This window comes from Ictidomys tridecemlineatus, chromosome 8 (assembly GCF_052094955.1).
Source record: "Ictidomys tridecemlineatus isolate mIctTri1 chromosome 8, mIctTri1.hap1, whole genome shotgun sequence".
NCBI classification, from domain to species: Eukaryota; Metazoa; Chordata; class Mammalia; order Rodentia; family Sciuridae; genus Ictidomys; species Ictidomys tridecemlineatus.
Genome location: NC_135484.1, coordinates 90,768,896 through 91,616,303, shown reverse-complemented (window position 1 = coordinate 91,616,303; position 847,408 = coordinate 90,768,896). Strand labels below are relative to the sequence as shown.

Here is an 847,408-nt window from a genome sequence, read left to right as displayed (position 1 = left end):
AGGTTACCCAGATTAGACTGTCTGTAAAATGACTTGTTGATTAAACTCTGTAGTATATTTAATATGGTATATTGACACAATGGTCAGTGACAATTTTTTTTCTCTTATGCTATTTTTGCAGAAAAGGCATCTAAATGGCGTTATCATTAAATTCTTAAAGTCAAAAAAGATGATTTAATCCTGTTACATAGAATAAATGTAAGACACAATCTAACATCAAGCACTTAATAAATTTTTGCAATTGGATCAGTAACTTATTACAAGCTTAGCATTTTACTTTCCATCTATTTAGTTGATCACTTTTCCAAAATAATACTCCTGTGAACACTTTCAATATTACTTTTTGTTAATATTCTCAATTGATCTCAAGTGGATTTTTAGACATCTGCAAAACATACAGATCATTGTTTGTATAGTTGAACCAAAATATTTTGTCCTCCAAGAATGTTTTGTATAACTATAGACTGAGTAGACTGGAGCATTAAGTTACAGCTTCTGTAAAATCTCATTGTAGCTCAACAGAAGAATGACCAAGGTACAGCTTGTGAAGGCTAAAACTAATTGCTCCATTATATGTTCTCTAGTCTTTTTCACTTCACAAACATTTAAAAATATATACTTAAATCTGCTTTATAATTATAAGTTCCCATAACAGAGTGTCCTATCCAGAAAACAGCATTATTATTTTGGCTTTCAACATACTTAAGCATTTTTATTTTGCTGAGTTTTCTTTCTTCTCTGTTTACTTTCTGTTGCAAACATGTTTAATGGGTAATTACCATTTCAGCTTTTTTATCTTAATTGCTACACATTTAGAGACATGTGTCATTAAAGCTTTAGCAGATAAGACATTCATTCAAACAATATTTACATTTTACTTGCTTGTAAATAGCTTTATTAAAATGACATTCTTATTAATTCAAGCACCAACTTTCTTGAGAACTGCACAATAATTTACAACAAAGCCTTATCCTATTGGCTTAGATATTGAAAACTTGTATATTTTATAAGAATTGAGTAACAACTTACATTTTAGCACCAAAACATAATAGAAATTCAAAGAATATAATATTATCAATGGTATATGCTATATTATTTTCTCCCAAGTCTCCATGGGTATATGAAATTCAATTAGAAAACAGTTGATATTATGAATTACAAAATCTACATTTTAGCTACTAGTACATATACACATACAATTTTGAATTTATGAGTCAAACTTTAATTGACAAATAAAATTTTATATACTTAGAATGTACAACATGGTTCTTCAATATATGTATATGTTTTGGAACCAAGATAATTAACATACACATTATCTCACATATTTATAATTTTTTAAATCTACTGGACAAAATTCAAGTATATTTTATTTACTATAGTCGCCATGCTATATGATGGGTCTTGATTTTATTTATACAGTCTAGCTAAAATATGGTCTCCTTTGACCAAACTTTATCCTTGGATAAACCTGGGGGACATTGTACTAAGTGAAATAAATTTCACACAAAAATATAAATACTGAATGGTGTCATTTATACATGGAATCTAAAAAGGGTAAATTCATAGAATCATACAGCTGAATCTCACTTTTCTGTAGTTAACAGTTTTAAGCTCAAGAGATGTGATCGTTTCCATCCACGGAGAAAATGCCAACTTTTGAAAATAGACTTTGCCACCTTGAGTGCTTCACTTGTAAGGACAACAGTGTTTAAATTCAGACAGGAGAAAATTTTTATTATAGGTAGTCTTCTTCACCCTTTCTATACTACTGTTAGAGTCTGTAAACAAGTCAGGATGACACCTGGTATTTTGCCAGAGAAATGTTAGAGTCTGTAAACAAGTCTAGATGGTGCCTGGCAAAATGCCAGAGGGAGTGGTTTGTGAAGTAACAAAAGTGAGCCATTAAGTGTGGAGATTCCTTATTGGTTGACTGCTGTATCTAGTTTATGTTAATTAAGATAAGCTGTGTGGAATGTATAAATAGCTCTGTTGTCCTACAATAAATGGCTCCCACTCCTGCTGTATCAACGTACACAAGTTATTCGTCACCCCCGGGGTTATTTTGCTGCAGCCGGACTGCAGCATACTACTGTTATACTTCATAGACATTAATTTTAGGGTTTAAATTGCTGATTGGGTAAGAGCTGCATTACTATTTAGCACTGATCATATTTTTTAAGCAAATAGGAATAACCAGTGTTTACAAAACATGGCCACATATACAATCCTCTTTAATGCTGGGGAGAAAAGGAGTAAGTGTGGTTAATATTAGGTGTGTATGTGCATGTATGTTTATTCCTAATAGTTTTCATTTCAGTTGATATGTAGAAAGAAAGCTTGTGCTTTAAGCCATTATTCATTATCATGTATTCCACACATGGAAACAAGCAAAACATACACTAAAGCAGTTTTTATTAGGAAGATAAATTCCTATCAGAATTTATTTTTTAAAGTGTTAAGCATAGAAGTCTTTAATACAGGGTGTGCTAAATTAGCAATGATTCATCACGGCAATGCATTCATAGGACAATGACAACAATATCAATGGGAGTAACTACTTTATATCTGCTTATTGTAATTAAAGTAGAAAGTCATAGCAACCAAAATACAGAAGGTATATGTAATCTATATTGTGAGAATTTCTACAGATGAATAGCGATAATTACCTAAATAAGGTAAAGGAAAATTCATTTGCTGCTATTAAAATTTTTTGTTTATTTCTGAAGTAAACTTTAGTTTATAATAGAAAACAAAATAATAAAGCCCTTTTCTTTTAAAATAAACATATTTTTTAAGTTTGTTTTCTAGCTTTAGTCCCTAAGACTAAAATTTTGAAGGGAGCCCAGATTAAATCAAACTTTACTATTTTCTAAGTCCAGTGAATGAACACTACATGCAAACAGAATTGTATTAAGGGTGTGTGTATTAATACTATTTTGAAAAAAAATCAAACTTTACTATTTTCTAAGTCCAGTGAATGAACACTACATGCAAACAGAATTGTATTAAGGGCATGTGTATTAATACTATTTTGAAAAAAAAAAGATTTCAAAGAGAAATATAGCATTAAAAATGTGTGAAAATGATGCTATTTGTGGAAGATCTAATTATAATACTAGAAACTAAAAAATATAACAAATTGCAATATTCAGCTCTACAGAAGTAATTATAGAAAAATTTTTCTAATTATCTACTTTTGCCTCCATAAACAGACTATATAATCAAGTCCACACTTTGGATAGATTCCTTTATGTAGTATAGACTTTAATGTTACAAATTGTAATGAAATATAACCCTTAAAATGGGAAAATGTTTTCATTAGGTTAAATTCCTTACTTTTATGTCCCCATTTCTTACAGATTCACATATTTAAAAAAAAGAATACACATCTTCTTTATACTTTCTTTTTTATCTTTAAATTTTCAGAAAATGAGTTCATAAACATATAAATTAAAAATGCATTTTTTCTTGTAAATTTTACTCTAAATGGACAAATAATAATTTAATTGTGCACACTATAGAGTCATCTGTTTCTTATTAAAAGAAAGATGATGCATGTATCTTTAACACAATGTATGTTATATTAGTGCAAATATATATCCCCCAGATAAAATGTGCACAGCACTAGTATAAATATGTAGCCTATTTCTGAACTTTCCACACCAGTGGTTAGCAAATGCTTTCTATAAAGGGCCAGATAGTAAATACTTTAGGTTTTATAAGCAAGGAGGACATATGTCCCATGACCATGAAGAGCAGCAGCCAGCCACAAATAGGAATGAATGAATGTTGTGATATTTGTGAGAGGCACAAAATAGGAAAAGGTCTGGATTTTCTCCTATGAAATAGAATTTGCTAAATCATATTTCCTTAACTCTAAAAACTAAACTTTTAAAATTACTGAATCAACTAAATACTTACTAAATGTTATAAGTTTTACTGTGTTCTGCTGGAATTACAATTTTATGTATACTCTTTCTATTTATTTTGGAAATAGATTGCTAAATTGCTAACAGGCCCAGAACAAAATTAATCAGAAAATAAGAAATTCATAAAATAGAAAAAAGAAAATTATTTTTGTGCTTCACAAAGAAAATTGATTAATAATTGGATTATTTGTATACTTAATTAAAGTACATTTATTCTTTGGTTTAAAAAAAATCAATTCCAATGACACCTTCAAGGAAGTCTTTCCCATTAGTCTTCAAAAGACAATTTCTCAGTTAAGTAATGTCGGTTGCTGTGAGTACCAAACCTCTTTAATCACAGTGGTAGCACAACAAAACTTTTGTCTTTTTTCATTTATTTGTGGTTTCCTCACTCAACACAATGGAGGTACTGTTGTTTTTAGGTATCTCTCTTCCAAAAAAAAAATGGAGGAGAAAAGAGCAGTTTGATCTATAAAAAAAAAAAAAAATAGAAAAGGTTGTATAAGATACTTTTATAGATCAAACTGCTAGGTTAAAGCTTCTATCCTTTTCTTTTGGTCTAAACTCATTCACATGGTCTTATCTATATGCAATATAATTAAGCTATGTTTAAGGTGGAAAGAAGAACATATAGTAGGTTCATTAATAAAAGGCCAAGTTTTCTAGCTGAAAAAATTCTATAAAAATATAGATTAGAATGTGTTTTTATATAGCACTGCCTAATGTATCTATAGTATGAATTTTATTATGAGATAATATAGAAAGTAGAATATACTGTCAGAGACATGAACTTTATCATAGTTTAACTGTACTTGCTTTTTGTTCTATTTTGTTTATGTGAAATTCCTTTGAACACTTTAGTGTGTTCTTTAAAAGTAAGGCATTGAAAATAAATAAAAATTTCTTATTTTTATTATAATTTAAAGATTAAAATATTCAGGATGTAATGGTTAAAATATTTATGATTATTTGTAATTATTATTTCTGTTATATACTCAGTTTTCTTTAAATGTAACTTCTTTTACTTCAGAAATTTTTATTTGCAATCATTTATTTTTAATTAAAATTTATATTTTTCTTAAATTTTTCAAATAGTTGTAAAGATAATACATGAAGGTCCTATCTGTCTTGAAACTGGTTTGAACCTTGTTATTTTTTATAACACATTGTCACAATTAAAGGACCAAAATCACCACATTATTATAAACCAAAATTCATACTTTATTTTTATTTTATTGTTTTTAAGGTGATGTTCTTACTTTTTCAAGAAAAATACTCTGTTGAATGACATGATGACTTTATTTTGCTCCCAGATATTATACTACTTTTAGTAGTCATATTTCCTTAGTCTCCTTTTGATATTTAAAAATCACCTAGATTTTGTTGGTTTTCTTGTGCATGACAGTTTTGATGAATACAGATCAAGAAGTTTTTAGAATGTTTCACAATTGGGTTTCTTTGTTGATTTTTCTGTTGAGTAGAATGAGGTAATACATCTTGGGGAGGAGGATTACAAATATAAAATGTCATTTTTCACATTTCATATCAAAATTGTTATTAAAATGACTTATCAATGCTGATATTAAACTTGATGACTTGATTGAGTAATGATTGTCAGATTTCTCAATATAAATTTATTCTTCCCTCTATGAGCTCCTCTTTCCACATTCTACTATTTTGGAGGGCAATCACTATTGTGCTGCTTGAGCTTAAAGGATAGAGAATTAGGTTCCACCTCCTTTTATATAAAATGTTTGCATAGATTTTTTGAATATTCTATATAGAAGACATTCCATTCCTCCCCATTTACCTATTCAATCATTTATTTTTAATCACTATGACCTCATATATATTAATTTTGCATTTGGGTGATAACATTATTTCTTTTTTTTAAATTTTGTTGCTGAAATTAATATAACTTTAGTCAGTGGCCTTCAGTTAGTTCCTTTGTCTCTGACATTCTCTCTCTCTTTCTCTCTCTCTCTCTCTCTCTCTCTCTCTCTCTCTCTCTCCTCTATCTCTCTCTCTTTAACACCTCCCTATCTTCTAGTTTTACAGGAGTGTCCATGATCCAATGATCATCTCCAAATCTCATGCCTACACCTGGAGCTAGCTAGATCTCTGAGGAATGGAGAATAAAATGAGTATTGAAGACCTCAGTGCTAGGAAAATTTTATCTTTAAAATGAAAACTGATTTTTATTTACTTAGACCATTCCCTATATATCTTTTAGAATGTATAATCAATAAACATACATTTACATTTTATATACCCAAATATGATAAAAATATTCCCTATTATGTGAATATCACATAGAAATTACAATTAAACCATAAGTATTAGTTTTGGCAGGCAACATGGTATTTTTATCATACACCTCAGTAATTTATATTTAATTCAATGAGGTAAATATATTTTTATTTCAATTCAACATCTAAGAAAACTATAACTTAGTTTAACTGCATGCTAAACATATGAAGAGGATTGTATAATCTTCAATTTTTGATAAGTAGTTTTAATAAAATAATGTTCAAAATAAATAGGTTTAACATTTAAAAATGTCTAAATCAATTTAGTTGAAAAGTTTTCAAGTTTCATGGCCTGGGATAAAGATACTAACATTGAAGGAAATATTCAGTGAGTTACTTTCTATATACTATCTTGTAGAATAGTTTATAAATAGGTTTTTAAAAGGCAAAATAAGAATTTTTAGATTTTTGAAAATAATGAAATACTTTCAATGAAAGTAAAGAGTTAAAAATCAAATCTGATAGTAAATAAAAAATATCCATGATTGGGTTAGCATATGCAGTGGTTAGGATAAGTGTCTCCCAAATTCTCATATATTAAATGCTTGGGCCCTAGGTTGGTGCAATGGAAAGACAGGTGAGACCTAGTAGGAGCCCTTCTTGTGGATTTAAGCATGTCCTTGAAGGAGATAATGTACCCCAGCCACATCTTCTTCCAGTTCCTCTTCAAGTCCAAGTCATGAGGTGAACAATCTTCCCTCTGCCACACTGGTGCTCATGATGTGCTGTCATGTGCTGTCTTGCTACAGGCCCAAAAGCAGTGAGGCCAATTGATTATGGACTGAAAATCACAAAGGGAGGCTGCAAACCTTTTTTCTTTGCAACTTGATTATCTCAGGTAATAGTTATAATAACAGGAAGCTGAATAACAAAGTGTATCAAACTAACTATGGCTACATTCAAAGATTTAAATGATTAGTTTAGGGGGAAAAAAAGAAAAGCTCTCCAGTTCCATTTGCTAATAGGGGAAATATTTCAAGGAAAATAAGATAGACTATAATAGACTTCAGTTTTCATTGTATTATTTAGTTTCTTTGATGGCCTTTCTAAAAGAAAAAAAAAATAAGAAACTCAGCTGTTTTTATGGATGTATAAAGAAGCTTATTTCACTCTAGTTTCTGCCTAATGGATAATTGGTTGGTCATTTTAGGAACTATCTTTAAGAAAATGAAGGACTAATAATGTTGTTGGGAGACTGAAATGAGTTCAGAATAGAGATAGAAATGCTTTTTAAAGTTATTTATATTTGCTTTTTCTTCTCCCTTGGTGTTCATTACCTTTAAATGGAGCTATGTATTGGCAGAAGTAATTACCTGGTTGGTCAATGCAGATGGCTGATTTCTTAAAGGGCTGTGAGGCATATTCATTAGTATGTTTCACATCTTGTAACTTGAAAAATAATGAAAATTATGTGAAGTTTTAATAAGGCAAGTAGGTTACAATTATAATTCTTAAAATTTCCCAAGTACATTAATCTATTTAGGGGAATTAACTAAGACTAAATTCATTAGAAAGGAATGTCATATATTATTGTCAGAACCCATTTATTTCACCTTATTTGAAACTAACTCTTACTAGAACTAATATGCAGACACATCTTGGAGTTTGTAGGCATTCAAAGTCTGCGTGGACATTAACTACTTTGTCTTATGCTTCAGAGTATAGAATGGAATAGATGATTCAGATTATTGGGAAGGAAATCAAATGTTAGGATATAGAAAATAAAAATTAATGAGATAAAAATAATGGTGAATCAATAGCATTTTTATGTATGTCACTAAGGGCAAAATGTTCTTTGTAAGCCACAGTTATTAAATGCTATTTAGTAATGAATCCACGGGAACAGGGACATTTGGATCTATCCATGAGTTTTATACATGTTATGGAGCCAGGATGATGAATCACATGTCTTTCTGTAAATTTCACAAATTAATACTATGTGGAAGAAAAAAAATGGAAATATCAATTAACTATATTGTCTTAGTATTTTCTTTGGCCCAGTTCTCTGTTTCAGGTTTTCCATTATTATTGCATCCTGAACTTATTTTGATAAATCTGACTTTCCATATTTCAACACTTAGATTGTTAATTTCCTGAGTTAAAAAGCATAACCTAAACTAACAGTAAATTGACTCTTATAAATAATGACAAGCAGTTTTCTTATTAATTTACATCAAGAGAAGAAAAATTGACACTGACATATGATACAAATTATTCACAAATGATATGAATAGATATATTACCTCTATTGTTAAAAGTTATCTAAAATAGTGACAATAACTTAGGCAGGAGGAAAAATGTATAATGTTCAGCTAAATAGGAATGATCATACTAAACTACATTGGAAATGCTGCTTTTATCACCAACAAAATGAAAATGAAACACAAATAAAAGCACAAATGGTTTTACAGTTAAAAAAAATGAAAAGGCAAATGGAAATTCAACTATAGAACATTAAGTTAAGTGGAGGGAGAAAAAAGAGTAAAAATTAAAAACATATATGAAAGTGAATGAATTTCTTATTAAAACTTAAATGTATTTATTCGGTCATTTATATTATGCATCAAACTTATAAGAAAATAAGTCACAATTACATACCCAGTTAATTACAACAGTAAAAATAGGTATTGAAAACTAAATATATCTATTTTTGTGCCTATATTAATATGTAGTAAAGCAACTCTAACATATATTTTATATTTAAATATTCTAGAGAATAAAAAAATTGCAGAAATTAAATATTCAAATATTCTTCTGGAGAATTCTGTTGACTACATTTACTTAATATATTAAGCTCTAATTTCTTTGTAAAATGCATATCCTCTTCTGCCTGGAGACATAAAATATTGGTCTTCAAATAGTTGTAAGTTGCAAAATAGGAAACTTTGGAAAAGAAATATGAAATTTTAGCTTTAATTTTTCTATTAATATTTATATATTTAAAATAATGTAAATGTTGATGGCTGGATATCACTTTTAAACTCAACTTTTAGATAAAGCAGAGAACACTTAAATATACTTACATTAATATAATTGAATGTAATAAAGTCAGATAATGATAATATAAATGCAAAGTATAGGTGGTAGAATATGGTAGGTAGATGAATTGGTGGAGAGGTAGGTAGAATAGTAAAATCACCTATATTTTTAATTTAATAAAATTCAAGATAAATTATATATATTTTATTAAAAAATAAAATTTAATGCATTAAGTTAATGTGATTGACAGAATTAAATTAATATTTAATTTAATGATATTATTAAATTAATAATAATCAACAATACGAAGTATTGAGAGAAAGTTGAGGAAAGGTGGTTTCAGTGATAAGTGAGAAAAGATATATCTTTCACATTGAACAGCCAACAAATAACATACGTAATTGTATCACAAATTTCAAGATGGATATATAAGCAAATTAAAGAAGTAACAGAGGAAATGAAACAAGGAACTATGTAAAATATTTCTTCTCAAGAAGTAAAATCAAGAATCAATAAATGGGATGGTATCCAACTAAAAATCTTCTTCACTGCAAAGGATACGATCAAGAATATGGACAGAGAGCCTAAAGAATGGGAGAAAGTCTGTAGTTCTCTATCTTAGGTGCTGGTGATACATCTTAATCTCCAGGATATATAAAGAACTCAAAAAACTTAACAACAGAAAACCAAATAGCCAATCAATAAATGGGCAAAGGAACTGAACAGACACTTCACAGAACAAGTATGATTGGTGAACAGATATATGAAAAAATATTCGACATCTCTAGCAATTAGAGAAATGCAAATTAAAACTACACTGGAATTTCCATCTCACTTTACTCAGAATGACAATTATGAAAAAAACAAATAACAGTAAATGTTGGTGAGGATGTGGGGGAAAAGGTACACTCAAACATTACTGGTGGGAATGCAAATTGGTGAAACCACTCTGGAAAGCAGTATGGAGATTTCTCAGAAAACTTAGAATAGAACCACATGTGATGCAGTTATTCCACTCCTTGGTCTATACCCAAAGGACTTAAAATCAGCATATTACAGTGATGCAGCCACATCAATGTTTATAATATCTCAATTCACAATAGCCAACCTACAGAACCAACCTAGGTGTCCTTAAGCAGATGAATAGATAAAGAAATGTGGTGTATATACACAATGGATTATTATTACTCAGTCATAAATAAGAATGAAATTATGGCATTTACTGGTAAATGGATGCAACTGGAAAATATCATGCTAAGTGAAAATAAGCCAGTTCCCCCAAACCAAAGGCCAAATATTTTCTCTGACATGTGGATGCTAATACACAACAAAGGAAGATGAGGAGGGGAAGAAGATTAGAATACACACTGGGGAATGAAGGAAAGTTGAGGAGATAAAATAGGAACAAGCAATATAGAATTAATCAGACATAACTTTTCTAACCTTGAATTGTAATATCCAGCCAGAGTAACTCTGCATCATGTATAACAACAAGTATAGGATCCTACTTAGAATGTTATATTTCATGTATTTATAATATGCAAAATACATTCTACTGCCATATATATCTATAAAGAACAAATTAAAAACAGTTTTTTTCTGTCAGACTTGAAGATAAGATCTGGTTTGGGAATATGTTTTTTTTAGAAGCTCTTTTGATTTTATTTCAATGTACACATTAGTTTAAGGTATCTGAGGACCTCCCAAGTGCTAATATATTAATTAATCTCACCTTTTTCTCCAAACTTTTTTATTGGTGCATATAATCACACGTAATAGTGGGATATTATGTGATATTCATATATGCACATAACATAATTTGATTGATATCACTCATCAGAACCTTTCCTTTTCCTCCCTACCTACCTTCCCCTGAACTCCTTGTCCTACTGTACTAATTTCCCTCTATTATTTATTATTTTAATATTATTATTTTAATTAGTTTGTTATAAATATGTGAGATTCAAAACATTCTTTAATTTCTGACGTGTTGTAATTGTTTTAATAACATTTATGAAAATGTTCTGTTATACAATATTGTAAGTAGATAGGTATTAACAAGGTTAGCTTTTGAAATTCATAAAAATGACTGGTATGTTTTTCTGTAATATGTTCAACCATTCTTATAATATTTTATAAAAACTATTCAATCAGAAAAAAGAAAGAAGTTTCATCATTACAACAAACTCATTTCACTATCATTTAGGGTTAATTTATAGCCAATGCCTCTACTTGAATAAGTAGACATTTTTCTGTAATAATGGTTTATTAGAAAGTAATGAATAGTATACCAGCAAAAATAAGGGATTTAACAAGAGATAAAGAATAAATATAGGAAAATGAACTCCTTTGGGAAAATATTAAAAACCAAAGAATGGTGAAATATCCTTATCAATCACTAACAAATTTAATACATATCATATATATAATAAATATATATAAGAAATAAAAATATATATCTATATTTGTTACCTATCTCCGGGAGAGCCTACAGGTGGCATTTTTATTCAATTCACTCATGAATACAATAGGTAAATGCCATGAAAGTGATAGTATGATTTCCACCTTATTAAAAAAAAAAACTGCTTTCTTTAACCATAAAAAAATGGTGCTTTTGTACATCTTGTGCTGTTATTTTAGATACAAGGGATTTTCCCAATAAAGTTCTCTGAAATTGCCCATTTCTGAGTTTATATGTATCTAGGTCAAACAAGAGCTTATTTTTTTTTTTTTGGCTTTCTTTTTCTTCTTCTTCTCCTTTTTTTATCTTAACATATCATACATTTTAATCAAATGGGGTATAATTTCTCATTTTTCCAAGTGTACAGGTTGCAGAATCACATTGGTTACACAGCCACATATATACATATCTAGGTCAAACAAGATGGACCACAATTACACAGTGTTTATATGTTTACATCTACCCACTTCTGTAATTCCACAAAAACTTCCTGACACAAGTAATATTCTTGTCTACATTTTAAAAGTGGAACATAAATGGATAGAGGTTATATATAGCTTTCTATTTCTCTCATCTGATAAGTCACAGTAATATAACTCAAATTTAAGTAATCTACTGTAGGAATTCTCATTTCTTATGTCATAAACTTTAATGGGATCTCTTATTCAATGAAATCACCCTATATATTTCTGTAATTCATGTGTCCATAGAGTGATTCCTTTGGTTGTCAAATATCATGCATTTTCCCTCTCATGTCTTCTGGTTTCATCTTCCTGTAAACATGCTAGCTGTTACAGGTATCTTGAATCTATAAAATGTTAATTAAGGATACCTATCAAACATCAACCCCAAGCAGCTGCAGTAGGAATTCCAGAACCAAACATTCTTGGTGAATTCCTATCATAACAAATCAGCAATACCTGAGTCATCTACCTGCCCAGGTATGTACAACAGCCTGACCTTGCTTGAAGAAAATCTGAAAGCACATGAAATCAACGAGAAATCTTAGATTCAAGTTGGAGATAGAGGAGGTGAAAAGTGGTGTGTTTTTTTAAAGTGAGCTCAAGAAAATGCCAAAAAAATGCTATACTTAAAGACCTATCACTTTCATTGGGCTACTATTATGGTTCTAATATTTCTAGCATGATTTCAGATCGAAAGTGTGCCCATTATATATGATATCCAATGATTTTTTATATAAAAAGTATTATTGACTCATAAGAAAGAACAAATGCTCTTGACACTAAGACCAGAAAGAAATACAGCTAGAGGGGCCTCCTATAAAGAACAAGAGTAAATTTTCTAAGATATTCATGCATATATTAAAAGAAGATTTTTATTAATTTTTATTAAAGATACCTTCAATATAATCTGTTTTCATACACACCAAAATTCAAGCCAGGGAAAATAATTCTGTAGGAATTAAACACATTTTTAAAAATTTAACTATGTTTAGGAATGTATCATGGGATATCTGAGGAATAAGAGGATTCCAACCCTCCCTATAAGTTACTTTCCCACACCTCAGTTTAACTTTTGATAAATATTGATTAGAAAAATGTTTTAGATTATACTCACCAATACATACTGTGGGAGCTGGTGCTTGGCCTTTTTATTGAAGACAGCAATCACCAGGACACAAGCTTTAGCAAACAACAGTGTTTACACAAATAATTAAAATAAGTTCACAGAACTTTGTTTGGAACTTTAAGGTCACATAATTTTGAGAGACTTATTGTCAATGCAAAAACTCATTGCCTAAAAAGTTAAACACACAACACAGATTTTATTCACAGCCATCACAATAGAGGAGAAAGAATAGACACCCATAAGAGACAGTTTTAAAGAACTGAGTTGGGAGAACTCATAGGCCATATGTGTTTGCTATTTGGCTCTACTCCAGAGAAAGATAACTTTACTCAATCTTCAAGATGGGAATCAGCTTTACAACTGGGATCCAGATGCTTACTAGTGTTAACCTCTTATTGAAAAGGTACTATTTTTATTAATGATTTCAAAGAGATGGGACACAGGTACCTTAGGAAGGTAGTTTTGGTGTATAAAACTGATAAGAGGATTTTAAAAAGATTAATGCTTTTTGAGGGCAGAGAAAAGCTTTTAAAAATATGGATTCTAAAGTAAATGCTCTCCAATAGGAAGGGGAGACACCTCTGTATTTAGGCCATTTAGATTGCTTAAAGTGGTTGTCTGAGAAGGTCATGGACCAAGGGCAGGAGAAAACATCCCTAAAGTATGGTGAAGCTGTAGGAAACTTTAAGGTTGTCTTGTGACAGATGAGATATTAGGAAGATTCATACAATCCTTTAGTTTTCAACTTTCACAAGAAAATAACCAGGTATTCATTCACATTCTTAAGATGATAATCTTCTGGTTTTCTAGTGAAGTCTGAGAAACATGGGTGGCATAGGAAAATCCATCCTCATTCCTACACCCAGTCTTGTCTTCTCAAATAAATCTCTGAGATATCTGATACCAGTTTTCCTAAATCAAACTGAATTCTACAGTCTTATCAGCTCATATTTCTAAAATAATGAATAAATAAGTCTTATTAAATCTTAGTTATTTTAGGCTTTACTTGCTTTCTACCCCTTCTGGCTATTTCTCACATTGTCTATTGAAGCAGTCCTAACTAATAAGGATAGAAATTTATGGTCTCAGACATAAAAAGGGTCTGAGAAGATATCAATAAGTAAGGTATTTATCTGCTTTTTTTTTAATTGTTGGTCGTTCAAAACATTACACAGTTCTTAATACATCATCTTTCACAGTTTGATTCAAGTGGGTTATGAACTCCCAACTTTACCCCGTATACAAATTGCTGTATCACATCAGTTACCCTTCCATTGATTGACATATTGCTTTTCTAGTGTCTGATGTATTCTGCTGTCAGTCCTATTCTCTACTATCCCCCCTCCCCTCCCCTCCCCTCCCCTTTTCTCTCTCTACCCCTTCTACTGTAAATCATTTCTTCCATTTGTATTATCTTGTCTTACCCCTCCTTTCCTCTTATATATCATTCTCACTCCCTTTCCCTCCCACCTCTCATCCCTGTTTAATGTAAATCTTCTTCTCAAGCTCTTCGTCCTTATCCTGTCCTTGTTTACTCCCCTTATATCAAAGGGGTCATTTGGTATTTGTTTTTTAACGATTGACTAGCTTCACTTAGCATAATCTGCTCTAATGCCATCCATTTCCCTCCAAATTCTATGATTTTGTCATTCCTTAATGCAGAGTAATACTCCATTGTGTATAAATGCCACATTTTTTTCATCCATTCATCTATTGAAGGGCATCTAGGTTGGTTCCACAATCTTGCTATCGTGAATTGTGCTGCTATGAACATCGATGCAGCAGTGTCCCTATAGCATGCTCTTTTTAAGTCTTTAGGGAATAGACCGAGAAGGGGAATAGCTGGGTCAAATGGTGGTTCCATTCCCAGCTTTCCAAGAAATCTCCATACTGCTTTCCAAATTGGCTGCACCAATTTGCATTCCCACCAGCAATGAACAAGAGTGCCCTTTTCTCCGTATCCTCTCCAGCACTTATTGTTGTTTGACTTCCTAATGGCTGCCAATCTTACTGGAGTGAGATGGTATCTTAGGGTAGTTTTGATTTGCATTTCTCTGACTGCTAGCGATGGTGAGCATTTCTTCATGTACTTATTGATTGATTGTATGTCCTCCTCTGAGAAGTGTCTATTCAGGTCCTTGGCCCATTTATTGATTGGGTTATTTGTTATCTTATTGTCTAATTTTTTGAGTTCTTTGTATATTCTGGTTATTAGGGCTCTATCTGAAGTGTGTGGATTAAAGATTTGTTCCCAGGATGTAGGCTCCCTATTTATCTCTCTTATTGTTTCTTTTGCTGAGAAAAAACTTTTTAGTTTGAGTAAGTCCCATTTGTTGATTCTAGTTGTTAACTCTTGCGCTATGGGTGTCCTATTGAGGAATTTGGGGCCCAATCCCACAGTATGTAGATCGTAGCCAACTTTTTCTTCTATCAGATGCCATGTCTCTGATTTAATATCAAGCTCCTTGATCCATTTTGAGTTAACTTTTGTGCATGGCGAGAGATAGGGATTCAGATTCATTTTGATGCAAATGGATTTCCAGTTTTCCCAGCACCATTTGTTGAAGATGCTATCCTTCCTCCATTGCATGCTTTTAGCCCCTTTATCAAATATAAGGTAGTTGTAGTTTTGTGGATTGGTTACTGTATCCTCTATTCTGTACCATTGGTCCACCCGCCTGTTTTGATACCAGTACCATGCTGATTTTGTTACGATTGCTCTGTAGTATAGTTTGAAGTCTGGTATCGCTATACCACCTGATTCACACTTCCTGCTTAGCATTGTTTTTGCTATTCTGGGTCTTTTATTATTCCATATGAATTTCATGATTCTTTTATCTATTTCTACAAGAAATGCCATTGGGATTTTGATTGGTATTGCATTGAACTTATAGAGAACTTTTGGTAATATCACCATTTTGATGATGTTAGTTCTGCCTATCCATGAGCAGGGTATATTTCTCCATCTTCTAAGGTCTTCTTCTATGTCTTTCTTTAGGGTTCTGTAATTTTCATTATATAAATCTTTCACCTCTCTTGTTAGGTTGATTCCCAAGTATTTTATTTTTGGGGGGGATATTGTGAATGGAGTAGTTGTCCTCATTTCTGTTTCAGAGGATTTGTCGCTGATATACAGGAACGCCTTTGATTTATACGTGTTGATCTTATATCCTGCCACTTTGCTGAATTCATTTATTAGCTCTAGTAGCTTCTTTGTAGACCCTTTTGGGTCTGCTAGGTATAGGATCATATCATCTGCAAATAGTGATAATTTAAGTTCTTCTTTTCCTATTTTTATGCCTTTAATTTCTTTCGTCTGTCTAATTGCTCTGGCCAGTGTTTCAAGGACTATGTTGAACAGAAGTGATGAGAGAGGGCATCCCTGTCTTGTACCAGATCTTAGAGGGAATGCCTTCAATTTTTCTCCATTCAGAATGATGCTAGCCTGTGGCTTATCATAGATTGCTTTTACAATGTTGAGGTATGTTCCGGTTATCCCTAATTTTTCTAGAGTTTTGAACATAAAGGGATGCTGAACTTTGTCGAATGCTTTTTCTGCATCTATCGAGATGATCATATGGTTCCTATTTTTAAGTCTATTGATGTGGTGAATAACATTTATTGATTTCCGTATATTGAACCAGCCTTGCATCCCAGGGATAAATCCTACTTGATCATGGTGTATAATTTTTTTGATATGTATTTGAATCCGATTTGCCAGAATTTTATTGAGGATTTTTGTGTCAAGGTTCATTAGAGATATTGGTCTGTAGTTTTCTTTCTTTGAAGTGTCTTTGTCTGGTTTCGGAATCAGGGTGATGTTGGCCTCGTAGAATGAATTTGGAAGTTCTCCCTCTTTTTCTATTTCCTGAAATAGCTTGAAAAGTATTGGTGTTAGTTCCTCTTTAAAGGTTTTGTAAAACTCTGCTGTATACCCATCCGGTCCTGGGCTTTTCTTAGTTGGTAATCTTTTGATGGTTTCTTCTATTTCCTCTATTGTTATTGGTCTGTTTAGGTTGTCTATATCCTCCTGACTCAATCTGGGCAGATCATAAGACTTAAGGAATTTATCTATGCCTTCACTATCTTCTATTTTATTGGAGTATAAGGATTCAAAATAATTTCTGATTATCTTCTGTATTTCTGAAGTGTCTGTTGTGATATTGCCTTTTTCATCCCGTATGTTAGTAATTTGAGTTCTCTCTCTTCTTCTCTTCGTTAGCCTGGCTAAGGGCCTGTCGATTTTATTTATTTTTTCAAAGAACCAACTTTTGGTTTTGTCAATTTTTTCAATTGTTTCTTTTGTTTCAATTTCATTAATTTCAGCTCTGATTTTAATTATTTCTTGCCTTCTACTTCTTTTGCTGTTGTTTTGCTCTTCTTTTTCTAGGATTTTGAGATGAAGTAAGAGATCATTTATTTGTTGGTTTTTTCTTTTTTTGAGGAATGAATTCCAAGCGATGAATTTTCCTCTTAGAACTGCTTTCAATGTGTCTCATAGATTCCGATATGTTGTGTCTGTTTTTTCATTTAACTCTAGGAAGTTTTTAATTTCCTCCTTGATGTCTTCTAAAACCCATTGATCATTCAGCATCCTATTGTTCATTCTCCACGTGATGCTTGATGATTCCTTCCTTCTTTTATCATTGATTTTCAGTTTTATTCCATTATGATCAGATAAGATGCATGGTATTATCTCTACCCCTTTATATTGTCTAAGAGTTGCCCTGTGACATAATATGTGGTCTATTTTTGAGAAGGTTCCATGTGCTGCTGAGAAAAAGGTATAACTACTTGATGTTGGGTGGTATAGTCTATATATGTCAATTAAGTCTAGGTTGTTAATTGTGTTATTGAGTTCTATAGTTTCCTTATTTAACTTTTGTTTGTAAGATCTGTCCAGTGGTGAGAGAGGTGTGTTGAAGTCTCCTATGATTATTGTATGGTGATCTATTAGACTCTTGAACTTGAGAAGAGTTTGCTTGATGAACACAGTTGCACCATTATTTGGGGCATATATATTTATGATTGTTATGTCGTGTTGGTGTATGGTTCCCTTGAGCAGTATGAAGTGTCCTTCTTTATCCCTTTTAATTAACTTTGGCTTGAAATCTATTTTATTAGATATGAGTATGGACACTCCTGCTTGTTTCCGCAGTCCATATGAGTGGTATGATTTTTCCCAACCTTTCACCTTCAGTCTATGAATATCTTTTCCTATCATATGCGTCTCCTGTAGGCAGCATATTGTTGGGTCTTCTTTTGTGATCCATTCTACTAGCCTGTGTCTCTTAATTGGTGAGTTTAAGCCATTAACATTTAGGGTTATTTTTGAGATCTGGTTTGTTCTTCTAGCCATATTTGTTTATTGATGTTACTAAACCTGATTTGTTATTCTCTTTGACTACTTTCCCCCCTTTACTGTCCTACCTCCCATTGTTGGTTTTCAATGTTATTGTCCATTTCTTCTTCCTGTAATGTTTTGCAAAGGATTTTTTGAAGAGATGGTTTTCTAGCTGCGAATTCTTTTAACTTTTGTTTATCGTGGAAGGTTTTAATTTCATCTTCTATCCTGAAGCTTAATTTCGCCGGATACACGATTCTTGGTTGGAACCCATTTTCTTTCAGTGTTTGAAATATGTTATTCCAGGATCTTCTAGCTTTCAGAGTCTGTGTTGAGAGATCAGCTGTTATCCTGATTGGTTTGCCCCTAAATGTAATCTGCTTTCTTTCTCTTGCAGCTTTTAAAATTCTCTCCTTATTCTGTATGTTGGACATCTTCATTATAATGTGTCTAGGTGTGGATCTCTTATGATTTTGCACATTCGGCATCCTGTAGGCTTCTAGGATTTGGGATTCTGTCTCATTCTTCAAGTCTGGGAAGTTTTCTCGTATTATTTCACTGAATAGACTGTTTATTCCTTTGGTATGGAGCTCTGTGCCTTCTTGTATCCCAATGACTCTTAAATTTGGTCTTTTGATATTGTCCCATAATTCTTGGATGTTCTGCTCATGGTTTCTTAGCAGAGTTGTTGAGCTGTCTATGTTCTTTTCCAGTTGAAATACTTTGTCTTCATTGTCTGATGTTCTCTCTTCTAAGTTATACACTCTGCTGGTAGTATTCTCAATTGAGTTTTTAATTGGTTTATTGTTTCCTGCATTTCTAGGATTTCTATTTGTTTGTTTTTTATTACCTCTATCTCCCTGTGAAATTGATATTTTACTTCCTAGATTTGTTTGTCAATGTGATCTTTCATTGTCTGATTTTGCTGTCTCATGTCTTCCTTGAGACTCCAGATCATCTGAAGCATATATATCCTGAACTCTTTATCTGACATTCCATCTGTTGCAGCTATTACCTCTTCGAAAGTTGAGTTGACCTGCATTGCTTGTGGTCCTTTCTTTCCTTGTCTTTTCATGCTGCTCACATTTCTTTCTGCTTGGTGAAACTGTTGTGATTATGAGTTTTTCCCCCTAATTATTTATATTGCTCTTGTATAGTTGAAAAATCTCCCTTGCAGGGCGGGTAGTGGCTGTGCTCCTTCTCTAGTTGGGGTGATCTCAATACTGCGCTGGCAGGCTGCTAGGCCTGCTCTGCCGGTTGTTCGCAGGTCTGCCCACCCTGTGGGAGCGGGTGGCGGCTCTGCTCTGCCCCCCCCTCCAATTGTGGTGATATGACTATCACTCCCTCGGGTCGTTGGGCCTGATCCGGATGCGGGCGGCTGCTCTGCTCTGCCCCCCTACTCCAAATGGAGTGGCATATCTACCATGCTGGCAGGCCTCTAGGCCTGTTCCGTTGGTGGGTCTCAGGTCTGCCTGACTCTGGCAGTAAGGGGAGTTGGGTGTCGAGAGTCCTTTGGTCCTTGCGGTCACGCCCACAGAGAGATTTTGAAGTTTCCCAGTTGTTCGCCAGGTGTGCGGGGCTATTAGCAGAGCCCGGAGGCATAGCCATGTACGGGGCCATGCGGGAACCCTTCTAGGTGAGTCGGGCCACCGGGAGCCACGTGAAGAGCGGGGTAGCTGTGTCTGCGTGGTTAAGATCCGAGCGGGTGGTTTGGCTGTTCGCCGATTGAGAGCAGGGCCTCCCGGGAGAGCCGATATGGCGGAGGCATCTGCCGGTTTGGGCTGCCACTCCGCTCTGGGCCGCCGCCACTTTCAGAAGCTGCTGGTGGTTGTGGGATTGGACTTCTGCGCCCGCCGGAGGGGCCACCTGTAGAGCCGGGAAGCTGTGACCGCGTGGTAGGGACCGGGTGGGTGATTCGGCTGCTCCCAGAGCGAGCACTAGGCCTCCCAGGGGGAGCCCGGATGGCGGAGGCCGAATTCCGGTTCGGACGGGGCGGGCCAAGCCGCTCTGGGTGTCCGCCGCTTGCAAAAACGGCTGCTGTTAACAGAAGATGATTTCTGCACCCGCCGCAGGGCCACCTGTCTAGCCGGGTAGCTGTGGCCGCGTAGTTAGGGACCGGGTGCGTGATGCGGCTGCTCCCAGAGCGAGCCCTAGGCCTCCCAGGGGGAGCCCGGATGGCGGAGGCCGAATTCCGGTTCGGACGGGGCGGGCCAAGCCACTCCGGGTGTCTGCCGCTTGCAAAAACGGCTGCTGTTTACAGAAGATGATTTCTGCACCCGCTGCGGGTCCACCTGTCTAGTCGGGTAGCTGTGGCCGCGTGGTTAGGAACCGGGCGGGTGATGCGGCTCCTCCCAGAGCGAGAGCTAAACTTTCCCAGTGGGGCCGCTTGCGGGAGCGGCTGATGTCTGTGGGACTAGATTTCTGTGCCCGCGTGGCTGTCCAAGATCCACTTCTCTGGGACAAACTGTCATTTCCAATAAACCTACCAGTTCACGGCAGCTCTCTTCTTCAGGGAATTATGCTAGAAGTTCCTCCGTAGGTAGGCTGCGGCTGTTCCGATGGGTCTTTCTTATCCGGTTAAAGTGGAGACGTTAGAATCGCTGCTTCCTCGCCGGCTGCCATGTTGGATCCCCCAGCAGTGGAGTTTTTTGATACTCAGTCTTTATAGACCGTTCTGGATGGATTTCCCTTCTTTGCTGAGTTTCAAAGCTTCCAAGGTCTTGGCAGCTGGGAATGAAAGAGGGAAGGAGCGCGGGGCTGGAGCGCTGCCCGAGCGTGTGCCCACTGGGATGGCCTCCAGAGGGACTTGGGGGTCTCTTTATCTGCTTTTTGATTTTTCAAATTTGACACTTTAATTTAAAATTTCAGGCAAATCTTGGTTTTTAAATTATATTATATCTGTGTTAATATACATTCTCTCTTATAGTACAATGAACACAAATCTGTAGAGGGGAAACTTGGCAGGCCAAGATGATGCCTTGATCACTATTGCAACTTTCCCTAAGCCTTATATTCACCCTCTAAGGCACGGTGTTCTAGGTGGAGCACTTCAGGGACATATACAAGGTCACTGCATACTATTGACTTAATTGGCTTACTATGCAGAGAATATGTGAAATTACTCCTGCTAACTTTATACTCATTGACAAGTCTTTTCTCTTGCTCCCTTTTATCCTCTTTAATCTATGGGAATCATGTATTATAAATTTCACAGTAGCCAGAATAGAGGATTTCGAATGTTGTACCAGAATGAAATGATGAATGTTTAAAATATTGGTATGCTAATTATGCTGGGGAAAAAAAAAGAAAAGCTCACAGAATCATCTACAAAAAACAGCATCCAGGGGCTGGAGTTGTGGCTTGGTGGTATAGCACTTGTCTGTCATGTGTGAGGTCCTGGGTTCAATCCTCAGCACCACATGTAAGTAAATAAATAAAAGATCCATTTACAGCTAAAAAATATATTTTAAAAAACCAACAAACTATCCACCTAACTTTCAAATACTTGATCAAAGATGATATAAGATAGTTTCTTCCCTGTTCTTTTCATCAAAGGTAGATATTTCTAAATTTCTTGCTGTTTATAATTTCCACAGAAGTCAGTTGTATATATGTGCATATTTTTCATGGAAAAAATATAGGATTACAAAAAGAAAATCCATTATTGCTGCAGTCCAGCTGCAGTAAAATAACCGGGGGTGACGAGCAACTTGTGTACATTGATACACCAGGAGTAGGAGCCTTTATTATAGGACAACAGAGGTATTTATACATTCCACACAGCTTATCTTAATTAACATAAAATAGATACAGCAGTCAACCAATAATGAATCTCCACACTTAATGGCTTGCTGCAGTTATTTCACAAACCACTCCCTCTGGCAAAATGCCAGGCGCCATCCTGACTTGTTTACAGACTCTAACACATTATAGTATCCCTGCCACTGACACATATTAATCCTCAAAAATATTTGTTAAATTAATAAAAAATTAATAGTGACTAAATACACACTAATAACATGGCATTGTGTCTGCAAAATATCGAAAATTATTTTTAGTCCAGTTTTAGGCAAATAATTAACACAATTCTAAAATTCCAAGATATATAATGAGTATTAAAAATATTGCCAGAAATAGAATTTGTGATTGATTTTTAAAGTATCTTTTTTAGTTGTAGATGGACATAATACCTTTATTTAATTTATTTATTTACATGTGCTGCTGCTGATTAACCCAATGCCTCATACATGCTAGGCTAGTGCTCTATCACTGAGTCACAATCCCAGCTCTATTTTTGATTGATTTTTAAAAATTTCAAACTGTGTTTCACTTGACTGACAACAGTAAGTTGCATTGAAGTGATACATATATGTGATTTTAGAGCTTTCATTCCGAAGTGTAGATGGAATTTACATAAAATTTGTTTGACTCAGTGAGCTGTAAACTATGTTTGACAATCAAATTATTAAGCATACCTCATTTGAATATAACCAATAATATTACACTCATGATTTTTTTTTAAATTCTGAGTTTCTGGGTAAACAAAAAAACATTCTACATATTTTATTGTTTAAATAGTTTTAGGTTTAGAGCCATGATGAACAGAAAGTACTGAGCATTCCCATGTGTCCTCTGTCCTCTGCCCTCACACACATAATACCCCCCATGAACACCACCATCGTCTAAGCATTGCATTTGTTCTAATTGATAAATCTACATTAATACATACAACATTTTTTTTTTTTGGATTTACACTATTGCGGATTGAACACAATGGTGTTCCACTAGTGCACTATATTCCACTCAGCTTAAAAAATACATATACTTCAAAAAAAGGTTTCCTTTTCCACATTTAATATCAGCTTCTTGATGATTATTACTTCACTCATATGTCTTAAATTGCTTGCATCATAAGCCACGTCAAACTGTGATGCATTTCTCCCAGAGAAGTCATACTTTAGGAATGATTCACTGATGAAAAAGCAATCCGGATAATAACAGTTCTGCTTCATACATAGTAATCTCAAGTGTTTTATAATTTCTTTATTCTGTGATTTAAAATACTTCATATTCTGTATTCTTTTGAAATGTGTCCTAAACCCTGAAAGTTGTTGATTCTATGGAAGTGAATTATAAAAACTGTGAACTTATGCCTTGGAAGCTGAGAAGCAAATACCTCATACCTTAGACAAAGGGGTTGAATAGGCAGGAAGGAAGGGTCTACCTTATGTGTCTAGATAGAAAGTTTGCCATTTAATCTTAATGTCTACATGTAGACTCTACCACAGAGCCCAGAAGCTAGGCCTAGAAGCAGCTGACTGTCTGCTGACTTGATTCCCTGGGCAATTGAGCCCTCAGGGAGCCACTGGGCCTGTTTGTCCTGGTCAAGAGTCCATGTGTGCTGAGAATGCACATTGTCTAATCACATGATGGAGAGAATAAGTTAAGAAAGCAGATGAAAACGAATGCACAAATAAATCAGAGGGCCTTTCTTATGAATTGAAAATGTTCTCATAATTGGGATACATTTTGTTGACTAAAAATATTTGCATGGCAGCATATAAGCTCTTGATTGGTCAATGATGATTGATTATTTTAGTCTTAAAGAATAAATCATAGGATCTGCTTATGTAGCATTCGTGTTTTGGAAAGCAGCAACTTTTAAATGAAAACACACAAAGTCAGATAAGTATCAATTCCTCTTTGCCTTTCATGTTTACCAAACTTTTAGAACTGGTGATGGGCCTTGTAAACTCCTATTTTTTTTACAACATACAGAATAATATGTCACATGTTTTAGTCTTAAATATCTTCTTTTCCTTCCATCTTTTTCCATGTTCATTTCTATAAGGACCTAATCAATAAATGTCATGATACTGGCTATTTGGGGATATTCATAGATACAATTTAATGGCATTAGTACAAAATAACAAGATTAACTACTTTTCTTTGTTTTTAAATTTTTTTAGTTCAATTAATTCAATTGCAGTGGAAAAATAGGGCTAGGGACCTATTGTTGATGACAGGACATTTCCAAAACAGCACATAAGCTTGGATTAATATCAATTCATTTTATTCTTGTTACCACCCAGGACCCTCATATTAATGAATCATTAATAAAATAATCTAAGTGTTCTAATTAAACGTTACTTCTGTCATTGTTCAAATATGAACATTGTTATTAGAATTGATAAGATGAATTTAGTGAAATTATGTAAGTTTTTAAAGCTATGAGCTACTTAAATGTTAGAAATTATCTCTGATTGTACTGTTAGCAAATTTGAACCTATTTCCAGGTCATGAACAATTGGTAATAACAAGATTACTCTTGGTAATTATACACTTGCAGATTTTCTAATAGTCTATCAGGTGGAATAACAATATGGAAACCCATTTTCCTATAATGCTTAGTCTCAGAAATGAATACTTTTACTGTATAATGAAGCAGGAGTTTATTAGGCATGCCATCAGACTTGAAAGGAAAAGTACAACAGACCTATTTCATGGTACAGTAGACTTTATATCAGAGAGCACTTCAGAAAGGAGATATTAGATTTACAGAAATAATCTCGTTTCAGTTTTTAGTCAAAATTACAACACATTCAAAAGACTGAGTACAAATTGATTCAAGCTTGAATTCATCAGGGAAGCTATCTAAATTGGTTAGATTTTATGCTTTCAAATCAGTTCCTTTCTTAGGAGACACTTGCTAATCATACACTAATCTCACTGCAGTGAAAGTATTTATTTATTCACAAATAGTTACACATGCACTTTGAAGGTACTAATGAGATACTGTGCATACAACAATTGGGAGATGAGCTATAAAATATCTGCTTAACTGTGGACGAATATCAAATGGGACTGGTCATTCAATTGTGATAAGTCATGTTTAGTGTGGAGAATTTGTATTCCTAAAAGGACAGAGAAGAGAAAGTTCATGCTCTATTTCCTAATCCTACGACTAAACAGTTTATGAAAATGGTCTTTTAAGGAGGAAAATGTCAATATATTTTTAAAAGTTTGATGTCTACTCTTATTTCATAAATCCTAACCATCTATGACTGTTGGATCAGAAAGAAAGAGGGAAGAAACATAATTAATTAGAGAAAAAGAAAGCTACATACACTCAAAAAGAGGTAAAGAAATTTGTGTGGAAAATTCAGTTGAAATTTTTAATTTCTAGATTGATCTAAAGTCTTCCAGCAAGTAATTTATAAAATCAGTATTAAAGTAAATGTTTCCATTCAAGGACAGGATGTTTCTTCTGAGTATGTGAACACAATAAAATAATTATATGCCAAGGTCTCGGCTTGGCACCAGAATCACGAGGCACTCACAGCTTTGTAGGTTCAAACAGCAATTCTTTATTCCAGCTCTCACACCGCCTCCACACAGGTCCAGGGGCAAACGCGTTCTGCCGTCTCCCGCACAATTCACCTACTCCACGAGGCTATCTCCAAATCCCCTTTTAATCTCACGAGAACTCAACGGGAACAAGCAGCAGGAACACCCTAATCTCAGCAATAATCTTCAACCGCCAACTTCCCTAAAACCCATTATCTTAAACTGGCAACGCCTTAAACTCAAGGAGCCGGTTACTTCCTCAAACCTGATCAGCTCTAAACCCGGATCCGCCTTGGTCCTTGAGCAAGGTCACCTTATTAAAGCATGCATGCAATGTCCCATCGAATGTCCTCTAAGCAGCATGGGGTACGCTTGGCAAGGAAATTTCGATGCGTCATTCCTACTTGGTAATGGCCCTCAGCAATTATATACCTTTAGGCCATGAAAATTAGATTTTAGGACAGAAATTATAGCAAAAAAACCCTTTCATATTTAATGAGATACATGCTAGATATAACGCAAACATGATAAACCCACTATCAACTGTTGGCTGTCTGGTTTTAGAAATGATAGACTATGAAGAAAAAAAAATGTACTTTAGAATGTGTGAAATTGTACTGCAGCCTGAAATCAATGAGTGTATCAGTCAGGGTCCAGAGAATGGATAGAATCACATCCATAATTTGAACAAGGAAAACAGAACCCTCAAATAGCTTTCACATACTCTGGCAAGCATAGAAAGGCAACCTGAGAAGAGAGTAGAACTTGAAAGGACTTTGTGTACTACTGTAATATGTGATCAATAAAAGTGCTAAAAACATGTACTGATGAAAAGAAGAGTCTTTACAACAAGTAGTGCTGAGAAAATTAGGCATACACATGCAGAAGAATGAAACTAGATATATACATTTCACCAGTTACAAAAATCAACTCTAACTGGATTCAAGACTTAAATGTAAGTCCTGGAATTTTGAAAGTACTGAGTAAAAACATGGAATGCTTTAGGACACTGGAATGACAAGGATTCTTTTTGGATAAATCTCCAAAAGTACATGAAAAAAATAAAATTAAATTAAATAAATGGGATTACATTAAAAATTTTAAAGTGTATATATTTATTTATTTATCTGCTCAGGAAAATAAGTAAATAGATAAATAAAATTAGCATCACAATGAAGAGGCAACCTATAGAATTGGGGAATATATTTGCAAAGTACACATTTGACAAGGGGTCAATATACCCGTCGCACTCCCCAAAACTCAATAGCCAATAAAACAAACAACACAAATAACTCAATTTAAAAATGGAAAATAGACATAACTAGACATTTCTTATAAGAAGACATAAAAGTGTCAGACAGGTACATGAAAAAAATGTTCAACATCTCTAATTACCAAGAATATGCAAATCAAACCACTGGGAGCTATCACCTCACCCTACTAGGAATGGATACTATCAAAAAGAATGAAGATAAATAAATATAACATCTGCTGGTAAAAGGTGTGGAAAAAAGTAAAGCCTTGCACGTTGTTGATGAGAATGTAAATTAGCATGGGATCCTTCCAAAAATTAAAAAGGAACTATCCATGTGATTCAGCAACCTCACTTCTGGGTATAAGCCAAAGGAGATATAGTCATTCTTCTGAAGAGATATCTGCACTCCCATGTTTATTGTAGCACTATTAACAATGGACAAGCAATGGGAAATGGAATGAAATTCTGTAATATGTGACAACTTGGATGAAACCACATTAAATAAGATAAGCTTGACAGACTAGTACTGGCTGATCTTACCCATATGTGGAACCTAAAAAAATGATCACTTACAGGCTGAAAAGAGAATGACAAGGATTGTAGGACAGGAGGAGGGATTGGGAACTAAATTACAGTTAGTAGCAAGAAGTTCTGGCATGTTATTGCATAATGATGTTGCTATGGATAACATTTATGTACTATATATCTTGATATATAACAAAAGTTATATATCAAGATATATAATAAAAGTTATAACAAAAGATATTGAATGTTTTCAACATGAGGAAATGATTGATGATTAAGGAGACAGATATGCAGATATGTTTAACCTGATTTAAACAATATACAATATATAGATATACCAAGAGATATACCATATGGTGCACCATTTATGTATGTGTATGTGAGTGTGTGTGTGTGTGTGTGTGTGTGTGTAAAATTTAAATTCTCCAGTTAAATGTATTCCTATAAACTCACACAATTAAGCTGCCAAAGGTCTCTTTCAAAACAAGACATCACGTACAGGGAGAAAATGCTGAGCATAAAATAGAAATTGAGAAGAATAGGGAAAATAGAAGTAAGATTTGAGAAACAAACAAAACTGGGGTGTGAGAACAAATCTGAGACTTCAGCTGGCAAGTCACCATCTACTGAAACAATAATCAAATAATAAACTAAACCATGAACAGGGACCTGTGAATAGAAAAGAGCTACCCTGAACTGTGTCTCTTTTTAAATACCAGAAAGGCTATTAATGTATGAAAATGAGCAAAATAAAACAGCACATTTCACTTAAATAAAAAATTATTAAAACACAAAGAATTAGGAACACAAATGTATCCTTATAGACAGTGAAAATGTCTAAATGAACACAAATAACAGAAACCACTAAATCTCATTTAAATTGAAAATATCACAAATTGATATTTAAAAATTAAATGTATCAAACTTTACTAGGTCTACCCTGAATGCACTCAGAAGACTGATCCCCATGACTGTGAGAATGGCTGGGAGCAGCAGTTCAGTGCTGGTGTGCAGTACAGAGTATCCTGCCATATATTACATACTGCTAGCCCAGGACAAGACCAAAATTCAAATTATGAAGTGCATTTTCTTCTGAATGCACATAGTTTTTTAGTATTTTTCCCCCCCTTGGGCATAGGTGGACCAAACCCAGGGCCTTCCACATGCTAGGCAAGCATTCTACCACTGATCTATATTCCCAGCCCAGCTTTGTACTATTTTAAAGTCAAAATATCAAAAGTCAGACCAATGTAAATTATTGACTGCCAGAAATTCTGGATTTGAATTGGCAGTTCCAGAAAAGAATGTAATTTTTCCATATACTTTAAAAACACATTTTTAAAAGACATGCAACTAAACTCTGGTGTCAGGAAATAAGCATTTCAATAAAAATATTGGAAAAGCAATTAATTATTTTTTCTATATAATTCATTTGAGTTACTTTTGTGGAAAGTGAGGGGGGAAAAGAACAGTTAGTGTAAAAAATAAATGATTGGGTCAGGAAGATTTGGGTGATTCAAAAGGAAATAAAATGCTAATACCTCCAGAGTACTTCCCCCTCTAACAACCAGTTGCCAAGGTTACCTGGCTCCAGGGAATTATTCCTCCCAGCAAGGAGTTGTTAATGAATGCCTTCTGAGTGTCTCCCTTCCTGCCTGTATACCTGGATAGCTCCTTTCCTGCCTTTTGGTTAATCTACCTTTTGATCACTTGGGCAAGGTAAGAAGAGGAGAGGGCAAGAGAAGAAAGGAAACTTAAGATCTATAAAAGGGGCAGGACACTCCCATTCCCTGGGACACTAGCTTTGGATCCCCTCCTCTGAAGAAGAGTTCCTCTTCTCTCTTTCTCCCTCTGTTTGAAAAATAAAACTTTTTGCTCTTGCCTTAGTGTTTCTCAAGCATTCAGTCTTCAACACCAGGGGAAAAGGACCTGTGAAGCCAGATTTAAAGTTAGGTAGTCAGTGTAGTTAGGTAAATCGGGTCTAATATCTAGTAAGATACAAAATGGAGGCCATGTTGAGAATGAATTCCGGGAAAAGCTGAACAAATCTTGGAATGTTAAGGAAGTCCAGGTAACCAGGACAACTCCTGGAATGTTAATGTCCCCAAGGCCCAGAGCCCATCCCAAAAAAGTGTTAATGAACGAGAGCTCCCAGCAAACTTGAAGATGCTGACTCAAAAGTCCTTCCTGCCCAGATTACTTCTTTGGCCCACCTGTGTCCCACCCTTTAGGCCTTCCCACCTACATTCCATCACTGAAAGAACTATAAAAAGGGGAACACATTTGCCCTACAATGGATTCCATCTCTTGGGTCCCCTTCTTCCTCCAGGAGAAGTCTTTTCTGCTGTCCTTTAATAAAGCTTCTACTTTCCACTCTGATCTTGCCTTGGCATGCTTCTCTGGAGTTATTCTTCAACATTGGGGAAGCAAGGACTCGTCACTGGTCAACAGTGGTAACACCTGGATCCCAATTTTCAACACTGGTATCATTTCTGGTGTCAAAAAGGAGGGGTTTGTATTGCCATTGGGCATATAGAGATCTTCAACTATATCTGGTAAAGTTCTTTTGTTCACCTGGTGGTTGTTATAAAGGCATGTTACTTTGTTCACCTAATAAGATCTTGTTAAAACATAGATTAATTTTATGTGATTTTATGCATTTCATCAATCAAAAATGAAAATACAATACTAGATTTTTTTCTAAAAATTGGAGATGTACAATTTTCTTTGAGACTGGAATTTCCTGATCCCATGGCAAGTATTGTCTCTGATCTCTGTAATTATTCATTTCTTCAGCATCTATAATTAGACCAACATGGAAATCTCAGGTTCATCATGGATATAGCAACACAAAATTGTGTTTTCACTTGCATTGCAACTCCTAAATAATTTTTCTGAGTGAATTTCATACAACCTTTTTCTCGGTGCTTTATGAACTTATCTGCTTCTACTCAAGGTCCTTGTGAGAACTTGGAGAAACCATAAGGTAAAACATTATTAAATAAAAACTCCTCTGGGTCATTGTTTTAAAAAACTTAAAAATCTTATAAAAGATATATTGTTAAATTTCTTTTCAGGTTAAATTGCAACAAGAGACTTCCACTTCCCACATAGGAACAGAATTTATAACAACATTCCCAACAGTGAGACAGTGGGCACAAAACGGTAGCATAGCAATAGCACCCATGGCAAAGACAGATCATAGAAATGAACAGTGCAAAGAAAGAAGCTGCTCTGTGGGACAGAGGAATTCTTTAGAGAGGGTTTTAAGTTAGAAAGTTTGAAGGAATATAATTGAATACAGTGCCAGGTAAATTCAGGCCTCTGTTTTTGGTAGACTGACATACGACGATTGCACGCAGAAAAAGCAGAATAAATGTTCAGACAAACTTACTATAAGAACTAAGGCGTATTAGCTAATAGTTTAAGTAATTTCCACAGATGAAGACCTTGAGGAGATATTAAAAATCACTTGGTATAAGCAAGAAGTCACTCTATATAATTACACTAAAAATCACTGCCTAAAAAATATATATAATTTTCATTTCATGTTGTGTTTCTCACGCTATCTTCTTGTTATATTAAGTATATTTGTAGGAGGAATTAAAGTTGAGAACATGAGTTCTTAGTCACTGTTTTGAACATTTCAGAAGGTTTCAGACTATGTTTATATCCAACCAGGAATTTGAGGGCATGTATTAAAAATCAAGGACTTAATATTTATCTACTCACTTGTACAATACAGTGATACTAGGATGTAGTAAAACACTGCCCACATGGATTCACATTTATTAAATGTTTTTAGAGTCACGAACAACTTATTATAAAACTTTTCACCTTCAATTTATTAAGGATTGTTTAGAAGATGGAAATCATAAATAAACATCTATGGTTCTTTTACTTATATCAATTAACATCTTTTTACATAGTTCTAGATAATTTATGTGCTGACATAGGCACATGTTTACTCAAACTTTTTAATAGAAAAAAGGAGAAATAAACATTAACAATCTCTGAAGAAATTCTACAATTAAGAGCTTACAATGAATTTCCTAAATATTGTGTTACTATTTGTCTTAGTTCAAAAGGCTGCTATGATATCAGGTATATACAACCCTAGTTGCTGAATTTTTGATATATTTCTAAAAATACATGGAAAAGTAAATGTGTCTTTTTCACAGTCTAATATTTCTATGGAGATTATAAGAACTCTTAGAGAGTTATTAACACATTAGAGCTAAACTCCAGTGAATTGAAAACCATTTATTTGAAAGAAAGTTCATTTCATAGGCCTCAAATATATAAATGTCTGATTATTTACCTGGTAGACAACTATAGTAAAATCCTACACCTCGAGTTTTACAGCTTTTGGACATACACTTGTCAGTGTCTGCTGCAGTTTTTATCTGATAGAAAAGAAAATTAAACACAAAAATAGTAAATCAAGCAAGATTTGAGGAAACAGAACATACTTTATAATCTAGATGATGGCTACATAATTTAACTGTAAGAGAATTGTAACATCACATTTTATTTTTGCTGGACAGTTTTAAAGGTGAGAATGATAGGTCGTAACTATTATTTATACAAATTAAATTCTCCAAGGAAAAATGTCTATAAAATTCAAGTAAATTCGGAAATATATTTCCTCATTCTTTTATTGTGGCATTTTAAAAGCTCCATTTTATTGGTATTTAATATTAGTAAAAAAAATGACTGAAATCAAATATGTTTGTCTGATGTTTCTATCTTTAGAAAATACCAAATTATAAGGTGTCCCATACAGATTAAATAAGAGGTAATATGGACAATATAAGACAAAATTACATTTAGAACTGGTTTATTTTTATAATTATTGGAATATGTAATGAGTCAGATAAAATTCCTAAAATTTAATAGTTATGGATGTTATACTATACATTTGTTATAATATGGTTAATTTTTAGTAACTTTTCCATCATCACGTTCAGCATTAAAAATATTTTTGTGTTTTCTCATTCACAATAAATAAAATATGCAAAATAGCTCAAGTGGAATCTTCATTTACATGCAAATTAAAAAACTTAAAACTTCTTATATAAAGACTTATGTAGATATTCAGAATAATAAAGGCCAAATCAATTTTATGTCATAGAAAGTAATTTTCTTTTTATACTTCTTAATAATAGTAATATGTTGGCATTAAATTAGTAAATAATTGTATTGAATTTATAATGTTGAAATATCATTTAAATTGCTTTAATATATATATTTTCTGCTTTTGAGACAGATTTATTTTTTTGTTTTGCATTAGTGGGGATCACACCCATGTGTGCTACGGAATTGTTCAACCACTGAGCCACCTTCCCAGACTTCAGGCAGATTTTTGAACAAATATTATCACAATTTTAGAGATGGAATTCCTTGGAGTTAGACAGTTAAACATATTATGGTTACATGTGTATAATACAATAAAATTTGTATTCAAATTTTGTTTTGTCTGATTCCAAAGTGGAAATTATTCTCTACATGGTTAGAGTGAATTACTAATCTATGTGTGTTCTCCCTCTCTCACACACAGTGTTCTGGGTAAAAAGCATGCTGAGAACCTCTGTATTAGGGACTTGGGAAGCAGTGAGAAACATGTAGGGAGAATAAGAGGTATTGAATACACCTATGTAAGCAACTATTCCTTTAAATTAACTACCAGAAATGGGTTTCCCCTTCTAAGTTAACAACTCTCAGATATTCAGAGAACTCTTTGGAGCTCATCTCCAAACCAGGTAGAAAACCAGACTGAGAATCATGAGTCTTAGAGAGAAGTACTGTAGTCTACACTAAACTGAGGTAGACCCAGGGATGAGAGACCAGTGAGGATGTGGCTTATTTTATCCCCCTCTAAACAGAACAGTGCCAAACATGGGAGCAGGGTAGTTTCATATACAAATCTTCTGGGGCTCCCTGCAAAGTACATTATTCATGAAAGTCTATGCATGAATAAACCTATTAGTAATCAAAAATTATCACAGTAATTTGTGTAGTTTTGCTTTCTTTACAAAGACATTTTCACATAAGGTACAAAAGTACATTGTTATGTGTTATATATGAAGTGTCGCTCAAGCGCTTATGTGTCAGACAATGAAAGAATCTTCAGAGGTGAAATTATTGGGTTATGAAAGACTTTAATCAGTACATTGATCCACTGATGTGGATTAACTGGTTTCCAACTGTAAGGAGGTAGGGTGTGGCTGGAGGAGGTAGATCACTAGAGCCTAGAGCGTGGCTTTGGGGGTTTACATTTTGTCCCTGGTAAGCACAGCACTGCACACTACTCCCTCCCGGCCACACCTCCTCCTTTCTGATTGTCATCCTGCTTTCCTTCTCTATGCTCTTCTACCATGATGTTATGCCTCAGTTTGGGCCCAGAACAATGGAGTCAGTTGTGTATGAAATGAGACCTCTGTAACCTCAAATAAACTTTTTCTCCTCTATGTGTTCTTGTCAAGTTTTTTTGACCACAACAACGAAAATGCTGACAAAAACATACATGTTTTTAGTCAAGGTATACATTCATAAGATAACTGTTTGAATTATGGTCTTATTCTGTCAGCATTATATAAAGGGACAAAAACAATAAAATACTCAAATCCATGCCATTGTTTGCATTAATATTTTGACTCCACAAGCTAAACTAGCCAGGCACAAAAGCAACTGCTCTAGGTTTAAAATGGCATTGCGTGGTATAAAGAAAAAAAAAATGTAGTAACAGCTAAAATAAATATGTAAATAAATTGTTTAGTTAGATACATAAAGGAAAATTTTTTTTGAAAAAATCAAACAGAAGTACAACTTCTAAACTTTCCCAATTCTTCTCAAACTCATTAAAACAAAAATTATTATCAAAATTCTATTATGGAAAGGCATGTTGAACATATACAAAAGCCTTCTCATTGTATTATTTTCTGAATTAATGTCAGATAATTGAGCATTTTACAACCATAATTTACCAAAAATTACAACAATCATTGTAATTTCATTTCTTTTATTCCACCTTAAATTAAGGTTTCTATGCAAGTTTGGAAAAACTGTGTTTGTTGATAGACAATAATAAGAGAACAACTTAAAATTATAAAATAAAAATGCTTTGAGATAATTTTAATGTTCCTGGAAAAATGAATGTTTCTCTCTCAGGTGATTCTGATTGTCATACTTTCTGTCATAATTAAATTAGCCTACTTAATATTCACAGATTAAAAAACTCAAAAAATTATGCCATCAAACTTCCTGTAAAAAATGCACTTTTAATAATTTCTAGTTAATCGGGAAAGTGGCATTATTGAATCATAATTGATTTTCTCTTTTCTATTTTATTCAGTCTAATTTTGTCTTATGTGGTATGTTACTGTAAGATGGTTCCTTAATTTAATTTGTTGACTTTAAACAAACTATTCTATTCCAGCAATCCCACACACTTATTTGCCAGCATGTACTTAATGTTTACAGTCAGATTTGGAATTTCATTTCAAACTGTTAATTCATCATTTATGGTAAACAGTTTCCAAAAGTAAAACATTAAGTCAGTACAGAAGCACTACTGTAGAAATGAATTTGTAAAACATTTATTTCTTAAGCCAGTTTTCTTAGTCCATTCCTGATGAAGCTCAACTGCTAAAGTTATAAAACACAAAAACAAAATAGAAAAAGCAGAAACAAAATGAGATTGCCAAGAATAAAAATGTATTTTAAGTCATGCTTTGAAACAAGTCAGAGGTCAAGTGTGACTGATATCTGACATTTTAATCAATCTAAGCTATTGAAGGTCTTTATACATATATGAATGAAATTCCAATGTACAGTGAATAAAAATTCCAAAGCCGTGTTCATGCTGGTTTTATAATGTGTACAAAGCAGAATAATTGGTAGAGGTCATAAATAAATGAGAAGGGAATTTGAGGTACTTTTAGGCAGTGTAAGTAAAAACTAATTGCAAGGAAAATTAGTGTATTTGATGACTAAATTAGCAGAATGGCATCCATTCAATTTATCTGAGATTAAGAAGTTTAGTTTTTTTGAGAAATGCATTTTATTTAATAGCAACATTCAGAGATATGATGTTCAATACACATGTGGTTTTCAAATAATTGAAAGATAGATATTGCAAAAAGACCTGAATATTTCATTTTATTTAATTTACACTGATTAAATGTAAACTTAAAAACTATTTTAGTTATTTGAAAACTTTTAAGTGTGTTTAGACAATTTGATCTGAATAAATCTGCATTTTTAAGCTAAATTTATGGACTATAAGTATAGATTCAAAGAAAAATTAACATCAAAATTAAGATTTCCTGTAAATATAAATTATATCAGATTTTAAAGACTAGGTTAGAAAAGTATACATTATTTTAGTAATATTTAATATTGATTACATATAATAATGCTTATATATTAAGTTAAAATATGCTATTAATATCCATTGCAATTAATTATTTTTAATGCAGTTGCTGAAACATTAGAATTGTATGTATGGCTCACATTATATTTCTATTGGTTAGTATTGAGAAAGAATAGAAATCTATAGATGACACCAGGCGTGGTGGCACACATCTGTAATCCTATTGACTAGGGAAGCTGAGGCAGGTTATAACAAGTTTGAGACTAGCCTCAACAGATTAGTGAGACTCTAAACAACTTATCAATATCCCAACTCAAAATAAATAATAATAATAAAAAAGAGGGGTTGTAATGTGACTCAGTGTTTAAGCATCCCTGGGTTTAGTCTCCAGTACCCTCCGCTCCCCCCAAAAAAGAAAGAATACAGATGATTGGATTTGAATTAGGACTATATTTCAGGACAATTTTTTTCCTTATCTCCATACTTATCTCTACCCAACTCATCCCTGCTTCCTTTCTTCCTCAATAAGCACTCATGTTTCTTCAAAGATCTCAATTGACATTATTTTTCAGTTTTCAATTAGAGTCAAGCAATACTGTATTCCGTAAAATAGATAATGTTTCCTAGAGCATTGTTTTGATGTGGGAGCAAAACCAGAAGAAAGCCATAGGAAGGTAAATGTCTTTAAGTGTTGTCAAGATATGTGTGTGTATTTTGCAGGGCTGGGGTTGTGGCTCAGCAGTAGAGCACTGGTCTTGCATGTGCGAGGCGGATCCTCAGCAAGACATACAAATAAATAAATAAAATAAAGGTGTCTAACTACAACTAAAAAGTAAGTATCTTTTTTTAAAAAAAAGATGTGTGTGTATTTTTAACCCTATCATGAACTAACTAGAAATCACAAATTTAATAGTTTTCACAAATGGACACAGTAGTGATTCAAAGAAGAATGGGAATGAGAGAACATTGGGGTAGGAGCTCATCTGTCCAAAAATTGTTCTACAGTGTTGTTTGCAAATCCGTGTTCCCTCCAAGAAAGTGGAGAGAGGAGATCAACACACTAATCATTTAGAGCAGGAGGAGGGAAAGAGCTGTCCACAAACAGATTTATAAGACAAGGCCCAGAGATACAGATTGTCATCAGAGCAGTACTGCAGCTCTTGGGATAATCTGGCTGATCATGAACACAGTATGGATGATCTAGAAAGATCAAAGAAAAGCTAAAAACAACAACATACTTGGTTTTCTGTCCTTGTAGGAATTTCACCAGCATTGCCCTTAATTTGACTTTTTACGACAATATTTATTTCATCAATAATAATTTCTCATTCAATTCTATTCTTTTCAGATAAAGATGACTCTCTAAAAGTTTGCTAAAAGTGCCCAGCTTTTACAACTTCATAGCTCAAGACTGGCTTCTATGACTTACTTTTTAATACTACATGTGATCATTTAGTATTGTCTCAAAATACAGGAGCTTATTATGGATAGCTCAAATTAACTGTGGAGCTGCATGAAATGTAGTTTTTTGAAGTAGTAAAGAATTTTTTTAGGTCAGTATTTCTAAAAAAATACTCAAGAAAAAAAAATTTTAACCAAAATGGGCAAATTCTTATTAATTTAAATAAGTAAAGCAAAGCTATTATCTAAGTCCCTTGATGTTTAATAATTTCACTAAAAATTCAATGGGCTATATCAGGATGAATGACATATTCCAATATTTCAAGAACACTAAATTTTGTACTTTTTATTTTCACTGATGTCTTAGTTTCACTGACTTTATTTGAATTTTACAAACAACCTCGCTCCTTCACCCATTTTTAAAAGTCTATCTAATCAGTGGTGCCTAAAGAGAAAAGGGAAACATCCTGCATTAAAATCTCAACAGGTAGCAAGGATCTCACTGGAACCATTTCTCAAGGTAGGTCACACTGTTAGGATCTCAAGTCCTTCCTCTTTGCAGCAAAGTATAATATTGTGATTTCAATATTAGCTTCAATAAGACAATTATACATGTCTATTAGGTAAATTCATTGTGCTAAAATGATAATGTAAATAATTTACATGCTCACTGTGTCAGGTACTGAAATGAACTTTTACAGGATCTCAGTGACCCGTTATAATAAGCCTTTTAGAAGAATGACTGTAATTTTTACTTTAAAGGTGACAAAAGTAAGCTTAGGATAAATAACTAAACTGAGACAACAAAATTGAGACATTTGGAGACTATAAACTCCAAATCTCTGTTTCCAAACTCACACCCTTATGTGTTATGTTATTATGATTATTGAAATAAATATTATGGATATTTTTATAATAAGTATATAATAAACATTTTCATTTCTCATACAAATATTTCTCACAAAAATATAAACTTCTTAGTATTACCTACTTTTATTTAAATAAATATTTTCTTTTATCCTACTCTCTGTTCACTGAAAAAAAAAAAACTGTGAGGAAAAACTAATTCATCACGTAACTGTCACTTAAAGGGAATTCTTTAAAGAATACATTTTTAAGCTGGGCATGGTGGTGCATGTCCATAATCCCAGAAGCTCTGGAGGCTGAGAAAGCAGGATAGCACATTCAAAGCCAGCCTCAGCAAAAATTGAGGCACTAAGCAGCTCAGTGAGACTGTGTCTCTAAATCAAATACAAAGTAGGGCTGTCGAAGTGGTTCAGTGGTCAAGTACCCCCAAATCCAGTCGCCAGTACCAAAATTAAATAAAATAAAAAATAATATATTTCTATATTATTTTCTCTACCTTGGATTGGTAATATGATGTTAAAATTCAGATTATTTAGTTTTGTTTTAAAAATAAACTTAGTTGAATTTTAATTTATATTTTCCTATTCTTCTTAAGATTACTGGGTAGCAATTTCAAGAAACTTGAAGTTCTGGGAATATAAGGGTTCTTCTGCCAAGAACTGCTGAAAAATCTTTACTCCAATATTTGACATTTTATGCTCTTCTGAATGTATTCTAATGCATGGTCACGGTACAAAATGACTATCATTAGTGCTGTCACAGGCCATGGCTATGGGAACACCATGACTAATGCTAAGCTATCAGCACTGTCAGTGCAAGGTGTATTCTCATAATTTCTCAAACTGACCATGGAACCAATTTCCACTGATCCCTAAGTCATAAAACTTTACAATTACCCTGAGTTCATTAATAATGTATTACAGTTCTCATTCTCAATCAGAGTTTAATCAGACCCATGTCTCACAGGAAAGTTGACAAGTAAGCCACAAAATTATCCATATAAATGTCAAGATTTATTTTCCTAACATAAATGATCTAACCTAGTCAAGCATAGTTAATAATAAAATCGATCTTTCTGAGATTACCATTCACCTGATTGTCATGCCCATTTTAGCCTTACATCTCAACCTCTCTAATGATGGAGGTTATGGATATGGTCTCCATAAATAAACCAATTTATAAGAGTCATGTCCATTTTTTATTAAAAATAAGAAATCATGAATATATATACAATAATGCTTATTATTTCCTTGCAATATGCACAGAACCAAATGGTTCAAAATAATTCATGCCAATGAAATAAATGTAAAGAAAAATATATTAAAATAGTAATTTTATTTTATAGATATCTCAGACTGTCATCTTAACAAAAATCATAACAATTTGGACCACACGTATAGTATCTGAATACTTCCAAATAGGGAATTATGTATTAGAATGCTTTTTAAAAGGTATTACTCATGAAATAAGCATAATCTTGCTTCATAATTACATTTTGTATAAATTTTTACATAGAAGTTTATTTAATAATGAAGTGTATTTTTAATAAAATTTCTGAGTTCATGCAGATGTTTTCTGTCATTGTTATATCACCATGTACTTATATTTTGATTTATCTCTTTGTGATTGCTGCTGTTTAGATACTACTATGTTGCCCAGGTTGGTATTGAACTACTGAATTCAAGTAATTGGGACTAAAAATTCATACTACATGCCTGGTTATGAATTTATTGTGGATGTATGTTTTCATTATAATATGACTGAAAAATACTTGATTTTCTTCACTATAAATATGCAAATTCATAAGCTTTTGAAAGGTAACACATTACATAACTAATTACACAAACATTTATCAATTTAAGAAAATGCATGAAAGAGTGTTGTTTATTTGTTTTGGAACATTCATAGAAGACAAATAAACTGATAAAAGAAACAAATGCTGATGAAATTTCAGGAACAACATATTGATAGGAGAAAAATACTAGACTAACTTTCAGGGCTGTTTGAAGAATGTTTTTTCTGTCAATTTTTATCTGCCATCTGTCTTAATAAAAACATTGTTGAGAGTAGCTTCCCTTCTGGGCAGAAACAAAGTTGTTGACATCATTCTGACAGCTCCATTTAGCAGAGAATACAATTGGATTCATATATTGAATTTATATGCACTTTTAAATTCACAGAACTTTTTGTGGATGAGGAAACTTTTCTGATATTTCTTAGAAGCAGAAATACAATTTTCTATAATTCACAGAATCAATAATGTATATTTATCAGTATAAATTAAAAATTAAAAAAACAAGTATATTTATTTCTATTTCAATTGACTTATTCTATCTGGGCTGTACAGTGTATAGTTTACATCTGTTAAAGTTAACTTGATAATACAAAAAAATCTGTAGGTAATCTTCAATATCAGGACTCTTCATACAACTGTGAAGAAGCTGTGATACATTGAGTAAAATATACTTATTTTGTTTCCTAGATAAATTAACTTTCTATTTATTTGCTTTAACAATAGCAGATTAAATACAATAAATGTCTGATACTAGAAATATTATTTTGTTTAATAACCACTTCTTATTCAACTGTGATTTTTAGTCATTGATTTATTTTATTTTCTCAACTTAAGAATACTTTATTTATTCTTATTTATTTCCTTTCCTCTGGTCATGGAAGATTATTTAATTATATATATGTGTATATATATATATATATATATATATATATATATATATATATATATTTAATTATATATGTATGTTTGTGTATACATATATATCACACAAAAAAATTATTATTTTTGTTCAATCTTATTTTAATGCTTTCTTTTAGGAATTTTATATCAATCTTCTTCCATAATTTAATAATTCCTTTCATGTTTGTGTAATATATGCTATTAGATTCAACACTTCTAGTATTAATATAATTTATAATTTCATTTTTAATTTGTTGGTTCTATGTAATACTCTAAGCTACCCCTCAAATGTAAATGGTTAATATATACTAGAAATCTTCTATAAAAGGCTATGTACTATTAGAAATATCATTTTTGTCAAATAAAGGATGCTCATAAGAAGAATATTTTTATTTCTGAATCTTGCTTCATCATTGGTAAAGATAAGTTTTAATATCTCTTGGTTATTACAAATGACCTTCAAACTATCAATAGTAGCAAGATAAATGTTTCCACAGTTTTATGGTAATCTTCTTTTCAGAATCAAAGGGTTCTCTAACATAGCTTGCTGAGTTAAAATTAACCTCTGAAAAGAGATACTTTCTTACTGTAAGGCAATTCTATTGGTTATTAAATTGCCATTAGTTGCTTGGCACAGCAGTGCACCCCTGTAATCCCAGAGTCTTGAGAGGTGGAGACAGGAGGTGGTGAGTTCAAAACCAGATTTCCCTGAGTTTAATCCCCAGTACCAAAAAGAAAAAAAATTGCCATTAGTTTAATATGAATACATATAAACTGATAAAAATGTTAGCATTGAGTTTTGCACAAATACTGGGAAAAAGTCAATTGCAGTTATTAAATGCAGGCTATACTTAGAATTGACCCTACTTTCTTTAGGCTGGAAATAATTTTAACTCAGATCACTAGGGGAATATGGGCTGGCTCCACAAACAGTATACACTGGTCGATGAAAGAAAAACAGAGTGGAATTTTTTGTTGTCTTTTTAAAAAAATAAACAAGATCATTTCCCAAAACTATTTGTCTAAGCATTTCCTTCACAGTAGTGTGGTCTATTGTCTAATACACAGCCTGATACTAAGACAGGAATTAAATCACCCATAGGCAGATAGGATATGGGCCTCAGAGAAGGAAGCATCTTATTGTAGTCCCTGACAGCTTCAATCAAGATGGCTCCTCCTTAGCTACCCTTAGCAATAAAAAATGTATAAAATGTACTCCTACTCCAAGCACTTCCTCTCACTAACACAAATGCCAAATATTATAGTTGGGCCTGTCCTCTTAATAATCTAAATAAGGGATTAAACTTGTGTACTTCTAATTGGCCTATTAAACCCAGTGCTTGAAGAGTTTGATTGGCTCAGGCTGGTATCCCTCATTTACATAGACTCCACAAATCAATTGCACTGGACCATTTGAAATGCCTCTAAAAGCCTCAGACAAAGAACAACCAGTGGTAGCCTCCCCTGGAAGCCCTCCTGTAGTTTGAAAGCCTTCTTCTGTTTCAAATAAATATTGCTTCTCTGTCTTCTCCTTGTCCATGGATCTCATTCTTTGAATTCATGAGTCAAAGAACCCATCTGATATCATGCACCTTGCAACAGTAATACACAAAACTGAAAATTTTATGCACAGGAAGGAAAAAGTCTTCAGAGTAAAGAGATAACCTGCCTAATGAGAGAAATAATTGTCAGATAGATATCTGACAGAAGGTGACAGAATATATATCCAGAATGTATAAAGAACTCAAAAATGTAATAAAAGAACTGAGTTAAATGGATATTTCTATGAAGAAGAAATACTAATGACTAATAAGCATGTGAAAAAAAATCTCAAAGTTATTGACCATCAGGGAAATGCAAATCAAAATTACAAGAAGATATCATCTCAATCCATTTAGCATGGATATTATCAACCAATCAATCAATTAATTATTCTGCATAGGATGAAGAGAAAAGGAAATCATATTATAGTGTTTATGGGAATGTAAGTTTGTCTTTTTCCAACATGAAGAAGAGTACAGAGATTTCTTAGAAAATAGTTAAAATGCAATCTATGTGTTAACCCTTCTGTTCAAACTTCCCTTTCTGATAATCAGCTACTGGTTGATGATGCCCTTTGGAAGACTCCCAAATTTGAAAAAGGAAGCCAGCTAGAGGCATAAGAGAGAGGTGCTACTCTCTCCCTCACTTAAGGTGCAGGTGTTACATAGTCCTCTACAGGACAGCAAAACCTAGGAATTTTCCCTTGCTAAAATTTACATTTATCCATACTCACCACAGCTACAAATATTGTATTTCTTCATCTTCGACAACTGAGAGTTTCCACCTACCCCTTCCATTTTTTAATCTTAAAATTCCTTCATTTCTCTTTCCTTGGGCTCTTAAATCATTGCCTGGATCAGAACCTGTATACTTATTTTTTATTTTTGTATGAAATGTTCAGATATGTGTCAAACATTTTTTTGACTGGTTATCTCTGTAGCAGGAATAAAAGGAACTCTCTACTGAGGTTAGAACTTTATTTTTATGTTATTTTTATTTTTTAAATATGTTTCTTTTATTTATTTATATGCGGTGCTGAGGATGGAACCCAGGGCCTCACATGTGCTAAGCAAGTGCTCTACTTCTGAGCCACAATCCCAGCCCAGGACTTTATTTTTAAATAGATCACTCTAAATTAGCTTTTTGTTTTAATGTTTCCATTTTTTTCCTTCTGATTTTGTCTTTGTCTTCTATAATACATATGAAAATTTACCAGTGAGGTAAAAATGTATCTGAATGCTAAGAGCCACAGCCAAGTAATATGATGCATGGCACTTTTGGTTGTAAGGTGACGCCAGGTAGCCATTGAGATGATATGATTATGTTAAGATTTGCATTCATATGGATATTGGACTCCTGCTGTTCACCTCGGCAGCTACAAGACTCCTGGAGAGTTCCCATTGGTTGGGGAAATACAGCAGGAGGGAATTCAGGGGGAGGAACTGGTTCTGGGGTTCCGGTACAACACCACCTTGTGTGTGGACGTGTACCGGGTTTTGGCGGCATTTTAAAAAATAAACTTTGTTTCTGCTTGAGTGGCTCGTGATTCTGTGCCCAGCCAGACTGTGGCATCTGAAGACATATGTTTCTTCCTGGTTTTGGATGTAACTTTTAAAGATTAGTATTTTTAATATTCATATATTCTTTGAGCCCCCGGGTATCCAAGCTGATAAGGAGTTTAGTTCCTTGCTTTTGACTGTTATAACTTTAGTGACTGTCTCTCCCTGAACTCCACAGTCTCCTTTGTAGCAGGGAAAGAACAATCTCCTAAGAATAAAGCAGAGAATAGTGGAAACCATAACAAAACAACAAAACTAAAAACTTTTTTTTTCTTAAAAGATAAAATTAGCAAAGTCTTAATGCAATAGAAGTCTCTAGGCTGTATGAATTAAGAGTCCCTTGTTGTCAAAAGCTTGTGACTACAAAAGGAAAGTAGAATGTAACCTCTAATAGAATTGGATAAACTCTTTTGCCTTGCTGTACTTACTTACTTATGTGTAAAAGTAAAAGCCCTGCTGTGCTCAGGGTTTCAGACTTTGGGAATCATCACTCTGGGCTGTGGAGCTAGAAAGAAAATGTTGCTTCCAGATCTCTGTGTCCTGACCCATATTTCTTGCTACAATATAAAATGCTCATAGCTACTATCATATTTAGTATAGAAAGAAAGATAGAAAGAATGAAAGAAATGAAGAAAGAAATAAAGAGAGAGGAAAAAAAGGAAAGGAAAGAAGAGAGGAAAGGACTAAGGAAAAAAAAGCACAATACCCTGAAAAAATTTCCTCTGAGATTAGGAAAATGGCAAAATACCAATTTCACCATGCCTATTCAGGAGTATTGGGAATTTGAGGCAGAATTATCAGGCAAGCAAATGAAATAAAACTCATCCAAATCAGAAAGAATGTGAACTTGTATCTGTTGGAAGAGGAAAATGTCATATATGTAGAAAACTCTAAAATCTCTAATAAAAGAAGCCAGTGGAAATGATGAGCTAATTGAGTAAATTTGCAGGATACAAGATCAACATAAAAAATCATGTTTTAAAAATATTTGTTTATCTTATTTAATAAAGGGTGTCTATTTTTAAAAATCAGAGGTGTTTCTATACAGCAAGAACAAACTATCCAAAAAGAAATTAAAGACATAGCTTCTCTAGCACAAAAGAAAGGGAGAGGAGGAAAAGAGGAAGAGAGGGAAGGAAAAAAGGAAGAAAGCAGACACCATTCCAGGTCTGGGGTGTAGCTCAGTTCTAGAACACATCTTTCCCATGGCCTGGGTTAGTTTACCCGTGTGTGTACACTCATACACACACACGCACACAGGCATGCACATATGCGCACACACTCCATTTACAATGAAAATGCAGGAATAAAATATACAGGAAAAAAAATTGATCAAGAAGGTTAAAAAAGCCAGGAGCTGTCATTCCAGTGGCTTGATGGGCTGAGGCAGGGGGATTGAAATTTCAAAGCCATCCTCAGCAATTTAGTAAGGCTTGGAGAGCAGTGATTTGGATCATGGTCTCTGATTGCATCATGGCTGCCCTTTTCCTGGGAACTTCTGTAGCAAAGGTGCAGGTCAACATGGCACAACTGCCATGGTGATATCTACCCAAGGAAGCTCCATACAAAGGCACAGAGCTATATTAGAACCTCAAGCTCAGGCATCAACTCCTGAGGATACAGAATTCTAAGCATAACAAGATAACCCTAATGTCTTGCCAGTCCTGAATCCTTTAGATTGCCTGCTTTGCTAAAACTTTCCCACAAATACTCTTTTGATGAAATCTAAATAATAAATTGTGCTGTACTAGCTCTGAGTCATTCATCCTCCATCAGGGGATGATGTCCCATCTGGCACTAGCTTTTTCTCTGTGTGTCTGTTTTTTCTTTACTCAATGCCCCATCACCCCTCCTCAGCATCTGAATTAACAACTATAACAAAAAATAATTGAAAAATAGATCTCATGTTAAAAAAAAAAAAAAAAGAAATGAGGGAGCCCAACGGAAAGAGGCAGCAGCGACAAAGCTGATGCTCTGTACTTTGTAAAGGTAACTTGTTTCTCTGATTCCTGTTTGTTAAATATCACCATTCACTATGCCACACACAGAATTTCACAATTTAGTTCAACCTACTGCCTCAGTCTGGCTGGGCACAAATCACGAGCCACTCAAGCAGGAACAAACTTTATTTACGAACTCACATGAATGCCACCCACACGCCCTTCCAGGTACACCACACACCAACTGGAACTCCCTCCTCTGGCACTTCCCCAACCAACCGAACTCTCCAGGAATCCCCGCAAGAACTCCAAAGTAGCAGGGCCAAGGAGGATCTCAGGGATCTAATATACAATTGAATACACAGCTTAACATAACCATCATCATCTCAGTGGCTCCCTGGTGTCACTTCTCAACCACTAGGTTCTGGCAAAAATGTCATGCATCATTCCAACTTGGCTCTCAGCAACCTACATCTTAAATTTCACTAAATCCTATGTTTATATTCACCACACTGATTATGGTTTCCCAGTCTTATCAAATCATTTTTCAGCTCAACCTTTCCAGTGAGGCTTTGCAAGACTTCTAAGTGCATTAACCCTTTGCCTTCCTCTAATTTATTTTCTTCTGTCTGTATATTGAGGATCATAATCTAATGCATGACTTTATAATTACCTTTGATGATAGATGTTCAACTTATGAAAGGATTATATCATAATACATAGGAGTCTCAGAAATACCTGAGTTCAATTCTAGGCCATTGTCTTCGGGAATTTGCATAAATCTTGAGTATTAGCTGCCTTATGTAAAAAAAATGGAGAAACTAATAATTATTTCCAGTTTATAGGAGGGTAAAATAGACTTTTTATATAACACTGAATGTGTTGAAGTAGAGCTATGAGTAGTGATAATGCATTTGTTGCTGATATTATTGAAAATTGATAATTAAAGCATACTATGTGCTTAAAACTAAATCCTTCATTAATAAATTATCTTTACAAAACTTTTATAAAGTAGGCAATAGAACCAGACCTATATTCAATTAAGTGGATGAAAATACAGTTCTTATGAAGGTAATTTCTTAGTCCCCATCCATAAGGCTAATGTTTTCTTATTTATTAAATATGTTATTTAATTTAAATTTCATAGCTCCAGTTTGTGGGGATATAATCTCACAAAAATTTCCTGTTTATAAAATATCTACAAGGCTTAATCTGCCACAAATACATCTGGAATATATTGATAAAATAAACTATTTAAATTCATGCAATTTAAAAGTATGTCAATTTAAAATACTTAAAATATCTATAAAAGAACCATAACCTGAGCAAACAAAACATGGTCAATGATTGGTAAAGCTGATATTTCCAAAAAAGTTTTAGAATTCAGCTGTACTATAAAAACAGAAACCAGAATCATATCCAAATATTTCATATTTTTCTCTTAAGTTTAACTATAAAGCAAGTTTTAGAATTTGTTTTTCTGAAAACAGTACATAATAAAGACCTGTACATGAAGTAATTAATCCATATGCCCATATTCCATTGGATAGGTCAGAAAAACTCAATTTTTATGTAGGTCATATATTTTATATTCACCATAAGTATTCATTCATTCATTCATTCATTCATTCATTCAGCAGATAGATGTTTAACACCATTCACTGACTGCAGTCAGGCAGTCATTTACTCAGCTCTTCAGATGCTAAGAACAAGACAACCATGGTTGCTACTTTCTCAAAATCATATTTCTACGGTCCACCTAAGTTACCTTGCTGTGTTTTCCTAGAATTTTGCAAAATATTTCTTTGTTTAGAAACAAATTTGCTTTTAATGATTAAAAATAAACTGCTATATCAAACAAAGCATGATTTTCCAGAAAGTTTTTCCTGTAAAACACCATATTGTTTCTGTGTGATGTTAACACAAGCTTGTATTTTCGCTTTTGTTTTTAGTCTCAACATTTAAAAAGCATCCTCACAAATCCCAGCCAGTGTTCTGTCATTTCTCAAAATGTTCTACATATTGTGAGGCTGCACTCTTTTGTAAAATGCAAATAAAAGCAGATAGGAAAATATTCCGAAGAAGATGCACTACATAAGTATGTTTTCCTTTTTCAATACAGTAGTCAGGAATATATAAATGGGTAGAATTGCCTCTGTTTAGAGAAATAAAGGAATATATTGGAGTCAGTAAATGCATTTTCTTTGAGTAAAAGGGTTATCACACAGATATTTGTAACTTTAGAGATGTCATTGCTATAGCCTCGGGGTTTTAAAAGGAATTTCTATGCTTTGAAATGAAGCCAGCTGAGATTCTGTCTCACTTAATGTGAAAAAGAATGACTTATAAATGAAGATTTAAAGTACTTGAGTAAGCTTTGAGCTAGTCAAGCTGAAACTAAACTCCCATCAGGCCTAGCAAAGTTCTCACTGCCTAAATGTTTTCTGGTTGTGGAGGATAAATGACAACATGGGCCAGCAGTAAATTGGCTTATCTTTTCAACAAGAGGGATAAGATAAATGAAATCTAAGTGTCAGAAAACAAATATAACTTGCATTTAGGGTTCAAATTAGGGTTCAAATATTTTTTTTATAATGTAGTAATTAGACGATGGAAGAATAGACATTATATGGTATTTATAAGGTTACAAAGTTTTGTTTGGCTTTGATCAAAATTTATCTCACCCCTTAAGGTCAAGAATAATGGAATATTATTTATATTTCTATCGAGTTTTCCCTTCTTACTTTTTAACTGAAAGAAAAACTAACGAGAAAAATTCATACGCACAAAAGAAAAAATTCAAATCTATAATAATGGTTTAAAAAGTCTTGCTATTTTATTCATACCTTCAATTAATAGACAAAGTTACATATATTGCTTGGTCTTTGCAGAAATATCATTCAGCTAAACCAATTAAGACTGGCTTAGGCTCACCTTTTTGTTGTGTTCTCAACAGGAAACCCTAATTATTAGTCAATTAAAATACCAGTTATAAACATATTTACTGAAAACTAGATGTGAGAAAAAAATGTGCATTCACCAAATTCAAACACCCTTATTATAATCAACGGTTACAAATTATAGATGATATGGTATGTTATAAACAGACAATAAAGTGTTTTCAATTGAACAAATACCCATAAGTAAGATACTCCTTAACTTACAATGGGGTTATCGTAAGTTGAAAATTTATTAGTAAAATATGCAGCTAATAAACCTATCCCACCAAACAACTCAGTTTAGCAACACAAGGTACTCAATTGTCCTCTCTGGAAGTTCTGGCTTGCTGCATTGCCTCATATTAATCGAGAAACACATACTGAACCACATATTGATAGCTTGAAAAAGACCAAATTCAAAAAGCCAGTATAGTTTCTAATGAGTACACATCACTTTTACACCATCATCATTAGTCTAACCATTGCAAGTCAAGGACTGGATGTATAATAGAGAATATAATTTTCTTAAAAAGCATTCTATTCTCAATAGGTTTTTGCCATTTGTATTTCTGAATAAGACAGAAATTGTCACCAAGATTATATGTTAAGAATGGGGATGTAGTTTCATGGTAAAATGTATACTTAACATGTTCAGAGTCCTAGATTTCATCCCCAGAACCAAGAAGAAAAAAGAAAAATATGTTGAAATCAATTCCATGCTTTAATAAATAGCATAGACTAAGAAATCATATTATGTAATATATAGGAATGATTTCTATAGTTGTTTCAAATACAGTAAAAGATATTAATAAGAAAATCATAACATGCTAAAATTAAATGATACATAAATAGTATAGTCATGGGCTTAAAAGACAGTTGTTACACTGCAAAATAAAGAATTATACCTGAAGACAGTGAGTGATTCAATTGACATGAGAAATTCTGAAATTAACTATGAGATTATACGTGTTTTGGCAGGTTCTTAAATACGTTGGATGGTTGGGGAATATAGTAGTTTTTCCATTAAGTGGATGGAATGGACAAATAATTATTCAAAGGAAATGGATCCTTATTTTGGATAATGTAACATTGTTGCATATCAAAATATCTCTGAGCTGCTATCAATCAGAAGGTTTGCTATTTCCCATTACAACATATCATTATTGAGAAAAGAAGAAATAACATATATGTTTAAGAACAAAACTGAAACAAATTGAGAAATACTTCAAGAACAAAAGACAGACTGGCAAAGAAAGATGCAATGATGATTATCCCATTTTCTACTGTAATACTTGTTTACATAAACAACTGGGTTTAATAATTATTTTTTTAATATTTATTTTTTAATTGTAGTTGGAAAAAATACCGTTATTTTATTTATTTATTTTTGTGTAGTGCTGAGGATTCAACCCAGGGCCTTGCATGTGCTAGGTGAGTGCTCTATGGACCATCTCCTATTCCATATAGAGCTAATATATTAGATTTAATTATAACTATGTTATGTTTACAATGACCAGATATGCAGGATATATAAGAAAAAAGTAACATTATCACTTCATATGTTTAATAAAAGCATTTTAATAAAAGACATTTCTAGTCATCAGAAATGACTCAAATAATATTAAAACTAACATGAAAAAGAGATAAATAATATTAGATATTATGGCATGCATTTGCATATCAGATAAAGCTCTGGGTCAATAATTTGTCCTTATTGTATCTTTATTATGTGAATAAAGAACAATGATGCAAGCATTTGTCTGAAAAAATTCTGACTTAATTACAAATTATTCTAATGAAAAACACAAAGAAATATATAAAGCATTCTATGATATACACAAATTTTAAAATGTCATGTTCTAAACATTCAAAATAAAATCATAGAATCTGTGTCACATATTGATACCCTTGAGGTCTGCCTCAAATAATATGATTCCAATATTTGCATAGTGAATGCTTCCAATACAAAGAGGTTTGTTAAAACTGCAAAAAGTGATAAGAGAGCCACAAAATCACATTGGGTTGTGGTCAAAACAAAAAAGAAAATAAACTTTACTACAGTGCTTGAAAGGTTATTTGATTTATTCCTTGTTTGCTTTAAGATATAAGGAAATTTGCCAAATGATTTGCCCAGGGTCTCCATCCTTGTTCAGGGACAAAGCTGGAAATTCATTGTTGTCCTTATCTATTCTGTGAAATCAAAGGAATCTTAAAACACCTGAAGGCTGAAAAGGAGGAGGTGTTAATTGGTCTTGTTTTTAATCACTCCAGGAACACAATTAGAAAAGTGGAATAAAAGCAGGAAATTAGGAGGACACAGATATTACTCCAAATATGAGTAGATTTTTAATGACCAAACATAAAATGAGATACCTTTGAAAGTATTAAAATTATTTCTCACTGGAGTTATTCTGGCTTAATAGTGATAAACATTAGTCATAGTGCTACAGTTGGGATTCAAGGAACATTGGGACAGTTAGACTAAATGAAATTTTATTCTTAAAAGTCTTAGAGGTAATAAGCAATAGTCTTCTAAAGCACAATGGGGTGACTATTTTTCATAACATATTATATATTTTGTGCATAACTATAAGAGAGAACCTCTAAAGTTTCAAACACAAAGTAATAATAGGAGACAGAAATGTTAATTACCTGATTTACCTAGAAAATATTCTATACATATAAAAATTTCAGTATATCTCAAGTATACATAGTTATTATATGTTAATGAAGCATTTAACAAATACATTTAAAGAGATGAAAAAGTTAACTAGCCTATTTGTTCAGTAGAAATTACATATGTATATCAAATTATCACATTATATCCCATAAATATACTCAAACTAAAAATTAATAAAATATTTTAAAAATCAGTAATTAAAAGCATGTGCTCAATAGGATAAAATTTAGAGAAGTGACAAATATTCACTGACCCCTCACTTTAAAAACTGTGTTCTCTATAATTTGGGAAACTGATCGAATAAGTCTTAGTGTAGGCCTTGAAGTTTGAGACAAAATAACGGTAAAAACACTTTTGTTAGCTGAGTGTGGTGGTGCATAACTGTAATCCCAGCAGCTTGGGTTGAGACAGGAGGATCTCAAGTTCAAAGTCAGTCTCTGCAACCTAGTGAAGATGTAAGAACCTAGCAATAAAAAATAAAAAAGAGCTGAGTATATGGCTCAGTGGTTAAGTGCCTCTAGGTTTACTTCCTGGTACAAAAACAAACAAACAAAACAAAAAAACCCCAAGGCCAAAAAAAGACATTTTTTAAATATTTTAAATGTGATACAGAGCTATTACAAATTAGAAACCAATAAACCATTATGTGCCTGATAACATGTTCTAAACCTAGGAAGTGACAATTAAGTAAATGAATGGCAGATGAAATGTGATGTCTACAAAAATAATGAAGGAAGAGAGCATATTGTCCCTCCACATCACTTAATTCTCTATTATGAATATTCCAACAGGTCAATTCATTTTCATCATTCCATCTAAAAGTTGAGAATACATACGATGTTGAGAAATGTAGGAACATCTAAATCTGAAACAATAAATGTCCACAGATAAGTTATAGCATTTATTTATGGTGTTCTGTGTGACTTTCCTATGCTTTCTGATGTCTTGGTTTGTGAGCTGATGACTGTGATCTTAAGTATACTGTCTTGATCAAAGTGCAGAGCACCTTGTGTGCTTTCTGGTTTGGAGACACAGCTTATCTTGACCTTGCTGTCCACAGGAGTCCCTCTTTGGGCAATGGCCTAGTTTGTCACTATATAGTAATTCCTGGTTACCCACTTGGCATTTATGTTCAGTTTTCTGATTAGAGCCTTGTGTTGACATTTCCCCAGACAATGCTCTAGGTTACTCATTAGCATCAGTGCTCTCTAACCATGGTCTAATGTAAATTCTCCAAGTCTCCCAGTCCTGCTGTGGTATTCTAGTGAACTTGAAGCAACTTATTAAAGGAGCAATTGTTCTATCTAAAATTTTACTGCAAACCATTATTTGAATACATACTGTTTCCTCATTGAAGTAAAATATTTTCTTTAAAACAGGAAAAGAAAAATAAGTTATATTTCATTATGCTTATAAAATTAAATGGCATTATGATGCACAGAAAAAAAAACTCCCTTTAAAACATTGCAATATAATTAAAATTAATTTAAATTGCACTAGAAGATTTTTGGAGACATTCAATTTCTTTAATATATTTTTAATAACTTTATATAAATATATAACTTCCATTTGACCAATTTAAAAGTGAGTTGACTTGTATTAATATGAATTTGTGTCTCTTTGAGGCATACTATTCATTCTCAACACAGTATTATACACTATCATCATGTCATCATATTTATTCTATGCTGATTTACAATATGACAGCCCATACTCTAAAATCTATTAGCAATTTAAATATAGTGAGAAAATGTTAGAAAAAACAAGTATTCCTTTCATTTCTCTTCAACAAAGGATGACATTGCCCTTTTCACTCTTTAATGTAGTTATAAAAATACTCAAGTATTAATAATGCATATTTCATTTCCTTTATTTAAATTTCCTCTAAGGTCCCAATTTGTGTACAAGTCATAATGATAAATAAAGTAACTTTGAAACTTTGAAAATGAATTTTGAAGAAAGTTTAACAGTTTAAGCTTGATTAATTTCATATAGATGAATGAAAACTTAATATGCTAAATTTAAAAATTATGATTGCTGGAAAATTGACGACTTTCAAATAAAGTATATTTTAATAAAATTATAATGACTAAAGTCTATTTATTTCCAGATTACTAAAATATATTTTGCTTTAAACATGCTACTAATTATATACATCTAAGTTGCTACATTAGAATCTGATATTTTAAATATGATTTAATTTATAAATAAATTTTTAAACTACACAATTGCATTTTTACTATAAACTGAATTGAATACAGCAAAAAAGAATGTAGAATCTCAAAAATTGAAGGACACATGAGAAAATATTTTAAAAATAATCTATTACTCCAACAAATCATGAATTGGTTATATACAACATTCACAAAAGGGCCATCAGGTTTTTCTGCTTTTATATCTCTCTATTCATGACGTTTTTATAATACAGTATTTAAGTTAGAGAATCTCCAAAAACAATGTTGGGTAATAATAATATTAATTTTAAATTTTCACTATATAAAATGGAGTCTATAATTTTGGTGGTTATAATGTCATTATATGGAACATACATGTAAATTATTTTTGTCATTCTGAAAACCTACTTACATTTTGTTTCTTAAAAATGCTTTCTGATTCTTTTTTCACTTATTGTTTACATAATTATTTCTTTGACCATACATTTAGGAAATTTAAGACTGCCTATTAATAAAACTTTTAATAGATAGAGATATCGATAGTCTATATTTCTTATTATTTTGTTTGTAGGAGGTAGTCACATTTTATGTAGCAATCTTGCCTTTGAAACTTGATCTGAACTTGGGTGGGAAATCACTATCAACACTATGTAAAGGACTATAAGAGGAAGGGTGTTTTTTGCCTCCCTGCTCTGTTTGATTCTGTCTGAGGTCTAGGCTCTTTCCTGGTCTCCAGAATCTGGGGAGACTCAGAGAAAATGTCATGGGTGTATGAGTCCACTTTGAGGAGACACCATGAACCTAAAACTGGAGGTTAATTGTCAGGTTATTAGAAGAACAGGAAAACTATTGTGTTTTTAAAGATTAATTAAAGAGCAAAAGTATTTGCTCATACCTAAGAGAAAAGCAATTACCTTTACAAGCTAAGAAAACAAAACAAAACAAGAAAGATTCAAACGTTGATTCCCAGGTGACTTTGGTAAAGCAGAGTGAAGGTGATAATAGCATCAAAGGTGTTAGATATTAAAGATGACACAACAGAACAGTCAGAACATCCTGATCTGGAGCAATCACAAAAAAGTGACTGCCTACTTAGTAAATTCTGGAATGAACTTTTGATCAGAGGAAAATTAACCAAAAATTATGTCCTTATCCAGTGTGTGTGTGTGTGTGTGTGTGTGTGTGTGTGAGAGAGAGAGAGAGAGAGAGAGAGAGAGAGAGAGAGAGAGAGAGAGAGAGAGGGAGAAAGAGAGAGAGACAGAAGGATGCTGAAAATTTTTGGACCTAAAAATAATATGATCTGAAAACCTATAAGTTTGGTCAATTTTTTTTCTAATACAACTTCCTTTATATATATATATATATATATATATATATATATATATATATATATATATATATATATATATATATAAAACATATTTTTCCAGCTCTTCCTGTGTCTTTTTCTTATTAGGTTTATCTTTATTTGTAGCTTGTGCAAACTTTTCTAATTTCATGTAACGAGACATTACCACTCAACTTGTTTTAGTTTTCTGTTCATATAGTGTCTATTAAATAAAAATGAAATGTGTTTTAAATACATAACCATATTTGCTTCTCAAATTCTTTGTTCAGTTGTATAATAACTGTTTTACACAATAGACAACTATAGGAATTTTGTGTTTGGAATTGGGGGTCTACAAATTTCGTGATTGTGATATGCTTGGTGACTAGGAAGATTCTGTGCAAAGACACAGAATGCCTGGCTGCTAGGAGATTCGTAGTTATGGGGAAACTCCTGTGCAAAATCATGGGGTGCCTGGCTGCCATAGCATTGTCCTTCATAAGTTTACTCTGTTTCCTAGACCTAGGATGCCCAGCCTCTTCCCTCTGAGGTAATAAGACAACTATGTAGGCACTATCTGGTCTCAATAGTGATGCCCCTGGACGATGGGAGCCCCATGTTTGTTCTTACCTGGACCTTATCTCAGTTAGCTAGGACTCAGGGTTAAAGAAGTACTAATTAGAATGTAGTTTTGGTAACTGGAGATATGTGTTCTTTGAGTTAATAACCTCCCAGGCAGGGAGGAGCGACCACTTCACTTCTGCACTTCTTCTTCACCATTTCAGTTCATTCATCTCTGCTCCTCCTGTCTGTCTGCGTGCACTTTTTGTGTCTCTGTCTGTTCTTTGTGGGCCTCCTCACAGGCGTTCTTCCATAGGTGTTTCTTTACAGACAACTGATGTTCAAGGTATTACATCAGCTTGCAAAACACATATCTAAGTGAATAGTAAAGATAACATTTGAAACCAATATTCTGTTATTTTTGTCCTCCTGTTGAATAGATGCTGATATAATTACAAAGTGTCATTCCTTATATTTGACGCTTCAGACATTTTATGCTCACTATGTGTTGTATGTTATGCCTATTTCTTTCCATCGTCCTTACCAAACTGGGATATAAAATGTGAAGAATCTTTAATGTCACCCTCTATTATATAAATATGTTTCTACAGAGGACAAAGTTAGCATTTTCAACTACTAAGACATAAAATTGTCTCACTGAGATATAATTTTTTTAAATGTCAACACTTAAATGTAGAATTCTCCAGTCTTCCAGAAGCCTCAAGCTGACTTATTCAGCTTTGATTTTAGCCTATGTGCCCATCCTAGGATACAACTGACTGGCTCTTGAAGGCAAAAGAATAAATGAATTAGCTTTTTAAATCTAAGCAATTGGCTTTCATTGGGAAACAACAGCTACTGAGGTAACCAAGATAGTTTGAGAAAATATTTCTAGGAACAGTGACAGCAAATACTACATAACTTTATAATATATAACATTTCTAGAGTAGATACCTGAATGATAACTGAATAATTCAGGGCATGTTTATTTTCCTATGGGTTTTAAAAAATTAATTATGGCAAGTTATGCTTTTTAATAAGATGTTTTCATATATTAACATTTAATGTAACTATTCATTGGGCCATTATTTTATTTTTTACATACTACTTGGTTGTTGTACAGATTATAATTTATATCCTTCATGGTTCATGGGTCAATTATAGTTAATAAAATATTTCAAGAAGATATTTAGGAAAATATTGACATTGTAAACATCTGTATTTTGTTACAAGCTGTGCAGATAATGTAAGAATACTTATTTTTTAAGAAATTGAGAAAAATAAGGAAAAAAGAGGACAGTATATTGTTTTTAATAGAAATTTAACATTTTTAATGCCAGTCTTTCTTTACTGCCTATCTCAGCATTGATCTGGGGTAATTTTTTTTTGCTTGAAGATTTTTTTAGCTCTTCTTATAATATGGGTCTGCTAGAAACAAATGCTTGTAGTTTATCTAAAGATATTGTATTATTCCTTTTTTGTTTAAATGTATTTATTTTGTACAGAATTCAAGGTTGACTTATTGTTTTCCAGTTGTGTATACTTTAAGATGTGTCTCATTCCTATGATTTTGACTTCTGTAGTTTATTGTGAGAAGTCAGCCATTAACTTAATTTTTGTTTCCATATATGTAATATTGCAATTGACTCCTGCTGCTATTAAGAGACTTTGGCTTGGAACGGTTTTTATTATTCCTCAGCATGGGTTCATTTGTATTCATGCTACTTAATATTTGAGAAGAATGTATCTGCCAATTTTTTTGTGTCATTAAATTTGGAAAATCCCAAGTTTTTTATTTTCAAAAAAAAAAAAAAAAAACTTCAGTGCTGATCATGAAATTCATTTGGAAAAATAAAAGCTCCAGAATAGCCAAAGTAATCCTCAGAGAGAAAAGTGAAGCAGGAAGCATCATAATACAAGACTTTAAATCATACTATAGAGCTATAGTAGCAAAAATGGCATGGTATGTGCACAAAAATAGACATGAAGACTAATGATACAGAATAAAAGACACAGAGACAAACCCATAAAAATACAGTTATCTCATACTAAACAAAGGCATCATAAATATACATTGGAGAAAAGATAGCCTCTTCAACAAATGGTTCTGGGAAAACTGGAAATCCATATGTAACAATATGAGATGATAACCCTTTTTCTCATCCTGTACAAGTCTCAACTCAAAGTGGCTCAAGAGCTAGGCATTAGACCAGAGACCTTGCAGCATTTACAAGAAAAAGGAGGCCCAAGTCTCCATGATATCAGCTTAAGAACTGAATTCCTCAACAAGACTCCTAAAGCACAAGAAGTAAAATCAAGAATCAATAAATGCGGTGGTATCAAACAAAATAGTTTCTTCAGAGCAAAGGAAACAATCAAGAACATAAGAGACAGAGAGTACACAATGGAAAAAAAATTAACCACCTGCACTTCAGAGACAAAATTAATCTCCAGGATATATAAAGAACTAAAAAAACTTAACACCAAAAAAAAAAAAAAATCAATGAGTGGGCAAAGGAACTGAACAGACACTTCACAGAAGAAGAAATACGAATGGTCAACAAACATATGAAAAAATGTTAAACATCACTAGCAATTAGAGAAATAAAAATTAAAACTACACTGAGATTTCCTCTCACTCTAGTCAGAATGACAATTATCAAGAATACAGTAAAAATAACTGTTGACAAGGTTGTAGGGAAAAACGTACACTCATACATTTTTGTTGGGACTGGAAATTGGTGCAACCACTCTGGAAAGTAATATGGAGATTCCTTAGAAAACTTGTAATGGCACCACCACTTGACCCAGTTATCCCACTCCTTGGGATATACCCAAAGGACTTAAAATCAGCATGCTGTATCGACATGACCACATCAATGTTCACAACAGCTTGATTCACAATAGCTAAGCTATGGATCCAACTTAGGTTTCCTTCAACAGATGAATAGATAAAGAAAAGGGGGATAATATACACAATAGAATATTACTCAGTCATAAAGAAGAATAAAATTATGTCATTTGCCAGTAAATGGATGGAATTGGAGACTATCATGTTAAGTGAAATAAACCAATTCCAAAAAAAAAAAAAGGCCAAATTTTCTCTATGATATGTGCATGGTGACTCACAATTCAGGGGTGTGTGGAGGTTCACTTGATTGGACAAGGTGGAGTAGGGAGAAGGAAGCGGGGATGGAAATGAGGACTAAATAAATAGGACATAATTTTCTTCTGTTCAGATATGTAGACACCACCAGTGTAACTCCACATCATGTGGAACCACAAAAATGGTAAGTTATACTCCATGTATATATATGTCAAATACATTCTACTGTAATGTGTAACTGAAAAGAATAGATAAAAAATTTTTTAAATTTTTTTCAGGGCTGGGGATATGGCTCAAGCGGTAGCATGCTCGCCTGGCATGCGTGCAGCCTGGGTTCGATCCTCAGCACCACATACAAATAAAGATGTTGTGTCTGCCGAAAAATAAATATTAAAAAATAAATATTAAAAAATTCTCTCTCTCTCTCTTTAAAAAAAATTTTTTTCACTGCTAAAAATGGAATCCAGGGCCTTGTGATTGCTAGGGCAAATAATTATTCATATATATTATTTATATATGTTTATATATATTTATGTATATATAATTATATATAATAATTATATATTATGTAATGTTACATATAAAATATATTAGTATGTGTATATATATATGTATAGGTGTGTGTGTATATGTGTGTGTGTGTGTGTGTATATTTGTCCCATTCTTCATCTTTCCATCATTAAAATTAGAAATATGTTGAATGTGGGATAACTTCTATCAATATGTCTTCAGATTCATTTTCTGTGCACTTTTCCATGTATGTTCAGTTGTTAAGTTCAACCAATGATTTTTTTCTAATTTCCAAATTTGTGTTTGTAGTTCTATGGCTTATTAGACTTATTAGCTGCTGGGATTTCCTATCTCTGCTGTGTTTTATAACATGTACATATGAAGGAATGCTCATAAATAAATATGCTCATAAATAAATACATATATTTAAAATCTTTGAGGATAGTTATAATAGTCACTTCCAATACCTTGTCTGTTAGTTTCAACAAGTAGTTTAGTTTAGGTGCACAACTGTGCTGAATTCTTTTCAATGAATGTATGCTACATTGTCAGGCAATATTGGATTATATTGTATTCATTATAAATGTGAATTATGGAAATTCTAAATTTTGTTATTTTTCTCTAAGTGTTGTATTTATTTATTTATTTATTATAAAAACATTTATTTTTTCTTAATTGTAGTTGGACACAATACCTTTATTTATTTATTTATATGTGGTGCTGAGACTCAAACACAGGGCCTCACAAGTGCCAAGTGACCACTTTACCACTGATCCATAACCTCAGCCCTCTAAGGGTTATTTTTAAACTAATTATTTCTGGGTGTTCACTTACAAATTCCTTTTTCTTGGGTGGCACCTCTGACATCAACTCATATTTTTGCCATTACTTGAATTGTGTTGAGTCCCTTTAGCATGTTATGTGGGTTAAGAAGAATATGTGGGTGACTTGAGTTTTGAGATCGCCTCTTTGACATTTTCTCTTTGAATATTCCCCCATTCTCTTAAAAAATCTTCATTTACTTCCTCACTTCACTTTATTGACTTCTTACATCAAACATATGTTGTTCCCTGTCACAACTATGTGAGAGGATCTTACAGTACTAAAAATGAATCTAAAATCCAAAGACAATAAGTTACTGATTTATTTCCCATTTAATTTCCCCATCTCAGAAAGTCTCTGCAAAAGAGTCTTCCTACATCTGTTCACCTTCCTTACCTTCAGACAGTTGCTTTGTGTATTGTCTATATTTTAATATTATTTTTAAGGAGGATTGTTTATTCCATTATTACTGTAAGTGAAACATTTATTCCCTTTCAATTTGGTGCATTATCCCAAATAAACTCAGGCATTTCTTCTTACCTAAAGCTCTCAAATAGTTCACTTTAAAAGAAATAAACTTCTAAATTTTGTGTTTGGAATTTAAGCTATAGTAAATTCATAGCATCCATATTGCACAATACTTCCCAAAGCAGTTGAGTCATCTTCTGTGAGGAAGATCCCTACAATAAAATTTTCCTGGGCTGGGGATGTGGCTCAAGCGGTAGCGCATGCGTGCGGCCTGGCTCGATCCTCAGCACCACATACAAAAAAACAAAGATGTTGTGTCTGCCGATAACTAAAAATAAATATTAAAAAAATTTTTCTCTCTCTTTAAAAACAAAAAACAAACTTTCCTTTAAAACCAAGACTTTCTACTCTCTTTTGCCTGTCATAACACCTGAAAAGTTCTATTCTCTTTTCACTCCATTGCTATTGTTAACTCAGTCACTATCATTTAATAATTGGTAAATAAGTTCTGTTATTTGCCAAATTCGGGGTAAAAAAAAAATCAACAAAGATTTAAGCCCTGAATTCTGTTGTTTGAATTTAACTTGGCAAACATTTATTCAGGCAAACAAAGTAAAAATCAGTTGTAAAATTGCTGTCAAGCAAGGTAAAATGATTACTTCTGCTTTGAGGTGAGAGGTAAAGTTTCATAGATGATAATGTCACTTTCATTGGGTTTTCAATTATTACTAGGTATTACTATGTTACTATGCAATATTATTAAACATACTATATAGGTACTCATATGTACAGATCATGATTGCGGTAAAGCACTGTCTTAACAAAAATGATGCTACATACATAAAAATATTTTTTCCTGTTGTTTTAAACTTATTTATCTCTACTGTTCTTTCCCATTCTTTTTGTAAGAAAACAAAATTATTTAGCATCTTACTGTTCAAACATTTTGAAAGATGTTTATCTTTTCCAAAAATAGTTGTCTTCTAATATGTCCAGCATATTGAGGTTTACAGAAAGGATTTCAAAGTGGTTTTACAGCTACAGAATGAATATGGGAAGTGAAAATTGTTCACAAAGATCATCTACTGCTTTCAAAAAGTAGTTATAGGGACCTGAACCACATCAATGTGAGAACTGAAACATCAGATTGTTTTGGGAATGTATAGCACATGTCATTGAATGCACTAATTGTCAGTGAAATGATGTACATGTAGGAAATATTAATCAAATGAGACTTCAAAATTTCATTATTGTGTAATTACTTTAGATAGAAAAAAATTGTTGAGTGTGGTGTATGTAATATAAATCATAGAGTATATCAATTAGAAAAACCAAGTAGACAACAAAATACTAACTGGATTTCTGCTTTTATTTTTGATAATTTTAATTTTCCTCTTTATGCCTTGCCTTAATTTTTTAGGAGCACCTCAATTTATGTTAGTTTTTTTTTTTTGTTGTTGTTGTTGTTTTTCCCTCAAAAGCACTGAGAAAACCACCTTGCAATCTGTGGAAAATGTGTCTTTATTAACTCTCATTATCCTTTTTTTCTTGTTCAAAATTATTTTCTCAAAAAACATTCTAAATAATTTGCATACATTTCATATCTTAATTTTGAACTCACTGCTAAAATGGTTTCCTTATCTACTGTGGCAACTTAAACTACTCTATTGCCCCAATATTAACTATATTTTCTTATCCCAGAAAGCATTACTTACTTCCAAACTAAAGCTTATTCATTACAGTACCCATGGTGTGTTTTCAGTTTTACTTCATAGGTGAAATTACTCAGCCTCAGCATTTTAGCATCTTGTCAAAGGTAGACCTTTGACAACAGGTTTTGTGACAACTACATTAGCTTGCTTTCCTTTGCAACATGCCTCCTCTAAGGTTGAATATTTGATTTTTTGACAAATATTTGACATTTTAGTTTTTCTGCTGCCACATAATAATAATCCTGAACCTTACTGAGTATGCAAAATGACAACCTAATCAGATGAGCTATTTTGCTATATTCATTCTTTGAAATACAGTCAATCAAATATAATCTTTGAAACTATTCTTACGACAGATATTCAAAGTTATCTAGGGAGAAGAAATATCACCTGACTCACTGTAATTATGACCTGCTTTAATAATAAATAAATCATACCCAAAGAAAAAGTTCAATACATGAAATTTACATCTTGCAATTTTCAATTAGAGACTATGGCTCAAATTCTTATTAATCTTCAGGGAATATTTAAAGAATCTGAGGATTTAAAAAATAAAAACAGAAAGATTATATTTTGCCTTTTAAAAAGATTCTGAATAGGAAATAGGTCTATGTAAGTCAGTACCGTGAGTTCCCAATAATTAAATTGAGTTATTAGGTGAAAAACCAATCTAACATTTACAACTAAAAAAGTTAAAACTGAGAACGTCTTCCAAAAAATGCTGAATGGCCCATAAAACTAAGTAACGTTATAAATATAATTCAATGAATAGCAAAAAAATATATTTTTAATTCAAATATACTTACACCAAGTTAATGTCCAGTAATTCAGTTAAATTATTGTAAATTAAAGAGAAGTTTTTGTTAATAATGTAACCAGTGCAATTTCTAGATAAAAATATATAACAGTATTTATGATTAATTTACTTAAACCTCTACTAGCATCAGTGGATATGATATCACTCTATGAATTTTGTAATACGAAACAAAAGCAAGCTCAATGAAGCAACTATTTTTTACTATTTGCAGATAGCAAAATGTTTAGCAGTAAGTAGTCATTTGTATAACAAATGTTGTCCTTTACAAAGCATTTGTGCTATATATTTTTAGTTTTGCTTCATCTATGCTATGCAAATATAATCATTATACAAGTTTGCTGACATGTTCAGGATGTTTATACACCTTTCAAGTTGGTGAAAATAAATTTTGATAGCATGCAATATTAATATGAAAATGCTGGGAAAATTGTTCAGCTAATACAATGATCATAGTAGAGATTTTACAGAACCTCAGTTTTTCTGTTGTAAATCTCCTATTAGTTGTGCTCATAAGCAGAAATATGAGGTATGAAGTGTTCCATCTTTAGAAAATGGCTCTTTTCTTTAAGGATTGGAATGGTAATACTGTTTGGCTAAACAGTATTTGTAGAATCAAAGAACAAAATACAATCTTGGTTACATCTAAATCTTTTGTTTTGCCACTTTCGAATTCAGAAAACGTAATAGATTCTTTCTGTGAATAACAAAATGGGAACCTGAAAATCTATCTTGGTGTGTACAGCTATACATTTAACTTTCATTATTATACAGAATATTGAGTTTTTAAACAAAGATGAAATTTTACAGATTTATTACTGGAAAAATTACTGATGGAATGTAGTCTTATGCTTTTGACCAATGGTAGGATTCAACTTCATCTTCTGCAATATAAGGAGCTTTTCAGAGAGAAAACCTATAATTTCTTCACAGTGTCTATTTACTAGTCTTTCACATAACATGTTCTAGCTGTTCTCTTAAGCAAAATTAGGAACCACATATATAGATTTATCTTAAAGTATTTTAAAAAAGCCATGCACTTTCAAATTGGGCTGTAGCACATTTCATAGACATTTCATAGCAGAATTTTTACATTTTGGGACAAGGAGTTGTTTATTTGGAAGTTTCTTTAACTTTTTGTTTTTTCTTCACATCATGTAGTTTTTTTTTTTTTTTTTTTTAACTCTTCCTCAAAACTTTGTATAATTGAATGAAAAGAAAAGAAAAAAAAAAGGAAGAAAAAGTTGTTCAAGTTGTTTGCCCTACTGGGAGCTACAGGGTAGACAAGACAATTTGCCACTTTCGTTTCATTTCTTTCTGACAAGTTTATTACTGGAAATGGCTGGAGGCCAGCAGCATCCATGTTACGTGATTGGTAATACAGAAGAAATACTAAAATTTTTCTGTTCTGAAAGTCAGACTCCCCTGTGCAGGTGTGATTGAAAAAACTCTATCAGTGGAAGCTGGGCTATGTTTTTGGTTTTCAGTTGAAAGAGTCTAAAGAATCTGGGAAAATTCTTACTCTGCTACACTTGTAGTATTCTTACTCTTCACTTGCAGTATTTCCACTTATAAAATGAGAATAGTAAAACATATATGATCCAAATATTCAGATCAAAAATGTGTGCGTATAATGTACATAAAACAAGGAACCTAGAAACATTAAAAGCAGGTTTACTATTATCAAAACAGATATTCTATATATTCCCATTTTGCCAATTTTTCTAGAAAGTTAAAAAATAAAGGCATTGAATGAAAAAATACAAGAAATCACTCAATGTAAGTAACCCTTATGAAAGGAAGCAAAATAAACTATATTTATTTGACTCAAAATGAAATTCAGGCATTCTCCTTCTGGAAACTTTGGAAATCTTTTTTTGTTTGTTTGTTTTCTTGTCCCTAATGTGATGTTTCTGAGCCGTTGAAAGGATCATATGAAAAGCCTCTAGAGCTTTGCCTGTGTCATAGAAAACGTCACTGATTATGGAGTTGGTATACGCTATTTCTTCAAAGATATTAATATTAATTTAGTAGATGAGATTGTCAGTGGTGGGCTATTTCTTGGCTATAAAGCTCCTCTTCTGTTTAGTCACATAGCTCTCTGCACTCTGCACTCCCTCTTCAAATGATTCCATCCATAGTAATAGCTTCACAACTAACTCCAAGTTGATGCCTCCCTAAAATAGAGCACTAGCCCTGATGCTCCTGTATAGTTTAGTCTATATCAAAACATCTTCACAATATTGCTAACACACTATTTTTTCTGCTACTCCAACTTGAGCTTCCCTTATCTATTCCTGAAGTACACTTTATTTGGATGCTTACCTTTTGGCACCTTTATGTGTGCTCTTCCATGGATTCACATGCTGTACAGCCCTCAGATTACTAAAATATCAAGAAATTTGAGACTATAATTCTTATTCCTAAATTTGGACAATTAATTTCCATATTAAAAAACAAAAATAATTTTATACAAAACTTGTCACATACCTTTATAAGAATATTAAGATCTCAAAATCCCCAGACCATAACTACTTGTCCAAATTCACCACTGTTTTTCAGTTTTAATTTAGCAATAGCAGAGAGCATTTTTCTTTCTGTGATTGAATTCATGTCCCCACTTCCTTCCTAAAATTGTCTCTTATGTCTGCTTTACTTCATTAATTGATCTATCTGCTCTTGTCTAATAAGGCTTAAATCAGATTTATTAAGTGTTTTGTCACATGCCTTCAATAAAAATACTGTGAAAAGACTAGAGAAATGTGAAAATCCATATATCACACATTCTCTTTTCCTTAAATTATATTCATACTCAGTCATACTCTAATACTAATCCTAATTAGAAATAACATTTAACATTCTTTGATTTTATTATTTTAATTTTAAATTTAAATTAAATGTGTTTAACAGATATATGGAATCAATAAAATTACATATATTAATGGATTGTCATGTGATGTTTTAATACATGTATGCATTGTGTAAAGTTTAAATTAGGTTAAAACCATCTATCTCCTCAAACATCTATTTCTTTATAGTGAAAAATTCAAAATTCTTAGTTTTTTTAACTACGAAGTACGTTATTATTATAGCCACTCTATATCTACTCTAAAAGCAGACTGACATACAAACCACTGTTAATCCACTAAGAGCTATATTCAACATGATCTTTTATAAAAAAAATATGTATTCATCCATAGTGTTTCCTTAAAAGTAAAATTAAAACATATAAAGTGTAGGATATCATATGACAAAGTGTGTAGTTCTAGCACTTGAACCCAAGTGTTTCCAACTTCCAAGATTTACTTTCTAACATTGTATTTATTACACACTCTCTTCCTGGGATAACTATGTCTGCCTATCTCTTCCTCTTCTATTTCCTGCTAAATGTTTGAATAGTGGCTTGATCTGTACAAATAAAAACAATATATCACAGTAAACAGTCACCTTGTGGAAATCACATCCAGAGTGGTCTATTCTCAATCTGTATTTAAATAAAATACTTACAAATATACATAAAACTAATACATACTTTAAAATACAGTAAATAACAAGAATACTAGTTCATAATGTGCCAAACATTCACATAGTCATTATGATTGTATCACTAAACCTTCATCATCTACCCAATAACAGCAAACACAAAAAGTCAACATTCTTGACTTCTAAATAGACCTTCCACTCCATATGGAATTGTGTAATGTGAGTCACAGATGCATGATTCATGGAAGATGAGTATTTTTTTTTTTCCCTTGAGCTGTCTTGGGTCTACAAGGAAGGGAGAAGGGAATGAGAATCCAAGAAAGTTTCAAGCGGATATGCTTTATGGAGCAGGACCCATCCTAGCACAAGGGCAGCTCCAGCTATCTGAAGCAAGATACAGGAATATGGCAGCCCAGGAGGAACTGGCCATGCTACTCATTCCCCACCAAGGATGATTCTGCCGTAATCCTTGTGGTGGTAGGAAAAAAAAATTGGAAAATAATCAGGAATGCAAATAAATTTAATACCAATCATATGAAAAGAAAACAAGAGATATCTAAATTTACTTCTAAGAGTATATTTTATATATCTATATCAGGCAGAAGGGAATTATGACTGAAATGGTTTGAAAAAGAAGGTAAATTTACACTTTTGCAACTCTATGTATTATTCTGAAATTCATTTCTATAGCAGATTATTTCTTGCAACTGTGTCTCTTTGTTCTCTCTCTCAGTGATTTAGGAGCTTATGTGTGCATTTCATCTCCTTACCAGAATTCAGGTTTTCTCTTCTTTCAGAAAATTGTAAAAAAAATCTTGTTCCTTGATGTAAGATTTGGCCATTAGAGTTGCTTTAGCCAGTTATATGTGGGTAGAGAGATATGAATCATTTTCAGAAACACTTAACTGCTACATTGACACTCTCTGATATTCACTTCTTCAGCTCAATGGCAGCAATAAGCCCCTGAGATTGTAGGTTGTTCTTATATGATTACTTAGCCTAATCCAAATGATCCACAGGCCAAAACACTTTTGTGAAAGCTGCTTTTTATAACTGGAGCTTTTTCCCACACCATCGCAAATTAGACAAAGTGCTTTCTAAGCTATTTGTGCACTATCATTTCCATAATTAAAAGAGGTATAGGGCAAAAGTGTGTAGATGGTCATATTTGCTGTCCTTAATATTAAGGGCAGAGGAGAAAAGCTAGGCATTGCAGGGCAATATGATCAGCAAATGCTGAGTGCTATGGCTTTTCACTCTCCAATTATGTAAAGAGAGCAATTTACAGACTGTTTTACATTACCCAAAATATCTGTCCCTCTGATCAGTCAAATGAACAGGAATTTCCATGGATGAGTCCTTCTTCACATGACTCACAGGAGGACATAAAAGGCATTAAAGAGAAACTAGTCAGATTATTTGAACACCAAATTACTATACAATTAATATATATATAAGAGAGTTCAAAAGCAAGAGCATCATAATATATTCTCACATTTCTAGAAAAGAAATGTATTGAGAGATTTCAAAGGAAGTCTCTCACACAAAACAAACATTATAATGTTGCAGGCACTGAGATATGCACTTGGGATACTGCTGTGAATAAGCAAAATGGGATCTGTTTTATCATGTGGGGAAAAAAATCTGGGGTGGGGAGATTAGAGGGGATGTATTGAATTATTTAAGAGGCTGAAGGAGATAAAATAATGACATAAAAAAGAACACAAAACATGAATAAAGCAATTACAGACAATAATATCTACAAAGACATAATAGAACTGATAGTGTGAGGAAGAATAGGGAAGGATTGTGATAGTGATACAGACTAACATTGAGATAAATCTTTCAACTAGGAGAAACCTCTAACAGATTTGAATGGTTTGAAGAATTTAGTGTTTTAAAATTTTGTTCTCTATGGTGAGCTATGAGTGGCTGCAGTAGAGGCAAAGGAAATTTTCTAGTGCAAATGAAGTTTTTGGAAGCTAAAATAAAATGTGTGACATGGCATGGGAGATAGGAACTCCGCTCACTTTTGACAATGATGGTAGTCATATGCTCAGTACCTCTTGAGGCTTCATTTAGAAAATTTAGACAAATTATAAACCCTGTCCCCTACACACAAGGGATTATTAACATGGATATGTTCCCTACACAGAATATGGGCCCTTTCAGTGTTGTGTGTATTACACAGACTGACTTTATCTCCATCTCTGTACTTATGATCACTGTGAGTTGTGTCATCTGAGTGCTCAATAATCAGCATATATACAGTGGTTAGCTCAATTTGATATTTTGTATTTTATTCTGGCAGTTTTAAAGCCACAAGAGAGTTTTAAGCTTGGAAAGATACATTTTAATAGCACAGATAAATCTAGATTTTAATGGACTACTCTGGCTGCTTTGGGATAAATGGATTAATAGAAGGCAAAAATTATAATAGGGTGACCAGCTGGAAGTCTGTTGTAAAGATTACAAATAATTAAGTTTCCCAGGTGTTTTAAGGAACAAAGAAACAACTGATAATTCTATGCTCTACCAAGTTGTCATTGAGATAAAATTAATAGACTATATTCTAAGATATTAAATATTTAAGTTTAATGAATAAATTTAAAGTGTTAAATAAAAATTCTCTTGTAAAAAATAGTTTTATCTTAAAACACAGCCAGAAAAAAAATGGGGACAAAATAAGGGAAGAAAGAATTATGAATTAAGTAAGCAAATTATCAATAACCAATTTTTTATATTTTCAATTATTGTTTATAGGAAAAACAAATTATTTAATATTTTTGTAAAGTTGAATTATATAATTAAGTAACTGTTTTTCCAAGACTTGATAAGCTGTAACAGGTGGACTCTACCATTCCCCCAAAAACCTTGGAAATAGTAGCATGCTTGCAAATTCTATTATCTGTGCTGAACACTGAGTTATTTCCAATGAAAGTCATCACCTTGTACCAAAACACAAGGAGCTACCAATTCTAAACTTTAACACAAGGAGGAATAATAATATAACTAGTGCTTATACTATCCCCCAAACCAATAATCATATATCACTTTGAGTCTAGTTAAACCTGAATCATTGCCAGATGTCCACACATTGATGTTCATTGTTCATGCAGACATCCATCCCATTCTCCTGCAACTCCTCTCACTCAACCTATCATGCTCACACACTTGCAGGGTGCTCCATTGGATCTCCTTCACACTGGTAAGTATTCATTTTCTCAATTTCTTAGCCTTTTATATTTGCCTTTTTGCCTTGAATCAGTTTTTGTCAACCCTAGATTTGTATTGCAAATACTCATGGATATTAAAGACAGACAAAAATCAAACTCTGCCCCATATTTAGGTCAGAAACCCTAGCAGTGGGCCCCAAATATTAGCATTTTTAAGCTCCCCAAGTATAAAAATATGTTTCCATAAAAACAAAGCTTACAGGAAAGCTCCCAGGAAACCACAAATGACCTTCCTGTCACTGTGATAAGTTTGCATTTTCTAGATTATTTTTTGTAAATAAATTCATATAATGTGTACTTCTTTGGCTGGTTTCTATCACTTAGCATAATCGTTTTTAGAATCATTCATATTGTTGTGTACATCTACTTTATTTATCCTACTCATAAATACTTGGATGGTTTCCAGTTTGGAGCTATTAAAAATAAAGGTGCTATAAAAATTGATGTAAAATAAAGATACACATATATACGGGGCAAGAGAGGGAGAGTGAGAGAAAACTAATTTTCTTGAGAGAGCATGTTTGCTCTGTAGTCTTCTAAAGTTGCCTCTAAAGCCTTCTTTTACGCATCACATGACAGGGACCAGAGGCTGAGTAAATGCCCTCATGATTCATTATAAAGTTTCCAGATATTTCTCCTCTTTTCTTTCAAAGGGAAAAATAAAATTCTTTGAGGTACATATTGCTTCTCTATTCCACTGTGCCTCAAACTGTAATGTGAACTGTATGAGGTTTTCTTTAAAATGCAGTGCAGACACACAGATTCAGTAGGTCTAAAACCGAGTAAGGATTCTGCAGTAAAAACCCAAGGCCTTCAGTGCTGTTGATCTACAGAACATATCTGAGAAGCACAAATCAATTTTATCCTCTCTTCCACCGGCTCCCTGTTCACTTTCCTGTTCTTTTGTTAGAATTTAGCTCTGGTTTAAGTCTTTCTTCTTTCCTTATCTCCTCTCATTAATTCCCATGATAGCACATATCACTGTTAACATTCTAACATTCTTTCCTCCCAACTCCTCAATGCTTGCACCTTATATCTCTATTTCAAATATTTGATCTTCCAACATTCTGCATCGTCCTGTGCCCCCAAATCCTTATAGTTCCCTTCATATTTTAATGTTCACTTCCCTAATTCTATGAATTCATGAAGATACTGATACTTTCCTTTCCAAGATTTTCTCAGAAGCTTCACACTTGGCATTATTGGCAAAGAGCAGAATAAGGCACGAATACTATTCTTCCTTATATCTGCAGTGAGCAGCTAGTCCAACAAGTACTGAATATTCTGGTTCATGTGACTCTAGTCAGCAGTCATAATACCAGTACATATTGAATGTGACTGACAGAACATATAGACCCACTAAGGGAACAGTTTTTTCTGTTCAAAGGTAGGGATATAACTTGTATTTCCGAAAACAAACAAACAAACAAACAAAAAACAAAAAATAGAGAAAGGGTTAGGAAGCTTTGTATTTTATTTCCATTGAGGTCAAATTAAGCTGTCTATTACTTAAATTTCTAGACTTGTTATAAAACCCTAATTCTGGTACCAGGATAATTATCACTAAGTTTTCTTGTGTAGCTTTATGAATTCTTGTATTTTATGACTCCTTTAATAGAATTTGAGAAAAAAAGAATTCAGTGTTATCAAGCTATGATTTTAAGGTAGAAATTAAAATTACCTTAGGGATAGATTTAGGAGGTGAGTGCTTAGAGAATGTGTACACATAAATGATCCACCTTTGGAATACATTCACCTCCTCAGGATCTAATCAACAGGGATTTCTTTTTATTGTGTTCTACCATTTTTCATTTATGAATATAAAATAAATTTCTGCAGTGATTGGAGTTTTAAAGCTATTAATGTTGTTGTTATTGTATCTCAAATCCACTGACTAAAGATCAAAGCAAAATACAATTTACTTAGGTTATTTTCACTTGCTGCAAAGTCTCAGCTTTATTGATTTCTAATTATTAGTCACCTGGTTGTTCTATATAGCTAATTTATTTTTGTTTACAACCTCAAAATATAAATAAAAACACTAAAATCAAATATTAAAGAAAACAGTTTTCACAGCATTCATTTTGCCTAATATTCATAAAATTACTTAAATCACCACAAATATCCTTAAAGTTAAAAGTAATCCCTGCACCTCAGTTTTTAATTATGTGTAAAATAAGCTTTCATATAATGCTAAAACTGTGTATATATATACCACATTTTCTTTATCCATTCATCTACTGAAGGGCATCCATGTTGGTTCCATAGTTTAGCTATTGTGAATTGTGCTGCTATTGAACATTGATGTGTCTGTGTCCCTGTAGTATGCTGTTTTTAAGTCCTTTGGGTATAGACTGAGGCATGGAATAGATGGGTCAAATGGTGATTCCATTCTTAATGTTCCAAGGAACCTCCATACTGCTTTTCATATTGGCTGCACCAATTTGCAGTCCCACCAGCAATGTATGATGGTGCCTATTTCCCCATATCCTCACCAACAATTGTTGTTGTTTGTATTCTTCATAGCTGCCATTCTGACTAGAATGAGATGAAATGTTAGAGTAGTCTTGATTTGCATTTCTCTAAATGCTAGAGATGGTGAACATTTTGTCATATATTTGTTGATTGCTTGTATATCCTCTTCTGAGAAATATCTGTTCAGTTCTTTGATCCATTTATAGATTGAGTTATTTTGTGTGTGTGTGTGTGTGTGTTTAGCTTTTTGAGTTCTTTCTATACCCCCAGAGATTAGTGCTTTATCTGATGTGCAAGTGGTGGAAAAAGAAAATGTGAGGTATATTCACAATGTAATATTATTCAGCAATAAAAGAGAATAAAATCATGGCATATGCAGGTAAACAGCACTTGCTATAAACATGGATGTGGCTGTGTCCCTGGATTTGGAGAATATAATGCTAAGTGAAGTTAGCCAATCCCCCCAAAAAACAAATGCTGAATATTTTCTCTGATATAAGGAGGCTGATTCATAGTGGAGTTGGGAAGGGGAACATGGGAAGATTAGGTGAACTCTAGATAGGACGAAGGAGAGGAAAGAGAAGGGAGGGAGTAAGGGGTAAAAACAATGGTGGAATGAGATGGACATCATCAATACCCTAAGTATATGTTTGAAGACATAAATGGTGTGAATATACTTTGTATACAACCAGAGATATGAAAAATTGTGCTCTATATGTGTAATATGAATCGTAATGCATTCTGTTGTCTTATATAACAAATTAGAATAAAACATTTCAAAAAACTGTTTTTAAAGCTATTTCATATTCAAAAATAAATAGGTTACAGATATTAAAATATCAAAATACAAGAAAGAGGAGAAAAAATCCCAGAAAGGATGACTTAACAAGAAAAAAGATTAAATAAAGCACAGTATAAAATGAACAAGAATGTGTCTTCAAGAAAAACAAGTAATTCAAATTCCTCCAGAGTAACTTGGATTTACAAGATACATAAGAGGGATTCCAAGAACACCTTTTTTTTTTTTTTTTCGCCTGATTATCATGTTTCCAGTTCAGGAGGTGTCTTCTAGTTGGGGACCTAATTAGTCTTGGACAAGATTTATGAATTATTTGCATTGGATTGGTAGATATAATAAGATGACAGTCTTAAAGGAACTATTCATGAGAAAATCCGATGAATTAGACTTGGTAAGTGACCCATATTAAGGGATTTGCAGTCTTATGTCCCTGAAGCAAATAACTATCGTATTTTTGCTTGAAATCATTACTATTTATTGTTAGGAAAGAAATATAGGTTTGGTGCTTATATTATTTAATAAGTATGTCATAATTATGTTATATCCAAGTTATATTTTTGAATACATAATTTGAAATTATAAAATGAGAACTACATTTGCAGGACTTACAACCAAGAAGAATGAATATAAATAAAATTAAATTTAGGTCAGGCTTTTGCAAACTAAATTTATTTTCCCTAATTTTGTTCTTTAACCTTGAGTAAATCATCTGAAATTTTAAGCAACAGTTTTAGAAATAATAAAAATTGAATAATAACACTTTTCTTGCCTTTAGTGAGCAATAACGCAATAAAGTATTCACCCATCCGTTCAATCATTCAACACAATTTGAATATGTATTGTATTATAGACATTATGGGCACATAGTAGAATAAAGACATAACTATTGATTCACTGACATTCCTAAAAATTTGAATGCAAATACAAATGGTTATTTTATGAGTACTTACAACAATATCATGTCTATTTTAGTTAAATAAAATGGTTACATAAATCAAAGAAAACTTCAAAGCAATTGTGCTTTGAAATTCAGAGACTTCTTGGCTAAGTTCCAGGTAAAAACCTTTTCTTCAACTGGAAGAAAAATAGTTATACAAACATTAATAAAAACTGCACATCTAATTGTACATGATTAGCATCACACGATATGTGCGATTGCATACCATGAATCAAAATGCATTCAGCTGTCATATAGGCCTAATTAAAATAAACAAATAAAATTAAAAAAAAAGATTGTACATATAAAAGTTATATCTCCTGGGAAATAATATTTAAGAAAATATTATTTTCTTTAAAAGATCTTTTAAAGTAAGTTACAAAAACAATTAAGGCAATTATTCTGTAATTTTATTCTGCAAAAATAATTACGTTGTATTTTGTTTTGTTAAATTTGGGTTCTGCTGATTTTAACAGAGCCTATTAGACAATAGAGAAAGAAACTTCACAACACCATAAATGAGAAAAGTTGCAATTAAATACAATTAATTGAATTAATTTAGACATATAGATATATTAGGACATTTTATTTTCCAACCAAGAAAACATGTAATTAAATGTTCTTCCAAAGAGTTTGACCTTCTAAGACAAGTTATGATATGATTACTGCTCAAACCTGTGGAATAATTGAAGTTGAGAAACAACACAGGAGCAGATTGACAAAGCAGAATTGGTGAAATATTTATTACTTTAATGCCTTAGAAAAAGTTCAAATAGATGACTGTCTTGGCTCTCTTAATTTTTATTTGCTTATTTTACAGACACAAATATACATAAAGTAATGTGGTGAAGGGAAAAAAGTTTCTCACAATTTTTGGTCAAGAATTTTCCTAAATTCAAACTGGTGAAAGTAATTATTTTATTGAAAATATCTTAATGTTAAATTTAACATCTGAAGCAAAGGCAAACATATAGATCATCTACATATGCAAACAAATAATTTCATGATTGAACTAGTTACAGATAGATATTTCTTTTGTTACAATAAGAAAAATTGTAGATCTTTATTTCCAAATGGATGAATTTGATGCATTAAAAATCTATGGTATACTAAAAAAATGTGATTTGGACTCAATCATCTTTAGATATTTGTAGAAACTGATCATTGCACATATTTGGTTTATAATTCATAAATTATAATTTATATATTGAATGTGATCTGTCCAATTGGGACAAAAAGAGAAACTGATTTTATATTTTAATTGTACTTAGGCCACATTATGTCTGATGAATAGTACAAATATCACTTCCCTTGACTTTATCATTTTGCATAGAAATAGTGACACATTAATAGCTAAATGTAAAAGTTTTCTTTCCAAAAACAACACTGTTTTTTCATTGGAACCACACAAACTTGTACATCTCTGGAAAACAGCAATGACCGAGAACTTAATTGTTCCTGTAAATGCTCTGTGAAGTGTTTGAATAGGTGTAATTTATTTACTTAGAAATTACCCACACAGATGCTCTCACCCATCACACACCTCCTTTGTATTCAACTATGATTTAATGTTTTCTTGTACAAAAGTAGTCCAAGCCAATTAAAAAGCAAATAAATAGTCACAGTGGAGGGTAAATTGCCTTCTCTGCCTTCATGAAGCATGTGTGCACCAGTAAGATAAGATATTGTCAATCTGTTAAAATCTCAGGGAATCCATCCTCCTTCATCACTAGTAGCAGAAAAGCTTTTACACTTTGAAAAACCATGGACAGTCATTTATCTAAGTTGTGGCAAAAACCTAAAGGGGAGGAAGGCCATAGTATTTCTTGCAATACATTAATCTTGACTTTAAAATAATGGAGAATGTTCCAAAGGTTCACTGCTTAAACATTTTGTTTGGGACTTAATTCAACCTTACTTTTCACTTTCATGTATTAGAAACAGAATAATATATTATGTTTCCAAACATGAAGTAAAGCCAATAGCATTAGAGTTGTCAGTGTAGCAAATGCATGCATGTAGTCTCAGTGAAAACATTTGCTGATGTGCCTATTTCAAGTGAATTCATGCTATCACTTCCTTGTTACTCCTCAACCCCACTTGTTTAGAATTTTTGTTTCCATTGTATGGAACCATGATCAGTATCATGAGATATTAATGACATAGAATGATAGAAACATTAATTAAACAGTTTCATGTCAATGTTAGCAATGCATTTTTAAGAATATATGTATAATATTTGCATATTGAATTGTTTAATATTATAGAATAATACTTTTGTAATAAAAATTTGACTATATTTTTATGTTACTGATGACTTTTAAAAGTCTCACTCCTCCCTACTCCCTTATTGCCCAGGTCTTCCATAGCTAAAAATGAATTCCAGGTCTTCCTTATTATGGCACAGGTGTGAACTTCAAACCATGCAAACACCTTCCCATATATAGGAATCCTCATTCTGGCCCAACTCCCTAATGTAAATAGAGCAAGTCAGTCTCTGAGTTTTGATCAGCTAAGGAATGCCCTCCTCTTCCCAGAGAAGCCCATTATATAAACAATAAAACTTTTTTTGTAACTTCTTGGTACATGTACATTCTTCCTCTGAGCATCTTAACCAAATATGCATGATTTTACCTTGTATGTGCAGTTAAGTCTACAATAGAATTATAATTTAAATTTGCTTAAGAAGTGGCTGGTAGGATTATAAAGTGTTGATTCCTAGATCTGCTTCAACTTTTTGAATTGAAAGAATCTAATGAGACACCAAGAAGTAAAACATTTTTGCAAGCTTTGCTACTTACACCAGATTTTGCAAAACAAGATTTTACTCTGTTCCTTTGGGAAATGCATTTATTCTTTCATCTAAAGAACTGCTTTGCCTTATGAATTATTCTTTCACTCAGTGGCTGAAAACATTATGTCTTTATTGGCAACTAGACTCTGGCACAGGTTGTGCTCCATTTACTTCTATCTTAAGAGTAATGAAGTAAAACTTGGTAGATATTAATAACAATAATAAACAAAAAATATCATCATGGTCTCTAGTGTCAATGTTTAATAGTTTTGACAAATTTCTGGTTTATAGCCAGAGTTAGATATGGATCCCAATAGGCTGCTTGAATTTTTCATCACATCTAACTCTTTCATGTATGCAGTTTCCAAATGCCAGTTAATGGACAGGAACCTAGCTAACCACATCAGCATCACATGGGGAAGAAGTAATATCAACATACAAATATTTTCAGCCTACTCAACAGTTAAATCTGGTGGAGGTCCTACAAATAATAATTTTTTTTGAAGAATTTCTTCAAAATTCCTATGCAGACAAATAATGAAATACTAGTAAAACATGTATTCCTGACCTCAGAACAGGTTAGAGCATGATAGCTGCTATATGCAATGCCAAGTTATATTTCCATCTGGGTAGCCCAGAAAGTAAAAAACTGCTACTATCCAAAAAGCCTGGGGAAGTTGGTGCTCAGTAATAAATGGATGGGATCTCTCAACCAATACCTCTCAGCTAATGGGGGGTAACATGCTGAAAGCTGTTGTCCTGAGGCTTTTTGAGTTGAGTATGACTTGTGATCTATCACTATGGAGGACCCAGTTGTAATGCTATTAGCAATCACGTGGTCTGGTAAATTGACAGAAAAGAGAACACTTTGCTAGGGAAAGTCTGACATATTAGGAATTGTCCTTGAATTCTATTTTACATTAGCATTCCTAATTCTAGAATCATTCAAAATAGGTAGATGTCTTTGTATATAAAAATGTGAAAAACAGATCAAGGACCTAGGAATTAGACTAGGAATTTGCACCTAATAGAAGAAAAAGTAGGCCCAAAACTTTATCATGTCTGATTAGATCCTTACTTCTTTGCCCAGACTCTTAAAGCTAAAGAAATAAAAATCAAGAATTAATAAACGGGATGGATTCAAACTGAAAAGCTTCTTCTCGGCAAAGAAAATTATCAATAATATGAGAGAGAACCTTCAGAGTGGGAGAACATCTTTATTACATGCACATCAGATAGAGCACTAATTTCCAGGATATATAAAGAACTCAAAAAACTTAACACCAAAGAAAACAAATTACCCAATCGACAAGACTAAGGAACTGAAAAGACACTTCTCAGAAGAGCATATATAATCAACAAATATATGAAAAAATGTTCAACATCTCTAGTAATTAGTGAAATGAAAATCAAAACTACTCTAAGTTTTCATATTACTCTTGGCAATTATCAAGAATACAAGCAACAAACCCCAAAATCCAAAGATTGAATGTTTTCTCCGATAAGTGGATGCTGAAGCATAATGAGGAGGGGGCAATGGGAGGATCTGAGAAACTTTGGAAGGGCAAAGGAAGGAAGGAAAGGAAAAGGAGGGTTATGGGGGTAGAAAATATGCTGGAATGAAATGGACATTATTACCCTAGGTATATGTATTATGGCACAAATGATGTAACTCTACTTCGTGTACAAGCAGAGAAATGAAAAATTATGCTCCATCTGTGTACTATGAATTGAAATGCATTCTGCTCTCATGTACAACTTAGTAGAACAAATAAATAAATAGATTTACAAAAGAAGAATACAAGCAACAATAAATGTTGGCAAGGATGCAGGTAAAAGTTACACTCATACATTGCTACTGGCACTGCAAATTAATGCAATCACTTTGGAAAGCAGTATGGAGATTCCATAGAAAACTTGTAATGGAACCACCATTTGACCCAGCTATCCGACTCCTCAGTCTGTACCCAAAGGTCTTAAAATCAACATACTTCAATGTTGCAGCCACATCAATGTTTATAGCTGCTCAACTCACAATAGCTAAACTATGGAATCAGCCTAGGTTCTCTTCAATAGATAAATTGAGAAAGAAATTGTAGTATATATACACAATGGGCTATTACTCATCACTAAAAGAGAAATTATGGCATTTGCAGGTAAATGGATGAAGTTAGAGAATATCATGCTAAGCAAAGTAAGACAATCCCAAAAAACCAAAGGTAAGGGGGGAAGGGGAGAGGGCAAGGGGGTAGGAAAGATGGTGGAATGAGTAGGACATCAGTACCCTAGGTACATACATGTATGATTGCCCAAGTGGTGTGACTCTACATGGTGTACAAAACAGAGAAATAAAAAGTTGTGCTCTCTTTGTGTATAATGAAACAAAATGCATTCTTCTGTCATGTATAACTAGTTAGAAAAAAATACATTAAATTCTAAATCATCAAAGTAAAAAATGTGAAAAATATATGCAACATAGTTCTACTTGAATCACTTTCCTTGGGGTGATATTATCAGTAATCTAATACATTTTTACAAAACATCCTTGAGGCTACACAAGTATTTAGATAGTATACTGAAATGAAAGAATATTTTAATTCGCTCAAATAGTAAGTATATCCATATATATGTAGATATATGATGATAATATAAAAATAATTATCACAAAATAAGAATGAATATGTCATAAATATATACCCTTAATCAACATAAAAGTATTTTCTTTTGTGCATTTTAGAGAAAAGGAACTAATCTCTAAAGCATCTATTAAAATTTTAACATAACAAAAAAATACAATTAATAAACTACAGAAGAGATCAGACAGTCAATAAAGTAAACATTTGCAATATTTTCAATCTGTAATTATAAATTGAAGGCACTAAATGATTTAAGCATTTTCCATCTGAAATTCTGCACTGTTGGGACTAATTATTTAATAACATGATTAATGGCATGTCTTATATAATTATTTATAAATTAGGCATCACATTTGTACACTAGTTGTTAGTGAGGTAAATCTTTAATCAACACATTAAGTTTACTTGTATTCAGTGAGGCACATACAGTCATAAATAAATAGGTTGCCTAGTTCAAGGAAATAATAACCTTAAAAATTAATGAGAATCCTGAGAAATCAATTCTATATTCAGAATTCTGCTGCATGTTTCATATGTGGATATGAAACAGGCACACATGTATGTGTATGTGCATGTATACATATATATAATTATAACAATTGTAGTATATAATGATATATTTTATTTCTTCACAAATAACTCATGAAGGGTAGGAGTAAATTAATTAGAAAAAAGTAGATATTAGGTAAAATTTAAAAAGTTAAAGTATGTAAATTTTATATAAAAGTATATAAAACAATTAGCATCTACATTGTAACAGAGGAAAACTGTGCTTGCCATTTCCCTTGGATACAGACATTTTCTTTGCAATCTGGGTCATAAGGAAGTCTGCTTTTAGCTCTGGAAGGAGGTAACTATCTCTGTATTTTGAGACTATAGGCAAACCTACCCTTTATCCATTTATAACAGTGCTTGCATTTCTAACACTGTTCATTCAATAAACATTCTTCAAAATACAGTACAGAAAAGATTTTTTTTTCAATGTTTCTGGTTTCAAGACATTCAGTTAACTCAATAATCTATGAAAAATTATTATCCAACAATATACTGAGAGTATATATTTTACTTAGTAACATAAATGTTAAGGCTGACCATGTAAAATTTCTTTATAAATATTGATATGTATATAATATATCAAGCATAATTTCCTTAGAATGGAAAGGGAACATATGTATGGGAAAACCCAATTGAGTTTAATTGCAGACATTAATAATTTCACCTTGAGGAAAATTTTGCTAAGGAAATAATAATAAGTATGGAAGGGCCAAATGCTTGTAATTCCAGCGCTACAGAAGCTGATTCAGAGTTGCAGGTTGAAAGAACTTAGCATGATTCTTTCTCATCAGCGTGAGGTGAGGGAAGGGAGAGAAAAGGGCTGAGAATGTAGCTCAGTCTTACATTGAGTGCCTAGTATTAATGAGCACTTTGGTTCCATCTCCAGTACCACACATACACAAAAGAAGATATTAACGACCAAAAAAAAAAAAAATTAAAGTTGTGTTTTTGGCTTTTCTTAATGAAATAAGAAAGCTAAGCATCTAAGAATAAAGCTAATTTCTACAAAGCATAAACACACAAAATGAAATGTTTTACATCATGCATTGAACATCAATTTAGTATACTTTTCATGAAGTATATGATAGAATGACAGTGCTCCCCTCAGTATGTTTCCTTTGTTTTCAACCATATGATCTCTCCAACAGTTGACATTTACTCAGTCCTTAGGCTAACTTCTCAGATGTTAAATATGTGTGGAATTATGTGTGTGCCAAATATCTTCTCAATAGTTTAAAAATAAACTGCTCTCTCAGGACTTCCTCTATTCCTACTTACATAAAGCAAAATTACAGACATGGAAGACAGGGAGTTTTAGCCACGAAAATAATAGTAATAACTGAAGCGATGTCAGATCCCAAGATGGAACAAATTGTCTTTCTGAATATCTTTTATAAAATTTATCCTAATTAGTTATATAGGACAGTAGAATGCATTTGGACACATCATATATAAATGGAGTATAACTTCTCATTCTTCTGGTTGCACAGAATGTAGACTCACACAGGTCATTAGTCATATATGCACATAGGGTAATAGTGTTTGATTCATTCTACTATCCTTTCTACCCTCTATCCCCATCTCTTCCTTACACTCCCCTTTACTCAGTCCAAACTACTTTTATTCTTCCCTAGCTCCCCCTTCTTATTGTAAATTAGCATTGCATATCAGAGAAGACATTTAGCCTTTGGTTTGGGTGGATTGGCTTTTTTCGCTTAGTATAATATTTTTCAGCTCCATCCATTTACAAGCAAATGTCATAATTTCATTCTTCTTTAAATCTGTGTAATATTCCATTGTATATTATATCACATTTTCTTTATCCATTTATCTATTGAAGGGAACCTAGGTTGCTTCCATAGTTTAGTTATTGTAAATTGAGTAGATATAAATATTGATGGGGCTGCATAACTTGTAGTATGCTGATTTTAAGTCCTTTGGGTACAAACTGAGGAGTGGCATAACTGGGTCAAATGGTGGCTCTATTACAAGTTTTCTAAGTAATCTCCACATTGCTTCCCAGAGTGATTGCACCAATCTGTATTCCCAGCAGCAATGTATAAGTATACCTTTTCCCCACATCCTCGCCAACATTTATTGTTGCTTGTATTTTCAATGATTGTCATTTTGACTGCAGTGAGATGAAATCTTAAGGTAGTTTTGATTTGCATTTCTCTCATTGCTAGAGATGTTGAATATTTTCTGAACGTCTTTTGTGGAGTAGATCTGGTCTGCCAGTAAGAACCTCCACCTGTCAAATTATTAAGAGATACACAATTATCTCTTCTGAATCATATATTTTGGGGACTGAATTTTATAAATGTTTAATCTTTATACTACCCAATTAAGAGGGATAAAAGATAATAAATTATATCCTGTCCAAAGAATAATATAAAATTAATACAAATAGGTAAGTAGAAGAGATCATTGTGTTAATAAGTTACATTTGGGAAATTGTGAATAGACATTTTATTGTATTTCTAACATATTTTGAAAATAGCTTTAAACAACAGTTAAGCAATGTTTTTGAAGTTAGAAAACAATTGAATGTAATTTAAAAATCCTGATTATTTGAAAGTACCTGAGTTTTAAAATGTACCATCAAAAATGGTTTATCATACCTGGTAAAAAGTTGTTTAAACTAAAAGTAATTTTAATTGAAAAGAATAAAATACATGGAGAAGAATAAGTTTGTCCTTCAGTATATAAAAGAGAAATAAAAATTATTTTTTATTTAAATATATACATTTCAGTTTTACAACATGATGTTCAGATATGCATATATATAGTGAAATTATAATATAGTCATTCTTACTAACATACCATTTTTTTACATAGCTAAGTGGGAGGGGGAGGGTACATAATATTATTTGGAACTGATATAGTACTTTGTGATAAGTAATAAATATTCAAAGTAAGAAAGGAAGGGAAAGAATCAATTTAATATCATTATTGAGTTATGTATTGGGAAGGGCAATTTATTTATTTTCAATTAAAAAAATTATTAGTTGCTCATGGAACTTTATTTTATTTACTTATTTATATGTAATACTGAGAATCGAACCCAGTGACTCGAACACACTAGACAAGCACTCTACCATTAAGCCACAACCCAGCATGGCAAGGGCAATTTAGACTGAATTTAGACAGATATTATAAAGAATTAAAGAACAGCTCTTCGGACATCATGACAATAACAGAGTTGAGAAAAATGAAAAAATTTTGGAGAAATTTATGATCATATTAGTGATATGAGATTTGTGAGTCTAGAAACTGGCATCTCTGTTTTCCAGGTTAGAGATACTTTAGTTTGGAAATTTTTCTGTTCTACAAAAGTTGAAAGGTTTATGTAGTCACATAGTAATTTGAATTTATATATATCTGTTACCTTATATTTTGGAAAATGGATTTGGAAATAATAGAGGAATTATAGGAAATTATAATAGGAAATAATAGAAAGAAATCTATCATTTCAACTATAAGCAAAATGCTTGAGATGTTTTAGTATTTGGAATATAATTGTTAGATGAGCTAAAAAAAAATCAGGTGGCATTCTTTTTTAATCTTAAAACATTTAATCCTATATTTTCCCTAAGTTTTCCTCAACTAAAAAGTTAACTTTTCAAAAGACAAATACATTTTTAAAAATTGTTTCTTTTTTTCAATGCAAATATAAAAGAATCAGTTGTTTTCATTCTGCCTTTTACTAATTTATCAATATATCAATCTTGTTTGCCTAAGACATGTTTGAAATTGATATAGGAGAACTGTGGCTTAAATACTATACCATTATAGTTTTATGATTATGGATATAGAATTGTTTACTAAATAAGTCTTAGGTACACATACAGGCATTTATTTTTAATTCGCTTATAAATTGTATAGCCTTATCAGATGGCATTTCAGTTAACATTAAAATGACAAATCCCATTTTTTTCTTAATTTAGAATTAGAAACCGTCTGTTTAATTTGGCATGATGGCATAAATTGTTATTTGTGATTTTGTTTGATCAGGTATTTTAATACTAAATATTAACTGTGATTTTATTTTATTATACAGAGCTCTCTGAGATGCTTGCTGGAAAACAAATCCATAAATGCAATTTTTTCTATATTTCTCAGTTACAACAAATTGGTTTAACTACTTGGATATTGTGGACCAGAAACACATCTTCAAAAACTTGTTTTTAGCTGGTCATGGTGTCACATGCCTGTAATCCTAGCAACTTGGGAGGCTAAGGCAGGAGGATTGCAAGTTCAAAGCCAGCCTCAGCAACAGTGAGGTGCTAAGCAACTCATTGAGACCCTGTCTCTGCATAGAATACAAAATAGGGCTGGAGATGTGGCTCAGTGGTCAAGTGCCCCTAGGTTCAATCCTTAATACCCTCCCCACCAAAAAAAAAAATAAAAAAGAAAACCTTGTTTTTAAAATTTCATAATATATGGTCCTTAGCAAATGTATTTTGAATATTTATGTGTAAATTTCATAGACAAATTCACTTTCATGTCAGAAATATATATATATATATATATATATATAGGTATTCTAAATGATTCATGAATAATCAAAATTAGAAGACATAAATAAAAATCAAAGTACCCGCCCTTATGGCCTTCACCTTAACTAATAAGTGAAAGGTATTATACAATGAAGATTATGTACCTTTGTTACTAGAAGTTTTTGACCATTAATATATTCTTTATGAATAAAATGTTAGCCATAGGTAAATGTGTATAGACACATATAAAATATTAGGCAATATACAGGTTTTTTTGAAATATAATTAAGTCAGAATGAACATCCTTGAAATTAGAAATTTTGAAGCAGAGTTAAGTAAGTGTAGGTACCATTTTTAACTGAAGTAAATCATTATCATGGCACAGACAAAATGAAAACTTTCACTCTTTCTCCGTTTAAAAATGAGCATTGTAAAAATGCTATTTTATAGCAAAGTATTTCATTCTATATTGTAATTACTTATTTCTAACTATTTCTAATAGAAATATTTGAACTACTTTGAAAAAACTAGTAAAATCTACTCTTCTGATACATCAAACACAAAATACGTAAGCATTTAATATTTATGATACATAAACAAGATATCAGGTGATGAATCACTTTACTATAAAGAAAACATGGCAAACATAATTGAAGGCAAATAGAAAAATAATTTTCTAACATATATGATGAGTAATATGCACTCTACATAGACACACATGTATCAAAGACTACACAATCCTCAGTGTGTTACTAGACAAAAATTACAAAATTATAAATTATTTCATTCTTAATTAATTTAATAAACTTTCAAAGTAATGGGTATATGCCATAAATATTTCATTCATAATTAATTCAATAAAATTTTCAAAGTTACAGGTATATGTTATGAATTGTGTATAATTCAGAAAACATTGGTGAAAAAGACCAAAAAAGTTTTCTGATATCTTTGTTTAGAGAATTAATAGTCCAAGTGAGAAGATAAATGTTAAGCAAATGATCCCCTAAATATGTAAGTAGAAAAAATATAGTCAAAACAAAAAACATATCTAGTTCCAAGAGATGCTATAATAATAAAATTTATTACAATTAATTTATCTAAGAAAGTAAAGATTCATTTATAATGCATTATAGTAAATCAATAAGGCACAGAGTTGAAGAATAGGTAGGGAAAACAAATTCAATCAGTAAGACCAAAATGTTAAAATGTCCATACTGGAGACTGTGTTAAGACTTACCAGTTAATATTAAGGCAATAGAAAGACATTGGTGCATTTAAGCCAGGGATGGAGTGGAGATTCCATGAAAATATCAGATTTGTGTTTTGGAAAAACCTGTCTTCAGTGTACAAAACAAAACACAAACCAACAAACTGAAGACAAGAAAAAACTAAAGGAAATAGGAAGCTACCAAATTGGCTCAGGTGAGTGATAATGGTAGATTGATATAAGAAGGTGGAAAGAATGGGAAGAATTGTTGGTAGAATGAGGGAAAAAAAATCCCTTAAATTAGGGAATATATCTGTTTTTACTAATAGTAATAGAAATTCAAGTTAAAATATTAAAGCATAATTTCAAATTAGTCAACATAATTTCAAATTAGTTGAATGGTATTTATAACTTCATCATTAAATATCACAATCTCCATATATCTACAGCTTTTTTGGGAAGACTTGCATTTCCTAAAAATGTAATCCTGAAGATAAAATAAGATGTTTATAAAAACCTTATGATTGATATATAATATTTTTTAAAGTATTAAAATATTTTAAAAGGATATAATTGATTTTAAACTGAAAGAATAAATGCATTCCTCCCAAATACACTTGCTAAGTACAGTCTAAAACCCTAGGCATTTTTTATTAAAAAAAAAAAAAAACAAGAAAACTAGAAAGTAGAGAGAAGCAATACCAGGTAAGAGCTTTGGGGTCTCAGGATCAATTAATTGGTGAGTTATGTGGGATTTTTTTCTGCCTTATATGTACCCTAGGTAAAGGTGCTAGAGAAGTTATCCATCTTAAAACACCAACAACAGCAGGCAAAACAGCATAAAAGAAGCCATCTGTCTTTAGCCAAATACCAGGAAAACAGTAACCTATCAAGACAGAAAATAACTGATCTACTGTAGCTAAACCTTATGGAAAAAGATGCAGACCCACTCCCTTCCTGGTCATTAAATATTAAGTAAAAAACTAGATTTGCACCTAGTCCAGGTGAAAATTAGGCACTGCTCTTAACTCTTAGCTCTAGAAATATCATCAGAGGCTTACTGGAAAGCCTACTCTCCCATTTCTACATGTACCAGGAAATGTCAAAGGATGCTATAAAAGCATTCTAGATCTTCACTTCCTCCTGTGAGTGGTGAGGCCAAGTCACTTTCCTAACCAGTAAAGTTCCAGAGGATGCCAGCTGAAAGAGAAGATTTTAAAAATATCCAAAGTTTCATAACCCTGAATCTCTAGGATATAATTGAAAATCGTTGTAAATACAATGTTAAATATCAATAGCAAGATGATGAAGATATTGAAATGAACAGAAAACAATTTTAAAATTGTCATCAAATGATTCAATAAACCACTAGGAACATGTTGAAAACAAATGAAAGTCTCATAAAAAAAAGATATTTAGAAAAATTTTAATTTCAGAATTTTAAATATAATAATTATTTAAAACTAAATGAGTGGGCTTAATAGGAGAATGAAAGTTATAAAAAAAAGAATCAGTGAATTTGGAAATAAAATAATAGAAATTGCCCAAGCTAAATAGTAGAGAAAAAATATACTGAAAAAATTATGAATTGAACCTTAGGACCCTATGGAACTATAACTATAGGGACTATAATTACTATAACCTCTGGAACCTATGGGAGCATAGCTTCTTTGCCATCAGAGTCCCAGAGGAAAGGAAAAAGAGGGTGGAATCAGAAAAGTATTTGAAGAAAAAAAATGACAGAGAATTTCTTAAGTTTTCAAAAGATGAACTTACAGGTTTAAGAGGCTGAGTATGTACCCTATTTGATAATTCTAAATAAATCTATGCCAAAATACATCACAGACAAGCTTTAGTAAACTAAAAGAAAATGTTTTTAAAAATAATGAGCAAAAACCACCTAACCTATATGGGTTAAACAAATTAATTTACAGCAACTTTATAATCAGAAGTTTTTGGACTCCAAAATGAAGTGGTACAAGTAGTTACACAAAACACCTATTAACCCCAAATCCTGTGTTTAGCAATCCGCAATCCATTGTCTTATTTGGTTATTCTTTGCTTATATATGACCTAATGCCAGGTCATTTGTACAGAATATGAATTTATTTGACCTTAGTTCTGAAAACTGGGAAGTCTAAGGTAGGGATTGCCATCTGATCAGCAGCTGGTGAGGGTTTTTTGCTACCTCATAACATGGTGGAGACATCGTGTAGTAAAACAGAGCAAGTGTGCTAGCATGGGTATCTCTTCCTTTCCTTACAAAGTCATCCTGTGTGTATCCTACCTGTGAGACCTCACCTAATTTTAAGAATATTCCAAAGGCCCTATTTTAAAATAATATGAATATAAAACTGGAGACTGTTTCCTAAACATGAATTTTAAAAGGGCACATTGAAGTTACAGCATCCATGTTTCAGAATAGAGAATAAATGAAGATATTTTGCACTGAACAAAATTAAGTTAAATTTCAATCAGCAAATTTCCTTTATAATATTTTGAAAATTCTTGAAACAGAAAGAAAATGATAAAAGATGGAATCTCAAAACATCAAGAAGACAAAACAATAGAAAGAAAAATGTATTTTCTCTTTAGTTTCTTAATTATGTTTGAAGAAAGAGGTATAAAATTATCTAATGGAATCTCAGTGTACATAGAGCAAATATTTGAGACATTATGAGTAGGGGACATAGAGTGACTTTAAAGAAATTAAGACTTCTGTACTTCATTCAAAGAAGTAAAATATTTCAGTAGATCTTCATAGAGACAGAATAGTTTTGTACTCGATTCTGTGGGTGGTTACAGTAATCTATGCATGATAAACAGTAAAAAGCTATATATACATATTGTTCTAATATGAATTTCCTGATTTTGTTATATTATTATATGTGGATGTAATCACTGGGAAAATTGGATGATACGTTAATAGACTCACCATGTGATATTTTCCATCTTCTAGTTATCCTATAATTTATTGAAATTTAAAAGTTGAATAAAGGGTACTTTGAGGGAGCTCAAGCTTGGCTCAAGATATTCCACATTCTAGATCAAGCATAAAATATGTTGACTATTTCAAAATGTTGCCAAGATTTAGGGTACATTTCGTGACTTCCTTTCCAAAATTGTGGGGCTAGAAGATAATAGGTCATTTTAAGTGTCAAAACACTTTAAAAACAAAACATGTTGATTTTGAATTTTGAATTTTGAATCTACCTTTTGTGACTAAAGCAAATAAAGCCATTTCAGCCATCACTTTTGACAATTGTGTGATCTTCTTATAAAATTAAACATACATCCAAAAAGAAATTCTATTCCTACATAATTATTCAAGAAGGGAAAAACATGTTTGCCAAAACAAACTTTTTGTTTAATGGTTACTTTTTGATAATATACCCAAAATTTATTTAAGAGTTCATTAATAGTAGAATAGATTAAATACTTTGACATACTCATACAGTGGAATACCATGTGGCATGAAGTATAGCATACTATTAAATTAATCTGAAATTCTAGAATAAACAAATGTAATATATTGAAAAGAACTTCAAAGCAGTGGTCATCTTTGGGTGTATGTAGGGCATTCATACATAAAGAGAACAAAGGGAAATTTCTGGGATACCTATAATGTGCTATATGCTTACAGGGATTTCTGTTTCTGGCGATACAAATTTATCATGATTCAATAATATTCCACATAACAAGAAACTAGTCCAAATTATTTTATTCAAATGAAAAAAAAATATTAACTGTACAGAATTAAAACCTACTATTGCAATTTGCATATAAACATTTTTAGCACCAGGGAATTAAAAAAAGATGATGAAAAACTCAGACCGAGATGTAAAAAAAAGATTATTCATTTCATTTTCTCAAGTTGGATTCACTATCCTACAAAACAATGTCTCCCATAGTTTCCTCTGTCAACTTCACTAGAGAGTTGCTGTGCTTCAATCGCATCCTGTGGATTCATCTAATACTATTTCCTTTTATGCTATCTGTCTTTACTACTACACAGCATACTCCTTCAGGCCTGAGAATATGCTTCATTCATCTTTTGCCCTATTGCTAATGTTTGGCACAGAATTTGTCTGAAACTAGCAGTTGGTAAAGGATCAGCAAAGTAATTCGAAACCAAACAATAATTAGGAAGAAAATTCACCTATCTTTTTCTAATAGTGTTCAATAGTGAGTTCCTCCATATTGGGTTAAAGTGGGGTTAATAGATTGAAATGTCCACATCACCCATCTCATATAAATGACTAAAACTTTCTAAGTCAAGTGATTTTTGAATAATGTCGAAAAGCTTAAGATCTATCTGAAGGAGAGCATATGCCCCTCAATACTGCTCCATTTTTATCTTGTTAGGAATATGAATTAAACATTTCAGAGCTTCAGATTTTCAAGAAAAGAGCCATGTCAGCTTTTTCCTAACATTGCCTCCAATTTTACATATAGGCTAAATATCTGAGTTATGTATGTATCAACCAATTTTTAGATTGTGTTCTGAGAGACACAAGTTTGTGATCTTTGCTGTGAAAAATCTTGATCTCAAGTAAAGAGAAGTAAGATAGCAACCATATTAGAAAGTGAATTAGGCGATTCATTTGAGTATTATTTCTTTATTCATAAAATCAGAAAATTTGAGAAACATAGTTACATTACAACTGGGTAGAAAATATTTGAGCAGAGATATGTATAAACTTATTAGAAATAGTTAAACAATCATTTTTAAATATCTTTCATCTTGGCTTTTAATTCAAGTAACCCAAAGCATTTAAAGGATTCTTCATTAGAAACAGTACAGAAATATAAAGCAAAATTTTTGTATCACTCTTACTTTTTCCTGTCACCATGTTCATAATTCATTTATTTAAGATTAAACAGTACATGATTTTAATTTGCCCAAAAAATGCAAGTAATTAATTGAAGTACATCTACTTATAATCACAAAAGGACAAAATTCCTTTAACCCTTAGTTTATTCACCTTTTGAAACACACGCAAACACACAGAAGTGTGTATGCACACTATTCTTTACCTTAGTACTTTGAACTATCTCCTATATGATTACATAGGTGGCAAAAAATAATACTCTATAAAATAAATTTCCATACATTGTACTCACTGAATATCTAGTGTTATATTGCCAATCCTAATTTGATAGTTTTAGACCCTTGTAGTTTCTGAAACTGAAACAAAAAAGTTGAAGAAGGTATATTAGTTTTCATTTTGCAGTTTTAATAAATGCTATTTTTATTTTTATGCTACTATTGTGTGAGAAATTACATGTAAATTCTTTGTATTTTTCTGTAAACTGGTTCATGAAATTACATATTGAATCTTAATAAATTCATTGGATGAAGTGGTTTATTAAAAGTCTGTACCTTTAGACACTTGTGTCTGAAAGTCATTAAGTAAGAGTTGGTTACAGTGCATATTGCACTGCTATATTTTAATTCATGTATCAAAGACTGCAAAAACATAAAAAAATAATGTGAAGGAAATAAATGCCTAAGTAATATAAGTGACAATAATGTATTGAACAATGCTTAAAAGAAGATTTCATAGACTATATAACATGGCAATGTATTCAAGTTGCTGGAAACTAAAATTTAACAAGTGAGTTACAACTACCAGTAAGCTGTGTACCCTTGGTAAAATACTTGGTACTCAATAATGCACAGTTTGATCCTGAGATATTCATCATTGCTTGCTATTCACATATTTTCTAAATTTAACCAGTGGGAATTATTCTTTATAGGAAACCACCTCTGATTTCTTAACCAGTATCAGGAGAAAATTAGTAATTTATAAACAACAAAATTAGTAATTTATAAACAATTAGTAATTTATAAACAATTTGCATGTATTGCACAAAATAATATAAAACCAGATTCACATATTACATTTAACAAATGTCTTTATTTGGGATTGTATTGCTTTTAATATTTTCCATAATTCTATATCTTTATTTCTTAAAATTATAATAATTTTAAATTCAAGTTCATCTTTTATTATTGTTATAGTTCATATTTTATTATTGTTCCCAACCTAATTATCTCAAATGTTATAGGAAGAAATTTTTGACTACTCTATGCTAATATCCATATGAACTATTCTTAAGTAGATATGATCATATCTATTTAAATATACAACATAAGTTTTATATTGTTGAGTTAAACATACAACATAAATTACAACTTGAGAATGAAGTACTTTCTGAAATTTATTTGCAATATAAAGCTTTCTATAAGCAATTTTTGGATTATCAATAGGAAGAACACATTTTCAAGGCAAAACAGCAAGATCCTCTCATGAGACAGAAAATTACTAAGAAAAAAAAAACCATAAATAAAAATAATAATGGTCAAATTAATATTAATTATTTTGCATTTAGGAATAATATTATTTCTAGAGAATTATAAGAAGGAAAATAAGAAATGTTAGCAGGATATGAATAAATAATGGAAATATGCTCATTATTTTTTCTCATTCCTCTCCAATATAAAATCTATACTAATTGTTCTCTAAGCCCCAGACAAAATGAAAAATGCATTTTTTACATTCTCTTAAATTAATCCTTACAATGATACTTTCAAACAATGAAACAATTATTTTAATTTTTTCTTTGTGAATAAATTCTGATATTTTGCTAAGAAATTATTTTTTTAGGCAAATTTCCCCCCAGGCAGTGTTATTATTTGTTTATTTTTCTATCCATTAGTCTAATTACATATTATTACACTTTGTCCAGTCTTATATTTCTTTCCTTTATTCTTAATCTGGTTTTCTGTGAGTTTGTCTAAATTGTATAACATTTAAAGGAAACATATTTGGATTATTGTATCCTTTCTACCATTTGTGAAGTTCTATTTATCAATTCAAATTTTACCTTATTTATTTTCTGATACAGATGTTTCTCCATTTTTTACAATTTTTCAAAATAAGTATAGAAACTTATTTTCTTGTATCCTAAAATGATGGAGATATTTTAGGCTGCAAAGTTTTCTGGTGACCACTTACAGTTTATCCCATGAGTTTTAGGTTATGTTTGCTTTGCTATAAGGGTTACATAGCAGTATGTTTCTTAGTTTTCAAATTGCAATTATTATCTGAATGTAAAACTATGCATTCTCCGTTTGAGGGGTACATGATTAAACATACATACACATGTGTTTGTATAAATACTGAAATAAATATATTAACTAACCAAAAATGTTCCTTATACTTATTTATTAATCAGAATATTTCACTTATATGGAAGATATTTACATTTTTTAATTTTTTAAAAAATAACTTATTGTTACATTTATAAACTTAAATATTCATTTCAGAGTTTTTTGGAATATACAGATTTGCCATTATTATATATTCTTCTTATGTTTTTTCTTATCAGAATATAATGTCCCACTTTATCTACTTGAGGTCTTCATTTTAAATCCAACCTTACCTCAATATTAATGTTATCACCCTCTCTTGGCACATTATTTTCAACTTTCGTTTATTTCATTTAAAAACATATTTCTCTTACTCAGCAAAGAGATGGCCACATGCATATTATCTGTTATTTTATGGAAAAATAAAATATACACATTATTGCGTACAGTTATATCTGGTTTCACTCTGTTTTATACTATTTTACATTTGTTATTTACTTTGTGATTCTTTCTTCTTCCTATTTTATATTTTTGTGAGATTTTTCAAGCTCAATTTATTCTCTTTTTCCTTTGTTATTTAAAGAATTTTAAAATTCTTTTCAATTCAATATAAAACCATATATATCTGACCCTTTATGTGGAATCCACTTATTTTCCAACAAGGTATCTATGATTAAATACTTCTATATTAGTAGAATGAATATTTTTAAATAAGTCACCCTTATACATATAAAATATGTGGTTTTGTTATGTTAATCCCAGAGTATCTAAAACTTTTTTATTTATATTTGTCTTTAATCAGGAATACTTATATTAGTCAAAAATCAACTTATATCACTCTCAAGTCATCTGTCATTTTAAAAGAACCCATTTTCCACCATATTTCCTCTGCTCTCATGTGATTCATTGTGATTTAATTACAGGGCTGTAGCCTTACAGGAAACTCAGCAGAATGAAGGCCCTTCTTCAAATCCTCCTTCTTGTGATCAAGTCAGAAAGATTTCAGATATGTTGCTCCAAGTAAGGGGCATTAGTCTATTGAAGGGATAGGAAAAAGGAAAGAGGAAATAGGGACACTCTCAAGGGACAGAAAGTGTCTGTCCTCTCAAAAAGAAGAGGGAACATATGCCTCTCCAGCACTCCAGTTTTATCAGGGGCTCCAGGGAAGTTTCCATAGAGTTTTGTGTGGGTCTACCTCTTGATTTTTGACTAATAGCAGGATGACATCAGACTTCCAAGTCCCCACTGCCATGATAGCTCTAGGTCATTTTGACCCATGAGGACTGATTCTAATTTGGATTCTTAACCATAAATTCTTACAGATTTTCTGGTTACGAGGAATTATTAATATCTGCCCAACTTCCAGAATCTGGTCTGTGAAAAAGGGTCACAAATGTCTCTCCCTTCAGAGTAACCTGTGTTCCTTTTTATCAACATTATTTCATGCCTGCATTTCTCCTGCAGATAACAGGTAATTTACTGAAGAATGTGACATATTCTGTTGACACAAACCAGGCAAGGACACAGAGTGAATTGCTCCTTAGAAAAGAAAGCATGTCAGATCCGCACAGTATAAAGTATTCACTTAATGAATTTTGGGAACATGATCTGGGGATATTTTTTTGTGATCTATCAATTTGTAGATTTTTTCTTTTGTAGTTTTCATATTGCTTTCTATAGTATTTTTCTTTCTTTTATCTGACATAATAGTTTTCCAGTGAATTTATTTTACCTTTTGCCTAACATATTTCAAAAAATTAAATATATAGATTTAATTTTTTAACTTTACTCTTATGATTTATAAAATTTTTATTCATCATTATAAATTTGTCATTATAAATTCTATCCTTTTGTATTCTCAAGTATTTTACTGTTCTCCTTTTGATTAAGTAATTGCTAAATTCATGTATTTTCATTATTTCTTGCTTAATAAATGGTATATTCAGATACTTGAATTTTCTTCCAAATTTAGCTTTGGTATTGTTTAGACCAATCCAGTTGCTAACTCTTACTAGAGGGTAGAGAGTGGATCCCAGAGCCTGAACTAATACATACAGATGAGACTTTTGATTCAAGACACAATACTACCAAAAAAAAAAAAAAAAAAAGAAAGAAAGAAAGAAAGAAAAAAAGAAACACTTCTTTGTATAAATTGTTATTATTAATACTCAAAAAACTATTGATATATATGTGTGCCTCAATACAATTTGGTTCTATGATTATATGAGATAATATATTATTATGACCTAATAACAAAATGACACTGAAAAAATGAATGTGTGTATAGGAAAAGTAAAATACCAGAATCACATATAGACATTTAATAAAATCTTTTAAACATCAACAAAAGTAATAACTTTGTAACTGTATACAAAACTGAATCAGATATTAGCCTGCAGAATTATTAGAGAGTGCTTTTAGCATTACCAGATGTAAAAGGGAATAAAAGGACAGGTGATTGGGAAGAGGGCCAATTTCCATTCTGGTACCATCCCAGGAAACAATTCGGTTCATCCTGTAGGGAGCTTTGAAAAGGAAATGATTCTTTAGAGTAGTGCAGGGCTGGTAAAGTGGGTGTGACCCACAACTGGATTCAGGCTGCCTCAAGGAATGAATGTGAGATTATTGTGACAAATCCATTCCTAAAGAGAATTGGTTACAGAGGGTTATCTACCTCCACCACTTCTAGTAGCTAGAAAAATAAGTTCTTGGTCCACTACAAATTGTAATAATTTGTTGATTAGACAGTAATGTTTTAAGTATGTTTCAATCTAACATGCTATTATTTTGTTCCATAAATTCCCATTTAATTTTATTTAAGTTTTATTTTAGATTAGGTAGGTATTTTGAGTCAACATGTAATGCATTTATTTTTCTCATGGAAAACATTGAACAGAGTCTCATAGTTATTAATCTATTATAGGAAGTCTATTTTTTTTTATAGAAAACATTTCTAATGTTAAATTGTAGATGTTTATACCATTAGTTAGATCATGAAGCATTTTTGTCATAATTTTATTCATATTCTATAATTGTGTTTGATCTTAATCTTTGATGAGAAAAATACTTATGACCAACATTGTCATATATATCTCTCCAGGAATCCAGGAGAGAGGAAATTAATGTTTTAAGAACTGAAATTGAGTTTGTTTCCTTTTACTACATAGCTTTACCTAGCCTGAGTTCTTCAGGAATTATGTGTCACTTTTTCATTCTTTGTATACCTAGATTATGAAAAGAATTATGCTTCTCCCTTAATCTGCTGTTCAGGCCCAAACACTCAGTGTCTTATAATGTGAATGTGTCTGAAAATAGGGAAGTTAAACATCAATTAAATTAAAATAAACTTTAGGGGTCCCTAATCCAATTCAACTCCTGCCCTTATAAGAAGAAGAAATTTACACAAATATAGGCATTTCCTAGTCACAAATTACATGTTTTAAACAGCAGAAATTTATTATCCCTAGCAAATTCAAACATCTACTAAAATGAACAGCATACTTAAGTCTTTTTGGACACTACTTCTGCATTAATATTGCAACATAGAGTGAGACATGAAAATATTCTAGAAGTAAATAAGACCTAAAATTAAAAAGTAGTTTATATTTTAGTTAATTATAAGGTTTTCATCAAAATATTATAAATTCTTGCATGGCTTTAGATTTCATATGACATATGTTCTCTTGCTTTCATATGACATATTCTCTTTTTTCTCTGTCATTTTCTTAATGATCTTTTATCTCAGTTTTTTTTCCATTGTTGAAAGTGGAATGATAAATTCTCCTACAATTTTTTTTAATCTGACAATTTTTTGACAACCAATTAATAATATTACTTTATCTGACAACTCCCAGAAATTCTCCATGTTTATCAGTTTAATGAGAAAGTTTATCCTCCTCTTTAGTACTTTAAAAACATATTAATCACTTAACTGTTTCAGTCCATGAACATGAGATGTCTTTCATTCATTTGTGATTTTTTTAATCAAAGATTTGTACTTTTCAGTGTATAAGTCTTTTACTTCCATAGTTTAGTTTATCACAAAATATTTTATTCTTTTCATGCTAATTTAATTGAAATTTTCTTATTTTCCTTTACAAATAGTTTGTTACAATATATTGACATAGCTGATTTTCACATGCTCAATTTGCATCCTCCCATTGTATGTTTTTATTTTTTTTGTTCATTGCTTCACACAGTTCTTGAGAGTCTTTAGGATTTCTAATATATAATGTCATGTGCAAAAAAATAAACTTGTTGATTTACTTCTTCCCTTCTGAGTTGGATGCCTTATTTCTTTTTCTTGCCCAATTGTTCCACATAAAACATCCAATATCATGTTGAATAGAATTGGTTAGACTGGTCATCTTTTTCTAGTTTGACATTTGAGGAAAAGCTCTCAGTTGTCTTTATCTATGAGTAAAAAACAAAACAAAACAAAACAAAAAAACAGGAATGTTAGTGATTACGTTTTATATATGACTTTTAGTGTGTTGTGGTACATTACTTCTATACCTAGCTTTTGAGAATTTTTGTCATGAAGAGAGTTGAGTTCTGTTAAATGGCTTTCTGTAGCCATTGAGATTATCGTATAACTTTTACTCAGTTTGTTGCTGTATATGTTCATAGTAGTCTCTATCTATTTATTTCTGTAATATCTGTTTCAATGCCTCCTTTTTCATTTCTGTTTCTATTTCTTAGACTCTTTTCTCACTTTTCCTTAGTCTAATGGTTCATTAGTCTTGTTTAACATCTCTCCCACCCCCCAAAAAGCCCACTTAGTTTCTTTGATTTTACTTATTATTTTCTTTTCACTACTTTTTATGTGAAAATCTATTTTTTTTTTAATTTTTCTTCTTTCTGCTAATTTTAGCCTTCATTCTTATTTTTCTGACTTCTTGAGATATGAAGTTAAATTGTTTAAGATCTCTTTTCTGAGGAAGATAGTTGGGATATGTGCTGATAATGTACAAGAAAAAAGTCAAGAAGTGCTGGGATTTAGAGTAGACAGCTACCAATATCCTTGACAGAGAACTTTCTTCAGAGTGGTAGGGAGAAATCAAAACTACAGTGTTAATGAATTCATAGTCACAGAGTTTAAAAGGTATTCTTTAAAATGATTTTGAGCATAAAGAATGTTAAATAAATGGTAACTTGAATAGGAGGTAAGGATAAAGAAAAGAATATATAAAAATTTATTTTTTTTTGTATAAGCATTTGGACTTCGCATTTAGTCCTGTTTTTGCCATAACCCATGTTTTAGAATGTTGTGGTTTTGTTTTCACTTTTCTTGAGATCTTCTCAAATTTCTCTCTCACTTCTTTATTCAATAGTTTCTAATTTCTTCTTTGACATATTTTTTGGTAAAGAGTGTAGTGCTTAATTTCCACATTTTTATGAATTTTCTTTTTTGTTACTCATTTCTAATTTCATTCCATCATTGAAATAAAAGATACTTGGTATATTTTTAATCTTTTTACATTTCTTTATACTTGTTTTGCAACCTGCATGTGATCTATCCTGGGGCATGTTTCACATGTATCCTGCTTCTTTTGGGTGGAATGTTTGGTGTATGTCTGTTAGGTCCACTTAATCTATACTTTTGTTCAAATCTGTTGTTGGTTTTCAGTTTCAGTGTTTTATCCATTGTTGAAATTGGAGGGTTAAATTCTCCTACTATTTTTTTCATCTTATTCTTCCTTCATCTGTGAATGTTTGCTTTCTACATGTAGGTGTTCTGATGTTGGGTAAATATAGGTTATGTATCATGTATCTTCCTCATGAATTGGTCTTTACAATAGTTTTCTTTTCTCAATTTTCAGCCTTTTATTTAAAGCTTCTGATATAAATATAAGCACTCACACTCTTGAGTACTACTTGCATGAAAAAATGTTTTCTGTTCCTTTACTTACATTCTGTGTTTTTTATTCTTCTGTGAATACTATGTATTTGAATTCTTAAAATAGTCATTCAGCTAATTTTTTGTCTTTTGACTGGAGAGCTTAATCAAATTATGTTTAAAATAGTTATTTGCATTTTATTGATAATATAAAATTATTTAAAGCAAAATTCTTTTCCTAGCCCTGATGATATATGCTACCATTTTGTAAGAAACCCCATGGGGAAGGGCCACATGTAAGACCTGAGAATAGTCTCTAAAAGCAGAAAGTTCTGGAGCTATTAGGTACCAATACAATGTGGACCTAAGACCTACAACCAAAAGAATTTATATTGTGCCAATCAATAGGTAAACTTTGAAGAATACCATCAGCCTCAGATGTCGCTGCCTCTCCAGATAACACCTTGTTTGATGCCTTGTGAGACCTGAGCAGAGAAGACAACTAAGTCAATCCAATACTTCTAATTATAGAAATTATGATATAATAAGGTTGTGTTGTTTTAACTTGAAAGAATTATAGTATCTTATTAAACAGGAATAGGAAACTCATACAATATCAATGGCATATTGTGTATGATTTTTATTTAGTGTGGGTTTAGTCACTCAAAATGTTTTGTTTTCCTCATGAATGCATAATAACAACTTTCAAATGTTATTATTGTTTAGTCTAGATATGCTCTATTTATGTAATTTATTGATCTCTCTAGATGAAAGTTATGAAAATTCATTACCAGTTGACATAAATATTGAGAATTCATATCACATTACATAAATAGAAAGGTAGGTGGAGCTCACAATTGGGGATTCTGTAGCATAAACATTTTTAAGAAACAAATTTCTGTTTATATCTTTGCATGACAAATTTCTCATATGTCACTCATCAGAAATTAATTGTGTCATATATTGGTGCTTTTTCAATCAATATATAGATACTTAGTAATTATGTGGTATATACTTGGCTCACCAGTGGCAAGACAGAGGTGCTAGTGTTTTGTTACAATTGAAGAAGTTTGTATGCTCAATAGCAGTAAAGTTGAAATAAACAAGATAGAATTTTGGACAGATTGAAGCTTAGCAAAGATGAATAATAACATTTGCTTTGAAGTATTAAATTGTTGATTATAGAGAATTTAAAATATCTGAAATGGTAAGTTTTGTGAAAAGAAAGGAAATTTGTTGACAGCAAATGCAATATGAGGTATAATATAGAATGGTTGCTCAAAAGCATAGGTTTTAAATTGGATTAATGAAAAGAAAGTGATAGTGCAAACTTTATGCCCCAGATATCATGGAGAATGAATATAGATTTTAGTGTCTACTTTTGCATTTACATGGAACTATGTGCATCTAAATGGGATTCAGAAAAGAATGATTAAATTGAAGAGGAATCTAGGAAAAGTATTAAATGACAAAAGACTAAGAAATATGAAAAAGTTATATGTACTAAAATAGGATGTACATATTTATTTTGGTGTTGTATATTGAGTTCTTTATATATTCTGTATATTTATCCCTTGTAGGAAGAGTATCTGGCAAAGATTTACTGCCACTTTCTAGATCCTCTCTTCACACTCTTGTTTCCTTTGCTGTGCAGAAAATTTTTAATTTGATGCCATCCCACTTACTGATTCTTGTTTTTATTCATTCAGCTTTAAGCATCTTGATAAGGACTGCAGTGCCTGTGTGAATATGTTAGATTCTTGATCCTATGTTTTCTTCTAGAAGTTGCTAAGTTTCTGGACTAATTCTTAGGTCTTAGATCCACTTTGAGTTGAATTTTGTGTACAATGACAGAGATCAAGTTTTATTCTTCTAGTTATGAAACTATGTTATTTTGAAGGGTCTTTCTCCTCTTTCTCTTATGTTCCTCTTCTTCATTTTTCCCCCATATTTGTCATTTATTGGCAAGGATGTTATAGGAGAATAAACAAGACTATTAATAATTAATGACTTTACTTCACTGAGAAATCAGTTTAAGTTACCTAGGATTGTTCACTCATTTTGCTAAATGACCCTCTGTGCCTTCTTTGAGGACAGAAACTGTCATATTGTGAGCTACCATATTCCATACAGCAAGGAGCTGAGGGGACTTTTAGTCAACAACCAGGAAAGAATTGATGCCCTTAGTTTGTCATTCTGCAAGAAACTTCTGCTAACAAAGTAAGGAAATTTTTGCTTTAAATGTCACAAGAGTCCCTGTCAATATTTAATCCAAGTAAGAAATAAGTAGAAAAGACTGTTGAGCTGTGCCTGGACTTCTTACCCCTAAAAAGTGTGAGACAATATATGTATGTGCTGTTTTCATACATTAAGCATGTGGTAATATTGTTATTCAGGAATAAATTATAAATCTAATGTTTCAAATACCATATGACATTGTTTACTTTTTTAACTGAGTATTTTTAACTATAACTCCTAATGACCACTGAAAAATGGCTAATTTTCCTTTTTCATTCTGAAGAAAAGTTTTTTTCTTTGTAAAATCTATGCTCAATACTACCATGCTTCTTTAAAATGAGTTATGTTATTTTGATTTATAATATTGGCCTTCTTTAAGCATTTGCTATATGTATATTGAAAAACGACAAGGACGAGTATCATTTCATTTTTGTATAAAATTTGATAAGCAGATGGAAATGCATATCTTTGGATGTTTAAAGCACAGTATATTTACATAAACTTGTCTAAAGTGTCAGTGATGTAACCTGTTGTGCTCTGATTTTTAATTATGGCAGTTAAAGTGATGGGATTATTGTGGCCTTTCCTTTACCACACAAATGACCCTTATTATTATCACCTGAGACCTTTAAAGTACATCCATTTGTTTTGCAGCTAGCTCATCAGAATGATTGCCTAAAGAAATCTCCTTTGTTGTTAGGGTCTGTAAACAAGTGAAGATGGCGCCTGGCATTTTGCCAGAGGGAGTGGTTTGTGAAGTAACACCAGCAAGCCATAAGTGTGGAGATTCCTTATTGGTTGACTGCTGTATCTAGTTTATGTTTATTAAGATAAGCTGTGTGAAATGTATATATACCCCTCCTGTCCTACAATAAATGGCTCCTACTCCTGCTGTATCAGTCTACACAAGTTGCTCGCCACCCCCCAGTTAGTTTGCCCAGCCAGCCGGACTGTGGCACTTTGTTGATATTAACTGAACTGTGTCCACTCAGCTGGTGTCTGCATAGATTTCTTTATAGTATTATAAGCTAATGGGCAACAGGGATTATTTCAGATATTTCTTCCAAACCTGACAGTGCCAAGTCCTGTACACATACATCTGAATAAATATTTTTATGATTATACGAATAATCGCTAAATAATCTATTATTGTCATTAAGCCAAAAGCATTTTATTTTTAAAAACAAATTTTAAAAATCATGTAACAAAAGTGATAGAAAAAAGCTTTAAAATAATGAATAACTGTTGCCAAATTTTTAAAAAGAGAGAAATCAGTAAAGGTAGAATGAAAAAAAATGTGAGAGGAAAGAAGGAATGATATAGTGAAAATAGGGAAGCTAAGAAAATATATCTCAATAATTTTATCTTCTACAATTAAATTATTGGTTTATTACTGCTAAAACCAAACCATCTGTGAAAAAATTTCTATTTAGACATTTAATGATATATAAAGAGTATTTTTAATGATGTGTTTAATAATTCTAAAGATCACACAATTGCTTCTGTTATTGGATGATTTTTAAAATATATCTTTTAAACTCGAATAGCTACATGAAAAGGAGAAATGAGAAGAGGAGGAGTAGTTGAAATGTTTAGGATAATTTTTGAGTAGTCCTTGACTAAGTACTATTTAATCATATCCATTAAGCATACTCAGTGCTGGATAACTAGAGCAGATTATTTTATCCAATTGAAATATTAAAAATGGACATCACAGTTTCAGATGTGCAGTCATGATACATAATTCTACTGGAAAGTAAAATAGTAATTTTCAAGGTGATTTCTTTTCAAATTCAAATGAGACAGGACACCCAACAAAAATTAATAGTTATAAGAAATTAAAAAGGTTCCATTACCAAAGGCACAATATTAGTTTTAATATTATTTTAAGACTAGGAAAATGAAAGGGCCAAGAGTTAATTGACAAATGGGTTTATAAATCAAAATAAGCTTGTATCATACATCTTGAAATGTAGACAATAGAGCACAGGTGCACTAGATTTTCTCAGTATATAAGTTGTTATAATAAGAAAATAGACTGAGAATTTAAAATCATTTTGCATCCTTAGAATTACAGAAAAATAGAATGTTTTGTAGAGAAAAGGTGTCTTTATTTCAGGCCAGTTTCTATCAGTGTTTCCACTGACAGTTCAGAATTGCTTACACTTTATCTAGATTAAGCCTTAACATAACTCTTTCATCAAAGCAACTACCCTGACATGTTGGTGACTGATTCTAAGGGAATTAGATGAAAAGAAGATAAAGGCAGGGCTGCCAGGCCCATACCAACAGCTTCACCACCCAACATGTACCATTATTTCCTTTTAAATCTTTCAAATTTGACATTGAACAGGAGGTTTTACCAAATAAAACACGAAGCAATTGCCATTACTGAGCATGCCAAATGGATCTGTAGAATTTTTTCCTGACTCACTTCTTTCCAAAGAAGAATTTGAAGATTAAATGGGTCTTAGAAGCATTTTAGGAAATGCACAATTATTTTTAATTTAGAATCACTCTACCTTTAAAATTCCAACATTAAGTTACTTGACTAAATCAGTCTTCTCGTTCTGACATTGCCATTTAACTACTCTTCATTTCAAATGCTTTGACTTCATTTACTCCTTTAGAACATTAATTTCTTAATAGTTCTCTATCAGCCCCTAATAAATGAAAATATTTTTTATATTTGGAAAGTACTAACTTACCTAACAGGTCTTATAGACTGTGCCTGGTATTGGAATATTAATAACCAGAAACTTACAGTATCTGTGTTTAAATACTACAATAAATGTTGACTAATTATTGAATATTTTAATCTTATTTATTATCTGAAATCAAGTTCATAACATTTTATTGTCTCCAAGATAATATGCATATCTGTACCTATGATTGTCACTATTATTATTTCAAGACCTTCCCTAGTTATTTGAAATTATGATAAACTATTGCCTACACAGTCACAGAAATCCATATTAAATATATATTTAATTATAAGCAAAGTTTCATTAAGTTTTTGAGATTAGAGAAGCTATTGATATTGACAGCATAATAAATTATTAGAAATAATATTTTTATCTAAATAAAACTTAGATTTCCTAAACCAGTCTGTGTTAGAATAAATGCATGAAACATTGTACACTAATGTGCAATTGAAAAACATAATATTGTTTTGAGAAATAAATTCAGAGGTTTTCTTTTTTTTAACTTCTTCAATGCCTTTTTGTCTACAGTTCAAATCTTTAGGCCTTTTTTCTAAATTTTCCAGCTTTTACAGATGAGGGTCACAAATGAGTTGTCTGAGGATGTTCTAGACATAGCAATAGGGAAAGAACTCTTGCTATGTCATACTATCTAATGTTTCTTCTCCCTTGTGTTTGCATTTGATAGGGCAATAGCATTTTAGATTAATTCTTGTACATCATATCTTTTATGAGTTGGAAAGGGACATTCTTTTGACTGAGGGAAGTCAGGTGGCCTATGGATAGTAATTTTTGAACACACAACCAGGGGACTCTTGTTTGCAGTCCCCTCTAAACCCTAATGATTAAATCTTCCCAGAGTTTTTTTCCAGGAAAAAATATACTTTACCTTAGCATCTGATTCTGTAGGTCCTTAATTTTGACCTCTCTCAGCCCTGTGAATTCACTTAAAAAACCCTTCATCTGCTCACGGATCGCTTATGCTATAGTTTGTCATTGCAGATGTCCTAGCTTTGTCAAAGACAATGGTGTGTCTCTAACTTATCCTCATAGCTTTGGAGAAGAGATATAAATGTCCTTACTTCACAATCTTGAAACCAACAGTTGGAAATGAGAATAAGAAGCAGTGCCAAAAATGTTAATTTGAATTTGATTGATTGGAGAGTGGAAATGAATGACAGTGAGGAGTTTAGAATGTCTCCTGCCACTCTCAGTGTTTGTGACAGCATTTTTCACTTTTTAACAGTTTGGCATTGTCACCCACTACCACATTACATTCAGTGACACAAGCTCTTGGCCATGTCTTCTCAATATCCTTTGTTGATGCCTCTGACACCCTAATTGTCAATATTTACTTAGCTATCTGCTGCCCATGTTAAATAAACATGTTGATAAAGTTTTTATTCTCCTTGGTTTGAACTGTCATGCAGTTGGTTCAAATTAATGTTATATCCCCCAAACCGTCTGATATACTTAAGATTTACATAATTATATGCTCTATCTTTATGAATAGATACATAAATTTGAAGCCATATGTCTCTATATTTCTCATATTTTCCCCCAAGATGACCTGTTTTGTAGGTCATTTCCTAATTCCTGCCATTTGAGAACTCAATTTCTCATCTCATTTACTCTATCTTATCTCCCTGCCTCCTGTCTTTCCTAATGTCACTTCTTTACTGAGCAATTTTTTAAAATCCCAATTTTATATGTATCATCTGTTTAAGACATATTTATGGTTTGTCATAAATTTCAATTCATATTTCATAGTCTTTAGAGTGTTATATAAAACTTTTATTTTTTATACTTTATTTTTATTATCAGACTTTTAAATGGTGCATCATAATTATACATAATTGTGGGATTCATTGTGATATGGCCACTACCATTCCCCAGTATTTCCCTTTTATCTTCACTGCTCCCTTCCCCTGCCTATTCCCTTCCCTCTAATAATCTCCCTTTGCTTTTCATGATATCCTCTCCTTCATGTTTCTTTTCCTTTTTCATCTTTAGCTTCCACATATGAAAAAAACCCAGATGATCCCAAAGCAACTCTAAGCCAAAAATGCAATCCTGGAGGTATCACAATATCTGACTTCAAATTATACTATGCATGTATAGTAACAAAAACTGCATGGTACCGGAAAAAATCATACAGAGACGAATGGTGCCAAACAGAAGACACAGAGACAAACTTTCATAGATATATATATAATCTTCTAATCCTCAACCCAGGTACTAAAAACATATCGGAGAAAAGACAACCTTTTAACTAATGGTGCTAAAAAAATGGTTTGCATATGTAGAAGAATGAGACTACAGCCTTATCGCTCACCTGCATAAAACTCAACTTAAACTGGATCAAATTCTGAGGAATTATTTTCTTTTTAATTTCAGTACAGAATATGCAGTTAATTACTGCTTAACCTTTGTATCATCTTTCATTATTCCCCGACACATTGGTTAATATAAGACTGAAAATATTATTTTACTTTCTAACTGTATCCTTCACTTTATTTTTCTGTGCTACATTATGTTTCTTTCTATATTATATTATTATTGTTCATCTTTTGAATTCAATCCAAATATCATTCACTTGAGGAAGATTTCCCTGAGGTCCCCTGCCTGTTTTGAATCACTTTGATAGACCCTGTTTTAGCCCAGTACATTGTCATTTCTTGGATGATGACACTCACTGTTTTGAAAAATTATGTATTTTTTAACTTTGTCTATTTCTCTCAATTGTATTTACTGAATCTTTAATGTTGTATTTACGAACAATTTTATATTCACAGAGCTATTTTTAACATGTTGCCAATATTCGATTAGAATTTTTTTTAATTTATTTTTTTATTTTGTTATATATGACAGCAGAATGCAATTCAATTCGTATACACAAATAGAGCACAATTTGTCATGTCTCTGGTTGTACCCAAAGTAGAGTCACAACATTCGTGTTTTCATACATGTATTTAGGGTAATGATGTCCATTTAATTCCACTGTATTTCCTACCCCCTCTCTTCACTTCCCTCCCCTTTGCCCTACCTAAAGTTCATCTATTCCTCCCATGCTCTCCATCCCCACCCCCATTATTTGATGACAAATTTTTAAAGGAAAAAAAAGAGAGAAAGATGTAGATTTTGAATTATCGGTTCTCTTTCCTTTTACCAAATATTAAAAGGTTTTTCCTTTAAGATGCTATTTTATTTATCTCTCAGGGATGCTATGACACTGATAAACTGCCTGTGAAAGCATTTAAAAAATAGAGCTATACATATTCACACACAAAAAAATTAATGAAATCATCTCCTGAGAAGCAGTATGGACTGATGAAAAGTTTAAAATAGAAGTGTAGAAATAAAACCTTACTCTCCTGTTTATGCTGGAATGTGCTTGCCAAAAAAAATTAAGTCACATTCTGAAATCGAGATGATTTCTTTATAAACTGAAATACTTCTAGGAACCTGGCCTTCTACAATGCTCTATGTTAACCTCAAGTGATCTCATATATGCAAAAGATTTGTTAAACAGCAAAGTACTCTACAAATATTAGGCATCATTCTTGGTTAAACTTTTAAACATCTCACACAAGCAAACCATTGCAAGGAATGTAAAATCAAAGAAGGAAACAATATTTTATAATGGAAAGAACATGAAATTCAAACTTCAACAAGCTTGGTCAGTTACTATGTTTGACCACAACACGTACTATTAAAAAATTTTGAATTTTAATATTTTCATGTATAAATGAAAATAATAACACCAGTGCTTTCCAATTCTGACTGTTGTATGTGGCAAATTAGCTAAACCATGGGATGGTTTTTGAAAGCAACAAATTTCAGTGTGGATAAATTATATCCTGTTATTTTCTTGAGATTAAAATATCAAAAAATTGGGATGTGAAAAATGTAGAGGAAAATCTCTTGTAATTAACAGTTCAAATGTTTAGTTTTCCAATGAAAATGTAATTGTGGGGTTGGGGTTGTGGCTCAGTGGTGGAGCGCTTGCCTCGAATGTGAGGGGCCCTGGATTTGATCCTCAGCACCACATAAAAAAATAAACAAATAAAAGATATTGTGTCCACATACAACTAAAAAATATTTAAAAAAAAAAAGAAAATGTAATTGTAAATTGGCTTCAGTCATCAGCTTAAGCCTGTGATTGTAGATCTCTTCCAATATTTCAGTGTTGAAGGCAAATAATACATTACACCAAAGATAAGAATCTAGTGGTTCAAATTCTTCAATTAATTAATTCAGACTACTATTTTATGACTGCTTCATGAGGTCCATATGAATACTGTATATTTTCATTTCTTAGGTAGTCCTACTGTCAAGAAATAGTAGGTGATCATTTTTCTTAGATTTTTTTTATATGTGTACTTAGGTGCTCTATTTCTTAAGACTAAAAATTCAAATAACATACCTCTTCCTGAATGTAAGATAGCACCTGGAAATGTTTTATTTTAAAGACAATCTGTCATTTTTGCCTTGTCCACTGAAACTCTTATTATCCCTTTTCTCTTTATTGCAATGTGGCTTTTGTGTGTGTGTGTGTGTGTGTGTGTGTGTGTGTGTTATGTGTGTGTTTCCAACCAAACATATATTTTGTTTCATTCTTTATGTGCTCTAGTTTTTCCAAAACATATGTTTTCATTGCCATATCTCAAATCTGAATTTCAAGATCTCCTTTTGTAACTCTGGGGTCTTCCATTATTTGAGTGCTTTCTAAAGTGTTTATTTTTAGCTGCTTTTTTAAATCACATCTTTCTGGTTTTATTCCATCCTATGTATTTTAAAATTTATTTCTTCACAAATCTGAATCTCTATTATTTTGCAAAAGGCATATAGTTTGTAGACTTTAAGAAATGTTTATACAATTTATGTATTTCTATAAAAGAGAGCAAAAGAAAGCTGAGTTACCTTTCTTTCCATAATATTAAATTTCAGAATGGAATTGAACACTGAATTAAAATTACCAAAATTTTTATTCAAAAATAAAACAAATCAAATTCAATTTTACTACTTTATCATTCTAAAATTGAAACTATCTTTGCTAACTGTTAAGGAGGACTGCTAGAAGACAGTTTGTTCTAAGAGGTATTGATAGAGTATTCTCCATTGGGTATGTAAAATAAAGATAGGCAAAAACAACACATTGACCACAGTTCACTTGATTCCATTTGTAATACTGTGAGCTAAGAATAACTTTTACATTTTTAAATGTCTGAAGAAAAAAATAAGGAAACAATTCTGACATATGAAAATAAAAATTCAAATGTCATATTTGATAAGTTGAGTAGCTATGGCAGATAACATATGACCCTCAAAGGTTAAAGTACCTATTATCTGACACTTGGAGGAAAAACTTCACTGGACCCTTATCCCAAGTGTTCCTGAGCCTAAAGGAAGCCAGCCTACATTCCTCAGGTTGCAGACAAAAGTCCTTTCTTGTTGTGATTTGGAACTGGAAAGTTTTCCAAAAGTTCATGAGTTGAGTTTGGTCTCCAATGCTTCAATGTCCAGAGCTGGGGCTTCTAGGACATAACTGGATCAGGAAAGTGCTAATTTTATTAGTGGATTAATCCATTTGATAATTTAATAATTTGAATCATCTACTGGAAGGTTTTAGAAACTCTAGATAGGCAGGGCATGGCTGGAGAAAGAAGCATACTGGGGAATCTTATCTGTGACTCATTCATAGCTCTCTTTCTCTTTCTTTTCCACTGTGACCTTCTACCATGATCTTCTGCCTCACATCAGGCCTGGAGTAATGAGGCTAACTGACTATGAATTGAATTCTGTGAAATTGTGTGTCAAAATTGACTTGTCTTTTTCTGAGTTGTTTGTTTCATGTATTTTGTTGGACTAAAACACTCCTGATTCTAGCTTAATTCTGTCAGAAGAAATCACCAAGGAAAGTAGAAGTATTACAGTATTAGCTGAAATCTTTAAGCTGTGATTTGTTTAAAAAAAAATCTAAGGAAAGAAGAATATACATTCTACAGTTATAATTACTATATTTTGTAAGATTTCAGTTATTGAAAAATGCTATTTGTTCTATGATGAGACATGTGGTGTACATTGGTGACTGTTTCAGATGCACTTGAAAAGAACATGCATGTCACATACATAAAATTAGGTCAAAGAATGTTGACTATATTGTGTAGGCTTCCTATACTCTTGCTGATTCTCAGTCAGCTTGGACTATTGATTACTGAGAGAAGAATGTTGAACTCTACAACTAAATTTCTACCTTTGTCAACTTGTCTTTTTACTAGTATTCCATTTTTATTTGATGCCTTCCATTTTTTATGTCTTTTTTCCTATTCTCTTGGCTTCTTACTATTTTATGAAATATTGCTTTCTCATTTTCTCTCCCCCCACCACAGAAAGATTTAAAAAGTATTACTAAACTGTATAATTTAAAAATTCTTTTAGTAAATATTTATTAAATTTCCAGGGTACATTTATTTTAGTAAACTTGTATTTTAAATTGCCATAATATAGTAACACAAGTTGTTTACCTTTACCACAGTCTGTTCTGGACACTAGCAGTTTCATGTAAGGATGCCAGCAAAGTTGGCCACTTCTAAGTGCTATGAGGGAAGATCCACTTTGTGACTCACAGGATTTTGTGGTTTCCGGGCAATCTTTGCCATTCCTTGGCTTGTAGATGCATCACCAAAACCTCTGTCTTAATCCTCACATGATATTTTGCTTGTGTGTGTGTGTTTGTGTGTGCATCTGAATTTCCCCCATACAATATAAATACTTGACATACAAATTCTAACATTAAATTCTAACATAAATCGGAACTTTTACTGCATTATAGTGGCTAATGAAAGGACAAAACCTTAATCCTATTTATCTAATACCTGATTTAATGTTGATAATTTTACCAAATATTAATTTTATGTATATTTATCTTTCAAATGATTATTATATTATCTCACTTAGCTTTACCAATATTTATAATTTTCTATTCTTTTGCTTAGCACATTCTCATACATTTAGCCAAAATTATCTCTACTTTGTAAAAAGAACATGTTGTAAATTTTTATTATAGCATATCAGTTTGTGATGAATTCAGAGAGCATATTTAATTCATGTTTATTTTTGAAGATGATATTTTCTAGGAAATAGAGAATATATGTGGAACTGGAATAGAATTCCAGTTTGTAGTAATTATATTGGGATACTTTGAAGATATGCTTCTTCTATAGTTTCCATTTTGTTTAAAATGAAAAGTTAGCTGCATTTCTTATTTTGCTCATCAGATGTTTTATATTATCCTTTTCTTAAACTTCTGGTTGCCTATGAGAGCAATATTTTAAAAAAATAATTGTCAGCTACTATATTTAATCATAATGGAAGGAAAGTTTTCTCATAAATATCATGAACAAGGTCACAACACATGCTTTCAACTAAACTACTCAATATTATACAAATTCTTTTGCTAGAGAAATTAGACAAGAAAAGGAAAGTAAAGCATCCTGCATGGAAATGGAAATTGAAACTATCACTGTTAGACTATTCAAAGGAATATACATAACTTATAGGTTTATGCATAATCTATCCACCAAAAATCAATCTTTCTGTATATATATATATATATATATAGTTTTAAAAAGTCATAAACTCAATTAGGTCACATTCACCAAACCTTAAAAAAATAACAATTGTATGTCAATATTCAAATAAATAGATGTTTATGGTATGCAGTGCTGATAATCGAATCCACGGCTTCATACATGCTAGGCAAGTGCTGTACCACCATGCCACAACTAAATATATATTAATGAAGACATGGATGGTGTGACTCTACTTTGTGCACAACCAGAGACATGAAAACTTTTGTCCCACATGTGTAATATGAATTAAAATGCATTCTGCTTCTGTATATAGCAAATTAGAATAAATAAATATTTTTTAAAAAGTCAAATAAATAAAGTTGGATCCTTACCTCACACAAAATACACCAAATGTATTAAATTAATTAGGATTAAATGCCTAATTATAAAAGCTGAAAAGTCTAAAAATGTAGAAGAAAATCTATAAGCATATCTTCATGATATTGGTTTAGGCAAGTAATTCTTATCTATGAAATCATAGTAAAAAAGGTACAGAAAGCTATATTGAATACATTTTGTGCTTTAAGGGACACCATTAGGAAAATGTAAACATAACATAGCAATTGTTAGAAACTATTTTCAAACACATTTTATGAGACCATTATTCAGAATATCTAATGAATTCATAACATTCAATAAAAACTTAAATGGCTCAATTGACAGACTGGCAAAGTATTTAAAAAGTTTTTTTTTTTCAAAATTGTAAAAATAGCTAATCAGCTCACAAAAATTTTGATGTCATCCCTCATTAGAGAAATACAAATCAAAACAATGGAATACCACTTCAAAACCCCTATAATGACTATAAAGATAGATAATAAGTATTGTTGTTAAATCCACTTTGGAAAAGGCTTGGCAATTCCACACAATGTTAAATACAGAGTTATCATATAGCATACCAATGTTAACCCAAAATATATTCCCAAGAAAAATGAAAACTTATCAACTCCCAAATATATACATAAATGTTCATAGCCCAAATGTTAATCAATTGATGAATGGATAAGCAGATATATAGGTTCATACAGCAGAATATTATTCAAGAATAAGAAATACTTTGTGTATATATATATACACACACACACACACACACACACACACACACACTACAGGGTGAATGGACTTGGGTATATTTTTCTGAGTGAAAAAACATACAAAAATGTATGTATGGATTTTATTTATATGAAATAGTAAAAATAGAAAATTTCAGAGCAAAATAGATTAATGGTTTCCAAGAGTTAAGAGAAAGAAAACACAAAATTTATGAAATTATCCTAGAGTTAAACAGTGGCAAGGGTGGGACATTTTCCATTCCCTTAAATAAATTTTCTGTAAAAAGTTGTACATTTGAATGAATGTTGTGGTATGTGAATTATGCCTGAAGAAACACATTTATAAAATATTTCACTATTTAAATTTTTTGACTATATTTCTGTGAAATTTTCAGGGTACTAAATGGATACAAAAATACATGGATTAAAATAGAAAAATATAAATTGCTATTTATTATCTGTAGCATTTTCACAATTTATAGGACTTTTTGAAATTGACAGATTGTTTACATATTTGGGACAAATTTTCATCTTTCCAAATATCACTTTATTATTGTGACTTTTAGGATTCTAAATGTTTTTATTTTATATCTTTTTTTAAAACATTTTACATAATCCAATCTATACTATATATTTCCCAACTGTTAAAATTTTTGAGCTTCATTCTCTATTATTTATGAATTTTCAAAACTATCTTTTCACTATGATTTGGCTATTTTCAATATTTGGCCATTTTTAATATTTTTACTCTATTCTTTTACATTTTAAGAGATCTTATCACCTTATTCATTTTCTTTCTTTAAGCTACTTTAGTCACTTTTAAAAGAAATTTCTAATGTTATACAAGACAATAGAATGTATATTGACACATCATATATAAATGGAGCATAAATTCTCATTCTGTTTGTACATGTTGCAGAATTACACTGGTCATGAAACATATATGCACATAGGGTAATAATGTCCAATTCATTACTCTCATTCTCCCTTCTCTCCCTTCACTCCCCTCTAATCCAAAGTACCTCTATTATTCCCTAGTCCAACACCCTTCTTGTGAATTAGCATCTGTATATCAGAGGAAACATTTGGGCTTTGGTTCTTTGGAATTGGCTTATTTCACTTAGCAAGATATTCTCTAGTTCCATCCATTTTCTGGCAAATGCCATAATTTCATTCTTCTTTGAGGCTGAGTAATAATAAAAAACAGCATGATATTGGCACCAAAACAGATACATAGATAAATATTACAGAATTGAAGACACAGAGACAAACCCACATAAATACAGTTGTCTCATACAAAACAAATGTACCAAAAACATACATTGAAGAAAAGACTGCCTCTTTAACAAATGGTGCTGGGAAAAATGGAAATATGTATGTATAAAAATGAAATTAACCCTTATCTCTCATCATGCACAAAAATCACCTTAAAGTGAATCAAGGACTTAGGCATTAGAACAGAGGCCCAGTGCCAAATAGAAGGAAAAGTAGGCCCAAATCTTCACTATGTCAGCTTAGGAACTTACGTCCTTAACAAGACTCCTAAAGCACAAGAAATAACTTAAGAATTAATAAAGAGAATAAAACTAAAAAGCTTCTTCACAGCAAAGGAAATAATCAATAACGTGAAGAGAGAGCCTACAGAATAGGAGAAAATCTTTACTACATGCACCTCAGACAGAATATTAATCTCCAGGATATAGAAAGAACTCTAAAAACTGAAAAACAAAACAAAACAAACAAAAAAGACAAATAACTCAATCAATAAATGGGCTAAGGAACTGTACAGACACTTCTCAGAATAATAAATACCATCGATGAACAAATAAATGAAAAAATGTTCAACATCTCTACCAGTTAGAGAAATGGAAATCAAAATTAGTCTAAGAGTTCATCTCACTCCAGTCAGCATAGCAATTATCAAGAATACAAGCAACAATAAATGTTGGCAAGGATGGGAGAAAAATAGTACAGTCTTACATTGATGGCAGGGACTGCAAATTGGTGCAACCACTTTGGAAAGCAGTATGGAGATTCCTCAGAAAATGTGGAATGGAACCACTATGTGATCCAGTTATCTCACGCCTGGGTTTATATCCAAAGTACTTAAAATCAGCATACACTAATGATGCAGCCACAACCAGGTTTATAGTAGCTCAATTCAAATAGCTAAACTATGAAACCAACCTAGGTGCCCTTCAACAGATGAATGGATAAAGAAATTATGGTATACATATACAATGGAATATTATTCTATTTCTTATAGCTTTTCAAAATCTTGTCATTGATTCTTTACAAAGAGAGAACACAGTTCTTTAAAAGTCTAGCTAAAACATCTGGAGCCCCAGGATCAGTTGCTCTCCTCCATTTTATCTACTAGTTTTCATTCAAATCATCTCTTCTCCTCGCACATATACTTATATCTGAATCTATTACTGACATTGTGTTTTTAAAATACTTGGTTAAAGAATGTAAGTCATGAGATGAAGTTGTCTTCCCTCAAATATCATATTTTTTAATTCTATCAGGACTGTAAGTACATTATCAATCTATAATCTAATTTAAAGAACAAAATGATTTATCCCCGCCTGGCCTTAATTAATTACCTTTGTCTCTATGGGTCTCTATAACAGAATACATAGGTTAGAGGGCTTTAAACAGTAGTAATTTATTTCTTCAGTCCTGAAGACCATGATCAAGGCACCATTAATTTCAAAAATCTTGCATTCCAGATGCCTAGTTTTTACTATAAACTTACCTGGCAGAAAAATGCAAGGAATTTGTCCAGGGATTATTTTATAAGGGCCTTGTTCAGATTCCTGAGGGCTCCATTCTTATAGCCTTATTTCTTCTCAAAAGCCCCACCCACTTGCAATTTCCATTACCCTGGAGGGCTGGGATACAACATTCAGACCATAATACCATATAAATTCATGCATGTGTCCAAGTCACTTCTCCTCTTACTTTGTGGCCCCTCTGAGTTTCCCCTGGTGTGGAGAAGGGATTTTTACGAGGCAGCCTACTTTATCTCATTCTAGAGTGCGAATTCTGCTCACCACCTTCATCCACACTTTTGATGTTATTAGAATTCAATTTTAGAGAAAATATTTAAAAGATTGGTAATACTTAAAGTGGATGTTATCTGTATTTTAATCCTTTTTTTTTTTGTGTGTGTGTGTGTGTGAATTATTGCCGTTTATCTTTCCCACGTTTTAAAAAACATGAAGGGAATTGTTTATCTTTGTGAGTTGTTCTAAGAAGATGAAATCTAAAAGAAATCAAGTTGTGTTACTGAAAAGTGAACTCATCTGAAGGAAGTGTTAGTTTGCATGTATAGGAACATGTTATGCTATAGTTTGGTTTTTAACATAACAAACGGTACCTCTGAGGAAGTACATACTGATCGAAACTCTTTTTAAAAATATCTTCCTGTTATTTTATGTTGTGCATTCTCGTAGTTTATTCAACTACACACTTTCTGATTGGTACTTCAAAGAATCTTTTGTCTTTACTAATATTACTAAACTAACATTCATACATATGTTATACATTAAAGTGTTTCTGCAATCCAGGGAAAAATATTTTGGGGAAATTTGTGTATAAATTTACTATTATATTTTACAACTAATCTGTTGACATACATTGAAGAAATATATTCTAGTTTAACTAATTCATTATCTTATGTTGAAGTCAGATTATAGAGAATCACCAAGCAAGTATACTATTTAGTACATTAGAGAATATGCAATGTCTACATAAAGCATACTTAAACTTCACAGGCAGGGGTTCTGTGTTTGGGACTGGGGTCCCTGGTAAACTTGGTGATTTGGCATGCTTGGTGGCTAGGAAGTTTCTGTGCAAACATACAAAAATGCCTGGCTTCTGGGAAACTTCCCTGTATAAGACACGGGATGCCTGGCCACTGTAGCAATGTTCTTTACAAGGAAGCTCTGTGTTAAGAGTTTTATCACTTTCAACCTTGATCCTAGGCAGTAACTCCTGGGAACAAAGGAACTTGCTTGCTAGATAACTACAATATCCCACCAAGCTCTGGTGCTCCTGGATCTGCTCACTTAACAGTAACTTTAGACAATGGCCTTTCTTGAGAGTTGCATAAACCTCCTGACTTTGCATATTTTAACTGAAATGTAATTGCAGAATAAGCAACTTTACTGATACTCTAAAAAAATAATGTAGTTACAGTACTAATGACCTAATGTAACCTATTGGTATAAACAAATGTGGCTGTGTGGAAAAGAAACCACTTTCCTGCATCTGCACCTTGTCTCTGTCTCCCTTTATTATTTTCCATTACATTCACATAAACAGTTTCACATATAAAACAACAAATATGATAGGTTAATTAGTGAAACTAATATGTCAAATGAATTAGATTTTATCATTAAAATGTTTAGAAACATAAATCTATACATTTATTATATTCCATTTCCATATACTTACATTTCAATAGAAAAATGTCAGAAATAAACAGAAAATACAGTATACATTTTGTTTTATTTACTATTCTGTTTTCCAGAGACAGTCATGTAAAGAAATCACTACAAGACCTGCCTTGTAGTTATGGCTGCTTTATACAGATATTTAAAAAATATATTTTAATTGTTAAAAAATGAAACATGGCAATGTATTGACTTTTTTAAAGGCAAAATTTGACCTTAAGACAAAAGTAATTCCATATATACTGACCCCATTTAACTATAGTATTCAAGGTTATGTACTATAGTATTAAACAAATTATTTCACACTATAATCTTTGCAAATTTTGAGTATATTTGCTTTTGTATTTCTGATTCTTGTTAAAGTTTTAGGACTCTTTCACTGAATGAATACATCATGTAGTATAAGAAACTTTCTTTGTTACTTTCCATAATGAGAAGATATTAAATAGAATATGCTATGTCCTAATTCTGGATTAAAAAGTTCAGATAATGTGCTTTGTCTTGAATGGTATGTAATAAAATAGAAGAAAAAAGCAGACATCTTTTCAGTGTAATCTTCTAAAAATGGAAAACTTCCTTTTAACCTGTAAGAACTATTTTTGTAATAAGGTAATAATGGTATTATAAAATAATTATAAAGACATTTTGCTATTATGAGTGACTCAATTTAGATAACAGTTAAATGAGTCAATTACCAAAGAACCCCACTGTGAAAGTTTAGATTTTTATAGGTTTTACAATACACAGTCACACATATGCAAAATTGAGAAACATATTCAGTTGGACATAGAGAAAAATAATATTCTTGAAATGAAAGATGCATGAAACATTTAAACATATACAGAACTGGGGGGAAGCTAGTGTGAAAATAAAGTGACATTTTCAAGCTGAATATGTTAAATAAATTTTTTCTTGGACAAAAAAGGGACTTATCTTTAAGATGGCAATTATAAAGAAAGCATTGACAAATATTCTAGAAATGCTAACCTCCTACAATTCTAGATAGCAATCTAAATTTCTAAAAAGGTTTTTCAAGCCCTGCAATGATAGGTCACTATAATAAACCGGAATCTGTCAATTCAAAAAGTAAAACAACTTACAACCAAATTTATTTTTACAGAAATACCAAAATGTTGATATGAAAAGAATGGTTTATAATACTATTAAAATTTAAATAGTTTTAATGCTATTAAAATTTAAGTATTAGGACTGGGGATGTGGCTCAAGTGGTGGCGCGCTCGCCTGGCACGTGTGCGGCCCGGGTTCCATCCTCAGGACCACAGACAAACAAAGATGTTGTGTCTGCTGAAAATAAATATTTAAAAAATTATCTTTCTCTCTCTCTCTCTCTCAAAAAAAATTAAGTATTAAAAGTAGATTCCTTCCCCTTATTTAAACACCATGAAATTAGTGAATACCCGAGGAAATGCAGTGAAATTTTAATACATGAGGCAAATTCTTTGGTTTTTTGGAAATGGAGTTACTACTAAAGCATAAGAGCAACATAAATCTGCAAAATAATTAGCATGTTAAATTAAGGAGAAGATTATTTATAAAATATTTCTTATTTTCAGTCATATGACAAACTTTGAACATCCAATAATGGTAAAGAACTTTAAGACACAATGAGATTCGCCAATTAAAACTTTCACCATATTATTTCTAATACTTCCCGTAGTTTAATTGGCAAATCTCTCTCTTGTGAAACTTTCAAATATTTGTCTCCTCAGGATAACTCCCACAGACAATGAATAATTTACTCATAATTCTAATTAAAAAATGAATAGGAGCCCCACAGCCTGTGGGGTTATAAAACAGTGTCATTAATCATCTGTAATTTAGACTTATGGTCTCAAACAGCTTTTAGCAACTTCAGGAAAATACAGATTCAGCTATCCAGACCAAACAAGTTATAAGGCTCCTACCTGTAATCCTAGCAACTCAGGAGACTAAGGCAAGAGGATCACACATTTGAGGAGAGCCTTAGCAAGATCCTGTCTTAAAAGTAAAATAATAAAACAAAACAGAATGGGGATGTTCTAAAAGGAACTTGATGTTATATTCAGGTAACCAATTCACAAAGAGGAGAAAATGAAGCAAAGAAAGAAAGAAAATCCTGCAAATCACAATACTAGTCAAAGACTACTGACAGAATCATTTCATCTCCTTCACAAATGTACTGTCTATTCTACAGGAATGTTAAAGCTGAAATATTCCATCACATTAGGTTCAAATATTTTCCTTTAACATTTTATGAATGACTGCAAGTACATTAGAGGTTGAGATGAAAATTATCCATACAAATTTTGATGTGTGTTATTATAAAATTATTTTATTTCACTTCTTAATAGCTTTAAAAGAAGTACTATATACCATAAACATTGTGAGTTAACAGAATTGTATCAATTAACAAAATGATAGTAAAATATTAGAAAGGTATATGATGACATAAACTTGCAAAACTCAGTTTAGTTTCCTGAACTTTTGGCATTAATCTTTATGAAGAGAAAATGGCAAGTAAACTTTTAATGAAGAATTTTATTCTCATATAAACACCAACATTCATGGAACTTTTAAAATATCACAATTAATTTGAGAATCTACTTTTATAAAACTTGCATTTTGGATTAAAATAGTAGATAATCAGTCTGTTAACTCATAGAAGGAAATTAAATTGTACAAGACCTTTGCCCAACTTGTAAAAATTAAAATATAGTACTTTGGCAATCCTGTTTGAAAGTTAACTGATAACAGAAAATAGGCTGACAGAGAAAAAATGTTGACATAAAAATAATTTGCTCAATGAAATTTTGAATTCACAACACAATTTCTTTATTTTTAAATAAAAATACATGATATTTATTTTTTAAAATTTAAAAATATTCAAATTTATTTCCTTATATTTAAATTTTAGTGCTAGGTATTGAGCTAGTGATTTCTACATATTTTAAAACATTTATTATTTCATATCTCTAATATTTCCATCAGATTTTCAAGTAGAGAACAAGAAGGAGCTATAGTTGAGCAATTCATAGGTAAAGTAAATTTTCATTATTTATTTTTACCTATTATTGATTGAGTGTAGTGACAATGTTTTAGGAAAATATAAGTAACTATTTTGTATCTCTGAGTTTTGTCAGTGGCTAGCCCTTTATTGTGAATGACTAATTTTACATTGTCAATTTTGAAGATCAGATCATATCTGAAACACTATTTTCAATTTTAGTCTATAAAAACTTGTTTCCGAAAAATTCAGAGAACATTTACATGAAACAGTGATCCTAGGTTCATTTTAAAACCATGCAAAATAACACTTATTGATATTGATAAAGAACTTAGATAAGAAAATGATGAAGTCTTGATCACTGCTTTGAAAACTTTGACAACACAGCATATAAGAATTTCCAGGGCATAAAAGAATATACCATGTTCAAGGGATCAAATATATGTTGCATGGTTTTAGAAAGCAATTTAATCTGAAAACTTAGAAATCACAAGAAAATTTTAGTGTTTTATATATAGAATATTAATTTTAATTGAACCTTTTCTTATTAGAATATGTAGTTTTTTAGTTTTTTTTTTTAAAAAGTTAATGCAGAAGAATGCAATTAGTTTGCCAGAATTCTGGAAGAAGATCTTATCAAGCTAGCTTAATAATTAGAAGAGATAACCTAATCTCATTTAAAATAACTATGGCTTTCATAGTCTCTCTGTTTGTTATATTACAGAAAATATTAAACTTCAGTGGATTTTTCACATCTTTAGTTCTTTGGAAACATGCTTCCTAAAATGATGTTTTTAGAGCATGTTCTATAGAACTGCACAGAATTTAGCAGGAGTGACTAAGACAGGGATCATTTTTGAGCGCTTTACTGTAAATCTATTAACTTCACTGAAATATAAATTAAAAATAGAATGTAAATCAAAGTAGAAACATTAAACCAGTGTAATAAAAAATACTATGTATTACTGAATTCCAATAATATTTCCTGGGCATCTAATGTTGATTTTACATTTATTTTTTAAAAAAATATCCTCTGCAAAATAACCCTCACATGAAAACCTATTGCAAGCAAATATTATATAAAGAAGTCAATGATTGTAGTATACAGAATATGTTGTATCTTCACAAGGGAATTTAAATAACTTAGTTATCATTTTTCTATTTATGTTATTAGAAAAAAACATTAATGTATAGTGCTGAAGATTTAATATTGGCAAATAATATCATATTCAGTTTAATTTTCAATGATAAATGTACATATGTATCTTACATACTCATATGTAACTATTTTTTAAAAAATTGTTTTATTATACTTCTGAATTAATTTTCTTGAAAATGAATTTATAGTATTTTAAAATTAACTTGTTTAATAAAGCCAAGTATTAGAGATATACTGTACTTACATTGATAGAATAAAAAAAATTTACAAATTTCATACAATTCTTAACTGTACCACTGAACAGTTAAAATTTACACAAACCATTTTTTTTAAGAGAGAGTGAGAGAGGAGAGAGAGAGAGAGAGAGAGAGAGAGAGAGAGAGAGAGAGAGAGAGAATTTTTTTAATATTTATTTTTTAGTTCTCGGCGGACACAACATCTTTGTTGGTATGTGGTGCTGAGGATTGAACCCGGGCCGCACGCATGCCAGGCGAGCGCGCTACCGCTTGAGCCACATCCCCAGCCAACATAAACCATTTTTTTCTTAAGGAAATACTGTTTATTTTGGTTTTGTTTTGGTACCAGGGACAGAACCAAGTAGTGCTTAACCACTGAGTCGCATACTCAGCCCTTTTTTGTATTTTATTTAGAGACAGGGTTTCTCTGAGTTGCCAGGTCTTGTTTTGAACTAGTAAATCTCCTCTCTCAGCCTCCTGAAGTGCTGGGATTACAGCATGCACCACTATGCTTGGCCATACACTCTGACTTTAAGGAGATTGGATTTTAAGGAAATAGGACACATTTACTCACATGATAAAAATTAATACAAAATGTTAAACAGAAAAGGCTATTTTTTAAGTTAGCATTTTTATTGCTGTGACCAAACAACCAACACAGAGAGGACAACTTACAGGAAGAAAAATTTATTTGAGACCCTTGGTTTCAGAGATCTCGTCCATACCCAGCCAACTCCACTGCTCTGGGCCTAAGGTGTGTATGGCAGCATATCATGGGGGAAGAGTCTGGTTGAGGAAAGCAGCTCAGCTCATGGGAGGGTCAGGAAAACAGAGAGAAAGCAAGAGACAAAGAGGTGGCAGAAAGCCAACCCTTTCAGGTAGACTCCAGGGACCCATCTCCTTCAACTATGACCCACCTGCCTGAAGTCAACAGCGAATCAGCCCAAACTATATTAAACTAATTAGGTTAGAGTTATTGTAATCTCATCCTTTTACCCTCTGTATATTCCTGCATTAACAAGAGCTTTTGGGAGATACTTCACATACAAACCATAATATCTATAACTCACCCACAAAACATGTATGGTAAATGAGTATCTATTTACACAAAATATAAAAATAACTTTGCACAGAATATAATGACTGTGATGGACAACATAATTTTACATGACATGCTCCATAGAAAAATTATATAGTTATGGATATGGCTTAGTAGATCTTACATTTTCCAACATTGTCCATAAATATCTCCCAACTTTTTCTATTATGATAAACCTAAGACAAACTATGTTTATGGTGCTAGAAGTAACATTTACAAAATAATTTTAATTTCTCTGTCAAACTTAGCAACAAAATGGCTACCATTTTTTTAATAATTTCAAGAATTTAGAATTCTTTGTCACCAGAATATAATCCCTCACATTTGCCTAACTTAGAGTGAAGCACTAAATATGAAAACACAGAAATTTTCATAAAAATACTACAAATTTGCATCTTGATAATATAAAGATTATATTATCTTCAATGCATGTCACATTTGACTCAGCAAAGAAATATATCTTGATAAATTTAAAGAGTTCACAAATTAATGAATGTAAATGATATTACAACTTAAAACTATTATTTCTTAAACTGGTATTTTTGTTCATGAATGTAAATACAAATGAGCAGCTTCTCTGTAACTTAGACCTCACAGAGTTTCCTTAATTTCACATGCTAAATTATAAATTTTTAAATAAAAGTAGGCTTTTTCAATTTTAATAAGTGACATTGAGATATCTGAAATGAGTACTATAGAGAAGAAGAATATAATTTTATGCTAAAAATGATAAAATCAAAAAAGAAAAGGTACAAACAAATTTTAAGGTAAGATAACATAAGGCATTTAATTTGAGCATACAGAGATTGAAGCACTGATAATAAATTCAATTAGAAGAGGGTATTAGGCATTTATAAAGAGTAGTATATCAGTCATAGGTGATGTTCTAAGACTATTGTATCAACTACAGACATTATAAAATATGTATGATATAGAAGGTAAATAATGAAGAAAGAGCAAAGATATTTGAACAGAACATACAGTAACATAGTACAAAGAAGAAGAGTTAGTAAAAGTCTTGAAATTAATGGACATCTCAGAATAAAAGTAACAAAGAAATGGATAAAAATGAATAATGAAAAGAGAGCATGGTGCATGCTTATAAGTTACTAGGAAATGAATGGTTGGGAAAGGATGTCTCACTGGTTTTACATATAAGGAGTAAATATAAATGAACAGGATGGTGATCCTTAAATGTAATACCATATATGAAGATAAAGACTTTGATAGACTTGAATATAGTCTATGAATTATCATATAGCATCAATAATTTACACAGATGTGTCAAAGTCATCCTTATGACTAATTGAGCATCCTTATTTAATAAAATCAACAAACTTAACTGAGTCACATAGTAAATGGACCCAAGACATTACTTCTGTAAAACTTATTGGCATATCCGTAAAGTGTATGGCTTATTAATTTGGAATTGTTATTTGTTATCATATGTTTTTTTTCTATTTGAGTTATCAATTGATGAATAAAAAGTGCATATACTTAAGGCATTTCCTCATTTCTTTAACTTTTATAATTAGTAAAAATTGGATATATTTCAGATTAAATTGTTACAAATATTTTGTTAGTTCCTTCACATTTCTCATTTATATTTATAACAAATTTTCTCAAATCTAATTTTTAAATGTTAGGAAATAGAACTAACATCAGTTTTTCCCACATATTTGCAAATACTTGACCATGAATTGAATAATTATGTCTTAACTTCTAACTATAATGCCATGTGTTCTTATTTATAGTATGCTACTATTCTCAACTGGCTTTAATAACTTCACATTGCTGTTCTTATGTTTCAAAAAAATTCATTCAATTATATTAAGTTTGTGGGATATGCTATACTTTCTTAAACCCAATTTTTCTTAGATATTTACTTTGAATTGTAATTATAAATTCTATGTTGAGTTATTGAAATTATCAAAGAATTCTCTCAGGATTCTGTTTAAAATTTCAGCATGTTAAATTTTTTTTTGAAAGAAAGTTCAGATTTTATAGTAGTGAAATAATTATTTGGTAATATAAAGTTGTTCTTCATTCATATATTTCTTCATTATATTCTTTAAAAACCTTTGTGTTTATTTAATTTGGTAGATACATTTCTAATTTATGCTTCCCTTTTTTATGTCATAAAATTTAAAATCATTATAAATGTGCCCCATGTTATTTTAATTTCTAATGGTTTGGTATTCATTATATTCTGTTTTATACTCTTCATATTCTTGAAACAAGTATGTCATAGAAGAAAATAGAAAGATTTGGGTTAAATTACAGTTTGCATTTTCTGCCACAGCCGAAGGCTAATATAAAAGTTATTTAAGCAATAGCTGTACTAATTTCTCATCTTTGTCCCATTATAACCTTGTCCCATTTTATGCTGAAGTAAAATGTATCTATTATTAGGTTACAAGCAATTACTACTTTGAATCATTGCTTTGAAGTGCCCTAGACAACAGTGATAGGGCCCTTGGGAATTCCTTTGTGGAAAGAAACTGATTGAAAACTGCCCATTTGATGGTGACCCTTGTTATGAGGGAGAAATCTGTGCTTTCAATGGAATTTTTAAGTTCAATAGCCTTGAGCTCAAACACCAGCTGCCCAGAGAGAGAAGCCTCAATTAAGCTGTTTTGCTTACAACTTTGTTTTGTTTATCTTGAAGACTTCTTACAGTAAGTCTTTTTGATGTTTAAACCTAATAATAATAAACATGCAGAGACCGCTCCTGGTCAGTCTCCATCCTATCAGGAGTTTGGGGGATCCACTGAGTCACACTTTCTCTAATTTGTTCCTCTTTATCTTTTCTTGGAGCCTCTCACCACCCTATTAAGAAAATTGAATAAAGTCACACCAGGAGTGACACTACTTAAGCTAATTAATGTCTCTGCAGAATGGGAATATCATTGGCAAATGAGTAATTTTACTAAAGTAGGTCCACAGTGTTTTCATTCACTGTGTTACCCTTTGGATGTAATTGGAAATGATTTTAGCATAGTAAGTCATAAATGATTTAGAATAAGTCAATCAAATAAGAAGACATATGGCTGTGGTTGTAGGTTAGTGGCAGAGCATTTGCTTAGCTGCACAAGGCTCTAGATTTGATCCCCAGCATCACAATCAATAAAAAGACAAAAATTATCATGATTCAAACAAATAAGCAACAATAAACCTGAGAGCATGCATTGGAATTCTGATTTTAAACTTAAAAATTCAACAAAGTCAAATAACTGTAGTCATTATAAATAAGAATTGGTTCAAAGGAAAATAAATAACATGGGTTTTTGAAACCAAATTAGTAAAGAATAAGAAAAATAATACTAAATGCTGCTAAAAGTTTGGTCATCTAGTCTCTTCAATTGAACAGATGTAGGAGACTTCTGGAAAGCAACTGGGCATTATCACAATCAAAACCTAAATAAGCTCATCATCTCTGATTTATCATTAAAATTCTCCCATTTTTAGGAAATCTGTCATTACAATTTATCTTTTTTTTCATGAATAGAGAGACATGTAGAGCAACTAAAGCATCAACATTCTTCAGTCTTCATTTTTAAAGTGCATGTATCAATGTTATCCAGATATTTTTCAAGTACCATGTACCAGTGTTATCTTTACTTGAAAAAACTTAAATCATACAAGCAGACTTAAACACATTTATATTTAACATAATAATGATATTGTCTACAAATCTTACATTATTTTAGAAACTTGAAAAACTATGAGAAAACATGAACTATCAATATAACATCACTTATAAACTATTAAGCACTTAATGCCCAATAAAAAATCTTTTCTATTTAGAGTTGCAGCTATAATAATTGGCTTAGTTTCATAAAATCATCAGTCATATGGAAAACATTCTGTACTTTAACTTTCCTTCTTTATGTAGAATATTTCAATCTCACAAAGAACCAGTCATTACCTATGAAACTAGAAATTATATCAGGAGAACAAGGAGATATATTGAAGTCTGGATAATAGAGTGCAACGACTCTGTGGCATCATGTACAACTGTTGAACTGAGGTTTCTGTGCATAGGTTTCACATATAGTGTGATCAGTATCACATATTCAGGGACATCTTTTGTAGTTACACTACCAGCTTTGAAATATTAGTGTCATAGCAGCATCCAATTTTAGAAAACTAAGCTGAGAGACATTTAATTAAAGTCTATTTTATCACTTGTGCTACAATTTTGAAACTCGATCAAGGATGTACACAAATTATACTAACTACTTGTAAAATCAGCACTACAAAGTATCCAATTTTTTCCTTGGCTGTTTCCAATATACCTTGCTTCAGTTTCAAAGATGTTATAAAGACTATACATGAGTTTAAGGCTTTGTTACATATCTAGCCAATTGTTTTGTAATTTTTGTATTTTCTTAAGACAATAACACTGTATTTTTGGTACAGTTACTGAAGGAAAAATAATTGTCTCAAGCAATGGATTTTTAGCCTGGACTAGCTTATTGTTACCTGTTTTCTACTTCTTAAGGCATCTTATCAGTTTTAATATAAAAGCTTATCCAAAAGTTACATAGAAAGTAAGAATTTTAAAGTACAACTACCAGCATTGTTATGTACTTATATCTAAAATGATAACCAATAACTTAGTATTTTTAAATGTCATATTGAATTACTACATCCAATTTTTTGGGGGGGATCAGGATTAAGTTATCAAATTATAAATCATCTCACACTTTATCTCCATTTGTGTATTTGTCTCCTACAGTTATTGTAATAGAATCATAGGTATGATATCAGTTTTCTTTCTGGCATTATAGGTGGGTAATTAAGTAGATACTCTGCCTTACATATTGACAACTTCTAACATACAAAGTGGTTATTAGGGATGTTTTGGATAACTTAATGTTGATTAACTCCCTTCCTGAAATTTTACTTTTGAGAGTATTTTACTTAAAGAATATTCAGGGGCAGAATTGAATAATGATTTTTAACTATAAAAATATATGCAGGTTTTTGGCAACTAATGTGATGAAAATATGAGAGGCAACAATTAATATGAAAAGTTACAAGACTCCTTCCCCTTGATATGAGATTCCTAGGTAAAAACTTACCCTGGAAGCATACCAGAGATATGGTGGGATACGCTGTACTAATCAGGGTAGACTGGGTGCTTTCTTATGGCACTTGGATTGCTGGATGCTGCATATCTGTAATAAAGTCAACTAGTATAGCTCATCACTGTGGGAATGACCCTTGCACAGTGATTAATCACAGGAGTGAAAGATACAGAATAAAATGACAATAGAGATGCAATTGTGAAATTAAAGGTACTTTGAACATGAGATGATAGAATTTCATTGAGACTAAGAATCAATTATAGTTCACAAGTATAGCTATTTACCATAAAACATGAATTTTCATGAAAAAAATTGACATCTTCTAGAAGATTCTATCTCAGACCAGTGTCTTTTCCTAGGTCAGAGTGAACAATATTAAATAAAATAAAATATCATAATTTATTTGGGGCTGGGGATGTGGCTCAAGTGGTAGCACGCTTGCCTGGCATGCGTGCGGCCCGGGTTCGTTCCTCAGCACCACATACAAACAAAGATGTTGTGTCTGCCAAAAGCTAAAAAATAAATATTAAAATATTCTCTCTCTCTCTCTTTCTCTCTCTCTCTCACTCTCTCTTTAAAAAAAATAATTTGGGCATTTTTACCAAATGAGTGTTAATTAATCTTGCAAACCTTTAAATTTTGGCAAACTCTCATACATTTGAATAATATTAAGTCCACCCAATATAGCTTATTCCTAAATAATCAAATTTTATTTCTATTCAAAATACATTGAAGCAAATAATCTATATTTTGATATTTCCACAAAGTGAACCTGCCTTAAACAACTGTAACAGAATCCACTATTATACTATAAAGTGCTGAGCAAATTTAAATAGGGTATATTAACAGTGCACAATATAGAGTTTCATGTTGAAGTTGAAATAGCAGGAATCCAACCAGATTAAACTTTAAAAACATTTTAAATGTTATTTATATATTTTCTTTGTAATTTAGAATGATATCATATTTATTCTCTGCACATACATAAACTATTCACTAATCAATTTACAAATAAAATTCATATAATTTGTTGGAATTTTTAAGTTTTGTATTTAAATAAAATGTAATACATTTTATTAAGTTAAGAAGCCAAATAAAATAGATTGGGGAAATATCAAAGAATAGACACTAATGTAACAGTTTCTAGAATTCCTTTTAGATTTTTTCATGTCAAGTATTGAAACAGCACATAAATTGTTTCCCAATATATTCTAAGAAAAACTTGTGTTAGTATGTAATTTTAAAAGCATAAAGAGGGAAAGAAAAAAATATAATAAGAAAATAATAGTATGGCCAGAGTGATAGACATTTTTCCAGAATGAAATAATTCAAATTTTTTTTGTGAAATTTTTAGTTCTAGTTTAGTTCTAGTCAAGGTATATTTGGTATCCAAGTTGCCAGTTAATAAGTTAAATGAAAGCATCTCCTCATACATTTAAACCTGAGTAAAAAATATTAAAAATTATTTAGTACTAAATAAAAAAAAATTAACTATCCATGGTCAACCATTGAACAAGTCCATTGAGAGTTTTTTTTTCTACAGTTGAGGGAAAAGTTTAGCTATGATGACTAGATTTACTCATTTACATGGAAAACATATTAATAATGAGTATGCTCATAAAGAAGAATTGTAAATTTTATTCTTTACAAGTTTATTTTTGCCTTTGACATTCATTTACAATTAAAGATACTTGAAATCAATTTAAATTACTTTTTTTGCTTTTACTGTCCTTATACATAAAAATTATTCTTCACATTTTTTCTAGGATTAATTTTATTTTCATAATTTAAATATTTACTTAGTATATCTTCATTCCCAAAAAATAGAATATTTTTCTTCTTAATTGATGTCTTTTTACATTAAATGCTTTCATGTAAAATCATATCCAAATTTACATTCCAGATACTTTTCAATTTTTTTCATAGTTATGAAAACTAATCATAGTAGAACATTAATAAAATATGTGCACACATATCAATTTTATTGGAGTCACTAAAGAAGGCATATCAATTATTATTATTTACCATGTTCCTTGATCCACATTAACCTAACTCTAGAAATTTCTTTCATTCTGTTCTCAGTTCAATCAGATAATAATTAAGTTGACTGGAAAGATATTAATGCAACTATAACACATCCTATAAAATTTAATGGAGAAGCAATAATCATAATATATAAATATTTATGAATAGAATATTAGCATTAGAAATAGCTATATTTATCAAAAATGAAAAAAAGCAGGTTTGTGTTGTAAACAAAATGAAAGTAGATCATCCACCCAAAATGTATGTTTAAATAAGACTCATGATACTATTAATTTTGTTCAGGTAAAGCATTTTAAATATAATACTGTGGTAATTGGAGGAATAGAATCTAAAAATCTTTGTATCCTAAACCTCAGCACATATAAATATCCATGTATATATACAGCAAAGGGGAATTAAGGCTGATGTTGGAGTTTAATTTTGAATCAGCTGGCTTTAAAATAGCATTCTTGAGAGTTTTATTAAATACCCACTGGCTCCTCATGTAAATTTTATGAAATATCCATAGATCCATTATCTATTTTTAATTAGGTCTTTTGTGTTTTTGTTTTGGATTGCTATATAACGTGTCTAGTTCCTTATGTATTCAGGATACCAACCACTTGTCCAAAGAATAGTTTGCAAATATTTTCTCCCATTCTGTAGAATGTCTCTGAAGTTTGTTGATTGATTCTTTTGCTCTAAGTTTTGGGTTTGATATAACCCAATTTTTTCTCTGTTTCCTTTTGTTTCCTTTGGGTTTTGGTATCTTATCCAAAAATTCCTTGCATATTTTAATATCAGAAAGCATTTTGCGTAAATTTTATTCTAGTGATTTCATAGTTTCACAGATCATATTTACATCTTTGTTCCACTAGAGATAGGGGTCTTGAATAGGGGTCTTCTCTGTGTAGATAACCAATTTTCCTAGCACCATTTATTGACAGGCCTTTCATTCTCCAGTGTATGTCATTAGCACTTTTGTGAGAAGTAGGTTAGTGGTAGTTGTGTGAGTTTACTTCTAGGCTATCTATTCCATTCCATTGGTCTGTGAGATTATTTTTAATGCCAATATCATATATTTTGAGTGCTACAAATGACCAACAGATATATGAAAAATAGTCAACATCAGTAATCATTAGAAAAAAAGGCAAATGAAAACTAGAGGGTTACACACCTGCCGTCGCTGGTTTCAATGAAGTTATCTCCTCCACTGCATTCTAGTGACATCAGTTCTCTGCCATGTTGGTATCCCATGCGAATGGCAGCAGTTCATTCCCTTTGCCAGGTGAAAAGCAACGAGTGGGTCCTGACCGGCCCTCCCAAGCCCCATCTCAATCCTGTGGCCACTGCCTATGAAGGCATGGTTGGTATTAACCTCTGCAGGATCAGGTGGGACCAGTACCTACAAGCTGTTTCAGCGGGATCCTTTAGCACTGAGCTAGAGCGGTTTGTCTGCGAGACGCAGGCAAACGGGAGCCTGAATTCAGCCGCTATGGCTCGGTGTGTGTTCTGAGAGGAGCAGGCTATTCGCCCCAGATCCACGTTAGCTCATCAATGCCTAGTGATCCTGAGCAAACAGCATTTAGACAGTTTAAGACTCCCTATGCCCCTGCAGCTGAAGAGGTCAGAGACTGGATACCTCCATGACCACCACCACTATTTGCGGATGACATGATTCTATACCTAGAAGACCCAAAATGGTCTACAAAGAAACTACTAGAACTAATAAATGAATTCAGCAAAGTGGCAGGATATAAAATCAACACGCATAAATCAAAGGCATTCCTGTATATCAGTGACAAAACTTCTGAAATGGAAATGAGGAAAAACACCCCATTTACAATATCCTCCAAAAAAATAAAATACTTGGGAATCAACCTAACAAAAGAGGTGAAAGATTTATACAATGAAAACTACAGAACCCTAAATAGAGAAATAGAAGAAGATCTTAGAAGATGGAAAAATACACCCTGTTCATGGATAGGCAGAACTAACATCATCAAAATGGCGATATTACCAAAAGTTCTTTATAGGTTCAATGCAATACCAATCAAAACCCCAATGACATTTCTTGTAGAAATAGATAAAGCAATCATAAAATTCATATGGAAAAAAAGACCCAGAATAGCAAAAGCAACTCTAAGGAGGAAGTGTGAATCAGGCGGTATAGCGATAAGAGATTTCAAACTATAAAACAGAGCAATAGTAACAAAAACAGCATGGTACTGGTACCAAACAGATGGGTGGACCAATGGTACAGAATAGAGGACACAGAGACTAATCCACAAAGTTACAACTATCTTATATTTGATAAAGGGGCTAAAAGCATGCAATGGAGGAAGGATAGTATCTTCAACAAATGGTGCTGGGTAAACTGGAAATCCATATGCAACAAAACAAAACTGAATCCCCTCCTCTCACCATGCACAAGATTAACTCAAAATGGATCAAAGAGCTTGATATCAAATCAGAAACTCTGTGCCTGATACAAGAAAAAGTTGGCTCCGATCTACATATTGTGGGGTTGGGCTCCAAATTTCTTAACAGGACACCCATAGCACAAGAGTTAATAACAAGAATCAACAAATGGGACTTACTTAAACTAAAAAGTTTTTGCTCAGCAAGAGAAATAATAAGAGAGGTAAATAGGGAGCCTACATCCTGGGAACAAATTTTTACTCCTCACACTTCAGATAGAGCCCTAATAGCCAGAGTATACAAAGTACTCAAAAAATTAAACAATAAGAAAACAAATAACCCAATCAACAAATGGGCAAGGACCTGAACAGACACTTCTCAGAGGAGGACATACAATCAATCAACAAGTACATGAAAAAATGCTCACCATCTCTAGCATTCAGAGAAACGCAAATCAAAACCACCCTAAGATACCATCTCACTCCAGTAAGATTGGCAGCCATTATGAAGTCAAACAACAACAAGTGCTGGCAAGGATGTGGGGAAAAGGGTACACTTGTACATTGCTGGTGGAACTGCAAATTGGTGTGGCCAATTTGGAAAGCAGTATGAAGATTTCTTGGAAAGCTGGGAATGGAACCACCATTTGACCCAGCTATTGCCCTTCTTGGACTATTCCCTAAAGACCTTAAAAGAGCGTACTATAGGGACACTGCTACAACAATGTTCACAGCAGCACAATTCAAAATAGCTAGACTGTGGAACCAACCTAGATGCCCTTCAATAGATGAATGGATAAAAAAATGTGGCATTTATACATAATGGAGTATTACTCTGCACTAAAGAAGACAAAATCATGGAATTTGCAGGGAAATGGATGGCACTAGAGCAGATTATGCTAAGTGAAGCTAGCCAATTTCTAAAAAAAAACCATGCCAAATGTCATCTTTGATATAAGGAGAGCAACTAAGAACAGAATAGAGAGGAAGAGCATGAGAAGAAGATCACCACTAAACAGGGACGAGAGGGGGGAGGGAAAGAGAGAGAGAAGGGAAATTGCATGGTAAAGGAAGGAGACCCTCATTGTTATACAAAATTACATATAAGAGGAAGTGAGGGAAAAGGGGGAAAAACAAGAGAGAAATGAATTACAGTAGATGGTGTAGGGAGAGAAGATGGGAGGGGAGGGGAATGGAGGGGAGGCAACGGGAGGGGAGGGGGGATAGTAGAGGATAGGAAAGGCAGCAGAATACAACATACATGGCAGTAGGTAAAAAAGTGGATGTGTAACCGATGTGAATCTGCAATATGTATATAGGGTAAAAATGGGAGTTCATAATCTGCTTCAATCAAATGTATGAAATATGATATGTCAAGAACTTTGTAATGTTTTGAACAACTAATAATAAAAAAATTTAAAAAAATAGAAAACTAGAATGAGATATCAATTTACTCCAGTAACATTGACTATTATCAAAAAGACAAAAGAAAACAAGTGTTAGCAAGGATATAGAGAAAAAAATGGAATCTTTGCACAGTATTGATATAAGTGTAAATCATTACGTGTATTATGTAAAAAAGTATAAAACTTCTTTAAAAAATTAAAAATAGAATTACCATATGATTCAACAATTTTGCTTCTGGTTATATACCCCCCAAAATGAAGTCAGTAGATTGAAGAGATATGCCATCTCATGTTTGTAGCAGTGCAATTGAAAATGGACAAGCCAAGTGTCCATCAAATAGTAAATAGATAAAGAAAATATGGTACATTCACATAATTAAATAATATCCAGTCATAAAAATGATGAATGATTCTTATTTTCATTCCTGTGGATAGATCTGAGATAAACATGCTAACTGAAATAAGTGAGTCACAGAAAGTATTACATGATTTCACTCATGTGGGATATGAAAATTATGATCTCATAAAAGTTGAGAGTTCCCTGGTGATTTCCAAAGTTTGAGGAAGTAATGGGGAGGGAGAGATGGTCAAAGCTTGATTAATGGGTGTTAAATTACACTTAAGATATGAATAAAAATTTCTGGTATGCTATTGCACAGTAGCTTGATTATAAATAACAATAATGTACTGTATGTTTCGAATAGCTAGAAGAAAGGTTTTTGAAGATTTGTCCTAAATAGAAATGATATATGTTTGCGGAGATAAAGATATCTATCCTGATTTAAACATTACATAATGCATACTTATATAAAAACAACACATGGTACTTCATAAATAAAATTTTGTTTCTATGTATGAATCAAAATAAATTTAAATTTGCAATATAAAAAGATATATTATTCTGGACTTTCTAGGCAGTGCCAATGTAATTAGAAGGGGCCACCAAAAAGTGCAAGTGGAAGGCAGAGAAGAGGTCAAAGTGATGTGATGTGAGAACTTGAATCACTACTACCGGTGAAAAGATAAAGGGAGAGGGCCATGAGACCAGGAATAAAGGCTGCTTTTTAGGAGCTTGAGAAGCCAAGCTAATGCATTATTTGTTAGGGGCTCCAGAAGGAATGCAAGCCTCCCCTCATATTGATTCTTCTATTGAGGCCCATGCAGTCTTCTAAGCTACAGAACTGCAAAGTAAGGAATTTGTATTGTTTCAAACCATTAAGTCTTGCATAATGTGTATCAGGAATTCTGGTAAACTAACATAGGGTCTCATATAGCAGTTTTAAAATGTTCACAGTAATATATTTTTGATTCAGATCAACTTGTCCTCTATAAATCACACTGGTATGCTGTTAATTATTTTGGAAAGATCATTTCATAATAATTTTCAGTTGAACAATTTATTCCTATGTGTCATTTGCTCCTCAACTCTGTGTGTGTGAGGGGGAGACCACATGAACAGCCACAGACTATGAATCACTCTGTTAAACAGACTTCTCAGAATCATTGTTTCTCAGCATTTCCTTATAGTAGCAATTTAACATTAGAAAAAAATATTGTCCCACTAAAGCATAGAGCTGAATGAAATAAAGCAAAATCAGCACAAATAAAATTCATAAATTATGTCTCAGTTATCAGACTCTTTCTCTTATGTTAAATAAGCTTAAAGTGACATGTGCATATACTAAAAATGATGTAATGCCTACTTATCCTGTTTATGTACCTTCTTGGATCACAGTTGGTTAGTTATCATTATATAATGTTTGTAAAGTGCTCAGAAGTTAAAATTGCTCCCTTGGTGCTGAGTAACATCATCATACCTGAACAAACCCATTGATGAAAAGCATATATGAATATTTACCACTGAAGGAAGCAAAAGAAAAGAAAAAGGGAAATAAAAGAATGAAAGTGCAAAGTCAAAGCAAGTTGTAGGCCAATGTAGATAGCATAAAAGCCCTCTCCACTCTCAGTTCAGACTCTTTTGGCCAGAGAAGATAGGCAGGTAGTGAGGTGGTAGATCACAAAGCCAGGTATACTGGCAAACACAGCAGAAGCAGCCACAATTCCTCTAGCTAGCTAAAGGGAGTTTGTGGCCAAACATTGCAACTTTGCATCTTGAGGTTTTAATATGAAGACACTTTACTACTTTCGTGGATAGTACTAATGACTAGTTATCACTCTAGTGTCTTCCAGTTATAATGATCACATTTATTTGAGGGCAGTAAGGAAAATGATAGTGAATATAACTCTGAATATGATCACAGCTCTTCACAGGATATCTATATGCAGATGGTTAGTGTTATTGGTATCAATGTTTGCTGGGTGATATTTAGTGTTTCTGAAGCTTTTCATTAAAATACTAATGAAGGGAATATAGGATGAGATGAAATCTTAGAGTAGTTTTGATTTGCATTTCTCTAATTACTAGAGACGTTGAACATTTTTTCATATATTTGTTGATGGATTGTATATCTTCTTCTGAGAAGTGTCTGTTCAGCTCCTTAGGCCATTAATTAATTGGGTTGTTTGTTATTTTGGTGTTAAGTTATTTGAGCTTTTTATACACCCTGGTGATTAGTACTCTATCTGTTATGTGTGTGGCAAAAATTTGCTCCCCAAATGTAGTCTCTCTCTTCAACTCATTCATTGATGGTTTCTTTTGCTGAGAAGAAGCTTTTCAGTTTGATTCCACCCCATCTATTGATTCTTGATTTTATTTCTTTTGTTTTAGAAGTCTTGTTAATGAAGTATACAAACAACAATAAGTGTTGGTGAGGATGTGGAGGAAAAGCCACACTCACACATTCCTGTTGGGATTGAAAATTGGTGCAATCAGCATACTACAGTGACACAGCCACTTCACTGTTTATAGCTGAACAATTAATAATTGCTACATGTGGAAGCAAGCTATATGTCCTACAATAGATGAGTGGATAAAGAAACTGTGGTATATATACACAATGGAAGATTACTAAGCATTAATAAAGAATAAAATTATGACATTTGTAGGTAATTGGAGGGAAATGAAGAATATCATGCTATGTGAAGTAAGCTAATCCCCAAAAGCAAAGGATGAATGTTATCTCTGATAAGTGGATGCTGATCCATAATAGGTGGGGCATGGGAAAAATGGAGGAACTGTGATAGGGCAAAGGGGACAGAGAGGAAGGAAGGGGAATAGGGGCAGGAGAGATGGTGAAATGAGATGGACATCATTACCCTAGGTACATGTATAACAGCACATGTGGTGCAACACTACATTATGTATAATCAGAGAAATAAAAGGATATGCTGCAATTGTGTACAATGAATCAAAATGCATTCTTGTGTAATATACACCTAACTAGAATAAATTAAAAAATTAATTTAAACAAAAAGAAAATGGGAAATTAGTCCTTAGGATTATATATATATTATACATGAGGGATCTCACTGCAATAATCACAACAAGGAGAGAAAAGATGAACACAAAAGGAGATGAATCATGATATACTGAAAATACTGGCCTTTGTCATATGAATTATATTTGTTCTCCAAGTCCACAATACAACATTCTTGGGCCCCTTCATTCACAGTCTCTTTTCTAAAATAATATTTGTACATAAAATATCTATATAAATATATGCTTATTTCCATATTAATATAGAATATATTTAATTTACTTTATATTAATTATATATTTTCATCATTTTAAAAATTATTATTACATTTTTTCTTTGGTTTTTAAAATAATCTGAATTTTAAAAATTTCATGGACCTATTAAAATTATCATGATTATTAGAACCTGTGTCTGCTGTGTATTGTTTATAACTATTTGATAACATCAACAATTCTGTGTGCATTCAGGTCTCCCCAATGCTATATTTTTAATAAATCAAAAGAATTCTGGGCTGGGCATGATGGTACAGGACTATGATCCTAGTGGCTCTTTAAACTGAGGAAGGAGGATCACAAATTCAAAGCCAGCCTCAGCAAAAGCAAGGCACTAAGCAACTCAGTGAGACCTTGTCTCCAAATAAAACACAAAATAGGGCTGAGGATATGACTCAATGATTTGGTGCCCCTGAATTCAGTCCCCAGTACACCCCATCCAAAGGAAACAATGATGGTAAAAACATAGGCAAGCTGAATACTAAAATTTAAAATACAAATAGACTCAACAAAATTTTTTTTGTGTAAGTATTAATATCCCTCTTAAAGCTGTTAAATCTCTCTTCCTCTTTTTTCCAAAGTGTTCAAATGTATGTTTGCAATGAAAATATTCTAAAATCTGCATGATTCATATCTGAATTAAGTGAGTCAGCATTAGAAATGATTACAGTAGTAATGCCAAATAGTGTATAATGATATATGTAGGTACAGAATATGACTCATACAAAAATTTCAGAAACTTAACCTGCATCCTAAAAGGTTTGAATGAGGAACTGAAGAGTGGAATAGCAATTCATATGCTGGTTGTGAAATAATAGAACTGATAGGAATGACTTGGAAAGATGAAGCTAATTCAGTTTCTTGTTTCTGTTCTAAGATAAAGCAATATGCTGAATTTTTTATCCAGACCAAAAATATTTCTTTAAAATGTTCTACAATTTTGACTTCTTACTATGTTGGCCTTTCTTTGGAGTAGAATGATCACATGGAGTTCTGTTAAATGTGTAATTTTATGGTTTAAAAAAATAATCTTTATCTGCTAGAAAAATTTTAAAATGTGATAAGAATACCAAACATGTAAATTATCATTTAACCTAATGAATATGTTTTTTTTTGTGGCCAAAAATAACCCCCTAAGACACACAAAATGGAATGGGTATTTTAAGCCAGAGTAACATCCGCTCCTGCAAACAGATAAATTACTATTATTTGATTTTCAGCCTTTTACAGGTTTTTTTCCCCCCAAGCATCTTAGGAAAATATGCTCATATATCACCTGTGTAAAATAGAAACAATTTATGTTCTTTCAACTGTGAACACCAATCACACACAGACATTTGCAAATTTACATGAGATGGAAAACAATTTCAAGGCAATCAACTAAACCACAATAAAAATTATACATGCATCACAGCATTGTGAGAGAGATAAAACTGTGATTGACAAATGAAAATCAGGTTTTACATAACTCTCACTGACCAGTGCTGGTACCATGAACAACAGACAGTTATCTCTAGGCAAACGTCTCTGCAGACTGATTTGTGAGCTTGGCTATCAGTAGGGCAGGTTTGTGTCCAGAGATGCCACGTTATGAAAAACAGCTCTGACCTTGTGAAAATACAAGTCACTTACATGATGCTTTGTGTCATTTGAGAACTGTTAACTAGAAATAATTTGTTTTGTTTCAGTAGTTGATTTAAGGATAACAGAAATAATATTTTGTACAATATCCTTTAAAGCTTAAAAGATTTCCAAAATATCTACTGCTTTTGAAATCTATTGTGAGGTAAGTTGAAAATAATTAGAAAAATATCTATAATTACACTTCCTAGGATTATGCCCCTTAACAATTATTATTTTTTCCTATAGATTTTCTATTCTGAATGTTCAGTATTTAGTGTATGTGTGTGCAATCTTTTACAGACTTTGAAAGTTTCATTCTCTATAAAACTTTATACCAAAAATTATTACATATAATTTTTTTCTGAAATTTTAAAAAAATGTAAATTCAGCAAAACAGGAACAAAAATTGTTAAGCAAGTTCCACTTAACAATTTTTACAATGAAACTGTACATATATATATATATATAATTTACAATGAAAAAAATATATATATATATATTCTAAGAGAAAGCAGTAGGTTGACGTTTTTATCCAGACCAAAAATATTTCATTAGAATTATCTATAATTTTGACTTCTTACAATGTCAGCCTTTCTTTGAAGTAGAATGATGAAATGCAGTTCTGTTAATGTGTATAAATGTATACAAACTATATACATATAGTATAGTTGTATTAAATGTGCCTAAACTGTGTGTATATATATATATTTTGCGAAATTTTATGAAAATGCACATTATTTTAGAAATCCATGTTCTTATTCTTTTTAGAGAACCCAATAAATGCCCAACACATCTACAGAAGACAATATTCTAAAGACTTTTTATATGTACTTATTTAATTATCACAAGTACTATAGGAGTTATTCTATTTTTACTGCATTTTACATGAATTTCAAATAAATATAAGGTTCACATAGCAAATAACTAGGGAATTCATTATTATACGTACACAGTTCCTAGTCTAGTTTAATGTCTCTTGTTTGCAATCCTGAAAATCACGTATGAGAAATTTGTCAAATCCTCACAGAAATACTTTTGTAAGAGATAGACAGACATTAATGTGTCTTTAAGGGAAAAAAATAAAAACAACATAGGGTCAAAGAAGAAAGACGGAAACATGAAATCATGGGATGTGGGTAATGATATAAGATTTTTTTCTTCTATGAGTCTGAAGGAATTTGGAAATAAGAATAAATTTTATATATGATAGTGAGTGCTTTCCAACATTTCCATGCTTTCACTCAATTGTTCCACGACTATTTATTGATCACCTGCTTTATGCCAACCATTGTTTCAGAAGCTTAGGACATATCATAGAACCACAAAAGATAAATAAAAAACAAAACAATTTGCCCTATTTATTTCACTAGTTGGGAAGAGAGATTAGTCAATAGCATAGTATATAAAGAACTTATAATATTGCAAAAATAATTATAGATGGTACACTAAGGTAAAAATTTGACATCCTCATTGTCTATGTCCAACACAAGTAACAGAAGGCTAACAGAGTCCCTGTCATAGCATACCAGTGGGCAAACCAAACTGAGATACTTGGGATAATCCTATCTACCTCAGAGAGTAAGTTGTTCAATTAAGATTATGTTAGAAGAATAGTTTATCTTTCTTTTGAATGATTAAAATGAACTTTCTTTGAGTTCACTGAAATTCTTTACTTTATGAGATAGAAACTGTACCACCACCATCCTCCCCCACCAAAAAAAAAAAAAAACTTTGCAAGATAGATTGCTTAGGTCTATTGTCTAAATAAAAATAAATTCTTGTCATAATGAGTTCTAAACAGTTTGAAACGTATTCTTTAAGTAGAAGATCTCTGAAACTTTGTCAATTCAATGGCCATTCAATGTAATAGTTTAGAACAAATCAACCCAACCAACAAAGAAAAAATTACTTTCTTTTTTTGTATTATCCTATTGCTGAAGTCTTATATTTCCAGTGAAATATGAGTTGCAAAATAGCATATGAAAAAACTATAATCACGTATCTAAAAGGGCACACCAAAATATTCAGTCATATTTATTTCATGTTGTTTTAAATTCAAAATATTGACATGTTTTTATAATATTCAAGTTTATGCAATATAATTTTAAATAGTGATATCTGATATCTCTGTTGTTTGGTTTTTGTTTCTTTTCCTAGCCACCCTTCATCCTATCTCTTTCATTCAGGTTAAAAGCTGGCTTTGTGCTCCTTTGAAAAACAGAAAATTTGAGGCAGGAGCTTAAGAATAAATTAGCTGCATTTTATTTTATTTTACATTTTGTGGTACTGGTATTGAACTCAGGGGTACACTATCACTGAGCTACATATCTATCTACACACTTTTAAAATTTTTGAGACTGGATCTCACTAAGTTGTCCAGGCTAGCCTCAAATTTGTAATTTCCCTTCCTGAATCTCCTCAGTTACTGGGATTGCAGATGCTTGTCTAGAAATTAACTTCAAATAAGTTTATAACCCTATGGGAAGTATTTTGCCATTGAAGTCTTTGTATCCTGAGGATGAAGAATGGAGATTCCTTTTGGAACAAGGAAGTAAAGTAGGAGGATTTTTCTGACTCTGGAGAATACATCCAAAATCAAAGAATTAAGGGTCAGCAATGACCCATGTTCAATCCCTTAAAAATAGTCTGGAGAGTTGGTACATGTTTAATCAGTCAGTGTGGATTTCAACATTTTCAAATTTTTCTTTTAGGTATGGATTCCTAATGGTACTCTATACAATATTAAAATTGGTTTGATTGTATTCTCTAAAAAGATGATAGGAAAATGGTCATTTGTTTCATCTCATATTTCATTTTATTTCTATGAACAGTCAATATTTAACATGAAAGAAAATTTTTGTTAACTATAATTATATAGGTAATGCCTCTGATTGTTCATATTTTAATGTGACATTACTCTAAGTTTTATATAGTGTCAGTATTTAGTTTGAATTCAACATTAAAATATTTCATATCATTAAAGATCCTTCTTTAATATTAAGGATTTTTAATTTTGCTGATAAACTTCTATATACTGTTGGAAATCATTATATGTGCTTTTTCCCTCTATTTGAGCTACTGGTGAGATGCAGTAATTGAATCACTTTTATAGCTCTGTCATTAAACTCTCAGTTATTCAGCTGGATATCTCTTACAAAAATCAATTCTTTAAGAACAATGAAAATCGATTCATAACACAGCAGCCGGCAATTTTCATTAGTCCTAAATTATGGTCTTATTTTTGTAGTTAAATGGGACTATGCAATGGTCTTCAATATTGTTTGAAAATTAAAAATAAATCTAGTAATCACGTGATCATACTATTCTATTGCCATACTACCTGCTTTATTCCCCCGTCTTTAAGAAGAATTCATTGACAATGCTATAGCTGTGTCTACCAAAAACAAATTGAGAAATTCTGGGGTAGTCAAACATTAGAACATCATCCTTTACTAGATACATTGAAGACAGCAGATTAAGTATGTTGCTATCTTCCCTGGCACTTTGCTGAGAGCAACCAAGCAATTCTTCATTTCACTTGTGAGCATACCACATCCATGTATCACAAAGGTACTGTGCAAAAGCCTCTGTTATTCATGCTCATCAAGCATAGAGATCAACTTTTTAAGATATTAGAAGGAAAATACTGCTTTCTACAGAACAGTATCCTGTCTTTGTGTCAAAAATCACAGTGAAACGATAAATCATGCAACACGAATTCATCCAAACACAAACTTCTGGAATAAAAAATCGTGAATCTCAGAGACTAGATTCAAGTAACATTGACAAGCCAATCATCCACCTTGCATGCAGAAGAGAGGACATTATTCCAACCTTCAGTGCACAATGAATACTTTGATAAATCCTATTTTGAAATGTAATAGGATGCATTATTTCCCAAATAAATTTTTAAAATATCTTTATTTTGTTTATTTATTTTTACGCAGTGCTGAGGACCGAACCCAGTGCCTCACGTGTTCAAGGCAATAGCTCTGCCCCTGAACCACAATCCCAGCCCCCAAATAGATGCTATATATAAGCTAATAAAAGAAAACATGTTATCCTACTAGGATAATTTTGTTATTTTTTTCTGTCAGTTTGTCATAATTTTGTTCATCCAGCTTGCTATTATTTCCCAACTGAATGTCACTGGACACTGAAATATTTTAAAAATAAGTCAAAGTGTCTGAATCATGACTAACCAAACTTATTTCACTTGTCATGAAGATACACCATACTTAAGAGATATAGTAGATTCTCTGGCTACTCAAGCACAAATAAGACTTGATATTCTCATTGTTTTCAATTTTTTAAAAATTACCTTCTATTATTCATAGTATCAAATCAAGAAAATATATTTTTGTATATGCAAACATATACACATACTGTTTTAAATGTGTCTACCATTGAGATTATTTTATTCACCTATTTATTCAACAAATATTCATATAACTCTTAACTTTTAGTCATTCTACCAATATTTTGAGCATCTGCCTAGGACCCAGGACTAAGCATCATTTCAGTAGCTGATGTTACAATAGTGAGGAAAGACACTTTTTCTTCTCTTATGGTACTTAAAGCTCAGTGTGGAAAGGGAAAACAAATACACAAATACTTCTGGATATACTGAGAAGTGCTGTAAAAGCAACTGAGGCATCAAGGGAATAGTCAGGAAAGGACATTTTGATGATGGTGGTGTTATTTCTTAATAGCTCTATCACAAATCATTTATCTGAATACATTGAGGAAACACCTAAACAAAGTAAAGGAGTAATCATTTCAAGTGCTTTTTGTTTAGAGATGCAGTGGCAGATCTTGCTGGGATCATGGAGAAATGGGCCAGCAGGTTTTCTCATGGAGTCAACAAGGTAGCAGCACAGTAGTAAGGGCACTGAGGTAGAGGTCCATGCCATGCTTCCTAGAACTTCTGTTGACTTTAACTACCTGTGTATTGCATTTTAAATAGACATGTTTGAAAAATAAATTCTGGCAGTTCTGTGGAGAGTAGCAGCAGTAGATCAAGTTGTAGGCACTGTTTGGGGGACTGTGAAGCAGAATACAGTACAGTATTGAACAGATATGCCTTCTTTTCATTGAGTATACTCTCTAGTGTAGAACAATCAAATAATCAAAAGGTGAAAATAAATAAATGGAAAGAATATAGAAGGGAGTGACAAATACAAGTATGGGAATGAGAGTGAAGGTAGAAGATGATAATTCTGTGTACTTCAACAAGAATCTAAAATAGAATTACATTACATCTGGGACCATAATACCCAAAATTAGACAACCATTGAGATACCATAAGGAAGAGAAGCCAGTAAGAGGATCAATATGTGAATTATGCTTATGTAAAAATTAAAAGAAGGCTTGTGTTTGGGGGAGTTAGGAGGCAATAAACTTTATATAAACTGGAACATCAGAGGCAAGATGCTATTAGACCTTAGAGGCCACAGTGGAGATGTTTGAATTCAGTGTAGGTAAGCAAGTTTCCCTGCTGCAGAAGCAATATAATCTGACTTACCTACTTAGAAGATTAACTCTTTTTGTAAATTTTATTTTGAAGTAAAGAGCTTACATTCTCGCTATTTTGTAAACCTATTTCATTAGTCCAGGATGGGGATGTGGTGGGTTATATTTGATGGTAGCTTAAAAGATAAAAAGAGTGAATAAATTTGGGGGCTATATTTTGACATCAGAGAGAACAGAACTGGGGTGGTGGGGATGCAGGTATCAAACATGTCCCCTCAATATTTAGTTTGAATGACTTTGATCAGGACACTTGTTAATTAAGATGTGGAAAGCAGAGATTTAGCACATGGAGATGGTGCTTCAGAAACATTATTTCTCCTTTTTGTGTCATAAGTTAGAGATGTAAATAGATAACAATAGTTACCTCATATGGACAGGCAAGCATGTAGATTTTCTAATCTAATTGAGTTTAAAGGAACATGCAAAGTCAACCTTGATTGAGACACCTTCTTGTTATTATTGTATCCACTTTTCTATCAATTTTTCTAATTTTTATATATAGTCTAAAATATTTCCATAACCAAATTTTATGTCTAAAACCATAAATGGAGGTGAAGAATCTGATTATGGAATGAGGATTGGAACTTGAGTGAAGCTTGTTTGATTAGAATACATTCTACCCGATATGGATTCTAATATAATACCAAAGTCCTTAGCTTAAGCTTGAAAGCACTCCATCAAAATGTCCACTTCACAATGACCTCTCCCTCCCAGAAATTAAAGAAATTCTTCTCTAAGAAGAAAGTAAGTTTACCCCATCACCTGCGTAGAACCTATTTTTAAAACTTCTAATATTTAGTTCATACCAAAAGGAGCAAAGCACTTAATATATTAAAAACCAATCAAGATCTTAATCATTAAATTAGCCTAAAATTTAAATATAAACCAAACTGAGCCATGGAAACCACTGCATGACAATCTGTTTAGGATAGTAACTATTCTTTCAGTGCTATGTACATGGGGATAGAGATATGAATTCATTCTGTTCAAGAAAGTTAAACAAACCTAATACATGGAGAATCATCTGAACTATATCTTGAATAGATAAATGAATTTTAAAAGATGAGAGAAGCTGAGAAATGGTCAGCCAGATAACAAAAATAATGCACAGGTAAAACTAAGGATACAGGAATCAGAGTAACTGGAGAAGAGAGTGAAACATTTAAGTAAGTAGATGGTAAAAGAAAGAGTCACAGAAAGAACTTGGATTTTAAAATAATGAATGAGTAATATGATGATGTTAGGGGTTTTAAAAAGGAAAACTTTGTTATTTTATTTACAATACAAGGTTGTAGAGGAGAGGACAAAACATAAAAATTTGAAAGAAATGTCTCAAAAAAGAAATGATGAACAAGATTAAAGAGGACAGGAAGGGACTGTGAGAAATTTCAAACTAGAGTTATCACCCCTAGTGATTAAGTGCATGCATTGGGTGAAGGCAAATCAAGAGTCAGAGATGATGCCTGGGTTCTTCCTTTATGTGGCTGAATGAACTTTGGATTTGTTCCACTGAAGAAGGAAAGTCAACCTGGTGAGGGAGCAGTGCTATTGTAGGAAGTGCTCAATATTTGGTAATCTGGGTGGATATGACTGGTAAGCAGGTGGAAATATACTCTTTCAAATAAACACAATATTATAGTTTACCTCAGAGAATTCGAGAGTCATCAGTGTATTCAAAAAATGGCAAAGTGAGAAATTATTCTATAATATTGAATTTTTGTATTCTCACAGAGTGTTAGTAAATTATTCATAATTTCCCCCAGAAAATTAGGACTTATCAGCAAGACATCAGCCCCAACAGATTGGGAACATTGACAAATGAAGTAATGAACAACAGCAAAGTTTGTTATTTTAATGTTCTACCAAAAGTCAACAAGACACTTTTAACACAAATTTATTTTTAACTCTGCAAAAGAATTTGATATTTTTCATAAAATCATTTTTAAACCTGCTGGTAACACATAGAGTGCCACAGACAGCAAAGGACAACATGTGAGGAAGATTTTATAAACAATTCTACTTTTGCATCTTTGTTCTACTTATTACTTGACTCTCTGTACCCTGAACTCATCAAAACATTAAAAAATATTCAATAAACAATAATTTGCCCACCATTTAGATTCTGTTCATTATGTAATTATTCTTCTCTTTTGAATGCAGGGACATGATATAAAGAAAATAGAGAAAGTTTCACATTTATTTTTAATATCAACCAAGCTTGCGTTTGTGGCTCAATTAAATGTTTTATTGATTAATTTATCTACAAATGGGTATTTACATAATCTCCTTATGTCAGGCACTGTTGTAGGCACTATTGTAGACACTGGGGAGAGGGTAGTAATTGGATAGAAAAAGTTCCCGCTGTGGGAGGACATATAGCCCCAAATATACCACATATACTTGCAGGTAGAGACTAATGCATGGAAGTGACACTAACCAACTAAGAATTGGAGGGTTAGAGGAGGAAGCACTTATGGACCATGGTTAGGGACCACATCTCTGATAGGTAACTATTGAGCAGGGGTTTGAACAATATTGAACCAAGTAGCCAGATGAAGATGGGTTAGTGCCCCTCAAACAAAGAAAGATGCACACACAAAATCTGCAGGCAGGAAGTTGTCTGTTTAAGAAGAGAAAATCTGTATGCTTCCAGTACACAGCACAAAGAGAAAGGAAGAGGAGAGAAATAGTAAGAACACTGTAGTTGATAAAGTATGTACAACTTTATAGACTTTAGCAAACCTTGTATTTGAGGGAAGAACAAATACTACAGAGTGCCATGTATAAAAAGTAATGATAGCTGAAAAGAAAAGGCAGTGATATGCATTACTGAACAATAAGCTTCCAAATCATCACAGCACAAACACAGGCAGAGGACTGAATTCTAAACTTTTAGAGTGCTTTAGAATTGACAAATTGCATTTGCATGCATAATCTCATGTTGTCCCTCGTGATAGCTTTGCAGGGATACTGTTTCAATCTGGGGCCTTCTGGAACAGAGTGTTTGTTTGGAATGATTACGTGGGAATTTTCCCATTGGATTCCTGTTTATCTCTTCTTCCTTTAGGGGTTTTAAATAATGAGAGAATAGGGAAAAGGTTGCATAGTGTTAGAATTATCTCCCTGCTTATGCATGTAGACATAATATCTGGTATAATTGATTCTGTTTAATGATCCCATTTAATAATTTCATTTAAGATCAAGAGGATAATTTTCAAATAATATAAAATACAGGAAGGCTGCAGTTACTAAGCTCACTAGAGAATAGTCATGCATTGTAAAACCAATTGGCACGATTTCAAATGTGAAAAATTAGAAGGCGAAGGCAGACTTTGTAAGTATGTGGCGAAGTAAAATTAAGAAAAATAATAAGTTACAGAAGAAAATGCATGAAAGGAAGCATGCATAAAAAGATAATATGCATTAAAATGTTTATGAACTCCAACTGACAGTTGTAAACATGGAAAATCATTGTAGCATGAAGAGTAAAGATATTGTAGATTTTGATAATTTTTTAATATATTTCAATGAGGTTTTGAAATTACTCTAGGAAAATATTAGATATGCATTTTTAAAGCAAATATTTTGTAATTCTAGGTGACAATAGTATCTATTAAGCCCCTAAACTTGGCTTCTACCATGTTCTACTAACTTACCTATAAAGTCACAACACATACACACACACACACACACACACACACACAGCAATAAAAACACACAGAATTACTGAAAACTATGCCAGTCAATGTGCAAATAGAAAGAAAGAAACAATTCTAGGTAATTCTAAGAGTGAATATAAATGGAGAATTATTTTTATGTATATTAGAGGGATCAAAAATAAAAATGGAAGCCAAGATAATCAAAGACAATAATGTCAAGAGTAGTTACTAAATAATGGGAACACAAAAGGAAGAGCCAAAGTTATCAGAATTTTGAACTATAGAGTTCTCCTATAGACTGAATACTCAAATCTCCAAGGAGAGGTTTTGTGGGGTATGTTGCTGGTACCTTACAGACATCCATACTATCTAATTCCAGATTCTAAGTGGAAACAAACTGATGTCTAAAAGTTTATCTCTTCTTCACAGATTCACACAATTTCAAAACTACTATCACAAAAAAGAAAAGTACAAAAGACTGGCTTTTTATCTGGAAAGTAATGAGAAAAAACTCCTATTGGTATAACATTGAAGGGATTTTTGATGGAACAGGATAATTAGAGATCTACTTTAATTACAGCAATAGAAAGCTTGTGAACATTTTACGTGTTACTTTCTCATAGGGTACTGGTTAGTCATGTATTACTATTTAACTTAAATTTTAATTATTTAAATTTAAATGAAGTTAAACATTTAGTTTTTACATTTGGGTAGTACCATTTTAAATGCTTAATAGCTTTATGTTGCTAAATGGCTACTGAATTGTACAATGAAGATATAGAACACTTTGATCAAGGCAGAAAGACCAATTGAATAGAGATGTTCTGGAAAATCATTTTAAGAAATAACGAGAAATATTCTTAAAGATTTATGTATAAGGAGATTTAGCTTATTCACATATATTAAGAAAACGTGTAAAAATTCACCAATATTTTATTGCTCCAATGAATTATTTACATTTATAACAAATATGAACAAAGTAAGTCTATGATTTAGGATAAAAATCTACCATACCAGAAAATATTCCCACAATAGTATGATAAAGATGTGTAGTGATTGTGATTGATCCCAATTTTAGACAAACAAACTGGGCTTATATTCACATTTTATATAATTTTAATGTATAATAATAATTCTCTAAATATCCAGTATTTTTCCTTTAAAAATGTTTTAGTCCTGATACGTAGGTATTTATACTCAAGCTATTTTACAGTTAGAAATATACCCCTTTTGAAACAAAATGGCATACCTATGTATGAGATACACATAAAGAGAACAGAAATTGTAAAATTATTAAAGGTCATATTTTGAGATACAGGGTTGTATCCAAGGGACAGTGGTGCTGAGAGAAACCATACACTATCTCCCAATTTGAAAACCAGCTATAGCTCTGCAGAGCCTTTCAGCTGATGACACAGCAACAGAGTCAGGGTTCTTTACAAATATTTCTAAGTAAAATATCATCTTATTTTTATAATAATTTAAATGCAATACTATATAGCCAGATTTCCTCTGCCAGTGTAGTAATCTGTTAGGTTTACATGTAAAATATTGTGATTTTTAATGTACATTTTAAATAGATGTAATAAAATGCGCATGTTCTTAAATTAGAGATAATAGCAAAGAAATTATATTTAAATTAACTTTGGGGGTTTATAATTCTATTTTTATGCTCTACATGGACAGTAATTTATTTCTGAGGTTTGTCTTAAATTAGTAAAAAGTGTTTATTGAAGTAGAGTCTGTGTTTTCTACACCTGTCTATATGGCTAGCATTAATAATATATAATTATTTATATATGTATACACAATTTATAGTGTCTATGTAAATAACATAACATTAAATATTAATTTACATAATTATATAACCAATACCACAAAGATAATGTTAGATATACTACCACTACACATAAATAATATAGATTATATTATTTTTGACAAGAATCATTTTAAAAATAAACATTATTGTGAATTTTGAAATACTATTATATTAGAAATACTGTTTATTCATTTGATGAAAGTGACTTTTCATGAAAGAATGTATTAAATGCAAATCAATACAGGATGCCTAAAATATAATAAAATATATGATAGGACCTAAACTTATAAAATTCAGTAAAATAGAAGATAACCAAGAATTTTAAAGTGATAATATTATTGGTACTCAATAGTACGTTTAGTACCTTGTATATAAATAATACAAAACCACAGTTTCCTAAACTATAATACTTTATTTAAGTTTTTAATACTGACATGTATATCAATTACAAGTTCCAAATATTATTTTTGAGGATATATTTTCAGTGTCTTATTCCCTGAAATAATGCATATTTTTGACATGTAAAAAATCAAAATCAGGGCTGGGGTTGTAGCTCACTGGAAGCGTCCTTGCCTAGCATGTGTGAGATACTGGGTTCAATCCTGAGCATCTCAGAAAAATAAATAAACTAAATGTATTGTGTCTATCTCAACTAAAAAAATCAAAATAATGCTCTAATCTATCATGCAACACCACCGTGTATCTCAAAATTAATGCAATCTTAATTTGAATAAAACCCACATTTAAATGAGAATTGTTGGATCATGTTAATCAATTAATCAACCAATCAACCTAGAATTACTAAGCAAATGAGCCTCAACAATACTGTTTAAAACTTATGGTCCGTTTACTAGGACCAGGTGAACAAGGCAATCAAAATGTTTTAATAGTGCATCCAATTAGGGGAAATAAAAGAATACCAAATGATCTGGTGACCACCTTGAGCAATATATTGTTCTCTTGGGAAGTAAATGAATTTTATGGGATTTTTAGTTAGAAACCAAATTACATATATCATTTTGAAAATATCACTTTATTTATAGATTGTTTATACATGTATAAGTTTAGACCATAAAAATGTTAAACAATAATACAAATCTAATGTCTATTTCATTCCATGATGATAAAGTATTATGCATCATAATACTCTTCAAAAAATTGGATCTTAAAATATTGGAAATTGTGTTATCATTTTATTAAAGCATTAAATATTAAAATATTAGCCAGGTGTGGTGATACATGCCTACAATTCTAGCTTCTCTAGAGTTTAAGGAAGGAGACTTCAAGTTCAAGCAAGGCCAGCATCAGCAATGTAGAGAGAACCTATCTCAAAGTAGAAAAATAAAGGGGGCTGAGGAAGTAGTTTAGTGGTAGAGTACCCCTGGATTTAATTCTCAGTCTCTCACTCTCTCTCTCTCTCTCCTCCCTCACATACACACACACACATCATCATCATCATCATCATCATCACCATCAATAAAATGAAATAAATAAACCTACTTTACCAATTTCCTAGCATTTTTGAATATCAGTAAATATTAACCATACTTTTTTTTTACTTGCTCACATTCAGTAAAGATTAAAGTAGATTTGAAGCTAGGAGATATGATAGACAGTAGCAAAGGAGTGGAACACTTTACATTAGGGTACTACCAGCAGGCATTATAAGGAGGTGGCTGGATGGACATTTGACTGGTGAGCATGGAAGCAATGGAGAGAATGATATAGGCTGGAAGAATAATTAATACAAACAGTTTTTATAATCATGGAGAGCATCAATAGCAGGTGTCAAAATAACCCTGAAGCTGTAACAGTGAGCCAAAGATGGGACATGTGGTGTTTTGGGGGCTCTAGTAAAACAAGTCCATATGCCATGCTAAGGAAAGTTTGGTGCCAGTAGGTTAAAAATATTATGTGATTTAAATGCTAAAAATACCGTGACAGACAGTAGGAGAATGATTACCAGGGACAGTGAGGAGGAATGGGTAGTTTTAATTTAAAGGGGAAAGTATTTCAGTTTGTGACCATAATAATATTCTGATGACTAATAGAGGTTATTGTTATAAAACAATATGAGTGCACTTATTGCTAATGAATTATGTACTTTAAAACAGGTTTGATGATAAATTGTATGATATGTTAATATTATACATGCATGTACACACATAGTTTTTAAGTGGTCATACCTTTGAGAAGTTTATAGATACCATCACATTCTTTGTAAAAAAAAAGAAACCTTAAATTTTTCATGTAAGACTGATAACAAGATGAAGATATCTGCTTTGCCAATTCTAACATCATACTGGAGGTGTCTAATTAGTGGAATACATAGGAATCATAAATTTGTGGTTAGATACTTTTACTTTATTATGAAACAGTACAGTAGGTGTAATTGCTGAATTAAAGGCTCAGAAAGTGCATAGTATGGGTTTGGCAGAGATCTGTGATACATATATACATCATCAAAAGGTCTTAAGGGAGTGTACCTAAAATAATCAACCATATAATTTAAAGTCATAAGGAGAAATTAAAAGAAAGGAATATTGGCAGATTGTTAGAAAATGTAGGGAGAGTCAAAAGAGAATATTTGTGTAATGACCACTTGAGTAATAAAAGGTAGAATGCATTGCAGAATACTTGAAGTTTAAACATCTGTTCTAATAACACCATAAAGCAATCTCAATTAAATGATCAAGTTTAAAAGCGTGAGTCACAGTTCTTGGTTTTACTTTACACTCATGCAATGTTCTCCTAGATTAATTACATTGTGTTTCTGTAGTTTGTTCCATAACTGGACAGATTTTAAACCCAAAATAGAAAAAAATAGAAATAATTGATGAATAACACATTATTCAGTATCATCTATGTGGGCTCAGGGACCATCTAGTAAGATAAATATGTTAATGCAATTAATCATGTTTTCTTTCAAAGGACTAATTTCACCCAATATTATGTTTTAATTCTTCATTTTAAATTTAACATAGAATTCTAATCCCCATTCCATAAAAGTTTTTGAGATAGCAAATATACTATTTTGATTAAATGAGATTTTCAACAATGCAAAGTTTATTTTCCTGCTTGCATGTCCTAGACTCTGGTTTTGAGCAAGGAGCCTTTTTCAAACAATGGAGGGTTACTCTCACTTTTCACTCATTCTAGAGTTACAACGTTGACACATAATTATGTTACTTTGAGTCACATATTTTTAGAGAGTAAGGGCTGAGATTTAACTAGACTATGTTTTTTGGACATGTAGAAAATTTTAAAATTTGCATTGTACTATGTATGTCTCGGCTACTATCAGTTAGGAAAATGTACTTATAGATTGTATAGACAAAAACCTTTACTTTTAACTAGATGATGTTTTACTCATACTGGAAATGTTTGAGGGTAACAAAAAATATATTTTATAAGTAAAAAAATAAATCTAATAAAAATTACATATACGTGTATGCTCTCTTTACACAAACACACATACATTAAATACACATACATACATATACACATATTAAACGAATGTTTAAAATATTCAGAGAGTAAAAATTGTCAAATAAGACAAAACTAGGAAATAAAAATAGAAACAGCTTATTTTAATAAAGTCCAATAGTTACAACAGTTAAATTCTAAAATGGGCATTTATAAAGTACATCCCATTCTTGTGACGTTTTCTTAAAGAGGAGGATTATGGGAATGACCCTTCACCTGATTACGAAGTATTTTCTTATGCTAACAGGGAAAATAATCATGTAAACTCAAGTCCATTAAAGTCTACTAGTATCATAGATTTCACTCTTAAATTCTGCTTTGACAATGAATACAGAAATGGATGAACAGCATAGGATGAATTTATTATAAACCTGTGAAGACATTCTTGGTGCAATCCTTTTTCCTGCAAATCTACTTCATAAATAGATATGTAATAAAATATTAGATAATATATTTTAAGTGAAATAAACCCTTCTTTGAAAGACCTAAGTTATAGAATACATTCGATTACTTCCAATGTTTATTTATAGGAAAACCTGGAACTAGTCTTTTAATTTAAAGATAAAAGTTGCCTTGTATGCATGAGGCCCTGGGTTCAATCCTCAGCGCCACATTAAAAAAATAAATAAAAATAAAGATATTGTGTCTATCTACAATTAAAAATAAATATATAAAAAATAAAGATAAAGGTACTTTCAAATCAAGAACCATGATAAAATGTAAGTGGAACAGTTAGTTTCAAAGTACTAGGGTTAAAAGAAATAAAAATTCTGGAAAGCTGTAAAACTCATATAACAATTATTAAATCCAATGCATATTTCAATGTAGACAATGCTCAGATTTCTAAAGAGATATTTTTAAGCAATCAAATTTATGCTATATATGCATCTTTTGAGCTATCAAAAGTAGAGTATGGATATAATATACAAAAAGAACATGTCTACTCTCATCAAATTACCAAAAACCACAAAAAGTAAGATTTGTTTTTTCATAATTAAGGGAATAAAGTTAAAAGAACAAATTTTATGTGAACTGGGGGAAACATAACAGCTTTCTATTTGTATATTTTCTTTTGAAGTTTTTCCACTTATAAAATTACATTTTTATTTAGTTTTTAAGTGTAATGTACTACCTATATGCTGGTCAATATACATAATTCTAAAGGCAAAACTCAAGGAAATTTTATATTCTTTACAAGTATTTCATAAGATTATATTGACATGTAATATATAATATGATAATGCTAAAATATTCTATATAATTACTTGACAGGTCTTTAACAGTTTGTAAATTTTTTTGAATATAGTATGTAATACATGGCTACAATTTTCAAGTATTATATATGAATTTTTACAATAAGAACTAAAATAAAAATTTATTGTGTAAGCAACAGTAACAGTAATTTACTTGTGGATGGATTTTATAATAAATATATAAGGCTAATAATTGACACTCATAGGTAACAATGAAAGATTATGCAATTTGGGCAAAGTTATATATAGTCCTTTTTTATTATATCAAAAGAAAAATATAATGATAAGTTGCTCAAAGAAATACTGTCAAAAAACCTTGCATCACATAAAACAATGTAGCAGAGCTAAAATTCCTACAAATTTTTCATTCATCTTAACTTAAAATACAGGACCAGGCTATTAAAATGAGAAAAAGCTACTATTTTATGTGCATGTACTGTTACAGAATACACACACACACACACACACACACAGATATTAGAATAAGAACATTTTATAACATTATCAATTCATTTTCTCAATGACATTTGTGAAAACTAACATATGGTAATTGCCTTATGTTACTGACATGTCTAGATAATGGACTCTCAGAAGTGATAACTTTATTTTCTTATTTAAACCTTTTAATTATTTTAATTACTTTCCAGAATTTGAAAATTTCTGGGGAAAAATCCATAATTTGCTCTATAATATTCAAGATAATCTCCCCAGGATGTATGTTTGTTTTGTTTCCAATACTGGGATTGAACACAGGGTCCCACTGATGCTGGACACTGCTCTGCTATTTTGCTAGTAGTTTTAGATTTATTGAACAGTTGTAAAGATGGTCCACTTAGTTCCCACACCACACCCAGTTTTTCCTATTATTAATTGCTTATGTTAGTGTATTAAATTTGTCACAACTAATGAATTCATAATGATATGATATTAATTAAAGATCATATGTTATGCAGTTTTAGTTAGACTTTGTCTGATATCAATTTTTCATTCCCAGATCCCATCTAGGATACTACATCACCTTATTGCCAAATAAGTTCACAGTCTAAGGCAAAGGGAAGTAGAATTCAATGGGGATGCAAACCCATAACATCTTCCCTCCATAATGTTCTGGTCATTATTACACTACCTCTTTCTCTACATATATGCCTATTCTGGATATTTCATATAAATGGAATCATGCTATACATGGTATTTACAACTTGTTTTTTTGACTTCACAAAAACTTTCCAAAATCCATCCTTATTGTAGTATGTGTCAATACAGTTAAGCCCCTCTGTTGAGTTTTTTCAATTATTAAACTTTATACCTATGAAATTACTAAAGTGGTTTTTTTAAGAACGTATCTCTTAATGATATTCTCTATTTGATTAAAAAAATTGTCCTCATGCCTTACTGTAATTATTTAGCTGAAGTTTCTTTTAGTTCTTTTTCTGTTTTGTTTTATTTTGTTTCTGGGGATTGAACAGAGGAGTGCTTAACCACTGAGCCACATACCCAGCGGCTTGTTATGTTTTCAATTTTGAGACAGGGTCTCACTAAGCTACTTAGGTCCTCCCAAGTTGCCGAGGCTTGCTTTGAACTTGCTATCCTCCTTCCTTTGCCTCTGGATTTTCTGGGATTATAGGTGTTTCCTATAGCACCTGGTAGTTTTCTTTACTTCTTTGAACATAATCATAATACCACCTTTGAAGTCTTTGTTAGTTAATCCACCATCTGGTACCCTTCAAAAGCATTTTCTGTTGTTCTTTCCCCACCCCCTAGTATTGGGGAGATTGAGGCCAGGAATGGTCTACTACTGAGCTGCATCCCTCCAGTCTTTTTAAAATTTTCATTTATTTGCTTTTTTTGGGGGGAGGGATTTAATTTTGAGACAGGATCTTGGTAAATTGCCGAGACTGGCCTCAAATATACAAGTCTCCTGGCTCAGCCTCCTGAATTGCTGGAATTATGGGTGTGTGCCACCGTTTCCTGCTAAAAGAATTTTTATTATTCACTTTTCTTCCCAAGTATGGATCACATTTTCCTGTTTCTTTATATGTGTATACTTTTTGTTACAAACTGGACATTTTAGATACTGTATTGCAGCACTTTTTAGAACACATTCTACCCCTCCACCAGGTGGTGGTTATTATTATTGTTTGCTTCATCTCCTTCACAGATTACTCGTGGGAGCAAGCCAGCCCAGAGCCTTCTTAAACTCTGAAGCCAACAGTGATCCTCCTAGCAGAGCCTCTTTGAGCTGTTGCTTGCTTGATTCTATTATATGTCTTGCTCCTGTGTTGTGTTGCTGATTTAGTGCATCTAGTGGCTATTTTTCCTTGGTTGGTTTGCTTGTGGGGTAGCCCCTGAGCTTTTGATTTATTCCTTTCTGGATGGAACCTCCACTCTACAAAAGAGCTAGGAAATGGGCAATCAAGGTCCTGTTTTTCTTTCCCTGCTGTCTCTGGAAGAACTTCCTTCTTAAAACTAGGGCCCTGTATGTATTGTTTGTTTCTATCTCTGAGAATTGATGTAGACTTTTGAGTTCTCCATTGAAAATCAACATTATTTCTAGAGCATTTAGAGAGATTTTTCCAATTTGAGTAAGCTTAACATTTGAAAGTTTTAACATCCTCTTTCTATCAATCATTATACTAGCAACTGGAAATGCCAAGATGAATGAGAAACAGTATCTGAGTTCAAAGCACTGATAATTTAATAGATAATTATAAAATCAAATAAAATATATACTCTATTTGGTCAGTTAGTGGATACAGATATGTAAAAAAAGTTGGTATAATATGGAGATGCTATTGACATTGATATTCTGAAGCAAACCAAGAACAAGTCCATCCATAATTTGGAGTTCTAAGAGTTTAAGAATATGTTGCATGTCTGGAGAATATAATGCCTGAAAATTCATATACATAGATACTATGTATATTGGATAGAAATTTATGTAGGCAACCAAATGTAATAAATAAAATAATGCAGAAATTTTGAGTATTATATATTAAAATTACGAAAATTAGTCTGATAGGAGCAATATTAGGAGTAAATGCAGGATATTTTAAGGTATGTTAAAGCCTATCTTGGTACACTCAACTCAAATTGTCATAGAAACCAATATGCATCAGCTAGAATTGCAAAGAGATATTCAGAATATGAATTTGAGCCAGACCTACTCCCTTAAAGTATTGGTGGAGAATTTCATCTGGTGTTATTAAGAGGATGTCAAGATGTCATTCTTTAACATGGAAAATAGCATAACTGATTTACATTGTTCAAATTTCTCTTAAATATGCAGAGAAATTGTCATACAAAATCGTACTGTGACTGAGTCACATTTAATCTGCTGGAAGTAAATTGAAATAAATGGAATATATATGACACTCTGAAGAGTGGAATGCATAAATGTGCAAAGAAAATATGTGGTTAAACTGTATAATAAGACTTCATGAGGGAAGAATCCATAATAAAAGTGTTTGGTATGAAGGTTTGGCAATTTGTCTACTATAATTATTCCATATATCATATTTATTTTTATATACTTCATAGTGCCAGAAACCTAGTTGCCAGCTATAGGAGGAAACTGAACTATGACTTAAAAGATATAGGTTCCAATTCCAGCTTTCTCATAGCAATTTTTGTCACATAAGACAAGTCCCTAATCTTCAGGTTTTGAATTTCAATATTTTAAAATGGCAAAATTGTATCAATCTGTTGATTTACATTTTATGTTACTTAGCTAAATTTTACTTGATGTTTGAATCATGTGTATACCTAGTAATTGATAAAGCAATATACATACCAAATTGTTTTATTAAGTATTATCATAATTATTATTAGTAATTTTTAGTATGAGCTACATCAGCATTTCTTACAAATTATTAATGAACCTTTAAAGAGAAAACTTCTTGAGTTTCCTAATATTACCAAAATTCTATGATGTTACTTAAAAAGCATATGAAGACATTTCTAACACTTATATAACCACTAACTAAAATTACATGTTAAATAACAAACAAATGAAACCAAAAGATAATAGAATTATTTTAGCAGACAATGGTTTGTGACTACTAAATATGATTAAAACACCCTTATGGTACCAATTTCAGTAACATATTTTCTTTTAAATTTAACAAAAACTTTCACAAACTTTGACAAACCATGAAAGGTTCTAAGAATTTCACTATTTTTCTCAAAGCTAATTATTGTGGAATTTTCCTAACAGAGCTAGTTGAAATAGCTTTTGATTTCTTCCTGACATAAGCTGAACATTTTTATATTAAATCTCTGTTTTTTATGACTGATACAATTAATTTACCTCTTTTTCTGCTAAAGTGAGTATTCATAAAAGGAAATTCAAATAAATGTATTCAAATTGAATAAGTTTGGTAGAAGATAAATGTTCTGAAGATTCAATTATGTTTATTCTCCCTTTTTTTCTGGGTCTCTCTCCAGGTCTCTCTCTAGATGTCTCTCTCTCTCTCTCTCTCTCTCTCTCTCTCTCTCTCTCTCTCACACACACACACACACACACACTTCAAATTTTCAACTAACTGTATGGATAAAGATGATAAAATAAATAAAAATGATAAAATTGTTTAAAAATTATAAAAATGGTAAAAATTAAAGTGTTAAAAACAAAAATTTTAAATAGAATTGACATAATAAAAAATTCAGTAAGCCTGAATAATATATTTATTCCCAGGAGATAGCATACTTCTTTCTGAGGAAAAAAAAATAAATAAAAACTAGATTTGTGTAATAAGAAGTTTTACACTTCTTTCACCACCACTATTTGCAAGTGCTCAGATATGACTAATGGTATATTATTATTGTTTTTCCACTAGGTTGGTATTGCTAACATTTTGTTGAGGACTTTCGTGTTTATACTCATGAGACACATGGTGTACAGTTTCATTTCCTTGCAGTCGGTTTGTTAAATTTTGTTTTCAAGGTAAATCTGGTCTCATATAATGACCTTGGAAGTGACTCTTCAATTTTTGGAGTGTTAAACATACTAAAATTAATATTTACATGTTGGCAAAATTTACCAGCTGAAGTTAATATCTTTCCAGATTATCTAAGTATGAGGTTCAGTTCTAGATGTGGTACTTTTCTTCCTTTAAAAAATAGAAACTTGACACCAAATTCACATCTTCACACATGTATTTTGTATAATGATGACCGTTTCCTTCTACCATCCTAGCTAAATTTTGGTATAAAGGTGTATTAAGAATTGTATGCAAAAAAAATAAGAGAGCTCATGTATAATGACATAATTTGGCATGAACATATTTTATATACTGAGTTATGAAAAATTGTTGATAATTATGAATGTAATGCACTCCACTATTGTCATGTATGTAAGAAATAAATAAATAAAAGAAATAAAATGTTTTTAAAAAACTAAAACAAATAATTAGGAACTTATATTTATAAGGCCTGATAATCAATATTTTATCTGATACATTAAGTTTGGTTGTGTTTTTATTTTAAATAATCCCAAAATATTTTTCAGTTTTCATCATGATTTCTTCTTTTAGGTATTGGCCATTTATTTATATGTCATTTAATTTCAACTCTTTCCTGTTACTAAGTTTAGCTTACTGTAGCATAATTGGAGAATTACTTTGTATGACACCAATACTGTAAAATTTATGGAGTCTTATTTCTGGTATATGTTTGGGAAGAATGTGTGTGCTACTTTGAGAGAGTTGCACTGTTCCATAGAAATGTGTTTGTTAAAATTTAATGGGTTTGGGGCTGGGGATGTGGCTCAAGCGGTAGCGTGCTCGCCTGGCGTGCGTGCGGCCCAGGTTCGATCCTCAGCACCACATACAAACAAAGATGTTGTGTCTGCCGATAAAATAAATAAATATTAAAAAAATTCTCTCTCTCTCCCTCTCTCACTCTCTCTTTAAAAAAAAATTAATGGGTTAAATTTGTTGATGTAGTTGACCTGAGCTTAGTTGTTCCACTGTTTAATAGAATGTATTGAAGAGTCCAAATGCAATTGTTGATTTATCTATTTCTCCCATTATTCCTATAAGTTTTTCCTTTATATATTTATGGGCACTATTGTTAAGTGAAGGTTTCTAATTCTAGTATCTTTCTGATCTATTTATTTTATTTGCAAAATGTCCTTTTTAAATAAAACATTTTTGTTTTTTAAGAATTGTTTTGTCTGAGATTAATATAGACACTCTTATAGTTGCTGTTTGCATGGTTAAATTTTCACTTTTAATCGTATATGGTTTGAGGCTAAATTGCATCATTTCTCAAAATCATATAGTTGAAACTTGGTGATTATATATCATCTGAAATTCTGTACTCTTTGACTGAATCATTTGTCTTTTTACATTTAATGTTCTTATTGATGTGATTTGATTTATATCTGCCATTTTTTTGTTTTTCACTTCTTTATGTTTCCTGTCTTTTTTATCCCTCTGCTCTAGCTTATGACCTTTTATCATTAACTCAGGTGACCAGCAATTCTATTCTCTGCAACTGGGTTGCAAGAAGCTCTATTCCAGACAGAGAAAATAGAGATTTTTCTGGTGTGGGCATATGCTAAGTAACTCACACCACCAAAATTCAAATCTTTCTCCAGATAAATGTTTGGTTTTTGTTTTATTTTCTTTTGCCATTTTGTTAACTCTTATCCATTTGACTATGAATCTTGGCTAGGGAACCCTAATATTCATTCAATCTCAAAATTAAATTAGCGTATATATCATTCCTTTAAAACCTAGTAATAATATTGTGCTAATTTTTGTTTATATAACTCTTATAGTCAAGAAACTCATACTGCTTCCGAATTGATTTTCCAAAGTTATCTCTTCTGTGATGTGTTTCATACCCTAATTCTATTGAAATGCCAATAAATCACCATTTCTCTCTTTATATTTTTAGACATGTTGCATATAATTAAAATTAACATTATAGTTACATTATTTTAGTAACAAATATTTGGAGGTAGCATATAATAAAATAGTGAAAATTATATCTATGGCCATTCTATTATTTAATGTCTGACTCTAATATATTCCTTTGTCATCAGACTGAGCATTGCTAGCAGTTTTTTATGTTTATGACACAGGTAGAATTATATTAGAAAATTTAAAAAGGGGCCACTAAAGGTTAGATGCAACTCTACCACAGCAACTCCAAGACAAATAAGTAAAAAGGAAAAATTAACAAATGAAATTCTCTGACCTTGTTAATTTGGTAGAGAAAATTCAATGCTATTGCAATCTAATCTGATACTTTTCTTTAAATATTGACAAACATGTGGTCAACTTTAATTTACACATGCTTTGAAAAATAGAAATAAAATGAGCAACTAAAACCCAGGTATTGGTGGATTGTGCATATTTCATTCACAGGTAAAGTCACATGTCAGTCACATACATGTAACTTGTATGAAACAAATTTCATGCAATTTTGAGAGTATAGGAGGCAGTCTCCTCAGTTTACTTTGGTTACTATCATGTCTATCCATTAACATCCATGTCCACTTGCCAAATGCTTCCCTGAACTAAATTTTGAGGATGAATGAGAAAAATCTGTTTTCTATTTTTTTTATAAACTTCAATTTACTAATGTTTAGAATTTCTAAAGCCAAAAATTTGTTGATTCAATGCCACCTTCACGTGCAATAAATCACTGTCATTGTAGGATGTTTTAATATTTATGGTGAGATATATTTAGGTTCAATGCATTATGTTTGTTTGTTTCTAGTATTTGTTTTTATTTTGTAATCTTAAGAATACTGATGGGCTCTGTGTGTGCGCGTGTGTGTGTGCACACGCATGTGCATGCGTGCATATGTGAATATCTAGAAGAAGTAAATTATGTAGAATATATTTAATAATACAACTTATTTTTGAGTTCTAAAAATATGTTTTAGATAATATTTAATCTCTTTTTCTTGATGTACCAAAATACTTGAAGCTAGGTACTTATAAAGAAAAATAGTTTATCTAACTCATGGTTTTGGAAATTCAGGAGCCTAGAGCCAACATTTTTTGACCCTGGTAAGATTCCCCATGGTTGGCTCAAAACATGACAATGAAGTGCACAAGTATATGACTGCATGTAGATGAGACCAGGAGCATGGGTAGGCTCACTCAATAAAAAACCTATTATAAGAGCTGATTGAGGTCCCATTAGAAATACTCCAATCCCTTCCAAGGACAGTGTCTCCAGTGATCTACTCACCTTTCACTAAAACTTACCTCTTAAGTGCTCTACCTTCTAGCATATGACCTCTTCTATGAAACTCTCAAACCACATCCAAATCAGAATAGGTAATTCTACCTTTAACATAGCTAAAACGATGGTCCCCAAATATACTTTTTCCATTTTGTATTTGATAAAATATCTATTATTTATTTCTACTACATCAGAGATGAAGAGAATGCATAAATCATATGATGGAAGACACATAAAGTGATTTTTCTTTTTTAACCTCTTGGCTACAATTCTTGGATTGTTACTGTCTCATAGTAATGATGACAATAAATATTGAATATTTACTATGGGTCAGGTGTGTCCTAAAAAATGTGAACATATTTTTCAATGATTGCTCAGAGTAAAATTATATTGTAATTATAGTACTGTTTTCAGTTTGTAGATGATACAACAGAGGTACAGAGAGTGTAAATGACCTTCATAGCCTATTTAGTACATATGGAATTGTGTAGGGTATGATATTCAAACATCAGGAAGATAAGATAGAACTGAAGTAGAATTCAGGGGTAGTGTTCTTGTGTAGCACAAATGAGGTCTTGGTTTCAATACATAGCATTGGGGAGAAAAAGATAAGCTGAATAGATTTGTTGAATGAAAAAATAAGGGAATATTTTTATTTTGTGACATTATTCTAGCATTCATGTCTTCTGGTGTACCACAGAATGAAACCGAAACAATCAATAGGATTTCATTTCAGATTGATTTCAGCTTAATTTTGCATCCACTATTATCATTATATTTATAAAGGTGCAATTGCTTAACAGAAACTTTGTGGGCACTAGAAAATTGGTCCAACCAGTAGGAGTATTTTGTTTTTCTCCACTTTCCCACCCAAAATATGTCCTTTTTTATCTTATTTTCTTTCCTGAATATACCTGATATAAGAGATATTTACTGTGGTATTCTGGCATGCATATTAGAAATACACACTCATATAACCCTTAATCAAAAAGTTTTAAAACATTAAAGGACAAAAGCAGGTACTCCACTTTCCATCCATCATCTGAAAGATATTATTTCAGTTTCCTTTTTATTTTATTCACAAGGACACACTGACTGTGTTTTTGTGACAGCATCTTTTCAAATACATTTCTCAAGTTATAAACATAAAGCCAAATGAAAAGCCAAGAATAAATTCTGGAATGAAGAGAGCTAAAGACCTCCTCTATTTCTCCTATTGTTATTTCAATGCCAGGTCTCATGAAAGAACAATATCAAGTGATGAAGTCGAAAATAAACAAAAAATTCATAGGGTAATTTTGATTTAAAAATATGTATTCAGAAGCAGATTCATTATTCTTATAACTGGAGCTTGTGAGTAGGCTCAAGTTGAAGGCAAATAAATAAGCACTATCAAACTCTCCATATATCAAAAAGAGGAAGGCTATGTACTAGCAGATGCTTCTGGAATGACTGCCCCCTGTCTCTGTCTCTCTTACATATTTGAGATTGAATTCTTCAAATGATGAGCAACTTATTCCTGAGATTATTTGTAATTTTAAGTAGTGCAATATTGTAAAAAATATTCAGATGGTATAATCAGTCAATGTTTATTAAGTTTGATCCCAATGATTTTTAGTAATTTTTGCCATCTCTCAATAATATTAAAAAGCACCTTAAGAAGATAAAATCAGTTGAAATGGCATACATTTTAAGATCACTTTTATTTGTATTCTCAAATATCAGAAAAATTTGCCATAGACTTAATTCTAAGCTACAATTTACTGGACCAAGTATCAATAACTGAGACAACGATTGGGTTTTTTTGTTTGTTTTGTTTTGTTTTTTAATTTGGATTATTTTGAAAGTAAATGGAAAAGCTAAATTCTTGTGCATCTCACCAAATCCATTAATTAGCTGAGTTATTAGGTATTTTTCATTAGGGTCAGTGAAAAAAAATCCTATTTTGACTGAAAAGCAATTGATATGCATGTGGTAATTCAGAACTTGATTCTCTGCCTCCCTAATGCATATAGCATTGTGTGAATGAGAGTTTTACTTCCATCAGCATTTAATATCAGCTTCATGGTTTATATACACTGATTATGAAAGTTTGGTTTATAGTGTCTAGTCTCTACTGGTAATATAAAATTTATCTTATCATATTTAATATTAAAATCTTTGCACAGTGTCCCATACCCAGACAATTACAATGTACTTAAATTATAATTTAAACTCCCTACACCAAATCTGTGGGGGTGTGCTAAAAGTAGCTTTTATGAACTTCATCAAATAATTGAAAGTGTTTTTGAAAATAATATTTTCTTATTTTCTAAGGATAAAAAATAATAGATTATTTATAAAAAGCTCCATAGGGATAATTAATTATGCTAAAGTGCCTATTATAGTTTGATATCTAACTCTTATAATATAGCCTTAAAAACAATTTCTATCAGTATAATAAGAATACTTAACAACAACAATAATAGAAACCACAGATGCAATTATTGCCTTTTATTCTATCAATCAGGAGCATGATTCCTATTTCTTTCATACATGAAAACATTTAAACATAAAAATATTGAAGGTACTGTGTCCCCCTTCCCCTGGCTAAATTCACTTTTCTTAACTAAGCAAAAGCCGAAGAATATTTGTTTTTTATTTTCATCTCCCTTTTCTCTCTTTGATGGTGAACTGCCATACAGAAGATCGCTTCTTACTTTTTGTATTTCAATCCCATAATCATCTAAGAATATATTAAAGACTGATGCTGTTAAATAAGAGGGTTATTTAAATGCACCTGTTGCTCCAACCTTTGGGGAACTTGAGAGGTGCACAATCAGATTACACCAGAGCTAGTTGTGGCCATTTTCTATTTCATGGGAGATACTGTCTTTGCAAGGTTAATTCAGAGTATCTTGAACTCTTCCGATTTCAAAGTAAAGAGTAGCAGAGTATATAACCTTCAGAGACCTCCCATCTCTCTTACTGCTGTCTTATCATTCTTTCTCTCTCTTATCACTCCAAACATGCAGTCACATTGCAGGTTCTTGAACATACAACATTCTCATTCGTCTCAGGACCTGTACTGTATGTGTCTGTACCCTCTAACCTCCAGTTCTGTATTTTCTTACTTACTTACTTCATAATATCTCAATGGCAACCAATGAGGAATCTCTTTATAATCCCATGTCTGAAAAGATGCCTATCTATCCCCCAGTCCTCTTCCTCTGCCTTATTTTCTCAACAGCACATTTTCATTGTAACTTACAACACTTCTATTATTTTCTTCACTGTTTGTCTCTCCAATATCAGGAACTTATCATCTTCAGTTACATTTCTAGTGCAAAGACCATTGCCTAGTACAGGATAAGCACAGAATAATTATTTGAAGTGAGAATGAAATAGAAGAGGAAATGCATCCTCCTTCAATCATGTCCTTAAACCTTCCAATCTAATTACAAGATACCATCAGATATGGAATACACAGAAGGCTAGAATGAATTGCATATGCTTTTTCTTGATACCTAATTTTGTCTAGAATCATTTTGAACTATTTTACCCATAGTCTATTTATCATTTTTAAAATGTCTATGCAGTCACTAACATTTTGATACATGAGAAAGAAAATATTTTGCAATAATAGAATAAAAATTGACCAATTCATTTTTATGTTTTAAACAAAATTAAGGAACTTCTTGGTGATTATTACATTGAAAATAAGTTTTTATGTATTGCAAAGTTTATAAAAAGTATCAAGTACCACACATTTATCATTCTAGATTGCATACAATTTTCCCTATCATTTGATCTGTTATAAAAAAGAAAGTAAAAGACCAGAAGGGGGGTGGAAAACACTAGTGTTGTGTTTTTTTTTAAGCTGGTTTAGGCAGTTCAATTTTAATACCCCCCAGAGAGCTCTCAGACATTTATGTTATACAATAGCTTGCATTATTAAGTCATATATAGTTTATTTTATGTTGCAATTGCCATAACTGTTACAGTAACATTTGGATAATAGACAATATCACTGAAAATATATCAATGCATTTTTTTAGTGAATTAATCTATATCCCATTCCTAAGACTTGGTTATTGAAGCATGATAAATAAAGTCATAACAATGATATGTCATCAAATATTATTACAGACTTTCCATAGAAGGGTGGTGAGGTACATGGAATTGACCTTGTAGAGAGAGAATTTAGTGCAAGAGGAATGCCATTTGTCATATTGTCCCACAGTGGAATGATAGAGCCATTGGGGATAGTTTAGTGTTCTGCAGTGTATACAGATTTAGCATAACTACAGCTACTGGTTGTATTGTGTATAAAGCAATAAAAAAGAGTTAACTATGATAGCAATCAAATGATATAGAAGTAAAGTAATCTAGAATTAAAAATACTGTATAAAATATGATTCGTATTCAATTGTAAATGACATCTCTCAATAGTTTATGAGGAGGTCTTCGAATTACGGTAATACATACCCAGGGCACAAATAAACTTTTGTATTTGTGGGAATATGCAGGAAGAAAAACATTAGACTGTAATTTTATATTCAAGCTTTTCTATACACAAAAAGTGTGTTCTCATGCCATTAAAGTGTTTAGTATTGAAACTGGTGCATGCATGTTGATGCTTTCTATGGGGCATTCATGTGTTACAGCATATATTGTTAAGCTCTGTAAACAAGTCAAAATAACACGTGGTATTTTGCCAAGGGAATGTTAGAGTTCGTAAACAAGTCTGGATGGTGCCTGGCAAAATGGCAGAGGGAGTGGTTTGAGAAGTAACAAAAGCGAGCCATTAAGTGTGGAGATTCCTTATTGGTTGACTGATGTATCTAGTTTATGCTAATTAAGATAAGCTGTGCAAAATGTATAAATAGCTCTGTTGTCCTACAATAAACGGCTCCCTCTCCTGCTGTATCAACGTACACAGTTATTCATCACCCCCCGACAATATATAAGTTATACAAAGGGAAGAGCAGCCTGTTCTATGAAAGGGAAGCTGCCAGTGTCTGCAGACTTCTTTGTGTGCCTGCAATGGTCTGCAGTACTTCCAAATACTATCATGTCTTTCATCATTGAGCAAACAAAAGCATTTAATACAGGGCATCAACCAAATAATTTAAGGATATATTCAAGATTTAATAAATTTTCCTATATACAATTGATATTAGTAAAAAATAGGATGAAATGAACAATAAGAAACCAGTTAGAAAACAGAGGCAAAAATAATAGAATTGTTTTAAGAATGTTATCCTCTAAAAGTCAGAATCAAAATAATTTGAAATACGGATATTTATCCATTATCTCTAGTGATATCATGACCTTTATAGTGTACTTTTCAATGTTAATGACTGGTTGCATAAATCCATGGAAATGGGTAGAACATTAAAAAAGTAAAAATCTTGAACATGAAGATAAACAATCCCAGATTTTCAGCAGGGTATAAAACAATGCAACTTGATTCATTTTTATACAATTTCATAAAATGATGCTACACTTGGAATATTATCTTCAATTTTTTAGTAGCAAATCATCCAACTTCACAAACTATTCGAGAAACATCTAGTTTTCTTGTTTCACAAAAATAGTTAAAATACTAATAGAAGAATGAAAACACATTAAAACTCTGTTACATGCAAACACTGGTAATATGAATGCACAGAAAATAATGGTAAACATTTACAAACCACCCCAGACATTTGACATACCACCTATAATCTCAGCGCCTCAAGAGGCTGAGGTAGGAGGATCACAAGTTCAAGGCAAACATCAGCAATTTAGTGAGGCACTGAGCAGCTTAGGGAGCCTGAGGATATGGTTCAATTGTTACGTGCTGTGGGGTTAAGCCCTAGTACTCCACACATATTTACAAGCATTATATTAGAATACATTTTCCAATGTGACTTTTTCCCTCATATTTAAAGTACAGCTACATGATGTAACCTGCTGTGTTTTTGTACTAATAAATAGAAAATTACTGAGTGAAAGATGATATATTCTTATAATAATGGCTTCTGTATGGAAGATTGGTCACTGGTGATGAAAATCCTTAGGATGAAATAGAAAGAAAGGGTAAGATCATTGAGTGAGGTTGCATGTTAAAGGTACTTACTGATTTAATAATAAGCAAGCTACTGCAGCAAAATTGATAACTGAGGCACTTCCTGATAATATATGATTTCAATGCTATATTGGTGGAGCAACTCCTGAAGAGCACCTTTCAGGGAACCACATAGTAGATACTGAAATGTTGGCCCAAGTTTTGACTTAGGTAAGAGAAGATGTCAGCTTTCAGAGATATTTTAGGTAATAAGCACAAATATCAACTGACATATTGTATATGGAATGTGGAGTCAATACTAGAATTGAAGATGACACCAAGATTGAAATTTTTTCCAGAGCTAATGAGTGGATGGTGATGCCACACTTGCTATTAAGAAAATCAAACATACTGAATCTGTGCTCCACTACAAGCATGATGTAAGTGGAGAGTGTTGTGGAAAACCCAACAAAGTTGAAATATATAGTCTGCTTCCACAATCTGGACAGTTTTCTTAAATTTGTCTAAACATTAAGACTAGGTTTAACCTATTAAATGCTATCCTTACTAATTGACAAGAGAATACACTATCAATTGGCATTCTTTCAATTTATGAGTCAGATCCTACTGTATAAACAACAGATTCTTCATAGATCCTTTAAGGGTTACTAGTGTGAACAGAAATTATTATTTTCTTTTTACAAAAAGGGGTCATTATGATACCAAGGATGACAGTTTAATTTTGATTCTATATTTTCTCCCAAATTATCTACAACCATAATCTTAGGCTAGTCTAACAAACAAACTTAAAGAGAGAAAGTTATGTCATAAAATATTGCAATATGCCAACAAAAATATTTTTATAATAAAATTGACAGAAACAAAATCAGGAGATGTAGTTGTATGGTACAGCACATGTGTAGCCTGTGTGAGCCCTGGTTCAATCCCCAGTACTGCACACACTCAGAAATGTATGTGTGTATGTGTGTGTGTGTGTGTGTGTGTGTGTGTGTATAATCAGACTTTTATATAAAAAGAATGCACATTTTCAAAATTACACATAGCAATAAGGAAAATGCAAATAACAACACCCTGAAATTTCACCTCATTACAGTTAGATGGGCAATCATGAAGAATATAAACAATAACAATTGCAGGTAAGGATGCGAGGGGAACATTTACACATAATTAGTGGGACTGAAAGTTAGCAAAACCTCTTTGGAAAGCAGTATGAAGATTCCACCACATGATCCAGATATTCCCACTCTTTAGTATTTAGCCAAAAAGGCTAAAATCAGCATACTGCAATGACATTGTCTCATGTATATTCATAGTAGTGCAATTCACAATAGCTAAGTCATGGAACCAGCCCGGTGCCTATTAACAGATGAATGGGTAAAGAAAATATGGTATATATACACAATGAAGTTTTACATAGCCATGAAGAAAAATGAAATTATATCATTCATTTGCTTGTAAATGGATAGAACTGGAAAGTATCACACTAAGTGAAATAGGACACACTCAGAAATTCAAAGATCTAATATTTTCTCTCACATGCAGAAGTTAAAAAAGAAAAATGAATAAAAATGGGGAATCTTGAGAAAATAGAAGAAATATCAGTAGAGCAGGGGACCAAAGGGAAGGGAGAAGGCAAAGGAAAGGTAAGAAGTAGGGAATAAAAGTGACCAAAATATACTAGGAGAATGTATAAATATACCACAATGCATTCTAATTTTATATATAACTATAATGATAAATTATGAATAAAAAATAAGAAATTAATGAATAAATAAATAAAATAACACTAATACAATAGAAGAAGTAGGTCAGAGGGAGGGAGGAGGGAAAGAGAAGGAGGTAATACAAGGACTGAAATGAAGATACTGTTTATGAATAAATAGTTGAAATGAGTACATTGAACTGATCCCATCTATTGTGTATCACTATAATGTACTCAATAAATTTCCCCACAGTTTTTACTGGTGCATTATAATTGTACATATTGATGGGATTTGTTGTTATATATTTATACATGCACCCAATAAAACTACACACACACACACACACACACACACACACACACACTAGCTTTTCTAGCATCACAATTCATAATAGCAAATTGTGAAACCAGCCCAGGTACCTATCAATGAAAGAAAACGTGGTATATATATGTACACACAGACACACAGACACATACACACACACACACACAAAAAAACACACACAATAGAGTTTTACTCAAGTATAAAGGAGAAAGAAATTATGACATTTCCTGGCATGGATAGAACTGGAGAACTAAATCATGATAAGTGAAATAAGCTTTCAGAAGGCCAAGGTCAAATATTTTTCTCATATGTGGAAACTATATATAGAGAAGTTATTTAAAAAGGAAAATAAAAATGTATAATGGGGTACATCACGAAATTGAAATGAGACCAATATTCTAAAAGAAAGAGATCAAAGGAGTGGGGTGGATGGGCAGATGCTGAGCAAAAAAATCTACAAAATTATGCTATGTCCATGTACAATGATACAAAAACAAATCCCACTTTATATATAATTTTAATGCAGTAATTGAAACAATAGTGATAATAACATGGTAGGGATGTCAACGAAATGGAACAAGCCTGTGAAGGAGGGAGGAAGGAAGGGAAATGAAAGATACTAGGAAATGAGATTCATCAAATTATCTTACATACACATACCAATATGATATAAGGTATCTCAATAATATGTATCATTATTATGTACCAATATAAATATAAAAAGAAAGAAAAAAAATTACTGATAAACTAAGGAATAAATCTATTTGTGTGTTGAATAAAAACAGCAATATTCAAATGAATTATTCTAAAGAAGAAGTCAGACTCTTTCTTTATAGAAAAATGTAAAACCATAATAATATTATTCCTCATACATTAATGTGAAGAAAAAAAGTAATGGAAGTTTTAATTCCATTTTTTGTATTTGTTAGCTAATGATTTCCAATGAATATGGAAATTTCTCAAAACAGAAAAGAATTTGAATCATTATAGAAAAATTGAACAGAGCATCAGCCTTAACATATATCTAAGGAAGCAAAGTATTTGTATAAACAAATACATACTATTCTAGTTGAATATTCTGAAATAACTAGTGCTATTAAATGCAAAAAAATATGAAATTTAATAAATAAAAACCAAAGTGGGCTGCTCTACTAGCAAAAGAATTTTAAATAAGTAAATTAATTAATTAATAGTAATCATATAAAGTAAATTTAGTTTAAAATATAGCTAGTGAAAATTGCACTAGAAACAAAAAGCCTTAATGACAGATAATATAAATTCTGTATATACATACCACCAAGCCTGATAATGTGATATGTTTTAAGTGACCTATTTGTCACAGTGTCAAAAAAATTCTTAACTGGGTGAGATTCTAAGTGCCAATAGCCTCCACACCTGGGATGCTGAGGCAGGAGAATCTCTTGAGCCCAGGAGTTGGAGACCTGCCTGAGCAATGACGAAAGACCTTGTCCTCAAAAAAGAAAAAAAAAAAATATATATATATATATATATAGTCAAGAGTCAAAGCTATTTTCAACAATTTTTGAAAATTACTTTAAATTCTTAGGATTTCAAAACAACAATAAAAAGTGGGAGTTCAATTCCTGTGGAAAATACAAATTTTAAGATAGATACACTGTTGTTGAGTAGGTAGCAGACTAGCTCTGGTTCTGGGAAAGATGTAGTAATCACATTTTACTCTGTATTTCCCACTGAATTCAGCTGTAAAACCTAGGCCTAAAGGAAGCAACAGCTGTTGAGGACTCAAGAAAATTACTAGTTGCAAGTAGAATGAATAGAAAACCAAAATTCCACTGTTTTTTTGTTTTGTTTTGTTTTAACCTCTAATATCCATGGCCTGAGTGTGAACTGGATAGTGGGGTAGAATCAGAGAGAATTACAGAACTCTGATTCTGAGTCAGAAATGGGAAAGAAAATTTCAAATGCTCATAAACAATAGAAAATCTCCTTTTCCTACTCCCAAACCACCTACCCCTCTCCTTTTTTCCTTGTTTTGTGTTTTAACCTCTAAGCTGTCCATAATAACTCTGGTAACTGAAAGTACACTAGCCTACAATATTTAAAACTATGAAAATTTTCCTATTGTTTGCTGAAGGGTAGGGGTAAACCCAGTTGCTTTGCTTTCCTCTCTATTCTTGGTCCTTTTCCTTTTTAGCACAAGATGTGGGTTTAGTAGCTCAAGTGTAGAGCAGAGCAAAAATTAAAGCCTAACCATCTGACAAGAAGAATAAAGAAAGTATCCCAGGGAACCAGATTGTGCAGAGGAGATGGCAGAGGAAAAGAAAGAGTCAAGTGACCCCATCAGATTTCTAAGCAACACCTGGATTCCCTCATGATTGATAATCATGTGGGTCTCTCTAATCTGGTGTGTACTAAAGACAAATGGAATTGAATTACAGGTACACTGCAACCCACATTCAGATTCACACTGGTGGCCCACATCCAACTTAGATCTCAATAGGAGACTACAGTCCTGAAAACTAAATAGGCATTAAAAACACAGCTCACAGAAGACAGATTGGGCTTTGGGGCCTGAACTTAATCAGGCCAACTGCTTACTACAACAAAATATAAACACATTTTATTGGATTAATGTAAGAGCCACCATCTCATGTATATTATTTAAAATAGTCAGGATACAGCCTAAATTACTCAACACATAATCGATCGACAAACTTTAACCCACATGGAAACAAACAAACAAACAAACAATTGAAAATACCAATGCTGAGATGTTGCACTTATTAAACCAAAGTTTTGAAATAGATATTTTTAAATGCTCCATAAGTAATGGAGAACTCTATTGATACCAATTTTAATTTAGAAAATGTCATGGGAAAAAAAAAGTCATGAAGAAGAACAAAATAGGAATTTAATATCTGAAAACTGAAAAAAAATGAGAAACAGATTTTCATTGGATGGGCTCAATTCGGAATGAAAATGACAGAGAAAAGAGTCAGCAAATTTGAATATAAATCAATATGAATTTGCTATATAGCTAATAAAACAATATACCAGCGAGAATAAGAAAATAATGAATAAAGCCTTGAAAATCTGTGTTAAAGCCCTCGAATTTGTGCCCTCAGAGTACCAAAAAAGAAAGAATGCAGTGTTAAAAAATTTTTGAAGAAATAATATTTGAATATGTCCCCTCTGTGCTAAAAGATATAAATCTGCAGATTTAAATAGTACATTAAACTTCAAATATAAAATCATATAACAACACCAAAAATAAAAAATGTCATTCTTATCAAAAAGAAACTACTGAGTATTAAAAGAGGCAATATAGTTTGACATATATTAACAAACATGACAGATAAGTTGAAGATAAGTTGGAATACCAAAGTTCTTAACATTAAGTTTCCACATAATAAATCTATGTTCTATTCTAATCTCATCTGGCAGCAATTATTTAAATAATTTTCTTATCATATTCTACTAATTCTACATAATTAAATTGGTTTCCATTCCTTTGTTCTAAGAGAATCTAGCATTATAAATTGAAATATGTGCAAAAAGGATAAAATGCTCAGTGAGATCATTTTACTCATAGTGATCCAAGGTACTTTTGATTATTAGTTCTATGATCCTTAAAGTACTTAGGTACTATAATTTTTAAATATTTGAGACATTTTAAGTTCAGTTCTCTGATGTCAAAGCAAGTGCAAATGCTTGCATAAGCTTAAGGTATTGTATAATTATAATATCCTTCAATAAATGAAACTCATCTATGAAATTAGTCTAAAATAATGTACTCTTTTGCAACAACTCAGAGAAAATATTACAGAATAAAAACCATTTTGGACCATAGTAATATTTGTGAAGAAGATTCATGTGAAATAGAAAGTTCCAGTTAATATCATGATACTTCAGAAAGACATACATGTATATAAAATAGTCTACATTATAAATGGAAGTTTGTTTCTATTTATTATGTAGTGACTTGTTACTAAAAAGTTTAATATCTCACATTTTCCTTAGATTTTTAAGGCATCTCCACCACTAAATACAAACACTATTCTCTCATACTCAATTCTGAGCCAAGTTTAATCTCATTGAAAAGATTAAGAGGATTTAAAAGAAATTTTAAGGTAGGAAGCTTAAAAGTTCTTTATATCTATAAAGTCACCTAGAAATGTCAAAAGTTCTAAGAAAGGTTGCTGAAAGAACATATATAGAGATAGTACAGCATTTTCTTTGATAGACAGATTTACTTCTATCTCTTAGAACATTTCAAATCACCTGGGTATTTGAGCATTCCTCTTCCCTAACAATTACACAAATCCCCCATAACACACACATACACACACACACACACACACACACACACACGCACACACACACACTCACACAGAGGAAATTGCAAACATAGCAGAACAGCTGAGCTGTTAGTGGATTCAATAATGAGGTATTTTGGGAAGTTAAACACATCTAATCAGACTGTGAATATCCCAACTCCATCTACTTTTGGATGAAGTGAAGAAAAACACAGTTAAGGTATAAGAACAAGCAATACAATCTCTGTAGGAAGGGGTGTAAGCAGCAGCTACAGATGGAATCTAATGGAACAGAAAAGAATGGTATATGCAAGAATAAAAAAATCCTATATTTTGAATACCTAATAAAGAAATATTGAATTCATATCTTTTCAAATGTTTTTTTTCTAAAATTATACTTAGTACAATGAGAAATTGATAGGAGTGGAACCGTGTTAGATTCCAGAGTTACTGTGGAAAAAATTTTAAGTTATTAACACATACTTCAAAACATGACCATACTGAAATATAGAAATTTAGTACAAAATTTTTATATTTTAAGTATTTTCCAAATTTATTACTTTGGAAAATAGTTGAAAGTCCTGTAGGGCTGTTAATCTAAGTGGCTCTTTGGTGTTGTGGAGAACAACCTGTTGTATTAAGTATTGATTTCCTTCTGAATTTAAAGACACTGGTCTTTTAAAATGGTACAAAAAGGGAAGCAAATTTTTGCAACATGAAGTATTATTTAGTACAGGTATGAATGTGTTTTTTATTGCAACTCATTTTTGAAATATATATGCACAAATTACACATTTTTAAATGAGTTGTACTCATCATGTTGAAACATTAGTAGACAAATAATTCTAATTATTTTTAGCAAAATAAATTTCAAAGAAAAAATGAGGAGCCATCATTTGCATAAAAGTACAATCTTGAAATTAGTTACAGAAAAAGTGATTGAAACTTAACAATGGAGGCAAACAAAACAAAGCAAAACCAAAAAAAAAAAAAAAAAAAAACCACACAAAAAACCCACATTTAGAATGCACCGAAAACAAGGCAGAAAAAGAGATGATACGTTAGAGGAAAAAACAAAACTTACAAGTTCAAGTAATTTAGTCTACAATTCTCACAAACTCTTTTTTTTTTTTTGTGTGTGTGTGTGTGTGTGTGTATGTGGTTCTGGTGATTGAACCCAGGTCCTTATACCTGTGAAGCATGTATTCTACAAATTGAGCTATATTCCCAGCCCCCATAATTCTCATAATTTTACTTTTACCTTTCACTGGGATATAGATGAATGTCTAAAAATTTCCCTGGATATGTTTAATTGGTACATCTCTATACAGAATGGTAAATTTCACTGTGGTGTATTCATGCATATATGAAAACACAATTTGGTCAGTTTCACTCCCCTATACCTCCTCTACCCTCACCTTCTCCCTCCCTACATCCCATTATCTACCCTACTACTTTCTACTTTCAAGGCCTCCTTTTTCTCCTCTCTAGTTTCCGCACTTGAGGGAAAAGAAGGAAAAGGTGATACTTTTTTGAGTCTGGCCAATTTCAGTGTAAATTATGTTCTTCACTTTCATCACTTTTCTTACAAACAGCATAATTCTCATCCTCTGTGACTTGATAAAACTCCACTGTGTATATACACCCAATTTTCTTTATCCATTAACCCATTGACAGACACTTAGGTTAATCCCCAAACTTGGCTATTACTTGAATTGCATTGCCTTTTGTAGAAATAAATCTTTCTTGTGGATTTTTTATTACTGGCATAATGAACATTTACATGTTCTACTATATGTAGTAGTTTGCTGTACTGTAATATCAAAAGAAGAAAGTAGTTACTCTTTAAAAGTTAGCACAGTAGATGTCACAGGTGTGCACTGCAAGAAGAAATGTTTTTCAGCCAATAAGTAATCATAAGATATATAATAAAACATGTCTTTCTTGCATAGATTAAAAACTAATAAAACTCCTATCAGGTATTATAAAAGCAACACTGTCTGGGTTGCCTAGCACCCACAGAGAATTTTTGTGGAAAATGTGTTAAATGAATGTTAATATAACAGTGCTGTTGCAGGAGATATAATGCAATGTATATTGAGGATTTCTCAAAACCTGAATCTACCATATGGATAAGTCTGAAATTTAAAAGAACATTTTATCTATTTTTTAACCACTTGAAATTTGCTAAAATTGGTAAAGCATTTGTGAAATGATGTAATTGTGAAAATCTCATATAAAGAAACATTTTTAAAACTGGGAAAAAGAGAAATTGATACAAGTAGAAAAGAGGAAAATCCTGCACATGGATACGCATTCTGGAAGTAGAAGTAAAAATAATTAACTTATTTTGTCTGGGTACCTGACAACTGAAAGCACACATTTATGCAGGATGAAGAACACTGATTAGAATAATTTAAATATCTATAAATAAACTTCTAATCAAATCATAGACAAATCATAGACAGTAGATACCGCTTGTATCTTACTTATTTCCTCTCCTATATACATCCCTCTTAATTCATGTTCAAGCTGTTTAAGATTTTCTTTGTTCAATAAAAATTGAGGAGAAACAATATTAGTAATTTCTTCATAGAAGCATTTAAGAGTCATTGCTTGATTCCCATTCTTTTCCTCCCCCCCGGTGATAAAAAAAAAAAAAAAAAATTGGAGGTTCAATGCATTGAAGCAGCCGAGAATACTGGGCAATTATGTAGCAGGAATAGTGCCTTAGAGTTTCCTGCAACTTGCAGCAAATTTTCTGTGAGGGTGAACTAAATGTCTGTAGTGTTAATCTTCTAGGATTCTGTCCTTGTGCACCACAGTATAACATATCCTATTCTAGGATATATATTCAATAAATCATTTTAAAATGGCTGATGTGTTTGTGTACATGACTACAAATTTAGATAGTAAAGTAGAAACATAGGAATTACCACATCAAATAATAAATACTATGGGGAAATGAAAAAAAATGTATCTTTAATGTTTAGTAAATTATACATGAAACCAAAGCTGTCAATTATTCAAAATGCCCATTGGTTCCATATGACCGATCAGTTAAAATGATATTCGTTCACATGGAATTTAAATCCTAGTTTTCAATTTCTAGCTGCTATTAGTGGGAAAGTTTTTCTCTAATTTTATTATTATTATTATATTATTATTATTTATTTGTTCTTTTTAATTATACATGGCAGTAGAGTATATTTTGTCATATACTGGAGTATATTTTATTCTACCTAGGATTTCTTATTGTGGTTGTACATCGTGTTGAGATTCACTCTAGTATATTTGTATATGTAAATAGGAAAGTTATGTCAAATTAATTCCACTATCTTTTCTATTCTTATGCCCCCTCCCTTCCCTGTATTCCCCTTTGTCATGGGTTTTTAAATTGACAAAAAGACAGGAGAAAAGAATATTGCCTGAGAATAAGAATATATGTTTTGGGCTGGGGTTGTGGCTCAAGCGGTAGCGCGCTCGCCTGGCATGTGTGCAACCCGGGTTCAATCCTCAGCACCACATACCAACAAAGATGTTGTGTCCGCCGAGAACTAAAAAATAAATATTAAAAAATTTCTTTCTCTCTCTCTCTCTCTCTCTCTCTCTCTCTCTCTCTCTCTCTCTCTCTCCTCTCTCACTCTCTCTTTAAAAAAAAAAGAATATATGTTTTAAGTAAGATCTGTCCTAGAACAGCTCATATTATCAAGATTTATGAAGATTCATCTACAGATCCCTGTTCTACTTTGGCACACATTATACTTAGTTTCTGCTCTTTTCATTTTGCTGACCAATATCTTCCTTCTCACTTCATAGTCTTCTTGACATATTATTTGGGTGCCTATCAATACTTTCAGTCTTCATAAAAAAGCCACTTCTTCCAAAAAGTTTTTTTTCCCACTTCCCATTTAAATTACCTATGTTTGAATGACATTAGCACATTGTCACTGTTTCACAAGGTTTTTGTAATTTTCCAATTCGTCCATTATTTATTTTCACATTTTACCTATCAAATGTATTATAAATACATGAAGTATACAATATAAGTATAGGATTGTATGTCACACAATACCCATCTGTACCTTCATTGTCACATGTGCTCTAAATATACTTTTAAGACAATGGATAAAAAGCACCAAAGAACCTAAGGACAAAATTAATAATAATAAAAGCTGAGGCAGGTCTTACATAGAATAGGTGCCTATAGAGCTTATTAGAGAAAACTCATAACCTTTATGCTATCAAGTTGAATTATTTGTTCTTTTACTCCATTAATCAATTTTGCTCAAATATTATACTTGTATTTACTTTTCTCTTGTCTAAAATCTGAAGGCTTTAACTTAATCTAAGTCATAGAGTTACTGAGTACTATAATCATTATTTGTAATAAATTTACTTGGGGGAAATTTGCACTTCACTGATCCTGAAAGAATAGAGGATAACAACATTTCAAAATGCAGTAGGAACATTTTAAGAGCAGAAAAAATGTTACATGAACCACTCTGGTTCTGTTGGGTTATCTTGCACAATAGCTATTGCTATAGTGTGGAATCAAGGTACCGAACGAAGTTCAATTAATTGTAATTTTAAACTTTCTGCTTATAGAAAAAATACATACAAATTGTAAATATATTTTATCCGTAATTTTACATGTCACTTAAATTTTACATGAGCAGAAATTGATAACAAAATAGAGATAATAACTACCTGGCATTTATGTTCATCATTCCTTAGGCAGGAAAAATCAAGGAGGCCTTAAAATTGATTCTTCAAGTTTACAATAAAAGGCTGATGTAATATCTTCAAAGCAATAATAACCTCAATTATGTTTTTTATAGTGATAACATTTTTTCTTGTATTATATTTCATGTTCATATAAGTACATGAAATAGATTAAATATTTATCTATAAAATATATGAGGAAATTAAGTTATTTATTCAAGATAAAAGTGTTATTAATTCTCAAAATTCGACTTGATTCAAGCTGTTTTTCTCTAAAGCTCTAATGTACTGTTTCTCCAATCATGAATGTTATTTCAGAATGTTTCTACCTGGAAAAACTTAATTGTACTTTTTCTTTATCCATTTCAAATAGTGAAGCCTGCATGCTCACAGAGTTGTTGTTATCATTATACAAAAATGTTTGTTCTTTCCTGGCTATGAGACTTTCCATATGATTTTCTAAAAATGTGTAAAATTAATTTGAGCAATTATCTCAGCTGTACAGTATTTGCTGAGATTGTATCATTCACTCTGTACTCCAGTGGTCAGTGAATCAAACTATTCAATCAGATGTTCCCTCCTGAGAATCTGAATAGAGTAGATGGTTCCTGTGATGAGATCAATCCTGAATCTACCCCCAAATTCCTGTACCTAATTTAGTTCTAAAAAATGTCCAAGTGATTTATTCCCAGCCCAGTCTCTCTGCCAATCATGAAAGCTCACTATAACATACTTTTGACTCAATTAACTAGGGAGATTGATGTTGTTTATGACTAAAGGATCCATATATTGTCAGTCTACCTCTTATTCATAGATATTTGCATCAACACATTACATGTCATATATTGTTAGCACATGCTTAGTCAAATAGGATGATTAAAAACCAAATGAACTAACATAATATTAAATAAGGAATATCTTACTGAATATGATGTATTATTTGCTGAGAATAATATTCAATGATCAATTAAAACCAGAAACACATTACCTTACTATCATAGAAAATAATATTTTGTTATTTGAGAGCTAGAAGTTATAGTTATAATTCTTCTTATTATTATCTGGTAATTATAAGAATTGTTCTAGAATTGTTTTGAAATTTTGTACTTCATTATATGAAATGGATGATATGATTTATAAACATTATATTTTTGTTGTTATTTCTTCAATTAAAGATAATATACCAGATGCCAAATCTATTTTGAAATATACATTGTGTTTTTGAGATGTACTACTTAGGCCTATTTGAAGAAAATGTAATTATATTTAAATTTAAAGGACATTGTCATAAGATTTTAATGGAACATGCTAAGACTATGGTTAAGTAGTGATCTTTCTTCAGTAATGGATCTGTCCACCATGCATATCTTGCTGTCTTCACAAATAGATTCTGTATTTCATTGATATTATATTAATCTGAATTAATTTTACAGCTAAGAAGACTATTGTATAATAAAAATGAACATTAAATTAAATAATCAAAACACACAAAAGTAGTAACAGTTTAGGATGGCAGCAAATTTTAAACAAAGAGGTCAAAAGTCAAATATCGAGAGTGTTGATCCTATAAATGCAAAATAACATATCAAAACCAAATTAAAGTAAACTAAGATGATAAAGCATCAATAACCTCTATATAGTTAGGATTTCCAACATTTGAGACTATTTCATAGACATTTAGGTTTTTAAAAATCAGTTTTAAAGATAGTCTTATAAATTTAAAACATAATATGTAAGGGATCATAACTTATTTTCTGATTATATTTATGAGCATTGGATAAATAAAAATATGCTCTTTATATCACCAAGGTAACAAGTAGCTATATTGCAAACAAGGCATAAGTTCAACCTAAAAAGAGAAAACAAGGCAAAGAGGAGTCTGTGTTTGTGTGTGTGTGTGTGTGTGTGTGTGTGTGTAGTTTAAATTAAATAAAAACCAGGGAGTAGAAAATAGTATAAAAGTTTCAGCAAAGAGAAGAGAAGCCATTCATAATGGTTAATACTGGAGGAAATAGTACTGAGAAGAAAGTAGAAGAGTTCTGTATATTTCAGAATTGAAAATATATTTTGGTGGTAAAATATTTGGAATTTCCTATTTAAAGAAATATTAATAAATCCGTATTCTTGCAATCTGAATTTATCTGAGATAGATAATTAAATATCTTCCCAGCATTTGTTATATCTAGTATAAAATATTTGAATAAATTTAAAGGTATTTTAAATTGAGCATAATGAGATACATTAGCAAAAAAGCTGCCAAATACATAATGTTTTTTCCTTCATTAAGTCAAGTATACTAACAAGTGACAATAAATAAAACACCCAATTTGTCCTTTGTGTTCAAAACCAACACTGCACTTCAGTGCAGATTGTTTTCACTATATTCAAATAGGTTAAGACTAAGATTAGGTCTTTAAAAATAGGCAGACCTTTCATACACAAAGGATACTGCCTTAAAACTACATTAAAAACAAGTTTAGAAAATAAATGTACCTCAAAATATAAATACTTATTTATGCATCTTTAAATATTTAAATTGAATGAGTACTTTCACTTATTTTATTTTCAAAAGAATATTTTTGTCAGTAAAATCAACAGAAAAATGGACAGTATGTAATAATAATCAAATTTTTAGAACTATATAGACCATATTACTTCATAAGCTATAGATTTTGTTATTATCCTTATCAGTATGCTGCATTCATATCTTTTATTTTAGTCATCATCTGTTTTTTTCTTTTTGTTTGCTTGCTTGTTTATTTCTTCCTTGCCTTAGGCATAATTAGTCTCATTGTTTTAAAGGCATCATATTGATAACAATGAAAGAATGTCCCATGGACTTGTTGATATAATACTGTCCATTTTCAGGACATGTAAGAACTTTTGAAATATTTTCATATTAACATTCTAAAATGAAATTCTTTGAAATTATTTTTAAAACCACATTCACATAGATGCATTCATATAAATGTTTTTAAATTCCATTCTGATATAATTTTTATTATTTTTAAGTATTAATATTCAATAATATATATTTTATAATATTTATTATATATAAGAACTAAACTGAAATTTAACTTCTAGATTATTTTGGAAAGCATTAGAAATTTAAGTCTGACTCTAAATTTTAAATATATTAGAAATACTTTTATAAAATCTATATTAAGTATTAAAATATTTAAATCTAGTTCATAAGGAGGAAATGAACATATGTAAAATTACTAGTACATGAACTCCTTGTTAAGCTATTCCACAATGTCTGCTTAACATAAAATATTGATGCTTTTATTTATTACATTTTATAACTATTATACATGTGTACATATACATCTTGATAAACACACTCATCTTGATTGTTGTACACATCAATACATACAGATATGTACATTTATTTGGATCTATATGCATAATACACATATACACATCTTGATAAATTTAGATGTACAGAATACAAGCATAAAAATGCGAATTTGATCCTTATTTATTTGTTATTTATTTATTTATTTATTTATTTATTTTTCATAAGTCTTATTCTCCCAGAATTTTTCAGTATGTTTCTTAAGCAGAAACACTTGTGGTCCTGAGGAACAGATTTGGAAACATGCCTGCCCCATTTTTTTTAAAGAGAGAGAGAGAATTTTTAATATTTATTTTTTAGTTTTCGGTGGACACATCTTTGTTTGTATGTAGTACCCAGGATCAAACCCGGGAGGCACGCATGCGAGGCAAGCAAGCTACCTCTTGAGCCACATCCGCTCCAATTTTTATCACTGGGTAAACTATTTTTCACCCTATAATATTATTTCTAGATATTGTTTCTAGAGGAACTAGTCATAAAATATTCTTTCTAATGTTCTAGGCTAGCAATTTCCCACTGAAAGAATATAATTATGCATAGTTTGAAAAAAAAGTTACTAATCACACAACAGTGAAGGGATATTATGAACAACATCACTTGTCAGAGACATCAACAAGCATCTTCTTGAATTTGAGATGCCCAAAATTCACAAAATAGTTAATTACTTTGTAATTAACATTTACCCTTTCAAAAGTAGGCATAGGTGTTGAAATTAAGCCAACTTAAAACAATCTCTCTCTCTCTCTCTCTCTCTCTCTCTCATACACAACACACACACACACACACATTTTAGAATTTTTAGAACACCATGAAGTAACACAGTTAGACTACTATTTTTCAATAGTCCTTCACCATAGACCTGATAGATCATAATTTATCTACATGAAGAATAGAAACATATTTCTAAACACCCTCTTAAGAAACAACCATGTATAAAGCAAGCTTAAATTTCAATCCAGACTAGGTATATTGAAATCTAAATACATGGACTCTAAAATAAAAACAATCATTTGATTTCTATAAAGAATAACTGTTCTCTGTAAATCCATTGAAAAAGCAGATTTGGGCTTCTTACACCTTCAAATGTAGGTCTTGTTGTTGAAATTAAGTTAACTTGAAAATCACACACACATAGATACTTGTATCTAATTATGCTTAGAACATTGGCTAATGTAATACAATATATACTTGCATCTTATTTTGCTTAGAATACTGTTTAATGTAATAGCTCTTACTTTAAGATTGATGAATTAAATATTTCACAAAGTTCTGTTTATATTATGGGTATTCAATGAATAGTCAATAAGTTATAATTATTTAACAAACATTTACGGAAATACCTACTGATTAATCCTGAAAGTACCTTTGCTAATATATGTATGAACATAATTGAAAATATATCACTAAAATTGATTCTCTCCATTTAAAAGTTTTGGCTCCTACCAAATTCTTACAGAGATAAATTGTACTCAGTAAATCATAGTTATGGCTGTAGATTGCATTAAAAAATGACGGATTATTAAACAATGATGACTAGTATGTATTTAAATATCCTATTTCATGAGAGAAAACTTCTAGCATTTATACTGTTTGTGTTATAATTTATATCTTCCAATATCTCCTAGTCTTTAACATTTTATTTGTGAAAGCTTAAAAGTAAAAATCAAAGCAAAATGAAGTCATTGAAGAAGAAAATGATAAAAGAATTGCTCCATAGACATGAAAAAATGGAAATAACTATGAAAATGTATAAACCAGGACAGGACAGTTACTGATATTAGAAATAAATATTTAACTTTGTACTTCCTGCCAACTAAGTTAAAATAGGAAATGTAAGGGGATTATATCATTCTTATTATTTAGAAAGAGGAAGAATATCATTTTATGTGGAGAGAGAAATTGGTATAAGTAAATTCAATGAGGACTTTTTTTTCTGTAACCTAATATATGGTTATGTTCAACATAAGGTTTTATAGTGATGTCATGCTCTTTTTAATATTTCTCTTACATTTATATTTTATTGATGTGCAGTTTGAATTATGAAAGTGTAAAAACTAATTCCAATCAGTAAACTTCCTTATTGTTTTGGTTATAAATTTATAATCAATCACCTTAATTCTTTAGATAACAAATGTTTTAATTTTTTTAAAGGTTGAGGGTAAATTCATCTCCAATCTACAACTATATTTAGCTATACAGCCTTGTCAACATCTTTTTCATTCTCTCTGGAATCCATGCTCTGTGTGTCACTAGCTGTTCATACACATGGCAGTCAGACTCTACTCAATAATCCAGATAATTTTGAATTCTTGTCTTTGAATATACTCCCTACATTTTATAATCACCCACATTACCTTTCTAACTTTCCAAAGTGTGAGAAGCTAAAAGAAAGAAAATAAATAAGCATATCTAGATTATTTTGAAGTGGGTATAAGTAGGGGTCTTAGATTCTAGATGTCCCAATGAAAGACTTGGAGGCAAATGGGAGCAACCTGAGGAGATAGCTGTATAATCAGGTGTCATCAACAGAGAAGTGCAAGCCGCAGTGATCATTTTTGTAATTTGCAGCTAGCAGTGACAGAACTTGTGACATCCAGTCCTCAGTAGAGCAGGACCTAGTAATTTTCAGTTTCCATTACAGAAGCCACTGTGGTGTCCTGGTTAGATATGATTTCTGTCTGTATAGATCCAGAGTTGCTCTTAGTCAGTCTGGTATTCATAACAAAGTGACCTATCTAGACTATACATTGAGAGGCCTATATAGAACAGACATTCATTCCTCACAGTTCTGGTATTAAGTCTCAAACCAGAGTAGTTAGCCTATAATAAGAGCCGTCCTCTAGGTCTTAGACTGTGACTTCTGATTTTATTGTTCCATGGCAGACAGAAGGTCCCTAGTTATTTAGCCTCTTCTGAGAAAGTCATTAATTTCATTCATAAGAGTTCTACTCTTATAATCTAGTGGCCTCCTGAAAGCACCTTCCCCAAATATCATTATATTAAGGATTGGAATTCAAAATATAAATTTTGGAGGAACACAACTGTTCAGTCCATTAATATTCCACCTGAGTCTCCCCAAATTCATGTCTTTCTAATATGCAAGAGGCATTTATTTTACTCCAACAGCCACAAAATTTTTACCGTATTACAGCAGGTGATGAGAAAATTTAGAGAAGAAATGCACATTATAGCACCATTTCTTGGAGTGATAAGCTAGCTAGTTGACTTGATGGCAAGTTTATTATCTTGAAAATGTTTCATCATGGAAGAATGTCGCTTTGTTTTTACTGAAATAGATGATTTGTCTGGGCATGAATTTGACCTCTCTGTAGCACTGATCAAGCTCAAACTACCATCTTTGTACTTACAGAATATCTTAATCACCATCATCATATTCACATAGCATTGTTTTTTTTTTAACAATTCTTTTTGTTTATATACATCAGGATGTACCCGGACATAATCACAGAAGTATGCTCTAACTCACTCCTCCCAACTCCCCCTTCCTCCCTCTTCTCCACCAATCCCTTTACAGTGTACTTTAAAAAAAAATAGTATCTTGTGGATACAACCAGTAACAGAATTCACCACCATATCCATGTATGCACATATGAAAGTTTATATTTGATAAGGAACTAGTTCAGATTTTAACTGAAACCTTGGCTTTTCTTGGATCTTGTCCCTGATAGCATTTTGACTGGCACTAGAACATTGTCTGTCCTGGATCACAGGCGTTTGGGCAATAACCGTACTATTAGCTTTTCTGTTTTCCAGATGTAAACTGTAGCTCATAAGGTGTCAACATTCATAATTGCATAAATCAATTCCTTAAAATAAATTTCTTTGTATAGGCATATACATTCTATTGTTTATGTTTCTCTCTAGAATCTTGATTAATATAGTGTCTCATATTAATATATTTATCCATAGCATTATATTTTCATAATGACATCCTTTTATCTTGTCAAATTATTTTGGATATAGAATCTAATTATTGTCTTTGAGATTCAGCTTTAAAATCATTCAGTATAATATTCAGCATTGTTCTATTTACATTAGGAGGTAGGAGGTAAAGGTTTAGGACATGGGAATTAACTTTGAAATGTTCAATCTCTGTATATAGTTTACTGTCTGATGCTGACTCTTCTAGTTACTTCATGATTTTTTCTTTTGTACCTGATATTATGAGACTGAGAAATGTTAGATTATAGCCACCTACATAGATACCTAGGTACATAGAAAGCTACAAGTACTGCCACTCAGTCTTTCGGTATTTTCCAAATAGTATAGGAATGTAACATAATTAACTGTTGATATGCCATGTTTTTTAACAGGAACCTCTAAGGTCTTAAATGACAGGGTCCTTGGCTAACCTAGGATCTCTGTGCTCAGGGATCCTGCATGAAACATTATTCCTCCTGCTCTTCACAAAGTTATTTATTTCAGTTTACATAGCTCTCTATTTAAAATGTCCCTTACTTAGATTTCTCTTTTTCCCTTCAATATAAATTAGCACACTACTCATCATATTACTCTCTTCCCATTGCCCTACTTTATGTTTTCCTTTATAACATGCTATGCATTAGGCATCTATTGTATCTTCCTTTGCTCATATTTATCTTAGTTATCCCATTAAAAATTTGGCTTTCTTTTGGCAGAGATACTGTTTGTTCACTTGGGATTTCTGTAAGTACTCCCCTCAAAATAGTAGCATTCCTAATTAATAATCATCGTAACAACTGTCAACTACTTATTGAGTGAATGAATGGACTTCTAGTCTAAATATTCATCAGATATTCTTTAAATAATTTTGGAATTAATGCTAAAAGTCATCAAAAATCCTTTCCCCCTTAGAAATGTACCTTTCCTCTATTTTGTGATAATCTCAATAACTTATAATTTGCCTATGATTTTACAAAAAGAGAATGTGTCCATTGTCTTATTAATAGGAATTTAATTTTATGATTTTGACATTTAGTAACCTGAGAAATAGAGACAGTTTCCTAAAAATATCCCATTTTCCTAGAAGGAAATCACTTAAATAATAATGACCTAAGGCAAGTAGGCTTTCCTAGAGGATTTTCAGTATAAGTTGGACATAGAGCCAGCTCAGCAAGCAATTACTTATTATAGCATCCTTCTACCAAGTTACTTAATAAAGTACTGAATCACACCATCTGATTGGTTTTCATTTTACTGTTCTTATAGCACCTTAGTTTGATAAACTTAACTCTTTCCCCTACCTATTCAACAGCCAGTTTTTAAAAGAGAGTTGGTAATTTCAAGTTTTTAATCACTCTTCCAATCCACACAGAATAATTCATTAATGAACAACATGTCCCTGCAGTCACCCAGGTCACCGCCATCACTGCAAGGCTACTGGTAAGTGAACTCAGGAAGAGACAGACATACTGTTCAAAAACAAATGTCTATAGATAGCAGGCATGCTGGGTGAAGAGCCTACATTTTCCAGATGTATTAGATAACTACAAGTGTACTTTTTCTAAGGTACCTTATTTAGGCAAATTGATATGCTTTCAAATGTTATTTTAAAACTATACTTAAGAATTAATTGTATGCAATTTGTACATAAATGTAACTGCAAGACTTATGTGTTTACATTTTGTTTGATGAAAATTTGGGAGCTATTTATACATCGTCCCAATTGTTATTTATCCAAGAAATTAAGTCGTTGAGAGATGTAGTACTTCACATTCCTGTGATATGAAATTATAATCCCAAATGTTATTTTAAAATAGTTCACAGTATATTAATTTGATACTTCCTTAATGAGGTTTTGTTATTCTATGTAAATTGTATGTGTGTGAACACTTAAAATACCTGGAATCTCATAAACCACTTTTCCTAAGTTTGTAAGAATTTTAAAAATAAATAAATAAAAGAAAATATCCCTGGAGTGTTTTTTAAACTTTCAGTAAATTTATTTGATATTTATCCATTCATTCAAAGTATTATCTATAAGTAAACTAGCAAAATTTAAGGTAAATGTTTAAGAGAATCTCAGAGACATTTTTATTATAATTACAGTAAAATAACCTCCTTTGATAACTCAACAAGTATGTAGTTCTAATTGTGGAATAATTAAAGTCTCTGCTTAGTCACTGGAATTTAGGCTTTGAAATAAAGTTGCAAAAGTTGGAAATAGTGTCCTGAGCATGTGCATTATGTTATTTTCTTACATTTCAGAAAGATCAATCTTAATATAACTCTGTGAATGCTTGCAGCTGCATACTTTTGAAAGATCACATAAATGTACAGTTGAATGTGTAATCATTCTCGCATATGCCAGTATTTTACTTGAAGTCTCAACTAAAAAGGATCATGACTTGGTGATCATATATAGCATCAAAGAAAAATCATGTACATCTACTACGAACCATGTCAAACACAGAATAGGAATGGGTTGAAAGTAAATGGGACTGGGCACTTCTTCCAATGAATGCCCTCATCAGGTCAACTAGGTCCCCTGGGTCTTTCAGGGGATAACTCCATTTCTAAAATAATAATTACCCCTGCTTTACCCCTAACATGGTGCTTCTAACTTAAAATTTGACTTTATGTCTATATTAAATAAACAATAGAAAACCCCCTAAAATTTAAGGCATTAAGTTGTCTCAGAATAACTAAAAGTATGAGAAATAATAAAAAATAAAAGTACTTATGTATACACAAATTTTTAAGTATATTCTTGTGTATAATCTTCAACTTTTAAGTTAAATTAATTTATTAGATAATGGAGAATGGTTTTGGGGAATATAGTCCATTTTTTGTTAAATAAACACTATAATCATCCTATATTTCCTTATGCCTGAATGAGCTACAACAATTTTAAAACAATAGTGGATATTATCAGAAGAGATCACTTATAGTGAATTTCCATAAAGGCAACTTAACACTTCAATATTAAATTCTATGTATAATGTTTTCATTTATTTAAATTTTATTGCTTTATACCTGGGAGAATTTTATAAAAATATCTAATATTACTTACATGTTACTGATTCTTGGTCTTATTTGGACAGTTAAAAGGCTTCTTCTATGGAGTTTCTCAAACTACAGGACTCTTCAATGAGTTTCATGCAATTTATCTCATTTCCCCAAATACCACTGGTTTTATAGGAAAAATATATTTAAACTCAGCAGCATGTTATTTGGTATTTTGATCTCCTAATGTTGATATTTTTGATCTCTTATACCCTTTACTCTGCTCACGAAAATGAAGTCTGCTATAAATCCCTGCTATTCCTTGTGAAGGACTGAGAGCTTATCTGATAGGTGCCCTGTGTACTGATATTTTGCAACAGCCTACCAGTGAAAGAATGCAAGGACTTAAAATACAGTGATAATAGGAAGATTTTTGGAAAAGGTATGTAAACTGAACTTGATAATGGAAATTATTTTAGTCAGAAAAACTGGGATTGTGCAATTTAAAGAGAATTTTTCTTTATTTTCTTTTGTTTAGGATAAAAGGTAAATAATAGACAAAAGGTAAAAATTAACAGATTATTAGATTATTGCTAAGATTATTGCTAATAACATATATATATATATATATATATATATATTCCTAAATATTTTCCAAGGTAAACTTCCTATAATGTGTAATTGGAAAAATATAATAAAATCTAATATATCTGTTATATAATTTTTTTTGTACAATTCTGTTACCATTGTACTTGTTAAAATTGAAGAAACTCCTCCAGAGGAGACAGATAGGGAGTTAAAAGTTATATAAATGTATATATTGTTTATGTTACTATTTTATTATTTGTATAATATGCAGTTTTATAATTTGTCATAACTCACAGCTGGTTATGACAAATTTCATTGGAGTAAAAGAGTAAAAGGCATTTATTTGGATATTTAATAAGCAAAAAGATATATAAGTAGTCTTCCTGCTATAATCATCTCAGTTAGTATATGTTACCAAATACTTATAAGTTAAATAAAATACCACAGTCCAGAAACAAAACATTTTATATAGTATCAAAATTTCAAGTTTAATCTAACATGTTGACACTCATAAATATAAGATACATATTATCATTTTCAATAAAAATTACATGTTTTCAAGAAAAATAATTTTAAAAACTACCCAAGGGAATGCAGATGATCAATATTTACATTCTCACTAAGTATTCCGAGTAAATGCTTTATTTTATAGTCTGCAAATTCATACAAAAAATTAATATAATATTGTATTTAAATAACTAAATTACCTTTTTATTCTTTCATATCTATGTGTATGTAAACAATAATAACAAATATTTAAAGCACGTGTCAATATAGCATAGGTGTTTTCTTTCAAAAATCTGTTCTACTTAATAAAAGCAATCATTTTATAATTAATATTTGTGTTGCTTTTTTACTTAAACACTGTGGTCATCTTGCAAAATCTACCAGGTCATGATGAAAAACACAACAGATTTACAGTGTGAATAGATATAACCTTTTACAGACAGCCTTAAATATTTTACTTCTGATAATATTGTTTATTTTACATTAGTGTTAGTAGATTATCAGTGATAAAAAATGGCCTGCTACCAAAGGCATCAAAATGTAAATAAAATTGTTTCCAAAAATAATGAATAAATACTTCATTGTAAGGAAGTTAAATTATTCATTTAAAAATATTCCTGTTATTGTGATACTGACTGCCTCCCCACCCAGAATGGATGCATGAAGAATCATTGATTGTCATATAAATTTTCACTTTTACAAGGTTTGTTCCAAATCTTAGTTTTGATTTCTCATTATTTGGGTCATGTTAAGAAAAATTTAAGAATGCAAATACTGGAATATAACATATGCACAATAGTAGAAACAGTTAAATATATAAATATATATATATATATAAAGACACTAAGTTTTGCCTTTTTTGTGATTTTATGTATTGTTTTACATGGTCCAATAATAAAATGAATAATTTTAGTGATCATTATCTATTATATCATTATATTTCCAACTATTCAAAGTGATACTATTTATCACTGCTAATTGAAAAATGTAAATTGTGGTATATACTACATTTTTTTCTTGTCTTCTTAAATGTTAAATATAATTCAGCATTATTTGTTAGTAAATAATTTTTTATCATTAAACCTCCGTATATATTGCAGTAATTGCTCTTTAGGGCATTGAAATTTGGGAAGAACAAGTCTTATTCTTGACTAGTCTTTAATTTCATTTCTTAAAAAGTAGTTTAAGCTCATGATACTCAATTTGGTACATTTGCATATATATCGAATTTTTCAAATGATATTGTTAGTTATTTTATATATCTTAGGAATCCCTTTTATTTTTAACCTATTATTATTGTTTAATATATTTTATTTTCATTTAGTTATATCAATTATCAATATATTGGCATGTCATCATCTATTGTCTGATGTATTCTTTAATTATATCCCTTAGTTTTCTATTTGCTTTATGCTTTTTCAAAAATATTTTACATTTATTACTTATATCACAAATCTGACTTTTTGGAACTCATTATTGCTTTTATGGATTAATATTTCTTTTATCACAATAATACTAAACTTCATTTTCCGATAGTGTTTTTTTTGTTTGTTTTGGTTTTGTTTTTGTTTTTGTATTGGAGATTGATTGAATCTTGGGGTTCTTGATCATTGAGTTGCACCCTAGTAAGTTGCTGTGAGTCTCCCTAAGTTTTTGAGGTTGGCCTAGAATTCAAGATCTTCCTACCTAAACCTCCACTGTCACTGATTTTTGAGGTGTATGCCACCATGTCAATCTCTTTTCTTATTTCAGATGCTGTTTGTTTTTACTTTTCTCTTATTTTCATAACTTAGTTGACGATATATATGCTTTTAAGAGAAGAAAATAATTTCAAACTATCTTTTATAAATTTAAGCAAATCTCATAAAAGAATATATTTTTCAGTTTCATTATTACTATATTTTCTACCTTTATTCATGCTGTACATTTTTATGGGCTTTGCTTTATATTTGCTGCTTACACTATATAAATTAATCTGCATGTGCAAAAACCTAAAATCAAATACTTGCCTAGTTTTAGAATGTTTAGAATTTAATATTCTTGCCATTTCCATGGCCCCTTGTAAAATCTACTTAGAGGATCTTAATTTGATAGGCTGAGTGTTAATACATTTTCCAAACATATAGTGCACTGTTACTGTTAGAGCAGTAGGAAGATGCTGATATTCTCAGCCAGTGAAAATAATCATGGAACATTTCCCATGCCCTCGTAAGCTCTAATTGGCCCCCATTCTCATGCCAGGTTCATATGATGAGCTGTTCCTTGCTGTAGCCACAAATTTTATGAGGGTGATGTCTTTCAGGTCATGTAAAACCCATGTTCTTTAAAAGAAACATGGTAAAATTTTATATTTTCATTGTAGTAAAATAAATATAGAAATGTGAAAATTCTTGCTTATGCCATTTTGCTTCCATTAATATATTTTAATTGTCTATACTTACAACAGGAATAAAACTAGTACAATTTTCTTGGAAATGACATAAATAAATCAATCAATAAATAAGCAAGCAGCTGTCTATTAAGTAGTTTCCAAAAAGTAGTAATGCTTTTGAAATGAAATTTTTACCATATGTGCTCATATTCTATTAAAATTTTAAAATTGATTTTAATCCATATTGATTAGCATCATCAAAAACTATAGAATAAGATCCCATTTATACTTCTGTAAAAATATCCTAACAGACATATCTAGCTTTAATGCTGATATAACTCCATTTACCTCTCATTTGGTGCTTAATTATGGCAAGTACAATACAACTACACAATCCCAAACATATAATTATTCTCTATGACCTTATTATATTTGATACCTTTTATCAAGCTAAGTAAACACATACACATAAGCATAAGTAGGTTGTAGATAGATGAATGCACACAATTTTATTACAGCATATTTAAAAATGCCTGATTACAAACTTTTTATGAAGCAATAAGCTTTGATTACTTTGTTGCTCATCATAACACATCTGATTAATTTGTATTTCTTTGTATACTTCTCCCATAGTAAGAGGTATTTTCTTCTTCTTCAAAACAACAGAGTGAAATATTTTAAAAAGCAGAGGAATAAATCTGACACAATTTTCCTAGGTACATATATGAATATACAACAGTTAATCTCAACATCATGTACATCCATAGGAATGAGATCCTAATTAGAATAAAACATACTCCATGTTTGTATAAATATGTCAAAATAGACTCTACTGTCATACATAACTAAAAAAGAACAAATAAAAAGGAAAACTAAACTTTCCAACAAAATATGTTTATCTATTATAGGTATTCACCATTTCTTTTTTAGTGAGAAGTGAATTTGAATGACTTCTATCTGCTACATCTTCTGATGTGACATATGTTGCTATTGTCAGCCTGTCCACTGTACCCCCCACCCCACCTAAAGTTCTCACGAACACTAATATGCTAACTTGAAAGAAAATGGTTTCAAATTCTGGAAACTCCAATATTAATTTATAAAAAAGAAATCTAATTATAGATCTTAAAGTTATTGTGGATTTTTTGATATATTTTCCAAAATTACAAAATAAATGTAAAATATTAAAATAATAATTTGTCCTGAGGATAGCATTTAATGTTTATGTTATTTTCTGTTACATTTTGTGGCATGATTCTGATATTATACTCTGTAATTGCATTTTGCTGTTATGGTAGTAACAGCCCATTTTACTCAATTTTATATAATATTTAAATTAAAAATTGAGTAGTTTCTAATTAATGAGACCAGACCAAGATTGATTATATGTTGTAGTCATACCAACAGAAGACACAAAAGTGGCATTATTTTATGAGAAATACAAGAGACACATATTTTCCTGTCTTGCATTTTGGGCTACTGTTTTTTACTGCATTTTATATTTAGTCAGAATTTTTGAAGCTTGTACAGATTATAAGTCTCTTAAGAAGTGCCCTGATAGCAATAAAAGCCATGCTATCTTCTATTCATAGCAAAAAGTAATTTTGACAAAGTATTTTTCTTCAGGAGGTTTTGAAATCTTGTTAATATAATGTAAAAGCAGAATTTCTGAAAAAAAATAGAAAACTATAAAAATTTAAGAAATTGTGCAGTTCCCACAATTAGTAAAGTTATAAAATGATAGGAAATTCCCTAAATATACAAAACCATATCACATAGGGTTATTAATGTAGAGGATACTCAGGACCTGACAGAAAGAGAAAGAGATTTGACAACTACATTATTTCAACTATACTAGTATGTAAAAATCAAGAGGAAATATTCCCCTGGTATTGCTGGAACTTACATATCTTAGTCTATTCTGGATGGTGATCAAATTAGTTACTTTGGCTTCCACCTACTTGTCAAGGTTGCCTGGGCTAACAACTAAATTTTTCCAGAATAAGAAGACTTTCAGATGGCAATAGGGAATTTTTGACCTGCCTCAAGTAATTTCCCCAGTGATCTCCACAATGTGTATTTATTTTTTAGATGATAAACTCAGAAAGTAAGTTAAGCTTTGCAGCAAGTAAATTAATTCCAACTTGAAAAATGTAATTCTTGTACTTGTTTATTTCGGTGACAATTCTCATTTATTTTCAGTTATTACTCAGTGGTTTAATAATTAAACTTATTGTACATTATCTGAAACACACTTTCAAATTAACAATTTAATCTTGAATAGTACTTCAATTTTTGCCAAATATAGACATCTCTCGCCCAGCTAGTTTCCATGTATACCAAAATGGTGGAACTACATGTTTATGTTTATTCATAGAAAACAAGCACACAGAAATATGTACATATACACATACAATATAAATTAGAAGTCCTAATTATTTTTTAAATGATTTCCTAATAGTTTTTCTAAAATTTTGACTTAAATTTCTGCTGTTATTTAGCATTAATTCAAAGCTCTTTTACGTTAAATTTAATTTTAAATATTATCAGATATATTCATGAAAATAAACATAATTCCCATGAAATAATCATTTCTGGGTATTTTTTTGCCTCATATTATTTTTGCTTTTATGTTTTATCCATAGTTTTAGTTCACTTATATTTATGTAATTAATGTTATATTTGGATTTAAATATGTCCAAAAAATTTCCATTTCTTTCATCATTTCTATATTATATTTCCATTTGTTAAAATGATTTTTGGATTATTTTCTCATTGCACTCTCCCACTTCCTTTTAATTATATTTATACATCCTGTTACTACTTTGTATTTTGGCTAGGGACTGCAGCATTCATTATTAGCTTACAATATTTTAATATAAATTGTTACCTGAAGTACATGCCACACAATGCAAGCGTTTTAAATATTAAATATATTTAAACTTCTTCAAACATATGTTAGTATTTTTATGTTATTCTCTATATATTTTAAACTACCCAAGACATTGATATTATCATGTTGTAGAGCCAATATTTCAATAACCCACATAATGAACTCTCATTGTGATTATTTCCCAGCTACATCTCCAAGCTCCCAAGTACAGTCTTTTACCATCTTTATGATAATCTTCATACAGCATCTAATTTTTGGAAGGGAGGTCATACCACGGAATGAACTCAGGGCACTCAACCACTGAGCCACCTCCCAAGTCCTATTTTGTATTTTATGTAGAGACAGGGTTTCACTGAGTTGCTTACCACCCTGCTTTTTCTGAGCCTGGCTTTGAACTTGCAATCCTCCTGCCTCAGTGTCCTAAGCCATGGGATTATAGGCATGCACCACCATATCTGGCTAGCATGTAATTTAAAATGTATTTGTATTGTATATATTTAAGGTGTATATAAGGATTGTTAGTATTTTAACTGAAGCATAAAACACAAAAATTATATATATCATTGGGTTATTATATGAGGTTTTGATAAATGTATACATTTTGTAATGTTTAAATAAATTTATACAAATTTATCTATTCCTTTATATATTTATGGTGAAAATTCTTTCTTCTAGCTTTTTGAAATGTACAGTATGTTACTGTTACCTACAGTAACCAACTGTGCAATGGCATACCTGAACTTTCCAATTCTATGTAACTGTAATTCAGTATGTATTGATCAATGTTTTCTCATTCTTCCTCTCCTATGCTCCCTATCTCTGGTAAGTACTATTGTACTCTAAACTTCTATGGGATCAATTTTTTTAGATTCCTCAGAACAGTGAGATAAAATATCCTTTTAAGAAGTTTTCTGTGATGTTTCTCATTTTTGTAAATATCTTTTATTTATCTTTTATGCTTAAAAGATATTTTATAGTGCAGGTGGCAAAGATTTTATCCCATTCTGTAGGCTCTCTCTTCACATTCTTGATAGTCAAGAAGCTTTTTAGTTTGATACCACCCCATTTGTTGATTCTTGATTTTAGTTCTTGCATTTTAGGATTCTTGTTTAGAAAGTCGGTTTCTAAGCCAACATGATGTAGATTAGGGCTTACTTTTTGTCTATTAGGTGTGGGAGTCTCTGGTTGACTAACTTGGTCCTTGATCCACTTTGAGTTGAATTTTGTGTAGGGTGAGAGACAGAGGTTTAATTTTGTTTTGCTACATATGGATTTCCAGTTTTCCCAGCATTATTTGTCTCCAGGATATATAAATAACTTAGAAAACATAATACCAAAAAACATAACCCAATAAATAAGTGGGCAAAGGAACAGAACAGACACTTCACAGAAGAATTAAAATCTGTCTGCAAATATATGAAAAAATGTTCAACATTACTAGTGGTTAGAGAAATGAAAATTTAAACTACACTGGGAGTTTATTTCACTCTAGTCAGAATTACAATTATTAAGGATACAAGTAACAATAAATGTTGCTGAAGATGTGGGGGGAAAGGTACACTCATATATTGCTGGTGGGACTTCAGATTGATGCAAATAGTCTGGGAAAGCAGTATGGAGATTTTTCAAAAAATGTGGAATGGAACAACCATTTGACCCAGTTATTCCACTCCTTGGCATATACCCAAAGGACTTAAAATTAGCATATTATAGTGATGATGTCACATCATTGTTTATACAGTTCAATTCATAATAGCTTACCTATGGAATCAGGCTAGGTGCTCTTCAACAGATGAATATATAAAGAAAATGTGGTACATATACACAGTAGAATATTACTCAACTATAAAGAGAAAAGAAATTATGGTATTTTTCAGTAAATGGATGGAGTTGGAGAATATCATGCTAAGAGAAATAAGCCAATCCTCAAAAAAGAAAAAAAAGGATAAATGTTCTTTTTGAAATGTGAATGTTAACTCATAATAAGGGGTGGGGGTAGTAAGAATAGAAATTCTTTGGATTAGACAAAGGAGAATGAATGGAAGGAAGCGGGAATGGGAATAGGAAAGAGAATAGAATGAATCAGCCAGTACATTCCTATGTTCATATATGGCCAATGTAATTCCAAGTCATATACCAGAAGAATGGGAAGTTGTTCTACATGCATATATAACATGTCAAAGTACATTATACTGTCACGTATAATTAAAAAGAATAAATAAAAAATGAAATTAAATAAAATAATATTTTATAGTGAGAGACCAATGATTTATTTAAATTAATGAACAAAGTATACATAATTGTGTCTTGATAGCTACTTAATAATGTATGCCCTCAGTGATCACATATATAGGCACATACTCCTACATATACATTTTTATTTATCTGTCTGTCTGGAAGTATGTCTGTCTCTTTGATATTACTAGTCCTATACTACCTTTGACCTACCATTCATTGATTCCTATATTTTCTAAAAGATATCAAGATACAAAGTATTTAGCAAAAATCTTACACAAGTGAAATACAAAATATTTTTCATAATTTATGTTGCAACTTGAAAAATTCATTCCAGATACTAATTATAAGATTCCCTTATATATAAGTTTTCATCTGTTGAAGCTCATGTAAACTGATTATATTCTGAGGAGGTAAATATTGAACATATCAAACATTAAAGATTTAAGGTCATTACTTTACTACTATATAAATTTTATTTTATTTAAAATTAATAGCCTTATTTCTATTAAAAGTATACTGCTCTATTAAGTTTGTATTTGAGGGACTGCTGAAATCAAGGAGTGATGATAGGAAACATACTTAATTCTCATTCTTATACCTGGACTTGGGTCTATTAAAGCCTAAACAAACCAAACAGGAAAGAGGGTTGACAGAAACATGTGTGAAAGGCAATATTAAAGAAAAAGCTATGGGGAAAGAACTGGTTTTTTCACACTAGGAAATTGTTATATGCCTTTTGTGAGTTTAAATAATTAAACTTCATCTAAGAAAACAAAATTAAACAGAAATTGTGACTTTTAAAATGGAAAAGGGATTGCAGCTTCATTGAAAGTAGGGTATATTATTATGATTGGATGGCAAATATTTAGCGATAGCACAACACATTTGTCTTTCAGATTCTGATTTAATTGTAAATGGTAGTTTCTTAACCTCATTAAGATGCAAAATTTATACAAAGGATTGCCTGCATAATTATCAAATATTTTACTATATGTTTTATTTCAGGAAGTAAAAGGTTATGTGCAGGAATTTAATTGTGATCTGGCAATAAAAAATATTCAACAGTGATTTTAATTGTACTCACATATGGGATTTTCTCCACAAGAACTAGATTTCTAAAGGTCAAGCATTTATACTACATTGTTATAAAGTAACCATCTTGTAATATGGAGAATACACAGCTTTTCATCAGACGTAGTCCTAATTAACTTCCTAAGGGAAATGACCAAATATATTCATCTTACACATGGAATATCAATATTGATATATTTATTCCAAGAGCATTTTTATACTGTAAAATATTTCAAAAGAAATAATTGCAAAAATTTGCATATCATCCACTCTGCACCAAAACAGCTACAGGGGACCTGGTCTTGGGTCTTGTTTCAGCTAGACAAGGCTAGAAAATGCCTCACATCATTTTTCAGTTTTACCAATATATGGGTGAGCATCCCATTTCTCTTTTGTATACATATCTCACATTACTATTAGGAAATACTGAAAGGATTTTAGCTTCCTCAGGGAAATCCAGTGTATTTATATAAGATAATAACATTAGTAGAACATAAGGTATTTGTAACTGCTCAAGTTTTTCTATACTTTTATATTCTTGAAATTTTCCACTGAAGTTAATAAGATGATCAAACCCAAATCTCAAAAATCATACAAATACACCAACACAACACTATCAAATCCCACAACTACATTTTAATTATATCAAATAGTAAGCAGCATGAGACTAAATAAGTTAAATATCTGGAATCCAAAATTTCTAATGTTTTTAAAGAAAGAATTAGTACAACTTGTTAGTTGTCATATCTACAAATCTTAAATACATGGATAATATAGTTTTATCAATGTTAAAAATATCATGTTAAGTTGTAAAAAAATGTATATTTCTAAGGGTTAGTGGGTCCTGATTTTTAATTCAAAAGATGTAGAAACTACTTGTAAAAATTCAGTCAAGAATCTGTCTTGATAGATGTTCAATAATGTTGCCTGTGGGATCAGAGAATGTAATATTTGAGCTGAACTTTGAAGGGCAAATGGAATGAAACTGAGTCTTAAAATTCCCTGTGAAATGCAAAGTATTCATAAACAAGAAACTAGTGCTAAGTTTTAGTAAAACCTAAGGAAATTTTGCATCTTTTCAAACTATTGAGATGTCTCATTTTATTTTAAAACTTCAGAAAAAAATGAGCACTCTTCATATCTTTGTATAAAGCCTGTATGAGTTGGTAAAACTAAAAACAAGGCTTCTAAAAAACACACATGAAAGACGAATATCACTTGTGTAGATATATGAAAAGGATTGAAAAATTATAAAAGTAAATTTTCATTGTATTCCATGGGTCGATATAATTATTTTCTATTCTTATTTGAAATATTTTAAATTGTAAATGTTAAGATATCATTTATTACCTTCTTAATGCCAAGCAAATAGCATTTGTAATCACAATATGACCTAAATTCCACTGAATCCATGAGTAAGACAAGGATGTTCATTAACACTAGTTATGTTCCTTCATCCAATAACTGGTCACATTCCACCAAACAGCTATGTAAAACCAACTGTTTTAATTAGCTTTTTCCGATGGTGTGATTAAAGCACCCAATCAGAACAACTCTAAAGGAGGAAAGGCTTATTCAGGGCTCATGATTTCAGAGGTCCATAGTCCATAGAAGGATAGCTCTATTCCTTGGGGCTAGAGGTGAGGCTGAACATCAGTGTTGAAGAATGTGGTAGAAGGATGGGGCTTACACGATCAATAGGAATCAGAGAGACACTTCTCACGAGATACCAATATACACCCCAAAGCCATATCCCCAATGCCCCATGTCCTCCTTCCATACCCCACCTGCCTTCCATTACCACTCGGTTAATCCCATCAGGTGATTAATTCACTGATTGGGTTAAGGCTTTTGTGACCCAATTATTTCTTCTCTGAAACTTCTTGCATTATCTCACATGTAAGGTTTTGGGGGATACCTTACATCCAAACCACAACACCAACTAAGTAAATAGGAAAAATAAATGAATACTACCTTTATTGGCAGAAGATATGATTATCTCTTAAATAAGTAGATTTTGGTTTTTAACTTAAAAAGAATTATATGTCTTACTGATACACAGTAATGTTCACCAATTATGTGTAAGTAAAAAAGAGGAAATATAAAATAAGTATGAAAAATCCAGTATTTCAAGAAATATAATCATTAAATAAGGCATATTTCTTTGTGGAAAAAGAAATACTTCCATAACACTAGTTGGTCCTGTTGGCAAAAGCCTTAATCCCAGCCACCTGGGAGGCTGAAGCAGGATGATCACAAGTCCAAAGCCAGACTCAGCAACTTAGCGAGACCCTGTCTCAAAAAAAAAAAAAAAAAAAAAAAAAAAACTACAACAACAACAACCAAAACCACCACCACCAATAACAAAATGCCATGAAGGTCTGGGATGTGGTTCAGTGGTTAAGTACCCCTGAGTTCAATCTCTGGTATTCCAAAAATATATATATTATTCCAAATAGAAGAATTTCACATTGCAAATTCTCATCCCTTTCTAGTACCCCAAGAAATTAAAACCAAAACAAGATTTGCAATAATTTTTCATATAAAACTAGAAAAATTCAAAACCACAATGATTAATAGTTGTATAATAAATATGTAAACAATATAGTACTCTTTCATACTGTTGGTGGATACACAAAGACAAAAAAATAAGATTGTACCAAAACAACAATAATTTCAACCACCACCACTAAAACAACAATAATAAAAAAAAACATACATACTTCCTTTGACTAAATAGCTCTATTTCAAGTTTGGTTGGTTCACTGAAGCAAATACTCTGAAGCCATTAAAACTGAGAAAATGTATATCTATCTTACTGATATACATTAGTGTTCACCACTTATCTGTAAGAGAAAAAAAGAGGAAATATAAACGTGTACAAAATCCAGTATTGATCTTTTATTTGGGTAATTTTTTCTCCCATGAAGAAGAACTGATAGGGAGTTAACAATAAGCTCACCACAGTATATTCAGGGATGAATTCTAGGGACATTTCAGTCTCTGGTGACTCATCTCCATGCTCTACTATAAGAATTATGTTTCTTGGGAGACCAGGCTCATTCCTATGAGGAGTAACAGTCACCATAGGCTGAAGTAGTGAGTTTTGCCCTTCCATTATCAGAGATCTGCACTAGCTGGGTGGCTCAAGAAGCAATATAGCTGAATATGATTGATGGTGATGAAACAGAGCCTGATGAAATCCTACATGTATTGAAAGCCTTGCGCAGGTATTAAAGGTTGATAGAATTTTCATGAAAAGGGGGCATGTACACTCAGCTTTGTGAGGGACAGAGTAAAGTGGAGTAGGGGACACCAGGAAAGGAACAGTAGATTTAAAGCATCACCTCAGCAACTACGTGAAAACAAACACTAACTCCTTTGGTTTGATGGAGGATTATATTGTCACAGTTAAATTTGGACAAAGTCATCAATATAGACACCAGATGTAGATCCTAACCCTTACTTTCAGGCATAAATAAGAAATATTTGGTATGAAATGAAATCAATTACAAATAAAACACCAGGATTGATATTTCTGAATGTTTGTGTCTAAATGATCAGAACACAAAGAGTTTACTCTATACATTTATTTGAGGTTAAAAATATCTGTGAAGGCTGAGATTGTGGCTCAGTGGCAGAGGACTTGCCTCGAACATGTAAGGCACTGGGTTTGATCCTCATAAAAATAAATAAATAATTAAAAATAAAGGTATTGTGTCTATCTACAACTAAAAACATATTTTAAAAATATCTGTGAGGTCAGAATAGAATTGACAATGTTAAAGTTTACATTAATTCTGTTTCTATTAAAAGTGGAGAGGAATGTGTAAGGAAGGAAGTGTGGGAGATTAAATCCTAGAAACAGGTGTCCATTTAAACACCTCATATATAGTCTTCCAGTTCTGTAGTGAATGGGATCACTTGAGTTTTGTGATCAATCAATTTACTGTTCTGATAAACACAGAAACTGCATTTTCCTGAACACAGAAGTATAAATGCAGCTATAAATCTCTTTGTATCCCACATTTTCCTGATTTTCAGGGACTTACAGGCTGATTTGGGGAAAATGAAAATATAATGTACATTATTTGGTTAGGATGATTTACTCATAACATTCATTGCCCTCCTTCTATCATTTTTAGGTGTAATTGAAAATTATTAGGGCACTCTGGTAAGCTTTGCTATTTAGAATACATGTATAATATCGTATTTCACCAGGGTCCTATTCTAAGAGCATGGCTGTTCCACCTCATACTGGGCATAGCATCTGAAAAATAAGCCAATCTATTAGAAGAGTGAAAACTAGGCACAGTAATTGACAGTGCATAATGGCAGCTGAATATCAGCTAAACTGTAAACTTGGTTGAAACACTACTGAATTTTATAGACAGAAGTTAACAGACAAGGAAATAAAATAGATCCGTGAAGAAGTTTTGATATCTGGAATTGAAACAATTTTGTATTATCCAGGTAACTTAGACTTATAAAGAAAACTCCCTAGCTGACATCTGGAAGAATAGAGAATCACATAGGTTTGTAAGTCAAATATACAATATATAAAGCTGTGGCAGTAAGGAATTTGCTTTAAGGTACAAGCATCACAAACATTAGGTAAAAAGGAAAGGACAGACTATATCAAGGAATCTTAGCTCAGGCCCACCTTAATAGGGAAAGTCTGAGTCTAATTTTCTAAAAATAACTTTGGGTCCTCTAACTGGCCAAAAGAGCTCTTTCTGACAAATCAGTTATCAAGACCAATAGGAGAAGATGTTTATTCAAGTCAAGGAACAGAGGAAACCCAGAATATTTGAAACAGAAACAAGCATTACTCGATATAAAAATGTAGCCAACTGACTGCTCTTATTTGACTACAAAGAATTTTAGAAAAGAGAAGTGTTTTTTTAAAAGTCTAAAAAAAATTTAAAAAGAAAAAATTAACTTAAAAATCAAATTTAGAATTCTTCACTAAAGTATCATGGAGATGCATAACATGGAAATTGTACATAGACTGTAACTTGAATGTAATCCACTGGAATTATTCTGAGTATAAAATCCTTGTGAAATTTTGGACAATAGCTTTGGAATCAGATTTCAATAATAAAAAATCCACTCACGTATATAGCTTTTCCATGTAGAGGCATCAGCTTCCTACTCCAGGGCTTAGTGGGTTTCCTACAGAGAACACTGGGCTAGATGATTTTACAAGCTGTGGTGAATGATAGTGCACATTCAAAGATGAGTTTTGCATCTTTGGATCCACAAAAGTCCTCTTCATTAGCATTAATGGGATTAGAACAGCTTTCTCAAAGTCTCCCAGACCAGCAACATTAGCATGACCCCAAACTTGCTGAGTTCTACAACTACTGAATAAGAAACTCCCATGTAGCTGATGATCCCTGGTCTATCAGGACCTCTAGGTGATTCTCGTGAACATTAATATCTGACTTCTTCAGGGCTACAGATACAGAGAGTAGAGACTTAACTAGAGAATTCAATTTTAAAGCTAAAGTATCCATAAAAGATGTTGGAGATTAGGGAAAAGTAACCAAAGTGTGGTAAAACTGTTTTTAAAATGTTAACAAATTCATGTAGGAAATAAATGAGTTCCTATACAGAGGGAGAGAGACCAGATTGGAGGAAGTGAAAGGCAGAGCAGGAAACAATCAAGGAAAAGAGTAAAAGCAGGGAGGATACAATGGAGATGAAGCCAGGTGGAAGACATCAGGTGGAGGAAAATAATTGTATAAAGAGAGAGACAATTGACGAATTAGGAGGAATCAGAAGGGAGAGACTAGGAAGAGAGGATGAGGGGCACCAAATATTCTGCTTTTCCCTATCCCTGGTAAAATTTAGAGAGATCAGCTCCTTCACATCTCTGTGTGAACACTTTAGAAGTCAGACTAAATATTTTTAATTTAAGGAAACCCACATAATTTTTTACAACTCAGTGAAACAAGATAGGTCTTGCTGTTAATATGACCTCATGAGGCTTATACTGGATTTTATTTAAATAATATAAAGAAAAATATCATATATTTAATAACAAGTCAGAAATGTGGGTCATGCCAATCATACACTATATAGTGTAGTATTGGATGTGTGCATATGTATGCATGTATAGTAGAACTATATGAATAGAATACGACAAATGAATATTTAATGATCATACAATGTACAACCAATGTAGTCTTAAGAGAGTAAATGATAAATCATTCATTGATAATGTGTGTACTAGTTCTTTCTTATATTTCATATGCATTTGTAGATTAACTTTAGATTTTTTTAATTTGGGAAAGATAGTTCAGGTTTTAAAAAAGGTATATATATATATATATATATATATATATATATATTATACACACACACACAAATATATTATGTTTTCAAATGTAGGCAACTAACTTTAATAATGTTAGTACATTTATGCCATTTTATTTTTACTTACAGTTTTTTTGTGTGTGTATGGAGCAATGGGATCAATTTTTAGAGAAATTACCTGAATTTGTGCACTCAAATGTGTTTCCAGCTTCAGAGAAGTTAATCTGAAGAGCCATACATTTATTCCAGTGATATCACTATTTTCAGTTTTGGAATGCAATATTTTAAGATTGCCTCCAATGACTCCAAAACCTGTAGCATATTACTTTAAATATCAAATAGGAAAATACATTTTTCCAGCTTTTGATGGAATCCAAATAACTTTTTGAATTTGGTTTGTTTAATAAAATGAAATAATATTTTATTATTATATTAATAGTGTACTGAAAGATAGATATGGCTTAAAAGTGCCATTATTTTCTTCCTGCTTAGCCTCTGTATGTTTTTATAAACAAAATAATAAAAAGTTTTTAAGTCATTTTAAACTATCATTTCAATGTAACAATCGCTGGAAAAGAATCATTTCATTTTAAGAATAAAATCTCTAGTTATATAAATGAGAGTCTGATTTTATTATACTAAAAGCTACCTTCGTACCACATAGCCACTCTGAATCTTGTCCTTTGTTGTACAAATGATGTAATATGTATGTGATTTTATTTTATTTTTATCGTATTAATTTCAAGTCATAAAAATGACCTTGCCAATTCTGAAATAACATTTTTATTCTTAAAGTAAGAAAAAAGCTGGCACTCACTGTGCTGATGCAGGCAAAGTGGAAGATGAAATGCAGTTCTGAACGTGTTCAGGCAAAGTTATTAGAAGATTGTGGCTGCCAGTTTTGCTCTTTGGACTTTTGACATATGCCATCGTATTCTCAATGGTTCAAGCTGCCCTTCTTAGCCAAATTTGCATGAGTAAGGATATGTAGTCAGTAATGAAATTGCCCAAAGAACAACTCTCTTATTCCAGTGAAGGCATTTTTACATTGCCAAATGAGAAATCAGACTACAATATTATCAATCATTAGATGCAGTTTAGATCGTTCAAATAAACATATTAACAAAATTATCCTCTAAAGACTGATTTCTCAGGAAATACTTGCCTGTATATCCTGGGATATCCTTGCAGAAGAAATACCAAGTCAAGTGAATATTTGTTGCTCCATTTTTGCAGTGTGCAGATTTACAATTCTCGGTTATGGTTACTCTTTCACAGATGTTTCTTTCATATCTTTGCAGATAGCTACAGTTACAGATGTGCAGATGGGTCAGGCACAGGGCATGCAATGATGTACTATGATTTCCTGTGCAATTTTCAACATTGATAATAGAGAATCTGCCAAGGTAATCCAAAGAACGGCTACATCTGAAACATAAAAAGTTGAAATCTCAGTCATGAACTCCATTTTAATATGTTAAATAACTTGCATATTTATTTTAAATTTATATAAATAATTATTTAATAAAAGTGTATTTGGGTTGTGCTTTCATAATATTCTGATAGAAAGTGTCCATTCTTGGCAAAGTATAATTTTGTTTACTGTGAAAAATTAAAAGTGGAAAGAACTTTGTTGCTAAATAGGTCTAGACTTAAATGCATGTTCTGCCACTTTATTTGTATTTGAGCTAGTATAATATGAACTCTATTGATGCTAAGTGACAGTATATATGTGTGTGTCTAAAATAGATCATTCAAACTCAATCTGTCACTCAATGCAATTATTCATCTAAAATATAACAAAAGGTCAATGTCAGGTATTCTTTATATTTTTTATTAGACCATTATACTTACACATAATAGTTGGGTCCATTTTGACAAAGTCATAGGTATGTTAGATTTGACTACATTTAAGTCCCTGTTACATCCCTTTTTTCTTCCTCCCTCACCCTTTTCTCCTTCCTATACTCTACTGATTTTCCTCTCACTCTTTCACTTAGTTTGTGTGCTTTTTACATATATAAAAAGTGAAATTCTCTGTGGTATATTTATACATGCACAGAGTATGATTTTGATAAATTCATTCTCTAGTCCTTCCCCTTTCTTGTCCCTCTTCCTACCCTCTTGATCATCTTTTCCTACTCCATATTTCTTCCCTAAATCTCTTTTTCCCTATATTCTTATGATATCCAATTATCTCCCACTTTTTTTTTTCTTATTTTGCTCTTCCATCTATAAATGAGACACAAATTCAACCCTGGATTTTTTTTAATTTGGCTTATTTCACTTAGTGTGATGTTCTCCGTATGATTATTATTTTTTTTTAAAGAGAGAGTGAGAGAGGAGAGAGAGAGAGAATTTTTAATATTTATTTTTTAGTTCTCAGCAGACACAACATCTTTGTTGGTATGTGGTGCTGAGGATCGAACCCGGGCCGCACGCATGTCAGGCGAGTGCCCTACCGCTTGAGCCACATCCTCAGCCCTCTGTATGATTATTTTTAAAAGCTGTATTATTTTGGATTTTAAAATATCTCTACCCTTGAAGACAATTCATGGATTCATTATTATATTTTATTAAATACAGATTTTAATGTATGTTTAAATTGGCTTTACTTTAATAGCACACATACAAATTAATTTTGCAGTGATTTTAATTTATCCAAAATATTTTGTTAGTGTTTTTAATGCAATTTTTCCTAATTGAATATTATGGTAAAACTATTAAAATGGCATCCCCCCCCCTTTCTCCACTGAAAAGTCTTAACTGAGCCTCTCCAGAAACCTCCACTCAGACTGAGTTTAGGACTGTCAGCAAAAGAGTTCAATGCAGATAAATTTTCTATGTTCATGTCACTCTGTTTACTTGGCCACTGGCCGAGAATATATCAGCACTCCAGGTACTGGCACCCCTTACTAATTTTTCACAAACATATCCAGTATAGTACTTTGAAGAAATGTGCAAACAAGGCCTCTGACCTTGAGCTGGGCTTCAGAGAGATCACTAAACTTTTAAGATAAGAGAAGTTACCAACCGGGCTCCATGGTAACAGCTGGCAGGGGGAGAATAGAAAGGGGAGAAGAAGCTCTACCCTTCTCAGGTGTTGTCCTTGAAGGGTTAACATGCCAAGAACAGTGAAAGAAAAAGCTGCTTTTATGTTAACTTTTGCAGACTGTGAACTTCTGAGCCCCTCCCCTTACATGCTGGATATAAAACTCTAAAACTACCTGAACTTTGGGTTCAGGGGATTAATTGATTACAGCAAAAGCTGTGCCCTCTGAATCTGGCTGCAGCCAAATAAAACTGTTCCTCCTGTCTTCAGTGCCTTGCCTCATTTGTCCCTACAACACTATGAACAAAGTATTAATCATTTTCTTGAGATAGGCAAGGTAAATCATTGGATCTTTTTCTTTATTTCTCTCTCTCTCTCTCTCTCTCTCTCTCTCTCTCTCTCTCACACACACACACACACACACACACACACATACATACACACATAGCTTTTCAGTACTCCATTTATGTATTCATTATACTTTGTTGAACACATTTCTTAGGTCCTCTGTCTTGGTAATACCTTAAATGATATACATAATAAGAAGCATTTTTAATATAACTACACATTTTAGAATATGCTAATGTGTAACTTTTTGAAAAAAATGCATGTATAAATTGAAAAAGAAAGTAGTAAGATAAAAAGAAAAACCCTAAACCATTGTGATAATCTTAAGTCCAAAGTAACATTGTGAATTCCAAGCATCCTTTATCAAGTATTCAGAGAGCACTTAAGATAATCATATAGATATGTGAATGAGTGGAGATGAACAATGTCAAATCACTTTGCTTTTTATTAGTAATGGAAATTAACCTAATGAACCTAAGTCATTACACTTAGAATAAATCTATATGATGGTGTTTGGAGCTAACCAAAATGTTAAAGGTCAATTATTTCAAGTCTTTCTTCTTGTAGTTTGAAAAAACTTAGCCATTTAATGCAAGTTTCCAAAGATCACTGAGACTGCTAATGACATGCAGTACAGTAGTTGCTTTGATGTATTCAAAGCCCTGGCCTTGAAAAGAGAAACTTGATTCTAATTTCTTTACAATTTATTTGGTAAATAAGTTTCTGAGTGATCTTTTTTTTTTTTTAATTTGCAGAATTTTCAATTGTACTTGCATTTCACAGAAAAGGAGTAAATGTATATATTACTGGACAAGCATCCTTTTTGCTTCCTTTCTCAAATGTCCTTATGAGGGAGTTGCCAAAAGTAAAGATAGAACCGGGTACCCCTGGCTCACACCTGTAATATCAGTGGTTCAGGAGGCTGAGGCAGGAGAATAGTGAGTTCAAAGCCACCAAAAAGGAGGTGCTAAGCAACTCAGTGAGACTCTGTCTCTAAATAAAATACAAAACAGGGCTGGGGATGTGGCTCAGTGGTTAAGTGCCTCTGAGTTCAATGGAAAGAAAGAAAGAAAGAAAGAAAGAAAGAAAGAAAGAAAGAAAGAAAGAAAGAAAGAAAGAAAGAAAGAAAGAGAGAAAGAAAGAAAGAAAGAAAGAAAGAGGGAGGGAGGGAGGGAGGGAGGGAGGGAGGGAAGGAGGGAGATTTATTTCCTTTAACATCCCTTCCAATGTATGTCTTTGTGTTAGTCTCCTCTTACCCTGTCTCATTTGCTCCTTGACTATGTTATGATGCAATAAGACCCTCACCAGATGTCAGTTTCAATCTTATACTTCCCAGCCTCCAGAATTATCAGCCAAATAAACTTCTATTGTTAATAATTTGCCCAGTCTGTGGCATTCTAAGATAGAGGCAGAAAGCAGATAATTGACTAAATTCCTCCTACATTTATTTCCATTAACATATCAGTAAAACAAAAATAACAGGTGAGAATTTAACAAGTTGATTCTACATTTTACATGGAAAGCTAAATTTAATCAGTAAATTTAAGGAGAATATTTTCGAAAATTGTCATATGGAGGAACTAGACTAATTAGATAATACAACTGAAAACAAAGAATAATTAAAGTAGATGTTATTTGTTATCTATCAGTTGCTAGTACTTAAACATCTAAAACTTACATTACCTATGAAGAATATTCAAATTATTTCTGAACATTTTGGATGAGTCTCAAAAATGTACTTACAAGAAATTTGGGTAAACAAGCACAAATTACTTGATAGTATTTCTACTTTAAAAATGTAATTTTGTTACAGTGGGTTGGAGGCTGGGTGGGTAATAGTGAAATCAATAAAATGTTACAATGCAAGAAGTAGTGCAATAGTTCAGAAAGAAATGATTATGGTAAGAAGCATGGAACTTTGTGTTCATGATGAAAAGTCATCTCAGGATACATTTTAAAAACAGGATCTACAGTTTTTACTAATGGATTAATTTTGTGGAAGAGAGGAGAATTTGTAAGTTCTTCATTTAAGACCATGCAGTTAGGGACAGTGACAATCTTTAGTAAGAAGGAAATTTAGCAGAAGAAATATTGGTTAGAAACAAGAAATTGATAGTTGCTCATAATAAATTTGGGAAATTACTTACACACATAACTTAAAAGTCAGTTGGGTATATATGCAAGTACTGTACCAGGAAAATAGGCCCAAAATACAGATGAAAATTTAGGATCAAACAGATGGTAATTGGCTTAATTCTTGTATTTCAATATTGCAATGTTTATTAATTTTCATTTTATTTAAATTTAAGATCTTCAAGAGAATGCTTTCTTCTCATGTACTTATTTCCAATTTTTTTAATTTTTAAAATTTTGTTTTTGATAAAGCAGTCAAATTTGGGAAATTTTCAATGAATATATATATAACTTTGTGTATTAATTTCTCATTAGCATTAATATTTCCATGTCTACCAATCTACCTACCTACCTACCATATACATACTTACCTAATCAAATATAATTATTTATATACATCCTGCTTATAAATATTTTTTTAAAAAATGTCATACCTAGATAAAATTCAATGCTCTGAAACTTGCTCTTTTTATTTAATGATATGTCTTGGGTATTACTCCAAATTATCATATTCTATTTTCAAAGGTTATACATATTCTACTGTATGAATATATACCCTCTGAAGATCCTCTGGTTATTCTGAAGTTTTATTTATTCCAACAAAAATTACATAGCTGTGGAAGGCTTTGAACAAATATATCAGAGATATAATAATTTCATTATATATAATATAGGATTATAGGGGCTGGGGAATGTGGCTCAAGTGGTAGCGTGCTTGCCTGGTATGCATGCGGCCCGGGTTCGATTCTCAGCACCACATACAAACAAAGATGTTGGGACCACCAAAAACTAAAAAATAAATTATTATATATATGTTTTATATATATATATATAAATATATATAACATATATAGGATTATATAATATAAATTATATTGTGAAATATAGTATGATATATATATATATATATATAATATTCAAAGGTAAAATCTCTTGTAGAATTGTTCTTAAGAGAGTTAAAAAATGTGTTATTATTTGTTTAAATTATGGCTTACCACAATCCACTTTTTATAAAGTTATTTTTTTAACTATTTGCTTAATAACTGACTAGTTTCAGCACTTTTCTGCAAATTTTTTTAATTTTAATATTGATATTGTAAGTACTTTAAAAAGAAATTTGATATTGGTGCTTTATTCTGCTTTATACACACCAATCTCCCATCACCTCTCACACACACTGTGGCACATGCCTGTAATGCCAGCGGCTCAGGATGCTGATACAGGAGAATGGAGAATTCAAAGCCAGCCTCAACATAAGTGAGGCACTAAGCAACTCAGTGAGACCTGTCTCTAAATAAAATACAAAATAGGAATGGAATGTGGCTCAGTGGTCAAATGCCCCTGAGTTCAATCTTCTTATACCAAAAAAAAAAAAAACAAAACAAAAAACAAAACATTTTCACATTCTCCAAATTCCCCAAAATCTTTCATTCTCCCAGTAAGATTAGGTTGTTTTTAAACCAATATACATTTTATATGACTACAACTATATTAGCATTATTCACAGATTAAACAGGTAGTATAAATATTTTTTTTCTAAACAACTTTTTGTTTTCCCTGAAGTTAATAGTCACCTCATGTTTTATAGTTTTTAACTCATGATTTCAAGTGCCTCAGAGTAATTATCCCCTGATGTTAATTAACATGTAAAATGTATTGAACAGTCTCTTGGTCTCATTTTGTTGTTGTTGCTGTTGTTCTGTTTCCCTGTTGGAAGTGGTGACTGAATTATAGGTCCTGCTCTGTCCAGTAATAGAGGTGATGCTTTTCTAGAGCACTCTTGGTGCAAATATGCAGATCGAGATTGCTATAGAGGTGCACAGTTTAGTAGGAGGTTCTGTGCCAGCCATGGTGCTATTCAGTTCTTGTCCTTGAGGTTCAGAGGCCAGCTGCTGGGGATAGAAAATTATGAGTACAAGCTCATAATCATAATTTGTTAATACTCATGACCTTGGTTGTGTTTGTTTTGAAGAAACTTTCAGGATAAATCCTTCTGATGTTTAAACCTATAAAACAAACATGTCAAACTTGGTCAGCAAATTCCCCCATCATTTGTTGGCTTATCCACCAGGTTCCGACTTTTTTTCTACTTGAGTGTTTGCTTGTCTTTTCTCAATTCACTCACTGTGCAGTTTAGCTACCTGAGTAAACAGCCATGTGGGTCCTAGCATTACCCCATGAAGATTTTCTGGGTGGGTAGATCAGCAGGATAACTGCAGTATCTTCTGGGTTATCTCTTCATTCTCAAAGTGAAAATTTTTAATAAATTGCAAGTAATATTTTCCATTGGACAATTTTATTGCAAAACTGGGAGAGACAATGTTATTTTTTTTAAAGATCTCTCCATCACCAGAACCTATAGTTCTTTTCCCTAGGGTTAGTCAGTAACAGTGTAGGATTGCCCTGGTCCCACAAATATATTTTATTAGCATAGAGAAAAGGTCTTTATTCTCCATGTTTTCTGGGTAGCTTTTTACTCATTTAAAATTGTAATTATATATATATATATATATATATATATATATCCCTAGAATGTGTATATTTTTGTAGGGTGGTCTAGTCTAGTGTATTTTTGTGTAGTTGGCTGTTGACATGAGATGATGGAGGGATTCCAGAAATCTAACTGCTTGCAACTAAATCTTTTAAAATTTATTTTAGAGTTACTCTATCCCCATAATTAAGAATGTCTAGTGAGTCCAATTCCTCTGTCTTCCAAGTGTTCAGCTTTCTTACCAGTTTCCCCTCAGCCACTAATTTACTTTATTGTCTCATATTTCTTAGTCACATTTATTTGCCTGTTCTCCAGTATCCCAAATTCTGATGAGACAGCACTTTTTGTTTTATTAATTTATTTTAAATTTGTTTATTTGTTCTAATTTGTTACACATGACAGCAAAATGCATTTTAATTCATAGTACACATATAGAGCACAATTTTTCATGTCTCTAGTTGTTCACAAAATAGAGTCACACCATCTGTGTCTTCATACATTTACTTAGGGTTATGATATTTTTCCCCAAACTTCCTTTGCCCCATCTAAGGTCCTTCCATTCCTCCCATGTTCTCTGCCCCGCTATCCCCATTATAAATCAGCATCCACATATCAGATAAAGCATTTGGCATTTGTTTTTTGGAGATTGGCTTACTTCACTTAGCATAACATTCTCTAGCTCCACCCATTTACCTGCAAATGCCATGATTTTATTCTCGCTCTCTTTTTCTTTTTTAATATTCTTTAGTTGTAGGTGGACACAATATCTTTTTTCCAATGCATGCTTTTGATGCCTTTGTCTAATGTAAGATAACTGTCTCTATGGGGGTTTATTCTGTACCATTGGTCAACAAGTGTATTTTGGTTCTAATGCCTTGACATTTTTGTTACTATTGCTCTGCAGTATAGATTAAAGTCTGGTTTAGTGATGCCAACTGCTTCACTCTTGCGAAGAATTTCTTTGGCTATTCTGAGTCTTATTTTTCCAGAAGAATTTCATGATTCCTTTGTCTATTTCTATGAGGAATGTCTTTGGGATTTTGGTTGGAATTGCATTAAATCTGTATAGTGCTTTTGATAGTATGGTCATTTTGACAATGTTAATTCTGCCTATCCAAGAACAGGGAGATCTTTCCATCTTCTAAGGTGATATATATATATATATATAAACTAAATATATATATATGTTTTCAGTAGTTTTCATTGTAGAGGTGTTTAACCTCTTTAGTTAAGTTGATTTCCATGGTTTTTCCAGGTTATTGTAAATACAGTAGTTTTCCTAGTTTCTCATTCAGAGGATTTCTCACTGATGTACAGAAATGCCTTTGAGTTATGGGTGTTGATTTTATATCCTGCTACTTTTCTGAATTCATTTGTTAGTTCTAGAAGTTTTCTGGTGAAATTTTTTGGATCCTCTACATATAGAACCATGCTGTTGGCAAATAGTGACAGTTTGAGTTCTTCTTTTCCTATGGATATCCCCTTAATTTATTTTGTCTTTCTAATTGATGGCTTTTTTCCTATGCTTTTTCTTTCCTTTAACTATACTTTTATGGATTTTGAGAAAAGTAGAGGGAATGCAAAATACAGAGCTAGACTACTAAACTGATAATTAAGCATTTATAAATTACTTAAAATTTTTATTTTTGTTATTTTGATTGATTTATTACAATTTTTTCCAAATACTTCAATGTATTTGAATTTATGACAGCATATTTTAAAGTATATGGAGCAATTTATCATCTTTTTCTTTAATTGTTTATAAATCTCATGTCCTTTTTAAAATAGCTTCTCATGTTTAGGGTATAAAAATATTTATAGTTTCTCCATAGATATAAAATGGTAATTTTATATTTTATTTCCTTATGTAAATGAGGATACATGTATGGATACATATATATATCACATAGATCTATGAGTCATATATTTTTTTGTGGTTGTTGTTGTTCCTTTTAAACTCTATCTTCTATGTATTCATTATAAAGCAAAATTGTTTATTTTTTCATGTATGATGTCATACAGAATTTAAAGAAGAATTTTGGAAGGATTTCCATATTTAAAACACTTTCTACCTAACAAACTGCTATAAAATTTCAATCATTTAATTTTTATATTCTTCATTAGAATTTTATGTTTTAGTATGCACTCATTACAGTTTATTCCTAGATATACTTTGCTAAATTCATAAAAACATTTTTTCTTCATTTTATTTTCTAAGAGAAATTCGTTTCTGATTGAAAACCAACACGTTTCTAATATCAATTATTCAATAAGGCATTGTGTAGAATTATTTTAGTGGTTTTGTTCAAATTTATTAATTTTCTAGAATTGTAAACATTTCATCTGTAAACCACAGTAATTCTTTCTTCTTTTGATATTCATACCTACTCATTTTTCATTTGTTCCTAGACATAAATACTTTCAGAAACCTAGATTAATAGCAAGCATCATTTATATTAATACAGTGCTATTAGTATGCCTGCATAAAGCTAAATGTCAACGACTCTATATCCAGTTTAACATTTTTAGTCTTGAATTCTGCGTTGATTTATCAATTGCACAGTTCCAGGCTTGTTTTAATTTGCATTTTCCCAATATTTTCTGATGTTTTTCTTTCTTTCTTTCTTTCTTTCTTTCTTTCTTTCTTTCTTTCTTTCTTTCTTTCTTTCTCTCTCTCTCTCTCTCTCTCTCTCTCTCTCTCTCTCTCTCTCTCTCTCTTTCTTTCTTTCTTTCTTTCTTTCTTGGTTTTAGATGGACAACATGCCTTTTCTTCATTTGTTTCTTTTTATGCAGTGCTAAAAATCAAACCCAGTGCCTCACACATGCTAGGCAAGTGCTCTGCTACTGAGCTACAGCCCCAGCCCAATGTGTTATATCTTTTAATCTCTCTAATTTTAATTGTTATATTGACCTTTTTAAAACAAAATAGGTTTGTTTTATTTTAATAGTTATTTTAATACATATTATTAACATATATCTGTATGTGTGTTAAAATTTCTTGTTTCCTCTTACCACAGTTTGTGACTTGCACTAGATTTATTTAATGTGTGAATTGGTTTAATGTGTGATTGATATAATTGTCAATATTTGTCTGGTTTTCATTATCTATACATTTTTGAATTCATATAATTGATTTGCCTTCTATTTTTTCAAATGAATAACCTCTATCTATTGATATATTTTTTTAAAGATTAGAATATTGTAACATTTCAGTATCTTTCCCTTTGTGGCTCTTAGTTTCAAAAATTTTGTGTATTATATTTTCAGTTTTTTAATTTCCATTGTTTGATTCAAATTTCAAATTAACACTTTCCTCTCTCTATTTTTTTCCCCTTTCAATGTTGTGTATCGAACCCAGGCGGCCCCTGCGTATGATAGGCAAGTGCTCCACCACTGAGCTACATCCATATTTTGCTGTATTCCTCTTAAGTAAAATAAATGAATCAATGACCTTACAATTCATTCTAATGTCTTTATTTCTGTATTTTTGATATGTGTATGCTATCATAATTTTATAATTGTTTAATTTTATATTCACATTTACATGAAATACACATTCATTTATAATTCTCATCCAGAACATTCTCCTCCGTATTTGGCAGGTTTCTTGGGCTCATTAATATTCTAGTTGATTTGTTTGTTGTTTCATTTTATTTAAAGAGAAGCCTAAAAGTCTACATTACTCAAATATTTCTGAAGTTCTCTAATCATATTTGAATCTTATTTTTTATATTTAATGTCAAATTGCATCATTCTTATGCCCTAATGAATACACTGAAATAGTGTTCTGAATTCCTTAAGAAATTCATATGGATTTAACAAGATAAAAACAACAACTTTGATAATTACAATAATTAACAAGCAAATTAACAAGGAAATATTTTTGATTGTTTATAAAATATTGTAGACAATAATCAGTATTTTTTATAACTATATACTATGTAAAACATTTGTGTAATAGCTTCTCCATATCAATATAGTATATCTGAACAGATTTAACACCAGTTTGTATTATTAAAAATATAAAACATAAGAAGATTGCTCCAAAATCACCTGAAAATTTTTCTTCAATAGTGATATATAGAGATAATTGTTCTTAACTCACTTATGTATAATTGCATAGAATTTGAACCCTTAAATGTTTTTTTTTCAACATGGGGCCCTTGCTGTAGTTGAAATCAGGTATCTACATAGTTTATTTAGATCCCCATCCTTTAGAAAACCTGTTCTATTTTTTTTTAATTTAAATAAACCCCATATCATTCAGAACTTAATCCTTTCATATGTCCAAAAAAAGATGTTAATTCAGTCAGAAGAATATATGCTGTTATAGTGTATTTATTTCTCATAAGACTCTTTATCTACCACAACTCATAAATATAAGCTATCTATATATCTTATATTAAAATTAATTAAGATAATACTGTTATTATATTATAAAATGTGAAAGAACATTGATTTATAACTAACAACACTTTTCTGTAAAAATACTAATGAGAGATTAAGTAGAAGATGTATTGAAATGGTTAGTCATTTGCTCCCAAATGCAGAATTTTCATGAGTGTAGCAGCTACAAAGACTGATAATAGTAAATTTACATTAGAAATTTATTTTGGATGGTATAATTTTCAAGTATGGTTAAAAAATTCTGGTAAATTTGTGCAAAACATTGATTTTATTAACATAAAATTTTCATTCCTAAAAATCAAATGATTATAAAAATCATGTAATAATATTTGCCCAAATGTGTAAAATGAAGTTCAGAATCAAGCATAAATATTTATAAAAATAATTTATAGCCTCAAAAATGTACATTGAGTCTTTTAGAAATTTTACAAACCATGGAAAGCTTTTCCTTTGCAAGGAATTATACTGTCCTTGAAAAATGTATAACATTCATTTATCATCACCTACCTGCTAAGTGCCAGGTTTTCCAGTCAGTTATTATGAACATTGGAAATGGCCCTAGAAATTGTCAAGATGCTTCCAGAAGGCAAAACCATCCAACCACATACTATTACATCAAGCATTTTGTCCTCATAATAAATAATATTCTACAGTGCTACTATAAATGGAAGCTGGAAGATATACACTGACATGTACATCAATGTTTTGATAACACCACATGGAAATTAGAATGGCATATATATGTATTATATATATATTATTGATAATATTTATTATTTAAATTATTAAATAAATTCAAATAATATTTTCAGAAAATAAATTGAGCTAAAAGACCTTATGGAATATTCTGAATTCTAATTATAGTAGATAAAAGTAATAATATGAACAAGAAAGAAGTATTTTTAATTGCATTATTAAATAAATTCTGAATTGTAATTAAATTTGATACAAGTAATAATATGAACAAGAAAATGCAGAAAACTATTTGATGAAAGTTTGTACTACAATGTTATTGTTTTCAATATAGTGATTAAGAGGTGTTTTTAATGAAGAAATGCTTTTTCTACAAAGAGAAAAAAGTGAAGTGTATAACTACTTATTCCCCTAAGTCCTAAGGTTATGATCTATATGCTTTACATTATGTAGGTCCTTCATTAATAATAGTGACTAAGTAATTATTAAATACATTTTGAATTTGTGAGCTATGCTGAAGAAAAAGGTCATCTTCTGAAAGGTACTGCATAAACAGCTTCATGAAATTCAAAGTCTTACAAAATAATTTTCAACATAATGTAAAAAGGTTAGGGCTATAAAATGCTATTTAGATATTATGAAGTAAAATAAAAAATCTGTCCCAGGTAGCAAAAAAATTATATAACATACATAAAATTCCCTTATTGTTTGAAATATGAAATAAAATCTTGAAAAGTCATAGAATATGAAGCTATAATGTAGGCAAACTATGATTTAAATGCATAAGTATTGGTTTGCAACTAACAGAAAAAAAAATACATGAGGGATAATTGTGAACACATGAGCTAAGCCTCAACTCATACCATAGTTGAAACTTAATTATACAAAAGTGCTTCATTTAATGAAGCTTATTATAATTAGTTTTGGCATGCATATAGATAATATAGTGGTATCTACTTTTAAATTACTTAAATGAATTAAGTAATGACCTGCATATCACTTTACAGTAAAATTTAAGGCAGAAAGGTCATTTGTTTTTCCAGGGCATGATAAAGAGGAAAAAGAAATCTGTGCATGCAAGTGTAATAGAGAAAATAATCCAGTCAGGAGAGCAAACATGGTTTAGAGGTATCAGAACTAAACACAAAAATTCACTTGTACTAAAAATAAATTATTTTCACATGGAATTCAGTTTACTGTTGAGAGCCATCCATAGGCGGTGTATGGACTGGTTGTGCATCTTAGCCTAATGAATAGAAAATCTGGTGTCTGGGATCTTGCAGTGGACATTTCCTCTAGTTTATTGCCCAGAGACATTGTGAATTTCTATTGCACTCTGCCATGTCTCACACCACACTGGAGATGGTAGTGACTTGCCAAGATGCCAACCAACCTGCTGACTGCAAGACTTCAGGAAGCAAGAATCCACCCTTGAAACCTTACCCCTGCCTTTGATGTAACCCCTTAAATAAACCATGGGAGCCATTTACTAATTGTTCAGCTCCAACTTCTATGTGGGCTGGACCTATCAGGATCTCCCCTTTTAAAACTATCTCTCCTGACTGTGTCTTTTGTTCTTTACTAATTATTCTAGACTTTAATTTCTCTGGTGGCTTACACCCTCCTTGGTAGGAAGAAGAAACCCCTATACGAGGCACTGGCCACCTCCCCATAGTTTATATTATATTTGTTTATTTTTTGTATTGTTTTGGTGTGGTTTCTTAAAAGTAAAATATAAGTACATATGACTTTTGTTTGGTAGGTAGAAAAATTTATGGTAGATCCAAAACTGAAAATAAATACAAAGGAAGCAAGTCAACTCATAAATAAAACATCACTGTCATCATGGCAGAAATTGTAATAGTCTTAGGAATAAATAATTATTAAAATTATTAGAATTTCTAGTTCAGATATAATTTTTAAAACCTTGATCAAAATATATTTTTATAGCAAATTCACATGAATTTTTATTTGTACAATCCTCCTGACTCAACAGAAACAGGCTTTAAAACTATACCTGATTTCTCATGAATTTTTAGATTTCACACTTTGAAATAGAACTCTTGCTTATAACTGAAACATAATGTTTTGGTTATATTTAGCATTACATAGAAATTCAGATGCTACTAAAATAGCCTATAAAGGAGAAACACTTAATTTAGCTTTCAGAAAGAAGTCCATAAAATACATTGCTACCACATGTACTACTTATATGTTCAGAAAGAAAAAAAAATTACATAGACCTTAGGTGTTTTTGTTTGTTTGTTTGTTTGTTTTTTGTGGTGCTGGGGATTGAACCCATGGCCTTATGCATGTGAGGCAAGCTCTCTACCAACTGAGCTATATCCCCAGCCCCATACCTTAGTATTTTAAAAATGCATTTTTGCTTTCTGAATGAAATGGAAACAACATGATATGTAATCTAAAGAGAATATAAATTTACCTGTGGATAAAAATTACCTCATCAGGCGTCAGTATCTTTTTTTTTTTTTTTTGCAGTATCTTCTATCGGGGGTGGGCTTGTTAATAAATATTTGATGATTGTATGAACTGATATTTTCAATATGCTATAGTTTTGGTAGCTAGTAGGGATTACTGACTTAGGCATAAATTTGTATCTTCAAAAGAAGTTGTAGTCATGAACACTTCATGCTTTGGGCCTGATGTTCAGAAAATATGATGGCATACTTACCAAAAGCTGTTCTAAAGTTGCAAGTGGCAACACAACTGGTGGATTTTTGTTTAATTTAAATAATTTTTTTCTCACTAAATGTTTTCCAATTTTTTCAGAAAATGTTTTTTAAACATTTTAGGGCAGAAACGTGGTCCTGTGTGAAATATTTTATTTACATTGTACATTTTAGGTTGCACTCACATAAATTATGCTTCAAGAGAAAAAATGTTAATGCATTATTTATCTGTTAACATTATTAGTAGTGTCATTCACTAGAAATAAATACTTTAACTTAATATTATAGCAATTCTATATTTTTTAATTTAAAATATAATCTGTAAATTTAGTTTAAACATTTCTTTATTCTGGCACTCTCTCTCTGGCAATGGCCCAGATTCTCACTTGAATGTATATTTTGTACTTTACCCCCAAAGGTCTCTTCCCTGAGAAAATCCATAATCTCCTTTCCTGAGTAACCTTTTCTGAATAAATCTCTGTGTCTCTGAGAAACAACAACAACAAAAAGTTCTTCATCCCAAACCATACAGACATTTTTCTATATTTCTTCAGTGATATAAAAATTTGTAACTCTACTTTCAAATCTATAAATACATTTTGAGTATGTTTCTATTCTATAAGGTCTAAGGTTGAAATCCACTTTCATTTATGGGCTCATACTGAGCTCTTTCCTTGATACTATTTACTAAATAACCCAGTTAATTCGCATCAAATTATGGCCAAATGTCTCATTTACAGAAGTAAAATATTATATGTTCTCAGAGCTCTCTTTGGCCCATCTGTTTTTCTTACGAATTCTTCATATGTAGACTATCATGCTAGATGGCACATGAAGTCCCACCTGATTACTCTTCTTTTTCAAATATTACATTGATTTAAAAGACATTATTTTTTTCTCTAGATTTTAGAATGTGTTTACTAACTCATACAATAACCTTCAGTTAAATTTTGGTAATATACTGTGTGAATTAATTGGGTAATAATTGTTTTATTCAATTTAACTGAACATAATAATAGAGTTTTATGACAGAAAACAAACATATTTTGTTATTTCTAAGATTTCTGTGTGTTTTGTTGGTATAGTAGTTGATGTCACATTGTGTACTAAATTTTGATATTTTAACTGATGGAGAGAAATTGCTATTTTTTTAAAAAGTATTTATATCTGCTGAATCTGCCAGACTACATCCTTTGTACTAATTTTGATGGAAAAAGAATTCTTTCCCTTATCAATATTCTTTTAATATTAATTGAGGCATGTACCACTAATCCAATCTTTTCTATTGCTGAATAATATCCCATTGCTGAATAATATCCATTGTATAGATACAATACATTTTATTTATCTATATTATAATTTGATGAACTTTGAGACAATTAAAAATACTGTACGAACATTCACAATAGGCTTGACCATTTATTTTTGCTTCTCTTGAGTATATAAAAAGTGGAGTAGTTAGATCATTTGGCAAGTCTGATTAAACATTTGAGGAACTGACAGAGTATTTCCAAAGCATGGATTCATGTTATTACCTCACCAGAAGTCTGAGTTCTATTTCTCCATAGCCTTGAAAACATCAACACTTTTTTGCCTATTTTTTTTAAATTATAACCATATTGTTTGCTGTAAAATGACAAGTATATCTACTTGCATTTTCATTCTTTCATCATTAAGTATAATAATAATCTAGCTTTATTTATTTCCCATTTTAAATATTCTTTATCAGATTGTAAAAGTTCCACTGAATGTGTTTAACATGAAATGGTGTAAAATCTTGCCAAATGTTTTGTTTTTTGCATCTCTTAAACCTATCGTGCAATTCACTTGTCTTTTTCGTCCTTAATTACATCATAAGGCATAATACATTAATAGATTTTAGGTTGTTCAAGCAACTTTGCATTATTGTGATAAATTACACTTGTCATAGTATATAAATCTTTTTATATGTAATGCTATCATTGTGCTGAGTGTTCTTTGCTTTAGATTAATAAAATGTTAGTTGGTAGATTCTTGTCAGTTTCATTGAAACATTGTACTATTGGCATCACAGATGGTTACATTGTTTCCTCCCTCCTTCTATTTTAGAAAGTTTATAAATAACTTCTATTAATTCTGCTTTAAATATTTGCTAGAATATCCCAACAAAGTCATACAGTTCTGGTTATTTATTAATCTTGCTTATTTAGTTACTGATCCAAATGTTTTATTGCTATAAATCTAATCAATTTTTTAATTTATTTTTGTATCATTCTCAGTAATTTGTATTTTCTGAAAATTTCCCCATTTCATAGTATTTTAACATGTTTTGACATATAATTTAATATTAGTCTCTCATTCATGATTTCAGCAATTTGAGTATTCTGATTTTTTTCTTCATGTAGGTAAATTTTTATTCACTTTGTTATTACTATAAAAGGATAAATTTTGATCTCATTGATATTCTTCATTGCTTATCTGGGCTCTTTTTTAAAAATTTATGTTACTCTTTTTAATTTATTTCCTTCTGCTTGTATTACTTTGATTTTCTTTTTCCTTTATTATTTTATTATGTAAATTTAGGATATTGATTGGAACCATCATTTTAGAGCAATTTTTTATTTATTTAATGTTACTTTTATATATTTTATGAGTTACATTCTTAGTAGTTATTCCAGAACTTGACATACAAATCTTAGCTTATCAAAATATACCATAAATTTATATTAATTTTAGTGTGATATAGATGTTTCACCTATATAGATCTATTCAATCTTCATTTCCTTTGTGTGTGTGTGTGTGTTTGTATATGCTACCATTACTATATACAATGAATCTGTAATGTAACAGAATATATCAGTTATATATAAATATGTAAATACTTGATATTCATATTCAAAATTGTAAACAAAACAATGATGACTACAAAGTATTATGAAATCCTTCAATAATGACTTATTATAAGTTTTTCAAATATTGGAGATATTCTTTATTTAAACAATACATAAATACCTGGATGTATTGACTTCATCTTTAAAAAAGATTTTATGTTGGCACCTGTTCTCTTGATAGTCAGTTGTATTTTGCAGACATCTTTTAGCAGCACATCTTGGAATGCACAGACACAAATAATCCTGACTATCTTCTTCACTCAAACAACTAGATCTCTTTGTAGAATTCTAAAAAAAGAACAAAAAAGCAATAATAATGTTTTCACTTTCCATCATAAAACACCATGTTTGTCATTTCAAGTTTGGCTTTCATGTTAGACTTTATGAATTAAAATTTTGTGTTCCTATGGCAAGAATAAACAAAATTCACTTTTGATTTATATCATAATCATTTTCTGAAGTCATATACTGTTCAGACTCAAATCTCAAATTATAATAAGCATATATTTTACAAAAATTAAATATATGATCATTCATTACACAAATATTTCAAACCTTTTTTCATTTATTTTTATCTAATTTTCACTGATATTCCTTGAATGTTAAATGGCATTGTGAAAATATCATTAAATAGAGAAACAGGTCCATGGAAAATCCATTTCTGGTATCAAAACTTTTTATTTTCCCTCTATGAGGGAATATTTGGATTCTCCTTTGAACCCTTAGTAAAATGTTACTGGATTCATTATTATAAATGAGCTAAGTAATATCTTTAACATATATTTAGTTTATATTTCCATGAAGTCATGATTTTATGTTTTTTTAAATTATCTTTTTAACAATTTTAGAAGTATGCCACATATCATTAATGGATTATCATGAAAAAGAGGTGAATTTTGCCTCCAGGTAAGACACCTCTTAAGGAGAGGTTAAACCTAGCCTTGTTCTTTCCTAATTGCTTAAAACAACAATAATGTAGCAAAAGAACTTCAATTTCCCACCCTTCTTTTTATCAGTTTACTCTGGATATTTTCATATTTTCTTGAGATCGGGTTTATGACAAATAAGTTATTTTCTATGAATAAAAACAAGTTTAGGAATTTGGTTTCATGATCTGAACCTTTGGTGGCAAAAGTTTGATGGCTTATAGAAATCTAGTCTTTGTTGGGTAAGAGTAAACTGAGAAATTTTTTTTTCATTTTTATTTTGTGCTCAATTCAAGGAAGAATGTCAAGTCCACCATAAAAGAAAGAGCTCTTAAACATTGACAGGTATGTAGGGATTTTTTCAAATGTTATTTACATATGCATTGTGGCTAAAATTTTATGATTAAAACTATAGACCTCATCTGTCTCTGTATTTGTTTACAATGCAGGAATGATTTTATTTCCAACAGTTTGGACATGCTATGATTTCCTAGATTCAGAAAGTATTAGTTGTATAAGCTCTTAAATTAAAGGATTACTGTTATAATTGGCTTACAAAATTAAATAAACACATATAAGAATCAACAAATATTAGCATTTTATTACTTTATTTTTCCCTTCTCGTTTTACACACACATACTCACAAATACACCCAATACTAGTTTGGCTTTGAGAAAATTGAGCTACAACACATTGTTCCCCCAAATGTAGTATTTCTAATGAAAACAAGTATATTATCTTTCGTTACCTTAGAAAAGTGATCAAAGAAGAAAACCTAGCTGTAATACTACGTTTCCAGTATATAACTTGATTTGAAATTTTCTTATTATTGTAAACCAGTGTATAAATCCTTCACCTGCAGCATAATCAGAAAACAAAACAACAATAACTTTGAATTACCAATATGTGAAAAAGATAAAAGCATCAATGTTACTAGTTTTCTCTCTCTCTCTCTCTCTCTCTCTCTCTCTCTCTCTCTCTCTCTGTCTGTCTCTGTCTTTTTTGACCTTATTATTTTGTAGAGATTGTATTGGGAGGTTTAGATTTACATGCCTGCCATGACCTTGATTGCCTTGAAAGTTATTCCTGCTGATTTGCTTTAATTATGAAAGCAATATAATTTAGTTATTCTTATTTTAAAATTCATTCCACTTATTTTGTATATATAAAGATACATATACATACATATAAATGCTAATATTTTTTCTTGATTTTTGGTATAAGCTTTCAAAATTTTTAACATTATCAATGGACTTCATCATGCACAGTGTTGTCAAACTTTTCACATATACAGTCTTTTTGAAGGGTTAAATGATGTGGGTTTCAAAAAAGTAGGTGAGGCTACACTATTCAACATGGTACCTCAGACACTGACTTTGGGTGCATTTATGTGCTGGGAATTATTCATGTTTTACTTCTGTGTCTCTGACAGCTACTCTGGCAGTCACTGCCCCACTAGCAGTGTTTTCCTCATAGTTTCTATTTGTTTATGTTGCCTGTTTCAGGAGTGTGATCAGAAGTATATGTAATTATATGTTTGGTCCACAAAAGACTAAAAGAACATAGCTTCCCAGATATTGGGTAAAAACGTAATTTTCTTTGTTAGTTTATTTGTTTGCATCTTTTAGTGTAGTCTGTGTGAGTTCAGTAGAGCACAAAGAAAAAAAGAAGGGACTAAGAGCTAATCACACTAAGCCTACAATCTATGAAGACTTAGATGTGCTTATTAAACTATATTAACTAAAGCATAAATAAAACAAGTCATGATTTGTTAATTTATAATAGAAAAAAGTCACAAACTAAAGAATCATTGTATTTGTAACCATTATAAATCTAGGTAACTAAAAAATATACAATAAATTATTGAGAAAGAACAATTTTTTTTACAACATGGGATAAGAGTATAGAATTCAAAGTCAGGCTCAATATAATTTTCTATGAATATATGCTTTACTTTTTACTTTATTTTTACAGTATTAATTATTGGGATTTCAAATAAACTGAGGGTTTCTTTTCTTTGATGGTTTTGATTTTTGTTTGTTTGCATGAGAGATGACTGAATTATATTTGAAAGCAAATAAAATTTACAGTCAAAGAGATCAGAAAAGCACATCTCAGTTTCCAAATAATCTTGAGCAAATTCTTCAGCTGTATGCACTTCGGTTTCTGTATAGTGATGGAAAACATCCACTTTTCATAGTCCTCATGAGGAAAAAAGGTTAAATGACTGCCCAACTTTATGAAACTAGCAAGAAGTCCACACAAAAGCACATAGCACAATTCTCAACCCATGGTACATTCTGAATAAATATTCACCATCTTTATGAGTGGTAGAACTAGGATTTAGACTCAGGTATCCTAGGTCTATGTGTTTTAGGTGCTGTCACCTGTTATCTATCATTTTCACAAAGTACAGCTGAACAGGAACAAGAATGTTATTCCATTATGCTTCTTGAATTTATTTAATAAGTTCATGATAGTTATACATAAATGTAGAATTCATTATGATTTGTTTATACAAGCATATAACATAGTTTAGATAATCCATTCTCGTTTTCCTCCATTTCCCCCTCCCTCTATTCTTCCCCTTGTTCCCTTCCTCTACTCCACTGTTCCCCTTTCTATTTTCCTAAAATATTCTTCTCCTCTGTTTTTTAATTTTTTTATTTCTCTCTAGCTTCCTCATATCATAGAAAACATTTAATTATTTACTTCCTGGCATCTGCTTATTTCACTCAGTATTATGTTTTCTTTTTCCATCTATTTAAGAGCAAATGACATAATTCCATCCTACTGGGCTGGGGATGTGGCTCAAGCTGTAGTGCGCTCGCTTGGCATGCCTGCGGCCTGGGTTCGATCCTCAGCACCACATACAAACGAAGATGTTGTGTTCACCGAGAATTAAGAAAAAATAAATAAATGTTAAAATTCTCTCTCTCTCTGTCATCCTCTCTTTCACTCTCTCTTTAAAAAAAATAATAATAATTCCATCCTACTTTATGTCTTGATAAAAATCCCTCGTGTCTGTGTGTGTGTATAAGTATAATAATATACATATATGTGTGTATATACACACACACACACATATATATATATATATATTATACTCTCTTCATCCATTTCTCTGTTGAGCCACACGTAGATAGACTGGTTCCACAACTTGGTTATTGTGAACTGTGGAATAAATAATAATAAACATTGGAAAGCATGTATTAGTATAGTATGTTCTGTTTCATTCTTTCAGATAAATACCAAGAAGTGGAATAGCTGGGTCATATGTGGGATAGTCTTATGAGGAATCTGCATTTTGCTTTCCAAAGCAGCTGTACTAATTTGCAGTGTCAACAACATGTAAAAGTGTACTTTTTCTCACATTCTCACCAGCTTTTATTTTTACTGTATTTTTGAAGATTACCACACTTACTGGAGTGATATAAATTCAGTGAGTTTTCATTTGCTTTTCCTAGATTTCTAACAATGTTTAATACTTTTTCATATATTTTTGGCTATTTGCATTTCTTCTTCAGAGAAATGTCTGTTTAGTTCATTTGCATATATATTGATTGGTTTGTTAGTTTTTATTTTGTATTTTTGTTGTAAACTTTTGTAAGTTCTATATGAGGGGAATGTGTGTGTGTATGTGTGTGTGTGTGTGTGTGTGTGTGTGTGCGCGCCTGCATGTACTGGGAATTGAACCCACAGATATGTTTTACCACTTAGCTATACCCCAAATCCTGAAAGAACTTGAAAATATCTTGTTTAATCACTTTTCCTCACAGCTATGCCTAAATCAAGGATCTGCTTAATGAAGTATATTATCTCTTGAAAATTTTATGCAAATGTGTTACTTATGTGTATAAATTATTGTGAGGGAACTATTCTTAGTTTCATCAAAATTTTCAAAGAACTCTCTGATCAAAGAAAAGGATTGTGATCTATTAATGCATACCAAAGAAATCACAATAAATAAAAAGTATTTGAGAAAATCCTGTAGCTGTATATGTTATTTTGGGGTGTGTATATATACACACACAAATGCAAATATCTATTTATACACATATTAGTTAGTATCATTTATAATGTCAATATAAAATATATAAAAATTAATTACTTCTTTTTAGAAATTTAAAAATGTTTATTTAAATAAGAAATGTAATAAAATCATAAGTCTAGGTAGTAGAAAGTCTTTTCTTCACAAAGAAAAAAAAGTAAAGTAGAGTCAGTGGAAATTCCTTCTGAGATTTTACTATCATCACTTACAAACTAAATACGATATTATAATATAGAAATACCTTCTGTTATATATAGATGCTAAGCTACCTGAAAGATATTTACAATATACATGCAGAATGTTTTGCATATATATAAAAGTAAGCAATTCTAGTGAAAGTATGACAACTCTCAGTTTAAGAAAGCCTTGTATTTTTCTATGTCATTTGTCAGATTTTATATTAATATGTAGGGTCTCTCAGCAAAGGAGTCATTATGAGATGAATCTTACATTTAACATATGAAATGTTTGGCACAATTATTAGCTCTGTTTATTAAATCAATATGAGAAGTTACATCATAGATAGGCAAGAATGAATTCTTAATAATGTTATGTAGAAACATGGTACTTAGATTTTGTCAAAGTAAAATGTGCATAATTGGGAAAAGACAGGTATAGGTTCTATGACTTCACCATCTAGATGGCCACATCAGTCAGGTGTTCCTTAGACAAAATCGTTCTTATGCCTTATTAAAATCTCTCAAAATTTCATTTGGGCCTCATTTGGAACTTACTGTTCTTTGGATGGTTCTGCAATGTATCCTCCAAAATCTCATGTATAAGAAAAAGCAAAAAAGCTTAAAGGTGGAATGATTGGGTTATAAGATCCTTAACCTAATTGTGCAGTAATCCTTTGATAGGAATTAACTGGATTATAATTGTAGGCAGAAAGAGTGTGACTGGAGGAAGTGGTCATCAGGGGCATGTTTTGACCTTGGTGAGAAGAGAATGGTCTTTCTCTTTCTCTGCTTCCTGGTGCCATGTTCTCAGCTGCTTTCCTCTACCACAACTTCTACCATGATGTTCTGTCTCATTTCAGGTATCAAGGAATGGCCTTGGCTGTCTATGAACTGAGAACTCTGAAACCATGAGCCTCAAAATAAACTTCTCTTTTAATTATTTTTGTCAGGTCTTCTTGTTCAGGGCAGGAAAAAAAAAGCTGACTAAAATATGGAGACAGGATTTTGTACAAGTGGTTGCTGATATAAGTTCTTTTGTATTCTTCTCAGTCTCTTATTACCACACACATTTCTTCATTTATGTAATAATTCATGTAAGTATCTCTTTAATAGATATAATTTCTGAATGGATAATCTGAAACTGCATTATTCACACAGGGGAAATTTTGACATGAATAACATTGTTCATTTGACAGATGCAATTAAACAAAAAAAGGAAAAAATCCTCATGAGGAGATTCTCTTTCTTGTGTGTTTTTAAGAGATTACTTTGTTAAATGCATAGATTGACTCTTTTATTTTTATACTTCTGGGATTAGTAAGCTCTAAGTTTTTAAGTATGTGACTCCATAAAATTGTGGAGTTTGTGAGTTATTGGTTAAACTGTCCATAGCAACTTGTTTGTATGCATGTGTATGTGTGCATGTGTGTATATGGTAGTGTGTATGCATATAGAATTTTTAAAACAGGTTTTTCTCTATATAAGCATCTACTACTGTTGGCAGATGGAGATAATTTTTTTTCAAACTTTTTGTTTCTTTCCCCTTCATTTACTGTTTTTTTCCTTTTGTTTAGGAATAATTAGAAATCAATTGTTCATATGTATTCTATTTTTCATTTGTTCTTTTTAGATATACATGACAATAAAGTATCTTTTGACATATTATATATACATAGAGTATAACTTTTTCTAATAGGAGACCCCTTTCTTGTGGTTGTACTGATGGTGTATTGGAATATGAACATAGGAAAATTGTGTCCAATTCATTCGATTGTCTTTCGAATTCCATGCTCCCTCTTATATATGAACAATTTAGAACTATGGTTCACATAGACTAAAAAATTTACAAGAAATAGGTAAGGATTAAAAAGTTTATGTATGTTTTCCATTTTGCCAAAACTTAACAAAATATGAAAATCATATTATTATGTTTAGGCAATATCGTTGGTCTTTCTTATGAAAAGAAACTAGAGCTTGTGCCTTAAAATCAAAGCATTGATTTTTAAAATATATAAATGAAGATTAAGAACATAAAACAAAGGCAAGAAAAGAGCAAAAGATTTAAAACACAAAGAATGGATATGGATTATTAATTATCAATAAATCTTGAGAAACTGAGAAATGGTAGAGAAGTGACTAAAGTAGCAGAAAAACAGTAGTCCAAATACAAAAAAATATATAACAAGAAGGATAAATATGAATGAAGAGGCTTATTTAGTTAACTATTTAAAATAATTTTATTTATTTAAAAATAACTCACAAGATTTTCTGATTAAAATTACACTTCAGAAAAGTTAGAATGATTCAATTTAATGTTAGAAGAACTATTCTGTCATTTTTTACTCAGATTATCTCTAATTATAAAAATATGAAATTAAAATTATTTAAAATTTAATAAAGGATATAATATTAAAGAACTTAAATATCATAATTTCTTATCAACCATACTATACTGATAAACTAGAAGTTTCAGTAATACTAAAATTATCTTTGATTAACTGACCAATATTTATTAAATAAAACATGCAAATATTAGCACTTAACATAATTTTAAATTAGTCCTGTTTTTTAAAAATGAAAAAAAAATACAAAGATAAATCTTTAGGTGATGCACTTTTTATTTGTTTACCATAAAGTTGTTGCAATATTATCAAATGTGATCATGAGAAATAATATAACTAAAATGTTCATTGATTGTAATCCTTGTGTATTTTCTTGAATTTAGAGAAAGAAATTTTAATTACTTTAAGTTTGTAATTATTCTAATGGTATAGACAAATCCAAATACATATATAAGATTATAAATATGCTTTGCTTGCTTTTTCTAAGAGAAAATTTATAGTTGCTCAGTAAATTTGTAAAAATCATCTTTATTATACTGATAGAGGTAAATATGCCTTAAAGCTAAAGCATTAATTTAATCATCTGTGTGAACAGTCATCTGTTTGTGATTGGCAAAATACATACATGTAATATGTATGGAGCTTATTTCATATACTTATGGATTATAAAAAAGAATAAAAGAGAGATTTGGGTCATACATTAAATTAAATGTCCAAGGGATTAGAAATCAGATTGTCTGGAGTTGAAATACCTCTGAATGAAATTTGAAATAAGCAATGACTTGTATTATGTTGTGTATGGTTTGCTCAACTTAATAGATATATTGATACCTCTCCTTCCTCAGCACCACAAACAAATAATGTTCTCGATTTGATTCTAGAAGAAAGACAATCTAAGAGGTTCCTGCTTAAAGGATATCAAGTTCATTGTGGTTCCCCTAATGAAAGCCAGTTGCCAACTCACAAACCTATAAAAAGTTTCCAGTCTTCAAGGCTCAAATGTTCCTGAAAAGTTTCCCATCAGCTGTCATAAAATATTACCACCCAACAGTTGGCTGAAGACTCCAAATGACAGGGAACAAACCATTTTAAAACATACTTAAAGAAAACTCAGTCACTATATATGAGAGAAGAAAATCAAAATGAAAAAAAATCAGAATACTTTAGAATTGCAAGAAAACTATTTTGCCCATATAAATGAATTCACAAATATATACAATTTAAAAGAGAACACTCCACTAGAATATTGCAAATATAATAAAACATTAAAATCCAAAACTAGCTCTTAAACAGTCAATTAGAACAGAGTACAGTAGAAAGTAGAGCAATGTAAAAGTGGGTAATAAAAAGAAAATTAGGAGAAAATGAAAAAATCAATTTAGAAAACTAAAGCAGTGAAATAAAAATAAAAAGAAACAGTCTTTTAAACAAAATAATTTAAAAAGTGACTCCCTGCCATGAATAAGTTCTTATTTACTTTCCAAATGTCCCAACATTGTAAAATTTCGGGTCACTGGGCAAAAAACATACAAATAGGCTTCCAGAGAGATAAATACAAGTTGAATATTATAAATCAAACGGCTGCCTGTTAAGTACAAGATTACACACTATGACATAACTTCCCCTCTTTTTGCTTTATCATTTATCTTGGATCATTATTAGTCATATTCCCAATTCATTTCCACATATGCTTATCCTTTGGTTCTAATAAAGAACCAAATGGTGTCATATATGATCCTAAGCATATTTCATTAAACATGAGGCATACACAGTGATGGGAAGGCTAGGTCAAACATTCTATAAATTTGTAATATTACTGGGTAATGCAAATTGCTTCTCTTAGACAATGTAATGATTTTATATTATAGCCATCAGTGGATAAAATCACTAAGATGTAAACCTCTCATATTCTTTCCAGGCTGACAGAAGAAAAATTATATATGTATGATGTTTTTAAACTTTGCTTTACTGGCAGTGTGAATGAAGCTGAGCATATCTTCCCCACATGTGTAAGGATACTTTCTGTCATCTCATGTAAATCACAAGTTTGTATTACTGACGGATTATCAGTTGTTTGTGTGTGTGTGGTTTTTTTTTTTTGGTGTTTTGCTTCTTAATTTCTAAGAATAATTGACATTTAGTGACTTGCTGAGAAAATCACTGGTTTTTTTTTATGAAATCTACAGTTTTATGAAAGTGATCTTTTATTAAATTAAGTGTCCTTACAGTTCTTTTTTTGTCTTTTGAGTTCTATGATGTTTTCAGAAGCACATATTTTTACTTTTCAGGTAGTCAGTCACCAGTCCTTTCATTGTGGCTTCTAAATTTTAAACAGTAGCTATAAAGACATTCCCCATTTAAATTTACATATTATCAACCAACATTTCTCTTGTACTTCTGTATGTTTTTACATTTAAAATGTTTATTTGAATTTAAATCAGAGAATGATGGAAGGCATATACAAGATGTATCTTTTTTCAGATAGCTATCTAGTTGTTTAAAATTGATTATTGACAGTCCTTACATAATTTAATGATTTAGAGGGCCATTTTAGTGTATGCCAAATTTTCTGAATGACTTGGCTTTATTTTGGAACATTGTATATAGGTGTATTCCTTGACTATCAATGCAACAATGTCATGATTTTTTGTTATTGAAGCTATACATTCATATCCAGCAGCACTGTTCCTCCATCATGCAGTATACATTACAGCATTGTGTATATTTAAAGACTTTTTTTCAGATTGTGTAAGCATGTATCTATATTATAGTAATGTTTTTAAAATTCTCTATTTAAAACTTGAATGTTTTTGTTAATTTCAGTCTTATATATTTTAACTACTACTTACATGAAATCTTTTCTTTCTTTATATCATTTAGACAATTTGAGAAATATAATTCTTTTTTCATTTATATATTTATGGATTATCTTTATTTCTTTGTACTTGTTTTGAAACTTACTACCATATGCAATATGGGTGAAAATCTCTCAATTGCATTTGTTTTATAAAATAAAACTTATGTGTGTTGTACTGAGACTGAACTCATGGATGCTTTATCATTAAGATGAATCACAACTCTTTCATTTGTTTATTTTTTTGGTACTACGGATTGAATCCAGGGTTGATTTACTTTACCAATGATCTATTTTACCCCTCCATTCCTTTTTACTTTTTTATTTTGAGACAGGGTCTCACTAAGTTATTAAGGTTGATCTCAAATGTAGGATCCTCTAGCCTCAGCCTCTGAGTTTCTGGGATTGCAAGTACCATCACACCCAGCTAAAATATTTTTTCTTCCTAAATTTTTATCTACAGCCCTAAAATCCTAAATGGATGTATAGATAGTGGGCATTTGATGAAAATAAAGTTGAATTTGGAACAATATGGTGAGAAAAATGTTTTTTGAAGAAGATTGCTTTCAAGATACAGTATTTCATGCTCATATAATAATCACTATAAATTTACCAAAAGACTACAAAGAATACATTATAATTAATGTCTTACAAGCTCTTCTACAAAAAAGTAGAATGAACTACTTAAAGGAAAAAATAGAAGGAATAAATATTCATTTGAAACATCAATTCACAAATGCAAGAGTCACTATTTGTTTATGAATACTGTCTACCAGTAGATATAACATGTTAGAAATGTATATATTTAATTTATATTAGTAAACTAATAATGATGTTCTTAAGGATTGGTGTTCAGAGAATTTCTCTCTCTCATTTTTGCCATGATTTCATCTTTTTAAGCATGATTCACATTGTCTTATTTCACTCCACAACTTATTATCCACTTTGTCAGTAGCTCTTTTTCTCAAACCTATTAATACATATAATTAACATAAATGATGACACTGAAAAGAAACAGTGCAGGTCAGCTCTTTCTCAAGTCCTGCACTATAGACCAATTGTCCTTGAAGGGGCTTCTTCTAATTAATTACCATCCTTCTTTGTAGGGTAATCATATTGGTGAGAATTGATTGGGCGTGTAAGACACTTCATTTAGTTGGTAGAAAAATCCCTTAATTAAAATAATTTTACTGCTGGTAAAATTAATGCTCCCCATGTAAACTCACCAGCTTGATTTTAAAGTTCCTCTTCAATTATATTTTATGAGAAACAAAATAAGATCTTAATGACAACACCAGAAGAAATAAGAAAAAACCTTTCAGTGCATAAGATGCATAATTCTATTTCCATATTTTTCACTTGTTGTAAATTCTCTTTTGTTTTAAAAACTTTACTATTAGAAATTGTGTTGCTAAATCCTAATGTTGACATTAAAAATGAGTTTGGCTTTACTAAAATATTTGTTGACTGTTGATCTTTATTACACTGGTTTCTTTCCCTTACACAGCCCAAGTCATTTAGATGCTCAGATGATAGGGTTATATAAATCTTATTTTTGTGACAATCAGCTATATTCAGTAAGTTCTGAACATACTTTCATGAAGGGATAATGATTAAATATACTTAGATTACTTTGATGCTAATTGCTCAGCACTGATTCATCCTTAAGCAATTTGGACTTTATATTATACCTACCATGCTGTGAGAGATATATTTGTTATTGTACTGCCATTCACAAAATTGACTATATTTACTCAGAATTGATTTATCCAGGAGTGACTGGCTTTCTATTACTCCCCCCATTTTCCCTTAAAAAATACACTCGTTAGTACAACATTTTAAATATGTTCCCCTTAGCACTTTTTAGTTCTCAAAAGATGTTTCTGTTTTAAAATAACCAGACACATGTAAGCATTATTTCTAGTTTGTGGCAAAAGGAAATCAATTATGAAAATGATGTAAGTATTGAAGTTCATGAACTAATGTGGTGTGTGACAGGAGATGGTGTTTCTCAATCTGCACATTAGAAGCATTTAGGAAGCCTGTAAAGGTCTTCTAGGTCCACCTCACTACAATCATCTTTGCTTGTTCTCTACTGCAAGGTCAACATCAATGTGTTTCATAAGCTCCTCAGAAGATGGCGGGGGTTGAAAACCATTGAACTAATGTAATTTATAAATAGTCCTGAGACAAATGTCAATTTTTCTCCAACTTCATTTGTTGTTCTTGTTTGTTTGTTTTGCTTGATAGAGTCATTTGTAAAGTAGTATTCATAACACAGTCTCTGAAGTTCCTTTTAACACTAACATAGTATAATCAACAAGTCATTGCTCTCTTCTACCACTTCTGGTCTTGAGTGTGATTTGCTTAATGAACTGATAACTATTTCTGTCATTAGAGGTTGTTAACTCTACAGAATAGTATTTTATGAGCATGATGAAATAAATTATCATGTCCTCTTCTTAAAAGACTAATTGTTAGTTTATTTCAACACTGTTTAATGTAACAGTAATCTTATAAATGCAGCGGCTGTCAGTTAAATAAAATAAGGTAAGCTCTTAGTTAAGAACAGACACATCAACTCTACTAATTTGCTTATTGTTGATAAATTCTAATGCCAAAATATCAATGTCAGAGGAAATATTCTTTGAAAGAATTAATTGAAGTACCATACAGTTTGAAGAATGTGAATCAGATTTGCATCAGCTAAGTCAAATAGTATTAAAATGTAATCAAAGATAATTATGCTAATCAAAATAGACTCTAAGATAGGAATTGACAGTCTATAAAACAATTAAAATATATTTAATAAAATATGTGCTCAATGCTTTCACAAGATCTGACTAAGCCAGAAAATTAACTCTTATTGATACCTCTACCATTTGCTCACATTTACAATCTATGAAGAAGAACTTCATTTATTTGAAGTTTCCATTGCTTGAGATTATAACTTCAACCAACTACTTATATTTTCCCCTTTCTGATTTATTTATCCATTTTATCATCCTTTTAAAAATGTCACACTCTACAGTGATTTATTACTACTCTTAGAATATTTACCTGACACTTTAATTCTAACATTTTCCTCCCCACACCTTAATTTACTCTTTTTCAGAGCCCCAGTTTTAAAAGGATTTCTCTTCTAATGAAGTGTTTTTACAAATAAGATTCCCTCAATTCAGAAGGCTCTCCTCCACAAATATTCTGCCATAGTGTCCTCCATGCCTCTTTTTAATGGTCATTCTCTCTGAAAAGCTATTTTGATCTCTCAATTTTCCCAACTTGCTTTCTCAATTACCACCTTTTTTCTTTATTCAGCATATTTTTTTGTGGGTTTTATTTTGTTTGTTTGTTTTGTTCTGTTTTTTTGTTTGTTTGTTTGTTGTTTGTTTCTTTTTGGTACCAGGGATTGAACTCAGGGGCATACAACCTCTGAGCCACATTCCCAGTTCTATTTTGTATTTTATTTAGAAACAGGGTCTCACTGAATTGCTTAGCATCTCCCTTTTACTGAAGTTGGCTTTGAACTCAAGATTCACTTGCCTTAGCTACCAAATAGCTGGGATTACAGGCGAGTGCCATCAGCCTAGCTTGGTTTTCTTTTTAAAAAGCTTTCACAGAAGGCTATTTGTTCCCCCAAAGAACATTTTATTTAAAATATAACTGTATATTTATCACTGTGCATACTTGTCCATAATCTTCCTCAATCAAAGGGATCTATGAGAAGATAGAGCAGCTCTGATTTTATTGGTATTTTGAACCAAGCTGAATTCAATGGTGGTAGTTATGTTCAGCATGTTTGTTAAAGGAACAAATCACAATAAAAGACAATTTATTTCATTTTGCTTTGTGTTGTATTTTGAGATGTAAAATTATCTGAAGGATCAAAAAAGTATTTATTATGTAGTAATTTTTGAGTGACCTAGGTAAGTTAATTTTTTTAAACTAAAATAATTACTGCCAGGTGCTGTGGAGCACACCTGTAATCCCAGCAGCTCAGGAGGCTGAGGCAGGTGGATCAGGAGTTCAAAGCCAGCCTCAGCAAAAGGAAGACGCTAAGCAATTCAGTGAGACCCTGTCTCTAAATAAAATATAAAATAGGGCTGGGGATGTGGCTGAGTGATTGAATGCCCTTTAGTTTAATCCAGGGTACCAAATTTAATTGATTAATTAATTAATTACCTGTTAATCCAAATCACCACACATATTCAAATTGAGAAAAAAAGTTGTTTTTGCAAATATCATGGTAGGTAGCTCCATAGTAGCAGGGATACTGATGAATTAAGTGAAATTTCTGCAAAAAACCCAGAGGGATTTTTTTTGTTTACCTTGGAATGCATATATACTGACAAAAAGACATAATAAAAAATGAGAAATACCTCATTATATATACTGATATATATTTAATATATAAATTATATATATAAATACATACATATTATATAAATTATATATGCAATATAGAATTTATATATATAATATATAGACATTATATAAATTTTTAGGCCATTTGGTTTAAAAAAATTTATGGAGCACACCTTTTATACCTTTGTTCACTCATTACTCATTTTTATTATCTTCTCTTTCTATACGGACTGCTACGATGTTCATGTTCAAAATTACTATGCACAATTGTTTTGGCTTTAACCAACAGCATTCTTTGTGTTTCTGTGTGGGAGGCTATAATGTTATTTTTCTCATGAGTTACATATAACAATTGTGTGAATTAATGAGCACTTCACTTAAAATACAAGTGACTAAATAGGATTAACAAAATGAAATGTCAGACTATTATTCAAATTATTCTTTATTATTTGAAAATATTTTAAGTTTAATGAAGACATATTTCCTAATAATATGTTTTGTTTATTATAATCTCCAACATTTTCACATACTGATCCTATGTAGTTATACCTACAACTATATTAATTAAATATAAATCACCTTTTAAATCACACTGAAGCCATCACTAAAGTTTTAATACATGTGATTTTACTTAAATCTTAGAAAAATATGGTCATTAAAAATCTTAATTCTGGAGAAAGACTAGGACAATGAATTCTATTTAGAGCATACCTTATGGTCATTGTTAATTTTCCAAGGCTCCAGTGAATAAACTCTCCCTTTATTTAGCAGGAGAAAGTATAACTCATTCATGGAACACAAGGAATCATTAACACAGGACAATCCCTACAATGCCCCTGCTATGCTAAGTAAATTTTTCTCTGATTTTTTCAAGTCATAATTGCTTTCTACCTAGATTCATAATCTTAATTTCCTAATGACATAATAAAGGATGATTCAAAGTATAAGTCTCTATATTACATAATAAGTGACCATGTAACTAACTGAAAGTAAGAAATAATCTGAAAAATAGTTTTCATTTAATTATAATAAATGAATATCAAGAGAATATGATTCTGTGATATATTTCAGAATCTTAGGATCACTTAAAACTTCAACCCATCTCTTTTTACTAAAATATATCAAAGTCTATGCTTAGAATTAACATGTCTTCACTGTCAAGAAACACTGCCTTTATTGCATTTGTAGTTGTCATTGTGATGGAAGAAATAAAAGCTTAATACATTCTAAATCTATGACTGTACAAAATAAATTTTAGGGAAGTAAGGTGTTATTCATATTGATAGGATCCCATAGAGTCATCTATTCATTTCAAACAAAGCAGAACAAAACAAATACTAAACTTAAAATAAGTCATTTCTTAGGTGTTTTACTTTCTATTTGCTGTTGTTTATTCATTTGTAAGCTAAGAATAATAGAGGCAGCTGGATGAGATATGCAATTTCCATCTCTGCCTGTCAAACTCAGAGATCATAAAACCATTCAAACATAAGATTTCAATTCTCCTGTAATAACTTTGAAGGAGATGGTCTAGATAGATAGATAGACAGACAGGCAGACATACTGATAGAGCAAACACCCATTAATGACAGAGGTGGAGCAAATTGATAGAAGAAACATGGATTTCCAAACACAGAGATACTCTGGGCACTCTTCCTATTGATCAGAATGTAACCTGCAGACCTCAACTTTTCTGAATTAAAAACAAAAACAAACAAACAAACAAACAAACAAACAAAAAACAAGGTACCCCAGCAAAGATTCCAGTTGTCAGAATGATTATGTTGTGGTTAGACCCTTGTATCCTATGTGAGCATATAGTGAAACTATTGTGATTTTGAATGAAGTGTGGATTTATAGGGAGGTATTTGTGAGGAAAATTGGATACTTTGCTATTTTTCTTAAATCACTGAAACATCAATACATTTTCTTCAATCATAAAAATTTCCAGGCACTTACGGGCTATTTGCTTTATTGGACCATATATAAAGGTTAGGAGTCTTGTGATATGCATTTTGCCTCTATTTCTGACATCTCATTCATAACTTGTATTTTTGTATAATTCACATATACATGCATACAAACATGCATTTTGCTGTAATTGCAAGAAAAGAGATATGCAGTACATTCTTTAAGGCAAGTTAATTTAATATGAATGACACATTATAATTAGAAAAGTAGAAGCTTTTGAATGAATAAACTACCAGACATTAAAAGAGGAAACATGAAAGCATTCTACATTTTCTTATTGATTAACTTTATTTTACTGGATTCATTTTATTTTATTGAGAAAAACACTACGTTTCCATATGTTATTCCCAAAGGAAAATATAATATTTCCATGTGCTATTCCTAAGGGAAATCTGTCATATGGTGTAGGATATTAAACAATTGGTAATACTCCAATAATATAGCTGTAGAAAACTATTTATGAAATTTACCATGAATTCATAAAGTGTTCTCTTTGTAGTGCAGCATTATTCAAGTAAGATGCTAAGAAAATAAATCAACTCTTTTTTCTTTGAGTATGAATTTTGAAAATGCTGCTATTGTTCAAAAAAGTAATCATTCTGAATTCATATGTAAATGGTGGTTAATTTAATAAGCATTGCCTATTAAAACTCTATTTTCTTGGTTCTTATAATATTAAATAAAAAGATAATTTAATGATTCAAGGTCATTCGCATTACTAAATAAGTGTCTTTGCTGAATTCATTTTTCTCAAATTGGCCTCTTTTTTATATGTAGTTAATTTACAATAGAATGATGGTCTGTCAATATCTAAATTTCCTCAGTGATATTACTTAGGTAATGTAATAATTTAAATCATTCTCCATAAATTTTGTTTGCTCACAAATGTTTTGCATGGAAGTGCTCACTTAATTTGATTTTTTTTAAAGAGAGAAAGAGAGAGAAGAGAGAGAGAGAATTTTTTTAATATTTATTTTTCAGTTTTTCCGTGGACACAACATCTTTATTTTGTTTTATGTGGTGCTGAGGATTGAACCCAGCACCCTGCGCATGCCAGGCGAGCGCGCTACCGCTTGAGCCACATCCTCAGCCCTTAATTTGATTTTTTAATCTCCTCAAATTAATAATTTGAATTGGTGTCTTAAAATAATACTTATTTATAATACTATTTCCCATTAAATTTCCACAAAATTTTTACAAGATAATCTCCTGTGGTTTGGGAATGCACTTTAGAATTTTTAAATTTCAACCTTTAGCTCTGAAATAGAACTATAACTATAAAAAATAAATTCACCTTTTTTGGTAGAGTAAAACTGGGATGATTAACTCGACTTGTTTCCTGAGGCATTCCTTTTGTCTTTCTTGCAGGAAAATTTAGATGGTTGATGGCTATAAATAGATTATCTACTCAAAGTATTATCATGAAATGAGGAATGAAAGAGGATGAGGAGCAGAGCTGCAATTGATATGGGAGGGGAGGGAGAAATGAATTTTTGTTCTCTGAGGATTCTGAAGTGTGTGTGGGCTGAGGCAAGGCCTTTAGTTACCATAGCATAAACTAACCTAACATACTTGTTAAAGCTGTCCATCTAGACTAGATGGGAATGAGTTCACTTGCTCAGGACAATTTCATATTTGAAATATGTATCATATTTGTTAAATTACACTTTTTTCCTACAAAATACATAAAATATATTCTTGCAAGGAAATAAAAATCGCATGGATTACAGCAAATAATAGGTGTTTATTAAATTGCTAATAAAAATATACATGGCATATAGCAGTGCACTAATTCTTCTGTCCTCAATTTCTCAGTTTATGTATATAACTTGTAAAGAGAAATCATTTCAATTCAGCATTTGCCCTATTTCTTTTGATAGTGAGTGGCATGCCAGGGGGTGGTATAAACTGATATGCATATGGAAGTGAGCATCTATCTTATTGTTGGCAGGAAACTAATTAACTGGCACATATTAAGAAAAAAACTAAACTTGAACTGACTTTGAACCTCAATAAGCTTAAAAGAAGCATAATTTGGTAAGCAAACAGTGAAATTACGACAATGATGAAATAGTTTCACAATGACAGTGAAAAGAAGCAAAAGAATTAAGAAAATCACCATAAAAGGAAAGGCAATCTGTTTCTAGTATCCATGTCAGTTTATGTTACATCAGCAAATAGCAGATTTTTTCATTAGCAAACTTTTGTGATTTTTATTTGGTAGACATGATACATATTCATAAAAATTTTATAACCTTATCCAACTGGTTTATCATATTATGTACCAAATATATTCAATGTCATTTTCCTGAAGGCTTTTCTTTTTGTAAAGGAAAACTGAATTTGACTGATAGTCTGAAGAGGATTTTAAAGCAATGTTAGATGTTAATCTCTTATTTTAAAAGCCACCTTTCTTAGGCAAGATAATCATTTCTTTTAGTAATTTTGCCTTTCATGATATATTAAGCATTGTGCAATTTTCTCTTTTAAAGAAACTATATCACAAAATTATGGCTTATACAGAACACAGCAACATCAACATTCCCTGGTGATCCTATTTATGTTAATTTGAGGAGTTTACTGGTTTTAAAAAACTGTGTAGAAGAAAGATCTTTATTTCTTTAATGAGATGCTAATGGAAGAAGAATCTCACTTCTCCTCTCTCCTGTTTGTGACCATGTTAACATGTATATAAACTCATCATTACTCAAGTAAATTCAAAAGTATTATTTCATTTTGTGTTTGTTTGTTTGTTTTATTTTGTAACTAGGGATTGAACCCAGGTGTGCTTAACCTCTGAGCCACATCCCCAGCCCTCTTTATTTTTCTTTTGAGAGAGGGTGTCTCTAAATTGCTTAAGGCCTCCCTAAATTGCTGAGGCTGGCCTACCACTTGCAATTCTCCTGACTCAGCCTCCCAAATTGCTAGGATTAAAGGCATGTACCACCATGCCTGGTTCATTAGAATTTTTTTAAAATTTGAATGCCTAAATAATTAATGTATTTCATTATGTATTTCAGATAATGAGACAAAAAATAATTATTATTGTTGGGTTAAGCTTATAAACACAATTGTCATAGAGCTAGGACATAAAACTACATGCTTGGATTCAATTCCCATTGTCTTCTACTTTATTTTATATATTTTTTTTATTCTCCAATAAAGATATAATTAGTGCAAATGTTAATTGACTTAGACAAAAATCAAGTCATTAAAAATCTGAAATACATAACTATGTATAACTTGTTTCTTATTGCTTATATATTAGTCCTTGCATTGACATTTCTTATTTACTCATCCTTCTTTACCTAATATGAATTGATAATATTTTATTTATTAATAAAATATCTAATTTTACCTGATTTAAAAAAAACATAATTATCTATGGTAAAACAGTGATTAGGTAACATACATCAATGTCCAATTTCCATTCATATTCAGAGTCTTTTGTGGAAAAATTAATATTGTGAAATCAGTTGTATATACTTTTAAAATTAGTAATAGTAACATATTTTATCCTATTCTGTTGAGTAGCACCTAAAAAAATGTACCTGAACAACAACAACAACAACAAAATGACAGAAATGATACAAACTGAAGCCTAAGAGCTACCCAACTTTCCTTTAAGAAGACCCAAGCAATCTGATTTTAAAAGTATATTCTCAAATATCTTGGGAAATTTGATAAGGCCATCATTGTAGTCTTCATTTTTTCATAAGTCATAATAGTTGACAGAAGAAAGACTATATGCTTAAAGTGATTGCTGAATGTGAAAATTCAGCAACCATTTATTGAAACAAAAACATAACTGTTCTTTGGCTATCATGGAAAATGGGACACAAAAATTAATGGTAATATCCTTGTTATAACTGACTTCACAGTGTGTTTATATCATTCCAAGAAATCTTGGATGTGAGTAGTGCAATACGGGAAGACAGTGCTACATACAAGCGCTGTATACAATAGGAACAGAAAGGCGGTTACAGTCGGTGTGACCACAAAAGCTAAGAGAGATTTCCTTCCAATCAAAGACACAAAATTACTAACTATGTGAATAAGAAAAATATTCTAGGAAGAGAAACTGCATGTACAAAGCACAAAATCATGAAAGACCTCAGTATGATCAATGGTTCAGTGTTGTTGACAAAAAAATTCTTGGAACATATGTGTTCTTTATGTAAATGAGTAATAGTGAGATAGCTAATGGAGAGAATGAGAGAAGATGGGATCACAGAGATGAATCACCATGTTTGAAATTAATGAAAGAAGTGATGGGAAACATTGAAGAATTTTAAATAATGAAGTTATTTTACACTTAAAATGGCAGAAATATCAATTTATTTTAGGGATGAGATATCCAATGATGTCATATTCAACAAGCTTTCTTGTACTAATGATGGAAGTAAATCTGAAAGGATGCATTGCTAAGGGACCAATTAAAATAGCTGGAGCTATTCTTATTAGTCAGTAAAAAATTTAATGTTTTATATGTCAAGAAAAACATAGTAATTAACTACTTTTGGTATTTGCATTTCTTAAGGGAGTTCATCTCAGTAACCAATATTAGACAAATAAAATGTTTAACTATTAGTAAAACAATAGACTTTGGAGTTCAAGAGACTGACCTTATTAATCACTCATAAATATAGTTTCTAGAAAAAGTGATTTCAGTACATTAATTTGAAGGTAACTGAATTTATTTCTATTTACTGCAACTTGGGTTTATTGAAAAATGAGGAAATAGAGAAAAATTAAGTATTTATTAGGTATAGGAATCTAAATTAAAGCATGTTGTATAGATAAGCAATGGTGGAATGGATGGAGCATAAGAGAAGTTACAGGGTTAGCAGAGTACAACAAAGACATTGTCCATACTCAATAGGGAAAATACAATTTGATGGTAATTGTAGGAGAATTTAAAAAGGTTATTTTGGAGGGGCTACAGTTGTGGCTTAGCAGTAGAGCACCTACCTCTCAAGTGTGAGACACTGGGTTCGATCCTCAGCAACACATAAAAATAAATAAACAAAATAAAGATATCGTGCCCTTGTATAACTAAAAAATATTTTTAAAAAAGGTTATTTTGTAGAATTGAACATATTTTTAACAACCACATATTAAAGATAACAAAAGGGGAAAAAGAAATAATATAGTACTAAAAATGATAATGAAAATAAATGATAATAAAACTCAAAACAATTCTCTCCTCTTAGCTGAAGAAACACTTAAATTTTAATTGTTTAAAGCCCCACTGAGTGATAGATAGGAATATATATATATATATATATATATATATATATATATATGGGATATTTATATAGGATATATATATGAGACATATATATATATATATTATATTATTAGAGTTTAAAAGAGTACCCATATTAATTACTTAAAAATATAGTTTTTGTATCATCTGAATTGCACAAAATTCTAATCAGGACAAAAAAAAAATTAGTCTTCAAAATACAAAGAGAAGATAACTGAAAAATCACCAACAGTGTTTGCTATCACTGAATTTTTCATTGAAGAAAAAGGTAATGATAACTTAAAAATTGAGCTCTAGTTTGTTAAATTATGCTGCAATCTATGAAGTACTTTGTATATTCAAATGCCATACATTGTATCAATGGGGAAGAATTTAAGATAGCATTGAGAAATTAGAATGTAAGAGTTAGGAGCATATTACAAGTGTGATTTGAATGACATGGAGAAGATTAGCATGGCTCATACCCAAGGGTGACACACAAATCGACACACTGCTCCGTATTTTACTTTTACTTTTCTACTGTTCATGTTAAGGAAAGTGAGTCTGTGATAAACAAAGTGACTGTAAACTCTATTCTTAACTCAAAAAAAAAAAAAGAATGCTCTCTCTCTTGCACATTTTTATTTTATAAAACACTCTCTTAAGTCTACAGGTATGAATTCCAAAATGATTGCATCTTTTTTTTTTTAATCTTTGAATTTTGTGAGGGGTATATTTTCTTTTTGTCTTTGATGTGTAGTCTTTGATATATAGTTTAAGCAAATTATTTTAAAAATGCCTTTCAATAGAGTAAAAGTTTGGTGCATATTTCTACATATATAAAGATGTATGTGGAGCTGAATGAATAAGAGGAACTCAAATTATTTAATGTGTTTTCTATTACACAAACATATCATATTTAATTGATTTCTAAATTTCCTTGCAGAGAAAATTTGAAACAAGTTAGAAGATATAGAAATAGTCACATGTGGATAAGTTTAATTTACTGAATTATAAGGTGACAGGCTTTTGTTACACTACAGTGATTCATTAGCTAATGTTCCTCTTCAAAACAAAAAGCAAAAATAAAGTCTACTCCCATTCTTTGATAATAATGAAAGAAATTAAGGAAACACTATAGTTGTCATAAGTATGGTGCAATACATAACATTTAACAGAATTATTTGAATAAATAAATCATTATTCAAACTCTGTAATATCCTATAGGAGTGTTCAATTTTTGGGGGGGTGGGGTGTGGTGAGTCACATTCCCAGTCCTATTTTGTATTTTATTTAAAGACAGGGTCTCACTGAGTTGCTTTGTGCCTCCCTTTTGCTGAGGCTGGCTTTGAACTCTCGATCTACCTGTCTCAGACTCCTGAGCTGCTGGGATTAGAGGCATGTGCCACCACATCTGGAAGGGGTGGACAATTCTTAATGACTAGAAAGCCTATTATTTCCCTATTTTCCTTGTTTTCAATAGTAATGCAACAAGAAGAGAACATTGCTACCAACATCACTAAATATTTTCTTTCCCTTTAAAAACATAATCATTCTATGCAGGATCACTTCTTTAGTAAATATGTATTCACTATAAGTCTGCTCTAAGAAAACAGTGTTAGTTGCCTGACACAAAGTAGGGGAAACTTACCTGATTCTCTGAGACATAACTGAAATAAAGATACCCTCACCCCCCCATCCCCCAAAGAAGAAAGTCATAATTCCTAAAGGCAATAAATTCAAGGACATAATTAATTCAAGATGCTACAAAATCTAATATTCCCAGTTAAATATGCCTAAACATAATTTACTGTTTGAGTAAAAAGTAAAATTTTATACACATATAATAATAAATGTGCATGTATAATCTATAATTACTTAAAATGTAAGGCATTTCCTTTCTCTTCTAAAATATATAAATTTTGTTAAAAATTTCTCTTTTATATTTATATTGTATATGTATTATTTGTGCTATTTTGTTCTTTGATATATTTATTCTTTGTGAAAGACTTGTTTTAAATCTAATAAATGCAATGTATATTTTAACAACCTATCATTGTTTTAAATTAAAAGAAAATTAGAAAAGGTATGTAAAAATCTTTTCAGAATAAATTTACTCTTATTTTCAACAACCAGTCTCAAAGAATTATGAAAATGGTCTGATGGAATATATTTTTAGAATATATTTTCAAGTTTAAAAGTCATGGCTTATATAGCATATTAATTTCATTTTTCTTGATAAATTTCTCTGATTGTGGAGTTATTCCTACTAATAAACTTATTGAAGTTAACATGATATTTTTGGTCTTTGACTCAAAAAGCCTAAAAAATAAAAATATAATTAAAAAACACATTTTAGGCTTTATTTTGCTTCATGTTAGAATAGACCCATTGAAGCAATCCTGCCGAATGAAGTTTACTAACGTTGGGAATGTGTTAAAATTATGTTCTTATTTTTAATTCATGTAGAAGTTTAGGAAAATGATGAAATGTTTGGCCACTGAAAGTTAATTTAGAAACTAAATGCAGATCAGACCATTTTCATAATTGTTTGATACTGGTTGCTTGACTGTTGAAAATGAGAGTGAGTTTATTCTGGAAACTATTTTCATACCTTTTCTAAAAAAAAATTAAAGTATCAATCTGAAAACTAAGTTACTCAAGAAGTAGAAAAAAAAATCAAAAGCTAGACATTGTGGTATACCCTATAATTCGAACTACTAAGGAGACTAAGCCAGGAATATCACAAAGTTGAGGCAGAAACGTGACAAACTCTGAGGAAACCTTGGAAATGTAGGAGAACTTGTGTCAAATTAGCAAATTAGCAAGAGCTGAGGAATGTAGATTGGTGGTACAGCACACCCTAGGCTATGTCCTCAGTACTAGGGAAAAAGAGAAAAGGAAAATAATCTTAGATATAGTGAAGTAATAATACAGAAATACAAAATAAATAAAAATTTTAAATATAATTATCTTACTTGAATTGAAAAATTATTTTAATAGTTAACTTCATTGCTGGATATGATCTTAATACATATTTTATATTTTAATTCTTAGCCTTCATAAAGGAAGTCAAGTTGGAGTATACTAAAAATACAAAATTTCATCATTTTCTCCTTCTCTCTGATGTTACTTTAGGTAAGTTTATAATTCCTCCAAATATATCTTGTATGTAACTTTTATATCATATGTTTTAATGAGAGAATTTAGGGCAAGGTACTCTGGTTTATTTTGAAGATTCAGCTCATTCACCCTGGAAAACACCACCAACCTCTCAATATCATTAATAAAGTGATAGGAGACATGTATTAAAAATAAATGCCTGACTAATTAGAAAAGAAAAACTAATTTTAAAAAGAAACATTTATTTATTTATGATCATAAATGCTGTACAAATAGTAAGAGCAACTTTTTCTTCAGATTAAAATTTGGGTGACGATTTTTAATACAATTACATCATTAAACTTTGAGCCTCATTTTAAGAATTTCTGGTCATGTGCATATTGTCAAAAGGAATTTTTATGCAGATAGGATTCTTCCAAAAGTAATACCAGCTGTGAAAGAAAACTAAGAAAAAATAAAAAAGGATTTGAGGTTGGAAACACTTAATAAATGACAAATAATCATAAATTCCTTTTTTTGCCTTTAGAACAGATGTCAAAGACTAATTCAGATTTGCCAATAGTAACCATAGGCGAAATGCAATAACAACAATGGTAAAAGGAAGCAAACATCATTCCTCCTGTTTTAAGACCTTGGGAGATTCTTGCTCTGGAGATGGATCTGCCTGCAGTTCTTACTCCTCACATTTTTTCTGCCTGATCCCAGATTTAGGTGGGAAAAAATTATGAGGAGCTTATAAAGGAGACAGGAAACAGATTTATGTAACTATGTGTGTGTGAGAGAGTGTGTGTACTGTAAATTTAAGGCAGCAATCTATCTTCAGTAACTAATTGATTCTATTATTAAATCTAAACTTTGATTAATTAATGTTAGATTTTTAAATTTCATCTGTTGGATTATTTATTTATTTATTTATTTATTTATTTATTTATTTATTTTTGAGAGAGAGAGAGAGAGAGAATATTTTTTAATATTTATTGTTTAGTTTTCGGAGTACACATCTTTATTTGTATGTAGTGCCATGCACTAACGCTTGAGCCACATCCCCAGCCCTGATTTTTTGTTGTTGTTGTTGTTTGTTTTATTTGTTTTATTAGCGCATTATGGTTATAGAGAATATTGGGCTATTTTGACATAATCATATAACCATGGAATGTAATCTGCTCTTCTTTATTTCTCAAAACTTCCTCATTCCCTTTTCTCCTCCCTACCCCTGTTCCCCTTCTTTTTGCTCTACATATCTTCCTTTTATTCATTTAAAGCTTTTAAAATTAGTGCTTTATAGAAAAACATAAGTGAAAAATCACTATGGTATATTCATATATGTACAGAGCATAATTTGTTCACTTCCACAATTCCTTTTTTTTCCTGTATCTTCTTTTCCTCCCCAGTAATCCCCTTCCTCTATTCCACCCCTCTTATTTATAATTAGGTTTGAGATACTACCTGAGGTAGGATTATGTTCTGTCTTTGCAGCATTATGCACCTGAGGTACAGAGGTTCTACAACCTAATTTTTTTCAAATATTCTTTTAATGAGATTTACCAGTGACATGACACAAAGAAAAGGAAAAAGAAAGCTAAGAGATTTTTAATAAAAAGTACACATACATATTCCATAAAGTCAATTCACTACACATTTTGCCAAAGTTTTATGAATAAAAATGACAATTAGTTAACCTGAAATACCAGTGATGAATCTATAATCAGATGTTGGCTGCTGGGAGTGGTCACACATGCCTTTAATACAAGCAGTTTGGGAGGCTAAGGCATGAGAGTCCCAAGTTCAAAGCTACCCTCAGCAACTTAGGGAGACCCAGTCTCAAATTAAAAAAAATAATAATAATAAAAATAATTTAAAAAAAAAACACTTTAAAAGGGCTGGAATGTGGCTCCAAGATTAAATTCCCCTGAATTCAACCCATGATATCAAAATAGAAAGAAAAAAATGTGAACTCTATAGCAAATTATATATGAATCTAACTTGTGATATGGATTGCCTTATTTTAAATCAATGCTTTGTTGGTCTTCAAGTGCAAGGTAAAAAAAATACTTTATCATTGTTAAAAATATCATCAGAATCATGTTAATTTCACTTTCTAAATTTCTAGATGTCCCTATGGGGAAGAGAACCAGTTAAGCAGACTGAGTTTAATGTCTGTTATTTTAAGCCAAGTAACTGGTAGGACCATAATCCATTCTCACATGTGTCCTGGAATGGATGACAAGTTAATAACATATGTAAACATATAGGTTATAGAATTAACAGGCATTATTCCTCAGTAACTGGACAGTAAAATGTTTTTAAAAAAGTGATCTTAGTTTATGAACCTTCCTGGATCTTCCTGGTTGATGTTTCCTTAAGTAATTAACAAATGGATCTACTAAATATGTCAACCATGCAAATGTAAAGCAGGATTTTAATTAACACATAGTGAATTAAACCTAGTGAATGAATTGTTCTGACATATAGAACCAAAAAACCATCTTGCTACTATTTTGTTTTTTCCTGATCTACTCTCAATCTACTATATCAATTAGACAGATAACCTTAAAACTCAACTAAATCTAAAAATAACCACTAATAATAAATTGTTTATATTTGACTTTTCAGGTTTTCATATTTTGACTTTTTAAAGTAGAGTTTTCCCACCAAACTTATATTCATATTTATGTGTTCAGTTTGAGATCTTCGTTCATTTTCAGCTAGCAAGTTTACATTTTCAAAAGTAATTTTTGAAACTCCTGTGCATTTGTTTCTTATTGGTACTGTAACAAATTACTAAAGACTTAATGTTTTAAAATATTTGTTCTCTTAACATGTCTAGAGATTAGAAATATGGAGTATTACTCTGCATTAAGAAATGACAAAATCATAGAATTTGGAGGGAAATGGATGGCATTAGAGCAGATTATGCTAAGCGAAGCTAGCCAAGCCCTAAAAAACAAATGCCAAATGTCTTCTTTGATATAAGGAGAGTAATTAAGAACAGACTAGGGAAGAAGAGCACAAGAAGAAGACTATCATTAAACAGGGTTGAGAGGTGGGAGGGAAAGGGAGAGAGAAGGGAAATAGCATGGAAATGGAACGAGACCCTCAGGTTTATACAAAATTACATACAAGAGGAAGTGAGGGGAAAGGGAAAAATAATACAAGGGGGAGGAATGAATTGCAGTAGTGGGGGTAGAGAGAGAAGAGGGGAGGGGAGGGGAGGGGAGGGGGGATAGTAGAGGATAGGAAAGGCAGCAGAATACAACAGACACTAGGATGGCAATATGTAAAGCAATGGAAGTGAAACTGATGTGATTCTGCAAGCTGTATAAGGGGCAATATGGGAGTGCATAACCCACTTGAATCAAAATGTGAAATATGATATATCAAGAACTATGTAATGGAGGGGTAAGACAAGATAATACAAATGGAAGAAATGATTTACAGTAGAAGGGGTAGAGAGAGAAAAGGGGAGGGGAGGGGAGGGGAGGGGAATAGTAGAGAATAGGACTGACAGCAGAATACATCAGACACTAGAAAGGCAATATGTCAATCAATGGAAGGGTAACTGATGTGATACAGCAATCTGTATACGGGGTAAAGTTGGGAGTTCATAACCCGCTTGAATCAAACTGTGAAATATGATGTATTAAGAACTGTGTAAGGTTTTGAACGACCAACAATAAAAAAATAAATAAATTAAAAAAAAATTAAAAAAAAAAGAAAATATATTCTCAATATTTTATGAGGAGTTGCTTTGTCTAATTTTGCATAAATTTTAATTCATTTTCCCACCTTATTGCATATGCTTCTAGCCACAGATCTTTAGGTCATAAAGTTTAAAATGAAGATCACGCTCATGATGTTGAAAAAAAAAAAAAAAAAGAAATACAAAATCAGTCTCGCTGGGCTAAAGTTAAAGTATCAGCACCACTGGATCCTTCTATAGGCTCTGAGAAAAATCTGTTTCTTTGACATTTTCAGGTACTACTGGTGGCCTAGAGTCTGACAAATGTGAGTACGTTCCTTTGTTCCTTTATCTCCAAAGAACATCATCTGTGCTTCTTGGTTTTCATCATCTCATTACCTTCTGGGAATCCTCACACAGGCCTTTCATATGGACCATGGCAATTACATCAAGTTTGACAGCTCAGAATAATCTCCTCAACTCAAGATCCCTGGCTTAATCACATGAAGGGAATGTAAATTCCCTTTTGCCATATTATATAACATTGATAGGTTCTGGGCATTAGGACATAGGCCCTCTGTGCCATTGTTCAGTCAAGCACAATCTCCCTACCCAGAATTTTTTTTTATTAGTTGCTCAAAACATTATAATGATCTTGACATATCATATATCATACATTTGATTCAAATGGGGTATAATTCTTATTTTTCCCACGTGTACAAATTGCAGGATCACATTGGTTATACAACCACGTTTATACATACTGCCATACTAGTGTCTATTGTATTCGGTTGCCCTTCCTATCCCCTCCCTATCCTCCCCTCCCCTCCCCTTCCATCACCTCTCTCTACCCCATCTACTGTAACTCATTTCTCTCTCTCTTTTCCCATCCCCCTTACATCCTCTTATATGCAATTTTGTATAACAATGAGGGTCTCCTTCCATTTTCCATGCAATTCCCCTTCTCTCTCCCATTCCCTCCCACCTCTTATCCCTGTTTAATGGTAATCTTCGCATGCTCTTCCTCCCTGCTCTGTTTTGAGTCGCCCCCTTATATCAAAGAAGATATTTGGCATTTTTGCCCTCACTCTGTTTCCCACCTAGCTGTGATATCCCCTAGTTTTAGTGTGATCAGATACTATGCATCTAACTCCTGGGAGAAGAATTTCTATCTTTAGTATCCAAAGTATGCTATCAATTAGAACCCCATAAATAACTTCACCCTGTATTTTTTTAAGACTTTGACTAACGATTTCTCCTGAAATAAGAGACGCAAGTTTTATAATTGGTAAAAACTTTATTAATGAATATTTTTTCCTATTTCATTTTTGGTAAGGCATTGATAAAGAAATATTGGGATCTTTGTTTTCTCCAAATCGATTGAAACTATTATACCTGTGTCCTTTTAATGCAAGTATTTTAAATATTCATAAGGATTGCACTAATTTGCAAGTATTAAACTGTGATATTTTGTATGTAAGTGGTTTTAATTTATCTGCTAAAATTTCTTCTGAAAATAAGAGAAATAATAAAATGTATTCTTGCAACTCCTTTGATGCTTGCTGATAATAAATGGATGATGATACCAACAGAAAACAAAATTAAAATCTTGAGAAAAATTTACAAATTCATCATTATTAGTCTCTCTTAGTTTTTCCTCTTTCATAACTGGTATGGATTATCATATCAATAGAAAACTTCTGAAATTATGAAGTACCACTCATTGTAAAGCAGGTGATTTACACATGATAATCTCCAGGTATTTTTTTTCTGCCTACAAATTTTCTGTGCACAAAAACCTTGAAATATACTAGTATATATGTAGTGACTAATTTCTGTTAATCTATTTTGTGGATATCTATTACATAATTACTGTTTGCTGCCTCAGAAAGATCAAGCGGTCCCAGAGAACACTCTGAGTTTTCCCATGAAAGGTGATTCTACATGAATCCTATGAAATATATTATCTTGTGTTATTTGAATACTTTCTTCCAACTAGAAGGACGTTGTTATTTGCTTATGTACAATATGGCAGCAATTCAATTGATTAAACAATATTGACGAAAGAAAAAAAATAAGTAGCCTATGAAAAAAACTTCCAAGCTTTAGTCTGAGGATGCTGCTCACTTTCAAGTACTTCTTAGACAGGAGTCAGATTCCCTGCCAAGAATCTGTACAACAGCATGTCAAACCATTAAAATAATAAAATAGATTAAGAAATTCATTGATAATTATCTCATGCTGGGGAGAAAAAAGAAGAGGAATAACTATTTTTGAGATGTAAGACCTGCATCAGGAGACAATTGAAGTGGATTCTGAACACATGGCATTACTGAAGTTGTATCAGAGCAATGCAGTGACTCTCTGATTTAGCTCTTTTAAGTTTAATGAATCTGGACTTGTGTTTCTGCCTCTTCCCCTTAAAAATAAGGCAATTAGAGCTATTATTATCAGACTGATTCATTCTACTTAAAACAAATTCTCAAACTTTTGACCTGAATGCCTAATGATACAACTAATAAAAAAAATTTTGTTCAATATGTAATTTAAGTGAGCATGGCAGAAGAAAGAACTGAGACGTAGAGCTTATAACCAAGCAGTACGGTCTTGTTCCAACAAAAGAAGGCAAATAACAGGAAAGTAACTTGACTTAACCAACTATATGTACCTGTCAAATTCAGGGCTTATATGAAGGGGGAAAAGGTTTCCCAATGGGAAAGCTCTCATTGGTTCAAGTACAAAACAGAAGCTTTCATAAGTAGTGTTCTTGAACTTTCATAAGGTCATACGAATTTTATCTTTCTACCCATCATATTATTTTCTAGTGTCCCCAGTCTATATTTCTTCTAAGATAAGTTTTCTCAGTCACATAAATATTGACATTTTAGGCACAATCTTTCTTGGTTGTGGGAGTCTGCCCTGTGTATCGCTGGATACTTAGCAGCAAACCCAGCCTCCATTCACCAAATACCAGTAACAGGTATTATTTGTGATAAACCAAAAATATCTCTAAATACTGCCAAATGTCACCAATGGGAAAAGATCAACTGGGTTTCTCCAAGACTCTTCTTTGTCTGACCCCAGCTATTCTTCCCCAGTGATGTCTGTGATTTCCAGCACAATCTATGTGAATAATCATACCAAAGCCTAAAGAAAGTATCCGAATACTTTCTGGAGAAAAAAAATCTTAAATGTATTCTCAAAGGTAATTTTCCCTGCCTTGAATGCATTTCCTGGGCTGACAGAAGAGGATGTTTTTGTTTATATTTAATGTGAGCATTAGCAGTTGACTATACAGTGAATTTAGATTTTGTGATTTTATGTAGATACATATACTAATACTTTGGGTGTCCATGACACATTTAATTTACCCAATGTGCTTATTTTCAGTTGGCTTTTATGTTTATTTATAAAAATAAAGAAGATATATATGGGGCTGGAGATATAGCTCGGTTGGTAGTGTTCTTGCCTCACCTGCAGTAGGCCCTGGGTTGATCCCCAGTACCACACACGAAAAATAAATAAGTAAAAAGAGATGTGTGGTGTTTTATGCATCACATAATTCTTGCTACCTTTCCCAAATGCTGCTATATCCAAATCCCATGTATTTCTGTGACTGTAATGATTACTAATGCTAACTCTGACTAGCCCATTACTAAAGGAGTGGTCACCTTTCTTTAGTTTAAGGAATCTGTACTTCCACCATTGAAGAATCTTTCCAAATTAATAAATTTTCATTGGCTCCATATGGAGTGATTTGCTTTTGCAGCAATTTTGGTGTCTTCTCTGGAGGAAGAAGCAAAATGATCTACCTTCATAAAGCTTACATTTCAGCTTCTTAATACTAACTAGTTTAATAATCAACAAAAAAGGATACCTGGAGAACTGAGTTGTAAACACGGGAGCCAGATGGCACAAATTATTACCAGAAACAGAAATAATGACATGTGTGGGCTGAAAGGGATTATTTAACATTTTTAGATTGCTGTCCAGGGAAGAACTGAGAATGCATATTTGAGAAAATACCTAAAGAGATGGAAGAATCCTAAAAATTGCAAACTTGGGTAAAAATATTCAAACAAATGCCAAAGCAGGAATATTCTTAACTTCTCCTGGAACTTTAAGGAAACCACTGTTGCTATTTTAAAGAAAAAAGGAAGAAAATGATGACATTAAGCCTCTGGTAAAAAGAATAAATAGTTTCATTCCTGCAGAGTTTAATTATGTGAGCCTTAAAATTCCTCTGTGTATATGTTGGTGGGGAGGGGAATTTTGGCAGGAAAAAGAGAGAAAAACAAAAATAAACAATAATAAGAGATTTTATTTAAATTTTCAATTGTTACAACTAATTCTAATTCTACCCCAATGCAAATTATACTTAAATGGGATTCTAATTTGAGTTTTACTATTTTTCAGCATAAATCTGTGTATATCACTCTTGCTGAAGATTATCAGGGGTTGACAGCCAGTATCTCATTGGGGGGTTCTTCTTCCTGTCAAGGAGAATCTAAGTCACCCTAAAACTTAAAATCTCAAATAATTAGTGAATAATAAAACACGAACACTCAGAAACATATTTACAATAGGCAAAGCCCCGGAGAGATCTAGTCTACATGGGTTTGGAAACTAGACAAAGAAAAAAATGGCTCTGGTGATTTATTTAAAGGAGTATATCAAAGGTAGGTATAAAATTTCAAGGGTGGAGTCTTGCTTGTGATGTCTTCCAATCAGCAGGTTGATTGACATCTTGGCAAATCACATCCATCTCAGGTGCTGTATGAGCCACAGCAGAGTGGGAAAGAGATTCACATTGTCCCTGGGCAATTGACCACAGAAAATGTCCACTGGTCATACCCAGACACTAGCTGTCTATATCTATTAGGCTTCCATGTGTGGCGTCCCACATGCAACCCAAGAATAGCTCTTGACAAAAGATAATTGTTAAAAACAAAAACAAAAACAAAAAAATAGCTGGAGGATGGAAACAGAAGACAGAAATAAAGCAGATGGTGAAGTTAAATTAGATGATTTTTAGATTTTGCTTTTTTTGTTGATTTTCTAATGAAGCCTTCCTCTATAAAGAGGACTTAAAAGGATGAGATAAACATAAGCTGAATACTTATATCTGCATCCCTGAACAGATATAAAAGAAGATGTAAAAGATGACAACCAAGCAGCTTTACAGAAAGCTCTAACAATATTTTCTCTGATGGTACAAAAAATAGCAGTCAACAATTATGTCATAATATTAGGAAGTCATAAAATATAAAAGGCACAAACAAGATACTGTGTCTCTAAACATGCATGTCATCTACTGAAGTTATAATAGTAAGTAAAGTTGTTAGTAAATCACTAAATCTCTGAAATAAATCTCGAATCATTGATATAAGGTATAATAAATGGTATTTAATCACACAGTACCTATATTTTAATTAATGACATGTACAATTTTAATTATTATAAGTTGGAAGCATATATATATATATATATAGTAATTATGAGTATATTTTCCCATGAACTCTTAACTTTTTCAATGGCTTATTCAGTGATTATTTTTAGAAAGCTAACACTCTCCATTGGGAAGCAACAATTGTTTATCACAGGAAACATTTATTACTACTGAGAAGCAATTGACATTGTAAAAGTACTTGACGAAATACACTCATCACAATTTCAATGAAAAAGTTCAGCCTCCTTATACTACTTTAATAAAAAAAAATTTAAAAAGATACATTTAAGTCAAATTGAAAAGTATGGCTTAGAATTAAAAAGGTTCTAACCTAAATTTTTTCAACTGTTGTACTTAATAGTGTTTTAAAGTCAGCTTTTTTGCTGCTGTGATTGAAAGACCTGACCAGCACAATTATAGACGAGGAAAAGTTTATTTGAGGGCTCATGGTTTCAGAGGTCTCAGTCCGTGGACAATAGGCTCTATTCCCTGAGACTCCAGGTGAGGCTGAACATCATGACAGAAGAGTGTGGTGGAGGGACACAGCTCACATGATGATCAGACAACAGAAACATTTCCATTCAGAAAAACAGGGAAATAGAGGGGATGGGTTCAAAGTCTGACTGAAATCCAGCTGGGCCAACAAGTCCTGTAACTTCAAGTCCAGCATCTGGGGTACATGGTAGGTTATGTTCTGTTCAACAGGCTTTTGTAGCTCCACTCCTGTGACCTTTTGTGTTGCAGCCCAAGTGGCCTTTCTGTTGACTTGTTTTAATTCAATTCCTGCAGCATCAGTCAGTGGATATTCCACACCACTGGCATTTCTTAATCCTGGGGGTCTCCACTGCAGCTCTGATTTTTCTCCTCACATCTCCATGTATGGCCTTCACAGGGCATGACCACAGGGAGGCCAACCCTGCTGTGCTTTATCTAACCTCTTAAGCCTTCCTTTGAAATCTTGGTGGAAGTCTTCATGAACCCCTAACTCCAGTATCTTGCATGGTGCAGAATCAGCACCCAAAGTTCTGCCACCATCTCAAGTAATAGCCAAGCATCCAGTGACCCTAATATCTAAACCATAAAAAATTATAAAGTTCCTGATTTTAACTATATTAAAGCATCTGCTGTATTCATAGGACTTCAATTTAATGTATATTAAAAAGGAAAGTTACTTGGGTGGATTATAGTTATAATTTCAACTCATTAACAAGAGTAAGCCACCATTCATTTTTTAAATTTAATTCTGAAAAATTTTATATACAACTCCATAATATAAATATCATCCAGGCCTCACTGACTATCAAAACTTTGATTAAACTTAATCTTATTTAAAGTCCTTATAATAACTCAGAGTTATTCTGTACTTCCAAATTTATTCTTCCTCATATTTATCTCTGGATCCTTATTTCTGTGACCTTGACTGATTCAGTTTGTATCTGGGCAAGGTAAATCACAGCGTTTAGAAACTATGTATTTTTTCTATCAAATAATCCATTTCAATAAATGTTGTGATAATTAAAAATTACAAAATCCTGAACCATTTATAGAGATGATGACATCAGAAGTACACTACCTTTTCTCCCTAATTGGCCCCCCTGCCTTGTAGCTTCTGCTGTTTGGGAAGACTAGTCTTCCCATATATAGTAATTCCTGATATCTGCAACACTCTGGGAGGTGAAAAACAATGGATAAACTATGGAGGAGGAGTCTAGCCATGACATTTGACTTTTCAGTTTCCAGTAAATACATAAAAATTATCGTATTTTGTTATAAAGACATAAATATTTGTATATATGTTTAACCAAATTAGAGTTAACATTACACAGCCATTTTCCACTGGGAATTTTAATTTGAACATTTTTCAACAATCATCAATAAACTTCAAAAACATTCTTCAAATGGAGGCATGTTCTATTTTTTTGATACAATATTCTTTTTATCCATTCCTCCTGCTTAATTTGACACTTCTATTCTAAAATAAATAAAATATAGTAAACATTTGCCAATCATGTTTAATGAATCTTTTTACTAACTTTAGGTATTTCTAGATATTGAATGGTTACAAATTGTACAATTTTACATACTATTAAACTATCATTAGGCAGGTTTATTCCAAGTTGTATTTTTTTCTGCACACATGTGAAAAATGCTGCCAAATTTTCCTCTGTGAAACAAAAATCTAATTTATATATACTTTTGTGTTTTGTGATGAAGATAATATTATATATCCATATTGCCTCCTTAAAGGAAATAAAATTTTAGACAATGTGAACACTGTAAATATATATTTACTCACACTTGAATTTTTATATAAAGGTAATATATAAAAATTTATTGCCTAATTTTATTTCTTCTCTCTTTTTAAACCTTCACAATATAGTATACATTAATCCTAAATGAAGTATACATATGATTCTAAATGAAGCCAGAAATACACCCCATTACGACAGAGGATTATTAATTTCCTGCTGACTAATCAGGTATAGACATGACCCATTATATTACAGAGCCAAAATTAAACTAATATTCTAGACTTATTCACTCACTACTACAATGCAGTTTATTATAGTGCAGTCCTAGGGGGCAGCATTCTGGAAGATTTGATGAATGCAATGCAATACAAATGGATAATCATCTCATTCCAAGAACCTAAGAACAAAAAAGACTTCTGACTCTTTATGGTGTTTTTTTTTTTTTTTTTTTTTTTGGAGGGCTAGATATGGGAGAGTCTGAGTCTGAGTAGATAAAAATTCCTAAGTCAGTGCTGCCTTCTTTAGGAAATTTCCCTAGAAATACTTAGGAAGTATCTCAGATGAGCACCTACATTCCCGTTAAAAGGTCTTTGAATAAAATGCTTGGACTAGAAATAAAATTCATTTGAGCATGAGTTGGCAAAAGAGTTCGGAGTTCAATGTTTTGAGTATAACTCATTCCAGAAAAATCAGTGCAATGATTGCACACTGAACCTGGTATGGTCAACTTCTATCCATAAAGCCTTTGAGGCAAAGAATCATCATTGCCATTGGTAAGCCAATTAAAGATCACATTTAGAATTCTGACCTGGAATTATTCTGTTCTCTCTCTCTCTCTCTCTCTCTCTCTCTCTCTCTCTCTTTTGCTTCTGTCATTATTCCCTCATATATTTCTTAATTTACATTTATAAGTTCATTCAAAATGAAAATTATATTTTTCTTGCAATTTAAAACTTATTAAAATGTTATAATTTATAATTTTTCTCTTAAAGTTTATTTTGAATGAACTTAGTATGGGTATTAAAATTTTTTTGGTTAATTTTTCCCTGATAATATATTGTTCATCATTTTATTTAAATAAAGATGAAGTTTAAGATCAGCTCAAGTAAATAGTACCCACTTGGATTATGTTTACTTTTATGTAAATTAAGCTTTATAATTGATTGTAGTTGTCTCTTTTCTATCTTCTGATGAGTAGATGTTTTTAAATTTAATGAAATCAAGTTAACAAATTGTCTTGTGCTTTATCTAACAAATCTGTGCCTAATGCAAAGTCCTGAGAAATGCCACCATCCCATGTTTTCTGCTTATTTGTGTTCCCTACACATCTCATGATTGTAACTTTAAGGCCCATGTTACATTTCAAATTAATTGTGTATGGTTTGAGGTAAAGGTAGATATTCATGTTTCTCATCTGCCATTTGATGAGAAAACATTCGTCTCTTAATTCAACTATCTTGGTGTTTCTTTTGGAAATCTGTAAACTTTTCCCTGCTAATCTATCTGAACTATCCCTTTTGCTCCTCTGATGTCTTAGTCAATACTTATGCCAACATTATATTCTTTATAGGAGTTAGTTTTCAAGTATCATTCAAAATCAAGCAGTGAAAATCCTAGAGATTTGTTTTCATTTTTAATAATGTTTTGTATGTAACACCTTATAAGTGATTCTACATACATTTCAAAATTGGTTTGCCAATGTCTACAAATGCTTGGGAATTACATTAAGAAGAAAGAAGATTATAAAAATATTTAATCTTTCATGCAATTAAAACTTACTTAATTATACTATTTACTCTTATGAAGTTTTAATATAGCTGTTTTGGCCTATTTTGTTCAATTTATTCTGAAGCATTTTTTTATAATATCAAAATCATGCTTAATTTAAGCTTTATGACTGTTCAATATTAATTTCATTTTCTGATATATTGTTTATATAGTGTAGAAATATTAGTTTCTATATGGTAATCCAACATTTTTAACATTTTTATAGAATTCTTGTGAATATTACATATATATATATGTATCATCCTATGTATTTTTGTGATGTTTCATTTATTTAATATTTATGTTTTATGTATTTTATTTTGTGTGTGTACATATATATACACACACACACATATACAGATATATGTATATATATATACATATATATATATATTCTTCTTTTTATATTGTTTCACTGGGAGAAAATTTTAGAAAAATGTTGGATAATATCAGTGAGTGTTAATATCTATGCCAACATTAAAGGGAAAGAAATCATGTTTTCACCAATAAATATTATGCTACCTTTGGAAGTCTGTGGTAGCTTTTATCAGATTGAACAAGTTGATCATTGTCAATGGTTTCCTGAATTTGTGTCATGAATAAAGGTGGTTATTTATTTTAATTTCTTTATATATTTATTTATTTATCTCTATCTAGTTAGATGACCCTATATTTGTCTTTTACTGAAACAACTATTCTAGAAATCTGAGAGAATATTTATCCTAAGCCAAAAAATATTTCTTGGTCTTGAAATACTTTTATATATTGCTCAAATAAACTTATTTTCTCTTTTTGTTTAAGATGTTATTTGTATGTTAGTAATATCTTAATAAGGAATATTTTATTTTTGTGATATCCTTGTCAGATTTCATTTTCACAGTCTAAGTTGCCTTATAAAAATGAGTTGCCATTTGTTCCTCATCCTACCAGTAATAGTTTCTATAAATTGATCTTATATCTTTCTTAAAATTTGATGAATTTCACCAGCAGAGTGTATTGTCTGGAAAATTTGTTACTGCAAGGGATATTATAAATTAAAGAATAACATGGTGGCACACTTGTCACTCTGCAACTCAAGAAGCTGAGGCAAGTCTATTACAACTTCAAGGTCAACCTGTGTAACTGTCTTAAAAAAACAAAAATAAAAGAGTGGGATGCAGTTCAGTATATAATGCCCTAGGGTCCAATTCCCCAAGGGGAGATATATATATATATATATATATATATATATATATATATATATATATGTGTGTGTGTGTGTGTGTGTGTGTGTGTGTGTATGAAATTTGATTTTATAACAAACTATTTAGATACTTTTCTATTATCCTTTTGGAAAGTCATGTTTTTTGAATTTTTTTCACATTTCATTTGTCAAAATTATAGTTATAAATATTTCAAAATAGACTCAAAGAATCATATGATCATCTCAATAGATGCAGAAAAAGCATTTGACAAAATACAGCACCCCTTCATGTTCAAAACACTTGAAAAACTGGAGATAACAGGAACATATCTCAACATTGTGAAGACTATCTATGCTAAGCCTCAGGCCAACATCATTCTAAATGGAGAAAAATTGAAAGCATTCCCTCTAAAAACTGGAACAAGACAGGGATGCCTTTTTCACCACTTCTATTTAACATAGTTCTTGAAACACTGGCCAGAGCAATTAGACAGATGAAAGAAATTAAAGGAATACTTATAGGAAAAGAAGAACTCAAATTAGCACTATTTGTTGACGATGTGATTTATACCTAGAAGATTCAAAAAACTTCACCATAAAACTTCTAGAACTAGTAAATGAATTCAGCAAAGTAGCAGAATATAAAGTCAACACCCATAAATCAAAGGCATTTCTGTATATCAGTGACAAAGCCTCTGAGAAGGAAATGAAGAAAACTACCCCATTTACAATAGCCTCAAAAAAGGGCTGGGGGGTGGAATCAACTTAATGAGAGGTGAAAGATCTACACAATGAAAACTACAGAACCATAAAGAAAGAAATCAAAGAAGACCTTAGAAGATAAATAGGCAGAAGTAATATTATCAAAATGACCATATTCTAAAAGCACTATACAGATTGACTGAAATTCTGATCAAAATTCCAATGGCATTCCTCATAGAAATAGAAAAAGCAATCATGAAATTCATCTGGAAAAATAAAAGACCCAGAATAGCTAAAGCAATTCTTAGCAGGAAGAGTGAAGCAGATGGCATCACTATACCAGACTTTAAACTGTACTCCAGAGCAATAGTAACAAAAACAGCTTGGTATTGGCACCAAAACAAACTGGTAGACCAATGGTACAGAATAGAGGTCTAACCCACAAATTTACAATTATCTTACATTAGACAAAGACACCAAAAGCATGCATTGGAGAAAAGATAGCATCTTCAACAAATGATGCTGGGAAAACTGGAAATCAATATACAACAAAATGAAATTAAACCCCTATCTCTCACCATGCACAAAACTCTACTCAAAGTAGATCAAGGACTTAGGAATTAAAGCAGAGACTCTGGTACTAATAGAAGAAAAAGTATGCTCTAATCTTCATCATGTGGGATTAGGCCCCAACTTCCTTAATAAGACTCCTTTGGTGCAAGAATTGAAGAATCAATAAATGGGATGAAATCAAACTAAAAAAGTTTCTTAGCAAAAGAAACAATCTGTGAGATAAATAGCCTACATCTTGGGAACAAATTTTTAACCCTCGCACATCAGATAGAGCACTAATCTTTAGGATATTTAAAGAACTTAAAATCTTAACACCAAAAAAAAAAAAAAACAAATAACCCAATCAATAAATGATCCAAGGACATTAACAGACACTTCTCAGAAGAGGATATACAATCAAGTAACAAATATATGAAAAAATGTTCATCATTTCTTTCAATTAGAGAAATGAATATCAAAACTACTCTAAGATATCATCTCACTCCAGTCAGAATGGCAGCTATTTTGAGACAAACAACAATAGTGTTGGCAAGGATGTGGGGAAAAAGATACATTCATACATTATTAGTGAGACTACAAATTGGAGCAGCCAATATGGAAAGCAATATGGAGATTCCTTGGAAAACTGGGAATGGAAACACCTTTTGACCCAGCTATCCCTCTCCTTGGTTTTTACCCAAAGGACCTAAAAACAGCATACTACAGGGACACAGACACATCAATGTTTATAGCAGCACAATTCACAATAGCTAAACTTTGGAACCAACCTAGATGACCCTCAGTAGATTAATGGATTAAAAAAAATTGGCATATATACACAATGTAATATTACTCAGCAATAAAAGAGAATAAAATCATGGCATGTGCAGGTAAATGGATGACGTTGGAGAAAATAATACTAAGTGAAATTAGCCAATTCCAAAAAAGCAAATGCTAAATCTTTTCTCTGATATAAGGTGACTGACCCATAATGCTGTAGGGAGGGGGAGCATGGGAGGAATAGACATGGGAGGAATAGACAAACTCTAGTTAGGGAAGAGGGGTGGGAGGGGAAGAGAGGGGGCAGGGGATTAGCAATGATGGTGGAAACATCATTATCCAAAGTACATGTATGAAGACAGGAATTGGTGTGAACATACTTTATATACAAAAGAGATATGAAAAATTGTGCTCTATATGTGTAATAAGAATTGTAATGCATTCCACTCTCATGTACTTAAAAATACTATCAATTAAATATTTGAAAAAAATTAAATATTATTTAATTATCATTAAATGTCTAAAAATGTGACATGTACTTTTAGATTCTTGATTTGTGTAATTTCTGTGCTTTCTCCATAAGTTTTTGAAAGATACATTTTATTAATCTTTTAAAATAATCAAATACTGTCTTTAACTGATTTTTTTATCTACTTAGGTACTCTTTATTAATTCCCTAATTTCTGTAAAAATCTTAGTATGTTCTATTTTCTAATATTATCATACTTATAGTAAAAGAGTACATTCTTTTATTTTAGCTTCTAATTGTAGAATATCAGATTATTAATTAAAATGTAGAATTTCAATTTCTCAGTTTATACAAATTGATCTGAATTCAACTTTACAATATTTGAAGCCAAGAAACATTAGTAAAGCAATATGAGAGGCAAGTTGACAAGTTAGATGAAATGTGATAAAGATTTGAAGTTAAAAAAAAACACTGTAAAGCAGAAGAAAAGTTGATAATTAGAAAGGAGGAGGAAGAATTCTCAGTTTCTGATCAGAAATTGTAGGCAAAGCTGATATTGCTAAAGCCATTCACTATCCACAGTTCCTGAAAACATCAATGCACAGAAGGAATTCAAGAAAATGCAACTTAATCCATGTTAAGGTTGAACTATGTATGCAATGTTGAAGGTGAAAATACCATTCAAATTCCTTTTTAAAACAATCCAAACTGGCTTTAGAGTTAATATAAGATTAATATTAAAGTTGAAAATAGGTAAAATTATTCAGGAAAAAGTGAGGGTGGAAAAAAGTTTCATAAAGCAAATTCAGAGATAATACTCAGAGATTGTCCTAAAATAGAACAGGAACTACTTACCCCTACCATCATCCCTTCCAACCAAATCATAAATAGAATGAGGTGAAAGAATTTCAGATAAAAGTGAGAGAGATATTTCTGTTAGATAATTTACTACCAAATAATGGCTAAATAAATATTAAGAGAAAAAAATGGTTGTATATTCTTTATGGTGAAAGTATACATTCATATGAATGAAAATAAGGATTCAGGGGTCATAAAGACTTACTTTAATCTAGCTTTACCCTTCCATGTAAATAACGTGAACTTGGAAAAATATCCCAAACTTAATGGCCTCTATTTTTTTACGTAAGATGGGATGAGGTTTATGAGAAGGCTAATGGGTAAATATCAAAAATATGTATTATATCCAAAATATGTAATCTATCAAATAGTTACTTCCTTATCTACATATTATTATATAACAACATTATAATATGCAACATATGCTTGTCAATGTACATATCTTATAAATGTCATTGATCAATTCCGTAAATTGGCTTTTCATTATTGAAAAAAATTTTATTTAAATACCTATGCTACAAGAACATAGAAAATATAATAAAATGAACATTATGTTCTCACTATATTTATTCCTGAAATTTAGCATTAAAAAATTAAGTATTGGGGGAATGAAATTCCGCTATTTTGTATAATTGAGCTGTGCTGATAAAAAGTTAAACCAAAATTTCATATTATTGTAAAAAAAATCAAGTATTACCAATGTTAGAAGTCTCTCTCTACTTTTTAAATTTCACTCCCCCATGGTCTATAAATAGCTCTTCTACTAAACTTAGTAAGTAGAAGTCATGTGTATGTTTACTAGTTACACTTTTGTTATGTATTTATGCAATTATAGAAAGTATCAATTTTTATATTTTAAAAATATAAATAATAATTGCCATACTGTATATGTATCTTTCTTGGACAAGATTTTTAAAATTCAAATTTTTGGATTTACAACTGTTAATACACATAAGGTATTGCACCAGGACTATGCCATGAAGATTTTTGTAGTTGTTGCTGTTCTTCTGGGGATTGAACCCAGAGGCACTTTATTACTGAGCTTCATCCCCTTTTATTTTTAATTTTCTATTTTGAGGCAGGATCTCACTAAGTTCCTGAGGCTGACCTTGAACTAACAAGTAGACTAATTTCCCCATCTAGTTGAGAAGTTTAAGGCCTTAGTAACTGATTATATACAGAGATGTATCTCCAGGAATCAATTAGCTATATGATTATTTTATAATGAAAGCATTGTCTGGAAAATTTATTAATGCTTTCTCACCTTAAATCTTCCAAGTTGAAAATACATACTACTAAACTTTATGTATTTCATATTTATCTATACACAAACCCACACACACAAATGGTTATATTTCTCTGGATTAAATTAATAAAAGCATTTGAAATACTGACTGGCTAAAGCTATTGTATTTAAATACAAAAGAGCTAAATTACTTGGCTGTGCATTAAATTACTTACTGTGAATCTTCCAATTACATTGAAACACAATTCTTCATTCAGACTCTTGATGCTGAGCAGTCTACACTGGTCAATTACTTTCTCACAGTCTTTTCCAGTAAATCCTGACATACAACTGTAAATACATCAACATAAATTAGGAAAATTGCAATTCAAATATTTCCATAAAAGTCTATTATTCATCTTCAAAAGTAATAATGCCTTGTTTAAATTATATATCACTCATATTATTACATGGTAGCTTCAGTCATTAATTGTCTCCCTACATGTTGTGGTCTTGGGCAAGAAGAACAGGTTTATTTATATGGAATGTACTAGAGCAAGTATTTATTGAATGGTCTTAAGATTACCGTTTGAGATTTAAGGAAAAATTCAACTGTGGCTTATACTAACAATAAAATACAGTTTGGGGATAAATGAGACTGCTATTGAAATGTGAAAAAGGATGAAAAATTAGATTTTTAAAGCTTAGTAGAGTCATCATATACTGATTTTTGTGCTAGCAAAAGTTAATGATGACACACATGGATTTATAACAGTGCAGAGAGTTACAGTGGACAATAATGGCATAGTTATTGTTGAGGTAATAATAGGGATATTGTTTGTTTTATCAATTTTGCATTTTTAACTAAGCAATCTGTAATCCTGTCTCCTGTAGTACATTAGCTACAATCTATAAGTTGATAAAGAACAGACTGGGTTCTGACTACCTTTGTTCCCATTCTCAGTAATTTTTGAAAAATATCCCTATGCCTAAAATCATTTCATGAACTTTCTATTATAAAATGGAATGGGGCATTACATGAAAGAAAACGTGTTTCAGTATAGACACCAGGTATTTCATTACCATAAATAATAATTCTTAAAACTTTAAGTTGTTTAACAAGTTGATTTATTAATGAAGTTAATTTAGCCATATATTCTATTTAATGTCCTCCTTAGGACACAAGAAAATTTCATAAAATAAGGGATTAAAGGCCACAGTGACTCAGCAAGGTGGGGGACAGCATCAAGGAAAGGGTTTATTAATGTAACTTTTCTATTCTTTGAAGTACATAGCTTTGCATGTTCATTCAGCAGAACTGAATTATTTGTTCATTTACTTCAGAAATGCCCATAACTTTCAAACACCTCTTGGGTGAAAATTCCAAAGCAGGTTTTTGCAAAAATCAACAACTTTCAAATACATTTGTTATGATTTCCTTCAATCTTCATGAGCCTGTGTGCTATAGAATGCAATCACTGTGGTATAAAGGAGGAAACAACCAGATGAGTCACATCAGCCACTTTAGTTATATTGTTTATAAAGTTTCAGAGTTGCTAATAAAATTAAGTTTGGCCTGACTTTAAAGGTGTTTCCCTCCAAAGCTCCATAAATGAAGATGAGTTAAGATATTCAATTTACATCTTTCATTTTGAAGAGTTAAGAGATCCAGAAACCACTACAGTATGAAAGCTATCATTCCAACCCCTTCATCCTGAGGAAGAGGTTGTGTGAGCAGATGTATGGGGGGAAAAACATAATAGTCACATGAAACTGAAATATGGCAGTCATCAAAATTTTAAAATACCACAGTACCTTTTTGATGACTATCATATTTCAGTTTCATGTGACTGTCATGTTCCAATTTTCCTTTTGAGTTGGAACAGACTGAATTAGTTAAGAACAACTAATGAGGGCTGGGGCTATAGCTCATTGGTAGAGCACTTGTCTTGCATGTGTGAGGCATTGGGTTTGATTCTAAGCACCACATAAAAATAAAAAAAAAGACATTGTGTCCAACTACAACTAAAAAAATTTAAAAAAAATCAGCTAATGATGTGTGCGATTTTGAACTCATATAATTCTGTGGTATACTGTCCAAGAATAGGATCAAGACTGTGAATTAAAGAAATAACTACTATTCTGGCCCTTAACAAGAATTGAATCAACAGGTTGCTGGGTAAATATCAGGCAGCAGCAACTCTGAGAAAGTGTTTGTAAACAAAGCAGATATTATGGATCCTGAAAAATTGGAAACAAGAATTTGCCCTAAATTTCAAATAGAATCAACATTGGCCACCTGTTAAATGTGTATGATTTTTTACAAAAAAACAGGTAGAGGATAGTATAATGAAATAATAAAAATGGCAATGACTTAGTGGTAATGAAAACTTTAATTAACGTAGATGATTTAAGATAGAATTTTCTGAGATAAAACTGGATTAAGAGAACCTATGGAGAACTGGACCTTTCGGAAATTCCACAGTAGAGTTCTACATGTTTACATAGTTTGTTTTACATTTGTTCTTTGCAACTATAAGCTCAGTGGGTGAGTCCAAGTAATAGTACTAATTTTTATCCTTAAGATGTGCTCCCCTTTTTTGAGAAAGACTTTCATTTAGGATTTCCAAGAGTCTTCTTTCATTTCCTTGTCTTTGTTTCCTTTCTTCCATTCTTCTTGCCTCCCTATATTCATTACTTCATCTCTCCCTCCTCCTCCTCCCCCTCCTCCTCCTCCTCCTCCCTCCTCCCCTCCCTCCTTTCCCTTCCTTTCTTCTTCCATTTCTTCACACCTTCCTTTCCTCCTTCTTCATGTAAATGCCAGCATGACATACAGTCCCTTACAGGTATAAATACAAATCATCATGATTGTGGTTATATGATTTAAGAGGGATATTTGCTTCCATTAAAATATGTAAATGTCTATTTATACTTAACTCCAGTTTTGCTGAACTCCCTACCAAACAGCTAAATATCTTGGTTCTAGAATGTTCTACAACATGAAAACTCTGTGGACTTCTGGATTTAATCTCAAAGTGTGATGAAAGTTATTGGAAACCTAAAATTTAGAGTATTATACATACATCTACTGTAGTTAATTGGTTGGATAATAAGCATTGAAATTTTTGGAATACATAAATATAGTCTGGAGGCTGATCAAGGGGCTGTGTTGGTAGTAAAGATAAATAGGATATACTTCATTCCAGTATACAGAAGAAACATAAATAAATAAACAAATAAGTAAAGATATTTAGGAGGTGAAATAAACAAAATGATGAAATTTTATGTCTTTTATTAACAAAAAAACTATAATATGTCAAGCAGTGTTTGATTATTTTAATACTCAATATTTTCATTTCATAGTTTTTACATAGTTTCTTTTCTTATTTATTTATTTATTACATACATGACAATAGTGGAGTGCATTACATTCATAATCATCCATTATAATCCAATCAATAAATGGGTCAAGGACATGAACAGACACTTCTCAGAAGAGGATATAAAATCAATGAACAAATATATGAAAAAATGCTCATCATCTCTAGCAATCAGAGAAATGCAAATCAAAACTACTCTAAGATACCATCTCACCCCAGTAGGAATGGCAGCTATTATGAAGACAAATAACAACAAGTGTTGGCAAGGATTCAGGGAAAAGGTACACTCATACACTGCTGGTGGGACTGCAAATTGGTGCTGCCAATTTGGAAAGCAGTATGGAGATTCCTTGAAAAGCTGGGAATGGAAGCACCATTTGACCTAGCTATTCCTCTTCTCGGACTATACCCAAAGGACCTAAAAACAGCATACTACAGGGACACAGTCACATCAATGTTTATAGCAGCACAATTCACAATAGCTAAACTGTGGAGCCAATCTAGATGTCCTTCATTCGATGAATGGATTTAAAAAATGTGGCATTTATACATAGTTTCTTTTCCTCTGGCTTGTTGTTATTTATTTTATTTTTTCTCTTCATAATTCTGAAAGCTTCTTTCATAAGTCCACATTATTAGTAATAAATTTTAGTTTCTCTGATGCATAATCAATAACATAGAAGCTGGATGTGGGGGCACACACTGGAAATCTCAACTGTCTTTGGGGCTGAGACAGGAGGATAGCAAGTTTCTAGGCAGCTCAGTCAATTTAGCCAGATTCTGTCTCAAAATAAAACAAAAAGGACCAGGGCTATAGTCTGTAGTAGAGGAGTTTTCTATTATATGAAAGGCCCTGGGTTTGACCCCTACCTTGAAAAATAAAAATAAAACACTCATATATTTATTTACTTTGGAAAATAACTATTAATCATTTAATATGCATGCATTATCATTTCATATATACACTTAAATTTCTCTTTTATGATTTATACTTTCTTCACAGTCTAAATTCTGGGAGTCTTTTTTAAAATAATTTATTCCTATTAGTTTCAGAATCTAATACTGAATATCATTTTTTCCTACTGAATATTCTGTTTCAGGAGCCCGAATTCATAACTAATTTTTGTTATGTATTCAGATATTCTGTTTAGATTTACCTTTGTGACACATGTGTATGTGTGCACCCAGAAACACACACATGCTTGCACATTTTAATCTTAATTTTTTACACCCTATTTTTGTCCTTCACATTTCCCTATTTGAGATTTCTATTCTGAAGCATTTAGTAAAAAATGTTGTCAGTTTATTATTGTTTTCAGATAGAATATTTGGAGATACGTTGTACAAAAAAATATTTCCTTCATCATCTAATATATATTAATCATGTATAGATTTGAAGAAAGCTGCAGTTTTTGGGTAGTCTACAGATACTTTCTACTTTGTCTAGGGCTACCAATGCTTTTGGAGTGTTTTTACCTGACCTGGGTTGCAAATAAACAATATGATGTCACCCTACTTTTTCTTCTAATTACTTTTTCTTTGTAGGTAAATTGACTTTGCTGTCTTGAAGTTTAATAGATTTTCCTTTTGTGCCTTTATTGTCAATTTGAGTTGCATGGAGCACCTTTTTAATATTCAGACCCAGTTCTTTCTGTAGCTCAAGGAAACATTCGACTTGATTATTTATTGCTTCCTCCTATAATCTTTTACAACTTCCAGAGCTGCTATTGTTCTAGATGATTAATTTTTTTATATTATTTTCTTTTTCTAGTCCTGCTATTATGCACATGTTGGGTCTCCTTGATCTCTTCCTTGATGCTCAACTTCCTCTGTTATTGTTCATTCATTCACTTAATGAATACATTTTGAACTTATAACATAGGTATTTGTTTTTCTAGGCATGGTGCACATTTTAGTGTACAAATTTCTTTCCCTCATTGAGCTTATCATTTAATGAGAGAAGATAGAAAATAAACAATTGGGTATAGAATATTTTGAGAGAAAATTCAAGCAATTTAAAGTCAACAGGAAGCACTAGTGGTTTCCAGTTTTTCAAAATTTGCCATGGGCAGCTTTATGGAAAATTCATTATTGGTTAAGATCATAACTTAGGGTGAGAGTCATTTACTCTCATGAAGATGAAAGCAACTCTTCATTTCATTATTACTTCATCTATCTTAAAATAATTCTTCCATTAAAATATTCTAGACATCTGTAATATGGGTCATCATTTCCCCTCAAATTTCAAATAAATGAAAGTCTGGGTTTTTCAGTGCATTCTTTTTTTTTTTTTTTTTTTAGTGTTGTGTGCTCCTCTTGAATCTGTTGGCATATTTTATTAGTTTTCTTATTTAAATTGCCAAGTCCAAAGACTTCCAGTTCTATTCATTTTGTTTTGATTCATTTCTTCTCTACAGTTTAAGTCTTCTCTTATATGGGCTATTTTTCTTTGCTACCTCATCAAGTCCCGTATCTCCCTGCACTGTTCCAAGTGAGACATCATTTGGCAAGGGGAAGGAAAATCCTGCCAATGAAGTTCAAGTAGCTGTCCTATCTATCCTCTTCTGAGTGTCTTGGGCCCAGCCTCTCTCTTGCATTATATGACACAATCCTCCCTCTTTGGCAGCTGAAAGGCTTCAGCCCTTCAATTCAGAACATCATTCATTCTTTGTGGAAAAAGAGAAGAAGAACCCTTAAGTGGGGCTGATTTTTGACTTCTTACATAATCAAAGTATTTATATGGATAAAGTATTCACTATTCTCTGGTTATCTTCTTGTTATGCTATTTTAATAATGTTTGCCTAGCTCAAAAAGCAATAAAAATTGGCATGCATTGCTCCTGTTGAGATGACAAAAGATATGACCAAATTTATTTAAGCTGCTCAAAATATTCAGCAGCCAGTTTTGTCAAAGAGATCAATTGTTTTAAATAAGGGGAAAGAGGAAAGAAATGCTTTTTCAGACGTTGTTAGAAAATCCAACTTATAGTTACATATCTATATGAAACTACTCTGTAACTGGAAGGAAAAAGTAACCTAAATTACTGTAATATTCCTAAAGAAAAGGAGACAGTAAAACACCATGCCCTTGAATGCCTCTTTTCTGTTCCAGAATTCTAGTTAAGTTAAGGAACAATAAGAACAAGTCTGAACCAGAAAGCAGAAAGTCTAGATACATATTATTCTAAAGGACACTGGGTTTTTCTTACCCTGGGAATTAGGGTAAGTTAGTGTTAATTTTAGAAAGCTACTTTCTTGCATACACACCAGGAGAATTTCTCCTTAGGATGCTAATCGTGCAAGCAAATGAAATAATCTAATACTGACAACTTTGTTGCTTCTTAAAGCTAACATGTTTTTTGAGCAAAATATTCCACTTTGCTCAATGACTTACGGAATTCATACTACTAATTTTAGTGAGAAGTTCTGGTCTTCATTAGGGACACAGCAATTAACACCATAGTTATAGCAGTAACTTGTATGGGCTCCATCACCAACATTTTTGTAAATATTTCATGTAATATAGAAATCAGATTTATGTCAGATTTTAAGGTTAGAGAATTCATAAATGTAAATCTATAAAACTAAGTATTTACTATATACTAAATACAAAATTTTAAAAGGTAGCTTTTCAAAATATCAAAGAAAATGTATTAATTTCATAAAATAAAAAATCAAATGTATGGTAACTAGTAATGTTATGGAAAATTACTAATGTACTAAAATAATGAAGTAACTACCTATAAATCAAAAAATAAAAATTGAAAATTATTGTTTAGAGAACTCCTTGAAGGACAGTATGTAATCGAGTCAGTCTTGGAATGGAAGATTCTTGCTTACCGATTTCTAGTTGCTGAAATAGTTCTTTCAAACTACCCTATTGTAGGAAATGGAAAACAGATAGTTAGAAACTAACTCCAACTGATTTTCTGTGCTTCTGTTATCTTGAAACACTCCTATCACTTGTTTGAAAACTCAGAGGGGGTTTTGGTACATTTTTTTTCAGGGCCTGAACCTTTCGAATATGTGTGTTGCAATTTTTTTTTTTTGTCTCAAATAAAGCACTGCAGTTCACTTTTGTCTGTTTTAGTTTTATCACGTAGAGATGGAGATTCTGAGGCAGAGTTACTTGTATCAATTTCAACAGTGTCATGTACCTATTCCACTTCTTAGAAAAAAAGCCTGTGAAGTAAATAAAGACTTATTCTTACAATAAAGCTTTGCAGTACTACTACATGCTTACTTACTGTGGCTTATATGGGCAAAGACAAACATATAGACTTACAGGCTTTCACATTTTATCAATTTATCTTTTGGGCATAAACTGAAAAGTAGGTCCTATGTGGGTCTCCAGACATAAATGATTCATGTTTAATAGTTTTTTAAACATTAATATAACCTTACAAGACCTCTGTGGGTGGTAATTAAAATTAGCATGATATACTCTGAACTTTGTATGTAGAAAGACAATGAAGAGTTTCCACTCTTCAAACAACAAATTATCTGCTTTAATTTACATTATCTTATGGGACAGAGGATAAAAATTATAGAAACATAAAAATATAATGATAGGAATAGGTGCCATAAAATAAATAAATAAAATAAAGGTAGGTAATAGTGAAGACAGTAATAGGAATGAGGGTTTGTTGTTGTTTGGTAATGGGGATTAAACTTAGTGGCTAAGAGCCACTGAGCCTCATGCCCAGCCCTATTTTGTATTTTATTTAGAGACAGGGTCTAGCTGATGTGCTTAGCTCCTTGCTTGTGCAGAGGTTGGCTTTGAACTCTTAATCCTCCTGCCCTAGCCTTCTGAGCCGCTGGGATTATAGGCATGTACCACTGTGCCTGGCTGGAATGACCTGTTTTAAGAATGTCAAAATTAGCAGCAAAGACGTCTTAAGGAGATGATATTTGAGCAAAATCATGAATGAAGTAAATATTGAGTTACTGTGCTTTCTGGTAAAAGGGTGGAGACAAGTAAATACATGGTCTTGAAAAAGGAGACACTTGGGGCATAGAAAAACTTCAAAGAGAGGACTGGGGACATAGTTCAATTTTGTAGAGTGCTTACCTAGCATGCATAAGGTCCTGGGTTAAATACCCAACACTGCCAAAAAAGAAACTCTCAAACACCAAAGTGACAACACTGGAGTAATCAAAGAGACCTTGGTAAGAAGAGATGATGGGGGGGAGATGGGCAGGAGCAAAAGATGATTCACCTTGGGAGCATTTTTAATATATCAGAATGTATTTACATGTTGCAAAAAACTACTGGATGGCAGTGGCAGGAGAGAGACATATTTTTAAAACAAATACACACTTTTTTGTGAAAAAAGAAGACAAGGAAACAAACCATTTGAATTTACTTAAGCTGTAGCTTTTCTTATGTAAGATAATGGTAACTGTCCTCCAGTTTCTCAGGTCAATAACTATAAATGAATATATCTATTCTCTCTCTCTCTCTCTCTCTCTCTGAGGTATAAAGAAATACCCTAAAAACACCTTAAAAATACATCCATAATCCAAAATTTCTTACCATGTCCTCTCTTCAATATTAGTCTAACCCACTATTTTCTACTAACTATAACTTCCTAACATGCCTCTGCATTTTCCCAGGTCTCTTCACAATTTATTTTCAAAACAACAGCCACATTATATTTTTTTAAATATGATGTAAATATTGTAATTAATTTGCCAGCAACCCTGCAATACTCCCATATTACTTAAGGTCAAAATATTAAAATGACTTGCATGTTTTGACTGCCCCTATTTCTAGGATCCTTTCTGTCTTCATGTTTTCTACCTGCCCCCGCCCCACCTTGCATTCTGCAGACCAGTTATTCCATAGAAGTCATTAGCATGGCCTGTATAGGCTACGGATTTGGTTTTGAGTATCCTCTCTGCCACAAGCACTCTTTCTCTATCATGTTCCCTCGCCTCATTTAGATCTCAACCTAAATATTTTTTGTCAATAATACTTTCATTCCATATGTGCATCAATGAACAGACAAAACAAGGAAGTCAAGATGGAGGCTATAGAACAGCTCCAGATGAGAGTTTTTGGTGTTTTGAACAAAACCATTATTTTTATAATGATAAAAGTATTCATATCATTGGTATATATTTGTGGGGAAACTTAGAGAGGGAGATAAAGAAATTAATCTTAAAAACAACAACAACACTGTAGACAAGCAGCTTTCTCAGGGACTTGAGAATCAACCATTAATTTGTAATATATTGTTTAAAAGGCTATATTAGGTATATATGAAAATTGATTAAAATTTACCTTGTAGGATAGAGAGTTAAACAGGTTAAGTGTTTTCAGGTTGCTAGAATATTAAAAAAAGCAGAGAAGGAATTTGAGAATGCAAGTGCAAATAGGCTTTTTAAAGGAAAATGAGGATCTGCACCATATGAGAGACAGAGGACCACTGCAGCCATTCAGTTGAGGTGTTTGTTGGTTATTGAAAGAATTGCAAATTTTCTGCTTCAAAACTTATGAGTAAGTAAATTTGAAATTCCATGAATTCTTGACTAAACAATGGAAAACTTTAATTAAGACATGCAAGGTATGTAATCATAGGTAATGAAAAGTTATAGTATATGACCGCAGGAGATGGATTCAGGTGAGGAAGAGGACTAAATCTGTAAAATACGTGTCAGAGGTGGGTAGATATCCAAGATGGAAAGTGAACTCAAGATATATGCACAATGGAGATAAAAACAATAATAGGTCAACTGGGTGCTAAAACTTTTAGTGGAAGTTGTTTGGAAGAAAAACACTTAATGAGCAAGGGAGAAGGACAGACAAAGAATCAGAGAGAGGAAGGTACAAATGTTTGTGTTAAAATGGGCAAGGTCTTGAGGAGGAGAGTAAGTGGCAAAGCCGTCTATTTTCAATTCATTTCCTGTGGTACACAGGTTGTGGAAATGTGAACAGTTAACACCTAAGTAGTCTACAGGAGAAAAGGTCCCCTAGTTTCAGTTAGGAAATGAAAGAATGGTGTAGAAGAGATAATATACATTCTAGAGAATTTACTGCTAACAAAATGTGATTGAGAGGGCACAGTGAGAAAGTTTCAATTTTAAGAAGTGTTAAGAGATTTTACAGATTAGTTTAGAGCTAAGAATCCTTTGAGCAAGTATGACTTAGAAAACTTAGAAATGACAAAATGAATTCAATCTATTAAAACTTACAGAGATGTCTGCACTAACTTCACTCATGTTTTTTTTTTTATTATTTATGGAGAAATTGACATGTCCAGGACTAATGGAAAAAGGGTTATACTGATGGAAACAAATGTTCCCAAAAAGAGGCACTTAGAGAACCAGATAATACGATGACCTCTGTCATCTGTAACAGTCTCTGAAAATAAAAATCACATTACTAGTAGCACATACCTACTTTTGCTAAAGGAATATCAACAACGTCCTAAATATTTTAACTGTCTATAATTAAAATCTTCAGTTAAAAAACTATTCTTAAACTTTAGCACACTTTGTCCTGTTAAATTTTAAGATGATTTATTCATAAGAAAAATTAACTAGAACTTATTGATTTTTATGCAAGAAATTGTAGAAGCCCAGATTTTGAAATAATTAATTTCAAAACTATGAGGTTTCCTGTTAGTTGAGTTATTGAGTGTCCATGTTGAACCATTTCATTAATAAATAAATTTCTGATCCAAACATGCTATTGCTATTTTTAAAAGTATTTTTTGAAATCTATGTGAAAATATAACTTTATCATATTGAAGCGAAATATGTTGACCCATGAATTTTTGTGGAGGCATTGTTTCAGTTCAGTCACATGCATGCTTAATTAACTACTGTGACAGAAGCTGAAAATTCTAACTCTATTCATGGCTGACATGGTGAGACTTATCACAGCTTAATAAAATCATGAAACTCACTTGAAAGGGGGGAAAGGATATTAATGCACTGATTGAAGAAGGAGTTGAAGCTATAAAAATTGCAATTCAATGAATAGGAAACAGAAATAAAAGCAAGCTGAAAAAATAAATTGAAACATCATTTTCCCATAAAATATTTTAGAGTTTGAGTGAAAATAAAAGGCTTAGAACAACAACAACAAAAAACTGTATATCACAATATTTCTGATTTTTAAAACCACAGTATTTGTATTTTTCTAATATCTAGTTTGTCTAGATTTTTAAATAAACTGTTGCTCAAATTATGATGAACTATTGCTTTTCAAATTTGAAAAAATACTGAATGAGTAAAACACCGGGTGGTGATATTAAAAATTAGTTTTTGGTCCACATTCCTCATTACATTCTAAATATTCAGAATGTGATCATATTGAGACACAAATGATAGTAGATTCAATGCATTCAGTAGATATTAGATTAAGTAATTGTGTGTGCATTTGGTTAAAAAATGGCAATGTCAGTACTGTGGTTCATGACAGTCTTCAAAACTGGTATAAAATCTTGGGGCACAAGTATAGCATATCTGGTTTTAGTGTATTTGGAGAACTCAGAACTCTCTATGTCATGTCAGAAGTCCCTTTCTCCACCACCTTTTATAGGTTCAGTGATCACCCGCAATCCAAGAGGTGATCACTGAACCTACAAAACTTCACTAGTGCTGGATCTTTCAGTGCCCTGGTACCCCAGCCATTTGCCTAAATCTAGTAGAGCACAGACTCCTGCTTTAATTTGACCTTTGGAGGGATTCACAAAAGACTGTTTCTTGAGCTCTGTGAGCTTCTGAGCCAACTCCACATGACTGACATTATGCCCATATTCACAGTTGCACCACTATGATCTACTTTCAAGGCCATCGAAATTAACCTCTTATCACCTTTTACCTCAGAAACCCCAAGAGGCCAGAGGTTCCCAGGTCATTCCTCACTGTGAGGCTCTTTTTCTCCAAACAGATCTGCACATGTCTCATTTCCTCTTAGAATTCTCTTCCTTTGCACTATCTCAAGTAGTGATTACTCTCCTTCAAGTAGTGATTACATTCACGCCTTGGGATATGGGTATTGTAGGTGTGTTCCTATTTTTCCTCACTGTGGCATCAGGACTTTATTCCATCTTCTTCCTTAAACATCTCAATTATTTAAAAATTATGCTCTCAAACCCTGCTGTACTTACCTACTTCTTCTTGCAGTAGGTAACCTTCTTGAACATTCTTCCTAATTCAAATTCTTCAACATTTACCATCTCATTTAATGTATCTTTCTCGAATACAATCATAATCTCACTTATTTCTTTCCCCCAGTTTTATGGAGGTGAAATTGGCAAATAAAATTCCATAAATTTAAAAGGTAGGACTGGGGATGTAACTCAGTAGTAAAATGTTTGCGTAGCATGTGTAAGCCCCTGAGTTCAAACCCCTATACTAAATAAAATAAAATAAAATAAAATAGACATACAACACAATGATTTGAGAAATATGTGTATATATATATGTAATCATACACAATAATTATATAATTACAATCACATTAGTTGTTATATTTATCATAATTAAAACTTTTATGTGACTAAGAACACTTAGGAAACTATTATTTCCAATCACCAATTGCAAAGATTAATTTTCACTTTCCTCTGACTAGATGTACTCACATTCTTTGAGATAGTCTAGCATTATTTTAGTAATTTTAAAATATTTCACAGCTTTTTTTTTTCACTTTTGTAGCCAGAATGGAAAGATGGCAGAAACTAGAAGGAGGAATTTTCTAATTCCTTTTTTCCCATTTCTCTGTGAAGTGCTGGTACAGGAAATGACTGAAAGTTTCTACATTATAACATTCAGTAGGAATGACCTTATTAAGCAGCCAATTTTGAGGTAAATGTGGGCCTGTCTTCTGGTCACAAGCTAGTGTGGTTTAAGGGCAGCTTATCATACATATAAACGTAAATTTTGCGAAGATGAATGGCTACCTCTTAGAGGATGTATCTAGGATTCTGCTTCTCAGAGGCCAGCAGATAGGTAAAAATGAACACATCATAGAATCTAAGAACATCTGCTCCATGGTTTACCCTTCTATGACACTGATTTCTTCTTAACCCCTTAGCATAATCCTCTCTAGAGTTTTATATCTTGAAATACATTATCTTGATTGCTTACCTTTGATTTAGGTACTATGTAGTCTTTTTAATTCCCCTCTATTTGCACTGTATTTCAGGATCCTGAGCAGTGGTTGTGATGAGACACTACTAAATGGAGCAGCAGCAAGATCGGAAAATCCAAGTGTTTATTCCCTTAACTTCCTCACAACCAGACTGTAGACATAACTGTGAGCATTTCTATGAGTTCACAGTTCATGTTAAAATATTGTATATGAGATACAGATATAATTCTTTCTTTGGTTCATAGTAATTGTACTCTTAGCTTGCCCCTTTGACATAGGAAATTATAATAACTCCGGATTATTTATGAGAACAGGCTGATTAAACATTTGCTACTGGTTTCTATTGGTTCTTCCCATAATCATTAGTTTTTTAATTCAACCCTCCTATGCTGCTATATTTGAGAGAACTATCTGGCAGAATCATAGCTAATTTACTTTGTACATTAGGAAAATTGTTTTACATCATTTGTTTCATTTTTTTTTTGTAATGACTGTAACTCACAAACTTCATTTTATTTTCAACCTATCATTCAAAGTACTGATAGCACTAACCAAGACACACTTCCATGTTTTCTGGAAATCAATAAATTTGTGTTCTGGTGGTCCAATGTCTGTACAACCTTAGTTGCTCCTGTTCCTTTTCTATCAGATTCTACTTGTTTGCCAGCTACACCCAGAAATGCCATTTTTGATGTTGTGTTTTCTTTTCCCCACTCTTACTGCTCATAATAATAAAATTGTATGTGAAGCATCCATAGATCCCCCGAGCTTTCAGCCATTTAAGTGGTAAGGGAATTACTGGTTTGCACTCACAAGTGGAAATTAACTCCTTTCTGACCGTGATGCTTTTTGTTACTAGGGCCAATATTGTCTCAAACTGGTGTTTCAATATCTTTCTGAAGGAGGTAATCTAGGGTAAAATGCATAAGCAGATATTCTATATGATGCTGCTAGAGTTTATATTGACCAGCAATTCTTAAGGGTGGAATCTACAGCAGCACTGGCATTTCTTGAGAGTTTGATAGAAGCGCACCTTTACAATCCCTACTCCAGACTTTCTAAATTAGATTCCTTAGTAACAAGAACAAGGATTTGTGTTCTAATCAGTCATTCAGGAAGTTCTAATTCAGTTAAAAGTTTAGTCACTGATCTAGAAAAGCATAGCTTCTAAACCAGCAATATACAGATAAATTCTTAATGTAAAATCATTTAAGTCAATAGTTTTGAGATTTTTGCTGATGTTTTTCACTGATTTTGTTCATCTACTATGAAAAAAGAAAATATTTTTTTAAAACTAATTTTGTTATCATTTTATCTTCATGCTTTTTAAATTTATATTAATTCCTTTGCTTCACCCAAGTCAGTGTTAACAAGAGTTAATAGAGTTTGTCATTGATAAATTGGGGGAAAGAAGGTTAGGAGTTGAAAATTCTGCATTTGTGTCCAAAATTTTTATCACATTCTTATTGATTTCTGAGGCTTTACTTTTCATTTATAATTCAAAATATAATGTTGCTTCTGCCTTGTTGTACCAATTTTGTTCTTACTTTTCTGTTACTTTCCATATTTTGCTTCTTCTCTTAATCAAGAGAAGAAGTAAGAGACAGTGGTTTAAATTGAGTTGGCATGGCCATAGGTACTTCAAATTCTTTTTTTTTTATTATTAGTTGCTTGTTACAATACAATGATCTTGACATATCATACATTTGAGTCAAATGGGGTATAATTTCTCATTTTTCCAAGTGTACAGGTTGCAAATCACATTGTTTATATGGCCATGTATATACATACAGCAATACTAGTATCTATTTTAATAGTATGGGCAATCTCAGAATACAGAGAGTAACTCATGTAACTCTTATGAGTAAGTTTTCAAACCTAACCTACTTACTTGAGGTATTTTTTTCTTTCAGTTTTGTAAAATCAAATTTGAATTTCTATAGCACCCATATTAACTAAAACTCATTAGCAAAAGATTTCAGATCAAATTACATTATTTTAAAATTAAATCCATTAATTATCAGAACAATAAACTGAGAGATGACAACCATGCATCTTGTTATCTAATTTATCTCTTGATTATTTATTTTAAAACAAAACTGCATTCTAAACTGCCAGGATAATGTTAATAAGGGTTAATAAAATAAACCCTTTATTGTAAAATAATAAAACCAATAATTATAGATGAATGTATATTTACCTATATTAGCATAGTGGTGGCTATATTTGTTAAAGCTGATCATTTTCCTAAGTAAATTCACAAATATGCCAGCACTATTAGGCAAAGAACCAAAAATAGTAAATTAAAAAGCCATTATTTTTGAAATAATACTAATTGCATTTATTGGTGTGTTGATAAAACACACCAATACGTGCACAAATTTGTTCAATGGATTAGACCATCCAAGATCTAATGATGAAATTTCTTCTCTTCATCCTTTTGTGAAAAGTCACTTTTCAACAACTTATTGTTTTTAGAAATTTTGAATTTCTGCTGCTTTAAAATTCATGAATGTACTGTGCAATATATTATGATGCTTCTTTTGGTGTATTTAAGGGTACATTATACCCCAGTTTTTAATTTTCTAATTTTATAAATACTCTAAATTTGTGAGGTTATTTACTGTTCTTTAATAAAGTCCAACAGAATTTTCTTTAAGCAGCGAGATAAAACTCAAGCAAGTGTGAACAGTACAAATTGTATTTTTTAATGGTGTGAGAAAATACCTATAAAGCTATTTAAAGTGAACTAAAATTATATGCCAGAATATCATTTACAAATGTGTAATTTTTGGCAAAAAAGTAAGTGCTACACCTAAAAGTCTGACTAGACCCTAACTAACAACCATTAGCTGAGGTTTGTGAATTAGAGGAAGAGGTGGTTACTCTTTCAAATTTTAACACTATATGTATAAAAGAAAAATAATATGGTAGGGATTCACATTTCTTCTTCAAATGTTTTTATATACCTTAAAACTTCCATTATAAAATATAATATTTATATTATAACTTCTTGCCCAAATCATTTTTGAGAATTCCATAAAAACTTATTTAAAATTAACACCAAAATTAGTAGAAAATATGCAAATATTTTTATTCTAACATTAAATGAGTAATAAGATATTAATCAAAAGTAAAATCAGAAACTTATGTTATTTTGTACAAATGACTTAATATTCTTAAATATTGTATTGAAACAAGCAGAAAAGTAATTTTACCTGTATTGGTAGTCTTCTTCACATTTAATACATGCAACATTACCCTTCCAAGAAAATGAATTATGTGATGTTTCATTTATCTTGCATAACTTTCCTGAATGTATTAATGAAGAGATGCACACAACATCCTAGGAATTAAATTAAAGATTAAAAATATTTTTACAAAGGTTTTGGATATTTGAAAGATAATGAATGATTTCTTGCCTGAAAAGAGAAGGAAATTGTTAAAGAAAATGTGTAAGTTGTTTTGTGTGCAGTAACATGGGATGTTCTATTTTCTAACATGTCACATATCTCCCCAATCACAAACTCTTTCTCCTAGGTGAAACCAACAATCCTCTGTTGGAGACTATGCATTTCTGCATTGAACACAAGGCTTTGACTATTGAAAAGTGGTGTTATGTGACTAAGCAAGGCCAGATATAAAGGTCCTGCAGTTCCATGTATTTGGGGATGTTCACTTGGAATCCAATCATCATGCTCTAAGGAACCCCAGGTCACCTGAAGAAGTCTTCCTTAGGATTATGGCTGTTAGCTCCAGCTAAAGACCCAGCTGATACCTAACATAAGCCACCATACAGGTGAAAAAGCAATCTTTCCAGATAAACTGCAGTTCCAGATACTTTTTGACTGTAACTTCATGAGAAACAAGGACCAAGAAAGAACCTCTTAGCTGAGACATGTTAATTCACAGAACTATAAAGATAATAATGGTATAATTGTCTTAAGCCATTTAAATTTGATGTGATTATACTTAGAAAATAGAAGATTGTAATGTTATAAATCTATACATGTGTTATTAGGTAAAGACAAAAGTAAAACTAAATTTGATGAACTTATCTCTTATTGCCCCTGTAGTCTATAGGCACTATTCATAACTTTTCTTCCTCCTCTTGTCCTCTTCTCTTTACCTCCTTTTTCTCCTTTATCATCATCATCATTTTCAAACTTATAATAGTATTTAAGTAATTCTAAGATAAAATGCCTATGAACTTGAAATAGATGATTGTGTTTCTTCTTTGTGGAATCCAATTAAATAATACTCATTTAAAAAAAAAACTAGCTGGGAGCAATTGCGCATGCCTGTAATCTCAGCAGCTTGGAAGGCTGAGGCAGGAGGATTGTGAGTTCAAAGCCAGCCTCAGCAAAAGTGAGGCACTAAGCAACTTAGTGAGACCCTGTCTCTAAATAAAATACAAAATACAGCTAGGGATGTGGTGGTTGAGTGTCCCCGAGTTCAATCCCTGGTACTTCATCCCCTAAAGAAAAACACCTAAATATGAAATATACAGAGTTTGCCTAAGGTTATTGCATGGTGATGGTGGAAATGATAAAGTGTCTTCAAAATTATTTATAATAAAACATGTTCTTTCAAACATGATAATGAATAACACAAGAACAAGTAAGAGTTAAAGTACTTTTATGAATTAATAGTTAAGCAAACATCCTTTGAGGATCACTTCTTAAGATACTCATATCTAGTAAAGTTAGAGTGTGTTTAATTGTTCTTATTCTCAGGTTTAGAATAAAATTTTTCAAGTGATCCTACTAATAAATTTTCATAGTTTACTACACTATTTTTCATTCATATAACAAATTTTTATGTGTAGAAAACTTTTTTACAAACTTAGTAGCTTAAAGAAATAAAAATTTATTATCCTGTAGTTTCAGAGGTCATAAATCCGAACAGAATGTCACTGTGCTAAAATCAAGATGCCAGTTATGTTCCTTCTGGAACTTACAGAAGATAATATTTTCTTGACTTTCCTGGTTTCCAGAAGCTGCCCTCAGTCTTCATTTATGGTCCCTTCTTTCAACTCTAAAACCAGAATTGCAGCATCTTCAAATCTCTCCCTGACTGTAATACTTTTTCTCCCTCTTCCTCTTTAAAGGACTGGTAATTACACCAGTCCTGTTTAGATAGTCTGTGATGTAATCAGCTGACCAGCAGTCTTGATTTTATTTGCCATCTTGGTTTCCCCTTCTTATGTAACAGAGAGTTGATACATATTCCTGAGATTAGGACATAGACATGCTTTGGGGAGGCAGAGTGGAGGACCTGATTTCCCCTTACAAGTATAATTGTTTTGATTGTTACAAGAATGTCTTAGTGTTCTTCCCACTAAAATCTCTTAATGCTGATGTTTCTTTTAACATAGGTTAATGACAACTGGTTAAGTGTTTTTCAAAAAATTATAGGTGAATTACAAAATGATACTATTGTAGGCCTTTATCTTTTGTTATATGCCTTGTATAATTAAACTAAAACTTCTCAGTAATGGCTTGACCAAAATATTGTTAATAGAATGGACATTGTTCCAAGAAGAAAGTTCCATTTAAACACTGTTGGTGATAAAGAGTTGTGAAATTTGAAAAATAAACTCCAAAAGATTTTTAAGAGTTAGTGGCAAATATGATTAGTAGTAAAATGGAGTGGTCTGTGAGAATGGTTAACAAATAATTTGTCTACTTAATTGAAATATTCAATTAATAAGGTGTGAAAATATCATGTAAGCAAAAGAGAAGAAAAAATTAAAAGAAATAATGAAAACAGGAAAGTATGTAAAATTACATTGTTCCTGAGGGAGAGTACAGGTGGAAGAGCACAAAATGAGACTGAGCAGTGTTTTAAAATTGGGGTTTCTATATAAATGGGAAAAAGGAAAGTGAACAAGTAGATTTTCTGACTTTCCTATGTTTTAAAATTACAATTTAATGAAAATTTTATATGCAATTTTCATATGTAATTTGAGTACTGAATTTCATTTAAACTTCTCTCTCATTCCCTACATTCAGACTTACATTTGGTGTATTGACACACTCAGTGCCAATCTGACGTGCTGCTTCAGAACATTCATTGACATCAGTTTCACAGTTTTGACTGAGAAGTTCTTTTGGGCATTCACAGACGTAAGCAGAGCAGTATTTTTGCCAATTTTTTTCTTCCCAATGAAAATAAGGATTAGGAGGTTTCATGAGCTCCTCACAGAATGGGCCTTGAAAAATCACATATAGAAACAGAGACATACACAGAGAGGGATTGGGAGCAGAAAGGGAAAAAGAAAAAGAGAAAATATGAAGAGAAAGTCATTATAGAAAAAGAAAGCGAAAGTCATTATAGAAAACAGTCTAAAATGCATGGATTCTTTTTTGGTACAGAATTGTATGTGTTTTTATTTTTGTAATTTTTAATGATTTTTAAAAATTTAATTAGTTATACATGACAGTAGAATACATTCATGCACTATTTTTTTAAAGAGAGAGAGAGAGAGAGAATTTTTTAATATTTATTTTTCAGTTTTTGGTGGACACAACATCTTTATTTTATTTTTATGTGGTGCTGAGGATCGAACCCAGCGCCCTGTACATGCCAGGCGAGCACATTACTGCTTGAGCCACATCCCCAGCCCTCATGCACTATTTTAATATTTATTTTTAGTTATAGGTGGACACAATGTCTTCATTTTACTCTATGTGGTGCTGAGGATCAAACCCAGTGCCTCACACATGCTAGGTGAGCGCTATACCTCTGAGCCACAACCCCATCCCCTTTTATGTACTTTGATACAGCATGCATAGATGGGATATAATTTTTCATTTTTCTGAGTGTACATGTTGCAGAATCATATGAGTCATGTAGACACATATATACATAGAGTAATAATGTCTGTTCCATTCTACTATATTTCCTATCCCCACATCCTCTCTCATCTCCTCTGATCACTTCCCTCTACCTAATCTAAGGTAATGTCATTCTTTCTTAGTGCCCCCTGCCTTATTGTGAATTAACATTTGCATTTTGAGGGATTGGCCTATTTTGCTTAGCATGATATTCTCCAGCTCCAACCATTTACTAGCAAATGCCATAATTTCACTCTTCTTTAAAGCTGAGTAATATTCCATTGAGTATATATACTGCATTATCTTTATCCATTCATTGATTGAGGGGCATCTAGGTTGGTTCCATAGACTAGCCATTATGAATCTAGTTGCTATAAACATTGATGTGGCTGTGTCACTATAGGCCTTGTGTCACTATGGACCTTGAAAAATCACATATAGAAACAGAGACAGAGACATACACAGAGAGGGAAAAAGAGAATTTTAAGTCCTTTGGGTATAAACCAAGAAGTGGGACAGCTGAGTCAAATGGTTGTTCCAATCACAATTTTCTGAGGAATCTCCCTGCTGCTTTCAATAGTTGTTGCCCCAATTTGCAGTCCCACCAGCAATGTAAGAGTATATCTTTTTCACCACATCTTCACTAACATTTATTGTTGCCTGTATTCTTGATGATTGCCATTCTGATAGGAGTGACAGGACATCTTAGAGTAGTTTTGATTTGCATTTCTCTAATTGCTAGAGATTTTGAAACACTTTTTTATATAATTGTTGATCAGTTTTTGTTTGAAAGAATGCAGGGTATTATCTTTGTTTTTACATATTTACTAAGAGTTGATTTGGGGCATAAATATGGTCTATTTTAGAGAAGGAGCCATGTGCTGCTGAGAAGAAAGTATATGTGCTCATTGATGGATGAAATATTCTATATATGTCTGTTAAGTTTAAGTTATTGCTTGTATTATTTAGTTATATAATTTTCTTCTCTAGTTTTTGTTTGGAAGATCTGTCCAGTAGTGAGAGAGGTGTGTTAAAGTCACCCAGTACTATTGTTTTGTGGTCTATTTCACTTCTAAAATTGAGAAGTGTTTGTTTGGTGTATATAGATGCTACTCTTTAGGACATAAATATTTATAAGTGTTATGTCCTACTCATGTATACTTCCCTTAAGAAGTATAAAATGCCCTTCTTTGTCTCTTCTGATTAACTTTAGTTTGAAGTCTACTTTATCTGAAATGAGAATGGAAACCTCTGCTTGTTTACGCAATCCATACTAGTAATAAGTTTTTTCTCATCCTTTCACCTTCAGCCTGTGGTTGTCTTTGTCCATGTGGTGAGTCTCTTGAAGACAGCATATTGTCGGTTCTTGCTTTTTAATACAATCTGCCAGTATTTGTCTTTTGATTGATGAGTTTAGGCTATTAACATGCAAGGTTATTATTGAGATATTATTTGTATTCCCTGTCATTTTGATTTATTTCTGCTTTTTGATTTGTCTTAGTTTCTCATTTAGTTGAAAGTCCCTTAAGTGTAGGTCCTCCCTTTGCTGGTTTTCACTTTTTTTTCCACTTCATCCTCCTGGAATATTTTGTTGAGAATGCTCTGTAGTGTAGGCTTTCTAGTTGTGAATTCTTATAATCTTTGTTTATCATGGCATGTGTTAATTTAATATGCAAATCTAAAACTTAATTTTTCTTTATATAAAATTTTTGATTGGCATCCATTTTCTTTCAGAGCTTGAAATATATTATTCAAGGACCTCCTAGCTTTGAGGGCCTGGGTTGAGAAATCAGTTGAGATCTGACTTGGTTTCCCCCTATACGTAATTTGATTTTTTTTTCTCACAGCCTTTAAGATTTTATTTTTATTCTGTGTTAGTCATTCTCATTATAATGTGTCTTAGTGTGGGTCTTCTGTAATTTTGTATATTTGGGGTCCTATAAGCCCCTTGTATTTGATTTTTCATTCCATTTTTAGGTTTGGGAAATTTTCTGCTGTTATATCATTGAAAATATTGTGCATTCCTTTGGTTTATATCTCTGCTCCTTCATCTATTCCAATAACTCTTAAATTTGTTCTTTTCATGTTATCCTATAATTCTTGAATATTCTGTTCATGGTTTCTTTACATTGTTTCTGCAGATTCAACTCTACTTTCAAGATTACATATTTTGTCTTCATTGTTTGAGGTTCTGTATTCCAAATAATATAGTCTGTTGGAGGTGTTTTCTATTAAATTTATAATTTGGTTTACTGATTCCTTCATTTTAAGGAGCTCTCCTTTTTTATTTTTCATGATCTCTAACTTTTATTGAAGTGGTCTTTCACTTCCTGTATTTTTTATTTGATTTCACTCCTTATACTATGCTTTACTTCACATATCAATTTAACTATATACAATCTGAACTCTTTCTTGAACATTACTTTTATTGTGTTATCAGTAACTTCTGTTGTTGAATCATCTTGGTTTGTTTGGAGTGCTTTATTCCCTGTTCTTTCATGTTTTCCTACCTAAAAGTATAGATCTAAGGCAGAATAAATTCTACCTTGTAGACCTATAGTGTCTCTGAGGTTTCCAGTGCTTTATTCAACTTTACTGATGAGATGAATATCAACAGCACTCAGTGTACACAATATATAGCCTTAAGCCTAATAGCTCCCACTAAGGCGTCTAACTGCTTTCTCATATTAAACCAAAATAATGAGTTCAATAACCATCTATAGTACAAACAGAATAGTTGTTAAAACAATTTACAGTTTCAAATGGTAGATGAGAGAACAGCAGTAGTGTAGTATGGGATATTTGCAAGGGATTAAGAGAGAAGCTAGAAGTAAAAATTCACAGGAAAAGTAGAAGAGAAACCTACAGAGATTAACTGTTGGTTGGAAAAAAGTTGGAAAGAAAATAGACAAGAGAGAGAAAGAATATGAACAAAAAGAAAAAAAATAAAGACATAAGAATACAAAAAAATGCAAAACACCATTCATATATCATTGTTCTCTACACATTGATGCATAAAAGACATCCTGTCTTTTGGGAAATATGATATTTGGAAATATGATAGAGATTAGTGAATCAAAAAATAAAATAAATTTTTCAGGAAAGTCAAACTGTCTCTGTCATGTTCATCAGTTTGTCAGCCCTCTCTCTGACATCTCTCGAGATCACCAAACCTAGATTTGTCCTCTCAAACCAAGTCTCTTATCTCAACAATTTAGGCTTCAGATACCTCAGGTTCAGTGACACTGTAGTTCCAAGATCTCAATGCTGCTCCTACTTGCAGAGAGACCACCAGGATACACTCATGCAAATGACCAAACCGAGATGCAGCAGCAAGACAAGGGCCACCAGCACTCCCAGCAGAAAGATGCCAGGTTCCCCCAAACCTGCAGGCACCCCCACACTGGATCTGCAAGTCTCAGCTAGAGTCCCCAGACACAGGCTCTTATGGTGGTAAACCTGCTGGAACCCAGGAACCAGTTTCTGGCTGGTGTCCCAAAATGGGTGCAGCCACATGCAACCAAACCTGAAGTCTTCCCTGAAAGAAGTCCTCTAGGCCATGGTAGCAGGGATAGCCGGTGTGGTTGTTGGCAGCAGTCAGTGTGTCAGTAGTAGCCATGGCAGCTGTGGGGCAGTGTCACCAAGTGATCTCCAGGGGTCAGCAGCAGTGTTGGCTTCAGTTGCATCCAGGGCAGTGGTGTCTCCTGTGGCAGCAGTACCCAGAAACAAGACATCCAGGTGATCTCAGGCTGGCAGCAGTGGAATCAGAGGGGGCACCAATGGTGATAGAGGTACAGGCGGCATTTGATTGACAGGTGACTTCAGCAGCAACCATAGAGGCAGCCTTGGAATTCAGAATTCATGTCAGAGGTAACCCAGGCTGTGCCCAGAGAAGAGACCTCCAGGTGACCACAGGCTGGAACAAGCAGAATCAGAGGCTGCAGCAATTGTGAATGTATTCCTTAAACAGGCTTACTGTAGTATTACTTCCATATCAAGGAATTTGCATACTGAAAATTATAACCCAATAACTTTGGCAAATATATAGATTATTTTATGTTTTTAAAATTATTTTGCTAATTTAATAAAAATGTATTTATCTAATGATAAATACATATTACTAGAAGCCAATTTTAGCACATTTCCATTGGAGAGAGATCGATTTATCTGTTTTGTTATTATTGAATACATGTTTTGAATAGGTTCTTTGTATATTCCAGATGCTAGTTATTTATGATATATGTCACCTGAAAATACTGTCTCCTTGGTTTACCTTTTCATTTTCAACTTGGTGACTTTTGGATAAAAAAATTTGATTTGATTAAGTCTAATGTATAATTGTATTCTTTATTTAAGACCAATTAGTACTATTTTCTTTTATGTAATTTAGTATCATATCTGATAACTCTTTGCTTAATTTATAGTCAGAAAAAATATTGTCATGTTTTCTTAGATGTCTTATAATTTTAGCTGTTATACTTAGGTCTCTGATCCATTAAATAAGTATGAGATAGTAATTTGTTATTATACTTTCTAAAATACAAATTCCCAATGGTTCCAGACAAGTTTTTAAGTCTATCCCCTTCTTATTTTATTTAAAATTGACAGGCCTTAATCATAAAGCTGATTTCTGCTCTCTAAAGTTTGTCACATTGATCTCTGTAGCTTTCCATATAGAATTTCACAGTGTTCAGATAAGTATAGATATAAAGTCTTGAAATGGAACAATCAACTCACATTTTCTCTTTTTTCCCCATAATCGTTTTGACTGGTGCATAGATTCTTTGCAGTTCCAAATATTTTTAACATAAATTTAATTGTGTATATTCATGATCTACAACATGATTTCATATATATATATCTTTGTATACATATAGATATAGAAATTAATATATAGAGGGATAGAAAAATGACTACTATAGTGAAATCAATTAACACAAGCACAGTCTCACATATTTACCTGTTTTTCCCTCTGTGGCAGAAAAAACTACAATCTATCTATTTATCAAAAACTCTAAACATAAAATATTATTTTTAACTGTGGCCCTCATCTTATAAGACTTTAGACATTTAACATATAAACATTTAGTATACAGTTATCTGTAAGAGTGTAAAACTGGAGCAAATAAGATGTCTTGTAAGTGAATAGTTAAACTATGGTACATTGATACCATAGAATACCATACATCAGTTACACACACACACACACACACACACACACATACAAACTTAGACATCTATTGAAGACATAGTATTTAGAGACAAAAGTTGATTTCAACAAATTGAGATATTGCATAATATATTCACATAAAAAACTATAATAAAGGATAAAATTAAGAGTTGTCAATGGCTAGGGATGTTCGTGGAAGATAGGATAGGTAAAAAATGTAAATAGGTAGCATGAGAGAGAATTTTTTTTCTTTTGATATCAGATATTGAACCCAAAAGCACCTAACCACTGAACCACATTCCCAGCCCATTTTAATCTTTATTTTGAGATAGGGTCTGGCTAAGTTGCTTAGGACCTCACTACATTGCTGAGGCTGGCTTTGAACTTGCAATCCTCCTTGCTCAGCCTACTGAGCTACAGGGATTACAGGTGGTTTTAATAATGAAATGATTCTCTGTTTTGATAATGGTGGTAATTTCCTGAATCTTTGCTATAAAATGATATTAAAGTATCCTCACACATTCTACAAATGTCAATTTCATAGTTCAGATGTTTTATTATAGTTATATAAGATGTTGTTTCAAAACAAAATGCTAAAAAAGGCATTTCATTATTTATTATTTTACCCTAAGGATAACTATGGAAATTCCTACAACAAATATCTCCAAAGAGTAAACAAACATTTGATGAACTTTGTAAAAGAAGACAAATCAATGTGTGTGAGAGTGTACATATGTGTATGTTTGTGTGTGTCTTAATACTTTACATATAATATGGACAACATAATGTTGTATTGTAGAGTAGAAATAGTAACTAATACTAAAAATTAAGTCTTCTAACTTTTTATAGGACTAATCTAGTGGGTATTGTGTGTGGTGAAAAGAGCTTGGAGTTTATATAGTATTAGATGGTGTGCACAAATTTTTATTATTAATGTGCCATTAAATAGCCAGTCATTGCTAGCTCAGCTACTTAAGCTGTGGCTAATTTTTTAGTTAAAAGAAAATTAAAATATAAAAGTGCCACAGTCTGGCTGCAGCAAAATAACTGGGGGGTGACGAACAACTTGTGTACATTGATACAGCAGGAGTGGAAGCCGTTTATTGTAGGACAGGAGTGGTATTTATACATTCCACACAGCTTATCTTAATTAGCATAAACTAGATACATCAGTCAACCAATAAGAAATCTCCACACTTAATGGCTCATGGCTCGCTGGCCTTACTTCACAAACCACTCCCTCTGGCATTTTGCCAGGTGCCATCCTGACTTGTTTACAGACTCTAACATAAAAGTGAATAATAATGCTTTTTAAAAATAAATCCTAGGTTTGTTTTAAGAAATTTATCAAAGAAATATGGTTGTAATTACTTTGAAAATGGCAAGCATTGAATGCTTATATTGTAGTGTCTTTTAAAAACTTTACCATGATTGTAATATTTGTGTTACTTAATACAATTAATATAATTAACAGCTATTCTCTGTTTAGTTAATAAGAAACTTATTAATATATCAACACATTGACAAATATACATTTAATACCTTTTTGTGCGACCAAAATAAATATTTATACACTAATTTCTTAAAATTAAAAGTTGAGTCACTTTAACATACTAATTCCAGTAGTGGTATCACTTAAAATTTTATATCATTTTTGTGATTTTATACTTCAGAATTTAACACACCATTCAAAGTCCAAATGAATTAACATTATTATCTAAGTGATATCTTTTGGCTTGCATGGAGTTGCTCAGTTACTTAATCCTTCATAGCTAAATATTTCATGGTGTTCCTATTCACAGGATAATGAATTAGTTTGATATAATCAAATTAGATTTTTAAAAATTATATACTAGCTGTTCTTGGGTAGTGCCATGAATTGGCTGGCAAGGTTTATAAAATTGAATTATAAATGCTTTTCTTTAATTCCTAGAAAAAAATATGCCACCTTAGCAGGGAGTCAGATAGTTCCACATTCAGCTCTCTCTGAAATATATGAATTGTCCAAAGTCTTATTCAGACTAAGAGGCTTAATAGAGTGAAATTTGCTCTTGGAACCTAGCTATTCACAGATACACAAGGCTTATCAGCCACCATGGTAGCTGCTTTTATTGTCACTATGGTGTACCTCAGGACAATTTGTGGAACATCATCAAACATGCTTTTCAACTCTGCAATTAGATACCTGTTGATCCAGGTCCTATAAAAACTGCAGTGAGGACCCCAGTCTTAGGCTTCAATTTTTTTTTTATTAATTCTCTTCAGGTGATCTTAGGCTGAGAACTAATTGGGAAAAAATAACATTCCTAGGTTGTAAAACTTAAAGAGGAAACTACTTCAAGTGCTTCAAGTGCCAGCCCCCAACTTTCCCAAGTCTATTGATAGACAATATATCAACACACAGGCATAGCCAGAAAACGAGTTTCAATACATCTAAAGAAATTAAAATCTATGCTAAGTGAAGCTAGCCAATCCTTAAAAAACAAATGCCAAATGTCTTCTTTGATATAAAGAGAGCAACTAAGATCAGAACAGGGAAGAAGAGCATGAGGAAAAGATTAACATTAAACAGAGACAAGTGGGGGGAGAAAAAGGGAGAGAGAAGGGAAACTGTATAGAAATGGAAGGAGACCCTCATTGTTACAAAAAATTACATATAAGAATTTGTGAGGGGAAAGGGGGAAAAAACAAGGGAGAGAATTAAACAACAGCAGATGGGGTAGAGAGGGAAGATGAGAGGGAAGGGGAGAGGGGATAGTAGGGGATAGGAAAGGTAGCAGAAAACAACAGTAATTAATATGGTATTGTGTAAAAATGTGGATGTGTAACCAATGTGATTCTGCAACTTGTATTTGGGGTAAAAAATGGGAGTTCATAACCCACTCGAATCAAATGTATGGAAGATGATATGTCATGAGCTTTGTAATGTTTTGAACAACCAATAAAAAAAAGAAATTAAAATTTTATCATACATGCTCTTCAACTCTCTTAGGGTTAAATTAAACAGAAACAGTAGAAAGCTTGAAGAATCCAGACATATTTACAAATTAAACAACAACCAAAAATTCTAAACCTGAGCATCAAAGAAAAAAATGTGTATTTGAATTTTTACTTTTTTTGATATTACAGATTGCTATGGATTAAATGTTTATGCTGTCTTCATTCTTAGGTTGACAACTCATTTTCAATGGGATGGGTTAGTGTTGAGAAGTAATTAGATCATGAGAGTGGAGCAGTCTTGTATATGATTAATGCCTCCACAAGAAGAGATGAGGAAGCTCCCCTTCTCGGATCTACCCTGTGAGGACAGAATAAATGGATATCCATCTGCCTACCATATAGGGACTCAGCAGACAACATATATTTATCAGCACCTTGATTTTGGATTTTGAAGCTTCCAGAACGATGAGAAACAAATGTTACTTAAACAACTCAATTTGCATTAATTTATTATAGCAATCCAAAGTGCCTAAGAAACTAATAATGCTACCATAAATATAAGATTTCAGTGTGGAAGTAGAATTTTATTCCCCTGAAAACATTTCTGAAAATAAGATTACTGAGTCATGTGGTAAATATTTGTTTATTTTTTAAAAAATTGTCAAACTGTTTTGCAGAGTGTTTGTACCATTATACATTTCCTGTAGCAATGTATGATATATCCATTTATTCCTTAGGCTCACCAGCATTTGGTGTTGTCATTATTTTTTTTTTCATTTTAGCTCTTTTAATAGATGAGTAGTAACACATCCTGACAAAGTACATCTTTTCATGTGCTTATTTGTAATTCTAATAGCCTCATTAGTAAATTGTCTCTTTATGTCTTTTGCCTATTTTCCCACTGGATTTTTTAACTAATTAATTTATATAATTCTTCATAAAGATAGGGGTTTTTATCACATAGGTGGTTTGGAAGTTTGTGATTTGCCTTTTCATATTTTTAATGTTTAAGTTAAATTTATTTTATCTTGATGACTTCAGATTTTATGGATGTATTCTTTGGTCCATTGTGCTCTTGGTTTCATGTTTAAGGGCTTTTCTCTAAAGACTAGGTCCCAATGCTAATGTTTTATGAAAAAGACATTTATAAAAACAAACTTATTCACTATTTTAGATAATGTCCTGTTATATCACAACAAACAAAAATTTAAAAAGCAATGTTACATGGGCAATTAATATTATAAAGAATAACAAATTTTGAGTGACTGTGTTGCTATTGTTGTTATTTTTATGTACATGTGGTTTAGGAGTTTGAGACTACAGATCAAACTGTGATTTCCAAAACTCAAGTTCAATTGTTCTTATAAAGTTTCATGTGTGCTATTATTTCAGAAAAAAATGGCAATATTCAAGGCCATATACTCTAGGTTACTTGATAATATTTCCCTAATGGAAGTTTGGGGAAAAGCAGATTTTGAAGAAAAGAGAATTGCTCAGAGGAGAATGGGCATTGGAACTGTCATCCATCATAGAAGATTAGTACTGCTACAAAGAAGTGAAGATTCAAAGAGAAGAAAAGAAGCTCTTCTCTGAGACTCGGAACCTTAAGGCCTGGACTCTGATGGATGATATATTTGGACGCTTTTGTTGAGGGGAAATAAATGGTTCCCTGAAACTAGTGTGACCTCAGGGCAAGGTGATCATTTGTGATGAGTTAGTCTGTTGTCCAGGAAGTGGACTATATAGTCAGCTCTTCTAGTGTCCAACTTTACGTTTCCTTATTTAACTCCTTTTCATTATTCTCTGGGTAATACCACAAATCAGACATGATGGTGTGGACACGTTTTTTTGTGAGTCTGAAATAAAAATAGAATTACTACAAAACTAATGCAAAGTGTCAAGGGGCAATAGGATAGATCCATGATGACCAGAGGTGCTGCACCAAACAGTGAAGCAGCAGTCTGCACTGGTATCTACATATATAGTGACGACCTGATTTGTTTTTAAAACATGTGTCAGAAAGAGTGGAGCACACTGATTATTCCATACATCCTCTAAACTTTTCAGTCACTCTTTATATCATTATTCTCACTAATGAAATGTTAGAAATGTTAGGTGTCCAGGTCAAAGTTCTTAAGTATTAACAAACATCCCTTCAAGTCTCTTTTTTCATGTGATGACTCTCTGGAAGCCTCATGTTCTAGTTTGTACATTTAAAATATTCTAGCACTGGATACCTGAGTCATGTCTTTGAAAGAATCTATCTCAAAGAGATAGCAGTATTGTTTCTGAGCAAGAAACACATTTAGTTTTGAGGTGCATTTTTAAATTCAACATGACTGCTACAAAACATTTTACCAAAATTGAGGTTCTATCATGCACAAAATTTGTGGCATTTTTTAAATTAACGGGACAAGAGGGGTCAGTGAGGAAATACAATGATAGGAATAAAGGTAAACTGGACTATTCATGGTTATGGATTTCTGTGCCCTAGAATATATGGTTTCTATTCTTATTTCTTCATTTTAGTGTTTGAATGGGTCACTATGAGAAAATAAACCACTTCATATCAAAATATGGGACATTAAAAATGTTCAATATAAAAATAATTACTAGAGGGTAAAAACAAATGTAGGTGATAAATCTTTCCATTTTAGACTTATTAAAATAGTATGAAATATGTTCCCTGCAAGCCAATGATGAATTTGAATAGAGTACTACATTATGTTTTGTTATGTTTTCTATGGATAGACACACAAAGCAACTATAAATCATGCAGTATTTCAGGGAAGCAAAATACAATGTCTCTTAAAATCATAGCCTATTTAGTAAGAAGGATTAAGTACCCTGAGAAAAACAAGTAGCTCAAGAAATACAGAGCAAAATTAAACAATTTGAACAGAATCAATAGTTCAAATTCTTCACGGCATTTAAAAATATTGCATAATTATTAATTTTATTTCAATGAAAATAAAAATAAAAAACTTAGAATTTATAACCAGTGAAAAAGATTAAGAAATTCCAATTTTGAAGAAAACAAAGGGAGTTTTAACCTGATATGTCATCTTTTTGCAAGTTTGGAGCAGAAATAAAACTTCTTTGTGATTAATATAAGTGGGAATCTAAGGGTCAATCAATTTTCAATTCATCATATATATTATGCTTTTATCTTTACTATGATAGAAATTAAAGTGAAAAAATTATGTATTTTATTTACTTTATATTAAATAATATTCTTCCTCTGCAGTGGAAGTATGCTATTTTACTCAATTGAATATGCTTCCTGTAAAGAAATACTAGCCTATTAGTGAAGTAGAAAAATAACAATTACCTAATCATATTAATGCTTTCCTATCAGTCAATTAATATATGCATAGTTCCTGTTGCCCTATCAATTTCTTTTTTAAAAGTATTCTTATCCATATGTGTATATATATGTGCATATATATGTATATAAGTATAGATACCTGTGTATATATTTACACACATGTATACACACACACACACACACACTAGTTTTAGATGGACACAATATCTTTATTTTATTTACTTATTTTTATGTGGTGCTGAGGATTGAACCCAGTGCCTCATGCATGTGAGGCAAGTGCTCTACCCCTAAGGTACAAGTTCTGTCCTTTCAATTTCTGTATCCATACATAACAACACATTATTGTAGTAATTAAGAAAATTAGAGTTCAGAAAACAGTGGTCCAATTCCCTGGAACTAATGTTATAATCTTTCTGACAATTAAAATAATTTTATTGGTAAATTATTGATTTAAAATGCCTATACCCACCTAATGAAATAAAGAAGGGGTTTTATCACAACTAATTCCAGGTAAATTGGAGAAAAAAATAGAAAGAAAGAACTTTTTCATAAGGAAAATCTCAGAAATAGAGACCAGGTTACACTGATAACAGTGGGTCATTTGCTCCACCTCTTTACAACCTTTGGAAAGGAATCATGGTTTATTGGGTATCACTGAATTTCTTAAACCCAAGATAGTGATAGAAGTTTTTTGGTTTTTTTTGAAAGAATCAAATAATTTCTTTACTTCCAGGTATTGTGTAAGCAGACATGGAAGCTTTCACTCTGGGTTTGCAGAGCACAGATTTGTGCAATTAGGAAGGTGCTGCTTTAATTACTGGTGTTTTTGTTCATTTCTTTCTTTTGAAAGCTATATGATTTTGATTTTTTTTTCTTTGTACATGTGTTTATTTTTGTGATTTATGTTTTCAATAATACCATTATTTTATTTTAATCATTCTGATTCTTAGTATTACTGCAATTTATTTATCTTGACTTAATTCTTGAATACAACTTCAGCAATGCAGAAAATTAAATTATCATAATTTGGATTATAGCTCTGAAAGTATTAAATTGAAGATGTAATTTCATTTACTGTACTGCTTTATGCAGTTACTAAAGAAATTTGATACAAATTCGACATTTTATAAATCACCTGCTGTCTCTGTTTTTTTGTTTTGTTTTTTTGATATTTGTTGACTCCTTCTGAAAAATCTTAGGAATTTTAATATTTTTACCAATATTTGTCATAGGGTTTCCCATTTTTCAATAAATCTTACTCTTATCACTAATTTTACCCTTTCATCTATTTCAAGTCTTTCTCATATTTTTTTTATTTATTTTGTTTTTATTCTACTTTGTTATATATTACAGCAGAATGCATTACATTTCATATTACACATATAGAAGACAATTTTTCATATCTCTGGTTGTATATAAATATAATCATACAATTTGTGTCTTCATACATGTACTTAGGGTAATGATGTCTGTCTCATTTCACTGTCTTTTCTATCGCCATGCCCCTCCTTTCCCCTCCCATCCCATCTATCTAGAGTTGATTTAATCCTTCCATGTCCTCCAACCCCATTATGAATCAGATTTCTTATATTTCTTATATCAGAGAAAACACTGGCATTTTTTGGGGATTCACTAAGTTCACTTAGCATTTTTTCCTTCAATTCCATTTATTTACCTACAAATGCCATGATTTTATTTACTCTTATTACTGAATAATATTCCATGGTGTATATATACCACATTTTCTTAATCCATTCATCTACTGAAGGGCATCTAGGTTGGTTCTACAGTTTAGCTATTGCAAATTGTGCTGCTATAAACATAGATGTGGCTGTGTTCTTGTAGTATACTGTTTTTAAGACCTTTGTGTATAGACCATGGAGTGGGATAGCTGCATCTAAAGGTGGTCTTATCCCAAGTATTCCAAAGAATCTCCATACTGCTTTCCATATTAGCTGCACCAATTTGCAGTCCCACCAGCAGTGTATGAGTGTGCCTTTTTCCCCACATCCTTGCCAGCAATTATTGTTGTTGGTATTCTTTTTTTTAAAAGAGTTTGGTTCACACATTTTTTTCAATGTTTATTTATTTTTTTTAGTTTTCGGTGGACACAACATTTTTATTTTTATTTCTTCGTGGTGCTGAGGATCAAACCCAGTGCCCTGCACATGCCAGGCAAGCGCTACTGCTTGAGCCATATCCCCAGCCCTGTTGTTGGTATTCTTAATAGCTGCCGTACTGACTGGAGTGAGATAAAATTTTAGAGTAGTTTTGATTTGCATTTTTCTAATTTCTAGAGATGCTGAACATTTTTTTTTCATATGTTTGTTGACTGAATGTGTATCTTTTTCTGAGAATTGTCTGTTCAGTTCCTTGGCCCATTTATTGATTGGGTTATTTATTATTTACATGTTAAGATTTTTGATTTCTTTATATATCCTAAGACTAGTGCTCTATCTGATGTTCATATGGTAAAAGTTTGCTCCCATTATGTAGGCTCTCTATTCACCATACTGATTGTTTCTTTTGATGAGAAGATTTTTAGTTTGAATCCATCCCATTAATTGATTCTTGATTTTAATTATTGCTCTATAAGAGTTTTATTAAGAAGTTGGGGCCCAATACAACATGATAGAGATTGGGGCCTATTCTTTCTCCTAATAGGTGCAGTGTCTCTGGTTAAATTCCTAGGTCCTTGATTTACTCTGAGTTGAATTTTGTGCATGGTGAGAGATAAGGGTTTAATTTTATTTTGTTGCATATGGATTTCCAGTTTTTCCAGCACCATTTGTTGAATACCTATCTTTTTTCCAATGTATGTTTTTGGCACCTTTGTCTAATATAAGATAACTGTCATTATGTGTGTTACTCCCAGTGTCCTCTATTCTGTACTATTGATCTACAAGTCTAGTTTTGGTGACAATAACATGCTGTTTTTGTTTCTATTGCTCTGTTGTATAGATTAAGGTCTGGTGTAGTGATGCTACCTGCTTCACTCTTCTTGTTAAAGATTGTTTAGCTATTCTGGGTCTCTTATTTTTTCAGATAAATTTCATGATTGCTTTTTCTATTTTTATGAAGAATGTCCTTGGGGTTTTGACTGGCATTGCATTTAATCTATATAGTGCCTTTGGTAGTGTGGCCATTTTGACAATATTGATTCTGCCTATCCAAGAACAAGGGAAATCTTTCTATAATCTAAGTTCTTCTTTAATTTCTTTCTTTAGTTTTCTGTAGTTTTTGTTGTAGAAGCCTTTTATCTCTTTTGTTGATTCCCAAGTATTTTATTTTATTTTATTTTATTGAGGCTATTGTAAATGGGGTAGTTTTTCTAGTTTTCTTTTCTGATGATTTGTCACAGATGAACAGAAATGCCTTTGATTTATGGGTTTTGATTTTATATCTTGCTACTTTACTTAATTCATTTATTAGTTCTTGAAGTTTTCTGGTGGAACTCTTTGGTTCTTCTAGGTATAGAATCATATCATTGGCAAATAGTGCTTATTTGAGTTCTTCTTTTTCTATTCATATCATTTTGATTTCTTTCATCTGTCTAATTTCTCTGGCCAGTATTTAAAGAAATATGTGAAATAGAAGTGGTGAAAGAGGGCATCCCTGTCTTGCTCCAGTTTTTAGAGGGAATGCTTTCAAATTTTCTCCATTTAGAATGATGTTGGCCTGGGGCTTAGCATAGATATCTTTTATGATGTTGAGACATGTTCCTTTTTTTCCTAGTTTTCTAGTGTTCGGAACATGAAAAGGTGCTGTATTTTGTCAAATGCTTTTTCTACATCTATAAAGATGATCATATGGTTTTTATCTGTAATTCTATTGATGTGATGAATTACGTTTATTGATTTCCATATGTAGAAACATCCTTGCATCCCTGAGATAAACCTCACTTGATGATGGTGCACTATTTTTTGATATGTTTTTGTATTAAATTTTTCAGAATTTTATTGAGAATCTTTGCATTTACATTCATTAGGGGCACTGGTCTGAAGTTTTCTTTCTTTAATGTGTCTTTGCCTGTTTTGGAATCAGGATGGTAATGGCCTCATAGATTGAGTTTTGAAGTGAACCCTCTTTTTATATTTCACACAATAATTTGAAGATTATTGTTATTAGTTATTCTTTAAAGGTCTTGTTGAACTCAGCTGTGTATTGATCCAGTTGTGGGCTTTTCTTGGTTGGGCTTTTCTGATGGCATCTTCTATTTCATTGCTTGAAATTGATCTGTTTAAATTGTGTTTATCAACCTGATTCAATTTGGGTAAATCCTAGGACTCTAGAAATTTGTCAATGCTTTCAAAATTTTCTATTTTATTGGAGTACAAGTTTTTAAAATAATTTCTTATTATTTTCTTTACTTCTGTAGTATCTGTTATGATATTTTATTTTTCATCATGTATATTAGTAATTTGAGTTTTCTCTCTCCTTCTCTTCATTAACATGAGTAAGGATTTTTCAATTTTATTTATTTTTTCAAAGAACTAAATTCTTGTTCTGTCAAATTTTTCAATTTTTTTTGGGGGGGTTTCAATTTCATTGATTTCAGCTCTGATTTTAATTATTTCCTGTCTTCTACTGCTTTGAGTGTTGAATTGTTTTTGTTTATCTAGGGCTTTGAGATGTAATGTTAGGTCACTTATTTGTTGACTTTTTCTTCTTTTAAGGAATGAACTCCATGCAATGAACTTCCCTCTTAGTACTGCCTTCATGGTATTCCAGATATTTTGATGTGTTTTCAGTATTTTCATTTACCTCTAAGAATTTTTTAATCTCCTCCTTAATGTTTTTTGCAACCCATTTTTCACTCAGTAGCATATTATTCATTCTCCAGGTATTGGAGTATGATTTATTTTTTTATTTTATAATTGATTTTAAATTTCATTTCATTATAATCTGATAGAATGCAGGGTAGTATCTGTAATTTTTTTATATTGTCTAAGAGTTGTTTTGTGGCATAATATATGGTCTCTTTTGGAGAAGGATCCATGTGCTGCTGCGAAGAAAGTGTATTCACTTCTTGAAAGATGAAATATTCTATATGTGTCAGTTAAGTCTAAGTTATTGATTCCATTATTAAGTTCTATAGTTTCTTTGTTCATCTTTTGTTCAGAAGATCTATCCATTGGTGAAAGAGGTGTGTTAAAGTCACCCAGAATTATTGTGTTGTTGTCTATTTGACTCTAGAACTTGAGAAGATTTTGTTGTTTGAACATAGACGCTTTATTTTGGGGGCATATATATTTATAATTGTTATGTCTAGTTGGTATATGTTTCCCTTGAGCCATATGAAATTTCCTTCTTTTTCCCTTTTGATTAAATTTGGCTTGAAGTCTACTGTCTTTGATATGAGGCTGGAAACACATACTTGCTTCCGCAGTCTATTTGAGAGGTATTTTCCCCAAGCTTTCACCTTCAGTCTGTGTATGTCTTTTCCTATGGGACAAGTTTCTTGAAGGAAGCATGTTTTTTTTTTTTTTTTTTTTTTTTTTGTTTTGTTTTTTAACTCCAGTCTGCTAGCCTATGTTTTTTGATAGGTGAATTTAGGCCATTAACATTCAGGGTTATTATTGAGACATGATTTGTATTCCCAGCCACCTTTGTTTATTTTTGTTATTTAACTAAACTTGGTTTCTCCTTTTATTAGCTTTTCCTTTAATGTAATAACTCCCTCTGTTGATTCTTATTTTTGATTTTTCATTTGTTCTTCATGGAATATTTTGTTGAGGATATTCTGTAATGCAGACTTTCTAGTTGTAAATTCTTTTAACTTTTGTTTATCTTAGAAGTTTTTATTTCAACATCAAATATAAAGCTTAATTTTGCTGAATATAAGATTCTTGGTTGGCATTATTTTTTTCAGAGCTTGATATATGTTGTTTTAGAATCTTCTAGCTTTCAAGGTCTGGGTTAAAAAGTCTGCATATAACCTAATTGTTTTCCCCCTATATGTAATCTGATTCATTTCTCTTGTGGCTTTTAAAATTCTCTTCTTATTCTGTATGCTAGGCATTTCCATTATAATGTGCCTTGGTATGGATCTGTTGTGATTTTGTACATTTGGCATTCTGTAAGCCTCTTGTGTTTGGTTTTCCAATATGTTCTTCATGTTTGAAAAATTTTCTGATATTAATTCATTGAATAGATTGTTCATTCCTTTGGTTTGTAACTCTATGCCTTCCTCTATCCCAATAACTCTTAAAAATTTGTTCTTTTAATGCTATCCCATACTTCTTGAATGTTCTGCTCATGATTTCTTACCATCGTCACTGTGTTTTCTACATTCTTTTCAAGATTCTATATTTTGTCTTTGTTTTCTGAGGTTTTTGTCTTCCAAGTGGTCTAATCTGTTGGAGACGCTTTCAATTGAACTTTTAATTCAGTTTATTGTTTCTTTAATTTCAAGAATTTCTGTCTGTCTGTTTGTTTGTTTGTTTAGAAACTCTATCTCCCTATTAAAGTAATCTTTGCTTCCTGTATTAGCTTATGTAGCTCTTTATCAAAATGATATTTTCCTGCCTGTATTTGCTGTCTCATGTCATCCTTTAATTCACAGAACATTTTAATTATATACATCCTGAATGCCTTCTTTTTAATTTCTTCTTGTATGATGGTCATGGATTCTAATAATGTAGGATCTTGATTTGTTTGAGATACTTTCTTCCCTTGTCTTTTAATGTTGATCATGTTCTTCCCTTCTAGCACTATGAATCCAAGGTGTTCTGGTTTTTACCCTATAGGCTTACAGTGTCCCTGTAGGGCTCCAATACCTCTCCTTTGATTGGAAAGGCAATGTTAATGGATCCCAATATAAACAATTTACAACCTTAAATCAAATAGTTGCTATTAAGATGTTTATAGTTTGGTCACAATGTAAGAAATGGTGAATTCAATTATTGTCTACAATATAATTGCTAGGTTTGCAAAAGGTTTTACAGTTTATGATTGGAAAGGCAATGTTAATGGATCCCAATATAAACAATTTACAACCTTAAATCAAATAGTTGCTATTAAGATGTTTATAGTTTGGTCACAATGTAAGAAATGGTGAATTCAATTATTGTCTACAATATAATTGCTAGGTTTGCAAAAGGTTTTACAGTTTATGATAGTCGACAAAGAACTGGCGGTGAGGTGTAGGATAATATGCTGAGGAGGTAGGAGGTAAAGATGTAGAGTTATTATATCTTAGGAAGTGTGAAAGACGCATCTAAAGAAGAAGGTTAGTAGCAGAAGAGAGAGATACTAATTTTAGGTAGACAATTAAGAGGGAAGACACTAGTGTACATAAAACAAACACACATATATATTAAGAAAAATTAAAAGTGTTAAAATAGTAAAAATGAGAGAAAAGGAAAAAAGGGAATATACAACAAAACTGTAATACATTATTCAGTATATTATAATATACTGTAATATATTATTTAAAATATTAGTATCCAAGTCCTCAGTATCCTAATTCATCAAAAGCATTTGTTTTCACATATGTTGGGGATGTTAGGGTGAGAGAATATCAAGGGAGAAGAAGAAAAAAAAATCTCAAAAGAAGAACCAAGGATTGCTTTGGTCAGAGATTGGTATCTTTCCTGCTTCTTTTCTTATCTAAAAGGTGTGGCTGTCTGTTGCTACCTAGTATCATCACCCTCAGGATGGTGAATGTTACCAGGGTGAGAGGGCTGGTCTTGATTGCAGGGTACCTGGAGGTAGAGTGTGGCACCCACTGGTCACTGAAGGGAGACTACACTTCAAGGATCTCCTTTAGGGCCTATTTTTATTATGTGGGTGCCTGATCTTATATCTTTATCTTGCCTACAGACCTCCTGGTCTCCATGTTAGTGTCTGAAGTGTTTCTCACTCACCCTCTCACTTCCCACTTCCTAATAAGGGACATTTCTCTCCAGAGGTCTTATGTGCTCCCCTTTGGTGGCTGTGCACCTGTCTGACAGAGCTGTTTTCTATTGGGCAGTCATTGTGCCAGGATAGCAGCTGCTGGGGAGAGGAGGGAGTTAGAAATTATGGGTACCTCATCACCTGGAATTCCAAGCTGGGAGTTCCCCCCACTCAAGATGGTAATGAAGGTGACCCAAGATGCAGGGGGCTACTTTCAGGGATGGGGTGTTGTGTCAGGTGAGTTCTGTAGCATACACTGTGTGGCTGTCAGCTCAGAATCTGTGCAATGTCCCATGGTGCAGGCAGGCTAATGTGCATAGAGAACTAACTCAGTTGCTGCAGAGTCCCAAGATGGAGACGACCTGGGGAGCCTCAGATTCTTAGATAGGTGTCCACACAGGAGTGGCAGCCAGAGTTCCTGTGTGGGAGCTGCGTCTGGGAATTCTGCTGATTCCAGTGGTCCTGCTCAGGCAGTGGTAGTCCTGTGTGGATAAGTAGTTGGGAGTCCTACTCCGACACTGGGGCCTGAAGCCCTGCATGGGCATGCAGCTGTGCTTCCTGCATGGGAACAGCTGTGAGGGTGTCTTCTATCATGTGCATAGAAGCAGTATTCTCACTACTTTAGTCCCAGATCGTGGAGGGATGCAGAATGTTGTCTCCCTCTGGCCTACCATCTTGGATTCTCTACAGATTTTATTTTTACTATGATACATTCTATTAGTTTTTCCTTCCCTGCTCTTATTGTTTCTTTCTGGGCCCTATATGATGTAAAATCTGATAGTTGCTTTATCTTCTGGGTGAAACCATGTACTAAATCTTTGAACGCACTACTCATACCTGGTATGTTTTAGACCATACATGTGACTCTTAATTTGATGATGATTCATCCAATTTCAAAGAAATTGTTTCATATTTGACACATATCCTTTTAGAATTTCTTCTTTTTCCTTAATGAATTTTATTGGATTTAGCCCTTGTGTTTGTTGCAATAATAATTGTCCTCTAAATGTTAGTAAATTCAGGTTCTTGTGAAAGATTATGCCTTTATAAATGAGACATGAAATATATAGCTAATGTATTTATTGGCAAGGATCTCAGAGTGCAATAAGATCAGACCTTCTGGAAGCCTTAAGTTCCAAGAAACTGATCAGCATCACCACCTCCTGTGAATATTTATTTATTTTTTTTTAAAGAGTGCTTGCTTCTGAGAATTATGCAAAGTGCATACTGTATTTCTAAGCTAATCCCCCAGCCCTTTTGAGAGAAATGAACATGTTCTCTGCTCCCCTCACCACAAATCTGTGGTTTTTCTTAATGTATTTTTTCCATAATTATCTTTTCATAGATTTGGCATTATATATACATACATATACACAAATATATGTGTATACATATACATATATATATATATGTATATATTCTCTCTAGCACTCTTGCCCACACTAAGAAACTTAATAAAATAGTTACTGCAAGTGTTTCTCCTGAGTTTTGTAAGTTCTATTGTCCTAATGATTGTCCACTGTACCATTTTCAGATGTTCTACTCTAAGATTTCAATATAGAAATAAATATTTCTTACAATATTCAATCACTTTTATTGCACATTTTAAATGATTTTCTCTGTCTTTACCTTTTAATTTATTTGATCCTAAGACTTATATTTTTTCCAGAATTTCTGAAAAAGAAATCTGTAAAGGCTATCCATTATATCCCACCAACATGGTTGAACAGTATATTTTACAAAAATAATTAAATTTTTGTAGATCCCCAAATAAATCTGAGATAGTAGAACTTCTCTTAATTAAAATCATCTTCATTGTAAATAAGAAGCAGGTAAAATAATACTTTGATTAAAAATTTAGATTGCTCCTGTGTGTATCAGTGCTTACTACCTGTTAAGGAATACCTGGGGTGCTTAGCTCATAGCATCATACATAAGAGATTTTGACCTCACACTCATTAGCTTATTAGGAAAGAGAATAGGTGAAAAAGATAAAATCATATAGTCATTTTAATGGTAATAAAAGCTATGGAGCATAAATAATGGATCTGGGACAAGGAGTTCTGAAAGGGGTGGTTGCTTTGCATAGGATGCTTGAAGAAGGCTTTGAAGATGCAGGGGATACCTAAGACTTATAAAAGATTGAGTCCTCTGGATGTCTTGGAAAAGAATAATTTGAGCAACAACATCTTGCTGCATTTTTTTTTTTGTATTTTAGGAATATGTCACGTTCTAAATTTATATGGGATATAAAGATTTGTTATGTTTATGATATATTGCCTTTATTCTAATATAAACTCTGCTCAGACAGGTAATTCTGTTTGTTTTGTTGATAGATTGTTGTATAAGCAAATAGAATGCCTCTGCCACACAATAGATTCTCAGTAAGCATTCTTTGAATTAACAAATAAATGAAAAGCACATCAACAGAGAAAACAGAAAGTACAAACCCTTTATGTATAGAGCATTCTTAAGTGTTCAAAATGCAAAACAAAGCTAGGCAACTGAGTCAACAAGAGGACAGGTAAGAAGATGAGATCAGAGGAGTGCATAATGAGCTATTTCAGGAGTTCTGCATTTTACTGTTCTTAGATTTTATGCAATGAGAGTGCCTCTTTTTTAGATATATAGTGGGATGATCTCACATCTTTAAAAGATTGCTTTGAAAGTATACTGTATGTCCAACAGAAGAGCAGAGACAAGTCTTTAGACTATTATAATATTGAAGGCATGGAATTTTGGGGACTGTCTGAGGAAGCTATTAAGGAAATAGTGAGAAAACATCAGAAATACATATTAAGATTTATGGTCAGTTACATGTACTCCTTGAAATTTGTGAATATGCATATTAAGTGATACCATGTAGAATGGTTCCCTGTATGTCTTTCTGAGAGGAATTTAATAAGTACAGATAAATTTAAAAGATTTGGAACTTTCTAGGGGGTATAATATAGGTATCAGGGAGTGACAAGTTTGAGGATATATGATATTATTAGCAATGACAGTGCATACAATTTAATTGCATAAGGAGGGAAATGCATCATAAGAAGTTCAAAAATAGGGGAAATATGGTAAAGACTATATTTAATAAAGGGATATTGTTCTTGAGGAAATGAAAAATAAATCAATAGGATTTAGAATTCAAGAAAGAATGAGTTTGGAAAATTAGATATGAATATTTTCCTGGAGTGAAATGCTTGCTAATTGTGGTGGTGTTGCTTTTATCAATAAATTACTTTTTATTTTAAGACAATGTGTGGAGTAAATAGTCTTTTTTTCCCACCAGGGATTGAATGCAGGGGTGCTTAACCATTTAACCACATTCCAATCTTTTATATATTTTATTTAGAAACAGAGTCTCCCTAAGATGCTAAGGGCCTCACTAAGTTGTTGAGACTGGCTTTGAACTCCACATTCCACCTGCCTCAGCCTCCTGAGCCAGTCATTTGGAAAAAGGTATTCATGATGAAGCAATAGTTCTTCAGATGTAGGTATGTATGATTTTTTACTTCAAAAATAAATTCTCCCTCTTACACACAATGAACGTCTCCCACTTATACCACCATACAGAATTAATCTGAATCTTTCAAACTCAGATATTTAAGCAGCGATTCTATTAAAATATTCTAAGTATTTTTTACTTTAACAGAAATCATGATGGAGCCTCTGTAAAACAAACTACCTCCATTACCTAACAGGGTGTAAATATCCATAAAAATCCCAGTGAATAAAAAAGATCACTTTAGAATGCTATGTTTAATTATGATTTCAGTAAATTCTTTTGGTCAATTCTCTAATGAATTGTCAAAGAATTTTAAAGCAATTCTGCATAAAATCATGCATTGGAGCTGGTTAAACATTTCATTCACGTAAATTCATTTTAATCTCCTTTCTTATAAGAATGAAGCTATTATACTCAAAAGATAGACAACACAAAGACATTACCAAGTAGGATAGTAATTTGCCTCTTATTCCTATGGGGAGAGAAAGAAATGGTTGCTAGGAGCTATGCTCAAGGACTAGAAAAGTAGAATAAGCAGCAAGTACAAGGAAATTGAAGAAAGACAGCTACTTGTTTATCCATGGTTGATTACATTTTTAGAATTTTCCAAGATGAGAAATTGCTACAAAATGAAAATGTGATTTGATGCAAATACTGAGTAATATTCATCTGTGATAAAAGTAATTGTGTTAAATGTTGGTATTTAAGCATTTCAGGTAAATGAAAAGGCTATTCTAATTTATTTTTTATGTACATATCCTAATGAATTCCATTTAAGTACACTATTCTCATGCTATTAATTCAGTTTTAACCATGCATGGCATGAAATTTTAATAACTAAATATATTGACTTTGTTAAGTTCTTAATGTGTAGCTTTTACCACTCTGCTCTTCCATTCAAAGTACCAGATTGAGCTCAAGCTTAGCAAGGAGACAAATGTTCCTTTACAGTAGAAATCTATAATTTTTCTCTCTACAATCAGATAGTAATTAGCTTAGGCTTTGTGGGTCACAGAGTCTCTTGAACTAGGTAACTGCCATAATAGCAAAAAAGCATATGTAAGTACATAAGAATGACAGCATGTTCTTTTGCATTTATTTCTCAATAAAAAACAAATAGAGATAAGTCCTTAATTATTATTAAACTATCAATTGTGTGAAGTAGATCTTGTTATTATACCCATTACTGAGGCATAATGAAAACAGTTCAAAGAATATACCATGTTGCTCCCATTCATCAAAAACTTTGTGGAATGTGTTCAAGACCAAACTTTTAAATTAAATATAGTGAAGAAGAAAACCATGAATAGTTCCCTGGGTGATTCTGGTGTCATTTATGTAGAACCACATATGGTAAACCCATATTTTGGTATATTTCCTTTAAAATAAACTTTCCTGCCCCCCCCACAGTCACCTAGCTGACTTGTTCTTACATTCAGCCAAGTCCCTGCTCTAGTAAGGTTATATAATAGAAGGCTACCTTATTCTCAGAGCCAGCCCTGCTATGTGTACAAAGGGCTTTCTTCTGTTCTTCCAAGATACATGCTGAGAAACTAAGGCAATGTATCTCTCTATCTATTCCGCCAATTTCCCTAATATAAGCACCATCCTTTAGGGTACATTTTATCCTCTACAAGGTTTTTAATGGTTTTTTTTAATAAATTAACAAATCCCATGCAGTTCTCAGTTTCCTGAGGAGTTTTAAATTTCTCTTAGATTTCTCTCTTTCTTTTTACTTTTTTTTGCCCAAATTTAAAATCAAATTTTAATTTCAGTTTTTTAGGAGTTCCATTCTTTGCCAATCCTTAATGTGTAATGAATTTAAGATGAATTTTTTGTTCCACCAGTTTCTTGCTTCATTAGCTCAGCCAAAGACGGCAAAGGTGTTTTTTGTATGAGACTTTTACAGGCTTCTTGGCAGAGTACATCATATTGCTTTCCAAATTGCCAGAAGAATAATAATCCATTACCTTTCTTTCATTATGTTTCCTAGCAATTTTGTTATGTCTTTCCTCCCATTTATTCATTTCACAATGCTTTTAAGACTTTTCTGATGATCTGTGAATTATTTTATTTATTATATTTAAATTACTCTTACTTTCCACTAAAACTCTTTCATAGAAAGTAAATATTTTTCCTATGTTGTTCTTTCTGCCTGCAGAACTATCTCCTTTTCTCTTCTTTTCTGGACTATAAAAAACTGTTGTAGATACACAATATTAAAGACATGCAGTTGAAAGAGGGGAAAAGGACAGTCAGTGTAGGTAATGAATGATCTAGTAGAATTAGGAAGATAGGGGCTGGTTGGAAAGAAAAGGATATAAAATGCTAATACCTTCTGGACACTTCTCCCTTCTCCTCCAACCTATTGCCAAAGTCACCTACCTCCGGGTAACTGTTCCTACCACCCAAGAGTTGTTAATGAATGCCCCCTAGGCCATTCCCTTCCTGCCTGTACCCCTCACCCTTTCATCACATCACCTTTTTGTCACAAAGGCAAGATAAGAGGCTAAGGGGGCATGATAACAAAGGAAATCTGAAATCTATAAAAGAGGCCCACCCTCACTCCCTTGACCACCCAATTCCTATGGGGACCCCTTCTTCTACTTTTGCAGAGGAATGTCCATCTCTGTTTTTGTCTCTTTCTCTCTGTTATATCTTTGAAATAAAGCTTTTTGCTCTTGCCTAAGAGTTTCTCAGGTGTTCAATGTTCGACATCAGGGAAAGGCGATTCAGATTCTCAACACCAATATCACAGTCACTCTCCTTCTCTTGGAAGCTACAATTTTTTAAAATGTATAATTAAAGGCATTTGTTTTACATAAATATATATAGAATATATCATAGAATTATTTAAGTATTTTAGTATCCAGATGATGTATCATTTATTAATTTAGACATGTATGGGTTACTGGATCCCTCACCTGTGTCTGAGGGTAGTAAGAACACTATAATTTCAATGGGCTTTACACCTAGAAACTACTATAAATATAGCCCAGGAACAATGTCTCTGATGTCCCATCTTCAAGTGAATATAAACTGTGGATATAAGACTGTTAATTGTCTTATTTATTGTATTTAAATTAGTCTTACACTCCACTAAAACTCTTTCATAGAAAGTAAACATTTTTGCTATGTTTTCTCTGCCTGAAGAATATCTCCTTTTCTCTTCCTTTCTGGACTATTAAAAACCTGTTTTTAATACACAATATTGAAGACATGCAGTTGAAGGGGGGCAAAAAGACAGTCAGTGTAGTCTAATTTTTTGTTTATCATAATTGTTGGAGAACATTTTCAGCCTTATGACAGAAAATGAGATTCCATAATAGTTTATGTGTGTTAGAAGTAGAAATATTGTCTAAAACATTTATACTAAATTTAATTTGCTAACCCTTCTTCTCATGAGATTGTCATTTTACATTTTTTTTTGCTCTGATGAAATTCATGCCAGGAAGGCTAATAATAAATGAAGCTAGAGGTTGATTTTCTTGTTTGGTTACTCTGTGTCTAAGAGGGTTGTTTCAGACATTTATAATCAATGAAAATTGAATGGTTAATGTAATTAAGTGTGGGATTCAGTACCAAAGTTCTCTTTTGAACAACTGTTGTGGCCAGCTAGAAATCCTTTATCTATATAAATGTATATTTTATTGTAAAGAAAATGTTGAATGTTGTAGTAAATTATTCTTTCAACAGGATAGGGAAATATAATATTTGTATATGAATAATACCTTTAAAAACTTTAAAACCTTAGATTATAAACAACCTGCCTCTATAAATATTATCTGTAATTAGTGAGAATAGCAAATATATTCAATTTTAAGTAGATATATGTGCATAAAACAAGTAAAATTTTGAAATTTGGTTCCTGGTTCAAGACAATGACATTCATATATGCTTGTTTTCTTTACTTTGGGAACACATCAAATGGTGCCGTTAATTTATTAATATATTGAAATATAGAAAAAAAATCACTGGAATGAAGAGAAAAAAGAGACTGAGTAGATAAACTGACTTTTTGTTTATAATAATTGTTGAAGAACATTTTTCAGCCCTATGACAGGAAATTAGATTCAATAATAGCCTATATGTTTTCAAAGTAGAAATATCATCTAAAATATTTATAATGAGTTTCATTTGCTAGTCCTTCTACTGATAAGACCCCTTTTTCCTCCTCATCAGAATCAAACTTTGGTATACAATTGTTTATAGTTCATTATGGAGACTTTATTTTTACTGGTTTCCCACAGTTTTCTAAGTCTGTGGCTAGGACTGATGATCTCAAGAGATATGGAGCACATGATGGCTTTTTGATGACACATTTTATTTCTGGAACATTCTTGACAGAGAGAAGTCAAGTGTTTTATGGCTCCATTCTCCCAGGAAACTCATGTGCATGTGAATAGACTGAAGATTCAAACCGAGAAATTTCTTAAATCAAATAGAACTATTTTAGTTTTTTATTATTTTAATTATTCCCTCCCTATACTAAAACAAATTGCTATTTCTTCATCTGATTACTAAATTAAATATAGACAACCTTGTATATAATGGCTGTTTTGAATATCAGTGAAATAATAGTTAAATAAAGTATATTCCTAACTTTAAGATAAAAACAAACATGAAATAAATGAGATTGCCTTCCTCTGGACAGCAGGCAGTATAGCAAAATACTTGGTGGAATTAAGCAAATTAAGTATCCTATCCCATATTCATTGGGATGAATTTTTCAGAATGAAGTGCTGAATCATCTCTACTCCCACTCTATCAAAACTGAATTTGCTAAAGTTAATTATAGAACACAGGTAATATGATTGAAAAATTGGACAATTTTGAGACTTTTTCTTTCACTGTATGGTCTTTATAATATAATTTCTATAAAATATTATTTTGTAGTATTTCCATTTTTAATCACAGGGAAGATATGTAAAATATATGTTATTGTTATGATTTCTATATGAGGTGGCCCCCAAAAGCTTATTTGTAAGAAAATGCAAGAGTTTTCAGAGATGAAATGTTTAGATTTGAGAAAAATTACATAATCAGTGTAATAATCCACTGATGTGGGTTAAGTGGGTGATAACAGTAGGCCAGCAGGATGGTACTGGAGAAAGTAAGTCACTGGGAACATGGCTTTGCAGTTCATATTTTGTCCTTGTAGAGCAGAGATCTCTTTCAACTTTCTGTCTGCCATGTCCTTAGCTTCTTTTCTCCACCACACCCTTTTGCTATGATGCTTTGTCTCATCTCAGGTAAAAATGGAGTTGACCATCTACGAACTGAGACATCTGAAACTGTGAGTCTGAATAAACTTTTTCTCCTCTCAGTTTTCATGCTGGTGTTGTGGTCATGGTGATGAAAAACCTAACTAAACAATTGTGAGAATTTTTCTTTAGGAATTTAAACAGAAGTTGATAAGTTATAAGTCTCAATCATTTCTATGATTTAATATATAACCTAAATGTTAATATGTTGTTTGTACACATAAAAAGTGTGTTTGTTTTGTGGCTTTGTTTAAAATTTATGATTCAATAATAGTTAGTTATTAATATAGTCAAATACAAGTTTTTAATTTGATCATTTATTGGGTGTTTTGTGTGTGTATGTATGTGTTTTGTAAGAAAACATTTCCCACAGTGAGTTATAATCTTATTCTAATATATTCTTTAATAAAGATCTTAAAGTTTGGCTTTCTTTGCTTTTCTTTAATTGGTATTGGGTGGGATGTATATATGTCTATTGTGCCTACTTAGAAAGATTAAAACTTCTTAAAGATATATTTCTTTAAAACACATTCAAACTCATTTCATTATTATAAAACCAGTACATTTATAATAATGCAAAATTATTTTTGTAAAAAAAATAATAAAGAGAAAGTATACCAATTTTGTAAAAATAAATTTATTATCTTTATTTCATAAATACTTTTTGATTTTTACTATGGGCCAATTACTAATCATAGTGCTGAACTGAATGATGAGACAAAACAGGAAAAGAATTTCTCCCCATATGGATCTTGTCATCTGATAGGTACACAAGCAAACAAATTAAATAATTAAACAGTGTAGAGGAGATCAAGAAAAATTTCCTGAGAAATAAATGAATTGGGGCAGAATGTTGTAAAGATTTGGGAAAAAGGAAAAGTAATCATTTTAGAAAAGGTGGCCAGAGCATGTGTGTTTGAGAAAGTATAATTGGAGGTAATATTTAAAGTGAGAAGAAAACATGACAACATCTGAAGAAAAACAAACAGCACATACAGAGCAACATAGGAGGAAAGTAAAGGATGCCATTGGCAATGGAACAAAGTGGGTAGTTTATGGAGGGAGTGACCAGAACATCTAAGGCCTGGTGAGACATAGTGAAAAGTCTGGCTTTTTTTTTTTTTTTTTGAGTGTAATGGGAAGTTACTGGATGATTTTGAACAGAGATGTGACATAATCCAACTTATATTTTAAGAAGGTCACTCTGACTCTTCCATTAAATTAAATTAAATCCAGAGGATAGACTGATCTGGGAGACCTGGTAGAATGCTATTGCAACAATTATAGGAAATGGTCATGTCTCAGATCAAATGGCTGCAATGTGTGTGGTAAAATATATCATGACATTCTTAATACTATTTTCCAGTAAATCGGATGTACATTGCTGACAATGAATAATTAAAGGCTCAAGAATTTTCCCCCTGATTAATCATAATTTTTTTTTAAAAAACGAACTGAGTTGTCACTTTCTAGTATGGTATATTTGTTGGAGAACATAGTTTAGTGGAAAGTCCCATGGGATAAAATTTATTCATGTTAACTTATTATGTTTTCAAGTGTTGAAGTTAAATGGTTCAATGTAAAAATCTATAGGCTCTTATTTTTCAAGAAAAGGATAAGTATTCAAAAGGATAATAGCTGAGAATATCACCCAAGTTATTAAAAAAACCCATAAATCCACAGATATAAATTATATAACAGAAAATACCAACAATAAAGAAGAGCTAAAAAAAATCAGTCACAAATAAATTAGGGTAACAGATGCCATAGTAATGAAAACCAGAAGACTGTAGAATCATATTACCAGTATGGTGATATAAAATTACTGTTAATTTAGCTGGGCACAGTGGTTCATGCCTGTAATCCCAGAGATTTGGGAAGCTAAGTCAGGAGAATCACAAGTACAAAGCCAGCAATTTATTGAAGCCCTAAGCAACTTAGCAAGACTGTATCTTAAAATTAAAAAAAAAATGATAAGAGATGGGGATGTGAATCAGTGTGCCCTTGGGTTCAATCCCCAATAAAAAAGAGGAGGAGGGAGGGAGAAGAAAAATTACTGTTAATGTATTACTTTTCAGACAGAAAATTTATTGTTTGGAAATGAAAATAAGGAAGGAGACATTCTTAAAAAAATAAACAGATGAATTTTCACAATGGTATTAAGAAAAATAGATGACAAATTAGAAATTAGCCATTAGAAGATGGCAATCTAAAAACAAAGACAAAAACAAAACTGAAAAAAATAAACAAAAAGAGAAAAATGTAATATTATGGTCAAGATATAACATGTCCCTCAGATGCTTATGTATGAGACAATGAAATAAAAGTGAAAGGTGAAATGATTGGGTTATGAGAGCCTTAACCTAATCAGTGAGTTAATCCCCTAACAGGGATTAACTGAAATGTAACTGTAGGCAGATGGGGTGTGGCTAGAGAAAGTAAGACATTGCAGGTGTGCCATTGGGATACCTGTATTTTTCTTGGTGAATGGAGCTCTCTCTGCCTCCTGATTGTCATATCCTGAGCTGCTTTTCTCCACCACTCTCTTCCGCCATTATATTCTGCTTAATCCTGGGCCTAGAGCAGTGGAGCAGGCTGTCTATGGACTGACACCTCTGAAACATTGAGTCCCAAATAAATTTTTCCTCCTCTAAAATTGCTCTTGTTGGGTTGGGTTATTTGGTAACAGCAGCAAAAAAGCTGACTAAAACAATGATAATTTCCTCAAGCCAATGAAAGACACCAAATACAACTTTAAGAACACAAAACAGCCTATATTTCCAGCCAATATAAAAATATCAAAAATACGAAATTGATTCTCCCACATGCAATAATAATTAAATACTACAAAATATGTCAACTGACTATCTGAATGTCACGTTAGGCATTTTAGACAAATAAGCTTTATTCTACATAAAAGAACAAAAAGCAAGTAAAGTGAGCCCTGTGATTATTTGAGCTAATTTCCTTGAGAATATTTTCAGGTCATTGTATAGAAAAAGAACCCAAGTGGAGCCACTGACATTTTAACAATATTGAATTTTTCAACCTATGATCATGGTTTCTATCTCTAGTTTAAGAGGAAAATATTCTAGGTAAATATGCAATTAAAGCATAAACAAAATTTTCATGTTTAGTACAGTATTCTAGGAAGATTCTAGGAAAATGTGAACACAGCTATATAATATGTGGTTGAATGCTTCAATGCTACTTAAAATGATAAAAAAGTGTAGTATAAAAATGTCAGCTTCATTCAGACTACTAAATTGATTACAGTCAATCAGCCATTACATCTCATGATGCTTTCCTATTTCCAATATGATACTTTGTCCATGTTTGGATGATATTATAGTTGAAGGTCTAAGATCAAACTCCCCATTTTTTTTCTTTTTTCTTCTTCTTCTTTTTTTTTGGTAGTGGGTATCTCATCAAACCCAGGGCCTCATGCATGTTAGGCAACCAATCAGTTGATCCTGGAGCTATATCTTCAACCCTTTATAAATTTTATTTTGTGACAGGTTCTCACTAAATTGTTCAGCCTGTCCTCAAACTTGTGGTCCTCCTGCCTCCTGTAGAACCATAGGCATGTAATGCCAGGTTTGGGTAAACATTTAATTTTGTTCTAATGCTGTACTGAGTAGTTTTAACCTATATATGCATACTTACTGTGTAAAACACAATAACACTTTGGTAAAGAAATATAACAGCATTGTGACATTATTACAGGGTAAAAAACTTGGCATAATTACATACACATACATAGATTATTAAAAATTTTCCTATTCATTCACTCTTCTTTTAAACAACATGCCACACTTCATTTAAATACTAAGTACATACAAGCAAAGTAAAGAGAGAAAAACCCTATACCAATAGGTCTTTATATAAAAGAATGTCTTAAAGCATGACTTACCAAATTCCAAAGGTCACATATACAATATTACATTTCTTCCTTGGGGTAACAGCATAGAAGAGTTCTCACAGCATAATAGATTCAACAAATATCACACCACTGTCTTTGATTTGTTTATCTTAGAAGTCTATTTTTCCTATATGCCTATGTTTATTTCAGATTTATATATTACAACTGTTGTGACTGGGACCTATACATGAAGCAGAAATATGTAGGCACAATACTCCTAAAACTTATGGTTTATAGCAATATATTGATGACTAAACAGGCAATTACAGCACAGTTCAATGAGTGCTAGCATGGTAAGAGTTACAAAATGCTTCAAGTCTTGCTTGAGGGGACTCAACTACACTTGAAATTTTGAATATTATTCTGGAAAATCTCACCTCTGAAACTGGATATAAAAAATTAATGGAACTGAGCAATGTTAAGCTAAGACACAGGATTATTCAAGGTACTGGAAAGAGGTTACACAAACAGCAGGATAATGTAGTACTAACATCAAGTATCCTAGGCCTTGCCCAATCAGACTGGAACTGAATATCAGGGATTTAAGTTCTTAAAAAAACAGTCTTCATTTTATTTTATTTTTAGCTATTTAATAAGTTTACTGATAAAGTTTCCAGGCACTAGAATATCTTTCAGCATTTATTATTTAAATATTAGAAAAGAGTAAATCTAATGTTCCCATATCAGGTGGATACATGAGCAGATTATCCACAAAAAAAGTAGTGGGATTTCAGTAGTTGACATATTTTTTCTAAAAATACTAAAATACTAGAAACATCATGAGAACTCTAAATATTTTTCCATATGACTTCCTCTCCATAATCATAAACATTGATGAATGTTTTAGTATAGAACATGTGTGTGTGTATGTGCATGCTTATGTATGACTTTATGACTTTCAGAAATATGAAATCACAGCTTATAATAGGGACTCCTCAATTACCATAGTGGACCCACTGAGTGTATGTCCCTATCTCAACTTTACTGCTATGATACAACTGCCACAATCTGATACTATAGTACATGTTAGAGGATAGAACAGATGTTTATATGATCAGTACACCTTTTTTTAAAAAAAATAGTAGCAATAAATTAATGAAGAAAAAATTGACATTATTAAACTGAGGGATATTTAATTTTTAGGCATATAGCATCAAGTTAAACTAATATTTGAATTTAAGGTGTGCTACATAATGGTTACACAAATTTGAATTCCCACCAGCAATGTATGAGTGTACCTCTTTTCCCACATACTCATCAACATTTGTATGTATTCTTGATAATTATTATTCTGACTGGATTGAGAGGAAATCTTAAGAGTAATTTTGATTTGCATTTCTCTGATTGCTAAAGATTTTAAACATTTTTTCATGTTTGTTGAACAATTATATTTCTTCTTCTGTGAAGTGTCTGTTCAGTTCCTAGCATATTTATTGATTGGGTTATTTGTTTTCTGGTGTTCAGTTTTTTGAGTTCTTTATATATCCTGGAGATTAATGCTTTGTCTGAAGTGCATGTGGTAAAGTTTTTCTCCCATTTTGTAGGCTCTCTGTTCACATTATTGATTGTTTTCTTTGCTGAGAAGAAGCTTTTTAGTTTGAATCCATCCCATTATTTAATCCTTGATTTTACTTCTTGTGCTGTAGCAGTCTTGTTAAAAAAGTCATAAGCAAACAAGGTAAAGATAAATGCATAAAAATGTTATATAGAATGTTATATATAAATGTTATATATAAATAAATATTATATATATGATATATATAATGGAATATTACTCAGCCATAAAGAAGAATGAAATTATGGGATTTGCCAGTAAATGGATGGAACTGGAGACTATCATGCTAAGTAAAATAAGCCAATCTCCCCAAACCAAAAGCTGACTAAAGGTACGATAAAGTCTCTTTTGCTCTCTTCTCTAAATTCAAATAATTCATCATTTTTCAAAACTCTATACAACTTATAGATCTATAATTCCATTAAACTAAGAATGGAATATTTATAAATCAAAATTTAATAAATACTACAACCAAGGAATAAAAAATGTAGTTTAGTTGAAGAAGTTACTGTGAGCCTCTTAATAAAAAGAAAAAATAAATTTTCATGTTATAGATGTCACATAGACTCATGGGCAAATTTTAAAAAAATATATTGAGGGTCTTATCAAAAATCATATATGTTTTTAAAACTAGTACAAGAGTGGGTGATATTTTTTCTCATTATCATTTCCAATTCCCAAAAGCTAAGTTTAAAATTTTAAATTATTTCTCAAGGTCAAGAGGAAATGGTTGGCAATATGGCAAACACCAGATTAAAAAAAAATTGACATATTGTTCAGATTGTTACATTAAAACCAGCAGGGTAATAACAAGAAATGAATGAAGGGTCATAGACTTAAAGTTAGATATTCATATGCAATGGATAAAACAAATATGGATTGACAATAGTTTTCATAAAAAAAAAATAAGATGATTTTAGCAGAAATGTAACATAAGTAAAAATATTGAATCAAGTACCAAAACATTAAAGGGGCCCTTACCTTTTCCACACAGTAAAAAACAATTAGTAAATACATACAGCTGCCCACAGAAATTTTACAAACAAAATTTTCCACTGGAAAATATGTCTTAACGAGTAAGTTGTAGAAAATTCTTTCTGAGCATATAAATGTCATTATGCCCCGAGGCATGAAGAGCATAATAAAATTGGTTAGCTGAGATATTTTCTCCCTTCAATGAAAATGGACATGAAGGAAAGGAAATTGTACAAAGGAGCATGGAATTCGCAAAGCACATGGTCAATAGAAAATCCAAAAAAGAGCAATTGAAAGATTCCTCAAAACAGAAGCAACCACACTCAATTAAATGTTTTGGTGTCATGCAAACTCTTTTTGCATCCACTTCCAAGTCTTCCAACATTCAGAAATGCTGGGTTTTGTACTGATCATCTGCTGAATTTGATGCTTAATTTCACGTGTTAAAAAGCATGAAGTTTGCTCACTATAGTAGGAACTTGACCTAGGTAAGACTGTGTAAGTATAATTGCATTGGAAAGTTTAAACTTTCCAAATTTACACAAAATACAAAAAAAAAATTAATGCCAATTTCTATCTGTTCCATGAACTCCAAAGCTGGTCTGTGTTATAGCGTAAACACTATGGTAACTATTTTTCATGTATGATCTCATTTGACCCTTATAGAAACCCTCATGAAGAAAAAATACTGGTGTCCATGTTACACTTAAAAAGCCTGATGGAGAGATCGCCCATGTTCCTAGAGACAAAAAGCCAAGTAGTACAGTAATCTGTCATTGAAACAGTATCTCTGGATCTAAGTACATTGAAATAAACCTCCACAAAGTCATACTTGGAATGAAAATTTCAATATGATACATGGATATCATCAAGATCAAAGTTAATAAGAGCATTTAGCTCTGGATAATTACGCATATTCATATGGTATAATTAGAATTTTAAAAATTTAGAGGACTAATATTTTAAACTTACAAGTAAAAGATTTAGGGATATAACTATTTTAAAATGAAAAAAAAACCTCACATACACAAACAATAGAAATGTTCTCTTTTATTATAGGGCAATACAAAGAATTACTCCTTAGATCGTTATCATATTTGAGTCAACATAAAATATACTCTTAACTCTTATGAATGTATAGTAATAGAAAAGACAAACTTATTGTATAGTAGTAGTTGGTTTAATGATGAATGTAGATCATTTAGGATTGATTCACAATCAGTACTGGAAGTTATAGCAATATTCTTAGCACTTTAAATAGTTTTAGTTTTATGGAAATATAATATATGGTGTGCTATATTCAGATGGTTCATGGAACAATACTGAGTTTTAATCAAGGAGACTTAAAGTTGAACATTTAACTTGATCCCATTTGGGTAGGATATATAAAGAATAATACTTATTACAAAATATGCATGATGCATTTTAAGATACAAATATAAATAATGGGGTTTAATTTTATTACTAGTAAGGTTTAAATGCAGGCAATGTTATTAATTCAAATGAGTTTTTAATGCCCATTATTTTCGAAAATATACTTTCTGTTTTTGGATGATAATAACCACAATTGTTTACAGTAGTTTATCATGGTCTCTTATATGGGTGTGTATTAGAAATATAAATTTGCTCATTGATTCTTAAATGAAATTTCTTAGAATTCATATTTCAGCAATCATAAAAATGTAAATTTTTTGATACAGTAATTCTAAGAATTAATTTTAAATTTTATTCTAAGTAGCAATACATGCTATACCAAAGCACTTATGTTTATAGCATTATTTATAAAACAAAATTTAGCATACAAAAGTAAAAATAGAAGGATTCCATAATTATACTGATATGTTGAAAAACTACATAATCAGTATATTTCAGAATATTTGCATCAAAACCTGTAAGTGCTTATTGTGATTCAAACACTGCTATGCATTTTTAACCATATCAACCATACATATTTTTAATCATATCAACCATACATATTTTCTATGAAGTTGTCCCTGGTCACTAAATTCATCATTTAAAATAGGCCCAAATCTTCACCACATCAGCCTGGGATCTGACTTCCTTAACAAGACTCCTAAAGTGCAAGAAGTAAAAGCAAGAATTAATAAATGGGTTGGATTCAAATTAAAAAGCTTCTTCTCAGCAAAGGAAACGATAAAGTGAGGAGGAAACCTACAGACTGGGAGAAAATCTTTACCACATGCATCTTCAATAAAGCATTAATCTCTAGGTTATATAAAGAACTCAAAAAATTTAACACCAAAAATAAAACTCAATCAATTAATGGGTTAAGGAACTGAACAGACACTTCACAGAATAAGAAATACAATTCTACAAAAACATATGAAAAAGTGTTCCACATCTCTAGCAATTAGAGAAATGGAAATCAAAACTACTCTAAGATTTCATCTCACTCCTGCCAGAATGGCAATCATCAAAAATACAGGCAACAATAAATGTTGGTGAAGATGTGGTGAAAAAGATACACTCATACATTGCTGGTAGGACTGCAAATTGGTGCAACCACTAAGAAAAGCAGTATGGAGATTCCTCAGAAAATTAGGAATGAAACCACCATTTGACCCAGCTATTCCACTGCTTGGTTTATACCCAAAGGACTTAAAATCAGCATACTATAGTGATGTAGCCACATCAGTGTTTAGAGCAGCTCAATTCACAATAGCTAGACTATGGAACCAACCTAGGTATCCCTCAATTGATGAATAAATAAAGAAAATGTGGTATATATACTCAATGGAATATTACTCAGCTTTAAAGTAAAGTGAAACTATGGCATTTGCTAGTAAATTGTTGGAGTTGGAGAATATCATGCTAAGCAAAATAAGCCAATTCCACAAAACCAAAGGTTGAATATTTTCTCTAATATGTGGATGCTGATTCACAGTAAGGCAGGGGCCACTAGGGAAGAATAGCACTACCTTATATTAGCTAGAGGGAAGTGATGGGAGGGGAAAATGGGAGGGGATGTGGGGATAGGAAAAATGGTAGACTGAAACAGACATTATTACTATATGTATATATGTGACTGCATGACTAATATGATTCTGCAACATGGACATTCAGAAAAATGAGAAATTATATCCCATCTATGTATGATATATCAAAGTGCATAAATTTAGTCTACTTTCATGTATAACTAATTAAAACAAATTTAAAAAATACTGAGGTTATATGACCACCCAAAGTTTTGAGCTGTAATTGGATATCAAAAAAAAATGTGCTGTTCTTATTCTTCTCCCTTTCTACCTTTTAGCAGACAGGATTATGAAATGACCACTTCACAAACAAAATTCTCCTTTGCCTTAAACTGCACTTTTGCTCCGAGGTTTCCAATAAAATTAAGAAAATTATATAACATATAGATAATTTAACCTCATTTTTGAGAACCCATATTTAATGAAGTTTTTCCTTTTTAAAAAATATAATGCAATGTGGATGAAACAGCAATAAAGACATCAAAACTGTCAAATGCATTGGAGACACCTTGCTTCATTGCTAATAAATCTTCCTTCTGAGGCAGCAATATCTGTGAAAGGATGTAAATAAAAGATGTTCTGACACAAGTCTTCTGGCAACAGTTAATTGGAAGAGAAATTATTTGTGGCCAGATCATGGTGTGCAAACAGAAATATAGTATTTGGAATCCCCCTTTAATAGCCAATAAAAGTCAACAGCATTGTAAAGCAGCTTATGCTGTTAGCCTCTGGGATTCTTCCACTGGATATACAAAGTTAAAAAGAAAAATCCACAGTGAGGCAGGGTTATTTGATGTTTTTTTTTTCCAGCAACAATAGAAATGAAGCTATTTATAACCAAGTTGAAAATTAAATAGTATCATCTAACCCATATAGGGTCCTACCATTCACACAGAGCACTGTTATATAATAAAATACCCTAGCTAAGATGTTCACTTCTCGGTCCCCTGACTCAAGTTAATAATTCACTTTGGTATTAACATTTTGTTTTCATTGAACTTGAGAAGATTGTCTGTAGAAGATTGTCTACTTTTTCTAAAATCGACCTGCATCTTCAAAATTCCTGAATATAAACTGGGTGTATTGATGCATACCTGTAATTCCAGTGGCACAGGAGACTAAAGAATGTATATCACCAGGTTAGGACCAGCCTCAGTGACTTAGTGAGACCATGGGGAAAAAAATTTAAAAACAACTGGGGATATATCCCAGTAATGCTTATATGGGGTCTATGCCTGTAACCATCAAAAAAAAAAAAAAAAAAAAAAAAAGAAAGAAAGAAAGAAAGAAACAAAACCAGGGTTTTAAGATTATGCAACTTAAAAATGTAAATTAAACCTCACTATATCATTTGTAATTGTGATTCTGTCACTGATATTATTGTTATTGATAAATGATATAACATTATATTTAACATTAAATACATATATGTTGATTCAAATTATTTTGTAACATATTTCTAGAAAGTTTCTATCACATAAAAGCAAAATTCATTTCTCACTCCCCCCTACAAAAAAATAATTCTCCAATTGACAAACTAAGAAGATGTTATAGGGGACTGGGGATGTTGCTCAAGCGTAAACGCACTCCCCTGGCATGTTCAGGGTGCTGGGTTCCATCCTCAGCATCACAGCATCACGTAAAAATAAAAAATAGAGATGTTGTGCCTGCTGAAAACTAAAAAATAAATATTAAAAAATTCTCTCTCTCTCTCTCTCTTCTCTCTCTCTCTCTCTCTCTCTCTCTCTCTCTCTTGAAAAAAAAAAGATGTTATGGGAACTTGAATGCATAAAAAGGCAAACCAAAGAGAATAATATGCATTGCCTGTAGAAACACAGAGAATGAAGAATTCTCTCTTATTTAGAATAAATTCTCAAAAATATGTAGCATTTATTTGAAGCCTATGAAAGTATCTTGAAAACAAATGACAGAAATTACATTTGTTAGAGAAAAGATATTTTAATGATGTGATTACAATATAAGTTAATATTTTAAAATAACTTTTTATGTTTGCTATGCCAAGCAGATTTCTAATAGTTGTACATGGATAGTTGCTTTAATCCTCATAAACTCTATCAGGTACTATTATGATCCCTTTATCATAGATGGGAAATTAAAGCATAGGCAAGATGAGTAACTTGGTTAAGTTAATACAAGCATCAGATATAAACCTTGCATCAGAATCAGGAACTCATCTCCATGACTTGCATTATTCCTTTTCACTAGCAAATGCCGTAGTTTCCTTTCTTTTCCCTCTCTCAAACTGGGCCTTAACTTATGCTACTTATATCCACATTTCTTGAGAGAATCTTTTACACTTCCTCATTCCATTTTTGGCTTTTCTTCCCTCCCTCCAGGTTGGTGACATGGTCACTAACAACCATGTTTACTAGAGTGAAATGAATGGCTTCAGTATTTTTATTATTTGACTTGTCATTTGAGAATCTTTTAAAGAAGCCTTGTGCCATTTTTACTGAATTGAGGTGAAATCTCAGTGTTGTTTTAATTTGCATTTCTATAATTGTTAGAGATGTTGAACATTTTTTTCATATATTTGGTGCCCTTAACAGATGAATGGATAAAGAAAATGTGGTTTATATACACCAACGGAATATTACTCAGCCATAAAAACAATGACTTTATGACATTTGCCAGTAGATGGAAGAATCTGGAGATTATCATACTAAGTGAAATAAACCAAAGGTTGAATGTTTCTCTGACACGTGGATACTAACACACAACAAAATAGGGGAAGGGAAAGAGTAGAAATTCAGTGGATTAGACAAAGGGGAATGAAGGGGGGAGGGGGGACAGGAATAGGAAAGACAGTGGGATGAATCTGATATAACTTCCTTTTGTACATATATGAATACACTACATTGAATCTCCACATCATGTATAACCACAAGACTGGGATCTTATTTGAATAAGAGGTAGTCCATGTTTGTATGAATGTGTCAAAATTGACTCTATTATCATATATAACTAGAAAGAACAAATAAAAAATAAAAAAAATTTTAAAAGAGGGCATCGTGCCCTCCTTTTTGAGGATTCCTTTCCCTTGACTCCCTAATACTGCTGTCCCACTACTTGGGTTGTTGCTTTTGTCTCATGTCTTATTCTCTCCTATTTTAATTTCACACTGATCACTGGTCTTCTCCCTTGCCTCTGATGAATATAGTTTTACTCCATTCAATTACTCTCCGTGAGTGACACCACTAGCTCTCAGGAAGTCAATTCATAGGTACATGGTGATTATGCCAGCAAAATTAATATATATTGTTTATGATATTCACTGTTGTGTTTCTCCTCTGAGAAGTGTTTCTTCTTTGAATACATTCAAAATACTAAATTCTTGTCTTAAAAAATTTTATTCATTAAAGATAAAAATAATACATTAATATATGCAAGTATTCTTTTGGTTTGAGAGAAATTTTGATTAGATCATGTTCATGATCACAAATTCTTCTAAAATAAATTTTCTTAGATAATATTTGATCCATATTATCTTCAAATGCTCATAATTTCCATAAAGGAAATTAAGTATACAATGTAAGCTCAGAGTTGCTAATTCAGTAATAGCACCTATTTTAAACTTACACTCATGAAGAAATAACTACAAAATTAAATGTGCATCATCAATCTTTTAATGTGTTTGAATTTTCACATTTTTCACAAGGATTACACTTGACAGTCTTGAGCACATATCTCAGGGGAGATGTTATTATTGTATAATTAAAGCATAGTTTGAAATACAAAAAAAGAAAAAAAATTCCTCACCAAACTCCTACTTGAAACAAAGAAAATGCCCAATAATAATAGCATACTCTGAAACCAGTTAATTAAAGTGTTCATGTCTATGAAACTAGACAAATAAATATTACTCAAATTATAAAGAGAACATTAGAAATGTTGGGGCATTTTCAAAGTAAGGAATTAGCTTTTTTATAAGATAGTTTTGCAATAATAATTTTATAAATAGTTTTCTTCAAAGTTAATTATTGATATGAAAACCACAAAAATGTTCAGATGCTTTTCTCAGAACTGGAAATATAATAATGAACAACACAGATAAAGCTCATCCCTCCTCAGCTTTCATTCTGTTAAGAGAACACAAAAAAGAAAAAAACAAATATAAGCATACAGTTACTATAATTGGTGTAGTAACTATTTAAATACTTAATTGTAGAAAAGAGCTATGAAAAATTAAAGCAAAAGGGAAAATTTGATAAGGAGGGTAAACAAGATTCGTTTTTAAATAGTGTGGAAGGAAATGCTTAAATATGCAGAACCAGGGTGACTGCAAGAGACTGAAGAAATGGATGGGTGGAGGTTGAGGTTAGAGGGAAAGATAGATCCTTGTATAAGTTAAAGGGTTCACTTCCTTAGAGATATAGGAAGCTGGGGAGAAGTGGATTTCTCAGTGATATACTCTGATGCACATATAAATCAACTGATCTCTCTGCTCTTTGAGAAAAAGGCAAGGCAGATTAGTTATAAGGATACAGCCATAAACCAAGTTAGCAATGATGACACTGGATGGTGGCAATGGAGGTGGTGACAAATGGTGAGATTTTAATTATAGTTTGTTGCTAGAGGCAACAAGATTTCTGGGAGATTCAGTTTGTATGTAAGAGAAAACAGGTCAAGAAAAACATGCAAGGTTCTTGCCTTGGCCAACAGGAAGGTGAATTGATAGTTAATGAAGGGGTCAGAGGAAAGATTAACAGGTATTAATTTGGGGGCAGGTTGAATTTAAGGTACTAATAGACACTCAAGTAAAACCTTCAAGTGAACAATTAGAGGTAAAAGTATGGAGTCTACATCACTGTGCCAGAGAAAACAGTGTTTGGGTCTTTTCAGATTATGTACTATCTTTAAACGTAAAAGAATTGACAATAATATCAATGAGTTAAGACTAGAGCAGGGATGAATTACAAAAGCATTGCTTTGCTCTCTCCTTTCCCCTCTGTAAATGATTTGGGGAGATGACGAGAACTAACATCTGACCACTATTGGCGGGTGGGAAGCAGTGTATAGTTCTGCAGCCTAAGGGAAGATGATATTCAAAGAGCAGGAAAAGGTCGATGCTATAAGAATCATTCTTCTAGATGCTCAATCATTTAATCTGCAGTGGGAGGCATTGTAACATGACCTGATGGGCTCCAGCTATTCCCAGACAAAACTTTTTATGGGAATCACAGGAGGATAAGACTCAAAATAAACAGAATGATCCAACAACATTAGGTATCCATGAACTTTCTTTCTTTCTTTTTTTTTTAAAAGTGATGTAAACATGTGTCTAACATAATATTTGAAGTTGGAGATACCCTGGAAATAATTATATTGTGTCTAAGCCCGTTATATGAGAGATGAAAGTAATAATACCCATTCAGGTTTAGTGGCTATGAAACATCTTAAAATTTGGTTCAGCCTACTGCCTAGGAGGAATACATTTATTATATTTTCTGAAGGCAAGAAAATAGAAATATTTCAGGAGTTGTTAATAAGATGATGGCTTTATATGAATCTTTTCCTAATGAAAAATGGTTCCAGAGAGAACCACTAATGCTTTTAAAATTTGAATATGTACTTATTTTCTATTTTATATAGATTGGGATTTATCCCTTCAATTTGTTTCATTTGCTTTTTAATCCTTGTTTTGGCCCAGAGGAAAAATTAACAAGTTAAAATGCCACTTTGGGGTTTGATTTGAGAATGAGGCTTTAAACAGAGTAACCCTTTCTCATGAAATCACTTGAGCAGGATAGACAATGAGAGTTAAAGACCTCTATTTCTGACTACCTTAGTCACAGCTCTTCTTGAGCATCAGACTTTAATAGAAACCCGGCTAATTTTCATGATCTCTCCCTACAACACTGGCCCTTGAGTGCACAGCACTTCAGTGAAAATTAAAAGGGCCAAATGGATGAAGAGCAATGTGGAGGGGTGAATGTGGCACATGGCCATTGAGAGATAAGCTTTGCTAAGCTTTATGGGCTTGGGTGAGAAAGGGAGCTATTACCCAGAGACAGTGGGAAGCAACCAGCACTGTCAGAAAGTATCTTTACTATATATAATGTCTATATATTATGTCTATATAATATATAATAATATAAAAGTATTATATTATATATAATAATTTGCAGATGAAAGGGGCAATAATAATTTTTTTTTTAAAAATCTATCATGGTACATTTTCCCAAATTTACATAAAATTTGAAATAAAAACGAAAATGAGGGCTGGGAATGTGTCTTAAGTGGTAGCTGGCTCGCCTGGCATGTGCAGGGCGCTAGGTTCGATCCTCAACACCACATAAAAATAAAAAATAAAGATATTGTGTCCATCTAAAACTAAAAAATAAATATTAAAAAAACAAAAATGAAAATTTTACTTAAAAATGCATCACTTAGGAGAAGCTGCACAGAGCTCACCTTTTCTCCTCTTTCTCTTTTTCCCACCTAGAAATAGGCAGAGATTATCCTTTACATCCGAAATGTACCCTTTAACATGAAATTTAACTATATTTAAGTCTTATTTATATCCTCACTTCTTCCTGAAGACCTGTTTATTTCATTCCAACCAAACTCTTCTCTTTAGTTTTTGTACTTTTATAGACTAATTATCTTTATTCATAGTATACTTACTATTTATTATATATAAGCTCTTGAGGGCTGAAGGGCCAATATTCTACAAGGTTTACATTTATATTTTGCAATGTTGTTGAGTCAGTAATTTAAAAATGAATGAATAAAAAATTAGCATCACAGGTAAAACTAAAGTCACAAATTTTATATTAAATAATAGATTTTCTCACCAACTGAATGGGAAAAATCAAATGACAGCTTCTCATACTGATTGTGTTTTATTAACCAGATACAGATTTAGAAAGTAAAATATCAGTGTTTTTCAATTGTGTTGTTTGTTCATTTGCTTTAGATACCCAGAATTGAACCCAGGGACACTGAACTATGAGCTACATTCCTAGTCCCCAACTCACCCTCTTTTTAAAAAAAAAAAAAAATTTCAAACAGGGTCTCCCTAACTTGTTTAAGGCCTTGTGGTGTTGCTGAGGCTGATTTCAAACATGTGATCCTCCTGCCTCCACTTCTTCCTCCTAGTCTTTGGTATTAAGAGTTGTATTTTCACTACTTTCCTGAGTGAAACATACAAGTATATACAGACATATATGAATACAAATAGATATCATTAATAGTAGATATATTCATTGTAGGCTGAAAATCAGGAATAATTCAAAGCTAATAATATAAACATGCTATGGACCCTGATAGGATCACTGGGAAGTAAAACAGAGGAAGACACAAATTGTATATTTTAATTGAAATTGGATAAAGAATAAATGGGATCAATCTTTATTGTTTCCTATAATTGCATGTAAGTATAGCATCATCTCTAAATTAAAAAAAAAACTTGAAATATTTTATACTTGTTATATGCAGAACTGTGATTTCTCCTCCTTAAAAAATCATAATTTGAAATCATAACCTCAGTACCTCAGAAAGTATCTTTACTATATGCATATATATGCTATATATACTTATAAATATGTGCATATATATGTGTGTATATATATTAATGCTTTTAAGTGACAAAATTGATCTATTTTTTTTTCTCAAATGTTAAACATTCTCGGGTTTCTGTGTACAAAGTTGCTAATTTGACATAATTGTTAAAATTAATTTCTGAGAATAAAAATGAAAAAAATTCTGTATCTTAAAAAAAAAGAAAGTAACTTTACAGATGGAATTTGTAAGGATGCAATTAAGATAAATGAGGCCATCTGTGCCAGCCTTCATTCAATATGACTAGTGTCCTTATAAGATTGAATTATAACAAAGATACAAGGAGGAGGGAAGACCCTGTGAGTATACAGCATAGCCATCTGCAAGCCAAAAATTTTGAAGAGGCCTCAAAGGGAAAAAGATCTGCCAACACCTTGATCTTAGACTTGTATGCATCAGAAGGTGAAAACTAAATTTCTTGTTTAAGCCTCTCATTGTGTCATACTTGTCATGGAAGTCTCAACAAACCAGCAACAGTGAATATGTCTTATTGTGTAAACCACATTTTAACTAAGAGTACAAGAAAGCAAGGAGAACTATAAACCTAACTGACCAAGTTAGCAACTTAATGAAACAAAATCATGAATCATCTTATGCTATGCAGCAAAAACATGTAAAACAATTCTATATTTTCTGAATATTAAATGCAATAAGATTAAGAATGAAAGGTAATTCCTAAACATTATAATGGTTATTTACCAGCAACCAACAATACACATATTTTTCCCATAATTTTCAATGATGGAACAATACAAACATTTCCTTTTAACATCAGCAGCAAGAGAAGAGAGACAGACCACAACGACTACAGCCATTAAATATTATAGTAAAGGATCCAACAATTTGATGAGAATAAAGAGAAAAATTAGAACAAATGATATTATGATTGTCTATTCAGTATTTCCCAGAATTTCTTATTTCAAGGAACACACAGAAATCACTAATGAATTCAGATCAATATCTTACCTCAATTGGAAGCATGGCAGTGTTCTGTTCAATTGTTTGGGAACTCAATTCTATACAGTAAATCCAAATAAGACAATTTTTTTTGGAAGAAATGTTTTGTCAAGTTTGCTAGATAAAATATCAATTATAAAACACATAAATGTCTTAGATGCATTTAAGATGCATTTAAAAATGTTCAAAATATGCATGGAGATAATTATAAATCTTTATTGCAAATAAAATTTAAACAATTACAGATGGAATTGAAATTTTAATATTTTATAAAATAATTCCTACTAAATTAATTTACAATTTCAATGTATTTCTAACCAAAGATTATAACGTAATGTTTAAAAGAGTAAAGAATAATTAAGACAAAATTATAGCAGGCAGGAAGGATGATCTCAGACATAAAGTTATAAACTTTATAAATCTACAGTAAATAAGAAGATTTTATTTTGTTATAAGTTGGCTGATCAATGATAGAATAGAAAAAGAAAACAAATTATTTTTTCATTGTTTTCTTTTTTTCTATAGGATAGAAAATTTTGCAGATGATTCTACTAAGTTTATATATCCCTTGGTTTTACTAAAATGGTATATAATGGAAAATTTATTTCAAAATAATAATGCAATGTTCCAACAACTGCAATTATGAGTGAGCTCAGTGTGGAGAATTAATTACCAGGTTAAAGAGACAAAAGCATATATTAGTGTTAGAAAATGTTAATATGAGCTTGAAAGCTGTTTTTGCATTAGGATATTTATCAATTCATGCATGAATATTAACTGTTGGATGATCACTGAAGAACACAGAAAGAAATATGGAATTTGGAATTTTGTAATTTTGGTATGTGGTTTTCAAATAAAAATTAGTTTCTTTAACTTTTATTTCTCTAGTTATAATGGGAAATTGAGAAAATAAAAAGCAATTTAATTGGTTGTGATAGGATTTTTAAATACAGAATTCACTTTACTGACAGAATATTGTATGGACATATTACTATAATTTAAATTTTAAAGAACACTTTATTTATGCCTGTTAAGTACTATCACTGGGGATGTATCACAGTGGTAGAGCATTTGCCTAGTATTCAGGAGGACCTTGGTTCAGTCATAGCACTGTTAAAAAAAAAAAGACAAACTGGGCATAGTGACATGTTCATATAGTCCCTCCTACTCAGGAGAATCCCTGGAGCCAGGAGCTTGAGATCAGGCTGCAACTCTGTAGATTTAATATAATTTGGCATACACAAGTATCATAAAAAATATCTTCTTTGTTGTAGCTGTCCTATTGGTGCTGGGGATCAAACCTAGGGCCTCCTACATGTTAGACAAGCATTCTTCCTCTGAATTACACCCTCATCCCCCATAATATTTTCCAGAAGGATTTATTTTGATTCCTAATGTAATATATTTTGATTTTGATGCCTGATTTTTGTAAACATTTGATACGATTGACCCTGGCATTGTGCTTTCTGTCAAAATAAAGTTAGTCACTGAGTTTAAACATTCACTTTCTAAGGTATCTTTCAGGATTTTTATTTTTGGGGGAGAAGGGATCTTATAGATACATTCACATTTTCAACCTCAATTTTGCTCAGTTCTCTTTATGCATTTAAATTTAATGAAATTCAACAAATATTCAGACACATAAAAATACTCATAGAATAAGAACTGGTTTAATGAATCTATTTCTAAATAGCTGAGGAAATGAGTGAACAGGTTATAAAGGTCAGAGAAATACAAATGTAAAAAGTATTGTAGGAGTGTCAACAGGAGATCATCAAGAAGACACGGGGAAAAGAATATTTCAGTTTGAAGAAAAGGATTGTGAAGATTATAGAGAAGTTTCAGTGTATAGAGTTTTAGGAAAAATTGTAAATGGTTCAATATAAATACACATATTTTAATACTTAATGAAAGGAATGGATGCATACAGACGAGCTTAAAATAATGGAACCAAACAGTTCTAATGGTTTCTTAAGTAATTGCTCAATTCTGCATTTTACACTGTAGTGACAATTGCTAAACAATGTTCAGCAGAATAGGGTATTCTATAATAAAACTGTGTTTGAAATAAGATAAAGACCTTTTAGATGGATTCAATACTGCACCTCTACCTCCACCTGTCTTAGAGATTTATTGTACATCTTAACATATAATCAACCTGTAAGTCCTTCAGGTTAAAAAAAATATGTCAACTTTTTAAAATATATTTTCTAAATTTTATAAAATTGAAAAATTTCTTCACTTAAAATACTGATTCTAATGTCAAGAAAAAATTCCTAATGAATATACTTTTAGAAACAGTTTATAGAATATGCCTTCATTTCACATGTACTTCTTTTTTTAATGAGCGTTTCCCTCATCTCCTCCAAAAACCTCCTCATTAAGCTTACAGTCAAAGCTGAAATTTTTCTTGTACTTATATATTTCTACATGAAACCAGTTTGAGGAGCATCAAAAAAAAATGTCTTTGAAAAATTCCTTCTGTAAGGATAATGGGATTATTTTATATTTATTTGTTTCAAAAATGAAGACCAACTTAGACATCTGCCTTTATTCATCTTTGTGTATGGACAAAGGTATCCAAAAAAAAAAAAATGAAGTGTTTGCCACAAAATACAAATTAAATGCTTTTGAAGAAATGATAACATAGATTAGTTAACTTGATTTCACATATTTTCTGAGCCAAGGAAAAATAAGAAACATGTCTTTTGCTGATAATATTACTTATACATATTTTTATTATTGTTTATAAGTTTCAATGTTAAATATCCACATGCATAATAAATTTTTACAAGATTCATTGTTCATTATTTCTCTTGAGAATTTATGATTTTGTATGTTGTATCACCTTAAACAATTATATTTCTGTAAGAATCTTTTACTTTTTGTTATTTTCACCCTATATTTTTACACCCTACGTAACTGTTCTATTTATGAATAGACATAAAAATGTTTCCAAGTTTCAAAAATTCTAATTTAAAAATATAGTATGAAAGGACTATCTTTGAAAAATGATGAATCTCATAAGATGTAATTACAAAGAGTTTCCAAGACATATAAAAAAATGAAATAAAGTAATTCATTTAGCCCTTCAACTATTATATGGGGTGACATAAAATTACAAACTCAAACTGTAAAATCTTGTATACATTACCTATCTGGAAAGATATTGTTATAATTATGCTGGAAAATATAATGAAGAACACAGTCGATTTTTTTTGATAATCACTTAAATGTGGATATATGAATAACGTAAAGCAACCCAAACCAACGTAAAAACCAAGATCGTAGAATGGACAGGCACTAAACATAGACATAGAGCAAATTTTCTTGCTTTGAGAGAGGTAGGCACTGGACCCAGATGAATGAATTGACCTTTGCAAAAAACATTCAGAAACACGATTTTCTGAATCCTACCTGGACATATTGAGGAATAGCCGAACAAGGCCAAGGCAAGTCACATATGAAACTGCTAAACTTCCTTACTGGGAGAACGAAATGTCATTTCCTCAGAGAGGGCTTTCTGAGATCTTTTTCTGTTTTGTGACATGATTCTCTTCCAAATACAGTACTACTCTCCTGTAACTGAAAAGCTTGTTTCTGTTATTCATAGACCCTAGAACAATTTGTGATTACAACAAAGTTCACTTGCTTTCCAGTAGGGAGATGGCTATCTTATGAAATGGGCAGCACTATGGACACAGAGAACCAAGCTCTCTTGTTCTCTGTCTTATCTCTATCATCAGTTCCTGGGACAAAATGATAGGATTTCAGTTAATATTAATTGAATGAATGAATGAATGGTTAAGAATGCCTATGCACTTAGTGATGATTTAATTTTATTAATGTTAAAAATTTAAAATATAAAGGAAGCAGGCACATGTATTTTTTTCCTAAAAACATTGCCAACAATTTATCCTCTTAAATTATCCTATAAAGCTATAATTTGCCCAATAATTAGAGTTCCTTATTTATGCAACTTCCTATCTCAGAGTGAAACATGAAATACATGGTGCTCTATTCTGTATCTAAGTATATCTTCTAGAAGACACTTGGATTACTCAGTCACACCTCAGTTCTAATGATTGAGATTACCAGGTTTGGATATCTGAATTTAAGAAAAAATATTAGGCATTCTAGAGTTTAAGAATCTAGTCTTTCTATTTTCCTCAAAAATAGAGCCATTTATGATTGCATGTTTATATGAACTACTATACTTCATCAATTCCAAAAATGAATATAAGAATACTTATGCTCCCTTGATGCTAAGGATATTAATTGAATATGACTAAATTAAATGATTAAGTCTGAATTTAATCCTCAAGGAAGTTCCTGGAATTTTTTTGCATAAGGTCTGAAGAATATTTTAATAATCTGAATTGCAGTGAACAAGTAACAATAACAGTAATAATGTATTTTAAAACTATTCACCAAAAGAGTATCCAATGATTAAATGTAAGGGTCCCTCCCTGGGTGTCTAAAATTTAATGAATGCAACTTGATTAGAATTAGGTTAAGTCTATGCATATTATTGAAAGTGCTACCAAGGAACCATATAGTCTATTTCTTCAAACCTACTTATTCTTATTATGTACTAGAATTGCTATCCCATATGTCTTGTGTATCTATTCTTGTCAATTTCAGAACACTTTCAAAGTTTATCTTCACCAAACCTCTCCATACCAGATTTTGGTTTTGTGAACTTACAGTGCAGTACTTATCACTTATTTTAAAGAAGTATGGGATGAAAATCAGAATAGTTACCTAGTTTAAAGGTAATTTAGGGCTGGGATGTGGCTCAAGCGGTAGCATGCTTGCCTGGCATGCATGGGGCGCTGAGTTCGATCCTCAGAACTACATAAAAATAAAAAAATAAAAGATGTTGTGTCCACTGAAAACTGAAAAATAAATATTAAAAAAATTCTCTTTCTCTTTAAAAAAAGGTAATTTAGTTGATTTATTTAATACCCTACCCTTCACAATAAAGGAGCTTTGCTCAAAGAACATAAACAAGTGTTATTTACTTTTCCATAACGTCTAATAATATGAAGAGAGCAGAATGAAGTTCAGTTTCTTGGAAAGATGAGTTTGGGAGGGGAAAGGATTATAATTCTCCTAGGCACCAATGAGTTATATGTTTTTTATTATTAAATTTTTATTGTATTTACATTGAGAAGACCAAAGTAGTACCATTGTATTGCCCTTCTGTTTTTCAGTGGTGCATTAAATTGACATTTATCAAAACACTAACAACCACTATTCAAGAAGTTTGAAACTCAGTTTAAAATATCAAAACTCAGTAGGAATGAAACTATTTTTCAATTGTTAAAAGAAAAAATATGTTTGAGAAAATGTGTTTAGTAAATGGAGAGGCAAGAGATATGTATATTTGGATGTTAACAATAAAAAAAAAAGATAAGCTCTTAGGTGTAGTCAGCACATCCTCCAGAGAAGATCAGAAAAAGGTGTGTTCATTATAATACCAATATAATTTATGATTAATACTCATAATTCAGGGTAAATAAAAGTTTGGGCTCAAGCCATACAGTTTTAAAGTTCTCATAATGTAGATAATGTTATTTGAACTCAGAGGTTTTTTGAATGATCATGAAATGTTTCAAATTTCAAAGCCAGACTTTGACTAGTGTCAGTTAAATGACCCAACCAATCACCTGATTTATCACATATCAAGTTTATCATTTCTTTTTCATTAAAAATGTATTGGGGTTCCAGAGATAACATATCAGTATTGACAGATAGCCATAGAAACAACACATTTGGAAAAATTCAACAAAATTCTAATGCACATTCACTTGAAACAATTTTTTTCCATTGGCAAAATAGCCTTCAAACATTATGCCCAATAAATATTTTTTCTTCAAGTTTCACCAGATAATGTTTATAGTACATTAACTGAAAAGAGAAAATAGAACCAGAAGTAGTTTTTGAGTCTAAAAGTTTGAATGATAATTTTTTTTAAGTGTTTGAACAGGCAGCATCCTCTTTTTAACGACTTTGATTCATTGCTCTGTAGACAGAGTCACACTCAAGATAATACTGAAAGGTGTGCTAGCTGTTAACTTCACAGTGATTAATGGCAAGACAAGATATCAGGTATCTAAAAGTTGAGAAAACATTAACTTGGGAGCAAGGCGAAAAAGCTAGAGGGAAATAATAAGTCACACCAACAGAAGGCAATGTAAAAGCAAGACATTGCTGCTCTTGATTGTGTTTTGAAGTATTCCTGAATCCATACTAAATTTTCAAAAGGCGTTTAAAAGTAGTGTTACTGTATCTTAAATCTAAACTTGTCTATAAAATAAGAGATAAAATATCATCATAACCAAAATTAAGAAATAATATATAAAAGTATGTTTTCTGAATTTTAAGTAAATAAAAATGGTAAGATCTTTAAATTCTTACAAGATTTAAAGGTTGTTTTTTAAAAGGAACTTTAAGAGAAAAAGAGCAGATATAGTTGTTAGCCTGTTATTAGCCAGGCTAATAATAATAGCTTTCATAAAATGTTTGCTATTACTTATTGAGTACTGTCCACAATCCATTGTCTCAGCACTACAAAACCTACCTTAATTGTCAAGCTCCACAGGCAGGTGCCTGCTTCATTTTGTAAATATTTTTATATATTTCATACAATTTTTAAACTGAATTCAGAAACATTAAGTACTTCCTCAGAATGGGACTAGAAAATTACAGTTCAAATCTAAAGTTAAATTTTATTTTATTCATTTCATTAATCATATATCTTTACCAGTAGTGTAAAATGTGTGAGGGTAAGTACCATGATTGTCTTTTCTAGAATTGAATTTCCAAAAACTTTCAGAGAACCTTTCTATTGGAATACAAAACATAAATATACATTTAATGGGGCTGGGGATGTGTCTGCCGAAAACTAAAAAATAAATATTAAAAATTCTCTCTCTCTCTCTCTCTCTCTCTCTCTAAAAAAAAATATACATTTAATATTCACACTAATTTGAAAGTCTATCCTTTGTTTCATTATATAATACTAGTAATTTAATTTCAAATAATAACTTAAGAAAAACAATTTTTCAAAAATTATGAAGTATTATAGTTCAAAGAACTTGCTAGTAGCCTAAATTAAATCAACCCGAACAATATAAGACAATATAATCCCTAAGAAACAAGAATTTCTGGTGATGCTGTATGTAGGGAAAAAAATAGATAATAATAATATACTACATATTTTAAAAAATATAGAAAGGATTTGCAATGCATTTATCATAAAGAAAATATAAGTAGATAAGGAGATAGATATGTTCAACCTGAATTTAAACACTACATAAAGTATACAAGTACTAAAACATCACAAGGTACCCCATGATACACTCAATCTTATGGTATCATAATAAGTAATAATTTTATGGTGTGTATTGAAACTGATACATTATCAGATAAAAGTTAAAACAAATTTAAAATAATAATATGACTTTTAAAATCGTAATCAACATTTTCACAGTTTCATTTGGAACATAATTATCCATGTTTTTAAAAGATGAAATTTATTATAACATATTATAAATATTTTATATTTTTCTGAGGGTAAAGTGTGATATTTCTTTCAAGGAAGTAGCATGTTTCCAAATCTAACAAAACAGTTCTTTCAGAAAACTATTAGCTTATTTCCCCTTTCCATTTTTTTTTCATTTAATATTCATTGGGCTCATAGAGAACACATACATTTCATGGGGTTTCAAAATGCAATGATGAATAAGAAATGATTCATTATCTAAATGCACTGACATGCAAATGTGTTTAACAGGTGCACATGTAAAGTATTGGTAGTATGGTGTGTATTCTGTGAATGCAGCGAAGTAACTGATCAAATAAGATGGAGATAGGAAACGCTTTGCTGAGGAGACAACCAATAGAATAAAATTCAAAAGCAAGTGAGGTGTCTAGCCTCACGATGGCATGGAGAAGGAGAGAAAAACATTTCAAAAAAAAAGAAACGTACAAAGACACATTTTAATGAAGATAGGGTGCTCAGCTTGAGGTGTGGAGTATATGAATTATAAAAGAGTAGACTCTGTGTTTATAGGGATAATCAGAAAGTCAATTTGTGACTCAATATTACTTAGCAGAGATACAACTAGAGATTTGGAACAAAATTCCTTGTTGTTCAGGAGTATACTTAGGAGATGATTAATATCACTTCTCCTCACCCACTAAATTCTCATTAGTATTCCTTAGTACTTTCAAGAAGCTCAAAACAGGCAGGGTACGGTGTTGCACTTCCTAATCCTCGAATTTTGGGAGGCTGAGACAGGAGGATCCCAAGTTCAAAGCCAGCCTCAGCAATAGCAAGGCACTATGTAACTCAGTGAGACCCTGTCTCTAATAAAATACAAATATTGGTCTGGGGATGTGGCTCAGTGGTTGAGTATCCCCTGAGTTCAATCCCTAGTCCAAACCCCACCAAAAAACAAGAAAGAAGGGCTGGGGATGTGGCTCAAGCAGTAGCGCGCTCGCCTGGCATGCGTGCGGCCCGGGTTCAATCCTCAACACCACATACCAACAAAGATGTTGTGTCCGTCAAGAACTAAAAAATAAATATTAAAAAAAAATTCTCTCTCTCTCTCTCTCCTCTCTCACTCTCTCTTTAAAAATAAAAAAAAAAAACAAGAAAGAAGCTCAAAACAATTCTCCTAATCCATCCTTCCGACTACTTTTCCAACATGTGAGAATCATAATCCCACACACTTTCACATCCTATGGCACTGAGGGCCATTGATTTTAGAATGCTGGAAAATATTCACTGGTAAAGATAACAAACAAGACATTGGATGACTGGTACAATTATAGGTGACAACTCACTATAGAATATGATTATCTATGCTTTATAATGATCCAAACATAACTCCTTTGTGTAATAAGTAGTCTAGACTGCAAGGGGAAAACAAATTATGCTCAAAAGTGTAAAAAGTTGTATTAAAATTCATTGACAGCACAGTTATGAAATGTGCTAATTTTCAGGTTATGACAATTTAACACTTAGCCATTACTGCTTGGTTGTTGTGAAACTGTATCTGAGCATATCTTTAGTTTATTAACACTTCTTTAAAGCTTCAAAAGGAAACATGATATTTTATTCACTGACATACACTCACATATACAGACTCAAATGTTCCTTTATTAAGTGCTTATAAATCTAGTAGTGAAAAGTAAATTTTTTATTTCTTTGAAATTTTTTTTCTAAAATTTCTTATTTTCTGAATATTTTCAGTAGCTACACTACGAAGACAAACTTAAGCCCTTGTGAAAATAATGGTCAGAATAAACATTATATATTTTAGCCAAATTATTGTATTTATTAAGTCTATGTCCACAATATATGGATATTTTCAAGATTATTGTAGAATGTCAGTCAATGCCCATTTGTACTTATGTCTTCCACATTTTTACAAGTCAAATTTTGTATATTTTTTAAAGGTATGTTATCAGAAATAGAGCTATGACCAAATTATGTATGCAGGTTAGAAGATATGCATTTCAATATTCTGACAAAAACCTTTTTTCCCCCAAACTATCTAGAGAGAAGAGAGTTTGCCTCTATTCTATTCTATTCTATCTATTCTCTATTTCTATTCATCATTAGCTTTGAGTGCCAATCATATGATATATTATCTGAAAGCAATAGTGCATGACATGCTAGTTACAAACAACTGTTATGATTAAATGTTAGGATTGTGAATCTGATTCTCACTTTATGAAGCTAACATCCATATTATATGCACCAATTAATTTGTTCCCAGTGCATTGGCTTTCCATTGTAAGCTATGGCCTATGTACAAAAATAACCCAGGCCCAAAGATTCCAGGGGCCATCTGCTCTACTGTCTTATGAGACTTCTGTTGTTTTCTTTACTAAAACAAAGCTTCATTGAGGTTCACAATGATGTATTGTTTTCCTGCTGTTTATTTTGGCTTTCTTCCTATGAGGAATTAAAGAATAATCTCCAGCTGACTACAGCTTAAGAAGCCAATTTTAAGACTTTCACCTTAATAAGTACATATGAGCTATGCAAATAATTTATTAATTAAAATCTTTGAGTTGTCAGCTCACAGAAGAAAATAATTTCTTAAGGGTTTTTCCCCCAAAATTTTTAGACTCCTAAAAAGGTACTGATTTCTTAAGAAAATTCTCAAACTGTATATATTTATATTGGAATATGTAAAACTCGAACCGAAACAAGAATAAGACTGAGAATAAGGCTATCAGATATTACCGTCCAACTACTGAAAGCTATCTGAAGCTGATGGAAATTTCATTATGATCAGATTTAGCTATGAGGTAAGAAAAAATAACTCAAAAAAGAAACAAGTAAAAGACTTTTATGACTCTTATTTAAAAGAGACAAGAAAAATAATCCTTTGAGAGAATGAATGTTTTTCACTCCTTTTACTATTCTCAGAGTATTTGATGTTTCTGTCCTTCCTTCTTTTCCTTCTTTCTGTTCCTTCAATCTACCCTTCTCTGCCTCAAAGTAATTTTTTTCTCTTACTCAGGCTACTCAACTTTTTATTTTCCTTGTTTTTCTTACATCCTCTCTGGGACTTCTTCCTCATTTTAGACGCTAATTAGCACTTGCTAATTGAAATTTTAAAAGCTGAGTATTATAAGCACTTTAGCACATCACAAAAGTCTGTGATCATAGGCAGATTTCAAAATAGTGTGTAAAATAGAAGATGCTAAGGAATCTTCTGTCTTTTAAAGAAAGTGTGAAAAACAGGATATGTGTCTAAATTTTACACTTATTTTATTTTCACAGTGCATGTCTAATTCTGCCATTCCTACACAGTTTGAAAACAAACCAAGCTTTTGTTGGGTTCTGGCTTGTGTGATAACTGTCATCAGAATCCTGGCCTATTAGTTCTTTCAAGGACCCCAAAGGTATCACAGAATTTACTACATTCTCTTCACACTTTCTGTCTCTGTGGTCCATATGTTCTTACAGAAAATCAACTATCAGTAAAAATCAACTATCAGGAATTTTGTTCTTAGGTCTAGGAACAAAAAAATACATTGTTAAGAATTCCACTGAATATATCATTAAAAAAACATAAATAGTATTTCTATGTTGTTATAGATTAGATTCTCTGAGAATCTGATATTGAAACAGAGTTTAGTGTGTGAAAGCCAGGAGATAAGGAAGCATCCTGGACAAATGTAGAAGCTGGTCTCCTTGCAGTTACCAGAAGTTCTACCAACCCAGGGACATGTAGAGCCAAAAGATGGCCAATCAGAGTTGTCCTGCTTGGAGTGGAAATGGCTGGGTCTTTGAACCTCCAGCTCTGACAGTAATCAATGTGCACTGCCCTGGGAAGGAGGATATTTTAGTAAGCTTTTTTGCTGCTGTGACTAAAGGATCTGACCAAAACAACTGTATTGAGGGCTCACAGTTTTAAAGGTCTTAGTCCATAGAAGGCTGGCTCCAATCCTCAGGTCTCGAGGTGAGGCTGAACATCATAGTGGGAGAGTGTGGCAGAGAGAAGCAGCTCGAATCATGGTGATCAAGAATCATAGAAGCAAAAGAGAGATTCCACTCACCAGATACAAATATATACACCAAAGCCACACCCTAATTCCCACCTCCTCTAGCCACACCCTACCACTTCAGTTAACAATTAATCACTATCAGGGGATTAAGTCACTTATTCAGTTGAGACTCTTACAACTCAAACATTTTTCCACTGAACCCTCTTGCATTGTCTCACATGTGAGCTTTTGGGGGGACACCTCAAATCCAAACCATAACAGAAGGTGACTTTAGCAAGCACTTCAACTGAGGCAAGCCCTGAAGGATACTGACACTTCCCTGCCTTTAACATATCAGGAATTGGGTCCTTATGAGATAGGTGAGTTACATATTTCCATATCCAATAACTAAGAAATATTTCATCTCTAACATTTGTTGCTCAGTTTTGTTGTAAAACATGAAGTGTTCCTAACTCATGACTAACATGGAAATACTAGACAAACTCAAAACTCGTACTTATTTTGTACTTATTGTTTTATTCAAAACATGTTCTACCTTCATGTTAATTTTTATACATGGTCAGATGTAGTGTTGCATAAACTGTTTTGTTTTGACTATATCTTTATAGTTCTGCTTTGATTTTACATTGAGCATATTTAAAAACTAGTGATACTACAATTTTTACCATTCATTTTCACTTTCAGTTGCTATCTTCACTACTGAATTTTTTTTTAAAGTGATGTTTTAGGTAAGTGGTATAATAAAATTTAAATTGGGAGAATAAAAAATTCTTTCACTGTCATAAAGGAGAGATAAAAACTCAAGTTTTCAGTGTTAACTAGTATTGCAGCTCAAATATTTTAGAAAAAATAAAAAATATATTATTTTTATTTACAAAATACATACACATACATATACACTTTGAACATTCTTTTATTCATTGCATAAAATAATTTATGTACTTATTTTCTCAATTAAAATGTATTAATGGACACCTCAGTGTCAGATTTATCTTCTTGAAATAATTAAGTTTCTTAGTGTATCTCTGATATGTTTATAGAAACCACTAAGACAAGATTAATTAAGTTACAGTTTGTAATGCATTACCTCATTTGGGATAATAATATATAATTAGTTGACTTAATGGACATTTTTAATCTATATTCCTAATGAAAAAAAGACTATAATTGAAACTGACATTTTAGTCAAAATGTCATTTAAAAGTTTTGCAGACTACTACCAGAGTTGATGGACATTGTTTCTAAGTATGTTCTCAGATGAAGAAATGTTGTAGTGAAGAGAATTCTGAGCATTATCCCAGGTTTAGGAAATTATGTGTTAGGAAATATCATTGCAGTCTGGAAAACTGGTCTTCTTAAACATGGACTTGTAATAATTCATTATACATGCATATATCATATTTCGTCCCCATATTCAATCAGAGACGATCTATATTTGTTGAGTTCATATATGATCAACCATCCACTGAAGCACTAACTATAATCAGCATCAGTTTGAAAAGGGGCTATAAAAAAGGAGACCTTCTTTTAAAGAAGGATTTGAGGACATCAAATCACATACAATGTTCACAAATATAACATAAAGCAAATTTCTCTATAAAGCACAAAGAATTCTTTATAAAAACACAACCAGGGGCTGATTACTTTATCACTCATATTTTTTCTATTATATTCTAGAATCAATTGCAGTCTTCTCTAATACAAAAAGGTGAAGAACACATTTTCAAAGAGGTATGTGCAGACAGGTACAATGTTCACATTCCATGTACAGCCATGGTGTGCATTTAAGTATAAAACCAAGCTATACTGAATCTTTGCATTATTTATATAGTTATAGATTAGGAGTTTTAGATGTCATTCTGTATTTTACTCTAATTAAATACATCAATAAGATTTCAATGATGAATCCATAGTTACTATTACAATATCTAAAAGCAGAAAAATTCGTTTTCTACTAAAACCTTTCTTACAAATAGTTACAGAAATTTGTGAACATTTTTTTCATTTGCCATTGATCATTTCAAAGCTGACATGAAATCACTTCTTTTTGTTAAACTATTCAGAAATGTAGATAATTTCAGATGTAGATAAGTTCAGAATTTACATAACATATTCAAATACATGCAATATAATATTTTTAAAATTTGAAATTCACAACATACCCAATATAAACAATATGTTTACGTTGCTCAGAAAGCACTCATCCATTTATTTTAAAGGATCTGTAACAACAGTTTTGGTTGACAAAGAAAATTGTTTTTTATTGCCCACTAGAAATATGTTTTGCCATATTCTAGGAAGAAACTACAAAGTTTAATGGAGAAAGGATAGCATCTTCAACAAATGGTGCTGGGAAAACTGGAAATCCATATGCAACAAAATGAAACTGAATCCCTTTCTTTCGCCATGCACTAAAGTTAACTCAAAATGGATCAAGGAGCTTGATATCAAATCAGAGACATGGCATCTGATAGAAGAAAAAGTTGGCTACGACCTACATACTGTGGGGTCGGGCTCCAAATTCCTCAATAGGACACCCATAGCACAAGAGTTAATATCTAGAATCAACAAATGGGACTTACTCAAACTAAAAAGTTTTTTCTCAGCAAAAGAAACAATAAGAGGTAAATAGGGAGCCTACATCATGGAAACAAATCTTTACTCCTCACACTTCAGATAGAGCCCTAATATCCAGAGTATATAAAGAACTCAAAAAATTAGACAATAAGATAACAAATAACCCAATCAACAAATGGGCCAAGGAACTGAACAGACACTTCTCAGAGGAGGACATACAATCAATCAACAAGTACGTGAAAAAATGCTCACCATCTCTAGCAGTCAGAGAAATGCAAATCAAAACCACCCTAAGATACCATCTCACTCCAGTAAGATTGGCAGCCATTATGAAGTCAAACAACAACAAGTGTTGGCGAGGATGTGGGGAAAAGGGTACACTTGTACATTGTTGGTGGGACTGCAAATTGGTGCAGCCAATTTGGAAAGCAGTATGGAGATTTCTTGGAAAGCTGGGAATGGAACCACCATTTGACCCAGCTATTCCCCTTCTGGTCTATTCCCTAAAGACCTAAAAAGAGCATGCTACAGGGATACTGCTACATCAATGTTCATAGCAGCACAATTCACAATAGCAAGACTGTGGAAGCAACCTAGATGCCCTTCAATAGACGAATGGATAAAAAAAAAATGTGGCATTTATACACAATGCAGTATTACTCTGCATTAAAAAAATGACAAAATCATAGAATTTGGAGGGAAATGGATGGCATTAGAGCAGATTATGCTAAGTAAAGCTAGCCAATCCCTAAAAAACAAATGCCAAATGTCTTTGTTGATATAAGGAGAGTAACTAAGAACACAGTAGGGAAGAAGAGCATGAGAAGAAGACTAACATTAAACAGGGATGAGAGGTGGGAAGGAAAGGGAGAAAGAAGGGAAACTGCATGGAAATGGAAGGAGACCCTCAGGGTTATACAAAATTACATACAAGAGGAAGTGAGGGGAAAGGGAAAAATAATACAAGGGGGAGAAATGAATTACAGTAGAGGGGGTAGAGAGAGAAGAGGGGAGGGGAGGGGAGGGGAGGGGGGATAGTAGAGGATAGGAAAGGCAGCAGAATACAATAGACATGAGTATGTCAATATGTAAATCAATGGAAGTGTAACTGATGTGATTCTGCAATCTGTATACGGGGTAAAAATGGGAGTTCATAACCCACTTGAATCAAAGTGTGAAATATGATATATCAAGAACTATGTAATGTTTTGAACAACCAATAAAAAAAGAAAAATAAATAAATAAAAATAAAATTAAACAACATTGCTTGTGCAATTTTATCTAAGAGGGGTGTATATGTATGTGTAAATATGTATATATATATATATATATATATGTTATATATATGCATATATATATATGCATACCAATATTGCTATAATAAAGAGATTTCCTAAGTTATAACTCTGTAATGAGAAAAATGTACTTGCAAAACAATCTTATAAAAATATTTTTAAATAAAAAACTTATAGAATTTTAATAAGGTTGATGTTTGAAATGATTTGTTCTCAGAAATTGCTTTCATATATTCTTCAATTTAATAAAATCAGAGAGAAACACCTCTGCTATGGTAGAATTATGTACACAGTTGTCAAGAGCTGATAAGATGACGCCTGCTAAGTGAACTCTGCCAAAATTAATTGAGCAAGAAGCAGCTACCAATTTGAAAGGCCAGCTGCAAGAATATATGAAAGAATGAGGGAGGATGTGCTAAGTGTACATGTCACAGAGACTGGGGATATCCAATTAATATTTTCTCATATTAAAAAACATGAAGCAGTTGATGTTTCTAGTGATGTTTTAAATACCAGTGATATTAATTCAGAATAATTGTTGTCATTATCGGTACATTCTCTTGCATAGACAATCAGGGTGAATTTCAAAATTTTGTAATTTAAATGTGAAATAAAATAACTAAGAGACCAACTACAGTAGCTTTCTAAATTAATACCCAGGATTATGAAAATGATTCAGCCACTAAGAATGTACAAACAATGAATATTTTAAATCTGAAAAAATTAGTCAATAGGAAAAATAAAGAATGATTTTTAAAAATTCCATTCAAAGGTAAAATACAGAATGCACACACACACACACACACACACACACACACACACACACACACACACCCCTCCTTGGAGAAAAGAAGAAATAGAGAAAAAATAAAGAAGAAATTATCTAGAGACACACCATGGGTTATCATGTCTACTAAATTTTATTCTCACCAATATTTTCTTCCTATGGATAATCATATTTAAGTTGATATATAAATTAATAAGTCCACAGAGGTATAATCACTTTTATAAATGAAACACAAATTGCACAAATTTTTATATCCATTCTTCAAATATTTACCTTAAATTGAAGAATGAAAATGTGACTTCTGTCAAACACTTAAGGAGATATCAAAGTCTTCCTTATCTTTCATCTTTATTTATTTTTCCCCACTTTTGGGGACAAAAGATACAGAAACCAATAAAAACTACCTGCAATTGTGAAACTGATTAACTCATCTCAGAAGCCATAATAATTTTCTTATTATCATCAGGGCAGTTTGAAATAATTACAGTGTCAATAATGTAATAAAGGAGAATCTTAAGTAAAAATTACTTGTACTTCACTGATTCATACTAACCAAGGACAAAAAAAAATAGATTGAAGTAGATTTATAGCTTTCTTTACTAACTTTTCAATCAAGTACAAAAATATTTTACTGAAAATATCTACTGGTATTTTGCCTGAGAAAATTTATGTAGTAGTACAAAGGAATACTGTAATATTGATCAGTTAGCTGCACACATATGCACAGAAGCATGCTTATAGCCTTAAACCATTCTATCAGATGTCAACTATCCTAATAAAACACCATATTACTTCCATAGTCTTAGATTATAGGAATTTCTTAGCCAGTGTACATCTCTACTGCTAGATAAGAAAGTTTAATTAATGATCAATAGTATTCACATCTAAAAATCAAATTTTGTTTTTATATCAAGCATTAGGAAAGAATTTAGCAAAAATATTTATATTCACTTTCTTATAGTTCAAATTGATTTGATCCAAATATGAATAAAAAGCTACAATTTTTTTGAAATTGATACGGTTGGTAGAATTGAAAGTCCTTCACAGCTCTACTTCCTTCTGTCATTTTAAGAAGACAAAGGTGGCCTCTCTTCACTGGTCAGTACATTCTTTATCACAGAAGATGCAGACCATTAGCTCAAAAGCCTAGTAGTTCCAAAACCAAACTTTTACACATTTAGTTGCTTCAAATAGAGACCTGATAATCATAATTTTTATATTCTGGGCATCAACCTACTACTATTGCCCTTTGGGATCCCTAATGATACCACTGGTTACCTTGATGGGTCCTGATTCACTGAATGCTCAAGTATAACACCAGGGAAGCACGCCAGGCAAGTGTAGACTAGAAAGTAAGAAGCTTTATTTAAAGGAGAGTAAAACAGACTTCTCTGGGTGGAATCGGAGGGATGAGGAAGTCCCATCCTTTTTATATCTGAAGTTTTCTTTGTCCCTCTGCATTCCTCTCCTTTATCTGGTTTATTTTCCTTCATCCTGAATGTGATGGGGGATGTAGGTGGGAAGGCCAAAAGGTGGGAAACAGGTGAGCTGATGGGGCTGAGGAGGAGTGATGGGGCAAGAAGGGAGCCCAGGGCAAATTAATTAGTAATCCCTTATTTGCTAAGAGTTGCTTCATTAACAGTTCTTTAGGATGGGCAGTATAGGCTGGGCTTTGGGGACATTAACATTTCAGTCTCCTGGGTGCAGTTTCTGATTTCCTGGACTCAAATCAGACTCCATTTTTTTTTCTATCCGACGTGATATCAGACCTACTACACTAAGTACCTATCTTTAAATCTGGCTTCACTATCTCCCAGCTGCATTGCTTCACCATATTGGGAACATATCAAAGCCTTCTCTACAATTCACCTCTTTTCCACATGGTCTCTGGGCCGTGGTTCTTCAGCTTTTGACAGTTCTGATGTGAGGGTTTTCCTTTTGCATGGCATCCTAAACATACCAAATAAAACTCATTTAGGGCTACTGCCCCCACTTGACTATATGTTTCTCCTTGGTCAGCCATAAAATCTTTAAACTTGCTGTACCTTCACAAGTTTTAAGAAATTACATAAATTTTAAAAGTATTTCATACCATGACAAGCTAATAGCATAGAATTTTTTGAGTGGCTGAATGAAAATAAGAATGAAGAAAACCTATAAAACCAGCAATAATGAAAATGCCAACTAACAGAAACTCAAAAATTACTTAATATCTGGAAAACAGTTGAACTATTTTCTCTAAATTTAAACATATAGTTACCGTACAACCTAAAAATGCCAGTCTTGTGTACTTTCTGTAGGAATTAAACATAGAAATTAAAATATAAATCCTATACAATAAAAATCATGAATATCATAGAAATAATCATAAAAGTGAAATAATTTTCATATCCTCAAATGAGTGGACATCTTATTTTACTCATAACAAATTTTGAAACATTTGTATAAAGGTCACTACTCAGAAAGAAAAACTAATGAGCTATGAAATCATGTAATACTTGAATGAATCTCAAAAATACTACACTAAGTAAAAGAAGACAATCTCAAAGTTTATGAATGTATTATGATACTTTTATATAATGCTCTTGAAGAGAGAAGTTATGATGACAAGATCAGGGCAACAGTTACTATGTTTTGAGATAAGGAAAGGATTGATTACATAGGGGTAGTCTGTAGGAATTTGGGGGTGATGAAATGCAGTTTATTAATTGTAATGGAGCTTACACAAATATATACATGGCATATAACTGTTCAACTATGTAGTCAATTGATATGCTACATTAAAAAGTTAAGATTAAAAAAAAAATTTGTGAAAATCATGGTGGTGCACAGCTGTAATCACACTGACTTGGAAGGCTGAGGCAGGAGGATCACAAGTTTGAGGCCAGCCTCAACAAGTTAGTAAGATCCTAATCAATTTAGCAAGATGAAAAAAATAAAAATAAGAAAGGGCTGGGGATGTAGCTCAGGAATTCCATGCCTGGTTTAAAAAAGATTACACTGAAAGACAATGCAAAGTTGTTTTTTTTTTTTTTCTAGGATTTTATTTGTTTTTAGTACTTGGAGTGTTAGTACTAGTGTTAGTACTACTCAAATACTCTACCATTGAGCTATATTTCCAGCCAACTAAGTATTCTTAAAATTACATTTATAACATATCTTTTCCTCAAACTTTGAATTTCTCTTCCACAACATGGAAGCAACTAAACTGTCGAAATATTACACTATTATTATGATTATATTTTTATTGGACATTATGATTGTTAAATTTGGTATCAGCCCTAAAGTTTAAAATTCCATGAAATCTTTCATTAAATTTAAACTTAATTATCACACAATATATTATTTTCAGCATGTCAATTTTTTAACCTATATACACTTTCTGATTTTATTATTTTTATAGTTAATTTTTCTGAAAAATTATTTTCTATAATTCAATAATCAAGTTTTCCTCCTGATCTAATTTTTTTCAAAACAATAATATATCATGGAGAATTTTTTTCTCACCTAGATTATTGAAGGAAATATTTAACTGTTTTCCCTGGTCTATGCTTGCTTTCATCCCTCTTATAATTGTCTCTTACCTCAGCAGCTAGAATTCTCAAACATAGCAAAACATCTTATGACTCAGCTCAAAACTCTACTAGTGGCTATTTCAAGGTCAAAATTAGAGTCTTCAAGGTGATCCCTAAGGACCTCTCTCTCATTGATTTTTCTGACACCATTCGATAAAACTTCCACTATTCTCATTGTATTCCACACATGTTCTTATCTTAGGAACAATGCATGAGCTGATTTTTTGTCTAGAATTTTTTTCCCCAAACACCTGCAATGTCTAATTGCCTTAGATCTTCTAAATCTTATGGAAATAAAAAAGAAGCAAAACTAAAACCATTATCCCCATGAAATGTCTCATTTAGATCTCTGAAGGAAGATCTTTAATGTCTTTCACAGATGTTAAAATTGTAAAAGTCTATGGGGATCTGGGATTGTGGCTCAGTGGCAGAGTGCTTGTCTCACATGTGTGGGGCACTGAGTTTGATCCTTAGCAACACATAAAAATAAATAAATAAAAGTATTGTGTCCATCTAAAATTTAAAAAAAATAAATTAAAAAAAAGTCTATGGGATATAACAGTGGAAATATTTTAATATACTTAATATTTTATGTGCTTTATCTGGAGAAACCAAATTGTGTGAAGAAGATTGGATATACCTTCTATTTCTCCATTAATTTTTCTCTGAACAAGAGAAGAAATAAAATTAAATTAATATTTTCTTTTTGGGGTTAACATAATAAAAATTATTCTTATTAAGTTTGAACTTCTAATAAACTATTAAGTCAGTATAAGTTTGTCCCATTCAACATATGAGATGCTTATTCAAAAGACTCAATATTTATCTGTAATTAAAATTTAAATGCACTTTACTTTTATTTTTTAATTATAGGATTTCTAATAGAATGCTTCAAATTCTTTGACACCATGAACTCTATTAGGCATTATATTGCAAGAAATATGGTAATAACCAATTTTTTATTCCAAAAGTAAACACTAAAGATGCTGTTCTAATATTATGAATAATTCAGAAACATTTTTTCAACAGAATTCTGTTAGTTACAGTTTAAGTCTTTATAAAACATATTTCCACTAAGGCAAATCTAAATAGTAATATTTTCATGTATTCTGTTATCAAGTATTTTTGGTCAGTAAATCTAAAAATGGAATGAAACTCAAATAATGGAAGAAAATGTGTATTCTTTCAGGTTCATCAGAGGTATATAAACTTTCATTGATAATAAAATTCCATATTCCCTTTAAAATTGTTATTTATTATTTTTTAACATTTTGAATTTATGTTTCTCAAAGGGGCAATAGAAACACTTTTCCCTTAATACTTGTAAATACTATTCAGCAGAATAAAAAAAAATAGTCAAAAAAGCCAGAGAAATTCAAACCTCAATAAATCTCTCACTATCCTCAGAGAACTTTCTTTCTCTGCTATACATAGCTGTTTCTTCTGCCAAGCATCTGTTGAGGAAATGATGTAAGTAAAATTTCAAAAATTTTAAATCCCTAGCTGTAGCCTAAATTTAGAAATTTCCAGATTGCACTGAGACTTAAAATCATATTAAAGAAAAATTCACAAGTTTCTCCTATGTGGTATTTTAAAATTTATTTCTCATTTTAAAACTTTTTATATATTAGGGGTTTGGACTATATTTCTTTTTCAATAAATGGGTATTTTTAGAAGACTGCATGTTGATACCATCTTCCTTAAATTATACCTACTTTAATGGATCAAAAGCTAGCAACAAAAGGGTCTATGCCAGCAACTAAAATGCCACCTCAAGCCTAGCATCAGGGAGGAAAATTTGCTGACATCTTTAATCTTTAAAAATCTTTCTTCTACCCCTGGTAACCAGTGGGCTTAATATTTTTAAAATCATCAAATATTTCTGAGCTTTTTTTTTCTATCAATTAGGTATGATGAGGAATATAATAGCAATTATCATAAAGCACCAAGAATTAAATGTAAAGAATGAGTAATATACAGTGACCATGGTGCTCAGTATAGAGAAAGTATTAATAAACAATATCTATTTTTATAATCACTGTTATTTCTATTTAATGTATTAGATTTGTTTTACAATTTTTGAAGCTAGCTATCTTTGATACTAGAACAAATCTAACATATACTACTTTTTTGCATTAAAAGCATTAGAAATTTAAATATTAAATGTTAATATATAGCTACTGTATTAGCCAGTACAGAAGCACAAAAATAATTTGAAATTGCTCAGTGATTGACCTGTTGTAAATACTGATGTTATATATAAGCATGATCACAGAGTATTAACTATTAATATCTAGCATTTGAAGTATCAAACTTGTTAAATGTGCTGTCAATAGGGAAAATTTTACCTGGATGCTAAATTCACGTTGGAAGATGGATGTATTCTAGTTTTGAAAGTAAAGGTAAAGCTATAAAAAGGATAGAACATGAAATTTGTAGTAGCTAAAAATAAAATGACTGTTTATGGAGATGAATTCTGGAATCAGGGTTGCAAATTTGAATTAAGAGAAGTAGGGGAAAATCAGTGGTTTTAAGGAGTTAGAAAACTTGCTTAGCATATAACAACCAGCTTTTTACTATCTCCTGGTTTCATATCATTATAATTTAGGTTTAAGTCTGTTGTGATTTAGAAAGGTATTCACTACACAGAAATTCTGAGTATGCTACTGTTAATTCGTAAGCCAGTGTATTATGATATGAATATGAGGTGTCTCCAAAAGCTGCTGTGTATTGCAGGAATGTTCAGAAGTGATGAATTGTGAGAGCTGTAACCTAATCAGTCCATTCTAGTTGAATGAACTAACTGGATAGTAACTGAAGGCAGGTGGGTTGTGCTGGATGAGGTAGGTTACAGGGGGTATGCCCTAGAAGGAAATATCTTCCCCATTCTCCTTTCCACTTCTTGTTTCCTGCTTCAAGGCTGCCCTAAGGTGAACAACTTCTCTCTACCTCACCCTTAGAACAAAATACTCTGCCTTACCTTCAACCCTGGGGAATGGATTGGCTGTTTATGGTCTGAGACCTCCAAAACTATGATCCCAAAACAAGCTTTCCCTTCTTCAAATTATTCTTGTTGGATATTTCGTTTACTACAACACAAACCTGAGTAATACATAGAGCAAGTAAAAAGAAAATATCATTTATTATAAAATAAATGCTATGGAAAATATATTGACTAATTTTTCTCTACTTTAAGTAACAGAGTTCTTTGAATTCTTACTCAAAATGAAATGATGTGATTATATAAATTACTATTTTATTTCTAGAAAATTAACTTAGGATACTTCTAACTTCAAATATAGGGACAATGCTCTGTTTAATCCTATATTTCATAAATTATCCCAGAGAAATTTATATCTATGTGAAACACAATCAAAAAGTAGATATAAATCCTCCACTGGAGAAGAAATGTGGTGAAATATGCTATCCTTTATGCTGTTATCCTTCTCTATATAGTTCAACTGTAGATGATTGCATTTATTTACCATATATCATCTGAATTGATGATATTCCCTTATTTAATGAATAGTGAATTCTTTAGAAAAATTTGATGTTATCAGTTTTTATGCAATTTAAAAGTACTTGTTAGATTAGATGAAATATGTTTTCATTTATCCTCAAAAAACAAATGCCAGAATTGAAAGATCCTTACAAAGAAGGGTATAATGATTTGGTAACACACACACACACACACACACACACACACACACACACAAACACACACATAAAATTTACATATTTAAATGTCATTGAGGTCTTATAAACCCTGGAAGACTGAGAAAATATTTGTCAGGTGTATGTTTTTGTCTTAAAATATAGTGCATTAAGATGGTAACAAAATGGGAGATATTTTATAAATATTTTACAACAGATAAAGAAAAGAATTTCTTGTCATAAAAGCAAAGCAGTAGCAAGTGATATAAAAGAGCTACCTACATTCCATAAGCTAGTCAGTAATAGTCATATTCAATTTTTTCTGCCATTGATCTTCTTTTTATATACCCAGGGTAATGGTAAGTTTACCCATTAAGAATATTTCAAATACTAAAGTAAATATCTGGAAACTAAAGATTATATGATTAAACTTACATGTAATGGAACATTAGTAAAATTCCATGGAGAATCAAAACAGATCAAAACAAAATTTTAAAAATGTAAAATTCTATCAAGTATCTTTTTAACCATAATGCAAAACAAACAAAAAACATAGAATTTGGGATGGTAAAAGAGGCTAAGTATAGAGCACTTGCACAGCACATGTGGTATTTTTTCTGATTTCTGCATTGCAAATAAATTAATCTAGACATCAATAACAAGAACAATTTGGAAGTTGTACAAATACATGGAAATTAAACAATGTAGTTTTTAATGATCAATGTGTCAAAGAAGAATCAACAGGAAAATTTATACATTTTTTTGAAACAAATGAAAATGGAGACATAACAACACACCCTACAGGATACACCAAAAGCTGTACAGTGAAGTTTTTTTGTGAAGTTTTTCGCAAAAAATGCCCATGGGGTTGGTGGCAGGAGGAAACAAATATATAAATACTATATTAATGTCTCATAGAAGGAGAAACAAACCAAAGACAGTAGAAGGAAAGAAAAAATAATGATCAGAGTAGAGATAAAAGAAATAGAATCTTGAAAAAATAGTGTAAAACAAACAAGCAAAGAAACAGTTCAGTGAAGAGATTAAAAAAAAATAGGTAAACCCTTAGCTAGATTAGCTAAGAAAAACAGAGAAAACACAAATAAATAATATCAGAGATGAAAATGGAGAAATAACAAGTAATAGTGCATAAATACAAACAATTGTTAGCAATGACAATGAACAATTTATGCCAATACATTTGGTAGCCTAGAAGAACTTGAATACATATAGCTTACCAATGTGGACCAATGAAGAAATAGAAACCCATGAACACAACAAAAACAAGTAATAAAATTGAATCATAATCTCAGAAATTTAGGAGGCTGAGGCAGGAGGATTGCAAGTTCAAAGCCAAGGTCATCAAAAGTGAGGCACTAAGCAACAATTCAATAGGACCCTGTCTCCAAATAAAATACAAAATAAAGCTGGGGATATGTCTGAGTGATCAAGTGCTCTTGAGTTCAATCCCTGGTACATGCTTGTAAAAAAAAAAAAAAAAGAATCAAATTAAATTTTTCTTCCAATGGAAAGTTTAAAATGGGCATCATGGCATATACCTGTATTTCCATCTACTCATGAAGCTGAGGCAAGAAGATCCCAAGTCTACTCATGAAGCTGAGGCAAGAAGATCCCAAGTTCCAGGACAGTGTTGAAACTGACAGAAATTAGGACCCGTCTAAAATTTAGAACAACTTCCTTAGGCTGAGAGAGCTAAAAGCCCTGGCCTGAGAGGCCCTGGGAAACTGGAATTAGAGATTGTCCCCTGCCCCACTTGTCTATCACAAGATAACTAAATATGTATATTTCCTCCTTTCTTTCTCACTTTCCTGCCTCTTCCTTTAAAAAGCTATCCTCACTTTCAAAACCTCCCTAGATGTAATCTTTGAAACAAAAAACAAACAAACAAAAGTTTCTTCTATCTTTCTTCAACACTGGCTCTAAGGGACTATGAGAGTGCTTGCCCAGCATATATTCAATTGCTAGTACCCCAAAAGAAAATAATGAATGAATGAATGAATAAATAAATAAATAAATAAAGCTGGCTTTGAGTAAAGCCTATCACCCTACCTAGTCTCTTCCTCCAGGCATATTAGTACCACAGAGTAACAGCCTTAGTGTCTTACTGAGACCCAGACTCAACAATAAAAAACAAAAGAAAACCAAAAGCAAATATAAAAACAACAAATTGGCAACTAGAGTTGTATTCTATGGTAGAATGCTGCTAAGTTCCATTTCTTGTATAAAAGATAAAAACAAACAACAACAACAAAGCCTAGGTTCAGACAGCCTTACTGCTAAGGTCTGCCAAATATTTAATACAGAAGTAATACTAATTCTTCTTAATTTGTTCCAGAAATAGAATTGGAAAAAAACTTCCAAACCATCCTATGATGCCAGCATTACCCTTTCACTGAAACCATATAAGGATATAAACAAAGTAACACAAATTGAACAAAGCACACAAAACCCCAAAACAAAACCAAAAAACTGCAAGCCAATACTGATGAACACAAGGAAAAAATCCTCAACAAAAAACATAGAAACTGAATCCAACAGCATGTTAAAAATATTATTCACTATCATCAATGTGATTCATATCAAGAATGAAAGGATTAACATATGAAAATTAATAATGGACATAAATTACATGATCATGTCAATAGATATAGAATAGGCATTTGATACAATTCACTATCCCTTCATGATAAAATTGAAGGGAAGAATATACTTCAAAATGGTAATACTATTTATAATATGCCATTGCATAACACACTGAATGAGGGAAAGCTGAAAACATTCTCTCCAATATCTGCCACAAGAGAAGGATGCCTACTTTCACCATTTTTGTTCAACCTGTGGAAGTCCTAGTTTAAGCAATTAGGAAAAAGAAAGAAATCTAGAATGAGAAAATTAGTCAATTGTTTTGATTTTGGGTTTGAGCCCTAGCACCACAAAATCTACTCTTGCAGGTGATAAGATCTTATACATTTTTTTAATTCCATCAAAAACTATTAGAAATATTGAATAAATTCATTACAATTGCAGTACCATGAAATCTACAAATTCACAATGTCATATATCATTTTACCTAATGAAGTATAACTATGATCAAAAAGACAAAAATTAATAAGCACTGGCTAGGATGCAGAGAAAAGGGAACCCTTGCACAATTTTGGTGGAAATTTAAATTAATGTAGTCATTTGGAAAACAGTATGGAGGTAATTCAAAAAATTAAAAATAGAATTACCATATGATACATTAGTTCCACTGCTGGATATATATCTACTGGAGATAAATCCATATGTGGAAGAGACATCTATACTCCTGTTTCATTGAAAGACTATTTCCAATAGACAAGAAATACAAACAACCTAAAGGTCTAACCATAAACTGATGAATAGATAAATAAAAAGTGGCATACATACACAAAGGAATAAAAGTGAGCCATAAAGAGAATAAAATTCTGTCATTTGTAACAACATGGATGGAACTAGAGATTGGTATGTTAAGTGGAATAAGACTGACACAGAAAGATAAGTACTGCAAGATCTCTCTCATATGTGGAATTGAAAAAATTGGTCTCATAGAAGTTGAGAGTAGAATGGTGGTTACCAATGCCAGGCAGAGCAAGAGAAAGGGAGAAATGTGAAATGTTGTTCAGTGGGTAATAATCCCAGATGGGAGAAAGAGCTCTTGTGTGTTTTTGTATAGTAGGGTGAATATAGATAACAATAATATAATAAATGTTTTAAAAAGCTAGAAAAGAAATTTTGAAAGATTTTAACATGAATAAATGATGGGCATTTAAGGAGATAAGTAAGTTTTACTAGATTAAATATTATACAATATGTACAATATCAAAATATCATGTTATCCCATTAACATATGTAATTTGGGGGAGGTACCAGGGATTGAACTCAGGGTCACCTGACCACTCAGCCACATCCCAGCCCTATTTTGTATTTACCTTAAAACAGGATCTAATTAAGTTGCTTATTGCCTCGCTTTTTGCTGAGGCTAACTTTGAACTCGTTTTCCTCCTGCCTCAGCCTCCCAAGCAGCTGGGATTACAGGCATACACCACAGTGCCCAGCTTCAATTATTGTTTCTATGTACAAGTGAAAATAAATTTAAAATAGTAAAAAATTGGGTGGAGCAAAATGTTTATTTTGAAATAATTTTACATTTCATTGCTGATAGGCAGCCAAATAATAAATATTCTATGAACAAATCTTGAAAAGGTTAAGAAGGTAATAACTATTTTTTTTTCTTTTGGCAGTACTGGGGATTGAAAATACTAGGCAAATTCTACCACTAGTCTTCATTCCTAATCCTTTTATTTTTATTAGAGACAGGGACTCACTAATTTGCCCAGGATGGCCCTCAACTTGTGATCCTTGATGCTCCTGCTTCAGCCTCCCAAGTGGCTGGGATTACAGGCATGTGCCATTGTGCCTGGCTAACAGAGCAATATTTAAAAATTAATATCGGATATTCTGTCACAAGGGATTTTTACCTCTAAAATAAACAGTTGCATGACCTATGTTTATGTTATACATCACATAAATATATATCTTTTTATATGTGTGTAAACATGTCTCATTCTCTTTATATACATATAAACAGATACAGACTCACACATACATGCATACATGCAAATTCACAAGCATTTCTTTCAGTTAAAATCTCTTCACAAAATAATTTCAGTGCTCTGTGTCCCAAATTTAGAACACAATGAATAATTAAGGAATATTATAGAACCAATTGCATGTTTTTAGTTATTTTTTTATTTCTTACCATATTAAATAATACTATTTATTTTAGAAGTAGTGTATCTACTGAGGGTAATGAACATTTTAGTCAGCTTTTTCGCTATTGTGACTAAAAGATCTGACCAGAATAATTTTAGGTGCAAAATTTTATTTGGCAACTCACGGTTTTCAGAGGTATCAATCCAGAGACAGTAGGCTCCATTCATCTGGGCCCAAGGTAAGGCTGAACATCAAGGCAGAAGAGTGTTCCAGAGGGAAACAGCTCACATGATGATCAGTAAGCTGAGAGAGACTCCACTCTCTAGTTACAAAATATATACCCCACAGCCCCACCCCCAATGAACCACTTCCTCCAGCCACACCCCACCTGCCTCCAGTTACCACTCAGTCAATCCCATCAGGGATCAATTTACTGATTTGTTCAAAGATTTAATCCAACCATTTGTCCTCCAAACCTTACATTGTCTCACACATGAATTTTGGGGGGATACCACATCTAAACCATAACAATGAGTTAAGCAAAACTGTTGCCAAAGCAAATAAAACATGGGGATTACTATCCTCTAGGAGCAATTGCTTGCCTGCACACAGGCTTGACAGGTTTAAGAAACTTAAGTTCTATGTAGTCCTGTCTCTTAAGGGTAATTTGTCAAATTATAGTCTACTGTCATGTATATCTTAAAACAAAAAATAAATGCATATTTTAAAATTGAAGATTAATATGCTTAATGCATGTATTTGTTTTAGAAAATAGGAGAAACAAATAAAATTCTGTGAATGGTGCGCCATAAAACGTCTAAGTTCAAGTGCATTTTGTCATCAAAGCTGATATACCAGTGTTAGATAGACAAACATATAATTAGAATAAATTTGAGTGCATAAGTGACAGAAAAATAAGTTAGCCTTCTTTTCCATACTTACTTAACTGATCTGCACTTACCTGTACATCTTAATTTAATTTCTTATCTGAGACCACTTTAAGCTACTTTTAAATTTGATGAAAAATTTTACTAAATGGTGGCATAATTTGAGTTCAAAATGAATTAATCACTTGCTAATATTTATCTTTAATATGGAAGTGGTCATCTATCAGAGATCTTTTATAAAACTGCTTCTGAGCCAAAAAAAAAGAAAAAGAAAATAAATACGAAATTTATTGGGTTATTCAGGTACGACTGACCACGATAAAGCAAGTTGTAAAAATGTGGAATTTCTTATCACTCTAATCAAATCAACAAGTTCAAGACATCAAGTATGGCTCTATCTATTAAAAGGGTTATGACAGATTAGTAATTTTGTATAATGGCTCTATAACTAGCCTGTAAAAGTTCAATGTTATGGAGAATCAACAAACAAAATAGAATAAGGAATTTTCCTGTCCAGAAAAAGTATTAGTATTCATAAGTTCAACCTTCTATTTTCATTTTCAAGTTTTTATACTAAATAAAAATCACAGCCATATGTTCAAAAATGTTCTTGTATACAAAAAAAAGTTTATGAGTTTTCTCCATAAAACACATTTCAGAGTCCCAAGATGGAGTAATTAGAGAGATGTTTCTGCATAGAATTCTATAAATTGTCACACCTGTTTAGTTGAACAAAAATTGAAAATATGCAGCCTTCAGCAGAATTCAAGAACTCATTAAAAGACATACTTCACCAGCAGAAATTACTTAATATAAGAAACACATCAGTCATTTTTAGGCAGTCATCAAATGATTTTTAAATCACTGAAACTGGCAAATCAGAAGTGGAAAATTATCACAATTATATAAGCAGTATTACTTTGATGTAAAGAACATCTGTCACCAATGATAGCCAATTCAAATTCTACAAGGGGGGGGCATTGGGGCTTTCAATATTACAAGGCTAAAAATAGGTATGATATATTTTTTTCACTTTAAAAACAAAGAAGGCAATGATGTAATATTCTTGGTATAAAAATTGAACATACTTGGATTCAAAAATAAGCAGGTATTCATATTTTCCTTATAGCCATTTTTTAAAAGACCCTGTATTTTATTTTTATTCTTAAGATATGACATATTTCTTTCAATATTTTTACAGTATTCTAACAAAACACAGACAGAGCACTGTTATTCTCTCTATAATAGTGTATGATGCTCAAGTATAAGCCTTTGCCTCAAGATGAAAAAAAAATTGCCTCATACCTATTCTTAAGTACATTCATCAGAATAGAATCAAACTTTGAAATCCCTTTTAGATTAAGAACATCCTCACTATTTCTTCCTGTCTTCATTATCAAACATTTATTCAAAACCTTGTATGTGCTACTGGATATGGCTGTAAATCTGAATAGATCACGGACCTGGTTGTCAAGGACTTTGTAAATCAGTAAGAAGAGTTAAGGAGGTAGATTTAAAGAAGTAAAGAAAGAAAGACTTCACTTTAGAAAATATGTTAAATATGAGCAATAGTTGAGAAAATGTGAGTTTGTATGATTCATTTATTACATGATCATTAGAACTATTTGATAAGAGTGGTTGGATAGTTTAGAGAAGTTTTGAGAAATGTTTATGAGAGAGAGTAGATAGAAGACACTTAAGTAAACACTGAAATGGCAGGATCAAGGACCCTGGAAAAGACTGTGTTAGCAAAACAGAAGAACTAAACACTGGGTGAGGATTTGTGGCAAGCAATGGCAAAAGTAGCAGCACATAAAACAGATTGCTCACTATGTGTCTTTCACTGGGAAGTTTAGATAAATTGTTTCATTTGATCTTCAGAGAAACCCATGAGTTGAGTATTAACAACTCTTTTGGTTTTAGAAAACAGGAAATTAAATTTAGAGAGCTTAAATACTATTCTAAAGATCAAATATACAGGTAGAGGTGGAGATGATCTCAGAACACCAACCTATGCATTTCCAGTTGCAATACTATGTGCCCTGTAGTATTAATATACAGTGCACCTCATTCATTTTGCATAGCAGACAGGCAAGATGGATGTTATTCCCCTCGTGTTATTGAAGAAGTAGTAATCCAAGATTAGAGAGCTGAAATTAGTACATGTATGTCCTAGTGTCTCATAACCAAGCTTGTATCTCTATCCAGTCCATATTCTTTCCATTATATAACATACAAAGGAAAAAACAACTAGAGACTTTGAAAATAGAATATAACTTTTAAAAAGGTGCTTTGGCAGTACTGTGTTGAATTGTTTGACCTGGACATAATATATTTATCATACCTATCCACTTCTCTTTCTCCCTGAGTTCACACTCTTCACAGCACTCCATGTACTAAAATGTAGTCACTTAAAGATTTGAATTTGAGTTTTGAATAGTCATATAATACAGTGATGTCATCATCATTTTATAAGAAGTTTATCTTTATGCCTAATTATATATACTTAACTTTAGTTTGTCACAAATTATATTTCTATTTGAGACATCCTGTTTAGTATCATTGAAGAGTTACCTCTTTCAATGAATAAAAATAATGTTTCTGAAGACTAAGAGGGGTGGAAAGACAAAAAGGCAGACATAAAGGACAAAGTCATGCTGACATTTGTGATTCTTCATTAGCAGTACAGCTCTTTTTCAGGTGAAATCTCTTGTAGAATATTATAAAAGCTCTACATAAAAACACACATACAGAAACTTCAAAGTTTTCAAAAAGTTATCAAAACAAGGTAAAACTAGCAAGTACAAGTATTTTTTTTAAAGTTGGATAACAGAAATGATTTCATCAGAAGAACACACAGAAAAATTACTGAACTAAAATGAATAGAACCTTAGCAACTGGTGTGCGTCTACCATACATGCAACTGTACAAGAAAAAGACAAGGATATTTTGGTAGTAAAACTTGATTTAATAATAAGGGTCTAAAACTTCTCCAGTACAGTACAAAATATTACCTTACAAATCCAAGAAGCTTGGTTATTGTTACTGGTCTTAAATATTAGGATTAAGCCCTGCTACCCGGGGTGCTGAATCTTAAACACCCAAGAAACACAGAGGCAATGGTGGAAAGCAAGTTTTATTTAAGAAAGGGATAGAGGCACAGACTTCTCCAGAGAAGGGAAATCAGAGCTGGGTGCCCACAGGACATGGTTTGTCTTGCTTTTTTATAGACTCCAGAACCCCAGATCTTCTCTTTCTTATCAGTGTATATGCCTAGGGCAGGAAGAAGCAGCACAGTGGTAATCTTTTATGAAGAAAAATGCAATTCCCCAGAAGTGTTAGCAGCTTCTTGAGCTGGTATTCACCACAATAGAAGAGATACCAGAAGACAACAAAAGAAGTTTCAATTGTTTGTCAGGGTAAAGTAGGCTGGCAGAAGAAATCATTTGTTTGTTCTTGCTTCTTAGTGTTATGTTAGTTTAGATTATACTGTGTTTGATAATACAAGTCAACATCAATGAGGACAGTGATCATAATTACCAGAGAATAAAGAAGAAAACTAATACAAAATGAAATTTGACAATGTAAAGGTGATTATAATTCAGAGTAAATTTATGAAATCCTTTTTATTCAATCTCTAAGAAAACTGTATACATCTTTAAAAGTTTTAATTTTTAATTTCACAAAACATTTGCCATAAAACATAATTCCAAACTTTATAATGTTAAACTTTATAGTGAATAATACTTATAGTGTGTTTATCAGCTCATATACTAAAATATATATTTTTTCAAAAAAAATTCACTTATAAGAATGAAGCCTAGTTTAATTCTCTACCTGGCAGGGGGTTAGAGCTAGGGTTGAACTGACAGATTAATTTTCCAACCTCCATCAGAGTTGACTCTCAAAATAAGATTAGAAATGAATTATTAAAAATGAAGAAAATGATATCTGATTTAGCTCCTGCCAGCTTTTCTTTCTGTGGACAAAATTCCATTCTCCATAAATTCTACCCAGTGGTGGGGATTATGTAAATGGAAAAGTCTACTTTGCATTGGAAATCATTCTGCCTACATTTTGATTTAAACTGAATTCCTTACACTACTCTCTAGTAGTCAGATTGGATCTCCTGTTTCCTGTCGAGAATGATCCTTAAAGTCACTATACTCTGTTAATTGGTTACTTCTCCAATGCCATGTCAAGTTCTCCATTAAATCACTCATCTTGACTTGAGATCTCAGCAAGTCTTGCAAATATACCTTCCTGAATCTTGAAACTAAAATTGTACTTTGCAGCTTAATATTAAATGAAGACTGAAGAATTTATTTTCTGAACAATTACTATTTCCTACACCAAACTATTAATTGAAAGCAAGTGTCAGAAACTGTACATACATAGCTTGAAAATTTTAATGCTTCCTTGAAGTGCTAAACAATTATATTTTTAAAATAGTTTGTCAATAAATCTTATGAAGTTACAAAATTAGACTAAATCACTTTCAAATGAATGCATTAAAATATAACATTAATATATATAACATTCTTATGCCTGTAGGTTCCTGAAAGTTTTTCAAGAAATCAATAATAATGTCAAAGCCAAATAAATACATAATTTATATTTTTTATAATGTTGTTTTATGTACACTTTTGGTTGAGGCTTTGAGTCCAAGAATTATGCTGAAAGTATCTTTAATACAGTTACTAGACTGTTTATTTAAGTCCTCATCCTGTTTTTCTCAGGGTAGCACCAGATTATGCTAATGGTGTATGTAAAATAGAATTTCCAAATTGTTAATTCTCCCCAAATATCCACTTACTATTTGGCCTGGATATTTTAACCAAATGCTATTATTCATAGTTGTATTGAAATAAACAAGGATGGCTTTTAATAGATTAGAACTTTGTACTTTAAATTCTACCATGGTTTTCTCTAGGGGTATGAATATACATAATACACAGAAAACTTTTTAACATGAGTATAATCTGGCAAATGAATTGTGATAGTTTACCTCTTTTTCTAATTCCTTTTAAATACAAAGTATACTTTAACTCTCATTTAGATACAGTTTGTAGGACTGCAAAGACCTAAGAAGCCACAAAGAACTTATTTCTTTGTATCTCTGGTGGTAAGAAAAGGACACTGATCATTCTGCCCTGATGAGCACACACCAAGCTGGAATCTGTGAGTTAGTTCTATGTTATATGGGACAGAAAAATTGAGGCTGTACATTCTGAGTTTTTAGTGAGTTATCTGCAATAGAGGTTTGATCATTGACTGTATGAACAAGAGAACACGAAACTATAACTCTGAGCCAGATGAAACACTCCACCTATTTTTGTAGTAGAGGTTAAATTAAAATAGAAATGTTCACTCATTTGCATACTGTATAGCTGTTTTCATGTTTCAACAGCATAGTTAAGTTACTGGGATATAGACCGAGTATTGAACAAAGTTTAAAATATTTACGATATGGCTTCCACAGAAAAAAAAGTTTGCTCTCCCTGGGTATAAACATGCAATTATTTACATATTTGTGTCCAAATGGGTATTTCTTACTTTTAAATAAATACTTACATGTAACAAATCCAGAAGAAATCATTTACCTTTTTAATAAAAATAAGTTTTAAATTTGTTTTCTCAGAATGTTGATGATGAAATTATTTGACCTTCAACTCTGTCACTATTAATGATGCAGATCATTAGGTAAAGGGTATTTGTGATATCACTGTCTCTATAAAAGCCAAAAGATGCACATTAGCAGAAGAATCATTATAACATGTATTTTAAATGTTGATATTTATATTAGAAGATTGCTTCTTGATGATGCATGAGGTTCAAAGGCAGAGTGATTCTTATAAATCTCTTCATGAAACATGTCTTATCATTTAGATCAAATGACTGACCCAGAATTATTTTCCTTAGAACTATTTTCCTATTATTCAAAAATAGTTAATTCCAACAATAGTTTGATTTTTCCTTCAATGTGTTGAATTAAAGTGAAATTTTATAAGTTTCTCATGTTGAAGGCAAGACTTCTGGCAGAATTGAGAATGCAATTATGAATTCAGTAAAAATGCTAAAAAAATAAATGATTTGTTCATACAGTGAAATTATGCACACACAAATTTTGTTTTGAATATTATGATATAACATTTTTTAACAAATTGAGGAAAGTATTGAGCAGACAAAATTCACATTTTGATCCAAATTAGATCTGATATTTGCATCATTTGGATAAAAACTATAGTTGCAAAATATACCAATGTTAAATATACACACAGTAATGGTACTTTGTGAAAAGCTATTATTGGGGGGAAAAATGCACCATGCAGAGTGTACTTTTTTTTTCTGCTGTCAATCAATATTTGGATATCAGAAATATTTAGGCCCCTGAAGAGTAATTTTAATAATGACTCCAATGGTGAGAGAAGGGTTTTCACATTTTAATAGCAAAGTCCTCCAAATTTTGGTTGTATCTACTTCATATCTCCATCAACTCAGTCAAGTGGAAAGGTATGCAAAAGAAACAAGCAGAAATATCACTATTCTCTGGAATCTGGAAGAAATGGATTTTTTTTTTTAATGCGTACTAAAGGAGTTGTTAGGTTTCTAATGATCAATGGAGATACCACAGTCTATGGACATCTTGAAGGGGGACAGGTAAGTATTTTCAAGAAAACAGGAAGCCAAAGAGTTCAATGATTAGACAGAATGATTTAAAGACATTTTCCTTGGTGAAACATTTAACCAACAGCTAAGAATCTATTAGCATAAAAATAATATCATATCATTTCTTTAAATTAATTTGAGAAGGAATTTTTACAAATTTGCTTAAAAAAAGAAAAAAGAGATTTAGAATGGTGTTATCTAAGGAAATAATGTAGATGTAATTATGCGATGTATTTGCAAAATGTGCACAATTTCTAAAAATATTTTAGTAGTTAGAAAGAAAATATACCTTGTCATGATAAAAAAAAAAGATGTATGAACTGATGTCCAAGTTCCCTTTATATATATTTTTTTTAAAGTGAGAGTGATAGAGGGAGAGAGAGAGAGAATTTTTTTAATATTTATTTTTTAGTTATTGGCAGACACAACATCGTTGTTGGTATGTGGTGCTGAGGATCGAAACCGGGCCGCACGCACGCCAGGCGAGCGCGCTACCGCTTGAGCCACATCCCCAGCCCTCCCTTTATATTCTTGAAAGCTTACCAGTAGAATCACCTGATTGTATTCACAAAATTGACTTATAAAACTTATTCATGAATAATAATAAGTCACAGTATATAACCTCTAGCATTGATTTTTTTCAATAATAAATAAAACATTCAAATTTAATTTGAAATAATTAAGACAAAATTATTTTTTGTGTCTATGTATATGAACATAAAAATATATATGAACATATACATATGTTTGCATTTCTTACCTTTAAATTGTTCATCACATTCACAAATGAAACTATTAGCTGTAACATTGCTGCAGGTTCCGTGGATACAGATATGTGGTTGACACTGACCAAATATTTCTGAACAATTTCTACCTATAAAAATGAAAACAAAATTCCAACAACAATATGTGCATTGCATCTAAATAGCTGATTATGGCTATCAGTTTCCTTAAATTTTTTGTTGAGAATAATACAAAAATTTAGGTAAAATAGAATTTAAATTATAAAATAATGTTACATGATGATGTATTTATTTATTTATTTTTTCTTTTTTTTAATTTTTTTTATTGGTTGTTCACAACATTAAAAAGCTCTTGACATATCATATTTCATACATTAGATTGCAGTGGGTTATGAACTATGATGATGTATTTAAATTGAAACAAAAATTAATTGGATATTTGATATTTTTTCATGTTTTGATTTTATCCTGTAACATTCAGTTATTTTCAAATTTTTGATATTTAAGCTTTAATTTCTGTGATAATTCAAAAATTTTATCACATTTTGATGGTATATATCATTCTAATATATAAATATTAACATCTACTGGTACCATTGGAGTGGTAATTTAGAAGGTTTAAATGTGTATTGTATACTTTACCACCTAAAATAGGAAAGAATTCAAAAGGAGAAAAAGCAGTCTGGGTTCTCAGAAGCTGTGTAAAAATACATCTTACACTTTATTTTCCTTGTTATATAAAATTTTCTAAATCCCACTTAGCCATATTCTTGTGGTTCCCTTCTATCATACACATCAGTGATACCTGGCTATTTGTTCTATACATATTTAATCATCTTATCTTCAAATAATGTTTGATAAAATCCTAAGGTATGGCAGGTGTACGCTTGTTGCTATAAGACAGTTGCACACAATGTGGCAATATACCTGCCTTCTACTCACTTACTTGAGTTCTAATTTAATTTGTTCTTGTCTTTTAAATTCCTCATATATTGAGATCTCTGCTTCAGTAATGAAGAATTCTTTCTTTGTTCACATCAAAGCAACCCTCAATACAATGAAAATATAAATATAATTGTATACCAAAATGTTATCTAAAGTCTTAACATCCAATATATCTGAGTGTGAATGCATTTGATGTTGACTGAGTATTTGCAGAAGTAAATAAGATTCGGATGAGGTCGTTAGAAGCTAGCAAGTTGTCACATGCCTATAATCCCAGTGACTCTGGAAGCTGAGCCAGGAGAAATACAAGTTGAAGGCCAGTCTTAGAAACTTAGCAAAAGCTTTTCTCAAAACAAAATTAAAAATAAAAACACTAAGAATATAACTTAACTTCGTGGAAAAGTTTCCCTGAGTTCAATCTCTAGTTTTAAAAAAAATGGTTATTAGGATGGGTCTTAATCAATTTGACTGGTGTCAATTGACTAGTATCCTTACAAGAAGCCAAAATTTGAAAATTTGGACACAGACATGTACAGGGGAAAATCAATGTGAAGATATTGTGAGAAGATAGCAATTTACAAACCAAGGAGAGGAACCTCACCTGCCAAACCCTTGATCTTGGACCTCTATTGTCCAGGACAGTAGAGGAAATAAATTTCTATTGCTTAAGGAAATAAATTTCTATTGCTTAAGCCAACCAAACTTTTTTTTTTTTTGTGGCAGTCAGGGCAAACAAATAAAGTGAACACTCTGAATTTCTTTGGTAATTATACATATGTTGGTGTCTTGATATAAAAATAAGTAAGATTTACATATGGTACATGGTAAAAAATCTGTGGCCAAGTTTTCTTTAAAACTCTTTGGACAGGTTAAAATATATGCTTTAGAAATTCTCAATTAACACCTTTTTATTCACTCAAAGCAAAAGTTTTTTGAGTGCTATCACTTTTTGTATAACTTGCCTAATTTTAATTATCTGATCTACAACAGCATGAGTTATTGGTATCATCAATGTGAATAGAGTCAAATAACAGTTTGATGACAGTTATGGAAAAATATTCAGTGGAGAGTTTTAGAATTAACTTCTGAAGTAGTGTTTGTTTTTCCCTACCATGGACTATAAAATTACTCTGTGCAAGATTGGCTAAAGCCAATAATGGCTTGTCAAAGTCTTCAATGAAATCTTCAAGCCTAGCTCCAGTAGAATCATCACCAGGCACATGGGAGAAGACCATTGTGAAGTTCTCTAAATGTGCCCAACACAATATGATGTTTCCAGATATGGTCCACTCCAGATACATCTGCTGCTCAATCTCCTTCCTCTTTAATGACCAAAGTATACTACCAATCAGTTGTTTTCTATTATTATTATTATTATTATCATTGTAAATATTGCTCTGGTTAATCATCCTGGTCTTAATATTTTCTCTTATAATTTCAAGTGTCAGATCTGTGGAATTCCTGTCAAAAGAATTCTCTCAACGTCCCTACAGTCTAGATATTCCCTATATTTTTTCAATCTTTCTCGTCACTGTATTTTAATGATCTAAATTTTCCTCTTAAACTCTCTGGTGGACATTCTTAATATTCCCTTTAACCCTTGCTTCAGCCTTAGGTAACAGAATTTACAAAGTTCTTAAATTGCCGTTCCTGTGGCTTCATCACCCACCAAACTTTCCTTGTCTTTGCCTCTCATTAATCTGGCTAAAACTGATCATTAACATATTATCCTTTTTCCAATATGGTCACTTTTTTTACTTTATAGATGCCACACTGATATTTATTACAAACATTTCTCTTAGCTCATAATTATTTTTTCTTCTCCAACTCTACCAAGCATCTCCAAAGCTTTCTCCCATTCACATAGTTTCTTAACTTTCTCTATCCAGATACATTCTTTATTTCCTTATTATCACCTAGAATTACTTAACGAAATACCATAAGCTTGGAAACTTTATTCAGTGACTAAAAAGTTTTCTATTATTATGATCCAATTATTTTTAATGTATAAAACATTAATAGTGGATGTGGAAAATATATGAAAGATACTTAAAGATAATCACATATGATTCTAAGAAAGTTTTCAATATGAAAAAGCCTATTTTAAAGAATGTCTGATGGATTTTTAAATGTACAGAATGCAAATGTATTACATTTTACGGAATCTACATTTTTTTAAAAAAATAGCTTTTTTTAACAGTTTATGAATTCAGTTTATTTTTACATTTTAATACAATGTGTAATTAAAAACAAAGAGTTCTTACCGGTAAATGGTGGGTGACAGATACATTCGTAGTCTTCTTTACCCCGTTTTTCTCTTTTATTAATGCAACTTCCATTATTCTTGCATGGTCCAAAATAACATGTATCATATTCTTGGCAGTACTTTCCATAATATGGAGTCTGGCAATGACAGCTATATGTCTTCTTCCAAACTTCACTAAGACATTTACCATGCCCAGAGCAAAATTCTGAACTTAGAGATTCCTGGCAGAACTGTTGTTTGACCGTCACATTCAGTCGAAGTCCCAGTTCACAAAGTGAAGGACCACTTGCCATTACTGTGATAAAATAATGTGTGCCAACACTCAGCCACTGTGGATTAACCGTGTGTATCCCTTTTAGTTTGCAACCAAAAAGTAACTGATCTTCAGCTGTGGTATTTTGTACACAGTCAATGAAAGATGTTTCAGAAACATTCATCAGATTTATCTCGGAAAATTGAAGAGACAGATCAGAAGAAATTACAAGGATGTCTCCTAATTGAATCTGCAAAGGGCAAATCTGGGGAACAACTTGATTGAGTAAAATATTCATTTTAGTGTTTACACCCAAAACCGAGCAATCTCTGTAGAAGTCCGTGCAGATGTTGTCTGTCAGTGTCCAATTCACAACATATGCTGAGGGTTGTGGATGCCATTCTTGAACCAACTGCCATTTACATGTTGTTTTTCCATTTGTAAAAGAGCTATGGAGAACTACCAGGATCAGAATGATGATTGACTTGTTAGTCATTTTTTGTACAATTGTATTTTACAGTCTCTCGTGAAAATGTCAGGAGGAATTGCTGAGAAATGGTGTTATTTAATTATTGCTGGATATTTACAGATATAGATATTGTTCACAAATTCCTGGGGTTGACTTTTTTTGTCTGTTCCTTTTATACTTGATGACAGGGGAATTTGATAAAGAAACAGGAAAGTTCGTGTTTTAAATATCCCTTTAAACATAAAAAAAACACATTGTTAGTGAAGTTTTTACTCTATAAATATACTTAATGATATAGAAAATATTTAGATGATTTCTTAGATCAAATAAGAACTGGCATAACAAAGACAATGTCACTAATAGGTATGGACCTCTTGGGGAAAATAGGCCAGTCAGCAACACCTGGCTAAAATATATTAATCTTGGCCAATCTTATGTAACCACCTACTTTTGAAAAGTTTTACATCATGACATAATTAAAGCAGTAAATCACAGCAGTCTTCGTATGTTGTCTTTACATCAATCTTAAATTTCACTGACATAGAGCAATAGCCAAGGCTCTTCCTTCATGAATGGTTTCAATTATCTACATATAAATATTCCTTTTCTAATTGGTTTAAGTATACCACCTTAAAACATAAAGTAATCATAAGGATAATTTAAATATAATTTTATATAATATTTTCATACAAACTCAAATTTAAATGGCTGTTGTTGAAAATCATGTTGTTTTTAATTTGTAAACTAGAGGATGGGATTCCCACATAAAGGACTCATAGAAAATACATTGCATAAACCACCAATCTTAGTCTGAGTCTTCCCCCAGCATGTTTGGAATGAGAGAGAGATGGCAGTCAAGTAGGGAAGAAGAAGTGTAAAATGGAATAGTAAAAGGATGATTACAAATTGAAGTCATATTAAAATAGCATTTCTTTCATCCTGCATACCTACACTGAAAGTGCAGGTAAGAGCATCAGTTTTGTATAGAGGTCACCATTGCTTCAAGAGGGCAAGAAAACAAGCAAGGATTCTGAGAGCTAATATAGTAAGACAATATTTTTAAGTGATTACCTATTATTGAGGGGTCACTATGTGCAAATCACACTTACTAGTCAGTTAGCAAATGAACTACAATATTTATAACCAAAACCAAAATCTGAGTAGCACTTTAAATAAGTATAATGGGAATATCAGTTCCTTGGATTTTAGTTATGTAGCTTATTTACTCTATGTTGTTAGGCAACATATGCTTTAAATCCATTCATTTTTCTATAACTACATGGAAGACAGTACACCTGTTTAATAAGGTAATATTGAAGGTTAAATTGCACTATGTAAGCAAGAGTCATCTCATAAAGGACTATTGTTTGCTTTTCATAAAGATGGCCAATTTTAATTAGCAACTATCTTTGATTAAAATTTATAATTATCAGATATCAAATTGCAACATTTAATCTGTACCATGAATAGCAATAGAATGCTAAAATAAATTACATATAACATTTTTAAATTAATGTATTAATTTGTATAAAATATTTGGTAGTCCACTATCTTTTTATATATATATCTTTATTTTATTTTTATGTGGTGCTGAGGATTGAACCCAGTACCTCATGCATGCCAGGTGAGCATGCTACTACTTGAGCCATATCCCCAGCCCTGGTAGCCCAATATCTTAATGGCCATTTCAGATCATGTAGAAATCAAATTTGATATAAAAGTTACCTCTTTCAATTTCAGTTCTTCATGTCACAAACCTATAAAATATGTCATTGTGAGTAGTATATAATACTACTAAATATCTGGAAAAGTTAAAATATATAATTTTCATAGAACTAATTGTTAAGCATAATCAAATCCATTTCATATATATTAATTATCAGAAAGTTTTGTATAAATTACCAATCATAGTAAAAGTTTAAAGAAGTACATTACACAAATATATTCTGGACCATTGTATATCAAAACAGTATGCTAGATACTGCAAATTTATCAACTATCAGTTGGAAGAATGTACCAAAGTATAGAACTAAGAACTTAGAGAAGACATTATTTGTCATTGACATTAAATCCATTCTATCAAATATGGTCGAAATTCAGATGATGAAATGGAATCATGTTGGAAAGTTGGAGTATTCCAGAAGAAAACATTTAGCAAAACATGTTGAGGGGAATGTGATAATAGATGCTTTTAAGGAAGAAAAGTAGACCATGTAAGTGCAGAGGGAAGCAGAATCATGATGAAAAACAAACTCTTGCTTCAGAGTATAGCAAGAAGGGCAGACATTGTCAATAAAGGAGATTGTCATCCTTGCACATGGGCCATGCTAATCTTCTCTGTATTGTTCCCACATTATATTTCCTAATAAAGTCATAGACTATAAAATTCTGAGATAATTAATGTTAAGATAAAAATTTTATAAAAAGGAAATAGTATCTTCTCTGAAGGCAAGGGTGAGCCTTTTGAAGATTTAGATAGGGATTAACAAAGAAAGACTTTTATTTTGAAGACATCAATCTAATTTCAGAGTAAGGAACATATTGGAGAATATAATTAGAGGAGTTGAGACACTGATGGAGCAAATAATAGCACAGATCTAATAAAATGATAATGATGACTAACTAGTACAGTAGCAGCAGAAACAGACCAATGCTGGTAAAGTCCAGAAATGCTACAAAGGTAGAATCACATGGTCTTGAACACTGTGACCTAAGAAAAGTTAAACTCAGAAGCACCAGGTAGAGAAACAAGATGGCAAAGAAAAAAGAGATGTCCAAATCCACATACTTGATTTGAGGTATGCCTCATTGATTTTCTAATACAAGCTTTCAGAAATCAATTGTTAATACATATGTGAGTATAGGAGATAAAACTAGGCTGGAATTATGAACCTGATCATATTAATTACATTTTTATTTCCATGTGTTTATAAAGTTGATGGAAGGTTAAGTTGAAAAAACTTGAGTTTAAATCATAAAAAGGAAGCACATAAAAAGACATAAAGCAGTATATAAGAAGAAAATAATAATGAATATAGAGCAGGAGGAAAGAAGAAGATAATTTTCAAATACTAATGTTGTGACAGGTGGCAGAAAGTTGAGGAACTTACGTTGGGGGATATTCTATTTATGAAACAGAAAAAGATTTGGGGTGATGGTCATTCTGTATTTAAAAAAAGGACAATGGACAAGAGTGTGTTTAAATAAACAATGAGGAAAACATAAGAATGTTAGAGAAAACTCAAAGAACCACTAGGTAATTTTGAAACACTCTTTGGCTATAAATGCCAAATTTACAGTAGTATCAACCTGCCTGCACAGGTGTATTATTCTCCCAGTAGCATAGTTAAAAAAAAACAACAATAAAAATAAGTTGCAAATGGGTTCAAACACAAACAGTTACCAATTTAATTCCACATGCAAATGCTAGGAAACAAATTACATTTGCATTGAAGCAAAATTAGGTCTGTGTGACATTTTTAGCCTGGCTGCAGATGTGAGCTTGCATTACTGCAGGGCTAATCCTGTGCTTCTCAGAATTCTCTAGGTCCCTAATTATTGTGCATTTATGTCTTTAAAGAGAAAGTGACTTAATGCATTACATTTATGCCTCATGGAAATTCAAATAAATGTAAATAGCAACTAAAAACAACAAAAAAAGAACCCTTCTATATAAGGTCAGTTGCATTCATACACACTGAATGCAAAATGCTTTGCATTTCAGTAAGAACAAGAATAATATAAACATCTCACATGAATAAATTTGAATAAGTGCTATAATTTGGACTCTAAAGGTAAGTATAATGGTGAATGACATGGTTTGTTATTTATAAATAATACTCTTCAACCCTGCACAAAGTAGCAAACCAAATGACATTCTGCTCACTTCCAAACATACAGACGCATTCATTGTGTGGTTGAGAGTTGAAATGAAAAAGCATTTTCATTCTATGTGATATTATCAGTATATCATATAAATTCTTGATCCAAAAAGCCCAGAAATTGAGAAACTAAAATATAATAGAGCCATTTATAGAGGGGTGAGAATTAATGATACTATATGTAATTAAGGTGTAACTATGCTCAAGGCATAATATTACAAACTGTGGAAGTTTAAAGTAAATTTGTATTATTCTGTACATCAGTGGTTATTTCAGTTTTCACCCTAATGTGTGTATAATCTTCAAAATATTTTTTTAAAATTTATATAATATATGTTATGTTTTAAAAACTTCTAAAAATGTGAGAATTAGAAATGGAGGGTATAAAATGAACAGATTTATATTATAAGTTCTAATACTACATGTGTATGCTCTAGATGAAGGACAACAGATTTTAAACAAAACACATTTTATTGAAATTACAGGAGGGAAATGAAAATGTGGGTTTTAAATGCCAGTACAGCTAGATACCAGCAATATAGAGTAAAAATTCTAGCAAGAAGTCTGGAAAAAGAAAATAATAATAATAATAATAATAATAATAATAATTGAAAGGAAAGCTGAGATGAGCAATGGACATGAGGTAATCAATATACTCAGGAGAATTCAGAGTATGAACATGTTTGTTTATGTATGCAATAGAGCATTGAATTAAGCTAAGGGTTTCTGATGAAAGATGGTAAACTAAAAACCTGGAGAAAAATAATTTTCAGAAGGTGGATGAATAAAGATATTTCAAACTTACTTTGTATTTTGTTAGAGAAAACAAAAAGGTAAAAAAGTTTTCAAAATTTTTTTACCGTGCTGATACTTGCACAGATTATAAAGTTAATTTACTAAATTCAATGATTATAATGCTGCTAACATCTGCAACTGAACTTAATCAGTATTCCCAAAGCCAATATATTTGTACAACATGTTAGGCTTTTAAGGGTTAAGGGACAGGAAAATTAAATGTAGAAAATTCTTTCAACAAAATGTCCATGAAAGAAAAGAGAATATACAGAGAAGTTGACAAAATAGAACTGAAATCTCATTTAAGCCATCAATGTCTACAAAAACTTTTTGTTTAAACTCAGTGTCTATATTGAATAGCACATTCCTATAAATTATGGTACACTTTTGAATGCCTTTCTTAAGAGATATAGTGTGCAAAATGTATCTTTTTCAATTATCTGAAAGTCATTTGATTTCTGTCGCTTACATTTATATATTCTTAAAATGAAAAGTCAGGAATAAAGTAAGTCTAGAGAACATGGGGCTCAGTGACATAAGAGGTAGATTGAGCCACAAGAAAATGTGAATCTCATGCTTGAGCTAAAGAATGTAATAGTACATCATGGGACTAGGTTCAGGGATGGGACAAAGTCCAAATGTTTGGTTGTGCTCATTACTCAGCTGCTTATAAATAAATGTATGCTTTTATGATGTATTAATAACTTGCTTACACAGTTAGGGATTAAATTTATTCTGGCATTATTTTAGAATAGTTTTCACTTTTAGTCCACATATTTAAGGAGTAGGCCATAAAATTATGAATAGCTATTTTAAAGAGGATCTATAAGAAATTAAAGAAGTTACTCTATGTAACCTAGTTTAGAAAATAGTTTACATGTGTCTGCCTGTGTGCACATACACACATGCATATATCTATTTACATGTATTTACATGTATAACATTCAACACATTCTGAGTAATCACAAAATATTGGCATCATCATTTCTGCTCTCATTTTGTAGATGATGAAAATGAGAATTTAAACAACTAATCAAAGTTTCATTATTTATATCTTTCAAGTTTATCTGTGCTATTTCTTGACAAATTATGTTTTTCTAGAGGTATTTTAGTTCAATGAAGACAAGTTACAATTAAACAAAATATGTAAATTATGCTTAATATAATTCAATCACTGTGTATCTGTGACGAAAATGGTAAAGGAATGGAAAGGAAAATGAATATGGTGTAATTAAATAACAAATTGAATATTGGTAAATTGAATATTGGTAATTCACTGATTATAGAGTAAAACTTTGTCCCTATTTTAAGGACTATAATTTTAATTATTATTATGCATATTATATTTTTTATCTTGTGGTTAAATTTTGTCAAAACACAAAATTTTATATTCATCATGATGAAAAGTTACCAAGATTATTGTAAATAAATCAGATTACACTCCAGGAATCAGAATTTGTTTTGTAATACTATAAGTTATTTCTTAAAAAAAAAAAAAACTCAGCACATTTGCAACTACATAGAGGGTAAAGATAGTATTATCAAATAGAAAATGATGGTACAACAGTATCACACCTTAATCAACATGATTATTTGATTTCAGGAAACAGATCTGTTTTTATAAAAGTTTGTATAAATTGTAGCTTATTATATATTTATACTTCTTTCCCTCCCATATTAATTTAGAGTATGATCCTTAATTCTTTTCTGATATTAATTAAAGTTTTCTATTGCTTATACCTATTAATTTCCATAAAAATTGGTCTCTGTTAAAATAATAACTTTTTGTTGAAATTTACATGACTCTACTACAAGAAAAATCTAAATTTATATATGACTCAAAGTCAAAAATATAGTGAGAGCTAAAACAAATTTATTAATTTCTGGGCAGATTTATGTTTTCTAAAATTCATTCTTTGGAAATAGTAATATTATATAGATGGTAGAATTTTCTATATGTTTTAGCATCTTCCAGAGATGCAATTATCTCTCATTGAGACTCTGAATGAATGATTTTAACTCATGAAATCTGACAGAGATCTGCATTCTTTGAAGATCTGAATGTCAGTAAAAGTAAGAAAAGAGTAGCTACAGAAGATAATGTCAATGGTTTGGACAGGACTGAAGATGGCCCTTCATAACATTTGAAATCTTAAGTGGAATCTAATATTTAAAAAAATCATATTTGCTATATTCTCACATTATCTGTTAATATAGAGTGTAAATTATTGATAAAGCCAAAACTATACTAAAGAATTTATAATTTTGAGTCCATTTAGGAAAAATTTTTCTATTTGCAATGCAATTTATGTAAAAAAAAACGAATGTTATAGAGACAAAAATCAAGATGATTCATTATTCTTAAATCTTTAAAAAAATTAAAGGGTAAAGTTTGATCAAAAAAAGAGGAGAATTTGGAAACACAATAAAGCTATGCAGGAAAAACTACATTTTTTTTTTTACAATTGTCAGAATGAAAAGGAATAAATTAAATGACATAGACACAATGAACACGACAAAACAACACAGAGAATTGGTATGAATGATCCTAACATATCCAAAACAAAGGGCCATCAATCAAAGTGACAAAGTAAAAAAACTATATGACTACCTTGAAAATTTAAAGATTAATATTATTATTAAAACTCATTTTCTTGTTACTAAAGGTAAATATTATTTTAAATCTTAAAGTATTTAATAGGGCACTTTTGAAATAACAGTTAAAAAGATATTACTTATCCTGCTCTACTCTCTAAAGTTGTCTTCATCTAACATACTTCTTAAGGATATTAATTCCATTTTGCCAAATTGCATACACACTGCCTTCTTTTTATAAATACTTACTTCATTACAATGGGTGTGGAGTCACAGTGCAATTGAACACAGATTTCCTCTCTAGCCCTTACCTACCTCATGTATATTCTCCCCAACTACCAACATCACCATTCAGAATGGTATCTTTGTCACATTGATGGATCTACTTGACACATTATAATCACTCAAAATCCATAGCATACATTAGAATTCTTAATACTTTTAGGATTGCACATTCTATAAATTTGGACAAATATTTCCCCACTCTCAACAAAGGTTTCTCTGTATCTTTTAATACTTTTTGTTTTGGGCTGGGGGGTACTGGGGGTTGAACTCAGGGCACTAGACCACTGAGCCACATCTCCAGCCCTACTTTGTATTCTATTTAGAGACAGGGCCTTATTGAGTTGCTTTTGCTGCTTTGAATTCACATTCCTCCTGCCTCAGCCTCCTGAGCTGCTGGATTACAGGTATGTGCCAATGCATCCGGCTGCTTTTCCTAGTTTGATACTCATATTTTTAAGTGCATAAATAATACTTCATTGCCTGAATCTATCACAGTTTATCTGTTCACCAAAAGAAGAACATCATGCTTGTTTATAACCTTTAGAAATTATGAATAAAAACTGCTATAAAGAGGTTGAAAATGTGTCATGAAACTAAACATATTCTTACTATATTTTTTACATATCACATCTAACAGTTTCTACTATTTTTAAAATCTCATATTAGCATGCTACATTTGTTACAGTTAATAAACTGGTAGGATATTAACCAAAAAATTTTACTAAATGATCAATATTTTAGATTTTTCATTTTACTTTATGTCCTTTTTCTTTTCCAGAATTGTCTTTCCAGAATTCTTTAGTTAAGCCTTTCACATTCATATAGTGGTCATATTCTTTCATTCCTCCTCACTGTTGCCTCTCAGATGGGAATTGTTTTTGATGACCTTGATATTCTTGAGGAGTGATATATTTTGTATTTTATAGAATGTCCTTCTACTAGGATTTGTCTGATACTTTTCTCCTGTTTAAGCCAAATTAATATATTTTGGGAGGACCATATAAGAAAAATATTTCTTTAAAGAGTAAAGCAATAAGTGCCATTTCATCATATTTTGATTATGACTAGTTACAATTTGTGGTCACCTTAGTCACTTGGCTTGAGGTAATATTCATTAAGTTTTGTCCTTTGAATTTATTTTTCCCTCCACTTATATAATATGTTCTTTGGAAAAATTATAAGACCATATTTAGTTTGTAAAAAACTGCCAAACTGTTTTTAAAGTAGCGGTACTATTGTTCATTCCTTTCAGCAATGAATGATAGCTCTCCTTACTCTGTATGCTTGCCACCAGTGAGCACTGTGGCTTCTTCAGAGTTTAGCCATTCAAACAGGTGTTGGTGGTATCTCACTGTCACTTTAATTTTCAAATCCCTAATGACAAAACATATAAATATATTTTCACATATTTATTTCCCATCTGTATACATTGTATGATGAGGTGCATGTTCAGATATTGAGCACATTATTACATTCCTGTTTTATTATTACATTTTAAATTGTGTATTTGGATATAAATCCTGTATAAGAAGAACTGATATCTTCACTACATTGAGGCTTTCAATCAACAAATACAAAACATCTCTCATCTAATTTATATAATTTATTCATTTTATCTAATCATTTTTATCAAGGTTTGTTGTTTTCTATATGTTTGTATAAATTTCATAGATTTATATGCAATTATTTTATTATTTTAATGTCCATGTAATAAAATGCTTTTTCATTAAATATTAACTGTTAATTGCTGGTACCTAGGAAATCAATTGACTTTTGTACATTAACTTGTATTCTGGAAAATAGTATACTGACTTAGTTATTCTAAAATAATAACTTTTAAAATTTGAGAATATAAAAAGTTACATAACTTTCTTATACGTATGTATACATTTCATTCACTTTTCTTGTCTAATTACATAAGAATTTTACTCTAGGTTGAATAAAATTAATGAAGGGACATTTTAGCTTTATTTTGGATCTTAGGAAAAAAGTATCACATTTTGTATATTAAATATGATAACAGTAAGTTTTTGCAATTGTTATCTGCTGAACTGAGGAATTTTCCCTTTATTCTTAGCTCTCTGAGAGTTTTTAAATGTTTAATTTTAAATTGTAAACTTGGTCTTGATTTGTGGAATAAGAACCTCCTATTATGTTTAATATAATTATATTTATTCATACTTTGATTCAAGTTGATAAGATTTTGTCAAAGAAATTTGTGTGTGTTATGAGATATATTAGTCTATGTTATTTTTATTTTAAGGCTTTGTTTAGTTTTGAAATTAAAGTAATAATAGGCTCAGAGAATGACTTGGTGGAATTCACCAGTGAATTCAACTTCTTTAATAGAAATAAACCTGCTTCAATCAGCACTTCTGACACCTTTGATAGTTTGCATCTTTCTTAAAATTTTCAAATGTTGTCATAGAGATTATATTTTGTCTGTCTTCACTATCAGTTTAATGTCCACATAAAGAATAATGTTGATCTTTTAAAATTACTAATGATCTTATGATATTAGTATTGTGCATCTTCTCTTTTTCTTTACTTCTGATTCTGCCTCTCCCTTCTTTTAGTTAGCATGGTTAAATTCTTCTTCAATTTTTTGATCTTCTCAAAGAAACTTAATTAATAGTTAAACTATGCTTAATTCATAGCTAAACTCTGACTCTACCACTGAGCTACACCCACAGACCCTGTTTTAAATTTTATTGATGTCTGTTCTAATTGTTATTATGTCTTTACTTTTGCTTATTAAATTAAGGTTACTCTTATTTCCCAAGCTACCTAGGGTGGAAAATTAAATTATTGATTATATATTTTTCGTCTTTCCTAATAAAGGCATATAATACTACTTATTTTATTCTGTGCATTGCTTTTACTGGGTCCCATGTAGGTTAATAAATTGTATTTTCATTATAATTTAGTTTAAAATATTTTATAAAATTGTAATTGTGACTTTTTTTACCATTGTGCTTTTAAAAGTACACTTTTAATGTCCCAAGTATTTTGACATTTCCCAGTTATCTTTTTATTACTAAATTCTGGTTTTAGTCCATCATTGTCTGAATATATATTTTGCATGATTTCAGTCCTTCTAAATGGTCCATATGTATGATATAGAATATGGCCGTCTTGCTGGCTGACTGACTATTCACACAATCTCAAAATGACTATGTCTTATTAATAGACCGAGTGTTCTATAAATACCAATTAGATGAAGATGAAGCCTATCTAGTCAAGCAATCATATCTCTAATTTTAAAACAGAATGCTAGGTCTATATTATATAAACATAGGAAAAAATAAACTTTTCCAAATTTTAGAAAATGAAAAATTCACTGCAGGAACTGGGGGTGGGGCTCAGTGGTAGAGCTCTTACCTAGCACGTGCAAGGCACTGGGTTAAATGCTCAGCACCATGTAAAATAAATACATAAAATAAATGTATTGTGTCCATGGAAACCTAAAAATGGAATTGCCAAGACAACTGTACCCTCCATAGGTAAACTGTAGAAAATATCTGAACACACAGAAAAGTTCCCCTCCTCTCTGATTTCTTTTGGAATTTCTTGATTTCTCTCTCTTTGTTTCCCTGGTTGTCAGAACTTCTATTTTGTTTTTCTCTCCCTTCTTCTGTTCTTTGTGTGCTGAAAGCCTGACTCTGACACAAAAGGAAGTGAGTAGCCTGCTGAAGGGATGTTAACCTGTGTTTTTTTCTTTCTCATTGCTTGAAGACGGATTTAACTTTAGATGTAGCATCCACTTCTCACTCACCCTCACTTCTTTACCAGCAAAACCGACATGTTGGTGATTTTAACTCCCTCGTTTTATTTAGGTCTCTGTAGCTCTTCTGCTTTGACCAAGAGTTCACCTGAACTTGTCTCTTCAATCTCCTCTCCTGTTTAAATTGTATAGTCAAGGGCTTTTGGTTTTTGGTTTCACACACTTTATAAGCTCGCCTAGAGTTCCTCCTCATTCTATTTCCATGTATCCCTGACTCAATACCTCTTTCCTGCTCCTGGTCCATCTTCTTCCTCACTGCTATGTCTTCCACATCCTGCCTTGACATACTCCTCTTCCTCTTGTACCAATGGCCCACTTTTGTTTTCTCTTCCTGGCTGGAATATTCAGAGCCTTATTTTTTCACCTGTGGGTTTCTTTGTCTGCTGTACACTGTCCACTTCAGCTTCCTTCCCTAATTCATTAACGTTGTCTTCACTGTACTCTCCACCCAGGGGCTCATAATCTTCATCCTCCTCCAAGGTAGAGGTCTTGGGAGTCCAATTCTTCCATGTTGCTGTTGCTGGAGGCCAGGCAGCTGTCCTCAGAGAAGAGGACTGGAAAGTGGCCAGAGACTCATGACATTGGCAGTAGACACCTGTGTCTTTTTATATTTCCTTTCCTAGTGTATAAATTGTATTTTTAAAATTATTTTTTGAAAAAAGTTTCCTTAACATTTACAATATGCTTTTCCAACTAACCTAATTCCATCTTTAAATAACACTTTTCTGCTTCACATGTGGTTCTTCCACCTTATAACAGTATTCCTTAATTTCTCCCTCCTACCCTTTGTGACAATGATGTCTTTCATTCACTTTACCATGAACTATTTTCAATCAATCTATGAATACCATTATTATTTTGAAATCATGAATTTTTAGATATATTAAGGACAAATAAGAGATTCTATATTACCATTATTTATTCCTTTTCAAATCTATTCTGTTTTCTTTGTAGATCTAGATCTGAGTTTCTAATTTGTATTACACCCTGGTCCCGAAAATTTCTTGTAACTTTTCCCGTGTGCCATATCTTCCTGCTTTGAATCCTCTCAGATTTTTTTAGCCAGGAGAGAGTCTTTGTTGTTTCTCTTTCATATTCAAACTATTATTTCATTGGGTATAGATTTCCTGGTTAGTGGATATTTTTCCTTTATTGATTTAAATATATGACACACTTTCTTTTGTTTGTAATAGACAATACCTAGAAAAAAAGACAAATGCTTACTGATTGTTTATGTTTTAGGATATTACCTAATACCGGATAATAGGCATTTAACAGGATATTATCTGTTACCAGGCTACTATCAATATCAGAGTATATAAGTCTTTGTCTTCGACATATATTTTCATTGATCATATGTGACTACCTAAGAGTGAAAGAGATGGATCATAAGGTTGGTACAAATTTAACATTTTAAGAAACTGTCAAATATTCTATACAGTTGTTTTACCACAATACATTTTTATTAGCCACATGTGAAGGTACCAGTGACTCCAACTCATTTCCTACATTTGGTATATGTGACCTTTTTAAATGTAGTTATTCTAACACATATCTTAGAGTTTACTTTAATTACTAATGACATTGAACTTTTTTAATGCTTCTTTTCCAAAGAAGAATATATTTGCATATATTCTTTGATGAATTAACTATCAAAAAATTTGTCTACTTTAATTTTTTTTAGCACTGGATATTGAAAGTGTTTTTCATTTCTTAAATATATGTAGTATAGCTAGATATATGACTTGCAAATATTTCTCCTAGTTTGTGGCTTATATTTTTATTCACATAGAAAGTGTCCTTTAGACATCTTTTTATCAAAAACTTTAATTTGATTATATACAATTTATAAATTTTTCTCAGTGGACCCAAATTTAAATATAAGCCCCCTGCCAATATGGTAAAACAGGGAAAGTAATTTCTTTTTTGTTTACTTCCTCTTCCCGCCCCCATAGACTTTCATCTGGGAACTCTGAAGTTGAAATTTACTTCTTTCCAGATGTTATCCCAGCTGCCTGTTCCTTTTGCCTCACTCCTCTGCTGGAGCTTTATTTCCTCAACTTCATGTATTATTTCTTGCTACAATCATTTCAATGAAGAATATTTGGGTAGCTCAGCAAGGGAACAGTGGGAAATATTTAATCAAACTTATGGTTCATATTTTTGACTGAGTAAGGTGTGCCAGGGTGAAGGTTTCTTTCCTACAGGAAAGGCATTTCACTTTTTCCATAATTTCTTAATGAAGTCTATAGATTTTCTTTTAAATGGTACTCCTTTGTTTGTAACCTCTATTTTTTTCCTCTCAAAAATCTTTGTCTTTAATGTTTTAAAATCATTCGTGATTAAGTGTGCCATTTTTCATTCATTTAGATGTGTCAAAATAAGGCATGTGGGTGTGTACATGCATGTTGTTTTTAATTTAGAAGTTTGTGTAATTTGATTATAAAATCATATTACTTAACGTACTTATTTCATAGAGTGGCTTCCATATGGAATAAGGAGCAAACAATGTTTGATGGCACCTGATATTGTCCATCTGCCTCTTATTCTCTTTGAGATTGAACTTCTGAAGCATTCTTTGTGCACTTAAAATACTCTAACGCTCATGCTTGTATCCATGAATAAGAGATAGTTTCTTACCAATTCATTGAAGATATGTTTTTAACTTCTTACCCACGGAGGGTACAATTTAATTCAGGCAGTAATGCAATGAAGTTGACAAATAGTAACTAGTCTATGCTCCCTTTATGTTTATTTTTTGCAGTAAGAATACATTATGCATGACATTACTTAAAAGAGCTGCAGGAAAATAACACACCTGTTTATTTTCCTACTAATTGTATATAATATTTTTATCTACTAGAGATAAATTTTGCTTCAGCCACTATGTAAATAATTCTATTTCAAACCAGAGAAAAGAATTAATTAAAGATATTAACTTCATAATGTAATTTCTTGGTGTATGTGTATATAGTAAGTGTGGTAGATAAAAGTGTGATCTATATTCAGAATACTTTAATAGAAAAAAAAACAGGTTAGGCATATAGTACAGTGGTATAGGGCTTGCTTAGAAGGTTCAGGGCCCTTAACACCCTCAGTACTAAATATCAAAAGAGAAAGAGAGAAATAGAGAGAGAGAGAGAGAGAGAGAGAGAGAGAGAGAGAGAGAGAGAGAGAGAGAGAAAAGGGAAAGAGTACATAAATTAGAATATACTACATTTTCAGTTAAGTTTTAGAACATGGGACAGACAGATTCCCAACCATGGCACACTCAAGGAATCCCAAAGATATTTTTTTGGCGGGGGAGGGGTGCTGAGGCTACAGGAATCCCAAGTTTAAAATAAGTCTCAGTGATTTAGTGAAACTGAAATTCATAATTCAAAATAAAAACAACTGGGGATGTAGCTCAGTGGTAAAGTACCGCTGAATTCAATCCCAAATACAAAAAAAAAAAAAAAAGAACTAAACATGCTTATAAATATGAGAAGATCTTCTATTTATAGAACAACAATTTTATATATGAAAAACAGTATTTCTTATGTAAGCATATGCTTTTTTTTGCAATCAGGTCTATAATTAGACAATGCCCACTGAAAATTCCTATAGCTTTTAAAGTACTTTTAAGTATGGTAGCCTTAAGCTCACTACAAATTTGACTTTAACTATGAAAGAAGTAATTATGACATGTAAGCAACAGCGGTTTTTGGGGATATCAACTGACAAGACACACTAGAAGCATGAATATAATTTATGTTTCAGAAAAAAAATAGATAAGAGAAAAAAATTTCAGCACAGCGGGAAATGTTTTCATTAAAATGTCAGAATAAGTGTAACATATTATTTTGAGTTTAATTTTCCTCAGATCCTGTGCTGAGAATTTTATATGTACGATTCTTTTAATCTTTAGTCTTTTAAATCAGTACAAATACTTATGTCCAATTTAGATAAGAAGCCATGAATAAGAACAAGGATCTATACTATCACTAACACTTCTTTCCTCATAAATTCCTTCAAAATTCTTCCCATCAACAATAATCCTCTTGGAGGCAATGTAGTGTAAAATAAACAATAGTTTTTGAGAAAATAGGAGAACTAGAATTTAGTCTAGATTTTTCTATTGATTGGCCAAAGAGCTCATTCTGTCAATGAGAATTAAAAAAATCTTACACTGTATGCACAGCTATAAGCTCTAGCACTGTATGATACTGTCATATTTTCTTCAAAATAACAATGAAAGGTACAATTATTATAGACCATACCTTTCTTACTTGGAAACAGCTCCATTAGAACAATATTATAGTGTCTATTACATGATTGAATTTTTATGATTTGCAAATGATTATAAGTTTTAATTTATTAAGTTATAAAATGGCACTAATAAAATATTTGGTTTGGGAACATGCAAATTGTTTTATGAATCTTAGGAAACATTACATGAAAAAGTGATGTATTTTTAATATTATGTTATTTTCTTTTCCATTATAAACATAGGAAAGATTATATGTTTCTCAATTGATATTATTTACTTCTGGTTTTATTAGATATAATCAACAGCAGCAGTAAGAATAGTGACAATGTTATCTAAAACTGTCAATGTATAAAAATAAAACAAACAAACAAAAAAGGAAACAAAAGCTCAGGGCCCTAAGCATGTGATTTTAAAGTACTAAAATCGATTTTGTGTACAATTTCAGTACTCAATTGTCTTTCTCAATCAATTACTGTGGGTTTACATCTACACTAATAAACTTTAATTTAAAACAGTTTATAAAGAGACATTGAAAGCAAAGAAATCTAAATGATGCTGCTATTTCCTCATTCCATCTATAGCTGTGCAGGTCACTTTCAGATTTCTATGAGTGTATTTGTGCTAAAGTAAGCTAACAAGTTAAAGGGACTAAATGAATTTTATATTTGGAAATTATATTAAAAGTATAATGGGATAAAATTAATTTAATCCTTTCAACCAAGTAAAAATCTTGACCAACAGAAATCACAAAGGCAGGTTTATGTTGTTGCTATAAATTAAACAAGTTAATCAAAAAAGGGAAAAATGATTAAAAAATATATAAGACTGAAATACTCTAAATTTGAGGCCAGATGGAAAAAAATAAATGTAGAACATATCCCTAGGCAAGACTAGCCAAATAATTAAAAAGTAGTTCCTGCACTCAACAACTTCCCTGTTTAAATAGAAGAGGAGGAATAAAAGACTGATGGCAATAATTAACAATATGACTCAATGTCCAATTTTTTTGAAAGTGTTTAGCATATGTAAGAGGAAGGACTGTTTTCCCATTTTATTCTCAGAGGAGAAGTACTAAAACTGACATCTCAGAGCTGGTATTTGACAGAATCCAAATTTGATTTAAACCTTCTGCATTTTGTGTCTATGCTCAGAATTAATATTCTACAACACAATAACTTATAAAAGGTTTAATTTTCACAAAATTAAGAAATATATTATGCAAAGTTTTGCAGAACAATGCACACATTACAAAAACTATGCTTTTTACCATCAGTTTTCCTGCTTGTATACTTCCTATTAAGGGCAAAAATGCTCCTATTTTTTTAAAGATTTAAGAATAAACAATGAGTTTGCAAAAGCATGGTAAACATTGAATAATATCTCTGTTGAAGAACCACAGTTTATTTTGCATATTAAAGGAGTAAATAGACATTTGAAAACATACATACTCTATGTTACATATTTAGTGAATATATTCTCCAATCCAGTATATAGGATTTTTGTTGGTTTGTTTTTTCAGTTGTGAAAAACTATTAATCTCAAAGTGTAAGCAACCAGAGGACAAAAGATTTTGTTTCTTCTTGTTTATTACTATATGTACAATGCCCATATTAGAAAAAAAATGAAGTATTTTGAATGAGAAAAATGAATGATGCTTTTTTCCTAATACAACCTTCTGAGTTATCACCTACTTTTATTGTTTTTGAGTTGTTTATAACTCTATAAGTTGTAAGATAACATTAGTAATGCAAATGATTCTTATTTTTGCAAATGAAATGTGCTTTTTTCATTGGAGATATAATTATTTATTGCATTGTGAATATTAATCAGTTTCACATTCATTTGTACATTAATTTCAACATTTCTAATTGGATGCTTGTAGAACTGAACTTTAATTTAGTTTAATATCATATCTACTTTATCATTACTTGGTGAGTTCAATGAAAATTTTAATGTATTGCATACTATTTAGGTATGATTTTACCTTAAAATAGTTGTTAATGCCTAAAATAGCACATATATGAGCAGTAAGTATGTCTGAAGTATATTACTAATAAATTTTGTTAGCAAATAAGTCAATAGTTGAATGAATAAGTGATTATATATGTATATTTGTATTTATATATGACCATATACATATATGTTGTGTATGCTTCTGTTAACAATAATTACAGTTTGAGGACATAGTGGTCTGCTTTGTAGTTGTTGGAGGGTCTAATCTAATTCAGGATACAATAAGCACTTTTATATATTAGGCCTTTCCTAGACACTAATGAAATTTGAAGGTATTGATCTCTAAAGCTCATTTTAAATTGTAGAATAAAAAATCAGAAATGCTGAAAGTGCTACTGTAGAGGTTTTATATATAAATTAATGTACACATCTATATAGTTCATACATACATATCTATGTAGAACAGGTGTTTTAAATTCTGTTTCTTTTTAGTGTGTTTTTATCAGTACATTGTAATTATACAAAATAATTGGGTTCATTGTAACATATTCATACATGCACAAAACATAACTTGTTCCATTTATTCTCTAGTATTTCCCCTTTCCCTCCTCAGTTCCCCCCTTCTAATCTCCTTTCTCTACAATACTATTTGATTTTTTAATTAATACACAAGAATTATATGTAAAATTGGGATTTATTATATATTATATATATTCATATGTGCACACAGCATGTTTAATTCCCAAGTACTACCCTTTTCCCCTCTCTCCTCCATCCCCATCAATTCCCTTTCTCTACCATGTTCTTCTCCTTTATATTTTTCTTTTTTAATCTCCTTTTTTCTCTCTAGCTTCTGCATATCAGAGAAAACATTCAATCCATGACTTTCTGTGACTGGATTATTTCATTTAGCATAATGTTCTAAACTTCCATCCATTTTACTAGCAAATGACATACTTCACTCTTTCTTTGGGCTGTTATATACCATTTTGTCTGTTCATAGACACCTAGGCTGGTTCTGTAACTTGGCTATTGTGAGTTTCAGTACTATAAACTTTGAAAGCATGTATCACCACAGTGTGCTGATTTTGTTTCTATTGGATAAATATCAAGAAGTGGAATACTTGGTAATTATTTGTTTTGTGACTAATCTTATAATCTCCTTACTAATTTCATGGTGGTTGTACTAATTTGCAGTACTACTAGCAATGTGTAAGTTTCCTTTTTCCTCACATCTTTACCAACATTTATTATTTATTTCCATTTATAATTATTGATGATTGCCCTTCTCACTAGGGTGAGATGAACTCTCAGTGTAGATTTGATTTACATTTCCCTGACAGCTAAGAACGTTAAGCATTTTTTTTCATATATTTGTTGGCCATTTCCATTTCTCCTTCTGAAAGCATGTTTAACCCCTCTGCCCTATTATTGATTGGGATATTTATTTTTGTTTCGGGTTTTTTATGTTAAGTTATTTTAGTTCTTCCTATATACTGGATTTTAATCCCCTGTCTAAGCAGAAGTTGACAAAGACTTTTTTTTTTCCTATTCTGTAGGCTCTCTTTTCATGATCTTGTCTCTTTTGTTGTGCAGGAGCTCTTTAGTTTGATGCCATCACACTATTGATTCTTGATTTTATTTATTGAGTTTTAGGAATCATTAACAAAGTCAGTGTCTGAACATATATGCTAGAGTAATGAGCCTTTCTTCTAGCAGCTGGAAAATTTCTAATTTCTAGTACTTTGATCTATTTTGAATTGCCTTTTGTGCAAGATGATAGGAATATAGTTTCATTCTTCTACTTAAGAATATCTAGTTTCCCCAGCACCATTTGTTAAAAATGTTCTTTTCTCAAACATAGTTTTTGATGAGATGACTGCATCTGTGTGGGTTTTTCTCTGTTTTCTATTCTATTCTAGAAAAAGTCTTCAACAAAATTCAGCACTGATTCATGTTCAAAAACTGAAGGAACTAAGGACAGAATGAATTTGCCTCGATGTTATAAAGGTTGTATATAACAAACCCAAAGCCAGCATCATATTGGTCAGAGAAATATTGAAAGCATTTCCCTTTTTTAAAATTTTTTTAGTTGTGGATGGAATTTTATTTATTTTATTTTATTTTATATGCAGTGATGAGAATCAAACCCAGTGCCTCACACATGCTAGGCAAGTGCTCTACCACTGACCACAACCCCAGCCCTGAAAGCATTTCCTTTTAAATCACAAATAAGATAAAGATGTCTACTCTCACACTCCTATTCAATATAGTACTTGAAATTTTAGTTAAGATAATTAGTCAAGAGAAGGAAATTAAAAGACTAAAATTAGGAAAGAAGAAGTAAAGTTTTCTATTTACAGATGATATAATCCTACTGGAAAACTTCTAGAACTAATAAAACTCCATTGAAAAACTTTTAAAACTAATAAAAAATTCTGTGAAGTGTCAGGATATGAATTCACATTAAAAAATTAAGAACATTTCTATACACTAATAATAAAACCAATGTAAATTAAGAAAACAATTCCATTGAAAACAACCTCAAAAAATAAATAAAATAAAATGCCAAAGAATAAATCTAACTAAAGAGGTGAAAGACTTTTACAACTACAATTGCAGAAAACTGACGCAAGATGTTGAAGAAGACCGTAGAAAGTGAAAAGACTTCTCATGTTTTTGGATAGGCATAATTAATTTTGTTAAAACTTATTTCATTTTTCTCATCTTAGAATTAAGCATACAAGATGTATTTGGTGTTTATAAGAGAAAAACATGATTTGTTCAGGCATATTTTATTAGTTTTTATTCTCCCATAATCTAAGACAATAAGACTTAATTTAAGATTTGTTATAATCAAGTTAAAGAATGAGTGTCATTTCAAATGTAGACTACATGTGCTGTACCTGTACTTAATTGCAGGGAATTCAGATTTCAAAAACCTGGTAATAATCTTGGTGTCTTTATTTTCTGCCTGAATTATACTGAATAAACTACCTAACATAATTTCTTCATCTATGAAGTAGAAGTCAAAATAGTTCATATCTCAGGATTATTGCGAGGTATAAATGTAAATATTAAGATATTTTTAGAACTCAGCTCATCTGAACACAAAGTTAGTGTAGTTATTACTTGTATGCAGTTTTACATAAGTGCAGTCCAATAAACAGATTTCATTAAAAATTCCTTTTAACATATTTCTTAGTTGAATTCATATAGTCAAACATATCTGACAGTTCACATTAAAAAGTACATATTAAGAAAGGCTAGAAAATATAATAAGAGTTCTTATAGAAATAAGATTCACAAATTCAAAAGAGTATGACTTATCTCATTGGCCAAATTTAGTTTCCACTCCCTCTAATCTTTATTATAGCACTGGTTAATGCTATGAAATTGCAATGATAAATAGAATTTTAATTTTATCCTACTCTAGTCTATGGGACCTGAAACCATATAAGAGGGGGAAATTTTATTTTCCCTATTTACATAGAGATCCTCAGTATTTTATAGAGTTCTTTGTATATAATATTTAACAAACATTTTTTAATTATATAGCAAAAAATAAGGAAGGAATGATAATTTAATTCATTTTTTAGTCCTTAAATTAATTTATTTTTCAAATTTCAGTGACTCAGGAGCCTGAAGCAGGACAATCACAAGTCCAAGCCCAGCCTCAGTAACTTAGTGATACCTTGAGCAACTCAACAAGAACCTGTCTCAAAATAAAAATAAAAAAAAAAAAACCTAGAGACCTAGCTCAGTGACAATGAACCCCTGGGTTCAATCCCCAGTACATAAAATAATAACTTATTTTTGAGTGTGAAGAGCTTTATGTTCAAATTGCTTTGAGGTCATTTCCTTACAGAGTACCACAATTAAAATATTTCCATCAAATCTTAATGTCATTTTATATTTTTCTTAGGACCCTCAAAATTCTTGAATTAGAATTTTATTCTTTAATAGAAATCTACCATCTATGACTTAGATTTCATTATACCTAAATTATTTATTTGAAGTTTGTATAAAATCTGGAAACAAGAACATATATTTTGACCTCTGCTATGAATCATAAATGGCTCTGTAATAATAAAGCACTTTCTTTATAACTACAAAACAAATGAGAAATTAGTGAAAGCATTTTGTGGGGATTATTCTTAAGTTTCAAAATATACATGTACATTTATATATGAAAACATGAAGAACCATATATATTTTAAGAATTTCTATCCATCTTTGCATCTAAGAGATATGTTTATTTTTATTATCTATTTTGTATCATATATGTCTATATATAATCTTTCTGAAAACATGAATATGCATTTCATTTAATTTTATGTTTCCTTGTTTTCTCATGTATTTTTAACACCTTTTGTGCAGGTGTGCTGTAAAATCTAATGCATCATGAACTTTTTTATAGAAACTGAACTTTCCACATTTTATGGACAGTTCTGTTTTTAATCTTTCCTTTAAATGTCTCTTTTTGAAAAAAACTAATGTAACATTTAATTACAATGTTTCCAAATTATCAAAACATGAAAATAAAAGTTTAATCAAGGATATTACAATTTAACATTAAAAATAATTTCAATATTTAGTTTAATTGATGTTTATGTGTTAAGGGATTATAGGACAACTACAAGGTAAAGGAAATCCCAAATATTTAGCTTAATGAAGGCAAAAAGTAAGATTTATCATATAACATAGATTACAAGCATCAAAGAGGGTTTTTTTGTTTCTAAAATGTTTATATATTGCTAGATGGCAGCTTATTAAAAATTGTGGGGGGTGCAGTCTACACTATGAGAAAAATTCGTTGGTGAGTAGTTTGCTGAAAGAATGGTTTTGAAGGACTTTATAAAAGACAGAAATACAGGGAATGTTAAGTTCAACATGGTTACTTAAAAGGACCTTCTGATTCTAGCAGAATTCTAGTTAATATTATTAATCTATGATTTGTGTTTATTATGCGGTTTCTTTGATGATGTGAGCAGTGGTTCACTAAACTCACATAGGAAATATTTTGTGAGTTTATGAAGATTAATGAATTACATCTTCTTGTCAGTTTTATACAGATGAGCTGTAATATCAACAGCTTAACTTCCTTTGTGGTAACAACCTCTACCTAACACAGAAAATTTTTTGGGAAAATGAATGATTAATAAAGGTTTTATATAGATATATAAAGTTTATATAGTTTTCTATAGTTACATAGAACTGCAAACACCCTAGGAAAGGATCTATCTCTTTGCAATCTGTTCTTTCCCAAACTAAGAGCAAATTCTTGCCTGTTCAATGCTTAGTGACTATTGGTGAGCAAATTAACAAATCCATAAATGTTACATAGTAAGTTTTCCTGGAAAATCCTAATAGGTGATAAAGCATACTTTGGGAGATGGTGTGGATTCATAAAAGAAAAATACTGAAATTTAGTTTTTCCATAAACCACGCACTAACAAGTTACCTCATAGAAATTATTATAATTTTACATTTATTTATCATATCAATACCTACTAGATTAATAAGTTTAATAAGTTTTAAAATTGAAGAAACTTCTTTAGTGCATACTACTGCTGTCTCTACTATTCTCTTGACTATAACTGTCTAGAAACTTGAGCTGGTTATTGGAAATTAACCATTATGGTTACTTGTAGTAACCGTATAAAGTCAGGGACTGGACGACAAACTAGAAATATCACTGAGAACTGGGAATGAAGCATTTTAGGGAGCAGTTTTATTCAGTTAAGCCATATTGAGGATAATACCCCAAATATCTGACTTTTCCTATTACTTCTCATTTCAGATGAAGTACTATCCTACAAGGCACAAACTGAAGGTTTTCGATTGGTTGCAGATTGGACCAGGTGATACATACTGAACATTTGGTAATAAATGCATTACTGAAAAACTTTGGCCAATAGGAGTCAGAAGAATTCATGCACCCGATTTTAATTCCTTCCCCATTGTGCCCTCCAATGGACTGTATTAAAGCAAGGTTTTGCTATCAACATGGTCTTGTAAAGTTCAAGATGAGTAAGTAATTTTGTTTCTATGTTCTGTCTGGAATAGCCCTTTCCAATGAAATGTTAGCATGTATGTCTTACTTTAGATTCCTCTGGGGGAACCTAGATTAAGACAATGATTACATACAGAGAGTACAAAGGAGGAAAAAAAATGCTTAGTGAGGAGAAGAAGTGAAAGTGATGGTGAAAAAGAAGGTGTTGATCAATGGCTACAATTAATTTTACTAGTGAATAAATCTTAGTGATATATTGTAAGCCATAAGATCACAGTTAATAATACCGTATTATATATTTCCAAATTGCTAAAAGAATATGTTTTAATATTCTCACCAAAAAAAGTGTAAGTTGTTAAGGTGGTAGATATGTTAATTAGCTTGATTGAATCTTTCTATAGAGTATACATAGATCAAAACATCATAGTGAACCCCATAAATATGTACAATTATTATTTATCCATTAAAATAAACATACTTTAAATTGTTACAAAAAAATCTTAGTAAGCAGTCTAAAATTTGGAAACAAATTTTCTTCCGTTTTTGAAATCAAGAACGATTATATTTTTGATGAAAAGTAGGGTGGTACTAATCCTCAGCATGCAGGGGTGCAGTACCGACATAATCACTTAAATTTTTACCTGGGGAACATGTAATAAAGTGTATTTGAAAAGAAGTGCTTTGGGTAATCATGTTACTGTGGTGCCTAATTGGTATGGGAACAATGATTGTTTTGAGGGTTTTATAGTAGAAAGGCACAAGAGGTTTATGGAGAAAAAAGAAATAATAAGCACAAATCAGCAGCTCATTGGCTTAAGCCATAATTTGAATGTCATAAAGGCCCTATGGTATTTTAGAGGACTCACAGAGCTAAAAATTTGGCCCAGGGCATGTATACAAAAGGCAAAAGTGTAAGGCAAACTAAATGCACAGCCTTGACAGATGTCTTATGATAAAGTCAGGGACTTGATGGAAAACTAGATATGTCACTGAGAAATGGAAATGAAGCATTTTAGGGAGCAATACAGAGATTTTTGAATTTTCACATTCTTTGTTGTCTTCTAATGATCAAGAATACTGCCTAACTCCTCACAAAAGGAGATGTCTCCTTTTGCATATGGGCCATGTAAGGACTACTCCTTTGAATGATGTTTTTCTCTTTAATACTTTCTCATTCCCAGCTCTTGATTGCCTCTAAACTGGCAGGTAATGAGTTGTACTCACAGGAAAGTATAAGCAGTACATCAAGAAGAAATAGTCCATAAACCAAACAAATTTCACGGTTGTGCTAATATATACCAATAGGAACCAGAGGAAAATATGGTAGTGGATTTTAGAGGTAGAAAATTGTGGAGAAGGAGAATATAAAGAATAGATATATGAGAATTTATTAATGTGGGAGGAGCATCTCTTCTAACTTATTTATCAAGGCCATCTGTAGCTGGAGTTAATAGGATAACTCTTTGAAAACCAAAGACAACAATGGTCCAAATGAAATTAAGTTCTGCAGATGCCAGAACTTCCTGGCATGTTATTGAAGTTTCATGGAAAATAGATTATTTGAATTGATCAAATATACATCCTTAGTATGGTCTGCCTGATTATGCTCCCAGGGAAAACCATAAGATATTCTTTTACTAAGGCAATAAAGAATGTCCCATCAAAGGAAACATTTGAACTATGAAAAGATCAGAAGTGGATATTTACTTGTGTTCCCGTTGAAAGTCAGATGTGTTGTCATAGGGTTTTACTTTTTCATATCAAATTAGCTTATGAGGTTTCAGAATATCATAGGATAGGTGGTTTCAATGCTTTTGTAGATTCACTTCTGTGGCTATTTTTTACTATTATCAAATACATCATTTTAGTAGATACAGTAAGCATGGGGCCAAATATTTACATGGGTTCCTGAATTGCAGATTATAGAAAGAAAGTTTTGTAAAAAAAAAAATTATATGTTCTCCATGTTACACACTAAGGTAGGGAATCAGAAGAATTGAAAAGCACTGTGTTTGTTGTGATTAAATCTATAAACATTTGCTTGTCTGACTTTAGAACAAAACATCCAAATCATGACGAATAATGGCAGTCTACTATAATAGAATTAGGTGGTATATCATGGGTGCTATGTTGCATGTGGAACTAAAAAATTGGCCCAAAACATGTATACAAATGGCAAAGTGTAAGGCAAACTAAATGCACAGCCTTGACAGATGTCCTATGATAAAGTCAGGGACTTAATGGCAAACTAGATATGTCACTGAGAAACGGAGATGAAGCATTTTAGGGAGCAATATAGGGATGTTTAGAAGGCACCTCATGGAGCTCTAGCTGTATGTAACTTAATTGAACAAGGGATCTGACTTCTGAACTCTGAAATATTTCACTCTATTTTTACTGAGGACATCATTCTCTTTGACTACTCTAAGCCAATAACAGCACATGGCAGTAAAATTCAATGGTTGGGCTTAGTTGCTATGATATAGTACCATTAAGTGGGTTAATTATATATAAAAAAAGAAAAGTTATTTCTCACAGTGCTGAAAGCCCTAAATCTGAGAACAAAATGCCAGGTTAAGGCCCTCTTCTGGGTTGTGGAATTGTAGTGGTCCTATTTCCCCTTTGGCAGTCACTATCAAGCACCTCAACCACCGCAGCAAGCACAATAACTATATATTTTTGTATGTTGATTCAAATGCACAAGGAGTTCAAAGAAGTCTGGTGGCAGTTTTAACTTCCAATTCAGTGGAATCGTTTTCATATCTCCTGGTACAAACATTTCCTCCTTTGTAACTGAGATGGCTGAGCCAATAGAGCATAAAATCTCAGCATCAGGAAAAAAATGTCTACTGAATTATTAGAGGCAATAGTGAGTCCCTTTTATATCTCTTGTATACTGGGATATGGACTTGGCAAGGGGAGTAACAATTCAATATATTAAGGACACCTTTATCCTGCTGAAGAATCTCTGTCCATCCTGCAAGGTACTGACACATACATAGATCTGTGACCTTGTATTCAAAAGACTAATCCACTGTTTTATCAAACCATTTCCTGTAGAATGGTGCAGAACAAGGTAAAGACAGTGGATTTTAGAGCAGCCAATATTGCTCTTCATTTGCCATGTAGGGAAATCTTTAATCATAAACAATGCTGGCTGTCATACCTTGATGCAGAATAAGTGATTCTGTAAATAGTTCTGGCAGAAGCACAGTATACAGGGAAGGCAAATATATACCCAGAGTAAGTGTTTATTTCAGTAAAAACAATGTTGCCACAATCCAAAGGAAATATTCCAGTGTAATCATGTTGCCACCAGGAAACTGGAGGGTCACTCTGACAAACAGATCCACAAAGAGGAATGTTTGTCCATATACCTCTTCAGATCTCCTTGTCACTGATTTTCAATAGTTTTCTTTCCAAGTCCCTGACCATCCATACAAACATTGAATTTCAGCTTATATTATCTGACAACAGCCTTCCTACCTACACCCTCTGAGCCCTCTCAATTTCTATCATAGGCATCTCTGTTGTATATTCAATCCTGTCTCATTGTTTGTTCCTCAGAAGATTCAAAATAACAAATATATCTTCACTGAACAAAGAAACATAGATTCTGGTATTTCATATGATGCAAGTAGCTAATAAATCTTTTTATCATCATATGCATAAACTGGAACTATTAAAATCAGTTTTTCTTTCCATGACACGGGTAGCTGTACAGTTTATCTCTATAATCAAATATCAGATCAGGATTTGTAACCTCCTCCTTTACAAGTTTTACCAACTAAGGTCACTGTCTGGAAATTCTAACCTCAGAGGAAATATAAGGCTCAGAAATGTTGATTATTTTGAAATTCCACAAAATGGTACTCTTCAGAGTACTTTAATACAAACATTTATAGATTATATTCTATTAATCAGGCTACTGATAAAGACAGAAATGTCTTAAATGTTGTAATAATTACATGAAAGAAAGTAGGAGAAAACATGAACATTCAGAGGCTATTAGCGAAATTTTGAGGAGGTTGATAGGTTTGTGACATCCTGGAATATCTCTTTTCTGGTGAAACATGTCATTACCTCTCTTGACTCTCACCCCTATGCATAAAATACAGAACCTAATGGGTCTCTTTTGATTTTTAGGTAACAAACAAAGGGAAACACTGCTCCAACCTATTTTTAGTTGACTCAAATGCTGCCAATTTAAGTGGGATCCAAATGAAAGGAAGACTCTGTACCAAGGTCAAATGGTAGTTCAAGCTTCCCCGACACTCAGGCCAAATGATTTATCACATTTTATGAAAATGCAGAAATCTATGTTGAAACAGGAAAAGTTTGGTTTTTGGTGTCTCAAATAGATGAGCCCCAGTATTTTTGGAAAAAAAATCTGTGCTATTTTCTCTTTATTAACAGTTTAAAATGTTTCATGTTTGCTACTAGACTATAGTGTAAACTAAGTGCCAGGTCTTGGAAAGCAATGACTTTCAATGAAGTAGATTTCCGTACGTATATAAAGTCTTTGGTTCAGTAGTCTCCGCAACCATCTATTGTGGCATGAAAAAAAATATTCTCTGGTCAGACTCAAGAAACATGCAGACTCACATCAGTTCCATAGCTCACATTACAGCCACAATGGGAGTTTTTCTGAAACCAATTAATAGTTAAGTAAAATATTTGTGTATGGCTTACTTATGGGTTGCTTTGTGATAGCACTATTCAGAATTAGCTATCTTCTTCTTTACATTCATTTATGATGACAGAATGAAAGCTATCCATAGTGTTAATGACACAAACACTTCTCACCTTATCTAGATAATTTTACTAGTTATTTCTATGGTTTGTATAATCAGATGTTGAATGTTTGATATCATGTCATTACTCGAGAGACAAAGCTGACTCTTATGGCAATCCATAATGCATTGGTTTTATTTTAGCTTAAATTCATTCATCCATACCAGAATTGTCAGAGTTTGCTTATGGGTTTAATTCTCTGAGTATAGAACCTTTATAAGCAGTTTCAATCAAAAAAAGTTTTTCCATTGCCTTATCTACAGATATAAATGATATATCATTGCTTCAGAATAAGAAACTAATTTTAAGACAAAGGAGTCGATATGATGGGCTCATAACCATGGTATTCACTGGTTTTGTCATATATGATTACCTAAAATCAGTTTAAGAAAACTGTTAAATGGATGATTGTAAACATAGCTGACTAATCAAAACCAAGACCATACTTTCAGGATTGGGACACTGTCCTTGTGGTTCCACCATATAAGTTTAAATAATGGCAAGTATAATAGGATTGTGACTCAATATGAGTTGATGTTGTATTTCCCTATATGAGACACTTGGGTAATTTTGTCTTCACAAACACTGGCTCTATTTCTACTTTTTAAGGGCAATATTGCTGCCAGAAGAATATAGAAAATATTTTACTAAAACAGAAGCTATATTTATAGTCTCAGCATTGAGTTTTTCATGCCATTGGAACACCAAATTGTGCTTACTGTACAGATTAGGGACACTGTGTACAATGAAGATCTATGACAGATGCTATCTACTATGGTTCAAAATTCAAGTTAAACTTTAATTGCCATTATAACAGTATTATGAGATGGAGAACTTAAGAAGTGATTAAGAATCAACCCTCATAATTGTTGCTATTATTAAAAGACAAGTTTCAACCTCTTTTTGACCTCTTTTGCTCTTGTGATGCCCCTTCAAGAAGGCCCTCACCAGATGCTACAACTTTGATACTTAACTTCCCAGTTTCTACAACTGTTAACAAATAAATTTCTTCTCATTAGAAATTGCCTGGTCTCCAGTATACTAAAGTTAAGCACTAAATTTTTTTTTTAAAGAGATAGTGAGAGAGGAGAGAGAGAGAGAGAGAGAGAGAGAGAGAGAGAAGAGAATTTTCAATATTTATTTTCTTTTTAGTTCTCGGCAGACACAACATCTTTGTTGGTATGTGCTGCTGAGGATCGAACCTGGGCCGCACGCATGCCAGGCGAGCGCGCTACCGCTTGAGCCACATCCCCAGCCCTTAAGCACTAAATTGATTAAGATTCTCTTCAAACAATTTGGGAGATATACATCAAGGGTGGAGAGTTTACTTGTACATCATTTCCCCCATGTCTGTCAAAACACTTTGTGTGAATTTAAACAGTATAAATCTAATAAAGACATATATTTAAGAAATAAAATTTTAGGTTGGGTTCCCAAGCCAACTTTTCTGACAAATTGAAGTAATGTTTCAAAGGTCTGGGAAGTTTAGAAAGGCTGATCCAAGAGAAAGATAATAAATATCAATTGCTCAGGAGAAGATTCAGGAGCATCTTTTTTTTTTCTTTTAATCTCTTCAGGAAATCAGATATCAACTTAAGCCAGCAGATTTTAGGTTTCCTCTTGGAGACTTACTAGTCTTTAAAAAAGTAGTATGGCGCATTGCGATTTCATCTCAGAATGGCAATTATCAAGAATATGAATAATAATAAGCTGGTGAAGATGTGGGGTAAAAGTTAGAATCATACATTTTTGCTGGGAATGCAAATTAGTACAAAAATCCTGAAAAGCAATATGGGGACTCCTCAAAAAGCCAGGAATGCAACCACCATTTGACTCAAATATGCCATTCCTTGGTATTTATACAAAAAGAACTAAAATGAGCATACAATCACATCAAATCTTTATAGCAACACAATTCACAATAGTTAAGTTATGGAACCAGCCCTGGTGCCCTTATACATAAATGCATTAAAAATATGTGGCATATATACATAGCGGAGTTCTTCTTTTTTATAAAAAATGAATAAAATTATGGCATTTGCCTGTAAATGGGTAGAAATGGATAACATCATGCTAAGTGAAATAAACTAGACTTAGAAAATTAAGGGTTGAATGGTTTTTTGTCATATGAAGATATTAGAGCAAACTAGGGAAGAAATGAGGGTAGGGGACAAGATCAAAAGGATAGAGAAAAGACTAGCAGAGTTGAATAGTAGTAGACTGAGGGGGAGGAAAGAAGGTAAAGGGGAGGAAATGTAGAATGAATTTGACAAAATTTATGCTTTGTGAATATATGAACATATTACAGTGAATTTCATTTTATGTCTCTTTAAAATACATAAACAGACAGAAGGAATACCAGTATAATAGAGGAAGAGGACAGAGTAAGGGAGGAATAGAGGAAACATAGAGGTCCTCAGAGATGAAATGGAATAAATTATATTTTATATATGTATGATTCTGTCAAAATAAACCTAACAATTATTATAAATAATAAGCCAATAAATGCATTAAAAAAGAGTTTAGAAAGAATTATGGGAACTAGGCATAACTGGAGGATATTATAAGGCATTCTGAGTGATGCAAGGAATAAACCATATTGAACACATTTTATGCTAAATCTAAACTTATCTCAAGGTCACTGATTTTCTGAAGTTAGACACTGAATTATCTTTAATTCCTTGTAAATAACATACTCTTTTGAGATCTATATTGTTTTACTAACTAAGGTCACTGTCTGGATCTTCTAGCCTCAGAGGAAGTATCAGGCTACATAATATCTGGTTTCTCCAGACAGTGCACAAGATACTGGGGAATATAATTTTGAAATTTGGCATAACTAGGATCCCATGGAACAAATTTTGATCAATGAGATACTAGAGATTGGAGTAAATTGGTTAATAAATTACCTTTCCATTACTTTTCCTAAAGTAATTATTTCTTCTGTACATTTCTCCTGGTGTTTTACTGTGAATATGAAACAGATTTACTTTATGATGGAGAAAGCATCCTGGTAACACATCATTACAATAGGATATTTTTGATCTCTCAAAATTCATATATTAAAACACTGTTTCCCAAGGTGGTGATATTAGGATATTTGGCCTTCTGAATATGATTGTCACAAGGATACTGCACTCAGGAATTGAATTATTGCCCATTTAGCAAAGAACTTCCACCATGTAAGGATGCATTGTGAAGAAGGCTACCTATGAAACAGGAAACAGGCCCTCCTCAAACTCAACCATGCCAGCACTTTAATATTGGGCTTTCAACCATTAGAACTTTGAGAAATGAATTTCTGTGTTTTCATTTAATATTTATTTTTTAGTTTTAAGTGGACACAATATCTTTATTTTATTCTATTTTTTTAATGCGGTGCTCAGGATCGAACCCAGTGCCTCATGCATACCAGGCGAGCATGCTACCACTTGAGCCACATCCCCAGCCTAGAATTTCTGTTTTTTATAAGTCATTCAGTCTATGATATTTTGGTTTGGAAGCACAGGTTGAAACACATTTTATTGAGTATGCATCTTAACATTTTCTGCCTCGTTTTTATTTTTCTTCAGTTTCACTGCTTGGGATTGTATCTTTCACTAAAATAACTGAAACCTAAACCTTAACCCAAGCTTTCATTTTTATAAAAAAAAAAAACCTAATATTAATATTCCAAGATTATCAGAAGTTGTCTTAAAAATAGTTTATAAAACAGTAACTTTCCTCTTTATTAAAACTGTTATGAAAACTCCTTTTTGTAGCAGGCAGCCCTAGAACTCAAAGACTTAATGTAAAATGACTTTAAAAGCCTGGTGGAGCCGAAAGTCTTTGAGAAGTAAAACCTAAAGAATGAAATGAGAGCTTTAAGGATTTAAAAGTGAGGTGCCATCCCAGCTGACTTAAGGTCAATAAATTATTCTGATTCTGCTTAGATATTAAAAATTCTTTATATGTCTATCATCTAAATCCAACTTTTTGGTTAAGTCTAGACTAAATGTTTTGGGTTATAAGTGAGGGGGTACCATTGATATCTGCAAGACACCAAAATGGAGAGACTATAAACTCCTCAATTACAAACAGTCAGCACTTTATGTTCCTTTACCTGAGCCACTTAAATTCCTTCACTACCAGCCAGCTGGAGAGACAGATTTGGGTATTCCTCTTGTCTCATTGTCAATTGATGTACAATAAAACTCTGTTTTTTGTTTGTTTGTTTGTTTGTTTTAAAGCCAGTGCTATGGTATTGGTTCTTAGGAGCAAAGCCTTGCTTAGTATCAGTCTCATCACTTGCCAGGAAATATTTTATATTTTTAAATTTTTTAAAAAAAAATTTAAAAATTTAAAAATATTTACATTTTTTCAGTGCTGGGGATCACACCCAGATGAACATGTGCTCTACCACTAAGCACACTTTCAGCACAATGAGTCAATATTTTAGCATGATTTTACAAGCCATTTTATTTGGTGGACCAATTGATAAGATTTTTAAAGAGAGTCATTTATCAATGTCTACATTTTTAATTTAAGTAATATTATATCCATCTTCAAAATGCATTTCAGCAAGCTATATAACCTTTGGTCTGAATTTAACTCACTTCCTATTTTTTTTTATATAAAGTTTTTTAGAGTACAGTCATGCTGTTGTATCAAAGACTATGCAGAGCTTAAAATATTTAATCTAGGCTTACTAAGTAGGTTTAAATGAAAGACAAACAATGATTTTTTTAAACAATGAATAAGAATAAAAATGATATATTGACTTTAGGTTAGCTATAATTAATTGCCTGCATTTATGCTTCAAAATATTTTACTGGAGAGAGAGAGAGAGAAAGAGAGACAGAGGGAGGGAGAAGGAGAGAAAGATAAATATCACATTAGAGACTCTTGAATTTTATGTTTGGTGCTCCGGACTGAGATAAAGTTCAGCTCTCCTCCTTATACTATGAACCAGGTACTGTAACTTATCAACAGATGTGTCCCCCACAATTCCACTTGTGATCATGAACTTCTGGCCAGAAACAGATTTCTTTGTAGCATTAACATGATCCACATCAGCAACTGAGTCTGAAGGATGGTGGATGGTGGCATGTAAGAAACAGTAACTAGAGCCCAAGACCCAAATACACATAGACAACCCTCTGAATACTCCAGTGATATTAGGTACCCAGGTCCTAACTTGTTCTAGGCAGCTAGCTCATCTACATCACAGTTTTCCAAATGCAGTTTTATAAATTCTGTAGAGTCCAGAATCCAATTAATTTGCATTAAAATGAGAAATAACAAGTAGCTGGTATTTTCACTTAGCAATAATCTGGTAGATGGGGCTAGTGGTGTTGCTGCCCCTCTTGAAATATGGTCCAGTAGAGACTTCATGCTGGGGAACACTAAATGTATTTACTTTTTCACTTCCTGTGGCAGCACTTTCTAGCTAACAACATGATAGACAAGATCATCTTCACTGTGATCTCAAATTTTACTTCCTTGGTATCTGTCCTTTGCAAACCAAGACCATATGTCATGTTGAGAAAATGTTCAGCAACTCATTTTACAACATAATGATTGTCACACCAAGTCTAAACAAAGCCCTTTTTGCACTTTGTTGTTGTTTGTTTGTTTGTTTTTACTTTTCTGTTTTTGTTATTGAGGATGGAACCCAGGAATGTTTTACCACTGAAATGCATCTCCAGTCATTTTTATTTATTTATTTTTATTTTGAGACAGAGTCTCTCCAAGTTGTTGTAGATCTTTCTAAATTTCTGAGATTGGACTCAAACTTGTAATCCTACTGTCTCAGTCTCCTGAGCAACTGGGAATATAAGCATGTGTCATGGTGCCTGACCTTTTCTTGTACTTCTAAGATGATTTTGACTATAGGAATAAAACCACTCTGACATCACTTTTCCAATCCAATAGTCTGGTGCTGTGGTAACATTATCAGGAAGTCCATTGGAAGACTCCTACATTCTGAAGGGAGTGAACATGTATGCCATGTTTTCCCTTGTTGCTGTCATACTTAATTTACCATAAACATCTTCAATTTCATGAGTCATTTTGAAAGACAAAGTTCCTTTTGTATTCAAACTGGTTGCAAGAAACAGCAAAAGAGATGTTTCTAAATTGTTGGAGGACTCTTATCTACTGCTTTAATGAGCAAACCAATTCTTGATGCTCGCACACTGGTTTCCAGAGAAGCAAACACTAAATAATTTGGTAGTTTGATAAACTTTAGGTCCTTAGGATGTGGAGTTATTCCTGAGGGTGCATATATGACTTTAACTTTGGAACAACTTTGAATAACTTTGAATGAATAACCTAAACATATTTAAAAAAATTTAAATTTTCTCAGTGCTGGGGATCACACGTAGGTGAACATGTGCTCTACCACTAAGCACAATTTCAGCCCCATGAGTCAATATTTTAACATGATTTTACAAGCCATTTTATTTGGTAGGACCTGGCTGTGTTTCATAGTTTCATGGCTCATGATTGTGATCCCTCTCAGCTTAAAGGAAAGTAAGATAATGAGGGAAGATAAAGTTTCCACAATGACGCCTGTTAAATATGGCTAAGAAAGGAAAATTCTTTTGTCACTCTAAGAACTAAATTGGATTCATTATCTTTTTTTCTTATACCTAATTTTTATTAATAAAGTATACAAGCCATCTTTTCCGAATCATTTAGTTAACCCCATCCAAGGTATTTAATTATTTTAATCCTCAATTTCTTTATATATGAAAAAGAAATTCTGAAATCATAACATAAATTCCCACTGAAATTAAAATATTATGTAGGTAGAGTGCCTACATAATGGCAAAATTTGCAGGGCACATGATCTGCATCATTTTTGTTTCTTTTTCCCTGCACATTATAGGTATTTAAAAAGTATGACCTCATTTTTTAAAATTTAAATAATTGCAATAAATTTATTTTCTCAGTAAAATAGTTATATTTCCTTTAAACTTCCAATGTGTTAATTAATGTTTTCCCCCTTTATTAGAAACACTAAGAAACAATATAATTTTTGTTTGTTGTATCTACTTAATGGTAGAAATATATATGAACAAGCTGTGTTTTAATTTTTTTTTTTTTTTGGTTGTTTTCGGTACTGAGGATTGAATACAGAGGTGCTCTACCATTGAACTATACCCAACCTTTTTTTATTTTTATTTTGAGACAGGGACTAAGTTGCAGAGACTGACCTTGAATTTGAAATCCTCTTTCCTTCATCTTCAGAGTCACTGGGGTTACAGGCATGCCTGACACCTACCACCTGGCCTGACAATGACTTGTGTTTTTAATGGTGCATAGGAAAGTTGAAAACCCTACTCAAATTTAATTATTCAGTTCTTTTAAAACTTTTGGTCTATGATATTTTTGCCTTTGATCATGAAATAAATAAAGAATACCAACAAAGTTCAGCATAGGAAATTTTACTGACATCAGAGTTCTATAGACAGGAATTTATTCTGTGTTAGAGCAAATGACTTCAAGGAGATAGGAACAATGTCTATGTTATCACTGTTCCATTGGACACATTTACGATGCAGTTGCACAGAAAATGTTTTATAAAAGTTTTTCAATATCTGAATTAATGAGTGAAATGAAAATGTCTATGATAAATTCATCATTCTTAATTCTAGGATTACATTAAAACACAATGCAAAAAGCAAGAATAAATATGGCCTCTAGATGTTCACTACAATCTGACAGAAACAGAAAATTATAAATAACTGAATAAAGGCTTGAATCTCTAAATTTAAACTACATAAAAAGAGACATTTAAGATCTAATGTGAAGATAGGAACCTAAACTCATAGTTTCTGGTGAATATGGTGGTCTTCATGAGTAGCATAAATAATGACAGGAGGGGATATACTTATGCTTTGTTTTATGCATGTTGCTCAGTGTTGGCAAACAAATTTGGTATGCATCTGTGGGCTAGGTGCCAGAGCTGGGGGCAGAAATGAACAGGTGCCTGTAGTTCTTGATTGAAAGAAAGTTAAAGGGAGCTAAAATAGATTAGAGCTATCTAATTAAGATCTACTATCAGAACCAACTGATGTATTAACCTTTTGCTTCATCAATAAGATTTAAAACATCTTGGGATTTTTTTATTCCTTTAATTAGCCTATTTCATAAGATCTTCTTTGATGATGTAAATTCTCCAAGTCTTGTTTTTTATATCTTTATTTTATTTATTTTTATGAGGATTGAACCTGGGGCCTCACACTTTTTAGGCGAGTGCTCTACTGCTGAGCCACAATCCCAGCACCAATTCTCCAAATCTTAAAGACAATTTGGTAACCCTGTTTAAGTTGGTATGTGATGTATTAAATGAGTTTATATATGTTATAATGCTTAGAACTAAATTTGGAACTTATTAAGTGTTGCAGATATATGTAAATTATTATTTTAAAATTATTTCTATTATTATTACTATGGAACATTCATAAGAAATAAAACTTTTAAAAGACTTAAGAATCTTTTTTATTTTATAACAAAAATCAATTTTTCGATTGCTAAATTATAATCATTAAAGAAAAGAAATAAATTCAAAACATAATTTAAAATAAAAACCTTGAAAGTATAGTCAGTACTAAAACTTAAGGTACAACAGACTATGTATTTGTTCATATATATTTTAGGGCCTTCATATTTCTGTAAAATCTGAATGATCTAAAGTCATAATTTTTTTATTCTAAATTGTTTGTTACAGATATTATGGTACATGATGTTAAAGTACTTACTTTATTCTGGCAGGGTCTGGTGAATTAATTATATCTAATTCTTCTTGTTCTGACTTAGCCTTTCTTCAAGATTAGATCAAAACATGAAGTATTACAGCTACAGTCCCTGATGCATTAGTTCAAGAAGCAATGTAATATCACATTTGTCACTTATTTTATCAAGCTATGTATCAAAGCACTTTACAGTTAAATGTGGAAAAGTGAAAATTCTGCTAAGCAGCCCAGAGTTTACAGTGAAACAATCAGGAATATTTACCCAATTCTGTTGCCCTGGAACATAAATCTAACAAATCAAGGGGATTAAGAATGACTTCAACATATCCCCTTTCCAGAGTCCCTACATGGATATGTATTAAACGCTTTAAAGTAAACAATATTATCAAGAGAAAAAAAAATATAGCAAGATTATTTTTAGAGAAGCAAAAGGATATAGTCCCTATTGTTATTTATTGAGGTTTCTATTGAAATGGAGATTGGTTTAGAATATTTAAAGCATACCTCTACAATATATTAATTGTATTTACTTCCTAAATCTCATCTTTAAAAGTACCAGTTTTATAGTATTTTATGCTAAACATATAAAAAGTAAAAAACACTATGTTTTTAATTAGAACGATATATTAAAGTAACACTAGTTGCTTTTAAATACTACGGAGCTCTATTTGTTATAATCATTTGGCAGCATTAACCAGGAAATAAATATCTGTGATTTAATGAATAGGTTTTGAAAGCATATCACATTTGAGATTTCCAATTGATGTTGCAGCTCTCCCAGCCAAATAGCCTCCATTCTGAAACCTTCTATGTATGTAGAGCTTTTAAAATGGTAAAATGAATTCATTAGGGTGGGTTCTAATCCTAATAAAGACTTCTGTCTTTAAGAGAAAAGTAGGATACAGAGACACACAAAGCAAAGGTCATGTGAAGACACTGGAGAAATGACCAGGTATAACCTGTTAATGTTGGATGTTAGGTGTCCCCCAAAAGCTCACATTTGAGACAATGCAAGAAAGTTCAGAGAAGAAATGACTCCCTTGTAAGAGTCTTAACCCAATCATTAAATCATTAAATCACACTGTGATTTAATCCCCTGGTAGGGATTAACTGAAAGGTAACTGAAGTGGCAGGGTGTGGCTAGAGTAGGTGGGGATTAGGGTTTGGCTTTGAATATTCATTTTTATTTGGCAAGTGGAGTCTTTCTCTCTCTGCTTCTTGATCACCATGATGTGAGCTACTTCCCTCTGCAATACCTCTGCTGTGATGTTCAGCTTATCTGGAGTCTTAAGAAATGGAACCAGCCTTCTACGGATTAAGACCTCTGAAAATGTGAGCCCTCAAGTAAACTTTTCCTCCTTTATAGTTGTTCTGGTCAGATCCTTTGGTCATAGCAGTGAAAAAGCTGATTAAAACACAACTCAATGCCAGAGATAGTCAGAAGAATCCAACACTTCCAAACCTTTGTGTTGAGTTCTAGCTTTTAGAATCATGAAAATATTAACTTCTGTTATTTATCTACATGATATATAGTAGTACTTTGTTATATTGATTGAGGTCCAGGTAATCTTAAATTTGAATTTGACATTTACTGGGTCATTGACTAAACACTTACTAACCAAAAGAGCCCAATAGAGAGGCAATATCTAACTCAGCTAATTCAATAATTACCAAGGCTATAAATTCTGATGCTGATATCCAAAACATGGCCACTGTTAATTATTCAGGCCAACATCTTATATGCAAACAACTGAAATGTGTTTTCCATTGGTGGCTATCATACAATTAGAAAAGATTGTAAACACCTATCACTTAATGCTATGAACTGAGTGCCCTACAAAATTTTAGTGTTGAAACCCAAGTTTGTAAACAAGGCCAAATGAAACTGGTTTATGCCTTCTGTCATGTGAGGAGACATTGAAGTTATATCATTCAGGAATGTGTTGTCACTAGGCATAGTCTTCTAACACCTTGATCTTGGACTGTTCAGCTTCTAGAACTAAAAGTCATAAATTTCAGTTTATTATAAGTAACCTAGTTTGTGGTGTTTTTTTTTTTTTATGGAAGCCCAAATGAACTAAGACATTTACTCTGGAGAAGTTATTGATGACTTCACCTTTGCCCTAGATGGAGTTCAGATTAGTCACAATTTATTGCATGAGCAGTGACGGACAATAACTACTTTATTTCTTGTCAGATTGTCAAAACAGGGTCTGTACCATTTCAAGTACTTCTTCTTGTATTCATATCAAAAAACAGGCAAAGTGGAAAAGGTTACACATTGCCTTAAAATAAAACATATTTGACTCTCAGGTTGGTCCTCATAGTTGTTGCAATTTTCTCTTCTGTCCTGGTTTGAGTAATTGGGTTCCTGTTTTCGAAGCATGTCATAAGGACTATTAATTTTTCTGAGTTTTATCATAGTGGACATGTTGAGGATCTGTTGTATGTCATTGAGAGTCATACATGCTTCCATACAGTTGCTCTCTACTTAGTTAATCACTATAGTGATAAGAAAACAAAAGGGTAAAGAAGATTTTATAATGCAATTGCCTAGGAAGATTATTGAATATAGTCTGAATAATGTAATAATTGATAGCTTTCCCTGAATTAGTCAACCTGTCACAAGAAAAAGAATGACTAGTAAGGGTGAATGAGATACTAAATATAAAAATGGACAATGACCAGATTATGTGTAAAATATATATATGTATATATATGTATATATCCTTTATCTATATCTCCAGCAACAAGTCATGGAAGCCAAACAACAACATTTTATCCACCAGTCAAAAATGGCCAGGACATTATTAATAACTAACAGATTTCATAATTTTTAACTCTTCTCCCAATTTAAATCCATATGGAAAAGGCAAATAGGTAACCATAACCAAACACATTGAATGTCTGGCTTTTTCCCAAGCCAATAGGCTTCAATAAGAGCATATTTGAAGCTTTCCCTTTATTCCAATAACTGTTCACACTTCTCTGGCTGCTTTTAAGACTCTGCCAAATTTAGATGTTGGTTCCTGACTCAACTGCTATGAATAAATGACTCCTACTCATTCTCCTTTAGATGGTCTTTGTTTCTACATTCATGTGCCTGATTCTTTGTTTATTTCTACATTCATATTCCAGAAATATGATATTTCTGTTTTCACCTTCAAAAACCTCCTTTCGAATGAATTTCATTAGTGGAATCAAATATCACTCTAATGGGAGAGGCTGGGAATTCTGAATATATTACTCAGGGTTATCCAAAGAAACAGAGCTAATAGTATTTATTTATTTATTGGATTTGACATAGGAGTATATGGAAGTTAACAAGTCCCAATATGTGTACAGTGAATAAACAAATTGGAGAACCAGCAGAGCTGGTTCCATTCAAATTCCTTAATACCAGGAAAGAATCTATATTTCAGTTTAAATCAAAGAAAGGAAATGGTTGATCTGTGAAACTGAAGTCTGTTAGGGGAATTCTCCCTTACACAGGAAAGATCAGCCTTTCTGGCTTTTTCCCAAGCCAATATATCCAACCATCAACTGATTGGAAGAGGTCCACCTGTATTAAGAAGGGCCATTTGCTTACTCAGCCTACCAGTTTAAAGGTTAATCTTATCAAAAAAAACACTGTCACCAAAAAAAAAAACAACAAAAAAAAAAACCTTAGAATAATGTTTGACCAAACATCTGGGTTCCTCTTGGCCTACTCAGTTGACATATAATCTGTAATCATAGCATATAGAATTTTAGCTCCTATTGTACAGGGAAGACTAATATGGTACATAGTAGAAATAGATAATTTTCAGCTCAAAGTAGAATTGTCTAGATGAGAAAATGAGGAAACTGTGGTAGAAGTTGAAATGTATTGACATGTTAATGAAATCAGCTGAATATTAATTTTAATGTGTAATGATATATTCAAGTGAATAACATGAACAAAGAGCACATAGCATGAGTATGAAAGATAAGAAACATTCTTTATAAAACACTATAGTTAAAGAAAACAATTGTATGGAGTATTGTATTCTGAGAATTCTGATACAGAAGGCATATATATATAGAGAGAGAAATTTCTGAGAATTCTGATATAGAAGATAATACAGAAAAAGTGACTGAATAGCACTTAGAGAGTAAAGTGTCATGAGAAACAAATGAAGGAAGTGTCTTAGAAAGTTACATGGCATCTTTACCAAATGGGACTGAGAGGACTAATAAGATGATGAATGAGCATTAAACATTCCATAAAATGTTTCAAGAGAAAGCCAGGCTGAAGTAGTTTGCAGCATCTGAAAACTTCTGGTTCTAATTTACATACAAATATATACAAACTATATATTTATATAATACCTAAAAATCCTAGAAAAAAATGTCATAATATTTTCAAAATCTTGCCTAGCATAGTATAAAATAGATTTAAATCATGGAAGCTAGAAATCAAATAAGAATTATGAAAGACCTCAACAGACAAAAATATAAATCTTTATAAAGGACATAATACAACTTTTTGAGGAGATATAGCATGTCAGCCAACAAAAAGATCAATATTTTCAGATTGTTAAATGTTCATAAAATAATCTATAAATTTTAAAGTAATGCATTCAAAAGCAAAATTTGAGTTTTTCATGGAAATAAGAGCCTTATTTTTTTAAAAAAATCAAATGGAAAAACTAATAACCAAGAAGTGATAAAACAAAATTTTAAAACTAGATATATATGCATAGATTTCCATTACCACATGTAAAATTAAATTGCTATATGGACTATGATACCATTTAAGTACATGCATGTGTGTGTATAATTTAAATATTTCTACCTACCTCTTCAAAAATGTATCTATCTGGAGATAAACAGCAAAATCATAAGAGCAGTCTCCTGTGGAAAGCTGACATAGGTTGGGAGTAATAAGGAAGAAATACTAGATTTATCTATAATGTCTTACAGTATGAATGTATTCACTATTGATTGGGAATTGAAATTTTATTTTAAATGGAAAGCAGGAATTTAAGAAAAAGACATTAAGCTAATGGATGTGTCAAGAAGATTAGACATGAAATACTAGAACATATTTGAATATTCATGGAGTGAGCCAATGGAGCAAGACAGATAAAAAAACACAAGATGAATAATGGAGGAATCAAGAACCACAGAAATGTGAGGAGTGATTGGACTTTACTGGGATAAGGAACATGAAGAAAATGTCAGTGCTGATAGGTTTTCAAATTTGCATAGGGAAAAGAATGATTAACAGAGCCAGACTGAGTCAGACTGATTCTGAATCTGATTTCTCTGCATTGCTTCTTCCTAACTGTTTAAACTCAGGAAAGTTACTTATATTTTTCTCTGTGTCAATTTCTGCATGTCTTAAAAAGCAATATAAATAGAACCAAATTTAGAGAGTTGTTAAAGAGACTAATGAAATGTTCTTTGAACAGTTTCTAGCAAAGTAAATGTTCAATATGAGTTGAAAATTATTATAATCTTTTTTCCCCGAGAAATATGTGTTAAGGTTTTCAGATTAAAGCAAACATTCTTAGGAGAAAAACAGAAAGAAAGAGTATTGAGAAATAAGGGAGAATAGAAAGGAAGTATAATTTGATTGTTGGACAATTTCAAAGGTCCACTGAAGACTGGCAAATGTGAATCTGGTTTTCAAAATCTAGGCATAAAATTTACATATTTAAACACATCCAAAGATGATTTACGAGTATTCATTACATACTAATATTTTACATTTACTGTATTCCAAGCATTCTAGTTAGGAGGTGCTAGACAAATTTTATCTCATTTAGTCTTCAAAAGAAATTGCTATTTAAAAAGCAGATAAATCCAACTTCACTTTCTTAAGAAATATGATTATACATAATGGGTACCTCAAACAATGCACCTACTTAAATAGTGTATTCACCATCATCCATTCAAGCAACAACAACAAAAAAAATGGTGGTAGTCTATTTGTGATTGAGCAGCCACAGAAATCCTTTCAAAATGTAAAGTGATTATTTCACCTTTTTGTTGCAAACTCTCCCATGACTTCTGCCAGCATTCAAAATCTCACACCTTAATAAGGCTTACAAGGCCCTACATGGTCTTGCATTCTGCTAAATCTCTTTACTTGTATGATTCTGCTTTAGCTCACAGTGTTCCAGTCATGCTCCTCTTGATACACCTTGAATATTGCAAGGATCTTCACCAACCTCAGGGATGGATATATATATATATATATATATATATATATATATAAATTTTAGCAAAAGTTAAGTGTCATTTCAAAGATAAGTGAACTAAATGGAAATTAATGAGAAGTTATTTGAAATAATTTGATATTTGTTAAATTATTCACCTTTTGTTTTAAAGTGTCCCCTCATTATTTTATTGCACTACAAAATATACACTCTGCAGATGGGAAAAGATGCAGTTTCCATTCCTGTAAATGGGGATTGTGTTGCTTTGTTTCCTCCATGGTTGTACCTAACTTATAAAAATACCTTGGCTGATGAATTACTGTGATGTAACATTTTCCAAAGTCATTTGACCTCATAATGCATTTCATAGGAATAATGGTTCTCAGAAACATTTTGGAAAAGGCTACAGAAGAAGTATACCTCCCATTTCTGTTCCTTAATCTGATTTGGAATTATGGCACTATATTAGCTAAGAGCAGAATATCATTATTAAATAAAATTACCTAAGCAACAAAGTAAGAGATCAATAGATAATCAGATAATAATTTCTGAGGAATACTGAATAATTATAGTTGTTTATGGTGGAGCCCTAGTAGTATGGGAAACTCTGACCAATCCATACCATTTACTTAAGTATTCATTTCTGTTCAGACCACATGTGTGCTGGGATTTTGGTCAGCTACTTACTAGGAGTGGTTCTTGGCCATATTTTTATCACTTTGAATTGGTTCCTCATCAGTAGAATATTAACAATTATATTTTACAGTATAATGTCACTGCAAACATCAAATAAGTTAATGTGCATCAGAGGGCTTTGAAACCAATAATGTACAATACAGACATAATGGATTGATTTATAGAGAGTGATTGGAATCAAATAAAATAACAATATTTTGTTTCAGAAAAGTCATATTTTCAAATAAATAAATCACAGTCACATTTCAGATCACCCTGTTAATGTACATAAGTAGGCACGAATCATTAAAACAATGCTACAGTATATAGTAAATGTATGCTATGTCTCTAACTACTAAAAATGACATAAAACTAATGTTTGAAAATATAATCTTATTCAAAGGAAGCTTCACTGTCAGAACAAATAAATAGCATAGAAGTTTGGTATAAAAAATTAAGATAGCTATGTTCTTTGAAGTAAAATTGACTTGAATGAAAATATAAATCTTGAAAGTATTAACAATATTCATGAAGTGCCTATTGATCTAATTCTCTCTGAAGTAAAGTCCTTCAAACACCTTCTGTCATGCATTTGATTCAACCAGATGTGTATGCTCAAGTCCATGAAAACCAAAGGGAAAAAGCTTATAAAGCTTTGCCTCCCCTATTGCATGCCACCATCTGTGGAGCCTAGTTTTAACGTGATTGCTTCAGTGGGTACTTATTTTTGCATAAGGAAGTTCAGATTGATATATTCCCATGTCTTTCCACATACTAAACATTTACATTTGTAGTCAAGGGGAACCTTATTTTGTTTTTTAATCAATTTTATTCATAGAATCATAGATTTCTAAAGGGACACAAGAACAGAGATGGGTTTAAAATAGAAATTTTCTGGCCTCAGCTCATTGCTTTCTTCATTAAGCCATCATTCAAATAATGGCACTAAATCCATTGAGTTCTAGCATACTATCTGACACACCTATCTTTCTACACTCAGGTGTGAGGAGGAAGGGGAGGTGTCATGATGTTTTGATGCTCCTCAATCATGCCACAATTTTAAAGTGAAATCTGGTATTAAAATCTAAAATATTGAAACAATTTTTTTTCTGGAGTCAAGAAATCTAATATTCATGATCTGAATGACATACCTTTAGAAGAGACTTAATTATTTTAACTAACGCCAAATAAGCAACAACACCACCAACAACAAAAATTAGCATGCAATTAAGTGTCAGTAGCAAATAAACATAATGTGAGCCCATATTTTTATAGAGTAGGCAGTACTATTCTCCTTTAGGGAAAAATAATGTAAAAACTTTACTACTGTACAATTGAGGTAAATAAAATATCACTAGTATTAGTTTTATTTAGCATATATTTTATTACTTTGCTTAAGTTAAAAGAAAATTGCTTATATGACATGCACAAATTTATTCACTTCTTAAACACTTTGCCACATTTTTTGTTGGCCTCTTATTTTTTTCCTGAAATATTATCTTAAAGTAAATTTTTCAAAGAATATTTTATTAATATATATGTATACACTACAATCTATCATAGATTCTAAATTGATTTAAATATTTCCTTAATGATGTACTAAAGACCATATTTTTAACAAAGTATTCATTTTAAGAAAAATACTTGATTCTGAAGATTATGGAAGAAAATTACTGGAGATTGGTGATAGGTGAATAAATATTTGGTCATTATGCAAATTTTTATTTTTTAGGTAATCAAGCTGAATTTGGGAGTAAGATAATTATTTGATTATGAATAGTTTGTTTCAATATCACAACTAAGTCACCTATTATTTTTTATGCTCTGTATTATATTGTAATTTTTTCTTTAATCACAGTTGCTCAATTTGAAATTTAAATACTGATTTTCTTAACAAAAATCTTATATGTTTTTCCAAAATTTAATTACTAGATGCATAACATTTTCAGTTTTCCCAGGGGTTGATTTAAGGTATCTTATAAATTAGTTTGCCCTTGCCCCATGAGGAAAATAATGCATTTATTAGAAACTATATGTAGAGCTTGATTGCAGGCAAAAATTATGGTGTTAACTAGATACATAAACTGTACCATGGCTGAAATGGAAAAAGTATTCCCAAGATATCTTACATAAATACTTACAGAACATTTTAAAAACACAGGATATTATATAGGAACTATCATTGTGGAAGATGTAATCCTGTTTCATTGGACGCTGGAAATATAGGTGATTTGATTTTCTAATAAGCTAGAAAGCTAGGAAAGAAGAAAATCAAAGCGTTGGAAAGCTTAAGCCAGGTTTCTACAAATAAAATTAAAAATAATTTAATTTGATAAGAATATTCTTATTATATGTTAGTATATGTACTTCATTTATTTACACGCTCTAGAAATATTTACATTTGTTCTAAATGTTTAGACAGATTTGTTGATTTTAATTATTTTCATCAAATAGTTTATAAATTCTAAAATCATTTCCAACTATCAGACTATATATAGATCTAGACTCTCTTTATAACAGTCTGTTTCAAATGCATTACAAACAATATCTCATTATCTCATAAAAACAATAAGAAATGGAAAGTAATAGCAAGTGCTTGAACCAGATATAATAGTTTACATAGTATTTTACAATAAATTATTAAGTTTGTCTTTGAGTAGTAATTTTAATGGAAGTCAAGAATATCTTTGGCTAGAAATAAGAAAATATATGTGTGTATGTGGTGCAATTATTATGTTTTCAAATATTTAAAATAACTTCACATACCTTTTACAAATCACATGTTGGCTGTAGACTAAAGAGAATTTTTAATCTTGACTATGCTTTTGATCATATTCTAACATACATTTTGAATTATAGGCAAAATATTTCTAATATAAAAACTCAAACTCAGAAATGTTCCAAAATCCAAAACTTCATGTTAATTTGCTGATGTAAGTGAAAAATTCCACACTTGAACTCAAGAGATAGGTCACAATCAAAAGCAAGCATGCAACACACAGTTTACTTAGGTACTCCAAAAGAAAAAAAGATCCTGTCAGGCCCTATTGGGGATATATATATATATATATATATGTGTGTGTGTGTGTGTGTGTGTGTGTGTGTGTGTGTGTGTGTGTGTGTTGTGAGTATGCAAAATATATATATCTGCATGCCCAGATATATATATTTTGCATACTCACAAAAGATGATACAGGTGGCAAATGTGCAGGTCAGATGCATCAATGGCAAGGTTCTCAGAATATCCCACCCATGGCAACACTTGCATTATTCAGTGTCTATACTTTATTGTATTTTTTCTCATTGTCTGCTCTGTGGTGTAAAAATGTTTTGAAAGTGTCAAAAGAAGGCCTGCAGATGTTCCTATGGGTAACTGTGATAAGAAAGATGAAACATTTATATTTATCTATACTACAGAAAAATGAGTTATTGGAGACACTAGATAGTGGTGTAAATGTGAATCATCTTACATAAGTCACCATGTATTGCCCAATGAAACAAAAGAATAAACTGTTGAAATTCTATACAGAAAGTGATAATTGCAAGGTAGTGAAAATATGAAAATTTGTGCACAACCTAAACACAAATATCTTGATAATGTATTGAAAGAATGTACCCACAAGAGTCACAATGACTACATGCCACTTAATGGTCTGTTCATCATAACCTGATCTATCATAATGACCTGAAAGTTGAAGGGAATATTCAACAGATGGATTCCAGTAATTTTAGAAACACTTGAATGAATCAATCTATTTATTTATTTATTGTACTGGAAATTCAACCCAGGAGTGTTCTACAACTAAGCAACATCCTCATTTCCTTTTATTTTTCATTTTACAGGATCTCATTATTTTGCTGAAATTAGTCTTGAACTTGCAAAACTCTTGCCTCATTCTAATAAGCAGTTAGGATTACTGCTAAGAACTAGCACCTTTGATACAATGTTCAACTATTGAAGATGCAGGGTGAAAATGTCTGCTGATAAAAAATTACCAGAGAAATTCACTGGCAAATTTGTGAAGATCTTCGTTGATAAAAATCTTATTCCAGTCTATAATGCTGATGAAATATTACTAAAGTCGGCATTATTGTCCCAGAAAGACACTGACTATCAAGACAGGCCCTATAGGAATTAAGAATACCAAGGACAGAAGAAATATTCAGGATTGTGCTAATTGAGCAGTTATACAAAAGTGTAAACTTACTATAATAGTTGAAAGCTTGCAATTCTGTTTCAAAGACTGAATTTCTTATATGTCCATTATTATGCTAATATAAACATGGATCATCAAGGATATCTTTTCTGATTTGTTATATAAATATTTTGCATCAGTAGCTCACAGTCACTACAAAAAAAAAAAACCTAGACTTGATGATGCATACAAGTTTTTGTTATTCCTTGAAAACGTTCTGCTCATCCTCCAGATGAAATCCCCACCAAAAATAATGTTTATGCCAGAAACTTTACTCCTAGTATAATTTAATTAACTCAATCAAGTAACAAGGTTATCTTCAGATCAAGAGTCAATGTGAAAACACTTTCTTGAACACCATATTCACAGCAATGAACAGAGGAATATAGCATGGAGCATGCTATAATGCTGTTGACCAAACTTGGAAAAAAAACTGACTAAAGACAAAGTTGGGCATATGTTGCACAACTTTTGGCTTGAACAATGTTCAATGATGATGATTAATGAAGTAGTATATTTGAAAGAGACTGTCAGGTGGGAAAAAAAAACTGATGTCTAATTTATTTACATGTGCAAAAATTACGCTATCAAGTCCTTCATTGAACTGGAAGAAGTAATTATTGAAGAAGATTTTACCATGGATAATGAGTATCCAGTGTTTCATCCATTGAATGGTGATAAAACAAGCAAAATAATTCTGAATCAAGGAAATTGTTGTAATAGTGATGATGAAGATGGTGTTGTTAACACTTTTGAAATGCACCTTGGTGTGATGAGTTTAATAAAGAACTACAACAATGTTCATTTATAATAGAAGAAAAAAATCATGTCAATTTGTAAATCCAAAAGGAGTTCTAAGACAATAACTATTGTTGGTGAGGCAGATGAGTTTGGAGGAAACATTTTAAAAATCAGTTCCATAGGATCACTCCATACCCGTACAGAGTCCACTCCCTAATCTCTCAGCTTCTACTGAGTTTCTTGTCACCTAAATAAAGTAAAATACAGTGTCCAATAACCATTTAATTAAAACAGAGAATTATAGGTAGAGACTGAAGGATGTCATTTTTGTCATTGATATTTACAAGCTGACACAGGAGTTCTGCTAATGCTATTGTGCTGCTTAGTTACCCTAAACATATTATTTTTCATTTTATTAATGGCATGTTATGTTTTTATGGTTGAGCACATGTGTATGGAAAAGTGTAAGAAAATGTTTGCTTATCCATTACACCTTTGCTTTCTGATGGTTCATTATGCACCAACATTGTTTCAGGCACAAAATCACTAAAAATGTATGAAATTACCTTTAGCCTATTTGTATAAGGTATATATGAAACATAAATTTTGTGTTTAGACTTATTCTATCCCCAAGACATTTCATTATGTTTGTGTACATATTACAAAATCTGAAAAAAAATCTGAAATCTAATACATTTCTGTCTCCCATGATTTCAGATAAAGGGCTTTCATTTAGGGTTTTCTTTGAATATTATAAACTAATTGAAAAGATTTTAAACTAAGTGAAGGTACAAAAGTGGCTTATATCCCCAAGTCTACTTCAGTGGCATAAATTATTGTCACTTGGTAAAACTTAACATTGATAAAGTTTAAAATGGTGCTACTAAATACCATGAGCAAATCTATACTAACTTCACTTTTTGTGAAGCCATGTATATGAAGCATTCCAGTATATTTCCACATAATTGATTGATCTCCGCTAATATGTTGTTAATATGAACAAAAGCACTAAGATGCATATTGATCTTTTCTCTGAACTAATTATATTTATTATACATAAAACTAGATTAGGCAGTCAATTAGAACTTGATCAAAGTTGCTATTTTATTTTAAAATTAATTTATATTAGTATTCTATTTGATTTTTATTGAAACACATACCAAATTATATATATACATACAGACAAATAGTGTGAGTATTCATATATGTACAAATACTTACATTATAGTAACTAATTTTAGCTACATTTTGCCACGAGATTTCATAAAATACACAGCTGACTCTAGCAAAGGAAATAACTTAGTCCAGTTTTTTCAAGATTTTGTTTTCTATTAATTAAATTCCTTTTATGAAAAAGTACATGCAGCACTGATCCCACATGAATCTGCAATAGAATAAAATTTAGATTTAAGTAGAGTCATAAGTACATATATTTCTCACTTTGGCTCTAATAGTGTGACTCAAGATTTATTAGTTTCTAGTGCACAGATGACTAAGAGAAGAGAAACCTTTGCTCTGTAAATGTCTCCAACTGCAGAAGAACAACAACATCAACAATAACAACTAAAATAAAAAGCAGTAATTGGTGGAGTCAGCTTGATTTTGAGTTAGTGGTGAAAATTTTCAGTGTGAGCTCAAAATCAAACTATTCCATTTATTGAAGGAGAGAAAGAAAGGGAGGGTCTGGAGGAGCATCTGACTTATTTTGTTTATTTACATTTAACTCCTTTATATCCCTATGTTTGGTTTTGTTTTATAACTTGGACATTTGATTTGTATGTTTTATTTTATGGCAGTAGCTCATGTAAGTAGTTTACTTATGGGGACATGGAGTTTTACAAGAAAATTATTTGAAGATCAATTATTTTCATTTTGTAGAATGTCATGTTATATTGCATTTTTTTCAATTTAAAAATTGAGCATTTGCAGAATTAATGTCATCAAAATGACCAAACTCCCAAAAGCACTATACAGATTTAATGCAATTCCTAACAAAATCCCAATGCCATTACTCAGAGAAATAGAAAAACAATCATGAAATTCATCTGGAAAAATAAGAGACCCAGAATAGCTAAAGCAATCCTTAGCAGGAAGAGTGAAGCAGGTAGCATCACTATACCAGAACATGAACTATACTACAGAACAATAGTAACAAATAACAGCATGGTATTGGCACCAAAATAGACTGGTAGACCAATGGTACAGAATAGAGGACACAGAGACTAAGCCATAAAATTACAAATATCTTATATTAGACAAAGGTGCCAAAAACATACATCGGAGAAAAGATAGCCTCTTCAACAAATGGTACTGGGAAAACTGGAAATCCCTATGCAACAAAATGAAATTAAACCTCTATTCATCACCATATACAAAACTCAAGTCAAAGTGGGTCAAGGACCTAGGAATACAACCAGAGACCCTGCGTCTAATAGAAGAAAAAGTAGGCCTTAACCTTCATCATGTCAGATTAGGTCCCAACTTCCTTAATAAGACTTCTATAGCACAAGAATTAAAAATCAAGATTCAATAAATGAGGTGGATTCAAATTTAAAAGTTTCTTATCAGCAAAAGAATCTGTTAGATGAAGAGAGAGCCTACATCTTGGGAGCAAATTTTTACTCCTCACACATCAGATAATGCACTAATCTCTAGGGTATATAAAGAACTCAGAAAGCTAAACACCAAAAACAAAAGAAAACAAAACACGACATAACCCAATTAAAAAATGGGCCAAGCCACTGAATAGACACTTCTGAGAAGAGGACATACAATGGATCAACAAATATATGAAAAAATTCTCATCATCTATAGCAATTAGAGAAATGCAAATCAAAAATACTCTAAGATTTCATCTTACTCCTGTCAGAATGGCAGCTATTAAAGACAAACAACAATAAGTGTTGGTGAGGATGTGGGAAAAAAGGTACACTCATACATTTCTGGTGGGACTGCAAATTGGTGCAGCCAATATGGAAAGCAGTATGGAGATTCCTTGGAAAACTGGGAATGGAACCACCATTTGACCAATCTATCTCTCTCCTCTGTCTATACCCAAAGGACTTAAAAATAGCATACTACAGGTGTACAGCCACATCAATGTTTATAGCAGCACAATTTATAACAGCTAAACTGTGGAACCAACCTAAATGTCCTATGACATATACATAATGGAATATAATTCAGCACTAAAGAGAATAAAAACATGGCATTTTTTCAGGTAAATGGATGGCTTTAGAGAAGATAATACTAAGTGAAGTTATCCAATCCCCCCCAAAAAAATGCCAAATATTTTCTCTGATATAAGGAATATGATTCATAGTGGGGTAGAGAGGAGGAGCATGGGAGGAGTAGACAAACTTGAGATAGGACAGATGGGTGGGAGGGGAAGGGAGTGGAAATGGGATTAGAAATAATGGTGGAATGTGATTATCATCATTATCCAAAGTACATGTATGAAAACATGAATTGGTGTGAATATACTTTATATACAATCAGAGATATGAAAAATTGTGCTCCCGTTATTCTTTTGTGTTTGAAGAAACAGCTAACTTCTATAAAAACCACACTTCCTATTGTGATTTGGATAGGCTTAAGGATGATTTCTTACTCACATCTGACGAAGTCAGACAAAGGCCCTCCAAATTCCCATTCCTTGTCTCATAACTGATTAGCTGATCTGTTTCTCCATTCATAACGTGCATACAATCACTGGCAATTTGACTAAACTTTGTTCAGCTATCTTTCCTTCACTCAGGTCTTTGAATGTTGACTCACATCTGCACATTGGAAAGAACAACTTCTCTATCTTTGTCTACTCAGACTGTTATATCAAAATACCATAAACAGCATAGCTTCTAAGCAACATAAATTTATTTCTTACAGTTTTGGAAACTGGAAAGGCCAAGATCAAGAGTGTGATTTACTAGTCTATAAAGAACCTGTTTCCACGTCCAAAGACAACTGTCTTTGCCTATAAACTTTTATGGAGGAAGGGGAGAGGGCAGCTCTCTGTAGTCTCTAATATCATTCATGAAGGCTTTACTTAAATCATATAATCTCCTACGATAGGTCCCATTTCCTAAAATAATATCAGTGCCAGTTTCAATATACACATTTTGGAGAAAACCACCGTACTTAAGAGCTTTTTTATGAAATATGGCTAAAATATTCTTTGGCCAATTGTCTTATCATGCCACCCATTAATCCTCTACCCTACTATCAGTTATTTGTACCTTTGTTTAATATTTCTGTAAAATAAAAGTCCTTTTTTATCTGAACAATTGCAAGTTTATATATCTTATGGTCAAAGCATTTTCTTTACCATAATAGTCTCACTTTTGTAGCTACTGTAGCATTTCCTCCCTTTTTGCAATATATATTTCTATTCATATATCTCAAAAATTAAAATAAAACATCTTCTTACCAAAACTAGATACATTTATTGATAATATTTATTATAAATAAATAACTTTCAAATATGTCTTTTGTCATTGGATTTTTGTCTCTGGCATTGCTTTGGAGCATTCTTATGTCTTCTGTATAGGCTATTTTTCATCTATATATATAATGGAATCCTCTTTCCTAATAGTTAAACACTACCCTGATTCTATTTTCTTTTTTAATGCAGTGAGACTTTCATAGTTAGAAGATAATTCAATAAAGGATGGAATAGTCACATTTTGGTGAAAATGTGAAAATCACATGTTGCTAAGAACTTTAACTGGCATTAGTAGGAATGTAGGTTTTGAAGAGGAAGTAAAGTATAGAGAATTAGCATGAAAAGGCAGAAGCTTCAAAGTTATGAAAGCAAGGGTGGTGAAAACTTTACAGTAGTAAGAGGACCAAAGGGCCCATGCACAGAAATTGTTTGTTGTTCACATTTTTTTTCTTATAGACTGTGCTAAATGTCATCATGAAGATTCTCAGTGAAATTAGATTTAGCCATATGATTTTGTGTAGTTGTGTGGCTAGGAATGAGGAGGAATAACAGAGAAGGAAAGTGTGATACCTCTTACTCACTGCATTGGTTGCCAGGTAGGAACCATATACTTATACACAGTAAGAAATCATGGCTTTATGGGTTTAACTGAAACGAGGGTAAAGAAGAGATGCAAGTGTCTTCTCTTACTATTTAAAAATTAAAATTTAATAAGAGAGACATATATGGACCATGGGATGTGTGAATATTAAACAAGTGGCAAAGAGTTCAATTCAAACGTAATGCATAATTATTTCTAAATGTCTCACAATTCCTTCTTTAAATGAAAGACTCACACAATGTACTGTATTGCAATTGTTCTGAAATTTAAAAATAATATTTATAATTTTATGAGATAGTAGTGAAATACATAATATGTATTTTGTGTAAATCTCAGTAGAACTACAATGAATCCTCTTGCAGAGTGAGAGGAATAAAAAGTGTTCAGAAATAGTGAAAGCTACAAATTATTAACTTTTGCATTTTATAGTCCACATAGCCTGAGAAAATACTAGTCTATAGTGTTAGTATTTTAAACTAAAATAAATATATTTGATATTTCTATGAATAAAGAGAATCAAATAAAATGACACTTATCTGACTGTTGAGTCTACCTTATGGTATCTCAACTATCTTTGGTGGAGTTCAAATTATAAAAATACTTGTGTTATCTACTACTAAGAAATACAAAAGATACAATAATACCCGGAGTATTATTTTGCAACTACTCTGACATGTCATACTTAAGCATTATCTTACATAAAGAAATCTAATATTTTTTTTCATTGTGAGCAATTATCTATCAATAGTTCTAGTAAACTGAACTGAAGCTAAGCTCTATAAATATATGTTCATTAAATAAATTATTTTACTAATTTTTAAAATATTGTCTTGGATTTTTTAGGACTTTTCAATAAGAAACATTGATACATCTAAGGTTTTTAAATGAGATTAAGTCATTTCATAGTAGTAACTGGAGAATTCTTCAGACCTACTGTAGTTCTCCTTGAAAACAAAATGTAAACCTTTAGTTGTACTTTTTATACTGTGAATAAACTATCCAACCTAATCCTTCCTCCCCTATCCAATTCCAACAAAAATAGTTTCTGTCTGATTCTAGGTTCTTGGTTCCTACTCTTGTTTATGGTACACATACCAGTTTAGACCTGACAAATTAATGTGTTACTCATGAATCTCACTTCAATTTCTTAACAACTCTACACTATACTATATACAATTAGTCAACACTCACCATTTTTAGCTCCACTTCAGAATTCTCCTCCTAAGAAAAAAAAAGTATACAGCCTGTCCAACTGAACTCTGCTCAATAACAAATTTAGATTTATTCCTGATAAAAGAAACATGCTCTTGATGTTCTGTAGAAGATATTCCTGAACCTTTAGACCTTACTATATGGATCTATACCTAATGATTTTACCAGAAGGAATGTATTAACTAAACTTAGCTCAGAGGATTAAAGCTACCCCCACACAAGGCTGATGGGAATTGGTGGCAGATTGAATATTCTTACGTTATAAATTGCTTACAAATATTTTCAATTAACCGTGCTGTATTCTGTACCATATTTTTATGAACTGCAGCCTAAGTCCATATCTGGTTCATTTTTGCTTTGATAAATGATGTTTTATCAGCACACACCTTTGCTCATTCTTTTACTACTATATATAGCTGCTTTTGTGATAAAAGTCTTAGCTGAGTAGTTGCTCTAAAGTCTTTATCTTATTCCCAGGAATGTTTTTATGAGCATGTATCCAGCTCAGGTCTATATTATACCGTACTCCACAATTACAATCTGGAAAATCTTAAAAATGTATTTTTGAATTAGTGTTTTGAGAAGACTCTTAGGGAAACAGTGTGCTGGAGGATTGGCAACTCAGCTCCCATATATCTATGCCCCACCAGAAAGGGTACTTCTGACAGATGCTGCCTGCCAACCCTGTCTGCCCATCCTTTTTGTTTCCAGTCTGTTTCACTAATGGTTGTTGCCCACTGCCAGGGCAGTCACAGAATTGCATTAGTGGGGAGGACTGTGCATTACCACCAACGAGGTTTTGGACTGGAGCTCAAAACAGGTTTGGGCTCAAATGTGTGCTAGTGTCTTCAGGGACAACAAGGTGGGAGCAGTCATGCCCAGAGAAAGCACCAGCCTGTCAGTACATTCTGCTAGCAGTTGTACAGAGTGTTCTCAGCCACTATCATTTGTCATTTTGCACTGAGCTCTTTTGTAGATGCAATTCTTTTCTCCCTAAGATTGTCAAAAGCATAGAGATAACTTTACCATACCTTTCTCATCAGGAATCAATTTCAGAGCAAGAATGGCCCCATATTCAAGGTTTACTTCTATGTATCTCATGTCCATGACATTTTTATACTTATTATCTCAGCTACTTTGCTAGCTTTTCCTGTTTTTAAAATTATTGCTTTTGCATTACTTTGAAGATGTATCAGTGTCCTTAAGTAAGAGGGATCCATCATTGTTAGAAGCAGAAACTCAGTGAGTATAAATTTAAATACTAAATTTGTTCTCTTAAGTTACTAAAAACATATTAACAATATTATTTTGAATCACCTAATGGTTATATTGAACTTGAAAAGAAGATTAACTTAATGATTCAAATTGTTTATTTTCAGCTACAATTTGCATATCAAACTCTGTGTAATCTACCAACAAAGTAGGTACTATTTGAAGACATATACACTTTTTCAGATATCCAGAATGACATCATTCACATAATCAAGGCTATTCTAAATTTTCAACTCATTAAGCACATGAAGATGCATTCATTCTATCAGGCTTAATTTACTTGCTGCTTCCAAGGAAATGGATAAAATCAAGAAGTTGATTATGGGTCAAACTGGAACTTAACATCTTTATCAAAAGTGGTTCAAAAAATTTTAATACAGTTTCTTCTCAAACTATGTTTATACTACTGTATTTCACTGCATAACTGTTGCCACAACATAACAATGACACTTTTTTTCAGTCTAAAAAAATCATTTATGACCTTTTATTATATAAGGATCATCTGGTATAATTCTGCTTCTCACACAGCTTAGCAGGTAAGCAGTACAGTGGTATAGTTATCCATGTGCATTTGGATGTGCATTTGGGTTACTGCACAGTGACAGCCAAGAGCCTAGACTCTTCAGTGCGCAGTCATTGTCCATATATTTCTTTAAGCAAACTTACATGGTTTGTTTAAAACACTGTATTAGTAACAGTACATACCTATTTCAAGGGTGGCATTGATGATGAGGCGGTAGTCAAACCAATGGTAGAAGCACAGAAGCTTTAGGCATAGATTAAATTTTCAAAGTTTATACTTCCCAATACTGTAGTTAATTTTCTCAAGTGTAATATTATGACTCAAATAACAAATAAATAATACCAAATGTGTTAACTATTATCATTTCTTCACTTAGAAAAATATTTGCCAAACTATCATAAAAAATGATGTGTGTCAATTTGAACTCTTTAATTTTTAACCTATATCTACAAATATCCCATTCATCCTAATCTTGGACCATACAGTTTAATAGTAGGTATTTTGTTTATCTTATACATGAATAATATTTTTTAAAAACTTCATGTAATGGTTGCATGCATTTTTTTTGTAAAAAAAATGGCATAAAGTCTGTTAGTTATATGTAGGGAAATACTGTATCTTTGTATCTTACATGAGATAAATAATAAAATGAATCACTAAAATTGCTAACAATTTATTTATGGGATATAGGATAGTCAGTATGTTGAGCTACAATTCAGTGATCAGATAAAAAAGACTTCAACTGAAAGAAATTTAAGAAAATAAAATTAAATATTAAGGAATTTGTACAAATACAAATTATTTCCACTATTTATGTTTGCCTTAGACAAGGAATTGATTCAAATTGGCCAGTTGGTTTGGATAGCAGGTTTGAAGTAATGTAAGACAAGTGGCAGTAGATTAGTTTATGTTTAAAGTTTTTTATGTTCACGGCTTTACTGAAGCTATTCTGAGAAGGATCTTTAAAAAATATAGAATACCTTTGATTACTCATATCCTCCTCCAATGATGATATTTCATGTATTATTCTTCCTAACTCTCTTATTTCAAAGACTGTATTGTGGTATGAAAGGGGTGCAGTAATCAGAAACAGTTTCAAAATGTCAGGATAGGCAATAAAAGACCAGGGCAATATATTACCCTGAGGTTCCTTTCATAGGATATGGGATAGATCATAATGTTTTGCTCTATGAAAGGAAACTTTAAAACTGTGTAGAAACATGAAATTAAAGTGATTAATGGGAGGCTAGGTTCAGCACCTAAAACAAGAATCTGAGCTATGCTCATGTCAGTACTTTTGTCTAAAATGAACCCAGAGGATTCTATGATTTATGTCTGGGAGTGATATTGAACCACTGAAGTAAATCACATCAATGGAGAAAAGAAGGCTTACCTATGAGTTTTTTTTAAACAATCATTTATATTAGCCAAAATACACACAATCTTTGAAAGGCATATTGATTGTAAGACCTCCTTCTCTTATGAACTGAATTTTGTTTCCCCCACAAATCATGTAGTGATATTCTAACTACCAATGCACTAATGTAAGGAAGTGGTCCTTAGGGAAATAATTAGGTCACCAGGGTTCTGCCCTGTTGATGTCATTATAAAAAAGAATTTAAAGCTCTCTATTTCTCTTTCTCACATAAAAGGATTCAACAAGATGGCAAATCTGCAACTTCCAGAGCTTCTTATCAGACCTCCAACATGCTGCTGCCTTAATTTCTGTCTTTCAGCCACTAGAACTCTTACAAAGTAAATTTCTGTTTTTTATAAATCTCCCAGTATATAGCACTTAACATAGAGCAACCCAAATGGATACTGTTCTATCCCATAAGAGTTTTTCAGTGATTCAAATTATAAAATTTTCTTGCAATGTCTTCACTTATATTTATAAGCAATTAATCTTCTATTAATATATTCATTAAAAACAAATAACATTATTTTATCCATTTAAAGTCAGTATATTTAATTTTTACTTTAGTTAAATATATATTTTTTATACTTTTGTAATGCTTATTTTTTTAGTTGTAGTTGGACACAATACCTTTATTTTATTCATTTACTTTTATGTGGTGCTGAGGATGTGGAATTTGGGCCCCTCACATGCTAGGTGAGTGCTCTGCCACTGAGCCACACCCCAGCCCTATATTTCATACTTTCATTAAATAATCAGAGGTGAAGAGAACAAAAAAAGTCTACCTTTTAATGTGAAGTGATTATACTTAAAAATTGTGATTACCCATACCAGCTATTTCACATATTTTCCATTCAGTGCCAAATTTTTAGATAACTAAATATATATAAATAATTTTATATGTTAAATGAAATATATAATATACAATTTAGATATAATTAAGAAATATTTCATATATTTGTTGATTGATTGTGTATCATCTTCTGAGAAGTGTCTGTTCAAGTCTTTGGCATATTTATTGATTAGGTTATTTGGGGGTTTTTTGGTGCTTAGCTTTTTGAGCTCTTTATATACCCTAGAGATTAGTGATCTATCTGATGTCTGAGGTGAAGATTTGCTTCCAAGATGTAGGCTCTTTATTCACCTCACAGATTGTTTCTTTTGTTGAGAGTAAATTTTTTTAGTTTGAGTCCATCCTATTTATTGATTCTTGGTTTTAATTTTTTTGTCACAGGAGTCTTATTAAGGAAGTTGGTACCAAATTCCACATGATGGAGATTAGGGCTTATTTTTTCTTCTATTAGATACAAGGTCTCTGGTTTTATTCCCTAAGTTTTTGACCTATTTTGACTTGAGTTTTATGCCTGGTGAGAGATAGGAATTTAATTTCATTTTGTTGCATATGGATTTCTACTTTCCCTAGCACCGTTTGTTGAAGAGACTATTTTTTTTCCAATGCATATTTTTTGGCACTTTTGTCTAATATAAGATAGATGGAATTAGAGAAGCAAATGTTTTTTCTGATAAAAGGCGTCTGATTCATAGTGGCTTAGGGAGGTGGAGCATGGGAGGAATAGACAAACACTAGATAGGGGAGAGGGAAAAGAAGGGGGCATGGGGTTAGAAATGATGGTGGAATGTGATGGATATTATTATCCAAAGTACATGTATGAAGACACGAATTGGTGTGAATATACTTTATACACAACCTGAGATATAAAAAATTGTGCTCTATATGTGTAATAAGAATTTTAATGCTTTCTGCTGTCAGGTATAAATAAAAATTTAAGAAAAAAAGAAATATTTCATACTTTGTTACTAGTTTTTAAAGACCAAGTTAGAACTAAACTAAGCTAAAGAAAAGAATAATAGTTACTTGTGGCTACTGAGCACTTGAAATTTGATTTTCAAATTGACACCTGTGATAGGTAAGAACATACATTTTTAAAGACAAAAAAAAATACTATAAAATGTCTGATTAATAAGAAATAAAAACATTTTAATATAATGAAGTCAGTCAAGTATATTGTTAAAATTTATTTTATATATTTATTTTTACTTTTTAAATATAGCTATCAGATATTTTTAAACCATCTAAGTGGTTTGCATTTGTGACTCACATTATTTTTCTATTGGATAATGTTGCTATAACTTCAGTTTAATGACCCTTCTGCATATCATTACTCAGATTTTTCTTTATATCTTCAACACTCTTGTTTTTTACCTAAGGATATTTTAAAATTGCTGTTTTCACTTCATTGGTGCCAGACTAGATTGAGCTCTTAAAAATCGGTCTTATACCTCTGCTACTTGATTTATTGATAGGAGTTGCTGGTTTTGTGTGTGTGTGTGTGTGTGTGTGTGTGTGTGTGTGAGAGAGAGAGAGAGAGAGAGAGAGAGAGAGAGAGAGAGAATTTTAAAAGATAGACATGCCATTCTTTTATTAATGATATTACATGAGTTATCTTATTTTGATCAAATAAGATTCACATAAGAATTTTATTATTCTTATTTTACAGAGAAATAATTTTAAAGTTTACATGGTCCGCGATGCATTTCTTTCAGGAAAACTCACTTATTTGTTGCCAACTCACAAAACATTTTGTTTCACATTAAAATATAAAGTTATCATGTAAAAATATATCAGCAATAGTAATCTCTTAGGCATTATAAGTTTCATAATTTTCAATTTTCATATAACATCTATCAAGTTTTGTTAGGTATTTCCTAAATTAATTGTGCACAAATCACCTGAAGCTACTGTTATTTTTATCTTTTCCATTGTTATTCTATTTTTATATAGATTTTATAAAACTTGAAGTATATAAATAGTGAGCATGTTTTAAAATGCTTGCTAGGAAGGCACAGTGTCACACACCTATATTCCCAATGACACTGGAGGTCGATACAGAGGCATTGAAAGTTCGAGGCCACCTTGTCTCACACACACAAAAAAAGGACTGAAAATGACTGAAGATGTAGCCCAGTGGAAAAGCACCTCTGTGTTCAATCCCTGGTAACACACACACACACACACACACATGTACACACACATGCACACACACACACACACTTTCTCATATCATATATGCTATTTAAAGACTTTTTAGACAGATTCAACTAATGAAATCAGAAAAGAAATATCATAATTCTCTATTATCACAATATTTAGGAATAATATATACCATTGATCTTGTCTCAGTGTAGTAAGACTGCTTTTAATATCAATTCAAAGAGATTTTAAACACAGGCACAAACACACACACAAAAAAATTGTATAGTTATGGTAAATGGCGACTTGTCAAAGTGAGTTAATACAATCATAAAGGTAACTTCAGATTTAGCATAATAAAGAATGGGATGGAAAGAAATGAACTTTTGACTTGACTGCAGGATACAGCTGCTTACACTTGCTGGATGTAAATCAGGCTGCCTGTGTCTGAAGAGCTCTGGAGATGTGAGATTAATCCACCATTGTTTTGCTCCATAATCTGGGAAAGTTCACCACATCCTATTTTCCTCAGTCATAAGAAGAGATTGACTAATGAGAGATATTTAAAGATCTTCCAATTTTGTAAAAAAGTCACAGTTTTAAAAACTGTTAAGGAACATCAAAATTGAATATTTAAAAAAGTACAGAATATACGAAATACAGAGTGAAAGCAGGTGGTAAAATTTTCTCCCAATTTGTAGGCTCTTGCCTCACTTTATTAATTGTTTCTTTTGCTGAGAAAAAGCTTTTGAATTTGTATCCCTTCCATTTTTTAATTCTTGATTTTACTTTTTTGCACTTAAGGAGTCTTGTTAAGGAAATTAGATCCTAGGCTGATGTAACAGATAACCCAATCAATAAATGAGCTAAGGAACTGAATAGACACTTCAAAGAAGAAGAAATACAATTGTACAACAAATATATGAAAAAGTGTTCAACATCTCTAACAACTAGAGAAATGCAAGTCAAAACTATTTTGAGATTTCATCTCACTACTGTCAGAATGGCAATCATCAAGAATACAGGCAACATTAAATGTTGGCAAAGATGTGGTGAAAAAGGTACTCTCATGCATTGCTGGTGGGACTGCAAATTGGTGCAACCACTATGGAAAGCAGTTGGGATTTTTCTCAGAAAATTGGCAATGGAACCACCATTTGACTCAGCTATTCTACTCATTGGTTTATACCCATAAGACTTATAATCAGCATACTATAGTGACATGGCCACATCAATGATTATAGCAGCTTAATTCACAATAGCTAGACTATGGAACCAACCAAGGTGCCCCTCAATAGATGAATGGATAAAGAAAATGTGGTATATGTGCTCAATAGAATATTGTTCAGCTTTAAAGAAGAGTGAAATTATGGCACTTGCCAGTAAATGGTTGGAGTTGGAAAATATCATGCTAGGCAAAATAAGCAAATCCCACAAAACCAAAGGTCAATTGTTTTCTCTATGCTAATTCACAGTAAGGCGGGGGGCACTAGGGAATAATAGCATTACCTTAGATTAGGTAGAGGGAAGTGATGGTAGGAAAAGGGAGGGGATGTGGGGATAGGAAAGATAGTAGAAAGAAACGGATATTATTACTCTATGTATATATGCGACTACATGACCAATATGATTCTGCAACATGTGCACTCAGAAAACTGAGAGATTATATCCCAGGTATGTATGATATATCAAAGTGCATAAATGCATTCTACTGTCATGTATAACTAATTAAAGCAAATACAATTTTTTAAAAGAGTGAAGGCATTATAAATAAAACTAAGCATAATAAAACAAAGTCCTTTTTCCTTTCTGTTCACACCCCACAGATTTTCTATTGAACTACTAGATCATTTTTCTGTAGATACAGAAAGGCTGGTCATAATTTTTATACTTGATTAGCTTATGTAGACTGTAAGAATAGCCTCTATATTTATATATCTCTGAGTGGGTGTGTGTGTGTGTGATGTGTGTATATAAGTATATAATATATGTATATTACATATGTATAAAATATGTATTAATATATAATATATGTATAAAATATGTGTATAATTTATAATATATGTATATAATATACTCTATAGATATATCATAGATAATACATAATTATCTATTACTTGATATCTTAGTCCTCAAGCAGAAATAATTTAATCTCATTTTACTATTAATAAAAAATTGAGTATGTTGTTAGTACAATTTAAATAATAAAATGAAGTGTACATTTTGAATAATTTCATGTATCATTGTTATTCAACTAATGAATTCTACCTTAAGGTAATTTGATGTATAATTTTATAATTTTTCCAATAAAATATTTTCTAAATTTATTTAAGTTTTGGTACTAAAATTTTATTTGTGTTTAATTTTAATGTACATTTTAATTTGTTCCTTTCAGTTTGCTTTGATTTGAACTATTCTGTTTTCTGAATTTTAATAATTGGTTCACATATTTTCATTGCAGGGCTACTTTAAAATTCTTTCTAGATTTCTAAAAGATTTTAAATAATTCAACAATGTTTTACCAAGTAACACCAAAGGATATATTTCAATTTTATAGTTTATTTTATCAAATTACTTATAATAATCATATACTATATTATATCCAAGTATATTATTCAAAAATTGACAGATGAACTATAACTTATGCCAAATCAGTATAGCCAAATGATTATAATGTTTGTGGTATGGTTTAAATAATAAAATGACTTGAACATTTTGAACAATTTCAGGTATGATTACTACTTAATTATTTATGCTAAGATATTACTAATCACACTTTTAATAGCACAAAATCTATAACAAATATCTTACAGATCCACAAATAGTTTTGATTTTTTTTTATGTGTGTCCATGGGTTTGCAATTTCCACTTTAGGAATATGTGTGCATGGTGAATGTGTTTCTATTTAAGTAAAATATTTTACCCATTGTATAATTTTACATCTTTGTCACAATTTTCAAATTTCTCAAAAATTTCAATAACACTTTATATAAAGAAAGTAAATTTTATGTATACATATATACATATAACATTTCTGAGTATATGAGACTTATAATGATTTCTTTCTGATTTTAGGGGTCCATAATTTTATAATATATATATATATATATATATATATATATATATAATATATATATTATTAGCTTCCAGGTATCTCCGAGTAACCAGATTTGCAAACATCTGACAAAGCCATCATCTTTCAACCTGAGTATTGTTCTTTTGAACCAAAATCGATTAATCCATTGGTCTTTTATCTTTGATTATTGTTGCCTTAGATGATTCACAAGGATTTTCAGGATAGAATTTATTTATTTGCTTTTTCTGGGGTACAGGTGTGAATCAGTGCTTGCTTAGCATCTACAAAGCTCTGGTTTGATTCCAAATACTTTAAAAGTAAAGTAAAATAAAAAGAAGTTGTTTTTGCTCTTTTGTTCACTCTTCTGGGGCAAGTAATATTAATAGTGTTTAAGGATAATCTAGAGCACCAGTGATATCTTCTGCTAAGTTTAATGGTCTACTGTTGCCTAAACTTTTGTGATATTAACATATTACTTGCTCAAGATTCATGGAAACCATTGGACAGTTTAGATTGCCATATATAGGCAGAGAACATTTAAAACTTCTCTTTGTATATTTTTAACATTTCACAGTCCCTAATCCTAAATTTCTTAGACAAAATGTTCTGGTGACCAAATGCAAAATTTTCAGTGCTCTCAATTAACTGAAGATATTTCTTGAGTCACCATTTTGTTTTCTCCCTCACAATGAACTCTATCAGTTATATTCCTAAAATATTCTTATTGCATTCCCCTTTCCCTATTTCACTTTCAACTGAGTTCAGACCCTTATTATCTCCTATACACTTATTGACCAAATTGTTAAATCCCATCCAGATTATATATTATATGTCTTGTTTTGGTTTTCCAACTAATTGATGGTATTATTCAATGATACCTTTTAAGTATATTGAAAAATGTTACAAATTTATTTTAAATTGTCAGTATTTACAATTTTGGAAATCAATGCCTTTCAAATAGTCCAACTAATAGCTGTAAATGGTATCTTATAGTGTGTGGTGCTATATATAGTTTTTCTAATATACATATGGGGCTTAAATGTAAGAACAATTAAAGACAATCAGCACACTAATATTATGATAAAACAGCTAAAATACATGTTCTTATGATTTTAAAAGTCCTCTTCATACAATAAATATTACTTATTTGGCATTAGTAAGACAATTTATATAATATTCATTGCATTTTGAACAGAAAGTAATTTTCTAGAATTCTTATAAAAATGTTATACTTACTAAATGCACAAAAGAACTCACATTTTCTTAGTGTTCTTGCTTCATTTTCTCATTGCAATTTTCTTCTTTCTACATTTTTCTCAATAATATTCCACCCTTTTATAAAATATAAATAAATAAATATACATTTAGATAGCATGTAGTTTTAGTAGAGAGTGAATCCTGTTTACTACTCGATCTCTGTAATTTCTCTTTAGGAAACTGTTTTCAAGAGATAATTTAACACTTTGTCTTTGTAAAATGCCCTCAGTGAAAATAGAAAATGAGCAGTATATGTGAAAATAAAGTAGTTAAAGAGGAGAAAATATCAAATTACTGAGGCAGCTCAGCAATAAGTCATGGAGTAAAAATCTTCCATTGGTGGTTCAGAGCTAAAGACAATAAAGAGAAAGAGTTAATAGGTTTTAATGCTCACACCTGTAACTATTTATAGTGCGCTTCCATCATTCCCATATTATTGATCTAAATTTATAGTTTATTCAAGAGAAGAATGGAAAGAATGAGATAGAACTAGGATAAATAGAAAGAACTGATATATTAGAAATATTCTAAACTCATAAGAATCATGAACTGTATCTACCATGTCACCTCACATTCCTATAACATAACTATAGAGAGAGTTAATCAGGGTTTTGAATTTCCAAACATATGATAATGAAAATTTGAATAAATTTTATTTTAAATTTAAAGGAGACAAAATGTCCTCAGTTGATATGACTTACGTGTAATTTGCCTGTCTAAAATGAGATGGAATAAATACTTTGTTAATTAAGTTACTCCTTTCTATAGTGAGTTGTAAAGTTTCCTATGGTAACTGTTAAAAATAAAATGTGCTGTGATTTTAACAGTCCTCTGCATGAAGTACAGTTTAAATACTTTAATTTTGTAAAAATGTGATATTAATTGGCTAAGACTGCCAAGGCAATTATAATATCTGTGGGTGGTTTGAAGCTGATGCCGATCATTGATGCTTCATCAAGTTTAATAAAATGGTGATGCTTTTTTTGCCTGAATAAGTTCTAAGCAAGTGAACCATATAGTAGGACTCTTTCAGCAATACTTATGGCATTCATACAATGTTGGTTCTAGAAAAACTTAGATATCCTTTTGTACACCTTCTTCATTTTCTCGATAAAGAAATTATGGTCTGGAGAATATGAGTAACATATCCAAACATTTATATAAGAAGCTGCAGCTTGTGAGACAGACTTGAATTTTGTCTCCAGGTTCCTGAATTATTCTATATTCCTTCCTACATTAAATATTGTCTTTCATGCAGTGCAATTGGTATCGGTAATTCCGTGCCAATTTTACCAATGCCAAAAATTGAATCAAAATGTTATTCTAAACCTAATTGAAAATTATTTTATACCTCAATACTCAATGGAATATCCAATAAGTATTTATTTGTCAATTAATTGTATGGTTATAGAACACAGAAGAAAAATGATTTTAAAACTGTCTTAGATTTAAATTTTTTATTAAATTTGATATTTATCTAAATTTTATATTGATCAAAATTATTCATTATAAAAAACACTCAATTTGAACAAATTACACAATATACTCTCTCTTTTGAAACATATAACAAGATTAAGACTATCTCAAAATTTATTTGTGAAGTTATTTTTATCCAAAGAAATCCTTCTTTCAAATTGTTGCCCACGATGTCCTTGTACATGGGGAATATAAAATTGAGTTAACTGATGTGTGACACCTAAAGCTTTGAATCATGTTCAAGTTGGGCATGGTAGAAAGACTGTTCTGAAAGTGAACCCCAGATATTGGTCATAATGTCACTTAGACTAACTCTGTGACCTTAAGAAATTACTTTAACAATTGTAGCCTAAATTTTATCATCTGAAAAGTAAGAAAATTATACATAATGACTTGAGATTTCTTCTCAAAAGTTATGTGATTTCATACATTAAAAGATCATACCCAAGAGTTAGGATAGGAATGAACAGAGAGTACAAAATTACAATTTTGTACTGCTATTTCCTTTTATCAATGTAAGATAGTTTGCTACAGAAAGAGGTTAAAGAATACTTTATACACATGTCCTAATGTGGTGAGCCAAATGAAATGATACAGTTCATTTTTATTTGTGTAGTAAGGAAATAGAAGTATAGATCTTTTAAATTACAATGTAATTTCTCTCAAATAAATGCATATGTATTGGTCAATATCTTATCTAAACTTAGTATGAAAAAGGTTGTAACTATTAATAAAAAGTGTCCAGCATTAATACAAAGCCAGAGGAAGACTGAATGGCCTACAATTCCCAGGAGAATCATTGTGAAGCCCAACAAGGAGCAGTCAAGTTTTCAGGAGATGTACTTTCACTATCAATGAAAACCTTAGATTTAGTGATTTTACATGTTAACTTTAGTTTAGGGACAATTTACATGAGTTACATGAGTAAAAAGATAGCACTCCAGAGAGTTCATTATTATGTGGGGCTTATCAAACAAAGATATCATATTCTAATACTCATTTTGCATCTGGCTATAGATTCTTGGGTCTTCAAACCTTGAAACTACCAATTTGTATTCCTAGTTAATTAATGAGTTAAGTAAAATTTCACAAATGTTAACTTTTAAAGTTATACTGGTAAAAAACAAACAAAACAAAACAGAAACCAAAGATAACAAAACAATTGAGCAAGATTTTTATTTTTATTTTTATTTCTTTTTTTTGCATATTTTATTCATAATTTTGGAACCCAGAATAATGTGGAAAGACAAATTTTAAAAGAAGATATAAATGGTTTTTTTTTTAGTTATGAACTCCCATTTTTACCCCAAATACAGATTGCAGAATCACATCGGTTACACATCCACATTTTTACATAATGCCATACTAGTAACTGTTGTATTCTGCTACCTTTCCTATCCTCTACTATCCCCCCTCCCCTCCCCTCCCATCTTCTCTCTCTACCCCATCTACTGTAATTCATTTCTCTCCTTGTTTATTTTCCCATTCCTCTCACAACCTCTTATATGTACTTTTGTATAACCATGAGGGTCTCCCTCCATTTCCATGCAATTCCCCTTTATGACAAAATTAGGCTGGCTGATTTTTACGTGGTCACATCTTCCAAACTGCTTCTGTTTTAAAAGCGACTCACTCATTTTGCTTTCTCAGAGGAGGATGAGGAATAGTTTTTTGTTTTTGTCTTTTCTAATTGTGAATCACTTTTCTTAAGCTTGGCATAGGTGACTCATGATCCATCTCAAGAATACAAAATTAAGAAGAATTGAAGAGACAAATGTGTAAATTCAAAATATTTGAAATTGGTGTGGGATGACAAAAATGTTGGGAGAACACAGGTAGTCAAAAACTGAAGAAAGATTCAGGTATTCTAGTGGTGGAATACTATTCCACCCCCAATGTCTCCAGGGATTTAGACTGTCAACAAACAAAAAAGAAAACACAAGAAACAAAAACAAAAAGACACACCCAGGAATTGGTTTCTTTCCTCCAGGAAAAGGTTAAAAGGGACTCACGGGGTAGATTCTCTTCTCCAACTCTGCCTTTGCAGTTGAAATTATTGAATGCTTTCCTACCAACTAAATGAAGTTAACAAAGAGAGAAATTCAGACTTTTCTTAAGAGTGGGAATGAATTGGCATTATCTTTATAAATGGCCTCTCCAGAAAACATGCCCAATTATACTTTGCCAACAGTTTCTCCATACTCCTCAATGACTTGCCAGGACCTTTTTTAGGAACTCATCAGCAACTCATTTTAAAGTTATCATGCTGTGATTAACTGCTGTGCCACTTTCCCCCTCATAATTCATGAAAAATGCAGACTTACTACCTATTTCACCCATTGTATGAGTTTCACAACTGATTTTATCATGGCCTCTCCTGCTGGGTTTATAGATTGCTTGAGGTGGGAATGGGAACACCCACTGGCACTGTCACAGAGCAGTCCAGTCAGGTTCTTCTAAGTGAATCTGTTAAAACTGTCAACAAGTAATAGCCATTAACTTTGAAGATAAACAGAGATGGAGCCCTTTTCTTTAATGTATTTAGAAATGGAAGCTAAAAAGTAAGAAGAAAGAGAAGGGTTTAGTTTTGTTCCCCCCTTTCTTTTTATTGTTCAGACTGCTACCTCCAACTAAAGCTCTGAAAATATAGAGAAGTGACTATTTTTCAATATGAATATCTTCATTAATTGCCAGAAAGTAATAGAAGAGTTTTTAGATATGCTTTGTACTTTTCTTTTCTTTTCTTTTCTTTTCTTTTTTTTTTGTATTCTAAAAGAATTTTATGCCAAAGACAATCTATTTTAAATATTCCATGACACATATACAATATATTATTTTTTTCTTGTGGTCTTAGGAATTGAACCCAGGGCCTTCTGCAAGATGGGCAAGTGCATAACCATTGACCTGTATCCACAGACCTTTCTTAAAATTTTATCATGAGACAAGATCTTACTCAGTTGCCCAGGTTGGTCTCAAACTTGCCATCCTCCAGCCTTAGTTTTCTGCATAGCTGGGATTACAGACATATACCATTGGCTGCTGCACCCTTTTATAATCCATTCTTTTATGCTTCACATGATTGTGTGTGTGTGCATATGTGTGTGTGCTTATGTGTGTGTATGTGTTTGTGTCTGCATGTGTATCTTACATAGATTATAAATACTAACAACTCATAATGTTAGATTTCATTTTCATTATTGTACAAAAGAGAGTGTCATGTGACTTGCATGAGGTCACCCTAATACTGATGCCAGATTTGGGATTCAAATCCTGTCTAGCTACTCCAGACCTAAAACTTCTTACCTTGTGCTGCACTCTACTATGTCTACCCTCTGTTCATTTGTTCATCTCAGTATGAGAGCTGAAACAAGAAGATAGAGCATCACCTTGTTTGATCTCAGCTGAAATGAGCATTTTAGGGAGACTCAAATTTTTCCTTCTCTGCACAATTCTATGAATGACCACGAAAATACCCAAAATACTAATTTGGAGTTACAAATGGACTTTATCAAGAAGGACAATTTGCACATAAGTATTTGCAAATGGTGTCAATTCTTTTTTATCGTTTAGAAAAAAAACACAACTACACTCACACACTGACAGAGAATAGTGACAATTCTTAAATTGTATTGTTTGCTTTATTAGAATGTGAGTTACCATAGGTTAGGGAAGGTGAAATATTAATCTTTAGACACAATATCTATCACCACGATGTCTACATTGCCTTTGATTTGATTAAAATTTCTACAGAATAGACAAACAGTAATATGTGGTTGTGTGTGTGTATGTGTGAGTGACAGGTGGGTGAGAAAGAATTTTACTCTACATTATATGATAGTACTATAATTAAGAATAGAAAGTCCAAGCTTGATTGGATTTAAAATAGCATTTTAAAAACTCAAATTGAAAATCCATAATCCAAAGAAGATTATAACAAATTCTTTGGCTATATTTGGTTTTATTAAACATCAGTTCTTAATTAGCATAATAAATAGAAGAAATTATTTTTCTTTTGTGAGATAAGTGGTATTCAAAGTACATTAATAGTCTAGAGATACTACATCAGCAAAACTGGCCTTTAATTAACAAGTCTTTATGTTCATCCCCTAGATTTAGAGTTCTACTGGTTTTATGTACAGCTGTATATTGGCTTATTTTGTAGCTTTGCTTTGAATAGAACTTTTAGTAATTCATGCCTTTAGAATAGTGTTACTAACAAGTACAGCTTTCAGGCAAATTGATATCAATGCGTAAAAGGACAGAAAATGCAAGTTTTTTTAGCTTTGCATTTGGATATAAGATAAATTCTGAGATAATTTCTGCAAATATATTACCCCAGTTCTTAGCTTCCTTTTTTTATTTTAGCCATAGTGTTTTTCAAAGAACATTTGAGGTTTTAAAGCCAGATTTATGATTTTCTTAAAGTTTATGATTTTAGGATCATATTTTTAAAATATTTTTCAAAATTTCCAAAACATGAACATTATTAAGAAATAAAATTCGGGGCTGGGGATGTGGCTCAAGCGGTAGCGCGCTCGCCTGGCATGCGTGCGGCCCGGGTTCGATCCTCAGCACCACATACCAACAAAGATGTTGTGTCCGCCGAGAACTAAAAAAAATAAATATTAAAAATTCTCTCTCTCTCTCTCCTCTCTCACTCTCTCTTTAAAAAAAAAAAGAAAGAAAATTCTATAAAGTATAACAGAAGAATTTATAGTGAAGGAGGAAAGTATGATTGAAGCAACAAAAGTAAGCTGAAGATTTTATTATATTATGTTCTGAAGAAATTGAGTAACTTTGCATCATTGACAGGAAGACAGTATTTGAAGACACAGTTACATATATTTGTTTGTAAATGTATGAATAAACATGCACATGGGTTCATGGTGCCTCTCTGTTATTTCCCATTTGAGAGTCATGGCACTTTTTGATGGGCAATCTCAACCACTAATCTGGTCCCAAGTAAAACATTTTAAAAGTGATTTTTGAGGAAATCAAATGTTTCCACTAACTTACCTGTACCTCAGACAAATCTTGCAATATGTACATGTATACAAAAAGTCCATTACCCACCAAAGTAAAATTGACAATGCCCAGAGTTTGATCAATAGTAACAGATATGTAAAAAAGTAGTAAAATATGACCTATAATATAAAGAAAACCCACGTATGGAAACCAAAGAGAAATACAGATGGAAGAATTAATACTTAAAGGAATTTAAATAGTTATTCGATGTATATTCAAAAGTTACAAGAAGTTACAGGAAAGATTGAACCTGTTAAGTAGAGACAAGATTTTACTGACAAAGGAGAGGAAATCAGAATAAAAATTTTGAGGAAATGCTTACTCTCAGTCTCATGAATGTGCAATGGTCTTTGTATGTGACTCCACTGAAACTTTGCAGTCTTAGTACCTTACTCTTGTATAAGGGTGTGTACTCTACATATGCTTATGCCTGAGAGAGTGGAGTATTTCCTTAAGTGTGCCATTGCCACCAACTTTTTTATTCACAAATAAGGATATTGTATGTTGGGAATTTTTACTGAAACCAAAATAAAAGATACGACAGCAATAGCACAAAGGATAAAGTAAAAGCTTCCATAACTATCTTTTTAAAATCAGTTCCAGTCCCATGTCTTTTATGTTTTACTTAAAAGTTTTCAACTATCTTCCAAGAAGAAAGAGTGTTAAAAAGTGCTCTGGGTGAATATCTTCATAGCCAATGTATTTTCTAAATTTTTCTCCTGTTCCACCAAGAGCAATGAACAGAGGTAGTGTGACTAGCAAGAATGGACAAAGAACTTGTCCTTGACTTTCTGTTTTTTCAAAAGGTATAGAAGCATCTATTTCTCTTGGACCCAGATGACAGAAAGTGTAGTGGATGCAGGACTCCCAGGGCCAAAAAAAGTTATGTGACATGGCCTTCATGTAAGGTTAATAGGACTACATATCTGAAATTCTCTGGGCAATCAGTCCCTATGGGAGATGCTTGGTACATGTAAGACCCATGGGGCCTGTTAGAGACAGAACTCAGCCACCTCAAGTATATAGGTGATGAGCTCATTTATCTTCAATATAAATGGAGCAACCTTGCCATGAGGACATGAGATATCTTTGGGAAAAGGAACAATGAAATACATGTGTAAAACAAGACCCTAACTATAGAAGCCACTAAAGTGAAGACTAAATAAAATCTCTAATAAAACACGATATTGGAGTTTTAAGGTAGAACAGTACCTTCAAAACAGAAAATACTATTTAAATATTCAAGTGCCAAAAAGTTTTAAAATTAAATATAATATTACATTAGTAGAGCACAGTAGTACACCTTATTGAAAAAAAGTGTTATATGCATATTAAACATATTAAAATGCTTTAATTAAATATATTTTATTAGTAAAAATGGGAATAAACTATTTTCAAACACCCATTGATTGGGATTCAAAACAATGTCTATATTTTATATTGGAAAGTTAAATTTTCATTTGAGGCACTAATTCCTTTGCTCTATGAAAATACTACTCCCTCAGTTATCAAATAGGTGTCCTTAGATTTTAAATTTATTGAAATATCAGATTCTCCCTTCACTACATTTTGTGTATCAATTTGGTGGCAGCTACTTCAGCATAAATTCCAGTGAGAAATATTATAATTAAATGTTACCTTTGAAACCTGTGTTGTTATTTTTTAGGATCTTAATGTCATTTATAAAATTAATGATAAGCAATAAAACTCAAGCAATTATTTTTAAAATTCAGGAAGAAATCACATATGGTAATTACTTTATTCCTAATCAGTTACATTTCCTACTTAAAAAAATTGTTCTGCTTTTTCACTTGTTCTTAAATGAGCCAAATTCCATCATTATGTAACAATCATTATCCCATTGTGCACATTTTAACAAGTATGGAAGTAATCCAAGGATAATAATATTATTAAACTTAAAATCTCTAATGGGTCATAAGTATTATAAAATGTCGAATAGTCTAATGTAAAAAGGCTTAAGTTATCAGGATGCAGCTAATCAGGGATTTTGAGAGGAGAGTTGATGTTTTCCTTAAATTATATTATGAAAAGGCATAATATCTGAGGAATTTTCCTTAAAATGATCTTGATTTGAATAACATTTTAAACCACTACTTTATTTAGATAACAATACATGCATCTTTAGTTTGGTTTTTAGTTAAAATATTTAAATAATACTATAAATCTTTTGATATTAAAAATGAGCAAGTACCAAGGTGATTTTTACAGTGTGAAATTCAATAATTAGACAATAATTTGCAAATAAGATTGAATCTTCATTTTCCAATAAAATATAAGAAGCAGTTAATAGGACTTTATGGAAAATATAAGTTTAGCAGGATAAGGTTATATGTAATATTTTAAAAAATAAGTAATTATCAAAATAAAATTTTCTGACAAAAAAATAGTCTGCATTTGCCATTTGTTATGGTTGGCACTGTGGCCTATTAGGTTCTAAACACTGACAATATTTAACATTTTTGGTGATTTATGGTTTTTGTACTGGCAGTAGTAACAACTTTAATACAAAGGAAAATATTTGGGGCCTGAAAAATCATGTGTCCTCATTTTTTACAAACAGGAATGTTCATTCTATCTGATTAATCAACATTTGATTCTAGAAATATATACTTCCACACATTAATTAACTCTTGATTAAAGAATATGCCAGGTGACCCATATGAATTTGAAGGATATTTTACTATAATAATTTATAATATTTTGAAAATTTCATTGCTTTCACTTATAGCAGTTCAATATTTGAAATGCTGGTATTTCCACTCAGTAAGTTTGCTACATGATGCACTTATTTTCTGTGTTTAGGTACTTTTTGTGTGTATTGGTATTTTCTGTGTTTCTTGGTATTTTTCCTCAATAGTTAGCTTAACTGTTCATAGCAGTATATGACATTTTAACTTTCTATAGCAAGAGAAAGACAAGTTACACATTAATTATAAACTAAAAATTCCAAATATCCAACAATCAGTGCCATAAAATTTCTCCATGTTGTTTCATGAATTGATAACTCCTTTCTTATAAGCTCTAAATAGCCCCTTGTCCTGACATACTAAAGTTTATTTGAGCCTAAGGCCATTTTGGTGTTTTCCAGAGTTCAGTAATTATAAATAAAGCTGTTAGAGTCATTCATGTGCAGGTTTTTAGGTAAATACCAAAAAGTATAATTGTTCGAGCATTTTGTAAGAGTATGTTTAGCACTGGTAGAAATTGCTTAAATGTTTTCCAAGGTGATTGGACAATTCTGCATTTCTACCAGCAGTGCATGAGAGTTTTTGTTCCTCTACATCCTCACCAGCACTTGCTGTGGTCAATATATTAGATTTGGGGCATTTGAATATGTGTGTAGTGGCATCTCATTGTTATGTCAATTTGCAATTCCCTAATGATCACTAATGTTGAACATCATTCATCTATTTATGAAAATATGTTTCATATTTTATTTCCTACCTGTATGTTTTCTACAGTGATTTTTTTTCTCACATTTTTGGCCCATTTTAAAATCCATTGTTTATTTTCTCACTGTTAAGTTTTAATGGTCTTTTATATATTTTAGGTTGAAGTCCTTATTGTATGTATCTTTGCAAATATTTTCTTCCAATATCCCTTTTATTCTTATTCTCTGTATATCATCTTTCATATATCACAAGTTTTAATTTTAAAGAAGTCCAGCTTATAAATTATTTCTTATAGATACTACCTTTCACATTGCATCTAAAAAGTCATACCTGAGGTCAAATAGATTTTCTCATGTTTTCTTCTTGTAATTTTATATGTTTTCACATTACATTTTTGTCTATAAGCCATTTCTTATTAATTTTTGTCAAGGATTAAATATCTGGATTGATTTTATCATGTAGATGCCCGGTTATTCTAAAACTATTTGCTTAGAGACTATCTTTGCTCCTTTATCAAAGACTGTTCTAGTGTTTTTCTAATTCTAGGCACTCAATTATTTTCCATTAACCAATTTGAGTCTACTTTTACCAATATAGAACTGCCTCATTATCACAGTTTTAGAGATACCCCTGAATTTTAAGAGTATCGTTTCTTTAACATTTGTTCTCCCTTCAATATTGAGAGAGCTAATCTCGGTCTCTTCCTTTCCTATATAAATTTAGTACCAGTTTGTCAACATCAATAAAATACACGCCTGGCATTTTGACAGGTATTTCGTCATGTCTGAAAGACATAACTTGACAATATTGACCCTTCCTGCCCATGAACTCAAAATATTTCTCCATTATGTACTTTGATTTCTTTCATCAATCTTTTGTAGTTTTTTCCAAATGGAATATATATACATTTTGTTAAATATATCATTGAATTTCACTTTTGCAGTGCTAATAAAATTGCTACTATTTTAAATTGAAGTACACTGAATTAAATTTCAATTGATACTTTCTTAAGGGAGAAAAATGTAACTTTTGTATATTCATCTTATATCCTGCAACTTTGCTATAATTATTTATTAATAATATGCATTTTTAAAAGAACATACAGTTTTATTTCTTCTTCCTTGCATGTGTACCTTTTATTTCTTATTCTTATTTTATTATATTGGCAAGGACATGCAATACAATGTTAAAAAGTAGCAGTGAGAGGGGACATCCTTGTCTTGTTCCAGATCTTCTCAGGAAAGCTTCTTGTTTCTCAACATCAAATGGAATAGTAATTTTAGCTATGTTTAAATGTTCTTTTGCAGATTCTTAAAAATCAAGTTAAAAAAGGTTCACAATTTGTTGGAAAATTTATTTCATGAATGAGTGTTGGATTTTCTAAAATGATATTTTCTCTGTCTACTCATAGGATCATGTAATTTTCTTCATTAGTCTGTTAAGTCTGTTAATATGATGTATTACACAAAGTGATTTTCAAACCATGATACAGCTATGTGTAGTTAGGATAAGTCCCATTTAGCTGGGGTGTATAATTGTTTGTATTCATTATTTGATTGAATTTGGTAAATTTTGAGGACACTTGCACCTATGTGTATGTGAAATGTTGTTCTGCACCATTTGTCTGATTTGGATATGAGGTATTATTTCATGACATGAGTTATCATGTATTCCCTCTGTTTTTATCTTTTGCAAAAGATTGTAGACAGCTGGTACAATTTCTTCCTTCAACATTTGGTTAAATTCATTGACCTACTTATTTTGGTCTGGTAGTTTCTGTTTTAGAAGTTTATTAATTATTGATTCAATAAATATATATTGTATATATAAACATGTATATATGCATATATATGCATGTGTATGTGTGTGTGTATTTGCCTATTTGGACTTAAGTTACCTCCTGTATAATTTTCTATTTCTTGATCTATTTCAAAGAGCTCTAAATTTGGTGGAAATTGAGTTGTTCACATGACTACATTAACAACCTTATAATTTCCATGGAAATTATAGTAATGTCCCTTCTTTTATTTCTTATATTAGTAATCTACATTTTCACTTTTGTTTTCTTAGTTATCTTGGTGAGAAGCTAATAGATGTTGTTGATCTTTTCAAAGAACCACCTTTTGTTTATTTTTGGTTTCGTTTTTCTCTTGATCTTTCTTTATTCAATTTCTTTGATTTTTTATTTAATTTTCTTTTTTTCCCTGATATAATGAATTTAATTAACTCATGTTTCTAGTTTCCTAAGGTAGAATCATATATTATTGATTTTAAATATTTCTTTTAAAATATATATTTAATGCTGTAAATTTCTCTCTAATCACTATGTTCAATGCATCTCAGAAATTTTGGTAGGTTGTATGTTGATTATCACTTAAGTAAAAATATTTTTAAACTTCATTTGTAATTTCTTTTTAGATCCATGTGTTATTTATAAAAGTGTGTTATTTTTTTCTTCAGGCATTTTGGAATTTTTCAATTATAATTCTTCTATTAATTTCTAGTTTAATTCCACTGTGGTCCCAGAGCAAACATTGTATGATTTATATTCTTTTCAATTTGTTATAATGCGTTTAATGGTCCAGAATGTGGTCTTTTTTAGAAACAGTTTCAAGTGAGTTTAAAGAGATGAATAATCTTCTATTGTTTACTATCATTGTTTATACATGTCTATTGTAACCAGTTTATTTTTGTGGTTTTAAATGAAACCATGTCCTTAATTATTGTATACCCAATAAATCAGTTTGCAACAGAGGAATATTAGAACCTCTAACTCTAATAGCTTCTGGAGATTCTAGTCCAACCCTGGGTAGCCACATGGCTTTGACCCCTTGTATGTGTGTGTGTGTGTGTGTGTGTGTGTGTGTGTGTACACACACACACACATATATATATATATGCATATACATAATGAGAATTACACAACATAACAACATAAATGGAGTCTTGTTTTTTATAATTTCTCTATAGTATTTGTTAATTGTTATGATTAGATCATTGATATATTAATATCTGCCAAATATGTTGTTATTTTCTATATTTTGCCTTTGAACTTAAATTTTTGTCTTTCCTCTTGGGGTTCTGTGTTTGGGATTGGGGTCTCTGATAATTTCATGATTGTGGCATGTGTGGTGGATAGGAAGTTTCTGTGCAAACACACAGAATGCTTGGCTTGTAGGAATTTTCTGTGTAAAGACACAGAATGCCTGACTGCTGGGAAACATCTTGCAAAGACACAGGATGCCTGGGTGCTGTAGTAATATCCTTCATGAGGAGGTTCTGTGTTAAGAGTCTTATCAGTCTCAACCTTGATCTTAGTCACACATCTCCTGGGAATAGAGAAACACTCTTGTTAGAAAACCACAGTGTTTCACTGAACCTAAACCTGTGCACATAACATTGACTTTAAACAAAGGATTTTCTTGAGAGATACACAAGGCTCCTAACATTGCACATTGCAACTTAATATGTAACTGAGGAATAAGCTGCATAATGTTGCTAAGTCTGTAACCTGCCTAATGATACAATAAGCAACATGTACTAATGATGTCAATGACCTAAGTAACCTATTGATATAGATAAAAGTGGCATGTTGGCCATTCTGCCATTCTGCCTTTTTTCCCACCTCTGCATCTTTTCTCTGTGTCTCTTTATTTTCCATACACTTCCACATTATTTTCTCCTTTTGAAGTTTTAGCAGAGCATTTTATGTTTCACTTTTTATCTTTCCCATCTATTCATGAGGCTGAGGTAGGACGGTGCAAATTTGAAGCCAGTCTGGACCACTTAGAAATGTTCTGTCCCAAAATAAAATAAAACAGGCTGGAGATATTCACTTACCAGAGTACACCTGGGCTCAATCTCTAGCACACGTGCACAAACACACACACACACACACACACACACACACACACACACAGCCACAAAGAAACTAATAAGATATAGAGTAGTAAATGTAAATATTATTTTTGTTAAAATTACAGTCCATTTCAGTCTACTTCAAAAAGGATTTTAAAAATGGAACTGAAGAGTAATAGGAAATGGTAGAATTTGCCAATAGTTTCTATATTGTATTATTTGAAGTAATTGCTAATGATCAAAAAATATTTTTCACTATGATACTATCTGAATATTATTATGTTGGACATGAAATACCTAATACAATTAACTTTTTTGAAGAGAAAAGCTTATGTTAATGCTTTTGGAGATTCCAGTCCAACACTGGGGGTGGCCAATGGCTCTAACCCCTAGTAAGGGTCCCGGATAAAAGTGGTGGGGAGCATATGTCAGAACAAACAATAAAAGACAAAAAAAAAAAAGTGACTAGGGTCCCAAAATCTCCTTCAAAGGTATGTATTTCCATGAACTAATAACCTACAAGTAGGATTCACCTTTTAAAAATCCACATCACCTCTTAATAACACCATCCTGAAGACCAAGTCTGGGACGTGTTAAAAATATTTGGGGGACATTTAAGAAATATTCAATGACCAGATAATAGAAGTTTGAGTTCTGCACAAAATTTAAGACTAAATGAGACTCATCTATCCAACATGAAGTAACACATAATTGGATACAAATTTAGCCTTGATTTCATTGTACAATATATAGCTACTATTTTACATTAATATAACTAATGGTTTTACCATACATTTATAGTGTTAAATATTTCAACCTAAGATTTCAAGTGCCATGTAGATAAAGCTACTAGAGACCATTTTTATCCTGAGGTAAGCTGGAATTTCAAATAATATATTATCATTAGAATATTTCAAACTGTAAGTATTAAAATGTCACATAATGAATTTTGTGGTTAAATATAATTTGATGTATTTTAATCTATTCAATTACAATGAGTAATTCTTGTACTTTGTTTCAACTCCTTAAAAAGTGAATTTTTCACAATGGTCTCTTAAGGAATTATCTATCAACACAATTAGAAATTAATATAGATTATTAATGGCTACATCAAAAGGACTATAAATTTATGTGGAACTTCACTGAAACTTCACTGTGTTTTTAATCAGTGATATTTCATTTACCATTGCTTCACTCATCCCTTCTTACATTAAGTATAGAGTAATATAAGAAGTTCATGTGAATTAGGACTGGTTCAAGAAGAATTTTAACTATATGTGATTGGTAAAGTAACACATAGTAAAGACATAGAAAGAAATCCTTAGTGCATAATACCACAGAAGTTTTACAAGCCAGTTGAATCTTACTCTTTCAAACAAATATTAGACCATGTTTTTACTATTTCTATGCAAAGGATGCTACGTATGTGTGTATGTATCTGTGTGTGTAGTCCAGAATGTGCCAATGAGGAAAACATAGAAGTTGCTTCATAACAATCTCTTCAAATTCTTAACGTTGCTCTTAAGTGCTTCCTGTTAATACTATGATTTGGATTATTTAGGAATGTTCTTATTAACCACATTTATTTTAATATTCAAAAGAAATTATATTCCCCTATTAAATTTTAATATATACTTTGATATATTATGCTTTTATTAGGGAATTTCATAAATATAAGTCATTCATCAGAAATAACAGAATAAAATGTTTTAAATTAAAACTATGTATTAATGCAGTAACAACAGAAGCTCATCATATTTCCTATGTATTTCAAAGCCCTTTATAAACCAGCCTTCTCATTGGTGATCTTATCAAAGGATTTCAAATTTGAAGAGCTTTCTGTAAATAGTTGATCTTTTAGTAATATTTTGTTGGAAAAGTAATGGTGAAGTTATTTTTTTTGTAGTAAATACCTTCTGTTATCTCAGACTTCCGGAGGTATATATTAAGACATCACCATAGTAACTATCAGGGAATTTATTAAATAGAAGCTAAGTTTTAAGTTTGCCCAATGAATTTATAAATTCACCTTCCGTCTTATTTATAGAGGCTTAAGCAGATTAGCTTTTAAAGGATAAAGGCCAAATCTCATGTTAGCTGTATTCTCTTTGCATATCAACCTGAACCATGGAAATATGTGAAACTAGTCTTTACTTTTAAATTACTGAACTAAATGACAGTTTTCTGTCATTGAAAAATGGAATAAAAATGATACTTCCCTGTCTTTTCCAAATACACACAAATTCTCTCATCACCATGCCCACAACATCATGATTCTGTAGTGAGAGAAAAATCTCACCAGCATATCTTAACAGAAAGATTTTACATAACTGGGCTATAATAACAAAGTCATCTGGAAGACTTATATGTAAACAAGATTCATGTGGAATGAATGAAAAGGGAATGGTGTCTAAGACATTTTATAATTAGATATATTTTATAGAGATAATTTTACTTTTTCAGATATGTAATTGTGTAAAATATTTATTTCTACCATGTAAATTGGAGGATAAATTCATTATATATATATATATATGTATAAATATATATATGTATATATATACACATATCCATACAAGTACATATATAGTATGTGTGTGTGTGTGTGTGTGTATATATATATATATATATATATATATATGTACATATATATATATTGCAGATAGATCCCAGAGCCTTATGCATGTTAAGCACATTCTTTGCATATTAGTGACACCCTCATTCCCTACCTATGATTTAGTAATAATAGCTGCTGAGCACAGTGACACACAACTACAATTCCAGTTACTAGCAAGGCTGAGACAGGATTATCACAAGCTGGGGGCCAGGCTCCACAACTTAACAAGATCCTCCACTACTTAGTGAGAATTTGTTTCAAAAATAGAAGAAAGAAAAAAGACTGAGGGTATAGCTAAGTGGTATGGCATCCCTTATTCCAATACCCAATACCAAAAAGTAATAATATCTTACATATTAATATTACTCTAGGTGAATGATATTGCTACATTACTATACTACTTCATTTGAATATAATTACAACCAGAGAACTTTATTTTTGATTCTCATGCTACAATTTTAAAAGTTCAAGTTTAATTTTAATTACATGAGCACAAATAATTGAAAAAAAACTATTTGAATCTAGAGTCTCTAACCTAATAGCAATGCTTTTGTTATGCCATACTGCCCTAATTTTTTTTTTTTGCACTCTATTTTCCCATACTCTCTAGAAGAAAACCAAGATTAAAATATTCCAGGTTTAAAGTAGAATCTCATGTCTATTTTATTTTAGCATTTTTTTAATTTGATCTAATTTGTCAGAAAAACAATTCAATGAAGGAATATTAAAAATGAAATGGCTGGGGTAATTTACATTAATGATATATTTAAGTTATATTTTCAGTAAGAAAATAATCATATTTTTCTTTCAATATAAATGATTCTATTTTAATGGACAATGTGGTTATAGTGTTGCATTTATTTAAAAATGAAAAAATCAATAAATTAAGTCTGAACCAGTGTTTGCCTGAAAAGAACTTTAATTCTGAGGTTGTCATTTGCTTGAGTACTTCAGAGTCCCATTTACTCTAATCCCTTCATATTTAAAAATGAGTAATTATGCAGGAAAATGGAAAACTGCAACTGCTGACAAATCAACAATTAATATATTCATGATATGAACCCAGAGCTATAATGACTTTAAGCTGTTAGTATGTTCAGAGATGTAACTAATGCAATTGAACTTCACAAATATTCTTGTCTTTAAACAATCAAGCTAATTATTTAAAAGTACAAGTGGAGTTCTTCTTACAGAAAACTACATAAGTGGACAATATTATATTTAATTTTATTTTGCCCAAAGAGATTTTGACAGATTGTTAATATCTTATGAACATATTACATAGAATAAAAATATAATTTCAGACTGCAGAAAGTGGAAATGGGGCCAGAAATCTTATTAACCTTGGATAAATACTAAAGGTGAATAGGAGGTTTATTTCAGCAAGCTATGCCAAATAAAGAAACGAATGTGGGTAAGAAATCCCAGCCATCTTTCCTTAATATTCTGCCTGTAATTAGCTATGGGATAATAATTTAATAACTCATTGAATATCTTTGCATTACACTCCTAGCACCTGGGAAATAAAAGAGTCATATTGAATGTATGGTTCTCCACAGGGACAACTTTGCTTCCCTAGGGGACATTTGAAAGCGACTAAAGACATTTTTTGGTATCACAACTGTGGGAAGGAGGTTGTGGTTGGTGACACCAGTATTTAGTAGCAAAATGTTACTAAATGTGATAGAAGACCTTTAATGCACAGAACCACCTCACATATTATGGAATTATCAGGTAAAAAGGCAATAGTTTAAAAAATGAGAGGCCCTGGAGTGGGCAGATTTCATGGTTAGCAGATCTCTCATTTTCAGCTGGGTTCTTTAGAGAAAACTGCAAAACATAAGATACAATAAAGGGCTGTTTATCTCTCTATTGATAAGTTTTTTCCAACAAAAATTTAAAGACTTATTAACTTTGAGTTTTACAGAACTGTCTATAAAAGAGCTTCAAATGAATAGCTTCCTTTAGGAAATTACTATGTGAAAACTAATTTTCCATTTTTCAATACAAAGCATTGTCTATTTCTCAATATTTATGACATTTATCTATCTAGTCTTACTATAATAAACATAACTTGCTTTGCTATGGAATTATAATATGGTCATTATAAACAGTACACACACACACACACACACACATATATATAAATAAATTCCACTTAAAATGAATTCTAAAACATAAATGATGTATGTTTTTATACACAAACATATGCCCACAAATGCCATGTACATTGTTATATTATGAAATAAGAAATTTAGCACCATAGAAAGAATACATACACATACACACACACACACACACACATACATCTAACACATATTTGTAGGGATATATGAGCACATCATTAGTCCTTTTAGTAATAACATGTTACATATTTTATTTCACTCTTTTATTTCTTTCTTCTCCCCAAACACGTGGATTTGTAATCTTCAGTTTTATTCAAATTATGTTTGAATAGTTTTATTTATTTGAATAGTTTTATTCAAATTATATTTGTGTGTTTTTCAGACCTCCTGCTGAATATTTTTACTAGATTGAAGTATGGATGGCTGCTATTTAAATTAATAAAACTCTAAATTTTAAATAGTGTTAAGACCAATGGGGAAAACATCTACTTTTATAATACATGTTCAGAATAAAGCATTATTTTTATAAATGAAGAATGCCATGAGTACATGAAATGGCTCACAGGAGAAAATAAATGTACAAACACTCACATAAATTATTACGTTTGGTATTGTCAGTATTTATCAAAGCCCTGAGTGATCATTACTAATTTATTCATCTCCAACAAAGCACAATTTTTTATTTTTTCAAGGGTGACTGACTAAAGGAGTTTAGGACTTGCTTTAATAATCTTTAATTCTGAATCCATATTTTATAAAAGACAAATTGAGAATTTATACAATAAGAAAATAATCAGCTATGCATATTAAAATATTTACAAATAGGCAAAATTATAGTTCATGAAAAAAATGTGAAGTGATATAAAGTAGTGGTAATTACAGAAGAAAATAAATAACATAATGCAGTTCAGTATTATTATTTTAATGAAGGTTGTTAATGTACTCTTCAAAAAAGAAACATTATAGTATTTTTTCTGATAATGAGAGGGCAATTTTAAACGTCTTTTCAAAATATTAAATTTGTCAGGCATATGAGACTGCACTCACATGACCATATATCACAATGATTAATATTACCTATAAAAACTTTGTTAAAAGGAGATTTGAAAGACACTAAACTACATGAAGTCCTACTTTAACTAGTGTTCTAGGAGCTAAAATATAAACATTTTTATTTGGTGCTTAATTTTCAGGGAAATGGTAAGAAATTTAATACCCCATCCTATCAATAACTACACAATGTGAACATTCCTCTTTCTAAAATATTCTTCCAGAAGGAAAAAAAAATCAATGTTTAACCAAAATGCAGCACAAAGTTTTGACTCCATTATTTGGTGATTTTGCAGACTATGTTGGGAAGTCCCTTGGTGAGTCTTCTGGAGGGTATCACTGGGGCACTCAGAAGAGAGGATGTTTGGCCTTAAGGTTTCCATGCTACTGTAATCAAGATTGTATCTCTTGTAACTATGTATACTAAATTTTTCAAGAATATTTTAACTAATCAGAGATATTTGTAGCACAAAGCAAGGACAGAAGTGGTAGAAATTGGAGAATATCATGCTAAGTGAGGTAAGCCAATCCCCCAAAAAACAAAGGCCAAATGTTCTCTCTGATGGGTAGATACTGATCCATAATGGGGGGTCAGGGGAGAAATGGAGAAACTTTGATGGGGCAGAGGGGAAGAAAGAGTAGGGAGAGGTGATTGGGGTAGGAAAGATGGTGGAATGAGATGGACATCATTATCCTGAATAATTATGTGATGCTACATCATATATAACCACAGAACTGTAAAGTTGTGCTGCAGTTGTGTACAATGAATCAAAATGCATTCTGCAGTCATATATACCTAATTAAAATAAACTTAAAAAAAGAATACCAGAGTTTTGCAGCTCTACAGAGAATTTTACTTAATTTAAAATACAAAGTGATGTGATGGTAATGTAGTTCAGTGGCTTGATTAACACACACACACAAAACCAGAATTGGATCTCTAGCACCACAAGAAGGAAAACAAAACATAATCACAAAAATAAATTAATAGTAAAAGAGGCATTTTAATATGTTTTAGTTAAAATTCTTACCAAATAAACAAAAATTTTAAATATATTCATCATTTTTTGATGTTGTTAGCAAAACCACACACAAAAAAGAAGTGGTAGAAATTTTAGACAGTGTAATAATATGTTCTACTGTTAATTTACCACTTGAGAATTTTGTTTATTTATTTATTTATTGTACTGGGGATTGAGCCCAGACACACTTTACCACTAAACCACATCCCCAGTCCTTTTTATTATTCTGAGACAGTGTCTCACTAAGTTCATGAGGCTGGTCTTAAAGATGAAATCCTCCTGCCTCAGCCTCCTAGTTGCTTGAATTACAGGCATATATCACTGTCCCTGGCCCTCTTGGTAAATAAAAACAAGAATTAAAAGCTAAAATTGAAATGTAAGTCATTAAATTATGTGAATAATTTCTGAATCAAAAGGAGCATTTGAAATAATAATGAAGTGTTTCTATGTTAAGCAACATGGTCAAGGTGGAATTAAGAGAACACTTTAAAGTAGAGCATACCTGAATCTATTTATTTGACATGTTTTCCATTAGATGTACAGCTTGTTTGTCAGTGTGGCACAGTTAAGTAACAAAATACAAGGATAGTTAAGACAGTTGAGGAATGTGATACTCAAAGAAACCTATTTATTCTCTTCACTGAATAACCATTGAATTTAGAAAGTTAAGGGTATATAATAATATTGACAGGAAAACATTTGTTATAAAGGGAACATAGAAGTAAAACAAAAAGTAAGCCAAATGATATACAGAATAGTATTGTGCACATTCCCTGTCAAATTCTATTATAGTCATTCCCTAAATGAAAGGCATTATAATTTCTAATATATGCAAGTTTAAGTAAAATGTTATCTTTTTTCTTTTTAAAATGACTTGACAATTTTATTTATTTATTTACTTATTTATTTTTGTAAAGAATTTGGTGGCAATGGCTGCTATTCACTTCATGCTCCTTTCTCCTTTTTTCAACCATCCCCACTGGTGAGACCTGATGATCTTTACTTTACAGACTTACATTCTTTTTGTTTTTATTGGTTGTTCAAAACATTACAAAGCTCATGACATATCATCTTTCATACATTTGACTCAAGTGGGTTATGAACTCCCATTTTTATCCCAAATACAAATTGCAGAATCACATCGGTTACACATCCACATTTTTGCATAATGGCATATTAGTGACTGTTGTATTCTGCTACCTTTCCTATCCCCTACTATCCCCCCTCTCCTCCCCTCCCATCTTCCCTCTCTACCTCATCTGCTGTTGTTCAATTCTCTGCCTTGTTCCCCCATCCTTTCCCCTCACAACCTCTTATATGTAATTTTGTGTAACATTGAGGGTCTCCTACCATTTCCATATGATTTCCCTTCTCTCTCCCTTTCTTTCCCCCCACTTGTCTCTGTTTAATGTTAATCTTTTCCTCATGCTCTTCCTCCCTGTTCTGTTCTTAGTTTCTCTCTTTATATCAAGGAATACATTTGGCATTTGTTTTTTAAGGATTGGCTAGCTTCGATTAGTATAATCTGCTCTAATGCCATCCATTTCCCTGAAAATTCCATGATTTTGTCATTTTTTAGTGCTGCGTAATACTCCATCGTGTATAAATGCCACATTCTTTTTATCCATTCATCTATTGAAGGTTTGGTTCCACAGTCTAGCTATTTTGAATTGTGCTGCTATGATCATTGATGTGGCAGTAGCCCTATAGTACGCTCTTTTAAGATCCTCAAGGAATAGTCTGAGAAGGGCGATAGCTGGGTCAAATGGTGGATCTATTCCCAGCCTTCCGAGGAATCTCCATACTGCTTTCCAAATTGGCCTCACCAATTTGCAGTCCCACCAGCAATGTACAAGTGTACACTTTTCCCCACATCCTCGCCAACACTTATTGTCGTTTGACTTTGTAAAGGCTACCAATCTTACTGGAGTGAGATGGTATCTTAGGATGGTTTTGATTTGCATTTCTCTGACTGCTAGAGATGGTGAGCATTTTTTCATGTACTTGTTGATTGATTGTATGTCCTCCTCTGAGAAATTTCTATTCGGGTCCTTAGCCCATTTGTTGATTGGGTTATTTGTTGTCTTATTGCTTAATTTTTTGAGTTCTTTGTATATTCTGGATATTAGGGCTCTATCTGAAATGTGAGGGGTAAAGATTTGTTCCCAGGATGTAGGCTCTCTATTTACCTCTCTTATTGTTTCTCTTGCTGAGAAAAAACTTTTTAGTTTAAGTAAGTCCCATTTGTTTATTCTTGTTATTAAGAAATTTGGAGCCCGACCCCACAGTATGTAGATCATAGGGAACTTTTTCTTCTATCAGACGCAGTGTCTCTGATTTGATATCTAGCTCTTTGAATCATTTTGCGTTAACTTTTGTGCATGGCTAGAGAAAGAGATTCAGTTTCATTTTGTTGCATAGGGATTTCCAGTTTTCCCAGCACCATTTGTTGAAGATGCTATCCTTCCTCCATTGCATGCTTTTAGCCTCTTTATCAAATATAAGATAGTTGTAACTTTGTGGATTAGTCTCTGTGTCCTCTATTCTGTACCATTGGTCCACCTGCCTGTTTTGGTACCAGTACCATGCTGTTTTTTCACTATTGCTCTGTAGTACAGTTTGAAATCTGGTATCGCTATACCTCCAGATTCACACTTCCTGCTTAGAATTGCTTTTGCTATTCTGGGTCTTTTGTTTTTCCATATGAATTTCATGATTGCTTTATCTATTTCTACCAGAAATGCCATTGGGACTTTGATTGGCATCGCATTAAACCTGTAGAGAACTTTGTGTACTATTGACATTTTGATGATGTTAGTTCTGCCTATCCATGAACAGGGTACATTTTTCCATCTTCTAAGATCTTCTTCTCTCTCTCTCTTTAGGGTTCTGTAGTTATCATTGTATAAATCTTTCACCTCTTTTGTTAGGTTGATTCCCAAGTATCTTATTTTCTTTGAGGATATTGTAAATGGAGTGGTTTTCCTCATTTCCATTTCAGAAGTTTTGTTGCTGATATGAAGGAATGCCTTTGATTTATGCGTGTTGATTTTATATCCTGTCACTTTGTTGAATTCTTTTATTAACTCTAGCAGTTTCTTTGTAGACCCTTTTGGGTCTGTTAAATATATTATCATGTCAACCGCAAATAATGATAATTTAAGTTCTTCTTTTCTTCTTTTTATGCCTTTAATTTCTTTGGTCTGTCTAATTGCTCTGGCTAGTATTTCAAGAACTAAATTGAATAGAAGTGTTGAGAGAGGGTATCCCTGTCTTATTCCAGATTTTAGAGGGAATGCCTTCAGTTTTTCTCCATTAGGATGATGTTAGCCTGAGGTTTAGCATATATAGCTTTTACAATGTTGAGGTAAGTTTCTGTTATCCCTAGTTTTTCTAGTGTTTTGAACATAAAGGAATACTGTACTTTGTCGAATGCTTTTTCTGCATCTATAGAGATGATCGTATGGTTTTTATCTTTAAGTCTATTGATGTGGTGAATAACATTGATTGATTTCTGTATACTGAACCAGCCTTGCATTCCAGGGATGAATCCTACTTGATCATGGTGCACAATGTTTTTGATATGCTTTTGTATTTGATTCACCAGGATTTTATTGAGGATTTTTGCATCTAAGTTCATTAGAGATATTGGTCTGTAGTTTTCTTTCTTTGAAGTGTCTTTGTCTGGTTTCGGAATAAGGGTGATATTGGCCTCATAGAATGAATTTGGAAGAGCTCTTTCTTTTTCTATTTCTTGAAATAGCTTGAAAAGTATTGGTATTAATTCTTCTTTGAAGGTTTTGTAAAACTCCACTGTATACCCATCCGGTTCAGGGCTTTTCTTGGTTGGTAGACTTTGGATGGCTTCTTCTATTTCTTCCTTTGTTATTGGTCTGTTTAAATTGTGTGTGTCTTCCTGACTCAATCTGGGCAAATAGTATGACTTAAGAAATTTATAGATATCTTCACTATCTTCTATTTTATTGGAATATAGGGTTTCAAAATACTTTCTAATTATCTTCTGTATTTCTGTAGTGTCTGTTGTGATATTGCCTTTTTCATCCCCTATGTTAGTAATTTGAGTTCTCTCTCTTCTTCTCTTCGTTAGCATGGCTAAGGGCCTGTTGATCTTATTTATTTTTTCAAAGAAACAATTTTTAGTTTTATCAATTTTTTCAATGGTTTTTTTGGTTTCAATTTCATTGATTTCTGCTCTGATTTTAATTATTTCTTGTCTTCTACTACATTTGCTTTTGTTTTTCTCTTCCTTTTCTAGGGTTTTTAGGTGTAGTGTGAGTTCACTTATTTGTTGTTTTTTTTTTTCTTTTTTTGAGGAAAGAACTCCAGAAAATGAATTTCCCTCTTAAAACTACTTTCATTGTGTCCCATAGATTCCAGTATGTTGTGTCTGTATTGTCATTTATCTCTAAGATTTTTTTTTAATCTCCTCCTTTATGTCTTCTGCAACCCATTGATCATTCAGTAACATATCGTTCATTTTCCATGTGATGTAGGATTTTTCCTTCCTTCCTTTATCATTGATTTCCAGTTTCATTCCATTATGATCGGATATGGTGCATGGTATTATCTCCACACCTTTATATTTACTAAGAGTTGCCCTGTGGCATAATATATGGTCTATCTTTGAGTAGGATCCATGTTCTGCTGAGAAGAACGTGTATCCACTTGATGATGGTTGATATATTCTATATATGTTGGTTAAGTCTAGGTTATTGATTCTGCTATTGAGTTCTATAGTTTCTTTATTCAGCTTTTGTCTAGAGGATCTGTCTAATGGCGAGAGTAGTGTGTTGAAGTCACCCGTAATTATTGTGTTGTGGTCTATTTGACTCTTGAACGTGAGGAGAGTTTGTTGTATGAATGTTGCAGCACCATTGTTTGGTGCATACAAATTGATAATTGTTATGTCTTGTTGGTGGATGGTTCTTTTTAACACTATATAGTGCCCTTCTTTATCCCTTTTGATTAACTTAGGTTTGAAGTTGATTTTATTCGATATGAGTATGGCCACTCCTGCTTGCTTCCGAGGGCCATGTGAGTGATATGATTTTTCCCAACCTTTCACCTTCAGCTTGTGTATGTCTTTTCCTACCATAAAAGTCTCCTGAAGGCAGCATATTGTTGGATTTGTTTTTTTGATCCAGGTTACTAGCCTATGTCTCTTGATTGGTGAATTTAGACCATTAACATTTAAGGTTACAATTGAAAAATGGTTTGTACTTCCAGTCGTGTTTATTTATTTATTTATTTTAGTTTGGCTAGTTTTTACTCTTTGGTTATTTTCCTCCCTCTTTACTGAGATACCTCCCGCTGTTAGTTCTGGGTGCTATTTTTCAATTCCCCTTCTTGTAGTATTTTGCTCAAAATGCTTTGCAGTGCTGGTTTTGTGGATGTAAATTCTTTTAGCTTTTGTTTATCCTGAAATATTTTAATTTCATTGTCAAATCTGAAGCTTAATTTTGCTGGACACAGTATTCTTGGTTGGAATCCATTATTTTTCAGCGTTTGAAATACATTGTTCCAGGATCTTCTCGTTTTCAAATCTGTGATGAAAAATCAGTCGTTAACCTAATTTGTTTACCCCTGATTGTAATCTGCCTCCTTTCTCTTGTAGCTTTTAATATTCTCTCCTTGTTCTGTATGTTGGCTATCTTCATAATTATATGTCTTGAAGTTTGTCTATTACAGTTTTGAATATTTGGGGTCCTGTAGGCTTCCAGGATTTGGCAATCCATTCCATCTTTCATCTCTGGGAAGTTTTCTAGAATTATTTCATTTAAAAGGTTGTCCATTCCTTTGGTTTGAACTTCTATGCCTTCTTCTATCCAGGTGACTCTCAAATTTGGCTTTTTTTATGACATCCCATATCTCTTGAATAGATTGCTTGTGAGATTTAAGCATCTTTTCTGTGTTGACTATATTCTTTTCAAGTTGATAAACTTTGTCCTCATTATCTGATGTTCTGACTTCTACTTGATCTAGTCTATTTGTAATATTCTCGTTTGAGTTTTTAATTTGGTTTATAGTTTCCTGCATTTCTAGGATTACTGTTTGATTTTTTTTAAGATCTCTATCTCCTGGTAAAGCTCATTCTTTGCCATTTGAATTTGTTTGTTTAATTTGTTTTCAAAATATACTTTCATTGCTTAGACTTGCGGTCTCATGTCTTCTCTAATATTCCGTTCCATCTGAGTTAGGTATGCCTTGAGTTCTTTCCCTATCCATGTTTCTGATGCTTCTAGGTCCTCCTGTAGATTTAAGTTGTCCTGCATTGTTTGTACTCCTTTTTTCCCTTGTTTTTTTCATGTTGTTCACGTTACTTTCCAGCTCTGTTTGATTGCTGTGTTTCTGTTCTCTCCTATAAATTTGGTTTGGTTTTGTATATCTCTGTTGTCTCTCCTTTGTGCTGGTAGACTATGCCTGCTAAAGTGGATTCCCTGGGAAGGAGTTCCGACTGCCCAACTCCGGTGAGTCACCTCTTTGCTATGACAGGCCCCAGGCTCCTTGCCAGGGTGTCCGAAGGGAGGGGTGGGACTGGTCTGTCTCTACTTGGTTTCAGCTCCCAGTTACCTATTTCATGAAGGCCTGGCTATAGACCTCTTCCTAGAATCTCTGCGCCATACCTGCTGGGCCGCACCTCGGGGTCTAGCCATGTGGTCACCTGCAGGCGGGTGGTCTCCAGCCGCCCAGTCGCGGGGGCAGCAGGCAGGCGGTCAGTCACTGGCAGGCGGGAGATCTCTAGCCACCTAGTCGCAAGGGCCTGGCCTCTCATCCCCTGGCTTCTGCTAGCCCTGGTTTCTCCTGCTAGCCCGGCCTTCCCCTGTGTGATGCCTCTCGGTAGTTCAAACTGTCCTCTGGGCCTGCAGTTTGCTGGGTGTGGAGGGTGGCTATTGGGAACCCCGCACCCTATTGTTTTGATTTTTTTCTGCTTGCCCCTCCCCCAGTGCTGGCTAGACATGTTTCGTTTTCGCAGCTGATGAGAGGGGGAGTTGAAGGTCAGGTGTCTCTACCTTTCCCCATGTCTCTATGCAGGCTCCTTCTGATAATCCCTCCCCCAGAAAGCCTGGGAGAGATTTTATACGAATTCCCTGATGTATGGGAGATGGGCTGAATAACACACACCTGTTTTATTGTTGCAATCTGTAGAAGAGTGGCAGTGATGACGTCAGCTCTCCAAGATGGTGGCCACTGGCTTCCTTGCTGGACTTTCCGTTGGGGGAGATAGAACTGGACCACTTCCTTCCCAGTCTCAAATCCTGAACTCAGCCAGAAGCTCAGTGAGGGCACAGCCAACAGGATTCCACAGAATCTGTAGCACTGTTTCTTTCTGCTTGCTGGTCGCTTCTTGGCGGAGCCCCGCCATCTGTAGCCGCGGGGCGGGCCGCACGACAGGCATCGGATCAGTCAGCCTGGAACTCCTGTCGCACAGTTGGCTCATGTTAGAGATTCAATAACCGGTCCTCAGTGCTGGAAATCCTTCCTCTAGGTTTCGGTGCACCCCTGTTTTGCTGTAAATTCCTAACAAGATAGCTTTTTGTTGCTCTAACTCGTTATTCACCTGTGCAGTGACACGGTACATGGGGTGTGATGCACTCTATTAGAGGCCATCTTTCCAGACTTCACCTTGGCAATTTTAATGCAAACTTTTTTTTCTTTTCTGGGATATTAAAATTCTGTGAAAATTCACATTCTATATTATTTAATTTCAAAAACATTTTCTTCTTTTATTTTCAAAGCACATGAGGCAAAGATTATTAAATACTAGTGTTCAAATATAAAATAATTTAAAGTTGGATTAAGTGTTTTATATTGTAGACTTCCAATGAGAGAATGTTTCTGAGAGCAATGTTGGATAAGACCCAGCACTGATACCTGTTGACTTATAGCACAATTCTGGCTACCACAGGCCACACTGTTGCCATCAGTTCTCTTAGAATGATCTTTGGGCTGACTTCATCATTTAGTGGGTATTCCTGAAGAATCTTAGTACTCTTGTGGTGGTTTTGAAGGAGATAATAAGTCCCTTTCTAGCAAGGCACAGTGGCACACGCCTGTAATCTCAGTGACTGGAGAATCTAAGCTGGAAAGTTTTATATTTGGGGCCAGTCTCAACAATTTAGGAAAACTCTCAGGCCAATGTAGTGAGAATTTGTATCAAAATTAAAAAGTCTAGGGATGCAACTTGGTGGTAGAACTCTCCTGGGTTCAGTTCCCAGTATAATAAATAAATAAATAATGACCTTTTTGTTAAGACAGCCCTCTTGGAATTAAGTGGAAAAAAAGAAAGAAAAAAAAAAGACAACCTTTATTAACCTTCATTAGAACAAGGCACCATGATGATTGCCTGTAATTCCAGTGACTCAGGAGGCTGAGGCACGAATATTGCAAGTTTGGGGTCATTTTTATACAACTTACAATTGTTTCAAAATAAAAAATAGAAAGTGCTGAGAATGGAGCTCAGTGATAGAATGATCCTGGTCCAGGAAAAAAAAAATAACATTCATCCACAGGTAAAATTGATCATAATATTTTTAACTCACACAAACAATTGTATTTTTTAAAATTACCCTGTTTAGTGCAAGCTTGTGTCAGAGCTAATGACCTCATTACACTTGAAGTTCTGTAAATTAAAATATGGATAAAATTTCAAGGTTTGAAAACGCTCAGTTTGCATTTTCAAAGTTGAAGATGGCAGAGTGAGGACTTAATAATTATCTTTGGTTTGAAGCATAAATCATTCAGGGATTGGTGGCCAGCTGTTTGTTTACTTGCCTCTCGAGAAAAGGCTGAGAAAATGGTGTTAAAAATCACTATTAAAGAGATGTTTGGAGAAACAATTTTGTGACAATGATTAAATTCTGAAATCTCTGATCCAGAAGGGAATTAAAGGTATGAAATTAGATAATGAAATTTCCTGCTGTGCATCACATGCCATCTACCAAATAAATTCACTTGCCACAGTTTTTTTTTTTTGGGGGGGGAGTTGCTTTCTTTACCTTTATGCCATAAACCTCTATCTACTTCATTTAATATTTTCTCTGACTTTTTGTTGGTTTTGTTCTACAAGTCATTATTCTTACTGTGCCAAATGCAAAAAAATCAAGGAGTCTAAAACGAAGAAAGAGATGTCACTTCATTCTTGGAGATAGGTCCAGATTAGGGCCTGTTGAATAGTTTGGGGAGCATCTGTTGAGCCTCTCAAGGAAGGTGGCTTGTAGAAGCAGTTTTGTGCTTCCAAGGTTGGAACAAATTGGCGTCAGTTACACACCTGTCTGTTTCCTTCACTGATTTCTTTTAAGCTATTTTGAATTATCCTTCCTGTTCACATTGGGGCTTGACATTCAAAATATAATATTACTATACATAGGGTTTTATTTTAAAAATACCAACTTACAGGAAAACAATGATATTCCACTTCTCAAAGAAAGATCATTTCTATATTTCTGTCAAAGAGCCACTCCAATAAAATGGAAAGTTATAGTGACAAAATTTTATAAAAACAAATGAAACAAGATATATAAGAGTTACATACCTTCAGGATTCTACAACCCTTTGTATCTGATAAATTGAATAACTCTTAAATAACTTGATGGCAAGAAAATGATGTTTCAATTTTAAATCTCCTAAATTAACTTTTTTCAAATGTGTGGATGATAGTCGTCATTCTATACAAGTATCTGCTTTCATATCTTCATATCCTGATAAGTTATTTTCCCTTTTTCATATCTTCATATCCTGATAAGTTATTTTCCCCTTTATCACAACACTTGAATTTCTTGTAACCTCCTAATAGCCAAATGGAAAACCTCTCCTCCTCCTCCTCCTCCTTTTTAATATCCTTTGATTTCCCTGCTAAATTTGCTTCCACTTACTACTCTTGCATAGAAATAACTTTTCTCTGATACCAAGTATGTAAGTAGAGTTTCTAGGAACATGCTCTATTTTCAACTAAAACTTGAGTACACCCAGCCTTCTCCCACCCTGTATTCTGGCTAGAGGATACTGCTTCTTTTCCTTCTTGTTATTCTCTTAATATCCTTTCCCTATGCTTCATCTCAGCCTATTTCCTGTCTTCAGTTCTTCTTTCCTTCTTTAGCTCCAGTTAAATCTCATTTATATTTCAGTTTCCACATTAAATATGTTATTTTTCTTGGGTTACTTTTGTACACACACTACTTTTGGGGGGTAAATAGCTGATTCTTTATTTAAATTCTGCTTATATTCTTACTTAGTAATTGATGTTTTTACAATATCTGTATGCATGCATGTATGTATACATGTGTATACACACACACACACACACACATATATATATATATATGTTATACATTTATGTATGGTATAAGAATGAATATTTATGCATGTATTATAGTAAGCTATGCAGAATCTACTTCTGCCACATAATTACTATTTCCTAAAGGACAGGAAGTATGTCTTAACCATCTTATAAAAAGTTTGTATCTACTTCAGGCATATTTTTTAATTAGTACTTAGAAAAATTATATAACGTGGAAAAGCTTAATAGAAGTAACCTATTTTAGTCTGTAATATGTAAGTAATTCTGCTTGCTTCCAACAAAAAGTCACAAACTTTGGTGTTCAGATTAGAAACAGGAGGTGAGAACTTCAGGGATGAGGAGTGACTCTGACTCTGGATTTATTTCATCATTGCAAATGGCTCACTGTATGTATGTTTGTGTGTCTGCCTGTCTCTGCCTCTCTCCCTATCATTTTTCTCTCTTGATCCCTCTCTGTTTCTTTCTCTTTCTTATACCGAGTTCTAGTAATCATTTTCTTATAGATAAGAATATCCTAACCACGTCTACTATGGTATACTAATTTTGAGTCTTAAACTCTATTAACAATAAAGCCATAATACTTGCCTAAAAGTTCTCCAAGATAAGATTAAACAGTTTATGGGGCTTCATTTCCCTCCCAGTTGTCATGAAATTTCCTCTCTCAGGGGTTTGCTCATTATCAAGGAACCAAGGAGTTTTTCTATTTATGTGCTCTGTACCATTCTGTCTCCCTGTGTTCTCTAGCTGGATGCCTGAGTGCTTGTTCATCATTGATGTGCTTTTTTTTTTTTTAATGCCATATGAGCTGAACACATGAGAAAAGAAAGTTCTAATTCATGACTGGGGAATGAAAATCCATTCACCCAGTAAGTAAAAGCAAACACCATGATATATTCTGAGCAGAATTATGAATTTTCCCCTTGCCTAGCAGCATGGAGGGCTTTTCTTATGTGGTGATTTTCTTCTTTGTTTTGATCACTGAGGCAGCACTTATGTATCAAGAGTAATTTGAATATGAGTTCCAGTCCCACAACTGCCTTCTGTTATTTGTGCATCTGACTGTTTCTTCCAAACCAACTGCCATCTATTCCTTGAGCTGAAGCTAGCAATGTTCTTCCCTGTGTTTTTATATGTCAAAACAATGGAAAAACTTTTTTAACTCCTAAGCAAACCAGTTAACCTGTAATCTGTGGTTTTATTCTGGTGCCGTCTGATCAGAGTTTAAATGTTGTCAATAATGTTTTTATCATTACCAATAATATTTTAAGTTAACATCTGTAAATGATTTGGGGAATTATACAAATTATACAATAACAAGTATGCCCTTTCTCAACATAAATACTAAAATATAAAGTGAAAATGTTAACCTCAACAACAATTGTCTTACTCTGAAAATTTTTGCTCTTTTTTTTTTCTCCCCAGACATATGGTTGATTTTGTTCTATTGTTCACTTGTCTTAATGTAGACATGCAAAACAAGAATTTGACTGATTTATGAAAAATGTGCAAAATTCATCTGAATGTCCATTATACAAAATACATGGATTTATTATCAAGTTAAAGATCTAGATTATTTTCAGGAATTTACTACCATCTGTAATGCCTAAGGAACTAAGATAAATGGTATATTTTTTATAATTTAATAAAGTTTTACAGGTATGTAATATTAATATTTCTAATATTTTTAAAGCAAGAAAAATATTTTTAAGATAATGTTTTATCATTTTCCACCACATAAATTTGCTAATGTATTAGAAATAAATAGTAAATTTTTCTTGCATGATAATTGCCTATTTTTAAACTTCAGTTTGATGATTATTATTTTGGGTTACTTATGGTATCAATTATTTCTAAATCATCAGAAAAATGTAAAATCATATGGTTGAGCACAAATTACTTGGTAATGTGAAATTATAATTTTGTTGGAAATTTTAAAGTGTATCTCTAAGAAAAAAAATATAGCATATTACAGATCTTGTGTGTAATAAGAATTTTGTCTATTCTCCCATATTTCCTCTTTGATGTCAAGAAAAACATTCTGACCAAAGGGCCATAGGCAAACATGATGAGTGTCAATTCTAGACAAAGTATAGCAGAGATAGTATTTTCTAGCAATTTCTTGTACTAGGATAGTGAGCAAAGAAGTAAAATGTTGCAGATGGAAGAACCTCTATCAACCTGAAGCAGAATCCCCTCCTGCCAGAAACAGACATAAACATGTCAGCCAGGAGGGCTGTATTGTATTTTTACCCAAGTAAACTTTGCCCACCTTGATTTATGCAATTACAAATCATGGAGCAATCTTTTTTCTCCCCTCGTTCTTGTCAGGTGTTGTCCTTATTTATACAACCACAAATCATGCATTGCTCTTTTTTTCTCCCTTCAGTCCTGTCAAGCATATTTTCTAAATCTATTCTGAACCTGTCATTTTCTCTTAACCTATATACCATGGTCACCATAGTCTAAACCATCGTAATTTCTCACCTGTTTTCTGCTATAGTTAATTATCTCAATCCACATACATATTTTCAAACATATACTATAGCCACAGTTTTACCTAAAGAATGAAAATCTGATGTTTGTCTGCTGTTTAAAATATTCACTATTTGACTATTTTAATTAAAATAATGCAAAATCATGAACATGGAAGATTCTTCATGAACTTGCCTTTGCCTTTCTCTCCAGTCTTATCTTCCTTAAACCTCCTTACTTCTTACTTTAGTCAACAACTATTTATTGATATTATTATTCCTTGAATATAACCAGACCCTTCTTCAATCAAGAGATGTTATCTTCCAAATTGATTTTTCCTGGTGGATGTTCAACACTCTGACACCCAGAGTGCTCTCAATGTTATACAATAGAGAATAAAATAAATACCCACAATTTTTTTTAATGTAAATACTTACTTCTAATCTTTTTTTTCAGATGGCAACAAGAGAAACAAAATGTGGCTTCGTACCAATGTAACTTGTTTGCATTGAATTGAACAAGAGTGATAGCAAGTATTGAAGTCACTCTTTATGCATATGTCAAAATCCCTTTCCTAGTGTCATTCTTTGCTATTTCACGGTTTTCAACCTTTCCCTTCCTAGATTTCCCCATGATGGTGAAATAACATGACCAGAGACCTGCTCCTAATTATAATTTATTCAGCTCACTGTGTGTTTTCTCACTCTTATGTATTACATAAAGTGAGGGATCATGTTGAGAGTGTCCCTGGAATTAGAGTGAGTACAAGACAGTTTGATCAAGGTCTTTACCTGAGCTTCAGGTTTATTATGCATTCCTGAGTACTTTGACTCCTATAGTTAAAAGAATGTAAATCATTCCTTATTCTAGACACTCTTTGGTCCTCTCTCATTCCTCTTTCTTTTCTTTTGCTTCTTTCATTTTTTTTTCTTTCTGTCTTTCTCCAACTCTTATTTTTGTTTTATTATCTTGCCTCTTTAGTTTAAATCACTGGAGTGCTTTTCTGGAACTCTGGATAATGAAAAAAAAGACCTCCTGAATTTACTAGTTTAGCTTCCTTGATCATATGATCCCACACATGAGATGTATGTAAAATTTCCTTTTTCTGGAATAAACTTTATCCTGAAACTTTTTCAACCTAGTTTTGTACTACTCATTCTTCAGTTCTAACCTGAAGTGTCCCCTTGTGTTGAAAAAATCTGAATGCTGTCTAGGTTAGGTCCAGCAATTACATGCTTTCTCCTACTTCATATTCTTATCAATTTGAATTCTTAAAACTATTAAAAATGCAATTATGTCTATTTTTTGAGAAATTACTGTATCCCCTAGTAAACCAACAGGTACATAAAGGCCAGAATTGTATTTTCTCATTGGTGAAATACCTCCAGTTATAAGCAAAACCAGTGCTCTGATGAGCACATGATAGGTACATGAAAACACATGATAAATCACTGCATTACTTCATATTTAAATATTTTAAAAATGATACATCCATAATAACAACCAGAATAATTTCACCAATTTTTAATCATCATAACATTAGCTAATTTTGCTCATTATATATCATAATATGTGAAAAATGTTTTTATAGTAATGTGGTTTGCATAGTCTCATCATTTTGCTCATTATAGAAAATATATTTATAAATTATAGCTTTCACTTTTCAGAATTAATTGAAAAATTTTCTAAACTTTTCACATTTTCCTACCTTAATAAAGTTGTTAAAAATTATTGTGGTAACATTTGAGGATTCAGGTGAAAGATACTCAATTTAATTGATTAATATGGGTTTTAGTTAAGTTGTAAGTTCAGATCATAGCATAGCATGACATAATTTTATGTATTTATAATTATTAATAAATTACCCAGTGAATAATGTGAGAAATATGCAAATTTACTATAATCTAATGATTTTGAGTTTTACATTAAATAACTTAACATTAAAAAACTCTTAGGAAAGTAGACATTTTAATACCAAGCTTTAAAATTTCTTATTTTTTTAACTTTTTTTGTAATTGTAGATAGACAGCATGCCTTTATTTTACTTGTGTATTTTTTTATGTGCTGCTGAGTATCAAACCCAGTGCCTCCCACGTCCAAAGCAAGCACTCTGCCACTGAGCTACAGCCCCAGCACCTAAAATTTCTTGTTTAGTGCATATTATTTATTGGAAATAGAAGATTAAAGTAATAGTAACAATCACAACAGTTTTATCAGGAGGCAAAGAAAAAGTGATTGACATGCTATTTCATGTAACGCTCATGATCATCTAAAGAGGTAAAATGCTACCATCCTCATTTAGATGAGGGAACTATAGTTGTAATCAGGAATCCAGTTCTCAATAAATGGTTTGACTGAAATACCTGAGGTCTTTCTATGATGCACTAGCAATTCATTTCATTAAACACAATGAAAAATTGAAATATGTATGTATACACACATGCATACATATATATATGTATATATATATACATATATGTACATATACATATGTATATAATTATTCTTGAGATTTTTGTATGGAGTTGAAACTCCTTCACAGTTGTTATTAAACAGTTTTTCCATGATTATAGTTAAAATTTGTGAATGTAACATTAGTTTTACCCTCTGTGACTCATAGGTAGCACCCTTGTCTACTACAAAAAAACATTATGTTCAACAGCATTAAAACTGAGTCTTAATTCTGCCTCCTGTTGTGATTAACTCCAGAAAATAGTTAACATTGCAGATATTACATAAATATATTACAATGAAACAGTACCCCAATGTGTGCTAGAAGAGATCATGAGTTATTTTAACAGTCCAGGGAATCCTTTGTTTCTGATCTTGATTTTTAATACACAATCACTAAATTTGTACCTTTTTAAGAAATCCACATGTAAAATGGTTCAAGATCAAGTCATCTTTGCTTTCATATGCCATTTTTAAATAGCAAACTATTATTTTCTTCACCTATTAGAGTACTATAGGATATTTGTTAAACACAAATAGAAAAATGATCATATTCTTCAGAAACACAAATATTTCTTATGAATTTTTCTCTGAAATGTATTACTATTTGAATCTGATACTAAGAGTTCAAATCCAGCTCCTTAAGAATATGATTTTCAATGCTGCTATATATTAAAATCACATCAGTGCTAATGAACACACAAATGCTGAAGCCCCACCTCAAATACTTAAATTGTAATCAGATCTAGCTATGGGTTATTCTAGTTTGAAAAATTATCCATGTGCTTCTAATTTGCATGCTCTTTTCACAATAACTAATATGATTTGAATAATCACATTTTTTTTAGATTTCCCCAAAAGGATATGATTTAAGTCATTCATTTTCAACTTAGTAGATACCAAAATCACCTCATGGGCTTGTAAAAACACAAATTTCTGGCCCCCACGGATCTAGTTTCTGGCTTGGAAGGTTGATATGGGGACGTGAGAACTTGCGTCTCACAAATTTCTAACAAATTCCTGGGAGATGCTGATGCTGCTTTTCCCCACAATGTGTTCTGAGTATATGTTTTAGGACACACAATACTCTGGATAGACTAAATTCAACTCAGGGAGATACATAGGCCAGTCTCACCTTATGAACATAGTCTGAAAAAGGATATTTCCTTAGATGGAAAATTAAGTGCTCTATTAAAGGAAGAAGGGAATAGATGGCAGAAAGCAAGACTAATATCTGCTAAAATTGCATCTGGCAAATCTTATTCTGTTTCCTTTCACTAAGCACAATGTTAGAATGTCATGCTTGATAGCTTTATCCTTCTGAGAAGAGCATGCCCAAGTTTTCTATCTTAAAAATTCAAACTTTGTTGCACACTTTGACCAGAATACACTTCTGAATTATGCTATTAAAATTCCATTTATCTGTTGGCTAGGATATGGAGCAATAGGAACTTTCTTTCATTCATTGATGACAAGGCACAATGGCATTGCTATTTGGAAGGCAGTTTAGCAAGTTCTTATAAAACTAAACATACATTTACCATATGATCCAGCAAATGTGCTCTTTGTTATTTGGCCAAAGCAGTAGAAAACTTATGTTCACAAAAACCCTACTATTTATACATGCATTCATAATTGCCAAAAAAGAAGCCAACAAGATTCATTCAATAGGTGAATCTAGAAATACACTGTGTTTCATTCACAAAATGAAATATTATTCATTATGAAAAAAATGAGCAGCCAAGACATAAAAAAAGATGTAAAGGAACTTTAATTCCATATGATTGACTTAATATGCTTACTTAAAATGGCTACATACTGTATGGTTTCAACCATATGACATTCTGAAAATTGGAAACTGTATAGAAACAGGAAGAAATCAGCAGTTTGTGTCAAGAAAAATTTCCTATAGAAATTCCATATATTTACCAATACATCCTTTCTTAATTCTACATACAGATATCAGATAGAGCTATGTTCACCTTTTATTATTTATTTTTATTAATAAGAAATTTATTTTAAAACACTCCTAAATTCAAACTAACCTTTTAAGACTAGTCACTCAGAAAATAGCAATAATGTAATTTCAACTATACAGCATTGTTCCATTGTTTCATATTATTACCTTTTGCTTCTTTTTCAAGGAGAAAAGATGAAAATTTATTTAAAATGAGAAAAAAAGAGAAACTGATAAATACCATAAAATGATACAATTCAAAAAGAGCATGATATTTGAAATTAATTACCTATCCTATATCTGTAATATTTTTCTGTACATTTGTATCTCAAATACCAAAGATTAAATAATGTTACATTCTAATGAAAATATGGAAAAAATATTGATCTTTCCTCAATTATGAGTAATAAAAATTTTTATTTTTTATTTATGGTAATCTAGAAAGCTTTTCTTCCTCTTTACAATTTAGTGATAATTTTATGAAAACTGATTATTAGAGTTGTTTTACAATTTAAAATAACTTCCATCAAACTTCTTACATGTATAACCTGTAAAGTTTGGAAGAATTTTGTGGTCACTGATGTTGGGCTCTGTGCAATTCTAACTTTGCTTTATCTCCAGTACTCATAAGCTTCAAATGTTAGGCAGATTGTGACACCTCTACATATTGTGACCTCACTTCTAACCTTGCATAGTTGTATCCTAAGTTCAGGTTACTTTTGTAGAGTGGGTTCATTCATTGCTGGAAGCTACATTATGTGGCATATTAGTAAATACATGTAACATAATTTGATCAGTTACACTCCCAATAACAATGGAATCAGCATTAATTGTCCATCAAGAGATGTATAGATATAAAAAATATATATAATTCCATTATATATATATATGTATATATATATACATACATGTATATATATATATATATATGAGTTTTATTTGGCAATATAAAAGAATGAAGATCCAACTGGAAAGCATCAAGTTAAACAAAATAAGCCAGATACATACTCAGGCACAGGAGTGTATGCCTGTAATCCCAATGACTGGGCAGGCTGAGTCAGAAAGACTGCAAAGTTGAGGTCAGCATCAGCAATTTAGTGATATCCTCAGCAACTTAGCAAGACACTCTCTCAAGATGAAATATTAAAGAAACTGGGTGTGTGTGTTCTCAATGGCAAAGTACCCCTGTATACAAGCCTCAGTATTAAACAAACAAACAAAAATCTAGACTCATAGAATAGTCACATGTTTTCTCTTATATTTGGAAACCCTGATCACGTGTTAGCCATCTCTTTGACAAGTGTTCTGTCACATATTATGAGTATTTTTTATGAATATATTAAAATAACATTTTACATAAAATACAATTAATACTTAAAATATACCAGGTAGTGTTCCATGAACTTTTATGAATTTGAATCTTTATAGCACGATTATTATTCTTGTTTTACAAATGAGAAACTTATTCATAGAGGAAATCAAATGTTTCAGTCAGCTTTTTCACTGCTAAAATTAAAAGACCTAACCATAGCAATTATAGAAGAGGAAAAGTTAATTTGGAGGTTTATAGTTTATAATTCTCAATCCATAGACAGCAGGCCCCTTTCCTTGGTGCTTGAGGTGAGGCAGAACATCATGGCAGGAAAGTGTCTTGGAGGGAAGTGGCTCACATGCTGACCACAGAGCAGAGAGTGAGACTGCACTTGCAAAATACAAAATATAAACCCCAAAGGTATGCATCTAATTACCCACCTCCTCCAGCCACACCTTACCTGCCTTCAGTTCCCACTCAGTTAATCCAATCAGGGGGGGATAGTTTGCTGATTGGGTTAAGGATCTCATAACCCAATCATTTCTTCTCTAATCCTTCTTGCATTGTCTCACACATGAGCTTTAAAGGAATGCTAATAACTAAACCAAGGCATCAAATAACTTGACTATAATCACTCATCGATTAAACAATATACCCATGGTATGAAACCAGCACATTACACAGCTTGACTAATAATAATAGAGAGCTAACATTCATAGAGAACTTACAACAGCTCCTGACAAGGGTTAGATTATTGCTAAATACTATCATTATTTTCACCATTATTACTTTTGGTATTTATCATGGGATTTACCACATGCTAAGTAAGCATTGTGCTAAAATCTTTTCATGCTGTATGGTCAAATGTACTTTATCTTCACACCAGTTTATTCCCACAAAGCCCTTGAGATGGGATAATTGTCTGAGTTACACAACCAATAAGCAGAGGAATCTGAAGCTGATCCTATACTTAGCATCATGGGTTGTTTCTTATTTTGTATCATGCACAGAATGTAATAAAGATTTTCTTAAACCATGATTCCTTATTATATATCAAATAAAATTTTATATGTTGATATCTTAAATAGATTGTATCACTTGACTTATAGGAATTTGCCTCTTCTTTGTGAAATTATTTAATCTCTCTTTATTTGAAGTTCTAAAAACAAATATATATATCTGTATCATAGCAGTTTGTCTATTAAGAAAATAAGAAAGAAAAATTATTGATCTAAAATTTAAGTACCATTTCATTTTCACAAAATGCAGAAAGAATATATATGCAGTAGACAATTTCTAAAGTGGCCTGCAATTGTTGCTGCCTCTTGGTATTCCCAACATGGAGTATTTTCCTCCTGTTGGATCTGGGTGGGTACAGATACCTGCTTTTAATGGATGGGATGCAAAAGAAGTAATGGAATATTTCTTTTGAGAACAGGATAAAGAAGATTGTGGTTTCATTCTTAGGGGCTCATCTTGCCTTCTCTTTCTATAACCTCTCTCAAAAGAAATAGGAAACCACATTGAAAGCAGTTCTGTGAGGAGGGAGGAACTGACATATCTCCTCAAAAGTCAGGGGAACCTGAGGGCTCAATACAACTACTTTAGTGGATTTGGAAGAGGATCTTTCAAAGCCTGCATCTGTCAGCACTATTAGGGTGGATAATCTCATAGTTAAACCTTGTTGCCTGGAGTCAACAGATTGACTCCAACTTCATGAGAGACCTTGAGCCAGAGGAATGTAATTCAACTATGGCCAGAAGCTATGTAATAAAAAGACTTTAATGTAATTAATCATTGATATGCTTTGCTATGTGATATAAGTAAAACTTATATGGGGAGCCACAGCATAAACTTCATTAGATAGAAGTATGCAGCTAGAACTGAAGAATGGTAAAGGTCTGTTTCACTGACTTTTGGGCAAGAGTTGATTTTATGTAATATTCCATACACATAGATAATAAAATGTGGTGAACAACACACATCCTCCAAAAATGAAAGAGAGGAGTAGACATTATAAATTTTAGGTTTTGATGTTCAGTGCCGCTTTTCTCACAAGGCCATTTCTTCATAGTGTATTCCAAGATTAAGTAACAAGAAGATAATTGACATGCTGCTTAATAATTTTCCTGAGAAGTGTTAAATATATCAGCTGGTTTATAATAAGTATACAGAATGCACAACATTTTCTTCCTTTTTATTTAACAATCTAGAAATATGTATTAAAGTAATTTTGCCATTAAATTAATATGAATGAAAGAGCGTTGTTAACTAACCAGTAACTATTTAGTAGGCTGATAAGATTTTAGTTTCAGTGGTTCAAATAGGACACAGTCACTAATTAGAAAAATTATAGTTTTTCAAGAACATCATTAGAGTGATGAACTCTCAGCAGAGAGAGAATCCTGAGAACAGAAGCAACTTAAATTTGGTGCAGATTCACAAAGGCCTGGAAGTTCAAAATGCAATAACATATATAAAAATTATTTTAGAGGGCTGGAGTTGTGGCTCAGCAGTGCAGTGCTTGTCTAGCACGTGCAAGGCACTGTGTTTGATTCTCAATTCCACATAAAAATAAATAAATAAAATAAAAGTATTAAAAAACATGTTAATGATCACTGTAACCCTTACTAATATTTTGTATACTAAGATATAAGTTGACATAACATATTCGAAAGTGATTCTTGCTCAAATAAGCTTGATAAAAACAGTGAGACAGGTTAGATAATTGCAGAGCTCCTTTTTGTTTTGAGCAACTAATACATGCAGCTAATATAAAAGATATAGAAAATAAAAAGCATTTTATACCTTCATGTGAACATTGAGAATTTTTTTGTAAAAGGTTAAATAGTTACATTTTTTTCAGAGTAATGTTCTGTGGAACAAAATGCTTTGAAGACTCTCAAGTGTCATAACTGAAGGATCTCACAGAGAGTTACAAGAGGGATGGGGAATCTTTAGCTATTCCTAGTGCATCTCAGCACTAAGCATGCATATGACTGAGCTGGCTTTTACTAGCAAATTACTGACTCATAGATAGATGGACTTCAAAAAATGTAAGTCAGAAAAATTATAAGCATGCATACATTTCTGTCAAATGTAATCTTGCTTCAAAGAACGATTGTTTTCACTAAAAGCTATTTTAACTTTGTAGTTAATAGTAAAGAGTGAATTTGTATGAATTAATTAAAATCTATATACACTTTGGCCACTTTTAATATTTCAAAAAATTTCCATATGAAGAACAAACCAATAGTTTTAAATGCCAAGAAAATAAGTAAAATGCTATGTAAATTGCTCTATTTTGAATCAAAGAGAGGGAGTCTTTGAAACTCAGAGAAAATCTAAGTGACTACATTTAAATGCCAAAGTGCTATAGTAAATTTTTAGGAAAAATCTGGTCAAAAATTATGTACATTTTATTCATGTTTGACTAGAATTAAATTTGATCTTCATTATATTTTACATAATTATTTCAATGTCAAAGGTGATATGAAAGGTCTTCCACCTTATGGTTAGGATGTAGAAAAACGGAAAGATCAGCACTCCAAGTGTAAAAAAAAATTTAAAAATTTAATAATCTGGACAATCAAAACTTTAATTGAACCCACCAAAGTGCTGAGGTCATAGGTCCAGCAGCACAGCAAAATCAGATGAATATAGGTGCCTACAAGAAGAGATGTGACACAGTCTCCAATTTCTTCTGTGGGGGGGGGTGGTGGAACATAAGAAAAAGACAGGGACAGTGCACAAAGTGTCAAGACACTTCAGCCAACATTTTTAATGGATTGCTAAAGGTTGAGAGTGAGCTAGCATAAAAATTTTAAAAATCCCTTGGAACTCAGTTGGAAGGAGAGTTTGCAGTCACTTGCAGGTTCATTTCTATGGACCTAGAGAATATGCTCATCAGGCAGGAAACATTGATAACACAATAAGGCCTCTTTCCCTCAGTTCCTAAGCCTCAAAACTCAGTGACTTCTTATGTCCCTTGATCCTAACTTAATCCTAACTCCTTACCTCCACCTCACTCCTTCTTCAGTCTTTTTTTTTTTTTTGATACCAGGGATTGAACTCAGGGGCATTCAACCACTGAGCCACATCCCCAGCCCTATTTTGTATTTTATTTAGAGACAGGGTCTCACTGAGTTGAGCCGAGTTGAGACAGCATCTCACTCAGCTCCTCACCATTGCTGAAGCTGGCTTTGAACTCAAGATCCTTCCATTTCAGCTTCTAGCAGCTCTGGGTGTGTGCCATTTTGGCCCTTCTTCTTCAATCTTAATGGCAACTGGGCTTCTCATGTTCTTTCTACCTACATATCATTCCTTAGAAATCTGGGAGTTGAGATGATTAGTGTTGACACCAACATTATCTAAGACCTTCTTTAGAGCACTGAAGGCTTGTGTTTGTACTGCTTTTGTTCCAAATGCAAGCTACTGAAATAATCATAAATCTTGGCAAACCAAGTGTCTGTGGCCCTACTGAGAAGTGTGAAACACTTTTACTCTAACCATTCTTTTTTCATTTTCATTTTTAAAATTTTCTCTATAGTGCAGAAGGTTAAGCCCATGGTTTCACTCATGCTAGACAAAGACTCTGCTACTGAGCTGCATCCCCAGCCCAATCCCTTTCTTTGGTCAGAGTGTCATGGTCTTAGATTTCTCCTATACAGGAGACCCACTGAAACACCTATTCTTTCTTGGTATTTAAAAAATTACTTCTAGTCTCTTCTAAAGAACACTGACATTCTATCTCAAGTAAGTTTAGAATTTTACAAAATGGGGGGGGGGGTAGAAAATAATTTTAGGTTAATTCTGGAAATTAAAGTTCAATGTTGTAAACATTATTTTTAACTATCCATCATTCCAAGAATTAGAGCCAATCAGAATATATGAACCAATGTAATTTTTGCATTGATCTGATGCTTATATACAACAGACAGATCAAAATCACTCATCAACACATAATTTACCTATACCTTGTTACTCAAGTAGGCAGTATACTTTGTTTCAAAGACTCTTTTTATGTTTAAATTTCATTTACTTATTTCCATCATCTTTGTTTTATGTCTAAATACTTCAGACATAGAAATGAACATCTGTCCTACCACCAGTGTAATTCATGTAGAGGTATTCATTTGTTTTTGTATATATACCTAGGAATTGAGTTGCTGGGTCATATGGTGAATTTAACTATTTCAATAAAATAATATTTTCCTCTCAATTATTTGTTTTGTTTTGTTTTGTGGTTCTGGGAATTGAATTCAAGGTTTGTGCATGCAAGGCAAGCACTCTGCCAGATGAACTATTATCCCCAGCGCTTTTCCCAAAATTTTTAACCTATCTTTATCAAGCTGATACATAAAAATGTATATATAATGAATAGAAAGTTACAAGACGATAAGAGGAAGAAGCCCTTGAGTTCTATTGTTCTATAGCTCAATAAGGTGGCTACAGTAACAATACATTGTAAGAGAGCAAGATGGCAGGCCAGAAGGAGGCAGCATTCTGGGTAGCTCTGTGATCCAGATTTCACCGAGTTAGATTATTGCATCTCTGAGAGTGTTAGAGGACTCCTATACAGCTAATTTCCACAGAAATCACCAGCACTGCGACCCCCATGCAGGACTCCAAGCCTCAGTGTTTGAGTAGGACTCTGGACTCCTGGCTTCCAAAACCCAAAGCCTGCAGTTCTAGCCCACACAGGGCTCATGAGTGCCTTAGCAGAATTACCTATCAGCACCTCTGCAGAACTCTCGGACTTTGCTCTGCTTCCACGAAGGTCACTTGGCTGCTATCTACCCACAGCACAATGCCATCGCCCAGCTCTCCCCACCTCACCAGACACCCAGTGCTGGAAGTAGACTGCCTCCATCTTGGATAAGCTTTCTCGCCATATTTGGTGGGGAAGCTCTCAGATCTGATCTCCATCAGGCCAGATACCAGGTTTCCAACTCCCCGTCTCCCCAGCAGTGATAAGAAAACACAGTAACTACCCAACACAAAAACAGCTCTCAGTTGGACAGGTGTGCACTTTGACCAGAGTGCCACCCACCTGATGTGAGCTTAGATGTAAGAGGTCCCACAATTGGGAACTGCTAGTTTGGAGCCTGACAGAGAGATCAGGAACTGGGAAATCTCCAGGCAAGATAGGAAGATAGTACATGGCACTCAAGTCATATGAGCTGCCCCCAAAACAGACCCTGTGAGTTGCAGTCTCCCTGCAGGGACTGGTGGGAAGCACTCCTGGATTCCAGAAGCCCCACACCAGGACCAGTCTTCCCATCCTGGCTACCTCCAACATCCTGAGGAGACACCAGCTTATAACAGACAAGTCCACCTATTGGATGAGAAGAGAAGCAGGAAAGAAATGGATCCCTAAAACTAGCAAAAACCCTGGTTTCTTCCTTTGAGTATTTTTTTTTCTCTTTCTCTTCTACCCCTCTATCCTCCAGCCCTCACATCCCCAACATATGTGAAACCAAGAACTTTGCATAAAACAGGATTTTGAGGACTGATTCATCTGAATAATATAATATAGAGGTGTTCTATATGCTCTTTTTTTTCTTTTTTCTTTCCCCCTTTAAATGTTTACTATTTTAATATCCTGTATTTTTCTAAATACCTATGTATGATTGTTTTATGTACTCTACTGTCTTCCCACATACTTGACTACCCTAAAATACTTCCTATCTATTCTCTTGTTACTAACCCTCTCCATTAGATTTCTTTCACACTTCCTAAGATTTATTACCCTATTTATACTCTCATCCTACCTTCTCAGCATCTAGTCCTTTGCCCCATCCCCAGTTCATTGTCCACCATCAGAAACTGCAAACCTTTTCACAAAACAACTGATTATATTTTAGATAATAATTGAATCTAATATTTCCGTACGTTGACTAAACTTTAAATGTCTTAATAACAACAAATTGTTTATAGGTGGTGTATTGTTGATATCGGGATCTGTTAACATTATTCTTCACCACAAAGAGAGATCTTGGAACCCTACAAGAGCACTACAAACCTATAGGGTAAAAACAACCACACCATAGACCCACAGAGCTGGAAAAGAAGACAAACAAACAACATGAAAAGAAAAGGGAAGAAAATGCCACAAACAAATCAAGTAACCACATCATTAGAAACATTGTCAGCCGCAGCAGAAGAAATTACAGAGAAGGAGTTCAAGAGGTACATGGTTAAAATGTTCTGTGAACTCAAGGAAGACATAAAAGTGCAAATACAGGCAGTGAAAGATTACTTTGACAAGGAGCTATATAAACAAATACAGAAAGCAAAACATCACCTCAACAGGGATAGAGTTAAAAAAAAATTAAAGCTCAAATGAAAGCCTCACCAACAGAGTAGACCACTTGGAATATAGGACATCAGACAATGAAGATAAAATATATAATCTTGAAAAGAACATAGACCACATAGTGATAATGGTAAAAAACCATGAGCAGAACATTCAAGAAACATGAGATAACATAAAAAGACCAAATTGAAAAATTATTGGGATAGAGGAAAGCAGAGAGGTTCAAAATAAAATAATATCAGAAAACTTTCCAAACATAAAGAATGAATTGGAAATCCAGATTCAAGAAGCCCACAGGACACCAAATGTATAAAATCACAAGAGATCCACACTAAGGCAAATTATAATGAAAATGTCCAACACACAGAACAAAGAGAGAATTTTAAAAGCCATGAGAGAAAGGAATCAGATTACATATAAGGGAAAAACAATTATGGTGATGGCAGATTTTTTAACACAGACCCTGTATGCTAGAAGATCCTAGAACAACATATATCAAGCTCTGAAAGAAAATGGTTGTGAACCAAGAATCTTGTATTCAGCAAAATTAAGCTTTATATTTGAAGATGAAATAAAAATCTTCCATGATAAACAAAAGTTAAAAGAACTGACACAGATATTTTGTAAAAACATCCTTGGCAAAATATTCCATGAAGAAAACAAGAAACAACAATGAAAATCAGTAGAGGGAGGTAGTACCCTAAAGAAAAAACTAATCAAAGAAGAAAATCAAGTCAATTTAAATAACAAAAATAAACAAATATGGCTAGGGATACAAACCATATCTCAATAATAACTCTGAATGTTAATGGCTTAAACTCATCAATCAAAAGACATAGACTAGCAGATTGGATTAAAATAAAAGACCCAACATTATGCTGCCTCCAGGAGACTCATCTGATAGGAAAAGATATACACAGACTGAAGGTGAAAGGTTGGGAATAATCATACCACTCACAACAACTATGGAAGCAAGCAGGAGTTTCCATCCCCATATCAAATAAAATAGACTTCAAGCCAAAGTTAATCAAACCTGATAAAGATGGACATTACATACTGCTCAAGGGAACCATAAACCAACAAGACATAACAATCATAAATATATATTCCCCAAATAAGGTGCAGCTATGTTCATCAAACAAATTCTTCTCAAGTTCAAGAGTAAAATTGACCACAACACAATAATCTTGGGTGATATTAACACACCTCTTTCACCAATGGATAGATCTTCAAAACAAAAGTTGAATAAAGAAACTATAGAACTCAAAAACACAATCAATAACTTAGACTGATCTGACATATATAGAATATTTCAATCTGCATCAAGCAGATACACTTTCTTCTCAGCAGCACATGCATCTTTCTCTGAAACAGACCATATAGTATGCCACAAAGCAACATTTAGCAAATAAAAAGAAAAATAGAGATACTACCATGCATTTTATCAGATCATAATGGAATGAAATTGGAAATCAATGACAAAATAAAAATTACTCCAACACCTGGAGACTCAACAATATGCTACTGAGTGAACAATGGGTTCCAGAAGACATCAAGGAGGAGATTAAAAAATTCTTAGAGGTAAATGAGAACATAGACACAACATATCAAAATCTCTGGGACACTATGAAGCAACACTAAAAGGAAAGCTCATTGCATGGAGTTCATTCCTTACAAGAAGAAAAGGTCAACAAATAAATGACCCCACACTATATCTCAAAGCCCTAGAAAAAGAAGAACAAATCAACAACAAAAGTAGTAGAAGGCAATCAATAATTAAAATTAGAGCTGAAATCAATGTAACTGAAACAAAGGGAACAATTGAAAAATTGATGAAACAAAAAGTTGGTTCTTAGAACAAATAAATAAAATTTACAGACCCTTAGCTATGCTAATGAAGAGAAGGACAGAGAAAACTCAAATTACTAGTATACATTATGAAAAAGGTAATATCACAATAGACACTACAGAAATACAGAGGGATTATTAGAAATTATTTTGAAAACTTATACTTCCATAAAATAGAAGACATTGAAGGCATCAACAAATTTACTAAGTCATATGATGTGCCCAGACTGAACCAGGAAGATATATACAATTTAAACAGACTAATAGCAAGTGATGAAATAGCAGACTCCATCAGAAGCCTAGCAACAAAGAAAAGCCCAGGACTTAAGGTGAAAGATTGGGAAAAATAATACCACTCAGATGGATACATGGCTGAGTTCTACAAGAACTTTAAAGAAGAACTAATACCAATACTATTAAATTTATTTCAGGAATTAGAAAAATAGGTAATACTTCCAAACTCATTCTATGAGGCCAATATCACCTTGATTCCAAAACCCTTCAAAGACACATCAAAGAATGAAAACTTTAGACCGATATCTCTAATGAACATAGATGCAAAAATTATCAATAAAATTTCGGCAAATCAAATACAAAAACATATCAAAAAGATCATGCACCATGATCAAGTGCAATTCATTCCAGGGATGCAAGGTTAGTTTAACATATGGAAATCAATAAATGTAATTCATCACATCAATTGACTCAAAGATAAGAATCATATGATCATCTCAATGGATGCAGAAAAAGCATTTAACAAAATACAGCATGGCTTCATGTTCAAAACTCTAGAAAAACTAGGGATAACAGGAACATAACTCAACATCATAAAGGCTATCTATGCTAAGCCTCAGGCCAACATCATTCTAAATGGAGCAAAATTGAATGCATTCCCTCTAAAAACTGGAAAAAAAAAGACAGGTATGTCCTCTTTCACACTTCTATTTAACATAGTTCTTGAAACTCTGACTAGAATAATCAGACAGACAAAATAAATTAAAGTGAGCCTCTGAACTCCCTCCCCCTACACAGTGGATATAAAGTTCTAAAAATTTCTGCACTCTGGGTTCAGAGGAATGAATTGATTTAGGAGGAAGCCTTCTTTGTGACTGGCTACAGCCAATAAACCCGCTTCCTGCTAATTCCTTGGTTTCCAACCTTTTCTGTCCAACATCAAGAGGAGTACTTCCTTCCTTTATTTGCTATATTTGAGTTTATGCACACATATTTCTCTCTTATTCATCCAAATAAATGCACAGGTGTTATGTTTTCCATGTTGCTATCTCAGCTATCAGGTCCAGCATGCTACATTACTTCACTGAACTATAGATGCCTCTGTTCCTTGCTCAATTACTGTGGATTTAGTGACTCAAAGACTTCCTTTTTACAATAGGCATAAAACATTGGCTCATACTACTAATTAGAAACTCACAAAATTATAAATATTATATGTTTCTATTTAATTTGGAAGGTTTCATGGTTTAGCATTGAAAATAGCTGAATTCCTGGAGGATTCTGGCTGTGAAAATGTACAGGACAGCATTCCTCTGGTGAGCAACCTCCTGGGCATTACAGACACCCTGTTTTCCACACTTGGAATATTCTGCTGTTTCCCCCAGGAACTAGTAAGATATTTAATACATGCGCAATGCCTAGCTACTGTAGCACTGCCGTGCTGAGCCTAAACTGTCCACATAACAGTAACTTTAAACAATGGACTTTTTTGAGAGCTACACAAAGCTCCTAACATTGCACATTGAAAGTATAGTATTTAACTGAGAAATAAGCTGCATAATGTGGCTAACTCTGTAACCTTCCTAATGACACAATGAACAAGAAGATACTACTGATGCCAGTGACCTATGTGACCTATTGATATAAATAAAGATGGCAGCTTGGACAAGGGGCTTTTCTGTCTTTCTATCATTCTGCCATCCCTGATATTCTGACACTTTGCCTCTGCACCTTGCTTCTGTCTCTATTTGATTTAGTTTACAAATTCTTTTTTAAGCAAAAAAATTAATCCTATATGTTTAGCATCTCCATGTTAAAATGTTGAATCTTTCAACATTTAGTCTTCCTTCTGTTTGTTACCCTAAGATACTATCTATTTGTGAAGAAAGACATAAAAAAATCTAATAAGTTGGCATGATGGTAGAGGACAAAAAATAAACAACAAGGTCTTTGAGAGCTATATCCTCAGCTTCCTGTAGTTCACAAAGTGATAACCTGAGACTAGTGCTATTGCTATCTGCTGGCAATAGCTGTGGGTTTTTTATCATATACACATGGCTCAGTTTAGAAAGATCATAGGAGTTATTAGGGGCTTCACTGGCTTTGCTCCAGCTCCCACTGTGAGGTTTGGCTATGGCTTTATTTTCCTTCAGCTTGTGTCTTAGTTGGTTATTCTCAATCCTTTGTGCAAGAAATTTCATGCACCCTACATTGTGTTGTTAGCATTTTTGCTCTGGGGCAAGAAGAAAAGCTGCAACTTAAAGCCTTTCTCCCTGAAATATTTCACTCCAGGTTAATATGGCCAGTCACCTGATGGTTCTAGTAGAGCTGTAAGAGAATCCTTATCCCAGATTCCTAAAATCTAGGTAAGAGTTTTTGGCTCATTTTTATTTCTCCATTGTGTCTAACATACCTCATGGTTATAGATGGCTCTTATCTTCCTATATAGTCCTAAACTAAATGCTAACTCTTCAGAATTATCTGTAGCTTCATTGTGAAATTTATCTTTGCCTTACCATAACACTTCTTCTCAAGGTGAACACCATACAATAAATAGCACAGGGTTTTTCTCAGAAATATAAATGACAGAAGCATATTAGCCTTCCAAGTATGTAAAAGTTAACTTCATATATTGATACTTCTAATATCAAAATTAAAGAATATATTTTATTAGTATTTAAAAAAATAGATTACTTGCATGAAATTTGTTCCTAAAATATGACTTTGACAAATATGTATAAAACACATAATTAGATAATAATAATAATAATAATAATAATTCTATAAATAGCATCATCTGCTCTCATAGACTATCCCTGGAAATTCCTGTTTTCCTATTTTGCTAAATCACCAGAATATTTGTTTTGCAAAGAAAATAATATCAAAGATACTGGAATTTAAATATTTGGTGTCCATGTGAATCTGGAGTTATGAATGTGGCATTTCTTTTCAGAACTTCTTTATTTAGAAATAATAGAATAAAAATATATCTAAACACCAGTTGCTAGACATGAGTGTTGAAATGAAGTAATTCAGAACTTATGAATTCACGCATGAAGTTAAAATTGGGCAGCGTACATAAATGCACTTATAAAGTTTGATTGCAAATTTACTGATATTTTCTTTTAAAGCATGGTCTGAATACAAGAAGATTTAACATTCAGTTCACTTCACAACTTAAATTTCATAGTGGCTTTCTTGTATCTTGCCTTCTGGTTTGGCAGAAATGATAACATTAATATCAAACACCATAAAAATCTCTACAAAGACAGCAAATGAGATCAGCAATATGAATCAATGTATAAAACCTTCCAATCTGTCTGCACACATAGTTGTCTGAATCCCCATGACTACAGCAAATCAAGATTCTTGTCTGACAGAGACTAGTACTAGTAAGAGAACAGTTAGTTCTCCGCCTCTTGTTGCAATTTTTGCTAATATCTCAAAATAATAAGAAATGGGATGAGAAAATGCATTTGATGGATGATAATTCTATACAAGAGACATTATTAACCCTTTCCTTTCACTGACAGCCTATAAAATACTTGAGATCTAAGAAGGAAGAATGACTTGAAATGGATTTCTCCATGAAATAAAAAATAGAAATGGTTGTAAATCTTTCTTGAAACACAGATTTGTAAAACTGCAGCTGATTTCAAGAAGTGAAGATGTGGTTCAATGTCAAGAATGAGACATTTTTACTTGCTTGACCAATTAACAATAACATGTCAAATGAGAACAAAAGTGTGGGATATAGTGGCAGTTTTTAACCTTTTAATGTATAAATATCAAAACATTAAATTAATTTCAAAAAAATAAAAACAAACACCTACATAAATGTGTTAGAGTCTGTAAACAAGTCAGGATGGCGCCTGGTATTTTGCCAGGGGGAGTGGTTTGTGATGTGGCACCAGGAGCCATTAAGTGTGGAGATTTCTTATTGGTTGACTGCTATATCTAGCTTATGCTAATTAAGATAAGCAGTATGGAATGTATAAATACCTCTGTTGTCCTACAATAAACGGCTCCCACTCCTGCTGTATCAATCTACACAAGTTGTTCGTCATCCCCCAGTTATTTTGCTGCAGCCAGACTGCGGCTTATGATGGCCCGTTATGGGGAGCCCCGGGACACTCGGGGGTAAGTGACAGAAAAAAAAAGCTGCCCGACCATAGATAGGACGGGAGCAAATCTGCTTGTCCCTAGGCAGATAGGGCAAGAGGAAAAATGACCATTTTGAGAAAATGGAGAAGATTGATGCAGTAAGTTTGTGTTTTGTTTTGTCTTGAAATGTTGTATTGAAATTGTGATGAAAATATGGAAGGGATAAGAAGTAAATTACTAAGAGAAGGAAACACCCCAGTGGAACCAAGAGCAGTTAGGGCATGTGTTGATAAAAGCCCAGGAACTCTAGTCAGAAAGAAGAAGAAAGTTCAAAGAAGGAAGGATTATCAGGAAAATAGTTACAGCAAAAGGCTATTACTGAATACTTTTTGTTACCAGAGGGTGCGTGAATCAGCACAGCTGCTGCCACATGCTCGAGCAGGTCAAGGCGCAGCAAGGACTTTCCAAGCTGCGGTAGCCAGCTCTTCCACTGCCGCAAGCCCAAATCTAGACCTGACCTGGAGGCACAGTCTTGCAGGCCCCTGTGCCTGGAAACAGTTTGAGTCCAGGACTCTCCCCGGGCCATCTGGGGCTGTCTGGGATGCTGCAGGCCCGAGTCCCTGAAGTTTAATCATTTCCAAGGCCAGTAACTACAATGGTTCTCCCACACCTGGAAGCTAATGAGTAAGGAGCTCTATTAAGGCCTATTTCAAGTGTAAAAAACCTTGAGATAATGTACTAAATTGTTCAGAAGATTGTTTTCTTAGTGGAATGCTACAGGATTTTTTTAAGCCATCCAGAGTTCCTGCCTTCATCCCAGTGCCGGTGAGGACGAGGATGGAAGAATTTCCAGTGTTGCTGAGAACCAGAGGAGACTTCGGATCAAGCTAGCTGCCTGCAGAACTTACCTGGACTGTGATTTAAGCTAGCTGCCTGCAGAACTTACCTGGACTGTGATTTAAACTTGCTGCCTGCAGAACTTACTTGGACTGTGATTTAAGCTACCTGCCTGCAGAACTTACCTGGACTGTGATTTACCTGGACTGTGAGTTAATCTATTGAGACACTGCTTTACCTGGACTGAGACAACAAACTGTAATCTACAACAAATTGTAACTCAGTATCTTTGCTAAAGGTATCATTGCTGATATAAGTTTTCCAAGGGCTTCTTGCATGGAGTCATCAATTGGCTTGGTATTGTGGCATTTTGTATCCTCCCCTTCTGCTTGTAGCAGATTTTTTATGGTGTTTCTGTAAAACCCACTATGGTCATTATTTAAATTAAACAAAAGGGGGAAATGTTAGTCTGTAAACAAGTCAGGATCACGCCTGGCATTTTGACAGAGGGAGTAGTTTATGAAGTAATGCCAATGAGCCATTAAGTGTGGAGATTCCTTATTGGTTGACTGATGTATCTATTTTATGTTAATTAAGATAAGCTGTGTGGAATGTATATATACTATTCCTGTCCTACAATAAACGGCTCCCACTTCTGCTGTATCAGTGTACACAAGTTGTTCCTCACTCCCCTGGTTATTTTGCTGCAGCTGGACTGTGGCATAAATGCTTAATTTTACTTCCACAGTAGTTAAATATTCTTGATATGAAGAAAATAGGAATAGCTCTGTTGTTACAGATTATGTAACAAAATATAACAAAAAAACAACTAAATGTCCAAATTTCATGGTTTGTGTGGGTGCATAATTTTGGTATCAAATTGAATGTATATTTTTAAAGTATACAATTACATGTTCCTTGGGGAAAATTCAGTAATTAAAAAAAACATGTTTACATTTTTTCTGTTAATCTTGAAATGTGAACTTAAGTAGAAATTTACTGATTCAAAATGATTTGTACAAAAGTATTTTCACTAATAAAATATAAAACTGCTACTAAAGTTTTGAAAAGTTCTGTTCATTAATGCCATCTGTAATTTATTATATGTTTTAATTGTGTTAAATCTATGTGCTATAGTAGAAACATAATGCATACATGTAAAACATGTTAAGTCCTGCTTAAATTGTGCTATAACTGAAACATGTTTCACTTGTCACATTTCTTTGTTTACTGAATTTGAAATTTTGTCTTTATGTATATAATTATTAGTGAGCTAAATAATTTATAATTCCACAAATATTTTATCTCCATGCACAATTTGCCAGATGCTATATAAAAATATTTGTGAATTTTTTTCAACAAATGTTTTTTGAGCTTCTACATTTGCAACATAGTTCTAGAAGTGAAGAACATAAAAATAAACACAAATTTTCTGAAAATTTAGCCCCTGTTATATTTATGTTCATGGAATTGTCTACGTAATCTAAGAAAGATAAAATATCTCTCATGAAATTTACAGTCTACAGGTAAGCATACAGTAAACTAATCAACATATAGGCAACATATTCAGTGCAGATTGGATAAAAGAAGATGTGATACACAGTAAGGGTATACTTTGTTGATGGGAAGAAACAGGAAACCACCTTGAAGCAATAACTCTGTGCTATGACATGCTTCTCAGTTTGTCAAGAACAATCCTATTTTACACTTGAATTTTGTCTTTATAACCTTCACTCTATTCATATAATCCATAGAATGATTAAAGTAGAGTAGGAGAATTCTTACAATCTATAAAGCAAGTTAGGCAGGAAATGATTTTGACTCAATGATGATAACTTGGATCAAAAGTTGTGGATGGATTAGATATGTATGTGTTATAAAACTCTATTGTTTTAATCCTTGATTTGTTGCCTATTCATTTAAAGATTTTAAGTAAAATTTGATATTTAGAAATTCTAAAAACTGAACATTTCAATACTTTGTTTCAGGTTCTAAAGGCACTTAGAAAGACATGAAGTATGTAGGAATGAATGCATAAATTTAGAACTACAGGAATCTCACTTCAATTATCTATGAGAAGATGTACCACAAAGGAAGGAGAGATCATTTCTAGCCATGGAGGACAACAAAAGGTCACACAGTAGTGAACTCTGGATCTCAGATTTGAGAAAAGTGATGATCATTTGCACACTAGGATAATATTTCTTGAGGTTTGACTCCTGAACACTGATGAATGAATGAAATTTCCCTTCATAAATTGCATTCAACATCTTCTGTGAAACTTAATGTGCATTTAAAGAAATCTTACAAATAAAACATTGAAAATTTATACTATATATTTTTTCTTCAAAATTGTTAGTGAATTCAACCTGAATACAAATGAAATAAAATTACAAAGTTAGGTTGTGGGGGTTGTGTACATGCATGTGCAGTTTTGGTCAACAATTTAAGAAACTATCATACAAAATCTTACTTATAAAGTTTATATTTGGTCATCTTTTAGTTCTGTCTTAAATGACAGTTTTTGTTCTGGTGGTTACATATGATTTAATTTCAAACTGCTTTTTAAGACCCAGAGAGGAGAAAAAAATGATAATACTAACACACTAAGTCCTTAAAGACTCTTCTTTAACAAATATGAACAAAATTCTGGTCTTCTCTTAAATATATTTGTTAGACCTGTCTTAGATTTTGGTTAATAGTGAACCAATGTGTCTGTTTTACATTGATTTTAAAATATAGGAGGGAGTCATTAATGGTAATTATTGATTGTGTTCCTCAGCTTAGTAAGAAAACTGGAAGGATCTCAATCAACCTATGGTCAAACTTCATTTAAAATTACCAGAAATATAATGATAATCTGTTTTATAGTCTTGCTATATAGTCATTCCAGCATGAACATAAAAGATAGAAAACATGAAAATGAAAATCCATTCAATAAATTATATATTTTTTAATTGTATGGAACACATTAAGAATTTTTAAAAACTGAAAGTAAAAACATGATATACAAAGGTTAATATCATTTCTTCAATTAAAGACAGTGCATGTATATTGTATGTATATTTACCATGAAAGAAAAACAAACAAATGTGAATGTTAGCTGATGATAATACTAAAATATTTAAGGGAAATATACTGATTTCTGTGATGTATTTAAAATGGCATCCAAAAATAAAATAGATTGGTGTATGGGTTGAGTGAAGGATTTATGGACTGATTTGTGCCACAGCAATATAAAAAGATGTCAATAGAAAAATCCACATGGTGGATCAACATTATTCATTGTAAAAGAATTTTATCTTTGATAAGTTTGAATTTTTCATAATAAAATATTTTAAAAATGTAAGTAATGATCTTTATTATTATTATTATTATTATTCTAGGGATTGAACTCAAAAGAAACACATGAATAAAAAAATGGAAGAAAAATGTAAAGAAAATTTAAAAATAAAATGTCAAATAAGCAAAACATGTTTTACCTTAACTTTGATTAAAATTTTAATATTTTTCAAAAAAGTAATTGACACAGAAGTACTTATTCATATTTTTATAAGTATCAGAATGAAAATACAAAACATGAACAAATATTGAGCCAAAAAATTGTTGAAATTAGTTTGGCATATTTAATATAATTGAACTTTATAATCCTACTGAAAGCAATTAATGTAGGCTGCTTCATTTTGGGGTAAAGGCATATGGTTGTGGCCGTGTCTTCTGGACTGGGATGAACTATGTTCCTTGTGGAAGTAGGCAAGCCGAGCCTGAGCCATATCCAGTATGGTGGTAGCTGTTGGACTAACCATTGATGCTGCAGGGTTTACAGGCCATTATGTTTTACAAGCCATGAAGTATATGGAGACTCAAGTAAAACAAGTTTTTCCAAAGTCTAACAAAATCTGCCATCAGTGGTGGCTATTACAGAGTCCTACAGCAAATAAAGGAAAAATAAGAGATACTCATCAATGAATTATGCTTTTAAATCACCCAGATATAGGAGGATCTCTTTTTACAGCAGCAAAAATCAATGAAGCTGATGATTTACTAGGAAGGTCAAATTAAAAAATGAAGTAAATGTATGATGAATTTTAAGCTCATATTAGTTTATGTACATGATTAACAATTTTTTTAATAATAAAAGTCTACAGCAATCCAATTTTTTGAAAAAAGATTGAGCACCAGCCAAAATCCAAGCCTTGATATAATTTTAAATTTGAGGAATAAATCAGATGATAGTATTTAATGTTCAATAGTTAAAGACAGATGCACATAATTTGAGTAGAAACATTGCTTACTCTCATTCTCTTTAGTGGAGAATGCATTTTTGACATATCATACATAAATGACATGTTAATTCATTTTTCTAGTTGTAAAAGATGCAGAATTATATCAGTTGTATAATCATATATGCGCATAGGGTAATCATGTATGATTTATTCTACTAAACTGGAAGGGGGAATAAGGAAATTGAATGTTTATAGGATAAGCACCTTATTTATTCAACCTTTATTTTTAAAATTTTACTATTTTGAAAAATAAAAATAAACATTTATAAATCCAAAACTAACGTTATGTCTTAGATGTGGTGTCCCCCAAAAACTTGTGTGTGAGAAAATTGCAAGAAGGTTTGAAGGCAAATTGATTGGATTATAGTCTGAGCCTAATCACTGAATTAGTCCCTGATGATATTAACTGAGTTGTAGCTGGAGGCAGGCTGGCTGGGGGTGAGGCTGTGAGGTATATATTTTGTATATGGAGAGTGGAGTCTCTCTCTGATTTCTGATCACCATGTGATCTGTTTCCCTATGCCACACTCTTCTGCCCTATTGTTCCTGCCTCACCTCAAGCCTGAAGAAATGGAGCTAAACTTCTATGGACTAAGATCTCTAAAACTATGAACCCTCAAATAAATGTTTTCTCTTTTAAAATTGTTTCAATCAGGTCTTTTAATCCCAGCCGTGAAAAAGCGGACTAAAATAACCAATGAAATATTTCACATCAAATATAAGTAATATTTTAAGATATTAAGTTCTCATAATTCAAAAAGAAATTAGTGACATTAACTATGGTTAAAAATGTTAATTTTTATAGTGAAGTGATAGACTCTATGAAAAATCAAGGACAAAAAATAATATGCACTTTCTGTTTTCTATGTATTTAGAAACTTGATTCAAGATAAGTATTTTTTAATCATTGTACCACTTCAGAAGATATATGAAATTTTTATAGGCATAAGTTTAGAAATGATCATAACAATGAAAATAATTCAGTTATTACATAATTCATGCTGTACAAAAATTTTCTTAAAACTTAAGTCTAATTGTTCAAAAAAAGCATACTGTTTTATGTGAATAGAACATCATTTCTTTAAAATCAAACTCAGATAAATTTGAATATTGTTTTGTAAAGGAGACAATAAGTAGCATTTAGATAGTATCACCATCTATAAGATGAAAGAAAAAAATAAATTTTCTTTAAAAGAAGTACCATTCTGAAGCAATTATATCAATTTTGGACATTGGGCAGTAGAATTAATTATGTGTAGCATTCATTTTGATACACTACTTAAAATGTGGGAAAAGGATCTTTCCTTTTTTCTTTTTCTTTTCTTGGTGATTAACATACTCCCTGACTGACTCTATAAGTTCTGAAAGACATAATATATTCAAAGTTGTTGGAATGAACAGTATTTTAAGTTAAAGTATTAACACACAACTTTAATCAGCTTAAAAAGACTATCCTTCAGCATTTAACCATTATGAATTAGAACAGTATTAAAGCTAGATATCTAACCACAGACACCTATTGTTTTGTCATGCTTCAGTTGAATCAGATGCCAGAATCTAAACTTTTATTTTTGTAATTTTCATTTTATTATTTAGTTTAAGTGATTGAATAAATAATAATGGGATATAGTGTTTCACGCAAAAATAACTGGAATTTGTATTTCTCAAAGTAGGAGTAAGTAGGAAAGATTAACTTAGGATGTTTGAATCATAATAAAAATGATTTCAGCAAATGTAACTTTGATTTTAATTTTTAATGTACTTATTATGATTTAATTGCTTGTGGAAATTTCTAAGTTAACATTTTGAGATAAGTACATTATCTCACCCCCTTGAAGTTTAAGTATTAGCTATCAAGGCTATTCAAATTTGCTTCAAGAATAATATTTTTGAGATATCACCCTAGATCAAATATTTAGTTTCTGAAAACAGGTGGTATGTGGAAAATTCTTAAGGTGAAGCAGTTGCTATTCATTCTTTTATTTTCAATTCATTTTTTTTATAAAGTCAGGACTGACAGAAACTACAGTAACTTCTTTGTAAACTACTGTTTCTCAACTTTTTCACCCTTTGTGTTCTTGACAACCCCTTTGCAAATTCTTTTGTAACAGATCCAATACAACTGCAAAAACTCCTGCTGCAATTTTCTGGACTCTTCTCTATTTACTAGTCTTTATTAACACAGCATTTTCTATTATGGAAGCACTCCATGATATTGTGTTCCTTTTCATTACCTTTTGAAAATTAAATAATTTGATATTTTAAAAGATGTGGTGAATTAAAGTCATCTTAGATTTATTTTGTATGGCATTAAATATTCATTGTTCTCTAAAGATAATTAATCTATTTGGAATGTAATAAAACAAAATTTGTGCCTTTAATGTTTATAATTACAAAGCAATAATAGAATAAAAATTAGTGGTTTTGAAAAGCACATAGATGCTTTATGCAGAATTTTTCCTTCCAGAATTTATACCCACCAAAAGCCAAATGCCACTTTTCAGTTTAGTCAGTAATGTAGTTATTGGAAAATAATATTTTATCTTATAAATTAATCTCTAAGAGGAAAGAAAACCAACTTTTTTAGAATGGGAGAAAGCTACAAAAACTAAACACCTTAAAATTATGCTTTTATCTTCATTATTTCATACTATGTATTTATCTTCCTAAATTAAAAAAATATATCTATTTCACTATTCCTTAAAAAAAAATATATTATTCTGGTTGAGTGCTTGCTTAGCTCCAGTGAAGCACTGGGTTCAATCCTCAGCACCACATAAAATAAAATAAAGATATTGTATTCACCTAAAACTAAAAAATAAATATTTAAACAAAATAATGAAGTTTATTAAAAAAATATTATTCAAAAAATCTTGTTTGTATTAAAGAAATATATTTGGTAATTTTTAAAACAAATCTAACAAAGAGAACCAAAAAAAATAATAGTAACATTTAATAATTTTATGCATTTAATTTTAAAAGTGTATGAATCTGTTCATTCTTCTTAATATGCTACTTGAGTTTCCTTTTCTTGGTGAAAAAAGATGATTACAATTTCATGTCATTTTAACAGGAGATTCTCATTTAGTCTAACATCATTTTGGTTATACTGAATATCACCTATCATTTCATCTATCCCATTATCTCACACACTTGGTAAGGTTTGAATTGCCACTCAGCAGCATAATATCATATTTTAAGTTCACTCTTTACCTGATATTTAATAGGACAATTCAAGTTCTTATTTCTTTGCAGTCAAAACTAGTGTCAAAGATTGCTTTAAGAAATCAATTTCTTTGAGGATATCCTAAATACCTTTGCTATTTAAATAAAATATATAATCTAGATGCATAATGCATGTCATAAACAAGTTATATAAAATGAAATTAAATTGCTCTACCAGCAAAAATATGTAAGCCATACATTATGTATATGTGCTTCTCATTTTTCAGTACATTTCATTTCAATTTTTGAACTATCATTCACAAATTTACATACAAAAGTAGATCCAGTTTTTGATAAAAAATTGATAACTCTTGTAAATATGAATGTTTCATTATATATACATATTCACCATAAAATTAATATTAATTTGCTAATAATATTAATAGTGTCAATTTTTATCAGTTTGCCTTTTGTGGAATTCTAACTGTTGTCGTCAACGTTACCTTAGTAAATTCTCATGGAAATTCTGTAAATTTTCTTGTGATTAAATTTCATTTATCCCCAAAACATTAAGAAGTGGTTAATTTAGGTAAAGAAAATGATTGTAGATCAAATATTTTATGTTTTCAATACAATGGAGTTCAATGAATGAGGATTTTAACTTGGAATTTGTACAATGGTTTCCTTAGCATGGATATTTCTTAGTAAAACTTGCAGGAGTGGGTGGGAACAACATAACCTTTATACCAGGTGTGTAGGGTTTACTCAATTGCAGTTGGTTTGCTTCTTCTTTTTGCTTTTCCTTTCTTTGTTTTGTTTTAAAGGATAGGTTGAGGTATAATAAAGGTTATTTTCACAAGAAAAGAAGGAAGCACATCTAATTTAAGGATTTAAAATGCAATAATGAGAGATACAATAGCCAGAAGATGAAAGCATATGGTAAGCAAGCCTCACTTCTTACCACTCTCATTTTTACTATCTCACTAAACTGGTGTTTTGATAAATACTAAAACCTTTCTAATCCCTGGATCTTGGTGATTTATTTGAAAATGCCTTAGTTTAGCATACAGGTTGCTTCCTTTTTCTGTCTTACTGGCTCTGCTTCCTCAGAGTTTGGAATATAGTAAGTGTTTAAAAGTAATCTGCTGAAAGAACAAACAACTTTTTTTACAAAATCAAAAACCTAAAATGAAATCAGAGGCCCAAACCAGATCTGTTCCAAAGACACTTTAAGAACAGTTTACCAGGGTTGCCTATAATGTCTTTTTCTCTTTTATTAAGATAGTTTCTTTATGGTTAGACATAACATTAGGATTCATTCTGACATAATTGAAAATGCATGGAATATAATTTGCTCTAATTGAGTTCCCAGGTTTGTTTTTTCCCTTTCACTTCCCTCCTGCCCCCTCTGCCATTCCCTTCCTTCTACTCTACACTACTGACCTGTCTGCTATTTACTTTTAGTTAGTTTATTTACTTATTCATTCATTCATTCATTCATTCGTTTTTTAGTTAGAGTCTTATGGCTATGCATGATGGTGAGACTCATGGTGGTATATCCATATATGTACATAGGAAAGTTAGGTCAGATTCATTCCTCTGTTCTTCCTGCATCATGTTCTTTCTTCCCCCAAGTCATCTTCTTCTAGTTCACTGTTCTTTCTTCTATTTTGATGGAATCCTCCCCACCTTTTCCCATTCTCTCTCTCTCTCTCTCTCTCTCTCTCTCTCTCTCTCTCTCTCTCTCTCTCACTTTGTCTCTCTCTTTTTTCCCCCTTAGTTAGAACTAGATCCCACATACCAGTAAGAACATTCAAACTTTGGTTTTCTGAGTCTGCTTATTTTACTTAGCATGAGAGTCTCCAATTCCATTCATTCACCAGAAAATGTGATAATTTCATTCTTCCTTATGGCTCCATGTGTATATGTACACCACATTTTATTTATGTATTCATCTATTGAAGGGCACTTTGGGTTGGTTCAAGAGCTTGGCTTTTGTGAATTGTGCTGCTATAAACATTAATGTGGCTTTATCACTGTAGAATGCTGATTTTAGATCTTTTGTAAAAATACTGAGGAGTGGGATATTTGGATCATATAGTAGTTCTGTTCCTGGATTTCTGAGAAATCTCCAGAGTGGTTGCACTAATTTGCAGTCCCACCAACCGTGTATGAAAGTAACTTTTTCCCCACGTCCTCACCAAAATATAGTAATGTTATTGTTCTTGATAATTGCCATAGATACTAGAGTGAGATAGAATATCAATAGTTTTGACTTGCATTTCCCTGATTGCTAGAGATGTTGAACATTTTTCATATTTATAGGCCAACTACATTTCTTTTTTTGAGGATCACATTTAGATTTTTGCCCATTTATTAACTGAGTTTTTTGTTATTTGGTGTCGAGTTATATTTTCAGTTTTGAAATATTCTGGATATTAATGCCCTATCTGAGGAACAGGTGGCAAAGACCTTCTCACATTCTGAAACTATAATAAGACTGTTTTTCATCTAGTTTTTGGAGAGTAATCACAGGGAGCAAGGAGAGTAAGACAGGGAAGGATGACAAACTAAATTAGTATAATCTCACACCTACATCTCCAAAACTTTTTTTCCCACCTTATTCATCTTTAGCAATAAAAATGATTTATCACATTTAGTTAATTTTATCTATGCCATGATAAGTAAATGAACTCTCTTATATAAAGTAGATACTCAGTTGTTTGTTGATACTATCTAAAACAAATTCAATTCTTCACATTTGGTTTCTAAAATTAATTTTATAATTATTTACAATGTGTTTAATCTGTGAAAGGGACTACAAAACAAACAAATGAACAAAAAAAACCTCAGGTTCATCATGGGTTAAAGAGACACCATTTCAATTTCCAAGAAACTCAAAGTCTATCAAACTTCTTAACACAACAAAACCTTTGTATTTAATTTTGCCTGATTTTATTTTTCCAGACTCATACTTGCAGAGGTATCATTTGCCTACCTTCATTTTAGATCCCTACTTAACAATGTAATTTCAATTGGTGATGATAGTGAAAAGAATATATAGTGTTTCCATACCACATAAAACATGTATATTTTATATACACATATAAGTAAGTCAAATATATATTTTATGTTTACATTTTCCTATTATGATTCTTTCAAAATTTTCTAGTGCTATAATTTCCATACCACTTTTCTCTGACAAGAGTTCCATTTTCCATTGTAAACTGCCTAAACAATGTACTACAGAATATAAGAGAAGATCATGTATATGAATTATATCTTTTCATTTATATTTTCATATCTGCCATATTACTGATAACATTCCAAATCTTACTAACTATATTTTATTTAAAACTTCTGTAACTTTTCTAGTTTTATTAAGGGATTAATTTTCATGAAATGATTATGATGCTTACAAATTCAACTTCCGTATAATAAAAGTCAATTCCAATTCTGCTATTTACTCACAAGCATACTAATTAGTTTTTAAAATATCATGCTTATAACCATCAAAATATCTTTCTATGTAATTTATTCTTTTTCCTAGCAAAAATCTCATTAGCAGTCATAGGACTCAATAATGTTAATATTCCCTAGATGAATGATACAAAAGATTCATTATCTTTAAACCACACTGGAATCACTGAACTGAATCATTTTGTATGATTACAATTATCTTTCAAGCAATATAAATTTAACTAAATGCTTAAGAGGTCTGTTGACCCAAAGGGCAATGTTAGTCTCTGGCTTGATAATTTAATATATTAATGCCCAAGAAATAATGCCTACTTTTTACTGTAAAGTTTCTTTCCTCTATTTTGAATCAAATAGTCATTTGGGTATGATTAAATTATTGAAAAACTTTTAAGATTTTCTTCTTGAATACTCTTTCTGCATATATACATATCTTCTTATTGTGATGAAGAATTGACATGATTCAACTTTCATAAATCCATTTTCTATAAAATTGCAATTTGAAACATGAAGCGGCATGGTGCCAACCACTTTCAGTAAAACACTAGCATATATTTCAAAAAGACTATTTGGGAAGTTGTAGTTAATTTAAGTATATCTTGACAAGTTGAGTTTAATGTGTACATAAGAAATTCTAATTTTCTCATGAATCTTAATTTTCTTTTTCTTAAGTCAATTATTCTTCTTACATGGAAATTCTTTAAAGCCCTAAGTCAGAATAAGCAATGAAAGAATGTTTTAAAAGATTCTGCATTAGAACTCTTTTACTGGAAAAATTGTGCAATGAAAATTAAATATTTATTCATAAATTTCAAACTCCTTAAATTCCCCTTAAATTTGCACAAGGTCATGATAGAACACAATCCAAAATTTACCACAAGTTAACTATACTTTCACATAACTATTTCTCAAAATAGGCTATACACAGAAATTTCGCAAAGGGTTTTTAAAACTATAAGTGCATGTGCTTCAATCCAAGACAATAGTGTGGCCAGGTCATCAGGATTGTAAAAAACTCCTCAAATTGTTCTACTATGGAAACAAGATTGGAAAACTTTGCTCAGGAGGAATATCCACAGAAGACTAAAGTGTAAAGTGCAAATTACACAGTTCCTTTGAGATTTTCATATTTCTCAAAATTTACTTAGTGATACAGAAAACCTATTAGCATATGTGAAATATTTGATAATGGCTCTGAGGGAGCTTATTGTCTTAACGTCATCAAGAAACTAAAAAAGGACCATTCATATTAGTATAAAATATAACAAATTAAAGATTTAAACAGATAACAAGATAATTGAATGAAACTTTGCCTGGATCAGCATGCTTTTAAAAAATATACATTGTGTATGTATGTATGTATGTAAACATGAAAATATAATATGTATGCACATAATATATGAAATATAAACTTAGATTGCTAGTATCTTAATCAAAATATAATTCAGAGCTCATGTTTTCTGACAAAATTAACTTCCTTTACAATGATTCAAATTGTTGCATTGCCCATCCAGAATTTTCTGTGTGTGCTGTGTGTGTGTGTGTATTTTGTTGTTGTTGTTCTTTTGCAGTGCTAGGATTAAACTCAGCCATACACACTGAACTTACTATGTACTCTTTGAAAGCTATAAGCTAAATTTTATTTATTAACTATCAAATGAAATATTAATACTTGCTTTCACTGAAGCTCTGTGTGAATGCAAGGATCTTTTTATTTTTTACTTATTTGTTGTTTTTAATGTACATTATAGTAGTGTGTATTTTGACATATTATACATACATGGGGTACACTCCATTACAATTTTGATCTAATTCTTTTAGTTTAATATGATGTGGAGTTACACTTATAGCAGGTTTTTAATCAAGTATTGATTTTTCCCTTCCAAATGTTGATTAAATGATTGAAAAAAGCATTACATTGGTTCTCACATAATATAAAGTGTGTTTTTGTAATTTGATTTCCTGTTTGATAAACCTAATTTTGATATTTGTCATTCAGATGAATTATTATTATTAAGCAAAAATATGTCTTTAAACTGTGAAATAAAACAGCTTAAATTTTAAATTGGTAACTTCTGCATACTTTTAATAGAAAGCAAAGAAAACAATTTATTCACTAAAGATAACATCAAATAATGGGCAATCCTTGCCCTATAGAATATATAATGGATTATTGTTTAACTTTCTGTCATATTTAGGTTATTTTATAGGAAATAACTATACTTTCACAATGAAATCTAAAACCCAATCTAACTGTACATTATTAACTATTTTTGGAAAGGCAGATCTCACAGAAGATAAATACTGAATAGTGTCACGACCCCCTTGCCCGCAAGGAAGACGCGACTCAGGAATCTTCTTTCAGCAGTTTATTCAGGCCCTTGATATTCTTCTAATAATTCTTCTAATCCCCGGAATCATAATTGGATGCCCCTCCCAGCCTTAATAAAGCACCTCAAACCCCAATGCGAAGCTGCCACGTGGACCCTTCTCACAGGGTGCTAGAGAACGACACGCCAACTTTCTCTGATAAGGAGTTGACAATACGCCAACTCTCTCTGATATGGAGTTGTCCTTCACAGACCACAGCGGAGCCAGCGCCATCATGTAATGGCGACCACAGTCCACAGGAACGGCTCACCACAGAATAGGTCAATTGTAATATAAAAATTGTACTTGCTATTCAAATTTCATCAAAACATACAGAACTATCAGATAATTACATTGTAATTAAATAATCTTCTTAATTAAAAGCATCCATTTCACTTATTTGGTGAAAATGGCAATATTTTTCTAGGTATTTTCAGAAAAAGTTGCCACCTGGCAGCATCTATGCTTGTAAAACAATCCAGAATAACTTGTACTAATAAAGTGGTACATAAGTGAGTTGTATTCCAATGCATGATGCCTCACAAGAAGGTACAGTAAACCATGTTCTCCAAGGATGATCTTTAATTGCCACAGAAAAATGCTCATGTATGAAAAATCCATAAAATCAACAGGGATTACTTAGAATTGAGCCACATGAGGCTTACTCTACATAGCATGAAAGTTTAGCAAATAAACAACAGTATTTTGCTTTTGATTTTTCATTATTTTTAAGTCCTCTAGTAGCAAATGTTAAATGAAATAGTTATCAACATGTATTTATATGGTAGCCTTTTAATAAAATTTGTAAATATTTAAATTATATTTATAACATTCTGCATTAATTTTTAAATATTATCAATATAAACTTTATACATAAATACAGACATGTGTACACACAAAAGGCAGCAGATATAGGCACACACACACACACACACACACACACATACAGGCTTATCCTGCAAACAGGATTCTCATTGTTCATTATTTATTCCAAATCTATCAGTTACCTCTGTATGTTTGCTATGCAGAATCATAAACAGAACTATTTAGGCAATGTACATAATAGGAAAAAAATATTTGCAAATTATACATATGACAAGGGGTTAAGATTCAGAATGTATAAGGAATTTTAAACAGTCAATGAATGAAACAAATAGATTAATTTTTAAAATGGACAATAGGGTTGGGGTGAATAAGTAAAAAAGTGCTTGTTTAGATGCTTGAAATCCTAAATTTTATCTGCAGTGGGAAAGTGTAAAAGAAAGATGGAAAGAAGAAAGGAAAGAAGGGAGGAAAAAGGGAGGGAGGAAGGGAGGAGGGAAGGAGGGAAAAGAAAGAAAGAGAGAACAAAAAAGATAGGCAATGTTCTTTAATAGATATCTCTCAAAGAAAGACATACAAATATCCCACAGGTATATGAAAAAATGTTCAACATTACTAATCATCAGGGAAATACAAATTAAGATCATAATGAGATATTGATATCACCTTCTCAATAGGAATGTATATTATCAAAACTATAAAATATAACAAGGGATGACAGGACATAGAAAAAAAAAAGATCCCTGTACTCTCTTTGTGGGAATGTGGGTAAATTAGTACAGCCATTATGGAAAATAGTGTAGAGTTTCCTCACAAAATTAAGAGTAAAACTATGATATGAACCAACAATCTCACTATTGGGCATATATCCAAAGAAAATGTAACCATTATGTCAATGTAATCATTATGTCAAAGATCCATCTACAATCTATGTTCATTGCTGTACTCTTCACAATAGTCAAGAAAAGGAAACAACTCGTATGTCTTTCAACTGATTAATGTATAAATAAATATGGTAACTATACCCATGAAGGAATATGGTTTCTTCATAAAAACAATGAAATCGTGACATTTGGGAAAATATGGATAGAGCTGAAAATCATTAAGTGAAACAAGCTAAACACAGAAATACATGTATTTCATGATCTTATTCACATGTCCAAAGTTGGCCTCATAGAAATTGGGAGTAGTATGATTGCTACCAGAGTGGTGAGAGTAGAGATGAAGGAGAAAGAGGGAAAATTTATCAGTGCGTACTAAGTTATAGTTATATGAAGCAAAAAGGTCTCATGTACTACTGTACCATATGATGAATGTAAAAGCATACTGTACTTTTCAAAAAGCTGTAAAAATTTTTTGAAAGTTTTTACCATAACATAATGGTAAATGTTTGAAGAAGTAAGTATGTTTATTCTGATTTAAATCTTAGTGTATAAATGTGTTGTGCATTATTTATTAGAACCTAACATGTACAATTTTTATGGTTTATGTATCAGTTAAAAATAAGTTTTAAAAAATGTTGCAGGGAAATGGATGGCATTAGAGCAGATTACGCTAAGTGAAGTTAGCCAATCCCTAAAAACATTGCCAAATGTCTTCTCTGATATGGGGGGGGGGGCAACTCAAAATAGAGTAGGGAGGAAGAGCATGAAAAGAAGATTACCACTAAATAGGGAAGAGAGGTGGGAGGGAATGAGAAGGAGAAGGGGAATTGCACAGAAGATGGAAGGAGACTTTCATTGTTATACAAAATACATGTATGATGATGTGAGGGGGAAGAAAAAAAAGAGAAAGAAATGTGTCATAGTAGATTGGGTAGAGAGAGGTGATGGGAGGGGAGGGGAGGGGGGCGGATAGGAAGGGCAGCAGAATAAAATAGACACTAGTATTGCTGTATGTATATATGTGGATGCATAACCAATGTGATCTTGCAATCTGTACATGTGGAAAAATGAGAATTCATACCACATTTGAATCAAATGTATGATATGTCAAGATCATTGTATTGTCATGAGCAACTAATAAAAAAAAATTTTTAATGTTGATCTCTTGGGGCTGGGGATGTGGCTCAAGAGGTAGCGCGCTCACCTGCTATGCATGCGGCCCGGGTTCGATCCTCAGCACCACATACAAAACAAAGATGTTGTGTCCGCCGATAACTAAAAAAAAAAAATTAAAATTCTCTCTCTCTTTCTCTCTCTCTCTCTCTCTCTCTCTCTAAAAAAAATGTTGATCTCTTATATGTTGAATTGAGAATAGTGGTTAGCAGAATCCAGGGAGAATATTGATCAGAGTGAGGTTGAAGACATTTGATAAATTCATGCTAAGGTACAGTTAAATAGGGGCAAGATGTTCTTGTGTATTACTCTACACTAGGGTGACTATGGATAACAATCAATGTACATTTTAAAAAGCTAGAGTAAATGATGGACTTTGGAAGTTTCCATAAAGAAGCATAAGTGTTTGAGAATACAGGTATGGTTAACTAGATTTAAACAATGTACAATGTCTACATGGATCAAAACATACAGAAGGTGAAATTCATTTTTTATTATTTAAAAAATTTGAAAGTAACTATTTTGGGAATTGGGCTGGTTTATTGAATTTATTCAATTATTTTGAAGTAATTATTGGAAGTTACATTGTTTTTAATATTAATTTGTTTTAATGTTAATTTTATATCTATGTTATTATTGATCAAAAAATTATTTGACACAAAATCAAGGTGATTTTCTAGTTTTCAGCCGCACTGACAAGTACTGGGTGTTGAATGAGTTTTGGGCAATTTAAATGAATATCTTTACTGAGGAAAATAACTTCTTTCAGTTTTTAAAATATTCAAAAAAGAGCTAAAATCTCATCATAAATTATATAGAGGATAGATAGATGACAGGTAGACAGACATAGATATTCTGTAAATTATCTAAACTACAGATAGATAGGTAAATATATAGATGTAGATATTCTATACACAGACAAATTAAATAGTGTTTGCTATGCTACATTACTATATTTTGGCTAAGACTGTTTGATAATTTAAAATTATGTTTATTTTAGATCAGATATATTTGTTTAATATATTATAACATATTTTCCCATAAGTCATCTCTAAAAACACTTCTCAGATATGGTTCCTTAGAGAAAAATGTCCCAAAATAAAATGAACAGAAATTAATTGGTCATGAATTCCTTGGCATAAATTTGCTTCAAGGGTTTAAAAACACAAAACCATGATAAAACAGTAGCATCATTTAAATATTCACATTTACTCTCTTTTTAGTTTTGGAGAGTTAATTTTATGTAACTTTGTCGTAGTATACTGGAAGATTGATATCTAATTTTAAAAGCCAAATTTTACTCTGGGTGTTTTACTTGTGTTTCTAATGTAACACGTTTTTCTAGTACTAATTGTCATATGAAATGTTCTTGCTCTGTTAGTTTCTTTAGTTAAGTTATTCTTGTGTTTGGGTTTCTTTAAATTTGTTTTACTTAACTCCTAGTTATTTTTTTGACTCTCCAGAATTCATTACTCTTGCAATTACTCTATTTAAGACAATTGATGTGTTAATCAGCTTTATTTGCTTCAAATCATGAACTTACAAGTTAGACCAATTTTAGAACTAATTTTACTAAGTATGAACTTCATTTTCTAATAAAAGTTAGGGAAAATAAATGTGTTTATCTTAATTCAGTATTTTAAATTTACTTGGTGACTGATCACTGTAATTCAATAATACATACAGGATACTAAAAATGTTATTATTCCCTTGTTCTATTTAAAATAATTACATATTTTATATGTGCATACCTACTGAAACCAACAAAAATAAATATCATATGCAGCTTCAATAAATGACTTCTAATATTAGCATATGGATTTTAATGAAAACAAAACTTTTACATATGCTTTGACTTTCAACTCAGGCGATTTTTAATAATTTTAATGTGCATGGTTCCGCAGATGTTCACTGTTATGGTTTAGATATAAATTGTCTAACAAAAACTAATGTGTGAGACACCGTGAAAAGCTTAGATGTGGAAGTATTGAGTTATGAGAGCCTTAGTCAAATCAGTGGAAGTTTTTGTCAGATTTTTTGTTGTGTGACCAAAAGATATGACCAGAACAATTCTAAGGAGTAAAAGGTTATCTTGGGGCTCACAGTTCAGAGGTTTCAGTTCATAGATAGCTAACTCCATTCTTCAAGGCAAAGAACATCATGGCAGAAGAGTGTGGTGGAGGGAAGTTGTCCAGGGCATTGCACCAAGAAGCAGAAGGAGAGAAAGACACCACACTGTCAGGCTCAAAATATAATACCTCAAAGGCATGCACCCAGGGACCTACCTCCTCCAGCCACATCTCACCTGCCTACAGTTACCACTTAGTTAATCCCTATCAGGGGATCAATTCACTGATTGGATTAAGGCTCTATCACCCAATCATTTTACCCCGAAATCCTTTTTCATTAACTCACACATGAGCTTTTTGGGGACCCCTAATATGGAAAGTATAACAGTACATTAATCCTCAGGAATTAATTGGGTGGTAACTATAGGCAGGTGAGATGTGGCTGGAGGAGTTGGGTCATTGGGGATGTTCCTTTGGGGTTTATTTTTGCTGGTGGTCTCTCTCTCTCTCTCTCTCTCTCTCTCTCTCTCTCTCTCTCTCTCTCTCTCTCTCTCTCTCTCTCTCTCTCTTTCCTTCCTGGTGTGATGTTCTGAGCTGGCTACATCCTACCTCCATGAGATCCTAACTCACCTCAAGCTCTGAGGAATAGTCAGCCATCTGTGGAATGACACTTCTGAAACTGTGAGGCCCAAATACACTTTTCCTCCTCTAAATTTTTCTTGTCAAGTATTTTGGTCACAGCAAAAGAAAAGCTGATTTAAACATTCACTAAACATAAGAGTGTAAAAAACTTGTATGGAACAGAAATGTTGACTTACAGAAGAGAAGACTGATCTCTGATCTATACTTGATATCAATTAAAGATTGATAAAAATGCATAATGATAACTGAATTGAAATTATAAGATATTAATAAGGCATATTCTATATAAAATTATATCTATTATTTACGTTTTCAATTTTAAATGGTTTATCCTTGTGCCTCTTTTACTGAAATCTAATATTAAAAATCATACAATACAGATAATTATAGCATTAAATGAAGAAATATCAATGAGTTAACCCACAGTTATTTAAAGCTGCAGTGTAATGCTGTCACTTATGCCCTCTTATGGCAAATATTGTTGCAAATTATATAAGAAATATTTTTAAGTAAGCATCTCTTAAGTCTCTAAGCACAAGAGAGAAGTAGGCCTATAAATTTAAGTGAGCAAGGTTTAAGGTTTATTTCTGCAATAAAAAGCTGTCTGAAGGGAGACAAGAATGAGTCAGTATCATTTGTTATTTTCATCTGACTCGCAGGGCCTCTATGTACCCCAATGTTCTGCTGCCAACTGTTCATTAGTCTATTATTTTGCCCCTATGGTTTGGATACAGGAGAACCCTTACAAGTAAGAGATTTGGATGTGTTTTTCACTCTTTTCTCCTCTACATTCTTATAAACCAGACTAAAAACAGCTGCCCTGTCTTGTTACCTTTAAGTTAGGGGACCAATTTAAAATACCTTGAAATGCAGCCATCTCTTTCTAAATTTCCCAATGTACAGGTACAGAGTTATTTTTCTTATTATATTTGATTTTCCTTAGAAATATCTTCTGTTATTGATTGATTGATTGATTTTTGCATTTTAAATGGCAGAGTTTTATTCTAAATAATCAAAATGTTATCTTTTAAATATTAAATTTGTGTAAATAATCAAAATGTTAGCTTTTAAATATTAAATTTGTGTGTGTTACAATCATGTCATTTCCAACACAGCAGATGGATATTTATAATTGCTAATTTGTAAGAATTTCCTCTGTGCTAGCAATATACTTTTTATTGTTACTTTTAGTTATACATAATGGTTGATCTTTTTTGACATAATTATGCAAAAATGGATTATATCTTGTTCTAATTTAGACCTCAATGCCTCTCCTTCCCCTTCTCTCTCTCCATCCCTACTCCCTTCCCTGTATTGATCTTTCTGCAATTTTCCAATAGTTAACTTATTTTTTTAAATTAATTTCTTAGAGATGTATACAATGTTGTGGTTTACTGTGGTATGTTCATGTATGTACACAGGAGGGTAATATCAGATTCATTCTACATTTACCTTTTCCCATTCCCCTGCATTTCCTTTATTCCCCTTTCAGTTATTACTGCAGCTGCATCCTTTCAAATTTGTTTAAATACTTTATATAAATTATTTCATAGCAGTAAAGATTTTGTATAATTTAGCTCATTCAGAATCTAAGCAAAAGCTTTATGAGATTATGATGTTCTAATTCTATTTCTTTGGAAAATTAAGAATAAATATTTAGGATGCCTGGCTTGGTTTATGGTTTTGGAGAAGAATGTACCTCAGAATAGGCATTCATTGTAAAACTTTCAGATTTTCTCATATTTTGAGTTCATCAGGAGTGAAATATATTTTTAATGTATTCCCTTAATAGGGAGAATAATCCTCCTATTTTAATTTGCTTATTTAAGATGTTGGCCTGTCCAGCAGGAGAGCCTTGCTTCTGCTAACAGAATACAGAGGATGAAGGAGCCTAACTTGGGCACAGGAGCTATTGATCTTTGATAGTGCACTCTGGAAAATCTCCAAAAGCTTGGATGTAGTTTTCTCAATCTACTCTTAGTACAGAAACTTGACAGTAAGCAAGGTACAGCTGAGGCAAAACTGAAAAAAAAAAAAACACGAAAATATCTTTGTAGTTGTATTACTTTTTAAAGCTCATTTACCTCAATTTTAAAGACTTTCTATGAAAACATATGTCTATACTTGAAATCGGTTGCCCTAACATCTCATGCAGGCAGTTCAGATGTCACTATGGCTAAAATAACTTCAGTAATCTTTCACAGTTTTAAATAATAAGTCAGTTTTTTTTGTAGTATAGGCTATAAGTATAACTTTTATGGATTCGTACTTGCAGATTTGTAATAATGTATCCTTGTGTCTAGAAGAGAGACTGGAACAAAATAGGACTCTACTAAATAGTTTTTTTAAGAGAGAGAAAGAGAGAGAGAGAGAGCGAGAGAGAGAGAGAGAGAGAGAGAGAGAGAGAGAGAGAGAGAGAGAGGAGAGAGAGAGAGAATTTCAATGTTTATTTTTCAGTGGACACGACATCTTTGTTTGTATGTGGTGCTGAGGATTGAATACAGGCCGCACACATGCCAGTCGAGCGTGTTACGTCTTGAGCCACATCCCCAGCCCTCCACTAAACAGTTTTGATAGAATAATGAAAGGAAGAATGTGGACTTTGGTGAAAAAATAGATGTCTAATTTAACCCTGGCTTTACCATTTCATGAGTTCAGGGTCTTAAATTTGTACATTCAATTAATTTTTGACCATATGTGTGATTATTTTGAGAATTAAAAGTGATATTTCTAATTGTTCTAGAAGATTTTTAATACAAAATAGACATTCAAAATAAAGCTGCATTCTGCTTGTTTTGGAATAGAAAAAATTAGAGGAGAATTGGCATCTATACCATTTCTTATGCAAACTATAATTCACAGATGACTATAATCCATCTTTTTTCAACATAGCTGTACATTGTTCTTAGAAGTAAATATGACAATTGTCTATTTAAAATTGCCCCTAGAGTTCTGCATTATAAAAATCAATTGCAAATGTAATATTTGAAAGTAACCAAAACTATTTTCTTTACTGAATTTTGTTGAGTGTATTTTGAAATGCACTCAGTCGCTTCCATTGCACATTTCTCAAAAGTGGCTTCCAGGTGGAAGCTTCCAGGTAGCATTCATATTCAAAATCAGAATCACTTACACTTTGGAGAGTCTGGTAGGAATTCCACATGTATCATCTCAATTATAAATCTTATGCCTCCTAAAGCCATGGTGCAAAGCATTTATAGTTAGGCTGTTGAAGACTGAGAGATTTTTAAGGACTGAGACCTCACAATGATTCTAGTCCTCTCATTTGTTTTTCAACAAATCACATAACTAATATGTCATTTTGGAATATCTATTTCTGTCTCAGACCTTGCCATCCTTTTAGAATTAAAACAGTCTCCCTTCCTAGAGTTTGATTGAATTTTAAGGCCAAGATCATAGTCTTTTGTTGCTGCTGTTGTTATTTCCTACATGCATTTAGTAATCTTACATCACTCAAAATAATATACTTTGTATACAGCCAGAGATATGAAAAATCGTGTTTATATATGTATTATGAATTGTAATACATTCCATTGACATATATAAGAAATCAGAATAAAAAAAATTAAAAAGCTTAGGATGTCCAAAAGTCCAGATGATGTGTTGTGAAATTCAGATTTCTCTTAGTAAGAGTAACATTCTATAGAGGAAGAGATTTAAATGACATAATCCACTTAATCCACTATCTGTATATTGTTAAAGTCAGTGTTAAATAGAACCCATGCTTTTTTATTTTATTTTTTGCCACTGTGTACATAGAACATAGAAATCAATTGTTACTATAAAGCCACTGCAGCAGGTGAACACATGGATTTGATTTAGGGCTAGAGTATAGAACAGAACAAGGGATGGAGTGAAGAGGTTATAGGATTAGTAAAAGTAAGGAGTGACTAATTTGGAAAATTTTAAAACCCTAGACCCAACATTTAAGTTAACAATAATGGTAGTATTATTGATAATAATGATCATATGCATGGATACACACATGGACAATGTAAGTGTTGTAAGTGTTCTATGTGCTTTATTAACTCAGGGAATCAGAATTCCCAGGTGACTGATAATAGAGTTAAACATAAAATTAAAAAAAAATAAAAAGAAATCTTGGGTGGGGATTGTAGCTCAGTGGTAGAGTGCTACCCTTTCATGTGTGAGTCTCTGCATTCAATCCTCAGCATCACATTAAAAAACAAATGAATAAATAAATAAAAATAAGAATATTGTGTCCATCTACAACTAAGAGCAAAGAAACAAAAGAAATCTTTGTTGTTAAAAATATACTGATATTTCCAGGTTTTTAATTATCTTTTTCTTTCTTTTTTTATCATGTTATAATATTGGTAACAAGAAATCCATGCTATCATAACAATAATAAGAAAACTCTTTTTGGAGGCTATAAGGATGGCAATTTAATTATGCAATAATGAGACACTGGGTGATAACTAACATAATGTGATACCTTGGAAAATAAAAAGAAAAAATTCCAATGAACTTGTATCTTTAAGTTAAAAGTTAGACAACTAAAAGCAAGGGGAGTTTGTAACAATTGCATTTGTAACGGTATTCTAAGAAAGAAATGAGTTCAGAAATAATTGAATGTTTTTTAGCAGCAATATAATGGAAAAATTAGGAATTTTTGGTATGTGTAAAGTGAAAGAAGAAAATTTTAAAACACAGAGATAAAATAGAGAAATTCTTTGACTAAGGTCAATCAAAATTGAGATTCACAGTAAGCATAACATTTAGTAAGTAGCTATCATCATACCTAACCTACTGTTAAAACTACTCACTTGTTTAGCACAACATTTAGTTAATCCTTTCAGTTAAATATTTCATAGCAAAAGAAAGATAGCAATTCTGTTCTACAGAAACCTGGATACCTCTGGCATCCTCCAGGTATCCCCAAACAAAATCTAAAGGGATAGTAATACTATTAGAAGAACAGAGGTGTGATAAGTAGAACTTACTGAAATCTCTCTGTCTCTCTCTCTCTCTCTCTCTCTCTCTCTCTCTCTCTCACACACACACACACACACACACACACACGCACACACACACGCGTGCGCACACACACTTAAATTTTCAAGGGCTCTGCTCCTCAAGAAATCCACTTTTCTGAACTAAAAGAGAAAATGATTGTTTGAGATATGAAACTGTTCAACGTTCTGAAGAAGTCAAAAACCAAAAATATCTACACCACATCCAGAAAAGACATATGCTCCACTTCCCTCTTTAGATATAGTCAAGAAGGATAATGGAAGGTCCCAGAGGTCAAAGCTATGAACGAAATAGAACTGGGTATTGGGTGAAATGGATTGTTAAAATGGAAATATGATCAGTTTCTAAGCAAAGAATATACATCAACCCTGGTTTAAAAGCACCTATAAAGTATGGAGAGTTTGATTTCATTATTAATGTGGACCTGTGTTTCCTTCATTATTAAATGCATGGCAAAAAAAGAGTGTAAGTGACATGTAGGTCAATAGGAATCCTATCTAGACTTTATGTAGTGACTATCCAATTACCTATATAATTAATAAGATACCCAAACTGATTGGATCTATGAGTTCTGATGAATGCCGGGGAAGTAAATAGTTGTATTTCAGAGAACGATTTTCCTGTTTATATTTTCTTGATTGAATATGTATCTGCTTTTTAATCCAAACTTGTTAGACTTCATATACTCCCCAACATAAAGTTCTTGACCTACATGTGTCTGGAAATTTTTCAGAAACTCAAACAGCATTATTTTAACAAAAAAGATATCTAGGAAAAAATCAGATTGCATAACAAACTAATCTGATGGAACTTCTAAATAATAAGTAGATATTTTGAAAGCAGGATGAGTAACAGTAAAGGAAATGTCATTCTCTGATGAAAAATATCAAAGTGTCGCACTCACTTGAAATATTCTCTGTGATTTTGCAGTTATATTGAACATTTCACTATGTTGCTTTTTATATTAGTCACAGTGTTTGTCTAAAACAGTAAAACAAGTCTCAAAATGAAAACCAAAAATTCTATAGAAGGATGTAAAGTTATTGAGAAAAAACATCCATGAGAAAGCTACTACTGAATACAAATCAACTGACTTTTTTTAAAAAGAGAGAGAGAAAATTTTAATATTTATTTTTTAGTTTTTGGCGGACACAACATCTTTGTTGGTATGTGGTGCTGAGGATTGAACCCTGGCCGCACGCACACCAGGTGAGCACGCTACCTCTTGAGCCACATCCCCAGCCCAACTCAACTGATTTTTTAACAACTGTATTAATTTTTGGTAACTAAAAGCAAAGTTTTAGGAAATTTATATATCAACATGATAGTTCACAATATATTTCATTGCATCTTTAATGCTTTGGTTGCAAACATTATAATTTTTATTTACATAATCAAGGAATAATCTATTAGTTAATACTTTCACACAGAACTCTCACATAGGAACAAATTACTGTCACGAATGAGAGGTGCTGATAAAAGGAAGGAACAAATATTTAATGACAAAGAAGAGCAAATGGAGCTGGGCATGGTAGTGCACACCTGTATTCCCAGCAGCTCTGGAAAATGATTCAGGAGAATCTTGAGTTCAAAGCCAGCCTGAGCAATGGTGAGACACTAGGCGACTGAGTTGGACGCTGTCTCTGAATAAAAAAATACAAAGTAGAGCTGGGGATGTGACTCAGTGGTTGAGAATCCCTGAGTAAAATCTCTGGTCCCACTACCACCCTCTAAAAAAAAAAAAAAAAAAAAAAAAGAAAAAAAAAAGAAAAGGAAATGGAACTTTTGTTTGTACATGTAGTACATATTGTTGTTTTCCAGTCCCCATTATGGATACAGGAATGTGTTTCCTGAATTCCCTCTGGAAGGTGGAGCTTGGTGATGAGGTCTAGTCAGTGAGTTATGAGTGTGGAAATGTATATCATTTCTGGATCAGAGCACTTAATTTTACTGTGATATCCTCCAGAATCATCCTTCAATGTATTTCTGTGACTGGTAATGCCATAAATAGGGCTGTTCCATTAGCCTTGGTCCTAGAGTGCGGATGACAGATACTCTGGATGAAAGGCCCAAGTGAACCAGAATAGGCATATAATATGAATGAAGAAAGAAGCCGTTGTTACGTTCCTGCTTTGGGGAAGAAGGAGAGATGGGTTTTACTTGAACAGTATGTTCTGGACTCTACCATTTATCTACAACTTCCTTATGACTAAACTAGTACAAACATAATTGCCGCAGTCTGGCTGGGCACAAATCACAAGCCACTGAAGCATGAACAAACTTTATTTCTGAACTCCACCAGCACACTCCACACAGGGAACTCTCCTGAACGCCACGCCACGCTGCTCCTCCAGGAACCAACAACCAGAAATCCCTCCTCCCGCACTTCCCCAACCAATGGGAACTCTCCGGGAATCCCTGGGAGAACTTCAAAGTAGCAGGCTGAGACGGACAGTAAAGGTCTAATATACAACCGAATCAATCATGCACTTTCTACTTACTTTGTCCTATGTACTTGTCTGGATGCTTTATAGATGTCAGACTTTCTCTGTACATTTGTGAATAGGTGAATATTCTTGATTTCCACTTGGAAATTTAATGCATTTAGATGTACAAATAATGGAATACAATTTTTAAAAATTATTTTTTTTCTGTACCATGAAAGAATATCTTTATGTGAGTCACTATATTAGCATTTATATTGTATAATATTCTGAATTTTGTTTTATGCTGCACTTACATCAAATGCCATTTGCAGTTTCCTTGAAAGGTCAGTGTTGCTATTTGTGTCACATTGGAGAAGGAACATGAATTCAGAGCATAGTGTGAGAAATCTATTAGTTGTTCATTAATTACTTGTGATGAGCTCAATGACTGTAAGAAAACACTGTATGTACTAGGTGAACTGTATTTTTCTCAAGTGGAAACACAGAATTGAAGAGCTAAAAGATATCTTATGAAATCTAGTTTACATTTCATTTTCCATAGGTGAAAATTGAGTCCAAAGCAAGTTAAGTATTATTGCAAGGGTTTTAGATTATATTAGGGAATTGGGATGAATTCAGGAGCATAACCAAGGCCCCTGAATTTCATGTTCCATATGGCATTAATGAAGGTACAGTTAATAAAATAAAACCTTCAGTGTTATACAGAAAATTCATTAAATAGAATTTTAATAGTAAATGAGAAACCAGAAAGATCTGCTAGTGTAAAGGTAGCATATAATGTATTTTTTTTCCCCAACTACAATGTAGTCATGGCATTGTTGGGGTTTTGTTTTATCTGAACTATCCAGCTTAAGCTTCATTTTGCTGGTTCTTTATGTATCCGTTCTATCCTCACTTAGATCATCTAGTAATTCACATCTGAGTTCACTTTTCTCTCCTGACTTGTCTCAGCAGGGTTAGGCTACAAAGGTAACACTTTACTTTCCTGCAGTGTATTATATTTCATTTTGCAATTGTATAAAAAGAGAAAAAAAGAAAAAGCTCAATGTATTTGACAGAATGAATTTTGTGCCAAGCTGTAAGTACCATGTACTTGTGAATACCAGAGGATTTTCAAAACATTTTCATTTCACATTACTTCATTTCATTCTCCCACCTATCTATAGCAGTAGGCAAGGCAGGTTTTGTTATCTGTTTCATAGAGGAGAAAACTTGGCACTGGAAGGTTAAGTGATTTGCCCAAGGTTACATTGTATTAAGTGGTAGAGCTAAACAGGAACCCACATTTTCTATTATCCCCTACTACTCCCACTAGAGCTTACTGAGATCATTAATCTTACTTACTAGTAGCTGCTTGAAACATGCATTATAAAATAGCTACCCTCAAAGCCACACACCAGTCCTATTCCCAATCTTTACCATCCTATGCAGCAGAGGTCAGCAAACTATAGCCCACAGATAGAATAGGCACTTTCCTATTTTTATTTTTATTTTTTTAAAGGTTATTGAAATACCACCACCTCTGTTTATTTACATGTTGTTTATGGCTATTTTCCAGCTATAGTGGCAGAGTTGAATAGTTTGAACAAAGACCACATGACCCCAATTCTGTGATTTTTTTTCTACCTGGCCCATTTCTTTATGGGTTTGCTAACCCCTGCTATAGAAAAATGGAAAGCTAAAGTACATTTCCAGACTCTCTTGCAGCTAATCCTTTAAAAAGCTGTTTGGAGTCAATATTTCACCTATGAAATGTGAACTATAAGCTAAATTTCATAAGATACCTTCTCTGGGTGACACTTCTAGGAAGTAATTTTAGAAGGAATAGACCTGACTGGCTTGACTTTTCTTCGTTTTCTTCCTTCCTTGAACTTTCTCCTTCCTGTTTTGTAGGCAATGTTTAGAATCATAGAAGCTACCTTAAATCCATGAAAAAAATAACATTTGGACAAATGATGATTGGTGAAAAGAAGAAGGAAACTGAGTGATTGGTTACTTCACCAGCACAAGACTTTTTTGAATCTATCCACCCTACCACCATGATATTCTGCCTTACCTGGGGTCCTAAGCTATGGAGTCAGCTGACCATAAACTGAACCTCTAAACCAGGAGCCAAAATAAATCTTTCATCTTCTAAGTTGTTCCTGTCAGGTCTTTGGTCACAACAATGGAAGACTGACTAATGCAGCTATCAAACACTTTTCTCCTCCATCAATACTTCCTTCATTCTCTTTCTTTGCTTTTTTTTAATCACAGAATTTTTGGTTAAATGAACTATAACTTGTATACAGTAAAATATACTCTTAAATATTTGGTTTATTTTTGTCCTCAGCACTTATTTATTCCATAATGCTATATAATTCACTTTTATCATTTGTGTATTTATTATATATGTCCCTTACTTAAACTTAAGGTCCATGAGGGCAGAAATTTTGTTTTGTTCATAAGAAAATGTCAGACTTTTTAGTAAGGTCCTTGTGAAGAATTGAATATGCATTTTCTCATTCCATCCTCAACTGTTAATGAGGTAAATAGCTATTATTATCACATCACTGATAAAATAATAAATCTAGGTTTACTAAACTTGCTGTTAAGCTGGGCATGGTGGCACATACCTGTAATTCCAGTGTTTGAGGAGGCTGAGTCAGGAGGATTGTAAGTTCAAAGACAGCCTCAGCAACAAAGGCACTAATTAACTCATTGAGCCTCTGTCTCTAAATAAAATACAAAGAACAAGGCTGGGGTGGCGTTCACTGGTCAAGTGCCCCTGAGTTCAATCCCCTGTACAAAACAAAAACAAAACAAAACAAAACAAAAAACCTTGCTGTTAGTCACACAGCTTAGAGTAATGCTACAAGAATTCAACTTACTAATGTTGAAGTCAGAAGAATTTCTTAATTTGATGCACTACTGTCCTGTTTTCCCTGTAGAACAATGTTGAAATGAAAGAAATATTAATGTGTTCAAAATAAATATTGGTAGGATATTGAAGTAAATAAATATCAGATGATTAGAGAAAAATATTCTTTTAGCTATCAAATTCAAGGAAAAGTTGAATAAGTTCATGACATAGAGAATAAAAATTATTATATGCTTAATAATTATATGAGAAAATTCTCCATTTAAAATTGGTTGTGAGTAGAAGAATTAGTAGACAAAATAAGAACTACAATGAGCTATGCTTTAGATAGAATTTTCTAGTTTGGAAAAACAAAGAAAATTATTAAGAAAAGTACTATTCTCTAATATGATATGTACTTACTTCAGTATCCTACCAATCTTCATTTTAAACACATTACTATTTCTTCCATCTCAACATTGTTCTACAGGAAAGACAGGACAGTAGTGCATCAAATTAAGAAGTTCTTCTGTGACTTTAATATTCATAAGATGAATTCTAGTAGCATTACTCATTAGCTGTGTGACTAACAGCAACCTATTATATGTCTATTTAGTCACACAAAAAAGAAAACAGGAAAACATTTATTCAAGTTTTTCCTGTGTAGAAAATATATTGTTTAAATAAAACTATAATAGCAAAGGTATTTTTAAATAAAAATATTTCTTTTCCTAAGTCCCAATAATGTCATGACAAAGTAACACCAATAATTATAGCACTAGAAAATGAGATACTACATCACATGTTAGGAGATCTAAAGTGAGTTTATGAGGTGATAACTATTAGAAAGTCAAAGACTAGGAAACCTAGAGCTCTTTAAAGTGGCATACTAATAAACTGTGAAGAATTCTGTACCAGGAGGCAGAAGTTTTTCTGGAAAGGAGGGAATGATCCAGGGCTTTGAAAATGCCCTGGATGGTTCCTCTCCAGACTCTTATTCTTACCTCAGGGATACAGGCTCACTCACCATTAGAGGTCAGTGTTTTATTCTCTGGACAAATATGAAGCATAAGATTCAGACATGAGTCCTAAGGTCTAACACAAAGAGAAGAGACACAAAGCTTAGAAAAAAGAGGACTTAATGAAAACTATTTTGTGTTATTCAGTATCTTTCATTATCCATCACCTTCCTATAATGACATGTCTTGTGCAAGAATGTGATCAGCTCCTTCCAAAATAGCCAGTATCATGTCCTCAGCTGTATTTCTATAATTTGGGGTTGTGTAATATTTGAAAAACCTAAGAGAAGGAGTGGTAAAGAAACCTTGAAATGGCATAACTTTTACAAGCTGCTGGTGAATATTCTGTACACAAATTAAGAAATGTATTTAAAAATTCTAATAATGGTTGAAATGCAAATATTTAAAAAATAACAATACCCATAAGGTCTAATGATAAAATATGTGTGACATTTAAGAATAGTAATTCTTCCATTCCACTGTATTTTTAAAATATGAAATTCATACCTTACTGGAAGGTAATGTTCATGTAGTTTCCCCAGTAAACTAATGAGCCCATGAAAAAATGTCAAAATAGCAGGATGTTTAAAAAATTTACTCAAGGTATAATTTGTATTTTCATAGCCATAGTTTTCATAATAATATCCATAAATACATTTCAAGAAGAATACAAATAAAATAAATATAAAACATAGAGGTTTTTTCTTCAGAAAACATTTTTAATAATGTACTATTGTCATGATATACTTATATATCTCCAACTGCCATTGAAAGCAAAATCAGCTACATTTCTAAGTGTCTGAAAAGTATTCAATTTTTGATCTTGAGGGTTATTTTCAAAACTGAATCCAATGGTGGGATTTGTTTGTGATTGTTTCTCTGTGTATTTCCTTTCTGCATGCTGAGAATATCATTTTTCTATTTTCTATCTTTCATTAATGTGCTTGTCTGGTCACCTTTAAATTTAACATTATCTCTTGGGCTATTTTTAAGATTTTTTTTCACTATGCATTTGTTGAGCTATAGAGTCAATACAATGTTCCACCTTATAGATCCATTTTTATTTATTATGATTAGAATTTATTAGGATACTTAACTGAGTATTTTGTCACTGAGTATTACTGAAAAATCTTTTCACATATCATTTCTTCCTATTAATTCTATTTTTTCTTTCTAGAATTTCTATTGAGAGATTATATTTTCTCACTCCTTCCTCTGTATCTTCCTTTGTATTCTCTTTCTGTATTTTACAACTTTTACTCTGCCATGCTTGTGATTTTTTTTTAATATGTAAACTGGGCTTCACTAGAAATGTAGTTCTATCATATATACCATGGATGGTGTCCTGTTAAGCTTCCAGGTTACAGTGGACCAAATACAAGTTAAAATATGATTTGGAAAGTAGAAAGGAAGCTACAGCACTGTCTCTGTTGGTTGTGGTGTTAGGCTGTAAGAACCAGAAGGAGCAAGTCTCAGAGATGCAGATTAGAGATAACACCAAATTTCCCCTACTCTGTAAATAAGATTGTCTTCTGTTGACCTGATTAACCTCAGGCTGTTGACCATACCTCAGGTTCACCCACGGGCAGATGCAGTATCCTGACATTAACTTCTCTGTCAGTTTCCTTAATGATTTCTTTCTGGCTGTTGGCCATGCTTGTACTTGCTTTCTGAAATGTTCTGGCAAGATACAATTTGTCTACCCATGTCAGTACTTTAGAGGGAGGTTTTGTGATGTTTCTGATGCTCTTCTTCACCAGTTCTAACACACACTTGCCCAGTGTCTTCTCTAATTATACGAGTTCAATAATAAATGCCCTAATCTAGTTGCTCATGGTGGTTCTGCTCCTGGGCTTGAAGCCTGATTATACTGAGTACTCTCTTGTACTTCCTATTTAAAAACACTTAAGCTCCCTTCTGCTGCTTTCAGTTTGCTGGGAGGCCCATTTGTCAATTAGTTTATTTATTATAGTCCTGAATTCTATGTATACTTTCTATCCTTTTATTTTCACGTCTTCAAATATCATTTTTAAGTTTTCCTGCTCTTGTAGATAACCTTAACTTTTGGATTTTTTTGTATCTTTAACTTAAGAAGCTTTATAGTTTTCATTCCTTAGTCTTCTGGGTTCCAGTGGGCATTCTTAACTGGGATTGGCACTAGTACAGAATAAAGTCATGGAAAGATTTCAAAACAATCAAGCTGCAACCACAACTTTACCCAGGGCTATCCACAGGAGACCTTGGACCAGTTTCTAAGCAGTAAATACATTCTCCCTGTTGTCTTATCCAATGAAATGTAAACTCCTACTGGAAAATAGATTTGTTTTGCCCACTACGCAATCTATAGGGCATAGAAGTGTTTTGAGTACCTAATAGATGTTCAAATAGATTTTTCTTGACTAAATCACATGTATAGGGTCAAGCTATTTTGAGCTCTGTCAGATCATTCTAACAGGAAATATTTCTGCATCAGTTTCTTTCGTTGTTTGTGCTTCTGTTGGTACGTGCTTCTGTTGGTACATGTTTTGGGGATGCTTTTTTTTTTTTTGCTTTATAGACTGTGCTAATCATGCACTAAATAATTAGTTATAAAAATCATTTGAGGCCAAGGATGAAGGAAGGCCCTCTCCCCTTCAAAAAGATTTGAGTTAACTTCAGTTAGTGGGAGCATTACCTGTCCTCAAGCATCTCGAACATATAATAGTCATATTTATTTATGGGAACACATTATTATAATTTAAAACATGTATAATTTGTAATGATCAAATTGTTGTGATTAGCATTTCCACCTTCCAAAATATTTTTAACATGTTTAAATAACATATTTTATACAGATTATTTAAAAAAATTTTTCTCCTCTAATTTTTGTGAAATGTATAATTAATACATGTAAACCATAGTATTCTTACTGTTGTAGAGCATTGAAATAAATCTGGCTCTCTACCTCTTCCTTTTCTAATCTTTCATAGACTCTAGTGACTCATTATACTCTGCTTCTATATTATCAATGATTTTAACTTCCACAAATGAGTGAGGACATGCAGTATCTGTTTTAATGTGCCTACATTATTTCAGTTAACATAGTAACTTCCAATCAATAAATATGGCTATGAATGAGAAAATTTCATTCTTTTGTAACAGAATAATATTGCCTTGTGTACAAGTGCTATTTATAAAATCCATACATCCTTTGAGAAAAATCTCAGTTAATTGGGTATCTTGGCTATATAAATAGTGTTGCAATAAATATGGGCATACAAAATGAACAGAGCTGCAGACATCACAACATGCAATTTCCAAACATACTCCAAATCTATAGTAATCAATACAGCATGGCACTGGCATAAAAGCAAACAGATTGACCAATGAGCAATAGATATTTCAGAAATAAATCCACATATCTATAGTAAATTGGTTTTCATTAAAGGTATCAAGAACATTTGCTGAGACAAGGACAGTCTCTTCAATAAATGAAACTGAGAAATATGGATACATTATTCAGAAGAATAAAACTAGATTCTTAAATCTAGCCACATACAAAAAATCAATTCAAAATAGATGAATGACCTAACTAAATATAATACCCAAAACGATCCACAATTTTGAATGCTTTAAATTACCCCAAGTCTTCAGGCTTTTACAACTAGGTCATACATCTTCAATAAATTCACTCCCTTTTTTGTTTAAATTTCCCTCAAAGTTGTATCCATTTACATTAGAACTTATTATGAATTGTTCTCCTGTTAGTCTCTTGTATTCATTTAAAGTCCAAATTTTGTTCTATGTACATTATCACACAGATTTCTCACAGATCTCTCGACATTTTCTGAATTCAACAGTACTTGTATTTTCAATTTTTCCTTCAATTTTAGTCTAATAATTGCTTCTTTTTTACATGACCTTCCATCATTCGAGAAGATTTTTTAAAGATTTATTTTATACAGATAATTTAAAGTTTTTAGAAGGAGGGTTAGTTCAATAACCTCACCTGCCATTATTGGAAACACCTAGCTTCCAAAATTATCTTCAGGAATAGCTTACATAATTTTAAAAAATGGCACTACTAGCAATACTCAATTAATTTGTATTATTTTCTCTTATTCTAGCAGAAGAGTTTTGATTATTGAAAAATTGAACATGCTTTCAGGAAAGAGCTAAGCTATGAATTTAAGTTATATTCATAGTTTAAGTTTTTTTCCTGAAAATATGTCCAATCTTAAAATATACATATATATGTAAATATGCACATACATCAAGAACACATGTATATAAACACACACAAACAGAAGGAATAACTCAAAAAGAAGCTGATAACTAGGAATATAGTGAACCTTCTTGATTACTCTTTATCAAACATATAATTACCATCAAACATCCATTTGTATTACAAATAAAGAATTGATATCAGAAGGTAAATCTTATTGCCAGGAGATTTGATTGTTTATTAGTATTTAGAAAGACAGATTTGATCTATCAAATGTGGGCAGTTTGCAATTTGAGCTCCATTCATAATTTTTTAAGAAGTAAAACCCAATCCTTTTTGATTAGACTATTGATGAATTCTGTTCTTTCCCCTAATCAGAACTGTTTAGATTTTCCCTGTGTGGTTTCAGAAATTCAGGAGGAAGAAATGGTTGTTCTTATTTTGTAGTTGTAAACAGCTTTGTTACAAGAAATGCTGCAAGGAACCCCATGTAATTTTTGTTATTACAGGGTAATGATACAAATAGAATAGATCAAAGGTCACCTGTAGATAGTCATTGAGGAAACAACATATTTAAGTTTACATATCATAAAAGTTAAATGAGCCAACAGAGGTGGTACATGCCTGTAATTCCAGCGGCTTGGGATGCTGAGGCAGGAGGATCATGAGTTCAAAGCCAGAAAAATCAAAGCACTAAGAAACTCAGTGAGACCCCATCTCTAAATAACAATATAAAATAGGACTTGGGATGTTGCTCAGTTGGTAAGTGCCCCTGAGTTCAATCCTTAGTATGTCCCCCCAAAAGTTAAATAAATAAGTCTCATTTGAAAAACTAATTCTGAAATAAAAACAAAAAAAATTATTAGTTAAATCTAGAGCACTAACTCAAAAACAATTTAAGACTTTTCTTAGAATACATTTGGCAGAAATGAAATACTTTTGTTTTCAGTGTTTTATCTGAATACTTTTAGGCATACATAATTTTCTGTTAATGAAGGGAAAATATCGTTTTATCTGAGTAGTTTTATTGCCTACATAATTTCCTCTGAATGAAAGCTGTTACTATAGAAAACCTGAATATACATATTTTGAATAATAATATTTTTCATAGAAAGAATTAGTTCTTTGATACATATCTATAGGCTGCTTAGGGACCCAAGTACAGCTTTTCTTAACACACAAATGATGCTTGAAAGATATAGTGCTCTATTCATAGCAGCTACTTGGCCTCACAACTAAACTAAAATAGAGACTTAAAGTGATCAATACCATTTGGCAAACCAGGCTAGAGCAGCTACATGTTTATTCTATTTCACTGTGATCTTAGACCTGAATGGCATTACCAGATCCTAAATGAGAAAAATTTCAAGGATTACTTTAGAGTACTTTGAGTAGCTTTCTCATCATTTATATTAAAGTTGAACTAAATCCTCTGACCATTGAAATTAAATGCAAATATGAACAAATGATTCTTATCTTTCTGTTCTTGCATTTTAGACAATATTTGTTGAAGTATAAATTTAAAAGGGTTTGATGACAATATTCTCTTCTACAAATCCATAACAGTTTAGATGGAAGCTACTTAGAGAGCCGTCTCAAGGTCCTGCCTACTCTGTCCCACCAATGGGCCCATCATTCCTAGTTAATGTTTTACTTTGATTTTTAAGATCCTATGTCTATGATCTATTTTTAAGATCCTATTTTTAAGATCCTATTTCTATCTATGCTCTCTTAAAACTAATAAGATACCTAAATGAGGTATTATCATTATCATCTATGGATGCCTTAGAAGGGGTTATTTTATCATATTAGTTAGCTTTAGAAAATTGGGCCACAAAAAGTGGGACTCGGTTCAGTTATATTTTGAAAATGTAGAAGTTGGACAGAATTATAACAGAGTTCCTAAATATAAAAACTTCTTTTATATGTCATAAATATGTCTGCATGTCCAATAAAATATGTCATAACAAAAATCTATTGAAAATTCAGGGACATTATAAAACTAGCTATTATAAATTATAGTGGAGAGAACTACTCTTAACAGGTTGGAAATTGGAAAAAAAATCTCATCATTTTCCAGGGAATTGCTTTGCATGTTTTTACCTAAAGGAACTGTTTAAATTTTTACATCAGAAAAACAAACAAATATGCAAAGAGAAGAATGGACTAAAACTTTTTTCTTTTTTAATGTTATGACCAGAAAATTCAGGTTTACAAGAAATATTAGATTTGAATAGAAATAAACTTATTTTTCTTTGGAGGTAGTGTTTATAAAGTTAAGGTTTTTGTACTGATGAGAATTTTCATAACCATCATTATCTCTCTATATCTCTTCACCTGAGTCCCAGATATATATTTAATCTTATTATATCTATCTTTACTTTTATGTCCTATGGATATTTAAAACTTAAACTATCAAAAATGCGATTTATCATTTCCTCTCTCTGGTTCCAAATCTTTTCCTTCTTGTTTCAGATAGAAATTCATAAATGATGTGTAACCACTAGAGAATATAAGCCAGAGTCTTGAAAGTCCTTCTATATTTCTTCCCTGATCTCATCATGTCCTAGCTTTCTGGTTTACTCTCAAATCTGCCCAACTCTCTTCTCTTCTGTAAAAGTTACTGAAGTTCAATCTCCTAGTGTCCGGGCAACATTTCTGCCTCAGCTGTGTAGACAATCTCTCTAACCACACTACTTACCCAAGGTGTTGTTGTCAGTGCTGTTTGGAGTCATGTTAAGAAGATTAAATATCTTTATTTCAATGAGTATATAATAACAAACAAAATGGTTCATCATATCATCACCTATGCATTCCTTGTTCCCATAAAACACTAATTTAAAAAATATTTAATATGAGGGACAAGGAGGACTCCAAACATGGAGGAAATGTGAACTGAAAGTTTCACTTGAGCCACATCTCTCAGTTTTTATCCACATAGAGGAGGTGCCAGGCCTCTATTGGTCCATATTAAATTCTGAAATAGTGTTATCATACTGCTTTGCACTGTCCAGTTTAATTACAAATTGGTAGACAGCTTTTAAAATGGCTCCTGTGGTTCTTGGCCTCCTGGTATCCATTCTTACTCTCCTCCTAAATGTGAGTGGACCTGGAGAATTATTTCTAATGTGTAGATATGGTAAAAACAATGGGATATCACAAGATTAAGATATAGTGAGTGGTGACTTTTTTGTTGTTGTTGGTATTCTCTTTCTCTCTTCCCTTGCTCCCTTTGAAAACAAAAGCCACTATGTTGTGAGCTGCCTTATGGAAAGGCCAAAGTGTCAAGAAATTGAATAAGAGCCACCTCTAAGCAACAACCAGATTGAAGCTGAAGTTTCATTTCAAAATTCCGTGAACTTGAAGCACATTTGTCTAGCTGACTCTTGAAATGATTAAGATTTTGTAGGAGATCCTTAGATATGAAACCTAGCTAAGCTGGACCTAAATTTCTAACCCACAGAGGATATAAAGTAATATGGTATATTATTTGAGCCACTTTGGGAAAATCTGTTATGCAACAATTAATAGCTAATACACTAGAGTGAAAATTCCTCAGTAGAAGGAAGGGGAGACACAGAATGAGAGAGAGAGAGAGAGAGAGAGAGAGAGAGAGAGAGAGAGAGAGAGAGAGCGCTTTAATGTTACACTGAATCCTTAGCAACCATTTCACTTGGATAAAATTAATCAGGAGAGAAACTTCATTTTTCTGATTTACATATAATTGAAAAAAAGAAAGCACAACATAAATAATTAAAATAACTATAAGAACTATGTGTCTCAAACTAAAGATAAGTTAGAGTGATTTGAGGAAGGAGAATGAGCAATGAATGCAAAATTTGATTCATATGAAATGAAAGAAAAATGCTTTTTGCCAACAAAAATGCTAACCAGAGTGTGTAAATGCTATGAAATGAAATATTTTGTTTTGCTCACTGAACACTAGGATTGAGTTATGGATGCAGAAGTAATTTTGTAGTTCACTTTCAAAGTTGCATCATTTGGAAAAATAGAAGGAAAGAATTAAATACTTATTGAAGCAACTGGAGGAAAACTGTGCTGAAACAAGGGGGATAGCTATGGGCAAATAAAAAACAAAGAACAGAGATTATTCCAGAGAAGCATAATGGAAATAGTCTTGGATTGTTTGTTTATGACACTCTTTTAATATATTGATGTGTTTTTAAAGATGTACAAAACATAGAAAGGGCTTATTTTACTACTTCTGAGTAGTTAGGACAAAGAGAAATAACACCTGCTCAGTGGAAAGAATATTAATAAGCTTAAATAATTCAGTAGAAGATGGAGCTTAGAGCTAGAGGTCACTGCAAAAGAAATTATCAGCAATTGAAAAACATCCTAGGGTGAATATTGAACTTTTGTCTAACAGTGAAGTTAAAGTTTGAGCTGGTATCATCTAGATCATAATATCTTTAGATCAGGAATGACCCAAATGAGATATTAGTTATATATATACATAATTATGGTTGAGTTAATTGGGTGATTGTACTTAAAAAAAAATATATATATATATATATATTTTGAATTAGCCTGCACTAACAATAAAACACTTCAAGATTTTCAATCAGAATAATGTAATGCATAATTTTGATTATATAATATTGGAAAAGCTGAAAAACTAAAAGGAAGAAGCCATGGTAAATACTAATTAAGATGGATAACATTAGCTGTTCTCCCAAGCCAAGGGTTAATGTTAACAAACAGAAGCTACAGTCATGTGAACACATTCAAAAAGAGTAGAAACCAGAAAGATTCACAGATGCTGGACACAGCCCAAGGAAGTGAGGAGAGGCATGGGAAAGAGAAATATTCTGATTTTTCCTTCCTTCCTTCCTTCCTTCCTTCCTTCCTTCCTTCCTTCCTTCCTTCCTTCCTTCCTTCCTTCCTTCCTTTCTTATATGTGCCTTCCATTGTCTAAAACTAACCAAAAGGAGATAGCAGAGTTGCCTGGTTAGCATACGTGTTATAACCAGCAGAGCAGGGAAAGAACAAAAAATAGATCTGACACAGAGAGAAAGGCACAACTTAGGTGTAAGAAAAGAGTCATTAAATAACATAATGAAAATATTGAACTAGAAGTGTGAATTAACAGTGAAGATAAAAATTGGCACCAAACACTTTTTCTATATGCTCTGATCTCAGATGCTCTTAGGGTGCAAATGCTAGTAAGAAAAAAATTGGGGGACCCATTTATTTCTATTTAGGTGTCCACTTCAGCTCGGTTCCCACATAATAAATGCATTCACAGTACACAAAATGATTCTGAAGCACTTCTACTTTAAAATACAACTGAATTTCATATGTAAAGCAATAGAGTATCAACTGCATTGGTGAATCATGTTTCCCTTCAAGATCTGTTGATGCTTAGCCAAGCATATCAGGGATAGTCAGATTTTTTTTTTTTTTGCTAAAATGTGATAAATTCATTAAAAATCCCTCCCCTTACTCTAAACAGTTTTCTGGCACATAACCAATTATTGGTGTGTCTAATACCTCATCAAACCAAAGAACACTCCCAAACTATAAAGACCTATGTTACAGCAGCAAAGATATGTCTGAAACTTCCTTCAGCATTTTTGAGGTCAATATAGTCAGAAAAACCCAAGAATTCTGATGTTTATTTTTTTGCTAAACAGTCTCTCACTTTCAATAAATTTCACTGTAATCAAAAAAAATCACAGGATGATTAGAAGTATTTTTATTTACTTCTGTTTTGAACATGCCAACAAAATATTTAATGACAAGACATGATTGACATGAAGATGAGAAATTACTGTTAATTACTTATTATATCTCAAAAATTTTCTCAGAATTATTTTCTGAATAAAAGGCAGCATGAAAATTATTTCAGCTAGAAAAACCCTATTAATTGACATATATGTGTGTCATTTCTGTTTATCTTCTGTGAAGTCACATGTATACCTAAACTTCAGTGATTAGCTCATTTTAAAACTTAAAATGAATAATATTTTAAAAAATGTTTTATTAGTGCATTATGCTTACACAATCCTTTTGACATAATAATACATGCCTAGAGTATAATTTGCTCCAATTCATTCCCCATACTTTCTCTTTCCCTCCTCCTCTTAAATTCCTTTATAGTACTGGTCTTCCTTCCATTATATTTATTATTAATTTTAATTAATGCTTTATAGATTTACACATAGGTTCAATCATTGTGATATATTTAAAATATACATGGTGTAATTTGGTGAATTTCATGAATGAAATTTTATAAGTGAAAAATTTGGGGAGTGAAAAATACAGCTCTTGGACTTAGATATTATTTCATTTAATAAAGAGGTTTTACTAATGATTAATAAATAGAATATTGTCCTATTTATTCTTGGGAAAGTTTTCTAGCCTTTTAAGTAATGATTTCATAGTTTTTGAGTAGCCTCTGTAGGTTTCAATTCAGTTTTCCTAAAAAATGATGTATATCAGAAATTCTATCAAAAGTGTTAAAGATTCTAAGCCACCTAGTACTGGGTGTCAAAAGGTGACAGCAAGATCTCTGTACCAGGTAAGAGTCCATTTGAAAAGCTACCCAGTTCTGTTCTCACAACTATTGTTCACTGAATTGAGTCAAGAAATACTTAATAAAAGGAGGAAAAAAAGAAATTAAAGCTCTTCCTGAAAATAGCCTGACAAAAGTGATATCATCAAAAGAAATGATTGAGGCCACCCCACTGAGAGACACAAAGGAGTACCAGGGCCCATATGGAACCATGATTATTTGTGTTTTTTTTTAAAAAAAATATGAGAAGTATAATTCAAGGGAAATTTTCACACATATAGATATATCCAAACTAAAATGCACTTGTCTAAGATTGATAAATCCTAAGGAGACTTATTTTCTATTTGTACCAGGGAAACATATTAAGTCAATATACTTTTATAATTAAAATGTTATTGATTTTTCATAATTTAAATTAAATTGAATTTAGAAATATATTTCTGGAAGATATTAAAAGCTCATTATTAGAAGGATCTCAAACAATTTACATAGAATTATAAGTAATTTATGTAAATGCTTCACTGTCAAGGAGATACAGCATTACTTCTCACACTTTAAGCACAGGATGAACATAGTGAACCTTTTCTAAAGAATTCAATAAGAAAATATAAGTAAAATGGTAATTGTGTAGTCAAAAAACTGGAAAATACTGTGTTAGTGAAATAAGCAAGGTTTACATCATCATTAATAAATTATTGGTTATTGTGAATATACCAATCAGGAACTCTTCATCACATATGCTCAATTTACTTCTGGCCCTAACCTCTCAGTGAGTATAAGCCTGTCTAGACATGAGAGAGTCACTGGACAAACCCATATGGAAGGACTTTTTATAAAATACCTAGCCAATGCTCCCTAATCTTTCAGGTTTTCAAAAACAAGGAAAGTCTGAGAAGCTGTCAGAACCTAAAGGTACCTAAAGAGACATGAAAATTAAGTGTAGTAGTATGAGATCCTAGATGGAATACTGGAATAAAAAAAGGACACAAGTTAGAGTTAGGGAAATCTAAGTAAGGTATGGACATGGGTTAGAGATAACTTATCAGCACAGTTCATTAATTGTGATAGATGAACATTAGGACAACAGAGAAAAACAGGCATAGGATTTAAGGAAACACTAATATTCTTTCATTTCTTCTGTATATCTAAAACTTTTAAATTAAAATTTTTTTTAGAAACTTAAATTAGGAATATCTAGATAAAATGACAAAAGGTCTCTGAAAAGTATAATTAGTAAGAGTGATATGATTGTATTTTGTGTAATTGATCCCTTCAGAAATTCCACGTATTGGGGACTTAATGTTTGCTCACCAGCAGCCCATGTATGAGTAAAATATTTCCTGGAGGCAAATGCATAAAATGAGATTGTAAATCATGATATGTTCTGTATCTGGAAGGGCTTGCTTCTTTTGCATTTCTTCTTCCTTCACACCTAACTTGATATGGAATATTTCCAACTCCCTGCTGCTCACTCTCAATCCTAATTCAACTCTAAACACACTGGCAAGTCATTTTGTGTTTAATGATATTTCTTGGGGAGACAAAGGAAAAGAATAGGTGATAACTCATACAGGAAACATTGTATATTTTTTTCTTTAAAACTTTTTTTCTTCTTTATTCAGAGGTCAAGAAACTTAAGTTTATCTTATTTCCAAAATCTCTTCCTTTTTCCCCAAGATTACCTTACTATACCATCCTTCCACTTGAAATCTCCTGAGATGCTATTTCTTTCATAGCTAATTTATGCCTCTCTTGACCTCCCAAATTGACAGCTTTATAGTAACCAACATGTTGAATAACCTGAAAATGTTTGCTGTGGTTTAGATATGAGGTATCCCCCTAAACACATATGTGAGAAAATGAAAGAAAGTTTAGAGATGAAATGATTGAGGTATAAGAAGTGTAACTTAATCAGTGCATTAATATCCTGTCAGGAATTAACTTGATGATAACTGTAGGTGGGTAGAGTATGACTGAAAAAGGTGGGTCCCTTGGGGCATGCCCTGGGGGGTTATATTTTATGATTGATGAGCAGAGATCTCTGTCTTCTTCCTGATGCCATGTTCTCAGCTCTTTCCACTATCACACACTTCCACCATGATGTTCTGGGTCACTTTAAGCATCAAGGAGTAGAGTCAACCATCTAGGGACTGAGACCTCTGAAACTGTGAACTCTCAAATAAACATTTTCTCCTCTAAATATTTTCTGGTCAGGTTTTCTGGTCACAGCCGGGGAAAAAAACTGACTAAACCAAATATTGTTATCATGAAGTACAATCTTTACTATGAATAATGCAGGACAATGAATGGTGAAGATGGAGCTCATAATATTTCAGACTAGGAGAACTGTATAGGAAATTGCACTAGAAGCCATTCATGTTATTTTCTGGCTATGAAGTTTTCTACATTTTGCTCATGTCCTGAGACTTTATGTGAGCTTGAATTTAAAGATGGTAGACTAATTAATCTGGAAGAGAAAATTTCAAGACACCAGAGCCCTCAGAGCCTTCAGGAGTAGCATGGATGTTGCTAGCAGCTTTAGCCAACTTATTGTGAAAATCAGAAGCAGAAAGCTAAACAACAACAACAACAAAAATTTGAAAAACTTGAGATTTTCCCAGAAAACTGGAAGTAAACCTGGGGCTAAGGAAGGTGGGATTAATAAAGGTAATATAGCCACTAAAGAGATTCTGCTAAATACTTTACCCAGAGACAACAGGAAAGATGGTTTAAGGACATTTCAGGAATTGACAAGAACACACCCATCTCAGGCTTGGGGGTATAAAAGTGAAAATTTCCTTGAGCAGAATCCAGTGTATCACCCTGCTTACACAGTAGGGCCTAGGAAGTTTTATCACCATTACCAGCCACCCAGGCACTCAAAGACTGCTGCAGCCAGGGTCCCTAGAGTCTTGGTACTGCTGGAGATGGTGGCAGACCTTGGCATCATCAACTTCTGCAAGACTGTACCATTCCAGAGTTAAGAAGTCATGCAGGCTTCCACTGTGATTACAAAGAAAGGCCTGGAAGGCCAAGCAAAGTGCAGCAGGGTTGGAGTCCCTGCAGGTAGCCCATAAAAGGGCGAGGTGTGAACATGTGTCTGGTATAATTAGGGACCAGACTGACTATGTAATTTCCAGAATGTAATGTAAAATAAAATACAGAATTGCTTATTCCAAAAGTATTTGGGATTTTAAGATGGCATCAGCAGAGCATGAAACCAAGAGAAAGGATATTCTAAACATGGAGTACATAACATGAAGGTCTTGTGTTGGAATAATGAAAATTGAAATATATTATTTCTTCTCTTTTCATAACTTTCTGATCATGAATTTTTATTTTTTTATCATCCCAGCCACTATCCTTTTATGTGTTCTGCTTTTTTTCTCTCTTATTTATTTTGTTCCATAGCTTAAGATAAACAAAGTGTGAAGAAGTCATAGGCCATAACTGAAAAGTGTATAACACTTGGTTGCTTTTTCCTTCATTCTAACTTTAATTTGGACAACTTTATACCTGTTTAATTTTAAGGAATTCTAGACTTCTAAGGACAATTTAATATCTAAGAATACATTTATAGATTAATTTCTTTAATTCCAAATTTGTAATAAAAGTAAAAAGATGTTATTTTATAATGAAGGATATCTCACACAAACACACACACACCTGGTTATATATGTTCACTATCCTATTATGATTGAATATGATTTCAAATAACAGAAGTCAGTAATTTTTGGAGTAAGCTGACATAATAATTTGAGGATATTGTGACGTTTTATTTTTATTTTGTAAAGGTTGTCTATGTTTCCCAGGCTGGGCCAGAATTCCTGGTGTCAAGTGATACTACTACCTCAACTAAAGGAGTTCCTGGGACTACACAGGTAGGCTCATGGCACTACTTCTGCTTTGATTTCTTGACAGTTCTATTTGCATGTGAAGTATGTAAAAGTTCTGTCATGTTTTAAAACTTAAAATAAGTGAAAAGAACACCAGAATTCAGTGTCCTTCTTTTATTGCTTTGTTTCTCAGTGCTCCAGTCAAATTGCTTTAATACTCTACTACAAAGCACTTGCATGAAGCTGATTATGATGATAATAATAAAGGCAGCAAATACATTTAATAGCACAAATTGTTCTTAAAATATAATGGGAATAAGAAGGGCTTACAAATCTCATACAAACATTTTTTGTTGTTGTTTTGTTTTTTTATGTTTTGTTACAGCTTCTAAATATCTTTCAAAATGTATTCAGAAGGTAATGTGCCTGAGGCTGGGATTGTGGCTCAGAGGTACAGCGCCAGGCGAGCACGCTACCACTTGAGCCCCTAATGTTGTTACATTCTGATCTTCATTGTTTGTCTAAAAAAATCAGAGAAACAAACAAAACTCTGAAGTCTCCTTGTTGTTTTGTTTTGTTTTGCATGTTGGAGACTGAACCCAGAACCTTCAAGTGTACATCAGGCATTCTACCACTGAATTAAAACCAGTTCTTTAAAATAAGTCATTTTAATCTCAGTTTTAAAATTATATTACCATAGTGAATATCATAAAGTAAGTATGGATAATCACCATAAACTTACTCTTTTTAAGGTACAAATCACACTTATAGTATGGGCCACTTCTTCAAGAATGAGCATGTATATATGTGTATATATATCCAGGAATATATATTATATATTCCCTAGTTATTGGGAATCTATTCTCTTTATTGCTGATGTTTTCAATTTGATAAATAGTGATCAGAGTGACATTTTTCCATTTTCCAAATGGAACTCTAATTTTATAATCTATGAAATTTGTCATCTCTAGACATTCTTTTTTAAAAATATTTATTTTAATTTGTTTTACATGATGGAACAATATGATTCACTGCATATTACATATACAGAGCACAATTTTCCAAGTCACTGATTATACTCAAAATATTTTCACACCATTCGTGTCTTTATATACGTACTTAGGATAAAGTCTAGGCATTCTTATCCATGCATTTTTGGCTTATCAGTGTAAACCTTTGGTCTTTTGTACAGTATAGAGTGTTTCAGATTCACGTTTCTTTAAAACCAAGTCTTTGATATTGTTTTCATATAACAAAAATTCCAACATGCCAAAACAAGACAAAACAAAAATATATATATATATATATATGTGGTCAGAAAAAGTAAGAAATCACCACTTGAGGCAATATAATAAGCTCTCAAACATAATTTTCATTAGTATGAACATGTTGGCCAGCATTTCATTTTTTGTAATATAAAGCAAACAGGGTATTTGGGGCCAGAATAATCCTATGTCCAATGTTCCTATCTCCAATTCATATTTCCTATGTTCCCTAATAAGGTACATAATCTCTTTCAGTCTGTTTTCTCAATTTTAAATTGATGCTAATTACATAGTTTATATTGTTGCTGAAATAATTAAATATATTAGTGTAAATGTTTCTAACAAAATTCTTGCATCAGTACATACTCCATAAGTTGTGGTTGTCAAAGTAATATTCTTAATAATATTTCTTTCTTCATTTTTTTTCTATAGATTTACTTAAACATAATATTTGGAAATTTCAAAATTTGACTTCTCTCTGATGTATTAAAATATTCTAAAAGAGAACTGAGTGTGTAGCTAGCTCCATGGTAGAATGCTTGCCTATAATGCACAAAGCCCTGGGTTAGATCCACTGCACTAAAAAAAAAAAAAAAAAGTAAAAAACATTCTCATAAGTTGTAAGTGGTATATTTGTGCTAATGTGGAAACCACAGGTGAAAAACAAACTCCACATTGTACAACTGTTTTCTTATGGGATCCTAAAATAAAGGAGATTCTTAGCCAATTTTAAAATTTTTATTTTATTAAGAAAAAAAATTTCTTGAAAAATATATAAGAATAATAAAAATTAAGATAGTTGGTGACATAGAGTAATTATAAAAGGATAAATATAAAATTAATATTTTCTGGACTACAGTCATGTTTACTAATTTGTTGGTTTTCTTTTCCTACTCTTCTACATTTCATTCACCCCATAGTAGTCAGAGTCCTTTCTATAAAACGTGAAGCAGTTCATGAGACTCTTCTGCTAAAACCCAGATGCTTCCATTGCACTTAAAGTCAAAATCTTTACCCTAGTTTATAAAATCTATATGATCAGTTTCTTGCCTAACACTTTGACCTCATTCCATATTACTCTCTTCCTAGTTCATTAGGATTCATCCATAACTTCATTTTTATTCCTGGACCACATTTATGTTCATTCCCAGCAAAGCACTTTGTATTTTCGATATTTTTTTTTTTTTTTTGCCTAGAATGCTCTGGATTTGGATTTTAGTACCATTGCTATGTTCTTATAATTCAGATTTTAACTCAATGATCCCTCCTTCCCAATGAGGCTTGCTCCAAGTATCAAATCAACTTAGTTTAACCCCATTCTTTTTAAGTCACTGTCTCATCAAATTTGAATTCTCTTAACACCATTGTTCTCTGAAATTATTCAATTTATTCCATTGGTTGAAAGCTCCTTGAGACTAAAGATATTGTTGATTTTTTTCCTAATATTGGATTTTTAGTATGCAGAAAAATGTTTTCTAAATTGTAGTTACACAATACATACTAGTTTCAGGAATAACAGGATATGAACTAAAGGAGTATCTCATTTTATTTCCTTCCAATAGGTAAACAAACTAATATTAAGATGAAGATATTCTAGCAGGATCTCATCAGTAAATTCAAGGGAAAAGTTGGAAAAGGTGTTCATTGGTAATGGGGGTGAGTATGTGATTCACCTGTCACTGGTTAATATGTACTATAAAACAACAGAAAATTTAAAACAGTAAATATGAAGTATCAACAAATAAGTCGCTGAAGCAATATAAGTAATATATACAACCAATTCCCTTTCTATCATCTTTATATCTGGCCCTTTCTCTACCTTCCATACGAATACTTTTATTTTAGGCTTTCAGCATCTTTCCTTGTCTTTTAATTAGGTAATGTATTTAAAATATCAATTTCACTTTAAACAATGATCAGGAGAAATTATCTATTGTAATTAACAGCTTATTCATATATATTTATTAAATATTTGCTAAAATTAATTTATTTAAAGTGAAAGACTGTTTGAGTTTTAAAATATTTTCAAAAGCACTATATCCTTTTATTAAATTTAAAAAAAAACATAGTTTAACAATGTCTTATTATTTTACATCAGGTCTTAACAAGCTACATAGCTCATGGGCCAAATCCAGCTGGCCCTTTGTTTTAGTAAGTAAACTTTTGTTCATTCACAGTCACACCCTTTCTTTATGTATTGTCTATTACTGCTTTCCCAACACAATGACAAAATAATTGCATCAGAGATCGCACAGTCTGCAAAGTTGAAAATAGGTATTTTCTTCTCATTTTTAGAATAAAAAAAAATTCCTTTTTCCTATTTCATGCCATGGCTTTGCAGAAATTAGAAACTATAAAATTCAAGTCACTTTCCTGTATCAGCTTTACTAAGGCATAACTGTCTCTTTCTCTTCTCATTCAGTATAAAGATTACCTCTCAAGATCTCTTATTGGCCTTTAAACATTGATGACACTGCAAACAGACATTACTTTGTTTTGACCAGTTTGTTAATAAAACTGCCAGTTAACAAGTTACCTTGTTTAGCAGAAAATCAATAATTCATAGTGTAAATCAGTAGATTATGTTATTTTAAGCTTCCAAGAAATGATTAGTGTATCTAAAGGGCTGGATAATTACTGCCATTGCTAACTAACTTTGTACCTGGATATAATGATGTTCAATATGTTGAACACAGCTGTATTATCCAGTCTGTTGACTTTGTGACCACACAGTTAAAATATTTGAATCATCAGAAATTTTAAGTCTACCACGTTTATATTATTGGGTAAGGTTATGATCCTTATCTAAAATATTAATGATTTGGTATACCATTTCTCATAGAGATGGGAAAAGCTGAACTCACTCTGGCTAAAACTCTTTTTAAATTATATCTACAGACAATAAAAGTTGAGACTCATTGGTGGTTCCCATATATAAATGAAGTAGCTGTTACAGTCATGTCAAAATGACTTTGCCTTGTACCTAAGGCACTTTTCCAGTGTCATAGAACTTATCCATATAGAAACATGGTGTTACTGGTGTTGATTCATTTTTTTTTTAATTTAAAGAATTTAGACTCCCTTTACAATAGGAATTTTAAAAGACTGAAATTTTCCCATCTGTAATAGGATTTCTGAACACTTTTACCAGAAATATTAGCGATGGTTCAGGACAATAATATCAACTACTAGAAATTGTCATATCCTTCATGCTGTCGATAGTTGACCCTTTTTTTAAACTTCCTGGCAGCTTATTCTTATTGCAGCATAAGCAACTACAATTTGTAGGACAAACATTTCAAAGCTAGGCATGCCCAGTGCACCATTAAATTTTTTGGCATTACCATCAGATCACTCATTAATTTGGCAAGACAACCTCATTTCATTCCTTCAGTCAGACTGCTGTTTCTCTCATTGCTATAATTATTTGAAAACTTTGTAGCAAAACAAATTTATTGATAGCCTGGCCTATTGGACACATTCAAGTTGACTAAGTTTTTTTGCAAAATAAAAATAACATGATCTGGGAAAAAATGAAAATTCTCCATTTTTCAGTATTCTCTCCTGATAACAATAAGAAAACCTATATCATACACTTGTGATACCATAAATGGCACCTAGGACATAGTTAACCCTAATGAAATGTATTATTGTCCCCATCATACCCTCTGTCTCCTTCTTGTTATCATTTTCAAACATGTAGGCTATTTATTACCTGAGAAATTAGAAAATAACCTCAGCAACATTAAACTGTCCTTTTCTTTCTCTTCTTTTGTCATGACTCAAGAGGTTGTGGCTTCTTTTTATCGGTAGGCAATGTCTCTCTGTCCTCTGTTTTGTATGTCTTCCTTGGGATGTTGTTCATTGTTCAACTGTTTTATTATTTCTGGATTTTTAAAAAAATATATATAAACATGCTCTCATTTTAAGTAAATTATAAAATCACAGAACAGTGTTTCCTGGTTCCTTTTGTCTGAATCCAGCCCCCCCCCCCCTTATATCCTTGGAGCAGGAGTGGTGAGGCTGCCCACTATTGTTAGTCACTGGGTGTTTCACCCCTCCCTGGGTTTCCTTACTCTTTTTACACTTCTGTAAGCAGTTCCTTCACTGAAATATATTTAAACCTTTTGTGTGTGCTTATGTTTGGTGCCAGAATGGTCACTGGCAGAGCTGCCTGTGATTGTTCAGAAGTAATAGGCTAACAATTCTAGGATGGGTTGACCATTCAAGCTCTATAATGGCTTAGTACTTATGCCAGATTCTGAGAAATTTGAACAATTAAGAACAATGAATGATGACTAACGGCTTATAGGAAGCAAAATATCAGACTTGTATTTCAAGAAAAGGAAACTGCTACTTGTCTTGAGAACATTTTCACTTCTTTTCTGAAATAAATACCATTTCCAATGGATACATCATCCCTAGCATGATAATATTTTCTCTTCATCATCAGGTATTTAGAAACAGTATTCATTAAACATAATAAAAGCAGTAAGTGAATTGCTATCCTTGTTTCCTTGGCCACAGTGACAGCTATCCCACAGAGGAGAAAACACATTACATGAGAAAGGCAGATAGGTTTCTCTTCACCAAGACACATTTTTACAACGCATCCTTGGAAGCATAATGGAAACAGAAAACCTTAGGAAATGTGTGTTTTCAAATAATGTTAAAAATAAATTCGTCTGATGATTGCATCTTGGGCTAGTCCTTATTGTACTAATTGCATATTTAAGATTTAAGATGAGATGCCATGTTATATTTTAATTGCATCCATCTTTTTTCTCTTTCTCCCATCCCAGCCTCCCATATCCTATGGCATCTGTGGAGATTACAAAATTGTAAATGCCAGATGGTAGTATGATCATTAAATTCAAACCAATTCCATTTCTGCGTCGATTATGAAACAGAATGATCAAGTTTATAAATTTTTCTACTCTGGAGATTTTTTTCATACATGAGAACAAAGAGTTGGGTTTTTAAAATATAGTACATTTTTCTCTTCTAAACTCATGTTTTATGGTTGTAAAATTTGTTTAAATTTCTTCTGTAGATTAACATAGCTAAAAAGAGGAATGAGTAATAACCTATACTTTAATAAAACATAATACTCCAAAATACTATTGTGTTCCCCATAAATTATTGAAAAAACAATTCTGAGACAATTTCTTGATGCCAAAATAAAATCTAGAGAAATATTGTTTTTGTGTTCAGGGGTGAAAGTGGCAAGACGGCTTAATAGAAAATGCTATCAGAGATTGAAACAACTATGCATAGACCCATTTCTTTCATAAGGTACCCAGGAACCATCTAAGAGTCTCTTGCAATATAGATTTTGTGAAACTAACTATATTAAACCTGATTAAAATATTCATGCCTCCCACTTGCCAGAGTCCCCCTTCCAGGTCAGCAATATGAAACCAGAAGGAAGCTCCAACTCATGGATTCCCCCTGGAAAGGAAAAGGAAACACTATAACGTATATCTCATGTTCAGATTTGTGGAAGCACTATGCCAGGGATTAGTCTGTATCTGTTTTGAATCTAATTGGGCCCAATCAGGAATCAGTGACAACAAAGGAGCTTTGTTAACTAATAGTATACACACCATAGTCTCTTCACCCATCCCAAGGTGCAACCTGGCCTGAGTTGAAGTGCTGATGGAGCAATTGGTGTACTCCTGAAGCATAGAACTACTAAAAATAAAAAAGAGCTCCAATGGACCCAAGGTACTGCAGACAAAGATCAATACAGCATAGCAACTTGTCCCTTCAGGGAGAAAGTAAAGGGAAGAAGCTGTATCACATATTCCAGTTCTGAAGGTCTTACCAGAGTGAAGAGTTCCTTTCCTACATGTCTCAGAGCACAGAAGGGAGCTGGTATACACTAGAGGTTTGTGGTCAAAAAAGAAAAAAAAAAAGAGATGGGTGACATCTCATTATGGCAACAATGAAGAAACTACTCTCTTGGAGACAGATGCCAAAGGGAACAAGAGATTACCAGCTCGTAAAACAATCACAAATTCTCTCTAACTGGGAACTTGAAAGCACAAGTTTAGAGAACACAGTAGACATATTCACAGAAAATATTTGATAGATACCCAAAATCTGGCTGGGCTATTTATTGAAGGCCTTTCCCTATTTGAATTTAGTCCTTGAAGACCGGAAGGGAAAGCTATTTCTTCAAATGCATTAATGTCTACATAAAGTAAGAGTGCACATGAAGAAAGAGCTGAATTTAACAGTGGGGCACATGGCCTAACCAAAGGATAGTGGGGAAAAATCCTAAGAAACAAACCTTAAAGAAATGGAGCTGCATTAGTTACCTGGCAAGCAATTCAAAATAACCATCATAAAGATGTCTGATGGGCTCAGGAAAAACAATGCACAAATAAAATGAAAATGTCAATAAGACTATAAAAAATATTAAGAAGAATCAAATAAAAATGTGAAGCTGAGGAATAAAATAGCTAAAATGAAAAATCCACTAGAGAATTTCAAAAAATAAGATAGACATGAACCATGGAGGTGAAGGGAGAGAGTGCTATGGTGTGATATGGTTTGAGCATGTCCTCTTAGGTAAATGTGTTGGGAGTAGCAGTGGTATTTGGAGGAGTTATAAAACCTTTAAGAGGCGGGGCTTAGTGGAAATTAATTAACTCCTTTAGAGTGTTGTCCATGGAGAGAACTCATGAAGTTCTTGTTGAGATCTTGCTTATTTCTTATGAGGGGACTGTTCTAAAAGGACAAGTCACTCCCTGCTCATCTCTCTCTCTCTGGCTTCCTATTTTGCCATGTGACCTCTCCTTCTCACACAAACTTCTGCCATAGAAATTCTATCCATTATGACAGACAAAGTCAATGGATCCATCACCAGAAGGCTATGCTGTTTGGAATTGAGGGCCTTCAAAACTGAGAGCTAAATAAATTTCTTTTCTTTTGAGCTACTCAGCCTTTGTCATTGTGATATAATGCACTAATAAAAACAACAGGCTTGTTTATACAGAAAAAAATCATGAACTCAGCAGTTAACTTGAAATTATTCAGAGAGAAACAAAAAGAATAAAAGAATGAAAAATAAATAAAGAATAAGGTACTGATCATGTAGATCAAAAAAGCCTGTCTATGAATTATGGAAGTTCTAGAAGAAGATTAAAAAGAAAAAGAACACTTATTTTGGGAAAAGAAAATGGCAGAAAACTTTCCATATCAGAGAAAGGAAATGAACATCCACATTAAAAAAGACCAATGACAAAAACATGAGGAAATCTTGAATGCACCAAGATAAATATGTCTGATTATACATACAGAAGTCTCCATTAAAAAAATACAAAAGATTTTTTGCTAAGATTAGAAACAAGGTTTAGATATCCATTCTCACCATTCCAACACAACATATTTCTGGAAAACCTATCATGAGTAATTACAAAAATAAATGAAATCCATGCAAATTAGAAATGAAAAGCTGAAATTACCTGTATTCACAGAGGAAGCAATTTATGTGGGAAATCCCCAAGATCCCATATAAATATTGTTTAAACCAATAAATGAATTCAGATTGGTTCAGGATACAAAATAAACATTTAAAGTCAGTTGTGTTTCCATACACTAAAAACAGTTTGAAAATTAAATTAAGAACAAAATTTCCATTTAGAATAACATGAGCAATATAAAATGCTTATTAATAAACTTAACCAAGGAAATGAGAGACTAAAAACCATTATTGGAAGAAAGTAGTTACAAATAAATACACATTCTGAGTTTGTATCAGAAGACAATATTATGAGGACATAAATAGTACCTAAAGTGATCTATGGAATATTTGAAATTCCATCAAAATTCCAAAGGAAAGTGTTTTATAAATATAAAAGAAATCTTAAAGCCCACAGGGAAACAGAGAACACCCCTAATAACAACAAAATCTGAAAGAAGAAGAAACAATTAAAAAAATATGACTTCAAAATGTGTTACAAAACTTTAGTAATCAAACAGTATGTTACTGGTACAAGAAAAAGGCATATAGATCAAAGGAACAGAATAGACAGTCCAGGATTATTTCCAAGCATGTGTTGCCACTGATCATGAAAATGGATATTGAAGGCACACTATGTATGTTCCAAGTATAGTATCTTTAACAAATGGTATTGTGAAAATTATATATTCACAAGAAAAAAATTGATAATTTCATCTCAAGGTTAGACAAAAATAAACTCAAAATGGATTCAAATTTAAATGTAGTTATCTCAAAATGAATTAAAATTTAAATGTAAGACCCCAAACTATAAAACTCCTCTAAGGAAAAACTAGGGGGAAAACTTCATAACATAGAATTTGAATTATGCAAAAGTTCTATAGATCTGTCTTAAAACAATGTGTACATAGTTAGTATCACAATATTCTACACTTAAAATTTAATAATAGGGTCATTTTTATATTACATATTTCTAAGACAATTGTGTTCCTTTTAATGATGAAATTAGAATTATATAGAATTACATAGAATTATATAGAATTATTACATGTATACATGTGAACTAATAAAACTTTGGTTTATGTTAAGAAATCATTCACAGTTAACCTGAAATATCTCATTATGTACATATTAAGATTGGAATATAATCTAATATGAATAAAAAACTAAAATAAAAAAGCATAAAACTGAGCATCACCCCGGATCAATTTCAAGCTCTATTCTCAGCAACCTGAGAATCATTGAGCTTTGATGTCTTGATGTATCAAAATGGAATAAGTAGTTATATTTCACAGTATTCTTCAAATAATGAAACATCTTTTTATAAAATATGGCATGTTAAAAAATAGCAATTACAGAAATAAAAATGCTGATATTTCAGCAATGATTTTAAGGTTGGCAGTATAATTTTTAGAGTAGTAAACATAGGAGTATCCTTTTTCATTCTTAGCTGTGCCACTGGCTACCTTGAGCAAGTCATTTACTGCTTTGTTTTGTCCCAAGAGATCAATAATAGAAAACTATTTCCTTGTACTTAAAGCCAAAACATTTCATTGCCATTGTTGATTTGTATCAGCAATAGCCATATTTATACTGCCAGAGTTGGTTAAAAAAAAAAAAGAGGGATAGAGAAAAGCTTGTAAGATAAATATAATGATAACCAGTTCAGGTCTGCTGACATAGCAAAAGGAAGTGACACCAAAAAGTAAACATATCATTTTATGATCACTTTAAAATATTTTTCATTGTAATATTAATATTTTGAAGTGTTCATGTTATTTTCCCCCCAAATCTAGCCTCTTGCTTGCACCAGGCTTTTGGTAGAGGGAAGTGGTCAGAGTTTGATGCAAGCAGCCCATGGGTACTTTATTTCTAATTACACATCCTTTGTCCTAATCTACTTAATGTGTTGGAGAATTACTGGGCTCAACTAAAGGGAAGACAGGTAGGAATGCTAGAAAAGCATTCTTGGTTTGAAAATCTTTGCTGTATTTCAATACATGTTTCTTTACAATTTGAAAGAAATGGTGTAATTAAAGAAGCTGTATCTTGAAGTATTCATGAATTATCTGTGAACATTTGAAAACCTAAAAATCTTAAAATAATATCTGAAAATAGTAGTTTGTTTCTTCTACCATTGTCTTTCAAAATGTGATATAGAGGTGTGTTTGAGATCCTTAATTCCTAAGAATGAAAGTTTAATTTCTAAGAAAATCTATAGATCTACTAATATAGAATCATGTGGATGACACCCAAGAATCTGTATTTTAAATATTCTCTGCAGCTGGAAATTATATCCATAAGAACTTCTGTGATCTTTCATATGAATGCTTTCATTTATGCTTATTAATTAAATTTAATTAATACAAATAAGAATCTAAAAGCTTAGATATCTTTTAATAATAGTATAGTGTACAGCTCATTCAGTTTCCTAAGATTTTTTAAAAAAATGGATTGTTGCTATGGCTAAACTAAATGTTTAAAATCTTTTTATTAAAAACCTAAGAAGTAAATATAATTTAGAGGTGGCAATTTAAGTCAGGCCTATGATGACCTTAATTCTAGGTTGAGTTCAGTTTTAATCTTCTATATACATTACAAAATAACAAGCACTCTACAAATTATAATTTTAGATCTAGAGTTTAGTTTTTACAGCATGATTTTTTGCATAAAATTTGTGTTTAATTTCATGGATGATTATGGTAATTTCATTATAATTTAATTTACTAACTGTATATTATTTTGAAAACAAAGATTCATCAATTTATTCTCTATCTAAAAATATAATCATTGAAGAAATATCTAATTTAAGTTAAATAAACATTAATGTTTCCATACAAAGCATGGATAAAATTGAGAATATAACAAAGGAACTAACGTTTTAAGTTAATGATCACCATTCTATATAGCATGGCCAGATTACAAAGGCAAACTGAAAGGACTTTATTCAGATTTTCTCCTTATATTTGAATGTTTCATGCTGGCAGAAGAGAAGAAACTTCTTGGTCAGAGAAAAAGTAATTTCTTACTAAGGGCACAGCAAGCAACATGAAAGTCAATTCTCCCAGTCTGGCTAAGACTGTAAGAACATTCCTGTATTTTGAATAAAATGCAGACAGATATATTCTTGATTTGGGGCCCATGACTTTCCTTTTCTTAGAGATTTTTTTTTTTAGATTACTTGCTATTGTAGATTTTCTGTCTGCCTCTTTGAAATGTAAATCATCAACAGTAATATTTCACTGGCCCATTATGGTACTTCCAATTTCTCCTGTCTTTTGTTTTAGTGAAGTTGTTTCTCCTCCAATGGCAATAGTCTTGACCCCTCTTGCAATAGGCTTAAATAAATTCTCTCTTGCCTGTTTAACTCTGTCAGATGCAATTTTTCTTTGACACCTCAAGTCTCTTGGGGACAATGAAGAGAGGTTCAGGTGGACACTGCACTAATCATGGGTTTATGTCACTACTGAGGAAACACAAACTTTGGAAGCTCAAGAACCTTTAGGGACTTGCTAACAAATCCATCCACGCTTTGCCCCAGACTTGTAGGGAAACTTTGATCTTTTGTTATACTGAAAGCAGACAAATTTTTTTTTTCTCCAGAGGGAAACTATTCTCTAAGGTTCATTACTATTGCAACGCATATCTCACAGATGATTCTGTATCTTACAATAAAATGAATATAACCATAATTCATTTGTTTGATTTGCAATCATTAAAAAATGTTAAAATGCAAATATTCTAATTTATTATACAATCATTTATTAAGTTATTCATCTATTCTATTATGTGTTCAAGTTTTTTTTTAATTGCCTAATATATATCCAATGCTCTAAATACGATGAAAGTAGTCTCTGTTCATGCTTTCCAGGAACTCCAATAGAATAAGTAGCTCACTTGATAAATCACATAATACATTGAAAGCAGTTACAGAAAAAGAAGTAAATATAAAAAGACTCTCAAAGAATGAAGTTAAGTTTGTACACAAAAGGAAGTGGAGAAGACTCTAAAGGGAAGAAGAAAGAGGAATAAAAAGGAAAAACGACTTTAATACAGAATATCTGGGGAAAACAGTAAGTACCACGTGGCAGGGAGTAGAGATACCTTGAAAAATAATTGGGGTCATAGCAAAAAGGTATGTGTAGGTCTTCATGAGGAATTTGGGTTTTATTTCTAGATGATGAGACACCATTTAAGCACTTTAAGTAAAAGAGTACCATGTTCACGTGAGGATTTCAGAAAGGTCACTTTGACAGCTGTAGAATGAAATGGATCAGGGACAGGGAATGTTCTACACAGACTGTAATTCAGGAATATCATAAATTTAAATTAACTCTACAGGAAGTAAACTCCTCTTTTTCCATAGTATATTTATTCTGAAAATATATTTTTGTATATTTATCACTTTTGATATAAATATTCAGATTGCTTTCCTCCCCAAATTGTGTAACATCATATGTTAATCAGAGATGAGTTTTAAAGTTAGCACATCTAATGAAAAGTAACATGAAGTCAAAATTATCCTTGTCATTTTCCTCAAAAGGTGCCATTTTAAAGACCATGTTCTGTCTTTCAAAAGTACAGCACTGCTTTTTTAGCCATGTTAAAATAGTTCACATTCACCCCAGTAGAATGTCAAATGCACTAGAGACTTTTGTTTAGGGCCCTATGGTTTTAAAAATTAGCATCATACTCAAGGCTGAGTGAAACTTTCATTATGAAGACCATGAGCTAGAACTGACAAAATTGAAAGACCAGAAGATTCATCTTTTCTTTATAATCCCCTGGTCCTGAAACATATATTCAGTAGAATGGCAAAAAGCATTTCCAATGCAACTTGGATTTATTCACTCTTAGTTGTGTGTAGTTAAAACTAAAAGTTAAACACCAGTAGTACAAATTGACTATATCATGTTTTCACTTCCTTTCCTTTGCAATAACACCAATTTCATACCATAGATTTATGACAAAGAATATCATCACTAGTAAAAGAAGGAGAAAAGGTTGTTTGGCTTTTCATTTGTGTTTATTTTTTAGTAGATTATCTAGTAATATTGTTTGCCTTTGAATTTATTAAGATTATGATTTTTTAAATTTATTTTTTAGGTGTAGATGGACACAATACACTGCCTTTATTTTTTATGTGGTGCTGAGGATCGAACCCGGGTCCCGCCCATTCTAGGGGAGCGCTCCACCACTGAGCCACCAAAATCCCAGCCCAAGATTATGATTTTTTAATCAATTTTGTACAAATAATTTTTGGTGTAAATATAACAGGTTAAGATAGGAACTGATTCTTATCTTCAAATTCTGATAAAATTTAACTTGAAAACAATAGGAGACAAAGTTACTTTCTTCTAAAAAGTATTACAATACACATTCATGCAGGATTTATTTTAAAATAGCAAATCCTTTCAAATGGTTCTTACCTCTCCAAGTCATATGAAACAATATTAGAATTTTAGATAGATTATTTGAAGGGATCTCATATTCTATGATAAAGCTATGGCATTTCCTCTGTAAATAGGAGCATGCTCTTCTCCTGTCAAAGATGGGAAAATGTTCAAAGGAGAAACACTTTTAAAGATTGAAGTGCCTGCAGGCAGGGCCCTTTTGCTTTTAATCATATGCTTTCAGAGATACAGAAGTATATAAACTCTATAGTTTACAGAAAATAAGTAATATGTATGAATATTCATGAGACACCTTGGTGTTTTCTAGATAATTCAAGAATGTATATGAACCTAGTGACTGTTTCACTGGAGAAGTCTAAGTGCAGGAATCTGGATATTCTCCCCATGGAAGAATGAGCAGAGAGGTGTCAGTTGTTAAAGTGTTTTTTTACGTCATTTGGTATTATAAGAATACACAAATTCCTTGAGCTTGGGGACAGTACAGATAATAGCTTAGATCCTGTTCTTTTACTGCAGTCCAACTCATGAGAAGGCCGGAGTGGGAGTAATAAGACACAGAAGTTGAGCTTCTGCACAGGCCATGCTATGAGAGCATAGTTTGTATCAGGTAGGTGTTTAGGGTCAAAGTCCCTCTAGAATTTCCAATGAATAACACACATGGTACATGAAGGAAAGCCTCCTTTTGAATGAGGGCCACATAGAGACAATTATAGACATATTTAAATAGCATCCATTACATGACATTTAAGCCTCTTCTCTCCAATCCCTTTGTTCCTGTTTCTTTGGGTCTCTAATCCTAGAGACCTGTGTTGGGGGAGAGAAGCTATGAACATGGTGTTACTTTCAGTCACCATGACAAAATACCTGAGATAATCAACTTATAAGGAAAAATGGGCCTGTGATAGCATAGTACATATGATGGGAGTACATGAACAAAAAGGCATGTTCATCTCAAGGCAACAGAAGAAAAAAAAAATAGAGAAAAATGCCAGATTCCTGATAGTCCCTTCAAGGGCATACCCCCACAACCCAATATTACCTAACTTTCTAGAGTTGGTCCTAGGTCTGAAAAGTGATAAAACCTTTAACATATAGGTCTTCAAAAGACACTGCAGGTGCAAACTATAGTAGATCTAATGTCACATTGAAGTTTTGCTCAGATAAACTAGACATTTTAATAACTGAATGTTCAGAGTTACTCTAATAAGATTTTTCTTTCAATTGAAATTGATTGGAAAGAGACTGCATATGTTTAGAGTTGAGCAAAGAGAATTTAATAAAGTATAATTGAAGGCATGGTCTTGAGAAAAGTAGTTTTCTATTTATATCCCATAGAGTTCAACTTCTTCCTCCATTCTATAAAACAGTTTATTGTTAATTGCTTGGCATACTTATCTCAATAATTTATCCTCAATCTGTTTTTAACCTCTTCATTTTGGTTATGTCAGAAGAATGGGTGTGTGTAGGTGAGAGGAAACAGTTTGTTTAATCTTTCTGTTTTCTTGTGTAATCTATTCTATGTCTTTATATACTCAGTCATTCGCAATCTAGAAAGCACAACAAATTTTGGCTAATATTTGGATGATTCACAATTAATAGTTTAATTTTCAAACATATGTTATCACTGCTCTAAGTCCAGGGTGTCTCAGGGTGCTTCCCAGATCCCCTTTTAAAAATAAAGAATATATTCTCCAGCTGCTGATGGCGGGTCCTGTGGCAGTCCGCAGCTCTTTCTCAGGCTCACAATTGCTCTGGTTGAAGGGTGCTGCCTTAACAAACACCATGGCCTTCTTGCAGCACAGTAGCCCAGGTTTGAAGAAAAACAAACCTGGTTCCCTCTCCTAAAGGCACTGCAGGAAGAGCTTCAGAGATGTGTATTCATATAATATCAGGGTTCACATACCCTTATACCCAATTCTGCTTCCTCCCCTGATTTTCCACAGAAGTTGATTCCAGGTACTCACAATTGATACTAATATCTATATCTCTGGTACAAATATCCACCTCTTGAAGAATAAAATCAGGTATATAAAGATTTAAATATTTACTCTTTCATGATTCATAACCATTTATTACAACACCATTTATTTATATCTTTATATTTCTCTTTGATGTTCTGATGGCTTTTTGATCATAGAGTAAGGACTCTTATGCATAATTGTAGACATGAATAAGGGATTGGATATATGTGTTCTTGTTTGCTTGTGCACACACATATATAAACATACACAAAAATACAGATTTACATATTTTTTAAAGAACTTGAAAAATGGATGAATCTAAATCATATACCATTTAAATATTATTTCTTGGATTTACATATTTTTTAAAGAACTTGAAAAATGGATGAATCTAAATCATATACCATTTAAATATTATTTCTTGGAGTTTTTACTTATCCATTAGATAGTATGTTGTTTTTAAAGCAAGAAAATTCAGGCATTATATTTAAAAAAAAGTATTCATGTAGTATAAATGTAGTTCTATATCAGCAGAGCCAATATAGTAAACAGGGTGTTGACATTAGCAAAAATTAAGAAATATTTCTTTGAAACAATTTTGAAGATAGTATTGATGGGGTTTGGTGATAACATGAATAATTAAAATTAATTTTATTTTTATTAAAATTGTTCAAATATTTTAATAGAATCCAAGAATATACTATTTTTAAATTTTAGTATTTATAATTGTACTTATATAAAAATAAAAGGAATGATTTAACTTTTAGTCATAGGTTTATATCTTTTTAGTACTGTAGGTAAGTGATAAATGATGTATTACCTATATTGTTGTTATTTATGAATATCTGAAACCAAAGTATTCATATTTAATTCATATACATTTAAAGCATAAAAATTATAATTGAATAATTTATAAACAGAAGCACTAAGACTACTTAAAAGATTGTAGCACAATTACTTAATAAAGACATTGCAAGGTTATATGTATGCAAGTTAAAAGAACAGTCAAGATGATATTTGAAAATGTATAAACATACAAATCCAGTCAGAAATTTCCAGGTTTAAATAAGTGAAATGCAATGAAAAAAATCTGAATAAGTCAGGTAAATATCAAGATCTATAGTCCCTACAGTTTTATAGCATTTTGCAATAAGTCACCAACCAGATATCCCAGCACAAAACAAACCTATATGTAGCAACAGTCTAAATATAAAAATATATATATAAAGATGACTAGTGGAATTTTAATTAAATTCAGAAAAAAAACAGTTATATTCTACTTTGATTGATTTGCTTTGATATATATTCATATATATGAAAGAAATATATATGTGTGAGTTTAATATTAACATAAGCATTTGATTTCTGCATCTTTCAACTTCAGATGATTTTGCTTTAGAAAACTAAGAAACTAAATACACAAAAATTTAAATAATTTATAGAAATCTAGAAATTAATAATACTCAGTTTATTAAAAGAAGATAATTTCAGCCTATGTCAGTATCAAGTAAAAGTAGACATTTTTTTCCTTATGATATAATTCTGAAAGATACCAATATGGTAATAAAATTTGAAACAAATGTATGACTTTCCAATAAAACTTCCTAAGTAAGAATTTTGTTTCCATAAAGAATGATAAAGGAATGGAAAACTATGAATATCCATTTCTGACCAAACCAATGATTTTTATAAACATGTAGAAATACCTAGTTTTGTTAATATGTAAATCCATAGTTCAAATATTTTAAATCTTTGTAAACAGTTACCATTAAATAAAATTTAAAAAAATACTTTTTCAGGTATTTTTTAAAAAGAGAAATATTTAAACTTGACAAATTCAACTACTCTTTCCTTATAATTTCTAGGCAGATGTTGCTTTTGTGTAATCAGCAGTACAGAAAAACTCAAAATATATAACTGCAAATACAGTTAAGTTTGCCTATTATGGAGTTAGCCTGACTGACTTGGAATTCCAGTTCAAACACTGACTGGGTATTTGACCTTTTGCAAACTGATGAGCTTGTGCAAAACATGATATCTAACAACAAAGTAAAACATTAAGCTATTTAGTTTTTAAAAAAATGGTAGTCCCCTTGGACATTCATATTAATCAATATTTTGTTCTCCATTTATAAATTGCATTGGAGAATACAGTTAAAAATAAATATGTCCTGCTCACAAAGTGTTTATAATTGAAGGAATAATTTGGAAGAGTTGTATGAGAAAAATTATAATCATACAAAAATTTATTGTTACATCTGTGTATGGAAAGAAATTTCTTATGTCCTTGAAAGAGTTAGAGAAGATTTAAAAATGTAAAATAATTAGATGATAGACCAGAAAACCTATGAAGAATTGCAAGAGAGCAGAAGAAATAACTGAAAAAAAATTAAATTTTTCAAGGAAATTATGTATTATTCAACAATACTGGAATATAACATGCAAGGAAAAGGAGTTTTTCCATGTCCTCAGAAATTACTGTATTTTGTTCTTAAATGATATGACACCATTGAGGAATTTCAACAAGAGAGTTAAATGTGTAATTTCAAAAATAAAAAGTTCATAGCAAAGAAAAGTATAGAATTCAAAATTAGAATAAAAAGTATTTGTCATCTTTTTGTGAAATTATGACCAATAATACTATGGTAAGAATAGTGATATTAATATTATTTCTTGAAGATTATCAAAAGGTAAATGGTAAGGAATGAAATTTGAATACATCTGTGGGGTCAAACTTTAATGCTCTGAGAAGTTTTACTACATTTGTTAGATTGTAACATAGCATGCTTCAGAGCCAATATAATATTCTAATTTTTCTTCATATATATCATGTGATAAGAGGGTTTTCATTGGGCAAAGAGGAGGATGTTCAAAGCCTGTAAAGGAGAATGAGAAGAAAAGGAAGCAAAGCCTTATTAAATTTCTACTTATTAAAATTCAAAAACAATAATAGTTCTTTTTTAAGATCTACTTCCTATTTTAGCAATGGTTCTGGATGTATCTATATCTGCAATGTCTGCTATATAAACAGAGGTACTTACAAGTGATAAGGCCCTCTCAGGAAAATTATTTTCTGATTACATTTATGGAAAATTATCTTTATTCCATTGTAAACTGTGAAAAATATACAACATATAGTTATAAAGTGCTAATTTGGTTAGTCTATGTCCTGTAAATATTTAAGAACTAGTAAATATACTGAATCGATATTTATAGTATTAAGAATTGGCAGGTTGACTGCAATTTTGGCATTTAATTTTTAAATTTGTTCTAAAATACTTATTCAAAATTTTCATGATGTCCCAGATTTCAGTTGGGATTAGCCTCATAAGGCATTTATTTTACCATGTATGCTGATTATACTGGAAAAGAATGATCTGTCTTGTTGTGGCAGGAGAATGCCTAAAAGATAACTTAATAGGTCTCTTTTCAACTCAGCAATCTTATAAAACAAAGGATTTTTCTGCCTGCTGTGGTGAATATTGAGATGAAAGTTTGAGATTCTATTATATTATTCAAAACTACTACTGACTTTGGTTCCTGGACCAGTATTCTTGTTCTCATTAAACACTTTTAAACAAATTATTAGAGATGTGTAAAAATATATCATGTAACTAATATAATAAAATTAACATATTACATATTTATTTCTTTATCACCATATTTGGTTTGGAATTAAAAATGGTTCCAAAGTGTAATCCATTATTTTATAAATAAAACACACACAGACATACATACACACATACACACACACACACACACACACACACATATATATATATATATATATATATATATATATATATATATATATTATAAACATTAGAAATTCTCTGTTAAGCAGCTGGGTCATTTACAGATAATTTTTATAATTTATTTTGAAATTAATTGCATCTTTATTTATTTTGTTTTAGGCGTAGTCTTAATTTTCTTAGTTGCTTCAATTATTACAATTCAATTTTATTATTTTTGTTGGATTGAATAGTTAAATGAATACAAATTACTGTATAGGACACATGAAACTCTTAATAAAAAAATTTCAAAAGTTTTCAATTATTTGGAAAACCCATAAAATAAAGTATCTATAATCTAACTGATTAAGTGTAAAGTATTATGTGTATCTTTCATATCATAAAAGCAAAAGATTATTTATAATATAGTAAATAACTCAAAGAACATTTTAAAGTATTTGTAAATAAAACTGTGAAGTTTCAATTTCTTTTAATATGCTATGTAAACAATAAATAATGAAATGAACAACTAAAATTTCAAATAAAAATTAAAATTAAAACTTTCCCTGAATATTTAGAATATGAATTCTTATTTAACATTTATTTCCCTTTCTAAAATTAAAAGTAAATGCAGTATATCTTTATTTTTATTATAAATCACATTGAAGTTGGTGAGCTTGACACTGTGTATATTAATATAACAAAGGCATGAAAAGGTACTCTACCTAAAATATTAATCAGTTAATTTGGTTGGCCAAAAAGTATCTTCAGTCTTTTAGTCTTAAAATTATTATGATTAACCATCTCTAATTATTAAAATGGAAAAAATCAGTGTTCAGAGCATATTTGTCATTGTGAAAAGGTGCTTCATCATATAATTTAGACGTCTTTAAAAGTACCTTCCACAAGCTAATGTGAAATTCATGGTAAGAGAATTTTCACACAAGGTGACTTTTACAGTAAGTTTTTAGTGTGGGCATGCTTTACAATGTACATGTGAGCACTGGGCATAAGTGACCGATTGAGGTCTAATCTGGTATTCTGTTTGCACAAGCAGTTTCTCAACAGATCCGACATTGATCATCTGTCAATTTGATTTGCTAATCTTATGAGACTCATTGTAAACAAAATAACTAAATGTTTGCAAACCCACGGAGAAAACACCATAGCTCTGCTTTTTATTTCTGTTTGACATAAGCATTCTTTTAAATCAAATTTTAAAATAAAGGAAACAACAATATGTTTTTTCTTTATGGATTCTCATCAGATGATTGGATTTTAGGCATTTAGAATTTAGAAACAGCTAATCTAAACAGAGAAAGATCCTGGTTTACAAAGTAAGAAAATTAAGCTATGGAACCAGGAGCAAGCATGTATCAATAAAGATATGAAATCATAGTGTCATTTCATCTATCTTAGTCACAACCTGTCAGCATGCTCAAGGACTAATAAATTGTACCGCTAGCTAAAGTTTATAAAAGGCGAAAAAAGACATTTGCAGAATGTACAAATAAAAATATTTATTTGTAACAATTCACAGACACTGTACAATCACAATTAGTATAAAAGAGAAAAGTAATATATGACATATATTTTATGAAAATCTGATAATACTTTTCCAGGGCTGGGAATATAGCCCAGTGGTGGAGCTCTTGTCCAATATGTGCCATGTGCTAAGCCCTGAGTTCAAACCCTACAATGGCAAAAAAATAAAATAAAAAATAGACTGTTCATCATCTGAGCTTCCAATACAAACACAATAATGTAATATGTGGGTGTATTGGGAGAAGGAGTAGAGGTGAGGTGTTGGTCATTATCTGGCAGAAAGACTAATATTTTAAATAACATTAGAATAAGTCCTATTTTTTTCTGTCAAAGGAGTATCCTACACATAAAGAATGTGTACAAACAAATATTTGTTTTCTGTATACAGATAGGTGAATTGCATTCAAATGTGTAAGATCTTCTATTGCTTAAGTGAGAAGCAAAAATCTCTGAATATTAGTAGCATGGAGATTTAAAGAAGTATTCGTCATAATGCAGTACATACATCTAACATTTTCTAATGAAAGGATTTGTAGCTAACTCAAAATATTTGGGAGTCCTATTTAATGAACATACATTTTAAGAATGAATAAAAACAAATAAGATTCAAATTCTGTATCAACAAAATATGACTTTTTTACCTAATTGCAGTGGCACAGGAGACAGAACAATGGGAACTATCCACAGTTACTTTTCATATGTCAGAAAGAATTAAGAACACATTTGTCATTTGTCTTTCATCTAACCCAGCTTAAGACACACAATGCTGTCTCACATCTTCCTTTGAATGTTTTCTAACAATTTCTGTGGTGAACAATACTGCTCTGTGAATTTTAACACCAATACTGATTCCCCTGAACTGCCAAAACATTTACCATGCTACAGGTGTCTATATAGGTTATCCAAATGATCCCTCATACACATTTCCTTGCAAAAATATTCTATGACATTTTGGATCAGTGCAGTTTTTGTTACTTACTTATAGAATTTGATTTTTTTCCCTAAAATCATTCAGAGAAAATGTTAAACGTGATTGTGTTACCATTAGTACCACTAATAGTAATTCTTGATACTATTCAGAGCAGTTTACCCTTACATGTAATGTTCTAAACTGATATGCAAACATAATGTTCATTTCTTTAACTGAGTTAGGAAGGCAAAATAAAATTACCAGCATTCTAGCCTTTGATACATCATAAGTTTTATATACTACTCACAGATTGAATTTATTTCCTAATTAAATATTACTTTTGGAGTGGGAATATAGCTCAATGGTAGAACATTGTCTAGCATTTGAGAAGCTCTGGGTTCAAATCTCAGCACAACAAGAAAAAAAAACTATATATAACTTTTCCAATTTTTTATTTTCTTTTTGTCAACATTAACCTTGGCATTTTATTTTTGCCAGTGGACAATGGCCCAATGGCATTTTATTTTATTTATTATTTAAACTAAGTTTTAGCTTCTTATATTCCATTTTCATATTTATTCATTTAACACCATGCCTAAGTTTATTGCTGTATAATGTGGAATAATATTGTATTTTGGATGCTTATTTGTCCTTATTAGGATGTTGAAATTGAACATCATTTTATTTTTCTAGTAATTTGTACCTTTGCTGAACTTTCAAAAGTTGTATATTGCTACGCATAATAGTGGTACACACCTGTAATCCCAGCATCTCTGGAGGCTGAGGCAGAAGGATCGCAAGTTCAAAGCCAGCCTCAGCAAAAGCGAGGTGCTAAGCAACTCAGTGAGACCCTATCTCTAAATAAAATACAAAATAAGGCTGGGATATGGCTCAGTAGTTGAGTGCCTCTGAGTTCAATCTCTAGTAACCCCTTCCCCCAAAAAAGTTGTATATTGATACTATATAATTTATTTTTCAATTCTAAAAACTTATTTCATCTTTAATTAAAAATATATATTAATCTTCTTACTGAATAAATGTTTATCAAATTTAACTCTATCATATGCAACATACTAAGCACTGATAATTTGAAGAAAAAAAATAATTTTTCTTTGCTTTGAAGAAGCTCACATTTGGGAAAACAAATGGGCAAGCAGTGTTAAGTTACCTATTTTCATAGAAAAAGAATGTCTAATATGACCATGTCAAGTAGCTGTTAAACAAGTTGCAGAGGGTTGTCTGTTCATTCTAAGCCACTCACCAGTTTCCAAAGTGTAGACATCATCTTTGTCAGTGAAATCTCAAGAAGCAAAAGAAAGCTGAAATGACTGGGGGAAATGACTATGAAAAAGTAAATAGGGGGCTGGGGATGTGGCTCAAGCGGTAGCTACGCGCTCGCCTGGCATGCGTGCGGCCCGGGTTCGATCCTCAGCACCACATACCAACAAAGATGTTGTGTCCACCGAGAACTAAAAAATAAATATTAAAAATTCTCTCTCTCTCTCCTCTCTCTCACTCTATCTTTAAAAAAAAAAAGAAAAAGTAAATAGGAAAAGAAATAATAATAAAAAGATCAGATAATGAAGATCCAAGCTGATTTTGGATTTTACTCTTATGATACTATAAATATTTTAAAAGAACTTAAGAAAGGGAATTGAATAATGACCTTTAATTTTTTGGAAAAGTTATACAGCATTCTAGCTGCTGACAATCTAGAACCTAGAGACCGATTAGAAAATATGGCAATACTCTCCCTTTTTTCCCCTCCCCCTTGCCCCTCATAACCTCTTATAATTTTGTGTATCATTGAAGGTCTCCTACCATTTCCATATGCTTTCCCTTCTCTCTCCCTTTCTCTCTCCCCGTGATATATCATAAGCTCTGTAATGTTTTGAACAATCAATAAAAAGAAAAAAAAGAGAAAATATGGCAATAATCCAGGTGAGGGACAGTAAGGACATGGACAAAAGCTATCCCAATGATGAGGAAGAGGTAGGAGGGTGTTTAGTGACAGACATTAGAAGAGAGTCTACAAAAGCTTCTGACAGTGGAAAACAACAAGTTTCAGGGACTAAATAGATTAAAAGAAAAATACCCTAAATTTAAACTGGAATATTCTATTTCATACTTCAATTACTTGTTTCTAAATGTACCTCTATTATGTATGGTAGGACTGATCAAAATTCTCAGACTTATTCTATTTCTTCCATATTTTTACCTAAACTTCCACTGTAAATTGTTGAACTACAGTGTTTACCATATTCATTGGATGTCTGCTGTACCTTTCTACATTTGTCATGTCTGAAATTGGATTGCATCTCTCCTTAGTTCACACATCACCATCATTGCTCAGCACAACAGCTATTTTCATGTTCCTTTTTTGTCTCTTACTTCCTATTCCCTTTCCTTTATTGCCTTCCTCTCAGAGGAAGCCATTTGTAATGTGTTTGATATATGTTCTTAAATATAGACATATTCTTGTAAAATATGATGTGGGTTTTGTCTATTTTCAATTTATTAAGGGTTTTGTAAATCCCATCTCTGTCCTAGTTTTCACATCCAGCCTTGTTTGGGGAGCAATCCATGTCACATACCTGGTTTATTGCTTCTTATTGCTATAGAGCATCTAGTAGTGTGATTTACTATATTTTATTTATCCATTCTTCTAGAGATGGATATTCAGGTTGCATCCAACTCCCTATTGCCATATGCACTGTCCTTGCATTGATCCTCACAAGAATTTGTTGTGGTTCATATCCAGGAGTAGATACCTGTCTGTGATGTGTTAAATTTATTTTTTTTTCCTCAGTCAGTCTTGAAAATTTCTTTGTGGCTATAACAACATTTAAAGTTAGCCTTCTGTTACTCAATTATTGACAGTGAAGCAATAGGCAAAATAAATAAATAAATGCTTAATTTACTGTTTATGTCAAACTAAATTGAAGATAGACAAATATCCAAACATTAAGAAGAAAGGAAGCTAAATTGATATTGTGAGAAAATAACATGAGAGGAATGTCCCTACTGTCACCCCTTCATTCTTGCCCATTTATCTGCAGTCTTTTTCCTCACAGTTTCCAGGTGATTATGAATAAGACTGACTAATAATAGTCCTCCCCAGTTGTACAAAGAGCAAACAAATAAAAAGAAAACCTCCCCCAGAGAAAACCTCCCTTTGCATATCTCCTCTCATTGATCAGCTTAGACTGTGACCCCTTCTTTCACTTCAAATTCTTCCATTGCTACTCACTCTTGGAGGCTGTCCTACAGCTACACTGGCATTCCTCTTTGAATATGCTAACTGCTCTCTTACTTTAGAGTTTTTGCTTTGCTTGTAACATCTACCTGGGGTGTTCTTCTCTCTGCTATTTGAGTGGGCAATCTCACTGTTATTTAAATAATTCAGTTTAAGCATTTCACTAAGGCTTTTCCTGACTACCCAATCTAAACTGTCCATCCAGGCAATGTGCAATCTGTTTCTACTATATTTGAATTCTCTGCATAGCTTTTGCTATTGATTTTTTTCCTTATTTGTTTATTGATTTTTCTGCCTCCTCTTCAGAAATAAAAGCTTAACAAATTTAGGAGTGTTTCTTTTCTAATTTGTCACTATTGTCTCAGGATGTGGAGTAGGACAGGGAACATAACAGATGCTACCAATTATTTGCTGAATAAATAAAATGAGTTGAAGAACACATATATATCTAGAGATATCTTCTTTTTGCATTTTAGAAATATTTCATAAGGTATTTAGTTGTATTTTTTGTATTTTCTAATACATAAATTTATTTTTCTGACTCCAATGTAAACCCACAAAGGCAATATTGAACATCTAACCATCAAGCTGAGAGCAAATTCAGATTTAACGAGCTAATCTCAACATGTTGTGCCCTGAAGGCTAATGACTGACATGTGTTTAAGAAGTCATCATCTCAATAGGCTAGCAAGAAGATTAGGAACAGTTTTTCCCCCACTGTGTCCTCCTGAGCCATCATTTGTTTGAGCCATGGTTTGGAGGGAGTTTTTCTATATTTTAAACCTTTGCTTTTTTTCTCCAAAAAATAAAAATCTCTCTTTTTCCTATTACATTGAATTTGCTGAAACTATTTAGTTTTACATTAAATTCCAATGTTTCAAAATGCACTGCAATTTCTAAATAACAAAAGTACTCTTTAATTTGAGCATGCTGACATATGATTTATGCTGATTTGATATGATTGATTCATTATTCTCTTAATAACCAAAGAGATAGATTAGTTTTTTAAATACACAAGACAATATATGAATACATACATGTGTCTGTATATATGTGTGTAATGATGCTTCATTTTACAAGTCTATTTAATTAGGCAATGCCTCTCATTTTTTGGTCAATCACCAGTGCAGATGTTACTGGGAAGGTTGTTGGTTTTCATATTTTTTAAAGATGTTATTAATATATAAACCACCAGTACACTTTGAGTAAAGCACATTACTTTTCATTATGGGGGTGGGCCTCATCCAATCAATAAGGCCTTTAGAGAAAAGAGTGAAGTCTCCTGACAAGGAAGGAGTTCTGCCTCTAGACCATCTTCCCAAAGGGACTGCAGCATTTCCTCTTCCTCTAGTAGCCTGTCCTGCAGACTTCAGACTTGCTAGCCTATGAACCAATTTCTTGAAATCTCTCTCTCTCTCTATGTCTACAGCCCTATCTGAATTCCCCTCATACATATACAACTACACAAAGACAGATAAACAGACATATTATGATGCATTCAAAAATATATATTAGAGAAATAGATTACTTGAGACTTTATTTTTGAAAAAATTATTAGTTGTTAAGTTCCACACACATCCTAAAATGCATAAAGCATTTAATAAATCGTTTAAGTAACTACATACCAACATATAGAATTGTGTAAATGAACTAGTGCTATATTTTTATTAACAACATGTTTCACCCAAGAATTTGAATATGTAAAGTGCATTGGTTCCATATGTACATAATTTCTACATATAAAAATTAAGTATCTATTAATATTTAAAATATAAAATTATTGTTATCTATATTCATATTTAATTTACAATTCTGTAGAGGATAAATTTTCCCTAAAGAAGTAATGGTATAAAGCTCTTGGTTGTTCAAATAATATTCTGAGAAACTGACATTATCAAGAATAAAGTATGTTATTGATATTTGAGAACTTTAATTAGGTTCTTCCCAAGACCTTGAGGAGAGAAAATGAATTATTTCTGAGCATTAAGTATAAATTCATCATGTAATGGATTGGCATGGAGTTATGAAGTCAATTCAAAGATGCCTTCCAAGGCTGTCAGGTCTGACTGTAATCTGATAAAGGCAGTATTAACATGACTGGGGAATGACTGAGTAAATTGAAAATGGGGTCCTTGAGAATGAAGGTGAAAAGAAGAGCCATGGAAGCAATACTAAGCACAGCTTCTAAGCACATTCTAAGAAGGAACAACTTCAAACACAAAAACATCCACTAGCATAGGTTAGTATTGAACATATATCATCTCTGTGCCCATGGAAGTATCTGACTCTCTTTGTGTAACAAAGCATGCAGATCACTTAATGACCCATAATCCTGAACATGTGTGGGGTTTTTAAATCAGATACTGTACTTTGCACATTACTTACACACTTGACTTAATCTTAAACTTGACCTCAAGATATGTACTATTTTCTCCATTTCATGAAAATTAATTTTTTCAGGGTTGCAAAACTAGTGCATCACAAAATAAGTGTTAAATCAGTTGCTTTTTTTTTACTTCAGATATTGTATTCATTTATTCTGCAAAATTAATAATATTTCCCATACTCAGCCTAAATTTAACAAGCCTAGTTATAATTATGATTCGCATTTATATTTTCTTGTTTAAAGGAAGTGTGCATTTTATGGAGAAATCACATCTCCAGATCCTCAAGGTTCTAGTTCTTATTTAAGATAATAAGTGGACATAAATTTAAAATTTAACATTCAATTGTATTTTATTTTTCAATACCTTGGTTATAAAATAGATTGTAACAACCAAAGGATAGACACCTTATCTTTCTTTAGGAATGTTAGTTAACACTGTTAGTTTAGTAACAACCATTTTAATAATGCGCATTAGAAAATGAATTTGGTTAAAATGATTCTGACTCTGAAATTAAGACCCATAGGACTATACTACCAAACCAAATCTGAGAATTTCAGAGCTTCTGAAGTCTTTCAAAACAATGATACACTCAGTTTTCTTGTGGCAAATTTCAGAATATGGTTTGTGGAGATTTTCTGGTTTACATTTCTTACAGGTAATTCAAAGATGAAGACTATTTTAAAGACAGGTATTCATGAATTCATTAGCTCTACTATCTTTTGAAGTAGAATTTCTTTGAGAGCACATGGTTTTTGTGAGATGGTACGTTTTGCTATTTTTGACTTTGGAGATATTATAGAGAGATAATCAGCATTTACTTACGTCAGTTGGGGCAGAAATCAAAAAGACATATATTGGACTAGACTGCCTCTTCCAGGGTTATATGGACACCAATAAAGTTTCTATAGGTCACTGTACTCATACATGATTTACATTAAGGTTATTAAGTCATTAGCCTTCTGACAATTCGGGGCACCCTGAGGAGCAATGAACTCATTTGCTGCTGCCATTTAGGGCAAGAGCTTGGCAGAAGGCAAAATATTTGAGCAGCACAAGAAAAAAAATTTATGCCTGGGAGAGCTGAAGGTAGTTTTATGTGCTCCAGAATAGTTGTCACATCTCTAACACATATGTTTTATTTTCTTTACCTATCTTTTGTCTCTTTCTTATTACCTGAGTAAATTATTACTCTTTTAAGACAGGTATAGAAGTAGAAAGTGGGATTGAGTTACCCAATGCAGTTATTCTTTGATTAATAAATTAACTTGATATTTTTTAAATCTTTTATTGATTTTATTTTTTAAATGCACGACAGAAGTGGAATGCATTACAATTCTTATTACACATATAGAGCACAATTTTTCATATCTCTGTATATAAAGTATGTTCAAGCCAATTTATACCTTTATACATGTACTTTTTTTGCATTACAGTTCTTAATATACATATATACCACAGTTTTTCATATCTCTGCATATAAAGTATGTTGACATCCAATTCAAGTCTTCATACATATACTTTGTATAATGATGTCCATCATATTCCATGGTCCTTGCTAATCCCCTGCCCCCTCCCATTCTCTCTCACCCCTCTTCCCTATCTAGAATTCATCTAATTGTTCCATGCTCCCTCTCCCTACCCCACTATGAGTCAACCTCCTAATATCAGAGAAAACATTCGGCATTGTTTAAATACCTCCGAATCAAAACTTTGTGTTAAATTGTGGAAATTCAGTGAGAAACAGGGGAGTTGTTTTCCCTGTACTCACAAAACTTATTCTCTGCTTCACTATGATTTAGAAAATCCCTGTAATTTGTTCTGTCATTTATTTATTTATTTCTTCATATCTATGTGGCTAATTTCTTGGACTATGAGCTAACTTTATTGTTAAAAACAAAAAGTTGATTTTAATGGATATCAACATTACTGCCTCTTTCACTTCTAAATAGTGAAAATTTTTTCTAAATATCTCTTATTTACAAAGAGCATTTTAGGTCAACTGAAATTGTAAAGGTAACGAATAAGATTTACTAGTGATTTCTTTAAATCTGTATTAAAAATCAATTTCTTTTGGTCATATAAACATATTCTCTGGGAATACTATATTTTAAATCTGTTAAACTAAGTCAAAGTTGTCATTACCTAAATATAAAGTCAAATAAAAAATGTCCATTAGGGTTATTTCATCTATTAAAATATCTATTGAGATTTTAATATCAATACAGCATATCACAAAACTAATATCATGCATTAATATTCATTAACAGAGATTCAACATTTAATTCTTTTTAGGCAGAATGATAGAAAGATAAGTACTTATATTGATCCCCATAAAAAATGTGACACTATGGTTTGATTAATTTATAAAATAAGATTAAAATTTAATATAATATATAGAATAAAATATCTATTGTATTCTATGGTGACTGTGATTAATAATAATGTACTGATTTCTAGCCTGGTGTGGTGATACATGCCAATAGCTACTCAGAAGGATGAAACAGGGCCATGTGAACACAGGAGTCTTGGATCAGCCTCGGCTGCATACTAAGATCTCAGAAAATCATGCAAGTGAAATAAGCCAGAAATTCAATCACTAAATATTTTCTCTCACATGTAGAAGCTAGAGAGAAAAAATAAATTTCAAAAAAATGGAGATTCTTGTGAAAATAGAAGGGAAATAAGTAGAACAGAAGCAGAAAACCAAAGGAGAAGGAGAGGGTAAGAACAGAGAATGAATTTGACAAAATTATGCTATGTACATGTATCAATATATCCCAATGTAATATATATATATGCATATATATATATGCATATATATATAAAATTATAATGCATCAATTAAAATAAATACAGGAAGGAAGTCCAAAAGAAGACAGGGATTGGGGAAGATGAAAAGAGAAAGGGGAAGTAATGGGAATTGAAATGGAACAACAAAAGGTACATATATATATGCATCTATATGTGCGTGTATGTGTATATAAATATATATACACACATGTATGTGCATATATATTGTTTAATGCATTTATGAATATGCAACATGAACCTACCACTGCTATGCATAATGTACTAATTAAAATGTTATGTCAGGACCTGGGGTTGTGGCTCAGAGGTAGAATGGTCGGCTAGCATGTGTGAGGCCCTGGGTTCGATCCTCAGCACCACATAAAAATAACTAAAATAAAATAATAAATAAATAAATAAAAAGTTATGTCAAATATATTCTTCAAATTTGCCTAGAGTAGATTTTATGTTTTCATTACAAAATATGATGAATATGTGAAGTAATACATATGTAAATTAGCTTCATTTAATCATTCTACAATGTAGATATATTTCAGAATATGTTGTACATGATAAATGCATGATCTTTATTTGTTGATCAAAAATAAATAAAAAAAGATTGATAGTCTACCATTTTCATATTGCCTAGTAAATAATTATAGAACATTCACAATACATGATTATGGAAATATTTAATTAACCAAAAATGTTTAAGTTAATTAATCTCAAAAAAGTAAACAATACTGATTAATCCTTTTGAGAAACAGAATCACCTAAATAATAAAAATGGTAGAATATTTTAAAAGTGTTTGCTGCGATTTTATATTTTATTTTCAAAATTATATCATGAAAATAAAGTTCTTAAAAATAATGGTGAGGTGTAGGAACACTTAAAGTTACATAAAATGGAAATGCTACCTTCAGTGTCATTGAGAGGAAGAAACTGGTGAGCACTCAAATGAGAACAAAATGCACCTACAAAGCACTGGTACAGGGGTTCCCAGATTTATGACCAAAAGTTTTAAATAAATGTGAAAACTATACAATTTCTTTTGCTATTGATATTTCATGCTACAATCTAGTTGGTAAACAATTTGAGAAAAACTAATAATGTCAAGCCTTTGTGAATACTTCATGATTATATAAAGATTATCTAGCAATCCCCTCAGATCCTATTGTTCAGAGCAGGTAAAAATTATCTTGTTTGCAGATTCAAAAGAACAGAAAACATTTCTTTTTCTTGATTCAAATAAAATATCCTTAACAATTTTATATTGAAATTTTCATGAAAAGATTTTGTGAAGATCAGGTTAAAGTATTTGGTTAAAGAAAAATCATATTATAATGATTATTAGAGGTCTTCTCTGTTGTATTTAGCCAGGTATTATGATCTTTTAACATAAAAGTGCATTCTAAGTGGAATCAAATGTAACTTACCCCTGATTGTCAACCATTAGCCAAGGAAGCTTGCAACTCTGAGGCTTCTGATTACTGTTAATGTCTGGACATGCCTGGCATGTTTCACTTTGTTTCCTAGAATCCTAAACCAATAAATCATCTTTTATGTGTGGCTTCTGAAACATAGCCCTGTAAGCCCTAACCTGTTGCAGTATAAAGGTAAACTCATTAAAGCCCTGATCAGACTGACAGAAGGTCTGGCCTTTATTTAGCTAATCTGGAGATGAAGGCAGCAAGCCACCATCTGGAGCTTGCTATAAATCCATAAGCAAAATACTTCTCTGTAATTTAATTCTTTCCAATTTCATTTGTAACTCACCATTTTCATTGCTTACTTTATATGTCTCAGTCAGAATGTTTTCTTGTGTTTTCAGAGATTATTTCAAATTGAATTTTTTTTTTTAATTCAGATATAGACAGAGGTAGAAAGAAATAGGACTTGTGTTGCTAGGGAACCTGACGCTAAAGGTTTAGTGACAACCTCAGATGGTGTTGTACAGCAAGGGCTGTCAGGATAAGAGAACAGAAAGGGGGCCTGCTGATGCGAAGAATGAATTTAGAATGTTACTTATTGATTCTATGATGATCTTTATAAAAGAAGTAATGCAGACTGTCTTTTTCTAAAGAAGAATTATGGGACTATAATAAAGAAAGCCTCAAGGAATTTATGCCATTGAAAGCTAGAATAAATGAAATCTCACCTCCATCTGTGAGTTATAGAGAAAACAGAAATTACTATGTGCTTTAGAATTTTGTCAAATGAAGATTCTGAACCTGCAGTTCTATTTGAATATTTGCCATACTTTATTTTTTTGTATTTTCAAATTATTAAATAGGGATCATTTGTATTATTAATGATCCTGCAATATATGTGTGAAAATATTTTCTTAATCTTTTAATGAACATAATATCACATTAAAATAATGAAACCACAGTGTAATCCTATGTACATATATAAATACATCACAGTGAATTGCCACATCATGTAAACCACAAGACTGGGATCCTAATTAGAATAAAATGTACTCCTCGTTTGTATACATATGTCAAAATATACGCTAATGTCATGTATAACTAAAAAGATTAAATAAAAAAAGCAAAAAACCCAGAGTAAATTAAAGTTTATTTCTATTTGTAGCAATAAATAAAATTATACATATGTATTCATTTTAATATAATTTATCTTTCATTACATATAATTTTTATTGTTATATTATTCTCATGACGTTTTGTTTACAGAGAAAAAATGCTGAATGTTAATTCAAAGGACATAAGCTATAAAAGATTATATAGTACCCCCACCAAACACTCAACTGTTTACAAATACAGCACGCTACACAAATACATTAATATCTGGAAAATATTTCACCCACTATATCTTGCTTTTCTCATGACAGTACAAAATGAGTTCAAATTCTTTGATGAAAAGATATGCCTTTTAGTCATCTTCCTTATTTTCTTCCTTTTTTCTTTTCTTCCTACCTTCCTACCTTCCTTCTTTCATTTATTTTCAGTGCCCAGGAAAATATGTTCTGTTAAAGTAACATTTGATCAAAGAACAAAAGAAAATAAAAGATGGATTCTACTAGGCAAGCATGTGTGGAAAACATATCAAGATAGATAAAACAGGAATAATACATACCCTTTAATGGGGTAGAGGAGACTAGAGTAGAAATTACACTTGGGCGAGCAGCAGGAAAATAGATAAGCATGTTAATGAAGAGTCAGAGCATGTGTGTCTCTTTTGGCCATTTAATGGACTTTGGATTTTACTCTATAATGGAGTGCAGGAGGGCTGAGGATGTCCTCACTAGTACAGCATTTGTCTGGTGTGTAATGGAGTGCTAGAGATACACTCAGTGGGAGAACATATGCATGAGGCTCTGAGTTCAATCCCTTGCAAAAAAAGTAAATAACTAAAATGGAATACTCTGGTGAGTAATTTGAGCATAAGTAAGACATGACTTGGTGTACATGTTCATGAATCATAATTGTAGTATGGTGACTGAGGCAGGGTATGGATCCAAATAGAAAGAAGTGAAACCAAACAGTAGGCTATTGTATTAGTTTAGGCATAGGTTAATAGTGGGGCTGGATAAAGCTACAAATGTAAAATTATACCCACTTAATGGAGGGTTAATAAGTGAGCTTTAAGAATTGTTTATGAAATATGAGAGAAATATACCCCAAATCTAACAACTTCTTACATCTTGTGCTTTGATTACCTGGTCAGACCACTACCATTGATCACTATGGTTAATGAAACAATCTTTTGATGGATTTCCTTGTTTCTATAGGAATTTTCTAATATCCTTTTTCCATTGTTATCTTTGGCAAAGTTGCTAGAGTAATTCTTTAAAAGCTTAAGAGGTATAATGTCAAATAGTTAATCAGTGACCTAAAATACCTTTCAAGAACAGTAGTTCAGTTGACCTTATTTTTTTTATTGACAAATTGATTTTCTGTTTCAGACACATTTTGTTTGTTTATTTTTAGCTGTTCCTCAAAGATACCAAGCATATTACCTCCTTAGGTACCTTCTCTTAGTTTCTTTTTTTGTACACTCTTTTCCCAGCTATCTTACTGTCAAGTGATCTACCACAACTCCAATGTTTAAGAAGCTCTTACCTTCTCTGGGAACCTTAACCTTCTCACTTTACATGACCACTTTTTCTCCTCTTCCCATTATACATCACATACTCCATTTTTTTCCAGAATGTGACTCATTTTGAAATATTATATTATCTTCTTATTAGTATTGTGTGATATGTAAACTCCTAAACTGTAGCCATTGAGGTTAATCTTCTTTTTACACCATTGAATGGTCGCACAGAATATTGTGTAACATATTGTAAGTGCTCAACATTTTTTTCATACCACAGTTCCTCCATTTTCCATCTCTACTCCCTCAAACTCAATCAACAATTTTTATGATGAATAAGCAAATGAAAGAATAATGACTGTAAGGCTAATGACCTGAAATAATGGAGAAAATTATTTTAATTTATATCTAAGGAAAAAACATGAGGGAAAGTGTGTTTGGGGTATGATGGGGTGTGGGAGACATATTAATTTCTGAATATTAAGTTTGAAAGACTATTAAACAAGCAGATGGAAAAGAAATGGAGACAGGGTAACACACATGTTTAGAAGAAAGGAAAGAAATTCAAGTTAGAGATAAACTTCAGAGTTGTTAGAGCTCCTATAAATTGTCCATAAACCTATGGGACTTGATAACATCTTAAGCTCTATGTCACTGCAATATATTGAGATATAGAAATTGGACAGGACTCAGCAAATGAAAACACAAAGTGACAATAAGTGAGATAGATGGAAAAATAAGAGAACATGAAGCCTCAGAAGCTAAGTGAAGGAAACATGTCAAGAAGGATGGACTAGACTTTATAGTGGTGCACTCCTATTATCCCAGCTACTTAGGAGGCTAAGGAAGAAGGACTGCAAGTTGAAGGCTATTCCAGACAATTTACAAAGACCCTATCTCAAAAACAAAATAAATAAAAGCTGGGGAAATAGCTCAGTGATAAAGCACTTGTTTGGCATGCATAAGGCCCTAGGTTTAGTTCCCATCACTATAAAATAAAATTTATAAAGAAAGAAAGGAATGATAATTTGTATCATAAACTACAATCAGATACATAGAACACCAGACTACAAATAACTCTAATCATGTAACTTTTCACCCTTATTTATATGGGAGAGAATTATAAGTCTGCCATAGTACAAACAAGTGGATCCATAGAGCTTCCTCATTCCTTCTCTGTTTTCACTCTACGCTCCTGTCCCTATGTAATGAGGGAGGCATCTCTCAACATTCTTGACAAAAACAAAACTGCAGGACCTTTCTATTTTCTATTTCCTACTTTAAAAAATAAGTAATTTTCTTTCCCAACTGTCTGAGCCTGGAAATAATGAAAAGGGAAAATATTCTTCTTCACTAAGCAATCTTTACAAGTATTCTCTCTTAATCATGGATTCAGCCTTTAAATTTGATTAATATAACATTTGATTAAAATTAACCCATCTTGCCACAGATCTGAAATGATACACAGAGTTGTTCTGTTTGGATGTGAAATCCAGATTTACAAAACCAACATTTCACCATAATATTTTCCTCATTTAAAAATGTTCAGAATAACAACTAACATCTAGAAAATGTATCACTGATAGGGAATTTTCTTATCACATAGTCTGCAGCAATTGCAACAATTAGAGTAGGTGTTCATTTTCTGGGGAGTGGGCTTTGCAGAAAGAAACACTTATGAACCTGGCAATAGAGAACATTTATGAACTTGAGCCATAGGACCTGGAGTAAAGACTGGTTAATCCAATTACAACTTGTATGACCTTGGGAAATGTGAAGAGTTTCATATTTTAAAAACTGACATAATAGTAGTTATCTATTTGAAGATTATTAAATATATTTAGTAAATATATTTGAGGATGACTAAAAGGATCGAATGGCTTAAGATATGTCACACACAAACACACACACACACACACACACACACACACACACAAGCACACAAACAGCAAATCAAAACCACTTATCATATGGCTAGTGTTCCATACATCTTAACTGGTTTTGTTCAAAATTCATGGCTAGGGTTTGCACTGAACTACATCATATGTTTTCATGTTTTCTTGAGAATGGGAGATGTGGTATGCTATGAAATTGCTGTTTGAACACAAGCAAAGACATGGGCCTAGATACATACACACACACACACACACACACACACACACACACACAGGCACAATGCATATACACATTTATACATCTTTATAATACAAATATTCACCAAACAGAACATAAAATTTAGGAATAAATCTTTTTTATAATTATCAAATCAAGGGTAATATTTATTTACACTCTAGGAATAAGTCTTTTTAAAAGTTATGGATCCCATTTGTTTCTTGAGTGTCAGAATATCCAATAATGGAACATTTGCTTGAACTTTCAAGCACTATTCTCCAAAATAAAAGATCTCTTTGCTTTCAGAAAAGAATTTAAGTTCCTGAAATAAGTAAATAAATACATAAAAGAAATAAGAATATTAAGAGTGAAAATGATAGCCCTTTCTTTCATTTAAAGTACTCAAATACATTTAAATGTGAATAGTTCAATTCTCAGCTAGAGCAACTCATTGCTAACAATTATCCTTTATAGCTCTTGAAACTTTATTCCCTGCACCCTGCCTGTTAGCAATTTAATTCCATCCATCCCTGGAGATCTCCCCTTTGACACTGTTAATCCCTGGAGTTGTTATCTTTGTCTCCTCTTTTTTAAAACTTGAAAGACTAGTGCTCTACTTTCTCACTATCTGCTTACTCTTAGATCTCTTTCAATCTCCTTCATGCTTCCACAATCCTTCAGAAATGACTTCCTTGCTGGTGACCAGTAACCTCCTTAAGACTACTTCAAATGGCTCCATAATTCTCTCTTACTTTAACATCTAGGATTAAATTTCAGTCCTACCTTTTACTAGTTGTATGACCTTTGTCAACCTGTTAAAATTTTATGAATCTCAGATTTTCACTTCTCAGGTTGACTGTAAAGAGAAAATTCTAAAACATATCTGAAAGCACCAAAATATTCCTTGCGGATTCTGCTTATCCTGTCTTCATTTTTCTTTTTATGTCTTTTGACTCTGGTTTCCTTCTTGAAAATCTCTGCTCCTTGGCTCCTATGGCATTAACCTCTTCTACTTCTCTGTCCTTCTTTCGAAGTTCCAGCCCCATTTTCCCAGCTACAAAGTGAAGTGGTTTCAGATTAAGTAACAGGATACAACTTAGCCCTCTCTTCTCCTTAGTCTCTTTCCCATTAACTAATTCCATGCTTATAAAAATCCAGGCTTGCATTGAGTTCTACTTGACTCAAATAAACACTTATATCTATATATCTATCGTCGTTAAGAATGTATTATTTTTTTTCCTCAGTACATCCATATAGGCCCTCGTTATCTCACTAATTTTAGCCCCTTTGTGCCATGATGCTAGACATAACAATGACAAAGTAAATCATTACTAAATATCATGGGATATCAAACTAATTGTTATTCCAAAACCTTAACATCAAATCAATTCTACATTAAAGAAAAAAACTCTGGTTAGAACACTTCCCATGTTGCAATCTTCCATTGGCCTCAATTACCTGCTTTATACTTGTCCTGGTCCATTCAGGCTGCTGTTATGAGAGTACCATAGACTAGTAGACTTATAACAACAGACATTTACTTTAGATTTAGTTTCTGGAGATGGCTAGCTTTCTGGTTCATAGTTTGTATCCTCTTATTGTATCTTCACATGGAAGAAGCAGGGAGCTCTTTTGTTGGGTGGAGAACTCTGGTTCTCTTAGTTCCTCATAAGGATGCTAATCTCATTCAAAAGGGTTTTACTGCCATGACCTGATCACTTTCCAAAGGTGTCACTTCCTAATACCAGTATCTTGGGAATTAATGTTTCAACATATGAATTTTGTTGGAATATCCACATTCAGAACCTAGCAGTATATTTTGTTCTAATATACAATATACAGATGCTATCATGCTTACTGATAAAGGAATCTAAATAAGTGGGTATTATCACCCCATTTATTAAATAAATATGCAGCACCTACAAACTTTTGATTCACTGTCAGAAACTGCATACTTCAAAACCAGTACTACTTTATTATATCAACTCAAAGACAAGATGGGTTCTACTTTTACATTTTTCAAAGAGGAGCTACTCCATAACCTGGCTTTAGATCTATTTCAATTTTATTTTCCACTTATCTTCAGATACTATATTGTTCTTAAGTCGAACTGACCAATTTATATGATGTTTTTGAAAATTCAAATATACAAGAAAAGAAAACATAGGGGTTAATTACAGAGATGAGCAAATATTCTGTCTCTACCTTATCATGGTGGTTATGCAAATATATGCATTTGTCAGAACTCATGTGGCTATATAACAAGGAGAATGACTTTTACTAGCTGTAACGTACATCTTGATCACTGATTTTCAAAAACTTTCCTAAAACAACATTGTGTTTTCCAGAGAAACTGAATCTGTAATATTTCTCTCTCTCTCTCTCTCTCTCTCTCTCTCTCTCTCTCTCTCTCTCTCTCTCTCTCTCCTTGTATTTTAAATCACAGCAAAATATTTAGGTTTTATTTGATCAATTTGTATACATGTATGTAGATACATGTGGGAAGCCGTTCTTGCATGTGATTTGAGCTACCTCCCTGGCTGGGTGTGAGGCGCTTAGACAAGCTGTGTCAGAGTCTTCCCCACCCTTTCCCAGGTACAAGGGTTTGTCCCTGTGAGGGTGTGACTGACCGCTGACCTGAAAACCAATCACTGACCCTGAACTTAGAATGCTGCCTCCCTTGACCTTCATTGGATGGAATTTTCCCCTGAATTTTTCGTTCCCCAATAAAAGCTCACTCCCTGGCGTGTTTCTCTCTCTTGCTGCTCTCTTGTGTAAACCTCGCAACTGCATCAGGTGGCTAGAGGCAAGAGCTGGGAGAAGCCATCTTTGAGCTGGGCAAAAAAAAGATAAATTAAGAGTCATGTGTCTTTAATTTGAACTCACTAGTTAATTTCTATGTTTCGAACCTCTAGTATGAAGCTAGCGTGCTGGTCGAGTGGCTGATATACATGTACACATATACGTATACATGTATGTACATAAAGAATTGATTCATGAAATCATGGAGGCCAGTCAGTCATAAGACCTGCAGGATAAATTAGCAAACTGCACAACCAGAAGTCAGTCCATGGGTCAGTTCCAGTTTGATTCTAAAGGCTTGAAGATGAGGAGAGCTGATAATGTAGTTTTAGTTTTAAAGTCAGCAGGTCTGAGAACCAGGATGAGCTGATGTTATAGTTGGATTCTGAAGGCAGAAAAGAAAATGTGTGTCTTATAAGGCAGGAAGGCAGGGAAGATATTATACATGGGAGGGTCAGCCATTGTTCAACACAGGCCTTCATTCAGCTGACTAGATAAAGCACACTTGCATGAGACAAGGTGATCTTCTTTACTCAGGCTAACAAATAAATGTTTCACTTAACCAAAACAACCCTCAGTGAAACATCTGGAGTAATATTTGACCAACTTTCAGGGCACACCATGATGCAGTCAAGTGGACACATAAAAACATTATCCATTACAACCATTTGCATTTATGATCCTTGATATTAAATATTCAAACTCTTACAAATCTATGTCACTCTAACGGTTGGCTTTTGCTTCCTATGATACTGAAATATACTGTGTTTGTTTCAGTCAAGCTAATACTCTGTTTATTGGCTCACATGTCTACTTTTACATTTATATTTCATTGGTGAAAGTCCCTCTCCATTTTTCTAAGTCAAATCCTACATTTTCAAGACCCAATTTCAGAATTACTGACAATAACATGTATAAATAAAATAAATTGTTTCTCCATGTATTAATAGTAATGGAATTTAGAAGAAAGATTTTATTAAAAAGCATGGTTATCTGAACAACTCTCATTGATATCAGAAATATTTTTTAAGCTTTCATATGTTTAAAAATAAAAAAATAATCAAAATGAGAAGAAATGTTCAAACCTGATTTTTATCATGATCCATGTTACTGTTTCTATATGATATGATACTTCATTCTCAAAACAGGAACATTACAAAGTAAGCATGATTATTAAGATTACAGATAAATTGATCACATAAAACCTAAATATTTTGCTGTGATTTAAAATGTAAGTAATGATTAGATAATCATAACCCTGGTTTATAGTATATTTTATACACTATTGTACTGTTGGCAATAGCCATATTATTTGGGAAAGGTTTAAAGTTGCATGTAAAATTCATTCAGATATTGTTTCCCATATATTACAGTTACCAGTTTTATAGTCTGTATTTTTCAGATTCATTTATATACTATTCAAATTGTTTCTAATAGTTATTTGTAACACCAAAATAAACATAGCTTTATGTATTAATTCAGTGATCAATGTAATTCATCTAAAATTAATTGCCTATGTAATAAATGTCTACACTCTAGAGAATATAATTTTTATTAGTTTAATAAACAAATTGAGGACTGTTCTAAAAAGCATGTAATTTTTTTTTCTGCATTTTCAGTGGAAAGATTATGATACCTTAATAACCTTAGTGTCACACTTTGAAAATAAAAGCCAGGACAACATACATGACAGAACTATAACTAAAGCATCTATGCTGCTGAATAAAGCAAATATTTGACTAAGAGAGAGAGAGAGAGAGAGAGAGAGAGAGAGAGAGAGAGAGAGAGAGAGGGAAAAAACACCATTAGACAAGCTCTAAAGTTAGTTGATTGAAATAAAATTCTAAAATAAAATATATAAGCAAGAATATAGTACAATTATCTAAATTGGAATTGAACCAGAGTTGAGTAATTAGTAAACATTATGGAAAAAAAATGGTTAATCAATACCTAATGGTAACAAATTTACACTCTAATTGTATATTACTGCTATAGTCCACCACAGAATTGCACACAAACTCTAGTATTCTTTTTATAAAGAAATTAATAGTGAATAACATTTGTGTTCCATAAAAACTCTAAGAATCTTTTCATTATATTTATGCAATATATATGGTAGTATCATATTTTTGAACACAGATGATGTTCAATGCTTAAGGTGATTCTAACATTGATAATGAATATTATTCAAAATTTTTGCATTAATTGTTGCTTTGTGGATATGAAACAAATAGTAATATTCATTTGAAACATCAAAAACGAATCTTTACCATTGGGGTATTACTTGGAAGTATACATGAATAATAATAATAAATTATATTCTGCTGATTTAGAATTCATCTGTTCTTAAAATATGCAAATTTGGGCAATCTTATGAAATGCTTTTTATTTCAAACCAAATGTTAAAACAAGTATTATTTGAATCTTTTATATGCAAGTGTGAATCAATTGCTTACTTATGGGAATAGTAAAATAAAAGGTTTAGAAACTTTCTTCACAGTATGAAGTATAGATATTTGTGTAAGAGTGCGTACAAGCAGACAGATGAATGAACATTTCAAATAAAAGTATTTGATAAAGTCTTTTTAATGAACTATTGATATTTGAGAGCACCCTGTGAAATTTCGCTGGGATGTGAATGCATAAAATAGTTTTCAAGTTTAATTTTTTATGCTTTTTATGAAAGCATAATTTCAGAAAATTAGTTCTCCATAACTCTCTACTTATGCATAGCAAGAGATGCAGCCAGTAGTCATAGATAGTGATTAAACCTCAGCAAAGATAAAAGTTATTATTCTTGGATATAGAAATGCAATAGTATCAAATGTATGAAATGTCAAGATCATTGTACTGTCATGTGTAACTAATAAAAAAAAGAAATGCAATAGTATCACTCACTAATATGGTGTAATCGACTACTTATTGTTAAGGTCTGTAGACAAGTCAAAATAACACGTGGTATTTTGCCAGAGGAATGTAGAGTTCCTAAACAAGTCTGGATGGTGCCTGGCAAAATGCCAGAGGGAGTGGTTTGAGAAATAACAAAAGCAAGCCATTAAGTGTGGAGATTCCTTATTGGTTGACTGATGTATCTAGTTTATGCTAATTAAGATAAGCTGTGCAAAATGTATAAATAGCTCTGTTGTCCTACAATAAAGGGCTCCTATTCCTGCTTCATCAATGTACACAAGTTATTCGTCACACCCCCCCCCCCCCCCCCCCCCCCCCCCGTTATTCTGCTGCAGCCGGACTGCGGCAGATGGTGGCCCTTTACGGGGAGCCCTGGGACCCTCGGGGGTAAGTGACGAAAAAAAAGCTGCCCGTCCATAGATAGGACGGGAGCAATCTGCTCGTCCCTAGACAGATAGGGTCAGAGGAAAAATGGCCATTTCAAGAAAATGGAGAAGATTGATACAGTATGTTTGTGTCTTGTTTTGTCTCAGTGTATTGTATTGTCTTTATGATGAGAATATGGAAGGGGTGAGAAGTAAATTACTAAAGGAAGAAGGCATCCCAGTGGAACCAAGAGCAGTTAGGGCATGTGTTGATAAGAGCCCAGGAACTCTAGTCAGAAAGAAAAAGAAAAAGAAAGTTAAAAAGAAGAAGGATTATCAGGAAAAAAGTTGCAGCAAAAGGCTATTACTGAATACTTTTCGTTACCGGAGGTTGCGTGAATTGTTGCGGCGGCTGCCACATGTGGGAGCGGGTCATGGTGCAGCAAGTACTTTGCAAGCAGCAGTGGCAGCCGGCTCTTCCACTGCCGGGAGCCCAAATCTAGACCTGACCTGGAGGCACAGTCTCCCAGGCTCTTGCTCCCTGTGTCCAGTAGCAGTTTAAGTCCGGACACTCCCTGGACTCTCCCCGGGCCATCTGGGGCTGCCCAGAATGCTACAGCTGGCAGAAGACGCTACCAGCGTCCCTGATGTTTGGTCACTTTCAATGCTAATAACTAAGCTACAATGGTTCTCCCACACCTGGAAGCTAATGAGTAATGAGCACTATTAAGGCTTATTTCAAATGTAAAAAACCTTGAGATAATGTACTAAATTGTTCAGAAGGTTGTTTTCCTAGTAGAATGCTACAAGATTTTCTTTAGCCAGCATTGCAGAGTTCGGGCCTTCATGTCAGTGCCGGTGAAAACGAAAGAGGAAGAATTTCCAGTGTTGCTGAAAACCTGAAAACCAGAGGAGACTTTGGCTGAGAAACGGACGAGACTTTGGATCAAGCTAGCTGCCTGCAGAACTTACCTGGACTGTGATTTAAGCTGGCTGCCTGCAGAACTTACCTGGACTGTGATTTAAGCTAGCTGCCTGCAGAACTTACCTGGACTGTGATTTAAGCTAGCTGCCTGCAGAACTTACCTGGACTGTGATTTAAGCTAGCTGCCTGCAGAACTTACCTGGACTATGATTTACCTGGACTGTGAGTTAATCTATTGAAACACTGCTTTACTTGGACTGAGACAACAAACTGTAATGTACAACAAATTGTAACTTGATATCTTTGCTAACAGTGTCATTGCTGGTATAATTTTTCCAAGGGCTTCTTGCATGGAGCCATTAATTGGCTTGGTATTGTTACATTTTGTATCCTCACTTTCTGTTTGTAGCAGGTTATTTATGGTGTTTATGTAAAAACCACTATGGTCGTTATTTAAATTAAACAAAAGGGGGAATTGTTAAGGTCTGTAGACAAGTCAAAATAACATGTGGTATTTTGCCAGAGGAATGTAGAGTTCCTAAACAAGTCTGGATGGTGCCTGGCAAAATGCCAGAGGGAGTGGTTTGAGAAATAACAAAAGCAAGCCATTAAGTGTGGAGATTCCTTATTGGTTGACTGATGTATCTAGTTTATGCTAATTAAGATAAGCTGTGCAAAATGTATAAATAGCTCTGTTGTCCTACAATAAACGGCTCCTATTCCTGCTGCATCAATGTACACAAGTTATTCGTCACCCCCCGGTTATTCTGCTGCAGCCGGACTGCGGCAACTTATCTTGTCATCCCTCAATATTCTTGAATGATTAGTTATAGGACCTCCTGTGGATACCCAAGTCTGTGGATGTTCAAGTCCTTTGTGTAAAGTGGCACAGTATTTCCATATAGCTTACACATATCCTCTTGTATACTTTAAATTATCCCTATATTACTTATAATGCCTAATTAAACGTAAATTATTTGTAAATAGTGATTATGCTGTATTATTTGGCATTTAATGACAGGAAAAATGTCTGTAAAACAAATGTCTGTAAAACTTCAGCACAGTTTTCCCCTACAATTTAATCTGTGCTTGGTTGAATCCATGGTTACAGCACCCATGAAATTGGAGAGATGATTGTGTATAGTCATAATCAAGATTGCTGTTCTTTTGAGCATTAGTTCCCTAATTGTATTGCTGTAGGCCTCTCCTTTAACAGCCTGTTAGGGTAGCTGAACCTTCAAATATAGGGAGAAGAAGTATATTCCCTGTATTCCCTCATTCCTTTGGAGACTGTTGCGAGTGGGAATGGCTGTGTTTCCTAAGCTTTTCCTCATCATCCTTAGCTTCAGCATTCTACTTTGCTAAACTCTCCATCCCTGCTCTTGCTTTCTGTTCGTGTTACATTTCACAAACACATGGATAGCAACAGGTGTGACCTCAAAATCTACATTTTTAAAATATAAAACAAATGTGTTGATCCCAATGTTACCAAATAATTGAGAAAAAATGATAACAGCTAAGAGCTCTGCAGTGTATAAGCAGCAATTAGAAGCTAGAAGCTCAATAGTAGGCATCTTAAAATGCAGTTTGTCTCCATGGAGTTTCTGACACTCCTCTCTCTACAGCCTGTGCTCAATGCAAATACTGTTAGCTGCTTTTATCTTTTTGTCACTTTTATTTTTCAGTTGCCCAGAGAGTTCAAAATGTTATATTACTAAGAAAAATGATTATCTTATATTGTTTTACTTACTCTCATCTAAATTAAGCCCCTTAATATCTTTTACTTTCATGAACAAACAGGACTTTTCTTAAGACTTTTCTTACATTTTTTTTTAAAACTGGTCATTTATTCCACAGTCTAATCATGATACTTTTCTAGATTGATACATTTTATTTTTCTTAACCCATATATTTTTATATGCATTTATATGATGAAATCTGTAGGCTCTTTATGGAAAATTACTTCATTGTGTGCTAAGTTTATCTTTAGGCATATATTTCAAAGACTTAACATTCAAGGAAATAATGTTAAATATTTGATCTTAACATTTCAAGTTCTCTGACTGTAACTAGCCCAAATTTGGTAGTTCTGAATATTACTTCACTGAGGAGATCATGTTTCCTCATTCCAGTGAGGAAGAAGAGAAAGTTAAATTTAATAAAATGAACTTTATTGAGATAATTTAACAATGTATTTGATACTTTATATGAATATACTTATTACTTGTATAAAGTAAATCTAATATTCTGTATTCAATATTAATCAAAGCATATTTCAATAAAATCGATATAATCAAATTTTAAATTAAACATTATACTAATTTTTAAAATAAACCTCATGTTTTTAAAATTAATTGAAAAACTTAAATTTATTCGGTCACATCATGCTATTAAAAGTTGAATCACAGATTTCAATATTTACAATCATCATCAATAATTAAGGAATCATTCTCCAGTTACAATTATATTTATTAATATGAGAAGGATAACTATAGTTATTTATTTTTTCCTTTTTCGGGGAGTCAGTGCTGAAGAGTGAATTCCAGGGCCTTGTACATTCTAGACAAAGCACTTCACCATGGAGCTATCCAACTAGAACTTTTTGTTTCATTTTTAGTTGGAATTTCTCTGAATTGTCCATTGTGTTAGTTCACTTTTCATCAGGGAGACTAAAGCACCTGCCCAGAACAATTTAGAAGAGATAAGTTTATTTTGGGCTCCCATTTCAGAGGTCTCATTCTATGATGGGCTGAATCCATTGCTCTGAGCATAAAGTAGAACATTATGATAGCAGAGCATGGGGTCAGAAAGTTTCTCCACTCATGTTGACTAGGAAGGAGAGGGAAGGGGAGGTGGAGGAGAGGGAGAGAGAGATATGCCAGGGACAAAATATAAACAGTCATATCCCCAGTAACTTATTTCCTCTAGCCACACCCTACCTGCCTACAGTTTTCATTCAATACAATAGCTCTCAAATTATATTTTGGCAAAATGGATTAATCTACTGGTTAGGTGACAGCTCTCAATAACCATGAGCTTTCAGGGAACATTGCATATCCAAACCATAACATTCTTTCCTTGGTCCCCAACATCCTATGACCATCTCATAATGCAAAATGCACTTAGTTCATCTCCAAAAGTCCAGGTCCTGAGTCTCCTCTAAGTCTCAAGTCAAAATCTTGGTTGTGAGTCCATATGAAAATCAAAAGTGAGTTACAAATATCCAGTATATAATGATACTGCAAATATTTTCATTACAAAATAGGAATGAAAATAAGAATAGGAACATAGAGAGAAGGAATGGGACAAAACCAAGAACATGAACCAGCTGGACAAACAATTCTTAAAGTTCCACATTTGTCATCTAAACTTATAGTAGTGGCATGTGATATACAAAGGGCTAGTACCCCTTCTCTTATACCATTGTGGTTCCAGTTACCTGATCTCTTAGGCCTTCCTTTGAAATCCTCCATGAACACTTAATTCCAGCATGCTATATTGCTGAAGAACCAACACCATCTGGATGATGCCAAAGTTTAATGCCAGCTCAAGCATTAACCAGGACCCCTTGAACCATGGCTGCAGGGATTTCTGAGTGTCTGAACTTATTAGCATGGTGAAATACATCCTGAAGAAAAAACTTCCTAGACCTCTTGTGCAAGAGGAGTATGCCCAAGTTTTTGTAAACAAGTTTTCACTTTTACACTCTTGATCCTATGATGTGTGTAGCCTTGTTAATTTCTGAAATGACCTCAACACAATTTTCTTATTATTCCTGTACAAGGAATTTAGCTTATCTTTAGGGGTGGTAATCTCTTCAATAGTTACATCTTTTTTGGCAACAAATTTACATACATGTTTTCTGGCCAACTGAAAAACATTACAATCTTTCCATTTACTTCAAGCTCCTAAATATCTCCATAAACTTGACAGAAACAGCAAGCAAAGCCTGTGGCACTTCATGAATACTGTGCTGCCTTTAAATGTCTTTTATCAGATTAGACCATCACATTCTTTAGATTCAGCCTCACAGAAAGTCTCGAAACATGGAAACAATTTAGATAAATTATTTGCCCAAATATATGAATGGCCTCTAGTCCATTTCCCAATAGAATTCTTATTCTCCTCTGAAACCCCACAAGCACAGTCTTTATTGTCCACATTTTTATTGTTATTCTGCTCTTCTGAGGTCCTACCAGAATTGCTTATTAAGCTTTGTTGCAACATTCTAAATTTTCTCCAGCCTACACCTCTTCACTTTTCCAAACTCCTCTAGCAAATCCATTCCAAAGGTTTCTGAACTACCTGATTAGTTTAGTCACAATACTAATTTCTGTGTTAGTCTGCTTTTTGTTGCTGTGACCAGAATAACTGACAAAACAATTTAAAGAAGGAACTGTTAATTTGGGACTTACGGTTTCAGTGGTCTCATCAACTCCATTGCTCTAGATATGAGGTGAGGCAAAATATCCTGGCAGAAATGAATCATGAAGGAAAACTGCTCTGCTCATGATGGCCAGGAAACTAGGAGAAAGAGATATAGAACAGTGCCAGAGACAAAATATAAACCTAAAGTCACACCCCTAGTAACTTACTTCCTCTAGCCACACCCTACTTACCTACAGTTCTTTCTCAGTATAGTAGTCCTTTCAAATTATTAATCTATAAAATGAATTAATCTACCAATTAGGTGGCTGCTCTCATAATCATGAGTTTTCAGGGAAATCCTCATATACAGGCTGACTTGTTTTCCTCTGAACTCAGCTTCCCAAGTAGCTGAGATATAAGCACATGCACCATGCCTGATAATCAGTCTCTTATCAATGTAATAGCATATACATTTTAAGTTAGAATTGTTTATAGTGTCAAATTTTGATCTATTTCCCTGAAATTAATCTATTTGGAATTTTCTAACCATGTAAATGCAAAATCACAATACTCATAGGCTCTTAGGGAGAAACTTTTTTTTATCCTGACACTTTTTTTCTAAGAAAAACAGAGGTAGTGTCTATCATTTTTTAAACATTTATTTTTTTTAATCATAGGTGGACACAATATCTTTATTTTATTATTATATGGTGCTGAGGATCAAACCTAGTGCCTCACGTGTGCCAGGTGAGCACTGTACCACGGAGCCAAAACCCCAGCCCAGTGTCTATCATTTTTAATAAGGATATAAAATGAATGTTTTTCTTTTGGGTCAGAAATGCTTAAATTACATTAATTAATTATTATTTTTTTCAATCTTTTTGATAAACTACAAATTTTCTACCAAGAGTACACAAATATGACCATGAATATTAAAAATGATTGAATCAGATAATATAGTCAAAAAGTAATTAAGCTCCTTACATGGGCAATGTGTATTTATGGATCCCTTCTTTATCCCCTTTTGTCATTCATTTCAGTCTCCTTAAACCATCCTCCCCTTGCTCTGCTATTATCAACCTTATGTTTTCTCCTACTTGCCCCTTCTCCTAATGAGGCATATATGTATGTCCCCAGCAAAGATTTGTACTTAAGAAATCTTACCCCTTCACATATGTTAAAATTAACATAATAAGTCTTATATTTTTAAAGCTTAGCTTGTACACACCAAGTAAATCTATTGTTAAAAATAATACAATCCAGAGATAGTTTTGTAAAGTTATAGCTTAATTATTTTAAGGAAAATTTTCAAAAGTTTTGATAAGTACTAAATATTGTATATCAAAAGGCATTATTATGACTGGGCTGTTTCTTAAATACATTTAATTCAACTAAACATGCAACAAAATTGCCATATCTTTCAAAATTTCAATCTTGAGAAATGTATTTGGGTTGCAAGAATAGCACTGATAAGTTCTATTTTTCCCATCAATATGCATCTTTATATTTATTTTTATCTTATCAGGAAAATCTGTTAAAACTTGTTCTTCATCTTCTTGGATTTTTAGTTTTGTCATGGATACTTTTTCTTTTAATAAATATTCAATCTGATTTTAAAGTATGTTTAGATTCTACATCCATGAGCAAATTAATTGAGGAAAAATTAACAAAATATTTTTCTATGACAATTTAATTCAAAGAGGTTCTCAGAGCAAGTCAGTCAAAGGAACATACTGTATTTGCAGTCAGAGAAGCCTAAATATATGCCTAATTTTAGGTTCAAGCAGGGTTTTCTACTCTTGTCATACATTCATAAATTGAACTGTGCTTATCACTGTCATGCAGATGTGATATATATTTATTTTTCCACTCTTTATTGTTATATAGGATAAATCATTGGAAATACTGAAATGTCTGTTAGATATTAAATCATTGATATCAGCTACCAAGTCAACTCACTTACCTTGAAAGGAGGATGCCTTGGCTCCTGATTCCTTTTTTTTTTTTCATTTTTATTTCTTGAACTGGTACCAACTGCATCTCAAGTGCCTGGGTGTACAAGATGATGGATATGATTTGAAGACTTACATTATCATTCCCCCCGCCTTTCTCTTTTTTTTTTTAAGACTGAAAATTTGTTTACCCCAAATTTACTCACCCATTATCAGTTAGACTACAAGTTCAAAATGTGCATTTTTTTCTTTTTTGAACTTCAGAAGTTAGAGCCCACAAGTCTCTCTCAAAGCTCAAATTAATGTACTATTTGTCTACATGTGAATAGGGTCTAATATATATGGTAATTTGGCTCATGATAGTTGATAGAATTCATGTTATGTAAAAAAAAAAAAAGCATGAATTCTACAATTAAATTTCCCTATTGGATACTTCTTGGACAAATGCATTGATTTAAAATTACTCTCATTACTTAGAGTTATTTTATTCCTAGACAAGCATAATTTACAGCTTTGCTGTACATTGACATCTAGGAAGATAAATCTTTTGAATTTTTACTCATAAGCTGCATGTATAAATATACTGTTAGAGTGCTTCTGTTTTAAGAGCAATTTTCCTTAGTTTTCATTTCTGTCAGATATTAAGTTTAGTTTTAATTTTTTAAAAAATTGTCCCATCTTAAATAATAATGACTCTTAAGTTTACTTTTCCCCTACATATTTCAGCCTTAAATAAAAGTCATTGTTTTCTTTGACACTGTTATGAACAAAGATTTTATATACACACCCACATCACATTCACTGAATTTCCTCTCTTTAGGTAATTATAGAAAAATCCTTAACAAAATTAAATTTTCTCAATCATCTGCATATTGTGCAATTGCTATGCCGAATAAAAATTGTACCAGATAAAATTAAATGGATAAGGAAGGAATTATTAAACCTATTATAATACAGGAAGGATATCAGAGGACAATTGAACTCAATTGCACTGAAACAAAAGGCAGAAGAGTTTTCAATTATTGGAGTGAGCTAGTTGAAAAATTCTAGAAAATACTGGGGAGATCATTGTAATGTGTAGAGCACACTGTGGTACTTCTGAGTTTGCAGATATTGTGCTTGCTAATTGGAATCACCAGAAGGTAGACACTTATTCTCCTACAAAAGCAAGACATACAACCACTATCTGCCTTGATAATAAAATTCTAAGGACAGCTCCCAGGTTCTTAAGATATTCTTGGTTCATAAAACTTGAAAAAGCTTTTGAGATTTACATCTCAAAGGGCCAGAAAAAGAATGTACAATTACAAATTTTATATAGTATATCCTGTAGGAAAAGGGAGGTCAGGGCTAAAGTCAGGAAAAAGCCCTTCTAAAGTTTAGTTGAATGGAAGGGAACCTCAAAGTCAGCATATGTAAAAAGAATACTGTCATAGAATTAACATTGATTTGATATTTTTGAGCAATTATCTCTGAGGTATAGAATTTCCAACTATATCATGTCATGACTTTACCTTACTAAATTCAATATAAATTTCATAAGGCAGAATTTTGCTTGTTTTATGTTTTATTTTAAAATCCTAGCTTTTGATAAATTTCTGTTGAACAAAAATGAAGTAAGACTAATAATATTCCCAATGTTTTCATCTTAGTAAGATAAATACCAGGCCCTGCAATTATTCTCTTTGAGTTGAATAGTCATTCAAGATAATTTTTCCACTAAATTATTACTATAATACATGACCTTTATACTAAATAGTCAAGCAAGGTAGAAACATTCAAAAAGAGAAGGGCAACTGGAAAATGTAGAGAACTAACTAGGATAAATGAAGCATATTTCAGAAATAGTGAATACTATCCAACATCAAAGCATGTTTTAGGACCCTGTGGTCACCCTTTTATATATTTTCCTTTTGAATTATTCCTTTTCCTACCTATTATCCACCCCACATCACTGTTATATATTTAAAACAGATCTCTGATCATATCATATCGTATCTCTCTCTCTCTCTTTCTCTCTCTCTCTATCCCCCTATCTCTCTCTCTCATACAACCACATCAAAAAAAAAAAAAAAATAGAGAAAGACATTAATCTATGCCCTTTATTTATTTATTTGGTACCAGAGATTGAACTCAGGGGCACTCAACCACTGAACCACATCCCTAGCTCTTTTTTGTATTTTATTTAGAGACAGGGTCTCACAGAGTTGCTGAGCACCTCACTGTTGCTAAGGCTGGCTTTAAACTCGAGATCTTCCTGTCTCAGCTTCTCAAGCAGCTGGGATTACAGGCTTGCACCAATGCACCAGGGCCTATGATTATTAACTCAAATAATCCTCAAAGCATCCCTATAATGTAGGTGCACTTAAAGTCCTCATATTTACAGATGAAAACTCTGAAGTACAGAAAAATTAAGTCACTTTCTGCCGCAGTCTGGCTGGGCACAAAATCACTGAGAGGTCAGGAGCCACTTGTAGGTTTAAACAGGAACTACTTTATTGCCAGAACTCAATGGGAACTCTCCAGAACTCCATGGAAACTCAGCAAGAACCAACAGGAACTCCACGAGAACTCAAAAGTAGCGGGCACCCGAGGTAGCAGGAGCCGCCTTATTGCCAGACAGCAGAGGTTTACATACACAATTGAATACACAGCTTACCTCAATTCAGCATCATCCAGTTACAGCAGTCAGTCATTATCTTAATAATTATACACAACCCAACTCAATTATCATCATCTTAATGGCTCCTTACTTCTCATCCACTCCTTCCGGGAAAATGCCAGATGCCATCCTGACCTGGCTGTGGCTCTCAACAACTTTCCATACGTTACACAGCTATTAAGTGCTAGAAGTTATATTCAATTCACCAAAACTAGTTTCAATCTATTCTCTTAATCCCTGACCATGCTAAAGCCAGCAGGGCTCCAGATGATCACGCCCTGCCCATGTTTCCATCTTTATCTCATCCAGCTGTCCTCCTCTAATGCTATTCTCAGCCACTCCAAATCCCTATTGTCTGCAAAATCATGAATCCCCTTTCTGCTTCAGCACCCTCACTTCCTTCAATTAGCCTAACCCTTCTATTTAAATGCCCCCAATCACTTATCTCCTCAGGTGTATGGGCTTTTCTTGTTTACTAGGTCTCAGCCTAAATATCACTCCCCTTTCTCCCTATCCAAGTTCCTCCTGCCACCACTACTCCCTTTTCAGTTCTTCCCCTTCATTTTTCTTACACACTTTGTAGTTATATATTCATTTATTTATTCTTCGATGTTTCATTGGACTCTATAAAAATAAGAAACATGACACCAATGTTGGATTTTTCACATTGTAAACCTCAGTACATATTCATTGATTAAATAAATGAAACATGGTTATGATTCCATGGAAATGACTGAAATATATAAAACAGCAGGCATAAGTGAACTCAAAATTTGTAGAAACTAAATCAATAAGAGTGGCATTTTTGTTTTGTTCTGTTTTCTGTTAGGCTAGAACAGGCTGAAGGTAGAGTTGAGGTTAAAAAATTGCTATGAATCTTTTCTACTTATTGTATAGCATTGGTGACACTTGCTCAAGGTCAAATTCTTCCTCCAAAAGGGTAAATTTGAGGGAGGTAAACTTAGAATACTTCACATCTTCAAAGTCTCTTAGCTCCTAGGGTGTATAAATGGGGACCTACAGCTTCAAGTTCTAGGAAGCCTCCTACCCCTGATGGTCAGGGACAAATGACACAAAGGTACTACTTTGATATGATGCTGCCACAAACAGAAGCTTCCCCAGAGTTTCTATTTTCACTAACACTATTGATTCACTATTGCTGGCTTTTATGTGTCAGCACCTGCACTGCTGTCTCAGGGATTCACTGCCTCAGGCTTAATTTATCTGCTGCTTTACCATTCCAACTTCCCCTTCTTGGACAGTGAAACAGCAGCAGCTTTTCCACATTTTCTTTGTCTGGACTCAATAAAAAACTCTACCCAAACCTTCTAGATAAGTTAAATAATTCAGGCTAGACAATAACTAACTGCAGCCCAAGGTTGTTTTTGGATCTTTTTTTTTTGTTGTTGTTGTTTTCCTTCCTCTGGGGAACTGACAGGAAGCAAATTGATCCTCCTGCTTTTTTTTTTTTTTTTTCAGTGAAGTGAGGCTGTTAGCACTTAGAAGGGAAAAATCAGTCGGGGTTAGCACGCCCCCTGCTGGAAATCTGCATTCCTACCCCTTCCCTTCTTGCCTCAACCCGGATTTTGGACAATCTAAAGGATTCTCTCTCTCTTATCTTCTCTCTTCTCTCTCCTCTCTCCACTCTCCTCTCCCCTCTCTTCTATCTTCTCTCCCTTTTGCCTCTCCCCTTCCCTCTCTTCCCTTTCTCCTCTCTCCTGGCCATTTTGAAGGATTCTCTCTCTATTCCCTCCTCTTTCTCTCTGTCTCTAGTGTTACACAACCAAAACCAAGCTTCCTGAGATTTTGAGAATAATCAGAGCCTGGAATATTTACAGCTTCTGGAAGAAATGAGGTTTAAGAAGGAAAAAATAAAGGGAAGAGACTAAGGTATTCCATGCATAAGCAATGATAAATTTCATAATTTGAAAACTACCATCACATTATTTCATGCTATTAGAGCAGAAGATGAAATAAAAATGAGGTAAATATAATAAGACCAAGAGAAGCCAGTATGTTTACCTTACCATATGCTCATGGTAAAGATTTTGATTTTATGCAGATACTTTTATAGGAGGTTTATCTTTGGAGTCAGACAGCATAAAGTTTTGACTTTGATTGTGTCTTACTAGTTTTGTTAATTTTGGCAAGATAGTTACTCTTTGCAAGAGACTGTGTTCATGTTAGTAATATTATATCTCAGATGGATATAAACTATATGTCAATGAATTTATTGGGTCATTTAGTGCCACTTTGTTATCACCATTGTTATCATTATCAGTGTTATTGTTCAGTCCAAAAGATTACTGGAACTACTGCATTTAGCTGGAAAGGACTCATAAAACGTTTCTCCTGTCATTGCATTGTAAGACATAGTGTATATTCAATAAATACTTAATAAGAAAACAAAATAAAAATTGTAGCAGCAGACTACTTTGGAAAAGATTTTGATAAGGAAAACCACATCTATTATATTATTCATAGCATCTCTTTCACAAAAATGCACCAACTTTCTGCTATAGGACCATTAAATGGGCATTTTTAATCATTCCTTGCTATAGAGGATTGAGGGACTAGGATTTCAGTATGACTCAAATTAGTCATTTCTGTTCCCAAGTTCACCACTTAGAAAGTTAAAGCATTGTTCTAAGAAACGAAAAAATAAACAAACATACATATCAACCTTGTCTTCCTCCATCATATATTTTCAGTAAAGAAAAATGTAAATTGAGGTACAATTTCAAAATCTATGCCCATTCTTTAAATGAAGAACATAAGTATTCCAACCCAATCATATCACATTTTATAGAGTAAAAATCTCTTTGTGAACACTGAGTTCTAAATACCACTGGGAAAAGAGTTCTCTTGCTCTTTGATATTAAAAGTAATATAAAGGAAAGACACGGTAAACAGCATGGGCACTGGATGGAATGGATAGTGACAATGTGTGCTGTGTCAGTGTCACTTCCCAAGTCTCCTTGCTAGAGATCTTCAGCTACAGGGCTGACACATGAGGTGACAATGTTCTTTCAGCTATCGTCAAAGTAGGCTCAGTCTCTCTGTTTTAAAACTCAGTGACTCTATCAGCGGGAAATTTTGCAGGGGTCTACATAGGGAATAGGATTCATGGACAGTATTCACCTTTTGGAGTGTTATAAAGAGCCCTTAGACCCTAAGGTTTTTTGACACATATTAGAGGCTTACTTTACAAAACAAGACAAGACAGAACAAAAACCACCTCGAAACTCTTAGTTCTTTAAACTATCTTGTCTTTTGGTCCCCATGAATTTGAAGTTTTGTATATGACAAGAATATATCTGTTTTAAAAGTAGAAAATGATTTTTTCCCTATAGAAATTAAATTTGAATTGCTAAATTTTCTAGAAGCTCAGGGGAATTTCCTTATAAAATTGAATTAAAAACATGGTAACATCATAATGAGAAGAATGCACTGGATCTGGGTGTTGGGGAGCATTCCCACTTGTTCCAATGAGAAATAGTCTGGCCTTCTGTGCCTCAGCCTGATCACACCATTTTTCTCTTAAATTCCCCTGGTTCTACTTCTCCATCTTCCTTGTTATTATCACTAAACCTTCTATTCCTGGATGCTATTGTACTGGCTTCTCCTCACGCAGGTCTTATAATAGTTTATGCTTGATAATATGCTGCAATAAACAACAATGACAAGTAAAAGCATTATTGAATTGCTGTCTTCAGGGATACTGAATCTGAATAGTCACTTGAAACCATTGTGCTTTTTCTTGGGCACTCATTTCTTAGTATTATGTCTTTCAAATTCAGGTGATTAAAGATAAATATTTCTGTATCCTCTGTGAAAATGTAACATTTTTAACATCAGTGTTCACACACACACACACATACACACACACACACACACACACACACACGTGCATATAGCTAGCTGTATACCTATGACTCAATTGACTTTGTCTCTAATTCAGCAAGTAAAAGTACTCAGTATATGTTAGTATCTCTCCATAAAACTGAAGGTGAACCACCACCATATGAGTATATAGTAGAGCATCAAAGCATTTGATCAAAATTCTCAGATATTGAAATCAGTGTCAACCCCTTGCCAATTTTATGATCTGCTGCAGTCCGGCTGCAGCAAATTAACTGAGGGGTGACGAACAACTTGTGTACATTGATACAGCAGGAGTGGGAGCCGTTTATTGTAGGACAGGAGCAGTATTTATACTTCCACACAGCTTATCTTAATTAGCATAAACTAGATACATTAGTCAACCAATAAGAAATCTCCACACTTAATGGCTCGCTTTTGTTACTTCACAAACCACTCCCTCTGGCATTTTGCCAGGCACCATCATGACTTGTTTACAGACTCTAACACACACCCGCAATAAACCACTTCTTTTAGCCACTCCATACCTGCCTTGGTTTAGCACTCAGTCCCATCAGGGTATTAATTCACTGATTGCATTATTGCTTTCATAACCCAATCATTTCTTCTCTAAACCTTCTTGCATTATCTCACATATGAGCTTTTGCTGGACACATCACATCTAAATCATAAAACTACTCTTCAATAGATGAATGGTAAAGAAAATGTGGTATGAATACACAACAAAGTATATATACTCATCCATAAAGAAGAATGATTTTATGACATTTGGCAGCAAATAGATAGATATGGAGACTATCATGCTATGTGAAACAAGAAAATTTCAAAAAACCTAAAGGTGTATAATTTTCTCTGATCTCACCCCAAATAAGGGGTGGGGAAGTAAGGAGAAGAATAGATGTTCATTGTGGGGAGCCACTCTGAATGATTCGTGTTTTGAGAGGCTTTGGCCACCACCTCTTAGTAACTTGGACATTGCCCTGGTCCGGAAGTTTGAGGATGTGTCTTCAGATGTAGGCACCGACCTACAGCCCTTGAGTCAAATTACACTCACAGTGTCCCTTGTAACTCCGCCACTTTTTACCTTTTTTGGATGGAACTTTTTAAGAATGAGGGTCCTCCCAATAAAAGCCCACTTCCTAACATGGTCGCTCTCTCTAGCCAGACTTTCATGACTATCCCTTGCTCTCCCATTTGGGGAGCTTGAAGTGGAGAGCGGAGGAAGCGTCCTGAAGCTTGTTTAAAGGTAAAGTGTGTGTCTGTGTTTTACTTGGTGTCCCTGGAAATTCACACGAGCTACCTTAAGTTCAGCTGGCCCCATGGTTCAGGGTGACAGTTCATTAGATTAGACAGTGGAGAACTGAGGGAGGCAGGGTTAAGCAAAGGAAAGACTGTGGAATAAATCTGACACAATTTTCCCATGTACATATAAGAAAACAACACAATGAATCTCACCACCATGTACATCCATAAGAATGGGACTCTAAGTAGAATAAGATATTTTTCATGCATATATAATTATGTCAAAATGGATTCACATATAACTAAAAATAACGAATAAATGATTTTTAAAAAAAGACAAATATGCCTGGAAGATGTGAGTCATTCTGCTCCATCTTTGCTATGCATCCTGCAGCATCTCCTAAGTTTCCTCTGTGGAACAGAGTTTAAAAGCTGCTGTAGCACAGAGATATATCTAAGATATAGAATCAGTATTCCCCCTTTTATTTAATAATCTTTTTTGGTGTCTCATCATCTACAGTTTCAAGGTATTCTTCACTTTGTAAAGTAAATCTCTGCAAGAGTTCATAAGAACCCTAGTTTTATTTCTCTAGATGTCAAATAAATATTGCATTCAATAAAAATAAATACATAAATGTCATGCAAATGAATTGCATATAGTTCAGTACTTTTGAAGTAAGAGTCATAGGAAATGTACTCACAGAGAGAAAGAGAGGCCATGTTGTATGCAAAAGCATTATCATAGACAGTTCACACTCCTATGACAAAAATATTGGAGATGGATAGCTTACCAATAAATACATAGTTATTAGAATGTCACAAGAAAAGTTGATGAGAGATCTGGTGACTAGTGTAAGCCTGATTCTAGGACTTCCCACAGCTACTTTCTTGCTTGTCCTTATATGGCATATGGAGGACACTCATCCCATCTCATAAGGGTACTAATCTCATCACTCCTATCAGGAGATCTCCACCTTCATTACTTAATAATCTCCCAAAGACATTACCTCCTAAGACCATCTCACTGGGGTTAAGATTTTTATCAATAGACCACAAAATTCCAGACACACTTGATTTTAACAAAAGATTATAAGAACAAATGGTCAGAAAAGTTAAAGAGAACCTGGAAAAAGAAAATCAAAGACAAAAAAGAAAAGAAGTTCATGTACATATGAACCATGTCAAATCCATCAAAGGATTTCAGGAGTACGAGGGGCTAAAACTTGTTCATTCAATTTTGAAATTAAAATGAAATTTCTGGAGTTGACCAACTAGATCAGTGAGTGGTGAATCTAGAAAGTGATCTGGATTAACATCTGAATAAGTAAGGGGAAACAAAAGGGAAGACTAAGTGAAGTCACAATATGAAAATTGATCTCTTATGAAACTTGAATTAACTTGGGAATAAAAGGGTAAATATTTTGATAGGAAGGGGAATAGACAGGGCATGACCTTGTTGATGATGGAAGAGTAGAGTTCATGGAGAGATACAGACAGTAGATGAGGTGACTGATAGAAAAGGCTCTCCGAAACACATGAAATGAGATTTTCTTCAGATACAAGGAATGGCATCTTGTTTCATGATATTTGAGAAAATAATACCTTTAGATACAGGAAAATCTGTAGGCTAAGCAATAGGAAATTGGAAGGAAAATGAAGGAGCCAGAACAGGTATTTCTTTAAGGGATAAGAACAGATGATGTGGTAGCAAGATGAAGAAAGAAGCAAATGAAACAGAAGAAAAACAAGCACTGAAAATGGGTAAAGCCATCAATGAAACACCTGCTAAACAGGTTTTGTTTAGTAATTGAGACTTAATGATACAATCAAAAAATATCTAGAAAAAAGGTCCATATGCAAACTTTATATAAAATAACACAGAGATATGACTTCCTGAGGTTGTTAGCAACATCATTGTCACCCGAAGACCAACAGGATCTGGGTAAAGTGAAGTGGCAGTCAACGGAGAACTCCATTAATCTTAGCTTTGAAGACTGGGATGACTATTTAACAAGTTTTCAACACAAAACAGACATAAAACTTTGCCATACTCCTTTTCACCATCCTTCACTCACCTAAGAACAAGTACACATCATTATAATTGAGTCAGTGCTGGCAGGGTACAACAAGCCTGGAAATGCAGGTGGCTTCCAGAAGATAGAAGATAGAAAAGGTCCAAAAAGTATAATCCTTAATTATCCAACATTTAGAAAATCATGCTGAAAGCTTCCTTTTTTGAATTTGTGTTTCCAGAACTTAGTATAACATGTTTTTATTGTTCAAACTACTAAGTTTGTGGCAATTTATTACAGCAGAAAAACAAACAAACAAAAAACACAACCAAAAAGGATTCACCATAATCAACCTTTTCCTTTTACAATTTTAATAAATTTAATCACATGTAATCTAACTGTAGATAGAGAGTTACAGTTTGGTAGTGAGTTAACCTGAGGAGCAAGATTATTGAATTCACAGTCCTAAGGGCCTATTCTCCTTCATAACTTAACACAATTACACTGCACCACAGACTTGAAATTAGTCCCATAGAGTCAAAGGAGCAGGTCTTCAGTGAGACTCTAATCACACTGAACAATTATGCACCACAACTGTCATTGCATGAATCTTATTTTGTAAGAAAAAAAAAAAAACTTCAGCAAAAGCTGTGTCCTTAATAGAAACAGAAAACATTGCCTATGAAAAGCAAATCACCTTTTCTTCATGAGCAAGGGAATGCCTTACTTGGTTCTAGAAAATAGCAATGAACTTTGATCCAAAATAAGTTGAGGATATTCCCATAAAGAGTGCTAGAAGTGTGAGGAAAATCCCAAGCAGCTAAATACCTGTTCAAAATGGGACAGATACAACTTAGTAAAATACATATTAACACACCAAAATGAAAGAAAGAAATGGTTAGGTTATCTCCAGCATCTTGCAGTAGGTGAGGGAAAGAGATATGAGATTGCTTCAAAGCATTCCAAAAAATATACATTCCCCAACAAGCTTCCAAGTTGACATATGGGAGATTGCTTAATTTTGGCCCAGACTGTTTGAAGGACTGTGAATTATGTATCATGTTGAGTTTCATTTTACAGAAGTATAATCCCTTTCCCCAAATCAAACATATACATAAATTCCTAAACCTTCCTGAAAATGATAAAAATAAAATTCTTTTTATTCCTTATTTTTGTTTTCAATATGACTAGCAAGTTTTTTTTGGATATATAATATACGTTGATTGTTCTTTTCTTTAAAAATTGTCTTTCCTTTTCTATGAAAACTACTTACATACAAGTTTTAGTAACATAAATAAAAAATAAGACCCAAAGTACAACTTCTTACTTGAGAGTGTTATATAACATTGGAAAAGTTAAAATTTGGGGAGTCTGGTATTATTTCTATTATATTTAGACAGAGAATTTTCTGTGAATATATTTTGAATGTATGGCAGAGAGAGCAGATGTTTTGATGGGTTTGAACCTGTATGCACACAGGCATGCACACACACACACACACACACAAAAACTCAGAATCACAAGTAGAAGGACAGTGAAAAGGAAGAAATGTTAATTAATTGCATCTTCATTATGATGAGGGAAGGAGACTTGGGCTATAGAATAGTTTTTAATCCCAAAGTTTGGATATCATTTGCACATCCTGGTTTTGTGTGCATATTGATCTTCAAGATGGGCTGAGCAACGTCATAACATGTAAATGGGTCTAACTAGAATAAAATATGAATGAATTGATGCAGGTATAGGATGCAAGAAAATAGAAAGTAGTATGGAAGATGCCTATGGCCCCAGAAAGTTGGCAAGTGTAGATGTGGTATGTTTTCTTCATAATCACTGTTGATCAAACTTTCATCAAGTGGCCCTACATGGATTCAAAAGTTGAAAATATGGTTTGAGTTCTGTGCCCATTTCCCACAATCAAACATTATGGAAAAACTATTGTTACGGTGTGGATATGAGGTGTTCCTCCACCAAAGATCTTGTGTTAGAAAATACAGAAATATTGAGAGTGAAATGATTGCATTATGAGAGCTATAATCCCACTAGTAGATTATTACATTTCGTGGATTAAAATTTGAATGGACCACTGGTTGATAACTGTGCATAAGTGGTGCATAACTAGAAGATGTCAGTCACTGGCCATGTGCCCTTGGGATTATATATCTTGTCCCTGGCTGCTCCTGATTTCTCTGCTTCCTGGATGCCTGAACTGAGCAGATTCCCTCTGCCATGCCTTTCTGCCATGATGTTCTTCCTCACCTCAGGCCCAGGGCAATGGAACAGGATGAACATGGACTGAACCTCTGAAACTGTGAACCCTAATAAACTTTTCTTCCTCTCTAAGTTCTTCTTCTTGGGTATTTTGGTCAAACTGATGAAAAGGTGACTGAAATGATCACTCTCTACCACAATCTTTATACATACTGATGTCCCATGATAACAGTGAACATTAGGTTATGTACTGTTTGCCAAATATTTAAATTTCCCTAACTTATTTGCTATTCACGATTCTCCATCACTCAAAAATAAACTGTTGTTCTTTCAGCCTTGATTCAGAGGTATTTGGAGATATTAACAGATGCCATTGATAAGAACATTAAATAAGGGTCACATAATTCCCCCAAATTAGCATTGTATTGACAAAATAAATTGACAGAAAAGGGGGAGCATTTTGATAAAAATAAATTATGGTTCACTTCCCTCTTTGTATCATCTTTCCTGAGTTTCTGAGATGATCTTTTTAAAATTTACATTAAATTATCCTATATTAAAACACTTTTAATACAGAGAATTGCTATTTTTTTCTATTTTGTTCATAAAATTTATGAAGGAATATTTGAATTATAAAATTCAAATCATAATCCTTGATCTTAGTTTATTATTGCACATGTCCTATTATTGTTAGAATCTTAGTATTAACAATAAGTAGATTTTTTTTGTAAATAACTATCAGATACAGGAAACTAAAAGAATATACAAAAAGGTAAGTAATGACCCACTGAAACGTCAAAGTAAATATGTATTCATAACATATATATTTTTAATCTATATAGAGAAACAATTTACCATATTAAGAATGTCTCTAAATTTTTTTCCATTAAAAGGTTTTAGTTTTCTATTATACAGTGAAATAAATAAGATTGTTTTAAATCCCAAATTCACAAGACTGAAAAGGGAGTAACCACGTATATGTGGTTAAAATAAGTCATTATTGACTGTGGATTAAATCCTTCTAACTCAAGGGTTAAAAAACATTTTACAGGAATAACAGAAACATTCTAAAGCATCATTCCTTACAGAAAGCAGAAGATGTTCCACAGCATTGAACATTAGTGGATATATGTGTTGTTTCCATAAATTATAAGCCAGTCATCAGAACACATAGAGAAAAAAAATATGAAATAGAAAATGATACAATCCATGGATGGGAGAAGGCACAACAATTGCAGTATAAGTTTGGCTTCAAAAATCTGTCAGCTATTTCCTCAGAGTATGTTAACTGAAGGAGAAAAATAGAGCTCCAGGAAATGTGGCCATGTAGCATTTCAACTGGAGTCTCCTAATTGTAGAGTTTGAAAAGCCATTCTTCCTTTTCAGCTCAAAGTAAGGTGATGGTTTGTGACCAGAGGGCAACTTGTTCAGATTTCAAATTGTACTCTTTCTTGCCTCCTATGATTACTGTACACTTGGTTTGAAGTTGCCTGTAACTTTTGTTTACCCAGAAAAATAAAATGCCATTTCTTTCAACATTAAATGTTTCAAAATTTGAGCTTTTGCACGGATTTTTAAATAGCTTTATCTATCTTGCTTTAGATTATGTACATCTATGATATCTTTTTGAAAATTCCATGTATATGTAAACTCTACTGGAGAAATTAAAAATTTGGTATCAATTAAATAAGGCAAATTAAGATTATAAAATAAATTTTACCTTTCTATTAAATTGGATGCAAAAAAAGGAAAGTCTAGGAGAAATGATTTAATTTTTCAAAATTATTTGTGTGCAGTTATTCTAATTATCATGACATGATGTCCTAAATATTTTAAATATCAAATGGAGCATTCATATTATAAGAATGTTTCCCCAAATAAATGCTATATATAATAATGCAGTTAAGTGAGATAAATTAATGAAGCAAACAATTTTTTTAAAAATCCTGAATATTCTAAACATTTCAGCATATATGACTTTGATTTTCTTCTATTTCAACATTTTGGATCATACATTATATTCAAGTCTTACAGAAAAAAAGTGGAAGTTCTCACAAGTTTTATCATATACTTTCAATTTTCAAATTGGATAATACAAAATTTGAGACATAAAATTTGTAGGTACTTTTGCAGAGGTAACAATGTTTTAAAAGCTTCATCTGGTTCTTTTCTAAATGACTCATTAAATTCTACTCTTAATCAACTTTTATAACTTCAAGTGAAATAAGGAAAACTTAATTACATTTAATTCACCTCATCATCCACAATTTTAAGCAACATTATTTTGACTATTAGATGATAGTATATTTTATTTGAATCATCAGATAGGATTTTTAAACTACACTCACTCCTTTTCCCTCTTCTTCTAGGTTTACATAAGTGTTGGCCCTTTATTGTCTCATAGGCCACTGAAGCTCTCTATTATTTTCTAGTCTACCTTCATCAATTCTTATATTCACTCATTCTATTTGCGTTATGTCATTTCTTATTGAGTCTACTGAACTAGTTTTTTTTTCTGCTATCATATTTCTTACCTCTATAATTGCCTTTCAGTTCTTTTTATATTCTCTATTTTTAGTAATATTCTCTATGTTCTCATTAATTTCCAATTTAATTATAGTTTATTTTTATTGGTTGCTCAAAACATTACAATGCTCTAGACACATCATATTTCATTTCATACATTTGTTTCAAGTGGGTTATGAACTCCCATTTTTACCATGTGTGCCGATTGCAGGATCACATTGGTTTACTGTTGGGACCTAATTTTAAATATTTGATGGACAATTCCAACAGATGATGCTTCTTTGGGTTGGTATTTGTTGTCTTTTCTTATTGATCATCCTGGTTGTTAGTATGATGGATAATTTTGAAGAAAAAAAATGTATCCTGGAGATTTCAGGAAACTGAATTTTATTTATGTCTTCTATTATAGGTAGCTCTATTTAGGTTTGGTCCACAGATTCTAGCCATTTTGTGGCTTGTAGTTAAAGGGACAGCTTAATTTTAGTCTTTGTTGTGCTCTTTTGATCCATTTGGTTTATTTGTTGTCATTGTCCTCCAGCTGGTCACCGTTAGTGCTGCCTGAGCAGGAAGAAGGGTTTCCCCAGGCCTGGATATCTGGTAGCTCTTTTTTGCTGAGAGGGGTCTCAGGACAGGAGGGACAAGGACATTTCCTTAACTGGGTATTGTTCTAGTGGGATTCCTACACATGCCGATTTCCCTAGAAACCCCTGTGTCTCTATGTGAAGAGTCCCAGGCCACTGAAAGCAAAGAAGCTTATTGTGCTGGGCTACTAACTGTGGTGGAATCCCATTGTTTGTCCTTCCTGCACACTTTGTTATTTCTTGGTGGGAGATGGGAGACATAAGCCTATCAGAGAAGCAGAACAACTAATTCCTGCATCATTTTATCAAACCTCTAATCAATCTCCTTTCCAGTGGTGCCAACTTAACCTCATGTGTTTCTAAGAGCTGTCCTTTGATCCGAAAAAAGAATTTGGCTACTTTTTCTATTTTCTATGCCTTGTTTTATAGCTGGGAGACATGGGATTTGGATAATTTCCTGCTTTGGGGGAGGAAAGATGCTCTGCTGTTTTGATATTCCTTCAGTAATTGGTTCCCAAATCAGTATATTTGCTTCCTACAACCTTTCATATCTTTCATTTGGTTTCCTCTTTTGTTATTTCTAGAGTTGACAGTGTTCTTTGGTGGGAAGGAAATTAGAGAAGCAAGTCTACATCCTGTTGTCTATAAAAGAATTCCTAAGAATAGTCATAGTAAACAACTATTGATCACAAACAATATAAGAATTCTTATAGTCTAATATTTCTATCTCTATAAAATCTCCTTTTGAGATACTACATCATACTGTAAGAATAACTTGTCATATACCAACATATCCAATACAGATCTGTCCTCTCTAGTGTCTCACTGTGCTTGAAATTCATGCTTAGAAATTTAATGTAGACTTATCCTTGTCTTTGCCATAATTATCTAAGATATTTCTCTCCTTAAACCTGTAAGCATACCACTGCAACCACCACTTCTATCTGTATAATATATTTTCTACTTTTTTTTGTAAAACTCAAAATCATTTGATGTAAATTCTTCTAGAGTGTTCTGATTCACTCTAAAATCTACCTGTTATGGTTTGGATATGAAGTCCCCCCCCAAAATTTGTTAATGAATGGGATATAATATAAATGATTAGGTTATAAGAGCTATAGCCTACTCAGTCCATCCTAGTTTGAGTGAACTGACTGGTTTGTAATTGTAGGCAAGAGGGGCATGGTGGAAGGAAGTAGATAACTGTGGACATGCCCCAGAAGGGTTGTTCTTCTCTGAAACCCTTCCATATCTATTTCTCTCACTTTCCCTCTCTCCCTTCCTAAACCTTCCATGAGCTGAACAGCTTTCCTCTGCTGGACCCTTCCCCCAGCCCAGAACAATAGAGTCAGCCCATGGACTGAGACCTCAAAAAACCATTAACCCCAAAAAACTTTTCCTTTTCTAAGTTGATCTTGTTGGGTATTTTGGTCATAGTAGCAAAAGCTAACTAAAACACTACATTTACCTTTTATCAACTTCCTCTCAGAGAGTAAGTATGTCTCTCTTTTCTTGCCATTATTCAGTGGGTTAATATCATATTTGGTCCAGAATCTATCTATTACTTATACTGCCTATCATTTGAAGTTTTGTTCTGTCACTAGCTTTTACCTTTAATGAAAATAGTGCCCCAGGGGTTGTGTAATGTAGTGGTCCAGTAACATAGACCAGCATTTTAAATGTTTAAACAGATGACTTTTAGGATTAAAAAAGATTAATAGCTCTATTTGTTTGTTTATGCATGTTTATAATATATCAGTTTTAAACACTTTTCAAAATAAGGCAAGCCAAAATCTTTTTCACAAATCAATGGTGAGTTCTTTAGAAATCTCTTTTTTTCTGAAAAATCTACTTCAAGTAATTCCATATTTGAAAAGATGACTGACTAATCTACTTTAAAATGTTACTGACACATAAAATTATTATAGTTTTAGTGAGCTACAATGCTACAATTTAAGAATTGACATCTTGAGAAGGATAAAGACAAGTTGAATTTATTATTATGAGAAATTGAAACCATCTTTTTAATAAAATAGTTCATAACTAAACAAACTGTCATGAGTTGAGAAAATGGGGGGCAAGAGAGTATTCTGGCTGTCTTCAAATCTTTGATCTCATTTCAAGAAGAGGAATTAAGATTTATTTTCCATATTTATTTTCCATTTATTTTCAAAGGATAGTACCAGAACTCAAGGTCAAAACATAAAAATAACCTGGTCTTGGCACCATATGAGTAAAAATAAATAAGAATAAAGTAATAAAAATAAAAACTAGTAATGCTAAAAAAATAAATAATTATAATAATCAATTAAATAATTATAAATATTTTTTTCCTTTAGCAGGTTTTGAGTTACTGTACTATAGAGCTATCTTTCAGACAGGGGCTAGTCTTTTGGTGTGGATATTGCAAAAGTATTTAAACCTTAAAAATGATGTTAGATCAGATGTTCTCTCATTTTTTTTCCAATTTTGAAATGATAAAAACATAATTTTAACCATTTTTTCATAGGAAAAGAGAAATAGCATTTATGCTTGCATGTGAAAATATTTTTTCTAAGATTCAAAAGCAACAACATGGGACAAATTCTTTTAGAACCATTAAAAACCACAGACACAGATTATAAACATAGAAGAAATAATGTTTTATTCTAGGACTACTAGAATAAAGTAATTCTCCATATAATTTAGTACATTTTACATTAAAAAATTTTTGAAGGAGTTTAATTTTATCACATTGTATACTCCAAAAGAATAAGATCGAATTTGAAATTTATTTCTACCTGTTCAATTCAAATACTTTCTTCAAGGTACATTTACCTGCCCTCCACTGCTTAAAGTCAATCATTTACACATGCTCTAACTTTAATAAAAGGAAGTATATCCAGTTCTATTGAAAGTTTCTGATATAAAATTTTGGGGTGAAAGAGGTTTAAATTTATAGTTTTGCAAGCAAAATGTACTATTATGTTACTTCTAAATAAACTCATACTAAAGAAAATTATTACAGATTTACTCATTTGTGATTTTTACTTTCAAACTTTGGGCAGAAAATATTGATTTTGGAACACTCATTTTATAATGTGTTGTTCATAAAAAAATTATCAATTTCAGTAGAATAATGAAAAAGAAATAAAGCCTTGCTATTGCATAATTACTGGAAAAAACACTGTAATATGTATATCTATCATTTTAGGAGCTTCAGTAGGATTTCAGTGTTCCTTAAACTGTGTTATTCCAACCACCTACATCAGAATTATTTGGGAGGGATTTTTTAAGTATTTTATTTTTTATTATCACCTATTAATTATACATATTAATGGAAGTTAGTGTGACATCATAACATATCATGTACTGACTGAATCCAACTTCCCTTTTCAGCCTCTAGTAATAACTAGTCTAAATTCAGGGGAATTTTGTGGTAGATCCAAGCCTAGGATTTCCAAATCACATTTCTAAAAAATAAGAAAGATAATTAATATTTTATAGAAAACATCCAAGCTTCAAGGCATGTGTAAGACAATAAAAATAATACAAACATACCTCCTTACATTATGAGAAAATCAGTTTTAATTATTTTAAAGATCTATGACCTCACATAAAACTGAAAATCATCTTATTTCCAGAAAACTTTTGGTTTTTCAGATTATTATATTTTCTCCTGCATAATTTAGATGATTTTTAAAATGTTATTATACTTATGAAGAAAAGCAGACTACAGCTTATTAAAAACTTAGTATTTGTAAATATTATTTTTACAACTTAAACTAGTAGTTATTTAGAGCAAACTCTTAACTCCCATGTTTGAGGAGTTACTAAATAAAACACATGGTTGGGTGGGACTCCAGGTAAGATGATTAAACTAGATTTGACCTCATCTAGCTCTAGTCCTGTACTGCTGAGTCTCTCCAAGGCCTGAGGGCAAGACTCTGCACTGAGACTACTGTGCAGACAGATGGGCTCCAAGGTTTTTTTTTTGTTGTTGTTGTTGTTGTTGTTTTCTGATGTTCACATACCTGTTCATAGGAATTCTGATGTCCACAAGTTTCTCTCAGATCTTATGTCACCAAGATCCAGATTGCTCCTATCATTGCGTTCAGGACAAAAAGTCTACACACACATTAATTTTGAACTATGTTAAATGTTGAAGAAATCTTGGAGATAGTGAAGCACACAATCTTCTGCAAAAGTTATCTTACATCCATTTTTTTTTTCACATTACAGAACATGCATGTATTTGCAGTGTCATTTCTCCTCTAAGTGACCTTGTCAAGAAATTTGTCTCAAATGTAAATCATCCAAGCTATGAAAGGCCTTCCAGAGAACCACTTTCTCTTTCTTGTGGAATGGAAGTTCTCTTCCATTGAATTATTTTTTTTTAATTTTGTTTTGTTTTCTTTGTAGAATGAATAGAGCTTAGAAACATACCTAGAAAGGTACTTCCTCAACCACTAATTGTTAACTGAATAATTAGACAAAATGCATTCTCTACTGAGTAGTTTCTAATATGAGGCCAATTAACTTTCTAATCCCTCTGTAACTTTGTACAGAATGAAAGAAAATTCTCAGTGGTGCTTGCCACCTCATGGTGTTCATATTCACCATAATCAAGTGAGCAAGTCCTGGTTCTTTCATCTGTCTAAATAGTTCTGTCTACCTCCTCCTTGTAAACTAACCCTAACCCCCTCTCTCTTTTCTGTCTGGGGCCCGGGAATAAGGTTAAGGTGTCATTCTGATGATAGGTGAAAGCATTGTATCTTAGCAAGAAGGTGATGTGGGCATGACAGATGGATGCATACCTGCAATTCTATTTTCCTAAATGAGGCTGATGTTGGCTACAGACTAGCTATTCAGTGTTGCCCCCTAGTGCTTCCTTGTGGTTTCTTAATCTCACTTCTCTGAAGAGGAAACTTCACTTGTGCTTTTCTATGAACTACCCCCACAATAACTCAGGTAGACTTAAAGCCCAATGCTCTCCAATATCTGGATGCTAGTTCTCCTTCTAATTTTTTAACTACAAATTCTTATGAATATTATCCTTGATACTGAACCGATGAACATAGAAGCCACTATGAAAACAATGGTGTTGGTATAGAGAGATTTATTGTGAAGTCCACTGGCAAGTAGGACAGGAGCAGAAGATCAAATGTGCCTCACTGATTTCTCGTTGGTGGTAGAATCTATAGGAAGGGAGAGGGGAGAAGCTGCTTGTTGATTAGGAAGCAAGAAGGAAAAAATTTAGGGATCCTTTGTGCAGGTACAGATAGCCAACACACCTCCTCATAGGCATAGGCAGCATTTTCTTTTCAGCAAGAGTTATCATGTTCTGTGTGAGATATTTTGAGCTTATGACATTAAAAGGTCACTGACTGGGAGCACTGAATTCTCTGTGTGAGATTTCTTGAAAAGGTGATGTCCAACAATCCTTGAATAGATTCAGGAGGCACTCCCTTGAAAACAGATTAAGCTCTTGGTTATTTAAGATCCTATATCCTGATGCGTCAATGCCTTAGCTGGTTTCATGATCTTGGGTGTGATTTAAATTTTTAGTTTCTGGAAACCTATAGCAACTTGTTTCCCCAATTGGAACTTCTTTCTCTCTTCAAAAATTGTTCTGGTTTTCCTAGAATGGATGATTTTTATTTGTGTTCCAATCCAGAGTTTCCAGAATATAATAATAAACAAAGAGCTATCATCCTGGCCACCATAATAAGATGGGCAAAAGGGTGCCATTCAAGGATGTGTAGTGTTCCAGTTGGTTCTCCAGCTGTGCCATCTTTTGACAGCTACAACATCTCTAGTGCTTGCACACAGCATAGCTGGAATCAAGAGGAAATGTGAAGGGGAAAAGAGAAGAGTAGAGAAGTAGGAAGAGAGAATGGTGGCAGCAGCTATTTGCAGACCATTTTCAAAGGCAATGTTCAGAGGTAGAGAAATGTCTAATATTTAAAATTACAATAAGACTTGTTTGCAAGTGTGTCCTATTAACATAAAATTCCATACTGCCTTATGGCAGATAGAATTTGATTTTTGCTTCCTGAATATAGTCTCTTGGCATGTAAGATAACTCTTCGTACTTTAAAACTTGTATTACCATATGTCTCTAGGATGGTTATTTTACATTCAATATAAATGTAATAATCCGAATAAGATAGTGTGGGGCTCTGACAACTTTAGAAAACAAGAACTCATAAGGGTATTATTTCACTAATATTAATGTTGTAACTCTTTTAGTATTGAAGGTAACAAATCTTTAGTAATAGAAAATATAAGACCTCTCATTTTTGTTTACCAAGCAACATTTTATGAGATTTCTTGCCTGTGCCATTACCCATGGCGGAAATGCTACTTTTATAATGGAAAAACTGCACGGCAAACCTGCAATCACAAGATTGTCTACATAAGTAACACCAATGTGGATTTCTACCCAATAACTCACACTCCTTCACCTCCACTGAACCACAGTAGAAATGGATGTCCTATATAGGCTTTACCCGAATAAACAAAATCATAAATAGTCATCTGCCACTATGGTCACGTCATACCCTTTCTTTGCCCCTCATGTCAGAGATGGTGCTGCTGCCTTTGTCATGATAAATGCTCTGAAAACAAAGCAACACAACTCAAACAAGAATTACAGCTTTTAGAAAATATGTGGGTTCAGAAATAACAGCTGGGGAAACAAGTAAAAGCCTGGAAAATTGAAGTATTGAACCTGGTTCAGATTCAAAGGTAGTGCTGACTTTTTCATGTACTTAAATCCTCATGCTCTTGCCCATGGGAAATCTGTCTCCCTTAAATAATGCCTTGATGTATATACTTCACTTCGGTACTATGACAAATCCAAAGAGTACAATAGTAATAAAGCCACACAAAATTTAAAAATATTCCTTATTCAATCATCTCGTACCCATTATATTTTTTTTCCCAGTAGGAACATCAGAGCCATAAGCAGTGTTGAAATTTAGAGATGGTGATTCTTAGCTAATGAAAGAAAAAAAAATGCATGCACTAAGTTTGAAATGTGACTCAATATGCTTATTTGCGAAAACAAGTGTTCAGCCCAGTTAGCATTAGTTTTCTAATCTGACTGTATTTTTTTTTATTTTTTTATTGAAAATATTACGGTAACTATGGTTTATTTGATTACTGAGTTTTTGGGAGTTCTAAATTCTGTATCCAAGGTTGAGTGCCTTACTTATCTTACCCAAGTACAGATCCTGAGTGCCAAAGATGAGCTGTGGATTTGTGAGTTGTTTTCAGTGGCCAGTTTTGGATTCAGGGTGATGAAGGCAGTCTTTGCCACCTTTTTCTCTCCTTGCTGCAGAGCTCTTTGTTTCCCAAAACTAAGTTAATTCTGTTAATGTTTTTTCACTAACATTTTTATAGGAAATGCATTTTCACCTCCTATTAATCAATATTTTTAAGAGCTTTGCTTTGGAGAATGGGAGAGGAAAATATTAAAATTAACACACACACAAACACACACACACACACACACACACATTTTTCTAGGAGTCCTGCCCTAGGAACCAAGGACAACTGCCTGTCATAGAGATCCTCAAAGTCATCCGAGGAATGCATGTTCTACTGGTATGCATGAGCATGTCTAAACTCACTGATGTGGTTCAGTGGTAGACTACTGGCTTATCATACACAAGTTCCCAGGTTTGATCCCCAGCAATGCAGAAATTAAAATGAAGCAAGCAAAAAACATTCAAGTGTCTTGGGTCTGCCCCCTAAATTCCAGGTTACCATCTTTGGGAGAGAGACACAAGTTAGTGACTGGTAACAGCACAAGTGCACATAGTTCCCAGGAGATGAAAGTATAGAAAATTTTGGGAGACCCCAATGTGAGTCAGTATCGATTAGATTGGTAAATTGGTAATGCTTCCAATGTTGCTCCGCAATCAGTTCCCTTTTCAGTTAAAATGGCTGGATGCTAAGGATGTTTGGCTAGTATGTGGAAGGCTCTGGGCTTGGTCTCTAGAACTGAAAGAAAAATAAATAACAAATAAAGGAAGTGAAAGAAAGAGGGGGAAAAAGGAAGGAAGGAAGGAAGGAAGGAAGGAAGGAAGGAAGGAAGGAAGGAAGGAAGGAAGGAAGGAAGGAAGGAACTCTATTCTTTATTTTGGATGAGATGATTCATTGGTCCTTTCATTTCAATCTTTGATATTCTTTCTAAGGAAAGGAAGGATCCTGTTTGAAACTGAGTGTGCTTTCATTTCAACAACAGAATATGATGGAACACAAACAATGTGACTTCCAAAACAAGGTCATAAAAAGTGATTCAGCCAGTGTTGCTTGCTGACATATTTTCTCTTCTGTACACCTCAGTTGCTGTGTTAGCAGTTCAATTGCTCTCTGATGCTCCTGTGTTGTGGGGAGTTCACACTAGTCCATGGAGAGAGACCCATGGAGAAGCTAAGAGACCACATGAAGAGAGGAAGGAGAGGGACTGAGGTTCTTTTAGCCTTCAAATATTCTATCCCTCCACTATTCCAACTTCATTCACATCTGACTATAGCCCTCTGGGGGACTGTGGGCAAGAATCAACAAGGTGAGGTATCCCAGAATTCTTGTCCCACAGAAACTATAAGAAAATGTATAATGGTGGTGGTTGTTTTTAAGCTTAAGCTTAAGCCTAATTAAGTTTCAGGGTGATTTGTTTCAGAAATGTTCTTTTAATCAGAACATCTAGTTTCTACTGTGGGAAACTAGCTCTACAAAGAGGCCAAATTTCTTTAATCTCTATTAGAGTCAGTCTACTTGGGTCAAAGGAAACAACTTGTGACAATTCTGCCAAATACACTGAGAAACAGAATAGCTGACAATCCTTAGCTCATTTCAAAGAAATTCCTTTCTCTGATCTCTTTAAAAAACACACTTTTTGAGACTCATTATTTTCTTTCCTACTTACGGTAGTAAGATTCTTGGCCTGCTAAAATATAATCCATTCTGCTCACATCCCATTTAAAGCAGAAAAATCACCTCTACTTCCTACACTCAGCTGCAGCTTCGCTTTTCTGCTACCTGCTACTTTTTAGAATATGCACTCACACAAACAGGTGAATTTATGTATTTATATAGAGATGATTTTTTTTCCAGTTTGTTGTAGCATCTACAATGCAGTTAAATAAAACTCTAGCATTTTCTGACTCATTTTAAAATAAGATAAGCCATCTCTTGTCTTGAATGATACATGTTGCTCTCTAAATTTCATCTTTTTGTAGTATTTGTGGATTAGATAGCAACGAGAGTTGTACCACAGCAAAACAGTTGATTTAAAAAAAAACATAAAACAACACAAAATACTGCTCAGTTCACAATGGCCAAGATTGGATTATGTCCCCTTATGTGACAAGGTACATCCTTGTTTATAGTAACTGATATAAGCTCAGTAAGGCTCACTTTGGGATTTGGGAACAAGGAAGGCACTAAGAATTTGAGAATTTAATAATAATTGGAAAGAAAAAATGTGCTTGTTGGCATAATTCATAAAAAACAATATAAAAACAACTTCCCTAATTTTTACTGTAAAATTCATTAAAAAGCTACCATAAAGCTTATATAATTTATTATTAAATTATCCAGTTATAGAAAAGGAAAGGAACACAAACCAAGTAAATATAATAAATCCAAGAATCTGCTTAGGATGTCTTGTCATGTTATCATGACATAGAAACCCAACATTCTCAGGATCCCTCTACCACATTGCTGTCCTATACCTTTCTAGGTTCCTGTTCCTTCCAAAATGTTGATCCTGAGAAAAGGCACTATTGTTCTTTGGTAGTGTGTTTTCTTCTTTGTACTTGAATGCCAAGTTCTATGTCAACCTTTTCTTGGACTTATCAGAAAGATTCCGATGTGGCACAGTGAAAGAAACAAAGAAACATGAAAAAAAATCTACACTATTTTTTCTCCTTTTCTATATAATGTTATTCATCTACTTTTATTTTACAATATATATTATAGTTCAGTGTTTCTCAAGTACATCTATTGTATTAGATTTCATCAAATTATTCTCCAGAACTTAATGTTCTCCATGACTATGACTAAATCATATTCATATATTTCCTTAAGTTTAATCACATTGCAAAGTTTATCTTGCCATGTAGGAGAGCATAATCACAGGATTTGGGAATTAAGATGATTAGCTATTTGGGTTCCTGTGGCGGGTGTGTGCTCAAAGACAGAAAACTGGGCCTAGGTTAGAAAAAAGGTAATCTTGTGTCTTGTGGCCCCCAAGGTTAGAGAAGGGAAGAAGAAGAAGAGAAAAAGAAAACCTGTCCATTTTAAAATAAGCCTCAGTGGCAGAGCAACAAGGTCAAAGCATAAGGTAGAACACTGTTAACACTCTTAGAGGGAACCTTGAGGTATACAACCACAGACATAACAGGTAAATATATACACAATGCATGTGTTGGTGTGCATGTGTGTATATGTACTTCATAGCCCTGAGCTCTGTCCTTTGAAAAGGTCTAGAGGAAATAACATTTGAGGAGTAAGTAAGGAGCATACATGCGTTTTTGGAAATTATTCTTTTCTTTTCTTCTTCTTCTTCTTCTTTTTTTTTTTTTTTTTTGAGGTGTTGGGGATCAAACACAGGGAGAAAAAGAGAGAGAATAGAGAGAGGGAGAGAAAGAGAGAGAGAAGAAAAAGCTTTGTTATTTGCTCTTTCAGGAAGTAAGTATGAACATGCTGACCTTCTAAGAATTGTTCTGAGGTTAGCTAAAGTAGGAAAGTTAACAAGGAGCTTGAATCAGACACAGCAGGAGACAGGAGCAGAGAGAGCTTAGCATAAATTAAAGAGACTAACATTCTTCCTCCAGGTTCAGAAACAGTGCTGGAGTGCAGTACTGCTTCATTATGGCAGGGCTGATTATCCCCTCGGTAATTCTGCATATGTGGTAATATTTCTGTATTGGAGAGGAAATGCTCATTTCTGGACAGCTTGTGTATACATACACACACACACACACACACACACACACGCATACACTTTTCTTTTTTATTAATTAATTTGTTTATTTTAATTAGATATATATGACAGCAGAATGCATTTTGATTCATTGGTCACAATTGCAGCACAACTTTTCACTTCTCTGGTAGTTTTTCTATTCTTCTACTTAAAATATTTCACAGAGTGAATAATTTCTGCTTTACAACTTAAAGTAAAAGTAGTTGTAATATGTTAACTAAAGAAAGTATTCCCAAAAATGTCTTGGTAGAAAAGAAAAATATAAATATAACAAATAATTTTGTGGATGGATATTAATTAATTTTAAAAACAAACTTTGAGAAATTTTTTTTTTCCTTTTCAGGGAAACTCATTAAACATAAAAGCAAGTGTATGTTAGTACTCACGATATTTGTAGGCAGATTTTATGTGGGTTTCTTTTTTTTTTTCTGGTACTGGGGCTTGAACTCATGGTTACTTAATGACTCAGCCACATCCCCAGAACTTTACATATATATGTTTTCATTTTGAGACAAGGTCTCACTTAATTGCTTAAGGCCTCCCTAAATTGAAGAGGCTGCCTTTGAACTCACAGTCCTTCCCCCTCAGCCTCCTGAGCTGCTGGGATTACAGGCATGTGCCACTGCTGCTGGGATTACAGGCATGGGCCACTGTGATGGCTGTGTAATTTTTGATGTTAATTTTGAGTCCCTCAAAGGATTACATTTTCTAAATAGTATTAATTCCTTATCACTTATTAATATGCACATTTTAGAAGATTTCTGAACTGAAAAATAATAATTCCTTAAATCTGAATGTATTTAATGTAAAAAGAAATTGACTAACAATTTTTTTATATATTCTGAATATAAATGGTGACATATAGTTCATATCAGTTTCTGACCTTAACTTGGCTTAGGGAACTCAGATGAGGCTTTCGTGCTTAACAATCTGTTGACAATTCTTTTATTTCATTCTAAGCTCTTAAAATGCTTTGAATTAATATATAACAGATATTTCGATTTCAAAATCACATGATTTTTTTAAATGAAGTCCTAAAATCTTATTTATTTTAATTTGTTTTAATTAGTTATATATGACAGTAGGATGCATTTATGCACTTTAATATATCATACATAGATAGGATACATTTCTCATTTTTCTGAGTGTACATATTGCAGAATCATGAGTCACACCTCCACAAACCATGAAAAATAAAGACCTCTCACCATATAAATGTATATTTTACATTTCAATGGTAAAGCATTTCCTACTTCTATTGAAATCTAAAGACCTTTGACTTTTGAACTGGCTTATTTTGCATCCTTAAGTGTGCTCTTTATTTTTCATGACATGTTTAGTAACACAGAAAAAAAAACTACTCAGGGAAAAAGAATTTTAATAATGAATAGAAGATTTGACCTTATGAACACCCAAATATAAGAAATAAAGTATAATGTGAACTTTAATCAAATCACAGAGTAACGAAAACTTGTGGTTTGTCACTGAGATTTGCAGTTTTATTGCCTCCTCTTTTCTGTTGAAACCTGCTTCTGCATACAGTATTTTTAGTATCTTCATCTCATAATATTTGGTTTTTACATGACTTTGGGTTCTCAAAGTTTTACTCAGTCCCCAATTTTATTTAACACTAGACCTCCAGTGTCTAAGATTGTCTACTTTTCAGATTCAGAAGCTAGTTCATAATTAATAGTAGAGAATTTAATTTCACACTGGCTGTAGCTATTTCAATTAGATAAGTCTCAAAAATTAGTCTAGCATTCAATGTTCCTTTATTTAAAAGAAAGAAAATACAAATTAGACCTCTTTTTGTCTTCCTTAGTGTGAAGACTATCAAGAAACTTCATATTTGCATGCATGATCAAAGGGATGTAAATACACAGCAAAATTTTAATTAGTATAATTCTATCAATATATTAAGATTGCCATCACTTAGTCAATAAGTAGCTTCAAGTGTATATACCAATTGATAAGGAATAATGAGCAAATTGTAGTGTTGAGAAGGATTCCAAAGCTTAAACAGGGTTCAGTATGAACAATATTCATAAGTAATTTTGCCCATTGGCATGGAAACATGATGAATAGCTTGCATGTCATATTTGTCATGAGTTAAGTTCAATGAAAAAGTAATAAAACACTGTTAGTCTTCAATACTTTAACATTTATCAATCTAGTTTCTAATAATATGAATTAAGAATTATCTTTTTAACTCATAAAAATTTTATTCTGCTAATATCCACTCCCTGAGCTCATTATTTCATACATAAGGGCCAGTGTTCTTGATCAACTGTTATTTCCATGAGTGTCATGGCAGTGAAATGATAGTTTTGAACACATTATTTGTAGCATGCTTTCTGTTCTATCAAGATCCCTGAAAATGCCAAATAAATAGTTAATGGAAGAAATATAATGCCACAAATCGTAAAACTGTAAGATATTAGTGCAATTACTAATTCTTTATATGAATTCTTATATTAACAGACCGACAAATAAATTTTATTTTACTCAGATAATTATCCAGATAGTTTGTGCAACCCCAAACATGGAGGACTCAGGATGTCCATATGTACTTTAGAGGATTTTAAGGGTCAAACTACTTTATTTATGGATCCCAACAGCCAGACCTAGTTTTGCAATTTGAGATGAACCCAAGTATTTCTAAACTCTTATTCATAAGCAGTATTCATATTTTGTACATTCAAAGAAATTTTTTTTCTTTAATATGCCGTGCATTTGTGCTTTCTGTCCGTTGTCCATCTGAGGTGTCCAATAGTTTGCTGGTGATAATCACAATGGTCTTCCCCCAAGTTCAAACATAGTTTTACATACTCAGAGAGCATCATCTAATCAATTTTATATCCATTAAGATTGCTGTTAGGAAAATTTTTAGATTTCAGTATGATATAGTAGTTAATATGTAATTTGGCTTGAGACAAAAATGATGTGAATTCAGTTCTGTTACTTAGATGTCTGAAATTAGGTACATTGTTACATATAAATGGAAGATAAAGAATTTTTCAGAAAGTATGTTTAATTCATTTTGTTTTCAGAAAAAAATTGCTGAAAAGATATTAGAAAATTTGCTGATAGCTCTTGAATAAAAAAAATTCACTTTTAATGTGTTCAGTTATTTACACTGCAGGAAAATACTGAAAACAAGTTAAAAATACATTTGCAATTGTTTGGTGAGTCACTAGCTCTTTAATTCTCAATGCAAAAATCCCCTTATCATTTACTCTGAATTTCTGATTTATAAGTTGTTTTTTCCCATATATATATATATATATATATATATATATATATATATATATATATCTTTAGTTGTGTTTATTTTTATGTGGTGTTTATTTTTATGAGGTGCTGAGGATCCAACCTGCCGCAATCCAGCTGCAGCAGAATAGCTGGGGGGGGGGGGATAACTTGTGCACGTTTATACAGCAGGAGTGGGAGGCGTTCATTGTAGGACGGGAGGGGTATATATACATTCCACACAGCTTATCTTAATTAGCATAAACTAGATACATCAGTCAACCAATAAGGAATCTCCATACTTAATAGCTCGCTTTTGTTACTTCACAAACCACTCCCTCTGGCATTTTGCCAGACACCATCCAGACTTGTTTACGAACTCTAACATTCCCCTGGCAAAATACCAGGTGTTATTTTGACTTGTTTACAGACCTTAACACCAACCCAGGGCATCACACATGCTAAGCAAGTGCTGTACCACTGAGCCACAACCCCAGCCCCTGAATTTCTGATTTATTGCTTTCAGTTCTTGACTTGACTTTATATAGTCTCATCTTCCTCTTCATCAACAAAGCTGATTTTGTTTGGAATGGAACATACTTGCCAAAGTACTGCATTTTTTCCCCTCCCTGACCTGACCTTGTAACAAAATCCTGAACAATTAACTTTAACAGGTTTTTGGTTTTTTGGTTTTTTGTTTTTTAACAATCACTGGGAGCTCAAGGAAATCAAATGTGGAAAGTCAGTTGGTATATGGGATTTTGTCTATTTTTGGCCTGGCAAACAAATGTTGTGGTGTGAACGCAGCTACTATCATATAACCCTGAGGTCAGCAGGAAGATGGTCACTTAATGATGGAAGAGAACATATGTGGAAGTTATTGAGAAATCAGTACTGCTATTGAGGTGCTACTTCTGTTCTGAACTGTCTAAATATGCTTTTTAAAAATACATATGTTTATTTTATTTATTTATATGTGGTGCTAAGGATCGAACCCAAGGCCTCATGCATTCTAGGCAAGTGCTTTCCTGCAGAGCCACAACCCTAGCCCCTAAATATACTTTTTTGATATTGAAGAGAAATACAAAATTCTTTCAAACATTATTTAAAAAATTTTTTCTTACCTAGATTTTAATACATTGTTTTATTATCCTCAAGAGTAGTGATTCAAATAAAAATGGTTCCAACATTGGTGTCACAAATTCTCTAATTTTTCAATGGAACACTTTCTGGGATATAGATATTTTTCTTTAAGTGCTGAATTTTTTTTTAGGGAAGAACATGTTGCCAGTTAATTTTGGTGCAAAAACACGAAGGAAAACTTTTAGTGAGTAAGGAAGTGATGAAGACTCTGCAGAACACTGTAAAACATATTTGATATAATACTTTCTACAAAGTTCTAAATCTAATGACATCCTTTAAAATTTTAGGGAAAAACACATTGGTTTTTGGATACTATTGGAACTTTAAGCGGGGCAATGATTGGAGGTAAGCATTGACCTGTGTCTTGAAGAAGAACCTTGAAGAACGTTTAACATTTCTGAATTCACACATTAAAGTAATACTCTATGCCATTCATTGTGAGAGTCAAAAAAAAAAAAATGCCTCCTGGTTTATGCTCCATCTCTGTTCCTTCTTCTTCCAATTTTTTCTCCCACATTCCCCTCTTAAAATATTGGATCAGGTAGAATCTAATCTAATTCTTCCCTGAGAACCAGTGCAACTTGCACAGTATACCTGGATCGGGAATTCCCGCCCAGTCACAAGAATCTGGTTTTACTCTTCTGTGATGAATCCAGAGGATCACCTCAGACAACTTTACTTTAGTAGGGTTAGATAACATGACACTGAATGAACCCTCTAAAGAAGCATTAGGGGTTATACATTTTTTTCATTTATATAGCTTCTCTTGGTTTAAAGGTCTGTGGTTTGGCTCACTTACCTTTTACATACCCCAATAGTGTATAGTGTTCAGAGCTGAGCCAAGGGTCTGCATGTGCTGCCTCAGAGTACTGTTGCCCAAATCTTTTCATTTCCTCTTATACCATTTATAATGGGATGAGGGTTTCCATAAAGAATCTCATAAAGAGAGAACCCTGTTTCTATAGTAGGGCTAGATCTAATCCTAACAAAGCAATTGGCAACATTTGGTCCCAGGTTTTCTGTCACTATTTGCTTAGATGTAACTTGTAGGCAATCTTCAACTCCTTTGCCACCAATTGTACCACCTCAGCTGTGAATGCCAGGCCATATGTGGCTGAGCTTGGGTTATAAATTTCCTGCCAGGTGTTTAAGACAAAGTTTATCAATATGACTTTGCTCCTATCTACTGTTAAAGAGTCAGTTAAGATTCTTCAGGGGGTTATTACTGAGGACAAGTGAGAAGTATTTTAGCTCCTGTAGCTTTCTATACCAGTTGTGCCATGTGCCAGAATGGGTCAGGTTCTCGCTGACCACATGGCATTAGGGACATTTCCTTCTCCAATGACAACCCTTTTTGCAGAATGTGCACTGGTTGCCTTCTTTTCTCCAGAGTTCTTTTTATCGCCTGACTGGGAGCTTATGTGACCAGAGTTGTAAAGTCCTTAGAGATAGAAGTTCATCATTGCCTGGGTTCTAACTGATCTCAGAGGGCAAGAGTCAACATACTCTTGCATGTATTTTTCTTTAGCTCTGTAACTTTTTTGAATTTGTTTTGAGTTTAAACATCTAATAGTTCAGTTTCACCAGTCTTAATGTAGTAATGGATTCTATTTTAAATGTCTATAATTTTATAGTTATTTATCTCTTCCATTTAATTGGGGTTAGCATAAGTACTGAAAGTCAACATTTTAGTCTGTCCTACAAATGATGCCTTATTATTTTGAATTAACTCAGGTTGTTATATTACAAATTGTACTTCCGTAATGCATGAACAGACAACAGTTATAAAGCTAAGGAAAATACAAAGTGGAATTAATAAGAGTCATATACCAAGAAACATGTTTATAACTTCAATCCTTTGCTTAGTCATATATTATCTCCCCTATTTATTTTGAGATCACAGTACTTTTTACAACAAAAACATTTGAATTTAACTTTAAGTGAAGTTATTTAGCCTAGTTTGGAGTCATCCTAACATGGAATAAAGTGAAAGGGTCTTAAGTCAGATGATGTGGTCTTTGACAAATCATAGTAAGTTGTTTAATTTCTGAAACTGATCTTTGTCTATTAAATATCATTTGACAGATTTCTCATATATTGTTTTCTGAGCCTATATGTATATCAATTAACACAATAAAACATTTCAACTGAAACATGAATCAAAAAAAAGCTAAGAGAGCTCTCAACTGTCTTTTTGTGGGACAGTGGAAAAATGCTTTTATATTCCACATTGTCAACCTGTAAACAAACCAAGCTCTCCTTTTTTACCTTTTGAACCAAAAATATATTTAAATTCCCATCCCATCCCAGCACAAAGGAGTAACACAATATTTTATATATAATTTATTGATGACAGGCCATTTTAAACCAATTACAAAATATTAAATGATGTAAATAAATAAACCTCTAACTAAATTTGTTATTTCTATACATGTCTAAAAGCGAGCTCCCCTACAAACAACTTTACTTTGGAGAACACCAGCTTGTATACTTGTAGGATATAAGGATATCTACTAATAATCAGTATCACAATTTTACTGAAGATGTGCTTATATTAACTAAGGTTAATTTAAAGAAAATTTAGAATTTGTGCTATACTGTAATAAACTAAAATAACAGTTGTTTGTTTCACCAGAGTTATACAAACCTTAATTCCTTTAAGACTAGTTCCACTAAAGAATAAAACCTGACACAAGAAATTATCTTGATAGATAAGAGCAGATCGATGTTTTAAGAAATCCTTGTTACCTCAACACACAGAAAATTAAACTTTGATTTATATCAGTACATTGATATTTGACATTAGAAAAAACCTTAAATAAGATCAGCTGTTTGTGCTAACTACAGCTAACTTAATCACATACAAAATTTCTTGAGATTTATCTTCCCTAAGCCTTGAAAAACTTATTTAAACATTGCATTGTATAACCTGTTTACTTTACCATAGAAAAACATTTATTTTTTCATCCAAAAATGTTTGTTTTTCCTTCTAATTTTTACACTAAAATATATTTTCATACATATAACCTTTTAGTCTCTTTGTTAGTTGCTTTTTCTTAAATTTACATTTTGAAAATAATCCCAGTTCAGTTTGGGTAGATCATATGTCTCTAGAAATTTGTTGATTTCTTTTCCTGCCTAGGAGTCTTCAAAAGAGAAGATTCCCCTTCCTAACCCCTCCTCTCCTCCCTCCCCTCTCTTTTCTAGTGTGGATGAGAATTAACTCTTGGACAACTGGCCTCTGAATAAGAACAGCAGAAAGAAAAACAGAGGGCAGTAGCTTAAGTTAGAAAAAACAAGACTAATATGTGCAAAAACAGGGTGAATTCATCACAAAAACATGAGCTCAGAAAAGATATGGACTGAAAGAAGGGCCTTGCCATCATTAATCTAGTAAAGGAGCATCTGTATCAGATCAGAGTACACCTTGGCATTATACTAGAGTCAGTCCAGATATTTTAAAGAATACAGAAGCCTGTGAAGTCCTTAGAAAAGGTTTTAAAGAAAAAGAAAACTTGTACTATTGGATCTTTCCATGTCACCCCTATACTCACCTGGAATGAATAGGAAAATGGCAGGAAATATAGCATCCCAGGATGTTTCTGGATCCATCAGGCTTTCTTATGAAGACGAACCTTGGGTGCAATGACTATTTGGTCTCAAAGCAGAATACAGACCTTGTAAATGTCCTTAAAAGGTCCAAGACTTGGTCTAGCTGGCTTTTCCAGATCCCATCCATCTGTCTCTCCCACTTTCTAACATTAGGGATAAATTTGTTAGAATTCTAGAGAATAAGAAGAAATAAAATTTTTATGTTCCTGCAGCTTGAATTTAAAAGTGACACTTATTTTTCTCTGGTGTCAAATTATTTTGGGTACCTGCTCCTGTATCACTTTGTTTAGAAACCCCTTAGGGGGGCCCATCTACTCTGAACAGAGGCCAATCTATTTCATAGAAGATCTAGAGATTTGGGGGAGTAAACTTAATTCAACAGTCTCCAGAATATCCTTTTTAAAGTTTTTCAACATATATTTGCTCAGCCCATCTTATTCAGTAACATTTACTTGCATTTAAAAAGCATCTCCAGTCCATTGCTGAGCCCCTTAGAGTCGCAGTTTCATCTTGCATTATCAAGACTACTCTGGCAAACTCTGGGAAGTGATCAGGCTCCTTTTGCCACTTAAGAGGAGATCTACTGCTTGTTCCCTATTTTCTATTATTCTGATAGGTGGTGCTCCCTGCACTGGTTCTTTGGCCTCACCAGGTTCCTAAGTGCTCTTGGAGTTTTTGCCCCAGCATACAGGGAAGGCTATTCCCTTATAGATCAATTGGTCCACTGGCTCCTGGTGAGGTCACCCTCTCACCCAAGGACCCATGCCCAGCCACTAAGGGAGGTAAAATCATTATCTTCACATTCCAGATAAGCCCTTCAGAAATGTTGCAGAATTCTTGAAGAGAGAGATAGGACACACCATGGTCTTTAGTAGAAAGCATTGTTTATTAGCGCTGGTATTGGCTTAGCAGATTCTTATCCAAAGGTCAAACAACCAATGCAGATGTTGCCTTATATACCTCTTGTTCCTCTATTCATGCTATCTCTTCATCTTCCAAATAAGGTAATACACACTCTGATTGTGCATTCTATTTCTGTAGAATAGAGTTGCAACAGTGTTACAACAGAATAGAGAAATGTGCACATTGATACTAATGGTACCATGTTATCTTTCCTTTACTCTGGGAAAGTTACAACCATAGAAAAATTACAGAGACTTTTGACCCTTCTCTTCCTTACTAGGTACCTACTCCTTTATGTTAATACTATATATTATCTACTTCCCCCCACAAAACCCCACATATCTTTAGCATTCACTTCTTTTTTCCTAATTTTTAAATTTTTAAAAATTTATTCTAATTTGTTATACATGACAACATGATGTATTTCAATTCAGAGTACACATATAGAGCAGAAATTTTTATTTCTTTGGTTGTACACAAAGTAGAGCCACACCGTTGGTGTGTTCATAAATGTACTATGGTAATGATATCCATATCATTCCACAGTCTTTCTTACCTCTATGCCCCCTCTATGTAAAGTTCCTCCATTCCTCCCATGCTCCCCCCACCTTCATTGTGGATAAGCATCCACATATCAGAGAAAACATTCAGCACTTGTTTCTTTGGGATTGGTTAAATTCACGTATATTCTCCAATTCTATTCATTTACCAACAAATGCCATTATTTTATTCTCTTTTAATGCTGAGTAGTGTTCAATTGTGTATATATACCATGATTTCTTTATCCATTCATTTACTGAATGGCATGTAGTTTGCTTTCACAATTTAGCTATTGTGAATTGTGCTGCTATAAACATTGATATGGCTGTGTTCCTGTAGTATGCTGTTTTTAAGTACTTTGGGTACAAAGCAAGGAGTGGGATAGCTGGGTCAAATGGTGGTTCCATTCCCAGTTTTCCAAGGAATTTCCATACTGTTTTCCAGATTGGCTGCACAAATTTGCAGTCCCACCAGCAATGTATAGTCTACTGTTTTCCCCACATTCTTCCCAACAATTATTCCTTGTATCCTTAATAGCTGCCATTCTGACAGGAGTAAGATGAAGTCATTGAGTAGCTTTGATTTGCATTTCTCTAATTGCTAGAGATGTTGAACACTTTTTCATATGTTTGTTGATTGATTGTATATCCTCTTTTGAGGAGTGTCTGTTCAGTTCCTTGACCCATTTATTGATTGGGTTATTTGTGGGGTTTTTGGTATTAAGGTTTTAGAGTGCTTCATATATCCTAGATTAGTTGCTCTATCTTATGTGCTTGTGGTAAAGATTTGCTCTCATTGTGTAGGCTCTCTATTGCAGAGAAGATGCTTTTTAGTTTGAATCCATTCCATTTATTGATTCTTGGTTTTGACAGAACAAAAAGTTGGTTCTTTGAAAACATAAATAAAATCGATAAACTCATAGCCATGCTAACAATGACAAAAAGAGAGAAAACTCAAATTTACTAACATCCATGATGTAAAAGGAAATATTACAACTGATGCTACAGAAATACAGAAGATAATTAGAAATTACTATGAAAATTTATACTCCAATAACATAGAATATATCAAAGGCATTGGCAAATTTCTAGAGGCATATGATATGCCCAAACTAAATCAGGATGATATACATGATTTAAACAGATCAATTTCAAGAAAAGAAATAGAGGAGTCCATCAGAAACCTACCAACCAAGAAAAGCCCAGGACTGGATGATACATAGCTGAGTTCTACAAGACCTTTAAAGAAGAACTAACACCTGTAGTTCTCAATCTGCTTCATGAAATATAAAAAGAGGGAACACTTCCAAAAACATTCTATGAGGCCAACATCACCTTCATTCCAAAACCAGACAAAACACATCAAAGTAATAAAAGTTCAGACTAATATCTCTAATGAATATAGATGCAAAAATTTTCAATAAAATTCTGGAAAATTAAACACAAAAACATATCAAAAAGATTGTGCACCACAATCAAGTGGGGTTCACTCCAGGGAAGCAAGCTTGGTTCAACATACAAAAATCAATAAATGTAGTTCATCACATCAATAGACTCAAAGACAAAAATCATATGATTTTTATCATATGATTTCAACAGATGCAGAGAAAACATTTGATAAAATACAGCATCCCTTCATGTTCAAAATGCTAGAAAAGCTAGGGATATCAGAAACATACCAAAACATTGTAAAGGCTATCTCTGCTAAGCCCCAGGCAAACATCATTCTAAATAGAGAAAATTGAAAGCATTCCCTCTAAAAACTGGAACAAGACAGGGATGCCCTCTTTCACCACTTCTATTTAACATAGTTCTTGAAACTCTAGCCAGAGCAATCAGACAGACAAAATAAAATAAAAGGATATGGACAGGAAAAGAAGAACTCAAATTATTGCTTTTGTCGACTATATGATTGTATACCTAGAAGACCCAAAATATTCCACCAGAAATCTCCTAGAGTTAATAAAGGAATGCAGAAAAGTAACTGAATATAAAATCAACACCCATAAATCAAAGGGATTTCTGTATATCAGTGACAAATTCCCAGAAAGAGAAACTAAGAAAACTGCCTCATTTACAATAGCCTCAAAAAGAAAAAAACAAACAAACAAAAAAACAAAACCAAAAAAAAAAAAACTTGGGAATAAATTTAATGAAAGAGGTGAAAGACCTCTACAATGAAAACTAAAGAATAATAAAGAATGAAATTAAAGAAGATCTTAGATAAATAAGTATACTACCAAAAGCACTGTAGAGATTCAATGCAATCCCAATCAATATTCCAATAACATTCCTCAAAGAAATAGAAAAAGCAATCATGAAATTCATCTGGAAAAATAAGAGACCTAGATAGCCAGAGCAATCCTTAGCAAGAATAGTGAAGCTGGTGGCATTACTATTCCAGACCTTAAACTATACTACAGAGCAATAGTAACAAAAACAGCATGGTATTGGTACCAAAATAGAACTATAGACCAATGGTGCATAATAGAGGACACAGAGACTAACTTACATAACTATACTTATATTAGATAAAGGTGCCAAAAACATACATTGTAAAAAGGTAGCCTCTTCAACAAATGGTGCTGGGAAAACTGGAAATCCACATGTAACAAAATGAAATTAAACCTCTATCTTTCACCATGCACAAAACTCAACTCAAAGTGTATCAAGGACCTAGGAATGAAGCCAGAGACCTTGTGCCTAATGGAAGAAAAAGCAGGCCCAAATCTCTATCATTTATGATTAGGTTCCAACTTCCTTAATAAGACTCCTATAGTGCAAGAATTAAATATAGTCAATACATTTTGATTGTATAAAAAGGCATTTTAAATTCTACAAAAGAAATATTCTTCAGTTTTACCATCTGGCTTTTGCTTTGTCAAATTATGTTCTTTATGTTCTTAAAAAATAAATAGCTGAACTAAAATTGTCCAGTAGATGCTCGAATTTGTGAATTCTCTATTAATTTTTATTTTTACAATTGGAGCACAAATGGAATTGGGAAATTTTCTTTGTATATAGCAGATAGCAAGGTAACAGGGCAGAGAATGAAAGAAAAGAAAGTAAAGTACTAATTAAATATAGGATGTTAGCATGTTTGGAAGCATGAACTACATAAAATAATCTTACATAGTTATGATAATCTTAGAACCCCTTGCTACAAAATTGGAGAAATGCAATATGATTATAAATTGTGGAAATGTCCTATTAACATTTTAAATAACATTGTTCCATATTTTTATACAGCACTCATTTCAGTTAAATTCTTCTTACATAGATATTAATCTAGTAAAGTAATTTAATAATGAAGTAGATATAGTGAAACTATAATGTTAAGATTAGTACAATATTGTGTACATCCACAAGACTAGGATCCCAATTAGAATAAGACATAATTCATGTTTGTTTATCAAAATAGACTCTACTATACAGACTCTACTATGTATAACTAAAAAGAACAAATAAAAAAATTTAAAATAGCATTTCCTATTACATTGAATCATTTTCTTACTATTAATATGCAGGGTCAGTATCTTTTAATTTCTATAATTAAAGTTTCAAATGCTTTGCCATTTTATCCAGTCTGTTTTTGGAAAGTTTGACATTAAAAGTAAAATAAAAAATGAACTTTTCCCCAGCTCTGGATGTTATTTCTGGTATTATCAAATTAATAGAAATTATTATCAAGCCTTTACCTTTTCAAACAATTGCATTTATTTATTTTTCAATTGATATTGCATCTCATTATTTCAAACTATTTCCTATTTGTAAAAGAACTGATAAAGATGATAAAAGGTATTTATTTTATTTATTTCTCCTGGTGTTACATATATCTTATAAATTTGAATTACTCATGAGCAGAAATATAGAGGATGTCATTAGAAAAAAAAACTTAGGATCTTTTCTCTTGTATTTTAAATAAAATGGTAGTTTTGCAGTCATTGCAATTGACTTTTGAGAAAATTCTATTTTTAATAGGATTTTTCTGAATCCTTTTCTATTGAAACTATCATTTTACTTTTTAAATATTAAAAAGAAAACTATAAATATATTTGCTTCATGTATGTATAATATTTGCTTAAATGGGACATAATTATAAAATTAATAATATTTTTGTTAAAGTTATAATTTGCATATTTCCAAATTCATCTCCAACAGTTGCATGCTTCTGTATCTGGTAGTGCTTTGGTGATGTTTGAATATTCAATAAGTTTTATGTTATACACACAGAACAGACAGTAGATTTGAAAACTAAAAAAAAATTATATATATATATATAACTTAATATATATCACCCTTGGTAAGTCATGCTACCCTGTAGTAACAAAGTATATCTCTAAAATTATTATTTCCTGTCTAGGCTATTATTCCTTGGCTAACCAAGATATCTATTAAAAATAATCTTTATAATGACCATTTCATTACAACACTATTTCAAATTTCAAACACATTTCTATCTTAATTTTTTTAACTTGATATTTCTTCCTAGTATGTTGTAAATAAAATTGTATTGTCAGCAAACCTGGCCCATTTATTTGGAGAATTGTCTCTGGCTGCTACGACAATGCTAGCGCAGTTTTATGTTGTTGTGATAGAAATCATGCGGCCAGCAATAGCTAAAGGAATATTTACTCTCTGGTAAACAAGAGTTTACCACTTAACAACATAAATAATTCACTGATGTATTATGGTTACTCTTTGTCTCACCCCTCTAGATGATAAATACCCCATAAGCAGAGATTTTGTCTTTTTTTCCTTTTTATCACTTCTATATCTCTATTGCATATTACTACTGCTTGCCAAACAATAGGCATGTAATATTAATGTATAGTGGAATGAATGGATAAAAAGCTGTTAAATTTTTATATATTTCTCTCTTCACCAATTAATATTTGTTTAAAAGAAAGTGTGGCATTTTATTAAAATAGTCATATACAAAATTAAAAGATAAAAACTAGTATATAAAATTATTTATAATAGGCACTATAAAGGGTGACCAGTTGATCATAATTAAAAATTAATTATGAATTTTCAAGTAATATATGATAGGACTTTTAAGTATTTATAAACATGTAGTGTACTTTATTTTTATGCTGAACTACTATAAATCCACTGACAGAAAAGTAGAAGTATTTTAACTCTTTGAAAATAATAGTAACAATACATATTGCTATGCATCTTTTAAAGAAACAAGAAATGAGAAAAATATTTAGCATGTGGAAGAAACATAAAAGAAAGAGGCTGCTTCATTTTAGTGTCATAATAGACAAGGAAAATAATGTGAAGAATTGTCAGACTTGAACAAATAATATTAGAAAATGGATTTCAAAAAGGTCACACAAATGTGACATACAATTTCAACAGACATTAGGTTTGACGATAACTTAAAATAAATGGGAAAATGTGTTGAAATTCTGATAAAACAATATGAGGCAATATTCTTGAGAAAGAAAAGCATGCAGGTCTCAAAAAATGTGAATAGTTTCTCAAGTTATTGGTTACAATAAAAGCTTATTTATAAAAATTATCAAATATTTTCATTTAGGTAAAACTGAGATGAGATTTTAAAAATAATGAAAGCTAAAAAATGCATGTTATAATTGCTAAGTGTCAAAAGAAAAATGAGTGATGACAAAATTATATTGTTACATTGTATGCATGTAAGAATATATAACAACAAATCTCTAATATATGCAACTATAACACACCAATAAAAATATGGAAAAACAAAAATGGAATTTTGCCTACTGAGAGAAGAAGGTGGTATCATTCTCTATATCGAAAATAAGAAGGGGAAAAAATCCCCGACTTCACTGTAACATATTGGGTTTCCAGTTCTAAGGAAAATTCTATGATAGTGATTGCCCTGTAGGATATTTTGGGGGGAAGTTATTTTGAGAATGGAGCACTATAAACAATTGAGTTAAGGAACCCAAACAATGGATTGGGTTCTAAAGCACTTTAAACAAAAACAGTACAGGATGCCCTGGAGTTGCAATCACTCATCAGAATTGGCCAAAATTTTGGGGAAACTCTCACACCGTTTTACTCTCCTATTTATTGATCAACAAGTTGAGAGGCACTCACAGAAATAGTACTCAGGTGGATCAGGGCAGGGTTCCTCAGAGAGTAATACACAAATTGGATATAAGAATAGGAATGTCTTTTGGCAGCAGATAATAAGGTATGTTGATAAGGCAGGGGTCTACTTTTGAAAGGACATCTGAGTAGTACCTCATAATGTCAAGTAATATCTACTTACCTGAATGGGTTCCAAGGATAAGTTTCCCATAGATCCAAGTGGGTCTGTCTGGCTTAATTACTTAGATGAAATGTAACAGAACAAGTAATAGTCCTTGATCTAGTCTCAGGACCACAACAGGACAAATGTTATCTCCATCCTCTGCTCTCAATTCCTTATTTTCATCCCTTTCTGGGGACCTAATGGTTGCACCACAAATATCATCCCTGAGATTTCTAGGATGTTGGGTACCAGTCTTTCTTAGTTTAGTCTTGGTTCACCATTCCATTTGTTCTTGCTGTTCATGTTTCCTACACATTTTTTTTTTGGTAGTAAATGTATCCATCATTGGAAGTGGGGTATTGAAGCTACCAATCTATTACTTTTATTTACCTGTGTCTGCCTTTAATTATCTGTGTTTCTGTTTTAATATGCTTAAATAGTTGTGGGGTTTTTTGTATCTTCATGAAAACAGATATGTTAATCATTATTCTATACCCTTCTTAAACTTGTAACATTTCGTTTTAGTCTATTGTGGTAAATTATTGTCATTTCAGTTCTTTATAAGAGGAAAAATGTCTTTGACAGAAACTTCAGTAGACTAAGCCCATCCAAGGAAATTATCAATAAACTTAAAAATGAGTCACTAAATATTACTCATATTGAAACAAAGAAAGATAAATAATGGGAGAAACAGGAAAAAAAACTTGAAAATCTACAGATAGCTGTGAATCAACATCAAATATACAATATACTTGGAATTGAGTCCCCATAAGATGAGAAGGAATTTTTATTTCCTTTTCATTCTTCTTTATGCTTTCTTCTTTCATGGTCTATTTGATTTTGATCCTTTCCTTTTTTTTTTTAGGGTTGATATTCTTTTATTATTATTGTGGTCCATGAGTTATCACATATTTTGTATAGAAAACTTTTACAAGAAATATATTTTCAAGTCGATTCCTCCCAATCAATTCTTGTTCAGACATTATCTTCACAGTGTCATTGAGGAACAGTCATTGTTAATTGTAATGAAGTTTAATTTACTCATAGATTATTTATATATCAATATAAAATTAAAATAAGCATATGTCATACTATTTTTGAAAAAGATCTGGGACTATAATTGGAATAACATTGGACTGAAGTACCACTTGGGTATAAGGGTTCATACCTGAGATACTCAAGTCATAAAATTTTATATCTTTTTAGTTTTACAGGCTTTTTTTTTTTACATTTTTAGCTGTTTATTATAGTTTACAGTTTAGCAGTTTTATACATGTTCTACTTAATTTTTCCTAAATATTTTATTTTATCATACTACTTAAACTTTTAAAAATTATTTCAACAGTTTATGCTATTTTATTAAAATATACTTCATTTTTGTATATAAACTTTTATCCTCTATCTTCTTAACACTCACTACTTATAGCATTTTTTGTAGATTTTCTTTCTTTTTTTTTATTGGTTGTTCAAAACATTACAAAGCTCATGACATATCATCTTCTATACATTTGATTCGAGTGGGTTATGAACTCCCATTTTTTACCCCAAATACAAGTTGTAGAATCACATCGGTTACACATCCACATTTTTACATAATACCATATTAATGACTGTTGTATTTTGCTACCTTTCCTATCCTCTACTATCCCCCCTCCCCTTCCCTCTCATTTTCCCTCTCTACCCCATCTGCTGTTGTTTAATTCTCTCCCTTGTTTTTTTTCACCTTTCCCCTCACAAACTCTTATATGTATTTTGTGTAACAATGAGGGTCTCCTTCCATTTCCATACAGTTTCCCTTCTCTCTCCCTTTCTCCCACCCCACTCGTCTCTGTTTAATGTTAGTCTTTTCCTCATGCTCTTCTTCCGTGTTCTGATCTATTTGATTTTGATCCTTTCCTTTTTTAAAAAAAGTTTTTTTAAGAGAGAGAGAGAGAAGAGAGAGAGAGAGAGAGAATTTTTTAATATTTATTTTTCAGTTTTCGGTGGATACAACATCTTTATTTTATTTTTATGTGGTGCTGAGGATCGAACCCAGCACTACGCGCATGCCAGGCGAGCGCATTACAACTGGAGCCACATCCCCAGCCCCCTTTCCAGTTTTCAACCTTTTTGTTATTGTTATATGTAGAATTGTGCATAGTAGGTTGTCAGGTTATCTTTGCAGTTTCACCAGTTCATTGATGTCATTCCATTGTCCTCTAATTTACATAGTTTTAAACTAGAAATATTCTGTTTCTGATAATTTTTCACTTTACATGATATTCTTTTTTTCAATATTCACAAGAAATTTTGTTTTTTTTTATAGAAGTGATAGAGTTAGATGACTTTTTTTTGCAATAGATGTCAATCTCCATTTTTTTTTAGATTCTTTGATCTGTGATTTGCTCTTTAGTAATAATTTTTTTTAAATCCTCATTCTTTTTGTCTTCTTTATTGTTTCTTCTTTATTGGTTCTACTGTCATGTTATACATGACAGGAGAATTCATTTTGATAAGATTATAAAATCATGGAATACATATTTTTCTAATTATGACCCCATTCTTGTGAGTGGGCCTGATGGTGGGATTCACTTAGGTATTTTTATAAGTGTACATAGGAAAAAAATTATGTTAGATTTATTCTACTGTTCTACCTATTCCTACCCCGCTCCTTTCATTTTATTCCCTTTGTCTAATCTACTGAAATTCTGTTGTTTCCCTTCCCATATTTATTGTGGTTCAGCTTCTACCTATAAGTGAAAACATTTAACCTTTGGCTAGGGATTGGCTTATCACAATAGTCATCATATCCATTTATTTACTGGTAAATTTCATAAGATCATTTTTTTTTATGGCTGAGTAATATCACACAATTTCTTTAAACATTCATGTGTTGATGGGCATCTAGGTTCGTTCCACAGCTGCCTTAAACATTCATGTGGCATCCCTAGCAATTAAAGAAATGCAAATTAAAACTACACTGAGATTTCAACTCACTCTGGTCAGAATGGCACTTATCAAGAATAGAAGTAACAATAAATGTTTGCAAGGATGTTAGGAAAGGGAATGCTCATATATTGTTTGTGGGACTACAAATTGGTGCAACCCCTGTGGAAAGCAGAATGGTGATTCCTAAAAAATTTAAAAATGGAACCACCATTTGACCCAGTAATCCCACTCCTTCCCACTCCTTGGTATATATCCAAAAGATTTAAAATCAGCATACTACAGTGATACAGACTTTATGTTTTGCAATAATTGGGATTCAGTTCTACATATACTGTATACTTGACAGTGATTTGCAGCTCTCTGTAGACATCTTAAGTTTTTTTTCCTGTTTTTCACCATTTTATTTATTTATTTATTTTTGCTTTTTTTTAAAGTACGAGTAATATTTAGTGACTCATCTATAAGTTCACTGAAGCATTAAATTCATTAAGGCATTTTTATCATAATTTTACAGCACTTGCATTTGATTTCCCTTTTAATTTTTATCTTTTTTCTCAAAGTGCCTACCTGATCTTCCATGTATTTATTTAGAGCCATTGACATGATCATAATTATTTAAATTGTCTATCAAATAGTTTGAATATCATTGTTATCTGTAGGTAGCTCTAGTTATTTTGTAACTTTTAATGACTTTTTACTTTCTTTTTTATTATATCTTCTTGTTGTGGTCATGAAAAGCTGGATATTTTGAGTAGGACAATATAAACTGGGGTAAACAGCTTCATGACTGAAAATGGACGCCCCTCTTCTACTGAAACTTCAATGCAGAGCTTTAAGCTAATCTAATTGTTAGTTGTGTCAGTGGTGTGTTTTTTTGTGTTTTCGTTTTACTTTTGGTTGGCATAATTATCCTTAGTGAAATCTACATTTCCAGTTCCTATAAACAAATTGTGCTTATGGCACAAATTGACTTTTTCAAAGAAATATCTGTTACAGTATACAATTTAGATCTTGCTTTTGTGTGCACCTCATGCATTCTCTTGTTCCTTTCCTGTCTTTCCAGGAGTAATTTGCAGTTGCATCTTATTCCTTTCAGGAGTTCATGCTCTGTTCTGATTAGACTCAGTCTTAGGTGTACCTGTGGTCATGTCTCAGTACAGTGGTTTTATTTTTTTCTCATTCTCCAAAAACTGTGAACAAGATGTGTGTTCTGCTTTTTTCTTAAGACTTATATTTTTCACTTTTTTCCCCCACAAGCTTCAATTAGGTTTTACTAACACGTTAAAAAGAGCAATATTTCATATCCTTACAATGACAGATTTCATCTTCCTTTTTCAGTACAAGTGGGGGAGAAAGTCCTGGGTATAACTACTTGCACTTTTTTGCATAATTATTATTCCTCAATCCCAGATTTCCGTTCAATGAAAACTTGTTATATCTCTTTCTGATCTTATCTATGAACATTAAGAAGAATTTGTGGAGAAAGATATACAAGGGTATATGAACTTCTCCTTTTTCTGGAGCACCATAAAAATTTATATTGATTGTTAACCTGTATTTAGCCTTTTTGAATTTTTCAAATATATTTCTTGAACTCTAACTAATGTCCACTTTCTTCTAATTCAGATGAGCAAATACTCTTTTATTTTCTCTCAATAAAAAATAATTGCTTTTGGCCAAATGAGGATGTGCTATTCTGCACATCCTCAGCTATGCAATAAATACAGAAAAAAATCTTCAATTTGAAGTTAATCTCACTTAAATAAAATATATATTATAAAGTGAGAGTGGAATTCCTTATTCCTTTAGGTAGCTGCATATAATAGCATATGCACATACATTTTTTAATTAGTAAGCCAATATTCCTATTTTTATTTTATCTAGATTATAAATAGAATTTATCTATAGGCACCTAATTCCATTGTCCTCATAGCCTCCATTCCAATGACATTATTTATCATCTAAAAATCAGTGAATATGTTCACTCCAAAGTATACTGAGTAAGCTTCTACCCATGAAGTTTTTAATTATATAGCTACTGTTTTTCAGGAACTATATCTGATTCAGCTGTCTCCAGTAATAGTTTTCTCAAAGTTGTTATCAATTAAGCAATTGATTAGATTCCAAAATGTTGCCTTGAATTCTTATTTATTTATTTTTACTATTCCTATACCCAACTCATTCAGGTTGGGTCATAACTATAAATAATATATGTAAAGTCATCAGAGGAGTCTGCCCACAGAAGGAGTCATGACCTCAAGAAAAGTAATTTTTTTCAGCTAAGGCAATCCCCAAAGAGGATTTACAGCTAAGACTTGTTAATTGGCAAAAATCCCAGTAGGTACAGGTAGTAAATTTTTACATTTCACAGTAGAGATCTTGGCTACATATTATAGTATCCATATATTTATCTTTTGCTTGCTTTTTTCTATCAAGCCAAAGTATTTTCAAAACTGATTGTCTTGATGATTAAGTATCTGAACATTAAATTATTGACATTTCTGGTTCCATATTCTACTGATGACTTTAGGAGAAAGAGAAAATAGCAGATAATAAATATACTGTAGTGCGGACATGTAAAGTACCATTTCATTAACACTGCTCTCATATGGCTTTAGAAATAAAAGTTCCCATGTCCACATAACTTAAACACTTGCTCCAATAAATGATTATCCAGTAAGTTATTAAGAAAATTTCATTATTTGACTAGGAAATTATTGGAAAAATGTGATAAAATTGGTAATCTCAGTACCTGATATTACAGATGTTCACATTATAGTATTTATTATCACCTGCTTATTTCTTTTTCTCCTAAATTGTCAGACATTTTCCACATGCATAGAAAATGCTCACTTATCATGACTATAGTTACATCCAAATTTACCTCTCAAAATCCTCTCCCAATCTCTTCCACCAACATTAAAGTATTGTTATTTTTTTCAAATCTAAAAAGTTACCGTCACAAAAGGCCTATTTCACCACTTATTCTGATGTTTTAAGTTTCTATAAGAAACATTGACTAAGTTACACCCTTTTGAGGTAGTCTTCTCCCTTGTTATAACAACTTTAATAAACTTAACTTGTTTAACTAACAGATCTTTTCTGGTGTTTTTAGAACTTAAAACTGTCAATCATATATAGGAGCCCAAGAATATTTAAATATCTTGTTCATGCTACATAATATCTTCTGTTCTGAAACAATGCACTTTCCTGAAGCCTTAAAGGCTTGGAAGTTTCTCTGACTGTGATAGTAAGGTATGTTCCATATTTTATTTGAGCTCTGATTTCTGTTCATGTAGAATTATTAATTGTCAAGCAAATGTCTGCAGGCTAAAGTTGTTCATATATGTTTGTGACCTTTCTTGCTACAATAGCAGGACTAGATAATAAGACAAAGACAATACCCCACATACCAAATGTTTTCTATCTGTTCCTTTACATGAAAAATGATTGGTCTCTTATCTACATCTTAAAATTTAGCGTTTTATAAATCTCCTATGAGGATAGGTCTCTTTTAAGTATTTGATTATGTGTTCAAATTTTTTTAAAAAAACTCTTATGTTTAGAACAGGTCTTTCAGTAGCAAGACTATAGTTATTCTCTATGATTGTTCTAGTCACTTTCTTTTTGAATATTTAGTAGTAAGATATTAGTGCAGAATAGGCAAAGAACTAAGAAGGCTGTATTTCAAGATGATCCCAAGAAGCACTTAGCATAAATTGATCTTTATAGGGTGGACTACTATCTTGGTAAACTTTACAAAGCATTGTGAAGCATTTTCTAAATTTTGTCTTTATTTATATGCTTTCTATTTGTCTGTATATAACTACTAAACAATGGCTTGTAGGCCACAGCTGTTCATTTATGTATATGGATGAGAGTTTTTTCGGTTGCTTCTATCTAGCACCCCTCGTCTTCCTGCATCACAGTTGGTGCTGGTTGTTCTTTAGATAGTGTCTGGAGATATTTGGGTTAAAAATCATTCTCACTAATTATTGCAGTACTTTAAGTTAGACTTTTTTCACTCTGTGAGTAAAACATAACCTTGTTCATGTTTTAATTCAAATGCATATCTATCTAATTGACATAATTTTACCAAGTGCAATTTGGAAATGTCTTGACAATTTTACGTATGTTTTGATTTGAAAATGTAGTTTAATTTGAACTCAAAAGGAAAGAAATTCTCATAAGAAAATCTTCTTTTTTATCTGTCCAAAAGAGAAACACAAGAGATACCTGTTTTAGTGTCTGTACTTCAAAGATGAGTAATATGTGACTCTTTAATATTTACATATGTATTTCTTATTTTCTTATGTAGTTTATTTTTTCCTCACTCGATGAAGCTTCTAGACTGTTAATTGATAGTGATTAACTGTTTTGTCCACAAGTCCTCTATTATTGGTATCATTTTTTTGCTTTCAGTCACTTCTTTGTAAGAGTTCAGTAGGTGACTAAAATTAACTTATGGTTTTGCCAAGGTGAACATTCATAATGTTATCATTTTATTTCTCTGTGAATCAAACTCTTTCTGATGTTACATGAATAAATCTTTAGATTTGCAGGGTAGTTTCCCTTCACCCCTAAATAACTTTTGGATGATAAAATCTACAATAGGCCAGAAATGCCAAATCTATAAATAAAATGGAAGGTTCCTATTTCCACACCGCCCCCCACAAAAAAACAGAAAGCTTACATAGGAGTTACTTTTTAATAAGGTATTATTAACAATGATTAAGGAAGAGATGTTGAATATGTAGAAATAATCTTCTTTATAGATTTTACAGGAAAGATTTACTGAAAGTGAATTTTCCAATTGCATCTGTATCTGATCATTAAAACATTTAACTACTTAGTATTTGATTATGACTGTTGAAAATCTCTGAATAAATTATATTAATTAGTAAATTGTGCAAATATTTGGGCCAAAGAGATCACTCATAAGGTCTGGACTAGAAAATGGATTATATAAAAAGACCAGTATTTGGAAAACTGGCTTATAAGCTGCAGTACTAATAAAAAATAAAGAAGCCTTAGCATTTTAAACAATATTTTAAAATAAATGTTGATAGGATAAAGAATAAAAAAGATATAAGATTAAGCAAGAATTGAGGATTGATTTTTAGATTCATGAATGCAGACATAAAAGCACAGTAGTACTTCATATGAGTTCAAGTTTCCAAACTAAATTTTATAATGACATACTTGAATATACCTATTAGAATGACTAAAATTCAAATCATTGACTACACCAAACTTTTATGAGGGTGTGAAACAACAGGAACTCATATATTGCCAGTGGAAATACAAAATCTATAGTCACTTTAGTACACAATTTGGCAGTTTTGTAAAAAATTAAATGAATACTTACCTTATGAACCAGCAATCACACTCCCTGATAATTATTTCAATGAGTTGAAACTTATGTCCATACATAATTCTGCACAAATATATATATATATGTATATATATATATATATATATATATATATACATATATATATATATATAGAGAGAGAGAGAGAGATATTTCATAATTTTCATAATTTGGAAGCAACCAAGAAGTACTTACATAGATGAATTTACAAATAAACTATGGTATATTCAGACTATGAAACAGTGCAGCAATTAAAAGAAGTAAGCTATTATGCCTGAGAAATAATTAAGGAACTTTAAATTCATGTTGCTTAAGTGAATCATGGAAAGCTGACAATGTATATAGTGTATGATTCCCAACAATATGACATTCTGGAAAAGGCAAAATTATGGAGGCCATAAAACAATCAATGGTTGCCAGGAGCATGAATGGTATGTATGAATGAATAAATATAAAACAGGAAATTGTAGGGCAGAGGAATTATTGTGTGTGATATTATAAGGATGCACATATGCCACTATACATTTATCAGAACCCAGTGAATTGATAATGCAATAGACTATCCAAAATATAAACTATAGACTTTTAATTATAATGATGTGCCAGAATTGTGTTTTCTTTTTTTTAAAGGGAGAGAGAGGGAGAGAGAGAGAGAAATTTTTTTATATTTATTTATTTTTTTTTTTAGTTTTCGGCGGACACAACATCTTTGTAAGTGATGCTAAGGATTGAACCTGGCTGCATGCATGCCAGGCGAGCACGCTACCGCTTGAGCCACATCCCCAGCCCCCAGAATTGTGTTTTCTATTGTAACAATGGACCACCCAAGTAGTGGATATTAATGAAGAGGGAAGTTGTATTTGTATATATGAGAAGAGGAGATATGAAAACTCTCTGTATATTTCTCTTTTTCTATAAATCTAAAACTGCTCTTAAAGTAAAAAGAACATTTGACCTCTGGTTTTGAGGAATTGGCTTATTTCACTTAGCAAGATAGTCTCCAGATTCATCCATTTCCTGGCAAATGTCATGAAGTCATTATTCTTTATGGCATAATATTTCATTGTGTATATACACCACAATTGCTTTGTCCAGTCATCTATAGAAGGTCATCTAGGTTGATTCCATAGCTTAGCTATTATGAATTGAGCTGCTATAAATATCTATGTGTATGTTACTATATAATTCCCTTGGATATATAACTAGGAGTGGTATAATGGGATTAAATGGTGGTTCCATTTCTAGTTTTTGAGGAATCTCTGTACCACTTTCCAGATTGACTGCACCAATTTGCAGTCCCACTAACAATGTATAAGTGTACCTTTTTCTCCACATGCTCACCAGCATTTGTTGTTGTTTGTATTCTTGGGAACTGAAATTATATCTAAGTTTTTACATTCTATTGAGCATCTTTACACTAGTGCTTCATTATCTCATAAAGAAATTTCAGGTGGCATTTTGGAACTGCATTGCAAGATAGGTTAATGATACTCCATTTTGTCCATTTCCTTTACTGGCCTCATTGTCATATGCAGGTCAGTTAGCTTTGCTTGCTGTACAACAAAAGTTTTAAAGTAGTATATATACACCAAATCAGTGAATTTTATTTTACTGTCTCATAAATAACACTTCAAACTCTATTAAGAGTGGTGGTGGGTGAACTTAATAGAATTATTATTTATCGATCTATATTATTTAAAAGGGTAATGAAATGAAAATTTAGCATGTCTTTATAAAATGATTTATATTTAAGGTTTTTATTTCTACCAGTTATATTTCATTTCTTTTATATTAGTAAGAAATGTGGAGATGCTGCACAATTTTTCCCTATAATTTCTATGTAAGCATGTCTTTTTTAAAAAAAACAATCTAAATATATTAAAACTTGTTTTATTACTAAACTTTAAACATGGGGAGACAAGGGATTTAGTAGTATGACAAGTAAGTTAAATTTTTATCCTTAAAGTAAAGCTCAAGGTCATTATATATTATGTAAGGCAGTGAATACATTTTAGATAATTTTTCAGTAGAGTATCACCCTCAGGAACAAAATGTGGCAATAGATATAGTAAAAATGTACATAATTTTTTATAAAAATTATAAAAACCTTATGCAATTAATTAACAAGTGAAAATTTTAGGTTTTCTAAATTAAGTGAAAATCAATAGGTCAAGACACTAAAGTGTTTGGGGCTGAGTTCATGAATAATGGTAGATCTTAATCTAGGCTTTGAAAGATTGAGAGTTAGGAAGATAAAGTGAAATATTGGTGGCACTATGAGCAAAAGTGATTAAAAGAACAGAGTGAAAAACATGCAATTTTGATGATGCAAAAAAAATTGATTATATCACAGTTGTGTGAAAAAGCAGAGTAGGGTGCAGATTAAATGATATGATGTGGCAAAATGACAGTGTTTTCAGTGATTAATTTAGGCATAATATTCAAAGCAATAAATAATAAGAGAAGTTTTTTGAATGGGTGAGTTTCATTATGAAAACACATTGCTTTTGAATAACTAAAAATAATAAGTTGCATAGGAAGAATTAAGTATTATACTAGTCACCTAGGGTTTTTACATATTTAAAATCTTATATATTGATTGTTATTCTCTAGACATGTGGCAAAGTAATTTATTTTAATGTTTTTTGAATATTGGCTGTTTAGGGAGTAGAACAAAATTATTTATATTATTATGGCGGCAATTCAAATAAATGAATAACTGAGGAGATCAATTGATTGGTGGCAAGATTATGAAGGAAAGCATAGATTTGAAGAATATTATGGAGACAAAGCATATAGGATTTTTTATTAAATGGATGTGATTTTTAAAAAGTGGAATAAATTCAAAGTGAACCCAAGTATTATAGCTTAAGCAACAGATTGGATGACCATTCCACCCGATACTGAAAGATTAATAGTTTTAGGAGGAATCATGATAAATACTTTTTAAATATTTTGTGCTTGGAGAGAATTATGGTGAGGAGAAAAGCCTGGAAACTTTCAGTGGTTAAGAGGCTATTATAAGGGCTGGAGTAGAGTTCTCGCCTAGCACGTGTGGGACACTGGGTTTGATCCTCAGCGCCTCATAAAAAATAAAATAAAGGTATTATGTCCAACTACAACTAAAACAAAATATTTTTAAAAAATTAAAAGATGATTATTAGAAGCAGCAGTCAAGTGGAAGACTGAGAGGGAATGATTAGAAAGTCAACAGGAGAACCAAGAGAGTAAAACCAAAGAAACAGTGCTTTAAAGAAGAGTAAGTGATCAGTGATGTCAAACATGGCAGAGATGCCCTATAACCCTAAGTTTGCCAAGATGATGAAGCATTCTAGAGAAGTGTTAATCTAATGAGGCCCCTAGGTACAGTTTATAAGGAATTGGTAAATGTTTTTCTTTGAGAAAAAAATTTCCTTGATTTATATTCATTACAATGCACTGCAAGGACAGGATGCTCTATTTATTCTAATAAATTGTCTCTAGAGCACATTGAACTTCCTAGTTAATTAAATAGTACCATAATTTATTTCTATTTATGTTTTAGTATTTTTTTCTTTGGTGGTATGTAAACCATCCTTAACACCTGGGTCAGAACGTATTGTGTATTTTTAGAGTCACGTTAACTCTTTATTTTTCATGTAATGCACTGAACGCAAGAATACACTTGGTATTACAATTTCACATTAATTGTACACATCATCTTTTATAATACAGTAAGTTCTCTTAATGTGTAAATTCCTTCCTGTGAGAATTGAATAATTTTTGAGTAAACACTAATTTTTCAGGTCATGGTTAATTAGTGGTATGGGTAAGTTTACATAAGATCCATAAAAGATGGTGAAAGGAGAATATACAAACACATAAATGTTATAAATGTGGGCACACACACACGTATTCAGAGTAATACTCAGAATTTACAATAACAAACTTCCAATTTATCTTGCTTTCTTCTTTAACCATGTTTCTTCATATTCATGTTTTTATTTATTGGTATCAGGGATTGAACCCAGAGTCCTTAACCACTGAGCCACATCCAAGCCTTTTACATATTTTATTAACAGACAAGGTCTCACTGAGTTGCTTTTGGACCTCATTAAATTACTGAGGCTCTCCTTGAATTCATGTTCTGAGCCATTGGGATTACAGGCATGTGCCACCGCACCTGACTAAATTCTTTTGTTTATAAGCCGACTATATGAGAGATAACAAATTGACTCAACAAATATTCATTAGTTGTGTACTATGAATCAATATCTTTTCTACTTCTGGGGATACAGCAGAGAACACAGTGTCTATTTTTCTTCCTTTTATGAAGCTTGCACTTAGTAAGGGTACAAATGATTAATAAAATAAGAAATATTTGTAAGTGCTATGAACATATTGGATAAAAAGTAATAAGTTAAGAGTATTTAATAAAAATTGGATGAATTCTTGGCATGTCCTACAGCAGCAGAAGAGTTTATTCTACTCCCTTTTTAATGAGAAAGGTAACATCTAGTTTCTGTTAGTTGGATAAAAATATAGACCTATGACAATTTCTGGGTACTCTTGTTCAATACTCTTTCTGATTATAGTCTAATAATTTCTTATTTATTTTTGTTAGTATATTACAGTTATACATAACATTCTAGTTCATTCTGACAGTTCTACAAGCATGAAATATAATTTGCTCTAATCCAGTCCCCAATACTTTCCCCATGCCTCCTCCCTTCATACCACCAAAGACACCTTGATTTCAGAAGAAAGAAGTGGAAACTGTTGAGAAAGAGTTGTGTGGATCATCACTCACGTTAACAATGGAAGCACCTTTTTGCTTTAAATGATTACATATAAATGTTATTATATCTGTCTGTAAACTAACTTTCTTTTATATTTACCTATACGATTTTTTAATGTGGTTGAGGTACTTTTAGCTCTAGCAACCTCCCTTTGTTTTCTCATTACTGACAAAAGACTCCACTCCCAAGTCTGCAGGGGAGAGTATAAGCTTTAGTGAAGATATTCATTATTCCTTGGATTCAATTGCATTAGTCACTCTAGTTCTTTACTCCTCCTTGTTCGATGCTCATTGACTGGGATTTTTAATTTTCTGCAAGAGGAATATTGAAAAAATACCCAATGAATACAATCCTCTGTCTTAGCTTCAGGCTTGACCACATGAACTGCTTTGGGCAACAAAATGAGGATAAAGGGATAGAATGACATATCAAAACCCAGGTTTAAAGAAGCATTGAATATTTACCATTTGGTAGCTTCTGCCGCTTCTGCCTTTGCTTTCACTATGAAAAGAACATGCCTATGCTAGGAGGATGAGGGATGTGTAGAGCAAACTGAAATGACCATACTAGCTAAGGGGCCCAAAGATTTGCAACAATAAATGTTTATTGTTTATTGAGATTTTATAAGGTTTTTAATGTAGCATTATCTACCTGCAATTAAATGATATATGTCCCATACATGAATTTTCTGTTCTGTCTCTTTTGCTTTCAATTGATTCAAATTGCTTTAACTGCTGTTCATTTGTATGTGATATATTTTTACATATTTTTACTTTTATCTGATATGACTATTTTAGCATGAGTTAAGGTGTAATAAATGGACTTGAAGTAGACAAATATGAGTCCTTATCAGACTTTTTAAATGCTCTAACATTAAAAAATAATACTTTATCATCTAGGACTACTACAATGCATGAATAAAAAGCAGAGCTAAATATTTTCATGTTCCTGGCATAAAGGGAAAAGTACTTAACAGTAGCAGAGAATTATTTTGACCCAAAGGGATGACCAGGACTAGAAAAGGAAGATCAGAAAATTCTAACACCTCAGTCCCTGGAGTCTGTTTATCTTCATACTATCTCTGCTTTGTGTCAGTGGTACAAAACCCTAAGAAATGCAAAGACACATCCTAGAATGTGAAATTTGCTAGGTTAAGCTAAGAGAGGAGTAAAGCCCTGAGCCAGAGAGAAAGATTTTCCCTTGTCATTGCCTGCCTCCCAATAGGTCTCCAATCAGTGACTCTACAGTCTAATTTTCCTCCTTCCTTTACATTTTTTAACAATGTATGATTTCTATCTTTCTAGAGCATCTGAAATTTGTTTACTTATATAGTATCTGGAATTCAAATTATTTTTTCTTGTACTTTTGTCCTAACAATTTCCGTAGACATGTTCTAACATTACTTGTTTAATAGTTTGTCTTATTTTGAAATGGTGATATTGTTATATATTAAATATCATATATGCTTAATTAATTTTGATTTTCAAACTTCTGATTTATATCTTTGCCTTAAGTTGATAAAATTTTTTAACTACTGTTCACTTGTACTTGATAGATACATTTATACATATTTATACTTATGATTTCTGGCATCTCTGCTAAGTATATGCAGTACTTTTCTTACCCATTGTGTATTGGTTCTTATTTCCCTGTTTTATATGTAGAAATTTAATTGTGATTACCATAGCACATTGTTGTGGGATACAGCATCTTGATATTTATTAGATAGCTTACCATGTCAAAAGAAAACAAAGATTATTGGCCCAAAGATGAAATTCTGGGGAAGTTACACCATCAAGCAGAAAACTGAGATTAAGATATGTGAGATGACAATAGTGACCAAATTATGTTTGTTGATTGATTGTATTTCTTTTCCTTAAAGTGTCATTTCAGTGCAGGTGCCCATTTATTGATTGGATTATTTATATTTTTTGGTGTTAAGTTTTTTGAATTCTTTATATATCCTGGAGATTAGTGGGGCAAGGGATAGGGAAGAATGAAGGAACTGTGATTTGTATAGAGGGGAGCTAGGGAAAAAGAGGGGTTGTGGGATGGGAAGGACAGTATAAAGAGACAGACATTATTACCCTATATATACTACTGGAGTGACTCTGTAACATGTACAGACAGAGGTATGAGAAGTTGTGCTCCATTTATGTACTATATGTCAAATTCATTCTACTGTAAAATAAATAAGTTAATGAATAAAAAATGAAAAATCATAAAAAAATAACCCAATTAATAAATAGGTTAAGGATCTAAACAGACACTTCACAGAAGAAGATATACAATCAATCTACAAACATATGAACAAACGTTCATCATCTCTAGCAGTTAGAGAAATGCAAATCAAAATTACTCTAATATTTCATCTCACTCTAGTCAAAATGCCAATTATTAGGAATCCAAGATTCAGGGGTAAGAGTTGTAGCTCAGTGGTAGAGTGCTTGCCTAGCATGTGTGAAGCACTGGGTTCAATCTTTAGCACCTTACAAAAATGAATTTTTAAAAAAGGTATTGTGTCCATCTACATCTAAAAATATTTTTTTTAAAAAAAAGGAATACAAGCAACAATAAGTGTTGATGATGACATGGGGAAAAGGTATATTCATACATTGCTGGTGGGACTGCAAATTGGTGCAACCACAAATGGAAGGTAGTATGGATATTCCTTAAAAAACTTGGAATGAGACCACTATTTGATCCAGCTATCCCACTCCTCAGCCTATACCCAAAGGACTTAAAATTAGCATATTACAGTGACACAGCCATATCAATGTATATAGTAGCTCAATTCACAGTAGCTAAACTGTGGAATCAACCTAGATGCATTTCATAGTGGTTGCACCAATTTACGATCAATTCTTTGCACCAATTCACAGTCAATTCTCTACAATCCTCTCTTCAATTCACAATAGCTAAACTGTGGAACCAACCTAGATGAATTGCATAGTGGTTGTACCAATTTGCAGTCAATTCTTTGAGAAGATGCTTGAGTTAAGAATACCATGTGTTCAATCATTTTGTGAAATTTTATATAGTAATGCATATATTTATATATACATATATAGTAAATGCAAGTATTTAGTCACCATTTTTGATGTCTACTGCATTATAGATAATGTTATGGGTCCACAAAGAGCACTGTGGTAATTAAGAGAGAAGACTTAGAGCTCATTGAGCTTGTATTTCAAAGGAAAATTTAGATAAAAATTAAAACAAGTACATTTACACATACATAGATGCATATTTGCATATACATATATAGTATTGAAAGTATAATTTAACATGAAACTCTTTTCTCTCCTTCTGCTGACAGGTTGGGCTAAGAAAACCCATTTATGTGTTAGAAGTTAATTATAGAAGGAGATGCCTCCCAAAGTCAGCTGGAAAGTTTTGGCCTGCAAAGCTGGATTCTTTCCTTTAGTACTAAGGGACTGGTTGCAGCTCTCAGTGTTGCAGCTTCAAATGGAGGCTATGCCCTCCAGTATTGTAACTTACCCCAGCAGCTCATCACCAACTTTTTTCAGATTTTTCTCTTGCAAATCTGAAGAGTAAAATTAGTGTAACAACTGAAGGCAAAGTAAAAGAAGTAGGATTTATTCAAGTGTGAAAAAGAGAATTCTTGCAGGCACAAGAGGGAACACAATAAATTTTCCACTTATGTGTGCTAGTCTAGGGCTTTATATAGCACTTAGATCAACGCTGTTGATCCAAATTGATGCTAATCAGGGCTTGGAAAAATACAGATGTTATTAGTTAGCCCTGCTTTCCCATTCAGGTCTACCCCATTTCCTTTTTTCCCACTGCTGTTCAGGAAGCAGGATATTAAAGTTATTGATTGGAATATGGGTGCTTGGGGATTCTGGAATGCAGTGCTGTGTGGAGTGGACAGCCACACCTACCAGGCCAGGTTGCCTCAGTGGGACAGGTTGTTTGTTATGCACTGGCTTGCTTCAGCCCTGGCTTGCTCTGCCTCAGGCCCATGCTGGCACTATGGACTATGAGCACCCTTGGCCTGTGCTTGCCACCTGTATTCCAAACAACCCAGATCTTCATTCCATAGCTCCAGGACCAGGATTTTGCTTCAATATTTGTCATATATTTCTTAAACAGTTGCATTGAGAAATGTTTTCTTCTAATTTTTAAATTCAGATTAATTGAGATTAATGAATGCTTAAAATGCTAAGTTGGAGGAGAATGAAGCCATAGGATCTTTTAGACCAGTTACACCCTAGTCTTCTAGAGAAGAGTCATGGACATTACAGCTTAGCAAAATACGAGGAACATATTTTACATTATCTTATTTAAACTTCCATGGCTAAAATCCTAACTTCAATTTACTAGTATTATGTTGTAAGATAGTTTATTCAACTTCTCTGTTCTTCCAATTCCTTATTTATGCAAAAATGATAATAATATCTTTTGGGGGAAAGGTACTGGGGATTGACCTCAGGGTCACTCAACCACTGAGCCACATCCACAGCCCTATTTTTTATTTTATTTAGAGACAGGGTCTCACAGAGTTGCTTAGCCCTGTTAGGATGGTCTTAGGCCTGAAACTAAGCAACTCCACTTTTAAATCTTCAATTTAAAAACTGCAGTCTCACCAGGCACACCCACAGAGCCCTACAGCATGGCCACAAACAAGTTACTTCCTTTCATCCTGATAAACATAGTGAAGCCCCTGACAGGCTGTCCTCACCTGATAAGAGGGAAAGGCGAGAAGATCAGGGTGGAGACCACCAGACCATATGTTTCTGATCCCAGGGTAAATGATGTCACTGAGAATTCAAGTGGTAGCTGATAAGGATTGAAAGGGGGGTCAAAAAGCCCTCAAATTTTATTATAAATAATAGAGCAAAGAACTGGGATTCAGCCAGCGAAAACAAGAATGCACTCAAGCTGAGAGCCTGATGAGGACCTGACATCCCATCATTTGTCGTCATTTCCTGAGCCTCTGAGTGATCCACACTGCTCTCAAACTCTACCGCCTCCTATGGACCTTGGTGAGAGCTGCAACTTCTCTCTACAACCCTCTCTTCAAGGGTCATCCACTCCACACCAGGAAAGCCTGTCTTGGTTCTGGACTTAATCACTATGGTCTGAGTGAGTGTGCATCTGCTGGACTTAAAGCCTAAGGCTTAAGACCTTTGAACTTAGCATGCAGAGAGAATGTCTGTCATTAGACTGTTATGATTAAGTGTGTTTTGTAGTGCTTAGAATTAATCTAGAATTGTTTGCTATGAATTAATTAATCTAGAATTGTTTGCTGTGAATTGATTATGTCTATTGCAGTGCCTAGCATTAAGGATTGTCATTTTCTTGATTAAGAACATATAGAGTGAAACTATATTGAGTAATTTGAGTGAATAAAGCATTGAAAGGGGAAGAAGTGCATGGACATTCTTTATTTCTCCCCTTGACTGCATACTTTGCAATTTTGCCCCCTCGTGATAGCACTTCACCATTGCTGAGGATGGTTTTAACTCATGATCTTTCTGCCTCAGCCTCTTGAGTTGCTGGGATTATAGGCGTGCACCATCATGCCCTGCAAAAAAGATAATAAATCTTATTCCCACAGTTACTATAAGGAATGCATAAGTTTTGTCTTTTTTTCCTTTAACTCAGTTAAAACAGTGCTTTGAACATAGAAATAATGCAGTAAATTTTTATTATAATTCTTATATTTTATCTCAATATCTTGCCCCCCCCACACACATATAATAATGATGGTTGGCCACAGATATATATTTCAACTAACAGATTTTGAACTTCTTCTCTAGGAATAGTTCACCATCCCATATTGAAATTGAATACATTTTATTTAACTAAGCAAAATGAGATGAACAAATTGGTCTGGACACAGTTGGTTTGGTTATAATGGGTAAATCATAAAACGAGGAAATTCATTTGAAAAGTGCATTCTCATCCATTAATAAACTCAAATTAAACACATGGATGCTGTTCTCTGTCACCATTTTACATCAGGTATTCTTGTGTGGAATTATTAGTATTCTAGAGAGGACTTTACTGTGTGGGAACAGCTTTATTTATGTTGCAAAGATAATAGGCCTGTAATGGGAAGGGTAATGTAGATCTGTACTGAGGGCATAATGCTGCGATTCTTGTGGCTTGTTAAGATCATTGGGTACATACAGAGACAATAGCATGAAGAAAATGATGAGACGATTATTATGTGTTTTAAACCACAGTTAATTACACAAATTACACATATTAAGTGAAAGAGAATTAACCACTCACTTTTACATGCCTATTTGAAGCGATAGGTGGCTTGGTGAATATAAGAAAATAAGGAATTAAAAGAATACTCATTGCCTCAAAAACATTACAAGAGCGAGAAAAAAAATATATAAGGTTTGGCTCCCTACCACTATTATGTATTCTCACTCCCCTAGTTTATGGTAAAAATTGAGAAAATCATGGGCACCTACAAAATATAACAAATTAAAAGTTGTTTATTATAATAGAATTTAACACATACATCCACAATCACTCTCCCTCAAGTTAGTCAAAATTCTGAAAATCAATACTTATTTCTTCATTCTCTCACACTTTAAAACCCTTTTCAGGTAATTAAAAAATATTTAATTTTCTAAGAATTTCTTAGAGTTTCTAGGAATAAGAAATTCTTAGAATTATTTTAAGATAATTTAAAAAATTCTCTAAAATTAACTTTTGGACTTAACAACCTATCTAATAACTAATGAAGAGTAGTATTGCACAAATAATCAAAATGTTTGAAGTTTGAGTAGGATATATAAGAGGTTGTCGGTGAAGAATTTTGACTTTTTAGCTAGAAGAAGAAGAGCAAGACTTCATAAGAGATTTTTAAGTGTGGTAACTATTACTTGTCATGCATATTTTCTGTATTTCAGGGTCACAATAATTTTAAGATAATAGATTACCTATCTTTCCCCAGAATGACGTGTAGAAATCTTAACAAACTGCATATGTTCAAGGTATGTAAACTTATAATACATATTCTGATGGCAGAATATGTATTATAAGTCCAAATATTTCCTGTGATCTGTAATTTAGCAAATGTTGCCTGCATCAGAGAAAGACACTAAATTGAGCATTTAAGATGAGCAAAGGAGGCTAGGATTACAAAAAAATCTCAAAATCTTAAAGAAGGTGCCTATAAATCTCAATTAACCAATTCATTAATATTTTAAATCTAATTTTATGCATGCTCTGGGTGTGGCAGCATTTGCTGTTTTCCTAAAATGGATAAGAATGTGCTTTTCCCTTTGAACTGAACACAACTTTGTGCCTTTCCTACAGCTGTGTCACTTCTCTCTTTCAAACTTGAACCATTAAGGAAAGTTTTATCCTTTATAGCATAAATCACATCTTGACCTAACTGCTCAAAATCATCCTTCCCATCTAAGTCAGTGCAAATGCAAAGTATTTAAATTGCTTATACATACATAAAATTAGGTCCCATTATATTTCTTAAGCTGATCATCCAGTCACTGCACTAAAGCCAGAGTCCTTCTGATTGTTCCTAAAACAGGTTGAACATGTCCCCAGTTCACCACTGCGCAGGCTTTCTCTATGCTTACAGTGCTTGTCCCCCTCCAATCCACATAACTTCTTTTAGTTCTCCTCTCAGCTCTTACTCACTGACTCATATCAGTGAGACACCTTTATAGACTATCCTACATCAATTGGTAAGCCATCCTCTCTCCATATTCTGCATTTTTACCTATCAGGGTTCTCTATGTGACTTATTACTATGAGTTATTACTCATTTATTTAGCACAAAAGTTAGAAATTTTGTAGGATTTGTGCACCACTATACCTGCAAGTATTTATAGCATTGCTGAACACAGAGTAATTCTTTGATATTTGTCTGTTGTATGAATTTAAAACCTAGAAGCAGGGTTAATGGTGTTTAGGTATTCGTCTTTCTTCCCTTAATAAAATTTAACTATGAAATGACAGCTACTTTTGTAATTCTTTCACCTCTTTAATTACTGGATGACCAGTTATTGGCTAATATATATTTCCTGGCATTTGAATTGTTAAGAGAAAATGTTGAAAATTTATTAAGAAACAATGAAAGAAGAAATAGTTTGTATTTGAAGTCATTTTAGGACAGACTAACTCTGTTCTTAATAAATAGACTAAAAATGACAAGGAATAATATTGTGGAAGCTCAATATTTGTGTCATAGTAAGGAATAACAATTAACAAATACTTATTGAGTATTTTCAACACATAGTCATTATGCCAAGATGTGATGATTTTATGTGTTCAAAGGTTTGCAGTCAATAGGCTGCGAGTCTGATAACATATCATGTGGAATGATATTTATCCCAGTCATAAAAATAAGATATAAGAGGAGCATTCTTGAAGGACATCATATAAATCATCAAATGGTTTAGGAAATAAATAATGTGAGTAGACGCTTGTTAAAGATTGATACATAGATTGATTGACTGATTGATTGATTGAAATATATATCTACCTAACTTTCTATATATCCAATTGCACTTTCTTGAAACTTTACTAAAATGAAGTTAAATCAAATATAAGTTATGATATAGTAAAAAAATGTGTTGGAAAACTAAATTTTGGCAAGGGACAAACCTAAAACTTAAGCTAGCAGTGTGAGAAATCCCCAAACAGGTTAACTTGTTCAAGAGATCTTCAAAAAGAGTTATAACTTGGATGTTATCTCTGAATGTAGTAGTTTGATTAAGTTACAAAACAGGAGAGTTAGTTAAAAGTCTATAAATAAAGTAGTTAGATTTACTGATTATCTAACCTGAAACACTATGTAACTTCCCCTTCTCTCAACTGAAAGCAAAAGATAAATTTGGGACTCACAGAAACTAGGCCCAGTTGAAGAAAGCATAGATCTTACTCTAAACACAGATCCTGTACTTACATGGATTAAGTTGAACTTTTCAGCAAGTGAGGAGACTACTAACACTTCCTTCAACTTGACTTGACTGTTTCTTGAAAATTAGTAGCTAGGCTTATGGATCTAATGTGAAAAAATTTCAGATTCCTCTTTGAAAAAACTGACTGATAAAATAGAAGACTTATGGGTACTGAAATGATCCAGCCATAACCAATGTTAAAGTCATTGATCTCCGAAATTCTTTTATAACAATAATGGATACTGGATAATCCTAGTAAAAATATCTTAAAAATCCCAAAGAAAATCATTTTCCATATAGAACTATGTAAACAATTATGGAAGTGAATTAAGAGGATGTCTTCAGGTATACAAGTTTTTAGAAACTCATATTCTACTGCATAACTGCATACTTTGTTCTCATCAAAACAATAGAGAAATCTTAAAAAAAAAAAAGACCTGTGATTCTTGAAGCAGTGGATCTAACTTAGAAGACAATAAAGAAAATTTTCAAGACAATTGAGGGTGTAGAAAAGTTTGAAGATAAGATCTGTGAGCAGCTGGTAGAAAACACAGCCAAGATTGGAGCAGGAGAACAAAGAGTTACACAAGGGACACTTTCAAGAAGATAAAATGGAGACATAATCACACAGGTTTGAGTTTATTTCAAGAAGAAACAATTCATAGGTACATTTAAAACTAATCAAATGAACAAACAAAACACTTGTTCATGCTTGAGAAAAACACAAGATCTTATTAAGAAAGGGAAATGCAATCATAATTTACTGCACTACTATTGGTGTTATTTACATAACCATAATAATGTAAGAACTGAATATTTTAACCCAAAAAGTACATATAGGGAAAATTAGATAAAGTAAGTAGAGGGAGAGTATTTCAATGTTCATAATGAAAAGTCAATGAATAATATTTAAACTTTAAAAATAAGCAGCAGTGTTATTAAATTACAGTTGGTCCTCAATTTCTGTGGTTTCCACATCCCTGGATTCATTTCTTTAAAAATTGTATCCTGCTGAACATGTACAAAATTTTTCATTCTTATTTTTTGAAATGATACATTATAACAACCATTTGCTGACATTTACATTGCATTCAGCTTCAGAGCAATTGTAGAAATGATTTAAAATATGTAGGAAGATATGTGTAGGTTGTATGCAAATACTATGACATTTTTTTAGGGACTCCAACATGTACACATTTGGTATTTGTGGGGGACTGTGTGGAACCAACACCAGGGGTACCAAAGGATTATCATATTTAGAAATGAAATGAAAAATGATTTGAAAATGACTGCCTGGGGTAAATAGAAATCTGACTGAGGAGGAGTGAGGCAAGGTACTACTACTTCTTTCCATTATAAGCCAGATTAAACTTGTTATATAATATATAAAAATTATAGAAATTACATTAAATATAAAATACAATAAGATAGTAATAGATAGAAGCAGCTAATCCATCAACACTTTGAGAACAATCTGGAAGGTGAGAACACCATGAGTGGTTTTAAGAGACATAAAAAAAATTTTAGCCTCTTGGTGCACATGATCCAGTAGTCTGTCCATATTCATACAATATTTTTCACTACATACTAGAAAAGGTATGTTAAAGAAACCTGTGACTCTTTGCTTTGGAGGCATTTATTTATTTATTTTATTATTATTATTATTATTTTTTTTTGGTATCTGGATAAAAGTCATCCCAATATCCAGGTAAATCAGAGAGTCTAAGGATTATGTTTTCAGAAACAGCCATGAAATAGTAGGGGATAATTCACTCTGTTATCAAAACTGGTCTGCACTGACCTTTGGTTTCTTCACTTCAGTGCTACTAAGGTCACAGATCTCTGGTTGTACTCACCTCACTTCACAAGGTCAGCTGACTTCATAACTTTCCTTAACCAATAGAATGCAATAGAGATGGCATGGAAAAGAATCACCCAGCTGAGTCTAATTAGTTCAAAGTTGCATGGAAGAAAAGGCACTTACTTTAAGCCTCTTAATTTTGGGGTGTTTGTTACACAGAGATGTGTAATTGAAACAACAGGCTTTCCATCACTGGGTTAGGGAAACACTAAGGGCTTTTCCTCATTGTTTTAGAGCTTTACAGGAGAATTAAGTTCTTTATTGCATGCAGTGTCATCAGATTTATTAACCTATCTTTGAAGCTTATTTCCTTTCATTGCCTTTACTCCCTAGTCATCTATATATATATATTTTTTTCCATTGGGTCACTTCTCAAGTAAGATGCTTCATATGGAAATCTTTTAGAAATTCTGCTTTTGAGAGAATCTAAATGAAAGCAAGGAGAATTATTGAGCCCTTGTTTATATTAGAAGAGAATCACAATTTGGCATGTTGTAAAACTCACTCATTTGGGAAAAGATTTTTAAGAAATGTGTACAAGAAGAGAACAAGTAGAAAACTGTTGCAGGAATGCAAATAAAAATAAAAGGTGAGCTGAAATAAAATAAGAGAACACTGAAGAAGGAAAGTAGATGAATAGGAAAGCTACTTCAGATGTAGATATCTTCTGTAGATATTAGTGATTTCTTAGCATGTTGGTGAGTGAAAGTCAAAAGAAAAGGGAATTGCTCTGCTTCCACAACTGGAAGGATGAAAGGCAATACAGGGGAGGGTCAGAATTAGGGAGGAATTTCATATGCACCCACTTGAACATATTCTACAAAACAACTGTTCACTTGGCCTTGTACATAGGTGGTTGTGGAACTAAGGTTCCATAGAGGAGTGATTTAGATAAGCTAGAAATAATAAATTCAATAACAGAATTTATTTATTTATTTAAATATTTTTTTTAGCTGTAGGTGGACATAATATCTTTATTTCATTTTTATATGGTGCTGAGGTTTGAACCTAGTGTCTCATGTATGCTAGGTAAGCAGTCTACCACTGAGCCACAACCCCGGCTTTCAATACCAGAATTTAAATGGTAATTGACTAGCAATTCCACATGAGCTCTCTCAGAGTAATAATAATAATTATTGTGGTATGGTAACTTTTATAAAGTTATATCACATTTAAATTTTGGCCACAAGTCACTAAATATAGCACTATAACTGAAATTACAAATTCCTTTGGATCATGGAGTAAGACATGAAAATATTCAATTAGGAAATGGTGACTCCTTAGTCTAAAACTGGGTAATCTCAGTAAATTTTCTACATATATTTTGGTCTAAGGTGATAATTCTTTTTAGTATTGCTGGAAAAGTAAAGCCTATGTTAATATATAGGAAAATATTAAAGTGAAAAATAAAGGTAGATAGCAAAGTAGTAACATCAGACACACTAGAAACATACCATGGTTGTAAATTTTAAGACAGAACTTAAAAAGTTACACTTGGGGAGATCTCGGGATTTGACTTAGGAATGCTGTTTCAGCTTGGATATGGATAAGAATTACTGGAGGAAATTCACCTTCTTTTGGAAGAGGGACTAGGTTCAGGTTATGTCACATTAAACTATGAATTTCTCTGAAAGATACCTCTATTGAAAATGAAAGTCACCAATGGAAACAAAGATCTCTGAACTGCCATCTTTTATTCCCATCTTTCAAATCAGTAAGTCAGGCCACATCTCTATAGCAGGTCTAGCTGGCTCAAATCGGTCTGGACATATACTGATTCTGTAGATCATGACCTTCATTTTGTAATGTTACTTTGAAAAGAATAGAGTCTGCCTGAATTTGACTGAGCAACTTCTTTTCATTGAAGTGCTTTGAAAGCTACTTCTATGTACAGCACATTTTCCACAATAGAAATTCAAGGATCTTTTCTATCTCAATGCTGTCAGCCCAAATGACTTCAAGCAGTTTCAGTTCTGCCATCTGTAAGAGATGAATTTGTTCAATCAAGTTAAATCACTGTACCAGTTCAGTCACTGCACCAAAAAAACACTCTAGATTTACCTAACTGTTCTTATTCCAAGGTTAAATTAGTGTCTGAAGTTTTACATTATGCTCCAAACCAGTCACTTGTATATTTATTATGATATCTGCCAATTTAAGAATAAATCGCATGAAATAAATGTGTTTGGGCTTCTTTTAAAGACATATTTTAATCGAAGGAAATGTTTTTCCCTTTATTCATTTCCATGTCAATCAGTACACCATGTATCCTTTGATATGGTGTGTTTTAATTTGTAAACACATGTGTACACACAGGTAACATATACAGAAACCTCAATATACCTTCAAGATTTCCTGATAATCATCAATGTGTTCACCTCAGATCAAAACTTTGTTCACATCACCTTCTTTATTTCTGACTTTCTTTCCTTGGTGACAACCACCATCGCCTGTTTTGAAGTCTTTCTTAAATTTAGGTGCTTACTTCTCTTTCCTTCATTTCATCTCAAACATTTCCCCAAGGGATTCTTTTTTAAAGAATTATTTCTTATAGTACTCTCTATGATAATATATTAGGAAGACATGTTTTGAAATTACAGAACAGGATATTTAATATAGCTATTAGGAAATAATTTCTCACATATCAGATTTTGAAGCGTCCACAAACACCTATCTTGCTGTACTTAGAATGGCCTTGCATATACATTATGAAGGTAGAGAATATAGATGTTGTGATAAAAGAGATGGAAGAGGAGGGACTATAATCTTTTTCATGTAAATACACAGATTATCAGTGATACAATTGACAGAAACCAGTAAGAGGAGGTTACCATCTGGGAGGAAAACAAAGCTGGGGCTCAAGCAGGAAAAAGACTTTTCATTTTGTCAAGCAAGAATTTTGAAGCTATGAAAATGTATTTTCTATATTAAAACAGTAAAAGCAAATCAATATCTTCTGATAAAACAAGTATAGAGAAATCTATACTTGATTTAGGGATTCTGTTTTTATGTTAAAGGGCTATTATATTTAAAGAGAAAATTGATATATAAAATTAAATATTGAATACATCTTTCTTTGTTTTGATTATGGTTTTAAAATACAAAATGGAATGAAACAAAATAAAAATTTTTGCTCATTTATTTAATAAACATATTTCTATTTCTAGAAAGTGTTCTCCGAAATAAGGTATTCAGTGAATTAAATAGTCTATTGGGAAAATGATATTTAATTAAAAACAGAAAATTAAATTCTAAATTATTCATTAACACTATTAGTATATAAAAAATGGAATACTAAAAGAAACATAGTAAAAGGGCTCGACTAGGAAAGATGTCACCAAGGAAATTACAATTGGCTTCATAAGAATTAGTTGGACAAAAAAAAGAAGAAAGAATGTTTAATAATCAATGAAAAGAGGAAGTAGCAAGTTTAGAAATGTGAATTGAAATCAACTGATGCAGAACCAGGTAAACCAGATTCTGGATTCTCTTGTTACTTTTTTAAATGCAAAAGGAGGCTTGGGAGGCAACTGATAATGCCATGTTTGCATATGAAGCTAAGTGGAATGAAGAGCAGCTCACTTCTGTTTAAGACATACTATAACAATAAACTAAGTAAGAGAATTAATGGGGTTCAGGAAGGTGATGATAACTAAATTTGAAATATATTAGGAGGTAAGAATTGGTCGGAGTTGGTGATGAATTGAAGGGTTGTTAACGGTGAATTAGCTGTCTATGACAGTGAATCCCTGTTCTGTGGCTTGAGCAGTTGTTAGAAGGAGGTAGACTGTTAGCAGAAACAGGAAAACTAGAGAGTGACAGACCACGGGAGGAGGAGAGTTCAAATTATTTGCAATTCTTGAAATTATTGCTGTCAACTTGGGTATTTAAATAAGAAGCAGAGTGCTTTGGATACTAGGAACAAACCCAACAGCAACCGATGTTCTCTCTCTCTCTCTCTCTTTTTTTTTTTTTTTTTTTGGGCTCCTAAAGAAGCCGTAGATCTTTGTTTCATTATTGTCTGGCACAGACCTCTAATCTTGAATCAGAGTTATCTGATATGAAGATGAGCTTAGAGCGCAGAAGGAGCAATTCTGACTAGGAAAATTGCCTCCCATATGGCAGGGTTGAGAGTACGGTTAAGGAAAAAAATGAGGAATATTATCACCTTTATCAGAAAATGACATACAGAATGTCTCAAATTCCCCATGTCAATTAACCTGTTTGTTCAATGTCATTAGCAATTATCATTTACTAAGCAATTCTCATTGTTCATTTGGAACAGTTCTTTATTTAGCCAGTTAGAAGTCAATTTTGAATTGGCATGTCACTTTGCCCCAGTGGACACCATGGAAACTAGGATAGACTGACTAAAAGATTATTTTAAAATTACCACTACACATAATTTTTATATGAAAGTGTGTGTATATATCTTTTTTTGTTTTAACTGACACAAAGGTGATGCTTTGTGGATTTTTCTCAAAAAATAAGTTTTGCATTTCAAATGACTTTAGCATTTAAAGAAAGTCATGTAAATCATTGGTAATAATTTAACACTAAAATTTACATTGATACTGCCATCAAGTAATTTTTTACTGATGTCTAATTTTTTAAAGATAGAAATTTTAGCTTGTTTTTAAAACTGATTTTATTGTCATCTGTTCTGGATGCACAAAGGTTTGTGGATCTTATGTGATTATTACTGAGCAAAGATATATCTAAATGATATTTTTCACTTCTGTACTAAATCAGCAAATATTTCTGTCTTACTCTGGAACAACCAATATGGATGTACACATGTTGAGTTAGTGTAGTATTCACTGATTCATTTATTGATTAACATTTGAGGGTTAACTTGTTTACTACAATTTGTATTAAGCAATATTGAGTACTATATTGTCCTAAAAGTCTAGAAATCTACTTCACTCAAATATGTAAAATAGGAATTGAATGAATGAAAGAATGAACATATTTCTCTTCCTCAAGTAAAATTCCAGGTGTCACTAACTTTGAAAAATTAATTTTCTTTGAAGGTCTCCTGTACATAGAATTAAGAAACTTAAAAATTCATCTTCTTCATAATATGTTATATAAAGTGATGACTGATGTTAAAAACTTAGACGATATCTGAGATATAACAAGTAAGTAACTTAGGTTGCCACATTTTTATGAATGCTGGAAAAAGACATGATATTCTCATGTCAGAAACAAAGAACTTCAGTAATCATGTTGATATTGCACAAGAGATAATTTACTTCACAGTGAAGAACTCTAAGCTAAGAACCCCCTAATCCTTTAAAGTGGTTGCAAACACACCTGCTTGAATGCTGTCTTCTTAAGCAATGGAATCTCGCCTTAGCTCCAGAAGGACATAATATTTCCTTTCTAAGAATACATACTACACTTGTCACAGAGCCCTGAACAGGACTGTACATAAAAGACATTGCAGACACCCAAGAAATCTACCAAAAATAACTTTCCTTTTTCAGGGATTGGTAGACTGTGGATTCCTACTCCTTCACCTACCAAAAAAATAATTCACCTTCTCATTACTTATTCAATAATTATTTTTGAGACACTTTTATAGAATGTATTTCAGGTTTTCTACTTAACGTATGTCTACCTATCCAAAAGATGTATTACTTTCTTAGAAGAGGACAATAGAAGAAAATTTGAAAATTCCCAAAATGCACGGTCAAGAGTAGAAAAAGATAGGCAAGATTGAGACAGTGACAAAAAACAATAAAACAGCAATAATATCTATACTTTTTGACACTTTTTGGTTTATCATTTAGTTTTAAATAGATAATGCCATTTATTAATGTCAGTCAAACATGTCATAATTAACACCATTTTCTTTGCAGAGGGTTTAATAGCTTAACTTAGAACTAGAATTAAGATGAGATGAGTGAGGCAGGGTCAGCAAGTACAGGGCCAGGTACTATTTTTATTTAAAAATTTGTTAACATTCTTGGTCATATTTTATATTTGTTGTTGACATTATTTTGTAACAAAGTGTGTCTAAACATGTTTTGATTCTGAAATTTAATTAATTATTTAAATATTGATGAACACTGTACTGATATTTATTCTTTTTTTAAAATTTTTTTTTTAATATTTATTTTTCAGTTTTCGGCGGACACAACATCTTTGTTTGTATGTGTTGCTGAGGATCGATCCCGGGCCACACGCATGCCAGGCGAGCGCACTACCGCTTGAGCCACATCCCCAGCCCTGATATTTATTCTTTTAGTTCCAATCTTGGATTACAAACAACAATTTTCATATTTAGGATTTATGGATAATCCATGATGCAAAATTATGCAAATGAAATGTCTACTATGTTTAAATTTTTAATAAACAGTGAATTGTCAATGATTTCTATTTAAACATATAAACATTTTCATGTTTTTCTATTTTAGACCAGGTAGGATGATCTTTTTGTTAAATAAGAAATAACCATAGAAAGAAAGTTGTCAGGTGGTTTAGAAAGCTACCTGGCAGATAATAGGATCCTGCTAGTGCTCTGAAGTTTTTAGATGTTTTATTATATTTGTTTATTTCTAGGTAATGTCCTAGAATACTTTCATAACCATTCAGTGCTTTAATGATACCACTGCTTCCAAGATAGGCCAAAATTGGATCCTTTCCTTGAGATGAAAGGGAATATTACTTCTTAATGACATCCGGTGCCTATATTTGCAAAGCTAAGTGTCAGATTTCTGCAATATCTGCTTCTATGAAAAAAGAAAGTGAAAGAATCTTGGAGAATGACTCATGTAATTTAAAATATTCTCTCTGTTTTAAGTCTGCTTAGTCTCCCAACAACCTTTTCTACTCCTCATTTTAAAATTATCCTATTAAAGATTTGGGTAAAAGAAAAAAGATGTTGCAATGGCAAATTTTATGTGTCTACTTGATGAGCCATAGTGGGCCCAGATACTTGAGGAAGTATTATTTTGCATGTGTCTCTCAAGGTGCTTCTGGGTGAGATTAACATCTGAATCATATATTGAATACAGTGGATTTTTTCCTTTAGGTGCAAGTGGGCCTCATCCAGTCTGTTAAAGGCCTGAAGAATAAAAGGTAGAATGTAGGAGAATTCACTCTTCTGCCAGTCTTCCAGCTCACAGTGGCTCTCTTGGGTTTCCACCTTGACAATTGGAGAATTTATTTATATATACTATCAGCACTCATTCTCTGGATAACCCTAATACAGATATATACAAGCAGAAGAAGAGCTCTCTGCTGGGAAGGCATTGGAGCACAAGCAATCCTAAGAGCAGAGAAAGTAGAGGAACAAATCATGAGACTGCAGAAACAAACCTCTGGAAAAAGTCCACTACACACATATCAACTTGGAAAATTCCACAGAGAAAACACATACATCTGAGAATCAACCTGGCTAGGCTAGTAACCCCTACAAAGGGGTTACAATTACTCCTTGCAGAGTAATTGTAGCTATTCTAAACAAGTACTTTGAAAAATATTTCAAAAGTTCAGTGAATGTTCATTTGGAGAATAATGGATTCAAGAAACTACCTTTTGCCTAATTTGCTTTCATTGAATTGATCACTTGGTGAATTGTGTTTATCATATCACAATTTGGGTAACTTTCTGTTAATTGGCCAGAACTAGAAAAAATATGGGTACTATTCAGGTATGAATTAATATTGTGACTGCTGAAGATGATCAAGTTTTTGTGTCTCTAGAGAAAGGATATGAGAAGTAAAGTTTGCTAAAATATATGAGGAAGGAAGAAACTAGAAATAAAGAGTAAAGAGGTTATTCAAGCTGTTATTATTTTCTTCAAAGGTCAGTTTAACTTTGTATATCATAAAGAGTAGGCCTGCAGAGATCAACAGATCTCTGTCTAAGCAATTCATAAAGGAAAATTCTGTGCAAAGATGTTTTTAAAATCTTATGGAAGATAAAAATAAGAAATGCATGTCTGAAAATGTTCATAGAGTTAGATTTGTTTGTGTACTCCTCAGAATGAGAAGTAAATTATTTTCATATTTATCTCTTAAACGCCAATATAATTCTAAAAAGAGTTAAACTAAAATGCATATTGAAGGCATCTGAAGTTGAACTGCTATAGAAAGTAAATTTCTTAGCACATTACTTTTTACTATTTTAATGTTGCTGATAGTTTTGTATTCCTATTTATTTTGTTCTTATTTATCTAGAAATAATTGTGATCTCCTTCATAGGGACATTTAGTTTTGCTTCTACATTAATGAGTGCCCCTTTGGAGTTTTGAATAATTTGATACATTGTAGGATTGCTAAAATTTAAAATATCCTATAATAAATGAAAAGAATTTCGAGGTATTATTTTATTTTGTCATGTGGTATTTTCTTTATAAATATAAATGCATATCATATAGTTTTATTTATATAAATCTCAGATCATCAAGAGGTATATTGGAATAAATATCACTGACAAAAGTCAATTCAGAAAACAATTAAATGATATTTTTCCCATCCCTGCTTTTGTGACTATATTGTTTGGTACTGTTTTTCAGCCTTTAGTGAGAGTTTTGCAGCCAACTTCACCCCTCCCATTTAATCATCAGTTCTCGTATGATTTTAAGACTGTAGGTTGTGCACTATTATTTCAGTGCAGTACCCAGGGAATGTGACACTCCCTAAAAGAGTGTGCTATCAAATTTCTTTCCACAGTCTTCCCCGCCCCGCCCTCAGGGTATTTTGTTTTGTAAGAACTTTACTAAATGAAGGATTTTATTGGTCTCAAAACTCCAACAAACATATTTTCAAATATTAGTGTCAAAACCTTCAGTATTTTTTCTAATTCCATATCTTTTGTTCTCTCTCTCTCTCTCTCTCTCTCTCTCTCTCTCTCTCTCTCTCCCTCAATCATGATTCCTTTACAACAGTATGACATAGCCAAAAAAAAAAAAAAAGATTCATGGAAAATCTTCAAAGGGTTAGCAAGAAAAATTAATAAATTTTAAAATTACTGAACCCAACTTTAAAGAGAAACGAGATATTTGCATAACCTAATGTACTTGCTCAGAAATTTTTGTTAATTACATTAGCGGTTTCAAAATACAATCAACATTCTTTGATTATCTTCCTTTTGAGTGGGGAGACTGAATTCCTTTCTCCTTCAATGTGGATTGGAGGAAATTCCCACTAAAAAATACAATATGGGAAGGGAATGTGGCATATTTACTCTGCAGAAGATTGGTGGACTTTATTTATCAAGTGATGAAGATCAACACCACTTGTAATAAAACATATTGATATCCCGCAAGCAAAGATAAGATGCCACCACAGATCATATAAGTTCTCTTGTACTTTTGCTCCAAATACTTAACTTCAGTGTACACTGAAGGAAACTTAAAAAAAAAAAAAAAAACTGATAAGTGTTCAACAGCATCCTTGTTATGGAATATAAGGGAAGTTTAACTCTCACAGATAGAAGAAAACTAAGGAGACATGATGACTAAAGGGAGTGCGGGATCCTGGATTGGATCTAGAAGAAGGAAAGTTTATTACTGGAAAACTGGGAAAATCAGATAAAAATGTATAGTTTAAAGTGGTATGTCAACATATTTCAGTTTCCTTATTACAGCAGCATTATGTAATATTTTAATCGTAAGAGAAATTTGGTGAAAGAATTTGTAACTCTATTGCCATTCCTAGTCTTCTGTACATTTAATATTGTTTCAAAATAAATAAAATTTTTAAAAAGTACACAGAATTTTTGTCATATTAAATACAAATTTATTATTGTTATATTAAAATAAAACTTCCATTGTTTCACTGACATCTATACATCATCTGACCACCTAGAAATTATAAAGATACGCTGGCTGTATTTTCCTGTATCTCACCTAGTTTTCTCTGGCACAGTGCTTATAATAGTTTCCCATTATACAAACTCATCACTGTCTACTTACACAATTGCTGATTCACAAAAGCACTCGATTCTTATGAAATGATTGTTTAAGTATATACACATGTATATATATGAAATTCATTTATAAGTGTTTAGCGAGATACTATCAGGCTTATTACATTTTATAGTATGCTCAACATCGAGTTTTTTATTTAGTTCAAAGAACTAAAAAGAAAATTGTATCAAAATTTAAATAACTTATTGTTCACACAAATTAATTCTTCATATAATACTTATTACAAAAAAACAATTAAAAACATTGTAATTTAATAAGGAAAGATATTTTAATTCTTCACAGTCAAAACATTCACAATTGTGTTGAAGTTATAGCTTATAAATTATGCATCATAGTTTTAGTATTTCAATAGCACAATAAACTTTTATACATGTAGGATTTTTTTTCTCAATGTGAAGAAAACTAATCAGTCTTTCAATATCAATACTCAACCCTGGAGGTACTTCTAACAGCTCATTATACTGTAACATAGAAATAATATAGTCATTTTAATTATTTTTAAACCAACTGAGAACTGTTAAGAATATCTTTAAATAAACCACATAACAGTTTGCTGATCATCCTGAGAAATGGAAGTTCATTATTTTGAGTGAATTAAATCTTTGTATAGTGGAATCATTTTTGCCTCACAGGAAATCTTAGAAGACATAAAAATTTCTGCATAGATCCCCTTATTATTAACAATATTTGTGTTATTATAGAAAAATATCCAATTTTGTTTTACAAATATTACAGGAAAAATTTTAATTTTATCTGCACTCTGAAAATTTATCTGTTTGCAAGTACAACAATCTTAATAATTTCTTCTGAGTTTTCTCTTTTAGGGAACTATACATTCTTCATGTTCTCTTAAGTTATTTGAATACATTGCTTATGCTATTTATATACATATAGTATATATACTATATGTATATATATGTATACACACACATAATAGAAATAGACTTTCACACTATATAAAGATCTTAGTTTATAAAAGGATAAACTTTCATTTTTATTTGTATGAAAATAAAGGACAGGAAAATTTTGGAAACAAATACCAATTTTCAGTTCTTTTAAAACAAGATTGATGATGATGTTGGTTTTCAAAAAACAACTAAACTTTGACTTTTATACCATGAGCTTTTACAAACTTCTCTGGAAAGAAAGATTACTTTATCCCTATTTTCTAAATGAGGGAGAAAAAAAATCAGTAACTCCTTTAAATAAGGGGGAAAAAAAGAATTCAAATCTGTTAGAACTTGATCTGGGAAAATTTGCATCAAATGTCTGGGGTAGTTCTAGGTAAAGCTATTTGTCCAGCATCCTATTATATTCTCTTATAGCAGCTTGAATGTACTAGGTAAAATCAATTAGTCTATGGTGACATAAATTTATTTGTGATATATTCAACCTGCACATGGTACAATTTGCTAATATCATATTGATATACCTCCCTTCTTCTTTCTCTGGAATTTCCATTGTCTACTCGAGTGTTCGACCTTAATTATCATGAGGTCCTTTTTTTTTTTTCTCAGCCCATCTGTTGAGGCTTCTGAGGGTGCTGTCTACTGAAGCAACCACATAAGACTGCTCCAGCACAGCAGTTGCAGGGTCTTCAGATTTGTTACATGTAGACTCTTTATTTCAAATTAGAGTTATCCAAGACTAAGAAGAAGATGAATAGATGTTCATGGCTTGCATTAGATTTCTTTACCCATCAAAAAGTGAATTCTTGTGGTATTAATTGCTAATTATAGGCAAGTAAACAAATTTTCAGGTCAGGGTGCTATTCATGTGCATTTCGTAGAAGCAATTGAGCATATATATGGGTGGATTCATGGATTCTTTATTCCATCCCAGTGAGCATTTATCAAATAAGCTACTTTTTGGATTAATATATTCTTATTGAAACTGATTTTTCTGGAATTCAGAAAGCTCAAATCGTTAAATTTTTCTATTTTTCACAAGTATTTTGGTATTCTAAGTTATTTGTGTTTCCATATGAATTTGAATCAGTCAATTTCTACAAAAAGCATTCTGAAGTTTGGTTAGAAATTGTGTTGAATTCAAAGCTCAATTTTTAGACAACTGCATTCATAACATTGCTTTGCCTTATAAATAATAAACACGATCTCTTCATTTATTTAGCTCGTTTCCATTACCTCAGTAATACTCTGCTAGTTTCAGTGCACAGATAGTGCACATTGTCAGATTTACTCCTAAGTAATTCATTACATTATAATATAGTTTTAAAGTTTTTAAATTTAATTATTTATTACTCATATGTAGAAATACAGTTGATTTTTAAATTTCACCTAATTGACTGCAACATTGTTATCACTTACAACTAAGCAAATTGTAATTTTAATATCTTTTTTATGAATTTCATAGGATTTTCTTTGTGATTATCAGCATTTCTAATACAAATCTGGGAGACACAAAAAAATCTGGGCACTGTTTATACATCTCTACAAATTAAAAAACTAATTTTGTTGTGCTTCCTCACATCATTTGGTCATTGCTCAGATTACAATAACCTAATTAGTTTGTGGCCTTTTAAAAGTTCTTATATCATGTTTCAGTACCCCCTCTCCCTTTCCAGTTTCACAAAAAAGAACAATCAGATTAGGATATTCCACTTTTCTTTTATTCAGAAGATTTATACACAGGCTATTTTTTTTTCTTTTTTTCTTTTTTTGGCTTAAATTTTATCTCTATGGTAACATTTTTCAAAGTGCAATCCAAAAATTCCGGTTAGTCCTGAAATCCATCCAGCAGGTTTGTGAGATCAAACTAATACTCATGAATAATACCAAAATGTCTCCCTCTCACAATCTTTCATAAGCACATAGTTGGTTTTTCACTGGGTATATAATCTATGATATTGCAGTGGATTGAATGTCTTATCAAATATAAGAATCCTATTTTCTTCTAACAAGTGATATATTAAAAGAACTGGAGAAAATTTAAAGCAATGCCACTCATTCTCTAGCAATTTTTGTTAGATTGGAAAATAGACTTATTCTTCATAAAGACAATGCTTATTTTAGCAGATAATAGATTATAGTTGTTATAAAACAAATTAATTTATAATTTTTAAAAAAATTGTTAAATTTCCCTATGATAAATATACATATATTTTAATTCTTTTTTGGATACAGTACTTTTATTTTATTTATTTTACTTTCAAGTGGTGCTGAGGATTGAACCCAGTTCCTCATACATGCTAGGCAGGCACTCTACCCCTGAGCTATTACCCTAGCTCAATGTTTTGAAACTGGTTTGAATAGGATTATGAGAAATATTGTTTGCATCTTTTACAAATTATGTGTCAGCAACATCAAATTGTTGTCTTGACATTCAGTGCAATGATTACTATTCGCACTACAGCATTACAAAAATCAGCAATTGTAACAAGTTGCAGTTTTATCATGCATCCTCTTCAACAAAAACCTGCTGTTAAATATTTTCCACATCACTTAATAATTGAATATAACACTCATAATTAAAATTTTCATGTTGCCACAACCAAAAATTTTGAGAACCATTGCTACATTGCATCTTTTGATATATCATCCCAGGTTAAATTTTTAATAACTTTTACTAACAGAATTTTTTCCCCAATTTCAAATTTTTTGCCAATTTTGTAGAAACATAAGGAGGTCAAATGTGCATTGTTCATAATTTTTTTTAAGTCTATGCATGTGGCATTGATAAAGTATTGTAAAAATTGGGCTATTAAGATTATGAACTTCTAATACAAAATTAAATGCTTAATTCTTGATGAAACAAAAACAAATGAAAAGCCTAAGACCACTATGCTTCATACACATGCACGCTTGCATGCACACACTCACACACACAGACACACACATACACACACAAATAGGAAAACCAATTTTGTTGAATCTTCTCAGATAATGCAAAGACTATATTTTCTTCTAATATAGCAGCATGCAACAAATGCATGCATCATGCCAGTTATGTTGGTGCACACCTGTAATCCAAGTAACTTGGAAGGCTGAGCAGGAGGACTCCAAGTTCAAAGTGAACCTGAGAAACTTAGCGAACTCTGTTTCAAAATAATGGCCAGAAATATAACTCAGCCTTATATTTAATGTGTATATGTATGCACTTAATATATTTGTAATTCTATTATATTAAAAAACTTAAATGATAAAAGCACCCCAGGTGCTTATATAAAGCACCCCAGGATTCAACCCCCAGTACTGCAAAATTATCATCATCATCATCACCATCAGAAAAAAGTATTCATTAGAAGTTAATTACAATGAAATTCATGAGCTTTAGTTTTGTTCCCACATGTTGTCTAGTAGATATATGCACTAATTGCCTCTTAGAAGTTGAAGGATTTGGGCCAAGTTATCTTCATTAGTTGTATTCTTGAGATAATAGAACCAGTACTGTATAAATCACAGGGATATATTAAATATCAAATTGGAAATTAGTGTTATAATACTGTGTACATAGGACAGTGCTCTGAAAATATACTATAGAATAAAATACTTATTTGTGTGTAAAAATAGTATAAAACCATAAGGGAAAATATAAACTATGTAAATATTTCTTTAAATAACTGTGAAAGCAATACTCCTCAAAGTTGTTTATTAATACAGTATAAAGTATTATTTTATTAATATAACATTCACTTAGGAGATTCAGCCTATAAATGATCCTGTTGTTTAAAATAGAGAAGAAATATTCTATTTTCTATTTCCATTAAAAATAAAAAAATATTAAAAAGTCAAAATTAACTGAGTTTATATGCCACTATATATTACAAACTTTAATACAAATTTATGCACTTGTATCTATTACTGCACTCTAATTGATAGGATGAATAATCTTTTTGCATTATGATGTTAGTCAAAGAATTAAAATAAAATTAATATCACATTTTCTTTATTATGCATGCTAAAAGTAATTTTATGTGAAAATGCACACACAGGCATAAAGTTGAAAAGGCACATTGAAATTAATACAATTTTGTTATAAGAAGTTAGTATAGTGCTAGGAAATCAAGAATTAAACAGTTTATATTAATATATTATTATAATTTAAATGGGGATTTTGAAGTATAAAAAAATCATATTTTCAGGATGCCAAATAAACATTCATTTTAAAGTGGTAAGCTAAAGTTTATAACACTTTCTATAATAAAACTCATTTTTCATGGGATGACAGGGGAGGAAATTGAAATCTGCTGCTCATTTTATAGCTGAGCAAACTTCTAAGAAGTACACATATACATATATTTCGTGTGATTCCATTTGTAAATAACTTGTTTAAGACCTATGAAATTTAGCAATCTCTACTAATCAATATGCATTCTTTATGAAAAAATATATTTTATTGTGACCCATTTAAATAATGCTTAACATTAAATTGTTTTTATTCTCATTTTCATTGTAGCTTTTGTTTTAGCAGCTATTAAAAACCTGAAAAAAACATGAAATAAAATTCAAGGTGTATTTCCACATTTTTTATTACACATTAATAAAATTTATTATTGGAAAATACACACGTATAAGAAAATAATGCCTTAAAATATCTTGGGCTGTGAGTTTACTTAATTATTTTAGAAATACTTAACATTTATATATAGGTAACAAAATGTATATCGATTTTCTTTGTGATCTTAGTTTTTATTGTTATCTTTCATTTTTCCATAGAATTAATTTAATTTGAAATGCAATGATATTTGAATAATTTGGAATTTTATTTATGTAGGTCAGCATGATCATTTAAGTTTTTTTAATATAATAGAATTACAAATATATTAAGTGCATACTTATACACAGTAAAATTTACATAATATTATTAAAAAACGCATTTGAATACTACTTTTCACTCAAAATTTTGGGGAAAAAAAGGTATTGTCCTAAATTAAGTGCTTAATGAAAGTCTTTAGCATTACTGTTTTATTGGCAATATTTAAATAGAATCTTTTTAAAATAGAAAAATTATTCATAAGGATGAACAAGTGAACTACAACAACTCATTAATCACGACAGGTTTTCATTTTATTTGATAGAGTCAAATTTTATCTTCATTTGATTAATTAACTTGTATCTTCAGAAGTAAATCCAGTTACTGCAAATAAATAAATAAATAAATGAACTTGAATCAGATTGCCACAGAGCATTCTTATTTTTATTGCAGTTTTACAGTCATCATTATTTATGCCACATTGATTGCAGCCTCTGTCCTGCCACATTATCACTGCCAGTTACTCCTACACTTCAGCTTGCTAATTAGTCCACTCAATTCATTCATCTCTGCCTCACCCTCCTGTCCAATTGCTATTTTGTGAAGTGCACATTAATGATCTGCATCCATTATAGCTTATACATCATAGTATTACTTTTTGGCCTTGTTAATCATGCTGCTGAGTAAGAAGACATAAACAAATCTATTTAAAATTATTAAACATTGATTCATCTGACTTCTGTAACTTCAAATAAAAAAAATCTCATAATTGCACTTTTTAGTGTTTGTTTCAATACTTTTCAAAGACACAATGGAGATTACAGTCATTATTTTTAAATATAGGTTCAGATCCAAACTCCAATAATTTCAATGTATGCAAAGTCAGACAAATTAAGCTCTATAAAGACTTTCTTTCAAGAATTACACTCAATAATGACACTTCAACTGAATTAAAAGAATAATTTATTAAAGCTTTTACTCTCTAGTTTGGAAAGTATCAAGTTTGAATCCTGCTATTAAAAAAATTATTGTAAATACTGTGAAAAAGCTCTGTATTTTTAGTGCAAAAGAAAGCTTTAATTTCTTGAGCCTTTATTAGGTGATTTTCAGAGATATTTGATAAATTATCTAAGAAAAAGTCAGATATTCTGTTTTCTATAAAAAGAAATAATTAATCAAACTGACTTTGTACCTGATTTCTGTACCTTCATTAATATTGTTTCAATAACAGATCTTGGGTCCCTGTGGTGTTAGAATGCTGCACTTAACACTGTGGAAGAATGTGTTGATTCTCAGAAGTCTGCTGGGAAAGTAACATCATGACCAAGGTTACACAGTTTTTCAGTAAAACTTTTGTTTTCCATATTTATCAGAAGTGAATACACCTAGGACAAGAAAAATAGTCACCTAGAAAAATAATAATAGTCACCTGGAATATTTTTACTCTTATTTTTTCACACCAGCATTTCATATATATTAAAGAACATACTCAAAAAATTTGAAATTTGTCATTGTGTTATGATTGTATTAAATGTGAATAAACCTGGCCCTAAGATATTAACAACATCTCATAACACAAGATATATTATTTTGTTGTTCTACACTAGCTAACAAATTCTAAACTAATATCTTAGAGAAAAAAATTATATTTCATTCTCTTTTAGAAATGTTTTTTTCTTCATTTGTAAGAACTGTTAAACATACAATCACACCTTTCATTATAAATTTGCATTGTCCCTTTCTTTCTGAACAAAGAATGCCTCCAAAGCTTACATTTTAATTTAAAAAAATTAATGATGAATATTAAGGGAATTTAGTGTAATAAATACAGGTTAACCTCTCACTATGTTCCATAATATTAATTACTTGAAGTACTAGAGTCTTCTTATTGACAGTCTGTCTTCTAACAAGTATTACAAATAAATACTGATTGAATAACTGTCCCAGCTAAAAACAAAATTATATTTCTGTTGTTTTAACATTGATCTAAGAGTAGAAATGCATTAAACATGGATGTACATTATGCTTTATTTTACATAGAAATTTAAGTACATTCATAACAGCATATAAACTTGCATTGGTTAGATAAACGTCTGAGGTGAAGTCCAGAGTCAGTGGTGTCAGAGACTGCTCTGGGCAATGAAGGATATGGGACAAAGTGATGCTCCAACCCATAAAACAGTTTCAGCAATATCAACTCAAGGTCAGTGTGATGCATCCATACCCCAACCATTCTTTTCTCAGCATTATTAAAAGGAAACTCCTGGAAATTATTTCCTTGTGTTTGACAAAATTTCAATATGTAATTCTAGAAGAAAAGGATTCAGTTTATTTTGAAACACAACTCCAGAATGCCATTATCACTTGAAAACTTAACAATTTAATGGTATTAAATATTCCATCAATGTTTGAATTTTTATTTTGCAAATGCTGAAGTTATAAGAGTTTCTTTTTTTCCAAAAAAAAGTAATCCAAATAAAGTTTGTATGTTACAATTGAGTGTAAGTTGTTTTAAATATTTTTGTCTCATTGTAATTCACTTATTGAAAAATTGAGTTAAATTTTCTTAGAATTTACTACCATCTGGATTTTGGTAATTATACCCAATGGTGCATTTCTCTTGTTCTGCTTTCATCTATATTTTCTGGAAATTTTTGGTTATGTAGGGAGAATTAATCAAGTTCATATTCTATTTGGGAACCAACGGGAGGAAAACTACCTCACAGGTGTTTGTTTTTCATGGGGAGGCAACATATGATCCTGATGTATCTAATGTGATGCTAGCAGTCTTTGATATGTAATCCCTGAATTAGAGATTGTAAAATTGTGATATTCAAATTCTGAATTTGAATATAATATCTATACAGAAAGACTTTCACTCTTTATATAGTTTTTATAGAAAAGCTGGATTGATACTTGATTATTTTCCAATATCTTAAATTAAGAGTTAGTTTACTAGCATATTCCCTAATTGTTAAATAAGCATTGTAAGATTTGCAATAACACTATGAATGTAATCACATAGCTGTGTATAGGTCAATATACTGCTGTTATAATTTGCATTAATAGGCCTCACAGGTACAGATCTCTGAATTCAGATTCTGAGATAAGATTCTAGACTCAAAATATTGTTTAGGGAGCAATACCTCTGAAAGAACCTGGGAGATGCAGAATTGGGTGAAAGAAGAAGAAATGTGCACTACAAGTCCTCTAAACCTTGATCAATTCAATGTGAAATGTTAAAGCAAATGTTAAATGTCAGATTTTCCTAACATTATGTCAGAATCCCTGGTCTTCTATAAGCTCACCTGCATAACATGCAGATGGTTCTGGAGCATGATATTTCTTTTTTTTTTTTTTTTTTTTTTTTATTGGTTGTTCACAACATTACAAAGCTCTTGACATATCATACTTCGAACAATAGTTTCAAGTGAGTTATGAACTCCCATTTTTACCCCAAATACAGATTGCAGAATCACATAGGTTACACATTCACATTTTTACATAATGCCATACTAGTGACTGATGTATTCTGCTACCTTTCCTATCCTCTACTATCCCCCTCCCCCCCATCTTTTCTTTCTATCCCATCTACTGTAATTCATTTCTCTCCTTATTTTTCTTCCAATTCCCCTCACAACCTCTTTTATGTAGTTTTTTATAACAATGAGGGTCTCTTTCCATTTCCATGCAATTCCACTTTTCTCTCTCTTTCCCTCCCATCTCGTGCCTCTGTTTAATGTCAATCTTTTCTTCCTGCTCTTCCTCCCTACTCTATTCTTAGTTGCTCTCATTATATCAAAGAAGACATTTGGTATTTGTTTTTTAGGGATTGGCTAGCTTCACTGAGCATAATCTGCTCTAATGCCATCCATTTCCCTGCAAATTCCATGATTTTGTCATTTTTTAGTGCTGTGTAATACTCCATAGTGTATAAATGCCACATTTTTTAATCCATTCATCCATTGAAGGGCATCTGGGTTGGTTCCACAGTCTAGATATTGTGAATTGTGCTGCTATGAACATCGATGTGGCCGTATCCCTGTAGTACGCTCTTTTAAGGTCTTCAGGGAATAGCCCAAGAAGGGCAATAACTGGGTCAAATGGTGGTTCCATTCCTAGCTTTCCCAGGAATCTCCATACTGCTTTCCAAATTGGCCGAACCAATTTGCAGTCCCACCAGCAATGTATTAGAGTACCCTTTTCCCCACATCCTCGCCAGCACTTGTTATTATTTGACTTCATAATGGCTGCCAATCTTACTGGAGTGAGATGGTATCTTAGGGTGGTTTTGATTTGCATTTCTCTGACTGCTAGAGATGGTGAGCATTTTTTCATGTATCTGTTGATTGATTGTATGTCCTCCTCTGAGAAGTGTCTGTTCAGGTCCTTGGCCCATTTGTTGATTGGGTTATTTGTTGTCTTATTGTCCAATTTTTTGAGTTCTTTGTAAACTCTGGATATTAAGGCTCTATCTGAAGTGTGGGGGGTAAAAATTTGTTCCCATGATGTAGGCTCCCAATTTACTTCTCTTATTGTTTCTCTTGCTGTGAAAAAACTTTTTAGTTTAAGTAAGTCCCATTTGTTGATTCTTGCTATTAACTCTTGTGCTATGGGTGTCCTGTTAAGGAATTTGGAGCCTGATCCCACAATATGTAGATCGTAGCCAACTTTTTCTTCTATCATACGCAGAGTCTCTGATTTGATATCAAGGTCCTTGATCCATTTTGAGCTAATTTTTGTGCATGGTGAGAGGAGGGGATTCAGTTTCATTTTGTTGCATATGGATTTCCAGTTTTCCCAACACCATTTGTTGAAAATGCTATCCTTCCTCCATTGCATGCTTTTAGCCCCTTTATCAAATATAAGATAGTTGTAACTTTGTGGATTAGTCTCTGTGTCCTCTATTCTGTACCATTGGTCTACCCGCCTGTTTTGGTACCAGTACCATACTGTTTTTGTTACTATTGCTCTGTAGTATAGTTTGAAATCTGGTATTGCTATACCACCTGATTCACACTTCCTGCTTAGAATGAGCATGATATTTCTATGGACAAACAATCTCCCTGCTTCTGAGGAAGGCTCTGAAAGGGCTGGCACCCAGAAACTGGTAATCATACTCCCTAGAGTCAGGCAGCAAATCATTCCTTGGAAAATATGGGCAATCCTGAAGCATATTTTTAAGATAAATTTTTACATTTTAACTATATTTCCTTAAATCTAGATTAACTAATTTTTTTCTGATGATAAAATGTAATGAGAAGATGAATTGTCATTACAGGAACAAGAAGAATCCTTGGTATGAACACCCCTCGCCCCATCCCGCTTTTTGATACAGGGTCTCTTTATGTTGCCAGGTTGATCTCAAAATTTTCATTATAATTGTTGCTCAAACTACAAAGCAATTCCAGTATGAGGAAAGACAAGGAGCTTTGATTTATGAAATAGACGTATTTTGTTAATGTTTCAAAATTCACAATTTGTACATGTATATACATATATTATAATTTTAAAATGGACCTATATTTGAGTTGTATGCTAGAAATGCAATTTTTGATAGAAATTAGTAAGCAAAATTTTGGATATTTTGCTAATAAATGTATGTACCCCACAATGAAAAATTAGGACTTTTTTTTAACAATAAAATGTTATAAGAATCTGTGATAAACTAATTGAGGAAATGAAATAAGAAGGTCAAATAAAGTGCCTCAAGGAGACTCTGTCAGGCAGCCTGAAGCAATGGGGTATCTGGGCAGACAGCTGGGAAACAATGGTAGCTGACAGAACCAGCTGGCATTTAACAACCAGGAAAAGAATGGCTTATATATTGTAAGAAAAGCAAACTGAACACATTAAAATGGAGAGCAAATGAAAGGCATGAAGGCAAGATCTGGCCTTTAATGCAGTCTTGTTGAGTAATGTCAGTAGACATAAAATACTGAGAAAGATTACAAGTTATAGAGCTTTTGTTTTCACCTTTTAAACTCAGTTTAAGTAAGAAGCCTTTTTTATGAACTGAAACTATTGGCTTAAGGTAATTTGTAGTAGGAGGGAATTGTCCGTAGCTTTGTAGAAGTATTGCCAAATTTATACAAAAAAATATAACTTAAGATGGAACTTTCCCTTTTTTCATGAAAATTGAGATTAACTTTCTACAGTAGTTAAATGGAATGCTGGTTTACAGAAATCTAGTTTGATTAAAAAAAATCTAAAATCACAAAACAACATCAACAAATGTTTGCCATCATCTACATCTAACAAATTTTAATAAAATTTGAACTAATGGAAGTAACACTAGATTCTTAACTATAATCCAACATATTGCACAACTAAAGCTTGCAAAAGAAAAGAAAGAAAAACAGAAAAAAAAATCAAATTATATAATTGTACATTCAAAAGTTAAAGGTAAGTTTTCTAATTGGATAGGTGTCCTCCAAGTAATGATACAGGGGCACACAGGTTTTTGTGTGTTTTGAACAATTTCTTACTTTCCCATATTTGATGAGTAATATTATATTCAATCATCTTGTGGTTTCTATAATCTGCAGCACATGTCTAACATGATATTTGGGTAGGAGTGGTAATTCACATTGAGTCAGAAAGTGCCACAGTCTGGCTGCAGCAAAATAATCAGGGGGTGATGAGCAACTTGTGTAGATTGACAGCAGGAGTGGGAGCCGTTTATTGTAGGACAGGAGGGGTATATATACATTCCACACAGCTTATCTTAATTAACATAAACTAGATACAGCAGTCAACCAATAAGAAACCTCCACACTTAATGGCTCCATGGCTTTACTTCACAAATCACTCCCTCTGGCAAAATGCCAGGCGACATCCAGACTTGTTTACAGACTCTAACAATTCCCCCTTTTGTTTAATTTAAATAATGACCAAACTTCAGGGGCACCATGTGCATCCTCCTCTGCATCGATCTTGATCTCAGGCAGCCCCAGACTGGGAGTCCCGGGATACTCGGGGGTAAGTTGATGAAAAAAAGCTGCCCATCCATAGAGAGGACGGAAGCAAATTTGCTCCTCCCTAGGCAGATAGGGCGAAAAGAAAAATGACCATTTTAAGAAGATGGAGAAGATTGATACAGTATGTTTGTGTCTTGCTTTGTCTTAATGTATTGTATTGTCTTTGTGATGAAAATATGAAAGGGGTGAAAAGTAAATTACTAAGGGAAGAAGGCACCCTAGTGGAAACAAGAATAGTTAGGGCATGTGTTGATGGAAGCCCAGGAACTCTAGTCAGAAAGAAAAAGAAAGTTCAGAGGAGGAGGGATTATCAGGAAAAAAGTTGCAGCAAAAGGCTATTACTGAATACTTTTCATTACCGGAGGGTGCATGAATTGGTGGCGGCTGCCACGTGTGTGAGCTGGTCATGGTGCAGCAAGGTCTTTCCAAGTGGTGGCATCTGGCTCTTCCCCGCACCCCTGGGGAGCTGGACACCACTGTCAGAGCCCAAATCCAGACCTGACCCGGAGGCAGGGTATCACAGGCTCTTGCTCCCTGTGCTCAAAAGCAGTTTGAGTCTGGGACACTCCCCAGGGTCATCTGGGGCTGCCGGGGAAGCTACAGCCTGCAAAAGATGATACCAGGTCCCTGATGTTTGGTCATTTTCAATACAAATAACTAAGCTACAATGGTTCTCCCACACCTGGAAGCTAATGAGTAATGAGCACTATTAAGGCTTATTTCAAATGTAAAAAACCTTGAGATAATGTACGAAATTGTTCAGAAGGTTGTTTTCTTAGTGCCTGCTGGAATGCTACAGGATTTTGTTTAGCCATCTGGAGTTCCTGCCTTTGTCCCAGTGCAGGTGAAGACAAAGGTGGAAGACTTTCCAGTGTTGCTGAAAACTGGAGGAGACTTCGGATCAAGCTAGCTGCCTGCAGAACTTACCTGGACTGTGATTTAAGCTAGCTTCCTGCAGAATTTACCTGGACTGTGAGTTAATCTATTGAGACACTGCTTTACCTGGACTGAGACACCTACAACTGTAATCTACAACAAATTGTAACTCGGTATCTTTGCTAATGGTGTCATTGCTGGTATAATTTTTCCAAGGGCTTCTTGCATGGAGCCATCAATTGGCTTGGTATTGTGGCATTTTGTATCCTCCCCTTCTGCTTGTAGCAGATTATTTATGGTTTTTGTGTAAAATCCACTATGGTCGTTATTTAAATTAAACAAAAGGGGGAATTGTTAGAGTCTGTAAACAAGTCTGGATGGCACCTGGCATTTTGCCAGAGGGAGTGGTTTGTGAAGCCATTAAGTGTGGAGATTCCTTATTGGTTGACTGCTGTATCTATTTTATGTTAATTAAGATAAGCTGTGTGGAATGTATATATACCACTCCTGTCCTACAATAAGCAGCTCCCACTCCTTCTGTATCAATGTACACAAGTTGTTCGTCACCTCTCGGTTATTTTGCTGCAGCCGGACTGCGGCAAGAAAGCAGTAAAACAAAACAAAATAAAACATAAACAAAAAAAAAAAAAGAGAGAATTATGTTTGAGAATGTCTCTGGACCAAGCTTGAAGTAGAGTTCATTTTTTTAGTATTCACTGTTCTTTGACTATAAACTAATCATTTGAGCAAACCTAACTGCATATGACTGAGAAATGTCTTCATCAATACATAGGAAAAAAAATACATGATTTTGGTGATCAGCTAACAGTTTTTCTTCTCATTTTTAACATCTTATATTTGAAACATTCATTTTCATATAATAAATCATAAATCATATAATTTGATTTTTTTCTGTTGTTTTTCTTTCTTTAACTTTATTCTTTTGTTATGTTTGTTGTTCTGGGAACTGTTCTCAGACTTCATGCACTTTACCAGAATATTTTGATTCTCATTAAATTGTTGAAAAAAACAAACAAACAAACAAGGATTCTGAAAAATCATGGTTTTATCACCCAATTTTCACTTTATTTAACATATTTCTGGCTGGTATGCTCTACCTACCATTATTACAAACTTACCTAACTTGTTACATTCAGTGAAGATCTCTGTTTTTAAAATCCTATTATAAAATATATTTAATTAAGGTAAAATAAGAATTTTTATACTATTTTTTATAATGAAACTGTGCAACATTCAATTTTCACAAAGCTCAAAAAGCCTTTATATTAGACTGATCTGTGATTCAAAAACAAAAACAGATTAGGAGGCATAAACAACAGAAATTTATTTTATCACTGTTCTGAAAATTCAAAGTCCAAGATACAGGTTCTAGCCAATTAGTTTCTGTTATGGGTTCTCTTTCTGACTTGTTGATAGCTGTCTTCTCACTGGGTTCTCAGGATGTCTTTCCTGGGCATGTGCAAATATGGGTGGAGAGAGAGAAAGCAAGTTAGCACAAGGGAGAAAACACTGGCTCTAGTATGTATTAAGAACACCAGTCCTGTCAGATTAGGCCCCACTGAAATGCTGCATACTGGGGGTTATGTGTTCAACATATGTATTTTGAAGACTAATATTTAGTCCATATCAGTTCTGAATTCATGCAAAATGACTTTCTGAAATATTAAAATACATCTTCTAAGGAACCCTTAATGAGAAATAAATCTGTACTCTGTTCATATTGTGAATTATTGGCCTTTTTAAATGAATAAACCAAATTGTTCTCTAGACAACTTCATAAAATTTAACCTAACTTTTGTAATTGTTTTCATTATATCCAAGTAATTTCATATACACAAAATGAGCAAGTGATTTCTTCATCTCTCAAGTTACAAATAGACTGTTTCTAGTGAAGAGGAAAGATCATTGCTTTATAACAAAATATTAATTATAGTATTTATTTACTCTGCTTTTGGAAAAGGAAAGTGGCTGAAAAGAATAGGAAATATTGTCATTATTGATTCTAATAATGTCATTACTCAATCTTACTTTATCATCTATAGCCTATTTTTTCTTCCTTAAAATTAGGGTATCTAAAGAAGTTTATCTTGTAGAATTTGGAAGCAGAACAGTGGTGACCAGAGACTAGGGAGAACAGAGGTGAGGGATAAGGAAAATCAGTCAATGGGTACAATATTATTGTTTGATAGGAAAATTAAGTTATAATATTCTTTGGTACAATAGGGTGCATATAATTAACAATAATAGATTATACATCTCAAAAGGTTGGAAGAGAAGAATTTAAACTTATTCAAAAATTGCCATAATTCCTGCCTTTGCTTTTCCTTTGAAAGACTAGATTATTAGAGATTAAAAGAATTATGAGGATATATTTCTTTCTTTCTTTCTTTTTTAGTTAGTTACACATGACAGTACAGTGATCTTGACATATTATACATTTAAATCAGATGGGATATAATTTCTCAATTTTCTGAGTATACAGGTTGTAGAATCACATTGGTCATGCAGTCACATATATAAACACAGTAATAATAATGTCTGTGAGATATATTTCTGCCTTCCATCTCACCCCACACTTGCTTAGGAACTTTGGTTTTCTTCTAATAAAGACAACACCCTGCCTCATCCTACTTAATGTATTAACATGAGAAAATAATCAACAGAGGCCATAATTATCATTCATTGACAGATGCATCACTGATGATGCAACTGTAATTGCTTGTTAGTGTAATAATAAAGTTGTTAGTAGCAAATTAAATGGTATATGGGAAAACAGTTTGTAAGTGAAATGGACTTGGAAATGATGGATGGTATGACATATAATAAGAAAATAGATATTATATAATATATGAAAATAATATTTATGTGTTTATATATGCACATATAAAACACATTATATAAAGTATATTATCTACCACTAACATAATTTGTGTGTTTTGATATATGTAATATATTATCATGTATTATTTATCATACATAGCTATTATATTTTTCTACCATACTAAATAATAAAATGGCATTCAAAGATGAAAGATCAAAGGAATAAATAATTTTCTTTAAAATTTTTCTAGAGTTCAATGGATTCATATACATTAAGTGAGTGTGGTTTTGATATATTAGAGTTTGATCAGAGTGATTCTGTTGAGTCTATATTTTAAGGCTCAGAGAGGATACAATTACATCTGTATATTGTTTTACAACTTGTCAAATATAAAGCTTCCTAAGGCTATCACTAGATAATTTTTTATAATTAGCTAATTTCATAAAGATAATTTATAAAACTCCCTAGTTCAAGATAGTTGTCAGTTATTAGGAATTTACTAGTTTTAATCTTCAAGGCTATATTTCCTGCACACATTCCTTTATTGATATATTCAAAATTATGATTTGGTTTTCTGAATTTCCCTAGACATATTGATTGTTTTCCTATACATCATGATCTTTATGAATTAATTTAAAAGAGTTTTATATTATTATTGATGTTACAATAACTTATAAGTAATTTACAGAATTAAGAATAATATGAAGTTTTAAGCAATATTTTGTTTATACAACACTCACTATTAGTAATAAATACCACTTAAAAATATTTATGGGTGAGTAGAGTACAAAGAAATAAATATATAACTTGAAGTTAAAGTATTCAATGATTACATAGTGTGACTTGAATTAAATAAAAATTTAAAATGGGCTTATATTATAACTTTATTTTAATGACTTTAAACATTATACCAGAGGTGAATATGAGAACAAGCATATAGAAAAAAATGTATTGACTAAATTTATATTCTCTTTTAATAGACAAATAAATTAATATTCTTTTCATTTGAAGAGCAATACAATTTTTTTAAGCACAAAAATGTACTGCTATGTAAGTTTTGTTTCCTAAACGAAGAGTTGCTACAGTTGGAAGATAATCTTTAAGGGAATAAACAAAAAAATCCTTTTTAGTTCTGTACATGTGAACTTGGCACTTAAACTTATAATTTTAAAATAAACTCTACAAGCTATTTAATTATAGCTCTTTATGTATTGGATATATTTTATACTACGTTTAATGTTTAAATGTCATACCTAAATAATTCACATTTTTAACCATTGCCAGACACATTACAAAAGATCAAGAAAGACTAGTGATAGTGCATTATTGTAGAGAAAACTTGCAAATGACAAACATTTGCAATAACCAAACAAGAGATTTTAAGTTAAATATTAAGAGATACATTTGTTTGTATATTTTCTTTTTTTACTGCATATTTTTTCTAGTCAATGTAAAATATTTACTTCTTAGTGAAATAAATCTTACCCTTTTACCTGAACTTTTGGAGATCCTGCATAATCACTCCCAATTCCAAACATATTCAATTGTTATGTGCCTAAGTATCTCTCCTGTCATGCTTGATCTATAAAATTTACCTCTTAAAAATTTATAAGAATTACATGAAAATCAGTTTAATATATGAAAAGAGTGCATTTTTCTCAGTCTAGTTTAACTTGAGTTTTTACATCCATTCACATATCCAGTAATCTCCAATGAAGAGAATACCCACATACAAGTGGGTTAATGGTTTGCTCCAATACATTATTTGAGAATTACATTTCTTAAAAAAAATACAGTATACTTCATGTCTTCTATATTGAATCATTCTTCTAAAGTCAGTTAAGTTTGACTGATTGATGCAACTGGGCCTGCCCTTCAATAATCTGTTTGGATTTCAGATCTCAATTGTAGTCGAGACAGTGCTGAATCAGAGTTCATTTTATAACAGTGCTGATAAACTGATCAAATCCTTGTGATCTTCTTCATCACCGACTTTGTTGTGTTTCATGCAAATAAACATTGTACAGTCAACATGTGGTCATCTGTCTGAAGTGAAGACCTGCCACTTTCTGGAAATTCCTTTTTGAAGATACTTTCTGTTGAAGATGAAGGTTGTATTCAAACACCAACATTGTGCCTGCTGGTTACTGCCTCTTGTAATGTGCTTATCTCAATTCCAACATCTCTACACCCTGAGTTCAACTAGCACATTTTCCTTTCCCAACCAGATGTTGCTGCAACCCAATTTGCTCTATATTTGAACCTAAAATAAGTAAAACAATGCTTGTTTCAAATTTATTTTTAACCTTATGTTCATTTTCATTCCATTAGCATCTAGGATACATATAAGTGTCTGGTTCCTGTAGTGGTCTATGGAACAATAGGGATGGAGCCTTTATCCACCAGCTTTTGCACCCATTATTTGAAGATCATGCCAGAGAAAAACAACTTTCCTGTATGTAACAGAGTACTCGCACCTTCAAGCTTAGTGGAGTCCCACTGCTTCAAGAAAGCCTGTGGCAGAAAACTAAAATCCATGAACAGTAATTGAGGTGAGATACTATCAAATTTTGTTCATGTTCATAAGGGACTTTCCAGAGCATCAAAGGCCAAAGTCATGGTTGATTAAGAGAATGTGCTATCACATAGCCAAAACCATGGACCATATTTCATTCTTCTCATCACTCAGATCTTCTCAGGACCCAAGTAAATCTACTCTGTGGAATATTTAGAAAGATTGGTCAGGCACAGCCTTTATAAAATTATTTTTTAGAAAGGCTATTAAAATGAATTATATCTCCTCGGGAATCTCCCTTGTTCACTCCCATCATTATTGAACACTTGAGTTTATCTGGGGTTCCGACCTTGGGGATTGACCCTGACAGTCCCACTGGAAAGGTCCAGGTCTTTGTTTTCACTACTGTTGCTACCAGTTATTTTGCTATCTACCCATCCAAGGTTATCAGATGCTATGAAGCAGGAAATGCCATAGTGGATCCCCTGAGTTTAAGACATTGACTGCCCTTCTACTCCATTCTCATGCAGAAACTGTGTGTCTTCAAAATAATCAGAATTAAATTCATTTTCTACTTTGATACTGACTGAACTATTGGACTGCTAGTCTACTTACAGGAAAAATCTCCAAGTAACTAGGTGACAGGGTTGCTGGTGTACAGGTTTATCCTCAGGGTTATTAATGTTTTCTCTCCAATGCTGTAGCAGAAATATACTTCCATGGATGTTCAGCATATTAATCTACTTTCTATTCTGTAGGATTAGACAACATGATATTAATAACATATGATTAGTGTAAAGGTATAAGGAACAACATGATCAAGGCTCCTGGGACTATATTATTTCAGAAAACGGGGGTCACCATAGTTACAAAGCAAAGGTGGCAAATGTGTACTGCAGTTCATGCCACATAAAAGTGAATTCATATTTTCATGCTTGCTAATAATGGCGACTGAAAGGAACACACGTGCCCTTTCAGTAGCTGCATGTTTAGTGTCAGAGGATTTGTTGATCTGATTCACTAAAAATAGAGCATGGGCTCAAGTTTAAGAAAATATATATTATCTGTTGTAATTCACTGGATTCATGCAGGGAAAACATATGTGAATCTGTTCTCATTTGTCTTTGAAGACAGTGGTAGTTTGTGTAATTCCAGTAGTGATGTAATACTGTTTCTGATTTATAATGTGGAATAGGATCAGAGAAGTAGTCACAGGAGATTCATCTTAACCTTTTCTACATAAGGCAAACTGTCTTTAAATAAAACAGCCACTGTGTGAGCTCTGCCAGCCCTAAGTACCTCATTTCAATATTGGATCAAAAAACTAACCAGGAGTAGGAGCATGAATCCCACAGACTCATTGTGCATTAGACTTAGAGAGGATTTAACCTCCCTTTACTTGCACTCTAAGAAGGGGACATGTAGGAATATTGAGTCAGAACTATTGCTTCATGTAATTGCCCTCAACATGTCTTGAGTATTGCCTTTCTTCAAGTGTACACTTAACTGTGATAAGTGGACTCAAGTGTTTTTTTTTTTTTTTAAGCAATTAGTGATTTATCTATTGCAGGTATTTGAGACACTATGCACATTCTTCCTCTGGGAGACTTAGTTAAATCTGTATTACACAAAAATATGATTTAAGATTTTAGAAACTGATATAATAAGAACAGATTTCTTCCTATTTGGTTGTCCATTTACTGTATCAGCATGCAAACAGTATTTCTGAGGTGCAGTTACTATGACTCACATAAGATAAATTTTATCCTTTTAATGTGTGTAATTTACTGATTTCAGTATGTTTACAAGTTTTTGTGACCATAACAACTCTCTCATTTCAACGTTATTTTATCCTTCTAAAAATATTTCTGCACCTGTTAGTAAATCTTACCATTTTGTTCTCCTTGTTCCATGGCAATCACTAATCTACTTTCTGTTTTAGTGGATCTGTGTGTTCCTTAAAAATAGAATAATATGACATGGCTTTTCATGACCAACTTCTTTCATTTGGAATGCTGTTTCCAGGGTTCATCCAAGGTTTGAAGCATACCCATCTTTATTCCCTTTACTGTCAACTCTTTTTTCCTTACATGGGTATGCCAAGATGGAAATCAGAATAAAGTAGGAGATGGTAGATTCAGGAAGATTCTAGTTTAATGGAGACAGAATATGTTATTTAAAAATGAATGCAGGAAAAAACAGTGTATCTACATAAAATAAAATACTTTAGATCCTAACAGATTTATTTCCACTAAAGAAAAATAGAAGAAATTGTACCATTGCATGTATCTATACACACAGAGAAATATACTTTTGAAATAATAGACATAAACGTAATTTAGTTAGAAAATATATATGCCAGAAAATCAAGATTAAAAATTATATTTGATTTGGAAAAAAATTAGATGAGGCAGCAGAGGGCAAATGTGAAGGCTTACTTGGATATTATTATTCTGTCTTGTATATCTGTTAAACTTTAATTTATGTGTTTTCTTATTTCTATTGTAAATACATCTTAATCTATAATAATTTGTTTTGCCTTAATGTCTGCTATGCCTGCTATTAATACCTCAGTTTCTTGTGTTTGTTTTTTGAGCATCATAACTAATTTTAAAAATTTTCTCCTCTATCCTTGAGTTTGATATATTTCTTTTGTAAATTGCATAGAATTATTTAAGCATGGAAAAAATGGATCATACAAGTTTCCTTTAATTATAGCATCTCAAAATATTCTATAATTGAAGCTTTTATTTCCTCATTTATACAAAGCAAGAAAAACAATGAAACTGAAATCATAAATTAATGGGTTAGAAAACAGAAATATTAGAATGAATAAATCTAACAAACTCATTCTTGAAAAAGTTAATTTATTTTCTGTGTTTTCAATAGACTCATAAAACAAATACATAAATTTGTCAAATTTGAGTTAGCAAAAATTATTATACTATGTATCAGAAAATAAAAACTATATAACAATATTCTCAAAGGGATTCGAAACTTTAATGTAATGAAGGATTTAATTTGTATTTCACTTCACCTAAGACTTTTTAAAAATAAAAGCCTTTCCAAGTCTCAGCTGAAAAATATTTATGGTTTTTCCTTTTATTAACAATTTCTGGTATTATTGCTTGATTACCAGAACGCTATGTGCTATTTCTCTTTTATGAAACATTGTGTGTGTGTGTGTGTGTGTGTGTGTGTGTGTAAAATTTCCTTAAATATGTGCATTTGAATAGGTATATATATATGGCCTGTTACTGCAGAGTAAAAGTTTATATAGCTTATGTAGGTTATTGCTTTTGATTTTGAATATCCTCTTTTAGTTTGGTTATTTTATTGACCTTTCTAGGCTAGAGAGGGTTATGTCTAGTTTTTTTACTATTTTTATTTTTGTGTTTCTTTTATTTTACTTATATCTGTTTGAAGTTTGTGTCATTAAGTATAAGGTAATATCAGTGTTATGTTTCCCTTGTGAATTGTGACTTTTAGTAATAAAAAATGTTAAATTTTTATGCTCAATGCTTGAGCATCTGTGTTTTATCTACACTGACATTAGGACTTGATCCCTTTTAGAGCTCAATCCTCCTTGGATCTGATGTTTCTGCATGTCTAGCAAACAGAGTCCTTACTTAGTTTCTCATTGCCTTATTTTTTTTTTCCCAAGAATTTTAGGGAGTGAAACCAGACATTCTCTATTACTGAGCTACATCCTCAGACCTTTTCATCTTTTTATTTTGAGACAAAGTTCTCATGAAGTTGCTGAGGCTATCCCCCAACTTGCAATCCTTCTGCTTCAGCCTCCGAATCTCTGGGATTACAAGCAATTCCCAGAATTTCCAGTTGGACTAGCTTTATAAGGATGTATGCTGTAAAATCTAAAACTGAAGCCCTGTATTATGGGTTGCTTTGACATCTGGGGAAGAAGAGGACCTTAAATGCTTTCGTCTCCATTCTTTTCTCACAATAAAGCTTCTCTAGTCATATCTAAGGACCTACCATATCCTGTGACCTTGGACAGTCTCTGCTTATCAAAAAAATCAAAGTGTTCAGTACCTTTTCAGCACACAGAATGTTTCCAAGAGCCAATCACAACTTCCACAGAAATCAGGGGTCATTGTACTCTTATATTACAAAGTCGATTCCTCATAGCCTCTACCTGTTTGCTGTATTTCCGGTATTCCCAGTTGTCAACCTGCCTGGTCCTGCAAGTCAATCCATAGGCTATGAGTAAATGTGATTAGTAAATTGCTGTTGACTTCATCTGTTGCATATTGTCTGTTTGGCTATCGCTTTATCCCTAGAGCAGAAATTCTTCTTTTACCAATGGGGTATGAGGCAATTAAAAGCAGTATGTTTGTACAGTAAATAGCTTTGAATGATAGAGAATGTGTCTGTTTTTGGAGCAACGGGTTGATTTGTTTACTGTCTAGTATAATGAGTATGTCTCCATCCAAAGCAAATGTCAGGCAGGTTTGCTTGCAGCTCATTTTTAAAGTGTCAGTTTCCTAAATTCAGAATTCCTAAGCTGTGAAGCACATCCAAGTTATGGTCAGCATTCTCGAGCTTATTCTATTGAGTTTCTTGTGGGACTTTAGAAGCAAGGGTGAATCTATGTAAAGATTAAGTTAATTCTGTTTTCTGGTGTGAGTAAAAAAGTTCTTTATCTCCAATCTGAGAATGTCCTCTTTCAACAGGAATGAAATTAGCAAGATAATTTGCTAACTTTCAAGTAGGGCAAAAATAGCAGTTCTTTCATAGCTTCCTAATAATTTTGTTTTCTTTATTCAGAATTGCTGGTATATTTTTCCTCCTTACTTTCTTTTAGCTTTTCTTAATAACTTGTTTATCCTGTATGTAGCCTTGAGTTGCATTTGCCTTTGTGATATTTAAAAAGTACAATAGTAGCCAGGCAAAGTGACCCTTGACTGTAATCCCAGGAATTTAGGAGGCTTAGGCAGGAGGATTATAAATTTGAGGTCAGCCTCCGTTATTTAGTGAGATTCTGTCTCAGAATAAAAAATACAAAGCCTGGGGTTGTGGCTCAGTGGTAGAGCACTCACCTAGCATGTGTGAGGCACTGGATTCCATCCTCAGCACCACATAAAAATAAATAAATAATAAAATAAAGGTATTGTGTTCAATTACAATTAAAATTAAAAAAAAATACAAAAGGGTTTGCAGATGTAGCTTCCTGGTTCAGTCTTCAGTACCATAAAAAAGTAATTTTATGTATCTATCTTTATTAATGTGATTGCTACTCTTAGACTCAGTTTTATGTTTACTGTACTGATGGTTATAATTATTGGTTTGTCTCTGTAGTTTGTTAGTTTTTTTTAATACTCTTTTATTGCTACTTTCCATTACTTTACACTACATTTCTAGTGATTTTCTCTGTAATTATGCCTTTTATAATTTTATTATGATCTATATTTTTGTTTTCTTTTTGTTGGCATTAAATGTTAATCCTTTTTTCCATTTATTTCCTTAGAATTCATTTATTCATTTTTTTGAGATGGGGTCATGCTATGTTGTTCAGGATGGTGTGTAACTTGTGAGCTAAAGAGGTTTCTCCTGCCTTATCCTCCAAAGTAGCTTACAGGTGTGTGCTGCCACACCCTGCTATTTCCTTAGCATTTATCAGGAGCTTCTTTAAATTTGTCCTTCACTCTACAATTTACTTAGTTGTTCTCTTTCTACTTGGTCAGAATGTACAATGTTAACGTATATTCTTTTACTTTTTTATTGATAGATATTAATTATGCAGAATAATGTGTTTGTAGCCTATTATTTATGCATTTAACAGATTTTGAGTATTTCCACCTCTCATTATCCACCTCTCTTAATCCCCTTTATGTTTTTTAAATAATTCCCCTTCTACTTTCATGTTACATTTAAATTTTTTCCCCTAGAATCCACTTGTAAGAGAAAATAGTGGTACTTGTCTTTGGGAGTCTGGATTTGGATTTTTTTTTTACTTACCATGATCATCACCAATTCCATCTATTTTCCTGCAAATGACATGATTTCATTATTTTTTTATGGCTGAATAATACTCCATTTTGTGTATATACCACATTTTCATTATCCTTTCATCTATTGACTGGCAACTAAGCTGACTCCATAACTTGGAGATTTTGAATTGTGCTGCAGTGTGTGTATAGATTTCTTTATAGTATGCTGACTTTAATTCCTGAGGACATGTACCTAGGAATAGTATAGGTGGATCATAAGACAGTTACATTTTTAGCATATTTGAAAAGAAATTTACTACTGATTTTCATAGTGGTTGTACTAATTTACATTTCTGCAAATGGTGAATAAAGTTTTTTTTCTTCTATACTATTGTCAAAATTTGTTGTTTTTGTATTGTTGATGATAACCATCTGACAGGGGTGAATAGTCATGATGTAGTCATGGTTCGAATTTTCCTAATGGTCAAAGATGTTAAACATTTTTCTTATAAATATTCATCTCTGTCTTAGTTGTATGAGCAAATATATTCAATAATTTCATCATAATATATGCAATGACCTATCAGTCACATTATTTAGGTGAAATTCTTCTATTAGTAGGCTCCTTTGGAAAGTTCTCATGTATGATTAGCTCCACATTCTTATGCATAATTCTAGTACAATAGACTTGACATTTGAAGGATAACTTGGCTCCCTATGAAGCTTGTAGTTTATAATATATGCCCTTTAGATTTTTGAAAATATAAATACAGGTAGTCTCAAATATGCTGTTGTTGAGTAGTCTGGATAAAACTGATTGTTTTTCTATTTCAATTTTTTTATATATTTTTTATTGGTTGTTCAAAACATTACAAAGCTCATGATATATCATCTTTCATACATTTGACTCAATTGGGTTATGAACTCCCATTTTTACCCCAAATATCTTTTTTCTTGGATTCAAGATATATAATTAGCAAATAACTCATGGTTTGTCATTGGAATCACAGTCTTCTATGACATGATAAACTATTTCATTGGTAGATTCAAGTGCCTTGCCTTTGCTGAGGCTGGCTTTGAACTCCTAATCGTACTGCTTCAGCACCCCAAGCTGTTGGGTTTACACGCATGCACCACAGTGCCCAGTCTACGTGGGGAAATTTAGAGGGAGTTATTGTTTATGTTCTGCTATTACTTGCCCCAAGTATCCTCACTTTTGTTTCCATGAAATCTATAACTGGCTGTTTGAGGCAGCATGTTCCTTGTATGGCTCTCCAGTTAGAAAGCTTCATTACATATGAATTCCACTTAGTGCTGATTTCCAACTTCTCTTTAAATAGTACATATGGAAAATGATGGTATGTTAGCTTTCTTTTATAATGTGTGTAATATCTATAAGATGTGTGCGAGACTAAAATTTAGACAAGACTTCTTACTATCATTTTATTATTTGTTTTAAATAATATAAGTTAACAGATTAAATTATGAGTTAAAGAGAACAAATCTAATCAGATGATTATTATGAGAGGAATTATGAAAAATATTGTGTTCATATTGGGATGGCTTGTTGATACTGTGAAACTCAAAAATAACTGATATTAATTGCTTATAGAAGATTCCTCCATTTTTTTTTCAGTGTTGATGTAATAGTGAAGCTCAAAGATGAAATAAATTAACAAAATATTTACAAATTAACTATCTACACTAAAAGAAATAAATCTATCTTTTATAACACTGAGAAAAATCTTTGGGAGAACTGTATCAAAATAGATCATAGAAAAGTAAAATTTGATCATAGAAAAGTAAAATTTAATTTCACAATATAGGAACATAAAAAAACTAAGAAATGGCAGAAAAAAATATAAACATGTCAGTATAGGCTTAAATATTGGTAAATACCTACTTTCATATATTAATATTTTAAATTTTAAAACTTTTAACAAATTAAGCATGGAATATTTTCTTAGCATCTAAGTTATTATCATTAATACTTTTCAGAAAATAAGACTTAACTCATACTAAATAAAGCATTTTTTAATTGTAATAAAGTTTATAATTCTCTCAAAATTCAATTCTATCAAAATTGTGAGAGCATTACTTTGGTCACTACTTACTATAAAATTTCTCAGCAGCATAATTAGAATGCCAGAGTGTCAATTTCTATATTTCCACTAAATACTAGAAAAATAAATGCATGCATCCTTCATAAAAATATACTGTTGTTAGTATCAAGGAAACTTCAAAAATTAAAAAAATATTTAAAAAATTCAAATGATTTGAGGAAAGCTATTGGGATGGAATTAAGCAATACTTTCTTTAAACTCAAGAAAACTTTTTCTCTTTCAGTAAAAGTAAGAAACCAGAAATTACAGATTCTCTCAAAGGAAAGATCCTTTCTTGTTTAAAAAGTAATCCAATTTGTGAAGAGTAAATCCAGACACTACCCACATCAAAGTTGGACCCTGGTTCCTACAGTTATTCTTGCATAACAGGTTATATGTCTCTCTCAGATCTATCAAAGATAAAATTTCACTGGACAATTGAAAAAAGTCAAGGAAGACTATGCAAGACTACTTTAATCAAGAAGAAAACAGATCTCAAGCTAAAACTAAAGGTGATAGAGGAACTGGGAGAAGCCAGTGGCTTAGTGGTAGATCATTTGTCTATCATGTGTAAGGTCCTGGGTTAGATCCAAGAACCAATAAAAAATAAAAAGGTGAAGAAAAAATGAAAAGGCTAAAATTCCCTTTAGCATTGGCATAGATAGGTGAGCCACAAAGAAGCATTAAAGGAAGCTCAGCACGAGACTGGTCAAAATAATTGGGTCATCTCTCCATCTCTGTTAGAGAACTCGTGGTCATAAGTTTAGTTTCTGTCCTGTCACAGAGATTAGGAGACAGGAGCTTGCTATGGTTTGAATGTCCTCCTCTACATAGGTGATAGAAATTTAATCCCCCAATCAAAACCATTAGGAATTTGGCCTAGTGAGAAATGATTAGACCCTGCAGGCTCTGAAATCATAAATGGATTGATGGCATTGTTTGTGGGAATAGGTTCTTTATAAAAAGTCAAGTTTAAGTCCCTCTTACTATCTCTCACCCCAGCCTTCTACCATGGTATAAAACAACAAGAAAGCCCTTGATGTTAGACTTACCAACTTCCATAAGTGTTAAAAACAATGTGTTTCTATTCTTTATAAATTTTCCAGGCTGAGGAATTCTATTACAGTAACACAAAACAGACTAAAACTGGGGTTTATTTTTACTAAATGACTGCATTCCAAGGGATTGGTTCAAAGTCCTTGAGAAGGTTGGTTGTAAACCTGACAAGAAAGTGGAAGACTATTTAATATTATATTCTATGAGGGGTAGGGAAATAATTTATAATTGCAAGTTTTCTAAAGTAGCTGCTCTAAGAACAGAGGTGAGAAGTTATACTCAGGAGTAAATCTATCTAAAACTTTGTTGAGGCAAGAGAAATGTTAAGGTCATCTTGATCAGTTTCAATAATTGTATTCCACATACCTTAAAAATATATTTATTTATTTTTTCTCTTCTACAAAATGTTGAGTTCTGACAATAGATTGTGGAATTTTGTTCCCTTCTTCCTATTTATGTTCCTTAGTTATATCTTCTCTTACTTACAATGTGAAGCCTTTGTGAGTATTTATTTCCCCAGTAGAACATTAGCACTTATGACAGAAGCTGAGACTTGCAAAATTCTTTGTGCATTGGGATTTTCTGCCTTGCTGTATTTTAGGACTTGATGCCACAAAATGGAGAAGCATGGATTAGCCTACTGGTGGAAAAGAGAACTGCATGGGAACAGGGGCATAGTGTCTGACCTTAGAATCTCTTGGATCAAATAGTCTACAAAATGCATTGATCTATGTGAAGACATACTGTACATTCAGGTTCAGCTGGACCATTAGCACATACAGACTTTAGGAAGGCTGATACACAACAACAACAAAAACTCCACTCTAGTACAGATCTCAAAAAAAGTAACACATAATGATTACTGCACATCACTAGGTTTTAGGGTATTTGTTTAGTGCTAAGAATTAATTAATACTCTCTTTGTAGTCATCACCTCAATGTTTATGATAAGTGTCCAATTACTTTTCTGAGTAAATAGATTAGTAATGTAAATTTTGAAGAATAAATTACATCTGATATGAGAATGAGAAATCCAAGGATTAAGTTGTGTAGCTTAAAACCTATAATTTGCATAAAATAGTTAACATGGACATATATCCCCATTCAAGTTTCTGGTGGGATTAGAGTTGATAGAATTTAACATAATTTTAAAAGTACATATTTACCAAAGGAATGGCATATGCAGTTCATGTCAAACTTATATTAAATAAGATTAATACAGTAAAGTGTCAATATTTTTCTTTATAGATTATGCTGAAATGTTGTTCAGTCTCTCTTTAATGTTGACATAGGTGTTGGTTTAGTGTGAACCTACTTTAGTCTAATCTGTGAGAACCACAACAATTAAGAAAGCAGGCATATCTGTGTTGACACTACACACACACACATACACATACACACACAAAATTTTTATGATTTATACATCTAAAGTTCATGTTATTTAGTCTATAACCAGCAACAACACTCAGCTTGAAATGCTTGTTCTCTTATTCTTTAAAAATTTCTGAACTCAAATTACATTTCCTCTACCTTAACATTTGATTTTTATAAAGCTTCAATCAGATCAATTATGTTATTACAACTTATCTGATGGTTTATTGTTTGCAAAAATTTTTAGTTACATTTTATTTTGTATATCTGTTATTTATTCTACATTCACAGCTTTTAGCATAATAGATACCAAATGAAGGCTGCTAAATTCAATTTGTTTAAGTAGATCACAATGATTAAAAATGAAAATCTATAATATTTTATGTGCTAAATGAAATTTTATAAATCTAAATATTAAGTATTATTGTAGATGATATTAATAAAGATCAACTAACACTATCAATAAAGACATTCAACCATCAATCTTTTCAAAAAGTTGACAATGGCTATATCTTCATATTCATATATTATAATTGCCCTACATGCTTATTTGTAATTTATAATTCTAATGAAATAAGCATGCCCTTGATTTGCAACAAGAAAAATAATTTTTATTGTTATTTTAACAAAATGATATTCTCATAGTTTTTTAAGTAATGAAATTTTTCATCCAATTCATAATTGTTCTTGTTTTTGTTTGAACTGTGGCACTGTATAACTGAACTACATCCCTGTCCTTTTTTGTTTTTTTAACTTGAGATTGGGTCTTGCTAAATTGCTCAGGCTGACCTACAAGTTGGAATCCTCCTGCCTCAGCTTCTTGAGAGTTGGAATTAGTGTGTACTATCATGTTTAGCTGCAATTCAGTTTTTTAAAAATATGTAGTATTATTGAAATCATTCTGGCTAGGAAATAACTACTTTAAGTTGGAAAATTCTTGCTTTTTAAAAATTAGATAGCAGATGTGGTCAATGTTGCACCAATATCTCTAAATACTACAGCATAAGTCAGTCTTACTGGAACAAGGCAGCATCTACCCTTCTGCCTGCACTCTTGCCAATTTCAGAGTTTCTCCTTGGGATTACTCTCCAGATTCTACAGGAGCTGATATAATGTTCGACCTGTATTGCTGAATTTGTGCATCATTTTTTTTCCTACCCAATTCGCTGCCACTTCCCATAAATGGTTAGAACAGAGTAATTAATTTAGAATCTTGTTCTGATTTTAGAAATGTTATCATTGTGAGTTGTTTCCTTCTACATGCTACCATCAGGAGGGTATGTAGCCAATGAAAAAATTTTGTTGTGAATTTGACTCAATAGTATATAGTATATTGATGATATTTACATAAAATTTTAACTGAAAAATAAGTAGTTAAAATTTTTAACTAAAAATAAGCACTTAAACATTTTAATTAAATAATGAAGAAACTACTTCTTTTCTCAGAACTAAAGGAAGATTTCATTCACTGAATTTACTTTTTTGCAAATTAAAGACTAACAGTCCAACAGCAGCTTCTTGAGTAAGTTAATTTTAATATAGAATGGGGAAGAAGTGCATTTAATGAGCAGACACTGTCAGATGGTATCTTCTTTAATGTTGACAACAACCCTTTTATAACATGGAGGCAAAGGCAGACACTTAGTGAATAAAGGATATTATCATAGGCTGCTATTGTGAAGCATATCTTTCATTCTGTGGTATGCAGTTGCTCTTTATAAACTGAAACAAAAATGAAATCATGTTGAAAATATTTTACTGTATCTTTATAATATTCAGATTCTAGTGTCTAAAATATTAGTATATGTAAATTTCATATACCTAAAAATATTCAGTCATAGTATTAATTCATTTTAAGTTCAAGTGAGATTTGTTTCTCATATATTACTATGTATAAGTCCCTCATTAAGGTTTAAAATCTTCTTTCTTCAAATAAGACATTATTGACATTGGATATTTAGTTATTACTTTTTTATACTATAAGTTATGAATGTGAAATCACTACTTTTCTCATGGTTACAATATTTAGAAGTACAGTTATTATCTAGTTAGCATTTTAGGTGACTTCACAGCAAAGTAGATTTTATTTTAGGTATAAAACAGTAAGAAGAGGTGCTATCAAAATATTTTATATCTTTGCATGACATAAAACTCTGTTCCATGAATAAAACTTTAGTTTTTCTTCAAACACCAAAGTGTTGGGAAATTTTTAGAATATGTTCAAGGACACAACACATTTTAGCAGGAAAAAAAGAATTAAAAATTCCTAAAAGTACTGAATAAAAAATATAATGCAGATTTTTTCTAATTCTACTAATTTAGTGGAGGATATTAGCAAGTTAACTGGTATTGTGATATATTTTAAAAATATATTCTGAAAGTAATGTTAACATGATTACCAAATTGAATTTTGCAATTTGAGCTAAACTTTGGTTTGTCCTTTCCGTAAGCATGACTACTATTTACTATTTTCACATAGTAATGTTAAAAGTTATGTGGTTAGGTACCTAATATGATTTGTAACTACTAAACATGTTTCTTTTTTGTGAACCATTTGCAAATTGCAGTGAACATGTGTCTTAAGGACATAAATCACCACTAAATACAACATTCTTGTTAATTAAACATTCTACATCCTAATAATATCTATATGACTTACCAATTCCCTGGCTTCCAGGAAACTGATTTCCCAGAGATTTTTCCTCTTGATAAATAAAGTCTCCATAAGAACTTTTATTTAAATTAGAGGACAGACAATAAAATTAACAAAATAAAATTCTAAAGATAGAATCAATAGTTTATAATTATATATAGCCAAATATCAACTTCATTGGGTTCTGAAAAACAATCCCAAATATTTTTGTCTGTACAGTACCTTCCATCTATCATTGGTAAATTTTAATCTAATTTAGTGATCAGAAACTGAAAAGCTTTTATTTTTTCTTTAAAACTTCCAGCTTCTCCAGCACTTCTATCCTTATTTTCATGTCTCACAGCCCCTCACATCTTAAATAATGTATCTAAGTTATTAGGGTCTTGTGACAATGAGAATTATTATTTTTAAAATGTTAGTTCAAAGATTGGCACATTTTTGCACAAGCAAGAGTAGCAAATACTAGACACCAGAATTTTCATTAAAGTCTTGCTTACACACACCTATTTTATTTCACCTTTAAACATTTGGAAATCAGAAATAACTTTATAGAAAGATCTTTCTTTTTAAAGGCCGCTATTTATGCTGAGCAATTACATTTTTTTCTAATGTATCTGAAATTACAGTTCTTCATACATGAGTTTGCATTGTATTGGAAATATTTATTTTTCTGCTTGTTACATTGTATTATATAAATAAAAAATACAGAGTACCTAAAATCTTCAAATTCTGTTTTATTTATTTATTTATTTATTTGGTACCAGAGATTGAACCCAGAAGCACTTAACTACTGAGCCACATCCCCAGACCTTTTGTTACATTTTATTTAGGACAGGGTCTCCCTGAGTTGCTGAGTTGCTAAGTGCCTTTTCAATTTGCAGAGGCTACCTTTGAACTTGGGATCCTCCTGCCTCAGTCTCCAGAGCCTCTGGGATTAGCGGCATGTGCCATACTGCCTGACTTCAAATTCTTTTGATTTCTTCCTCCTAAAAGTTGATTTAATTCTATGTCTGCGAATGTGTACAAAACCACATGTTAAACACACACACATACAAACACACAAACACACACACATACAACTTGTGTTCTGAACATTCACAAAGATGATGTTCACAATTGAGTCAGAACAAATATTAAAGGACTGGATTAAATTCTGTACTCACTCATTTGGAATTTTAATTCTAAAAGGGCCCTAATTAAATTTGGAAAATCTGAAAACAGAAATATGCTTTATTTATCTTTTCCATGTTATCTTTTCCAAGGGATTACAGTTAGCATAAACCATAACAAAATTTATTTAAAATTGAATAATAAACTTTATAATAACTCTAAAATGCTGAAACAAAGACAAAATCATATAATACAAGATACAATCACCAACGTTAGGTCAATGCAGGCATATTTTCAAACCTTTTTAACTGTTTCTGTTGGGCATAGATTTTTCATTGTTTTTTATTGCCAAACAGAAATAGAAGAAAATAGAGTCAGTTACAGAACTCACAAGGTTCATAAGACAACAAAAGGGATTCTCAAGAGGACAATTATCCCCAGGATGGAGGCTCGGGCAATGTTTCATTCAAAAGTTCTCAACATGAAGACACTATATAATGCAATTACTGGATTTTCTCAAAGTAATCCATCTAGTAAAAAAAAATAGCAGGGGGACTCATAAGGTTTTTTCTTGTTATAATAAAATTGCAGGTTTGTCCTACAATGTCTGGACTGAGTGAAGAGTCTTATAATTAGAACTATGCTTGCTCATGAAAGCTGCCCTACTCCTTACAGTGGTGGTGTGTCTCAATGATGATGATGATAATGATGATGATGGTGATGATGATGATTGTTTTAGATTTAGCCAGATTGATATTTCTCAATTATTTTATTCATTAATGCTTCCTTAAGGAGAAAATTTTATATTTTCCTAATTAACCCTGCAATGGAAAGTTTAATAACATAAATATATTATTTTATATCTTTTGATGCACTCTGTGTATCTCTGCTTTCAACAAAACAGTAAGATTATTTTCCCTCCCCTTTATTTTTATCTTTTTTTTGGGTACAATATCATACCCATGGAGAAATCATGTGCTAGAGAATCTGACTTTTTTGTTCTAATATTAATGAATCCTTACAATATAGTTTCCATGTATATTACTCCACCCTAGTTCTCAGCACCAAAAGAGTAAGAAATAAAGAAGGTGAAATGTACCTCCTCCTATCTTACCTAGAGCAACTTGCCAATACAGAATTTGGTAAAGAACATCCAATAGCAAAATTAGTAAATCAGGTTGATATTTCTATGATGGTTTGATTTATTCCAGATTTTAGAATACACAGAGAAACTCCACATTCTTCTTATTTGTGTTTTCAAATATATTATCAATTTTAAGATCAATACTATACTAATTATCATTGTGCATCAAGGTACTCTGTATCTAGTGCAGTTCAAAGATCTTGTGTACTGTAACGAAAGGTGAAAGCATTTTTTTTTATGCTCATATAAAACTTGAGTGTGCAACAAAAAATCTATAGTGGAAATCAAGGTGTCTGGATTTTGGATCTTCATCTGTGAAACATGTAAAATAAAATTCCTACTGGTGCTATTTATTTCCTACACAGTGGATGTAACCTTTATCTGAAATGGTGGGAAAGTACATTTTATAATTTCCATTATTTTATACAAGTTTTTTTATGGAATAAAGGACACACATAGAGTTTGTATATCTTGAAACTATATTTTACTACTTAATTTTCCTATTACTTTGAAGGAAATCAGTGAATCTGTTTTCTTCCAAAATTTACTTTGTGTCTTAGATTCTAATCTCTAAAAGTTATTTTATCCTTTACTACTTATTTCTATGTGTTAGGCGTGATCTTGATCCTCAGACCTCTGCCCTTAAGATTCTTCATGATGAAAATGGAATAACTGGGTATTCTTTTCACTTAAGAATTACCATACATTTTGCATAAATGAAAAGGACTAGTGTTTTAGTCAGCTTTTTCACTGCTATGACTAAAGACCTGACCAGAACGATTGTAGAAGTGTAAAGTTTATTTGAGGGCTTGTGGTTTCCAAGGTATTAATCCATAGAATGACAACTCTATTCCTCAGGTCTCAAGTGGAGGCAGAACATCATGGTAGAAGAGTGTAGTAGATTGAAGTGGATCACATGATGATCAGGAAGCAACAAAAGAGAAATCATCACTTGCCAAATACAAATACATACCACAAAGCCATGCCCCTGATACCCCACTTCCTCCAGCCACACTCTACCTGCCTTCAATTACCATTCAATTAATCCCATCAGGTGATTATTTCACTGATTGGGTTAAGGGTCTCATAACCCAATCATTTCTCCTCTAAACCTTCTTTCATTGTATCACACATGAGCTTTAGAAAGACAGCTTGCTTCCAAACCTTAACAACTAGGAACTGAATTCCAAAGTATGCACTGGAAGTTCATAAACTGACATGCAAAATAAATTAGAAATATTAGCATTTTTCTGGGTAACTGAATTTCTGACAATAGTATAGGGAAATAGTTTTTTTTTTTTAGTAATCTTTCAACAAGATTAAAGATGGAAAAAAATTATGTCTTACATGATGTAGTCAACAGAAGTCTGGCAGCTTAGTGATCAAAACAAATTTAGGGTTTTTTTTTTTGTTTGTTTAACTAAATTTTAAGCTGGTTGAACTGCTTTAGTAAGAACTATTTCCATTTCTTCAATCTAATAAAGTCTTCCAGACATTCAGAACAACTGAAATGAACTGATATTTTTAAAAGGGAGGGGAGAAGGGTGAAAAGAAAGCAGGGAGGGAGGGAGGGAAGAATGAAGAAAAGAAGAAAGAAAGAGCCAGGCTTGATGGCACATGCCTGTATTCCCAGAGGCTCAGGAGGCTGAGGCAGTTCAAAGTCAGCCTCAGCAATAGTGAGGTGCTAGGCATCTCAGTGAGACCTGTCTCTAAATGAAATACAAAGTATGGCTGGGGATGTGGCTCAGTGGTTGAGTGCCCCTGAGTTCAATACCTGGTACAAAAAAAAAAAAAAGAAAGAAAGAAAGAAAGAAGAAAAAAAAGGAAAGATGAGAGAATGTTATGAGTTTCAACAAAGATAAGTTTGATCCATAAAAGAAAATAATAAATATTGAAGCAAAAAGGTTGAGACAGGTAAGGTAACTTCAGCTCCTTATTACTTCCCAAATATTTTTCACGTCTTAAACTATCAGGTTGTTTGCTTTAAGTAGTATGACCTGAATAATAAAGTAAGACATAATGGATGTTACAAATATACTTTTAGTGTTATTAATTTATAAAACATATAAACAGTTCCTATTTATCACACCTCAAAAATATCTCATTTTTATTCATATTTCTGTGCATATTCCTTTGCCCCAAAATACCATCACCTCTCACAAAACAGATTGGTATAACCTTCTTCCTTTTGTAACTGGTTTTATAAAAGGTAAGGCATATCATATAAACCATTTTGCAACAAATTATGTGAAAGCTTTGCATTAAATTCAAAGTTAAATTCAAAGTCACTATTGTCCTGCATGTTAGGTGCTGGCCTCTACCTTTGACCTTATTTCCTGTGAACTTGCACTCTTTATTGGTCACTGTGCTGTAACTATGCTGCTTGCTGCTCTTTAAACTTGCCAAATCCATGCCTACCTCACCACTTTTGCACTTTCTGCCTGTGGAATGAATATGCATTCTTAAGAACAAAGTAGTTGATTGCTTTTCTTTTGATCTCTTCTTAAATATGCATAAGAATTTGCTACTTATAAATTACTTTTTCCTTTGTAACCATTTTCATTTTATTTTCCTTATAGTATATGTTTTATATATTTCTCTATATTTATAGAGGTGTCAAAGTCTTGATTGTCTTGCTCATCACTGGGTTTTCCTTGGCATCTAAATCTTACTAAATAAAAATATAATAATTAATTGTTTTACCAATAAAACCAATTAATTTAATTAATTGTTTTATAAATATAAAACAATTAATTAAAATTAAAAAAGTATTCATGAAAGACTAAGTGATATGGACAATCAAATCCTATGAGAAAATATTTTTGTTCAGTCTTTTTGTGTCAAACCAAATTATAATTTTTGGGAAAGACAAATATAACTTCTAGAATATGATATTATTTTTTTTATGAAGACCTGTTTTTAACAGTTTAAAAAGTAAATCCACTTAATATAACCTAGAACTTTCAAGACAGCTGGATGTAATATCAGCAGGTAAGGAAATTTTATTTTTCTTATAACTCCAAACCTAACAAAATTGGGAATATTTAGTGCTATATCTCTTATTCTATCCTAGATTTCCATTTTTTTTTAACTTGGAGGCAAGACCATTCAATTTCATAATCTAATTCTTAAACATTTTTTAAGCATTCAAGCCTTTCCCTTTCAAATCATACATTGTATGCACACCAAAACTTAAGATTGAGTTCTCTCAGGTGGACATGATGGTGTCTGAAATATGCTCTTTTCTTTCTACACTCCAGGCTTGGCAAGCCCAGAGACAGGTCTAAACACCTTAATTGTACAACATGCAGAAATGTTGCTGCATTACCATTCTTTCCCTGAATTCTGACTGAAGAGATTTTTGCCAAAAGATAGATACGTATCTGTATAACTTTTTTTTAATATATCTATGCAACCCATATTGCTCATATATTACACATGAACAGGAATGTTTGTATTAGATCATTAAATTTTGAAAGTCAGGAATATTGATATGGATTTCACCTGATGAAAATATAAACATAGTCAATTCTGTGTTCTGCATATAAGTCAAAATAATGTACCTCATTCTAAGACAAGTTCTCAATCTCTCCATATGTTATATGAGGGTTGGAAAGTTCATATTTTATAACAAAATTGATGTTTAGCCAATATCAATATTTTAAGCAAATGTCTCATATATTTTTCAAGTACCAGTATGTTTGACTACTTCAGGAAATGTAAGATGAAGAAAAACATATTGAAATAATAATCACTTTAATCTCATACTGTCAGTATACAATCCATCAACCAGTAGATTATGAGATTGAAGAAAACATTTTTAAAAATCTGTCTCAGGAGCAAATTGTTACAACTTACACTAATATACCTAAGTCTAACATATATATTCTTGTAATTTGATAAATATTAGGAAAGCAAGAATATTTTAACTGTCGTGATTCTGCAATCTGCATTTGGGGTAAAATTGGGAGTTCATAACCCACTTCAATCTAATGTATGAAATATGATATGTCAAGAGCTTTGTAATGTTGTGAACAACCAATAAAAAATAAAAAATTTAAAAAAAGAAGAAGAATATTTATTTCATAATACTAAAATCAACAGTCTAATATTTCATATTTAAATGTTTAGTATTATGTGAAAAATTAGGTGGTCTAACGTATATGTGTGTTTTAATTAATTCATTATAGATGACAGATAATAACTGTACTAATTTATGGAGTACTATAAGATGTTTTGAGATTCATATACTTATAGAAAATTTAATTAAGCTAATAAACATAGATATAACATCATTAATTATCTTTTGTTTTGTAGTGATGACTTTAAAAAACTCCAAGAGTTATAATTTAAAAATTCAGAGATATTATAATTAATTGTGGTCATAATGCAGACAATATAGGAATATTTTAAATTTGTGTGTGTTTTCAAGAACTGAAAAAATCTGTTATCACCACTTACTGTTATTTTTTGTGTATGTTTGGATTCGTTAATCAATATATAGTTTAATTATATTGTTTATGCATATTTGTAAACAATAAATGTGTGTGTGTAGGTGTGTGTATGTGTGAAGGAAAATTATATTTGAGGCTCAAAATTTCAGAGGATTCTGTCCATAGACAACAAACTCCATTGCTCTGGGCTGTAGGTGAGGCAGAGTATCATTGCAAAAATGTGTGGTGGAGGAAAACATCTCAGAACATTGCTGTCAGGAAGCAGAGAGAGCTCCACTCACCGGGGACAAAATATATAACCCAAAGTCATGCCCCCAGTGACTTACCTCTTCTGGCCAAACTCTACCTGTCTATAGTTACCACCTAGTAAATCCATTCAAGTGGCTGAATGCACTGGTTAAATTTAATCTCTTCATAACCTAATCATTACAACTCTAAACTTTATTGCATCATCTCACACATGAGCTTTGGGGGGACACCTCATAATTAAACCAAAACATTCTGCTTTAACATTACTGGCATCTCTTAATCTCTAGGGTCTCCACTGAAGCCTTGACTTTTTTTCTCATATCTTCATGCATCACCTCTCAGGGGCAGCACACAGTGAAGCCAACCTTGCTCCTGCCTCCTCTCCTGAGCTTTTCTCTGACATCTCAGTAGAAGGCTCATGACCCCTAACTCCGGCATTCTTCATTTCTGCAGAGCCATAACCATGTAATTGACACTAGGGTTTTTCACCATCTTGAATAGTAGCCAAGCCTCTAGGTCTTGCCTGTCTCCCACATGGATGGTGGAAATGGGGTTCCCCTTGGTGGAACAGACTGGCTGAGAAATAAAAACTAGAAAAAATAGAACGACGAAAAAAAACACAGGACACAGAAAATAGTTTCAAAAGCTGAGACAGGACAGGAAAGCTGATCAGATGAATCCAGCTTTTAGACTATGGCAAAATGGATCCCTCACCTGCTTTATTTACATCAAGAAACATCAAAGGCCTTCCATAGAATGTTCTTCTCCAAAAAAAAAAAAAAGATAAAAGATGAGCTGTCGAGTCCCCAACGTGTTATGTATGCCCATCTCTGGAGCTACTTTGAGGGGTCTTCCTACCAGAACAGAGATAAGGTCATGTACATTGGGCAATCTAATGCCACCTGAGGTCCATGGATAGTTCACAATGCCAATCTTAATCTCCTTGGCTACCATACTGAGAAAAGACCCTCATGTAATTCACAGATGGCTTCCCACATCTAGGGACCATGGTTGCAGCTGTCTGTGAGTGCTTGGGAAATTGAGCTTGATGAAAAAAATTTCTTTGCAAGCAGGGTGTCCTCATGATCTCTTTTCAAAGGAATTTTTACCTTTATAACCTTCAGCCTGAGATGGGTGTCATCTTGCTAACTCCTGAGAAAACTTTCTGTCATTTTTCCCGTTGCTTCTGGGTAAAGTATTTAGGATCTCTTTAGTGAATGTAATTTACTACCACAACTTACTTAGCCCAAGTTTTATTCAAACTCTTCTGGCCAAACTTCAAATTTTTCAAATATTTCTGCTTTGCTTTCTCCTCCTGATTATTACAGTAAACTTGGTTAATAGTGACCAGTAATACTCATGACATCCCTAGTACTGTTGTTTTAAAATTTCCTCTGTCAGATTAATTAGTCCATCACATTTTTATTCAGTCTCAGAGAAAGTCTCAGGGCATGGGCAAACTATAGACAACTTCTTTCCCAGAAAGTAACATGAATGGTCTCTAGTTCAATCTCCAATAGAGTCCTTCTTCTACTCTGAAATCTCATGAACTCACTCTTTATTTTCTACAGTTCTGTTGGCATTATAATCTTTTTGGAAAAGCTTCCAAAGCTTTTCCAGTTTGCACTATTAAACTTTCAATATTCCTTTCCCTAAAAATGAACCCCAAATTCTTCTGAATCACAGAGCATGGTTATTCACAGCAACAATCCCCCTTCTCAGTACCAATGTTTTCTTTAGTTAGCCTTTTAACCACTGTGGCCATAAAAACCTAATGAGAACAGTTTTAGAGAAAGAACAGTTTAATTGATTTAAGGTTTCAGAGGTCTCAGTCTATAGTCATCCAACTACATATTTTGGAGCTGGAATTGAAGTAGAACATCATAATGGAAGAGTATGTCAGAGAAAAGTGTCTAAGGACATGGCATTTAGGAAGCAGAGAAGCAAAAAAATGAAAATTTCAGAAAGTTACTAAAACCAAGTATTTTATTATAGATTTTTAGCAAATCTAATTAAATTGCTTTGTGCGTCTAACCAGATAAGGCCATTGTAACTTTTAAAACATGGACCTTTAGCTTTAAATTGGTTGGAATTCATTCCATTAAAAAATTGTGTTATATTCTTATTGAAAAAAAAATGAAAATAATTTACATAACAATTATCCAGAAAATTCAAGTCTCAATAGTATCCAGATTCCAAGACAAAGTATGATCTCACATAGAATTATATTTTAATTCTAGATAATTCATGGTCACCATAGAATGCATTGTTTCTTTACCCATTAACCCTACTAATGGCATTGTTCATTATGGTTACTCCTAGAATTAATGCAAAACTTTCTACAGCATTGCTAAAGTTTATTTCCAAGCATATTCAATGTGTTTAGAAATCAAATCTTCACATAGCTATCTTTATATTCAGCCATTTTAAGAATAATAGCAATGACACTGCTTAGATTTTATATCAGGAAATTTTAAAAAATACATTTCAGGTATTGTTTTGCTTTTGTTTTGTTTTCTTTTTACGATTACCAGAGGCTATGCCTGGAATAAATAAATAGTCTATGCAGGTCATATGTTCCCACGGAGAATAGAAATTAAATTATTTTTAAAGATGAAAACTATCACTGAAACTACTAACAAGTTTAAAACACTAGCAACTGAGAAAGTGAACTTCACTGAAAATATAGACTTTGGGACTAACAAGAAATAGCACTGAGTTGCATAATATTTGCTCTTTTCCCCAGAAGTGAAAAGCATATTTTTAACAGATTAAAATTAAAGATATTCTTTTCCTTTAACAGTGTGGGTTTGTTATGAAAAGTCTGGTGTTAGAATGAATTCCCAATTATCCACTATGCAGATAAATAAGTGTTGTTATTCTTAAAAAGCATGCAGCAGGTCAGTCACCGATTATCTTTCAATATGCTTGAGCATGATGTCCCTTATTGATGGATAAAAGATATGAATATATGACTGGTTCAGTATCAGTACATTGAAATAATTTTATTATTAGCCTCCTTTTCACATATTTATAGTCAGAAATATAAAGGCTGTGGATTTTGCAAAGAATTAAATTATTATGTTTGTCTCAATCAATTTTTGTTTTATGAAGAAAATTAGACTCACATACAAATAATATCATCTAACAAAGTCTGGCCATCCTACCAGGGAATTTTACATAGTTTGGTATATAGATAGGAGAAATGGGGGCTATAAATTACAATATAAGTGAAAAGAAAAAGAAAAGGATAAAAAGAAAGAAAAGATGTTGAATCTTTGAAATGAAATGTTAAAAGAGATTTTGGAGAGTTATTCTATAGTCTAACACTAAAGAAGCAGTATGAAAACTCTTAAATGAGAATTCTAGATATTGTTGATTCTCCAATCCATCAATTTTATTTTTATTAATAATTGTTTGTATGTTAATTAGTCATTTAATTAATTATGCATTTCAATCCCAGTTACCCAATAATTAGCTACTAATTCCTGAGGTTTGCATTTGATAATTCGGTAAAATGGAGTGTCCTCTTTATTAAAATAACTGAAGTATTCTGACTTTTGCCAGTAAATGGATGAATTTGGAGACTATCAAGCTAAGTGAAATAAACCAATCTCCCAAAAACAAAAGCCAAATGTTCTCTCTGATATGCAAATACTTCAACACAAAAATGGGAGAGAGGGGGGAAATTCAGTGGATTAGACAAAGAGTAGTGAAAGGGAGGAAGGGGGGATGGGAAAAAGAAAGACAATGAAATAAATTGGTCATAACTTTCATATGTTCATCTATGAATACACTATTAGAGAAACTCCACATCATGTACACCTCGAGAATGGGATCCTAATTAGAATAGGTTATACTCCATGTATGTAAAATATGTCAAAATACAATCTAGTATTATGTATATTTGCAAAAGAACAAATCAAAAAATGATTAAGAAAATCGAAAAAAAAATGAAGCATTGGGGAAAAGAGGAAAAAATGTGAACAAAGTAGCAAAGCAATTAAACTAAGACAATTTCTAATCTGCAAAAGAAGAGACTTACTTAACAGAATGTTCTAAAAGTTAAGAGTCGCTATGAAGAGAGGTTTCACAAGAAGTCCTTTTATCCTAGGCTAAAAAACCTGACTGTGAAAGAATAAACTTGTATAATGTGTGACTCATGTAGAGTGAGATGGTCTCAGTGATCAGCATGGCTATGACAGGGCACACACAGTTAATGACCAGCATCTTTTTAATGGCCCTGAAATAAATCATTGTTATTTAAGTCAACTTAGTTTATTTTCCTATTAGTTTTGTTCTTAGAATAAAATTATGGAAAATATAAAAGGAATTCTTTAATAATTAGTAAGAATACACACAAAAATGTCAATAAGAAATACATGTAAATTAAAGATTATTTGAACACTTTCACCAAGATTCAATGAATATAATGGCTAAATTAAAAGGTGTTAAATCTCAATTTAAGCCCACAGCTATATAACTATAAATAAGATTTTGAACATATTCTTCCATCTTTATTTAGCAACTTGTTTATATGATAAATATATAGGAAATATATCCAAATTGAGCCACTTTTAGTATTTTTTTCAAATATTCAAGTTTAGTTTCTCTGTACAGTGTCTACTTTGCTGGTACCAGAAATTAGTAATTTTTCACAATTTTACAAGATACATTATAGTTTTATTTTTTAATTTTGTACTGGAAATAGATCCCAAGAATGCTTTACTACTAAGCCACATCTCCAGCCTTTAATTTTTTTTTTTTTTTTTTTTTTTGTATTGAGACAAGGCCTCATTAAGTTGTTGAGGCCGTTTCAAACTTGCCTTCCTGCCTCAGCCTCTAAAGTAGCTGGAATTACAGATTTGTACCACAGCCTGTGGCTCAATTTTTAATTATGACATAATCAATGAAAGACCACCTGATGAAGTACATTACATAAAAGATTTTCAATAGTCAAATAGACTTCACTCTAAATAGCTATAGAACTTAAGAAGACCAGATAAGTGAAAATAAAACAAAACAGAAAGTTATTTATTCAGAACTTGCAAAAGATTCGGCTACCATCACTTGCATTTGTCAGAGAATCAAAAATAGGCAAGGGAGTGGAAAAGCTTTATAGTGGGGAGGAAAATTAGGTCTCCAACTGTACCATAAGCTGTTGATCTGGGCAAGTTGCAGGCAGGTTAACTAGAAGTGGCATCCTAATACATGAGTTTTCTCTTGTTGTTCCAAGTCTAAAGTGGAAAGAAAAATTAGGGATATTGACAATGATTTAACAATCCTTTCCATGTTAGGTTCCTTGTTACAGGGGTTATTGTTTGTCTTCCTGTACTGTTTGCTTAAGATAATTGTCTGACTTCCTAGACAGAACACCTTAGTACTCTAGCTGCCTTCTATGCTAGTTACTAAAGATGACATGTTGGCCTCCTGAGATAGTTGGTACAAGCCGTGGGTGTGGAAAAAAAAATATATATATATGTGTATACATACACACACACACACACACACACACACACATACACTTTATAGTATTTTCCCTATCTATATATATTCAGTCAGATATTAGATGAGTGTCTGAAATACTATATTACCAATGAAATATAGTTTCCTATAGGAAAAAAGCACACATTTTATATAAACTTAGGATTTATATAATCATAAAATATTACAAATGTAATGATTAGGATTTAATGTTTTCTATGAGACTCAAGTCATCAGAATATAATTTTTTCAGTACCAATACTTAAAAATACCTAATCACAAACAATTTCAGCAATTTAAGCTTTGAGGAAATTGAGAGATGTCTGAATACTTGACAATACGAAACAAAGCATTTTGAAAATCATTAATTTTCAAATTTGTACATTCTGAACAGTTACGAAGTGTTAGACACTTAACTAAACGCCACCATGAAGAAAGAAAAACAGTGTACACAGTTTTTAAGAGCTCAAATTCTGGAACCAGATTGATATGAATAGCTACCATTCACATGTACTAAGCAATATTTTAAAGCATTCCTCATTTTTGCTATCTGTAAAATATGCAAAACTCAGTTTGTTGTTTTTCTGTGATAGAAAATTTATACTAAGAAATATTATATTTAACCTTTGTAAAAGCACAATGAACAATGTACCTTTGAAAGACCCCCCAGATCCCCCAACCCGGAATGGACCACGCGAGACACTGGATGCAAACCGCAGGGGGGTTTATTCTCACACAGGCGCCTGTGGGTGCACAGCAAAACCTCAGCTGGAGCTTCGGTGACTGGCACACCCGGGCTCGGGGGTACAGAGTTTTTTTAGGAAGCAGGGGGCAAGGTTTCAGCCTAGCACAGTAACAGTTATTCTATTGGTTTATCTAAGTTCCTCTAGGTCCAGCCCCTTAGGTCACCTGGGGGGGTAAACTTGTTTTTTTCCACTTTATGTTCTCAGAAAAGAAACCTATAAATTGCATCCTATTCTTTTAGTTCCTGTTTTTACTCTATTTGCTCAAGCTTGGCCTTCCCAGGATTATCTATATGGAACATCTGGTGGTGGCATTGTATAGAGCTTGGAGTGTTACGTGCAGCTGGGAAGTGCTACGTGCAGCTTGTGGGGTTTTAACATGGGGGTTGTACATGGGAACATCCTGTAGGGCACAGGGGTTAGAATTCCTAACGTTGGGTTTGGGGCCCTGTAGTCCTTCACCTTTATTCTATTAAAAGTTGATTTTTGAATAAAGATATTTGTTAAGTATGCAAAGTACTTCGATGTATAAAAGTTTTATTGAATATTATTTGTTACAGCATGAGTAAATTATACAACCTAAGTTCATTGCAGAATATTACAGGATCCATGAAATAAAAGATACAGTAATTTAAGTAGAGGAAAATGTGACTAGAAAAATGGACAAAATATTAGGAATATAGAGTAGAATATGAAAATATCTCATAAATATCCTAAGCTAACTATTTTTTTTCCAAGAACACAGGAAACGAGTGAAGGTTTTAAATGAAATCATACTATAGGAGATATTTGATAATGGAGAGTAGTAATCTGTTTTGTAAAGTGTTGAGTCTGTTTCTTAGTTGACATGCTAATTAAAGTAGGAGAGAAAAAATCATGTGTATATATTACAATGAATCCATAAGCATTTCAGTACATATAGTTATGAGGTGTATAAATGTAGTTATGAAATTAATCCACATATTTTTATCTGAAGGAACTGGAATATTATATATCAATATCTAACTTTTAGGACAAATTTTTAAAAACTCTAAAAAGAACATTACTCTCATAATAGTATTCTTTCTCTATGTAGATTTACCTATATAAATATTTATATTTTAATTTTAGATTAATAAATTAATGTATGAAGTCATTAAGGTAGTTAATATGCTAGCTTTCATCTGATTAGATTAAATTAACTAAGATATGACTAAAATTGGGAATTTCATTTCTGTTGTCAATTTATAATTTAACAGATTAGTTTAATGATCATTGTTATGATTTGGATGTGAGGTGTCTCCCAAAAGCTCACAAGGAAGACAATGAAAGAAGGTTCAGAGGAGAAATGAGTGTGTTATGAGAGTATTAACCAAATCAGTGAATCAATCCCCTGATAGGGATTAACTGAATGGTAACTTAAGGCTGTTAGGGTGTGGCTGGAGGAGGTTGTTAATTAGGGGCATGGCTTTGGGGTATATATTTTGTATCTGTAGATTGGAGTCTCTTTCTGCTTTCTGTAGTCACGTGAGCTGCTTTCCTCCATCACACTCTTCTGCCATGATGTTCTGCCTCTCCTCAAGCCTGGAGGAATGCAGCCCACCTTCTGTGGACTAAGACCTCTGAAACCGTGAGCTCTCAAATAAAATCTTCCACTTCTACAGTTGTTCTGGTCAGGTCTTTTACTAGCAATAGTGAAAAAGCTGAAAAAAAAAAAACAATTACTGGCAAAAAGTTTTCAAAATAATTATATTTCTCATATTTTCTGGCATTTATCTTATCAATAGTTTGTATATTCTGAAAAATTTTCTGCCATACTAGCATTTGAATGTTTTATTTTTATTTTATCTATGCCTATAGTTGAGTTAAAATTATACATTAACTGTAAATAATAAATACTTGGATGATTTTTTAAAAAGCAAATTTTACGTTTGTTTTTAGTTTTGTACAGAAAATTAGACACCTATTATATAAAAATATTTAATTTTCCATTGGTAACTTTGAAATAATTAAGTTGCCTCAAATTATAATTGCATTGCTTTCCTAGCCTTTCATCTATTTCATTTATATATAATAGGAGCAAATATTTTAAAACAAAATGTTCTCTCCTCCAAATGTGTCTATTAAAATGGAACTTTCAGTAAAATTAAAATGTATAATTAAATTAATCAAAGTAAGATTACAGAGTATAATATTACTAGGAGTGATTTTAATAATATTGATTTGACTTTTTAATGACAATATTAGAAAAGCTCACAATGAATAATGAATGGGATAATAATTACTTCTTTTATGTAGTTAAATTATATATGGAATTTGAAAAACTCTATCCAATATCAGATGCATTGAGAGATAAATTTTTACAAACATCATGTAGGATTTGGAAAAATTGGTCTTGTCTCATACTTTGTCATCTATCCATCAACTGCCTTCCCCTACCACACCCCAGGTGAAAACTGCTTTATTACAGCACTAGAGATGGAAACAATGCAGTGGGGTGCCTTGGGTGGAGCTTACCTCGGGATGCAGCAGTTCACCCAGTAAGAACAGAGTTTATTACAGAGACAAAACCAAGCTGTGCTGCTTTACATCAACTACATGCCTTTTTAACATCTGTAAATGTAAAGAACTCATAGGGCTCAATCAATACAAATGTGGACACTGATCCAAAATTAAGGGGAATTGAATGTCTAATGCAACTCAAATGTCCAAAGTTAACTTTAGACAAAGTTGAAGCCAGAAAAACGAATATCTCATTAGGACTCTTTCTTTCTTCATCTCTTTACAACTCTTTGTATTGGCTATATTCTCAGACAGATTATTTATATAATCCTTCATTAATCCAAGGATAACAAATTACCTTTTTTTCTCTGGAAAATAGAATTATATTTTCTTAATAGTTTCAGGAAAAAATAGTCAAATAAATGTGTTGGGTCTGTGCTGAGAGCCATTGCCAAGTAGGAATGACGCATGGCCATTTCTTTGTCAGCCTACTCCATGTTGCTTAGAGGAAGGACTCTCCATTGTGGAAATGGGCTTGACTTTGGACCCAGGTCATTTGCAGTGACATTGCATGTATGCTTGAGTAAGGTGACCTTTCTCAAGGACCAGGGTGGATCCAGGTTTAGGGTGGATCAGGTTTTAGGGAGTATCCTGCTCCTTGGGTTTAGGGCAGTTCCAGGTTTAAGGTATACTCTGCTGGGAATAGGGCGCATCCTGCTGCCTCAGGCACACTCACTCCTTGGGTTCCTGTTGAGTTCTCTGGGATTCAGAGAGTATTTGGGATTCAGAATGTGGATTTTGCCCAGAACGTGGATTTCCCCAGAACGTGTGTGTGTGTGTGTGTGTGTGTGTGTGTGTGTGTGTGTGTGTAGAATGCCGGTGTGAGTTCAGGAATAAAGAGTTGCTGTTTGAATCTACAAGGTGTGAGTGGCTCGTGATTTTGTGCCCAGCCTTACTTCGGCAGGTCTGCTACATCATCCTTGAGTCAGCCTTTGTGATTCATGGGTTAAAATCCATAATTATCCTGTCTAGGTCTCACATCCACTTCAAAAGTTGCTATGTGTAATCAGGAGCAGTGTGGTCACTTTAACCACAGCTTGTGAGAGAAGTCTAAGGAGTTCAGTTTGGCAACATATTTATATTAAACATAAATGAAAAACAAAAACCTGACTTGAACACAATTTCATGTAAATCATTTATTATATTTTTAATGCTAACAGTATTTTATAATCTGACAAGGTAAATACACTTATGCTAATATTTATATTATATAGATTAAAATTGTAATTATATTTAAAATATAATCTTTAATACTTTCTAATAAAATTCTATGATAAAAATCAATCAATATTAGGTAATGGGAATTCAAGCATTGTGTATTTTGTTATATATAATTTTTTTTCTCTCAAAGACAAGAAAATGAGTCTGCTTCTAATAAACCATCAATTAGTATAAAGTTTGTTATACAAAATTATACCCTATTATAAACTAAAGAGAAACAACATAGAAATAAACCAAAAAAATAAATAAGAATTGTAACAGGTATAATTTTTCAAGATTCAAAATAATGATTTTTTGCTTTAAAAACAGTCCTTTTAATTTCAAGATAAGGATATACATGTGTGCATGTATGTGAAAGATTAATATGTTAATTAAATTATGATGAATTTTTTAAGTTGGTTACTTAGAAATAACTCTTATACTTGGAAAGTGGAGCTCAATCTGAGGAATACTGAAATAGAAACTAGGTTGGACCTATTTGGTTTTGTTTGTTTTTTTGTTGTTGCAGAGCTAAGGATGGAGCCAGAACTTGAAGCATGATCATCAAACACTCTACCCCTGGATTGCATTCTCATCCCTGGAATGTTTTTTTAAGTGAAGAAATACTTATTAATACTATAGGAGTACAAATCATAAAACTACCTATAAAAAGATTCTTGAACTTGTTTAATTTTTTAAAAATTATTTTCTTCAGATGTGAGTATTTTGTTACATTTTAATAACAATACAAATTAAAACAATAAATAATTTATGATAAATTACTTTAAAAATCAATCTAATGTACACATAAAGCACTTCTGCTGATCATATTAGCTCTGGGTTACTATGCTAACTGCCATTCTTTATCAATTTATGTGACCCAAATGCACAGATTAGATAGTATATACTCTAATGGCAACTGGGGAGTCCACCACTAGTGGCCACCAACATGTGAACATTTGGTTGTTCGCTTCATGGTTATTGCCATGGGAAAAAAAGTAATGTGCATCATTTAGGAGTGGAAGCATTCAGTGGTTGATCCTTTTTAGTGCTCTCTTATCCAGCTTGATGGACCCTGAAACCTTGTACTGAAATGCCTGCAGCTTCCTTCACCCTGAGTGGGGAAAATAGGGATTTCCTATGTAGGGTTTTTTCAGACTTGTGACACAAACTAATACTGAAGTTTTGATGTTATAGGCCACTGAGATTTCAGATTAGTTGTTAAAGCAATAAAATCTAGCCTATCCTAATATAAATAATGATGGCTTTTCTGGTAATTTGATCTTTATACTTCCTTGGGCAATATGCTCCATTTTAAGAAGTAACTTGTAAGGTGGATAATGGTCAAGAATAATTGAATAATTATATTCTAGTCAATAAACACAAGATTAAAAGAGTACATTTTCTTCCATTCACAAAATATGCAGTTTAGTAAGTACTTAATTATTATGTAATAATAATTATTATATAGATATAAGTAAAATGAGAGTACAAAAAGAGTAACTACATTGAAAAGACAATTTTACAAGGAAGATATCATTTTAACCAGGACTTGAAGAACAAGGAGAAGAACAATACTAAGAAATTCTAAGACTCTATGGTTATATCAATATAAAATACAGTACTATGGTCTCTATTTAAATTGTAATTGTAATTTACCTTTTTAAATTGTAAATTTCCTGCATACATGAGCTTATAAATTTGAAATATAAGCATTGCATGTTATATGTTATAAATATTATTAAATACTGTGTTAATTTTGTATGATAAAATATATAGTGTGATAAAAGCAAAAAATTGTACTTTGATTAGATTTAATAAAAATAAAATCACTGCAGAGATTTCAGAATAAATATCCCATTAATTGTTTTTATTATTACAATGTACCAAACAAAATAGTGACATCTCATTTTAAACCTTAATAAAATTAAATATTCTCCCTTCACTTTTAACAATACAAAGAATAACAACAAATTATTGCTCTTTGATGTTTAGAATACCAAGGATTACAAGAAAAAGTTGACTTTGGAATAGCAGGGCTGATATAACACAAAGTACTGCATGAATTTTGGGCCCAATTAATATATAGCTTTAGGATTTAGTGTGGGAAAAGTAATATGGTGACCATATAATACAGCAATCCTAAAAAAAAATTCTGTAGAGAAAACTGATATTAAGCCAAAGCAGTTTAAGTAGGATTGAATAGTGACAAATTGATTAAAAAATGGTTTACATATGACACATGTCATGTCATAATTGTTTACTTATGACAAATTGGGGATCAGTATGCTTATGTATAAAGGTCTGAGGAGACATTCATCATGAAATAATACAATCAACTTTATATACTTTAACATTCAATTTCATTTAAATTGAGCTTTATTGACACAATAATCATTCAACTGTAGAATGTAGCAACCTTCAATAAGACTCCATATTTGGTTTTAAATGGTTTAAAATAGTTGCTCATATATTCTTTGATGCTTCTACCATCAAGTCCTGAAGTTTTATTTTTCTCACTGGGAGTACTCACTAGACCTGGTGGCATGTGTGAAGTGAATAGAATATGGTAAAGATGATGGGTTTTACTTCTGCAACTGTGCTTTGTTATCTGTGTGACTTCCCCTTTATCTATGCTCCGAATCTGATTCCATCTTGGATCACCAGCTGCTCACTTGTGAGGACATCCTGGCAATCATGGAAATGTCTTCACTGCAGAGAATGAAGGCTGTCTGTATCAGATAAACTACTTTATAGAATACTGTTTCTCTTATCTTTAACATGAATAAGTAAGGCTCAATAAGTAAACAAATAAGTAAACAAATTTGGAGCCATATCTTATAAGGCCTCATATTTTAAGTCATGGGAATGAGCTTAATAGCTGATTCCTCTGTTCAATTCAAGCCTGGAATGAATTCAGACTCCATCAACTCTGAATGCAGTCTCTTAAACATTCAAAGCCAGAATATCCAAAAACCCATTCTGAGATTCCAGTATTATGATAACTGTTTGTTGTCCTCTGGCACTATATTTAAGATAGTTTGTTATGCATCAATAAACATGATACAACACCAAAGCAATTTTATAGATTATAATATAAAATAATTACACGAACTAAAAAGGACCTTAGAGAACATTTTGTTATGAGCATTTCAGGATAGTTTCAACAGAATCCTGATTTAATGCAGTTGCTTCGGTCATCCTTGAGGAGGGTGAAATGAGGGAATAGGTTAGAAATTCCTCTTTGCCATCTTCAAAGAGAAGAGCTCATTTCTATTGTTTTATATTTGGTAATGTTAAGGAAGTTTACATATAAAAAATGTAGAGGTGAGAGCCTTACTTACTCATGTTAAAGATAAGAGAAAAAGTATTCTATAAAGTAGTTTATCTCTAATTAAAACATAATTATATTATACCAAATCTAGACCTAAAATACGGATTCCTTGTTTACTCAGAGCATATACTTGTCCAACAGAGGACCGAAATTCCTACCTCTCTTAAATGGTATATTGACAATTGTACTCAAGAATTTTCCAATTAAAACAGAAGATACTTGACATATTATTGAGGAAGTTCATTTTCCTCATTATTTATGCTATAATATGATTAGAAAAGCAAGAATTGAGTGAAGACTCTGTGAGTAACTAATTATTTACTTTTGAATAAGCTATTTAATATCTTCAGTTCTGTTTTGTTACTTATAAAATGAGGAAAATAATATACATTTTCTGGCATGGTGCTTGACAATATAATTGCATTGCATTAATAATTTTTGCAGAAATATACTTTTGGTACTTTAAAAGGAGAATGATTCATTATTTTTATAACCCTTTATGACTTGTATATTGCAATTAAAACTAATGATTTCCTTTTACCAGTCTGGAAATCAAAGACAGGGCACACCACTTTTAAGTGTTCATTTATTTAATCAGTCAACAAATATTAATAACCAGACTCCATTCAAGGAGCAGGGACTATTAATGAACAAATAAAGACAGATTGCTTGATATTTACTTTAATTTTTTAAAGTTTGTATTTCTGTTTCTAAGGACACTTTCGCTATTATTATCAATGAGTGCCATACTTCCAGCACAGAAGGAACCCTATCATTTATCATTCTACTGTAGTTGTGGCCACATGCTACTGCTTCTGCAAATGGAAAGCTCTCCTAAGTGTCTGTTCATTTTGGTGATAATTGAGTTATAGAGCTCAGTCTGTTACCTCATGGGGAAGTGGCGGAAGAAGTGTTTTTTTTTTCTTCTTAGAGCACCCTGTGATCCTTATGCCTCCATTGAATGACATTTTTAGTAATACACATTTCATTGCTCAGGACTGCTTCCAAATTTTCTGTAACTTGGTTAATAATGTCAGGAGACAAAAACTCATGCCATATTCTGAGATTGAAACTAGCTTTGCTTCCAAATAATTGGCTTAGATGTTGCATCTGGGTCACCAGCAAAATCATGCTTCACTGTCATGATGAGTTGCCCCTTTCACTCCTGTGTCCTTTCCTGAGAGCATACCTAACTAGGGAATATTTCAATCTGTTAATCATGTTAAACATGCCACTAATGTTGCAGATGTAACTGTCTATAACTTCAGTTACTTAAAATATCCATTTCATTAGGTATAATTCTTTGTGTTGAAAATTTAGAATAGATTCACCTAAATTGCCCCTCTAGTCCCAGATGGGCTCTCTCATATGTCTGCAATCAATATTTGAGAGGTGAGAGCCTTACTTATTCATGTTAAAGATAAGGGAAAAGGTATTCTATAAAGTAGTTTATCTGTAATTAAAACATAATTATATCAAATCTAGATCTAAAATACATCTTCTAGTTCTTGCAATTCGATGGCTGGTGATGAGATAATGGAAGTGTTCTAGCCATGTATTTTTTATCATCTAGTAGGCTATCCTGGGCTAGTACTTGTGTTCTCTGGGGAGATAACTGTTATGGTTTGGCTGTGAGGTATCCCCCCAAAGCTCACATGTGAGACAATGCAAGAAGATTCAGAGGAGAAATGATTGTCTTAACCCAATCGGTGATTTAATCTCCTGATAGGGATTAACTCTATGGTAACTGAGTGGTAGGGTGTAGTGGGAGGAGGTGGGAATTGGCATACATATTTACATCTGGTGAATGTACTCTCTCTCTGCTTCCCTTTGCCACATTCTTCCACCATGTTGTTCCTGTCTCTTCTTGAGCACTGAGGAATAGTGTCAGCTGTCTGTGGACTAACACCTCTGAAACTGTGAGCCCTCAAATCAACTCTTTCTCCTCTACAATTGTTCTGATTGGGTCCTTTAATTACAGCAGAAGAGAAAGCTGACTACACAAATAACCAAAAGAGAGGAAGTAGTCAGATTTTCAGGCTTTACATTTTAACTGACTCAATGCCACTTCCCTAATTCTATTGTTCAAAGTGAATCAGAAAGTTGATGCAAGGACATACAAAATCACACTGTAAAGTAGCATATTTAGAGAGAAAGGAGTAACTACAGTCATCATTGCAAACTATTGCAGCATCCCCAGGTGTCACTACACGGGACTGAATCAGTCAGGGTCTCTCCAGATGAATTGGGCTAGTGCTGAATAATCACACAGACACAGAAAGTACCTTTTACTTGGGGTGTTTCAAGGATGCCTCCTCATCCCCAGTTCCCACAAGGAAAGCAAGAGAGGCAGACAAAAAAAGAGAGGAGCATGTTCTGAAGCCCTATTTATGGAGTACCGCAGTCCAGCTGGCTGGGCAAAATAACTGGGGGGTGACGAACTACTTGTGTACATTGATACAGCAGGAGTGGGAGCCTTTATTGTAGGACAACAGAGGTATTTATACATTCCACACAGCTTATCTTAATTAACATAAACTAGATACAGCAGTCAACCAATAAGAAATCTCCACACTTAATTGCTCGCTGGCGTTACTTCGCAAACCACTCTCTCTGCAAAATGCCAGGCGCCATCCAGACTTGTTTATAGACTCTAACATTTGCCAGGCACCATCCTGACTTGTTTACAGACTCTAACAATGGAGGAGAGCTGTTTGATGGACCATTCCATCCAAAAAAGGTAAGGGGTAGAATTATAAAGAAACAAGAAGGCAGCCCACTCCATTGGGTAACACCCACTCCTAAGGCCTCACTCACCTGCTGAGCAGAGATTGGGATCCACCTGCTTCCACAGGGAAACCAGTCCCCACATTTCCATCACTCAAGACTAGGGGGTGCTCAGCTCCTATATGGCAGCTCTGGACACCAAGGCTGCCAAAATTAGTCATATCACTGTTACATGTTAAATGCACTTATCCACTCTGAGAACCCTGCAGGTCTCATGCAAGGTTGATATCCCACTCATGGTCCTGAATATCGGTGCTATTTCATGCTGTGATGAAGCTCATAAAATGAAGTGCCTCACAATTTATACACTATGAACTCAAAATGCAAGTAGTCTTCTCCCATATTCTCAACATGTAATGTTTGAACTCAATAAATTCTTGAATTCAATAAAGGGGAAAATAGAAAGTATGTATCAATTATTCCTACATAGCAATTATAAAAACCTGCTAAATATACTTGGTCTTTTTACTTAGGGAATAGACTCCTTCATCATGGCATGATTCTGCCCCAGAATTCGAGACTTAGTCATTTCTTAGTTATTCTGTACTGCTTTATGGTTGAGGAATGAAATCCATTGAATAACTTTATTTTTTTTAACTTTTACTTTTTTTTTTAAACAATGGAATCTCATTATATTGCCCTGTCTGGAGTTGAATTTGTAATTCTCCTACCACAGTCTTTTGAGTAAATGGGATTACCAAGTTTATTATTGTATGAGACTGGGCGTTGAATAACTTTCTGTCCACTTCTGACCTGTAAAATATTAGAGGTTCAGAGACCTTGATGAAATTTGAACAATTTAATCTCCTTTACTCTACAGTGGTGGTGCATATGCCTTAAGTATACTTTGAGAACTTTCTAGATCAAATACCCCCAAAGATATGATCACAATAATTCTTGAGACATCTGTCTTTCTGTAGCTACTTTTGGTATAGTGTGTCTTTCTACGGCTAGTTTGGTTGGATCAGCCAAGCTACATTGAAAAAGATTGATCACTGGGAATTATCACAGCTATTATTGCAAAGAATTTACTTCATGGTCTAAATTAATCTCAAAAGGGAAGTCTGTGGTGATCTTGAACCCATTTCTTTTAGAATATTGCTTTGTTTCTCTGCCAAAGTTTATCACTCTCTCTAGAGATAACAACATGCAAATTTTAAATGAAAGTATCTTTCATAAGAAAAAGTGTAAACTAAAGATGATGTTAGGATGTGGGAATTAAAGGAAATAAATCCATAGAACACCACCAGAGTAGAAAGATATGGATTTTAATACAATTGGCTATAAAAACACAGGCTATAATAGTATATAAACACAACTTGGGATGGTTTTAATATTATATCGGCATTATAAAGTTGCAGGAAGACAATAACAATGTTTTTGGACATTTTTGGACATTTAAGCACAGAAACATAGGAAGGAGGAAGTGTAATCATGGTTATGGGTGACAGTCTTTTTAAAGTATGTGTTTTTTAATTTTCTATTTGCATATATATATATATATATATATATATAGAGAGAGAGAGAGAGAGAGAGAGAGAGAGACATGCAAAAGTTATGAATGGGGAAGTCTGAATTTTATTATTATGATATAACGGGGATAATGTCTAAACTTTAAGGTATCTGGAAATGAAACATCCAATTTAAAAAAGAGAAAAGTTATGATTATGAATATAGAACTACATTTCTTTTTATGAGATAAATTAGCCTATTTCTTGACCTGATATAAAGATTTCATCTATTCTATCCACTTTAGAAAAAAATTATATTCTGCAAGTGTTTCTTCTGAGCAGTAGTTTCAAGGAATTAGCCCTACAACATTTATGTGTACATCTTATATAAATTCATCCAATGTACAATACTATTTATATTACCATTGTTTGCAGCTCAATTAAAGGTGTATCCAACAGCAAGGAAGGACTGGGACAGATTACGGTATATGTCATCTATGAGTGATTATAGTAAGAACAAATAATTTTTTTAAAAAAATAATGATTATTCTATACAAAACCTAGACTGAACACAGTCACAGGTATCCCTGAGAGAGGTAGTGACATGTTAGACTAGGAGAGTGACCCTTTTTGCATGTCTTCATACAATTCTTTTTTATTACTAAAGTTTAAGACCAAACCATGAAATCAGGATACAGAAGGCCTCAAACTTTGTTTTTCTTTTAAAAAAATCTTTGTCTATTTATTTTTATGTCAACTAATACATGTAAACATAAAAATTTAAAATGCTATTAGGGTTGGGGCTGGGGTTGTGGCTCTGTGGTAGAGCACTTGTGTAGCATGTGTGAACCATTGGGTTCATCCCTCAGCACCACATATAAATAAATAAATAAATAGATAAATAAATAAAAATAAAGTTCCATTCACAACTAAAAGTATTTTTAAAAATGATATTAGGATAATATTTTCTATAAATGTATATATTGCATACGTTCACAACAAGTGGCACACATTAATCTTCTCAATCTTTACCAATAATAAACTGAGTAGAAGCATGATTAAGTCATGACTTAAGTTATTTTAGTTAGCGATGAGGATTTTATGTTTACACAAATGAATACTAAAAATTTGTGAAAAGATTACACCCAAATCCTGCAAAAAATTTACCTTACTAATGCCAATGAAATTACAAGAAAAATAAAGAGGGTTAGATGCAATATAAAGATGTGAAAAGAATCCAATCTTGTTTCAGATTGTTATGAATTACTTTGGTCTCAGTGTACATTTTAATTTTACTATTGTTTTAGAAGGGCTAGATATGAGACAAAATGTAAACAGAGTGATGAAATTATTCTCATTGTTAAATGTACAGAATGAAAGTAAAATATAATTCTTCAATCTAGAAATTACAGTGTTCATATTATATTATTAATATGTGTAGACTGTTGGCTCCTCATTATTGTTCATAAGGAAGCTTAGGTTCAGAAAGGCTAAATAACTTTCATAAGTTAGGTGGTTATAAATGATAGAACCAGGATTTGTGCAGTGACCATTAAAGTCTATATGGTAAATTATGATGCTTTTTGTTGTTGTTGTTATTTATTCTAATTAGTTATACATGATAGTAGAATACATTTTGACACATCATACTTAAATGGAGCATAATTTCTTCTCATTCTGGTTGTACACAATGTAGAATCTCATATAAGTGTAATCATATACACATATAGGGTAATAATGTCTGATTCATTCTACTATCTTTCCTACCCCCATAACTCCTCCCCTGCCTTCACTGTCTATTCCAAAGTACCTCTATTTTTTCCCTACACACCTTCCTATTTATTGTAAATTAACATCTGAATATCAGAGAAAATATTAGGCCTTTGGTTCTTTGGGATTGTCTTATTTCGCTAAAGATGACATTCTCCAGCTCCATCTATTTAAATACCTGCAAATGCCAGGCTGAGTAATATTTCATTGTGTACAAATACCACATTTCCTTTATCCATTCATATGTTGAAGGGTATCTAAGTTCGTTCCATAGTTTAGCTATTGTGAGTTGAACTGCTATAAATGTTGATATGGCTACATCACTGTAGTATGCTAATTTTAAGTCCTTTAGGTATAAACCAAAGAGTGGGATAGATATTTCACAATTTTCACTGTCCCACTCTCCTGAAGTATTACTATTCTCCACCTCCCTGGCATATCACTTGTTCTTTGGTAAACTTTTTGATGAAAAATGATGTATGAAAATGCCATCTGTTACTTATGATGTGAAGTATTAGGAAGTATTTCAAGATACATCATTGCCCATTTGCCTTGGTAGCAGTCTGTCATATTCTAAGTAATGTTGCTGCTTTTGTGTGATGCATCAAGGAGAAACACATAGAGTAAAGCTACAGTTAATCTGTGAAGGACTTGGACATGAGCAAAGCAGGACTTGTTGTCAGCAGAATATAGCATAGGCTTTAACTCAGTGACACTTTTACCTAACAAATGCGCTCATAATATTTGTGGACTAGGACACTTTCTTCCGCGAAAAGACTATTTGACACAGACTTTTACACTCTTCTCTTGACTTTCTTTACAAACATTGAGATTTAATTTGGCTATTCCTTATGTAAATTTGCTGATATAAGCTATTAGTTTCCAAGTTTGTATATTTGGAACATTTTATATATGTTTGGAGCAATTTGGGCATTTTGTAATGAGCTTTTGCATTTGTTTTGTTTTCCTTTTTTTCACTACCCATTGCATTTTTCTTATGTGGATGTATTCAATTAATACTCTGTAAATGTCTATATCACCAAGGACTCTGATAATTCTGTTGGCATGGACAGAAAGATGGAAAAGAAATAGGAAGGAAGGAAAAATGAAAAGAAGACAGGCAGACAAGCAGGCAAGAAGGCAGTTCTGTGTTATTGAAAAAATCAAAGTGTTTAATTCAACATAATAGGTGGACAAAACTATTTATCACAATTGGAAAATTGTTTATAGTTAATGTAGATTGAGGTTGATCAGTACAGTGAATGTTGAAATGTTTTAATCTATTGAGAGCTAATCAGTTTCTTTAGATTTGCCTGATAGTTCTTGCTCACCATTAGGTGAAGTCATTACATTGTAGGTGAAATCATCACATGCATTCAAAGGTTACTTAATATATACCTTCTATACCACCACTGTGCTAAGGATGTGTAATGATGAAATGTTACCTAAATCTTGTAATTATAAGGAACAAAAATTCAGGTATGCCTGCAGACATGCTCAGGTAAAACAATAAAATAAATGTTATGACTAAAATAAAATACTATCATGTTTTGTTTTAATAGGTTCTTAGGCAGGAAAATTTGAATTCTTATTTCTCTGTTAATCTACATCTTCCACATTTTTACTCTTATTTTATTAATCCATAAATTTTGATAGATTCCTCATGCTCCTATCACCAAAGTTCTACAAATACTGACACTGTATTATACTCAATAGTACATCCTGAGGTCTAACCAATCTAATATTTAAGTGAATCTTTTGGACAGTGAATTATGTATATATGAGTAATTCTACTTGGAGTAATTCTATTTTTTAAACATCACATAATTTAAAACATACTTGACAAATGGAACCTTTGGAGAAATGATTTTGTTTATGCATGTGCATGTTGTTTTGCTTACAAAATAATAAAAACAGTGGACAATACTGCTTTTATTTCTGTGGACATTGTATCTACATGTGACTCTCAAAAGGGAACAACTTTCTGGAAAGAAATATGAGGATAAATTCAGCATGTTGAGAAGGGGAGATTGGTAAAATGAAAGAAGTCAGGATGTCAATAATGCTGTGGAGCACCTGGATGTATTAACTCTGGAACACTCTGAAATCAGAGTTTCTGTCTGTAAGAAATGCTACATTGTCTTTAATATTTATGCTAGTTGAGTATATGTTTCTTGACACTGTCACTGAGACGGAAGCTGACTGATGCATATTCCAATCAAGGTTGCAATCAAATTTTATTGTTTTACTAAACAGAGATAATTTATTTAGAAGTAAAACATTCTTCTGCAATTATAAAAAATTCAAATAAATTATTTGAAATAAAAAGCTATGATGGAAACTACATAAAAGAAAATATCAATATGATTTATGGAACAATAAAAAACAACAGTGTGATTTGGTCAAAATTAAAATAGAAGACTTTTAATAGCATAACGAAACCAATAACAGTTTATTTAAAAATAAAATAAAGGGACTAATTTATCTATGGAAAAAGTAATAATATTTCAGAATATAACATATACCACTGTTGTAAAATTTTTAAAACATTAAGAAAACTTTTAAAAAATATGTACATTAGCATTAATTTTAAGTTAAAAATGCTTTAAAGAAACAGAATTTCATGCTATTATATATTTGAAATCAACATAAATTTATGCAGGTCAATAAACATAGATTCAATCAGGGACGAAAAGGATGGATTTTAGATCTCTAAAGATTTACCTTGGAGTTGGATATTGTAGGAAATTCTATAGGTCATTTAGAAGGGAGGAATACCATATCTAAAATTCAGGACACTGCTGGAAAGTAAAAAGTGCAAAATAAAAAGATTCATGATATTAAACTTAAAAATATAATAGGTAAATATACTTGAAATGCATTTAATGCAGCAGTTAGCAAAACATACTAACTACCAATTAGATTATCTTAATTTTTAAGAAAGCTTTTTGTTTGTTTTTATGTGTTGTTTTTTTTAACTATCTTTTGCAGCAGTTTATGATTCATAGCAAAATCGAAAGGATGGTATAATAAATACATGCCTTCCCCCTACACATGCATGGCCTTGAAAATGGAGTATATAGAATCTATTAGGAAATCCCATTACGCAAATTCTGTAAGAATATGGTGTTCATTGTCAATTATATACTGAAACCAAGTGGAAGGGAACATTCACACAAGCATATGCAAATATATAAATTTAATATTTGTTGTATACGTTTTCTGGTATTATGAATCAATAACACAATTTTTCTTTTTCTTTCTTCCCATACTTTAACATCCTAATATACTGTTTTATTAAAATATGTATCAGTATTCCACAAAAGGAAATATGCAATTCAGTACTATATAATCTAGAGTTCCTTATATAAAATTTGAAAGCATAAACTTATATTTACCACACAGTAGCTTCAATGTAGACAAATACCAGCAATGATTTTAAATCTTTGCTTCCTTGAAAACAAATTAATAACATAACACATCTTTAAAATGTTCCAATACTTTAATTTGAATGTTTCAGCAATCATTTTCCACTTTGGAAATTCATCTAGCTTGACAAGTTACTGGAAAAGAAGAAAAATTTTCTAGTTCCAGGATTGAGGAAAAGTTATTTCCATAGGTATGGAGAGAAATTCTGCCAAAGTATCATATGGACTCCCCTGCAGTCCAGTCCTCTCTTCAGCTGCTCTTTAGTCAGGGTAGTTGCTGAGAGAACATCTGGAGAATGTAATAAGTGTCTACGTGTAATTTTTTAATACTCCAGCTTCTATCCGTGAATACACTGGTTTAACTCCACAACAAAAAAAGAGTCCTTGATGTATTTGTGAATCAGTATTAGTGTAATTCATCAAATTTCTATGAAATCATAAAAATTGGAAAATGTCATTTGCGTATGGAAGGAAATGTGAAGAATACTCCTAAAATATTGAGTTTAGGAACATTTAACTTGGCTCTCTAAATCATTTATGTAAAAACAAATTATTGCTACCCTCCTATTACAACAATATTCATGCAAATAGAACAATTTGACCTTAATTATGTAAACTTCCACGATTTATTTATTGCCTTAGGGGCATGGATTTTGTTCTTTAATTGCTTTTTTCTAAAACAGCTATCTGACAGTATATTTATAATGATATTATAGCCTCTTACAAATTATTTCTTAAAGAAGTCATAGATTAGATTCTATTATATTCATGTAATTTTTAACTGTATGTGAAATAGGCAATACAATAGATTATCATTTGAACATTTCTTCCTTGTGTTCATAGCCATAATAAATATCAAAACTTTGTCATCTAAAATGGGATGAATGTGAAGAAGGTATAAGAATATCATTTGTTCCTAAATTTATATTTTGAGTTTGAAATTACGCAATATAAATATACCACAAAGATCTGAAATATCTACTTAACTGAATTTGTCTATCATACATATTCATAAAATTACTGCAACAATCACTATATGTAAGATTGCCACTAGCCAGGCATTGCAGTGAGTGTGTGTAATCCACCTACTCAGAAAACTGAGGCAGGGAGTCTCATGACAGCCTGAGCGTAATAATGAGACACATTCTCAAAAACAAAAACACATACAGAACAAACAAGAAACATTTTTATTACCAGAAATTTTGCTCATGTGCATTTCTAGTAAATATACCACCATCCTCTACCATGAAGATAATCGTTGCTGAATTTCTAAGTACCTGGATAACTGGTGACTTTTCTTAGAAGGAAAATCACACAACATCATTTCATTGTAACCTAGTTTTTCTTTCAACATGTTTGTGAGAGTATTGTATATGTGTGTGTGTTAGTATTTTGCTCTATTTTTGCTTCATGGAATTTCTCTGAATTAATGAAAAATAAGGAATTTATCAATTTGATGGATATTAGTGTTTTATTTATTTATTGTTTTCAATGAGACTACTATGACCCACTAGGAATAGGATTTTTTTATGGGGATAAGGGATGTCTAGATAGAAATTTAGGTTGCTTTTTAAAAATATCATTATGAATAAAACTTCTATGAACATTTTTGAATCAGTGGATATGAGTGGTTTCATTTCTTATTCGGTTTTACCTTGTGAATAGCTAGAAATGGAATTGTTGGGCTGTTGTATAAATGTACCTTATAATGTATCATAAAATGCCAGTATACCAGTTTTTAGACCATTTGATGCTGGAATCACCAAGGTGTAAATGTTCAAATTACTCCAAAGCAAGTGTAATAATTGTTAGTAAACTTTTAAAATATTAAGAATTCTAGTGGGTTCATGGTATTTTTTAATTTGCATTTTGCTAATGACTAAAGATATTTTGCATCTTTCCATTTGATTATAATCATCCCTGCTTCTTCTCCTGTGAAGAGGCTAAACTTTTGTCTGCTGTTCAGTTACAAAGAATCTTTACTCTGCAGTTATTAGTTGAATCATTTTATATATGAACATTTTATATATGTAAATTATATAAAAGTATTAAAAGTGTTGCTTAAATCTTCTATAGTCTTACCAAGTGTCTCTCTGAACTACAGACATAGGAGTGTTAAAATTTCTAAATACAATTATGGATTTGATTTCTTTCTTTGGCTATGTCAATGTTGAAACACAGTTTAACATTGAGAATAGCCTTCCTGTATGTGTGTTTGTGTATGTGTGTGTGTGCATAAAAAAATACATATATATTTATATAAGTACATATATAAATATATATGTATATTTATATTTATAAATATATATACACACTTTGAGGTGTTTTGTCTTCCATTTAATTGCAACATTTCTTATTTTTTAAAAAAGGTTATAATAGTTTGATTTTAAGGGAAAAACCCATTTCTGAAAGTACTTCTAAATTTTTCTTATTGTATCACTTTCTATTTCTGTGTATCAGTGTTTAAAATATATGTTTTTAAATTTTTTTCTACATTTAATCTGTTTATGTGTTTACATTTAAAATTTATATACTAAAAATAGTGTAAAATTGGACCTTACTCTTTTTAAATTTTTTTTTTAGTCATCAATTGACCTTTATCTCTTTACTTATATGTGGTGCTGGGAATCAAACCCAGTGACTCACACATGCGAGGCAAGCACTCTACCAACTGAGTCACAACCCCAGCCCAAGGCCTTTACTTTTTCATCAATCTGATTTCTTTATTGGAAACTTTAATCAGTTTATATTTAATAAAAATACTCTTGGCATGGGCTTGATTCCATTTCTCCCATACTTTTTTTACTTGTGCATCTGTTTTTCTCTTATGTTTTTTATTTTGAACTTTTCTTTTAGCATATTTTCCTTTTCAAAAATTTTTCTATATTTTATTTGTTTATTTATTTATTTATTTTTAGCAAGCAAACAGCAGATTTATTGCAAAAGCAACGAGAAGTGGACTTGGAGCTAACAGTTTGGTGGAAAATTTTGGCATGTCTTTTTATGGTCCCTGGGATTTCCTCCTTTCCTCTCCCTGCCTCTCATGCTGTATTTACTACTGTTCATTGGTGCCTACGGGCCATGTCCACACATCTGCTTTAGTGTTTCTATTGAATTTCCTGCTCTGAAGTATGGCTATAGAGCATCTGTCTAATTGGATCCCCAGCTTCTGTGCCGAAGCAAATTCAACTGGAAAGTTGACTTCACTGGAATACCCTCTCCATGCTCCTTTGGTCTAGAACTGCGCCTGTATTCCTTACTTTCCATCTTGCCCTGGCTGCCTATGCTCTTATACATCTCCCTCAGGGATTGAACCCAAAGGTTCTTTATCACTGAGCTATATCCCTAGTCCTTTTTATCTTTTATTTTAAGACAGGATCTCACTACATTGCTGAGACTAGCCTCAAACTTCTCATCTTCCTCAGCCTTCTGAATCTCTGGGATTATGTACTGCTCCCAGTAGGATAAAAAGTTCTTAATGAAAAATGACAAAATTTTCTCCAATAATAAGCTCAAAATTGTAGAAGAGGATGGATGACCATTGTCCTTTCCATTTCTTCCTGAGTTATGTGCCTCTTAGAGCAAAAACTGGGTGTTATTAAACAATTCTTTTTGTCTTCCTCACTGAGCAGCAAGATGGAGGGGTCAAAGTCTGAAGTTGGTTGAAGTGGCTCTCAGCTTCTTACCAGTATAAGGTAGGATGGAATGTAAAGCACTGTAGATTGAAAATTTTTTCTGGACACATCAGATTGATCTCTCCCAGTGTGGCCTGTTGCAGATTTTTAAGTAAGAAGTTCAGGCAGATTGGGCATAGATCTAAATTTGCCTTTATAAAATTGTTGGGTGGTATCTGCTTTGGAAACATTAGATCAACATGCATCTAGGGCTTGGGAGATGAGATCTCTTCTGGGAGTCTGCATCTCAGGAACCTACCATGAATTACACTTGTAAGGCAGCCAGACCTTCACAGGTCTCACACTTCATCATGCACAAATGCAGCCTTCCCAGCTCAGTCCCTGAGTGTAATAATACTCACCTCTTCTGTTTCATGACACTCTTAAGCAGGCCACATGAGCTGCCATAATCAAAGGGAAACTAGGTTGTGTTCCCTTCTATATCTTTGACTTGAATCCCTCAGGGTATAATCTTTTCCGTGCCCATCTTACTCATGTTCTGCTAGATCCATCCTAGGCACTTTTGAGGACAGTACGACAATATTTGCTATGATCTAATGGGCTCCCACAGCAGCGAGCTGCAAGGTGGTCTCTTTACAATGAATCCTGCCTCATCTCTCTGCTTGTCAATTGAGAAATACAGAGGATTTTTAAAACACCAGTTTTATGTGCAGCCTCTGGAGCAGCTAAATTCAGGCTGCTTTTCTGATCTACAGGTTTTTCTAGGTTAAATTTCTCTTTGTGTTATCCCTCTGCTCTGCAATTAACAGTGCCACTATCACTACTGCAAGCAGATTGGCTCCAGTGTGTGCTTTCTTGTCCTTTGTCGAACACACCTGAATTTCTGAGTCTCTGAGAGATTCTGAATGTCCAATATTAAATTTCTGTGAAATTCATCCTTCAACTCATGACTGAGAACCAGTACTTTTGCTGTTTGACTCTTGAGTCTTGGAGCAACTAAAAAAGCATCCTTCCTCTAATCTGCCATCTTGCATTTCTAAGTTTCTTACTTTTTAAAATTAAAACATTTCAAGTTGTTATTTCTGGCAATTATTTTAAAGTTTGTAGTTCTACATTTATATTTTAAAAGTATGATAGTTTTATATCAGGCTCTAATTCTGAAAAATTATTATTTACTAGCATAGCTTCAAGTTTGTAAACTGAATATAAACTAGAAAGTTGAGGGCAATGTTGGATTATGGAAGGAGTACAAACTCATATCAAAAAATTAAATTTTTATTTGTTCTTTTTAGTTCAACATGACAGTACAGTCTCATAATAGACTGTAATGTCTATTAGGATCCCAGTCTAGTGGATCCCAGTCTAGTGGATATACATGATGGTAAGATTCACTCTAGTGTATTCATACATGTACATAGGAAAATTCTGTCAGATTTATTCCACTGTTGTTTTTCCTATTCCTATCTCCATTCCCTTCCCTTTATTCTCTTTTGATTATATATATATATATATATATATATATGTATACACACACACACACACATATGTATATGTGTGTGTGTTTGTGTATTTGTTCTAAAGTATATCACCATTGTTTTAGTTACATTTTAATTACTGTGAACAATATCCCTGACAAGAACAAATCAATTTAGAGAGGAAAAGTTTATTTTGATTCACAATTTCAGAGATTCAGTCAATAGATGTGTTACATGATAGCTCTGGGCCCTAGATTAGGCCGAACATCATGGAAGAATGGTATGGCAGAGGAAAGAAACTCAAGGCATGACAGTCAGGAAATAGAAAGAGAGCTCTGTTCACCAGGGGCAAAATATAAGCCCCAAAGTCATAACCCCACCAATTACATCCTCCTGCCATACCTTATCTGCCTATAGTTACCGTCCAGTTAATCCATAGGTGGATTAATCAACTGATTAGGATACAGTTTTCATAATATAATTATTCCACCTATGAAGATTCTTGCATTGTCTCACACATGAGCTTTTGAGGGATACCTCATGTTTAAACCATAACAATTATATTTAATTTATTAATTGTTGACTTAGGATAGATAACACATACTTTCAAAGTAGCACATCTGTGAATCAATGTTATAAAATTCAGTGTATATGAACGTTAAAACAGATATCTCTGTTTGTCCTTCCTATTTATACAGTTTTTCTAATAGTACTTTTATATGGGTTTTAAGTGCAATATAATATTGTTATTTTAGCTTTTCATAGCAACTGGTTCTTAAGTTAGTAGAAACATTTGTTAAAAGTAAGATTCAGCCTGGGGATATGGCTCAAGTAGTAGCGCACTTGCCTGGTATGCATGAGGCACTGGGTTCGATCCTCAGCACCACATAAAAATAAAATAAAGATATTGTGTCCACCTAAAGCTAAAAAATAAATATTAAAAAAGTAAGACTCATCTTTGATAATTAGCCACATTTTATGTTCTTCCTTACTCAGTAGGTAAAGCTTGCACGAGGCATTAATTTCCTATAGTTTGAATAATAAAAAATATTTTTTTCTTAATTTTTTTGGTAGTAGGGATTGAATGCAAGGGCACATAACCATGAAGCCCCAGCCCTAGCCTTTTTATTTTTATTTAATTATTTATTTTTATTATGAAACAGGGACTCTCTAAATTACTGAGATTGACTTTGAAATTGTAATTCTCCTGGCTCAGCTTCCCAAATTGCTAGGATTAAACGTATGCAACATTGTGTCCAACTTGAATAAAAAAATTTGAAGTACTTTATTTTAATTACAGTCTATTGTTCACAAATTTACTCTGTTTGAAATGTGGTTCATCAATGGATGCATGGATAAAGATAATATGTATACAATGAAGTATTAATCAGCCATAAATATGAATAAAATCATATACTTTGTAGGAAAATATATAAAACTAGAGAGAATTATTTTAAGCTAAATAACCCAATCTCATAAAGTCAAAGGCAGTTCAGTTTCTCTCATATGTGGAAGCTAGAGATAAAAAAAGGTTTAAAAAAAGGGAGGTGTTATATGATGAGAATAGAAGGGAGACCAGTAGATTAGAGGAAGGTTTCAGGGGAAGGAGGAGGTGAGAGAAAGAAGAAGTACTGAGGAATGATATTGATCTGGTATAAATTGCTTATACCTGGTATAAATTACCTACTAAGTAAGGAAGAACATAAAACATAAGTAATTATCAAAGATAAATCTTACTTTTAACCAATGTTTCTACTATCTTAAGAAGCATTTGCATGTATGAATATATAACAAATACCAACATTGTGTCTCAATAAACATGAAAAAGAAAAATGATATGTGAATCATTCTTTGCATTAATTCTTAAAGGATACTATAATAAATAGAGGTGACTAATTTTCTTTTCCCTTTTAGTATTTAGATGTATCATTTTGTTGTATTTTGTTCTTGTGTTATGTTTTGGCTCATATTGTTCTTACTAACATTTGTTCTTTATCGTATCCAAAGAAAATAACAAGGCCAAATCAGATTCAAGGAACAAAAATAGAGGCTACTCTTGATAGAAGATGCTGCAAAATATTCTAGCCATGATGGACACCTGTGAATGGGTTAACTCTTCTAGCACTAGTAAGTCTGTTTGTAATTGTTTCTGTCTAGTCTCAAGTCCCTATTTTTCACTCTCCAAATAATTAGTCCATTCAGTCAGTCTTGATTATCAAAATACAAATGTCAACCATAGGGCATTTTCTTTAGGTTTACAGGAATGCCTGGTTACCCATGGACAACATTGAAATAATGTCAAAATAATTTATTCTTGTAAAAGTTAATGACTCTTCTGATACCCACCTCACTTGAGCTAAAATTAGACTCCCCAGAAACCCCATAAAAGCATTTATGCTTACAATTCCTAGCAAGATGGTATTTGTATGACAGCTTTCCATCTTCCATCTTCCATCTGCCAGTTTTCTGCCAGTAAATCTCTTTCTCCTTCTCTCACTCTGTCCCTCACATCATTGTCTTCATTGGGTGACAGTCAAACCAGACTTTTTCACAGTTACATGCTTTCCAATCTGAAAGAGCTCACACCCTGGACATAGTTATTTATACTTATCTCACATGAAAATATGCTCTCTATTCTTCCAGAAGTTTTACCACATTCTACCTCAGAACCGATTTTGCTTCTCTCTTTATCTAAATCATTTCCATGTATAAATGAGATGGCATGAGTCTTGATTAGCTTTTGCAGCTTCTTAGGTAAGCCTCAATTCAAAGGTCTATGAACAGATAAGCCCTACCATCCCAAAGCACAAGGGTGAAGCAGGTACAATATAAAAGCAAGAGTCACTCTGATTCAATGAAGAGAGGAATAAGAGAGAGCATTGTGGTCTCTGTTGCACAGAAATATAGTTAAATAAATTAAATACAATTCAGTTAAAAATTTGTTATCAGAGCTAAAGGAATGGGAAATAGTTTAATAGTCCTCAGTTTGATTCCCTGATGGTGGTCCATTCTATGTCTTCCTAGGTTAAACTCTAATTCATCTGTCTATCCCCTTCATACAACATTCCATGACTTCAAGTACGAAGATAGTCCCATTTCCTGCCTATAGGGCTTGTTTTGTGAATTTTAGAGAGAGTTTCTTTTTCACTTGAAATGAATATACATTACAGTTTGGGTTACAATTTGGTTAAATTTAAATTATATTCAAACTGTTTACATACTTAGTATTTTGCATGTGGGCTTATTTTTGTTGTGTTTGTATTCCAGCAATTACTGGAAAAGTGGGATTAAAAATCTGGCTATAATTGGGGGATTTATCAACATATTATTTTAGTCTTCTCAGCACTGTGTTCTACGTATATACATATATACTGGCTATGTTAGCAGATTATATTTTTTATGTTTATGCATGTATCTATATTACTTTATCATGCAATTTATGTGTTACAAATATGTTACTATGTAATTAAAGTATCAGGCTGGTTATATTTTCCTGTTGAATGGAGTTTGTCTTTTTTTCTTTCTTTTTTTTTTTTTTTTTTGGAACACTGGGGATGTTGAACTCAGGGGCTCTCAGCTACTGAGCCACATCCCCAGCCCTATTTTGTATTTTATTTAGAGACAGGGTCTCACTGATTTGCTTAGTGCCTTGCCATTGCTGAGGCTGGCTGTGAACTTGTAATCCTCCTGCCTCAGCCTCTGGGATCCCTGGGATTACAGGCATGTGCTACTGTGCCAGGCTGAATGGAGTATTGTTGATTGTTTTGTAATTGTGAAGTGACACTTTTCATCTCTACTAGTATTTCTTTCTTAAAGCATAAACTATATAATATTGCATATTTTATATCTCCCTCCCCCATCTTTATATATTAACATAGATAGACAGATAGATACATACATACATAAATACATATATACATACATACATGTTTCTGGTAAGCAGATGCATTCTATTTGCTTTCACAGATGTTGGTTCATTTATGTTTTGCCTAATGTTTACATATTCCCAATGGGAAAAAAAATGAAGGGTATGGATTCATTTCTCAATCTCTTTTTTTCCTGGGATTCCTATCTGAAATCTTTTCTGTCTTAAAGATCCAAAATGCACTGTTTTTTTCTTCTAAGTCCACTGACATTGATGAAATATTATGTACATTTTTTTCTGTAAGGTCCTTATGCCATAGGTATGAACCAACAAATATATTCAGAACAAAGGGCTATAGAGACGATTAATTTATATCACTGAGATTTCATATCTCTAAAATTGTTATTTTTCAAGTACTGACTGTCTTTGAAATTTATATTTTCAAAATAGTTTAATATTTTTCCAAATTTGATGGATGTTTTTTATAGTGAGAATACTCTGAAATCAGTGATGGAATCCTGTATAAATAGCACTGCATATAGAATAGTAGCCAGAAGGTAAATAAATGCTCAATACATTTTTATATATTGAATGAATAAATACATTAAAATTAACAATAGAACTACTAAGGTTTCTATACTACATTTTGAGATATTTTATTGCTGTCAAAACCTAATTGTTAATATATAGCCTATCTCTTTATGAGTTTTGCAGATTAATTCCCTTAGATTTAATCTTAATTAAATTTATGCTATACCAATAATTAAAAGAGATAAGAGACACTATATCCATATAGTTCCAGATTTCAAGCATGCTTGACAATATTCAGTTCATCGCCTGATTTCTACTCTTCTAGATTGTCCTTTAAAACTTCTCACTACAGAGATAAGCAAGCCTGTGTGGTACATTTACACTATTCCAAACAAAACTGGCAAGGAGAAACCATATATCCTTTGAAGAATGTTAAAGCATTTTTTCATAAATATTTATTAATTAGGTCTATGGAAAGTTAATTCTATCTTTAAATGCACTTTCAAGATTATCTGTAATAGTCTGTATATGTGTTCAGATGTAAAGGATTTTTATTGGATGAATTAGAAAAAAGGTCTGGATTTGCATTTCTATGAATTTCTTCAATTTTCTAGCACTAAAATATGTCAAGAAAATGTACTAGGTGAACAAAGGAATTGTGGAAGCTAATGGTGAGTACATAGATTAAAAATATATATATAGCTATATTCTTACCTCTGAAGTCACAGAAAATTTTGGATGCAGTATACGAGAAAATTACTTCTTACATCTGATATTAGATGCAATAGTTATGGAAATTTTTTTCTCCCCTGGATAGCTCCTTTTTCATTCAGCATCAAATTACTATTAGCATAACAGCTGTGTCAGCTAGCCAGGCTTCTTAAAGCAAATAGGAGTTATGTAATCTTTCCCTCACTGACATTCAAGATAAAGTACAATCTCATTATAATACTAGATTCTACATAAAACCAAATTACATAGCAGTGGCCTACCTACTGATGAAGATTTTATAAAAACTTAACAAAAAGCAGTAAACTTTAAACTTCCAGGTTGGAATGAATACGAACTAACAACTATGATACAACATTAAAAAGTAGATTTAGAAGCATTTAAAGCTAAATCATGAGAAATATTTTTAAAACATAAAAAGATTGTTATATACATGGTGAGTTTGTTAAATTTAAGAAAGTAAACTTGCATACTTACAAACACTTGTATAATTCAAAACAGATATTCTGTACTAATCAATCATATTTAAATTTCTTGAAAACAAATTGTTTTGATATATTATAAATTATTCCAGTTTATAATAAATGGAGTATATTAATTGCTTTCTTTTATCATTGGGTGGGAAAAGGAAATTAGGATAATATAATTTTGTAAACCTTAAATGTTCACCATACCCGGTGTAAAAATCCTATGATATTGTGGAAATAAATGCTTATTTTTATGTTTAATGAATGAAAACATATATAGATTTGAAAGATCTGTAAATATTAAGAATTTTAAATTTTTCCAACATATATATGTTGCAAACATATGCATATATGTGTGCATGTCTCTGTGTGTGTGTGTGTGTGTGTGTGTGTGTAGGAGATAGATAGAGAGAGAGAGAGAGAGAGAGAGAGAGAGAGAGAGAGAGAGAGAGAGAGAAACTGGAGCCTGTGATTTTTAAAAGTTAAGAAATCCCATACTCTTTTGAAAGCTAGAAAACTTAGTGTTACAACTCAGTCTAGGACTCAAGGCTTGAGACAGAGAAGGCCACTTGTCCAGGAGTCTGGAGGTCTGACAGGAAGAATCTCTTCAGGGCAGCAGAAGATGGATTTCCCCACTCAATCAGAAAGAGCCTATTTGGCTTTCCTCAGCTTTTTTTCTCTTTCTACTTTCAAAACATGGGATGATACCTACTCACATTAGTTAGGATTATCTTTTGAAATCTACTGATTCAAATGTCAATGTATCCAAAAAAACACCCTCAAAGATGCACTCAGAAATATTTTACAATCTATTTAAGGCATCCCTTAGTGCAGTCAAGTTGACATATAAAATCACTTATAGCCTAATCTAGGCCAGAAGATGAAAGAGAATGCAATGTGCATATAGTTCAAGAAAAATGTGAAACACATGACATAGTTGGTTTTAGAGACTTATTTAAATAACTGTGAATTAGATGCTGGCTATAGTTTGATTTTTAACATAAATTATAGATAGTTCATTATTCATAAAATGTCTTTTTTAATCTTATTTAAATATATAAAATATTTTCTATAAATTTCTGGTGGCTAATTAAAGGATGTTAGTATTTCACAAGGCATAAATATTTATTCCATAACTAGATATGATATAATTATTGAGGAGAGGAAAGGAATTTACTTTTAGAAAGAAAACTGTTTATCACAGAGAGTTTTCCTTTCAACCAAGTAATAAGAATAAGCTAAGACCAGTCTTTATTATTCCACAAATTGTTTAATTAATATCCTATATTCTATTTTGAGAAAGCTGCCATAGGTATGTCTGTATAAAATAAAATCCAACATAAGTTTTATAATTATTGATGAGCATGTTCATAGGATTTTCTTGCTCAACTGAATAGCCCTTTCTTCTTCTCTATTTCAAAAGCTTTCATCCGTGACCACATCCTAAACACTACCCCAAACATCTTCACAGTATTAAGCTCTTATATTTCACAGAAATTCTTCTCTTCTGTTTCTCTTACTCCCTTATTACTGCATTTTTTTTTTACTTTATGTTGGCCTAGAATTATATCCACCTTCTCTTTTCTATTGTTCTGTTAGCTCTATATTACTGTTATTTTCCAATAAGATTTCATAATTCATGACTTCAGCTCTCTTGGCAAAACTTTCAGCCCTCTTAGTTTCCAAGTAATCCATCAAATCAAGGCAAAACCCTCATTACTATTACATCTAGGTTATTTTCTGGAAGAATAAAATTACTTGTTTTAAACCTGATTTGTAGCAATGTTAAATTGTCCTCTCCTACATTTGTAGGTACTGCAGAAACTTCCTAAATAGAAAGTTCTAAGTTTACTTCCTTTGCCTATTTCTTAATGTAGAACACTTGGAGATTTGCCACTTTGGGTAAATATTCTCTGTTGTTTTCTTTATTTTCTTCATCTTCTAATGACATACACTGGGCCTGGCATGGCAGCATGTGCCTGTAATCCCAGGAATTTGGGAGACTGAAGCAGAAGGATTGCAATTCAAAATAATCTTCAGCAATTTAGGAAGACCCTGTCTAAAAAAGAAAAATTAACATTAAAAGTGGACTGGGAGTATAGCTCAGTGTGGAGTGTAGCTCAGTGTGGGATTGAACCCTGGCTTCAATATTACAGTACTACAGTAATAAACAGAAAAACAAACAAATAAATAAAACATTGTGAGATAATCCACATTCACAGAACACAATAAGGGAAGAAAAGAGAGCTGTAATTAAATGCACAATTATCCTTTAAGTCTGTCTTGCACATCAGTCATGACTATATTTAAAACTCACTGTATCTAATATTTGCTTAATTTTGATGCAGAAGCAATAGTAAATTTGGGGACTTGAGATGAAGAGCATACTCTGTAAGCACAGAATTTAACTTTTCACAATATTTTATCTGAAGTATTTATTAAAACTGGACAATGGCATTTTTATGATTTGAAATTGTTTCATCGACCTGATTTTATTTTAAGTATATAATTATTTTTCTTTTCTGTGATGCTTATGCTAGACTCAGATCTCCTTTCAGATGCTGAATATGACTATTTTAAACCAATAGAGCATTCAAAACTTTTATTGAAACTGAAATACATTAGCTATTCAAAAATACTTAGCTTCTTGATTCTAAAACCATAGAACTTCATAAGGCTCCAAAGAAAGTTCTAATAGTTTAACTTTTAAAACATGTACATAGTTGCATATAAAAAAGAAAAAGGAATCCATGCATAAAGACGTGAATTTGAATGTTGATTTACTTACCCAGTACTAAAACCTTTGTAGCCAGAAATGCTGTTGTCATGTAAACGTTGAGTGTTAATAGAAATGCATGGAGATGATTTTTTGTATGTAAGCATTTTGTAAATGTAGTACAAATCACAGTGATTCATTGTACTATCTATAAAACATTTTGATTTTCCAATCTCACAGGGAAGTAAAAAGATTTATAAAGACCTATAAAATGTTTGAATGTTCTAGAGGCACAAAGCATTGCTATTCAACTTCACCAGAAATTGTACATAGTGGACATTGAATTGAAACTGAAAATTTGAAGGCATCATAATTCCCAGATGCTTACTTCATTTAGGAAAAATTGTTTAATGTTTCTATGCTCACCTTTTCTGATCAATATAATAAGAATAGAACAATATTATCTGGAATTTCTTGACTATCAAATAAAAGTGTTATGTAAAATATTGAATCTTATTTGAGTTATAGACGATACAAGGATCTGCTTTGTGTCTTTGATATGAATTATGTAAAAATTCAAAGAGCAGAGAATATTAAAAAATTGAGTAATATCCACAATGCACACTTAGAAAATTTTACTTTCTTTAAAATCCCCTAAATTCTTCACATTTGACACATAGAAGGTATAGGGGCTTTCTTAAAAATTCTCAATCTCAGCTGATAAAAAGTTCAAAAGATCTGTGAAAGCCAGTATATTATCTATGGAAAAACAAAGTTTTCCAACTGTCAGATTCTACTCTATATTTTTTCCCATCTGCTTTTAGGACTTCATTATCAGAATCCAAAGCATCTTAAGTGCCAGAAAGATTACCATAATATAGTCTTGTTCTGAAGTCAATATTGGAATGAGTGAAGAAAGAAGAGAAGAAGCTGTGTGCTGGGTAACAAATCATCCTCAAAGTCTGTAGGTTAATAGGCTTTTAGAGACATAGGCTATATTTATTTGGGCTCAGTTTGTCTTTGTTTCATTGATTAGCTGTGTACAAGTCTACACCATGTGCCCTTTATGTTTGTTTAGTGGGCTAGCTGGGGAATAGTCTTGTTATGAAAATGGCAGGGTATGAGAGAACTATAGGAAATATGCAAAGTATACTAAGGCATAGGCTCTGCACTGACACCTTCTTAACTTTTTCCTATACACCCTATGTCAAAGTAAGTTGACTAAAAACAACGTCACATAGTAAAAGGTACACTCCAAATTTATGACAAAAGCTGGGGATACTAATAGGGAGATGAAGTAAAAACAGTGTTTCACACGCTTCAAATGTGAAAGTACAAGCAACAAACAATCCATCACTATCATTGCTATTGCTGTTAGAATTTCTATTGTCCTTAGTGTTATTGTAATTCTCATTACTGTCTAGGAAGTTGCAAGATGCACATACAGAATGATAATGAGGACTAGAGAACACAAAATTTAGGTACTATATTTTCCTCTGGACTGTGTTTTTCACATTAAAGATTCTGTCTACACTGAAGGTATAGCTCAGTGGTACAGCATTTGCTGAGCATGCACAAGACTCGGAGTTCAATCCTCAGGGCATGTGTGCGCACACTCGAGCACACAGACACACACACACACACACACACATAAAATACATACACACAAAATAAACATATTGACTGAAATATGTTACAAAGGATAGGCAGTTGTCAAGGTTGACTTTTATTCTGAATTTTGCACCAAACCATAGATAGAGTTCATGGGTAATGTAGCAAGTTCTTTCTTAGTCTAGTAAAGCAAATTTGAATATGGAACTACTAAGCAGAGGGATCCTTCTACCACAAACCAGAATATGGGTTTTAAAAAATATCTCAAAAAGAGTATGCATTTGGTGGAGATGTCTGGGTCTTCTTGACATCAGATGCACTGTTTGTCTCTACTAGAATATTAGATGACCATAGGTTCATAGGAGAAAGATCAGTTTCTTCCCTTGAGACTTTCCTAAGAAGACAAAGACTCTTACTTGTGCCTTAAATAAATTTGACACATGGCACAATTACTTCTTTTTGACTCTGTTCCAGGGAAAAAAAAAAAAAAACTAAGTGTATTTCTTAAGCGAAAATTCTGTCATTATTCTCTGCATCAGTATAGTAGTACAAAAGTAAAAGAAAATGTCAAAATGAGCATCATATAATTAAATGATTTTAGAGTTTTGGTTTAAATTTCAATTTCTTAGAATGAAATTGCATATTTCCTTTACTACTTCAAGTGCTAAGGATGAGTTTACTTGAAAATGCAACTGTGAGGTAAAATCTTGTTGGTAATTTTAGTAAACAAGCCCAAAGAATTAGCTTTTTAAAATGCTAATAAATTGTATGAAGTACAAAATGTGGCAAGTTTTTCATTGTGTTGCATAATTCTTACTGAGTAATAATATCATCTTCTTTTAAGACTCTTGTGTTTGAAAAATAATAAATTTCCTTTGAAAAATGATGTGTGTGATATTGGATAGCCAAAAGAATTTTGATGATTTTTAATCTTTCTTTGGCAATTAGCTTGCATTTTAATTGCTCAGTCAAAAACAAGTTCTTTATTGCTTAAGTTTAGAAAATGGAAGAATTTGTAATATACTATAGAATGTCAAAATCATAATTTATTTTTTATAAAAACTGGTATTAAGGCAGTCTGTGAAGGACTACTATCATTTTTACTTATCTCCTACCGTATATAAAGCAAGTATTAAACAATTTCCATCTATGTTTGGAATGGCCCACATGAAAATTACTTGTTGAGCTAACATACAGGACATAAAATTGCATAAAATCAACCTGCATAAACATGCATTTGTTATTTAAAGTTCACTATAAGAAACATTAGAAATTATAGGGTTGAGGGAAAAAAAACTGATCCTCGCCAGAATTTTATAATAAAAATCCTAATTGACCTAGCTATTCTGGTAGGTTTAAAGTTCTATTCTAAAATTTCACCACTTAACTGGATGTTCAAACACATTTTCAAACATGATTTATGCCCAAAATCAATTCTGCTACTTCTTACTACAAACCAGAGGGGAAACATTGTGTAATACCTTTAAAGACTCCAGTTATAAACTGAAAAGGTAAATGTCACATTGTAATGTTAACTACAGACACACACACACACACACACACACACACATATAAATATATTTAGTCCCTTTTCATTTAGTCCCTAACACTAAGCCTGTCTCATACAACCATAAAAATATACATGCCTGTATATAGCACCTATGCATACAAGACCATTCTTGTTTGATAAATACTATATATTTTTTCATATTATTATGCCATTTAAGATAAATTTCATATTTCAATAAGAGAGATCCTTTTTCTCAATTTCTTAGAGAAAGTGTTGCTCATTATCTCATGCAATAAGAAATTCAGTTTTAAATCAGGTTTATTATTATAAAAACAAGCTGTTCATATAACACTTGTTTTGTGTCAAGATAGTATTCAATTGTCTTTATGTATTCTCAGTATCATCCAAAAAATGCTATTGTAATTTTCCTTATTGGTGAGAACACACATGTATAGAGACTGTTGGTGTCCTCTTGAGAGTCATTTTTCCAGTACAAGTTGGGGCTTGGACTTGAGGTCAGGCATCTTGTACCAGATTTGTGCCCTTAACAACTTTAGTCAATCACATTGGTACAGAATGCTCTTGAGGATCCAGGGCCCCTGGTTCTTGCATGTGATCACCCTAGCACATGGCTTTGTCTTCATAGTGGTAAGATGAATAATTTGTATCTAAACACAAGGTTTCAGAGTAGAAGTTAAGGGCAAAGGTGTATTTCATACCCGAGGACTTATTGTAAGCTCTCTTTCTCAATACTGGGATCTGTTCAGTCTTCATGGCTAAATTCATACCTCTTATCACCAGATCTAGATGTTTTTCAATTTTAGAAAATCAAGCATAAACTGATTAATGTTTGGTTTGAACAACTGTACAATAAATTAACCTCGACTAGGGATTCCTCCAGGCCACACAATTTTTATTAACATTTTGATCTTATTTCCTATTAGGAGGCCATACTCACATGATCTTTTGTTTCTGTCATTTACATTGAAAAAGAAAAATGTCTTCTATTGCACAAACAACAGCTCTGGGTCTTTTTTGCCTATAGATAATAAAAATTGGCCCTTTCTATGACACTTCTACATCCTTTATTAATGATTTCCAACTCTCTGTGAAAATAAATGTATTCTGGGATCTCTTAAGGGATATAGTTTGAGATAAGCAGGTACATATGATAAATCTGCTCCATAATCACTTTCTTGATAACTGTTAAGATTTGTTGCTCTATATCCTCTGAGATGCTTTACTAAAATAACAATTTTGATACTTCATCACACAATTTAAATAGACGTTCTGGAAGTGAAGACTGGAGATTAGTTCTTTTTAGACAGCACTTCAGTCACTCTCATGTACACCTAACTTTATTAAGGATGTGATACCACTGTATTCTTTGTGTCTAATTCACAGGATAAACAACCATAACTCTTCCACAACTGCTGAAACAAGTATACCTGCTCTACTTGTTCAAGAACTGCCTATTGAGTATAGATTAACTATCAGATATTCATTTAAAAATAAGAACAACAACAAAACAACAATAGAATTTGCATAAAAAGCTACTGTTTTCTTGCAATTGAACTTTACTGAAAAAATATTAGTTTTCTTGGTTTAGTATCCTCAAAACTATTTCCACAATTCTTTTCCAAGTTTCAGCTGGGAACAAAAATTATCTTCAAGTTCAATGTGTTAGGAATTTCTAGAATATGCTAGAAACTTATTCTGGTTTTGTATTTAGAAACTTTCAGTAATTGTTCAGAGTGGTCAACAAGTGGTTTAAAACTTTCAGGGAAACATACTCAGTAATGACCATAAAACCTATTTAAGAGCTAGAATCAAAATAATTATATTTTAGTTTGGAGTTCACCTTTTCTAAGATTGTAGTTGAGTGTGATATATGATACTCTTTAAATATATTTGTAGATATTATTTGATCATTTGCCTTCATCTGAAAAATCAGAGTTTTGAGGTTATGCTGTTCTTGTTTATTTTGGTGTTTTTCCTCTTTCAATGTCCAGAGAGGTCAAATTAATCAGCTTATCCCAAAATTCTTGATGATCACTTGCTGTTCTTTTTTTTTCCTATAAAAACAGTGCCTTGGTTATCTAAACTCTTAGACACTGTTTTCTTCATGAAACACAAGGAAATTACTTGCTCATTCTTTCATGCCATAAGTTAGAATTTCTATATATTAACAAAATCTAAGTATATATATATATATATATATATGATCATAAAACATCAAAATCTCTACATTACTATGAAGTTTCATGATCAGCAGATTTTTCTAGAACTAATTTTTGTTATGTTCAGAGATTTTAGATGTAAGTGAATGAAAACTATTTCAGTGATAAGCAGGATATGCATATGAACAAATACATGAGTGTGTATATAGAACATGCATGGGTATGTGCATATGTGCATGCGCAGCTGTGTTAGTATGTATAAAGCGCATTAAGCAACAGATACACATTTTTAGAGACTAGAGAACAAAACTCAATCTAAGGTGCTTGAAGTAGCTGGTATTACATTTGTAAGTGTAGTACTATAAAATTGACCTAAAGAATCAAAAATGATAAAATTGATACTGATGTCAGGTCTTGGATTTATTAAAACTATCAATTCATTTAACAAATAATTACTTGCCTGTGTCTGAAACTCAACTTTGCCAACATTAATAAGCCCACACATGGATATCCTTTGCCTCTAACACTAGCAAAATGGAATCAACAGGGAGTCCACTTCATCAAGTTGCATTCTTCTGCATTTAAGTTTTGCACAAGTGATTGTGATTGAAGTTGCCTAGCTTGCATGCATATAAATTAGCTTCAATGGTAGCTAGAAAAGATCCTCTGTGCTCTGTGTCTTCCTCCTGGGAAAAGAGACTCATATGCATGGAAATTTTAAAAAGATAGCAAGGATATTCAAAGACCAAGAATGCATAATCGAGTCCCTCTGCAATCTTGCAGGTCTGACTTCATGATACATTTTTCTGCAGTCTCTAGAAATGAAAACTGGAATCTATTGTGACCTACTAACAGTTGCTTCCCAGGGTACCTTTCTTAGTAAGCCTCCAACACTTACATATTCTGAAGTTCTCCTGCATTTTGGGCACCTGGATCCCTAATGCATACACATTACTGACTGCTGAGCACCTACTCCTCCACAAAGTCTGGAGGTGACCAGCTGTTTTGTCTGGCAACACTGGGGCAACACTGGAGCAACTCCAGCCCAATCAATCAGCCAACTTCTCTGTTGTCCTGTAGATTAAGCCAAATCTCTGAATAAAAAACTGAATCATTGACAAGATTATTCTTCCCTGGTTTTCTCCCTCAGTCCCAGAGTGTCATACAAAATTTCTTAATATACTGTAGTTGCTCTTTAATCATAGTTAGAAATTATCTACATTAATCCTCTGCTTAATGTAATGCATGATTTCTATCTCCTGATCAAATTCATATTGCTATTCCACACCTCCTAGATGTTTACTTCCCTTTGTTTCTTCTTTCTTTGCTTTCAAATTTCAATCTGGAAGACTTTAGTAGGGAGTTACATAAAAATGATAAAATAAGCAACTTCCTCAAAAAATACATTCAATTAATAAATTCATTATATGACATAAAACTCCATGGAATTCAAAAAGTGCAAATTATTAAACAAGTTTCTATTTGATTTAGATTGGTGTTGTCTAATACATTGATTATAAATAGTTAATAATAAATATACTTTAATGTCAGTTTTTCTGTCACACTAGCCATATTCCAAGTGTTCATTAGCCACTTATGATCACATTATGGATGGCAAAGATCTCAAACGTTCCAATATTTTTAAAAATTCCATTGGAAGAAGATGGGTTTGTAAATTTCTTCCTTCCTTCCTTCTTTCCTTCCTTCCTTCCTTCCTTCCTTCCTTCCTTCCTTCCTTCCTTCCTTCCTTCCTTCCTTCCTTCCTTTCTTTGTTTCTTTCTTCTTTCTTCCTTTCTTCCTTTCTTTCCAGGCAATTAAACACAGGGCCACTCTACCCATGAGATACATCCTCAGTTCTATCTATCAATCTATTTATTTATTTTATGATAAGTTTGCACTAAGTTGCCTAGACTGGCCTGGACTAGCAATTTTTATGCTTCAGTATCCCATACTATTGGGGTTATAAATATTGCCAAATTGTGGTTTACTGTTGGCAGACAATTAAAAATTAGTCATTTTCATGATAACACAAGGAGACTCTTAGAGAAGAGGAAGGGGATCATAGAGAGTATGGAAGACAGGGTATGAAGAAGTGGATTTGATCAAAGTATATTGGATGCATGTACAAATATGTTACTATGAAACCCTTTATTTCATGTATTAGTATGCCTCAATTAAAAAAAATAAGTCTTTTCAGTGTTAGACAAAGGGCATTTTATGTTTTTCTCATAACAAAAATATTCATATATTTTTACTTAGCCTTTCATTTTCCACAAAGTATTGATGAAGAAAACTTTTAAATATACACAAAAATATACAAACTGTAATACATACCATTTTATAATATAAAGATGCAAGTGAGTTATTAAAATAAGTGGTCACAAAAAGGAATATCATTTAACAAATTATTATCAAAAGAAAGTTACATGAAACTACTAAATTAATTTAGAGGTGTATTTGATAAAAAATATAGAATATATTTATGATATATACAATTGAAGAATATACTTTATAAAATACATAGTACTAGATATACCAGTCAATAATTTATGTCTACATACTTTTAAGGGAGAGATCAGAAAAAAAATATTAAAATAGTCACAATGAATGATTATACCTCTGTTGTTGGAATAAAGATAGTTTCCTTTTAATGTTTTTGTTAATTGTAAGTTTCAAGATTTTTTTTTCCAGTTAGTGTGCATATTTGTGAAATCAATGGATCATAATTTAAAATTTGGTCTCTTTATTCTCATAGAATGGACTTTTGGACATACACACTATGAACATTTGTTTCTCGTTAAGAAGAAATACTCATGAATTTTTTTGCTTGCACTTGTGACTGCCATTATTTTTAACTTTAGGGTTAAAATGACCACTGCAGTACATCTCACATATAATAGTTCCCCGAGTAAATTAGAAACTTGATAAATGGGCATAAAATGTAGTTAAAAGAAGTTTGTTGCAGTTTATTAACTCACAAATACCAAGGAAAATGTACTACTATCTGCACTATTGAGACATGTTTTATGGAGTTGCACAATCTTAGATTAATAGTTGCTCCATTTCCTTGAAAGATGTTACTTTACCCTTCTGGGTTGACTTCCTTTTTCAGGAAATACTTTAGAAGATCTCTATGTCTTCGGGGGAGACGTGGCATCTGACCTTCCCTTTCATTTAAGCATAACTTTGTCTCCTCGCATACACTCAATTAAACGCTTGGTTCTTTCTCCTTTCCATTATTGTCATCAATAACACTAGAAACTCCCATCTTCATTTTCACAGGTAATTGAATTGGTGAATTATTTTCACATTAATCTGGATTTTTTTTTAATGATCGTTCCCTTCAATGCAACTTCCAACCTTAATGTTTTTTATCTCTTTCCCATAATTAAATTGGACATGATTTCTTAGAATCTTGAAAGTAGAAGATTGGAAAAGCACCACTGCTTCCCATGAGGTCAATGAAGTTTAGTGCACTTTATTTTTGCCAATAAATTCCTACTTGTCTTATTTTATGCCCTCTTAAGAAACTGGAACTGTTGAATGTGAGGCTAGTTTTCAAATCTTTCTTCCAATAGCAATCCATGGTATAAATAACAAATAACTGAAAGAAATTCAAAAGGACTGCATAAGCCATGGGATTTTGTACCTTACAACAGTTACAAAATGATCGAAATATATTTATGTATGTTCTTTAAGAGTTAATGAGATATTAACATTTGATAAAGGTCCTTACAATTATATTTGGTTATTTCAGTTGGTTGGAATGCACTTCTCTGTGAAACACACATAACTAATTTTATTGAATTCATTCTTTCTCAAAAAAATTAATAATAATAACAATTACATATGTAGAAAATACTGAAAAAGAACCCAAGGTGTATTTTTTTATATTTTGTTTTCTAAGTGCAAATTTAGTTTACTCATGAAGTATTTGGATGAATTTGAACAAACTCTATGCGTAAAATTTTCATTTACAATTCTAATTGTTTCAAAAAAACAAATCAAGAATAATGAAATGCCAATAATTATTAAATTACTAACTATATTAATATTGTTGTATAGAAGAGAGGTATGTCAAATTATTTACTTGGATTGTCAAATATGCTAGGTAAATGCTGATATATAATTCACCCAGGAAACGCTAAGTAAGATGCTGTGGCTAGGGTAGAGGATGTATGTCACAGTTTAGTAGAAAATGAGATTATTAAATTAGTCAAGGGTCATAAATTGATATTGTGTCCAGACCATAATTTTGCAAGTTCTTTCTCATTGGTTGATTGATTGCTTCACTTATTTATTTATTCCTTCAATGGTTATTTATTGAGTCTCTCATATAACATATATTGTACCCAGCACTGAGGACATGACATGAGGAAGAAAAACTCAGGGCATATCCTCAGAATCTCTGTGGCTTTACTTTCAATATCTTACAAAAGAGAAACTGAAAACTACAGTTGAAAACCACTGGCTACATATATATCCAATGCCACTAAGGAAAGCATAAACACCATTGTTTTTTAGAGATTTTTAATAGAATTTGCTCTCTCACAGGTAAGTAGTTGTAAAAGATCCCAACATTGATCAAAATGTCAAGTATTTTTACTTATACTTTAAAATAGTCATTTTTATGTTACCAGGTTAGATTTGTAGTCTTATCGATTTGCTCAAAGTACTATTTAGGTAAATTAAAATAAATTTATAAAGTGTTTGCTTAATTTGAGTAGTTTGTTCTTTCAAGTATAGGTCTATCTTGCATTTAAAGAGTAATTGTGATGAATTTAAGGAAATAATTAAAATGTTTTCTATATTGCTGAATTTCTTTCCTGTCAGAAAAACATAGAATATTATCTCAATACTTTCTAGGATTTCCTATATGTTTATTCTTGTCATGTCGAGGTCAATTGAAGCTTAATCATCTACATCACATCAAATTGCTTGAAAGGAAAGTATCTGTTTCTTCTCCTCCCCTCCCCTCTTCTCCTCTCCTTTTCTGTCTTTCTGCCTCTTTCTCCACCCCCATCCAATTAATAAGATTTTTGCTTATATATCTCACTGAGCCATTAAATCTCTAACATTAGGTTTGTGATTACTTTTTTAAAAGACAACATGTTTGTAAATATGTTTCAAAGAAAAAATATTTCAAGGTCTATTATACAGAAGAACTGCATGATTAGTCATATGATGAATTAGCTAATTCTTAATCTGAGAATAGCTGCACTTTTAAAATCAAGTCTTTGGTTTTTATCCTTTGTCAGCTTTTCAGTTATTGGATTAGCTTTTAAAAATACGAATTACTGTGTATCTTGTGATAACTAGAATATAGGTCATTTGAATATCTGAATCAAATATGATTCAATATAAGTAAAATTGGCTTTGGAACTTGAGTTGCCATAACAATACAATGACTTCAAAACTTTTAATATTATCTATATGTTTAATTATGCTTTTTCATAGTTACAGTATTGAAACACAGAATCATTTATATATAAATCCTTAAAAATGATGTCTGTTGCTTAAACTTCAGACTTTTGAATTATGAAAATAGATTTTGAACCAAGTTAATTATTATAAATATTATTATTTAATATCCAATGATATTTATGATAAAGTTAAGTAATGAAGACGTGTAGAAAAGAGCTTTTTCCATTCTTTAATTATTTCTAATTGTTGTCACTGATCATGAGCACTTTGAAAACTTCTACTATAAAACAGTATCTTCTTTAAGTATCTTGACAGTAGTATAGAATGTAACCAATAATGATACATAATGGAAAATGTTAGAGAAGGCACATTTGTAATGTTGTCTGATATAACAGAAATTGATTTTTTTAATTTAAAAGATGATGTTCTGGATAAAAACACATTATTGAAACTCAAATGAACTTATAGTAGTATTTTTTTCCCCACAGATTGAACTAAAATGCTATAATTTTACATAAATTTGTGTATTTCAAACACAGGAATATATTTGATTGTTCATATATTTTGCATTTTTACAAAATTCAGAGTAATCCTTGCCCAGATTAAATTTATTAACTTCTACTCGAAATTCTATCATCAGCAGCCTCCAAAAATTTTTACATGCTTTTCTAACACTCAATTCTTGGGTCAGTAGTGAATCCAGTTGATATGTCAATAAAGTTACCTTAGCTTGGTCAATGGGTTTTTGACCCATTGGCTTTGGAAGTGGGAAGGGAAATATTAGAAACTAACTATATGGTTGAAGTCACATAAAATCATTAACTTAGTCTGTGTCAAGTATTAAAGTTCCAATTAAGAAATTCCAATTCAATGACTTCAGTAATTTTTTTATTCTATCAACCTTATCTTAATGTTTAATACCATCCAAGTACAGGTGAGGAGCAATTTCCTGTCATTATTGATAATTTTTCTGGCAAATATCATCAACCATGTTTTATTCCTTCTTCCATTCTATGCTCTTCCATATCACTAACTTTCTACTTGAATTTTGCTATCCACCTTTGCCCTATCTGAATCACATATTCTGAAATTGCTAAAGAAGGTAAGAAAACTAAATTTACAATGGGCCATTCATAGTAAGGTCCACAAAATTCTACTTCATATAGAAACCCAGCTATTATCATCCATTAAGTTTCTATCTGATTCTATCTCATGAAATATATTTTAAAATATTTGAGACTTTCTTTCCTCTATTATCATGGAAGACTTTATTTTCATTGAGAAATAGAAAGCTTTGACTAGAACTTTTCCAATGAGAAAATTTTCAAAGTTATGTATGTGTATGTGTATTACATTTGTTTGTTTTCATAAATAAAATATCTCTGCTATTTAAAAATTCCAGTCCCTCCATAAGCAATGAAAAGTCAAGAAAAAATGCCTAAAATCTAAAAAAATAAAAATTTGAAAAATACAATTTTGGAATGTTTTCTTTGTAAACAGCTTGTGCAATGCTACCATCTTCTGATTCATTTTTTGAGAGGTAGAATTTCAGTTTATCTAATGATAGAAAGCAAACTAATAGTTTATTTTTCCTTCCTTTTGAAATTAGGCTTTCTAAATTTTTCTTAAAAAACAACTTTCACTAAAGGAAATGAGTATCTAAAATTTCAGGACATGACATTGTAGTGTCAGTAAACACAAGTTAAGACTGCCTCAGTGAATATAAAATATATAAGATAGGGTATATGTGATGATGAAATAGACCTTAGTTTTCTGAGTTAAAATTATTTTTCCTTAGTATGAAGATCTCACTGTCAATTGAAACATTATAATTATTAGTTATTAGATATGATTACAGTCACTGTAATATATAAGATTGAATGTTTGATTGTCCAATTGAAAAATGTTACTTTCAGAAAGTTATCCTACCAGTCGTACTATTTAATTGGTAATATTGTTATAAAGGACTGATTTTTTTCTTTTATCACAATTCACCTATTTTTAGTTATTTTATTACATGCCTAAGAGTTCCTTAAAGCCAAATTATAATTTTACTTTGTCGTTAATAAACCAAAGGCTTTTCTAGTCATAGAATATTACCTTAATTTGTACTCCCTTGGACATTTTTCATCATTTAAATGTATCTCTAACATATGCATTTCAGGTATATGTGTTTACACATTGATACACAGGCACAAGTACTGGAATCTAGGCTGCCCTCTGAAAACCTGTTTGTATTTTAAGTCTTTTTGTGTTTTTCTTATTTGTTTCTGTTTGAAGTATTTTTAAAATTTAAGTTAATGTTAAACTAACAAAAATGAAACATAAAGGTACATATTTATGAGGAACAATGTGATTTTTGATACATATATTCATTGTGTACTGTATAAGTTACGTTAAACATATGTATCTCCACAAACGTTTATCATTTCTTTATAGTGTTTTATTTCTCTTTATATTATACAATGTAGACTAAAATAAGAGGGATGGAATGTGTATAGGAGTAAACAAATATATACTACTGATAATATATTAATTTGTATGCATATAATTTCATCCTTAGGGTATTTTTGATGATGAAGAATACCTTAACTTTCTGAGTTAAAGTTATTTTTCCTCAGTATGAAGATCTTCCTGTCAATTGAAACATTAGTTATAGATATAGTCACTGTATAAATCAGATTTGATTGGTACTAAGTAGGGATACAAAGGTGTGAAAACATTAATATTGTGATAAGTCTCTTCTCTCTATTAATATATAAGCAGATATAGAAGGAAAAATCATGTTTGAAAATGACTTTCAATCTTACTTTTTATTTCAAATATAATCATAGATGTTCATCTCTAAAAATTTTAAATCTTACCCGAATTATGAAGCATAACATAAATATTTCAGTTATTAAGAAATCTATACCAAGATAACACTCAATAATCTTCATTGCACTCTTTCCTTCTGTGTCAGCTAAAAACAAATATTGTGAAAAAAAATGGTAGCCATGGGAATAGCAACTATTTTTAGTAAAGAAAGTCTTGTTTTATGGCAGTATGGTGTATTTTGAAAAGTATAAGGTACAGAGTAGGGCTGTTGATTATATCACATCAGAAAGCAATGATTCTATCACAAATAATATTTTGTCATTATTTTTGTCGTGGGATCCTGAGGCCAAATGATATAAAAAGTGAGACCCAGAGACCACAGTTGATTGAACAGGTACAATACCAGTAACGGACTAACATTCACAGTATTCCCTCTGACATAATCTCTAGAGGAACACACAGACAGAATTGGGTTGATAAATATTTCAAATAACCATTATCTAGTAGTTCTGAGAGCTTCTTATTGATAATATCAAGGGCTTTAGGGAAGTGTTCTGCATAATAAGTGTGCAAGTACAGATATAGAAAGGTCTTTGAAGGATAATGTTTTTTATTATAACAGATGGGTTATAGGAAAGATAGTAGTTTGCCAGAGATTAAAACTCTACCAACTCTTCGAGTCAGAATGTTAGATTTTAAGTTAATCAGAATATTTGAGAAGACATCCAAACATAGAAACACCTGAAACTTCAACACTGAATACATTTGCATAAATCACATTCAAGGAGTCATCTAATTTTATAATACATAACCCAGTAATACTCATACTAAGGCCTGTAGAGTAGATAGATCACTAGCCTTTGATTAAAGGTTTATAATTTTGTATAGTTGGATGATCATCTTAATGAAACTTGGTATATTGACCCTGGAAGATTTTATGCAAGGTAAGAGGAAGCATAATAATAGGAAATAAATATAAAATCTATAATATCTTCTTTTTGCACTGATTTGGTAGGTAAGTTGTTTCACATATTCAACTTTTATTTCTTGATTATTTAGCAACCCAAATATATTGAATAAGAAAACTGTCATTTTAAACAAGTTTATGGAACTATCTATGAAAAGGCTCAATCTGTAAAATTTAATGAAGACCTCAGTGATGGCCATTCACTAAAAATGAGAAGGAAGTTTCCAGGCTGTTACCTAAGCTTTGTAAATAGAACTGGAATTTTATCATTTTGGCATCCTCTGTACTTTTGGTTTGAAGTGATTTACCGTAAATGTGTGTTGCCATATGTTTACAAGGTATGTTTTCAATCAATCATTATTTAATAATAGGTGTTCCTTTTATTATTATTATGCAACATAACAACTAATAAAAAATTAAACATTTAAGTAGATTAAATTCAACTGAATTTTATCATTTTATATATGTGCATGTTTAATATATTTATATACATATAATGAATGATATGTGTATAAATAATATTATACATATAAATATGAATAAATACATTCAATATTTTAAGAATTAGAAATCATTCTTACTAATATCTGGCAACAATATATTTTTCAAACAATTAGTGATTTTTTTATAGTAACTATATTTTATTATGAATTTATTACACTAAATGTATAGGAGGCAACTTTTTATTATCTGTATATGTATCTACACACTTCACCTACCTACCTAACTACTTGCTTGACAGATTGCCTTATCTAAGGCAGTGACCATAGTGGTTATAACTGAAGAAAATAAATAGACCAATTAAAAATAGTCATGTGAACTTAATAAACCTTTCTCAAAATAAGACATCTATGTTCAACAAGCTTATGAAAAAAAATCAATAAAATTAAAATTCAGGGAAATGCAAATCAACACCATAATGAGGTATTATCTTACCATAGTTACATGGCTATTATAGAAAAATACAAAAAATAAGAAGTGCTGATAAAGATGTACAGAAAATGGAACTCTCAAATATTAATGGTGTGAATGTAAGTTAGTAGAGTCACTATGGAAAATAATATCACTATAGTGTATATACTTAAAGGAAATAAAATTTTCTATTAAAGAGATATCTAACCTTTCATGTTTATTAAAACCCTATTAATATTAGCCAAAACATAAAATTATCTAAGATATCCATTGATATGTAAATATATGGAGGAAATGATATGTATAAACACAGTGGAATGACATTCAGCCATGGAAAATGAAAATATTGCCATTTATGATAATATTGAAGACCTTAGGGGGGACATCATACTATGAGAAATAATCCAGGCACAGAAAGACAGATACCACATATTCTCACTCCTTTGTGGAAGATAAAATATAATTGAAGAGGGGAGAGGAAAGACAGATCATTAACATAAGTAGCATCCTGCCAAATGAATCTGAAAATCTTAACCTTTAGAGTAGAAATTGGAGCTGAATGAGAAGGACAAACATTAGATTTTGATGAAGAAAATAAATTAGAAATTTAGTTCATATGGACAAAGTAGACGACATTGATCTGATGAGAAAGTGTCCTCCAATTTATTGGAAAAGATTGTTGATCTTTTTATTAGGAGAAACATTTTTCCCCAAATGCTTACTTTTGAAGTACATCAAAAACACACATGCATCAAATGCTTGCATTAGTTAGAACAGAAAGGAAGAATAAGTATTGCATCACTCCAATCTATCACCAGCTCCTACTACCCGATATTTTGTAAAGTGGTCTCCTACTATAACAGGTTTTGTTTTGTTTTGTTTGTTTGTTTAGGTTGCAGATCGTCCCACAAGCTAAGAACTACTTGGACTTTGGTGCTTGCATAATAGTTGCAAATACCAGAGCTGATATTTTTGTGCTGTGAAACCCAGACATAAACAATTTATGGAATGATTTTCTTTTTTGTAAAAGAGTGGATTATCAGTAGGGTGGAAAAAGAGTCTGACACATGATAGCAATAATACAATAATATTAATAATCATAGTAACAATAAAAAACTCAAAGTTTTTGCAGCATTTTTTTCCAAGGCCTGTCAAGTACTCATTAAATTTGCATCAAGAACCTGCCTTCCACCTTGAGAATCCTGGTTCTTCCATAAATGCCTAGGAACTTCCAGATTATTGCTTTACTTCTGCCATGTTTCAGGCTCATTTTTTTTTCCTTTAAAATTTAGCTAATTACCTAGAATAGTGTCTGGCCTTTATGTGAGCATTTTGTGAGGTCTGCTATTTTCATTGTTATGACTCTACATATAATTATTATTAATGCTTAGATTTGCAATGAGTATTAAAGTAATTTATGCATAAGGTGCTTAAAATTGTGTCTTCCTTGTTTTAAATGCTCCTGGAATGTTAGTATAACTTAAACGCATTGCTTAAGTATCATGACAGCTCCTATAGGTCGATTTTAATGCCAATAATACTTTATGGTAGGTATATGAAAATTGGTAGTTATTGATATAATATTAAAAATAGAACTTGCACCATTTTTTTATGAAAGCCTTTTCTATGATCATAAAGACAATACCTCTTTGGAGGATAATGTCCTCCAAATAAGTATCATTTAAATCTTTTGCCTTTTTAAATTAAGAAGTGGTACACATTCAGCCATTACAAAGAAAGAAATCTTGAAATTTGGGATACCATGGATGGAACTGGAAGTCATTATGTTTTTGATTTTTTATTTGGGGTTCTGGAGATTGCACTAAGGGGCATTCAACTACTGTGCCACATCCCCAGCCCTACTTTAAATTTTATTTACAGACAGGGTCTCACTGAGTTGCTTAGCATCTCCCTTTACTGAGGCTGGCTTTGAAGTCCTGATCCTCCTGCCTCAACCTTGGGAGCCACAGTGATCATAGATGTGCCTCACTGCGCCTGACCTGGAAGTCATTATGTTAAGCAAAATAAGAGAAATACAGAAAGATAAATACTACATGATCTCAATAACTCTCACGCATTTATCCAAAAATGTGATCTCAAAGAAGTTGAGAAATGGGGATGACTCATAGTGGGTAGGGAGGGAGAGCATGGGAGGATTAGATTAATTCTGAATAGGGAAGAGGGGTGGGAGGGAAAGGAAGAGGGAAGGGGATTAGCAAGGGTAGTAGAATATGATGGTCAGCATTATACAAAATACATGTATGAACTTGAATTGGGTATCAACATACCTTATATACAAATAGAGATATGAAAAATTGTGGTATATATGTGTATTAAGAATTGTAATGCAAAAAAGTACATGTATAATGGTATAAATTGACATGAACATACTTTATATACAGAGGTACGAAAAATTGTGCTCTATATGTGTAATAAGGATTGTAATGCATTCCACTGTTGTCATGTATTTTAAAATTAATAAAATCAATTAAAGAATAAGAATAATGAGTGCCCAAGTCTAGGGAAAATGAGGGAAGGAGAGTGAGAAAAGTTCGATCTGGTGTGATACTTAATAGTAGCAGGACCAAGATAATTATATTTAATATATCAAAAAAGGAAAATATTTCAAATTTTCTCCATAATGAAATTAAAAAAATATTTGAGGAGAAATAGATGTTTACTTTGAAACAACACTCTATTATGTATGTATTGAAACATCATATTAACATCAAGTTAATAATTGTTGGGTTGTTTCATTTAAAAAATAAATTTAATTTAAATATAAAAGTAAGACATGGTATGTGAGTGTTTGAGTGCAAGAGCATATGATTGTTTGTTGAGGCAGGTCTGGAAACTGTAGATCAAATCATGCTTGCAGACAAACACGGCATTTTTTTTGAGAAAAGATTTACTGAGATTTTGAAAAACAATGGAATAGTTACTGTGTGGCATAATTCCTTCCATCCAAATTCAATTCCACTAATGGTTATCTAGAGACAATGCTCATTATCCCTATGTATCTGAGATCTTGCAAATCCATAATTTCTAACATTTTAAGGTTTACTCATGCTAATATTAATCACTTATTTTTGCCTGTGTCCTGCACAGGCAACAGAAATGGGTTTCCCCTGGGTGGATTGTGCTGGGTAAGAAATAAAAGCTAGGAAAAATAGGATGATGAAAACAACCACAGGACACAGAATATAATTTCAGAAAACAGGTGCTGGACAGGCTAGCTTATAATACAGATTGAGCTTCTATACTCTGGCAAAATGGACCTGGGCTTGCTTTATTTATATTGGTGACATCAAAGGCAGGGATAAGATTTCAAGCGCAGAGTCTTGCTATGTGGTGTTTTGCAGTCAGCAGACTGATCAACATCTTGGCAGGTCACACTCATCTCAGGTACAGTGTGGGCCACAACAGAGAAGGAAAGAGACATTGTCCATGGACAATTAACTAGAGTAAATGTCCACTGGCCATTCCCAGACCCCTGATGTCTCTATCCAGGAGACTTCCATGTGCATTGACTCACATGCATCCCATGGACCATTCTTGACAACTTAAGTTTTCCTCAACCAATTCAGGTCTTCTAACCCTTGCAATATTCCATTTTCTAAATTGTTGGGAATCCACAAGTCATTTTTTAAAGGGTTATCTCTACCACTGGCCCCTTTCTGACCCATAACAATTCTAGGTCTCAGTTGTCATCAGCCTTCGTTTGAAGTCCTTGATCACAAACTATATAGTTTTGTTATATATCATGATGAAGAACCATGTAGTATTGATAAAGAGATGGTTAACAGGCCTCTGTGCACCCATCTGGGGTATTTTCATTGCTTGACCCTCAATGCAATGCTACTTGGATCCTCAAAGAAAATAATATAACCAGTTAAAATATATTACATTTTCTTCATTAATGTAAACCACAATTGATAGACACATAAAACCACAAAGCTATGATTATTTGATGATTTCTGTTAACCTCATAAAGATTTGGAAATCTGGTTTGCCTCCTAAATTTAAGTGAAACTCTTCATTCTTCCATTAGGCACCCACTCAGCATAACCAATTAAATTGCCCAAGCAAAACAACTACAAATCATCTGTGGCAGTTCTTTTTTCCATCTTTCATGCCATCATATATGCTTGAATGCAGTCAAATTGCTAAGTAAATGAGAGATAGTTAAAACAATCACTTTTGTTACATCAGTACATATTTGTTTCCTTCAAAAACTATCATATATTTTAAGCTATTTCTAATTTTCAGTTGCTATTTTATAAGAATGAAAGTGAAAAGTAAAATATAGGAATATAAGCTCTAATGATTTGTGACAATTGATTTATAAATAAATCCTTTGTGACATAGCTAAAGAATGATGAAGACATATGTTAAGCCACAGTGACTTGCATACAATATTAAATAAAGAAGACATCGCAAAAAAGCAAATGATTTATGATTTGACTTTGTTATAATTAAAAACAACTACATGTGTATAAAGGCATATATATATATATGGATATACATATATATATATATATATATATATTTAAATAGTAGATGTTATGTATGGGAAATAGATTCATAGATTATTTAAATTTTATTCTGTGCCTTTTCTATATCAACAGAACTTTTCTTTCTGTGTTGTTACAAATTATTTGGAAAAAAAAAATTATATTAAGTCACAAAGATATATATATATATATATATGTATATATATATGTGTGTGTGTGTGTGTGTGTGTGTACAATTAAGCTCAAAAGTTTCAAATTAGATTATTTATTTAAGTTTATAAATGCATGTGAAGAAAGAAATCATCTTGTCATAATTAAAATTTCAATCAAACAGGAATAAAGTTATTTAAATAGTAAATTTGCATTTTACATCAAATATGGTAATATAGGCTGCACCTGTATGTTCAAAACACATTTAAAAAGGAACTGTTGGGTTTATCATAAAAAGTGTAAGTAAAAATATAAGATATCACAAACTTACTAGAAGCTGTATGTTATAATTCACATTTGAAGTAACCTATTTCACTTTTAAGTAGTGTATCTGTTTTTATGTTTTCTTTTTCACACACTGTTACATAATTTATTTCTTCTTTAAACATACAAAAATGGTGGTGATTTTTAACTTAAAAATAACTTTAAAAATCATTGAATATCATTTTTTTTTATAATGATGATGGCTTTCCTCTTAGGACTTTAATAAACTCTTACAATTTAAGCTAATATGTTTAATCTTGTGAAGATAAAGATACTCTGGTAAATCCATACTGAATTATAAAATTTAAAATGTATAACTTTCACGATGAAATGTTTAGTAATCTCCATAGTCATCTTCTAACAAACATTTAAACACATATTAAAGGGAGGAAAGATCATAAAAACACAATAATCACTACTTGTATTTTTAGCTGAAATGAATGTAATATCACAGCATGGTTACATAATTAGTTCTAAACATTCTTTTCTGAATATATTTTATAAGAATTACTAAGAGAAATAACTTGCATCTTAATATTATACAATCTATGGGAGTCTTTTTTAAGACTCATATGTGACTCAGTTATGGAAACAGATCTTTGTGTTACTTTCAATAATTATCCTCTCCTAATAGAAAATGAGACACTAGAAAAGAAATTTAAAGAGTTTATCTTAATAAGATCCCAATATTGCAATTTAATAACAGATAAAATAGATTACATTTCCTTCATTAATGAAAACCACAATTATAGATATATAGATAAATAAAACCAAAAGGTAATGAAGATTTGGAAATCTGGTTTGCCTCCTAAATTTAATTTAAATTAAACTCTTTTTCCAGCAGGCACCAATCCAGCATAACCAACCAAATTGCTCAAGCAAAACACTTACAAGTCATCTGTGATAGATCTTTTTTTCTGTCTTCCATGCAACTGAATATGCCAAGCACTGATCACAGAGACTAACACTCAGCATGTTGTGCTAAACGAACATGAGGACTTTAAACATGCATTTAGGAAATGTTAGATGGAAAATAGCCAGGAACAACTTACATAATTTCACACAATTGATTGTTAATTTGACTGAAAATTCTCACAACTAGATTGGACTTTGAAAGATAGCCCACATTTTAAACCTGTTGAAAATAGTTGGCTTTATCTTGTCTTACATGGCGAGCAAAATCCTACTCCTTAAGGAAAGGAAAGCTCTCATCATTGAATGCAGGCTATTCCATTTTACTTTGGGCTGAGTATTTATGATTATTTATTTTTCAATTTATCTATTGAGATATTATGGTAAGTGTAACATGATAAACAGGTTCATACTAAACATATCTCTGGGGAAATATTTGTAATGAAAAAAATGAATAGCCCATTACTGCTCTTTAACAAGATATGAAGTAAACAAATAAACAAACAAACAAAAAAACAGGAACAGTGGTATAAAATAATATACCTTATGTGAAGCCTGTGGGGAAACTCAAAACAAAACACTATTTCTAAAAACATTATCATTCCTTTGTCTCAGTTCAAGTTTCATCCCTGTTTTATTTTTTATTTTAAAAATAATTAAATTGGTTAAATATTCTATTACACTAATTTTATTTTGGCCATACATTTCTTTCTTCCTTTTTTTTTTTTTTTTTTTTTTTTTTTTGGTACCTGGGATTGAACTCAGGGGTGCTTAACTACCGAGCAACATCTCCAGCCCTTTTTGTATTTTATTTAGAGATAGAGTCTTGCTGAATTGCTTAGGGTCTTACTAAGTTGCTTAAGCTGGTTTTGAATTAGTGATCATCTGGCCTTAGCCTCCTGAGCTGCTGGAATTACAAGCATGTGCCATTGTGCCCAGGTTGGCCATATATTTCTATTTACTATTGCTGAAATATTATTTATTTTAAAGGTTTCTATATAATATTTTATCTACAAATGTTTATATATGTGTAAAAATCCATATATTTTTCTAATCTAACAATACTATTGTACTTTATTTCTGAATTTGAAATTTCATGGTGTATGGTTTTGCATTCATTAGCATTTAGTAAGTATATATTTTATGATGACAAATTTTTATAAGATACAAGAAAATTAAAAATTCTCATTTTATACATATATTTTATTATCCTCAAAATTGATCTCTTTAAAATGCATTGAATTGGATTCTCCTTTATACTTTCTTATAAATACAATATTTAAATGTGTTCTATTTATATTTGAAAAGAGTGCATTTTGGTTTGATAAAAGTTTTAAAGCTGTGTGTGTGTGTTTGTGTGAGTGTATGTCAAATGAGTCATTGCCTTGAACTATGTAACTCTGGACAGTGAGACATCCCTGCTGGAAATCCTTCTTTGGTGTGAGGGTGCCAAGTGAATGCCCATTTGCAGGTGACTACTGTTGATAGGGAGAATTCCATGCTTGTAACGAACATTACTATTTCAAAAGCCTTGGATTTAAATACCAACTGCCATGAGGTAGAAGAGATGGGCAGAAACCAATGAGGCCCAACTAAGCTGGTTTGCTCATAACTTCCTCTTGTTTACCTCAAGAAGCCTTTTCACAGTGAATCCCTTTGATGTTAAAAACCTATATAATATGAAGGTGGAGCCTCACTCCTGTTGGATCAGACCCCACCAGGGTTGATCTACCCATCAAGTCCCACTTTTCACCTGTAATTGAGTCTTTATTTCAAATAATTTCTTATTTTCCTAGTCCACCCACCGCCTGCACCAAGAAAACTGTCCACTGAACATATAGAATCTATATATTCTAGATTTATATTACATATGCATATATTTATCTTTATTCATTATGACAGTAAGGTATATAGAACTTTATTGAATTTTTTTGCTATTATAAATAAATTAGACCAGGGTTTAGGTTTTTTGGTAAAATATCTATTAATTTTATTTCAGTTGACCTAAGTAAACCCACATACCTCTCTGGTCACTATCATAACTACTCCGCATAACCTCTCCTGTCCTCTCATACTTTGGGTATTTAAATGGTGCGTAGCCTGAAATACAACATTCTGGGCATGTCCCACTACTCTGAGCTAGTGTTGTAGCTTTTACTCCACAAGCATATAAACATTTTAGTTCTTTAAATAAAACGAATATTTAATCACCTTTTTTGGCAGGAAGGATTCTGGGCATCCAATCCACAGACTTCACACATGTCAGCCAAGCACTCTAACACTGAGCTACACCCCCAAGCCACCGGTTTTTATAAATCTTGCTGACTTCCCAGATTCAATCTTTCATCTTTCTTCTACCTCATATAGAATAAGATAAAAAGAAAACACTGTTTTGTTTTTGGCATAGATTATTAATGGGCTTCCCTCTCAAGGGGGAGATTATCAGTTAAATAAGTCCTAATTGTTTTATTCTAGTGCTATTTTGGCAATTTTATAATTTATGTGTACCTTCTTTCTTTCCAATGGGAAGTTAATTTAGAAATGTGGTAAATGCATGCTTTAAACCAGTGGCCATGAACCAAAATTTCCAAAGCCTATGAAAGAATCCTGGTTCCATAATTACTCACGTGCTTACATTGTTCTATAAGGCCCCATATGAACTGGTTGACACTTTCATCTCTTATGTCATCTACTACTAATCTCAAGACTACCTTAACAGGCTAACTCTATGGCAATCACTCTGGTTTACCAGTTGTTGCTAACATATCAGGACTGGTATTGCTCCAAAATCCAGATAGCCTCTCACCTTTGCTTGTAATGATGATTCTTCAGATAAATGTATGGTTTATCTTTTCATCTTTAGTTTTGACTGAGAAGTCACTGTGTCATTTTCCCATTAAGGCCTACCCAGAACACACCAATTTTAATACAATAGTATTAATTTAATACAGATAATGTGGCTTTACACTTTTTTTCTTGCACTTACCAACATTTATTGTATTATATTAGCTTCTATATTTATTCTTTATTTGTTTTGAATCTCTTTCTTTCCAAAAAATATTAGCTACATTAGGGCTGAGTTATTTATCTTCATGATATTTATTTCAGTGCCTAGAATTACCCAATGAATGAGAATCTTTTTGGAGTGTTAATGGCAAAACCTTGGGTTCTCCATCAATTGCCCTGCATAGCAAAGCACACTGTATGGTTTTCCTTTTGGAAAGGATAAGAGCAAGACTGGGCCAGAGCAAGACCAAATTTGTCCTGTATCAGTTGTTGTCTCTATGCTACTCAAATGTTAGAAATGTGAAAGAGTCTGCTAAAAAACAAATTCCTAAAGATAGGTAACAATAAAGGGGAAAATGAATAAAAATAATGTAGTTTGAAAGAACTTGAGTATGTGACTAAAAACAATTATCACCAATATAATTTTTCAAGTAGGACTATAGCCATATTTTATGCCAAAATAAATCCTTATAAACACCATTTGACCCATCTATCCCTCTCCTCAGTCTATAGCCAAAGGACTTAAAAACAGCATACTACAGGGACACAGCCACATCAATGTTTATAGCAGCACAATTCACAATAGCTAAATTGTGGAACCAATCTAGATGCCCTTTGATAGATGAATGGATAAAAAAGTGGCATATATACACAATGGAATATTATTCAACAATAAAAGAGAATGAAATCGCGGCATTTACAGGTAAAATGGATAGAGTTAAAGAAGATAATGCTAAGTGAAGTTAGCCAAAAATCAAATGCCAGATATTTTCTTTGATATAAGGAGGCTGATTTATAGTGGGATAGGGAGAGGGAGCATGAGAGGAATAGATGAACTCTAGATAGGGTAGAGGAATCGGAGGGGAAGGGAGGAGGAATGAGGTTATAAAATGATGGTGGAATGTGATTATCATTATTATCCAAAGTACATGTATAAAGACACAAATTGGTGTGAATATAATTTGTATACAACCAGAGATATGAAAAATTTTGTGCTCTATGTGTGCAAAGAATTTTAATGCACTACACTGTCATATATAAATAAATTTATAAAAATACAAGAAAAAATGATGTGTTTCTTTGGAAACACCAGAAAATGAAGAAAATAATGTCTTATAAAGTTCATATACCACATGTCTGAGTACATATACATCATAAGAGTAAAACATATCATACACATAGTGAAGTCAGGATACACACTTGACATTGATAACCACAATAAAAATGTAAAGTTATATTTATACCTTAAAGAACAAATTTCAAAATTATATTATGTGTGAGTATTCTTTATTTTTAAGTGTTTAATTAAGTACATTAATTTAATTTATATCATTTTAGATAAAGTATCACCAGCTTCAAAATGAACCATTGGACTTCAAGGAAAATCTAATTTTTATGCAAAAGCATAACTGTATTTTATATTCTAAATGCTTCCAAATTCTTTTACATGAGATGCCACTTTATTTGACAAAAGGTGCAGATAAAAGATCTCATCAGACTTCTAGCCTGCCAAAGAGACTTACTACAGTAAGGAAGCAATAAACTCTGCATTGCACTTTAGCAGTTCAAGTATTACTTTGAATTACAACATTTTCAAAAGCTGACAAAAATCTAATGCAGTCTCTTTGAACTAGAGTCACTCTAGTAATTCTCACAAATATTTTCTGGAGGGCAGATGATGTAGTGTAGTTAAAAATTGTGGACCAAGGACATGATTCCTCCCTGGCATTCAGGTATTAAACATGAATTATAGAAAGTGATTATCCTTGTCACCTTGCCTGAAGTAATGATGTTCTGGTTTTTACAGGGCTATCAAAAACCTGCTGTGTCAGAAATGAGTATGATTTTAGGTTATTAACAAGCACGCAGATGTAAGGTCTTGATTCAAATCATACTTTGAAGATCTCTGAAAACATATAAAGCTAATTTAGAACTTTATATCATATGTTTACACTTGACATTAGAGATTTTTGATATTTTATATTGCCTAAACAAATGAAATGGCTGCTGTAAGTATGGGAAAAATCATGTTAACTAAATTAATTGCTTAAATCACTTAGATAATAGAAGAAAACAAGCTTGGTATTACTTCACGAGCCTCATAAACAATGGATGTAAGAAATATAAAAAAAATCATTTGTCTAAATTTATTTTTCTCTATATGAACCATTTTCTGTTAAATTTGCATTTCAGTTAAAAGTAATAAAAGTAATACTCTAGCATTAACTAATATCAGAGTAATATTTATAAAGATCTATAATTTGCAAATAATCCACATGATTATTTTGGACATATAAAAAATTGGTATGGCATTTTGATTCTTGTCTCATCTTATTTCAGGATCTCATTTAATTATATTATAATGCTTAAAAGGGGTTTTATTATGCTATCCTCTTAAAATGTTGCTATTCAAGTGTATTTCAAAATATTTCTAAGAGGAAGGGCATATATTATTTCAATGAACAATAAATATATGCTGCCCATTCATTGCTGGAAAGAAATAATTTTTTCTCGAACCCATCAAAATTTCTCATAAATTATAAAAAAACATAGACTGTACATACCTGGTTAAAGAAAAATTAAATAAACTAGATGTTATCCATGTGTTGGTTGTGGACTGATATGGGATAATTCTGAGAAAAGGGAAATACAAAGGAGATGTGTTCAAAATCTTTCTTTATCCTTCTTGTTTACTGAATGGCAATAGGATTTAAGTCCTGAAAAATTGAAAAGACATGAACCAATTTTTCATTCTTTCTTGTAAGAAACTAGTTGTTTCATTGATTGAAAGGGTGGCCTAAGGGAAAAACTAGAATAAAAATTGTACTTTTGAAACAGGGTAATGATCAGAAAAAAAATATGTAATTCTGATGAACTAGTCTCTTTAATTGAAACTTGCTTAAATATTTAGCTAAATAAGCCAAAGTTAAGCAAATTGGAGTAGACCAAATAGTGGCTCCCTAGGAAAAATATTCACATTCTAATCTTGTGAAAATGTGAATCCTACCTTACATATAAAAAGGTGCAAAACTTTAAAGGTCTCTAGGGGTCATGGGTAGTTTGAATTTCTGTGTATGACTCCTGTGCCATCACATATGTCCATAGAAGGATCAGGCATGTAAGTTTTGAAACACACACCAAGAATAAATGATGCAGAAGAGGAAACAGTAATGTGACCATAAGAAGAGAAATTAGAGTCATATAACCCCATGCCTAGAAACCTCTTTAGTCAGTATAGCAGCCAAAAGCAAGGAACAGATTCTTCCCTAGAGACTCTGGAGGAAGAGAGTCCTGATTATACTGACTTGTACTTCTAATCTTCAGAACCATGAGAGATTAAATTTCTGTCATATTAAGCCTCCCAATTGTGTTTTCTTTTTTAATGGCAACCATGGGAAACTAACAGAGATAACTGAGTTTCCGCTGAATAATAAACACCTCAAACTGTAAACATAGCTTTGGAAATAAATGGCAGGTCAGAACTCAGAAAAAAAGCAAGGAGTATGGCAGAGAAATGTCTATTATCTTAAAAAATATGTATATGGTCATGAATGGAATGTTGGTAAAGACAAGAGCACAAGGTCTTTCATGAGCATCAGAGGAAATGAAGACCTGATATTGGAAATGAGAATAAAGGTAATTATTTTTTCAGAGTGAGGGGAAACCTGGCTGCATTGTGTCGTATAGTTGCATGGAAAATGTAAATGATGACCTTGCTTATTTAACTATTTCTAGGCAGAGTGCTTAAAGTGCAGCCAGGCCTACTCTTATTGCTGTTTATAGTAAAGGATGAGAAGAAATTAATAACTTGAGGAAAGAAAACTCATCACAAAAGATTGTTGCACTCCTAAAAATCTCTAGTTGGGGAGCAGACTGATAGAACTAGTGAGGTTCAATATATGCTACAGCTCAAGAAAAATAAGAATGATTGTGAAGGTGAAGCAATGGACCTAGGGCTTTGGGTGCTTCAGGCCCAGAGGGCAGAATTCAATGTCAAAGGTGTAATCTGAGGCTTTAAAATATGTCACAATTGATTGTATTGTCATGTACATCTAACAAGAACAAATAAGACAAAAAGCAGTAGATTTTCCCTATTAGAATTCAGAGTTTCTAGAGTTTGATAACACCTTTGTCTTCCTTCATTTTAAAATAGGAAAGTCTATAACTTCTATGGTAAACTTGTCCCCCATTCAGTGTGGAGAACACACAAATTATTTTCTAGTTTCACATGTCCAATATGGGAGAGAAATAGTGTCCCAGCATTAATCAGATGCAATTCATATCCTTATCTAATTTAGATGATTTAGATGATGAGATTTGTTACTTTGGAGCTGATAATGTTTAGATGATATTTTGCATTATAATTGATGCAGTAATGATTTGAGACTTTGGGTTAGATTGGGATAAGGCAAATATATTTCACATGTGGGATAATTATAAATCCTTGGGAGCAAGGGGATATACTGTGGGATGCAAAAAATAACATCCTGAAACATTTGTTCATATCTTAATTTTCATTAACCACAAACACTATCTTAAATACAAAAGAATAAATAAAAACTCAGAAGGCAAAAAATTTGATTTGTTAAGAGGTAGCTTATTCTATATAAACAGTTGGGCTCTATAATCAATCATATGTTTTCATAAAAAGAGTAAGAATGTGTTTTAGGCAAACATAAGACAAGATAGTGGAACAGTGGATACAAAGAAAGGAATGGAACAGCCATAAGCCAGAAAGCCTGCACTCACCAGGATCTGGAAGAGAGCAAAAAGGAATCTTCCTTGGAACCTCTGGTAGGGAGGCAGCCTTGCTGATATCTTGGTTCTGGTTTTCCCCAACTTCAGAGAATAAAATGTTGTTGTTTTAAATAACTCTCCATGGTAATTTAAGGCATTCCTGGAAAACAGATATAGATTCTATTGTTTTATGCAGTCAAGGAAGTGTCTAGGTGAGCCTGACATTTTTGGAGCAGGGTAATCAGGAAGGACAGACTGGAAATTCCCGGGCAAAAGCTGATGCTTCAGTACAAAGCTGAAACACCTTCCTCAGGTAAATCTCAGTTCACTCTTAAGGCCTTACAACAACATTGATAATGACCACCAGATTGCTGAGGATAATCTCTGCCTTAACCTGTTCAATTTGTTATGACAAAATTCTTTAGACTCTGTAACATGTAAACAACAGAAATGTATTGCTCACACTAAGCATTAATGTGCTACCACATTTGGAACCTGAAGAGGTCTTGTTGTCCTGCTTTCTAGACAGCAGCTTCCTCTGCATCTTTTCATTGTGGAAGGAGTGCATGAGCTCCCATGTGCTTCTTTCATAAGAAGACCCCATCACCCATCAACTTCCTAAAGTGTCTGCATATTAATGCTATTACACTGGTAATTCATTTTCAGCATACACACTTTGGGGAGGCAGCACCTGCAGACAATAGCTGTCCCCTTTTCTTAAGTTGTTAATCATATTTGAAAAACTACTTACAGAAACTTCTATATAAGTTTTGTTTGAATAGCTAGGTACTATATGTTCATTTACCAGTTGGAACAGGAATGAGTACAACAAAGATTTCATGAATGGATAATGTTCCAGAGTTTAGGGATATTAGACCTCAATTGAAAAGAGTACAATTATTCTGTAATTGATAACATATGAATCATAATGTACAAAGGGTACATAAAACGTATTTTCATTGCTTTACCTCTCAAACTGTGGTGACTGTACAAGGAAGAAGAATTTTATTATGAACTTTAATTACATTTAAAGATAAAATTTATCTAAGGAAAACTTCTAATCCATTAACTAACCATCTGAACGACTTTAGTGAACTAATCAAAACAACCCTCTTGAGAGCATAGTGACCTTATTGTGACAAAGTTCCCAGAAAAGAGGACAATGAAGGGAAGAAATATTTATTAAATTCCTAATGTACAGTAAGTATCAGAGTCTACACATAATCTTAGAAAGAGAAGTAATAGTTTCAAGGTCGTTTGGCTAATAAACAATCAACTGAGGATTCAAATAGATTCAATAAGAAAATTGCTCTGGAAATTCCCAATTTAAGTTTAAAGTATTGTATCACTATTTATGTTCAGATTAACCTGAAAATTGGGCTACCATATTTAGTAATTTTAATAATTTTAGGTCCATTGTACAGTTTGAGAAGAAATAGTTCTCCACATAAGACTTCTCCTTTTTTTGGAATGATTGTAATTTTGGGAAATCTCCAAACTACTCTGAGATTCACTAGAAACTTACTAAAATTCACTGGAAATACTAATTAAAAGTTGTTTTATGAATCACTGTTGTTTATTAAAGGAAAAGCATACATATTAAAATTATCCTAAGTAATTAAGTGAATAAGGCAGAGTCCAAGAAGTGTATCAGCTGCAGAGAGTTCTTTATTTCTCTCCATGTAGTCACAGATTCCTTGGGTTCTTTACTTTCTTCTGTGACAGCATGCATTGAGGATTGCCAAGTAGAAACTCTCACTGGAGTCCTAGCATAGTTCTGTAGGGTATCCACCATACAGACCTGATTGATTGCCTACATGATCAAATTAGCACAATCTCCAAGTTGACCAAAACATTGTGACACAAAGTCTCACTCTCCAACATTGTTAGTCATTTTAGATCAGTCAGCTCACCTCACGTCTTAAATACTGTCCGTGTGCCAGGCCTCAGCCTTAATCATCATTAGATTATATGCCATTACCAAAGGCAGGCAGAGACTCTCTGACCAGGAATAACATTTTAAGGGCTCAGTAATTCCATTCCAGAAGCAAAGGGCAGAAGTCAGATCTTCTCTTTGAACAATGCCACATGTTATATTACACAGTACTAATATTAAGCTATGCTGTTTTTCTTTTTGGAAGTATATCAAAATAGTTAATACACATATTTCCAATTTTTTATGAAAAAATTTATATTGTGCATAATAATTTCTTTAAAACATTTACTGGTCATCACTACTACTAGTTTGATGTGCATGTGCTTCAACTAGTACACACACATATAGACATGTATTTATTATGACTTAGAAATGAGGTATCCCCAAAAGCTGATGTATAAGATGATGTAAAAATGCTCCATGTATGAAATTATTACATTATGAAATCAATAATGTAATTATTAGTGTATTGATTTACTTAAATGTATTATGTGGCTAGCAGAAGTAGGTAACTGGGGGTGTGTCTTTAAGGTTTATATTTTGTCCCTGATGAGCTGACTCTCTTCACTTTCTGGTTGCTGTGTCTGAGCTGATACCCTCTGCCATGTTCTTCTGGCATGATGTTCTTCCTAATTGTGGGCCAACCAATGGAAAGAAACTCTGAAACCATGAGCCAAAAGAAACTTTTCCTTCTTTATATTGTTTTTTTCAGCAATGGTCACAGCAATTAAAAAAATGAATAAAACTTATTTATGTAAAAGAAATTCTATAAAATAGAATCAGACTTGGTAGAAAATGGTAAATTTTAAATGTAATACATGATTCACTTTTGAAATTCTCTGAGGATCACAATAATATTCAAATATTCTGAGCCTCTTACAACCCTGGAACATGTCACAGCCTAAAATAGGAGACAACAATACTATTAAAAAAGGCTTTAAAATTAGCATAGAACTACTGTCATGTTCAAAAGAACTATTTTCTTCTGTTTTAATTTCTCTACCTCATTGACTTACTACAAATTATGGATTTTTGCCATTACTGAAATTAAAAAAACAACAACATTTATTTGAAATTAGCCAATAGTGAGAACTTTTACTTCAATGTGAATTAAAATTAATCACTCTGGAAATTTAAACGCATTCTTCAAGCATTTTCTATAGTATTTATCAAAAGAATGAATTAATTACATTAATTAATATGTTTTATTATCTAGAAACTTCAACTTTGTTTCTGCACATGTTGTTAAATCTGAATGTCTCTCTAAAAATAAATTGAAAATAAATGTGCAAAATGTGCAACTGAATGTTCACAGGAATTGTTGGTGTGGAATGAAGTACAGAATATTTATGTATGTGTGTGTGTGTGTGTGTGTGTGTGTATTAAGTGTCTATATATATATATGTAAACACTCCCACTGATGGGTTCACCTCTTCATTACTGTGCCAATTCAGATTAGATACTAATGGAGTACTAAATATTATCTTAGTTTTCTTGTAAAAATATTTGCTATCTTAATCTTCATTTTTAATATGTTTCCCTTCTCTAATCTCCTCTAATATGCACATCAAATATCTTTTTTTCACAAAGAATTTGTATTTTACTACATTTATTTTGAAAATTAGAGGACCATTAATGTCATCTTCATATATTCCTGGTAGATAACAGGAAGTTGAGACAAATGCAAATGAATAAAGTGGAGAGTCTCAGGAATGTTTCTTCTCCATACTAAGAGGTCAGAATCAGAACCACAGCTGAGAGAGAAAGGCCCAATGCTTTCCAAGTGGGTTATTCTCATTTTGCCATGTCACAGTTTAGATGTGGTGTGTCCCTTTAAACTCATGTATTAGATAATGCAGAAACAGAGGTGATAGGATTAGACTTTGATATCTGTAAACTTGTGAGTGAATGAATCCACTTTAATAGTATAACAGAGTGGTAATTAGAGGCAGGTAAGTTTTGGCTGGAGGAAATAAGTGCTGACAAGCCTCTGGAGTTCATATTTTGTCCCTGTCACCTGTCTCTCGTATGTCTCTTTCTGTCTATTCTCTCTCTCTCTCTCTCTCTCTCTCTCTCTCTCTCTCTCTCTCTCTCTCCTTGCTGAATATTATGAATGGAACAGTTGTTTTCTTTTCTGTTACTTCCTTCTCCCGTCATCTTCTGCCTCACTTCAGGTCCAGGGCTATAGATTCAGGTGACCATGAACCAAACCTCTGAAACCATGAGCCAAAATAAACTTTGCCTTCTCTAAGTTTTCCTTGTCAGGTCTTTTGGTCACAGTAACACAAAGATGAATAAAACAAGCCATGCAAAATGGCTAACATAGGTTATGATAAAGAAATATTAACTGAATGACTAACTAAAAAATAGCTTCCTTAGGCAGGATCCAAATACCTGGGTAAGACATGACTAAAAATATTGTTTCTGAAAATTTCTTTTTGTCTTCATTTTTTTTAAATTAGCATATCATGATTACATGTATTTGTGGGGTACATTGTGTTATTTCAATACATATCCATATTATTCCATGATGGAACTAGAGTAATTAGCATTTTTATTACCTCAAAATTCAAAAGTGCTTTGTGATGAGAACATTTAAAATTCCTTTTCTAATTTTTTTGAAATACACATTGCATTACTGTTAGCTATGATCAAGCTATTGTGTAGTAAAACATTAGAAAGTATTCTTACTGTCAAATTGTAACTTTGTACCCCTTTATTAACTTCTCTCCTCCTTTTCTCTTCATTGTCCTCCTCATACTTTGATACTCATTATTTTAGTATATTCTCTGTTTCTTCTCTACATTTTGAATAAAGTCTCATGAAAATATTTCTGCTAGTAATATAAACAAACTCACAAGAATATATAGAACTTTGCATTTATATAAAATATATGCAAAAAGATATCTGTATCTGTCTGTATTTATCTGTCTGCATCTCTACATAGACATCCGTATCTAAGGAAAATTCATTCTATATATAAAATTGCAAGTGTTGGTCCACTAGAATTATATATGAAAATATTCACTTCCTCCATATAGAAATCAAGGAAATATGCAAATACAAAGCACAGAGAGATATAGGCAAATGGTAGCCTACAGAAACATATACTTATTATATAGAATGGTAAAAATGAAGGAAGGGCATACTTATTACTAGAGAAGTCTTATTTTTCAGTTACTTTGAAAACATTTAACTATTCCTCTTCTTAGAAGAGAAGGCACAAGGACCACCACTTCTGTAATATTTATTTGAGTGTTGTATACAGTACTATCATGGGATTTTCTCTTGTAAGTGTTATATTCTGTAATAATAGTTGGTAGGCAGAAAAGGAAAGATTGTCTCTATTCCTGCTATACAAACTTGCAATGCATGTGAATTCCAAATATCTTGACATGAGCAAAATAGACAATTTCTAATGTTATTTTATTATCTTTACAACAAATGTATAGAACAGATAATAAGAAAAAGCCCAGAATGCATTTTAGAACTTCCATTAAAAATGCTTCACTAACAAAATATTTTCATTTTTAAATCCACATTGATTTGGCACCCTGAGGTTTTACTAACACCCAAGACAATAAAATATAGTAGGACTCAGGATGCACAAGAAGTATGCTTCCTTTTGCAGAGTTGTAAGAAGGTGAATGTGAAAGAGAATGGAAAAAAAAAGAATCTGCATGAGGCCTTGACAACAGGAGAATTCAGTTGCAGCTCAAGCTCAGGACAGAATAGAAATGAAATTTAAAAATCTATAAATTTATATTTTAAAATTGCCATTATGTCCCTTGGAAATTCTTCCTTTATCCAAAAGATGCATATGCATGTCTATTAGATATAGATCCAGATTATCTATATACAATCTACTTAGAATTTACTGGTCACAGACTATTGTGTCTGCAAGAAATAAAGATAACAAATACTTCATGTGCTACAGATCCAGTTATAAATGCATATATAGATATAGTTATATATCCCTCAGTCAGGATTATAATGTGGAGGATCAGCAAGTAGAAAAATCAAGGTAATTCATCAAATGGACAAATTCAAAGAAGAGCCAGAAATTTGGACAAATTTCTGAGCCAAGATGGTCATTGAACACCAGACTGGATAGAATAGGACTTTGTTGTATTTCCTTCCTTTGGCAGGATGGGAACAGGTTTTCCGTTAATTCATTCTGTGGAAAGACAGGGAATATGACCAATTTCTTTTTTAAAATTATTTTTATTTTTATTATTGTTAAAAACATTACAATGCTCTTGACATATCATATTTCATACATTTGATTCAAGTAGGCTATGAACTCCCATTTTTACCAGGTGTACAGATTGCAGAATCACATTGGTTACACATCCACCTTTATACATACTGCCATACTAGTGAATATGACCAATTTCTGAGGGTTAATGTATTGTCTACAACTTCTCATCTATATTTACTTCATTTATTTTTTTATTTAATTATTTTTTAACTGAGTAGTGAAAATCAAGGAAGATTATTGGTAACACATGAGTATTCTCTTATTCATCTTCCTTTCTAATTCATGATCAATGATATCTTTGAGAATGGGAAATATCTTCCATTCCATATTCAACTGAAATCTTCTAGCATCTGAAGACATTGACCATCTTGTCTCTGATTCTGGCTCATTAGAAAGTAGACTAGGTGCTAACAGATTAAGCTCATATTTTTGAATATCCACCTGAGCCCTTTGTGCATAAGGAGTTCCAGTATCCTATTCTGTTCTCCCTGAAGATGTTTTTCAACAAGATTAGTTTGCTTTATGCAAAATATACAAAGTAAGTCAATAATAGTTATTATCATTACATTAGAGAGCTATAAATACTACCAATGAGGGAGGAGGCTCAGGAGACATAGTTTAAGGGAAAAAAATGCAACATAATCAGAGAAAAAAATACTTCAGCAGAAATTGACTAACCTACATATCACTTCACTAAATGGACTCTCCTTGTTAATAGATTGGGGGAATCACTGAGAGATGACTCTATTTTTTTATATAGAAATAAAAGAGATTTTCTATAGATTAACTTACTGGCCACAGACAGTGTCTGCAAGAAATAAAGAAGATTCTTCCAGTGCTACAGATCTGGTTAAAATGCGATCTGTCTGGAGAGACTTTATTATTATCTGTAACTCTACGTGTATCATCAAAGCCCTGTAGAATATGACCATGTCTTTTCAAACTTCAGAATATAATCCACAGATAACATGGCTAGTCTGCAGGTAGTAAGATCCTCCAGTATGTTGTATGATAAATAGCCACAAAATCAAGAACAAGTTCAGGAAGCAATACATGCTCCAAAAGTAATCCCAGTGCATCTTTAAAATTCTAAAAATTTGACTTTATCTCTGATCTGCAAAACCCCCCAAAACCTCATCTCCAATTTTTACATTCACCCTTTTCTTCAGTTGAGACAAACACATGTGTATGAAGTGTCCATCTTGTACCGGATTCTATTCTAGACCCTAGAATATACTAATGAACAAAGAAGAAAAAAATTTACCTCAAGAATATGAAATTCTGTTTTATGAATAATAATATGCAAAATAATTATGTAAACCACAGAGTTTTTTAAATGATGATATAGAATATAGAGTATAATGAAATCAGTAAATAGTGAAGAAGTACATCTGGAATCATTACAATATGAAATACTGTCAATACCCTATTTTGTTAAATATAGAAATATTGATTAGCTACTTATTCTTTACATTGAAACTGATTATTTTCTGTTCTTTATGTTTAATTTATCACATTTACTCATACAGTATTAGGACAATAGAGCATCATTTATCCTGGAAAGTTACCATAGCTTGTTCACTCCAATCCTCAATAACAATAAACTGATGAAAACAAAATTTGATTATAATCCTTACTGATACAAAGTTCACCTTCCTGAATTTTTAAACATTCTAATTAATATTTTATAACCTAATGTATTAAACCTTAATCATGTAATCTATTTAAAGGCGATTTCTATCACATTAATTAAGTGATGTACTAAAAAATAAAATATTATAAAAAACTTCAGCCATCTTTTTTCAATGAAGTTATATTTAAATATTCACCATTGGCTAAATTATTATATTGTGAATTTAATAGTTAAAGATTTAAAGCATCTATAGGTTTCACATTTAATACTCATAGTGAATATCAAACTTAAATGCAATTTATTATTTTATAAATTTATCTATACCTTATATAAATTAGAAGTCTCACAAAAAGTGAAAAATTTAATGAAATTGTTTGTTCTTATGTTCAAAACAATAGAGATTAAATGTTATATGTGTATACATATATATGTGTGTGTGTGTGTGTGTGTGTGTGTGTGTGTGTGTGTGTATATATATATATATACTTGGAGAGAGAGATAGAGAGAGAGACCAAGAGAGAGAGCTGGGGGATTGGGGCATACACCACATATTCTTTGTTTATAATTAAAAGAGACACTTATTGGATGGTATGGAAAAATAAAACATTACTTCAGGAAAATTTCTACAAAACAATTTTAGAGTCTATGATAAAAAAGATTAAACTTCTACAAATTGTTAACTTCCAATCTTGATTAAAACTGCAATATGAAATTATAAATGTATATCAAAACAGTTGGAGGTTTTCTTTGAAATTCTGAGTGGTTGTTTGATTTTGTTCAGATAAAACCTTTGAGAGTAGATTTACCCAAGTAGTTGTTTACTGGTTTAACAGACAAACTGCATTCCAAATATATTTGATCATGGCCAAATGCTTGAACAATTCATATATTAAGAAATGCTGTAAATAATACCTTTGGGTCCTCTCTGCCTGTTAGGCCATATCCAATTTTCTTGGTCCAGTGTTTTCAGAGATTTGTATTGCTTCCAAATTCAGCATAAAAATTACTCCAGCAATATGCCTTTGAGAACATGCAGTTTTGTTCTCTGGAGAATGTTAACAGTTCAATTATTTTTTCACCATAACTCAAATACTTAAGGAGGGTATATATGTTTGTTTTCTCTTTAATATCTTGAGAGGCAGAGATTTCCACATTGATCATGTCTAATTCATAATCTGTTTGTACATTCAAATTGTGGTGAATAATTGAACAATTATCTAAATAACAAAATCAGGGTATTCTCTCAATTTTATGAACATAAAAATGAAAATAAAATTTTGTAAGTATTATCTATATTAGGAGCTGCATTCTAAAATTAACTTTGCTATTTACTTGGTATGATTTTAGTTAATAACCCCCCAGGTTTATGTTTTTGTTGACCTATGATGATACTATTTCATCAGTTTAAATGTACCACTGAAAAACTTTAAAAGATCTGTGGAGAATGAGAGTAATTTGATAATAAATGAAATTATTCTGAGTGTGAGTGTACATATTTATGCAGGTCAGAGTATATATTTTTAAGTTCTGTGCAGGTAATACTAGAAAATTTACAGCTACAGACATGTTATTTGGTCTTCTCTGATGCATTGTTGCATATAATTGGTTCAGGATTTAAATGACAATGGATATTGTGGCTGAATTTTGTTCCTAAAATCCTATGTTGAAATCTTAACTACTAACACCTAAGAATTTAACTGTATTTAAAAATATAGTCTTCAAATTGATAATTAAGTTAAAATGAGACCATTAATGTGGGCCTAATGCAATATGATGTGTCCTTATAAGAAGAAGAAATTCAGACATTGATGGTCACAGAGGGAAGACTAAGTGAGGACACAAATAAAAGATATCCATCTACAAAGCAGAGAAACCAATGATTTCAGCTTCATTTATGTTATTCAGATTTTCATAACTGATAAATAAAAGAAATATAACTTAAAGAAAAAAAGATTTATTTTGGCTCAGTTTTCCAGAGGTTTTAGTCTATGGTCAGTTGGATTCATTGGTTTGGGCTGGTGGGGCTCGGGACAAGAAATGTTTTTCTGGGGAACACCCTCAGTGACAAATTTCCTCCAACTAGGTCCCACCACCTAAAGATTTTACCATCTCCCACTAATACCATCAAATTATTAATCCATCAGTGGATTAATTCATGGGTAAATCAGAGTTCTCAATCCTTCTCAAGGGCCTCACCTCTGAAATAAATATTTCTTCATTTTTATTCAATGCTATCTAGTGCATATGGAATAAAGATAAAAAGAGGATGTTTATAAAATAATTCTTTAATATTCATTCACTGAAAAAGAAATAGTATGCAGTATATGTTTTTGGAGTGAAGGGAAATAATTTAGATTTGTGATCTCTAATTATAATAAAAATATATTGATAATGTTATACAAATTGTGTTTTTGTGAGTATACAACATTAAATGAGGTTTGCAAGACTAGAATCAACCCTGCTCTTTACCCTCATTAGGATAATCACTAATTTAGAGACAGTTGTATAGCTCAGTGGTAGACTACCTGTTTAGCATTCCCAAAGCTCTCAGTTCAATTCCCAGCACATCCCCTAAATGGATACTAATTTAAAGAAAGAAATTAAGAAAGAACAATAAAAAGTATTTTGATCTACCATGCAATAGCATTTGTGAATTTGTTTTAGATAATTATGTTTCATATTCTTTCACAGATCATTATGTCTTATTATAAATGGAACCAAACCATTTATAGAAAGCCTGATTTACTGAGGAGCTATATGCTCTTGTTTCTTGTCTTCTCTGTCTCCATCCCCATTTTCCTGCAGAGGGTCATACTATGGTACCATCATAGGCCTCCTGTGTTAGTATTATTTCTAATAAATTATTGTTTATTGTTGAACGGTTAAACATGCAGTTTAGTGTTGACATATACTGATATGTGTGATCACACTTGAAATGCAAAAAGTAAGATGAGTGGATGAGTCAATACCTGACTAAGCAAAAGTATCAAAATATTAACTGTGGAGTCTAGATATTGTGTATGTTTGTGTTCATCCTACATTTATTTCCCTTTCATTGTATTTGAAAATTTTTCATAGTAACTCATCATGTAGAAAATGACAAGGTGAATATTAAGATATTTGCCCATTATGTACATTACTATCTATTAACAACTACCCAGATGAGTTTCTTGCCCTGCCCTGCTTTGTATTCTGGGAGGCTGATATCTATAACTATGTTCTCTTACTATGTCTTGCACTAAAAACTGTCTTCTTTTAAGAATCATGCTGATGGATGTACAAAAAGAAATTTCAAAGGCTGCTGGGGAAAAATAATTTTCCCCCTCTGATTATCTCCATTATACTTTCAGTCGATGGCCTATATTTTCATAATTTCATGTGATTCCTCTCCTCGTCCCCCCATGTCTAGGGATGGTACTAATTTTTAAATGTTGCAAGACTCTATGCCATAAAACACATTACTGTCTTTTACCATGAAAATTTCCCATGTCTATAAATAGACATCAATTTTTAAAAATACATAAATATAATTGTGTGTTGTTTCTCGTGGTTTGTCTAATAAAGCCATTCACACTAGGAATGACTCCAGGACACACTCTAGAAGGGGGCGGGGTATGAAATTAGATGGTCATGTTTTTGATGACACAAAATGACCTCCTTACTTGTGAGAAATAGGAGATTGACAATCCACACATTCACCACCCTTGATATAGGGTCATGGTGGACCACTGTATTGCACGTTAAGGGAGATCAACTTGCTGTAGATCTCAGTCACTTTGACAATCGTGGTAATCATACAAATAATAGAAATTTTAGGTGGCATGTCATTTTTGAATGAACTACAGTGCTTATAAAAAAGAAAGAAGGAACACGGGAGATAACCAATGTTCATAGTTAATACTTTTTACCCTCGGGGCTTAAATAAATTTCAGCTAGCCTACTCTCTTACAATAGGTCCCTAGATTCTGCTTTCCCTCAAGCCTGAGTAAGTACTTAAAAAGTATAATATATCCCTCTTGTCAACTTCTTCTGGGAATCCTCTTGATAGAATGAGATATTTTCTTGTCTCATCCCACAGATTATCTTCTCTTGCTTCTCCAATTTCTTTGGGGACATTTCTGCTTTATCTCTGCTTCCCCTTGTTTTAGCTTATAAAAGAAAAACCTCATTCTGGTTGAATTTGAGAAGACTGAAGAGTTTGAAGATTGATGAGTTCTCCCTATTGAGATGATATTTGTTTTGGATAAAATCTTTTCCTTTCTGTAATTCCAGAGTCTTGGGAGCCTGAGGCAGAACAATTATGAGTTCAAGGTCAATTTAGACAATTTAATGAAACCCTGTCTCAAAATAAAAAAAAAATAAAGAAGGGTGGGAATGTGGCTTAGTGATTAAGTGCCCTTGAGTTCAATCCCCAGTACCAAGCAAACAATAAAACATGAGAAATTTAAGCTCTCAAACTTCATTTCAAAGACCCTTTTATACTTTTAGCTTCTGCCACACACCTTTTACTTATTAAAAAGCCTAAGAGAGTGAGATGAAATCTTAGAGTGATTTTGATTTGCATTTCTCTAAATGCTAGTGATGATGAAAATTTTTTTCATATATTTGTTGATTGATTGTATATGATCTTCTGAGAAGTGACTATTCAGATCCTTGTCTCATTTATTGATTGTGTCTTTTGTGTGTGTGTGTGTGTGTGTGTGTGTGCTTAGCTTTTTGAGTTCTTTATATATCCTAGAGATTAGTGCTATATCTAATGTGTGAAGGGTAAAGATTTGCTCCTAAGATGTAGGCTCTTTATTAACCTCACAGATTGTTTCTTTTGCTGAGAAGAAACTTTTTAGTTTGAGTCCAGTCCATTTATGGATTCTTGATTTTAATTCTTGCACTATAGGAGTCTTATTAAGGAAGTTGAGGCCTAATCCCACATGATGGAGATTAGGGTCTACATTTTCTTCTATTAGATGCAGGGCCTCTGGTTGTATTCCTAAGTCCTTGATCCATTTTGTGTTGAGTTTTGTGCATAGTGAGAGATAGGGGTTTAATTTCATTTTGTTGCAGATGGATTTTCAGTTTTCCCAGCACCATTTGTTGAAGAGGCTATCTTTTCTCCAATGCATGCTCTTGGCACCTTTGTCTAACAGAGGATAATTGTAGTTTTGTGGGTTAGTCTCTGTGTCCTCTATTCTGCACTATTGGTCTACCAGTCTGTTTTGGTGCCAATACCATGCTGTTTTTGTTACTATTGCTCTGTACTATAGTTTAAGGTCTGGTATGGTGATGCCACCTGCTTCACTCTTCCTGCTAAGCATTGCTTTAGCTCTTCTGGGTCTCTTATTTTTTCGGACGAATTTCATAATTGCTTTTTCTATTTCTATGAGGAATGTCATTGGAATTTTGATTGGAATTGCATTAAATCTGTATATTGCTTTTGGAAGTATGGTCATTTTGATAATATTAATTTTGGCTATCCAAGAGCAAGGTACATCTTTCCATCTTCTAAGGTCTTCTTTAATTTTTTGTTTTATTTAGGGTTCTGTAATTTTCATTATATAGATCTTTCACCTCTTTCATTAAGTTAATTCCCAAGTATTTAATTTATTTATTTATTTATGTTTTGGAGGCTATCACCTCACTCCAGTCAGAATGGCAGTTATTATGAAGACAAAGAACAATAAGTGTTGGCAAGGATGTAGGGAAAAATGTATATTCATACACTGCTGGTGGGACTGCAAATTGTTTTAGCCAATATGGAAAACAGTATGGAGATTTTTTGGAAAATTGGAAATGGCACCACCATTTGATCCAATTATCCCTCTCCTCAGTCTATACCCAAAGGACTTAAAAACAGCATAGTATAAGGACACAGCCACATCAATGTTTATAGCACCACAATTCACAATAGCTAAACCTACATGTGCTTCAATAGATGAATGGATACAAAAAAAATGTGGAATATATACACAATTGAATATTACTCAGCAATAAAAAAGAATAAATTCATGGCATTTGCAGTCAAATGGATGGAATTAGAGAAGATAATGCTAAATGAAGTTAGCCAATCCCGAAAAACCAAATGGCAAATGTTTTCTTTGATATAAAGAAGCTGATTCATAGTGTAAAAGGAAGAGGGAGAATGGGATGAATACAGAGACTCCAGATAAGGCAGAGGAGTTGGAGGGGAAGGGAGGGGGCATGGGGTTATTAATGATGGTGGAATGTGATGATATTATTATCCAAAGTACAGATATGAAGACTTGAGTTGGTGTGAATATACTTTATATACAACTAAAGATATGAAAAAGTGTGCTCTAAATGTGTAATAAGAATTGTAATGCATCCTGCTGTCAAATATAAATAAATAAATATTATTTAGGAAAAAAAGCTGATGAGAAAAAAGTTACCAACTGGTTTAAAATTTGTGAGCCCCAAGTATAATTTTAGAACTCAGACCACTTCTGGTCCCAAAGCTGATACCCTTCTAGCTTCCATTCTTTTCAAAGTGGTTTTGCTGTTTTTCACTTAGGCTTTGCTTTTTTTGGCATACTTCTTGACCCCAACTCCCAATATCACTTTGCATTTACAAGGGAAAATCAACAACATTCATATGTCAGAGATTTATAGGAGTTTCCACTTATTTTTTTTCAGCATATTAAATGCAAATCTAAAGGCTGAGTCTTCTTTGACCATTTAGTCTTTGTTTAGTATGCAAAATATCTTTGTCTTTGTTCTATGACATTCCTAAATTTTTTATAAGATAGAAATACTTATTAAAAGTCATGGCTCTGTACATTACTAATATGATTCTGCAATATGTATACTCAGAAAAATGAGAAATTTATCCCATCTATGTATGCTATATCAGAGTGCATAAATACATTCTACTGTTATGTATAACTAATTAAAGCAAAATTTAAAAAGTTAAAAAAAAAGAAGTTACAAAATATATGAGGCAAAACAATTGAGATCTGTATTCCAAAAATGTACCATTTAGCAATGATATGTTTTCTAAGGATAAAACCTTATCCCCTGGATATATTCAAACCAATCTTAATGATCCCCTTTCTGAAAGCATAGTTTGGATGCCTTCCAGGCCTTTTTGGCTATTGTAAATATGGATTTTTCAATTGTCTACAAGAGTATCCATTTTATGGCATAACTACAAATATCATATCTGAATCACTAAAATGGTAACCAATTTCTTTTTTAAACATGATTTATAGCACACTTTAATTAGATGAAATAATGGGTTTCATAAGGATAATTTCATCTATGTATATAGTCTACTTTGATTGTACCCACACTCCCTATAATATACCAATACTCTTTTCTGCACTTCCACATTCCTCTTTCACCTCCCTAGCTTTTTTTTTTCCATATTTATTGGCCACTTTTACTTCTGAGAAAGATCTGTGAACCTAATTTTCCCATTCAATCAGATGAATAGCTACTTTTACTTTCCTATCATCCCTTGTCACTCTGCCTGCCACCCACCAAGTTCTATTTATGAGACAAAATATGTGATACTTGAACTTTTGGTCTGGCATATTTTGCTTAGCAACATTATCTTCAGTTCCATTAATTTTTCTGTAAGTGAAAGGATTTTATTCTTCTTCAGGGCTGAGTTAGTATCCCTTGTGTATCCATACCACATTTTCTTTGTACATTCACTATTGATGACTATATAGGCTGATTCCACAACTTCTCTATTGTGACTGTTGCCACAATAAACATCTGCCTTCCTGAATCTCTTTGGCAGATTGACTTGTTGTTTCCTTTAGGCATATACTCAGGAGTATATAGCTGGATCATATGGCAGTTCTATTTTTAATGTTGTCGGAACCTTCTTTTCCTTTTCCCTAGTGGCTATACTATTTTACTTTCCAACCAACAATGTATATGGGCTCCAATTTCCCTTCATCCTCACCAGCATTTGTTGTTTTTTGTTGTTTCATGATAACCATTCCAACTGGAATATAGTTTTGACTTAAATTTCCCTGATTGCAAAATATGTTGAGCTTTTTTTTTCTGTGTATTTGTTGGCCACTTTTACTTATTTTGACAAAGGTTTGTGCAGCTAATTTTCCCATTCCATTAGATGAATAGCTGCAAAGATTTTTCTGCATCCTGTAGGTTGTTTCTTCACTTTATTGATTGTTTTGTTTTTTGTGCAGAAAGCTTTCCAATTTGATGTAATCTCATATGTCAATTTTGCCATAACTGTCTGAGCTACTGGAAACAGAACTCACTTTCTGTAAGAACATTCAAATTTATAAAGATCCCCTTTCCTTTTGCCCCTATTTTAGGGCTTCCAATTATCCTTTCCTCTTTTTCTCTATTTCTTTAGGAAAGAGAAGGGAATATCTTTGGAATCCTAGGTTAAAACCACAATGGAAATAAGTCTAACCCTAAATTCTGTAGCTCAATTTTTTCTCCCTTGTTTGTGAGCAGCAGAGGCAGCTGCAACATTACTTCCAGCCAGAACTAGCCTTGTATTGGATCATGTTCTGAACATACGAATACACACAAAAATTGACAGCCTCTTACCTTATCTTTCATGAAGTTGTTCCCTGTCCTCATATAACTATCTGCCACTGACAAAATCTTAATCCTGCCACTTTCCTCCCTCTTTCAAATGAAATACTATCTCATGATTAGTATTCCTACTCAATTTGAAGCATTGTCTTCCTGACCTTCAAAAACCTATTTAAAAATCCATGACTTACCCTCCTGTTGAGGGGTTCAAATCTTAACAGTTTAGGGAAAAAATAAGTAACATGCATCATTTTTAAATTTTCAAAAGCAATTTGAAAAGTGTTATTAGTTGTTTAATTCAAAGTCAATTTACATGCTGAATTTATGGCTTTTATAAAAGCCAGTCCAAAATCTTAGGCTGACGATAACATGGTTGACACCTGTATAAAAGCAGATACATTTTAGAGATTGTATGTGTATTCTGTATGTTATGGAAAGTTAGAGGATTTATGACAGCACATTTGTATTGTGAACATCAATTATAAATGGAAATCAGGTGTATAACCTCTTAACATCTTTGATAAAGCCAAGGAAAATAGTTATACTTAAGACAGAAGTTCATACTCTCCACAAAAGCCCTGAAGCAAAAGGAAATACAGGGGATGATAGATATATCAAACTGAAAGCTCATAATGCTATTTCACTCTAACAACTGTCAGACAAGAATTTTAATCTGTTCCACTTACCACTTGAAACCCTAATTGAGGTGTTTCAATTCAAAATCCTTCAACATGAAAGGGCCAAGAGAAACCAATTGGATGTATTTCTACACAAATGGAATTTTGGAAACACTTGCAAGTCTGCTGTGTCTCTCTTAGACTGAAATGTAGTCTGGTCATTACAGAATTACTCCTTGCTGACAATGGTAGGCAAGTCCCAGCTTTCTAAAACAAATGGTGTTTTCTTGCTCTGTTGAAAATACAACCGTGTTAAAGCTGAAAAGTCAGGGCAAGAAAAATAAACACTCCCAGCAGGACCTGAACGGATTCTTACTCTCATATGCATGATCTCTTTTTAGTTTATATACTCTTTCTACATAAAAAGGGCATTGACATTGCTAAATTTTAGTTACAGTTATACCCCACAGGGAAAATTCCACTGGTTCTTTCAAGTGATTGAGCACCACATTTGACTGGTAAAGTCATACAAGAAATTCCATGTTTCTTCCTTTATTCAAAAATTGCATTGTCCCTATCATTTCCACTCATCTTGAATGATATTACAAACTAATGAACTATTGCAATTACTGCTGTTTTATAAACTTTTGAATTGATATATAATATCAGTATATATTTATGGCATAAAATCTGATAAGTTGATACATGTACCATTGTGAATGATTATATCATGGTATTTAGAATTTTATTCTCCTCAGATGCTCATCTTCAAGTTACTTTGAAATATATAAAAGATTGCTATAGATAGTAATTATTTATATGTCACTAGAACTAGTTTTATTTTGATGCCACTAGAATTCAGCATCCCATGGCCTAAGGTATTCTCTTTAGCCCTGATTACTTGCTGGTCTTTTTCTGGTTGGTCACACAAACACGTTTTATGCAAGATAATATCTGTATGACCTATGAGAATTCTTTATTCTTAGAGTGTATTCAAAGATTACAACCTGGTCATTTATATTTACTTCTAATATACTGCAAGGAGCTTGTTAATTACACTCACATTTATTGTAAAAAGGCCAATGCTGCTTTCCTACAGCTCTTCCCAAACCACTTCACAACCTGAAATTTTCAGACATAGCTCTCTTATGTCAGTAGGAAATTGATCTGAATCTTATTGGGTGAGGCTTATATTCCATTCCTTACCATTAACACTGTTGTCAAGCTTCAGGAGATCCAACACTGTATTAGTGTTGCCCACCTGAAAAGGTATCAAAGCTTCTCTGAATGGAAACCTTTGTACTGGAATCCTTAATTAGGGAGTTTTTTCTTAAGGCCCTAGAAACAGTTAGTGCCATTGGGTAGAAGGTTCTGCCAAGAAATTTGGACTAAGAATGAAAATCGTAAAGTTATTATCTCCTGCCCAATGTTTTGGGCATGAATTCATAGGATTCCCTTGTCTAATTTTTATTAGGATTTTTATTCCTTTGCTTCTCGTATTGTATCCTCTTCAATTTCATCTGCGCTATCCACATAACTCACTCCTCCATTGCAAACACAGCTTTCCATAATAAGTCTCATATTTTTTGGATTCTTCCTACCCCTCTCATAAGCTGTTTCTCTTTGATAATCTCCATATTCTTGCAAGAACTCCAGAATCAATGATATTCCCTCACTCAAATCAAGGCATAATCTCACAATCTTGTTTTTGATTGCTGATTATGTACTTTCCTTCCTTTGGAAACCTCTGGGTTTCTTCAAATTTCTATTTGTATTGAGATTATAGGGAATCATTTGGATATCATTTGGAGTCCCTTTGGATTTTTACTCAAAAGTAAACTACATATCAAAAGTAATTTCCTTCAACCTCAACACATTGCAAGTTAAATTTATCTGTTTCTACCACATAGTAACAAAGGATCCTTTTAGAGGCCTATTTGTAATTGTACTTACTTTGTCACAGATCCAGATACCTACCACATGGGAGACAAGAGTATACATTCCCTACCTTTTTATGTAAATCTAGTAGACTGAGATGGTCCTAAATATAATATTACCTTGATTGCTTCAGATTGACATTCCATAAACAACCAGTCACTTTCCTTTGTCCAAATTAATTGGGACAAAATTTTTATCAAAATGGATCCTATCAAGTCCAAGATGCAAATCCATGAGATAATTATTTCTATGAACCTAGACAGTCCCCAATGTGATATATGTTATTTGTGGACGTCATCTTTTTTGGTATCTGCTGGATAGGTGGACTATATCCCATTATCTAACAACCTAATTAGGCTTATCAATTCTTTTTTTTTCCTTTTTTTAATTGATTTTATTTTTTTAAATACATGACAGCAGAATGTATTACAATTCTTATTACACATATAGAGCACAATTTTTCATCTTTGTATAAAGTATGTTCACGCCAATTCATGTCTTTATACATGTACTTTTTTGCATTACAATTTTTATTACACATATATACCACAATTTTTCGTATCTCTGTTTGTATATATAGTATGTTGACACCCAATTCGTGTCTTCATACATGTACTTTGGATAATGTTGTTCATCACATTACACCATTCCTTGCTCATCCCCTGCCCCCTCCCTTTTCCTCCCTCCTCTCTGCCCTATCTAGAGTTTGTCTATTCCTCCCATGTTCCCCCTCCCTACCACACTATGAGTCAGCCTCCTTATATCAGAGAAAACATTTGGCATTTGTTGTTTTGGGATTGGCTAACTTCACTTAGCATTATCTTCTCCAATGCCATCCATTTACCTGCAAATGCTGAGGCTTATCAATTCTTTAACCAGACTCTCTTTTCTTACCATAATGATGCTATTACTTCTGCTTTAATTTAGAGAAAACAAGTCAATAAAAATATGTTACAATTACAGCTTCCTCAAAGATCCCAGCCCTGATGGGTGCTGTGTCCTTGTTTTCCCACCAGCTCCTTAGAGGGCATGAAAGAATATAAAAGCTACTACATGCGTAAAAAGAGGAGAAAGAATAAAAGTAATAACTTTAAAATATTTAGAAATGTTGAAACAATTAAAACCTGTCTCCTTATATTTTATTTAAAAATATAATTAATAAAGTTATTTCAAAAAGGAGGCAGCATAGCAGATATATAAGTTATAAACTTTAATAAAATAGATAAATCTTAATAGTTTAAAAATGCACGTATTTTAGTTCAAATTAAGAACATATTTTGGTTTTATCTTTCCTTGTTTAAAATTTAACAACTTTATGGTGAGTATCTTATAGTTCTTTGTATATTTAATTTTAATATTTTATTTTCCAGCTCATTATGTTTACAGTTTTTTTTATATATTTTGTTGTTACGGAGGTCACTTTAATTATATTTAGATGACTTTTTTTAGGAATATATTTTCAATTTTATAGTGAGGATTTAAAAACAAGAGATTCCTTATAAAATATATGAATTTTCAGTGTGGCGCTTAGTGTTTAGCTTTCAGTACTTTATGAGAAGCTGCATTACTACAACTTATTAACATTCTGCCATATTTTCATAGAGAAATACATTTCTCTTCTTTTTTCTCTTTAATATTTGCCAAGTATATATCACAAAAAAAAAGAAAGAAAAAAAATCTTGCTTCTCTGGAGAGTAACTAAGCCAAGGACATTACCTTCATCAACTTTATGATAAACTGCAGATTTCACATTAAGAGGCAAATCTTTCATTTCAAAACATTAACCCACATAATACTTAATAATTGAAGCCGGTATGATTTAGAGGTCAGAAATGAATAAAGTACAAAAATAGATTTTTTCCCACTTTCCTTTGATTATGTCCTGGATTGATATTCACTTGCCTTTTAGGACTTTGTTATAAAAGAGCCTAAAATTTTTCAACAACTGCTGAATACAATAGCAATTCCTCCTTACTGAAATTATCACCAATTCAATTTTTTTAGAGAAATTGAAATTTATTTGTACTTTATGTCCATTATATATTCAAGGGGTAACTTTTATTACTTTTCTGTAATGAAGTCCCTTAAGCATATACTTAAAAATCTATATAAATTAGTGTATTACCATGATGGGGCCTGGATTTGAAACTAGGGAGGCACACTGTATAATTGATGCCCCTAAATACTTGAGAAATTTTCCTCTTTGAATAAGACAAGAGAGATTGAGTAAACTAGAAAAATACCAGAAATGGTCATATAAACCCCACAATCTTGATTTTTTTCTTCTTTTAGGAAAGGTAAATTCTCTATTCAGTTACTAAAATAATTGTATACTCCACATCTCCCTCTTCATTCTGCCATTCTCTCTCTCTTATGTGAAATAAGGTGATGTGAAGCAATTACTACAAGTATTTTGTTTTTTGGTTTTTTGTTTTTTTTTTTTTTTACTCTTCTTCCCATAAAAGGATAATTGAGTGATGCCTGATTTCATTCCTTGGCCTGTTAACAATAAGGATGAGTCTGAGACACACATTATTGAAGACAGTGCGGGTGTCTCTAGTGTGTGCAATAGGGGATATAGAAAGTGGTACATACTCTGTGACCCAGCAATCCTATCATAGATATATTCTATGGAAAATCTAGTTCACGTGTGCACAACAGGTATAAATAAGAAACATAGCATTATCACTTTTAATAGTCCCAGGCTTACAAAGGCAAATGTTGATCAAAACATAATGAACTAATAAATAAATAAATAAATGCTATACATATATATAATAGATACATACATATGTATGTATGTATATATGTATACACATATATGTATATACATATATATTTATCATAAACAAAAGAAAAATTTAGAGAAGTATGATAAGAAATAATGCATCTATTTATTTAAAAATAAAATCAAACCACATTTAACAACATTTCTTAGGAATGAATTCATGAAGATATAATAATAAAGAAAGGTAGGCTGGGCATGGTGAGGCACATCTGTAATCCCAGAGGCTCAGGATGCTGAGGTAGGAGGACTGCAAGTTCAAAGCCAGCTTTGGCAACTTAGTGAGACTGAGACTTAGTGAGTCCTGTTTCAAAATAAAAAAATAAATAGAGCTGGGTATGCACCTCAGTGGTTATGCACTGCTGGATTGAATCTCAAGTATCAAAAAATAAATGAATAAATAACTAATAATAAAGATAAATAATATATACCATAAAATTAAGTTTTAGAAGGAAGCATGAAAGCTGTGACTAGCTAAGGACACAAGAGGAGCCTCTACCTCCTGGCAATCATATTTGTCATAAATTGATTCATGTTTTAGCTACTTTCTTTGTAATTAATATTTAAGTTATACTTTTAGATTTATGTACTATTTCACATACATGCTTTTTGATACAATTAAGAAAAAAATAAATTAAAAATGTGTCCATACTAATAGGTATGAAACTCAAAAACTAAGATTACTATGATTTATATTCATAGACACATATAAAAATATTCAAAGAGTAGGATGACTGAAATTCCAGACCAGAGTAAAGGCTCAGTTCCCACTGTAAAGCAAATTAAAAAGAATCTAAATGAAAAATAATAATAATAGCAAGGTTTAACACTACTAGAAAAAAAAATTTAAAAGTAAATATTACATTTTAAGATCACGTTGTATCTATTCACTTTCAGATAAAGGTTCAGAAAACTGGTTTATTATGAAAATTATTCCATTAAGTTTGGGCTTGTTTGTACTTGCATACAGCTTCTGTATTAGTTTTCTAATGCCACCAGAACAAAAGAAAAGAAATGAATAGCATAAACAGAAGAAACCATGTAGACTCATGGTTCTGGAGATTAGAATTCCAAGATTAAGGAGTAAGTTGTGTTGGTTTCTTCTCAGGCCCATGAGGAAGAACCTATTCCGTGCTTCTTCCTTATTACTGGTGTTGGCTGGCAAAACTTGGTATTCCTTTGGCTTGTAAAAACAAAGCATCACCATGACCTTTACTTTTGTCTTCATTAGGAATTTCTCTGTAACTGTACCTATCTACAAATTACGCTCTTGTAGTTTTTATTATGTATTATCTTTATTATTTATTTGACACTTGTCATTTTAATTATAGACCATCTTTTAAAAAAATATTTTTAGTTGTACTTGGACACAACACATTTATTTTATTTATTTACTTTTATGTGATGCTGAGGATTGAACCCAGTGCATGACACATGCTAGGCAAGTACTCCACTGCTAAGCTACAACCCCACCCTAAATTGGAGTCCATCTTTAACAAGCTCATTGTATCTTCATGACCTCTCTGAAGACCCTGTCTCAAAATCAGGTCACAGTCTTCAGTGCTAGAGGTTAGCCTTTCCACCGCATACGCATATTGAGGGGACAAATTTCAAAGCATAACTGCCATTTCTTTTTCTTTTGCTATACTATTTATATGACATTGCATCTTTCTCCTTTTTCTTTATGTCCTTTGCTCCCAAAACAAATGTTTTCAATTTTAGTTATTATTACATGCTACTGTTCATTGACCAAACATACTTGAATCAAGTTTTATACATTTTGAATAAAACCTCTCAGGAGTATTTTCCACACTTCATGAAACTTTTTGGTTTTTTGTTTTGTCATTTAAACTTGTCATAGACAAGTGTAAAGTTAAGAGAGTTCTCAAATTTCCAAACTGTAGATCTATGGTAGAACAAAACTTTCACTTCCACATGGTAGTTTTGCACTTAATTACCTTCTAAAGCTAATTTTCCTATTCTTCACTATTTTTTCTTGTTATGCTCTTTTAATCTGCTCTCTCATGTTAAATATATATAAAGTGTGTATGTATATATGTGTGTGTATATACATATATAATATATGTGTATATATATATCTCAAATGTATTTCTTCAAATCAAATTCTTAATGTTTACACATTGAGCTATTTATTACTATTATTTTTGTCATTTATTATCTCTTATATTTTAAAAGATAGCAATTACATCCTTATTTAACTGTTAGCAACACAATTTCATTAGAGTAACATGTTAGTTGACAGCGGAACTGTGACTAATAGAGCTCTTTATATAATGAATGTTTATGAAAAAGTAGGAACATTGTTCTTACTGTTGTTTGGAGTTATTTTCATAGGACATAAATATTTAACTCAGATATATCACTCCTACATATAGGCATATTTACAAATATCAATTAATTGTTATCAGAAGCTCCTTGATGAACTCATTTTTACAAGTCTATATTTTGCTGACATCATCAGGCATCTACCATTTTATACACTATTTCACTTAAGGTTGATTTCATAGCCTTTAAACAATCAAGGAAATGAATTTTATATCAAGTTAATTGCTTTTTTTTGGTACTGAAAATTTTTAACAGGATTAAAATTATTATCAAATACATAAATATTAAACTTTAATTAATCTAGTACTTACATGTGAAAAAATATCAATCTTTCATACTTTAAATTCTACACTATGCCCCATTTTCTCAAAATGAATTTATGCAATATTTTGAAAGTATCAGAGTCCGGCTCTGACAGGGGGTCTCAGGAGATGATCGTGAGGAGTTGGTAAAAGGTGGTGGAGAAACAACATAGACACAAAAGTGAAGGTGCTGAATCCCATTCTTTACTTGTGAATTAATCATATATACTTGTCATTTTGGCAGGCTCACAGTATTTTTTGGTTACAAAACAGGAATCATTATTCAAAGAAACAAAATATTAAGTAGCTACAATGAGATAAGAAAAGTGTATCTTGGCTTATGCATAAGCAAGCATTTTTACTTGCAGTTCGAGTCTTGCTTTGAGCTGTTTCTGTTTAATTAGCTTTTAATAATAGTTAGAAATGTCCCTGACTATTGGCCTATACCTTGACTATTCTTTCTTGACTTACTGACTAGTACTGGTGCCGCGGTTATGGCAAGTGGTTAAATTGAAAAGAGAAAAAAGAGGCGACTAATTTTATTCAAACAGGAGTAAGAGCACCAAACCATTGTGCACAGGAACAAGAACAAGTTGCCCGGTACCAAGCACTAATCTGTCTTTTTAATATTAATTTTTCTTCTCTAGATTTTAATTTAATTTCTCAAAAACTTCCTTGACTGTTTTTCCTACAGGGGATTTCTCATTAAACATTAACAATTTATGTTCTACAGCTGAATCATTGCATTTAGAGCAAACAGATTCATTCTTTAGAAGTAGGTGCATTAGTTGGGAAAGTCATCTTTTTATCCTTCATACTTAATGGTCATATGAGAAGTTGCAACTATCCTTATAAACAGGAATACAAAACAAACCAGCCCATTCCCAGAAACATACTGTGCTCCTCCAGAGGATGGATGCCTTGCGCCATCCACCTCAGTAGGGCCCTGCCTTTGCCTGAGTCAGGGGAGGGACGCAGCATGAAAGTTAATAATTCAGAATCTTACTTAAATAGCTGAACTACATTGCCTCTTGTGGAAAAATTCATTTATTTTTGTGGGGTATCTTATTGCCAAAAAATCTTTGCTAATTGATAAAATAAACATGGGAATACATATGTGCTTTGAATTCTGTAATGATAAGCTTTACATTCATTATATAAATACATATGTGATATATATTAAATACTATTATATTTATCATGATTCGATTTATAATAAGCATTAAAAACAAAAAAGAGTTAAAAACCCAATAATATATAATGAGTGAAATAAATTATTGCACACATTATTACTCTAAAAGGAAAAAGAGTCACTAAAATATGATGAACATTTTCATCAATTAAATTGAAAATTGTTCAGAAAATATTGTCTGACAAATTAGAATTACAAATCATATATAGTATGATTCACTTTTTGGGAAAAGCATTTTGTGTGGATGTGTTTTAAAAAAACTAAGGACAATGAAACAATAAAATTTTATACTTAGTTACCTGTGTAATAGAGATAAACAATTTTTTAAAAAGCTTTGAGATAGAATAATATTAGTTGTAATGATTAAGTTTTGCTCATATTAAAAAGGTAAGAAAGATGTGTAATACACACATAATTATTTGCTACAAATTCATTTTGATGTTTTAGTTTTAAAATAAATTTACTAAATTACAATGCAATTAATTTCACTGATAAAATCTAAAGTTTTAATGTATATATATAAAAGTATATATATATAAAAGTTTGATCCTATATAACTCACCATAAAATTTTAATTGAATTATTCAAAATATAAGAAACTTTATATTGGCATATTTTAACAGAACACATCTTCCAGTGCCTATAAATATAGAAAATATTGGGAACCTATTTTTTGAAGAATACTTCATGCCCTCTAGTCAGAAAAGCAACAATTTGTCCCATTGTCCAAAATCATAAAACTTGTCTAAATTTGTCTGCTTCTGTATTTTATACAATGAATCATATTATTTTGTACAAGTTTTATGTATTTTATAATATTTCTCAAAATGGTCATTAGGTTAATTAACACTTGGACAAGAGTGGTCAGTTAAAAAAAAGATGAATTAATAAAATGCTGTGCCATTTGTGTGACAATGTGAGACTTCAAACCTGACAGGATATGTTTGTTTCTTCATTTATCTTCCTAAGTAAAAATAGTGCAGAGTTTTCTTCAGCTCTTGCATTCTATTATTGCATGCCATTAAGACACCATGATACTCAGTATTAGTATTGCTTGTTTTTTTTTATTACTTGCTCAAGACAATACAGTGATCTTTACATATCATACATTTGATACAAATAGAAGTTGTTGTTTAATAATAAATGTAAAGTCATTTATTTCCTATGTGAAAATGATGAAATGTTCTTCTGCCTCAACTTTCAATTGCTTTATTTATCTGCTTGAATTTTCAGCAAATATTATAGGTATTATTTTTGTTAACTGTAATTTTAATATATTCCTTAAAATAAAATCCACTCAACACTAACAGTAATGCAGAAAATTTATTCATGAATCCCTTTTTGAATAAAGAAAAAATTGTAAATTGCTTTATCATATTTTCCAAAAGTATTTTGACCATTTATTATTTTTATTAATATATTTTCATAACATGAATTAAAAACTCTAAAATAATTTCTAATCTCATATAAATTAAAAATTATTATTCAAAGATGCTTGTATCAGGAAGATGAATGAGATGGGGAAATGTTGATCAAAGGGTATAATTTGCAGTTATGTAGAAAGAATGCTTACATATTTTACAGAAAGAATTATGGTTAGTGATATTCTATTATACACTGAAAATTTACTAAAAGAGGATATTTTAAGTGCTTTTAACATACAAAGATGTACACATGCACAAACAATAGAAGTTGATGGAGAAGTCAATAAGTTTAATTCTAGTAATCATTCCACTGTTTTTAGTACACCTGTATCAAAACTGCATGTTTTGCAGATAAAGTATGTGTGCATAAAATAGCCATGTTTATAGGTTATTCTTAATCTTTTTCCAGCAATTATTTATCCAATGTACAATAACTATATGCTATAATTTATAATCAGAATTCATGATATGATAGTAATGAAGACTAGTCTACTTATGATATACATTTAATTTCATTGTACAATTCTGTTAATCTTTTTCATGTTAATTATTATGAATTATCACAATCAACATAACATTATTCTTTAACTTTATCATGACATGATATCTTACTCTTACTAATCTGAAAATATTAACAGTAAAGGACATAAACTCAGTCTAGTCTCTGCTAGACACTGGCTGTGTGGCATTGAGCCCTGCTCCCATTCCCCTGAACATGTTTTCTCAAAAAAAAAAAAAAATCAGAGTGATAATACCACACTGCAGTATTATCATATTAAGTAACATGCTGAGTGCATATATAAAATTATATACTTTATATAAAATGAACTTAATAAAATTTGGATGGTGTTAAACCACAAAATAGAACAGTTCATTCTTTAATTTAGTTTTCATATGACATGGAGATTTTGTTTGTTTGTTTGGTTGGTTGCTTTATTATTTAGGTGCTGGATACCAGTGATAAAAAAATACAAATCATACATGATGCCAGCTAACTGGCAAAGATAAATTACCTGTGATAAAAGATATAATATTGATTTCTTATTTTAAGGTATTGAAAGTGTTGAATTCTCACTGTATTGTGAAGCAAGTCATTAAAAATACATAAGTATATTGACAGACCCTTAGCCATGCTAGTGAAGAGAAGAAGAGAGAGAACTCAAATTACTAGCATAAGGAATGAAAAAGGCAAGATCACGACAGACACTTCAGAAATACAGAAGATAATCAGAAATTATTTTGAATCCTTATACTCCAATAAAATAGAAGATAGTGAAGGCATCGATAAATTTCTTAAGTCATATAATCTGCCCAGATTGAGTCAGGAGGATATAGACAACCTAAACAGACCAATATCAATTGAGGAAATAGAAGAAACCATCAAAAGATTACCATCTAAGAAAAGCCCAGGACCTGATGGGTTTACAGCAGAGTTTTACAAAACCTTTAAAGAGGAACTAATACCGATACTTTTCAAGCTATTCCAGGAAATAGAAAAAGAGGGAGAACTTCCAAATTCATTCTACGAGGCCAACATCACCCTGATTCCGAAACCAGACAAAGACACTTCAAAGAAAGAAAACTACAGACCAATATCTCTAATGAACCTAGATGCAAAAATCCTCAATAAAATTCTGGCAAATCGGATACAAAAACATATCAAAAAAATTGTGCACCATGATCAAGTAGGATTCATCCCTGGTATGCAAGGGTGGTTCAATATACGGAAATCAATAAATGTTATTCACCACATCAATAGACTTAAAAATAAGAACCATATGATCATCTCGATAGATGCAGAAAAAGCATTCGACAAAGTACAGCATCCGTTTAAGTTCAAAACTCTCGAAAAACTAGGGATAACAGGAACATACCTCAACATTGTAAAAGCAATTTATGCTAAGCCTCAGGCTAGCATCATTCTGAATGGAGAAAAATTGAAGGCATTCCCTCTAAAATCTGGAACAAGACAGGGATGCCCTCTCTCACCACTCCTGTTCAACATAGTTCTCGAAACACTGGCCAGAGCAATTAGACAGACGAAAGAAATTAAAGGCATAAAAATAGGAAAAGAAGAACTTAAGTTATCACTATTTGCAGATGACATGATTCTATACCTAGCAGACCCAATATGGTCTACAAAGAAACTGTTAGAGCTAATAAATGAATTCAGCAAAGTGGCAGGTTATAAAATCAACACGCATAAATCAAAGGCATTCCTGTATATCAGCGACAAATCCTCTGAAATGGACACGAGGACAACCACCCCGTTCACAATATCCTCAAAAAGAATAAAATACTTGGGAATCAACCTAACAAAAGAGGTGAAAGACTTATACAATGAAAACTACAGAACCCTAAAGAGAGAAATTGAAGAAGACCTTAGAAGATGGAAAAATATACCCTGTTCATGGATAGGCAGAACTAACATCATCAAAATGGCGATATTACCAAAAGTTCTCTATAGGTTTAATGCAATGCCAATCAAAATCCCAACGGCATTTCTTATAGAAATGGAGAAAGCAATCATGAAATTCATATGGAAGAATAAAAGACCCAGAATTGCAAAAACAATACTAAGCAGGAAAGGTGAATCAGGTGGTATAACGATTCCAGATTTCAAACTATACTACAGAGCAATAGTAACAAAAACAGCATGGTACTGGTACCAAAACAGGCGGGTGGACCAATGGTACAGAATAGAGGACACAGAAACCAACCCACAAAACTACAACTTTCTTATATTTGATAAAGGGGCTAAAAGCATGCAATGGAGGAAGGATAGCATCTTCAACAAATGGTGCTGGGAAAATTGGAAATCCATATGCAACAAAATGAAATTGAATCCCTTTCTCTCGCCATGCACAAAAGTTAACTCAAAATGGATCAAGGAGCTTGATATCAAATCAGAGACACGGCATCTGATAGAAGAGAAAGTTGGCTACGACCTACATGCTGTGGGGTCGGGCTCCAAATTCCTCAATAGGACACCCATAGCACAAGAGTTAACATCTAGAATCAACAAATGGGACTTACTCAAACTAAAAAGTTTTTTCTCAGCAAAAGAAACAATAAGAGAGGTAAATAGGGAGCCTACATCATGGGAACAAATCTTTACTCCTCACACTTCAGATAGAGCCCTAATATCCAGAGTATATAAAGAACTCAGAAAATTAGACAATAAGATAACAAATAATCCCATCAACAAATGGGCCAAGGACTTGAACAGACACTTCTCAGAGGAGGACATACAATCAATCAACAAGTACATGAAAAAATGCTCACCATCTCTAGCAGTCAGAGAAATGCAAATCAAAACCACCCTAAGATACCATCTCACTCCAGTAAGATTGGCAGCCATCACGAAGTCAAACAACAATAAGTGCTGGCGAGGATGTGGGGAAAAGGGTACACTTGTACATTGTTGGTGGGACTGCAAATTGGTGCAGCCAATTTGGAAAGCAGTATGGAGATTTCTTGGAAAGCTGGGAATGGAACCACCATTTGACCCAGCTATCCCCCTTCTGGGTCTATTCCCTAAAGACCTAAAAAGAGCATGCTACAGGGACACTGCTACATCGATGTTCATAGCAGCACAATTCACAATAGGAAGACTGTGGAACCAACCTAGATGCCCTTCAATAGACGAATGGATAAAAAAAATGTGGCATTTATACACAATGGAGTATTACTCTGCATTAAGAAATGACAAAATCATAGAATTTGGAGGGAAATGGATGGCATTAGAGCAGATTATGCTCAGTGAAGCTAGCCAAGCCCTAAAAAACAAATGCCAAATGTCTTCTTTGATATAAGGAGAGTAATTAAGAACAGACTAGGGAAGAAGAGCACAAGAAGAAGACCATCATTAAACAGGGTTGAGAGGTGGGAGGGAAAGGGAGAGAGAAGGGAAATAGCATGGAAATGGAACGAGACCCTCAGGTTTATACAAAATTACATACAAGAGGAAGTGAGGGGAAAGGGAAAAATAATACAAGGGGGAGGAATGAATTGCAGTAGTGGGGGTAGAGAGAGAAGAGGGGAGGGGAGGGGAGGGGAGGGGGGATAGTAGAGGATAGGAAAGGCAGCAGAATACAACAGACACTAGGATGGCAATATGTAAAGCAATGGAAGTGAAACTGATGTGAATCTGCAATCTGTATAAGGGGCAATATGGGAGTGCATAACCCACTTGAATCAAAATGTGAAATATGATATATCAAGAAATATGTAATGGAGGGGTAAGACAAGATAATACAAATGGAAGAAATGATTTACAGTAGAAGGGGTAGAGAGAAAAGGGGAGGGGAGGGGAGGGGAGGGGGGATAGTAGAAAATAGGACTGACAGCAGAATACATCAGACACTAGAAAGGCAATATGTGAATCAATGGAAGGGTAACTGATGTGATACAGCAATCTGTATACGGGGTAAAGTTGGGAGTTCATAACCCGCTTGAATCAAACTGTGAAATATGATGTATTAAGAACTGTGTAAGGTTTTGAACGACCAACAATAAAAAAAAAAAAAAAAAAAAGAAAGGAACAAGAAATATGAGTTCAGGTAAGAAATAATAAACGGCAATTTATGTAAAAAAAAAAAAAAAAAAAAGAAATAGCCAAAGTCAGTTGGTTCAAGGTATAATTTCTGAACCCTGGCTCAGGCTTTGAAAACCAAAAGCCTAGCCTAAGTTCCAAAATCCTACTGTAAGATAAGTTCTAAGCCTTTAGTGACTCTTCCATTTGTGCCCTTTATTTCTTAACTATTTTTATTAAAATAAAATATTTAAAGAAAAAAAAAAATACATAAGTATATCCACAGTTGAAACTTCACACTAATATCTAGACAATGTGTCAGAGATGAATGGGACTATAGCCCCTGCTTTTCAATCCTTTCCCACTTTAAAAATTATATCTCATAATTATAATGTGAAATTAGGAATAATATTCTTTATGAAAGAATTATTAAGGCAAATCTTTAAGGTTAGTTGCTATAATACGTTGGTTTTAAAGCCCATTTAAGCAATTAAATAGAAGTTATAGTCATATTTTAGCATACTACCTATTCATGACTTTAGAAGGAAAATTTAATTTAATATGATCTATATGTATTAAATTGACTGGCAAGAATTTGTATTATCCAAAAGTATTGTTTACTAGTTCTTGAATGTAATATATTTTATTTTAACAAATATTATATATTATTCAAACACATGACTATGGCATTTTTTGTTTTCAGGTTGTTTTAATTTTATCAATATTTCCTTAGTGCACTAAGGAACAATTATTATTTCCTGCCCATGTCCCATAGGAGGAGTAGGAATGAGGTTCCTCTTGGTGGAACAGGCTGGCTGAGAAATAAAAACTAAGTAAAACAACAACAATGACGAGGACTATGACGACAACAAAAACCCCCACAGAACACATAAAGGAGTTTCAAAGCAGGGGCAGGAGAGGCAAGTCAGAGGGATGGAACTTCTAGAGAAAATGGAGCCCATGCCCTGGTTTATTTATTTATTTATTTTTAAAGATAATTATTTCTTTAGTTTTAGGTAGACACAGTATCTTTATATCACATTTATGTGGTGCTGAGGATCGAACCCAGTGCCTCACGCACACTAGGTGATTGTGCTACCACTTGAGCTGAATCCCCAGCCCAAATTATAGTTGTAGATGTACAGCATGCCTTTGTTTAGTTTTTTACGTGGTGCTAAGGATTGAACCCAGTGCCTCACACGTGCTAGGCAAGTGCTCTGCCACTAAGCTATAGCCATTGAGCTCCTGGTTTATTTATATCAGGAAACATCAAAGAGGCTTTATAGAATATTCTCCAAAAGGGGTTAAAGGTGGGTTGTTCTGTTCCTAACAGGTTACATCCATCTCCGGAGTCACTATGAGGAACCATCCTAGCAGAATGGAGGGAAAGGTCACGTGCATTGGGCAAGCCAATTGGGGAACCATAGAAAGTTCCCAGTGTCAGGCCTATCTCTCCCTGGCTACTATGCCGAGAGAAGATGCTCATGTATTTCACAGATGTCTTCCCAAAGTGATTTTTAAAAACATTTAAGAAATTCTAAGTGCCAGAGATATAACACCATTATTATAAATCTTGAATAAAATTAACAGCTTATGTCATTTTGAGCCCATAATATCACACATTATTATGTCATAGTGTAACTTTAAAACAAGGTAAAGAAGGTCCCTTAACCCACTTATACATCCAAGCCAAGCTGTGAGATCCTGGTTAAGGAAATCAATGATTGTACACATTTATATCTCCAATGAATGTGTTTGTGTGGGACAAGTGATACTCTAATATTAAGTCAGAACTAGAGGGAGAGATTGATAGAAACATAGATGTTCTCTCCTTTCAAAAATAACTAGATCTTCTCTCCTTTCAAGTGATGTTTATTGGACATACTGTTTACATTTGTTTACTACATATATCTTTTTTAGTGCATTTTTTTAAAAGAGAGAAACAGAGAGAGAGAAAATTTTAATATTTATTTTTTAGTTATCGGCGGTCACAACATCTTTGTATGTGGTGCTGAGGATCGAACCGGGCCGAACGCATGCCAGGCAAGCGCGCTACCGCTTGAGCCACATCACCAGCCCTTTTAGTGCATTTTGATGGCATTGTTGCTTGTTCTTTTTCACTTCTCTAAACTAATATAATTCTATATTTCTTACTGTGATATGTGCTGATGCTTATTACATTTTTTTCTACTCAAAGTATTAAATTCTGGATTTTCACTGAATTTTACTTCTAAAATGTTGAATTAGACCTACTGCATTTCTGTGTGTTTCTGCTCATGATCAATAAAGGGATATCATAGGCATTTCTTTATTGTCTCAATAATTAAGAAAATAAGATACTAACTGGAAAATATCTAGTATCCTGTCTTTTGGTTCCTTGTCAGTGATTGTACTATTTTATTTTGGCTGTTTTCACTTTATTTGTCTTTGTGAAAACAAGTCCAAATACCTTTCATTAAAGCAAACTTTAAAAAAAAATTCTAGAGGATAAGCTGGATATTTTGAGGAAGTAAAATATAATTCTTCTACTCAAAATAGTTCAGGTATACTTCATAATTATTATAAAACTGATAGGTTTGAGATACAATCATATATTTTGGACTTTTATCCTCCCATCTTTAAATATGTATTTGACTCAAGTTAGAGAGTATATACTCAAATTCAGGGTCTATTTGTCCATTACTATATCTTTTTAAATGGTCACTCTTCTTTTAGGATTTCCTTCTTCACACAAATCTTGTTCAGTTTCCTCACATAATTCTCATTCAAAGGAATGTAGATAGCATTGACTTATGATCTTTAAAAATTTCTAACATTTTGGAAATGAATGATGTTATGTAATTTTGCATTGTTAAGTAGGTAACGAGTGGAATTCTGAACACAACTTCATATGGAATTTTACAATGAATTGTGTAAGGCCACATTTTTTTGACACAATGGGAATTTCAAAAACAAAGCAAAGAGAATATTAAATACAAAGTATTATTAATTCCATACCTAGGATAATAAAGTATTTATTATCAAATAATTAAATAATTGCAAAATACTTTGTACAAATGTTGTTTTCTGATTTAAGGAAGACGGTTTCTCTTTTCCTTTGGATTATACCAATATAAATATTTTCAGTACAAAAAAAAAGGTTTGAAAAATAAAACTAGAATAAATTTACCAGAAAAACAAATAAATTAAAATTTGTAGTTGGGATTGTAAAATCAGCAAATGTTATCTGATTATAATTAAAAATATATAACTTATCTTTATTAAGAAATAAAAATTACTATTGATGCATTTTCCCCTTACTTTGTTTACAAATGCAAACTATGTGTGTTTAGCTTTTTCAAGCAATCTTATTAGCATGTCCCATTAATATAATTTTAATTATGTTCTTTAACTGTCCGGCAACAGAAGCACTCTTGAGCTGGGAACTCCTGATGAAAAGACATAGTTGAGACTGCCCAGTTTCTATGGTGACACCCTGTTCAAAGGAAGTTCCATGCTTTCCATGCTATCAGTTCTGACCCTGAGTTTGGATAACAGATGCTAGGGGTAGGAAATTAGGAGCCTAAGTTGATAATTATAATTGGGCCTTTAGTCATTGACCTCGGTCCTGCTTGCTTTGAAGAAATAGTTCTCACAGAAAATCCCTTTGATGTTAAATCCTATAAAATAAACATGCTAAGCTGGACATTTATAACTCATCACGGGATAGAGAACCACCAGTCCCCAACTTTTTCTCTCTTTGTGTGTTTATCTTTTCTCCATTCTTAATTCTCCATTCAGCCAGTTCCTGAATTAATGGCCTTGCAGGTTATGGCAATAATTTATACTAAATAATTTAATTTTATACTTTTTATTGGTGTACTATATATATATATATATGTATATATGTATATATATATATATATATATATATATATATATATATATATATATATATATAAAATGTAAAATCTAGTACCAGAGACTGGAGTATTTACATTTTTTTAAATTACTGGCTCTAAAATATCTGTAGGTTGTGCAATCCCTAAATGTTAGTCCAAAGTCATTCACAGGAAATCTTTTCTCTTTTAAACAAAAGGTTTATAATTTTAAGTACTGGTTTAAATATGAACTGAATTTGTTGTTTCCCTATGACTGTTCTATAATAAAAAATACATGGGAACTGAAATTAAACACCAAATTTAGAATTTCTTGTAGACAGTGCTTCATCTAACTAGGAAGGAGATCTTTGTAAAGAAAGTCCAGACAGACTATGAATCTGCTGGTCATATGCTTTTTTTAACTGTTTAGGAGAGACCATATATCAAATAACTTTAAAATTCTCTAAAGTATTTCAGAATGCCAAAATGAATTTTTCTTGTATAGTAGGATTTTTAAATTTCTCATGCTAAACATATTACATTACTTTCATAAGAAAGCAATAAGATAGATGAATGGATTCAGATGTGTAAGCCAGAAGACTCATTCTGTTGGAAATTTACCTACATTGTCAATTTTGCAGAGTTTTATAATAAAAGGTGTTACCCTGTTATGGTTTAGATAATAGGTGTCCCCCAAAAGCTCATGAGTGACACAATGAAAGAAAGCTTAGAAGTGAAATGATTGCATTTTGAGAGCATTAACCAAAGCAGTGAATTAATCCCCTAATAGGGATTAACTGGTTAGTAACTGAGGGCAGGTAATGTATAGCTGGAAGTGGTGGGTCACTGGGGGTATACTCTTTGAGGTATACATTTTGTATATGGCTAGTGGAGTCTCTCTCTCTCTCTCTCTCTCTCTCTCTCTCTCTCTCTCTCTCTCTCTCTCTCTCTCTCTTCTGTCTCTCTCTCTCTCTGCTTCCAGATGGGGTGTGGTGAGCCACTTCCCTCCACTACACTTTTCCACTATGTTGTTCAGACTTACCTTAAGCCCCAAAGAATAGACCTGGCTGCCTATGGACTGAGACTTCTGGAAATGTATATACCAAAGTGAAATTTTACTCCTCTAAAACTGTTCTTGTCTATTTGCTGACTAAAACATACACCTAGAAATACAACATGAGAGATCTTTCAGAAACAGAATTATCAATCTTTCTTAGATATAAATATGTATAATGCCTAATTTCTTTAAATATATATACATATATATTTATATAAGTGTATATAAATACATACATATGTAAATGAATATATATATATACACATATATATGTGTATATATATATAAAATAAACCCAGGGTACTTTACCTCTGCATATCCAACCTTTTTTTATTTTTTCTTATTTTGATACATGGTCTTACTAAGTTGCCTAGTTTACCTTGAACTTGTTAATATCCTTCTGTCTTAGCTTCTGAGTAGGTGGAATTAGAGCTGTGCACCACTGTGCCTAGCTTCAATAAATTATATTTATTATACTGTGGTAAAGGTAATTTTGTTCCAAATAATAAAGTTACTTAAATCTATAGTTTAAAAAAAAGTCATAACATTTTACTATTAAAACTTTCCAGACTTTAAACAAAATCACAGCTTATGGAAAGATGGGTCAGCAGATGAATGGGTGAATAGGGACACAGAAGATAAGTAGAAACTAAATTAATAAAATTTAAATGATTTAATCATAAGTTAAAGTATTATTTCAAAGAAGAAAAAAACTAGAATAATCTATTTTGTATTTTATTTTCATACCAACATTTATAAGTCCATATTGATTATTTTTATGAATTTTTATGAATTTTCCTTCTCTCTAGCCCCTGAGAACCACCATTCAACTGTCTGTTTCTATGAGTTTGAAAGTTTTAGATACATGAGATAAGTGACATCAGAAATATTTGTCCTTCTGTGCCTGGCTATTTCTCTTGGAAAAATGCCCCCCAGGCTCATCTATGTGGTTACAAATGGAAGAATTTCCTTCTTTGATAAGGGTTAATGATATTCTATTAAATATTCATAGCATATTTTCTTTATGAATTCATCTGTCAGTGGAAATATATTCATCATTAAACCGTATATTCTAACATGATGTAAAATACCTACCCACAGATTTAAAAAATTATTGAAGACATCACTTCTAAACTCCAAACATTCAGGATAACAAAGAAAACAAACAGTACATTTTCCTCTAAAATAAGTGGATGCGAATCACATTTTCATTAATTATTCAGAACAAAAGATAAATAATAAGTAATTATTTATTTCTGTGTTTTATTTGTACTTTGTACTTTTCTTAGATATAAATATGTATAATTCCTAACTTCTTTAAATATATATACACCATAATTCTGTGGTTCATTATGATATATTCATAAATGCATCAATTTTCTTCATTTCTATCCTTCATTACCATCCTCTTTGCTCACTCCTTATTTTCTATGATAATGTTCTGGTACTCTATTGGTCTTCTTTCTATTAATTTGTGTTTTTATGTTGGATTATAGGTATACATGAAATTGGAATTCGTTGCAATATATTCATATGTACACATAACTTAGTTTGGTCAATTATTTTCATAATTCCTCCCTTTCTGTTTCTCCCACTCTCACCTTCAATTCCATTCCTCTAATTTAGTGATCTTCATTCTATTTTCATGAGAACTCCTGTTTAGATTTCTTATTTTCTCTCTAGTTTCTACTCATAAGAGCAAATATTTGACTCTTGACTTTCCGAGTTTGGCTTATTTCACCTACCAAGATGTTTTCCAATTTCATCCATTCACTAACTCATACCATAATTCCATCAATACTTTCACTGTTGAGTACAACTCCATTGGGTGTATATACTAGTTTTTCAGTATCCATTCATCTTAGGAGGCAGTTTCCATAACTTTACTATTGAGGATTTGTTGCTATAAATGTTGGTATGCATTTATGACAAATGTATACTGATTTTAGTTATTTTACATAAGGACTGGGGAAAACTGGATCACATGGTGGTTCTATTCCTGTTCTTCAGATTAATCTCCATAATTCTTTTCAAAGTGGTTGTACTCATTGGACATTCTGCCAATAATGCATCAATATATTTTTTCCCTACATCTTTGCCAATATGTATTGTTTTCTGTGTTCTTCATGATTACCATTCAAACTGGAATGAGATAAAATTGAGATGTGATTTTGATTTGCATTTCTCTTATTGTTAAGGATGCTGATCTTTTTTTCATATTTCATTGGTAATTTATATTTTTTCTTTTAAAAAACATTTTATAGTTTGTTTGCCAGTTTATTGATAAGTACTTACTTTTTTTGATAAGTTTTTTTTCACTTCTTTATACATTCTATAGTTATTTCCTTTTCTATGCAGAAGCTTTTTAATTTCATGTTGTCCTAATTTTCCTACTTTTTGTCTCTCTTTATTTTTTTTAAATTTCTTGAGCTTTTGGATTCTTTATTAAGGAAGTTGGTGCCTGTGCCAATATGTTGAGTGCTGGCTCCATGTTTTTTTTTTTCCTAGCAGTTGTAATGTTTCTTGTCTAATGCCTAGGTTTTATTTCCACTTTAAGAAGTTGATTTTTTGCAGGTGAAAAATAGGGATCTAATTTTATTCTTCTACGCAGTTGTCTCTACACAATTTGTTAGAAGTTTATCTTTTCTCCAAGGTATATTTTTGGCACTTTTGTCATGGATCAGTTTGTCTGTGTATATTTTATTTTCTTTCATTGGTCTGTATGTAAAATTTGATACCAAAACATGTTGCTTTTATTACTACAGCTCTGTAATATAATTTGAAATCATGTATTGTGATGTCACTGTTTTCATTCTTATTGCTGATTAGTGCTTCAGCTATTCTGAACATTTTATTTTCTGTAAGAATTTTAGGAATTTTTTAGTTCTGTAGAGAATGCTATTTATATTTTGATGGAGACTGAATTTAATCTGTATAGCACTTTGGGTATTATGGCCTTTTTGACAACATTAATTCTGCCAATCTAAGAAAATGGAAGTTCTTTCTATTCTCTAAGGTCTTCTTCAACTACTTCCTTACTTGTTCTACAATTTTCACTGTAAAAATCTTCCATCTCCTTGGTTAGATTTATCCCCAAATATTTTATTTTTGAGGCTATTGTTAATAAAATTGATTTCCTGATTTCTTTCTCAGCAGATTCATCATTGAAGAATAAGAAATCTATTAACTATTGTATGTTGATCTTTATACTTGGTGAATTTATTAATCTGCTGTTGGAGTCATCTGGTGAAGTAGTTTGGTCTTCTAAGTATAGAATTATGTCATCAGCAAACAGATACTTTGACTTCTTCTTTTTTGTTGTTTTTTGGTGTGTCCCTATTTGTATCATTTTATTTCCTTCTCTTACATAATTGGCTAAAGTTTCAAGGACTGGATTAAATAGGAGTAGTGAGAGTGAATATTAACATTGTAATCTTGTGTCCTGAGGAAATGCTTTCAGTTTTTCTTCATTCAGTATGATACATACCTTTGACTTGTCATATATAGTATGTTTTGTAATGAATACCAATGTTTCTAAAGACCATCTTATTTCTCATCCCACATAATTATTTGATAAAATTTTAGTTTTGAAAGAGAGAATGGTCTTCCTTTAAAACTCTGGCATCATAGCAGAAATTCTCCTTGTATGTGCTATTAATCCATGATCATTTAAGGATCACAGTCCATCATTTATTGAAGAGAAATCTCGATAGATAAAATACTGAGTCTATAGTATGTACTTTAAGAATATAAAGAAGAATGACATGGATGAATTAGAAAATGATAAAATAAATTATCAGTGAAGAAAATAAGGCATATGACAAGTATGAAAGCAGAAAATATGAAGAGGATTAAGAGGATTACTAAGCACAGCAGAGTTTATAAAAGGCTAAAGTGACAACAAGTCAAAAGTTGTCTGGTAAAGAAAGCCATTCTATATATTTATGGATCAAAGTAGTCTACTACACTGAGTTTTTTTTTCTTATGAAACCATAGAAAATAGCTAATCCATATATGATTATTTTGTGTGTCCTATTATATTATAAACTGACAACTTCTATGATTTTTATAAAATGAAAGATTAATTTCTGTTTTAATTATCCTTTTATACTGTGAACAACTGTGGTTCAAGATCTAACACTCACTAATTCATAGGTTAGATTATTATGTTATGTCAACATTTGGTTGAATTTTAACTGCAGCATAATATGGAGTTCATGCAAGTCAATTTCTGCTTAGCCATCCAAGTAGATAATTAGCAGGACTTATAAGATATTATAGAACAGGATATGGTCCCAATAAAATTAATGCTGTCGTTTAAAAAAATAATTTTTTCCTTAAAATTTTAAATTGAGTTACTAATGGACTTTTCAGTTTGAATGCATACTTTGATCTATTTTGCTCTGTAGGTTAATATTTTATGAATGACTTCATTGATAATGTTCTGCATATTAAGAATTTGATGTTTCCTTTACTGCAGAAAGTATTTTCCTGATATTATTTTTAGTTGGATGATATGCAAATTTAGTATTATATTCTTGAACCAAAAGTTCATTTAAATATGATAAATAAATCTTTGATGTTTGATTATTAAAACAAAATGGCTTATCAAATTACAGAACATGAAAAATGCCTTATTTTGTAAATTTTTTTAAACTTTTAAATTTGTTCTAATTAGTTACACATGACAGTAGAATGCATTTTGACACATTGTTCTCAAATAGAGCACAACTTCACTTTCCTCTGGTTGAATATGGTGCAGTCACAACAGTAGTGTAATCATACTTGTATATAGGGTAATAATGTCCATCTCATTCCACTGTTGTTAGAGTCTGTAAACAAGTCAAAATAACACCTGGCATTTTGCCAGGGGAATGTTAGAGTTCATAAACAAGTCGGGATGGTGCCTGGCAAAATGCCAGAGGGAGTGGTTTGAGAAGTAACAAAAGCAAGCCATTAAGTGTGGAGATTCCTTATTGGTTGACTGATGTATCTAGTTTATGCTAATTAAGATAAGCTGTGCAAAATGTATAAATATCTCTGTTGTCCTACAATAAACGGCTCTGTATCAACGTACACAAGTTATTCGTCACCCCGCCCCCCCTTATTCTGCTGCAGCTGGACTGCAGCACACTGCCTTTCCAATCCCCACACCCTTCCCCTAACTTCCCTCTGCAGAGTCGTTCTCTTCCCTATACATTCACCCACCCATTATGCTTTAGAATCTGCTTATCAGATAAGACATTGCCCCTGCCTTTTGTATTGTGTGTGTGTGTGTGTGTGTGTGTGTGTGTGGCCTATTTTGCTTAGCATAATATTCTTCAGCTCCAACCATTTACCTGCAAATGCCATAATTCATTTTCCTTTAAGGTGGAGTAATATTACATCATGTATATGCACCACATTTTCTTTATCTATTCATTTGTTGAAGGGCATGTAGGTTGGTTCCCTAGTTTAGCTATTGCGAATTGAGCTGCTATAAACATTGATGTGGCTTCATCACTGTAGTATGCTGATTTTGAGACCTTTGGGTATAAACCTAGGAGTAAGATAACCGGGTCAGCAGATATGCCTTTTTAAATTTTGCAGTTCACAATACACTATTGTTAACTATAGGTATGATGTTATGTAGGATATCTATAGAACTTATATATCCTGAAAAACTGAAATTTTGTATCATTTGGTATACAACTTCTCAGCACTTTATTTTAAATATCCTAGATAAAGGAAAAATAAACCTATAATTGACTAAGATTTGTTGCACAAAAACAACTCTAATACCTCTGCCTCTGATCACTCCTAGTGACAAAAAAAAGCAGCATGGATATGTAAAATTATCTTTAGGATTACCACCAAGTTATCTGATATGGGGAAGGGAAGAGCAAAATATCACTTGTAACAATCTTTTGAGTCGCAGGTAAAAATGGATTGATCTCTTCGCCAAAAATGTGGAAGTTAAGGAAGTAAGCAATGTATAAATTTCAAAAACTCTACTTATGTGACTACAAAGTTTTACAGTCATAACTCAAATAGTTTTCTCATCAAAAAAACAATTTTGATATTGGAAATTTGATAGCAATACTGGAATCATCACAATGTCTGATCTCAAATTATATCACAGAGCTATAGTAACAAAGGCAACACAGTATTGGAATCAAAATAGATACATAGACAAATAGAACAAAATAGAAGATATAGGGACAATTTAACATGAATCAGTCATATGAACCATGACAAAGGTGTCAAAAACCTCCTTTGGAGAAAAGATATCTTTTATAACAATTGGTCCTGGGAAAACTGGGTGTCCATATGTAGAAAAATATAACTAGATCCCCATTTCTCACCCTACACAAAAACCAACTCAAAGTGAATATAAAATCTAGGAATTAGTCCACAAACACAATAACTGCTAGAAGAAAGCATGGTGTCTACACACCAACATATTGGCACAGGCACTAACTTCTGTAGTAAAACCCTTAAAACTCAAGAAATGAAACCAAGAATCATCAAAGAGGATAGCACCAAATTAATAAGCTTCTGCACAAAAATGACAACAACTTAAAACATAAAATGAAGCCTATTGAATGGGAGAGTCTTTATCAGCTACTCTTGCAACACAGAATTAATAACCACAATATGTAAAGGACTCAAAGCACTTAACACCAAAGAAGCAAATAAGCACATCAATAAATGGGCAAAAGAACTTAAAAAGATATTTTTCAAAATAAGAAATACAAATGGCCAACAAATATATTTTTAAAATGTACAATATCCTTAGGACTAAGGGAAATTCAAATAAAAAATGGCTTGAGATTTCATCTCATTTCAGTTAGAAAGGCAGTCATGAAGAATATAAATAGCAACAAACATTGGTGAAGATGTGGGAATAAAAATAACCTATACATTGTTGATGGGGCATCAAATTAGTATGACCACCTTGGAAAGTAATATAGAGATTTCTTAAAAAGACTAGTACTATAACTACTGTATGACACAGCTATTCTACCCTTGGTATTTATCCAAAAGAACAAAAATCAGCATACTACAGTAATACATGCATACAATATTTATAACAGCATAATTCACAATAGCCAACTCATGAAACTAGTCCAGATGCTGTCAACAAACAAATGGATATATACACAATGGAGTTTTAGTCAGTCATAAAAAATAAAATGATGTCATTCATTGAGGAATGAATGGAACTAGAGAAGATCACCATAAGTGAAATAAGCCAGAATTAGAAAGTCAAGGGTCAAGTGTTTGCTTCCATATGTAGAAGTGAAAGTGAAGTAAGGAAAATAAAGGAGGAAGAATAAGTTCTCATGAAGATATAATGGTGATCAGTGGAGTAGAGAAAAGGGACTGAGTAAGATGATGGAGGGACAAAAGAAGGGAGGAATTGCAGAATGAAACTGACCAACTTTTGCTATGTACATATATGAATATACCACAGTGACTTCCACCTTTATGTATATATTTATAAAGCACCAATTAAAAATAAAATGGTAAATATACAGAAGGAAGGCCTGTAGAGCATAGAGGAAGTGCAACGGGGGGAGGAACAAAAGGAGGGAAAGTCAAGTACTGGGGTTTTAAATAGAGCAAATTATATCCCATGCATCTATGAATATGTCAAAATGAAGCCCACTATTATGTATAAATATAATGAACTGATGAACATATTTGTTTCAGAATATTTATTTCTGTTTGTTTGTTGGGTATATATAATATGTTAAAAGGTTCTTGCTATTGAGACCGCAGTCACAAAACAAAAGCACAACAGAAACAAAAACAAAAAGAGTGTCTACTATAATCGAACTTTTTACTTATAAATATATTTATTACTATACCTTAAAATTGAAAAATATTTTACACAACTGTAGGTTTTAAAATAATTTTTACTTTGAAATAACCCATGTTTTTTTAATTGTATTGAGAGAGAGAGAGAGAGAGAGAGAGAGAGAGAGAATTTTTTAATATTTATTTTTTAGTTTTCGGCGAACACAACATTTTTGTTTGTATGTGGTGCTGAGGATCGAACCCCAGGCCACACGCATGCCAGGCCAGCCAGCTACCACTTGAGCCACATCCCCAGCCAAACCCATGGTTTTGATGGATTTTAAAATGTAATGCAGAGGTTCCTGTACACTTTTCAACCTGTTTACCCTAAAATTAATGTTACATTTCATGGCTCATTTGTTTATCACTGTTGGGATAATACTAAGTAAGCTAGAGACTATATTCAGATTTCACGAGTTTTTCCCTTAACGCTGCTTTCGTCCTTTGAGGTAAACTAGGGTAGAAAAATCATGCTTAGATGCATCTGTTATTGCAGGTTAATTATTGCGCTGTTCTATTCAAATCTTACAGTTTGAGTTAATGAACTAAACCTTCTCCAGGCCAAGTTGAATTTTGCATTAGTTCATGGTACCTAAGAGCTTTGACATTTTAAATAGTACATTTTACTCATACCTGAACATTCTGAATGATTTTTTTTTATGTCATGGGTAAAAACATACTTCATCCATTTTGAGATTAAAATCCTGTAGTTTTCATCTTAATTTCTTATTTGTTAAGCAGATTTATATAAGAATTAAGGTTCTTAAACTCCAAGTCACTTACATTTATGTGAGATTATTATTATTATTATTATTTTTCCTTTCCCCTGGAGATTTTGGAGTTCTCTGGGAAGAATTTAATGATAAACAGTTGAACTGCCTAAACCAGTTAAACTTCCAAATCTTCCCTATGTCATTTTTCCCTTCCCTTCAATATTTACCTACCTCTCTTACCTCAACTACGGTTTTCTCATACTATCATTGGTTGTTTTTGGAACCTGAGTGATTCCTTCTCTTAAGTAGAAGCACATTAAATAATTCCAGTTATCCTAGAATCTTTTGTCTGTTATTGATCTTCATATCATCTTTACAATAAGTCATTTGTGATTTCAGCTTCAAGTTTTACCTACCTCTAAATTCATATCTCCTACATTTCCAATGTATTGCCTCATTCCATTTTGTTTCATATCTGAATGGACTCAGCAAAATTTTGCTGATTTTCTAGTATTAAATCATTTAACCTACATTGGAATTGTAGCTCAATGTTAAAGGGCTTGCCTTACATCTGTGAGGCCCTGGGTTTGATCGTGGCACCACAGGAAAAAAAAAAAAAAGAAAAAGAATCAAATAAAAGAAATCCTTTAGCTCATACATTCATAAATTTTGGAGTAAAAAAAAATAAATCAAAGTAAGGAGATAGTGAAATGGGGGTTGATATTTCAAATGATATCATCAATAAAGTCTTTCATGATAACATTGAATTTGATCAAAACTGAAAGAAGAACTGAAAGTATATTTACAGGTTCCTAAGGAAAGTGAACTCCAGGCAGAAGTCTTCTTGATCTTTAGGGCAATCTAGAAGGCCAATGTGGCTAATATAGGATGAACAAGGAGAAGGATTTAGGTGAATGGATTTATAGAATATAAGATGAGAAAGGAACAGAGTGGGGTTGTTTGGGAGTGGTGTTGGTTTTTTTGTTTTGTTTTGTTTTTTTACTTTGAGTAAGATGAAAAATCATAATAAAGACTTGGGTACAAAATGATAAATGTCACATAATAATATAATTATTGTGTACTTTATTTGTCAGAAGCTCAGTATGAATGAAAGAGGGAGATGACCTGAGAGTCCACCTTGAGAAATGTTTTGATTCTCTCTTCTCTCTCTCTCTCTCTCTCTCTCTCTCTCTCTCTCTCTCTCTCTCTCTCTCTCTCTCCAAAGTTTTGGGTGAAAAGAGAAAATTGATGAGATCTCAAGAGTTATCTTATTGTTTTATGAATAAATTTTTCAAAAGAGGATGACTACAGATATATCTGAGAGTCATTAGATTGATATTTAGATTATGAGATTTAAAGTCATAGAGTATGAGGAGCTCCCCCGTGAGAATAAAAATCAAAGAATGATCCTTTGAGGCATACACATGGACATAATGAGGGCTGGTAGTATTGTGGTGCCAAAGGTAAATGTTGAAAACAAAGTAACTGGGCTGATGATATTGGTTTCAATAGAACTTATTGCAAATTTCAATTTTAAGCTTCTGAAAATTATTGCAACAGCAGGAACAAAAAAAAAAGTGGAGAGGGCTTTTCAGGAGGACAGAGTTCAACAGAATCCTCTGAGAGTTTGCAGAAGGCCACAATGAGGTCAATAATGAATCAGCCTTATTTGAACAAGAAAGCTTTGTGTTTCACTACAATAGCAATGTCAAGACTGGCAGAGCAAGTCTCACAGCTTCTTGGGCCTCCCTACCTGGAAATTACTGCTCAGTTGTCATTGCAGGCTCTTTCTGTATTTTCCTGGTTTTGGTCCCAGCTCTGCTTCTAAAACATTCTGGTTCTGATATATATATAGAGAGAGATATCTCAGTCATAACTATATAGAAAAAAAAATTGTATATATATATATATATATATATCCTCTAGGTTATCTTTATTATACCATATTTATTTCCATGGCCTCATCTGTCACCTCTGTGCTTGGAACATTGACCTTTTATCTTTATTTTAGATATTTCTATTAATCTTGACCTGACATTTTCATGGTGACAACCCACAAAATAGCACAGGAAATGTTTTTAAAAATGAATGCCTTCCTGAAAATCACTAACAAACAGAGGGTATATGAGGGATATAAACCAAACTTTTGAGAACATACATCATAAACCAGCATCCAGATGGTCAATGAATATGTAAAAAATATTCAAACCTCCATTTGTCCAGAAAACTATGAATTAAAAACACATCGGAAATAATTTCTACAAATGAACCAAAATCACTGAAATGAAAAAGATGACACATTTTAAGTGATGGTATAGAAACAGAGCAACTGATATTCCATACATTCATGGGAGGATTTTAAATTTGTACTACTATGCTTGAAGATTATTTGATAATATTTAAAAACTATATTCTTAATTGCAACAGAATACCACCAAAAAAATTTAAAAAAATAAAAACTATATTCTTCCTTCTAATTTAGAAATTATATTCTTTGTTAAAGGCATGTACAACATAAATGTGACATTTATCACAAAATGCATTGAAATGTATATTTAAACATTTCAAATAACTTCATAGTGAAAACTTCTCAGTTGTCCATCAAGATAAGAATGCTTAATTAACTTGTGGAATAATCTCATGATGGATTGCTACATACCAGCCATAACTACATAGAACAATGTGAGTGATATATGTGAGCAAAATGTTTGGTGAAAGAAGCCAGAAGCAAAAATGACACAAAATCCTTGTATAATCTTTAAGTCAAGATAGTGGAGTTAATGACTAAAAAAGAGAGGAAAAGTGGAGTTTTGGGGATGTTGATAATATCCTATTTCTTAACATATGTGCTAACACTAGACCTTAGGCTGTTTACTAATGCTGTATTTTTCTAATAGCTACATTTTAAATTAAGCTTAAAAACATGTTTCAAGGACAGAATTGCAAAAACAACTCTGAATACAAAAGAATATCAATAAAAAAGAACTAAATAGAGTTATTTGAGAAAAATAAAATCTGTATAATAAATGAATACAAAAAAAACTTTGTACCCCAAAACAGATTGAGTTTATCATAACCTGGCAACTGTTCAAAATGAACAAAAGCCTTAATTTTTAAGTACTCACATAAAAAATGTTTCAAAAGATTCAAAAGTAAAGAAATTTCAAAGCAAGAAATATCTATGGACTGTCTTCAAGAAATTTATTTATATGCTAAACATCATAGTTAAACCTGTTTATATAGGAAGCCAATAAAAGCAAGGAAGACATCATTTCCTTTTGGCATGAGGTGCCTTTGTAGTTAGCCATAGTTTAAAATGGTGAATATGAAATAGATATCAGAGTAATGCAGTTTCATTACAGATACAAAATCGAAGAATAAATTTACAAAAATAAATAGAGGGAAAAGGACCTTTTTCTTATACTTCTGTGTATATGAAATGAAACACACTGGTGATCCTCAGTATCTGTGCACTACACAGGCATGGACAAAGGATGGCACACATACTTTAGATAAGAGGACCCTGGGTTCGTAAAAATTTTATTTGCCCCAAGGATAAGCCTTTTAATAGCTCTACTTTTTAGTCTTCACTTTCTCCCTTCTCAGTTTTCATCAGTATTAATGGATTTTCAGGCTATCTATGTACCAATAAGCTCTCAAATATCTGCTTATTCCTGGATGTCAGCAAATTCTCATGGCCAACTAATTTTTACCATAACTACCTGGTAGTCCACTAGGCTTTTAAAACTCATTGTACATTTTTCCTCCCCACCCTCAAACTCATCTCATAAGCAATAACTTATAATTTTCCAGGTAAAATGGCTTTGCGGTATCATTGACACCTGTCTCATGCTGTATACTCAATGTGTCAGAAATTCTTATTGCCTTTCTCTTCAAAATATAGCACAAATCTGACCACTCTTACCACTATTACTAACAGCCTCTAGGTTTGAACCACCATCATTCTCTCCTGGATTTTCCATTTGTTTCCTGGTTTTGCTATTTCTATACTATCCCTTATTTAGTTCACTCTGGAAGAACTGAGAATAATTCTAATTTATACCAAGCTACTCATCTGCTCAAAATTTTTGATGACTTTACTTTTCATTAATAATATAACCAAAATCTATTCACATGGGCCCACAAAGGCTTTTGTGATTTGGCACTTATGAATTCTCTGACTACTACTCTTCCTCTCATTTAATCTAGTTTGACTGCATGGATTCTTTTACAATTTTTTGACTATAGAGACCTACTGCAGTCTTTGTTCATCCAATTCTGCCTGTAATGTTATTTTGCTAGCTATTTGCCTATGTAAGTCAGGGTCTTAAGGGGAAACTGATGGTGCATTTAAATGAAGATAATGTGAGGAAGTTTTATGTGAAAAAAAGAATAGTTACTAAGGTTTGAACAAGGTGCAGGGGAGCACTCCAGCATTTGTTCTTAAGACCAGTAAACCTATGGGAAGAGGAGAGAGTAGTATATATCAGGTCACCATGAGGAAGGGGTGAACTTGATGGACATGGGCAACAAGAGTCAATCTATGGGGAGGGAGACAAGAGTACAAACCAACTTTATATTTCTTTTCTTTGTGTGTGTGTGTGTGTGTGTGTGTGTGTCTGTGTGATATTAAATCTAGGTTCTCCCTGACTGAACCAAATATAAAATTAGAGTAAATGAGGAGCCTGATACTTTAATCACATAGAAAAGCCTCTTATAATACAGAGTTAAATGGGAGAAGTAGGAAGCCAAGGAACAAAGGCAGATAGAAACTGAACAATGAGACTGTTTTTCAACTAACTGCTGGTATTTACTCAAAAGCACCTTTTTTGGTGAAACCTATCCAAGCCACTTCTTAAAATATTACTCTAAAATACTTCATATTTTCTAACCCTAGTGAAAGGTTGAATTATTTATGATATATGGTGTAATTCTCAACACACCTACAGAGAGAGAGAGAGAAAGAGAGAGAGAGAGAGAGAGAGAGAGAGAGAGAGAGAGAGAGAGAGAGAGAGAGAGAGAGAGAAATCAAGAAATAAAATGAGAAAATGCAGAAATTTTCTCATTTTTATTTACTTTTCTATGCCAGGATTTACTATGGTATATATCATAAAAACACACAACAGCAGTGGCTTTATTAGTAATAGTGGTTTTAAAAGTGATGCTCATTAAGCCCTTAAAATATACCGGTATTATTGTATCAAGTGGTGTTTTTGAAATATTTTACTTAATTTTCAATGAAATATGAAGTAGAATTGTTTATTTTGTTAACTTCAGAGATTAGAAAACTAAGATTCAGAGAAATAAAGAAATTAGCCCAAGGTCCTATAGCAAGTGAATATTGAGTCCAGGATAACAATGAAGAAAACCTCACTATAAAGCATATATTTCTTCCTAACACAATTAATTGCTTCCTTAATTGACACTGCTTACTTTTCCTCTCTCTTCCTTCTCTTCATCTATATTAAAAGAATCTTGCTATCATAACTAGGATATCAGGGAGTGATTGATGTCGCTAATGTACGTGGTCCCTGAAAATCCTACATAATAATTTCTAAGGGCTGCCAAAATAAATTATAATAAACAGTACATGGAAGCAACACAGCCATATTATCTCACAGTGGTTGAGGCTAGAAGACCAAATTCTAGGCATCTGCTGAGTAGTGATCCCTACCTGCCTCTTTCATGTTTGGTAGCTCTGCAGTTCTTTCTCTTGTGGCAAAATAATTTCAATGTTTGCCTCCATCTTTGGAAGATCATTTCCTGGGTGTCTATGAGTGATATTTTTTCTGTCTTAAAAATATATTCACATTGGATTTAGAGTTCACTCTGGTAAAAAAAAAATCATCTTTATCCTTATATTAATTACATCTGCAAAGATACAACTTCCAAATAAGGTCTCATTCTGACATTCCTGTTGGACATGAATTTTTAGATAGTTGATTCCATTCAACGGAATCTCCTTCCTAGGAGCTCTCCTTTTGACCATTTACAGGCCATTTGCCTATCAATAAGGGCTGGACTTTTTGACAAGAGGTAGCTGAAAACATTTTGGCTCTGAATCATTACACTATCACCTAAATTCCCATGCTATAATGTACTAACTCTATTTCCTTACATTGACACTGCAATTAAAATTGATTAGTATCCTCCTTCTAAAAAGCAAAGAACTTGCCAAGGTCCAAAATGAGAATCTATGAATAAAATTCAGTTCAAAAAACTTGGAAGAGGGTCATAATTCGACTCAGTTTGCCAAATCCTCAGTATATATCCAAAGGACACTATATTGATGCCACCACATCAATGCTAATAGCAGCTCAATTCACAATAGTTAAGCTGTGGAACTAACCTAAGTGCCCTTCAACAGATGAATGGATAAAGAAAATGTGCTATATATACACAATGGAGTATTGCTCAGTCTTAAAGAAGAATAAAATTATGGCATTTGCTAGGAAATGAATGCAACTGGAGACTATCATGCTAAGTGAAATAAGCCAATCTCAAAAAACCAAAGGCCAAGTGTTCTCTCTGATATATGAATGCTGACTCACAATAGGCATCCTGGTTGGGGGCATGGAGGCTCACCAGATTGGACAGAGAAGAGTAGGGGAAGGAGGGGAAATGGAAATGAGAAAGATAGTAGAATGACTTGGACATTACTTTATTATATTCATATATGAGTACACTACCAGAATAACTTGACATCATGTACAACCACAAAAACAGGAAGTTATACTCCATATGTATATGTCAAAATACATTCTACTGTCATAAATAACTAAACAAAACCAAAACTTTTAAAAGAATAAATAAAATACAATTCCATCTTTTAGCAACAAGGGAGCACTGATATCTTAAACACCCTTGAGCTATAAAGTCAATAAAATATTAGATGATTTTTAAAAATTTATGTCATAGCTGTCAAGAAAAAATAAAATCCTGAAAAACCAAAAAAAAATCAGAAACAAAAATAGACAGACAAAACCCCTATAAATCATGGAGGATAAACTGATTTATGCTCAATGAGCATATTGATGCTAAATAAAATGTAATATTTTCCTCAGAGATTTAATTATTTTAGAACAGGTTTAGGCTTACGGCAAACCTGGCAGAATAATATAGAGCTTTCCCTGTGTATGCCCTTTCCCACACATGCACATCCTCTACAATTATCAAGATCTTCCACCATAGTAATTCATTTGTTATAATTGATTAAAGTACATTGGCATATTATAATTTCCCAAAGTCTATAATTTACATTGGGTTTTACTCTCAGTAGAACATATAACATGTGTTTGAGTAAGTGTATATAAATAAGCATCCACCATTATATTACAAAACAGAATAATTTTACAGCCCTAAAATTGTTCAGTGCTTTGTCTATTCACCCTTCTTTTCAACCTCTGGCAACCACTGATCTTTTTACTCAGGACAGAGTTTTATCCTTTCCAGAATAACTTACTGTGTAACACTTTTAGATTGATTTTTTTCACTTTTTCATTTACCCACACCTTTTCATACCTTGATAGTGCTTTTCTGTTAGTGCGGAATAATATATCATTGTCTGGATTTACTAAAGATTGACTATGCATTTATCTGTTGATAGCATTATAAGTTTTGATGATTATGAGTAAAGCTGTTATAAGAAACTGTGTGTTAATTACTAATGATAACATAAGAGATAAAGTCAAGTTCCTTGAAGGATAGATCATTTGGCAACTTTTTGGAAACTGTAACTCCCCATATTATCTATCCCTCAATGAAATAATGATGTAATAGTCTATATCATACAGAAAAATGGAGAAGACAAATATTCCCTGAAAACATACAATCATAATCTAGCTCACAAATATAATTTAGTTTTTCAACTTAGGAAGCAAATAATTATCAAATATGTAAGAGAAGTGAAAGCGTCAATTAACATTGGTATATATACAGCATAATAGATATTTAAAATAAAAATGGGAATTAACTTACATCTTCCTCTGTTGATTTGTAGAATTTCAGAATAAATTATAATGCAAAATTAAATACTAAGAGGGCATGAGAATGTTTTATTAAAAAATTAAAAGTTAAAAGAAAGAAAAAAAATAAAGTTTCCTCTTTTCCAGATACAACAAGTAGCTTAGAAAGATTAAAAGAAAAAGACTCTCCAGGGTTCCAAAGTTTATGGAACCAGTCATTTTTCTGACATTTCCATTACAGAGTATCACAATTTGCAGATATTAAAATAACTACTGGGAAAGAATGGAGGGTTTCAAATATCAACATGTGTAATTGGGTTTGAAGATGTTTTGAGCATGAAAATTTTGGTGGATAGATGCATTTGACTTTTTTCCCCTTTCACTTGGAGAAAAGGTGGAAGTGATTTAATAACTTTTTCTCTTTGTGTCTTTGTATTGTGTGCCTTGACAAAAATTTAGTCATCTAGGAATCCACTTTAGGAGAATGCTTTTTACCACTTAATAGTTCACCCAGTAAACTATGAATTAAATAGATATACTAGTTTAGTTTAAATTTCTGTATTTCATTGAGTTATTTAAGATAACTTTATTCCATGGTGGGTAAAAAAGCATTAATAAGAAAATTCACTGAGACTTTCTATGGAGGATGATTCTATTAGGGGATACAGTAAAGTTGATGGATAACTAAAATTTCAGTTTTAGTTTTAAAATATTTTCTATTTACTTAATCTTCTTTTTATGTCTAAATGAAAAGAATTAAACTGCTATTTTTTAAAGAAGAAAGAAACAGAGAAAGAAAGAAAAAGAGAAGCAATCCAAAAGATAGGTGATTAGAGTCTCTCTTCACTCAAAACATGAATTTTACCTTTGCCAAGCCTAAAACTTTTTATATGCTAGATGTTCTACAAAAAGTGTTGGATAAATTATTTCTTAGTTGAATAATATTTGGTTACAAACTGAATAAAAAGAATGATTGATTCAATGTGCTAGTCAAGCAATTTTCCAGATTCCAAAATCTGCTAACAACTGTATTTTATGATAAACATTTAAATGCATAACAACTAAATTTTATCTATACTATTAGGACTGAATAAACCTGTTTAACTTCCAAAATCTTCATGGCCAAAGACAAACATCTCTGTTTGTTTATATCACAGGTCAAATAAGACCAGTCATACACATCTCATTATTCAGGACCTAGCTATGTAGTCACCATTCTGAGTGTAGATAAGAATAAGAATTATAACCACAGCAAGTGGAATGAGGATTGATGAACCTCTGACTTGTCTTCTTCTTGGCAGCTGCAGTTTCCCTACCACCAACTCAACATAAAAAAGAGAAAGTGATTTAATGTAGATAGAATTATACCTATATGTGATTTAAATGAGTCAGAACATAATAGCATTGTTCTTCATAAGCACAAGATTAATTTAGTTGAGGTTTATGCAAAGGTCTTAATATGCTCACAAAGGTGTGTGTAGTGATTTAGAGTAGATAAAACCCAGACATTTCACACAGAGGAGGAACCTACATATATATTTATAGTGAGGTCATAGAACCACAAGCTGTTTTTAGAAGTAAGAGCCATCAGGGAAGATTTAGGTTTAAGTTTTTCTAAAGAAAGGAGAATATGGGCTAGATGACCTTTAGTAATTTCCAGCAGCTATATAAGTCTGTGACATTTCCTTTAGCTCTCTAAATTACACCCTATTAGTATGATATTATATATATTTTCTAGTGCATATAAAAAATCTAGAGTCTTTATTAAATTCCTGAGAATTTTTTGTATTCAAATAATATTATAATATTAATTTTAGCTATTCCATATTAATTTTCCAATTGATTTCCAATGATGATGATGATGATGATGATAATAATAATAATAATAATAATAATAATAATAATAATAAGAAGAAGAAGAAGAAGAAGAAGAAGAAAAAGAAAAAGAAGGTGGTATTGAGGATTGCCCCTTCCTTGAACTCTTTATAAGAATTTCAAATTGTCCAAAAATAAATATTAAAAGTCTGTAACACATAAACTAAATGCCCTGAAGTCTATTGTAATGAATATTCCAATGAGTGGAATACATTTTGTGGCTGGGAAGTGAGTCTTCAGACCTCCTTCATGTACTAAATGAAGACAAAATTTTAGTTTGCATGATTTTACCCCAAAGTTTCAGAATTTTTTGTCATATACTACTTCTACCTCTATTGATAGTCATGCAAGTTTTATTCCTTAGCTTAATGATGTAATTGATTGCATAAACTGATTTTCAGATGATGAATGAGCCTTGCACAACTGAGGAATAATATTTTTAAAAAGTAGTGGATTCAATTTGCAACACATTGTTCAGTAAATTTACATATATATTCATGATTTTTTTTGGAATAGTTAGCTTTCCTGTAACGATTTTGTCTAGTTTTGATGTTAGGTGCAATGCAGACTTATGGAATGACTTAGGTAATATTCTGTTTTCAATTTATGGAAAGTGATTAGAGAGAAGTAAGTATTTTTTTCCTTAAATTTTTGGTAATATTTACCGGTGAAATCATCTGGGCATAGTGCTTCCTGTATTGGTAAGTTATCAATTATTGATTAAATTGTTTTAAAAGATATATGTCTAATAAATTTTCCAATTATTTCTTCTGTGAGCTTTGGCAGGTTGTGTCCTTCAAAGATTTGATCCATTTTATTCAGAGTATTCTTGAGCAATGAGTTATTAATATTTTTTATTATCATTTTAATGTCCATGGGATCCAGAGTTAGATACACATACACTCTTTTCTTTTTCATATTAATTATTTTTGTTTCCTTTTTTCTTTCTCAGTTAGTCTGGGCAGAGAATTTGTTAAACTTTTAAAAGAGTCACTTTTTTATTTTGTTGATTTTTTTCTTTTAATTTTCTACTTTTAATTTCATGGATTTCATTCCAATATTTATTATTTATTTTCTTTTGTTTGCTTTGGATTTAATGTGCCTTTTTTTCTAGTTTCTTAAGGTGTAAGATTAATTTTAAAAATTATTTTTGGTTGATATATAAAAACATAAATTGCTAATATTATACTATACGTAGTATAATGTTTAAATCAAGATAAACATATCTGTCAAATATTTATTATTTATTTATAGTGATGATATTCAAAATTCATCTACCTTTTTAAAGTGCATAGCACATACAATAAATTATTGTTATCAATAATCAACTTTATTGTGCAAAAACACTTCAGAATGTTTTATTCCTTCCTAATAGCAATGCCCATTGATAAAACCCTATTCTCACTCTTTTCACCCTCTGGTAACCAGCATTCTACTCTAGACTTTATGAGATCAGTTTTCCATTTCACATGTGAGTGAGATCATGTGGTACCTGTCATTTTATTCTGCTTGGCTTATGTCACATAATATATAACATAATTACCTCTACTTCTGTTGTTTTGCAAATGACAGGGTATTATATTTTATGTGTGACTAGTATCCACTTTGTACCACATATTTAAAATTTATTTTTTCTTCTGTTATATATGACAGCAGAATGCATTATAATTCATAATACACATATGGAGCATGATTTTTCATATCTCTAGTTGTATATAAAGTATATTCACACCATTTGTTTCTTCATACATGTACTTAGGGTTATGATATCCATCTCATTCCACCATCATTTTACCCCCTGCCCCCATCCTTCACCTCCCAATTCTTTGCCCTATCTACAATCCATCGAATCCTTCCATGCTTCCCCTCCCAACCCCACTCTGAGTCAGCCCTCTTATCAGAGAAAACATTTGGCATTTGGTCTTTAGAGATTAGCTTACTTAGCATTATATACTCCAACTCCATTCATTTACCTGCAAATGCCAAGATTTTATTCTCTTTCAGTGCTGAGTAATATTCCATTTTTTTTTGTGTGTGTGTGTGTGTGTGTATCATATAGAAGTATAGAAGTCTTATTAAGAAAGTTGGGGCCTAATCCAACATGATGGAGATTTGGGCCTACTTTTTCTTATAATAGGCACAGTGTCTCTGGTTTAATTCCTGGGTTATTAATCCATATTGAGTTGAGTTTTGTGCCTGGTAAGAGATAGGGTTTTAATTTTATTTTATTGTATATGGATTTCCAGTTTTCTCAGCACTATTTATTGAAGAGACTGTCTTTTCTCCTATGTATGGTTTTGGTGCCTTTATCTAATATAAGGTAATTGTAATTATGTGGGTTAGTTGCTGTGTCCTCTATTCTGTACCAATTGTCTACCAGACTATTTTGGTGCCATACCATGCTGTTTTTATTACTACTCCTTTGTAGTATAGTTTAAGGTCTGATATAGTGATGCCATTTTCTTCACTCATCTTGATAAGGATTACTTTAGCTATTCTGGTCTCTTATTTTTCCAGATGAATTTTGTGATTGCTTTTTCTATTTCTTTTAGGAATATCATTGAAGTTTTATTGGAATTCTATTAAATTTATATAGGACTATTGGCAATAGGGTAATTTTGACAATGTTAATTGTGCCTATCCAAGAACAAGGGAGATTTTTCCATATTCTAAGGTCTTCTTTAATTTCTTTGTTTAGCATTCCGTAGTTTTCATTGTAGAGGTCTTTCACATCTTTTCTTGATTCCCAAATTTGTTTTGAGGCTATTATAAATGGAGTAGTTTTCCTTGTTTCCCTTTCAGAGGATTTGTCACTGATATACAGAAATGCCTTTGATTTATGGGTGTTGATTTTGTAGCCTGCTACTTGCTGAATTCATTTACTAGTTCTAGAAGTTTTCTGGTGGAATTTTTTAGATCTTCTAGGTAGAGAATCATATCATTGGCAAATAGTGCTATTTTGAGTTCTTTTTTTTAATTCATATCCTTTAATTTCTTTTGTTTGTCTTATTGCTCTGGCCAGTGTTTCAAGAACTATGTTAAATAGAATTGGTGAAAGAGGGCATCTCTGTCTTGTTCCAGTTTTTAGAGAGAATGCTTTCAAATTTTCTCCATTTAGAATGATGTTGGCCTGGGGCTTAGCATAGGTAGCCTTTATGATGCTGAGATATGTTCCTATATCCCTAATTTTTCTAGTGTTTTGAACATAAAGGGGTGCTGTATTTTGTCAAATTCTTTTTCTGCATCTATGGAGATGATTATATAATTATTATCTTTAAGTCTATTGATGGGACGAATTACATTTAATGACATCCATGTTATGAACCAACCTTGAATCCCTGGGATGAACACCACTTGATTGTGGTGCATTATATTTTTGATATGTTTTTATATTTAATTCTCCAGAATTTTATTGAGAACTTTTGCATCTATGTTCATTAGTGATATTGGTATGAAGTTTTCTTTCTTTAATGTGTTTTTGCCTGGTTTGGGGATCAGGGTAATATTGGCCTCATAGAATGAGTTTGGGAGTGCTCCCTCTTTTTCTATTTCCTGAAATAATTTGTAGATTATAGGCATTAGTTCTTCTTCATAGGCCTTGTAGAATTCAGTTGTGTATCTATCTGATCCTGAGTGTTCCTTGGTTGGTAGTTTTCTTCTAATTTCTTGCTTGAAATTCATCAGTTTAAATTGTGTATATCATTGTGATTCAATTTGGGCAACTCATATGCCTTTAGAAATTTGTTGATGCCTTCAATATTTTCTATTTTCTTAGAGTACAAGTTTTCAAAATAATTTGTAATTATCTTCTGTATTTTTGTAGTGTCAGTGTGATATTTCCTTTTTCATCATGTATGTCAGTGATTTCAGTTTTCTCTCTCCTCTTTTTTAGCATGGCTAAGGGTTTATCAATTTTATTTATATATTTCAAGAACCAACTTTTGTCAATTTTTAAAAATTATGCCTTTTGTTTCAATTTCATTGATTTCAGCTCTGATTTTAATTACTTCCTGTCTTCTGCTTCTTTTGGTGTTTTTTCTTCTTTTACTAGGGTTTGATATGTAGTGTTAGGTCATTTATTTGTTAACTTTTTCTTCTTTTAAGGAATGAACTCCATGCAGTGTACTTTCCTCTTTGTGTCCCAAAGATTTCAATATGTTGTATCAGTGTTCTCATTTACCTCTAAGAATGTCTTCTGCAACCCATTGTTAATTCAGTAGTATATTGTTTAGTCTCCAGGTGTTAGAGTATGTTTTATTTTTTATTTTATCATTGATTTCTAATTTTATTCCATTGTGATCTGATAGAACACAGGGTAGTATCTCTATTTTTTTTATTTTTTAAGAGTTGCTTTGTGACCTAATATATGGTCTATTTTAGAGAAGGATCCATGTCCTGCTGAGGAAAAGTATATTTGCTTGTTGAAGGATGAAATATTCTATATTTGTCAGTTAAGTCGAAGTCATTTTGTATTATTGAGTTCTATACTTTTTTTTTTTTTTTTTTGGTTTAACTTTTGTTTGGAAGATCTACCCAGTGGTGAAAGAGTTTGGTTAAACGTGTCTATAACTATTGTGTTATGGTCAATTTGACTCTTGAACTTGAGAATAGTTTGTTTTATGAACATAGATGCTTTATTGTTTTGGGCATATATATTTGTAATTGTTATGTCTTGTTGGTGTATGTTTTCCTTGAGCAGTATGAAATGTCTTTTTTTATCCCTTTTCATAAACTTTAGCTTGAAGTCTACTTTATGTGATACAAGGATGGAAACCCCTGCTTGCTTCCACAGTCCATGTGAGTGATATGATTTTTTCCACCCATTCACCTTCAGTCTGTGTATGTCTTTTCCTATGAGATGAGTCTCTTGGAGGCAGCATATTGTTGGGTATTTTTCATTGATTCAATAAGGTAAGTTATGTCTTTTGATTGGTGAGTTTAGGACATTAACATTCAGGTTTAATATTGAGGCATGATTTGTATTCCCAGCGATTTTTGTTCATTTGTGATATTTAACTTGACTTGGTTTTTATCTTTGATTAGCTTTTACTTCAGTTTAATTCCTGCCTCTGCTGATTTTCATTGTTGTTTTTCATTTCCTTTTCATAGAATATTTTGCCAAGAATGTTCCATATTACAGATTTTCTAGCTGTTAATTTTTTTTGACTTTTGTTTATCATGGAAGGTTTTTATTTCATCATCAAATCTAAAGCTTAATTTTACTGTGTACAAAATTCTTGGTGGCATCCATTTTCTTTTAAAGCTTGATTTATATTGTTGTAGGATCTTTTAGCGTTCAGAATCTGGGTTGAAAAATCTGCATATAAGCTAATTGGTTTCTGCCTATATGTAATCCAATTCCTTTCTCTCATGGCTTTTAATATTCTTTCCTTATTCTATTTGTTAGGCATTTTCATTATAATGTGACTTGGTGTGGATCTGCTGTGATTTTGTACATTTGGTGTCCTGTAAACCTCTTGAATTTGGATTTCCAATTAATTCTTCATGTTTGGAAAATTTTCTGATACTATTTCATTGAATAGATTGCTTATTCCTCTGATTTGGATCTCTTTGGCATTCTCTATCCCAATAACTCTTAAATTTGGTCTTTTATGCTATTCTTATTTATCAAATGTTCTGCTCATTGTTTCTTACCATTTTCACTGTGTGGTCTACATTCTTTTCAAGATTATATAATTTGTCTTTATTGTCTGAGGTCCTGTCTTCCAAGGGGTCTAATCTATCGGTGATGCTTTCAATTAAGCTTTTAATTTGCTTTATCGTTTCTCTCACTTTAAGGATTTCTATTTGGTTTTCTTTGGAACTTCTATCTCTCTATTGAAGTAATCTTTTGCTTCCTGTGTTTGCCTATGTAGCTCTTTGTCTAAATGATCTTTTACAGCCTGTATTTGCTCTCTCATATCATCTTTTAATTCACAAAACACTTTAATTATGTACATCCTAAACTCCTTCTCTGTAATTTCATCTGCTGTGCTGGCCATAGATCCTAATAATGTGGTATCTCAATTTATTTGTCACTCTTTCTTCTCTTGTCTTTTCATGTTGATATTTGTCTTCCTTTCTAGCTTTGTGGATCTGAGGCATTACAGTTTTTATCCTATAGGCTTTAGTGCTCTGTAGGGTTCCAATACCTCATCTTTGAGGGGAAAGACAATGTTAACAGATCCCAATATAAACCAAACATCACCTGAAAACAAATAGTTGTTATTAAGACTTTTATAGTTTGGTCACAATGTAGAGAAATTATGGATTCAATTATTATATACAATCTAATGAGTAGGTTTGTAAAGGTGTTTACAGTTTCTGATGGTGGACAAAGAAGCAGGGTGAGGTGTAGGAAGATATGCCGAGGAGGTATAAGATGAGGGTATAGAGTTATCATATCTTAGAAAGTGTGAAAGAAATCTAAAGAAGAAGGTTAGTAGCAGGAGAATATAGAGGTAGTAATTTTTAATAGACAAGTAAAAGGGAGGACAGTAGAGTACATAAGACACATATATATTAAAAAAATAAAAATTTTTAAATAGTAAAAAATGGAGAGAGATAAAAAAGAAAAAAAAAGAATACACAATTCAACTGTGATATATTATCAGTTGTCTCAGTCCTCAAAGTACTTGATTTCACATATGTTGAGGATGTGAGAGTGGGAAATAGAGAGAGAAGAAAGAAAAAAATCTTGAAGGAAGAAACAAGGGTGGATTTGTTTGGAGATCAGTATCTTTTCTGCTTCCCTTCTCATCCAATGGTGGTGTTGTCTGTTCTCAGTTGGTATCTCTGCCCTCAAGATGGTGGGGGTTACCAGGGTGTGAGAGTTGGTCTTGGTTGCAGGGTACCTGAAAGCGGAGTATGGCAACCACTGGTCCCATTGGGAGACCTCACTTCAAGGATCTCCTTTGTGGTCTGCTCCTGTGATATGGACATCAGGTATTATCTCCTCATCTCGCCTGTAGCACTCACAGTTCCTGCACTTTAAATTAGTCTCTAAAGTTTATCTCCCTCACTCTCTCCCTTCCATTTTCTAATTAGGTACCTTTCTCTTCAGGGGTCTTGTGTGTTGCACTCTGGTGGCTGTGCACCTGTCCTGGAGAGCTGTTTTGAATAGGGCTGTCAAACTATGGGTGTTGTATGAACAGACAAGGCAAGGCACCGAAGAAAGCAGTTTTATTTGGCTGTAGCTAGGTTCAGAGGACACAGATTTTGCTGTAATCAATTAATCCTCTGAATCCTGAGTTCAGGTAGTTTCAGAGTTTTATACCCAGCATGTATGGGGAGGGGCTCAGAAGTTCACTGTCTGTAGAAGTTCACATAAAAGCAGCTTTTTTCTTTCATTGTTTTGGGCAAGTTAACCCTTCAAGGACAACAACTGAGAAGGCGAGAGCTTCTTTTCCCCTTTCTTTCCTCCCCCTGCCAGCTATTACCATGGAGCCCAATTGGTAACTTATCTTAAAAGTGTAGACATCTCTGTTAAACCTCAGCTCAAGGCCAGAGGCCTTTTTTGCACATTTCTACAAACTACTATACTGAATATTTTTGTGAAAAACTAGTAAGGGGGTGTCCTGCCACTGGAATGCTGGTATCTTCTTGGCCAATGGCCAAGTAAAACAGGGCGACATGAAAATAGGAAGTTTATCTACATTGAAATCTTTTGCAGAGACTCTTTTGCTGACATTCCAAAAAAAAGTCTTGGTGAAGATTTCTGGAGAAGCCAAGTTAAGACTTTTCTGTGGAGAAAGGGGGTGCCACTTCAAGAGTACCTGGCTATCCAGTGTTCCAAACTTGTAGTTGCTCCAAACTTGTAGTTGCTCCAAATAAAGATGCTGAAGGAGGTGACCCAGGATGAAGGCTGCTGCTGGTGTCCAGTCAGGTGGGCAGAGCTGGGCAATGGCATTATGCTAAGAAATGAGCTCTGTGGTGTGGTGTGTTGTACAGTGGTGTGGTTGTCAGCTTTGTTCAGAATGTGATGTCCCTAGCTGCAGACAGGATACCAGGAATAGGGGACTATGGCAGTAGCTGCTGAGTCACCCAATGGAGGAAACTGGGAATTTCTCATGTTAATAGGTGGGGGTCCACATGGCAGTGGGGTCAGGTGTTTCTGTGTGTGGGTAGCTGCAGAGTGTCCTTTGTGGGAGCAGTGTCTGGGAATTCTGCACAGGTGCTGACACTGGTGGTCCTGCTAAGGCACCTGTGAGACCTTTGTGGATGAGTAGTTGTGAGCTGGGAATCCTTTTCTAACACTGAGGCCCGGGGCATATGTGGCATGAGGGCCATGATTACTGAGTGGGATCAGCTGTGCAGGGATCCTCTATCACTCTCAGCAAAGCAGTATTCCCACTTGTTGAGACCCAGGTCACAGAGTGACAAAGAATGCTGCCTCACTTTAGCCCACTATCTTGGAACCCCACCATGTTTTCTTAATTCATTGATCAGTTGATGAAAGCTGATGAGTATATGTTTTTCCTATAATTGGCTATTGTAAATAGTGCTGAAATGAACAATGGAGTTCAGATGTCTCTTCTATATAATCATTTCATTTCTTTTAGATATATACCTAGTAGTAGGATTGCTGAATCATATGTTGATTGTATTCTTAATTAGGGGAGAGGTTCCTATTCGTTTTTTTTTTTTTTTTTTTTTGGCCCTGGGGATTGAATACAGGGCCACTTAATTACTGAACAACATGCCTACTCTTTTCTGATATATTATTTAGAGACAGTATATCATTGATTGCTTAGAGCCTCACCAAATTGCTGAGACTGGTTTTGAACTTGTGTTCCTCCTGCCACAGCCTCCCAAGACTCTGGGTTTACAGGCGTGCACCACTGCACTGGGCTCATACTATTTCCATAATATGCTTTGGTTGCTACTCAAAGTGTGAAAAGAGTTTATTTTCTCCAAGTCTTTGCTAGCATTATTTTTATCCTTTGTGATAATAACAATTTCTTACTGTGTTAAGAATATATCTCACTGAGTTTTTCATTCACATTCCAAGATCATTAGTGTTATGCATCTTTTAATATATTATTGATCATTTGTATGTCATCTTTTAAGAAATATCTATTTTGTCCATATTTCATTTTGAATTAGGTTACTTGATTTTTGTGTATATATATTAAACCTTTACCAGATGTGTATTTTTATTACAGTTTTTTCCATAATATAGGTTAACTCTTCAGGCTTATGATTGTTCTCTTTGCTGTGCAGAAGTTTTGTGGTTCGATGTAGACAATTTGTGTATTTTTGTATTAATGTTTCCAATGATTTGAAGGTCTTATACAAAATCTCCTGGCCCATTGCAGTTTGCTGAAACTTTCCCCTTGTGTATTATTTTAGTAAGTTTCATACATTTAGAACTTTTTTGATTATTAATTTTTCCCCTTTTTATTGGTGCCTTATAATTGTACATAACAATGGGATTTGTTATAGTATATTCATATGTGCACAAAATAAAACAGTATAATTTGATCAATTTCACTCCTCTGCACCTCCCTTTTCTCTCCCCTCCCTCCCTCCGATACTCATCTTCTATTCTACTGGTCTCCTTTCTATATTTTTTTTTAATTTGTCCTAATTAGTTATTTGTGATAGTAGAATGCACTTTTATACATTTTACACAAATGGAGCACAACATCTCTTTCCTTTGGCTGCACGTGGTGCAGAGTCATACCAGTAGGGTATGGTTTACCTATATATAGGGTAATAAAGTCTCATTTTACCATCCTTCCCATTCCTACAGCCCCAAATCTCCCCTCACTCCCCTCTGCAAAATTCAAAGTTCCTTCATTCCTCACCCCCCACCCCACACTCACCACTATGGATTAGCATCCCCTTACCAGAGAAAACATTTGGCCTTTGTTTTTTGAGGATTGGCTTACTTCACTTAGTATGATGTTCTCCAGTTCCATCCATTTACCCGCAAATGCCAAAATTTCATTCTTTTTCAATGCTGAGTAATATTCATTGTGTATATGAACCTCATTTTCTTTACTTACTCATCTGTTGCAGTTCATCTAAGTTGGTTCCACAGTTTATCTATTGTGAATTGAGCTGGCATAAACATTGATGTGGATGAGTCACTTTAGTATGCTGATTTTAACTACTTTGAACATACATTGAGCAGCGGTATATTAATGTCAAATGGTGGTTCCATTCCTAGTTTTTTGAAGAATGTTCACATTGCTTTCCAGAGGGGTTGCATCAATTTGTAAGTCCATCAGCAATGTATTTGTGTACCCTTTTCCATGCATCCTCACTAACATTTATTGTTGTTTGTGTTCTTGATAATTGCCATTATGACTATAGTGAGATATATCAAAAAATGTTTAATATCTCTAAAATTAAAGAAATATAAATTAAAACTTCTCTGATCTTTATTACTTCTTTCCTTTTACTATTTTTCATTTTAGTTTGTTTTTGTTTGTCTAGTTACTTGAAATACAGCAATAATTTTTTTGAGAATTTTAAAAAATGGTATGTGTAAGTTTATTACTATAAACGTTGCTATATGTAATGCTTTTGCTATACACCATGAGTTTGATACATTTGTGTCTCTGTTTTCACTTTAGAAATTTTTAATTTCCTTTTTAACTAATTCTGTGTTCAAAAGTAAGTTGTTTCAAATATTGCTTCTACTCCTTTGTTTCTTCTCCTCCTGGCAATCTAATCATGTATAAACTTGCAATTGTATGTAAGTTTTGTAATATTCCCTCCGTGTGTGTGTGTGTGTGTGTTTATTGGGGTTTTTGCAGACTGTTTTTCATTTGTTCTTTGTTCTTCAGTTTGAGAAGTTTCTCTATTGATATCTACTTGGTCAAAAGTTTTCTTTTGTTTATTTGTTTTTTTTTTCCTTCAGTCACATCCAGTCTACTAATAAGTAAATCAAATTAAATCTTTATTTTGAAATGTTTTGATCTCTAGCACATCTTCTTTAATCTTTCTTAGTATATCAATATATCTGCATATGTTATACATTAGCTCTATTTATACACAGAGTTTGACTTAACATCATTTTTTTGACAACAGATTTTCAACATATTTACCCTTTTCTTTAAAAGTCTTAGCATAATAATCTTTAAATTGCCTTTAAATTCCTGTACTATTATTGTTGCTCCCTGCTATATCTGACATTGGTTCTGATGTTTGCTTAGTATCTGAAAACTGATATTTTGCCACTCGGTATGACTTGAAATTTTCAGTTGAATCCAGATGTACTAGGTGAAATGAACTCCAATGTATAGGTCTTTAGTGGTGTCATGGTAAGGTGCTGGAGTCTGTAAACATTTATAGCCCTAAGATAATGTTTCAGTCTTTTGGTGTTCTCTGTCCCTAGTCTTTAAACTTCTCAGGCTTTTTTAGCATTAGGTTGGAACAGATGGATAAAGAGGACTAAAGTTGTGTATTATCCATCCTCCATGGAACTTAGGCCAATAAAACTCAACTGGGTAAGGCTTTAGTATGACATCTCCTGTGGGCTGGTCTTGGTAAGAATGGGATATTCTAGATCATTTTTAAATGCTACTTTTCCTTCCTGCAAGTAACACAAAGATATTTCTCTTATAGTATCTGTGAGGACCAAGCTGTTCCTTGAGGTAAAAACTACTAACATGGGAGAAACCATTCTGAAATATTCTGCCTTGGGTTTTTAGCTTTCAGATTCATCCTTACTGGTCCTCTAGCAATTAATCAGTTACAGTTTTGCTTTTCTTACCCTGGCACTTGTTATAGATGTTTTTCCCCAAGGGTTTCTGCTATGGTAAGCTGTGGTTTTCTGTAATTGCTTATCTGTCCTCAACTTATGTGACAGCAGTTTGCCCCTTGATCTCATTTCTCTGACAGACCTAAGAAGACTTGATTTTTCCATTAGTTCAGCATCTTAGGAGGGTGAATGTCAAGCTCCTTACATACTGGTCTGGAAACCAGAAGTTAATTAAGTTTAATTCTGAAAAGGAAAACGAAAATCCTGTATCTTGCTTGGAATTCATGTGCAAAACACGTAACGAACTTTTTTTAAAATTATTACTTTTTATTATAATTATATCTGACTTCTATGCTTAAGTTTGGAATTAAAAGTTTTTTTTTCCCAAAGGAAACAAACAATATTCTTTTTGAGCTATATAGAATAAAAACATATTGTCAATTGTATTACCTTAAAATGTTTGAGTCATTCTTGAGGAGAAATTCTAGTTACTGTATTTATAGTTTTGATAGTTAAATGATATCATAAACCAACATTCATCTTCATATTTCAATGGCAGATGTAAGACTATTTTTGTACACATAGTTTGGCTCAACATTATTTTTGACAACACATTTGCAAAAACCAACCCAAAATATTTATCCTGAGAAGCAAACTGAAAATAGCAAATATACTTAAATCATAAGAGCTGGAAAACATATAATTTGTTATGCTTTAATTTTTTTATGCAACTAGATAAAAAGTACCAGGACTTTAAAGGATGAAGTAAAAAGTAAAAAAACTATCACTCACTGTTGGAATAAATTTTGAAGAATAGTTTTACTTTTTACTTACTTCATGTCTTTGATATAATAAACTTCTATCGAATTCCAACAATTTCAGTGATTAATATCCACAACTTTTAATTTTTAATTTAGAAAAACTTAAAGCACAATTTAAAAAAATTACTGTAGCTATTTCTTCCCTTCCCACATGTAAGCAGAGATAAAAAAAATAATAATAAATTAGGGATGTTACTCTCTATTAATCTACTTTCAAATTAAAACAACAATGAAGGAAATAATTTACAGATATAATTCAGCCTCTGGATGTATCCTACAATTTCATTCTAGAACAATTATTTTTTTTCTATTCTACTTCAAAATCTATACTAAAAAATTCTTTGGCAACATTTTGAGTTGGGAGTTTTACCCACGCTTGAAGCTAAGGTCCTGAAAAATGAGATAATGTATATGCCAGCATGATTCACTGTTATGACTAAGATGTAAGGCTATCTATGTCAACAATATTTAATTATTCTGTGGAAATTTTGCCAGGTAAATATGATTATTAAACAAAAAAGCCCAGGAAGCTTGTGTCTATAAATTCTGCTGCCCCAATTAAACTGGGCAAATAACTTGGCTTATCTTTGCAAACAGTCCTCCTATTGGAACAACAGCTGCTCGACTGAAAACCCACTAGCTCACTATTTAGCTTCCTTTAGGGTAATCACAAATACATAGTTATCACATCAGAATTTTTCCCAGTTTCATCTGCTTTTCAGCCTGAAAATTTTATCTTCAGCCTGTTTGGCCAGAATTCAACCTCTCTAAATTCTCCTTCTTCACTCCCTGCCATTCCAGTGCTACAAATATTGGGCTGAGGTCTTGTTCTCCTCTGTTGCAGTAAGTTTAGCAAATTCAGGTTTAGGTTTTTCTGGTCATTTTTGTAGGCAAATCAAAAATTGACAGTGTTTTTCCCGGTGAAGTAATTTATTTTTCTTTTTGGTGGACTATTTCCCAAAATATTCTATCATAAGCTGGCTTACTGTATTTTTACAAATCAGCTTTACTGTTACGAAAATGAAACCTTATTTTGCTAACCTAAGCAGTTTTTTCAAGTTTATGCATTTTACTCTAGATATCATCTTTCTGAGTAAGATTTATTATGGTGGACTATGGCACTAACAGATAATGATAAGAACAAATTCTTCATTAAGCAAAATATTGTTTTCATATATAAGGAAATTGACTAGCAAAGACTAATTAGCTCACACAAGTCACTTAGAGTCTCAATGTTTTCTAATTCTAATCCAATATTTTTCAATAAACTTAAGGGGAATTGTTTTCAACTTTTATCCAGGTAGATAAAAGTTGAAAACAATTATCCAACTTTTATCCCCTAAAACAGTGAGATATACTATAAATAAATAAATCTTTGGGGGCTGTTTCCCTGTTGGCTCAAGTTATGTAAAGAATGAGATAAATGACTGATATCAGTACCTATATATAAGAGGGTGGAATTAATGGAAAAACTGCAAAGAAATGCTGCACAGTATCATCGTTGGTCCCAGAATTTCATCCTCTTTGTACTACCTGTTATTCCACCTCAAATTACTAAACCAAATTGAGAATAATAACTAATAAGTGAATTAGAACAATTAATGATAAAATTTCCTGTTTGTTAATCTCTGATTAAGCAAAATAAATTTTCAAGGAAAATGCTTTAACAGTAATCAGTTAAAGAAGTTCTATGCTAAAGTATTTAATTTTACATAGAATATATTATTTCTATTACAAAGATAATTGTGGATACCATTTAATCAGATTAAAGCACACATCTTTAATGAGATGGTATTTGAAATAATCAATTAATTTGCCCTTCTTTTTAAAATATGACATATATTGATAATGTTCAAGATGCATGATCACATGTTTAGATACCCAGAATGGGTACCACATTTTGTCTGGCAGATTTTAAAGTGGCTTTGAAAAGTGGTTCAATCAATGCTTGCATTTTTTTTTCCCTAAACCAACACACTGACACATTTCCCTTGATATTCATTAAAAGAAAATAATACACTGTGTGTATCCAAAAAAATTTTAGAAGTTTAGAAAATGTGTTATTCAGAATTAATTATGAACATCATAAAAGTAATCTGACAATTACTTATCTCCTAATTTCAACTATCCTCTAAAACACCTAATCTCTCTGGTTAATATTACATTTTTTGCTTTTGTTATATGGTGAGAGTTTACTAAATATTTCTCTTTTAAATATAATATAAATAAGCTTAGTATACTTTTTAGTAAAGACAAGATGAATATTGAAATTCTTAATATTTATTTTACTTGCAAATGTACCACATAAGTAGTCATGTTAGAAAACATGATGACTACATACAGACTGTCAGTTATATTTCTCTCTCATCCTTGTCCATAGCAATCTTGTTTTTATTTGGCAATAAATTCTGTCCAATAAAAAGTTGATGCAGAGATAGAAATAGAATGTTTTAGCTGTAAATCCTGGTCATCTTCATGTCTCTAAATAGCAATGTTTTTTACATATTTTTATAAGTGGCATTATTTTCACAATCTTGATATGATTTTTTAAATATGATTATGCTTATCTGATAATATCTACTAATTATATCTTAAATTATATATAAATATAAAAATTGGGCTTTACTTTGATTCATTGTATGTACTATAAAAATTACTGAGCCAAAATCTTTGTTCCTACATTAGATCTTGTTTATAAATTAAATTACTAGAAGAGAATTTCTCAAAGAGCAAGCAAGCATCTATATATGGCTTTTTATTGACAAATAGTCTTTAAGTGATTGTATCATTTCAACTTTAAAAAGTAATTTTATGATGTGAGTGATAATTACTGCGAAAATTTTTTAAAAATCCAGTGCAGTACATTGATAAATATTTGAATTTATATTATAATTTGTAGTTTTACTTTTTTAATTTTTTGCAATGATGGAAGTTGAATCCAGGGTCTTGTGCATGCTATTCAATTACAGTTTATTTTTATTAGTGATTTTATACATCTTTGTATATTTATTTTTTTATTGTGTTTTACATTTAAAAATTTCTGTTCATTGCTATTTTTTTCTACAATGATATTTCCTTTTTCATCCTCCTATTATTTTCTATGTATTAAAATGATATATTTCTATTCTTTTTAATAATATGTTATATGATATTCAGAGTATTTATATGTCATGGATAATTTTAGATTATACTTATATTTTACTTTTCAAAAAATTAGGACAGTGTTTACAGTTGTACACTAAAATCAAAATTCACACAAATGTTTTGGTTGAGGATCCTATTACAAAAACAAGGAATGGAGGACATTGTATGCATGAATGAATAATTGTGAACCTACATCAATCTAGAAAATAAAATGATAAGTGTGATGATTTGAAAAAAAAAACCCTAAAATATAAAAATACATATAAATTGTACATATCTAGAAACTAGATTTGATTGAAATAGTTTGTCTATGCTTCTAGTACTTCTAGGAAACATAGGCTTAAAAATGCCTTATAAGAAATTAATCAAACCACTTGAAATATCAAGGAATATTATTGAATATAGAGAAAAATCAGGTGAGATATAAACCACAGAAAATTCCTAAATCCAGTGGTAATACCAGTGCAAGTAACATCATTGGAAATGCTTATTTAAAAAGTATGAATGACATAACAGAATAATAATTCAAATATATTAGACTAAGCATGCTGCTTTGTTTTATTTAGCACAAAAAAATTTACACTCAAGCTATTTTAGGTTAAACTTATTTCTTACAATAGACTGAAAACATGCATTGAGAAGTAGTGAGGGTACACTGATTATATAGTTGACTGTTAATAAGTGAATAAAATGTGTCAGAACTCATAGTATCACTTAATAAGAATTAATAAAAAATGGGAACAATATTCACCCCTAATGTTGATTTGTGTAATAGAAGATGGTGAGAAGACCTCTGGTCAACAAATCATTGCAACTCACTTTAAATTGTCTCCATAGACTCTGAGAGACTTCTCCAATAAAGAGAAACCTATCTTCTTTCAATGCTGAGTGCTGCTATGAAGGAGTAAGAGGGATCACACCAGTTTCTGAAATGAGAAATGTGTGTCTGTGTGTATTTTCTAGAAAATAGATTTGAGTTGAATAGTTTGTCTATGCATCTAGTACTGCTAGCAAACATAGGCTATACACACACACACACACACACACACACACACATACATATATATATATATATAATTTTATAATGTGACATATATAGAGTGTCTATATATATGTATAATTTTTATAAAGTGACAAAGTCAATAAAAATTATTTATATGATTTGAAATAATCTCCATAGGAAGTCTTGTTAACATACCCTGGTTCTTCAAAGCTATAAACAAAGCATTACATTCTTGACTTAGCATTTAGGATAATATATTGATTCCTTAAAATGATCTAATAGATAAGAGATTATTTTTTAACATTTTATCTTTTAAATTTTTTCACTAAATAAGGTTGCATTGTTGTGCATATTTAAAAACTTATCCAAGTCCTTTCTCAGCATAGATAGAGACATTTTGTGGAGCCTAAATGTAATATTAGAATAGATGCAGAATACTGGCTGGAGTGCAGTAAATGACCTTTAGTGACAAATAGTTTTTTTAACGTTTACTGGGACTTCACTCCAAATATCCACTTAACTGTAGAAGTTCAAAATATGCTGATTTGGCACCAATAGGTAGCATCATCCACTTTTGTTTCATCACACTTGTGTTCAAATAGGCCATTATAAAAATAATGTGTCCTTGTGTGGAATGAAGGCTATTGGATCAACATAACATGTATTTTGGGTTCAGAATTTGTTTATCTTCTGTTTTTTAATCATTGTGTTTTGAAACATAAATTCAAGATTAACATTTTAAAAGCTAGAATGACTTCATGGCCATAACTACTATTTCCATGCCCACAGTCTGGGATAATTTGATGATCTCCATCCCGAGTTCCAAAATAGATTACCTCATTTACTAGAACAAACCAAAGAAAGAGCTACTGTTGCTATGTCTGTTTTTAAAAGGAGAATTCTGAATTTTCAAAATAATCAAGTCTCAGAGCAAACAAGATAATTAGGTCAGATGACATAACTTTGAGGGAATCAGCTTTAATAATATATGACTATGCAACATAGTTTCATTAATTGTCATATTCAGAAAGCAGATATTTTCTTATATTGACTTATTTTAACTTGCCATTTCTACCTAATTTTATTTTACTCATATTAAATGTAAAGAATTAATATGCATTTATCTTAGATTTCTGAAACAGATTTCTTATATTTTCTCTAATTGAACCTTTTAATTTTTATGCTAAGGGTAATTATAGAAGATTCATGTTTCCTTAGAAAATTTATAGGGATATGACTCATAAATGTTTCTTTCAGATAGATCAATAACATTTTGCAAAAGCTAGAATCCATGTATATTTTATTTTAAAACTTATAATATTCTCAGGTCTTAAAAAAGAATTCCAAGATGATCTAGAAATCTCCTTGCACACCAAACCTTCTATCAGAAACACTGATTTAATCATTTCAATGGGACATAGTGGGAGTGTTTAGAGGTCACTTAAAAATAACCTATTTTCTTTATCACCTCTCATCTTGCTCTGTACAAATTATTGCTCTTTGCAACTCCATGAAATATCAGACTAATCTCCAAACTTCACTAATGTCTTTGGGTTGCTCACCCCTCCAGAAAAATGAAACAAAGTGAAAACAACATTAAAGATTAACCATTCACAAAGACATGCTCATGTTTTAACTTCTGTACTCAAATGCTTCCTACCCAAACTGATTGAGGGAAAAAAATAGGTATAAGAAACTGTATTATAAAAAATAATAGTCATTATATCTGTAATGCTTGTTCAGTCCTGTGACAGATGTTGAAAGCCAAAAGCTGATATCATCTTTCACGATGAGAATTTTAAAGATGGATTATATTCATTTAAATATGTATTTTGCTATTTTGAGTAAGTAACTTTGAAATTGCACTCTATAATATTCTAAAAATATCTTCTTAAGAACACATGAAATAGCTGGTTTACAAAAACTTTTTTTTTTTTTTTGGTCTGGATATTGTCTGAAGCCCTATGCTGGTTTAACACAGTGCTTTGTAAATCCTCAAGCACACAGTCCACAACATGTAGTGCCCAGTATGAGAAGGTGGAACAGTTTTAAACCTTACCTGGCATAGCTAGGCTCTGTGAGAAAAGACTTGCCAAGAACTATGGAGAGAACCAGTTTGGAGAATGTAGCCTCCACACAAAAGTGGCAAAGAATTTTCCTCTCCTTGTAGTGAGTGAGTGTGCTCCAATGGGACCGATTGCAAACTTTTCCCTCGATTGTGGATGAAATGAAATAGTCATCGAAATATCTAACAGCATGGCTAGCTTTAAGACTGAGAGACATAACCACATTTTTGAAGCAATGGTGTCTCCACTGATGATGGGGAAAAGCCTGTGACTCTGGAAATAGTATGAACCCAAAATGTCATCTCAAAAGAGATAAAATCCCCAAATAATAGAATACCACTGTTAACACTGGCTGAGGACACCACAAAAAGATAAATGGAAGAAATGCATTGCTTACTTCAAGGGAAATATTAACAGATGCACTAGCAGACCTTTGAAAATGAAACTGTGAAGAGGCTCTGCAGCTGTGTATGGTGAGGGAAGACTTCACCATGCGACAGTAGCTCAGGTGGGTTGCATGCATTTTAATGGGACTTTCAGGGGCTTGGTGTTTATATAACATTAGGAACCACCTTTAAAGAATAACTTACAGAATCCTCAATAAAATTTAAGGATTATATGAATATCTATTTAGAATAAGTTTTAAAATCTCTTAAATTGGACTTTTACAAATTTACATTTTATCATTCAGTAAAGTGTAATTTTGAAAAGATGACCAGGGAATCTCTACATGAACCAGTGTTTTTAAATTTATGGCCCAACATGGTGTCCCACACCTACAATTCCAATGACTCCCAAGGTTAAGGAGGATAGAAACTTCAAAACCAGCCTCAGCAACTTAGTGAGGTCCTAAAAAACTTAGTGAGACCTTGTCTCAGAATACAACATTAAAAAAAAAAAAAAGGATGAGTATGTGGCTCAGTTAATAATAAATATTATTATTTATTTATAATAATATTTATATTATTATATAATATATATATGGGTTCAATTCCTAGTACAACAACTGTTAAGGTCTGTAAACAAGTCAAAATGGCGCCTGGCATTTTGCCAGAGGGAGTGGTTTGTGAAGTAATGCCAGTGAGCCATTAAGTGTGGAGATTCCTTATTGGTTGACTGATGTATCTAGTTTATTTTAATTAAGATAAGCTGTGTGTAATGTATATATACCCCTCCTGTTCTACAATAAACGGCTCCCACTCCTGCTCTATCAATGTACATAAGTTGTTCCTCACTCGCCGGTTATTTTGCTGCAGCAGGACTGCGGCAAACAATAACAAAAAATTACATGAATCTGTATGATAAAATACCATTTTGGTTAAAAAATTTTGCTATATTCTAAGCTACTTTTTTTAAGGAATCCCCATACTTCTTTCTAGAGTGGTTATAACAGAAGACTTGTGGAGCTTATAAATGAGTTCAGCAAAGTAGCAGGATACAAGATCAACACCCACAAATCAATAGCTTTTCTGGATGCCAACAGTGAACCATCCAAGAAAGAAATGAGGAAAACCATCCATTCCCAATAATCTCAAAACCAAAACAAACAAACAACAACAACAACAACAAAAGAACAAACACAGAAACAAAAACCTTGGAAATGAATCTAATCAACAAGGAAACACAAGAGCTCTACAATAGAAATTGTAGGCCACTGAAGAATGAAATTGGAAAAACACCTTAGAAGATGAAAAGATATCCTGTGTTCTTGGATAGGCAGAATTAATATAGTCAAAGTGGTCACACTAGCAAAGGCAATATACAGATTCAATGCAATCCCTATCAAAATACCAATGGCATTCTTCACAACACAAAATGATTCTTAAATTCATTTTGAATAATAAAAGACTCAGACTAGTCAAAGCAATACTAAACAAGAAAAATGGATGTATATATACAAATAAAATACAGGGAACTTCATCTTTACACATAGGTTAAAAGAACCAATAAAATATAAACAGACAAACAAAATGAAATCTAGTAGAGAAAGAAATAGAGAGGTGACAGAAGATGGGAGGAAAAAAGAGGAGGGACAAGGGAGGGGGGTGATCATGAATTGAAATTAAATTCTATGCACATATGAGGAGGCATCACAGTACCTGATTTGAAATTGTACTACAGAGCCCTAGTAACAAAACAGCATGGTATTTTCATCAAAATGGACATGGAGACCAAAGGAACAGAATAAAAGACACAAAGACAATTCCAAATGTCTATAGTCAAGTAATATTTGACAAAGGTGTTTAAAATATATTTTGAAGAAAAGACAGCCTTTTAAACAAATGGTGCTGGGAAAACTGGATAAGTATAGATAGAAAAATGAAACTAGACCACTCTCCATCAACCTTCATAAAGATAAAATCAAAATGTATCAAAGACCTAGGAATTAGGCCAGAAATTTACAATCATAGGAAAAAACACAGGGTCAACACTTCATCATATAGGTGCTGGTACTGACTTCCTTAATAAGAACCCCAAAGCACTAGAAGTAAAACCAAGAAGCTATAAGTGGGATGCCATTGAACTACAAAGCTTCTGCACAGCAAGGAAATGATTAAGTGTGTGAAGAGAGAGACATCAAGTGGGAGAAAAATCTTTGCCAGCTACTTATCCAATAGGGGATTAATATTTAGAATATCCAAAGAACTCCAAGAACTTATTATCAAAACCAAACCAAAACAAACAAAACAAAACATAAAACACACAAATTACCAAACCACTAAACAGGCAAAAGAACTAACAGAAACTTTGCAAAAAAGAAATATAAATTGCCAATAAATATATGAAAAAAATGTCAAATAACTCTGACAATCAGAGAAAACCAAGTGAAACTATATTAGGATTCCACCTTATTCCAGTCACATGACAAGGATCAACAATACAAATAATAAATGGTGGCAAGATTGTGGGGAAAAAATACATTGTGGGGAAAAATATACATTGTTGATGGGACTGCAGATTAGTACAACCAGTGTGAATATAATTTTAAAAAATAGATTGTTATTTAAAAAAAATTTACCCCATCTTTTATAGCTAGAGAAAAACACCATAAATATTAAATAGAATTTTCATTCTATTAATCTCTGATCTTACTAGGTAGTTTTTAAATGACTTATCAAATTTTTATAAAATAGCTAATGGATGACTTTAAATTAAAAACAATTTTCAGATTTTTTCTTGTTTTATTTTTTCACATTGAATTTATTTTTGTTTTCACTTATATTATTATTGTACAATATATTGTGGTTCATTGTAAAATGATTATAGAAACACATGAGATAATTTGGTCAAATTCATTCTCAGTACCCACACTTTTCATTCCTTTCTCCTTCCCCTCCCCAAACCATTCTATTTTCATGAAATAATTTTTTTTATGTTTCCTTTTTTGGTTTAGCATCCACATATGAGAGAAAATTCTCTAAGTTTGACTTATGTCACTTAACATAATGTTCTTTTCCACCTCAATCCATTTTTCTCCAAGTTACATATTTTTGTTCTTCTTTATGGTTCTAGAAAACTCCATTGTGTGTGTGTGTGTGTGTGTGTGTGTAATCTGCTGCTTTGTTGAATTTGTTTATCTATTCTAGAAATCTTATGTTGCATTTTTTACCTTTTATATATAGGATCATATAATCTGCAAACATTAATAATTCGATTTTTCCCTTCCTCTTGGTATCCCATTTATTTCCTTTTTATGCCTAATTGTGCTGGTTGAATTTTAAAGTAACATATTGAATAGAAGTGGTGAGAGTGATATCTTTGTATTGTTCCTGTTTTTAGAGAAAATGCATTTGAATTTTGCTAAGAGCCATAGCCAAGTAGTATGATGCATGGTATTTTTGGTTGAAAGGTGACTCCAGCAAGCCATTGAGATGATATGATTATGTTAAGATTTGCATTCATATGGATATTAGACCCCTGCTGTCCACCTCAGCCTGCTAGGACTCCTGAAGAGTTCCCATTGGTTGGGAAGTGCCGTAGGAGGGAACACTGGAGGAGGGATTTCCTGTTGGGGGTCGGGAGAACACTGCATGTGTGTTGGTCAGCATTTTTCCCGGGAGCATATGGGGCATTGGTGCGGAGTTTAAAAAATAAAGTTTGTTCCTGCTTGAATGGCTCATGATTTTGTGCCCAGCCAGACTGTGGCAGAACTTCCCCCATTCATTATGATTTTGGCTTTAGGTTTGTCTTAGATATCCTTTCTGATATTAATGTAAGTTTCTCCTATTCCTGGTTTCTTCAGTATTTTTATAATAAATGCGTGCTAAATTTTTTGAAGGTCTTTCTGTACCTACTGAGATGATCATTTTATTTTTTACTTACGCTTATTTATGTAGTAAATCATGTTTTCTTACTGTATGATTCAATAAAATTTGCTAATATTAAACTATGAATCATTAAATCAGTGTTTATAAGAGATA

The 847,408-nt window shown here is 32.1% G+C and overlaps 1 protein-coding gene, 1 long non-coding RNA gene and 1 other non-coding gene across 7 annotated transcripts; all 3 read right to left on the bottom strand.

Annotated features, from left to right (window-relative positions):
• Window positions 1-48,934: 48,934 nt before the first annotated feature.
• On the bottom strand, window positions 48,935-82,716 carry LOC144366165 (uncharacterized). The gene is made up of 3 exons (XR_013425061.1): window positions 68,020-82,716; window positions 65,559-67,001; window positions 48,935-52,202 (listed from the first exon to the last, which is right to left on the bottom strand). It is a non-coding gene; the product is annotated as an uncharacterized LOC144366165 (long non-coding RNA).
• A 7,741-nt stretch (window positions 82,717-90,457) lies between these two features.
• LOC101975864 (protein eyes shut homolog) lies at window positions 90,458-571,742 on the bottom strand. Of its 5 annotated transcripts, none has more exons than XM_078019824.1 (10): window positions 571,549-571,742; window positions 510,809-510,879; window positions 374,758-375,713; window positions 371,566-371,679; window positions 288,158-288,351; window positions 285,356-285,483; window positions 268,890-269,004; window positions 224,800-224,966; window positions 207,160-207,422; window positions 90,458-97,423 (listed from the first exon to the last, which is right to left on the bottom strand). In XM_078019824.1, the coding sequence occupies exons 3-10, from the start codon at window positions 375,506-375,508 to the stop codon at window positions 97,410-97,412; spliced, it is 1,746 nt and encodes a 581-aa protein (XP_077875950.1). In that variant the 5' UTR covers window positions 375,509-375,713; window positions 510,809-510,879; window positions 571,549-571,742; the 3' UTR covers window positions 90,458-97,409. The 5 variants fall into 5 exon arrangements, with proteins under 5 accessions (XP_077875950.1, XP_077875948.1, XP_077875947.1 ...); XM_078019822.1 differs by lacking the exon at window positions 510,809-510,879 and adding an exon at window positions 441,142-441,237; XM_078019821.1 differs by lacking the exon at window positions 510,809-510,879 and adding an exon at window positions 441,163-441,237.
• LOC120889348 (U6 spliceosomal RNA) lies at window positions 377,755-377,858 on the bottom strand. Its single transcript, XR_005733261.1, has one exon. It is a non-coding gene; the product is annotated as a U6 spliceosomal RNA (small nuclear RNA).
• Window positions 571,743-847,408: the final 275,666 nt, after the last annotated feature.

Bases quoted from the DNA above. Each gene is read 5' to 3' on its own strand.
- LOC101975864 (XM_078019824.1), bottom strand. From the start codon at position 375,508: ATGACTAACAAGTCAATCATCATTCTGATCCTGGTAGTTCTCCATAGC. The intron at 288,352-371,565 runs GTAAGAAATGCA...TGATTTTTCAAG, and splicing joins ATGTGATGAACAATTTAAAG to GCCCATTCTGTGAGGAGCTC. The intron at 224,967-268,889 runs GTAAGTAATTTA...TTCTTTTTTTAG, and splicing joins ATGTAATTGGAAGATTCACA to AATTCTACAAAGAGATCTAG.